This window comes from Protopterus annectens, chromosome 1.part2, assembly GCF_019279795.1.
Source record: "Protopterus annectens isolate FY-2018-M chromosome 1.part2, PAN1.0, whole genome shotgun sequence".
Lineage (NCBI taxonomy): Eukaryota > Metazoa > Chordata > Ceratodontiformes > Protopteridae > Protopterus > Protopterus annectens.
Window position 1 is genome coordinate 112,960,431 of NC_056727.1, and position 1,037,500 is coordinate 113,997,930.

General features: G+C 39.7%; 1 protein-coding gene across 1 annotated transcript; it reads left to right on the forward strand.

The window, feature by feature from the left end:
* The first annotated feature begins 333,264 nt into the window (after positions 1-333,264).
* Positions 333,265-843,727, forward strand: CCHR1.PART2H2orf73 (chromosome chr1.part2 C2orf73 homolog). The gene is made up of 5 exons (XM_044055137.1): positions 333,265-333,489; positions 534,591-534,822; positions 551,001-551,160; positions 763,873-763,988; positions 842,352-843,727. The coding sequence occupies exons 1-5, from the start codon at positions 333,431-333,433 to the stop codon at positions 842,853-842,855; spliced, it is 1,071 nt and encodes a 356-aa protein (XP_043911072.1). The 5' UTR covers positions 333,265-333,430; the 3' UTR covers positions 842,856-843,727.
* The last annotated feature ends 193,773 nt before the right edge of the window (positions 843,728-1,037,500 follow it).

Below are 1,037,500 nucleotides of genomic sequence, written 5' to 3' on the forward strand. Positions count from 1 at the left end.
AGACAGCTTCTATCACCTTATTGCAGATTTTTGATTGATAAAAAACTAAAATTCCAAATGAAGTACCCAAATTCTCTAATATTTTCAGTCAATAGGGTCAAATATTCAATTACTAACAGGAGAGAAGCAAAATCTACCTTTATGTCTGTTTTCAAATCTATTCCTGCCATAGATGACTAGCTTCATGTTCCGTTGCGGTTACTGAACCTTTTAGGTCGGATACATCTCCCAGCAACAGCTGATGACTTATTTTTCCTTTATCTGGTGTTTGCCTTGCCCTAGACCGTATTTAAGCCTGGCATGACCTTTTTTCCTGTTCTACAAGGCGCAAGAGCTTCAACAGGAAATACACAACCTGCGCGTCATGCTGGCTTTCCCAAGAGAGGAACCGAAAGCTGTTTTGCAGCTCTAGAGGTCGTCTTCAAGAGGTGGTGCTTCCGGAAGTCCGTCTGCAATCTGAATCCCTCTTCGAGAAGCTAAGCAATCGGCTTAGCTATCTGGAAGCTCGGAGGGAAGATTAAAGGATCTACAATCGAAAAAAAAAAAAAGTAACTATTGCTACAATAAACACTAAACATATTGATAATACTGTTAAATGACACTCTCATCGCCCCATAGCTATTTATTACCAATTTTAAACATATCCATGTATAAATAAAGTTGTGTAGCTTATTATGTTGATTTGAGATGTTAAAACATTTTACTCTGCTGACAGATTTGAAAGCAATATATCTCAATTTGCACAAGGTAGCATAACCTTGACTTCATGAACACAAGATTCAAATTTATTTAATTTTATTTATGTTAAATCCATCACAGATTACTATGAATCTTTTGAAATTTTATACAGACTTTATAAGAGAGCCTACATTAAGCATTGTCCCTTATATGAAAGTAAATTTATTTTCTAACCGAAAACTAAACAAGTCATATACTAACAGTCTCACTCACACTAGTGCTGAGTGCTTTAACTCATATAAAATCAGCAATTGACTACTAGTATGACAGGACATAGATATGTGTGGCCAAGTGGTATTTCGAAGGTAGTGAATCAGATAATTTAATTTGGAATGAAAAATATAAAAATAGTCATAAGCTCATACCCACAAAAGCGCATGAATAATTTCTGAAGATTCAGCTTTGAAAATGCTAACTGGTATACCTTATTACGGACCCTGGCAAATATAAATACATAAACTAATTATGGAGTCTACACCTAGATATGAGCATAGCTTTGTGCTGAATACTTTACAAGTTACTACCTCTAGCAAGTGTTATTGTGAACATTTGTACCTAGCTTCAGGTCTCTTACATTCACTTGGTTCTCAATGCCTGCTGGATCGGAACTTAATATAGAATGTGTTGGGATACCTTGTGTGATAAAGAAAATACATTTATTAATATATTAATCCTATTACAGAGATTGGAATGGAACAAGGTCCTTTACGATTAGGTATAATGGGTGACTTACTAAGGGTAGTAGAACTTCTACTTTCTTTCTTGTTATTAACCCACCTGGCATAATCCCAAAATATTACTGAAAAGGACCATTTTAGATGGTTTATAACCCCAAGAATATATTACACATACACATAACCTTAAAGTTTCAGGGACCTGAAGCTAGAAAAAACATCTATATGTCACACCTTTATTAAATCCTATACTATGATCCATCAAAGTCTTATAGGAAAGATTTTAATCTACTTTACTTTAACAAATCATGGGCTACTAACTACTAGTTACTCAAACGTTTTTGGATTTGATCTCTAACTGAATGTTGAATTATTTATGTTTATGTTTAAATATATACATGAGCCTGAACTGCTATATAAGTATGATGCAATAAAAACAAGCCCAGAAAACACCAAATACCTCTACAGATAAAACGCAAAAGTGTAGAACAAAGAAAAAAACTGCTGAGGTATGGCTCCAGAGTCTCCAAAATCTTTTTCTAAAAAATGAAATAGACACAGCAATATCCAATACATATGCAGTACTGATTTAATCTCACACAAGCACTTTCACATCAAGCTTCGTCAGGCGTATAAAGGATTACTTAAAAAACACCTTATATAACAATTCAATCATATCACATGACTTTCAGTGAATAAAAATAAAAAAAAACCCTTTAATGACTAAAAAATGTCTAAAACCTATCAATATATATGTATATATATATATATATATATATATATATATATATATATATATATATATATATATAAAACTATATATATATATATAATTTTACATGAAACAATGTGCTTAAATTACATAAATATATAATATATAATAAATAATATATAATAAATACATAATAAATACAATAAATAAACATTATTCATATATTACCTACGTAAAAACCTTTTTCTAAGCATAGGCTTCATGGGGACAGTGTCATTGAGGCCATGGCCATAATTAGCCCTAAGCATCACAATCCATTTTGCTTCTATTTCTTCCATCTTGGCTCTAATGTCTCCACCCCTTGAGCTATCATATGTCCTACTAACTACTAAGAATTGAAAACTATGGCTCTCTCCCACATTTAAAACATGCTTTGCCAATGCATTTGTACGTGTGCCTTTCCTAATATGGTATATATGTTCTCTAATTCTTTCTTTCAATGTACGATCTGTCTTACCTACATAAAATTTATTACAGACTACACAATTAGCCAGATATATAACATGACTAGTGTCACATGTTGCACTAACCCTGATATCATAAATATGTCCAGTATCAGGGTGTTTAAAAAATTTTTCCTTATTAATATATTTACAAAATGTGCAATTACCACAAGGTTCAGTACCTACAACTTGATTCAAGTAAATTTCATCTCTAGGTGTACATAATCTTCTCTTCAAATTCTTTTTATCCTTAAATGTAAATTGAGGTATATTCCCTACTATTTTACTAATTTGATTGTCTGTAACTAATATGTTCCAGTGCTTGTTAATTATATCTGTATATTTATTAACATCTCTAGAATAAGTAACACAAACTTTTAAACTGGAGTCATGTTTACATTTGTCCTTAAACATTTTCTCCGAAAAATATGGTTTAGCTCTAGTTTTTCTAAGTCTTTCAACAGCTGTAGCACTGTCATTAATCAACTCATGGTTGTACCCTGTTGCTGTTAATTCACTTCCTACTACATCCATTTGTTTCTTAAACTCATCTTCTCTGTCACATAATCTCGAAACCCTATAAAATTGATTTGAACTACATTTTTGAATATGTGCCTAGGATGCATGCTATCTCTACTTAAAAGTTTATTTGCATGACATTTCTTCCTATATAATCTTGTAGACAACATATTCATGTCATCTTTTCCTATGCAGACATCTAAAAAACTAATCTCTTTATCAGAAAAATTCAATGTGAACTTTAAAAATTGTGATGATTCATTAAGATAAACTATAAAACCAGACAGTTCAGTACTATTGCCCTTCCATAAAATGAAAAGGTTGTCCACAAATCTTCTATAAAACATAATCAAGTGTTTAAAAGGACCATCTAAAAGGTATCTTGACTCGCAAACAGACATAACAGCATTTGCATAGCTATTAGAACATGCACTACCCATCGCCACTCAATTTCTTTGCCAATAAATATGATTTCTAAAAATAAAAATATTGTTTTCAAGTACTATATTCATTAAACATTGCAATAAATAGATTTTGTCTGAATCAAATACATTTTTAATTTGCATAAATGTTCTTAAATCTTGTATACCCAATCCATTGGGAATAACAGTAAACAAGGAGACTACATCTAATGTAACAAACATAAAATTGTTACCTAGTACATTTTCATAGGTTCATAGGTTCATTCTAGGCTATCTGCCCTAGGGCATTTATAAGCCTAGCCAGAGTGTGTATGGCTTTCACCACTCATATTAAATTAATTTTGCTATGCCCTTTTTCAAGGTTAGTATACTGTGCCTCTGTCTAACAGTGACACAGAAGTGATACCCGGGGTAAACCTACGATCTCCCATCCACTCATCAAGATTTCTCTTGAAGAGAGTCAATGAGGGACTCTGCCTAACCTGGACTGGGATTTTATTCCAGAGTGAAGGGAGCCTCTGGGTTATGAATCTGTCCCTCCAGCATGTCCTATTTATTTCAGTGCTGAGGTTCAAGTCCCTCGAGCGCGTAGCTCGATGGGATTTGGATTTTCTGAGGTGCAGCATGTACATTAATTCCGGGTTCGACATGGCTTTATACATCAGGCACAGATCGCCTCTGAGCAGGCGGTATGCCACTGAGTAGAGCTGGAGTTTCTTTAACCGGGCAGCATATGGCATCTGCTTGAGCCCCTTGATCCTCTTGGTGAGGTACTTTTGGGGTCTTTCCAGTTGCTGTAGGTGTCTGGTAAGGTACATCCCAAAAGGGGCATTCTACTCAATTATGGGCCTGATGAGGGATGAGTAAAGAGGCACGATGACCTCCCCTGATCTAGATGTGAATCCCTCCTGATTAGGTGGGCTATATAAAATGTTTTTCTAACCACTTTGGCGACGTGGTTGTCAAATGAGAGATTGCTATCAACTTGGGTCCCCAGGTCCCTAATTACTTCTTCTGTACTTAATGGATTACCACCTATGTGGTAATTTGTGGGCACTTTGTTTTTGCCAAAGGGGATGACTATACACTTTTTGGCATTTAGCTTGAGGCCATGGCTCTGGCACCAGTTGTCTGTTTCTATGAGGCCCTTTTGGAGGATGCTTGTGTCGGCTGGAGAGTCTATTATGGCACCCAGTTTGCAGTCATCTGCGAACTTGGTCAGCCACAGTCCTTCCATGTTGGCCTGTACCTCCGAGAAATATATACCGAACAAGAGAGGTCCCAGGACTGAGCCTTGTGGGACGCCACTTGTAACTGGTTTGGAGTCTGACATGGCTCCAGCTATTCTAACCATGTGGGTTCTGTCCTTGAGCCAGTTTGCAAACCATCTAGTGACATAGGGGTTTATATTTAAGCTGGTGAGCTTATCTATAATGCCCGAGTGGGGTATTGTATCAAAGGCTTTTGCGAGGTCCAGGTAGGCTGTGTGGACCACCTTCCCCTTGTCAACGGCCTCGGTGACTGTTTCAAAGAAATCAACCAGGTTCAAGAGGCAGGATCTGCCTTTAACAAAGCTGAACTGGGTAGGATCCAGTGTCTGCAGGTCCCCAATATCTTTATTTATAAGGTCCATGATGATCCTTTCCATAGCTTTGTAGACCAAGCTAGTGAGACTTATGGGGCGATAGTTTCCAGGATCTGTTGAGGCACCACCTTTGTGGAAAGGGACCACTGTTGCTGTACGCCACTCTTTGGGTACATATCCTGTAGTAAGGCTGAGATTGAACAATAGTTTTAGGTTTGGGTTTAGCTCTTCTTGGAGTTCATGTAGGACGCAGCCCTGGACACCGTCTGGTCCCATTCATGCTGTGTTTCTTGCTTTGGAGAGGGCAGCTCTTACCTGAGCATCTGAGATGTCAGGGGGCAGCACTCTGCTGGGATAGATATTAGCCCTTTTGGTGGGGCGGGGGGAATGTTTGCGCTGAACCTGTCAGCTAGGATGTTGGCAATGTCTGTGGGTTTGGTGTATTTTTTGTCATTTTAGACTAATTCTGAGCATATCTGGGAATGCCCACCCAGGTTCCTAACATAACTAAAGAAAGCCTTAGTGTCCTGTGCAATTTTTCTCTCGAAGCTGGCCTTAGACGATTTTATGAGTGCCCGTAGTTTTTTGCTAATACTGATCAGACATGCCTTCCCTTTTTGGGATTTTGCTCTATCACGTAGTAGCTTCCTCCTTCTATTGTATAGTTTGTTTATGGCTGGGGTCCACCAGACAGGACATCTGCCTTTGGAGGATTGGGTCTTGGTTTTATTTGGGATTGCATGATCCATGCATTCCTGAAGGTGTTCATAGAATGCGTTTATAAAGGATTTTTGGTCTGGGCGATATCCACAGGCCCGGGGGCTTTGAAGGATTCCATCTTGGTTTTGAGGAGTGTGAAATTTGCTTTAGAAAAGTTTTCACTGTGGTTTTCTGGGCATGGGGTGGGGTCGGAATGTGAATATCCAGTGAGATTAGTTTATGGTCTGATCTTACCAGTGAGGGATACACTTCTGGTCTGGAGCATATAGTCCCCATGTTGGTGATGATCAGGTACAGTATGTTTTCCCCTCTTGTGGGAGTGGTAACAAGTTGTTCCATAGCATTTGAGTTTATAAATTCTAGGAACCTTTGGGCTAGGGTGTTGGAGCTAGAGTAATGCTCCCAGTCTATGGTTGGGTAGTTGAAGTCACCCAATATAATGGTGTTTGGGGAGACCTTCATATTTTCCAGTGTTCTCAGGAAGGCCGAGTGGGGTTCCTGGGTTTGGGAAGGTGGTCTGTAGCAGGCTATAAACTGGAAGGCAGTTTTACCCACTGTTAGTTGCACATGGATAGTCTTTGATGCTTCGTGCTGTGCCACCAACCTGGAGGTGTGGGTATCTTTGACGAATATTGATACTCCCCCTCCTTTTGTGGTTCGGTCCAAGTTTTGGGGCCAAAAAGCATGGTATGAGGTATAACCTGGTAGTGCTGGGGTGCTCTCAAGAGCCTTGAACCAGGTTTCTGTTACTGCACAGATATCAATGTTCTCCATGCTAAGGAGAGTTTCGAAAGTGCATGTTGAGGTTTAGACTTCTGGCGTTGAGTAGCATTACTCTTAGTTTCTTATCCCTTGTGATACCTATGGAGGTGGGTTTGTCTTTGAGCCTTGCCTAAAAAAGGCACTATGGGGGTAGCAAGAGCCTTTGCCAATATCCGAAAGCCCAGGGGTGACAGGTGCAAGCCGTCCCTAGCGAAGCATCGTGGCTTGTCGAGCATGTCATCCCAGGCTGACAGGCATTGGATCCCCTTTGAATGACACCAATACTTAAGCCAATTGTTGAAATTGATAATCTTGTCTTCATACTGTTGCATCATTCTTGGTGAGGGTAAGATGCTACTCAAGGTCAGGGTCATACCAGCCTGGGCTACATGCTCAGAGAGCTCCTCTATGTCTCTTTTCATGTAGTCCATTTTTGCTTGTATATACATATAAATCACTTAGAAAATGTTCAGTATCCTTTAATATGTACTCAGACGTATCTATCAATAGTCTCAAATTCTTCTCTAGAAATATTGAAATGGGCTCTGTACTCCAGCCATTCCCAGAGACTATCGGTCTCATCGGTGGCCTACTGGAGTCTTTATGTAGCTTGGGTAAACCTTGAATGATGGGCGTGATGGGATTACTAACTAGAAAATACTTATATAATTCATCTGTTATAATGTGGGTCTCTGCCATAGTTTTTATTCTCTCAGTTATAGACTGAATCATTACAGCAACTTGCGCTTGTGTAATAATTTGATAAAAACTGACATCATTTAGCATTTCATACATTAGATCATCATATGTAATTCTATCTAATAAAACTACTTGCCCACCCTTATATTTAGTAGGGGAGCAAATAGATGATGTTGCTGAAGAAGCTGCAACTAAAGTTAACTCTAACTTAGACATGGGAGTCAAGAGAAAGGTTATCACGACTACGGCAGTTGTACACAGGGCAGCAGACAGTAATGCACTGACGAAGACCCATGCAGCCAACATAGGAAGCAGGAATGAATTTTTTAAGGACATTCCCAGCATGGGTTTAAATTTTCCGTTACCACTGAGAGACAATTCTCTGACCCGGAATGGCATCAAACGACAAGCCAGCATGAACAGAGACAGGAATACCACCAGATACAAGCGAAAGCTCGACGAGGACACGACCAACGCATATATGATAAAAAAAGCATTTCAGCAAGTAAGACGTTAGTTAAGAATCTATCTACACATGAAATCTCTGATTTTCAATTGAAAGTACTTGAGAAGGGGTTGTCTTTTATACCCACTTCTGATACTGATATTACTGACATTGTATATGATTTGAAAATCTTTACTAGGAATTTATCATTGAAATATATGTTTCAGCAAACACAGGTAAATGATAATAATAATTTTTCTTTTAGGAAACAAAGTGTTTTTGTACCCAAGCAAACTGCCTTGATTAATGCTTTTGAGCAGCTATGTTTATCAGAAATTTATAAGACGTATGATGAGCAGAGATTTAATTCCAATAGGAAGAAATGGTATAATTTAGATAGAAATTAATATACAGCCTTGAAGCAGTTAGAAAATGATTTTAGTCTGTTCATTAGGCCAGCAGACAAGGGTGGGCAAGTAGTTTTATTAGACAGAATTACATATGATGATCTAATGTATGAAATGTTAAATGATGTCAGTTTTTATCAAATTATTACACAAGCGCAAGTTACTTTAATGATTCAGTCTATAACTGATAGAATAAAAACTATGGCAGAGACCAACATTATAACAGATGAACTATACAAGTATTTTCTAGTTAGTAACCCCATCACACCCATCATTCAAGGTTTACCCAAGCTACATAAAGACTCCAGTAGGCCACCGATGAGACCGATAGTCTCTGGGAATGGCTGGAGTACAGAGCCCATTTCAATATTTCTAGAAAAGAATTTGAGACCATTGATAGATATGTCTGAATACATATTAAAGGATACTGAACATTTTCTAAGTGATTTATATGTATATACAAGCAAAAATGTACTAGGTAACAATTTTATGTTTGTTATTTAGATGTAGTCTCCTTGTTTACTGTTATTCCCAATGGATTGGGTATACAAGATTTAAGAACATTTATGCAAATGAAAAATGTATTTGATTCAGACAAAATCTATTTACTGCAATGTTTAATGAGTATAGTACTTGAAAACAATATTTTTATTTTTAGAAATCATATTTATTGGCAAAGAAATGGAGTGGCGATGGGTAGTGCATGTTCTAATAGCTATGCAAATGCTGTTATGTCTGTTTGGGAGTCAAGATACCTTTTAGATGGTCCTTTTAAACACTTGATTATTTTTTATAGAAGATTTGTGGACGACCTTTTCATTTTATGGAAGGGCAATAGTACTGAACTGTCTGATTTTATAGTTTATCTTAATGAATCTTCACAATTTTTAAAGTTCACATTGAATTTTTCTGATAAAGAGATTAGTTTTTTAGATGTCTGCATAGGAAAAGATGACATGAATATGTTGTCTACAAGATTATATAGGAAGAAATGTCATGCAAATAAACTTTTAAGTAGAGATAGCATGCATCCTAGGCACATATCCAAAAATGTAGTTCAAATCAATTTTATAGGGTTTCGAGATTATGTGACAGAGAAGATGAGTTTAAGAAACAAATGGATGTAGTAGGAAGTGAATTAACAGCAAGAGGGTACAACCATGAGTTGATTCCTGACAGTGCTACAGCTGTTGAAAGACTTAGAAAAACTAGAGCTAAACCATATTTTTCAGAGAAAATGTCTAAGGACAAATGTAAACATGACTCCAGTTTAAAAGTTTGTGTTACTTATTCTAGAGATGTTAATAAATATACAGATATAATTAACAAGCACTGGAACATATTAGTTACAGACAATCAAATTAGTAAAATAGTAGGGAATATACCTCAATTTACATTCAAGAATAAAAAGAATTTGAAGAGAAGATTATGTACACCTAGAGATGAAATTTACTTGAATAAAGTTGTAGGTACTGAACCTTGTGGTAATTGCACATTTTGTAAATATATTAATAAGGAAAAATTTTTTAAACACCTTGATACTGGACATATTTATGATATCAGGGTTAGTGCAACATGTGACACTAGTCATGTTATATATCTGGCTAATTGTGTAGTCTGTAATAAATTTTATATAGGTAAGACAAATCGTACATTGAAAGAAAGAATTAGAGAACATATATACCATATTAGGAAAGGCACACGTACAAATGCATTGGCAAAGCATGTTTTAAATGTGGGAGAGAGCCATAGTTTTCAATTCTTAGTAGTTAGTAGGACATATGATAGCTCAAGGGGTGGAGACATTAGAGCCAAGACGGAAGAAATAGAAGCAAAATGGATTGTGATGCTTAGGGCTAATTATGGCCATGGCCTCAATGACACTGTCCCCATGAAGCCTATGCTTAGAAAAAGGTTTTTACGTAGGTAATATATGAATAATGTTTATTTATTGTATTTATTATGTATTTATTATATATTATTTATTATATATTATATATTATATATTTATGTAATTTAAGCACATTGTTTCATGTAAAATTATATATATAGTTTATATATATATATATATATATATATATATATATATATATATATATATATATATATATATATATATTGATAGGTTTTAGACATTTTTTATTCATTAAAGGGTATGTTTTTTTTAATTTTTATTCACTGAAAGTCATGTGATATGATTGAATTGTTATATAAGGTGTTTTTTAAGTAATCCTTTATATATGATTGAATTGTTATATAAGGTGTTTTTTAAGTAATCCTTTATATACCTGACGAAGCTTGATGTGAAAGCGCTTGTGTGAGATTAAATCAGTACTGCGTACGTATTGGATATTGCTGTTTCTATTTCATTTTTTAAAAAAAGATTTTGGAGACTCTGGAGCCATACCTCAGCAGTTTTTTCTTTGTGCTATATAAGTATATTGTTTTCTCCAGGACTCAGTAAGAATATATAAAATACATTATCTGATGAATATCAATTATATAGTAGAGAAAAGTCGCCTCTTGACCTCTTTAACACAGTGCCATTCAAGACCTAAATATTACAGAGCTAAGGTAATTAAACTGGGGGGTTCAAGAAGTCTTGATTCACCCGAAGTGAAAAATTTGATTACTCCCCCCAAAGCAAGATAAGGTATAATCGGAAATATAAGTATCTGGCCTAGAGAAGGAAGAATCACACACAACTAAGTTTAGGCAAGGAAGGAGTATACTCCATGAATATAGTTATTAAACTAAACTTGAGACAATAATCTATAGTTGACAATCTCTCAAATATTTTTAGTGATAAGTTGCTTAAATGGATGTTACCTGCTTTTAATTATAACCAGGACTGGTGCAAATGATTAATCAAATTTTGACAACCCATAAATAAATCTAACAAGAAGAGACGTGGGTTATAAAAGCAGTGTTTGTTAGGGAATGAGTGGGATAGGCTTTGTACAGATAATTTTAGGTCATGCAGGGCGTATAAGTTTCCTTTACCTTTTATATGCTAACATACAAGGTATATACTTACTATTAATACAAAATAATGCAAAACCTAATTATTGCCAGGTCCTGTTAAATTCCTGCTCCAGGAGATTAGTGGGTAGGCACAGGGAAGGGACGGGAATAAAAGAATGCTTTCATAACATACTTTTGATAAGAAATCAACACAAACCAATATATCTACACAAACTTCAAGACTACTTACACAAAATAAAAGCTTTATAAATGTGGGAAATAGACTCATGGAATATTAAAGGTCTCCAGAGCATGGGGAAAAGGAAACTGCTTCTTCATCTATTTTTGCAGGCTAAGGCAAGCTTCATTCTACTTCAAGAAACTCATTTAACTAATGAGGAATGGTCAGAAATAAAAAAGAAAAATGGATAAGAGAAATAATAACCTCTGAAGGCAAAACTAATAGTGCTGGAGTAGCGATAATCATTAAAGATCAGTACCAAGATAAAATCATAGAAACCAAAACAGAAAATGTAGGTAGATGGTGCTATGTGATTCTTCAACTACCATTTATGATAAACCCATTATACTTCTCAATATATATGCACCATGTAATAACCAGCATTCCTTCTTTGCCACATTGTACCCTATCTTAAATCAATACAACAACCATTACATAATCATAGGTGGGGACTGGAATGCATACCAAAACCTAAACAGGATAAATCAAGCCAATGGAGATCATGCAATAATCAAGCAATGTTAGCATTAAGCGAACTTAAATATGATTTTAAATTATATGATCCCTTTAAATATGGAAATAACTCGAATACCTCAAATAACTTTACGTTTTACTCCAACTGTCATAAAATGTGGTCAAGAATTGACTTTTTTCTAATCTCAGAAGCACTAATCAATCTTGACCCCACAGTAGTTATTCATGCCCGATACTTGTCTGACCACTCTAAAATCACCTTAAATATTATTAACTCTACAAGAAGCGATACACCATACCAGGGATATAACTGGTCCTTAAACCCCAATCTTTTAAATAAAAAGGAAATAGTTCAGGAAATCCAGGACATACTTAAAAACTCACTAGTCAAGTTAGCAAAACAGCAACACCCCCCTGATATTGAATGGGCGTCAACAAAAGCTCAGATAAGAGGTATCTTTCTCCAAAAAGCTTCTTATTACAAAAGAACTCAACTCAGAGAGGAACAGCTACTGGAGACTAAAATCAAATCTTTAGAACAGGATTTAATGAAAAAACATAACACGCAAACTGAAACAGAACTATTGAAATGTCAAAAAGACCTTTTCTTGATTCAAAATAATAAACTATCATTTTATGAAACTAAGATACTTGCAAAATATGCTAACCATATACAAACACCATCACGAGCACTAGCAAGAATAATCAATCAGTCGAAAACACCCTCTCAAATTCCTGAAATATCCTATAAGAATAAAACTTATATGAAAACCAAAGATATTATCAACATTTTTGAAATGATATACTCACAAATCTATGGAGAACAAAAAAAACTTACTCACAAATGATAATAATAGGGACTTCCTACAAAAACTCGATTTCCCGAAAATTGATGAGAAACTACAAAAAGATTTAATAAAACCAATATCCATTAAAGAAATAATAACAACAATCAAAACATTGAAATCACACAAATCTCCTGGCCCAGATGGCCTTACCGCGGAGTTTTACAAAACATTCTATCATATCATTGCACAAATTCTATCACTCGTATTAAATTATATAATAAATAACAAAATTAATGATATCCATTTTAATGCATCCAAAACAATTTTCATTCCCAACGAAAAGGAAGATCCTCAGAACCCAGACAACTATAAACCCATATCACTTCTTAATATTGATACTAAAATTCTGACGTCTATTCTGGCTAATAGACTAAAGAAAATATCAAACATAATTATATCAAATGAACAATCTGGCTTTTTAACATCTAGGCAATCCAGTGATAATACATTAACACTACACATGTTAATTTCATATGCTAACCAAAACAATCTAAACATGTATGCACTCATTATAGATGCATATAAGGCCTTTGATAGAGTCAATATAACATTTTTATTTCAGATCTTACCCTACTTTAATATTCCCCAAGATTATCTTAACTTTACAAACACTATACAATAACCCTTATACAACATTATATATAAATAGAAGGTGGTCTAACAGAATCCAAATCAAAAATGGTACGCGTCAAGGATGTCCTCTATCTCCCTTATTATTTAACCTATACCTGGAACCCCTATTCTTAAACATCAAACAAAATGTATATCATAATGCCCCAGTAATTTATATTGTCAGCTTTTGCCGATGACCTTAACATATATTGTACAACACCAGCCACAGATACCAAAAAATACTATCTGCCATAGAAGACTTTGCATTAATATCAAACTATAAAATAAACCTTAAAAGACCAACATTTTTCCTTTAAAAACTCTAAAACCTTTCTCACTTTTACCATTGATAGGTCAATTAAATTCCGAGGAAAAGATTAAATACTTAGGAATTACATTCTCTACAGATAACAAAAATTTTTATCTTAATAATATTAAACAAAACTGGGAACACATTTTATGTGATCTAAAGAGGTGGAAAAATCTGAAACTACCACCATTAGCAAAATTCTCGATTATTAAAATGAATATCTTGCCCAGATTATTATACATTTTTAGGTCTTCACAGTTATTAATACCCAAGAAATTTTTTAAACAAATTCACATTGAATCCGCTAAATTTATATGGGAACCAAAAAAAAAGTAGAATATCATATGATAAACTGATGACCCCGAAAACCAAAGGTGGCTTAGATCTACCTAATTTTGAAAATTACTACTTAATCATAAATGCAAATAGAACTTTAAGAATTGCAAACTATGATACACAAATCAATAATTGGTCCCCACACTGGTTAAGATTATGCTTTAAGCATATTGATAGCCTGAATATAAATCCAAAATCATTACCCTTTTTAAACAGCGATAATACTAAAACATATAATCTAATGTAACCCATTAAAAATTATATAACATTAACGCAAAATCTTTTTAGATCAGTAAATCTCTTCCAACACATGATGATCCTACAACCCATATACAAAAATCCTAACTTGAAAATTAATAACCAGCTACTAGATCTGAAAAGATTCCCACTTATAATCAACTTAACAATACAAGACATATATATCCATATTTAAACTGTACTGCTCATGAATTAAGACATCAACTGGGCCTTTCCAAATCATGTCTACTGATCTTGAGACAGATTAAGGAATTGTGTACAAGTTACCTACAAAACGTAAACATTAATGAAGATGACTTAAGGAAATGTATCTCATTATGGCAAGCCCTTCTTCAAAATAGAAAATTTATAACATGCTCATACAAATTGATAAAAGACCTGAAATATCAAGAACATATACTCTTGTCTAATTATTGGAAAGAAAAAATACCATCGGTTGAGGAAAATAAAATAATACAAGCAATTAACCTAACGGTAAAATCCATATCCCTTCAAAAGTTAACATTTACCCAACTCATGATATATAATAATGCCTACTACACACACCTTAGCTTGCATAAATGTAATCCTAATAATTCTCCAAAGTGCCCACATTGTAAAGATGAAACTGCTGACCTTTTGCATATGTTCTGGAGCTGTAAATGTATATTTAAACTTTGGAACTCCCTGAAACTACAACTACAAAAGATGGGATATCAATCATCAACGCTTACTTGGGAATTTATGATATTACATATTCCCCCAAATAACCTATCTAATACCCAAATGAGCATCCTCATTAATATTTTTCTACTAATGAAACTTTACATAGCTACTAACTGGCTGACCCCATCTAAAACCTCATGGAAAAGTTTTAGGATATTAGTGATAAAACATATATTAGCCCATAAATACATAATAAACAAACAAAACAAAAATTCCTATAATCTGAAACTCTGGGAACAAATTTTCAATATTATACTGGCATAAAGCATTGATCTTGAAATACTTTTACATTATACATAATAAAAAACATAACATCATATAAGACTATACTAACATAAGATGATAACCCTGGAGAAAACATCCTTTATTTCCTCCATTAAGAGGGAAATATGGAAGCATTCATGTAAATAGTGTAAATATGTTTTAAGAATATTGCTGTTATTACTGTTTGATCATCACCTGTGTATTCTCTTGTGAAATGTTATGTAATGGAAAAAGGAAAACAATAAATAAATATTATTGAAAAAATGATCTTGATAATAATTGAACCAACATAACACAAATGTTTCCCATATATTTCTGAGCATTGATAATGACATCTGATATGCTCTTTATGTCTCATTACATCCAAGTGACGTCTCCAGGTGTTTCTGCAGTTACCTCCTACTGCTCCTCTAGGCATCAAATATTACTTGCTTATACTTGCATTAATAATTCCAAAACCATGCTACATACAATGTATCAGAATATTTTATCTTGAAGCATACATGATGGCAAAAACAATTGTACTGATATTTGACCTCTGTCAATAAGTATTTATTAGAATTGTAAGGTGATAACTTCATTTTTAAAGGCTTAGGCAACACCCACTAGGAGTTAAAGGTACACACTCAAACGACTTGTCCTGGAGGGAATGAGTTAACAGAAAACCCAAACCAGGGTGCCATTTTTCTTTTATGACATTTGTCTCCGTTTCCTCCTGCATGTATCCCAATCACTATTAAATTTCAGCTTTAAATGTCATCTTTTGCTTCCATTAGTTTGTGGTCTGTCAGCAATAATTCTTTATTTATTTGAATTGACTGACCTCTGTCTTGCCAACTTCTCAACTGAAAATGAACAAGATGGAATCATTATAATTCTCAGCTTTATCAGCTTCCACGACAACCAGTTGTTTCAAATAGCTAATCAGTTTAACTTTCAGTGCCATAACTCAGGTAGTACAGTTTCCACGATAATATCCACACTTGGATTTCACTTGTTTTCCCTATTTTTAGTCTCAGACTCATCATTAAAGGATAAAACTCTCTATAACTTCATCCAAAGGTGTCTACTCCGATATTTTCAACTCTTTTCACTTTATCCTCAGCATTACGAAACAAACTTCGCTCTAAGTGGATTTTAATAGACTTCCATGAGTTTATCTGCAATTTGTAGCCATTTAAAACATTTCCAACATTTCTAAGACAAGCACCCGAAGAAGACAACTGACTCTTTAAAGCAATTTGAGATTGCTTATGTCTGTTTGCTTTTAAACTCTGTTGAAGCCAGATACCTGTATTACCTTTCAGTACAGTACCTCAGGCATTTCATTTTGGATCTTGTTTATTTAAATGGTTTTATATTACTGAATTTTGTCAGTGATAGATGTTACACTGATAGTATTGCAACCTCATTTTGTATAGATACAAAACAGGACTCGGGGAATATGATTTATCTTATCAAATAGTCAAAGTCTAAATAATATTCTTCCTCCTCCTAAGTTAAGTGTTTTGGAACTTGAGATACACCAATGGGGTTGGCTGATGATGCGCTTCATTAAGATATGCAGCCAATGGTCAATTAACTTCAGTCATGAACTGATAAAATCTGTAAAGTAGTTTATCAAAGACTGGTTATGGTTTGTACAACAGTTACTGATTTGACTACTGAAGCAAGCTAGTTTTTTGGGAAAATATGCATATTGTCCATAGCAGATGATAATGGATCTCCTAGTATAATACAAAGCTTTGATGGTCAGTGCCTGACAAATCAACTAGTCATCCTAGTATAATACAAAGCTTTGATGGGCAGTGCCTGACAAATCAACTAGTCATCCTAGTATAATACAAAGCTTTGATGGTCAGTGCCTAACAAATCAACTAGTCATCCTAGTATAATATAAAGCTTTGGTGGTCAGTGCCTGACAAATCAACTAGTCAGTTACAATTGGTCATTTAGTCATCTCCCAGAAAAGCAAATAAACAATAAAGTTATTTTTTTGTAAGGCAAGCAGCTCCACACCTGTCACTTGTGAGATTTTATCCCCAGCCTCACTACCTTACCTATTTATGTCAAAGAATTATGGAGAAGAGAAACACCAAGGCAGGCTAATGACACTTACAGAAGCAATATTGCTGTCACTGTCCCATGGAGTATCTTAAAATCAATGAGTTGTAAGGCACTGAATTCATGTTTTTTGAGTTACAACTGTTCGATGTGTGGTGAGACCATTGTGATCTATTGGTATATTTTGGGTGTGGGGGGTGGGGGACAGAAGTTATTAGCTTTTTACCTGTTTGTACTTCAGTTTCTAGCTTTACTGCCATATTGTATAACACATTAACACCTGTGAGGTCTGGAGTGTCACACCTGTTGTAGTCTACACAGATCTTGCATTCTAAAGCATTTTCAGAAAAATAATTTAAAAAGCATTAAGATAAACAAAGCTAAATATTTTATTATCAGTAAAAGCTATTACAACTGTACAAATAGCAATGCTGTCAGTAAGAAGTAATATTTAGAGTGATAATAGTCAGTGCATTCATGGTCTTTCCCCTAAATATTGCAATATATTATAATGCATTCAAACCTCAAGTTATATTTTTTGTAAAATTTCTCAAATACATTTTCATGTCTTGAGAACTATACAGCCAAGATATATACTGTTAGAACATTTTTGTAACCAGATATATGCCTTCACATGACAATGAGAAATTTCTCTGTAAGTGCATGCTAATTGAGATATTTACAGAAATATGAAAACATATGTTTAATTGTATAATATGTAATATAAATAATACTGGACATCTCTCCAGATGTGCAACTTACAGTGCAAATATCAAAGACAGTTATCTTTAACAACATCTAAGGTTTCACCTAATGTCATGCAACAGTTTGTAAAATCAATTGTTTTTCTATTAAGTAGATACAGAAACATTGCTTATTTTCATAATTACTAACAAACAACTGGAAATATTTTCAGTTTAGTGTGATATAAACCAACATTTAAGTGAATAGTCCTATTTCCCACATTGGGGCTCCACAACAAACATCTCAATAAAATGTAGGTCTCTCAGTTATGAAGATATGAACATAAATATGAAAATATGGATAATAAATGGCACCGAAGACTGAGTTTTCCACTGCAGGACATCATTGACTAACAATCTTAGTGTCATTTTGTTAATAACGCCTTGCCTTTTCTAACACTGCCTATTATTATCTGGTAAGTCACTTAGATTTGTAGATTCATAAATTCATAGACTGTTACTAGGCTAATGAGCTAGGAGCCCTTTCTAAGCCTAGCCAAGTTTTCTTGAAAGATTAATGATGTGTTGCATCTGAACAGGAGATTGAGAAACAGGCATTTATAAGCTACCTCTGTCCATAAGGGACATGGGTGCCAGGCCCAATGTAAAGTACATGGTCTAGGTTGTGCTTAAACTGGCTAATAGATGAACTCAGCTTCACATGGATGGTTCCATAGGAGGGCAGTCTCTGGGACATGTATCTGTCTCTCCAGCATGTTCTGTTTAAGTTACAGACAAAATGCAGGTCCCTAGACTTTGTATTGCTGGTACTCTGATTTACAAATATGTAGGTGATTCATAAGTATGGGGTTTGCTGATGCCTTGTAAGCCAGGCATAGATTACCCCTCTGCAGTCTATAGGAGACTGAGTACAGGGAAAGGGCTTTAAGGCAATCTGCATAAGGCAAGCCTGTTATGTCTTGTATTCTTTTGTAGGAAACCTCTGAGGTCACTCTAGATGCTGCATATGCCTAGTCAGGTACAAAGGGAGCATTGTACTCTATCATTGGTCTGATAAGGGCAGAGCACAGTGGGATAATGACCTCTTTGGACCCAGATGCCATGCCCTTACTTATAAGTTGAGCAACATAAAAGGATTTCCTCATCACTCTGGCCACATGGTGGTTGAAGGTAAGGCTACTATTTACATGTGTACCCAGATCCCTGACCACTGGGTCAACTCTTAGGAGCATATTATCAACATGGTAATTAGTCGGGATGGTTGACTTCCCAAAGAATGCAATTATGCATTTCTTAGCATTCATTTTAAGACCATGACTTTGGCACCATTTGTTATTCAGAGAAAGACCTTTTTGAAGAATACTAGTGTCTGCAGGGGAGTTGATTAAAACCCCTAGCTTGCAATCATCTGCAAACATAGTCAGCCATACACCTTCAACATTTGCTTCTATTTCAGATAAAATAGATGTCAAAACAGAGCAGGCCCAGTACTGAGCCACTAGTGACTGGCCTCTTTGTGGAGATGGCCTGACCTATTTTAACCTCCTGGGTCCTATCAATGAGCTGTTTGGGTTTATACCTAAACTAATGACCATGTCTAAAATGCCTGAGTGGAGTACTGTATCAAAAACCTTGGCCAGGTCAAGGTAAACTGTATGCTCAGTTTTACCTTCATCCACTGCTTTAGTGACACTCTCAAAAAAGTCTACCAGATTTAATAGGCATGAGCTTCCTTTAACAAAGCTGAACTGTGATGAGTCCAGTGCTTGTAGGTTACCTATGTCCTCATTTTTCATGTTTGTGATGATTATTTCCATAGCTTTACATATGAGGCTGGCAAGACTTATGGGCCTGTAGTTACACGGGTCAGTGGTTGGACCTTCTTTGTGCAGGGGACTGACTCTAGCCATCTTCCATTCCTTGGACACAAAACCTGACTAAATGTTCCAGTTGAGAGGTGATTCAAATGGACCAGAGAGGCCATGTTTCATGCTATTTATTAAATCCTGGGATGTTACTGGGGCCCATCGATGCAGTGTTTTTGGCCTTGAAAAGTGCATTGATGTCCTCTTCCCTAGTAATGATTGGGGGATTGTGGCACATGATATTTCCTTTGGACAAAATTTGAGATGAACCTGTCGGCCAAAAGATTGGCAATGGCCTCTGGTTCAGTGTGGGTGATGGCATTTACAATAAGTTCTGCTCACTGTTGTGTATTTCTCCTGAGGTTATGGATATAGCTGTAGAAAATATTGTTGTTGGCCTTTGCCTGAGAAACAATTTTTTCTTCCAATTTAGCCTTTGAAGTATTAATTAACCCTCTTAGCTGCCTGTTGAGATTGGTCGGGGAACCTTTAGTATATATAGCTTTGTTCCTTCTATGCTGGACCAAGATTTTTTTTCTTTTGTTTTATAACAATTGATATTGTGATTTCACCAGGGTCTTACCTTTTGAGTTTGTCTTATTCTTAATATGAGTGGGCACAGCTCACTCTATACAGCTATCAATATGGCTGTACAGAAATTTTGTAAATAGCTCAGCATATGCTATGGTTTTTACTGGGTTTGGGGGTGCTTGAAATTTAGCCAATGTGTTGCTTAGAAGAGAAATGTTAGCCTTGGAATAGTTCCTATAGGTGTTTGGTTTCTCTGGATCCCTGGATTTAATTTTTATTTCAAGTAAAACTGCCTTATTGTCAGATATGACAAATGAAGACATCACATTTGGTGAGGAAGATCCCTCAATGTTCATGAGTACAAGGTTAAGGATGTTTGTACTTCTTGTAGGAGAATGGACCAATTGATCCACGATGTTGGTATTAACAAAGTTTAGGAATTGCTGGGTTTGTGCATTAGAAGTGGTCTAGGATTCCCAATCTTTATAGAGGTAGTTGAGATCTCCCATGAATATCATATTGTATTGAATGGTAAGGGACTCTAGTACATTCAGATAGGTAGTATGAGTTTCCTGGGACATGGAGCAGGATCTATAGGTTGCAAGGATATGGTACTAGACCCTGTTTATGGAGAGCTGCACATGTATGAGTTCCAGTAGGTCATTCACTGAGACATTTAGTTCCCTCCTGTGCAGTATCTGGTCTAAAGGTGTGAAAGGCATTATAACCTTGCATTGCTGAGATACTCTCCATAACATTAAACCATGTCTCTGTTACTGCACAAATGTCTACACTCTCCAGGAGAGGAAGGCATGCAGGGAGTGGAATTTCATGTTAAGACTTCTAGCATTAAGCAATACCACCATCAGATATTCCTTCATAGGTTCAGTTAAGTCAGTATGTTTATCAGTTTGGCATTGCCTGAAAAAGGCATTACGAGGGTGAAAAAGGTCTTTGACAATATCCAAAACCATCCCTGGCAAAGCAGCATGGTCTACCAAACATGTCCTCCCAGGCAATGAAATACTGTACCCCCCCAGACTGACACCAAAAGCCATGCCAATTATTAAAATCAATTATTTTCTGTTGGTAACGTGACAACATCCACGGAGAAGGTAGTATGCTGCTCAGCACTAGGATTATACCTGTCAGATACACATAATCAGCAAACTTGATCATGTCATGCTTCATATAGTCAAGGGATGGACATCTCAGGTCATTAACACCTACATGGACTATGACAGAGTCATACTGGTACCTGTGACTTGATGGATCCTAGCCCCAGAAAGGCAGCTAACAGTGACTCTCTCCGTATTCAGTCTTGTGCGGGGTAGATTAGTGTGCCTCACTATAGAATCACCAATGATCACAAAATGTGGATGTGCGCCGGTTTGCCTTAAGGGTTTAGCAGTAGAGGCATTGGATGCAGTGTTACTATGTGTAGCTGTGGGTGGTGTTTTACCAAAGTGCTGGGTGATGGATGAGGACCCTGGTAGTTTTATGCATAAGATCTTTACCCTGTGCAGTAGGCATGGTGCAAGAGTCACTGACAACTCCTATAGGATTAGTTTTGGTTGTATGAGAGAGTTTTGCCTCCAGCTTTAAAGTGTATTTACACCTCTCGCATACTTTATGTTTTATTAAGAATAAGGGTGTTGTCAGTGTACATGAAACAATTGCTACAATGTCTCAGAAGACCCATCTAAACCAGACTGGCTACAGAGAGTGTTGGGCGTTGAGCAGAGTGGAGGAGGGGCGTTGACTACAACTCTGATCTGAGATATATAAGTATCCTTTTTTTTTGGATTATTTATACTGATTATTGTTTCTAGCAATTTATATATAACACTTTTTTTTGCCTGCTGCATAGTTTTTAGTGTATTTTATTGCTATTAACTAATCTGCACGGGTAACTGATTTGTTTGGAGTTAAAAGCATTCTGTAGAGTCTCTTTGCTCCTTTATCTGTTTAAAAACTTTAATTTTGTGGCTTTCTGTAGTATTTACTGTCTAAAGAGTGTAGGCTAATAACTTTAGTATTGTCCTAGTTCAGATTTGCTGGACCTGGGCCTGTTTGTTTCTACAGTGATTGTTCAAAGCACATGAACAGGCCATCTAGAATTAGCAGAAGCCTTTCTTTACCTTAGCTAGGTTGTGTTAATTGGCTGATGGCTAGTGGGGGCTGGTTCTTTTGTGCTTTTTAAAAAAAAAAGTTGTCTAAGGTTGTATCTTCTGGTACTTAAGCTCTAACTTTCAGAGGATTTCTGTCTATACACACTGAACAGAGTGGAGGCGGGGCGTTGATTACAACTTTGATCTGAGATATTTAAGCATCTTGCATTTTGGATTATTTATACTGATTATTGTTTCTAGCAATTTATATATAGCACTTTTTATTGTCTGCTGCATAGTTTTTAGTGTATTTTATTGCTATTAACTAATCTGCATGGGTAACTGATTTGTTTGCAGTGAAAAGCAATCTGTAGAGTCTCTTTTCTCCTTTATCTGTTTAAAATCTTTCCTTTTGTGGCTTTCTGTAGTATTTACTGTCTAAAGAGTGTAGGCTAATAGCTTTAGTACTGGTCCCCACCCTCCCTCTCTGTTCGTGTCTTGTTGTTATACTTGGTGGCTTTGCAGCTGCCCGCCCCTACTGTAAATTTGATCTGGGACACTCCTCCCAGTCTAGTGTCATTAGCTCATTCTACCTAATACAGAGGGAATATCTGAGAAGGCCTTCTGTTTCTCCTTTTTCCCTTTCAAAAAAAATTGCCTGAATCTCCTTGTGTTCTGACTGTGCTTCTCAAACATTTTGGAAATATAGAGTATATTTTAGAGCATTTATTATAACTGTAATTGCCTTAATATTGCTACAACTCAAGTGCTCTAGGTTACACTGCATCTGAATTGTTTATGTCTTTTAGCTGCTTTTCTGTATATATAGACTTCTCTGTATATGTAGACTAGCTACTTATTCTGCTGTATTATTGCCTCTTAAACCGTTTTTCAGTTGTGCACATGCCTTGCTTCATTTAAAAAGTTTTAAATTGCTAATTTTGTAGCGTTTTAATTGCATTTACTGTTTAGGACCACACACTCAAGTGTGTTAGCCTTTTCTGTGTTTATTTACTGTGTTATTGCATTGTTTAGCTTGTTTTAACAAAAAAAAAATACTATCTTGTTTGCTCGTTCCCCACCTTTCCTAGTCAGTCCAGATCCTAGGCTTTGCTTGTCTCAGGACTTTATTTTCTGTGTTCAGAGCTATCCAGACCTTGCAGTTGTATCGGGAAGTCCTACTGCTTACCATTGGGAGTGGTGAGCATTGTACTGCCTATCTAACACTAGAGGAGTGGTTTCCAGCTCTGAAATTGTAATTTTATTAGCCTTTTTGGGCTGATTTCTATCCCTTTCAACTTTCTGGCTTAAAGATGCATGTGTTTGCACATTTTTCACATCGTGCAGCACTGCGAGGCTACAGTTAAACTATTCCAGGTGCCAGAAAGTCTGCTCTCTTCAAATTTTCCCTTAGAACTAGCTGGTTTCTCAGTAGTAGCACTAAAATCTGAACCCCTGTGACTAGCACTTGCTCTAGAACCTGCTGGAAAGCACTAGGATGCCTGAAACTGATGTAAGCACTCAACTCTCCTTGTCAGTAAGGAAAAATTAATTGTAGGCACTAAACAGCCAATAATTGCAACGTACCTTGCAAAGGTAAGGGAAAACAACTCTTAAACTTTACAAAAAAAGCACCTAAACAGGCATGTCCAAGGGTCAGCTTCCGGTGATTTCTCCTGTCCACCTGGTGAATCTGGGCATACTGGGGCAATGCAGCAACTGCCTCATGTACACAGACAATCCTCTCCTCCTACCACCCAACACTACAACCTGCGAGAGATGCACTTACATAGCCAAAATGGAAGCAAAGCTCTCTCTGGCCAAGATTGTGCTAGACAGTCAAGAGGAGAAGGTTAACACCTGCACTACACCTCAAGCAACTCATAGCCCTTCAAAACCCACACCATCAACACCCACACATAGCAACACTAAACCAACATATGCGGTGGCCCTTAACATTAACCTGCCCAAGCAACAAGGACCTCTGAAGCTGAAACGCAAACAAACACCAGTCACAACCAAAGTGACACATAGCTCACAACACCAGTGTGCCACCCAACAACAGCCCCTAAGGCAAGACAATGTACCCAACACTTTAGTCATAGGTGACTCTATAGTCAGGCACACTGATGTCCCACTCACCAGGCTGAACAAAGAGAAAATTACAGTCAGCTGCCTGTTGGGTGCCAGGATCCACGACATAACGCATGCACTCAAGTCCCTCCACAACAAGTACAAATATGACTCTAACATTGTCCATGCTGGAGTGAATGACTTGAGATGTACCTCCCTGAACTACATGAACAGAGACATGGAAGAGCTCTTGGATCATGTGGCCCAGACAGGTATGACCCTAGCCCTGAGTAGTATCCTGCCTTCACCCAGAATGATACCACAGTATAAGGACAAAATGACTGACTTCAACAATTGGCTAAGCTTCTGGTGTCATTCAAAGGGGATCCAGTATCTGTCTGCCTGGGAAGACATGATCGACAAATCACAATCCTTTGCCAGAAATGGTCTGCACCTATCACCCCTGGGATTCAGGTTACTGGCTAAAGCTCTTGCCACCCCTGTAGTGCCTTTTTTAGGCAAGGTTCAAAGGATAAAACCACCACCGTGACAGATACAAGCATGCAAAATCTGAAGGTAATGCTACTCAATGCTAGAAGTCTAAACCTCAAAATGCACTCTCTCGAGGCACTCCTTAAAATAGAGAACATCGATATCTGTGCAGTAACTGAGACCTGGTTCAAGGCTGCAGAGAGCACCCCTGCAGTACCAGGCTACAACTCTTACCACACTTTTTGGCCACAAAACCAAGACCGAAACACTAAAGGTGGAGAAGTGTCCATATTCACCAAGGATATTCACACCTCCAGGCTAGTTGCCCAACACAATGCATCTGAAATTCTCCAGGTGCAACTAACACTAGGTAAGACTGCAATCCAAATTGTAGCTTGCTAGAGATCCCCCACCATGCCCCATGATTCTCACTACACCATTCTAAACATACTGGAAAATATTAAGATACAACCAAACACCCTAATACTGGGTGATTTCAACTACCTTGCCATTAACTGGGAAAACTACTCGGGTACCAACTCCTTTTCCCAACTGTTCTTGGAATTCATAAATTCTGGTGGTCCCCTGCTATAAACAAACTATACAACAGGAAGAAGAAACTGTTGTAGAAAAGAGGAAAACCCCAGGATGTAAAAAATTCCCTCAGCAGCCTCAGTAAGAAGCTGAGATCCCTCATAAAATCCTCAAAAGCTAGTTACGAAAATAAAATTGCCAAAGATTCCAAAGACAACCACAAGGCATTCTAGAGTTATGTCAAGAATCTAAATGGCAATGCTCAGATCTGCTCTGAGCTACAACAGAATGGCATTAAATATACTGATCCCAAGGATATTGCCAATATCGTGGCAGATCGATTTAGTGCCAACTTCACCCCCCCTCTCACCCCCTAAAGGGCCCATCTCAATACCAAAAGATTGCCAAATTCAGGTAATCAAGGTCACACAGGTAGAAACCGCACTCTCCAAAGCCAAGAATACAGCATTCATGGGACCAGATGACATCCCAGGCTGTGTACTACATGAACTACAAAATGAACTGGCACCTCACCTAAGTGTCATGTTTAATCATAGCCTCACTTCAGGCTTCTTGCCCACTGAGTGGTGCACAGCTACAGTTATCCCACTCCACAAGGGGGGATCCACCTTGGATCCCGGGAACTACTGTCCCATCAGTCTGACAAGCCTGATCTGCAAGGGCATGGAACTCATTATCATGGAACTTATAAACAAAGACGCTGGCAACCTTCACACACTGGACCCCACCCAGTTTGGGATTGTGAAGGGCCGATCTTGTCTCCTGAATCTGATTGACTTCTTTGAATCAGTCTCCAGAGCTGTGGACGAGGGTAAGGCAGTCCACACAGCCTATCTGGACCTTGCCAAGGCCTTCAACATCATCCCCCACTCTGGAATCATAGATGAACTTACTAAACTGGGCATAAATCCCTACGTCACTTGATGGGTTGCCAACTGGCTTACTGAGAGAACCCAGATTGTAAAAGTAGCCGACTTCAAATCCAGCTCCAGACAAGTGACAAGTGGAGTACCTCAGGGTTCAGTCCTGGGACCACTCTTGTTTGGCATCTACTTCTCTGAAGTACAGGCCAACACTAAGGGACTCTGGCTAACGAAGTTAGCAGATGACTGCAAACTGGGAGCCATTATTGAATCTGCAAATGATGTGGATATTCTACAAAAGGGCCTTACAGAAACAGATGCCTGGTGCCAGAGCCATGGGCTCAAGCTAAATGCCAAGAAATGTATGTTATCCCTTTGGAAAAAAACATGTATCCATGAATTACCACATAGGTGGCATTACACTAAACATTGAAAGTGCGATGAGAGACTTAGGGACACAGGTGGACAGTGGTCTCACTTTCAATAACCACATAGCCACAACAGTCAGGAAATCCTTCTATGTGGCACACCTCATCACCAAGGGCTTTTCATCCAGAAAAAAGGAGGTCATTGTCCCACTGTACTCATCCCTCATGAGACCCATTATAGAGTATAATGCCCCGTTTGATATGTACCTCACAAGATATCTGCAACAGCTGGAAAGGACACAGAAATACCTCACTAAAAGAATCACAGGCCTAAAGCGGATGCCATATGCTGACCATCTAAAAAAACTCCAGCTATACTCTGTGGCATATTGTCTACTCAGAGGTGATCTCTGCTTAACATACAAGGTCATGTCAAACCCTGAGCTGTTGGACATGCTCCACTTAAAGAAATCCCTGAGAGCCACATGCTCCAGGGATCTAAACCTTGTCATCACAATGAACAAAACATGCTGGAGGGATAGGTTCCTGACCCAGAGACTCCCCATACTCTGGAAGAAACTGCCCATACATGTCAAGCAGAGCACCTCCTTGGCTCTCTTCAAAAGGAACCTTGATGATTGGATGGGAGATAGGAAGTTCACCCCGGGGATCATGTCAGTCACCCTGCTAGACAGGGGTCCACAGAAGTAAATATTGTGGGAAGAAATATCCAGGGAATTGTTATGGCTAGGCCGATAGCCTAGTACCAACCTTTGAACCTATGAACCTATGAAGTGCATATTCTGGCTACTGATCTACTAGGGAGGAGTGAGAGAAATTTAAATATTAAATAGGTCAGTAAGACAAGGAACTTGATGAGCGATGCTCAACTATGTGCAAACTAGATAGTCTAGTAGTTAAAAAAAATCTGTCTAGACATTAATGCCACAAGAGTGTAGACCACTAACCTTCCTAATGTAAAATAACTGGTTTGTAGCCCAAGTGCTTAAATCAGAACAGCAGCACTTAGAATCACAGACACAATAAGCCTTCACCAGTAATGTCCAGCTCAGATGGGTGGAGACTACCCTCTCCTCCCAAAAGAGTGCAAGCCTCAGACCCTCTTAATATAAAATAACTGGTTTGGATCCCAAGTGCTTAACCCAGAACTAAGACAATTTTAGAATAACAGACACAATAAGCCTCCATACAGCAATTCTCAGAAGGGTGTAGGCTATCCCTTCTTGCCACAAGAGTGTAGACCACAAACCTTTTTTTTTTTATTTATTTTATTTATTTTACATTTGTTAACCGGGCTAGTCTGGCTGGATACATGTCCATTTTCAGCAGAGGCCCGAGGAGAAAAGCTCCACTATCAGACTAAGACAATACAGTTGAGAGGTTACTAAATAATCAAACTATACAAATAAAAAGTAATAAAATAGGCAATATCAAATGCATATACATTTTTTCTGTACTAATCTGAGTTGATGACAATTAAAATTTGGAATGGGTACTGTGTAGAAAAGTTTTAGTAGTATTATAAGACGATAATAATAAGTTAGAAAAAAATATCACTAGTAGCTGGTATGACAACAAATAGGTTCTACTTCAACAAATAGGTATTATCTGAAAGTAGGAAAAAGGTAGATAAAAAGTAAAAATATGTAGGTAAGTAGTGTAACAGATAATGTGAAGTAAGAGTATAGGAATAAGGCAGAAATGAGGTAAAAGAGTGTTGACAGAGATGCAATTTCTTGAGGTACAGATGTTAGGATGATAGTAAGGCTAAGGATCAGTCAGTAGGAAAAGTAAGGTGGAAAGAAACAGAGATAGCGAAAAAAAGAAAGGTGGTATGAATGGTTAGAGGTCATGTAGATGAAAGGAGAGAGAGAATAAGAGAGAATAACAGCATGGGCAGAGGGGGAGTCTAACAATAAATTGAACAGAAGAGAGATGGTACAAACTAGTGACTGTGGAAGACAGTTTAAGTTAGTACAGAAGAGCTAAAAGATACAGGAGTGGACTGGGGACAGTAAAAAATTTGTTAATGTCAGTCAGGGTTGGAGCAGGGGCATAGCCAGTGAGATAGTAGGTAAGTTTTTATCTGTTTTCTGAAGAGATGACCTGAGGCTAGGGAGGTCAGTTCTGTGGGAAGTTTATTCCAATATGAACCTACAGTGTTTGCGAATAAGGAATCGCCTGCTTTATTATAAGATTTCAAAGTAGTAACTAGTAGCTTGTTGGCAGACCTGAGTGTAGTGAGATTTTTATAAGGTGTGATGAGTTTATTTAGTATGGGTGTGTTGGAGGGGTAGTGTAGGATTTTAAAAGTGATAATTAGTTGCTGTAGGAGTATTAGGTTTGGAAGTTCGAGCCAGTTTAGTTTCTTTAAATTAAGACAGTGATGAGTTAGGAATGGAGAGGCAGTAGCAAATCTGGCTATACTGTGGTAGGCTGTATTCAGTTTTTGAAGATTAGATTTAGATATGTTGATAAAGGACGGAGAGGCATACAATAATGTAGAGATGAGGTGAGTTTGGGCGAGAGCCACTCGGGAAGTGGTGGTGAGAAAGGGCTTAATTCTGTAAAGGGCACCCATTTTTTTATTGACTGACTTTATAGTTAAATCAATGTGTAAGTCAAAATTTAGCTGATTGTCTATGGTGACGCCTAGCAGCTTAGTGGAGTAGTCAGGTTTGATGACAGTGCCATTACCTGATACTATAGAAAAAGTGATAGGGGTGGCTTTAGAGGTTGGGGTGAAAAGTAGTAGTTTGGTTTTTTTGGGATTTAGGAGGAGACAAATATGTTGAAACCAGTTTTCTGCTGCAGTGAAGACCAATTGGGTGGCAGAGTGGAGTTGTGTTGGTGAAGAAGCAGAGCAGATGAGAGTGGAATCATCTGCATACTGTATACAGGTAGTGGTTGGGAGGGAGGTGGGTAGGTTATTTATGAAAATAGAGAAATAACTGGTTTGGAGCCCCAATGCTTAAATCAAAACAAAGGCACTAGAATAACAGGCACAATACGCCTTCATCAGCAAGTCCCAGCTCAGAATGTTGGAGGCTACCTTCTCTTCCCACAAGAGTGTAGGCCACAAACCTTAATGTAAAATAACTGGCCTGGAGCCCAAGCACTTAACCCAGAACTAAGACACTTATAAAATAACAGACACAATTACCCTTCAACCAGCAATTCCCAACTCAGAAGGGTGTAAGCTACCTATCATGTCACAACAGTGTAGACCACAACACTTCCTTATGTAAGATAATTAGCTTGAAGCCGAAGTGCTTAAATTAAAACTAATAGGCTTAGAATAACAGTTACAGTGTAATCAGGCCACTAACAAGCAGTATTAAATGCAACTGAACACTTTAAGAATGTGCAGCAAAAAGCTAAATAAAGTAAGAAGAAATACAAATACATTAAAAGCAGCTGAATAAAGTGCATTATTTATTAGTAAGCAGTGTCAAAAAGATACTGCCAGCACAGTGATCTGGAATTTTGTAAATAATTATATGTCATTTGTGAATATCAACATGATTTATATAGAAGTGTGACAAAGGGAGATACTGCCAGCAGAGCTATCTGGAAGTTTGTAAATAATTATATGTCATTGGTGAATATCAGCATGATTCATATAAGATGCCTGTGTTACAAATGTATTAGAACTGTATGGCATGTATGTATCAAACTAGGTTTGTACAGATGTGTACTGAAAAAGGTTTTTGCAAAGTGCTTGAAATGTATCCACAGTGTGCCCTACTGGAACAGAACAGAAATGTACATGCACTATTGTAGCTGTTTAAATGTGCAGTGCATATTAAAAGTATACACACCTTTGTTAAAATGCCAGGTTTTTGTGATATAAAAAAATGAGACCACAATAAATCATTTCAAAACTTTTCCCACCTTTAATGTAACCTATAACTTGTACAATTCAATTGAAAAACAAACAAATCTGTTAGGGGAAAAAGATAAAAATAAAAAAAACGTACAATAAGCTGGTTGCATAAGTGTGCACATCTTTAAACTAATATTTTGTTGAAGTACCTTTTGATTTAATTACAACATTCAGTCTTCTTGGGTAGGAGTCTATCAACATGGCATATCTTGACTTGGCAATATTTGCTTACTCTTCCTTGCAAAAGCACTCCAAATCTGTCAAATTGCGAGGGCATCTCTTGTACAGAGCCCTTTTCAGGTCACCCCACAGATTTTCTACTGGATTTAGGTCTGAGCTCTGGCTGGGCCATTCCAAAACTTTTAATTTTCTTCTGGTGAAGCCATCATTTTGTTGATTTGGATGTATGCTTGGGGTCATTGTTGTGTTGAAAGGTGGCATTCCTCTTCATCTTTTTAGCAGATGCCTGAAGGTTTTGGGCTAAAAGTGACTGGTATTTGGAAATATTCATAATTCCCCTCCACCTTGACTAAAGGCCCAGTTCCAGCTGAAGAAAACCAACCACAAAGCATGATACTGCCCCCACCATGCTTCAACATGGGGATGGTGTTCTTTTGGTAATGCAAAGTGTTGTTTTTGCACCAAACGTACCTTTTAGAATTGTGGACAAAAAGTTCAACCTTGGTCTCATCAGACCATAACACATTTTCCCACATGCTTTTGGGAGAAGATGCATTGTTTTGCAAATTTTAGCTGGGTCTGGATGTTTTCTGTGTAAGAAAAGGCTTCCATCTTGCAACCCTACCCCATAGGCTAGACATATGGAAAATACCAGAGATTGTTGTCACATGTAGTATCCAACAAGTACTTGCCAGAAATTCCTGCAGCTCCTTCAGTGTTGCTGTAAGTCTCTTGGCAGCCTCCCTGACCAGTTTTCATCTTGTCTTTTCATCAATTTTGGAGGGATGTGCAGTTCTTTGCAACGTCACTGTTGTCCCATATTTTCTCTACCTTTTGATGACTGTCTTCACTGTGTTCCATGGTATATCTAATGCTGTGGAAATTTTTTGTACCCTTCTCCTGACTGATACCTTTCAACAATGAGATCCCTTTGATGCTGTGTAAGATCTCTGCAAGCCATAGCTTTTGCTGTTGCAGGCAACTGAGTAAATGTCAGGAAAATCCTACTAGGACAGCTGAACTTTATTTGGGGTTAATCAGAGCTTCTTTAATTGATGGCATGTGTGTACCCAAGAAGACTAAATGCTGTAATTAAAGCAAAAGGTGCTTCAACAAAGTATTAGTTTAAGGGTGTGCACACTTATGCAGCCAGCTTATTGTATCTTTTTTATTTTTTATATTTTCCCCTAACAGATTTGTTTGTTTTTCAATTGAATTCTACAGGGTAAAGGTCATAGTAAAGGTGGGAAAAGTTTTGAAATGCTTTATTGTGGTCTCATTTTTTATATCACAAAAACCTGCCATTGTACACTTTTTATATCCACTGGATATATTTTAATAGTGGAAACTGGAACACAGGAGGTTAACTTCTGCCCAGCTAAACTTCAGAAAAATAGCTGAAATTAAAAGATGGTATCTTTCAGTTTCCAGTGCAGCAAGGAGACACAATGTCTAAAATTAGGGAGCTTTCTGTATTGTCTCTATGGTGAAATAATTACTAGTTTTGAAATGTGAAGGGATGTAATTGTTTTATGACTTTGAACATCTGCCAAATATTTGAGGTCTATGTATTTTTATAGGTAGATGCTAAATACTGCTAGCATCCAGCAATGGGGGTTTCACCTGGGATAGAGTCAGATGACAAGAAATTATGTCACTCTGCAAGCTTTCCCAGCAGTAATATTTGAAATATTAATTTAAGAAGTCTCTGAGAGAGACACAGCATTCTGTATTCTGCCTTTGACCTGACAACAACTACTAGAGAAGATCCATTCACCACATCTGCCTTGCTCTAAGTAAGTTTCTAGGTTACATAGTAAGATTGGAAACTGTTTGTTAAGGGCTTCAAAGTAGCTGATAAGGAGCTGGCTGGTGACAATGATAACTACTTTAGCATGTGGGCAAAAGTGGGCATAACTCAAAAACCTGTGCCAGCCTTTCCCAGATGCGTGTGTGTGTGTGTGTGTGTGTGTGTGTGTGTGTGTGTGTGTGTGTGTGTGTGTGTGTGTGTGTGTGTGTGTGTGTGTATAAATCAAACCTCAAAAAAGTATGTGTTTCAGCTACTTGGGCAGGGACACAAAGCACTAGTTTAACAGAGAGGGTGTTGGAGGTCTTGGCTTGGCCACTCAGCTGAGATTTCAACTCTATAGCCATGCCAGTTGGGAGTCTTATTGGGGATCTGGAGAAAGAGGGAGGAACCAGCCCCGGACTGACTGTGGTCTCTGTGTGCCCTTAAGGGAAATTGCATTTGATGCAGAGAGCTGCATCTGGTGATAGTGTGTGTGTACCTTGTCATCCAACCAGTGTATGCCCCCCACTGGTGCCAGTGGTGAGGACTGAGGCTCCTTGATTACTAGTCGAGTGGGGCATCACAAACAGGAAGGGAGGAAACAGAAGATAATTTAAGTTTAAGTGAGTAAAGGCAAAGGCCTTCCCCGCTGATCTCTCAGTGCTCAATAGAATGAGCTGATGAGAAGAGCCTGGGAGGAGTGTCCAAAATCAGATTTATAGTGGTGGTGGTGGGGGGGGGCAGCTCAAAAGCCACCAACTTTAAAAGTACAACAACAGAGGGGTGAGTGGGTGAGAAAAATCAAATGCAGACAGAGATAAGCAATTGTAAGGCAAAGAAAAGCAAGTCATACAAGAACTACAGCTAAATAAAGATGCCACTAAATATTTGTAGTTAAATGAGGAATGCTATTTCTCAGATCCTCCCACTAATTAGATGAATGTTATTTACTGTCTGCAGAAAGAATTATTTTCTAACTGACTCCAGTCAACAAAAAACTTAAAACAAAACAAAATGCAATCTGAAAAATAGAAGTAACCAAACCTTAAATGAATAACTTAATTAAAGAAGCCAGGCCCAAAAACCTCTGAATGCCATTAAGGAGGTATGGCTGTGAATCAGAAGCCCACAAAAAAAGGCTTTATAGGCTTAAGTGAGATAAATCATTATGTAAACTGATAAATGAACAAACTGTAAAACAGAATTAAGATTTTATTAAGCCAGTTTATAAACAGTGTTTACCATAAGAAGATTCTGACAGAGACGGCTTCTTATTTGTATGTCAAAATCAGCTGTTATAAAAGATGTTTCAGTGTCTTCTGCTTCTACTTCTGATGAACGTGTACCCCAGTTTCCTTTGCTTGTTTTTTTGTAAATATGTGTTTGTCATATTATTCCAGTTGTAATGTAAAATAGGAAGTTAAAACATTATTTATGTTCATCTAATCACAATGCAATGTTTGATACAGCATTTCAAGCAAAAACATTGCAGCATGATTTGGACTTGGATAGAAAAGTGATGCCAGAATAACTGCAGTTTCAAAACCTTATTGTGTTAGAACTGGTAAAATAACACAATGAAAACTGTGTAAACTGGTTAATTGGTTTTACTGTTGCATGTTGCCACAAGGGTATCAGAAAAAGAATGCAATGCTTTACAGGATAATATGTGCGTAACTGGTGAAAAACAGCTTGACTCTTCTAGCACAATGTTTCATTTCCAAGCATTTGTTAAAAGTAGCTTTCTTAAGAACAAAGGGAAATCTGTGCAATTTGATGGATCTCTGAGTAAGAGTATAATTTGGTTGTTGTGAAGCTTTCCTACAGTCATAGGCTCATAGATTTGGTGAAAACACTTAAGGTCTAATGACTGCTAAGGGAGTTGATGTCCTGTATCCCATGATGGAACTTGTGGGTACTCCTCTACTCGTTCAGTTCCTTTCTGAAGGTATGACTTGATGAGCTGAATTTAAGTGAGAGAAGAGTTTATTTTATAGGGATGGAAGTCTTAGAGATATGAAGTTGTCATGTTTCATAGGATGGTTATTAATTTTTATTGAGGCTGGGTGTGCTGTTGTGTTCAGGTCACAGGGGAGAATAGTATTTCAAGCAAAGCATTTCAAATAATCAGGGAACCTTTAATGCTCTGTATGTCAGAGACAGGTCTCCCCTAAGAAGGCAATAATAATAATATGCAGAGAAGAGTGAGAGTTCTTTTAATATTTGCCTATCAGAGATACCTTGAAACTTGTCTACATTTAGGCTGTAATTCATCATTAAGAGAAGTCAGTCCTTCAGTTTCAGTGATTTAAATGAAAATTTGATGTATAATTGCCTTTTTCTAAAGTTAATGGGGAGCCATCCTGCCTGCATTAGAGATGAGCACTGACCTTGTCTCCTTAGAGAGTTTACAGAAAATTTGCACATTCTGTTTAGAACTCTTAATAATCTTAGCTGATTGCTAGATGAAGAAAACAAAACTGTTAGCGCATATTCAGGGGTGATTTCCTTCCTTCACTTCTGAGTAGCAGGATCTGAGTGGTCTTTTGTTTTTTTCTGACAAACTATGGTGTGCGAGTGGCTGCATTTTGTCTAGCCATATATCTAGATACTTATGTGAATTTATCATCTCACTTTTTTTCCATTACAGACACCAGGTGGGGTAGTCTGAAGGACACTGCACTAGCCTCTTTTTTTTGCAAAAAAAACTATGACCTTAGTATTGCTAAAGTTTATAGTATGGTCATAACATCTGAATTAGTATGTTACAGTTGAAAGGTCAAATTGCAGGTATTTACCTTTTGGCACACAACACCTGGCAATGTACCAGATAATCTTGTCATATGAATAAAGAAGTATGGGTGTTTGTGGGAAAGAAAAGGAGAGGGAGATAAAATAAAAAATACAGCAGGGGCCTTTGAGTGATATATATTTATGATGCAGAAATGCCAACAACGGAAATACTCAAAAACTATGTGAATATCTAACCTTAATGCCAACACAAGTTAGTGATCAGGGGTGGAGGCAAGATGCTGTATTTAAAGCAGCATATTTTCAGAGCTCTCTTAAACGATTACAAAATACAGGAAAATAATTATTCTTTCTTAACAAAACTTATCAAATTTCACTGATAATAGTCTAATACTCAAAACCTGTGATTTTGGTGAATTTTTGTAGATATTTTCCTGTCAAATTATACTGGAGACTTTTATACCTTGAGAAAATGAGCAGCACTAAGAACTCACACTCTGAAACTTCTCTGAAGAGGAACTGCAGCTGATGTCTACCACTTTACAGGAACTGTCTCTAAAAATGGATAACTTCAAAGAAAACCTAGACAATCTCAAAGAAAGCTGTCAGAAGCAAACAGATACCCTCAAAGAAATGGTCCAACAACATCAGTTAAAAATAACTGTCATAGGGGACATCCTTAACTGATATAGGTGGGAGATTAACAGAAGATACAACTCAAATTGAATTCCTTCTCAAGCAAAATACCTGGCTATTCAACAAAATAGATGATTTGGAAAACAGGGAAAGAAGGACAAATATTAGAATTTTTGGATTATCCGAAAAAAGTGTTGGCGATGATAGTATCTCTTTTTTAAATACTTGGATCCCAGACATTTTAAACTTACAGGAAGGCTTCTCATATGGAATTGAAAGAACATATAGAGAAAATAGGGAAGCCAATAAAAAACATCACCTTCATTACCTACCAGATCAATTGTAATAAAATTCATGTCTTATTTAGACAAAGAACTAGTGCTCAGGACTGCCTGGAGATAAAGTCCCTTGAAGTACAAGCAGAGCCAGATTAAATTTGACAGTGACTATTCCACCATATTGCTTGATTTGAGGAAGAAATGCAGGCCACTTATAAAACTTCTCAAGCAGAATAACATCAAAGCACAACTAACCTATCCAGCAAAAATTAAAAACACTCTGGCTAATGAAGTGAGAACTTTTAACATATAAGAAGCTTCCCATTTAATCAAAAAAAAAAAACAATGTAATAACTATACTGGAGAAAATGATTTTTTTCCTTTTCCTTCCTTAAAAAGACCCCTGGAAAAGAATGCGTGGTTGGATGTGTGATGCCCCTGCACTGGCCCAGTAGTCAAGGAGCCTCAAGCCTCACCACTGGCAACAGTGGGGGACGTACACACTAGGAGGATGACAAGTACACACACAGTAAAGTGCAGTTTCCCTTAAGAGCACACAGAGATCACAGTCAGTCTGGGGCTGGTTTCTCCCGATCCCAAATAAGACTCCCCACTGGCACAGCTATAAGGTTGAGATCTCAGTTGATTCCAGCACCATCTCTGTCCAACCAGTGCTTCATGTTCCTGCCCAAGCAGCTGACACACACACTCTTTGAGGTTTGATTCATATGCAAACACACACAAGACACTTTTTGCATAGGCTGGCACAGGTTTACTAGCTATGCCCCCTTCTGCCCAGACTATAAGGTAGTTTCCACTGCCACCAACCACTCTTATCAACTACTTAAGGTCCTTAACAAAGGGTGTCTAATCCTACTGTGGAATGTTAATATTAATCCAAATAGTAGTCTGACCAAGACTTGCAGGGCTGTTTAGGAGTGGCCTGTACAGTGTCATCAAATACATATGCAAGTGCTCTTAAGAGCTTAAATATGTCTTACAAATATCAACCACAAAGATAGGTTTAAATATATGTAATAATAAATAATAAAAGAACAATACAATACTCAGTAACTCAACACAGTAAAGTCAAGGTTCAAAATCACAGGAAACATTTTAAAACAACATTGCAGGACAGTCTCAAATAAATACAGAACATATTTAAACTAATCTTTACTTTATTCCTATTTATATCTAGAAAGAGTTACTATGCTCTAAGAACTTACTTACAGAGCAAGATAAGTGCAGATGTAATGAGGATGAGTGGATGTTCTTGTTAGGTCAAAGACAAAATACAAAATGCACAGTCTGTCACTGAGAGAGTTCTTAAATTAATATCAAATATCACTGCTGGGTTAACTTGAATGACATCACTTTTTGTCACCTGACTTCATTTCCCAGGCTAAAACAGAAACTAACAGAATTTAACATCTCTGTGTGAAAAATAAATCTCTCTCATATGTTTGCAGATCTTGCAAGTTGTAAAACAATAAAACTATTTTACATTTTAAACCTAGTAATTACTTATCTTTCAAGACAATACAAAAACTTCTAGATCTAGACATTGTGTCTGCTACACTGAAATTGAGAGAGAACTTTTATAGCACAATCGTAAAGCAATTTAATTTCAACTTATTTGCTTGAGGTTTTGCAAGTTAACCCTTTTATGTTCTAGTTTATACTGTTAAAACATACATTTGCACAGCTATATAGTTTATATGCATTTCTGTTCTAAGTCAGCAGGGCATGCTGTGGTTACATTTTAGCTCAGTACATAACATACAGTTCTATATGAATCATATTAATATTCAGAAATGACATAGAATTATTTACAAAATTCCAGATAGCTGGGCTGGCAATATTTCTATATATCACAGGATGTTAAAAAGAAGAAACAAAAGACAGTCTCCATAGCAGCTAATACATCAGTTCTCTCAAAGTATCACATTTTAAATGATTTATGTATTAATTATTATGTGATAATCTATTGCAGTTAATTCTACTTTATCTGACCATCATTAACAAATAAGATTCAAACCTATTATTAGCAACATGATGGACAGATGCATTAATCCTGTTACTATTGGAAACAGGTATTTAACTTTTACAATTTCTAAATAACTTATTTATATTTAGTATCAACCTCTAAGAGGTTCTCCCGTTTGATTCTCGGCTGGAGTGTGGGGAGTGCCTTCTGTGTGGAGTCTGCATGTCCTCCCTGCGGTTGGGTGGGCGTTCAAAAGACATACATAAATGGGCGTGCCTTTGTTGAAGGTTGAACATCAAGCTGGCACCTCGGTGTTCGTGAAAAATCTACTGCCAATCATTAGTGGACCGGAGTTCCGCTGTGGTGACCCCTAACCGGGAAAAGCCGAAAGACAAACAACAACAACAACATCAACCTCTAAATACTGAAAATACATTCTCAGTGATGTTTATATCCATGCTATCTGACACAAATAACAATAACTTATAACCAAATAAAGTTTTATTTAAACAGTTTAAAATGAATGTGTGTGTGTGTGTGTGTGTGTGTGTGTGTGTGTGTGTGTGTGTGTGTGTGTGTGTGTGTGTGTGTGTGTGTGTGTGTGTTAGTAAAGGTTCATTTTTATTTAACCAAGTACTGCCATAATAGGCAACATCTATCACAATGGTTAGTATATTGCTTGTTCTCACTGCCTTTAACTTGTCACTTTTATGAAATGTCTAGTTTATTGTTACATCCCTACTACAGAATTTAAAATATGTTAATCATGCACATAGAAGTCCATCTATTATATGTAATCAGAATGGTGGAAAGGAGAAAGGAAAATATTCCTACACATCAAACTACTAACCTGAAATTTATTGCTGCTTAAAATATGTTTCCCAAGGAAATATTAGTAATTATCATACTGTTTTCATGCTTTTAAAAACTGATAACTGTAAATAAAGGGCTTTTTTTTTTTTACTTTTCATTTACTTCATACACTTCATTTTCAACTTTTTTCCTTTTCTTTCATGCAAAATCAAAAGATTCTCTTTCTAGCAAAGAGGTGAAGCTTTTTACATACCTCATGAGGACCCACAAGCTCCTATGTAGTTCTTTTGCTTACTCACTGCTTAGTAGTTCAGGCTGAAGTCTCCTTCATTGCTTTGAAAGGAAGTAAGGAAAACTTTTTAGCAGATGTACTTGCCAAGCACACAGTGAATATTTTGGTCCCCCTATGAAGTAAATAGCATCTAGATGCATGGGAAGCACTAATAGAAGTAAATTTAATCACTATAAACCATTTATAGCTAGATTGGGTAAAGGAAAACTAATTTAATACACTACAAGCAGCAGAAACTCAAGATTTCATTAAAATGAACAGAAAAACACAGCATATAAGTAAGTGATTTGTGGTGGTGCTGCGGTAGCGTTGTTGCCTCACAGTAAGACGTTGTCCTGTTCGATTCTCAGCTAGAGCGTCTTCTGTGTGGAAACATGCGTGAATAGGCGTACCTTCGTTGAAGGTTGTGCATCAGAGCCGGCAACTCGGCACATAAAAATCTATTGTGAATCATTAGCGGACCAGAGTTCCGCTGTGGCGACCCCTAACCGGGAAAAGCCAAAAGACACAACAACAACAACTCTTTGATTACCTGCATTTAAAGAAACAGTATATTAAAAATATTACTTTTTTATTTAATGGATTTAGTTATGCATTTTACTGAATTATAATAACTATATTGTGGAATGTTCTCTATTATACTTTATAGTGATGCATGTAGGAATTCCTGTACTTAATTAAAATGAACAGTAATATGTACAGCATAGAAATGCTTTGGAGTAACTAGGTGTATGTAGTTGTAAGTTGTAGTAGTAGACTGGATGAAACTGCCAGTTTGACATGTATTTCAGTTTATCTGATGCGAAAGACAGTGGTAATCATTGTATTCTTAGGTCACAGCTTGTAAAATGATGATAACTTAACAGATTTCTTTAAGGGAGCAGATGTTTATTTTATGCACTCTTTGAGCAATACTATAGAAATAATTTAGTCATAACATGAGATAATAGTAACATATATTGTAAATAATCTCAGATGTTCATCGTGTTACCCTGCTGCAGTCATCTTACTTGGGTTATCCTGCTGTCAGGTGGTCCCGCAGTCGGCCCGAATTCCAAAGTCTTGGTCCCGTGTCGGTTGCTGTCTCTTCTTCCCTGATGTCAGTGCGCCAGGGGTATATAAGGGGCATCCAACGCCATTTTCTTCAGTCTTTCTTGCCGCGCGATGCTCGAAGCAGAAGCAGTTCGCAAGTGCCAGTCGGCCGACACCTGAGATTTTCGATTTGAATTTCAGTCCGAAGTCTTCAATAAAGCTAAGTACCGTGTTGGGGAACATTTTCTTGCCTCAGTCCGATGTCAGAAAAAGTTAACAATTGCATTTCTTGTGGGAAGCAAATACCTCATAAGGACTTCCATTCCTAATGTATTCCTTGCCTAGGCCCAGACCACGACGTCACAGGTTGTCGGTTTTGCGCTAGGTTTAATAAACGAAATATCAAACGCCGTTTTGAATTCGCACGGCATTACTTTGGTAGGAAATTTAATTATATCATGCCGTCAGAGCAGCCAATGACCGCCATTCATAAAAAATGCAAGGATAAGGACAGGCAGCCTAGGAATAAGCCAGACACAGAGGCCTTAGCTGGGTCTGTTGCCGGTTCTCCGGTTTACAGTGAGGCGCCTACGCAGCACCTGACGACCGCAGAACTGGAACCCCAGACAGCTGCGGATTCCCAAGCAGAGTCTACTAGGCCGACGCAGCCATCTACCGACACCGGAGCAGAACTAGACACCAGTGCAACGGAAACACCTTCGGTTGCAGAAGGTGTCTTCAGACCGACTACACTCACCATTAAATCTTATGCTAAACTTAAAACTCCTTTAAAACCAAAGAAAACTGTACATCAGTCTACAGTTCAAGGCCCCATGCCTAAGAAACAGATGCTTAAGATGGCTGAAGATTTGATTACCCTTATCAGGGGTTCCCATCCCCCTCCTGATAAAAGACCAAGACAAGAGGAGGATTATGCATCCTCTGACCAGGTTTCTCTCTCCTCAGATTCTTCTGAGGAACAGGATTACACTTTTCCACCTTATGAATATTCTGATGCTGAAGACTCTATTCCCTCAGCATCTCCCCCTGAAGACTACTCCTTTAGGGAAACTTTACATACCATGAGGGAACATTTCCACTGGGAAGGCCAGGATTACTCAGATTCTAAGAAAAGGCTCCAAGAGTTCCTTTTACTACCCCAGCTCAGACCTCTTGCTATCCCTCCTGTTCTAGATATTGTGGATGATGTTTACTTGGAGTCTAGTTTAAATCCAGACTGTCTTCCTCCTGCTCCAGCCAAACCAGACAGATACTACAGAGTACCTGACTCACACAAATTCCTTTATAAAAGCCCTGTAGCTGACCCAGCAACAATTTCCCAGGGTCCTAAGGGAGCAAAAGCTTCTATGGCTAAAAATCCTGTGCCCTCTGAAAGGGATTCTAGAGCCCTAGATAGATGGGGAAAGAAAATATACACCTCAGCTACTCTGGCTATGAGAGCATTAAATTGCCAGTTTCACATGTTGAAATATCAACAATCCCTAATGTCTCAGTTAAAACAAAAAATGAGCACACATTCAGAACAGCATGAATTAAAGGAAATGCAGGATCTGTTGCATGCAGCTGAACAGGTGGGCAAACATACTTTACAATGCGGATTTGATTCATTGGAAGCTTCTTGTAGAGCAGCTGTTACTGGCTCTGTCATACGTAGACATGCTTGGTTAAAAGAACAAACCCTCCCTGACCATGTTAAAGCAAAATTATTGGATGCACCTTTACAGCAGGATGTATTATTTGGTGTCAAAGCAGAAGAGGTTTTAAAGAAAATGGAGGATAAGGCAAAGTCTATGCAAATGGTCAAGGATTTTTTGCAGGTGCAACCCCCTCGTTTCAGCAGAAATTGGCCAACAAAAAACTAGTCCTTTCCAGCTTCAGACAGATCACAGAGGGGCAAATACAGATGCTCAAGGGGAAGAGGTCAGTCACAGGGTCCTTACAAACCTCGCCAATGGGGTTCTGCTACCCAGAAAGGAGGAGAAGACAGGCCCCAAGCTAGCAGAAGAAAAACACAATGACTCTATCCTCAAACTACCAAGCAAATCTCTCCTGGCAACTCCCTTGGGAGGAAAACTAGCATTTTTTGCAGACAACTGGCACATCATCGCAAAAGACAAATGGGTTCTAAACATTGTCTCTCAAGGATACAGATTCCACTTTAATACCTTACCAAGGATCAAAGGAATGCCAAACCTGCCACCAAATCAATGGGCAGAGGCACAAAAACAAATTACAGCTCTCATGAACATGAGAGCCATTCAACAGGTACCTACACAGGAGCAAGGACAAGGATTTTACTCAAGACTCTTCCTAGTCCCACGAAAGGACAAAGAATGAAGACTCATTCTGGATCTTTCAATTCTGAACACCTATCTGCAAGTACCAAAATTCAAGATGCTAACACTACAGCAGCTTCTTCCCATGCTGGGCAAGAATGCTTGGCTAGTCACTTTGGACCTCAAGGAGACATACCTGCATGTCCCTATCAGACAAAATTGCAGAAGATAGCTCCACTTCATTGCAGGTTCAACACATTATCAATTCTCTGCACTGCCCTTTGGCTTATCTACTGTGCCCAGGGTCTTCACAAAATGCCTGGCACCAGTAATTGCATACTGCAGACAAAGAGGAATTCAAATATACCCATACCTGGACGACTGCCTTATTCAAGCAGAAAGCAAGGACATTCTTTTAAAGCATCTGGCATTTGTCAAACACCTTCTAAGTTGCCTAGGGTACACAGTAAACGAAAATAAATCAAAACTAGTGCCCTCACAAAACATAATGTTCCTGGGTGCCAGCTTGAATACAATGGCCCAGATGGCTTATCTCACACCAGACAAGCAACGGCAGCTGTTTCAATATTTCAAAATAATGGCAACAAAGACCCAACTCCCTGCAAGAAAAATTCTGCAGGCCTTGGGATTCATGGCATCTTGCATACTACTAATACCATTTGCAAAACTGCATATGAGGAAATTACAATGGTACCTGAAAAGTGTATGGACTCAGCACAGCCACTGCTTGGAAACAATGATACCACTTATTCCCTGCCTTCAACAGGAGTTTCTATGGTGGGCACAGGCATGTCACCTCAACAAGGGTCAGCCTTTCACCTTACCCACAGCCAGGCAAACTATGACAACAGATGCATCGGACTATGCCTGGGGAGCACACATGACAGGGCAGTGCATTCAGGGCAAATGGACTACAGATCAGAGGCATCTGCATATCAATCAAAAAGAAATGCTAGCAGTACAGGATGCCCTAACAGCTTTCTAGGACCTTCTACACCCAGGACAACTAATAATAAAGATGGACAATACCACAGTCATGTGGTACATAAACAAGCAAGGGGGCACACATTCCTACCCTCTATGCAGGCAAGCAATGACCTTGTGGAACACTGCACTGTCTTACTAGGTTCAATTACAAGCACAATTCCTGCCAGGAAAGAAAAACACATTGGCAGATGACCTAAGCAGAAACATCATGGATCCACACGAATGGAAACTAGATCCACAAGTATTTGCAATGATAGCTCAAAAATTGGGACGCCCAGACATAGATCTGTTTGCAAGCCCCCACTACCACCAACTTCAAAAATTTTGCACAAGGACCTTCCATCCACTAGCTTGGAAAGTGGACACCCTCTCATTCAGTTGGAAAACATTAACAGTGTATGCCTTCCCTCCACTCCCTCTTCTAGCAAAGGTACTGCTGAAAGTCAGATTAGAGAGGCCACAAATGATACTCGTTGCACCAGACTGGCCATGCCAGCATTGGTACCCAATTTTAAGGAACATGGCCCACGGCCCACCATGGATTTTGTCACAAATTCCTCACCTGCTCACCCAGCGAGACTATCAGATTCTACACAGCCAGCTCAAGACTTTAAACCTGGCTGCATGGCAAATTACCTAAACAACCAGCCAACACCTTTATCCAAAGCTGTTATGGATGTCATTCTGGAGGCAAGGAGGACCAGCACCAAGAAAACCTATTCAGACAAATGGAAAAGATTTTGGGCCTGGAACCAAGCTAAAGGCCTAAACCCCCTTGATCCAAACACCCCTCAGATTCTACAATATTTAACTGAGATGTTACACAAAGGACTTTCCTTTTCATCTATTAAGATCCACGCCTCAACAATTTCAGCTCATTACAGCACAGATCCTCCTTTATTCTCACATCCACTCCTAAGACAGTTCCGCAGAGGGGCTAAAAACTTAAGACCACCAAGGAGAGCTCCAACACCTACTTGGGATCTCAACTTTGTTCTGGAAAAGCTTACACTGCCCCCCTTTGAACCTGCTTTTTCAGCTGACTTAAATTTCTTTCATGGAAAACTGCCCTACTACTAGCAATAACCTCAGCTAGAAGTGTCTCAGAGCTACAGGCACTAATGGCAGTGGAACCTTTCCTTATTTTTCATCAAGACAGAGTCTCTCTATGAACTAATCCTTCCTTTATGCCAAAGGTGGTATCCAGTGTGGCCCTAAACCAAACCATTCATTTGCCCACCTTCTTCCCAAATCCCCAGAACAAAGGAGAAAGACTCCTGCACTCTTTGGACATTCACAGGCAATTACGTTACTACTTGGATAAAACTAAGGCTTTCAGAAAAACTGACCAGCTTTTTGTAGCCTATGCTACAGGATCACAAGGAAAAGCTATCCCAAAACAGACAATTTCAAAATGGATAGGGCATTGCATACGTTTTTTTTCTACATACATAATGGGAAACCAGTACCTGCTAACATTAGGTCCCACTCCACCAGGGCTACAGCTACATCAGCAGCCTTTCTCAGGGGAGTGCCAACCAAGGATATTCTGGAAGCTGCTACTTGGAGTTCAGTGCACACCTTCACCAAACACTATTACTTACCTCTATACTCTAAGACTAGAGCTGGTTTTGCCACTGCAGTTTTGCAGGGCTTACTAGCTTCTTCTAACCCTGTCTGACTCCACCTCCCATCCTTAGCTTTGGGATTCAACCCAAGTGTGATGACTACAGCAGGATAACACGATGAACATAGTACATTTTGTACATACCATAAATGTAGATGTTCGAGTGTTCACCCTGCTGCAGTCCAGGTTACCCTCCCTCCTTCCCCTCTGAACTTGCTGAACTTATCTCTACCACTCTATCCTATACTATCTCTGTGGTGTATTTGCTTGTGCCTAAGGGTTTTGTTTTATTTTTATATAGCTATATGTATATGTATATATATATATATATATATATATATATATATATATTGCCTACCTATTGGGGGCACCTGACATCTGGGGCAAGAAAAACTGAAGAAAATGGCGTTGGATGCCTCTTATATACCCCTGGCGCACTGACGTCAGGGAAGAAGCGACAGCAACCGACGCCAGACCAAGACTTTGGAATTCGGGCAGACTGCGGGACCGCCTGACGACAGGATAACCCAAGTGTGATGACTGCAGCAGGGTGAACACTCGAACATCTACATTTATGGTAGGTACAAAACTGTACTTTACTACCTTTCTGCTTTGAGTTTATTCAGGACAGTTGCCCTGTACTTCATGGTATTATTATAAAAGACAGGTTCAGCTATACCTAATTACTGAACTTCTAATTTGTCTTGCTCACTATGATGCCTATGCACTGGCCCAGTAATCAAGGAGCCTCAGTCCTCACCACTAACTCCAGTGACATTGAGAAGGATAACAAATACACACACAGTAAAGTACAATTGCCCTTATGAGCACACAGAGATTACAGTCAGTCTGGGGCTGGTTTCTCCCTTTCTCTCCAGATCCCCAGTAAGACTCCCCACTGGCACAGCTATAGACTGGGGTCCTTAGCCACGTTCCCAAGCCAAGTCCTCCTAGCACCAACCAGTGCTTCATGTCCCTGCCCAAGTAGCTCACACACACACACACACACACACACACACACACACACACACACACACACACACACACACACACACACACACACAAACACACACTTTGAAATATGATTTATATACCAACACACAGACACTCCTGGGGAAGGCTGGCACAGGTTCACTAGGTATGCCCCTTCTGCCTAGGCTATAATGTAGTAATCCAGTGCCACCAGAACCCGTTATATCTGCTACTAAAAAGGCCCTTAACAAAGGGTGTCCAATTATTACTGTGCAATATTATTATCCAGTTAGTAAGTGTGACCAGAAATGTTAAGGCTTATTGGAGTGGCTTTCTGCATCATCACTACATACATGCAATGTACTCTAGAGCTTAAATTATCTCTACACAAAACAGCCACAGGTGGAAGGTTTAAAATATTTAATACTAAATAATAAAAACACAAGACAATACTTCTTACTAAACAGTGTTAGTCAAGAGTTCAGACATCACAGGAAAATGCTTAAAATAATACTGTAGAATAGTTCTGGCATAAATATAGAAAACAGCTAGAGTAAACTTACTATCTTCTATCTTCTCCTAAGATCAACCACAGTTCTAAATAAATTTGAACAAAAGCAGAGTACTGGTGGGTTGTTGTCAGCTTTAGACAAAATCCAGAATGCTCTCTCTTTCTCACTCTCTCTCTCTCTCTCTCTCTTTGAGACCATCTTTTAAATTGATAATACATCACTGCTGAATCATTTTATATTACATAATTCTTCTCTGGTTCCCAGGCTAACAGAAACTCAGAGTTTAACTTATCTTTTTTTTTCTTGCACCTGGTCAGGAAACCACAGCAATTAAAGACATTATATATGTAAAATCTAGCAATTAATTCTGGCCTCAAAACAATAGAAATAATCGGCTGGTCCAGATATCATGGCTCCAAGTTTGAGATCAAACAGTCATACAATGCTTGACTTATCAGCTTTCTTCCAGCAAAGTGCACAGTTGTTATATTTTTGACGTTCAACATTTAACACAATTTTCTTACATTTAAGAGAGCAAGCATGTGGCTTATATTAATATTTACAAATGACAGAATTATCTACAAAATTCTATCTAGCTAGGCTGGCAGCCTTCACACTCACCATGGATGCTTCACATGGGTATATGCAACAAAACTAAATTGTAGTATAGTATGGTATAGTTTGCTTTGACTTATGATAAAATTAATACCTACTTGTTTCGCACTGTTAATAAGAAATTTAAGTAAAACTGATAGAAACTGATTGGGCAGTAAGCTACTTGCAATATAGTGATACTGTCCTTTGGATATATAGGCTTTATGTATGTAGGAAAACTGACTAAAACTAATTATCGAATAAGAAAGATCAGGAAAGGTTTGATATACTTATGAAAGGGCAATGTCTAGATTTTCTTGGTACACTGAAAGATAACTGTCAGTGCTATTAAGTAATATTCAAAAATGCTTAATGTAAGTTAGCTAATGCGGAAAGTTCTGAGTTTATGGGAATTATTCATTCTGTTGTACTTATGTCAGGAAATATTAAACCCATACCATTTTATGGTAATACATTTTTATAACCAACAATGTTTGTTATCATTTTTATTTTTATTTATTATGTTCTCATTCACAATTGAATACCTTAGACAAAACAATAGGTCTGTAAGTTAGGTGTACATCTGTTCTGCCTAGAGTAACACATAAGAAGCAAAATGCTTGGATCTTTCTCTTATAATGATCTGTAAATACATGTTACACTTTTGTCAAAATACTAGTCATAAGATTGAACTAGTGACATATTCAAATCATAAGTAAGTGAGAGAAAGTGAACAGAACTGGTTTTATCTAGCCAGGGCATTCCTGCAACTGTTATTGTTTGGATAATAGGTCTGTTTTTTGTTTTCTATGCCTTAAATCAGATATACCTGTTACTCAAGCTGTTGCAGAGAGACTGACTTACTGCCTGCTGTGATATTCAGAAAAGATCAGAGTTTATTCTCAATTATCATCTGCACTTTTGATTTAATATCTCTGTAGTCTGTGCAACTGTTTTTTACTCTCCTTTTTGTTGTGAGATAGAGCTAATATCTATTAGTGCTGACCTCAGTTTGTAGTGAAATCCTTGGTCTAGAGGCCTATCTGTTTTCTTAGTGAGAGAAAGTGAACAGAACTGGTTTTATCTAGCCAGGGCATTCCTGCAACTGTTATTGTTTGGATAATTGGTCTGTTTTTTGTTTCTGTGCCTTAAATAGCCAGTGTTTTAAATCAGATATACCTGTTGCTAAAGCTGTTGCAGAGAGAGCGACTTACTGCCTGCTGTGATATTTAGAAAATATAAGAGTTTATTCTCAATTATCATCTGCACTTTTGATTTAATATCTCTGTAATCTGTACAGCTGTTTTTTTTCCCATCTTCCCATCCAGTTCTTGTGGTGGTGGTCTTATCTCTTGGTGGCTTTGAGTTGCCCACCTCTGGTATAAAGTTGATACTGGACACCCCCCCCCCCCCCAGTCACGTTACATCAGCTCATTCTACTGTTAATAGTGAGAACTTAGCAGAGGCCCACCCCTTTAGCTTCTGCATAATGAATTATCTCATTATCTTCTGTCTCTTCACTTTCTACTAAAATAAAAACAAAACCAAACAAAAAAAAAAAAAAACAGTTTCCTGCCTTTCCTGGGACTAGTGTGGTCCATTTACAGATTTGTTGTATCCAGGACTTTTTGTAAGCTCCTGAGCGGTGCTCTTCAATTTTTCCCTTAGATCTGCTAGTTCTCTGCTCTCCTACAATTTTACTAGCTTATTAGTCTAGCACTTTACCAGACTTCTTGTAGCAATTATTGTAACACACATCAGTGCTACCAGCACTAAACGTGCTACAAGGAAACAGCTCCAGTACTTATTATTAATGCCCACCCCTCCAGGCATGTCTAAAGGTCAGTTCCCTGTGCTTTCTCCTATTAGCCTGGTGAGCTTGGGCATCCTGAGGCAATGCAGCAACTGCCTCATGTACACTGACAACCCTCTCCTCTTTCTGCCCAACACTCAGACTTGTGAGAGATGCACTTATATATCCAAACTGGAAGCCATGCACTCTGCAGCCAAGACCGGAATAGCTGGTCAAGAGGAGGTCAACACTTGCACCACACCAAATGGAATACATAGCCCTACAGAACACACACCAGCACTGCCTTCACATAAAAACACAAATCACACACCCACCTTCGTGGAGGCTCTCAATAAAAATTTACAAAAACAGCAGAGACCTCCAAGGCAGAAATGCACTTGACCACCACAACACAACACTAATCATGAGACATATAACTGTCCTAAACATGTGCTACTCAACCAAAGCCCCTAAGGCAAAACAGCATGCCCAACACACTATTCATAGGTGACTCAATAGTGAGGCACACTGATGTCCCACTCACTAGGTTGAATAAGGAAAAAGTAACAGTCAACTGCCTGTCAGGTGCCAGGATCTGCCACATAATGCATGCACTCAGGTCCCTCAACAACAGGTACAAATATGGCTCTGTCATTGTACATGTGGGTGTGAATGACCTGAGACGTACCTCCCTGGACTACATGAAAAGAGACATGGAGGACCTTTCAGATTATGTAGCCCAGACGGGTATGACCCCAGCCCTGAGCAGCCTCCTACCATCACCCAGAATGATACCACAGTACAAGCAGAAAATGATTGATTTCTACAATTGGCTAAGTTTCTGGTGTCATTCTAAGGGGATCAAGTATCTGTCTGCCTGGGGTAACATGACTGACAGACCTAGATGCTTTGCCAGAGATGGCCTGCATCTGTCACCCAATAGTGCCTTTTTTAGGTGGTGTTACAAAGGCCAAATTACCACCGTAACAGCTACAAATAAATGCAATCTGAGGGTCATGCTGCTCAACGCTAGAAATCTAAATCTCAAAATGCACTCACTTGAAGCACTCCTTAAAATGGAGAACATCAACATTTTTTCTGTAACAGAGACCAGGTTCAAGGCAGCAGATAGCACCCTTGCACTACCAGGCTATAACTCATTCCAAAGCTCCAAAGGTGGTGGTGTTTCCATATTCATAAAGGATGCATACACCTCCAGACTGGTAGCCCAACATGACGCATCAGAGATACTTCAAGTGCAGCTAACATTGGGTCAGACAGCGATTCAGGTCATAGCCTGCTGTAGGTCCCCAGCCATGACCCAAGACTCACACTCCACCTTCCTAAGCACCCTGGAGAATATTAGGGTCCAACCTAACACTCTCATACTTGGCAACTTCAACCACCCCTCCGTTAACTGGGAAAACTAATCATGCACCAATACACTTGCCCAATGTTTCCTGGAATTCATTAATTCCAATGCCCTGGACCAGCTCATTCTTACCCCACTAGAGGTAGCAACATTCTTGACCTGGTCATTACTAACATGAGTGACCATTGCTCTGTATCAATAGTCAACTCAACCCTGGTTAGATCCGACCACAAACTAATCACCTTGGAAAGTCACATCCCTCCCATCCCCCCTGCAAAGGTAACCACCATGAAAAACTTCTCCAAAGCTAACTTTGAGCTCCTAAAAACAGAGGTGGCTAACTGCACGGCACTCATGCAATTGGAGAACAGCTGCATGACTGCTGAATCATACACTAATGCCCTGTATGAACACGTACACAAATGCATGGATCTCGCCATACCCCATAGAAGCAAGATGCTCTCCTCCAAAAAAAGGAAGTCAATCTGGTGGTCACCTGCCATAAACAAACACTACAACTAAAGGAGGAAACTGATGAGAAATAAGGTGAAGTCCCAAGACTGAAAAAACTCCCTTATCAGCCTCAACAGAAAGATGAGTTCCCTCATCAAATCCTCTAAAGCTAGCTATGAAAACAGAATTGCAGCAGATAGTAAAGACAACCACAAGGCCTTCTGTAGTTATGTAAAGAATCTCCATGGCAATACCCAGATTTGCTTGAGGCTGTTGCACAATGGTACCTCCTATACCAAGCCAACAGATATTGCCAATATATTGTCAGACAGATTCAGTGCCAACTTTACCCCTCTCTCCCCCACCAAAGGACTAATGACAATACCAGTAGATTGCCAGGCACCCAGTATTACTGCTGCACAGGTTAAAACAGCACTGTCCAAGGCCAAGAATACAGCTTCTATGGGACCTGACAATATCCCTAGCTGTGTTCTACATGAACTACAGAGTGAACTGGCACCTCACCTGTGTGCCCTGTTTAGTCACAGCCTCACCTCAGGCTTTGTCCCTACCAAATGGCACACTGCTACAGTCATCCCTCTCCACAAAGGAGGAGCGACTGCAGACCCTGGGAACTATCGCCCCATTAGCCTGACAACTCTGATATGCAAAGCTATGGAACGCATCATCATGGACCTAATAAATAAAGATATAGGGAACCTCCAACTCTGGATCCCACACAGTTTGGTTTTGTGAAGGGTAGATCATGCCTGCTCAACCTGGTCAACTTCTCTGAGTCAGTCACCAGAGCTGTTGATGAAGGCAAGGTGGTTCATACAGCCTACCTTGATCTGGCCAAGGCCTTTGATATCATTCCCCACTCAGGAATCAAAGAAAAACTCACTAAGCTAAGCATCAACCCCTATGTCACTATGTAGGTTGCAAACTGGATCACAGATAGAGCCCACAGTGTGAAAGTAGCTGACTCCAAGTCAGACTGTCAACCAGTCACGAGTGGAGTCCCACAAGGTTCAGTCCTGGGTCCTCTCCTGTTTGGAATCTACTTCTCTTAAGTTCAGGCCAATACGAAGGGACTGTGACTGACAAAGTTCACAGATGATTGCAAGTTGGGAGACATAATTAACTCCCCAAGTGATGTTGACATCCTACAGAAAGGCCTCACTTAGACCAATGACTGGTGTCAGAACCATGGCCTTAAGCTCAATGCCAAAAAATGTGTCGTCGTCCTCTTTGGGAAAAACCCAGTTCCCATGAATTACCACGTCAATGGTAGTCCACTGAACACAGAAGGTGTCATAATAGATCTGGGAACACAGGTTGACAGCAACCTCTCTTTTGACCACCACATTGCCACGTGGTCAGAAAGTCCTTCTATGTGGCACATCCCATTACTAAGGGTTTTGCATCCAGGAAGAAAGAGGTCATTGTTTTCCTCTACTCTTCCCTCATAAGGCCAATCATCCAGTACAATGCCCCATTTGGCATGTATCTCACTAGACACCTACAACAACTGGAGAGGCCTCAAAAATACCTCACAAAGAGGATCTTGGACCTTAAACACTTGTCCTATATGGACAGACTTAAAAAACTCCAACTATTCTCTGTCTCATATCGCCTACTTAGAGGAATCTCTGCTTGACTTACAAACCCATGTCTGACCCAGCTCTGTTGGAAATGCTACATCTAAAAAAATCCCAATCCCTCCACACTACATGCTCCAGAGACCTCAACCTCATTACCACAATCAACAGAACAAGCTGGAGGGACAGGCTCATAACCGAGAGACTGCCCATGCTATAGAATAGACTTCCCATACATGTCAAGCAGAGCGTCTCACTGGCCCTCTTCAAGAGAAATCTTGATGAGTGGACAGGAAATAGAAAATTCACCCTGGGGATCACTCCAGTGGCTCTACTCGACAGAGGCAGTAGGAACTATGGTCAGGTGGCACGATGCTAGTGTACTCCTATGGGCTAGGCTTGTAAAGGCTCCAGGGCCAGTAGCCTAGTACACAGCTATGAACCTATGAACCTACGAAAGGCTCACTTTAAATATATATTTGATTGGAAGAACTGTCTGACTAATAGGATATCAATTCCTTATAAAGTATACATAAAGATTTCTAATGATATTCAGTTTGCTTTGATAACAAATTCAAGTTCAGAGTAGTGAACATTGTAATTTGTGTATTTAAAAATTGATTGTTGAAATTATATCTGTGTAATCTCATCTTATAGAAAATGTGTTAAAAAGTATCTGTTAATTCTTATTTAGAGCTCAATAGGGAGTGTGTTTATTTTCTTTCAGGAAAAAAAAGCTAGTCCAATCGATCAGTGCTTATCTATTGGACTAGGAATGTTATTCATTCCATGGTTAAAATGTAAAGTAATCATTCTTAGATTTAATATGCTTTATACTACATTTTTCAAAATTTATTTTTTCTAGACCTCTTTCAGCACTCGCTAAGCATTTGAAAGTAAAGGAAACTGGTTTGAAAGTCACATCTTCATATATTAATATCTGCTTCACATATAATTTGAGATAGCAATATTGGGTGATGAGGAAAAATACTTATATTCAATCTATAACTTCATCCAAAATCTCATATGGATTTATCACTTTTGTCTTTAAACATTAATAGACTGAACAACCCAAGAAAGAGACGAACTTAATAAGATAGTTAACATTGAATAATGCTCAAGTGGTCTTTCTCCAAGAGATACATTTCAACACTAAGATAGTAATATATGGAACCTGAATGATTATTTAATTTTAGCCCATTCCTCTTATAAATCTAAGAGAAGAGGAGTTATGATACATTGGAAAAAGTATTGTTAACCCACAAAACATTCATGGATATGAAGATAAAGAAGGCCTTATATCCTTTGTTATATTAAAATGTAATAATAGAATCTGGACTTTAGTAAATCTATATTGGTTTCCAGGCATGGGTGTGGGAATTGCTAAAAGGCATTTGGTTTTAATTATCAATAATTATAAAGGGAATTTAATATTGGGGGGGATTTAAATTGTATTTTGGACAAGTCAGAAACCACTAATAAAAGGCCTTTGTGTCTAACCTCTACTGCAAAGCACTTCAAGAAGTGATCTGAATTACTTAATTTATTTGACACCTTTAATATAAAACAAAGCAATTCATTAAGTTACTCTCATCAGGATTATAGATTTGATAGTCAGACTAGAAGAGACAAAATATATGTTTCACAAGATTTAAACACAAACATTTCATACTTCTCCTTATCCCCCTGACCCATTTCAGATCATAATTCATTTCTTTCCTCAGGCTTCAAACTGACTATAAAAGATTAATTGTTTCTATAAGAATTCCAGCCTACATCACAAAACTTAAAGAATTTAAACCTTGGTTAGCTTCTGAATTTCATTTTTTTAAACTAATTATATATCCAAGATTAATATCACAATTATTTGGGATCCCTTAAAGTTTTATATATATATATATATATATATATATATATATATATATATATATATATATATATGTGGTGAAACTTTAATGTAGTTCAAAAATAAGCTTAAAGAATGGGAATAAGAGCTAAAAAAACATACAATCTCAACTATTAATCAACCCCAACAGTATAGTAAACATGTCTATTGATAAAAAGAAAAAAAAGAATTAAATAAAAAGTATACTAAAGTATTAACACATAAAACTAACTTGGTATTAGAAAAACTAAAAATGAACTCTTACTCTACTTCACCAAAACATTTGCCCAACTTATCAATGAGGGCTAAATGCTAATCAGAGACTAAAGGTTTTGTAAACATACTTCATGAAGGAAAAAAATACAGTATCTGATATATGCCACATCATTGGTGCCTTTAAACATAATTTCTCTGAGTATTATAAATCAAACACTCCAGTGGGTAGCTTCTCATATTTGGATTCAGTTGCTTCTAATATTAAGAAAATTCCAGAAAAAATAAAATCTTCCCTTCAAAATAAAATAACAGCAAGAAGTCATAGACAATATTAAAGAAAGTAAGTCTAATAAAGCACTAGAAATTGATGGTTTCATTATAGAAATGTATAAGCTTCTTCTCCTTCTATTACCTCCTTTTTTCACAAAGCACTAATTGAAGTACATTCACAGGGTATCATACCACCTTTCTGGAAATATTCTTTAATTACTCCAATTATAAAAGAAAATAAAGATCCCGAGCACTGTAGGTCTTATAGACCAATATGCCTGTTAAATAATTATTATAACCTATTTATGCCCATACTACTTTGGTTTGAGACACTGGTTCACTTTAGTAATACAAAAAAGTTTTACTGACAAATTGCATTGAAACATTTTAAATATCTAAAAACTTCATATGTTGGAAAAATTGTATGAATGAACATAAGGTCCTAGATAGACAAGATATTGCAATGCAATTTAAACTATCCTCTCAAGATTGACTACTTCTACAAAGTGTTCTGTCATATTCCCATGATTTATGCAGAATAATTAATAGTTTTTCTTTCAAAGGAAAACCAAAGTTTGTCACCTATTTATATGAAGCACCCTGGAGAATATTAGGGTCCAACCTAAAGCACTCATACTGGACGACTACATCTACCCCTCCATTAACTGGGAAAACTACTTGTACCAATACACTTGCCCAATGTTTCCTGGAATTCATTAATTCCTATGCCCTGGACTAGCTCGTTCTTACCCCCACTAGAGGTAGCAACATCATTGACCTCATCATTACTAACATGGGCGACCATTGCTCTACACCAATAGTCAACTCCTCCCTGGTTAGAGGAAACTGATGCGGAATAAGGTGAAGTCCCAAGACTGGAAAAACTTCCTTATCAGCCTCAACAAAAAGTTGAGATCCCTCATCAAATCCTCTAAAGCCAGCTATGAAAACAGAATTACAGTAGATAGTAAAGACAACCACAAGACCTTCTATATTTATGTAAAGAACCTCCATGGCAACACCCATTTTCTCTGAGCTACTGCACAATGGTACCTCCTATACCGAGCCAACAGATATTGCCAATATACTGACCGAGAGATTCAGTGCCAACTTTACCCCCCCAAAGGACCAATCACAATACCAGTAGATTGCCAGGAACCCAGAATTACTGCTGTGCAGGTTAAAACAGCACTGCCCAAGGTCACGAATACAGCTTCTATGGGACCTGACAATATCCCTGGCTGTGTTCTACATGAACTACATAGAGAATTGGCACCTCACCTGTGTGCCCTGTTCAATCACATCCTGACCTCAGGCTTTGTCCCAACCAAATGGTGCACTGCTATAGTCATCCCTCTCCACAAAGGAGGAGCAACTACAGACCCTGGGAACTATTGCCCAATTAGCCTGACAAGGCTGATATGCAAAGCTATGGAACGCATCATCATGGACCCAATACATAAGGATATAGGGAATCTCCAAACTCTGGATCCCACACTGTTTGGTTTTGTGAAGGATAGATCATGCCTGCTCAACCCATTTTTTTCTGGTTTTTACATTTTCACACCGATCTAGTTCATGGGTTATGTCTATACAGCAAATAACCATGCAACCAATATTGATAGAAAGGACCTTCTTAAATACAAACAAAAACCAAGTTCTGCAACTAAGAAATTATGTTTTACCACCACATATGGTAGGAACACCAGCAAGCTTATTGAGGTCATCAGAAGACATTGGAATATATTATTGGTGGACAATTTTTTGTCGCAACATTTAGGTGAAACATATCAGTTCTCTTTTAGGAAAGGGAAGAATTTGGGGTCTTATTTTAGCCACTTCAAACATCAGTATTTATCCACTCATCATGACACTATTCAGACTACTATTTCTGGGGAGAAGATCATTGGCTGCATGCCTTTGGCCATTGCAGTAACTGTATTCGTGTTTTGAAAACCAAACACTTTTCTAGCAGCAATTGTAGTATGGTATTTGACATTAAGTTTTTTGCAAACTGCAGTACAGACTGTGTGATATACCTGGCTACCTGCAGCTGTCATGCATTTTACATTGGACAAACATCTAGACCCCTGAGGTTACATATTTCTGAACATCTTTGTGATGTCAAGCATAAAAGAATGAGTAATGCTTTGTCCAAACATGCTTCACAACACACTACAACATCCTTTCACTTTACTATTATACATAGGATAATAGGTGACAGGAGCCAAAAAACTGGATGGCACACAAAATTGAATGCAATGGAAAATAAGTGGATTGTCAGATTGAAAGAGCTGTTCAGCCCAGGCTTAAATTAATATTTATGAGCTCACCAATATGTCAGCATTAATTAAGCATATACTATATATATATATATATATATATATATATATATATATATATATATATATATATATATGTTCACAAGATGTCTTGTATTTGTTACACTGATGAAGGCTAGGTTAATTCCTTAGCCGAAACCAGTCTGTTTTTTCTTGTGTTTTATGTAGTAATAAATAGATATATACACAACATACAGTTGCTGGCTATTTTTGTTAGTTGTTGCTACTTTTTGGCCATGGAACTACTTCCGTGCAGGGGATTTCTTTTTTAAATAGAAAATTCACCCCAGGGATCACTCCAGTGGCTCTACTCGACAGACGCCCTGAAAACTAAGGTTGGGTGGCACGATGGCAGGGTGCTTCTATGGGCTAGGTTTGTAAAGGCTCCAGGGCCATTAGCCTAGTACACACCTTTGAACCTATAACAATTTCAACTTGAATAACATCACCTCAAGTCTGTATAGAATATTAATAACATATAAAACAAAACCTCAAGAAAAATATTGGAATTAGTAAGGAGCATTCCTTATCTTTAACTACAGAAATTAAAAATAATCTCTTGCTTTCTGTTAAATTAACCTCTTGGTCACAACATTGGAGAATTTATACCTGGAAATGTCTCCATACAACATTCCTAACACCAGATAAAATAGCCAAACTTAATACTTCTAATAATGTTTTATGTTGGAGATGTTCCCAAACATGCAGGGTGGACTAGATACATATTTTTTATGAGTGCACTAGTATAAAACAGTTCTGGAATGATATTAATATTTTTTTACAAGATCTATTGACAAATTTGTTTATATTATCTAAAGCATTAATTCTACTAAACATAAATGAAGGTCCTCATTCGAAGAGAGACAATATTTATTTATTGTGGACCATTCTAGCAGTTGCTAGAAAGTGCATAACAAGGAAATGGAATTCTACTTCACCACCGTCCATGGAAGAATTTCTGTCTTTAATGAAATACACAGCAGATAAAGAGATCAAGATTAAAGAACTGAGAATCTATTCTAACATGTTAACAAATAATCCTTGGAGAAAGATACTAAATCTTATTGAAAATCTACAGTTGGACTGTGCCTCTCTATGATTGCTGTAAATGCTTTACTTAATCATATATTAATCTATGTATATTAATTGTATATTAATCTATGTATTTTGAATGAAACTAGTTTCATTTATTGATTTTTCCTGCAGGCCAAATATAAATAGTGTATATATATATATATATATATATATATATATATATATATATATATATATATATATATATATACATATATATAGTTATTAATGTATTATAATTTAGGTTATGTTGTATCTGCAATATTTTTATTTGTTTAAAAATAAAAATTACTTGAGTAAAAAAAAAGAGTTAGAGATCACAGCAAAGCACTTTCCCTCAATAGTGGGCTTCTACAGTTTGTTGTGATTTCTAACTCTTGCTGGCATTAACATATATGCGGTTCCAGAGTGTTGGCCTTTTTTGCACTTGCTACTTTTGCATGAGAAATCAGTGTTGGTGGTACCCCTGCTTCCCACTGGACTGATGCATATTTATGTGTACCAGATGAATGCTAATTAAGGTGTTGCAAGCAGTATGAATTTAGGCTGAAGTCCACCTAGGCCACGTTTAGCATAACTTGGGGCAGTTTTAAACCACTGATTAATGTTTGAGTTGTGGATTTTGCTTAACACTTTCTGAGCCTCTCCCTGAGACTGAGGTACTTTTGCAATTTGAGTATAGTGTAATCTGTGTGTGAGATTTATCAGCCAAGCTGCTAATTTCTTGCTAGAGTAACTTTGAGTTTCCAGAAAGTCACACTTTGCTTTGGCTGTCATTTGTATTTGCAGCAACTTTATAATGAACAGTGGTAAGCCCATTGTTACTGGCTTTTGATTTCCAAGGTAGTATTCATTCCTGTATGTATTTTTTCGTGCTCTAAGGTTAGTGAGGGACTTTTTTCACCTCTTAGTCTCCTCTGCTTCACATGATGGCATACATATTGCAGTAGGAGGAGAATGTTAGGGAGATATTCAAATGCTGTCTTATCTTCAAACTATGATGTCACACATTCCCAGCCCATGGATGTTAGTGTGGTGACAGAAAAGTGTTGATATAGTTATGTCCATTGGGATCAGTATTTTTTAAAAGAGTATGGACTTTGGTTTATTGACAGTGAAAATGAGGTTTCTGTGCAGTGATCACTGAATATTTGGGGGATGAACCGATGTTGAAGAAGTCTCTTTTGAATATCTTCATTAACTAAACCAGTAAGGAAAGTCTGCCTATTGATGGGTTGTGATGATATACAGTCATATGAGTTAAAAAGGGTACTCAGTGCCCCCATAATATTATTTAGATTCCATTGCACATTGAAATCTCCATTTTCAAGGAGTTGTGCTTTAGTTATGCTAAAAATGTTAGAATTTTGAAGATATATGCTTTTGATGATGGAGGAGAAATTTACACAAGTCCTAAAGAAAGTTTTAAGTGGCCACATTGTGTCATGATTAGTCTGGATGGGAGGGGAAAGGATTATGGTGCACTGAATCTTCTAGAGACCAGAAGACCCTACTATATTGCCTTGTAATGGATTCAGGAATTGTATCAAGTGTAAGCTATAACTTAATGAAGGTAATTATGTCAGGCGTAGCCATGTGCAGCATCAAGGTGTGGAACTTTATTCGTAAGGATACAAGCATTAATGATGGTTATCATAAATCCTCAAGGTATTTCTGATTGTAGAAAAATAAAATAAAACTAAGCAACTTTAATACACATGCACATTAAAGAATAAGTGCTTTTATCTCTCAATCCAAGGCTTCATCAGACTGAATAATACAATACAAACCAAAGAGAGAAAGTCGCATGACATAAAACAATTAATGACAATTAATACTTTAACCACTTACTTCTCAGAAAGGCAACAAAATCCTCATGGTTGTTCAAACTTGGTGGAAAACATGCATTTAGTCTCAGCATTAAATATTCTATTGTACCCTTTCACATCATCCAAAACTAAAAACGAGGAATGTTTAAATGTTTTAACTGCAAACTATGCAATTATTTATTTACTGATGCCAACAAAATTTGTATTAACATTTATAACATTTCCATTAAGGGATGTTATACTTATAAATCTAAATTTGTGGTGTATCTGGTGGTATGCTTGCCCTATAAATCCGTTTATGTGAGTCGCACCACTAGAGAACTGTGTAAGGGTGTATACAAGCATAGACATGCAATGATGGCAGGGGATGAGAAAAATGCACTGGCAAGCATTAAAAATTTAGTTTTGGATGATGTGAAAGGGTACAATAGAACGTTCAATGCTGAAGATGAACTTAGATGTCTGAATATTTGTGGCAACTGAGACTAAATGCATGTTTTCCACCAAGTTTGAACAACCGTGTGGATTTTGTTGCCTTTCTGAGAAGGAAGAGGTTAAAGCATGTCATGTGACTTTCTCTCTTTATTTAAGTGAAGGTTTGTATTGCATTATTCAGTCTGATGAAGTCTTGGATTGAGAGACGAAAGCGCTTAATGTTTAATGTGTATGTGTATTAAACTTGTTTGGTATTATTTTATTTTCCAGCTTTTTCTGTTTGTGTTATTCAGTTAGTTTGGTTTAACTGCTTTTTTATATTTCTGATTGTAGTTGACATTAAAATGGACAGCAGTATTTGATGGTTCCAGTATATTAGTGTAAACATACATGACCATATAGCAATATGAAGTACGTTTGCTTTTTGATGTTTTTTAAGTTACAAAGACTATGAAAACTGCTTATGATAGCCAGTAGTTAGTGTGTGATTTGGGTCATATGGTCATTGAGTAAAGACACATAATTTAACCTGTAGAATGTGGCAGAGCCAGATCATGGACAAATAGGGTCCTAGGCAGGATAAATGGACCAGCCACCCCCCCCCCCCCCACACACCCCACAGCTATTGCAGTGTCCTATTACTTGGCTGTCTCTCCCCAAACACCATAAACACTGTTCAAACTTGTCAGTCTGCATGCTACTTTCTTCTTTACTCTTTAAGTGGATTTGGAATTAATTTAAAACTTATTTCAGATTTTAGAATATAATCACTGACTGCCATTTACTAAACATAACAGTCTCACATTGAAAACAGACCTGTATGAGTAACAGTAGACTTCTCTTCCATTGAAAATGCATCTGGCCAGTGGCTGATTGTGTTTTCAAATCATGATTTCCCCCTGCACTCATTTTTGGTCTATGCATAAATCCATGGGTTGTATGATTTACCTTCCTGATTGATATAAAATTATACATTTTGTTTAATACAGCATTATTTGACAGGGTGTGTTTTAAATTAATAGTTTTAAAACATTTTAGTAAGTTTTAAAACAGTATATGACCAGTAATGACAAGGGTACCCATTTCAGAACATTTCAACTATAAAAGGCCACTTAAACTGCTGTCTTTATAGGGCAGCTTTTTTAATTGGTATTCCAGTTTGCTGTACACAAACGCATACATATCATGCAAGGCCAGACTAATGACTAACTTTTATCAGCTCAGCAGGGCCAGTCATTTTTATCCCTAGACATCCCCCAAAGCCAGCAATTGTAGCTTCATAGTTGATTGCATCCTTTTCAAATGTCTGTGTCAAAAAATAATCATGACCAAAGTCACGTTTCAAATTTGTTTCACAGAAACATACCATAGCCAAAGTAAATCACACACACACACACACACACACACACACACACACACACACACACACACACACACACACACACACACACACACACACACACTAATCATGCAAAGCCAAAATAAAGGTTGAAAATGACCAGATAAGAGTGTAAGGTACTGTCATCCACAGAGGCCCTACCACCCACACCAACAATTGTAGCTACTTTGTTGATTGTGTATACTTCTTGTTTGGAATAAATAAATTATATATAGTTTATTGGTAGCTTTGGATGAACTGCATGAAATTGTATCAAGATCACCACCATGATATCATAAAATACAGTCATGTCCAGCACAGTTTAAACAGAATAGTATTTATGAGAGCATAAGCAATATTAACTACCAGATAACATATGCTAAGTCAATAAACACAATCTCTGCAGAAGTAAGTCATCTAACTAATTCTGCATTATAGAGAACTATTAGTAATGCAGAGGTTGCTGTTGGCAAACAACTTTGCATTTCACTGCTTCTTCTACTAATACAGCGCCTGCTGCCCTTGAAAAATCAATTCCCTATATTATATTAAACATTGGTGTGCTGATGATATTGTTGTAACATTTCCTGAACTAGATCAGATATGTAATAGGGAATAGCTGGCAAATGAATAAAGGTTCACAGGTACTAGACATGCATTCCTGGAGAACTTTAAAGAGCCTAGCCCAAATTCCCAATTGCTCCAAAGGACTCTCTGGTTAAGTGAGTTGCTCAACATTATATCGTAGGTATGTGAAGGTGGAAAGATTCAAACCCTGCAACCTCACCACAGAAAGCAGCTCATTAACAAGCTGAAATTTAAGTAGTCTGCTGCATCTGCAATATCAACAGTTTTTAATTAAATACAGAAGTGTTTACAATCCGATCTTCAAGAAAAGACTATATCAGAGTAATGAGTAACAATGAATACATAACGGATGCTGAAGGTCATATAGTTCTGATCATCACCTGTGAAAACCTTGATTAATCTTTATACCATCAACTGCTCTCTACCATCTCCCTCTCTCTCAGCACATTACTTACCCTACTAATATTCCCTTTCCTTTCTCTCTGCTACTTTCATTTACCCTCACTCACCTGCTGTGGTAACTTGTATTTCATCCTTAGCTTTGAAATCCTGTGAATCTGCATAGCACACTAAATATGTAATTATTCATAATTTAAGAACATATAAAAACTGCTATGTCAGAAGTTAAATATTGTATGTAAATGTAGCTAGCTTTTTCACTGTTAAAATTAAAAAAAAAACTACTATAGTACTGTTGCTATGTATTCCAAAGTGTATTATGTTATTATGTAAACAAAACTGTATGATGTAAAAGTTATTTACTGTATTCGGAGCTTTTCTCCCCGGGCCTCCGCTGAAAAAGGACCTGTGTCCAGTCAGACCTTCCTAGCAAACAAATGTAAAATAAATAAATAAAATCACTGCAAATAATGCGAACTGTATAACCTGACAAATGCCAATCCCTTTGCAGTTGTTGTCGGCTGTAGAGGTACTGCAAAATACATCATGAAAATAGTACATGTATAGACTATATTACATAATCCAAGCCAATTAATGAAGTCATTCTTTAGTGCAATGAATAAAGCAAAACAATTAAAAACAACATTTATGCTGCAGCAGTAGTTTGTTTACAAAAAAATCAAAAATATTACTGTATACAACATACTTGTTTTGGTGGGTTACATGCTGTAACATTACTTAGTACAGTTTTAACCTACATGAATTGCTAATAATACAGTATCATTGTAACATACACTTTCAGAGACAGAGCTGAATTGTGGACAAATGAGTCCCTATATGGAGTAGTGACTCAGGCCCCCATCAACCATACCAAAACCCCATTACTTGGCTGGTTGTCTTCACTTATCATAAACACTGTTTAAACCAGTCCATGTATCACAAAATCATAGGAAGTTACTAGGCTATTGGTCCTGCGGCCCTTACAAGCCTAGCCAAGAATTAACCCATGTTCCGCAAGTCAGCACCCAATGCCCTTGTCCAGCAGGGACACAGGTGGAATCCCTGGAGTGCATTTTCTGTTCCCCATCCAGTTATTCAGGTTGCACTTAAAAAGGGTTAATGAGGTGCTCTGCGTGATGTGGAGAGGGAGTCTATTCCAAAAAAGGGGAGTCTCTGGGACACAAATCTGTCCTGCCAGCAAGTCCTATTGATGTCACAGACCAGGTTGAGGTCGCGTGTGTTGGTTACTTGAGTGGAGCTTGACTTGCGGATACACAGCAGTCCCATGAAGGTGGGGTCTGAGGTTGCTTTATATGTTAGACAGAGGTCACCTCTGAGGAGTCTATATAAGACTGAGTAGAGGGACAGGGCTTTTAGCCTATCTGTGTAGGGTAGATGTTTGTGGTCCTGGATTCTCCTGGTGAGGAACCTCTGTGGTTTCTCCAGCTGCTGCATGTGCTTTGTGAGGGACATGCCGAAAGGGATGTTGTACTCAATAATGGGTCTTATAAGGGAAGAATACAGGAATGTTATGACCTCCTTGTCCCTGGATGAGACCCTTCTTAATAAGGTGGGCCATGTAGAAAGCTTTCCATACAACAAAGGCAATATGGTGGTCAAAAGTCAGTTTGCTATCAACCTGGGTACCCAAGTCCCTCACGACTGATTGCGTGCTTAGGACATTGTTATTAATGTAATAATTTGTGGGGGTGTCACTCTCCCCAAAGGGAATGATGATGCATTTTTTGGCATTCAGTTTGAGGCTATATTTCTGGCACCAGTCATTTGTTTGGGTGAGACCCTATTTGAAGATGTCCACATCACTGGGGGAATTGATGAGAGCACCCAGCTTGCAGTCATCTGCAAACTTAGTCAGCCATAATACACTGGTTTTGACCTGCACCTCAGAAAAATATATCCCAAACAACAGAGGCCCCCAGACTGATCCCTGGGGTACACCACTCGTTACTGCTTGAGGTGGCTTCTCCAGTTTTGAATAGTGGGTTCTATGAGTGAGACAATTTTCTACCCATCTGGTAACATATGGATTGATGCCTAGTTGAGAGAGTTTATCTATTATACTTGAGTGGGGAATACAATCAAAAGCTTTGGCCAGGTCAAGGTAGGCAGTGTACACCATCTTCACTCATCCATGGCTTTGGTGACTGTCTCAAAGAAGTCAACCAAATTTAACAGGCATGACCTCCCCTTGATGAAACCAAACTGTGTGGGATTGCGTGTTTGGAGGTTGCCAATGTCCGTGTTAATGAGGTCCATGATCCATTCCATGGCCTTGCAGATCGGGCTAGTTAGGCTGATGGGTATATAATTACCTGGATTGGTGGACACACCACATTTGTGCAAAGGGATGACAGTGGCTATCCTCCAGTTGGCTGAGAAAAAACAGTACTCAGGCTTTGGTCGAATAGGTTGCCTAATGGTGCAGCTAGTTCCTGCCTGAGTTCATGTAGGATGCAGCCTGGGATGTTATTGGGTCCCATGGAGGCTGTATTTTTTGTCTTTGAGAGGGCAGTGATAACTTGCTCCCTAGAGATAAAGGGAGGGGGGAGGCAGGTGCTGGGGATAACTTGATTTACTGATGAAGGGGCAGAAGGGTGAAGTTTTCACTGAATCTATCTGCCAGCAGGTTGGCTATATACAGCATTTGTGTGTGTGGTGTCATTGACTACCAGTTCTAAGCAGATCTGAGTGCTTCATTTGAGATTGCGGACATATGTGAAGAAGGCCTTATGATTGTCTTTAGTAGATGTGGTCGATTGGATTCAAAGTTTGTTTTGGAGGACTTCGTTAGTGCTCTTATTTGCTTGTTCAGGCTAAGGAAATATTGCTTCCAGTTAGGCACTTGCTCCTTCTTGGTCCTGTATACTAATTTTTTCCTTTTATTATAGAGTTTATTCATTGCAAATGTCCACCAGACAGGTTTACTTTTCCTTGGGGTACATATTGTTTTCTTCTTTACATTTATAATTATCACAGACATTAGTATTTCATAGGTTCATAGGTAAAGTACTAGGCTAGCTGCCCTTGTGGGCCATTTTTAGCCTAGACAATTTCCCTTTTTTGCTCGAAATAACCTATCCCATTTGGTTAGAGATTGGTTAATGAAGTTTGTTTTATGTGACTGTGGAATTGGTATCCTCTGCAAGATATACCTGTCCCTCCAAACCATTCCATTGATGTTACAGAAGAGGTCAAGAGCCCTAGACTAAGCATTTCTGATACCATTTGACTTGCTGATGTGCAGTAAATCTATCAGTATTAGGTCGGAGAGTATGCCAAATCCAGGTCACCTCTTAGCACTGTGTAGGTTACCAAGTATGGTAACAGGGTTTTGAGTCAGTCCATGTACAACATATTGTTTAGGCCCTGTATCCTTTCATTAAGGTATCTCTGTGGGCTTTCCAGTTGTATGTGTCTGGACAGATGCCTGTCAAAGGGGGCATTATATTCAATGACTGGCATAATGATGGCTCATTAAAGGGGGACGATGACATCCCTAGAGCTAGATACAATCCCTTTGTTTATGAGATGTGCAATATAGAAGGACTTTCTTAAAACAATGTACACATGTTGGTCAAAAGTTAGGCCACTGTCCACATAAGTTCCCAAATCCTGAACAATTGGGTCAACTCTTAGGGGAGTATTTTCCCATGTGGTAGTTCTCAGGGGTAGATGACTTCCTAAAGGATACAATAATGCATTTTTGGTATTTAGTTTCAGTCCATGACTTTGGCACCAGGTATTTATTTGGGGAAAAACATTACTGCGGAATGGCGACGCCATTTGGGAATTCAATTACTGCTCCTACTCCTGCAGTCACCTGCAAACTTAGTCAGAGATAGTCCTTTGTTATTGGCTTTTACTTCAGAAAAGTAGATGCCAAACAGGAGAGGTCCCATTATAGAATTCTGGGGGACTCCACTAGTTTTTGGTCTCTTTGTGGAGGTAGCTTCCTCTATTTTGACTTCCTGTATCCTAACTGTGATCCAGTTGGCAATTCAACCAGTGACATAGGGGGTTTATTTCCAGTTTATTTAGCTTTTCTGCTATGAGTGGGAATTGTGTAAAAGCTTTGGCCAGGTCATGGGTATGTAATGTCACATCAGAACAAGACTTCAGAACCAGGTATGCTGTTAACTTGGGTTTTCAAGCCATTTTAGTTAGGTTTTATTTAAATTTGTCATGGAGACCTCTTAAATATTTAGTTCTAAAACTGGAGAGCTGTGAAACACAGGTACATAAGTGTTAAAAAGGTTCTGTTTCAAAATGTTTGTTGGCGCATAGAGATATGTGAAGGGGAATCACAAAAAAGAAGAACACTAGCATGGATAATTAGCAATGAAAAAGCAACTAAACAGGTAAACTTTTATATCAGAAAGAAAGCAAGGCAAGACAGAATGCTGGGATTTTGCATGTCTTCTAGAAGAAAACACAGTGCAGTTACATTCATAAAACCCTTCCTACTGGATCTCCAAAGAGTTGCTAGCTGAAACTGTGGAATTATCCTTGTAGTGAGGAATTTCAGAATATTTAGCTCTTTCATCAGTGTATACATTCCAGCAGATATATATTATTTTAAGAAAGTTCAACACATTAGAGTTGCACAGGAATAACCAAGTGGGGTATTTGTGTAGGAGAAAGTCAAAGAGGAGATCACAGCCATCTTGCAGCAAACTCTCTACTTGGATGGTGTTCATAAGGAGATGCCTGCAAGTCATTTCTGTTCCAAGGGCAAACTCAAAGGTGTTGGAATTTATAGTGTTTACCTTCAACACCCCACACTTGACTGGAAAATAAACGGTGGCTGTACTGCTACTACCCTTCTATACGCTGTAAATAACATAGATATCTGAATGAATGGATGCTGCTTGATAAGGTCCACAATTTTCATCCAGTCAGTTCACCGTAATAAATACCAAGTCACCAAATTGGAGCAAGTTGGAAGTTTTGCCGAGCTTCATCCCAGCTGACCTGGCCCTATCAAGGCTGCATCAGGAAAGATCCTGTCTAAGAGTCACTACCACCCAGAATGATGGACACATCCAGGTGGGTGTTTCACCATCAGGTGGTTAATTCTCTAACTCTGGCAAAATCACAACCCTGGCACAGCATCTCAGGTCAGAGTAGGCAGAAATGAGGACATGTTGCCAGTTTCTTGCTGAAAGTGTGCGATTGTGTAATGGTGATTCCCGGAAAAATGAAAAAATTAAGTGTGAATACAAAAAGATTAGAATGAATCTTGAAAGCCTAGGTAACACATTAAAGCATTTCTGTAGGGAGCTTCTATTCCCTGCACACTGACATGGAAGAGTAAATGCTTATAAATGATAACTTTGAGATTTCTGTACCACAGCATAAGAGGACTGTGAAAGCTGTCTCCATCTCACACTGCGTGTGTGTGTGTGTGTGTGTGTGTGTGTGTGTGTGTATATATATATATATATATATATATATATATATACATATATATATATATATATATATATATATATATATATATATATACATACATATAGCATTTTAACAGGGGTGTGTAAACTTTTTATATCAACTGATATATATATATATATATATATATATATATATATATATATATATATTTATATATGGGTCTACCTGATAACACTGACACTTGAAAACACTGACACCACAAAACCGAAAGTTCAAAAACACGAAACTTCACATGCCCAACAAACCGCAATCCCAACAATCAACAAACAAAACAAATCCCCTGTCCAAAAAGCACACACACAACACAATTACACCAAAAACCTTACAAATCTACACTAAACCTTACATACACAACTATCTATGCACTAACCTTAACCCAAACCCTAACCCTAAGGTCCGCCACTATCGCACACTCACCTAACCCGCGCCCTAACCCTAACTCACTTAACTCACCCCTAACCCTACAGTCTGTCACTATCGCACACTCACCTGACCCATGCCCTAACCCTAACTCACTTAATCCGCCCCAACCCTAACCCCACACTTACCTTAACATGTCGGTTGCCGATCTTTCGGTGTCGGTGTTCTCATCGTCAGCGTTTTGCAGTTTCAGCGCTATCAGGTAGAACTATATATATATATATATATATATATATATATATATATATATATATATACACACACACACACACACACACACACACACACACACACACATACACTTTTATATATCTATATCTATGTGTGTGTGTATATATATATATATATATATATATATATATTTATTTATATATATATATGTGGACAAAAAATGATTGACATTCTGCACATGAACATGCTACTATACATGTGCTGAGAATGAATCTTGGCACATGCAAAAATTGAAAAACAAAAAGAGAAAGAAAACAGTTTTTTGCAGGGGCAAACCCCTCTGCACCCTCCATGTTGAGGGCTGTGCCACTCACACACCCCACTAATTAAATATACAAACTCTGAGATTGCACAATTCTTGAGGAAAGGGCAAATTCACCAACTCCGAGAATCACCCGATCCATACTTAAACTCTTAGAGCAAGAGATCTAGACAAAGCCATAAATAATCAGAGGACAAAGTCTGAAAAATAACACAATTTTTAAACATTGCTCTTACATACTAAAGGAACAGACCAAAAATAAAAGGCAAAATCTGGACATTTTGTGAAGGTTCAGAAATCAGATCTGATTAGCTACTTTTGTCAACAGATGTCGACCATCTGTTTAGTTCACAAAATATTGATTCCCCCGAAACAACTAAATGGTGCCACTTTGGTGTTTTTGGATCAATGTTATGAACATCAATATTATGGGTATTCAGTGTTATAACATAGATCTGTGAATATGTGTGTGTGTGTGTGTGTGTGTGTGTGTGTGTGTGTGTGTGTGTGTGCGTGTGTGTGTGTGTGCGTGTGTGTCACTGAAGATGATTCATATTGTTTAGTGGCTCCCTGACTTCTTTTTAATGACTAAGTGAAAGTTAAACGGGGGGGGGGGTATTGCAGTATGGCATGTAAAGGCTTTATTGGGCTGTGTTGTTTACAGTAGATTTATATAAGCCAAGTAATCTTACTTCTGTTACTTAGATGGTGCCTAGAGAAAAATATATTTTTAGCACTCTTAGTGTAAATATTGACAGTTTTGTATGACTTTCTTTACTTTTGTTGTAATGCGGTGCTGTTGTACTGGCTTGATATTTGGAAGGTACTGGAAAATTACTATTTTTTTAATGACTATATTATAACTATGGGGCATTGGTCACTTGTGTATCGGGCATGATGTTTATGCCATGACAAATGTTAGTAATGTTGTTTGTGATGGCATATAATGTGAATTTTGTTCCCAGAACTGTATTTGCCCATATTGCATTAGTGAGTAGTTGGGTGAGGTCTTTGAGCGCTAGTTTTTAGTCAAACATCCTCTGTCAAGGCCTGCCCAGTTTACATCAATGTCACCAAGTAGTTAAACCTTTTACAGATTCATAGTTCACAGGCAGTTGCTTGGGAATATAATTTGTAGCCTAGCCATTGCATTTCCCACTACTTACTACCATTTTTCATGGGGATTTGTGGGGCGATATTAGGGATGTGTTTGTAGGTATCCATTCAGTCATTCAGGATGGATTTGAAGAGCGTGAGAAAATTACATACTTTAATATGGATGGGGAGTCTGTTCCAGAGGACAAGCATTCTTTGAATGAAGTTATCTATCAAGTCGTCAGGTTACACTTTTGTAGAAGTGTTTATGGTGTTGCCAGTTTTGCTTTTGTAGGGATATTTATGATGTTGCCAGTTTTGCTTTTGTAGGGGTGTTTATGGTGTTGCCAGTTTTGCTTTTGTAGGAGTGTTTATGGTGTTGCCAGTTTTGCTTTTGTAGGGGTGTTTATGGTGTTGCCAGTTTCACTTTTGTAGGGGTGTTTATGGTGCTGCCAGTTTCACTTTTGTAGGGGTGTTTATGGTGTTGCCAGTTTTGCTTTTGTAGGGGTGTTTATGGTGTTGCCAGTTTTGCTTTTGTAGGGGTGTTTTGTTTTTGTAGGGGTGTTTATGGTGTTGCCAGTTTTGCTTTTGTAGGGATGTTTATGGTGTTGCCAGTTTCACTTTTGTAGGGGTGTTTATGGTGTTGCCAGTTTTGCTTTTGTAGGGGTGTTAATGGTGTTGCCAGTTTTGCAAGTATGAAGAAAGCTGCTCTGGACAGGGGTATCTGAGACTTTGTAGCCCAGACAGAAGTCACCCCTAAGAAGTTTTTATCAGTCAGGGAAGTGATACAGAGCTTTAAACTGTTATGCATATGTAACAGCATTCAGGCCTTTGATTTTATTTGTGAGAAATGGTTGGTGTTTCTCAGGTTGTGTTATGTGGTTGGACAAGTACATGTCAAAGAGAGCACTGTACTCAATTATGAGCCTGATAAGGGAACAGTAGAGAGGAATAACAACAGCCTTTGACAAGGAGGAAATAGCCTTAGTAATCAGCAGAGCTAAATGGAAGGCTTTCCTAACAACCATGTCTACGTATGTGGTAGTCAGAGGAGAGCTCATTGCTAACAGATGTGTTCAGGCCTCTGTTAATTCTGTCTGATGTAGGGGTGGGTGGGGTAGAATGCCATTGATGTGTTATGTGCAAGGGTATTCCTTTTTGTTAAATTATATATTAGTATACATTTTGGCATTTAGTTTAGGACCATGGTCATGACAACTTTAGTTTTTACATATTAGTCTTGCTTATAGAATCTATGAGTCCCCATCAAAGCTGAAAATAGTGCCAAATTTACAGTCATCATCAAACTAAAATAGACAGAAGCCTTTCCCAATGATTTTGACATCTGAGAAGTAAATGCCAAACAGGAGATAACCCACTACCAAGCCTTGAAAGCCACCAGTGGTAATGGGTCTTTTGGAGGAGAGTGTGCCCCCAATCTTAATTTGCTGGGTTCAGTCTTTGAGCCAGTTTATTATCCACCAGGTAACATAAGGGTTTACTGTAGTTTGTTAAGTTTATATGTGATAACCAATGGAGGAGAGGTATTGAAAGCTTTGGCGAGGTTAAGGTAAGCTGTCTGTACTGGCATGCTCTTGTTCAAGGCCTCATTGACATTTTTCAAAAAAGTTGAGCAGGTTGAGCAGACAAGATATACACTTCACTGATTAGGGTTAAGGAACTTCAGGCTAGCAATGCCCCTATTTCTAAGGTGTACAATGGTGCATTCCATTGTCCTACAGTTAAGGCTTGTGAGGCTTATGGGTCTGTAGCTACCAAAAGTAGTACAATCCCCCTTTTTGAAAGGGGGTAAGACTGCAGTTCAACAAGCATTAGACCATCAAACACAAATCCACTTGAGAGGCTAATGATGGACAAGTTGTGAAGTAAGTTAATAAGATAGTGCTTCCTACTGACGAAGATGCATTCTGACACATTGTTGGGCCCCACTGATGAGTTAATAAGACAGTGCTTCCTACTGATGAAGATGCATTCTGACACATTGTTGGGCCTCGCTGATGAGTTAATAAGACAGTGCTTCCTACTGACGAAGATGCATTCTGACACATTGTCGGGCCCAACTTAGCTAGGATTTTCCATGTCCAAGACAGAGCTTTTAGGACTTGTTTTAGATGTACAGGAGTTGTAGAATTATTTGTCACAGAGCTTGGCAGTGGAAGGGAGTGGTATGTATATGCAGTTTAGTATGGTTTCTTATGGTCATTTACATAATACCTCTCAACCTCTTAGAGGAATAAATCTGGATAAAGCCATAAGGAAAAGTGGGACAAAGGCCTAAAAATAGGGACGATTTTTGAATATTGCTCTTACAAACTTAGAAAGTTGATAGAATAATAGGTTTTGCATTAGCATGAATTTTCTAAAGGGTATGAAGTCTGAAACTCAAATGTCTGTCATTGTTTTCGAACTTTAATCTTTAATTTTTTGCCACTAATTTGCCAGAAAAAACACAAATTTATGAAAAACAAGCCAAAAATATGAGGCAAAAATCTGGACATTCTGCGAAAATCTGTACAGTTGAGAGGTAGTATTACAGGCTAGTTAGAGCAGTGCCATCCATTCTGTCACTTTTTTTTAGTGTCAGTTGGAATATTTCACCACCAATTCTTAGCATAGCTCTATTATCACAAAATATATCATAAATATTTTTACATATACTGAGATGAAATTACGATTATCTTTAATTCACCTTTCAGTGGTGGCAATATCTCAGGAGATTCTTGGCACTACCAGGATTCAGGTAAATAATTGCTTCTAATGCTTCCTATATTTAGTAGTAGAATTCCGAGGCATTTATTGTAATTAACAAATGCAATAGTTACGTTAGAAAATAGGCTGATGGTAATAACAATAACCTATTGGAGAACAGATGTTCTCCCACAGGGTATTAATGTAGAGGGAGAGCCCTGTATCAAATTTGCAGCTTCACTGCAGCATATTAGACCACCATGAAGTAAAGACTGAAAGCAAACAGCAATCATGTTGTCTTCACTCACCAAACAGGTCCCATTTAGCAAACATTAGTTAAAAAAAAACAATAAATCAAAATATAAATGACAAAAGTAACCACAATAAGCAGTTACAAGACGCTAACATTTTTCCTCCCCCCCCTTGCTATCCATAGCACTTAAAAAGCCACATTTAGTGAGAATGGGAAAATAAATAACAAAAGTAATGCATAGAAGGACATGTGTGTGTGTGTGTGTGTGTGTGTGTGTGTGTGTGTGTGTGTGTGTGTGTGTGTGTGTGTGTGTGTGTGAAAGAGAGAGAGACAGAGAGACAGAGCAGAAATATGAGGTAAAATAAGGGACAAGTTAAGAGAGGTGTGGAAGATGCATTCATTTGATGACAGTGACACATCTGATGTAAAGACAGTAAAGAAAGGGGTTGTAAGTGCAGGGTGTGTGTGTGTGTGTGTGTGTGTGTGTGTGTGTGTGTGTGTGTGTGTGTGTGTGTGTGTGCAGGCATTAAATACTTACATAATATATATTTTGGGCCTATATTAGATCAGGAAAATGCTTAAAAAAGCGAACAGTGATTAATCGACCCAATGTAAGCGAAAGCTTACAATTTCGAACTGTCAGAACAGCGATTTTTTTCCTAAGGAAAAAAATCGCTGTTCCAACAACAAAAAAAAAAAAAAGATTAAAAACACTTTAAACATTACTTTAAGTGGGGGGCTTCACCCCCACACCTCCCTACTTAGATATACCAACTCCGAGACTGCACTACAGTGCTGAAAACGGCAAAGTAACAAAGCGGCCAAGCAAATTCTTTCCCAGGGAAGAATTCGCTTAAAAGCCGCTTTGATATTTTGCCATTTCAGGCTTTTGAGTTTGACCAAGACGCATCCGAAAGTATGTGTCTTCAGTATTCTAATAGGAAACCTATATTTTATACCGTCAACAGCAATTGTATATCCTACAGCAACTATGAAGCATTAGGTGGAGGAAATATTTTTATCAAAAATATAAAAAAATGTTAATTTACTAGCCAGCACTGTAGCACAGAGGGATAAAGGCCTAATTATGGCTCAGGTGACTCATGTTTAATTAGCAGCTTGGGTATCTGAGGCATTAGCAGGGAGAGATGGGTGCTTGTTGATGATGCTTCCTGAGGAGAAGCATGGTCCAAAAAATGGGAATAGCCATCAGACATTTGAGTTGCAGGATAGGTCATAATGTAAAAATCCCCTGGCTGATGGTTGACAGCTGAGATCCCCCAGGAAGTCCTCAAGATCCACTCTGGTCCCATCCTATAATAGAGTATGTATGGGGTGATGGAAGAGGTAGGTAGAGCTGGTGATGAATGTGAGGCAGTAGGCGAGGGGTGCCTCAGGATGAAGCAAGAGGGAACAAAAGAAATAATCATTTACTAATAATAAATCAAATGCAAACCAGTTTAACAGACAGTCCATTTTCAAAGTGCAATAATGCGCCCTAGGGTGGGTGCTACTAGGAAATAGCAGACATTCCAAGATTGAACACCCTTTGCTTTACTCTTCATTCCTATTAAGTGCTGCTCTGTTTGCTCAGTTTATTTAACTGTCTTGACTTCCTTATCACAAATTTGAAAAAAATTGCTTTTTAAGTGGCTAAGCAATTGCATGATAGTCACATGCACTTCATCCTTGGCAAGTACTCTCAGCCATTGCAAACAATCCACTCACCTTCCATTACTCAATTATTATGGTACCCAAACGTTGTGACTTTCACAACTTACAGCCAAGGTTGATCACAGAACATGACTGCCCCATTCCATCTCCTAACTAGCCTGGACTTCAAAATACTCCAGCTCCAGTACATGTTCCATTACTTTTTAAATGTCCAAATTTTGGAGAGATGACTTTTGCTCCATGTCTCATAAAATTGGATATTATTTTGAAAAGTTCTAAGTTACTAGTACCAGCATTTAAAAAGCGTCCATAATTCATAATGTCTTCCCTAATTATTTCTTGTTTTGCCCGTAACTCTGGATATTAAAGTTGAGCGCTACTGTCTGAATTGAATAAACTAATTTGTTGTGCATCTTAGGAGTTTTATCTTTTAGAAACACAGAGCAAGCCCATGATGCAATTTGCTTTGCAGGCAACATTCATGTGTATGCATTTAGTTATTTAAGCTGTTATGCTTAGGGAACTATGTCACATCCCATGGGTGTAGTCCAATGTGTCTGAACTTTTCATTGGAAAGAACTATAAAATCCTGAGGGACTTGTATGACTGCCATTTTTCTCCTAACACTAGCTTACCTGGGGAAAGATTATTATGAGTTCTCAATCTTCCAGGTGGTACCTGCTGTTTTTCCCTTTCAAATACATATTGTAGTGGTAAGTTCTTACATAATTGCACTGCATTCATTTTCTTTCCCTTGCCTCAGCAAAGTCTTCAAGTCTAACTAGTCATGGAGTGATGGCATACATTAACAAATGGAGTTTTTTGCTCTGAGGGGAAAGTGGACAGAAAGTCTTGCATTTGTATGAAGGGGTATTACATTTTTCTCATGCTATGTCTTCTCTTCTGTTACCTTCAGCTAGTGGTTGTTGACTCTGCATGGCTTCTTATACATTCTACCTGAGAATGAAACTTGAAAGGTGTTGATCTGGCAGAATGCAAGTGAAACCACCATCATACAAGAGCAGGCATGTGGAAGAGATGCATTATTAAGTACAATATTTATGGTTTTACGTGTCCTGTTTCCAAGGCTTCACCTAATGTCCACCCTTCTCAGAATAAAACCACAGGGAAAGGTTCTTCAGTTGGCTGAAGATGCTGCTTTATGTCATTAGAGTCTTATGCGTTGTTTATTTCTCTCAGATACTGTATATATCATATCACATAAATGGTATTCTTTCTAGTGCAAACAGTTCCTAGACGTATACCGATAATAATGTAAACAATGATGCACAGAAGGATACCGATATAAAACTAGAAAGTTAACTGGACTGAATAGTAACGTTTATGTTGTGTTTGTTTGCAGGAAGCATTGGCTGAGCAAAGTGGGCAGCCCTAGCTCTCGCATCTACAATGCGATTTTTACAAATGAGAAGGACATCAACAGAGTGGAATATTCTAACTTCTCCACCAAGTACTAATGAAGCAAGATGAAGACAAATCCTTCACTAGGACACCATGCACTGGATGATTTATTTAACAGTGTTGGTGTTGTGTAATAATAATGTAAAAAGTAAATGACTGCTTAGGCCTTAAATATATAATTTTAGTACTCTGTGTGTGACTGCAGCATTTCTTTGCCAGCACCAAATGTATTTCTGAAATGCTTCATTGTAATACAGCCGTAAACTATAATATTTGGGGGGGGGGTGCTTCTTTCAGTCTTTTGCTCTGCATATACCCACAACGAGTGTTACATATTTTGCTCTGTGATTCCCTAAAAATTCAGTATATGTTATGCTGTGTGATCACCTAACACAGAAGAAGTATGATTCAATACGTTATTTTATTGAGATGCTACTTGTCTGCATTCTCTGGTTTTTAAGTTGCCCAGCCACATTACTGACATTCATGTGGACTTGAACATTATCCACTGCTTAATAAAGGACCACAGCATGAACGATGATAGCAGGGCACTAAACAGATGTCATTATCAAAGAGTCTTCTCTTCCAATCATTTCTTAATCACCAGCTTCAGCTGGAACATTGTTACATGGTGTATGAGCATGGTGTTCCCAGCTGTGTTGACATTCAGTCAGTATGATGCAGCAGTGAAAGAGATTGCTACCACATAGATGACTGCTTCATTGCTCTCTCAGCCCACAGTAGTTTATAAATATTGCAAACTAAATGTAGGAAATATATTACTTTAGTCATATGTGTATCCCTCTGTAAACTGTATACAAATAAATTATCACAATGAGGAAGCAGTATCTTGTTTATGTTTTTATCTGAAATGTATCAGTTTAAATGACTTAAACAGAATTTCAGTGACATACTTATCATTGTGTGGGCCAGATTAGATAATTAAAGCCTTATTACAATTCCTTCCAGAAAATACAAGGAAGTTTAGAGTCTTGTGTTTTCAGATGAAAATTTGCAGTAGAAAACAATACTGAAATGTGGAGAAATTATTTTAATACATGACTAAGGAATGGTAGAACAATTTATTTAAACAATGATACCTTTTATGAGCCTTTTTGAGTAAAAAAGTATGATAAAGACAAGACTATCATTTTATTTTGAAAAAAAAAAGAAACATCATTGCCATCAGCACCATGTCCCACATCCATGGTTGCCTGTTGTGGTTGTTGTAATGCTGGACTGGCTTGATGAAAGTCTTGAAGCTCTTATTATCATCACGTATGAGGTGTGTGTGTGTGTGTGTGTGTGTGTGTGTGTGTGTGTGTGTGTGTGTGTGTGTGTGTGTGTGTGTGTGTGTGTGTGTGTGTGTGTGTCTGTCTGTGTGTGTGTGTGTGTGTGTGTGTGTGTGTGTGTGTGTGTGTGTGTTTAACTACACTTTATAGATATCAGCAGGCATATGGCATACATAACCCTAGAAAGGGAATATAGCTTTGCATAGGCCATAGTTAATCAGTACTGTTCATATGCTAACAATGTGCAATCTGCTGATTATAAAGCTGTGAACAATTGAAAGCTTGATTTATATTTATTTATTTATTTGTAGTTGATTCTAGTATCTGTACATTCACAATTCCCAGCATTAACACTCATGCATGCACATATGCCTCCAATACGCATGTTACTTAAGTCATATATGTCAGTACAGAAGGATCAGGACTACAGATCATACTGACCTCTTTATTCATGCTTTCTGCAGCTCGCTATCTCTCTTGACTGTCTCTCTCAGAGAGTATGCTGTGACTGAATGTTTGGTGCCACCTTCTTGATTGGGGACAATAGCTGCAGCCAGGCAGCTCAACGTCAGGCTGAACATTACAGTAAACTGGCCCTCTGGAGCAACAGCAGGTCAGAGATTCCATCATGATGTGAAGACGGAGACAGGTGCCATGAGTCTATCACCATTTTATTTCTAATAAGTTGTACTACTTCCTGTCCAATATTCAACAACTTCATATCTGCACTGAGATCTGCTTATATTAAGAGACTGTAAATCAGTCTCATTTGTCTACAGTTTATAACATACCAGAGTGTCTGTCCTAGGGTGACCTCCTCTCCCTCTTTATGTATGACAGTCCCTATTTAGGCATTTGTGTCCTGTGGGGAAAAACATAAAAATGGTAAGACATTTTGGGACAGAAATATTTCATAAGTTTCTTCTAATAGTAACATGAACCAACTGTTTTATATTTGAAACACCTTAATGTTATATGAAACAATAGAAACAGCTCACATTCTGCAAGAGCGAATTTTTATTTTGGCAAAAAAGTGAAATACCTTTTTTTCTTCTGGTTGCAGGTATGTTTTTCTTTCACGCAAACATCTCTTATTCCCATAAAATGTCCCACTCTGGGCATCTGAAATTAATCCATCCTTCTGATTAGCAGAAAATATTTATTCAAAATTCAAAAAAAAATCAAGTTCAGACAGCTATTTACATTGTAGTATTTCTTATTCTTGATCAGAAATAAGAAAGGAAAATGCAAACCTTCCTTATCATTCGTGAAGGAAGCACTGTCCATGGATGCTTATAAATAAGTACTAAATACCCTTTATCCACACTTGTTTTCTTACACTATTATCTGGCTTTTATTACGTAGTTAAATGCAGATCAATGTATTTTATTGTTCAGACTGCATACTATTCTCCTTGGACTGTTACTACTCTGATTGTATCTCATAGATGTGTAAATTGTACACAGTAAAGGAGTTGCACATAGCCTCCATACTTGGTGACTATCTACAAGTCACAATGCCTCTGAGTGCTTGTAGGTCATATCTATAAACAGTCATTTTTTACTACTAAATTGTCACCAGGCACTGATAAAAAAAAGAAAAAAATATCTCAGGATCACCTACTGGTTTGTAAGGTCACCCAAATTTGTCTGTATAAATAATGGTAAAATATGACAAGAACAGAAACGTGGTAGAGATAAATAATATTTAAATAAAAAATGTTTATAAAATATTGAACATTTCAGTGGGAGTGCTTTGCACTGTGGTGGTGGTGCTGCGGTAGCGTTGTCGCCTCACAGTTAGACGTTGCCCGTTCGATTCTCAGTTAGAGCATCTTCTGTGTGGCGACATGCGTGAATGGGCGTTCCTTTGTTGAAGGTTGTACGTTAGGCCCGGCAAGCCAGCATGTCAAAATCTCCTGCCAATCATTAGCGGATCGGAGTTCCGCTGTGGCAACCCCTAACCGGGAAAAGCCGAAAGAAACAGGTGGGAGTGCGTGGCACTTTGCGCTCATCACATTCCTTTCCCAGTGAATAGTAAAATTAGTATATGATACCATATGAAACTCTGTGGCCATGAGCTAACAGTGACCACTTAGAAACTGTGAGACAGCATGTAGTGACTCCCTTAAAGTTAACTACTCATTCGTATGATATTAAACTGTTTAGTTTGCGTGTTTGTATTCTAGTTTGGGCAGCAAGGTGGAAATCTTGATAGGCCAGCGCACTTTGCAATCATGCCAGGGTGTATCAGCTAGCCTTAGTACACTGTCAAATTTAAATATCTGCAATAATTTACTGATGCAGCATAAAATGACTGTATTACAAACATATGGATTATCTCACTGGTACTTTTTTAGTGTCTGCTTACTTACATTGCATGTAGTTGATAACTGCTACAGTCATTTCTTCCTTCGTGGGGTGCATTTTCCAGGTTCCTAGGCATACATGTTTGCTCATTCAATGTGATATATGCCATGCATTCTGTTTTGAGTTATTCCTGGTCTTCAGCTGCTATTGTGGTATAGCAGTCATGGTTTATTGAATAAATGTAGAGTGTGAAAACAAAATCAAGGTAATTTATTTATATTAATTTAATATTTATTAATGAATACAAATGAAATATCTTACCTGTATTTAGATTACGTATGTTATTAAATACTGCGGGTGGCCACAGTGGTGCAGTGGTTAGCATTGCCGCCTCACAGCAAGAGGTTCTCCGGTTCAATTCTCGGCTGGTGTGCCTTCTGTGCGGAATCTGCATGTCCTCCCTGTGGTCGAGTGGGTTTCCTCCGGGTGCTCCAGTTTCCTCCCACATTCCAAAGACATGCTATAGGTGGATTGGACACTCTAAATTGGCCCTAGGTGTGAGTGTGTGCCTTCTGTGGAAGGTTGGGCGCTAGGCTGGCAACTCGACACTGTAAAACTCCACTGCTAATTATGAGCGGACAGATGATCCACTGTGGCGACCCCTAACCAAGAAAAAGCCAGTAGAAGAAGAAGATGTTATTGCATACTGCCAAATTTTTACTAGTCTTTCTTCACACAAATCCTTAGATTTGTGAGTAGTCCAATCTCCATGAATTATACATTAATTACACTCTAAATTAATTAAATCTTCATTCTAAACCCACACCACAACATGCATGCCCTGTATCATCTGACTGTCCTATTATCTGTACAAATAACTGTATAAATGATGCCTATTTTCATTATTTAGATTTTCTTGAGGTGATAACATAATTCCTACTGCGCTCATCCTCTTTTCTCAACACTATACAAACTAACTTTAAGTCTATCTTCAGTTTGGTTCAGATTGATAAGGACAAATGTTGTGCTTAGTTTCTGAGTTAACTATACTTGTTTATGATAATAAGCTATCTGCAAAAGTGCACACCTTATGAGGTGGTACTTTCCAAATGTTTATATATGTAGGGATTAAACATTCACATTTTTACTGCTATATCTTCTGAATGTATATCTTATTATTCTACATTTTCTGTGCTGTTTTTAGAGAGTAGCACATTCTATCTGATGTTGTTTTCAACCGACAATTGTGTAATAATTCAGGGAATTTTTAATTTGCAGAAAGCATTACATTGCATTTTCAAACAAATTTTACAGGGGCATTAGGAGAGACTTTTAGACCGTAAAAGTGCAATAATGTCAGCTGAGTGGTAAAACCAGTGATCAAATCATTCATATAACATGGTTTTATGCAGTAACTTCATGTATTTGATTGAATTTTCACTTGAAAGTATCTGAATAGTTATTTTTGGTAAACCAATTTAGTTGCACTTTTGAAAGTAAACTGAAAGTTATAACTTGCCTTTTTGTCTAAGCAATTATGTAATAGTTATACCGTGTTGATCTCAATGAGCACCCACTTACAGTGATAGTGGTATTGTATGTTAGCAATTATTTTAACCCCCATTTGGTTTCAGCACTTTTGGTCTTACTGTTTAATAAGATTTCATTCATAGGATGCAGTAATGGGGAAAGAATTTGCCTGCATTACATATCACACTGTATGCAGTCAAAAAGTTGTTATTATTACAGCTGAACAGTGAAACCAGACAATTACGACATGATTGTATGAAAGCAGTTTCTACATTTGAAGCTAACAAAAATCAGTTTGCTCTTATGAGACTTTCTACAACAACTATGGGTTGGTGAGTATGGAAAATTTTACCAGGGCACCCAGGAAATTCCCATACTGTTGGAAGTAGGGGGAAAAGTTTGTGTGTGACATAACTGACCTCCTGTTTCCAGTCCAGGCATGGATGCAGCCCAGAGAAACAAGGAGAAAATGTGGAGGCTGTAAGCCAAACTGAAATGGTGGTAAAAAGTATGGAAAATGAAGGAGAAATGGTAGAATCACTACCAGCAATGTTCACAAACAATTTGGGAGCTGAGAAAATTGTGTTTTTAAATGGAGAAGAAGTAGAGAAGGAAAATGAGGTGAATGCAGAAGTGAAAATGGATTCAAAGCAAAATTTTCAGAAAAAATTGTTTGAATCAACAGAAACAGTGGTAAAATGCATTATTTCAAACCTCCAGGCAGGAGGGTTGCAGGATGTTTACCTGGAGAAGATGATAAACCAGAGTGAGTCAGAAAGTGGAGCTGCAGTATCCTGGAGTGAGATTATGGAGAAAACAGAAAAAGAAAATGTGCCAGAGAAGGTTCTAGAGAAAAAGACTTATGCTGAAACAGTTGAAGTGGCCAAAGAGGAGATGGGAATAAAGGAAACAAAGAAGAAATTTGATGTTGAGGTGAGCAGTAAAAAAAAGGAAGGTTTGGACAGATATTGGGTATTGGACAATGTTATAGTATCACTGGGTGTTAAAGTTGAAGATGTAAGAGCTTTCATTTTAATTAACAAAGAAACATTTTGTGACTTGATATTTGAAACTGATCAGACTATGGAAATTGTTGGGGGGGGGTTATGAAAAAAAAAAGACTTTCCATGGTCGGAATATGTAGTACAACTTTTTTTTTAGACAAACAAAAAAAAGGGGGGGATTGATTCAGTTTAGAACTGAAGTGGAAGCAAAAGAACTGAAAGAACATTTGTTGACAATATGTAAAGAAGTGATGGACACTACTAAAATATATTAAAAAACAGCAAAAAGAGATGATGCCTGAAGAAAGTTAACCACTTTGATCTGATTTGCTGATTGTAATTATTTTTGCACTTTTAAGAATGTAATTTGAAATGCATTTTAGATCTGATGAAGCTTATCACAAAAGCGCTTATCCGCATTTTATTTTGTCATTAAAATTTGTGTTTTATATCTGCTGAACTTGAATATAATATGTATAAAAAATTTGGCAATGCAGGACATTCATTGTTAGAATGTGAGATACAGACACAAGAAAATGAAAACAAAAAAGAAACTGTAAAAGCAGTTATACAAAAAAAAAAAAAGAAGAGGATGTTGTACAGGAAGATACACCACAGCTAAAAAAGGTAGACGTTGCTTTTAAAATTAAAGAAAAAGATAAAAAAGAAAGAGAAATAGATGAGACAAGTATAGAAGAGACAGAGTGGCATATAGGAAAAGGCAAGAAAAATTCAATAGGAAAAAAGAGTTAAGGAAAGAAAAAGAAAGTTTAAAAATATAATGGCAAGAGAAAATAAGAAAGGTAATGGATAAAACTATCTTTTATACAATTGATACATAAAGCTGAAAATTTTAGCTTTAAACGTGAACAGTATGAAAAATATTAAGAGAAGAATTAATATTATATATAGGTGCGTGGCTGTGGATGCTCAAATAATAGTATTAGAAGACATTAGATTGTTAATGGAAGAGAAAAGTGTGCAAACAGAAATTCTTTGGAATGGTACAGTCATTTGCAATATAGGTAAAGAAACATGTTCAGGTATATGTTTATTGTGTAAAAAGAATATAAAGAAATTAGATACAACAATAATAGAGCTAGGGAGAATAACTGTAGTCAATTTGAGATGGAAAAAGCATGTATATAGTGTTATAGCCTTAAATTCATATATGACAAAAAGAGAGAGAAATAATGTTTAAAAGTATACTTAATTATATTTGTGTAAATATGGATATAATAATGGCAGGTGATTTTAATTGTAACATAAAGAATAAAAAGGACTGTGGTGTTAAAATGGTTTCAGAAATTATGAGGCATGGACAATTAAAATATGGGACAATAAACACTGGACCTATAAAAAGAATGGAATTAAGAGAGAAATTTATTACTTCTTAATATCAGAAAGTTTAAAAAATTACTAAAAAAGGAATAAAATATACTGGATTGTCTGATCATGGGGCTATTTGGATAAAAAATTATGAAAATAAGGAATATATTAAAATAGGACAAGGAATAAAAAGAATTAACAAAAATGAATTAGACGTAGAAGAGAGAAAAGAGCTTATAGAATTTGGAAACAACATATTAATATAAGACCTTTCTATGAAAATTGGACTATTTGTTGGATACAATTTAAAAAGAAATATAAAAAGATACTTTTAAAATGTATAGAGGAAAAGAGGAAAAATTGAATACAGAGTATTAAGTGAAGAACTTTTTGATAGTTTATTAGAAAAATATATTGTATTTAAAAGAGAAATATATAAAAGAAATCAAGAAAAAATAATAATTTGTTATATAAGAAAATATTGCTTACAAGGTAAAAAAGAGGAAGTAGCACCATATTTATGCAAAACAATGAAAAAAAGAAAAATAACAAGAGAATTAACGAAGCAAGAAGGAATATATGAAATAATTAAGAGTTATGTACTAGATTTATGGCAAAAGAGAAGTATGCCTAAAACAAATTTATAATGGTGAAAGATTTAATAAACAAGACAGTGAATATTTAGAGAAAAAAATAAATATAAATGAGTTAAATGAGATTATGAAAGATATTAACAAAAATTCACCATGGGATTAGATGGGATTTAATATAGGGTCTATATTATATATTCGAAATTTCAAAACTTCGAACCTCATATGTTCGACAACGTAGGAGCAAAGTTTGAACATCGAAAATATAATAAAAAATAAAAAAAAAAACTTACCTCAACACTCTGAGCAGCCCCCCTGCCCCCCCCATACCCCCACTACTTAAATATACCAACTCCAAGATTGCACTTTAGTGCAGAAATGGGAAATTTTCTCATTCTGCACCGTACGGGGCCCATTGCTTTTCACCTTCATACTTTTTAAACTTTGATCATATGGTGTCGACCATATGACATTCGAACTTTAAAAAGTTTGAGCAATTAATAGGGACCCTGAATATAATATGTATAAAGAAATGGAAGACTGGAAAAATATTGTATTTATACAAGTTATGAATGAATGGATGGATGGATTAAGTACAAGGAAATGTATACAGGGGTTTTAAAATTCATGTTTAAGAAAGTAAATTAAGATGAGATAACAAATTGGAGACCTATAATGTTAAATAATATGGACTATATTTTTTTTAGAAGAATAATAGCTAAAAGAGTACAATGTAAAATGGAAAGGTTATATGATAAAAATTTGTTTGGAAGGAAGAGAAAGGGAAGTCAGGATTTGTTGTGGTTAATAAGAGAATTAATTGACATTATTAATGAAAAAATAGAAATAAAGGTTATGATAGGTAATGTATGTAAGGCGTATGATAATATACAATATGAAGCATTATGGAGAATTTTGCAGCCATATGACATAAGTGACAAAATATTACAAATTATTAAATCAATATATGAAAACAATTATGTGAAATTAAATATAAATGGCTGGATTGGGGAAGATGTGAAAATAGTGTGTGGAATAAAACAAGGATGTCCAGCCAGCAGTGTGATATTTTCATTAGCTATGAATATGGCAGTATGGAAATAAATAAAATGACAAGTAATGGAGAATACAAAATGATGAAGGAGGTACAAATACTGATAATGCATGCTTATGCTCATGGCATTGTAATAATTGCTAAAAATAAATTGTGGATGAAAGAAATAAGGGAAAATTAAGTATAATATTAAAGAAAATTGGTTTAAGTATAAATAAAGAGAAGTGTAAAAGATTTGGTTATGAAGGTATAATAGAAGGTGAATAATATACTGACAAGTGTATAGATATATTAGATATAGTATTTGGTAGAAGTGAATATAAACATGAGGAATGAGACAACATTATTTAAGGAATCAAAGATATAATTGCTTTCTAGAAAACACATAGATTTCATATAGAAAGAAAACACATTTGATAAACACTATAATATTGGGTAAAACAGCCTATGTTGCAAATGTTTACATGATATCAGTGAAGTTTGAAAAATAAATTCTGATGATAATATTTTCATGTATTTGGGTGTTGAGATTGAACCCTGTAAAGAGAGAAATTTTATATGTGAAAGAATAGCAGGGGGGCTGAGATTGATAAATCCAGTTGTATATGCAGCTTCTTTAAATATATATAAAGTATTAAAAGGAGTGATGAAACCAAATAAAAATTTGGTAAACACAATCATATATGGTAAATACAATGAACTTTGGGAAGAAATGGGAATGAAGAAAAGTAGTAAAAGTGTTATTAATGAAGAAATGAAAGACTTTCATAGTAAAATGGTGTTATGGAAACTATAAAGAATGTAATAGAAAAGAACAGAAAGGACTGGTATGTTAATATTATGAAATATTTTTATTTTGTTGATCTGTGGAAAGAGTTAGAAATAAGTAATAAAAAAGCAATAATGACGAGATATACAAATTGTAAAATAATTAAAGAATGTGATGATTTTTTGTGGAGGTTGTCCATAGGTAAATTGCCAGTAAAAGGAAATATGGCATACAAAAGTAAACAGGATAGAATATGTAATAAGTGTAAAGAGTTTGAAACTACAGAACATGTATTTTTAAAATGTGAAATAATTCAAGAGTTGTGGAAAGAAGTATGTAAGCATGATTTGGTTAAAGATTGCTTGAAATTTGAAATGCTAACTATAGACATGATATAATACAGTTACTATAGAACAAGGTCTCAAGAAAGGGCAAAGAAAAATGGACAGAGTTATATTTTATGTAACATGGACAATATGGAACAACATACTTAATGAGATCAAATACAGTGTAAAATGGACACTGACAAAAATATTGGAGAAAATATGGTTTTGCTTGTGGGTAAAAGGGTGGGAAGAATACTTAAAAAGAAGATGATGTATTGAGTGATGTTATTCATGCAAATAATGTAAACATGTGAATATGTAAATATTATGAAATGTATGAATGATTACAAATATAAAAATCCTACTCTTTTTAATAAGTGCTGTGAGATTTTTGGCATCCGCCAAATTATCACCAGCTTTGGGAGATGTTGTCTTAAATTTAACATTGAAGAATGGCACAGTCTGGAATTTATAATTCCCTTGTGCTATACTGAAATGTTAGTAATAGAAAATTAATCCAAGTACCATGTATATAGAACCCAAAACCCTTACATGGCAGATGCACCTGGGCAGTATACAGATGAGTTTTAAAGTAAAAGTGATGGCACAGTTCAGAGAAGTCTGTGAGGGAAAGTACATGATTTTTCCCAAACATACAAGGAATGCTCCATGGATAAGCTAATGGATAAGAATGACTGACATAATGTTTCTTCATATGATAGAGTTAGACACTCTTAACAGAATAGAGTATATCTTTGTGATCCAGGAGATCTCAGAATACAGTCACTGCCATTCCACTTTGGCATAATTAAGTTACAATCGTTAGAGCACAGTGTGAGCTGGGGTAAAACTCACAGATCACTTAAAGGTCTTCCTGTGACAGACATCCTAGAAATGCAGAGGGGCTCCACATTATAAGCTGAACACTCATGAATGGAGGTGAAAAGTGTGGGGTATCCTTGTTATCTTGCCAAAACCAGGACGAGTGGCTTGTAAGTGGATCTATAGTGCCCCCCATGGCTGTTCTGTATATCTTTATAAGAAAAAAAAAAAACAGCAGTGCTGTATGTAAGGTGCCATACTAGCTAATGAAGCACACAGTATTTCTTGCAGTATAGAGTTGTACCTGTCAACTGTCCAGATATTTACAGAATGTCCAGATTTTCACCTTTTTTGTTTTGCTTTGTTTCTTATAATATCCAGCTTTTTCTGGCAAATCTTTGAGGATTGAAGTCACTGAAAAAATGATAGACATTTGAATGCCAAGCTTCATATCCTTTAGAAAATGCATGCTAACGCAAACCTATTCAACTTTCAAAGTTTGTAAAAGCAATATTTAAAATCAGTCCCAATTTTGAGCCTCCCCCCAATTCTTCCAACATTCCCCAGATTTGGTGAGCTATGGGGTTGAGAGGTATGCACAGTGGCAATGAAAAAGAAGCAAAGCATAAAATAGTATAATCAGAAACAGCATGCATTTGGGAGCATAGCTGCACTGTCTCAAGTGTTGTCATTAATGGAATGGGACATTGTGTAATCTCTGTAATGGAGACAAGATGGTGGTACCCTTCTGATTAACATCCCCTATAACTCAGGGAGGGCTCTATAATACAAGATCTCATAACAAGTGTTGTATTGGACATGGTCTCATAACAAGTGAATTTTGATTCAGCCATAGTGGCAAGTAGTACTGTTGTTATTGAATGGTGGTCATGCAGTATACACTGACATTATATTATAGAGCAGGTTTCCTATGTGTGTTGTGTTTCTTCAGTATTGAAAGTGACAGGGTTGCCACCTGTCCCACTTTATGCAGGACAGTCCCTATCTGGGCAGTTGTGACCTGTGGAAAAAAAAAAACATCACAAATGGCGAACATCCTGAGATTTTTGGACAAAAATGTTTCATAAGTTTTCTTTATGTAGCATATGACAATTATTTTGTATTTGACACACCTAATTATTAATTGGGACAGAATAAAAATCCAATTCTACAAAACAAGCTTTTATTTTGGGAAATAAATTGAAGCCCAGCCCTTTATACTAGTTGTAAGTATGAACCTGCAAAATATTAGATTTCCATAAAAAAAGTCCCACTTTGGGTAGTTGGAGAGGTGACAACCCTGTAGTAACACTGTGTAATTGTAAAAGAGCAGTATATGAAGTCAGGCAACAGCACACACACACACACACATGCACACACACACACGCACACACACACACGCACACACACACACACACACACACACACACACACACACACACACACACACACACACACACACACACTGTATTTATCTTGAGTTAATTTGCCAGATGACAAGGCATACGAGAGCATTTGTGGTGTCATGTAGGACTAATGGATGTCAGATCCTACATAGTATGATGACAAATGCATACACATTAGCATTTCAGTTATATGTTTAATAGGTAACAGTGGAACCAGTTCCCACTGCATACAGTGGTAAGGTAGACACAGAAAGAAAAGTGCTGAAGAATATATCATACAATGCAGTAACTCACCAAGATGCAGCATGTATACTAGAAAATACACTTTACTAGTAAACAGAAGTCAGCACAAAATAAACTATGAAATTAAAGGAAGAGATGGGTGGTTCTACTTATTCTTCTTTCGGCTTCTCCCAGTTAGGGGTCACCACAGCAGATCACCTGTCTGCTCATAATTGGCAGTGGAGTTTTACAATGTCGAGTTGCCAGCCCGGCACCCAACACTGTGTAATTGTAAAAGAGCAGTATATGAAGTCAGGCAACAGCACACACACACGCACATGCACACACACACACACACACACACACACACACACACACACACACACACACACACACACACGCACTCATGCCTAGAGCCAATTTAGAGTGCCCAATCCACCTACAGCATGTCTTTAGGGTGTGGGAGGAACCCGAAACACCAGTAGGAAACCCACGCGACCACAGGTAGGACATGCAGACTCCACACAGAAGGCACCCCAGCCGAGGATCGAACTGGAGAACCTCTTGCTGTGAGGTGGCAGCACTAACCACTGCACTACCATGGTCACCCTATGGGTGGGTCTACTGATGTTTGAATTTTCCACCACTCATGCTTCTACAGAATTATAAGCAGCCAGGTCATAAAATCAGGGGACTCATATTCAAAAATAAGCACATGTTAGACTAGAAAATAAAAGGAACAGAAGACTGTCTACCAGTGCTTTCACCTTACATCACAGACATGCTTTTCTACAGAAATACCTGCAGGTCAGAAACCCATTGCATGTGGCTAGTATTCAGAAATCAAGAAACGAATGAAAAAAAAGAAAAATACTGTTTCTACTACAGTCTGAAACTTGCATCATTCATATGCTTTGTACATAGGTTCATAGGTAGGTACTAGGCTATTAGCCCAAGGGCCTAAGTAAGCCTAGCCAACAAGGTTCCCTGGCTTATGCCACTCAAGAAATTTTTTTTCCTGTGCCCCTGTCCAGCAGAGCCACAGACATGATCCCCGGAGTATATTTCCTATTTCATCCACTCATGAAGATTTTTCTTGAAGAGTGCTAATGAGGAACTTTGCTTGACATAGATGGGTAGCTTATTCCAGAGTATGGGAAGTCTCTGGGACAGGAATCTATCCCTCCAGCATGTCCTGTTTATTTTGGTGACAAGGTTTAGGTCCCTAGACCATGTAGCTCAGAGGGATTGGGATTTGTTTAGGTGTAGCATGTCCAACAGCTCTGGGTTTGACATAGCTTTATATGTTAGGCAAAGATCACCTTGGAGTAGGCGATATGCTATGGAGTAAAGCTGGAGTTTTTTGAGACGGCCAATGTAGGGCATCTGTTTGAGGCCAGTAATCCTCTTTGTGAGGTACTTCTGTGGCCTTTCCAGCTGCTGCAGATGTCTTGTAAGGTACATTCCAAAAGGGGCATTGCACTCTATAATAGGTCTAATGAGTGTCAAGAAGAGGGGAACAATGACCTCTTTTTTTCCCGGATGATAACCCTTTTGTGATGAGGTGTGCCACATAGAAGGATTTCCTGACTACTGTGGCAATGTGATTATCAAAGGAGAGACTACTGGCCACCTGTGTCCCAAGGTCTCTTATCACACATTCGCCATTAAGTAGACTGCCACCTATGTGGTAGTTCATGGATACAGAGTTTTTACCAAAGGGGATGACAATGCACTTTTTGGCATTGAGCTTGAGGCCATGGCTCTGACACCAGGCATCTGTCTCAGTGAGGCCCTTCTGTAGGATGTCCACATCATTTGGGGAATCGACTATGGCTCCTAGTTTGCAGTCATCTGCGAACTTCATTAGCCAAAGGCCTCCTGTGTTAGCCTGTATTTCAGAGAAGTAGATACTAAACAGGAGAGGTCCCAGGACTGAATCCTGTGGTACTCCACTTGTCACTGATTTGAAGTCAGATGTGGAGTCTGCAACTTTTACAGTGTGGGTTCTGTCAGTGAGCCAGTTGGCAACCCATCTTGTGATGTAAGGATTTATACCTAGTTTAGTGGGTTTATCTATAATTCCAGAATGGTGGATGGTGTCAAAAGCCTTGGCAAGATCAAGATAGGCTGTATGAACTACCTTACTCCCATCTACAGCTTTGGTGACTGCCTCAAAGAAGTCGATCAGGTTCAGGAGGCATGATCTGCCTTTCACAAACCTGAACTGGGTGGGGTCCAGAGTTTGGAGGTTACTGAAGTCTTTGTTTATGAGTTCCATGTTGATATGTTCCATGGCCTTACAGACCAGGCTCGTCAGGCTAATAGGGTGAGAGTTCCCAGGATCAGTGGTGGCTCCCCCTTTGTGGGGTGGAATATCTGTTGCCGTGCACCATTCGGTGGGCACAAAGCCTGATGTGAGGCTATGATTGAACATGGTGCTTAGGTGGGGAGCCAGTTTGTTCGGAAGTTCATGTAAAACACAGCCTGGGATGTTATCCGGTCCCATGGATGCTGTGTTTTTGGCTTTACAGAGTGCAGCGTTTATCTGCGCAGTTGTGATTACAGGGACTCTGCATTCTTCCTGTATAGATATGGGCTCTTTAGGGGGTGAAAGGGGGTAAAGTTAGCACTGAACCTATCCGCCAGGATGTTGGCAATATCAGTTGCTTCTGTAATTTTCATGGCCTTGTGCTGTAACTCAGAGCAGATCTGGGTGTTGCCATTGAGATTCCTGACACAGCTATAGAATGCTTTGTGGTTGTCCTTAGAATCAGTGGTGATTTTGTTTTCGTAGCTAGCTTTGGAGGATCTTAAAAGGGATCTTAGCTTCTTACTGAGGCTAACCAGGGAGCTCCTCCACTCATGGGATTTTACTCTCTTTTGCAACAGTTTCTTCCTTCTGTTGTAGAGTTTGTTTATGGCAGGAGATCACCAGATTGGCTTCCTTGTGTGGATGATAGCGTCTTGGTTCTGTTTGGGATAGCACAATCCATGCACTCGTGTAAGCATTTATAGAGTCCATTTATGCAGTTGTAACTATATTGTCCATCTGCATGGGTGTCTTGAAGTTCGCCACTTCTGTCTTAAGAAGCATGAAGATGGCTTTGGAGACATTTTTTACCATGGTTACCTTAATGGGGGGTGGGGGTGGGCTGTGGATATCTAGAGTGATTAGCTTATGGTCGGATCTGATGAATGAGGAGTTGACTTCAGGTGTAGAACACCGGTCACTCATGTTGGTAATGACTAGGTCTAGGATATTGTTGCCCCTGGTAGGGGTGTGGATAAGTTGATCCAGGGCATTGGAATTTATGAATTCCAGAAAGCGTTGAGTGAAGGAGTTGGTACATGAGTAGTTTTCCCAGTTAATGGTGGGGTAGCTGAAATCACCCATTATTAGCGTGTTTGGTTGAACCCTAATATTTTCCAGTATATCAAGAAAAGAGGAGTGGGAATCCTGGGGCATGATGGGGGATCTGTAGCAAGCTACAATTTGGATTGCAGCTTTGCCCAGAGTTAGTTGCACTTGGATAACCTCAGATGTATTATGCTGAGCAACTAGCATGGAGGTGTGGATATCCTTAATGAATATGGACACACCTCTGCCTTTGGTGTTCCGGTCCAGGTTAGAAGGCCGACAAGTGTGATGTGAGTTATAGCCTGGTAATGCAGGGGTGCACTCTGGAGCCTTGAACCAGATCTCAGTCACTGCACAGATATCAATGTTCTCCATTTTAAGGAGTGCCTCGATGGAGTGCATTTTGAGATTTAGACTTCTAGCATTGAGTAGCATTACCCTCAGTTTTTGCTTGCCTGTTCCTGTTACAGTGGTGAATTTGTCATTTGAACCTTGCCTAAAAAAGGCACTATAGGTGTGGCAAGAGCCTAGGCCAGTATCCAGAATCCCAGGGGTGACAGGTGCAGGCCATGTCTGGAAAAGCATCGTGGTCTGTCAACCATGTCATCCCAGGCAGACAGATACTGGAACCCCTTAGAATGACACCAGGTGTTTAGCCAATTGTTGAAGTCAGTAATTTTGCCCTTGCACTGCAGAATCATTGTGGGTGATGGCAGAATGCTACTCGGGGCTAGGGTCATACCTGCCTAGGCTACAAGATTGGAGAGCTCTTTCATGTCTTTTGTCATGCAGTCCAGTGAGGTACATCTCAGGTCGTTCACACCAACATGGACAATGACAGAGTCATATTTGTATTTGTTGTGGAATGTCCTGAGTGCATGGGTCATGTGGTGGATCCTGGCACCTGACAGGCAGCTGACAGTAACCTTCTCCTTGTTTAGCCTGGTGAGTGGGACATCAGTGTGCCTGACTATAGAGTCACCTATGGCTAGTGCGTTGGGTACATTGTTTTGCCTTATGAGCTGTGGTTGAATGACACACTAAGTCTGCAGGCTATGTGTAATTTGGATTGTGTTGGGGGTGTAGGTTGATTGCGTTTCTGCTTTGGAGGTCTATGTTGCTTGAGCAGATTATTATTGAGAGCCTCTGTGAATGTTTTTCTGCTTCTATATGTGGATTGTGGTGGTGTAGGTTTAGTGGGACAATGTGATGAGTGTGGTGTGGTGCAAGTGTTTACCTTCTCCTCTTGACTGCCAAGTTCAGTCTTGGATGGAGAGATCTTTACCTACAGTTTGGCTAGATAAGTGCATCTCTCACAGTTTGTGGTGTTGGGTGGTACGAGGAGAGGGTTGTCTGTGTACATGAGGCAATTGCTACATTGCCCCAAGATGCCCGGATTCATCAGATAGACAGGAGAGAACACTGGGAGCTGACCCTTGGACATGCCTGAATAAAAAACTGCTTTCCTGTAGACAAGTGAGGAAAGTGAGTATAAGAGTAGCTTTTCTCTAAGAAAGTGAGCAAAGTAAGTACAGAGCAAGTGGCAGTCAAGTTATAAAATCATTGCACTAGCCTAGCATACAGAAATCAGCACAAAATAAAATATGAAATGAAAGGACCAGAAAACTCTTCTTTAATAATGTTTCAGCCTTGCAATACTCATTTTCTTTCTTGCAAGGCTGTAGCATGTCAGGTTATAAAATTCCTGAAACTTTTCCATGAGGTTAAGAAGCACAGGCAAAAAAGTAATGAATGACTCACTGAGGGCTGTTTTGAGTACAACTGCATTTTCAGATGGAATTTGGCCAACACCTTTGAAGCTTCCTGTAGGCACACCTCCCCCCACCCACACCCAAAGCTGTGACATGCTCAGAAAGCCAGACTGAAAATGTAGGTCTATATTATAAAGTTGAACATCCAAAATGTTGAAGCTGCACTTTATCGACTGGCCAAATCATCAATTTCTTTCCAAGGGAAAGGGGTTGGCCATTCTGTTACATCTGCCCTTTTCTTGACTGTAGTGTGATCTCAGAGTTAGTATATTTAGTTAGGGGGATGTGGGTGGCACAGCCCATCATGTTGGGGTGTGTGGGGTGCAAAGCCTCCCACTTAATAGTGTTTATTTTAATGCGATGTCCATTGTTGGCCTACCAATTTCTTTCTGTTGGAAAGAAATCAATGATTTGGGGTTTCAATGAAGTGCAGCTTCAACATTTAGGTGTCGATCAAAGGTAAGTTGACATTTTGGTTGTTCGACTTTATAATATAGACTGAAAATGTAAACAAAGACCAGAATCAAAACAAAAAAAAAAAACCTTGGGACTGTCCCTTTAAGAAAGACATTAAAAAATAGTGGTGAATTTAGAACAACCTTTCTGAAAAGGTGTAGTACTGCCCTTAGTGGCATTCTGATCATTCTGCCAGGCATTTGCGTACAAAAACGTATCTATACATAGTTGTTAGAGCAGGCATTGTCTGCAGTGAGAACATGTAATAAAAAAAAAAAAAACATTCATTACCTGGCTATGTGATGTTTTAAAAGATGTCCAACTGCAACACTGAGGATAACCTGATAACCCATCTCTAATTATTCATCGACACTTTTGTACATCCTCACTAACCTTTCATGAAGTAAGTACAGTAAGAGAGGCCTGAAATCAGTAAGATGGCACAGGTGTTAAATGGGTTAGTCTCAGTAGACTAGTAGGCTGTTTTCATGGGGTTCCCAAGATGGTATATATACTAGTACGGAAAATTTGGCCAGAGCATTGGAGGAAGAGATTGGATGTTACACATCCTGACTTCCTGTTTCCTTTCCAAGCATGGAGGCAGCCAAGAGGAACAGAGAAAAACATGGCTGCTGAGAGCCAAGGCAATTTGGAAGTTAAATGTGTTGAAAATTCAGAAAAATGGTGGAATTACTACCAGAAATGTTTTCAGGTGATGTGGGAGCAGAGAAAATGTCTGCTGATGGTGAGGAGATCAAGAAGGAGATGGAGCTAAATTCAGAGATGGAGATGGATTCAGAAGAAAACTTCCAGAAAACCTGTTTGAAATGGCAGAAACTGTATAAATATTTGTTATTTCAACCCTCCAGTCTGGAGGGCTGCAGGATGAATATCTGGAACAGTTAGTTAACCAAAGTGAGCCAGAAAGTGGAACTGCTATATCCTGAAGTGACATTATGGTAAAAGTAGAAGAGGGAGGAAAAAGAGAAGGAAAAAGAGCCAGAGAAGGTTTCAGAAAGAAAGTCCTATGCTCAAACAGTGTAACAAGGAGCTAAGGAGAAGACAAAGATGAAGGAAGTAGAGAAGACACATGTTCATTTGAGCATTAAAAAAGAAAAAGGCCTGGACAGATATGAGGTATGGAACAAAATTACTGCACTTCTGGAACTAATGGCTGAAGAGGTAAGAGCTTTCATTTTAATTAGCAAAGAAACATTTTTTGTGACTTGTTTTTTTAAACTGGCCAGGCATGGAGAAAACTTTTTGGGGCCTATGAAAAAAAGAAAGCAGACTTTTCATGGTCAAAATATGTTGTGCAAGCCTTTTTCAGGTAAACAAAAAACAAATCTTGATTCAGTTTAGAACTGAAGAGGGAGCAAAAGAACTGAGAGAATATTTGTTGACAATATGTAGAGAAGTAATGACACTACTAAAATCCATGATGAAAGAGGATTATGGACTGGGGTTGGGAATGTGGAATAATTTTAAAAATGGAAAATGACAATGTGATACACATACATAGTATTATTAATGTGCACGGCAATGGAGGTTTTGTGAGGTACAGAGGACAACCAAAGACTTAATATTTTTGTGGAAAAAGTGATCATTTAATGAATGTGACAAAAATATGTTATTTGTGTGGTCAGACAGGTCATAATGTAATGAAATGTGAAGTGAAATGTAAGGAATGTGGTAACACAGGACATTCATGGTTATAAGGTGAGGTAGAAATACAAGAAAATGGAAATGAAAATGAAATTATACAAGAAAAAGAGTTAGAAAAGAATGTTGTACTAGAACACACAACAAGAAAAACATAGAAATGGTATTTAAACGTACAAGTAGAAAGAAAAAGAAAGAGCAACAGATGAACAGAGTGAAGAAGAGTCAGAGTGGCATATACTAAAAGGCAAGAAAAATTCAATAGGAAAGAGAGTAAGGGAAAGACAAAGAAAATTTAAAAATATAACGATAAGAGAGAATAAGAAAGGTAAGTAATAAGAAGATTATTTTAATAACTGTTCTATAAAGCTGAAAATATTAGGTTCGAACATGAAAAGCATGAAGAATATTAAGAAAAGAATTAGTATTTTACAATACAGTGCTGCAGTAGATGCTCATGTAATAGTGTTGGAAGAAATTAGAATGTTAACAGAAGAAGAAAGGGTGCAAACAGAAAAACTTTGCAATGGTACTGTTATTTGAAATATAGGCAAAGAAACATGTTCAGGTATATAGGTTCATAGGTTCATAGGTTGGTACTAGGCTATCGGCCCTAGGTCCTATACAAGCCTAACCATAACAATTCCCTGGCTATTTCTTCCCACAATATTTACTTACCTACTATCTATACTATGCTAAAAAAATATAAAAATATTAGATGCTACAATAGTAGAACTGAGCCACATAACAGTAGCAGATATAAGATGGAAAATATGTAAATAGATTAATAGTATATGTGACAAAAAGAAAGAGAAACAATATTTAAAAGTATATCTAATTATGTCTGTGTTAACATGGATATAATAATGACAGGTGACTTTAATTGTAATATGAGAAGTAAAAAGAATAGATGTGATGTTAAAATGGTTACTGAAATTATGAAAAGTGGAAAATTAAAAATATGGGAAAATAAACACTGGACTTACAAAAGAAATTAAATTAAGACAAATTTATTATTTTTTGATATCAGAAGGCCTAACAATTACTCAAAAAGGAATTAAATATAATGGGTTCTCTGATCATATGGTGATTTGGATAAGAATTCATGAAAATGAGGAATATATTATAATAGGAAAATGCATGAAAAGAGTAAATGAAAAAGAGTTAGATTCAACAGAAAGAAAATAAATTACAGAATTATGTCAACAACATATCAGTATAAGAGATTTTTTTTGAAAATTGGACAATATGGAGGATTGAGTTCAAAAAGAAATAAAAAAGTATTTTAGCATGTATAAAAAGAAAAGAACAAAGAAAAAAATGGAATACAAAATATTAAGTAAAAAATATTTAAAGATTTGATAGAGAAGAAAACTTGTTTTATGAAAAAGAAAAAGAACTATATAGAAGAAATCAGGATAAAGTTAATAAATTGTTATATAAGCAAATATATTGCTTACAAGGAAAAAAGATGAAGTAGCACCCCACTTATGTAAGATAGCAAAAGAAGCAAAGATAATAAGAGAATTAAAAATGAAGGGAAACAAGTAAAAAAAACAAGGAGAAATATTTTAAATAATGTAAGGATATCTATTAGATTTATATAGTAAAAAAGAAGTTAACATAGAACAAATGTATAATGATGCAAAATTAAATAAGGAAAATAATGAATATTTAGAGAGAATAAGCTCTTGAAAGATATAAATGTTAATTCAGTTACAGGTTTGGACAGAACTGAACATATTATGTATAAAGAAATGCATGACTGGCAAAAATATTTTATATTAGTAATGGATGGGTAGCTAGAAAGAGGAATTAAGTATAAAGAATGTGCACAGGTGTGATAAAATGTATATTAAAGGAAGGAGATTAAGATGAAATAAAAATTGGAGACCAACAATTGCACTGAATAACATAGATTATAAATTTTTCATGCAGATAGTCACTAAAAGACTACAATGTAAAATAGAAAGATTATATTATCAGAATTTGTTTGGGAGAAAAGGAAAGGGGAGTCAAGACCTATTGTGGATAATAAGGGAAGTAATTGATGATGTTGTTATTAATAAAAAAGTGGAAACAAAAATCACGATAGGTAATGTCAGTAAGGCATATGATAATATTCAGTATAAAACATTATGGGAAATTTTACAAGCATACAACATAAATGAAATTACAAGAAAAACAAGTAATTAAATCAATATATGAAAAGAATTATGTGAAACTACATGTAAATGGTTGGACTGGGGAAGATTTGAAAATAGAGTGTGGTATAAAACAAGGATATCCTGCAAGTAGTATCATCTTTGTTATTATTATGAACATAGTAATGAAAATTACGAAAATGTCAAGTAATGGAAGATATAGAATGATGGAGGAAATACAGTTACCAATAATGTATACTTATGCTGATGATATTGTAGTAATAGCAAAAAGTAAAGTCTGGATGGGAAAAAAATTAATGAAAAATTGAATACATGGATGAAGAAAATTGGTTTAAGCATATATAAAGATAAAAATCAAAGGATTTGGGTATGAAGGTAGTATAGGAGGTGTGGAATGTAACGAAGAGAGTATAGATGTTTTAGGAATACTGTTTAGAAGGACAGAATGCAGACACCAACAATGGGATAAACTTATTAAAGGAATCAAAGACATGATCACATTCTGGAAGACATATAGGTTTTCATACAAAAAGAAAGCATGTTTAATCAACACCATAATAATAGGTAAAATGGCTTATATTGCAAATGTTTATATGATGCCAATGAAATATGAAAAAGAAATTATGCGGACATTTTTTTATTTATTTGGGGGTCATGTTTGAACCTGGTTAAGAGGGGAATTTTGCATATAAAAGATGAAGAAGGGGATTGGGACTGATAAATCCAATTGTAAATGTTGCCTCTTTAAGTATGTATAAAGTACTGAAAGGAATAATGAAAAATAATAAAGATTTCACAGAAACAATAATGTATTGTAAATATAGAGAAATTTGGGAAGAAATGCAACTGATAAAAGGCAGTAAAATTGTTATTAATGAAGAATTAAAAGAATTTTACAGTAAAATTGTATTGTGGAAATGAAAAAAAAATGTGATAAAAACGAACAGAAAACAGTGGTTTGTTAACATTATGATATTCTTTTGTTTGGTGGCTCCATTGAATTAGCGATAGTTAAGAAGAACGCAATAATGATGAAATACAGAAATTATAAAAGAATTAAAGAATGCAATGATTTTTTTGTGGAGGTTGTCCATAGGAAAATTACCATTGAGGGCAAATATGCCATACAAGAGAAAACAGGATAGAATGTGTAATAAATGTAAAGAACAGGAAACTACAGAATTTTTTTTTTTAATGTGAGAGAATTCAAAAATTGTAGAAAGACATATGTAAACATGATTTTATTAAAAGGTATTTAAATTTTGAAATGTTAAACATGGACATGATAGAGTATGGGTTTTATGGGACAAGATCCCAGAATGAAGCTAAGAAATGGACAGAGTTATATTCTACGTAACATGGACTATATGGAATGAAAGACTTAATGAAATCAGATACAATGGAAAATGGACATTGACAAAAATACTGGAAAAATATAGTTTTGGTTGTGGGTAAAATAGTAGGTGGATATTTAAAATGGAAATATCAATATATTGAATGTTAAAATATGTAAATATTGTACATGTGTCAATATGTAAAAATATGAATTGTATATATGTACACAAATTAAAAAAAATTTCTCTTTTCAATAGGTGCCATTGGATCTTTTACATCCACCTGAACTACCACCCAGTCAAACAGATAGGGCTTCAGTTTAATGTCTCATCTGAAGGACAGTACACTCAAGATGCAGCACCCCCTTATGCTGCACTGCAGTGTCATCAATTGATCTACCTGCTGTTGGAATCTGCACTAAAGGTGAGTGTGCTACTTGTTGCACTACTGACAGTATAGAAACACGATTGACAGCATAAGCTCTTTTCTGAGCTCCTTCTCCCCCTGATCTCATTGCAGTAACTGAGTCTTGGCAAAAGAATAGCCATCCAATGCTTGGATAGGCACCAGACCTGGCGGTAGTGTTGTTCTGCTGCATAAATCCATTAGCATCTCAGTTATTTCTCAGACTAATGTATCCATTAGCACCAACCTCAACTGGTTACTTACTGAACTTCCATTCAAGTTCTCACAGTACATATACCAAACTATTGCCTATCTGCATCTCCTGCTTTCCTTCATCACTTAAAAAATATTTAGAAATCATCTTCTGTCAGACCAGTACCAAAGAAAACCAAGCCTTCTTCTTGCATTCACTTCCACTCCATCTTGATCCAACCCACCCTTGATAAAAGTCTTGAAAAATCTTACCTATCTTACCTACAAAAATACTACCTGATTTTCATTAAGCAGCACAGAATCTGGGCTGGTAGGAGCACAATGGCTGCTCCATGGACCCTGACTAACATCATAAGTAATATGCATAATAGAAATCTTACTGGAGCTCTATTCATTTACTTAACCCATGCTTTTGACATGGTCAACCATCCAATTCTCCTTCACCATCTGCAAGACACTGGGGCAGCCCTGATGCCACCATATAGTTTAAATATTTCCTATTCAACCATTCATTTCAGGTAAAGATAGGACCTTATTCACTCTGGAATCCCACAGGGCTCCATTCCTGCATCTCTTCTATTCTCAGTCTTCATCAATAACCTTCCACTAGACCTGTCCCACTTACCAGTACTTCTTTATGCTGATGATATGGTCATCTATAGGTCTGATCCCTCATATCATACAATTCAAGTAAACCATTGCTCAGTGTCCCTCAAAAAATCCATGTTATTACTCATAAATGTAAACAATTGTTATCTGTATACTATATATTGTTTTATTACATTATGATGTAACCAGAGCTGGGACTGTAATTGGTCATTGTTTGATCAGTGTTCTACCCTGGTAAACAAGTTTAAATAAGTAAATAAATAAATAAATGAAGTCAGTAGATAGTTTTGTCATTTTACACAGCTGTCTGTAAACATGGTGGCGTGTTTATTCATGCTGTATTGTGAATTTACATATGTATTGTACACCAGCTGCCTTCATGGTATACAATGAAGCCCTAATGGGCAGTTCTGTTTCAACTGCTTGCTTGCATGGGCATTGTTAGTCTTGTGTGTTATACAACTCAGAAGTTCAGACTGAAAAAATCCTTGTTTGGATATTAGTTAACTGTTTTGGTCATGTAATACATTTTATCTTAGTTCAGTTATGGTGATGCACAAGATACCTATTAAAGAAATCTTGTTTTCATGTTATCTATTAATCTCAGTCTCACTGAAAGTCATTCCATCAAAGACAAATAACCAAACACAATCTTCTGCAAGCATAATTTTTTTTTTCCAGGGGATAAGCTCCCCCACACACAAAGGCCACTGTAAGGGGTTCCCAGTATACATCATCTACACTATCACAGAACAGTGAGAGAAATGTGTGACTTCAATGATTGCCAAATATTCCTTTTTAGGGATTAGTATCCAACCCAATAACATTCAGTAATTATTCAAATGAGCAGCATTCGGTGAAAGTCAATTATTTATTGACATTTTATTACCGGGAAAGTCTGATTAGGTAGAAAACTATTTTCAGTGGTGGCCCGGAGAGAAAAGGTCTGAATTATTATAAACCATTTTAAGAACAACAATTTTACAATCTTCAAAACTAAAACAAAAACATTTGCAGTTTAAATAATTATTACAAATTAAACATAATATAAAACATCGGTTAAAAATTGATACAATTCAGTACATAGAATAGCTTCTACAGTGTTCCAGCTGGCATGTGCACTCTTTTTTATGACTGAATAACACAAGACAGAATCTCCATGGACAGATTAGCACATGAATGACCTTATTACAATGCTTTCTGTTTGAGAATGTGAGCTTTAAGTAAGTCTGAATTTTTATTTAATAAGGAAAAGTGGTACGGGATCTGTCATCATCATTGCTTTACTTATACAAGCTGTACTGGGAATGGGTGATAGACTAAACTGGCCCATTTAGAAACAAAAATGTCTCAAATAAAAAGAAACAGGCAGTAAAAAGACAGATTTTTGTCTTGGCTGGCCATGCTGCACTGCTTGTCAAGCTGATCTAATTAAAAATCCATAATGATTGATAAACGCTCTTACCTCTTGCCCAGTACAGTCTGGCCTGGTGCAACAGTCAGGAATGTAGGTGCTAGTGAATGACTTAGTGTGCAGTTCCTAAAACTAAACCTCACAAATGCAGTGTAGGTTGATGAGTGAGTGACATTTAAAAAAATGTCAAAACTTGGGCTATTTATTTATTTATTCATTTATTCATACATTTATTAAGAAAGTTGTAATTCAAAAATAATATAATGTTGTGGGGTATTTCTGATGAAAAAATCATTGTCTCTGCCCAAGGCTACTGCATAACACCCAAGCCTTGACAAATTTATTTATTTTATTTATTTATTTTTTGTTAACCAGGTAATGTCCAACTGGGCACTGGGCCCATTTTCAGTGGAGACCCGGGGAGAAAAGCTCCTCAACATACAATAGAGAAAAATTAACAATACTGACAAAAGTTAAAAACATTTTAAAAATGTTTGTAATGTACATACAGCTTAGTAAGTCTACCTAGTAACCATATTAACAAAAGTTAGTCAGGTTTGAGATGTTTAACAGTTTAAAATAATAGTAAAAATACTTGATACAATTATCAAGGCCAAAAGACATAAGTTTCCAGAAACAGTTGTGAGACATTGCAGTATTTGCAAGGAGACATATTTTAGGCAAACAGAGTCAGTCCGGGTTACATTGTGAGAACATTTCAAGAACCTAGGATGGAAGCAGTTTAGTTGTAAGCAGTTTAGCTGCTATATGAAAGATAGTGTTGAAGCAACTTAGCCATGTGCAGATAATAGCAGTAGCTGTGGGGTATGAGCTAGCTTAAGAAGGGAGTGAGGGAATAGTAATGAGAGGCTTGTTTTTTTGGAAGCAGGTTGACTAGCTCGGAGTATGGCAGGAGCAGAGCCAGTGTTTAGCTAGATGTTCCTTGAGGAGGTATTTGAACTCATGATAGCTAGGGTTTTTAGCTATAGGTTGAGGAAAAGTGTTCCATAGCTTGGAAATTTTATGAGAGTAGAGTAAGGTACCTTGTGTGTTGTGGGCATGGGTCATTTTTAACAGTAGTTAATTAGAGGATCTAAGTGAGCTAGGATTTATATTGGGCTGGATTAGTTACTAAGTGCGGGGCAGTCATTAAGCTGGTGCATTATTTTCTGGACTATGGACAGTTGGTTTAGGTTTAGGAGGTTTGGGAGTTCTAACCAGTTGAGTTGGGAGAGTACTGAGCAGTGGTGTGTTCTGTATGGGTGGCCTGTAGCAAATTTGGCAATTTTATTGTAGCAGGATTCTAGTTTACTTAGGTCTGATTTATGTAGATTGGCAAATACCTGGGATCAGAAGAGGAGGGTGGAAAGTAGTTAAGAGTGGGCAGTGGCTAGTCTGGCACTTTCAATCAGGTAAGGTTTGACTCTATATAGGGTGCCTAGTCTGAGTGCCCCTTTTTGATGGTGATGGAGATGTGGCTATCAAACCTTAGGTTATCATCAATTGTGACACCTAGGAGTTTGGTTTGGCTAGTGGGTTCTATTTTGGTTCCATTAGTTGAAAGAATTGTTAGTGGGAACTGACATATTTTGTGCTTGCTATAATTGAAAAGTAGTAACTTGATTTTGTTTGGGTTCATTATGAGTTGATGGTTAGAGAGGCATTTTTCTATATCCTGAAAAAAAATTTGCATTTTTGTTTGTAATTCATGGGGGGTAGGGGCTGAGCAGATAATTGTGGAGTTGTCAGCATACTGGACTATGGAGGCTAGTTGGGTTGCAGAGGTGAGGTCGTTGGTAAAAATTGTAAAGAGTAGGGGGCCAAGTACTGATCCTTGGGGTACCCCTACAGAGATGGGAAGAAGAGGGAAAGGGTGTTTTCCCATTTGGTGGCTTGCTGATGGTTAGAGAGGTAACTGTGGAACAAGGAGAGGCCAGATGTATTGAAGCTATAGGTTGACAGTTTGTTGAGTATGATGTGGTGGGAAACAGTGTCAAAGGCTTTTGACATATCAATAAATATGGAGGAGACAATCTGACCTTCATCTATGAGACCTTGGATGGTGTTAGTAAAAGACAGGAAGGCAGTGCAGGTGCTATGCTTTGGCCTAAAGCCATGTTGAGTGGGGGAGAGGAGATTGTGATTGAGGAGGTGGGTAAGGAGTTGGGAGTGAATGCATTTTACTAAGATTTTGGCTAGAGGAGAGAGGATGGCTATGGGATGGTAGTCTGTTAGTTCTTTAGAGGGACCACCTTTATGTAAGAGAATGATGTGTGATATTTTCCATAGATAGGGGACATATTTTTCTGAGATCGAGCAGTTGATCAGTATGGATATGGGATAGGCAACAGAGGGCACGGCTATTTTAAGGAATTCATTAGGTAGCTGATCTGCTGCTAGATATCAGGGTCTGAGCTTGGTACAGTGAGGGGATGATTAGTCTGGTTATCAATGAGTGATGTGATAGTATTTATAAAGTGGATGTTAAATTGTGTTGCTATTGGGCTTGTTACATTAGAGGTAGATGGTGGGGGGTTGGGGTATAGCCTGGGTAAGGAGATTATTTATGTTTTGCCAACAATTTTTGGGGTCGTTTTGGTGTTTTTGTTGACATGATAGGAAGTAGTTTTGTTTTTCTAACTGTATGTGTTTCTTAGCCTGGTTTCAAAGCTGTTGATATGTTGTGAGGTTAGTTCTGTCTTTTTGGTGTGGTAAGTTAACCAAGCCCTGTCTCTATGTTTCGGAAGTGTTTCAGTATCTTTTGCTAGTTAGGGTATGTGCTTAGGTTTTGTTCTTATTTTTCTTGTGGGTGCTAGTTTATTTAGTATTTTAAGGAAGGTATTGTTGATGTACTGTACAGCCTGATCGAGTGGGAGGTTTCTAAGTGGGGACCAGAATGGTAACCATGGGAACCAAATGGTAACAGTGAACCAAAAAAACAAAAACACTTAGATCAACCTTCATGCCTAATTGGGTGGAATTTAAACTGCAAGACTGGTTCATAGATAGAAGACTTCACATAAACTGTAGAAGTTTAGTTTAGAAAATCAATCAAAAATTAATCTACACAATGTCTGCATAACAATTATGGGGCCCTATTGGACCTCTATGGTATTGCCCTCCTCAAGCTGACCACTTGACCTACCACCCCACACCAACCTACTTCCACCTATTGGTCTCCTGAATTTGAGATTATTTTAAATATATATCAGGAATATATGATATTAAAGTATATTAAAAACAAAATAATATATTTATTTATTATCTTATATTTTATTAAAAAAAACATGTGGAACTTGAAGTAGAGAATCAACGTATCATGGCAAGTTAAGCACTCTGCACACATCACCAGCTTTGGGAGGTGCTGCAGACAACCAATGCTCAACATGCTTCTGTGATGCCCATGCACTGGTCCAGCAATCAAGGAGCCTCAATCCTCGCCACTAACACCAGTGAGGGGAGTCCACATTTGGGAAGGATAACACATACACACACAGTAAAGTACAATTTCCCTTAAGAGCACACAGAGATCACAGTCAGTCTGGGTCTGGTCTCTCCCTTTCTCTCCAGATCCACAATAAGACTCCTCACTGGCACAGTTATAGGGTCCAGATCTCAGCATAGCAGTCTAGCTAAACCTTCCAGCACCCTCTCTGTCCAACCAGTGCTTTGTGTCTCTACCTAAGTAGCTGACACATACACACTTTGAGATATGAGTTATATACAAACACACAGGCACTCCTGGGAAGGGCTGGCACAGGTTCTCCAGCTATGCCCCTTCTGCCCAGTCTATAGGATAGTACCAATTGCCACCAGCACTGATATCAGCTACTAATAAGGCCCTTATCAAAGGGTGAACAATTATTACTGTGCAATATTATTAGCCAACTGGTAAGTGTAACAAACAGCAAGGCTTATTTGGGGTGGCTTGGACAGTATCACTATATACATGCAATGTACCCTAGAGCTTAAATTATCTCTACATAAAAAGCCACAGTTAAAAGGTTTAAAATATTTAATAATAAATAATAAGGACATAAGACAATACTTCTTACTACACACTGCTATTTAAGAGTTCAGAGATCACAGGAAAATGCTTAAAATAATACAGTAGAATAGTTCTGACATAAATATAGACAACAACTAGTCTAATCTTCCTATTTTCTGACTATTTATAAGAGAGACACTAAAGTCTAAGATCCTACTTACATACAGACACAGGCAGAGTGCTGGTGAGTTGGATGCTCTCAAGACAAAACCAAAAACTTCTCTTTCTGTCTCTGAGAAAGTTCTTCAAATTGATAATACATCCTGCTGACTCATTTTAGATTGCATCATTCTTAACAATTCTCTGGTTTCCCAGGCTAACAGAAACTCTACATTAACATTTCTTAGTAAGCTTGCACCTGGTCAGGAAACTACAGCAATTAAAGACATTATATATGTAAAATCTAGTAATTAACTCTTGTCTCAAAACAATAGGAAGAATTCCTTTGTCCAGACATCTTGGCTTTGAGTTTTGTGATCAAACAATTATACAATGCTTGGCTTATCAGCTTTCCTCCAGCAGAGTGCAATGTGGTTACATTTTTGCAGTTCAACATCCAATACAGTCTTTTCACATTTAAGAGAACAAGCCTGTGGCTTATATTAACATTTACAAATGACAGAATTATCTACAAAATTCTATCTAGCTAGGCTGGCAGCCATCATACATTTTCGCATATCTTCCCCCCAGAGAACTCAAGCTAGTTTTTAAGTGACCCTTGAGAAACAGGTCTATCTGATTATACCTTACCCCATTCACTGTTTTGAGAGCCCATCTGAGTTGGCATTGCTACTCCCACTGCAGTGCTGCACTGACATATTATAGCCTTGCAACCCTAGGCTCCATCTTAGCAACTTGGCATTTTGCTGGCTGGCTCTGTTTAACCATGTTAGGGGAATTGTAATCTGTCTCTACAGTGAATTTTCTTCCATACAAATAAGGCTAAGGTTTCTGAAGTGCCCACACTATGGCTAGACATTCCTTTTCTACAGCTGCATAGCATTCCTCCCTGGGTTGGAGCTTACAACTGAGATAAACCACTGGGTGCTCTTCTCCCTCTGAAGAAATCTGGCTAAGTACAGACCCCACCCATAGTTTAAAGCATCCACCTGCACAACAAATTATTTCCTGTAATCTGGACTGGCTAACACAGGGGGTCCTCCCAAAGCTTCTTTAGGCTTCTGGAGGGCCAGCTCACACACTGTGGTCCACACTAACTTATCTGGTCTCTTCTTCCTTGTCAATTCTATGAGGGGAGCAGCTATGGTACTATAACTGGGGATGAACTTTCTGTAGTACCCTGCTGTCCCTAAGAATGCCCTCACCTGTTTTTGGTAACAGGTGGAGGCCATGCCTGAATAACTTCCATTTTGGCAGGCTCTGGCCTGAACTTACCACTCCCCACTCTATGTCCCAGGTAGGAGACATCTGCCATACCCACCTGACATTTGCTCAGCTTAATGGTCAACCCTGCCCTCTATAGTCCACCCAGCACCTCCCTGACATGTTGAAGGTGCTCTTGCCAGGAATGGCTGTAGATGGCAATATCATCTAGGTAAGCAAGGACTAACCCTCCTGCTCCTGCTAGGATATAATCTACCAGCCTCTGGAATGTTGCTAGGGCATTTTTCATCCCGAAGGGCATCTTTGTGAACTCATAAAAGCCAAAAAGAGTCATAAAAGCTGACTTATGTCTAGCACTGGGAGTCAAGGGCACCTGCCAGTAACCCTAGGTAAGATCAATGGTTGTAAGATACTTAGCCCCACCCAGCTACTCTAGAGCCTCATCTGTCCTAGGCATGGGGTAAGCATCTGACTCTGTGTGACTATTTAATTTCCTGTAGTCCACAAAGAACCTGGTGCTGCCATCCTTCTTTGGCACCAGGACCACTGGGGAGGCCAAGGGACTGTTGGACTCTTGAATTACCCCCAGTTCCAACATCTCCTATATCTCCTCCCTCAGAGTCTGTTTGACTCTCTCAGGCACCCTATAAGGGGTCTGCCTAATAGGCCTTTGGAGTCCTGTATCCACCTAGTGCTGCACCAAGTGGGTGCACCCGGGATTTCCAGTGAACATGTCCCCAAACTCATGTAACACTGCTCAGATTTCTTGAACCTGCATAGGAGATAGCTGCTGAGACATTGCTACCCCTTCCACTGAGGTGTCAGTCCGCGCCTCACTGAGGGGATCAGTCACCAGATCTCCCTCCTGCTCCTCCTGCAATTTACTGCAAATATTCAGCACAAGAGTCTTCCTATCATGGTAAGGTTACCTCATGTTAACATGGTACAATTTGTGCCCCTGCCTCCTGCCTAGCAGTTCCACCATGTAGTTAACATCACTTACCTTTCTTATCACCTTGTAGGATCCCTCCTAAGCTGCTTGCAGCTTGTTGTATCTGACAGGAAAGAGAACCATTACCTGCTGCCCTACAGCATACTCTTTAGCTCGAGCATTCCTGTCATACCATACCTTTTCTGTTATTGGGTTTCTGCCAGGTTCTCCTGGGACAAACCCATGAGTTCCCTGAGCCTTGTTCTGAGGTTTAGTACATATGCCACAACAGACTCATTGTGAGGTTGACACTCACCTTCCCACTCATCATGAATTAAATCTAGAGGTCCCCTCACCCTATGCCCATACAGCAATTCAATGGGTGAAAAATCTGTGGATTCCTGGGGAACCTCTCTGTAAGCAAACAACAGATGGGGCAAATATTTGTCACATTCCCTCTTAAACTGGTCTGCAAATGCCTGTAGCATGTACTTGATTGTAGAGTTTAACCTCTCAACAAGACCATTACTCTGGGGATGGTAGGGGGGTGGTCTTCAGGTGCTTCACCCCACAGTACTTCCACAGACAAGCCAGCAGGTCTGACATGAAATTGGCACCTCTGTCAGTCAGTATTACTTTTGGGAAACCTACCCTGCTGAAAATCTCTAACAAGCATTTACCACCTTTTCTGCTTCAATGGAGGACAAAGCCACTGCTTCAGGGCATTGGGTAGCATAATCTACTACCACTAGGATATACTTTTTCCCTGTGGAACTTGGGGTACTCAGAGGCCCCACAATATCCATAGCTACCCTCTGAAATGGCTCCTCAGTCAAAGGCAAAGGCATCAAAGGAGGTCTCACCTTGTCTCCTGCCTTACCTACCTTTTCACACTGCTCACAGGTCCTGCAGTACCTTGTTTCATCTTTGGAAATTCCAGGCCAATAGACATTCTGCATAATATGTCTCTTTGTATATTTTATACCCATATGACCTGCAAAGGGACTATCATGGGCTATGGCTAGATGTGCCAAATAGTAGGCTCTAGGCAATATCAACTGTTGTACCATTTCACCTTCTATCCCTCCCTCAGGGGTCCACTCCATACAGTAACCCATTGTCCCACTATACATATTCCCCATTCCCTTGAGAATCAGGGACCTCCCTAGCTACCTGCCTCAGGCCTTGCAATGTAGGGTCTGAGAGCTGAGCCTGTCTCAACTCTCTCTTTGTAACTCTTCCCAGCTCCCCTTCCACAGGAAGTCTGGTATCCTCTGACAGCGGTGGGTCAGCCTGGGTACTACTCACCTCTACCCTTGCAGTCCCTCTGTCTAAGGGAAGATTAGTACCCACAAGCAGTTGAGACTCACCTTCAGTCTCACTGCTACAGGGTAACTCCCTCCCTGAAGTAACCACCTCACCAGTCCTGGCTGCAAGTATGCGGTCTGTCTGGGTCTCTCCCAGGCTACCAGACCCACATGCTTGTCTCCTAGCCTGACTGCATGTAACTGCATAAGCACATGGTATTGCCTAATCAAAATCCTTCCCTATTAGGACATCTGCAGGACGGTAGTTTGGTACCCCTGTTGTCTCAAGACAACCTACTATTGGCATTTTGTCTTTCTCACTTACTGGCTCCATCCCCTTTTCTTCCTCACCTTGCCTTCGTGGACATCTGTATGCCACATGGCCCCACTGGTTGCATTCAAAACATTTAACCCTAGGTCCTGGACGTGTACTGGACTAGTGGCTTCCCCTGCAACTGGCAGATTTTGTTGGTGCAGTCTGGGCTACCCACCATGGGTTCCTTTAGATCCATGAGCAGTACTTGGGTCTCTTTCCTGTGCATAGATGCCCTGCTTGCTAGGGATAGGTCTCCCTTCTTCACCAACTCCTCTGAAGTAGCACATTATCTATCAGCTTACCAGATCCTCATGTCCTCAGATAAAGTGCTAAGCGCTTGTTCCTTCACCAAAAGGTCTGCCAGCCCTTCAAAAGTGGTGACCTGACATCCACTCACCCACCTATGAAAATAAGTGCTCAGTTCAACAACATATTCACACACACTTTCATCTGCCTTGCATCTATGCCCATGAAACTTTTTCCTGTAAGTTTCAGGTGTTAGCTTAAAGAATTCTAACAAACAATTGTTAACAGCAATATAATTAAAACAGTCAATGTCAGACATTTTGGACAAAACAGTTACAGCTTTACCATGGAGTAAGGGGGTGAGGAACCGTAGCCAGTGCCCTTGGTCAACATCATACTGTTTACATACCCTCTCAAACATATGAATGAAACTATCAAAATGATCACCCGCTATAAATTGTGGAAGAAATTTACTGACCATTTGTGCTTATGGGGTCCAATTACTCCCTTCCCCATTACCTCCATGACTCTGGTGAAGAGTCAGTATCTCCTTTTCATGCTGCCTCTGCCAGTCCTTTTTTGCAGCTTCCATTTCCAAATACCTGGCCTCCAAATCAAGTATGTTTAGCTCCAGATGGATTTTTAAGTCCTCTGCACAAAGGTTGAGCTACCCTTTCTGAGTGTTGTACATCTCCATGGCCAGTCTGATCATCCTCCTTGTTGTTGTTTTCTGATGCAGCTGTGACCAAAGCTGCAATCATGTCTGCCTTAGTCAGAATTCCCTGCACCAGTCCATTAGCTTGGCACATCTCAGCCAACTGGCTCCTTGTCAGCTTTCCATACTCCTCTGCTGACATACTTGCCTGCTCTCCCTGACTAACTAATCTCACAAAAAAAATAAAATAAAATAAAACAATTGTGATCTGAACTCTGAATATTCACTGTGTGGCTGATTTAGAGTACAAAAACACCTTCAGTGCTCACTGTGCACAAGCTACAGGAATTCACTATCCACGCCACTACAAGCCAATTGCCAGCCAATTAATATGTGGTGTGGATATCCCACCACTGCCAAACAATTAATATTTGAAACCCATGCACTGGCCCAGCAATCAAGAAGTCTCACTCCTCACTACTAACACCAGTGAAGGGCGTCCACATTGGGAAGGATCACAAATATACACACACAGTAAAGTAAAATTTCTCTTAAGAGCACACAGAGATCACAGTCAGTCTGGGGCTGGTTTATCCCTTTCTCTCCAGATCCACAATATGGCTCCCCACTGGCACAGCAATAGGGCTGAGATCTCAGCCTAGTAGTCAAACTAAAACCTCCAGCACCCTCTCTGTCCAACCAGTGCTTCGTGTCCCTGCCCAAGTAGCTGACACACACACACACACGCTTTGAGATATGAGTTATATACAAACACACAGACACTCCTGAGAAAGGCGGGCACAGGTTCTCCAGCTATGCCTCTTCTGCCCAGACTATACAGTAGTACCACTTGCCATCAAACACTAATATCAGCCACTAACACAGGCCCTTATCAAAGGGTGTCCAGTTATTACTGTGCAATATTATTATCCAACTGGCAAGTGTGACAAACAGCAAGGCTTATTTGGGTGGCTTGGACAGCATCACTATATACATGCAATGTACTCTAGAGCTTAAATTATCTTTACATAAAACAGCCACAGTTGAAAGATTTAAACATATTTACTAATAAATAATAAGAACACAAGACAATACTTCTTACTACACAGTGCTATGCAAGAGTTCAGAGATCACAGGAAAATGCTTAAAATAATTCAGTAGAATAGTTCTGACATGAATATAGAAAACAACTAGTCTAATCTTCCTATTTCCTAGCTATTTCTAAGAGAGACACTAAAGTCTAAGATCCTACCTACATACAGACATAGGCAGAGTGCTGGTGAGTTGGATGTTCTCAAGACAAAACCAAAAACCTCTCTCTCTGTCTCTGAGAAAGTCCTTTAAATTGATAGTACATCCTGCTGACTCATTTTAGATTACATCATTCTTAATTCTCTGGTTTCCCAGGCTAACAGAAACTCTACATTAACATTTCTTGGTAAGCTTGCACCTGGTCAGGAAACTACAGCAATTAAATCTTCCTTTCACCCTGGGAGGGTGGTCTAATGGTTAAGGTATTTGCCTTACAAATACAAGGTGCAGGGTTTGAGTCTCACAAGGGATAATTGGCTAGGTGTAAAATTGCTTGCAAGGGGAGTTAGCTTAGTACTAATCTATGAACCTATGAACCTATAAAGACATTATATATGTAAAAATCTAGAAATTAACTCTAGTCTCAAAACAATAGGAAGAATTCCTTCATCCAGACATTTCAGCTCCGAGTTTTGAAACCAACCAATTATACAATGCTTGACTTATCAGCTTTCCTCCAGCAGAGTGCAATGTGGTTACATTTTTGCAGTTTAACATCCAATACAGTCTTTTTACATTTAAGCGAACAAGCCTGTGGCTTATATTAATAGTTACAAATGACAGAATTATCTACAAAATTCTAGCTAGCTAGGATGACAGCTGTCACATATCTTCACAGCTTCTTCAAAGTAGGCTTAACTGAAACATGAGACCTGACAGGATATTCTGACTCATCTCAGTTCCTTACTCTTATATCTTTGCCCAGTGTACTGAGATGCCAAGAAGTCAGGTCAACTTAAGAACGATATTGTTCATATACCTCCACAATTATAACTATTTCTTAAAGTTTATTTTTATTTGCTAAACCAGGTAAGTGTACTAATGAGCACAGATCACCTTCATCTGTAGCTCAGGTCATAAGGGTATTAGTATTTTACATGTACAGAAACCTTATAGTAGCTACTAAGCAGCATGTTTTGGCAGGTGGGAAGAAATCAGAATGCCTTAAGGGAGAACATGCAAAATCCTCACTATTTGTTCATGTTTCTGCAATACACTTCCCCCTAAAACTCCCTCCCAATCCAGCTCAACAATTTTCTACCTTTAATTTTCTACTTGACTGCCTCCGTTCCCATTTTGTATGTGACTCTGAAACTATGGAGTCCTTGCAGTACCTTTATGAGTCAGACTGTTTCTGTTACTGCTTTCCTGCTTTAGCCAAGTGGGATCATTTTTTTATCCACTTCTGCCTCCATCTGTTCAATCTACACACCTTGTGTTTCACTTCTCTTGGATTAATATGCTTCTGTCTGTAACTAAGGCCCATTTTTTCTCTGCCTTAATGTTGAAATATTCTGTCATAAGTCTTGGTGATTAGAAGTTACCTCATATCAAAATATGTTAATTTTTTGTTTGTTTTTACTAGTGGTTGTTTTCATAGTGTCTGAAACTGACAATTCCAGTTATTTTTTTTTTATAATTATAGTCATTAAGAACCAATTATACACCCCACATTAACAAGAGAACAAAATAAAACACAGTAACAGGAAAAAAACTTTTGAGCACCCAGCAACAGCAAATGGCTGCTAAGGGAGAATTAGTAACTACCACCGTGAGTCATACAAGTGTTATGAAATGGCAGTATTAGTAATATTATACTAGCTATTAATGTAGTGCAAGGCAGGAACTGCAGTCAGCTGTATTATCAAAGCTTGTAGCTACTGAAAAAGCAAAGCTACAAACAGGAATATTTTCTGCCATATGCTGTAATGTTTCCTAGGCAAGTCATGTGGGCCACGAGACATAATGACCCAGCCACAGTCCAGTGCAGCCCCCTCTGTGGGAGTGGCAGCCTATTTGGGTCTAATTGGCCTAAGGCCAGCCATGAATCTATCAAAAGTCTCTATATTACTCAGCAGATGTCTGCTTCTTTATACACTTATACATCCATACAAATTTTCATTATTTTGAAGATCTGGTTGTTGGAATGGATCTAAAATGAAACCTTTTGAAAACTGATTTATACTTTCTCAACACCTGCATCTTCTATATCTACTTGCACTTTGTGACCATGGCAAGTTTTACATTTTCAGTCTGAATTAAGTATTTTGTATATAAGCTTATGACTGCCACATCTTGATTATATCAGAATCGACTTAACAATACTATTTCTTTCAAGGACAGAGATGAAAGTGGTACCAGTCTGACTCATATAAATAGTATTTTCTTATAATTATATTTAATGATTTTACCATGTTATACAGATTATGCTTTATGCTCATGGATATACATTTAGCCATTTTTATTAGAGTTACAAGATTAAAGGACTGAAATTAATGAAAACTATATTGATACTGTGGTTCTGAAGAGCCTGGGTCTGCAGCATTTTACTTAGAAAAGGAGATGAACAAAAGACAGGTAGAAACATCTGCGTGTCCGAAAGTCAAATGCACCAATATCAACACGTTCTGTGCATGCTCTGGGGTTTACCCCAGAGTGGAGTAAACCAATGGCAAGTGTTTTAGCAGGGGAACAAGCCCCTCAAGCCCCTCTGCTCCCCCCACATCCCCTGCTAATTATATATATATCTATATATATCTATCTATATAAATATATATATATAATATATACATATATATATATATATATATATATATATATATATATATATATATATGGTTCCACTTCATATCATCGAATTATCATTTCATCGAATTTCAAATCATCGAGACCAAATCGTCGAAAACTCATTTCGTCGAAAACTCATATCATCGAATCTCAAATCACTGAAAACTATAAAGCAACTAGAAATAACATTCCACAAAGTTTTTACTACATTTATGCAGGGGGGCAAGCCCCCCTGCATCCCCCACACCCCCTGTAAATATATATACCAACTCCAAGGTCGCACTACAGTGGGGGAAAAAGGTAATTTCCTAACCCCCAATGTAGTGCGACCTTGGAGTTGGTATATTTAATTACGGGGGATGTGGGGGTGGTGCCCCCCACATGGGGGGTGCAAGGGGCTTGCTCCCCTGCATAAACATAGTAAACAGTGTCTGCGATGTTATTTCTAGTTGCTTTATAGTTTTCAATGATTTGAGATTCGATGATATGAGTTTTCGATGAAATGAGTTTTCGACGATTTGGTCTCTATGATTTGAAATTCGATGAAATGATAATTCGATGATATGAAGTGGAACCATATATATATATATATATATATATATATATATATATATATATATATATATATATATATATATATATATATATATATATATATATATATATACTAAAACTCTGAAATTGCACAATCCCTACTCAGGGATTGTTGATCTTGCACACCTGTCGACCCCCTGTCTGTGTCAAACATATGGTACTGAACTGCTGTATGTTGGGACACTGTACATTCGCTACAGTGTCCCTTGCAATCTCTAAACATTTCCATACATCTAACAGATTTGTCCTTTCAAACTCCCTTTCTAATCTTGTACAATTAAGATTGCTAACTTTAATTGCTTCTTCTGGCTTTCACTTTATTTTGGAGACATTAGGATGAGAAAGATAATATAAAAATGTTTTCAGCAAAGGGACAATAATACATGTGAATTTTTGTTCATCTCTTTTTGTTTGTTTTGAAGTCTGTAATAGACATTGCCATGGTGGTAACATGTACATGTAGAAGGGCCTGCAATAGTCTAAGGACTCTGGGTGAAGAATTGGGAAGTTTAAATAAATATTTGATAGTATTTAGCAAGCAGACATTATTTTCTCCGGGACAGATAATAGTAGTGATTTTGGTGATTCCAAGAGCAGTACAACGGTGTTTGCTTGCTCTTCCTGTTAAGTGACTTATAAGTAGCTTGCCAGCTGTCTTTCTGTATGTTTAACATGATTCGATGGATCTACAGCAAGTAATCACAGACTAGTGAAAGACAACACAGATTGAAAGGAATGGTAATCGGTCTTTACAATCATTAAACACAGTGAAGGAACTGGCCACTGAATGTCCGAGAAGATCACCAGATACAGAAATAAGTAAAAACATCACATCAAGCTTGTCACATTGCTCACCTCATTTGGAGGACTATGGTCGCTCACTCCTTGTTACTCTGCACACTAACTCATATGACTCATTCACTGAAAGAATCCATAGTCAGGTACCCAATTTAGATACAATATATATATATATGTTGACTATCATTTTCTGAAGTGGACATGGGTCAATGATACGATCATTTGACCCATGTCCATGAAAAGTCACATTGCCAAATTCCAATGTAGCCAAACTACATTCCGAATTCCACCTAGGAACAAGCAGTAACATGGATTGAGATAGGGGCGAGATTTGTACTTCAGACATATTGGAGTTCAACAATTTCAACATTTGAGTTTCACACTTTATGCAAAATAGATTCGGCTGAGTCCACTCACTAATACTGCAGTTTCATAACACTTGTATTACTCAACGTGGTAGTTACTAATTCTCCACTTCAATGAAATGATAGTAAACTATATATATATATATATATATATATATATATATATATAAAACAATTGAAAACACAGGTAAGCGAATATGAGATTACCAAAATGAACAGAACGGCAAATAGGTGCAGCAGAGGTTACGGATGGATTAAAGTAAATGTGCAATAGGGACTTTAGGGTTAGGGAGCGGGTAAGGTGTGTGTGCAATGGAGACGTTAGGGTTAGGGAGCGGGTAAGGTGTGTGTGCGATAGGGACTTTAGGGTTAGGGAGCGGGTAAGGTGTGTGTACGATAGGGACTTTAGGGTTAGGGTTGGGTTAAGGTAAGTGGATAGGTTGTAGTGTATATATGATTTAGTGGAGAGTTAGTCATAGGGTTATGTTAAGTGTATGTGTTTGGTGTATTTATTTTTGGAGTGTCTGTGTTGTGTTTGTGTTACCTGTACGTATTTGCTGTTCTGTTGTTTTTTATGTTCTAATATTCGGTTTCCTGTATTTTCGAGTGTTTCCGTTTTTCTGTGGCGTGATTTTGACTTTCGGTGATTTGATTAGTCAAGTATATGTTCTAGACCCATATATATATATATTTATGTTCATTTATCAAGAAAAGTAGATCTGACTAGTCTTTTTTGTTACTTTAGACAAAAAGTTGATACTACTATAATTCCCTTTTATTGGTGGTTTTCTCAAGAGATAGCTGCTGTTGATCGGTTAAGCAGTCCTTTAACAACACAGCAGGTGTCTCTAAGCCTTCTGAGTTATGATATACTTACAGCTGTCAACCTGTTAGCACAATGATCAGGGCTAAGCCAAAAAATAATGATAAAGGCCCAAACCTAGGCACACGTTTTAAATACTGGCCTTAGATACGTAGAAAAGTGTTAGACAAACAGGTTCATAAATCATTCATACCTTGCTTGTATCCTCCCTTAGACTGTACCTCCTTTCTGCAGTAGGAACATACCAGTCATTCCTGGAGTAAATTTGTAGCTTCTCATCCAGTTGTCTAACCTATGTTTAAAAAAGAGAGCGAGTGACACTGATTAACATTCACAGAAAGTTTACTCCAGAGGTTTTGGAGGTGCTAGGTTATAAATCTGTCTGTCTAGTGTTTTATTTTTCATTTGGTATAGATTTAGGTCCATGGATTGAGTTTTGGTGGAGTTATTGGACTTCCAGAGATATAGGAAGTTCAGAACAACTGGATCTCCATGTTATTATTGCAGAAATGTTTGTTTAGTCTTAGCATTTTATGTAGATGTGTAAGTGTGTAAGTCCAAATCCCCCATTCAATCAGTATAAAGCTGTAAGACCAAAAATGTCAAAGGTTTGCAAAAATTAAAAAAGAAACAAGGGGGAACCACAGTGCATTGCATCTTGAAAAGTGGAGATGCTGGATTTGTCAGTTTTGCCATATTAGCTAATGTGGTAGACCATAGGTACAGTAGAATATTGTCAGGTGTTGGACTGTTCCAAATCGTCGTGTGTGTGTTAGAGGGAAGGGCCAGGTTAAACTGACTGGCAGTACCTTCCTAATACATGCACACTTAGCTTTAGAATAAGTAAAGTACTGCAAGCAACAACTGCTCGTAGATGGTCCTTATCAGGTAAGTAAATGTCTTTGGCAAGAATGAACAAGTGAGCCAGTAAGGAGCATGATGTGGATAGCGCTGACCTTAAGGTTGAAGCCTTCTTGAGCCTCAGTATTTATGGTTTGACTGGGGGTAGATTACTCATCGGCGCATTGTCCTTTTTACTGCTTTATTATACTAAGTATAATAAAGTGAAAGCGCTTACATTAAAAGCTTTGAACTTTGATTTATGGTCTTAGTTTGGAGTTCTTCAGTCGTGTTTCTTAACTTGTTGTTTTTTTTTTTCTTTTGTATTGTTGGTGCTTTATTATACTACACTAACAAATTATATTTTGTTTATAATCTGCAAGTCTGTCTAAACTTTATACTCCTTTCCATAGTTTGAAGAATTCTGTGAAAGATAGCTGTTTTTACTACTATACTCTTAATGCTTTTTTTTCCTTTCAAAATTATTAAAGACACCTAAGTATGGGATGAAAGAAATCACCTAAGTGCAGCTTAGAAGCATAGGAGAAGTGAGAAGTAGTAATTTTAATACTGCTGGAATGGATTCAACAATTTGATTTGAAAATGTCTTTACCTAGTTTGCTTTTTTCTCTTGAAATGTGGTAAAGCTTTGTATTTTCTCATATTAAAATATAATTAACTTAGTCAGCTGTATTTGTATGAGGCATGAAAATGTTGTACCACAGGTTACTGGACCAAATTTTGTGTCAAGTGAAAAAGTCACAGAGGCTATAAAACACATTCAGTGGGATTCACGAACACGCCTAATGAGGTTGCACATGAACTGCTACAGTAATCTCAAGTTATGCAACATGGCTCAAAGGTATTTATTAATGAAGAAAGAGGCATTTAACACATCAACTATTAACTAATTAAGCATTCTGCTCACATAATTGGCAGTGCCAGTGAAAAGAGAGGTGTATCCTGAGTGCAGGTACAGAATTCTCAGGCAGCAGTAGCATGCATGTTGTGTGCATAGGAGTAAGTGCATCCACATATGTATCTTGTGATGCTACAATGATTGCTGTGAGACACATTTTGTGGCTCAAGGCAATGAACCTGTTATGTTTCTTCATTATAAATGAGGGAGATGATGGGACTATAAGAAAGTCAGAAAGAGTGAAGAGAAAGTAGAGGAATGTAGAGAAGAACAGAGGGAAAGAAAGTGTGGTAGTGGGGGTATACCTTTTTTCGGACACGTGGAGAGGCAGGCCTGGAGTGAGATAGCAGGAGAAGGCAGGGGAAGATGATGTCTGCTGCACTACAGGCACAGCTGTGTCTGACACTGTATAAAATAACATAAATGGAGAGAAATAAAACAACAAACAGCAAATAAAAATATAGAAGAAAGATAGTGACAATGAAAGTGAGACAGACAAAAAAACATGCCTATCATGTCTGCATCTGACTATCAACATTACAGGTGACTATGGGTTGACTAAACATCTACTAGACATGCTATTAATACCAGGGGTCATAATGATGGCTAGGTGCAGAATACCACATTTTCCTACTGGAAGATGTGTGTGTACAATAATGCAGTAGCATATTACCAGTTGGCTTTGTGGGTGGGAGGATGCAACATCACTATCAGTATAATGCTGTTGGCTATAAAAGGCCTTGGAAGTTGGGTGTACTAGTGTGGAAGGCCAAAATGGATGTGGACATGGGCACTGTTACAAATTACACAAGCCAATAGACACACCTTACCAGTTAGCTATACCAAAGGCAGACAAGAGAGTGGTGGTAACATGGGTAGCCATCAGCATATGGTGAGCAACTACTGTAATATAAGTTATATGTACTATGGGATGTACAAATGTGCAAATGCCACAAGTATGCCAGTTTAAAATGGCATGTGCATGGTTATTGTTATTTGACAGGGGGATATATGGTCAGTATAGTGAGATGTGTACTATTAATGGCGTTTTACATTTAAAATCTATGGAAATTTAAGTTTTATGTGGTTGCATATTTTTAGTTATTTAAGAAATATATAAACTGATATTTTTCATTAATGTGTATTTATATACATTTTGGGGGTTTGCTATTGTTGCAAATAGCGTTGATTAGTACTGTTTAATTGATTAATGAATTTTATTGGTGCAAGGGTCACTTGTGATTAATTAATGTTCCTATATAAAACTGCATTTTTAATGGGGTATATCTGAAGAAGTCCTTACTTTTGGAATGAAAGGGCTTATGTGCTATAGTTATTAAACTTCTCAACGGTGTGACATTTGTGTGTTTTTTTTACTTATCAGGTCATAGTCTGGAGGAATATGGTAGCCCCCTTGTGTCCACACATCTTACTGCTGCCAGCATGTGGCACAAAACAGTTGGTACTCAGTTTGCACAACATGTCGCAATGCCATGATATTATAGCATCGATGCACATTGTATGGCAGGATGGTGTGAGGATGTGAACTACAGCATGTAAGGAGTGTTACAGTAACACTGCAAAAACACCCTCTTTCCATTTCTACATTGTAGCACCTCTATAGGCCATAATAATGTGATAGTTTTAACCATGTTGCTGCTGGGGTCATTAACCCACCAACACATGCTCATTGCCCTTCACAGGTATTCATGTGAGTACACGATGTTGAATGAATCTTGTTACACAGCCATGATCATGTCTGCAATGTGGAAGAAGCGATTTGCTCTAAATAAATTCATTACCAGAATAACCACACTAGGAGCCTTGAAACTGTGCAATCAAAACAGCTGCAGCCATCAGTTTAAAATAATGCTATGTAATTTGCTACTGAGGAAGCAGATTTTATTTATTTATTTTTATTTTACATTTGTTGACTGGGATTGTCCAACTGAGCTGAAGAGCCCTTTTTCAGCGGTGGCCCAGGGAAAAAAGTTCCAGCATATTATACAATTTTCATTATAAATTAGCATTAAACAGCAATGTTACAGGGTTATTACAATGCATTAAGTAGCAATACAATGTTATAGAGTGTCAGTAATCAGGAGTATTTCATGATGTATAAAAATAAATATCTCATTAAGATCAATATCATTTTTGGGGTAAGTGGCTACAAAAACCCAGTTTTATCATGATGTAGTTGCATGAAGGCAAGGCAATTACAATAGAATGTTTCTCTGAGGCAATTTGCTTAATAGATTTTAGAAGACAGTAGAAAGAGTAGTCAAGGAAGATTAGAGAGAGCTAGTGAGAAGAGCGAGTTAAGGGCAGAAAGTAGATTAAGCTATGAGCAGTAGGGGATGTTAAGGAGGGAGAGTGCAGTGGCAGGACCAGTGACTTTTAAAGTGCTCCTTGGTGGCTGTCTTAAATTGTTTAGGATGTGTAAGGGTCCTGATTTCTAGTGGGAGCCTATTCCAGGCAATAGTGGGGTGACAGCTGTACATGTTGCGTCCAAATTTAGACTTGGGTTTGTAGATTTGTAGTAGGTCTTGATTAGAGCTTTGGCGAGGTCTGGAGGGAGAATAATGGGAGATGAGAGGGGATAGTGCTGGGCAGTAGGAAGGCTGGTATAGGATAGAATGGATGATCGGGAGCTGACAGAGAAGAAGCTGGTGGGGTAATTCAAACCAGTTTAGGTGTTTTAGAGAGAGACAGTGATGGGATTTGTATATTTGTTTGTTTGTTCCATTGCAGATGTACATGTTCATTTATCAATGATACACTTGAGCTAAGTGATTGGGAGATGTAGTGTGTGCACATTTTGGTTACTGCTTTGTACTCGTGCCATAGGTATATGTTTTTGTTGACCTAATGAAACTGTTTTATGGAAGGGAAGTGAGTCTACAGGTTTAACTGATGACAGGTAAATTCTGTCTGGGAGGATATGTATATGGAAAGGAGTGTTTCTTACATGATGTTTACATTCCTCACAAGAAGGTTTGATGTATGTTGTAGTAAGTGGGAAGCACAGACGTTGGTTTCGGCTGAGATCTGTGTATGTAATACTCAGTGATTATGTTCCATAGTTGTTATGGTTTCTGTATTACTTTGTGTATCTGACACAGTCTGCCAATATATCCTACTATTGAATCTAGGAGAGGGATATGTGTGTTCAGAGGACATCACCCAGCATGAGGCTTTTGCTTAAGTACTTGTTTCTCTGCTGATGGGACAGTGACACATTAGATGAATTTTTCCATTTTATGGGGGGGGGACGACTTATAACATGCATCCATCAGGACTGTGATTGCAGTCATCTGTGAAGTTCACAGCCCTTGGTGGTGTGGCTGTTGTGAGTGCTGTATCTGGTCACCCTTTTTAATCACCTCCTATGACAGACTATGGCTATGGAAAAGAGAGAGAGAGAAAGAGAAAGTGAGAATATGTGTGTGTGTGTGTGTGTGTGTGTGTGTGTGTGTATGTGTGTGTGTGTGTGTGTGTGTATGTGTGTGTGTGTGTGTGTGTGTGTGTGTGTGTGTGTGTGTGTGTGTGTGTGTGTGTGTGTGTGTGTGTGTGTGTGTGTGTGTGTGTGTGTCTACATAGTTGGAGGGAGGAAGGGGCCCTAAAGTACTACTGAGTGAGCTTGTTGGCCTGGTAATGTTCCATGGTGGGGGTAAGGGGGTACAGCAAACACAATTGTTCTGTCTGCTTCAGGGACTTTTGTGAGTGAGGATGATCATAACACCTATGTACCACACACTGGCTGTCTCTTACATCTGTACTATGGTTTTATACATCAGGATTTGGATGGGGGCCTCCACACATACCCATGAAGAAATTCTTATTTGGATAATTCTAGGGATCGCCCTGACATTCTGAAGGGAGTCATGTTGCAGACCTCAGAATCCTGTTGGATGCACACATATTGAGGTAAGAGATCATATAACAGTTGAGTATGCTCTGGAGCTAGACATAATGTAGCTGACAGTCATGGTGTACGTCATGCTGGGCCCTGTAACACTTCCACAGTTCAGGAGATAGACACTGAAAAACACTTGAACTCCTCTAACCTTTGGGTAAAGGTGGTTTCTGTGCTGCTGTGAAACATAGAACACATGACTTGCTTCAGATATAGGTTCATAGACTCACAGGTAGGTACTAGGCTATTGGTCCTAGGGCCTATACAAGCCTAGCCAAAAAGGTACCCTGGCTTTCGCCACCCAAGAAATTTATTTTCCTGTGCCCCTGTCAAGCAAAACCACAGAAGTGATCCCTGGGGTGAATTTCCTATTACCCATCCAATCATCAAGATTTTTCTTGAAGAGTGCTAATGAGGAGCTCTGTTTGACATAGACAGGTAGTCTGCTCTAGAGTATGGGAAGTCTCTGGGACAGGAATCTATCCCTCCAGCATGTTCTGTTTAGTGTGGTGACAAGGTTTAGGTCCTTAGAGTGTGTAGCACAGAAGGATTGAGATTTCTTTAAGTGGAGCATGTCCAACAGCTCTGGGTTTGACATAGCTTTGTATGTTAGGCAGAGATTGCCTCTGAGTAGGTGATATGCGGCGGAGTAAAGCTGGAGTTTTTTGAGACTGTCTGCGTAAGGCATCTGTTTGAGGCCAGTAATCCTCTTGGTGAGGTATTTCTGTGGCCTTTCCAGTTGTTGTAGATGTCTTGTGAGGTACATACCAAAAGGGGCATTGTACTCTATAATGGGTCTAATGAATGATGAGTAGAGGGAAACAATGACCTCTTTTTTTCTGGATGAGAAACCTTTTGTGATGAGGTGTGCCACGTAGAAGGATTTCTTGACTACTGTGGTGATGTGATTATCAAAGGAGAGACTACTGTCCACCTGTGTCCCAAGGTCTCTTATCACACTTTCGGTGTTAAGTAGACTACCGCCTATGTGGTAGTTCATGAGTACAGAGTTTTTACCAAAGGGGATGACAATGCACTTTTTGGCATTGAGCTTGAGACCATGGCTTTGACACCAGGCATCTGTCTCAGTGAGGCCCTTTTGTAGGATGTACACATCATTAGGAGTTTCGATTATGGCTCCTAGTTTGCAGTCATCTGTGAATTTAGTTAGCCAAAGACCTTCTGTGTTAGCCTGTACTTCAGAGAAGTAGATACCAAACAGGAGAGGACCCAGGACTGAACCCTGTGGTACACCACTTGTCACTGGTCTGAAGTCTGATTTGGAGTCTGCTACTTTCACAGTGTGGGTTCTGTCAGTAAGCCAGTTGACAACCCATCTTGTGCCATAGGGATTTATACCTAGTTTAGTGAGTTTATCTATAATTCCAGAGTCGGGGATGGTGTTGAATGCCTTGGCAAGATCTAGATAGGCTGTGTGAACTACCTTACCCTCATCTATGGCTTTGGTGACTACGTCAAAGAAGTCTATCAGGTTTAGGAGACATGATCTGCCTTTTACAAACCCGAACTTTGTGGGGTCCAGAGTTTGGAGATCTCCAATGTCTTTGTTTATGAGTTCCATGACAGTCCTTCCTATCCTTGTGTTTCTGCATAGTTTACTTTGCAGAGTTATGCAGCTTTCTGCTGTGTAAATGCAAAACTTAGTACCCTTCCATACAGACCTCTTATTAAAGGCTGATGACCATATAGTGACTTGTGCTGCACCATAGGTGACATGTAACATGGGCCAAGGGGATAGCAGACAATATTTGTGTGGTTATGAGGTATGGTTATAATGTATATTACATGGTACCAGGTTACCTGGGTACATCTAAACTATTACAGCTAGGCATGAATGATGTGGGCTGACGAAGGAGAGTGAGGTTCTCCCAAGTGGAGAATGGCATCCTCCTGAATGTTCTCCACGAGTATGGTCAGCAGATGCTCTGGAATGTTTAATCTGACAGGGCTTTTTCGGAATATATCTTCAGGAACCTTGTGAAGTAGGCCAATGTGACCACAGCTGAACCCATGAACAGGTTCAACAAAGAGTTACTGACATGACTGTTTATGTGGACAACAAGGCAAACCATCTGACACAGGAACAAAAAAGCCACTGGTGGGAGATCCCCCCCAATAGGGAGTTGCTGGCTTCCCTGTCTAAGGGATGAGATAGCTCATTGGCCCATGGTGGGGTACTGGGAAACTGATTAAAATCTTGAAACCCACATTGCCAGGTCCAGGAAACTAGAAACTGAATGGATGAAACTCTAGGCTTACATATACTAAGTCTGAGATTTCCTTTTTTTAGAATATTCCATTTTCTGATTTCTGTGAGGTTTGGTGATCTCAGAGTTGGAATATATACGTTTGAGGTTATGGGGTGGTGCACATGAGCTTGTCCCCCTGCAAAAGACAAGTTTAAATGAGAAGTTTGATGTTCAATATTTGCTGTTCAGTATTTCCATCTTTTTTATTTTTTTTGTCCTAAAGGACCTAGCAATGCTAGTGTTAAGATATGAGTAGGGAGCCCTGGTATTTGACCAGGGAGCAGAACTGCACATAGCTCTTTGCATATCAGTTGGTGATGCCCCAGGTGGGTATTACCTAAAATGTATGACAACCTGTACAACTTGCCTGAATCAAGGCAATAGAGCTAAAAATCACTGCTTATTTGTTGCTACAAGAGCATCTGGACTACAGCTTTAGCATCATTCTACTCAAAGTATGTTAACTTTAGATTTTCTATGGCTCTCTGTTATAGGGGTTTACCTACACTGGACTGCAGGTGGTGGTGAAGGGTGCATTTGTATATCTGGGTATGCATATGAGTTTTTTTACAGGTGCCATGTTGTCAGGTTCCTTCACCATGGATATGGGCATACTTGATGTCAGGGGCCTGTCTGAGCCTAATGATAATGGTAGCCACATCTTATCACAGTCAGTGGATATGATAGTGATAGTAAACATGGGTAATGTAATGGTCATATCCCCTTCCAGTTCTGTGACATAGCTCCTGTGCCTATGCAGCCCACCTCTCAGCCACAGGATGCCATAGAAGGACAGCAGTTGTGTGACACATGAGCTCAGGAAGTGCCCTCTTCACCAGTGGCAGGGTCATCCTTGTTTACTGCCATCTCCATTGAGCACAGCTAGAAGAGCAGCAGCCAGCAACACCATGGGTACCATCCCCTACTTATCAGAGTGTCTTAATGGCCACTGCTTAGAGTTTGTGCAGAGTCATTATAACAGGGACAGGTGGAGACCAAAGATGACACTTGGTTTGAATGATGATCTGTGGGAAAGTTTAACCCATTGATGTAGCATAATGGAAAACCAGCATTAGGAGTCTGTATGCTGCAATTGTCTCTGTGTGGATACCCATTGTGGCCAGCACCATTCTCATAACACGTTTCCCTCCAGTTTTGGTTGGAAAGCCTATGATGCAAGTGTGAAGTCATGATCTAGGTCCTGTACACCACCTCTACACCTCCCACATGTGGCATTGTCTGCTAGATTTTCTGTCATTTCCAGTTTGGGCCATGTCCTGACACCATGCTCCGTTATGCTGGCAAGCTAGAATACCACCTCTATAGGGAGAATGACTGGTAACATAAGAAGCAGCTGCACTTGTCAGTGTACTTAGAATGTTAGTCTGCACATGTGGGATGCATGGCTACTTAGATTTGAAACAGGCCCCTGCCCACTCTGCTCCACAAACAGTCTGCCATGGGAATGCTAGCATTTCTTTAATTCTAAGGGCATATCTAATCATCCAGGAGACATAATTGTATCACTCTACATCTCTGTAATCTTAAAAGCCTAGCCAATATAACTTGATTTTACCCAATATATGTCCCCTAGGGGCAAGAGGATGTCATGGATTTGTGCCTTTTCATTGAGTATCTTATAGACTGTCCCTGTCCATAAGGGACATAGGCACAACACTAGGTGTGAATTTGCAATCCCCCAACCATTGGTCTAAACTGCATTTGAAGTTGGCCAGGGAAAGCCTCTGCTTAATGTGAATAGGAAGCCTGGCAATGTATGAGACACATATCTGTCTCTCCAGCATGTTTTGTTTGAGTAGCTGGCTAAGTGTAGGCCCCTAGATCAGGTGACCCTTGTACTGTTTGACTTTTGGATGTGTAGTAGCTCCATGAGGCTGGATTTGTGAGTGCCTTGTAGGCATACCTCTCAACCTGTTAAAACAAGAAATCTGGACAGAGCCACAACTAATGGGGGGAATAAAGTCCCCAAAATAGGGACATTTTTAAATATTACTCTTACAGACATAGAAAGTTGATAGAATAGCTCATTTTGCATTAGTATGAATTTTTGAAGGGTATGAAGTCTGAAGCTCAAATGTCTGTCATTATTTTCTGACTTCAACCCTCAATGACTTGGCAATGATTTGCCAGAAAACCAAAATTATGAGGCAAAAATCTGTACATTCTTTGAAAATCTGTACAGTTGAGAGGTATGCTTGTAGGTCAGGCATAGGTCACTCCTTAGTAGTCGGTAGGAGACAGAGTAAAGGTGTAGGGCTTTTAGTCTATTTGCATAGTTTGTGTTGTTTACACCCTATTTTTTCTTTGTGAGGAACCTCTAATTGTACTCCAGCTGCTGTAAGTTCCTAGTCAAGTACATGCCAAATGGAGCATTGTACTCGATTATTGGTCAAATGAGATCTGAGTACAGCGAGACTACAATTTTCTTGGATTTAGATACCATACCTGTGCTTATAAGTGCCACATAAAAGGATTTCCTCACCACTGTGGATACATGGAGATCAAAGTTCAGGCTACTGTCTATCTGTGTACCTAGATCTCTCACCTATGAGTCTACTCTAAGGGGTGTGCTATTGATGTTGTAATTTTCAGGGGTATTTGACTTCCAAAAGTGTATGATAATGCACTTTTTTGCATTTAATATTTAGTTTTAGGCCATGATTCTGGCATCAATCATTTGTCTGTTCTAGACCCTCCTGAATGATGTCTACATTGTTGGGGGATTCAGTGATTGCCCCCAGCTTGCAGTCATTGGCAAACTTTTTAATTCAGAGGCCTTCCACATTTGCCTTGACTTCAGAAAAGTATATTCCGAACAGGCGTGGCCCCAACACTGAACCCTGTGGCACACCACTAGTAGCTGGCCTCTTGCTGGATCTGGATTCACCCACTTTAACTACATGTCCTACATGACCATCTGGTGACATAGGGATTTATGCTCAGTTTTGTGAGTTTATTCATAATACCTGAGTGGGGAATTGTGTCAAATGCCCTGGCCAGGTCGAGGTAAGTGGTATGTACTGTTTTACTCTCATCCATGGCCTTGGTGACTTTCTCAAAGAAATCAACCAGATTCAGTAGGCGTGACCTGCCTGTGACAAAGCCAAACTGAGTCAGGTCCAGTGTTTGGAAGTCTCCTATGTCATTTTTATCAGGTCCATGATTATTCTTTCCATGGCCTTACATATAAGGTTAGCCAAACTTATGAGTGTAATTTCATGGGTCAGTAGATGGTCCATTTTATGCACAGGGATGACTGTTGCTGTCCTTCACTCTATTGGAACAAACCCAGTCTGAAGGCTGTAGTTAAAGAGAGATCCTAACTGGCCCAATAAGTCCTGATTTAAGCTGCTTAACAGGCAACCTGGTATATTGTCAGACCCACTGAAGCTGTGTTTTTGGTTTTAGAGAACACAATGGCGACCTGTTCTTTGGTAAAAATTGGTGGTGGAGTGATGGAGGGTATTTCTTGGGGGAGAACTGGTGGTGATGTGGAGGTACAATCTGAGCTGAATTCATCATTCAGCAGATGTCTTCCAGCTGAGGATAGGTGATGCCATCTATAACTAATTCCACACATTGCTGTGTGTTGCCCTTAAGATTGCAGACATAACTAAAAAATGCCTTGGGGCTGTCCTTAGCTTTGGAGGCTATTATTACTTCAGAGTCTGCTTTCAGAGGCCTGACTAGTTCCCTGATTCACTTGTTTAGACTAATGAGATGCTTATTGCATGGTTGTGCACATTCCCTCTTACTTCGCGACAGGATTTTCTTTGTTTTGTTATACAACTTATTAATATTAGAGGTCCACCAAGGTGGCTGTTTTTGCGGTTTGACCTAGGTTTATTTTGTTCTGGTACTGCAGTTTCTATGCAGTTATTTATATGGTCTTACAGGGCTTTTGTGTGTGCCTCTCCATACGTTTCTGTGTTTTCTGGATGTGCGAGAGCTTGGAAAGTAACTCTGCTGTTCCTTAAAAGGGGGTAATTTACCTTACAGAAGTTCTTGACGTTTTTGGGGTTAGGTGGGGGGACTAATGTTACCTTTATTTCAAGGGAGACAGCTTTGTGATCTGATCTTACCAGTGAACACATAACACCAGGGGGGTGCAGCACTCTTCCCTATTTGTGAGCATCAGACCTAGGATATTTGTTCCCCTAGTAGGAGTGTAGACTAGCTGCTCCAGAGCATTTGAATTTACAAAATCAAGAAATCTTTGGGCCTGAATATTGGTGGTCATGTATGCTTCCCAATTAATGGAGGGGTATTTAAAATCACCCATGAGTATGGTATTGGGCTGGATAGTGAGTGATTCTAGTAACTTCAGGTATGATGTATGTGTTTCCCTGTTCATAGTGGGGGACCTGTAGCTAGCAAGAATATGGTAATGGATTTTCCCATGGTTAGTTGGACATGGAGTAGCTCACGCACATCATATTGTTGAAACACCCTTGAGGTGCGCTTATCTTTTATGTGGATAGATACACCTCTACCATTTGCTCTTTCATGTTCAGTTGGTGGTCGGAATGTATAAAAGGTATTATAGCCATGTACTGCCAGAGTGCTTTCTGTGGCTTGGAACCATGTTTCAGTAACTGTACAGATGTCAGCATTCTCCAAGGTGATGAGAGCTTCCAAGGAATGCAGTTTCTTACTGAGGCTCCTAGCAATGAGCAGCAACACCTTTAGATTGTTCTGAGTATGCTAATGTGCTCACTTTACCCCCCTCTCACACCCTAGAGGGCCCATCTCAATACCAAAAGAATGCAAAGCTCCTATAATCACGGCTGCACAGGTAAAAAACACACTCTCCAAAGCCAAGAACACAGCATCCATGGGACCTGACAATATCCCAGGCTGCATTCTACACGAACTACAGAATGAACTGACACCTTGTCTAAGTACCATGTTCAATCATAGCCTCACTTCAGGCTTTGTACCCACTGAATGGCACATGGCAATGGTTATTCCACTCCACAAAGGGGGAGCCACGATAGACCCCAGGAACTACCGCCCCATTAGCCTGACGAGCCTGGTCTGCAAGACCATGGAATGTATCATCATGGAACTCATAAACAAAGACATTGGTAATCTCCAATCTCTGGACCCTACCCAGTTTGGATTTGTAAAAGGCAGATCATGTCTCCTAAACCTGATTGACTTCTTTGAAGCAGTCACCAAAGCCATAGATGAGGGTAAAATGGTTCACACAGCTTATCTAGATCTCACTAAGGCTTTTGACACCACCCACCACTCTGGAATTATAGATAAGCTCACTAACCTAGGTATAAATCCCTATGTCACAAGATGGGTTGCCAAATGGCTCACGGACAGAACCCACACTGTGAAAGTAGCGGATTCCAAATCCGACTTCAGACCAGTGACAAGTGGAGTAATACAGGGTTCAGTCCTGGGTCCTCTCCTGTTTGGTATCTACTTCTCTGAAGTGCAGGCTAACACAGAAGGTCTTTGGCTAACAAAGTTTGCAGATGACTGCAAACTAGGAGCCATAATCGAAACTCCTAACAATGTGGACATCCTACAAAAGGGCCTCACTGAGACAGATACCTGGTGTCAAAGCCATGGCCTGAAGCTCAATGACAAAAAGTGTATTGTCATCCCATTTGGTAAAAACTCTGTACCAATGAACTACCACATAGCTGGTAGTCTACTTAATGCCGAAAATGTGATAAGAGACCCATTCTAAGAGGACAATGATATCTGTTATCATATAATCCAAGGAAGGATGTATCGGGTCATTCATTCTCACATGGGCTATGACTGAGTCATACTGGTACTTAGGAGTAAGTGATGTATGTGCTTGCATGATCTGTCAGATCCTGGCTACTTTCAGGCAACTAACTGTAACCTTCCCCTTATCCACCCTTGTAAGAGGGACATCACTGTGTCTCACAATAGAGTCTCCTATGACCAGAATATTGGGTTATGGAGTGTTTCACCTTATGGCCTTGATAGTTGAGGCAAAATGAAGTGTGGCTTTATTTGTGATGTGAATTGTCTTGTTAGTGTACATGCGGAGCTTCTGAAGACTAAGCCTCAGAGGCCTTTAACGTTTGAGTAAGTTACATGTGAGTACATCTGCATATGTTGGTCTGTGTGTGTGGTCCTTTGTGGGTGCAGTGAGTGATGTGTGTGAATCACTGACAACCTGTTTGTTGCTTTTTGAGTCTGTATGTGAAAGTCTAGCCTCCAGTTTCAATGTGTAACTACATCTCTCACATACTGTATTTGTCTGTTCAAGAACTAAGTGATTGTCAGTGTACATAAGTTAACTGTTACATTGCCTCAGGATACCCATGCCACCAAGCTGGATGCAGAGACAGCAAGAAAGTGCCCATCCATGGTTGCAGGTCCTAAAGTGTACTTGAAAGGAATAGGAGTAGCGGATGTTTGTAACTGGATGAGAGAAGGGTGCTTACATGGTGCAATCTGCAGTTAACCCAATCAGTGATGCTACCCAGCACCAAAATCAGATACTGTCTGAGCAGCAATAGTCCTGGGTGCTATAATAAGATAACTAGCAAAGTAAACTTTCAAAGTATAATGAAAGCAATGTTTCCAGATGTTTGCTTCTGTACAGGGCACTAGCACAAAGAGAAGCTCATTTCAAAGTTGCCAAATTTATACCAGCACTAGAAACACAGAGAACTGACTGAGCCCCCTGGCCAAGAGTGCTTTTGTGTGCTTCCCAATTCAGATAGACCAGGTAAACACCTACGGCCACTAGATGAGTAATCCTAGTCCTCCAAATATAAAAGCACAGTAAGAAGTTTCTGGAGTGAAATGCTGCCACAAACAAAGATACAGATACAGCATATTACTTTAAACAGTTTATAAACATGTGATTATTCAATAAAAGTACTTCAATATGTAGAATGAGCCAAGAGCCACTCAACTGTACAGACTTTATAAAGGCTCATAGGCGATTATTAGGCTAATGGCCCTGCAGCCCTTACAAGCCTAGCCATGTTAATCCTGAGCTGCCGCAACTGTTCTTGGTTAGATGGGCATAATTTGCATAGTGAGTCTATGATGAACACCAACTACCTCTGAGAGACATGAGTGCCACCCCCAGGATGAATATGTAGTCTCACATCCATTTGTCTAGGTTGCACTTGAATAGGGTCAGAGAGGAGCTCTGCTTCACATGAATTAGAAGCTTATTCCAGAGGAGTGGCAATCCCTGGGAGATCTGTCTGTCTCTCCAGCATGTTCTATTTATGTCACAGGCTAGGTTAAGATCCCTCGAGTGAGTGACTGCTGTACCATTTACTTGCAGATGCAGAGCATTTACATCAAGGCAGGGTAAGAGACTGCCCTGTAGGCCAGGCACAAGTCACCTCTCAGCAGCCTATAAGATACAGAGTACATTGACAGGGATTTCATCCTATCCACATAAGTCATTGTTTGGCAGTCTTGTATTTTCTTGGTGAGAAACTTCTGAGTTCTCTCCAGCTGCTGTAGGTGTCTGGTGAGGTACATGCAAAATGGAGCATTGTACTCTATTAATGGTTTGATGAGGGTCAAGTGCAGTGGTGTTATAGCATCCTTAGACCTGGATGTGATGCCCTTACCTATGAGATGTGGAGTGTAGAATGCTTTCCTTATCACTGTGGAAACTTGGTGGTCAAAGTTCACATTGCTATCAGTGTGTGTTCCCAACTCTTGCAAAACTGGGTTTTAACTTAGGGGGATGCTATCAATACTGTAATTAGCAGGGAATTCTGTTTTGCCAAATGAGATAATAATGCACTTTTTACATTTAGTTTTAGTCCATGGCTTTGGCACCAATCATTTGTCTGTCTTAACCCCTGCTGTAATATGTTAACATCGTTGGGGGACTCAATGATTGCACCCAATTTGCAATCACCGGCAAACCTGGTAAGCCAAAGGCTGATTACTTTATCCTGGACTTCCGAAAAATAGATTCCAAACAGTAAAGGGCCCAGCACAGATCCTTGTGGTTTGCCACTGGTGACTGGTCTGCTGGCAGAGGTGGAGTCACCAGTTTTGATAGTATGTGTTCCATCAGTGAGCCAATTGGCTACCCATCTAGTGATGTAAGGGTGAATCTCCAGCTGGGCAAATTTTTCAAGGATACCTGAGTGGGGGATTGTGTCAAAATCCTTGGCTAGGTAAAGATAGGTGGTATGCAATGTTTTACCTTCATCCAGGGTTTTGGTGAATTTCTCAAAGAAGTCTACTAGGTTTAACAAGCATGATCTACCCATAAGAAAGCCAAACTGTGTTTGATCTAGAGTCTGAAGGTCGCCTGTGTCCTTGCTGATAAATTTCATAATGATTCTTTACATGGTCTTGCAGATGAGGCTGGTTAGATGTATATGTAATTATACATATAGTTCTCAGGGTTAGGTGATGGCCCCCTTTTGTGCAAGGGCATTACTGTTTCTGATCTCCACTCGGCTGGAACAAAGCCAGTTTGTGGGCATAGTTAAAGACAGCACCAAGTGGATCTGATAGGTCCTGTTTTAGAATGCTTAGTAAGCAACCCGGGATGTTATCTGGTACCAATGAGGCCATGTCTTTGGCTTTGGAGAGTGCAGATGTGACCTGATCTCTAGAAATACTAGGCAGAGGACTGGTGTCAGGTATGCTTTGGAGTATGGATGGTGGAGACAGAGTGGTGAAGTTTGTGCCAAATCTGTCAGCTAGCAGGTTGCCAATTTCCTACGGTATAGTATGAGTGGTACCATCCACTACTAGTATGGCACATAGCTGGGGATTCCCTTTTAGATTTCGGACATAGTTAAAGAATGCCTTCTGATTATCCTTAGCTAGGGATGCTATTTTAGCCTCATAATTAGCTTTAGAGAACGTTGCAAGACTTCCGATTTACTTGTACAAGCTGTGGAGGGAATTCTTCTTTTGCTGAGCCACCTCCTCCTTGTTCTTAAATATCAGTTTCTTGCTCTTGTTATATAACCTCAATAAATAAAAACACTGAAGTTGACCTGAAAAACAGTGAGAATCACCAAAAATAAAATAAAACACTATACAGTAAACCACTCCAAGGACGACAATTATTAGGTAATTAAATGTTTTCTGAAGAAGTCCAATAGATGAAAGCGAATATTAAATTTGTTTATGTCAAGTACAGGTTTGTCATCCTTGGAGTGGCTTACTGTACAGTGTTGTATTTTATTTATTGTTATATAACCTGTTTATATGAGGTCCACTAGGGTGGCTTGTTTTTATGAGAGGACCTGGTTTTGATCTGGTCAGGTACAGCCACATCTATACAGTTGCTTAAGTGTTTATACAGGGCATTTGTGTACACCACTGCATAGAAGTCATTGTCCTTGATAGCGGGGGGTGGGGTGAAAAACTTTTATATATCATCGCTTAGTAGGCTGCAGTTTGCTTTGGAAAATTGTTTTAGTTTTTTTGCTCCTGTGGGGGTGTCAAGTCCAATAGTTAATTAAAATGAGACTGATTTATGATCCGAGCTTACCAGGGAGGACATCACACAGGGGGGAGTGCAGTGACCTGCCCTGTTGGTGAGTACTATGTTTAGGACATTCGAGCCCCTTGTGGAGATGCAGACTTTCTGTTCCACAGCATTTGTATTGACAAAGTCCAAGAACCTCTGGGTGAGCATGTTTTTGCTTGTGTATGTTACCCAGTCAATGGAAGGATAGTTGAAATCTCCGATGACTAAGGTGTTGGGCTGTATGGCGAGTGACTCCAGTAAGTCCAGGTAGGTGGTGTGCTTTTCTTAGTTCATGGTGGACGACCGGGTCTATATTATAACATTGAAGTGTCAGAACTTCGAATGTCAAAACATCAAACCCAAAACCTCGAAGACTGACAATATTGAAGCCACGGAACATCGAATTCTTTCCCAGGGAAAGAATTTGGTGGGCCTTTTCCACGGCTTCACTATTTCCTCCACTGTGGTGCGATCTCGGAGTTGGTATATTTAAGAAGGGGGGGTGTGGGGGGCACAGCCCCCCATGTTGGGGAGTATGATGGGCGAAGCCCCCCACATTAGAAATAGTTTGTAGTGTTTGTGTGTTTCGTGTTTTGTACTGGAACAGCAATTTTTTTCGCTGTTCTCAGTATTCGGGGATTTCAGCTTTCGTGAGTTTGGGTTCGAGGTTATAACATTCAAAGTTTTGACACTTCAATGTTATAATATAGACCTGGATGACCTATAGCTAACAATGATCTGGTAGGGTATTTTGCCTATAACTATTTGGACATGGAGTAGTTCGAGAAAGTTATACTGTTTGACCAGTCTTGAGGTGTACTTAGCTTTAACGAAGGAGGGTAAACCTCCACTTCTGGTTCTTTCATGCTCATTTTGAGGTCTGAACATGTGGAAGGCATTGTAGCCTTTCACGGCCGAGGTGCTGTCCATGGCCTTGGACCATGCCTCGGTGACTGCACAGATGCCAGCATTTTCCAAGGTGAGGAGTGCTTCCAGGAAGTGCAGTCTCCTGTTTAGACTCCTAGCATTAAGCAGCAGAACCTTGTGTTTGTCTTGAGTGGATTTTGTTACACTGGAAATTTTGTTGTTTTGACATTGCCTAAAAAGCCACTATGAAGGACGCAAATGCCTTTGCCAGTATGCAAAAGCCTACAGGAGACAGGTGCAGACCATCTCTGACAAAGCAGCGTGGCCTGTTGACCATGTCTTCCCAGGTTGACAGATACTGGATCCTCCTGGACTGACACCAATTTTTGAAGTCGATAATTTTTTTTATGTTGTGGCATCATCCTGGATGAAGTCAGAATGCTGCTTAGGGCTAGGGACATACCTGCCTGGAACACATAATCTGAGAGTTCAGTCATGTCATGTCTCTGTTCATATAGTCTAGAGAGGTACATCTGAAGTCATTCACCCCCAACATGGACTATGACAGAGTCATAACTATACTTGTTGTTGAGTGACTTGAGTGCATGCATGATTTGATGGATCCTGGCACCTGACAGGCAGCTGACTATGACCTTCTCCTTGTCCAGCCTGGTGAGGGAGGCATCTGTGTGTCTCACTATTGGGCCACCTATGACCAAGACATTATGTTTTGAGGTGTTTTGCCTTTAGGCATTATTTGCTGAGACACTGATGTATGTGTTATTATGTGTAGTTACTTCTATTTGCATATCAGTGTGTGCAAGTGGTTTATGTCTGGGAGGTCTCTGATCTTTTGGTAGGCTTCTAGTGAGTACCTCCACTTATGTGGGTTTATGTGCTATGTCTTTATTTTGTGTGAGATGTGAAGTGTGTATGCTGACAACCTGTCTGATGTCTGGTTTGTTGTTATGTGAGAGAATTGATTCCAGTTTCATAGTGTAATTACATATGTCGCATAGGGTATTTGTTTGTTTTAGGCATGGCATAAGTGGTTGTCAGTATACATGAGGCAGTTGCTACATTGCCTCAGGATGTCCATGTCAATCAGGCTGGCTGGAGTACTGATGGGAAACTGCCTGTCCATTATAGGAGATTTTTTACCATATGCATGATTAGAGAAGTGAGAAGTCTGGTTAGACCAGTTTTTACGCTAGAACTAACAAAGGGGCTTGTTCTATTGAAGGCTAGGGATGATAAATGTGGCAACACTGCTCATTGAGCAGCTGAGGTGCCTGTAGTGCAGTAGGGAAGCTTGGATGGGTTTCACTGACAGATGTCTAGGGAAAATTGTGTTTCAAGGTATTTGTTTCTATACAGTGCATCTCTAACCCCCACTGTGCGATGCGCAGCAATGTGAAAATGAGATTTAAATGTTGTGTCTTTCGGCTTTTCCCGGTTAGGGGTCGCCACAGCGGAACTCCGGTCCGCTAATGATTGGCAGTTGATTTTTACATGCTGAGTTGCCAGCCCTAATGCACAACCTTCAATGAAGGTACACCCATTCATGCATGTCTCCACGCAGAAGACGCTCTAGCTGAGAGTTGAATAGGTCAGCGTCTTACTGTGAGGTGACAATGCTATCGCAGCACCACCACCGCGCAAATATGAGATTTAAATACAGATAAAATAAACACTTTTAAGCTAATATATCAATAGGAAACCACATAATTAACCTTTCTTCTGCATTCTCCTAGTCAGACAAGGCAGGAGCTACACTCTTCTTACACTAGGGTGCAGGGGAAGCCCTTCTTAATGTAAAATGGCTGGTTTAGTGCTCAAGTGTATCAATAACAGGCTAGATTCTGCAGATCAGAATCTAGACTATGCTATTTGTACTAACAGTACATTTGAAATCAAGTGCAGAGAATGATGTAGTTGCAAACAGTGAAAAGCAGAAATAATGCAGCAATTAGATAAAAGTGCAGTAGAATCACAAATTATACTTATTTTCTTCTTTTTAGCCTTGGATGCTTTGGATATCAGCAGAAACACTATGGACCTCTGGCAAAGACACTAAATGTGGAGCAGCTTCCATCAGGGAATCGAACCCCAGTATTCCGCATAACAAGCAGAAATATTTATCACTATACTAACAAGGAAGGTTATAACCTGCAGTCAGAATCAAACCCTGTACTTTGCATTTATAATGTTAAGAGCTTAACTATCATGCCAACCCCTCCAGCCAATAAAGCAGTTACATGCAGGAATATCTAATGTATTTCCCCAGCTTATACAGACCAGGCTACCACCCAGTGCCACTAAATGGAAAATCCACTGACCTCTCGATATGCAAACACAGAAAGTGCTTGCTAGAGTGTAACAATACACTGCTTTATCCAACAGCTAGCTATATAATGAATTCTGAGCAAGTAATTCAGTAGACGAGACAATGAGAGGCACAATGCACTTTCTTCAAAATAAGAACAAGGAAACTCAAATAATTCAAGATATAAACAGCAACAGGGTTGACAGAAATCCCGATTTGAGCAGGATAGTTCTGAGTTCAACAGACAAATCCAAAGTCCTGCATTGCGCTCTGAAAATCCCGACTGAACAAAAAAGCCTCCGACTCAGAGTGTTTGTACATCAGTAACCTGACAAAAAACGGTTAAGGATTTTAGAATTTTATTTCAGTTTGTTGCTTGTTGGTTGTTTATAACAGGCATTTCAGCTTTAGACAAATATAAATAAATAAATATCACCCCGTTTCAGCAGCGACCTGTTGTGAAGTGTTACCTATCTGTTTACCATGGCCAGCTGCTCCCATGAGACGGCCTTAGCTTACTCCTGTGATGGGACACCATTAAACTCTTTTCACCTCTGAGGGTTATTACTAAAATGTTCCATACCCCATTTCAGGTTTAATCAAAACTGTGTGTTTGAATTGCACCTACCTACCTTTTAGAATGTTGAGGAACTGGCCTGTGACTGCTGACCAAGTTTGCAGAGAATGTAAGTTGGGTGCTGTCACTGACTCCCCAAATGATGTCAACATACTGCAAGAGGGTCTCACAGCAACAAATGACTGGTGCCAAAGTCATGGTCTTAAGTTAAATGCAAAAAAAAATGTATTATCATACCATTCAGCAAAAACATGGCCCTTACTGATTACCACATCAACAGCAACCACTTAAATACACAACCTGTGGTGAAAGACCTGGGTACTCAGGTTGACAACAATCTCACATTCGACCATTATGTAGTGGCAGTGGTCAGAAAAGCTTTTTACTTGGTTCATCTCATAAGTAAAGGGATTGCATCCAGAAAAAGGAGGTTATTACCTGTCGGTACTCCTCAATCATTAGATCAATAATTGAGTATAACGCCCCATTTGCTATGTACCTCTCCAAACACCTGCATCAACTGGAAAGGTCACAGAAATACCTCACAAAGAGAATCCATGGCTCCAGCACCTGTCCTAAGCAGACAGGCTCAAATCACTATCACTCTGCTTGGTATCATACAGATTGCTCAGAGGTGATCTGTGTCTCGCCTACAAGGCAATTGTGGACCCTACCCTACTAGAGATGCTCCATATCCGTAATTCTAACTCCTCGAACATTACCCGCTTGAAAGGCCTAAATCGAATATGCAACATCAACAAAACCTGCTGGAGAGAGAGGTTTGTCTCCCAGAAGCTGCCCCAATCTATGGAATAGACTTCCCATACACGTCAAACAGAGCACCTCACTGATCGTCTTCAAGTGCAACCTTGATGAGTGGATGGAAAACCACAAATTTGTCCCAGGGGTTCCACCTGTGTCCCTCACTGACAGGAGTGACAGGTGCTGACTGAGGTTTCTTTTTTTTTTGGGTAACTCTTGGCTAGGCTTGTAAGGGCTTCAGGGCCATTAGCGTAGTAACCTCATATGATCCTATGATTAATTGGCACACATTTAACAGAAAAAAATTGCAAACTGGGTTTATTTATTTGTTTTCCGAGGTAGACCTCTAATCTTCACGGACCTTTTTCAAAATCAGCCTAGGAGCAGTGTCTGGTTAAGTGACTTACTCAGAGTCACAACGTTAGGCAGTGGAAGGTGAGTGAATCAAACCTTCCCCTTTTGGACGATAGGAAATGGCTTGTTAACAGTTGCAAGTTACTTTTATTCTTCTGAAGTCACCCAGTCCAGTTAAGAGAAACTTGGTACAGTTCATTTCCAAATTAAACTTAGGCTGAGGGGTTCCCATAACTTATGCTTTGATACCCCGTGTATCATCTTTATCTAAACTTCAAATATGCATAAGAAATCCTCCCTTCAGCTACTTGCAAATCCTTTAATAGTAGAATCTCTCACTGCAAAGCTTTTTCAGCTTCAGGTAATCCACAAACCGTTTTTCCCATTTTTGCACATGGGGTTGGGGTGTCACTTCAACGGTGACAATAATCTAGAACCACGGTTTATACTGCCACGTGGCTAGCCCTACCACAGTAATCAGCTTTTAATGTCTCTGTGTGATTGTCTTCCTTCTTAACTTTGTCTGTTAGGCACTTCATTCTGATATGTCTCTTTTTACATACAAAGAATGTTTACATGTCTTCATAAAACTAGAGTAATTTAATTTAACTGCAGATTATTAATAAAATACAGACCCCCCCCAAAATGCTGCAGCCAGTATTATTCCATACACCTCAAGCACATTTCATTATGAGGAAGGAACATTCCTCATTTTGAGCCTTAAAAAGTCCATGTTCTTCATTATTACACATTGAAAGAGTCTATCACACATTCAGTGTTAAGAATTCTTTTAACTGATATCCAAGTTAAATAATACTGTATCACATTAATGCACCAAAAGAACTTTTGTAGTTAAAGCAACACAAAATCATCCCGTGATCTTCATAGTGGAAATTGTCAGGAAAGTGTTAGTAAGTGTTCCACATTTTGTCTATTTGTTCCACATTATGAGTGACACACTGTTCCACATACTGGTGATGGAAGGTTGAGAGACCCATGAGACACACACACACACACACACACACACACACACACACACACACACACACACACACACACACACATACAGAGGCACACACACATGCAAAGACGCACGCGCACACGCACACACATGCAGACACATGCACACACACACACACACACACACACACACACACACACACACACACACACACACACACACACACACACACACACAGGCACACGCACACACATGCACACAGGCACACAGGCAAACGCACACAGGCACGCAGGCACACACACACACAGGCACACACACACAGGCACACATGCACACACATGCACAGGCACACATGCACACACATGCACAGGCACACAGGCACACACATGCACAGGCACACAGGCACACACACACACACACACACACACACACACACACACACACACACACACACACACACACACACACACACACACACTATAAATGAATTGAAGTTTAAAAATAATGAAAAAATAACCATGACAGTGGCTCCAGTGCAACAATTATAACACACTGAGAGGAGACCCAATCTTATGTTTGGACATAGAAAAAGGAATGCACAACCTTTTTAAAAGTCTGCAATGGGAAACTTTACTCGCTAACATCAATGTTTAAGTACATGTGCAAGGCACCTCAGAGTATGATCTTGACATCTGTCCACCTTAGTTAAACAGAATTAAGGGGATGGGAGGGACCTGCACACCATCAGACACCTTGCACTGACTGTAGCATGAGTACTGAAGGTGAACATGTGCTTGTCCATTTGCCAGCAAGTAACATAAAACGAGGTGAGGAAAAAGTAAGCTGTGAAGAACATTTTTCATCATAAATGGGCTCACATAAATTTATTTAAAACTGGAAAAGTTTCACAAACAGAACAAATAAGCAACCCCTCACACAGACATTCAGTTTGGTTGGAGAGGAAAGCATTCCTGTATATCCACGATAATGCACCTGGACAGTACGTATGACAAAGGGGCACAACATCGTTCTGCAACCCTAATATAAACATTACAACTCTCTGAAAAAGTAAAACTGTTTTTAAAAGTCTTAGTAGGGATTTCCTTCATTAGACAAATGCAGGCAGACCTGAAAGGTTCTCAGCAACGTTTTGCTTAATTTAAGTCATTAGTTACAAGAGGGCACAATGTTAATTACTTAATTAATGCTAGTACACCATTTAAAGACTCACCCTTCTCATCTCATCCTTTAACATTTCATTACAGAATTTATGAAAAGGCGTTCTTAAAACACTGGATGTCTGTTATGTAGAATTCCGCAAGTAACTATTTGAGCTGAACTTTCATGTTTGCTTTTTTTGATGATCACAGTAATCCCTTGTTCTGGTACCTGCTCTGTTATAAGCTCCTGGCACCCTACTTCTGTACCCTGTGGGGTGTTTCACTGTGTCAAGAAGTCAAAGCTGCCAGCACAGTTTACACTTTTCGCTTTTATTTTTTAATTTATTTCTGAACTTCATTCACCCTTTATATGTATCTGTTTATTTTATATGTGATTTATTTGTTTGCCTGTTTTATTACTTGGGTTATGCAGCTGGACTGAAGACATTTTCAACTGACGCATGGAGAAAATTTCTTACAAAATTACCTCATTTTCCTTATAGTTACAGAAAGGTCCTCTACCTTCTGGGTCAGGAGCGGATACTTCTTAGAATGGTTAATTTTTTAAGTTTTAATGACTAGATTCACTAATATGTTGAGGGGTAACATTCAGTGCTTCTCTTTAAGTGGCCTTCTTCTTCCAGTGGTTATAGCCAGCACCCTTTCTACCCCTATGTGTTCATACTTTGGTGACTTTTTCTCATAAACATTGCACTTCTCACATTAAATTTAAGCTTTCACAATTTTCATCATCTTTCAAATCTTCTGAAACCATTCTCATTCATGATTAGTGAACCCAGTGTTATGATCAACACTGCTGCAATTTTTTTCTTAATTTTTGGCAAAACCCACTGCAGTATATTCAGTTTCACTGCTAAGCACCGTGGCGGTGTTGAGCATCTGCAAGAAATAGCCAGGCTACAGTATAAAATGTGGTTCAACATGAGTAAAACATTCAGGTAATAAAGTGTGCTGAAGAATTATATGTAGTTTCTTCATGGGTTCTCTCTTGGTGTACAATACATCAAAGGAAAAAAAAAGCAGTGAAAAGTAATAAAAATACTTCTGTTAAAGGTTTTATAGTGTAGTGGTTATCATGTCTGCTTCATATGCAGAAGGTCCACCATTTAATCCCCAGTGGAGCCATTATCTTCAGGCGGTGCAGTAGTTGGTGCTGTCACCTCACAGCAAGAGGTTCTCTGGTTCTGTTTTTGGCTGGGGTGCCTTCTGTGCAGTCTGCTGTTGTGTTTTTAAAGTTGGTGGCTTTTGCTGTTGCCCACCCCTACTGGGAGTTTGTGGCGTACTCATTCTAGAGTTGGAAAACTGTTATATGTTTGTTTCAGGGTGTGGCTTTGGAAGGATCTTTTATCTTGCTGGTATAAAAAGATTACATTTAGATGAATCCCTGCTCATCCTGCTAGAGCTCCATTTGTGCCTGATGGAGAGTGCTTCTTAAACAATCTGAATTGCAGAGCTATATAAGTATATTTTTTGTAATTTATCTAATTGTTCAGTGTTTCATATCCGCACTGCAATGGTTGTATTTATTTGCTTATCAATACTGCATTGTTTTTTATTTATTTGTGTAACAGTTCTGCAGTAGTTTACTGTACTGTTTTTATTTATTTGTCTGACTGAATTATTTACTTTTCTGTGTCTCCATTTATATATTTGCTAATCTGTGGCTGCATTTTTGTTTTCTCCCAGAGTCCCACCCAATTGCTGTTGTGTTCTTATAGTTTATGGCTTTTGCTGTTGCCTGCCCCTACTGTAAGTCTGATAAAGGACACTCCTCCCAGTGCAATCTCATTAGCTCATTCTACCTAATACAGAGATCATTTCGGAAGGTCATACCCGTTAGTTCCTTAAACTTGAATTTTTTTCTGTACCGCCTCTCTCGCTTTCCACTTTACTAAAAAAAAAAAAAAACAATTTATTCAGCTTCTTTTACTGTATTTTTGCTTCCTCCTCCTGCTCCATTACTTCATCTTGCTTTTTCTACTACTTGCTGGGGCTTGTTCTCTATAGTTTTCAATTGCATCTTTTCTGTTGCATTTGCTACTGTTTATAGGCTGTTTAAGTTGTGTTATTCTAAGCCCCTTAGTTTTGGTTTAAGCACTTGGGCTTTAGGATAACACCTTAGCTTTCCATGGCCTTTTCTCTCAGATTCTGAAAAATATGGATGGACAGTTTCCTACAGTTTCTCCTGCCAGTCTGGTTGATATGGGCATCCTGAGACAGTGTAGCAACTGTCTTATGTACACAGACAACCATCTACTACTACCACCTAGGAACACAATTTGCGAGAGATGCAATTACATTATGAACCTAGAGTCCATGTTCTCTCCCTCACAAGCCAGTATATCCGGCACTGAGAAGGTTGTCAACACAATCACTACACCTCAAGCACCACCCACACCTACACAACACACACCCACATATTAAAAGGTCCTCAACAAAAATATACCCAAACAAAGGAGACCTCTGAGGCAAAAACCTCCAAGGCAAAAACACACATGATCTCCACAGCCCTCCACATCACATACCATGCATATTTCACACACCTGTGTCTCAGAACCACTAAGGCTTAACCATAAACCCAACATATTAGTCATAGGAGATTCCATTGTGAGACACACAGATGTACCTCTCACCAGGCTGGATAAGGAGAAAGTCATGGTTAGTTGTCTGTCAGGAGCCATAATCCACCATATCACACATGCACTCAAGTCTCTCAACAACAGGTACTGTTATGACTCTGTCCATGTTGTTGTGAATGACTTGAGACATACCTCCCTGGACTATATGAAGAGAGACAAGATTGAACTTATTGAATATGTGTCCCAGGCAGGCATGTCCCTGGCCTTAAGCAGCATTCTACCGTCACCCCGAATGATGCACCAATACAAACAGAAAATGATTGACTTTAACAATTGGCTTAGTTTCTAGTGTCATTCCAGGGGGATCCAGTACTTGACAGCCTGGGAAGATATGATTGACAGATTATGATGCTTTGTCAAAGATGGCCTGCATCTGTCTCACTTGGGTTTCAGGCTTCTGTCAAAGGCACTTGCCTCCCCCATAGTGCCTTTTTTAGAAAAAGTGATGAGGTTAAAACTACCAACATAAACATTCCAACAAAACTCAAATTAAAGGTCATGCTGCTAAATGCTAGGGGTCTAAACATGAAACTGCACTCATTTCAAGCATTTGTAACCCTGGAAAATGCTGACATCTGCGCAGTCACAGAAACCTGATTCAAAGCTGCGGACAGCACCCCAGCCATACCTGGTTGCTCATCCTATCATACATTCAGACCCCAAACTATGGGCAGTAAAGCCAAAGGAGGTGGAGTTGGAATATATATTAAAGACATTTATTTTATTTTACATTTGTTGACCGGGCTAGTCTAACTGGATATAAGTCCATTTTCAGTAGAGGCCCGGGGAGAAAAGCTCCACTACAGCATTATACAAATTGACACAAATCTGTAAGTATAAGACATAAAAGGATCATCATCATCTTCTTTTGGCTGTTTCCATTAGGGGTCGCCACAGCAGATCACCTGTTTCCATTTCTTCCTGTCCTCTGCATCTTGCTCTGTCACACCTACCACCTGCATGTCCTCTCTCACCACATCCATAAACTTTATCTTAGGCCTTCCTCTTTTCCTGTTACCTGGTAGCTTCATCCTTAGCATCTTTTTCCCAATATACTCAGCATCCCTCCTCAGCACATGTCCAAACCAATGTAATCGTGCCTCTCTGGCTTTGTCTCCAAACCTCCCAACCTGGGCTGACCCTCTAATATACTTATTCCTAATCCTGTCCACCCTTGTCACACCCAGTGCAAATCTTAACATCTTTAATTCTGCCACATCCAGCTCAAACTCATGCCTTTTTGTCAATGCCACAGTCTCCAACCCATATAACATAGCTGGTCTCACTACCCTCTTGTAGACCTTCCCTTTCACTCTTACTGGTACTCGTCTGTCACAAATCACTCCTGACACTCTTCTCCACCCACTCCACCCTGCCTGTACTCTCTTCTTCACCTCTTTTCCACACTCACCATTACTCTGAACTATTACTCCAAGCATTTAAACTCATCCACCTTCGCCACCTCTACTCCTTGCATCCTCAGCATTCCTCTATCCTCCCTCTCATCCACACACATATATTCTGTCTTAGTCCTGCTGACCTTCATTCCTCTTCTCTCTAGAGTATATCTCCATCTCTCCAGGGTCTCCTCCACCTGTTCCCTACTCTCACTACAGATCACAATGTCATCTGCAAACATCATAGTCCACGGGGACTCCTGTCTGATCTCGTCTGTCAACCTGTCCATCACCATTGCAAACAAGAAAGGGCTCAGAGCTGATCCTTGATGTAACCCCACCTCCACCTTAAATGCATCCGTCACTCCCACCCCAGAACTCACCGCTGTCACACTACCCTCGTACATATCCTATACCACTCTTACATACTTCTCTGACACTTCTGACTTCCTCATACAATACCACAACTCCTCTCTAGGCACCCTGTCATATGCTTTCTCTAAGTCTACAAAAACACAATGCAACTCCTTCTGACATTCTCTGTACTTCTCCATCAACACTCTCAGAGCAAAGATCGCATCTGTAGTGCTCTTTCCTGGCATGAAACCATACTGCTGATCACTAATCATCACATCCCTTCTTAACCTTGTTTTCACTACTCTTTCCCATAACTTCATGCTGTGACTGATCAATTTAATCCCTTTGTAGTTACTACAGCTCTGTACATCACCGTTATTCTTAAAAATCAGTACCAAAACACTTTTTTTCCATTCTTCAGGCATCCTCTCACTTTCCAAGATTTCATTAAACAATCTGGTTAAAAACTCCACTGCCATTTCACCTAAACACCTCCATGCTTCCACTGGTATGTCATCTGGGCCAACAGCCTTTCCATTCTTCATCCTCTTCATAGCTATCCTTACTTCCTCCTTGCTAATCAATTGTACTTCATGATTCACTATCCCTACATCATCCAACCTTCTCTCCCTCTCATTCTCTTCATGCATCAACCCCTCAAAGTACTCTTTCCATCTGCTCAACACACTCTCTTCACTTGTGAGTATGTTTCCCTCATTATCCTTTATCACCTTTACCTGCTGCACATCTTTCCTAGCTCGGTCCCTCTGTCTAGCCAATCGGTACAGGTCCTTTTCTCCCTCCTTAGTGTCCAACTTTTGATACAACTCTTCATATGCCTTATCCTTAGCCTTTGCCACCTCTCTCTTTGCCATGCACCTCATCTCCTTATACTCCTGTCTACTTTCTTCATCTCTCTGACAGTCCCACTTCTTCTTTGCCAACCTCTTTCTCTGTATACTCTCCTGTACTTCCTCATTCCACCACCATGTCTCCTTGTCGTCCTTCCTCTGTCCTGATTTGATACCAAGCACCTTTCTAGCCATCTCCCTTACCAGCTCTGCTGTAGTTACCCAGCTATTTGGTAACTCTTCACTGCCACCCAGTGCCTGCCTTAACTCATCCACTTCACAATTACCCTTTTTCAATTTCCACCATTTGATCCTTGGTGCTGCCCTCACACTCCTCCTCTTCTTGATCACCAACATCATCCTACAAACCACAATCCTATGCTGCCTAAGTACACTTTCTCCGTTCACCACTTTACAGTCTCCACTCTCCTTCAAACTGGCCCTCCTACATAAGATATAATGCATCTTCCTCCACTCTTGTATGTTACCCTATGCTCCTCCCTCTTATTAAAATACGTATTCACCACAGCCATGTCCATCCTTTTCGCAAAATCTACTACCATCTGACCTTCTGCATTCCTTTGTTTAACACCATACCTACCCATCACTTCCTCATCCCCTCTGTTCCCTTCACCAACATGCCCATTGAAATCTGCTCCAATCACCACTCTCTCATCATCGGGTATAGTCATCACCACTTCATTCAATTCACTCCAAAATTATTCTTTCTCATCCATTGCACACCCAACTTGTGGAGCATATGCACTAACAACATTCATCATTACACCATCAATTTCCAGCTTCATAAACATCACTCTATCCGACACTCTTTTCACCTCCAAAACACTCTTAGCATACTGTTCCTTCAGACAAACTCCTATGCCATTTCTCCTCCCATCCCCACCATAATAAAACAATTTGAACCCACCTCCGATACACCTAGCCTTAATCCCCTTCCATCTGGTCTCTTGCACACACAATATACCAACCTTCCTTCTGTCCATCATATCAGCTAGCTCTCTCCCTACACCAGTCATACTGCCAACATTCAAAGTTCCGACTCTCACTACCACAGTCCTAGCCTTTCTCCTGTCTTCGGCCATTTCTTCCACCTCTTCTCCTCCTCCTTCGGCCAACAGTAGCCCAATTTCTGCCAGCACCCTGTTGGCTAAGAGTACTGGTGGCAGTTGTTGTTAACCCAGGCCTTGACCAATCCAGTATGTAAATATTTGCTGGTGTCTGCATGAAATGATTTGGCGAAGTTTTACACCGGATACCCTTCCTATAGCAAACCCTCCCCATTTATCTGGGCTTGGGACCGGCGCAAAAAAATGTACTGGCTTGTGCATCCCAGTGGCTGGGTTATAAGACATAAAAGGATAATATTTAAAAAAATTTATTAAACATAGAAACCCCTATAAGCAGATTTATATAATGTAAGAGGAAACAAAATGACATGAATATGCAAGTACATATAGGTTACATATACCAGCATTTACATGTGAGAATCTTAGACAAAATTAGAAAGAAACATATATACATGTAGAAGTTGATCATATTAGAATAATATATATATATATATATATATATATATATATATATATATATATATATATATATATATATATATATATATTTTTTTATTTTTTTTTTGCATCAGAGATGAATGTTATGATCATGTGAAGGTGGTGTTTAAGAGGAGGAAATATCAGTCAGGATTTGTACATGGGCATAGACATTGTAAAGTTAGGAAGGTTCTTAGTTGCTTCTTGAAAATTGGTGTGGATGTCAGGGATGTTAGTTTATTAGGAAGCTTGTTCCAAGAGTTTCCAATGGTATTAGCAAATAGACAGTCTCCAGATTTGTTGTTAAGTTTAAGGGTGGCTACTAGTAACTTATTAGCTGAGCGTAGGGTTGTCAGATTTTTATTTGGGCTAATAAGACTAGAGAGTATGGGTGTATTTATAGGATGATACAAGATCATATGAGTTAAAGTTAGTTGTTGAAGAAGAAGTTGGTTTTGCATTTCCAACCATCCTAACTTTTTCAGATTTTGGCAATGGTGGGTCCGGAATGGGGAACCAGTAGCAAATCTGGAAATGTTATAAGAGGAGGCCAGCTTATTTAGATTATTTTTGGATAGGTTAGTGTAAATTGGTGAGGCATAGAGAAGGGTCGAAATTAGATGTGTTTGGGCTATAGTAGTCCTGGCAGAAGGTGTAAGGAAGGTTTTTAGCCTATAAAGGAAACCATGTTTTCTATTGACTGATTTAATGGTTAAGTTTATGTGAGAGTCAAAACTAAGATTGTGATCGATTGGTAAGCCTAAAAGTTTAGTTGTATCAGGTACTATTACAGTGCCATTATTTGATACTACTGAGAAATTGATGGGGGGGGGGACTTTAGGGTGGGGATGAATAGTAGGAGTTTTGTTTCTTTAGGGTTTAGGAGGAGACAGTGTTTGTAGAACCAGTTTTCAACTAAAGTAAATGCTTTTTGGGTGCTAGACTGCAGTTCAGTACGAGATGCTGCAGCACAGATTAATGTAGGGTCATCAGCATACTGTATGCATGTGGTTTGAGGAAGGGATGTTTTCAGATCATTAATGAAAATGGAAAAGAGGAGGGGTCCCAAAATAGAGCCCTGCGGGACTCCTAGGGAGATAGGGAGCTGGGTCGATAGGTTTTTGTCCCAGAGAACTGCTTGTTGTCTGTTTTCTAGATAAGACTTAAACCATTTGATTGTCTGAGTGTCTACTGGAAGTGGTTTAAGTGTATCTATCATTAGGTGATGATTCACCATGTCAAAGGCTTTGGAGAGGTCTAAAAAGAGAGATGAGGAGAACAAGTTGTTATTACGATTTTTATTAATACAGTCTGAAAAGGATAGGAGTGCAGTTGTGGTACTATGAAATGGCGTGAAGCCATGCTGGCAGTCAGCTAATAGGTTATTTTGTAGGAGATGATCAAGTAGTTGCCAATGAATTCATCTTTCCGTGATGTTTGCTAAAGGAGAAAGTAGAGCTATGGGACGGAAGTTAGAGAGTTCAGTTGAGTTACCTCCCTGATGTAATGGGATAATATGTGAGACTTTCCAGAGAGATGGGATAGAACCTTGTGTAATGGTTCTATTTATTAATATGGAGATAGGGTAAGCAAGTACATCAGCTGCAATTTGCAGAAATTCAGCTGATCGGAGGACAGCTGAAGGTGTACATGGTTTTAGTTTATGAAGTAGGGTATGGATGAGAACTGTTGGAACAGGCTGCAGTTGTAAGGCAGGAAGTATATTGGTTAGAGAGCATGTGTTAGAGATGCTGGCAGGAGATAAGGTATTTGCTAAGGATTGGACTGTTTCAGAGAAAAAAAATTGTTAAAAGTATTGGCAATTTGGCTGGGAGAATTCTGAGTCAAATTAGATGGGGTAGGAGTTTTGGAGTGCCCTGAATGGAGTAGGCTATTTATACCTGTCCAGAATTTTTGTGGATTTTGATATTGGGCTTGCTGGAGTTTCAGGTAATAGTTTTTTTTATCTTGGAGTATTAATTTTTTGTAGCATTTCTCAGCTGTCTAAAGGTATCATGATCAGTTGGGTTTTTAGTATTTCTCCATTTGGACCAGATTCTATTTCTCTGAAGCATTTTTTGCCTTGTTTCTTTTGTGAACCAAGGTGCAGGTTTGTTCCTAGTTCTGACCGTGCGAGAGGGGACATGGTGTTCTACAATTTGTAAGAATTTTGTGTTAAAGTAAGAGACTGCTTCGTCAAGAGGTAGGTATTTTAGGGGTGACCAATTGCAAGCTTTGAGCTCTGCTTTGAAAATAGCTGGGTTGAAGTTTTTTCTGTTCTGGGTAGTTCCAAAGATTGTTTGGTTGGATATAAGGGTCTTTTGTCTAATTATAAAGGTAAGGGAATGGTCACTAATATCATCAGAAAGTATACCTGTTTTATAAGAGAGGGGATTATTGTTAACTAATATCCAGTCTAAGGTGGCTTGCTTATTGCTAGGTTTATTGGTTCTGGTAGGGGAGGTGATAGTTTGATTGAAGCCATAAAGGTTTATGTGAGTAGTTGGTTTGACAGAGATACAACAGTTCCAGTCTATGTTAAAGTCTCCAAGGAATATGGTTTCTTGTGGGAAGAATGTGGAGAGCCAACTAAGGATATTTTCAAGAGTATTAATGTTATTGCCTGGAGGGATATAGGAGCAAATTATGTATAATGATTTATTAGCATTGATGTGGAGCTTAGAGTTTAACATTTCAGCATTACTGGGTGAGGGAGGTTGTAAATCTAGTGGTATGACCTGTAGTTCAGATTTATACAATATTGCTACCCCACCACCCTTTTTATTTAGATGGTCAAATCGCAGGATGTTGTAACCTGGTGGGATTATATCAATGTCCTTAGTTACTGGTTTGAGCCAGGTTTCTGTTAGACATAGGATGTCAAAAGAGTGTAAGTCTAGAAGGGCACGGAGTTGGGTAATTTTATTATTCAGGCTATGTATATTGAGGTGACCTATGAGAAGAGAGTTTTCGGTACTAGTGAGGATATGAGAAGTGATGGAATGGGAAGAATGGGGATCAGAGATTGAGTTTTTGGACCTGGGTTTGGTTGAATATCACCGTGTAGTAATAGATGCTATAGAGGACCATGTGACTGTTTCAAAAGTTTAAAGAAAATGGGGATAGATTTTCTAGTTTGATGATACTTAATATGGGATAGTCTATGAAATTGTGGTAGAAGGTAGGAAGTTGAGGATGTTATGTTACTATGGGTTTGTGGGGCTAGAAGAGTATGTGGAATTGTTTGTTTTAAGGGGTGATGAAATCTAGTACAGCTTAGATATTCATAGCAAGTAAGGAAATATGATATAACTAGAGGGGTAATGATTATGTGAAAGAGGAGCATGTTGGAAAGTCCTAGCTTGCCTATGATGACCATGGCTGGGAGAATTTGGATGGTAGAAGCTGGGAGATATGTGTTAATAGAAAGAAGGTTGAAGGGTGTTGTTGTTAAGAGGAAGATTAGGTAGTGGGTGGCAACATGTGATAAGGAGGAAATGGGGAGGTTTTTAATGAGATGGAGTGGGCTAATTGGTTGATGTAGAATGGAGGTGTGACTTAAGTATAAAGCTACATGCACTGGGGGAGTAGAATTTGGGGTAGGGTAGGGGAGTGGAGTGAGCCTGAAGGGCGAATAGAGTGGGTCTGAGCAATTGAAAAAAGAGCTGACAGAAACAATCAGAGAACCATTCAGAGTACTGCTAAAGTAGTAGTTCCAGGTAAGATGGAGCTGCTGGTAAAAGCATTCAGTAACAAGGATAAAGGACTGCAGTAAGGAAATTAAGGAAAGGAAAAGGGGTCCTGATAGCTTACAGATGCAATACAGGAAAAATAAAAAGGATTACAGAGTGGTCAAGTAATATTCCAAAAGAAATAAAGGTAAATCGTATTTGGAAGCCTATAGAAGCCTTGTTAAGGGAGCCACCTAGTGGACAAATAAAAGAATTACAATTAAGCTATTAGGGTAAAGCAGAAAACAGAGGGCACAGATGGTAGATCTGAATTAAGGAAGGAGCAAAATTCCTATAGGCTAGATAGGGCTATGACTGCTGAGTACTAGGCTCAGGTGGGAGATTTAGTACAAAAATATTAATCTAAACAATATGTTTTATATATTCTTAATAAAAAAATATCAATTCAACTTCACAGCTTAGATGCAAGGTCAAACATACTTTTTTCAGATTCTTTGGATGGAGGATAATTTGAGTATAGGACAGCAACTTCCTTTAGGATGTAGTTGAGATGGTTGACTTTAATAATGGGGGTCCTTGAAGGGCAGGCAGGTCGATACACAAGTCTTACAAGAGGGTAGGAGTTTACAAGTTTCTCAGATTCTTTGGCTGGAGGAGAGTCTGAGTATAGATCAGCAACTTCCTTTAGGATGTAGTTGAGATGGTTGACTTTAATATTGGTGGTCCTTGAAGGGCAGGTAGGTTGATACACAAGTCTTACAGCAGGGTAGGTAGTTACAAGTTTCTCAAATTCTTTGGATGGAGGAGAGTTTGAGTATAGGACAGCAACTTCCTTTAGGATGTAGTTGAGATGGTTTACTTTAATATTGGGGGGCCTTGAAGGGCAGGCAGGTCTATACACAAGTCTTACAGCAAGGTAGGGGGTTACAAGTTTCTCAGATTCTTTTGATGGAGGAGAGTTTGAGTATAGGACAGAAACTTCCTTTAGGATGTAGTTGAGATGGTTGACTTTAATATTGGGGGTCCTTGAAGGGCAGGCAGGTCAATACACATGTTTTACAGCAGGGTAGGAGGATACAAGAAAGAGAAGAAGCAGACCCACTGGGCCAGGGGTACACAGCAGCCAGGAGGAGAGACAGTATAATAAAGCATACACACCTTCAGTCTGGTCAAACAGTATGACACACAGGAGACACTCCAGGTGCAGTTAACCATTGACAAGACCCTTATACAAATCATAGCTAGCTACTGGCCCCCACAATCTGACCCAAGATGCCCAAACTGGCTATCTAGACCTCTTAAAATCTATCAAGATTCAGCCCTTTACCCTGATCCTGGGTGACGTTAACTACCAAAACATAGACTGAAGAACTATTCAAGCTAGAACACAAATTCCCAGGGATTGCTTGATTTTGTCAATGCAAATGCTTTGGAACAGCTAGTCAATACCACCACAAGAGGTGATAATATCTTGGACTTGGTATTAATCAACATGAATGACCACTGCAGCATCCCTGCAGTGTCATCCTCCCTTGTAAGATCACAACATAAAGCAGTCATGTTCAAAGTCACCATCTCCCCCGACCCCCCTCTAGCTAGTGGCAAACAAAAAAGCTTTTTCAAAGCTGATTACAGCCTTCTGAGGGATGGTATAAATGGCTTCTCAACCTCCTTCCTCTCTCTAGGAACTTGCACCAGTATCCAAAACTATACCAAATTACTATACGAACATTTATATATATGCATAGAATCAGGAATACCTGACAGGACTAAATCATCCTTCGCAAGAAAGAGAAAATCTGGTGGACATCTGCATTAAATAAACTCTATAACAAAAGAAAAAAATTGCTGTCCAGGACCAAGAAGAAGCAGGTGCCCAATTGGAAGCAATCTCTCCTTAGCCTAAACAAGCAAATAAGAGCACTAGTGAAATCTTCCAAAGCAAACTTTGAGTCCAAATTGGCCGCATCTACTAGAGACAATCATAAGACCTTCTTCACATATGTCCGTAATCTCAAAGGTCACACTCAGATCTGTTCAGAACTGGGGGTCAAGGATACCACATATACAAATGCTGTAGATATAGCAAACTTAATGGCTGACAGATTCAGAAAATATTTCACCCCTCTGTCCTCCCCATCAGTAAATCAGGACATTTCCAGTACCTGCCCCCTTCCCCTTATATCTATGAATCAGGTCATCACTGCTCTCCTAAAGGCAAAAATACAGCCTCCATGGGACCTGATAACATCCCAGGCTGCATCCTACATGAACTCTGGCATGAACTTGCAGCATCATTAGGTGCCCTATTCAACCAAAGCCTGGGTACCATTGTTGTCTCATCTGAGTGGACGGCAGTCACTATCATCCCTTTACACAAAGATGGAGCGTCCACTGATCCGGGAAATTATAGACCCATCAACCTAACTACCCTGATCTGCAAGTCCATGGAATGGATTATCATGGACCTCATTAGCAAGGAGATTGGCAACCTCCAAACACTCAATCCCACACAGTTTGGCTTTGTCAAGGGGAGGTCATGTCTGTTAAATTTGGTTGATTTTTTGAGACAGTCACCAAAGCCATGGATGAGGGGAAGACAGTGCACACTGCCTACCTTAACCTGGCCAAAGCCTTCAACACTATTCCCCACTTGGGCATAATAGATACATTCTCTCAACAAGGCATCAATTGGTATGTTACCAGATGGGTAGCTAACTGGCTCACTGATAAACCCACCTAGTCAAAATAGGGGAAGCCACCTCAAGGAGTAGACCCGTACTGAGTGGCATACCCCAGGTTTCGGTCTTGGGGCCTCTGTTAGTTGGGATATACTTTTCTGAGGTGCAGGCCAAAACCAGTGGGCTGTGGCTGACCAAGTTTGCAGATGCCTGCAAGCTGGGAGCTGTTATCAATTCCCCTAGTGACATGGACATCCTCCAAGAGGGTCTCACCCAAACAAATGACTGGTGCCAGAAACATGGCCTCAAGCTGAATACAAAAAAAATGTATCATCATCCCCTTTGGGGAGAGTGATGTCCTCACAAATTATCACATTAATAACATCCTAAGCATGCAGTCAGTTGTGAGGCACCCAGATTGATAGCAACCTGACTTTTGACCACCATGTTGCTTCCATTGTATGGAAAGCTTTCAACATGGCCCACCTCATAAGTAAGGGTGTTTCATCCAGGGCCAAGGAGGTCATAACATCACTATATTCTTCCATTATAATGCCCATTACTGAGAACAACGACCCACTTGGCATGTACCTTGCAAAGCACATGCAGCAGCTGGAGAGACCTCAGAGGTTGAAAAAATAGAATCCGGTCTGGCAGCAAAAGAAAACCTTTTAATTAAAATAATCCAAAGTACAATAAGTAAAAAGCAGTAATCCAGGTAAGCCCTTTCATTTGTCACACTGACAAACTTCTTCGGACAATAAGAAACATCACTTCCTTCTGTTAAAACCATTTGAAATTCCCTCCTTTTAATACTATTGGTCCATTTCGCAAAAAACATGATGTCAGCAAAATGACAGCAAAATCGCCCCCCCCCCCCCCATCTTAGACGTACAAGACTGAAGCATATCTAAAAGGTGTAGTCATATAAATAAACTGAATATACCTCAAATAATTGCATTATAAAACCTTAAAAATATAAATATAATAAACAACCCAAATACTGAGAGTACGTGTAATAGCTACGTAAATAGTTATAAATGTAAAATAAACCTAAAATAATGAAACGTTATGACCACAGTATACTGAACGCACGCATAGTTTGGTGATGTATAAGTGTGTATGTTTTATGTAAAAATATTATGAAATTCAAGTATGGTGAATAATATAAAGTATAATACTAATAATAATAAAAAATAAGTAGTAAATATAAATAGGTATAATAGCCATTATGACTATTAATGATGGAAAAATAAATAATAGAATAAATTATCTCTCCAGAGATTTTAATTTTAATATGCTGTTAAGGGAAAGAGACTCATTCAGGCCTAGCCAAAATGTGCGCACAGGCGAATTTGCCACCCCAATTCCATTTTTTCTAAATGGGCTGGCCATGCTCCCCCCCCCATCATTGTTTTTTAAACTATCTAAAACAATGAATTTGAACTGATGTGTGGGGTTTAATCAAATGTGTTTTGCTAAAGCATTATTTTCAACTTTGTCTCTAATAGCTCTAAGATGTTCACCCATCCTTTCTTTCAATTTCCTTTCTGTTTCCCCACATAAAATGACACAATGGGTACACATAGCACAATAAACAACCTTTTTAGAAAAACAACAAAATCTACCCATGATCTTTATATATTGCCCATTTACAAGAACCCCACAGGTTTCTAAAATAAGGTTACAAAATTTACATCGACCACATTTATACATGTAGCCTTGACAGTTGTTATTAAAAGTAGTCTCAAAACATTTCTTGAGGTTGTAACCTTTTTTGTACACAATGGGGGGATGTATATCTAATTTATTCCTAAGCAAAGAATCATTAAATAAAAAAGCCCAATTTTTCTGTAAAATAGATCTAATAGCAGAGCTATCGGAATTAAAGGTGGTAACAAAACTACACTTAAAATTCCGATTAATAGTATTATTGTTATTAGTAGAAGTAATCTGATTGTTCTCTGCGTTAGGTATTGTTGAATGTTCATTATCATTGTTGCTTGGAATAAAAATATTAGGGTTTATTTCTTGCACAATGGTTTCATTTGTTAACAACGGTTTAAAGTGACTGATACTTCTCTTGGTGCGAACCTCCTGTATAATATCATCCACCAAAGAATTTGGCTAACCTCTGTGTAAAAACATGGCTTTTAGAAGTTCGCATTCACATATGAAGTCATCCCATTTAGTGACCATTCTAGCTGCCCTCACGAACTATCCCTTTAGGACAACAAAAAAAAAAAAACAATGATGGGGGAGCATGGCCAGCCCATTTAGAAAAAATGGAACTGGGGTGGCAAATTCGCCTGTGCGCACATTTTTGGCCAGGCCTGAATGAGTCTCTTTCCCTTAACAGCATATTAAAATTAAAATCTCTGGAGAGATAATTTATTCTATTATTTATTTTCTATTTAATTATTTTTCCATCATTAATAGTCATAATGGCTATTATACCTTATTATATTTACTACTTATTTTTATTATTATTAGTATTAAACTTTATATTATTCACCATACTTGAATTTCATAATATTTATACATAAAACATACACACTTATACATTACCAAACTATGCGTGCGTTCAGTATACTGTGGTCATAACATTTCATTATTTTAGGTTTATTTTACATTTATAACTATATACGTAGGTATTACACGTACTCTCAGTATTTGGGTTGTTTATTATATTTATATATTTTAAGGTTTTATAATGGTTTTGTAATGCAATTATTTGAGGTATATTCAGTTTATTTATATGACTACACCTTTTAGATATGCTTCAGTCTTGTGTGTCTAAAGTGGGGGGGGGTGATTATGCTGTCATTTTGCTGACATCATGTTTTTTGCGAAATGGACCAATAGTATTAAAAAGAGGGAATTTCAAATGGTTTTATCTTATTGTCAGAAGAGGTTTGTCAGTGTGACAAACTAAAGCGCTTACCTGGATTACTGCTTTTTACTTATTGTATTTTGGATTATTTTAATTAAAAGGTTTTCTTTTGCTGCCAGACCGGATTCTACTTTTTCATTTTACTTGGTTTTGTGTGGCTCTTATTGCAAGACCTCAGAGGTTCCTCACCAGGAGGATCCCAGGCCTCAAAAATCTACCATACACAGATAGGCTAAAAGCCCTATCCCTCTACTTTGTTTCATACAGACTCCTCAGAGGTAACCTCTATCTGGCATACAAGGCGATCTTGGACCCTGCCTTGATGGAACTGCTGCATATCCACAAGTCAAGCTCCACTTGAGTTACCCACACACACAGCCTCAACGTGATCTGTGACATCAATAGGACTTATTGGCAGGACAGATTTGTGTCCCACAGACTCCCCCCATCTATGGAATAGACTCCCTGCCCATGTCAAGCAGAGTATCTCTTTATCCCTTTTTAAGCGCAACCTGGATAACTGGATGGAAAATAGAAAATACATCCCTGGAATTTCACCCGATATCCCTGCTGGACAGGGGCATAGGGTGCTGATTTGTCTATGCATGGGTTAAACTCTTGGCTAGGCTTATAAGGGCCTCAGGGCCAATAGCCTATTAACTTCCTATGATCCTATGATCCTCCTTGCATCCATGTGGGTTTTCTCCAGGTGCTCTGGTTTCCTCCAACATTCCAATGACATGCGTCTGGAGCATTTATCCCTGGGCCTCTGCTGAAAATGGGCTCTGTCCCAGTTAGACTTTCCTGGTAAACGAATGTTAAATTAAAATAAATAAATAAATAAGGCAAAAATGACTCATTTGGGAAGAAATTAACTCAGGCCAACAATGAAGTTGTAACCATACATTCAGAGGAAATTTTTCATGGCAGAGCCCCATTCCTCCTCTAACTAACAAGCTGTCAAGATAGGTATTATTATTTTTAGTTTATTACCAACAATCTGCAGCTGTTATATATAAACTATTGGAATGATCTAAAACTACTTTCTGTGTCAAGTCTTGACCTATATGTTAGACTCTTCTAACATTTTTTGTAGATCTGATTTAATTGGGTCTACTTTATGCGCTCGAAACATGAAAAACCCAAATCCAAATAGCGCGACACATAAAGAGTGAACCACGAATACGTCGAACGTATTAAAGTGCGAAATTTAAAACCTCGAACCATCATAATCGGCCAATCCACCACCTGCAACATGCTACCTACTCAAGCACAATAAAAAAACACATACATACACTAACCAAAACCCTACTTCTAACCCTAAATTAAAGCACCAACACCCTACTGCTAACCTATACTAAACTCGACATACACAACTATCTATGAACTACCCTTAACCTCTCCCTAAGGTCTGTAACTACCGCACACTTCCCCTATGGAACTATACCCAAACAAACGAAATATTCCACACACATACACTTAACAAAACCCTACACTAAACCTTACATATATTACCTACACAAAACCTTACATACACTACCTACCTATGCACTTACCTTAACCCCTCCCTAACCCTAAGGTCCGTAACTATCACACACTTACCTTATGGAGCTATCTGCAGACGGGCCAACTATGCAAATTCGATATTTCCACTTTCACGGTTTCGTTCACTCAATGTATTTTCAGTTCGCTCTTTATGTGTCGCTCTATTTGGATTCAGGTTTTTCAGCTTTTGAGCTAGTAAAGTAGACCTGATTTAATGATATACTTCTCCAGATATAGCATTTCATCTGTATTAATAGATTCAGAGTGTATTCTAAAGGCACTGATACCCCCTTTTCAGCTACTAAGCTGTTATTTTATGTTTTCTGTTTGTCTCAGTTGCTTTGTAGGCTCAAGATAATCGACACAAAAAATGCACAGAAAGGTTAGCCACAAATCAGCCCACCCCCACCCCCACCCCGCATGTGCACCACACTGTATTAACTTGTTTGATGTAAGACCATTATTAGACTTTGGCAATGGCCTTTTAACATAAGTAGTAACCTTTGTATTAATTAACTATTTTTTGTTACAAGCAGTAGTTTGCTTATTGACTCCATTACCTGCACCCATTCGGCCTATTCATTCTGGGAGGTGATGGGAGTTGGGCATTCCTAGTTTAGGCAAGAGCCCTATGACCCATTCCTTCCTGCCTAAGAATCCCAAGCAGCCCTCCATTCCTCAGTGTGTGTCAGGTGGTAGGGATTAGTCAAGCTTGCTGGTCCTGAGGGATGGCCTACTCTTGCCCCCTGGGAGTGCCCACTTCCCCCCTTGGCTATGGATATGAGTGATGTATTCATGATTGGTGGTTACTTATTTGAAATGTTTGGAAGTATTTTGTATAATCAACATACTTAAAATTGTATGCGGATTATGGTTTAACAGAATACATTGTTGCAGATGACAGTATTCAGTGCAAGAAAAGTTGTTTCATTTCATCAAACAAAAGAGAATTGTTCCTTGCATTAGTGCACCAAGGAACACTGCTACACATGGCTTAGCAGAAATACATATTCATTCTCAGAAAGCTAGAATGAAACATTTGTAAAATACAGTGTGGTATCAGGAAGATAACATTTTGTTATTTCTGCTACAGCATGAAGTCATACCTAGTCATGCTACCATTAGCCATATACAGAATCACGCTTTAATAGGCAAGTTTGAACCTAATTTCGCCTAATCAATCCAAATATAATTGTTCCTTTAAAAAAGTTGCAGTATTTACATACATTTCAGCAGATAAACATGCAAAGAACAGGTCATTCAATTAATTAATTTCAGTATATGTCCACACTATAAGAAAAGGAGGTCCTTAATAGATTTTAGATGTGATAGCTGAACAGACAGGTCCGATTTTGTATAGCACAGAAGGAACCAACACTATAAGTTCATTGGTAATTACTCGGCTAATGACCCCGAGGGCCTTTATAAGTTTATCCATGCTTCCCAAAGGTGAGAATCAAACCTTGTATTAGTCTAATGTATAGAAGACATTATAACCATATGAGGTCCAGAGTTGTTGGAGGGGGACACATAAAATTCTGAAGAAGTAAATCCATCTACAGAACTAATAAATCATAAAAGTTGACTGACTAATGGTACACATTTCACAACAGACTGCCCTGTCAAGATAAGTGTCTTAAGTTTCAGAAGTGCCTAAATTTATGCTAGAAATAAAATGGTTGCAAACGGATCAAAGGCCATGCAAGTACTTTACTTTCTGGTGATGGAATCATCAATAAATGGACATTTTGTCTGCATAAATGAACACTAATATATTTCCGTTAATTGACACTGAAATTTCATTGTACACTGAGTGAAAGTCTGATTATTTTTTAAACTGAAAGGTAGGCGATGCAATATATTGAGTTTGTTGATCAGCACTACGGCAGTGCCAGCCATCTTTAAACATGAGCCAAGCAGCAGTATAAAATGTGAGTGCACACAAGTGTGCAGCAGTAATAAAAATAAAGCAAACTAAAATTAATATGTGGTATTTTTGTGCATTCTTAGTACAGTACAAACATACTGTTGATTTCAGCACTTGAGAATATCTCCTATGAAGACATTAGAAAGGACTTATTCCAGAACTCAGTCCAGATGTAACTCACCGATGCATTTACTCTTCTCTGCTTTTTTTCACATTAGAGGAAGTCTGTTTTCAAAGCTACCACATGTGGACTGAGCATCTATATTACGGCATTGAATGGGCTGTTAACCAAACACTCTTTTATCGATACATTAACCAACACATATTAAGTGAAATACAAAAACCCTGAATGGCCACAAAAGCAAATTTTTTTTCCAGGGGAAAAAATTGATTGGCCAATTCAAAAAAAAAAATTCAGACCATACGAGCATCCTGCAGTTGGACACATGCCATTTTTAAGGAGGATACTTTTGAACCAGACTCACCACCCTTGCAGGTCTATACAAAATGTGAAAGTGAATTTTTACCCAGGGGAAAGAATCATTTGGCCAATACAAAAAAAATGTAGACCATACGAAGTGGGGGGCTTCACACCCCCCAACTAAATATTCCAAATCCGAGATTGCACTACAGTGAAGGAAAGGGCAAATCCTCAATAATGGCCAAGTGATTTTTTTCCCCTGGGAAAAATTTGCTTTTGTGGCCATTCAGAGTTTTTGTATTTCGCCTAATATGTGTCGATAAAAGAGCGTTCATTAAACATCCCGTTCAATGCTTTAATATAGATCCCTTTTATGGATAATTCATTAATATTAGTATTTTATATAATCCTATAATTTGCCAGTTTTATTTTGTGAAAAATTAATGGGACAGAAGATATTTTACTTTACTTTTTATGGGGGAGTTTTAAGAAGACAAATGAACATACTTTTTGTGTACATAATATAGCAATCTTTTGTATGCTTAATGAAGCTACTGGATTGTAAACTGAATGCCAAAAAATAGAGATATATCCTTGCCCTGCTTGCTGCTTTTTTGGACAGCTGTTTCCACTCTGCACTTGCAGGTATGTACAAATCAATGGTGTCTTTTCAGTTAAAGTAATTATATAGTTCATTTTCTTATGGAAGTGACATGAACAAGCTGAGATACAAGCCTGTTATACAGTGCACTGATTATTCTGTATACCTGCGAGATGGTTCCACTGACTAAGTATGAGCATGAAGTGGGTGACATGAAGGACATGGCCGTCAATACAAGCTAGGGCTCAGGTAGTAGCAGCTCTTACAATGGTACCTGTCATGCTGGCACACAAACGTAATTAATTAAATGTAAAAGTTCACTGTCACATTTTGTGTTGACTTTGCAAAGGTGGTGAGTTTGGTTCAAAAGTATCCTCCTTAAAAATGGCATGTGTCCAGCTGAAGGCTGTGCTGGTGGTCAGCCCTGTTGATTGATGTGGTCATTACTGAAAACTTCAGTGTGTGTTTAGACCTGCTAAGGGTGAAGAGTTCACTTTGAAATTGTAGCATAAAGTAGTTTTGCCATCCAGCAGCAGTTTTGCCATCAATCGACTGGGCACTATTACTGTACATTTTAATGGCATGGATTGCAATAAAAACTCACTGCTTGTGAGGTATAGAAGGTTACATTAATAAAGTGGTTCACTGAATTAATCTAATTTCAAATTAGCAGTGTACTCCACCCGCATGTATTAATTAGCAAATGATTAGCAATTTTAGAAACAGAATTCCATCTCCCAGTGATGCACAGAATGACTGCAATGTTTACAATGATGTATTCATATCAAACGTATATATTTTGAAAGCCAGTTATGCACAGTATCTGTAAAATACAAAACAGCTCATGTTAGAATTCTTGGAAGTAGGAGTAAAATTATATTTGAAAGTCTGTTATCTATCTGGAGGAGATTTGAATTTGGAAAGATTGCAGTCAATTCAAAAATATGACAAAATGGAAAAAAAAATTCCATTGTGAGAAAGTATTTTAAATGATAATCTATGCCAGTGACAAATGGAAGTGCACTTGCCTTGAGGAAGTGGCAGTAAATGAAAGATTTCCCAGATTTAGGACTTGTTTCTCTCTCTAATATCACCTCACAAAACCACTGCTACCAGGTTCAGTATTTATGGCACTAAAAATTTTCAACTATTTTACAAGCATTTAAAGGAAGTCTTCCCTTGAGAGTTTCAAAAATTGCTCCTGGTATAACACCATAGATGTTCAATAAAATGACAACATAAATAGTAGCAGTAAATCAAACAGTTCTACCTCAATGTTTGTTTGTTTGTCTTTTTGGCTTTTCCGGGTAAGGGGTCGCCACAGTGGAACTCCGGTCTGCTAATGATTAGCAGTAGATTTTTTTATGGTGCCGAGTTGCCAGCTCAACGTCCAGCCTTCAGCGAAGGCACGCCCATTCACGCATGTCTTTCGAATGCCACTCGACCACGGGGAGGACATGCAGACTCCACACAGAAGGCACTCCAGCCAAGAATATTTCTGTGAAAAAAAATGGCTGTCATGCTCATGCTACTTAACTAAATTGTGCTACCCTGCTTTATTACTTCAGTAACAGTTACATTTCAAAACATATAACTCAAAAAAACAAACATTACCTTTGTGATGGCAACTGATACCCTTTTCCCTCTGGAAGTTAAAATAGTTGACCCAGCGTGCATTCAATGGGCTACAGGATCATGAACAGTCAGACAGAAATTAATACACATTTAAGTCTGCTATGGTATGTGTTTCATTTATCTCTTGTTATAGTTACTAAAGTCCCCCAAAACACACACACACACACACACACACACACACACACACACACACACACACACACACACACACACACACACACACACACACACACACACACACACAGACACACACACACACACACACTATCTTTGTAAAAAATTAACCTCCATTTTTCTTGTGGTATTTATTTGTTGTTACAGATACCCAAGGCTCTTTCTCCCTGATGATCCAGGCAATTTTTCCTGCATTATTTTTCCAGGGGATTTACATTTAGGGTTTAGTCCTTATTCTATTAATAATCCAGAATAAATAGGTTTAAATGTAGTACTGGGTGTGTAACTTGCTGTCCTGCCCAGCAGTTAGAGCAGACTATTAATGTGCAAGCTGCTTCCTTCAGTCTAGGGTACGATTCCCTCACCCTTCATTTGGCTACTGTGTGACTTGGATTAAGTCACTTCACCAGGCACTGCCACTTCACTAGACAGTGCTCTGGGGAAATTGGGCTAGGCTTCTCAATGGTGTTTTAAAACACATGCCTAATAACTACCTATACCTGTTCAGAAAACATAGCATGTTGTGTAACCTTTCAGCCACATTTCCTCATCCTTCTTTGAACTTTTGCTTGTTTTTCTTCCAGAACACCTATAGCATCCTCAAACCACCTACTACAAGCTTCAAACTGCCATTTTTGTCATCATTACAGAATGCATTTCTTTATTACAAGGGTGTACAACACAACCTGCAGACACAAGCAGAAGCCACTACAGAACAGCACCACATTTTCTTTATGCCTCATGAAACAATACAGATAACAACATTTTTTTCTGGGTCACATTTCCTTCCCATGAAGTGTGCAGTAAAAGAAGAATAGGTCCCCTGGAAATGGTTCTCCCATTGCTCACATTATGCAGTGCAAAATGTCACATGCACACCACCTGTGATGATGTGAGGTATTGCCAGCTATGCCATGAGAAGCAGGGTAGTGGATATGTAACATATGCCAGCACAGCTAGCTGGAATTTTCTAAATAATTATATATTACTTGTATATCAAACTGATTTGTACAGATGATTGTGTTGAAAAAATGTATTTATAAAGCTGCTTGTGTTAAAATGTACCAACAGTATGCCCTGCTGGACAGAAAAAGAAATATACATGCATTATTGTACCTGTTTAAATGTATATGTTTTAACAGAGGATACTGAAAGGGACGAGGATAAACTCAGTTCACCAGTACTCAATGCAGCCAGAGACAAAAAGTCTGCACTAAGAAGATTTCTGTATTGTCTTTGGGGTGAACTGATTGCTACTCTGGAAGGGTGTAAGTTATGACTTCCAGAAGCTGCAACAGATCTGAGCAAAACTCTATGTGTGTTTATTATTGACACATATGTGCTAGATTCTGACAGTTTCTAGCAGCAAGGGAAGCATGGGAACCAGAGGTCAGATGACCAGATGTATGAGATGTCATTCTGTAATCTAGGACAAAAATGATGTTTAATACTAGATGAACCTGAAGTCTCAAAGTAGTCTGTTTCTTGGAACCTGACATAGAAGGATCTCTTACCCACTTCATCTTGCCTTGTTGTAGTAAGTGAACCAGGGAACAGTAATTCTTCAGATCAATCAGGAAAATATAGTGATATTAAGTACTGTTTTTCTGTATCTGTATGAATCTATTCATCTGTGTTATTTTAATAATTCCTGTGATTGAAACTCTGGTGTTTACTGTAAATAGATATTTAGTATTTTCATGCACTTTTATTATTTATTATTAAATATATTTAAACTTTTCATTGTGGCTGGTCCTTTAGAGAATATGTATCCATATATATATATATATATATATATATATATATATATATATATATATATATATATATCATCTATACATATCTATATTTGGTGACACCTCTGGCTGTTCCTAAAAGCCTTGCTGCTGTTCAAACTACCATTTGTATTAATATTAATTTTACTCAGTATAATTGGGTACCTTTGCAAGAGCCTTAGAATAGCTGGATTTGGAATGTTTGATGACAGAGTAACTACCTTATAGTCTGGGAAGAAGGGGGGGGGCATAGCTAATAAATCTGTGTCGGCCTTTCCCAAGTGTGTGTGTGTGTGTGTGTGTGTGTGTGTGTGTGTATGTGTGAAAATCAGATGTCAAAGAGTGTGTGTGCCAGCTGTTTGGAGCAGGGACACACTGCACTGGTTTCACAGACAGAGTGCTGGAGAACTTGGCTTGGACACTTGGCTTAGTTCTCAACTCTATAGCTGTGCCACTGGGGTGTCTTACTGGGGACCTGGAGGGAAACAGACAGAGAAATGCAGACCTCAGACTAAGTGTGTTCTTTGTGTGCTCTTAAGGGAAATTGTGCTTGATGCAGAGAGCTGCATCTGGAAAAATTGGGTGCATCCATTTTTGTTCCAAGTGAACGCCCCTCTCCAGTGTCAGTGGTGAGGATTCAGGCTCCTTGATTACTGGCTTAGAGTGGGGATGCCACATCACCCATCATAAATAAATAGTTATTTATATTGCTAATAATCAGGCAATACTGAATTACTTTGCTTGTAACCTCGGGTTTGTTTTCTTTGTCATCAGTATAACTTTTGGAATTGTTGTATAAATAGAGCGACAACTCTGCACATTGTGTTATAAAATGACCACTGCACATATTGTTCCCAGCTTTTGTATACCTATATTAAAATAATATACATTAGTTATAATTATAAAGACTATAGTCTCAAGTCCATAGCTGTCAGTTTAATCTGTTATAAAGTACTGCACTCATAACATCTGCAGGGTGATATACACAGAGCTCACTAAACCGAGCTCACTAAAACCTACTAAAACTACAGAAACTAAACATCATCCAAGTGCTATTAGAAAATCTAAACCTATTTTATCAAAGATGGGCTATTTTTGCATGAAATTTGTTTTGACTATCATCTGATCAAATAGACAGTCTCACAGGATTCTTTCTCCTTCTGTGTTATTTACTGATAGCGCTAATCCATTTAATGTGTAGCGAAATCAGGCATTATGTCATGCATAACAAAAGCAAAGCACATAAATTACCAAATTATAGCCATCTTATTCAAACACATATATGTGATACATGCCTGAGGCACATATGTCTCATATAACTTATTTATCCCAAGTATGTGTGAGACATATATGTCCCACTTAATACATCTAATCTCATGCATGCCAAGACATGTCTGTTCCATGTAACTCATCCTTCCCACACAGGAATGTGATATGTCTGTTCCATGTAACATGTCACATGCACAATTGAGGAACATCTTTCCTGTGTAGCATATCTAGCTTATGCATGGCTGTACTACATCTGTACAATGAAATGCATCTTTTCTATGCACAGATGAGGTATGTCTTTCCCATATGACATATTTACAATATTAATGGCTGAGTCATGTCTATCTGAAGTAACATATCTGTCCCACCCTGACCAAGACATGTCTATTCCAAATAACATTTTTTTTTCTGTGATTGGCTGTGGCATGTCTGTCCCTTGTAATGCATTAATCCCATGCATGGCCAAGACATAATTGTCTCATGTAACACATAATCTCATGCATGGCTGACGTATGCAGCTATCAAATGCATGGCTGAAGGATTTTTATTCCTTTAAGTACATCTGTTATATGTGTTACTAAAGCATGATTGACCAGTACATGCAAGAAACATGACTGAAGTTCATACTTCAAATCCATTAATGAAGCATTTTCCTCCTGTGCACAACTGAAACACAGCTGAAACACAGCCATCACATGTATTACTTAATTATGTCTATTTTCACACAATCGGAGTCCATTGGCCACATTCACTAATGAAGTGTGTATCCTCCTGCATCCTTGGAACATATCTGTTATGTGCATTACTTAGGTATGTCTAGCCACACATGGCTTAAATACATCTGTCAAATGCAGTACATAATTATATGTAGTCTATTATGCTAAAGTATATCTATCACAAGCATTAGTTAAGCATTTCTTCTTGTGCAAGTTTGAGGTAAATCTATCACATGCATGACATATGAATGAAGTCTGCCCATCTTATGTGTGGCTGAAGTACATCTTCTACATGTATTACTGAAACACATCTGTCCTGTACACGATTAAAGTACATCTATCACATACATTACTAAAACATGTGCCTATACACAGGTAAAGTATATGTACTACATGTGTTAACAACACATGGACAGTACACGTGCCTACAGCCTCAACTCCTGCCTCCATTGCAATTAGCTTAGAAAAGATACCTTAACAATCCAGTCCAGCTATTTATTACATATCTGACTTGGCATTATTTCCTTCCCATTCTGTGCCTTGTACACCCTGACATTCTGGTTAACTGATCTGGTAAATCTGGCATGACTGGATAAACACACTGTTGTAGTTATTTTCTTTGCAGACCAGTGTTGTGTATCTAAAATATAAATTATGAGGTCTATCCTCATTTTTTAAGCAATACACTGACACTGTGTATATACGGGAGCTGTTTGAAATAATTTGGAATCCTGATAAGGGACTGCTTCAGAATCACTTGTTCATTGCTTTATAAGTTTTAAAATGGCCATCTCTGTAGCATGAAGAGTTCTTCTCCATTTTTTAAACTTACTTTTTTGACTGGATTGTGCAAAAAAACTGAAAAAAATATTTTGTCAGTAAAAAGAGTATTTTTTATTTAAGTCAGCTAACTACATACATTTTTTTTCAACAAAGTGAGTTAAATCCAAGGTCATCATGAAAATATGACTGACACAACTTTGGCCTGCCAGTCTTTCCTTTCCATATACGACTCCAGTCTGCTACTGTATGCAGAATGAAGTCCATTGATGGACATTTAGAAATATATTTCACAGTATTCTTTTCCACAGGACATGTTCATACTGGCTAAGTGCTGTCCTTACAAATACAGAAACAGCTGGGTCATATTAAATGTGTATTTTACACATATACAGTAATATATTGTAGTAAAGAATAAACAAATCTCTGAGGTTACCTAATACTGAACCAAAAGGGAATCCTGGCAATCTTGGCATCATCTGCATTCTAGTTCAATAAGAAACCATTTATTTTGACAATAGTTATACCACATGATCTCCATAATTCCAATAAATCTATATGGCATTTTTAAAATACCTGGCGTCTTTCTCAACAGATTTCAAACAATTTATGCTGTTAGGCAGCACTACATTTTCCTACATTTCCACTCTGCCGTCCATACATATCAGTATGCATTTTAAAATGCACTATTATACAGAAGGTCTTTTGTAAACCCCCAAAAAGTATGCAATATACAGAGAAGCATCTTTCTTTATCTGAGAACTAGTTTTAAAAAAATACAATAACACCTTGAAATTCACTGTAAACCCAGTCTGCTAATTTCTCAAGCTGTGCATTTAGTCCTGCAGTGATGTCTGCTGGGTAAAACACCACTTTTAATGATGCATAATGGTAACCATGACACAGCATGCAGCAATGGAAGGTGAACAGATCAGCACCGATACAGCTGACACAATGGTTTGCAAATGCTGACAGATTCCTGAAGCACATAAATTCCAGCATGCCCATTTGACCTCTTCAGGCAGTCTGAGAGGAAAGTTCATGTGTGCCTAACAGGCTTATATTCAAATAGCTGAGTTAGTTATTGCAGAAATGCTGTTGCTTTCGGTTAATAGACTATGTACATATTGCATTGGTTTCTAGGTCATTTTAAATTATATAGGTAACAATTTCTTTGTCTAAGTATTTCTTTTTATATGTTTAGTGTTATGTCAGATACAATCAGGATATGTAATGAAAGCCACCCACACACACAGGCACACACACATGCACACACACACACACACACACACACACACACACACACACACACACACACACACACACACACACACAGCCATAAAATGGCATGGGCTGGTTAATTTTTGTGCAATGTAATTGACGTAATGGTTTTATACGTTCCTGGTAATGGTGTCATTTCACAGCCCATGATTAAGGTGCTAACCAGTTTCTTTTCACTTTCTTTTTATTTTGTTATATCTGTTTAGCTAAAGCTCTCAGTTTTCAGATTTTATTCATATTGTTTCTGTAACAAAAATAAATACAGGCATTTTGACTATCACCCTCTGACAGTTTATGGTGATTTGTAAATTAATACAGCAAGCTGTTATTTTCCTCAGCTGTCTTCATTATAGAATGTTAGACTGAGCTAAACTAATGAGCACAGAGAAATGACATTACAGACTTTAGATTGTGGCTTAACCATAACATAGTGTGGGCTTAGCCCTATTCATCTGCCACATTAGTCTTTGCTATTGAATGCATTTCCCACTGCAGTCATCAAACTGTTCTGAATGTGTCAGCAAACATTGTTCAGAGCTATGCACACATGCTTCCAGGGCTTAGAATAGAACACCAGCAAATTCTAGCACTGTTTGAAGAACTGTTACACATTTGTTCAGCTGCCTCCAAATGTATCTGTGTTCAGTAACTAGATGCAAATATGTACGTCTTAAAGCAGACATGAAAACAAGGCTTCTAGGGCAAAAGGTTACAGGGGTCTCCTACCAGTGAGTTTGACATTGGTATAGGTAAATCCTTAATGAGTGAGTTAATTAATGAAATTATAGAAAGGGCAGATATTATATATGACATTGTATTGAGTCCAAGGCAATACCACAGTTGATTCAAATATATTAAATTTCAGTTTGTACATTTACAGTAAGATGTTGTCCTGTTCGATTCTCAGCTAAAGCGTCTTCTGTGTGGAGACATGCATGAATAGGCGTACCTTCGTTGACGTTTTTGCGTCAGAGCTATAAAGTCGGCACGTAAAAAACTACTGCCAATCATTAGTGGACCTAACCGGGAAAAGCCGAAAGATACAACAACATTAGCAGAAAATTCCAACAAATCCTAAAGGTGTCTGCATATTTCCTAAGTCTTAGTATAATATAGATAGTGACTACTCATGTGAAAATAATTATTTTATCATGTTACATGCAAAAATTATCTAATTGGAAAAGTTATGCTTCCAGTTAAAAAAAAAAAAAAACAGGCTGACTATACAGTGCTGTTTCATGTTAACTGTGAATCAGTACATGGAGAAGTTGCTTTTCCGTGCCACAAGTTCTATTGTGGTTCTGCTGAAAATGCAAAAGTAAAGTGGATTTCTCTTTTTTTAATGCATTTTTCCATGCTTGTCAACCATTTAGTCACCACTGTAGTGTGTGTGTGTGTGTGTGTGTGTGTGTGTGTGTGTGTGTGTGTGTGTGTGTGTGTGTATTCTCCATTACCTAGGCAGGAATTGGTTGTGGAGTGGTTATCATTTTGACAGTTATGAGAACCTTTCTGTTTTAGCCATAACCCTTCCCTCAGCTGTTAAGTTGCAGACTTGTAGATGTAAGGCTCTGCTATGCCTAAAGGCTAACATTCCCATCCACATGCCCCATAAAGACAAGCATCCCACACCCAACCAGCCAGCAACCAAAGCTGCATTAAAATCAGTACCAAATTGCACTATCTGCATCTCTTTTTAACTGCTCAACCTCATCCTATCCACAGGGTTTGTGCCTGATGCATGAAAAACAGTCAGTGTTATACCTCTCAACCTCTTACCCCAAGAAATCTGGACAAAGCCTGTCATAATGAGGATACAAATGCCCCAAAATAGGGGCAGATTTTATGTACTGCTCCTATAATTTTAGAAAGTTGCTAGAATAACAGGGTATGTATTAAAATGGATTTTGTAAAGGATATAAAGTCTGAAACTGAAATGTACAACATTATTTACTAATTTCATTCCTCAGAACAACCCAGTCATTTGGCAGAAAACCAAAAATTTTATGAGGAACAGATTGACATTTTGAGGCACAAATCTCGACATTCTGTGAAAATCTGGGCATTTGAAAGGTATGGTCAGTGTGACTCTCCTACACAGGTGTGGCCCCTCTGCAGATCCAGGTGATTATAGGCCCATTACCCTTACCAGTCTTGTATGCAAAGCTATAGAATATCTCATACAGACCTCATTTATGCGGGTTCTGCACACACTGCTCATCTTGGGCTCTATGTCAGATGGTCGAGTTTCCGGAAACGAGAAACACCTCCATACCTAGTGAGGGCTCCACAATCCAATTGGCATGAACAATCTCCACAAAGCTCTAAAAAAACTTATTAAATTACTTGATTAAAATTAAAACCTGAGTTAAGCACTTTCATTCCTTACATTAAAACAGAACTTCTTCAGAAGTAATACAGCCTTGCTGACTGACACATTAAATAGTCAAAGAAAAAACACATGACTGTAATTGGTTCATTACATTTCAAACAAGTAATTTAATTAAAATCCTTCTCAAAATTTTTTACTAAAATATTATTATAACTAAAATACTAAAATTACCCCTCAAGTTTAAACATGCATGAAATATATATTATATATATATATATGTATATATATATACATTTAATGAAATGTGTAAAATATACATGAAAACTAATTAAGCACAAAAATCAGCAAAAAAAACGTAAATAATCATCAGCAGAAATCCTAAAAAAACATATGCTATATTGGTCTCACCCAAAACCACTCCTACTATTATTATTGAAATGCATTATGAATGTTAAAATGTTAAAATATTATGCTATATGTTTCACTATAGGCACAAAACTGACCGTAATAAAAACAAAATTAAGTTAATCATAATAATGATTGAGTTTCAACACTGAGCTAGTAGAACAAGATTCATTTAACACTGGGGTACATAATGCAGTCAAACGTAATTGCCACTTCGACTCACATTTCTCTAAATGTTCTTTCATACATCTTCCTCTAGGGTCTTGATTACCCTGTTCTATTACCACAGATGTATGCCCAATGTTACCCTGTGCATGCTTACTTAGGGCAATAGTTCATTTGTTTGTCTTAATATCCAGCAGTTGTTCATATACTTTTTCCCTCAATTTCCATAGAGTTTTCCCTACGTAAAATGCTGCACAGTGCACACAACTCATACCTTGCCAAATAAATTACTTGCTTTGAGTCACGTGTAAAATGTCGTTTTACAGTAATAATTAACCCCATTAATAGAAAAATATTCTGTTACCTTAATATAAGGGCATTGTGTACATTTCCCACATTTAAACATACCTGTTTTTTTACTCTTGTCCATACAATTTATTGGTGCTGTCAATAACGGCTTAAACCATTTATCCTTCTTGAGTACTATACTAGGCTTTTCCCCTACCTTCTCTAAGGCACCCCCTTCAAATTTAAAAATATTCCACTTTTGGTATATGCTATTAACCAATGCTTTGCTATCCAAATTATAGGTGGTGATAAATGATTTATTTTTTTGTTTCGATTTTATTTTTATTTTCAGCTTTACCATCCTTTCTACACTCATCCTCCCACCATAACTAATCCACCACCCACCTTCAAAAGGGTGCATATTCACCCCTATTCCTTTTTTCCCATACCTCATCCTTAATTTTTAGTATGAAGTACTTTGGATAGCCCTTTTGATAAAACCTATCAACCACAATATTACATTCACTGGTAAAAGTATCCATCTCTGAAAGCATCCTGGCCAACTGTACCAGCTGGCCCTTCACTACCGCTTTCTTCTGGTGAACTGAGTGCCAATTTGAAAAATGTAAATAGGTATTGTAGATGAGGTCAGCACTCATCAGGTGATTTCGAATGAGATTCACAAACCATGTACTAACATGTAGGTTATAGCAAAGCAAGTACAAAACTACATTCAGACATAAATGTGGGAAACACAACAAACATGGTCCGTAGTATTCAATTGCAAATATGACGATTGCCAGTGCAACAATATGCTCTGGCAAGCAAAACCTGCTATGGCTCACTGCTATATGATACATTGGCTTCAGTTACTACATATATATATATATATATATATATATATATATATATATATATATATAGACACAACATCCTCACCAGGAGTAGGTTAACCATATGTGAATGGATGCACAAGCATTGCATATCATATGCAACCTATGCAGATGAATGGAGGCACATGGTGCTAGGAGTCACTTGCATTATAATGTCTGCAACAATCTTAGCCATTACAGCATTCCACAGGTCTACCAGGGATACTAATTAGATAGTCTAGGTATCCTCTGGCCAGGTCCTATAGCAGTTCTTTGATTGTCTGATGCCCAGTGCAATGTATATATTTATATGGATGCCATAGGTGCTGGTGGAGCAGACAGAAATGATGCATGGACTTGACACAGTTTACCACTTGTCAAGCATACATGGCACACTGAATACCACCCACAATGCAATCAGCAATTTTGTCATCAGTGCTGCTTAACCAGTTGTTGTTGTTGTGTCTTTCGGCTTTTCCCAGTTAGGGGTCACCACAGCGGAACTCTGGTCAGCTAATGATTGGCAGTAGATTTTACGTTCCAGGTTGCCATCCCTGATGCACAACCTTCAACGGAGGTACGCCCATTCACGCATGTCTCCACACAGAAGACGCTCTAGCTGAGAATCGAACAGGACAATGTCTAACTGTGAGGCGACAACCTGTATGGATATTATTTCCACTATGTGTCAAGGGGCATATGACCACAAATGTTGCAAAGGTAAGGTATAGTTTTTTCATCTCAGAATAAGGGTGTAATGCCTGCAAGACACACCAACTATGACATGCATGATAGTCACAATGATCACACTCACCTGTTGGTTTGCGGAATGTTGCATCCTATGCATGCATCCTGAAAGTGCTTCATTGTGTGCTGAAGAAGGATGGCTGGAACTAGCTCTCTGAACACATGCATTAGAAGTGTCTGCAGCACCAATACCAGATATGAGAGGAGGTGGTGTTTTAAAGGACATAGTGTCCTACCTGACCATGAAGATGGTGCCCATGGAGAGAGTGTGGTGAGTATAGTGGAAGGTGTTGAAGCCAGCTCACCTGTGTGTGATGTACTACCACCCAACCTTCTGTAGAGCTTGGAACACGGACTGCTTCTGTTGTTAACACTACTGCCCATAGCTGCATTACCTCATGGACAGTACTGTTTACTGTGTGAACCTTATGGTATAGTCTATAAAGGGCATTGTTCTGTCAAAACAACTGCAGAACAGCCCTACTGACATCATGTTATTTTAACTGCAAATGGTAATCATGCAGAAAATGTTCATATGTGAGTGCTGTATCCTACAGTACCGTTAGTGTAAAAGCCTGTATATCTTTATTGATTCACACTAGATTTGCATGCTATACAAGGGTGTCACGTGCAACAAAATGTATGACAGCAGCACCTGCCTGCACATGATGTTCTGCATGTTGTAGGCAGTTCATGGCACGTTCCATCACAGATTGTGTACGTGCAACTAGTGCATCACTGTGCATATAAGCCTGAGATCATGAACTACTGTAATATGGAATGTGCTTACCTGCAACACCTTGACCATGTCCTGCTTCTGTGCAGGTCATTGTAGCTGATACATAAAGTGCTACCAGTGGATAAAGAATGGCCTCTATGTGGACAGCTTGGGCTCCTCACCTGCCTGTAACCCAGCTCCAGTCTGCATTTGTGGCCCAACAGGTTTATCCTGTACACCAGTGCCACCAAGATTATGTCCAGCTGTACCACAACAGTATTCAGCTGACTTTGCCACAATAAGGCAACAGTGGCACCATCAGCTCAGTATGCATCAAAGCATTTGGTCACATCCACTGGGCTGTAACTTCTCATCATCCTGGGAGCCCTCTGCATCCTGCTATGTGTCAGATGCAGCCACAACACAACCTGTAAAAGAAAGCAGTGGTCAGTCATGCATATAGTGCCCCTTCTCAAAAAAAAAACGAATGATTATTTCATCGAATACCAGTGACAGTTGTCTGTAGTGGCCAGGCAGGGATGATAAATGCAGCCTGGACCTATGCAGCTGGGTTGGCACAGTATCATCACCTGCTACATATAGTGGCCATTAGAATGGCATACCAAATTATGTCATACATAAACAACATAAACAGGTACACTAACCTGCTCTCCATAGTTCTCCAGGATTCACATCCCTAGGAATGCCTGAGATGGACTCCTTTGGGGCAAAGCTCGACAGCAATCTCTTCTCATCTGTGAGTTGTCTCTCTGGGAGCACTGACCTCCCATTCTTCTGGAAGAGATGTAGATCATGGGCCTCCCATTTGACCTGTTCTTTTATGTCATTGACCTTACAGTGCCACTCATTGCTGAGGGTAAGCATAACTATTAAAGGCATTCACATCAGCTACCACACCAACCCACTTCATCCGGAACAGCCCCAGTTATTTTCCCTGCCCATTACAAGATGCCATCTGCATGCATAGCATTTATTAATGAATATATTACTAATAATCATTGACAAAATTCAGTGAAACACACTACATTGTGAAATTTCATCTATAATCAATAACAACAAAATAAACCATCAGAGTCTAATGATTGCAAATGTAAATACTACATTTACGTTTGGGTTCACTACTCACCTTATTTACCCTAAAAAGAAAAAAAAAGAAACCTAAAAAAAAAAATCTTTAAAAACTACTTCAAGCACCCCAGAACTTAATTATACTAACACTATAGTCATCCTACCACAAAGAAAGACAAGCCTAGAGAATTATGTTACAGTCAACCTTTAGCAAGACAACTATAACGGAATTTGACTAAGTGTACCTGTGACAATGTGAGGTATTGCCAACTATGCCAGAAGAAGTAGGGCAGAGGATGTGCAACATTTCCCAGCAGAGCTAGCTGGAATTTTGTAAAACAATATATGTCATTAGTATATCAAACTGATTTGCACAGATGCTTGTGTTGAAAAATGTATTTGTAAAACTGCTTGTGTTAAAAATGTACCAACAGTGTGCCCTGCTGGACAGAAAAATAAATATACATGTATTACAGTAACTGTTTAAATGTATATCTTTTAGCAGAGGATACTGGAAGAGAAGAGGTTAATCTCAATTTTTGAAAATAGTTTGAAATTAAATTACAGGGCTTAAAGATTGTATCTTACAGTTCTCAATGCAGCCAGAGACAAAAGGTTGCTAATAGGAAGCTTCCTGCATTATCATTGGGGTTAACTAATTGCTACTCTGGAATGGTGGAGGTTTGAAATTCTTTTATAACTTCCAGGAGCTGAAGCAGATCTTAGGAAGTGTGTGTGTGTGTGTGTGTGTGTGCGTGTGTGCGTGTGTGTGCGTGTGTGTGTGTGTGTGTGTGCGTGTGCGTGTGTGCGTGTGTGCGTGTGTGCGTGTGTGCGTGTGTGTGTGTGTGTGTGTGTGTGTGTGTGTGTGTGTGTATGTGTCTGTGTGTGTATTATTGAGACATATGTGCTAAATCCTGACAGCTTCTAGACAAGTGGGGGAAGCATGGGAACCAGAAGAACGATGACCAGATGTATGTGATGTCATTCTGTAATCCATCACCAAAAATAATGTTTAATACAAGGTGAGACTGAAGTCTTAGAGCACTCTGTTTTTGTAACCTGACAAAGAAAGGTCTCTCACCTACTTCATTTTGCCTTGCTCTAGTAAGTAACCAGGGAATAATAATTATTTAGAACAGTCAGGAAAATATAGTGAGATTAGTTAAATATTGTTTTTTTTTTGTAACTATGTCAACCTGTCCATCTGTGTTATTTTTAATATTTCATGTGAGTGAAACTCTGCTGTTTATTGTAAATAGATATTTAGTATTTTCATGTTCTTTTATTATGTATTATTACATTTATTTAAACGTTTCATTGTGGCTGGTCCTTTAGAGAAAAGTTTAACCTTTCAGAGTACTTATATCTATTGGTGACACTGTGACCACTCCTGAAAGCCTGGCTGTTTGGTCAACATCACCATTTGTCATCATCATCTTCTTTCGTCTGTTCCCATTAGGGGTTGCCACACGAATCATCTGTTTCCATTTCTTCCTGTCCTCTTCATCTTGCTCTGTCACACCAAGCACCTGAATGTCCTCTCTCACCACATCCATAAACCTTATCTTAGGCCTTCCTCTTTTCCTGTTACCTGGTAGCTTCATCTTTAGCATCTTTTCCCCAATATACTCAGCATCCCTCCTCAACACATGACCAAACCAACGTAATCTTGCCTCTCCAGCTTTGTCTCCAAACCTTCCAACCTGGGCTGACCCTCTAATATATTTATTCCTAATCCTGTCCACCCTCGTCACATCCAGTGCAAATCTTAACATCTTTAACTCTGCCACATCCAGCTCTAACTCCTGCCTTTTTGTCAGTGCCACTGTCTCCAACCCATAAAACATAGCTGGTCTCACTACCCTCTTGTAGACCTTCCCTTTCACTCTTACTGGTACTCGTCTGTCACAAATCACTCCTGACACTCTTCTCCAACCACTCCATCCTGCCTGTACTCTCTTCGTTACCTCTCTTCCACACTCACCATTGCTCTGAACTATTGATCCCAAGTATTTAAACTCATCCACCTTCACCAACTGTACTCCTTGCATCCCCACCATTCCCCTATCCTCCTTCTCATTCACACACATATATTCTGTCGTAGTCCTGCTGACCTTCATTCCTCTTCTCTCTAGAGCATATCTCCATCTCTCCAGCATCTCCTCCACCTGTTCCCTACTCTCACTACAGATCACAATGTCATCTGCACACATCATAGTCCACAGGGACTCCTGTCTGATCTCATCTGTCAACCTGTCCATCACCATTGAAAATAAGAAAGGGCTCAGAGCTGATCCTTGATGTAATCCCACCTCCACCTAAAATGCGTCCATCACTCCCACTAAAGACCTTATCGCTGTCACACTACCCTCGTACATATTCTGTACCACTTTTACATACTTCTCTGACACTCCTGACTTCCTCATACAATACCACAACTCCTCTCTAGGCACCCTGTCATATGCTTTCTCTAAGTCTACAAAAACACAATGCAACTTCATCTGACCTTCTCTGTACTTCTCCGTTAACACTCTCAGAGCAAACATTGCATCTGTAGTGCTCTTTTCCAGCATGAAACCATACTGCTGATCACTAATCATCACGTCCCTTCTTAACCTAGCTTCCACTACTCTTTTCCATAACTTCATGCTGTGACTGATCAATTTAATCCCTCTATAGTTACTACAGCTCTGCACATCACCCTTATTCTTAAAAATCTGTACAAAAACACTTTTTCCTCCATTCCTTAGGCATCCTCTGACTTTCCAAAATTTCATTAAACAATCTGATTAAAAACTCCACTGCCATTTCACCTAAACACCTCCATGCTTCCACAGTTATGTCATCTGGACCAACAGCCTTTCCATTCTTCATCCTCTTCATAGCTATCCTTACTTCCTCCTTGCTAATCCATTGCACTTCATGATTCACTATCCCCACATCATACAACCTTCTCTCCCTCTCATTCTCTTCATTCATCAACCCCTCAAAGTACTCTTTCCATCTGCTCAACACACTCTCTTCACTTGTAAGTATGTTTCCCTCATTATCCTTTATCACCTTTACCTGCTGCACATCTTTCCTAGCTCGGTCCCTCTGTCTAGCCAATCAGTACAGGTCTTTTTCTCCCTCCTTAGTGTCCAACCTTTCATACAACTCTTCATATGCCTTATCCTTAGCCTTCGCTACTTCTCTCTTTGCCATGCACCTCATTTCCTTATACTCCTGTCTACTTTCTTCATCTCTCCAACAATCCCACTTCTTCTTTGCCAACCTCTTTCACTGTATACTCTCCTGTACTTCCTCATTCCACCACCATGTCTCCTTGTCATCCTTCCTCTGTCCAGATGTGATACCAAGCACCTTTCTAGCCGTCTCCCTTTCTAGCTCTGCTGTAGTTACCCAGCTATTTGGTAACTCTTCACTGCCACCCAGTGCCTGTCAGTTGTAATAATATTAATTTCACTCAGTATAATTGGGTACCATTGTAAGAGCCTTGCAGTAGCTGGCTTTGAAGTGTCTGGTGGTTGTGTAACTACCTTATAGTTTGGACAGCAGGTGGCAAAGCTAGCAAATCTGTGCTAGCCTTTCCCATATGTGTGTGTGTGTGTGTGTATGTGCAAATCAAATCTCAAAGAGTGTGTGTGTGTGTGTGTGTGTGTGTGTGTGTGTGTGTGTGTGTGTGTGTGTGTGTGTGTGTGTGTGTGTGTGTGTGTGTGTGTGTGTGTGTGTGTGTGTGTGTGTGTGTGTGTGTGCAAATCAAATCTCAAAGAGTGTGCGTGTGTGTGTGTGTGTGTGTATGTGCAAATCAAATCTCAAAGAGTGTGTGTGTGTGTGTGTGTGTGTGTGTGTGTGTGTGTGTGTGTGTGTGTGTATGCAAATCAAATCTCAAAGAGTGTGTGTGTGTGTGTGTGTGTGTGTGTGTGTGTGTGTGTGTGTGTGTGTGTGTGTGTGTCACCTGCTTGGAGCAGGGGCACAAAGCACTTGTTTTACAGAGAACTTGGCTTGGACACTCAGCTGAGGTCTCAACTCTATAGGTGTGCCAGTTAGGGAGTCTTACTGGGGACCTGGAGGAAGACAGATAGAGAAACCCAGACCCTGGAGTGAGTGTGCTCCCTTTGTGTTCTTAAGGTAAATTGTGCTTGATGCAGAGAGCTGCATCTGGAAACACTGGGTATAGCCATTTTTGTTCCAAGTGAAAGTTCCTCTTCAGTGGTAGTGGTGAGAATTCAGGCTCCTTGATTACTGGGCCAGAGTCGTGATATCACATATTGGTGAGCAGTGGTGTGGATATTAATTGAAAGTTTGTAGCCTATACGCACTTGTTACTAAAGGTGTGTGTATTCTCTGCAGCTTCTAGGTAAACATTCAGTGTTTCATTTCACAATAGTTTTATTTATGTTTTTTGTTAGTTTAGTTTAGTCAGGAAAAGCAGTCAAAGATGTCAGCAGAGGCTTATGGCAAGCTGACAAAGAACCAGTTGGCTAAGGTGTGGGAAGCCAAAGAACTGCTGTATGCCAACCTGACTAAAGAGGAAATTATTTCAACCTTAGTCGTAGCTCAGACCAACAACCAAGAGGATAACCAGTCTGGTGATGAGAATTTGCAGCCCTCAGAAACAAAACAGTTAATCTTTTCCTCAGAGGACTTAAAAACCTGTCTGGACTTAAAGAGATTTGAATCGGAGGCCAAACATTAGGAATTAGAATCAACAGAGAGACTGCGGCAGGCAAAATAGATGGAATTAGAATCAGCAGAGATACTGTGGAGGCAGAGGAAAATGAGAAGCTGCGTCAACATGACAGGGAGATGCTGACTTTTTGCCAGGGTCATGGAGGTAATGGGGAAGGGAATAACCAAACCCTAGAAGCAATAAAGGTCAGCAAATTTCTTCCACAATTTACAGGGGATGATAATTTTCATAGTTTTTTTCATATATTTGAAAGAATATGTAAACAGTATAATGTGACCAAGGGCTCTGGGTATGATTCCTGACCCCCCTACTCCATGGTTAAACTGTAACTGCTGTTTCTAAATTGTCTGATATTTGATTGTTTAAACTATGATAAGGTAAAGCAATGTTTACTTGAATTTATTTTATTTAACATTTTTTACCAGGATGGTCCGACTGGACAACAGTGTCCATTTTCAGCGAAGGCCTGAGGAGAAAAGCTTCAGCAAAGAACATTTTTATTAATAATGTGTAGTACAACAAAGAAAAAGTTTACTATACAGCTTATATGTATCTACTTACATTTTAGCAGAGATCACTAAAGCAATTTTTATACACAGGAAATTAATCAACAAAAATATATACATGAAAGATGAGATTAACACATAAATAAAGTACAAATGCAGTACTGCAGGACCTGTGAGCAGTGCCAAAAAGTAGGCAAGGCAGGAGATAAGGGAAAAACTCCTTTGATGCCTTTGCCTGTCGTTGAGGAGCTGTTTCAGAGGGTGGATATGGATATTGTGGGGCCAAGTACTCCAAGTTCCACAGGGAAGAAGTATATCCTGGTGGTAGTAGATTATGCTATTAGATACCCTGAGGCAGTGGCTCTGTCCTCCATTGAGGCAGAGAAGGTGGCGAGTGCTTTGTTAGAGATTTTAAACAGGGTAGGTTTCCCAAGAGAAATACTGACTGATAAAAGTGCCAGTTTTTATGTCAGACCTGCTGGCTTGTCTGTGGAAGCACTGTGGGGTGAACCACCTAAAAACTACCTGTACCATCGCCAGACTAATGGTCTTATGGATAGGTTAATCTCTACACTAAAGACCATGCTATGGGAATTTGCAGACCAGTTTAGGAGAGTGGGACAAATATCTGCCCCATCTGCTGTTTACATACAGAGAGAGGTAGCCCAGGAATTCACAGGTTTTTCATCCTTTGAGTTCCTGTATGGCCATAGGGTGAGGGGGCCTTTAGATTTGATTTGTGATGAGTGGGAGGGTGAGTGTGAATCCCACAAGGAGTCTCTTGTGACATATGTCCTAAACAACATGACAAGGCTTAGGGAGCTCATGGGCTTGACCTGGAGAAGGCAGGAGCCTTGTAAGAGCCTTGGAATAACTGGCTTTGAAGTGTCTGGTGGCGGTGTAACAACCTTATAGTCTGGGCAGAAGGTGGCATAGCTAGTAATTCTGTACTAGACTTTTCCAGGTGTGTGTGTGTGTGTGTGTGTGTGTGTGTGTGTGTGTGTGTGTGTGTGTGTGTGTGTGTTTCACCTGCTTGTAGCAGGAGCACAACCACTGGTTTCACAGAGAGAGTGATGGAGAACTTGGCTTGGACAGTCAGCTGACATCTCAACTCTATAGCTGTGCCAGTGGGGGAGTCTTATTGGGGACCTGCAGGAAGACAGATAGAGAAACCCAGACCCTGGACTGAGTGTGTTCCCTGTGTGCTCTTAAGGGAAACTGCTGCATCTGGAAATATCAGGTGCATCCATTTTTGTTCCAAGTGAATGTCCCTCTCTAGTGTCAGTAGTGAGGATTCAGGCTCCTTGATGAAAGCAGGACTATCTGACCCTGGGCAGTTTGACACCAGACTGTTCGCCCCCGGACGGTTTGACCCCGATGTATTTCTATACAATTTCATGTATAAATGTATATGTATTGTATATGTGATTTTTTAGTGGACAGTTCGATCCCGGACTATTTGACCCCAAATATATTCTTTTAAGTACTTTATCATTAAGTTATTAATTAATCAATTATTCAATATTAACGCTGTTAATTTTTCATTGTAAATATATTTTTTATTAATATTTTTATTTAATTATTACATTGGTTAGTATAAATATAACATTTAAATCTTTAACATATAATAACTAATCAAAAACAACAGTCGGGAGTGTACTAAGGCAGGCAACAAGTTCTTTCATAAAGCTGTGTATGCCAGTAAAAATTAATGTCTCTAAGGGCTTGTATATCAACCACTCTTCAGCTCGATATTAAGACACTATTCACCTCAAAGATAGATATCCTCAGGTAGTTACGCTGCACCAAATAAATTCCAGTTCGACTCACTTCACCAAGTAAATTTCAATTTCATAGAGATGATACAGGAACTTAGTCCACCAGAAAGATGCACATAACCAGTTATCTCGATCAATCACTATGACTTTATTAACATAAGTAAAGAAATAGGCTGTATTAATGAATGTTAATGGCCTGAAGAAGCCTACGGGTGAAAGCGCTAGCCTATTTGGAATTTATTTGGTGCAGCGTAACTACCTGAGGATATCTATCTTTGAGGTGAATAGTGTCTTAATATCGAGCTGAAGAGCGGTTGATATACAAGCCCTTAGAGACATTAATTTTTACTGGCATACGCAGCTTTATGAAAGAACTTGTTGCCTGCCTTAATACACTCCCGAATGTTGTTTTTGGTTGTTTATACTATATTTATTTAGGGAGTGGCTTTTACGGTGTGGTAGCAATATTTTTATTTATTCATATAATAACTAATGTTATGTTTTAACATATTATGACTACTATTACTGTATAACATACTTTATGACACGTTTTCCATCAATTAAATATATATTTTTTATTTTATATTATGTTGATATTTTAACTAATCTATTATCTACTATAAATAATTTCTTTGAAATTAAATGAAATCGATTTTTATTCAGGTTAATATGCCGTCTTCATCTTGAACATTTATACTGCCAGCAAAGCTCAAGCAGCAACATACAATTTTCACCATTTCCTACCGTCTACCATCAAAACACATCAGAACCTCAGGAAAGTGGATATGGATGTATGAGTAAATGCAAACACTCTTGATTTCCAGCAACATTGATAGTGTGTAGTGCTGCAGAGGACTTGACTTGATTGCAGAGTGCAAAGACAAACATACACACAATATAGTCTAATCCATCTGCACTGCACAAACATTCCTAAGTAAAACACTGTTTTTAAGGACTCAAGAATTTATTTATAAAAAGTATCAACAAGTATTTCAAAGCTTAGAAGTGCAATTATAGGGCCAAACATCCATTTCACTATCACAATACTCAGTGCCTCTACAGCTTACACCCACAGCCTATTAACTTCAGCAGGGAAACAAACAGAACAGCAAAGCAGACATCAGTCAAAATGACTGCCCATTATGTTCTCATTTTTAAATATAATTTATTTTTAATCTTTACTAATTTTATCACTAATTGTCTTTATTTTTATGTAATAATAACATTATCATTATACGGAAACTCTGGACTAGTTAATGTCCTGAACTTCCAGATTAATCAGCAAACGTTTTTTTTTTATTTGGCCCTTACTGTTTTTGTATATATAATTAAAGTTCCAATTTGCACTTAGTTTAAAGTAAGTGTAGTTGAAGCACATAAATCGAAAAGAAATACTTTCTAAACCAATTTTAAGAATGTTTAGACAGTCTTTCATTTCTATTTTTGCTTTGATGTGGTCCAGCTTCACTTACTTTTCATATTTTACTGGGGTCCAACCGTCCGGGGTTGAATCAGTTCACAGGTTCATAGGTTCATAGGTTGATACTAGGCTATCTGCCCTAGGGCATTTATAAGCCTAGCCAGAGTGTGTTTGGCTTTCGCCACCCCTTTAGATTAGTTGACTGTGCCTCTGTATAGTAGATCACAGAAGGTAGCCCTTTTAAGGTTAGTTTACTGTACCTCTGTCAAGCAGGGACACAGAAGAGATCCCAGGAGTAAACTTACGATCTCCCATCCACTCATCAAGATTTCTCTTGAAGAGGGTCAGTGAGGGGGTCTGCCTAACATGGATTGGGATTTCGTTCCAGAGTGAGGGGAGACTCTGGGATATGAATCTGTCCCTCCAGCATGTCCTATTTATTTCTGTGCTGAGGTTCAAGTCCCTGGAGCATGTAGCTCTAAGGGAATTGGATTTCCTGAGGTGAAGCATGTCCATTAATTCTGGGTTGGACATGGCTTTATACGTCAGACACAGATCGCCTCTGAGTAGGCGGTACACAACTGAGCAGAGCTGGAGTTTCTTTAGCCGAACTGCATAGGGCATCTGTTTGAGCCCCTTGGTCCTCTTGGTGAGGTACTTTTGGGGTCTTTCCAGTTGCTGCAGGTGTTGGGTAAGGTACATCCAAAATGGGGCATTGTATTCAATTATGGGCCTGATAATTGATGAGTAGAGGGGGCACAATGACCTCTCTTGATCTAGATGTGAACTCTTTCGTGATAAGGTGGGCTATATAGAAAGTCTTTCTAACCACTTTGGCAATGTGATTGTCAAAGGAGAGATTGCTATCTACTTGGGTCCCCAAGTCCCTAGTCTCTTCTTCCGTACTTAATGGATTACCACCTATGTGGTAATTTGTGGGCACTTTGTTTTTCCCAAAGGGGATGACTATGCACTTTTTGGCATTTAGCTTTAGGCCATGGCTCTGGCACCAGTTATCCGTCTCTGTGAGACCCTTTTGGAGGATGCTTGTGTCAGCTGGAGAGTCGATTATGGCACCCAGTTTTCAGTCATCTGCGAACTTGGTCAGCCATAGTCCACCCATGTTAGCCTTTACCTCGGAGAAATATATACCGAACAAGAGAGGTCCCAGGACTGAGCCTTGTGGGATGCCACTTGTAACTGGTTTAGAGTCTGACATGGCACCTGCTATTCTGACCATGTGGGTTCTATCCTTGAGCTAGTTTGCAACCCATCTTGTGACATAGGGGTTGATATGCTGAGCTTATTTATGATGCCCGAGTGGGGTATTGTGTCGAAGGCTTTTGCGAGGTCCAGGTAGGCTGTGTGGACTACCTTCCCTTCATCTATGGCTTTCGTAACTGTTTCAAAGAAGTCGACCAGGTTCAAGAGGCAAGATCTGCCCTTAACAAAGCCGAATTGGGTAGGATCCAGTGAATGGAGGTTCCTAATATCTTTGTTTATGATTTCCATGATGATATGCTCCATAGCTTTGCAGACCAGGCTATTCAGGCTTATAGGGTGATAGTTTCCAGGATCAGTTGTGGCACCACTTTTGTGGAGTGGGACCACTGTTGCTGTATGCCATTCCTTGGGTACATATCCTGTAGTAAGGCTGAGATTGAACAGTGACTTTATATGAGGGTTTAGTTCTTCTTGGAGCTCGTGTAAGATGCAGCCCGGGAAACCGTCTGGTCCCATTGATGCTGAGTTTTTTGCTTTGGAGAGGGCAGCTCTCACCTGTGCATCTGTGATTTCAGGAAGGCTACACTCTGTTGGGATAGTCATTTGCTCTTTTGGGGGGAAGGGGGGGGGAGAAGTTTGCACTGAACCTTTCTGCCAGGATGTTGGCAATGTCTGTGGGTTCACTGTATTTTTTGTCATTTTGCACTAACTCAGAGCATATCTGGGAGTTTCCACCCAGGTTTCTGACATAACTAAAGAAGGCCTTGTGATTATCTTTAGTGTCTTGTGCAATTTTTCTTTCGAAGCTGGCCTTAGATGATTTTATGAGGGACCGTAGCTTCTTGCTAGTACTGATCAGAGACGCTTTCCCTTTTTGGGATTTTGCTCTATCATGTAGTAGCTTTCTCCTTCTGTTGTATAGCTTATTTATGGCCGGGGTCCACCAGATAGGTCTCCTGCCTTTGGAGGAGTGAATCTTGGTTTTATTTGGGATAGCATGCTCCATGCATTCCTGTAGGTGTCCATAGAATGCTTTTGTAAAGAATTCTGCATTTTGGGCCGTATTTTCCACTGGCCCGGGGGCTTTGAAGGATTCCACCTCAGTTTTGAGAAGTGTGAAGTTTGCTTTTGAGAAGTTCTTCACCGTGGTTCCCTTGGCTGGGGGTGGGGATGGAATATGGATGTCCAGTGAGATTAGTTTATGGTCTGATCTTACTAATGAGGGTATACCTCTGGGGTGGAACATAGAGACCCCATGTTGGTGATGACCAGATCCAATATGTTTTCCCCTCTTGTGGGAGTGGTGACCAGTTGTTCCATAGCATTTGAGTTTATAAATTCTAGGAACCATTGGGTGAGGGTGTTTGGGCTTGAGTAGTTTTCCCAATCAATGTTTGGGTAGTTGAAGTCACCCAATATAATGGTGTTTGGAGAGACCTTCATATTCTCCAGTGTTCTCAGGAAAGCCGAGTGAGGTTCCTGTGTTTGGGAGGGTGGTCTGTAGCAGGCTACAAACTGAAAGGCAGTTTTGCCCACTGTTAGTTGCACATGGATGGTCTCCGATGCTTTGTGCAGTGCCACTAACCTGGAGGTGTGGGTATCTTTGATAAATATGGATACTCCCCCTCCTTTTGTGGTTCGGTCCGAGTTTTGGGGCCGAAAAGCATGGTATGAATTATAACCTGTTAGTGCTGGGGTGATCTCGGGAGCCTTGAACCAGGTTTCTGTTACTGCACAGATATCAATATTCTTCATACTGAGGAGAGTCTTGAGTGCTTGCATCTTGAGGATTAGACTTCTGGCGTTCAGCAGCATTACGCTTAGTTTTTTTTTCTTTGTGTTGTCTATGGAGGTGGGTTTGTCTTTTGAGTCTTGCCTAAAAAAGGCACTATGGGGGAGGCAAGAGCCTTTGCCAGTATTCGAAAACCCAGGGGTGATAGGTGCAAGCTGTCCCTAGCGAAGCATCGTGGCTTGTCGAGCATGTCATCCCAGGTTGACAGGCATTGGATCTCCTTTGAATGACACCAATACTTAAGCCAATTGTTGAAATTAATCATCTTGTCTTCATATTGTGGCATCATTCTTGGTGAGGGTAAGATGCTACTCAAGGTCAGGGTCATACTGGCCTGGGCTACATGTTCAGAGAGCTCCTCTATGTCTTTTCATGTAGTCCAGGGAGGTACGTCTCAGGTCATTCACACCAGCATGGACATATTTGTACTTGCTTTGGAGTGACCTGAGTGCTTGTGTTATGTGGCAGATCCTGGCACCCGACAGGTAGCTTACAGTGACCTTCTCCTTGTTCAGCCTGGTGAGTGGGACGTCAGTGTGTCTGTCAATAGAGTCACCTATTACAAGTGCATTAAGTGTGTTGTTTAGCATTAAGGGCTGTGACTGTGTGGCACACTAACTTTGTGAGCTATGTGCTACGTGGGTATTGTTTCATGGTAGGGGTTGCTTGGATGTCTGCTTTGGAGGTCTGCTGCTTAGGCAGATTTTTATTTAGAACCTCTGAGTATGTTTTTGTGTGTTTATGTGTTTGGTTTGCTGATGTGATAGGTCTATGTGAGACTGGATTTGTGGTGTGTGTGGTTACCTTTTCCTCCTGACAGGCTGTGCCAGTATTGGGTTGAGAGAGCTTAGCCTCCAGTTTGGCTATATAGTTGCATCTCTCACATATATTTGAGCTTGTTGGGAGGAGGAGAGGGTGGTCTGTATACATAAGACAGTTGTAACATTGCCTCAAGATTCCCAGATTCACCAGCTGGACTGGAGAGTAAACCAAAAACTGACCTTTGGACATGCCTGAATAATATAGGGAACTACTTATTGACTGATCAGAAAGAACCAATAGGGAGCAAGTGCTTAAAAGGAGTATAAGAGGATGTAGTGCTTAAGTTTATTAGTGTTTACCTATGCGATTACTTATACGAGCAAGTGCAGGACTTTAGAATGAAAATAGAGTGCTTATTTTGAGATTTAGAGCAGTTCTAAGGGAAAAAGTGAAGAGCAGACTTTGTGGAGCCAGGAATAGTTTAAACCTGTTTAAGCAGCGCTGCCCGACGTTGCTCTGTGTGCAAGACAGTGCAAAAAGAGAGTTGCAGGGTTTTAAGAGAGAGAGATCAAGGAGTTTGGAATTGACCCAAAATGGCCAATAAAACTACAGTTTCTAGGCAGTAACCACTCCTACAGGGACAGGCAGGCTGCTCAGTGTTAACCACTGCCACTGGTGAACACAGAGACTTCCCTTTAGCCCAAGCAAGCACTGGCCTCCAAGAAACTTACAAACAGTTCAGAACAGCAACTCTGTAACTGAACTTTCTTTTAAATTAGAGAAAGTGGGAAAATAGCAAGATTTTTTTTTTTTTGTTTAAGGATAGCAGAGACACGCAAGTGGCAAACTAGTCAGAACAGTGCAATAAATGACCCCAACATGTGTGTGCTAGATCAGAGGTAGGCAAAATGCAATTTTAAGAAAAAAACATTTTAAATTAAGTGCAACACAAAAAATGCAATAAACATGCTCTAGGTATGTTCTAAATACTGTTTCTAACCCAGATATCAACTCTTGCAATCAAGAAAATGCCGAAAAGTAGGCGGCAATGCAGTTTTTCTAAGAAATAAATCACAAGAAAATACTTAAAATCTCAAAAGTGGCTCCTTTCTTCTCTCAGCATTTTCTCCTCTTGGTAGGTGCTTCAGCAACAACTATCAAGCCTGGAAAGACACCAGAACCATGCAGCTGCAGGGTTTTAAGAGAGAGAGATCAAGGAGTTTGGAATTGACCAAAAATGGCCAATAAAACTACAGTTTCTAGGCAGTAACCACTCCTACAGGGACAGGCAGGCTGCTCAGTGTTAACCTCTGCCACTGGTGAACACAGAGACTTCCCTTTAGCCCAAGCAAGCACTGGCCTCCAAGAAACTTACAAACAGTTCAGAACAGCAACTCTGTAACTGAACTTTCGTTTAAATTAGAGAAAGTGGAAAAATAGCAAGATTTTTTGGGGGGTTTTTTTGTGTTTGTTTAAGGATAGCAGAGACACACAAGTAGCAAACTAGTCAGAACAGTGCAATAAATGACCCCAACACGTGTGTGCTAGGTCAGAGGCAGGAAAAATGCAATTTAAGAAAAAACAGTTTGAAATTAAGTGCAACACAAAAAATGCAGTAAACAGGCTCTAGGTATGTTCTAAATACTGTTTCTAACCCAGATATCAACTTTTGCAATCAAGAAAATGCCGAAAAGTAGGCGGCAATGCAGTTTTTCTAAGAAATAAATCACAAGAAAATACTTAAAATCTCAAAAGTGGCTCCTTTCTTCTCTCAGCGTTTTCTCCTCTTGGTAGGTGCTTCAGCAGCAATTATCAAGCCTGGAAAGATGCCAAAACCACGCGGCTGCAGGGTTTTAAGACAGAGAGATCAAGGAGTTTGGAATTGCCCCAAAATGGCCAATAAAACTACAGTTTCTAGGCAGTAACCACTCCTAGAGGGACAAGCAGGCTGCTCAGTGTTAACCACTGCCACTGGTGAACACAGAGACTTCCCTTTAGCCCAAGCAGGCACTGGCCTCCAAGAAACTTACAAACAGTTCAGAACAGCAACTCTGTAACTAGACTTTTTTTTAAATTAGAGAAAGTGGGAAAATAGCAAGTTTTTTTGTTTTTTTGTTTTTGTTTAAGGATAGCAGAGACACACAAGTAGCAAACTAGTCAGAACAGTGCAATAAATGACCCCAACATGTGTGTGCTAGGTCAGAGGCAGGAAAAATGCAATTTAAGAAAAAACAGTTTTAAATTAAGTGCAACACGAACAATGCAGTAAACAGGCTCTAGGTATGTTATAAATACTGTTTCTAACCCAGATATCAAATTTTGCAATCAACAAAATGCCGAAAAGTAGGAGGCAATGCAGTTTTTCTAAGAAATAAAGCACAAGGAAATATTTAAAATCTCAAAAGTGGCTCCTTTCTTCTCTCAGTGTTTTCTCCTCTTGGTAGGTGCTTCAACAATAACTACCAAGCCTGGAAAGACGCCAAAACCATGCAACTCCAGGGTTGTAAGAGTGAGAGATCAAGGAGTTTGGAATTAACCCAAAATGGCCAATAAAACTACAATTTCTAGACAGGAACCACTCCTACAGGGACAGGCAGGGTGCTCAGTGTTAAGCACTGCCACTGGTGAACACAGAGACTTCCCTTTAGCCCAAGCAAACACTGGCCTCCGAGAAACTTACAAACAGTTCAGAACAGCAACTCTGTAACTGAACTTACTTTTAAATTAGAGAAAGTGGGAAAATAGCAAGATTTTTTTGGGGTTTTTTTGTTTTTGTTTAAGGATAGCAGAGACACACAAGTAGCAAACTAGTCAGAACAGTGCAATAAATTACCCCAACACGTGTGTGCTAGGTCAGAGGCAGGAAAAATGCAATTTAAGAAAAAACAGTTTTAAATTAAGTGCAACACAAAAAATGCAGTAAACAGGCTCTAGGTATGTTCTAAATACTGTTTCTAACCCAGATATCAACTTTTGCAATCAAGAAAATGCCGAAAAGTAGGCGGCAATGCAGTTTTTCTAAGAAATAAATCACAAGAAAATACTTAAAATCTCAAAAGTGGCTCCTTTCTTCTCTCAGCATTTTCTCCTCTTGGTAGGTGCTTCAGCAACAACTATCAAGCCTGGAAAGATGCCAAAACCACGCAGCTGCAGGGTTTTAAGAGAGAGAGATCAAGGAGTTTGGAATTGACCCAAAATGGCCAATAAAACTACAGTTTCTAGGCAGTAACCACTCCTACAGGGACAGGCAGGCTGCTCAGTGTTAACCACTGCCACTGGTGAACACAGAGACTTCCCTTTAGCCCAAGCAAGCACTGGCGTCCAAGAAACTTACAAACAGTTCAGAACAGCAACTCTGTAACTGAACTTTTTTTAAATTATAGAAAGTGGGAAAATAGCAAGATTTTTTGTTGTTGTTGTTTTTGTTTAAAGATAGCAGAGACACACAAGTAGCAAACTAGTCAGAACAGTGCAATAAATGAACCCAACACGTGTGTGCTAGGTCAGAAGGAGGAAAAATGCAATTTAAGAAAAAGCAGTTTTAAATTAAGTGCAACACAAAAAATGCAGTAAACAGGCTCTAGGTATGTTTTAAATACATTTGGGGGCGAATTGTCCAGGGGCGAATCAGCGGGGTCCAAACATCCTTTACCCCATCTTGCCCTAGCTGCTGATCCATGGTTGTATGCTCATTGAAGCACACAATCATGGATCAGAAGCTAGGACAAGATGACTCAAAGAATGAGGTGCAATTTAGGTGTGACTCTTCATCATTCCCACGTGATTATAGCATCCGCCATAGCTCCTGAACAGAAGAGCACAATGGACTAGAGCCCTATGAGGACAGTGGGATATCATTTTTCTTTTGTGGAACATGAACTATCCCAAAGAAAAATTTGATTTACTGCTTTTCCCCGACCAAAAGTCAGTCATTGGCAGATATCTGGGAGATCAGAAAGCACAAAGCTGCAGATTCTGGCACACTAAGGTATGGGAAACTGTACTTACATGAGTGGTCTGAACTGTAAAGCTGTCAACTTAAGAGACTGCAGCTCCTTATAGACCTGGAGATAAAGTAGAGGGCAGTATATCTGCTTATTCTGTTTCTTACAACACCTGCAGACAGGTGTTGGCTCTTCCCAGGATCATGAGCCACACCTCTGAAATTGAGTACATTGGCTACTTAATGGTATGTTGTCTGTAAGCAAATTATTCTCATCGGTGTACAATAATGGCCGCCTACAGGAAATGTATCTCTAGACTAGCCATTGTCAATAAAAAGAGCATACACAAGGCATATGTGTGGCTGTTGAAGTCATATCGGTTGTACAGCTTGACACAATGTACATATAGCATCAGTTTACTATGGTACTGTATCTGAGTACAGAATGAGCACCCTGTAGACCCCTAGAACCTCTGTTCCATGAGTGCCTGCATGACAATGTACAGGGAAAATGTATGTGGGATGTCTAAAACTGCACTCACTGTACTCATTGCATTTATATTTTACAAAATGTATGCATATGGGCTTCTGCTTACTAGGCACATGTTTTTCAAACTGTGTGTAGTACTGTCATGGTATTTATGCTTCCTGTTCCGGGTGCCATTATTTTACAGTATGTGTTGTTATCATGACCATGGACAATCATTGTCATAGTCACACCATTACCTTGGTTGGAATATTTGCTGTTACTATATGTTTTAGCTAGATAGTTAAAATAGTTCTAATGATGTGCATTCATAATATGTTCTGTGGCACATGATATATAATTTTGTGCTTGACATCTGTGATTTGATGGCATAATGTTGTCAAACAGCTGCTATAAATCATATACTATGCTGTTGTATTTGAAATGTTGGTGGTGTGGGAGGTATAATAATTTACAAACTCCTTCACTGTTGTCTACATGCATGTTTTCAGTAGGAGGCCTGAGAAGATGTTCTGGGTGCAGTGCAAAAAGAAGTAAAGAGGGCTACCAGACCTGTCCATACAAATCTCCAAGAACTTTTCCAATATTCATATTGCAAACAGACAGCTGTTGTGGGAATGAAGACCGATTGAAGAATCTAAGGGCAGTAGAGGGAGAGGTGGGTAGGATATCCATGCACTGCCAGATATCATGACAGTGCTTAGGTACCTTTTTATATTTGGTCTTCGTAAACTACAAGATGGCCACAATGTTCTGATGCACATTATCTTGACTAGCACAATACTATCTGTCCAGCTTCTTTCTATAATTGGTTTTGACCAGCATAGCAGTCTGGACATGACATTTCTGAATTGTGAAAGCACCTCTTTGGAAAAAGTAGCATACATGAACCAAACCAAGAAACAATTTATACCATGGAGGCGGCTGTTATTGACCACAAGAGAGAGATACCAGTGAACTAGCAGAAACTGGTTTTATTTGTTAAGTGCTTTCATCCTTATAAAAGTACTCAAAAATAAGACTAGTTTCTTTTGGTGTCATGGTATATCTCTTGTGATCAATAAACATCCACAGCAGTGGCATATAATATCTGTGGATTATGCCCACATGGCTCTAGGGTGTCCATGCCAGATCACTCATGACTGCTTAGTGACATTCTATCACAGTATCCTTTGACTCCAGTAGTATCACTAGCTTGACCTGATTGAGGAATCCTTCAACCCACCTCACCACCACCTTCCACTGTCCAGATAAGTGAATCTGATATTCCTACCAAAAATGTCCTTTTAGCCTCCAGAAAGACTGACAGAAGCCTGGGCTGGAACACTTTTCAGTGATTCATTGTTATTTGCTGCACAGTTTGCAAATGTATATATTATACTGCTGTTCAAGACTATTAGGCCTTTTCATCTACTTATGGTGTCAGAAGGTACTTATCTTGTCTTGCAATCATGATTGCACTTTTGCTGTGTGGTGTTGACAGCCTTTTGTTGATGAAGTTAATATGTGTGGCCCTTTTAGTCTCCCAGTTTCCTCAAGTGCTGGCATTTTCTCACTGTCATGGTACAACACCACTATCAGAAGGATTTTGTCCTCCTTTGGCCTTTCTCCTCTTAGGTACAAATAAACCATGTTTGTGGAATAGCAGCTTTGTTACAGTCAGCCTTAGCACATGGTTGCACTCTACCCAGTTACCATGAATTAACTGATTCTACTCACTGATGCTGCAGATAAGCTGTGATTGCAAGGCTTTACTATCTTTTAAATGGGCTTTAGCAGAACTGGACAGAAACAGAACCATCATGAGCTTTTCCAGCATCTGTTTGCTGATTATGTCTGCTACAAATAACCAAGGGATGATGCACTGCTTGTTTTATAGTGATTCCTAGTTCATAGGTTCATAGGTTCATACTAGGCTATCTGTCCTGGGGCAATTATAAGCCTAGCCCGATTCTGTATGGCTTACGCCACCCCTTGATTTGAGTATACTGTGCCCTTTTTAAGGTTTAGTTTACTGTGCCTCTGTCTAATAGTGACACGGGAGTAATCCCTGGGACAAACCTACGATCCCCCATCCACCTATCGAGATTCTTCTTGAAGAGATTCAGTGAGGTGCTCTGCCTCACATGAACTGGAATTCTATTCCAGAGCGAATGGAGCCTCTGTGTTATGAACCTGTCCCTCCAGCAAGTTCTATTTATTTCTGTGCTGAGGTTCAAGTCCCTCGAGCATGTGGCTCTAAGGGATTTAGATTTACTGAGGTGAAGCATGTCCATTAATTCTGGATTTGACATAGCTTTGTATGTCAGGCATAGATCGCCTCGAAGTAGGCGGTATGCAACTGAGTAGAGCTGGAGTTTTTTTAACCGAGCAGCATATGGCATCTGCTTGAGACCCTTGATCCTCTTGGTGAGATACTTTTGGGGTCTTTCTAATTGCTGCAGGTGTTGGGTAAGGTACATCCCAAAAGGGGCATTGTATTCTATGATGGGCCTGATGAGGGATGAATAAAGGGGCACGATTACCTCTCTTGATCTAGATGTGAAACCCTTCGTGATGAGGTGGGCTATGTAGAAGGTCTTTCTAACCACTTTGGCAATGTGGTTTTCAAAGGAGAGATTGCTATCAACTTGGGTCCCCAGGTCCCTAATAACTTTCTCTGTACTTAATGGGTTTCCGCCTATGTGGTAATTTGTGGGCACATTGTTTTTGCCAAAGGGTATGACTATACATTTTTTGGCATTTAGCTTTAAACCACGGCGCTGGCACCAGTTATCTGTCTCTGTGAGACCTTTTTGAAGGATTTTTGTGTCAGCTTGAGAGTTGATTATGGCGCCCAGTTTGCAGTCGTCTGCGAACTTGGTGAGCCATAGTCCTCCCAAGTTTGCCTGTACCTCGGAAAAGTATATACCGAACAAGAGTGGTCCCAGGACAGGACCCTGTGGGATGCCACTTGTGACCGGTTTCGAGTCTGACATTGCTCCAGCAACTCTCACTCTGTGGGTTCTGTCTTTGAGCCAGTTTGCAACCCATCTTGTGACATAGGGGTTTATATTTAAGCTGGATAGCTTATCTATGATGCCCGAGTGGGGTATTGTGTCAAATGCCTTTGCAAGGTCCAGATAGGCTGTGTGGACTACCTTCCCTTCATCTATGGCTTTGGTGACTGTTTCGAAGAAGTCAACAAGGTTCAAAAGGCAGGATCTGCCCTTGACAAAGTCGAACTGGGTAGGATCTAGTGTCTGTAGGTCCCCAATGTCTTTGTTTTTGAGCTCCATGATGATCCTCTCCATAGCCTTGCAGACTAAGCTAGTCAGGCTTATGGGCGATAGTTTCCAGGGTCCGTAGAGGCTCCACCTTTGTGGAGTGGGACCACTGTTGCTGTACGCTATTCTGTGGGCACATATCCTGTAGTGAGGCTGAGATTGTATAGCTGTTTTATTTGAGGGATTAGTTCCTCTTGGAGTTCATGTAGGACGCAACCTGGGACGCCATCTGGTCCCATGGAAGCAGTGTTTTTTGCTTTGGAGAGGGCAGCCTTCACCTGAGCATCTGAGATGTTTGGGAGGCAGCCCTCTACCGGGATAGATACTTGCTCTTTTGGGGGGGAGGGGGTGGAGAAGTTTGCACTGAACTTGTCTGCCAGGATATTGGTGATGTCTGTGGGCTCAGTGTATTTTTTGTCGTTTAGAATCAACTCAGAACAAGTCTGGGAGTTGCATCCCAGGTTTCTAACATAACTGAAAAAAGCCTTATGATTGTCTTTGGTGTCCTCTGCAATTTTTCTCTCGAAGCTGGCCTTGGAGGATTTTATGAGGGATCATAATTTTTTGCTAGTACTGATCAGGGATGCCTTCCCTATTAGGGATTTTGCTCTATCATGTAGTAGCTTCCTCCTTCTGTTGTACAGTTTATTTATGGCAGGGGTCCACCAGACTGGACGCCTGCCTTTGGATGATTGGGTCTTGGTTTTGTTTGGGATAGCATGATCCATGCATTCCTGGAGATGTCCGTAGAATGCGTTTATATAGGATTTTGCAGTTTGGGCCGTAGTTTCCACTGGCCCTGGGGCCTTGAAGGATTTCACTTCGGTTTTGAGAAGTGAGAAGTTAGCTTTTGAGAAGTTTTTCACTGTGGTTTTCTGGGCTGGGGATGGGGTCGGGATGTGGACATCCAGTGAAATTAATTTATGGTCTGATCTTACCAATGAGGGATATACTTCTGGTGTGGAGCATAGACTCCCCATGTTGGTAATGATCAGGTCTAGTATGTTGTCCCTTCTTGTGGATTACACGGATACTTCTACCCCAGACTTCCATCAGCACTTATTTTGCAGGAAATCACTGTTATCTTCTTGGGCTGAAGGATAGCTTATTAGGGTTAAATGATGTATGCTGAAACTTAACCAACTGAATGGTTGCCATCTATAAACTGTTATTATAAGCATTTTTATTCAAAATCTGAGGCTAAAGGCTCCTTTGCTGGCAAATGAGTAATACAGCTTGCTCCATCTGGGATCACTGAATTGTTTTTTTGTTTGTATTTTTTTTTCTTCATTCATTCATTCATTCATTCATTCATTCATGATCCTTTCCTTCACACCTAGCTTCTGACTTCTTTTTCAGAAGGACTTGCCATTTCATATTAGCATTTTAGTACATATCATGGCACAAGGGGTGACAGTCAAAGAAGGAAATTCATAATGTGATTAGGGATAACACTTACTATGCAGGGACACTGAACTTGGAATGGTGAAGAAATGTTTCTAGCCTGTAGATAGAGCATTGAATGACATCTATCTACACCGCACCATGCTTCAGTGACTATGTCTGTGAGATATCTGCTATGTCCTGTCCCTAGATGCCATGTAATCACAAACTCTCTCTTTTCTATTGCCTGTGCATCAGCTATGGCAAAAAATTCATGTCCTCCCTTAAGTAAGGATAGGTGACACTGGCCGCTTAACCCAAACATCCATATTGTTCCTCCACAGTATAGACCCATTATTCAAACTCAGGTTACCTGAGTCACAGTGAGGGCTTTCTCCAGCTCTGCTGCAGAGCTGAAAATTATTTTACTTACCTAGAGCAGCCACATTAATATCAATACTTCCTGATTTTTTTAATTTCTCATTGCTTAAGCAGTTTACTTGCCTGCTATCACTTCTTAATCTAGCAAAAAAAAAAAAACGAATGAAAAAAAATAGTAACTAGAGAATTTTCAGTCTAATTTCTGTTTATTCTGGTCTGATATAGTGGGTCTCTACATTTCAGTAGATAGTTTCTCTTTTCTTTTGGCCTGCGTTCTTTCCTTTACAAATAAAGAAAAGGGGTAAAGAATGATGAGCCTTATTAATTTACTTCATATAGTTTGTTGCTGTGTTTTTGCCTGCATAAACACAGCCAATGTTTGCTGTACATCCAATATTTGCTGTTTAAAAGCAGACTTCTGGCTAATTTACTCTGTCATCTATTATTAAGCATCTCATGTATTGCATGTATTCTGCACCAGGTTTCACTTTGTACAGGTTCAGAACTAAGATGGATTTGGCATGCTTTTAGCAACACAAGTAGCTTTGGCTTTTGCTTTGCAGTCACAGGAAAGGCTACGAGTTTCCCAACTCTTGGTTATGGCAGCATTACAGTGACATGAGTGCAGTCTAGATAATGCTTAAGCCTGACCTTTTAGACTGGGTCCTTAGATGCTTGGTTTGCACTAGTCATGTTGAATGCATCAGAGATGCTGATGGCTATGCCATCAGCAGTTTAACTATCAACAAGGTTTAGGAAGGGAGGGTAGGTCTCAGCTGAGGTGCCCTACTAAGAGTAACCACCCATACTGAGCAGCAGCAGTCTGGTATGGTGCTCACAGTGGAGAATCATGGTTTTGTTACAAAAGCAACATCAATGTTACTGTATAGAAGAATGAAATCTATTTCTGTAATTTACTATGAAAACTGTATGAACAATGATTTTAAAAATGCAATATTGTGCTGGAAGATGAGCCTCTCAGGTCAGAAGGGACTCAATGTTCTACTGAAGAAGATCAAAATAACATTCAGAGTAAAGCCAGTGTAGATGTTGTGGTTACATTAAATCCTTTGGGATATCTAATTGCCATTAGTGATATGCATGACGTGAGGGTTAGATAATGCAGAGATGGATTACATGCTGGGGGCATAGAAAGTAGGAAAGCTGGTTGTAGTCAAAAATGAAGTGGAATACATATAACCTGATCTACTGGGTTTCATTGAATTGAAATGGACAATTTGAATCTAATGAGCACACGGTCTGCTGTACCAAAAATTACGTACTGGGTTGAAATGTTATTGTATTTATAATTAAGAAGAAGTTTTCAACACTATAATGAAATGTAAAATAGTCAGTGCTTAGTACCTTTTTGTCCATGACATGCACCCATCGACATGACTATAATTCAGATAAATACTCTAACAACACAGGCAACAAAGGATGAAGATGATGACTTCTGTGATCGAGTATACACTGAAAATGACAGAACATGCAAACAAGGTATACTGACAGTCATGGGTGACTGGAGTGTGAAAGTTCGCAGCAAAGAAGAATGTCAGGTGGCTGGAAAATATGGGCTTGGTAATAGAAATGTGTTTGGAGAATATCTGATAAAATTTAACAAGACAAAACATGTTTAATTAAACACCTTTCAGAAAAATTACCAATGACTGCACATGTGGACTTCACCCAATGGGTTGAACAGAAACTACCAACAACTGCACATGTGGACTTCACCCAATGGGTTGAACAGAAATTACCAATGACTGCACATGTGGACTTCACCCAATGGGTTAAACAGAAATTACCATTGACTGCACATGTGGACTTCACCCAATGGGTTGAACAGTAATTACCAATGACTGCATATGTGGACTTCACCCAATGGGTTGAACAGAAACTACCAACAACTGCACATGTGGACTTCACCCAATGGGTTGAACAGAAATTACCAATGACTGCACATGTGGACTTCACCCAATGGGTTAAACAGAAATTACCAATGACTGCACATGTGGACTTCACCCAATGGGTTGAACAGTAATTACCAATGACTGCATATGTGGACTTCACCGAATGGGTTGAACAGAAATTACCAACAACTGCACATGTGGACTTCACCCAATGGGTTGAATAGAAATTACCAATGACTGCACATGTGGACTTCACTCAATGGGTTGAACAGAAATTACCAACAACTGCACATGTGGAATTCACCCAATGAGTTGAACAGAAATCAGATTGACTATGTCCATGAAAGTAAATAATGGAAAGACTCAATAAGATCAATAAACACAAACAGTCTGAATGTGGTACCAATCACTAGCTATTAGTAGGCAAAATCAGAAGAGTAAGCCACTCAGCTACTCAGTAAAGCATGATATTGAAAATAGACCTCCAAATTTCAAAATATCTCTGCACAACTGATGCACTTTATTAAACTCTAAGGCTAGAACACCAGAAGAGTTATAGGGAAGGCATCAAGAAAGTTGCAATTGAAGAAAGTGAAACATTCCTGAAAAAAGTGAGTGAAGAAGCAAAAGTGATCAAAATAGTTAACTGCTGAGACCTTCAATATTGTTCTGAACATAGAGAAGCCAATGCCATAAGAGAAAGAGAGAAGCAGCTAAGGAAGTTGCTTGAAAATGTAATTATTCTACCAGACAAGGAAAAATACTGCAGTAACAAGCACAGGCAGGCAGAACAAGACTGGTGATTTAAAGCAATGAGATCTAGATTCATAACCCAGAGGCTTCCCATGCTTTGGAACAGGATCCCAGTTCATATTAGGCAGAGCCCCTCACTGACTCTCTTCAAGATAAATCTTGATGAGTGGATGGGAGATCGTAGGTTTACCCCAGGGGTCACATGTGTGTCACTGCTAGACAGGGGCACAGTAAACTAATTCTATTATATAAGGGGACCTTCACTGTGTCACTACTAGACAGAGGCACAGTATTCTAGATTTATTCTGTACATTTTTGTACCATTTCATGGGGTGGCAAAAGCCACATCACTATGGCTAGGCTTACAAATGCCCCAGGGCAGATAGCCTAGTACTATACTATGAAACTATGAAACTATGAAACTATAAAAAGAAAGACTCTCAAAGATCTATGCTGAGAAAATTAAGAAAAGGTGCAAGAGCTACATTGAGTGATTACACTCATTTCAAGTTATACGTTATGATCAGCAACCAGTATTGATGAAAGAAAATCTAGAAGTAGCACTGAAAGCTTTGGCTTATAAGAAAAGCAACAGGCATTGATGGTGTCTGCGTCAAAGTATTGTGGCATTTGAATGCAGCTGCTGCAATATTTAAAAGGATCTGGAAGACAGTGTCATGGTCAGCTGACTGCAAACATCTCTGTGATTGCAACAATTTTTGGAAAGAAAATTACAAAATTGGATGCAGAAAACAGGAAATGGCAAAAAACAAGAGAAATCTTTACATTTTAAAGGCCTCATTCCAACTCTGCAAAGATTATGAAAATCTCTTCATAGATAGGTTATTAGCCACATCCTCCCAGGCTACATCACAAGGGGAATAGCAGGGAGTAGTAAACATCCCTCTCATTTCTCCAGTGGGTGGTGCTGCCCTTCCCTAGTATAATTTCAGGTGCAAATCTTTGATCTCCCTAGCTAACTCCAACTTCCAACAATGTTAGCCACCTCTCTGGACGTTAGGTCTTGCGTGGTAAGTCCCTTTCTGTTGTTGAGCATATTCCACCATTGTTAAAAAGTGCTAAATGCTAGTCACCAGTGTGACACCCTTGCACTGGCCCAGTAATCAAGGAGTCTCAATCCTCACCACTAACACCAGTGAGGCATGTGCACATTGGGAGGATAATAAGTACACACACAGTAAAGTACAATTTCCCTTAAGAGCACACAGGGAACGCAGTCAGTCTGGGGCTGGTTTCTCCCTCTCTCTCCAGATCCCTAATAAGGCTCCCCACTGGCACAGCAATAGGGTTCAGATCTCATCCGAGTGGTCATGCCAAAACCTCCATCACCCTCTCTGTCCAACCACTGCTTTGTGTCCCTGCCCAAGTAGCTCACACACACACACACACATACACACACACATACACACACACACACACACACACACACACACACACACACACACACACACACACACACACACACACACACACACACACTTTGAGATTTGATTTATATACAAACACACAGACACTCCTGGGGAAGGCTGGCACAGGTTCACTAGCTATGCTCCCTTCTGCCCAGACTGTATGGTAGTACCACCTGTCACCAACCACCCTTATCAGCTACTATAAAGGCCCTTACCAAATGGTGCCCAATCTTACTGTGTAATGTTACTATTATCCAAATGATAAGTGTGTCCAAGACTAAGGCTATTTAGGAGTGGCCTATACAGTTTCACCAAATACATATGCAAGTACACTAAGTGCTTAGATATCTCTACACAAAACCAACCACAATTAAAAGGTTTAAATATGTTTAATAATAAATAATAAAAGCACAAGACAATACTCATTAACTCACAGTGACAAGAGAGTTCAGAATCACAGGAAATATTTTAAAACAACATTGCATAACAGTCTCACATAAATACAGAAAATATCTGGACTACTCTTGCTATATTCCTATCTCTAAGAGATACTATGCCCTAAATGTCTTACTTACAGAGCCAGGCAGATATAGATGAGAAGTGCTGAAGAGATGTTTACAGGTCCAGAACAAAATACAAAATGCACAGACATTCTCTCTAAGATAGTTTTTAAATTATTATCAACTATTTCTGCTGGGTTATCTCAGATTACATCATTCTTGTCACCTCTGCCTACAGTTTCCAGGCCAACAGAAACCTAAAAGTTTGCACCTCAGTGTGAAGAATACTTATCTCTTAGAAGCTTACCTGGAACTGGGAATTATAAAACTGTTAAATGCTTTTACCCTTGAAACCCATAATTATCTCTGTCTCAAAGAATAGAAAGAATGTCCAGCTGCAGATATTCTGTTTTCTAGCTCTGGTAAACAAACTCATAAAATGGTTTAACTATTTTTTCAGAGTTTGCAAGTTAACTCTGTATGTCCCAACTTCTACTATGAAAACATACATTTGCACAGTCATATAGTCCATATACATTTTTGTTCTTCTCCAGCAGAGTGCAATGTGGTTACATTTTTGAAGCTTGGCTCGTAATATACAGTTTAATCATAACATATAGTTCTCTTACATTTGTAAAACAAGCCCGTGGATCATGTTAATATTTACAAATGACATAGGATTATTTACAAAATTCTAGCTGGCTGGCTGGCAGCCTTCACAACCAATATCATGTTAACTCAGTACCAGAAAGTACTAGATTCTGCATTAAAATGATTGAGTTCATGACTATTACATTTGCTGATGTTCTGTAATGCAAGGTATAAAAAGTGCATTCATTTCCAACTTCATTTCCTTGCTCAAATAATCCCCTCTCTTCTACCCAGCATGTTTTCTGGACATTGTACTACTAATACTGTTCTACTACCTTTTCTTGACATAATTCAGCAAAACCAAAATAAAAATAATATAGTGTTAACAGTCTACCTTGATCTATCCAAATCATTACCATCTTACAAAACAAACTGCTTCTACAAAAAGTCTCAGCTTGATGACTATCTAACAACCACATAGCATGGTTCAAACGCTACCTACAAATGCAAAACAGATCCCAGACTGTTCACTGGCAGAGCTCCTTCTCCTTTTCCCTATCAGTATCTTCCAGTATATCCCAATATTCTATTCTTGCCCCCTGCTTTTTAATATTTTTATTAATGAACTCCATATAGCAGCTAACAATCAGTACTAATTAAATATGCTGATTCTATAATATTCTGCTCTGCAAAAAAAACTATGCCCAACTTATAGTCACTCCAAATGCTTTCTCTTCCATAGAAGTTCATCTTGAGTCTTCCTACTGCATGCTAAATCTCAATAAAACTAAGGCAATGATATTTTCTCCAAAAACTCGAGACATCTGACAAACTCTTTTTCATTACAACCCCCAATAACACAAAAATAGAAGTAGTACCTCACACTAACCTCCTTGGGATTATAAGAGATGAAAATTTAAAATCTGACCAACATATCCCTCAGCCTGTAAACATAATTGACAACAATCTTGGCCTGTTATACAGAATAAAACATTGCCTCCCACATCATGCTCACATGAAAGTTGCTGTAGCAACTTTAACATCCTCATCACTACATTCCTCCCCATTTTAACAAATTGGCAAACTACTCAACTACTAAAGTTGCAAAAATGTTTCAATCAAGTTGCAAAGTTTGCAGCTAATCTACCCAACCCATTTCATCATTGCATGGCATTAAGCACCTTCAATGGGTAGAATTACAAAACTAAGTAAAACTCACCTAACTCAAAACAGCACATATAATCCTAAAAACGTGCCTAGCTATATTCTCACTGATGCAGTGGTATTTGCCTAGTCATCTCCTATTCTCAAAGAATAAAAGCCTATCAGTCATACAAAAAAATCTCACTACAGTTCAGGTGATGCACTACTCCCCAACTGTGTACCAAAAATTTTTAACTCGTTCCAGATCTCAAGCATCTAAGCTTACTTATCTCCCAGGCCCATGCGTACGCTTATCAAGGGTAGCAGCACTTGTCAGAGATTTGGGATTTATGGCTAGGCTTAAAAAGGCCCTTGTGGTCATTAGCCTGGTAAACACCTATGAACTTATGAACACAAGCCTGTTAAACACTATCTAAACTCCTACCTTCAACAATGCTGGAACTGCACATAATCATCCACACCAAATAAGTGCCATCACATATAGAACAATGCAATCATAATTTGATTACAACAGCTCACCACTTCTTCATTACTCCGCTTTTCCATCTTCTCTAAACTTACTAATGCATTTGACATTTGGTTACCGGGATGGTCTGACTGGGTCTACAGAACCCATTTTCAGCAGAGGCATGGGGAAAAAAGTGCAATACAAATACATTATAGTCCAAGAACAATACAAGTGACATGAGGAATACTATACAAAAATAAGCTGATAGAATGTAAACTAGGTTACAACATACTGTATACTACACAGCTGGATAATTCTATAGAGTTATATCATTACAGACAACTGTAGTCATTCTAACAATATATACGTAGCCTAAGAGTAGATAAAGTGTACAAAAGTAGTATGTAGATATTACAATGTATGACATCAGTTGTTATAGTACATGAAAAATAAAATGATGGTTTCAGTTAGGAAAATAATTTCAGAAGAGTTAGTGATGCAGAAAGGTAGTGGCAGTGTTAAGAATAGAGGCATTATAGAATTACAAGTAGCTTAAGGATATGGTATAGAAACAGAGAAGGAGTTACGAAAGACATTAGGATCTTGTAGGCTGTGAAGGAGTGAGATGCGACAGAAGAAGAAGAAGACGAAAATGAAGCTAGTGAGGAAGAGGAATAGCTGAGCATTAGGCTGGATTTATACAGGAGCAGAGCCATGTATTTTTGAGATGATTTTTAAATAGGCTTTAAAACACTGACATGGTAGCAACAGGCAGTGAATTCCATAGTTTAGCTGCGGTGGTGCAGCGGTACCGTTGTTGCCTCACTGCAAGAAGTTCTCCTGTTCGATTCTCAGCTGGAGTGCCTTCTGTGTGGAGTCTGCATGTCCTCCCCATGGTTGAGTGGCGTTCGAAAGACATGCGTGAATGGGTGTGCCTTCGTTGAAGGTTGGGCGTCGGGCTGGCAACTTGGCACCATAAAAATCTACTGCCAATCATTAGTGGACCAGAGTTCCGCTGTGGCGACCCCTCACAGGGATAAGCCGAAAAGACAAACAAGAGACAGAATATGAATAAGAGAGTGACCTTTTTTTGTGGGTTTTGAGATAGCTAAGAGCTTTTTATCTTCTGATTATAGTTATTTGGTGTATAAGGTGACATTAAGCTGGCTAGCACAGGGCAGGCAGTATGTTTGAAAATAAGGTTGTGCAAAGTGTATAGCTGAATAAAAGCAAGTTGGTTGTGAAGTTCAAGCCAGTTTAGTTCTAGTAGAGGTTTACAGTGGTGTGTGCTATATTTAGAATTTGTGGCAATCTTTGTAACTTTGTTGTAGCAGTGTTCCATCTTGCTTAGGGTAGAAGTTTGTAAGTTAGTTAGAATAGGGGCACCATAAAGAAGGGAGGGAAGTAAAAAGGTTTTTGCGAGGGAAACTTTGGTTGCTGTATAAAATGCATGTTTCTATATGAGAGTCCCAGTTTTTGATGAGTTTTCTTTATATTTTGCTGTATATGGTGGTTAAAGGAAAGTTTACTATCGGTGATTACTCCTAGAAGTTTGCTTTCCTGCACTATTTCTGTGACAGTGTTGTTAAATGCAAAGATGCTGAAATGACAGGTGACAGGGGAGGTGTTTCAGGGTGGAAGAGTACTAAATTAGTCTTCTTTGGATTAAGAAAGAGTTGGGCATTTTTAGCTAGGATTCAACTGCAGTAAAGGGCTGTTGAGTCTTTGAAAGCAGTTCTGGTAGTTATTGCGGTGTGCAGATTATACAGATTATGGTGGACTCATCAGAGTATTGAATGAGTGCTCCAGGGTGGGAGGAACTGTGAAGGTTGTTAGTGAAAATGTTGAAGAATAGGGGTCCAAGGGTGGAGCCTTGAGGAACTCCAGTAGAGGTGTGGAGAAAGGGTGAGAGTTTGTTGGACCATTTCCCTGCTTGTTTACAATCCTTGAGGTAGCTCTGAAACCATTTTACTTTGTTATGTGAGAAGCCTAAGTTCGACAGTGTGTTCAGTAGTAGGGGGTGAGAGACGGTATCAAAAGCATTAGAGATGTCTATCATCCTGCATCTCTGGCCTTCTTCACAGTGTCTGTAAAGGATAATAGGGCTGTAGATGTGTTGTAGCTGGGTCAGAAACCATACTGGGTTTGAGTTAAAAGACTGTTTTGCAACAGGTATTGCATTATCTGCTGAGAGAGATACTTTTCTCGAGAATTTTGCATATGGGTGACAATATGGATATAGAATGGAAATTGGTTAATTCAATACAGTTGCCTCCTTTGTGGATGGGGGTGATGTGAGATTGTTTCCATATGGTTGCTACTTCCGATTCAGATAAAGACCTATTAATAAAGATACTGATTGGGTAGGCAATTGAGTTGGCAGCCAGTCTGAGGTAGTGTGGTGGAAGATTATCAGCTGAGGTGGAACAGGGGTTTTAGTTTTTGTAGCAGTTTCTTTATGATGTTTGTGTATTTGGGCTGAAATGAAAATGGGTTTTTTATTACATTTGTTGAGTGGGGGGTTATTAATGATAGGGTTAGAGGTAGTAGATGGCATAGGATTGGTGTCTAGAAAGGTTGAATGCAGGGGTCCAGTTTTAGGGGTATTAGTTAGTAGGTCTGATACTGATTTTATGAAATGCTTGATAAAGGTTTTGGTTAGTTGTCATGGAGGGGTATAACGTGATGGGGTGTGATCTCTATTTTTCCCCAGGTAAATTAGACTAGATATGGAGCCGCAGAATGTTTTGGGGTTCATTTTATGCTGGAGCTGAAGCTGAGAATAGTATGATCTCTTATCTTTGTTGATTAATTTTATCACTTTGTTGCGTAGTGTTTTGAAGTGAACATGATTTTGTTCACTTTTGTTTAGTTTCCAGGTTTTCAAGGCTAGGCCCTTTGTTTCATCAGGTGTTTACATTCCTTAGACAGCCATGGTGCTGAGTTCTTTTTGATTCTTTTCATACAAAGGAGGGCTGGGGTATTAAGTATGTGAAGGAAGGTGTTATTAAAGTACAGTACGGCATCATTAAGGGGTAGTAGTTTAAGGGGTGTCCAGTCTATTTCATGCAGAAGATTGTTGAATTTATGCTGACAAAAATTAGTTAAATTCCTAACAGATTTTACAGTGTGTACCCTTAGTTGTTGGTAGTTTGTTCTAATGGCATAAGCTGGCAGATGATTGCTCATGGAAATAGACAGTATACCTGAACAGGGATGATTGGTGGGTGCGAAACTAGGATCCAGTCTAGGGTGGATTGGCAGGTAAGATCTTTGCTGTATCTTGTTGGACTATTGATAAGCTGTGAAAAACCATACCAGACTGATACTATTTATGGGGGAGGGGGTTGGAAGCAATGATCTGCCAGTCTATATTAACATCTCCTAAGATTATTGTTTCATGATCTATTGTATGGGATGTCCAGGATAATATATCTTCAAACACTGTTATATTGTGACCTGGTGTGATATGTATTACTAATATACATATATGTATATGTATATACATATATGTTTCCTCCCACTCAGTCTGTTAACTATAACCTCTCACCCTCCAAATTCTTCCTTTTCTACTTTCTTTTTCTCCTAGGCGATCATACCTATAAACTTGCTAAATTTCCCTTTCTTACTTTTTATCGGCTCTTAGTTTACTTTATCTACTTTTTCTCTTCATGATACTTTACCTATTTACATATTAAAATACACAGGTTCATAGGTAGGTACTAGGCTATCAGCCCTGGGGCCTATAGAAGCCTAGCCAAAAAGGTTCCCTGGCTTTCTCCACCCAAGAAAATTATTTTCCTGTGCCCATCTCAGGCAATGCCTCCGAAGTAAACCCCGGGGTGAATTTTCTATTTCCCATCCAGTCAAGATTTTTCTTAAAGAGGGGTTGGGAGGGTGGCCTAACGGTTAAGGTGTTTGCCTTACAAACACAAAGTGCAGGGTTCAAGTCAAACAAAGGGATAATTGGCTAGGCTTAAAATGGCTCACAAGAGCAGTTAGCCTAGTACTAATCTATGAACCTATATTCTGTATACAAGCCATTATTATTGGGGGGAGGTTGGCATAATGGTTAAGGTGTTTACCTTACAAACACAAGGTCTAGGGTTTGATTCTCACATGGGGCAATTGGCTAGGCTTAAAACAGCTCACAACAGCAGTTAGCCTAGTACGAACCTATGAACCAATGAGGAGCTTTGCTTGACATGAATGGGTAGTTTGTTCCAGAGTATGGGAAGTCTCTGGGACAGGAATCTATCCCTCCAGCATGCTCTGTTTATTGTGGTGACAAGATTTAGGTCCCTGGAGCATGTAGTTCAGAGATACTGGGATTTCTTTAAGTGTAGCATGTCCAACAGCTCTGGGTTTGACATAGCTTTGTATGTTAGGCAGAGATCGCCTCTGAGTAGGCGATATGCAACGGAGTAGAGGAGTTTTTTGAGACGGTTTGCATATGGCATCTGTTTGAGGCCAGTGATCCTCTTAGTGAGGTATTTCTGCGGCCTTTCCAATTGCTGTAGGTGTCTTGTGAGACACATGCCAAACGAGGCATTGTATTCTATAATGGGTCTGATGAGGGATGAGTAGAGAGGAACAATGACCTTCTTTTTTCTAGAGGAGAACCCTTTTGTGATGAGGTGTGCCATGTAGAAGGATTTCCTGACTACTGTTGCAATGTGGTTATCAAAGGAGAGACTACTGTCCAGCTGTGTCCTGAGGTCTCTTATCACACTTTCAGTGTTTAGTGAGCTATCGCCTATGTGGTAGTTCATGGGTAATAAGTTTTTCCCAAAGGGGATGACAATGCACTTCTTGGCATTGAGCTTGAGGCCATGACTTTGACACCAAGCATCTGTCTCTGTGAGGCCCTTTTGTAGAATATCTACATCATTAGTTGATTCTATTATGGCTCCCAGTTTGCAGTCATCTGCAAACTTTGTTAGCCAAAGACCTTCTGTGTTGGCCTGCACTTCAGAGAAGTAGATGCCGAACAGGAGAGGACCCAGGACCTAACCCTGTGGTACTCCACTTGTCACTTGTCTGAAGTAAGACTTGGAGTCGGCTACTTTTACTGTGTGGGTTCTGTCAGCAAGCCAGTTGGCCACCCATCTTGTGATATAGGGATTTATGCTCAGTTTAGTGAGTTTATCTATAATTCCAGAGTGGGGGATGGTATTGAAAGCCTTGGTGAGGTCAACATAGGCTGTGTGCACTACCCTGCCCTCATCTAAGACTCTAGTGACTGCTTCAAAGAAGTCAATCAGGTTTAGTAGACATGATCTACCTTTTACAAACCCAAACTGAGAGGGGTCCAAGGTTTGGAGGTTACCTATGTCTTTGTTTATAAGTGCCAAGATGATACATTCCATGGCCTTTCAGACCAGGCTCATCAGGCTAATGGGGCAGTAGTTTCTGGGGTCCATGGTGGTACCCCCTTTGTGGAGTGGGATAACCGTCACTGTGCTCCATTAAGTAGGCACATAGCCTGAGGTGAGGCTATGATTGAACATGGTACTTAGGTGGGGTGCCAGTTCGTTCTGTAGTTCTTGCAGTACACAGCCTGGGATGTTGTCTGGTCCCATGGATGCTGTGTTCTTGGCTTCGGAGAGTGCGGTCTTTACTTGCTCATCCATGATTACAGGGGCTTTGCATTCTTCTGGTATTAAGATGGGTCCTTTGGAGGGTGAGAGGGGGGTAAAGTTAGCACTGAACCTATCTGCCAGGATGTTGGCAATATCGGTTGGTTCTGTATATTTAGTGCCAATGTGCTGCAGCTCAGAGCAGATCTGAGTGTTGCCATTGAGATTCTTGACATAGCTGTAGAATGCTTTGTGGCTGTCTTTGGAATCAGTCACAATTTTATTTTCATAACTGGCTTTGGAATATTTTATGAGGGACCTCAGCTTTTTGCTGTGGCTGACCAGGGAGTTTCTCCAATCTTGGGATTTTATTCTTTTTTGCAACAGCTTCTTCCTTCTGTTATAGAGTTTGTTTATGGCAGGGGACCACCGGGTTGGCTTCTTTTTTTTGGAGGATAGCATCATGGTTCTGCTGGGGATGGCATGATCCATGCCCTCATGTATGTGCTTATACAGTGCATTTGTGTAGGATTCAGCAGTCGTACCTCTATTTTCCGTCTGCATGGGTGTCGTGACATTTGCCACTTCTGTCTTAAGAAGCATGAAGTTGGCTTTGGAGTAGTTTTTGATGGTGGTTTCCTTAATGGGGGGGTGGGGAAGTATGGATGTCTAGGGTGATTAGCTTGTGGTCGGATCTGATCAGCGAGGAGTTGACCTCTGGCATGGAACACTGGTTACCCATATTGGTAATGATCAGGTCCAGGAAATTGCTGCCCCTGGTGCTGGTGTGGACAAGCTGATCCAAGGCACTGGAATTTATGAATTCCAGAAAACGTTGAGCGAATGAGTTGGTACATGAGTAGTTTTCCCAGTTGATGGTGGGGTAGTTGAAATCACCCATAATTAAGGTATTGGGTTGTATGTTAATATTTTCCAGTATCTTAAGAAATGAAGAGTGGGAATCCTTGGGCATGGTGGGGGTTATGTAACAAGCTGCAACCTGGATTGCAGTCTTGCCCAGTGTTAGTTGTACTTGGATAATTTTGGATGCATTATGTTGAGCAACTAGACTGGAGGTGTGGATATTCTTAATATATATGGACATGCCTCCACCTTTAGTGTTTCGGTCCAGGTTAGGTGGGCAAACGTTGTGGTATGAATTATAGCCTGGTAATGCAGGGGTTCTCTCTGGAGCCTTGAGCCAAGTTTCTGTCACTGCACAGATGAATATGTTCTCCATTTTAAGGAGTACCTCGAGTGAGTGCATTTTGAGGTTTAGACTTCTAGCATTGAGTAGCATTACCCTCAGAGTTTGCTTGCTTGTACCTGTTACGGTGGTGAATTCAGCATTTGAACCTTGCCTAAAAAAGGCACTATAGGGGTGGCAAGAGCCTTAGTCAGTATCCAGAATACCAGGGGCGACAGGTGCAGGCCATCTCTGGCAAAGCATCGTGATTTGTCGACCATGTCGTCCCAGGCAGACAGATACTGGATCCCCTTAGAATGACACGAGAAACTTAGCCAATTGTTGAAGTCAATCATTTTGTCCTTGTACTGTGATACCATTCTGGGTGATGGAAGGATGCTGCTCAGGGCTAAGGTCATACCTGCCTGGGCAATAGGATCCGAGAGCTCTTCCATGTCTCTTTTCATCCACCCTTATATTCCAACACTATGTAGCACATATTCTTTAACAAACATGTCATATCTTACTAACTTGTCTTGTGTGCATTCTATAACATACAGGTCATACCATACCACACTATGCAGAACATATTCTCTAAAACACATCATACTTTACAACCATATAAGGCACATATTCTATAACATACAGGTCGTACCTTCATACTATATTATTATGGTATTATGTTATTGCACATCTACATTTTAACAATCCTTGCAGCTATATAATGCTGCCTAGCCTACTTCTGGTCAATCAGCGTATAGTAGCACACAAAATTCTGTATCACCCTGAAAATACTCCAGCACTCAAAAATATCATAAAGCCATACAGTAATTCAAGACAACTATGATCATCCAATAAACTGTTGGTCCAAACCCACAAAGCCATTAACTCAGCCGATGACTCCCTGTTTGCCAACATTGTTGGTAAAACTTGGAATTCACTTCCATCAAACCTTACCCTCGAACCTTCTTTAAGTCTCTTCAAAAATGGCCTCAAGCAGTATTTTAAAGAGCACTGGCTTTGTCCCTGTAATAACCCTGATTAATCACTACTTATTCAATACCTTTTTTAAATTAATATTGTATGCATCTCTTGCTCATAATAGCTTGCTGCAACATGTTGTTTTTGTATACTATTACACACTGCGTATATTGCTAATACCTACTAGAGGGCTTTGTAAATATGTTTGACTCATATCTGTTATGTTCTGTCTGTGTTATCTAGAGCTTTTCTCACCAGGCCTTCACTGAAAATGGACATATATCCAGTCTGACTATCCTGATCAACAAATGTAAAATAAATAAATGTGTAATTTGTATATTTGTTACACATTTTGTTACCTTATGCAGTGAAATATTTCTGTTTTCTGTATATAGGTTTTTTTTTTTAGCTATGTTATTAGAATGTCATTGTTGGAGCTTTTCTCCCAGGGCCTTTGTTGAAAATGGGCATCTGCCCACTTGTACTTTCCCAGTAATCAAATGTTAATAAATAAATAAGTAATACAAGACTGTGTTGCATTGATTACTGTAAGATGTCTGACTGTGTAAATCCTGAAGAATTCAGGGCCATGCAGCCAAATACTGATATTTCATAATACCTGAAAATGTTCATGTGCAATCTTTCTATTAATCAACAGACAACAATTGAAACAGGACAAGGGTTAACAGAATGATACATAACTGATAACAATGTATGACAAGGATATACACTTTCCCTACACAAATTTCATTTATACACAGTATAAATCAATAGTGAAGCAGGATTGCATAAAGAAAACTGAACTGTAAAAACTATAGGACAAGTAATCAATGTCCTTTGCTTTTTTGTTTCATGATATCACATTTATTCATTTATCCTTTGTAGACTGGATTAGTCTCACTAGGCTAGTGGCATCTTTTCAGGGGAACCCTGAGGTGGTATTTATACTACTAAGAGAAATTTGGCTTGGGCATTAGGGAACTTCCCCTTCTCAACGTTGTTGTAAGTGGGACCCATTTTGCATGAGAACCTCCTGTTTCCATTCCAGGTGCAGAGGCTGCCTGGAGAAACAGGGTGCAAATGGAGAGAGAAGGAGACAAAGGAGTTGTGAGAGCAATGGAGGAGAAAGCCAATACTGATACCAGAGAATGGGTGCCTGAACATAATACATTTATAATTACAACCCTCCAGTCAGGAGGGTTGCAGATGATTTACTTAAAGAAATGATGATGCCAAGTGAGCCAGAAAATGAAGGCGACATTTACTGGGGGGACTTTAAAGAGAAAATACAAAACGAGGATGCAGAGACAATCCTTAAGAATAGCAGTGAGTTGGAAAAGCAGAGAAAGTAAAAGAGGGCAAAAAGGGGAGTAGCAGAAAAGAAAAAGGTAGAAGAAAGTGAAAAAAACAAAAGTATGTGGTACGGATTCAAAGTAAAGAAGACAAACAAATGGGCAGATATGCAGTGTGTGACAATTTAATAGTTCTTTTGGGTATAAAAGCACATGTGGTACGAGCATTTATTCTTATTAACAAAGAGACATCTTGTGATATTATACTTGAGACTGTCTTTTAATGGAACATTTTCTGGGAGAATATGAAAAAAGAGGGACTGTAACTCATGGAATGTTTATGTGATAAAAGCATTTAACAGCGAAACAAAAAATAAAACCTATTTACAATTTCAAATAGAGGTGTAAAGAGAGACTTTGAAAGGACATTTGAAAACTTTATGTAAAGAAGTATTGGACAGTGCAAATGTTTATGATAAAAGGGGTTTATGGACTGGCAGATGGGATTGTAATATTGTGTTAAAAGAGAAACAAAATTACATATACCAAACATGATAAATGTGAGAGGAAAAGGGGTTTTGTAAAATACTGTGGACCACCCAAAACTGTTTTTATGGGAAAGAAGGACATGTGATAAGTAACTGTGATAAAATAAAATGTTACATTTGTGGGGAAATGGGACATGATGTAAACATGTGAATTGAAATGTTATAACTGCAACAAATTTGGACATTTATGGATGGATTGTAAAAATGAAAGTAAGAGTATTGAAAATGAAAAAGAAAGAGAAGAAAATGAACAAAGAGAAAACATTTAGAAGTATAAGAAATAGAAAAAAGATTAGGTCAGAAAAAATAATAAAGAGGACATAGAAGAAGACTCTGAAATAAGTGATGAAGAAGGCCTAAACTGGGGGATAGTAAAAGAAAAAAATATATTGGCAAAAGGATAAAGGACAGAAAAATTAAAGGGACAAGTATTTATCACCATATCGTCTATAATCTGACAAAATAAACTTTAATTTTCTTTGCAATTAGTATAAGCCTATAAATATGCATATTAGAATAACAGGAGACTTTAATTGTGATTTAAGAGGCAAGCTTAAAAAGAAAGGAAATTATATAAGAAAAATGTTAGAAGTTGTAAGAAGTGGTAAGTTAAAACTTTGGGACAGAAATAAATGGGCTTCAAAAGAGGACGAGAACATTTTATAAAAATTGGTCTGAATGGCACATATTTAAGGAAAATATAAAAAAAATGTTTTTTACAGTGGCAATGTGATGTGAGAAAAGTAGAGAAAGAAAAATATAAAATAATATAATAATGCATTTTAAGATTTAAAACATAACAGAACGTGCTTTGACAAATAAAAATAATTCTATGAAAGAAGTCAAGAAAAAATACAAGACATTTAAGTAAAGATATTTTTATAAGGAAAAAGAGAAATGTATTGAGTTACTTACACAGATTTGTAAAGGAAGATGGCAATTTAATGAGAGAAATAAAAAATGTGAAAGGAGAAGTAGAATGAACTCGGGAAATATTATGAATAGTATAGTACAGCATGTACAAGAAATGTTTAAAGAAAAAAGAAGGTAAAGAAAATAACAAACAAAGTAAAAAGTTAACAGAAAAAGAGAATAAGGAGTTGGCAAATGAGATTTTTTTACATGAATTAAATAAAGTATTAGGACAAGTAAATAGAGATTTGGCTGCAGGACTGGATGAAATGGGGTTGGGAATGTATAAAAATGTAATGGAGTGACAAAAAATATTTTTAATGATTTTGAATGAATGGTTAAATGAAAGTTTTATGTATAAAGAATTATGTAGTGGAATACCTAAATTCATATGGAAGAAGGAAGATAGAAAATAATTAAAAAATAGAGACTAGTAGTATTAAATAATTATAATTATAAGATATTTCTGAAAATAATACAAAAGATATTTGAAACTAAAATGGAAAATATTATGGAAGCTAGTATATATAGTATAAAGAGGATGGGGTGTCAAGAATTATTAATGTTAGAGAAAATGTGGATGATATTATGATTAGAGAAGAAGAAGCAAAAATCATGACAGATGACCTTCATAAGGCATCTGATACAACTGGACCTGAAATCTTATGGGTACTAATGAAAGAATATAATATTACATAAAAGAGAAAGTCAGGAAATTATATATGTCAGCATATAGTAATAATAAAGCAAAAATATTTGTAAATGGCTAGTTAAGTCAAGTGGTGCATATGAAAACTGGTGTAAGGCAGGTATGCCGAATGAGTTGTATACTCTTTGCTTTAGTCACAAATGTGATAGTATGTGAAATAAATTATAAAATGAAGGGGGCACGGTACATAACACCTGAAGGGGTAAGAATTCTAGTCATGTTAACATATGCATATGGCATTATAATAATTGTGAAAAATAAAATTTGGATAAAAGAAGTAATAATTTGTCTGGGGATAATAGGGATATATTTAAATAAAGAGAAAAGCAAAGGTTTAGGTGATGTAGTAAAGCTAGGGGGTGTATAGTTTACAACAAATTAAATTTCTGTGTCAGGTATAAACTTTGGGAATAAAGATGTAAGTAGAATTAAATGGCAATTAAATAACTGAAGAAATAAAACAAACATGTCTTTTCTGGAGAAAATATAAATTGCCATTCAGAAAAAAATGCTTATTTGATAAATTCAATACTGATGGGAAAATATATTTAACAAGTGTATTTATGTTGTCAACAGTATTTGAAAAGAAATTATTGCAGACAATACTTTCATTTACATGAGGTATTAGATTAAACCCAATAAAAAGTGGAGTTTTGTGTGGAAATAAAGAGGACGGAGGTTTAGGGTTAATTAACCCAATGGTATATGCTGCTTCATTAAATTTGTAAAAAGTGCTAACGTGGATAACTGAAAAAAAATGATAGATTAGTAGTAAATTGTATAATTATAAGTATGATAAATTTTGGGGTATGATAAAAAAAGAAAAATGAATGTATAAATGAAAAAATAAAATGTTACCAAGAAAAAAGAAGTTATGTCTTACCATAACATTTCATTTGTGTTGTTGATCTTCGTTCATTCATTACTGATGGGTTATCGGGTCTGTTCTCGGAACCGAGCCAGCCAAATATCAAAAACTCATAAGCCAAGGTCCTACCCAGAGTGCTCTACTCCCTGTTACCTCAGATCGAGTTTGCAAGTTGATGAACAAAAGTAGAGGCTACCTCTGGTCATAACATACCTACAATAAAGGAGTATATAAGATCAACCAGGAACCTCCGGAGGGGGATGGAGGGTGAGGAGTAATGAATGAACGAAGATCAAAAACACAGATGGAATGTTATGGTAAGACATAACTTCTTTATCTAATGTTGTTAATCTTCAATCATTCCTTACTGATGGGACAGAGTCCCCAGCTACCTGTATCCCTGGGTGGACCTCATGGAAGGACATTTCTGAGCACCATGGAGCTAAAGGAAGCTCTGCCTCGGGAGGCCAAATCCAATTTGTAATGAAGAATAAAGGTATGAGGTTTGGCCCAAGTAGTAGATGAGCAAATATCATTGAGGGAAGCTCTAGCATGGAAAGCTGCTGAAGCTGCCATAGACCTTGTAGAATGTGCTTTCACTCTGTGAGGAAAGGTGATATTGTTATTTTTGTAGATAAAGGTAATACAAATTCTCAACCATGAAGCCAATGTAACTTTTGAGACAGGATGACCTCATCTTCGTCCAGAAAAAGACAGAAATAGTTGGTCTGATTTACGGGTAGATTTTGTTCTGTCCAGATAAAATTGTATTTGGCTATAAACATCCAAGGAGTGCAGGCAATACTCTCCCTTGTTAGAGTGGTTAGGAAAAAATACTGGAAGGTCAATAGATTGGTTGACAGACTGCTCTGACATGACTTTTGGTAAAAAGGAAGAATTAGTTCTCAGTGATACCCTATCCTTATGGAATATAAGATAGGGAGGCTTGATGCAAAAGGCTTGAAGTTCTGACAAGCGTGTGGCCGATGTGATTGCAATCAGAAATTAAGTTTTCCAAGAGAGATATTTTACATCACATGAAGACACAGGTTCAAAGGGGAGAGCTGTTAGAGCTTGCAGAACCAAGGCCAAATCCCAAGGTTGTACCGGTTCTCTAAAGGGAGGTTTTAAGTGAAGAACCTCCTTCAAGAAAGTTTTACAGAGTCCATGTGACATAAGCAAAGAATCCTGAAAACCAATAAGGAAATTTGAAATGGCAGCTAAATGCACACAAATAGTAGAGGCAGACACCCCAGAGTGGAAAAGATGTGATAAGTAATCCAAAACCACCAAAACTGGGGCTGACAAGAGGTCTAATTGTTTATCTGCTGCTCATATAGAAAACTTTTTCCATTTATTGAGATAGATTAGTCTGGTGGACGATTTATGAGATGCAATAAGAATATTGCGCACTGGGGATGAGAGGTTTTCCTGCCTGACAATCATTGGAAGTGGAGAAACCAAGCTGTCAGTTTCAGGGTTGTTAGATTCGGGTGAGTCAGACCCTGCAGATGGGAAATCAATGTTGGGGATGGATTGAGGATCCACGGTTGATCTAGCAGGTGAGGCCAGAGGAAGGGGAACCAGACTTGTCAATGCCAATATGGAGCAATGAGGATCACTTTGCTTTTCAACTGTTATGCTTTCTTCAGAAATTGGGAGATGAGAGGAAGAGGAGGATAAGCATAAAGCAGACCCGAGGGCCAATCATGGACTAGAGCATCTCTCTGTGACTTCCCTGAGGGGGGATCAGAGCAAAATAGTTGCTGCACTTGTAGTTGGCTGAGGAGGCGAATAAGCTGCAGCATGGCTGGCACCAGCGGTTAAAGATTTTTTCTGTTATCACAGGGTTGAGAGACCACTCGTGAGGTTATAGAATGCACCTGCTCAATTTGTCTGCTATCACATTGGAGCTCCCGAGAATGCGTGTTGCAATTAGAAAGAAGTTGGAAGCTATCACCCATTGCCATATTCTCAAGGCCTCTCAGCATAACTGGTAAAATCTGGTGCCCCCCTTGCTTGTTGATGTACCAGACCACTGACATGTTGTCTGACTGGATTGCAATAGTCCCTGATGGAAGGATGGAATGAAATGCTTGCAACACTAGTAGCACCGCCCTCAGTTCCAGGACATTGATATGCAAAGGGCCCTCCTGTCTCCGACCAGGTGCCTTGGACCGTGTTTCCCTGACATAGCCCCCCCATCAGGGAGGTGTCCATGGTCACTGTGGCTTTCGGCTGATGGGGGCTGAAGGGGCGCAACCATTGTTGGGGATTTCGAGACATCCACCAGAGTAAATCTTGCTTGCATCTCTGAGTTACACTTATCTGAAAAGACAAAGGATGTTGTAGAGGGTACCACTGAGTGAGAAGTAACCACTGAAGGAGCCTCATGTGGAATCTGGCTAGAGGAACAATGGTGATTGAAGCTACCATTGACCCCAAGAGTGGGAGTATAGATCGAGCAGGAGATTAGTGGTGACAGAGCAGCAGTTGAACCTGTTGCCTTATTCTTCGAAGCCTGTGGTCTGGAAGAGATGCTGTGCAATTTCTCATGTTCAACAGTACCCCTATGAATTCCAAAGACTGAGCTGGGGTCTTGTTGGACTTCTCCCAGTTTATAGTAATTCCCAGGCATTAGGCTGTGAGGAGAGTGTAGTGCAGGGCTTCTTCCAGCAGATGCTTGGTGGGGGCAGTATGGAGCCAGTCATCTAGGTACAGAAACGTCTGGAATCCTTGAAGTCACAAGTGAGCAATAACCACTGCCATGCATTTGGTGAACACTCTCGGAGCTGTAGAGAGACTGAAGGGCAGAGCTCGAAATTGGTAGTGACTGACGATTATGTGAAAGTGGAGGTATCTTCTTGAGTGTTTGTCCAATTTTATGTGGTAATATGCATCTTGAAGATCTACAGAACACATCCAATCATCTTCTTCCAGGAGAGGAAGGATTGACTGAACTGTGACCATCCGGAATTTCTCTTTTTTTTACAAATTTGTTCAGTGTGCTGAGATCCAGAATCGGTCTCCAGTCCCCTGTCCTTTTTGGCACTAAATAGAACCTTGAGTAAAAAACGGATCCTATCTGGTCTGGGGAACTGTCTGGATGACTCTTTTTTGTAGCAGCTTTTGGATTTTGTGTGCTGCTGCTTCCCTTTGACTGGGTGGAATGTTGGGTAATACTCTGGATGAGGTTGGACAAAGATGGAAGGGGGTGCAATAGCCACTGGGTATTATCCATTGTACTCAAGAGTCAGTGGTTATATTTTGCCAGGCAGCAGGGTACAAGGAAAAATTACCCTGACTGCTTCTAGAGGTGAGCAGTCGGGCAATGCTTCAGTAGTGCTGATAGGTTTGGCCAGAGAAAGAATCTCTGCAACCCCAATTTCATGGACCTCCTCTGCCCTGAAAGGGGTGTCTTCCACTGGAGTTTCCCCCTCTGCCTCTAGGGAAGAACTCGGCATGTGCATCATGGAAAGATCCCTGTGATTTCCTGTGCCACATCTTCCCGCTCCTCTGATTTCTGGAGTAGAATCGTTGAGGAGTGGAGTGTCTGACACCAATGGCAGATAAGGTCTTGCCATCTTGTTCACACCTTGCCAGCATATCTTTAACTTTAGGGCCAAACAAAGAAGTGGCCTCGATGGGGGCATTCATGAAGGAAGCCTTAAAGGAGTCCGCAAAGTCACAAAGGCGCATCCAGGCATGTCGTCTGGTGACTATACCCGTGCTTGCCTCTCTAGCCACTCCTTCCATTCCGTGAGAAATAAGATGCATGGAAGAATTGGAAATGGACTCTAGGGTGGCTATTTGAGAAGCTATATTGTCACGGACATCATCAGAAACAGCTCCTGCCAATTTCAGAGAGTTGGTTGATAAGAGCCCTGTCGAACCTCGTAAAGTGTGCCAAATAGTTCAAAGACTTTATGGCAAAAGTCGATGAGGCAAACACATGCTTCCCTATTCTGTCTATCATCCGGGACTCCTTGTTGGGCAGATGGACAGTTTTGCTCTCTTCTGCCAAATCTTTCTTAGTTGTAGCTGCCATCACCATGGCATTTGTTGAAAGACCTCGTGACCAATGGGGATGCTCAGCTGGGGTGATAAGATTTTATCAGGCCTCCGCAGTATCCCTTCCAGGGTGTCAGGAGCCTTCCATGCACATTGGACGATGAGCTGGAGGAGGTCATTGGCTGGCGGGGTAACCCAGGAGGTAGGGGGCCAGGCACAAAAGGCCTGCCAGAATACAAATTCCTCAGAGGAAGGATTAGAGCACTTCCAGTCACCTCTGTCTGAGGATCTTGAGGATGTAACCAAAGGACACCTCATCAGAGGGTGGCCGTGAGGACCCTTCCCCATCATCAAAGTCCGTATCTTCAGTCAAAGACTCAGTGGAGTCCATGAGCTTCCTCTTGCCTGATGGTTTGTGGGGTACTTCCTCAGTAGGAGGTTCTGGGGAAGACTGCAAAGAGGGGGGTCTCCTGAGGAGGAGAAACTTGAGGCCCTTGTGGCTGGTGTCCAGTGGTTGTGGCTTGTGAGAGTTGTGGCACAGATGGGGGAGAGGACTCCGACATGTGGGGTTTGCTAGCAGTGGCAAGCGCCCTCTCCATGACCTGGAAGGCCGGCCCACCCGAGGAGGGATAGGAGCCCGGAACCGAGCATGACAACCTTGCAACCAGGGTCACACCCCCCCCCCCCCAACGAGCCCAGCCCCAGACCAGGAGTCTTAAGAGGACTGTGAAGCATGAGAGAGGGAGGATTCTTGGAGGGTGCCATAGAAAAAATTGGCGTGGAACCAAGAATGCCCTCCCCCACGACACAGCCATTGGCCTGAGAAGAGCCCGATGCCCAGTGCACCAAGGGCCACAAGGATGATTCTGATTTCAAAGTGAGATCCACTATTGGGGTCGGAGGAAGGGAAACGGCTGTCGGAGTAATGGGCTTCGATACCTGGGTGGAAGTTGAAGGAGGAGTGTACTTTGGAGTTTGAGGAGATATACATTCACCTGAAGGAGGGAACATGGATTTCAATGAATGAGAGAGACCTCTGGCCACAAGCAACTGGTCAACAAGCCACAAAACATCTTGCTCAGAGATGCTCCTGATCGACCTCATAGAAAAACCTGAGGGCGATTCTGGCCTTTCTAGGAAAGGACTATATTGGCTACCACCGAATGGATCCAAGGAGGGAGAGTACTTGGTCCTTGCTAATTTGAGAGGTGGAGAACCTGGAACCAAGGATGTCTGCAGCAAAGAGAATGGTGTTGAAGTAGTCTGCGTCGATGACATCAGTGCCATAGAAGTCAAAGGTGTCTGCACCGTAAAAGCAAGTGTCTGCACCGATGGGCATGGCGCCATTGAAGAAAGTGTCTGCACTGGTAACAATGATGATGCCAAAAAGGACTGCACCGAGGAACATATCGGTGCCGAGAGTGTCTGCACCATGGAGGACAGTAATGTCATACTTGGGGCCGAAGGGGATTGTACCAATGGTGCAGAAAGGGACTGTACCTGCATGGACGGTGCCAGTAAGGGCTGCGACAGAACTGTCGGAGCCATAATTATCTGCACTGGGAACTCCGGTGCCGTCAATAAGGAGGACATGGCTGGAGCAAGAATCAACTGAGGCAGTGCTGAGCCTGGAAATGAAAGGGTCACAGGTGGCAGTGCCAAAGTAGTAGTAGTCATATACACCTTCTTAGGAGTCGATTCCCTATGATCTCCAGAGGAAGATGAAGTGAGCGACCTTGATGAGGAAGAGGAAGAATGCCTCTTATGGGGTTTAGCAGGAGGGGGTGAGCCCTCCAACCCAGAAATAGCCTCACAGAAAAGAGATTTGAGAAGACCTTTCAGGATTAACTTGTTCTTTCTCTCGTTAAGAGTCCTGGTCGAAAAATTTCTACAAGTCCCACACAGGGGATCCACAATAAGGTGGGAGACATTCAAACAATAGACACATAAGGCATGGCCATCGGAAAGTGGTAACTTATGGTCACAATCCTTACACTGTTTAAAACCAACACTATTTTTCTTATCCAACATAATGCTGTAGAGAAGAAGGACAGTACCAAAAGAACAGAAAAGGCTACCCAAAACGGAAAAAGAGAGAAGGAAGAAGGATTACCAATGATGGTAATGAAGAATTACCTCAAAGGTAAGAAAAGGGTAACAAAGAAAAATAGACTAAAGAGAGAGAGTCTTAAGGATACGATAGTGTAGGAGAATAATACAAGAAACTGTTTGAAAAAAAATTAGAGTAGAAACGATATATAAAACTTTCAAAAAATTATACACTTAGCTGAGTAGAGTGGCTTGACACGGCTGTACAGCAACACAGCACATCTTGATCTGAGGTAACAGGGAATAGAGCATTTTTGGTAGGACCTTGGCTCGAGAGTTTTTGTCTGATGCAAGCTTGATGTTTGGCCGGTTTGGTGCCGAGGACAGAACCGATAACCCATCAGTAAGGAATGAACGAAGATTTAACAACATCAGATCAATATTTTTGCGGAAAATAAAAACTGATGGTATAGAAAAAGAAAGAAATGTATGATATAAGAATGTAATGATAAAAACATTACAATGTAAAACCAGGGGAAATATGACAGAGGGAAAAATTAAAGCTATAAAAATCAGAAGTTAATTGGTGTAATAAGAAAGTAGATTTATAAGATTTTTTTTTTTTGTGGCAGACTGGTAATAGATAAATTACCAATAAAAGGAAATATGCCAGACTATGTTTACATTGTCAAGAAGAATAAACTACTGAACATGTGTTTTTTAATTGTAAAAGATTAAAAAAGGTGATGGAGAAAACTATGTGAAGAAGATTTTTTGAAGATATAAAAAGTGGATAAAATAAACATGGGTATGGTTAAATATGGATATTATAAGAATAGAAGTAAGGATTATGTTAAAAGAATATATAAAAAGCTATGTTATGTCATATGGGTTATATGGAATGAAAGGATAAATGAAATTATGTTTAATGGCAAATGGATTTTAGCAACAATATTAAGTATAATCAGATGTTGATTAGGAAAAAAGGAGTGAGGTTTAATATGGATGAATATTTAGTATGAATGTAAGGAAAATGATGAATATGTGGAAATATATTTGTATATCTATATCTTTCTATATTTGTAAATATGTTGAAAATAAGAGTTCTTTTTTGTATATAAATAAATGATCCCTCTTCTTTTCCATAGATGCTGTGGTATCCTTTATATCCACCTAAGCTACCACCAACTCAATCAGATGGGACCTCAGTTTAGCATCTTATCCAAAGGACATCTCATTTAAAAGTGCAGAACCCCCCCCCCCATGCTGCTGTTCAGCAACAGTAATTCAATTATCTGGGGTTGGAAGAGAGCCCACAGCCTTCTGATCTTCCAGCACCAAAAGTGAACATGCTATGTGCTGAGCCACTGGCACTGACATTACAGACTGAAAGTGAAGAGTATCTAAAATATCTATGTATTAAGATTAAACAACATAATCTCAAAATGAAGACAAAGATCCTGGCAAATTATAATGTTCATTCGTTTATTCTAGATGGAGTTGAACTAGAACTAGTAGACCGCTTTAACTTGCTTAATGTAATAATCATTAACAGTATGTTAAGCAGTCAAGAAATCCAGTGATGAATCACTCTTGACAAAACATAGGAATATAGGAATAATACTAGACAAGTGATCACTGGAACCATACAATGCCTATCATTAGACACTTGTAAGTAGACAAACTTAAACATTATTGCCACTCCTGTCAAGTCCTTATTTCTGCTTGCTTCCCAAATCTAGTAGGGCTTTATATGATAAGCCTGGTGCAAATTTGTGTCTACCCCTACAGTCATTAAGACTAGCCTTAATGGTAGCCAAAGTAGCACTTTGACCTGTAGTGGTATCTAATTCCATAGGCTGAGAATACACTAATTTATGAGCCTATCTCTCCCATGAGTCTTATTTATGTTTGGGTGTAGTTTTAGGTATCTAGTGTAGATGATCATAGAGGCACTTGTTTTGGGAAGAAATAGGAAATCAAATAATATAGATGCAGGTCACCTCTGAAGAGCTGGTAGACTACTGAATACAAGGAGTCAAAAGAAGTCTTTTGGGATACGTAAAGGATTTGAAACTTTTAATTTTCTTTGTTAGAAACTTTTGGGCTTTTCCAGTAGAGCAATATGTTTATATGTGTACATAGCAAAGGAGCTTTGTATTCAGTGATAGGTGTGATAAGGGAAGAATATAGGAGCAAGATGATTTCTTTGGTCCTTTAAGATATTCATCCAAATTATGGTGGAATCATGATAATCAAATTAGAGACAGTTATCCACATACCAAGGTCTCTTATAACTGTCTCTGTCTAATCAGCTATTAAGGTTCTAGATAGGTTCTTCAGGTTCAGAGATATATCTATGTATATGAAGATTCACACTGTCCAAGATATGGTATTTTTAATTATGTCACAGGAATGTAAATGCTGGATAGTGAAGACACATGACATGATGTTGGTGAAGAACATTGCATATGTCAGGGACTGTCCAAAAAGAAAATCAATCTGTAATGCTGGAGATAAGACCTAAGCGGGACATTAGCTAGGGTGGGACAAGGGGGCAGCTGTCACAGGCACAAGCTGTCAGGGAGTGTGATTGTCAGTGCTGAAGTGGAATGGTGGCACTTCAGTCAGTACTGCAATAATGTACTGATGCAGTGCCAGCATTTATTTATTCAAGCCATTTAAATGCTCATGTGTATGTGGGCAGGTATTTCAATGGCTTAATGAGCTTTCCTTTTTTCCTGCAATTCAGATTTACAAAGGAGCTTCTCTTTTTTTTATTTTTTTTATTTTTTGCTCTTCAACTTTAGTTTCGGGGGGGGGGGGGTGCTAGTCTAGGAGACTGCCTAAAGGTGCCAACTAACTTAGCTACTGCTTTGAACCAAAGTATTCCCTGGAAGCTCAGAAGATAAGACTCAGGTTTTTATACTTCAGACATAGTATCTGAAGAAAAAGATCATGAGAAAAAGACATGTTTAGCAAGGTTGAAGGCCACTATAAAAGAAGAAAAACCACAATGCAATGGATTGATACAAATACTACAGGGTGAATCTCCCTATGTAGTGATTAGTCATCTGACTAAAGAAAGAAGATGGCTTACAACAACTATCTATAGAATCACCACAAGTTAACAGTGTCTCAGTGGCTTGTAACAATAATAACAACCTTTGTTGGCCTTGGAGCAAACACTACAACATAATCCCCAGATGCAGAGCTGGATCATGATCAAATGGGGCCCTAGGTAGGGTAATAGATTGGGGTCCCCCATTACAGCAGGCCCCCCAGCCATTCCAGTGTCACATTGTTTGGCTATTTCTCCCCATTTACCATAAACACTGTTCAAACCTGTCAGTGTGCATACCGTTTCCTTCCTTACATCTACAATGATTACAGATATTTGGATTTAATTTAAAACTTTTATTTCAAATTTTATAGCACAAACACTGATAGCCATTTGCTAAGCAAACACTATAATCTCACAATGAGATCAGACTTAACATGAACACTAAACTTCTCTGCCCTTGAAACTCACATTGACTGAAATGGTATTAAAACCCACTTTCAAAGAAAATGCATCTGGCCAGTGGTGGATTAAGATTACCTTTGGGCTGTTTTCAAACTGTAGGCTCCTTGCACACATTTTTATGAAAATGCAAACATTTATATGTTCTTTAATTCACCTTCCTGATTGTATTAAATTGTATTAAATTATGTTTCTTGCATAATACAGTACCATGTGTTAGACTGTGTTTTAAATTGGTAGTTTTGAACATTTTCCAGTAAGCAGTGAAAGAAAATGTATGAACCAATAATGGTAAAACTACCCATTTCAGAACATTTCAACCATGAAAGGCTACTAAAACTTCTGTCATTACAGTCCGCCAATATTAGACAATATGCACAATCTCTACAGAAGTAAAACTCAACTAAATAAATCCACATTAAAGAGATCTATAACTGATAAAGAAGTTGCTACTGGCAAACAACTTTACATTTCAGTGTTTTATCTACAAATTCAGTGCCTGCTGCCTTGAAGAATTAATTGCCTATGTTACATTAAAAAAGAAAGAGTTGGTAAGCTGGTTTAGGGAATAGCTGGCAAACCGACAAGTTCGTAGTTGCTAGGCATATCATCCAAAGGAAAACACACTCCACTCCCTTAAAGTGCACTGCAATATCAGCAATCCATCCACATGGTATGACAGTATAACTCACAGACTTCGGTACCAAAGGCAAGTATGCACCTGTTGTACTGCTAACACTTCTTTTAAATTATATAGCACAAGCACTTACTGCAAGTGATCAAAACTTTTTCAGATGATGTAAGAATATCATTTGGTCTTGATAAATGTGCAAAAGCAACCTTTAAAGCAGGAAAGCTGCAGCACCAAGAGAACATCAGGAATGTGATATTAAAGAACTTGAACAAGAGGGCATGTATAAATATTTGGGAACTGATAAAGGATCAATAATAAAACATGAACAGATGCAAATAAAACTTAGTAAGGAATATTTTACAAGACGAAAATTAATACTGAAAACAGTGTTGACATCTAGGAACAAAGTCCAAGTACAAACCAGTTTGCCCTTCCTGTCCTGACTTTCAGTTTTGGAGTGACTGACTGGCCTCAAAAGGTGCTGGATTGGTTGGACAGGAAAACAAGAAGGATGCTTCATGCTTATCAAATGATTTATAAAAATCAGTCTATACTAAGACTATATATTCCCCATTCTGAAGGAGGGTGGGGACTCCTCGAAATTGATTACATGGATAGATTTGCAGTCATAGGACTGCATATATACTACTTACCTCACAAAACCCAAACATAGTGAAAGTTTTAAAATATGAGGAGTATAAGTCTAAGCTGACTTCCCTGCTTAGTTTATCAGAAGCATATCGGTGTCATGCGGGAATGGAAATCAAATCAAACCAGAAGGAGACAAAAAAATCAGACAGCAACTGAATGTGCCAAAAAACAAAAGAAAGAATATAAGGTGAAGTATCAGGTGAGAAGGCAAGAAATGTGGAAAATGCATAAATATAGTTACAAGTATAGGAAACTCTTGAAGCAGTCTAATGTAAATCAGGACTGAACACAGGAATGGTTAAGGAGAGGTGAATTTAAACCGAAAGATGAAAAGATAATATTGACTGCCCAAGATAGTGGACTACATACACATTGATTTACAAAGTCCATTGAACATGTAGGAAAAACAGTAAAATATAGGTTTTGTAAAAGACAACTAGAAATAGTTGCACATCTTGTTTCTGGTCGTGACGTGATATACTGGTGGAAGAAGGACTGTATACTGAAAGGCATAATAATCTGGCAAGATTGTTGCATTGGGGATTGTGCAAACATTATAATATTGAAGTAGCTGAAAAACATTGGAAACATGAGCCCCAAAGTATTGTAGAAAATGATTAAGTTTATATCACAAGGGATCACCCATTACCAACAGTTCAAAAAATAGTTGTGAGAAAACCAGATGTAGTAGTCCATGAAAAGAACACACGAGTGGCATTGATCACTGAAATTGCTACACCCAGTGACTACAGTGTCTTACATACAGAGAAAGACAAAGTCATAAAACACCAGGATTTGTAGGCAGAAACGAGGGCAATGTGGAAGAAGGATACCCAGACAGTTCCAATAGTAATAGGAGCAACGGGTCTTATAAAACAGAATTCACAATCATACTTAGATATGTTCCTGACACATGTAACTCCACGTGAATTGCAGAAGGAGTCAATACTGGGCACATTGCAGGTGCTGTGAAGACCACTTCTGGCTAACACCAAAGATTAAAACAATACTAATTTCATGAACTTCAGTCATACCTTGACTTAGGAATGTGGTCCAGTCCCATCATGGTATTAGAAACTCAAAAGACTTGGAGAAATTAAAAAAATGTGAGAGTAGAACCCACAGCCTTCAGTACCAAAGGCAAGTATGTTATCTGTTGTGCTGCTAACACTTCTTTAAATTCTATGGCACAAACACTGACTGCCATTTGCTAAACAAAACAGTTGCACATAGAAAGACTTAGTATGAACAGCAGTAAACTTCTCTTCCCTTGAAACTCACAATTCCTTAAAAATGTAATGAAACTGAAAATTCCTTGAAAATGCACTGAAACTCCTAATTCCTTGGAAATGCACTGAAACTGGAAATGTGCTGAAACTTACAATTCCTTGAAATGCACTAAAATTCACAATTCCTTTAGCAGTCTGGTAGCTGATATAGAGAATTCAGGCTCTTATCTCCTGTAACCAAGGTTCAGGGTTTGAGCCTGGGTAAGTTAATTGACTAACCTGCCATCCTTAACTAGGGCATTTTACACACAGACACCTTTAATTTTTTTTAATAATTTAATTTTTTTTATTAATTCAAAAATAAATGTGAAAGTCCTTTACCTAGTAAGCCTCCAGCCAGCAGGCCCTAGTCAACTACATAGGTCACCTAGTGCTGGATCCAGCTCTGTCTGGATAAGTATTTATACTGGAAAAAATTAGGTTGCTGAAAGTTTTCTAATTTACATGCAATTTGCTAGATGCAGCACAATGCCTCCATTACTTAGAGGGAAAACCAAGAGAAATTTCTAGTTCACTGGTACTTGCCATAGGAGCTAGTTTGAGTGCATACTGATAACAAAATTAATTAAAATTTGACTAAGGAGTTGGAGAAATAATGTCATATTTGGCTCCCTATTGTAATTCTGGAACTTGTAACTCTAAGTCAAATAAAAAAATGACAAAAAATCCAGAGAACAGCACAGGTTGAGCATTGTTATTCTGCCTTTAAAGTTATTTTTTGCAAAGGGCAAGCTCCCTGCACCCCCCAATATGGGAAAAAAGTCCCCCACACCCCCTGATCTTTTCTAAAATTGCTATATTTTGGTGTTGGGCAAATATACTATTTTAATAAGTTTGCATTTTCACTCATTCAGTCTCACTGTTCTGGGCCTCACAGTTACATTTCCTGGAATATCAGATGGTTGGCTCAGATTCATGTCTAACAATGCTTTTAATGTGGGTATCCATATGGCATAATATGCTTTGATAGTTGAAGAGAATAAAGAATAAGTCTATATTCCTGAGCCAATGTCAGAGTTTAAAGTTGATAAATGCTGAGAAACGATTTCGGACAGACTGTACTATAAGGCAGGCCCTTTGTGAGTATTTGAAGGATTCACAGTTCTTCCCTACACCAAGTTTGGTATTATTATGATTGATCAATATCTCAGTGCCATGTTAGAGAAAAGATAATCACACAGGAAGTATCCATTGACAGTCAGATGTTGCACGGGTCTCAAGGACATTAATCAATATAGCACACTAAGCAGCCACCTTTGGAGTGAAAGCTACATCTGACTCTTAACCACACATAACATTTTGCAAGAATTCCCCATTCCTGGATGAAATATGTGTAAGTGTATCCATAGCCGAGTCATCAATGTATATATATATATATCTATATATATATATATATATATATATATATATATATATATATATATATATATATATATATATATATATACACATACAGAAGGAAACAGCACTCAGAAGGACAATAGTTTTATATTTCATCTTCTGTGTATTACCTAAGGCCTTCAATGGTACTTGGATGGCTACTTAAGCTATAAAAGTTCATGTTAATCACAGACATCTGTTATTTAGACTTAATGCCTTTTTGTTCAAAGATTCAAGCAATAATAAACATTTAGACAGTACAATCTACAGAGACATTCCTGCCTGCAGGAAAAAGTATCTCACAATTCCAAACATGAAGGAGCTATAGGAGTTCTGTGTTCCTCTGACTGTCACATTAGATCCAGTAGTACATGACGTGGTATTTTGACTTCTCACATGAATGGACTGACTCAGTGATGAATGTTAATAATTTGCAAAGTCTTTTTAATACTTACTCCTACATCTGACATCAACATTTGAACTCATCAGAATGAAAAAGGCAGATCTCCCATAATGAATATAAACAATGATATCTTTACAAACAGCTAGTGACAGAATCTCCAGTTTCACTCTGAGGAGGACAGTCTTGTAAAGTACATTTTATATTTTGATAGTTGGCAATATCTATTAATGTAGTCACTTGCATCTTGTCATATTGGCAACCGGGTGTTTGAGTAAGACATACAGAGAACAAACCTGCTCTAAGGAACATGCACAAGTATATCTCTATGCATAATTAGTGGTTAAAATGAGTCACAACCAAAAGCTTACTATGCAAGTAATCTCCAGGAAAATCATCAGTCAGAATATTTTTTCTGTGGTAATCATTAAATCCTGGACATCTAGTTAACCAAACCAGTGACAATGGTTACAAATTATATTTCTGTTGGCAGTGTCTGAGAAAATAACCAGTAGTGTTTCTTTAAGCCCTTTTTTCTAAGTGCACTATTACTACAAAGGAATAAAGGATAAAGACAACAGTGATGTATGTCCTACTCTTTCAGCTACTAAAAACAAGGGACATATATGTGAATCCAGGAACAGGTAGCTATCGATATTTTTTTATTGCTCACCTGCAGTTTGGATATAATATAATGTTACTTTGGCTGACATGACAATCATTCTGACTGTCAGTCAGGGTTCCTGCCTGTATTTTATGAGCAAATGAACTCCATACCACGAACACTCACATTTATCCAGGACATAAAACAGGATGTAGCTTCATACACATTCACAGGCATGCTACAACCTAGTCATTAGAACAGCAGCTACAAACAGCATGAATACTGATTTGACTGTGGTTTTACATTTTCTCTCAGAAAACTGGTTTTGCGGGGGCATGGCTGGGATGAGCCTTGAGTAGCAGCACTTTCTCTCAACTCTGCCTTCTCAAAACTTTTATGACAGGAAATTTTGCTTATAGCTATCTGAATAACAGTTTTTTTATATATTTGGGTTCATCTAATAATTTATTTAAATAGTATCTTTATATTTTTAAATTTTTTTTCATTTTTTCCTGTCAAAATATAGGAGATAAACTTCTGGCACCTGACTTCAGTATGAGCTTTACAAAATCTTCTCACCACGATACAACATTAACAAAGGAGCTTCAATCTTTATTATCTACCATCCAAGAACTATCAACAAAAATAGACAGAATGAACCTGAAGCTTGATAACTTTAAAGAAAAATTTTCACAACAAATTGAGACATTACATCAAGATCTCAAACAGCAGAAAGAAAAAATTACAGTTATAGAAACATCATTAAATGACACGGACTGTAAAATTCAAGAAAATTAACACAATTTAGAATTTCTTTTAAAACAAAATTCCCTTCTTCTTCTTCTTCTTCTTCTTCTTCAAAAAAATGATTATCTGGAGAACAGATTATGAAGAAACAACATCAGGATCTTTGGGCTACCAGACAATATTGAAGAAAATAACATGGAGAAATTTTTAACTTAATGGTTACCTGAGATTTTACAACTTCCTGAAGCCCTCTCCTTTGGTATTGAAAGGGCTCACATATCCTTTATTCCATCTAAAAATAGTAAAAATAATTCTACAAAATCTGTAATAGTTAGATTTTTTATCTTCACATGATAAGGACATTTTATTAAAGTCAGCATGGTCCAATTCACCAATTAAATTCAAACATAACATCATACGTTTTGATAATGACTATTCTTCTGTTATTGCCAAAAGAAAACTATTTTTGTCACACCTCAAAGAACTTAAAAAAGCACAGATAAAAACATATTTGCTTTTCCCAGCAAAGCTGAAAATCTTCCTTCAGGATGGTCCGAAAATATTTGAAGAATTAGATACAGCTATTACATTCATCAAAAAAATTAAATACTGGAAAAATAGATGAACTGGATTGGGCTACCTCTAGTCTTAAAAGAATTGCAGAAAATGGATCCTAGAAAATGCTTGAACACAAGAAGAAACTCAAAAAAAAAAAATAACTTGAGTTGGAATATATTATCTTTGTTTTCCACACATACATAATTCTTTTTTTTATGACCCGGAAGTCTACTGAGATGAAAATGGTTCAACAGGTGAGTGTTGATGTTACTTTTTCTTAACATTTCTGATTTGTGTTAGTTATTAATTAGTTTATACTATTTATTCCTTTTGTTGTTAATACCTTGCTCTATTTCACACACTTATTAATCATCTTTAGTTTATTCTCTCTTAATAAATGTCTGAATATAATGTATAGTTCTTTCTCTACAAGAGCAAGGTTTGAGAACATACTGTCTAACTATAGATAGTCTGTTTGTTGTCCTTTGCTTATTCTATTGTTAACATTGGCATTAATGCTTAGATAATATAAAGCTTTTAGTCACTATAAATATATTTATTGAATTAGTTATCTACTTAAAGTACTTGTTAAACTTTTTTGGGATAAATAGATTTCATTCATAGTGGTTTAAAGTTTGCTTATTTTGCCAGTTTGTGTCTTATTTTGATGGTAAGCTTCTTTCATTTTATCTTTTGGTTGGTGGCTTGGTAGTGAAACAAGCATGGGAAATATTTTTCCTTAATATTCTTGCTAAACTCTGAATGTCTTTGGATTATCCCATGCACATCATGGGGCACCCTAAATCTTTAATTATTGTCAAAACAGCTTATCATTTCTCACTGGAACTCCCAGAAACTTTTTTTGTGGGCAGCGGTTCGTCGATGTGTTCCTTTCATAACTATGGGTCTTCTCGTTGCCATGTGACATCATCAGCAGCTCGATGAAGTTATGGAAGTTATGGATCCTTATTCATTTCTTCATTTAACTGTCCTGGGAGTGGAATAAGCTGCTATTGGTACAGCAAGAAGAAGCAACTGACTGTAAGAAATTTCAAAGCCAAATTCAGATTTTTTTCCCCTAAACATGCTTTATATTGATAATTAGCTTTATTATTATTAGAAACTTTTAAACTAAACTAGACAAAGCACGGACTAGGTCACACCCATGCTGGTAACTGTGCTGTGAAAAAAAATGCAATGCCTGATTCCCATTGTTCTTTTATCTTTTTAGTAATACATTTTAATATTCTGAAAAGTGGATCCCATCCATAAGATTTTCTCTTCTCATTAACTCACTTAATACTCTTATTTTGTTTATAAAGTAAAGAAGTGATTGGTGGAATATTCAGTTATATACATATAATTCCCAACTATGCATGTTTTTATATAGATATATTATACAGAATAAAATGGTTGTGCTATGCTGGAGAAAGAAATTTTACATTTTATTTACAGTATTCTGCTGACATTAAATATTGGTAGTATTATGGATTTATATATATAATATTAAGTATTTTTCTTATATGTTTTCCAGGTCAGCTGTTCTATTAAGTTAGTTTATAGTTACACTACAAAGTAATTATATATTCTGACCTATATTCCTAATGCAGTTTTTAATTTAATATTATTTTATCCCAATGATCACTAACATATGAACTCAGTCTATGATAGAAAGTGCTCTTATAAATTATATGCTTTTTGATTGAGACGTTTTGGCTAAGAAAAAGCAACCTTATAATATCTTAGTATATTTACTGTTACAAATTAAGCATTGAGTACTTTCTTGTTAAAAGTAACAATGGTTTATTTTTGATTATTTCAACATCACCAACATTATATTGTGGTTCTTAAGAAATATAGATCTATGAGAAGGATGGAGAAGAAAAGGGAACAGTTACATTTAATGGTAAAAGAACACAATAAGTAAAGAAGGATAGTGGAAATCGGTTACAATAGTAGAATGGAATTATTATGGCAGCTAAAACAAGTCAGACAACTGGAACTCAAAGTTATAGCACATCCATATAAGCTTCATTTAGAAAAGAGTATTTTATAATCTTACTCTCTATGCAGACATTTTATCAAAAACTATAATTATTTGAAGATTGATATCCCAAAATGTTGCTGATTATTTTAGTGTCTAGGGGGACTTATTCTTATGTTTATTATTGTTGTATTTATGATTCCTTTCCTAATGTATGGATATTAATGATAATATACAAATGTGATTTAACTGCTCTTAGTATATCATAGTTGGTTTCTAGCAATTTAGGATAGCAAATAGCTTTATATTAATATATATTGCTGAAAAACAGTTTATTTGACTATAGGAGCAGAAAATTAATTAATACATACATAATATTACAAATACTATTTTACATTCTTCATCTGCTTACAAATACATTTCTCGCAAAACAGACTTTAACAGTTATGTTTCATATGAAAACATATAATTAATAAAAAATAATTCCTAAACTTATTTTAATTCAAATTTATCTATAACATCCTGTTTATGCCAATCTATAGTTTTGAAGAAACTAACATCTATATAGTAACGTCCTATGTTATTAAATATTATAATTTAATACTAGTTAACAAGTTAATAATTTTATAAATATATAACCTAAGATAAGTTTATTTCTATACATAGAAGAGGTAATTTCACTTAAAAGCTATACTTTTAATTAGGAATCAATTTATAATTAGGCAGTTACTGATTGAAACTTGCTGCTAGTTAGAATATTAATTTGAGTGCTTGATGTCACTCAAATTAGGAGTTTATAACTCCAGATGGGTTTTGGGTGTCTTTTTTGTAAATAGATTCTGTTACAATTCTTTGACAACAATGTTTTTGATGTTCACTAAAATTTGCATATCTCATTTTATATTTCTTCTTTATACTTCATGTACAATAAACAGTTGTATTTCTTACATCTATCTATTATTTTCCTATAGACAAAAAATCAATAAAAGCTACAGTCAACATGCATTATTTGCTAAATAAATTACATGATGACTTCCTTACATTGTATTTCACTTAACAGTAATGGTCTAAATAATCCAAATAAGAGAAGAACTTTAAATAAATACCTCAAAGTACAAAACTCTCAATATTTCTTCAAGAAACTCATTTGATATCAGAGATATTTCTAAATTAGACTATAAATATTTTTCTATTCTGGTTAGCTCTGAGCATTCCCCAAAAACGAGGTGTTGCAATACTATGGAATAATAAACTACCTATACCTAAAATAACAGACACATACAATGATAAAGGTATGGTAACTTCAATTATTATAGAGTTTAACAACACAATATTTACTTTATTCAATATATACTGGATTTCTGGCTTTGGGTTTAATTCAACACAGCAACATATAGATCATATTACACATTTTTCTAAAGGCAATATCATATTAGCTGGAGACTTTAATTGTATTTTTGATAGCAGAGATTCTACCTCTATTGGCAAAAGAAGGATCTCAACTATGGCCAGGCTACTGAAAGAATTTTCTGACTCTTTTTTTGTTAAAGGACATTAACAACTATGCAGATCTCTAAATCACTTTATTCACATAGACATAACTCATACTCAAGGATGGACAGAATTTTTATTTCCAGTAATTTACCATATTCTTTAATTAATGCAAATGTGATTACATGTCCCCTTTCTGATCATAATTCCATAACGTTTTTTATATATATATATATATATATATATATATATATATATATATATATATATATATACATATATCTATATCTATATAAAATGCCCAAATCACCAACAACGAGAACACCAACACCGGAAGATCAACAACGGAGAAGATCGACAGTTAAGAATCCCGACACTGAGAACACTGACATGTTAAGGTAAGTGTGTGATAGGGACAGACGTTAGGGTCAGGGTGTGGGTCAGATAAGTGTGCGATAGTGACGAAGTTTAGGTTTAGGGGTGGGTTAAGTGAGTTAGGGTTAGAGTGTGGGTAAGATAATTGTGCAATAATGATGGACCTTAGGGTTAGGGTTTGGGTTAAGGTAAGTGCATAGATAGTTGTGTATGTAAGGTTTAGTGTAGGTTTGTAAGGTTTTTGGTGTGCTTGTGTTGTGTGTGTGTTTTTCAGGAAAGGTATTTGTTTTGTTGATTGTCGGGATTTTGGTTTGTCTGGCATGTGAAGTTTCATGTTTTTGAACTTTTTTTTTCATTTTTTTTGTGTCGGTTATTTCGTTGTTAGTGTTTTGGCGTGTCAGTGTTATCAGGATATATATATATATATATATATATATATATATATATATATATATATAGATATATATATATATAGATTCATTCAATTTCCAATGTTCAGATAAAAAGGATCCCAGCATATATCACTAAATTAAATGATTTTAAAACCTTCATTTCTACAGAAGTTCACAACTTTATAGAACTTAACACTATTAATGATACATCTGAAATTTTTATTTGGGATGCAATGAAGGCCTATTTATAAGGCAAAATAATCGATTGGTACAAAAAGAAAAGAATTTCATGGGATAAAGAACTAAAAGAGATACAATCTAATCTTGATGCACTGAATCTTGATCTTTCAAAAAACAAAGGAGAGAAAGCTAAAATAAAAGAAATAAATTATTTAAATAAGAAGTATCTAGAGATATTAAATCATAAAACTATGATTAGTTTAGAGAAATGTAAATTTATTAATTTCTCAATAAATCCTAGATCCATAAATATTCTAGCCAATAAATCTAAAAGACTGAATAAATTCAATCACATTTATGAACTTTATTCACCACAAAAAAAGAAAATGGTCTCTGGTTTACATAATACATTAAACAAATTTCCAGATTTTTTTTCAAACTAAATCAATCATCCGAGTTAATAAACCCTAAAAAAGATATTCAGGCATTTATTAATAAAAATTCAACAAAAAAGTTAACAGAAGAGCAAGCTAAACTACTAGATAGCCAAATTACTTTTAAAGATATTCAGAAGTAACTTAATAAACTTAAACAAAATAAAGCTTCGGGCAATGATGGCATTATTCCAGAAATATACAAAATTTTACATATTAAAGCTCTTGTACTGTTACATTCTGTTTTCAACATAGTACAAAATAAAAATACTATCCCACCATTGTGGAAATATACCTTTATTACTCCTATTCTAAAACCTGACAGAGATCCCACTAAATGCAATTCATATAGACCTATTTCCTTATTAAATATGGACTATAAAATGTTTATGTTTCTATATGAAAATAGGCTTAAAAACCTTCTTCGTAAATTAGTGGAAGTAGACCAAACAGGCTTTATAATAAATAGAACCTCTTATGACAACATGAAAAGAATAATAACATTAATTGAATCAGTAAAAAATTCAAAAAATAATCTAACTATAGTTAGTTTAGATATAAATTGTGCTTTTGATACAATTAATTGGGGATATTTATTTATTCTTTTAGAGGAACTTAATTTTTCAAAAAAATGTATAAATCTTATTACTCAATTATACAGCGGTTGTCAAACATATATTAAAATAGGTCCTAATATCTCTCAGTTCATACCAGTTATAAAAGGTACTAAACAAGGCTGTCCATTATATCCCCTTTTATTTACTTTAATTATGGAACCTTGTGCAATTTTGATAAGGGACAACAGTAACATTAAAGGATATGAAGTGGGTTTTAATGAAACATCAAAAATTCAAATGTTTTCAGATGATATATTGATTACATTGGGTGGCAAGAATTGATCTCTACAAGATTTATTCAATGACATGGATCATTTTCAAAAAAACTCAGGCCTTAAATTCAATCATAATAAAACACAAATCATTTTAGCTGGTCCAAAAAAAATAATATACTAGATAATTTTAAAAAATATATAGCACAATCCAAGCAAATAACATGTTTAGGTATAATTATTACTAACAACATAAAAAGATACTCTAAAACTGAATTTTAATAAAAGTATTGCAAACATGGACAATTTAATAAATCGATGGTCAAAAATAAGATTCATGATTGATGAGAAATTGTCAGTTATAAAGATGGTATTGCTTCCTAAAATTTTATATATAATTCAGTCTATATCTATACCCCCTTCATACTCAATAATTAAAAAGTTTAATATAATGATTAAAAAATTCCTTTGGCATCTAATTAAACCTAGAATCACATTATTGTGCCATATGTATAGTTGGGAAAATGGAGGTATTGCACTACCTAATCTAGAATTTTACTCAATCTCTTCAGTAATTAAATCAATCTCTTACCTTATAGACATAAAGTATTCAGCAAAATGGAAAGAGCATGTTCTAATTTTATCTCAAAATCTAAAAGGCAATAATGATACCTATATGCTAAATTAAATAAACAACTAATTTTTCTGGAGACTGAAATAATTTTTCTCTTACGATCATATCCAGACATTTATATCTAACTACATAACTCTAATCTTAAAATCCTTGAAAAATGTTATCCTTAGATTTAAAATATATGAAAGTTGGATATTCCTTATTTACCCCATGGCCTATAAAAAAGTGATCATTTTTTTTCAATTAAAATTAGCCTTTCACACAAATATAGAACTTCTGAGGAAGTCTGATTATATCAGATGAAAGCGCTTAACCAGAGATTTTTGGTGTTTTTTTTCTTACATGTGATAACCATTTTTTGGTTCAAGCCGAGGAGTTTGTCATCCTGTTTCAGCATTTCACAACCAGGCTGTTGGTGTTGGTTACTTTTACATAGTCGTGTTGTGGTGGTACATATATAGAACAATAAAGTCAAATTTGGATATATACACAGATAATTATTGGAAACTTTTCTCTGTCACTAATAATTGTAAACCTACAGACAAAGATAAATTAAATATCCTTCAGTCAGCTGGTAAAACTACATCTTCACTCAAATGGAGAATAATTACCTGGTGATTTTTAATTAGATCCTTTCTCACTCCATACAACATTAGTAAGATAACTAAAGACAATGTTCTATGTTGGAGATGTAAAAAGGTAGTAAATGCAGACTGGACACATATATTTTATGATTGCTTATTCTTAAAGAAATTTTGGGAAGATATTAATAAATTCCTACAAGAAATCTTTACTGATAATTTTTCACTCACCAAATCATTAGTGTTATTCAACACCCCAATTCCAAATTGCATAAAACCGAGTGAATATTCAATTCTATGGTCTGTTCTATCCATTGCCAGGAAAGAAATCACAAAAAATTGAAAATCTTCACATATCCCCTCTTTCAAAATGTTAAAAGATCTTCTCAAAGATATATATAAACTAGAATTGTTGACAATTAAATATAGATCTTCAAGGAATATATTATACAATCATTGGAAGAGTATAAATGAATTATTAGCAAAATAATAAGTTAAATGTAAAATCAAATCTTATTTTAGCTTAACAGTATTATTTGATGCTTGTACAGTGAACATCTTTGTATATTTTATGTTATATTTGTTTTTTATATCAATGTTCTCTTGTTTTTTTTTTCTAATGTACCTTAAAATCTATTAAATTCTTCTTATAATAGTTGTTTATTTCAGCAATGATTTCAATAAAATTTTATTCAAGAAAAAAAATGATTTTGCTGTTTTAAGATAGAAGGATATGCAGCAGTCATGGCATACTACATTAATCAGAGTTTTCTGTACTTCCAGATGACAGGGTTCTCCACTAATCTGACCCAGAAGACTGCAACATGGGTTTTCATAGATAGTTTTACAGTAAAAAGACAACATTAGCTGTTGCATCAAGTTTCCCCATTTCAAAAGATAAAACGTCTTTTCATGTAGAAGATATAACCTTAAAACCATCTACTTACTAGTAGTTTGACAATGGATGTTGTTGACTTACATTGCAGAAAAGCATCACCAGTGGTCCAGTAAACAACTTCTTCTATGTAACAAAGAATTTCTCAACATGCCATTCTAACAACAATATGTTATGCTTCCAAAACTGTGTGATCTCACAGGTTATTAGGGGAATTTTTCGCTACTATCTTGTTACATCCCTCCAGTAAGGGAACATCAGATAATAGGGTATGCAGACTTGGAGGCATTTTGAAACTATTTACTCTTAGCTTTATGAATAACATTATTCTTGAATGTTATGAGACAGATAAAGATGAAAGCTAGAGAAGTGAATACACCTATTCTTTAATTAAAACCTTCAAGGCACATTTTTCAGTCTTTTATTTTTTACACCAAGATCAAGCCTTCCCCACCTTACTAATTAGGGAGTTTACAATTCACACTGGCATGTTCATCATGGATGTGATGGAAACACAGCATGGCTTTTCTAGGTTATACATGCCTGGGAAGGATGTTATATTTTATTGCCAAGTCAGGATATGTGGCTGACTTTACCCTTAAACATGAAAAGACATGCAGAATAAGGTGTCCTGTGGAGACTTCAGATTGTTCCCTAGTTATTGAGTGTTCTGTCACTTCCAAAGACCAAATCTTTCACACCACAGTGAGCACATCATATCATTTGTTAGCATAGATCAGGAATTTGCTTCCAAAACTGATCTCACAAGGTATTAGGGTAACTTTTGACTAATATACTGTTACATCCCTTCAGTAAGGGAACATCAGATAACAGTGTCTGCAGATTGTTATGAGACAGATAAAGATGACAAAAGCTAGAGAAGCAAATGCATGTATTCTTTAAGTAAAACTTCAAAGTCCCATTTTCCAGTCTTTTATTTTTTACACCAAGATCAAGCCTTCCCCTATGAGGCAAGTGTTTTCATTAGAAGTAGTCATTATGAATGTATTTGAGTGTGTTTGTCTGTTTGTGTAAAAATGTATATGTCCAGAAACAGTGGATGTTGATGGCACGTAATATTTAACAATAGAGTAGTGCATATAACCTGTGCATGTACTGCATTACATATGTACATTGTACTACTAGCCATAGTGCACCAGTGCAGCACAGTACAGCTGTGCACATGCAGTGTCATGCAAGTCATTGTATGTCACAGGCACCCTCATGTTTTAAATACAAATGTGCATCTCTGGTTTAAAATACTCATAGACAGGTATGCACATCACCTGTATGATTTACAACAGTGGAGTAACAGTCACCATTCTCCACCTTCCTATTTAGGTAAGCGGACAAAATAAAGTAAAGATAATCATGAGGCACATGATGAAATGGTTAACAGGTTAATACTTAACAATCCAGTGAAGAACACATGAGGATCAGTGAGGATAGTCCAATGAAGTCAGGCAGAGTAAGTATTATTTTGGTGGATGTGAAACCTTTATTAAAGAGATAATGGTGGACCAGACAAACTTTGAGAGTTGATGACTGTACATATACATGCACACACAAAGGACCATACTGTACAATATTATGTGGACACAGAAAACAGGGATAGGATGGCTGTACTCCGGGTACAGGAAGTGACACATGTGGAAAGAAACAGGCTGAATGAGGATAGCAGAGATTTCTATATATACAGTGGACAATGGGAGCTGATACACACAACCTTAGGCAGTACCCTGGGCCATGTGTACAAAAGCTCATCCCAGCATCTCAGTAATTCATTGGAAGTGTGTTCTCAAATATGTGGGATGCCTCAGTTTTAGACTCGGATACTGTATGTACCCCGTAAGCTGCATCAGAGTCCCTAAGCCCCTGTCAGGTCATGTGGTATCCCCCTGTTATACTCAAGCAGGTCTGGAGCAAGTCCAGGCTGAACAGCATCATCTTGCATATGTAACCCTGCAGTGGAGGTGGGAGACAGAATGAGAAGCATCATGTTGTGTATATACAGTTCCACTGCAACCTTCTAAACACATGATCAGCACATACAAACTGCAGGGGAGTAAGGATTTTATGTATGATTAATTTGAAACACAGGTGTCTAAAGCTAACAATATGTTATTACCAGTGGTCACACATACCCTTTTGAATAGTTTGATTATGCAGTACTTAGAAACAATTACAAAGCAGCAGCTGCAAATGGGTAAATATGACAACATTTTTCCATGCAGAGACACATACCTTCACCCACAGGCTACAATGCTGTGAATATTTCCCTATCACAAGGAAAAGACAATCCAGAGACAGCCACAATCAGGTGTACACCTCTGGGAACATGTATAGCACATAATGTGGTAAAGTAGTGCTCAAACAACAGCTTCTCTTTATATAGGATAGCTATATACATATTGCTGCAATGCCACATGAGTGCCTGCAGATGCAATACCTCACTAATTTAGAAATGCATTATCAGAACACAACATAATGTCTTTATGAGTGCACCTGCCACATATGGTGGAAATGGGGCCAGGAAAGTAAGGTGTGTGTGTGTGTGTGTGTGTGTGTGTGTGTGTGTGTGTGTGTGTGTGTGTGTGTGTGTGTGTGTATATGTGTGAAGTTTTTCACAAAATATGTTACTAGGTGTTGTCAAATCATGCAAAGAAATGCATACAACTGCCTCAACAGCATTCCTGGGAGGGTATTCTAGTTCCCATAACAGGAGCAATTTGCTGTTGTCATTGTGCCTGCTTGGACAGTACGCACAATGCATTACAAACAATAGTGCAACACAGAAGACATGCTATGTAGGTTTTGAATATCCATGCACAGAAACATGCAGAAATTAAGATGCATGAGTTGGTGGAAGGACATCCATAAAACTGAATATCCATTCACTGCAGCTTGGTGCATGATCTTGAAATGCAATCTGATGTAGAAATCACCTCATGTTTGCTGACAACCAGCTAATTCTCAAACAAACTAATAAGGTATGTGAGAGCTGTATTTACAAAATGTCACTGGAGGCAAAGCCCTCATGTAAAATCACTCCAAGTGTCAATCAAGTTGTCAGTACACATGCTGCACCCATCACACACAGTACAAAGTAGACACATAAACCCACATATGCTGAGGCACTTAACTGTAACCTTCCTAAACCCCAAAGATCTCCTAGATGAAGTACACATAACAAATGCCTCAGCAGCCCTGAATGCACTCTTTCAAAACAACACCCACATCAACACATACAGCCACATCTCATGGAAATTTTACTTCTAAGTCCATAAGGCAAGCCACCACACAATCCAACATTCAGGTCATTGGAGACTCCATTGTGAAACACACTAATGTTTCTCTCACCAGACTGAATAAGGAGAAAGTAATGGTCAGTTGCCTATCAGTGGCCAGGATCCACCACATTAAGCATGCACTCAGGTTACTGGACCACAAGTACCAGTATGACTCAGTCATAGTCCATGTGGGTGTAAATGACCCGAGATGTACATCCCTACATTATTTAAGACAGATATCATGGAACTCTCAGAATATGTGTCCCAGGCTTTTAATTTATCAAATAGCAATGCCACAATATGAACAGAAAATGAAAGACTTTAATAATTGGCTTAGTTTCTGGTGTCATTCTAAATGGTGAAATATCTGTCAGCTTGGAATGAGATGGTCAGCAGACCTCAAGACTGGTCAAACAGGAAAATGCACTTGAGCTTCTCCACGTTCAAATCACCACAGGCAAAATCCCGTACCACTTCCTTGAAAAGCTATAGGTCTCCCTCTAGTACGTAAGAAACACATAACACATACTTAAGCTTACTGGAAATACTCACCATCTAACCCAATACCATATTTATAGGTGACTTTTATTACCCCACTGTTAACAGGGAAAGATATACGACACCAAGCATACAGGTACAAAGATTCCTGGATTTTGAAAATACAAACTCTCTGGAACAGATTGTCAATATGCTAAAAAGAGAGTGTAAACATACTGGATCAGGTCCTCACTAATATGGGAGAGTGCTGCACCCCTCCCCAGTATAATGTCCTCTCTGGTAAGGTGAGACTACAAAAAATGGTCTCCTTTGAAGTAAAAATAAAACTCTGAACCCCAGCTAAACCTGGAGTATTCAGGAGTTATTCTAAGGCTGACTTCCTACTATTAAGTGGTAATCTGGCAAAATTTCAAGTCCCCATAAACCCTGAGAATGCTGCTGCCTGTGTGGAAGTGTTCACAAAAACTCTATACAAGCATAATATCTGCTTAGAGGCATAAGGTGAGAACTAACTCAAAAAAAACAAACCACCCTTGTGGAATCACAGCATCGGTAGACTTTATAACAGAGGGAGGAAAACCATGGCAAAAATTAGGAGGTCTAGCACCTAGCAGTATAAAAGCGCTGACATCAAACTAAACAAACAATTCTGAGTTCAAATATAGTCTACCAAAACCAAATTTGAGGTAAATTTGGTCTCCCAGGCCAAGGATAACCACAAGGCATTCTTTAGCTATGTCTGCAGCCTCAAGGGCAATCCACAATTTTGCGCAGAGCTCATTGTTAATGGAGCCACCAATACCGAGCTAGAAGATACAGCAAATCTACTCACAGACAAATTTAGCTCTAACTTTACCTCTATCTTCCCTCAACCTTCCAGTCAGGATATACCATCAAATATAACTCCCATACTATCACTAAAGAACAGGTCCTCAATGCTCCCTCTCTAAGGCCAAGAACACTGCATCAATGGGCCCAGATAATATGCCAGGATACCTTCTAAATAACATGAAACATGACCTATCAGGCTATCTGGAATCACTATTTAACCAGAGTCTCAAAACAGACATTGTGCTTCATGAATGGAGAACAGCAACTGTAATTCCTTTGCACAAAGGTGGTCCATCTACATACTCTGGAAACTACAGGCTCATAAGTCTCACTAATCTCATATGCAAAGCCACAGAAAGAATTATTATGGACATAATCAATAATGATATAAGAAACCTCTAGACACTGGACCCAACCCAGTTTGGTTTCATGAAGGGCAGGTCATGTCTACTCAACCTGGTGGATTTCTTTGAGAAGGTCATCAATGCAATGCATGAGGGCTAAATGGTTCATACTGCCTACTTTGACCTAGCCAAAGCATTTGACACAATACCCCACTCAGGCATTCTTGATAAACACAAGAAGTTAGGTATAAACTCTTGTCATCTAGCAGATAGCCTGCTGGCTAACAGACGTTACCCAGGAATTTAGAATTTGTAAGTCCACCTCTACAAAAAGGCCAGTGAAGTGCAGTCTCTCAGGGATTTGTGCTGGGACTGTTCCTGTTTTGCATTTACTTCTCTGAAGTCAAGGCCAATGGCAAGGGCCTCTGTCTGACAAAATATGCGGATGATTGCAAATTAGGAGCAGTCTTAGAATCCCCCATTGACACAAATAATTTGTGTCAGAGCAATGGACTTAAACTAAATGCCAAAAAATACATGAAGTTATTCTTTGGGAAGTCATCCACCCCTAGTACTTATCATACTGAAAACACACCCCTAAGAGTCAACACAATCATCACAGACTTTGGACACACATAGACAGTAATCTGGCCTTTGACTATCACATGTCTACAATAATGAGGAAATCATTTTCTTTTGTGCATTTATAAACAAAGATATGGCATCTAGGTCCAAGGAAGTCATTGTTCCAGTATATTCAGCATTCATCAGACCTATCATTGAGTACAATGTACCCTTTGGTATGTACCTAAAAATGGCACATCCAACAACTGAAATGTCCACAGATATTCCTCACTAAAAGAATACAGGGTGTAAGTAACATGTCCTGTGTAGACCGCCTTAAAGCCCTATCCCTGCATTCTGTCTCCTACAGGCTGTTAAGGGGAGATCTATGCCTGTCATACATGGCATTGTTAGACTCCACCACAATGGATCTCCTGCATATCTGCAAAACAACAGCACCAGAATTAGCCACTCTAAAGACTTAAACCTTGCCTGTGATATAAATACGACCTACTGGAGAGACAGGTATGTATCCCAGAGACTACCCACTTCTCTGGAACAGGCACCCCATCCATGAGTAGCAGAGTTCCTCCCTAACCTAATTCAAGTTTAACTTGGACAATTGGATGGGGAACAGGAATTCATCCCTGGTTTGACACTTACATCTTTAATAGACGCAGGCAGCCAGTAAATAGTTCATCTCCCAGGCCCCTGCTTGTAAATGTTTCATCTCCCAAGTTCCTGCTTATACTTATTAACAGTATCAGAACTTGTCAGAGATTTGGGATTCATGCCTAGGCTTAAAAAAGCCCTAGTGGTCACTAGCCTAGTAAACACCTATGAACCTAGGAACCTATATGTCAGTATCACAGCAGGCTCCAGTTTGCCAAAGGACACACCTACCTGTTAAGCATCATTTATTATTTTAAATGAGAGCAAACAAATCAAGATAATTATCATATGCCAAACCCTAACTGGGCAGCCAGCATGCATTACTAAAAAACTCAGTGAATGCGTAATGCACAACGGCTGCCTTGAAGCTACAGTGTGCAATAGCACAGACAACAACATTTCACTGCAAAGTTCGACTGAGGCAAAACTACCATGTGCCTGTAGGTTTGATAAGGATCTTCACCAGTGATTGTTCCTGGGCCTGTGTTAGCATTTTCACAGAACTTACACCCAGATATTTAAACTGTACCCGAGCTCACTAGTGTCAGGGTGGTGGGGTGTGCTTACCACCATTTCCCCAGGGAAGAGACAATGATATTAGTGTTATTTGTTATGTAAACATCTCAATATCTACATGTCTTTGCAAAAACATCCCAGGTGACCTTGAAGTGACCTGTGTATCTGTCACTGCAGACTCCTCTGTGGTCAACATTTTGCCCACAGATAATTTTCACCTGAGGTTACTGCTATGGATATCGTCTGTGTGGGGGCATACCATGGTAGTATATTTACTGCCATGGATAGGCATGCCATCAACTAGCTAATGAGTGTGCTCTTGCCTTTTTTACTGTCTGAGTCACTGACCTTTTGTGATGTACACATTATGATGATTCTAATGCCTAATCCATACATTCATGACATACTGTTACTTAGTGTGAGCTAATATACAGAGCATATGTTTCAGGTTATGTGCAAATCTTATTTATACCTTGGTATTGTTACTGAATGTATATCTCGTACTGTGTGTGACTGTGCATATATCTTTCTTATAGCGTGTACCTGCTTGGTTATGGAATTCACATGCCTAACTGCGTGATTTATTACTTAGGTATGTGCATATATAGCTTACTGACATAAGGGTTTATGTAAGTAGTGTCACCCACACATTTTTTGGACTACATGCTCCCTTTTCTGTTTGAATGAGTTGGTAATGACTTATGTGTTATGTTATCCAGATCTAGGGTGCAGAAATTTAGGTGGTGAAGCTTAAATAACCAAGTGCACAAAGAGAGACAGCAGGCAGTACGTCAAGCAACAGGATGCCCAGTGGGCAGGTCAGTGGCATTGAAAATGCAGTGTACAATGGACAATTCCTTTATTAATGGTGTGTGTGAACCATTACTCACTTTACAGTGCCTAGGGAACATTACCTGAAACACATACTGGTGTATAAAGTATGACTACAGTAGCATACAGAATTTTCTCCCTGATGTTGCACACTTCTACAGGTTGTAGTTACATAAGCATGTACTGTATCCCAAGCACAACACATATCACTTCCCCTGCTCACATGTGGGCTTAGCACTGCATGCTTTTCTGTACTTGCAGTGAATTTGTAACAGCCATATGTTTCTGCAACTGAATTTTACTTCAACCATATGTCCCCTGTCAAGTATATCCATTGGGAAATGGCTCTTCACCTAACCCCACAGATGAAGGCATGTAGAATCCTGCCTTCACACCGAATGATGTCTATATACACACATGCATTTGGCTAAGAAGTTGGTGCCATTCTAAAGGGTTGTCCAGTATGTGTGAGCATGGGATGAGCTGAAAGACAAGCCATCTGGCTTTGAAATGATGCCCTACACCTCTTTTACCATAGCTTCCATTTACTAACCAAAGCCTTTGCTACCCAACGATGACTTTTTAGGTTAATTCTAGCTGCTAGTATCCCAACATAGCAGACACAGGTATACCAAATTTTAATTCTGATCATATTACTCTTCTCAATGCCACAAATCTTAACAATAAATTGCCTGACCTTGAGGATCAGCTGCAAGTCAGACACGTCCATATTTGTGTTGTAATTGAGACTTATCTTCACTGCAAATATTGTACTACTTTCTTACATAGGTTTAGTGCTTACCACACATGCTGTTCTGAGTGCAACTGCATATTATTTCCATATTTGTCAAACATCATATCACATCTAGACAGATTCTCTGAGTCCTACAGAATGAAGTTAATGAACTCCAACTTACCCTTACCAAGACACATTATCACTTTACAGCCTGTTATAGGAAATGTTCCCAGATTACCATGAGAGATTCCTTAAGGTATTTGATAAACTTTCCTTAAAAAACTGCTTTTATGTTAAGAGATTGGAATTATCCTTTGATTAATTAGTGAGCCTACATCTTAAATGGTGGGTTTGCCCAAAGATTCTTGGAAGTGATAAATGACAGTTTTCTAGAACAGCCCTCTGGGAGCCAGTACATTTTAGATCTAGACCTTACCAACATAGCCCCCCCCCCCCGATGTATCACACTTACAACAGCTCCTTTGCTGGTCAGACCACAAATTAGAAACATTTTCCTTTAAAGCTGCACAATTAACAGTTGTAAGAGATTCTGAATTTAAGACTTTACTATTTAAACTCTACAATCAGATCACAAAGTTTTATTGCAATTTCATCAGCTTCTATGTAGCATCAGTTGCCACTAAGTTCTCTCATTTTCATAAGTGCATCGATATGGCAGTTTCCACTAGAGCTAAATATAATGGAAATTTTAAAAGAAAACCACTTACAAATCATTCTTTAATTGCATTCAAAAACTGACAGACAACAGCTATGTTCTGAACAAATCTGAATGGCATTACGAATGCTGACCCTACTCAGAATTAATCTAAGAGATGCAAGTCAAAATAACATACCCACCAATGAAAATATATAAAGCTATCAAGTATTACAACCGAGGATGTCGCTGCTAAAGTCTAGGAGTATCAAGCTATTTTCAGACAGTGCCAGTAACTCCAAAACTTTTATAGCTGATGTGATAACTAACAGAAAATTATTATTTTCCAAGCCTGTAATTCTTGGGGGACTAACTGTGTGAGTTCAAAGCAGGGTTTTGGATATTTTTTTTTTCAGATCAAGCTTTCAATTCCTTTTTTTGAAGCACTAGCCGTTTGAGAGATTTAATTCCCAATTGTTCTTTATGTCACCAATAAAATAATATTTTCCTTGACGAGATGTAAATCATTCCACTACAAGCTTTTCTGGTTCCTTGTATAACTTTTACTTCTCTTGCAGAAAACATGTCACTATGAGGCACTAAAGCTTCAGCAGCCATGCTGATGAATGTAAATTGTCAAAGGCAGATGTGAGGCCTGTCCTTGTTGTTAATTCAACAGATATGTCAAACAAGACAATAGCAAAGCATCCTTAGCGTCCTCAGAGATATTAGAAGCAAAGGAGGCCTTTCTTATTTTGCTTTCCTAAGGACCACTAAAATAAGTGGAGTTAGATAAGTGCATACAGAACATGACTTTATGCATTTATCAAAGCTAAACTAGGGCATGCTTAGCACTTTTCCAATTGTTTTGTGAAAATCGGTTTTCCAATTAAGTGGACAGGTGTCTCCTGGTGACCCTAAAAATCAAAACTGCAAACATGAAAAAGTCAGGAGTCAGAAACCACCACCATCACAGATCTGCTTCAAGTGTCCACCATACGTTTTATTCATATGGAAGATGTGTGTGTGTTGCCCCACATTAACTGAATTAAAAAATGTAGGATATTTTCTGTCTGGCACTCCACTGAAAATGCACAATATTACAGTTGGACAATCAAGTAATCAGAGCATAAATAATTAATAAATAAGTAGATGAAATCAGATGTCAGATGGAGAGAATTATCTAAATTATCCCTTTACCAAGAGTGGTCAGATAGATATCTGGGTTCAGTATGGCAAGAATTTTTATAGTTGATAAATACATTGGACATTAGGAAGAAGTCCAGCCTGGACCAAGAGTTATGGTACTGGGAGTAGAAGGTATATTTGTTTTCAAAAGTCTTAGTAGGTTGGTAGACATGTGGGGTCAAGGGGTCAAGTTAAAGTCATTTTTGAGTTCTGTAAGAGCTAATGGGGCATACTTATTGTGTTTGGTTTTAGGGTTTGATCTGTGAATTTCAGGATCTTGGACAGAGATCCTACTGAAATATTTTCATGTGAAGTCTCAAATCCTGTACCATTAGAACATTCACTTACTCAGTGAAATATGTCCAGAATCCTTAAAGTGTCTCTGCTAACAGTGCATTGTGGAAAACTTCCATGGGAAAGCTGATTAATATTTCTGTCACTAGTAAGAAACACCCTCTGCTTGCTGCATTTTAAACTTCTTCATATTGACTGGCAGTATGTCTGTCTTCTCACCGATGGCAGAATTCCTAAGTGTAGAAATAAAATCACAACTACAAAAGCCGAACTAGATGATTGTGAGACTAAGCCACTACCGACCAGTCATAGGTATATGTTCTTCAGCTTTAGTGACCCTCTCACAGAGTCTAGTCAATTGATAAATGTTAAAGAAGGTGCCATCAGACTGCAGAGAAGCACCATGAATTCAGAGGAGTGACTCCTCACTCAAAATCCAAGAAATCGTCTCTCAGGGCCTGAAAACTGGTATGCCCATAAGTATCCTTAACATCCAGACTCAGCATCCTTGCTCCTTGAAGAATGAGTGAAAGGAAGGACTAAAGAATTACCACTCTGAATGTATTCAGATGGTGCAGTGATGCAGCGGTTGTGTTTTTGCCTCACAGAAAGAGGTTCTCCTGTTCGGTTCTCAGCTGGGGTGCCTTCTGTGTGGAGTCTGCATGTCCTCACTGCGTCCATGTGGGTTTCCTCCAGGTGCTCCGTTTTCCTCCCATGTTACAAAAACGTGTTTGGTATGTTTCTCCCTGGACCTCCGGTCAATATTGGCTTCGTTCCAAGTCAGACTTTCCCAGTAAACAAATAATAAATAAATAAATACAATTCTGACCGAACAGGACTACTACTTGCCTCCTGTTTTGGACATCAGAAAGTCTAATTAATAGAACAATTTTCCTTTAAAAGAGAAAGGACTCTGGTATTTATCACTTTCTTATCACTGATTGCAGAAAGCATCTTGCTACAATCATAATAATGAAAATCCACTTGGAATTTGGAAACAGCTTGGCTTTAAAGTAATCTTTATCTTGTAACACCCCCACTCAACAGAGGGCACTCTGCACCCACAAATGTAAAGATAATCCCAGTTGTTGTGACATTTGGATATTCTACTTCTAATTATCACTAATTTTTATACTGGCAGCAACCTTTACATTCAACACATCCTACCTTGAATGACGTTTTTACAAAGGGGAAACATCAATGTTACACTCTGTACTACAGGAATACATTTCCCAGTAAGTATTTTTGTGGGTCCCACTCCTAAGTTATGAAATGGGTTGTGTGACTTGGCAAAAAAAAAGGTTTACTATTGAAATGTCGAATGGCACTACATCGACTGTACTATAGTCGAACATGGAAGTTCGAAAATAGTAATGTCGACGTCAAAAAAACAATCTAGGAATGGTTTTAACATGGGTCGAGGTAGGTGTTCAGTATTATTCAGAACTACAAACATCTCCCCTACCTCGACCCATGTTAAAACACAGTCCTAGATTGTTTTTTTGTCATCGACATTACTATTTTCAAACTTCCGTGTTCGACTATAGTAGAGTCGATGTAGTGCCGTTCGACATTTCAATAGTAAACCCAAAAAATGCCTCTCCCCAGTGAAACTCTACCCCTTCTAGATAACCTCATCCTGTAGTTTGATGCTGAAGGAAAAATCTCTCTCCATTATTACCCCTGTTAAACTGAATTTTTTACTGCATATGGTAGTCCTAGATTATGCTATTAATTATCCAGAATAATCACACTTTGAAGAGCTAATCCTAAAGCTATTGCTTCTACTGCTCTCTAGAATGTTGATGCTGAAAGAAATACCTACTGATTTGGGAACCCAATTTATGTCCAAAATAATGCATCACTTATAAATTTCAGAGTGAAACAACTCAAGATCTTAATGTATTCCCCTCAGGTTGATAAGCTAAGGGATCATTTTAATAGGACTTTAAAGTCTGTCTTAAGGAAGGTCATTGTGAAGGATAGAAATACCTGAGATCGGCTCCTACATTACATTATATCTGCCATCCATCCAAGAAATTCCAAAGGTACGAACAGGACTTAGTCCATTTGAGTTCCTGTATGGTAGGCACCACAACAAGTTCTTGGACATTGCCAAGGAGATGTGGAAAAATCCCATTTAAAAGTTTATTAGGAAATTACACCAGTATACATGATAGCTTGAAAGGTAGACATGCGCATGGTTTTAGAAATTATGGAAAGGGTGCAGATTACCCAGCAAGGAATATGCAACAAGAGTGTTATGAATAGAGAGCTCTGAATCAGGGATGGAGTATTACCCTAATATGCAACATGAATATTAGGGATAGAGAGCTCTGAGTCAGGGACCAAGTATTACTCTTAATCCTCTTTGTGAGGACATGTTTTTAGCAAAGAATCATGGACCTTTTGAAGTCATAGAGAAGCTAAGAAATATAATTTATAAAATTAGGCAGATAGGGAAGAGATGTTTCAAACACATATACCATATTAATGTGTTGAAGCCCTTGAGAGAGGTACAGGTACCTAAGGCTAAGGGAAACTGTTAAGGAGAGAAGGCTATTGTTCATACTTAAGGTACTAGTCAATGACTTATTGTCAAATCCCCAGAAACAGGAGGCACAAAAGTTACTATTACAGAATAAAGATGTATTATTATATCTGCTTAACAAGGTTAGCCTAATTAAATATCATACTGAAATCAACCCAGGGGGGAAGGTTAACCTGAAGTCCTCCAGGATCCATAAATTCCAAAGGAAAACAGTTTGAAAGGAAGTGAAAAAAAATGCTCCAACTAAAGGTTATTGGACAATAGGTTAATGAATGGAATAGCACTATAATTTTGGTTCCAAAGCTGGATGTAAACTATTAGGTTCTGAAATATCTTTAGTAAACTTAGCAATATTTCCAAGTTTAATAGTTATCCTATACCCAGAGTAGGTGACTTAATTGAACAGCTAAGAAAGGCTAGGTTTTCAACTACCCTGGATTTACCCAAAGGCTACTTGAAGATCCCATGATTGAAAAAACTAAGGGAAACTGCCATTCCTACACCTGCTGGCCTATTTCAATACAAGGTCCTTCCCTTTGGCAGTTGTGCTGCTCCTGCCACCTTCCAACAGTTAAGGGACAAGGCCATTAAACCTCACATCTCCACCACTTCATATTTACATGATGTAATCATGAGCATGTATTCTGAAATTTGGGATTCACACCTACCCAAAGTGAAGCAGTAATCAGCTCCCTATAGCAGGTAGGACTTGCTGCAAATTCTCCTAATAGCAAAACTGATGTGACATTGGTGAAGTACCTCAGTTATGTGATAGGAAGGGGCATTATTACACCCCAGAAAAAGAAAATAGAGGCAATAAAGAACTGTCTGGTACCTCAGACTTAAAATAAAGTAAAGGCTTTTTTGGGCCTGGTAAGATAGTATAGAAAGTTTGTTGCACACCTTCCCAAAAATTGCACTCCCTTTAACCAATTTGACTGGGATATGATACACACTAAAATTAAGTGAACTGTAGAGGCAGAGACTGCCTTCCAAATAATGAAGAGCATCTTATGCTCTCAACCCATGCCCCATCCTCTGATGTGGGCATGGGCACAGTATTATCCAACCCATGATGCATCCTCTGATGTGGGCATGAGCAAAATATTATCCAGCCCATGCTGCATCCTTTGATGTGGGTGTGGGCACAGTATTATCCAACCCATGATGCATCCTCTAATGTGAGTGTGGGCACACTATTACCACAAAGATTTGATAGAGTAGATCACCCAATTTTTCACTTAACTAGGAAGTTGCCCAGGACATAGGCCAAGTATTTTGCCATCTAATGTGAGTGTTTGGCTATTAAGTGGACACTTTGGCTCTGAAGGTAATATCAACATGGTCAGGAGTTTAGCCTAGATAGCTGATCATCCTCCTCTATAGCAGATCCACCAGCAAAGACAGGGTAATATGAAGCTGTGTACATGGGCTTTGTCTTTGCAAGTCACTCTAGTTTTAAAGTACAGCACAGGCCTAGGGCCAGCCATCACAATGCCAATGATCTGTCTAGAGCATATAGACTATCTCAAGGGCTTGAAGCTGATGGTTTTATGTAGGGTGGCTTTAAATGTAATATATCACTGTGGTCTTTAGTAACAAATTGTGTGAATTTCTGCTTTCTGTTAAGAATTGTACTGATATTGTGCGTGTATACTGTGTGTATAAAATACTGCATATCCCTTTAAAGGGAAATTAAAGAATGGCTGACGATTAGGCCCAGATGACTGCAAAAGTATATAAAACAAGGTCCTCTGTAGCCCAAGTCAGAAGACAGAAGGAAAAGTTAGAGGAGCCTGGAAACATTAAAAGAGAGTTGTCATACTTAATAAAGGGATTTAGGACTAGAGAAAAGACATTGGAGAAAAGTCGCTTTTCATAGACTGACAGAGAAAGAGACATGGAACCTGTTTGCCTGGAGAAGACCAGAAGCACATACATTTGCTAAAAGGTACTGTAACTGACTTTCTCTTATAGACTGCAGATGTTATTTTTGTTATAGAAAAAACATCCTTTCAGTTCTGTTCCAAGAATAAAACTATTTTACATAAAGGTCTTTTGTGTCATTTTCTCTCTCTCTGTATATATATATATATATATATATATATATATATATATATATATATATATATATATATAGTAAATCCAACGAAATGGAAAGAGCGCACCAACTGTAGAAACAAATCTTTATTACAATCACCAAAACGTAAAGTCCACATAAACGCTTTACTGAACAAGTGCGTTTTCGTCCACATCTAAGGAAAGACTTCATCAGATAAATTAATTAACTCTAATTCCTGTTTAAATACACTAATTAAAATCAAATTAACCAATAGTATTGTTTGCATCCTACCTAAACCAATAAAACAAGAAGGCTCATATATATTAAGAACTCCATAGGTACTTAGTATGATGTTAAATCATGTTAAAACATTATTTAAGCATAAAAAACTTTAAAACAGTTAAATATGTATTCCATTGCAAATAAATAAATTCATATATTGTTATAAATAATTAAATACAATAAATAATCCTAATTTAAAAATATATTGTTTTACTTTTTATTTAAATGCAATCTGCTTGCATTGAAATAACACCATCTACTGTTCAAATAATATCTGTGCATGTTGATTCTATATTTTAGCTGCTCTCAACTTTAAAACTGGGGATAATGAAATATGTTCATTTAACCCAAGTAACCTGGTGGCTTCTAACAGTATTTGCCACCATAATTCTTTATACTCTAGCCATTCTTCCCAAAGACCACCTCTCATCTCCTTTTTAACCTGTTCATGCACAAAGAACAAAAATTTAGAGTTATTGCATACTCTAGTGTGTTTGTATAGAGCATTTGTTTCTTTGTTCTTGAGTATCTCATATGTATGTTCGTAAATTCTTTTTTTCAGCACCCTCTCCGTCTTACCGACATAGAATGAGTTGCATTTTACACACATGGCCATATATACCACCCCCTTTGATTCACAGTTGTAGTGACCTGTACTATTGATATTAATGTCCCTAGCATCTAGGTAAATCTCTCCTTTATTAAGGATGTATTCACACTGATTACAGTGTCCACATTTGTAAGTTCCATTTATGATGTTACTTAATACACCCTTATTAATAATATTGTTGCTAGCATTAATCCTATTGTTTTCAAGTAACTTTTTAATACTCCGTGCATTCTTGTAAACAATTTCAGGAATACTTTCATTAATATTTGTAATGTCAGAAAAGGATACAAATTTGTCCCATTCCGTCTGAAATAACTTTTTTACCTTAGAATTAAACATATTGTATTCCAAAATCAAAGCTGATTCGTAATGTAGTTCTCCTTTTTGATTCTTCTTATTGGGATGACAATAGTTAACAGTGTTACCAGTATCATTGGTAAAACCCCTGGTGTCTGTCAAGCTACCTTTTATAGGTTTGAATTTAGTTGGTCTACTCTGCTCGACCTCTGTTCTTATACTTTTAATGAAATCAAGTGGGTAACCTCTTGCGCAAAACATCCCTTCCAAGGTGTTGCATTCTATAAAAAAATCTTCATCCCTGCTAGTCATGCGACACCCCTTCACAAACTGCCCCTTAACAATGTTCTTTTTGCAGTGTGGGGGGTGTGCACTAGTAAAATGCAGGAAGGAATTACAAAAAGTACTCTTTCTGAATACCTTCGTTTCCAGGTCTTTTTTGTTCAAACTTTTATACACTTCTATATCCAAGTATTGTAGCCTGTCAGTGGAAGTAGTGTGTGTAAACCTCAGAAAATTGGTAGTATTCTGAATATAGTCAAGGAATTCAGATAATTTGTCGTTACCTCCTGTCCAGAAAATAACAATATCATCCAAATAGCATCTGTAAAGTGACCAATATTGCTTGTATTCTGAATTCAAAACAAAAGTAGATTCCCAACCAGCTAACACAATATTGGCGTACGTAGGTGCGCATGCCGCGCCCATCGAAACCCCTCTTACTTGTTGGTAATATTCACCATTAAAAAGAATAAAATTGTACTTAAGTACTGTGTCCGCTCGTTCCACTATTGCTGTCTTCTCTGAATGTGTAAGTGTTTTGTCCAAAAAAATCATATCTTCAAATATACTCAGCCCCTCATCGTGGGGTATACATGTAAAAAGATCTATAACGTCTATTGTGACAAAAATAAGATCTTCAGACAGGAGGTCAGGAGTAATGTTTCTCAACAAATCCCATGAATCCTTCAAAATAAATTCGTTGTTATTACAAATGTGTTTCGTCATTAAGTCTACATATTTAGCCATGGGGAGCGTTTTTGAACCATCAGCTGCTACTATTGGTCTTAATGGAGGGTCACACACATTCTTGTGCACCTTTGGTATTCCGAAAATTACAGGAATTTTCGGTTTAGGTACAGATAAAAATTTGTGCATCTTATTGTCAGTTGTGCCCTCCATCAACATATTATCAAGTATAAGGTCTATTTTGTAGTAGGCCAGGTTTACCTCATTTAATGATACACTTTTGTAATTACTTTCTTCTCTAAGAATACTATTCATTTTCCCTTCATAAATTATATTATCCATAATAACGACCCCCCCTCCCTTGTCTGGCTTCATGATTCTGATTCCAGTGTTGTGTCTTAAATCATTCAAAGTCTCATATTCCTGTTTAGAAAGGTTATATTCCTAAATATTATATTTAAATTCCTTTCTAATTTCCTTTTCAAGAACCATGTCCAGATTTCTGATTTGTGGATGGTATGGGGGATTGTAAATACTACGCCTGGTAAGAGAAGGGTGCTGTAGGTCAGAGTCAGGAGGCATTGAGGGCAATATGGCTTTCAAGTTTACCTTCCTAAGAAACAATTTCATGTCTATAATTGTTTGCACAAGATCTCCTTTTACATTGGGAATAAATTTAAATCCTTTACTGAGTAGATCAAAGTGCACTTTTTTGATGAGAACATCACTGAAGTTATATATAGAAAAATTCTTAAAAGTATTGGGTTGGGAGGGTGGCCTAATGGTTAAGGTGTTTGCCTTACAAGCACAAGGTGCAGGGTTTGAGGCTCACAAGGGATAATTGGCTAAGCTTAAAATGGCTCGTAAGGGCAGACAGCTTAGTATGAATCTATGAATCTATGTATGTGTAGTACCTGTTCGTAGTACCCCATCATTGGGACCATAATCTAAAGGATGCAGAGTAGTAGAAATGGGGGTGGGGGTGGGGGTGGGAGTGTGGAGTCTTGTTGTTAATACCTTCCTCTCCCCCTTCTCCCCCCCCCTTCTGAAAATTTTGGAACCTCCGCTTATTCCTGTTATTGTATTGGTCCTCATTCTCTAAAGGTGGAAAATCCATGTCATAATCTCCCCAGTATTGTTCCTCTCTCCAAGGACTCTTTTGATTATTATACCTAGTTACTTTATTAAACTTAATTCTGTCATTATGTTCCCATCTCTTAAAAGGTGGCTCTGGATAGCTAATATTATTCTGATATTCCTCAATATCTCTTTTTAGTTTGTTAATTTTCCTTTGTTCCAACATTTTGCATTTGGAATCAACATCAGACCTAAGACTGTAGTACCTATCTCTTTCATTTTTAATTTCAAAGAGCAGATCCTTTTTAATAAAACCATCTAAAACCAAAATCTCATGTTCTAAGTTCTCTAAAATCCTGTTGTTTTCTTTAATAATGAGCCTAAGAATCTCAAGTCCACAATTATTGAATACATCAATAAGTTCCTTGTGAAAAGCAGTACCAGGTTCTACATTATTTGGGTACTTCCATACCCTAAGCCCTTTAGGTACAATTTTCTGCTTAATGCATTCCATCAAGTAACAATTTTCAGTACCAAGCGTTTTGTATCTGTACATTAATCTTGATAGTTTGTCAATTTTTAAAACATAAGAGTCACCATCCAATGGTACACCCTCTTCTTTACGTTCAAAATTAAAGTAATAAGGACCTTTCAACCAGTCCTGAATATTTTTATTGTTCGGAGAAGTGGAAACAGTACCTGTAACACCTTTATCTAAGGTGTTAAGCATAGAAACTTGGCCGTTCGTCGTAACTCCTGCATAACTGTTCTTATTCTGTTCAACAGAAGGAAGCAGAAGTTGCGGTGTATTAGCAGGGTCGAAAATGCTACCATTCGGTTCCGCATCGTCAGGCAACGTAGGGCTGGATCCACAATTGTGCCTTTTCCTCTTGTGTTTAGAAGCCACAAACCCTTTGGTCCCTCCAGACGTGGCTTCAACGTCAGTATGCTTCCTGCCAATCAAAGTTGAACAAAGTGGTGTGAGGAGCTCGATTAACTCCGTAAGCTGACCGATCAGCTTACACGATTGTCCCACTTCTTCCCGGCTCAAAGTAGGTGAGCTGTTCTCCATTGCAGGGCACCGGAACCACAACAAACCCAAAAACGGCACCCAAGCACAAAAAAATCACTAGTAAATCCAACGAAATGGAAAGAGCGCATCAACTGTAGAAACAAATCTTTATTACAATCACCAAAACGTAAAGTCCACATAAACGCTTTACTGAACAAGTGCGTTTTCGTCCACATCTAAGGAAAGACTTCATCAGATAAATTAACTCTAATTCCTGTTTAAATGCACTAATTAAAATCAAATTAACCAATAGTATTGTTTGCATCCTACCTAAACCAATAAAACAAGAAGGCTCATATATATTAAGAACTCCATAGGTACTTAGTATGATGTTAAATCATGTTAAAACATTATTTAAGCATAAAAAACTTTAAAACAGTTATATATATAAACAGACACAAAAGAAACTACTTTGAAGACATGCAGTTTATACTTTTTTAGATAAAGCAAAAACGGAGGCAGGATTACAGGCAAAACTGTATCATTCGCTGTTAGTGTGCTTTCATCCTTCTTTACCTAAGGACTTCATCAGACAGTTTAAAAACTAACTTGATGGATTTAAGCGTAAAAGCATCACCATCACATGACACATTGCTGTCCATTTAAAATGCAAAGCAAACACACTTAATATACATATTGATAAAAGCACTTCAAAAAATACTTTATAAAATTATTGATAAATATATGTTAAAATTCAATATCAAAACCTAACTACCCTCTTAATTTTATGCTCCTAAGCTCTGGCTTAATATTAACTAATTCATTAAGTCTTTATGACAAATGTAAACTTAAAAAAGGTTGCCACTGTATTTCTTTTTCTTTTATTTAACATGCTTTGATGTCACCTCTCCTGTCAGCTAACATTTCACTATGTAAAATAAAAAAAAGAAATTTAGTGCACTTTGAATTCACATCTTATGTGTATCTAAAAAGAGCATTGTATTTATTAGATGTTTAAGTCATGTACAGGTGGTCCCTGATTCTTAATAATAACTTCCTCTCAATTTACCCAGTGTAAAATGCCGAACACTCCTGACGCTTTACCATAAACAGTATAAATCAAATAACAATCATAATGTTTTGAAACACCATAAGTTCTAGCTGTGGCTTCAATATAATAACTGGGACAATCTTCCATTAATCTGCAAAAGTTGCAAAACTCACATTTGGAAACCCTTGCCTTAATAACTGCAACTGCTCATTTTAGTCAGTTTCCAAAATATTTTTAAAATTCATACTCTTTTTATAGGCATAAAGAGGATATTTACCAGCTACTTCCCACTGTAGTGGGCTTGCCTTCAAAGTTTTCCATTTATTTACTGTAGTTTGCTTGATGGTACCTAAATCAGTAGAATAAAGTACCATTCTGCAACTATTTGTTTGCAGTTAAAAGCATTCTCTAGAGTATCTTTGCTCCTTTCTCTGTTTAAAACTTTCATTTAGTGGCTCACTGCTGTTTTTCTGCTGTGATAAACATTTCTGTAGTTTTTGTCGAAAATAGTGTAACTAGTAGCTGTAGCATTGTCCATTTTCAGGATTGTGTCTCTGGGCCTAGTTGTTTGTTTGCAAAGGCTGTGTGTCCTGAGCACATTTTCAATGTCATATTGATTTAGCAAAAACCATTCTCCACTTTAGTGAGAGTATAGTGTTGATGGTCACTGGCTGGTTAGGGTTGCCTGGTCTAGGACTTGGAGTAAGCACCTCATTGGTTCTTTTGAGCTTTTTTTTAAAGTTGTTTCAGGTTTCAACCTTCTGTTACTTAAGAAGTTACCTTGTGAGTGTTTCTGCCATTTCACACTGAGCTAACGGAGGAGGAGCACTGGCCACAACTTTGATCTGTGATATAAAACAATAAGTATCCTGTTTTCTTCTTATTTATACTAGTTATTGCTTATTCTAGATATCTATAGCACTTTTTATTGTCTGCTGCATACTTTTTACTGTATTTTATAGCTATAAACTAATCTGCACGGTTGTACTAAAATTGTCTGCCTTACAGGGCCTGATAAATAAGGTTTTTACTGTCACACTGTTTGTAAATCTTTTCTAGCTAGTTTCACTGTGTGTAAGGTATTAACTGGAAATGTTCTCCATTTCTTAAACATCTGTTTGTTTGTTCTGATTTCCTGCCAAGGAGTGTATCATGTAGCTGATTTGCTTGCATTTAAAATCATTCTCTAGAATTTCCTTGCTCCTTTATTTGTTTAAAACTTTCATTTAGTGGCTCACTGCTGTTTTTCTGCTGTGATAAACATTTTTTGTAGTATTTTCTGCCTGTAGCTGTAAAAGTTTTCCACCCTCCCTTTCTATTGGTATCTTCTTCTTATACTTGGTGGCTTTGCAGTTGCCCGCCCCTACTGTAAATTTGATCTGGGACACTCCTCCCAGTCTAGTGTCATTAGCTCATTCTACCTAATACAGAGAGAACTTTTGAGAAAGCCAACCCACTTAGTTTCTTAACCTTGAATTATATTCTGTTCCTCTGTTCTCTCTTTCCACTTTCCACTTTACTAAAAACAAAAAAAGAAAAAAAAGTTCTAAGCTTATTTCCTGCCTTTCCTATAACTAGTCTGGTCCAGATACAGATTTGCTGTATCCAGGACTGATTGTAAGCTTCTGAGCCCCCCCCCCAAGCCTTTTTGTGTTTGTGGGAAGCCTTCTAGCTTATCAGTGGGAGTGAAAAGCACTAGGTAGCCAATTTACCATAAGAGGAGTGGTTTCTGGCCCAGAAATTGTAGTGCATTGGCTGTTTGGGCAGTTTTTCCATCTCTTTCAACTTTCTGGTTTAAAAGCCCATGTTTGTGCTTGTTTCCTACCTTTCCTGTGGGTCTATATCAGAACATCGAAGTATTAAAACTTCGAATGTTCTGATATCGAACACTATTCAGCGAACTCTAATAATAGCAAAGCTGCAGAACAGCGAATTCTTTCCTCGGGAAAGAATTCGGTTGGCCACTTCAGTGGCTTTGCTATTCTTAGTGCTGTGGTGGAAACTTACGGGTTGGGTTCAGGTAAGTGTGCGATTATTTGTACATTGGGGTTAGGGGCGGGTTAAGTGAGTTAGGGTTAGGGCATGGGTTAGGTGAGTGTGCGATAGTGACAGACCTTAGGGTTAGGGTTTGGGTTAAGGTAAATGGGTAGATAGTAGTGTATGTTTAGTTTAGTGTAGCGTTAGATGTAGGAATTTAAGTGTATGTGTGTGGTTGCTGTTTGTTTGATGTGCTTGTGTTGTATGTATGTGTTTCGGAGCAGCAAATTTTTTTCATGGGAAAAAATTGCTGTTCTGAATGTTCAATATTTTTATGTTTAGATGTTTTGGGGCCGATGAAATAGCATTCGCTATTTTTATCTTTTGATAACATTATATAAACGCTTTCCTGTAACTAGTCTAGTCCAGATATAGATTTACTGTATCCAGGACTATTTGTAAGCTTCTGAGTGGCGCCAAAAATGTCTGCTCTTCAATTTTCTCTTTGATCTGCTAGTTCTCTCCTCTCCTGCACTTTTACTAGCTTATTAGTCTAGCACTTTACCAGACTTCTTGTAGCAATTATTGTAGCACACAAAAGTGCTACCAGCACTAAATGTTCTACAAGGAAACAGCTCCAGTACTTGTTATTAATGCCCACCCCTCCAGGCATGTCTAAAGGTCAGTTCCCTGTGCTTTTTCCTATTAACCTGATGAATATGGGCATCCTGAGGCAATGTAGCAACTGTCTCATGTACACTGACAATCTTCTCCGCTTACCTCCCAACACTCAGACTTGTGAGAGATGCACTTATATATCCAAATTGGAAGCCACGCACTCTCCAGCCAAGACCAGAATAGCATGTCAAGAGGAGAAGGTCACCACTTGCACCACATCACATGGAACACATAGTCCTCCAGAACACACACCAGCACTGCCTTCACATAAAAACACAAACCACACACCCACCTTCGTGGAGGCTCTCAATAAAATTCTACCCAGACAGCAGTAGCCACCAAGGCAGAAATGCACTTGACCATCACAACACAGCACTAATCATGAGACAGATAACTCTCCTAAACAGTGTGCCACTCAACCAAAGCCCCTAAGGCAAAACAGCATGTCCAACACACTAGTCATAGGTGGCTCGATAGTGAGGCACACTGATGACTGACTCACTAGGTTGAATAAGGAGAAAGTAACAGTCAGCTGCTTGTCAGGTGCCAGGATCCACCACATAACACACACACTTGGGTCCCTCAACAACAGGTACAAATATGACTCGGTCATCATACATGTGGGTGTGAATGACCTAAGAAGTACCTCCCTGGACTACATGAAAAGAGACATGGAGGAACTCTCGGATTATGTAGCCCAGATGGCTATGACCCTAGCCCTGAGCAGCATCCTAACATCACCCAGAATGATACCACAGTACAAGCAGAAAATGATTGATTTCAACAATTGGCTAAGTTTCTGGTGTCATTCCAAGGGGATCCAGTATCTGTCTGCCTGGGATGACATGACTGACAGACCTCAACGCTTTGCCAGAGATGGCCTACTTCTGTCACCCCTGGGCTTCTGGATACTGGCTAAGGCTCTTGCCACCCCGATAGTGCCTCTTTTAGGTAGTGTTCCAAAGACCAAATTACCACCATAAAAGCTACAAACAAATGCAATCTGAGGGTCGTGCTGCTCAATACTAGAAGTCTAAATCTCAAAAAGCACTCACTTGAAGCACTCCTTAAAATGGAGAACATCGACATCTGTGTTGTAACAGAGGCCTGGTTCAAAGCAGCAGAAAGCACCCCTGCACTACCAGGCTATAACTCATTCCCCACCTAAGGCCCCAGAACTTGGACCAAAGCTCCAAAGGCAGTGGTGTTTCCATATTCATAAAGGATGTGCATACCTCCAGACTGGTAGCCCAACATAATGCATCAGAGATATTTCAGGTGCAGCCAACATTGGGTAAGACAGAGATTCAGGTCGTAGCCTGCTATAGGTCCCCAACCATGTCACAAGACTCACACTCCATGTTCCTAAGCACCCTGGGGAATATTAGGGTCTAACTTAACACTCTAATACTGGGCGACTTCAACTACCCCTTCATTAACTGGGAAAACTACTCATGTACCAATACATTTGCCCAACGTTTCCTGGAATTAATTTATTCCAATTCCCTGGACAAGCTAATTCTTACCCCGACTAGAGATAGCAACATCCTTGACCTGGTCATTACTAACATGGGCGACTGTTGCTCTACACCAATAGTCAACTCCTCTCTGGTCAGATCCAACCACAAACTAATCACCTTGGAAATCCACACCCCCCCCCCCCCCGCAAAGGTAACCACCATGAAAAACTTCTCCAAAGCTAACTTTGGGCTCCTAAAAAGAGAGGTGGCTAACTTCACGGCACCCGTGCAAATGGAGAATAGTTGCATGACTGCCGAATCATACACCAATGCACTGTACGAACACGTACACAAATGCATGGATCTCACCATACCCAAAAGAACCAAGATGCTCTCCTCCAAAAAAAGGAAGCCAATCTGGTGGTCCCCTGCCATAAACAAACTCTACAACAGAAGGAAGAAACTGATGCAGAATAAGGTGAAGTCCCAAGACTGGAAAAATTCCCTTAATAGCCTCAGTAAAAAGTTGAGATCCCTCATCAAATCCTCTAAAGCTAGCTATGAAAACAGAATTGCAGCAGACAGTAAACACAACCACAAGGCCTTCTAAAGTTATGTAAGGAATCTCCAAAGCAATACCCAGATTTGCTCTGAGCTACTGCACAATGGTACCTCCTATACTGAGCCAACAGATATTGCCAGTATACTGGCTGACAGATTCAGTGCCAACTTTACCCTTCTCCCCAGGACCAATCACAATACCAGTAGATTGCTAGGTACCCAGTATTACTGCTGCACAGGTTAAGGCAGCACTGTCCAAGGCCAAAAATACAGCTTCTATGGGACCTGACAACATCCCTGGCTGTGTTCTACATGAACTACAGAGTGAACTGGCACCACACCAGTGTGCCCTGTTCAATCACAGCCTCACCTCAGGCTTTGTCCCTACTGAATGGCGCACTATTACAGTCATCCCTCTCCACAATGGAGGAGCAACTACAGACCCTGGGAACTATTGCCCCATTAGCATGACGAGTCTGATATGCAAAGCATATGGCATATGCATATGGCACAACAAAGCTATGGAACACATCATCATGGACCTAATAAACAAGGATATAGGGAATCTCCAAACTCTGGATCAACCTGATCGACTTATTTGAGTCGGTCACCAGAGCTGTGGATGATGGCAAGGTGGTTCATACAGCCTACCTTGATCTGGCCAAGGCCTTTGATACTATTCCCCACTCAGGAATCATAGAAAAACTCACTAAGCTAGGCATTATCCCCTATATCACTAAATGGGTTGCAAACTGGCTCACAGATCAAACCCACAGTGTGAAAGTAGCTGACTCCAAGTCAGACAGCTGACTAGTCATGAGTGCAGTCCACAGGGTTTGGTCTTGGGTCCTCTCCTGTTTGGTATCTATTTCTCTGAAGTTTAGGCTAACACGAAGGGACTCTGGCTGACAAAGTTTGTAGATGATTGCAAGTTGGGAACTATTATTAACTCCCCAAGTGATGTTGATATCCTGCAGAAAGGTTTCACTGAGACCAACGACTGGTGTCATAACCATGGCCTTAAGCTCAATGCCAAAAAATATGTCATCATCCCCTTTGGGAAAAACTCAGTTCCCATGAATTATCATATCGATGGTAGTCCACTGTACACAGAAGGCGTTATAAGAGATCTGTAAACACAGGTTGAGAGCAACCTCTCTTTTGACAACCACATTGCCACTGTCATTAGAAAGTCCTTCTATGTGGCACATCTCATTACTAAGGGTATTGCAACCAGGAAGAAAGAGGTCATTGTCTCCCTTTACTCTTCCCTCATTAGGCAAATCATCGAGTACATTGCCCCATTTGGCATGTACCTCACTAGACACCTGCAACAACTGGAGAGGCCACAAAAGTACCTCACAAAGATGATCCTAGGCCTTAAACACTTGTCCTATATAGACAGACTCAAAAAACTCCAACTATTCTCTGTCTCATATCGCCTACTTAGAGGCAATCTCTGCTTGACTTACAAAGCCATGTCTGACCCAGCTCTGTTAGAAATGCTACATCTAAAGAAATCCCAATCCCTCCACACCACATGCTCCAGAGACCTCATCCTCATTACCACAATCAACAGAACATGCTGGAGGGACAGGTTCATAACCCAGAGACTGCCCATGCTCTGGAATAGACTTCCTATACATGTCAAACAGAGCACCTAAATGGTCCTTTCCAAGAGAAATCTTGATAAGTGGATGGGAAATAGAAAATTCACCCCAGGGATCACTCCAGTGGCTCTAATTGACAGAGGCATTGGGAACTAATGTTGGATGGCACAATGCCAGGGTAATCCTATGAGCTAGGCTTGTAAAGGCTCTAGGGCCATTAGCCTAGTACACACCTATGAACCTATTGTATCCAATGTTTTTCTGAGCCACTTTGTATCTATTAAAATTTACCTCCTATATGTTTTTCTCAATTATAACAGCAGGGTAACCTCTCTTTCAAAACATATTTGTATTTTTCTTCAGCTTCACCATAATCTATTTTCTATTTTTAATCTTGATACTCCAATAAAGCTTTTTTTTAAATATTATTTTAAGCCAACATGGTTGAGCACTTTCATAATGAAAACGATTTTGAAACTTTTCCCTAAACATTATGGATATTTTAGAGTCTTCCTTACATAATTCCACTTCCAAAAGCTAAATTATGTTTTTGGGGGGGTCTATATAAGGTTGCCAAAATGGTATTCTGGCGAACACCTATTCAGCGACCCATAATCAGTGAAAATCGCTTCAGTAATTCGCTGAATTCACTAAGGGCAATGAATTAGTTGCCTGAAGCACAACGGACAGCTACAGAACTTTGCCCTTTTCTCCACTATAGTGTGATCTCAGAGTTGGTGTATATAGTTAGGGGGGTATGAGGGGTGGGTTTGAGTCAACTAAAAGTTGGTCCATTGTGCTTCGGGCAACTATTTTGTTACCTTTAGTAAATTCAGTGAATTGCTGATGCAATTTTTGCTAATTAGGGTTGATGAATAGGTGTTTGTCAGAATACCATTTTGGCAAACTAATATAGGCCCGTTTTTGAGATAGTCACCTTAAACTTGAAAAACTCACAAGATATTGCACAATGTAATTAAAGTGCAGTTCAAAGACATTAGCCTTTAATATGTAAATATATCATTCCTAAGAAGTACTGCTGTGGTGGTGCTGCGGTAGCGTTGTCACCTCACAGTAAGACGTTGTCCTGTTTGACTCTCAGCTAGAGCGTCTTCTGTGTGGAGACATGCGTGAATGGGCGTACCTTCGTTGAAGGTTGGGCGTCAGGGCTGGCAAATCAGCATGTAAATATCTACTGCCAATCATTAGCGGACTGGAGTCCCACTGTGGTGACCCCTAACCGGGAAAAGCCGAAAGACACAACAACATCATTCCTAAGAAAATTACAGGCTGAAAAATTAGTTTTGTTTCTTTTGCTGTGAGAAACAAAGTACCTAAAATAAACTGATGTAAACTTTTATGAAAAAAGAAATTATGTAATTGTTTCTTAACTAAGCTGGAATATATAAATATTTGAGATGGATCATTGTTCAGTCCTGTCTTTGCTTGGAATTTATTGAGATGACAACTTCCCTGTAAGTTTGCTGTCTGCAGTTTCTGCCTGTTATCTTCTAGGAATTTTATGACAGTAAAGATTCAGTACTCAAGTTAGAAGTAGTTAACTTTATTTATCTATCACAGAGATGGAGGTTTTCTTTAAGTATCACTGTCTGTTTAACTACTGACAATCAATGTGCACTTTTGGATTCCTCTGCACATGTAATCTGTAATTCCACTATTTGCCTTACTGATTAAGTAATACTCATTTACTCACTTTTTAGCTATCGTGGTCTTTTTATTATATGTGGATAGTTACTATTATTACCTGAGAGGAGGGTTATCATGTAGCACTGTAGGTTAACAACCTGTGCCCCCACCCCACCCCCAATCTCTACTTAAGTAGGGGCAGGTAAGAGACACTGGAAGGCAACCTTGTTCACAGACAGAATGCTGGGAAAAGGTCCCAGATTGCTAGGTCAAAGTCTAAGCTCTGAAGGTGGCCTGCATGTAATCTAATCTGGGGGTGGATGTTGAAAGCTCAAACCCAGGACAGCTGTGCATATTTCATTTATGCTCATGGGGCAATGTTGCATTTTGTGAACTGATTGTGTTAGACTTGTGTGCACTTACTTTTTCTCAACATAATATGCTGGATACCAGTGGTGTGACTCAAGAAGCCTCCCTCTGATGTCAGCTAGTAGTTTTTCTACACACTGAGATCACCACTGACACCAGTCCTGACATTCTAGGTAGCATTGCTGTGATTCAAAGCCCATCTTGCCACTATTCACCAATTATTTGTAGGGGGGGCATTAGTTGGATTCACACCCATTTGTGCCACTGTTCATCAGATATTTGGGGGACCATTGTAAAGATTCAAAGCCCATCTGTGCCACCATTCCTCATAGTGCCTTTAAGTGTGCCTTGGGAATGTGAAGCCCACAGTGTGAGTCAGGAATCTACCTATATTAGCTAACTAACAAGACACTAATTTACAAGTATAGATGGAGAAACCCTGCAAACAGACAAAAGGAAGTTAGTTTCTGTAGCAGAATACCAACTGAGAAACAAACAGGAGATTACCTAATGACCCTTAGGTATGATTGAAACAGCCCAGTTGGGGTCTATTGTGGAGGTGTACCTGGTGGCAATACCTATTGCTCAGAGTTGGAATATGGAACAGGGAGAGGAAATTTTCTTTCAAGTGCAACCAAGTGCTAGAAATGCTAAATCAACTGTAAATCTATGGAAAAAGGCATGGAAGCCACTGCATTTGTTTATTTTAAAAGCCAAAAGAACTGTTGATTTATTTCTCATTTTATATGTATAAAATAAAACACAATGTTTTTATATCTGTTGGGATGCAACTGCTGGTTATTTGTGACTGCATGCATACTCTACCACTTAACTGTGCAGATGTTTGCTTCATATTTTTGGTCTGTTTTCATAAAATTGTGGTTTTCTGGCAAATCATTAGCAAATCATTGAAGATTGAACCAAATAATGACAGACATTTGAGTTTCAAACTTCATACCTTTCAGAAAATTTGTGCTAATACAAAACCTGCTATTTTGTTAACTTTCTAAATTTGTAAGTCCAGATTTCTTGCTCTAAGAGGTTGAGAGGTATGACTGCATGCAAGACGTTTTCTTTGCTGTTTCTTGATGAATCCAGTCATGGAAGGTATAACAAATGGTTCTGCTGGTGCCAATGTAGGTGCTAGTCTCAGCAGTATGTCATGAAAAAATATATATAGTGAAGGTGGATGATCGGGAATTCTTTGGGCAAAAATTCTATCATCCTAACTGAACAGAATCATGGGCATGGGAAAGAAAGAGAGATCTGATATGGTACAACATTTATGCAAAAGAGAAAGCCAAAATAACTGATACCAAAAAGTGGCTCCAAAGATACTTGAAGAGAAATACAAGCAAAGGCACCCAGATATGGAAAGTTTCACAATACAAAAAATAAGATCACAAAGGGGGAACGTGGAACAGAAGATTAGTAAAGTAGAAGTTAAAAAAGTAGAAGCCGAAGTTATGGAATACCTGCAAAGTGAAGGCTATAGTGTAGAAAGTCTAACACAGGTTATGTCAAAGCATGATGAAACAGGAGGAGTGGGAGACATCTGAAGAAGAAATATGAACATGGGAAAGAAAAAGAGATGTAATATGGTGCAGTATTTTTGCAAAGGAGAAAGCAAAACTAATTAATACAAAAAAAGCAGCACCAAAGATATTTGAAGAGAAATACAAGCAAAGGCATACGGATATGGAAAATTTACAATACAAAAAAATAAGAAAACAACAAAGTGGAAAATTACAAAGGGGGATTAGTAACGAAGAAGTTAAAGAAATAGAAACTGAAGTTATGGATTGCCTGCAAAGTGAAGGATTTAGTGTAGAAAATACAATTCTGGTAACATCACAACATGATAGAACCTTGAGTCCCCAAATTAAAGAGAAACCAGTGGAATAGGAAACATCTGATCAATTGCCACATGAAGATACTTTGGAGGCTTCAGGCAGGAAACCAGTACAAAAGTTGAGATGGAGTTACACAACAAGGGAAGGAGCAGGAAACGTGGCAACTCTGATGCGGTCAATGTTGTGGCGTGATAGGCCAGTGAGTTCCCATATGAAAGAGCAACAAATGATGCAGGATGCAGCTGAAGAGAATATGTCACAGGAAGATGTTCTGCAACGTTCTGCAGAATGCCTGCTGGAAACAGAGAGCAAAGAATGTGCCCTCAGTTTAGAAGAAAATGATCTAAAGGAAGAGTTGATTGATTTAATAGAGACGGAGAGACATATTAAGATCTAAGTAATAGATTACAGAAAGTCATAAAGACACAAAATGCTAGAAGTCTGATAAAACAAATGAACACAGTAATCAAGCCTATTAACAGAAATTCATATTATATAACAGAAGTAAATAGGATATATTACTGTGCAGCTAAATTAATAACAGATAAAATCTTACCACAAAAACACAGGGCAATAAGGGAAAGGAAGGGAAGACATTAAATGGCATCCTGGAAGTATTAAACAGAGAAAACTATAAAGCAATTAAGACAAGAAGTGTCACTGTTAGAAGAGTACAGAAGAGGGAATAGCTCAACAAAAATACTTAGAAAGATAGACTGATAAAAGCAACATGTAATATCAGAACAGACCAGGATCTACCATATACTATCGCAAATAATAAACTAAAGATATCAGCACAGGCAGAAAAACTTAGAAGATATGCAAATAAATATAAAGAAAAAATGCAAAATAAGCAATTCACTGATGACCCAAAATAGTTTTACAGAGAATTGGGAAACAAATGCCACCAAAAAAGAAGAAATGGGCAGATTTTGGAGAAATATCTATGAAGACCCTGTGGAAGATAAGAAAGGTGTTGAATGGATTGAAGAAGTAAAAGAAACAGTAAGAAGTTCAAATATATGAAATGAGATGAAGTAATGGCCTGAGAAACTGAAACAAAATCAAGAACAGCTCCTAAATGGAAAACCCCAGGATCAGTACCCAACTTTTGACTTAAATGTATTAATATCTTTACACAAATATTTAGCCCTAAGTAAGAACTATTTATATGTGCATTTCAAACAGACACTAATGTTGTTAACAGCAGGAAAAATGATACTCCTCATTAAGAGTGAATACACAAGCTATCCTAAAAACTATAGACCAATAACCCGCATTCTGACGATGTATAAACTATATATTCGAACTGATGCCAATAGAGTTTATAGTCATTTAGAAGATAACTTAATCATGGCAATAGAACAAAAGGGTAATCAAAGAGTCATATGAAACAGAGGATCATTTGTTGTTAAATAAAGTCATAATGGAGAATTGTAAAAAGAGGGAAGAATCTAAGTATGGCATGAAGAGACTAAAAAAGCATTTGATAGCATCCCACATTCATGTATAAAGGAGTGCTTACACATGTACAAGATACAACCTGCACTGATAAATTACATTACAGTGACTACAAAACAGTGTCCAACCACTCTGCAGCTAAGCCATGAAAAACGACAAATTATTACCCCAGAGATAAAAATTTAAAGAGGGATATTCCAGGATAAATTTTGTCACTGCTGTTCTTTTGCCTTGCCCTTAACACACTAAGCAGTTTACTAACAGATTAGGTCATGGTTACAATTTGGCTTCCAGAAAACAATTAATTATACAGACTATTCATCTTCTTATTGTAGATGATTTAAAACTGTTTAGTCTATCAGTTTAGTTTATCAGATGAGGAATTGAAAGCACACCTGCAAGTGGTCAAAACTTTCTCAGATGATAATAAATGTGCAAAAGCAACCTTTAAAGCAGAAAAGCTACAGCACCAAGAAAATATCAGTTTGGGACAGGAATCTGATATAAAGGAACTTGAGCAGGGGAGAGTGTATAAATAAAACTGCAGCACCAAGAAAATATCAGTTTGGGACAGGAGTGTGATTTAAAGGAACTTGAGCAGGGGAGAGTGTATAAATAAAACTGCAGCACCAAGAAAATATCAGTCTGGGAGAGGAATGTGATATAAAGGAACTTGAGCAGGGGAGAGTGTATAAATAAAACTGCAGCACCAAGAAAATATCAGTTTGGGACAGGAGTGTGATTTAAAGGAACTTGAGCAGGGAGAGTGTATAAATAAAACTGCAGCACCAAGAAAATATCAGTTTGGGACAGGAGTGTGATTTAAAGGAACTTGAGCAGGGGAGAGTGTATAAATAAAACTGCAGCACCAAGAAAATATCAGTTTGGGACAGGAGTGTGATATAAAGGAACTTGAGCAGGGGAGAGTGCATAAATAAAACTGCAGCACCAAGAAAATATCAGTTTGGGACAGGAGTGTGATTTAAAGGAACTTGAGCAGGGGAGAGTGTATAAATAAAACTGCAGCACCAAGAAAATATCAGTTTGGGACAGGAGTGTGATTTAAAGGAACTTGAGCAGGGGAGAGTGTATAAATAAAACTGCAGCACCAAGAAAATATCAGTTTGGGACAGGAGTGTGATTTAAAGGAACTTGAGCAGGGGAGAGTGTATAAATAAAACTGCAGCACCAAGAAAATATCAGTTTGGGACAGGAGTGTGATTTAAAGGAACTTGAGCAGGAGAGAGTGCATAAATAAAACTGCAGCACCAAGAAAATATCAGTTTGGGACAGGAGTGTGATTTAAAGGAACTTGAGCAGGGGAGAGTGCATAAATAAAGCTACAGCACCAAGAAAATATCAGTTTGGGACAGGGGTGTGATTTAAAGGAACTTGAGCAGGGGAGAGGGCATAAATAAAGCTACAGCACCAAGAAAATATCAGTTTGGGACAGGAGTGTGATTTAAAGGAACTTGAGCAGGAGAGAGTGCATAAATAAAGCTACAGCACCAAGAAAATATCAGTTTGGGACAGGGGTGTGATTTAAAGGAACTTGAGCAGGGTAGAGTGCATAAATAAAGCTACAGCACCAAGAAAATATCAGTTTGGGACAAGAGTGTGATTTAAAGGAACTTGAGCAGGGGAGAGTGCATAAATAAAGCTACAGCACCAAGAAAATATCAGTTTGGGACAGGAGTGTGATATAAAGGAACTTGAGCAGGGGAGAGTGCATAAATAAAGCTGCAGCACCAAGAAAATATCAGTTTGGGACAGGAGTGTGATTTAAAGGAACTTGAGCAGGGGAGAGTGCATAAATAAAGCTGCAGCACCAAGAAAATATCCGTTTGGGACAGGACCCTTGTCCCTCTAAGAGACCTAGAACTGATTTTCCTTCTGATTCTTCTGATCAGGATTCTGAAATTTCTGTTTTTTCTGATGGCCAGGATTTGCCCTTATCTACCTATGAGGATTCTGATGCAGAGGACTCCATTCCCTCTGCTTCCCCTCCACAGGATTTCTCTTTTGGTGAAACCTTGCATACACTTAGGGAGCATTTCTGCTGGGAAAGCCATGATTACTCTGACTCCAAAAAGAGGCTTAGGGAATTCTTATTCCTGCCTCAATACAGGCGTTTAGCTATCCCTCCTGTACTGGACATTGTAGATGATGCCTTCTCGGAATCTAGCCTGGCCCCTGACACCTTACCTCCTGCTCCCAGAAAACCTGATAGGTATTACAGGGTACCTGGGGCTCACAAGTTCCTCTTTAAAAATCCTACTGCAGATCCTGAGACCATTTCACAGGGACCCAAGGGCATTAATGCCACTATTGCCAAAAATCCTACCCCCTCTGATAGAGATTCCATGGTGCTGGATAGATGGGGTAAGAAGGTATACACTTCTGCAACGTTAGCCATTAGGGCCTTAAACTGCCAGTTTCATATGTTGAAGTATCAGCAGCATATTATTGGATTGCTTAAACAGAAAATAATGTTGATTCCTGACTGTGCTGAAAATAAAGAATTACATGATTTAATGCATTCTGCTGAACAAGTGGGAAAACATACTTTGCAATGTGGTTTTGATTCATTAGAGGCATCTTGCAGGGCTGCTGTCACTGGGTCTGTACTTAGAAGCCATGCTTGGCTTAAGGAGCAATCTTTGCCAGATCATGTTAAAGCTAAATTACTGGATGCTCCCTTAAACCAGGACCACCTGTTTGGCAACAAAGCAGAAAAAGTACTTAAAACGATGGAAGAAAAAGCTAAATCTATGCAAACTGTTAAAGATTTCATGCAAGTACAGCCACCCAGATTTAGTAGGCATTGGCCCTCTAAGAATTGGTCCTTTCCTGCCTCTTCTAGGCCTTCTCAGTCCAAACCCAGAACCAGCAAAACACCCAGGCTCCAGCCCCAGGGTGCTCACAGGACTAAGCAGTGGGGGTCTCCCACTTCCAAAGCAGGGAGTAGTAAGACCCCCCCATGTTAAATTGTCTCAATGACTTAACTTTAAACCTTCCAAGCCCTGCTCTACTGACTGTTCCTTTAGGGGGAAAGATCGCCCTGCATGCAAAAAATTGGGAACTCATTACCCAGGACAAAATGGTTCTAAATATAGCTTTCCAAGGATACAGATTCAACTTCCACTCCTTACCAACCCCACACGGTTGGCCAGACCTACCCCCAAATCAGTGGGCAGAGGCTCAAAAGTAGGTTCTCTCTTTTAAACATCAGGGGTATTCAACCTATCCCACAAGAAGAATGGGGGAAAGGTTTTTACTCAAGACTTTTCCTGGTACCCAGGAAAGACAATTCCTGGCATCTTATTCTAGACCTGTCTATTCCGAACACATTTTTGGTAATCTCAAAATTCAATATGCTAACTCTTCATCAGCTGCCTCCCATGCTAGGCAAAAATGCCTGGTTGGCAACACTGGATTTAAAGGAAGCCTACCTGCACCTCTCAATAAGGGAATCTTGCAGAAGATGCCTACGCTTCAGAGCAGGCTACATGCACTATCAGTTCTCTGCACTGCCCTTTGGCTTATCTAATGTGTCCAGGGTATTCACAAAGTGCCTAGCTCCAGTCATTGCATTTTGCAGGCAAAGAAATATTCAAATATACCCATACCTGGACGATTGTCTAATTCAGGCAGAAAGCCAGGACATACTATTAAATCATCTGGCATTTGTAAAGGAATTGCTAACTTCTCTGGGGTACACCATAAATGAAAAGAAATCAAATCTTGTACCCTGCCAACAAATTATATTCCTGGGAGCAAGCTTGAATACAACTTCCCAGATGGCCTACCTCACACCAGAGAAACAAGTTCATTTGACAGCCTACTTCAATCTACTGGCCACAAAGACCCAGCTATCTGGAAGGAAAATACTGCAAGCACTGGGGTTCATGGCCTCTTGCATTCTACTAATTCCATATGGAAGACTGCATATGAGGAAACTACAATGGTATATAAAAAGCCTATCGTGTCAATATTCTCAGGATCTAGAATCAATGATTCCTATCATACCTTGTCTAAAGATAGAGTTACTTTGGTGGGCAGAGGCCTGCCACCAAAACAAGGGACTGCCATTCACTCTACCCCCTGCCACCCAAACCCTAACAACAAACACATCAGACTATGCATGGGGGACTCACTTGGCAGGGCAGTGCATTCAGAGCAAATGGAACCCAAGTCAAATGCACCTGCATATCAATCAAAAAGAAATGTTAGCTGTATAGAATGCTCTGACAGCCTTCAAGAACCACATTCTTCCAGGACAATTATTGATAAAGATGGACGGCACCACTGTTATGTGGTACATAAACAAGCAGGGGGGGAACCCACTCTTCTGCAGACTAGCCATGGCTCTGTGGAACACAGCCTTGAGCTACCAAGTGCACCTACAGGCTCAATTCCTGCCAGGAAAGCTAAATACACTGGCAGATGACCTAAACAGAAATCTCTTGGACCCACGTGAGTGGAAAGCAGAACCAAAGATATTCAACATGTTGAGAAACAAATGGGGGAACCCAGAGATAGACCTGTGTGCCTCCCCCCAAAACTACCAGTTGGACAAATTCTGCACAAGGACTCCTCACAAACAGTTTATGCCTTTCCCCCTTTGCCTCTCCTCTCCAAAGTGCTACTAAAGATCAAAAAGGACAAACCAAGGACAATTCTGATTGCACCAAACTGGCCAAGCCAACACTGGTACCCCCTCTTACACAGTGTGTCACTGATGGCACCATGGCAACTGCTCCAGACCCCTGCCCTGCTGTCCCAGCAGGAGGGCCAGATTCTGCACACATAGCTTCAAACCCTGAACCTTGCAGCCTGGCTAATTACCTGACCTCTCTGTTACCATTCCCCAGTAAGCAAGTGATGGCTGCCATTCTGGAGGCAAGGATGCCTAGTACTAGAAAATGCTATGCTGAAAAATGGAAAAGATTCTGTTCCTGGAGCCAAACTCAGGGGATGGGCATAGCAGTACCAAATTTACCCCATATTCTTCAATACTTAACTGAGATGCTTCACAAGGGCCTTTCCTTTTCTTATATCAGAATTCATGCCTCAGCCATTTCAACTCATTACAACACAAAACCACCCCTCTTCTCTCATCCACTGCTGAAGCAATTCCTCAGAGGGGCCGAAAACGTAAGACCACCCATCAGAGCCCCTACTCCAGCCTAGGACCTTAACTTTGTATTGGAAAATCTCACTCTTCCTCCCTTTGAGCCAGCCGCAAATGCAGAGTTGAAATTCCTTTCTTGGAAAACAGCCTTCCTTCTAACCTTCACTTCAGCAAGAAGGGCAGTGGAGCCTTTCATCATCTTTTATGCAGACAGAGTGTCCCTCAGGACTAATCACTCCTTTATGCCCAAGGTGGTATCTAGTGTGGCCCTTAATCAGTCCATTCATTTGCCAACCTTCTTTTCTAATCCACAGAACAAAGGGGAACGTATACTGCACTCCTTAGATGTGTACAGACAACTTAGATTTTACTTGGACAGGACTAAGCCTCTCAGAAAATCTGAACAGCTGATGGTGGAATTTGCTGTAGGGGCAGAGGGGAAGGCCATTTCAAAGCAAACCATTTCTAAGTGGATAGGCCATTGCATTCATTTCTGCTATAAGCACCATGGAAAACCTACCCCGCAGGGGATAAGACCACATTCAGCCAGAGCTGCATCTACCTCTACAGCCTTTCTCAGAGGTGTCCCTACCAGAGATATCCTAGAAGCTGCTACCTGGAGTTCTGTACATACCTTCACCAAGCATTGCCACTTGCCATTTTTTTCTAAATCCAGAGCTGGCTTTGCCACTGCAGTCTTGCAGGGCCTTTTAGCCGGTCCAAATGCTAATTGCCTCCTCCCATCCTTAGCTTTGGGAATCTACCCAAATGTGATAACTGCAGCAGTGAAACACGAAGAACATAGTACAGTTGTGTATACTTACCATAAATGTAGATGTTCAAGTGTATTCACTGTTGCAGTCCTGGTTACCCTCCCTCCAGCCCCCAGACTTCTATTGACTATACCTCTGTTCTTGTTTACTATGCTTAAAGCTTTATGGTGTATTTGCTTTTTTGTTGGAGGTATATAATTGCTTCCCATTATGGGGGCACCTGACATCTGGGGCAAGAAAAACTGATGTAATGGCATCGGCTGCATGCTTTATACCCCTGACTACCTGACATCATGGAAGATGAGACAGCAGTTGACGCAGGACCCAAGACTTTGATAATCAGGCCAACTGAGGGCTACCTGCAAGCAGATAACCCAAATGTGATGACTGCAACAGTGAATACACTCGAACATCTACATTTATGGTAAGTGTACACAACTGTACTTTTTAAGGAGAGCAAGGGAGAGTACAAACACTGCTGTAGGGGAACATAGTGAACAGATTGCCTCCATTTCTTTTTATGTCACAAAGACATGTGTCTGGAGCATTTCTCCCTCAACCTCCACTGAAAATTGGCTTTGTGCCAAGTCGGACTTTCATGGTAAACAAATGTTAAATAAAAATAAAAAATAAATACTTCTATTTAAAATGAAAGTTGACTTCTTATATAGAAATAGGGAAGAAATTCTACACCAGTTACTAGTACAAAAATCTTATCAGACACTGGTAATGAAGCTAAACCATGGCACTTTAAGAGGCCACCTGGGGATGGAAGAAGACTAAGTCAAAAGTAGAAGCCAGATGTCAATGGCCGGGCATAATACAAAAAGATGACGGTGCTTCTTGTAAACATTTTTATTAACATCACTTATTTTATAGGGCATTAGTACACATTCAATTATAAAAGAGAAAACAAACCATTACAAAAATTGTCCATGCATTGTACAAATATGATTTCTATCATTATATTTATTATTCAATTTAACAATGCAAAGCTTACTCAAGTGCTGCCGTACCTGAAATATCACTACTCCTCCTGAACATTATTCCATGAGTGTCGTTCCCACAGATTCCATTTATTTCTATGTAGTTTGCTTCTTCCCTTTTCTAAAGATCCCACCTCCAATTCTTTTATCTCCATTACAACATTCAGTAATTCTGTTACAGACGGATTTGCATTTCCATTTTCTTGTATTTTTTTGTCAGACAACATCATTAAACTTAGCAGGGCTTTACTGTACCTAGGCAATTAAGTTCTGATATCCCAGCTCAAAAGGATCATTTCTTCATTTAAAGTAATTTTTCCTCCAACATTTCTGACAATGTACCCTGTAGGGAATTTCTAAAAATCTATCATACTTTTGCATTCCCAAAAAACCCATTCCCAGGTACCCCTGTCTTTCTCACTGAAGTAAAAAATGAGTTAGGTCAGATGCCACGTGTAGTATTTTCAAGAGGGAGAAATATCAAAAACCTATTGGAAAAGCACAAGGCAGAACATACATGCTCGCCTATGTATAAATGCAGGGCATGTAGATACTGCAAATTCATTAATGACAGACCCTATGTTACAGTTTGGGGGTACAATAGGACAATCCCCTGCCCAGGTAGATGTTGTTGCAATTCCAAAATGGTGGTCTATTTGGCAACATGCACAACATGCTCAGTCTTTTATGCAGGAAAAACTACTTGTAGGTTGAGAGAAAGGATTGCAGAACATCTAAGGGCTATTAAAAACAAAGATACTCACAATGCCCTGTATGTACAATCTACTAAATGTATTCATTTTAAAAAGTTCATCTTCTTTGTGATTGATCGGGTATTAGAGAGTGAAAGAGGGGGTAATGATAATGTCAAAATTGAGTCCCTAGAATACAAATGGCAAGTTATTTTTAATGCCACATCTTTTCCGGGGCTCGATTACCATATCTCAATTATGTCAGTACTTAAACAGAGAGCTATGGCTATTTGATATCATATAAACATTATTTTCATGAACTGTTTGAGGTATTTATTCTATGCAGGTACTGTATATACTTTGATAAAATTATACAAATAATGTTTAGTTACAAGATGAATGTAATGGATTGGCTTTACAAGATTAATTAATTTGATTGATTTATTTTATTTAAATATTAATTTTAGGTAACATTTTTATACATCTTTTTATATTTGGAATGTATTGGTTTAATTAGCATATTTAATTGATTAAGGTGTATGATAGGTACATTTGAATTTGAAATTATCAAAAGTGTTTGTGATGTAATGCTCCTTTTACACTGAAGAAGCCATTGATTTATATATGTTGAAAGCGCTTAGCATTTTGGTGCTTGCTGTGAGCTTTGTAATAAACAGCAATCGGTGCAGTCCGTATTAATTTTGGTCTTTTTTACAAGTTTATACCCTTTTGGGTCATGCAGTTTATTCAAATTCCTTCAGTTATTTAGGATTTATGGTCTACAACTCCTCTTCTGGTTAATAAAAATATGCCTGACCTAAATATAATATTAAAGGGACTAGAAACATTTCACTGCTTGTACCTTAATCTCCATATCCATATTAAAGAGCTTCCAGTTTTTCAATGTTTGTATTATCTTTTGTTTATTCTCTTTCTACATATCATTCTCTGCTATAATAGAATTATTTTTAATCCAAACATCTAACTACTTCATCTTATCATGTCTCCATAAATATGGGTATTACGGAACCAATTTATGTGTGGGAATATAGTTTACTGCTACATATTTGTTTTATCTTTATTTATTTTACATCATGAAAAAAAACCTTGAAGCTACCTCAAAATGTCCCACAGCGCCAAAATATATGTTTCAGGATTTATCAACTACAAAATAATATCATTTGTAAATAAAAATATTTTTTCTTGAGAAACATACCAGTTGTACCATTGACTTTTGAGTCCGTCATTTTCTTTGCCAATGTCTCTAAGTATAAATCAAATAACAAATGTGAAAGAGGACAACCCTGCCTGGTTTATCTGTTGAAACACAAGTTGTCAGACAGCAACCCTCCCACCTTCATTCTTGCATCTGACCCTTCAGTTATCTTCCTATGTACCCTCATTATTCTGTCAGGAAATGCAAATGCTGTCATTGCTCTACTCATAAAATCTCTGCTAACTCTATTAAATGCCTTCTCTGCATCTAGACCCACCAACAATAATGAGGTCATCTTGCACTCTGCTTCCCTTTGGATCATCATTGTTCTCTTAATGTTATCAAATGTTTGCTTCCCCTCTACAAAACTACATTGATCCATATCCATCTCTTACAGCAGCACTGTATCCATTTTGTCAGTTAGTATAGATATAAATGCTTTATAATTATGGTTCAAAATAAAACTTATCTTGATGAAGTTGGATTTAAACCGTCTTTGCCCTCTTTGAGTAGTACATCCACCATACCTTTCTTCCAAGATGCTGGTACTGTCCCTCCTTTTAAAATATTGTTAAACACAACCTTCTAGATCTTTATCACTTTTCACCTCCTATTTTCCAAACATCTACTGGAATACCATCTGTTCCATGAGACTTGCCTTTTGATTGACTATACATCACAATTTTTAGGAATTTTCCTCCCATATTAGCTATTAAAACTTGAATTTCTTCATCTAACTTTGGAAATATTTATGGAAGACTTAAATATGCCATTGGTGTTTTTTTTCCTTGGGACCCCCATTCCTCTGCTCTATACAGATCTTCATAGAATTTCCATATATCTCTAATACCTCTACATGGTCTCTGGTTATTTTTTTAGTTATAGGGTCCTTTAAGTTTGGCAAGACAGCTTCCTAGTTTATGTTGCCTAAGTTGTTGTACTAGGAGTTTTTGTGCTTTGGGGTTATTGTCAAAGACACTTTTTTAATAGCAACCTTTCTAAACTCATGCATATTATCCAAATACTCCCCCCATTCTCCCTTTAACAATTGCTATTTTTCTTCTTCTGTAAGATTTCCCTTCATGTGTAATACATTAATATTTAATAATCCCTCTAAATAATTCCGGCATCTGTGCTTCTTGTCCACAATGCCAGAAAACGTATCCGTCTCCTGGATATACGAGTCTGTTAATTATGATGCTTACCATAAAAACAATATTTAAACATACTGCTGTGTATGTTGTGGTGTCACTAGTAAGATCTAGCAATGAGATCAGTACTTACAAGTAGTATTAAACTATAGCATCAAGTTTACAAAAGCAGTGTCATTGCCCAAAGCTAATGGTATCATCAGAATATGGTTCTGTTATTCTCTATAACAGGTAGCACTAAAGAGTCACTAACTGACCACGCAACTTCATTTATGTCAAGTGTAATGCATCAGTTATGTCAGTGTTTTAAAGTCAAACAGATGTCAGTCTTCCATCTGCAAACTGATGGGTTAGTAGAAAGGTCCAGTAAGACACAAAATTCCATGGTAAGGAAAGTTATTGACACAAACAGTAAGAACTAGGACTATTTATTTAACATCTGTTTACCGGGAAAGTCCGACTTGGAACAAAGCCAATTTTCCAAGAAGGCCCAGGGAGAAACACTCCAGATGCATGTCTTTGAAACATGGGAGGAAACCGGATCTCCCGGAGGAAATCCACAGGAATGTAGGGAAGACATACAGACTCCACACAGAAGGCACTCCAGCCAAGAATTTAACTGGAGAACCTCTTGCTGTGAGGAGACAACGCTACTGCTGCACCACTGTGACATCCAAGTTATGGTTTTCTGTAAGACAGGTGCCACAAGCTTTAGCTGCGTTTATCCAGGCTAAACTTCTGTATAGCGGTCATCTTTAAGGACTACTTGGCATTACTGAGGACACTTGATAAGAAAATAATTTAAAAGTGTGGTAAAAGACTATGTTAGTTAGCAGGACAGACTAAAATTGGTTATACCCACACTAAAGGAACACATGCAGAAATCCCCGGAGGTGCTACAAAGAGTTTATAATAGTGAAAAGATCGAGAGTAAATATTAATATCCTCCACAGAAAACACATTTTTGGCCAAGTGACAAGGGCCATTTCATTGAAAGAATAAACACCATGGACTACAAGGTTAGACAGCAAGGAAAGAGAAATATGGAGCAAATCAATCACATTAATGTACTGAAACTACAGAAAGAAGTTGAAAGCTCTGCAGTGAACATGGAATCCGAAATTCATAGAGCAGAGTCCAAACCAGAGAATTTATTTTTATTTATTTTACATTTGTCGACCGGGCTAGTCTAACTGGATACATGTCCATTTTCAGTAGAGGCCCGGGGAGAAAAGCTCCAAGCATAGGCAACAACATAACTTACAACATAACATACAATTTATACAATAGTAAGATAATAGTAGAACATTGTAAAAACGTATACAGAGTGCATTTTTTTTTTTTTTTTAGGAAAGCTAATATAAAGATTCTTATGAAGTAGTAAGAAGGAAAACTTGTTAGATACTAGTGGGATGTTAAATAACTGGTTAGTTCAGGTCAGCATCCATGTACAAAAGGTTAGCAAAGTATGGGAAGAGCATGATTGGGGAGAGAAGTATTAGTCAGGGTTAGAGCAGGGACAAAGCCAATCCAGAATCTACCTGAAGTACAGCTAAAGGACTTTTTGTCAAAAATACAAAAGAAAGAAGTAAGAGAATTTCTCCTAAGAAATGAAGACATGCTTTTAGAAATGCCTAGGAGAACTAAAATGACAGAAGATAACATGGCAACTACACTTAGAATGAAAGAGTGAGACCTTACAGGGTACCAGAGTCACAAAAACAGTAAGAAAAGTTCAAAATATGCTCAAGCTAGGAGTAATAGAATGTATGTATATAATAGAAGGCACACAAAGTCAATGGAACAGCCTAATCATCCTAGATCCTAAACCTGATGGCAGTAATAGATTTAGTAGTGACTTAAGGATACTGACCATCATATCAACATTTGATCGCTATCTCATGCCCAGAACTGATGAGTTGATAAAGAACCTAGGAAAAGCCAGATACTTGACAACACTAAACCTGACAAAGAAATACTGACAGATACCACATACCTCTTCTGCTTAAATAAAAAAAAGGAAACATAAAATGCTATTAATTAATCAGGCTGGTCTATTTCAGTATAGATGTTACCATCTGGTCTGGATGAGGCTCCATCTAATCACAATATGGTACAACATACCTGGAGGATGTGGTTATTCAGAGACCTGGGACTCTCATGTGCAAAAGTACATGCTGTTTAATGCATTAGAACAGGCAGGCTTTACTGTAAAGGCTAAGGAAAGGAAACCATGCCTCTCAACTGCCTATTTTTTTGCAGCATGGTCACATTTTTGCATCACACTTTTGGTTTGCTCCTCATAAAATTAGTTTTTCTTGCAAATCAGTGAGAATTGAATTTACTAAATAATGGCAGACATTTGAATTTCAGACTTCATACCTTTCAGAATGTTTGTGGCAACAAAATTCCTTTTATTCTAACAACTTTCTAAGTTTATAAGAGCAATATTTAAAATTTGTTCCAATTTTTGGGCCTATATATCCCCATTATTTTTGGCTTTGTCCACATTTCTTGTGCTAAGAGACTGAGAGGCATGAAGTAAACTGGGTATAGCGAAGTCGAGTATATACATATATAATATGTTATAGGAAGAGGGGTAGAGGGGCAGTAAGACCACAGCTAGAAAAAATACAGGTCATAAAATTTGTCCTGTATCATCTAGTAAACGACAGATGAATGGTTTTCTTAGACTAGCTAGGTATTACAAAATGTTTTGGCCTAATTTGGTCACTATTGCCTGTCCTTTGACAGATATTAAAAAGGAGAAAGCTGCTATCAAGGTGCACTGGTCTCTTATTCTATATAATGCATTTAATGAAGTAAAAATTATCTTATGGTCTGAACCTGTCAGTGAGTCTTGCTTTTATGGAAAGAAAAAAATTACCATATACATCAATGTATCAAAGGTAGGAAAACCAGTGCTGTCCCAGTACACAATGCTAGGGGCCTAAACAAAGAACTACACACCCTTCAAGCCCTTCTCTGAGAATGTAGATATCTATGCCGTAACCAAGAATTGGTTTAAAACCATAGAAAGCAGTCCAGCAGTGCAAGGCTATATAGCCTTCCACAGATTTAGATCAACAACTGTACCTTCCAGGGGCAAAGGAAATATCTTGATACAAGTTAGCAACAAACATACCTCCAATTTGTCAAACAGGATGACACCATGGAGCTCATCCATGTGCAAGTCATTGTAGATAAAGTCCCTCACCATCTCATGGCTACATACAGGTCACCATCTATGCCCCTACAGTCTCATGACTGTTCCCTAAACCTACTAGAGGTGATCATCATTCAGCCAAACACCCTATTCATGGGTTACTTTAACTACCCCTCCTTAGATATGGAAAATACACTGCCTCAAACTCACAGGCACAATGCTTCCTGGAATTTATTAACACAAATACCCTGGAACTGACAGTGCTCTTGCCAACCAGAGAATCAAACATACAGGGTCCGGTGCTGACAAGCATGTGACATTGTTGCAGCCCTCCCCTCTGTCATGTCCTCACTAGTGAGGTCAGATCATAAAGTTGTCGCCTTTGAATTAAAAATCAACCTGAAAAACTAGGCTAAACCAGTAACTGTTGGATATTCTAATGCAAACTACATCCTGTTGTGTCAGTTTGTCAATGCTTAAGGCTCTCCCTTGCCCCAAGACCACAGCTACCTATGCAGAATTATTCAGAGTCCCTATACAAACTTGTGAATGGCTACACAGAGGCTGCTTATACCTACCAGAAGTAAACCTGAAACAAACACTAAAAAACAACTCACCTAAAAAGGGTATATTATAAAAGAAGGAAACTCAGGAAGAGCAACTCCCTTAAAGACAAGTGCTCTCTTATACAACTAAACAAGAAACTAAGAGGTCTAATTAAGTCCATGGCCAACTATGAGGTCAGGATAGCCTCACAGGCTAAGGATAATCACAAGGCCTTCTTTAGCTATGTCCAGAACCTTAAAGGTAACACACAGCAGTGTAATGAACTGGTGGTGAACGATACCACCTTCACCAATGGGGGTGACATAGTGAACCTACTGGCTGATAAATTCAGCTCAAACTTCATCCTCCACCCCACCCCCCAGCTCCACCAGGTGAAATCCCCTCCAACATGCTTCCCACAACTATTAGCAGGAATCAGTTGCAGGCAGCACTCATTAAAGCCAAGAACACTGACTCCATGGGTCCTGACAGCATTCCCAGTTGCATCCTGAACAGCCTAAACCATGACCTATCAGGACCACTTGAGGCACTCTTCAACTACAGCTTTGAAACAGGCTATGTCCCTGGTGAATGGATGACAGCAGTCATGCCCCTCCACAACAGTGGACCATCAACCAACCTAGGGAACTACAAGCCCATCAGCCTAACAAGCCTATTATGCAAAGACATGGAATGAGTTACCATGGAAATGATAAACATGGACATTGGCAATCTACAGACACTGGACTCATCCTAATTTGGCTTTGTTAAGCATGCCTACTTAACCTGGAAGAATTTGTTGAGATAGTCACCAATTATTGTTTGATAAATAAAGATATTTATTTATAGATAGAGTCATTTGTTTGGATCACCTTAAGGTATTTCAACAACCTTTGGATTTTTTTATAGGTGGAATGTAACCCCTAACCCCACTCTGTAGGGGCTTCATCCACCTACACCCCCTTATTTAATATAACCAACTCCATACCTGCATAGTTCAGTAGACAAAAGTTCTAAATAAATTGGAGTGTTGCGAGTGTTGCTGAAACAATATTTTTGAAGAAATGGCCTCCTATAGACACACCCACACCGTCACACATCTAAAATACAGTATGTTGATTAAGGGAATAAGTTCATGACAAGTGACAAGTTGTAAGTCACAAAATGAGCTCCTGGCAAATCATACACCTATGTACTTCATTTGGTTTACTGGCCCTACTTCATTTCAATGGAATGCAGTAATCTTGTCTAATCATAATTAGACAAGGATTTACCTGTATGTATCTATGGAACTTTTCTCCCTGGGCCTCCGGTGAAAATGGACCAAAATCCAGTCAGACTTTCCAGGTTAACAAATGTAAAATAAAATAAAATAAATACATCATATTTTCCCACATATAAGAGCTCAAGTTGGTAGTGGCTCTTGTTTCAATGCTTACTTCATATTGAAACAAGGTTTTAATGTTCACATAATAGTGAGCTGCAGGTATACCAAGTTTGGTGTATCCCAAAGAAGGACAAGGCAGGTAAACATTGCCAGGCACTGAGCATTCTCTCTCTGAGGTGCTGTGGCCTTGGCTTGAGAAAAATAAACTAAGATGGCTAATAGTGAAGTCCTCCTTGTCTCATGTATGTATCTGTGCTTCTGCTACATATAGTTATAGCTAAATAGACAGAGAGAGAGAGATAGATAAAGTATGTGTGTGTGTGTGTGTGTGTGTGTGTGTGTGTGTGTGTGTGTGTGTGTGTGTGTGTGTGTGTGTGTGTGTGTGTGTGTGTGTGTGTGTGTGTGTGTGTTTACATTGTATATGTTATCTCATTCCATTAAAATCCCCAAATACTTAGGACCGCTGCAAGAGAGCAGCCCCTATTATATAATATGAAGGTTTAAGGCAATGTGTTTTGTGAAAAAAATAATTAATTTGGACTGTTGCATTTTAAGGTATTTCAACAATCTTTGGATTTTTTATCGGTGGAATGTAACTCCCAACCCCATAAGGGCTTCATCCACCTACATCCCCTTATTTAATATAACCAACTCCATACCTGCAAAGTTCAGTAGACAAAAGTTCTAAATAAATCGGAGTGTTGCTGAAACAATATTTTGAAGAGATGGCTTCCTATAGACACACTCACACTGTGACACATCTAAAATACAGTATGTCGATTAAGGGAATAAGTTCATGACAAGTGACAAGTTGTAAGTCACAAAATGAGCTCCTGACAAATCATACGCCAATGTACTTAATTTGGATTACTGGTCCTACTTAATTTCAATGGAATGCAGTAATCTTGTCTAATCATAATTAGACAAGGGTTTACCTAGCTTGTGTAGAATTTTATAAATGGACCATCTCACCAATAATACTGTACGGGTGAAGAAGTTCTAAAACAGTTTTATGACATAGCACTAAAATTTATATTAATCTAATAAGTGATGTTTTACATGTCCTGCGTATGTTAGTTCATAATATTTCCTTGAAACTGTTATTTGGCAATCTACTAGACCTTCTATGGTTTGTAAGAAACCGAGTGTGTTCAACCCTCAGCTACCTCCTAATATAAACTTATTTGTGCATACTTGTGAAGAGTATATATGCAGTTTATTGAATTCTACCCCACAAGAGAAAATTTTATAATTTGACTGTATCTGAGAGACAGGCATTGGAGGGATTGATGTACAACCAGGATATCTGCATTAGACCGGCGGACAAAGGAGGGACTATAGTCCATTTGAATATGATAGGTTATTGTACTGCTATGCGATTACTGCTTAATGAAGATGTGACTTATGTCAAGGTGGACAATTTATTTGTTCAGAAATTGTTGAATGTATTTGAGATACCTTGTATGGTTTATTAATGTGTAGACTTACAGATGAATCTGTTTATCAGGTTTTATGTGTTGACCGTCCTATTATACCGATAATAAAAGGCCTGTCTAAGATTCATAAAGATTTTTTAAACCCCCAATGAGGCCTACTGTTGCTCGTGTGGTTGGGCTCCAGAGCCCCTACTGATTTTTGTTGAGAGAAGATTAAAGCAAGTTTTGTCACAAGTACCAACTCTACTAAAGGACACTAATCATTTTTAAGTGAACTGAGAGATTTTATGTTGACCTGTGACAATCTTTCTGATTGCCTATTAGTGACTTTAGATGAAAAATCTTTTTACCTCTGTTCCCAGTGCTTATGGAATAGAAGCTGTTAGGAATGTTTTATCTGTGAGAAGTGATTTAAATGCAGATTCAGTCAATCTTATTTGTATATTGTTAGAATTAATCTTGGAAAATAATGTTTTTTATTTTTGAAAGAGATTTTATTTACAGAAGTGGGGTGTCGCTATGGGCAACTAGATGCCAACAAGGAGTGGACCCAGCACAGAGCCCTGAGGGACTCCACTAGTGACCAGCCTCTTTGTGGAAGTGGTCTCCTATATTAACTTCCTGGGTCCTGTCTGAGAGCCAGCTGACTGTCCAGTGTATAACATATGGGTTTATGCCTATATCCATCAGTTTATTTACAATGCCCGTTTGGGGTATTATATTAAAAGCCTTAGCCAGGTCAAAGCAGGGCTCTCATCCTTTGCCTTTGTGACCTTTTCAAAGATATTCACCAGTTGAGTAGGCATGATCTGCCCTTGATAAAATCATACTGGGTTGGATCCAGTGTTAAAAGGTTTTCTATGTCCTTATTAGTCATTTCCATGATGATTCTTTCCATGGCTTTGCATATGATACTAGAAACATTCATGAGTCTGTAGTTCCCGGGGTCCATTGATGACTCACCTTTGTGCATAGGAATGACCATTATAGTTCTCCATTTGCATGGCACAAAGCCTGTATGGAGATTATGCTTAAACAATGACTTATTTGGCCCTGATAGGTCATATTTCAGGCTATTTAGGAGACATCCTTTGATGTTATTGGGGCACATTGATGCAGTATTTTTTGGAGTTAGAGAGCGCATCTAGGACCTGCTTCATAGTGATAGTTGGTGGGATTGTTTAAAAGTATTTCCTAGGGGGGGGCAGCTTGTGGGGGAGAGAGGGGGTAAAAATTGGAGCCAAATTTGTTGGCCACCAGTTTTGCTATATCTTCTGGCTCTGTGTAGGTGGTTCCACTAAAATTAGTTCTGTACACTGCTTGTGCTGCCTTTGAGGTTTCAAACATAGCTAAAAAAAAGCCTTATGGTTGTCCTTTACCTGGGAGGCTATCTACCAAAAAGTTGGCTTTAGTAGACTTAATTTGCCCTCTTAATTGTATGTTTATTTAGATTGATGAGAGTGTTTTTAGCATGCTGGGCGTAGCACTTCCTAATCTTGGCTATGACTTTATTATTTTGTTGTACAACTTGTTTATTTTTGGATTCCAGCAGGGAGGTTTGTTTCTTGAGTTAGGTCTAAGCTTATTTCTGGTAGGCACAGCTGTCTCCATGCATTTATTGACATGACCGTACATGGTTTCTGTGAACAAGTCTACATAGGCAGCTGTGTTATCAATGTTTAGAGGGGCTTGCAATTTTAACAGGTTGTCACTTAGTAGTAGGAATTTTGCCTTAGAATAGATCCTAAGTGCTACATGGTTAGCTGGGTCATAGAACTGATTTTTATTGTGAAGGAAACAGCATTGTGGTCTGACCTACAAAAGAAAACACTACACAGGGGTGGGGGTGGGGTACAGCATTTCCTTTGTTTGTGAGTGCCAGGTCAAGTATGTTTGTATCCCTTGTGAGAGTATAAACGATCTGTTCCAAGATGTTTTGTGTTTTCAAAGTCCTGGAAACTCTGGGCTTGTAAGTTTGGGGTCGTCTAAGTATCCCAATTTATACTAGGGTAGTCAAACTCACCTATGAATATGGTATAGGGTTGAATAGTGAGGGCCTTCAGTAAGTCCAAGTATGAGTTATGAGTTACATTGGTCATAAAGAGTGACCTTTAGCTTGCAAGGATATGATATGGGACTTTGCCTGTGTAAATCAGACATGGAGAAGCTCGAGTGAATCATCCTGCTTGATTAGTCTTGAGGTGAGATTGTTGATCATATAGATTGAGATACCTCCACATATAGTCCTTGCCTGTGCAGTAGCTGGCCTGAATGTGCGGAAGGTATTGTAACCCGGCACTACTGTGGTGTTCTCCATGGCTTTAAACCATGTCTCAGTAACTACACAGGTGTCCACATTATCCAGGGTTAGGAGAGCCTGTAGGGAGTGGAGTTTCTTGCTTAGGCTCCTGGCATTGAGCAGTAGCACCTTTAGATTCCCTTGGGTTGGTTTTGCTATGTCAGAAGGTTTGTTAGTTTGGCATTGACTAAAAAGGCATTATGTGGGAGGACAATGCTTAAAAATATTTGAAAGCCTAGAGGGAACAGGTACAGATGATTCTTGGCAAAGCAATGTGATCTGTTGACCACATCCTCCCATACTGACAAATATTGTATCCCCTTGGAATGACACCACAAACTAAGCCAATTATTGAAGGTAATCATTTTTGTTCATATTGTAGCATCATCATCATTGGTGAAGGTAGAATGTTGCTCAATGCTAGATACATACAAGCCTAGGACACATAGTCCGAGAGCTCCATATTGTCTCTCTTCATATAGTCCAGGATAGTACATCTCAAGTAATTTACACCCACATGGACTGTGACTGAATCATACTGGTACTTGAGGTCTAATGACTTGAGTGCATGGGTGATTTGGCAGATCTTGACCCCTGATAGACAACTGACCATGATTTTCCTCCTTAATCAGTCTGATGAGCGGGACATCTGTATATCTTACAATGGAGTCTCCTATGATTAAATTATTGGGTAGTGTGCTGGCTTGCCTTATGGGCTTTGTAGTTGGGGCTCCAAAGGGTGTGGCTGTATGTGTTGTGTTGTGGTAGGTGTTATTCTGGTAATTTGCAGTTGCTAAGGTTTCTTTTTGTAGGGCAAATGTCTAGAAGGTCTTTAAGATTTAGCAAGGTTGCTTTTAAGTGCCTCACTATATCGTTCTGATTTTAGCCATGACTTTTTTCCTATTGTTATAGCCTATTAAGGTTAGGATTCTACCAGTGTAGTTTATTTTCAGAGTTTGTTTTGAGTTTACTTTTAGTAGGTACAGCAGCCTGTTTACAGCCATTTACATGGTTTTACAAGGTCTCTGTGAACAACACTACATAGGTTGCTGTGAACTCAGGGTTAAGGGGTGCATTGAATGCTGACAAGCTATTACTGAATAGGATATAGTTTGCTTTGAATAGTTCTTGCTACATGGTTTGCTGGGGTTACCAAGTTATTTTTTATTTTAAAGTAGACAGCTTTGTGGTCAGACTTTGCCAGTGAAGATGTGATATGGGGGTGCATGCAGCACTCTCCCATATTGGTGAGTACCAGGTCCAGTATGTTTGAACCTCTGCTGTGTGTGTGTACTATCTGGTCAATGGTATCTGTGTTAATAAAGTACAAGAATCATTGTGACTGCAAGTTTGAGGCAGCATGTGTTTCCCAATCTATAGAGGGGTAGTTAAAGTCTCCCTGAGTAATGTATTTGCTTTAATGGTGAGTGTCTCCAGTAGGTCTAGATATGAGCTATGAGATTCGTGGGACTTAAGGAGTGACCTATAGCTAAGTAGAATATGATATGGGTCTTTGTCTATGGTAGTTTGCATGTGGATAAACTCCAGGGCACTGTCCCGTTTAACCAACACAGATGTATACATGTTGTTAAACTAGATCAAGACTCCTCTACCGTTTGTCTCTGTCTGTGCAGCTGATGGTCTACATGTGTGGAAGGCACTGAACCTTGCACTGCCAGAGTACTTTCTGTGGATTTAAACAATGTTTCAGTAACAGCACAGATGCCTATATTCTTCAGAATGAGGAAAACTTGTATGATGTGAAGTTTCTTGTTTAAGCGCCTACCATTAATCAGTAACACCTTCATGTTTTTTTACCTTTTTTTTTTTTTACTATTTTGGTAGGTTTGTCAATTTGTCATTGCCTAGAATAGCTCTAAGGGGGGTGGATGCAATTTTAGATAATAGTAAGACGGCTAGGGAGGACTGGTGCAGACCATCCTTTGCAAAGCAACATGGTTTGTTAATCATGTCATCTCACGCTAACAGTTATTGAATCTCCCTGTAAAGGCACCAGAACCACAACCAATTATTGACTCAACCACCTTTTGTTCATACTGTGGCATCATTCTTGGTGAAGGTAAAATGCTGCTCAGTGCAAGACACATACCTGTCTGAGACATTTATTCAAAGAAATCAATAATGTCTCTCTTCATATAGTCCAGAGAGGTACGTCTCAGGTCATTAATGCCCAACTGGACAATGACAGAATTATACTGGTATTGTGGTATAGTGACTTGAGTGTGTGCATTACTTAGTGGGTCCAGGCTCCAGCTAAGCAACTAACCATTATCTTGTCCTTGTTCAGTCTGGTGAGTGGGACATTTGTGTGTTACACAGTAGAGTCCCCATATGACACAAGATCTGAGTAATGGGTTTGCTTGCCTTATGATCTTTGCTCTTGGGGCTGCACTGGGTGTGAGCATATGTGTGGTGTTTGGTGTTGCTTCCACTGAGTACTTTAGAAATTGCTAAGGATAGGCATTGCTGTTTATAGACTTAGGAGGTCTTTGAGGTTTGTGAAGTTTGCTTTTTAGTGTAGCATAACATAAAAATACACTTTAATTATCCAAAAGTGAAAAGGTACCAGAAACAAATCAAACAACTAGCTACAACAAATAATTACAATGTGATTTGAAGGCAGACAAGCCAGCAATTTGGAATACAAACTGTGAGGCAGTTTGAAAGCACAGTAATGTCAGCTAGACCAAGGAAAATCAAATATACTTTACAGTAATTAAATGCAGAAAATGCAATAAAATAATTTCAAAATACAGTAACAGTCTTCAGAAATAGTGTAGACAAGTGCAATATATCAATTTAAAGTATGTATCTTGGCCTGGATGGCACCAGATGCAAGCCAAACACCGTGAGAACATATGCGTGGATGCCAAGCATTTCAGCTTTGTGGAACTTAGCCAAGTGCTGAACAAACTCACCAAATTTATAGACTCAGAGAAAAGTGACTAAACCAACTAAAAAGCCCGCTGACTGATGAAACAATCTCACTTTAAGCCTCCCCATGTGTTCCCCAACTTGGACATACCAGACTACCTTTCTACTGCCACTAGAAATGCAGTAAGAGTCTTCCTCATGTAAAAACACACTTTGGTCAGCCAAAAATGTAAAGGTACAAAAAGCAATCACCACTTTAAACCCCCCTTGTATGTTTCAAGCCTCAGACAGACCAGCCTACCTTTCTACTGGTCCTACATCCTTAATGTAAAAACACATTTTAGTTAGACAACACTGATAAGATATCTGAAACAAATCAAATAAATAGCTATAACAAGTAATTATCAGTTTAAGCCTCCCTATGTGTTTTCCAAGTTGCACAGACCATGCAACCTTTCTACTCCCAATAGCATGTTTTTTTGAGGGGGTTGTCTATTTTGCTTGAGAGGTGGTATGATAGGGCTGGTGAAATAGGAGTTGAATTTCATTGCTATGCTGTTTTTGTTGTTTGTGATTATTGGTGTAGGGGTAGGGGATTGACCTGGGCTGATAAGTTATATTTATTTTTTTTATAGAGGACCAAAATAACTTAGGGTTATTTTGGTGTTTCAGTCTTAGTGTAGTACCATTGCTTGTCTATTTTATTTAATTTCTTGAGATGTTACAAAGATGCCTAAAGTTTTGGAAAACTTCTTGAGTTCTACTTGTGTACAATTGTTTCCATGCTTTATCCGTATCTTTTAATAACTGTCTGGTTTCACTTGTTAGCCAGGGTGTAGGGATTTATTGAAATCTTTATTATGGCTGATGCCATTTCATTTAACATACTAAGTAAAGTCTTTTGATGTGAGAAATGGTGTCTTTAAGGGGTAGAGTTTTGAGCAAATTCCACTTGCAGAGATGGGGGAAGTGATAAAGGAGTCTTTGTTAAAGTTGTTTGATAAGATCTGTATTTGGCTATATGTTATATTGTCCTATTTATGGTGAGACACTGTCTTAGTATGTATGTATGTATGTATGTATGTATGTATGTATGTATGTATGTATGTTGGGAGATGATTGTTAATGCTGTTTTGGAGACGGCCTTTTTGGTTTATGACTGAGTTTTTATTGGTTAAGATCCAGTGTAGGACTGAGTGTCTGTTTATTTTTCTATCTTGTATTGTGGCAGTTTGGATTAGCTGGGTGAAGCCATAAAGATTTAGGGAGTAAGTGGGGATGTCAGAGTTACAGGTTTGACAGTCAATATTAACATCTCTCAGTATGATGGCTTCTTGTTGTGTGGTCTGTGATATCCAGTGAAATATTTCTTCCTCTGTTTTAGTTTTATTGCCTGCAGGAATTTAGATTCCAACAGTGGTTATAGAATTTTCAGAGGTTGATTTTAAGTTAACCAAGAATTATTTCAGCATTACTGAAGGTGGGAGGAGTGTGTGTATAAATATTGATTTCAGTATTGTTTTTGTAATTTCTATTCCTCCTCCATGTTTAGTTTTTCTGTCTTGTATATCTAGCTTGAACCAAGTCTCTGTAATAACAGTTATACTAGGAGAGTATTGTGTGAGAAAACCATGGAATTTATTGTATCTTATTTAAAATAATTCTCAGGTTCATATTTATGAAGAGCAAGTTTGACCTTCTAGTGGTGGGGGATTGGAATCATAGGTGACAGGTTTGGGTCGGTTGAGTGTATTGTGATAATCTATGGTTTGACCTAGATTAGTGAGTGCTGGATCGGGATATATATCTTCACTAAGCTTAGTTTTGTAAGTAGGAGGTGTAATGAGTTTAGCGATTTTGTTTTTGGTTTGAGTTTTGTGGTAATATTTAGTACTGCAGCTTGTGGTTTTACATACTTAAAGGAGAAATAGTATATACAGACTGTTGGGTAAAGTTCTGTATATATGTGCTGTATTATGGTTGTGCTGACAGGGGGAAGTTGTGCATTGATGGGTGATACTGGATCGGTGGGTAGATGTGTGTGGTAGAACGTTAGATGGGCTAATAGGGTGGTAATAAAAATTGATCCTAAATTAATGAAGATCATTATGGGATGAGGAAATGAAATAAATTGATTATATGATTTAAGGGGATATTATGGGTGAAAAGGTATTTATTGTATTGTAGAAAAAGAGAAATTGTCTGTGGTGGTTTTATAAGGTCTATATGTGCATTTAAAGTAAATTACAGCAGACAGTATCACAGTCAATAAGGTGGAGTTGGTAAGGGGGAGATGGAAAGTCTGAGTGATGATGCAATATACTAGGCAATCAAGCCGTGTAGACTGGCGATTGCAAGTTATTGTAATCCTAGTGGTTTATGGAGCTGGTAGGTGGAGTAATGGGAGTAAAAGTCTCAATACAGTGTGGTGGGTGGGCATGGGGGTAGAGTAGGTGAACAGAATGGGTTCCATTCAACTGTGAAGTCATTTTGTGAGAAAACAATTTGTTTCCTAGTCAGACAGCAGGTAGGTGAAGTAATCAGAAATACTACTGCAGGAAACTTTGTTTATTGTAGTAATTAATTCAATTAAAGTACATTACCTTTGTTGGACAAGCCCGATTATCTAGGTAGTAGCTGTATATATTCTTATAATCAATTTTGTTGTTGGTAAGGAACATTGCAATCTTGTAAAAATAAAAAAGAATGGGAGCTCATTTTAGAAATGTTTACTGGGGGCAAATTGCATTACTTTACAAAATTATTTCTCCTTGTAAGATTATTTATTTTATTAATGCACTGGATAGGTTATTATTACTTATTTATTGCAGATACTGGAATATATGTCTAGGTTACTAATGACTGTGTTCCATGTCAGTTGTGCATGCCACTTGTAGGCATTGTTACAAAGTTTAGCTCCAACTATTATTTATAACAGCAGCAGTTCACCATTAGTTAGATAAATACACTGGTTAGAAAATGATTCTGATCCCCCTGATTACAAAACTATTCTGATCTTGCTTGGATTCTGTACAGATATTCCTTGTGTGAGTATTGACTTTACAGACTGGTCTCTTTGGTCTCAGGTATGTATACCTGAAGTGGTATCTAGAAGGATTAGTCACCAAGGCAGCATACTGGTCAGTATCAGTGAATAAATAGTGTAAGGAAGAGCAATACGACTCACAGAAGGAAACCAGAAAACCTTTATTTAGTGCTTTCATCAGCTGTCAGCAATGACTCCTTCAGAATACAAAAAACACACTAAACCACTTGTTTAAATATACACCTTTGTCACATGACTTACAATAATTGAATAATTAATCAATTATTTTAAAGGTATATATTAATGTTATTTATAAAAAATAAAAATAATAATAATAATAATAATAATAGATCCTCTATAAAAACTTGCAGCAGGGGAAACTTCATTTTCTGTACACATCCCTAATAGCAGCATTCAAATCAGTCAAGACTCTATTGTGCAAACCTAGATTATAAGACATTTAAAACCTGTACAAAACTGATCACATTTTCATAAATACATAACATTAAATAGCCTATTAAACCATCTTCAATATATTAATTTAACTTAAAAACCTCAATGTTAAATAAGCAAAAATATGTTTTACATATGAAATTCAACTTTTAACTTAAGATAACTAGAAATGGACACAGTTTCATTAAGCCCAGGGGGGTATGTTGCATTGCCCCTAAGCTGCCACATTAATTCACGACACTCCAAAAAAATCTCAGAAGGACCCCCCCCCCCGTCATTATTGCTTATCTGTTCTAAGGCACTGAACTTAAATTGATGGCCAGGGTATTCTTTTATGTGTTTGTATAGCGCATTCTTGAGGTTGCTCTTCTTAATGTCACACAAATGTTAGTAAACTCGCTTATTAAGACTATTAATAGTCTTCCCTATATAGAAACTGTAGCACTGTTGGCAAATTGCTATATATATTAGACATCTACTTTGACAATTAAGCCTTTGTTTCAGGACTACCCTGCCAAAGCCCTTAACGTCCAAGGACTCATTCTCCAAAATATATGGGCATTGATTGCAATGCCCACATTTCACCATCTTGCCTTTATTGACATTGGTTACCTTAGTTTCAAGCAAGTTTTTTATTGACGTGTCGTTCTTATATACAACTACCAGATGATCACCTAGTTTGTTTTTAAATTGTTGTTCCAAATCAAAGAGTAACCAATTGTGATTTAAAATTTCTTTAATTTACCAAAAAATGGACTAAAAGTAAGTACCATGGAATGTTGAAAAGAATTCTTGGTGTTATGTGAGATATCTACCATGCCACTAATGTTGTTGTTAAGTGCCCTCCCCAATAGAGGTATAAAATGGCCTTGCTTTCTCTTTGTAATAACTTCCTGAAATATGGGTTCTAGAAAATGTTTAGGATAACCTCTTCCTAATAACATATTCTCTAGAGTTCCCATTTCCTTTAGAAAAAATTCCTCTTCACTGACCATCCTTGCCAACCTAAATCCCTGTCCCTTCACCAAGGATCTCTGTTGGTGCATTGGGTGAGCACTAGAAAAGTTCAACAATGTATTGGAGTAGGTTGGCTTCCTGTATAATGTGGAGGCAAACCTGTGATTGACTTTATCCTTCCTAATAGTACTATCTAAAAAATGGATACTGTCTTCATTAATGTTCATTGTGAACTGTAAAAAATGTGTACTTTTGTGTAAAATTTCAAAGAATTCATACAATAATTCATAGGTCCATCCCCATAGGATAAGAATGTCATCCAGGTAATGTCCATAGAATTTAGTGTTTGAATAATTCAGATGTAAAAAACCTTGGAAGTTTCCCATTCTGCTAAGACAATATTGGCAAATAGGGGTGCACATGATGTCCCCATGGCTACCCCTATAGTTTGTTTAAAATATTGTCCCTCAAAGAGAAAAAGTTGTTGTTAAGTATCAAATCCATAACTGTTTAAAACATCAGTATTCTGGAATGTGTAAAACCAGAATGTTTACAAAGAAAGTAATAAAACATATTGATACCCTCCTCATGTGGAATGACTGTAAATAAATTTCGGACATCAATTGTGGCAAATATAAGATGCTCACTGTATATATCTTGTTGTATTTTCTTAAGATAATCCCATGAGTCTTGTAATATATCTGGGAATTGTTTTAATAAATGTTTCAGGTTCAAGTCTATATACTTTGCCATTGAAAATGTCTTAAATGCCTTTGCATCCACTATGGGCCTTAAGGGGGGATCGGTGGTAGACTTATGGATCTTTGGTATACCAAAAATAGTAGTGAATTCAAAAAATGGGCTTATCATTGGCTCGGCAGCAGCCAGAGGCTGTTTTGGGACTGTCAATCAAGGTGACGGCCAGCATGGAGACATGCGCACACCGTTTTCTTTTTCTGAATGGATTCAGGGCAATGGAGCTGATATTCTTGAGGGGAAACAACAGTCGAGTGAACTATGGAACCTTGGACCAACAGATTTTCAATTTTGAACAAGAGGTACTTAAGCTACGTAAACTACAGGTTGAAAACAGCTACCTTAGAGAATGTCTATCGAGAGAACAAGTACCGAAGGGTCTTCGAACATGGAAGTTCCCCACAGGGTTGGACAATGGATCTGTACTTTATAAGGACTTGGTTACCATGTTTATTAGACATGGTTGCAAAGTACTTGAATTACTGGACAATGATAGAAAAATGAGCTTACTTAAATGTCATGTTGATGCTTTAAACAATACAATAACAGCAGATTTATGTTTTAATTCAAAAACTAACGAGTATAGGGCAGTTTTTGTCAACATAGACAAGGTTATTTTATCAATTAAGAACAAGAAAGTAAAAAAACTTAACAGAGGCAGTGTTGATTATTATAGAGGTACTGCATATCCTCTCCCTAGTAATTTTAATAGGGGCACCAACCAAAATGTGTTTGAAAATAATGTTATATCTGATGTTGAAGAGGCTAATGATGATGTTGCTGAAAATTTTAATAATGAACAGGAGGCCCCTTTATGAGAACCTCTGAGGAGGTCCGAGTGCCTTCTCAATCAGAGGCAGCTAAGGGAGCAGGGGGGGAGGGGAGAATTATTACTACAACAATACACAGAGAATGGATCACATGAACCACCGGGATTTTTACCCACAGAGAGGGAGAGCCCAATGGGATAGGGGGACGAGGGGTTCTATGAGAAGATAGACACTGATAATGAAGTTAATCATGATGTAAACAATATTATCAGCAATGTAAGAGGAGATTTTAAAATATGTAACCTGAGCTCAGTTATCATCACACAGGAATGGGCAGAACTTTTTCAAAGAGGTATGAACCTTGCCCCTGTGAGGAGACCAAATGTTGAAAGTTGCATTCTTGAATTTAAGCTTTTTGTAAGAAAACTTAACCTTAGGCTTTCCTTTGACAATAATACACAGTTTGGACCAGTTGAACTATGTAGAAAAACAAGCACATTCAACCTACCCCTGCATCCCATATTACAGATTTATGAGTGTCTTTGTACATCACAGATTAGAGAGACTTTTTTGAAAAATAATATATTTACTAACAACCTCACTGACGACGAACAAAGTCTACTGTTTAATATTGTGGGTAACAAAAATATCAGGTTGATGAAACCAGACAAGGGGGGAGGTTTGGTAGCTATGGATCAAGAAATTTATACCCAAAAGATGCTTCTACATTTATATAGTGACACAAATGAAGAAACTTCTATAAACCAACTTAACATTCCATATAGACACATAGATATAACACTCATTGATTTATTACTTGATAATCAAATAATACTTACAGAGTTAAACTATATGCAACAAGAAAGTCCACATACCCCTAATATTTTTGGTATACCCAAGATCCATAAGTCTATCACCAATCCCCCCTTGAGGCCCATAGTGGATGCAAAGGCATCAAAGACATTTTCTATGGCAAAGTATATAGACTTGAACCTGAAAGATTTATTAAAACAATTCCCACATGTATTGCAGGACTCATGGGATTGTCTTAAGAAAATACAACAAGATATATACAATGAACATCTTATATTTGTCACAATTGATGTCTCAGACAGTGGTGCAGCGGTTAACGTTGTCACCTCACAGCAAGAGGTTCTCCGGTTCGATTCTCGGCTGGGGTGTCTTCTGTGTGGAGTTTGCATGTTCTCCCTGTGTTCACGTGGGTTTCCTCCGGGTACTCCGGTTTCCTCCCACATTCCAAAGACATGCATCTGGAGCATTTCTCCCTGGGACTCCGCTGAAAACAGGCTCTGTGGAACCTAGTCAGACTTTTCCGGTCAACAAATGTTAAATAAAATAAAATAAATAAATATTTACAGTCATTCCACATGAGGAGGGTATCAATATGTTTTATGATTTTCTTTGTAAATATTATGGTTTTACACATTCCAGAATATTGATGTTTCAAACAGTTATGGATTTGATACTTAACAAAAACTTTATTCTCTTTGAGGGACAATATTTTAAACAAATGATAGGGGTAGCCATGGGGGCATCATGTGAGCCCCTATTTGCCAACATTGTCCTAGCCGAATGGGAAACTTCCAAGGTTTTTACATCTGAATTATTCAAACACTGTAAATTCTAATGGACATTACCTGGACAACATTCTTATCCTATGGGGAGGGACCTATGAATTATTGTATGAATTCTTTGAATTTTTAAATAAAAGTACACCTTTTTTACAGTTCACAATGAACATTAATGAAGACAGTATCCATTTTTTAGATAGTACTATTAGGAAGGATAAAGTCAATCACAGGTTTGCCTCCACATTATACAGGAAGCCAACCTACTCCAATACACTGATGAACTTTTCTAGTGCTCACCCAATGCACCAACAGAGATCCTTGGTGAAGGGACAGGGAGTTAGGTTGGCAAGGATGGTTAGTGAAGAGGAATTTTTTTCTAAAGGAAATGAGAACTCTAGAGAATATGTTATTAGGAAGAGGTTATCCTAAACATTTTCTAGAACCCATATTTCAGGAAGTCATTACAAAGAGAAAGCAAGGCCATTCTATACCTCTATTGGGGAGGGCACTTAACATTAGTGGCATGGTAGATATCTCACATAACACCAAGAATTCTTTTCAACATTCCATGGTACTTACTTTTAGTCCATTTTTAGTAAAATTAAAGAAATTTTAAATCACAATTGGTTACTCTTTGATTTGGAACAACAATTTAAAAACAAACTAGGTGATCATCTGGTAGTTGTACATAAGAAAGACAAATCAATAAAAAACTTGCTTGAAACTAAGGTGACCAATGTCAATAAAGGCAAGATGATGAAATGTGGGCATTGTAATCAATGCCCATATATTTTGGAGAATCCCAATCCCTACGAGCTACACGCTCTAGGGACCTAAACCTCATCACCACAATAAACAGAACATGCTGGAGGGATAGATTCCTGTCCCAGAGACTTTCCATACTCTGGAACAAACTACCTCTCTATATCAAACAAAGCTCCTCATTAGCACTCTTCAAGAAAAATCTTGATGACTGGATGGGAGATAGGAAATTCACCCCAGGGATCACTTCTGTGTCTCTGCTCAACAGTGGCACAGGAAAATAATTTTCTTGGGTGGCGAAACCCAGGGTACCTTTGGCTAGGCTTATATAGGCTATTGGGCCAATAGCCTAGTACCTACCTATGAACCTATGAACATTAAAGGCTTTAGCAGGGTAATCCTGAAGCAAAAGCTTAATTATCAAAGTAGATGTTTAATATATATAGCGATTTGCCAACAGTGCTACAGTTTCTATATAGGGAAGACTATTAATAGCCTTAATAAGCAAGTTTACTAACATTTGTATGACATTAAGAAGAGCAACCTCAGGAATGCGCATTACAAACATATAAAAGAATACCCTGGCCATCAATTTAAGTTCAGTGCCTTAGAACAGATAAGCAATAATGACAGGGGGGGGGTCCTTCTGAGATTTTTAAGGAGTATCGTGAATTAATGTGGCAGCTTAGGTGCAATGCAACATACCCCCTTGGGCTTAATGAAATTGTGCCCATTTCTAGTTATCTTAAGTTAAAAGCTGAATTTAATATGTAAAAAATATTTTTGTTTATTTAACATTGAGGTTTTTAAGTTAAATTAATATATTGAAATGTTTTAAGAGGCTAATTAATGTTATGTATTTATGAAAATTTGATCACCAGTTTTGTACAGGTTTTAAATGTCTTTTAATCTAAGTTTGCACAATACAGTCTTGACTGTTTTGAATGCTGCTATTAGGGATGTGTACAGAAAATGAAGCTTCCCCTGCTGCTAGTTTTTATAGAGGATCTATTATTATTTTTATTTTTATTTTTTATAAATAACATGAATATATACCTTTAAAAATAATTTATTGATTATTCAATTATTGTAAGTCATGTGACAAAAGTGTATATTTAAACAAGTGGTTTAGTGTGTTTTTTGTATTCTGAAGAAGTCATTGCTGACAGCTGACGAAAGCACTAAATAAAGGTTTTCTGGTTTCCTTCTGTGAGTCGTATTGCTCTTCCTTACACTATTTATTTAGTTTATTGTGGTTGTGTTCAGTATCATTGAAGAAGATGAGAAGGGAATAAAACCGTTATTGTTACCCCGAGGTTTGGGTAGTTATATACTGCTTTACAGAGTATGAAAAAGAGTAAGTTCACTTTAGACAGTCTTCTATACAAACCTTCTGAGATCGCTCTGATTTGAAACTGAAACACCAGGATGGCTTCTGTCTTCAGGGAGAGTGTATAAAGGCTAGGGTTTTATGAATTGTTACTCAGACTTAACTTGCTTGTACTCTAGGAAGTTGTTCACTTTAAAAATATGGGTCTACTTCTTAATTTTGAAATGCCACAATCTCGAGATTCATAAACTCGAGTCCACAATCTTGAGGTTGTGAAATCTCGAAACTAAGAAGTGAAGTAAAAAAAAAAAAGATAACATGTAAAACCATGTTTTTGCAGGGGATCAAGCCCCCCTGCACCCCCCACACCTATTACAACTTAAATATACTTGCTCCTGGATCTCGCTACAGCGAAGAGAACGGTAATATATATTGGTATAAAGTCCTGAAGGGGAACATTACCGTTCTCTTCACTGTAGTGCGATCTTGGAGTTTGTATATTTAAGTTGCAGAGGGTGTGGGGGTGCAGGGGGGCTTGCCTCCCTGCAAAAACATGTTTTTTCATGTTTTCTTTTTTTTTTTTTGGTTCACTATTTAGTTTTGAGATTTTACAATCTCGAGATTCTGGCCTCAAGTTTATGAATCTTAAGATTGCGATATTTTGAAATTACGTAGTGGACCCAAAAACACATATCATAGATTACATAGTTACTTCACATGGTACAAATCCTGCAGAGCTATTACTAATACTGACAGCATAATTCTAGTTAAAACATAATTAACATAGACCATACACTTAATTGAAGGCAAGACTGTCCTGAGGTGATAATGTAGCAGCTGTCTTCATCTGAAGAGTACATGATATACATTTTTCAATAATTTGAATATTCAGTAAGTAAGGATAATTTAGTATGTTCCTACTGCTGAGTCAATAGTATAGTACATCAGTTAATTTGTGTAACCTGGCTTCTTAATAGGAATTTTCCCAAAACAGGTTTTCTTATGCTACAGATATTTTTAACATAGTCTCTGAAGTTTGAACTAACTGCCTTAAACATATTGTGCTGTGTAATTTCACTCACTATGCACACACCCACAGGTTTTGATAAGGTCAGGCCTGCTTCTCTTTGCCAGCCTGCTCCTTATTTGGTCGTTAGGGCATTACTTATACCACAAGCTATTCTGTTACTTATTAATTTATCACGCAACTTAGCAAAATTATATTCTGGCTTAATGCTTCAGTTTAGTAACTTAAGCATTTATAGTGTATGTAGGATCTTGCACCCTTGTACAGAACAAATGCCAAATAAATTGCACTTTATTTACAGGCTTGTAACAGTTCTGGAAGTTTTAACTGCTGTTATTCTTCTTTCTGTTCTTCAAGAAAAGTAAAAGTGAAAATTACCTTCAAGTTTTCTTCCCTGTAGGCTGCGGTGGTGCAGCGGTTAGCATTGTCGCCTCACAGCAAGAGGTTCTCTGGTTCGTTTCTCGGCTGGAGCACTTTCTGTGTGGAGTCTGCATGTCCTCCCCGTGGTCAAGTGAATTTAAAGACATGCGGGTAGGTTCGAGCATGTGTGGGTTTGCCTTCCTTGAAGGTTGGGCGCCAGGCTGGCAACTCAACACCGTAAAAATTCACTGCCAATCATTAGCGGACCGGAGTTCCGCTGTGGCGACCCCTAACCAGGAAAAGCCAAAAGACTTAATATATACCTTCAAGTTTTCTTCGCCAAGGATATGGTGAAATGTGTTACACAGCATCTTTCCAAGCCTCATAGCTATTTCACTAGTATCGAGGAGCAACTTTACTTTCAATCAAGTGCTTCCAGTTTTCTGCTTCTCACTGAAAGAATTTGTGGCTGTAGCAGGGACATTTTTTTTCAAAACGTATACTATATTTCTATACTTCTAAGCACATACTCTTTCTAAAACAACTGCATTTCTTCACTTCTGTATATATGTTTCACTTCTAATAACATGTACTATCTAGACATTTGTCAGAATTCTCCATAACAAAAAGACATTTTAGATGCATTATTTATCTTTGTGATGGATTTTTTTCATATTGCTTCTAGGAAATGTGCCACATGACATGCAACTTACTGTACCTAGATATTAGACTAGATGTGTCTGCACCACTGGTTATCTTGGTTCAGAAATAGACATGACGCATTGGAAGTGATGGCTGCGGAAATAGGATGATACAGCTGGTAGCTATCTATCCTAACCCATGGGAAAGCTGTAGGACTTAATCTAGCCCATACCTCTCAATCTCCTAGAGCAAGAAATCTGGACAAAGCCATAAATAATAGGGGGCAAAGGCCCAAAAATAGGTACATTTTTAAATATTGCTTTTACAAACTTAGAAAGTTGATAGAATAACAGGTTTTACATTAACATGGATTTTCTGGAAGGGTATGAAGTTTGAAACTGAAATGTCTGTCATTGTTTTCTGACTTCAATCTTCAATGATTTGCCAATCATTTGCCAGAGAACCAAAATTTTATGACAAACAGACCAAAAATGTGAGGCAAAAATCTGGACAATCTGTGAAAATCTGGACAGTTGAGAAGTATGCGCTAGCCTGTACAACCTCTGGTGGAGACCAGGGACCCAAAAGGTTTTCAATTGTTCACCAGTTTGTCATATACAGGTACACATCATGTGATCTAATGCTATTGCATGTTGCTTCCCTCAGCTAAGCACTCTGTCCATTCTCTGAATGCTTCAACTGCTCATTTATAGGTGATCCCAGATGTACTCTTCACTAAGCAGGGCTCCCGACTTCTTGTAAGTCAGAGTCTTGCAGCTAATTGGTCCTGGTCTGGAAAAGTATGATGGTTCTTGTTCCTCTTCACAACTCTCCAATGGAGTCATCACTCCTAGAATTTAGAACTGAGTAGCTGCAAGGCCCTAACTCACAAGAAGTTGGGAGCTCTGCTATGTGAAAGGATAGATCTGGGATAATCCATAAATAAGCAGTTGAAGTATTCAGAGAATAGCAGGGAAGTGGAACAAACTGTAGGTGTGCATCAGTTGGACATAGAATGGGGTGTGCAAAAATATTCAGTGTTGCTTGACATTTTTGCTATTTTTCATGCTTTCTTCATGTCTCTTTCACTTGTTCTATCCAGAATTAGCTCCTCAGTGCCATATATCCTATCCACAGCTCTCTTTCACCTGGAATCTCTCTTATGACACCACCAATTCACCTCCAAACTGCTCAAGAACTTTCATGTCCATTGATACAGCTATTGATGCATTTTGCCTGCTGTTATCCTCCTCACGTTTCACAATGTTCTTACTTTTTGGCTATTAGCACTCCATTGAAACCTCTAGATACTGCAGCATGTCACACTGTATACTTCTGGTAAAGCGGAAATACAACGGTACTCCCCTGTTAGCAAAAACATTAGTAATATGATTCCAGGAGACATCTGTGATGAATGCAGAGTGCTCAATATGTATCTCCACAAGTAAGGACAAAGCAAGAAAGAATTAGGAAAACGGCCTCTAACTAGGGGCACTTTTGAAATACTAATACTATTAACTTAGAACTTCTCAGAGCAATGTCCAGTTTTAGCAAGGACAGAGCAAAATTTTGTGACAAAATTAAAGGTGTCCAGTGGTGGCTGGTAACTTCAAATCAAAGGGAGGCTGCAGGAGACAGCAAAATGGGTGGAGCCAACAGGAAGGGTTGTGACCAACTAGAGAGGGGATGAGCTATGCTCAGAACCACAAAAACTGGAACTTTAATTAAATATACTGCCCTGGGTGCCAAAGCATTATTATGAGTGTCCAATCAAAACAAAATGAAGTGTAGAAGAAAAAAAAATACTTCAACGCATTGGCTGCATGACAGCTTACTTAATATATAGATGGAAACAAAATGGCTGTGAGGCATAAAAAATAAATTACTTTTTAAATACATTACTGGAATGCCAGTCAAAATCAAATATAAAAAACAAGCAGCATTCAACCCAAACCACTTCTCCTTGCACTGCATTTCTAATTATAATTTAAATTCAGCTTTATAAAAGTACCAAGTAACATGCTGAAAGTAGCAATCTCTGTGATACCCCACTTGTAAAAATGTTTCTTATCCAAAAAAAGACCTGCTGCCTGACAACTATCTACTTCTTTCATGGGGAAAGCATGATCAAAGTAAAAAATGAACATCAAACAAGAAACAAGCTCAAGATAAATTGCTTAAAGGATTACTGCACAGGTTATGGGCCACATATGATAGATTGGCATTCTGTTTAGTTTACGGGTAAAGCCTGCAAAGATAACTGTAAGTCTCCAACAAATGTAATGACCTTCTGAAAATACTGTAATTCTGTCCTTTATTACAAATACTGTCATATGCATTTCAATACTTAAGGCTTATACGTTATTTAGTTATGTAAATATTCTCTGCATGGCAACAACAAAAAGGCTTTCAATGTTGGTAATTCTTTAATGTGTATTAAAGCTTACTTGCATCTTACAATCTCAGACAAGCTTACCTGATGGTCATTAAAGCATTGCTACTCAAACACAGAGCATCAGGCACTGAAACAACATGCATTTTCTGAATAATAAGAAGCATAAATCAACAGTATACAAATATGACAGAAAATCAGAACATTCTTCAAAATCAATGACAGATGAAAAGCCACTGTAGTACTTGTGTCTACCTTGGATGGGGGGGGGGGTTCTCTGCACAGATACACTGCATAACTGCTCTTTGCCTTGCTTGGACACATCCAGTCACTACATGGGAGTGGAGTAGCAACATGTATGTCACAATTTGAAATGTCTCTGGCTGACGGTGATAGCCCTGACACATCTGTCATACCTCTCAACCTCAGAGCAAGAAATCTGAACAAAGCCATAAATAGAAATGGGACAAAGGCCCAAAAATAAGGACAGGTTTTTAAATATTGCTCTTATAAACTTAGAAAGATAATAGAATAGTAGGTCTTGCATTAGTATGAATTTTCTGAAGGGTATGAAATCTGAAACTCAAATGTCTGTCATTATTTTCTAACTTCAGTCTTTAATGATTTGCACTAATTTACCAGAAAACCACAATTTTATGAAAAATGGACCAAAAAACGTGATGCAAAAATATAAAATAACCACATATACAGCTAGGAACCTGTCAAGAAGGGACAATTTTAATATTAGTACTGTTAACTTGAGCAGCTGACAAAATAAGAGAATCTACATGCATTTCTGAAATAAAAGTCATCTATAACTCTGATCATTACAATTATTTATTAATTGTAAACTCTCCACGTTTTCTTCCAAAATTGCCATTTTGCAGAGGTATTATTAGGGGGAGAGCAAAATTCTGAGCCAAAACGAACAGTTGAGAGGTTTGGATATACTTAATTCTATAAAGCGATTTATTTGCGTGTACTTCTCAACCTCTTAATGCAGGAAATCTGGACAAGGCCAAATATATTTATCTATTATTATTTATTTGCAGTTTGTTTTCCAGGATAGTCCATTGGGCTACAAGGAGCCCATTTTCAATGGAGTCCTGGGGAGAAAAGCTCTAGAGAAATACAAATACATAGTACAGAAAGAACACACATCCATAATATACATTTCAATTAAATGTTAAATACGTATTTTGTATAGTACAAACCCATATTGCACAATTCAAATAGATGTTACATAATGCAGAAATAAAAAAAGATTTTCATTAGGAAAATTACATCAGGTTAATTCAGTAAGTAGTAGTTTTTTTTTTTTTAAGGGAATTACAATGAGGTCATTTTTTAGTCATTGGTCGAATATGTCCCAAGGGATGTAAAACTTTAGGAGGTAGTGACAGGCAACAAAGTTTGGAAAGTTAGGAAAAAAGTGTGGTAGAATTAGGTTGGATGAGAGCAAGAGAATTTCAATTGTGAAGTAAGATGCGAGTGCAGTGAGGTTTTAAACAAGGAGAGACTGCTGTTGGTGCAGATGGGAGAAGGGAGAGAGTTCCAGAGGCATGCAAGAAAGAAGGACATCAATTGATTCCCAGCAGGATGTGTTGGTTTATGCAATTTAATTAGGTTTTGGGAATTGGATCTTAGGAGTCTATCTGGTTTATGCATTTCAAATGTATTTGCTAGGGAGGGGCAGAGAGGCGGGTTATGAATGAGTTTGTGTGCTTGGATGAGCTGGGTATATGTGAGGAAGTTTTGTAATTCTAGCCAATTTAGTTGGTGAAGGGAATTACAGTGGTGAGAAGAGGCTCTATGACCTGCCACAAATTTGAATATTTTGTTATAACAAGATGAGAGTTTTGTTTTGAGGGAAGATTGTAGGCTGGTTAGGATTGATGGACCATATAAAATGGATGGGATGAGGTATGTGTTAGCTAATGTAATCCTGGTGGTGGGAGAGATAATGTGACTGTGGCGGTAAAGTACACCTAATTTCTTATGTTTTTTTTTTATATTTGCTTGTAGATACTTATCAATTTTTAGTTGATTGTCAATGATAATTCCTAGTAATTTTGTGTCAGAGACTAGTTCTAGGGGGGTATTATTACTGCTGGTAATTATGAAGAATTGTTTGTCTAGGGAAGAGGTTTTGGATGCATTGAATAACATAAGTTTTGTTTTGGTTGCATTCTGGGCTAAATGATTGTCAAGCATCCACTGTTCAGTGAAAGAGAAGGCAGCTTGTGTTAGATTGCCAAGAGTTGTGATGGAAGGGGAGGAACAGATTATAGTAGGATCATCGGCATATTTGATGAGACTGGAGTTAGGAATGACTTGGAAGAAATCATTTATGAATATGTTGAATAGTATGGGGCCTAGAATGGAACCTTGTGGGACACCTGTGGATGTATTAAGGAAGAGTGAGGTAGCTTTTTTCCATTTAACTGCTTGTTGCCTGTTTGTGAGATAGCTTGAGAACCACTGGGTAGAGGAAGGGGATAGGTTAAGTTTAGAGAGTTTGGTAAGAAGGAGGTTGTGGGAAATAGTGTCAAATGCCTTAGAGAGGTTGAGGAAAACAGTGGATACAAAGTGGCCAGAGTCACGGGCTTTGTTGATTGTTTCTAGGAAGGAGAGCATATAGGATATATTGGGGTAACATACAAACAGTACTAAAAATTGCTCTTGTATAAACTTAGACAGTTAGTAGAATAACAGGTCTTGCTTTAGCATGCATTTTTCTGAAGGGTATGAAGTCTGAAACTCAATGTCTGTCATTATTTAGTGACTTCATTCCTAAATGAGTTGCTAGAAAGCCACACATTTTATGAAGAACAAACCAAAAATAAGAAGCAAAAATCTATTCATTCTGTGAAAATCTGGACAGTTGAGAGGTATAGTTTGTCTGGGACTGTCTTTGAGTTTGCCACCCTTCCTCCCTCACAAAAATCATAGTTGAAAGGGGCCTCCCCCCTGCAGCCATTCCAATGTCCCATTACGTGGCTATTTCGCCCCATTTACCAAACACTGTAATGTGCATACTGCTTTTCTTCTACTATATTTTGGATTTAATTTAAAAGTTTTATTTTACATTTTACAGCACAAACACTAATAGACATCTGCTAAACAAAGCAATGCAGTCTCACAATGAAAACATACTTAGCATTTAAACTTTTCTGCCCTTGAAACTCACATTCATTGAAATAACATTGAAACCCACATTCAAAGAAAATACATCTGGCCAGTGGCAGATAAAAGATTAACTTTGGGCTGTTTTCAAATCATAGGCCCCTTGCTCATGCAACATATATATGTTCTTTGATACACCTTCCTGATTGTACTAAATTATATTCCTTGTATAATACAGCACGGTTGTTAGACAGCATTTTAAATGTATTGTTTTGAACATTTTTCCAGTAAACAATGAAACAAAATGCATGCACCAATAATGACAAAGCTGCCCAATTCAGAACATTTCCATCATAAAAGTCTACTCAAACTTCTACAGTTCACCAGTATCAGTAAACATGCACAATCTCTGCAGAAGTAAAAGTCATCTAAATAATCCAACATTAAAGAGATCTGTAACCAATGAAGAGGTTGCTGCTAGCAAACAACTTTATATTTCATTGTTTCATCTACAAATAAAGTGTCTGTTGCTCTTGAGGAATAAACTGCATATGTTACATTAAAAAATTATAAGCTAGTAATATTGCAATAGGGAATGAATGGTAAACTGATAACAGATTCATAGTTACCAAGTATCTCCACCAAAGAGGACATTCTCAGGACTGCAGCATCCACCCCCTTTAAAAGTACAACACAGTACAATATCAGCATTGTATCTGCATACTGTGAAAGTAGAACATACAGCCCGCTGCATCAAAAGCAAGTACACTACCTGTTGTGCTATTAACAATGCAAGCAGACTCAGCATAAGCAGCACTAAACTTCTCTTCTCCTGAAGCTCTCAACTCCTTGTAAAATCCACTTGATACTCAACTGTATCTCTCAACTTTGCAGCACAAGAAATATGGAAAAAGTCAAACTTTATTGGGGGGGGGGGCAAAAGCCCAAAAACCAAGGACACATTTTAAACATTGCTTGTATAATCTTGGAAAGTTGATAGAATAAAATGCTGCATTACCACCCAGGACCCTGTGCTCTACAATCAGAGCAACATACCACTATGCCAAATCCGCTGTTTTGTGAAAGACAGGAAGACTAAAACTTAAATGGCTATCATTTAGTGAATTCAGTTCTCACCATAGCTCTCAACCTCTTAGCACAAAAACCTGGACAAAGTCAGAAATGGGGGAATACAGCCCCCACACATATTCGGTGAATTCAGTTCTCATCATAGCTCTCAACCTCTTAGCACAAAAAACCTGGACAAAACCAATAATGGGGGAATACAGCCCCAAAAATAGGGACAAATTTCAAATATTGATCTTATAAACTTAGAAAATTGCTAGAATAAAAGTTTTTTTGTTACCATGTACTTTCTGAAGAATGTGAAGTCTGAAATTCAAATGCCTAACATTATTTACTGACTTTAAAATCCAGAAAACCACAGATTTTATGAGGAACAGAAATAAATATGAGGCAAAAATCTGAAATGTTTGCACAAGTGGTGATGGGTAGGGAATTCAGGATCTTGCTACCTGCACCCAAGGTACAGGGTTTGAGCCTGAGTTATTCTCTACCCACCAGGTATATTTCCTGAGTTTCTCTCTAGCCACCAGGTATATTTAACTGGGACATTACACACACACAGACACACACACACACACACACACACACACACACACACACACACACACACACACACACACACACACACACACACAAAGTACCATGCAGTTTGTTAGCTTCAAAGTCCATTGACTTACAAATGTAAAGTCGGCATTTGTCAGCTTCAAAACCCCTTCCTGCAGCAAGTAAAGTCCTTCCTGTGAGAGCGAGCAGCTATCCAGCCTGCAGACATTGCAGTCCAATCCCCTTCCAGTCTATGCAGTTGTAACCACATAGACTTCTGGGCATCTCTGTAGTCTGATGCCGTCTTCCCAATCTGGACTACTGTTTAACCAGTTTGGGTTCCTGCACGCATGCGTTGAGTTCTGGGAATGCTGAGCGGGCATGCGTTGAGTTCTGGGACTCACTGTTGTTTTTTTATTTCATTTTTTTTCTTTTTTTCTTTTGTTTTTTCTTTTCTTTTACAGCTTGGGGGGGGGGCTGCAGTCCTGCAGTCCAATAGCATGAACCAGCCCAGGAGGTGTCCCTAAAAATAGGGACAGTTGAATCACATGAATTTCAGGTGAGTCCATCAAGGTCATGGCCAAATTTTCCCCAGTCAGTATATATCTTGGATCTCCCCCCGCCTAAAAGAAATTAACTCACAGTCCCACCAGTATCTACCATGCAAAAATACAATAGTTCTGAATACATTACTCTATCCAGAATTCACAACTTGCCACTAAAATGCCACACATGCTCTTGTCACACATCTCTTGGGCATCAAACAGGTCAGAAACAAATGTTTAAATGTAGACTTGAACTCAGAATATCAGACAAAATAAGATGCAAGCTACATCACTGAGACTACTTCAGATACAATACCAATACAAAACACAATAATCAGACAATAAATTACAGATGGGTAGGTCATCTGATGAACATTCGCATCTTTGATCAATGGCTCACTCAACAAAAAGCAAAATCAGTATTTGTATAAATCTGAAGACATAGACGCCTATCTGGATAAGACCAAAATGATGTTATTTGTCTTTTTTTGCTTCTTTTTTTGTCAAGCAGCTGATCTACTGTGGCTCATGGTGCCTCTCCTCCATTGTTGGTTCTACCAACTACCACCTGGACAACCTCAGACTAACTCTAATAAGGGATGGGGCTAGTAAGGAGATCAGTGTCCTAGGACTTTATTATATTGCTGCTGGTAGTACTTTCCTAATATTATCCCTGCCCTACACATGTCTGAGTAACACCCATGAGCAGGATGTATAATGGGGCACATAGGGGTGATCTGCTCCTAACTTCAGCATGGAGCTGATATTGTTAAGCTGCCCTAATAACCCTCAGAAAGCACTTGTTTCCCTGACCTCTGCAAAGGGAAATCTAACTGTGTTGCATGTCCCATGGATGCACCCCCCTTTCTCCCTGAATCCTTCTCTGCCAGTGGCTCAGATAATCGAGCCACTAATAGAAGATGGGTCATAATGAAGACTTTGTCCCTCTACACCAAGGCACTGGGTACAGTAATGCTATTTGTCACCCAAAAATCCTTTAGCATGTATGCACAAAGAATAATGGTGCACCTCCAAAAGAGATGGAAAATCAGCAGAAGCTGTACAGACTTATTTATTCCAAGAAGTCTGGCTGGATTTTCTTTCCTGAATCTTGTAATTAAAGTGGGAAGTCAGTCAGAAATTCTACTGTGGTGCAGCCACCACATGGTTAATCCTGACAGCACATACACCCCTTGTGTCTTTCATTTTTCTACTTCTAGCTTGCTAAGACTTCTGAGCACACACAATGCAGTATACAGAACTATTCCTGAATGATGCCTAAAGAAACAATATCTGATTTAAGGAAAAAGATGTTGAGACTTCCAAAACAGACAAATTTCATTTCTGGGTTTATAGCTCAGCTGATGCATTTTCTCATTATATCATGTGCTGGCATAGTAGCAGATTACAAAGGCTGGCTAAACCATGGAGATGTTCACCATCACTTGCATATTTCGGTTTTGGCAAATAGAAAGGCCTACTCAGCATAAGGAGGCATTATTTGTCTTTTTAAGGGACCTCAGTGCTATTTTGATTCTAGTCTGAGTCCATGGCTTTACAAAAACCTGAAATGCACATTTCCAGGCATTGCACTCTTTTTTTATAACACCAAATGAAGCTTCATTTATTTCCTCAATTTACATTATCTACACTGTCATATTTAGGGCCACCAGCAATGACAGAGGTAGCAGTGTCACAGATGTGGCAGCTAATAATAACTAAGAGATCTAAGCCATCACTGCATAATCTATCTGATTGGTACCATCATCTGCACTGCCCCATCACCCTTCCCACTCTTCTATGGACACTAAACAAAAACTGCTTCCTCGATGATTAAAAATTGTAGCAGTCTTCTTTTTCATTCTGGTGTGGTACCAAAAGTATATATTTAATACAATACTAATGCTTAATTATAGGACTGACAGCCTTGGAGCAAAACAGTTATAAAATTCAGCTCAGCAAAAATGCTTGTCCCACTCAGTTAAATACAGGCAGATTCATCTCCCCTACTGAATTCCAAAATTTGGCTTGTTAAGTGGTTTTACCTTAAGTCATCTTCAAAAGGAATGGCCTGCATGGTGCATCACTGTAATAGCCTGTCAGATATAACCACAAGTGAACAGACTACCAAAGGACAATGTCACAAAAAAGAAGGTTTAATGAAACTAAACACAGTGTATAAATCATTTAGAGGTTAAGTGCTTTTGTCCTTGACATAGTGTAGGGCTTCTTCAGAACAATACTGTCATTTAAATTAATTATTTAAATAGTAAAAATCATTAATCATATGAATGGATTTGATGAAATTAAAAATACAGGACTGTTAGCTGAACATTCATTGTCACAAATGTTTGCCTAGAAACATTTGTGAAAAATGAAAAAATGTATGCAAAGAAATAGCTGTCAAAATTATCCGTAAATGATTGTACATATAAAACAGAAACTAGTTGAATCAGAAAACTTTTTTAAAAGATGTATTTTTACACAATTTAAAACCACAATATCAAACATTCACAAAAATCTGATTAAAGTTGCTTGGGTTTAAACTTGACCACTGGAAGTAATGAAATGTGCTCATTTAGACCAGGTGGATTGAAGGCATTCAGTTGTAGTTACTATTTAAGTTCTTTTTTTTATAACAGTATTTCCCAATCTCCACCCCTTACATTTAATTATTATTAAATTATATTATTCTAATATAACAAATAATAATTTTTCATAACTGGGACACACCAAGGTGTATTTAAACAGAGAACCATTAGGGTTGTTTCTAAAAATATCATAGTTGCGTTCATAGATACAGTTGCGGAAACTACATTCAGTATTCCCAACAGAGAAATTTTTACATCCAGAACTAAAGGCAACATAAAGAACACTTTTACTAGAACAATTCCCTTTGGCTAAATTAATGATTTGATCACCATGCATAAAGTGATGGAATGCTTGGAATGTACCAAAGTATAGCTTCCATATGCTATAACACATCTTAGCAGAGCTTTATGTGGGTATGGTGACACATGTGCAAGATTCTGGCTCAGTTTCTAGTAAAGAGGGTAGTGTGGGAACCAGAGTCAGATGACCAGATGTGATGTCATTCTATAGCCAGCACTGAAATTATATTTATTAGTAAGAGATGTAAATTAGCTCTCAGTAGTCTATTTGTGAAACCTAACAAAGAAGGGCCACTCACTCACATCATCTTGCCTTGCTCCTGCAATTGAACTAGAGGACAGTAATTCTTTAGATCAGTCAGGAAAACATAGTGAGATTAGTTAAGCATTGTTTTTTCTGTATCTGTGTGAATCTTTCCATCTGTGTTATTTTTAATACTGCCTGTGATTGAAATGGTGTTTATTGTAAACAGATATTTAGTATTTTCATGTTATTTTATTATTTAGTATTGAATATATTTAAACTTTTCATTGTGGCTGGTCTTTTAGAGAACATTTTAACCTTTGAGAGTACTTAGATTTATTTGGTGACACTGTGGCCACTCCTGAAAGTCTTACTGTTTGGTCAACATTACCATTGGTATTAGTATTAATTTCACTTAGTATAATTGTATGCGCTGGTAAGAGCCTTACAGTGGCTGGCTTTGTGGATGTTCTGGTGCAGTGTATCTACTTTATAGCCTGCGCAAAGGTGGTAGAGCTAGTAAAGCTGTGCCAGACTTTCCCAGGTGTGTGTGTGTGTGTGTGTGTGTGTGTGTGTGTGTGTGTGTGTGTGTGTGTGTGTGTGTGTGTGTGTGTGTGTGTGTCAACTACTTTGAACAGAGACACTGAGGGCACTGATTTCACAGATAGGGTGGAACACCTGGCTAAGGACCTAGCTCTATAGCTGTGTCAATGGGGAGTCTTATTTGGTGCCTGGAGAGAGGGAAATCCAGCACTAACTCTGGAGCATGCTACATGTGTGCTCTTAAGGGAAATTGTGCTTGATATAGAGAGCTGCATCTGGAAATACTATGTGTATCTATTTTTATTCCAAGTGAACATCCCTCTCCAGTGTCAGTGGTGAGGATTGAAACTCCTTAATTACTGGCCCAGATGAGGGACATCACAGAGGGAATTATCAACCCATGAATTAATGGCTATAACAACATTTTCATTTTGAAGTCTGGTATTGTCTATGCTGCATGCTGAAGGGAAGGGTTGTCTACCAGATGTGGCAATGTTGCTTTTTTTTTTTTTTTTTTATACATTTTCAGTACACCAAATATTTACATATGTAAGTATCTGCTGAAGGGTCAGGGTATCAGAAGGTAACTTTACAATGTTTAATTGCCCTCACCTTCAGTTGCTAACCACTGTTCATGGGCTGCTGTGGTAGCCCTAATAGTAATTTTGAAGTTTTTAATAATATCTATGATAAGATATGAGTATTTTTTTTTTGCAAAGTGTATTTATATTGATAGAGCATAGAGGATGTTTCTTTTTGAGTTTCCCTTTATATTTGCTCTAGTTGGACTGTCAGCCCATACATTTATCTAAATGGGCACAGAACTACTTCATGAAGCAACTTGTTATGTCATTGTCAGAGCTGATGCTGCCATGAGTGAGTTTGTGAAACCTCATTGTAGAATTTCTTGAGGTTTGTATGTTTGAAATCCTTGAATTCTGAGTTATTAGATGCAGGAGCTTTGGATATTTTGAAGTTGAAAGTCAATTGTTTATGGTCCGACTTAACTGAAGAAGGAGATCTCATGGGAACAGTGCATGATGTGGTTACATTTGTAAAGACCAGATCAAAAATATTAAGATCTCTAGTGGGTTTGTTTGTTAACTATCTGATGTAAGGAGTTTATTTATAAAATCTAAGACATTCTGGAAATGCACTATATTGGAGGCATAGGTGCACTGGTTTACTGAGGCGTAATTGAAGTCTTCCAATACAATGGAGTTTTGTTTATAGGAAGTCTGAATACATTTTGTCATTCTAAATGATTTTCAGAGGACATGGCTGATGATGGTTTACCTTACTTAGGGTGATCTGGAGGTCTATGAATTCCATTCGTGGGTTTCTGTGAATCTGCCTGGAGGTGATATAGTCCTTAACAAATATGGAGAGAGCACCATACTGTCATGAGGTCTGACGTCATGGTAGGCACAAAACCCATGTATGGAGGGAGTGCTTTTATATTTAGACAATGTCTTAGTGATTACATAAATATAATGTGTTTCAAATGCAGGAGAGACTCAAGATTTGAAACTGTGTCATTGAGACTTCTAGCCAGAAGCATAGCTGACTCCACCAGTGTCTTGTACCAGTACCATGAATTAGCACACCCCTTCATCTCTTCGAGTGAAGAACAAAAAAGAAAAAGAAAACAAACTATTGGCTTATTACAGATCCACACCCCTCCTCCCAGTTCTTCCACTGAAGAGCAAAAACTGGCACACCAACCAGGTGGTCAGATGCGCATCCCCCCCCCCCCCCGCGCTCCTGTTCAGCCATTCAGGTCCTGTTTCTGGGACCTGGCCCTCCTCTATTGTATTAAAAAAATAAGAATTTTTTTCTTGTTTTAAACTGTAGCAAACTGCTAGATATAAATGTAGCAAACAGTTGCTACAATTTATACCCTGTACGGAGTGCTAAGGCACTCATGTTTTCTTAAAAAAAAAAAAAAAAAAAAAACATTTCTTCTTATAAACTGTAGCAAACTGCTTGCTACAATGTAGGTGCAGCTGTTATAGTTCAGACCACACACGGAGTGCTACAACTCACAGGTTTGACTGCAAATGCAGAACCGGCTTTTAAAAAAGATTACATTAGAGATCAGGATTGGCTCATGACATCCCCCCCTCGACATTTTGTGACTGTGGCAGTTGCCCATCTCGCCCTGCCCTAGCTACACTACTACATTGAGTAGAGTCACCTTAATGTGATACACTTTTAGGTTTGGTATATTTGGTATACTGGCATGTCTATTGTTTGGATTCTGCCTTAAAAGAGCAATATAGAGACAATAAAGTCTTTAGCCAGTACGAAAAAGCCAATAAGAGGTGCAGGCCATTTTTTGGGAAGCAAGTTGGACATTCAGGCATATAATCCCATGTGAGCACATATTGGATCCCCCTGGAATGTCACCAGCTATTTAACCAATTGTTGAAACCAATTACTGTTTCTTTGTTTCTAGGCATCATTCATGGAGAAAGAAGGATTCCACTCAGGAACATTTTTTTTTGCTTGTATTTGTCACATACATGGAAAATTCCATTATAACTCTCTGCTTGACCCTAGGGTTTTGCATTGAATGTCATTCACTTCCACATGGATCACAACTATGTCATACTTAGATTTTTCAGGTGAAAGGGTGTTTAGAGACCTTGTGATGACTGAGATCTTACCACCTAACCACTTTACCGGATTAAACCAATTGCTGCATTTTAACTACAAAATAAAAGAATCAAATTTGTTTTTACTTTTAAACTGTGGCAAACTTCTTGAGACAAATGTAGCAAGCAATTGTTACAGTTTAGACCATAGTGCGTAGGTTTGACTGGTAATGCAATACTGGCTTATACACTAATGAGTCCTCCAACACTTTGTGAAGGAGGCATTTGCCCCCTTCACCCTGCCCTACCTACACAACTGGATTTTAAGTGATTTGACTCATGGTGACCCTTTGCTATAGATGTGCATGAAGGAAACGAAGGGTTGGATTTACACTGAGATGGCCTTGCTAGTTCTAGGAGACATTCGAAGAGATTTCTTTACAGCCTTAGTAACAAAGCATACCTCTCATCTGTCCAGATTTTCACAGAATGTCCAGATCTTGCCTCATATTTTTGGTCTGTTTCTCATGAAACGTATGGTTTTCTTGCAAATCACCAATGATTCAGATCACTAAATAATGACATGCATTTGAGTTTCAGACTCCATATACTTCAGAAAATGGATGGTAACAGGCATGCTGTTATTATTGCAACTTTTTCTAAATTTATAAGAGCAATATTTAAAATATGCCCCTATATTTGAGCTGTTGTCCTCCCCAAGTTGTTGAGAGGGTGGCCTAATGGTTAAGGTGTTTGCCTTACAAACACAAGGTACAGGGTTTGAATCTCACAGTGGATAACTGGCTAGGCTTAAAATGGCTCGCAAGGGTAGTTAGCCTAGTACTGACCTATGAACCTATTATTCCAGGCTTTGTCCAGATTTCTTGGTTAAGAGGCATGCAAGAAAGTGTTGGAAGTATGTGCAGCTCACATCCATAATATTTTTTGACAGGAAAACCTCAGGATTATTTAAATATTTGCACCTGTCACAGGCAGAATTATTTACATTGAGTAAGAGTTTGTTATCTGTGAACATGAAACAGTTACTCTACTGACTGAGGATACCAAGTGCTAAGAGGTTGAAAAGAGATGAGAAACAAGCAGGCTGGCCTTCCATTATTGCCTAGTGATTTATGGGAATTTAGTTAAGAAATACACAGAATAAATTATTTTAGCTATATGTGATAGCTTGTGGAAGGCTCCAACTAAGTGAGTTATCTTATGGATGGATATATTGACACATAATATATGTAGCTAAATGAAATGATTAAGGAGGGAAACACTCTAAACTATTCATAGAAAATAAAAAGTAAAGAAGATTAGATTTATTTTGTGGTCAAGGCTTGCATCGCTCTGTGCAAGCAGTGGGGGCTTACTGATTAGGACAGAAGTTATGAAATTACAAGTAGAGTAGAGCAATTATGTGCTGCTTGAATGTCTAAACAGTAATCCAAGAGCAAATGACCACTCGCTGAGGACTGATAGCAGCTGTGAGCACTTGCATGTTCCACTACCAACACTAACTATACAAGGTCTGGTTGTAGAAAGAGATACACTCACACATATAAGTCAAGGCACCTGTGTCTGTAATGTGCCAGTTAGATCAGTGCAGCACTACGCCACATGAAATCTTATTCATAACTGGAAAATAGCAAAGTAAAACAACCAGTAGTAGCACAGGGGAATTTCACCTCAATGGCAAACACAAGCCCAAAACTAGGCTGGTGTTTTCTTCTTTCACTAGAAAAAAACAGTAATATAAATTCAAAGCAAGGTCACTAAAGTCAACTAGAAACAGTGCAGGCTGTATTATTATACTCAATATTAAAAAAGCCAGGTGGTCTTGGTTTTAGTAGCAAAGTCAGATTCAGCTTGAACTAGTCACAGTCTCATAGCTTATTTAGAACAAACTGGGAAAACAGCAAGGAAAAAGCTCAATACAGTACACCAAACATCATCTTCTTCTTTCAGCTGTTCCCGTTAGGGGTCGCCACAGTGGATCATCTGTTTCCATTTCTTCCTGTCGTCTGCATCTTGCTCTGTCACACCAACCACCTGCATGTCCTCTCTCATCACATCCATAAACCTTATCTTAGGCCTTCCTCTTTTCCTGTTACCTGGTAGCTTCAACCTTAGCATCTTTTTCCCAATATACTCAGCATCCCTCCTCAGCACATGTCCAAACCAACGTAATCTTGCCTCTCTGGCTTTGTCTCCAAACCTTCCAACCTGGGCTGACCATCTAATATACTTATTCCTAATCCTGTCCACCCTCATCACACCCAGTGCAAATCTTAACATCTTTAACTCTGCCACATACAGCTCTAATTCCTGCCCTTTTGTCAATGCCACTGTCTTCAACCCATATAACATAGCTGGTCTCACTACCCTCTTGTAGACCTTGCCTTTCACTCTTACTGGTACTCGTCTGTCACAAATCACTCCTGACACTCTTCTCCACCCACTCCATCCTGCCTGTACTCTCTTCTTCACCTCTCTTCCACACTCACCATTACTCTGAACTATTGATCCCAAGTATTTAAACTCATCCACCTTTGCCACCTCTACTCCTTGCATCCTCACCGTTCCTCTATCCTCCATCTCATTCACACAAATATATATTCTGCCTTAGTCCTGCTGACCTTCATTCCTCTTTTCTCTAGAGCATATCTCCATCTCTCCAGGGTCTCCTCCACCTGTTCCCTACTCTTACTACAGATCACAAGGTCATCTGTAAACACCATAGTCCACGGAGACTCCTGTCTGATCTCATCTGTCAACCTGTCCATCATCATTGAAAATAAGAAAGTAGTAAAATGAAAAAAAGGCTTCCACCACAACGAAAAGTTCACTGAGAAATTCTGTTAAAATGTAGGCTTTAATAAAACGAAGAAATAAAAAGCACAAATTGTGCTATTCAGGTTGCAGGTCAAACAGGATAAGCGCTTTCAGTTAAAAAACCTTCTTCAGATCCTAGTGTGTAGACCTGACTTACTGCTGTTAAATAAAGATCCTTAATTGCTCAACCAATCACATACAGCAATCAGATGCACGCCTTCCTTAAGCCTCCATTTCATTTCTTAATTAGGCTTCTCTCTTTCAAAATAGGTTTAATAGGAACTACTCTGTTGAGCCCTGGAAATAAATTAGCTCTGAGGTTCATGATCCATTTGCTTTCTTCCTTTTCAGTTTTGTTGACAATGTCTCCTCCACGAAGGTTAGTAGTCACATTTGAGATAACCATAAAGCTAAATGGTTAAGGAATAGCACAATTTATGCTTTTTATTTCTTCGTTTTATTAAAGCCTACATTTTAACAGAATTTCTCAGTGAACTTTTCGTTGTGGTGGAAGCCTTTTTTTTCATTTTACTATTTTTGCCTATTAAGGCTTCCTCTGGAGGTGGTTTTTGGTTTGGTTGTTTGTGTTTGAAAATAAGAAAGGGCTCAGAGCTGATCCTTGATGTAATGCCACCTCCACCTTAAATGCATCCGTCACTCCCACCCCAGACCTCACCACTGTCACACTACCCTTGCACACATCCTGTACCACTCTTACATACTTCTCTGACACTCCCGACTTCCTCATACAATACCACAACTCCTCTCTAGACACCCTGTCATATGATTTCTCTAAGGATACAAAAACACAATGCAACTCCTTCTGACCTTTTCTGTACTTCTCCATCAACACTCTCAAAGCAAACATCGCATTTTTAGTGCTCTTTCCTGGCATGAAACCATACTGCTGTTCACTAATCATCACGTCCCTTCTTAACCTAGCTTCCACTACTCGTTCCCATAACGTCATGCTGTGACTGATCAATTTAATCCCTCTGTAGTTACTACAGTTCGGCACATCACCCTTATTCTTAAAAATTGGTACCAAAACACTCTTTCTGCATTCCTCAGGCATCCTCTCACTTTCCAAGATTTCATTAAATAATCCGGTTAAAAACTCCACTGCCATTTCACCTAAACACCTCCATGCTTCCACAGGTATGTCATCTGGACCAACAGCCTTTCCATTCTTCATCTTCTTCATAGCTATCCTTACTTCCTCCTTGCTAATCCATTGTACTTCATGATTTACTATCCCCACATCATCCAACCTTCTCTCCCTCTCATTCTCTTCATTCATCAACCCCTCAAAGTACTCTTTCCATCTCCTCAACACACTCTCCTCGCTTGTGAGTATGTTTCCCTCATTATCCTTTATCACCTTTACCTGCTGCACATCTTTCCTAGCTCGATCTCTCTGTCTAGCCAATCGGTACAGGTCCTTTTCTCCCTCCTTAGTGTCCAACCTTTCATACAACTCTTCATATGCCTTATCCTTAGCCTTCGCCACCTCTCTCTTTGCCATGCACCTCATCTCCTTATACTCCTGTCTACTTTCTTCATCTCTCTGAGAATCCCACTTCTTCTTTGCCAACCTCTTTCTCTGTATACTCTCCTGTACTTCCTCATTCCACCACCATGTCTCCTTGTCGTCCTTCCTCTGTCCAGATGTCATACCAAGCACCAACAAACACACTAGAATTTCACCTTACTAGCAGCCACAAGCCCAGAAGTAGCCTGGATTCCTCTTCTGCCACCACAGGAAAAAAGTCATTTAAATACAAAGCAAGAGCAGTAGAATCAGCTAGAAACAATGCAGTCTGGATTAGTGTTGCACTCCTGAGCATGTCATCCTTTGGATGAGATGTTAAACTGAGGCACCATTGTTAATGGTAGGTGCTGTGACATATTTTACATCCATCTGAGTTATCAAAAAGAACTAGGGGAAAGTGTCCCAATACCCTGGCCAAATTTCCTCTAGTAGTATAAATATCATGAAGGGTCTCCCTTGAAAAGAAGTTACTAGCCTAGTGGGACTAACCTGGTCAAGAAAGGATATTTAAATGAAATCTATATAATGTAAAACAAAACGACCAATGGAATAATACACTAGCTGAAGATAAAAACTTGTTTTATTACCAAACAAATAAAATAGGTATATATGGTCTGAAGTAGCAAAAGTGAAAGCGCTTACCTATTTTATTTGTTGGCCGTTTTGTTTTACATTTAGGTACATAGGTTCATAGGTTCATACTAGGCTATCTGCCCAAGGGCATTTATAAGCCTAGCCCATAGTTATGTGGCTTTCGCCACCCCTTTAGTTTGAATAAAAAATATGCCTATCATTTTGCTGTGCCTCTGTCAAGCAGTGACACTGAAGTAATCCCTGGGGTATATCTGCAATCTCCCATCCATTGGTCAAGATTCCTCTTGAACAAGGCCAGAGATGTGCTCTGCCTCACATGTACCGGGATTTTGTTCCACAGCATAGGGAGTCTCTGGGTGATGAATCTGTCCCTCCAGCACGTTCTATTTATAACCGTGTCAAGGTTTAAGTCTCCGCCCTTGTGGTTCTGAGGGATCTAGATTTTTTTGAGGTGAAGCATATTCATCAAATCTGGGTTTGACATGGCCTTATATGTCAGGCACAGGTCACCTCTGAGCAAGCGGTATGAGACTGAATAGAGCTGGAGTTCTTTCAGTCAGGCAGCATAAGACATATTTTGAGACCCTTTATCCTTTTGGTGAGGAACTTTTGGGGCCTTTCAAGCTGCAGCAGGTGTCTGGTCAGATACATTCGAGCGGGCATTGTACTCAATCATAGGTCTAATGAGTGATGAGTACAGGGGACGATGACCTCCCTTGATCTAGATGTGAATCCCTTCATGATCAGGTGGGCGATATAGAAGGTTTTCCTAACTACTTTAGCAACATGAGTGTCAAACGAAAGGCTACTGTCAACCTGGGTCCCCAGATCCCTGATGACTTTTTCTGTGCTCAGTGGATTGCCACCTATATGGTAGCTAGGGGTAACCTTGTTTTTCCCGAAGGGTATGACTATGCATTTTTGGCGTTTAACTTCAGGCCATGGCTCTGGCACCAGTTATCCGTTTCTGTGAGGCCCTTCTGGAGGATATCTGTGTCAGATGTGTTTTCGACTATGGCCCAGTTTGCAGTCATCTGCAAACTTTGTCAGCCATAACCCTCCTGTGTTTGCTTGTACTTCAGAAAAGTAGATGCCGAACAAGAGTGGACCCAGGACTGAGCCCTGTGGGACACCACTTGTGACAGGCTTTGAGTCTGACATGGCTCCAGCAACTCTGACCCAGTGGGTTCTGTCACTTAGCCAGTTTGCAACCCATCTTGTGATGTATGGGTTTACATTCAAGCTGATGAGTTTTTCGATGATACCTGAGTGGGGTATTGTGTCAAGGCCTTTGCCAGGTCGAGGTAGGCTGTATGGACTGCCTTGTCCTCATCAATGGCCTTGGTGACTGTCTCGAAAAAGTCAACCAAGTTTAAGAGGCAGGATCTGCCTTTGACAAAGCCAAACTGGGTTGGATCCAAAGTCTGCAAGTTCCCTATGTCTTTATTTATGAGTTCCATTATGATCCTCTCCATGGCTTTGCAGATAAGGCTTGTCAAGCTAATGGGGCGGTAATTTCCAGGGTCTGTGGAGGCACCGCCCTTATGAAGTGGGACCACAGTCGCTGTGCGCCACTCCTTGGGTACGTATCCTGAGGTGAGGCTAAGATTAAACAGCTGTCCTAACTGTGGGTTTAATTCCTCATTGAGTTCATGAAGCACACAGCCGAGGACACCATCCGGTCTCATGGATGCTGTGTTTTTTGCCTTAGTGAGGGCAGTTCTCACCTGGGCGTTGGAGATGTTTGGGGGGCTACAATCCTCTGGAATAGATATCTCTCCTTTTGGGGGGGGGGGAGAAGTTTGCACTGAACCTGTCAGCCAGAATGTTGGCAATGTGTGTAGGTTCAGTAATTTTCACATCATTTTGAACTAATTCTGAGCATATCTGGGAGTTTCCTCCTAGGTTTCTAACATAGCTAAAGAAGGCCTTATGATTCTCTTTAGAGTCCTTGGCGATTTTTCTCTCAAAATTTGCCTTGGATGATTTTATGAGAGCTCTTAGTTTCTTACTTATAATGATCAAAGGTGTCTTACCTTTCAAGGATTTTGCTCTATCTTGTAGTAGCTTCCTCCTTTTGTTGTAGAGCTTGTTTATGGCTGGGGTCCACCAGACTGGACGCTTGCCTTTGGTACAGAGAGTCTTAGTTTTGTTTGGGATTGCCTGATCCATGCAGTCCTGTAGGTGCTGGTAGAAGGCATTTGTAAGTGATTCAGCGGTTTGAGTAATGTTTACCACTGGCTCAGGGGCCTTAAAGGAGACCACACTAGTTTTTAGAAGTGTGAAATCGGCTTTTGAGAAGTTTTTCACTGTGGTCTTTTTGTTTCAGGTGGGGCGGGATGAGGACCTCCAGCGAGATTAGTTTATGATCTGATCTCACCAGTGAGGGGTATACTTCCGGTGTTGAACATTTTGATCCCATGTTCGTGATGATGAGATCAAGTATGTTTTCTCCTCTTGTGGGGATGGTGACTAGTTGTTCCATGGCATTTGAGTTTATGAACTCCAGGAATCTTTGGGTTAGAGTGTTCGGGCTTGAGTAGTGTTCCCAGTCTATATTAGGGTAGTTGAAGTCACCTAGTATGATGGTGTTTGGCGATACATTTATCCCCTCCAATGTTTTCAGGAAGGCCATGTGAGGTTCCTGAGTTTGAGAGGGTGGCCTGTAACATGCTACAAATTGCAGAGCAGTCTTGCCTATGGTTAATTGCACCTGGATGGTCTCCGATGCATCGTGCGTTGCCACCAACCTTGAGGTGTGGGTGTCCTTTATGAATATGGACACCCCCCCTCCTTTCTTGGTGTTGTCCGGATTGGACCGCATGATATGAGGTGAAACCTGTTAGTGCTGGGGTGCTCTCAGGAGCCTTGAACCAGGTTTCTGTCACAGCACAGACATCAATGTTCTCCATATTGAGAAGGGCCTCGAGTGCGTGCATCTTGAGATTGAGACTTCTGGCATTGAGCAGCATTACCCTTAGTTTTTGGATTTTGCTTTTCCAACAGCATATTTATCCCAGTCTGTGCACATCTCTTCAGTTTCTAAATCTATATAATTTCAAAAGTTAAGAAGAAAATAGTGTTCACCCTGACAGTTTTAATCAGTGTTTGTAGTACGGGGGGGGGCTGAGACACCAGAATGGCTGCAGGAGGGGTGTCCATTCCATTGCCTAGGGCCCAATTTAACCATCACCTGGCTCTGGGTATAACAAAAGGAAATAACATGAGGTAACCAGCTAGAAATAGTTTGCTTTGACACAGGTTGTTCTTTATTCTTCTTTTCATAAGAAATAAACAACTGATCAGAGGTTTTGGAAGATTTTTTTCTGTCAAGATAGTACTTGGGTTGACTGTGGACATTCAAGGTATTCAATTTATGGGGTATCCTTTCTCCCTTCTGTTCTGGAAAGAAAACATGTAGATGGATAGCTTGGTGTAAGATAAACTTTCCTGGCTACTACTAAAGGCATACAAGAAGGATTAGTTCTTAAAAAAGCCCTATTTTTGAAGAAAATGAAATAAGGTTGGCCCACCAAAAGAGCTTGAAACTCAGGTACTCTTCTTGCAGAGGTCAAAACAATAGTTAAGACTACATTCCATGACAAGAACCTCAACCTGATGAGCTGGTTCAAACGGAGCAAGAGTTAGTGTTGCTAACACAAAATTAAAATCCCAGGAATGAGTCACCTGTTTTCTAGGAGGCTTTGTATGAACCTCCCCTTTCAAAAAACATTTTTGCAAGAGACTGCATTGAAAGAGGAGGCTCCATGGGTACACATGCTGGAACAGCTGACAAATTAACCTTTACTGAAGAGTAAGACAGGCCATAGGAGTGTTACTCTCACAAATAATATACAGCCAGAGAAACACTAGTCCTGATTGGTGCTGCTTATGTCCTTGGCATCAGCTAGTAAACCTTTTATAGTTACTAATAAATTATTTTCTAGTAGCAGGATTTCTTGCCTCCTTTAATATTTGCTGCACATCATCATAAAAGGTAGTAAGATTCTATCATTCAGATAGTCAGCTATGGTCGTTATGGTCAGGATGTATCAAATACTCCTGGACTTGTGTGAGTAGATGCAGTCTGTGAGGTGAGGAGCTTGTAGTAATTGCCCATAGACATACCAAAAAAATGGAAAACCATTGTTGCTTGAGCCAGAAAGCAGCATCTGTATTTCAGGCCTTCAAGAGTTGGGACCTGGAGCAGAATTTCACCAAATGATAGTTAAGAATGGAGGCAAAACGTCAAACTTGAAGTGTTACCAACAGTAGGATCACATCTTGGAAGACCTCCCGATACACATTCCATAAATGAGGGTCTGTCTTGGTCCTGCCCAGCTTCTCTGACTAGCAGTTTTGCTCTGGCAGTATTTAAGATGTCTGTAGAGTGAGACTGTGCTTAAAAGCTATACCACAAGCTACAGTGGCTAGCCAGCATAGAGGGAAAGAACTGGTTCCCTGATGCTTGTTTATGTACCACATAACTCTGGTGCTGTCTGTATACACTTGTAAAGGTCTCAGTGACCAAAAAAGAATGAGAAAGTTGAGAACATTTATAAGTGCCAATATCTATTTTATTTTATGGGTTTAGTTCTGTCTTTTCTCTTTAAAAAACTTGCACTTTTATCTTCATAGATACTGCTCTACAAAGTGTAAGTCATCTGAAGTGACTGACTGTGCTGGAGCTGGAAGGTAGAATGGGAGACCTGGATTTTGATAAAGTCTTTCCAGTAAAATAATAAATAAATAAACAAAATAATAATGATATTAATAATCATCATCATCATCTCTCTATTCAAAATTTTCAAATACTGGAAACTGAAAACTCAGGGAATGTAGATGTTGGAACCATAACATTTGCAGGTAACAATGTATTGTTTCTTCATCACTTGGGGTATAGGGAAAGGCATCATGAAAATTAGGGATGCCAGGAGACCCAGAATCCTGAGGGTTACCCTAGCTGACACAGTCATTTTATTGGGAAAAAACTCAAGAATAGATCTAAATACAGATATACTTTTTTTTCCTGTGGAAGAAAAGTTCTTTGAACTGATGTGTCCCAAAGTCACTCCAGGGAAACAGTCTTAAGAATTAGTCAGACAAGAAAATCTGTATATTCTCCTGGAATCCCAGTCTGTGTAGTAGACCTTACCCAAATGAGAAATCCCTGACATCTTAAAATATACTCTACAAAGAAAGAAGAAATGCCTAAATAAGGAAAGAAATGTGAACACCTTTCAGTCTACAGCAGGCTATCACAGGAGCTAGACACTTTGTAAATACTATTATAACAGTAGATTGATCAAAGAGTAATGCAGAGAAATTAATAAAGTGATCCAGATACAGGAAGCACCTCAAGAACCTGCAGAAATGTGGATCTAAGAATGTGATGATATGCATATTTTAAACCAGAAAATTAAAATACAAAATAAGACATAATAAAATGAGAAAGGATAACATTTAGAATCTGTAATCAGAATCATTTTAAAATAAAAACCCTTTCCTCAAATAGGAGGAGGGAGAGCTTCTAACAGCCCCTGAGAGTGTCCACCCTCTGTGACAACAGGAAAAGGAGGAGTTAAGTGTGTCAGGTAAGGGGGAATCCCTCAAAAAAAAAAAAAAAAAAAAACAGGAGCAGAGACTTTCACTGACCAAAGTAACCTCGTTGAATTTAGGGTTTGCCAGGGTGGAAGGGGGAAGCCTTGTAAACAGCAATACAGACATTAGATTGTCCTAGTTCTGGGGGTGTTCTCTAGTTTTTAGAAACTCTCTGCCATAGTTTACCAGCGGCTTACTGGGTCAGATAAATTTGCCATTAAAAAAGGTAGAAGAGGGAGGAAAAAAAATCTCATGGCCTATTTGGAGAAGGAAAGCAGAAAAACAGAGATCCCAGGAATCAGCATACCTTTCCCATCACATGTAACAAGGATCTCTGCAGCCAACAGTCCAAAACTAACACACTAAACAAGTTTTTTCCCATATATGTTAGAGGATTGGCATCCTGTTTCGAAAAGATAAACTGATGACATACTATGATTCAGCCCTGCATGTGCAAAAAACACAGGTAACAGCTCTCCAATAGGTCCACAGTTTCAGATTGTAAAGCATTTGCCTGATTTATTCTTGTGGCTGTGGAAGACTGTCAGAGTACACTGATTGTGCCAGCCCAGCTTGGAGTATATTAACTATTGAAATATACACAGGGCAGCTTGTTATGAGAATAAATTCTGGTTGTAGTAGAGTGTGAGAACAATCTTTGTGCTGACCCACCTTGTCTGAGTGTACAGAATGGCTGTTACTGGTTTGAATACACTGCTTGGTTAGGTTGCCAGTACTGTGGCCCCAACATCCGTTAGTGCTCTATATTGGCATTTATGTCAATGGACTCTTTTGACTTACATAGAGGAGTTACAACTATCACCACTGATGTGAATGGACCTCTGTAGAACGAGCTGCTGTGATGTGGTACAGTGGCTTCTCACAGCACTGCATTGAAAGCCAGCCATCATACAGACCCTTGCTACAAAGCAGCACTGTAACCAAAAGCTAGTCTGTGTGATGTGGACAAGGAGCTAATGTATAAAAAAAATGTTTGTCAGCAGGTTGTATACTATTTACTATGTTGTGCCTTTCGGCTTTTCCCGGTTAAGGGTCGCCACACCGGAACTCCGGTCCGCTAATGATTGGCAGTAGATTTTTACGTGCCGAGTTGCCAGCCCTGACGCACAACCTTCAACGAAGGTACACCCATTCACGTATGTCTCCACACAGAAGATGCTCTAGCTGAGAATCGAACAGGATGTCTATCTGTGAGGCGACAATGCTACCGCACCACCACCGCAGTATGTATACTATTTACTACATAGTTTTTAATTACCTACACCTTGTATTATGGAGGAGTGTATATTGCTCTGTGCACACATTATACATGGGGGGGATACAGATCCAGTGTGCACATGTTGAAAAATCCTGACCACACCCCCCATACCTTTCAATCTTGTAGCACACGAAATCTGGGCAAAGCCTAAAGTAATTGGTGGACAAAGGCCCAAACAATAGTGACATATTTAAAATATTGCTCTTGTAAACTTAGAAAGTGATAGAATAACGGGATTTGGGTTAACATGCATTTTTATAAAGTCTGAAACTCAAATGTATGTCATTATTTAATTAATTCCTCAGTTATTTGTCAAAAAAACATGCATTTTATAAGGAACAGACCAAAAATAGGAGGCAAAAATCTGGACAATTAAGAAGGATGATGCAAAATTATAGACTTTACTTTCACCGCAGTTCTCTTTGTAAAACGATGACTTCCAGGCGGTAGCTAAGGGAGCGTCAGACCCCACAAATGAAATTAAAGCACTAGCACTTCATTATAAAAGTTGCGCAGTTGGCAAGAAGATCCTTTTTTTCAAAACAGTTTTGATGGAGGAGGGGAGAAAAATGTATCACAAAATTATCCCGAGACTTGAAACATGAGTAATTAGTTAAGGGAGCCCTAGCCCGATTCATATTTACTGTCGCCGCTAGCTTTGCATAATAGATCCCTTCATTGCCAGGATCACCTGGCCAACCGATTCAATGGTGCCTAGCGTCCCGGTATCCTAGCAACACGTTAGGAACTCTTCTGAAATTACTCAGGTGCCGGAGCTCTGTGGAGAGGAATTCGGTTTAACGTTTTTTATTTCCTTTGCTGGCAAAATGTATCAGACTTTGGAAATTTACATGTCTCGAAAGAAAAGGGTGCAAGGACAATTCTAGTAAGGCTCCATTTACTGATTTGCAGTAACTCATCTAACTTAACCTAATTAGTAACAGCTTACTGTTTTACAGATCTTCTGTGTACTATATGCACTCAAGTTGTGTTACCTGAAGGAATGTCCATAGTCTCCAGATTATTCTCACAATCAGTCACATTTCTCAAATTAGTTTTAATGCTTCCCGGCGCGAAATAAGTAATTCATTGCAAGTAGCCATTCTGCTGTACACATTCACGTCATTTGTTTGCCTGCAAATATAAAAAAAGGAACGAAGGTGTGTAACGAACGTGTATTTAAATTGTCTCCTGATACAGTACTTGAGTGGCTCCACCGTACACATAAATGATTTATGCTTCCAGAAGTAGTTACAGTAATTGCAGCTCCTGTTAAGTTTTCGGGACTGTCTCATTGAGAAGTGTAAGTACTTTGAGCCGTCTTATAATCTCTGCCTCTCAACCTCTTAAATTCAAGAAATCTGAACAAAGCTACACATATCGGAGTGACAAAGGCCGAAAATCAGGGACACGTTTTAAATATTGCTCTTATAAACTTAGGAAACTGCTTGAATAACTGGTTTTGCATTAGCACGCAATTTCTGAAGGATGTGAAGTCTATAACTCAAATGTATGTCATTATTTATCGACTTTAGTTGTTAACCGGTCTGTTGTTGCATTCAAATGCAAATGACATTGCTTAATAGCTTATATAAGATTTTGGGTTTAGTACTAGAACATTACCCCCCCCCCCCCCCCGCGCGCGATTTTCGCGCAGGAATGGGCGTGGCCTGTATGATTGACAGGGCAATCCCGTGTGATGTTGCTTAGTAATCATGGGTGAGTGACAAGTCATGCAGATTATCAAGTGTCCTGGTGAATATTCATCATATGATCGTCCTTTGGTGCATACCACTCAACCTGTTAGAGCAAGAAATATGGATAAAGGCACCAACAACCAAAATATGGACACTTTAAATAGTGCTCCTACCAGCTTAGAAAACTGATAGAATAACAGGTTTTGCATCAACATGAATTATGAAGTCTGAAACTCAAATGTCTGTCGTTATTTTATGACATGAGAAAGCCACAGTTGTATGACAGAACAAAAATATGAGGCAAAAATCTGGACATTCTGCGAAAATCTGTACACTTGAGAGGAATGTTTTGGCGTTCTTGAAATAGGGCCATTGCAAGGGAGTTTTTCAGTATGTACTATATGTTTGTACAGGTTGGCACCCCCCATGTTTCTTTAATATACTGTTCAGCAGTAATTGCTTTATGGTAGGGGGTGGGGGTGTGTGCTTGCCATGTTAGAGAAGCAACATGAAAGTGCAGTTTTGTATCAGATGTCACAGCAGCTTAGGTTCACGCCTTGTGTGAGTTGCATTCAGGTTGTAGTCAGAAGCGTGAGGCATTTAGTGTTTGCAATGTACAGTATTGCATAATATTGGTGCACAGTGAACGGTGCTAGAATAGCAGCTGAATCATTGTTAAAGTGTAGTTTTTATAATATATTGCATTCCGTTTCTGTTTTTTTTTTTTTTGTTATGTAGGTAACAGCTAATATGCGTACATTTCAACAGTCTATACTTTGGATTTACATACCACAAACTTAAAGCAGCGGCCAGATTCAGCTATTTAGAAAGTCTTGCATATTCATTTTGATGGCGAAGGTCTTCACCTGTTTATTCAGAGTAATACTAGCAAAAACAGTCATACTCAGGGTGGTGGGCAGAGTTTGGGCGGTCCTTGCTACTGCGCATCTGGTGGGGTAGTGTTCTAATACAAAACCAGATTTTTTTGCAGGTTCCTTCAGTTTTGAATATCGCGAGGTATTCATACGTGGCTGCGTACATGCATCTGATCTTCAATATTTTAATGACAGATTTATCCAGGACATCTGGAAAAAGTAAAGCAGTTAAGGTTACGGTTCTCTATTTTCCATTTCTGAGCAAATGAAGGTAATCTCCAAGTGTAGTACCTCGCAGGATGCGCAGTAGCGAAACCCGCCTGAAATACACCTCCAGCCCTGTGGAGGCAGCAGCAATATGATTATTCAACAGTGTGTGGACTGGAAGTTAATTAATATTCAGCACCTGTGCCGAAAGCAGCCCGAATGACATTAATGTAATGTTGTATTAGGGACATAAAACTTCATTCAGTACCAAAAAGGAACTGTTTTTATTAGGGACATAAAACTAAAATGCCTGCAGTAAATCACATTTCGGTCAGTCAATTGGAGAGAGTTCACACCATTTCTTTAAATGATACTATTATATTTTAACGGCTTTAAGTACATGTGCTTGCAAGGAAGGGTGGCGCAGTGCCCCTACAATGGGGTGCTGGAGTAAGAATTTATCATTGGATGGAGTTCATTGTGATACTGAATATTTAGCAGTTTACACAAAGTGACATGCAAATTTGTCTGTCAGTCTTCCTGGATATCCCCGCCCATTTGGCGTGCCAATCAATGACGGCACACCCAAGGCTGCGCAGAACTAACTGAGAGATACTACACTTGTAGATTACCCAAATGAAAAAGTGTGAGACACAAGCATTAAAAGGAATTTAATCAGAAATCATTGGACTTGCCTTGTTGAAAAGCATTAGACTGAGGCGCAACATGATATGATAGCAGGATTTACAGACCTGGTCTCATTACTTAGTATGGGTGTTTCAAATGTTATAGTTACAAATGCATAATAATCTCTGCTTTGATATTGCTGAGGGTTATTATCATATCTGATGTTGTCAGTCTCCATTTATCCTTGATTGATGGGTTTGGTTCTGAATCTCAGAACCGACTGGGCCGTTACTACAGCTCGTGATGACCAGAAACTTTTGAACTTAAGTCCTACTCACAATGCCTCTGTCCTAGTTACCTCGGATCTCTTTTGCTGCTTCCAGAGACAGATGCATTCGCCAGAGCTCTCGAGTTAAGCTGATTATTTGTTATTTTATTTTTTATAAACATCCATTCCCTAAAGAATTTATCTTCCCTATAGTTCCACTTCCTTCTATATGATTTCTGCCCTCTCCTTTCAGTTGATACAGTTTTACTCTGTTCTACCATTGTTGGTAGCTTCCTCCTTCTTGCTAATTTAAAAAAAAAAAATCTTACTACTCTTCTGGTTTCACTTATCTTGTAAGAATGTTGGAGTGGGTGTGTGTTCCACTGTTCTTCTGGAAAAGTGTGGTTTCCATTACACTCTAAGGGCCCTCCTGTTTTTGAGATGTGCCAGAAATGTGGCAGAAGATTCCCTTTTCTGATAGTCTTTCTCTTAGCTTTGTTTCTGTTTGAGTCAGGTACTTCCGCATACAGCTGTGCCAGTGACAAAGAGATAACACACTAACATTGTGGTTCAAGAAAGTGAAGCATCTCCCTCATCAGCCTTGTCTTCTGTTTTGACAGAGATTTAGATAGTTCGGTGTCACCTTCTTCCTCAGTATCTCTTAGAAGGCACAGAGCTTTGGTTCATTTAAGTTCCTCTGAACTGACTGCTCCTAAGTATATTACTTTGGTTTTGACAGTGTCTTGGAACCAATAGCTTTGTTGAAATCGGCACCTTGGGAACCAAAGGGCCTTCGGTTCTGAAACAAGTACAGGATAAGGTGCTGAAACTATCAAGAGTGGAGCTCCCCATTAGCACTGATAAGAAACCCTCTTAAGCACCGACCGTGTCAGGTCGACACCAACCTCAGTGACACCAATTGAACTTTTTCCAGCATAGCCAGCTGGAGTGCTGTAAAGAATATGTCCTTTGAATTTCAAACTGGTTTATACAAGATGTTTGTGTTGCAACTGTATTAGAGTTATATGGCATGTGAATATCAAACTGATTTGCACAAATGCTTATCTTGAAAATGTATTAGAACTAGATGGCATTTGACTATCAAACTGATTTGTACAGCTGCTTATGTTCAAATGTTTTGGAACTCTATGGCATCCGAACATCACAATACATTTGTAAAGTTGCTAGTGCTGAAAGATATATCAACAGTGTTCCTTACTGCACAGGAAGGGAATATACATGCAAGTAGTAACTGAATTAAAACACTTACGTTTCAACAGTCCGAAGATCTCCCAGGGCCGAGTCTGTTTGACTCCAGGGAGCACACGTTCACAACTATTTTTTGAAGTAGACCCTGCACCTCGAAGCATCAGCATGCATTGATTCAGTTCCAATTTTTACCATGGCAGTTTCTGTTTGGGGTGAGGAGGGACTGTGGTCCTAAGGTTGTTCTTCTCAGTTCTGCTGTCCCTTCCCTCTTCAGGGTGTTCAGTTTTTCAGGGCGATGAAGAGCCCTATCTACTGCAACCCCCCCCCACCGCTCCTTCTCTAGCAACTTAAAAACATATCCAATGGGGATACCGAATGCTCAGACATAAAGGTTCCTGACTATCAGATCCATCTTTCTTCTGATACCCTTCCTCCGGCCCCCTCATAAGAAGAAGTGCAAGCAAAAGCACTTACATTCCATGGAGAAGTCTGTCACAGATGATACCGAATTTAATGAACAAGGGACTCAAAAGTTTCCTTCTTATGATGTCTCCTTTTGAGACACCCTGCAGCCACTAGAACAGGAAAAGTGACTGAAAATCCAAAATCCCTATCCCAGAGGAATCAGTGTAACTATCCATCTGATGTTGTTAATCTTTGTTCATTCCTTATGATGGGGTTATCGGTTCTGTCCTCGGAACCGAGCCGGCCTTATACCAAGCTCACGTCAGCCAAAAACTATTGAGCCAAGATCCTAACCCCAATGCTCTGCTCCCTTTTACCTCAGATCTCGTTTGCTGTATTGCTGTACAGTTGTGTCAAGCCTTCTCTCACAGCTGTGTTCAGTTTTTTGAAGTTTTTATTATTAATGTATAGAAAGTTTTCAGTTCTTCACTATCTCTATCTTCTTACCCTATCGCAACTTTGAGACTCTCTCTCTATAGTAAGGAAAGTAATGTTGGTTTCAAGCAATGTACAGAATGCTTCCATAAGTTACCACTTTCTGATGGTGATGATTTGTGTGTTTATTGTCTGAATGTTTCCCACCTGTCTGTGGATCCCCCATGTGGGATTTGTAGAAATTTCTCGATTAGGACTCTGAATGAAAGGAAGAAAAAACTTATACTAAAAGGCCTCCTTAAATCTCCTTTCTGCAAGGCTATCTCTGGGTCAGATAGCTCACCCCCTCCTCCTAAACCCTGTAAGAGGTGTTCTTCTTCTTCCTCCTTGACATCGCTCACTTCATCTCCCTCTGGAGATCACAAGGAGTCGACTCACAAAAGGTGAAAACTTCGGGCCTGGCACTGCCATCTGTGGTCCTTTCGGCCCCAGTCTCGGCACCGCCCCAATTTGTTCTCACTCCAGCTATGTCTTCTTCACTGCCACCAGCACTGTAGTTCCCGGTGCAGACACTCACGGCTCCGACAGTATCGTCACTCCATTTTTCGGCACCGGTGATGTCGGTGCAGACTCTTTTGGCACCATCTCTACAGGTACAGTCTCCTTCAGGACTGTTGGTGCTGACTCCTTCGGCTCCATCCTTGCTGATGCAGGCAACTTCCAGGATGCCTTCGGCACTGACCTGCTTGGTGCAGTCACTTTCGGCACCGTCGTTACCGGTGTAGACACCTTCTTCGATGGCACCATATTCATCGTTGCAGACATTTTCCACACTGGCCTTCATAGTGCAGACACCTTCAATGCCTATGGCACCACCTTTGTTGGCGTAGATACCCACAGCACCATTCTCTTTGGTGCAGGCACCTTCGGCTCCAGACTCTACATTACACAAATTCACCAGAACTAAGTACTCTCCCTCTATAGATCCTTTTGTTGGAAGTCAGTACAGTCCCTTTTTAGACAGGCCAGAATCTCCATCAGGTCTCTCTATGAAGTCGTCCAGGAGCCTCTCAGAACAGGATGTGTTGTGGTTTGTTGATCAGTTGCTTGTGGCCAGGGGACTCTCTAATCCATCTAAAACTGCGCTCCCTCTTGGTGACCGTATTTCTCCACAGACTCCATCTTACACTCCTCCTTCAACTTCCAGGGGAAGCATTGAAGCCTCTTCCTCCGACAGCAGCTTCCCTTCCTTCGACACCAACAGTGGACCTCATTTTGGAGCTGGAGTCATCCTTGTGGCCCTCGGTGCACTGGACACTGGGCTCTTCTCAGGCTAGCGGCTGTGCCATGGGGGCACGTGTTCTTGGTTCAATGCCAATATTTTCTATGGCACCCTCCAGGAATCCTCCTCCCCTCACGCTCCACAGCCCTTTTGAGACTCCTGGTCTGGGGGTCGGCTCATCGGAGCGAGAAGTGACCCTGATCCTGAGGTTGTCATGCTCAGTTCCGGGCTCCCATGCTGGCAAAACATCCCTGCCGGAGTCCTTACCCCCTTCTGTGCCACAACTGTCACAAGCCACAACGACTGGACCCCGGGCACAAGGGACTCAGGCTTCTCCCCCGCAGGAGATCCCTTCTCGCAATCTTCGGCAGAGCTCCCCACTGAGGGAGTCCCTTGCAAGGCTTCATGCAATAGGAAGCACATGGACTCCACTAAGGAGTCTCTAACTGATGATATGGGCTTTGATGATGAGGACGGGTCCCCATGGTCACCCTCTGATGAGGTGTCCTTTGGTGACATCCTCGAGATCCTAAGACAGAGGGGCGACTGGAAGTCCTCCAACCCTTCCTCAGAGGAATTTGTATTCCTGCAGGCCTTCCGTGCCCAGCCCCCTACCTCTTGGGTTACCCCTACCGGTCAATGCGCTTGTCTAGCTCATCATCCAGCATGCATGGAAGGCTCCTGACACTTTGGAAGCTATAACACGGAGGCCTGACAAAATTTTATCTCCCCCTGCCATTGGTCCTAAGGTCTTCCAGTAGATGCCATGATGGTGACGGCTGCAACAAAGACTTGCTAGAAGAGAGCCAGACTGTCCATCCGCCCAACAGGGAGTCATGGGCGATAGACAGACTCAGGAAGCATGTGTTTTCGTTCATCGACCTTCGCTGTAAGGTCCGTGAACTACTTGGCACACTTCATGAGGCTCCAGAGGGACTTTATCAATCAACTCTCTGAAACCTTGGCAGGAGCTGTTTCTGATGAGGTGCAGGGCAAGGTAGCCACTCAGATAGTGACCCTGGAATCTATATCCAGTTCTTCCATGCACCTCCTTTTACATGCAAGGAGTGGCTAGAGCGGCAGGCGCAGGCAAAGTCATGAGACGTCATGCCTGGATGCACATTTGCAACTTTGCGGTCTCCTTTAAGGCTTCCTTTATGAATGCCTCCATCGAGGCCTCTTCATTGTTTGGCCCAAAGGTTAAGGATATGCTGGCAAGGTGCGAACAAGATGGTAAGACCCTGTCTGCCATTGGTGTCTGACACGCCACTCCTCAACGATTCTACTCCAGAAATCAGAGGAGCAGGAAGATGTGGCACAGAAAATCATAGGGCTCTTTCCGTGATGCACGTACCGAGTTCTCCCCTAAGGGCAGAGGTGGAAACTCTAATGGAAGACACCCCTTTTGGGGCAGGGGAGGTCTGCAAAACTGGGGTTCCAGAGATTCTTTCTCTGGGCAGTCCTACCAGTGCTCCTGAAGCGTTGCCCGACTGCTCACCTCTGTTAGCAGTCAGGGGTCATTTTTCCTTGTACCCTACTGTCTGGCAAACTATAACCACTGATTCCTGGGTACAACGGATAATATCCAGAGGTTACCGTATTCCTTTCCATCTCTGTCCCTCTTCAACCAGAAATTTACCCGACATCCCACCCAGTCAAAGGGAAGCAGCAGCACACGAAATCCGAAAGCTGCTACAAAAAAGAGTCATCCAAACGGACCCCCCAGACCAGATAGGATCCATTTTTACTGAAGATTCTTTTTAGTGCCAAAAAAGACAGGGGACTGGAGACCGATTCTGGATCTCAGCACACTAAACAAATTTGTAATAGAAATTCTGGATGGTCACGGTTCAGTCTGTCTTTCCTCTTTTGGAAGAAGATGATTGGATGTGCTCTATAGATCTTTAAGATGCGTATTAACATATAAAAGTGGACAAATGCTCAAGAAGATACCTCCACTTCTGCATAGGAGCCAGTCACTACCAGTTTTGAGCACTGCCCTTTGGTCTCTCTACAGCCCCCAGAGTGTTTACCAAACACATGGCAGTGGTTATCGCTCACCTGAGACTTCAAGGATTCCGGGCATTTCCATACCTAGCTGACTGGCTCCTTACCACCCCCACCAAGCGTGTACTGGAGGAAGTCTTAGATTACACTCTTCTCACAGCTCAACACCTGGGAATCACTATAAACTGGGAGAAGTCCAACACAGCTCCGGCACAATTTTTAGAATTCATCCGAGTCCTGTTGGACAAGAGAAATTGCACAGCATCTCTTCTGGATCACAGACTTCAAAGAATAAGACAACAGGTTCAGCTGCTAATCTGTCACCACAAATCTTCTGCTCGGTCTGTACTCCAGCTCTTTAAGATCAATGGCAGCCTCGATCACCATTGTTCCTCTGGCCAGGTTCCACATGAGACTTCTTCAGTGGCTACTTCTCAATCAGTTGTACCCTCTACAACATCCTTTGTCTTTTTAGATAAGTGTAACTCAGAGATGCAAGCAAGACTTGCTCTGGTGGACATCTCAAAATCCACAACAATGGTCTCACTCCATCAGCCCCCATCAGCCAAAAGCCACAGTGACCATGGATGCCTCCCTTATGCAGAGAGGGGGCTATGTCAGGGAAACTCGGTCCAAGGCAGAGGCTCATTTGCATATCAATGTCCTGGAACTGAGGGCAGTGCTACTAGCGTTGCAAGCATTTCACTCGATCCTTCAGTCAGGGACTATTGTAATCCAATCAGATAACATGTCAGTAGTCTGGTACATCAACAAGCAAGGGGGCACCAGATCTTACCCGTTATGCCAAGAGGCCTTGAGAATATGGCAATGGCTGACCGCTTCTAATTGCTTTCTAATTGCAATGCACATTCCCGGGAGCTCCAACGTGATAGCAGACAAATTGAGCAGGTGGATTCTACAACCTTACGAGTGGTCCCGCAATCCTGTGATAGCGGAAAAAATTTTCAACTGCTGGGGCCAGCCTTGCTATGATCTATTCACCTCCTCAATCAACTTCAAGTGCAGCAACTACTTTGCCCTGATCCCCCCTCGGGGACAGTCACCAAAAGACTCTGTAGTCCACACTTGGCCCTTGGGTCTGCTTTATGCTTACCCTCCTCTACCCCTCATTCCCCAATTTTTGAAAAACGCATGGCAGTTGAAGATCAAAGTAATCCTCATTGCACTATATTGGCCTCGACAAGTTTGGTTACCCTTCCTTTGGCCTCACCTGCTAGATCGACCATGGATTCTCAGTCCAACTCCTAGGTTGATCTCCCATCTGCAGGGTCTGACCCACCTCAATCTAACAAACCTCCACTTGCAATGATTGCCAGGCAGGATAATCTCTTCTCCCCGGTGAGCAATATTCTTATTGCATTTCACAAATCTTCCACCAGGCTAACCTATCTCAGCAAATGGAATAGATTTACCTTATGGGCATCAAACAAACAATTGGACCCCTTGTCAGCCCCCATTTCGGTGGTATTAGATTATTTATCAGATCTCTGTAAATCTGGGGCATCAGTGTCTACTGTTCATGTTCATTTAGCTGTCATTTCTAATTTCCACATTGGCTTCTAGGACTCTTCACTCATGTCACACACACTCTGTAAGACTTTCTTGTACGGTGTTTTTCATCTAAAAGCTCCTTTTAGAGAACCAGTGCAACCTTGGGACCTGGCTTTGGTTCTGCAAGCCCTAACAGCATCCCCCTTTGAACCTGCATCTTCATGTGACTTAAAGTACCTCTCTTGGAAAACCTTGTTTCTGGTTGCTATCACATCGGACAGATGTCTGTCAAAACTTCAAGCCTTATGCATCAAACATCCCTACATTATTTTCCATAAGGATAGAGTCTCACTAAGAACTAATTCCTCCTTCTTACCGAAAGTGGTGTCAGAGCGGTCTATCAACCAGTCTATTGACCTCCCAGTATTTTTTCCTAATCATTCTAACAAGGGAGAATATTGCTTGCACTCGCACTCCCTAAGTGTTCACAGGCAAATCCATTTTTATTTGGACAGAACAAAATCTACCCGTAAATCAGACCAATTATTTCTGGCCTTTTCTGGACCAAGGCTAGGCCGTTCTGTTTCTAAAGTTACATTAGCGTCATGGTTGAGAAATTGCATTGCCTTCATCTACAACAAGAACAACATCACCTTGCCTCACAAAATGAAAGCCCATTCTACAAGGTCAATGGCAACTTCAGCAGTTTTCCATGCTAGGGCTTCCCTCAATGACATTTGCTCAGCTGTGACTTGGGCCAACCCCCATACCTTTATTCTTCATTACAAATTGGATTTGGCCTCCAGAGGAAGAGCTTCTTTTGGTTCTATGGTGCTCAAGAATGTCCTTCTATAAGGGCCACCCAGGGATATAGGTAGCTGGGGACTCTGTCCCATTGTAAGGAATGAACAAAGATTAACAACATTGGATAAAGGAGCTATGTCTTACCATAATGTTCCATCTGTGTTGTTGATCTTTGTTCATTCAGATCTATATTAGAACATCGAAGTTTCAAAACTTTTAATGTTCTAATATCGACCCCTATTCAGCGAAAGCTGAAAACATCGAACATACAGAACAGTGAATTTTTTCCTAGGGAAAAAAAAAATTGCTGTTCCAAAACATATGCACACAACACAAACACACCAAACAAACAGCAATCCACACACATACACCTAAAATCTTACACCTAATCCTACATTAAACTATATATACACCACTAACTGTCCACTTACCTTAACCCAAACCCTAACCCTAAGGTCCATCACTATCGCACACTCACCTCACCCATGCCCTAACCCTAACTCACCTAACCCGCCCTAACCCTCATGTCCACACAATCGCACATATACCTAACCCTAACTAACCTAACCCGTGCTCAATCGCACACTTACCTGAACCCGACCCGTAACTTTCCACCACAGCGCTGAAAATACTGAAGCAACAGAAACGGACAACCAAATTCTTTCCCTAGGAAAAGATTTGGTTTTCTGTAGCTTCGATATTTTCAGCTTTTGCTGAATAGGGGTCGATATTAGAACATTCAAAGTTTTGAAACTTCGATGTTCTAATATAGACCCGTTCATTCATTACTCCCCACCCTCCGTCCCCCTCCAGAGGTTCCTGGTGGATTTCATATGTTGGTTCTTCCATTCTTGTAGGTCTTTTATGACCAGAGGTAGCCTCTAATTTTGTCTATCAACTTGCAAACTCGATCTGAGGTAACACGGAGCAGAGCGTTTTGGGTAGGATCTTGGCTTGAGAGTTTTTGGCTGATGCAAGCTTGGTATAAGGCTGGCTTGGTTCCGAGGACGGAACCGATAACCCTATCATAATGAATGAACGAAGATCAACAACACAGATGGAAAGTTATGGTAAGACATAACTTCGTTTTCATCACCCAACTATTTACCCTTTGAGCATTTCCATTTGCAGTTGAGCTTATCCAGTTGATTTCTCTATAGCCGTGAAAAGGTCCTGACTCCTTTCTGCCCACCCTCATTACTCCTGACAGAATTCTCTTTTCCTCCCAAGCATTAGCAGTTTAGGACCATGTATTTGCCTGTGAAGTCCATGGTTGTTGCAGCTGCCTTGGGAAAAGGTGTTGGCTGTAAAAAGTTCCTATATTTATATCACAAGAGCCACTGGAACCATGTAGATAGGGATGTGCGATAAACTTTATTAAAACAATAAAAACAGATAAAAATGCGCAAGTTAAAACTTTCATCCTGAATGGGTTTCTTCAGGCATCAACATTAAAGCACTAAATCATACTCTTTAAATACAGACCCAGTCCAATTAAACAATTAAAACAGAAACTTGTGTATTATCGCAACCAGAATTGGAACTTGCCGTCATTGCTAAAGTTTTACCGAAACTACTTAATGTCACAGTGAAATGGGGTGTGTAAACTCCAAATTACTTTTTTATCACATTGTTTGTGAGACCGAACCAGGAATAACGGAAAAATCTTGCTCTTGGGTAGCGTCCTTTAGCACCGTGAATGAATGGAAAATGCCATTAAGGCATACAGTAGCAGTTTGCCGGTTACAGTAGCTCTTGAGGGTTATGATTAATGTGCTTCTTCACATGTGCATTCCTAACCATTTCCTTTGGGTCTAACTTCATGGCAGGATGAAGTAAGGTGTGCAATCACTTACTTTTTTGTCCTCTGCACTGATGCGTTCCTTTTTAAGTTGGGTTTGGTTATGTATAGCGCTGTGAGGCACTGTAACATGCTTCACCTTAAGACAGATGACAATCCATCTGTTGTTTGTATGCCTTTCACTGATTTGTACTTTGCTCGGAATGAGTATTCAGTGAGAGTAAACACTATGATAACCACACTTCCCTGTGGAAGAATCTCTGCTTGTTTATGTACTAAGCACTACATGATTTCTTCTTCCCTGGGCATTTCCATTCGCATTACATTACAACGATAAAAGACGCTACCCAGGGAGAGGAATTTGGCCATTATTCCTGGTCCTCTTTTAGCACCCAGATGAGACAATACTGATTGACATTTCACAGACCCCTTTTTAGGTTACTATAATGTCATTTCGCAATAACATCAGCAATTACACCAGGCTCAAAATCTGGTTGCAATAATAGTACCTTAAAACAATTAAAACAAGCTAGTTCAAACACAATTTTGTTTTTGTTTCAGAATGGGTTTTAAAGAGGCAGAACCATTAAGCCCAGGTGTAATGTAGCCTTTAAGCCGTAATACCCATTTTAATTCTGCTAGTTCTGTTTTAAGTAGAATATTTTCCCCTCTTATGTTTTCCATGCATATTTCTAATGTAACAAATTTAAAATGATGGTTTTCACCTTTATCATTTTTGTGTTTAAAAAGTGCATTTGTTATTTTTTCTGTTTATAACAGGTATGTGACTACATATACGATCTTTAAGTCTCTGTTTTTCCCAATATAGAATGCATCACATAATTCATAACATGCTAGATAGACAAGATTCATACTATTACAATTTCCATATGCTCTCAATTGTATTTATTTCTTAAAAACTGGATGGTAAAAGCTACTCCTTGTGTTAATATATATGCAGAATTTGCAGTTACCACATTTATATGTACCTATTTTACTCTGTCTATTATTAAACCATAATTTTGGTTGTTCTTGGTAACATAAAATGTTGTTTAAATTAGTATGCCTCTTATAATGGTCAATCGGCAATACAAGTCCTAAGGTCTGGTATATCCTGTAATATATGCCACTGTTTAGATATTATTTGCTTGACTGCCAAAGTATTGTTATTATGTGTTAAAATAATCTCATATTATTCTTTTTATTTTTGTGTATATTTATCCATTGATCATGTGTTTGTTGTAACAAAAAGTAAGGTTTTGCTAGGGTACCTCTATGTGCTTTCACATTTTCACATGCAGCTTCCACTTCTTTATGACTATATCCTCTTTCTAAAAATCTTCTATAACAGAGTCCATCTGTTTTAACATACTTGACTCAATAGTATTTAATTTTGCTGTTCTGAGAAACTGATTCCTAATAACTTTTCTAAATATAAATGAAGAATGCATGCTATTTCTGTGTAGTAAACTATTTTTCTTGACTGGTTTCTTATATAAAGATGTATCTAAAAAAACATTTGAATTCTTAACAATAGTAATGTCAAGAAAATCCATTTTTTGTGTGGATACAGATGTTTTAAACATCAAGAAGCCATAAGTGTTATTGATATAATCAAAAAACATCTCTAAAGTAACTTTGCGCCTCTCCAAATTAAAAATATGTCATCCAAAAACTATGATAATGCAAGAGGTTTTCTTTGAATGGATTAATTGATGACAATATATAATCACGTTCCCAAATGTACATTACTATGTTGGAGAACATGTTGGCTACAGACAGCTGATAGCATCAAAATTTCACAGTGTTCTAATGAATGCTCTTGTAAGGGTGTTGATGTCAGAAACTGCAATGTGTATCATTACTTTCTAACTTCTCTCATTAATGGCCTTCCAGGACAAATGTATGGTGTACATCATAAGGCACCCCATCATATTCAGATCTTAGAATTGTATGACAGCACTGTAGTCAAACCTCATCAGAACAGTAATACAGTATAATGCTCTGTTTTGCATGTACCTGTATAGACACATGCAGCAGCTGGAGAGACCACAGGGCTTTCTCAGGAAGATAACACAGGGCCTACAAACCATGGTATGATATATATGGATAGATTAATAGATTAAAAGCCATGTCACTGTCATATGTTTGGTATAGGATGAAGTGACATCTGCCTGGCCTCCAGGCCAGTGTCTGACCATGCCCTGGTGGCATGACCGCATATGCAGACATCTGGTATAGCTGATGACATCAGCAATGTCCATTGAGAATATGGTAATAACTGTCCCACATACTGAAGTAAAAGTCTCTCTGTAATGTCAAGCAAGAGCACACACAGTTGACTGCAGTGAGAATAGAACATCTGCTTATCTAAGCATACAGACTACAGAACACAGTACCTAATGCACCCACCATGGTACAAGTCTGACTTTTGTAAGACTGCAGCTGAACTTATAGTACATGACATCAGCAGCCCATGTGTGTGACAAGATGTTTGCAGGCCTGTATAGGTTTATAGCTTCATAGGTTTATATGACGCTACTACCATAATGGCCCAAGGTTCATAGGTTTATTGGAGGTTGCTAGGCTAATGACCCTAGGATCTTGGCAAGCCTACCCACGTTGTACCATTGTTCCCGTATAGACCAAGCTATAATCCATGATCAGCAATGGTTGACCCTGTCTAGAGTGACATAGGCAAAACCCCTGGGGTAGATCTCCACTTGCCCATCCAGTTTCCCAGTTATGCTTAAATAGGGTCATTGAGGAGCTCAGTTTTATGTGAATTGCGACTTTGTTCCATAGGAGTGGCAATCTCTGGGAGACATATCTGTCTCTGCAGCATGTCCTGTTGATGACGCAGGCTAGGTTAAGGTCCTTAGAGTGAGTGAGTCTTGTCCCATGTGATTTGCGAAGGTGCAGCATGTCCATTAAGGCAGGGTTCAACACTGCTCTGTAGGCCAGCCACAAGTCACCTCTCAGCTGTCTGTATGATACATAGTAAGATGACAGGGCCTTCAGTCTGTCCATGTAGGTAATGTGTTGGAAGTCCCTGGATTTTCTTAGTGAAAAACCTCTCTGGTGCTTCCAGCTGCTGCAGGTGTCTGGTGATGTACATGCAAAAGATAGCATTTTCTCTATTATTGGTCTGATGAGGGATAAGTACAGTGGAGTTGTAACATCCTAAATTTTGGATGCTGTGCCCTCACTTATGAGGTGTGCAACATAAAGGGCATTCATTACCAATGTGGACAATGATTATCAAAGGTGAGGTTACCATTAACCTGCATTCCCAAATCTCTTCGCCACTGGGTTAGCACATAGGGGGTATTATGAACAGTGTAACTTGCATGGACTTCTCTTTTGCTGAAAGGTATAATAGTGCATTATTTTGGGTTAACTGTAAGCCTGTGGCTTTGGCAACAATCATTTATTTATGTAAGCACATTTTGTAGTACGTTAACATCATTTGGGGATACAGTTATTGTGCCTAGTTTGCAGTTGTCAGTGAACTTGTTGAGCCACAGGCCATCTTTTTCCACCTGATTTTCTGTGGACTACATTCCAAACAGTAGGTGGCCCAGCACAGATCCTTGTGGGACACCACTGGTAACAGGTCTGCTGATAGAGGTGGAATCCTCACTGTTGACTGTATGCGTTCTGTTGGTGAGCCAGTTGGCTACCCATTTAATGATGTATGGGTTAATCCCCAGGTGGGTGAGTTCCACAATGATGCCTCAAATGAGGGATTGTGTCAAAGCACTTGGGCAAGTTGAGATAGGCAGTATGTACTGATTTGCCTTCATCCAGGGATTTGGTGACACACTCAAAGAAATCCACTAGGTTTAACAAGCATAATCTGCCCTTGACAAAGCCAAAGTGGGTTGGGTGAAGAGTTTGAAGGTCACCAATGTCCTTGTTGATAAGGTCCAAGAGGATTCTCTCCATGGCCTTACAGACAAGGCTGGTCAGGCTTATGGGTGTATAGTTCTGTGGGTCGGTTGAGGGACCCCCTCTGTGCAAGGGTATTATGGTTGCTGTTTTGCCTTCTGCTGGGACAAAGCCAGTACATAGACTGTGGTTGAAGACAGTACCCAGTGATTCTGCTAACTCTTACTTTATACTGTTTAGAAAGCAGCCTGGGATGTTATACAGTCCCATAGAAGCTGTGTTTTGGCATTGTTGAGTGTGGTTATGACCGGTTATTCGGAGATAATTAGTAGAGAACTGTTGACAGGTATGCCTTTTAATTTCTCCAAATCTTTTGAGTTTCTAATACCATGATGGGAATGGACCACATTTCTAAGTGAAAGTATGATTAAAGTTCATGAAATTAGTATTGTTTCAATCTTTGATGTCAGCCAAAAGTGCTCTTCGCAGCACCAGCAGTGTGCACAGTAATGACTCCTTCTGCAATTCATATGAAGTTACATGATTGGTAGCATATCTAAATACAATTGTAGATTATTTTTTATAAGACTCATTGCTCCTACTACTCTTGGAACTGTCTGGGTATCTTTCTTCCACATTACTCTTGTTTCTTTCTGCAAATCATGATGGTTTATGACTTTATGTCTCTCTCTGTACACAAGACACTGTAGTCACTGGGTGTGGTGATTTCAGAGATCAATGCTACTTTTCTCATCTTTTCTTGGACCACTATATCCGGTTTTCTGGCATCTATCTTTTGAACTGTTGGTAATGGATGATCCCATGTGATGTAGACTTCTTCATTTTCTGTGATGCTTTGTGGCTCATGTTTACAGTGTTTTTCAGCCACTTCAGTACCATAATGTTTGCACAATCCCCAGTGCAACAGTCTTGCCACATTATTATGCCTTTCAGTATACAGTCCTTCTGCCATTAATATGTCACAAACAGCAACGAGGTGTGCAATTGTATCCAATTAGGTTTTACAAAACTACATTTGTCTGTTTCTACCACATGTTCAATAGACTTTGTAAATCAACGTGTACGCAGCCCACTATCTTGGGCTGCCAATATTAACCTTTCATCTCTTGGTTTGAATTCGCCTTTCGTTAACCATTCATGCATTTGTTCCTGATCAACATGAGGTTCTTCCAGAAGTTTTCTATACTTGCAACTATATTTATGCATTTTTCACATTTCTTGCCTTCTCATCTGGTTCTTCACCTTATATTCTTTATTTTGTTTTCTGGCACATTCAGTTGCTGCCTGATTTTTATATACTTCTGGTTTGATTTCCATTCCTGCTTGAAACCGAAATGCTTTTGCTAGATTAAACAGAGAAGCCATCTTAGATTTATTCTCCTCATGTTTCAAAACTTTCACTACATTTGGGTCTTGTGAGGTCAGCAGATATGTGTGGAGTCCCATGATTGCAGATCTATAAGTGTAATCAGTTTCAAGGAGGCCAATCCCTCCTTCGGAATGGGGAATATATAATCTTGGTATGCACTGATTTTTATAAATCATTTGGTGAGCATGAAGCATTCTTCTTGTTTTCCTATCTAATCTATCCAACACGTTTTGGGGCCAGTCACTCACTCCAAAACTGTAAGTTAGGACAGGAAGAGCAAATTGGTTTATAGCCCGGATTTTGTTCCTAGATGTCAGTGCTGTTTTCAGGATTAATTTAAGTCTTCTGAATTGTTCCTTACTAAGTTTTATTCACATTTGTTCATGTTTTATTGTTGATCCTTCACCAATTCCCAAATATTTATACACTCTTTCTTGCTCAAGTTCTTCTATATCACATTCTTGTCCCAAACTGATGCTCTCCCATTGTTGGTTATTCTGCTTTAAAGGTTGCTTTTGCACATTTATCAAGACCAAATGACATTCTTATATCATCTGAAAAAGGTTTGACAACTTGCAGTTGTGCTTTTAGTTCCTCATCTGATGAGGTATACAGTTTTAAATCATCAGCAAAGAGAAGATGAGAAGTCTTTACACTTTGTTGTTTTCTAGGAGCTAAGTTATAGCCATGGCCTAAGCTGTTAAGTAGACAGCTTAATGGATAAAGGGCAAGACAGAATAGCAACAGTGACAAAGAGTCATCCCGGAATATCCCCCTTTGAATTTTTATCCCTGGGATAATAATTTCTTCTTTATCATGGCTTAATTGCAAAGTCGTCTGCCATTGTTTCATGGTCACTGTAATGTAGTCAGTCAGTGTAGGGTGTATCTTACACATTGTTAAGTTGACAGGTCTGCTGTGGAGTATGATCAGTGGAGACAAAGGTGTGAAATTGCTGCCAAACCTGTATGCTAACAGGTTGGCTATGTCCTCAGGTTCAACATGAGTGGTACTGTCCACTCTGAATTTGGTGCAGAGCTGGGCCTTCCCTTTTACATTACAGAAATAGCTAAAGAATGCCTTGTGATTATCATTAGCTATGGATACTAATCTAGTTTCTTAACTAGCATTAGAGGACTTTGCAAGATGTCTAATTTTCTTGTTCAAGCTATGGGGGGTATTCTTCTGCTAAGACTGTTTCCTCTTATTTCTGGACATCAGTTTCTTTATCTTGTTGTATAATCTATTTATGCTAGATGTCCACTGTGGTGTCTCTTTTTCGTGAGCAAATTTTGATCTGTTCTGGTACAGCTAAGTCTGTACACGTGTAAAGGTGTTTATACAGGGTATTTGTGTACACCTCTGTATAGGAGTCCTTACTGTCAGTGGTGGCAGTAGGTTTTAAACTATATGTCATCATTTAGGAGGCTACAGTTTGCTTTGCAGAGATTTTTCCCTCTTTTGGATCGGGGGGGGGGGGGTCAAGTACAATTGTTACACTGAAAGTGACTGATTTATGGTTAGATCTTAGCAGGGAGGGTCTCACACATGGGAAGGTGACATGATCTCCCACGTTGGTGAGTACTACATTGAGGGCATTTGAACCCATTGTGGGGATGCAGACTAACTGTTCCAGAACATTCATGTTTACAAAGTGCAGGAACCTTAGGGTGAGCATGTTTGTGCTCATACATGTATCCCAATCAATGGAAAGATAGTTAAAGTTACCTATGCCTAGGGGTGTTTGGCTGTATTATGAGTGACTCAAGTAGGTCTAGGAAGGCACTTTGTGGTTTTCATGGTTCATGTTGATGGACCTGTAGCTAACAGTGATAAGGAGGGAGGTTTCTCCTACAATTATTTGGACTTGTAGTAACTCTAGTGAGTCATACTGCTGAATCAGTCTTGAGGTGTACTAGTCTTTTATGAAGATGGATACACCTCCTCCTTTGGTTCTTTCATGTTCATTTTGCAGCCTAAACATGCGGAAGGTATTATAACCTTTCATGGCTGGAGTACTCTCTGTGGACCTAAACTATGTCTCTGTGACTGCACAGACATCAGCATCTTCCCAAGTAAGAAGTGCCTCCACTGAGTGTAGTTTCTGATTTAGACTCCTAGCATTAAGCAGCATAACCTCCAGTTTGTCTTTTGAGGATATTTTTACAACAGGAGGTTAGTTATTATGACATTGCCTAAAAAAAGTCACTGTGGTGGTTGCAAGTACATTGGCCAGTAACCAAAAGGCAAGAGGTGACAGATGAAGACCATCCCTGGCAAAGCAGCATGGTCTGTCAACCATGTCATTCCAGCCTGACAACTACTGGGTCCTCCTGGAGTGACACCAGTAGCTAAGCCAATTGTTGAAGTCAATTATTCTTTTGTCTGTATTGAGACATCATCCTGGGTGAAGGTAGAATGCTGCTTAGGGCTACGGACATACCTGTCTGGGACACATAATTTGAGAGGTCAGTCATATCTCTCTTCATATAGTCCAGTGAGGTATGTCTCAAGTTATTTACTCCAACATGGAGGAACAACAGAGGTGCAACTGCAGTTGTTATTGAGAGACTTGAGTGTATACGTGACTTTGGGGATCCTGGCACCTGACAGGCAGCTGATAGTGACTTTCGTTTTATACAACCTGGTGAAGGGGACATCTGTGTATCTCACTATGGATTCGCCTATGACCAAGACATTGGTTTTGAGGTGGTTTGCCTTAAGGGCTGAATGGGTGAGACACTGATGCGTTTGTTTTTATGTGTAGTAGTGTTCCACTGGGAGTGTCATGTGTGCAGAAGGTTTGCATTTGTGAGGTCTCTGCTCTTACGGTAAGCTTCTAATGAGTAATTCTGGATATGTGGGTTTATGTGTTGTGTACTTGGTTTGTTAAGGAGGTGAAGTATGTGTGCTGACAATTGTTTGATAACTGGTTCATTGTTACCTAAGAGAGACAGCATTTATTTTAGATTCATTGTATACTTGCATCTCTCACATACTGTATTAGTAGGTTTTAAGAGTACATGGTTATCACTGTAGATGAGGCAATAGAAACCTAGTTGTGTAAAAACACAAGTACCCTTATTAAGCATATTAGATGGTCATTGTTAGCAGAGTGATTTTGTGAGCAGCAACAACTGGACCTGTCTATGATGGACATAGGTGCCAGCCCCAGTGGCGGCTGGTGACTTCAAATCACAGGGGGGCTGCAGGAGACAGCTGAATGGGTGGGGTCAAGGGGAAGGGGTATGGTCAACCAGAAAGGGGAGGAGCTATGCACAACACCACAAAAAACTAACTTTAATTAAATACGCTGCCCTGGGTGGCAAACCATCATTATGAAAGTCCAATCAAGACAAAAATAAGTGTAGAAAAATAAAAATATTTCAATGCATTGGCTGCATGACAGCTTACTTAATATCTAGATGGAAACAAAAGGTTGTGAGGCATGAAAAATAAATTACTTTTTAAATACATTACTGGAATGCCAGTCAAAATCAAGTATAAGAAAAACCAGAAGCACTCAACTCAAACCACTTCTCCTTGCACTGCAGTTCTAATTATAATATATTCAGCTTTATTAAAGTACCAAGTAACATGCTGAAAGTAGAAATCTATGTGATGCCCCCACTTGTAAAAATGTTTCTTATCCAAAAAAGACCTGCTGCCTGACAACTTGTTTCATGGGGAAAACATGATAAAAGTAAAAAATGAAAAGCAAACAAGAAACAAGCTCAAGATACATTGCTTAAAGGATTACTGTACAGGTTATGGACCACACATGATTGGCATTCTGTTTAGTTTATGGGTAAAGTCTGTAGAGATGACTGGAAGTCTCCAACAAGTGTAATTTTTAAAATAATGGAATCCTGTCCTTTAATACCCAAGGCTTATACATTATCTAGTCAAGTATTCTCTGCATGGCAACAACAGAAAGGCTTTCAACGTTGGCAATTCTTTAACAGTATGCTTATTAAAGCTTACTTGCATCTTACGATCTCAGACAAGCTTACCTTATGGTCATTAAAGCATTGCTACTTAAACACAGAGCAACAGGCACTTTGAGTAATAAGCATAAATCAACAGTACAAAAATATGACAGAAACCAGACCATTCTGCAAAATCAAGGACAGATGAAAAGCCACTGTAGTACTTATGCAGTGTGTCCTCCCCATCCAAGGTAGATACAACTACTCCTTGCCTTGCTTGGACACATCCAGAGTCACTACATGGGGGAGTGGGGTGCAACAAGCATGATGTCACAATTTGAAATCTGTCTGGCTGACTGTGATGGCCCTGACACATTTGTCATACCTCTCAACCTCAAGAGCAAGAAATCTGGACAAAGCCATACTCAGAAGTGGGACAAAGGCCCAAAAATAAGGACAATTTTTAAATATTGCTCTAATAAACTTAGAAAGATAATAGAATAGGTCTTGCATTAGTATGAATTTTCTGAAGGGTATAAAATCTGAAACTCAAATGTCTGTCATTTTCTAACTTCAGTCTTTAGTGATTTGTCAGTAATTTGCCAAAAAACACAATTTTATGAAAAATGGACCAAAAATGTGATGCAAAAATATAAAATAGACACACAATACAGCTGCTACCTGTCAAAGAAGGGACACTTTAATATTAGTACTGCTACCTTGAGCAGCTGACAAAATAAAAGAATCTACATGCATTTCAAGTAATCTATAACTTTGATTATTACAGTTATTTCTTAATTGTAAACCCTCCATGTTTTCTTCCAAAATTGCTATTTTTGGAGGGATTATTAGGGGAAGAGCAACATGTTGAGCCAAAATTGGGGACAGTTGAGAGGTTGGCTATGCCTAATTCTATAAAGCAATTTATTTGCATGTACCTCTCAACCTGTTAATGCAGTAAATCTGAACAAGGCCAAATATATTGGGGGCACATATAAACAGTACTAAAAATTGCTCTTGTATAAATTGAGACAGTTGATAGAACAGCTCTTACTTTAACATGCATTTTTCTGAAGGTTATGAAGTCTGAAACTTATTATTTAGTGACTTAATTCCTAAATGATTTGCCAGAAAACTACAAATTTTATGAAGAACAAACCAAAAATAAGAAGCAAAAATCTATTCATTCTTTGAAAATCTGGACAGTTGGGAGGTATAGTTCAGCCGGGCCTGTCTGAGTTTGCTGCCCTTCCCCCCTGACAAAATAATGGTTGAATGGAGCCTCTGCAGCCATTCCAATGAACCATTACTTGGCTATTTCACATCATTTACCATAAACACTAATGTGCCTACTGCTTTACTTCTATGATGAGTTGGACTTCATCTGAAAGTTTTATTTTGTATTTTACAGCACAAACACTAAGTCATCTGTTAAACAAAGCAATGCAGTCTCACAATGAAAACTTAGCATTAAAACTTCTCTGCCCTTGAAACTCACATTCATTGAAACAGCATTGAAACCCACATTCAAAGAAAATACATTTTGCCAGTGGCAGATAAAGATTAATTTTGGGCTGTTTTCAAATCATAGGCCCCTTGCATATGAAACATACATGTGCTCTTTGATACACCTTCCTCATTGTACTAAAATTATATTCCTTGTACAATACAGTACACTTGTTAGAGGGTGTTTTAAATTTGTTTTGAACATTTTTCCAGTAAGCAATGAAACAAACCATATGCACCCATAATGGCAAAACTGCCCAGTTGAGAACATTTATCATAAAAAGTCTACTCAGACTTCCACAGTCCACCATTATTAGTAAATATACACAATTCTACAGTCCACCATTATTAGTAAATATGCACAATTCCACAGTCCACCATTATTAGTAAATATGCACAATTCTACAGTCCACCATTATCAGTAAATATGCACAATTCTACAGTCCACCTTTATCAGTAAATATGCACAATTCTACAGTCCATTATCAGTAAATATGCACAATCTCTGAAGTAAGTCATCTAAATAATTCCACATTAAAGAAATCTGTAACTAATGAAGCGGTTGCTGCTAGCAGTCACCTTTATATTTCATGGTTTCATCGAAAAATAAAGTGTCTGTTGCCCTCAGGAATAAATTGCCTATATTACATTAAAATGATAAGCTAGTAATAATATTGCAAGAGGAAATGGATGGCAAACTGATAACAGACTCATAGTTAGTATCTTCACCAAGGAGAACATTCTCAGTGCGGCAGCATCCACCCCTTGTGGGAGTAGAACCCACAGCCTTCTGCATCAAAAGCAAGTACACAACCTGTTGTGCTATAGTATTAACTAGGCAAAGCACTAAACTTCTATTCCCCTGCAGCTCTCAGCTCCTTGTAAAATCTATTCAATACTCAACTGCATCTCAACTTCGCAGCTCAAGAAAACTGGAAAAGCCAAAATGTATTGGGGGTCAAAAGCCCAAAAACCAGGGACACATTAAACATTGCTTGTATAATCTTGGAAAGTTGCTAGAATAAAATGTTGTGTTGCCACCATACATTTTACTGCCAAGGTCCCTGAGCAAAAACAGTCAGAGTAACATACCACTACGCCACATCAGCTGCTTTGTAAAAGAGAGGAAGACTGAAACTTAAATGACTATCATTTAGTGAATTCAGTTCTCACCATAGCTGTCAACCTCTTAGTACAAAACACCTGGACAAACCCAGTAATGAGGGAATACAGCCCTCAAACATATTCAGTGAATTCAGTTCTTGCCATAGCTGTCAACCTTAGCACAAAAACCTGGACAAAGCCAATAATGGGGGAATACAGTCCCAAAAATAGGGACACATTTAAAATATTCATCTTATAAACTTAGAAAATTGCTAGAAAAAAAGGTTGTGCTACTATGTATTCTGAAGAACATGAAGTTTGAAATTCAAATGCCGGTCAATTTTACTGCTGACAGAACAAAAACAATTTTTCAGAAGAGACCCAGGGATTAATACTGCAGACACGTCTTTGTAAAATGGCAGGGCACCAGAGCAAATCCACACAAACACTGGGAGGAGATGCAGACTCCACACAGAAGCCACCCCAACCAAGAATCAAAACCAGAAAGCCTATAGCTGTGAGGCAACAATACTACCACTGCACCATCAAATATGCAAGGAATTAACATTCAGAAACCCTTAAGTCTGAAATTCAAATGCCTGTCAATTTTATTTAACATTTTTAATCAGGACAGTGACTTGGAACAAAATTCAGCAGAGGCCCAGGAAGAAATAATGCAGACATGTCTTTGTAACATGGGAGGACACAAAAGCAAACCCACACAAACACAGGGAGAAGATACAGACCCCACAAAGAAGGAACCCCAGCCAAGAATCAAACCCGAGAACCTGCAGCTGTGAGGCAACAATGCCACCAGTGCACCATCAAATAAAAACAAACCCATACAAACACAGGGAGAATATAACAGACCCCACAAAGAAGGAACCCCAGCCAAGAATCAAACCTGAGAACCTGCAGCTGTGAGGCAACAATGCTACCAGTGCAACATCAAATAAAAGCAAACCCACACAAACACAGGGAGAAGATAACAGACCCCACAAAGAAGGAACCCCAGCCAAGAATCAAACCTGAGAACCTGCAGCTGTGAGGCAACAATGCTACTACTACACCATCAAATATCAAGCATTGCAACATTTACAAACCACAGATATTATGAGGAACAGATCAGATCGAATATGAGGCAAAAATCTGCAATTTTTTTACAAATGGTGGTGGGTAGGGAACTCAAGTCTTTAACACCTGCATACAGGGTACAGGGTTCAAGCCTGAGGTATTCCCTACCACACCACCATGAGCACCTGGGGCATTTTCACACACGCACACACACACACACCCCAAATTCAATTCAGCAGCAAGTACCATAAATTCAATCCAGCAGCAAGTACCAGAAATTCAATCCAGTATACACATTGTAAAGGTAAAAAGCACCAGCAGTATAAACATTGTAAAAGTAAAAAGCACCAGCAGCAAGTACCATAAATTCAATCCAGTATAAACATTGTAAAAGTAAAAAGCACCATACACTTACCTGTCTGTTTTCCATAATATATCCAGCTAACGTACATCCTGCCCGCGCAATACTCCAAAGACCTGCGAGATCCCAAGCAAAGCTCCTTCCCGACGAGACTGTCCTGACTGCTGCTGTTGCAGTCCGGACCCGACACATAATCCCAGCGAGTCTGTGCACTTTAAAAGTGCACAGACGTCTCCTTGTGTTTCCCTATGGGGACTGCCGGACTGCCTGGAGCATGTGCATAGACCGACAGTAGTCAGGAGTACTGCGCATGCGCGAAGTCCGCGAAATTTAAAAATATTTTTTTTCTATTTTTTATTTTGAGGGGGCTGCAGTCCGGCAGTCTGATAGCACGGGCCACCCCTGGCCAGCCCAGAGGCTTAAACAGGCTCCCACTGCATGTGAAGCAGTGCTTCTCAAAGACTCTCTTTAATCACAACCTCGAGTACTGGTTGGGTGATTGTACAGTCTTGTCTGACCTGGCACATATGTCCCTCATGGACAGGGCCAGCTGTTGCTGCCCAACCAAGAGGATCATGGGCTACAAACAGATGTCCCATGCAGCTCGACTAAAGAAACTCCAGCTATACTCAGTTGCTTACCGCCTACTCAGAGGTGATCTATGCCTAACGTGCAAAGCCATGTCAAACCCAGAATTAATGGACATGCTCCACCTCAAAAAAATCCAAGTCCCTTAGAGCTACACGCTCCAGGGACCTAAACCTCAGCACAAAAATAAATAGGACATGCTGGAGGGACAGATTAATTTCCCAGAGGCTCCCCTCACTCTGGAATAGAATCCCAATTCATGTTAGACATAGCCCCTCGCTGATCCTCTTCAAGCGAAATTTGGACGTGTGGGTGGGAAATCGCAAATTCACCCCTGGGATCTCTCCTGTGTCCCTGCTAGACAGAGGCACAGTAAACTAATCTTAAAAGGGTACCTTTTGTGACCTACTTTACAGAGGCACAGTAAGCTAATCTAATAGGGAGGCGGAAGCCAAATACACTCTGGCTAGGCTTATAAATGTCCTAGGGCAGATAGCCTAGTATCTAACTATGAACCTATGAACCTGTGAAAAATACACTCTGCTAAAAGTAATCATCCACCTGTGCTCAATAAGGGTACTTGTGTTTTTACACAGCTAGGCTTCTACACACCATAGTGCTATTAGGCTAGTAGCCTCATACGAACATATGAAGCTATATGCCTGTGCAGTCCTTACAACCTGTTATCCCCCACATGGCTTGCTGATGTCATCTACTAAACATTCAGCTGCAATCTTATATTAATCAGACTTGTGCTGTGGCACATGTGTTAAGTACTGTGTTCTGTAGTTTTTGTACCTAGATGGGTAGGGTTTCTGTTCTCACTGCAGTCAACTTGGCGTGTTTATGTGTAAAGAGCAGAAGTGTTTATCTCACAGTTATGTATGGATTGCCAGTAGTTTGATAATTGCAAATGCATACACATCCATTTAATGCAGGCTTCCTGTATGTCAGGCTTGTGTCCTGGCACTTGCATTAAGTACTGTGTTCTGTAGTCTGTATACTTAGGTAGGTAAGGGTTCTGTTCTTACTGAAGTCATCTTGGTGTGTGTGTGTGTGTGTGTGTGTGTGTGTGTGTGTGTGTGTGTGTGTGTGTGTGTGTGTGTGTATGTATGTTTGTTTAGCTACACAGAAGGCAGATGCGTGTATTTAGTGGCATGGATTGGCAGTATTTTGAAGCGTGCACATGCCTGCACATCCATTTCATGCAGGCTTCCCAACCTCTTTTCTCCCACATGGCCTGCTGATGTCATCTACTATAAGTTCACCTGCAGTTATGTATAAATCAGACATGTGCTGTGGTGCTTGCTGTAAGCACTGTGTTCTGTAGTCTGTATACTTAGGTAGGTAGGGGTTGTGTGTGTATATGTCTAGATAGAAGAGCAGAAGTGTGTATCCCGCAGTTACTTCTCCAATGGCATGTATTGCCAGTATTTTGATACTTGCACATGCCTAGACATCCATTTCATGCAGGCCCCCCAGCCTCTTGTCTCCCACATGTCATCTACTATAAATTCACCTGAAGTACTGTACAAATCAGTCTTGTGCCATGGGGGTTGTCTTAGTACTGTGTTCTGAACTCTGTGTACATATATAGGTAGGAGTTCTATTCTCACTTGAGTTTTTTGTGTGTGTGTGTGTGTGTGTGTGTGTGTGTGTGTGTGTGTGTGTGTGTGTGTGTGTGAGCTCTTGCTTGATATTACAGAGAGCCTTTTACACCAACATGTGGGACACTGTTATCTTGTCCTCACCAGACACTGCTGATGTTATCAGCTAAAAAAGTGTTGTCTGACACATTCCAAGTCAGACTTCAGCTGTGGGGCTTGTTGTAAATACAGAGTTCTGTACTCTGGATAGTTAGATAGGTGGGGGTTCTATTCTCACTGCAGTCAACTGGGGGGAGGGGTTGTGCTCTTGCTTGACATTACAGAGAGCATTTTACACCAGCATGTGGAACACTGTTATTACCATATTCTCTTCACCAGACAATATTGTTGTCATCAGCTATAAAGTGCTGTGTGACACAGTCCAAGTCAGACTTGAGTTCTGGAACTTGAGTTAAGTACTGTGTTCTGTAGTCTGTGTACTTAGATGGGTTGTGGTTCTATTCTCACTGCAATCGTGTGTGTGTGTGTGTGTGTGTGTGTGTGTGTGTGTGTGTGTGTGTGTGTGTGTGTCCAAGCTGTTGCTTGACATTACAGAGAACATTTTACACCAGCATGTGGGGCACTGTCATCTTGTCCTCAACAGTCACTGCTGTTGTCATCAGCTTTATTACATTTTTGGATATGCGGCGCTCCCACCAGGTCAGGCCAGAGACTGGCGTGGAGGCCAGGCAGACGTCGCATCATCATATACGAGAAAGTTTGCAGTGACATGGTTTTTAATCTGTCCAGATACATCATGGCATGGTGTGTAGGTCCTGTGTTATCTTGCTGAGAAAGCCCTGTGGTCTCTCCAGCTGCTATATGTGTCTGGTGAAGTAAATGTAATAATGATCATTATACTCTATTAGGGCTGTAATAAGGTTTGACTACAGTGCTGTCATACAACCCTAAGATATCAATATGATGGTGTGACTTATGATTTGCACAATGTAGGCCTTCAATAGCAGTGTAGACACTTGGTGGTCACAGTTCAGATTGCTATCTAAATGTGTTTCCTGTGCTTGCAACACTGGATTTTTGCATAGCAGGACTGCTGTCAATTCTGTGGTTAATGTGGAACTTCACTTTTCAGACAGACAACATTATAAACACACATTTCTGCATTTATTTCTAGATTGTGTGCCTTTGTTACCATTCAGTCATGTATATTAGCTCCTCCTGTACTATGTTATCATGATTGGTGGACTCAATGATTGTACACAATATGCAAGAATCAGCAAACTTGGTAAGCCAAAGGCCATATACTTTAGGAAATACAGTTCAAACAGTGAATGGGGCAGCAGAGATCCCTGTGATTTGCCATTGGTGACTGATCTACTGATAGAGGTTGATTCACCAGTTGTCACATGATGTGTTCTGTCAGTGAACCGATTGTTTACCCATCACCTGATGTAAGGTTTAAGCCCCAACTTGAGGGTTTTCTTAATGATACCTGCATGTGTGATTGTGTCAAAACCCAAGGCCAGATCACAATAGGCAGTATGCACTATCTTACCTTCCTCCAGGCCTATCACATGGAATCAGTTTGCTGTGACAACATCACAGATCACCTATGGCATGATCCAACACATACACCTTCCTGATACGGTTGAATACACAGTTCAATACACCCTCCACAGGGCATATGTTCCCATTCAAAGGTTTACATCAACATGCATTCACCTGCATTGGGGAGACAGCATGTGATGCATGTATGTGTAGAGATATCCTGATTCTCCTTGACTATGAGGTAGACCAACATGTCATCATGGACCTCTTCTACATGTATACTAGTAATATTCCAGATGTATGCAACAGACCTGTGTGAGTTGTTAATGCTACATGAGGTCTGTTACATCTGATAGATGTCCTCAAAGAGGTCATTGAGGGCATACATGATGACAACAGTATCATCTTGTGGAACTTGAACAGCTGAAGGCATTTCACTAAAAGTCACACTTTGGTATTCAATCAACACTGTCACATGTGGACATAAACAGCTATATCACCAAATGGTTAGACCAGTGTATGACATACATGACATCTCACTATGTTGAAATGTGTGATGTGACATATATCTCAGGTCCAGTGATCAGGTTAGTACATCAGGGGTGTCTGCTTGGCCCTTGCCCGCCCCGTAGTTAAGTGATGGACATCACAAATGATATACACATGCTATGTCAAAACAGCTGCCTGAAGGTCTACAGCATGTGGGCAATCATTGACTCCAACTGTGGTATTAGTATAATATACACAGTGTGAACACATACCAGAGACTGCTGCCACAGCCATGACAATACTTGCATTGATGAGACACATGGAGGGAGGTGTGGCATCAGAATACAGACACACCACCCAAGAATAATGTAGATATCACACACTATAATCAGACAAATAGGTATGTGACCTGTGCACTGGAGTAAAGGGTAAGTGGTATATCCACCAGCACGTGGTCACAGTGCTGACTACTCCCTTGACTGTAACACCAATATTGGGTATGTGAAGGACATGCACATCAGAGGGCATACTAACGTCATGGTTCCCAGCCTTCATCACATCAATAACTGAGTACAATGAGCCTTTCTCCATGTACCTCCCTACACATGTTCCAGTGATGTGTAACTGAAGTGTACCACCTTTGTCACAGTGTGCTGTTACACAGCTTGTTGCCCATACCTGGGTATTCTTTCTGTGGAATATACATGACTGTCTCATGGTGCAGAACAACAATCAAGTTGTTACATCAGATGCATGTGTGCTACCTGTTCACCTTATGCACACACTGCATACATAGATGTTTGACAAAATTAATGGCATGTATATCATTTGTGACAGTGTGAATTGTGCCAGTGATATATGCCATGCACACAAGGCAACTAGCCTGTAGTGCCCATACTGTCACATACAGATATAGCAATGTCCCTCCTAACAGCACCAGGTCAGTGTGCGTGGTTATCCTCATAGAGTGTGGGTGTACCATACTAGCTGTCCAGTGTGTGTGTAGACTCATCTGTTATCACTCTAAATCACATATGCTATGTCAGAGGCATGGGATTAGTCATGGAATTATTCAGATAATGTCCATGATTGTGGTTGGTTCTTGTAATATTTGCCATGATCGTTTACCTGTGGCCACCATGCTGGAGACCTCTGCTGAGAGTACACTCGTATTCAGGTATATCAGTTTGCAGAACTTTCCAACATGCATCCTACCTAGGTTGTATGTCCGATTCCTGATAGATGTCTTCTGCATTATTCATGTAAGGATGCTTATCTCATGCATACATCCTCCCCATTGTTATGGCACCTTGTGTGTCAGTCATAGACAACACATTTTCACTTCACAGTCTATACTGTACCATATAGATATGTGCTTCTTATTGCTGCAACCATTTTCCATTGACATGCCCTCCTCTGCTGTATATGCGGGAGTTTCACTGTACTCTTTCCCTGTATTCATTCCTACAGTTCATCTATGTGTCTCTATTTAATACACACACTTCCCTTGAGTGATCATTTTATATGGCAGTCCCATGACCTGCTACAGATCATTAACACAGCTTCAGTACAGAATGTCAGGAATGGGTTATCACAATACTCTGCACTGTAGGTACACTGTCCTGTACTGTGTTTTGACCATATATGTCACATTCATACCTCTCAAATATCCAGATATTCCCAGGATGTCCAAATGTTTTCCTTATCGAATATGTGGCTTTCTGCCATGTCACTGGGATGATCTCTGGACTGCTGTGACTCAGTATTACAGACATTTGGGTGAATACCTCTCAACTGTCCTCATCTGTACAGAATGTCCAATATTTGTCTTATATTTGTGATCTTATCCTCATAACATGTTTTCTTGGCAAATCAGTATGTCATTGCAGACTGCAGTCAGTAACTGATGACTGACATTTGAGTTTCAAACTTCATCCTCTTCAGAAAGTTCATGCTAATGTACAACCTATATATTATCTCAACTTCATAAGTTTCGATGTGGACTATTAACAATATGTCCCTATTTCTGGCACCTTGTCCCCAACTTTATGGCTTCATCCACATTTCTTGTTCTAAGAGGTTGAGATTGTTACATTTGAACACATTCTCATGTGACATTTATTGTCATATATGTCCCTATTATTGGTTATTTTTTCTCTCATTAAGTTGGCCTCTGTGCAGATATGTTGCACTAACAGAATGACAGCTATCTGTGCAGCCATAACTCTCAACTGTACAATTTTTTTCAGAATGTCCAGATCTTTCCTCATATTTTGCTCTATGTCTCATAGAGTTGTGGTTTTCTGGCAAATCATTGTAAAAGTATTGAGGGTTCAAGTCAGAAAACAGTGACAGACATTTGAGTCTCAGACTTCATACCTTCTGACAATTCATGGGAATGCAAAATATGTCATTTTGTCAGCTAAGTTAGTAAGAGCAATATTTAATAAATGTGCCCATAACATGCCTCCCAGCTGTCCAGATTTTTGCAGAATGTCCAGCTTTTGCCTCCTATTTTTCTGAATAGCCTTTAAAATTCCCCAGTTACTAGATATAATTTTCTTTACTCCATCACTTTTCTATTATAAGTTGTCACATACCGTATATTTCTATCTTTATTAGTATTGTTTTTATGACCTTCCATTGCCATTCCGTTAACTTGTCGATGGGAAAAGTATGATTTTTGCTCTTCATTGTCTTTCCTTCATCACTTCTTGCATCTGCCAATTTAAAAATACATCCCCATATCCTCTATTTCTAAATTTCTGTGACATAAGTTGCATCTGTCCAATGCACTTATCATCATCTGTATTCAGTCTAGTAGCTCTTATGTGTTGGCTCTTCACAATGCCATTAAATATATGTCCTGCATGCATGCTAGTTTTATGTAAATATCTATTTGCTTGGACCTCTTTTCTGTGAACGCTTGTATGAATGTCATTACCTTTCTTCTCTAACTTCACATGTTCATAGGTAGGTACTAGGCTATCGGCCCTGGAGCCTATATAAGCCTAGCGAAAAAGGTTCCCTGGCTTTCTCCACCCAAGAAAATTATGTTCCTGTGCCCCTGTCAAGCAGTGCCGCAGAAGTGATCCCTAGGGTGAATTTTCTATTTCCCATCCAGTCGTCAAGATTTTTCTTAGAGGGCCATTGAGCAACTTTGCTTGACATGAATTGATAGTTTGATCCAGAGTATGAGAAGTCTCTGGGACAGGAATCTGTCCCCCCAGCATGTTCTGTTTATTGTGGTGACAAGGTTTAGGTCCCTAGAGCTTGTGGTTCAGAGAGATTGGGATTTCTTTAAGTGTAGCATGTCCAACAGCTCTGGGTTTGACATAGCTTTGTATGTTAGGCAAATTTATATCCGACTGTAGAAGTGGTAAAATCTACCGTAAATTTAGAAGTACAGCCAGTAGTTAGACCAAAATTTAAACAACATATACCACTTCCGCTAGTCAGTGGGAATATTTCTTTTCCTTTGCTAGTGAGGACAGAGAGGGGAGGGAGAAGAATGCGTTCTATGAGTCGGGTACGTCAGAAAAGGAAACTTTCTGGCGAATATACCCCGACTCAAACTATCAAGAAAATGTGGGTAAAAGGGAAGAATCATTAGTATTGAACATTTCTTTGCATACACTTTCCTTAGAAGAAGGAATGTACTTCAGAAGTGACTGCATTTTATTCCCACTACTAAAAGTAAGATGACATATACTATATTAGATCTTAAAGTATTCTGTAGAAATATTATGCTCAAATATTTATTTGAAAAGGATAAACCTAAAGAAGAGTTAGCAACTGTGAGAACGGATTTAGGCTTTAAGCGATTAAGCAAGTACATTCCAGTTAACCACCCACTGATTGAGGCTTATTTAAAAATTACAGAAGAAGAACTTTTTAAATATTATGAACAACAAAATAAAAATACACAGAGAAATCTTAGAAACAATCTAACATATAAGGAAAGACTAGCATTGACGAACTTAATGTATAATGATTCGATTGTAATATGACCAGCTGATAAAGGGGGCCTTATAGTAATTATGGATTCAGGACATTATATGCAATCGATGAAACTTTTGTTATGTGAGAAATCGTATAAATTGATTACAATGCAAGATGTTAATAACATTATAGTACATGTTATGAATACTCTGATAGATATATATAAAGGTGGCATTATTACTAAAGAAACATTTGAGTACTTATTAATAAAAGATCCTCTTATTCTGATTACACAAGGTCAGCCCAAAGTTCATAAAGACAGTATAAACCCACCTATGCGACCCATAGTCTCAGGTGGTGGATGGGTTACAGAACATTTATTTGTTTATATTGAGAAACACTTGAGACCAATCATAAATAAGAACAAATATGTCCTTAGGGATTCAAAACACTTCTTAATTGATTTATACGAGAACTTAAAGATACAGAATAATATAGAAGATATAATATTAGTGACATTTGATATTCAGTCACTATTTACAGTAATTCCGAATGATTTAGGAATTCAATATATACATACATATATATATATATATGTCTGCCAATAGTGAATTTTCATCTAAGAAAATAGACCTTATTACTTGTTTTATTGAACTGGTCTTAGAGAATAATCTATTCTTATTTGATGATCAGCTATTTATTCAATGTGAAGGTGTAGCAATGGGTACTCCCTGTGCCAATACTTATGCAAATATGTTTTTGGCACAGTGGGAGGAGAGTACACTCTTCACTTTGGATGAATTTAAAACAAATGTCATCTTTTATTGGTGCTTTGTAGATTACCTCTTTATGTTATGGAGAGGTTTGTATGAGAGCCTAGATGCATTTTTTGATAAGATGAATGGTCTAACAGAATGCTTGAAATTCACAATGAATAGATCAAGATATAAGATTGAATACTTGGACTTATTTATAGAAAAATTAAATGATGGTATGATAAATACTGGCATATTTCGTAAATCTTGTTATCGTAACTCTCTTTTATATACATCCAGTATGCATCCCACATATATTTTTAAAAATTTGATAAAGGGACAAGGCCTAAGGGCATCTAGATTAAATATATCAGACTCCAGTTTTAATAAAGAACTGTATGATCTATATGACAAACTATGCATTAGAGGATATACACAAAGAGAGATCTTGGAAAGTCTTAAAGATGTTCCTGAACTACGCAAAAATAAAGCTGCCCCATATTTTGGACCAAGTACAACTGAAAATACTTGTACTATAAAAAGAGAGACATCTTTTGTTAAAATACAGATGTTTTTTACATCTGATAACAGCAGTCTGATTGATATATTTAAAAAGAACTGGTCCATCTTACAGGTAGATCCAAAAATTGAGCAGCTAGTAGGATCTAAGCCATGTTTTTTGTATAAAAATAAAAAGAATTTGCGAAGACTATTGTGTTATAATAAAGAAAACAAAGTACAAGAAGAAGAGCAAGGTACACAACCGTGTCATGACTGTAATTTTTGTATATATATTGAACAATCTATTATATTTTACCATCCAGACTTAAAAAAGGAATTTCATATTAGAGCAAGAGCCACATGTACAACATGCAATGTAGTATATTTAGCTGTATGTCAGACCTGCCAATCATTTTATGTAGGAAAAACTAATAGATATTTTAAAGATAGGATTAGAGAGCATATCTATCATATAAAAAAAGGCTCTATGCACAATGCTCTAGCAAAACATGTAGTTAGCTTAGGCAATACACACACCTTTAAATTTCAGGTATTAGAAATTATTCCTACTACTATGCAGCAAGGTGATATCAAAAATCATACTGAATATATAGAAAATAATTGGATAATTCTATTAAGGGCTGATAGGGGAAAGGGGCTTAATGAATGTGCTACCATTAAGCCCCTATTAAATAAACATAGACAAAATAAAATAAAATAAAATTGAAGCTCCTGTTATATATTAATTTTAGGTACATATCCATTATTTACATATTTATATTTATATATATTTTTGGTTAGTTTTATATATGACATTTTAAGGTTCGTTATGTTGTACATACATGTATATTTATTTATTTATTTTAGTAAATATGATTTATATATGTATATACATATAAACTGTGGTATCATGTCATTTATTTTGTTAATAGTTTCTGTTTGTATTAGTATAAGAAGTTAGAAAGAATACTTAGAAGTTAGTAACTTCATAGGAGAGCAAGCATTTTATTATAGTATTGTGTCTCATTCATTTTTTATACATATTTTACGAATACACAAATGTTTTAGAACAAAATACAATATAAAATAAATGTTTTTTATATATATGTTGTAATTTCTGGCAAAGTAATTTATACGTAACTATGTTACTTTAAGAATTTAATGATATAAAATTTTTTGATTGGTTATTGCAACAATTGATTGGCTATTGCAATAATTGAATTCAGTATATATTAAAGTAATATGGATTCATTCACTGTTTTGATCTGAAGAAGCTTGGATGCGAAAGCGCTTATCTTTGTACAATAATGACTATTTTATTTATTCTATTCAACATCAGTATTGAGTCTTGGTTTGTTCCGCTTCATACATTTTTTACATTTATGACTCATACTTTTACTCGTGGAACAGAACATTTACTAAGTGGTTTAACAGCGTGCTTAGGACTTTACATTAGATTTCATATCCTTATAACATCACAATTTCAATACATAAATATTAGTTTATTTCCTACAATCCTTCCTAATTCTGGAATAGCCTTTAAAATTCCCCAGTTACTAGATATAATTTTCTTTACTCCATCAGTTTTCTGTTATAAGTTGTCACATACCGTATATTTCTATCTTTATTAGTATTGTTATTATGACCTTCCATTGCCATCCCGTTAACTTGTCGATGGGAAAAGTATGATTTTTGCTCTTCATTGTCTTTCCTTCGTCACTTCTTGCATCTGCCGATTTAAAAATTCATTCCCATATCCTCTATTTCTAAATTCCTGTGACATAAGTTGCATCTGTCCAATGCACTTATCATCATCTGTATTCAGTCTAGTAGCTCTTATGTGTTGGCTCTTCACAATGCCATTAAATATATGTCCTGCATGCATGCTAGTTTTATGTAAATATCTATTTGCTTGGACCTCTTTTCTGTGAACGCTTGTATGAATGTCATTACCTTTTTTCTCTAACTTCACATGTTCATAGGTTCATAGGTAGGTACTAGGCTATCAGCCCTGGAGCCTATATAAGCCTAGCAAAAAAGGTTCCCTGGCCTTCTCCACCCAAGAAAATTTTCCTGTGCCCCTGTCAAACAGTGCCGCAGAAGTGATCCCCAGGGTGAATTTTCTATTTCCCATCCAGTTGTCAAGATTTTTCTTAGAGGACCAATGAAGAGCTTTGCTTGACATGAATGGATAGTTTGATCCAGAGTATGAGAAGTCTCTGGGACAGGAATCTATCCCTCCAGCATGTTCTGTTTATTGTGGTGACAATATTTAGGTCCCTGGAGCTTGTGGTTCAGAGAGATTGGGATTTCTTTAAGTGTAGCATGTCCAACAGCTCTGGGTTTGACATAGCTTTGTATGTTAGGCAGAGATTGCCTCTGAGAAGGTGATATGCAACAGAATAGGGCTGGAGTTTTTTGAGATGGTCTGTGTATGGCATCTGTTTGAGGCTGGTAATCCTCTTAGTGAGGTATTTCAGTGGCCTTTCCAATTGTTGTAGGTGTCTTGTGAGATACATGCCAAACGGGCATTGTACTCTATAATGGGTCTGATTAGGGATGAGTAGAGAGGAACAATGACCTCCTTTTTTCTAGAGGAGAACACTTTTGTGATGAGGTGTGCCATGTAGAAGGATTTCCTGACTACTGTGTTGATGTGGTTATCAAAGGATAGACTACTGTCCACCTGTGTCCCGAGGTCTCTTATCACACTTTTAATGTTTAGTGAGCTACTGCCTACCGCCTATGTGGTAGTTCATGAGTACCGAGTTTTTCCCAAAGTGGATGATAGTGCACTTCTTGGCATTGACCTTGAGGCCACGACTTTGACACCAAGCATCTGTCTCTGTGAGGCCCTTTTGTAGAATGTCTACATCATTAGGTGATTCTATTATGGCTCCCAGTTTGCAGTCATCTGCGAACTTTGTTAGCCAAAGATGTTCTGAGTTGGCTTGCACTTCAGAGAAGTAGATGCTGAACAGAAGAGGACCCAGAACCCTGTGGTACTCCACTCATCACTGGTCTGAAGTCGGACTTGGAGTCGACTTTTACTATGTGGGTTCTGTCAGTGAGCCAGTTGGCCACCCATCTTGTGACATAGGGATTTATGCCCAGTTTAGTGAGTTTATCTATAATTCCAGAGTGAGGGATGGTATTGAAAGCCTTGGCGAGGGCAAGATAAGCTGTGTACACTACCTTGCCCTCATCTACTGCTCTAGTGACTGCTTCAAAGAAGTCATTCAGGTTTAATAGACATGATATACCTTTTACAAACCCAAAATGAGTGGGGTCCTAGGGTTTGGAGGTTACCTTTGTCTTTATTTATAAGGTCCAAGATGATATGTTCCATGGCCTTGCAGACCAGGCTCGTCAGGCTAATGGGGTGGTAGTTTCTGGGCTCCATGGTGGCACCTCCTTTGTGGAGTAGGATAACCGTCACTGTGCGCCACTCAGTAGGCACAAAGCCTGAGGTGAGGCTATGATTGAACATGCACTTAGGTGAGGTGCCAGTTCATTCTGTAGTTTGTGCAGTACGCAGCCTGGGATGTTGTCTGTTCCATGGATGCTGTGTTCTTGGCTTTGGAGAGTGCGGTCTTTATTTGTTCATCTGTGATTACAGGGGCTTTGCATTCTTCCGGTATTAAGATGAGCCCTTGGGAGGATGAGAGGGGGGTAAAGTTAGCACTGATCTGCCAGGATGTTGGCAATATTGGTTAGTTATGTATATTTATTGCCATTGTGCTGTAGCTCTGAGCAGATCTGAGGGTTGCCATTGAGATTCTTGACATAGCTGTAGAATGCATTGTGGTTGTCTTTGGAATCAGTGGCAATTTTATTTTCATAACTAGCTTTGGAGGATTTTATGAGGGATCTCAGCTTCTTGCTGAGGCTGACCAGGGAGTTCCTCCAATCTTGGGATTTTACTCTTTTTTGCAACAGTTTCTTCCTTCTGTTGTAGAGTTTGTTTATGGCAGGGGAGCACAAGATTGGCTTCCTTTTTTTGGGGGATAACATCTTGGTTCTGTTGGGGATGGCACGAGCCATGCACTCGTGTATGTGCTTATACAGTGCATTTGTGTAAGATTCAGCAGTTGTACCTCTATTTTCCATCTGGATGGGTCTCGTGAAGTTTGCCACTTCTGTCTTAAGAAGCATGAAGTTGGCTTTGGAGTAGTTTTTGATGGTGGTTTCCTTAATGGGGGGGGGGGGGTGGAGGTAGGATATGGATGTCTAGGTTGATTAGGTTGTGTTCGGATCTGACCAGCAGGGATTTGACCTCTGGCATGGAACTCCGGTTACCCATATTGGTAATGACCAGGTCCAGGATATTGTTGCCCCTGGTGGGGTTGTGGACAAGCTGATCCAAGGTGTTGGAATTTATGAATTCCAGAAAATGTTGAGTGAGTGAGTTGGTACATGAATAGTTTTCCCAGTTGATGGTGGGGTAGTTGTACTCACCCATAATTAAGGTATTGGGTTGTACCTTAATATTTTCCAGTATCTTAAGAAATGAAGAGTGGGAATCCTGGGGCATGGTAAGGGATCTGTAACAAGGTACAATCTGGATTGCAGTCTTTCCCAGTGTTAGTTGCACTTGGATAATTTCAGATGCATTATGTTGAGCAACTAGCCTGGAGGTGTGGATATCCTTAATGAATATGGATACGTCTCCACCTTTAGTGTTCTGGTCTAGGTTAGGTGGCCAAAAGGTGTGGTATGAATTATGAATGTAAAAAACAAATTTCATTATTCAGAAATTGCAATTTTAGTTTTAGGAAATCTGTGGTATTATTAAAGTAATCAAATTCTATTAATTCTCCCTCAGTATCTTCCCAGATGATAAACACATTATCTACAAAACACATAAAGAAACGTACCTTGGAAGTATATATTACTGGCCCATTATACACAAAGTGATTTTCCAGTTGATTTAAGGCAATGTTTTCATAGGTATTGGTGATGGATATACCCATCGCCACCCCTGATATTTGATGATAAACTTGTTCATTAAAAATAAAAACATTGCTCATCAGAAGGATGTCCAATAACTCACAAATAGTTTAAATTTCTCTACTATATAGTTTCTTACTGGCACATAAAAAAATCACACAATGCATTAATACTATATTCATTGGGGATGATGGTAAAGAATTGATGTCAAGAGTAGCAAACAGAAAAATCACTTAAAGGTTCAGTGGCATGCCATTCTTTGAACTTACATAAAAAATCCCCAGTGTCACATATGAAACTTTTCACATCATTAAGGTACCCACTCATAGATATAGGTTCTGTAATCCATCCTCTCCCAGACACTCTAGGTTTCATGGGGCGGTTGTCTCATATTCTTATGTATTTTTGGGAGACCATATAGTGCTGGGGTCACTGGACAAGGAACATTAAAGTAACTAAATAAATCAAGGGAAATGTCACCAGTCAACTGTAGTTCATATATTAACATATTCACTCTATGCACAATATTTTTTATAGCCAGCTCACTGATTTTTTAAAGTACTTTGATCACTCAATAACTCATTCATTAAATCAATGTAATCTTCCTCCTGGCTATACTTCTAAACTGTACAGATTTTCACAGAATGTCCAGATTTTGACTCCCATTTTAGGTCTATTTTAGATCTATTTCTCATAAAATTGTGGTTTTCTGGCAAATAATTGGCAAATCATTGAGGGTTGAAGTCAGAAAATAATGGCAGATATTTGACTTTGACTTCATACCCTTCACAAAATTTATGCCATTGCAAAACATGCTATTCTAGCACCTAAGTTTGTAAGAGCAATATTTAAAAACTGTCCCTAGTTTTGGGCCTTTGTACCTCCATTATTTATGGCTTTGTCCAGATTTCTTGCTGTAAGAGGTTGAGAGGTATGCTCCTGGCCCTTCCAGTTCTTGTATTATTGGTAAGTGAAAAAGGAATTCTTCCCTGCCTGCAGATTTTCAGGATATTATATAGGAAAATGATTTGGGGGAGGCAACTTATATTTCCTCTTCTCAGGTATCCGAGTCTGAATTTGAGGAGAGTGCTTCTTCTAATAGTCCCTTAGAAGGAGTTTCTTTTTCTGAAACTGTATCCAGAATGAATTAGTTGTTCAATTGGGAACATAATGGTATTCCACTGTCCTTAAACACATATGGTTTATGAGAACTGAAATCTACTGCACCTATAAAGGTTCCTCCTGTTCTTTCAGTACTGGAAGATTTATTTATACAACCTGTAACTTGCCTGATAACCAACATGCTGCATCTAAGAAAGCAGATAAAATTGTATAAAGTTCTTCATTCTTATATTTTTTTTCTGACCCCAGATGTTACCCAGCAGTGATTTATTTTGTAACTCTTGCTGCTAGTTATCTAGTAAATGCTAATCCCGCCTCTAATAAGGATGGGAAGGCCTTTGAAAGATTTGGCAAAAATGTGTATTCTTCTAACACAGTTATTTTTGGAATCCTTAATTATCAAGTTCACATGTTAAAATGTATGCTTGCTTCTTTTAAGAATATGAGGAATATTATAGCTTCTTAAATAATCTATGGGTGATCTTTATTGTTTCTGTGTCTCGAGTAACTAAACACTCCTTGAAGTGAGCTTATGATTTAACTGATGCCTCTTTCTGAGCTTCTACTGCTGGAATGGTTATGAAGAACTTTGTTTGATTGTGCACTCAAAACCTACTTTAAGATGTTAAAATTGAAATTTTGAATTTTCCTTTGGGTAGAGAGATTGTGTTTGGACCCTGTACTGTGGAGATCCTGAAAAGAATAATGAGAGAAGGAAGCTGATTCATGGAGTTTCTTAGATTTTCAGCATTTCTTCTCCAAATACTAGGTTCATGGCATCCATGATTCTTGTGTTTCGTCTATCCAGAGGTTCCTAAAATCAGTATGGTCCCATCATCAACATCACCTGACATTCCAGATGTCTGTCTAGAGATTTGCAAAATGGAAACTTCTTTGATGGAGTGGCTCTAGTCTTATTTGAATCCAGGTCTCACATTTTCCCTTCTACTCCATTACAATCTGGAACTACAGATGCCTCTGACTTTGCTTGGAGAGCAGTGTTTATCGGAGGAAAGTGCAGAGTCTGTGGAACAGAAAGGACAGACCAAAACACATAAACTTAAAAGAGATGTTGGCACTAATAAATGCCGTCAACTTTCTCAATCATCTATGATCTCCAGGACCATAGAAGTGGTTACAGACAACACTACTGTAATGTACATAAACAAACAGGAGGAATCAGATCTTACTGTCTATGCAGACTAGCCATTTTAACCTAGGATATAGCTTTTCAGCACAGTTTCACTTTATTGACATCTTGCATCCTGTCAGTGCAAACTTTTGAGCCAGACAAGCTGAGCAGGAGCAGGACAGACCCTTATGAATGGAATTTGAATCAGGTCATCTTCCATGAATTGATCCAGCTGTGGATACCACCTCAGATAGCTCTATTTTCCTCCATTCATAACAATCAACAGGTAAAATTCTGCTCAAGGACTCTATGCAAGAAAACAGATGCATTTTCATTTCCTTGGACAGAAATATTCATGCATGTTTTTCTACTTTTTCCACTGATATCCAGGGTTATTCTAAAGATTCAGAAGGACTCTTCATATATAATTGTGGTGACTCCCTTCTGGCCAAGGCAATAGTGGTTCTCACTTCTTTTGAAAATCGCCAATTACTGCTTTGTCACAGACTGGACTTACTTATACAAGACAAGGTTTCTTGACGCATTCCAGTTTGAAACATCTTCAACTAATTGCCTAGATGATAGAGTTTTAATACATTTTAAGCATCTATTTTTTGAAGACATGCACCAGGTATTAAATGAGGCAAATAAACCTGCTGCTAAGAAATCATATACAAGCAAATGGAAAATATTTTCAAGTTGATGCCAGCACATAACTAGGACCTTTTAAGGCTAGTATTTTTTTGGTTCTACAATATTTGTGTGAATTATTATCCCCCGGCCTTTCTTACTCCTCTATCAAGGTACACTTGTTGGCCATTTTAGCATGTCTGCTCATGGATCTTTCCCTTTCAATGTAGTCTCGCGTTAAAATATTTTTGAAATGGGTACTACATAGCAGGCCTCCTAGAAAACAGGTGGTGCCACCTTGGTATCTTAACTTTGTTTTGGAAAAAATAACTCTTACTCCATTTGAACCAGCTTATCAGGCTCATTTGAGTTTCTTTAACACGGAAAACATCTTTGTTGAATGCTGTGATGTCTGCAATAAGAGTGAGTTGCAACCTTATATGGTGGATCATTCTTATCTTATTTTCCACAAAAAAGGGTTTCCTTAAGAACTAATCCTTCATTTAAGTCAAGCTATCCATCTCCTGTCTTCTTTTCAGAACCTAAAACAAAAGAGAGAAATGATTCTTCATACTTTGGATGCCCACAGACAGCTCAGATATTATCTTCATAGAACTAAAACTTTCATAAATTCTGATCAGTTATTCATTTCTTATGGAAGTGAGAAAAAAGGACGGTCTATGTCAAAGCAGACTATCTTAAAGTGGTTGTCTCATGCTATTACATTTTGTTATTCCCACCACAATAAGGTAATTCCAGGCAGATCTAAGGCTCACTCTGTAAGGGACCTTTGCTTCATCTGTGGCTTTTTGGAAATTGGTAGATTCTAGAAGTAGTCTAGAAACAATAACCTAGTCATCTGCACATACTGTTGTAAAGCACTGCAAACTAGATTCCTTCTTCAAGTCTGGGGCAGGCTCTGCTAGGACCATTCTTCTGTGAATCCTGGACCATCATCTTTCCTCCTTCCAGTCATTCTATGTTCTTGGCATCCATGTGTCAAAGACACAATAAGTTGGTTATGATCAGAGACCTAATCATAATCATCTATATTATATATATTTTTTTACTTTAAACAATGTTTCAAAGATCTGTTTTTCTCTTTCATCCCACCTTGAACTTTACTTTATATAGTTGGCAGCTTCTACAGACTGTAAAATGTTGGAGTTGGACCTTTGTAGTGCTTCTAATCAGCATTGTAAGATGTATGATGCTTATGCCAGGAAAAGGCTACAGCAAGCCTACAGACCCTTGCATCATCTGGGACAAGACTGGATCACCAAACAGGCTATGGTCTGCTTCTTATCTTGAGATTAAAAGCAAAGGAGCATTGTATCCCAGCAGAGTGAAGCTGTGGTGAGACCAGCACTAGTAGTAGTCAGACAGTGGCCATTCATGGGACTTCCTCTTTTCATCATTCTTGACAAGCTAATTTTTTGTTTTCAGTAAGTACTACTTGATTTGTTTCTAATTTCAGAATATCTGCCTAAATACTTCCTCTTTAAATTTTCAGGATCTACTTATTAGTTTCCCCTCAAGTGTTTGGCAGTGTTCTGCATTGACACAGACACTTTGATTGACATTTTTCCTGTAATAGCACAATTTAAATTTCAGCAATACCTAGTTGCACACAGGACAACTAGTTTGTAGTGACAAGCACTGTCCCCAAAGTTGGAAACCAGATACTCCTGACATTACTTTATATTCTCACTCCAACTGTCTAATCAATAAAAAAGGGTCTGTTGCAATGGATATGAACTTTCCCACTATCTCCATTACTAGCTTGGTAGATATGGGCATCATGAGGAAATGTAGAAATTGACTCCTGTTTACTGACAACCAGTTATTTCTTAATCAAACTGAGATGGTATGTAAGATATGTATTTACACAATGCCACTGGAGGCAAAGCTCTTACATAAACGTACTCCTAATGTTAATAAGGTTGTCGGTAGTACACACACTGCACCCACCACACACAATTCAAAGCAGGCATATAGATCCACATATGCTGAGGCATTTAAATGCCTTTCTAAACCCAAAGACCTCCTAGACGAAGTACACATAACAAATACCCTCAGCAGCCCCAAGTGTATTCTTTCAGAACAACACTCACATCAACACATACATCCACATCTCATGGAGCATCTACTTTTAAACCCATAAGGCAAGGCGCCACACATTCCAACATTCTGATCATTGGAGACTCTATTGTGAGACACACTGATGTCCTTTTTATCAGGCTGAGTAAAGAGAAAGTCATGGTCAGTTGCTTCTCGGGGGCTAGGATCTGACACATTACACAAGCACTCAGGTCATTGGACCACAAGTATCATAATGACTCTGTCATAGTCCATGTAGGTGTAAATGACCTGAGACATACCTCTCTAGACTATATGAAGAGAGACATCATGGTGCTCTAGGATTGTGTCCCAGGCTGATATGAGCCTAGCACTGAGCAGCATTTTACCATCTCCAAGGATGATGCCACAATACAAACAAAAGACGATAATAATTGTCTTAGTTTCTGGTTTCATTCTAAGGGGGTGCGATATTTGTCAGCATGGAAGGAGATGATCACCAGACTACTCTGCTTTGCCAGGGATGGTCTGCACCTCTCCCCTCTAGGATTCTGAATATCTCCTAAAAAATTGTCTTCCCCCATAGTGCCTTTTTTAGGCAATGCCAAACTAAAAGTACTTCCGACATAGCAAATCAAAACCAAGAAAATGTAAAGGTATTACTGCTCAATGCTAGGAGTCTAAAAAAAAAAAACTCCACTCCCTAGAAGCTGTCTTCACCCTAGAGAATGCTGACATCGGTGCAATCACTGAGACATGGTTTAAAGCCATAGAGAGTGCACCAACAGTACAAGGTTCTAATGCCTTCCACACATTTAGACCAGCTACTTCACAGGCAGGGACTAAAGGTGGAGTTGTCTTGATTCACATCAAAACTAAATATACTTCAAGGCTGGTCAAACAGGGCACTGCACTTGAGCTACTTCTTGTTTAAATCACCATGGGCAAAATCCAATTTTTATTTATTTACTTATTTTACATTTATTGACTGGGATTGTCCAACTGAGCTGAGGAGCCCTTTTTCATCAGAGGCCCGGGGAGAAAAGCTCCACATATTATACAATTATCATTTAACAGAAGCTATTAACAGCATAAATTCAAAATGTTTACAAGACATTTAAATAGAAACATTAAGATTTGAATGATAATAAATAATTTTGACATTAGAGGTAACAATACACAGTAGTATCATATTGTCAGGTGCAGCTAAGCAAGCATACTTCTATTTAATTTTTTTATTTAAGGCATTAACTGTTTAGGTTTCAGAAGACAGGTGAAAATCAAATGAAAGAAGGCTAGAGAGAGCTTGGGTAGGGAATAAGCAGAGGGCAGGAGGTCGATTGTCATTAGGATAGAAGGGATGTTTAGGGAGGGTGAGTACAGTGGCAAGATCAGTGTTTTTTAGCTACTCTTTGGTAGCTGTCTTAAATTGTAGAGGATGCTTGAGGGTCCTGATTTCTAGTGGGAGCCTGTTCCATGCAGTAGTAGGATGATAGCTGTAAATGTTACACCCAAATTTGGTCTTGGGTTTGTGGATTTGTACCAGGTCTGGGTTGGAGCTCCGAAGAGGTCTGGTGGGAGAATAATGGGAGATAAGAGAAGATAGTGTAGGACAGTAGAAAGGTTGGTAAAGGATAGAGTGAATGATCTGGAGCTGAGAGAGGAGAAGCTGGTGGGGTAATTCTAGCCAGTTTAGGAGTTTTAGTGACAGACAGTTGTGAGATTTGTAAGTTTGTTGGGCCACGGACCTAGCCACCTTGTTGTAGGTAGATTCTAATTTGGTCAGGAGTGAGGAGTTGAGATTTGTGAGAATTTGAGAGCTCTACATTAGACTTGGTAAGAGGTAAGCATGGGAGAGAGTAACCTTAGCTTTGATGATGAGAAACTTCTTGTTTCGATAAAGGAGTCCTAGTTTCTGATGAGTCTTCCTGATACAATTATTTACAAGCAAGTCAAACTTTGATAATCGATGGTGACACCTAAGAGTTTTATGCTGGATTCTACCTCAATGGGAGTGCTATTAAGAGAGTATGGAGAAGGAAGATTTAACGTGGTTAAGGTTTTTGGGAAGAAAGAGTAATAACTCAGTTTTCTTAGGGTTAAGGATGAGTTAGTTATTGGAGAGCCAGGTTTAGACAGAGTTAAAGGATATCTGGGTAGCTGAGAAGAGCTCAGAGGGAGAGTTGACAATGGTGATGACTGCAGGGTCATCTGCATATTGAACCAGGGATGACTGAGAGAAAGAAGTATAGAGAAGATTAGTGAAGATATTGAAAAGTAATGGGCCAAAAATAGATCCTTGGGGAACACCCATTTTTGCTGGGAGAGGAGGAGAGAGTGCAGAGTGCCATCTCACTGACTGCAGTCTGTCAGTAAGGTAGCTAGAGAACCATGCAATAATAGTAGTGGAGAAATTAAGGTTGGACAAGTTTGTCCAATAGAAGAAAGTGAGATATGGTGTCAAAAGCTTTTAAGAGGTTTAAGAGTAGGCAGGAGATAAGTTTGTGGTTATCTCTGGCTAGAGAAATAGTGTTAAGGAAGGATACTAGGGCTGTAGTAGTGCTGTGTTTAGGTCAAAAGCCATGTTGAGTGGGTATGAGCAGATTATCCTGTATGAAGTATTGCATGACTTGTTTATGTATACATAAATACATTTTTCCAGTAATTCAGAGAGAGGTGAGATGATAGCAGTAGGTCTAAAATTGGTGATTTCAGAGAACGTACCTCCTTTGTGTATAGGTAAAGTGTAGAATTGTTTCCAGATGGAGCGGTTAATTAAGATAGATACAGTTAGAGCTAGAAAGTCAGCTGCTAGCTGAAGAAAATAGGAAGGGATATTGTTGGCTGATGCCGAGCATGGTTTTAATTTGGAGAGTAGGGATTTGATGTAGCTAGTGGGTACAGGTTTGAGGAAAAAAGTATTAGTGGAGCTTGTAGTAGGAGCAGGTTCAGGGAAGTTTGAAGTGTTAGTAGTAGAGGGGTTAGGCTTAGATATGGATTCGATAAAATAGGTATTAAAGATGGTGGCAATTTCCTCTGGTGTCCTGTCTGGGCACGGATTGGGGGAAGACGGATTTCCAGGATGCAATATGTGGTTTATTGAGTTCCAAAATTTTTTGGGATTATGTCTTAAAGTTGTGGGAGGGTTGTGATAGAAGTCTTTTTTTGTCTTTATTAATGTGTTTATTTGTTAGATTTATGAGTTCTCTATATTTTTGCAAGTCTGCAGGAGCTTAGTATTTGACCATGTTTCCATGACCTGTCTCTTTTCATTAGTGGGCGAGTTGCATTCGATAACCATGGAGATATGTTCCTTGAAGCTATAAACCCCCCTCTATGACCCAGAAAACCCATACCATGTATTTAAACTTATTGGAAACACTGACCATCCAACCCAATACCATATTCATGGGTGACTTTAATTACCCCATTATTAAATGGGAATCCTATATGACACCAAACGTACAGGCACAGAGATTCCTGGATTTTGTAAACACAAACACCCTGGACCAGATTGTCAATGCACCAACCAGGGGTGCAACGATACTGGATCAGATTCTCATTAATATGGGAGAGTGCTGCACACCATTTAGTGTAATGTAAGGTCAGACTACAAAATGGTCTCCTTCAAAGTAAAAATAAAACCTGGACCCCCAGCTAACCCTGGAATATTCAGGATCTACTCAAAGGCTAACTTCCTGATATTAAGTCATAACCTGGAAAACTTTCAAGCCACCATAAACCCTGAGAACACTGCTGCCTATGCAGAACTGTTCAAAGAAACACTTTACAAACATGTTAATAGCTGCACAGAGGCAGCTGTACCCACTAGGAAGAAGTACAGAACTAACTGAAAAAAACAAGCCACCCTGATGGAGCCACAAAATCAATAGGCTGTATAACAGAAGGAAGAAAATCATGGCACAAATTAGGAGGTACCACATCCAGCAGGATAAAAGCACTCTCATCAAACTAAACAAACAACTCAGAGGACAAATAATGTCTACCAAAGCCAAATATGAAGTAAATGTTGCCTTTCGGGCCAAGATCATCCACAAGGCATTCCTTAACTATGTCCGCAACCTCAAAGGCAATACACAATTGTCTACAGAACTCATTGTAAGTGGAGTCACCTATACTGAGCAAGAAGACCTAATGAGCAAGAATACCTACTGGCTATCAAATTCAGCTCCAACTTTATCCCTGTCTCTCCCCTAAACTTCCCTCAGGAAATGCTAACAAATATAACTCCCCCTGCTATCACAAAGGAGAACAGGTTCTCTCTACGGCCAAGAACACTGCATAAATGGTCCCAGACAACATCCCAGGATGCCTTCTAAATAGCATGAAATATGACCCATCAGGTCCTCTGGAATTGCTATTTAACTATAGCCTCCAAACAGGCTTCATGCCTCATGAATGGAAAACAGCAACAGTCATCCCTCTGCACAAAGGTGGGCCAACAACAGCCCCATAAGTCTCACTTTGTCTTATATGCAAAGCCATGGAAAGAATTATCATGGAAATGATCAATAATGATATAGTAAACATCCAGACACTGGACCCAACCCAGTGTGGTTTCATCAAGGGAAAGTCGCACCTACTCAACCTGGAGGACTTCTTTAAGAAGGTCAGCAAAGCAATGGGTAAGGGCAAAATGATTCATACTGCCTATCTTGACCTGGCCAAGGCATGTGACACAATACCCCACTCGGGCATTGTTGACAAACTCAAGAAGTTAGGTAGAAATCTGTATGTCTTGGCTCACAGACAGGACCTAGGAAGTTGGAACTGGAGAGTCCACCTCTACAAAGAGGACAGTCACAAGTGGAGTCCCTCAGGGATTGGTCCTTGGACTGCTCCTTTTCTGTATTTACTTCTCTGAAGATAATTCCAATTGTTGACTACATTTTCAGATGATTGCAAATTAGGAGCGGTCACTGAATCTCAAACTTGACACAAATGTTCTCCAAGAAGGGCTGACACAGAAAAACAACTGGTGTTATAGTCATGGACTAAAAGTAAATGCCAAGAAATGCATAGCAGTATCCTTCAGGAAGTCATCCACCTTGGTAACTATTATATTGATAGCACACTCCTTAGAGCTGACACAGTAGTTAGGGACTTAGGGAAACAAATAGACAGTAATCTATCCTTTGACCATCATGTGTCTTCAGTAGTGAGGAAATCATTCTATGTTGTGCAACTTATAAACAAAGGTATGGCATCTAGGTCCAAGGAAGTCATTGTTCCACTGTATTCAGCATTTATCAGACCTATCATTGAGTGCAGTGCCCCCTTTGGTACGTACCTAACCAGACATATCCAACAAACGGAATATCCATAGAGGTTCTTCACTAAAAGAATACAGGACATAAGTAAAATGTCCCATGCAGACTGCCTCAAAGCCCTATCCCTGTATTATGTCTTCTACAGGCTGTTGAGCAGAGCTCTATCCCTGGCATATAGAGCATTGTCAGATTTCACTCTGATGGACCTTCTGCATATCCACAAAACAAACAGCACCAGAATAATCTGTTCTAAAGATTAAACCTTGGCTGTGATATTACTAGGACCTGCTGGAGAAACAGGTATGTATCCCAGAGGCTACCTCATCTCTGGAACAGGCTCCCCATCCATGTGAAGCAGAGTTACCCCCAATCCAATTCAAGTGTAACTTGGACAGTTGGATGGGGAACAGTAAATTCTTAATAAAATACTTTGGTAATACTTGTATTGAAACAAAGTACTAAGAAACAGCAACTAAACACACCAAAACTTTATGTAGCAAAGCTTTCGGGAATACACCCTTCATCAGTACACATTAAGCAGTTAATTTACAAAACTTTAAATAGAGGAATCAATTAATCACATGATGTAGCCAGCCTAGTTATTTAAAAAGATATAACTTGTTACAAAAATAAAACACACTACATCAACATTTCTAAATAACATACATTAACTTGAAATACATTACTACATATCTTAACTTAAAACCATTATCCAAATAAATATACTCTATCAGAATATAGATATTGTTTAAAAATATCAAAGTCTTTCTCTTTGCTTTTTCAATAAGACTGGTTTAAGGCTAACAGCATTATTTAAGCCTGGTTTCACATCTGCCTGTAACCTGATTATCCACTCATATTCTTTTAATTCCAACATATTATTCATATCACCCTTCCTTACTCCCATTTCTACATGCGACATAACTCTGAAACTAAATTTATGACTTTCTCCCTTTTCTATAATATGTTTACTTAGAGCATTTGTTAGTAACTTCCTTCTTATTTCTGACTTATGCTCTATAATTCTATCCTTCAGTCTCCGTGTAGTTTTCCCTACATAAAATGAAGTACAGTTATTACAGGTGGCTAAATAGACAATTTGCATTATATTACAATGTTAGGGCATTAATATTGTAAACCTTTTTACTAGTGGGGTGTATAAAACTATGTACTGGATACTGGCAAGAACTGTATAGTTGGTCAATGGGAAATAAAGAAGGAAATTACATTTTTGTAACACTGGACATAACTTCGTTATTTACAGTTATTCCGAACGAATATGTAGTAAATGCCATTAGGAATTTTCTACTGAATGAAATTAAAATGCATGCTAGAGAAATAGAGAATATCTGCTCTTTGCTTGATCTAGTTCTGATGAACAATATTTTCCTTTTTTATGGTGACCCTTATTTACAGTTAACAGGTGTAGCAATGGGCACGCCCATAGCTAACACTTATGCCAACATAGTTTTATATGAATGGGAGAAAAAGGTAATTTTTAATGGTAATAATGTAGTAAATTCGAATGTGAAATTTTATAAACGGTTTGCCGATTATTGTTTTTTGTTGTGGGGAGGTAGTAAGATGGAATTAAATGATTTTATAAAGTATCCTGATGGAACTACGCATTTTTTAAAATTTAAGATGACTGAGTCTGAATTGGGCATAAAGTTTTTAGATGTATATGTATATAAGAATGGTAGCACATTAGAATCTACCATATACAAAAAGGAAGTAGATGCATGTTGGTATCTCAATAGGAAAAGTATGCATGCACCGCATACTTTTAAAGGCATAGTGAAAGCCCAACTAATAAGAGCCAGTAAACTGAACACTCTAGATGTTAAATTTGAGGAACAAGTAAAGGAAATTAAACAGGATTTTTATAATAGTGGCTATTTAGAACATATGATAAATAAGGAATATGAAGATGTTGTAAAGGAAAGATCTAACAAGTATAAACCTATACTTAGTGGGGGATTACAGGGTGACGGTAAACAAAAAAATGGGGAAGAGAAAGTGAGATATCTCACTACTTACAATTTGAATACAAGAGTCATATGTAATATAATTGAGAAAAATTGGCCCATTTTGTTAGCAATGCCGGAAATTAGATCAATAGTGGGGGATAGACCCCTGTATGCCTATTGGAACTCTGAGACACTTAAACAGAAGCTCTGTTATAAAGATTTTAAACAATTGAATAAGTTAAAGGAAAAAAGAATAGGCACAGTTAAGTGCTATAATTGCACATGTTGCGAAGACCTATATGAGGGTGAACATAGTTTTATACACCCTACTAGTAAAAAGGTTTACAATATTAATGCCCTAACTTATTGTAATATAATGCAAATTGTCTATTTAGCCACCTGTAATAACTGTACTTCATTTTATGTAGGAAAAACTACACGGAGACTGAAGGATAGAATTATAGAGCATAAGTCAGAAATAAGAAGGAAGTTACTAACAAATGCTCTAAGTAAACATATTATAGAAAAGGGAGAAAGTCATAAATTTAGTTTTAGAGTTATGTCGCATGTAGAAATGGGAGTGAGGAAGGGTGATATGAATAATATGTTGGAATTAAAAGAATATGAGTGGATAATCAGGTTACAGGCAGATGTGAAACCAGGCTTAAATAATGCTGTTAGCCTTAAACCAGTCTTATTGAAAAAGCAAAGAGAAAGACTTTGATATTTTTAAACAATATCTATATTCTGATAGAGTATATTTATTTGGATAATGGTTTTAAGTTAAGATATGTAGTAATGTATTTCAAGTTAATGTATGTTATTTAGAAATGTTTATGTAGTGTGTTTTATTTTTATAACAAGTTAAATCTTTTTAAATAACTAGGCTGGCTACATCATGTGATTAATTGATTCCTCTATTTAAAGTTTTGTAAATTAACTGCTTAATGTGTACTGATGAAGGGTGTATTCCCGAAAGCTTTGCTACATAAAACTTTGGTGTGTTTAGTTGCTGTTTCTTAGAACAGTAAATTCTTCCCAGCTTGGAACCTATATCTCTAATAGACACAGACAACCTGTAAATGATTCATCTCCAAGGCCCTTGCCTGTAAATGTTTCATCTCCCAAGGCTCTGCTTATACTTATCAAGGGTACCAGAACTTGTCTGAGATTTGGGATGCATGGTTAGGCTTAAAAAGGCCCTTGTGATTGCTAGCCTAGTAAACACCTATGAAACTATGAAATGATGTATTCTGTTAATTTTTGGGCATGTAAAGGCATTATATCTGCTGTTGTTTATGACTAATCATTAAAACAGGAGCCAGAAAATGTAGTGACAATAATTTGCCTGGTGGGTAATATCACAAAGCAATATCACTGAAAGCTGAAAATGTTAACTTATCACATTTCCCTTCTGCTTTGTGACAGTGGACTCAGTATATATAAATAAAGGAGTGTGGTGGGTCTCCTCCCACATAAGGGGTGCACAGCACTTTCCTACCCATGCCAAATAACTTGTTTTTTGTTTCATTGAGAAACATTTTCATGGATATTGTTTAGTGCTATTGTCCATTGGAGAAACTTTCTTTGATGTTTCATCAGGAACCCATCAAAAGTATATGATAGCTAACCTTGTTCCAGTAACTGATATTTCTAGCTCATGTTAGGGTGATGACAGCATGCTAAACATTTTGAATATAGTAGCTAATATCCTTCCACCCCTTTATTAATCTGCCTAACATGCTGTTATTTTTCTTTTATATGTGTATTCTTACTTTTTTTATCATTAGGAGACATTCTTATCTTAAACAGAAACCTTACCCAGGCAAACCCATCTCTAGGATTTGAAGTCTCCCTGGTGTCTGCTGGTATACTTTTTGGTCCTCAACATGATTACTTGCGTTAATGATTTGGGAAATGGAGATGAAACAATGGAGAGTAACTGCTTTCTTGTCATTGTGGATTCTTTTTCTTCTGTGACTAGTGGTAAAAAGTTGTTAGTTTAAAAATTATTTTAATCAACATGCATCACTCAGAAGTGAATTATCTATCCATGATCCTGTGACAGGGGTTGCACTGATACATTTACTAAGGACATCACAGTGATAAGAAGGTTTGGGTGACATTCAACCTTCTATAGACATAATGTGTTTATATGGATTCCTGGGTCTTCCCTCACTGACCCTCCTCACACTCTACCTTCTCTTTCACCCAAAATTTGCATTCTATTCTAAAGGTTGTTTTGGTGTGAGATCTGAAGGATTTCAAAATGTGTAGACAGCTGGCTAGGTATCTTAACTGATCTGTGCTTAAAATATGATGTGAGAGTGTTCAATCTCGCCTTTGTTCTTACACATGGGTTCGGAGCCGATCCTCGGCTCCGCCGACTGCAAGCTCTGCATCGAGAAGAAGCTCGAGGACATCTAATACCCACAATCCCCCTCTGCCTTTACCCCAGATCTAGTTTGCCGCTGCTGCAGTACGCATCGCTGGAGACTAGCTCGGGGCTGTTCAGATAAGATATTTTATCTATTCTGTACTGTTTTCAGAAAAGTTCTTTAAAATTAGTTACTTAGTTAAAGAGTAGGTGTGTGAGTGCAGGAATTCTCTATACTTTGAACAAGTTAACTTGTTAACTTTAGAGTTTTTCGGGCCTACCCCTTCTTGACTTGTGACTAAAATTTTTGTAATCTTGCCTTTTGGCACTTTATTACTGGATTAGACTTGGATTCTTAGTTGACTAGAAACTTGTTAGTCTTGTTTTAGCTTTATCTAACAGACTTTTACCCGGATTTGACTTTTTTTACTGGATTGGACTCTTTACTGGACTTGACTGTGTTCATTGTTAATATGTCTGAAAAGATGAAATCTGGTTTTAAACGTTGTCAGTGTGGCCAAAAAATGTCGGTCACAGACAACCACAGTTCCTGTGTCTACTGTCTTGGCCCTCTCCACTTACAAGAGGATTGCTCTATTTGTCACTCTTTTAGTGGGAGGGTCATGACAGATAGGCGAAACTGATGGATAGAGGATTGCTGAAACCCTCTTTCCAGGAGGCTTTGGATGCTTCAGACCAGGCATCCAAGTCTTGAAGACGCCGGAGCCAAAGTCATCGGCTCCGAGCTCTTGATGGTAGTTAGATCACCGGTTCCACAGACTTCGGGCGAGTGTTCAGCTATTGGCAGTTTCGAGCCTCGAGTCTTGGAACCGTGACGGAGCTCCCCACCGACTCTGTTGAGGTCGGCTCCATCTTCGATCCCTTCGACTCGTTCTTCTAGAGCCCTTTCCGACACCGACGTGGACCGTGTGGTGCAGAAGCTTATGGAGCATACGGCCTTGTCCAAACTTATTTCGGTCTCCTCTCAGTTGATGTTGAGACTTGAAGGCCTGCCACTATCTCCATCTGTTCCTCCTCCGAGACCTGTTCTGTCTTCGGAGCCGGAAGAAGCTGACCTGATGATTGTGGAGCCCTCGGTGCCTGAACCGTCCTTTCTCGGTCGGTACCGTTTACCTCGACTCCATCCGATCCAGTCTCGGGCGAAGGTCTGTCCTTGGTTCCGGGACCGAGAGTCGGACCGATGTTTCGTTCCGACTCTCCCTCTCGAGCCTCGCACGGATCGATTCGGTTCCGTCCTCGGGTCGGTGCCTTCGGTTCCTGTTTCGGTATTCTGCCCATTTCTTCGAACCGGAGATACCTCGACTCGGGACCGGGGCCTTCGACCTCATGAGGAAGGTGTTGTCTACCCAGACAACCACATCAGCAGGTACAGCTTCTCCTCCCCAAAGGACCGTTATCCTCCTCTGCACCCACGGCCACGTCCAAGCGTCGGGCACCAGTGTCTCAGCCACCCCTGGAGGGTGCCCCTCTTCCTCGGAGGCTTCTTGGATGCTCCCCACGAAGAAGTTCCTAGGAAAAGACTGTGTAAGAGGAGACACTTGGATTCTCCACAAGAATCCTTAACATCTGATACTGACTTAGATGAGTCAGAATGGTCCCCTAAGTCACCTTCAGAGGATGTCTCTTTTGCTGACATCTTGGAGATCCTTAAGCAGAGAGGTGACTGGCAAGCCCTCCCCTTCTGAGGATGAGTCAGTTTTGCTGAAGGCATTTGGTGCCCGTCCTTCCTCCTCCTGGGTCACTCCGCCCTTTGATGAGTTAATGGAATTGATTGCTCGGAGACGCCTGACACAGTGGAACCTGTCCCTAGGAAGACAAATAAGTACATCACGGCACCACAGGACAAAGCTTACCTTACCAAAGGAGTTCCAGTAGACGCCATGGTGGTGGCAGCAGCCACGAAAAGGAGATGTCGGAGTCTTCCTCATCTGTCCATCCGCCTAACAAAGATTCTAGGACCATGGACAGATATGGGAAGCGCATTTTCAGTTCAGCGGCTTTTTCTCTGAACTATTTGACCCATTTTACCTGCTTACAGAGGGATCTAGTCAAAGAGTTGGGAGATACCCTCCAGGGTGCAACAGATGCTGCTGTCTCAAAGTTACAGCGCAGCTCAACACCTGTGAACTGGCTGATATCCTATGCAGCCGAAGGATCTGCTTCAGCGATTGCTCTTCGTAGGCAATCCTGGATGCGCTTATGTTCGCTTATGAAGCCTTCAAGTCTTCCTTTACTAACGCCCCATTTGATGGAGCCACACTTTTGGCCCTAAAGTAAAGGAGACCCTTACCGGTGTGAACAGGAGGGAAAGACTCTGTCTGCTGTCGGAGTCCGTTTTCCACCCTTCCAGACCCCAAAGGGCAACGTGGTGGGAAAATGTGGTTCAAACCCCAAAGATCTTTCCAGACACAGGGTGATGCCCCTCTAGAGGCAGAGGGGGCAGAGGTGGAAGACGCCGCCCTGGCGGCAGAGGGGTCCAAAACCAAGGTGACAGGGATAACCTCCCTGGCAAACCTTTCAGCACTCCTGAGAGGAGGCCCGACTGTCCTGCTCTGGAGGCAGTCAGCTTTATACCCTCAGGCCTGGCAAAACCTTTCTTCAGACAATTGGGTAAAAGCGTTGTTACCAGAGGTTACAAAATCCCATTTCTATCCACCCCATTCCAAAACTCCCAGATGTACCACCCCATCTGCGAGAACCAGCAGCTACAGAAATTTCAAAGCTGCTAAGAAAAAGAGTCATCCAACCAGTCCCAGCGGACCAAATAGGATTCGGAACTTACTCAAGGTTCTTTTTAGTTCCAAAGAAAACAGGGGACTGGAGGCCAATTCTGGACCTAAGTCATCTCAACACCTTTGTCAAGAAGGAAAAGTTCGAATGGTCACGCTTCAATCGATCCTTCCATTCTTACGGAAGGGCGACTGGATGTGCTCAATAGATCTGAAGGATACTACCACATCAAGATGGCCAGGGCGTCCAGAGATCATTGGGAGCCAGTCACTATCAGTTTCGAGCCCTGCCCTTTGGCCTGACCACAGCCCCAGGGTCTTCACCAAATGCATGGCAGTGGTAGCGTCTCATCTGAGGCGCCTAGGATTCAGGTGTTTCCGTATCTGGACGACTGGCTCCTGTCTGCCACCACCAGGCGTCGACTGATTCAAGCCAGGATTACTCCCTACAACTTTGTACACACCTTGGCATTTCAGTAAATTTCGAAAAATCTTTGCTACAGCCATCACAGCATATCTTATTTATAGGAGCGGAATTGGATACGCGTCAGTTAATTCTAAAACTTCCGACAGAAAGAATATTAGCACTTCAGTTCAACATTTCCCTTCTGCTGTCGTCCAGAAAATCCCCAGCAAAAATTGTTCTGAAAGTTTTGGGTCTCATGGCAGCTTCTCTCATAGCAATACCACTGGGAAGACTGCACATGAGAGTGCTACAATGGCTTCTGTTTGCACAATGGTCATTCCAACATCTTCCACTGACTCACGAAATTCTTATAACGAAAACATGCAAATCACACCTAATGTGGTGGTTACAGACTTGCAACCTATCCAGACCATTTGTGCTACCCACACCGTCAGCGACGATAACCACGGACGCTTCCCTGATAGGGTGGGGGGGCATCTTTCAGGGACAGACAGTCCAAGGCGAATGGACCAATCTAGAGTACAATCTGCACATCAATGTTCTGGAGTTGAGGGCAGTGTTTTGGCGTTGCAACACTTTGCTCCCCTTCTTCCTCCAGGGACCATTGCAGTTCAGACAGACAACATGTCCGTAGTCTGGTACATAAACAAGCAAGGGGAACCAGGTCCTACCAACTATGCAGAGAGGCCATGAGAATTTGGCAATGGGCAGAGTCCACGGTCGCTTTCTGATCGCAGCACATCCCGGGTCATCCAACGTCATAGCCGACAGGCTGAGCAGAACAATATTATTGCCTCACGAGTGGTCCTCAAACAGTCAGTTGAACAGATTTTTCGCAAATGGGGCCAGCCTACCTGCGATCTGTTTGCGTCTCCAATGAACGCCAAATGCAGGAGCTACTTTGCCCTATTACCCCCCAGGGAAGTCCCAGGGACGCTGGTGCACGATTGGCCCCGGGTCTCCTTTATGCCTTTCCTCCATTTCCCCTGATTGCAAAGTTTCTGCAGAAAGCAAACAACCTTCAGAGGACTATAATTCTCATTGCTCCGTTCTGGCCTCTTCTTGCAGCACCGCGTTGGGACCTTGGATGCTGGACCCAGAGCCAGATCTACTGACTCACTCGTCAGGAGTTCCTCACCCATCCCTGGAATCTCTCCATCTGGCAGCTTGGCTGCTCCAGCCAGGTCAATTCCCCTTACTTGCGGTTCAGGATATATTGGTAGCTTCTCATAAAGTTTCTACCATAAAGACTTATACTAGTAAATGGAAACGTTTTGTCTTTTGGGAGTCACATCAGTTGGACCCTGTTACAGCTCCGTTGAATAAGGTCTTAGAATTTCTAACGAATTATTTCAGGAAGGAGCTTCTCCGGCTACCTTGAGAGTACAGTTAGCTGCCATTTCTAGCTGTCATATAGAAGAATGTGGTGCGCCTATTATGGCTCACAGACTCTGTAAAGCCTTTTTAAAAGGTTCTTTTCATATCAGACCACCAGTCAGAAGCCCAACATCACCGTGGAATTTAAATTTACTGCTCTCTAAATTGATGCTACCACCCTTTGAACCAGCTTCAAGTTGCACCTTGAAATTTTTGTCATGGAAAACATTATTCCTAGTGGCTATTACATCGGCTAGACGGGTGTCTGAGCTGCAGGCTCTTTCGGTCAAACATCCCTATTTAATTTTTCATTCGGACAGAGTATCCCTACGCACTAATCCATCCTTTCTTCCCAAAGTTTGTTCTACTGGTAATATTAACCAGTCCATTGAATTACCCACCTTCTTTAAAGACCACTCTAATAAATTAGAGTATATGTTGCACAAACTGGACGTCCATAGACAACTCAGATTTTATTTGGATAGAACAAAAGATCACAGAAAATCTGATCAGCTATTTATAGCTTTTGCTGACAGCAGAAAGGGTCTTGCAGTTACAAACGAACACTTTCTAAGTGGCTAACTGATTGTATCATTTATGTTTATGAAAATTCTGATCAAACATTATCAGCAAAACCCAGAGGACATTCTACCAGATCAATTTCTACATCTTTGGCTCATGCAGCTCGTCTACCTTTAGACATCATTTGTGCGGCTGCTACTTGGGCTAAACCACATACATTTATTTCTCATTACAAAGTGGACAGGGTTTCTAGGGATAGGGCAACCTTTGGTTCCACTGTGCTCAAGAACGTTCTCCCTTGAGTTCCTCAGGATCATGGAGCTAGGGCGCTACCCATCTCTAAGAACAAAGCCGAGATTGAACACTCTCACATAATGAAGTTATGTCATTACCATAACGTACCATGTGGAGTGTTCATCTCCACCCTTCCCACCCCTAGGAAGCACGTTCGATTTGGTCCCTGGTCTGGAGTATTCTCCTTCTGCTGTTGCAGTGTTGGTATTACTATCATACCTTTGGTATGTTGTATATAGGTAATTATGTATATAGTTTGGCATGTATGCGTGATTGTTGCCTGGTTTGCTTGCAAACTAGATCTGAGGTAAAGGCAGAGGGGGATTGTGGGTATTAGATGTCCTCGAGCTTCTTCTCGATGCAGAGCTTGCAGTCGGCGAGGATCGGCTCCGAACCCATGTGTAATAACCAAGGCGAGATGAACACTCCACATGGAACGTTATGGTAAGGACATAACTTCTTTTTTTGGACACTGGTTACAAAACCAAGTTCTTATCAAAGCTTCTGGCTCTGTACATACCAAGGACATCCAAGCCTCTTCTTCCTTAAAAGATGTTGAGACAAAAGGACAGCTGAAAGAGTTCCACTCATTTAGAGGTACACAGTCCAGTTTTTCATGTTTCCAAGAAAAACACATTAAGATTTGTCCAATCTCAACTTAAATTCATATGTTTATAAGCAACTACTAGGTTATCAGTCTGTAGACTATTACAACCATAGCCAATAACCAGAGGTCAAAATCAAACACTTTACCTTGTATCTCTGAGGTAAAGACATTAACCATTATACCAACCCCTCCTCCATTATCAGAAGAAATGTTCCAAAGAGTAATGAGGCCTTCAGCAGGTACAGTCTAAAAAGCAAGGATTGTCATTCTAGACTTAAGAATTCTCACATTCCCGCTATGAAGTAATATTTTGTCAGTTTGGGTTTTCCTTTTGTGCTAGTGACAGCACCAAAAGTGTTTTCAAGTGTCCTGTGCCAATTATTGTGGTCCACAAACCTAGAGGCATTTGAATTTACCCTTATCTGTCTACCTTATTTAGGCTCAGCCAATTCAAGGAACAATTGATGGATCATTTGGTGGTTATAATTCCTTTTCTAGAGATGTTAATTTTTTCTTTTAGTAAACAAAAATAAGTCATATCTTTTCCACTACAAGAGAAAGTGTTCCTCAGAACCATGATGGATACAATCTAGGAGAATTTTTTTTAAATATCCTTTCTATCCATGCACTTCTGCTGCCTGTCAGTCATCATCCCTATGTAATCAATTGGCTTATTTATTTCCCATGGGATGAAAGTTAATCTCAGCGCTATCATTCTGGTTATATTCTTGATCCTACTCCCAGCAGTTGTCATGAAAGTTGATACAACTTCCCTGTGGGCATGCATGTTCATATGCTCATGGCTCACAAAGGCTACCATACAGACAGAGCTTGACAGAGCCAAGCAAATTCCCAGCTTCTAATGCTGCATGCTATATACCTCTTCTTTCTTCAGTAGATGTAAGTGTTTCAACAGGCTGGATCATTCCAACCCTCCAGGATAGTATAGGTGGTATCAGCCACTCACGCCTATCACCACATGCATGGCTCCTCCAGTGGTCCTCCAGTGTCTAAAACATTAATTGTTCTCAGGACATTTGGGCCTCAGTCGTTGCTTCATCCCTATATATAACAGAAATGGATGAGGACAAAACCTTTCTGACAAATGACTAGGTGCAGAACTTGTTGTCCTTGTTTTAATGGACTACATTTTAGGCCAAGATATCAATCAGTATATTCATTACCATTCCAGCTTCCCTGATTCCTGATTCTCTAGATTCTATGGGACCAAGTGGGGGCCAATTGACTCTTGACATTTTTCTAGTCTATTCTGATCAAAGGTGGATAAGCCCAGTTGCACACTGATGGACACTTTCTCTTTTCTTCCAGTCACTCTCAGGCTGGAAGTAATATTTCGACTCCCTGATCATTTCATAGTATCTGGCCACCATATCTGCTAGACATCAGTCTAAATGTGATGCTGGTTTTGTAAATATCTACCAAGACATTTAAAATGTTTTTATCCAGGTGTTCTTCATTTAGTAGCAATGCTGTGATACATAAATAAAAAATGAAGAACAAGATTGTATTAGCTTTGCATGATAGCCATTAATTTATTGGAGTTTGCTTTCTTCCTGAATCTTCTATTAGTGGACATTATCCACTACTATGAGTAGCCCTAAAAGGCTAGCTGAAACCCAGAAAATGTATCTTAAAACACAGTAAAGTAAATCACTCACATATATGCATCGCCTGTTATACCTCAGACATGGCACAGTTATTTTTCTGTGCATAACTCACGGTTGCTACTTCCATACATCCTCTGCCTGCATGCTGTAAGTAACCATTCTCCATGTTTTCCTGCTTTCATTCATATTTTCATGATGGAGACAACCTCATTTTATTGAGGAGTATGGTATAAAGTGACATGATGAGAGCTAGAAAAGTCAATTGTTACCTACCATATACAGTACACTGTACTTGAAATATTGCCATTTGTTTGCTAGTAATTATGAAGATATGTAATAATACTTTCAAAATAAAATGATTTATTCAAAGACACCTTAGGTGACATTAAACAAAATTGTTATTGATAGTTAATGTTTAAAAAACAATGTGGAAAACCGACAGAGAACTTTTATTAATAAAAATAATAAAAATAACAGTACAGGTAAGCACTTTTGTAGACAAATCTACTTTATCAGACCCTATTTTACTTAATTCATAAACAAAATATTAACTTCCAATTTTGACTACCAATACAAATTCAGAGAAAAATCACATGATCACACATCATTATCTAATATATAAGGTCACCTTTAAATCCAAACAGAATCCACGGAAAGGAGAATCAGCCAACAAAAAATAATGATAAATAAAAACGGAGACTTTTATTTGACCACAAAACCAAGTAAATCAAGCGCTTTCGTCTGGTTAATACCAGGCTTTGTCAAGATAAAAAGGAAACAGTGTAACGTGAATTTAAATATAACACTTGTAATCACATGATACCTTGATTAATTAATCTAATAAGCAGTTAAAAGGACATCATTCAAAAATATTTATAAACATTTGAAAGAATTTTTTAAAAATATATAAATTAAAGGTTCCTTATTGAATAAGAACCTTACATAATGTATAAAAAAATGTATAAAGTTGTAAATATTAAAATTAACTATAAATGTTTCTAATAAATATAATAAGATAAATATATGCTTATGACACCTGTTGAAGTTGTTTTAAACCCATCATTTAATTTTGGTTATAACCTAGCCTTCCTAAGCCTGAGCACACTAGTGATGTTAATGCTCTCATTCAAGCCAGGGGGCCTATAAGGACCTATAAGGTCACCTTCTCTTTTACCTCGGTCTTAAAGAGACCTATTCAGGCCACCTTCTTTGTCAGCCTTGTACATTCAAAATCCAAAACAGCTCCCTATCCTCTATTTTATTAATAATGTCACCCATTCTACCATCATCTAATATTTTCTCTACTACTCGGAACTTGAACTTATGTTCATCTGATGTTACCATTACATGTTTGGGTAGAGAAGCAATTATATTACACTGTTTTATATCCCGAGCATGCTCCTTTATCCTTTCCATTAACATACAGTTTGTTTTTCCTATATAAAAGTTTGCATATACAGAATATTGTGCTAAGTATATCAAATTCCTAGATCTACAAGTTGCTTCTACCATAAATTTATATTCCCTGCCCTTTCCAGGATGTCTGAAAATATTAATGTCTGAAAATATTAACAGTATTAATTAAATCACAAAAGTTACAATTTCTACAGGGGACGGTGCCTATCATAGCACCTAAACGCTAATCCTTCTTGTTGTAACATAACATCCTCTTTAATGAACTTCTGTTCCTAAAACTAAAAGATGGACATGAGCCTATAATACCATTAATGTGATGGTCTGATGTTAAGATATGCCAGTTTTTTTTAATAACCTTACAAACTTCTGCTATATTATTAGAGTATGATAGGCAGATGTTAGGTGCCTTCCTTATATACCTATTTTTATCTACCTTCCTGTGCTCATGTACAGATGAATAATATGGAGCCGCTAAACCTTCCCTTAAACACTCAACATCTCTTATTTGCTTTCTGTCTCATTATACTTTTAACCCCTCTGTAATAATTCCTTTCTCATGATCTCAACCTTTCTTTGGAACATACTGTCTGTGTTACTCAACCTAGAAATCCTCATAACCTGCCCTTTAATTATGTTCTTATATACACATGGCAGATGTAAACTATTGCGATGTAAGATGTGGATCTGATGTTGTTAATCTTTGTTCATTCCTTACTGATGGGTTATTGGTTCCATCCTCGGAACTGAGCCAGCCAATATCAAGCTCGCATCAGCCAAAAACCTGCGAGCCAAGGTCCTACCCAGAATACTCTGCTCCCTGTTACATCAGATCTCATTTGCTGCATTGCTGTACAGCAGTTTGAAGCCACTCTCTCAGCTAAGCTTCTAATTTTTTGAAAGGTTATATAATGTTATTGCTCTAAATTTTTCTCAACAGTTTATTCTAATATTTTCCTACCCTATTGCAAACTTTAGACTCTCTCTCCCTTTAGTCTTTTCCCTTTATTATCCTCTTTTCTTACCTTGTGGTAATTCTCCATTACCATCGTTGGTGATCCTTCTTTTTCTCTTTTACCCTTTTGTTGGGTAGCCTTTATTCTTCCTTTTGGTACGTGCTTCTTCTCCACACCAGTTATGTCAGATAAGAAAAGTACTATTGGTTTCAAGCAATGCAAGGATTAGGGCCGTAAGTTACTGCTTTCCGATGGCCATGACTTATGTGTCTACTGTCTTAATGTCTCCCACTTGACTGTGGATCCTCCGTGTGGGATTTGTAAAAATTTCTCTACCAGGACTCTCAATGAGAGGAAGACTAAGTTAATTTTGAAAGGTCTCCTCAAGTCTCCTTTCTCTGAGGCTATTTCTGGGTCGGAGGGCTCACCCCTCCTGTTAAACCCGGAAGAGGCATTCTTCCTCTTCTTCATCGAAGTCACTCCCTTCTTCTCCCTCTGGAGATCATAGTGAGTCAATTCACAAGAAGGTGAAATTGAGGCTCGGCATCACCCCAAATGATTTTGACTACAGCCATGTCTCCTTTATTGATACCAGCACTGGAATTCCCAGTGCAGACAACTACAGTTCCCAAAGTTCTGTTGCAACCCCTAATGGCACCGTCAATACAGGCGCAGTCCCCCTTGGCACTGTTGGTACAGTCACCTTCGGTTCCAAGTATGACTCTTCTGTACTCCACGGCGCAGACATTTTCGGCACCATGTGATTCAGTGCAGTCCTTCTTGGCACAATCCTTATTACCGGTGCAGACACTTTCCACTACGGCACTGTACCCTTCGGGGCAGACTTTTGCCTTTATGGTGCAGACACCTTCAAGTACTACGGCACTGACGTCTTCGGCGCAGACTTTTTCCACACTGTTTTCTTCAGTGCAGACTTCCTTGGATCTGAGCTCTGCACCTATTGAATTAGCAAGGACCAAATATTCCCCTTCACTGGATCCTTTTGCTAGCAGTCAGTATAGTCCTTTCCTGGAAAGGCCAGAATTGCCATCAGCTTTCTACATGAGGTCAACCAAGAGTCTTTCTGAACAGGTTGTGTTGCAGCTTGTTGACCAGTTGCTTCTGGCCAGAAGTCTTTCTCAACAATTGAAGTCCACATTCCCTCATTCAGGTGAATGTATGTCTCCTCAAACCCCAACATATACTCCTCCTTTGACCTCCACTCAAGTCTTGAAGCCTATTACTCTGACAGCAGCTTCCTTCCCTCCGACTCCAATAGTGGATCTCACTTTTGGAACCAGAGTCGTCCTTGTGGCCTTTGGTGCACTGGGCATCGGTCTCTTCTCAGGCCAGTGGCTGTGCCATTGGGGAGGGCATTCTTGACTCCTTGCCGATTTTTTTCTATGGCACCTTCCAGGGATGCTCTCTGTCTTACAGTTCACGGTCCTCTTGAAACTCCTGGTCTGGGAGCAGGCTCGTCGGGGCGGGGTGTGACCCCGGGTCCAAGGTTGTCATACTCTGTTCAGGGCTCCCATCCCTCCTTGGGTGAGCCAGCCTTCCAGGCCATGGAGACAGCGCTTGCCTCCTCTAGCAAAGTTCATTTGTCGGAGTCATCTCCCCCCTCTGTGATGCAACTGCCACAAGCTTCAACTGCCAGACACCGGGCACAAGAGCCTCAAGTTTCTCCTCCTCAAGAGACCCCCTCTTTGCAGTCTTCCCCAGAACTTTGCACTGAGGAAGTACCCCGCAAAGCATTGTGTAAGAGGAAGTACATGGACTCCACTGAAGATACGGATTTTGATGACTGGAAAGGGTCCCCACGGTCACCCTCTGATGAGGTGTCCTTGGTGACATCCTCGAGATCCTTAGACAGAGGGGTGACTAGAAGCCTTCTAATCCTTCCTCTGAGGAATCCATATTCCTGCAGGCTTTTCATGCCTGGCCCCCTACCTCTTGGGTCACCCCACCTGCCGATGAGCTCATCCAGCTCATCGTACAGTGTGCATGGAAGGCTCCTGACATCATGGAAGTGATACCTAAGAGACCAGATAAAATATTATCACCCCCCAGCTGAGAACCCCCATTGGTCACAAGGTATTCCAGTAGATGCTATGGTGGTGGCAAGCTGCTACTAAGAAGAATTCGGCAGAATACAGCCAAACTTTGTATCCACCCAACAAGGAGTCCCGGGCGATTGACAGATTAGGGAAGCATGCGTTTGCTTCATCGACCTTTGCTGTAAGATCTTAGAATTATTTGGCACATTTTACCAGACTTCAGTGAGATCTTATCAACCAACTCTCTGAAACCTTGGCAGGAGCTGTTTCTGATGAAGTCCGTGATAATGTGACTTCTCAAATAGCCACCCTAGAGTCCATTTCCAACTCTTCCATGCATCTTATTTCTCACCCAATGGAAGGGGCGGCTAGAGCACCAGGCACATGTATAGTCACCAGACGTCATGCTTGGAGGGGCCTTTGTGACTTTGCAGACTCCTTTTAGGCCTCCTTCATCAATGCCCCCATAGAGGCTGTTTCTTTGTTTGGCCCTAAAGTCAAGGATACGCTGGCATGGTGTGAACAAGATGGCAAGACCCTGTCTGCCATGGCAGTCAGACACTCCACTCCTCAGCGATTCTATTCCAGAAATCAGGGGAGTGGAAAGATTTGTCACAAGAAATCTCAGGGTTCTTTCCAGGATGCACATGCCGAGTTCTCCCCTAGAGGCAGAGGGGGAAACTCCAATGGAAGATGCCCCTTTCGAGGCAGAGGAAGTCCATGAAACTGGGGTTCCCGAGATTCTTTCTCTGGCCAACCCTATCAGCACTCCTGAATCATTGCCCGACTGCTCACCTCTGGAAGCGGACGAGGGTCATTTCTCCATGTACCCCGCTGCCTGGCAAAAGATAACAACCGACTCTTGGGTACAATGGATTATATCCAGAGGCTATCACATCCCCTTTCATCTTTGCCCAGTCTCATCAAGAGTGTTACCCGATGTTCCACCCAATCAAAGGGAAACCACAGCATACAAAATCCAAAGCTGCTACAAAAAAGAGTCATCCAGATGGTCACCCCAGACCAGATAGGCTCCAGTTTTTACTCAAGGTTCTTTTTAGTGCCAAAAAAAGACAGGGGACTGGAGACCAATTCTGGATCTCAGTACAGTAAACAAATTTGTAAAAACAGAGAAATTACGGATGGTCACGGTTCAATCTATCCCTCCTCTTCTGGAAGAAGATGATTGGATGTGCTCTGTAGATCTTCAAGATGTGTATTACCACATAAAAATGGACAAATGCTTAAGAAGATACCTCTGCTTCTGTGCAAGAGCCAGTCACTACCAGTTTTGAGCCCCACACTTCGGTCTCTCTACAGCCCCCAGAGTGTTCATAAAATGCATGGCAGTGGTTATCACTCACTTGTGACTTCAAGGATTCCAGGCATTTCCATATCTACACGACTGGCTCCTCACTGCCCCTACCAAGCATCTACTGGAAGAAGCCCAGCAGTATACTGCTTAACAGCTCGAAGCGTGGGGATCACTATAAATTGGGAGAAATCCAACAAAACCCCAACTCAGTCTTTAGAATTTATAAAGGTACTGTTGGACACGAGAAATTGCACAGCATCCCTTCCAGAAAACAGATTTCAGAGAATAAGACAACAAGTTCAACCGCTGCTCTGTCATCACAAATCCCCAGCTCGATCTATACTCCAGCTATTGGGGTCAATGGCAACCTCGATTACCATTGTTCCTCTAGCCAGATTTCATATGAGGCTCTTCAATGGCTGCTTCTAACTCAATGGTACCCTCTACAACATCCCTTGTCTTTTTAGATAAGTGTAACTCAGAGATGCAAGCAAGATTTACTCTGGTGGATGTCTCGAAATCCCCAAGAATGGCCTCACCCTTTCAACCCCCATCAACTGATAGCCACGGTGACCACGGACACCTCCCTGATGGAGTGTGGGGGGGGCTATGTCAGGGAAACTTGGTCCAAGGCACCTGGTTGGAGACAGAGGCCCTTTTGCTTATCAGTGCCCTGGAACTGAGGGTGATACTTCTAGCGTTGCAACTATTTCACTCCATCCTTCCATCAGGGACTGTTGCGATCCTATCAGACAACATGTCAGTGGTCTGGTACATCAACAAACAAGGGGACACCAGATCTTACCCATTATGCCGAGAGGCCTTGACAAGATGGCAATGGGAGATAGTTTACAACCACTTTCTGATTGCAACACACATTCCCGGGAGCTCCAATGTGATAGAGGACAAATTGAACAGATGCATTCTACAGCCTCATAAATGTTCCCTCAATCCTCTGATAGCGGCAAAAGTCTTCAACTGCTGGGGCCAACCTTGCTGCGACCTATTTGCCCTCCCCAACCAACTACAAGTGCAGCAACTACTTTTCCCTGATCCCCCTCGGGGAGAGTCACCAAGGGATGCTCTAGTCCATGCTTGGCCCTTGGGTCTTCTTTATGCTTATCCTCCTCTCCCCCTCATATCCCAATTTCAAAGAAAGCACGATAGTTGAAAAGCAAAGTGATCCTCATTGCTCCATATTGGCCTCGACAATTCTGGTTTCCCTTCCTCTGGCCTCACCTGCTAGATCAACTGTGGATCCTCAGTCCATCCCCCACATTGATCTCCCATCCACAGGGTCTGATTCACCCCAATCTAACAACCCTGAAACTGGTTTCTCCACTTCCAGTGATTGCTAGGCATGAAAACCTTTCATCCCCTGTGCCCACTATTCTTATTGCATCTCGTAAATCTTCCACCAGACTAATCTATTTTAACAAATGGAAAAGGTTCTCTCTATGGGCATAAAAAAAATAATTAGACCCCTTGTCAGCCCCAGTCTCGTGGTATTAGATTACTTATCACATCTTTTCCACTCTGGGGTGTCTGCCTCTACTATCCATGTACATTTAGCTGACATCTCATATTTTCATATTGGTTTTCAAGATTCTTCACTTATGTCACACAGACTCTGTAAGACTTTCTTGAAAGGGGTTATCCACCTAAAACCTCCCTTTAGAGAACCCGTACAACATTGGGATTTGGCTTTGGTTCTGCAAGCTCTAACATCTCCCCCCTTTGAACCCGCTTCTTCATGTGATGTAAAATATCTTTGTTGGAAAACTTTGTTTTTATTTGCAATCACATTGGCCAGGTAATTGTCAGAACTCCAGGCCTTATGCATCAAACCACCCTATCTTATCTTCCATAAGGATAGGGTATCACTGAGAACTACTTCTACGTTTTTACCAAAAGTGGTGTCAGAGTGATCTATTACTCAGTCTATTGACCTTCCAGTGTTCTTTCCTAGCCATTCTAACAATGTAGAGTATTGCCTGCACTCCTTGGATGCTCATAGGCAATTATGATTTTATCTGGGCAGAACAAAATCTACCCATAAATCAGACCAACTGTTTCTGTTTTGTTCTAGTCCTAAACAGGGTCATCCTGTATCAAAAGTTACATTGGCTTCATAGTTGAGAAATTGTATAACCTTTATCTACAACAAAAACAATCTCACCTTGCCTCATAGAGTCAAAACACATTCTACAAGATCTATGACAACTTCAGCAGCTTTCCATGCTAAGGCTTCCCTCAATGATATTTGCTCATCCGCAACTTGGGCCAAACCTCATACCTTTATTCTTCATTACAAATTGGATTGGCCTCCAGAGGTAGAGCTTCCTTTGGCTCCATGGTGCTTAGGAATGTCCTTCCGTGAGGGCCACCCAGGAATACAGGTAGCTGGGGACTCTGTCCCATCAGTAAGGAATAAACAAAGATTAACAACATCAGATAAAGAAGTTATGCCTTACCATAACTTTCCATCTGTGTTGTTGAGTTTCGTTCATTCATTACTTCCCACCCTCCATCCCCCATCTGGAGGTCCTTGGTTGATCTCATGTATTCCTTTCTTGTAGGTCTGCTATGACCAGAGGTAGCCTCTACTTTTATCTATCCACTTGTAAACTTGATCTGAGGTAATGTGGAGCAGAGCATTCTGGGTAGGACCTTGGCTTGAGAGTTTTTGCCTGACGCGAGCTTGATATTGGCCGGCTCGGTTCCAAGGACAGAACCGATAACCCATCAGTAATTAATGAACGAAGATCAACAACACAGCTGGAATGTTATTGTAAGACATAACTTCTTTTTCTTATGGCATTCTTTCCTATACCTAGTTGTTATAATGTCATGTAAATCATTCTTCTCCAATTTTATATCCATATAATCGATACTGGTGTCTGAAAACTTCACAGAGAACTTCAAAAAAGAAGTAGTCCCATGCAGATACTCTATAAACTTATACAAATAGTTCACTTCACCTGACGGAAGAATAAACACATCATCAACAAATCTCTGATAAAATTTTATATTTGAGAGAAATTCATTGTTAGCTAATACATATAGGGATTCCCACTGTGCTAATACAGCATTAGTGTAACTGTTCGCACAGTGAGCCCCCATAGCCACACCTATTTTTTGATGATAGTATTTCTTGGTAAACATGAAAACATTATTCTCTAATATAGTCTCTACAAATCAACACAATAAGTAAATTCTCACTGGACTACAATTACTACATTTCATAAGAAACTCCTTAAAATACTTTAACGCTATGACATTTGGTATTACAGTAAATAATGAACAAATGTCCAGGATTACAAATAAACACTTCTGACTGAGGTCAATTAAAAGACAATCCCTATATAACACTAACAACTGTTTAGTATCATTTAAAACAATTCAAGAATAAACTATAATGTAACCACTTTTATTCTGAATCTTCAGAACTTCATCAGACATGTAAGAACACACCCTGATATTTATTTAAATAAAACATTGATCATGTAACCACAATTAAATTCAGTCAATCAAAAACATGTGACCTACCAAAAAATCCTAAGGAGAATACATAAATAAATATACATATTAAAAACATAACATGAAAAAGGCAGTATCAAAAATCTTTAACAATTAAGAATTGAAATTTAAAATTTAAAACCAATACCATTGTTAAGATAATACAAAAAGTACATTAAAAAACAAATACCCCTTCATCTTCTTAGACCTCTCAATTTCAGCAATGGAGAAATCGAAACATGACTGTTCAGTCCTGGCCATCTATAAGAATTGAAATATAACTGCCAAAACAATTCACGTTTTTCTAACAACTCCCATGGGCCCCCTCTAGGATTATGTTCCACTTTTTCCACAACTGTAAACCTAAATCTGGAAAGTATTGTGTGAGGACTCATACATGAAAAATAAAACTGCTGATAAACCACTTATTGTTTATAGAAGGGGTATGAACTTCAAAGATATTTTTGAGCAGGTTAGAGTGGTTTGTAGGGGTTCCTCCAGGATGACTAAATGTGGGAGGTGTAGTTGTTGTAGGTATATTTTGGAAGGTGACAGATGTACATTAAAGGATAAAACATTTCTCCTGAAGGGAAAATATAACTGTAAAAGTGCTGGCTTTGTATTCATTGCTTTATGCCAGTCATGTCATTGTTATTAAATTAGGAAAACTGAAAGTAAACTTCGGGAGAGAGTATATAAACATATGTATGACATCAGGAAAGGTAAGACTACTAATGACTATCACAGATTTAGGTTTACGGTTGTGGAAAAAGTGAAACATAAGCCGGTGGGAGCTGATGTTAAAAAAATGTGAATTGTTTTGGCAGTTCTATTTCAGTTCTTGCACATGGGTAGGACTGAATAATTAGATTTTGATTGCTCCATTGCTGAAGTTGAGGGCTGCAAGAAGATGAAGGGGGATTTGTTTTTTGATATACTTTTTTGTATTATCTTAACAATGGTATTGGTTTTAAATGTTAAATTTTAAATCTTAATTGTTAAAGATTTTTGATACTGCCTTTTTGATGTTATGTTTTTTAATATGTATATTTATGTATTCTCAGTAGTATTTTTTGGCAGGTCAAATGTTTTTGATTGACTGAATTTAATTATGATCACATGATCAGTGTTTTATTTAAAATAGATATTAGGGTGTGTTGTTATATGTCTGAAGAAGTCCTGAAGATTTGGAACAAAGGAACTTGCATTATAGGTTCATAGGTTGGTACTAGGTTATTGGCCCTAGGGCCTATACAAGCCTAGCCATAACAATTCCCTGGATATTTCTTCCCACAATATTTACTTCCAACCCCTGTCTAGCAGGGCAACTGACGTGATCTCCGGGGTGAATTTCCTATCTCCCATCCAATCGTGAAGGTTCCTTTTGAAGAGGGCCAAGGAGGCGCTCTGCTTGACATGTATGAGCAGTCTATTCCAGATTATGGGGAGTCTCGGGGTCAGGAACCTATCCCTCCAGCTTGTTTTGTTCATTGTGATGACAAGGCTTAGATCCCTGCAGCATGCGGCTCTGAGGGATTGGGATTTCTTTAAGTGGAGCATGTCCAACAGCTCAGAGTTTGACATGGCCTTGTATGTTAAGCAGAGATCGCCTCTGAGTAGAAGATATGCCACAGAGTATAGCTGGAGTTTTTTTAGATGGTCAGCATAGGGCATCTGCTTTAGGCCTGTGATTCTTTTAGTGAGGTATTTCTGGTGCCTTTCCAGCTGTTTCAGATGTCTTGTGAGGTACATAACAAATGGGGTGTTGTACTCTATAATGGGTCTAATGAGGGATGAGTACAGTGGGACAATGACCTCCTTTTTTCTGGATGAAAAGTCCTTAGTGATGAGGTGTGCCACATAGAAGGATTTCCTGACTGTTGTGGTGATGTGGTTATCGAAGGTGAGACCACTGTCCACCTGTGTCCCTAAGTCTCTCATCACACTTTCGGTGTTTAGTGTACTGCCACCTATGTGGTAATTCATGGGTACATGTTTTTTCCCAAAGGGGATAACTAGACATTTCTTGGCATTAAGCTTGAGCCCATGGCTCTAGCACCAGGCATCTGTTTCTGTAAGGCCCTTTTCTAGAATATCCACATAATTTGGGGATTCAATAATGGCTCCCAGTCTGCAGTCATCTGCGAACTTTGTTAGCCAGAGTCCCTTCGTGTTGGCCTGTACTTCAGAGAAGTAGATGCCAAGCAAGAGCAGTCCCAGGTCTGAACCCTGAGGTACTCCACTTGTCACTTATCTGGAGTTGGATTTGGAGTCAGCTACTTTTACAGTCTGAGTTCTGTCAGCAAGCCAGTTGGCAACCCATCGAGTAATGTAGGGATTTTTGCCCAGCTTAGTAAGTTTATCTATGATTCCAGAGTGGGGGATGGTGTCAAAGGCCTTGGCGAGGTCCAGATAGGCTGTGTGGACCACCTTACCCTCGTCCACAGCTCTGGAGACTAATTCAAAGGAGTCAATCCGGTTCAGGAGACAAGATCATCCCTTTACGAGCCCAAACTGGGTGAAGTCCAGTGTTTGAAGGTTGCCAATGTCTTTGTTTATAAGTTCCATGATAATGCGTTCCATGCCTTTGAGGATTAGGCTCATCAGACTGATGGTACGTTAGTTCCCAGGATCCAAGGTAGATCCCCCCTTGTGGAGTGGGATAACTGTAGCTGTGCACCACTCAGTGGGCACGAAGCCTGAGATGAGGCTATGATTAAACATGACACTTAGGTGAGGTGTCAGTTCATTTTGTAGTTCATGTAGTATACAGCCCAGGATGTCATCTGGTCCCATGGATGCTGTATTCGTAGCTTTGGAGAGTGCGGTTTCTACCTGTGTGGCCATGATTACCAGAATTTGGCAATCTTCTGATATTGAAATGGGCCCTTTAAGGGGTGAGAGGGGGGTGAAGTTGGCACTAAATCGATCTGCCAGGATACTGGCAATATCCTTGGGATTAGTATATTTAATGCCATTCTGTTGTAGCTCAAAGCATATCTGAGCATTGCCATTTAGATTCTTGACATAACTATAGAAAGCCTAGTTTATTAAAAGTTGTCTGATTTATTTCCATGGTCTGTGGACATTTTTTGGTTTATTTTATATTTCTGTATATTGCTCAATAAACAAATGCTCAGAAAAGAATCTTGCTGTGAAAGTCCATTTCTGGCTGAACAACAGTGTTATGACACTATATGTCTAGACTGTGCAGTTTTCAAGGAATGAAAAGTTGTTTGTGACACTTTAGAGAGAAATGCAGGACTCCATATTGAAAAGTTGTCACTCAAAATACCAAGTGATAAAAAGCTGAAAAAAACCCCAAAAACCCGGAGAAGAATGAATCTCGAAAATTGGTCTTCTTCTTCAAACTTCTTTTGGTAGCGGGGAAAGCTCCCTCCCCCCACATTCCCACACCCCAAGCATATATACATATCAACTCCAAGATGGCCATACCTCGCATAAAAGGGAATATTCCGGGAAATGGCATCTCAGATTTAGTATATGTAAGGCCAATATTTTGGCCATTCACTCTCCATGTTTTGGGACTTGCTGTAGCAGGTCCCAACATTTCAAATGGTTACCAAGTATAATTCTGGATTTTGTTTATTATAATATATTATATTATTAATATATTATTAAGGTAAATATTGAGTATGTACTAAGTGATATCACTATAAAGAAAATGTTTGGCTGGTGACATTGCTGTTTTCACTAACAGTGGTTATGATGCTACTACCTTAAATAATGAGAAACTAAATGTGCTAGAGGAAAGAAAGTCGAGGGTGGCCCCTGTTATGTTAAATGACACCATAGAAACACAAGCTGTTGGCTTGCCCAATGTGTCCATCCAGAATGAGATGAAAGTAAGATATTTCACTGCTTAGTACAAAACACCATGTATTAAGCGTATTATCCATAAGAATTGGCTAATCTTGATGGCATCTGAAGAGTTAAAAGCAATGCTGGGCAATGTCCCATTTTTGCATATCGTAACATGAGAACCCTCAAGAGTGTCCTCTGTTACAAAGATTTTCCTACAAATATCACAACACATCCATCCAGCATTATGGGCTGCGAATGTTATAACTGCTCGTGCTGTGATGACATTGATGATGAACATTTAGGTATCTTTGAACACCCAGTCAGTAAGAGGCTGTTTAGGTTCAATGTAACTGCTACTTGTGTCACCACCCAAGGTTTTACCTTGCTACCTGTGTATTATGCAACTCTTTCTATGTGGGTAAAACCACCGTAAACTTAAAGATAGGATCACAGAACACAAGTCTGAAATCCAAGATGTGTGGACACTAATGCTTTATATAAACACAGGCTATGTTTTGGTGAACAGCATGTATTTAAATTTAAAGCTATAGACCATGTTTCACCCTCACCCAGAGGTGGTGATATCAATAACAAATTAGAAATTAAAGAATACAACTGGATAATTAGATTGATGGGTGACTCACCCCCTGGTTTGAATAGTACTGTCAGCCTTAAACCTATTTTGGTCAGAATGAGTAGATCTAGATTATGAGATTTTCTCTTTATGTATAAGATTGTACATGTGATTTTTAGGTTAAAACTTTGCTTTTTTTAAAAATATACATTCTTCCTTTTTTAAAAAATATACATTCTTCCTTTTTTAAATGTTTTTTGTTTTCATGTATGCATTATGCTGTTGCATTTTTTAGCTTTGCATATTTATTTATTTCTACATGTTTTCTTTTAATGTTTGGGTCATGTGACTTCTTGGCTGCCGGTCATATGACTTTTTTAGACCTATACATACTCTGCATTTGCATTTGTATTTTCAGTATTGATAAAGGATTTTATCCGAAAGCTTTGCTCCTCACATTAAAGTGGTTTTTCTACTGAGAACGTTGTTTGTCTTGCTGGACCTCTTGGCATTTGTGTTTGGACATTGCTGTTTGTACCACTTCATAGCGTTTATTGTTCATAAGATATTTGCATTTGTTTGGTTTTGTACTTTTAACTTGTTTTTTCAGACAGTACTCTGGAATGTAAAGATGTGTGTAGGTTGCTACAGATGAGGCATTCCACAGCTCAGAGGTATTAATGAGTTAAGCAAATAACTTCTTAGAATTAGTGCCCTTGCTATAGGAGGAAGACTGTTCAGCATTGTTAGTAGTGGGCATAAAGTTTTCAAAATTAGATCTGAATCATGCTTACAAACAAATTATTTCAGGTGATCAGTCAAAAGAAATAATCATAAATGCAGATAAAGTGTATCTGCATGCTACCATTGCACTCTGGATTGTCATCTATACCTGCTGTATTTCAGAGGACTGATGAAAATTTTTTATAAAAGAGTGCTGCATACTGTAATTTATATGTATGAAATCCTAGTTATAGGACCCACATTTAAGAAACATTTATAGAATGGAGAGGAAGTAGAAGATTGGATTTATATCTTAACCATTTCTGAATGAGTACTAATTTTTCTTTTCATAGTCTTCCAAGAAAGCTAATTGACTATATTTGTTTTTCTTTTTCTTTTTTTTTTTAATAAAAATAATGTTAAAATTACACAGTACTTTAATAGATTCATCGTTAAGTACTAGGGTAGTTGCCCTTGTGAGCCATTTTAAGCATAGCCAGTTTCCCTTTTTGTGGTCAAAATAACCTATCCTATTTGGTTATAGACTGGCCTTTCCCATGGTTGATAATTACATATTGCCCCTAATGAAAATAACTGGGTTAATACCATAGATAATTTGAGGGAACCCATGCATGAGATAAAGCATTTAGAAGCTTCATCTGTCCATTGGTAGTACAGGGGATAGTAATGGGGTACATTTTCTGTTTCCCATCTATACGTCTAATTTGTTCTTGAAAATGGACAGGAATGAACTTTGTTTTATGTGAAAAGGGAGTCTATTCCATAGCAGTGGTATCTTCTGAGAAATGTACGTGTCCATTCAAAACATATGTTGCAGAAGAGGTTTAGATCCCTAGACTGAGCATTTATGATGCCTTTTGACTTGTTAATGTGCAGTATAAACAACAGTAATGGGTTGGAGGATGCCTTGTATGCCTGACACAGGTCACCTTTTAGCAGTCTGTTGGATACTGAGTATAGTAACAGGGTTTTGAGATGGTACATGTAGGACATGTTGTTTAGGCCTTGTATTGTTTTAGTAAAGTATCTCTGTGGGCATTTCATTTGTTGCATGTGTCTGGACATATATCTGCCAAAGGGGTCATTATATTCAATGACTGGCCTAATGAGGCGGAGTAAAGGGGAGTAAAGACATCCCTAGGTCTAGACACAATCCCTTTGTTTATAAGCTGTGCATTGTAGAAGGACTTTCTTACAATAATAGACACATGCTGGTCAACAGTTTGGTCACTGTCCATATAAGTTTCCAAATCCCAAACAACTGGGTCAACTTTTAGGAGCATATTGTCAGTGTGGTAGATCCCTGGGGTAGATGACTTCTCAAAGGCTATAGTAATGCCTTTTTTTGGCATTTAGTTTCAGACCATGATTTTGAAAACAGTTATTTATTTGAGACAAACATTCCTGCAGAATGGCTAAGTCATCTGTTTTGGGTTTTTTCCCTCAAAAATCAGTTCAAATTTGTTATTTCATGTCTGCAGTTAGTACATTAATTAAATAATTACCCTTTATAATTAAAATAATCCTACCAAATCCTGGATATCAGAATATCAGACAGGTTTTTACTAATTAGTATAATACCTCCTTTCACTCCCTGCATCATAGTATCAGGTCCCAGGTCATGGCTAGTCAAGCCATGGTATTTTACTATATGGTATAAACAATGTCATCAGTTGCTTAGATGCAACAGGTAAAATAAAAATACTACCAGGCAGAAACAAACTGGTAAAAACGGCACGGACTGTTTATTGAAGTAAGCGCTTTCAGCTGCAATAATACACAGCCTTCATCAGACAAAGTACAAAACCATGACATCCAACAATACTTAAATACTTAAATAAAATCATTCATCATTTAACTCATAAATTAATTAACCAATTGACCAATAAAAAACCTGGTTAGTTAAACCTATATAAAATTGCGCATTTTTATAAATACAAAGCAGTTTAAAAAATGGTAATGATAAATGGCTATTCTAACATCCATTGTAAAAGATATCCACTACCAATAAACTGCACTACAAATAAAAAACTTGTCACAAAGCATCAATTTAGAAATAGAAAATTGGGAAAAAAATTTTATAGAAAAAGATAATATATATATATATATATATATATATATATATATATATATATATATATATTAAATAAATAAATCCTGATCAAATGTGGACAGTCACCTAAACATTGCCAGCTTGAATTCAGCTTAATTTATACATATTACATTAAATTATAAATACAATTTATATATAAAAACAATTCAATATAACATAGCACATAAACTGATATTTTGCTAAACATAGTAATCAAGCCTCACTACCTAATTACTTATCTACATAAAGCTTTTAATTTTAAAATACACTTAATGGAAGCAACATCATTCAGCCCTGGGGGTATCTGTGCAGATGCTCTAATTTGCCAGAACAATTCCTGCTCTTCTAAATAGAGCTGCCACCCCCCTCTAATATCACTGTTGACCTGATGGACAACAGTAAACAGAAAACAATGTTCTGGATATTCAAAAATATGCCTAGCAAGTGCATTGGTAAGATCCTTCCTTCCTATGGCATACAAATGCTCATAAATTCGTTTTCTTAACTTCCTCTCAGTTTTGCAGATGTAAAAAGAGGGGCATTTCTCACATACAGCAACATAAACAACTCCACTTGATTCACAGTTATAGTTTCCATTAATGGAAATACTTAGCTTATTGATGTTAATTTTGTTACCAGGTGCAACATGCTTACATTGAGGACACATTCCACATTTATGCATACCAGCTACTTTTTGTTTGCTGGTAGCCCTACTTTTTTCAACAATCCCTTTTAAATTAAGGCCCCTTCTATATGCAAAAACTGGATGTGTGCCCAATGTTTTGGCCAACACTCTAGCTTCTAGAATAATATTCCAATTTTTAACCAAGATGTCCCTAATGGCTTGATAATCAATACAATATGTAAAAAGAAAATTTAAACTATATGATGTCAACATGTTGCTATTCATGTTTAACTTGGATGGCCTATCCAACAATGCATCTCCCAGCAAGGGCATAAAATGCCCATTATGTATTTTGGCCTGCACTTCGTCTTGTAACTGTTTTATTAGATTGGCTGGATAGCCTCTACACAGGAACATTGTACCTATGTTGTCACATTCACTAACAAAATCAGCCTCCTCTGATATCATCCTGGCAGCCCTAACGAGCTGCCCTTTAACCACACTTCTTTTTTGGTGGAGGGGATGGCAACTTGAAAAATGGAGATAACAATTAGAGTGGGTTGGTTTTCTATAAATCAAAGATTTAAACTTGTTGTTAACATTATCCTTACATATTGTTACATCAAGAAAATTCATTTCATCCATGCTTATAGAATATGTAAACTCCAAAAAGTTAGTCATAATGGAAATACTGTCTATGAAGTCAGGTATCAAGTCTGGTGGGCCCTTCCAGATAAAACACATATCATCTTGGTATCTGGTATACCAAGTGACATGTTGTTGATACAATTCATTGTTAAACAAAAATTGATGTTCCCAAAACGCCATGATGCTGTTAGAAAAGCTACACCCACATGGTGAACCCATAGCTATTCCGGTATTTTGTAAAAAGAATTGATTCTTAAACACTATAAAATTATTAGATAAGACCAATTCTAAAAGAGTCTCCACAACATACATCTGCACGGAAGAGGCGCTCTTAGCCAGCATAAAATTCCTAGTCCAATCTATACCCAATTGGTGGGGAATCACCATGTAAAGATCTTTTACATCTACTACAAGAAAAACATACTCTGAATTATATTCAATTTTGCTGAGATTCTCAAAAAAATCCCAGAAATCTTTGCAAATCTGGGGTTCACCATGTATCATCGGCTTAAGTATCCCATCAACATACTTGGCACAAGCATAAGTGATAGATCCTCTCCCGTCAACTATTGGTCTAAGTGGGGGATCTACCAAGTTTTTGTGAATTTTTGGTGTACCAAATATGGTGGGAATCTTGGGGGCTGGCATGGATAAGAAATGAAAGGTGTTACTATCAATGCTACCTTCCAAAAACAAATCGTCCAAAATCCCCCTAATTTTCCTATAAGCTACATTTATCTCGTTTAGACTGGAAGTCAGATATACATCAGACTGCAGATGGTTTAACATCTTGCTGTCATATAAGAATTCATCCATAAACACCAGACCCCCTCCCTTATCTGGCTTCATAACTCTAACCTTACAGTCATACAAGAGTGAAATAAAATCCAGTTCATTTTTTGAGATGTTACTTCTCTTTTTGCTACTAGAATCACTAGAATTCAGTCTAGCCCTTAGATCTATTTCACAAATTTTTTCAAACATATTTAGAACACAATTCAATGGCGGGTTAAATACACTTGAAACTCTCAAGGTGTTACAAAGGGCAGGTGTTCAATTTCCTAACAAACAATTTTAAGTCTATGATAGTTTTATCCAGTTCACCCCTTCTATCAGAGACAAACGACAGCCCTTTTGAAAAAAAGTCTATAACAGGTTGATCAACCGTCAAAACTGTGTAGTTGTAAATTTTAAAATCACAGTTTTGGCTTGTAAGAACCATAGGTCCCATCATTGGAGGCAATGTCATCTCCTCCATTGGTTCCGTCTCTTCCTCCTCTGTGCTTGACCCCTGTTGTTGGATCTGGTATTGTTGTTCCCCTGTCTTTTGTTGTCCCTGAAAAAACCCTGATTATTGTCACTTTGGTCAGGTACATGATTTTGATTTTGACCATGGCCATTATTATTATTACCATTATTGTAATTATTATTAGCTTGATTACGGATACGTTCGCTTCTACGAACTGACACTTGCTCTTGGTTTTCAGTATCTTCAGAAGGGGTGGCTAGCTCATTGACAACCCCTCTATTAAATAAATTGTGTCCCATTAATGGGGGAGGGGGGTAAGCTTTGTTATTTTCATAGTCATAGAGGTCTCTATCCATCTTACGTTTTTTATTACTGACCAATTTAGCAATAATGCCTCTATACTTGAAAAAGTTCTTAAATAGTCATATTTATAATGTGGAAAATCACTGTCCTGCAACAAACCGGTCTCCAGTGCTTCATGTTCATCTTTAAGTACTGTAATTTCAGAACTATAAAAATTAATTAATGATGACAAAAAATCAAAGCCCTGTGTGTCGAATAGGGCTAACAATTCTTTGTGGTATGATGAATTATTGACCAACCCTGCAGGGTAACGCCATTGGCGTAGTCCTTTGGGAATCACTTTTTTAGATATACATTCCTGTAGGTAAGCAACTTCAAGTACACCTAAACAGTTTCTGATCAAAAATGTTCAGTTTATCCACAAAATTACTCACCGCTCCTTCTTGCTCTGAAGTTCTTTTGTTACGATTAATAAATGGGCCAAAAAAATCTTTTTTACCCAGAAAAAGTTGCCATGGAAGGTATAATGGTCAAATTATTAGCACCATTTGAGATAACTGGTGACTGATGTCCTCGTTCTTGAATAACTTCCCCACTAGCCCTGTGAATACTTGTATCAGCATTCAAATGTTCAGGTGAGCTATTCCTGGGCAGAAGCAACAACTGATTTCCCTGACGTGCTCCAGGAAGTACATTCGGTTCAGTATTCCCCCTAGCATCCACCGGGGCTCCAAAAACGTTCCTAGTGGTGTTATGCTCCACTTTTTGTCACAAGTTGTCAACCCTAGATAATAAAAGGTTGACTAGAGTAGTTAAGTTACCCAAAGCGTTCCCTTCGTCAGCTTTGCTGGTAACATTAGAAGTGTTGATCAAGTTAGAATCTCGCTCCTCATCTTGTGAAAAGAGCAATTGTGTAGCAGTCCTATTATGCCCGTTCTGCATACCAGTCGCCGTGTTACCGCCAGGCATTCCAAAGAGATAAACAAAAACCAGAGAAAAACCAACAACTGAACTGTAAAATAAAAATACTACCAGGTGGAAACAAACTGGTAAAAACGGCACAGACTGTTTATTGAAGTAAGTGCTTTCGGCTGCAATAATACACAGCCTTCATTAGACAAAGTACAAAACCATGACATCCAGCAATACTTAAATACTTAAATAAAATCAGTTTATGTAGATAAGTAATTAGGTAGTGAGGCTTGATTACTATGTTTAGCAAATATCAGTTTATGTGCTATGTTATATTGAATTGTTTTTATATATAAATTGTATTTATAATTTAATGTAATATGTATAAATTAAGCTGAGGTGACTGTCCTCATTTGATCAGGATTTATTTATTTTATATATATATATATATATATATATATATATATATATATATATATATATATATATATATTATCTTTTTCTATAAAAAATTTTTTCCAATTTTCTATTTCTAAATTGATGCTTTGTGACAAGTTTTTTATTTGTAGTGCAGTTTATTGGTAGTGGATATCTTTTACAATGGATGTTAGAATAGCCATTTATCATTACCGTTTTTTAAACTGTGCTTTGTATTTATAAAAATACGCAATTTTGTATAGGTTTAACTAACCGGGTTTTTTATTGGTCAATTGGTTAATTAATTTATGAGTTAAATGATGAATGATTTTATTTAAGTATTTAAGTTTTGTTGGATGTCATGGTTTTGTACTTTGTCTGATGAAGGCTGTGTATTATTGCAGACGAAAGCGCTTACTTCAATAAACAGTCCGTGCTGTTTTTACCACTTTGTTTCCGCCTGGTAGTATTTTTATTTTACAGTTCAGTTGTTGGTTTTTCTCTGCTAGATGCAACAGGTGTCAGGTCTAGTCAGTAAGCTCTCATTGGTTGTGAAGAGAATGCCAAAGTAAGTGAAAGTTATATAGTTGAGATGGTTTTCTCCTTCAAATACTAATTTAAAATTAAAAATATTGGTAGAACACCAGCTTATCTAAACTGTGAGCAGGACTGGCAGCATGCACTGCCCACAGAAATGGATGATTATTTTTTACATTTCTTATTCCTCAGAACTGTAGGGGATATTAATAATAATGCTGCTGGTAGATCAGATAATTCAGTCTGTGGACAATGGTAAATGCCCATGTTTCTTGCAGAAGATAAGTAATGTCTCTTTTTTTAATAAAATGAATGTGGGGGAAAGAATGATTGGACCAAGGACTAAGTAAAACACAATAAAGGCTGGTTTCAGTGAAAAAGCAATATATTTGCCCTGTGTGAGCGGGATAGATATCAGATACCATACTGTACTGTATATTGCATAATAAGATCATGATAATAGGCATATATAATGATACATCATAGGCTGCTTTCAGTGGGGCATATGTCCTAGATAATTTTGTAACAATAATAAAATACCCTTGATTCATAATGTGACTATTGGGAACAAGAAAGTAACATGTCAAAAGTAGCATCCAATGTAAAAAAATATGCTTTCTCTGTTTCAGTGTGACAGATGACAAGGTTGTGTTGTAACTGACATAGAATCCTGTGGATTGCTAAAAAGGTTAAAAGGTCATGAAGACGGTATTGCTGTTTCCCATATATTTCTCTCTCTCTTTCTCTGTCTATCTATATGCATGTGTGTGTTTATATATATATATATATATATATATATATATATATATATATATATAAATACATATTAGTGTGTGTTTATATATATATACACCCCCCTTACTTTATATACTAACTCCAGGGTCACACTACAGTGGGGAAAAGGCCATTTATAATGTTCAAAAAAATGAGTTTCAGTCAAGTGAGTTTTCAGTAAAGTGAACTTTCAGTGAAGTGGTCCTAGTAATTTCAATTTCAATCAAGTGAGTTTTCAATCAACCGTAGTAGACCCATATATATATATATATATATATATATATATATATATATATATATATATATATATATATTGTGTGTATATGTGTGTATATAGGAAGCAATAATGCCTGACACAGTATGCATCATAGGGAACTAGAACTAAAGGATCAAACTGGGGTTGAGAGGCCCAATGCTGCAGGCAGATGGCCTTTCCACCCTTGAGAAATCTTTTATTTCCCTATAATGTCCAATCTAAAGGACATTATTTTTCTTAGAAACTGATTTGTTTGTATCTCTTGATATGGTGTGTTGTTTGTAAATATTTTTGTTTGTGTGCCCTTTTTTGTGTGTTTTTTCTTCTTTTACTAAAAATGAAATCCAGGGATTACAATGTTTCTTTAAGTATGTTTATTAATTGCATAGAAGTTGACTGTAAGATATTTTAAGCATTGTAACTAATGAAAGATAAAACTATGTACATTTTTTAAAGAAAAATAATCATGGGGAATATTATTTACTGTATTAGTATAATTGTGTAACATGCTTAACTTTATTGGTATACTATTATATCATGGATCTTTCTTCTCTTCTTGATTATGCCTGTAAAAGGGAAAGAAAGATAACTTTAACTATTTTGTACGATTACTTGTATTTATTTGTTTGGTTGCTTGATTATTTTTCTTACCTTTTTCATTTTTGTTTGTTTTATTTTAAATGCCAATTATTTTTATTTAACAAGACAATAAGCTGTTTTAATTGCTCAGATTAAAATATTTTTTCTCACACTTAAATTTAATGTTACTCAAAGCTTTAGGCGTTCGCTATCCAGACAGCCAGCAAATAGGACTATGACTTATCATTAGTGGAGTATTGGCAGTTAAATGAGTCCAGATGAAGAGACTATCAACGTCAGTACAGAGCTTTACAAATATGCATACTGTTTCTCAGAGAGCCTTTAAAATATTCACAAGTGAAATTATTTTAGTGCCAGCTCCAAGAACTGAAATAAACATAAACTTAAAACAGCAGTGCTCCCTGTTATTTTTCTTACATTGGTTTGGTTGAAGGTGTCCATGTTGCCTTTATTTAATTTGGTTTCAGTTCAAATTTTATTTGTGCTTTACAATTATTTAAATTTAAATATGCACTTGTACTTATGCAGTGTTTTACTTTTGTATGCTGTATCTTTAAGGTTATTTCTTACATTAGGGCAGTTGCGTAGCTTAGATGGGAAAAAGGGGCAGCCAAACCAGATGTAAAGTGTTAGTGGGTGTGATATATTGATCCTGTTTGCTGTTAAGCACATAATTCCAGTGCATGCCAACATTGCATTTGCAGTCAGACACATACCTCTCAACCTCTTAGAACAAGAAATCTGGACAGTTTGACATAATGGGGGGACAAAGGCCCAAAAATAGAGACAAATTTTAAATATTGCTCTCACAAACCTAGAAAGTTGCTTGAATAAAATGATGTGTTTAGCATGCATTTTCTGAAGGATGTGAAGTCTGAAACTCAAATGTGTGTCTTTATTTAGTGACTTTAATCCTTAATTTTATGAGGAACAGACCAAAACTTCTTCTTCTTTTTCTCGGCTGCTCCCGTCAGGGTCGCCACAACAGACCAACTGCTTCCATTTCTTCCTGTCCTTTGATTTGGAAGGTATAATGGTCAAATTATTAGCACCATTTGAGATAACTGGTGACTGATGTCCTCGTTCTTGAATAACTTCCCCACTAGCCCTGTGAATACTTGTATCAGCATTCAAATGTTCAGGTGAGCTATTCCTGGGCAGAAGCAACAACTGATTTCCCTGACGTGCTCCAGGAAGTACATTCGGTTCAGTATTCCCCCTAGCATCCACCGGGGCTCCAAAAACGTTCCTAGTGGTGTTATGCTCCACTTTTTGTGACAAGTTGTCAACCCTAGATAATAAAAGTTTGACTAGAGTAGTTAAGTTACCCAAAGCGTTCCCTTCGTCAGCTTTGCTGGTAACATTAGAAGTGTTGATCAGGTTAGAATCTCGCTCCTCATCTTGTGAAAAGAGCAATTGTGTAGCAGTCCTATTATGCCCGTTCTGCATACCAGTCGCCATGTTACCGCCAGGCATTCCAAAGAGATAAACAAAAACCAGAGAAAAACCAACAACTGAACTGTAAAATAAAAATACTACCAGGTGGAAACAAACTGGTAAAAACGGCACGGACTGTTTATTGAAGTAAGTGCTTTCGGCTGCAATAATACACAGCCTTCATCAGACAAAGTACAAAACCATGACATCCAGCAATACTTAAATACTTAAATAAAATCAGTTTATGTAGATAAGTAATTAGGTAGTGAGGCTTGATTACTATGTTTAGCAAATATCAGTTTATGTGCTATGTTATATTGAATTGTTTTTATATATAAATTGTATTTATAATTTAATGTAATATGTATAAATTAAGCTGAGGTGACTGTCCTCATTTGATCAGGATTTATTTATTTTATATATATATATATATATATATATATATATATATATATATATATATATATATATATTATCTTTTTCTATAAAAAAATGTTTCCAATTTTCTATTTCTAAATTGATGCTTTGTGACAAGTTTTTTATTTGTAGTGCAGTTTATTGGTAGTGGATATCTTTTACAATGGATGTTAGAATAGCCATTTATCATTACCGTTTTTTAAACTGTGCTTTGTATTTATAAAAATACGCAATTTTGTATAGGTTTAACTAACCGGGTTTTTTATTGGTCAATTGGTTAATTAATTTATGAGTTAAATGATGAATGATTTTATTTAAGTATTTAAGTTTTGTTGGATGTCATGGTTTTGTACTTTGTCTGATGAAGGCTGTGTATTATTGCAGACGAAAGTGCTTACTTCAATAAACAGTCCGTGCCGTTTTTACCACTTTGTTTCCGCCTGGTAGTATTTTTATTTTACAGTTCAGTTGTTGGTTTTTCTCTGCTAGATGCAACAGGTGTCAGGTCTAGTCAGTAAGCTCTCATTGGTTGTGAAGAGAATGCCAAAGTAAGTGAAAGTTATATAGTTGAGATGGTTTTCTCCTTCAAATACTAATTTAAAATTAAAAATATTGGTAGAACACCAGCTTATCTAAACTGTGAGCAGGACTGGCAGCATGCACTGCCCACAGAAATGGATGATTATTTTTTACATTTCTTATTCCTCAGAACTGTAAGGGATATTAATAATAATGCTGCTGGTAGATCAGATAATTCAGTCTGTGGACAATGGTAAATGCCCATGTTTCTTGCAGAAGATAAGTAATGTCTCTTTTTTTAATAAAATGAATGTGGGGGAAAGAATGATTGGACCAAGGACTAAGTAAAACACAATAAAGACTGGTTTCAGTGAAAAAGCAATATATTTGCCCTGTGTGAGCGGGATAGATATCAGATACCATACTGTACTGTATATTGCATAATAAGATCATGGTAATAGGCATATATAATGATACATCATAGGCTGCTTTCAGTGGGGCATATGTCCTAGATAATTTTGTAACAATAATAAAATACCCTTGATTCATAATGTGACTATTGGGAACAAGAAAGTAACATGTCAAAAGTAGCATCCAATGTAAAAAAAATATGCTTTCTCTGTTTCAGTGTGACAGATGCCAAGGTTGTGTTGTAACTGACATAGAATCCTGTGGATTGCTAAAAAGGTTAAAAGGTCATGAAGACGGTATTGCTGTTTCCCATATATTTCTCTCTCTCTTTCTCTGTCTATCTATATGCATGTGTGTGTGTGTTTATATAGATATATATATATATATATATATATATATATATATATATATATATATATATATAAATACATATTAGTGTGTGTTTATATATATATATATATACACCCCCCTTACTTTATATACTAACTCCAGGGTCACACTACAGTGGGGAAAAGGCCATTTATAACGTTCAAAAAAATGAGTTTCAGTCAAGTGAGTTTTCAGTAAAGTGAACTTTCAGTGAAGTGGTCCTAGTAATTTCAATTTCAATCAAGTGAGTTTTCAATCAACCGTAGTAGACCCATATATATATATATATATATATATATATATATATATGTATATATATTGTATGTATATGTGTGTATATAGGAAGCAATAATGCCTGACACAGTATGCATCATAGGGAACTAGAACTAAAGGATCAAACTGGGGTTGAGAGGCCCAATGCTGCAGGCAGATGGCCTTTCCACCCTTGAGAAATCTTTTATTTCCCTATAATGTCCAATCTAAAGGACATTATTTTTCTTAGAAACTGATTTGTTTGTATCTCTTGATATGGTGTGTTGTTTGTAAATATTTTTGTTTGTGTGCCCTTTTTTGTGTGTTTTTTCTTCTTTTACTAAAAATGAAATCCAGGGATTACAATGTTTCTTTAAGTATGTTTATTAATTGCATAGAAGTTGACTGTAAGATATTTTAAGCATTGTAACTAATGAAAGATAAAACTATGTACATTTTTTAAAGAAAAATAATCATGGGGAATATTATTTACTGTATTAGTATAATTGTGTAACATGCTTAACTTTATTGGTATACTATTATATCATGGATCTTTCTTCTCTTCTTGATTATGCCTGTAAAAGGGAAAGAAAGATAACTTTAACTATTTTGTACGATTACTTGTATTTATTTGTTTGGTTGCTTGATTATTTTTCTTACCTTTTTCATTTTTGTTTGTTTTATTTTAAATGCCAATTATTTTTATTTAACAAGACAATAAGCTGTTTTAATTGCTCAGATTAAAATATTTTTTCTCACACTTAAATTTAATGTGACTCAAAGCTTTAGGCGTTCGCTATCCAGCCAGCCAGCAAATAGGACTATGACATATCATTAGTGGAGTATTGGCAGTTAAATGAGTCCAGATGAAGAGACTATCAACGTCAGTACAGAGCTTTACAAATATGCATACTGTTTCTCAGAGAGCCTTTAAAATATTCACAAGTGAAATTATTTTAGTGCCAGCTCCAAGAACTGAAATAAACATAAACTTAAAACAGCAGTGCTCCCTGTTATTTTTCTTACATTGGTTTGGTTGAAGGTGTCCATGTTGCCTTTATTTAATTTGGTTTCAGTTCAAATTTTATTTGTGCTTTACAATTATTTAAATTTAAATATGCACTTGTACTTATGCAGTGTTTTACTTTTGTATGCTGTATCTTTAAGGTTATTTCTTACATTAGGGCAGTTGCGTAGCTTAGATGGGAAAAAGGGGGCAGCCAAACCAGATGTAAAGTGTTAGTGGGTGTGATATATTGATCCTGTTTGCTGTTAAGCACATAATTCCAGTGCATGCCAACATTGCATTTGCAGTCAGACACATACCTCTCAACCTCTTAGAACAAGAAATCTGGACAGTTTGACATAATGGGGGGACAAAGGCCCAAAAATAGAGACAAATTTTAAATATTGCTCTCACAAACCTAGAAAGTTGCTTGAATAAAATGATGTGTTTAGCATGCATTTTCTGAAGGATGTGAAGTCTGAAACTCAAATGTGTGTCTTTATTTAGTGACTTTAATCCTTAATTTTTATGAGGAACAGACCAAAATTTCTTCTTCTTTCGGCTGCTCCCGTCAGGGGTCGCCACAGCAGACCAACTGCTTCCATTTCTTCCTGTCCTCTGCATCTTGCGCTGTCACACCAACCGCCTGCATGTCCTCTCTCACCACATCCATACACCTTATCTTAGGCCTTCCTCTTTTCCTGTTTCCTGGCAGCTTCATCCTTAGCTTTTTCCCAATATACTCTGCATCCCTCCTCAGCACATGTCCAAACCAACGTAATCTTGCCTCTCTGGCTTTGTCTCCAAACCTTCCAACCTGGACTGACCCTCTAATATACGTATTCCTAATCCTGTCCATCCTCATCACACCCAGTGCAAATCTTAACATCCTCAACTCTTGCCATGTCAAGCTCAGACTCCTGCCTTTTTGTCAATGCCACTGTCTCCACCCCATATCAAACCTATGAGGCAAAAATCTGTAGCAAGCATTGTTCTGCAGTTTAAAAGTAAAATAAATGCCTTTTCAAACAAATGACTGTAGCACTCCACATGTGCAATAAACTGTAGCAAATGCTTGCTAAATTTAAATACATTTGTATTGGTCTTTACTTATAGAGAACAGCTTTTTCTTTATTAGGGGAAGGAGTGCCAGACTGGGGTATGGCACAGGGTGCGATTATAGCTAACTACGGGTCTAGGACATTTCACTGAATGCACATTTCACTGAAACTCAAATGACTGAACACAAATCACTGAAAGCACAATTCACTGAAAACTCAATTCACTGAAATGAATTTCACTGAAAGTTATATATGGCCTTTTCCCCACAGTAGTGTGAACCTGGAGTTAGTATATATAGTAAGGGGGTGTGGGGGGCATAGCCCCTCACATATTTAAAGTATATATTATGTTCAGAAAAGAGTAATATATTGGAATTGCCAAGTATCCATGTATATAGTTCAAAATATTTAAAATATGTGGGGGACTACGCCCCCCACACCCCCTGATGTGGGGGGCAATACCCCCTTACTATATATACTAACTCCAGGGTCGCACTACAGTGGGGAAAAGGCCATATATAACTTTCAGTGAAATGTGTTTCAATGAATTGAGTTTTCAGTGAATTGAGCTTTTAGTGAAAATTGCACACTAATTTGACTTTCAGTGAAATGTGCATTCAGTGAAATGTCCTAGACCGCTAACTACACATCATTCAGCATTAGTGTGACTGAATTTGTGTTTTGTGGCTATGGAGAATGCGCATCTTTTCTGCATTTATATTTAATTGATTTTGTGTTCCTCTGTAAACTGCTTAATTTACTGTTAGTGAGGCTTCTGTTTTTACTTTCATCAACAAGTTATTTTTTAGCTTTTTGTATGCCTTTTACTACTCCTGTTCTGGTATTGTACTTACATTTGAGATTTTTTTGCTCTTATCACTCTAAAATATATTTAATTTGTGTAATAGTACTGAAATCTGTTTTATTTTATTTCATTTTTTTTGCACAGCTTTAGCACTATATTTGAGTTGTGTGTGTCTTTCTGCTGTTTGCTGTTGTTTTACTTATTTATTCACTGGATTGTTTTTTTTTTTTCCTTTGAGACATTTCTATGTTTGGTAGTTTATCTCTGCCACATGATTTTTCAAGATGATAGCTGTCCATTCTGTGATATTTGCTGTAAGCTGCCTTTCTGTGAAGGATCCTGTGTTTAGAGGCTTTTATGTAAAAGTAACAGCCCTGTCATTGCTTTAGCTTGTTCAGTCAGGTTTGGTTTATATATGTCTATATCTATTTATCTATCTATATATATATCTATCTATCTATATGTATATATAATGGATATATAGATAGATAAACAACTATATTTCACTACTTTGCTGATCCACTAATGGCATACTCTACACTGACCACAAACAGTTGAAACTGGATCCATCAACATGCTGGTACATATGCACCAAGCACAAACATAAAACTAAAAAAAAAATGTTTTTTTGCATTGGGGCAATCCCATCTGCACCCCCCTGCTAATTATATATTACCAACTCCAAGATCAGAAAATAGTAGTTAAAGCAGAAAATCCCACTCCTCACTGTATAGTGATCACATGAAAGAAACACCTGCATTCTTTAATGAACTGGGGTTTCGACAGAACAACCTACAGAACTAAACATGTGATGCAGGGAATGTATGAAATAGTTCATAGATTCATAGTTATATACTAGGCTAATGACCACCAGGGCCTATATAAGCCTAGCCCTACAATCCAGCTCAATTGTGTCCCCATGTGTCATGGGCATATAATAGGATGGGGTATTGTAGTTAGAACGTTTCTAGAGATTACATGGGGAGTTATGTTGGTTTGGACATTACTGTCTGCCTCTGTCTATCAGAGACATGGGGGTCCATCCCTTGGTCATGGTTATGCTGAAATAAGGTTAGGGATGGACTCTGCTCCACTTGGATGCAGAACCTGTTCCAGAGCATGGAGATCCTCTGAGACACAAATCTGTCACATCAACATGTCTTATTTATGTCACAAGCAAAATTTAAATCCTTGGATCTTTGGGTTATGACATTGTTCATTTTGAGGATGTGCAAAATGTCCATCAGAGCTGGATCTGAGGATGCCTTGTATGCCAGGCATAAATTGCCTCTCAGTATTCCTTCTTAGTCTGGTCCATCTTTTTTGTTTTCCACTTGTTCATGCACTACACACACACACATATCTATATCTATATATATATATATATATATATATATATATATATATATATATATATATATATATGCTATATATACACTATATATATATATATATATATATATATATATATATATATATATATATATATATATATATATATATATATATATATATATATATACACACAACACACACACACACACACATACATACGCGCGCGCACACACACAAACACACACACACACACATATATATATATGAGATTGTTCAATGTGTTATGTTTTGATCAATCTCATCTATGACAATTTGTTATATGCTGATATGCATATAGACACACACACACACACACACACACACACACACACACACACACACACACACACACACACACACACACACACACACAGAATCTAGTTCAGATTTCTGAATTTTTAAAATGTCAAAATTCTCGACCATATGAATTTTGACATTTTAAAAGTTTGATAATCAGTACTAGGCCAATATAAATATATATCTTTATGAAATGAGGAGTGTCTGAGTCCATATGGTTGGGGTAACGGGAATAATAAAGAAGAGGCCATTCTATACTTTTGTCTGGCAAATGAGTTAATGGTTACCAACACATGGTTTCCAAGGGAGACAATCACAAAATCACATATAAGTGTGGTCATAATGTAACTCTGGTTGACTTCTTCCTAGTAAGGAAAAAGCACTGGAGTTAAATCAGATTTTGCAAAGTCATCTTAGTAAAACAGGCAGTCTCCAGCATAAACCACTGGCGATCACAATCGGCTTTAGCCAGTCATGAAAGAAAGCTCTAAGATCAACAGAAACTAGGCTGAAGACCTGGAAGTTGACAGATTTAAAAGAACAGAATTTCAAGGAAATACTCTGAAGCTCTAGAACCTCAGGAAGAAGATGACATAGGTGGAGAAGAAGAGGAATAGCAACATGTCAAAATAGCATGAGTGAAGATGATAAAACAAATATACAATTAAGCCAGGTAAGGAAATAAGGTACATAACAAAAACTGGTGGTGGGATGCAAAGTTCTAGGAAGCTGTCAGAAGAAAGAAGGCGTGCATTAAGAAGTGAGAGATAGAAAAGATGGGCTGGACTAAGAAGGAATACTGGTCACTAACAAAGAGGCAAATATGACAATTGCAGTGGCATAGATCAAGGTGGTTGAAAAACCCTTCCAGTTTTTTGAAAGTGACTAAGCAGATATAACAAAGAAGTTATTTAATGTTGTGAAGCAATGACAGAAAGATAAAGAAGTTAGATGGCAGACACCTGCTCACCAGGCCAGAGGACACAATGAAAGAGTGCATCTACATGATTTTGAATGGAGAAAACCACACAGAAGTTGTACTGCCACATGGACCAGCTACAGTGAAAGGGGAATGAGAACCCATCCTAGAAAAAATGCAAAGTGCACTAAGAAAATAGAATCAGGGATAGCATCAAACTCAGATGAAAGTCACGGAAGATATGATCAAGATATTGGTGCATTAGGGGAAATGGCTGCTGATGGTATTCCCTGTAGTATGGAAAGAGAGGCATATCTCAAATGGCTGGTGAATAAGCATTCTAGTGCCAGTGTGTAAAAGAACAAAGTGGATAATCACAACTGTTGCCAGTACAGTGGCTGCAAATGAGAATATCCCTTTTGTTCACAACTGCAGCCACTACAGTGGTATCATACTCCTGACACACTGTATGAAAATGTTGGAGAGGGTGACTGATAAATGGATATGCAAAGTAGTGGAAATTTAGATGGAGATGAGCAGCTTTGTATTCAGATCATGATGCAGGACTACTACTATGTTTGCTGTAAAACAAATAGCAGAAAAGAAGTTAGAGATGAGATACAAATGAGTACAGACAAGACAGTGGTCATGGATGCAAATGGGGAAATTAGAAGAAATTGAACATTGAGATTGAAGGGAAAGTAGTTATGCAGTTTAACTGCTTCATATATTTGGGAGATAAATTGAGCAGAAGGGGACCAACTGGTGGAAGGTTTTAGGAGGTGGTGGATGACAGAAAAGTGCCAAAGAATCTGAAAGGTAAGGTGTACAAAACTCTGGTGCATCCAGCACAGGGCACAGAAACCTAGGCAGTGAAGGCAGAGCAGCTGATGAAGCTTGAAATGAGGGAGATGAAGCACCTGAGACAGGTAATAAGATGCACACTGTGAGATATATTAAGAAATTAAGACATCAAAGCAGAAGCCACACTAGTCCCATTTGTTGAAAAGATCATGGAAAACAGAATACTATGGTTTACTAACATGTTTAGGAAAGCAAAAAGTGATCTGGTAAAGCAGATTTGGGAAAGGTAGAACAGAAGTAAGAGGAGACAAGGACATCCATTCAGGAGATGGATGGATTGTATGACAGAAGACTGTGACAGAAAGATATGATGGTTGAAGAGGATAGGAGTGTAAGTGTGAATTGATAAAGACAGAGACAGTTGACACAACATCCAGCACCATGTAAAATGGGAAAAGATGGGATGATGATGATGTGTGACTGAGTATAACAGAGGCCTACTGCTGATGTAGAAACTTCACCACAGACATCAGAGATATCTCATCTGAAAGTGGTTATTTTGCACAGTCTAGTCTGCATGTAAAACAATCTGACAACATTATGGTGTTGGTTTGTCATAGCTATTGTGCATATGTGTATATGTGTGAAACAGGCTGAAATACTTATGTGTTAACAGAATGAGCTCTGGGAAGAATTTCTTTGACTTCTAAGTCAGGCATAGCTGGTACAAAACATGCATTTATGTCTTTAAATTGTTGGCACCATTACCTTTATTCAAAGTGCACATGTATATTTTGTGGCTCCATTTACTGTACACTACTACTACTACACTGTCTGAATGTAAAGCAGATAGAAATGGCAGCACTATAACTCATGTTTTGCCTGTTATTTCAAGTTAGTAATAGTAAATATGTCATTTCATGCTTTCTTAAAGAATAGTGCAGGTATAACCTCCAGGAATTTCTATCTCTGGGGCAGTTTGTTTAAGAACAGGAATCTGTAGATTTGGTCAAATAAATTTAATTGATTCTTGATAGTGGTCAGTTTACCTGACAGGTAAGAAAATATACCACATTCTGTATTTCTGCATGTTATGTCGCAGTTGAAGAAGCACTGAAAGTTTATAATACATCTGAGGTTCATGAAGGTGAGAGAGTGAGAAAGAGTGTGTACGATTGTGTTGTAGTGGTGAGACAAAAGTTTCAGAGTTAATGTGAGATGAGAAAAAAATTGCCATGTATGCACTATTTCTTCTTTAAAAGGACACACAGCTCTACAGAATATACCAATGCTTCTATTACTGAATTAAAGAAATAAAATAAAGTTTGTAAATTTAGTGAGTTATATGATTATTTAGTATAAAATATTATTTGCGGTATCAGAAATGATCAGATGAGAGTCAGATTTCTATATGAAGATTTAATGCTGAGCAAAGTGCTTGAATTTTGTTGAGTGGGTGAAGGTATTTTTCTCAGTGTAAATACCACATAAAGTAATTAGAACTGAGTAAAGTTGCATAAGAAACAGAATAATTTGAAACTGTACTGAAACTGTCAATGTCAGTTACATAACAGGTAGTACATCTGCCTTTGGTGCTGGAAGACCAGAAGGCTGTGGTTTCTATTCCCACCCCAGGAGGTTGGATTGCTGACACTGCAGACTGCTAAACTGTGTTGTTCATTGGATGAGACATAAAACTGAGGTTACATCTGCATGAGTTGGTGGTAGGTCAGGTTGATGTAAAAGATACAGAGGCACTTATCAAAAAGAATAGGGAAAGTTCCCTGATGCCTTGGACAAATTTCCCATAGTAGTAAAAATACCACTTCAGGTCTCACCTGATAAGAGTAGATCCAAAAAAGAAATCCAGCACAAGGAGAAGATGAAAATTCTTAGAATTTATTGTGGCAAACCCCATTAACAGAAAAATAAAAGCAAACCGGTTTCAGCTAAAAAATTTTAAGCCTTCTTCAGTGCATCAAAAAGTGTTCTTAAGGCAGACACAGGTTACTATATATATATATATATATATATATATATATATATATATATATATATATATATATATGTGTGACAAAAGGTATGATTACTTAATTGAAGTCATCCAACAATTGGTTCAAACCAAAATGATAATCCAAGAAGATTCTTTCTGGTTTAGTATAGTGTGCCATCCAGCTTTACATGACCTGTTCCTTTGGATTTTATCTATTATAGTAAAAGTAAATTTAGCAGTTTTGTGTGTTTAAGTGTGTTTATAAAGGGCATTGGAAACCCTTTTATTTCTTATTTCACTTAAATGTTCACTGATTCTATGTCAGAAGGGTCTCGACGTTTGCCCAACATAAAAGGAAGAACAAAAGCAGGTGGCCAGATAAACAATCCAATCGCTACTGCAATTTCCGAAACATGATAAGAGGCCACTAGCCTAGTAATACTAACCTAGTCAACAATATATAAAATAAAAAAAAAAGTTGAAATGAGTAAATGTGGCACAAAAAGAGCTGTGGAAGCCACAGGGAACAAGATCAGCTGAAAAATGTCTCACTGAGAAGATCTGAATGGGAAATGGGTATATGCATGATAAAAATGAAATATCTTATGATTAATGAAATGTGTAGAAGCTATGGGAATAGAACTTGTTTTGCCAATGTTCATGCAATAAAACAAGCAATTTTGCAACCACAATGAATATAGCTTGTAGAATAAAGTAATAAAAATGTGATAACTGTGAGCATATTAAGTTCTAAAAAAGTGTGCAACATTAACAGTGTGCAAGAAAGTGACCATGAATTTTAAGCAAGATAATCAGTGAGAAATGTTATCTGAGAATCTAAAAATGTACAACTAAAGGGTAGTGTTTAAACAAGAGACAGGAGCAGAGTGTCATGTACTATCTATTTGAAGTACTGAATCTGAGAGAGAGAAAATTAATTCTATGTTTAAACTGCATACATATTCAAGTCAGTGACTTTATGGCCACAAAAAACATGAATTATGAAGACTGGAGAACTCTTAAGAATGGAATCCCCCCTACTGCTCATTTAAATTGGCACCACCACTTATTTCCTGTGGAAAACAGCAACTGCGGAATTCAGCCTTGCTAAGTCATGCTTGGGTAATTGATTCCTTGTCCAGTTTGCATTTAATAAGCAACAGGGATGCCACTTAGCCTTATTAGAGCATTGAAATACTACATTGCAAATTGTTTATCACTTGCTCAGTTGTTTATTTGCCATAGTTTCAAAAGCAGTATTCCTTTGTTTACGTATTTTCTGTTTCTTGAAAATCAAACTCAGGTTATAACCAAACTGAAACAGAATTTCTCAAGACCAAAGTTTTGCATTAATCAGCATGCTAGACATTTTTCTGGAATTGGATAAAGTGATAAACCTGTGGAGTTGTATTGAGAGACAGCCAGAAGCTGCTGTTTTGAAGATAACTGAACAGCTAAGATAATTTATTGTTCAAACCTCTGATGACAAAAGGATTACAAGAAATAACGGGAATCTTTCTGGAGCAAATATGTTTTCAAGTGAATTATCAGGCAAAGAAGTGGTGTTTGTGATACCTTTAAGTGCTTAAGCATTCAGAGAACTTTCCAATGTGATTTCCAAAGAGATACCCTATGAATGATACATGTCCTGAAGTCGTAAAATTAGTTTCCTGGCAAACTGTCAAAAGAGTGACTGATGAAGAGATTCCTAGTATATCAAGATCAGCTGTGATAACCACAGTAGTTATGTCTTCTAAATATTCAGCATTACAAAAGTTATGTTGAATGTCAGCTAGATATACTGACAGCTCATGAACAGAAATAACTGAAACATCATCTGCAATGTGTGTGTGTGTGTGTGTGTGTGTGTGTGTGTGTGTGTGTGTGTGTGTGTGTGTGTGTGTGTGTGTACGTGTGTGTGTGTACGTGTGTGTGTGTGTGTGTGTGTGTGTGTGTGTGTGTGTGTGTGTGTGTGTATGTGTGTGTGTGTATATATATATATATATATATATATATAAAGAGAGAGCGAGAGAGCTATAGATATATACATAGCTATATATATGTAAGATGTGTTCTTAATAAAGTCTGTTGTTGTTAGCTGTCATATTATGTTTTATTTTCAAAGTAGATGTGTAAATAGAGTGGTAGAATGGGGTGGCTTTCCCAGGCACAAGATGTTAAGGGGTGTAATTGGTAGTTGCCAATAAGACTAGTGCAATATCAGGATTTATCTAAGAAGCTATGAGTAATATCATTTCTTCTTCTCTTTGCAACTGTTCTGTGTCCAGTTTTTCCTCTGGTTGACTAGTTTTGTTGGTCCTCAACTTTGGAAGACTTTCTTTTTGTTTTGGGTCTCAGCTTTGGAAGAATGTTTTGTCCTTAACTTTAGGTTTTGGGGAAGCGATAGTATGGGAGCTGCCTATAGGCACAAGTTAGCCTAATTACAGTTGTTATAAATGCCAAGTAGTCATTTTGGTGGAGGAAGGAGATTATAAATGAAACCTCTAACACTTTCCATTACAAAATAGCCATCAAAGACTTTATTTTTCAATAATTTGTTTGATTTTATAGTCAGAGGAAATATACTCTATGACTATGTCAGTCTGCACAGGATTAAGGCTTATGAAGCATAGCAGGGGTATACAGCAACGTAAAGCACATGTGAATATCCAAATGGCACATAAACTGTGCATCTTAGTAGCTATGCCCTGATGTGGAAATCAGAGCAATGTTAAACAGCTGAGACCAAGTAAGGTGGAACATAGCAATAAATAGTTTGTAGAGCAAGTGAGCAACTACTGACATCTAGTGTGAATCTCACAAGATTAGGTGGCAGCAAATAGTTCAGGCCAGTACATGCTGGAATAGGCTGTCATACATTCACAGAATCACAGAATTTACAAAGCAGAGTAAGCCTATGGACAATAATCACCTTGCTAATACCTACCCTCATAGGGTACCTATTGTCACTAAGAGGGTAAAAACAAGTCAAACCCAAGATGATTTTATACAGGCATCAATGTTTGCTATAAGGAAGTGAGAGCATCACTCTGTTTTATATGAAAAGGAAGATTATCCCAGAGATGAGATAAGTGTTGAGTAATAAATCTATCCCTTAATCATGTCTTATTTGTATATGGAGATTCAGTTTTTTTTTTTCAAAAACACAACCTTTATTAACAGTGCAACCAACCCAATTATTCCTAACAGTGTAAAAACACAATTGAATAACTTAAAGTAAAACAGCAATGACAAATTACTGTAGTATAAACTAACATACTACGGGATTCCAAGATGGTGGATATCCAGTAAACACCCTTTCCAAGTGGGTCCTTGTAACTGCTTTAAAAACTTGCTGTAGGCCAAATACTAATAACCTAAAAACATATCAGAAAATTTTTTTGGGGTTCTAAATTGCATTTAATTACTTGCTGAAAGAAGACGTTTTCATCTACCAGATTAAAAACTGACAGTTTAAATATAAAGAGGTTGGGAATTCCACACTACATGTGACTGGGCCTGCAACCCCATTGGAAATAGAGGAATAAAAGGTTTTCAACTGGTCAAAATGTCCAGTGAAATGGATGGGATGGATACTCAAACTACAAAAATCAAACTATCGTTAATTGTTTCACCAGAAAAGGAAACTGTTGTTAAAAGACAATGAACAACCAAGCAGCAACAAAAAAATACGAAATCCAGTGTAAAACCAAAGCTGGATCAAGTGTTTAACATGGATGAGTTAAAAACAGCTCTTCTTCCTTTGCAAACAGCTATCCACAGCTTTTCAGAACAATTATCTAGTAAACCAAATAGTCTCGCGCCTTGACCAAGCTGAAGCTACAGTGCATGCAACTGAAGTTAAAATTGAAAAACTACAGAAGGAATTAGAACTGAAGAATACAATGATTACAGAAATTCAGCAAAAGATAACTGATCTGGAAGCTAGAAGCAGACATAACAATATCTTAATAAGAGGCATACCTGAAAAATATGGACAGTCACAATTAACCCATACCCTCAAGCAGATCTTTAGATGCCTGCTTCAAAATGACACCATTACATCAGAAATGGTTATTGAAAGAGCTCATCGGGCACTTCACAGAAACCAGGACCATGACAAACCTAGACATGTATATGCCAAATTCCTTAACTTTCAAGATGTTCAAAAAAAACCTGCTGACTGATAAAACCAAAACATTTATAATCTGCAACAGCCACAAAATTACCATCTAATGTTGTTAATCTTTGTTCATTCCTTACTGATGGGTTATCGGTTCCGTCCTTGGAACCGAGCCAGCCAATATCAAGTTTTTGTCAGCCAAAAACTCTCGAGCCAAGGTCCTACCCAGAATCCTTTGCTCCCTGTTACCTCAGATCTTGTTTGCCGCATTGCTGAACAGCCGTGTCAAGTCACTCTCACAGCTGTCTAATTTTTTGACAGTTTATAGATTGTTGTTACTCTAAAATTTTCTCAAAAGTTTATTCTAATATTTTCCTACCCTATCGCACACTTTAGTCTTTTCCCTTTATTACCCTCTTTTCTTACCTTGTAGTAATTCTCCATTACCATCGTTGTTAATCCTTCCTGTTCTCCTTTACCCTTTTCTTGGGTAGCCTTTATTCTTCCTTTTGCTACTGTGCTTCTTCTCCACAACAGCTATGTCGGATAAGAAAAGTTCCATTGGTTTCAAGCAGTGCAAGGATTGGGGCTGTAAGTTACCGCTTTCCAATGGCCATGACTTGTATGTCTACTATCTTAATGTCTCTCACTTGACTGTAGATCCTTTGTGTGGGATCTGTAAAAGCTTCTCTACCAGGACTCTCAACGAGAGGAAGAATAAGTTAATTTTGAAAAGTCTCCTCAAGTCTCCTTCCTCTGAGGTTATTTCTGGGTCAGAGGGCTCACACTCCTCTTGTTAAACCCAGCAAATGGCGTTCTTCCTATCCTTCATCAAAGTCTCTCCCTTCATCTCCCCCTGGAGATTGTACGGAGTCGACTCACAAGAAGGTGAAATTAATTACTACTCCGGCACTGCCACCTGTGACCCTGTCGCCTCCAGACCCACCACCGCCCCAAATGATCCTGACTACAGCCATGTCTCCTTTATCGATATCGGCACTGGAGTTCCTGGTGCAGCCAACTATGGTTCTGACAGTTCTGTCATGACCCCTAATGGCACTATCAATACAGGTTGGGGCAGTCACATTCAGCTCCAAGTATGACTCTTTGGGTCTATATTAAATTAGCAAATGCTTAAAAAAGCGAACACTGATTCATCGACCCTATTTCAGCGAACACTGAAAATCCCGAACACCCGGAACAGCAAATTTTTTCTCAGAGAAAAAAATTGATGGGCTGGTTTCAGGAGTTTGCTGTTTCCTCCACTGTGGTGCGATCTCAGAGTTGGTATAGTTAAGTAGGGGAGAGTGTGGGGGGCAAGGCCCCTTCATTAAATACTGTTTTAATTTTTTTTTTTTTTTTTTTTTTTTTTTTTTTTGTGGAGCAGCAATTTTTTTCCCTGGGATGTTCGGCATTTTCAGTGTTTGCTGAACTAGGGTAGATGAATAAGTGTTCGCTTATTTAAAATTGACCCGACTCTTTTGTACTTCATGGCACAGACTTTTTTGGCACTGACATGTACTTCGGTGCAGTCCTTCTCGGCACCGTTCTTATTGCCGGTGCAGACACTTTCTACTATGGCACAGTGCCCTTCAGGGCAGACCTTTGCCTTTACAGTGCAGACACCTTCAACTACCACGGCGCTGATATCTTCAGCGCAGACTTTTTCCACACTGTTTTCTTCGGTGCAGACTTCCTCAGCTCCGAGCTCTGCACCTATTGAATTAGCAAGGACCAAATATTCCCCTTCATTGAATCCTTTTGTAAGCAGTCAGTATAGTCCCTTCCTGGAAAGGCCAGAATCACCATCAGCCTTTTCCATGAGGTCAACTGAGAGTCTTTCTGAGCAGGATGTGTTGCAACTTGTTGACCAGTTGCTTGTGGCAAGAGGTCTCTCTCAAGCATCGAATTCCATGTTCCTTCATTCAGGTGAGCATATTTTGCCTCATACCCCAATGTATACTCCTCCTTAAACTTCCACTCAAGTCTTGAAGCCTATTACTCCGACAGCAGCTTCCCTCCCTCCAACTCCAATAGTGGGTGTCACTTTGGAACCAGAGTCATCCTTGTGGTCTTCGGTGCACCTCTTGAGACTCCCGGTCTGTGGGCAGTCTCATTGGGGAGGGGTGTGACCCTGGTTCCGAGGTTGTTGTGCTCGGTTCTGGGCTCCCATCCCTCCTTGGGCGAGCCAGCTTTCCAGGCCATGGAGAGGGTGCTTGCCTCTGCTGGCAAAGCTCATTTGTTGGAGTCATCTTCTCCCTCTGTGCAGCAACTGCCACAAGCTTCAACTCCCGGACACTGGGCACAAGAGCCTCAGGTCTCTCCTTCTCAGGAGAACGCCTCTTTGCAGTTTTCTCCAGAAACTCCCACTGAGGAAGCACCCCCGCAAAGCATCATGTAAGAGGAAACACATGGACTCCACTGAGGAGTCATTGACTGAAGATACGGATTTTGATGACAGGTAAGGGTCCCCACTGTCACCCTCTGATAAGGTGTCCTTTGATGACATCCTTGAGGTCCTTAGACAGAGGGGTGACTGGAAGCCCTCAAATCCTTCCTCTGAGGAAACAGTATTCCTGCAGGCCTTTTGTGCCCAGCTTCCTACCTCCTGGGTCACCCCACCTGCCAATGAGCTCTTCCTGCTCATCGTGCAGTATGCATGGAAGGCTCCTGATACCATGGAAGCAATACCTAAGAGGCCAGATAAAATATTATCGCCTCCCCACCAAGCACCCCCGTTGGTCATGTGGTTTCCCAGTAGATGCTATGGTGGTGGCAGCTGTTACTAAGAAGGATTTGGTAGAAGAGAGCAAAACTGTCCATCCGCCCAACAAGGACTCCTGGGTGATTGACAGATTAGGGAAGCATGTGTTTGTTTCATTGACCTTCGCCATGAGGTCTTTGAAATATTTGGCACATTTTACCAGGCTTCAGCGAGATCTTATCAACCAGCTCTCTAAAACCTTGGCAGGAGCTGTTTCTGATGAAGTCCATGATAATGTGGCTTCTCAGATAGCCACTCTAGAGTCCATTTCCAACTTTTCATGCATCTTATTTCTCATGCAATGGAAGGGGTGGCTAGAGCAGCAGGTGCAGGTATAGTCACCAGACGACATGCTTGGATGCGCCTTTGTGACTTTGCAGACTCCTTTAAGGCTTCCTTCATGAATGCCCCTATAAAGGCTGCTTCTTTGTTTGGCCCTGAACTCAAGAATATGCTGGCATGGTGCGAACAAGATGGCAAGACCTTGTCTGCTGTTGGTCTCAGACACTCCACCCCTCAGCGATTTTACTCTAGAAATCAGAGGAGTGGCAAGATCTGGCATAAGAAATCACAGGGTTCTTTCCGGGATGCATGTGCAGAGTTTCCCCCTAGAGGCAGAGGGGGGAAACTCCAAAGGAAGATGCCCTTTTTTGGGCAGAGGAGGTCCACAAAACCAGGGTTCCAGAGATTCTTTCTCTGGCCAACTCTATCAGCGCTCCTGAAAGACAAAGGACTGGAGACCAATTCTAGATCTCAGTACACTAAACAAATTTGTAAAAACAGAGAAAGTCCGGATGGTCACAATTCAGTCTGTCCTTCCTCTTCTGGAAGAAGATGATTGGATATGCTCTGTAGATCTTCAAGATGCATATTACCACATAAAAATGGACAAACGCTCAAGAAGATACCTTCCCTTCCATATAGGAGCCGGTCACTACCAGTTTCGAGCCCTGCCCTTCGGTCTCTCTACAGCCCCCAGAGTGTTCACAAAATGCATGGCAGTGGTTATCGCTCACTTGCGACTTCAAGGATTCCAGGCATTTCCGTATGTAGATGACTGGCTCCTTACTGCCCCCACCAAGCATCTACTGGAAGAAGCCCTGCAGTATACTCTCTTAACAGCTCGAAGCCTGGGAATCACTATAAACTGGGAGAAATCCAACACAACCCCAACTCAGTCTTTGGAATTCTTAGGGGTACTGCTGGACACAAGAAATTGTACAGCATCCCTTCCCGAACACAAACTTCAGAGAATAAGATAAGTTCAATCGCTCTGTCACCACAAATCCCCAACTCGATCTGTACTTCAGCTACTGGGGTCAATGGCAGCTTTGATTATCATTGTTCCCCTAGCCAGATTCCACATGAGACTTCTTCAATGGCTACTTCTCACTCAGTGGTACCCTCTACAACACCCTTTGTCTTTTCAAATAACTGCGACTCAGAGATGCAAGCAAGATTTACTCTGGTGGATGTCTCAAAATCCCCAACAATGGTCTTTTCCTTTCACCCCCCCTCCCATCAACCAATAGCCACGGTGACTATGGATGCCTCCCTGATGGGGTGGGGGGATTATGTCAGGGAAACTCAATCCAAGGCACCTTTTCGGAGAAAGAGGCCCTTTTGCATATCAGTGCCCTGGAACTGAGGACAATGCTTCTAGTGTTCCAAGCATTTCACTCCATCCTTCCGTCAGGGACTATTGCGATCCAATCAGACAACAGGTCAGTGGTCTGGTATATCAACAAATGAGGGGGCACCAGATCTTACCCATTATGCTGAGAGGCCTTGAGAATATAGCAATGGGTGATAGCACACAACCGCATTCTGATTGCAAGGGACATTCCCGGGAGCTCTAAAGTGATAGTGGACAAACTGAGCAGGTGCATTCTACAGCCTCACGAGTGGTCCCTCAATCCTCTGATAGTGGCAAAGGTCTTCCACCACTGGGGCCAGCCTTGCTGCGACCTATTTGCCTCCCCAACTAACTACAAGTGCAGCAACTACTTTGCCCTGATCCCCCCTCAGGGACAGTCACCAAGGGATGCTCTAGTCCATGCTTTGCTAGTTAATGATGTACTATTAAAGGATAGCTAATCTTGGAATTTATAGGTCTTTATATACTTTTTTTCAAAAACTATGGATAATTTATTAGTTAGAGGTTTAAGGTTCAATACTTGTTTACTTTTCAAAGAAAACTTATAGACCCTTATCCCTGTATGTTACTCTCTTTCAGAAGGGGTGGTTAGGTGGTTAGGCAATGGGGTTGTTCTGAAAGGGTTCATTGCTACAATTTTAAAGACAATCCTGCTATTTTGGTGTATTTTACCTATTATGCTATTTAGAAGGAAATCATTAAAATAAAATGTAAATGATATGGAATAAAACTGAAGGAATGTGGATAGCTGATTCTTGGAACATGAAAAGATTACATAAGGAAAAGAAAAAAATACTTATGCATTTAACATTTAAATCTGAAGCCAATGCACATTTTCTTCAGGAAACACATACGTTGAAAAATGATTGGGGCAAAGACAAAGAGAAAAAAATGGCATCAGGGTGTAACACTTATTCTAAGGGAACAGGAATAGCAGCAGCCAAACAGCAAAAGGTGTTATCCAAGGCAAACAAATATGTAAAACACCAATAGAACCATCATAAGACCAAGTATTTTAGTGTCAAAACTTTTTTAATCACTATTCGTCAGAACGACTTCATCTGAAAAACAAAGAGCAGCCATGAACTCACTGCTTAAATACTAAAATCCTTAAGCTGAAACCATTCCTTAAGCTGAAACCAACCAAGGCTATACAATTAAAGTGAGTCACACCACTCATCAAGTAAAAAAGAGCTCATTAAATAAATATAAAAAATATATGTGTAAAACACAAGTGTTATTTAATATTTATCTTTCTGTTTTTTTAAAAAAACATTTAATGTTAACTGTGTTGTTCAAACCAGGATGCATATAAGAGGCGAGTCTAAGTTCCCACTCTGCCTCTTTTTGTTCAACTACACACTTAAAATCACCACCCCTGATGTCTTTGTTAACTAACTCCAGCACAGTAAATGTGAACTTCTTCCAATGTGTACACAGTACAGAGTGCTTATATAATGCATTATTCGTGTTTCTTGTCCTAACAGCATATACATGCTCCAAAATATGTTTACGCAAACATCTAGTGGACATTCCAATGTAAAATGATGGACATCCACTGCACATAGCAACGTACACAATACCTTCGGTGTTAGTCTATTCTAGCTGGAACTGTAATGTTATAATCTAGATGCTGCAAGAAAATATGTGGACCCACTTGTATGTACTTACATGCTTTACAACCTGTGCACACATTCCCATTCTACCGATGTCCAAGTGACAAAGACCACGGTCCTTGGTTTCCAGCATGTCTTTAATATTCTGATTTTTCTTGTATACAAAAGCTGGTACATTGCCCACTACTTTAACCATATCACTGTTGCCCAAAATAACCTTCCAGTTTTCTTGAATGATCTTACGAATTTGATAATTGTCCACACTCATGTTCAAGCAAAAGCTAGGTTTGCTTGTACCACAAGTGTTAGCAACCATCCTTTTTGAAAAAATCTTTTTTCAAAATTGGGGGAAAGTCCATGTCCTTTCTAGACACTGTTTCACTAGCTGCATTATCCAACATCTCACCCAGATATCCCCTTTCCAAAAATAAATTCTTTATGAATTCTATTTCTTCCAAAAATGAAGAATCTTCTATGGTCATCTGGGAAGCCCATATAAACTGACCGCGGGGAATATTCCTTTTAATAAATGTAGGATGGCTGCATTTAAAATGTATATAACTGTTACAAAACATATTTTTTTCTGTGGATAGTACTGACCACATTATTAGCAAACACATTACATCCAAGAAGGGAACTGCCAAACCTGAGCCCCCAAGTGTAAATTTCAAAAAATGGGTACTAGTACTAAGTGCCTCAATGAAACTTTCCATGTTGAAACTCTCCTTCCTAACAATGAAGAAGAGGTCATCCACAAATCTTTTATAAAAGCCAACTTTGTCATAACACTCAACATGTGGGAGAATTTCCAAGTCCCACCATCCAAGTACCAGGTTGGCATATGTAGGCCCCACTGTTGCACCCATAGACACACCTGAAAGTTGTCTATAAAAGTTGTCGTTAAACAAAAAATAACTATGTTCTAACAGTATATCTAATAAGGAAGTATATGTAATCACACTCTGATTACTCAAGTGTGTATATTTTACCAAAAAACACCTGATGTAATCCACACCAGTGCATGCAGTGGATGTCCAGATTTTTACATTGGAATGTCCACTATATGTTTGCATAAATGTATTTTGGAGCATGTATATGCTGTTAGGACAAGAAACATGAATATTGCATTATATAAGCACTCTGTAGTGTGTACACATTGGAAGAAGTTCACATTTACTGTGCTGGAGTTAGTTAACAGAGATATCAGGGGTGGTGATTTTAAGTGTGTAGTTGAACAAAAAGAGGCAGAGTGGGAACTTAGACTTGCCTCTTATATGCATCCTAGTTTGAACAACACAGTTAACATTAAATGTTTTTTTAAAAAAACAGAAAGATAAATATTAAATAATACTTGTGTTTTACACATATATTTTTATATATATTTAACAAGCTCTTTTTTACTTGATGAGTGGTGTGGTTCACTTTAATTGTAAATTGTTAGCCTTGATTGGTTTCAGCTTAATGATTTTAGTATTTAAGTAGTGAGTTCATGATTGCTCTTTGTTTTTCTGGTGACATTCTGATGAATAGTGATTAAAAGAGTTTTTACACTAAAATAATTGGTCTTCTGCTGGTTCTATTGCTGTTTTACTTATTTATTTACTAAGTCTAAGGAAGTGGCAATTCTAGTTAAAAATCTTTTCACAATCCAATTATTATCCAGGAATCGGATGTAAATGGTAGGCAAGGCCTTTTTGTAGCCAACAATTTCCATTTCCCAAAACCCATCCTTTTTCTTAATTTATATGGCTCATGTACAAGACAACAAGATTTTGTTCTTGAAATCTGTAATGTACTGAGTAGATTCCCCGATTACTATTATATATATTGGGTGGTGATTGTAATGCAGTAATAAACCTGATATTCGATAGAACCAGCAGATATAACTCATATAATAGTCCAGCTTCACTTGCTTTAGCTGACTTAATGTCCGACTTTAATCTTATAGACCCTTTTTCTTTTGGCAACAGTGTCCCACTAAAAGACAAGTTTACCTATTATTCAAAATGTTATAAATCCAGTATCAAGAATTGATTTTTATTTCTAATCCCAGAAACCTTCCTGAAGGGAGAGATTAGATATTTAGCAGAACCCAGATATTTTCAGACCATTCCAAAATTACAATAAAACTTAAGTGGTCTAATAAAATAAGTTCAAGATCTTTAGGCTGGAATTGGTCTCTGAATCCTAACTTATTGTACAAGATTGATGTGGTCTAGGAGATAACAAATATCCTAGAAGAACTAGAGAGCAGTCTAGTAAAATATCCTTTACAATGTCCAGTGGGCAGCATGTAAAGCTAGAATAAGGGGGGTCTTAAAAAAAAAACAACATATTATAAGAAACTATATAAAGACGGGTCTATATTAGAACATCGACAGGGCAAAAGAGCGAACGCCCTTACGTCAACACATCTTAAGCGAAACCACTAAATTTCAAATGGCCAGAACAGCGATTTTTTTCCCAGGGTAAAAATTGCTGGGCCAGCAAAAAAAAAAAAACAAACAAACTGATAGACAAAATAAAGTGGGGATTTCACCCCCACACCTCAGCCCCTCCACACCCATCTACTTAAATATACAAACTCTGAGATCACACTACAGTGGAGGAAACAGCAAATTCCCAACAATGGCCCAGTGATTTTTTTCCCTGGGAAAAAAATCACTGTTCTGGCCATTCAATATTTAGTGGTTTCACTTAAGATGTGTTAATTTAAGGGCATTCGCTCTTTTGCCATGTGGACATTCTAATATAGACCCTCTAAACAGAAGGAAGATAAATTAGTAGCTGAAATAAATGAGATAGAAAAAAAATCAAAATGATCAAGATTCAAAATAAGAGTCCCAAGAAATAAATTCCCAAGAAATAAATTACAAAAAAAATTATACCTAATGCACTAACAGCAATATACATTTCAGGAAATGAAATCCTTGGCCAAATACTCTGAATGGGCACAAACCCCCTCAAAAATGTAAGCGAGAATAATAAATATTAAACAGGTAACCTCCAGAATATCTTTAATACATTATGAAGGAAAAATGTTTAATACTAATCTGTAAATCCTGAATCTTTTTGAAGAGATTTACATGAAGATTTATGGCCCATCTAACAACCAAGCTACAAAACATAAATTTGAGGAATTTCTAAATTACCTTAACTTCCCAAAAATTAGTGAAATACAAAAAGAATGACTTAAAGCCCCCTTCACGCAACAGGAAATTATATATGTAATAAATAAATTGAAACCAAGCAAGGTTCCCAGTCCAGATGGGTATACAACTGACTTTTACAAGACCTTCATCCAGAAATTATTGACCATCGTCCTGAAAATTTTCAGTTATATTAGACAGCACGGTATTACTGACCTGTATTTAAATAATTCAAAAACAATTTTTATTCCAAAAAATAATTTCAGTAAATCCAAACATCTCAACTACAGGCCAATTTCTTTGATTAATGTAGATATACAAATTATGTCCACACTGTTAGCAGAGAGACTTAAGAAAGTTCTGCCTAAAATTATATCATTTGAACAATCTGGCTTTATGAATAATAGGCATACAAGGGATGATATTTTGACATTAGATTCAGTGATTCAACTCCTTAAACATAATAGAAGTCCATGGCATGCCCTCGTATTGGATACGTGCAATGCCTTTGATAAATTTGATTTACATTTTTTAATAACACTATCTTATTATAGTATTCCAAAGGAGTTTATTGATAAGATAAAGCTAATCTGTAATAATTCATATACATCTCTTTACATAAATAAAACAATCTCAAATCGTGTTAGGATTTTAAATGGGACCAGGCAGGGCTGCTCCCTATCTCCTTACCTTTTCAATTTATATATTGAACCCTTATTCTTATCTATATCCCCAAAAAAACATTTCATCATATCCCTACAAATTTGAACAATAAGGTAACCTTATCAGCCTTTGCTGATGATCGAAATGTCTATTTTGAACTTCCAAATAAAGATTGAAATAAAATCCTATCCAAAACTGGGAAATTTTCTAAAGTCTCAAATTATGAAATAAATCAATATAAATTTCTTATCTTTCCAATAAACCCCTTAAGTAATAAAAAAATTATTTATTGGATTCTGATATTGGGAGAGAATATTAATTTAAATACTTAGGAATAACATTTGAACACAACCACCAATCTATGAGGCAAAATAATCTATCTAAAACCTGGGCAAATATTCTGCAGGACACTCGTAGATGGAGGCGAATTAAACTATCACTCCTGTCAAAAGCTGCAATAATTATAATGAACATTCTACCTAAATTATTATATCAATTTAACACATCAAATATGATTGTTCCCAAAATATTTTTCCATAAAATTAGCGTGGAACTGTCCAAATTTATCTGGCATCCCAAGTCATCCAGAATCAGCTGTTCAAAACTGATATATTCCCAAAGGGAATGGGGTCTTGGCTTACTAGACTTCCAGTTGTATTATGACATAATTTGTTCAAATATAGTTATACAAATTTCAGAATTCAGGCCCAAAAGCAAAGAATGGACCCCTCTATGGGTTACGATTTCATATGAACATGCCAAAAGTACCAACATTAATTCAAGAGCTCTTCCTTTTCTTAGACTAGATAACTGTGGGAAGCTTAAATTACATATCTTTCTGAAACATAAAATCAAAGTATTTCAGAATCTGCTAGAAACTTTAAACTTAAACAAGGCCACCTGAACCCAAATATTCAATTGAATAATAATATGATAAACTTGGACAAATACCCGCTTATTAATATTGTAGTATATGGGATATTTCCAAATATAAAGAGAAATCCCTTGAACAAGTTAGAGTAGCTTTCAACTTGCATAAAAGTTATACTATAATACTAAGACAAATTAGAAAGCTCTCATCTGCTATAATAATAGTCCCAGATATAAATGAATCTGATCTCACTTGGATAACATCACTTAAAACTCTATCTTACAATAAAGATGGTATCCAATGTCTATAAATTAATTACCTCTATTAAGTATCAATTGTCTCTGTTATACTCTAAGTACTGGACTGAAATGAACAAGGAATTCACAGATGAGCTGAAGTTTCAAGCTATTGAATCCACTCTGAAGCTGACTCCACTTAAAAATCTTTTTTATACACACCTAATGATTAATAATAATGCATATTATACTCCAGTGATACTTAATAGTTTCAACTCAAAAATCTCTTCTCATTGCCCATGCTGCTCATTTCCCCAAAGCCGATTTACTGCATATTCTATTGAACTGTAAATACACGCACAAACGGTGTTCTCTTAAGGTGAGACTGGAAAAAATGGACTATGAGTTTGCTATTCTTAATATCACTACCCAAAAACTATCAAAGCAAAAACTGCATATCTTAATTACTCTTTTTGTGTTAGTCAAATTGTATGTGACTCAAAATTGGTTGGACCACTCTAAACTTTCTTGGATAGGCTTCAGAACCATGGCTATTAAATATATATCCTCACATAAACTTATAACAAAGAATATGAGTAAACGTTCCTGTTATCAGAAATATTGATACCTTCTCCTTGAACATATATTAAAAGACTAAGCCAGGCTTAAAAGATATTCTGCTCCAACTAGTACAAATAGTTAGAAAGTTAAATTAAATCTTCAGTGGTGTTATTATGTGGATGTTTGAGTCAAGCTTGAATTATTTTCGCTTTGTAACCTAGTAATATGACTCTGTTTTCTATCAACTGTTTTTTGTAGTACTTGATGTATATAGTTCTGTTCGAGTCTTTTTATCAATTTCCTTGATGGTTGCTGTACATTTCCAATGATTGTTTAGTTATATACTGCTTTAATAACACTTTAACTTTTATCTGTCAAATTAATATGGATACAGTATGAAGGAAACTAAAACATTTTTGGAACAAAAATTAACATACTACAGTGTTGAGGCAACATATAGCATATTTATCAGGCAAATAACAAACAAAAGAAAGACCCCATCCCCAATTACCACTTTAGTGTACTGCAAGTATCATCAGTTAAATAATTTAATCCTTGACAAACTAAAGTATCTGTAAACAAAATGTATACCATGGACATCCCCTGGGCTTCTTCCATAGATAGGATGGATAATCTACTATATGGGACCATGAACAAGCTTAATGGCCTTCAGGAAAAGTTCTGGTCATAATGACCATTTAATATGCATTGCAGTATGAATCTTCATATTTTGTATTTATATTTCAATCTCCCATGTTTCCCTTATTAATACCCAAAGATCTGGTGGAGAAGAACCTTCTTTCTTTGAAAATTCCATAATGACTTTCTTACCCAGTATCACAACCATGTGCAACAAGTTTCTACCTTGATTAGAAAGCCTTATATTAGAGTAATCCAGTAAGAAAATGTGGAGTTGTCAACTTAATCAGCCCTGGCCATAACTTACCACAAGTGCTCTGAAGTTCTGTCTTCAAAGGCAGTAAATCTAAGCAATCCCAGAAAATGTCTCCATGTCTCAATTTCTCCTAAATTAATTCTGCAACATATAGGATGTATGTCAGGATGTATGTCAGGAAAAATACAACTCAATTTAGCTGGCATTTAACAATATTTACATAAACATTGCCATCCAAAGAATTTAAATCTATAAAGTTTAGAAATTTTGTCTTAGAATAGATGTTATATCAACACCAAGATCTTTCTCACATGTTATTCTATAACCAATCAACATTTGCAATTTAAGAGAGGGAAAATTATATAACCTTGAAATGAGTCCCTTATGAGGAATTAATCTTTTCCTAGCCACTGTCCATCATAACAACCTCTGTCCATCATAATACCCAGAGTGCCCTTCTGATCTAGTGATAGTACCTAGTTTTGTTTTTGAAAAGAAGTGCAACAGTTTCTCCACCCAAGATTTATCAGCATCCCTCAGTCCCATCCCTCAGATAAGGTCATTTTGCCATGACATTTCTGACCAGAAACCCATTCCAGTATTACAAAGCTCAATATTTCTTCAGTTTGATTTTAATCTATAACTTGAAAACCACCCCAGTATTAGTTAGGTAAATAGAGCATAGCTTCTATATCCACTGCTATGTTTTAGTTATTTCATATCGCTAATTTATTGTTACAGTCAACTTTTGAGAATGGGTTCTGTGATCTGGAGAGCAGTAGTTCTTCTTGAGAGAAGTTATTTATAAAAAGTGCATAATCTCTTTACTTGGGATACAAGGATATTTTTCCATATTGGATTAGTGTATGGCGAGGAAACCATGTAACAGTTTGAGTATCACCACTTTAATGTACCCTTCAAATTCTGGTACTGAGAGGCCATCCATCTCTCGGGGGGGGGGGGTGAGAGGATATCACACGAGACCCTAGGCTTAGTGTCTAACCACAAAAAATGAGTAATCATTGTTTTTATTTTAGGTAGAATTTCTTTGTTAGGGTTTAAGGGCAAACCTTGAGAAGCATATAGTATTAGAGGGAGCACAACCCACTTAACTGACACAATCCTTTATTGAAAGTCCAACTTTAATCCTTTCCAAAACTGAAAACAGTTTCTTATATTCTTCAAGATAGCATCAGAAGTTAAATTTACAGAGTCCTGTAATGTACTGGTCAGTTTTACTCATGAATATTTCAACTGATTTGGACCATACAAAAAAGGAAATCTGTTTGTCAAATGTTCAGAGAGTAAGAAGTATATTTTAATTACCTTTGTTTTAGACTGATTAATCTTGCAGCCAGAGACTTCTCCAAAAGCATTTAGCTCACAAAACACAGTTTCCAGCTCCATCTCTGGATTAGACAAGTAAACAACATGTTATTGGCATATAAGGATAAACTTATATTGTTATTTTTCAAAACATATCCTGACTATAAAACAAATCTTAATCTGACTGCTAGTGGCTGCAAGTAAAGTGCAAATAACAATGGGGAAAGCAGGCACCCCTGTGTCATACCTCTCTGTAAGGTTACATGATTGGAAAACCTAGTTCTAGTTTTAATTTTAATTTTCAAATCAATGTATAACGTTTGCTGGAAAGTCATACCTTCAAATACGAACAAAGTGAAATACCACTTTCTATGTCAAAAGCTTTCTCTGCATTAAGGCAAATTAATAGCAGTTGTTTCCTGTTCCTGTAGGCATGATATATAATTACTGATATTTTAGCAACTAACCTAACATAATGCTTCCCCTAACAAATCATACCTCATCTGGATGAAGCAGGCCAGATAGGAAGGGAGAAATCATGTTAGCTAATGATGAAATAAAAGGTTTATAGAGTATGGCACAAGATTATTTAGATCTATATGACTCTACCTGTAAAGGGTCCTTGCCAGGCTTTGGTTTCACAGCCACTGTTGCTGGCTTGCTTCCATGGAATGCTGTTTGTAGAAAGGGCTGTGATGTCAAGTTTAGTAAAGACCTCAATAAATACTTACCCCCCCTGTTTGAAATACCTCTATAGGGGTCTATATTATATGCTTGAAGAGACTTTTCTTTGAACATATAATCATTGACACCTAAAGAGCGAATGCTCTAAAGCACGGACAGCCACGTCCTCGAATGTTTTCCTTGGGGAAAAAATTCAGTTGACCATTATCGGGAATTTCCTTTTTCCCCAATGTAGAGCAATCTTGGAGTTGGTATATTTAGTTAGGGAGAGTGTGGCCCCATGTCGGGGGGTGTGGGGGGCAAAGCCCCCCACTAGATTAGGGTTTTGAAGTTTGTGTTTTTTTGTGTATGGCCCTGTGAATTTTTTCCAGAGGAAACATTTTGCGGATGTGGCCGTTTGCATTTTAGAGCATTCGCCCTTTAAGTGTTGATGATTATATGTTCGAGGAAAAGTCTCTTTGAGCATATAATATAGACCCCACTGTAGGTAATCCATTCTTGTTAAATACAGTCCTTACCTTGTTTGCTGAAAATGGCTGCATTAAATTATCTCCTTGTTCTGAAATTAAAACAGGAAGATGCAAGACAGCTAGATACTATTGGGTTTGTTCACCTGCAGGTCTAGGACCAGCTGCTCTGCATAGAGTACCTAATGTAACCTCCAAACTTGTATGTGGGTTTTGAATTCTAGTAATAGTTCTCTCAACAGACTGTTGTCTTAATCTTATTGCGAGATACCTTTGGTCTGAGGAAATAAAATCAAATAGTCTTCACTCTAAATATCTGTTTGGCAAACAACTTTATATTGGAATTAATTATCTAATGCTTTTCTTGCCTTTTCAAACCTGGTAAGGGTATTATCTGCTCATTCTCTCACCATTATTTGAGCTTCCCACACATTGTTATGCAGATTTGACAGATCTGGGTATACCCTTCTTGTAACCATGCATTCCCTTTTGTGAAAAAAAATGGTTATTTTGTGTTTAATAAATTCCCAGGAATTTGGGGAGTAGGAATCTGTCATTTACAAAGAGTCTGAACAAGTCCCAAGTGTTTCCTTAAAGTGCTTCTCCAGATTTTCCTTTTGAAACAGCCTCAGGTTAGCTCCTCACATCTTTAATGGAGAACTCCCTAGATTAAAGCTAGCTATTAAGTGTGCATGATGTGATAAAGTTATAGGAAAGATTTCTTTATGGAAAAGCACATGTGCATGCTCTATCATGACATATATTTTATCAGTTTTAGAGAAAAATCAATATCTCAGTGAATAACAGATGTAACCAGGTCCTGCTCATTTCGACTATTGAAATCAGGTTGATTGCAGAAGCAAGTCTTCTTAACAATTTACCTAGAATAGGAATGTACCTAGTTTTGGGCTAGAAAACACCTAATTTTCCTTAAGAATAGTATTCTAATCCCCTGCCCATGTTGTTAAGCCCTTCTGTGTGTATACACTTTATTTCAGGATGTCAGCTAAACTATGCTTTAAAGTGCCTGGGTGAATATATGCATTAATTATGGTTATCTGGATCCCTTCCAACTAACCTTTCACTACTATATCTTCCCCATTTATCTGTTTTTCATTTGTATATTAAGACACCAATTTTTTTAATTAATGTAACCACACCCTCCTTCTACCTTCAGAATAAAATGCAAATTCATCATATTTCTAACCATGTTGTTCCAATTTCAAATGTTTATGCCTACATAATGGGTTTGTTGGAAAAGCATTATACCTGGGTTTAATATTATTTATTTTTTTTCAATAATAATTATTTATTTTTCTTTTTATTCTAAATGTTAATACAATACTACAACCTATTTACAATATATACATGAATGCTTCCAACAGTTACATAGAGTCATTATACATAACTATACACTTCTAAATAGATATTACAGAGAAAAAAAAAAAAAAGACTAAAAATCTAGTATCAGTATAATACTTATCTATAGACAACTCGATAGTTAGTCTGTACTTCCCGGAGAAAAGTGGAATGGAACCTTAAGCTAAGACAATGTTAAAGATTTGCTCCCATATTTTTGTATTATTTACACTTTTCTTATGATCACTAATTAATAATTTATGTGCTAAGATATGTTTTATCGCTACACTCTTGAAATTTTCCCATGAAGTCTGGGATGGGTTCAGCCAATTTGTAGCTATATATAACTTCATTAACAAAAAGATATTTACGAGTATGATCCTTTGGGATCTATCCAAATTAGTTGGTGGAATATGCAGAATCATAAACTCTCAAGAAAGTATAGACTGTTGATATCCCATTTTTTGTAGTTGGAATTTCAAAGAATTCCAGAGTTTAAAAATACATTTACAACTCCAGAACATGTGTAAAAGGTCAGCCGTTTGATCTATACAATCTGGGCATTTGGGTGAGTTTTTTGAGTTAAATTTATGTAAAGTAAGACGCGTATAATACGCATTATTAAATATCATCAACTGAGTAAATAATAACTTTTGAAGGGACACTGATTTTAAGGTTAAGTTAATTGCTCTCACTATTTTACTATCCTCAATCGTTAACAATTTCTCCTTCCAGTATTTCGATAAAAGTATTTGGTTATTGTATTTCACCTCTTTCATCAAACTATATGACGCTGTTATATATTTACATTCCTGTGTTAAGGTTTGCCATAAGTTTAGGCAAATGTTTAAATCTTCTTCTTTAATTTTAAAATTCCTATTACTAAAATAGCTTATTGATAAGTCCATTAACTGTCTTATTATAATTAAATATGAGTTAGGGAGATCCATCTCTCTTAGTATGTTATGTATTGAGATTCCTAGAAAGGGATATAAATCAAATATGGTTAAATTACTTATAAGTGGGAATTTCTTAAGGTCTATCAACTGATTACCAATTTTCAAATTCGGATTTTTGTGAAATGGTTGAAAAATCATCATATATTGTAAAAGATTTAGTGAGTTAAACAGACTTTGTACTGATATTATATATATTTTAATATGCTCCATCAATACGTACATTTTAAGGGTATCTTTGTTTAAAAAAGGTAATGCCTTACAATTAATACCCAGACCAGCAACATGTTTATGATTTAAAATCAACCACTTAGGAGCCCATTTCGAATTGATCTTATCAAAGTTAACTATTCTTAAAATTCTGTTAGCGTTTATTATTAAATAATATGTTTCAAAATTCGGTAGTTCCAACCCCCCCCTATTTTTCGGAGTCATCAGTTTGTCATAAGATATCCTAACTTTTCTAGGTTCCCATACAAATCTAGCTAATTCTGTATGAAGTTGTTTGAAGAATTTCCTAGAAATTTGAACTTGAGTAGCTCTAAAGGTATATAGTATTCTGGGGAGTATGTTCATTTTAATAATTGAGGTCTTTGCCATTATTGGTAGTTTCAAATTATCCCATCTTTTTAAATCAGATACTATCTGTTCCCAAATTAACTTAACATTATTTACGTAAAAGTCTCTATTATCTGTTGAAAAAACAACCCTAAATATTTTATTTTTTTTCGGATTTTACCTGCCCTACCAATGGTAAAAGCGAGAAGGGTGTAGGCGTCTTTAATGGGAATACCTTGTTTTTTTTTTAATTTATTTTGTAATTAGATATTTTTGCAAAGTCTTCCACAGCTTTTAATATTTTCTTAATATCTGAAACAGGTGTTGTGCAATAAATATTCAAATCGTCATAAAAGCAGCCATGGAAATCTTCGTACCATAAATTATTGGAGCATTGTGATAAATATTTTGTTTGATATGTAGAAATAATGGTTCCAAATATAAATTGAATAATATAGGAGATAACGGACACCCTTGGCGGGTACCATTCTTAATTTGAATTCTTTTTGAGAGATTCCTATTAATAACTAGATTTGTATAAGGATTATTATATAGTTTTTTTAAAGTTAAAATGAATTCTTGTGGTATATTAAAACATGCTAAAGTATCAAACAAACATTCTAAGTTCACTCTATCAAAAGCTTTTTGTGCGTCAATTATGAGTGCATATGCATTACAGTTCCTGTGAGTGGCATAAGAAATCAGTGTATGAAGTGATAACGTATTATCTGTAGTTTGTCTGCCATTTATAAAACCGGCTTGTTCATCTGATATTATCAGGTTAATTACCTTCTTCAATCTATTAGCCAAAATCGATGTCATAATTTTCATATCTATATTCAAAAGTGAAATAGGTCTATAATTATCCGGGTTATGTAAATCAGTATTCTCTTTCGGTATAAGAATAGTTTTCGAAGCATTAAAGTGCAGGTCAGTGATTTTATTGTTAGTTATATAGTTAAATACCTGTGGAAGTATTTTTCCCAATATATCACTAAAAGTTTTATAGAATTCTGTGGTCAATCCATCTGGTCCCGGAGCTTTATATGGCTTCAACTTCTTAATTGCATCAGTTATCTCCTCTGAAGAAATTGGTTTAATTAAGTTCATATGAAGCTCATCACCAATCTTCGGAAAGATAATTTTCTGCAGAAAATCATTATTACTCTTATTTATATTAACTTCCTGTTGTTCACCATATACTTGTGAAAATATTAGTTCAAATACCCTCATGATATCTTCAGTATTGGTATATGTTTTATTATTAAAGTGTATTTCAGAGATTTGAGAAGGTATTTTCGATTGATTAATAATACGTGCTAGTGCTTTTGAGGGGTCTGTATGTGATTGGCATATTTTACGAGCATTTTCTGCTCATAAAATGATAATTTACTGTTTTGTAGTAAAAAAAGGTCCTTCTGACATTTTAATAACTCCGTTTCAGTTTGTTTGCTATAATTCCCAATTAGATCCTGATCCAGTAATTTAATTTTAGTTTCCAATTCTTGTATGTCTCTCACTTGTAATTTCTTATAATAAGTAGCCTTTTGGAGAAACATTCCTCTAATTTGTGCTTTGGTAGTTGCCCATTCTATGTCAGATGGATGACGGTGTTCCGAAAGATTAGCTAGTAATTGATTAAAGAACTCCTGAGCTTCTTTTATTACCTCTTCTTTATGCAATAGATATGGATTTAATGTCCAATTATAGCCTCTAAAGCATATCTTATGACTAGTGTCCTTATTAAAAGTTAATGTGATCCTAGAATGATCCGACAAATGTCGAGCTTGTATGTATATATAAGGATCAAAAAACATTAGTGCGTCTGAAATTAGAAAAAAGTCGATCCTGGACCACATTTTGTGACAACTTGAATAAAATGTAAAGTTATTAACGTTCATGTGATTCTTATTATATTTAAATGGATCATATAATTTAAAATCTGTTTTAAATTCCTGTAATGCTATCACTGCTTGGTTATTAAAGGACCTATGAGAGCTTGATTTATCTAATTTAGGGTCTTGGTATGTATTCCAGTCACCTCCTATTATTATATAGTAATTATTATATTGATTCAGGATAAAATAAAGTGATGTTATGAAAATTTGTTGATTGGTACATGGGGCATATATGTTAAGAAGTATCACCGGTTTATCGTAAAGTTTGGATACGAGAATCACATAACACCATCTTCCCTCTTTGTCCATTTTAAAATCTAGGATTTTCTCTTGGTACTGACTTTTAATAATAATCGCCACCCCTGCACTATTAGTTGTCCCTTCTGAAGCTATCACCTCTCTAATCCATTTCTTATTTTTAAGGGCAGTCCATTGATCATTAGCCAAATGGGTTTCTTGTAACAAAATAAAACATGCTTTTGACTGGAGGAGCAAATGAAAAAATAATTTCCTTTTTTTCAAGTTCTGGAAGCCTTTAACATTCCATGAGTCTATTATCCACATATTAAGATTTTTAAAACTTTAAAGTGTATTTTAAAATTGCAAAACAATACTAGATTCAGATGTATTAGCACATTATGTAATATCTGGAAGCAATCTTGACGTCCTATCCCTAACCAGTGCCTATCCACTATTCCCCTGGACCACGACAAACATAGGTTTTTTACATTGTATAAACTTCTATTGGTACATCATTACTAAATATTTGTTCTTTATCTTACAAAATAACACACTAAAAACATGCAAAAAACCTATAATAACTACATCTAACTCTATAAAACCTAACCAAAACATTCCCTACTAAACACTGGTATCTATCTACAGCTCTTGATCACATTATTTAGTTAACACAAATGATATTCATTACATGCAAAATTACTATTCTACCTCTCCAATAGTTCACATATATTATTAGTTCTATAATTTGGTTATATTATCCTAGAATATCTAATTATCTTATTTAAATCTAACCTAAGCAGATAAATTACAGTTCTCCTATTAAACAATAATGTTATTAACTTCAAGATAATACACTATATGTTTAATTTATATTTAAAGCATTAAATTTGACATTGTTTATCTAATCTAATTTATTTAACATTGTGATGACAGCAGCATTGGTGAATACAAATAACATTAGCTATTGTTAGCAGATACTATATTTAAATATATACACAATATCTAAATAGCACAGTTCACAAAACATTCAGAACCACATCAGAAAAATAAGTTTCCATTTCACTAGGAATACCAGGATATATTGTGTGCTTTTAATTTACTTACTATCCTCGTATTAAAACCCCTTTGTATCTAAATATTTACAATATTAAAACACAATCTAAAAGCAGGAGAATAAATATTGCAGTACAGTACAATATTATTGGCACATCCACATTCAGGCAAACTACCTAGGAAAGTAAAATAACTATGATAACTTTATGTTACTTCTACCATGTTAGTTAAATGACACATTTTAACCATTACCTTAATATTCACTTTAAATCCTACCTGAATGAAGTCACATTCCCTTTTACAGAAATAAAAGTTGAAACACACATTAAAAGTCCACAAAGCCTCGTTTTTCATTCCCAGTAGGTTCTCCTGCTTCCACAAAGCTCTATCTACTTCCTGGTCAAGAAATCCTGTTTTCGAATTCACGAAGGGGGAACCATTTCGCGGATGGACTTCCGGATTTGCCACGACGAAAACGGACCCTCAGCAGCATCTAAAGGACTTCCTGTTGCCTCACAAGGGATCACAGTTCATAGAAGCTGTACAAGTTCGTGGAATCTTCGTAAACAAGCTGGACCTGCAAAAAAAAAACTAGTTAATTATTAACCAAGGGGCCTGGTGAAGAAGAAAGAACAAACAAAGGATTTTGGAGCCTCGAGGTATAGTAGGCATGGAATCCCAGTATCCACATTGCTGTAAACAGACTGAATGTTCCAGTTAAGCTTCTGAAGTTGGGAGGGATTTGAAAATCTTCAAAAAGGTAAGTTTTGCTTCTTTTTTTGTAGAAATGGAATATTTGGATCCATCAACTGTAAAAGTTAATGTATTAGGGTATTTCATCTGGAATTTAATATTTTTTTCAATAAGGAACTTGCAGTATGGAGCTAATGCTTGTTTGGCTAGTCTTATTTGCAATGGTAAATCCTGACCCATAGAAACTCTATTATTTTGCCACATAACATAACCTCCATTCTTTTTAACAGTTAGAATTATTTTATTTACATCCTGGTAATTAAGAATTTTGACATAAACCGGTCTAGGAATATTTGAGGCTTGTGTTTCCCTGAGAGCTCTATGGGCTCTTTCTATAACAATTTGCTTAGCCATATCAGAGTCTTTGAACAATATTTCCAGTATTTGTATAATGGTAGACATTAGGTCATTATATTGAATAGTTTCAGGAATTCCTCTTATAATTATGTTGTTCCTTCTGGATCTTGCCTCCAAGTCCAGAATCTTGTTTTGCATAGATTGAATGTCCAGGTCATGAATATCTGTTTTTTTGTAAGCAATGTTATTCTGTCCTCATTTTCGGATATCCTAGCTTCTGATTTGTCTATCCTTTCAAGAATTTGACTGCATGTGGCATCAAAAGAAAGTACCTGGTATGAAAGTTCTTTTAAAGCTTCTTGTATGGGCAACAAAGCAGTTTTGATGTCTTCCATGTTAGCCAGTTGATCCGGTTTATTTGTCATTCCAGCTTTTAAAAGTTCCTGTTGTTTTACAGTTTTCTGTCTTTTGATTGTTGAATCTTTTTCTGGTGACTGCAGTGCTGATAATTTGGTTTTAGTTGTTGCTGTTTCCATGCTTTTTTCCTCTTTTGACATCGTGAAACAGAAATCAGACAGATCTTTTGTTTAATACTCTTTTCAGAGTCAGGCAAACAATCAGCTTTAATCCTGTGAATTGAATTAGTTTCCTTCTGTTCTTTTACCTCTCAGGCAATGTTTGATTGTAGTAGAATAGTTATATCCAGCGATTAATACAAAAAATCTTGTAGTATAATCTCAGGGTTGATTTTAATTCCAAGTATCTGGAGAGCTGTAGATGTACAGTGTCTACAGAATGGCGGCCATCTTTGTCTCCAATATTTAAATATAATAGAGAAGTGTATCCCTGTTAATTTGAAGGGTTACCACATTTACATTCCAGGTCACGATTCTTGCCATCTGCAAAATAATTAGTAAAGTCCCTGCCATTTTACCCTAGTGAGGCCAAACCTCTGAGGTAACTTTAAAGCCCCACTTAACCCCAAAAATCACAAAAGCATATGCAGAAGTATACACAAATGCCCTGTATAACCAGTTAAACAACTGCATAGAAATGGCATTACCTGACTTGAAATAAACCCAGGTCTATCCAGAAAAACAAGTCACCTTGGTGGACCCCTAGCATAAATAGATTATATAACAGAAGGAAGAAATTCCTGTATAGAAGCATGTGGAAGGGTGCACAACAGAGAAAAAAATATCTCATTAGTCTCATCAGACAAATCAGGGAACTAGTCAAGTCCTCAAAAGCTAAATACGAGACTAAAATAGCCCCCCAAGTAAAGGATAACCAAAAAGTATTTTTAGTTATGTCTGAAATCTTAAGTGAAACACTCAACAATGTCCTGAGTTGGCAGCAGATGGCACTACCTATACTCAACCAGAAGTAAAAACAAACATGTTGGCTGATAAATTCAGCTCAAATTTCACCCCTCATCACATCCAGTCACTCCCTGGTCTCCATGAAATACTCCCTACCATTCCTTTGCTTATTATCACAAAAAAACAGGTAGTCACTGCGCTCTCTAAAGCTGGAAACATGGCATCAATGGGCCCTTACGGAATCCCATGGTGCCTATTAAATAGCTTGAAACATGACCTAGTGCACCCACTCAGATCTCTATTTAACCACACTCTCCAAACAGGCTTTGTCCCAGTAGAGCGGAGGACAGTAAAAGTCATCCCTCTGCACAAGGGGTAACCATCAGTGGTCCCAGGAAACTACCTACCCCGAAGGTCTGATTAACAATGACACAGAAAATATCTAGACTTAGTCCAGCTTTGTAAAGGGCAGGCCCTGCATGCTCAGTCTGGTAGACTTCTTTAAGAAGGTCACCAAGGCTACAGATGAGGGTTAGACAGTGCATACTACCTACCTTGACCTGGCCAAGACATTTGGCATAATACCCCACTTGAGTATTATAGATAAGCTCATAAAATTGGGCATAAACCTCTATGTCAGCAGATGGATAACCAAATGGCTCATGGATAGGATGTTATTAGAACAGGGGAATCCACATCTAACAAGAGGCCAGTCGCCCGTGGAGTACCAGAGGGCTCAGTGCTGGCCCCCCTTCTGTTTGGGATATTCTTCTCAGATGTCAAGGCAAATGTAGATGGCCTTTGGCTGACCAAGTCTGCTAATGACTGCAAGTTGGGGGCAAGCATTGACTCCCCAAATGATGTTGATATCCTTACAGAAAATGTTGACACAGACTACTGATTGGTTTTAGAGCCTTGACCTCAAACTAAATGCAGAGGAATGCATAATAATAATACCCTTTGGGAAATCAATTACCTCTGCAAGTTATATAATTGATAGCACTCCCCCAAGAGTGGACCCAGTGGTGAGAGATCAAGGTGTCTATTGTGGTAAGGAAATCATTCTTTGTGGCTCAGCTTATAATTAAGGGCATAGCATCAAGGATGTCATAGTACCACTGTTCTTGGCCTTCATCAGACCAGTAATTGAGTACAGTGCACCCTTTGGCATGTACCTCGCCGGGCACCTGCAACAGTTGGAGCATCCTCAGAGGTTTCTCACCAAAAAAAAAAAAAACAGAGTATAGCCAACATGTCATGCAGACTGATTAAAAGCCCTATCAGTGTATTTAGTTTCCTACTGATTACTGAGGAGTGATCCATGCCTGACCTACAAGACAGTCTCTGATACAGCCCTGATGGAAATGTTGCATATTCATAGAACTAACTACACAAGGATTACTCACTCCAAGGATTTAAACCTGATCTCTGACACAAATAAATCATGCTGGAGATCAGATATGTATCCCAGAGATTGCTATTCCTCTGGAATAGGCTTCCTATTCACATGAAGTAGAGCCCTTTTCTGATCATCTTCAAGCGTAATCTGGACCAATGGATGGGAAATCACAAATTCACTCCTGGAGTAGTGCCCATGTCCATTATGGGCAGAAGCACCCTGTAATATTGTTGAAACTATACTCGCTGACCCTTGTTGTCTTTCCCCTAGGGATAGAAAATTGGGTAAAACCTGAGTAAATCTGGCTAGGTTTGTAAGGGGTCTTGAGCTGTTAGCCTAGAATTCTCCTATGAACCTTATGTCCTAGCCAATCAGATAGAAGTCCAAGTGAACTCTAACTGAAACCAAACTACCTTTATTTGCAAATTAAAGACCCTGCTAAAGAATTCTTGAGGATTGTTCAGACTCCATACAAATCATTCTAACAGGGAATTATTTTCATCTACTACACTAATTTATCAGTACATCCAAAAAAGCATTTATATTAACTTTAACATTTTATAATGCAAACTTTATAAACTTCAATAGTAAATTAGTTCTACTTCTCCCAAGGAGGAGGCAAGCTACTTCTATTTAGACAGAGAACCAATCAAGTCATCATGTCCAAAAAAGGGAGCGATTTAGAAAAAGTTCTTACCAGTATAAGTAATGGGTCTCCCTTGCTCCACCACCTTCCACTCTTCAGTTTCTCCACCTATACAGTTGAACAACAATTTCCAGAGTAAATCCATAGATACTATGAAAAACATTGACATTTTATCCCAGTACACATCCAGTAATTATACAGGTGGCTATTATTATCACCATAGTTTAAGCTTGATGTTAGTAAATGGCTCAAAAGGAAAAAAAAGCAGTAAACTCAACAAACCATGACAGATGTCCATTTCCCTTAGCCATAAGACATACCAGTAAATTAACACTTATAGAGTTAAATTTACGATAAGGAAGAAAAAAGAACTATTGCATATTTTGTGCCCACCCAACCACAGTAGCATTCAGTTGGAAGAGATTTCAGTAATGGTGGATTGTTATCAAGTTTTAAAAAAAACTCTCAGTTCCCACATAGAGCAATCTAGGCATGACAAATCCCATTTTCCTTTCCAATGCTACCTTACTGGGAACTTAAAACCTCTCAACACAAAATAGGTGTGTGTGTGTGTGTGTGTGTGTGTGTGTGTGTTTATATATATATATATATATATATATATATATATATATATATATATATATATATATATGGGTCTACTTCTCATCGGATTTACACTACAGTGAATGTTAGTTTAGCAACACTGGTTGTTCAAAACCACATTAGTCCCACAGTTACTTTCCCGAACTAAAAAACACCAAAAATACACATACACAAAAAATAAAAGCAAAAAAAACCACACAATTCCTAACATTTTTGCAGGGGGCAAACCTCCCTGCGCCCCTCCACACCCCCTGCAAATTATATATACCAACTCAGAGATTGCAGTACAGTGACAGCAAGGGTAGATTTCCCTATCCTTACTGTAGCGCGATCTCCATTTCAAAGTTACGATCAATGTAAAAATAATTTACCATGCACTAAAGATTGCTGACACTACCATAACATCCGTCATGTGTCACAACTGAAATGATGTCAAAGGCTGAACTCATTTAAAGGCACAATTACATCACAAGATGTTGCTTTAACTTTCAGAGATTTAGCTCATGTGAAGTGTATTTTCCACAATGTGCAGATATGAACAACTGGTGCCACTAAACTACGTTCACTGAAGTGCAAATTCAATAAGAAGAAGTAGATCCCTATATATATATATATATATATATATATATATATATTTATATATATATATATATATATATATATATTTATATGTGTGTGTGTGTGTGTGTGTGTGTGTGTCAGCACTTATTGTCACAGTGAATTCCAAGAAGGCTGAGCAGGAGGCGCCTATGGCACTAATCTTGTTGATCATGTCATTTGTCAAAACTATATTGTTGTGGGTCCAGAACAATATGATTTTTTTTTTGTATTCGAGCTTAAATATGTTCCTTGACTTTGCAAATTAAGTTTATGGAGCTATAGTTCTGGGATTTGAGGTACTCCCCACACACACCTTTTTTGGAAGAGCATAACAATAGCTATTTTCAATAACTGGAACATATCCTTTGGCTAAGTTTAAATTTGGCAGTTTTAGTTTTTCAGTGACGGCATGTTTGTCAGTACTGATTACAGTAAGGAGGGTCAGGCCTTTAACAACACAAAATGTCACTTTTAGTATGTATTACTAATACAGCTAAGTGTATTAGAGGTCCACAGAGGTAATATTTTTAAATTTAGAGAGTGCTGCTTAGATATATTCCACAACAATCTTGAAGGAGAAAAGGACTATGAAATCTGTAGAACTTTCTGTTTATGGTATGAAGACACTGAATTTATCTGCAAATATATTAACAGTATTGTTAGGGTTGGAATGGGCAATACCATTATAAATTAAGACAATTAAGACTGTTTGCTGCAATTTTGTTAAATGTCAACAAATTAAAACTGATAACCATTCAATAAATCAGATTTAAGACTCTTTAGATGACCAAAACATGTTAGAAAATATTTAAAAACCTAACATTTATCATATAAAAATTCATTTGTGTGTGTATAATGTATATATACAAAATACATATTCTGTTTTGTTATTTCTATTTTAATTTTGATTGTTTTAACTTTTTACCATTATAAATTAATTCAAAGCTTTGCTAAGTATTATTTATTAATTGTCTGATGTAGTTAAAGAAGAATTTCTGATTATCTTTGGCTTCTGTTGGTAGATTTATTTTGTGCTCCACTCTGATATCCTGTTGGTAAATTTTTTAAGTGCCATACAGTAATACCTTACAGGAAAGTGTAAACACCTGCTGTCTGGTGTCCAGTCATCTTGACACCTTATCGGTTTTATGAAAGGGGATGGAAGTGGAGTATAGGACGGTAGGAAATGGGGTAACATAGCAAGCAGAGTTACACACAGAAGGGAAATGTAAAGGAAAAGCAGGTGGGAGTGGGGTAAGGCAGACAATTTTTTTATAGGGATATGTACTCCATTTTGTGTGTGTGTGTGTGTGTGTGTGTGTGTGTGTGTGTGTGTGTGTGTGTGTGTGTGTGTGTGTGTGTGTGTGTGTGTGTGTGTAAGTGTAAAGAAGAAGAGAAAGGATGATGAGTAGGGTGACAGGGAAGCAGGAGAAGGAAAGGTTGGGGAGGATAATCATCAGGTCCCACAACGAAACAAAAACATTACAGACAAGCAAATATGAATGTGCACACACTAAGAGGGGGAGACATCAGCTGGATAGAGACAATCTAAGGGTGGATAGATGACTGTGATGACAATGAAGAGTAGACAATACACAAGGGATGAGTTGTGACATCAGGATAAGAGTACACCATGTTATATATACAAGCAACAGGCACAGCACATATGCACTTTCCCACAATAGCCCACCTGGTATTTCTTAATATCTTTCAGAAGAAATAGGCTTTTTAATAGCACTGCTGTGAATGATAGAAAAAAGTATTTGCAACTGTAGTCTGACAAACAGTATCAGTGCCAATTACATATGATGCCAAGTGGGGTTGTCCACCATCCATAGTCCAAATGAAGACAGAGGTTAACCCAAATCTGAGCTACATGCTATACAGGATGAGTGCCAACCATCCTTGTTGGGGCACCCCATAACTGAAAGTATCAGAATCGTTCCCCCTGTGGAGGTAGTGGCAGAGGAGTGCACTGCATCTGATGTGGGTATACTCACCCTATGACATCCTAGCAGTGATTTCCTAGTGCAGTGACTTGTCATTGCAGCCCCCCCCCGATATGCAAATGACTGTAGTGTTTGATCAGCAGATCTGCAGACCTATCATCTGGGAACAATCTGCTTCTGTTCATATTGACATGATTGGTGTGGTGTGAGATTTTGTAGAGAATATCATGCAGTAATGTCAAACTCATGGTGATGCCATGGAGTCCAGTGATGATGCCATGCTACATCTCATGGGATTATGGTGGCACACACTATGAAGTCTACCTCCATGTGGAAGAGATCTAATGCAGACTCAAAGCTCTCTCCAGTGTTGTTGTTTGTCTTTGGGAATGGTTATGTACACAGGGATTTCATATTGGAAGACTGTCAGAAGGTGCACATTCTTCTCCTAGGAATGTCTCACTCCACCATTCCGCATCATACATGGAGGTGCTTACCAGCCTTCAGGAATAAGGCACCTTCCTAGCAGACTCCATTCGGGTCCCATTTCTGTAGTAGTGCCACATCCCCATCAGGGTGGGCCTTCATTCCTGCCACATCAAGCCAGTACAGTGGCTTTATGGATAAGTAGTGTCCAATAATGTAAGAAGCCCAAGTATTCCTCCCAATCCTACTTGTAGGCAACTCATGACAGCCAGTATCATTACAATATCACTCATTTGCAGCTCAGTGTACACTGCTTAGAATGTGCATGTCATTATGCAGTCATTTTCATAACCCTGTTTCCACATTATTTTCATTTCTAATTAATAGCACTAGCTGGTGGCATCACTAAGTGCTTACTTCCTAAGCAACAGAGAACTGAATATGAATACTGTCTATTACAAGAGAGTCTTCTATGTGCAGTGCCTATGTGAAAGGAGCTGAATCTATTGATTTGAGATGCAGTTGTCCATCCTCATTAACAGTCAGGAATAAGGCTGTAAGAACTTAGGAAGTTCAGTATATAAGACCTTCCTAGGCTACTGCCTTCTCCCCTTTATATATAAAACACTGCATTCAAGCTTCTTCTCCAGATTACATTTGACGTGCATAAGCATTCATTTATGGGACATGGCCCAAGGCTACCTTTATTATTGTTCTGTTTTTTCTTTTGAAAAACATGTTTTCAGTTCTTGCAGTTTCTCTAATTTAGTTTCCTTGTTTATCTACTTGCTTCTGTTTACTGACTCTTAGGTTACTTTTTTCCACTTTTTTTGCCATTTTCAACATAAGTTTCTAATTATTCATTCCCCTCCTCACTTAAGTACATACCTCTCAACCTGTTAGCACAAGAAATCTAAACAAAGCCTAAAATAATGGGGGTCAAAGGCCAAAAATAAGGACAAATTTTAAATATTGCCCCTATAACCTTAGAAAGCTGATATAATAATAGGATTTGTGTTAGCATGCATTTCATGAAGGATAGAAAGTCTGAAACTCAAATTTATGTCATTATTTAGTAACGTCAATCCTCAGTAATTTGCCAGAAAACTATTAAATCTGATATTAACAATCTTCACGTAATCCTTGATTGTGGCACTCTGGGCACGGTTCCAAGCCTCAGAACTGACTCGGCCATTTACTTAAGCTTCCAACATCCAAACTCTCGAACTAGGCTCTACCCATAATGCTCCTCTCTAAATTACCCCATATTTCATTTGCCACTTCATGTGTCAGAAGTATCCGACCTCTCTCAAGCTTTTGTAGTTATTCACAGTAAGTTTCTTTCTCTGATTTTCTCTGAATTCCTTTCATATATCTATTTTTATCTTCTTAAATACTTTTAGTTTTTGTAACCACTCCTCTTGTTTCTTTCTGTGTGCGTGTGTGATCTCTTTCTCCCTTTCCTCTAGCATTAGTTAGTTTTTCTCTATGTACCATTGCTGGTACTCTTTTACCTATTTAGGTATTTCTGGCTACCATAGTTGGTACCATTTTCTCCTTCTGTAAAAAACAAAAAAGATCTTTCCTCTCCTTTCTTGTGAATGTGTGTGACCTTTATCAGCACTAAGCCTTCTTTCTTGCATGGCTGATAAATCTGGTGTGCCTGTTAAACCTTAAGGTAGTTCTGGTTTAAGAGGTGCCAGAAGTGCAACAGGAAGATGCCCAGTTCAGATGGGCATGTCCCGTGTGTGTATTGCCTTGGCATTGTACACCTGCAGGAAGACTGCACCATCTGTCATGGTTTCTGTGCCAGGACTTTAATTGAGTGGAGAAACAATTTGATTTTGAAGGGTTTATTAAAAAGGGACTTTGAAGAGGCCATATCTGGGTCTAAGACCTGAAGCCAGCTCATCCTCCTCCTCTTCCAAACAGAAGAAACATTCCCATTCGATTCTGAGCAGTTCCTCAGAACCACCTGAAAAGTTATCCAAATAGCCTACGGTGTTCACAGTTTCCACGACACCAATAGACAAGACAGACTCAGCAACTACCACAACTTCTGATAAGACAGTTACTGCCTTGGCACCAGAAGTTTAATTGGTAATGAAGTAGACCACTTTGATATCGATACCAAGGACAAAGTACTCTCCTTGGGTCGATCTATTTTTGGACTGACCTCCTGGCCCCTTCATGGAACTGAGACCGCCTAGGTCTCCTTCAGCATTGTCTGTTTGATCCACTAAGAGCCTCTCAGAATTGGACATCATGAGGCTGGTGGACCAGCTCTTGATGGCGAGGATATTGCTTCCATCTTTGGTTCCCCACCAAGACACTGGGACATGTCCTTCTTTCACACCTACTCATTTTCCTCCTCCAACTCCAGTTGAGTCTTTGGAGTCCCTGGCACTGACCTACCTGGCTCCAACTGTCTTGGTTCTGGTAAGAGCCTTTTCTCCGGAACCAAGAATTGCCTTGAGCTCCTCTGGTTTTTTGGAACCAGAGGTCTCCTGGTGTTGAAACTTCATTGCCGGGTTTGAGGGCCAGGGTTCAACTTCCTTTTTATCAGAACCTTCCATACCCCACAGTGCTTTGGCTTTTGTTGGCTCGAACCAGGTTTCTGCTTCTGAGGGTACCTTCTTAGTGCGGGGTGGGACCACAGTTCCAAAGAATTCTATTATGGTTCAGAGTTCCCATCCCTCTATGGGTGCCCGGACTTCCTGATCATGGAAAAGGCCTTGTCCATTGTGGACTCCCAGTCCTTGCCATCCTTGTCGGGCCAAACTTCTGCATCCCCTTGACCAGAGCTACTGTCAGCCTCATCCCTGGGACTGAGGGCACAAAAGTCTCAGGAAAGAACACCTTGGTGGTTTCCTATTCGGATACTTCCCTGGAACATCCCCTGAGGAAGTACCTGTGAAGAAAAAGTGCAAGAGTAAGCACTTCACTGACGATACCGATTTTGATGAAGGGGAAGGTTCCCTCAGGGTACCCCTGATGATGTTTCCTTTGTGGACATCCTGGAAATCCTGAAACAGAGGGATGGCTGGTCTTCCCTCCAGCCTTCCTCAGAGAAGTTGGTATACCTGGATGCTTTTTGTGCCTGACCCTCTACCTCTTGGATCTCTCTGCCCACTGACAAGCTCATCAAATTGATTGCACAGCAGACCTGGATGATTCCTGACTCCATTGAGCTGATCCCTGAGAGGCCTGACCGGATCCTTTCTGCCCCTAAGGAAGAGCAACATTAGGCTAAGAGTGTCCCCATAGATGCCATGGTGATAGTGGTAGCCACAAAGAAGGAACTTGCGGAGAAAAGTCCTACTATCCATCCTCCTAACAAGGAGTCCATGACTACAGATAGGTTCGGGAAGTGCATTTACGCTTCATCAACCTTCATTCTCAGGTCTTGGAACTACATGGCACACTTTACCAGACTACAGAGAGATCTGATCAAAGAGCTACCAGATATTCTCACAGGAGCAGTAGCTGAGGGGGCATCAGACAAAGTTACCTCTCAGCTCGCCACCCTCAAAGCAATTTCTAACTCGTCCATGAGGCTAACTGCCCATGCAGCCAAAGGGGTGACAAGAACAGCAGATTCAGGTGTAAGCATTAAGAGACATGCCTGAATGCACCTGTGTGACTTTGCAGAGCCATGTAAATCTTCGTTCATCAACACTCCATTTGATGGAACATCCCTTTTTGGACCCAAAAGTAAAAGACACAGTGGCCAGATGTGAGAAAGATGTGAAGACTCTTTCTGCCATGGGTGTACACTTCTCCACTCCTCAACGGGCCTACTCCAGGAACCATAGAAGTGGAAGGCTATGGTTCAAAAAGTCTCAAGAGCCTTTCCAGGACTCATGTGGCAAGGACATTCCCCGGGGCAGAGGGAGAGGTAACAATGGAAGATGCCATCCTAGAGGCAAAGGTGGCCCGCAGAACCAGGGAACCACAGATACTTTCTCTGGTAACTCCTACCAACACTCCTGAATGGAGGCTCAATTCCCTTCCTCTGGAGGCAGTTGGCGGATGATAATCCCTGCACCAATCTGCATGGCTACAGATAACATTGGACAAATAGGTGCATGGAATCATTTTCGGAGGTTACATCAAGACTCCCAGATGTTCCACCCAGTCACAGGGAAGCAGCAGTTGTAGAAATTCAAAAACTGCTCAAAAAAAGAGTCATCCAAAAAGTCCCACAAGAACAAAGAGGATCTGGGTTTTACTCAAGATTCTTTTTAGTGCCCAAAAAGACAGTGGACTGGAGACTCATTTTGGATCTCAGCCAGTTCAACAAGGCAGTTCAGCAAACTGAATTCTGGATGGTCTCAGTACAGTTAATACTGCCATTCTTGGAAAAAGATGATTGGATGTGCTCTATAGATCTTCAGGATGCATATTACCATATAAAAATGGACAAATGTTCCAGGAGATTCCTGCACTTCTGGCTGGGAGTCAGTCATTTCCATTTCAGTGCCCTGCCCTTTGGTCTCACCACAGCCCCAAGGGTGTTTACCAAATGCAAGGCAGTGGTAGCAGCTCATCTCAGACTACAGGGATTTCGAGTTTTTCCTTATCTGGATGACTGTCTCCTTACTGCTACTACCAGGCATCAGCTAGAATGGACAAGGGATTACACCCTGCATCTCTGCACTTCATTGCGCATTTCAGTAAATTACGAAAATTCAAATCTATAACCTACTCAACAATTGGAATTTATTGGAGCCTTAATAAACACGGTTTCAGGAATCGCTTCATTTCAAGTAAACAGGCTTCAGAAGATCATTTCACAAGTAAATCACATAGTTTATAACAAAAGTATTCCAGCCAGACTCATTCTTCAGGTGCTGGGCTTCATGGCAGCCTCTATAACTCTAGTTCTCTTGGCCAAATATCACATGTAAATTCAACAAAGGCTTCTGGCCTCCCAATGGTTGTTAATGAATCGACCAATGTCATACCGCATCTTGATCACCAATCGCTGCAAACAAGACCTATCTTGGTGGCTCCACTCCAATGAAATACTTTCACTCCATCCATTCATCCTTCCACAGCCCCAAGCCATAGTGACCATGGATGCTTCCCAGATGGGGGGGCATTATTTGCGAAGGACTGTCCAAAGCACTTGGCCCCATCAGGAGGCAAATTTGCACATCAATGTTCTAGAGATGAGGGTGGTGCTCTTGGCATTGCAAGCACTTCAAGATGCCCTTCCCTTGGGAACCGTGGCAATTCAGATGGACATTTTGGTGATCTGGTACATCAACAAACAAGGAGGAACCAAATCTTACCCACTTTGTCGAGAAGCTCTTCAGAATCTGGCAATGGGCGATTTCTTCCAACTGCTTTCTCAAGGCAATTCACATTCCGGGAAGTTCCAGTGTGATAGCAGACAAACTGAGCAGAACTATTTTAATGCAGTTCAAGTGGACCTTCAGTTCTGTGGTGACGAAGAACATATTTCGCCACTGGGTTGAACTTTCTACAGTCTGTTTGCTTCGCCCGAACAACAAGTGCAGCAGTTACTTTGCCCTAATTCCCCCCGGGGGAGTCACCCAGAGATGCTCTTCTCCATGATTGGCCCCCCAGTTTCCAGTATGCTTTCCCCCAAATCCTCTGATATCCCAGTTTCTAAAAAAAGCCAAGATTTCAGAGAACCCAATAATCCTCGTTGCTCCATTCTGTTCTCAACAGGTTTGGTTTTCCTTCATATGGTCTCATCTGCTTCAGAAACCTTGGATTCTGAACAGAGCTCTGAATCTCTTATCTCATCCAAAAGGTATGGTTCATCTAACTCTCCAACTCTCGAGCTCAATGTATGGCTTCTCCAATTCCCATGATTGCCGGCATTCTTTCCTTTCCTCACCAGTGCAAAAAATAATTTTGGCCCATCACAAACCTTCTACTAGGAAACTACATCAGAGTAAGTGGGAAAAATTTATTAGATGGGCTCTTCACAATGACCTTGACCATTATAAAGCTTCCGTTGAAAAGTATTGGATTTTCTGGATGTTCTTTATCAATCTGGCTCTTCAGCTTCTACCATTTGGGACCATCTAGCCATGATATCTAATTTCCGTATTGGTCTCGATGGTTCTTCACTTATGTCACATAAACTTTGTAAAGCTTATTTGAAGAGAACCCTGATGTTAAGGTCTCCCATTAAAGAGCCCACTGCTCCATGGGATTTACTCTCAGTCCTACAATCCCTTACTCTATCCCTTTTTGAACCTTCATATGCCTATGACTTAAAATTTCTGACATGGGAACTTTTTTTAATTAGCTATTACTTCCACAAGAAGAGTATTGGAAATTCAAACCTTGTCCTGCAAGCCCCCCTATATAATATTTCACAAGGACAGGGTTTCCCCTCAGGCTTCCTTCTTGCCAAAGGTAGTTTCAGAATCTAATATCAATCGAACCTTGCACCTACCAATCTTTTCCTTAATTTCTTCAATAAGGGAGAGTACTACACTTTAACGTTCAAAGCAGTTACGTTTTTACCTTCACAGAACAATAGATATCAGAAAATCTGACCAACTGTTTGTTGTCTTTTCCTCACTTTCCTTAGGTAACTCAGTTTCCAAGGTTAGCTTAGCTAAATGGCTCAGAGATTGTATCACCTTTATCTGTCATTCAAAAGGGCTTCAACCACCACATTCTGTGAAAGCCCATTCAACTATAGCTGTAGCAGCTTCTGTGGTTTTTCATGCCAAAGCTTCTTTAGACGACATCTGTGCAGCAGCCACATAGTCATCCCTCATACTTTTACCATTCATTACAAACTGGACCAGGTCTCTAGGAGACGTGCATGATTTGGCTTGGTGGTCCTCAGAAATATTCTTCCATGGTTCCTCCCAAGATTCAGGTAGCCAGGGACTCTGCCTCACAGTCAAGGATTATGTGAAGATTGACAACATCAGATAAAGTTATGTCTTACCATAACGTTCCATCTGTGTTGTTGATCTTCACTAATCCTTGACATTCCCCCCTCTTTCCCTCAGCCTGAGACTCTTATTGGATCAGATTTTTCCGAAACTTGCTTCATAATAGGGATACAGATCTGGTCTTTTTTCTTTATTGTTATCTGTCTACCACTAATTTATGTGAACTCGATCTGAAGTAATTTAGAGAGGCGTATTATTTGTAGAGCCTAGCTTGAGAGTTTGGAAGGCGCGAGCTGAAGTAAATGGCTGAGTTGGTTCCGAAGCTCAGAACTGAGCCCACAGTCCCAGAGTCAAGGATTAGTGAAGAAGATCAACAACACAGATGGAATGTTATGGTAAAACGCAACTTCTTTTTTTTTTTTTTGAGGAACAGACCAAAAATAAAAGGCAAATGTCTGGACATTCTGCGAAAATCTGAACAGTTGAGTGGTATGCTTAAGCATTTTTGCCTAGCCCTCTCATTTTATTTATCTAATGTTCTTAAGAACTTTAGACTTCTTTAGTCTGTTAAGACTTGGTATTTGTTAAACAAAGAAATTTTAGCACTACCTCTGTATGTTTTCTTGGTCTATCTTCATTTTATTTCTGTGATTTGTTGTTTACTTTTGGTGACTGTTGCCAGTGTATGTGTTACTGCAACCTTTGTTTGCTAATTCTTACCAGATGAACTGTTTAACATAAAGAGCAAAGCCTTTAAGAAATGTAACTGTGGGGATTTCCACTACAAGATAAACATTTCATTGCTTGCACTGGTGACATAAGGGTACAAAGTCCTAACTTTGGCCGGTTGACCTGAGTTTATTAGCTTGGGCAAATACAGCACAGGCAGGGAAGATGGGCCACTTGATCTTGTAGGGGAAGGATGGAAGCACCCCCCCCCCACACACACACACACATATGCATGGAGCACACTGTCACCTTGATCTTTGTGGTGGAAACCGGAGATACATTACATAATGCTGCTAGGAAGAGGTTGGGACATCCTACTGACATCAAGCTCATTGCAGAAGTAAGGAGTAAGCAGAACTGATATCCACTCCATGTCCCACCCATTGGGGCAGTACTAGTGTACACAGGAGGTGGGGATTAAAGCAACACAAAACCCCCCAACAGAAGAATGATGCTGTCCCAGTTGCCTCTATCACATTACTGGCCCCTAACGTAGGTCACAGATAGTCTGGGAGAGCTTAAGTAGGTTTGGTAGACTCTGGAGATGAGGAGAAGTCCTGGAGGCAACTGATCGTCAGCCACAGGGAACCAAAATTGGCAAAAAAAAAAATACATATTCCCTATCCTTTGTGTTTACTGTTTTGGAGACAGTACTTTCCGTTATTGTTGAAGCACAAGGATGGCTCTTGTATCTTCTTCTGTGGAAACTTTAACAACCTTGAATTTCCTGTCAAAGTTGACTCCTTTAAGAACAAGGGCTGAACCTATGACTAAAAACTCTAGAGAAAAATATGAGGATTAGGACGTCATACTTAAAAGACAGCATAAGGCTGATACAGTTAATAAGCACAGAATGTGATATTCCTATCCAGGTTTCAGATCAAAGAGGCAAAAGGTCAAGGAACATTTGCTCTGTTTCTTCTTCTGCTGTTACAGTCTGTTATTGTTGTATCGAAAGTTTTCCTTACAAATGTATAAGTACTATCAGTATTCCTTCATGTATCTTGAAGTGAGAAATATTTTGGTGTCCTCTAGTCATTCTTCCACTTGGTCCATCTGTTCCTGTTCCAGTGCATCTGTGCCTAAAGAGATTGATTCACAAAGATGGTGGATGCATTCTTTTAGGTCCCATGAATGATAGCTGCTGTCCTTCCCTCACTGTATTTTCCCAACATGACTCCTCATTGGGGCACTTACAAGTCCCAGTCCATGTGAGGTTGAATTTTTACTTGTAAGAATCGATGTCTGAATCAGTGGCAGTGGTCAACATTGGTTGCTGTCCTGGCTTCAGGCAAGTGCTGTTTTGTTAACTTCCTTTATACTGATTTTAATATTGACACCAATAACTTTGGTATAAATGTCATTGACATCAGGGGAGTCTTTGGCCCCAAAGCTTGGACTTATTCCCCAAGTGTTGGTGTCAGACATGATCCCTTTGGGCCTGATACTGAAGTCAGTGGGCCAGCCTTGCAACCTACAGGGTTGATTCTCTTGAAGACAACCTTAGGACCATTGGTATCTTTGCTTCAACTATTGGAGTTAGATCCACAAATAAAGAATGAGGCTTATATCTTCTGTCCTGGCACTGAGCCCAACAGGTTCTAATTTTGGTTATTTGGGGCCACACACAACTCAAAAGTATGAGTTCAGTCATTGCTTTGATACCAACAGTGCAGACTCAGATGCATTTACTTTCTTAGAACCTATACAGACTTTGACCTCCATGTGAGACATTCCTTTCTCTGGTTCCATGTCCATCTGTCTTCTCTCAGATTGAGATAGAGAGGTCCATAAGTCTATGTGGAATACATCTACCATATCTGGTGAAGTGCAATCTGCTTATTTCTCAAAAGACTCATCACCTCCCTGCAAGGGTAAGACATGCAAGTGCAAGAGGAGGCATGCAGTGTCCCCTAGGAGCCTCTAACTCCAGGTATCAGTGAAGATGGTGGTGTAGATTCTCCACCAAAATCCTTGATTGCCCAAATGTAGCACCTCCATCCTTTCCTCACCTCATCCTGCTGGAGGCCTTTCATGCAACAATCCACAACACAGTCTGTCTGGTGATCAAAACAGCATGGGAGAATCCTGATGTTGTGGAGGCTTTACTAAAAAGACCAGACAATATTTTTGGATACTCACAAGGTGGATTCCTTTGCTGTGGGAACAACCCATAATAGGCTGCAACTGTACAGAGTCCACTGTGCATTGTCTGAATAATGAATCTCATACATTGGACAGATTTAGCAATCATGTTTGCACATCTTGCATATTTAATCTGATGACTGTAAAGTACCTGTCACACAAGCTCTGTTTCTTATGACAGATAGTGTGATGAGCCATTCTCTGGAGTGTTTGTTAGATGGAAGTTTGAAGTTTAAATTATAATCTCAGATGGTAGTCATGCCTTCCACTATGAACCTCACCATGTACCCAGCCCAATATTTTGTGGATGGTGCAGGAAGAACAGCAAATGCTGGACTGACAACTTGTTATCATGCCTGGCCACATATTATGGATTTCACAGAGAGCAACCTTTCTAAATGTCCCTTTTGGCAGTCCAGCGCTTTCAGCCCAAAAATAAAAGTAAAAATAGAGAAAACGGAAAGGCGAGCAAGACCCTCACAGTTCTTGGAGTAGAATTTGAGACTCCCCAACATTTGTTCTCTCAAACAATGGAACCCACATTAGCTTTGTTTAGCTGTTATGAACAGCACAAATAATCAAAGTTCTGGAAAGATCCTCTTATGGCTGCAATCAAAGTTCTGGAAAAAATCCTCTTATGGCTGCACCAATTTTCAGAACTGTTGCTATCAGAGAGGTGGTAATAATTTACAGAACCAGGGATACATTGATCCTCCTGGTAAACTGGTACCTGAGGCCTTACCTCACTGTCTCACACTGGAGGTATTTAGAGGTCATCTGTCCTTTCATTTGACCATATTACTGGTGATCGTGTGACACGTGGATAAGGATAGTACTATGTTGATGCTGTATCACTTCTTGCATACCCCTCTCTAACTACAGTCTCTTCCTTTGCCATTCCACTCCATCAGAAGAATGCAGCAAGAAAAGAGGTGTTAAGCCTCTCACACAAAGGACCCATACAAGATGTTCCACTAGATGAAAAAAGATCAGATTTTACTCCATGTTTTTTTTTTCAGTTCCAAAGAAGATAAGAAGCTCAGGCCAATACTTAGGCTAAGTGGCTTAAATCAGTTCAACCCCAAAGAGTCTTTGTGTATGTTCATGGTGAAGGCCATTCTTTCTTGTCTTTTAGAAGGGTAGATGTTTTCTTGTGACCTTCATGATGCCTACCTTCACATCAAAATCATCAATGAGTCCAGAAAGTATTTATGCTTCTGGGAAGCAGTCAGCCACTGCTAGTTCTAGTGCTGCCATTTGAGCTGATTTTTACCCAAGGATGTTCACTAAATGCATGTCTGTTGTGGGAGAGAACCAAAAGCTGCAAGGGATCTTTGTATTTCCATACTGATACAACTGGCTCCTAGCCGTGCCAGTGAGAGACAGCTGAATTTCATCAAAAGAGTCATTGCTCTGTCATTTACAGTCTTTGAAAACCATAGTAAATAGTACAGACTACCAGAAAGAGCTCATTCAGACACTCTTATTCATTGGATGCACATTGGGCACTATATCCTGAAAGTCCTGTCTTCTACATAGGTTCACAGGTTCATAGATTAGTACTAGGTTAACTGTCCCTGTGGGCCATTTTAAGCCTAGCCAATTACCCCATGTGAGAATCGAACCCTGCACCTTGGGTCTGTAAGGTGAACACCTTAACCATTATGCCAACCCTCTACATGACAGTATCATTCCACTTCAAAATACTTGAACCAAATTATCCATGCACACATTCAGTTTCTGCATCTGTCTCAAGGTCTGGAGTTTCATTGCTATAACTATTTACATAGTTTCTACTGCTAGATATTACATTTGCATGCAATATCAGCACACAGGCCCAATATCTGTACCATGTATCTAGGACGTGCAAGAGCTATTGGGCATGGTGGAATAACCTTACATACCTATCTCTTGTCAGTCCCTTTCTAGTCCCTACTCAGTTGTTGATATTGCTAGAGATGGCCCTGCTCTACGGGGGGAGGGGGGCACTATCTCACATGCAAAGTCTAAGGAATATGGTTATAGGTAGGGGCTAGTCTGCTCATCAGTGTTTTTGAAATAAAGGCAGTCCTCCTGACACTGCAGGCCTCTGAGGATTCCCTTCCTCAAGGGAAATTACTGTCCACACTAAGATGGCAGTGGTGCCCTTCTTGCACAATCAGAGTGGAATTCAGTCCTATCCACTCTGTTCAGTAGCTGTGAGGGTATGGAAATGGGGCATGTACTTAAGAAGCTTGAGTATTAACTGCTTACATTCCAGTAACTTACTGCCAGTCACTCACAAATCCATGTACTTGCAATCAACAGCAAGTAAAACTGTGTTTTCTTCCACGGAGGCATGTGTCCTTACAGTCCCAGTGTGTGTAGGGCAGAGTCCTCAAACCCTTGATACCTAGATATACTACCCCTGAGGTCACAGAAAAAGTATATTTAAAGATAAAGTACATGCATTTGAGTCTCTTGCACTCATCTATATAGATGGACATTCAGATGGGAGAAACTGAGCCATGAGCAGCTGGAACATGATCAAATAAAAGACATCTGAAAATGAGCTATGTCCATGATCTATTCTGATAGTGAACATTACCACAAGAAAAGCCAGTTCTTTAGTAGATGGCTAAGTCATTCTTTACTGACAACACATGACTGGTTTCTAAGCCTGTCAACAATATAGAAACAACACAGAAATTCTTCTAACACTGTGAGCAACATTGCTGTGACCTATTTGCATCCTTTTCTACTGCCAAGTGCAGCATCTCCTTTTCCTTTAATACACTGAGGGTATAACCCAGAGATGATGCCATGCAAAATTGCCTACAGGACTCCTTTATGTTTTTTATTTATTTTTCCAATCCTGAAGTTGATTCAGAAAGCCAAGCCATGCAAATCCAAGTTCATTCAGATGATCCTGTTTTGTCCTTGACAAATTTGACTCCCTCTCTCTGTCATGACCTCATCTTCTGGAGAAGCCTCTTTGACTATGGCTCATTGGAAACCTTATGACTCACTCATCCAGCATGCCTCACCTGGATCATGCTCTTCAACTAATCACATTGTTATTCCAGTTTTATTGATGGTCAAGGTCCCTTCTTCCCTTGACAAGGTGATACAAATTCTTATTTTATTTATTTATTTATTTTGAATTTGTTAACTAGGGTAGAGCACTGATCCCATGGACTTATTTCACACTCAGCCTGGGGTAATCACAATAGATACATGATGTTATACAGAGTGAATGACGAAATGTAATATATACATATGTTATATACAAAGTAAATACCATTGTTCGCTTGAGTGCATAAAGGCAATAGATAAATGACATTATATACAGAGTGACTGACAAAACACAATATATACATGCATTATATACAGAGTGAAAATCAGAGTTGGCATGCTCTAAGAACAGAGCATGGCATGTAGAAGGAAGAGGGTATGAAGAGATTAAGTTATATGATCAGAGCCATAGCAGTTGCATTTTCCTAGAGTCTTGAAATGTGATTTTATTATGGATTGGAAAATGAAGCTAGAGAAATGATCTTTAAGAAAAGAAGGGAGGGATTCCCACCATTTAGGACCAGGGACTGACAAAGCATGGTCTATGCAGTGAAGCCTAGTTTGGAGGGTTTGGAGGAGAGAATGAGTGGTTAAGATTTCTAAAGATGTAAGTTAGTGCATCTCTGAATAGTCTGGAGGCTAGTAGGGGGAAGGTGTTATTCTTGATAAGTTTAAATAGTTGACAGGCAAGTAAAAAGTCAACACATTGATTCACAGGTAGCCACTTAGCTTTTTCAGTGCTTTTGTAGGGGTGTTTATTTCTTGGGGAGAGTGATGAATCTTCAAATGGAGATTGAGATTGACTGAATGGTGAATACATTTCTTTTAGAGGCTGCAGCAATTAGAGGGAGACAATTGTTTAGCTGAAGATATTTTTCCCAGAGATGTAACAAAGGGAAAAAAGGAGCTATGATATATAATTACATTTCTCTGTTTGGGCTGCAACCAATAGTTTCAACCCATTTATTGCTTCTGTATCAGACATTTTTGACAACCTGTCTGAAACTTTTGATTTTGATTTAAGCTATTCTTCCATGAAAGTATACTTGGCAGTCATTTCAAATATTCATCAGGATGTTAAATCTTCTTCTTTGGTATCCCAAAAAGTTTCTAGGACCTTTCTTAAATGTACTTTTATCACTAATTCTCCAAAAAGGGAACTTGATCCTTCTTAGGGTTTACATTTCATATGAAGGAAATGAACTAAGCATTCTTTTGAACTTTTTGCTAAAGCAGATTTAAAGAGTTAATTTTGAAAAATATTATTTTTGTTGGCCGTAACTTCTGCTAGTACAATCTCTAAACTACAAAGAAGAAAGAAAGAAAGAAAGAAAGAAAATTGGCCCTCAAAATTTCAGTCAACCTGTCAAAATGTTTGATGTACTGTATCAAATTCTGCTGCCAAAGACACAGTATACCTTTGTCTGCAGAGCAAAGGGCTCACTCTACCACAGTAGTAATTAACTTTCAACTTTTTTCAGGAAAGCATCATTTGGATGATACTTGTGTAGCAGTTATGTGTGCTTCACTGAATATACATCTCCCTGAATACTTTTGCAAGACACTACATGTTGGATGTGATCTTCAAGTCTAGCAGGGGGATTCAATAAAGCCTACATGGTTGTTTTCCACCGTGTGTGCATTGTGGAGTAATGTGCACATGGGCACGGCAGCTTATAGAGCCAGTAAGCACCGCGTAGAGGCGTGCACCCCCGCACAAACAAGCTAAACATTGTGGCATGCTAATTACAGCATAAGCAGCTGAATTACATGGTAATTAACCAGTCTAACACAGTGGAGCTGTTCAACAAGCTATAACGCAACTGTGTAGACTCTGTGCTGGTGATCCCTGTGAATTCCAAAACTTTTGGAATATATCCACAGAAAGGAGTCTACATGGACAGACTAAAAAGTAAAAGGTGCAAGATTTGTATAGAATTGACCTTAACATGTGACAACATTAGATACAGGCTGGATGCAACAAAAGGAAAGTAACAATAGCAACATAATCCTTTTTTATGCCATAACAGGAATGCAGCTTTGCTCCCCCAGCCTCAAATGAACAGTACCCTTCAAAGTAATGCAGACAGATAAAAGTGTTAAAGTGTGTGCTAATCAAAATAAATATAAAAAAACATTAAACAGACTATTCATAGTTACATGTCAGCATATGCAATATGTAGCTGACGAGATGCAGGCATATCATCTAAAAATCAGTACTCCTCTGTGCAGATATATTCCGAAATAATATTCTCTCTTCTGTGTTCAACACATAAACAATGCATCTCCCCTTCAGTTTCCCTAGCTACATGGTTGGCGTCTGATGTAAATTGAGGGCTGTTAGTACAATAAAGATGCAAATGAGGTCTGAACCCATTAGACTTGCTGAATCCCAAAAAACTGGATCCGTGTAGGGATGTAAACATAGTGCAGGCACTGCCTCATTGTTTGTGTTTAATATATGGTAACTGTGAATGCTTACATCAGGTGGGTGTGTCAAGCTAAACTTGCAAAGTGTTACATGTATGTCTGTCAAGGTTGGAAATGCAAGTAAACAGTTTACAATTCACAGGTTCTGTTTCATTAACATCCAACCTCCTCTTCATTTCTGTACAAATTGTGTTTTCTGTCAGTTTTTTATTATTTTATTATTTTTGGCAATTGTTTGTGCGATGTGGCTCAGCACAATCACAGGCAACTGAGGAATGAATGGAAGGTTTGACTGTGCTTATCTTGTTTGCATGGCATTGCACAACGGGCAAAAGAGAGACCTTAAGAATGAGTAGTGTATAAGGGAATGCCATATAATGATTCCAGTGGCAGCATTGCTAAAGTATGCCAGTTAGTACTGAGTTTGTGGAATACACCTGCTACTTAACTGACTCTGTTGCAGCAGGTGGTAATGCAGTTAATGCAGTGATGCTTTCCTTTTTGGAGGCATATGGTAATGGGTTTGAATACAACTGAATCTTACACTTTTAAGTACTTTCATATTACCATTGCTGTGTATTAGTGTGTGATGCACACCATCAAGCAGTAATCCATTAGAGAAAATAAATGGAGAAGATAGGGCAGTGATGAAATGGGGATGCTAAACTCTGACAATTAGTACTGATTGTCTGGAATACATCTGCTACTTAACCGAATCTGTGGCACACGTGCTAATGCAGTGATACTTTCCTTTTTGGAGGCAGATGGTATTCGATACAACTGATACTTTCCTTTTTGGAGGCAGATGGTATTGGGTTCAAATACAACTGAATCTTACACTTTTAAGTACTTTTGTATTACAGTTGCTGCATGTTGGTGTGCAATAATGCATTAAAGAAAAGAAATGGGGACGATAGGACAGTGGTGAAATGGGGAGCAAGGAGGGGGAAGAACGAATGGAAAGCAATGCAGGAATATGCAGGAGGGAGGTAGGAAAGAACCATAGCTATCCATTTCTTTGACAGTAAAATCTGATGATATATGCAGAATATTAGCTGAATTTGGACTGTCTCCACCAGAGAGAGGGGTGGCCACAACACAATCATATTGTATAGCCAGTTGGACCAAATCAAGTGTGTCAAGAAGACACATGTAAAATGGGGAACTATGTATGGAAACTTTTTTTTTTTTGGCACAGGTGCCCATTTCTTTTTTGAGAGAGAGAGAGAGAGGAATGTTGGGGAGGAGATGTAGGTATGTCTGGGTCTGGTAAGTTGGGTAGGTGAGGAACAACTGCAAACAGATAAGACAAGCAAGACAAGGCACAGGGATGGTGATGGACACAAGAGGTTGGTAGACACCATGGATGGCGGAAGGGTGGGGCCATCCAGGACCCATGCTCCTCAAACTGGCTGATAGAATTGCGTCCTCACCCACTGGAATGTCATCACTGTTACGTCGCTCTACCACTGGTGGAGCACTAGACATTTCCTTCTCCTACTCCTGGTCCTACATAAAATGAGGGAGAACAGCTCCTCCATCTGGCATAGACATGCAGCAAGAGTGCGATGCACAACCCTACTCACCATCTCTGGCAGTTCAGTATTGCACAACCCTGCAAACCTTCTCTGGCAGTTCAGCATGGGTGATAAACTCACCATCTCTGCCACTGCTCCCAGTGGGAACCACTGGACTATCCTCTGGAGCATAACTACCTGAGGGGGCAGGTAGTGCAGGGGCAGCAGAGGTGGTACTGCCAAGTTGACCCCCAGATGTGCTGGGCAACAGTGCTGGGGCCTGTGGAGTGGGGGCAGGTGGATCCTGTGGGGCAGGCCTACCCCGCTGAGCTGTGGAGCATTTTGTGATGTGGTACACATGGGTGACATGAACACATTTTGACTACACATAATCATATAAAACAAATGGAAATAAAGAGAGATAAGGGTTTGGATGAGAGAAAAAAAGTGATACAGTTAGTACCTTCATATGTAACATACAATGCGTTAATGCAATTATTTGACTCTATTATCTTAACCTTTACTCTTAAGACTACCGCCTTCTGACAGATAACTATTACCAGCTCCAAACAGATGCACACTATACTACAGACTGAAGCAAGTACTCCTTTACATGTGCATATATTGTACATATGTGTGTGTTCCAGTTATACAGATTACAGTTTACAGCACGGCATGTGTGCCACTAGTATAGAGCACTAGTATAGAGCTTTTACTTTAAACCTTTAAGTTACACATAATTGAAGAATTAACAGTATTGTATAGATGGGAAGTGTGGTATTTGAACCCACCATCTAATATTGTACTCTTGGTGTGTGCTACAGACTAATGCATTCATACTTGGTTTTACAGTTGAGATATACATGCTCAATTTGATACAACTGTATAAAATACCAAACAAGCTATCTTTAATATTTAATGCTACAATAATGCTACTCTTATGCTGCATACATACCACGTGCCTTCCTCATCCTCACCGTTCTGGTGCCATGGGTCCTAACATTGCATTTCCTTTCCATGGCAGCTATGGAAAAAACAGAATAGAACAGAATACAATTATGAATGCCAGTGTTGCCTATATTCAGCTATTTAAGTCTTACAAGTACTCTCTGTAGTTGATGCTTACACATCTGGGGGATGTCCACCATCCCAAATTCCTTGATCCAAGCATCGAGGGTACCATTCTTCCTCCTCCAGAGGTCAGTTTTGTGATGCTTACATTGGTCACCAGTGTGGAGTATACCAGTGGCACTGGTTATAGCCCAGGTCAAACTATCCCAAGCCTCTGACTTACACTGGGACCCAGAACAGTCTCCTTACAGCAACCTGACACTGTGATGCTTCACTAGGAGTCCAAAAAAATCTTGGACTACTGGACACCCCAACTCTGAGCCCTAAATCTCACACCCTCTCCATGAACTCCTGCCATGTCTATCATGGATCAACTGCAATGAAGAATAATGGTGTCCCACCAATTCCAGTTATCGTGTTTACTGAGAGTGTGCACACTGTTTGAAAATATTGTGTACCGCTTACCATTGTGCAAAAAGTGTGCTCTGGGGTCTGCAATGGTAAGGAGTGTGCAACAGTGGCAAGCAATGCAATTTCAAGGTTATTTGATGTACACGCAGTTGTGTATGTGTGCTTGACAAATGTGAAGGTCATGGCAGTCTAGAGAGCAGAAATATATTTGCAGGAATATAGGTCACAGTATACCCTCAGCCATACATTTGATAATAAATGTGATACTATATAGATAAATAAATAAACTGACACAATAGTGTCTCAGCCATCATACATATAATTAATATCAAGTGCACTATATCAAGTGTTAGAAGTGAGAGTGACTATAATGGGAAGTAGAACAACAGTAAAAGTGTATGGAATATGCTGCATTTGAATGCAGGGTCATGTGTATGGCAGTCCTACACTAACACCTGTTGCTATAAGACAGTTGAAATAACAGCTGTTCATGTTCCAGTTCATTGCTATAAACTGCAGTGTTACAACAGTAAAACAAAGGTTGCACATCATGTACTAGAACCCAGGACCATCTGTATTCCAGCCCTACACTTATACCAGCTGTCACAGGCAATAGCATTGATTGAATGTATTCAGTTTCTATTTGGCTGTCTACTTTCTGGGTGGTCCACTTATCCAGTTTGTGCACTGCTGCACTTCATGCAAATGAGATAAGAACAGCCAAGCCTGACATTCATTTTCTCCAGCTCCCGTGTTTGCACTAAGCAGCACATCACCCAAACAGTGTCAAATAAAAAAGAAAAGAAAAAAGGGAGAAATAGTTGAAATGAGGAAAAACAATCTGCACAACACAGTAGAAAATGTTAGTGCACATGAGATATTTCTGCATAGGTCTGGATTTCAGCTGTCACTCCAATGCACCTTCGGAAAACAAGATGGGTGCCTTTTCCCTCTTTGCCACACAAATAGCTTTGCAGAAAAGAACTGAAGCCATTCTTCACACAACCAACTGTAACAGAATGTATACTGCTATTGAGTACAATGCCCCCTTTGGTATGTACCTAACCAGGCATATCCAACAGTTGGAATGTCAACAGAGGTTCCTGACTAAAAGAATATGAGGCATAAGTAATATGTACTATGCAGACTACCTCAAGGCCCTATCTCTGTATTCTGTCTCCTACAGGCTTTTGAGGGGAGATCTATGCCTGGTATACAGGGCATTTTTAGACACCCACGCTGACGGACCTCCTGCATATCCACAAAATAAACAGCACCAGAATTACCCATTCTAAAGACTTAAACCTTGCCTGTGATATAAATAGGGCCTGCTGGAGAGATAGGTTTGTATCCCAGAGACCACACAGTCTATGGAACAGGCTCCCCATCTACGTGAAGCAGAGTTCTTCCCTAACCCAATTTAAGTACAACTTGGACAATTGGATGGGAAACCGGAAATTTATCCCTGGTTTGGCATATATGTCTCTAATGGACAGAGGTAACCTGTAAATGGTTCCTCTCCCAGGCCCATGCTTACACTTATGAAGGGTATCAGAACTTGTCAGAGATTTGGGATGCATGACTAGGCTTAAAAAGGCCCTTGTGGTTGTTAGCCTAGTAAACACCTGTTAACCTACGAATAAAACCATAAACTGTTATTGTACATTTTATTAAATTTGTCATATTTGGAACTAGTGAAATATACAGCTCTGTCTTACCTTTCATTGTTTCTTGTTCATTTATCAGTTATCTGACCAGTACTCTGACACATGCAGTGTGTAAGCCATTCTGTATCACTGGCCTTAAAATATGTGAGGATATTAACTGGGAATAATATGATATGCAGTTGCCAACAACTGAAGGCAGGTTGGATGTCACAAACAAGCATAGAATGCACTTTGGGGGAGCAAAGTGAGTTACTGTTATGTCACATTCAAGGGTACACTGTTCTTTTGAGGGGGGAAACAAAGCTGAATTACCATTATGGCAGAAACAAGAATAGACTGTTATTTTGGGGCAAGCAAAGGTGAGTCATTGTTAGGGCACAAACAAGAATGCACTGCTATTTTTGGGGGGAGAGCAAAGGTGAGTTACTGCTGTGGCATAAACAAGTACTTGCTGCTCTTGTTGCTCTCCTTGTTTTGCATCTTGCCTGTTGGTTGACCTTGTGAGGGTTGTGAATTCAAAAACTGCACTGTGTATCATTAATTTCTAACTTCTGTCTTTAATGATTTTCCATTTCAAACATATGGTGCTAAACTGAGGGTATGCAGTGATCATCAGTACTTTTGAGAAATATGACTTTGTGAATCTTTGATGTGGATACATATTAGTCGAATAAGTCTCTTCTGTCCCATGTTAAGGTAATTTCTGTACAAATCTCCCACCTTTTACTTGCTTACTGTACCAAGTAATGAAATACAAGGATATGCCATAATATTATTAAACAATGCACTCCAGGTTCAGGACTTACCTTGTAAACGTGGCAGTTGCCACAGTGTTAGTTTAGGGATGACTCTGTCTGATGCAAGCAGTACATAGCCAGTACATGGGGAGGTAAAGGTTGTGTGAGTTGCCTGGTATCAATGTTACTATATATATGTGAGTAGGAAGGCAATTTTAGGACCCCAGGTGGTGAGTGAGTATGTTATGCATTGTCTATTAGCCAATGCAAGGGCATACTGAGCATGCCTATATCTACTTACACCCACAGCAGCTGGTGGTGCCCCTTCTGACCCTTTAGCTGCCTGTGGCTGTCATGACCTTGGAATTGGTGGTGGGACTGTACCCCCCACAAGCCACTTATTAACAGAATACCCCAAGGATCTGTGCTGGGGCCTCAGATGTGTGGAAATTATTTCCCTGAAGCACAGGCAACAATAGATGGTCTGTGGTTTACCACATTTGCAGATGATTGTTAATCAAACGCAATCCTATAGATCCCCCCAGTAATGATAACATATTACAGAAAGGGCTGACAGAGACAAATGATTGGTGCCAAACTCATAGACTGAACCTTACAGCAAACAATGCCTCATTGTCCCCTTTGGCAATGAAGTACTTCTTCTAATTACAATATACATAGCACCCCACTCAGCTCAAACACTTGAGAACAATGTTCATAGCAATCTTCATTTCCATCACTGTGTCCATAGTGTTGAGACACACAGTCTTCATTATACCCTCATACATCTGGACATCACATCCAAGACCACGGAGGTCATAGCTCTGTTATACCCACCCTTATCAGATCACTAATTGAGTACAACGCTCCCCTTCTGTCTGTATCACCAGACAACTGCATCAATTGGAAAAAAAGAGGTTTGTGACTGGGAGAATGCGGGTCCTCCAGAAATTGCATATATGGAAAGACTATAAGACCTGTCACTGTAATCAGTATCCTGCAAGCTGCTGAGAGGAGATCTATGCCTGAAATACAGAGAAGTCTCAGACCCTACCCTACTGGAAATGCTGGACATCTACAAATCAAATGGGACAGGAACAGCTTGGCTTAGGATTTTCAACTTAGCCTGTGACATAAATAGAACATGCTGAGGAGACAGATATATCCCGCAGCCACTCACACTCCTCTGTAATAGGCTGCCACCAAGTGTGAAGCAGTGCTCCTTAATGACCCTGTTCAAGCATGACCTTTACTACTGGTTGGGTGATTATAATGTCACCTCTGGGGTGGCACCTATGTCTCTCATAAACAGGCCCAGTTGTTGCTGCTCACAAAATTGCTCTGTTAACAATGAACATCTAAATATGCTTAATAAGTGTACTTGTGTTTTTACACAGCTCGGCTTCAATTGCCTCAAGTATACTGATAACCATGTACTCCTAAAACTTACTAATACAATGTGTGAAACATGCAACTGTACAATTAATCTAGAATAAATGCTCTCTCTGTCAGGTAACAACAAACCAAATATCAAACAGGCTATCAACAAACACACTTCACCTCCTCAACAAACCAAGTGCACAACATATAACCCCACATATGCAGAGGTACTCATTAGAAACTTACTAAAAAGAGCAGAGACCTCGCAAATGCAAACCTTCTGCACACAATAGTCCCAACATAACCATCTACACATAAAAACAAATGTAATTAAGCCATTAAGGTAAAGCACCTGAAAACCAATGTCTTGGTCATAGGTAAATTCATAGTGAGACACACAGATGTCCCCCTCATCAGGTTGTACAAGAAGAAAGTCATGGTCATCTGCCACTCAGGTGCTAGGATCTGCAAAGTCATGCACGGTCAAGTCTCTCAACAGCAAGCACAGTTACATCTCTGTCATACTCTGTGTTGGAGTAAATAACTTGAGACATACCTCACTGGACTATATGAAGAGAGATATGATTGAGCTCTCAGATTATGTGTCCCAGATGGGTATGTCTGGAGCCCTAAGTAGCAGTCTACCTTCACCAAGGATGATGCCTCAACACACACACAAAATAATCATCTTCAACAATTGTCTTAGCTACTGGTGTCAGGCCAGGGGTATCCAGTATTTTTCAGCCTGGGATGATATGATTGACAGACCACGCTGCTTTGCCAGGGATGGTCTTCATCTGTCACCTCTTGGTTTTCAGTTACTGGACAAGGTACTTGCATTCCCTATCATGCCTTTTTTAGATAAAAATTCCTGATGTGAAAATATTCTCAAAAGACAAACTCAAGGCTATGCTGCTTAATGTTAGGCGTATAAATCAGAAACTACACTCAGTGGAGACACTACTTACTTGGGAAGATGTCGATGTTTGTACAGTCATAGGGACATGGTTTAAGGCCACACAGAGTACTCTGGCCATGAAAGGCTATAATGCTTTCCACACATTCAGGCCACATAATGAATATGAAAGAACCAAAGGAAGAGGTCTATCCATCTTCATAAAAGACAAATACATCTCAAGACTGGTAGGAAACTGTAGGAAAGACCCCCCCATCCATGTCATTGGTAGCTACAGGTCCACCAACATGAACCATGAAAAACACGCAGTGCCTTGCTGGACCTACCTGAGTCACTCATAACAGCCAAACACCCTATGCATGGGTGACTTTAACTATCCTTCCATCAATCAGAATATATATATGAATGAAGTCAAACATGCTCACCTTAAGATTCCTGCACTTTGTAAATACAAATGCTCTGGAACAGCTAGTCACCACCTCCACAAGGGGCTGGACTGTCCATGACCTACTTCTCACCAGCATGGGAGATTGCTGCACCACCCCATGTGTGACACCCTCCCTGGTAAGGTCTGACCATAAATCACTCACATTCAGTGTAGCAATTGTACTTGAACCCCCCCCCCAAATCCAAAAGGTTGAAATGTTTCTCCAAAGCAAACTATAGCCTCCTAAGCGATGGAATAAATAGTTTCACACTCCTGCCACCAATGACTCCTATACAGAGATGTACACAAATGCCCTGTATACACACCTTTATAGGTGTATAGACTTAGCCATACCAGAACGGATCAAATTTTGCTCATGAAAAAACAAGCCTCCATGGTGGACATCGAGCATAAATAGATTATACAACAAGAGAAAGAAACTGATGCCCAGGAATTAGAGGGAACAGTCTCAGCAGAATAACACCCTCCATAGCTTGAACAAGCAAATTAGACATCCTGTAAAGTCCCCTAAAGCTAATTACAAAACTAAATTAGCATTGGTGATGCCCGTGCACTGGGCCAGCAATCAAGGAGCCTCAATCTTCACCATTAACACCAGTGAGGAGTGTCGATATAGGGAAAGAATAATAAATACACACACAGTAAAGTACAATTTCCCTTAAGAGCACACAGACATCACAGTCAGTCTGGGGATGGTTTCTCCCTTTTTCTCCAGGTCCCCAATCAGACTCTCCACTGGCACAGCTGTAGGGTCCAGATCTCAGCCTAGTGGGCAAGCTAAAACCTCCAGCACCCTCTCCGTCCAACCAGTGCTTTGTGTCCCTGCCCAAGTAGCTGACACACACACACTTTGGGATGAGTTATATACAACCACTCAGACACTCCTGGGGAAGGCTGGCACAGGTTCTCTAGCTGTGCCCCTTTTAGCTGGACTATACAGTAGTACCACTTGCCACCACCCAATAATATTTATCAGCTACTAAAAGGCTCTAATGAAAGGGTGGCCAATTATACTGTGCAATATTATTATCCAAATGGTAAAGTGTGACTGAACAACAAGGCTACTGGAGTGGCTTTGTATAATATCACTAAATACATGCAATGTACTGGAGTGGCTTTGTATAATATCGCTAAATACATGCAATGTACTCTCAGAACTTTAATTATCTCTGCACAAAACAGCCACAGTTGAAAGGTTTAAAATATTTAATAATAAATAATAAAAACACAAGACAATACTTCTTACTACACAGTGCTAGTCAAGAGTTCAGAGATCACTGAGAAATTCTTAAAATAATACAGTAGAAAAGTTCTGACTTCAATACAGAAAAAAAGACTAATCTGATCTTCCTATTTCCTAGCTATATCTAAGAGAAAACACAGTTCTAAAATAAACTTACATATAGAACACAGGCAGAGTGCTGGTGAGTTAGATGTTCTCAAGACAAATGCTCAAATGCTCTCATTCTTTCTGTCCTTAAATTGATAACACAGTACCACTGATTCATTTCAGATTAGGGACCTGGGGACCCAAGTTGATAGCAATCTCTCATTTGACAACCACGTGGCCAAAGTGGTTAGAAGAACATTTTATATAGCCCACCTAATCATGAAGGGATTCACATCTAGATCAGGGGAGGTCATCGTGCCTCTTTACTCATCCCTCATCAGGCCCATAATTGAGTACAATGCCCCTTTTGGGATGCACCTTACCAGACACCTGCAGCAACTGAAAAGACCCCAAAAGTACCTCAAAAAGAGGATCAAAGGGCTCAAACAGATGCCATATGCTGCCCGGTTAAAGAAACTCCAGCTCTACTCAGTGGCATACCGCCTGCTCAGAGGCGATCTGTGCCTGACATATAAAGCCATGTCCAACCCGGAATTAATGGACATGCTGCACCTCAGAAAATCCAAATCCCATCGAGCTACGCACTCGAGAGACTTGAACCTCAGCACTGAAATAAATAGGACATGCTGGAGGGACAGATTCATAACCCAGAGGCTCCCTTCACTCTGGAATAAAATCCCAGTCCAGGTTAGGCAGAGTCCCTCATTGATTCACTTCAAGAGGAATCTTGATGAGTGGATGGGAGATCGTAGGTTTACCCCGGGTATCACTTCTGTGTCAAGCTTTTTAACTTGAGAAGGCAAGTAATATTACATGCTTCATTTAGACCCAGGTTGCAAAAAGCATTAAGTCTCAACTGAAACTAATTCACGAAGCATGTAATATTACTTGCCTTCTCAAGTAAAAAAAGCTTGAATAGATGATACAATTGTAATAATATTGGCACAGGTTTTATATGTGCATTTTTTACGTATCATTTCTTTATGTATCATTTTTTAACTACAGAATTTACTTTTACAACTTGTATTTACAAACCATATTACAGATTCTAGTAACACATTCTAGATTTGATAATCTGATAACTATAACATTTACAGCATTTATAGAAATGTAAAAGTGACTCTAGTGCTGTTACTTTAACTACAAGTTCTATTGTAGTAAGTCTTGTTGATTGGAAAATCTTTACCATGTGATTTTACAGTGATCACTACTTAAAATGTTATGAGAATCTTTGTTCATTTATCTGAAGAAGTTATTGTATAACAGTGATGAAAAGCGCTTTATATTAAATCTTTTTGGGCTTGTGGTTAGGTCATTTTGTTTAGTATTGGTTCCTGTTTTTTCACCAGTATTTTTTTTGTGTTTTCCCTTAAAGATTTGTTACACCAGATGTATGTATCCTACCTGTTTAGCTTATGCACACACTGCATACATAGGTGTTTGACAGCATTATTGGCATGTATATCATTCATGACCACGTGGAGTGTGCCATGGATATATGCCATGCATACAAGGCAACTAGTCTGTATTGCCCATACTGTCACATACAGATATAGCAGTGTCTCCCCTAACACCTGCAGATATTACAGTACCAGGGCAGTGTGTGTGGCTACCCTCATAGACTGTGGATGCATCATAATAGTTGTGAAGTGGGTGTGTGGGTGTGTGTGTGTGTGTGTGTGTGTGTGTGTGTGTGTGTGTGTGTGTGTGTGTGTGTGTGTGTGTGTGTGTGTGTGTGTGTGTGTGTGTGTGTGTGTGTGTGTGTGTGTGTGTGTGTGTGTGTGTGCAGGTTCATCTGTTATCACTCCACATCACATATGTTAGGTCACAGGTAAGGGATTAGTAGTGGTATTATTCTGAAATTGTTGTGGTTGGTTCTTGTAATGTTTGTTATTATCCTTTACCTGTGGCCACCTTGCTGGAGACCTTGGCTGAGAGTACAGTCATATTCAGGTATAAAACTTTGCACAGCTTCCCAATATGCACCTTACCCCTTTTGTATGTCAGATCTGTGACAGAAGTTCTCTGCATTATTCATTTAAGGATTCTTATCTCACACATACGCACCCTCCCCATTGTTATGTCACCTTGTGTGACAGCCACAGACAACACATTTTCACTGTGCAGTTCATACTGTACCATATAGATATGTGCTTGGTGTTGCTGCTACAACTACCTTTCATTGACATGCCATCCTCTGCTGTACATGCGGGAGTTTCACCTGTACTTTTTCCCTGGGTTCATTCCTATAATTTGTCTGTGTGTCTCTATTTAATGCACACATTTCACCTGAGTGATCATTTTACATGGCAGTCCCAAGTCCTATTACAGATCATTAACACAGCTTCAGTACAGTATGCTAGGAATGGGATATCACAATACTCTGCACTGTAGGTACACTGTCCTGTACTGTGTTTGAATCGTATTCTTCACATTCATACCTCTCAACTGTCCAGTTACTCTCAGGATGTCCAGATGTTTTTCTTATCAAATATGTGGCTTTCTGCCATATCACTGGGATGATCTTTGGACTGTTGTGACTCAATAATACATACATTTGAGTGCATACCTCTTAACTGTCATGATCTGTGCTGAATGTGCAGTTTTATCTCATATTTGTGATCTTTTCCTCATAACATTGTTTTTCCTGGCAAATCATTGGCATGTCATTGCTGAGTGCAGTCAGAAACTGATGACTGACATTTGAGTTTCAAACTTCATTTTTTTCAGAAAGTTCATGCTAATGTACAACCTATATATTCTATCAACTTCCTAAGTTTGGAAGTGCAATATTAGGTTCATAGGTTCATAGGTAAGTACTAGGCTATCTGCCCAAAGGCATTTATAAGCCTAGCAAAAATGTGTTGGCTTTCGCCACCCCATTAGATTAGTTCCCTGTGCCTCTGTCCAGCAGAGCCATTAGTTCCCTGCGCCACTGTCCAGCAGAGCCACTGCAGTGATCCCCAGGGTAAATATTCGGTTTCCCATCCACCGGTCAATATTTCTCTTGAAGAGTGTTAGTGAGGGGCTCTGCCTGTTGTATATTGGAATCCTGTTCCAAAGCATGGGGTGTTTCTGGGACAGGAATCTATCCCTCCAGCATGTCCTATTTATTGTTGTGGTGAGGTTTATATCTCTAGAGCATGTGGCTCTCTGGGATTTGTTTTTTTTTTTTTAGGTGGAACATGTCCATCAATTCTGGGTTGGACATGGCCTTGTATGTCAGGCAGAGATCACCTCTGAGTAAGCGGTATGCAACCAAGTACAGCTGGAGTTTCTTGAGTCGGGTTGCATGGGATATCTGTTTGAGGCCAATAATCCTCTTGGTGAGGTACTTTTGTGGTCTTTCCAGCTGTTGCAAGTGTCTTGTAAGGTATATCCCAGATGGGGCGTTGTATTCTATGATGGGTCTAATGAGTGATGAGTAGAGAGGCACAATAACCTCTTTTGCTCTAGATGTGAACCCTTTTGTGATTAGGTGGGCCACATAGAAGGATTTCGTAACCACCTTGGCAATATGATTATCAAAGGAGAGATTACTATCTACTTGGGTCCTCAGATCCCTTATTACATTTTCTGTATTTAGGGGACTACCACCTATATGGTAGTTCATGGGTACTTTGTTTTTTTCCAAAGGGGATGACTATGCACTTTTTGGCATTTAGCTTGAGGCCATGATTTTTGACATCAGGTATCCATGTCAGTGAGACCCTTCTGGAGGGTGTCTGTATCAGCCGGAGAATCAATTATGGCCCCTAGTTTGCAGTTGTCTGCGAACTTTGTCAGCCATAGTCCTTCTATGCTTGCCTATATCTCTGAGAAGTATATACTGAACAGGAGGGGTCCTAGGACTGAGCCCAGGGGGACGCCACTTCTAACCGGTTTAGAGTCGGATGTAGAGCCTGCAACTCTCACCATGTGGGTTCTATCCATGAGCCAATTGGCAACCCATCTCATGATGTAGGGGGTTATGTTCAAGCTGGTGAGCTTGTCTATAATATTAGAATGGGGAATGGTGTCAAAAGCCTTTATGAGGTTTAGGTAAGCTGTGTGGACCTCCTTTCCCTCATCTAATGCCTTGGTAACTGTCTCAAAGAAGTCCACCAGGTTTAGGAGGCATGATCTGCCCTTAACAAAACCAAACTGGGTAGGGTCCAAGGTTTGGAGCTTCCCAATGTCTCTGTTAATGAGTTCCATGATGATGGCACTCCATAATCTTGCAGACCAGGCTAGTCAGACTTATAGGGTGATAGTTCCTGGGGTCCATTGTGGCTCCACCTTTGTGGAGCAGGATAACTGTTGCTGTGCGCCACTCTGTGGGTATGTAGCCTGTAGAGAGGCTGAGTTTGAACAGTGTGTTTAGGTGAGGGGTTAGTTCATTTTGGAGCTTTTGTAAGACACAGCCTGGGACACCGTCCAGCCCCATTGAAGCTGTGTTTTTGGCTTTGGATAGGGCTGTTTTAACCTGTGTGTCAGTGATTGATGGGGCCCTACCATCTTCTGGTATGGTTATGGGCCCTTTAGGGGGTGAGAGAGGGGTGAAGTTTGCACTAAACCTGTCTGCCAGAATGTTGGCAATATCAGTCGGTTCAGTGTATTTTGTGCCATTCTGCACTAACTCAAAGAAGATCTGAGAGTATCCACTTAGGTTCTTGACATAGCTAAAGAACGCGTTGTGGTTATCTTTGGAGTCGTTTGCAATTTTTCTTTCGAAACTAGCTTTGGATGATTTAATGAGGAATCATAGTTTCTTGTTGATAATGATCAGGGATGTCTTTCCTTCTTGGAATTTTACTCTTTTCTGTACTAGTTTCCTCCTTCTGTTGTATAGCTTGTTTATGGCAGGGGTCCACCAGACTGGTTTCCTTTTCTTGGAGGAGTGAGTCTTGGTTTTACTTGGGATAGCATGATCCATGCTTTCCTGCAGATGCTCATAGAGTGCCTTTGTAAAGGTTTCAGCAGCTTGGATAGCATTGTCCTTTAGCTTGGGGGCTGTGAAACTTTCCACCTTGGTCTTAAGTAACGTGAATTTTGCTTTTGAAAAGTTTTTCACAGTGGTTTCCTTGATTGGGGGTGGGGGCAGAATGCTGATATCCAGAGTGATTAGTCTTTGGTCTGATCTAATCAGCGAGGGGTTGACCTCTGGTGTGGAACACCGGTCGCCCATGTTGGTGATGACCAGGTCCAATATGTTGTTCCCTCTGGTGGGGGTGTTGACCAGTTGATCCAGGGCATTCGAGTTTATAAATTCTAGGAAGTGTTGAGTAAGGGAGATAGTACTTGAGTAGTTCTCCCAGTTTATGTTTGGGTAATTGAAATCACCCAATATTAGGGTATTTGGTAGGGCCTTCATATTTCCCAGTGTCTCCAGAAATGTGGAATGGGGGTCCTGGGTCATGGTGCGTGATCTGTAGCAAGCTACAATTTGGATTGCAATTTTGCCCATTGTTAATTGCACATAGATGATATCTGATGCATTGTGCTGCGCCACTAACCTGCAGGTGTGGGTATCCTTGATGAATATGGATACACCCCCACCTTTTGTGATTCAGTCCTGGTTCTGTGGCTGAAAGATATGGTATGAGTTATAGCCTAGTAGTGCTGGGGTGCTCTCAGGAGCCTTAAACCAGGTTTCTGTTACTGCACAGATGTCTACGTTCTTCATACTGAGGAGTGCCTCGAGTGCATGCATTTTGAGGTTCAGACTTCTGGAGTTGAGTAACATTACCCTCAGTTTTTGGTTACGTGTGCTATTTATGGTGGTGGGTTTGTCTTTTGAGCCTTGCCTAAAAAAGGCACTATGGGGGCGGCAAGAGCCTTGGCCAGTATTTGAAACCTAAGGGTGACAGGCGCAAAATCTGTCCGTATTTCTGGCCCTTTGTCCCCCCGTTTTTATGTCTTTGGCCTCATTTCTCGCTGTAAGAGTTTGAGAGTGTTACATTCTAACACATTCCTATGTGACATCTATGTCAGATATGTCCCTATTACTGGTTATTTGTACTCTCATTAAGTTGGCCTCTGTGCAGATGTGTTGCACTAACAGAATGACAGCTATTTGTAAAGCCTTAGTGATCACTGTGGCATTCTATGCAAATTTGCGCACCATAGGTGCTCTCCTTTACATGGAATTGCTATCCACTTTTGCTTACAAGGTTTCATGGCTAGCAACACTGTTACGAGCCGCGAAACCTAGCTTTGGCATGCGGCACCTCATTAATATGTATTTTATGTGGATGCAAGCCACGCAGTGTCACACTAGCAAATAAACTCTATGTAGGCTCTGCACGAAGCCTATAGAAAGTTTATTAAATTCCCCAGTAAGTCTTCCTTTGTAGTCAAAGCCAATAAGGATCTGTTCCAAAAGAAGGATCACACAGGTCGAGGAGCTTGAAAATGTGCCCTGATTGTTGATATATGTGTTAGCTATCTAATGTCACTAAATAACTCATTTAACTTAGACCTTTTTTCTTGGTTTGTTGGTAATTTGCCTGTGAATTCTAGTTTAAGCAGGCTCATAGACAAAGGCTTGGCTATTAGTCCACAGCCTAGCCAATAACCAGAGGTCAGACTTAAACTCTGTACCTTGCATCTGTGAGATTAAGATCTTAACCGTTATGCCAACTCTCTCAAAAAAATGTATTTGGTTCCTGTATCATGATTCCTGTACAATGTCAGGAAAGGAATATGGCAAATGGAATCTGAATTCTCTTGAGACAAGTTTTGATCTGTAAATTCAGCTGATTTTTTATTTTATTTTTATTTTATTTATCCTTTGTTGACAGTGTTAGTCCCACAAAGCTAGTAGCCCCTTTTCAGGGGAGGCCCTTGGTGGAATTTATACTACTAGGGGAAATTTGGCTATGGCATCGGAGAACATCCCCTACTCTTGGTAGTAGGTGAAAGCATTTGTGTGTGACACAACAGACTTCCTGTTCCTGTTCCAGGAGCAGAGGTGGTCCAGAAAAACAGGAAGAAAACATGGCTGATTCAGTTTTTGCTTAAACTGGAATGAAAGTTGCTGAAAATGTTGTTGAAATGGTGGAATCACTACCATACATTCTTTCTGATGATGTGAGTGCAGACAAAGCAGTGACATTGGAGGAAAAGGAGGTTGTAGCTGAAATACAGATGGATTCAGAGGAAAACTTTCAGAGGCAATTGTTTGCAGGAGAGGCAGTTACCTCTGAAAAATGCATAATTACAACTTGGTAGGGTGGATGCAGGATGATTATTTGGAAGAAATGGTAAACCAAAGTGAGCCAGAAAATGGAGTAACAATTTCATGGAGTGACATCATGGAAAAAATAGAAGAAAAAGGAGAAGAAGAGACTGTGCCAGAAAGAGTTCCAGAGATAAAACCTTATGTACAAACTGTTGGAGAAGAAACAAAGAAGAAATAAAAGAAACAAAAAAGAAGTATATAGTATGTGTGAGCAGTAAAAATAGAAGAAAGTTTGGACAGGTATGAGGTTTGGGTCTCTGTCATAGCACCGCTGGGTGTCGAAGCAAAAGAGGTAAGAGTATTTATTTTAATTAATAAAGATACTTTTTGTGACTTGATATATGAGACAGGGCAGGCCATGGAAAATTTTCTGGGTGCATATGAGGAAAAGAAAAATATTTATCCATGGTCAGAATATGTGGTGCAAGTTTTTTTACAGACAACAAAAAAAGAATATTGATCCAGTTTAGAACTGAAGTTGAAGCAAAATAACTGAAAGAAGATTTGTTAACTATTTGTAAAGAAATAATGGACACTACAAAATATATGATGGAAGAGGACTATGGACTTTGGGATGGGAATATGGAGTAATACTGAAAATGGAAAATGATAATGTTATGCATGTACCTAGTATTATTAATGTTCATGGTAATAGGAGTTTTGTGAAATACAGGGGTCAACCAAAAACTCATTATGTTTGTGGAAAAAAATGATCATTTAATCAATGAATGGGATAGAAAATGTTTTATTTATGTGGTAAAACAGGGCATAATGCAAAAAAATGTGATTTAACGTGCAAAAAATTTGACAATATTGGTCATTAATGGCTAGAATGTGAAATTAATGTCAGGAAAGTGAAAATGAAGTTATACAAATGAAAGAAATAGAAGACTCTGTTATACAAGAAAATGTACAAAACGATGTGTCTGATAAAGAAGTTGTACATGAAGTTAAAGAAAGTAAAAAGGAAAAAGAAACAGAGGAGACAAGTGAGGAAGAAGATGACTGGCGTACATTAAGAAATAAAAATAATTTGATAGGGGGGGTGGGAGGATGACATAATGGTTAAGGTGTTTACCTAAAGACACAAGGTGCAGGGTTTGATTCTCACATGGGCTAACTGGCTTGGCTCCAAATGGCCCAAAAGGGCAGTTAGCCTAGTACTAATCTATGAACCTATGAACCTATGGAAAAGAGTTAAAGAAAATTCAAAAAAATATAATGCTTAGGGAAAATAAGAAAGGGAAGGGATAAAAACTTTATTATACAAATTGTTCTTAAAAGCTGAAAATATTAGCTTTACATGTGAACAGTATGAAAAATCTTAAGAGGAGAATAGAGATATTACAATGGTGTGCTGCAGTAGATGCACATATTATTGTTTTAGAATATATCAGATATTTAACAGAGTACGAAAGAACACAACTGAAACTTTGGAATAGTGTGGTAGTTTGGAACATGGGGAAAGAACCGTGCTCGGGCATATGTATATTATATCAAGAAAGCATTAAAATATTATATGCAACCATAGTGGAACTAGGATGGATTACGGTAATAGACTTGAGATTGAAAAATATATGTATAGAATTATAACTTTATATGCATGTGTAACAAAAAAGAGAGAGAAATGATGTTTAAAAATATTCTTGAATATGTTTGTATAAATATGGACATTATAGTTTTAGGTGATTTTAATTCTAATTTAAGGAAAAATAAGAGCAATTGTAATGTTAAAATGTTTAAAGAAATTATGAGAAGTGGAAAGTTAAGTGTATGGGAGAATAACCACTGGTTCTACAAAAGGAATGAAATTAGGACAGGCATTGATTATTTTTTAATATCTGATATTTTAAAAGTTAAAAAATTAATTGTATGCTGGATTTTCAAGCCATGTGGCTATATGGGTTAAAATACAGGAAAATGAAGAATATATAAGAATAGGAAAAGGAATAAAGAGAATTAATGAAAAGGAATTGGATTTAGAAGAGAAAAAAACAACTTGTGGAATTATGGAAAAATCATATGAATATGAGAGAGTTTTATCAGAATTTGACTGTTTGGTGGCTTAATTTTAAAGAGAAATATAAAAAATGTTTTAGAACATATAAGGAAGAAAAGAAGAAAAGAAAAAGAGAGATATAAGACATGTCAAGAAACATTCAGAGACTTCTTAGGGAAAAAAATCATTTTACGAAAAAGAAAGAGAAATGTATAAAATAAATCAAATAAAAATTAACATCTTGTTATATAAACAAAATATTGTTTACAAGCAAAGAGAAGATGTAGCACCATATTTGAATAAAATAATAAAATAAGGAAAATAAGAAAATTAAAAAATAGGGAAGGTAAGAAAATAAGACAGCAAGAAGGAATATACAAAATAATTAAAGAATATGTATTGGAATTATTTAATGAAATAGAAGAAAACATAGAACAAATCTATAAAGGTGAAAAATTAAATAAAGATAATAAGTATTTACGGTGTCTTTAAAGTTAGAGCTCTTGTTCAGCATTTAATTGCTTAATTAATTTGCTTAATTAATTTGCATTAAAATACTGATTGAGCCTTCTTAGGGTATTTAAACTCACTGTTTCATTGTTAAAATAGATCTGAAGAAGCGTGTGTTACTACACGCGAAAGCGCTTATCTCCTTGTGTGCTGTACTTTCAATAAAAGACTCTGAATTTTACAAGTTGGACTTTTGTATCCTTACAGAATTGTTACAGGATTTTGTGCTGTGGTGAGTCTTCCAGTGTTTGGTTTTTTCACGTTTCATTGTTTCTCTGGAGACTCGGAGTGTGGTTTGGTTTCTTTTTGCTGACTTTGCCTGTTTGTAACTTCAAACCACCAACCATGGCTAATGTTTCGTTGGAGCTTGATTATAATCCAGAGGCGAGGGTGAGTGCCATTGACAAATGGAATCATTTAATCCATCACACTACAAACCCTTTATTGACCTTGGATCTTCAAATGCCTTCAGTGGATCTAGGGCATGAAAATGCTGTAGATTTTGAGCACTTCAATGCGCTGTATAAAGAACTTGAGAATGACTTGTTTAAGTATGAACGCTATGTGTGGCAGCGTAAGCACCTCGAGGCATGCATACATTTCAGGGTTGTTCCTATGGGCATGCGCGTCCTTTGCATGCCCACGTATGGGGATAGTCATCCTCTACTTCTTAAGCAATGGCAGGATCTTAACTTGGATCTTAGTTTTAAATATATGCAACTTATTATAAGCTATTTCACACCACTTGAAAATGAACTGAAAAGTAAAATTGAACAACTTAATAAAGAATTGAGTGAACGATTCAAGCAAGAAATATGCTCTAATAAATTAGATCATCTTTACATGCAAATTAGGGCATTTAGTGACAGGTTACAATTGGGAAAGCACCGTAAACTACAGAGGGACTTCCGTGATTTTTCTGCAGGGAACGTCTTCATTTGGCCGAGATTTACACCTTCGGCACCCAATAATGAAAGGGATCAGCCCCTTTCTACGTCAACGGAAGTAACTGTCACTGAAACTGCACACGCAACATCATCTGGTGTCCAGCCTGAGAGCCTTGCTTCCAATGCAAGCTCTGATGCTGTTTTTGCTACACCACCTGAGGATATTTCAACTACTGGTAGTGAGAACGCGTTTCCCACTCCGCTCCCTAACCAGGAAGCATACAAGAACTTAGGTGTCTCTGCATGGACTGGAGCCATACCCAAAGTTTTGCCTTCAAAAGGGGACAATGAGCAGAGCCATTTTTTACCCTACCCCATCAAGAAATTCGGAGAAAGAAGAGGGCGAGTAAACAGTTGGGACAAACGAAAGAGAAAATACTCCGAAGAAGGAACACAACACAGGCAGCGTCGCAGACAATAGACTGTTTGTTTTTTAATTTGTCTAGGTCAGTATTGTCTCATTCAGATGTATCTCTGTTAAACAAAGGACTCACTTTTATTCCTTCCCAAGGAAGTGATTTACACACAGTATGTGTGGACATTAGACTCTTTGCAAGAAATATGGCTCTTAAATTGATGCTTGGCAACAAAGATGGTGCTGATACCAGTAAGCAATATGCTGTTTCGTTGTTCAAAGCTAAAAGTGTTCCCCCCCCCTTCCACCTCATTTAGAATGTTTTGTTAGAGTATATGAACATGATCTTTATGGTTATTTTTATGGTAGCAAAAATAAATGCACATACTATAATATGAGTAAAGGTGAAAGTCTGGCATTGAAATCTTTAATAGAGAATGATTCAATAACTATTAGACCGACTGACAAGGGAGGGGGGTTTGTATTGTTTGATACTGAAGATTATGTTTCCTATATGTTAGATATGCTTTCTGATGATAAAACATACAGACTGATTTCCCTTGACATTTTGCATGAGTTCCATAAAGCGATAGATGATTACATATATGACATGCTTATGTGTCGACAACTTGATATAGATTTATTCAACTTTTTTCATAAAGAGAGTGTACAAATACCCATAATAAAGGGCCTCCCCAAGATGCACAAAAATATATATCCTCCACCTTTGCTACCCATTGTTTCTGGGGATGGTTGGGCCACAGACAACATCTCCTTTTATTTAGAGAAGACCCTTCGACCTTTGGTAAATCAAATACCAACTATTTTGAAGGACACATACCAGCTTTTAGAGGCTATAGAAAGCATGGACACAGCCCTTGTGACAGGCAAGCATCTTTTGATTACGCTTGATGTGAAAAATCTTTTTACTTGTATTCCTAATGATGCAGGAACACAAGCTATCAGAGAACTTCTGATTACCAATACTGCTTTTAGTAATGATAGACATATTTTGATATGTCAGTTGTTAGAACTAGTCCTATCATACAATGTTTTTTTCATTTGGAAATAACATTTACCATCAAAAATGGGGAGTGGCAATGGGCACCTCGTGTGCCAACACGTATGCCAACCTGGTGATGTATCACTGGGAGAAACAATCTCTGTTCAGTCATGAGTTGTTCCAAAAGGTTGTCATCTACAGGAGGTTTGTAGATGACATACTGTTAGTATGGGATGGATCAAGACATGAATTTGAAACATTTCTTGTTTATTTAGAAAGCACCAGTGATTTTCTCAGATTCACCTCAGAAATATCCCCCACTGAAATTAATTTTTTGGACGTAACTTTGTCCATACAGGAAGGTAGGCTGGTTTCAACTTTATACAGGAAAGCATGTTGGAAAAACATGCTTCTATCCTTTAACAGCATGCACCCCAGACATACGTTCCCTGGTATAGTCAGGAGTCAATTTACTAGGATAGTTAGGTTGTGTAAGAATGAAACATCAAGGTACTTGGAAGCTAATTTAATGCAAGATTTATTTGTACAAAGAGGATATGATTCCAACATGGTAAAGAGAATTAGGTCTGAAGTTTTGAATGAGGCAAGACCTGTTATGACTAATAAAGTTTTCAGTCAAGCATCAAAGATGAACTTGAAAGATAACACAGATGTTATTAGGATCACCATTACATATACCAATGGCAATAAGTCACTGAAAAACATTATATGCAGCAACTGGAAATTGCTGACTGTAGATGACCAAATCAGGAGGTTAGTAGGTGATCAACCTAACTTTGCGTATAGGAATCACAAAAATCTTAAAAGATTGTTATGTAATAATCCAAGAATAGATATTAATGTAGGAACATTAATGAAAAATGTAGGTAAGGCTGGCACCTACACATGTGGGAAATGTAATATGTGTAGGTATGTAACTGCAGATCAGGTCTTTGTGCACCCCCATTTGAACTTTACGTTCATGCCTAGATTTTATGCTTGCTGTGATACTGAGAGCGTCATATACTTGGCAAATTGCAATACATGCCCGGCGTTCTATATAGGACTCACCAAGAGAAAATTGAAACAAAGAATTTACAACCATGTCTATGACATTAGACAACATAAAGAACAGAATGCATTAGCGAAACATGTCATGGAATATACTACACACATGTTTACCTTTAGAGTCCTACAAATAGTTAAACACAGCCATAGAGGGGGTGACCATATGAATTTATTGGAGAGCATTGAACTACAGTGGATTTTTAAGTTAAGGGCCCATTTACCACCGGGCATTAATCAATATGTATCCCTTAGATCAGTGCTTAAGAGCAGGTAGCACCTACTCCATTCACTGTTCACCTTTAGTGGATTAGAAGGTTCTTATTTGTTTTTGTAGCCATGATTTTTATGCCTATACATTTCATCATGTGTATGATAGTTTTGTATTTAGTATTTGTTGATTTTATCATGGTTTTACATAAATTATGCATTTTATCATTCATCCTTTTAAAAATATATATGTTATGTCTGTTGCCTGTAGGTTATATATGTTGTAGGTTGGTACAGCATATGTATATTTATTTACAGGTTTTGTGGTTGTGCTATCAATATTTAAGATTTCATTAATAACATCAAAATATGTATGGTGTCTTTAAAGTTAGAGCTCTTGTTCAGCATTTAATTGCTTAATTAATTTGCTTAATTAATTTGCATTAAAATACTGATTGAGCTTTCTTAGGGTATTTAAACTCACTGTTTCATTGTTAAAATAGATCTGAAGAAGCATGTGTTACTACACGCGAAAGCGCTTATCTCCTTGTGTGCTGTACTTTCAATAAAAGACTCTGAATTTTACAAGTTGGACTTTCGTATCCTTACAGGATTGTTACAGGATTTTGTGCTGTGGTGAGTCTTCCAGTGTTTGTTTTTTTCACCATATTTGAATAAAATAATAAAATAAGGAAAATAAGAAAATTAAAAAATAGGGAAGGTAAGAAAATAAGACAGCAAGAAGGAATATACAAAATAATTAAAGAATATGTATTGGAATTATTTAATAAAATAGAAGAAAACATAGAACAAATCTATAAAGGTGAAAAATTAAAGAAAGATAATAAGTATTTAGGAAAAAAATAATTATGAAAGAATTGAATTAAATTCTAAAAGATATTAACATGAATTCTGCAACAGGACTGGACAGAATTGAATGTGGTATGTATAAATAAATGAAGGAATGGCAAAAAATATTTTGTATAGAAGTTATGCATGAATGGTTAGAAAGTGGAATTAAAGAGAAAGGGATATGTACAGGAGCTACACAATTTATATTTAAAAAAGGAAATAAAGAGGAGATAAAAAAATTGGAGACCTTTAACATTGAATAATATGGATTATAACATTTGTATGAGAATAATAACGAAAATATTACAAAAATGGCTAGAATATATGACCAAAATGTATTCAGAAGAAAAATAAAATGAAGTCAATAGTTATTATGGATAATAAAAGAAATAATTGATGATATCATAAATAAAAATGTAGAAGCAAATGGTATGATGGGGAATATAAGTAAGGCTTATGATAATATTCAATATAAATCATTATAGAGAATTTTCAGGCATATAATGTAAGCAAAAAATAGTACAAGTACAAAAATCTGTTTATGAAAGGAACTATGTGAAACTAAATATGAATTGCTGGATTGGGGAAGAAATAGAAGTATAATGTGGAATAAAGCAGGGCTGCCGAGCTAGTAGTGTAATTTACTCATTATTTATGAATGCAATAGTAAAGGAAATTAATAAAATGTCAAGTAGTGGCAGACACAAAATGATGAAGGAAGTACAATTATGCGGATGATATTGTATTAATTGTTAAAAATAAAGCACGGATGGAAGAAGTAAATCAAAAAGTAAGTATAGATTTAAAAAACAAAAAAATGGTTTTAAGTATAAATGAAGAGAAAAGCAAAGGATTTGCTTTTGAAGGAGGTGTTGATTTCAATTAAAAATATATAGATATATTAGTAATAATATTTGGAAGGAAAGAATACAGACAACAACAATAGGATAATGTATCAAAGAAGTAAGGGATATGGCTATTTTTTGGAAATCATATAGATTTTCATATAGAAAAAAAGCACACTTGTTTAACACCATGATAATCAGAAAAATTGCTTATGTTGCTAACATCAATATGATTCCTATTAAGTATGAAAAGAAACTAATGATGATTATATTATCTTTTATATGGGACTCTAGACTTGAATCTGTTCAAGAGAGGGATTATATATATGAAAGAAGAGCAAGAAGGCTTGGGTTTAATAAACCCAATAGTACATGCAGCATCTTTAATTTTATATAAGGTATTAAAAGGAATTGTGAAGGAAAATAAAAACTTGATACAAATACTACTATATTATAAATACAAATAATTATGGGAAGGAATGGAAGTTTTAAAAAGAAGCAAAAGCATTGTGAATAAAGAAATGAAAGAGTACCAAAAAAAATTGTGTTGTGGAAAATAAAAAGAATATATGTGAAAAATAGAAAGGAATGATACTTAAATATTATGAAAGCATTTTATTGATTTGATTCATGGAAAGATTTAGAAATGGATACGAAAAAGAAACATAATGATGATTTTTAATAACTATAAAAAAAATTAAAGAATGTAATGATTTTATATGAAGATTTTCTATTAGAAAATTGATGGTTAAGGCACATATGCCATACAAGAAAAAGATAGAATATGTAATAAATGTGGAGAGTTTGATGAGACTACTGAGCATGTGTTTTTGAGTGTCTATATCACCACATCAAATGGTGATAAGTTTGAACGCCCTTTGTTCCAACCTAAAAGTCCGAAAACCCTAAACAGCAAACTCACCGAACAGCGATTTTTTTCCCACGGGAAAAAAATCACTGCTCCGTGAAAAAAAAATCACAACTTTAAAACAAACTGAAGTGGAGGGCTTTGCCCCCCACACCTCCCAATGTGGGGGCAGTGCCACCCACACACACCCTACTTAAATATACCAACTCCGAGATTGCTCTACAGTGGAGGAAATAACAAAGCTCCAAAGATGGCCCAGCAATTTTCTTCCCTGGGAAAAAATCGCTGTTCCGCAACTTCATGGTTTAGGGCTTTCTGACTTTTTGGTTTGAACAAAGGGCATTCAAACTTGAGTTAATAATTTGTGGAAAGAAATATATAAACATAATAGGATAAAAAGTCTGTTAAAATTTCTGAAAATAAATATGGACATAATAGAATGTGGTTATTATGGTGCACAAAAACTGGAAGAAGTGAATAGAATGGACAGGGTAATATTTTATGGTTCAGGGACTATATGGAACAAGAGAGTAAATGAAATCAAATCCAATGAAAAATGGACTTTGACAAAGATTCTGGAGAAAAATAATGTTTTTGGCTGTGGAGATGCTTAAATGGAAGTTTATATTGTATGAAGATTTGTAAATAGATGTAAATAATGTAAATATGTAAATAGTATGCAATGTATAGATCAATAAAAATACCCTATTGTTTTTAATAGGTAGTGTGGAATCTTTTACATCCACCTGAGCTAGCACCAACTCAAACAGATGGGACTTTAGTTTAACGTCTCATCCAAAGGCTAGAAATGACAACAAATTTAGGACACCAAAGATATTAGCAATAGATGAGCATAAGATAGCTATCTCCAAATACAGTTCTGAATGCAAACTGATAGCAACAGTTTAAAAGAAGGTCTATTACCAATAAACATCTGTCATGAAATAACATGTCCTCTAAATATGAGGAATTTAATATTTCCACGTAAGCATTGATAAAATGACTTGATGAGTTGGAATGTAGGATTTCAAGATATGAAGATTTCTTGGCCACTATAAAAAATAAATGGAGCACCACCAGAAAGAAATCCAACAAATTAAGGATAAATTGCTTGACTTGGAGGCACATAAATAAAATAACTAATGTTTCTAACATATTCAAACTCTATTTTTGGTTATTTTTGTTTACCATTAACTATGATGTAATATGTATATATTTTCTTTATACATTGTTATGGCTAACCCTAACTCCTTTCCAATACTCAGCATGGTTTCCGACCAAACCATAGCACCACCACTGCCTTACTCTCCTTCACTAACACTATCCTTCAGCATAAAAACAATGGCCATCTCTCCTCTGCTACTTTTCTAGCCCTATCTAAAGCATTTGACATGGTCCCACACAAACAACTTATCTCTGTCCTCAATAACCTATCCTTCTCTAAATCAGTCACCAACTGGTTTCAGAGTTACCTGTCTGACCACCAACAATCCATTGTATGGCAGAATGACATATCTCCCCAACTACCTGTCTCCATAGGGGTTCCCCAAGGATCCATCCTTGGACCCCTACTCTTCTCTGTTTTCACCAATATCTAGCCTCTGCCACCAAACATGGCACACTCATACAATACGCAGATGACTCAACCATCATCTGCTCAGCCCAGTCCCTACCCAAACTGCAAAAAGTCACACAGGAAGCCTTTTCCTCTGTTGAAACTTGGTTATCCGATGCCCAATTAATACTCAACCCAAACAAAACTAAACTACTCATCTTCCAACCCACCAAACATACTCAAAACAACTCTCACTTTAACATCACAGCAAAAGACAACACCACTATATACCCAACTGAACACACCAAATTGCTAGGAGTGGAAATAGACAATAAACTAAAATTTGACATTCACATATCCATGACCATAAAAAAGTCCACAAAAACTAGGAGTGTTATACAGAAATAAGCAACTTCTCACCAAAGCAGCAAAGATTTCAATAGCAAATTCCCACCTTATCTCCACCCTACTTTATGCCTCTCCAATATATACCAACCTAAGGCAATGCGATCTAAACAAGCTAGAGGCCTGCTACAACAAAATTGCCAAATTCACCACAGGGGCGTCCTACCGTAGTCACCACTGTCTCTCACTTGCTGAACTGGGCTGGCTTGAACTCCCTCACCTCCTTCAATGGTATCAACTCTCACTCACCCACAAACTAGTAAACCATCCACTAAATGTCCCATCCCTCCAGAATCTACTCCAACCCTATCGCACCACTAGACCACTAAGATCCAGCAACAAAAAACACTTGCAGATCACTAAAGCCAATAACTCTGCTGGTGAAGAACTATTCTCTTGCACCATAGCCAAATTATGGAACTCCCTCCCACCCATAATTACCTCCGTACCATCATGCACCCACTTCAAAACTGTACTAAAAGTGCACCTAAAAATATGCTGGCTATGCCCTTGCAACTCCCAGTCTAAAATCACCCACCCCATCCAACCACTACCTTTCTTTCCACTTCACTAACTACCTTGATTATAGCAAGCTCAGATGCTCATAAGCACAATACTTATTATACAGCAGGAACGTCTCATTGTAACATTTGTTAATGTCTGTTATGTACTTCACAGATAAAGATTCTAGTTGTCTACTGATGTACTATGTTCTTCATCTGTAAATATGTTGTAAGTAATTGCTATGTTATATTGTTAAATGCTATGTAATCCAATGTAACTACTGTCTTGTTTATTTTAACTGTGGAGCTTTTCTCCCCCGGCCTCCACTGAAAATGGACATGCGTCCAGTCGGACACTCCCGATCAACAAATGTAAATAAATAAATTAATTAATTAAATTAAATTCCTCCTTTTTTGTCTGTCCTACTATGTACCATTTGGAACTTATTGAATACTGCTGTAATTGTCAAATATGTATTACTTGGCATTCTACTACTGTATACCATGATTTACTTGCACATGCTTGGAATTTTTTCTGGAGCTTCCCTCCCTAGGCCTGGGGACGAAAGTTCCATACAAAAATCCCAAGGAGCTCTTTCTGAGTTCAGACAGACTATCACTGTCAACAAATCATAATAAAAACAGAAACAAATACATGTTGCATAAAATAATTTAATTTTACATGACCTCCCTAAAATTTTTGATGGTTCTGGTATTATGGAAGTGGTGTGTAACATTCATTTTTATCTTTACACAACAACCTAAATTTAACGATGTTTTCAGTATGGCACATAGAGCTCTGTGAGTCACATTTTTTTTTCAATGTACACCACATCAAATATACATAAAATGTTTCATTCCATTTATTTAAATGTATTCCTTTACTGAGCTTTTTATTGGGATTTCAAAAGATTCTGCTTAAAATGTATCCGTTTATTGAAGTTTTTATAGGGACATTTTACAGCAGTTATTAGGGGTGGTGCTGTAGGTATAATGGTTATTTCTATATTTTGTTAATTACTTCATTTTATTGCAGATGTGATTGGGAGGGGTGAATGCTGTTGTGATTTGTGTTTTTCAGGTGACCTCTTTAGTTCCTGTCATTAGACTGTTTTATATTTTTAAGCTATAATGAGCCTTTTCTATCCCCCAAGAGTTTTAATACTATGTGTTTTGCATACATTTATACTCGGTCCACTATCTTAGAATGTTCCTTCTTAGACATAGGCATAAGGGGTAGGACCAAATTAAATCTGGGGAATCTTCCAAGTAGTGGCAACATGGTTTGACAACATGGTTTTCATTTATGTTCATCATTAGATCACTGTTACAGTAGCCTAAGCTATATGGATAATATCCTGGTGAGTATGCAAAGCTTCATGGCACCTTCCATGTGCCATAACCACTGAAAGACTTCAAGAGAGCCATATAAAGGCAATGGTTAGGATGCCAAACCTTCAGATCTTTCTTGCTGTATTTTCCCTGCAGGCTCCAAGTGATCAACATAAAGGTTAATGTTTTGTTTATTTATTTATTAACATGTGATTACCAGGCAAGTTTGACCATGTAGAAGCACATTTTCAGCAGAGACCCAGGGAGAAAATCTCCAAATTATTAAAAAACATTTTAAGAACAATAATTTTACAGTCTTTAAAAATAAAATAAAACATCTGCAGTTTAAATAATTGTAACAAATTAGGGATAATATTAAGAATCAATACAAGTTATATGACAATCATTACATATTTATAGAACTTTTAGACATTTCAGAGAAACTACAGGTAAGTTAGTCTAATGCAAACAGGAATTGCCATATGAAGTGAAGGAAAAAAGGCTTATGGTATATTTAAAGAGAAAGTCAGGGAAGAGAAATTTATAGAAGTAAGGAAGTATAAGGAATGAAAAGGTAATTGTTCACATTTAAGGATATAGTTTATCCTGGTTTTGTGCAAGAACAGAGCCAGATTTTAGCTAGGAAGTCTTTCAGAGTGGTTTTGAAAGATGTGAGGGAGGGTATTGACCTGATGGATACAGGTAAGGAGTTCAAGGCCTTAGCAACCTCATATGAGTACAGACAATGCCCAGCAAATCTGATAGGTTTGTAGACAGACAGGAGTTTTTTGGTCACTGGATTACAGTGACCAACTGGGAACATAGTTATGTATAAAGTTTTTTAGTGCTGGACAGGCAGATGCATGCTGGATAATTTTATAGGTGGTAAAAATTTGTGTATATGTTAGTTGATGAGGCAGTTCTAACCAATTTGGGCTTTTTAGTTCTATATATACAGTGGTGGGTTCTGAAAGGGGTATTTACTGCAAATTTAGCAACTTTGTTATAGCATTGTTCAGATTTTAATTTTTGTGAAGTCTGGAGTTTAGTAAGGATGGGAGCACCATAAAAAATATGGGGAGGAGGTAAGTAGTGGCAAGTGTAGTTTTAGTTGCATCGGTGAGAAAGTGTTTGGCTCTGTAAAACATCCCTAGTTTTTGATAGGATTTTCTTGTGCAATTTTGTATATGCAGGTTGAATGTAAGCTTATCACCCAATATCACCCCTAATAATTTGCTATGAGAAGTGACTTCAGTGATTGTATTATCATGTTTCAGTGGCTGTTAAAGCTTCCTGTGTAATTTTTTGGAGGTGTATCATGTTGTCAGATGTACAAATGAGAGTGGAATCATCTGTAGTTTGTTTTAGGGTGGCCTGCTGTGTGGATGTACTGAGGGTGTTGGTGAAAATGGTAAAGAGGAAGGTACCAAGGATACAGCCTTGTGGTACACCGGTAGTAACTGGGAGGTAAGGAAAGACATTTTACTGACTGATACCTGTTGGACATGTAGCTTTTGAGAGACCTAGTGAGGACATTTAAAGTAGAAGTTTGCTGTCACAAACTGTGTTGAAGGCTTTAGACAAGTCTAGAAATAAGGAAGAGACTAGTTTGCCATTATTTCTAGCTTTATTTACACTATTTGTGTAGTTAACTTTACCTTAAAGACAAAAACTGTTTATCATTTTTGTGTTAAAATTAAGTATTTTATGTCAATGATATGGATAGGGGCTTGGACTATTGGTTTTGTGGTTGTTACAAAAATCTTTACCTCAATATTGTGAAATTCCTGTCAGGAGGTTCACTGATTCTTCCAGGCTTTGTTATCTATTTATTGGGCAATTTTCTCTTCTAAACCATGGAGCAGAATTTGGGCTTTTCAATTCTTCCCTCATACCATCTGCAAAGAGAAGGAAGCTTCATAGGAGTCTTCAGTAGTCAGGACAGCTTCTTCACTGCCTCAGCCACTGTTGAGTAACTCTGTTGTGGCCAAATCAGGTACCTTAGACTGCTTATGATCTTCTCTTGATCCTACTAACATTGATCCTCGAGGAGCCACTAAGGAGTGGGAGTTAAGCACATCCTCTGCAGCTTTTAGGTTGTCTTCATCAGAAAAGGTATAAATGTTGTTGTCAGTCTTGGAGGAGGGAGCAGAAAATGCTTTATTGTAAAGCTGAACTACAGTGCCCGATTCCCAGGGAAAGCCCCATCATCAGGTTGATTATTTTCTCAGAGGTCTCCTAGAAAATGAAAACAGGAAGTGAGATATATTTCTTCTTTTGGTTCATAGAAGATGTTTTCTCAGGCATCTCCTAGAAAATGAAAACAGAAAGTGTGTTTTATTTCTTTTCTTGGGTCATAGATGATGGACAGAGAAGAGTGGCTGCTTACAGCATGCTTTTCAGTAAACCCCCTGTCCATAAAAAGTCTTCTAGATTATAAAAGGTCCATCAAACCCACAAATATATATTTTCTAATCCCAAATCAGTCTCTGCAGTTATTTATTTCGGAAAACTACCAGCTGTCAATCACCTTGCGAATGCTAACTCTATCCCTTCTGACAAAAACTGGAAAGCTTTCAATAGATTTTGCGAATAAAATGTGCTCTACTTCAGCATTCAGAATTCTGTATTCTTAGGCTCATATGTCAAAATACCTGCTCATTTCATTTTGAAATGTGAGAAAGTTCACTGCTATCTTACCTTATTCAGAGATTATAGCATTTCTGAATGTTTTGGTAGTATCAGTTTCTCTGGTAGCTAAACGTTCTTTGATGTGTTCTTATGACTTTGCTGATGCTATACCCAGTGCAGCTGCTAGTAAATCACTAATGACATGATTTAATCGGTTACATTCACAAAATTTACCAGATGTCAAGGCTGAAATGTTTAATTCTCCCTCAGACAGAGTGGCTTCTCTTTGGCTGAGGTTCTTAAAAGATTTTATGAAAGAGGGAAGTTAATTCAATGGGTCACACAGATTTTCAACTCTCCTTCTCAAAGTTTAATATGACCTTTCCTTCCAGTTCAGGATTCTTTTATAGGAAGGTACAGGCAAACAAAATTTCAAAAGGCAATGACAAGGAGGCTCAAAAAAGAAGAGAGCAGACACTCAGAACTAAGGACAGTCCCAAGACAGACTGACTATATGCCCTCTGCGGTATTTACCTTTTCCACCCTGTCAGTCAGTTACATTTTTCTCAAAGTATAGATCTTCAGTTTTCTTAGAGCATCAGATAACATCAGCCAAGTGGGTTCTGAGAATCGTTCAGAAAGAGTACAAGTGGGATTTGGAGTCCCTTCCTCTTTTTTATGGGATTCATCCTCATCCCTCAAACCAAACGTCTCTGTTTTCTCAAGTTATGGAGCAAAGGTTATCTCTAAAGGTCATAGAACTAGTTCCCCCAGAACAAACAGGGAAGGGATTTTATTCAAAAACTTTCTGGTACCAAAGAAGGAGCACATCTGGGTTTTGCAGGATTGATGGTTGGCTCCAATCTTCCATTTCTGACAGATAAGCCCCTTTGGGGAGCCCTTCCACAGAGAAATTTTATTTTTGCTATTTTTTGACAGGAGTTGGGACCAGGTCTCTTTGATAATACTGGCAATTTACTGCATTGACATTTTAGCTGAAACATCTTGTTGGGAAGTTATTTTTAGTAGCTGGGGCAAATTGACTAGGTCTGCAGCACTTTTTTTGTGAGAAAATTTTGCTATGTTTGTACTTTTTATAAGTAAAATGATAGAATTATATGTTTAAAGGTACTATAAATGTATTTTGATGTTTCTGGTCACTTTATGACAACCTAGTTTCATTTTTAATTCAGAGACTCTTTCTGTGAAAAAAGACTTTTGATTTGTGAAGGACTAAAGTGTATTGCTTGTGCGTTTACTTTTGTGACATTTGGGGGACTGTGTAGGAAAGTGCAAGTATATGTACTGCTAGTAAACAATAGAATAAAAACTTAACATCTGACCGACTCATTCCAGCAGCACTTACTGACAAACAAGCTTCTACCTCAGCAGGAACATGGATGCCCTTACAAATCCTGCAGTTCCTCGTACCACTGTAGCTCCAAAGAAAAAACAAAATAAAGAGCTTTTGCCTGTACCTCAGGCTCATTCTACTCCTCAGCCATTGCTGCATGACTCTGCAGTGGCCACAGTTTGTTCCTCTGATCATTCACTGATTTCATCGGGATCCTCTGATGAAGTTCCTTCTGCCACATGGACTGGAGAATAGCCATGTCCGTGCAGCTGTTCCAGTGTCCATACCGAGCATGGGAGAAACATCTTTAGGTATGACAGTTTCTCCTGGAGTGGCTGGGGTAAGAGATCTGTTTCATGGGTTGAAGTGCCATCCTTCAGTATGCATCATTCAAGAGCTGTCTCTAGAATAACGAAACAGATGGTTAGACATATTTCATCTAAAGACAATGTGGCCACTAAGAAAGATGAATTACTTACCTTAGCTTATTTAAGGGTTTATTGCAGGCTTTGAATCCTGTGGAACAGCAAGAAAATTTAAACATCATTCTTAATTCAACAGATCCTGAGTATGTTGTATCAAAGTACTCTGATAATGAAAAGGACAGGGCTTCTCCTGTATTTTCCTCCCAAGCACCTGACTCTGTTCCTGACAAAAGTGTTTCCTCAGTTTATCCTGTTTAGGAGTTTTTCTTTTTCTGAAACTGTGTCTAGTATGCCATCCATACCACTGATGCAGGGACATGTAAATATGTGTCTGTTGCACAGGATGTCTGTAGTACAGTACATGACATGTTGCAGGGCAGTTGTGTTATGCCATGACAGGTGCTGTATGCTGGGGTGCATCATGAGTACACATCAAAGTGATTGCTCCATTGTTGCATGATGTTAGATTGGTGTTGTTGTTGCAGACTGACAGGTGCATCTCAGAACTTTCTATATTTGTATAGCAGAGGTCTGAGTGGCTACACTGTGGAAACTTGCTGGCAATACAGCAGCTGAAAATGGCATGGTTGTAAAGTGGAAATATGACATCAGCAAGGAATGGCTGTATCTGTGCATGGTCACCTAGGTGCGTATGTGTAGAACAGTGTGTCATGGGAAATGGGGGCACACAGCATAATCCTGCATGCATACCCTGTGACAATGCATCTTACCTTTGCTATGTGTCACCTAGATGTTCCAAGCCTACAAATGTTTGTGGTGACAGCATTTATGCATACTTAGATGTGGGCTATTTAGGACCAGTAGCTACTCACAGGGCCTTGAAATGTATAACCAATGCACACACACATAGGCAAGACAGACACACTGCTGCACAGTTATATTTACACACACACACACACACACAGTTGCTCTTTATGAGATTAGAGCCCCTACCTGTCTATCAGTATATACTATAGTAGTACATACTTATTGAATGTGCCATGAAACTTATGTGTTCTGAGAGTGTCTGCCAGTGCTGTTAAGGTGGATAACATCAGCAGGCCCTGTAAAGGAGGACAGTGGGGAGGTTGACAGGGCTTGAAAATGTATAACCATTGCACACAGATAGGTGAGACAGACACACTCTGCAATTGGGTGTATTTACACACACACACACACACACACACACACACACACACACACACACACACACACACACACACACAAACACACAGTTGCCCTTTATGGGATTAGAACCCCTACCTATCTAGTAGTATATACTATAGTACTATGTTCTTATTGCATGTGCCATGAAGCTTATGTGTTCCGAGAGTGTCTGCCAGTACTGTTAAGGTGGATGACATCAGTAGGCCCTGTAAAGGAGGACAATAGGGGCAGTTGACAGGGCCTGAAAATGTATAACCATTGCACACATAGGTGAAGACAGACACACTGCTGCAAGGGGGTATATTTACAAACACACACACACACACACACACACACACACACACACACACACACACACACACACACAGAGTTGCCCTTTATGAGATTAGAACTGCTACATATCCAGTAGTATATACTACAGTACTACGTACTTATCACATATGCCATGTAGCTTATGTAGTATGAAAATGTATAACCATTGCACACAGATAGGTGAGACAGACACACTGCTGCAAAGGGGGTTATTTACACGCACATACACACTTGCTCTTTATGAGATTAGAACCCCTACCTATCTAGTAGTATACACTGTAGTACTACGCACTTATTGCATGTGCCACAGAGCTTTTGCATTCTGACAATGTCTGCCACTGCTGTGAAGGTGGATGACATCAGCAGCTGTTGACAGGAATGCCACTGTTGTGGAGGACACTAGTCAGAGGGCCATAAAATGATTGATCATTGGACAGACATATAACCAATCAAACAGCAATTGAAGGTCAGACCTATAGATATAGACACTAAATAAAATAAAAACCAACACGACCACCACAGCCAATAGCATCAAACTTTAATAAAATAAAAATAAGTGCTTTCGCATTTAAAATCAAATGCTTCATCAGATCTAAAAAATCAGAATTACAATGAAACATTTAAGTAAACAACCAACCAATCACAGTAGTTTTCAAATATCACATCCAATAATATTAATGCACTAATTTGTGCCCCTTAAGGGCTGGTTTAACTCATTCCCCCCAGTACAGCTCTTTTGATTGTGCACCTTTAACTCCTAGTGGGCATGGCTTGAGCCTTTAAAAAATAAAGTTATCACCTTACAATTCTAACAAATACTCATTGGCATAGGTCAAATATAAATACAATTATGTTTGCCATCATGTATGCTTCAAGATAAAATATTTTTAAACCTTGTATGTAGCATGGTTTTGGAATTATTAATGCAAATATGAACAAGCAATATTTGACGCCTAGAGGAGCAGTAGGAGGTAACTGCAGATGCACCTGGAGGTGTGCAATTGGCTGCAGCTTTACATCACGCTACACCTTTATGTGGCTATATATATATATATATATATATATATATATATATATATATATATATATATATATATATATATATATATATATATATATATATATATATATATATATACATATATATATATATATATATATATATATATATATATAGGTCCACTACACATGTTTGAAATTTCTCAAAGCTAAAGACCATATGGCCAAAACCATATGATCCACTTTTGAAATATCGACCATGTAGAATGGACATCTCTGTACAGTACGGAATGAGAAGATTTCCATCTTCTGCACTGTAGTGTTATCTCGAAGTTGGTGTATTTAAATTTATGGGGGTGTGGGGGGCATAGCCCCCCAATGGGGGTTCAGGGGGAATTGCCCCCCCTGGTGGTAATGTGAAGGTTAGTGTTTGTTTTGTTTGTTTTTGTTTTTTTTTAACATGATCAGAATTTCAAAAGTCAATCATATGGTCTCAGCCATATGGGATTCTGCTTTGTGAGATTTTGATCACGTATAGTAAACCCATATATATATATATATATATATATATATATATATATATATATATATATATATCTATATATATATATAAATATATAGATACATACACACACACACACACACACACATATATATATATATATATATATATATATATATGTGTGCCACATACTGATAGATAAGAGTAATCATGTCTGAGGGGATATGGAGAGACAGATACATATACATACCTGTTTATATGCACAGTAATATATTCATATCTCAGTTCATTAGGCATATAAGCCATCAGACATGGGACAAAATTAGCTAAGTGGTGGAGCATGCCCAGTGTGACCGTCAGTACTTACAAGGTGACTCCAGGCCAGACCTACCTGTACTCCAGTACAGAATTTTGTGTGCTACAGCTAATTGGCTGCTGTACCAGATTAAGCAGTCCAGCATCTCCCTGATATTATGTCCAAGGGTTTCCCCGCTGTGTACTGCACATAATATCTTAATCATACTTAGGGTGTGTACAGATTGTAATTGACTGTACAGAGTTTTGCAGCATATGTCTGGTACATTTTACATAGCATTGTGATTTTCTGGTACATCAGTGGCAAATCATTATAGAGTGATGTTTGGAACTGATGGCAGACAGTTGATGTACTGACACTATCCACAGCAGTGAACCCATGCTATTTGATGACCTCTTATTCTCGGCACTGTCTATATTTGTGTGGCCACTAGTTGATCCTTCTCTGTATATGTGGCTCTTTGTCCTACTCCTGTTCATGGCTTTGTTCATATTTCCTGCTGTAAGTAGTTGTAGGTATGCTGTGACTGGAGAACATGCTGTAACACCTCAAACAGGGTTACAGACTTCTCACCTCTGACTGAACATGTTTCACAGGATGTCCAGCATTCCACCCTATATGTCTGCTCTGCTCCTCAGACAGTTATGTTGTTTTGTTAATATACAACTACATGGTGCCCACTGACTTGTTTTAGGTACTGACAAAGTTACATGATGGCCTGTACATCCTGCTGCTACTCTGACTTGTTACAACCTGCTGTTATACTAGCCACCTTCTAGGTTACTCAGTGCATGTGTAATGTCCATAGCTGTGGGCCCCTGCCCCTCCATTCTCTCTGGCATTGTCCAGATTTCTTGCAGTAACAAATAGTGACATATTTTTTTCAGTCTGTGGGACTCCTACCATAGGAGTACCTCAAATGCAAAATTGTAGGTGCAGTCAGTTTCAAACCATGAACACAATCAACCATGCTAATATACTTAGCCCACTAAGCCACACCAGCAACCAGAAAGTGAAGTTTAATGCCTGACACTGTCAACAGCAGACAGACATAACTTTGAGCCCTGCATATTGTGAAAATAGTACATGTTGCCAGGTTGTTTGTGACAGCCCTGGAGCTGTGTGGTCTGCTACTATGACCTTGCTAACATACTGTTACTGCAGTTATATGGGAACATGGCTTTGTTTGGGGTAGTGGACTCTAGAATTGACAGTCATGCATCTGTCATATGGTTCCACTGTTTGGCATTTCCCTCGCATAGTGCAGTGGGTTTTGCTGCCTTGTAGCCTACTACATATTATGGGGCAGCCAGTATTAGACAGAGAGTACCTGTTGTCCCATATAGCTGTTAGTTCTCTGCAGACAGCCCAGTAGTCCACTCTAATCCCTTACATACATGCAGCAGGCCCATACATATGCTACCATAGTCTAGTACTCCATATATTTGTTGTAAAGAAGAGTGACTTACCTTGTGACTGCAGCAGTTGAGATAACATTGCTTCAGGGCTGACTCTGTCTGATGCACACAGTACACAGACAATACATGGTAAGGTACAGGTTGTGTGGTGTGGCTGGCATCCTTTTTACTATATATGAGTTGGAGTGAGGTGTCAGTCCCTATGACCCTAGGTTGTCAGTGCATGTACTATGTGTTGCCTCTTTGCCAAGGCCAGGGCATACTGGGCACACCTCCATCTGTCTACAGAGACAGGCTCAACGGGTTCCTCTTCCAAGTCCCCCCTGTGGCTGTGGGGACCTTGGCACTGGTGGGGGGCTGTGTGTCCCTTCCTTGTGATGATCCTGCTGCAGCTGTTTCTGCAGGATCATATTGTGTAGCATGGCACATACTGTGAATATCTGTGCACATGTGGCTGGAGAGTACTGCAGGGCTCCACCATATATATCGAGGCAGTGGAACCATGACTTGAGCAGCCACAACACACTCTCTATGATGTTTCATCTTTGTGTGTGTGCCTCATTATGGTGTTCTTTGGTAGGTGGGTGTGCATTTCTGATGGGTGTCATCATCCATGGTTCCAGTGTGTAGCCAGCATCCCCCAGTAGATGGCCGTATGGGATGTCCTCCTGGCAAACATCTGGTACAGCTGTAATACATGCCAGATATGGGAGTCATGATAACTGCCAGGGCTGCAAGCACACACACTCATGATAATGCCCTGGCCATAGCGCATGACCTGGCAGTTGATGGAGTGATACCCCTTCCGGTTGACATAGACTCTACCCTCCTCACCGGGTGGTGCTTTGATGTGTACATGAGTGCAGTCTATGTCACCCAGTACCTCAGGGTAGTGTGCTACATGGTGGAAGAATTGCATACTGCTGACCCTCTCCTCAGGGCTGCGGGGTAAATAAATGCACTCACTGCCATGTGTTTGCATGTCAGCCATGAACTGGTGGAGTATCCTGTATTTATATGCCTGTAAGACCCCCATGGTGTCTCCAGTTGGTCTTTGAAAAATATCTGTAGCTAGTATTCTAAGGGCTACACATACCTTTGTTACCACTGGGATGGGTTCCCCTCTGTTGGCTGTGGGTCTGAGTTGAGGGCGGCAAAGCTTGGTGAATTCTTGTAGTATGTCCCTCTCCACCCAGTAGCACTCTACACTCTCCAGCCCATGTAGCTCCTGGAATGTTACCCTGGGCCTGAACACTTTTCTTTTTCTCAGTTTAGGCCTATTGTCAGCACCAGCATCAGCACTGACCTCAGTGTCTAGCACATACAGATGTAGCAGAGCAGCAGCAGCCTCTAGCATTCTGTCAGTTAAAATTCCCAAGTCTGTACTCCATTGGTGCAGAGTATGGGTAAAAAATCATATTGTAGGGTGTATGCATACTTTATACTGGTGTGCTTCAGATGCAGCCTATGTGATTGGCTGACTATGATGCATTCAACCTGCCAGGTATATCATGGAGGGGTTTGAATGGCTCAGTGTTTAGTGGAAAAGGGCTTATCAGTCATTTAGACATGATTGGCTTTCCCAGGCTGTTTCTTTTTTTTTTAAATGCCTTCCCTGCTAAGCACTGCAGCACAGCATGCAAACCGCCCCACAAGTATAAACACTGCTCAGCAGTTTGGACACACCCCCATGCATGGGAATGCTCAGTATAGCTTAAACCAGCTAAAACACATGCCCCACAGCTAAATAAAGCTTAGCAGCACTAGACACACACTCCTGCTTAGCTGAGTGGTGCTCAAACAGGTGCTACTCAGCTCCAATGCGCTTACACTTATAGTGACACACCTCCTTTTCATGTCAGCTACCTGCTGCACTGCCACCAACAAGGTTCTGGGGCTACACGGGTTTTATCTGTGGACACAGTGGCCCATTTTTGCTATTCAGTAACCCCAGCTCATTTGCATACAAATCCTTGCACATAACCTGGATACTTCACTGTTCCAGGGCCTGCCTCCTTAGCAACCACTGACATCTACCATTGTACATACTGCATGCAGAGCACTATAATACATTATTCTCACATATGTGTTATTTACAGTTTTTAAATATTTTAATTTTTTTTTCATAATGGCATGTTTGCACATTGCTGTATGCCGCTCACATGTAATATGGGTATTAAAAATAAATATTATTTTATATTATTTGCATTAGTTTTTGGACTCACATGGCATAGCTTTGCACATATCTGTGCCTACCATGACATTTCTGACCTAATTCGGATTTTGCAGCCCCTGTTCAATTTTTACATTTCTGTACATGGTTATTTTCTGTGTACACTTCTGGCACCAACATGGGTTCTGCACGGATACCTAGCTGCTTCCTGCATGGATCATAAAATACCCTCATTTGCATGGGTTTCACCTGCTTATGAGGTGATATGCATGCACATACACTTTTGTGTCCGCATGCTCATGCACACCCCTCTGCTGTATTTACTAGATCACATGGCTGCTGGTTTCCGTGTTAGATCCATGGACTATGCCTACATGGAAAATCAATCCATGTAGGCTTTATTGAATTCCCCCCACTGTGTTTAATGTGACTTATAAAATTCATTTTAAGACCTAGAATCTAAAGAGTACTATCACTATAAAAATAGTTCATAAGTTCATAGGTTCATATGTTTTTACTAGGCTAATAACCACAAGGGCCTTTGTAAGCCAAGCCATGCATCCCAAATCTCTGACAAGTTCTGATACCATTAATAAGTGTAAGCATGGGCCTAGGAGATGAAACATTTACAAGCTAGGGCTTGGGAGATGAACCATTTACAAGTTATCTGTGTCCATTAGGGACACAGGTGTCAAACTAGGGATGAATTTCTGGTTTCCCTTCCAATTGTCCAAGTTGCACTTGAATTTGGTTAGGGAGGAACTCTGCTTCACATGGATGGGGAGCCTGTTCCATAGACTTAGTAGTCTCTGGGATACATACCTATCTCTCCAGCAGGTCCTATTTATATCACTGGCAAGGTTTAGGTCTTTAGAATGGATAATTCTGGTGCTGTTTGTTTTGTGGATATGCAGGAGGTCCATCACAGTGGGGTCTGACTATGCCATGTATGCCAGGCATAGATCTCCCCTCAAAAACTTGTAGGAGACAGAATACAGGGATAGGGTCTTGAGACGGTCTGCATAGGACAGTTTTCTTATGCCCTGTATTCTTTTAGTGAAAAACCTCTGTGGACATTCCAGTTGTTGGATATGCTTGGTTAGGTACATACCAAAGGGACATTGTACTCAATGATAGGTCTGATGAATGCTGAATACAGTGGAACAGTGGCTTCCTTGATCTTAGATGCCATACCTTTATTTATAAGTTGCGCAACCTAGAATGTTTTTCTCATCACCATAGACACATGATGGTTAAAGGCTAGATTACTATCTATGTGTGTCCCTATGTCCCTGACTACTCGGTCAACTCTAAGGGGTGTGTTGTCAATATGATAGTTACCAGGGATGGATGACTACACAAAGGATATTATTATGCATTTCTTGGCATTTAGTTTTAGTCCATGGCTCTGACACCAGTTGTTTGTCTGTGACAGCCCCTCCTGGAGAACATTTGTGTCAGTGTGGAATTCAATGACATATCCTAATTTGCACTCATCTGCAAATTTAGTCAGTCAGAGATTACTGACATTGGCTTTGACTTCTGAGAAGTAGATGCCAAAAAGGAATGGTCCAAGGACTGATCCCTGAGGGACTTCACTTGTGACTGGCCTCTTTCTAGAGGTGAACTCCCCAGTTCTAACTTCCTGGGTCCTGTCTGTGAGTTGGCTATCCACTGGGTTTGTACCTAATCTCATGAGTTTGTGAACAATGCCAGAGTGGGTTATCATGTCAAATGTCTTAGTCATGTCAAGGTATGCAGTGTGAATGATTCTGCCCTCATCCATTGCTTTGGTGACCTTTTCAAAGAAGTCCTCCAAGTTGATTAGGCATGATCTGCCCTTGACGAAACCAAACTGGGTTAGGACCAGTGTCTGGAGGTTTACTATGTGTTTATTGATCATCTCACTGATAATTCTTTCCATGGCTTTACATATAAGACTAGTGAGACTTATTGGTCTGCAGTTTCCAGGGTCTGTAGATGGCCTACCTTTGTGCAGAGAGATGACTGTTGCCTTTCTCCATTCATGAGGCACAATACCTGTTTGGAGGCTAGAGTTAAATAGTAATGTTTCATGCTATTTAGAAGGCATGCTGGGATATTGTCTGGGCCCATTGATGCAGTGTTTTTGGTCTTAGAGAGAGCATTAAAGACATGTTCCCCTAGTGATAGTAGGGGGAGTTATATATGATGATATTTCCTGAGGGAAAGTTGAGGGGGAGAGGGGGTAAAGTTTATCAGCCAGGAGGTTTGCTATGTCTTCTGGCTCAGTATAGGTGGCTCCATTTACAACGAGCTCTGCACACAATTGTGTATTGCCTTTGAGGTTGTGGACGTAGCTAAAGAATACGTTGTGGTTGTCCTTGGCCTGGGATGCCAAAATTACCTCAAATTTGGCTTTGATAGACTTTATTTGTCCTCTGAGTTGTTTGCTTAGTTTGGTGAGAGTGCTTTTATCCTTCTGGGTACTGCACCTCCTAACTTTTGACGTGATTTTCTTCCTCCTGTTATACAGTCTATTGATTTTGTGATTCCACCACGTTGGCTTGCTTTTTGAGTCAGTTCTGTACTTCTTCCTGGTAGGTACAGCTGCCTCTATGAAGCTATTAACATGCTTGTACAGGATTTCTGTGAACAGTTCTGCATAGGCAGCAGTGTTCTCAGGAGTTATGGGGGCTTGAAATTTTGCCAGGTTCTCACTTAATAGCAGGAGGTTAGCCTTAGAATAGCTCCTGAATATTCCAGGTTTAGCTGGGGGTCCAGGTTTTATTTTTACTTCAAAGGAGACCATTTTCTGATCTGACCTTAGCAGGGAAGGCATTACAGTAGGGGGTGTGCAGCACTCTCCCATATTAGTGAGGACCAGATTCTTTATGGTTGCGCCCTTGCTTGGTGTATTGACTGTCTGGTCGAGGGAGTTTGTGGTTACAAAATCCAGGAATCTCTGTGCATGTACATTTGGTGTCTTATAGGATTCCCAGTTAATAGTGGGGTAATTAAACTCACCCATGAATATGGTATTGGGTTGGATGGTTAGTGTTTCTAATAAGTTTAAATACATGGTATGGGTTTCCTGGGTCATAAAGGGGGACCTATAGCTTGCAAGGAAGTGGTATTGGATTTTGCCTATGGTGATTTGAACAAAGAGCAGCTCAAGTTTGTGCTGAAGAATTTGCCATTCATACTTCTTTCATAATCGCCATGGTTCCAGAGATATGAATATTTGTTTGAAATGTGAGGAAATAATTTGATTCTGTAAAAAGGCTTAGGCTCCACCCATTGGAAGTTACAGTGCAAACTTCCTGAGCTCCATTGGAGTGAATGAGTTAATGAAAAATGTGATACAAAACATAATAGGAGCATGATACCTCTTTCTTATGTTACAGGTCAGCAAGGGTCAGCTCATTTCAGACTTAAAAGCATAAGCTATACTCCCTGTCTCTCAGAGTAAGACATGTAATTTAACACCATATTTATAACATGGCCACATATCTCATGGATTATATACTTTATATCTGATTTCTTTTGTAATTTGGGACTTTTATGAAATACTGAACTGTGATAGCTGATCTGATGTTGTCAGTCTTCACGTAATCTTTGACTCTGGGCTCGGTTCCAAGCCTCAGAACCAACTCGGCCATTTACTTCAGCTTGCGCCTACTAAACTCTTGAGCTAGGCTCTACCCATAATGTTCCTCTCTAAATTACCTCAGATCTCATTTGCCACTCTGTGTGTCAGACACATTCAACCACTCTCAAGCTTTGGTGTTATCTTTAGTAAGTTTTTTTTTTCCATCTCATATCTCCTTAGTTCTTTATAGCTTTTCTACCCGCTCCTCTTTGTTTCTAGAATGTGTGAGTGATCCTTCCCTTTTCCCTCTACCTTTTGGTAATTTTCTTTAACGTACCATTGCTGGCACTTCATTTAACTCTTGAGGTATTTCTGGCTACCATAGTTGGTATCTTCTTCCCTTCTCCATTAAAATTAAAAAAAAAAAATTCTTCTCTGTTCCCTCTTTAAACCAGTGTGTGTGTGTGTGTGTGTGTGTGTGTGTGTGTGTGTGTGTGTGTGTGTGTGTGTGTGTGTGTGTGTGTGTGTGTGTGTGTGTGTGTGTGTGTGTGTGTGTCTGTGGTTGACCTTTTTCAGGTTAGGCCTAATTTTTTTCTGTATGGCTGACAAACCTTTGAAGGGCATCTCTGGCTTTAATAGGTGCCAAAAGTGTGAAAGGAAGATGCCCAATTCAGACAGGCATGTATGTTGTGTATATTGTTTGGGCACTGTCCACCTGCAAGAGGATTGCACCATCTGTCATGCTTTCTCTGCCAGGACTTTAACTGAGTGAAGAATAAACGAATCTTAAAAGGATTGTTAAAAGGAGAATTTGAAGAGGCCATATCTGGTCTGAAGACCAAAGCCAGCTCGTCATCTTCCTCCTTCTCCTCCTCTAAGCCAAAGAAATGATCTCCATCAGTACAGAGCAATTCCTCGGTCCTGCCTGCAAACTACACAAACAGTCTACTGTGTTGATAGTTTCCTTGGCACTGACAGGCAAAAATTATTCGGCACCAACAATTTCATTGGGATGGACACCTAAAGCTTCGGCACCAGAGGTTTTGTCAGAACCAAAGCAGACTTCATTCAGGATACTACCTTGAACCACATATTCTCCATTGGTCAATCCATTTGCGGATCAATCACCACCTAGTCCATTCATGGAAATGAGACCACCTAGGTCTCCTACGCCGTCATCCATTCGATCCACTAAGAGCCTCTCGGAATGGGACATCATGAGGCTGGTGGACCAGCTCTTGATTGCACTAGGATTACCTCCATTTTTAGTTCCCAGCCAACTCAGCACTGGGACCTGTCCCTCTTTGACAGTATCTCATCTTACTACTCTAACTCAGGTTGAGTCTTTGGAGCCTCTGGCACTGACCTGCCTGGCTCTGACTGTCTCTTCTGGTAGAAGCCTTTTTTCTGGAACCGAGAATTGCCTTGAGTTCCTCCCACTTATCAGAACCAGAGATCTCCTGAGGTCAAGACTTTGTCACTGGTTCCGAGAGGCAGGGTTCGATTTTTTTTTTTTTTTTTTTTGGAACCTTCCATGCCCCTCAGTGCTTCAGTGTTCATTGGCTCGACACAGGCTTCTACTTCAGAGGCCTCCTCCTCGGTGTGGGGTGGGGACCGTGGTTCTGAAGGTTCCAGTCTCCCATCCCTTTGGGGGGGTGCCAGCCTTCCAGATCATGGAGAAGGCCTTGGACTCCCAGTCCTTGGCATCCCTGTCGGGCCAAATATCTGCATCCCCTTGACCAGAATTACCGTCAGTCTCATCCCTGAGACAGGGGGCATAAAAGCCTCAAGAGAGATCCACCTTGGTGGTTACTCTCTGGATACTTCCCTGGAACATCACCCTGAGGAAGTACCTGTGAAGAAAAAGTGCAAGAGGAAGCATTTAGACTTCCCAGAGGAGTCCAGGATACTATTTTTTGATGATGGGAAATGTTCCCCCAGGTCACCCCCTGATGATGTTTCTTTTAGGGACATCCTGGAAATCCTGAAACAGAGGGGTGGCTGGACTTCCCTCCAGCCTTCCATGGAGGAATCATTATATCTGGAGGCTTTTTATGCCCTCTACCTCTTGGATCTCTCCACCCGCTGATGAGCTCATTAAATTAATCACGCAGTGGGCCTGGAAGATTCCTGAGTCCATTGAGCCGATCCCCAAGAGGCCTGACCTGATCCTTTCTGCCCCTAAGGATGAGCAGCATTGGGCTAAGATTATCTCCGTAGACACCACGGTGATAGCAGCAGTCACAAAGAAGGAACTTGCAGAGGAAAGTCCTACTATCCATCCTCCTAACAAGGAGTCTTGGTCTATGGATAGGTTTGGGAAGCCCCTTTACGCTTCTTCAACCTTCGCTCTCAGGTCTTTGAACTACATGATGCACTTTACCAGTCTGCAGAGAGATCTGATTAAAGAGCTGTCAGATACTCTCATAGGAGGAATAGTCAAAGGGGTATGAGACAAAGTTACCTCTCAGGTCTCCACCCTCAAAAATCAATTTCCAACTCATCCATGAGGCTAATTGCCCATGCAACCGAAGGGACAACAAGAGCAGCAGGTTCAGACATTGCCATTAGGAGACACACCTAGATGTGCTTATGTGACTTTGTGGAGCCATTTAAATCTTTGTTCATCAATGCTCCATTTGATGGAACATCCCAGTTTAGACCCAAGATAAAAGACACACTGGCGAACTGTAAGAAATATGGGAAGACTCTTTCTGCCATTGGCGTACATTTCTCCACTCTTCAACAGCCTACTTCAGGAACCAGAGAAGTGGGAGGCTATGTTTCAGAAAGTCCCAAGTGCCTTTCCAGGACTCATGTGGCAAGGACTTTCCCCAGGGCAGAGGGGGAAATAACAATGGAAGATGCCATCCTAGAGGCAGAGGTGGCCCACAGACCAGGGGTCCAGAGATTATCTCTCTGGTAACTCCTACCAGTGTTCCTGAATGGAGGCCTGATTGCCTTCCTCTGGAGGCAGTCAGGGGACAATTATCCCTGCACCAATCTGCCTGGCTACAGATGACATCGCACAAATGGGTGCAGGGGATCATTTCCAGAGGTTACATCATTCCCCTTTCGTCAAATACAAAAACACAAAAAAGACTCTTGGACGTTCCACACACTCACAATGAAGCAGCAGTTGTAGAAATTCAAAAACTGCTTGAAAAAAGAGTCATCCAAGAAGTCCAACCAGACCAAAGAGTATCTGGGTTTTACTCAAGATTCTTAGTGCTCAAAAAGATGGGACTGGAGCCCCATTTTGGATCTCAGCCAGTTCAACAAGGCAGTTCAGTAAACCAAATTCTGGATGGTCTTGGTACAGTCAATACTTCCTTTCTTGGAAAAAGATGATTGGATGTGCTCTATAGATCTTCAGGATGTGTATTACCATATAAAAATGGACAAACACTCCAGAAGATTCCTGCACTTCTGGCTGGGAGCCAGTCATTTCAGGTTCAGAGCACTGCCCTTTTTTCTCACCACAGCCCCCAGGGTGTTTACCAAATGCATGGCAGTGGTAGCAGCTCATCTCAGACTGGAGGGATTTCTAGTTTTTCCTTATCTCGACAACTGGCTCCTTACCACTACCATGATGCGTCAACTATAAGAGGCAAGAGATTACACGCTGTATCTTTGCGCTTCAATAGGCATTACAGTAAATCACGAAAAGTAAAATCTACAACCTATTCAACACTTGGAATTTATTGGAGCGCTAATAAACACTGTTATGGGAATTGCTTCACTCCCAGTAGACAGGCCCCAAAAGCTCAGATCACAAGTAAACCATATAGTTCAAACCAGAAGTGTTCCAGCCAGAATTATACTACAGACGCTGGGCTCGATGGCAGCCTCTATAACTCTAGTTCCCTTGGCCAGATATCACATGCTGATTTTACAGTGGCTTCTAGCCTCCCAGTGGTCGTTAATGAATCGGCCAATGTCATACCGCCTCTTGATCAACATGCTCTGTAAACAAGACCTGTCTTGGTGGCTGCATTCCAATGAGATTCTTTAAGGCCATCCTTTCATCTTCCGCAGCCCCAAGCCATAGTGACCATGGATGCTTCCCAGATTGAGTGGGGGGACATTATCTGGGAAGGACTGTCCAAGGCACTTGGTCCCAACAGGAGGCCAATTTGCACATCAATGTTCTAGAGATGAGGGCAGTACTGTTGGCATTGCAAGCATTTCAAGATGCCCTTCCCTTGGGAACAGTGACAATTCAGATAGACAACATGTCAGCGGTCTGGTACATCAACAAACAAGGGGGAACCAAATCTTACCCACTTTGTCGAGAAGCCCTCAGAGTCTGTCAATGGGCTGTTTCTTCCAACCGCTTTCTCATGGCAATGCATATTCCAGGGATCTCTGATATGATAGCAGAGAAACTGAGCAGAATTATTCTAATGCCTCATGAGTGGTCTGTCAATTCTGTGGTGACGTTGAAGATATTCTACCACTGGGGTCAACCTTGCTGGAATCTGTTTGCGGCCCTCTGAACAATAAGTGCAACAGAGTCTTTGACCTAATCCCTCTCCCCAGGGGAGTCATCCAGAGATGTTCTTCTCCATGATTGGCCCCCTGGTCTCCTGTATGCCTTTCCCCCAACTCCTCTGATATACCAGTTTCTAAAGAAAGCCAAGAAGTTGGAGAACACAGTAATCCTCATTGCTCCATTCTGGCCTCAACAAGTTTGGTTTCCCTTCATATGGCCTCATCTACTTCGGAAACCTTGAATTCTGGACCCAGCTCCAGATCTATTATCTCATCCAGATGGTATGGTTCATTCAAATCTCCAACATCTCAAGCTCACAGCATGACTTCTCCAGTTCCCATGATTGCCAGGCATTCTTCCCTTACCTCATCAGTTCGACAAATCATTTTGGCCCATCACAAACCTTCTACTAGGAAACTGTACCAGAGTAAATGGGAATAATTCGCTAGATGGACTCTTAACAATGACCTTGACCCTTATATTGCTCCTGTGGATAAAGTACTGGATTTTCTGGCCATTCTTTATCAATCTGGCTCTACAGCTTCTACCATTTGGGTCCATCTAACCACGATATCTAATTTCCATATTGGTTTTGATGGTTCTTCACTTATGTCCAATAAACTTTGTAAAGCTTTTTAGAAGGGAACCGTAATGTTAAAGCCTCTGTTTAAAGAGCTCACTGCTCCATGGGATTTACCCTCAGTCCTACAATCTATTACTCTATCCCCTTTTGAACCTTCACCTACTTGTGACTTTTGTTTTTATTAGCTATAACTTCTGCAAGAAGAGTATCGAAAATTCAAGCTATGTCCTGCAAGCCCCCTTATATAATATTTCACAAGGGCAGGATTTCCCTCAGGACTAATCCTTCCTTCTTGCCAAAGGTAGTTTCAGAATTTAATATCAATCAAACCTTGCACCTATCGGTCTTCTTCCCTAATTTCACCAATAAGGAATAGTACTGCCTACACTTATTAGATGTTCACAGGCAGGTACATTTTTACCTTCACAGAACAAAGGATAGCAGAAAATCTGGCCAACTGTTTGTTGCCTTTTCCTCACTCTCCTTAGGTAACCCAGTTTTCAAGGTTACCTTATCCAAATGGCTCAGAGATTGTATCACCTTTATCTGTCATTCAAAGGGACTTCACTCACCATGGCCTGTGAAAGCCCATTCAACTATAGCTGTAGCAGCTTCTGTGGTTTTTCATGCCAGAGCTTCCTTAGATGACATTTGTGCAGCAGCCACATGGTCATCTCCTCATACTTTTATCACTAATTACAAACTGGACCAGGTCTCTAGGAGACGTGCATCATTTGGCTCAATGGTGCTCAGGAATATTCTTCCATGAGACCTCCCAAGATTCAGGTAGCTAGGGACTCTGTCTCACAGTCAAGGATTACATGAAGATTGACAACATCAGATAAAGAAGTTATGTCTTATCATAACATTCCATCTGTGTTGTCGATCTTCATAATCCTTGACACCCCCCCTTCACCCGGCCTGAGACTCTTGGTGGATCGAACACTCCCATGAGTGACTTCAAAATAGGGACACAGATCTGGTCTTTTATTGTTATTTACTATCTGTCTGCCACCATTTTAGACAAACTCAATCCAAGGTAATTTAGCGAGGAGCATTATGGGTAGACCCTATCTTGAGAGCTTGAAAACCGCGAGCCAAAGTAAACAGCCGAGTCGATTCCGAGGCTCAGAACCTAGCCCACAGTCAAGGATTAGTGAAGATCGACAACACTGATGGAACATTATGATAAGGCATAACTTCTTTTTATAACATGCCATGTGCCTCAAAGCAATTAAAATTGCACAGCCTTGTTGAAGTAAAGAACTTAATACTTTTTGTTTCATAATTCTGTTGAGTTATCTGGATTCTTATTATTACTGACTGCCGTCAGTTATTATGCTTTTCTTGGCTCTCCCTCTTCATTTATTCTCCCTCTTTTGCTAGAATAAATTAATATTGAGTGCTTAAGACTTGGATATTCTGAATTTTGACTACTAAGCTTAATCCCTAAGGTTCTTATAATTTATATTGCCCATGAAAGATGCTTTCATGAATACTCACATTCTACGACAGGCTTGGAGAGCAGGTTGTGACGTTTTCTCTGCCACTACATAATTGCTTTTAGTTCATGTATTTATTTTCTTATATTACTACAGTTTATATTTACCAGTGCTTGTCTGGTGCCTGAATTTGTATGGTCATTAGTATTGCTGAGAAACCAGTAGGATTATTTTTTTCCTCCCCTACAAAAGTAGTGCCAGATAACTCAGAATTTAGGCTCTAGACCCAGATGCAGATTTTGTTTTGGAACTCCTAGGTACAGCCATAAGCTTGCATAGCTTCTCATCTTCACAGATTACCTACAGAGCTACTTGGCTATAACCTACCTGAGGTCGAGCAGTGATTATATATAATGGTGCTTGATCCTGGTTTGTCTGCCTTAGAGTTTGTGCTGCACTCATGAGGAATTGCTATTTCATATGTAACATTTTGCCATTCTCCATGCTACTTATTAAAGTTTCATAGCTACATAGATGGTTACTAGGCATGTGGACTAGGAGGCCCTTATGGAACCTAGCAGTTTCCTGGGAACATTGTCTATGTGAGTGACTTAATCAGAGTCACACGGTAGGCAAATGGACGCTGAGGGAATCAAAACCTTGGCTCATTTTAGAGTGAAAATCATCAGCTATAGTTATTGTTATCTCAGAGCAATGACTACAGCAAGCAGCTCATTAATAGTTCATACCCCTAATCCTGTGTGCCAGCTGCAGGACTTATGACCCATGGCCTTATTGATTCCCTTTTTCAGATGCTCTGCTAAATGTTTTGGGGCTGAGGAAAAAGCTGTACTAGCTAGGCTATAAATCCAGAAGCTTTGTAGACAGAAAATGAAAACTTTTTTTAGCTAAAGTACTGCTGATTAGATTTGTTTTTATTTATGCTAGATCCTAATTGTATATTGTTTTATGTTGGGAAGGTAAATATGTTTTCAGTCATTTTTGATTTTTTAAACTTTATTAATGAAAATGCTTTTCCTCATCAAACCTGTAGTACACAAAAGCCCAACATATCATAAAAAATATATTCAGTTAATGCATACATGGATGTGTATATGTGCATATGTAGGTATTTACACACACACACACAAATACATATAACATTAATGTAATTTTTTTTTTTTTTAGTAACAAGCTTTAACGAAACCGCTTTTTCAATGAAAGTGCTTTCGTTAAAGTGTGTTCGGTGGTTATGGATTTGGACGTTTGCTCATTCGAGCCTGCACCTGTCACCCCTGGGATTCCGGATACTGGCTAAGGTTCTTGGCACCCCTATAGTGCATTTTTTAGGCAAGGCTCAAATGACAAATTCACCACCAGAACAGGCAAGCAAAAACTGAGTATGATTCTACTCAATGCTAGAAGTCTAAATCTCAAAATGCACTCACTCAAGGCACTCCTTAAAATGGAGAACATCGATATCTGTGCAGTGACTGACACCTGGTTCAAGGCTCCAGAGAGCACCCCTGCACTACCAGGCTATAATTCATACCACACTTTTCGGCCATGTAACCTGGACCGGAACACCAAAGGTGGAGGTGTGCCATATTCATTAAGGATATCCACACCTCCAGGCTAGTTGCTCAGCATAATGCAGCCGAGGTTATCCAAATGCAACTAACTCTGGGCAAAACTGCAATCCAAATTGTAGCTTGCTACAGGTCACCCACCATGCCACAGGATTCCCACTCCTCTTTTCTTGATGTACTGGAAAATATTAGGGTTCAACCAAACACCGTAATAATGGGCGATTTCAACTACCCCACCATTAAATGGGAAAACTACTCATGTACCAACTCCTTTACTCAATGCTTTCTGGAATTCATGAACTCCAGTAACCTGGATCAGCTTATCCACACCCCCACCAGGGGCAACAATATCCTAGATCTAGTCATTACCAACATGAGTGAGCGGTGTTCCACATCTAAAGTCAACGCCTTATTGGTCCGATCCAACCAAAGGCTAATTACCCTAGATATCCACATCCTGCCTCCACCCCCCATTAAGGAAACCATGGTAAAAAATTTCTCCAAAGCCAACTTCATGCTTCTTAAGACAGAAGTGATGAACTTCATGACACCCATGTAGATGGGCAATACAGTTACGACTACTGAATCCTACACAATTGCATTTTATAAGCACTCACATGCGTGCATGGATCGTGCTATCCCAAACAGAACCAAGACGCTATCCTCCAAAAAAAGGAAGCCAATCTGGTGGTCCCCTGCCATAAACAAACTGTACAACAGAAGGAAGAAACTGTTGCAAAAGAGGGTAAAATACCATGAGTGGAGGAGCTCCCTGGTCAGCCTCAGTAAGAAGCTGCGATCCCTTATAAAATCCTCTAAAGTTAGTTACGAAAACAAAATCGCCACTGATTATAAAGACAACCACAAAGCATTCTATAGCTATGTCAAGAATCTCAATGGCAACACTCGGATCTGCTCTGAGTTACAGCACAATGGCACTAAATATACAGACCCAACTGATATTGCCAACATCCTGGCAGATAGGTTCAGTGCTAACTTTACCCCCCTCTCAGCCCCTAAAGAGCTCATTTCTATAGCGGAAGAATGCAAAGTTCCTGTAATCACAGCTGCACAGGTAAAAAAACCACACTCTCCAAAGCCAAGAACACAGCATCCATGGGACCAGACAACATCCCAGGCTGCGTTCTACATGAACTACAGAATGAACTGGCACCCCACCTAAGTACCATGTTCAATCATAGCCTCACCTCAGGCTTTGTGCCTGCTGAATGGCGCACAGCGACGGTTATCCCACTCCACAAGGGGGGAGCCACCATGGACCCCGGGAACTATGGCCCCATTAGCCTGACGAGCCTGGTTTGCAAGGCCGTGGAACATATCATCATGGAACTTATAAACAAAGACATTGGTAATCTCCAAACTTTGGACCCCACCCAGTTTGGGTTTGTAAAAGGCAGATCATGTCTCCTAAACCTGATAGACATCTTTGAAGCAGTCACCAAAGCCGTAGACAAGGGTAAGGTGATTCACACAGCCTATCTAGATCTTGCCAAGGCTTTCAACACTATCCCCCACTCTGGAATTATAGATAAACTCACTAAACTGGGTATAAATCCTTATGTCACAAGATGGGTTGCCAACTGGCTCACTGACAGAACCCACACTGTGAAAGTAGCAAACTCCAAATCCGACTTCAGACCAGTGACAAGTGGAGTACCACAGAGTACAGTCCTGGGTCCTCTCCTGTTTGGTATCTACTTCTCTGAAGTACAGGCTAACACAGAAGGTCTTTGGCTAACTAAGTTCGCAGATGACTGCAAACTAGGAGCCATAATTGAAACTCCTAACGATGTGGACATCCTACAAAAGGGCTGAGACAGATGCCTGGTGTCAAAGCCATGGCCTCAAGCTGAATGCCAAAAATTGCATTGTCATCCCCTTTGGTAAAAACTCTGTACCCATGAACTACAACATAGGTGGTAGTATACTTAATACGGAAAGTGTGATAAGAGACTTTGGGACACAGGTGGACAGTAGTCTCTCCTTTGATAATCACATCACCACAGTAGGCAGAAAATCCTTCTACGTGGCACACCTCATCACAAAAGGTTTCTCATCCAGAACAAAAGGTAATTTTCCCCTCTACTCATCACTCATTAGACCCATTATAGAGTACAACGCCCCTTTTGGTATGTACCTCACAAGACATCTACAACAACTGGAAAGGCCACAGAAATACCTCACAAAGAGGATTACCAGCCTCAAACAGATGCTCTATGCAGACCGTCCCAAAAAACTCCAGCTTTACTCCGTCGCATATCGCCTACTCAGAGGTGATCTCTGCCTAACATACAAAGCTATGTCAAACCCAGAGCTATTGGAAATGGTCCACTTAAAGAAATCCCAATCCCTCTGAGCTACACGCTCTAGGGACCTAAACCTTGTCACCACAATAAACAGAACATGCCGGAGGGATAGATTCCTGTCCCAGAGACTTCCCATACTCTGGAATAAACTGCCTATCTATATCAAACAAAGCTCCTTATTAGCACTCTTCAAGAAACATCTTGATGATTGGATGGGAAATAGGAAAGTCACCCGGGGATCACCTCCGTGGCTCTGCTCGACAGTGGCACAGGAAAATAATTTTCTTGGGTGGCAAAAGCCAGGGTACCTTTTTGGCTGGGCTTGTATAGGCCCCAGGGCTGATAGCCTAGTACCTACCTATGAACTATATATATATATATATATATATATATATATATATATATATATATATATATATATATATATATACTGTATATCTGTGCGTGGTTATTTTTTTGAATAGTCAACTTTAGCGATATTCGGCCCTTAAACAATTGAACATAAGACTTAAACAATTGAACATAAGACATTGCCAGCCCTGCACATCTGCCTGCACACCAGGACTACTGATTGCAAAAACAAACTCATAAGTTTCTAAAATACATATGGAATATTGCTAAATCTAAATATCTAACTATAACCTAGGTAGGTACAGTGATGCTGTGAATAGCTTTATCACCTCACAGCAAGAGGTTTTCTACTTTACTTCTTGGGTGGAGTGTCTCCTGTGGTGAGTCTGCATGTCCTTGCTGTGTTCTGGTTGCTTTTTCTGGGTACTCTAGTTTCTTTCCACAGCCAAAAGACATGCAATAAGTGGATTGGTGACTTATTGTATCTGTGTGTGTGTGTGTGATACAGAGAAAAGGCCTGGCAATCAGATATGACTCATGTGTCACTGTATGACTGCAATCTAAAACCTAACCATTCTAGTATGCTTTACCTCCCCGTCAGCATTAAAGAAACACAGTAATTCCTTGAAAGTGTTTTACATGGAGGTGCTGCACCCCCCCCCCACACACACACACCCACTTTGGAGTTCTACCTCATACTCCTTACTTATCTTCATTATACTATTGCTATGGACACACCACTTCTACTGTCAAGAAACCATCACTACTGGTCAACCACAGTCATAGCTGACTGACTGCGACATTCAGAAACCAGACTGACTAAATGAAGAGGCAACTATACATAATATATATGTGTACATGGTTTACTTTGCATCCTCAAAAGCCCAAATGTGCAAATCTTACAAGATCAAACCCAAATGCTTGAATGCCATAAGACAGAACCAGCAAAAAGATAGGGAACAGTGCTTTTTGTCAGGAACTGGACTGTGTGGGATCAGGGCACAACAGCGATCAGGTTATTGGTCTGTCCTTTCCCCACTGAGGTGTAATCTCCGAGTTGGAATATATATATAACTAGCAGGGGGTGTGGGGGTACGTTCCCCACACAGGGGAAAGCAAGCCCCCCCCACAAAACTAGCTGTTTGGTATGTTTTTGATCATACAAAATTTGAGCATTTGGGCTCAATCACATAAGATTTGAATATTTGGGCTTTCAAAGTAGAACCACTTGTACATATGTATTATATATGTGTGTACATGTATAATATATATGTATAATATATATCTTTTTAAATGATAACCTATGCAAAACCTTTTTTTTAGAAAAAAATGCTTTTGTTCTAAAAACTGTGGTTTACATTGTGAGCTATGTTTTTACTTTATTATTTCAGTCCAAATACTTACAGAATATTTGATGAAAGAATACCAAATGAAAGCATGGGTGAGGAAAAGTACAATCTTTCTTATGTGCACAGAAAACCCGATCCACTTCCACAACATCCTCGGTCACCAACCCGGCATAATATACCTCACCCATACTATGCAAGATTTATAAACACCAACCCTCACACATTGAATGAGCCAGTCATTCACATGGAAACCAAAGTTACAATAGATCAACAGGTAAGAGATTTTTTAATTTAATTTGTTTTTTAGTTTATTTTTTCCAAATTTGAGATATTTTGAAATTTGCTGCTGATATTTTACGGTATCTACAGATAGGACCACAAGGTAGTTATGGTGGATTATGTTATGAAGATGTTAACAGGGCTTGGGAGTGTGACCATAAATTTAGTAACAAGTAATACTGCTGCCTATCTTAAGAAGATTTGGGCTGGATTCATAAATTACTACACTAAGTGTACACAGTCTGTATTCAAGAACATCATTACCACATTTTTGTGCTTTCTGTTCACTCAGAAAGATTAAGCTTAAGTGTAGATGTAGTCTACACATTGTGATAACCTTTATAAATCCCCCTCAATATTTAAGTTTGCAAGAAAATCAGTAAGAAAGCAAAAATTAGGAGGAAGAAAGTGGGAGTTATGATTGTGTTGCCTATTCACTCAGAATGGTTTACACTTAGTACAGGAATTAATGAATCTGGCGTTTTATTTATTCTTTATTAACTAGGTTAGAGCATTGATCCAGTGGGACCACTTCAGGCTCAGCCTGGGAGACCATCACCAAATTCAATAAGGAGGGTACCTTTGGCTAGGCTTATATAGGCCCTAGGGCCAATAGCCTAGTACCTACCTATGAACCTATAAAATAATTTTCTTGGGTGGCGAAAGCCAGGGTACCTTTGGCTCGGCTTATATAGGCCCTAGGGCCAATAGCCTAGTACCTACCTATGAACCTAAGAGATGACATCTTTGTACAGCAATAAATGGCTTGTGGCTAACAGATGAATTGTTGATTACTTAACACGTATGACCTTGTGAATTTATGATTTGGATATGGGGTACACTTTCATGTTTCCCCTTTACAGCATTTGGTTGACAGAACTATTAAAGAGACATGCTACACCCCTCTGCTTTGGGGAGAATGGTGGGATACAGTGAGGATTGGTGGTTAAATAAGTGACCATCCAAATATCTGTTCAAAGTGGATTCAGCTGAAGCTTGTGATTATAAAAACAGTAGGAAGTCCTTGCAATTGCTGGCCAGCTGATATAATACAAAACTACTCATAATACTGAGTGTCAACATTCCAAACTAAGCTTGAGCTGTCAAATAAATGAATCTTAATCATTTTAGAGGATGCTTTCCAGTTTTGTAGAGAATATCATTAATCCAAAACTGCAACATGGAAATAATGGATTGCAGTATATGAGGGCAAGTGAGACAGTGCAGAGAGTAACCATTTGAAATGTCGGTACCAACATGAGTGAGTCCAGAAATACAGAGACTGAATGGCCAAAAAAGCAGACTTATATATATCAAGTCCAAGATGGCCAGTTCTTAAAATATTCCCTTTTCTTAGAGGTATGGCAATATATATATATATATATATATATATATATATATATATATATATATATATAAGTTCAGGGGTGTGGGGGGGATGCCACCTTGCAAAAAGCAAGTTTAAAGAAGAGCAATGACTGAGATTTGCTCTTCTGCTGTTTTTTCCCCCTGTTGGCACTCAGTGTTATTAGTAGTGATATGTCAATAGGGAACCAATGTAGGGTTATATAAGTGCTAGTGCCTCTTCTTACCTTTGCCTGAATGGAACAAGTTCTTTATGTACTAATATTTTGGCCCTAAACTGATAGAACATAGCCACTAAAAAAGGCTTTTGTTTCTTGCTCCATGGAAGTTTGGCAGTTAGCACAGAGGGATAACCTGGGAACTGTAGTTCTTGTGGCACAGAGTTTGATTCATTCAGTCCTCATTTCCTTGCTGTGTGACCTTGAGCAAGTCACTCTTAACCTGACTTTCCTCTCAGGTTGCCCTGGAAAAGGGACTATGTGTCCAGTGGGCCTGCCTGGTTAAAAATGTGTGTTATTATGTAGGTTGATTCAAAGGTGGTATTGTATTCTAACTTAGTGGGCTGTTTGTAGCGGCATATAACTTTTTAACCTGAAGGATAGTATCTCTTTGAGTTAATGTCTACAGATTTTAATATATAATTTATGGGTTACACTTCAAACAAACTGTGAAATGAGCAAGCAAACTGTGATATCTGAGAATGGTTCCACTGTAAATTAGAACAGAAATGTAGAGACCTATTGCAGAAATACTCCTTTTTTTCACATCCTGCACACTCAGCAGAGCTTATGGTATAATGAATTAGCCATGGCATAGGGAAAGTTATTACTACTTTCTCCATGTCATCTTCCTTACCGCAATGTAAAATCACCTGTTTCTTCTCGTAACCTACAGACTTCACATTCTTACCTATTTTATGATGTGGATTGCAGGCAATGGCTCAATTACATCTAAGCAAAGTACATTATTTTACATGAAGCTGCTTGGATAGTTATCTTTCTTCCTGTAATTTGTAGATTATTGTTAGCATATTCTGTTTGCTAATATTGGCATAAAAAGCATAAAAGTCATGATTTTTACTTGTGTGAATCAGTCGCCATTTACCCTCTTCTGCTTCTTGTGGTGCAATTTTTCAGATATCTTGGATTACCTAATCCTCCTAATCTCCCCTTTCCCAGTCAGGCACCTTTGTCTTCTTCGTATTATTTCTCTATTCTAGTATGTGATGTCTCTTCCACATTGTATATATTGTAGTTAGTTCATTTCTATGTGCCCTCACCTTACTTTTGCTATCTTTTGCACTTTTCCTTCTTCCCTCCTTACTCTAACCATTCCTTCCTATTGTCCCCTCTACAGTGTACTTTTGTTATTATTACTGTTATTAATTCATCGCCATCTTCACACAATATTTTGTTTGTATTCATAATACTTCCTGTTAACTTGCTTGTCTACTGTCATTTATATTTGTCTGGGCTGAGACTGAAATAGGTCCATATGGATCAGTGCCCTGGTTATCAAATTGAGTGAATAAATAAATAAATAGTAGTATATACTACTACAATATGTGTGTGCCCTCCATTAACATTCTGGTGTTGCCTCTGTGGTATGTAAAGACTTTTATCTTGCCATTGCTGTTTCTTTTCATACTGCCATCTTTCTTGTTTTTCCTCCAGACTACAAGATTTTCCTCCTGCTATAAAGAAATAAATTGCTTGTCTGGAGGGCACCTGTTTACCGGTGCAGGAGTTTTATGAAACTAGTTGACCTCCTGTGCAGTAACACATTATAAAGCTTCTATTAGCATAGAGTATGAAGTGTGTCCCCTGCTTTACTTATAAGCCAAACCACAGTTTTATCCATCTTAGCATCCTGAGTGAGAAAGCATTCCAATCCATGCTATCCCTTTTCGATGTGCTTGGAATATGTAAGTTAAACATACTAATTTATAATGGAACTGAAAAAGAAATATTCTTTATTTGGACATGGATGTCACTGGTTGTGGCTCATGAGAGTGGCATGAAAACTATGCACTACATTGACTGGATTAATGGTCATGTTACTTTTAACACCTTTATGTTGGAAAAAAACTAATACTAGAAAATTATATATTAGGAAATGGAAATATTTCTTAATTAGCAGCACATTAAGAACCAAGTCTCTTTTAATGCTGGTATTTCTCTGGTATGAATTATTATTCTCTGGTCTTTCTTATTCCTCTGTCAAGGTTCATCTTTTGGCCAGTGTAGCATGTCTGCTCATGGATTCCTCTCTTTCAATGCATTCTCATGTCAAGCTATTTTTGAATGGGGTTTAACATACTTATCCACTTAGAAAACAGGTGGCTCCTCCTTGTGATCTTAATATTGTTTTGGAAAAACTAACGTCTCTCTCTCTCTCTCTCTCTCTCTTTCGGCTTTTCCTGGTTAGGGGTCACCACAGCAGATCACCTTGTCCACTCATGATTGGCAGTGGAGTTTTACGGTGTCGAGTTGCCAGCCTGGCACCCAACCTTCCATGGAAGGCACACACATGCACGCACTCATGCCTATGGCCAATTTTAGCATGTCCAATCCACTTACAGCATGTCTTTGGGGATGTGGGAGGAAACCGGAGCACCCAGAGGAAACCCACACAGCCACAGGGAGGACATGCAGACTCCACACAGAAGACACCCCAGCCGAAGATCGAACTGGAGAGCCTCTTGCTGTGAGGTGACAACACTAACCGCTGCACCACCGTGGCTAGAAAAACTAACATCTGATGTTTTTAATCTTCGTTCATTCATTACTGAAGGGGTTATCAGTTCCGTCCTCAGAACCGAGTCGGCCAATATCAAGCTTGCATCAGCCAAAAACTCTCAAGCCAAGGTGCTGCCCAGAATGCTCTGCTCCCTGTTACCTCAGATCTCATTTTCCGCATTCCTGAACAGTCATGTCAAGCCATTATCTCAGCTAAGTGTCTAATTTTTTGGCAGTTTATAAATTGTTATTACTCTAAAATTTTCTCAGAAGTTTATTCTAATATTTTCCTACCGTATCGCACACTTTAGACTCTCTCCCTTTAGTCTTTTCCCTTTATTACTCTCTTTTCTAGCCTTGCGGTAATTCTACATTACCATCGTTGGTAATCCTCCTTTTTCTCTTTTTACCCTTTTCTTGCGTAACCATTATTCTTCCTTTTGCTACCGTGCTTCTTCTCCACAACAGCTATGTCGGATAAGAAAAGTTCCGTTGGTTTCAATCAGTGCAAAGATTGCAACCATAAGTTACCACTTTCAAATGGCCATGACGTATGTGTCTACTGTCTTAATGTCTCCCACTTAACTGTTGATCCTCCATGTGGGATCTGTAAAAACTTCTCTACCAGGACTGTCAACGAGAGGAAGAATAAGTTAATTTTGAAAGGTCTCCAACTTTCTCTAAGGCTATTTCTGAGTCGGAGGGCTCACCCCCTCCTGTTAAACCCTGCAAGAGGTGTTCTTCCTCTTCTTCATCAAAGTCACTCCCTTCCTCTCCCTCTGGAGATCATAGGGAATCGACTCACAAGAAGGTGAAATTGATTACTACTCTGGAGCTGCCACCTGTGACTCTGTCGGCTCCAGGCTCGGCACCGCCCCAAATGATCCTGACTACAGCCATGTCTCCTTTATCAATATTGGCACCAGAGTTCATGGTGCAGACAACTATGGTTCTGATAGTTCTGTTGCAACCCCTAACAGCACTGCCAATACAGGTTCAGTCCCCTTAGACACTGTTGGTACAGTCACCTTCAGCTCCAAGTATGACTCTTCTGTACTCCACGGTGCAGACTTTTTTGGCTCTGACATATACTTCGGTGCAGTCCTTCTTGGCACCATCCTTATTGCTGGTGCAGACAATGTCCACTACGACACCATACCCTTCGGGGCAGACCTTTGCCTTTACGGTGCAGACACCTTCAATTACCATGGTGCTGACATCTTTGGCACAGACCTTTTTCACACCGTTTTCTTCGGTGCAGACTTCCTCGGCTCTGAGCTCTGCACCTATTGAATTAGTAAGGGCCAAATATTCCCCTTCACTGGATTTTTTTGCAAGCAGTCAATATAGTCCTTTCCTAGAAAGGCCAGAATCGCCATCAGGCTTCTCCATGAGGTCAACCAAGAGTCTTTCTGAGCAGGATGGGTTGTGGCTTGTTGACCAGTTGCTTGTGGCCAGAGGTCTCTCTCAACCTTCAAAGTCCACATTCCCTTGTTCAGGTGAGCGGATTTTGCCTCACACCCTAACGTATACTCCTCCTTCGACTTCCACTCAAGTCCCGAAGCCTGTTACTTCGACAGCAGCTTCCCTCCCTCCAACTCCAGTAGTGGATCTCACTTTGGAATCAGAGTCGTCCTTGTGGCCTTCGGTGCACTGGGCATCAGGCTCTTCTCAGGCCAGTGGCTGTGCCATTGGGGAGGGCATTCCTGGCTCCACGCCAATTTTTTTCTATGGCACCTTTCAGGGATGCTCGCTCTCTCTCACTCTTGCAGTTCACTGTCCTCTTGAGACTCCTGGTCTGGGGGCGGGCTTGTTGGGGCGGGGTGTGACCCCAGTTCTGGGTTTGTGGTGCTCGGTTCCAGGCTCTCATCCCTCCTTGGGCGGGCCAGCCTTCCAGGCCATGGAGAGGGCACTTGCCTATGCTGGCAAAGCTCATTTGTCGGAGACATCTCCCCCCTCTGTGCCACAACTACCACAAGCTTCAACTCCCAGACAATCGTGTAAGAGGAAACACATGGACTCCACTGAGGAGTCATTGACTGAAGATTGACTGAAGATATGGATTTTGATGATGGGGAAGGGTCCCCATGGTCACCCTCTGATGAGGTGTCCTTGGGTGACATCCTCGAGATCCTTAGACAGAGGGGTGACTGGAAGCCCACTAATCCTTCCACTGAGAAATCTGTATTCCTGCAGGCTTTTCATGCCCGGCCCCCTACCTCCTGGGTCACCCTGCCTACCGATGAGCTCATTAATTATGCATGGAAGGCTCCTGATACCAATGAAGCGATACCTAAGAGGCCAGATGGCCAGATAAAATATTATCACCCTCCCCCCCATCGAGCACCCTCACTGGTCACGTGGTCTTCCAGTAGATGCTTTGGTGGTGGCAGCTGCTACTAAGAAGGATTTGGCAGAAGAGAGCCAAACTGTCCATCCACCCAACAAGGAGTCTCGGTTGATTGACAGATTAGGGAAGCATGTGTTTGCTTCATCGACCTTCACCATAAGATCTTTGAATTATTTGTCACATTTTACCAGGCTTCAGCGAGATCTTATCAACCAGCTCTCTGAAACCTTGGCAGGAGCTGTTTCTGATGAAGTCCATGATAATGTGGCTTCTCAGATAGCCACCCTAGAGTCCATTTCCAACTCTTCCATGCATCTTATTTCTCACACAACATAAGGGACGGCTAGAGTGGCAGGCCCAGGTATAGTCACCAGACGACATGCTTGGATGTGCCTTTGTGACTTTCCAGACTCCTTTACGGCTTCCTTCATGAATGCCCCTATAGAGGCCGCTTCTTTGTTTGGCCCAAAATTCAAGGATACACTGGCATGGTGTGAACAAGATGGCAAGACCTTGTCTGCCATTGGTGTCAGACACTCCACCCCTCAGTGATTCTATTCCAGAAATCAGAGGAGTGGAAAGATCTGGCACAAGAAATCACAGGGTTCTTTCTGGGATACACATGCCGAGTTTTCCCCTAGAGGCAGAGGTGGAAACTCCAATGGAAAACACCCCTTTCAGGGCAGAGGAGGTCTGTGAAATCGGGGTTCCAGATATTCTTTCTCTGGCCAACCCTATCAGCACTCCTATAGCGTTGCCTGACTGCTCACCTCTGGAAGCGGTCGGGAGTTGTTTATCCTTGTACCCAGCTGCCTGGCAAAACATAACAACTGACTCTTGGGTACAACGGATTATATCCAGAGGCTATCACATCCCCTTCCATCTTTGCCCAGTTTCATCAAGAGTGTTACCTGACGTTCCACCCAGTCAAAGGGAAACAGCAGCACATGAAATAAAAAAGCTGCTACAAAAAAAAGAGTAATCCAGATAGTCCCCCCAGACAAGATAGGATCCAGATTTTACTCAAGGTTCTTTTTAGTGCCAAAAAAGACAGGGGACTGGAGACCAATTCTGGATCTCAGTACACTAAACAAATTTGTAAAAACAGAGAAATTCCAGATGGTCATGGTTCAGTCGATCCTTCCTCTTCTGGAAGAAGATGATTGGATGTGCTCTGTAGCTCTTCAAGATGCATATTACCACATAAAAATGGACAAACGCTCAAGAAGATACCTCCGCTTCCGTATAGGAGCCAGTCACTACCAGTTTTGAGCCCTGCCCTTTGGTCTCTCTACAGCCCCCAGTGTTCACAAAATGCATAGCAGTGGTTATCACACACTTTGCTCTTCAACTGTAGTGCTTTCTTTAGAAATCGGGAGATGAGGGGAAGAGGAGGATAAGCATAAAGAAGACCCAAGGACCAAGCATGGACTAGAACATCCCTTGGTGACTGCCCCCGTGGGGGGGACCAGGGCAAAGTAGTTGCTGCACTTGTAGTTGGTTGGGGAGGCAAATAGGTCACAGCAAGGCTGGCCACAGCGGTGGAAGAATTTTGCCACTATCAAAGGATTGAGGGACCACTCATGAGGCTGTAGAATGCACCTGCTCAATTTGTCTGCTATCACGTTGGAGATCCCGGGAATGTGTGTTGCAACCAGAAAGCAGTTGTCAGATATCGCCCATTGCCATATTCTCAAGGTCTCTCGGCATAATGGGTAAGATCTGGTGCCCCCTTGTTTGTTGATGTACCAGACCACTGACATGTTGTCTGACTGGATTGCAATAGTCCCTGACGGAAGGATGGAGTGAAATGCTTCCAATGCTAGAAGCAAGGCCCTCAGTTCCAGAACATTGATATGCAAAATGGCCTCTGTCTCCAACCAGGTGCCTTTGACCGAATTTCCCTGACATAGCCCCCACACCCCATCAGGGAGGCATCCGTGGTCACAGTAGCTATTGGTTGATGGGGGGGGGTGAAAGGGCGAGACCATTGTTGAGGATTTCGAGATATCCACCAGAGTAAATCTTGCTTGCATCTCTGAGTCAACCCATTTAACATAGTGAGACAGCTTTAAAAAAAGCAACGGAAAAAGGAAAATCTCCATTCCTTTTTTTTAAGCTATCCCGCTATGTTAAATGCATTTAACATAGCGAGATAGCAGCAACGGAGCTCTTCAGTTCACCGTTGCTGTTCAACACATACAAAAAAAAAGACATACTAATGGAAAAAAGTCTTTTTCCATTAGTATAAGTCTGATTTAGAACGGGCACGCTGACCAATCAGCATGCATGTTTTAGAATGTTAATGGGGGGTCGTTGTATAATGGTTAATAATGAATGGAGGATATAGAGTGAAAAGTGTTAATGGAATGAGGACTGATTGGAGTGTTCTACTATTAATAAGACATATTTCTGATGTGCTCATTTTATAGTTCCCTAATGTCATCAGTTCTGGCACTGATAGGGTCACTTTTTTTGCCTAATTGGCCATCTAACTTTACTGTTCTTGTCACATACACTCCCCAACACACACAACTTGCAAGTCAGCTAAAGAACTTCTTAGTATGATATGCAACCTGATGAAAGGTAAAAATTTCATTTTACTTGAGGACTTTAACCTTCACTGTTTGACACATGCAGTCATCAACAAATCACTATTTCTACCAGGCCAAACCATCAAAGTGGCAAGCACACTGTTAGAGAGGGTCCATGCCAATACACTGTTTTTTACTTTTTCACTCCATTGGAGTCTGGCCATTCTTCTGAGATCATTGTATAATCATGAGATGTTTCTCCACTGAAGTCCCCAAAAGGCAAGTGTCCATTACCTTCTTTAGATGCTTTAAATTAATTATGAGTCCTCACTGTTGAGGGAATAGGCCAGCATTAAATGGGATGGTGTTCTATTATACATTTTACTGTTGCTCTTAAATATCTTATAAACATATTGCTACCCTGGTAGGATACTTGGTTTTATTATCAGACAAACCAACAACAATCTGGCAGTTTGGCAAAATGCTGAGGTTATAAAAAAGGTCATTTATATGAGTATGGACATCAGACCCCCCCCCCCCCAAAAAAAAAAAAATTCTCACTTCCCATCAAGGTTGGGTAAAAGTCTACAGACATAAAAACAGTTGTAAAAAATATCTATCAGGCCAAAGCCTCCTTCTTTAAAATACAGTAGTCAATACTGTTTACGAATCACAAAGGATTCAGGAAGGAGTTTAACAACCTATTGTCAATAAATAAAACCTTAGACTGTCCTAACATAACCCTTACTTTACACTATATTAACTGTATTTCCAGACTAAACATATAGCTGGAGGATTTTACATCCTGTTTTAAGTGTCATGAAGTTTCACTTCGATAACTGGTTATGCAAATTGCACACATTTGAAGGAAAACGATCTGATGGGTTATCTCTATAAAGTTTTTAAAACCTCTAACATCTTCAGTGCTGTTTCTGACAGGTATATTTTCAGCCTATCACTTACAAATGGGATTTTCCTTTCAATTCAATATGATGCCCCATATTTCTACACAAAATCACATGATACAACCTATTAGCCATCACCATTAAATGGATAAATATCTGGTTTAATGCATGAACCTTCAAAGTTACAGTAGGAACTCCATTTATCATTTGACAAGATCAGCACTAGTCTTGCATAAGGTTCACCTCTTATGCCTCTTCTGTCTACCATCTTCATTAACAAACGCAGGATTATTATCCTTTCCATTCTTGCCTTGTTCTGTACTGATGACTTTGTTAGCTGGGTTGTCAATCCTACTTCCACCTTGGAATCATGACTCTTAGAAATTCCTTCTTAGTGTATTCCTTTAAGACTAATGCTGAATGTTCATAAAACTGAGGACATGATTTTTGTGATGGCTAAACATTTATTTCATGCCAATCATGGCTGGTCAGTAACATATGCACTAAGGGTGCCTTACTTTTAGTGACACACTGTAAATATCCAGGGTTCTTTCTCAGTCAGTAACTTACTTTTGCTTCATATCTTGATTACATTTCTAGGAAACTTAACAGATTCTTAACCACTTGACACAAAATCTAATTTTTACTATGTTCCAGTGCAAAATTTAGTGTTGGCATGATTGGAAAGGGTGATCATTTTGCAGATTTGGAAGATGGACTACCATTCATAACTGCTAGATCTCATATTAGGAGTTGCATGTTTCAAGTTTTACTTAATAATATTAGTACACTGACCCAGTTGCCATGTCTTGAATATCTCTGCAGCAGAAGTTATAGATATGGCATCCTGAAATACGTATTCTGTCACAGAGGATTTACGGTTCGGGTAAGTAAATCATACAACAAAGGTAAATAAAGATCTAGAATACTGAATGGAAACAAGAGTATGTGGGTATAAACCAATCTCAAAAATATCAAGTATTAGTTTAGCACCAAGAATGAAAATGTATCATTGTCATTAGTGTGTAAAATAAACTAGTTTGACGTAAGTAAGATAAACTAATATTAAGGAAAGGTTTATTATTTATGTTTATTTACTGGAAAAGTCTAACTGGGAATTAAAACCTTTTTTCAGCAGAAAAAAGCTCCATGGTGACATGCAAAAAGTTAGTATGACAATGTGAAAAACATCTATTAAAGCAAATGCATTTATAAGGTTATAACTGAGACATATCAAGAGTTAAACAATGAAACTACCAACCTTGAATTTCTCTCTGATGGTAATTCTTAGAATCTAGCTTTTTATAGGTTCATAGGTTCATACTAGGCTATCTGCCCAAGGGCATTTATAAGCCTAGCCCATAGTTATGTGGCTTTCACCACCCCTTTAGTTTGAATAAAAACTATGCCTATCATTTTTCTGTGCCTCTGTCAAGCAGTGACACTGAAGTAATCCCTGGGGTATATCTGCGATCTCCCATCCATTGGTCAAGATTCCTCTTGAACAAGGCCAGCGAGGTGCTCTGCCTCACATGTACCGGGATTTTGTTCCACAGCATAGGGAGTCTCTGGGTGATGAATCTGCCCTCCAGCACGTTCTATTTATAACCGTGTCAAGGTTTAAGTCTCCCGCCCTTGTGGTTCTGAGGGATCTAGATTTTTTGAGGTGAAGCATATTCATCAAATCTGGGTTTGACATGGCCTTATATGTCAGGCACAGGTCACCTCTGAGCAAGCGGTATGAGACTGAATAGAGCTGGTATATTTTATATACTTAATATGTACCATGGATAAATATCTATATTAAATATCTATATTAAATATAAATAATTTAAATCCTCAATATTACTCTTGTATTTTAACATGTTCAATTATAAGTTATATTCTGTTTGTCCTGTGTATATACACTTGTATGTTAATATTGTATAATGTTTTGTTTTTGTATTTGTTGATCTGTGCAGCTTTTCTCCTCGGACATCCACTGAAAAGGGGCTCTGCTGCCTAGTTGGACTAACCCAGTTAACAAATGTCAAACAAATAAATAAATAATTGTAAAATGCGCATACATTAAAGTGAATCTCTTATAAAGACTATATAAACACAGTTTTGGAGGTAGCACTGTAGTTCACATACATTAAAATGAATATTTTATAAAAAATAATTCAAAGACAATTTTGTGGTTGCACTGTATAATACACATACTTTAAAGGAATGTTTATACAAAGACAGCATGGAGATAGTTAGACACTCAAGTAATGAGAGGATAATGATTGTTGGGTGCCCAGGTTGTGCTGCTAACTGTACAAAAATGAAGAGAGACAGAGAGAGATAGTTCCTTATGTAGTGGAAATGAAAGCCTTCAACAGAGCTAGAGAAGAAGTTAATGTGAGATGAAATAGAAATGAACTTCTATGAGGGTTGAATTACTGATTAATATATAATAGAAGATATGCAGGGGAAGATTGTGGTGACTAGAGAGATGTGTTTGGGATAAGAAGCAGATGATGACCTTGAGAAGGTCAGTGATATATTAGGGGAACATTCTGATGATGGTTACTTTAGAAGTGAGTCTGTACAAGAGATGTACTGTAGTTGGTGGTAGCAGTATGCTATTGTTTGGGGACAGGTGGAAGGAGATGGAGATTGTTACAACTGTTGAAAGAAACTTGACTAGAAGAATAGGAATTTAGCAGATGAGACAAGAACAGACCTGGCGTGAACAGAGGTCAAAGGCGATAAAAAGAATTAAATATTTGTGAATGTTAGTAGGAAAATTCACTATTGTTTGCCTAAAGTTGTCTCCTCGGATTGCTAACAAAGCTTTATAAGTTGCAAGCTTCTTATGATTGCTTGGTTTAATTTTATTGTACTGTTTCAGGTGAGATTACATTGATACTTCTATAAAGTATATATATTGACTTCACTTATTTCCACTTAGGAAGGCTGCATCACCTAAAATAAAAGAAGTTGCAGAAAAGTCCAAACCCTATTTGTGGGGACAGGTATTATCCTTGCTAGCAAGACTCTATCATTTGTTTGATGTTGGGGCGAATCTCACACCATATTTGATTGCAAAATGTGGAAAGCTTTGTACCCAAAACCTTACACGGCAACAGAAAATAAAGAAACTGATACTGCTTTAAATCACCCATGGTACATACTTACCATATCTTCTCCCAAACTGTCACCATCCAAAGGGGCCCAAATATTTTGAGTGTTGTGGAGCTACACTCTAAGGTAATACAAATTTTCACGTTAAGGGAAAATTTACAAGGAAGAACACAACAGGAATTTATTTCAGCCATTGAGATTTCTGAGACAATTAACATACTTGAATTACTCATTCAAGCACTAAACTCAAGTCTGGCAGTTAGTATCCCAAAACCCTGAAAGGCCCTTATAATGGTATGGAATGTGTGTGGAAATATTGTTGGAAAATATACTCTTTCAGCCAGATGTTGGATGGAGGCTATTTTTCATTTCTTCAGACCCCAACACAAAAATTTCATCTGGATTATTGGAATTCCAAAGAAATGCGACTTAGATGGGAAGTTACACTTAATAAAATCACAGGGTAATTAGGGTCTCATGCAGAAGTTTTTCACTGACAAATACTTTTACTCCATAGGTTCATAGGTGTGTACTAGGCTAATGGCCCTGGAACCTTTATAAGCCTAGCCCATAGAAGTGCCCTGGCATTGTGCTGCCCGACGTCAAGATCTACTGATAAAAATTCCAGATTTAGTACACCAGTTCTAAGTAATTGTTTACAAGAAACTTATGAAAAATGAGTATAAAAAATAACATCAGTATTTGGGAACTAAGCCTTGGCTGAAAAGAAAATCATATCAAGGTGGCTACCCACTATAAAGTGTTATGGTAAACTAACTAAAATAACTACTTAGAGTGATTTAGGAGCAGTAATACTATGAACAGTTTAAAACCATTATCATAAGCATTGTTTAACTTTCTGCCTATAGCTGTTATAAACTATGGAGAATACAATTCCTACATACCTTTGGTACTACACAAATAGATACGCATAGCATGAAATGGATTTATGAATCACAGAAGCTTCACTACAATGTAATGCAAAAAGGCTGTCCCCAAGATTCAGTAACACCTACACTATGCGTACACCGTTCTGAGTGAACAGACAACACAGTCATATCTCACAACTTCTTCCTCCTGATTTTACTTTTCCTACTGATTCTTGCAGTTGTAAATACTGGCAGGGATTCTTCAAGGTTACCACAAAGTGTAGACTACATGTACACTTAGTATAATCTTTCTGAATGACTAGATGCACAAAAATGTGACAAAAATGTACTTGAATCCATATTGTGTCAACTTAGTGTAGGCTTTACTGAATCTGTACCTATTTGTTGCCCGGTAGTGCAAGACATTTGAATGCAGGTAAGTGGGGACATACTCAATGATAATGAAGTCTCTATGCAGACATTTTTAGAGCTCTACTCTGCAAGGGACTTTGCAAAACACAGAATTCAAGGACATACAAACTGTGCAAGTTCCTTGGAGGTCATCACTCCAAAGGTATAAGAGTGTGGTGTGTCAATCTTAGCATACAGACCTGTACATTTCAATGATGGTAATCTGTGCAGGATGAAGAGAAGTTAGTTTATCTTACTTTGAACTGTTAATGTTGACAAGTCATGGTGTGTGTAAGTCTGAGTGTATGCATGTGTATGTCTGAGTATCAGTGAGTGTGTGTGTGTGTGTGTGTGTGTGTGTGTGTGTGTGTGTGTGTGTGTGTGTGTGTGTGTGTGTGTGTGTGTGTGTGTAGCCGGAGAGTGTGTGAATGAGTTTGTAGTGGCAGTGCATGAATGCCTATTGTGAGTGTGTGTGTGTGTGCATTTGGGCATATATCTCTGAGGAGCGAAAATATTGCCTGTTTTGTGGTCTTCTTAGAATATAGGGTACCTCACTGGATAGTTATGTCAGCTGCTCAGTGGAGCAATTCAGAGTAATGCAAATTCCCAAGTAGTAAGATATGGTACTTGTAGGAATGTGCATAATTGTGAATTGATAAGTGGCACAGTAGTGCAACTCGGCACACTTGTACAGGGAAGCTTATGCTACAACACCATTTTGTATGACTACCAGTGAGCATTTAAAGTGTAGGATTTATATAAAACTATCATTCGAACTTGAGTGTTTTCTCTAGTGGTGCTTTATACTGAATTAGATTAACTAAGATACTTTCTCTAACGATACTTGATTGGCTTTGTTATTAAAAGGCACAGAATATTTTTTAATTTTTCAGATTATGGTTTCATTATAAATAAAATTTTAGGAGGCTGTATAAATACTTAAGTAAATTCACTTTCACTTAATTTTACTCTTTGCAATGTGACAGTAATTAAACTTTCAACACTATGGCTTTTCAATATATACTCATATTAAACCAACTACATCCTGCTTAGAAGCCTAGAAAAGTTACAAGTTTAAATTGATTAATGGCTTGAATTAGTCATTTAACTGACTGATATTTTTATATAAATGTTTGCATAAGAAGATAGTATTCTCTCTGCTGGAAGTTTGAGAACTAATGTCCTAAGAAATGTTTATTGCTTTAATATATGTTTATTTACATTTATTTTTGCCATTATTTTATTACTTACAATACAGAACATTTTGTGTTAGAGTGTATAATTCCTTTTGTTCATAGCTTCAGTTTTTTATGTTTTACTCAAAATATGCTAAACATTTTTACTGTTCTCAAGACTTGCCCTCCTTTCTTTGTATATTGCAGTATACAGATGGATTGCTATAAAACTCTTTAAAAACTGCAGGCTTCAGCTTATATAATTAGCTCCATTACTTTTTGAAAAACTGCATTGTTTTAATTACATAACATGTTGAATGTTTACTACAAATGTGACCACTGTAATATTTTTCATACTGGAATTTGTTTCCTTGAATCTGTCATGAAAAGAGGCATTAGCTCAAGAAGATGTACGCTTTTCATCAGATAAAATAAAATAAAATAAAAATTCTGACCATTTAATTTATTGGTTAAAATAATCGAATTAAGAGCACAATACAAATGTAACAATATATTTGGTTTGCACTCGCCATTCCACAATAAATTTAGAGAATGAAGTTTAAAAGAACTCACTTTAATTGGCAATATCTGAAAATGTACGCATTGTGAATGGTTTCTGAAGTCAGCATCATGGTTATAAGAAACTGGGGTGGTTCTGAATGATTCAGTAGTAATCTGTTCTTTTTTACCTTCTCCTTGATCCTGCTTTGGAAAGCATCATTGGTGGCCATCAGGAACATCACATACAGAACAACATAAACCAAAGTACAGCAAGCAGAGCACCCAGAGGATGGATTATCAAAATTTAGAGAACTGGCCTTTGCCAAAGAGAAGGTACAATATGAATCCAAACAGGTCACCTGCATCAGGAATTGGTAAGATACTGTAAAAAAAAGGGAACGATGTTCCCCATACACAAACAGTATACTACAAAAATTCTACAAAATATTTACCCTGAAGTATAAAATGTCTAATACAACATTAATTGACTTTCAAGCACTGATGAAATAACTTTATTTCCATTTGAAGCTTCACATACCTGTCTGAAATCACCACTTGGACTATGAGTGTGATGTACAGTCAGCAGTTATGGTTGGCATTTACTTACACATGGTTCCACAGAACCACACTTGGGTTCACACACACACACACACACACACACACACACACACACACACACACACACACACACACACACACACACACACAAACACACATAATGGCTGGAAAAATATTGTATTTATCGCTGTTGAATAAGTTCACATATACACAGCCATTTCTGAAATAAAAGCTGTAGGATAGAAACAAAACCATTGAGTTACAAACATTTCATCTGACATCAGTTGTGATCTCTTAACAGATTTTGCAGTGATTTGTTTTAGGTTAGATGTCATCATGAAAAAGTGTTAAAATTCAATATTAATAGTTATCTTTGGACCCAGAAGCCTGAACATCCATCACTAAAGATATCTGGGTGATGATAATCATAACCAGAAGCTATTCCATTCCTTAATTTGCCTACACACCACAAAGGAAAATTCCCAATGTTCCACACTCACAAAGGAAAGCAGTGGCTTTAGAAATATAAAAGCTGCTAGATAAATGAGTCATCCAGGAGGTCCAACCTAACCAACAAGGATTCAAAACTTACTCAAGCTTCTTTTTAGTGACAGAAAAGAATGAGGACCTCATGCCAATTTTGCACCTCAGATACCTCGATCAGTATGTTAAACACATGAAGTTCTGGGTGGTCACTGTACAGTCTGTCCTTTCCCTGTTGAAGAAGGTTGACTGGATGTGCTTGATAGATCTTCAAGATGTGTACTACCACACAGAGTCAAGAAGGTTTCTTCATCTCCAGCTGGGGACCAGTAACTTCCAATTCAGTCCCCTACCCTTTGGTCTCACCACAGCTTCCTGAGTGTTCACCAAGTGCATGGCAGTGGTCACAGCTCATCTTGGACTGCAAGGATTCTGTGTGTTTCCCTACCATGATGACTGGCTCATCACCATTCTTTACCAAGCCTCTTTTAGTCCATACCAGGAACTACCTTCTCCATCTTTGCTCATCTCTGACCATAAAAGTGAGTCAAGACAAATTGCATCTTTACCTTGTAAAGTCTTTGGAGTTTATAAGAACTCACTTAGAAAGCACTACACAGACAGCAAGATTACTGGTAAGCAAACTTCCCACCCTGCACAACAGGCCCTACAACTTCTATCTTGTCAAACACTAGGTGCCACGTTGTTTCTTCAACTTTTGGGGTTGATGGTGGCTTCCATTACCTTGAAGAGATATTGCATGAGAGTTCTTCAGTGGATACCTGCAATTCAGTGGTTCATCAGATATCATCCCATGAGTATTCAGTGGTTTGACAAACATTTGCAGGACTCACATAATGTGGTGGATTCAATCTCCTGAGGTTCCCTAGGGCTGACCCTTTGTTCCTCACCCCCAGAGCTACTGTTACCACATATTCTTCCCAACTAGGGTGGGGGCACATTACATTGGTAGAATGGACTAGACATGTGGCCCCACCTAAGGCCAAACTTCACATCAATGTCTTACAGATGAAGGCAGTCAGTCCTCCTAACACTGCAGGCCTTTCAGTAGGTCTTTCCTCTAGGGATGATTTCTATCCAGACAGGCAACATATCAGTAGTCAACAAACAAGGAGGGACACATTCTTACCCATTGTGTTGAGAAGCCATGAGAGTGTGGCAGTGGATGATATCATCCACCCACTTTCTGATACCAACATATGTACCAGGGAAGTCCAGTGTTCTAGTGGATAGGTTGAGCAGATCAATTGTGCTGTCTCATGAGGGGTCTATCAGTCCAACAGTGGTGGAACAAATTTTTCATCAGTGGGATCAACTATGCTGTAGCGTTTTTCCACTCCCATCAACTCCAAATGCAGCAGGTTCTTTGCCCTGATAGCACCAGAGGGGGAGTCACCAAGAGGTGCTGTAATGCACGTTTGGCTCCCCAGTTTTCTCTGTGCCTTTCTTGCTACTCCTCTGATTCCAAAATTTTTACAGAAAGCTTCACAGGGAAAGATCATGGTCATCATCAGTTTCTCCTTCTGGCCCCAACAGGTGCAGTTTCCCTTTCTTTAGTCTCACTTGATACACCCACCTTGGATACTGAACCCATACCTGGGTCTTAATATCTCACCCATCTGGCATGCCTCACCCTGACATTCAAGCCTCAGGTTAACCACTTGGTTTCTCTACTTCCAATGGTGGCTAGTCATTCCAGACTTTCTTCCAAAGTTATCCATATTTCTTACGTCTTCACAGAAACCATCTACCAGAAAAGTTTATTAGAACAAGTGGAAAAGATTTTCTATCTGGGCTTCTCAAAGGTATCTGGATCCTTTTTTGGCTCCTATTCCAATGGTTTTGCATTTCTTAAGTTCTATTTTTCTCAATTGTGCCAGCTACTCTACTATTAACATTCAGTTATTAGCCATTTCAAACTTTTATGTTGCAGAAAACCATTCTGTATTAGCATCCATGAAACTATGTAATGTTTTGTTGAGAGATACTTTCTTGTTTATGCCACCACTTAGGGTTCCTACCCTACCTTGGGATATGACTTTTTTGCTTCAGTGTTTAACCCAGACTCCTTTTGAACCTGCTGCCAGGGTGGACATGAAGTTTTTGACCTGGAAAACATTCTTTCTAGTTGCTTGCACAGTGTCTAAACTTCAAGCTGTGTCTTGCAAATCTCTGTACATTATCTTTCACAAGGACAGGGCATCTTTATGAGCTAATCCATCTTTCATACCTCAGGTAGCTACTAAGACTTCTTTCAACCAATGCATCAATGTACCAGTTTTCTTTCCAGTTTTTTTGGATCTACCTAATAACACCGACAAGCGAAAATACCGACGAGATCACTGACACTACAACACCGACAGTTGAAAAACATGAAAGTTCACATGCCTGACAAACCACAATCCCGACAGTCAACAAAACAAAACAAATCCATTTCCGAAAAACACACACATAACACAAGCACACCAAAAACCTTACAAACCTACATTAAACCTTACATACACAACTATCTATGCACTAACCTTAACCCAAACCCTAACCCTGAGGTCTGTCACTATCGCACACTTACCTTACCCGCACCCTAACCCTAAAGTCCGTCACTATCGCACACTTACCTTACCCGCACCTTAACCCCAAAGTCCTTCACTATCGCACACTTGCCTTACCGGCACTATAATCCTAAAGTCTGTCACTATCACACAGTTACCTTACCCACACCCTAACCCTACAGTCCGTCACTAACGCACACTTACCTTACCCGCACCCTAACCCTAAAGTCCATCACTATCGCATACTTACACAGTCACGCTCATTTTGCATGTCGGTGTTTTCAGCATTGTTATTCCGAACTGTCGATCATTTCCATTGTCGGTCTTCCGGTGTCAGTCTTCTTGTTGTCGGCATTTTCAGCTTTCGTTGTTTTCAGATAGATCCATTTTTCATATAAAGAAGAATATATGCTTCATTTATTGGATGTGCGTCGCCAACCATGTATTTGATGTTGTCATTTTCATATTCCTCAACTGTTGGGTTCTGATCTGACCATCAGATCTGGCTTGGATGCTTTTTCCAGATCATGGAACTCTCAAGCTCCTACCTTACGCATAATGGCCTAGGCACTTAACGTACCTCATATCTTGTTTGCCAACTTAGTGTATGAACATGGTCAATGCAAACTTTTGGGTTTAGCAACTAGGTTACTCATCCACAAGACAGAAACACAGGAACACAGCACACAATAGCAGGAAACCCACCAAGCTAGATATCCACAGCAAAACTATTTAATTGTCTGTAGTGCTTTGGCTGAAAAGCCTTTAAAGAGTAAATAGCAAATAGGTTAATTGTGAGTGAGAATTTTTTCTTACAATTTTTCTTAAATCTTCTGTTTCTTTATAAAACTTATTCTTTATAGCGCTTTCCCCCTTTTTCTTACTCCATAGTGGTGTAGTTTTTAATACTATCATTGGTATTCCCCTTTCTTATATTTGTTAGTACTTCTTTGCTTACCATCTTTGGTAATCTTCTTCCCCCCTTTCCCTTTGAAAAAAAAAAACTTTCTCTATATTTTCTTGTTATTTTAGTATTGGTTATTTTCATTCCTAAAAATGGCTGAGAAGCTTTTGGGTTTTAAAAAATGTACTGCCTGTGACCATAACATTCCTTTGTCAGATGCGCATTCTAAATGTGTTTATTGTTTAGGCCCTGCAAATCTAGACTCAAGTTGTGATATTTGCAAAGGTTTTAATCCTACACTGATATTAAGAGGTGTGGTCCCTTCTAAGTCATCATCAGCATCATCTGGGGTTCAAACCACCATGAAATTGGATAAACAAATATGTAAATAAGTGTTCCCTAGATCTTACTTCTCCTTCAACTCCGGGTTCTGAGCCTCCTTGCAAAGTTTGTAAAACTACAGATCTGACTTCCTTAGATCTGAAGTCTAAGTCTGAAAAGTCACCTCAAATCCGATCAGCACCATTGGTCCTTGATCCATTTTCCTCTCGCCTTCCTTTTCCTTTCTTGGATAGGTCTTCAAGACACCATCATTCAAGACCACCGTCAACAGCATCTTCCACTCATTCCTTCAGAAGTCTGACCAAAGCCAATGTGGACAGGATGATGAAGAAGTTTCTCTCAATGCAAATTCAAATGGGGGTTCTTTTGGCTGTGACCCCATTGGGTCCAGAGACCTTTGTTAGTACTGCCGCACCAGTATAATGGTGCCTTCTCGATTGGACCTTTGGTTTTGGAGCAGTCAGATATGAAGATTATGGAGTTATCCACATCTGATTTGAAGATCATGGTATCTTTGATTCTGAAGGTGTCTTTGAGTGGACCGGCACTGAGCACTTCAGTGCCGGATGACTCTTGGAGCCATAGTGTCAGTGCCAGGTCCAGCATGCTGGAGTCAACTCCAAAGTTGTCCCTACAGAGCTTTGGTGTTAGATAGCTTGGCTCCAACTCCCTTCTCAGGTAGTCTGCCTTTGGAGTGAAGGGAGTCTACCGTCCAGGAGTATGTTTTCTCAGAGCCATTGGCTTATTTCTCTCCAAGGCATTCTGTTTTCAAGTTTGTGGAGAGAGCTTTCTCTGTACCTGAAGTCTGGACATCTCCCCCTTCCTCATCTCTGACTTCCCAGCCCCATTTGTCTCTGTATCTAGATCCTCAACTAACTATGTTATGGGGACAGCTAGCCCAGATAAGTCACCAGAATACCCAGCAGGGTATATTAATTTTCTCTGATACTTTTCTGAAACATCCCACCAAAATGTTCCCAGGAAGAGAAAGTGCAAGAGGAGACACCTAGTCTCTCCACAAGAGTCTGTCACAGTGGATACAGATTTTGATGAGGGGGAAGAGTCCCCAAGATCACCAGCTGATGACGTCTTTATTTGAGACATTCTAGAACTTCTAAAGCAAAGGGGTGGTTGGTCTAAAAACAACCCTTCCCAAGAGGAATTGGTATTCCTGGAGACATTTGGAGCTTGCCAGCCTACCCACTTGGTGACTGTCCCCACCAATGAGCTCATTTGGTCTCTCAACGGGCATGGAAGGAATCTGACACCAGTGAGCCAATCCCCAAGAGATGAGACAGGATCTTGGCACCACTGAAGGCCAGAGAGTTCTGGAGCAAAGGTGTACCATTTGATGCCATGGTCATAGTGGCAGCCATGAAGAAGGAACTAGCAGAATAGAGTTACTCTGTCCACCCCCCTAACAGGGATTCTAGGGCACTGGACAGATTTGGGAAGTGTATCTATCCTTCAGTGACCTATGTCCTTTGGTTGCTGAATTATTTGGCACATTTCACAAGACTCCAGATGGATTTGATTAAGGAACCTGCCAAATCCCTCACTGGGGCCATTTCTTCTGAGGCAGAGAACACTATTGCCTTACAGTTGGCAACCCACCAATCCATTTTACACTCGTCCATGAGACTTATCTCCCATGCAGCTGAAGGTACCTCACGGGCAGTGGGTTCAGGTATTTCCATGCTTGGATGTACTTGTGTGAGTTTGTGAAGCCCTTCAAGTCTTCTTTTGTCAGTGCTTCCTTTAATGGAAGTTATTTATTTGTCCCCAAAGTAAAAGACACACTCTCCATGTGTAAGCAGGAAGGTAAAACCCTGTTTGCTGTGGGCATAGGCTTTTCGACCCCTCAAAGGACCTTTTCTAGGAATGAACAAGGTGGACAAATAATGTTTTTCAGAAAGTCCATGTCCCCAGGGGCAGAGGGGGGGATTCTAATGGAAGACACTGTCTACACAGCAGAGGTGATCTGCAAAACTAGGATCTAGAGATACCTTTTCTGACAGATCCTATCAGCGCTCCTGAAAAGAGGCCTGACTGTCCATCTCTGGAGGCAGTCAGGGGTTATTGATCCTTGCACCAGAGAACCTGGCTAGAGATTATAAAAGATTCATGGGTGCAAAGGATTATTTCCAGAAATTATATAATACCCTTTTCCCTACCACCCCCTTTGATAGTAAACAAAATCCCTGATGTTCCTCCCAATCAGAAGGAAGCAGCAGCACTAGAAGTAAACACACTGCTAGAAAAAAAGAGTCATCCAAGAAGTCTCCCTAGACCAGAGAGAGTCTAGAACTTACTCAAGATTCTTTTAGTGCCAAAGTAAACATGGAAAACAAGGGACTGGCGACCAATTTTGGATCTCAGCAATCTGAACAAGTCAGTTCAGTACACTAAATTCAAATTGGCCACGGTTCAGTCCATTCTGCCTTTTCTGCACAAGGATGACTGGATGTGTTCAATAGAGCTTCAGGGTGCGTACTATCATATCAGAATGAACAGATGATCCAGAAGATATCTACGTTGCCATCTGCAAGCCAGTCATTACCAATTCAGAGCTCTGCACTTTGGCCTCACCACAGCCCTCAGGGTGTTCACGAAGTGTATGGCAGTAGTAGCAGCTCACGTGAGGCTACAGGGCTTCTGAGTGTTTCCATATTTCGACGACTGCCTCATAACTATTCTGACTAGGCATCATCTGATCAAAGCAGAAGACTATGTACTACTGTTATGCTGTCACCTGGGAATTATCATCAATTACAAGAAATCTCAACTCAAACCAACTCAGATATTGGAGTTCATTGGAGCCTTGTTCAGTACTGGAATCTATGACAGCCTGTCTCCCACTATCAAAGAATCAAACCATTCTATTCCAGGTCAAAAAGATCATTCAAAGTTCTCTTTCAGCTCGACTGATCCTTCAAGATTTGGGGTCAATGTGTGTTGCAATAATTTTGGTACCATTAACAAGATAGCACATGAGAATCCACCAGTGGACCTTAGTGACTCAATGGTCAATTCTTTATCAACCTTTATCCAGCTTGCAAGATAACACAGGCTTGCAAGAATTGGCTTCTATGGTGGATATATTCCAATCAGGCAATAGAAGGTTATCCCTTTGTTCTTCCTCACCCAAGGCCATAGTAACCATAGATGCTTCCCAGATCGGGCGGGGGGCATTTTTTTGGGAAAGACAGTCCAAGGCACATAGTCCCCTGAAGAGGCCAATACACATATCAATATTCTGGAAATGAGAGCTGTCCTCCTAGAGTTGCAGGCCTTCCAAGACTTTCTCCCTTCCAGGACTACTGTAATTCAGACAGACAATATGTCAACGGTCTGGTACATCAACAAACAAGGGGGAACCAAATCTTACACCCTGTGTCAAGAAGCTATGACAGTATGGCAATGAACAATCTCATCCAATCAGTTTCTGGTAGCAACACACATTCCAGGGAAATCCAATGTGACTGCAGACAAGTTAAGCAGGTCCATTCTAATGCCTCACGAGTGGTCCCTCAATATGAAAGTTGTGGAAAGAATATTCCACTGATGGGGACAACCATGCTGCAATCTCTTTGCATCTCACCTGAACAACAAGTGCAGCAGGTTGTTTGCCCTTAACCCCCACTGTAGGAGTCATCAAAGGGATGCTCTACTTCACGACTGGCACCCCGGTCTCCTTTATGCCTATCCCCTGTAACCTCTAATCCCCAAATTTCTTCAGAAAGCATCTCAGTTGAAGAGCACAGTTATCCTCATTGCCCTTTATTGGCCTTGTCAGATTTGTTTTCTTTTCTTTGACCTCATTTACTTCACCAACCATGGACTCTGGATCCCAGTCCAGACCTTCTGTCTCACCCAGGAGACATGACACATCGGGGCATTCCAGGCCTAAATTTGACCGCATGGTTTCCCCACTTCCACTGATAGTTAGACAGGCCAGGATCTCCTCTAAAGTTCACCACATTCTTTTATCTTCCAACGAAGCTTCCACTAGAAAACTTTACAAAAGTAAATGGAAAATATTTGTTATATGGGTGCAGCAAAAAGACATTGATCCTTTATCAGCACTGGTTCCTAAAGTTCTTGAATTTTTATCTGCAATTTTCAGTGAAGGTGTTAACTTTTTTACTGTTAAAGTACAATTAGCTGACATTACCAGTTTTCCTATAGGAGTAAATAATTCATCTTTAGCTTCCTCCAAACATTGTAAAGTCTTTCTAAGGGGAACTTGTCTTCTTAGACCCCCATTAAAAGATCCAACTTCTCCTTGGGATTTAAATATTGTTTTACAATCATTGACACAATCTCCATTTGAATATTAGCTTAATGTGAACTAAAATATTTGACCTGGGAAACTTTTTAGTGGCTATTACCTCTGTTAGAAGAGTTTCAGAACTACAGGCCCTGTCTTCCAAGCCTCCTTATTTGATTTTTCATAAGGATATGGTTTCCTTATGAACCAACCTCTCCTTTCTTCCTAAGGTGGTGTCAGAATCCAACATTAATCATGTTATCAACCTTCCAGTTTTCTTTCCAAATTTCTCAAGTAAAGGGGAGTATATATTACATCTTTTGAAGTTCATAGACAATTAAGGTTTCATCTACATAGAACTAAAAAAAATGAGGAAATCAGAACAGTTTTTTGTTTCTTTTTTTGGAATCAGAATTAGGCAAACCAGTTTGTAACATGACTTTAGCTAAATGGCTAACTGATTGTATTACCTTTGTTTATGAAAAATTGGGTTTGTGTTTACCAAAACCACCAAAAAGCTCATTCCACCAGGTCTAGGGCAACTTCTTCAGCCTTTTTATCTAGATCTTCATTGAATGATATTTGTGCAGCCACAACTTGGGCTAATCCTCATATCTTTACTGCTCATTGCAAATGGGATGTGGTCTCTAGGGGAATAACAGCCTTTGGCTCAGTGGTGCTCAGGAATATCCTTCCTTAGAGTCCTCGCGGGATATATGTAGCTAGGGACTCTGTCCTAACAGTTGACAAATGAATGTAAATGACAACATCAGATAAAAAAAGTTATATACTCACCATAATCTTCCATCTGTATTGTCCATTTTCATTCTTCTTTAACTTCCCTCCTTTTAACCCCTTCTGTATTTGATTTTTGGAAGGATTGAAAGATGCTGAAGAAACCAGTGTTCATTTATCTGAGTCCCAGATACTGTTTTTTATCATTAATAATGTGTACAGGCTTAAGAGGCAGCAAACAAATCTCTGTTCATAGGTTCATAGGTTCATACTAGGCTATCTGCCCTAGGGCATTTATAAGCCTAGCCAGAGTTGTGTGGCTTTCACCACCCCTTAGGTTGAAGAATACTATACCCATTAGTTTGCCGTGCCTCTGTCCAGCAGTGATACAGAGATGATCCCCAGGGTAAACCTACGATCTCCCATACACTGGTCAAGATTCCTCTTGAACAGAGCCAGTGAGGTGCTCTGTTTCACATGGACCGGGATTCTGTTCCACAGCATAGGGAGTCTCTGGGTGATGAATCTGTCCCTCCAGCACGTCCTATTTATATCCGTGTTGAGGTTTAAGTCTCCTGCTCTTGTGGCTCTGGTGGATTTGAATTTTTTGAGGTGGAGCATGTCCATTAATTCCGGGTTGGACATGGCCTTGTATGTCAGGCACAGGTCACCTCTGAGCAGATGGTATGTGACTGAATAGAGCTGGAGTTTCTTCAGTCGGGCAGCATATGGCATATTTTGAGCCTTTATCCTTTTGGTGAGGAACTTTTGGGGTCTTTCCAATTGCTGCAGGTGTCGGGTAAGATACATTCCGAATGGGGCATTGTACTCAATCATTGGTCTGATAAGTGAAGAGTACAGGGGAACAATGACCTCCCTTGATGTGGATGTGAATCCCTTCATAATCAGGTGGGCAATGTAGAAGGTCCTCCTAACCACCTTGGCAATGTGAGTGTCAAAAGAAAGGTTACTGTCAACTTGGGTCCCCAGGTCCCTGATAACCTCTTCTGTGCTTAATGGATTGCCACCTATGTGGTAACTTGGGGTTACCTTGTTTTTACCAAAGGGTATGACTATACATTTTTTGGCGTTTAGCTTAAGGCCATGGCTCTGGCACCAGTTATCTGTTTCTATGAGACCTCTCTGAAGGATATCTGTGTCTGATGGATTTTCAACTATGGTGCCCAGTTTGCAGTTATCTGCAAACTTTGTCAGCCACAATCCTCCTATGTTTGCCTTCACTTCTGAAAAGTAGATGCCGAACAAGAGGGGGCCCAGGACTGAGCCCTGTGGGACACCGCTTGTGACCGGCTTGGAGTCTGACATGGCACCAGCAACTCTAACCCTGTGGGTTCTGTCCTTGAGCCAGTTTGCAACCGATCTTGTGACATATGGGTTTACATTTAAGCTGGTGAGCTTTTCTATGCTACCCGAGTGGGGTATTGTGTCGAAAGCTTTTGCAAGGTCAAGGTAGGCTGTGTGAACTGCCTTACCCTCATCAATGGCCTTGGGGACTGTTTCAAAAAAGTCGACCAAGTTCAAGAGGCATGATCTGCCCTTGACAAAGCTGAATTGGGTAGGATCCAATGTCTGTAGGTCCCCTATGTCTTTATTTATGAGTTCCATTATGATCCTCTCCATAGCTTTGCAGACCAGGCTTGTTAAGCTTATGGGGCGGTAATTACCAGGGTCCGTAGAAGCACCGCCTTTGTGGAGTGGGACCACAGTTGCCGTACGCCACTCTTTGGGTACGTATCCTGTGGTAAGGCTAAGATTAAACAGCAGCCTTATATGTGGGTTTAGTTCCTCATTGAGTTCGTGTAGCACACAGCCGGGGACACCATCCGGTCCCATTGATGCTGTGTTTTTAGCTTTAGAGATAGCAGCTCTCACCTGGGCATTTGAGATGATTGGGAGGCTACACTCTGCTGGGGTAGATATTTCTCCTTTTGGTGGGGAGGGAGGGGAGAAATTTTCACTGAACCTGTCTGCCAGTATGTTTGCAATGTCTGTGGGTTCAGTGATGTTTGTATCATTTTGGACTAATTCTGAGCACATCTGGAAGTTTCCACCCAGATTTATAACATAGCTAAAGAAGGCCTTATGATTGTCTTTTGAGTCCTTAGCGATTTTTCTCTCAAAGTTGGCCTTGGATGATTTTATGAGTGATCGTAGTTTCTTACTAGTATTGATCAGAGATGTCTTCCCTTTTAGGGATTTTGCTCTATCTTGTAGTCTCTTTCTCCTCTTGTTGTAAAGTTTGTTTATGGCTGGGGTCCACCAGATCGGGCGCTTGCCTTTGGTGGAAAGGGTCTTGATTTTATTTGGGATTGCTTGATCCATGCAATCCTGGAGGTGCTCGTAGAAAGCATTTGTAAGGGATTCAGCAGCATGGGTTGTGGTTTCCAATGGCTCAGGGGCCTTGAAGGATACCACACCAGTCTTAAGAAGTGTGAAGTTGGCTTTTGAGAAGTTCTTCACTGTGGTTTTTTTTGTTGGGGGGGGGGGCGGATGTGGATCTCCAGTGAGATTAGTTTATGGTCTGATCTCACCAATGAGGGATATACTTCGGGTGTGGAGCATTTTGTCCCCATGTTTGTGATGATCAGGTCTAGTATATTTTCACCTCTTGTGGGAATGGTGACAAGTTGTTCCATAGCATTTGAGTTTATGGACTCCAGGAACCTTTGGGCTAGGGTATTGGGGCTTGAGTAATGTTCCCAGTCTATGTTTGGGTAGTTGAAGTCACCCAATATGATGGTGTTTGGAGAGACATTTATACTCTCCAGTGTCTTCAGGAAGGCTGTGTGGGGTACCTGAGTTTGAGAGGGTGGCCTGTAACATGCTACAAACTGTAGAGCAGTTTTGCCTATGGTTAATTGCACCTGAATGGTCTCTGATGCTTCGTGAGTTGCCACCAGCCTGGAGGTGTGGGTATCCTTGATGAATATGGATACACCCCCTCCTTTTGTGGTACGGTCCGGGTTTTGGGGCCGGAACGCATGATATGAGGTAAAACCTGATAGTGCCGGGGTGCTCTCAGGAGCCTTGAACCAGGTTTCAGTCACAGCACAGACATCGATGTTCTCCATACTGAGGAGTGCTTCGAGGGCGTGCATCTTGAGATTTAGACTTCTGGCATTGAGCAGCATTACCCTTAGTTTTTTTCCATTATTGTTTTCTAGGGCGGTGGTTACAGGTGATACATTAGGTGACTAGGGCATTATGGGTAAGGGAGGAGCTCGAGAGTTTCAGTGTTCCATGAACTGCAAAAAGCAGCCGAGTCAAGAAGAATGTAAATGAACAACACAGATATTATGTTATGGTGAATACATAATTTTTTTTCAACCTCCATTGTACCAAAACATTCAGAAAGACAGATTACCTTTTCATCCCCTTTTCCAAAGTCAAGCTGGTTCCAGCTGTTATGAAAGTATCCTTAGTTAGATGGTTAGCTGACTGCATTTTTCATGTATATAAGGAAAAAGGCTTGATGCTGCACAGACTTGTCAAGGCTCACTTTACTAAATCTGTCTCAGCCTCTTTGGTCTTCTTTTCATGGGCCTCAAATGTTGATACTTGCACTGCTGCCATTCACACCTTCATTTCCCATTATAAACTGGATTTGCTATCCAAGCATAGAGCAGCTTTTGGTTCAGCCATCCTCTGGAATATCCCTCCATGAGACCACCCACTTAGTTAAGAAGCTGGGGGACTCTATCCCATCAGTTGAGGAATGGATGGAACAGGAGATATTACATACAAAATATATGTACTTACTATAATGATCGATCTGTGTTCTCTGATTCCATCCTTCCTCAACTCCCCTCCCTCCCTCCCTCCATCCCCCTTCCATTTCATGGAAGTCTTTGTGGTTGTGTGCTTCTGGTATGACATTATAACTTGCCCGTGACCAAAGTAATGCACTCTTACAGCTCCAGAATAGTGCTGTGTCTTAGACTTCCTTTTTATATCCTGGACATGAGTTAGTTTGCTTCATGTCAGTATTTTTAGTTATGGTTGTGCCACAGGGGTGCAGGCAAACCCAATATGAGGTAATCTTGAGGACAGGAGGGGATTGTGGGTAAGAGGAGGAGCCTGAGCTGAGTATCCTGAAGTCTAAAAGCGACCAAAGTCAGATTGGAGATCGTATTTGAAACCCATATTTTCCATCTGTTGAGGAAGGACAGAATCAGGCAACACACATCAATCATTATGGTAAGTATATAATTTTCATTTTCTATCGGTTCTTCACCACATGCTGCTCCAAGGAGTCATGTAACCAGTTCCTCCTTCCCAGGCAGGGAAGGGTTTTTATTCAGTGATGTTCCTAGTGCTAAAGAAAGAAAACACTTGGAGGCCAGTTCTGGATCTTTCTTTTCAAAACCTGCTTGTGATAGTGCCCAAATTCAAAATGATGTAGTTTCACAACCTGCTACCTCTTTTTCCTCTTTCAAGTTTTCTGGTAACACTAGACTGAAATGATGCATATTCTCATACCCGTATTCATCCAGACATGGGCTATTTCTTAAGGTTTTGTGCGTCTGGATCACATTATCAGTTCCCTGCCTTTCCTTTTGGACTATTCACTGTACCAAGGATGTTCACAAAGTGTCTAGCTACAGGGATAGCTCATTGCAGGTTACAGGTTATCCACATTTCCATATTCAGATGACTTGCTTATCTTTGCAGAGTCATTTTCAAAAGTGTCAGGAATCTCTGTCTTGGGAGACAGATCTCTTACACAAGCTGAGAATCCAAGAGAACATTCAAAGTCTTTCTTGATTCCTTAACACAACATTGTATTCTTGGGATGTCAACTAGACACTTCAGTTCAAAGAGCATTTCTTCCACAGGAAAAATAAATCTACAACCCAGATCTCTTACTCAGGCTTTGGTCACTGTGATGGAATACCTCGGGATTTTGAGTCTCATGGCATCTATGATTTTCATGACACCTCTGGCAAGATTTCACATGAAAAAGTTGCAGCAGTACCAAAAATCTCTTTGGTTCCAGCATCATCACCCTTTATCTTTTCAAATCCCAGTGCATGAGTTTATTAGAAGAGAAATAATTTGGTGGAGACAACAGATATCCTTAGAAACAGGTCTTGCCTTCTCACTCCATGCTCCAAATAAGATAGTCACTGCAGATGCCATAGACTTTGCTTGGGGATCAATTTTAGGAGGGATAAAAGTGCAGGGAGTGTGGGATATGAAGGATAGATGCAAGGACATAAATATCAAGGAGATACTTGCCTTGATCAAGACACTCAACTGTCTGAACCATCTTTGGTCCTGGGAACATCTTCAAGTGGCTACAGATAATACAACAATCATGTAGTACATTAACAAGCAAGGGGAATCAGATCATACCCCCTTTGCAGACTAGCTATGTTAGTTTCACAGCACAATCTCACTCTACAGTCATCCTACTTTCTGTCAGAGCAAAACTGTGTATCAGACAAGCCGAGCAGGACCGAGGCAGATCCTCACGACTGGCTTAATAGCTGGAAACTGTATCAGGAGTCTTCCAAGATCTGATCGAATTGTAGAGAGTTCCTCAAGTAGACCTATTTGACTCCTTTCTAAACATTCAACTGACAAGATTCTATTCCTGGACTCCATGCATGAAGGCCTGGAAGATGGATGCCATTTTTTCCTTGGACTGGAATGTTCCTATATGCTTTTGGTTACTTCTTAAGATTCAGATGGAATCCCCCAAGATCATTGTGGTGACTCCTTCTGGCCCAAACAACCATGGTTCTACCTTCTTTTGTAAATGACCAGGGTGATTACCACAATCTTCCTTACAGACTGGATCTAGTCACAGAACAGAGGTATTTGATATACCCTGACTTCAAGTAACTTTAATTGACTGCCTGAATGATAGGGTCATAATTCCTTTTAGTCACCTATTTACTGAGGATGTGCAGTGGGTACTAATGGAGGCAAGAAAGCCTGCTACTGGAAAATCATATATTAGCAAATGTAAAAGGTTTTCAAGTTAATGTCAGTATCATAACCAACACCCATTCAGGGCTAGTTGCCACTGGTTTTACAATATTTGTGTGAGTTGCTATCCTATGGCCTTTCTTATTCCGCTACAAAGATTAATTTATTGGCCATATTAGCATGTCTGCCTATGGATCCTCCTCTTTCAATGCAGTCTCATATCAAAATGTTTTTGAAAGAGGTTTTGCATACGAGGCCTCCAAGAAAACTGGTCGTCCCTCCTTGGGATCTTATTTTTTTTTTAGAGAAGCTAACACTTGCTCCATTTGAGCCAGCTAATCTAGATGACTTGATGTTCTTAACATGGGATACAACTTTACTGATAGCTCTGACCTCTCCAAGAAGGGTAACCAAGTTGCAAGCTCTTATGATGAGTCTGCCCTATCTCATTTTCTATAAGCAGAGGGTATCTTTGAGAATTAGTCCTTCTTTTATTCTTAAAGTAGTATCCTAGTTTACTTTAAGCCAAACTATCCATATCCGTTTTCCTTCCTGAAATTAAAAATGATAGAAAAAGGATAGTCCATACCTTGGATGTCCACAGACAACTTAGGTTATCAGAGCTAACTCTTTCAGATCTTCAGATCATTTGTTCATTTCTTGTGAAGGTAGGAAGGGACAACCTGTGTCAAAAAAGACTATTTCCAAATGGCTGTCTAAGGCTATTATTTTTTGCTACATATACCATAACAAAATTATTCCATGCAGGGTCAAAGCCCACTCTAATAGGGCCTTGGCTTCATCTATGGCTTTATGGAAGGGTTGCACTCTAGAAGTAATCAAGAAACTGCTACTCGGGCCTCTGTGTATATACTTTTACAAAGCACTATAAGCTTGATTCCTTCTGTATGTTGAGATCAGGCTTTGCTAGGACCATTCTCCAGGGGCTCCTAGACTCTTCTTCTTCCACCTCCCAAATATAGTTAGCTAGGGTAATCGACCCATATAGCTAAGGCTACTGCAGCTGTGATCAATATGTTGAACATAGTACAGTTCTGTAAGTAAACTAACCATAACAGTAAATGCTCATATTACCTTTGCTGCAGTAGTGACTCTCTTCTTCCATCCACCTTGTTTTTTTTTTTTGCTGTGTTTATTATGCCAGGATGTGGATATTTACTTTTTTTTTGTTCTTAGCTTTGTCCTCAGCCTCTCTCTTTCAGTTGGCAGGAAAACTCTGAAGGACTTCACTCCCAAATTTATCTTTTAGTTAGCTCAGCTTGAGCTGCCTGACAGTTTGGGTGCATGAAAGGTGCTCTGAAGTTTTGGAAGCTGGTTGACTGTTATATCCTATAACTAAGGCTACTGCAGCAGTGATCATTCAAACATCTCCTGTTGTTAAGTTTACTTACACAACTCTACTTTCCTTCCTTATGGAAAAAAAATAATATATCATACAACTACATAAAGGAGGTAACTCTACCAAAATAACAAAGTTAGAGCTATTGCCTTTCTGCCCCCTCTGTCTAAAACATTGGGAAAATGTATCTACAAACAACTGTTGCAGTACTTACTTCATGAACATCTATTCACACTGAACCAACAATGCTGACTTGCACATGGTATAACTGCCATTATATCCTTCCTATAAACCATTATTAAGGCCAGGATAACAATAGATTAGTCTCTTTCCTCTTTCAAGACATCTCTAAGCTTTCAACATTGTCTGCCATCCCAAACTACAATCAAAAATGGGTGCCTTAAGTCTATACAAGTCTAAATCAAACAACCTTGTGTAGTGCTAGCAACCACCAACCACATTGAGAAAAAAATGGTTTAATATACAAAATGCCAGAAAACAAACAGTAAAATCCAGTGTCAAGTGTTTTTGTCTGTAATTATCAGGACTTCATCAGAACAAAACATGAAAGTTCTCATCGCTTAAATACTATTAATCAGTGGTACGCTACCCACCATTTAAAACAGAAATACATCATGAGATGCTAAACAATGAATGTTGAGACTAAGTACATCACTGTAAACACTAAAACCTCTATAAAAACTCAGATTTGTATTTTAAAATAGGCAACAAGGTAACACAGTCATTAATACCAGGACTCACAGTGGCATTTAGATGGAGTTGCCAATAGAATTCCATCATTTCCAATTTATTTTGCCAGCACCTACCCCTAATATCTTCTTGCACTATTTGCAGGATCCCAAAATGAAATCCACTACAAGTAGAGAAATCCTTCAGGTGTCTGTACAGGGCGTTGTTTTCATTCTTTACCCTAATAGCATAAAAGTGTTCACCCAAAGAACATCTCTACAGAGGATGTCGCAATCTGACTCACTTCAACCCAGACAATTTTAACACTATCCTATCCAACATCAGCTGGACCTTCCTATATGACCTCCCCCTAAATGATGCTGTAACTTCTTTCAACAAAATATTTCTAGACATACTAAATAGCATGGCTCCATCTAGAAAGATCAGATTAAAACCAAACTGTGCCCCCTGACTCACACATTATATTATGCACCAGAGGGACACTGCCTGGAAAACCTGGGTCAAATATAAAACCTCTCCTCTACTCCAACACTATAAAAAACTTAGAAACATGTGTACAAAACTAATCATTAAAGATAAACAATCATTTTTCACTTCCAACCATTGCAGCCCACATGCCACCCCCAAGAAATTCTGGTCCATCATTAACACAATCCTCTACTGTAGTGTTATGCCCATGCACTGGCTCAGTAATCAAGGAGCCTCAATCCTCACCGCTAGCACCAGTGAGGGGTGTGCACATTGGGAAGGATAACAAGTACACACACAGTAAAGTACAATTTCCCTTAAGAGCACACAGAGATCACAGTCAGTCTGGGGCTGGTTTCTCACTTTCTCTCCAGATCCTCAATAAGACTCCCCACTGGCACAGGTATAGGGTCCTTATCTCAGCCTAGTGGTCAAGCTAAAACCTCCAGCACCCTCTCTGTCCAACCAGTGCTTCATGTCCCTGCCCAAGTAGCTGGCACACATACACTTTGAGATAAGAGTTACATACAAATGCAAAAACACTCATGGGGAAGGCTGGCATAGGTTCTCCAGCTATGCCCCCTTCCCACCCAGACTATAAGGTAGTAATCCACTGCCACCAACCACTATTTATCAGCTACTAATAAGGCTCTTACCAAAGGGTGTCCAGTTTTACTGTGTAATATTATTGTCCAGTTAGTAAGTGTGATGAACACCAATACTATTGGAGTGGGTTTGTACAGTATCACCAAATACATGCAAGTACTCTAGAGCTTAAATTATCCCTACATAAAACAGCCACAGTTGAAGATTTAAAAATATTTAATAATAAATAATAAAACCACAAGACCATACTTATTACTTCAACACAATGACATTGCAGAGTTCGGAGATCAAGGAAACTTTTAAAATAATATTGTAGGATAGTCTGGCATAAATATAGAAAACAGCTAGACTAATCTTACTATTTCTGTCTGTCCCTAAGAGGAAATACTAAAGTCTAAGATCCTACTTGCATACAGAGCAAAGTCAGAGTGCTGGTGAGTTGATGTTCTTCAGACAAAATCCAAAATGCTTAAAACTCTCTCTCTCTGAGAAAGTCTTAAATTGATAACACTGTACTGCTGAGTCATTTCACATTACATCACACTTGACACTTCTGTGGTTCCCAGGCTAACAGAAGCTCAAAATGTATATTTATTTTTGTAGTCTTGCACCTGCCCAGGAAGCCACAGCAATAAAAGACATTTTACATGTAAAATCTTGTAATTAACTCTTGTCCTAAGACAATAGAAATAATTCCTTAGTCCAGACATCCTGCCTTCCAGCTTTGAGATCAAACAGTCATAACATGCTTTACTTTATCAGCTTTCTTCCAGCAGGGTGCACTGTGGTTAGATTTTTGAAGCTCCATAGAACATATAGTTTAATCATAGCATATAGTTCTTTTTAGATTTGTAAAACCAGCTTGTGGATTATACTAATGTTTACAAATCACATATAATTATTTACAAGATTTTATCTGGCTGGGCTGGCAGCTCCTCAGTTCTTCAGACCTAGTTCCCCTCCCACCCCAACCCCTTCTCTTTCAATACTGCCTGTGAAACTGCTGCTCTATTAAACCAACACTTCATAGAAACAATCCAAAAACTAACTCAACAAAGCCCCAATGCCTCTTCTCTGTCTTTGCCACCCAGTCCTTCTTCCTGTAATGCCTTCTCCTTACAGCATGTTCCCATGGCCTTTATCAAATTCCAGCTAAATAAACTCAAGCTCTGTTCTCCCTCTGTAGACAATTTATCTCCCCACATCCTTAAAATCACTGCCAACTATGTTGCCTACCCAGTCTCTATCCTCATCAATTGTTCTATTACTGTCTGTTGTCCCTGAATTATGAAAATCCTTTTACACAATCCCTCTCCACAAAGGTGGTAACTGACCCCTCTAACTATTGTCCCATTGCTATATTATCCCCACTTTCCAAAATACTAGAAAATGTGTTCACTCTTGGCTACTTAAACACCTGCTGAATAATAATCTCTTAACTCCCACCCAACATGGCTTTAGGCCCCATCACAACACATCTTCCACTCTACTCTCATTCGCCCAAACTGTAGCAGAAGCCCATGATAACAATCTACTTCTTTCCTGTCTTTTCTTTAACCTCTCAAAGGCTTTTGATACAGTCTCCCACTCTAAACTTTTAACCAAACTTTCTGACCTTCACCTCTCTACCACCTCTATAGCTTGGTTCTCTAGTTACTTATCGAATAGACTTCAATATATACGCTAGCAAACTGTTACCTCCCATCTTAACCTGTCCACACCAATGTCCTGCAAGGCCCTATTTTAGGTCCCTATTGTTCAACATCTTTACTAATAACTTACACTCTGCTACCAACCTCTCAGCACTCTTAACGATATGCTGACGATTCCACCCTTATTACCACTGCCCACAATATCTCTAAACTTTTTTCTCTTACCCAAAACACCTCTTCCATTGAAACCTGGCTCACTGATAATCAACTAATCTTAAATCCTAAAAAACTAAACTTCTACTTTTTCTTCCTAAAACACTAGCACAACACAAATCCTCTTTCTCCATCACCTCCCTTAACAATATCATCTTCAGACCAGAACCATTCATTAAATGACTTGGTGTCACCATTGATGATGAACTAAAATTCAATATACATATCAATCAATGCATAAAGAAAACCCACCAGAAACTTGGCCTCTTGTACTGTAATCATAAATTTCTCTCTCTCCTCCAAACCCTCAGTAGCCATGTCTCTCCTCTTACCTTGTCTTCTGTATGCTGCTCCTGTTCTTACTAACTCCAGTAATCTCGTCTAAGCAAACTAGGCCAAACATGCAATAAAATAGCTAAGTTTGCCTCCAATCTCCCCTATAAATACCACCACTGCCTTGCCCTGAAGTCTTTGCAATGAACTGAATTCCCCAAACAACTGCTCCTTCCACAGCTGTATATAACATACTCTATTCTGTATAGCCCCACTTCCTGCCCCTCTGTCTCCAATATTGTAGCACTATACAATCCCAATGTCAATTTTGTACATCTCACAAAAACCTTCTGGACATCTACAAACCCACAAAAAATATTGGGAAATCACTATACAAATACTCAGTATACCACTCCTGGAACTCCCTCCCACATAATATAAGAAATATTCTTCATAAGTCTCAGTTCAAACTTGAACTTAAACACTTTCGACAAAACACCTGGTCCTGTCCCTGCCAAGCTTCAACCTGGTTCTAGCTATCCTCTTCCTTAATCTACCTACTTCTCTCATATCCTTCTCTTTCCTCATTTCTTCTCTCCTCTCCATAGTATCAATACTACTACATACCGACACCCTGTTTTTCTTTCTAAATAATCCCTTGAAACCTGACTAACTTATTGTTACTGTATAGAGATGTACTGAAACCTGTACAAAACTCTTAGATTAGTTAACTTCACTTTACTGTAAATATTCTTGTATATACCATTTGTGATGTAGATTTTTCACTTTAATGAAATGGGAACATCCTGTACATATTGCTATATGTACTAAAGCCCTAGACCCACAATTTCCTGAAGCAAGTCTAACATTTATAACAGGGTCACCCACGTAGATACTATTGTCTTCAAGAATGTATCTACAATATCTGCAGGCTCCATATCTTACAGTTCCCTTGGAGGTAAAAGTACCTAGAACCATGGGGTGTTCGTGTAAGTATTTCAAATTGAAATCAGTCTTATAAACAAAATGAGGGGAAGTACCCAAACCTTTAGTAAATTCATTGTTTCCCTTAAATATTACCCAGTTTTTTTCTAAAATTTGCCTCACTTTCCCACTTAATTCACCACAGATCAAAACCATAGAATAAACATAAGGCCACTTATGACACTGGGAACTATTATAATGAAGAAAAATACCCAATAAGGGTAGGTACCTAGTCCCCCAACCTTCAAAGACCTGCTCACACAAATCTATAACCAGTTCCCTAGGATACCCTCTGTCTAGGAAGAACTGAACTAAAATCTTCATTTCATTTTTACAAACCTCCAGTTTGGGGCGTGAGGTAAGTAACCGCTTGGCCATCCTGTTGAACTTTGCCCCTTACCCCCCCCCAAGGCAGAGCAATCTCGATTTAGTATATTTAGTTAGGGGGGTATGAGCGGCGAAGCCTCACACATAGGGGGTTGGGTTTAGTCTTGTTTCATTTAGTTTTTTTATTTGGGATGGCCAATCGGTTACTTACCTTGTGTGAAAAGTCAGTGTTCCAGATGTCGGTCGTCTGAAGTTGCTGGTTGTTTCGTCTCAGGCAGATGGGAGTCGTGTAAGTGAGAGGTCAGGCTACTGAAGTAGACATATATATATATATACATATATATGTGTGTGTGTGTGTGTGTGTGTGTGTGTGTGTATGTGTGTGCATGCATGCATGCATGTGTACATCTTTGGAAATAGTGACAATTAATGTGCTTAATGTCAAACACAGTAATACTGATTCTCAAAACATCATTCGAGTTTAGTCCATAGAATATGCAATAAAACAAATAACCTGTTAATTTCATAATGAACTTTGACCATTATATAATTTAACCAGCTGTACCACCAGTGTTTCAGGACTGTATAAAATGCATGCAGCTATAATTCATGTAACACATACATATATTAAATGGGATTACTAATTTATGTTGACACACCACAGTGTCAGTGGCAGGAACTTCAACCACAAGAGGTTGACTATGGAAATGCTGACACTCAGCTGCCCATGCATGAGGAAAATTTTGCCATATGCAGCCAAAAAAAAGACATTGTTTTTTACCCCTGCTAATTATATATGCTAACTCTGAAACTGCACAATCCCCGTGAAAAGAAAGTATTCCCCCATCCAGTGATTGTTGTCTTATCAAACCTGTCAACCATTTGCATACGTCAACCAAATTAGTAGATGAATTGGCCATCAACATTGTGGTATCTCGACATCAGTGGGCCCATATGTGTGTGTGTGTGTGTGTGTGTCTATATATATATATATATATATATATATATATATATATATACATAAACATATATATATATATATATATATATATATATATATATATATATATATATATATATATATATACATATATATATATATATATATATATATATATATATATATATATGGAAACATTTTATAAGCTCGAAATCCTAAAATCTCAAATTTCAGAATCTCGAGCCCATGAAGTGGAAAGATCGGAACATCGCAACCCCAGAAGCGCAAAATTCAAAATCTCGAATGTCGGAGGTTTTGAATTAGCGGATGTTCTTTGTCTCACATTGCTGCAGTCATAATCTGGGGGTAGTCCGCTGTCCTCGGTCGGCCCGAATACCAAAGTGTTAGGCTGGCGTCGGTCATGGTCGCCCAAAGCTGACGTCAGTACGTAGTAGTACTTAAGCGCATGACCGACGCCATATCCTCAGTCTTTCTTGCCACGTGGTCCGAAGCAGAAGCAGCGTTTGCAAGTGCCATTCGGCGTTCTGAAATTTTCAATTTTCGAGTTTCAGACCGAAGACCAAGTTGGGCTAAGTACCCCGTTGGGGAAAATTTTTGTCTTTTCTTGCTTCAGTTAATCCGGATGTCAGAAAAAGTTAATAATTGTATTTCTTGTGGGAAACAGATACCTCATAGGGACTATCATTCTCTCTGTATTCCTTGCTTGGGGCCTGAGCACGACGTAGTCGGGTGTCGCTTTTGCGCTAGATTTAATAAGCGCACCATTAAACGTAGATTAGACTGTGCTAGGCTTGTTTTCGGTAAGCGGTGTAACTACAACATGCCGTCGGATCCTCCGACGCCCGCTACCGCAAAAAAGCGAAAAGATAAATCTTTAAGGTCTAAACGGGATGAGTCGTCCGTTGCGGACGCCGGTTCTATGGAAACAACGGTAGAATCTGTGGATCCAGCCGAGGTCTTGGCTGAATCCCAGGGGGAACCTTTACTTTTGCAGGAGTTGGCCTCTCAGGAGTTAGGCCAGGCCGAGGGTGCTTCTCAAGTATCTGTAGTTCCATCCTTACAAAAGGTTATTAGGCCTTCCACCTCAGTGTCTAAAGGCCCTGCTAAGGCTAAACCTGGTCCTTCTGGTATGGGCCATAGCCCTAGTTCTTCGGGTTCTGTTCCTAAAAAACATATGTTGAAAATGGCAGAGGATTTGATTACTTTGATTAGGGGTTCTATGCCCCCTCCAGAGAAGAGACCTAGGGTGGAGACAGATTTAGAGGGAATGGAGCATTCTTCAGATTACTCTGAGTCCTCAGCTGAGGATATTCAGGATTTTCCACCCTATTCAGATTCGGATGCAGAGGATTCCTGTCCTTCTGCTTCACCTCCAGAGGATTTTTCCTTTTCTGAAACCTTGCATTCCATGAGGGAGCATTTCAAGTGGGAAGGTCAGGATTTTTCAGATTCTCGTAAAAGGCTTAGGGAATTTCTGTTTTTACCACAACATAGGCCTTTGGCTATTCCCCCTGTATTAGATGTTGTTCAGGATGTTTTTTCTGAAGCTTCTCTTAATCCTGATTCTTTACCCCCCGCCCCTGTCAAGCCAGACAGGTATTACAGAGTTCCAGAGGCACATAAATATTTGTATAAGAGTCCTAGAGCTGACCCGGAAACTATTATTCAAGGGCCGAAGGGTGTCAGGGCTTCTGTGGTTAAGAATCCAGTTCCTTTGGATAAAGATTCTAGAGCGTTAGATAGGTGGGGGAAAAAGTGTACACCTCTTCTACGTTAGCTATGAGGGCTTTAAATTGCCAATTTCATATGCTGAAGTATCAGAACTTTCTGTTAGGTCAATTGAAATCTAAGGTAGATGCTTTATCTGAGGGTATAGAGTGTAAAGAATTGCAGGACTTGGTTCATGCTTCAGATCAAGTTGGTAAACATTCCTTGCAGTGTGGCTTCGATGCTCTTCAGGCTTCATCTAGGGTGGCTGCTACTGGTTCAGTTATTCGTAGACATGCCTGGCTTAAGGATCAAAATTTGACAGAGCATGTTAAAGCTCGGATTTTGGATGCTCCTCTTCAATCTGAAGTTCTTTTTGGTTCCCCTGTGGAGTCAGTTTTGAAAAAGATGGAAGATAAAGCTAAGTCTATGCAGACGACGGTTAAGGATTTTTTGCAAGTGCAGCCCCCTAAGTTTAGCAGGAATTGGCCTGCAAGAGGATGGTCCTACCCTTCTTCGGATTTCCAGTCTAAGGGCAGGTCTAGACGTGGTAGGGGCAGGGCTCACACTCAGGGTTCTTTCAGACCTAGGACTTGGAGTTCTCCTGCACAATCTTCTGGTGAGGGCAGGGGTCAGCCTTTTCATAAACAGACCCAATGACCTGTATTTTAAGCTGCCAGATCCTTCTTTTCTGGCAGCTCCTCTAGGAGGAAAGTTGGCACTTTTCAAACAAAATTGGCATTTGGTCACCCAGAACAAATGGGTGTTGGATATAATAAATCAAGGCTACAAGTTTTATTTTCACACTTTTCCTCCTTTCAAAGGTATGCCAGATGTACCTCCTCAGCAAAGGCTGGAGGCTCAGGAACAAATTTCTTTGCTTTTACAGATGGGAGCAATCCAGGTGGTACCCCCGTCAGAAGTAGGCCTAGGGTTTTATTCTCGTCTATTCCTAGTGCCAAAGAAAGGAAACACTTGGAGGCCAATTCTGGATTTGTCCCTTCTCAATACATACCTAGACATTCCAAAGTTCAAGATGTTAACATTACAGCAACTTCTGCCTATGCTAGGCAAAGATCACTGGATGGTAACTCTGGATCTCAAAGAGGCTTATCTTCACATTCCTATCAGGCCCAGCTGCAGGAGATTCCTGCGATTTCGGGCTGGCACTTCTCATTATCAGTTCTCTGCATTGCCCTTTGGTTTATCTACTGCGCCCAGGGTGTTCACAAAGGTTCTGGCTCCTGTAATAGCTTTCTTCAGACTGAGGGGAATACAAATTTATCCTTATCTGGACGATTGCCTGATCCTTGCTCAAGACAAAGACAAGTTACTTCAACATCTACAGTATGTAATGGCAGTTTTAAGGTGCCTAGGGTATTCTGTGAACGAAATAAAGTCCAGTCTAGTACCCTCTCAGGACATGTGCTTTCTGGGTGTGAGACTGAATACAGCCTCTCAGATGGCTTTTCTGACTCCGGACAAACAAAGAACTCTTCACCTATACTTCCAGCAATTATCAGTACTGTCCAGGCTGACTGCAAGGACAGTCCTTCAAGCCTTGGGGTTCATGGCATCTTGCATTCTAGTACTTCCCAATGCCAAACTGCATATGAGGAAGCTACAATGGTATCTCAAAAGTGTATGGACTCAACACTGCCATGATTTGGACACGGTCATTCAGATAATACCTTGCATCTAGAAGGAATTCTTGTGGTGGGCACAGGAATGTCACCTAAACAAGGGACTCTCTGTGACCCGACCAGAGGCGAGTCAGATCATAACGACGGATGCCTCAGACCTGGCTTGGGGAGCACACTTCAATGGGAAATGGATTCAAGACACGTGGCCTCCCAGACTACAGCATTTGCATATCAACATGAAGGAGATGTTAGCAGTCCAGTTTGCCCTGATGGCTTTCAAGGGCCTACTTCAACCAGGACAGGTGTTGATTCGAACAGACAACACTACAGTCATGTGGTACATCAACAAGCAGGGGGGAACCCATTCTTACCCTCTTTGCAGACAATCAATGATATTGTGGGAGACTGCTCTGAGTTTGCACATCACTCTTCAAGCACGGTTTCTGCCAGGAGCACAGAACTCCCTAGCAGATGTATTGAGCAGACAAATTGTGGACCCCCACGAGTGGAAATTGGATCCTCAGGTATTCCAACAGTTGACAGTGGCTTGGGGAACTCCAGACATAGAGCTGTTCGCTTCTCCTCTAAATTTCCAACTACCAAAATTTTGCACAAAGATGTTTCACCCAAAAGCTTGGAAAGTGGATGCTCTATCTTTCAGTTGGAACAACCTTCACGTCTATGCTTTTCCTCCTCTGCCTCTCCTTCCCAAGGTACTCTTGAAAGTCAGGCGGGACAAGCCTTGCATGATTCTAATAGCACCAGATTGGCCACGTCAGCACTGGTATCCTCTGCTGAGGAGTTTAATTCAGGAGCCTCCTTGGCCTTTGCCACAGCTTCCTCACTTGTTGTCCCAGTCAAGCAGTCATTTGCTCAATGTCAGGGTGCAGTCCCTGCATCTAACGGCCTGGTGTATTCTGTTTTAGAGCCTGTGGGATCTCAGCTTCCTCAACAGGTTTTAGATGTCATTTTGGAAGCCAGGCGGCCCAGCACTAGAAATGTTTATGCTGATAAATGGAGGAGATTTTTTCTTTGGAGCACAACTAAGGGCTTTGATGTCTCGGTGCCTAATTTGAGTTTTACACTACAGTACCTTACTGAATTACTAGACAAGGGTTTGTCATTTTCCTCTGTGAAGGTTCATGCTGCAGCCATTTCTGCTCACTATGATTGTGACCCTCCTTTATTTTCTCACCCTTTGTTTAAGCAATTTCTTAGAGGGGCAAAAAATATAAGACCCCCACGTAGAGCTCCTACACCTTCCTGGGATCTCAATTTTGTGTTGGAGAAGCTTACTTTGCCTCCTTTTGAACCTGCAGCTACGTCTGAATTGAAGTTTTTGTCTTGGAAGACTGCTTTTTTGTTGGCCATTACTTCTGCTAGGAGGGTATCTGAATTGCAGGCTCTCATGGCAGTTGAACCCTTTCTGATATTCCATAAGGATAGAGTTTCTTTCGTACTAACCCTACTTTTATGCCAAAAGTGATTTCTAATGTGGCCTTGAACCAGTCTATCCATTTGCCTACTTTTTATGCTGATCCCCAAAATAAGGGGGAAAAAGTCTTGCATTCTTTGGATATCCACAGGCAGTTATGTTACTATTTGAGCAGAACTAAGGAGTTCAGACAGACTCAACAGTTATTTGTTTCTTTTGCTTTGAGTTCACAAGGGAAAGCTGTTTCAAAGCAGACTATTTCAAAGTGGATTGGTCATTGTATTGCTTTTTGTTATTCTCATCATGGGAAGAATGTTCCTGCTGGGATCAGACCTCATTCCACTAGGGCTACTGCCACATCTACTGCTTTTTTGAGGGGTGTAGCTACTAAAGATATTTTGGAAGCAGCTACTTGGAGTTCAGTTCACACTTTTACTAAGCATTACCATCTTCCTCTTTATTCCAAGTCCAGGGCTGGGTTTGCCACTGCAGTCTTACAGGGAATGTTAGCAGCCCCTAATGCCTTTTAGTTTGCCAGCCTCCCTTTTCCTTTGCTTTGGGATTCTACCCACAGGTTATGACTGCAGCAATGTGAGACGAAGAACATAGTACAGTTTTGTACCTACCATAAATGTAGATGTTCGAGGATCCACATTGCTGCAGTCCTATTTTCCCTCCCTCCTTCCCCTCTATTGTTTGGGGTGGTTGTTGTTGTTGTTCCTTTGGGATAATTGTTATTTTCTCCTTTGTGGTTGTTGGGCATTTTCTTTTTTGGCTCTGGCCTTTCCTTTTTAAGGCATTCTGACATCTGGGGCAAGAAAGACTGAGGATATGGCGTCGGTCATGCGCTTAAGTACTACTACGTACTGACGTCAGCTTCGGGCGACCATGACCGATGCCAGCCTAACACTTTGGTATTCGGGCCGACCGAGGACAGCGGACTACCCACAGGTTATGACTGCAGCAATGTGGATCCTCGAACATCTACATTTATGGTAGGTACAAAACTGTACTTTCTTTTGTTGCGCTGTGTTCATAGATTCAGGTAATTGTTTATGTTTAAGGGTGTTGGGTAGGGCAGGTAGTGTGTGCTAGTGTGTGTTGTTACTGTGATGTGTGTGTGCGAGAGGAATTTAGTTTGTGTGGTGGTGTTTTGTGTGTGTGTGTTTGTGTGTGTGTGTGTGTGTGTGTGTGTGTGTGTGTGTGTGTGTGTGTGTGTGTGTGTGTGTGTATGTATGTAGTGCGACCTTGGAGTTAGAATATTTAAGTAGGATGGGTGTGGGGAGTGCAGTCCCCCACATGAGGGGGTGCATATAGTAAGGGTAGGTGTGTGTGTTAGTTTAGTTGTGTGCATGTGTGTTGTATTGCTTTTTGACAGTGTTGGGAGGTGTGTATGTCTGTGTTTGTATGTGTTGTGTAGTGTGTGCTGTGTGTTTTCGAGGTTTGGTGGTTTTGGGAGTTTGGGTTTTGCGGTTTTGTGGTTTCGGGTATTTGGATTTTTCCACTTTATGGATTTGAGATTCTGAAATTCGAGAATTCAGGATTTCAAGCTTATAAAGTGAGTATATATATATATATATATATATATATATATATATATATATATATATATATATATATATATGTATGTATATGTATAGATATAAAATCCATATATAAATATATATATTTTATAACCTATATCATAAAACATAAGGTAGGAAACCCTCAACAGACCATATATAAAACAGTGAGAAACAGAAAAAAGCTTGACACTGCAATATTCCTAAATGAACTACAAACAGCTGACTGGTCAAAACTAGAAAATCTACCATTAGAAGAGGTTGTAGCTCACTTTAACAGTAAATTCCTAAGTATCCTTGATTCCCATGCTCCAGCACGTACAATAAAATATAGATCAAATACAGCACAATGGCTCACAAAAGAGACCACATCTAAAATCAAAGCTAGAAACAGAGCCTGGGCCAGCTGGAGAACAACCAAAGTCCCACTTGTCCATCTAAAATATCATCAACTCAGGAATGACACAAACAAATCTATTTTACTGGATAAAAAAAGCTTCTACCATAATCTCCTGCAAAAACACCAAAACAACCCCTAAAACTTCTGGGCAGGCTTAAATCAACTACTTCATTCAGGACATTCTACCACCCTAACCCTGGCTAACCATACCCATAGTTCCCCAGAGACCATAGCTAGCACTTATAACAACTTTTTCACTGAAACAATCCAATCCCTAGCAAATCACCTAACCTCCACAAACTTAAACCACGCGCCTAATTTATCCACAAATCACCCAGAATTTAGCCTCCAACCAATATCCACTAGTTTTATCAAATTTCTCCTAAAAAAACTAAAACCTACCACCCTCGCTGCTGACCTCCTCTCTGCAGAGTACCTACAAATAGCTGCAGATGCCATTGCATATTTCATATCTATCCTTATCAACAGAACCTTATCCAAAAATGCTATCCCCTCCCTCTGGAAAATATCCCACGTCATCCCACTCCATAAAGGTGGTAGCTCAATAGACATGTCCAACTATAGACTTATTGCCATTCTTTTCCTACTAGCTAAAATAATGGTGAAATGTGTACACAAGCAACTAATGCAATATCTTACACAGAATAACTTGCTATCCAACTCCCAGCATGGCTTCAGGCCATACCACAGCACCACCTCAGCCCTCCTTTTCTTTACTAATGCCATAAACAATAACAGAAATGACAATAGGCTAACCTCTGCCCTTTTCCTTGACCTATCAAAAGCCTTTGACATAGTCATCCATGAACTTCTCATTCTTTCTCTAAAATCCATTTCCCTCAACACGCACACTATCCAGTGGTTCCAGTCCTACCTAACTGGTAGACAACAGGTGGTACTATGGCAGGGCAAACTCTCCAGTCAACTACCTCTCACATTTGGTGTCCCTCAAGGCTCCATACTAGGCCCACTACTCTTCTCTATTTTTATCAGTAATTTTCACACTGCTATCCCTAAAGCTACCTGTATTCAATATGCAGATGATTCCACTCTCATCTGTTCAGCCACCTCACCACCTGAAGTACAAATCTTAACCCAAAATGAGAATTGGTTTGCCAACCAACGCCTACTACTGAACCCCAATAAAACTAAACTTCTGCTGTTCACCCCCACTAGTAGATCTGGCACCACTATCTCCCCAGATCAACACACTAAACTTATAGGGGTTATCATAGACAGTAATCTCAAATTTGACCTACAGGTCAACAAAACTGTACAGACCATCAATAAGAAGCTTGGATCACTGTATAGAAACAAGACACTCTTAACCCCACTGGCTAGGACTGAAATCGCCCAATCGCACCTACTCTCTACTCTTTTATATGCCTCACATGTACTCTCAAACCTCAATAAAACCGAACTAAGTAAACTGTCCCATAGCTACAACCATATTGCCAGATTCGCCACTGGCTCCACCTATAGAACCCATCACTGCCAGAACCTGAAACAAACAGAATGACTAGAACTGCCCAGCTTAATTCAATTCATTCAACTCTTAATAGCGCACAAAGTTCTGTACCACCCTAAATATACCCCCTCTCTTATAAATATTATTAAGCCATATAGCAACCTGAGATCCCTACTGTCAGCCGACAAAGTATTGGTCCAAACCCACAAAGCTAATACCTCAGCTGGTAAATCCCTGATCACAAACTTTGTTGGCAAAACCTGGAATGCCTTGCCAAACTACAACCATACAATCCTCCAAAAGTCTCATAAAAAAAAAAAAATCAAACAGTATCTCAAATTGAACTGGCTATGCCCATGTACCAACCTGGATTAAGTTATAAAACAACAGCATAATTAGTAATTATCATAGCATAATCAGTAATTATCATAACATCTAACAACATCACCATGCTATGTATCCAATCTTATTTGTAATTGCATCTGTCCCATGAGAACTATGAGTCCCTACTAGGGACTAACTGTGAGTTACAATCTTACTTGTAATTGTGTCTGTCCATGAGAACTGTGAGTCCGTACTAGGGAACATTACTAAAGCAATGTACATAAGATATATTATCACTTTATTTTTATATATTCTAATTGTTTTCTAACTTCTTGTGTAACCTTTGTATGTCTGTCCATGAGAACTGTGAGTCCCTACTAGAGAACACTTCCAAAACAATGTATATAAGGTATATTACCACTTTTTTATATGTATTCTAATTGTTTTCAAACTTCTTGTGTAATCTTTTGTATGTTTGACTATGTGGAGCTTTTCTCCCTGGGCCTCCACTGAAAATAGACATGTAGCCAGTCGGACTATCCTGGTAAACAAATATAAAATAAAATAAAATTAAAAAAAAAAAAATATATATATATATATATATCTGTGTGTGTGTGCGTGTGTGTGTGTGTATATATCTATATATATATATATATATATATATATATATATATATATATATATATATATATAGACACATCTATTGAATTATCAAATGAAACACTTATTTTACCACAAGCAAACAAATAAAAAACTGTTGAAGACTCAGACCATTGCACACATATTTACAGTCTATCGGCAGCCACTCAGATGCATATACACACACATTGCAATCTATTGAAGCCATGCATGCACACACACTTAAACATACTCAGTATAAAACTTTACATAGCATACTTCACATATATGCTGGAACACTTTCAAATTCACTAGCACAGTGCACCACACACATTCATACTCAAACAAGTCACCTTGTGCCCCCCCCCATGTTGTGACATAATCCCGGCACCTCCTAATTTATATATATATTAACTCCACAGTTTCTACAAACCTGCACTAAAGGGCATCTGCCCTCACATGGCAGCATTGCTACCACACCATAACCAATTCCAGCACTATGCCATACATGGACATGCACATATGCATTCATAATTACATTCACCGAACATTCTACTATCTGTCACACATACCCAACATAACTTATTTACCTTACATCATCCACTGCTTCATACAGTCACTTCCCACAAGACATCTTCCATACCCAATGACATGTACTTTCAATTACTTCATCCACACAACAATACAACACAGCATTCAATTACCTGGCAAATCAACCATGTCAATATATATATAGATAAAACAGATACATGATTAGAGTTACTAATCTGGTCTGCACAACTTACTGAATGCAAAAACTTGACAACCCCCAATGAAAAAGCCTTTCCTCCTTGACAAAATCTCTGAACATCAAAATGCCAAAGCTTACACAAAGAACATATTCAATTTCTTTTAGTGATGAGTCATTCAAGCACTTAAAAAAAAAAAAAGAAATAAAAAAAAACTACAATTAACATGATACACACTTTGTGTGAACAGTGGTAGTGTTAGGTAAAGGGTTTTTCAGAAGATAATGTGTAGGGTGGGGGTTAAGGCAGGGACAGGGTTAGGGTTAACACATATGGGTAAGGATGGGCATGGATTCTTCATTAGGTGGGAGAGAGTAGGTTTTTGTCAGTGCTAGGACACTTTCTAGTAGTACTGTGGATGAGGAAAGGGTGGGGGAGGTTCTAGAAGTATAAAACACAAATAATTTCAGAGACAGGCAGATTCTCAGTGGGCATTTGTACACTTGCTGCGGTGCATGCATGATATCAGTGCTCACATTCCCTTCTGAAAAATAGAACTATTCCCTCCTATCCAAGTTCATATTCTGTTAAAATAAAGAAAGTCTTCTCCAGGTGCTATATTATATTTGTTCCCAGTTCTTACTTCTATGAAAGACCAACAAGGCCACATGGAGAGGAAGATGAGGTAAAGGTCTGAAAACTTTTTAAATTGTCAAAACTAAAACTAGACTATGAATTACACTGTTTCAGGTCTTCATATTATTTTCCTTAATTCTTCTGTAGGTCTCCTTAAGTGTTATACTTCATTTCTCTTTAGGTATCTCCCTGATCTTCTTCTTTAAAGTTTCACATACTTCAAATGTTACCCTGTCAGGACTTATGTGTATCTGGCTGCTGCTGTTTCTGTTAGATGCATGCAAATGTAACATTCAGCACTTTAGTTCCCCATTCTATCTTTATAAAACATTTGTTCCACAGTCCGTTCCTGTTATGAATGGTGTTATTTTTCCTTACTTGACTTATGTATGACCTCTATTTATTTGTCAGATCAAATTCTTTAGAAGAAATGCTCCAGTGTTTCTAACTTCTCATGACATCTCTGTTGTAGACAATTTTTATGTAATACTTTATGACTCGGATTCTGCTGAACCACTAAAATTCTGTGAAGTGCTTGCCAAGTCATATTCCTAGTGTCTTTTGATATTTATTTCTTAAATTGCTGCTGTGAACAATATAGTATTAAGGGTTCAGCAATCATGGAAAAAGTGTTTATGTGTTCAAAAAGTGCTACCAGTGTGATACTTTGTAAAAAAAATGATCAAATATCAAGAACACATTCTCTTTAATGCTAGGATTCTCTTTCTGGTTCTGCCATAAAGTATTTTTTTAATTCTGTATGAAAACATTTCTTCTTAAATTATAATTTCTTTTTGTAAAATCTTGATTTTTATGCAAAAATGCTCAGTGCTTGCCTACTACCTTAAGTGTATCTGTGTTACTTTAAATTTCCATTAATTTAAAGAAATGTTCTTAAATTTCCTTACAATGACAGCGCAACAGTGGATTTCATGTTTAGGATTTTTCTTTAATGTACTTGGAATCACTACTAAGCGACACTCAGAAACATTAACAGCAATAATTTCCTTTAGAAAACAGCAGTTGGAAAGGTCAACATCGAGGAGCTGAAATGGGCAAGTCGAGTCCTAGTAAAAATGGAACCTGAGGAAGTACAGGGCTTTATTTATTTAATTATTTATTTATTTATCTATTTGGGTAATGGGAGAGGGGTGCATTCCTGTAAAGGTTAATATGTTGTGCTATAGTTCCTGGTTCTCTGGTTCAGCTGCTAGCTGAGGAGCCATCTGAGAGTGGTTCCCTAATGAAATATTGGAAAAGTGGATCAAAAATAGAGAAGAGGGAATAATGAATATTAACTTTCTCCACTAAACTTGCTTTTCTTGAGGTGGGGGGTGGCACCCCCCCCCACACACACACACACTCCAGACTTATATATACACTAAATCTGAGATCACAGTACCTCAAAGAAAAATAAATATTCTGAGGAATGACAATCTGAATCTGAATTTTTAGTTATTCAGTCCTCACATTCTGGGACTCAGCGTTGCTTGTTTTGAAATTCCAAACTATTACCTTGCAGAGAGTTTGCATGTCCTCCCTGTGCCCTCACAGGTTCTTACAATGGTTGCTAGTTTTCTACCACATGTCAAAGACATGTTCTAAAGGTAAATTGCTCATAGTAAAATATATCTGTGAGTGTGTGTGTGTGTGTGTGTGTGTGTGTGTGTGTGTGTGTGTGTGTGTGTGTGTGTGTGTGTGTGTGTGTGTGTGTGTGTGTGTGTGTGTGTGTGTGCGCACGTGTGTGTGTGTCCTGCAAAGCACTGCCATTCTTTCCAGGATTAGTCTCACACTTTAATCCTATTGCCTGTTGAGATAATATTCAGCTCTATCACAACTCTAAATAGAATAATTTGGGTATCAAACAATCAATAAAAGAATGAATGGATGTATTAGACTTGGCCACAACCATTGTTAGTACATATCTGTGGTAAATAAATAATGTTTGCTTTAGACATGAGATTGTAAAAGAGTTATATAAAGCTATAGCAGTAAGAAATGAGAAAACTCAATACAGCTCTAACAGATGCTACTTAAATGTGTATACATTTACAGTAATATAGCTCATACCTCATGATGCAAATCAAAACAGATGAGGTGCATTGAGAAGAAGAAGCTCTTGTGGTGAGAAAGTTAGACATTGATTATATGAGATCCCAGAATCCAGTGGTTCATAAACACCAGGAAATGTTCTCTATGCAATACAGACTAAATTTAAAGCATTTGAATTTTCTTTTACTAAGTAATTTTTTTTCACTGTTGCAGTCAGTCTGTCCTTTGATCTGCCAGCCGATTTATTCTATTTCACAGGCTGTGATTAGGGTTTTCTACTCATCCTATCCTCTATTCCCTATGGCAGGCAGATGCCACAGAAGCCTAGAGTACTACCCCATTGACTCATGCATACTTCCATGCATGTGTTAATAGTGGCTACTGTGGCACATCTTTGTGGGCTCATATGTTTTCCTGCTCCATACTGCACACCTATCTCCCCTTTGCTACTCTCAGTCTTTAACTCATACCTTCTCTATCTGGCTGCTGTATCACCTGATTCAGTGATTGGTCCTGGGTAGCAGGGTCATCATCAATGTTTTGTCCATCTAAGTTGCCAGACAGGAAAAGGATTTTTTTTTGATCAAAGAAAAAAATATTGAAAATCATAAAGATTATGAGGAATAGAAAATTAAGTTTTCTGATACAGAACTGTGAGTGTAGAGGGCCCTGCTATTTAGTGGCCTGTGACACAATGAGTTATCATCATAATTCAATATACTTATAGTTACATGTTAGTTATTCTTAGTTTTGATTAATATGTAATTAAAAGAGAAAAGTTTATACCCTAGTACAATGCTTTTTTTGTTTGGGCATATTAACCCCAACATATTGCATGTTTACTCCACAATTAGTATTCAATAATTATAAAGCTTAGAATGGTAACAGGTGTTCATCATGAGATAGTAACCTAAGCTACATAGGTTATATCCTGCTAAGGATATGACAACAAGCCAGCTTTCAAAGCTTTATGGAACCTTCTATGCTCTCCCACTGCTGAACAGCTTAAGGAAAGCAGTGCATAATCAGTTGTTAAGGTGATAAATCCTCTGTACTTTTGTGCTGTTGAAGTGGTCTCTTCCCTGCAGGCTTTGAGTGATCAACAGTCAGCTATCACTTCAATGCTGGGAACCTCTTTCCATTTTATCATTTTTTCTGAGTAAAGGTTTATCTTTTCTATAATGTTTTATTGCTGAAGGCCAGAGTTGGAAAATACCATCCAAATTATAATTTTTTGTGGCAGTTTTATTTTTGAGTCAAAATATGTAGTTAAGGGTTTAGGGCTAGTGTTTTGATGGTTGTCACTAAACCTTTTAGGTTCATAGGTGTTTACTAGGCTAATGACCACAAGGGCCTTTTTAAGCCTAGCCATGCATGCCAAATCTCTGACAAGTTCTGATACCCTTGAGAAGTGTAAGCAGGGACTTGGGAGATGAACCATCTACAGGTTGCCTCTGTACATTAGAGACATAGGTGCCAAACCAGGGATGAATTTCCGGTTTCCCATACAATTGTCCAAGTTGCACTTGAGTTGGGATAGGAAGGAACTCAGCTTCACATGGATGGGGAGCCTGTTCCATACATGGGGTAGACTCTGGGATACATATCTATCTCTCCAGCAGGTCCTATTTATATCATAGGCAAGGTTTAAGTCTTTAAAATGGGTAGTTCTGGTGCTGTTTGTTTTGTGAATATGCAGGAGGTCCATCAGAGTGAGGTCTGACAATACCCTGTATGCCAGGCATAGATCTCCCCTCAAAAGCCTGCAGGAGAGAGAATACAGGGATAGGGCCTTGAGGTGGTCTGCATAGGACATTTTACTTATGCTCTGTATTCTTTTACTGAGGAACTTCTGTGGATGTTTCAATTGTTGGATATGCCTGGTTAGGTACATACCAAAGGGGGCATTATAGTTCTGATGAATGCCACATAGAGTAGAACAATGACTTCCTTGGACTCTTTGTTTATAAGTTGTGCAGCATAAAATGATTTCCTCACCACTGTAGGCACGTGATGGTCAAAAGCTAGATTACTGTGTATGTGTGCCCCTAAGTTCCTGACTACTGGGTCAACTCTAAGGGGTGGGTTGTCAATATAATAGTTACCAGGGATGGATCACTTCCCAGTGGATACTATTATGCATTTCTTGGCATTTAGTTTTAGTCCATGGCTCTGACACCAGTTGTTTGTTTGTGTCAGCCCCTCCTGGAGAACATTTCTGTCAGTGTGAGATTAAATGACAGCTCCTAATTTGCAATTATCTGCATATTTAGTCAGCTAGAGACCACTGACATTGGGCTTGACTTCCAAGAAGTAAATGCCAAAAAAGAGCGGTCCAAGGACTGATTATTGAGGGACTCTACTTGTGACTGGCCTCTTTGTAGAGGTGGACTCCCCAGTTCTAACTTACTGAGTCCTATCTGTGAGCTAGTTGGCTATCCACTGGGTGACATATGGGTTTGAAAGTAATCTCTTGAGTTTGTCAACAATGCCTGAGTCGGGAATTGTATGAAATGCCTTGGCCAGGTCAAAGTAGGCAGTGTGAAAAATTCTGCCCTCATCCATTGCTTTAGTGAGACATATGGGTCTGTAGTTTCCAGCATCTGTAGATGGCCCACCTTTGTGCAGAGAGATGACTGTTGCATTTCTCCATTCATAAGGCATGAAGCCTGTTTGGAGGCTACCTACATTTTTAGTTAGGAGGTAGTATGACTCACCAGGGCTCTGCTGTCCAATAATCAGACATTTTTTTTCCCTAGAGATATAAACCAGGCTACTGCATCTACAGTTTTTCCCCTCTCTGATCCACAAGAAGAAAAAAGATTTATGGGTGTCATTGATCTTCAAACCAGCTTCCTGTACATCTCAGCCCTAGGTGAGTTACTCTGTTATGGTCATTTAAGGTACCTTGGACCACTCATCACTCCGACTCCATCCCTCTAGTATTGCTCCTCAGGTAGCTGCTAAGGACTGAGAGACAGACAAATCCTGTGCGTCTGTTTGTCTGTCTTCTTCAGGCAAGGGAGAATCACTCAGAGGAGGAAGCAGACACTGTTCTTGTACAAAGCTACTGTGGCCGCTGAAGTACCTCACAAAGAGGATTACTGGCCTCAAACAAATGCCCTACACTGACCGCCTCAAAAAACTCCAGCTTTAATCCGTAGCATATCGCCTACTCCAAGGTGATCTCTGCCTAACATATAAAGCTATGTAAAACCCAGAGCTGTTAGACATGCTACACCTAAAGAAATCCCAATCCCTCCAAGCTACATGCTCTAGGGTCCTAAACCTTGTCACCACAATAAACAGGACATGCTGGAGGGATAGATTCCTGTCCCAGAGACTTCCCATACTCTGGAACAGGCTACCCATCTATGTCAAGCAAAGTCCTTCATTAGCACTCTTCAAGAAAAATCTTGATGAGTGGATGGGAAATAGGAAATACACCCCGGGGATCACTTCTGTGTCTCTGCTCGACAGTGGCACAGGAAAATAACTTTTTTGGGTGGTGTAAGCCAGGGAACATTTTTGGCCAGGCTTACATAGGCCCTTGGGCCGATAGCCTAGTACCTACCTATGAACCTAAGAGCTTGATTCTCGGGAATGGGACCATTCATCAGACTGGTGTTTTTCTGTTGTGTCTTCCAGAAAAAGGATGCATAAAGTTAGGCATAGCGCTTCTCCTGTAGCACATAGGACAAACAGGAAGAGTGGCAGGGTTTTTCTTAGGGTTTATTTCAAAAATTTCAGTCTTTGTAATTTGAGTTTTCATTGAATTTAAAGTGGAAAAGATCTTCCTCTCTCTCTCAGATTTGTATTCTCGGTCTGAGGGACAGGAATTAGAATTACATTATGTTTCTCAAGTTCCTTATCCACAAACTGGGCAATCTGACTATAAGGAAAAATTTTCTTCAAATTCTCCACCTGAAGAATTATCCTTCTCTGATACTATTGCCAAAATGAAGGAGTTATTTTTTTGGGGAAAAAACAGAATCACAACAAAGATACTATGAATTGTTTCAGGTGGATTTTCCTCAGCCTGCACCTGTTCCTCCTGTGTTGCCAACATTAGAGGATGCCTTCCATGTAGCCATCAGTTTGCTTGATAGTCAGCCACTTGACCCCAGAAAAATCAGATAAATTATTTAAGACCCCATAGACTCAAAAAACATTTTTTTTTTCAAATCCTAGATCATACCCTGCAGTGATTTCTTTCTCAAAATCATCTTCTGCTTAACATTTTATGGCATGTAACCCTATTCTTTCTAACAAACAAGGTTAGATAGTTTTGGAAGAAAGTTTATATTTCTTCGACCTTAGCCTTCAGAGTAGCAAATTATCAGGCTGACATGTTTAAGTGCGATTAAGGCATATGATTGCAGTATAATCCCTGATGGTTAGTGTTCCCCTGCTCCATGTCTCCAGTCATATCCCTGGTGGCCAGTGTTTCTCTGTCCCGTGTCTGCAGCCATATCTCTGTTGGCTAGCATCCCATTGCTGCAGGCATTGCTTGCTAGTCTAGGGATGTGTGGAAGTATGACAGTCTCACACACACACACACACACACACACACACACACACACACACATGCACTCACATATGCAGCCCCTCGCACACACCCTAACACTACCTGACCAGTAAACTATCTGGCACTTACCGCTACTGCAGGGGATAAATGACCTTTTGACTGTGTTCATTACCATTAGACGCCAGGAACAGCCATGCTAGTTTACACAGTCAAGCAATGCTGAGTAAATGCCTTACTGCAGGCAGTTCTGGAAAGACGCTAATTAACATATGCATCTCCCCCAGACTTTCTTATTAGCATCTATCATGACTGCAGAGACAGCCCACTGAGGTGCTGCATGTCTTTGTGCAAAAGCACCAGTGTAGGGCTGTTGCTGAATATAGAAATTTTACCACAAGATGTAAACCTTACGGTAACTGTGCTGAATTCAGACCTTATTTTTTCAAACCCTAAATTAGAATCTGCAGTGATTTCCTGACAAAACAAAGTTTTGCCAAGCACCTTATGACAACTAAGCCTATGCCTTCTGACAAAAGTATGAAAGCCTTGACAGGTTTGGGAAGAAAGCTTATACTTCTTCCACCTGACCTTCCTTCTTCAAAGATTAAGAAATCTCTGAATTCTTTATTGGCCTCTGTGTCTCAGGTCACAACACATTCTAAAATGCTCTTATGTCACTGCTGAAGTTTTTTCTAGAGCAGCTGCCATTGGGAAATGAATGAAAAGATTTGCCAGGCTACACTCTCAGAATTTACCAGAACATGTTAAAGCTGAATGTCTGAATGCTTCCCTGGATAAAGATGTGTTATTTGCCCTCTCTTCTGCTGAAGTTCTGAAAATATTTGATGAAAGAGGAAACTTAATTTAGGAAGTTACCAAGATTTTTCAGCCTTCCATGCTAAAATGCAACAAAAATGTTCCTTCCAGCTCGGGTTCCTTCCAAAGCAAACAGAATAAACAATTTCAGCACAGCACAGGTAAACATAATTTCAGAAATCAATGGCAGGAGGAACAAAATGGAGGATCATTCCTAAACCAAGGACATTTTAAAGAAGCAGGCTGACTTCATGCCCCATCATATTTTCAAGTTTTCCCACAGTCTAGGTCTTTACTTACCTCTGTGGCACAGATAACTTTGGATACTTGGGTTCTCAGAGTCATTCAAAAAGGCTAAAACTAACAATGGGATTCCTAGCCTCCTTTTTATGAGATTCCTCAGAATCTGTCCATTCAAAGCTCCCTGTTGATATACAGATCAAATGGTAACTCCTAGGGTCATCAAACCTGTACTCCTGGACCAAATAGGGAAAGTGTTTTATTCAAGAATTTTTTTGATGCCAAATATAGAAAGAAGATTTTTTTCTAATTCTTTGCATCAAAATTCCAAAATTTAAAATGCTGGCTCTACAGTCTGTGTTGTCACTTATTCTTCCTGTCAATTTTCTAGTAACTTTGATTAAAAAAATGCTTATCATCACATCTCATTTCTGAAATATTTCAGATATTTATTACTTTTTTCTGTGTGTGGTTTACATCTTCATTTATCCGCTTTACCCTTTGAATTGTCGACATCTCAAAGAGTGTTAACAAATTGACTGGCTCCTATAATAGTACACTGTAGGTTACAGGGCATTCACATTTTCCATATTTTTATGATTGCTTAGTTTGTAGATTCTTTTACATGTTGTCAAGAATCTTTGGCTGGAGGTGTAGCAATTTTATGGAAGAATTATATGCCAATACCCAAAATCTTAAACACATGTAATGATAAAAAGGAATGTTTTGCTTAGTGACATTGGAAATAAAAGAGAAAATATATACTTTAATTGATATTTACTGGATACCTAGAATAAGAGCAAAAGATGTCAGACATCAGTTGGAGGAAATATTACAGATTTCTAATGGGGGTATAATTCTTGCAGGAAATTTTAATTGTATATTGAGTGACAAAGATACAAATGCTATCAGTAAACAACACTGCATTAGCTAAAGCTTTAAAAGAATTTATAGACATGTTTAATATAAAATATATAAATCAGTTCATGGAATCAGATTCCTTAGTTTTTACACATTTTCACATAGCATGGTACACAGTCTAGAATAGATAGGATGTATGTTTCAAATGATAGAATAACAAGATTAGGTAAGGTAAAGGTAGTTAATGTCCATTATCAGATCATAATGCAATTACATTTCAAGTCATAATAAAAGCTAAAAGTAATATTCCTATTAAAAGAATATCAGCACATATAACAAACCTAAAAGAATTTAAGGAATATTTATAAAGACATTTTATGAGTATAAATAGTGCAGAAAGTATATCAGAGATATTTATATGGGATTCTTTAAAAGCATATTTATACTGTAAAATTATATGCTGGCATATAAATAAGAAAAAGCAATGGGATAACAAATTGATATTCTTACAGAAAAGTTAGATATACAAAAGGGTAATACAAACCTAATAGGTCAAACAAAAAATGTTTACTAATTCTACAACATAAAACCATTATAAATCTAGAATTCATTATAACAAAATTAACCAATATAATTCAATAATAGAACAAAAAAAAATAAAATCTTTTTTAAAGAAACATGTTAAAAATAAACTATCAAAAGTCCAAATAAAATTGATTGATAAACCTATTTTAGTGTCTGAACTCAAAATTAAAATTAACAAACTAAAGCTTAACAAAGCTCCTCGAAATTATGGTATTTTACCAGAATTATATAAATTAATGCCTAAGGAAGTTTTAGAAGTATTACTAAAATGATATGCATTTGTTAAAAAGCTACCAAGTGCTCCTCCATCTTAGAACTATATTTATATTTCCCATAATATAAAAAATGATAAAGATGCAACAAAGTGCTCTTCCTATAGACCAGTTTCATTATTAAACATTAATTATAAAATATTTGTGGTAGTATATACAAATAGAATTAAAATATTTCTACCCATGTTGATTAATGAGGATCAGAGTGTTTTATAATGAACAGAGACTTTTATGATCACATCAAAAAAACAGTTACATTAATAGATTATGTTAATATTATGAATGTGGGTTTGACATTAGTGAGTTTGGGTATAAATACTGCATTTAATTCAGTTCATTGGGACTATTTATTATCTGTTCTGGAGACTATAATTTTCTGAATAATTTTATACAGTTCATCAAACTTCTTTACAAAAAATCTCCTGCTTATATAAAATTGGTGCATATACTTCCAAATAGATAGTGATTACTAAAGGTACTAAACTAGAATGTCCTTTATCACCATTATTATTTGCTTTAGTTAAGGAACCACTTGCAAATTATATTAGATCAAATATGAATATTGAGGGTATTCAAATATATAATTTAATTGCCAAAATACAACTTTTTGCAAATGACATCTTATTAACATCAAATGATAATAACCATTCACTTCATGCTTTATTTAAATCAACAGAAAAATTTTAGAGGATGTCTGAGCTTAGTTTTAATGATAGTAAAACTAAGATTCTATCCATAAATAGTAATACACATACAGTAGATAAGAAATTCACTAAATACATTGTAGTGGATAATATAATTAAATATTTTGAATTATTTGTATTTATTTACTTATTAATTTTACATTTGTTTACCAGGAAAGTCTGAGTGGGTATGAGCCCATTTTCAGTGGAGGCCCAGGGGGAAAATCTCCATAGTACACTAAACAGAATAAAAAAATTGAACAATGGTTACAATTATTAAGACAATAAGAAAGTAATACAATATGTGAGATACAAAAAAGAAAAATAAACAAAATATAAAGGCAAGCAATAAAGTTGACCATACATTATATACAAGGTAGAAGAGAATAATAATAGCAGTTAATTATACTAATAGTTTACTTAAAACAACTTATTAACAAATGGAATATCTTTTTTTCACAATGGAAGAGAGTCTATCTTTAATTAAAATGATTAATCTTCCAAAAATCTTAAATATAATACAATCTATATCTCTTCTATTACCTAAAAAATGCATAAAATAGTTTAATTCCTTGATTCTAAACTTTCTCTGGTATCCTAAATAACTTAGATTTGCTTTAAACACCATTTAAGAGACTGGATGGCAGGAGGTTTTGGTTTACCTGATTTGGAGATGTATGCATTATTGTCAGTTGTTAAACATTATGATTAAATTCTAATTACTCTGCTAAATGGAAAGAAATACAAGAAACAATATGGCTGAATTTGAATAATTTGATAACCCAGCATAATAAAATATTAAGTAATAATTTTCATTTGCTATTAAGAGAATATTTTTCAGAAAATAAAAATAAGCCAATAACCTGTTGCCATATTAATACTATATTAGACATATTTAGAAATTTTATATATAAAAATCCAGAATATAAAGCATGGTTATTTTTACTTTTTCCTATAACTTATATACAATATAATATTAGCACATTTATTTTAACAAAAATGATAGCAATATAAGAAAAAACTATATTTTGGCATGAATTTATAAAAAATGTGAAAGTACATACTACTGATTATGTTATGAGTAATTTTGAAATAAAGAAATGTGGTTAGACACACACATTTGTAGACAATGTATTAATCAAAAAGTTGAGTTAATGCAACCATCAACAAGAAATACAGTCCCTAAACTTATATAATTTTTAGTTAGCTTATTAGATTATAATGTGGTGGGAAAAGGATATCTTTCTAAAATATACACAGTTAAAGCATGAAAATATATTACAAAGAAACTTCCTGGAATTATTTTAGATTAATAAACAAATGTTTTCCAAGTGAAGAACATAAGAAGTTAATATTAATGTCTCCAAAAGAAATTACTCTTTCATTACATTGGAGATTATTTTCATGGAAATTTATTCATAGAAATTTCATTACACCACATAAAATCAAAGTTATGTATAATAAAGAACGTGGATGTTGGCGATGTAAATTAAATGTACAAGCTGATTGGCTACATATGCTTTATGGTTATACATTGAGTAAGCCAGTTAGGGCAAATATAAATCTATTTTTACAAGCTGTTTTTTATAATAAATTTGTTTTAATTAAATCTTTGGTTTTATTTAATATACCAATTCCTACATGTGTTACTAGAATAAAATATCCTCTTCTTTGGAGTATGTTGGCTATGGCAAGAAAGGATATTACTATAAATTGGAAAAACAGGCTACTGCTATTTGGAAAAAAATTAAGAACATAGCCAATAATGCCTGCCAACTTCAATTGTCTACAATCAAGACAAGAGCAGATAGAATAATTTCATATTATAATACTTGGATGAAATTGAAATAATTGTTAGAAAATGGATGATTAAGTTTAAATGGGTAATGTTAGAAACTGAAATTATAAATAATCCTTACTATTTAGTAGACATATTTGTAAATAGTTGATTTGTTATTTGTTAAAATGGAACATTATTATTGTTGTTTAAAATTTTAAGGGTTTTTTGTTTCATACCGCTATTTGGGTTTCCATTGTTAATAAAGAGAAATAGAAAAAAAAATCACTGGCTGGGTACAAAACCTTTTCTAGCAATGGGATTTCAGGTCAGCATAAAGAAATCTTCTATCATTACATTTGTCAGGATAGTATTTCTGGTTTGTCTTCTGGATACATCCCTGTTAATGGCTTTTCTTCTTCAGGTCAAATTATAATGTCATAAGGAACAGTTTCTGATATTTTCCAATGGCATATACCAGTGAATATCTCAGGGTTCTAGATTTCATTGTCTGTTCAATTCTCATGATTTCTTTTCCCAAACATCACATGAAGAAAATTCAATGGATCATCAAATCAGTTTAGACCCAATACTAACACCTGCAATCATTTCAAATCCCATTGCTGGGGATAGTAAAACAGGGAGGTACTCTACTAGGAAAATCAGTTGTCTCTCCACATAGGTTTTCTTTTTTTCCTTCCAGCCCCAACATAGCCTGTAACCACAGATGCCTCACAATTTGCTTGGAGATATGTGTCCAAGGGGGTGAATGTTCACGTTCTGTGGAACAAGCTGGACAGATTAAAGCACATAAATGTGAAATAAATGATGGTGCTAATAAATGCTTTCATCTCTGAATACTCTTTGGATTCCTGGCCCTGTTCTAGTAATTGTAGACAACACCCTGGTATTGTGTTACATAAACAAACAAGGGGGCACCAGATCCCACCTCCCCTTTACAGACTAGCTATGGCAGCCTGGGAAATAGCAACTTGGCCAGTATGCGCCCCCCCCCCAGTCTGCTTACATTCCTTCAGAGCAAAATGCTATGGCAGACAAGCTGAGCAAGACCAGGGCATACCCCCATAAATGGAAGTTGCATTCAGTGGTCTTCCAGAAATTGATCCTTCTCCATTTCTTTCTAAGCTCTTGTACTACAACAATGATCTAATGATGATCATAACCATAATCCATATTATGGTTGGAACCTCAAGTAAATCTTCTTGCCTCCATTCACAACAGACAGTTAAAGAATTCTGTTCAAGGACTCCTTGAACAGAGGTCTGGAAGACAGATGCCATTTCATTCCTGTGGATGGGTATGTTTCTATTTGCCATTCTACCCTTTCCTTTGATAACCAACATTTTTTAACTATTCAGAAGGACTCTCCAGAGATGATACTGGTAATTCCCTTAAGACCTAGGCAAAAATGGTTCTCCTTTCTTTCCAAGTTGACCAAGGGCAATTACACAAGCTTCGTCATTGGGTGGACTTACTAACAAAGAACAGGCATTGTTTAATACACTCCAGCCTTCTCTTTCTTCATCTCACTACCTAGGTGATACAATTTTAATATCTTTAGGCACCTTTTTTCAGAGGACATGCAACAGATATTAAAGGAGGCTAAGAAGACTGCTACTAGGAAATCATATTTGGCTAATTGGAAAAGATTTTTAGTTGGTGCTAAAGCAAGAACCAGGATCCTTTTAAGGTCCAGACACTTCTGGTTTTACAACACTTGTGTGAGTTAGCCTTTCTTACTCTTTTATCAAGATTCATCTCTTGGCTATCTCTGCTTGTCTACCCATGGATTCCTCTTTCTACTGTGCCTCAAGTAAAACAGTTTTTGAAAGGGGTTTTACATGTCCACCCATCTAGAAGACAAGTGACTTCTTCTTGGTATCTTAATTTTGTACCAGAGAAAGTTGTACCCTTTCCTTTTGAACATCCTTATGAAGCTTATTTTGAGTTCTTGGTGTTACTCATTTCTCTGACTTCTGCTAGAAGAGCATTTCAGTTATAAGCTCTTATGATGATTTAACCTTATCTCCTTTTTCACAAAGATAGGGTAACTTTGTGATCAAATCCTTCATTTTTGGCTAAAGCAGTTTCAGAGTTTACTTTCTGCCAGGCTATTCATCTCCCTTTTTTCTATCTATAATAAAAAATAGGGGAGAAAGACATCTACATACTCTGAATGTCCAAAGGCAACACTGGTACTACAGTGACAGGACAAAAACCTTCACCAATTCTAATCAGCTGCTTATTTCCTGTGAAAGTAAGTTAAAGAGGCAACCAGTGTCAAAACAAAGACAATTTCTAAAAGGTTGTCTCATGCTATTGTTTTTTATTACTCTTTCCATAAAAAGTCAGTTCTAGGCAAGGTCAAAGCCCACTCTACCAGGTCTCTGGCTATGTCTGTGGCTTTTTGGAAACAGGTGGACTCTAAAAATTGATTAGAGGCAGCAACCTTTTCATCTGTGCACACTTTTACCAAACACTTCAAATTAGATTCTATTTCTATGTCTAGAACAAACTTTTTTCTAGGAGTTTTCTCCAAGGGCTCCTGGACTCTCAGCCTTCTTTCTGCTCAATTTCAATATAAGCTCTAGTACTATAATAATGACCTAATGATGATAACCATTAGAGTAGATGTTTAAACATCTCACTGTTGTAGTAGGAACACCCTCCCTCCATCCCCTTTCTTTTTATTGTGTTTGATGCCAGAGTGTAGATATTTTTCACCTTTCCTTTCTCCCAGCACATACTTAGCTGGTAGGGCAATAGCTTGCTTTACTCTGAAGTAAGAAGGCTGTGAAGGTTTGGCACCATAACCACTGACTTTATACCTCTGTTCTTCAGCTTTTGAGTGGTTAAGGCATGTGAAAGGTGCTCTAAATCTTTGGAAACTGGCCAGTTATCCATTCTTTGGTAGATCCTCATCATCATAGGATCATAGGAGGTTACTAGGTTATTGGCCATAGGGCCTTTACAAGCATAGCCATGTTTTACCCTTGTTTCCCTCATAAACAATGAGAAATAGCCTATGTTAGCACACAAATTTATGAGCAGCAACCACCTTTTTTCTATTTTCTACATGGGGTCTGGGTGTCACATCAACTGTTGCCATTTTACTTAATTCAGTGCCACTCTTCTAACTTATTTGGCAGTCATGCCTGACTGTCACAGGTCTTTTCTCACGTGATTCATCCATCTCTTTGCTCACACTCTCATTTCCTCTGGCATTCTTCCTGTCTGTCTCAAATGTTCTTCACCAGATTGTCCTCCGCATTCCTCCACATGTGCCCAAACCATGATAATATGTTCTCTTTGACCTTTTCTGCACTTGGAGATACTTGGGCTTCTACTCTAATGTCCTGTTATCTTTGTCTGTCCCATGGTGTGCATCCTACCAACTGTTTCTGGCACTTCATCGCCATCACCACTAGCTTTTTCAGCTACTCTGCCTTCACTGCCCAGGTTTCTGTACCATACAGTAGTACTGGTCATACCACTGTTTTGTACAGCTTACTTTTCAGCTTCATTGGCATTTTTCTGTCGCACACTATCCCTGACACTCTGTGCCAGTTGCCTGCAGCCCCTCTGGTTATAGCTTTGACACCTTCATTCAGGCTTTCCTTATCATCAACCACCCCTCCAAGATACCTGAAGCTGTTAACCTGTCCCACTATTTCCCTTTTATCTCAATTCTCAGCTTCTTCTGATTTTTTCCTGCCATTACATCTGTCGTATCTGTACTCAGTTTCATCCTGTGTGCCTTCAACTTTGCATTCTGTTCTCCTGCCATTTGCAGAAGTTCTTGCTCAGAGTCTGCCTGTAAAGCCACATAGTCCTCATGCAGCAACTTTGTTAATCTGCCTCTCCGACATGTCCATTGTGTGTTGCATATAGCTTAGGCAACTAAAATAGTGATCTATTCAAATATCTACTGTTATGATATTTGTATCAAATATGTATGTTATCAAACGTTCTTCATTTTCAGTTTTGCTTTGTAGTTCATGTTTCCAGAGCTTCTCAGCTACCTGTATATTCTAATCTTTGTACAATCCTTTGTGCAACATTCTCTTGCCATGTTGTTGTGTCTTTCAAGATACAAGGCATCAGCCATGAGTATATCAACACTGGCAATAAGATGTACAACTGTTTCTAGTTCTGTACTACTGAACTTAACATTTGCCTGTATCTTCTACTGTTTCTACATACATTGTGAATCAGCATATACGTAGTCTACTATCATGAGCTCCCATTATTAACCTTTCATCTTTTGGTTTAAATTCATCTTTCCTTTGCCATTCATGCAGAGGCATAGCTAGGGTGGAGCAAAGTGGGCAGCCACCATGGGTGTAAGATATTAGGTAATGAGGTTGAGAGATGCTAATTAATCAGTAGTGCTGTACTGGCATTAATTTCCATATCAGCATTTCTTAATGCTGATACTGAAATAAATAAGACTGATGTTGAGGTCAGGATTGAAGAAGTCTGTGTGGTCTAAGTTTTAGGAAAGGTGTAGCAAGCAGCTTGCCACAGTTTCTTTCTTTCTTTTTTTGCTTGCAGGGTACAGAAATGAAATGTCAGTCTTGCTGCTTGCTTTTGATGTGAGGCATACCAGCTAGCCAGATTGGGGATTGGACTTATTTCTTTTTTTCTTTCTTTTTTTTTTTTTTGCTTCTCATTTTAGAGTTGAGGGGCATGAAATTAGGAATGACACCAGGCACTAGATGAGACAGCTTCGGCTTTACATTCATGTGCCAAATCTTAATCAATATGCTCTTCCAGGAGTTAACTGTGAACTTTCCAGTTTTCTTTCCTTTTCTTCTGTCTTTTATTTTTTGGCACTTTCTGTTGATGCTGGGTTTTTGTCTACTTCTGCTTTAATTTCAGTTCCCGCTCCTTTCCAAAATGCTTCTGCAAATTTGAGCAAAGATGTCATCTTAGACTTGTTTTCCTTGTTGTATAGAGCGTTTGCTTTGCTTGAACCTGATCATGTCAACAAAAGAACTGTAGCTAGTTCATTTGGTGTCGTGAACAGTTCACCAAACCTGTTGCTCCCTCAACTTTATCTTGATTCAGTTGAAAATTGGTTTGCAATTGTTTCATAGTGGCTGCTACATAATTTATTAGTGTGAGGTTTATTTTAGACATTTGCTAACTCATTAACACCTTTATGGTGTGGAATGCCATACCGCTAGCAGCCTACACACATTCTTGCATTCCAAAGCATTTTCTGAAAAATAAACTTAAAGAGCATAAGATAAACAAATGTAAATATTTTGTGAACAATAAAAGCTATTATTGTGTATAAATAGCAATGTTATCAGTAAATATTATTTATAGTGAAAATAGTTTGTTCGTAGTGTTTCCATAAATACTATAATATATAATAGAGCACTCAAGCCCAGAATTGCATTTTTGCTAAACTTTCACAAACAAATTGCATATCTTGGAAACTGTACAACCTAAACACATATTGTTAGATCACTTTTGTTAACCAGACATAAACTTTCATATGACAGCAAGAAATTCCTGTCTGAGTGCATGTTTATTGAGATATTTATAGAAATGTGAAAACATATGCTAGATTGTATAATCAGCACTATAAATACAATTGAGCATGTCTCAAGATGTGCAACTTACAGTGCAAATATCAATGGCAGTTTTCTTCAACAACGTCTAAGGTTTCACCTGATGTATTGCAATAGTTTGTAAGTTACTTGTTTTTGTAGTATTAAGTACATATGGAAATATTGCTTATTTCCATAATTACTAACACATAGCAATGTTTCCATTATAATGTGATATAAATGTACACTGACAATATTTTTCTGTCTCACACCATGTCATTTCAAACATATCATTCAATATAATGTTTGTCTCTTGGTTACAAAAATATAAAAATAAATATGAAAATATGAGTAATAAGTGGAAAGAGGTGACTGATTTCACTATTGCAGGGCAATCTGAATTAAAAATCTTAGTGTCATTTTTGTTAATTACTCCTTGCCCTTTTCAGTGATGCATGCTATTAGCTGGAAGTTACTTAGTTAAAGAAAAAATGGAGCCAAAGAGGTTTCAACTCCATAAGGCAGTATGGGTGTTAATTGGAAGTATACAAAAAGGCATTATAGGCTTGCATGAGTTAAGCATGCTGTAATCCATCAATTGATTTGTACTTTATCCATGCCATACTTAGTTTCTGCTCTTTTTTACAGCTCTCAGTTATGTCTTTGTTGAATAACTTTCTTTTGAGTCTTTCAGTATCAACAACTGTTTCTTGGGTGCCACGTCCATTATTCCCCTTACAACCCTCTCTTATGAGGCATTTAAGCCATTCAGTGACTTTTCTACCTAAGAGTTGTTCCAGTAACAAATCCAGGCATTATCCACATTCTAGCAACATTCTTCCAAACTTTTTTCAATATTAGTGAAATGAGTTTGCAGTCATTTACTTCAGAGCTCCCACCCAAAAGGCATACAAAGGTTTTTCAAAAGACCAACACAAAGAATTCCTTTGGACTTTCTAGCTAAAGATGCTAATGAGAAGAAGGGGTCATATGTCTCCCTTCACCCTTGAAATCCCCATGTTCAGGAAATATTTACATTTAATGCATTAAATGTTAGGTTGGTCATATGAAGCCATTCCCCTGCCCCAAAGAATTCTACAAAAGGTTTGTAAGTTTACCCTAGGTGGTTCCTTCTTTAAAGCATATATTGAGAAGTGCCATCAAAACTGCATGGAAGAACCTGGACATAGAGGCAACTATTCCAAAAAAAGCTTACTGGATTTCCATCTCCTAGGGAGTTTTCTTTTTGAACAGAGACTCCAAAGTTAGATACCATAGTTTGTAGAGGAGTTTGCATAAGGCTGCAGCTCCTTAGAGCATAGCTGTCCCTCTACCAGACAGGGAGTCCAGAATGAAAGACAGATTTAGCAAACATGTTTGTAACACCATCTTTGTCATTGTAGGCACTGAACTATTTTATACACATAAATATTTTCTAAGGGACCTACCTCATTAAATATAGTGTATGTCACAGCATGAAGCTCTCCTAGAGTATCTGGATCTGACATTGCCCTGTACTAGCATTCCTGGAAGCATCTTACAGTTTTCATAGAGGACACAAAGGCAGTATTTCTGGATACCCCTTCAGTGGACCTTTTCTGACTGACAACAAGTTCAACAGCATCTTACAAATGTGGAAAAGAAGAACAAGCCCCTCAATTCTAAGGGTGTGCAGCTTCACCTACCCAGGGTACTTTTAACAGAATACAGAAAAAACAGTGCTTCATTTGGTTTAAACATGGCACACTGTCACAGCAGCATTATCCACACTCTAGTAACATTCATCACATGTGGAAAGTGGCAGTCCCCTCAGTCTGGATTCCAGCAAAGTCATGGACACAAAGCATAGGATTCTTAGCTGTAGGGAGCTCCAGGGCTGTCGTCAGACTCAGACTCAGCACTCTTGAGACATAGACTAACTGCCCCACTCTGGAGGCAATCAGTGGTCAATTCTCCCTCTACTTGAAGGCTTGAAAGAATATTACCAAGTACAGGTGGTCCAGAGGAAGAATACCCAGAGTATATACTTTCCCCTTTTGTTTCTCCAGTTTCCTTTGTTACCTTTACAGGATGTCCCAATCCATCATAAGCAACCAAAAAAGGAAGGAAGCATTTTGCATCTTAAGAAAAAAAGCCATCAAAGAGATTCAAACAGACCAGAAAGGTTTACAATATTGTTCCAGATTCTTTTTGGTGTCAAATACGGTAAATAGCTTAAAGCCCATTTTGGAGCACAGTGGCCTAAACACCTGTATTCACACACACACACACACACACACACACACACACACACACACACACACACACACACACACACACATATCAAATGGTCACAGTGCATGAAAAGAGACTTGTCTCAATACCTTAGGCTTCATGGCAGCTTCAGGTTTTATGGTTCCTCAGGTTTCCTGTGGGAGTCCCTCAGTGTACATTGTGAGTCCAATGCTGTCAACATCTCAACACTTTTCTTTCCGGTCTGAGTTATCAGAACTTGTAGTATACAGTACATCCACAGTGGTAGCTAGATCCCCCAAACCTTCAGTCTGAGAGCCCATTTCAGCTACAGACACCTCAAGCATTATTCATAATGAGTTCTTCTGCTGTAGGGTAGGGAAGCACTACAATGGACAGACTGCTGAGGGCATATGATTACCTCATGAGGCTAAGCTTCACATAAATGTTTTGGAAATGGGAGGAATTCTCATTATCTCACTGGCATTTTAGGATTTTCTATCAAAGGGTGTCATTTCCATTCCATCAGACAATAAGGCAGTGGTTCTGCATAATAGCAAACATGAATAAATGCATTCCTATCCTCTAGATCATGGGAATGTGGCAGTGAACCTTCAATTTTCATCACTTTTTGATAAATGGCCACTTCCATACATGCTCAGTCTAAAATTGATAGTGTTTTTGTATTGATTGCTAGAAATCATGCCTTTTTAAAAAGTATAATTTTCATCATATATTCCTCTTACAGGCTTTCTGCCCAAATGAACCTGTTTATGTTTTTTATGTCTGGGCATCTAGCAAATGAATAGATCTCTTCTCAGCCCATATTCCTTTAATCCTTTCCTATTTGAAATTTTTGACTCTGGCCTCAAATTTTCTTTCATGAATATTAATAATTTGGCTGCTATTTCAATTTTTCATTCAGACCTAGACTCCTTTTCACTTGCTTGTCTTAAGATACGTAAAGACTTCTTGTGTGGTACTGTTTTCAGTCTTACTCAATCCTGTCTTGCCATGGGGCATTTATTTTGTGCTAGAAAAGCTCACTCTTCTTGCCCCTGAGCCAGCTGACTCTACATACCTTACATTTCTGTCCTGCAGTATCTTATTTGATGGGCATTGCTTGCACTGAGAGGATTTAAGAGTTGGATGTCCTTTGCCTCAGCCTTCATACCCATTTTTTTACATGAAAAGGGTGGTCCTCAGAACAATCCCACAGAATTAAATTTGAATCAGTCATTTAACCTATATGTCTTATTTCCTGAATGTTCTAACCAGGGTGTATGTCTTGTCCATTGTATGGATGGCCACAGACAGCTATGATTTTTATGTGAACAGAATTAAAGGTTTCCGCAATGAAGTTGAGCATTTTTGTATCCTTTACTGAACTTAAATGTGGTAGGAAAGCATCTAAGTTCACCTTTTTCAGGTGATTAGTTAATTGTATTAAATTCCATCACAATATGAAAATCCTTGGCTTGCAGCACCCAAGGTACATGCTACTTCTGCATCCATTTTCTGTACTACTACTCATGCTAACAGTTTTGCTGTCACAATCTGGTTTTCCTTTAACACCCTTGTGAGACATTATTTCCAGGTCCGGATCTTCCTTCAACATTACTGTCATCCATGATATTTCCCCATGATAGTTGCGATTACCTTGAACTATTAACTAGTGACTCCTTCTTGGCATTTACCAAAACTGGACCCTTTAGGAACATAGGAACAATACAAGACAAATGATCACAATAACCATAAGATGCCTAGCCACATACACCTTTAAGTAGCCACACTTAAAAGTCCTTGCCACCCTTTGCAAGCACTTAATTTTGCCCACTCCCAAATCAAGGAGAGCTGTATGTGACAATCCTGGAGTAACTTTGTGTCCACCCATCCAGTCATGAAGAGTAGCCCTAAAGGTAAACAAAGAAATATTTTGCTTGACTGAAGTGGTAACTTCTGAGTTGGCTGGGAATGCATTCAATTACGAACCTATCGCTCCACTGAGTCTTGTTTATTTTTTAATATAAATTTAGGTCCCTGATATATGTGCATCTAGAATCACTGGATTTATGAAGAAATGGGTCAACTAGGACTAGGTCTTTCATGCCACAAAAAGCAAGACATTAGATCATCTCAGAGAAGCCAGTAGGTTAATGAATATAATAACAGTTGTGATAATCTCTCAGGGTGGTTGAATGATTCAATGCCTTTAATTTTCTTGTTTAAAACTGAACTGTTGGGGCCTTTTTAGTTGAGCAATATGATTTAATTTATACATACTAAAGGGGGCATTGTATTTGATCATAGGTCTGATAAGAGAAGAGTATAGCAATAAGATGACTTTATTGGATCTTGAAGATATTCCCTTGGAAATTAACTGTGACAGATACAAGGATTTCCTGAGTAAATTGGAAACATAATGACCAAATGAAACAAGAGTTGTCCACATAAGTACCCAGATCTCTTATGCTCATATCTGTTGGAAGAGGTGTACCACTTACAGCATATGAAGTGGGTGCTACATTTTTCGGTGAACACTGGTATGGTGCACTTTTTACATTTGGCATGAGACCATTTTCAGTATGACAGGTATATGTATAGTACAGCCCTTGCTGGAGCAGTTTAGTATTAGTAAAAGAGCAGATAACAGTGCCCCACTTGCATTCATCAGTAAACTTGGTCAACCACACTTATGGGATATTGACTTGAATGTCTGTAAAATAAAGGTCAAATAGGAGAGGCCCTGCACTGATCCCTTTGGGACCCCACTAGTTTTTTATGTTTAGAAAGGGTACTGGCTAATTTCACAGCTGCAGTCCAGTGGACAATGCAGGGTATTTTATCACGTTTGTCTAAATTTATAATAATACCATCATGGAGGATAGTGTCAAAAGCCTTGGCCAGGTCAAATTAAGCAATATTGCATAGAATAACCACCATTCACAGACTCTGTATCCTTTTCAGTGAAATTTACTAAGTTCAGGAGACAGGACTCAACCTTCCCAAAACCAAGCTGAGTGCTGTCTATATCAGTTAAGTTGCCTATGTCTGAATAAATGAGTTCTATCGTGATGCTTTCCATGGACTTGCATAAAAGGCTGGTGAGATTGATGGGCCTATAATTACCTTGTGTGCCTGAGCCACAGTGGCTATTCTCCAGGTATCAGGCAAAGACCTTGTGGACAGGCTGAGGTTGAACAGCTTAAATATAGGTTCAGATAGCACATACTTACTGATAAGAATGTAGCTCGGTATGTTATCTGGTCTCTTTAACAGGGATTTATTCAGGGATACTAAAATCAAATATATCAGCCGGACAAACGGTAAATCCAAGTGTTTCACAAGTGTCAATCAGTAAATCCAAAAACTACAACGGAACCACGAAGATCCAGTGTATTATAATTTAATGAGTTGCAAGTAAAAACTTTCGCCAAGGAAGCTTCTTCAGGCAAATCTCAAACCTATTAAACATTTGAATTTAAATACTGCTTATGAAGTCACATGTCTCAAAAATCGCCTTATACTATTAAGTAAATAGGATAAAATCATATTAAATATCTAAAACATATATACACATAAAAGTCATTAGTTTGTATAAAAATGAGATTATTTCTTGGTGAATGATGATTAAAAACTAATAAAAAACAAAAAAAAATTATAAAACAATACTTATACTTTTTTATTTAGCTCCCTTAAAGGGAGTTTTAAAGAGACATGACCATTCAGCCCCAGAGAAACATGTGCTTTTAACCATAATATCCAATAATATTCATCCATTTCAGTAGTGTGTATAATATTTCTACTATGCAGTGATTCATATAGTACATGCAAAATATAGAATTTAAAATTATGGTGAGAGCCTCTGTTAGCCATATGTTTATATAAAGCATTAGTGGAGATATACCATCTCATTTTGGAAATATGATTGCCAATCCATTGTTTTAACTCTTGGTTGTTTTTACCAACATAGTAAGCATCACACTGATCACATAAAGCTAAATAAACAATTTTTTTTTAGTATTACAATTTCCAGATTCCCTTAATTCAAACTCATGGCCATTAACAGGGTGAATAAAAGTTTTATTGGTATAACTATATTTAAAATAAATGCAGCCCCCACATCTAAACATGCATTTCCTCTTGGTTTTAAAATGTATAACTGCATGAGTTTGTTCTTTATAGCATAGAAATTGCTTCAAATTAGGGCTGTTTTTGAAACCAAAATTCGGTCTATGCAAGCGAATATCACTCAGCTCAGGAACAACCTGTAAAATATGCCAGTATTTGTTTATGATCTGTTTGACAAATAATGTGCTCTTGTTATAAGTCAACAAGCTTCTGGGTCTATTTGGAACAGCATGAACTTCTTTAGTCTCCAGAATTCTTTTGGAGAGTATAGATTTAGATTCATAGGTTCATAGGTTGGTGCTAGGCTACTGGCCCTACAGCCTAGCCATAACAATTCCCTGGCTATTTCTTACCACACTATTAACTTCCCTGGACCCCTGTATAGCAGGGTGACTGACGTGATCCCCTGGGTGACTTTCCTTTCTCCCATCCAATCGTCAAGGTTCCTTTGGAAGAGGGCCAAGGAGGCACTCTGCTTGACATGTATGGGCAGTCTATTCCAGAGTCTGGAGAGTCTCTGGGTCAGGAACCTATCCCTCCGGCATGTTTTGTTCATTGTGATGACAAGGTTTATATCCCTGGAGCATGTGGCTCTGAGGGATTGGGATTTCTTTAAGTGTAGCATGTCCAACAGCTCTGGGTTTGACATGACCTTGTATGTTAAGCAGAGATCGCCTCTGAGTAGACGATATGTGACAGAGTATAGCTGGAGTTTTTTAAGGCGGTCAGCGTAGGGCATCTGCTTTAGGCCTGTGATTCTTTTAGTGAGGTATTTATGCGGCCTTTCCAGTTGTTGCAGATGTCTTGAGAGGTACATACCAAATGGGGTGTTGTATTCTATAATGGGTCTAATGAGTAAATGAGTACAGTGGGACAATGACCTCCTTTTTTTGCATGAAAAGCCCTTAGTAATGAGGTGTGCCACATAGAAGGATTTCCTGACTGTTGTGGCGATGTGGTTATTGAAGGTGAGACCACTATCCACCTGTGTTCCTAAGTCTCTTATCACACTTTTGGTGTTTAGTGTACTGCCACCTATGTGGTAATTCATGGGTACATTTTTTTTCCCAAAAGGGATAACTATACATTCCTTGGCATTGAGCTTGAGCCCATGGCTCTGGCACTAAGCATCTGTTTCTGTAAGGCCCTTTTGTAGAGTATCCACATAATTTGGGGATTCAATAATAGCTCCCAGTTTGCAGTCATCTGTGAATTTTGTTAGCCAGAGTCCCTTAGTGTTGGCCTGTACTTCAGAGAAGTAGATGCCAAACAAGAGCGGTCTCAGGACTGAACCCTGAGGTATTCCACTTGTCACTTGTCTGGAGCTGGATTTGGAGTCAGCTACTTTTAAAGTGTGGGTTCTGTCAGTAAGCCAGTTGGCAACCCATCGAGTGACGTAGGGATTAATGCCCAGCTTAGTAAGTTTATCTATGATTCCAGAGTGGGGGATGGTGTCAAAGGCCTTGGCGAGGTCCAGATAGGCTGTGTGGACTGCCTTACCTTCATCCACGGCTCTGGAGACTGATTCGAAGAAGTCAATCAGGTTCAGGAGACAAAATCTGCCCTTCACAAACCCAAATTGGGTGGGGTCCAGTGTTTGAAGGTTGCCAATATCTTTGCTTATAAGTTCCATGATAATACTTTCCATGGCCTTGCAGATCAGGCATGTCAGACTGATGGGGCGGTAGTTCCCGGGATTCAAGGTGGATCCTCCCTTGTGGAGTGGGATAACTGTAGCTGTGCGCCACTCAGTGGGCATGAAGCCTGAGGTGAGGGTATGATTAAACATGACACTTAGGTGAGGTGCCAGTTCATTTTGTAGTTCATGTAGTACACAGCCCGGGATGTCATCTGGTCCCATGGATGCTGTATTCTTAGCTTTAGAGAGTGCATTTTGTACCTGTGTGGCCATTATTACCAGAATTTGGCAATCTTCCGGCATTAAGATGGGTCGTTTAGGGGGTGAGGGAGGGGTGAAGTTGGCACTCAATCGATCTGCCAGGATATTGGCAATATCCTTGGCATCAGTATATTTAATGCCATTCTGTTGTAGCTCAGAGCAGATCTGAGCATTGCCATTTAGATTCTTGACATAGTTATAGAATGCCTTGTGGTTTTCTTTGGAATCTTTGGCAATTTTATTTTTGTAACTAGTTTTGGAGGATTTTACGAGGGATCTCAGCTTCCCACTGAGGCTGGTAAGGGAATTTTTTGCATTGTGGGATTTTCCTCTTTTCTACAACAGTTTCTTCCTTTTGTTGTAAAGTTTGTTTTTGGCAGGGGACCACCAGATTGGCTTTCCTTTTTTTTGGAGGAGAGCATCTTGGTTCTGTTTGGGATTGCATGATTCATGCATGAGTGGATGTGCTCATACAGTGCCTTAGTGTAGGACTCAGCAGTCGAATTTTCAGTTCCCGTCTGCATGGGTGTCATGAAGTTTGTCACTTCTGACTTGAGTAGCATGAAGTTGGCTTTGGAGAAGTTTTTTTATGGAGGTTTCCTTACTGGGGAGTGGGGGTGGGATGTGGATCTTAAGGGTGATTAGCTTATGGTCTGATGTGAGCAACGAGGGGGTGACCATAGGTGTGGAGCATCGATTTCCCATGTTGGTAATTACCAAGTCTAGGATACTGGCGCCCCTGGTGCGACTATGGATTAGTTGATCCAGGGCATTGGAATTTATGAATTCCAAGAACTGTTGGACAAAGGTGTTGGTACAGGAGTAGTTTTCCCTGTTAATGGCAGGGTAGTTGAAATCACCCAGTATTAGGGTGTTTGGTTGTATCTTAATATTTTCAAGTATGTTTAGAAAGGTGTAGTGAGAATCTTGGGACATGGTGGGGGATCTGTAGCAAGCTACAGTTTGGATCGCAGTCTTACCTAGTGTTAGTTGCACCTGGAGAATTCCAGATGCATTGTGTTGGGCAGCTAGCCTGGTGGTATGAATATCCTTGGTGAATATGGACATTCCTCCACCTTTAGTGTTTCGATCCTGGTTTGGTGGCCGAAAAGTGTGGTAAGAGTTGTAGCCTGGTGTTGCAGGGCTGGTCTCTGGAGCCTTGAACCAGGTCTCAGTTACTGCACAGATATCGATGTTCTCCATTTTTAGGAGTGCCTCGAGAGTGTGCATTTTGAGGTTTAGACTTCTAGCTTTGAGTAGGATTACCTTCAGATTTTGCATGCTTGTACCTGTTATGGTAGTGGTTTTGTCCTTTGAACTTTGCCTAAAAAAGGCACTATAGGGGTGGCAAGAGCCTTAGCCAGTAACCTGAATGCCAGGGGCGACAGGTGCAGACCATCTCTGGCAAAGCATCGTGGTCTGTCGATCATGTCATCTCAGGCAGACAGATACTGGAACCCCTTTGAATGACACCAGAAGCTTAGCCAATTGTTGAAGTCAGTCATTTTGTCCTTATATTGTGGTATCATTCTGGGCAAAGGCAGGATGCTACTCGGGGCTAGGGTCATACCTGCCTGGGCCACATGATCCGAGAGCTCTTCCATGTTTCTTTTCATGTAGTCCAGGGAGGTACGTCTCAAGTCATTCACTCCAACATGGACAATGACAGAGTCATATTTGTACTTGTTGTGGAGTGACTTGAGTGCATGTGTTATGTGGCGGATCCTGGCACCCAACAGGCAGCTGACTGTAATTTTCTCCTTGTTCAGCCTGGTGAGTGGGACATCAGTGTGCCTGACTATAGAGTCACCTATGACTAAAGTGTTAGGTACGTTGTCTTGCTTTAGGGGCTGTTGCTGGGTGGCACACTGGTGTTGTGAGCTATGTGACACTTTGGTTGTGATTGGTGTTTGTTTGCATTTCAGCTTCGGAGGTCCTTGTTGCTTGGGCAGGTTACAGTTAAGGGCCTCCGCACATGTGGATTTAGTGTTGCTATCAGTGGGTGTTGGTGGTGTGAGTTTAGAAGGGCTATGTCTTGCTTGAGGTGTAGTGCGGGTGCTAACCTTCTCCTCTTGACTGTCTAGCACAATCTTGGGTGGAGAGAGCTTTGCTTCCAGTTTGGCTATGTAAGTGCATCTCTCACAGGTTGTAGTGTTGGGTGGTAGGAGGACAGGGATGTCTGTATACATGAGGCAATTGCTGCATTGCCCCAGTATGCCCAGATTCACCAGGTGGACAGGAGAAATCACCATAAGCTGACCCTTGGACATGCCTGGTTTGGTGCTTTTTTTTTTGAAAAGTACAGGGGCTGTTTTCCTTTCCCTTAGCAAGGTACTTTGCAATTATAGGCTGTTTAGTGCCTATGATTAATTTCTCCTTATTAATACAGAGAGTTGAGTGCTTGTATCATTTTAAGGCTTCCTAGTGCTTTCCAGCAGGTCTTAGAGCATGTGCTAGTCACAGGGATGCTTAAAGGTAAGATGTAAAAAAAAATGGTTTATCCTAAACACTGTAGTGTGCACTAGAGAAGTTAGATGTGAAAGTAGGTAACTTAAGTTTTACCTGCCTAAAAAGTTAAGTTTTATTGGAGAGTCACTATTTTTAAAACAGCAAGATAGATTGAAAGGGGGTGATCACTTTTGTATTCTGGTACTATAGAATACAGTAGGGTAGCCAATAAATTTAAATAGTTGAAGGGGAGTGATTTCACAGAATGATAATTTTGTGCTTACTCACACAAGCCAGTGAAAGCAGAGAGGAAATGAGATATATGGTCAAATTAACATAAGAGGCAGGCAACTAGAAAGACAGTGGTATTTAAGAACAGAATAGTAACAGGGTGGATGGGTGGGGAAATTTGTTTCTGCCTGACTCACAAGAGACAGAGCTGTTGTCTCTTTTGAAGTTTTAATATGCAGTTAAAAGCAGAATACAAGTGAAACACAAGGTAAAGAAAACAAATCGCAGTTTTCAAAATATAAAATGGCAATAAACTAATACAAAATACAACAAATAAAAAGCAAACTAACCTTTCCTTCACAGCAAAGTGTAGCCGAGTCTGGGTGAGCCTTTCCAATAAAGCTCTGAAATGTTTTATTTTACCCCTTAAATAGAAGGTTTAGTTCCTAGCTCCACCCCCTCAGTTCACAAATGATTAACCTTAAGTGACCTCTTCTATCTTATGTATAATTTCGAGGCCCTATGCCTTTGCTGTTTAATTTTGCCGCATATAGGTTTACTACTGTGAGTAGCATAATAAGAAGTTATGTACCTACCATAACGTTCCATGTTAGTTGTCTTCTTCTCGCCTTCTTTCTTGCTGGATGGGTTCAGAGCCAATCCTCGTCTCCGACTCGGCAATCTACTAAAGCTCGAGAGCTATTTACTGGCTCAAGGCCCTCCCTATATCCCACAATGCTAGGCGTCAGATCCCCATATCTCATTTGACAGAGCTAACACCAAGGAAAGATTCAAGGACACCTGTCCAACCACAAGGAAAAACTATAGTACAAGGACAGAGGAGGACACAATGTACATCAGAGTTGTTCAGAGGAAGAAGGCCTTAAAAAGGGACTCTTCTCAGTCTGTCCAGGCTAGGGGGAAGGAGGGTGGGATGCAAGAAAGAAGGTGAGAAGAAGACAACTAACATGGAACGTTATGGTAGGTAAATAACTTCTTAATGTTAAGTTGTCTATCTCTCCTTCATTCTTGCTGGATGGGACAGCGTCCCTAGCACCTTAGTCCTGGGTGGCTCATCGAAACAGACTCTTGAGCACAGTGGAACCAAACTCAGCTCTATTCCTAGAGGCCATATCCAACTTATAATGCGAAATGAAAGTATGAGGATTGGCCCAAGTAGCTGCGGCACAAATAGATTCCATTGGTAGTCTTGCTTGAAAAGATACCGATGTACCTAAAGCTCTGGTGGAATGACCTTTAGGTTTAGCAGGGAGTTCTTTATGTCTGAGCTGATAAATCAAGGTAATAATAGAGGACAACTACCTGGATAAGGTTATTTCGGAAACTGGCAGTCCTTGCTTGCCCTCGGCATAGGATAAGAAGAGTTGGTCTGATTTTCTTATTTGCTTAGTCCTGTCCAAGTAGAAACGTAATTGCCTATGAACATCCAAGCGGTGCTAATTTTGTTCAGCTTTGTTCGAATAGTTAGGAAAAAAGACAGGCAGATCAATAGTCTGATTCAGATTTGTTTCAGAAGGTATCTTGGGTAGAAACAAAGGATTAGGCCTAAGTGAAACTCTTTCCTTATGAAACACAAGATAAGGAGGACGAATACAGAGGGCTTGAAGTTCCGAAACTCTCCTAGCTGATGTGATGGCTACCAAAAAGAGAGTCTTCCAGGAGAGCAATTTTAAGGAACAGGAAGCCACGGGTTCAAAGGGGGGGAGAATCAAGGAAGCCAATATCAAGTTCAAGTCCCATGGAGGCGGGGGATCTCTGACCGGGGGCCTAAGCAACAAAGTTCCTTTGAAAAAGGCCTTGCAAAGTTGTGGGACATGATGCTGGTTTCTGACAGACCAGCATGGAAATTTGCAATAGCAGCTAATTGGACCCTAATGGTGGCAGAGGAGAAACCAGCTTGAAAGAGCTCTGCTAAAAAATCTAAAACATGATGGACAGGGGCTGTAAAGGGGTCAATATTCCTTGCCTCTGCCCAGAAAGAGAAACGTTTCCACTTACTAGCATAAGTCTTCCTGGTGGCAGATTTGTGCGAAGAAAGTATGATTTCACGCACCGGCTGAGAAATTAGCGGAAGCCTGGCTAAGGTTGGAAGTGGAGCAACCAAGCTGTGAGGTTGAGAGACTGAAGGGATTGGTGCAACCCGCCCGACTGATGGACCAAGAGGTCTGGCACTGGGTCCAGATTCCACAGCTGCTCCAGCAGGTGATGATGCAGGAACGGGAACCAAATTTGTCAAGGCCAGTAAGGGGCAATGAGGATCATCCTAGATCTCAATGTGGTTGCTTTCTGAATTAGCTTGGGAATAAGGGGAAAAGGCAGGAGTGCATACAGAAGACCCCGGGGCCAATCGTGAACTAGAGCATCTCTGGAGGAGTGCCCGGGAAGGGGGAAGAGAGTGAAGAAGTCATCACACTTGCTGTTGAGAGGAGTTGCAAAAAGGTCGCAGCAAGGTTGACCCTATCTGCGGAAGATTTTGTCCACTACTGATTGATTGAGAGACCACTCATGAGGCATGAGAATAGCTCTGCTTAGCCTGTCCGCTATGACGTTGGACCTCCCGGGGATGTGCGTTGCTATCAGAAACCATTGAGAGGAGATCGCCCACTGCCAGAGTCTGAGTGCTTCTCGACATAAGGGATAGGACTTGGTTCCACCCTGCTTGTTGATGTACCATACTACAGACATATTGTCTGTCTGAATTGCAATAGTCCCGGTGGGTAGAGAGTCCTGAAGAGCTTGCAACGCCAAAAGCACCGCTCTCATTTCCAAGGCATTTATGTGCAGATGGTACTCTAGAGGTTGCCAGGTGCCCTGGACAGTCCTGCCCTGAAAATGCCCCCCCACCCGATCAGGGAGGCATCCGTGGTCACTGTGGCAACAGGAGGAGGAAGAACACACAGTCTGCCCTGGAGTATTAGAGGGGAGACCATCCACCAAGCCAGGTGGTCTTTGCATGATTGAGTGATTATTATCTTGTGAGACATTGGGAGCTGTTGAAAGGACCATTGAGTAAAAAGCGTCCACTGAAGAAGCCGCATGTGAAAGTGAGCCAGTGGAACTAGTATGATTGCTGCTGCCATGAGGCCCAAAGTCTTTAGTACAAATCTGGCCTGAATCCTGTTGCACTGTAGTAAGACCTGCACGTGTCACTGGATGTCTGACACTCTGTTGAGAGGAAGTCTTGCAGAGAGGTCTTTTGTATTTAAGCTTGAGCCTATAAAGACTATAGACTGACAAGACGACAATGCAGACTTTTCAAAATTTATTGATATACCTAGCTCGGAGCAAGTTTGGATGGTATAATCCCTGGCTCGTAGTAGCTGATGCCTGGTGGAAGCAGTGAGGAGACAGTCGTTGAGATATGGAATCACCTGGAATCCTCGCCATCTCAGGTGAGCCGTAACCACTGCCATACATTTGGTGAACACCCTGGGGGCTGTGGTGAGACCAAAGGGCAGGGCTCTGAATTGATAGTGACTGGCTCCTAGTCGGAAGGGGAGAAACCTTCTGGAGCACCTGTTCATTTTGATATGGTAGTACTCATCCTGAAGGTCTACGGAGCACATCCAATTGTCCTGACCCAAAAAGGGTAGAATGGACTGAAGCATGACCATCCGGAACTTTGTTCTTTGAACAGACTTGTTTAGCCTGCTGAGATCCAAAATAGGTCTCCAGTCCCCTGTCTTTTTTGGCACCAAAAAGAATTTGGAGTAAATTCCGTATCCTTGCTGGTCTGCTGGGACTGGCTGGATGGCCTGTTTTTCTAGCAGTTTTGAAATTTCTAGCACTGCTTGTTCCCTTAGACCGGGTGGAACATCTGGAAGGGACTTGGTTGTTTGTACCGGGGTGTGGACAAAGGGGATCTTGTAACCCTCGGATATGATAGACCATACCCATTTATCTTGTGTGAGGAGTTGCCAGGCTTCTGGGTACAGTGATAATCTTCCCCCTACTGCCTCCGAAGGCGGACAGTCGGGCAGCCCCTCAGGGGTGCTGAAAGGGTTTGTCAGAGAAAGATTCTCTGCTAACCTGATTTTGCGGGCCCCCTCTGCCCCTCGGGCGGCATCTATTATTGTTCCCTCCCCTGCCCGTGGAGGGAAACTCACCACATGTGTCAGGCACGACTCTCTGGGGTTTCTGAAACCACATTTTTCCACTCTTCTGACCCTTGGGGTATGGTCTAGAGGGAGTGGAGAAATGGACTCCCACAGCAGAGAGAGTTTTGCCTTCCTGCTCACACCTGGTAAGGGTATCTTTCACCTGTGGTCCAAACAGAGCCGAACCATTGAAGGGGGTATTGGTGAAGGACACCTTAAAGGGGTCAGCAAAGTTACATAACCGCATCCAGGCATGTCTTCTCAAAGCCACGCCTGTGCCTGCGGCCCTACTCGCCCCATCGGCTGCATAAGAAATGAGCCGCATGGAGGAGTTGACATTAGAATTAAGGGTCGCCAGCTGGGAGTTAATCTTATCTTGAGCCCCAGCAGCTGATGGATCCTGAAGGGTATCACCCAGTTCCTTGAGAAGATCCCTTTGGAGATGGGTGAAATGGCACAGATAATTCAACGACCGCATAGAAAAAGTCGCTGAGGAAAACATCTGCTTCCCATACCTGTCTATTTTCCTAGATTCTTTATTGGGTGGGTGGACAGGCACCGAAGGGTCAGCCAGCTCCTTTTTTGTGGCTGCTGCAACCACCATGGCATCAACAGGGACACCCTTTGTCAAGAATTGCTTGTTGGGTGGGGCTGTAATAAATTTAGTGGGCCTACGGGGAGTTGGTTCCACTATGTCCGGGGCTAACCACGCCTTTCGAGCCACTACTTCCATTAGCGGGTCGAAAGGTGGAGACACCCAGGAGGTGGAAGGGTGAGAACCAAACGCGTCCAGGTAGACTGACTCATCCTCCGAAGTGTTAAGGGCAGTCCAGTTCCCCCTCTGCTTAAGGATCTCTAGGATGTCTGAAAAGGAGACATCCTCAGAGGGGGATCTTGGGGAAACTTCCGAATCCTCCAAGTCAGTATCAGACGTGACTGACTCGGGGGAGTCAACATGTTTCCTCTTACATTTTCTCTTCTGTGGGGGCTCCTCCGAAGGATCGGGGGAGGCCTCGGAAGAGGAAGATATGCCCAATGGGGTGACCTGGAGCGTTTGCTCTCCACGCTTGGGGTCAGGAGGATGGACAGAGACCGATGCAGGCACCATGGGGGGAGGAGCCGAAGGGGCTGATCGAGGGGCCAACTCAAGAGTCAGCACACTCCTCATGATCTCGAAGGTGCCCCTGTCAGGCAGAGCAGAAGGTCCCCGCTCCGAAGAGAGGAGAACCCCTGCCGGCACCATGAGGGATGGCTCCGAGGCCGATGTCGGGGCCGAGCTCACCTGCGCCGAGGCTCCGAGAGGGAGAACGGGGTCAGACAAGGGTCCGATGCCACTCTCCCCCTCGGAGCCGACGAGGGAGTCTCGGCGCCCAGATCCCTCCAAGGACGGAACCAAAGAAGAGATCGGAGCCGATGAAGGAGCCGAATGGTGTGGCATCTGTTCTGACTTTACCAAGATTCGAGCCCCAACCAGCTCCGGCTCCGAACACAACGAGGCAGAAGAGGAGGCAGGCGCTCCACCAGGCGATGGCTCCGAACAGGGAGCCGACGGTTTGGCAGGCTTTGATTTACCCGACAAAGGCTTGGTCGGGGAGCCTTCTGGCTTAAGTAAGCCTCTCAGGATGAGCCTGTTCCTACGCTCCTGCAGGACTCTTGGGCTGAAGGCATGACAGACCGAGCAGGAGTCCTGCAGGTGTAGGGGACCCAAGCAATAAACACAAGAAGTGTGACCGTCTGTCAGAGACATCTTCTGACAGCACGAGTCACACTTCTTAAAACCTGAGACTTTGGTATCCTTAGACATAGTGGATACCAAAGAAGAAAAAGTCACTAGTGCTTAAATACACAGAAAAACACACACACACTCGCACTAGTTAAACTAACAATATTAATAACTACACAGCTGTATACTAATGCCAAATATATATATAACTATATACAAAAACTACAAGCCTACAAACTATAGTAAAGTAGAAGAGCTAAACACTACCCTATTAACACAAGGAAAAGGAGGGGAGATTAGCCACTAAGAAAAGGGGGGGGGGAGAAACTCTCTTAACTAAAAATGAGTTTCTGAGAGGGAATATTAGGGAGTAAACAGTGAATTAACTAACCAGAAAGCTATATATATAAGATAAGGTTGTAGAAAAAAAACTAAAGTTAACTTTTATACTAATATTAAAAGAAAAGATTAATACGACCTGGAGCCAAGTAAATTCGCAACCTCGTAGCTGAAGCGGCAAACGAGATCTGGGGATCTGACGCCTAGCATTGTGGGATATAGGGAGGGCCTCAAGCCAGTAAATAGCTCTCGAGCTTTAGTAGATTGCCGAGTCGGAGGCGAGATAGACAACTTAACATCCTCTATTTTTAAAGTCAGTTGTCAAATTTTCTAATTGAGTATTCATCATCTTGTCTAGTGTATTTAACCTTGTGACTCTAATCATTTGATTCTGTACAACATTGTTATATATATAAAATGTGGGTGCATACTATTTCTGTGTAAATATGAATTATGTTTAAAGGGTTTCCTGTATAGCATAGTCTCAAAAACACCATTGCTATTTTTAAAGATAGTAACCTCAAGAAAATCAATTTTATCCAAACCAAAATTATTTTTTAACTTAAGGAAAGGCAGTGTATTTGAGACATAAGAATAAAATTCATCAAAAGAATCGACATCCCCATGCCATACAAAAAACAAGTCATCAAGAAACCAATGAGAAAATACAACATTGTTTCTAAAATGATTGTTGTCATGTGATAAAATAAATTCATGCTCTCATATGTACATAAAATATTAGCATAGGTGTTAGCAATGGAAATGACCATTGCTACTCCATGCATTTGTTTAAACAATTGTTTCTGGAACAAAAAGACATTATTATTAGTTAAAACAAGCATTAAAAGTTGGCATAATGCATTAATATATGATTGGCTATTCTCTGTGAAATTGACTAAGAACTCTTTAACTATCACACACCTATACCATTAGGTATCACAGTAAACAGTGAGACCACATCTAAGCTGTCAAAATAGCAATCATTTAAGTTTTCTATTTGTGATGTTGTTTATCTTTTCCCGGTTAGGGGTCACCACAGCGGAACTCCGGTCCGCTTTTGATTGGCAGTAGATTTTTATGGTGCTGAGTTGCCAGCCCGACACCCAACCTTCAGCGATGGCACGCCCATTCACGCATGTCTTTCGAGCACCACTCGACTGCAGGGAGGACATGCAGACTCCACACAGAAGACACTCCAGCCGAGAATCAAAAAGGAGAACCTCTTGCTGTGAGGCAACAATGCTACCGCTGCACCACCACAGCTTCTATTTATGATACCACATACAATTGCTGTAAAAATTCACTACTGTCTCTAATAATAGTACCTGTAGATTCAAAACCTACTCTAAGCTGTGTTACTAAAAAATTTGAGATAGGTTCCTTTATCCATCCCCTGGCTGAGACAATAGGTCTCATTGGTGGCTTAGATAAAGATTTATGTATTTGAAGTATACCATAGATAAAGGGTATCTTTGGTGTATTGGTCTGCAAGTAATCAAATACTTTTCAGTCTTTCTTTGGTCCAGCAATGTTTGCAAGACATAAAAAACTTCATTAATAACCTTATTATATTCAGATTTACTAATACACTCATAATCCTGACTCTTGAGCATCTGATTCATCGACTCTAGATAAGAGTGTGTGTTCAGCACAACAACCCCTCCACTTTTATCAGCATTCTTAATAGTAATGTCTGGGTTACTACTTAATGATTTTATTGCAGAATGCTCACCTGGAGTAAGATTATAAAGTTTATTTGTCCTTTGCATGCAATAAAGTTCATAAATCACCCGTTCTACAGCTCGGTCTTTTATAATGGGGTGGTGGTGCTGCGCTATTGTTTTCGCTTCACAGTAAGACGTTGTCCTGTTCGAATCTCAGCTAGAGAGTCTTCTGTGTGGAGACATGTGCGAATGGGCGTACCTTCGTTGAAGGTTGTGCGTCAGGGTCGGCAACTCGGCATGTAAAAAATATACTGCCAATCATTAGCGGACCGGAGTTCCGCTGTGGCGACCCCAAACTGGGAAAAGCTGAAAGACACAACAACAACAGTGTGAAGAGGCTGGAGCACTTCAGTACAGTCACATCAGTTACATCTTGTGTCCCAAACATTGCTTTAAGATTCAATACTTAAGTCAGGTTTGGTTGCCAAACTGTTCAGAGCTTTCTTGTTGCTGAATGCAGTGCTCCTCTGTGGGCTTTCAGTGTTCGATAGTCAGCTAACACTATTCCTTTGCAGGACAGATAAGTTACCTTTGGGAGAAAAATATTTACACTTTACTTTTTATGACAAAATTACTGTGTAAAACTTAATTTTTTAAGCTAGGAGAAAGTGGTTTTGATGACTGTCATGTGATATTTGAATATTTTTAAACATGAATTTTACTTTTTTACTTTTTGGTAAAAAGTTGTTAAAACTAATTTTTTTTTTTTGTGGTAAAAGATGTATCGCATTACTTTTGGGATTGGAGTAAATGTTTTAAAGCGCTTTTTACTGTGTATTAATGGGGAAACATTTATTTTTTCACAACTTACCTGTTTTACCATATATTGCTGCCAATTTTCCCTGGGAATTAGCCATCTATTTTGGCATAGCACTGGAATAACCTGATGGTTCCTGCATTATTCTTTCTTCTAGCATCAAAAAGAAGGAAATTGCTGAAAAGCCTTTGTCACCACAACAGACTTCTAAAGTGCCTCAGCCTCAGGTGAGAGACTCTGCTATGGCCAAAACTGGTTTATCAGACCACTCATCTTTTTCCTTAGGTCCTGCTGGTGTTGTCCCTGTAGCCATCATGGAACATGGGTTAGACACATCCTCTGTGTCTATTAGACTGCTCTTGGTGGGCAAGGGAGCTATACTGTTGTTGATCCTGGGAGAAGGGGCAGAGAATGACCTCTGCCTAGCCAGAAAGCTATGTCCATACCTAAGGGTTTTTTTGCTGTTTCTACAGAAATTTCTGCCAGAAAAAACATAAACTTAAACATATGTCTTCTTTCTCAATTACTTTGGACAGGAGCAGTTTATTAGGCTTAGCATATGGTTTAGTGCAGGCTGTTGATGCTTCATGTGTAGCAGTTTCTGTTAAAAGAAAAAGGGATTATTTGTGTTATGAATCTTTTCAAGAGTTTGAACCTCATAATGATTCTGAATTTACAGATTATGCATTTTCTCTACAGATTTCTGGTTCAGATGCTGAGGACAGAGTGGCTTTGACCAGTACTTTTGAAGGATTCTCTATCTCTGAAACTATTTCCAGAATGAATCATTTGTTTCAATAGGAAAACAGTGATGTTTCTAAGTCCCTCAGGAAGTATGATTTATTACAACTGGAATTTCTAGAACTTACTCTTTATTTCTCTAGATCATTCTGCTTTCGAGGAAGTTTTTGTCACAGCCTGCATTTCCCATGACAGCCAGCCTGACGTCCCCCGAAATGCAGATAGAAAATACAAAGTTCTTCAGTCTTTTCAGTTTTTATCCACTCATCCCAGATCAGACTTGGCAGTTATTGCTTTAGTAAATCTAGCTGCTGCTAAACATTTGGTTAATACCAATCCCTGTCCTTCTAACAAGGATGGGAAGGCTTTTGATAGATTTGAGAAAAAGAGTGTATTCTTCTGCAACACTGTTTTTAGAATTCTCAACTGTCAGGCTCATGTATTAAAGTTTATACTTGCCTCTTGTGAGAACATGAGGAATATTTTTGCATCTGTTTCCTCCAGTAAGGGGAAATCTACTTTGTATAACTTGGTATGTGAGGTTCTTCTAACTCACCATTCATTCTTACTGATGGGTTCGGAGCTGATCCCTCGACTCCAAGTCGACCTACTAGAAAGCTTGAGGATTATAAGTAGCTTGAGGCCAAGTCCCTATCCCATGATGCACCTAGAGTTACCCCAGATCTAGTTTGCCGCTGTAACAGATTTGAGGTTCTCGCTAGCTCGGGCCAGTTAAAAACCTTACTATTATTATATTTCTAAAAATTGTTGATATTTTCTTGATAAAATAGTTAGATATTTAGTTAGCTAAGCTGTTATAGCTTTATCTTTAGTTTCCCTTTCCATTGTGTGCCTTTTTATAGTTATATATTTGGCCTTGTCTTTTCTTAGGCCTTTTTCAATTTCTGACTGAAAGTTGTTTAATCAGTGATCTTCTGTCACTCTTTTTTCTAAAAATAGTATTGTGTGATTAGTGACCTTTGTCACAACTTTATAGCTGTTAGAGTTGACGTAGTAGTGTATAGTTTAGTGATTTGTCACTAATTAATATTATCTGCTTAGATAATTAGTGTGTCTCTGATTGTTAGCCTTAGTTCAAGGGCTTGAGTGCTTATGTTTAGCCTGTTTTTTATTAGAAGGCTTGTTCATATACTGAATTGTAGTTAGCCTTGGTTTAAAGGGCTTGTGTGTGTGTTTATATTTAGCCAGTTTTTTATTAGAAGACTAATTCATATTTGTTGTTGTTGGGTGTGTCCATTTTTTCTGTCATGGCTGATGACAAGGACAAACACCCTAAGTCAGGGTTTAAAAAATGCCCTAAATGTGGGCAGAAGATGTCTGTCACTGACAGCCATGTCAATTGTGTTTATTGCTTAGGTGCTTTACACTTGCAAGAAACATGGTCCATATGCCATTCCTTTTCTTCTTGGGTTTTCCAAAAGAGAAAGAGGAAACTTATTGACAGGGGTTTGTTGAAACCTTCTTTCCAGGAGGCTTTGAGTGACCAGGATGGATCTAGTAAGTCCTAAAAGTCTTCCAAGACTTCTTTGGAATCTAAAGAATCAAAAAAATCAAAAAAGTCTATGACATCAGTTCCACAGGTCTTGGAGCTGACTGTCTTTTCTTTTCAGAGCCGGTCCCCGGTTTTGGAACCGGCATCCAAAATTCCAGAATCTCCTCTACTTCACTCTGTACCATCAATCCATTCATCTTGGTCTTCTGTTAGCCTTTCAGATTTGGATGTGGATCGTGTGGTGCAGAAGCTTTTACAGGCACCAGCTTTTGCAAAATTGTTATCGGCTCCGACTCAAGCGTCCTCGGAGCCAAAGACCATTATCCCAGCTAAAATTCTTCCTCCTCCGAGCCATACCGGTCCTTCGGAGCCGGAAGAGTTGGCCTTGTTGATTGTGGAGCCTTCGGAGCGGACACCTGCTCCAGTGCCTTTGGTTCCATTTACTCTGATGTCCTTGGCGCCACTCGTGGATTCTAAGAGCCGACACTCTCTAGTCGGGTCTGGGGAGGATAGTCGAACTGACTTGTCGGTTCTGATTCTGCCTCTTGGGGCTTTGGCTTGGATGAGCTCAGCTCCTACCTCAGTCTCGGAGTCCACTGTCCCAGTGCCGGGGATATCGATGGTTTCCTTGGATCTGTCGGTCCCTTCGTGTTGGAGCAGGGGTGCCGTCGAAGCCATGAGAAGAGTTACGTCTCCTAAGACATCCTCAACTTCAGGTCTGGCTTCTTCATCCACTAAAGTGTCTGTGTCTGCTTTTGCTTCACAGATCCTGGCAAAGCGCAGAGACTCAGAGCCTCAGGAAGCCCCATTGGGTGGCCCATGCTCTTCCGAGACCTCACCAGAAGCTCACACTGATGAGGTTCCCAGGAAGAGGGCTTGTAAGAAGAAACATCTAGACTTCCATCAGGAGTCCCTAACATCTGATACTGACTTGGATGAATCAGAAGGGTCCCCACGGTCCCCCTCAGAGGATATCTCATTTGCAGAGATACTTGAAATCCTTAGGCAGAGGGGTGATGGGCAGTCAAAAACCCTACTGAAAACGAGTCTGTTCTCCTGAAGGCTTTTGGGTCTCATCCCTCCACCTCTTGGGTGTCTCCGCCCTTCGATGAGCTTATGCAGCTGGTCTCACGAAGGGAGTGGGAGTCTCCGGACTCCATGGAGCTTGTCCCTAGGAGGCCTAATAAGTTCATATCTGCCCCCCAAGATAAATCCTTTTTGACCAAAGGTGTGCCAGTTGATGCCATGGTGGTGGTGGCAGCCACCAAAAAGTAAATGTCAGAAACTTCCTCTTCTATCCATCCTCCTAACAGAGACTCCAGGATCATGGATAGATATGGGAAGCGCATGTTTAGTTTAGCGACTTTTGCACTCTGTTCGCTTAACTATTTAACCCATTTCACGAGACTACAAAGAGATCTCCTTAAAGAGCTGGGAGATGCTCTTCAGGGTACAGTAGCTGCAGGAGCTACAGACAAAGTTGCCTCCCAGCTTGCTACCCTCAACTCCATTGTTAACTCATCCATGCTCCTCATTTCATATGCAGCTGATGGAATGAGCAGGACAGCAGGTACAGGAGTTGCTCTTAGAAGACACTCCTGGATGCACTTGTGTTCCTTCATGGAGCCCTTCAAGTCATCCTTTGTGAATACCCCTTTTGATGGCTCATCAGTTTTCGGGCCCAAAGTTAATGAAACTTTGACCAGGCCTGAGCAGGTGGGAAAGACTCTGTCTGCCGTCGGAGTCCATTTTTCCACCCTTACCAGACCCTACCCCAAGGGTCAAAAGAGAGGGAAAATGTGGTTCTGAAAAGCCCAAGTAGCCTTTCAGGACACACGTGGTGAATCCTCTCCAAGGGAAGAGGAGGGAGCAATAATGGAAGATGCCGTCCTCGCAGCAGAGGGGGTCTGCAAAACCAGGGCGACAGAGATCACTTCTTTGGGAAGCCCTACCAGCGCTCCTGAAAGGAGGCCCAACTGTCCTGCTCTGGAGGCAGTCAGGGGTCACTTATCTTTGCACCCAGATGCCTGGCTCAAAATAACAAATGACAATTGAGTGCAAAGTACCATTTCCAGAGGATACTTCATTCCATTCGCCACACCCCCTCCACCGACAAGAAAAATCCCAGACATTCCACCCAGTTACAGGGAACAAGCAACAGTAGAGATACAAACGTTGCTAAGAAAAAGAGTCATCCAACTAGTCCCAGCAGACCACACAGGATCCGGAACTTACTCAAGGTTCATTTTAGTTCCAAAAAAGACTGGGGATTGGAGACTTATATTGGACCTCAGCAGACTAAATAAATCTGTCAAGAAAGAGAAGTTTTGGATGGTCATGCTTCAGTCGATTCTTCCCTTCATAGGGAAAGACAACTGGATATGCTCGATAGATCTCCAGGATGTGTACTACCACATAAAAATGGCCAGGCCATCCAGGGATCATCTGCACTTCTGGCTGGGAGCCAATCACTACCAGTTTCGAGCTATGCCCTTTGGTCTCACTACAGCCCCCAGAGTGTTCACCAAATGCATGGCAGTGGTCACGGCTCACCTGGGATGTTTAGGATTCCAGGTGTTTCCATACCTAGACGATTGGCTCCTCACCACCACCACCAGCCATCAACTAATTCAAGCCAGGGAATACACTCTGTCACTCTGCAGCCAGCTGGGCATTACAATAAACTCAGAAGAAATCTGCCTTGCCACCATCGCAACATATCGTCTTTATCAGAGCAGAACTGGACACTACACTAAGACTTCCAGTAGAAAGAGTCTTACTACTCCGTCAGCAGGTCTGCATTCTAATATCCAAAAACAAGGCTCCAGCATCAGAAGTTCTAAAATTGTTAGGTATGATGGCAGCAGTAGCAATTCTGGCCATACAACTGGGTCGTATGCACATGCGGATACTGCAATGGTTGTTGTTCACTCAATGGTCTTACCAAGAGCTCCCCATGTCTCAGCTGATAATGATCACAAACTCCTGCAAAAAGGATCTTCAGTGGTGGTTGACCTCACTTCATGTCACGATAGGATGTCCATTTGTTTTATCCCCTCCATCGGCCACAGTGACCACGGATGCTTCCCTGATAGGGTGGGGGCATTTTCAGGGAAAAACAGCCCAAGGCACATGGACCGATCAAAAGACACATCTGCATATCAATGCCTTAGAGATGAGAGCAGTACTTTTGGCATTGCAGTACGTCCAGGACTCTCTTCCTCTGGGCATGATTGCGATTCAGACAGACAACATGTCAGTTGTCTGGTACTTGAACAAACAAGGAGGAACCAGGTCATACCCCCTTTGTCACGAGGCCCTAAGACTATGGCAGTGGGCTATATCCACCCAGCACTTTCTGTTAGAAATGCACATCCCAGGGAAATCCAGCGTGATAGCAGCCAAGCTGACTAGAGCAATTTTGTTGCCCCATGAGTGGTCTCTCAAGACAGAAATAGTGGACAGGATATTCCACAGGTGGGTCCAGCCTTGCTGTGACCTTTTTGCCAGTCACATGAACACAAAATGCAGAAGCTACTTTGCCCTGATTCCCCCTCTGGGAGAAGCCCCAAGGGATGCACTCATTCACGATTGGCCCCTGGGTCTCCTCTATGCATTCAAACCAATCCCGTTGATACCCAAGGTATTACAGAAAGCAAAAGCCCTGGGAAGGACCATCATTCTAATAGCTCCTCATTGGCCTCGTCAGATTTGGTTCCCCTTCCTTCGACTTCATCTTTTCGATGACCCCTGGATTCTGGACCCAGTTCCGGACCTTCTGACAGATTTGTCGGGGGAACTTCATCCCTCTCTGCAGTCCATAAAGATGACAGCTTGGCTGTTCCAATTCCCATCATAGCCAGGTTCCATAACCTTTCTAATGAGACAAAGAAAATTCTCTTATCCTCTCATAAATCCTCTATGAAGAAGCTATACCTCAGCAAATGGAAACAATTTTCTATATGGGCCTCTAAAAACAATATTGATCCTTACCAAGCCCCTATGGCCTCTATACTAGAATTCTTGACCATGATCTTCAATAAAGGAGCTGCCATTTCTAACTTTCATCTTGGATTCGAAGGCTTGAATATTACGTTACACAAATTATCTAAAGCCTTTCTCAAAGGGACCTTTCATATTAGACCACCTGTGAAATCTCCCTATTCCCCATGGAATCTAAATTTTATGCTTTTCTGCATTATTCTTCCTCCGTTTGAACCAGCTTCCTCATGTGACCTCAAATTTTTGTCATGGAAAACTATCTTTTTAGTGGCTATTACTTCTGCCCGCAGAGTGTCAGAGCTTCAGTCCTTGTCCATTAAACCTCCTTACTTGATTTTCCATGCTGACAGAGTCTCACTTTGAACAAACCCATCTTTTTTGCCTAAGGTTTGCACTGAAACTAATCTTAACCAAATTATTGATTTGCCAGTTTTCTTCCCCAATCACTCCAACAATCTAGAACACATACTGCACAAACTTGATGATGTTATGTAGTCCAATCTCGCCTACATTATTACCTGTGCGTTCGGAGCTGCATGTCGGCTCCGACTCGGCCATACTTTAGCACAAAGTCTTTCAATTGGCTGGGCTAAGATGGTATCCCATGCTGCACTGTTCTTTATCCCCAGATCTCGTTTGCCGCTCATGTAGCTCAGACGTGGTCTCGCTATTGGCTGTGGCTAAATATTCTTTTCATCTTTATAGCAAAGAAGTTTTTGCAAAAAAAAAAAAGCTATTTTCATAGCTATTTGTGTGTGCATCTTTGAGCTGTGTTTGTGGAAAAGTTATTTTTTTCTTGTCTTACCTTGTTTCTTGTGGTATCCCTTTAGCTGTTTCCAACGGGCTAGGCCCGTTTCATTTAGAGGACCTAGTCTGTCCCTCCTTACCTTTGTGTGCTAACTTAACTTCCCTTGGGCTAAAACCATTTAATTTAGAGGAACTAGTCCTCCTTCTTGACCTTGTGTTCTAGGACCATTTAAATTAGAGGTCTTTATGATGTACTGTCTGTTCTGTTCCCATGCTTGTGGCTGATTGACCGTTGGTCTGGTTGTTGGGTTAGTTACTCATTTTTTGTAGTGACTATGTCTAAAGATACTAAGGAGCATAAGCCCGTGGGCTTTAAGAAGTGCACGAAGTGCAGTTATAAGATGTCTATCACTGATGGACACTCTGCTTGTGTGTACTTTTTGAGAGCGATTCACCTCCAGGAATCATGTAGTTTTTGTCATGCTTTTAACCCGCATGTTCTTCAGGAAAGGAAGAACAAATTGATTTTGAAGGGACTTCTGAAACCCTCCTTCAAGCTAAATCTTATAAGGCTAAAAAGCGATCCCTGGCTCCATCAGTATCCTCAGAGCCACCGGAGAAAACAGCTAAATCTTCGATGACATCCTCAGCTCCATTGTCCTCAGGGCCGCAGGAGGTTTCAGTTTCTATGGAACCTACTTCGGCTCCTGTTCTCCCGGAGCCTGTTCAGAGCCGGTCACTTAGCATTGGGCCGGTATCTACTCCTCGCAGGTCTCCTTCAGAGAGGAGGTCTCGATCTCCTTCCCTATCCTCTAAATCCTCCAGGATCTTATCGGATATGGATGCTGATAGAGTGGTGCAGAGACTTCTTCAGTCACCGGTACTGGCTAAATTGTTTTCGGCTCTGACCCAGTCAGCTCCGGAGCCGGTCCCTCTGCCTACGTCGATACTTCCTCCTCCAAGCACATCTCAGCTTTCGGAGCCAGAGTGCTCAGCTCCATTTGATGTCCCTAGGTCGGTTCCGACAGTCCCTCCTGGCTTATCGGTTTTGACCTGAATAAGTTTAAAAAGACAAAGTTGGCTATTCACTCCTGTACTGAAAATGAAAAGATTTATTAGCGCTTTTGTTTGCCAGTGTTGTCAAACTTCATCAGATACAATAAATAGAGGAAAATACATCATTTAAATAATGAATACAAGTTAAACATCACTTCCTGTTTCTTGAAATTAAGGTGTACAACATGAAATTATTATAATAAATCAAGATAAATATTCTCAAACATTATAAAAATGTGTGTGTTCTAAATGACTTATCTGTCTAAAGATTTCAAATTTAATAAACATTTTACATTGCAGTTGTCATTAAGACCAGGAAAATTAAAAGAATTAAGGCGCAATTGCCAAAGTAATTCTTTTTCTTCCAAAATTAAAGACCATGGACCACCCCTCCTTGTCAGTTCTGATGTCAGCTCCGACCCCGTCGGCACCATCCACGGGGTTTAGGACTCGGTCAGACACGAGGGGAGGCTTCAGGACACCTATAGGCTCCTAGTCTCCCTCTCGGTGCTTTGGCGCGGGGAAGCCTGACTCCTATCTCGGCTTTGGACCTGGTCCCTTCTGATCCGAGGTCTTCCATGGCTGGTCGATCTTCGGACCTGGGACGACCAGCTTTCGAGGCCATGTGGAGTGTGCTGGCCAGGTCGTCAGCAGCATCATACGGTTCAGTCACTCTGTCCCCTACAGCACCAGTACTGGTCTCTGATCGCCCTATATCTCTTGACAGCAGAGCCCCAAGGCCTTAGGATACCCGACGAGTAGTCCCCATATTTCTGAGGGCCCCACAGAGTTTTTGCCTGAGGAGCCACCCAGAAAGAGAATGTGCAAGAGGAAGCACATAGATTCCCAAGATGAGTCTCTCAAGTCAGACACCGACCTCGAGGAATCGGAGGGGTCCCCTAAGTCATCCTCTGAGGATGTTTCTTTCTCTGACATCCTCGAGAGTTTGAAGCAAAGAGGTGACTGGCCATCCAAAGCCCTCAACGAAGAGGAGTTTGTGTTCCTGAAGACCTTTGGTGCTCAGCCCTTTGCCAACTGGGTGTCTCCACCCTTCAACGAGCTTCTGGATCTGGTTTGTCGAAGGGTGTGGGAAACCCCTGACTCTGTGGAACCAGTCCCCAGGAGACCCAATAAATATTTGTCTGCCCCTTCTGATAAGGAATTTCTATCCAAGGGAGTCCCTGTGGATGCCATGGTGGTGGCAGTGGCCACCAAGAAGGAATTGGCTGAGACTTCTTCCACCATCCATCCCCCCTAACAAGGAGTCTAGGACTATGGACTGGTATGGAAAGCGTATGTTTTCTTCAGTGCCCTTTACTTTGTGGTCACTGGATTACTTATCACACTTTACATGGCTCCAGAGTGATCTCCTAAAGGAGCTTGGAGATACACTAATGGGTAACATTTCTGAGGTGGTGGCTCAGAAAGTCAACTCTCAGATGTCTACCCTCAATTCTATTGTGAACTCCTGCATGAGGCTGATCTCTCACGCAGCTGTGGGAGTGAGTACGGCAGCAAGTTCAGGAGTCGCTGTTAGGAGACATTCCTGGATGCGCCTTTGTCATTTCACAGAGGCCCTCAAGTCTACATTCACCGACACCCCGTTTGATGGTTCTTCTTTGTTCGGAACCAAGGTGAAAGACACTCTCACTAGGTGCGAGCAAGAGGGAAAAACTGTCTGCCATAAGAGTCTGTTTTTGCCTTCCCTGTAGGCCTTATCCCAAGGCCAGAGGGGTGGGAAGATGTGGTTCAAGAAATCACAGAGGTTTTTTTCCCGATGCACAAGGTGAGTCCCCCTCCAGAGGCAGAGGAGGGGGTGATTATTCAGGTAGATGCCACCCTAGGGGCAGAGGAGGCCCTCGTAACTCGGGAGACTGTGATTCCTTTTGTGGTTCTCCCTACCGCCGCTCCTGATGGGAGGCCCGACTGTGCATTTCCAGGAGCCAGTCGGGGGTCACATCTCACTATACCCAGAGGCCTAGCAAGGTATCACCCAGGACCAATGAGTTCTATGAATAATTTCCGGAGGATATATCATCCCCTTCTCATCAACTCCCCCTCCAATCAAGAAAATCCCGGATGTTCCACCCAGTCAAAGGGATTTCACAGCATCGGAGGTTTCAAAGCTGCTAGAAAAAGGAGCCATCCAACATGTCCCCTCAGACCAGATCAGATTAGGGACTTACTCCAGATTCTTTTTGGTGCCGAAAAGGACAGGGGACCTGAGACCCATTTTGGATCTCAGCTGATTGAACACCCATGTGCAAAAGTCCAAGTTCCGAATGGTCACATTGCAATCTATTCTCCCACTGTTGAGAAAAGAAGTGTGGATGTGCTCCATCGACCTCAAGGATGCTTACTACCACATAAAGATGGACAGGACATCCAGAAGTCACCTACGCTTCTGGCTGGGAGCCAGTCACTTTCAGTTTCGAGCCCTGCCCTTTGGTCTCAACACAGCCCCCAGGGTGTTTACCAAATGCATGGCAATGGTGACTGCTCACTTGAGACATCAGTGGTTCCAAGAGTTTCCATACCTGGACGACTGGCTCCTTACTGCCACCACCAGGCATCTGCTACTTTAGACCAGAGACGCCACTATCAACCTATGTCAACAGTTGGGCATCACCTTGAACTGGGAAAAATCTGCCTTGTTGCCCTCGCAGCGTGTCACCTTTATAGGCGCTGAATTAGACACCGTGCTCATGTAGACATTTTTACCACAGGAAAGAATCAGAGTTTTACAACAACAGATTTATGCCTTGCTCCCTCTGAAGAGAGTGAAGGCAAGATTGGTCCTCCAATTGTTGGGGACGATGGCTGCTATGATTATGTTAGTTCCCCTGGCAAGGTTACATATGAGACTCCTTCAGTGGCTACTCTTCGCCCAGTGGTCTCTTCAACGTCTTCCACTTTCTCACCCTATTCTGCTCACAGACAGGTGCAGACAGGATCTCAGTTGGTGGCTTCACGCCGACAACCTCAATGCAGGAAAACCCTTCATTCCTTCGCCTCCGGTTGCCACGGTGACCATGGATGCCTCCCAGATGGGGTGGGGGTGCATTATCTAGGCAGGACAGTCCTAGGCATGTGGCAAGAGCACGAGATGCATCTGCATATCAATGTCCTGGAGATGAGAGCAGTGCTACTAATGTTGCAAGCACTTCAGAGCTTTTGTCCTCTCGGGACTATTGCAATCCACTCAGACAATATGTCAGTGGTATAGTATCTGAACAAACAGGGAGGAACCAAGTCGTATCCCCTTTGCAGAGAGGCAATGCGAGTGTGGCAGTGGGCAGTGTCTTCCTAACGTTTTCTGGTAGCAACGCACATTCCAGGGAAGTCCAATGTGATCGCAGACAGGCTAAGCAGAGCTATTCTGATGCCTCATGAGTGGTCCCTGAACTGTCAAGTTGCAGAGCAGATTTTTCCTCAGGTTGGGTCAGCCTTGCTGCAACCTTTTTGCCAGCCTCCTCAATGCCAAATGCAGCAGCTACTTCGCCTTTATCCCCCCTCAGGGGGAGTCACCCAGGGACGCTCTAGTCCATGATTGGCCCTCCAGTCTACTATATGCCTTCCCTCTGGTTCCTTTGCTGTCAAAGGTTATTCACAAAGCGCAATCCTTGGGAAGCAAAATGATTCTGATTGCTCCACACTGGCCTCGTCAAATTTGGTTCCCCTTTCTCCATCCCTTTCTCATGGACGCTCCTTGGATTCTGGACCCACAACCAGACTTACTGACTCATATGTCAGGGCAGCTCCATCCCTCTCTTCGGACCCTCCGGTTGACAGCTTGGCTACTCCACTTCCGTCATTAGTTAGGCTTCACCATTTTTCGCCGGATGTGGTTCATATTCTATCTTCCTAAGCCTTCGACCAGGAAGATTTATTACAGCAAATGGAAGAAATTTTCCATCTCGGCACATGCCAAACAGATTGACCCTTACACACCTCCAATCTCATCAGTATTGGAGTTCCTCTCTATGGTTTTCAACCAGGGATCAGCTGCCACAACCATTAAAGTCCAGTTGGTGGCCATTTCTACCTTTCATGTCGTAGACGAACCTAGTGTCATGGCACTTAGACTCTGTAAGGCTTTCCTGAAAGGCACTTTGTTGCTTCGTCCTCCTGTCTCTGAACTTGTTATGCCTTGGGACTTAAACTTTGTTCTACAGGGTCTTACTTCACCCCCCTTTGAGCCTGCAGCCACTTGTGATTTAAAATTCTTAACTTGGAAGACTGTCTTTTTGTTAGCCATCACGTCAGCCAGAAGTGTTTCAGAGCTTCAAGTTTATCAATTAAACCACCTTATTTGATTTTTCATGAGGACAGGGTTTCTCTCAGATCAAATTCTTCCTTCCTTTCTTCCCAAAGTAGCATCAGTTAGTAACCTTAACCAATCCATTGAATTACCAGAGTTTTTTCCTCAGTTCTCGAACAAGGCAGAATTCAAATTTCATCAGTTGGATGTGCACAGACAATTATGATTTTATTTGCACAGAACGAAGGACCTCAGAAAATCTGATCAGTTGTTTGTTTCATTTTCGGAAAACAGAATTGGGTCTCCTGTTTCCAAAGTCACGTTGTCTAGGTGGATTTCCAGTTGTATTTCTTTCATTTATACTTCAGGGGGAAGAGATTTACCGTTCCGAGTGAAGGCTCACTCTACCCAGTCTGTATCTACATCTACAGCCTTTCAGGCAAGATTGTCTATGGATGATATTTGTGCTGCGGCTACTTGGGCATAGGTTCATAGGTTCATACTAGGCTATCTGCCCGAGGGCATTTACAAGCCTAGCCCATAGTTTTGTGGCTTACGCCACCCCTTCAGTATGGGGAACTATACCCATTATTTTGCTGTGCCTCTGTTGAGCAGTGACACTGAGGTAATCCCTGGGGTATATCTGCGATCTCCCATCCATTGGTCAAGATTTCTCTTGAACAAGGCCAGCGAGGTGCTCTGCCTCACATATACCGGGATTTTATTCCACAGCATAGGGAGTCTTTGCGTGATGAATCTATCCCTCCAGCACGTCCTATTAATAGCCGTGTCGAGGTTTAAGTCTCCCGCCGTTGTGGCTCTGATGGATCTAGATTTTTTGAGGTGAAGCATATTCATCAAATCTGGGTTTGACATGGCCTTGTATGTTAGGCAAAGGTCACCTCTGAGCAAGGTGCGACTGAATAGAGCTGGAGTTCTTTCAGTCGGGCAGCATAGGACAGATGTTTGAGACCCTTTATCCTTTTGGTGAGGAACTTTTGTGGCCTCTCCAGCTGCTGCAAGTGTCGGGTCAGATACATTCCGAATGGGGCATTATACTCAATCATTGATCTGATGAGTGATGAATATAGGGAGACTATGACCTCCCTTGATCTAGATGAGAATCCCTTCATGATAAGGTGGGCAATGTAGAAGGTCTTCCTAACTACTTTAGCTACATGGGTGTCGAATGACAGACTACTATCAACCTGGGTCCCCAGGTCCCTGATAACTTCTTCTGTGCTCAGTGGATTGCCACCTATTTGGTAGCTAGGGGTAACCTTGTTTTTCCCGAAGGGTATGACTATGCATTTTTGGCATTTAACTTTAGGCCATGGCTCTGGCACCAGTTATCCGTTTCTGTGAGACCCTTCTGAAGGATATCTGTGTCAGATGTGTTTTCTACTATGGCCCAGTTTGCAGTCATCTGCAAACTTTGTCAGCCATAACCCTCCTGTGTTTGCTTGTACTTCAGAAAAGTAGATGCCAAACAAGAGTGGGCCCAGGACTGAGCCCTGTGGTACACCACTTGTGACAGGCTTTGAGTCTGACATGGCGCCAGCAACTCTGACCATGTGGGTTCTGTCACTCAGCCAGTTTGCAACCCATCTTGTGATGTATGGGTTAACATTTAAGATGATGAGTTTTTCAATGATACCCGAGTGGGGTATTGTATCGAAGGCCTTCGCCAGATCGAGGTAGGCTGTATGGACTGCCTTTCCCTCATCAATGGCTTTGGTGACTGTTTCAAAAGTCAACCAAGTTTAGAAGGCATGATCTGCCTTTGACAAAGCCAAACTGGGATGGATCCAAAGTCTGCAAATTCCCTATGTCTTTATTTAAGAGGTCCATTATGATCCTCTCCATGGCTTTGCAGATAAGGCTTGTCAAGCTAATGGGCCGGTAATTTCCAGGGTCGGTGGAGGCACCGCCTTTGTGAAGTGGGACCACAGTTGCAGTGCCACTCCTGGAGTGCGTATCCAGAGGTAAGACTATGATTAAACAGCTGTCCTAGCTGTGGGTTTAATTCCTCGTTGAGTTCGTGGAGCACACAGCCGGGGACACCATCAGGTCCCATGGATGCTGTGTTTTTGCTTTGGAGAGAGCAGTTCTCACTTGGGCGTTGGAGATGTTTGGGGGCTGCAATCACTTGGTATAGATATCTCTCCTTTTGGGGAGGGGAGAAGTTTGCACTGAACCTGTCAGCCAGTATGTTGGCAATGTCTGTAGGATCAGTAATCTTCACATCATTTTGAACTAGTTCTGAGCATATCTGGGAGTTTCCTCCCAGATTTCTAACATAGCTAAAGAAGGCCTTATGATTGTCTTTTGAGTCTTTAGCTATTTTTCTCTCAAAATTTGCTTTGGATGATTTTATGAGAGCTCTTAGTTTTTACTTATAGTGATCAAGGGTGTCTTACCTTTTAAGGATTTTGCTCTATCTTGTAGTAGCTTCCTCCTTTTGTTGTAGAGTTTGTTTATGGCTGGGGTCCACCAGACTGGACGCTTGCCTTTGGTACAAAGAGTCTTTGTTTTACTTGGGATTGCCTTATCCATGCAGTCCTGCAGGTGCTGGTAGAAGGCATTTGTAAGTGATTCAGCGGCTTGAGTACTGTTTTCCGCCGGCTCGGGGCCTTAAAGGAGACCACACTAGTCTTTAGAAGTGTGAAGTCGGCTGTCGAGAAGTTCTTTACTGTGGTCTTTTTTATTTCAGGTGGGGGTGGGATGAGGACCTCCAGCGAGATTAGTTTGTGATCTGATCTCACCAATGAGGGGTATACTTACGGTGTTGAACATTGTGCTCCCATGTTCGTGATGATGAGATCAAGTATGTTTTCTCCTCTTGTGGGGATGGTGACTAGTTGTTCCATGGCATTTGAGTTTATGAATTCCAGAAACTTTTGGGCTAGGGTGTTTGGGCTTGAGTAGTGTTCCCAGTCTATATTAGGGTAATTGAAGTCACCTAGTATGATGGTGTTTGGTGATACATTTATCCCTCTAGTGTTTTCAGGAAGGCCATGTGAGGTTCCTGAGTTTGTGAGGGTGGCCTGTAACATGCTACAATTTGCAGAGCAGTCTTGCCTATGGTTAATTGCACCTGGATGGTCTCCGATGCATCGTGCGTTGCCACCAGTCTTGAGGTGTGGGTGTCTTTGATGAATATGGATACCCCCCCTCCTTTCTTGGTATTGTCTGGATTTTGGGGCCGGAACGCATGATAAGAGGTAAAACCTGATAGAGCTGGGGTGCTCTCAGGAGCCTTGAACCAGGTTTCTGTCACTGCACAGACATCGATGTTCTCCATACTGAGAAGGGCCTCGAGTGCGTGCATTTTGAGATTTAGACTTCTGGCATTGAGCAGCATTACCCTTAGTTTTTTCCTTTTTGTGTTCTAGGGTGGTAGGTTTAGAATTTGAGCCTTGCCTAAAAAGGCACTATGGGGTGGCAAGAGCCTTTGCCAATATCCGGAATCCCAGGGTGACAGGTGCAAGCCGCCCTTGCGAAGCAGCGTGGCTTGTCCAGCATGTCATCCCAGGCAGACAGACATTGGATCCCCTTTGAATGACACCAGAGTTTAAGCCAATTGTTAAAGCTGATCATCTTATCTCTGTATTGTGGCATCATTCTTGGTGAAGGTAGGATACTGCTCAAGGTCAGGGTCATACCTGCCTGGGCTACATAATCAGAGAGCTCCTCAATGTCTCTTTTCATGTAGTCCAAGGAGGTACGCCTCAGGTCGTTTACACCAGCGTGGACAATGACTGAGTCATATTTGTACCTGCTGTTGAGAGACCTGAGTGCTTGCGTTATGTGGCAGATTCTAGCCCGACAGGCAGCTTACTGTGACCTTCTCCTTACTCAGTCTGGTGAGCGGGACGTCAGTGTGTCTGACTATGGAGTCACCAATGACTAGTGTGTCTGGCATTGTGTTTGGCCTTAAGGGCTGTGACTGTTTGACACTCTGACTGTGAGGTCTATGTGTTGCAGGTGTTGTGTTCTGAGGTGGTGGTTGTTTGGGTGTCTGCTTTGGTGGCCTCTGCTGTTTTGGTAGATTTTTGATCAGAGCCTTGAGTATGTCTTTGTGTGTTTATGTGTATGATTTGAGGTTGTGATGGTACTATGTGAGACTGGGTCTATAGTGTGTGTGGTAACCTTCTCCTCCTGACTGGTCTTGCCAGTCCTATGTTGAGAGAGCTCAGCCTCCAGTTTGGCCGTATAGTTGCATCTCTCGCATGTATTTGTGTTTTGTGGGAGGAGGAGAGGGTTGTCTGTGTACATGAGGCAATTGTAACATTGCCTCAATATTCCCAGGTTCACCAGCTGAGCAGGAGAGGACACTAGCAACTGATCCCTCGACATGCTAGAAGGACTAGACAAAAACTTTAAAAGAGATTCCGGGATGTGGGTGACCGAGAAATGGGGGTTTGCCTTTTGGGGTGCTATCTATAAGAGTGCCGTATCAAGGTAATAAGTACTGTAGGAGCAAGTGCTAGGTTTAACAGATAGAGAAAAGTCTACTTGGAGTCAAGTAGAGATGATCTTTTTTAGGTATTAGAGAAAGTGCTAGTAACAGGGATGCTTAAAGGTAAGATTGAAAAGAATGCACTCTGCAGTGTGCACTAGAGAAGTTAGATATGAAAGTAGGTAACTTGAGTTTTACCTGTTTAAAAAGTTAAGGTTTAGTGGAGAGTTACTATTTTTAAAACAGCAAGATGGACTGAAAGGGGTGGTTTCTTTTGTATTTTGGTACTATGAAATACTGTAGGATGGCCAATAAATTTAAATAATTGAAGGGGTGGGATTTCAAAAGTGATGGTTTTGTGATTACTCACATAAGCCAGTGAAAGTAGAGAGAAATGAGATATATGGTCAGATTAACATAAGAGGCGGGCAACTAGAAAGACAGTGGTATTTAACAAGACAACTTAAATGGGTGGAGGGAGGGAAAAAATTCTGCCTGACTCAGAACAGAGAGAGCTGTGGTCTCTTTTGAAGTTTTAATATGCTGTTCAAACAGAATGCAAGCAAAACACAAGATAAAGAAAACAAACTACAGTATTCAAAATATAGAAAGGCAATACAGAAATACAAAAAATAACAGCAAACAAACCTTTCCTTCACAGCAAAGTGTAGCAGAGTCTGGATGAGCCTTTCTGGTAAAGCTCTGAAATGTTTTAGTTTACTCCTTAAATAGAAATTTTAGTTCCTAGCTCCACCCCCTCTGTTAACAAGTGATTAACCTTAAGTGACCTCTTCTGTCTTATGAATGAGTCCTTAATTAATCAGTTCTTATTTCTGTCTGACTCAGAACAGAGAGAGCTGTGGTCTCTTTCGAAGTTTTAATATGCTGTTCAAACAGAATGCAAGCAAAACACAAGATAAAGAAAACAAACTACAGTATTCAAAATATAGAAAGGCAATACAGAAATACAAAAAATAACAGCAAACAAACCTTTCCTTCACAGCAAAGTGTAGCAGAGTCTGGATGAGCCTTTCTGGTAAAGCTCTGAAATGTTTTAGTTTACTCCTTAAATAGAAATTTTAGTTCCTAGCTCCACCCCCTCTGTTAACAAGTGATTAACCTTAAGTGACCTCTTCTGTCTTATGAATGAGTCCTTAATTAATCAGTTCTTATTTCTGCCTGACTCAGAACAGAGAGAGCTGTGGTCTCTTTTGAAGTTTTAATATGCTGTTCAAACAGAATGCAAGCAAAACACAAGATAAAGAAAACAAACTACAGTATTCAAAATATAGAAAGGCAATACAGAAATACAAAAAATAACAGCAAACAAACCTGTTCAGGCATCTCCTCACACCTTTGTTACTCATTACAAGTTAGATGTGGTATCTAGAGGCAGGTCTTCCTTTGGTTCCACAGTGCTCAGGAGTATATTCCACTGAGCCTCCCAGGATTTAGGTGCTGGGGATGCTGTCCCACAGGTAAGAATGTAGGCGAGATTGGACTACATAACATCAAGAAGTTATGTACTCACCATAACGTTCAATGTATGTAGTCCATCTCGCCTCACATTCTTACTTACCCCCCCACCTTTCCCCTTCCTGGAGGATCTAGACGTTAGGCCTGGTTTCAGAATTCCCTTCATTCTTGGTTTGTTCTGCATGTTGAGTGAGTGCTGGTGCTCGCAGCAAACTAGATCTGGGGATAGAGAGTAGTGCAGCATGGGATACCATCTTAGCCCAGCCAATTGTAAGACTTCGAGCTAAAGTATGGTCGATTCGGAGCCGGCATTCAGCTCCGAACCCACGGGTAAGAATGTGAGGCGAGATGGACTACATACATCGAACGTTATGATGAGTACATAACTTCTTGTTCACAGACAGCTCAGATTTTATTTGGATAAACAAAAGATTTCAGGAAATCAGATCTGCTTTTTGTTTCCTATTCAGACTCCAGGAAAGGTATGCCAGTGCCTAAAACAACTCTGTCTAAATGGTTATCTGATTGCATCACCTTTGTTTGTTCAGCTGTCAATATGCCTTTACAGCATAAAATGAAAGCTCACTCAACCAGAGCAGTTTCTACATCTTCTGCTTTTGTTGCCAGACTTCCTATTGATAACATTTGTGCAGCAGCCACTTGGTCAAAACCTCATACCTTTATCACTCATTACAAAGTTGACAAGGCCTCTAGGGACAGGGCCTCCTTTGGATCCACGGTCCTGAAAAATATATTCCTGTGAGCCACCTGAGGTAGATGGTGCTTGGGACGCTACCCATCAGTACGAATGAACAGCGAGATAGAACAACTTCACATAAAGAAGTTATGTACTTACCATAACATTCCATGTGAATTGTTCATCTCACCTTCATTCTTACGTCCCTCCCTCCTACCCGCTCCTGGGTTTTCAGAAGACCGAGATGCTAGATCCTTCCTGGTCACTCAATCCTTCTATACTTTCTCTTATGGAGTTATAGAATGACATATGGTATTATTTATATGCAGCAAACAAGATCTGAGGTGACTCTAGGTGCATCATGGGATAGGGACTTGGCCTCGAGCTACTTAAAATCCTCGAGCTGTGTAGTAGGCCGACTCGGAGCCGAGTGATCGGCTCCGAACCCATCAGTAAGAATGAAGGCGAGATGAACATCTCACATGGAACATTGTGGTAAGTACATAACTTCTTTTTCTTCTGTGTCTCAAGTGACTACCCATTGTTTGAAATGTGCATATGATTTTGCTGATGCCACTTCCAGGGCTGTGGTCACTGGAACTGTTATAAGGAGGTTTGCCTGGCTGCATTCTCAGAACTTCCCAGAGGATATCAAAAATGAACTTTTGGACCTGATATTGCAGTGCTTATTCAAAGGTGTGATGAGAGAGGAAAGCTAATTCAAGGGATCTCCCGGATTTTCAGCCCTCCAAATTTGCCTAGGGTTTCAATGCTTTCTCTCTATAAATTTTTGTTAAAAAACAAAATAAACAGTCCAGCAAGTTGTTGGTAAGCAAATGTTTAAAAAGCAATGGCACGGGTGTTCCAAAAAAAAGCAGGAACCCCCAGAACAAAGGACAGTCTAATAAGTCTGAATGTCTGAATGACTATATGAAAGCCTCTCAACCCCCTTCCCACCCTGGCAGTCCTTTAATCCTTCTCAAAAGTCTTAACCTCCATTTCTGTCTTTGCCAACAGATAATTTCAGACAGATGGGTTCCGAGAGTAATGAATCAGTGTGACAGATGACAATGGGAGTCTGTCCCTCCTTTTCAGGGTATTCCTCCTCACCCACCAGACCAGATTCTTCTTTTCCCTCCTGTCACTCAGAATATGCTTGTTCGGTGGGTGATATAAACTATCCCTCCTCCTTAGTTAGGGGAGGGGTTTTATTCTAAGATGTTCCTGGTGCCAAGGAAAGAAGATTCTTGGAGACCAGTTCTGGACCTTTCCTTTCTGAATCTGTTTGTGATACTACCCAAGATCAAACTAATGTCTCTCTTCATGACTTGTTACCCCTTATTCCCCGTCTGAGTTCATAAGTTCATAGGTGTGTACTAGGCTAATGGCCCTGGGGCCTTTACAAGCCTAGCCATAGGATTAACCTGGCATAGTACCACCCAACCTTAGTTCCCAGTGCGTCTGTCAAGTAGAGCCACTGGTGTTATCCCCGGGGTGAATTTTCTGTTTCCCATCCACTCATCAAGATTTCTCTTGAAGAGGGTTAGCGAGGTGCTCTGCTTGACATGTATGCAAAGTCTGTTCCATAGCATGGGCAGTCTCTGGGTTATGAACCTGTCCCTCCAGCATGTTCTGTTCATTGTGGTAATGAGGTTGAGGTCTCTGGAGCATGTGGTGTGGAGGGATTGGGATTTCTTTAGATGTAGCATTTCTAACAGAGCTGGGTCAGACATGGCTTTGTAAGTCAAGCAGAGATCCCCTCTAAGTAGGCGATATGAGACAGAGAATAGTTGGAGTTTTTTGAGTCTGTCCATATTGGACAAGTGTTTAAGGCCTAAGATCCTCTTTGTGAGGTATTTTTGCAGCCTCTCCAGTTGTTGTAGGTGTCTAGTGAGGTACATGCCAAATGGGGCATTGTACTCGATGATTGGCCTAATGAGGGAACAGTTGAGGGAGACAATGACCTCTTTCTTCCTGGATGCAAACCCCTTAGTAATGAGATGTGTCACATAGAAGAACTTTCTGACCACAGTGGCAAAGTGGTGATCAAAAGAGAGGTTGCTGTCAGCCTGTGTTCCCAGATCTCTTATAAAGTCTTCTGTGTTCAGTGGGCTACCATCAATGTGGTAATTCATGGGAACCGGGTTTTTCCCAAAGGGGATGATGACACATTTTTTACCATTGAGCTTAAGGCCATGGTTCTGACACCAGTCGTTGGTCACAGTGAGGCCATTCTGTAGGATGTCAACATCACTAGGGGAGTTAATAAAGGCTCCCAAATTGCCACTGTCTGTGAACTTTGTCAGCCAGAGTCCCTTTGTGTTGGCCTGGACTTCAGAGAAGTAGATACCAAACAGGAGAGGACCCAGGACAGAACCCTATGGGACTCCACTCATGACTAATTGGCAGTCTGACTTGGAGTCAGCTACTTTCACACTGTGGGTTCTATCTGTGAGCCAGTTTTCAACCCACCTAGTGATATAGGGGTTGATGCCAAGCTTAGTGAGTTTTTCTATGATTCCCGAGTGTGGAATGGTATCAAAAGCCTTGGCCAGTTCAAGGTAGGCTGTATGAACCACCTTGCCTTCATCCACAGTTCTGGTGACTGACTCAAAAAAGTTGACCAATTTGAGCAGGCATGAGCTACCCTTCACAAAACACTGTGTGGGATCCAGAGTTTGGAGATTCCCTATATCCTCATTTATTAGGTCCATGATGATGCATTCCATAGCTTTGCATATCAGACTTGTCAGGATAATATGACGATAGTAACCAGGGTCTGTAGTTGCTCCTCCTTACAAAGCCTGAGGTGAGGCTGTGATTGAACAAGGAGGTGTCAATTCACTCTGTAGTTCAAGTAGAACACAACCAGGGATATTGTCAGGTCCCATAGAAGCTGTATTCTTGGCCTTGGACAGTGCTGTTTTAACCTGTGCAGCAGTAATACTGGGTGTCTGGCAATCTACTGGTAGTGTGATTCGTCCTTTGGTGGGGTTAAAGTTTTCCTGTGACCTTAGATTTAAAAGATGTATATCATCATATTCTGATTGATCCAGAGTTCAGATGTCTCTAAAGGGTTTCTGTGTCTGAATCATATTATCATTTCTCTGCATCACGATTTGGTGTATCTTCTGCTCCAAGGGTATTCACAAAGTGTCTAGCTGTTGGGACAGCCTACTGTAGACTGCAAGGTATTAACATTTTTCCTTATTTAGTTGACATGCGTATCTTTGCAGAGTCTTATTCAAAGTGTCAGGAATCTCTCACTTAGGTAAGGGATCTCCTCCAAAGGCTGGGATTCCAAGAGAACTTATAGAAGTATCTTCTGACTCCTTCTCACTTGATTATTTTCCTGGGGTCTCCTGAACACCTCATTTCAAAGAGCGTTTCTCCCACAGGAAAAAATAGCTGTTTATTTAGATCTATTCTTGATTTTTTTCACCTATACTACCATCTCAGCAAGGGAATTTTCAGGATTCTGGGAGTGATGGCATCTATGATACCTCTTGCATGAGAGGCTTATTATACAACACAAGACAATTCCAGTGGTACCTGAAATCTTTATGGTTCTAACATCAGCATCCCCTGACATTTCAGATCCAAGTTTTAGAGTTTATGGAAAGGGAGATTTTGTGGTGGAGACATCAAATTCTTCAGAATCTAGGTCTTCCATTCCCCCTTCCTGCTCCAGCATAGCCAATCACAATAGACACCCCAGACTTTCCTTGGGGAGCAGTGTCTATGTGAATAAAAGTGCAGAGCCTTTGGAACAAAAAAGAAAGACCAAAAAGTACAAGCATAAAAGAGATCTTAACTCTCATAAATACTCTCAACTCTTTTCATCATCTGTGGTTCCAAGGAACTCTTCTTGTGTTTACAAGCAACACCACAGTGATGAGGCACACAAACAAGAAAGGGGTAAAGGGGGAACCAGAGCTTACTTTTTTGTGCAGACTACCCATTGCAGAAGGAAATAGCTTTTCAGTACAGTCTCACTCTGAAGGCATTTTATATACCATCAGAGCAAAATTGTGTGGCAGACAAGCTGAGCAGGACCAGCTCAGACCCTCACAAATGGAAATTGAATAACAGGTTCTTCCAATATTTAATACAACTGTAGGGAGCATATCAAATAGATGTTTTTGCCTTGCCTCAATACAGTCAATTGGCAAAAATCTGCTCTGAGACTCCATGCAAGAAGGCCTGTGAGACAGATGCATTTTCTTTTCCTTGAACGGGAATGCTCCTGTATGATTCTCCACCCTTTCCACTAATATCCAAAGTCATTGTGAAGATTCAGAAGCATTCCCCAAAACTTATTTTAGTGACTCACTTCTGAACTTGAAAACAGTGGTTCTCCCTTCTTTATGAAATGTCCAGGGGCAATTACCAAAAGCTTCCTCCCAGAATGGATCTATTCAGACATCAGGGGTGTTTGATACACCCTGAGCCCAATCAACTTCAAATAACTGCCTAGATGATAGGGTCTTAATTCCCTTTAGGGAGCAGGTTCAAATGGAGGCTAGAAAGCCTGCTACTTGCAAATCATATGTTAGTAAATTTTCTAGTTGGTGCCAACAACATAACCAGCACCTATTCAGGGCTAGTGTTTCACCACTTTTACAATAGTTGGTGACCTACTATCCTATGGCCTGTCTTACTTCTCCATCAAGGTTCATGTATCAGCCATTTCAGCATGTCTGCACATGGGACCTCCTCTTTCAATGCATTCTAATGTAAAAATGTTTTTGAAAGTGGTTTTGCACAGGACGCCTCCAAGAAAAACCGTCATTCCTCCTTGGGATCTTAATTTTGTGTTAGAGAAGCTAACACTTGCTCCATTTGAACCAGCTAATCTGGCTGACATCAGGTTCTTATGAAAAACAGTTTTACGGATTGCTCTGACTTCTGCAAGAAGAGTTTCTGAGTTGCAAGCTCTTACAATGAAGCAACCATATCTCATTTTCCACAGAGACAAGTTTTCTTTGAGAACTAATCATTCTTTTATGCCTGAAGTAGTATCCAGATTTACTTTAAGCCAAATTATCCATTTCCCTGTTTTCTCTCCTGAACCTAAAAAGACCTTGGATGTCCACAGACAACTCTGGTACTACCTTAACAGAACAACATTTTTCAGATCTGCAGATCAGTTGTTCATTTATTGTGAAGGTAAAAATAAGGGGCAACCTGTGTCAAAACAGACTATTTCTAAATGGTTGTCTCACACTATTACTTTTGTTATTCTCACCACAACAAAACTATTCCAGGCAGAGTTAAGGCCCACTATACCAGGACCTTGGCTTCATCTATGGCTTTTTGGAAAGAGTTGGATTCGAAAAGTATTCTATAAACAGAAACTTGGTCTTCTGTACATACTTTTACAAAATGCTCCAAACATGATTCCTTTTCTAGGTCTTTCTAGACTGTGCTAGGACCATTGTAAAGAGGCTCCTTGTCCCTTCCCCCTTCTACCTCTCAAATGTAGTAAGCTAAAGTAATCTGCCCATATAGCTAAGTCTACTGCAACAGTGATTAATATAATGAACATAGTAAAGTTATGTAAGTAAACATACCCTGATAGTAGATGTTTGAATGTTCACTGCTGAAATAGCCACTCCCTCCACCCCCATTTTTTGGTGTTTTTTTTTTCTGCCAGGGTGTGGGCATTTATTTCTTGTTGTTAGCATTCCCTTTCAGGGTTTAGCCTCCCTCTCTGTGTTAGCATGAAAGCTCTGAAGGGTTTGGCACACAAACCTGTCTTTTTAGTCAGCTCAGCTTGAGCTAACAGTTTGGGTGTGAAGAAGGTGCCCTGAAGCTTTGGCAGCTGGCCAGCCATTATATCCTATACAGGACATAATCCATATAGCTAAAGCTATTGAAGCAGTGATTATTCAAATATCTATTGTTATGGTAAGTTTATTTACAAAACTGTACTTTATAGGTTCATAAGTGTATACTAGGCTAATGACCACTAGGACCATTATAAGCTTAGCCTTGCAACCTAAATGTGACCCACACATTTGATCTATATGTGGTGATTTACTGACTGCAAATATCCATCAGAGACATAGGTATCAGACCGGGGCGAATTTCCGATTACCCATCCATTGGTCCAAGCTGAGCTTAAATAGAGTTAGTAAGAAAGTCTTCTTCACATGGATAGGGAGCCTGTTCTATTGAATGGGAATTCTCTGAGAAATGTATCTGTCTGTCCAGCATGTCCTATTTATGTTGCTAGCAAAATTTAGGTCTTTTAATCTAGTAGTTTTGATGCTGTTTGTTTTGCAAATGTGCAAGGGATTCATCAAAACAAGGTCTAGGGATGCCTTTTAAGCCAGAAAAAGATCACCTCTCAGTAGTCTGCATGACACAGAGTAAAGAAACAGGGTTTTGAGGTGATCAGCATAGGAAATTATATTTACTCCCTGTATTCTTTTTGTAAGGAACCTGAGCTCTAGTTGCTGCATGTGTCTGGTCAGGTACATACAAAAGGGGGCATTATACTCTATGCTGGGTCTGATGAAGGCTAAGTACAGTAGTATGATAACTTCTCTGGACCTTGATGCCTTACCCTTACTTTTAAGTTGAGCAACACTGAAGGATTTTCTTACTACCTTGGACACATGTTGATCACAGTCTGGGTTAGTATATACTTCAGTTCACAGATCCTTGACTAGTGAATCAATGTTTTGGGGAGGCTGATGTCCCAAAAGGTACCATAATGCATTTCTTGGCATTGAGTTTTAATCAATGGCTTTGGCATCAAGAGTTTGCCTGCATTAGGCCTTCCTGAAGGGTGTTCTCATCTGGGGGGATTCAGTGAGTGTTCCCAATTTGCAGTCATCTGCAAACGTAGTCAGGCAGAGACCTTTGACATTGGCTTTGACCTCCAAGAAGTAGATGGCAAAGAGGAGCAGGCCCAGCATAGAGCTCTGAGGGACTTGACTGGTGACTGGCCTCTTTGTGGAGGTGAACTCACTGATCCTAACCTCTTGGGTCATATCATTGAGCCAGGTAGCTATCCAGCATGTTATAAAGGTGTCTATACCTAATTCTATAAGTTTGTTGACAATGCCCAAGTGGGGTATTGTATCAAATGCTTTAGTCAGATCTAAGTAGACAGTGTGCCCTGCTTTTCATTCATCCATTGCCTCAGTTACCTTTTCAAAGAAGTGCACCAGGTTTAGTAAGCATGACTTTCCTTTCACAAAGCCAAACTGGGATGGATCCATTGTCTCGAGGTATCCTATGCCCTTGCTGATGATTTCCATGATAATTCTTTCCATGTCTTTGCAAATAAGACTAGTCAAGCTAATGGCTCTATAGTTTCCAGGATCTGTTAAAGGCCCCCCTTTATGAAGGGGATGATTCTTGTAGCCCATCATTCTCACGGCACAAAGCCTGTTCTAAGACTATACTTAAATAGAGACTCCAGGGGTCCTAATACGTTGTATTTTAGACTGTTCAGGAGGCATCCCAGGATGTTCTCAAGACCCTTAGAGGCTGGTAAAGTTAAAGTTGGGACTGAATTTGTCTACTACCAGATTCACTATATTGCCTGGCTTGGTGAATATGACACTATTAACCACCAGTTCAGCACATTGCTATGTGTGCCCTTTAGGTTTTGGACATAGCTGAAGAAAGTATTTTGCTTATCTTTCAACCACTAGGCTATCTTAACCTCAAAGTTTGCTTTGCTTGACTTAATTAGTCTGATTAGTTGCCTATTTATTTTGATGAGAGCTTTTATCTTTATGGGAATTACCCTTCCTGATTTTTGCCAGTTTTTATTTTTGCTTTACATATTCTGCTTAATTTGGGATGCTACCAGGGTGATTTGTTTCTGGGGGCTAGTTCTGGTTTTACTTCTGAAAGGTACAGCAGCCTCTGTGCAGCCATTGACATGTTTTTACAAAGTTTCTGAGAGCAATTCAGTGTAGGCTACTATGTTCTCAGGGTTTGGAGGGGCATTGAATTTTGATAAACCATATCTTAATAAAAGGTAGTTTGTCTTTGAATAGTTCCTAACTGTTATTGGTTTTCCTGGGGTTATAAAGAGTTGATCTTGATTTTGAAAGAGACAGTTTTAAAGTTAGATCTTATCAGGGAGGACGAGACATTTGGGGGTGCAGCTTTCTCCCTTATTTGTGAGTATGAGTATGTTGGAGCCTATAGTAGTCATATTCACTACATAGTCAAGGATATTTGTATTTATGAAGGCCAGGAATCTCTGTGCTGGTAGATCTGAGACTGTATGGGATTTCCAGTCTATAGAGGAGTAATTAAAGTCTCCCATAAGTAGGATGTTAAGTTGGATGGTAAGTGTCTCCATTAGGTCCAAGTATGCATTGTGAGCTTCTTGGGACGTGGATGGTGACCTATAGGTGGTTAGGCTATTATACAGCATTTTGTCTATGGTGAGCTGAGCATGGAGGAACTCCGGTGTATCATCCTGTTAGACCAACATAGAGGTATGCTTGTTACTGATGTATATTAAGACACCGCCACCTTTACACCTTGTCTGTCCAGGTACTGGTCTAAAAGTGTGGAAGGAACTGAACCATGTCTTAGTAACTTCACAGATGTCTATATTAGTAAGTGTGAAGATGTCTTTGAGGTGGTGTAGTTTTTTTATTTAGGCTCCTGACATTGAGCAGTAGCAACTTGAAGTTCAGTTGAGTTGATTTTGCTATGTCATAAGGTTTGTCAATCTGAAATTGCTTAAAAACAGCACTATGAAGGTGGAAAAAAATGTAGCTAGTATTTCAAAGCCTAGAGGGGACAGGTACAGGCCATTCTTGGCAAAACAACAGGGTCTGTTCACCATATCCTCCCAAGCTGGTGAATATTGGATCCCCTTAAAATGACACCAGAAAGACAGCCAGTTATTAAAAGCAATCATCTTTTGCTCATATTATGGCATCATTCTCAGTGACAGTAATATACTGCTTGATTCTAGGGTCATACCATCCTAAAATACATAGTCTGAGAGCTGCATAATACCTCTGTCATCATATACAAAGCTGATATAAGTATACTTTTTTGCCCTTGCTCTATTTCAGTGATAGTTAACAAAAATTGCACTGAATTTATTTATTTGTTTCATTGAATATTGATTAAATATTGGTGGTCTCTCTCTGCAGTTTGTTTCTCAGCGCTAGTTCAGCACTTGAGCTCTAAGCCAGCCAGTTTCATAGTGGAGGTTGCTTTGCACTCTGTGATGTTTTGTGTTTATCTGTTTGCCTAGGGGTCTGTCTTTTGTTTTATACTACTGGTATAGTTACATTTCTGTGTATTTGTGCTCAGTAGCAGAGCTGTTTAGCTGGCTGTGACTGATTCTACAACCATCTGGATATACAAAGCTGATATAAATATACTTTTTTTGCACTTGTTCTGTTTCAGTGATAGTTAACAAAACTTTTCTGCATGTATTTATTTGTTTCATCGAAAATTAATTGAATATCAGATGTCTTTCTCTGCAGTTTGTTTGATTTTCCCACCCTCTCACCCAAGTGTCGTTGTATTCCTAAACTTGGTGGCTTTGGAATTGCCCACCCCTGCTGTAAGTTTGTCTTTGGACACTCCTCCCAACCCCATTTCATTTGCTTACTCAGCTGAGTACAGTGAGAACATTTGGGAAGGACTACCTCCTTGCTTCTTTGATTTCGGACACTTCTGCCAGTCCCATCTCATCAGCTCTGTCTACAGAGTTCAGAGGGAGCATTTGGAAAGGCCAACCTCCTTAGTTTCTTAATCTTGAATTATCTTCTGTTTCTTGCCTCTCTACTTTGCACTTTCTTCAGCTGCTCTTACTGTAATTGTGTTCTACCTACTTTATTAACTTATTTTTGTTTTGCTGTGTGCTGTTAAGTGTTCGTGTGCTCTTATGCTGCTGCATTTATTACTGCTTGTTAGTAGCCTGATTAAATTTATCGACATTCTAAGCATCTTAGTTTTGGTTTTAGCACTTGTGTTCAGGCCAGTTATTTTACATTTAAGAAGGTTTTTGTGGTCTACACTCTTGTGGACAAACTCTCATCAAAACCCTCTCTCCATAAGTTTGCCCAAGTATTCAGAACACTTTGTCAGGACAATTCCCATCAGTTTCTGCTGCCAGCCTGGTAGACATGGGCATACTGATACAGTGTAGCAACTGTCTCATGTTCACTGACAGCCCTCTTCTCCTAGAACATAATTCTTCTACTTGCAAGAAATGCATCTACTTTAGTTACCTGGAATCCATGCTCTCTCACACCACAGTCAGTACCCTTGACAAAGGGGAGATTGCCTGGGATGACATGGCTAACAGGCCTCGATGCTTTACCAGAGATGGCCTCCACCTGTCACCCCCTTGGATTCTGGATCCTGGCCAAGGCTCTTGCCTCCCCCATTGTGCCTTTTTAGGCTATGTCCCAAAAACAAATCTTCCAACATAAAAGATCTGTCAAAAAGCAAATTGAAGGTCATGCTGCTTAACACTAGGATCCTTAACCTGAAAATGCACTCACTGGAGGGTCTCCTCACACTGAAAGATGCTGATGTCTGTGCGGTCACAGAAACTTGGTTCAGGGCTGCAGAGAGCACCTCTGCCTTACCAGGCTATACCTCATTCAACACATTCTGACCCCAAAATTAGGTCAGGAAGACTAAGGGTGGTGGAGTCTCTATCTTCATTTAGAACAGACACACCTCCATACTGGTGTGCCAGCATGACGCACTGGAATTACTCCAGGTGCAACTGACAGTTGGCAAGACACCCATCTAAGTTATAGCCAGCTATAGACCCCCTTCCATCACTCAGGACACCCACTCCTCCTACCTGGACCTACTTGACTCCATCAGGGTACCTCCTAACACCCTGATACTTGGTGACTTCAACTACCCCACCATAGACTGAGTGAACTATTCCTGCACTAATGGACTGAACCAACGATTCCTTGACTTCATCAGGTCGAACACACTAGATCAGCTCATCTCATCCTCACAAGGTGTGATAACATTCTGAATTTGGTTCTCACCAACATGGGCGACCGCTACAGCACTCCTATAGTATGTTCTTCCCTGGTGAGATCAGATCATCGGTCTGTCTCATTCAAAGTTTCTGTCCCACCAACTCTCCCCAACCGTAACCAGGTTAAAAAACTTCTCAAAAGCTGACTACAGCCTCCAAAGGGTGGGTATGAGTAGTTTCACACCACAGCCTCCCTCAAAGGATGCAGACAACTATGCTGAAAAGTACACCAGTGCAGTATACAAGCACCTGCACAACTGGATGGACTCAGCTATACCCAACAGAACTAAAACCTGCTCCTCAAGGAAACACAAACCTGTCTGGTGGACATCCTCTATCAACATGCTTTACAACAAAAGGAAGAAACTGTCTTTCAAGGGTAAAAAGAAACAAATTCCAAATTGGAAAAACTCCCTCCTCAGCCTCAACAAACAAATTAGATCACTAGTGAAAACCTCCAAAGCCAATTATGAATTGAAACTAGCCTCTGAAACAAAGGGAAACCACAAAGCCTTCTTCAGTTATGTCAGGAACCTCCATGGCAGAGCCCAGGTTTGTTCCAAATTAGTGCTTAATGGTACCGCTTACACTGATCCTGTTGACTTAGCCAACCTGCTAGCAAATAGGTTCAGTGCAAACTTCACCCCCATCCCCTCAAAGGCCCATTTGACATCCCCAGTACTTGTCCCACACCTCACATCTGTATAGATCAAGCATTAAAGGCCCTATCCAAGGCAAAAAACACAACTTCCATGGGACCTGATAGTATCCCAGGCTGTATTCTGCACCATCTCCAGCACGAACTAGCTTTGCCATTGAGCACCCTATTCAACCACAGCCTAAGTAAAGGCTTCATTCCAGCAGAGTGGAGAACTGCCATTGTCATCCCCTTGCACAAAGGTGGTGCCACTAGTGATCCTGGAAACTCTCGCCCCATTAGCTTGACAAGTCTGATCTGTAAAGCCATGGAGCATATTATTATAGATCTCATAAACAAGGACATAGGTAATCTCCAAGCACTTTAACCCACCCACTTCGGATTTGTCATTGGCAGATCCTGCCTGTTGAACCTGGTTGACTTCTTTGAGACTGTCACCAAGGCCCTGGATGAGGAAAGTCAGTACATGCAGCTTACCTTGACTTGGCCAAGGCCTTTGACACAATCCCCCACTTGGGCATCATTGAAAATATAACACAACTTGGTGTAAACCCATATCTAATCAGATGGGTGGCCAACTGGCTGACTGATAGGACTCACAAGGTCAAAGTAGGTGCCTCCAGCTCTGACAGCAGACCTGTCACTAATGGCCCTCCCAGGGATCTGTCCTGGAACCTCTACTGCTTGGCATCTACTTCTCAGAGGTCCAGACAAAGAGAAGAGGCCTGTGGCTGACTAAGTTTGCAGATGACTGCAAATTGGGTGCTGTCACTGACTCCTCAAATGATGTTGGTTCATCTCATAAGTAAAGGGATTGCATCCAGAATAAAAGGAGGTTATTACCTCTCTTTACTCCTCCCTCATTAGGCCAATAATTGAGTATAATGTCCCATTTTGTATGTACCTCTCCAAACATCTGCACCAACTGGAAAGGCCACAGAAATACTTCACAAAGGGAATCCATGGCTTGCAACTCCTGTCCTATGTGGACAAGCTCAAATCACTATCACTCTACTCGGTATCGTACAGATTTCTCAGAGGTGATCTGTGTCTTGTCTAAAAGGCAATATCAGACCCTTTCCTACTAGAGATGCTCCCTATCCGTAAGTCTAACTCCTCAAACATTACCCACTTGAAAGGCCTGAATCTAATATGTAACATCAACAAAACTAGCTGGAGAGACAGGTTTGTCTCCCAGAGGCTGCCCCATCTCTGGAATAGACTTCCCATATATGTCAAACAGAGTACTTCGCTGACCCTCTTCAAGCGCAACCTTGATGAGTGTATGGGAAACCACAAATTTGTCCCAGGGGTTCCACCTGTGTCCCTCATTGGCAGGGGTGACAGGTGAGGTTTTTTTTTTTTTTGGAGATAAACTCTTGGCTAGACCTGTAAGGGCCCCAGGGCCATTAGCCTAGCAACCTTCTATGATCCTATGATTCCAAAGTCCAGGGAGGTATGACTGTGATGGAATCACACTGGTACCTGTGGTGTAATGACTTGAGTACAGCGTGATTTGGCAGATCCTGGCACCGGATAATCAACTAACCATTATCTGCTTCTTGTTCAGCCTGGTTAGAGAGGTATCAGTATGATGAGAGTCCTGGGAAGTGTGTTGTTTGCCTTAGGGACTTCGTGTTGGGACTCTGTTGAGTGCAACTGTATGGCTGGTGTTAGAGATTGTTTTTTTCTGAGAATCTTTTGGCTTGCTGAGGCATAGCTTTGCCAGTGGGCGGTCTAGGCGATCTTTGTTGTTTAGAAAGATTTATTTTTAAGTGCCTCAGCATAGATTAGTTTGTGTGTGTGTGTGTGTGTGTGTGTGTGTGTGTGTGTGTGTGTGTGTGTGTGTGTGTGTGTGTGTGTGTGTGTGTGTATATGTTGTGTTCTATGTGAAGTGGGTGTTGTTTGTGTGGATTCAACAACCTGATGTGTGCTTGTATGCAAAAGTCTAGCCTCCAGTGTCATTGTGTAAGTACACGTCTTGCATCCTGTGTCTGTTTCTTTTAGGATTAAGTGGTAATTGGTAAACAAGATGCCCATGCCCACCTAGCTGGCTATAGAGAAGTTAGGAAATTGCATATCCATGCTGCTCAGTCCTTTAATTACTGAGTTTCAAGAGGTGGTGTATTGGGATTAAAAGTCTGTTAAGGGTGCTTTGTTGGTGCAGACTGATAATGGTACTTTATTGAGGCAGTATTAAATTCTACCGTTGTTAATGTTTACACAATACTGAATTCTACCAAACTGATAGGTATTGCCTCTTGATGCCCAGCTAGCTGCTCTAAGGTTGTTGGCGCACAAGATATTTGCTCTGTATTTACTGCTTTACAGGGTACAATTTTATGGACAATTATATAGAGAAAATTTGCTTTCTGGGATGGATCTGTGGAAAACCATGGGTGGGAAGAATACTTAAATATCTTAGAGAAAGGAAAACAACAATGAAGGGGCATAGGCCAGAGACACAGCCTTATGAAACCGTGACAGGAAAAGGTTGGGAAGGTTGACATAAAAGTCAACGGAGAAAAAGGCTAGCTAGAGAAGGATCCAATGAAATAAAGCCAATATTAGAGCTCTTTCAGAAACTTTAGCTTAATGTCTCTGGGAGGTGGGGAGGCAGACATAAAGAACAAGGGAACAGAAGGGCACTGGAATGCAACTTTAGCTTCATAAATAATAAGCAGAATATAACAGTGCAGACGCAAAACTGGAATGTCTACAACTGTAAAATCACTGAAGCATAAATCATTTATTAGAAAATAAAAGAAAACAAAAATCTCACTACTGAATTCTACTGTAAGTTAAGGCACCAGACTAAGAAGAAATTTACCAGTGACAGTTTATGGAATGCAGTAACAGATGACTAAATAAGGCTCATATCTGACAATATTTCACAGTTTTGCCATGAATATGTATGAAACTACATGACGAGGGCCCAGCAGGGTTCAAAATACAATCAGCTAGCTTTTACAAATAATTCTACTTGTGGAGATAGAAGTGCAATATAATTTAGAAACACAATCTTCCCACAACTATAAATTAAGCTACAAGACTAAGGTCCCAGAACAAAATAAAAATGCAAACAGATAACACAAATAACTTTTTTGGCTAAAACATGGAAAAAAGCAGAAAATTGAAAGAAGAGAATTGAAAGAAGTATCACCACATAGGACATTATAAGCGCAACTTAAATATTTAAGCACAAGTGAAATAAAATTTGTTTTCGTCTTTCCATTTTGATGAAAAGCTTGATGTTCATCATATTGTTCACTGCTGTAGTAGACTTAGCTATATGGGTTATATCCTGCCAGGGATAGAATGGGCAGCCAGCTTCAAAAGCTTCAGGGTACCTTCCACACAGCCAAACTGTCACGCAGCTCAAGCTGAGCTGACTAAAACACAAGTCTGCGCACAAAACCCTTCACAGCTTTACTGTCGGTAAAGAGTACACTCCACTGAATTTTTTAAGGATTGACAATCAGTTTGTGATTTCCTTTGCTGAGCAGATCCAGTGTTGTCTATTTTCATCCATTCCAAATATATGGGTTGCCAGATCTGACTGGATCTGACCTCAGTGCCAAATCTGAAGCATCTTTGGATCCAGAGCGTTGACTCCTGCACTACCTATACTGCTTGTACTCTACCTTAGTAGCTCAGATCTCATTTGCGGCCTGATGTAAGTGGATGTGTCAGATGAGCTCTCTGCAATGTTGTGTATCCTCTCTAACTTTGTCTTCCTTCTTCTACAGAGCTTTCCCTCTCTAAATTGAAATCTTTTTTTTCTATTAGAGTAGTTTTTTATAAATATATAATATTATATTGAGTTAGATAGATTAGGTATAGTTGTTGTTATGATGTTTTTATAGCTATTACCCTTACTATAGTTATAAAACCAACGGATAGGAAGACAGACTGCTGAACAGATACTGGAAACACTCGGAGCCCAATAGCACGAGTCACCTTAACGCAGCTTTATTATTACAAATGAAAGTGGCGTTTTCGCTACAAAACAGGTAGCTTCTTCAGAGATCAAACGTTGCAAATACCAGCATACAAAGTAAAACTTGAAGACTTTATTGTGAGCGCTTTCGCGGTGGACTCAACCCCGCTTCATCAGACAAATGTCCTAAGGGATTTTGGCACATATGAATTTTTTATAATTTTTAACGTTATCTTAAGATATTACAAGTTTGGATGGTCATGTCGATGTACTTGTTTTAACTTTGACAGCATTGAAAAGCAACTTTTTAAGTCTCTAACACAACCTGGTGGTTTGCTAGTTTTAATGGCTAATTAGCATATTTTATTAATTGGAGTTCTAGTCACATGATTTGGACTAGAAGCTATTTAAGCACTGAATTTTTAATGATGGTTCATCTTGATAAAGCCTGGTATGACTCCAGGCGAAAGCGCTTGATGTAATATTCTACTTTTTATTTTTTTGTTCTTTATTAAAGTCAATTTTGATTCAAGACACGTTGGACTGTTCCATTCCTTTCAAGCCTTTGGATATTTTACTTTATAATTGGGATATGCTCCAAAGATCTCCAGGATGCCTACTATCATATTTACATAACAAAACACTCCAGGAGATTCTTCTGCTTCCAGCTGGGAGAGAATCATTATGAGTTCTGAGCCCTGCTTTTCTGTCGCACCATAACCTCCAGGGTGTTTACCAAGATAATGGAAGTGATAACAGTGCACCTGCATCTCCTGGGGATCCAGGAGCTCCCATATCTTGATTGGCTCCTAACAGCTACCTCCAACCATCTACTGCTGTACCATCTGGATAAAGTGCTCCAATTGCTACTGGACCTAGGTATAACTGTGACTATCCCAAAGTGCTACCAGTCCCTAACCCAGGAAATAGAGCTCATAGGATGCCAGCTGGACACCAGCCATCAGATAGTCAGCCTTCCCCAGTCAAGGGTTTACTCACTCCAACACATGGCCATGCAGCTACTACATCATCTTTCACCACCAGCGATATTAGTGCTACATCTTTTGGGTCTCATGACATCCAAAATACTGATGGTTCCTTTAACCAGATACTATATAAGGGTACTGCAATGGACCTTAGCAATACAATATACAATAGTCTCAGTCCATTCATTGACTGCATGCAAATATACAATTAACACAAGCTTGCAGAGAACACATTGCCTGGTGGTAACGTCCCCAACAGTAACCGAGGGTCGGTGTTTCCGCTCAGATTCTCAAGTGGGGGTGGTAACCACAGATGCCTTCCTTCTAAGGTGGGGGGTGGCTGGTGTGGGGCACTTTGAACGGAGAATGGTCCAAGGTACTTGGTCACCCCTAGAGGCCAATCTTCACATCAATGTCTTGGAGTTGAGGGCAGTACTAGCATTGCAGCGATTCCAGGATCTCCTCCCCGAAGGTGTGATTTCCATACAGTCAGACAAAACGGCAGTTGCATGGGACATCAACAAACAGGGAGGAACCTGTTCTTGTCCTCTGTGTCAGGAGGCTGTGAGAGTTTGGCAATGGGTGATGTCTTTGTAACGCTTTTTAGTAGCAATGCAAATCCCAAGGTTTACCAATGTTTTAGGAGACAAATTAAATAGAACTATCCTGCTGCCTCATGAGTGGTCTCTCAGTCCAAAAGTGGCACACATGATTTTCAGTCACTGGGACCAACCTTGCTGTGAACTATTTGCCTCCTATCTCAACAACAAATGCAGCAGGAATTTCTCCTGATCCTTTAACAGGTTCAGTCACCGAGGAATGTTCTGGTCCACAATCGGCCCCTGGGTCTCCTGTATGTTTTTCCACCTTTGTCTCTAATTAATACATTAATACAGAAAGCAAGACAGTACAAGGCCAGGGTGATCCTTATTGCCCTGTTTTAGCCCCTACGGACTTGTTTCCCCTATTAGCACACCCCCATGGATGTTGGATTGTTATCCAAACCTGTCAGTGCACCCATTTGGACTGCCTTCGCCAGATTAGAAGGCCATGAAGCTAACTACATGGTGCTTCCAATTCTTAACGTAGCCAGAGATGCCAGGCTTCCACCTGTGACAGTCAAAATTATTTCTGCATCCCAGAAACCATCCACTAGAAAGTTAATACCAATGCAAATAGAAGAGATTTTCTATTTGGACTCTTTCTAAAGGGCTTAACCCATTAACTCCTTTTCAGCTCCTATTCCATCTATAGTAGTAGAATTTTCATCCAAACTCTGTGATAAAGGATCTAGCTGTTCCACCATCAAGGTTCAGATGGAGGCAATTTCAAATTTTCATATTGGATGCAATGGCACTCCTATAGCTTTGCTGAAAATCGCTAAAGTCATTTTGAAAAGCACTTTTGTTTTAAGACCAAATTAGAGACTCAGCTGCTCCTTGGGACATTACCCTTATTCTGCAAGCATTGGCACACTTTCCATTTGAACCCACAGCCAAAGCAGATTTAATGTTCATGATTTGGAAGACAATTTTCCTAGTAGCAGTTACATCAGCTAGATGAATTTCAGAGCTGCAGGTACTCTCATGTAAGCCTCCATATTTAGTTTTCCACAAGGTTAGAGTCACTCTTGGAAACAATGTGTCCTTTATCACTAAGATGGCATTTGAAGTAAATCTTAACTGGTCCATAATCTTACCAGATTTCTTCCCGAGATATTTGAACAAAGGAGAGTACATCTTGTATGTTAGATGTTCACTGACAACTTAGATATCTTCATAGAACAAAACAGTTCAGATCAGTTGTTCATTTAATTTTCTAAGCCAAAGTTTTGGAAAACAGTGGATAAGGTTACTTTATCAAAATGGTCATTAGAATGCATTTCCTCTGTCTACAATAAGAAAAGTTTGCCTTTGCCAAGTAAACCTAAGGTTCATTCAACTAGAGCAGTATTTACTCCTGCATCTTTTTCTAAAGACTCTGCATTGATGACATGTGTGCTGCAGCCACCTAGTCCGCAGAACACACCTTTGTGTCTCACTATAAACTGAATGTGTAATCCAGATTATGTTCTTCCTTTGGGTCCACCTTACTCAGGAATGGCCTTCCTTGATACCAACCAGTTTGACAGCTTGAGATTCTGTACCATATGTTTGAGATGGATGAAAGTAGACTACACTGGATATGAAGGTTGTGTATTTACCATAATGTTAGGTCCATGTTGCCTGATTTTCCTCCAGTTCAAACTACCTCCCACCTGCCACCTTCCATATTGAAATCCTTTGGCTTCAAGATGATTGATTAGATTATTTATACCCTGTGTGAGCACAGTCACATGAGACTGTAACCACTCTTTTTCTACAGATTGGGACTAGCTGAATTAGGGGTGTCTCTGAAGGATTGTTTAGATATGGCACAAGAGGGGGCAAACTCCATCTGAGCTGCTAAGGTAGAGTACAGGGAGATATGGGTTGGGAGGATTCAGAGCTCTGGATCCAAAGAAACTTCAGTTCTGGTGCCGAGACTGCATCTGGTCAGATCAGACAATCGATATGTATGAACTGGACAAAAATCAGGCAACATGGATCTAACGTTATGATAAGTATGTACTTTTCATATAAGTTCCCTTTGAGGAAAAAAAAATCATTTTCTTAAATTTGTTGATGTTGTATTACTTTCCTTTCAGTAAAGTTATTTTAAAGCTAGGAGTGTTGTGTTTTAATGGAAGACTTACTTTTAAATGGAAGACTCGTTTTTTCTATCAGTGTAAAAGTAGTGTTAACTAACTGTCACTATGGACAAGGGGTTAGCCAAATCCTCTACAGCTGTTCGAGTCCCCTTAGGGAGCAAGGGAGAGACATTGTAGCTGGCCCTGGGAGAGGGAACAGGGAAGGTTTTCCTGTTGTTCCGGAATGCTATGCCCATCTCTCGGGAAGCAGCTACTGTTTTTAGTAACATGATTGGCCCCATTTTTCCTGTCAAAGGGAAAATGAAAATCAAGCAGGTACCTACTCCTCCTCAAATTTCTTTAGATAGGAGTAGTTTACGGAATCTGTCTCACTGTTTTATTTCAGGCTATTGATCCTTCTTGTAATGCAATTTCTGGTAAATAAAGAGGGATTCCTCATTTCCTGAAGAGATTCAAGATTCTGAATCTGAGCAGGAAGATGCAGGGACGGATTCACGTTTTTTTTCTTCAGATTTCTGATTCACAATCAAAGGAGAGCTCTCTTTCCAACTCTACATGTGGGGGTTTCTCTTACTGTGGGACTATTTGAGAATGTGCCAGTATTTTCAGTTGGAGAACATTGAGGTTTCTCAGTCCCTCAGAAAATATTGAGTTGTTACAGAAGGATTTTCCAGAACCTATATTCATTCCTCCTGTTCTGTCAGCTTTAGAGGATGTGTGTGTGTGTGTGTGTGTGTGTGTGTGTGTGTGTGTGTGTGTGTGTGTGTGTATGTGTGTGTGTTACTGCTTGCAATTTTCCTATAGGTCAGCCAGCTGACCTAAAAAGGCAGATAGGATGTATACAAGTCCTCAATCTTTTAAAATTGTATTCACTCTTCCCAGACCTGATCTAGCAGCTATAGCCGTAGTTGATCCCATTGCTGCACAGTACTTGGTTAATTCTAATCCTACTCTTTCTGATAAGGATGGGAATATTATTAGTAGGTATGGGGAAAAGTGTATACTTCTGCAACTTTTGTTTTCAGAATTTTGAATTGTCAGGTTCATATGTTAAAAGTAAATTGTGGAAGTATGAGGAATGGTTTATCCGCATTTTCTTCTTGTCAGGAAAAATATGCATTAAATAACTTAGTTTCTTCTTTTGCACAAGTTACTACTCATTGTTTGCAGTTTATGTATGACTATTGATACTTCTTCCAAGGCTATGGCCACTGGTACTGTTTTAAGGAGATTTGCATGGCTGCATTCTCAGAACCTTCCAGATGATGTTAAAAATGAGATTTTAGATTCTCCTTTGCATAGAGAATTAGTGTTTGGCCCCTCTGCTGCAGAGGTGAGTGGAATCTCTTAAGATTTTTCAGGTCTCTTTTTCAAAATTGTCCCAAGGATTTTCTATCTTGTCTTCCATTTGTTCGCAGAAATCAGAATAAACAGTCTCAACAGAATACAGATAAACAGACATTTACAAAGGAATGGCAAGGGAGTGCCATACAGAAGTCCCAAACCTCCCAAAACCAAGGACAGTCCAATATGTCTGAATGACTATTCAGGAGACCTTGTGACCCACTCCCATCCTGACCCAGTTTTTCTTTCAGAAAATCTGAATCTCCATTTTTCTCTTTGGCAACAGATTGCTTCAGACAAATGGGTTCTGAATATCATTCATCAAGGTTACAGATGACAGTAGAAGGAAATTTGTCCCTTCCAAGGGGTCATTTTTCTTTCTCCAGATCAGACTATTTTGTTCATAGTGCCAAAGAAGGAGAATGCCTGGAGACCAGGTCTGGATCATTCTTTCCTAAACCAATTTGTGATAGTACCCAAATTGAAAGTTATGTCCCTTCACAACCTGTTACCTGTTCTTTCTCTTTCAAGTTCACTGGTAACACCTGATTTATAAGATACTATTCATCGCATCTCTATTCATCCAAACTTCAGACATTTCTTAAGGTTTTGTATCTCTGCATCACATTATTAGTTTGCTTTCTTAACCTTTAAATTATCCACTGCACCAAGAGTGTTCACAAAATATCCATCTCCATTTAAAGCTCATTGCAGGCTATACGGTATACACTTGTTTCCATAATTAGATGACTTGCTTATCTTTGCTGAATCTTTTTCAAAGTGTCAGGAATCCCTCTCTCTTTCTGTCTCTCACTCTCTCTCTTGTAAGAGATCTCTTACACAAGCTTCTTGGGATATCAACTAGACACCTCAGCTCAAAGAGCTTTTCTTCCACAGGGGAAAAAAAAATAGATCCTTATTTAGATCTGTTTCTAAGATTTTCCACTCAGACTTCAGTCACTGTGAGGAATACCTCAGGATTTTCGGTCTTGTGGCATCTATGATTCTCATGATACCCCTGACAAGATTCCACATGAGACAGATATAGTGATATATGAAATCTATTTGGTCCCACCATCAACACTCTTTATCTTTTCAAATCCCAGTGCTGGCATTTGTCAGAAGAGTAATTCAGGTCTCCCCTTACCCCTCCCTGCTGCAAAGCAGTCAGTCTCCACAGATGTTTTGGGAGTTTGCTTGAGAAGCAGTTTTAGGAGGGATAAAAGTGGAGCAGTGTGGGACATCAAGGGCAAATGTAAGCACATAAATATGTAAGAGTTGCTTGCCCTGATCAAGGCTCCCAACTCTCTGAACCCACTTTGGCCCCTGGGGCTTCTTCAAAGTGGTTTCAGATAACGCCGCAGTCATGTGGTACATCAACTAGCAAGGGGGAAACCAGGTCATACCCCCTTTGCAGACTAGCCATGTCAACTTGCAATATAGCTTCACAGCACAATCTCACTCTACATGCATCCTACATTCCATCAGGGCAAACTTTTGTGGTAGACAAAGTGAGCAGGACCAGGGCAGAACCTCACAAATGGAAATTAGATGGGGCCGGGTCTTCCGACATTTGATCCTTCTATCAGGAGTTCCTCAAGTAGACCGTTTTGCCTTTTGTTTGAATAGTCAACTGACAGGATTCTGTTTTAACACTCTGTGCATGAAAACTTTGAAGACAGATGCCTTTTCTTTTCTTTTCTTTGGACAAGAATGTTTCTGTATGCTTTTCCACCCTTTCCACTAATATCCGGGGTACTTCTGAAGATTCAGAAGGAATCTCCCAAGATCATTGTGATGACTGTCTTCTGGCCTAGGCAACTGTGGTTCTCCTTCTTTCAGAAATCGCCAAGGTCAATTACCACAAGCTTCCTCACAGACTGGATCTACTCGGGTCTATATTAGAACATCGAAATTTCACAATTTAGAATGTTCTAACATCGACCCCTTTTCAGCGAACGCTGACAACATCGAACATGCAGAACAGTGATTTTTTTTCCTAGGGAAACAATTCGCTGTTCAGAAACACACACACAACACAAGCACACCAAACAAACAGCAATCCACACACGTACACCTACAATCTTACAGCTAACCCTACAGTAAACTGTACAAACACCACTAACTATCCACTTACCTTAACCCAAACCCTAACCCTAAGGTTCATCACTATTGTACACACACCTCACCCGCGCCCTAACCCTAACTCACGTAACCCACCCTAACCCTCACGTCCTCACAGTCGCACACATACCTAACCCGCACCCTAACCCTAACTCACCTAACCCTCGCCCAATCGCACACTTACCTGAACCCGACCCGTAACTTTCCACCACAGCTCTGAAAATAGCGAAATGACAGAAATGGACAACCAGATGCTTTCCCTATGAAAAAATTTGTTTTTCTGTCATTTCGCTATTTTCAGCATTCGCTGAATAGGGGTCGATATTAGAACATTCGAAATTGTGAGATTTCGATGTTCTAATATAGACCCGATCTACTCACACAAAAACAGGGAAGTTTGATCCACTCCAACATTTATCATTTTCAAGTGACTGCCTGAATGATAAGGTCTTAATTCTTTTTAGGCACCTGTTTACTGAGGATGTGCAGCAGGTACTAATGGAAGCAAGAAGGCAGGCTACTAGAAAATCATATATTAGCAAACTGAAAATGTTTTCTAGTTGGTGCCAGCAACATAACCAGCACCCACTCAGGGCTAGTTGTTCTCTGTTTTTACAATATTTTGTGAGTTACTGTCCTATGGTCTTTCATATTCCTGTATCAAGGTTCATTTATCAGCCATTTCTGCATGTCTGTCCATAGATCCTCCTCTTTCAAGACAGTCTCATATTAAAATGTTCCTGAAAAAGAGTTTTGCATAAGAGGCTGCTATGTAAACCATTGGCTCCTCCTTGGGATCCTAATTTTGTGTTAGAAAAGCTAACACTTGCTCCATTTCAACCAGCTAATCTGGCTGAATTGAGGCTATTAACATGCAAAACAGTTTTACTGATTGCTCTCACCTTGGCAAGAAGGGTATCGGAGTTGCAAGATCTTATGGTGAGTCAACCTTATCTTATTTTCCATAGGGACAATGTTTCTTTGAGAACTAATCCTTCTTTTACACCCAAAGGGTTATCCAAGTTTACTTTAAGCCAAACTATCCATCTCTCCATTTTCTGTTCTGAATCTAAAAATGAGGGAGAAAGGATACTGTATACTTTGGATATCCACAGACAACTCACTATCTTGACAGAACCATGTCTCTCTCAGATCTTCTGATCAATGGTTTATTTCTTCTGACCTAAACCAATTCGTAAGACAGACAACATTCTAGATGGCCACAGTTAAATCCATTTTGCCTGTTCTGAGGAAGGATGATTAGATGTGCTCTATAAATCTCCAGGATGCCTTCTGTCATATTAAAACAGCAAAACACTCCAGGAGATTTCTCTGATACCAGCTGGAAGACAGTTATTTCCAATTCATAGCACTACCATTAAGTCTCACCATAGCTCCCAGGGTGTTTACCAAGATCATGGCAATAGTAGCTGCGCACTTGCATCTACTAGGGATACAAGTCCTCCTGTATCTCATTGATTGTCTCCTCATTGCTTCCATAGAGCATCTTCTCATCATACACAGAGATCAAGTACTCCAACTGCTTCTAAAATTAGGAATTTACATGAACCTGCCTAAATGTCATCTGACTCCAACTTAGAGTTTAGAATTCATAGGATGCCACCGAAACACCAAACTTCAAATAGTCAGCCTTTCCCAGTCCAGGATCCAAGTTCTACACTACCCAGCAACACCAGAGAGATTAACCTCATGTCTCTTTGGTCTCTTGGCTTTCACAATTTTGATGATTCCATTCACCGGATATTTCACGAGAGTGCTGCAATGGACCTTAGCAGTACAGTGGTCTCAATCCATGCACCCAGTGCATTCAAAAATGTGGATTATGCAGGTCTGCAAAAAACAGATAGCTTGGTGGATCACATCCCTGTCTATGACCAACGGACACCCTTTCCAGATGGATTCACCTATCGCAACAGTGACCACAGACACATCCCTTCTTGGGTTTGGGGAGGGGCATTTTGAAGGGAAGATGGTCCAAGGTTAATGATCAACAACAGAGCCCAATCTTCACATCAGAGTCTTGGAGGTGGGAATGGTCCTCCTAGCATTGCAGGCATTTCAGGACCTCCTTCCCAAGATTGTGATATCCATATAGGCAAACAACATGAGTGTACTTCAGCAAACATAGAGGAAACAGATCTTTTCCTCTATGTCAAGTAGTCATGAGGGTTTGGCAATGGGTGATGTCTTCATAACACTTTCTGATAGAAAAGCACATCCTGGGGTCTTAAAATGTACTTGCAGACAAATTGAGCAGAACAGTGGTGATGCCTCATGAGTAGTCCCTCAATCTTACATTGACACAAATAATTTTCAGTTACTGGGGGCAACCTTGCTGTAACCTCTTTGCTCCCTATCTAAACAACAAATGCAGCAGGTATTTTGCTCTGATCTCTCCACAGGGAGAGTCACCAAGAGATACTCTGAGCTACAACTGGCCCCCAGGTCCACTACTTGCTTTTCACCCTCTACCACTAATGAACAAATTCATACAGAACGCACGACCGTTCAAGGCCAGGGTGATCCTCATTGCCCCATTTTGACCTAACAGACATGGTTCTCCTACCTAAGGCCTCTTCTAAGTGCATCCTCCATGGATGTGGGATCATTATCAAGATCTACTAACTCACCCATTTGGATTCCCTTCTCCAGATCAGAAATCCATGAAATCAAACACATGGTTCTTATAATTTTAACTAAAGCCAGGGATGCCAGCCCTCCTTCCTACACACCGCAGTAGTCAGTATTCTTTCTGCTTCACAGAATCTGTCAGCTAGGAAAATTTACCTCAGTAAATGAAAAGAATTTTAGATTTGGGTCTACTCCAAAGGTCTAAATCCCTTTTCACTACCAGTTCCATCCATACCTGAACTTTTGGCTGTATCTCTTTGATAAAGGCTTTAGTTTTGCAACTATTAAGGTACAACTGGCTACAATTTCCAGTTATATTGTTGGATATAAAGACATGTTGATAGTAGCACTAAAAATCTCAAACTCCTTCCTCAAAGGTATTGTTCTGCTGAGATCTCCCATTACAGACCCAGCACCTCCATGGGGCATTATCATTATGTTACAAGCTTTAACCCAGGCTCCCCTTGAAACCGCTTCCACTGCAGACTTAAAATTTCTCACATGGAAAACAATTTTCCTAGTCACAGTACCATCAGCCAGATATATCTCAGAACTTCAAGCCCTCTCCTCTATCCCCCCTTCTCCAGTGTTTCACAAAGATAGAATTTTCTTCAAAACTAACTCATCCTTTATTCCTAAGCTGGCATCCAAAACTAATTCAAACCAATCAATACATGTTCCTGTCTTCTTTTAAAGGTACTCAAACAAAGGAAAGTACTTATTGCATATGTTAGATGTTCATAGACAACTCAGGTTTTACATTCACAGGACAAAAGATTTCAGAGAGGATGATAAATGTTTCATTTTCTTTGCCAAACCAAAATTGGGAAAGACAGTTTCCAAACTAATCTTATCCATATGGCTCTGAGATTGTATTTCCTTTGTATATCATTAATAAACAAATACCCTTACCAGATAAACCAAAAGCACATTCAACCAGAGCAGTATTTACTTTAACAACATTCAGAAGAGGATTATCCATTGACAACATCTGTGCCCTGCCCACATGGGCAATGGTGCACACCTTTGTGCATCACTATAAGTTGGACACTCAATCCAGATCTTGCTCATCATTTGGTTCAGTCATTCTCAGGAATTGATACCTTGATACCACCCTGTCTGACAGATTGGGATTCCATCACATATGTTTGAACGGACAAAAATAGACCACACTGAATATGAAAGCTATGCACTTACCATAACATTAGATCCATGTTGTCTGTTTTCATCCACTTCCATCTCTCCCCTTTTTACCCCTTTCCAAATTGTCACCTATGGCTTGAGATGACTGAGTTCTCCCTTCAGTATGTACCTGACCAGGCATATGCAACAACTAGAGTAACCTCAAAGTTACCTTACAAAAAGAATACAAGGCATAACAAACCTGCCTTATGCAGAGTGCCTTAAAGCCATTTCCCCTATACTCAGTCTCTTATAGATTGCTGAGGGTTGATCTATGCCTGGCTTACAAGGCATCCACAAATCCCACATTTATGAATCTCCTGCATACTTGTAAGCTTGCTATATTCTGCCTGAATATTGCTGATCTCTGTCTGCATTTTATTTTTGCCACCCACCTACCCAGCTGTTGTTGTATTCTTAAACTTGGTGCCTTTTGAGTTGTCTGCCCCTACTATAAATCTGATTTAAGACACTCCTCTCAGTCCCATGTCATCAGCTCATTCTACTAAGTATAGAGACATCAGTTGGGAAAGTCCACTTCCCTTAGTTTCTTAACCTTAAATTATCTTCTGTTTCCTTTCTTCCCACATAACTTAAAACATTTCACTTTATTCAGCTGTTTTTACTATATTTGTGTTTCTTACTACTTTATTTTGCTCTTGCTGCTTGTTCTTAAAAGTGTTAAATTGCATTTTTTGGGGCCTTGGCTGCACGCTGCATTTATTACTGCTTGTTAGTAGCCTGATTAAATTGTAACTGTTATTCTAAGTCTCTTAGTTTTGGTTTAAGCATGTGGGCTTCAGGCCAGTTGTTTTACATTAAGAAGGTTTGTAGTCTACACTCTTGTGACAGGAGAGGTAACTTACTTCCTTCTATGTTGGGAATTGCTAGTTGAAGGCTTATTGTGTCTGTTATTCTAAAAGTGTCTTAGTTGTGGCTTAAGTGCTTGGGCTTCATGCTAGTTATTTTACATTAAGAAGGTTTGCGGTCTACACTCTTGGAGGAGAGGGTAGCCTCTGCCCTTCTGAACTGGGAATTGCTGGTTGAAGGCTTATTGTGCCTGTTGTTCTAAGTGTTTTGTTCTGGTTTAAGCATTTGGGCTCCAAACCAGTTATTTTATATTAGGAAGATTTGTGGTCTAAACTCTTGTGGCAAAAAAGTGTAGCCTACACAATTCTCAGTTGGGAATTGCTAGTGAAGGCTTAATGTGCCTGTTACTTTATGCTGGGAATTGCTATTGAAGGCTTATTGTGCCTGTTATTCTAAATGTCTTTGTTCTGGTTTAAGCACTTGAGTTTCAAACAAATTATTTTACATTAGGAAGGTTCGTGGACTAGACTGTTATGGCAGGAGAGTGTAGCCTACACCCTTCTAAGATGGGAATTGCTAGCAAAAGCTTATTGTACCTGTTATTCTAAGTGTCTTTGTTCTGGTTTAAGCACTTGGGTTCCAAACCAATTATTTTACATTAGGAAGATTTTTAGTCTAAATTTTTGTGGTAGGAGAGGATAGCCTACACCCTTCTAGGCTGTGAATTGCTGGTTAAAGGCTTGTTGTGTATGTTATTCTAAAAGTGTCTTCATTCTGATTTAAGCACTTGGGCTCCAAAACAGTTATTTTACATTAAGAAAATTTGTGGTCTAGACTCTTGTGGCAGGAAAGTGTAGCCTACACCCTTCTAAGCTGGGGGTTGCTGATGAAGGCTTATTGTGCCTGTTATTTAAAGTGTCTTTATTCTGGTTTAAGCATTTAATTTCTAGACTGGTTATTTCACACTAGGAAGGTTTCTTGTGGGAGTATTCTACTGAATTGCTGCTTTATTTAAACTGTTTTTTTTTTTGCTGTTGTGACTGATTTTCTGCACTTTGAATTTCTAGTACTTCTACATTTTATAGCATAGGCTAAATTGAGGCTTGCTGAATCTAGACTGTTTGGTATCATTTGAGAACTAAAACCAGCCATCTTAAATTAAGAAGGCTCCCATACACTCTTGTGGCAGAAGTGTGCAGCCAAGGACCCATCTAAGTTGGGGATTGCTAGAATAAGGCTCAGTCTTGGGCTTTCCCTTTGGTTAGTTGTTTAAAATCATTTCACTTCAGTTGTATTTAAGCATCGTGTTTTCAAGGGTTTGCGCTGAGTTTACAGAAGCTGCTCAGAGATTGCAATGTTGCCCTGAGAGCAGCTCAGTTGTGCATTGTGAAGCACTGATGCAGTTTTATACCCATAGCCCTCCATATAATAGCTGCTTTTTGTTATTCTTACAGCAAAACATGGTCCATCTAGCCCAATCCCCACTAGTTACTACAATATATACCTGACATAATGGATGGACAGTTTTCCACCATTTCTCCAGCCAACCTGATTGACTTGATCATCCTGAAGCAATGTAGCAATTGCCTCATGTATGCTGACAATCAGTTACTCCTAAAAGAAATAAATACAACACGAGAGCTGTATCTATGCTATGAATTTGGAATCAATTCTGTCACATAACAAACCAGATATCAAACAGGATGTACATAACAAGCTCACAACACATAAACCCACATACGGGGCGGTGCTCACTAGAAGCTTACCTAAAGATAAGAGACCTCCAAAGTGCAAACCTACTGCACACACTGCAGACCCAACAGAATCTACTACACATACTAATACACTCAAAAGTGTCTCAACCAATAAGCCCCTAATGCAAAACACCTCAAAACCAAATGTCTTGGTCATAGGTGACTCCATAGTGAGACACATAGATATCCCTCTCACCAAGCTGGACAAGGAGAAGGCCATGGTAAGCTGCCTGTCAGGTGCCAGGATCCGTCAGAGCATGAATGCACTGAAGTCTCTCAACAACAAGTACAGTTATGACTCTGTCATAGTCCATATTGGAGTGAATGACTTGAGACATATCTTACTGTGCTCTCAGATTATGTGTCCCAGGCAGGTATGTCCCTAAGCAGCATTCTACCTTCACCCAGGATGATGCCTCAACATAAACAAAAATGATTGACTTCAACAATTGCCTTAGCTTCTGGTATCGATCCAGAGGGATCCAGTATCTGTCAGCCTGGGAAGATATGGTCAACAGACCACACTGCTTTGCCGAGATGGTCTTCACCTTGGCTTTCAGTTACTGGTAAAGGTACTTGCCTCCCCAACAGTGCCTTTACTTAGGCAATGTCATAGCAACAAAATTCCCAATGTAAAACATCCACTAGAGACAAACTCAAGGTTATGTTGCTTAATGCTAGGAGTCTAAATCGGAAACTGCACTCACTGGAAGCACTCCTTACCTTGGAAGATGTTGATGTCTGTGCAGTCACAGAGACATGGTTCAAGGCTGCAGAGAGCACTCTGGCCATGCAAAGCTACAATGCCTTCCACACATTCAGACCTAGAAACAAGCATGAAAGAAACAAAGGCGAAGGAGTATCCATCTTCATTAAAGGCAAATGCACCTCAAGACTGGTCAAACAGTATGACTCCCTAGAGCTACTCCAAGTCCAACTAAGTGTAAGTAAAACCTCCTTCCATATCATTGTTAGTTATAGCTCCCCCACCATGAGCCACGTGAACCACTATGCCTACCTGGACCTACTTGAGTCACTCACTATACAGCCAAACACCTTGGTCATGGGTGATTTCAACTATCCTTTCATCAATTAGGAGTCATATATGAGCACAAACATGCTCGCCATAAGGTTCCTGGACTTTGTTAATACAAATGCTCTGGAACAGATAATCTGCACCCCCACGAGGGGCTTGAATCTACTAGACCTAGTAATGACCAGCATAGGAGGTCTCTGTACTACCCCCTTTGTATTGCCCTCCCTGGTAATATAATCATAAATCAGTCTTGTTCGATGTAACAATCATACTGGAATCCCCCTCAAGAATAAAAGGGATGAAAAATTTCTCCAAAGCAAACTATAGCCTCTTAAGCAATGCCATAAATAGTTTCAAAACCCCTGCTACCACTGTCAACAATGAATCCTATACAGAGGTGCACACAAATGCACTTTATAAACAATTCTACAAAGTTATAGACTTGGCTGTACCTGAATGGATCAAAACAAGGTCCTCACAAAAAAAAAAAGCCACCCTGATGGACATCAAGCATAAATAGGTTATACAACAAGAGGAAGAAACTAATGTCTAAGAACAAGAGGGAACTAACTCAAGAGAGGAAGGACACCCTCCAGAGCTTGAACAAGCAAATTAGATATCTTATAAAGTCATCTAAAGCCAATTACGAAGCTAAATTAGCATCCCTAGTTAATGATAATCACAAGCCATTCTTTAGCTATGTCAGAAATCTAAAAGAGAAGGTCCAGCTTTTTGCTGAACTAGTAGTGGACAGCATCACTCATATTGACACTGAAGACATTGCCAACCTGCTAACAGACAGGTTTGGTGCAAACTTCACCCCTCTGTCCCCACCAGACATACCCCAAAGCACACCTGTCACCAGTCATCTAGTTAGTATCTCCAAAGAGCAGGTCAGAACTGCACTCTCCGTGGCCAAAAATACAAGCTCTATGGGACCGGATAACATCCTAGAATGCTTACTAAATGGTCTAAAACAGGACCTAGTGGAACCACTTCTAACTTTTTCTTCAACCACAATCTAAGTACTGGCTTTGTCCCAGCAGAGTGGAAAACAGCAACAGTAATTCCCTTGCACAAACAGGGTCCATCAACTGACTCTGGGAACTATAGACCCATAAGCCTAACCAACCTCATCTACAAAGCCATGGAGAGAATTATCATGGGCCTTATCAAAAAAAACATAGGTGACCTTCAAACTCTTGATCCGACCCAATTTCACTTTGTTATGGGCAGATCATGCTTAGTAAACCTGGTGGACTTCTTCAAGAATGTCACCAAAGCCCTGGATGAAGGCAAAACAGCACATACAACTTATCTTGACTTAGCCAAGGCTTTTGACACAATCCCCTAATCATGCATCACTGAGAATCTCACCCAGCTGGGAATTAACCCATACGTCACCAGATGGGTAGCCAACTGGCTCACTGACAGAATACATATAATCAAAGTTGGGGATTCCACCTCTACCAATAGACCAGTGGTGTACCACAAGGATCTGTGCTGGGACCCTACTGTTTGGAATGTATTTTTCAGAAGTCCAGATGAAAATAGATGGCCTGTGGATTACCATATTCACCAATGACTCAAACCTGGGTGCAATCACTGAGTCCCCCAACAATGCTGACATACTACAAAAAGGGCTTACACAGACAAATGATTGGTGCCAAAGCCATGGACTTAAACTAAATGCAAAAAAAATGCATTATCATCCCTTTCGGAAAAGGGAAAGTCCCTATAAATTACAGTATTAAAAGTACCCCATTAGCTCAAATCCTGTGGTGAGAGATTTGGGAACACATGTTGATAGCAACCCTAACTTTGATCACCATGTGTCCACAGTGCTAAGGAAGGCCTTCTGTGTTGCACATCTCATAAGTAAGGATATCTCATCCAGAGCTAAGGATGTTATAACTCCCCTGTACTCATCCCTCATCAGACCACTTATAGAGTACAACACTTCCTTCTGTATGCACATCACCAGACACCTGAAGCAGCTGGAGAAACCTCAGAGGTTTCTCACCAAGAAAATTCAGGGCCTTCAACACATGAAATACATGGACAGACTGAAGGCTCTGTCACTGTACTATGTATCAATAGGCTGCTGAGAGGTGACTTGTGCCTGGCCTACAGAGCAGTCTCAGACCCTGCCCTAATGGAAATGTTGCACATCCGCAAGTCAAATGGGACAAGATGCACTCGCTCTAGGGATCTTAACCTAGCCTGCGAGATTAACAGGACATGCTGGAGACAGATATGTCTCCCAGAAACTGCTACTCCTCTGGAACAAACTCCCAATTCATGTATAACAGAGCTCCTGAATGACCCAATTTAAGCGTAACTTACACAACTGTATGGGAGACCATAAATTTATACTGGGGGTGTCACCTATGTCCCTCTTGTATAAGGACAGTCAGTGCTGATCAAAGACTTGTGCTGCAAATATATACCATACAACTTGGTCAATAAGGGAACAAGGGTATAACATGGCTAGGCTTATAAAGGTCCTAGGCGCCAATAGCCTAGTAACCTCCTATGAACTTATGAACCTCTGAATTTTGTCTGTGACTTAAACAGAACATGCTAGAGAGACAGATATGTTTCGTAGACACTGCTCCTCCTACGGAAGGCTTCTCATCCATGTGAAGCTGAGTTTGTCTATTACCCAGTTTAAGTGCAACCTAGAACAGTCGATGAGGAATAGGAGATTTACACTGGGCCTAGCATCCATGTCCCCTTATGGACATAGGTGTCTTAAAATTCCTGGCCCTCAATGTCCTATTTGGATACATGACATCATGATTCTTTCAGAAAAACTTGGCTAGACTTAGAAAGGACCCCTGAGTCATTAGCCCAGCAATCTAAGAATCGAAGAGTGCATGTTACTCCCTGTCTGTGCACACAGTCACACTATACTGTAATTACCTTTCATCAATGATCTGAGATCACCAAGTTTATGACTTTCTTTCTGGGAAGCTTTTTTTCCCTTGGTAGTTTTTATCACATATTTCAAACAAGTGAGGAGCAAACTCAATTTGAACATCTGAGGTACAGTCTAGGAAATTCTGGGTAGGGGGGGTAGTCAGAGCTCTGGATCCAATCGGCACCAAGGTCAGATCCCATTGGATCCGACAACCCATATGTTTGAAGTGGATGAAAATCAGACAGCAAAGATCTAACGTTATGGTAAATACATAACTTTTCTTTATACTCACCATAACCAATATATTCCAGGCAGGGTCTTGGCTTCACCTGTGGCTTTTTGGAAAGGGTTGGGTTCTAGAAATATTCTAGGAGATTTTGCTTGGTCCTTTGTACATACTTTTACAGAGCACTATAAGCTTAATTCCTTTTCTAGGCCCAGATCAAGCTGGGCTAGGACTGGTCTCCAGGGTTACCTGGAATAATTTTCACCTCTGAAATATAGTTAACTATGATAATCTACCCATAAAGCTAATACTACTGTGGCAGTGATCAATATGATGAACACAGCACAGATATGTAAGTTGAACTTACCATAAAGTAGATGTTCAAATGATCGATAATGCAGTAGCCACTCCCTCCATCCCCCTTTTTTGGTATGTTTTTTATGCCAGAGTGTAGACATTTATGTTTTGTTGCTCCTATCATAGTCCTTTCAGGGCCCAGCCTCCCTCTTTCTGCTGGCATGAAAGCTCTGAAGGGGTTTGTGCCCACAATTTGTCTTATAGTTAGCTTAGCTCGAGCTGCTTGAAGGTTTGGGTGTATGGAAGGTGCCCTAAAGCTTTTTAAGATGGCCAGCTGTTCTATCCTTGGCAAGATATAACCCATATAACTAAGGCTGTGGCAGCACTGATCATTCAAAACATCTACTGTTATGGTAGGTTCAAGTTATACTACAACTGTACTTTACTCACAATTCAGGGCTTTCCACACCTCTCCTAGTTTTGCATCAAAGACATTAAGTTTAGTTAAACAACTGTACTTCTGCCATCCTTTAAAACCCACTAATTCCACAAAGCTTACTCATAATACTTAAAACCTAACTGAAGGTCCTTATTGCCATGATCTGTCTAAAGTTCATGAGATACTTGTTTACTGAATTATAATGTAGTTTTAGTCTTCCATTAATTCAGATTTCTCTTGTTTTTTTATATTTTATAGCATGACTAAGCTTAGGCTTATTAATTTGGTTTGACTACAGTTCACATTAAAGTGATTGCAGCAAAATACCAAGTTCATTTCTTTTAGCATGTTATTTCAAAGTGCAGGTAATATGTATTTTGGAGGTATATGCAATTTTTTATTTTTATTTTTCATGCATTTTTGTTGTTTGCTAGTTTTTCAAGTATCTATACCTACAAAATCATGTCAAGGATGGTACAAGCCAGTGTTTTACAACAGCAAAGCATTCAAGGTAAAACACAAACACACATAGTGCAGTCATTTTTTGTTTATAACTAAACAAATTGTGAGCTCTTTTCAAAACAGACATTTTTTTAATTACAACTAGTTGTCAAGATATAGTTAATGAAACAGAATATTCAGTTCTATAGTTAACATAAATATATAATAGCCAGTTTACAAATTCAGATCATGAAATAATACTGTAGGTATATTAATCTGACACTTCTTTGTTTCCATATTATATCTGTTGTAATGTTACAGCTTGAAACTGCTGCTTAAGAATACAGCAGCGAACAACCATTTGTAAAGAAACAATACTGTCATTTTTTTCTATCTAGGAGATTACATGGGGTGTTCCAAAAGGTTAGCTCTGTAGCACTAATGTTTTTTCACTGTTGTGTATTAGTAGCACCATACTGCCAATCAGTGATTCAGAGACACAGAAGAGCCACGTGGAGCATAAATTCATTAGTGACTCATTTGCATGTCTCTGAAACAAACACCACATCAGAGCAAATGTGTTAGTGTTTCCCCTGCCAATCCACACAGGCAGACACACACATGCACACACATACACAGAATCAGATAGGCACATAGACACACACACACACACACACACACACACACACACACACACACACACACACACACACACATACACTCATACATGTTCACATATACATGTACATACACACATATATGTACACACACACAGATGCATGCAGACAAACACGCACATTGACCTGCTACCATAGACAGCAACAGGTATGCACCATAAAACAGCGCATTCAGTACCCCAGTTCTGTTGTGAAATAGCATAGTAGAGCTTGTCTTTGAATCACTCTTCTATGGTATTTCTATCCCAGAGTAAGCCTCTGGGGCAGAACACATGGCTAATTTACTAAATGTTCTCTCATACATCTGCATTTGCATGCTGTGTTATCCACTAGAGAGGCTTCATACTGCTGTTGAGCAACAATGGTCATTAAAGCGCTTCCTCATAACACACTGAGTAATCTTGCTGTAAAATGGGTTGCATAATATCCTGTGTGGTTCTGAATACCATTCCCTGTAAATTTAGGCATGAAATGTGATATATGACTTCTTCACAATTATGTGAGGTTGCTATATTAGAATATTAGATATGTGGCATGATGACTTTAAAGTATTTATAAAGTAGTTTTGTTCTTGGCATTTAAATGAGCATTCAGAAAACTGTCCTTTTCTAGTGACCACATTTTTAGAATCTTAATCTTTCATGCTATAATGTTAATTTCTGAGTTCCCTCATATTTTGCCTACTCTGTTTAACTGCATGTTAATTTTTATTCTTTTGTATTGGGCACAGGAATAGTATTACTTTCTCAGTTTCCAAGGCAACAGATAGAAGCATATTGAACTATGGCAGAAAACAGAGTGGGTACGTTTTGAGTTGAACAGACACCCAAGAATCAACCTCTGGGGAGTGGGTTTGTGTTATTAAATAGGAATATGGAATGTAAACTAAATTAGTGCAGTTTATTGTTTCTTACCCATTTTAAGTAGTAGGCAGCTGAAGCAAGATTGATTAAAGGCTGCTTTTAACTTCACTGATGTTAATTTGGACTAATTCAGCTTAGGCAGTAGGGAAGGAGATAAATTGGTCTGTGTTAAAATTCTGTGACACTGCCACAGAATTACACATATGGGAAATAATGCTGCTTTCTGTAGCAGAAAGATGTGCAATGGAATTTTTTTGTAAAAAATAGTTTTAGATAATGCAGCTTTATACTTATTTTATTGATCCATGTCCCATTACTTTATATCCTTTTAAACTTCTCTGCGTATTAACAAGACTATGCAATGAGCATTATTAAGACTGATACACGTATTACTACTGTATGCCACTTATAAAGTAATGCCATCTAGTTGTACTTTATATGCATACCTCTTAAGTGTACCTCATTACAAGGAACATACCTCATTTGGGGTCTTAAAAAGTTCATGTTCCACGAAGTTCCTCAAAGTTCCACATTGAAAGAGTCTGTCACACAATCAGTGTTAGGAATTTTTTTAAGCAAAATCCATGGTAAATAGAAATTAATCATATTAATTCATTAAAAAATCTTCTTTATAAGTAAAACCAGCATATTTTAACCATCCTATGACCTTCCTAGTTGAAGTTGTTAGTAAGCCATTAGTATGTGTTCCGCATTTTGCCCATTTGTTCCACATTATGAGGGCAAGTGTTCCTCATTTTGGAGATGAAAGGTTGAGAGCTATGTTTATATGTCACCTTAGGCTGTCTACCTCTGTGTAATTGAAAAAAAATCATAATTATAGCCAGGACTCACATTTGGAGTACTGTACTGGACTGGATTCTATTTCTCTGTCCAGTTAGCTGTGGGTGAGATTCATGAAACTGAAATGTAATGCATACTTAAAGTCCCTCTGAGAATTTTAAAGGATGCAATTTGCATGTAATTGTAACTATAGAACTATCAGCTTGTGTGATAGGTAATAGGCTATCAGCTGTGATACCTTTAAAAAACCCTGTCAACAACAACTGCAGATTCATTACATTCTCACCAAAAGCACATCGCTGCCAAGTCCTAGCCAAGGCTCAATGCTACCTATTGAACACAAAATAAAACTTCTCCTAGGGTCCCTTCTCTTCAAACTAATCAGCTTTCAGTCCCTCCCTTTCTTTGACAGCTGTTAATTCCCACACACATCTGGCTACAACTTTTAAGTCACTTCCTCCTAACATAACCGCCATCCAAAAAACAAATTAAAGCTACATTGCTCACACCACAGCTTTTCCAGCCTAGGTTTGTATGTTTACGAATCCCTTCCAGCATCTCTTAAAGAACAACTCCTACCTCACCTTCCACTTCATCATTTTTCTGAAAATATTTTTCTTTAAATGTATATTTTATGCTAGGAAATGTTACTTTTATGGACTGTTATTTATGTAAAGTGTGTTTTAATGGTGAAAGTTTGTGTGAAAAAATGTTATCTTTTTTGTGTGTGTACTTATTTACGCATTTGGGTATACTAACCTTTTCATAGGGGCAGGATGTTGTGGTTTTGAGGGCTGTCACAGAAATGTTAACGCCCAAACTTTTATTTTTCTGTCAGGATATATACAGACTATCCTAGGCTCTACCACCCACTTTTCAGGCTCCTTCTTCAGCTAGCCATGGAGCAATTATTGGGCCTTTCAATTTTACCTTCCCCATCAGCAAGAAGACAATCTCTTGGAAATCTTTGGGTGTCAAGCCATCTCCCACACTGCCTCCACTGCTGAATGATTCTGCTGTGGGCAGAATTGGTTCTTCAAATTAATCATCATCGGTATGTCCTTCTGGTGTAGTTTCTCAGGAACCGCTAAGGACCGAGAGTTAGATATGTCCTCAGCACCTGTTGCGCTATTCTCACCTTGCAAGAGAGAACCACTCTTGTTGGTCTCAGGGGAAGGAGTGGACAAAACCTTACTGATTAGCCAGGCTAATATCACAAAATGTGAAAAGTCTGGCAGATCAGCTTCCAACAAGCACAAAATCCAAAGCACGATGATGTAAAATAAAAGTTTTTAATGTAGAAAAAATATAAAAGATGTAAGCACTTTCATTTAAAACAGTGTAAACTTCTTCAGACAAAGCTGTAGAACAAGGCAAACGTTTAAATAATACACAGATGCATCTAATTGGACACAGGGAAACAACTAGCACAAATCTGACTTAAATTTAACCCTTTCGTCTCACAATTCATATTGTTGAATGTGTGTTAAAATACAATATTTAAAAACATTATATTTAAACCAAAACCTTGTCAAATAAGAATATTATTTTGACACACTAAAATTCCAGTGTTTACACTTTGAAACTTAATGTTTGTGAAGGTGTTATTAGCAACTTACTCTGAGGAACAATCAAAAAGCATGTTCCTTTGCTTCATGCAATTTTCTTTCATTCCAGGGCCTTAAGCTTTAAGACAGGAGAGGTAGAAGTTCTGTCATTAATGCCAGGCCATTTATCTGCATGTAGCAAAATCTGCTATCTAAGTTCCTTTAGTTCTAATTGTGCTCCCCAAGGTTTTTTATCACTAATGTCAACATGGTCTATGGCCATGAACTTAAAATTGTGGTCTGTATTCTCATGAATGTGCCTGGCTAGGGCATTATTTAAGATGATCTTCCTGATGGCGTAGTCATGCTCATAAATCCTACTGACAAACTTTCTCTCTGTTTTTCCTATATAGAAAACAGAACAATGGTCACATAAAGCAATATAGACCACTGCATTTGAAGAACAATTATATCTCCCCCCTTGATGTTATATTCAATGTTATTTATAGTAAACGTGGCTCCAGGTTTAAGTTTGTGGCACCAATTAGATGAACCACACTTGTGAGTACCTGGACGGCTTGTCATGTTCTGAGCTTGTCTATTTTTAAGGAAATCTTTTTTTAAGTTCTTCCCTTTCCTATATGTAATGATAGGATTAACACCTAGATGAGATATAATACCTGTGTCTTCCATTAAAATGTCTCAATTCTTGTTAAAGATCCATCTTAAACTGGGAGAATCAGAACGGTTTGTGGTGATCGAGGATTTAAGGAAAGAAATTTCTTGCTCAAGTGATGTTCTAATGTCTCCACATGCCAGGTTGTTATCTGGAATATGAGCATCTACAATGGGTTTAAAATGACTGGTTCTTCTTTTTTCTGTAACCTCATTTATAAGTTCATTAAGTAAATCTACTGGGTATGCTCTCATGAGAAACATAGATTTTAAATCTGCACACTCTGATTTAAAATCTTCTTCCCCAGAGATCATGCAGGCAGCTCAAACAAGTTGCCCCTTAACCACTGACCTCTTCTGATGTTTCGGGTGGCAACTAGTATAGTGCAGAAAAGAGTTTGAATATGTTTCTTTTCTGTATATTCTGGTAGCGTACCTTTCATTGGGCTTATCTTTAAACAAATGGACATCCAATTCATGTGATCTAATTTAATAACCCAAGTGAATTGTAAAAAAAAGGTTGTAGTGTTAAGATATTGTAAAAATTCGTCTAACATTTCAGAAGAACCCTTCCAAATAAGGCTGATGTCATCCTGGTACCTATGATACATTTTGATGTAAGGGTAGTAATGGGAATGGAATCGAAAAACTATTTCTCGGTGGGCCATGACCATATTTGTAAATGCCTCCCCCCCACAAGCTGACCCCACAAGCTGACCCCCATGGCCACTCCAGTTGTTTGTAAATAATATTTGTCATTAAATGAAAAATAGTTGCTGGTTAGGACTATCTCTAACAATTCTGAAATTAAGTTGGCTTCCTCCTGGTTAACTTTGTACTCTAATAGTAGGTCACTAACCCATTCTAGGCCAATGGACTGTGGGATGACTGTGTACAAATCCCTTACATCAGTAGTTGTCAATATGTAATTTTCATTGTACTCCATTCTAACGTGTTCCAAGAAGGTCCAGGAATCTTTGCATATTTGGGATTCCTTTTACAAAATTCTTTTTAACTCATGGTCCAAATACCAAGCACAAGACAATAGTGATCGAGTCCCTTCCATCCACCAAGGATCTCATGGGGGGATCCATGAGGTACTTGTGGATTTTGGGGATGCCAAAAAATACTGGAACCCTAGGAGTGGTAATATTTAAATAATTATACAAAGAAATATCAATTCTTCTCTCCAAAAAGGTATCCATTAGTTGCTCATGAATATTCTTATATTCTTTATTTAGTTCAATAAGGGAGAGCTCTTTATAATTTTCCATGTCCAAAATCTTTAACATCTTGTCTGAGATGTAGAAACATCCATCAATACAACACCACCCCCTTATCTGGCTTCATAACCCACACATTCTGTGTTTGCAAAAACAACAAGCTGTTACGTTCATCCTGGTTAATGTTAACCAGGTCGTGGGCTCCCTTGTGGTAACTCTTGTTTAGATTATAAAGATCTAACTCACATAATTTTTCATATACAGCTTATTTAGGATGTAAAGGGGTGTTGTATATAGAAATAATTCTAAAGATGTTCCTAGAATATGCATCTGTGTGTGATTCAGTCTCATACAATAAACTAAGATTTAATTTCCTTAAATACATTTTAAAATCAATTATTGTATCAATAAAACTGATTGTTTTTGGTTGGCACAAAGGTCATACCCTTAGAAATCAAATCAGCTATGGTCTCCTCTATGTTCAATTTAGAGTAATTATAAACAGCAAAATCATTTTTATGATTTAAAACCACAGTGCAGGTATTTCTGTTTTGTTCAAGCTCATTACTTGTATTTAAAAAGTCAAAAGCAGACAATTCAATACTTTTTTCATTGTCACTAGAAAAATCTGTAAAGGTACTCGTGTTCTCCAGTTCTTGTTCTTCGGCCGAGCCCCTTGAAACCCCACTTGGGCTTGTTGTCTGCTGCTGTAATAGGTCTTGTTTTTAATCCTTTCACTTCTCCTGGCCTCAGGGTACTCTTCCTCATAGTTGATAACCATGTCATCTGTTCTTTCAGGCAAGATTTCGTTATTTCCTAAAGGACTAGGAGGATTGTGGGGAGTATTTCTTGTTTCCCCAACAGTACCTTTAAACTTTTTGTAGCTACCAGGGGGTTTAGGATAGGCACACCATTGGCATAGTCATGTACATCTCTATTTTATTTAGTTTGACGCTCTTTAATTTGCTTATATGCTGGTCTATACTAGTGCATATTCTATGATGTTCATATCTCATAGTATCATACTCTATGTCGTCCCTAATAGATTTATCCAGAGTGCCAAGTTCCTTAAATAATGCTTCAATGTCTAAGTTCAAGATAAAAACCTTGGGGAGCACAGTTAAAACTAAAGGAACTTAGATGGCAGATTTTGCTACATGCAGATAAATGGCCTGGCATTAATGACAGAACTTCTATCTCTCCTGTCTTAAAGCTTAAGGCCCTGGAAAGAAAGAAAATTACATGAAGCAAAGTAACATGCTTCTTGATTGTTCCTCAGAGTAAGTTGTTATTAACACCTTCACAAACATTAAATTTCAAAGTGTAAGCACTGGAATTTTAGTATATCAAAATAATATTCTTATTTGACAAGGTTTTGGTTTAAATATAACGTTTTAAATATTGTATTTTAACACAAATTCAACAGTATGAATTGTGAGACTAAAGAGTTAAATTTTAAATCAGATTTGTGCTAGTTGTTTCCCTGTGTCCAATTAGATGTATCTGTGTATTATTTAAATGTTTGCCTTGTTCTACAGCTTTGTCTGAAGAAGTTTACACTGTTTTAAACGAAAGCGCTTACATCTTTTATATTTTTTCTACAATAAACTTTTGATGTTATGTAGTCTAATCTCGCCTACATTCTTACCCATGGGTTCAGAGCCGAATGTCGGATCCGACTCGGCCATACTTTAGCTCGAAGTCTTTCAATTGGCTGGGCTAAGATGGTATCCCATGCTGCACTACTCCCTATCCCCAGATTTCGTTTGCCGCTCATGTAGCTCGGACATGGTCTCGCTCTTGGCTGTGGCTAAGTATTCCTTTCTTCTTTATAGCAGAGAAGTTTTTTGCAAAAAAGCTATTTTCATAGCTATTTGTGTGTGTATCTTTGAGCTGTGTTTGTGGAAACGTTGTTTTTCTTGTCTTAGCGTATTTCTTGTAGTATCCCACTAGCTGTTTCCAACGGGCTAGGCCTGTTTCAGTTAGAGGACCTAGTCTGTCCCCTCGCTTACCTTTGTGTGCCAACTTAACTTCCCTTGGATTAAGACCATTTAATTTAGAGGAATTAGTCCTCCCTCTTGATCTTGTGTTCTAGGACTGTTTAAGTTAGAGATCTTTGTGGTGTACTGTATGTTTGTTCGGTTCCCGCGCTTGTGGCTGATTGACCTTTGGTCTGGTTGTTGGGTTAGTGACTCAGTTTTTTTGTAGTGACTATGTCTAAAGATAGCCCTCAGGCTTTAAGAAGTGCACAAAGTGCAGTTATAAGATGTCTATCACTGATGGACACTCTGTTTGTGTGTACTGTCTGGGAGCAATTCACCTCCAGGAATCGTGTAGTTTTTGTCATGCTTTTAGCCCACGTGTTCTTCAGGAAAGGAAGAACAAATTGATTTTGAAGGGACTTCTGAAACACTCCGAGGAGGGTTTGGAGAGTGCTTCCAGCTTTAAGTCTTCTCTATCAAAAGCTAAATCTTCTAAGGCTAAAAAGTGATCTCAGGCTTCGTCAGTATCCTCGGAGCCGCCGGAGAAAACAGCTAAATCTTCGATGACATTCTCGGCTCCATTGTGCTCGGGGCCACAGGAAGTGTCAGTTTCTATGGAACCTGCTTCGGCTCCTATTCTCTTGGAGCCTGTTCGGAGCCGGTCACCTAGCATTAGGCTGGCATCTCCTCCTCACAGGTCTCCTTCAGAGAGAAGGTCTCAATCTCCTTCCCTATCCTCCAAATCCTCCAGGACCTTATAGGATGTCGATAGAGTGGTGCAGAGACTTCTTCAGTCACCGGTAATGGCTAAATTGTTTTGGGCTCTGACCCAGTCAGCTCCGGAGCTAGTCCCTCTACCTACATCATACTTCCTCCAATGACCGCATCTCAGCTTTCGGAGCCAGAGTGCTTCGCTCCGTTTGATGTCCCTAGGTCGGTTCCAACAGCCCCTCCTGGTTTATCAGTTCCGACATCAGCTCTGACTCTGTCGGCACCATCCATGGGGTTCAGGACTCAGGATTCCTCAGTCGGACCTGAGGTGGAGGCTTCAGGACACCTCTCAGCTCTTGTCTCCCTCTCTGTGCTTCGGCACAGGGAAGCCTGACTCCTGTCTCTGCTTCGGATCTGGTCCCTTATGATCCAAGGTCTTCCATGGCTGGTCAATCTTTGGACCTGGGAGGACTATCTTTCGAGGCTATGTGGAACACGCTGGCCAGGTCGTCAGTGGCATCATATGGTCCGGTCACTCTGTCCCCTACAGCACCGGTGCTGGTCAGTGATTACCCTCTATCTTTTAACAGCAGAGCCCCAAGGCCTCAGGGTTCTCCCACCAGTGGTCACCATATTTCTGAGGGCCCCTCAGAGTTTTTGCCTGAGGAGCCACCCAGAAAGAGAACGTGTAAGAAGAAGCATATAGAATCCCAAGATGAGTCTCTCATGTCAGACACCAACCTCGAGGAATCAGATGGGTCCCCTAAGTCATCCTTTGAGGATGTTTCTTTCACTGACATCCTAGAGATTTTGAAGCAAAGAGGTGACTGGCCATCCAAAGCCTCCTCCGAAGAGGAGTCGGTGTTCCTGAAGGCCTTTGGTGCTTAGCCCTCTGCCTCCTGGGTGTCTCCACCCTTCGACAAGCGTCTGGATCTGGTTTGTCGAAGGGTGTGGGAAACCCCTGAGTCTGTGGAACCAGTCCCCAGGAGACCCAATAAATTTTTGTCTGCCCCTTCTGATAAGGAATTTCTATCCAAGGGAGTCCCTGTGGATGCCATGTTGTTGGCAGTGACCACCAAGAAGGAATTGGCTGAGACTTCTTCCACTGTCCATCCCCGTAACAAGGAGTCTAGGACTATGGACCGGTACAGGAAGTGTATGTTTTCTTCAGCGGACTTTACTTTGTGGTCACTGAATTACTTATCACACTTTGCATGGCTCCAGAGAGATCTCCTATAGGAGCTTGGAGATACTCTAACGGGTAACGTTTCTGAGGCGGTGGCTCAAGAAAGTCAATGCTCAGTTGTCTACCTTCAATTCTTTTGTGAACTCCTCCATGAGGCTGATCTCTCACCCAGCCAAGGGAGCGAGTAGGGCAGCAAGTTCAGGAGTCACTCTCAGGAGACATGCCTGGATGCGCCTTTGTCATTTCGCAGAGGCCCTCAAGTCTGCATTCACCGATGCCCCATTTGATGGTTCCTCTTTGTTCAGAACCAAGGTGAAATACACTCTCAAAAGGTGCAAGCAAGATGGAAAAACTCTGTCTGCTGTAGGAGTCCATTTTTCCCTTCCCTCTAGGCCTTATCCCAAGGCCCAGAGGGGTGGCAAGATGTGGGTCAAGAATTCACAGAGGTTTTTGCCCGATGCACAAGGTTAGTTCCCCTCCAGAGGCAGGGCAGGGGGTGGTTATTCAGGTAGATGCCACCCTAGGGACAGAGGAGGCCCTCGTAACTCGGGAGACCACGTTTCTTTTTGTGGTTCTCCCTACCACCACTCCTGATGGGAGGCCTGACTGTGTGTTTCCAGAGCCAGTCGGGGGTCGCGTCTCACTATACCCAGAGGCCTGGCAAGGTATCACCCAGGACCAATGGGTTCTATGAATAATTTCTGGAGGATGTATCATTCCCTTCTCATCAACTCCCCCTCCAATCAAGAAAATCCCAGATGTTCCACCCAGTCAAAGGGATTCCGCAGCTTCAGAGGTTTCAAAGCTGCTAGAAAAAGGAGCCATCCAACATGTCCCATCAGACCAGATCGGATTAGGGACTTACTCCAGATTCATTTTGGTGCCGAAAAGGACAGGGGACCTGAGACCCATTTTGGATCTCAGCTAATTGAACGCACATGTACAAAAGTCCAAGTTCCGAATGGTCTCGTTGCAATCTATTCTCCCATTGTTGGGAAAAGAAGTGTGGATGTGCTCCATCAACCTCAAGGATGCTTTACTACCACATAAAGATGGATAGGGCATCCAGAATTCACGTACACTACAGGCTGGGAGCCAGTCACTTTCAGTTTTGAGCCCTGCCCTTTGGTCTCACCACAGCCCCTAGGGTGTTTACCAAATGCATGGCAGTGGTGACTGCTCACTTGAGACATCAGGGATTCCAAGTGTTTCCATACCTGGATGACTGGCTCCTTACTGCCACCACCAGGCATCTGCTACTTCAGACCAGCGATGCCACTATCAACCCATGTCAACAGTTGGGCATCACCTTGAACTGGGAAAAATCTGCCTTGTTGCCCTCACAGCATTTCACCTTTATAGGCGCCAAATTAGACACCGTGCTCATGTGGGCATTTTTACCACAGGAAAGAATCAGAGTTTTACATCAACAGATTTACGCCTTGGCTGAGGAGAGTGAAGGCAAGATTGGTCATCCAATTGTTGGGGACAATGGCTGCTACGATTATGTTAGTTCCCCTGGTAAGGTTACATATGAGGCTCCTTCAGTGGCTACTCTTCACCCAGTGGTCTCTTCAATGTCTTCCACTTTCTCACCCTATTCTGCTCACAGACAGGTGCAGACAGGATCTCAGTTGTTGGCTTCACACCAACAACCTCAGTGCGGGAAAACCATTCGTTCCTTCGCCTCCATCCCTATCTCATGGACGCTTTTTGGATTCTGGACCCACAACCAGACTTACTGACTCATATGTCAGGGCAGCTCCATCCCTCTCTTCGGACCCTCCAGTTGACAGCTTGGCTACTCCACTTCCATCATTAGTTACGCTTCACCATTTTTCTCCTGGATGTGGTTCATATTCTATCTTCCTCTCATAAGCCTTCGACCAGGAAGATTTATTACAGCAAATGGAAGAGATTTTCCATCTGAGCACATGCCAAACCGATTGACCCTTACACAGCTCCAATCTCATCAGTATTGGAGTTCCTCTCTATGCTTTTCAACCAGGGATCAGCTGCCGCAACCATTAAAGTCCAGTTGATGGTGATTTCTACCTTTCACGTCGCAGATGAACCTAGTCTGATGGCACATAGACTTTGCAAGGCTTTCCTGAAAGGCACTTTGTTGCTTCGTCCTCCTGTCTCTGAACCTGTTATGCCTTGGGGCTTAAACTTTGTTCTACAGGGTCTTACTTCACCCCCTTTTGAGCCTGCAGCCACTTGTGATTTAAAATTCTTAACTTGGAAGACTGTCTTTTTGGTAGCTATCACGTCAGCCAGACGTGTTTCGGAGCTTCAAGCTTTATCAATTAAACCACCTTATTTGATTTTTCATAAGGACAGGGTTTCTCTCAGACAGAATCCTTCCTTTCTTCCCAAAGTAGCATCAGTTAGTAACCTTAGTCAATCCATTGAATTACCAGTGTTTTTTCCTCCAGTTCTAGAACAAGGCAGAATTCAAATTTCATCAGTTGGATGTGCACAGACAATTACGATTTTATTTGCACAAAACTAAGGACCTCAGAAAATCTGATCAGTTGTCTGTTTAATTTTCGGAGAACAGAATTGGGTCTCCTGTTTCCAAAGTCACGTTGTCCAGGTGGATTTCCAGTTGTATTTCTTTCATTTATACTTCAGGGAGAAGAGAGTTACCGTTCTGAGTGAAGGCTCACTCTACCCGGTCTGTATCTACGTCTACAGCTTTTCAGGCCAGATTGTCTATGGATGATATTTGTGCTGCGGCTATTTGGGCATCTCCTCACACCTTTGTTACTCATTACGAGTTAGATGTGGTACCTAGAGGCAGGTCTTCCTTTGGTTCCACAGTGCTCAGGACTATATTTCACTGAGCCTCCCAGGATTTAGGTGCTGGGGACGCTGTCCCATGGGTAAGAATGTAGGCAAGATTGGACTACATAACATCAAGAAGTTACATACTCACCATAACGTTCAATGTATGTAGTCCATCTCGCCTCACATTCTTACTTACCCCCCACCTTCCCCCATCCTGGAGGATCTAGAGGTTAGGCCTGGTTTCAGAATTCCCTTCATTCTTGGTTTGTTCTTCCTTCCTTTTGTGTTGTTATGCATGGAGAGTGAGTGCTGGTGCTCGCAGCAAACTAGATCTGGGGATAGAGAGCGGTGCAGCATGGGATACCATCTTAGCCCAGCCAATTGAAAGACTTCGAGCTAAAGTATGGCCGAGTCAGAGCCGACATTCGGCTCCGAACCCACGGGTAAGAATGTGAGGCAAGATGGACTATATACATCGAACGTTATACTGAGTACTTAACTTCTTGTTTTACGTCATCGTGCTTTGGATTTTGTGCTTGTTGGAACCTGATCTGCCAGACTTCACATTTTGAGGTTTGCTTCTTACCTTTTGGTTCTATATCCAGGCTAATATGCCTGATTCCCAGCTAGTGCCCCAGCCAACAGTCAGTATTTTTCTAGGGAGTCTCCCAGGAAAAGAAAGCTGAAAGTTAATAATGTGACTTCTCCTGTTTCTTTCACTATGGACAGGGAATACTTAAAAGACTTACAAGAGTTTGCTAAAGTAATGTTTCAAGCATTTAATATTTTAAATTGTGTTCCTCCATTGCCTTTAAGTAGAAAAAAACATAATTTTCTCTTGTTTGTTAACACCGATTCTCAGTCATAAGAGTAGGGATTGACAGATCCAGATCATGGTCAAATAGGGCCCCAGGCAGGGTAATGAATCAGGCCTCCCCAACAATATCCCCCAGCCATTCCCATTACTTGGCTATTTCTTCCCAGTTACCGTAAACACTGTTCAAACCTGTCAGTGTACATACTATTTTCTTAATTACTTCTACAATGATTAGAGATATTTAAAACTTTTATTTCAGATTTTATAGCACAAACACTGATAGCCATTTGCTAAACAAAACAATGCAGTCTCACAATGAAAACAGACTTAGCGTGAACAGTAAGCTTCCTTGACCTTGAAACTCACATTGATTGAGACGCCATCGAAACCCACATTCAAAGAAAATGCATCTGGACAGTGGCGGATTAAGTTTGCCTTTGGGCTGTTTTCAAAGCATAGGCCCCTTCCACACATTTTTCGGATCATGCATACATGCATGTGTTCTTTTATGCACCGTCGTGATTATATTAAATTATATTCCTTATATAATACAGAACCACTTCTTAGAGTGTGTTTTAAATTTGTAGGTTTGAATATTTTTCAAGTAAGCAATGACACAAAGCATATGAACCAATAATGACAAAACTACCAATTACAGAACATCTCAACCACAAAAGGCCACTCAAACTTCTATCATTACAATCCACCAATATCAGTCAACATACACATTATCTGTAGAAGTAAAAGTCATAAGAATAATTCTACATTAAAGAGATCTGTAACTAATGAAGAGACTGCTGCTGGCAAACAACTTCACATTTCACTATTTCATGTACAAATGCATTGCTTGCTTCCCTTAAAGAATAAATTGCCCATGTTACATTAAAAAAATGGTAAGCTGGTTATATTTCAGTAGGAATGGCTATCAAGCCGGCAACAGGTTCTCACTTACTAGGCATCTCATCCAAAGGAGGACACACTCAGGCGTGCAACACCCACATCCCCCCTTAAAGGTTACTGCAATATCAGCACTCCATATACATGATGTGGGACTAAAGCCCACAGTCTCCTACACCAAAGCCAAGTATGCTACCTGTTGTGCTACTAAAACTGCTTTCAAAATTTATAGAGCGAACACTGATGATGGCCATTTGCTAAACAAAACAGTTACACATGTTACACATTGATAACAGACTTAGCATGAGCAACTATAAACTTCTCTTTCCTTTTAATTCAGCATTCAGTGAAAATGCACCAAAACTCAACAATCCTTGAAAATGAAATGCACTGGAACTCAACATTCTTTGAAAATGCACAGAAACTCCACATTCTTTGAAAATGCACTAGAATTCAACAATTCTTGAAAATGCACCTGCTGATGACAGTTTGTTAACTGGTGTAGAGGATTCAGGCTCTTGGGTCCTGTATTGAAGGTACAGGGATTGAGCATGAATAAGTTAACCAACCTGATATCCCTAATTGGGATATTTTACCCACATGCACACACACACACACACACACACACACACACACACACACACACACACACACACACACACACACACACACACACCTGTTCTGCCTGTCATTCATTGGAACTTCTTCGTAATAATAATCCAAAACAGCAGTTCTTCATTTGTGTTTGCTTGTCTTTCAAAAATCCTGCGCATTCTGCTCTGATGTTTGAAATGTGTGTGTCTTTAGTACAATGTACACACAGGCACTACTAAGGATGCACTCTTCTCCAATGTTTCTCTGCTTGTGTCCTCAAAGAAGAAATGTAACGCATGCAGAGAGAGTTCTTAAAAAAGAAATATAAGTTTGTGGCAGCTTCCCGATCAGTGGGCCTCCCCAAGCCAGTGGACCCTAAGCGATTGCCTAGATCACCGAGTGCTGGATCTGGCTCTGGGGACTGGAAGGGGAATGGTTTTATTCAGCAAATTCTCCTCAAGCTGAAGATTCTGATTATGAAGAACGTGCTTCTTCAGATTTCCCTCCAGAAGAGTTATCCTTTTTCTGGAACTGTAGCTAAAAGGAAAAGTTTGTTGCAGTAGTAACAGAGTGAAACCACCATCTCCCTACTAAAGTACTATGATTTATTGCAACTGGAGTTTCTTTAGCCTGCTGCTGTCCCTCCAGTTTTATCAGTTTTAGAAAATGTTTTCTTAACAGCCTGCAGTATACCTGACAGTCAACCTCCTAATCCTGTAAAGTCTGGTAGGTTATACAAAGCACCTCAGACACATAAATATCTTTTTTTTTCTAATCCAAAATCAGATCCTGCAGTTATTTCCATATCAAAGTCATGTTATGCCAATCATAGTCTGAGTCCTAACCCTATTCCCCTCTGACAATGACAGAAAAACTTTTGATAAATTTGAAAAGAAAGTTTATTCTTCTGTTACTGTCAGACTTGTATGTTAAAACTTTTACTGGCTTCTTTCAAGAACATGAGAAAGTTAACTGTTAACCTTCCTTCTATCTTCAAAGGTTAAAACTTCATTGAATTATTTAATTGTTTCTGCTTCTCATTCTTTAAAGTGCTCTTATGAATATGCTGGTGCTGTATCCAGGGCTGCTGCTTACTGGTTTGGTTATGAGAAGATTTGCTTGTTTACATTCTCAAAACTTTCCAGAAGATGTTGCACCTGGACAGTTCTATCCTTTCACAAAGCTGCTGAGTTCTTTAAAAGATTTGATGAAAGATGAAGGTTGATTCAAGGATTTACCCAACTTTTTCAACCATCCTTTTCCAAGTTAAATAAAAACTTTCCTTCCAGTTTAGGACCTTGCAAAACAAACAGTCTCACCTTTAAAAAGTAATGTCAAGGAGGCTCAAAAACAGAAAGGATTAGCCCTCCAGAGCCAAGGACAGTCCCAAAAAATGGATTGATGAATGACTGCTTGCCCCTTCAAGTCCCCCCTATGCTGGCAATCCCATACATCTATCCCTCTGTCTAGGTCTTCATCTTTCCAGTTACATCAGGTTATCTCAGTCAATTGAATCCTGAAAATAATGCAACAGGTGCACAGATGGTGATCGGAGTCCCTTCCTCCTTTTCATGGGATTCCTCCTGTTCCTGCAAACCATACTTCCTTGTTTCTTCTATTTATGGAGCTCATGGTATCTCATAGGATCATAGAACCAATGTTCTCAGATCAGACAGGTAAAGGTTTTTATTCAAGCATCTTTCTGGTGACAAATAAGGAAGGAACTTGGAGACTTGTCCTAAACCTCTCCTTTCTCGGTCTTTATGTCAAAGTCCTAAAGTTTAAGATGTTAGCCCACCAAACCCTCTTACCGCTTATACCCCTCTCAGTTTCATGGTAATGTTAGATTTAATAAAATGTGCTTATCATTTAACTTACACAGATTTCAGACTTTTCAACATTTCCTCTATCTGGCTTACATTATCTGTAATCTGTCTTACCCGTTGGTCTATCTACAGCATCAAAGGTATTTGCAAAGAACCTGGTTTCATGTAAGTGCTTCTTGCAGACTTCAAGGCATTTACATCATTCCTTATTTGGAGGTTTGTCTCATATTTGCAGACTCTTTTTCCAATTGTCAGGATTCTCTGACGTGTCAAGAAAGTTCTTCTCTGTTTGGGGTTTCAGATGAACTTACAAAATTCATCTCTCATTCATTCTTTCACACAGAATAGTTTTTTGGAGATGTCTTTTGGATACTACAGTGGGAAGGATTTTTCTTCCTCTGAACAAAGTAGAATTGTACAAAGCGAACTTCCTGAGCTATTACAGCGAGCATCTGACATTTGCCAGGGAATCCTCAGGATTCTGGCTTTTGTGGTCTCTGTGATTATTATGATTCCCTTACCCAGACTTCACATAACAAAAAATTCAGTGCTACACCATATCAATCTGTTGTCAGTATCAGCACCCTTTATCTTTTCAGATACCACTGTAAGAAGTGATTTACTGTGGTGGGTGGACCAGTTATCTATCAGTCCAGATCTCCTCTTCTCCTTTCTGCCTCCTTCTCGATCTGTTGCAAATGATGCCTCAGACTTTGCTTGGAGGGGCTGATTCAAAAGAGGTAAAAGTGCAAGGTTAGTGGAACAAGCAGAACAGACAAAAGCACATAAATGTCAAAGGAATGGTGTTGCTGTACTCTTGTCTATTTTGCATGTCTGGTTCATTTGTTGACCATGGGCTGAGACTGAAATGGGTCAGGAATGATCAGTGCTGTACTCTGGTAAGCAAATTAAAATAAATAAATAATGCACTAAAATCCTTAAATTATCTCTGGACTCCAGGATCCCTACAGCTAATCACAGGCAACACTAGAGTGGTGTGGTATATAAACAAATATGGGGGGGGGTACTAGATTTTAACTCCCTTGCAGACTTGCCATAATAACTTGGGAGGTAGCAACACAGCTCATTTTGACTCTACAGGCTTCACACAGTCTGTCAGAGCAAAACATTATTGCAGACAAGCTAAGCAGGACCAGGACAGTCCCTCACAAGTGGCCACTGCACCAGGGGGTAACTTCTTAGAATTGATGTGACTGTAGGAAGTACCTCAAATAGATCTATTTGCTTCCTTTTAAAATAATTAGTTAAAGAAATCATGCTCTAAGATTCACTGCAAGCAGTCCTGGAAGGTTCATAGGTAGGTGCTAGGCTATCAGCCCAAGGGCCTAAGTAAGCCTAGACAACAAGGTTCCCTGGCTTACACCACCCAAGAAAGTTAATTTCCTGTAACCCTGTTGAGCAGAGCCACAGAAGTGATCCCCGAGGTGTATTTGCTATTTCCCATCCACTCATGATTTTTCTTGAAGAGTGCTAATGAAGAACTTTGCTTGACATAGACGGGTAGCTTGTTCCAGAGTATATGAAGTCTCTGGGACAGGAATCTATCCCTCCAGCATGTCCTGTATGTAGCTCAGAGGGATTGGGATTTCTTTAGGTGAAGCATGTCCAACAGCTCTGGGTTTAACATAGCTTTATATGTTAGGCAGAGATCTCCTCGGAGTAGGTGAGATGCTACAGAGTAAAGCTGGAGTTTTTTGAGACAGTCAGTGTAGGGCATCTGTTTGAGGCCAGTAATCCTCTTTGTACTTCTGTGGCCTTTCCAGCTGCTGCAGATGTCTTGTGAGGTACATTCCAAAATGGGCATTGTACTCTATAATGGGTCTAATGAGTGCCGAGTAGAGGGGAACAATGACCTCTTTTTTCCTGGATGAGAACCCTTTTGTGATGAGGTGTGCCACATAGAAGGATTTCCTGACTACTGTGGCGATGTGATTATCAAAGGAGAGACTACTGTCCTCCTGGGTCCCAAGGTCTCTTATCACACATTTGTCATTAAGTAGACTGCCGTTTATGTGGTAGTTCATGGGTACAGAGTTTTTACCAAAGGGGATGACAGTGCACTTTTTGGCATTGAGCTTAAGGTCATGCCTCTGACACCAGCCATCTGTCTCAGTGAAAAACTTCTGTAGGATGTCCGTATCATTTGGGGACTCGACTGTTGCTCCTAGTTTGCAGTCATCTGTAAACTTTGTTAGCCAGTGGCCTTCTGTGTTAGTCTGTACTTCTGAGAAGTAGATACCAAACAGGAGAGGTCCCAGGACTGAACCCTGTCGTACTCCACTTGTCACTGATTTGAAGTCAGATTTGGAGTGTGTAACTTTTACACTGTGGGTTCTGTCAGTGAGCCAGTTAGCAATCCATATTTTGACATAGGGATTTATACCTAGTTTAGTGAGTTTAACTATAATTCCAGAATTGGGGATGGTGTTGAAAGCCTTGGCGATGTCAAGATAGGCTGTGTGAACCACCTTACCCTCATCTACAGCTTTGGTGACTGCCTCAAAGAAGTTGATCAAGTTCAGAAGGCATGATCTACCTTTCACAAACCTGAACTGGGTGGGGTCCAGAGTTTGGAGGTTACCAATGTCTTTGTTTATGATTTCCATGATGATACATTCCATGGCCTTGCAGACCAGGCACATCAGGCTAATAGGGCAATAGTTCCCGGGATCAGTGGTGGTTCCTCCTTTGTAGAGTGGGATAACTTTTGCTGTGCGCCATTCAGTGGGCACAAAGCCTGACATGAGACTATGATTAAACATGGTGCTTAGGTGGGGAGCCAGTTCATTCTGAAGTTCGTGTAAAATGCAGCCTGGGATGTTGGATGCTGTGTTTTTGGTTTTAGAGAATGTAGCTTTTACCTGCAGATATGTGATTACAGGGACTCTGCATTCTTCCTGTATAGATATGGGCCCTTTAGGGGGTGAGAGGGGGGTAAAGTTAGCACTGACCCTATCTGCCAGGATGTTAGCAATATCAGTTGGTTCTGTAATTTTTGTGCCATTGTGCTGTAACCCAGAGCAGATCAGGGTGTTGCCAATGAGATTCTTGACATAGCTATAGAATGTTTTGTGGTTGCCCTTAGAATTAGTGTTGATTTTGTTTTCATAGCTAGCTTTGGAGGATCTTCTAAGGGATCTCAGCTTCTTACTAAGGCTGACCAGGGAGCTCCTCCACTCATGGAATTTTACTCTCTTTTGCAACAGTTTCTTCCTTCTGTTGTAGAGTTTTTTTATGGCAGGGGACCACCAGATTGGCTTCCTTTTTTGGAGGATAGTGTCTTGGTTCTGTTTGTGATAGCACGATCCATGCACTCGTGTAAGTGCTAATAGAGTGCATTTGTGTAGGATTCAGCAGTCGTAACTGTATTGTCCATCTGCATGGGTGTCATGATGTTCGCCACTTCTGTCTTAAGAAGCATGATGATGGCTTTGGAGAAATGTTTTACTGTGGTTCCTTAATGGTGGGTGGGGGCAGGATGCGGATATCTAGGGTGATTAGCTTATGGTCGGATCTGACCAACAAGCAGTTGACTTCAGGTGTGGAACACCGGTCACTAATGTTGGTAATGACTAGGTCTAGGATATTGTTGCTCCTGGTGGGGGTGTGGATAAGTTGTTCCAGGGCATTGGAATTTATGAATTCCAGAAATTGTTGCGCGAAGGAGTTGGTACATGAGTAGTTTTCCCAGTTAATGGTGGGGTAGTTGAAATCACCCATTATTAGGGTGTTTGGTTGAACCATAATATTTTCCAGTATATCAAGAAAAGAGGAGTGGGAATTCTGGGGCACGGTGGGGGCATGGTGGGGGATCTGTAGCAAGCTACAATTTGGATTGCAGTTTTGCCCAGAGTTAGTTGCACTTGGATAACCTCAGATGCATTATTGTGCGCAACTAGCCTGGAGGTGTGGATATCCTTAATGAATATGGACACACCTCCGCTTTTGGTGTTCTGGCCTAGGTTAGATGGCCAAAAAGTGTGGTATGAGTTATAGCCTGGTAATGCAGGGGTGCTCTCTAGAGCCTTGAACCAGGTCTCAGTCACTGCACAGATATTGATGTTCTCCATTTTAAGGAGTGCCTCGAGTGAGTCCATTTTGAGATTTAGACTTCTAGCATTCTCATTCCTATGTATAAGAATGTATAAGAATGTTTGTGCATGCTTTTCCACTCTCCTCTGATATCCAGATGGACTCCCCAAAGATAATGGTGGTGACTACCTTTTGGCTCAGGCAACAGTGATTCTCTCTTCTTTTGAAAAAAGCCAAGGGCAGTTATCACAGGCTTCCACAAATAATTCACTTGCACAAGACAGGGGCGTTTAATACACTCCAACCTGATAATCCTTCAACTGACATTCAATTGACTACCTGGATGATCGAGTATTGATATCTTTTATAGAAATCTTTTTTTTTTTTTCCTAAGGATATGTAGAAGGTGCCAAAGGAGACTTAAAAACACTGTTTCTAGGAAATCATATATGTGAAAGTGTAAAGGATTTCCTAGTTGGAGCCATACCAAGAATCAGTATCCTTTTAAAGGACCAGATGCCTCTGGTTCTAAAATATTTGTGTGAGTTGTCCTCTGACCTTTCTTACTCTTTTTATCAACATTCATCTTTTGGCCATTTCTACTTGTCTGTCCTTAGATCCTTCCCTTTGTACCCTTCCTTAAGTCAAGCAGTTTTTGAAAGGGGTTTTAAATATCTATGTAAAAAAAAACAGATGGCTCCTCTTGGGGACCTTAACTTTCTGGTTGAAAAACTGATACTTCTTTCATTTGAACTGGCCCATCAAGGTGGTTTGAGGTACTTAACCTAGAAAACCATGTTACATATTGCTCTGACTTTTGAAAAATAGTATGTGAGTTGCAAGCTCTTATGATGAGTCAAGACTACTTAAGTTTCCATAAAGGCAGGGTGTCTTTCAGAACAAATCCTTCCTTTATGCCTAAAGTGCTTCAGAGTTTACTTTGAGTAAAACTGTTAATCTCCCTGTATTCTTTCTAGAATCTAAATACAAGGGAGAACAAATTTTGCATACTCTGGATGTCCACAGGCAGTACAGATGTTACTTGGATAGAACAAAATCCATCAATAAGGCCCATCAGATATTTGTTTCCTTTGAAAGTAAATAAAAAGTACAAAAAGCAGACAACTTCTAGATGGTTACATCATGATATTTCTTTCTACTATTCTCACCATAACAAGTCACTTCCAAGCAGGGTTAGGACTCACCCTATCAGAGCTTTTTGCTTCTTCTGTGGCTTTTGGTAAACAGGTGGACTGTAGGAGTATTCTAAAGGTAGCATCTTGGTCCTCTGTACATACTTTTATGAAGCATTACAAACTGGATTCCTTTTCCAGGTCCAGAACAGGTTTTGCTAGTATGGTTCTCCAGGTGCTCCTGGATTCTCAAAGTTCTTCCTTCTCCATACAATTCTAAGCTATGGCAATCTACCTAAACAGTTTGGGCTACTGCAAAAGTGAACTAACACTGAACATAGTACAGTTGTGTAAGAAAACTTACCATAGCAGTAGATATTATAATAGATCACTGATGCAGTAGGCACCCCCCCCCATCCTCCTTTTTCTGTGTTAGGTATATTGCCATGATGTGTATGTATATACCTTTATGTATTTATTTACTTTTGTTCAGTTTTCCTTTACTAGCATTTACTAGCATCCCTTCTTGAGGCAAGAAAGCTCTGAAGCTTTGGCACCTTAACTACTGCTTTTATGCAGTTCTCCTTGAGCCCCACAGTGGTTAGGGTCAGTGGAAGATTCCCTAAATATTATCTAAACAGCTTAGGCTAATGCAATGGTGATGTATTATAACATTACTTTATGGAAAGTTTACTTCTACAATTATACTATCCCCCTCATCTTTCTTTTACATTATGATGAGCGCAACACTGCTTCACTCTTATCTTCTCCCTTATTTTCTTATCTGTTTTCTCTTAACATATCCCTCTCACTCCCCTCTCTCACCTTCCCTGGGGTCCTATTGACCTCCTTACTGATTTTGGTCTCAGACCCAACTTTTCATTGCTTTACATATGATTATCACTTTTATTTATTTAATTTATACATATATATTATGTCTGTTGAGCTCTTAGCACATTTTATACTGTTATAGAGCTCTTATATGTAACTTACACTGTATATCATTTGCTTCCCAGTGTTTTGCCATACTGTGCTCTATAATACAAATGTGTTTTTTACATTTCCCAGGCGGAACCTGTAAATGATTCACAGAGACCAGTGCTCTACCACAGTTAACCAAGTTAAATAAATAATGAGGGAGGTCATCTCACAAGCATTGCTATGCAGTCTCTCTTATTTGGATAATTTGCTTTACATACCTACTTCCCACCTACACCCTTTTCCCTATGGTCACCTAGAACTTTAAGAAAATTATTTATCAGTTGGATCCTTTTATGGAAGAGGTTATATGCTTGTCAAAAGCTGTTAGTTTCTAGATAAACAGGTAGATAGATAATCTAAACCTAGCAAAAGAAACCTAGTACTTTAGCAAACATTGCCAGCCTTAGCAATTGTTGGGCCCAATTTGGACTACTGTGTTGGGGCCCTCAGGTTGACCCATCACCTGCTACCACACTCTCAACTCTTTACCACTTGCTGGCCACATGGATGTAAGATTATTGCAAATTAGGTATCAGGTTTTTACAGTATGCTGTTACTGTATTTTAACAGCAAAACAATATGTTTATTAGCTTATATTTTGTCAAATATATATTAAAACTATTAATCTTTCTTGATAATTTAAGTATTCTATGCACACCACCATCTTTGGGGTGCTGCAGTCAGCACTAAACAGACCATGCTACTCTGAAGTAAACTCATTTGAAACATGAAACCTGGTAAAATCTTCTGACTCATCCCGTCCTCAATTCTCACCTGCTATGCCCTCATATACCTGGAAAGGTGAGACAGAGAAGTCAGTGGGATAGACCTGAATGTAGAGAGACTGTGGGGGCTAAAAACTTCATGAATAGCTTTTTAACTCCAGTATACATTTTCAATTCATACTACCTTTTCTTCTTAATGGGCTTCCAATCAGCTCCTGTATCTAGTTAAACATTTAGAGTTTCTTGCCAAATTAATTCTCATATCTTGTTGCAGTTAATGTGTTCTCACAAAACCACATAAAACTACCGAACTTCCACAAAATTCTCAATAATATTAACAATAATGGTAGCTATAGTACTTAAAGATGGTAAAGACCAATCAGACCCAGCTTTCAGGGGATCCCACGTGATTTTTTGCAGGGGGGTACTAATCCAGAGCCCCTCAACTCAGCCCCCCCCCCATGGAGCCATTCCAGTGTCCCATTACTTGGCTATTTCTCCACAGTTGCCATAAATACTGTTCAAAACTCTTAGCCTGATTGTTTTATGCTTCACTTCTACAATGATTACAGATATTTGGATTTAATTTACAACTTTTATTTCAAATTTTATAGCACAAACACTGATGGACATTTGCTAAACAAAGCAATACAGACTTACAGTGAAAACAGTCTTAGCATTAAAGCTTCTCTGCCTTTGAAACTCACATTCATTGAAACAGCATTGAAACCCACATTCAAAGAAAATGCATCTGGCCAGTGATGGGTTAAGTTTACCTTTGGGATGTTTTCATATCATAGGCCCCTTGTACACATTTTAGGAGCATGCAAAAGTTCTTTGATTCACCTTCCTGATTGTATTAAATTATACTATATAATAATTAAATTATATCCCTTGTATTATACATCACTACTTGTTAGAGCGTGTTTTAATTTTTAGTTTTGAACATTTTTCCAGTAAGCAATGAAACAAAACATATGAACCACTAATGACAAAGCTGCCCAATTCAGAACATTTCAACCATAAAAGATCACTCAAACTTATGTCATTATAATCCACCAATATCAGTCAACATGCGCAAGGTCTGCAGAAGTAAAAGTCATCTGAATAATTCCTCATTAAAGAGATCTGAATCTAATGAAGGGGTTGCTGCTAGAAAACAACTTCATATTTCCATGTTTCATCTACAAATTCAGTGCCAGCTGCCCTTGAAGAATAAATTGCATATGTTACATTAAAAAATGTAAGCTGGTATATTGTAATAGGAAATGGATGGCAAACTGAAAAACAGGTTCAAAAATACTCGGCATCTCATCCAAAGGAAGACATACTCTGGAATGCAGCACCCCCCCCCCTTAAAATACAAATCTACATGCTGTGGAGTAAAACCTACAGTTTTCTGCATCAAGATGCAAGTATAGTACCTGCTGTGCTGCTAACACTGCTTTAAAATTCTATACCACAATAGTGATACCCATTTGCTAAACAAAACAGTTGCACATTATAAGGAGACCTGGCATGAGTAGCAGTAAACTTCTCTTCCCTTGAAGCTCACAATTCCTTGAAAATGCACTCGAAAATAAATTTCACCTTCTAACTCTAATTAGGGCATTTCACTCACTCACACAAACACCTCAGCCTCTTAGTGCAAGAAATCTAGACAAAGCCTAAAATAAATAGGGACAGATTATAAATATTGCCCTCATGAACTTAGAAATTTACTAGAATAACAGGATTTGTGTTAGCATGCATTTTTCTATAAGATATGAAGTCTAAAACTCAAATGTCTGTCATTATTTAGCAACTGCAATCGTTTTAGGAGGGACAGACAAAAATATGGAGCAATCTGAATATTCTATATAAACCTGGACAGCTGAGGGGTATGCTACCTCCCTCTTATATACACACATTATATATATCCTTAGCACATCCCGGTGAGTTGTCAAAAAAAACAGATTTTTTTGAGGAACAGACCAAACATATAAGGCAAAAACCTGGACATTCTGTGAAAATTTGTACAGTTGAGATGTATGACACACACTTACATCACCCTACCTCCTTAGAAAGTTGATAGAACAAGGTTTGCATTAGTGTGCATTTTCTGAAGGATATGAAGTCTAAATCTCAAATGTCTGCCATTATTTTCTCACTTCAGTCCTTAATGACTTGCCAGAAAAACACAATTTTATGAGAAACAAACCAAAAATATGAGGCAAAAATCTGGACAATTGTGAGGTATGAACCCCCCCACCTCCCTGTTACACACGCTCCTACCTCCCTCTTACACACACACACTTTACTTCACAAAACATGTACCTTAAATACTTCTATTAATTAATCATTAACAATTAAAGTATAAATCCATGACAGAGCTGAATTACAATTACGGGAACCACATGCAAACACATCAATTACATAAAAAACTTGCATCAAATACTGCCAAGAAATTTATTGGTTTAAATCTTTCATTGACATTTTCCTGAATCTCAAAACTATTTTTTACTCATATTTATTTTTATGTGCCTTAGATAAAGAAAAGACCAACAGGAAATTGGATTCCTCCATGAAATGGAGAAGTCAGCTATGGTGTTGCATGTCCAGAGTGATGGTTACAGAAACTTAATGTGTATGGTGAAAAGAACCCTTAGGTGTTATTGTTGTGTGTCTACTTATGTGCATAGCAGGTGGTTTGTACTGACCTATAACTTCTGGCTAGATGACAAGTATGTCAGAAGAAGGAAGCATAATAAAATTCTGGCCTCTTTTAGACACCATGCAAGCACTGGTCTTGGGACTCTCGCGTAGAGAGTCATCTGCCTACATTGCCTCTCACTCCAGAAACACACACACATCTACCCCACTTTTACACACACAAACCACACACAAACCACACACAAACCACACACACACACACACACACACACACACACACACACACACACACACACACACACACACACACACACACACACACACACACATAGACCTACCTAGTTCTTACATGCACACAACCCTACCTACCTACCTACTTGTTACACCCACACACCTCTTAACACTTAAACACACACATACACACACCTACCGCTCACTTGTCTATTCATCCACAGTCCAAACGTCTTCTGGAATTCAAATTCCACATGTGCAGAAGATGAAGACATAAAGAATAGGTTGCACAGACACAGAAGTCTTTGCCACCTGTTTTTGTCTTCTGCATCTGTGCAACCGGATGCAAAGGGCATTCTTAAAAGAAGAATGTCCTTAAAAAAACATATTTTTTAAATTTAAAAGAAAATTAATGTCCCAGTCAGCCAGTGGTCATTGATGGAACCATCTCTGATACAGGGGGGTGAAAGTTCACTCCCTTGTAACTGCCTGTGGGCACCCTTGCCAGCTTCATATAGATCAATTTCAATTTTAACCCTTTATTATAAGGTGTTTGTCTATAAGAGCTAAAAGAATGTGACAGGTGTTGCCAGAATTGACAGATGTGGTTTTGTGGAGGTGAGGCAAATGTTTTTTTAGAACAATGGTGATCCAAAAAGAAGCAGAATGTAACAAAATACCCCTCTTGGTTGGTGTTGATGCAGAGAGAAAGCATCCGACAGTTTAAGCTGGGATTTTGAGAGCAGGGCAATGGAAGTATTTGCATTCCTTGATGCAATAAGGTTAATTATGAAGATATATATAAGGGATTGGAGGTGATAATTAAAGTGGGACATTTCCTCTCTGAGAATTCGTGCCTGAACAAAGGAACTAGACAGGGGTGACCTCTTTCCCCTTTGTTATTTGCTTTATATTTAGAAACATTGGCAAAGAAAATAAGTGACTCAGAAATTCAAGGATAAAATTGGTATGGCAATCAAGAAAAGTTGACTTTTTTTGAAGACAATACTATTTTGTACCTGCTAAATCTAGAAAAGGAGATCTCAGTATTGTGGAACATTTTGAGACAGTTTCAGGTCTTTCTGGGATATAAAATTAATGAAGATAAGACAAAGGCTATTGCTGTTAACTATGTACTCACACATGAGTTAGTCCAGCAATGCTCACATTTATAGGGACACAATAAAATGAAGTATTTAGGAGTATGGATTAAAAAGGATTATGTTAAGGCAGCTAAAGATAAGTGGGATGAAACTAAAGAAAAGTTAATACAAAACTGAGAAACTGAAAACTCTTGTTTATAGATATAGATAGCAAGATACAAGCAATGAAAATGTTTTATTCCCTTTAGTTTTATATACAGGCTAGACATGTTTTTATCAACCAGAGGAGAAATTGTGGACAATAATTAATAAACAGTTGAAGGAATTTATCTGGGTGGGGAAGAGGACAAGGCTCAAGTGGGATAAGTTGGTCCTTCCAACAGAACAAGGTGGTTTAGCAATACCTGATTTGAAGGGATATTTTAGAGATACACATTTAAGGTTCATATATGTTACACAAGCAGAAAGCTTTAATCCAAAGTGGAAATAAGAAGAGAGCGAGATTTTGGAAGCAGATCGTTAACGACAATAACAACAGCTATATAGGTATTTGACACCCCAAATAGACTCCAAAGAATTTTTCCTCAGGTAGATGGTAAATTCTGGAGGTGTGATGGGGAAGAAAGAGGTAACTGGGAACATATGTTTTGGCAATATAAGGAATTGATAGACTTATAAAATTCCCTACAGAGTACACTGTCAGAAATGTTGTGTAAGTAAATGGATGTAACTAAGGAAATGATTTTTTGAGCTGGGATGTGGGATTACATAGATATACCCCCGGATTCATTAATCTTCCATGTATGACTTAATAAGTCTTACTCGGAGGCTGCAATTGAATGGTTTGACATCAGCATGCCATGAATATTCATGAGGGCACGCTGACTCAACCGTAACTCTTACACGGACTGAGTAGGAAAGCAGGGGGCATGTCCAACTGCTGAGCAGTCTAAATGTGCACGCCCCTGCAAGGATTTAAAAAGCATAATGTCAACACACAAGAGCGAGTTCGCTCAAATATACTTGCAGCCAACACCACACTCCCTGACACTGTAACCCCCCATCACACTTATATAAAGTAAATAATTATATATATTTTTTTAAATCCACGATATAGCTGCCCGTATTTGCGCGTGTGTGCCTGGGTGTGCCCATTGCTTAGCTAGAGTTAGCAATTGTGACATGGAAGAGCATAAGAAAGAATGTTTATGCAAATCACACCAAATTGCAGTAGCATAATGGTAGAGCGTATGCACAAAAAGAAAGCATTCACGGTTCTAGTCCCACCACTCCCCTTCTTATTCATGTTTTAAATCAGTATTTGAAATAATACCAGACATATATGATTAAAATTTTATTAAAAGCAGTGACATGGCCAATGTATCACTGAACAAAATATATATTTTTAAAGGACCCAGATATATAATAGCCTGCTGTTAAGCAACGCTTTACACAGCTAAACACAGGTGCCCATAGTTTAATAGCGCTTTACCCAGCTAAACAGAGATGCCCATAGTTTAATAGCGCTTTACCCAGCGCACTAGAGTTGCCCATAGTTTAATAGCGCTTTAACCAGCTAAACAGAGTTGGCCATAGCTTAATAGCACTTTACTTAGCACAATAGAGTTGCCCAAAGTTTAAAAGCACTTTACCCAGCGCAATGTGTTTGCGCGGACGTGTGCGCCGTGCCAACCAGGGCACCGTAGGGCACCGTGGAGCAACGTAGAGCTAAGTTGCTTAAATGCAGCCACACCCCCTAGCCTGTCTAGACAGTATTAAAATAAAAGAATGACTAGGTTCGAACCCAGGACCCTGTGCATCATAATCAAAGTACAGAATCACTTAGCCATGACAGCATAGGGAAAAGCAGCCACTATTAACATTCATAAACGTATGAATGGTGGTTTAACCATTACTAAGCAGGTCTGCATTCAGCCGAGAATTTTACAAAATGGCCAATCACAAAAAAGTGTGGGAAATGCGGCATATTTAAGCCCCATAGGCAGGAATACTCGCCATAACTGATTGTAGCTCACATTTGCAGTCAGAATGGCAGGTGCAGGATTGGGTTCACACTTCCGAGTGCAACGATGGGGCATCGAGGAGTCCAAATACATGGTTTGGCTCCTTGTCCACCATCATGAGTCAAGACTCCTGCAGGGCCAGTTCCAAGGGACGGAGTACAAGGCAGAGGCTTGGAACCGGTTAGCTCGTGACCTCACCAGTGCCACAGGCGTTCCTCGGACTGGTGAGCAGGTCCATCACCACCATGCAGACCTGAAGAGATGAAAGCAGGACCGCCTGAACCAGTGGATACAGGAGGCCCGTGGGATGCAGAATGCCCCACAACTGAGTATGTAGCCATGGAATGCAGTATGTAAGAATTGATAATGGAGTATGTATAATGGATAGGTATGTCTGAATATCCCTTCATTTACTTTACAGCTGCTGGTGACTCTGCTACGAATCAGCAAGCCTATGCTGATAGGCTACTAAGGCTGCGCCACCAGGCAAGTTAGTGATTATTCTGCATGTATTGTTATATAAAATATGGGAGAGAGCATGAAAGAAAGTGTTGTAGTCCAATAAAACAGCCATAGAATTGCCCGAATAAGTCCTCTGCATGTACTGTCAGATAAAAACGTCAGAGAGGCAGAAAAAGAGTGTTGTAACCCATTAAGAAAGGTAACATATGTCTGGAATAATATCTCTGCAGGCACTGTCATATAACATAAGTGAGTGAGCCTGAAAAAAGATTGTTCTAACCTATTAATAAAGGTATAATATGTCTTGAACATGTCTGCCATAAACACCGTTAAAACAAATAAAGGAGTGAGCCTGTGGAAAAGTGTCTAATGTCATTAATAAAGGATGTCATTAATAAAGGTCTAAAACCCAGAGTGTGTCTGTGTCACAGAGACTGAAATGTTGTTGTACCCTTGCATTATACAAACAGTACTGTTTGAAAATGTGCTGGCAACCCAGAGTTATGCAGTCCCATATAAAGTGGGTGATGGAAGTGCTAGTAGCCGTGAAACATATATACAGTCCACAATAGTCAGTTACTGGCTGGCATGAATAAGTAAACCTGGCACACGTGTAGCATGTAATTATTCACCAGAAATGTGAGTGTGTGTCAAGAAATGCATGGTTCTGTACAAATCGAAGTGAAAATGTCATGTGAAAACATCCCAGATATGTAGATAAAGAAATATAAATGCAAACAAGAAATATGTAGCAATAACATCTGCATCCTGGACAGTTAGTATGTCAGATATAGGTGAGGCATATATTGAACTAGCCAAACCCATGCCACAACCTAATGTATGGTGGCAAGTGTAATAATACAGGTAGGGGATATACACTTGCAGTCACTGGGAATGTAGTGGTGACTAAAAGGTCATTATAAGATGTTACCCGAGGTTTTTTTCTACACCCTACCGTATGTGCATAAACCATGCAATTCCACACCTCAATGGGTATGTGTAATCTTAAATATTTGTTGGGACATATGTCCTATTGTTATATAAATATTTGCATTGATGTTGATGCATGTGCCCTGTTCAAACACCATGTTCATGGTGGCCTTTTGCTACCAAACATCCCTGCATGCTGTTGGAATATCCACTGTCGTTCAATATATGCATGTGTTATGCTTGCTGTTCAACTGTTGTTACCTTGGTGTGTTGGGTTAATGGGAATATTACTGCATGCTTTTACAACTAATCTGGAATGCTGTTGTTTATGTTGTAATTAAACACACCTAATCACAGAACGTATGGGAAGGCCGGTCCCAGCGGACCCACCTGTCCCTCCTCAGTTGGCGAGTGCACCTGGCACCAGCGGCCCTGGTGCCCAGCCCGGGCTCCCCTCCTCCATTGGTCCTGTGCCACCTTTGGGTGGAAGCACTGCAGGGGATGGGGCTAGTCCCCCCCGTGCAAGCGTGGGCGGAGGAGGGCCACCTGTCACCCTTGCTAGGGTCTAGGCTGTGGTGCGTAGGAAGATCCAGCGTTCAGTCGCTGATCCCCTATGCCAGCTCAAAGCGACAGTGGCGTGTCTCTCGGGTGAGCCTGCCCATCCTACACAGCCCTCAGCACAGCCACCCTTGGGGCTGTTAAGGTGCAGTGGTGACTGCCCATGGGTGGGGATCTCAGTTCCACTGTTACCATCTGTGGGCTCATGGGCTTGCGCTTTCCAAACATCCTTCCCCGTCAATTGTGTTCACCCACCCCATGTGTCAAACTCCACCCCTGTATGCGTCTTGTTTGTCTTGTCTGTTTACCTCCCCAACCTACCTTCCCAAATATACCTACTTCCTCTACCTCACATTCCACTCTCACCTGAAAAAAAAGGGCAATCTGTCCCCACAAAAAATTACACCCCATACATAGCTGCCCAATTCGCACACATGTCCACTGGACATGTAAACTGATAATTCTAAATGGCAGTACAACATATATTGTTGTCCTCACCCCTCTCTCAAGGGTGGAAGGTTTCAAATTTCACACCAAATTTCAAACATATGCACAGCTGTTGCTGATAAAGAAATGGGCAGCTATGGACCTTCCCTACACCCATCCTGCACATCCCGAGCTGGTTTCCCTACTATCTTTCCCTCTTTGTGCCCCCTTTTTCACCGCTTTCCTATCTCCCCATTTTCTTTTCTTTAAAAGAAATTAGCGCGGGGGTTAATGTGAGGAAGCACATTTAAGCAGTAGTTAGCTGGGGTGCACGAGAGTGAGCTTGTGTGCGCTTAGCTAAGCATTGCTAAGCATTGCGCAAACACACGCAAACCCGCTTACAACTGCTTAATAGTGCCTTAGTCACTCTGCATGACAAGGCCCTTGTACTGCACAGCAGCAAAATAAAATACCTTGTCAGTCTCGAACCCAGGATCTTGGACACACCAGTCTGCATGAAGTACCACTACACCACAGCAGATATACAATAACTCAGTGCTGAAAGCAATATATCATGCATTACCATGAGTGAATGTAAAGGGAAAATAGGAATGGCATAACACAAATCTTGTTCTGTCGGCCTTAACCAGCAGGTGTTGTGGAATTGCATGACATGACTGTGAAAAGAGAATCAGCCATGCTAGTAGGGAATAATGTTACAGTAGCACCTTACAAACCCCACACAGTATCAGAGCAGGATAAACACTGGCATATTTGCATAGGTCACAGGCCAGACCTCCCAACAGTGACTGATCTACAGTGATGACCCTGATTTGTAAACAAATGTTAGCTGTGCCCCTCTGACTCCCTGTGAAATGTACTAACAGTAGGCAGAAAGGTGGGGAATCTCACTTAATGACAAATGTCAATAAGTGAGAGTAGACACTGCTTGCACATCAGAAAAGGTGTAGTTATACATATGCTCTGAATCCCCCAAAGTTTGAACTGCAAAATGTCTGAAATATATCACAGGTGTATAGGTTCATAGGTTCATAGGTTCATACTAGGCTATCTGCCCTCGGGCAATTATAAGCCTAGCCCGATTCTGTATGGCTTACGCCATGCCTTGATTTGAGTATACTGTGCCCTTTTTAAGGTTTAGTTTACTGTGCCTCTGTCTAATAGTGACACGGGAGTAATCCCTGGGACAAACCTACGATCCCCCATCCACTTATCGAGATTCTTCTTGAAGAGATTCAGTGAGGTGCTCTGCCTCACATGAACTGGAATTCTATTCCAGAGCGAAGGGAGCCTCTGGGTTATGAACCTGTCCCTCCAGCAAGTTCTATTTATATGTACCTTTCTCTGAGGCTGTTCAAATATATACCTGAGAGTATCTGAGGCCTGGAAGAGTCAGAAACACACGGGCATATCAGCTTGTCTGCTGTTACACACTCTGCAAATAGCTGTAGAATGAATCCCACAAGCATGCCCGTATGTAGAAGTACAACACAGAAATATCAAAGGATGCAGCCATGTACTGCTAGCAACCACCTGTGGCAATGCCATTGTTCAGGTGCTGAAAAGACTGCTGTGGTGCACAGTCAAATAATACTAGGCTGACCTCTGTCTACCATCTGGATATGTCCACAGGTGGGAGCTACTCAGACTATTAGCCTTTATAGACTTACAGGTACACAGCAACTCTGCATGTTCAGTAAGATAAACATCACACAATAATAAATAATGCACTCTGCACTTCTGCACCCCTACCCAAAGGTACTATATCCCGTGTAGTCAGGCACAACCAAGGGTGTAGGTAGGCATACACAGTAGTGAAATATGTCCAGTTGTCCTGAGCAGACTGTGCTAATGTCAACACAAACAAACCACAAACTGTTCAGAAGTGAGTAACGTGCTAATGACAGTGTAGCAATTCACAAACAGTGCATGTGCCTGATATTCATAATTGGTAATACAACACACTTAGTTGTCCTCACCCCTCTCTCAGGGGTGGAAGGTTTGAAATATCCCTCCTAATGTATTGCATATGCACAGCTGTTGCTGGTAAAGAAATGGGCAGCTATGGACCCTCTCCACACCCGTTCTGTACATCCCGAGCTGGTTTCCCTACTGTCTTCCCCTCTTTGTGCACCCTTTATCACCACATTCCTATCTCCCCATTTACTTTTCTGTCAAAGAAATGAGCACAGGGGTTAGCGGGAGTGAGCACTTGTAAACAGTAGTAAGCATGTTTGCACCAGTGTGCACATGTGTGCACTTAGCTTAGCATTGCTAAGATATGATAAGCTAAGCCAAGCATGGCCTAGTACTAAGATATGATAAGCTAAGCCAAGCATGGCCTAGTATTGCTAAAATAAAATAAGCTAAGCTAACCTTAGCTTAGTATTGCTAAGTGTCATGCAAACCCGCTTACAACTGCTTAAAAGTGCCTTAGTCACTCTGTATGACAAGGCCATTGTACTGCTCAGCAGCAACATAAAAAACCTTGTAAGTCTTGAACCCAGGACCTTGGACTCACCAGTCTGCATGAAGTACCACTACACCACAGCAGATATACAATAACTTGGTGCTGAAAGACATATAACATGCATTACAATGAGTGAATGTAAAGGGAAAATAGGAAAGCCATAGGAATACATTGCAATAACTACTGTTGTATGCCAGTTAATTCTCTAATTCAAAAAGAAAGTACATACTCCCATGTATCCAGTGTTAGCATTAGGAGGTGTGAGTAAACCTACACACTGAGAAGAGTGTACTTGGAGAAGCAACAGTCAGGTTTCAGTACAACATGCATTTCACTGGCTACAACCCTGCTTCAGATATGAGACATATACCAACGTTCTGACTGAGACAACAGTGTCCACAACAAAAAAGCATGGTCCCCACCTTGCAAAACTGAAAGGGCTACACCTACCTAACCTATCATTTTATAGCAGTGTCCTGAAATCACAGTGAGAACTGCAATTACCACACAGCAGGCTGCATGCAAATACTAAATGGTGGGCACCAATTGGTGCAGAGGCCATCACATGCACATGTGCAGATACCTAGAAAAGCAGCCTGTATCTGCTGTCCACACATGCAATAATATCATTGCAACAACTGGGAGAGAGAGAGAGAGCAAGAGCGAGGGCAGACTGAGACAGACAGATACAAACAGGCAGAAGGAGACAGACGCTGAAAACAAACAGCAACACACAGAGGAAACAAAACCAAAAAAAAAAAAATAAAAAATAAAAAAAAAACACCTACAACAGATGGAGGTGAGAAATACAAAGGTAAGGTATGTAACGGATATGTATTTGCTGGCATCCGAAAGATGTGTCTGAAGGGTACTCTACATACTGTGAATCATCCATATGTGGCAGCAGTTCGTATATCTCACAACTGTTGCATAATTGACATCCCCACCATGAAAGGTGGGCAGTATATGTGCCTATATGTGCAGCTATATGTACAGCAATGGATGTTTACATGTATATATACATATATGTATATGTATATATATATATATATATATATATATATATATATATATATATATATATATATATATATATATATATATATATATATATGTGTGTGTGTGTGTGTATAGATATATAGATATATATATGGATATATTTAGATATATATGGATAAATATAGATATATATCGATATGTATGGATATATATAGATATATATGGATATATGTAGATATATGTAGATATATATAGATATATATAGATATGTATGGATATGTATAGATATGGATAGATAGATTTGATAGATATGGATAGATATGGATAGATATGTATATATGTATGTATGTGTTATATATATATATATATATATATATATATAGAGAGAGAGAGTGAGGGAGACACGGGGTCATATGTACTGCAACAGGTGCCTGTTGTCCAAGGCATGGACTGAACACCAGTGTTGATACTGCAGTGCCATACCCCATTCCAAAACACCTTACGCAGTAACTGCCACATAGGTGGTAGCCTGCCTAACACTGATGGTGTCAGAAGGGTACATGGGACACAGGTGGACAGTAGGCTCCCCTTTGATAATCACAGTGCCACAGTAGCAATGTAATCTGTCTATGTGGTACGTGTCATCACAAAAGGTGTTTCATCTAGGGAAATATAGGTCGGTGTTCCCCTCTACTCATCACAATGCCTCATGTGGTATGTACCTCACATGACATCTACAGCAAGTGGAAAGGCCACAGACATACCTAACAAAGAGTAATACTGCCCTCAAATACATGCCCTATGCAGACTGACTCACAAACCACAGGTAGAGTGCGTTGCATACTGACAACCCAGAGGTTACCACTGCCGGACATACAGAGGTATGTCAAACCCATAGCAGTCGGCCAACCACCATGACAACACCTCACAATCCCTCCAGGCTACATGACCTACGGCCCTAATCCTTGTCACCTCACTAAACAGCACATGCTGGAGGTACAGGTTCCTATCCACACATATGCCATACTCTGGACTAAACCACCCAGCATGAACAAACAAGGCTCTTCATTAGCAAATGTCATACATACCCCTGATGATTGTTTTGGAGATAGGTATTATGCCCTGGGAGTCACCTCTGTGTATCCGGTTGACAGGAGCAAGTGAAATCACATTACGTGTGTGTCAAACGCCAGGGTAGCATATGGCTAGGCTGCTCTAGGCCCTAGGGCCAATAGCGTATTACATACCTATGACACAATGCACACACACATGTAGTCAGTGCAATACCTGCTATGTGAGGTGGAATGAGTGTGACAGTGACTGTGCAAGGTTTGTAAAGGTGTGATAACGTAGTGTGAGGTTGTGTCTGTCATGGTAGTTTGTGTCCTAGGTGTGAGGCCAGAAAGAGATGTGTCAGTTATTGGGATGCAGACATAGTAGGATGGCATATGTTGTGACGTAGTTCCATGTGTATGACTGTGGTGTCCCAATGTAGGCTGAAGCAATACATGTATGCTCAGTAAGTGGTACTGCTGGTGACTCCAGCTCACATATGAACTGTTGTACTACCTGAAGCTGTAGGCCTAAATAGCACAGTATGCTGTATGTTCACAGTCCCTGGTAACACTGTCTTGTGTGTTTCCTGTAGTCTGCACAGATTACATACCACAGGCATAGGTATCTGTAAGTAGGGGCACACAGTACTATAAGGTACACAGGTAATGCTCATCTGTGTCGGCATACATCTGTGTGTTGTATGTATGTCTGATGTGTGTTTAATGATGCCTGTACCATGCCCATAATGACATGTGTGTTACAGGGTATGTGTGTGTACCGTGTTACAGGGTATGTGTGTGTACCTAGCAACATGTATACTCTGTTACAGCAGTATGCCAGCTATATTAACAACCATGCACATATGTTAGGTAGGGGTATGGCATCAAAGACTACGGTGGTTTACCGGTAATACTGTAAATGTATATGACATTCATTGCATTGGATGACATATTTCTTCATGCATTAGCTTGATATATACCCCCCAGGGCGAGGTTGTGCATTGTATCCCAAACAGTGTGCCGACTACTGGTGTATACTGGTGTGTTATATGGAGTGTTGCAGGCACTGTCAGCCAGTTGTGGGCTGAGCACTGATATGTGGTAATGAATGTGTGTATCCTCTGATAGACAGATAGATGCTATATATGGCAGTTAAGTGATATCTGTACTTCATAATGTTAAGTGTGCCACATGACATGCTCACACATATCATTTAATTGTCTTCCAGGGTTATGGCTTATCAACATAATCCATTGTATTCAGCTGCGGAGGAGCAGGAAATTCTGAACAGCCTGGTGCAGCACTATAACGTGCTTTTTTCCAGGGCCAGCCAGCACCAGCATGACCGTACTGCACTGTGGCAAGACCTTGTTTGCTGGGTAAATGACATAGGCATGCATAACCGGACATATGAGCAGGTGCGTCATCACTGCAGTGATTTAATTAGACATGTCCGGCGACATGCGTCTGATATCCATAGGCAACAGCTTGCCACAGGTGGTGGGGCGGCCATACATCCCCCCCTCACCAGAGTGGAGGAGCTGCTCCTAAGCGTGGTGGCTCCTGGCCTACAGCAGCAACAGCATCACACATGTGTCATCATGGAGGCCAGAGCCACCCAGCAGGATGACATGGAGCGTGCAGGTAATAAACCCTAGCTGTAGACTACCATTACCTGTATTGTTAGAATATGCATATGTGAGATGTGTACTGTGTGTTTAGCAGTTGTGCTGCCTAATGTGTGCAATACTGATATTTGGAATAGTATCCGTACACCTGTGACTGTTGACTGTTGTTCCACTGTCGTTTAGCACACTCACAGTAGCAATGCCACAGTTGTGGCCACTGACAAACTGTGTCATATTCTTCTAGGTCCCTCTGGTGTGACAGCAGGGCAGACAATACATGCTGGTGAGTGTGTTAACACTTTAATATTGGTAATGAAATGTGCATGTCATAGGTGAGGTGTAGGCCATGTACACATAACACACCTACGCATAATACATGCTGTACATGTTTGCTGTGAGACATCAATCATCTCAGTAAAATCAGTAGCTGCCTCAATCACATGCAATGCACAGTGCAGCAGACACAATTGTGGCAACACTATACTGTACTGCACATTGGATATGCATGGTTGCTACAGCTGTACACAACAGAACACATTTATCATACGCAGTACACGAAAACATGCTACATTTGGCATTACCACACACCCGCTGTAAGGTCACACTTCAGTATCCCACATGTCATGCACACACACATGATGTACCTCAGGGGTAGAGGCCTATCATGGGGCTGTGCAACACTCTGCAACACATAACACAGTCATGTTAGGCAATGCTCCCTATTGGGCACCTCACACACCCATGTACAAGGTGGCTGTGTAATTGTGAACGTAGCCATGGCACTGCAGTTCAGGTACAGCATGCTAGGCGGTGGTCTTGCACACATTAGTAGCTGTGAGTGACCACAAGATGCATGTTGATGATGGCACAGGGTCCTACACCCCATCCAGTTACAATGACCACAGAACTACTCATAGCAGTCATTGCTGTGCACCTCAGTGTTGTGTGTGTGCAAACATATGCACCTATACACAATATGCATAGCATGTTGTCTGTGTGCTTACATATGCCAGTATACACAATATGCACAGCAGTCACCATCCACACAAAGTGTCACATATATGTCCTGGAATGCTAGTGGGTGTATAGGTCACTTGGTCACTTAACACACATTGGGTATGTGTAGTGTTTAATGTTGCAGTCGCATAGCATGCCATGCCATGTCTGGCACCCACATATCTGCAATATGTCCCACACTCACCATAACCACTGTACACTGGCCATGTCGAGCATTGGGATTCCTTCACGTCAACATGCACCGCACATCCCGTGTGTGTGTACATAGCATGCATGTGCTACACCCGTGCCCACAATTATCTGCTATGGACACAGACATTGCACTCAGACATATGTCGCACAGATAACACATGCAGCCATGGTATGTATACTTGTGAGTGATGGCGCACAGGGCATTGCAGAGCTGATAATACCTGCACAGCAATGTTATGTCCATGTACACATTGTGTTCCAGGGTGTAGCCAATCACTGAACAACTACACAGTTGATTCAAGCCATGTATACTGCCATTTAATAGGGGCATCTACACTTGCACTGCATGGTCTTGTGCAACACATATTCTGCATGCTGATACGTGTGTGGTGACTGTCTACCTTGTGATACTGACACCCACCTTCACCCACTATAGAGTATGTGTTGGATTGCTGGTATGTGTGTGTATGTGCTGTAGTGAAGTGTGTATTAGTGTGCATGTGTGCATGTGCAGACCGTAAAGTGTGTTTCCTGTCTTCCTCTCACAGGTGCTGAGTTAGGGGTTGGAGAAAGCAGCAGGCAACCTGAAGCCACTGCCATGAATAGTGGTGAAGATGAAACATGTATATTGGCACAGGAAGATTTGACAGGGTCTGTCGTTGGTCCGCCAATCGACATTACACAGTGTTCAACCCCATCTATGTGCACACTCATACTGTCAGTACATCCCTCACCACCAATGGCCATAGGCAAGGGACAGCATACAGTTGGCATTGACCAGGAGAGTGTGGTACCCATGGCACTTGCATCCCCTCACAGCAGCCATAGCCCTAGACCTGGAACGGTACTACATAGGCGGAGGTACAGGGGTTCTCAGGGGAGCACCACTGGTCGTATTGCCCCTGGCAGGCATGCCCTCACAGGTCTTACAATGACCAGTATGTTCTGGGCTGTAATGCAGGCTCAGGCACGTATAGAATGGTACACCAGGCAGGGACTTAGGGTGCAGAGGGCACATTACACCGCTATCAATGACAGCATCCGTGACCTTGCCAGTGCCATCCGGACTTACACCGAGGTCGTTGATAGACGTTGGGGGGAGACATTAGTTGCGACGTCGACACGGACGCATGCCAGCAGCAGCAACAGCTGGCAGTGGTCGCGGATGGTCCACAGTTCACAGTCACTCCCATAGTGGCAGTACCAGCCCCAGCAATGCTGGGGCTGGCCTGTCCATTGACCGTGCCAGTAGACCACATGCACGTGGCTCTGGCCAGTCCCAGCAGGGACATGGGCATGGGTCCAGTCATCATACCAATGCCTCTGATGACAGTACCCAGTCAGGGTTGGTACCCGATACTGTCTGTAGCACCCCTGTCAGGCACAGGTACTGTGTCCGTGGCCGGAGACAGTAATATGTACAGCCTAGCAGGTACAGTCTGTGGCTGTCCCACAAACTACCATATATGGCTGCCACATGGTGGAGCTGTGTGCATGCAGACACACACACACATTAACCAAACAACTAGGCTCACACATACACACACACATTAAATCAACATTGGCCCATGCTGTGCTGTTGTCCCTCACACATACACACACACAGACATGTTGATTGGATGGGTCAATGTCAGGCTCTGGCAAACAACATAATGCCCTGTGCATATGATGATACATGTGTCGCCTCCTGTCATCTGCATCATTGACGGAGGGACAGGCTAACATGGTGCTGATGCACAAGGTGACACTATAGCAGTGTAGCAGTAATAGCAAGTTGTCAACAAGGAAGTGTAACAACATCCTTGTAGGTATATCTGAGCAGACATTATGCATCAAAGCTCTGATTGTCAATGTAGCATTGTTTACACGTCTGTTAGGTCTGAGTATGTATTGTCCACCCATGTGCCACTTGGCTGAAGTGTAATGTGTTGCCAGCATGTGTTAGTGAGTGGACAGTACGTGTGTGATGTGTGCAGTACAGATTAGTAAGTGTACATCTGTGAACATGGTGGGTGCGCACTGTCTGCATGTACATGCATAGTGGACACATGGGACGTGTGGCATACCCTGTCGTACACATTGTTAACATCTCATAGTATCTTTCAATGGTCAGTATGCATTCTACTGCAGTTATGTACTAACATGGGTAGACGTGTGTATGACATGGGTTGACACTATGCTGTGGGTGATACCGTTAATATCTGTCAATGATTTGCAGTCTGGTAGTATACACAACCTCAACAGCATGACTATAAGCAATCATTGGATGATGTCCTGACAAATGACACACAGTAGTAGAGAACCCAGTAACAATTGGATCCTTCCAGTGCTACACTATAACACTAACCAGTGGTAATGACCGACACCCATTCCTGTGACCACACCTGTTTGGCATATAGCCCCCTTAGGTACATGCAGACACACTAGGGATATGTCCATCCAAATCTGGAAATGCATGGATAGGCCTACAATGCATTCCCTGGATGGGACGCATATCCTACACAAGGGTATCATACAGAGAGATACCTGTTGTCTGATTCATGCTGTATAGCAGTAAGCCGACTATGGCATAGTCATCCTCATGTACTATACATACTATCCCGTCAGTACCACACAGGTGGTAGCCCTCAACATGTATGTTGGGTACCAATGTGTACATACAGCCTCATGTTATGTCATGTGTCCCTTGGTATCCACATATCCATAGGTATTGTGGAGTCCCAAGGTGTATCACATAAGACATTAGAGGCCTGAATGCATATCCACAAGGCAGTCCCTGGATGGGACGCATATCCTACACAAGGGTATCATACAGACAGATACATGTTGTCTGATACATGCTGTATAGCAGTAAGCCGACTATGGCATAGTCATCCTCATGTACTATATATACTACCCCGTCAGTACCACACAGGTGGTAGCCCTCAACATGTATGTTGGGTACCAATGTGTACATACAGCCTCATGTTATGTCATGTGTCCCTTGGTATCCACATATCCATAGGTATTGTGGAGTCCCAAGGTGTATCACATAAGACATCAGAGGCCTGAATGCATATCCACAAGGCAGTCGTACACCTATAAAGACTGTCCATTCTTGGCAGTCTTTGTTGTGTATGACCATGTCTGACATATACCCCAGGCATATACCCTCACTCACACTACTCTTAAGTAACTGTCATGGGTGTGTGTGCCACAGATGACCTTGGCCACAGAACACGACAGTGGATGGCCTTGTCACATACATACATACATATGTGACCTACGATCTGAGAAGCAACGGCACAACCTGTCAATGGAAACAAATGTATTCATGTAGTATGCAGGCTTCACACCTATGTACTGATTGAGGGGACATGTACACATATATTTGCCACGCAGATACCTATTGTGTGCAATGCACTTACTGTTGTAATCATACTATGTCATACCATAGTAAAAGCAAAACCCACACCGCCTTGACTAACAGTGACACACACACACACAGTCAACATTTGCAGGATTCAAACCCCTACCTGGCTATGTTATGATACTAGAGAGTGACGCATTAACACGGTGTGCTATCTGCTTTACTGGGTGGTTTCCCTTCTCTGGCTGTATTTGTAGGATGGTGACATCTACAGTCTTTCCAAAGAGGAATGTACCTCTTTTAGTGTGTTTTCCCAGTCTCCAAAAAGGGCACTCCTTTCAAAGACAATTGCACACACACACACACACACCCCTCACACACACTCACTGTTTGCAGGATTCAAACCTCTACCTATGTTATGATACTACAGGGAGACACATTAACATGGCATGCTAGTTGCTTTACTGGCTGGTATCCCTTCTCCTGCTGTATTTGTAGGATGGTGACATCATCAGACTTTCCAAAGAGGAATGTACCTCTTTTAGTGAGTTTTCCCAGTCTCCAAAAAGGGGACACCTCTGAAAGGAAAATTTACACATACACACACACTCATTGTTTGCAGGACTCAAACCCCTACCTAACTATATTATGATACTAGAGAGAGATGCATTAACACAGCACGCTAATTGCTTTACTGGCTGGTTTCCCTTCTCCTGCTGTATTTGTAGGATGGTGACATCATCAGACTTTCCAAAGAGTGTACCTCTTTTAGTGAGTTTTCCCAGTCTCCAAAAAGGGAACACCTCTCAAAGGAAACTGCACACATACACCCCCCCATACACACACTGTTTGCAGGATTCAAACCCCTACCTAGCTATGCTATGATACTAAAGAGCAATGCATTAACATTCCGTGCTATCTGCTTTACTGGATGGTTTCCTTTCTCCGGCTGTATTTGTAGGATGGTGACATCATCAGTCTTTCCAAAGAGGAATATACCTCTTTTACTGTGTTTTCCCAGTCTCCAAAAAGGGCACTCCTTTCAAAGACAATTGCACACATACACAAACACCCCCCACACACACTCACCGTTTGCAGGATTCAAACCCCTGCCTAACTATGTTATGATACTACAGGGTGATGCATTATCACGGCACGCTATTTGCTTTATTAGCTGGTCTTCCTTTCTCCTGCTGTATTTATAGGATGGTGACATCATCAGACTGGACATGATGATGTGTGTACACTTTGTTTTATGCCATTCCAGGAATGGTCCATGTGTGTCAGCAGGTGTCAACAGCTTGAACAAAACCTCAGAATCCTTACCTTGTATGATCTATCTGTGGACATATTGACATTCTGTCATATGTCAACACATATTTATGCACAGCTTGTTGGTTTTGTGGATACTACATGTGTCTGGGATGTTGATAAAGGGCTATTCAAAGTCTGTGTGACACGTGTAGATGTGTTCATTGATGTATGTCCTGGGTGGCTGCCTTGCAAACAGTCTAGCATGTTTGGGAACCATAATCCGCACATGAACATATTACAGTTGGTAGGGTTGTGTGTATGTCAGCTTTTAATAGCTCTGTTTATGACTGCAACCATGATGGACTCCATGACCTTGCAGATCAGGCTTCATAGGTGTACTGGACTTGACTTCCCATGGTGTGTTGTGCACCAACACTTGTGAGGAGTGCCATATGTAGCTGTGACACATTCAACGGTTACACATCCTGTGTAGGGGGTGAGGCTCAGCTGACTGTTCAGGTGCATAATCTGTTTGTTCTGTAGTTTGCGCATGACTCATATCAATGTATTCCACTTGCTGGCATGTTTTTGGCAGTGGGGGTAGCTGCTCATCCATTCTACATGTGATATCTCCTGGTATGATGATATGGACTATTGTCAGTGGGAAGTGGGTATGTACATATGGGCCTGTCTGTCATGATGTCGGCATTGTCACTCAGGTAAAGTTGGCCCTAACCCAGGATATATATGGGTGTACATTGCTATTTATGACATAGCTGAAGGAGGTGTCATGATTCAGTCTGGACTCCTTCTCAGCTACTCTTTACAAAACACCAACAAACATGAGCACTAATCCCTGTTATACTCTTTTACATGCTTAACACCCTACTGATCCTTTGTGATCAGGCTACAGAGTATGTCATGATAATATCCTGGCATGTCCAGGGGTTGGTTTCGTGTGTACTCTCCAGTCCAGCTGGTAGATATTGTTATACTGACACAATGACACATCTGCCTCATGTACACAGACAACCCTCTCCTCCTCCCGACAAACTCAGATATATGTGTGACATGCACCTATATAGACATACAGGGTGCTGAACTCTCTCGACCCATGACTGGCACAGTCTATCAGGTGGTGAAGATAACCACACACACCACATATCCGTCTCACATATCCTCTAGCAACAGCACTAAGTCCACATTATCACACATAGACATACTCAGATGCTGTAAATGTACTCTACCTAAGCAGCAGAGACCTCCAAAGCAGACACACACACACACCTGCTACCCCACTACAATACCCACATAACACATAGTTCACAATGTCAGTGTGCCACACAGTCACTGCTCTTCAGGCTAAACAACACACCTACTACACTTGTAATAGGCAACACTTATTGTCAGACACACTGATGTACCACTCACCAGCCCTAACAAGGGAATAGTCACTTTGGGCTGTCTGTTGGGTGCAAGGATCTGCCGCATAATACAGGCAGTCAGTTCACTCCAAAGCAAGTACAGGACTGGCACCATCATTGTCCATGCTAGTGTGTATAACCTCAGACGTTACTCCTTGGACCACATGACATGATACATGGAGGAACACTCTGATCATGTAGCCCAGGCCAGTATAACCCTGACCTTGTCTAGCATCTTACACCCACCAATTATGATGTCACAGTATACGGACACACATATCACATTTTACAGTTGCCTAACCAATTTGTTTAATTCATAGGGGATACAGTGTCTGTCAGCCTATGGTGACATGCTCAACATGCCACGTAGCTTCACTATGGACAGCTTGCACCTATCACCCTTGGACTCTGGAATGCTGGCTAAGGCTCTTGCTACCACCATAGTGCCTTTTTTAAGCAGGGCTCAGAAGACTAACCCACCTCCATAAACATTACAGGTTAAATGAAACTAAGGGTAATGCTGCTCAACAACAGTTGTGTTAACCTCATATTGCGGCCACTCAGGACTCTCCTCAGTATGGAGGATAGCGATATCTGTGCACTGACAGACGCCTGGTTCAGGCTCGCTTATGCACACCAGCACTACCAGGTTATGTTTCATACTATGCTGTCTGACAACAAGCCTTGGAACAGACAACACAACTAGGGAGGAGTATCCATATACATCACAGATACACACACCTCTGGGTTAGTAGCACTGCACAAAGCATGACAGACCATACATATACAACTACCATTGTGCAATACTGCCTTTCAGTTTGTTGCCTGCTACAGAACACACTCCCACACTCAGGAACCACACTCGGCTTTCGTGGGAACTATGAAGAATATGAAGGTCTCCACAAACACCATTATATTGTGTGACTTCATATACACAAATATTGACTGTGGATACCACTCAAACCCCGACAACCTCACCCAACAGTAGCTACAATTTGTAAACTCATATGCTATGGCACAACCAGTCAGCACAGCCACAAGGGGGAATACATATTGGACCTGATCATCTTCAACATGGGGACTTTATGTTCCACACCAGTGATATACCCCTCATTGGTAAGGTCAGAACATACATGTATCTCACTGGACATACATATACCCTCCACACACCCATCCTGGGTAATCTTGGTGAACTTCTCATGAGCCAACGTCTCACTTCACCGAAGCAAGGTGGTATCCTTCAGAGACCCTGAGACAGTGGCAAATACGGCTCACACTGCTGCATCCTTTACATACACATTCTATGGACACCTAGTAGACTGCATGGATTGTGCTATCCCAAATAACAACAGGACTCACTACTCCAATGGCAGGGGACCTGACTGGTAGACCCCAGCCATTAATAAGCTGTACAATGTCAGGAGGAAGCTATTACATGATAGAGCACAATCCCAGACTGGGAAGGCATCTGTGATCTGTACTAGCAGACAGCTACAATCACTCATGAACTTTTCTAAGGACTGCTTCTACCAGACAATTGCAACAGACACGTAGGACTATCACATGGCCTTCTTCAGTTATGTCAGGAACCTGGGTGGACACTCACTGATATGCTGTGAGTTACTGCATACTGACTAAACCTACCCTGAACCCACTGGCATTGCCAAAATCCTGGCAAACAGGTTCAGTGCAGATGTCTCCCACCCATCCCCCCTAAGGAGCAACTATCCATCCCAACAGAGTATAACCTCCCTGACATCACACAGTAACAGGTGAGTGCTGCCCTCCCCAAAGTGTACATCACAGTATCAATGTGACCAGATGGTGTCCCAGCTTGCATCTTACATGAGCATCATGACAGACGTAACCCTCACATTACATCACTGTTCAATATTAGAGTTACCACAGGATATGTACCCAAGGAATGGCATACAGCAACAGTGGTCCCACTCCACAGAGTTGGTGCCACAATGGACCGCAGACAGTATTGCCCTATAAGCCTACATAGCCTGTTCTGCAAAGCTATGGAGTGTATTGTCATGGGACTCATACACATAGACATCGGGAACCTACGGACACTGGGTCCTACACATTTCAGCATTGTTGTGGGCAGATCTTGCCTCTTGAACCTGTTTGTATTCTTTAAACGGATAACAGGTCCATCGACATAGGGACAGCTGTCCACACAGCCTACCTTACCCTTGCAAAACCCTTCAACACAATAACCCACTGGGCCATTATGCATAGGCTCACCAGCGTTGATATGGACACATATCTCACACAATGGATTGATACCTGGATTAGGGATAGCACCCACATGGTCAGAATTGCAGGTGCCATGTCTGACTATACACCAGTTACACGTGGCATCCCACATGGCTCAGTGCTGGGATCTCTCTTGTTCAGTATAGATTTGTCTGACGTACAGGCTACCACAGGGGGAATATGGCTGAACATGTTTGCACTTGGCTGCAAACTGGGTGCCATGATCAACTCTCCAGCTGCCACATGCATACTCAAACAGGGTCTCACAGAGATGGATGACTGGTGCCTGAGCCACGGCCTACAGCTAAATGTCATTAGTTGCATAGTCATCCCCTTTTGGAATAACAACATGTCCACACATTACCACATAGGTAGTACTCCATTACATACGGTAGGAGTTGTTAGGGGTTTGGGGACATGACTTGTTCATACTGTCACCTTTGACATTCACGTTGCTAAAGTGGTTGGACACACCTTCTATGTGGGCCACCTTATCCCATATGGTTTCACATCTAGATCGAGTGAGGTCATTGTGCCCCTGAACTCATCACATCCATGCTTGGTTACAATGCCACATTTGGGATGTACCTTACCCGACACCTGCAGCAACTGTACTGGCCACGGAAGTTCCTCACCAAGCAGATCTAGGGACTCACACAGATGCCCTGCACAGTTCAGATCCAGTAACTCCAGCTCTACTCAGTCGCTTACCACCTACTCAGATATGATGTGTGCCTGTTGTTTACAGATATACCCAACCCAGAATTACTAGACATGCTCCACCTCAGGATATCCGACTCCCATGGAGCTACACACTCCAGGGATGTATACTTCAGCACAGATGTTAATAGGACATTGTGTAGGGACAGATTCTTATCCCAGAGGCTCCACTCACTCCAGAATGTAATCCCAGTTTCACATAGGCAGAGCCACCCACTGACCACCTACTGGAGACATCTTGACGACTGTATGGGTGATCGTATGTTTACCCCTGGGATATCTTCTGTGTCCCTGCTAGACAGAGGCACATTAGCCTAAACGTACATGGGCTGTCTTGTGTGACCTACTATTCACACACACAGTGTAGTAATCTGACAGGGTTGTGAATGCCAAACACACTCTGGCTAGGCTTGTACATGCCCTAGGGCAGATAGCCTAGTATCGACCTCTGAACGTATGCTAATGTTCAAGATGCACAATGTTTATTGCTGATACTGTTTGCAGGTCTTTATCATCTTTGCTTTACCAATTTCTATGAACAACTTCGGTATCTGCAGAACATATTTGATTATGACAGGGTTCCACTATATTATAGATATGTCTGTTGTCATATAACTGTGTGCACAGGGTGGATTGCTGTATAGAGACAGGTTCCTGGGTTAAGACATGCAACTGCCAGATATGCGTGGCCCACTGCTGTACTCAGACATGGCCTAAGTGTGTGAGCATGCCCAGTTCTGCCATTCCGTGTTTTGTTGACTGACATTTGTCTCATTTATTCAAGTGTGTGAGCATGCTCAGTGTGACCTTTCAGTATGTTGCTATCTGAGGTCCACTACATTTGTTGATGTGTGCGAACATGACCAATATTAACATTTAGACTGTGTGTGTTGGAAGTCAGGTTGTGTTCTCACTGCAGGACTCACCTTTGTGTCATAACTCGACAAGGATCATGCTGTGCCTACAGGGTTTCCATGAAATACTTTGCAGAGACTTATCAACATTCCTTCATACAGGCTGACCACTGCAATACTGTCATGGTTTGGTGGTTCAGTACTTTGGCTATAGTGCACATTATCCTGGGTTTGAGGCCCATAACTGCTTTATATTTTCATACTGAGCAGACCAGACTGCTTAAGGGCCAGTTAAGCAAATATGAGCATGTTGGCTTTTGTTCAGCTATGCCCTACTTAGACCAGGCTTGTCCGACATTGCTCAATATTCACCAACATTGCTGGACGTTGCCCAATATTACTGAACACTGACCGCAGTTGTGCTAGTTGGTGTGTGCGATTTTGCTTGCATATACTACATGGTGGTAAATGCTGTTTAGCACTGCTTTATAATGCTTAACACATGGCAATCATGCCTTAGGTGGTGCTGCAGGGCTGCCTATGTCGGATGCGCATACTACACTCCCTGTACATGTTTGAAAGAAGGTAGTGTCAACTTAGGCATCCCTTTTATTATATGTGCGAGTCGGAGAGAGGTATCATTTCCAGAGTTCCTACTGAGCCAGTGTATGTGCTATGCGTTGCCTCTTTGCCAAGGCCAAAGCATACTGGGCATGACCTCCTTCTGCCTACTGGGGCAGGCTCAGGTTGTTCCTCCTGTGAGTCACGCTCTGCCTGTGATGGCCTTGGCAATGGTGGGGGGCTGTTTGTCCCATGCCTATGCTGGTCCTGCTGCAGCTGTTTTCACAGGATCATATTATGTAGCATAGCACATACCATGACAATTTGGGTACATGTAGTTTGTGAGTACTGCAAGGCTCCACCAGATGTGTCCAGGCACCAGAACCGGGACTTGAGCAGCCCAAACACACACTCTATTACATTATGTGCTTGTGCATGTGCCTCAGTATGGCATTCCTGTTCAGGTGTGTGTGTGCATTTCTGATGGGTGTCATCAGCCATGGCTCCAGTGCATAGCCAGCATCCCCCACTAGGTGATCATGTGGGATGTCCCCATTGGCAAATGTCTGGTACAGCTGCATCAGATGCCAGATATGGGAATCATGATAGCTTCCAGGGCAGCCTGCACACACATTCAGTATTATGCCCTGGGCATCACACATGACCTGGCAGTTGATGGAGGGGAAACCCTTGCAGTTGAAGTAGACCCTACCCCGCTCGCCGGCTGGCACTTTGATGCGTATGTATCCAGGACTATTTGTAAGCTTCTGAGCCCCCAAGCCTTTCTGTGTTGGAGGGAAGCCTTCTAGCTTATCAGTGGGAGTGGTAAGCACTAGGTAACCTGTCTACCACATAAGGAGTGGTTCTGTCCCAGAATTTGTAGTCATTGGCCATTTGGGCGGTCTTCCATCTCTCTCAACTTTCTGATTTGAAGGCCTGCATTTGCCCTTGTTTCTGTCCTATAACTCCTGGGCCCATCTCATTTGCTCACTCAAAAAAAAAAAAAAAAAATCTGGTTTTACTGTATTTGTGTTTCTTCCTACTTTATTTTGCTTTTGCATCATCTTAAAAGTACTCAATTGTATTTATTACTGCTTGGTGTAACTCATTCTAAGCCTTTTAGTTTAAGCACTTGGGCTTCAGACCAGTTGTTTTACATTAGGAAGGTTTGTGGCCTGCACTGTGGTGGCAGGACAGGTAGCTTACATCCTTCTAAGTTGGGAACTGCTGATTGAGGGCTCAGTGTCTGTTATTCTAAAAGTGTATTAATTCTGGTTTAAGCAATTGGACATCATGCCAGTTTTACATTAAGAAGGTTTGTGGTCTGCACTGTAGTCTCTAAAAGTGTATTAATTCTGGTTTAAGCACTTGGGCTTCAGGCCAGTTATTTTACATTAAAAGGGTTCGTGGTCTGCACTCTTGTGGGAGGAGAGGCTGGACTCTGACCTTCTGAGCTGGGAATTTCTGGTTAAAGGCTTATAGTGCCTGCATATTTGAACTGCTTCTTACTGAAATTTGTTCACCTTGTTTGCTGTAGCATAGACTAGATCCATGCCTGCTGAATCCAGCTTTGTTTGTATAACTTGAGCACTAATCCAGGCATTCTTTAAAGTATTCAATTGTATTTATTACTGCTTGGTAGTAACTTGATTAAAGTGTAGCTATCATTCTAAGTCTTTTGGATTAAGCACTTGGGCTTCAGACCAGTTGTTTTACATTAGGAAGGTTTGAGGCCTGCACTGTGGTGGCAGGATAGGTAGCTTACATCCTTCTAAGTTGTGAACTGCTGATTGAGGGCTCAGTGTCTGTTATTCTAAAAGTGTGTTAGTTCTGGTTTAAGCACTTGGGCTTCAGGCCAGTTATTTTACATTAAGAAGGTTCGTGGTCTGCACTCTTGTGGGAGGAGAGGCTGGACTCTGCCCTTCTGAGCTGGGAATTTCTGGTTAAAGGCTTATAGTGCCTGCATATTTGAACTGTTTCTTACTGAAATTGGTACACCTTGTTTGCTGTAGCATAGACTAGACCCAGGCCTGCTGAATCTAGCTTTATTTGTATGCTGCTTGTTTTTTTGCTTGTTATTTCCCTGAAACGCTAATTCCACCTAAAACGTGGCTTTCAGCGCTTCTGTGGATCCCTAGTGATATCTGCATTGCTTACTGTACTTATTTCCTTGTTTCACTTGAAAGAAAGTTACTGTTTGTCATTTTTGTATTTACGTTACCTGGCACTTGCTCACTAAAGCCCGAGAGCACCCCAGCACTACCAGGTTATACCTCATACCATGCTTTTCGGCCCCAAAACTTGGACCATACCACAAAAGGAGGGGGGAGTATCAATATTCGTCAAAGATACCCACATCTCCAGGTTGGTGGCACAGCACGAAGCATCAGAGACTATCCATGTGCAAATAACAGTGGGTAAAACTGCCTTCCAGTTTATAGCCTGCTACAGACCACCCTCCCAAACCCAGGAACCCCACTCGGCCTTCCTGAGAGCACTGGAAAATATGAAGGTCTCTCCAAACATCATTATATTGTGTGACTTCAACTACCCAAACATAGACTGGGAGCATTACTGTAGCTCCAACACCCTAGCCCAAAGGTTCCTAGAATTTATAAACTCAAATGCTATGGAACAACTTGTTACCACTCCCACAAGAGGGGAAAACATACTGGACCTGATCATCACCAACATGAGGACTCTATGCTCCAGACCAGAAGTGTATCCCTCACTGGTAAGATCAGACCATAAACTAATCTCACTGGATATTCACATCCCGACTCCATCCCCTGCCCTGAAAACCACAGTGAAAAACTTCTCTAAAGCAAATTTCACACTCCTCAAAACCGAGGTGGAATCCTTCAAAGCCCCGGCCTGTGGAAAATACGCCCAGACCGCAGAATCCTTTATAAACGCATTCTATGAACACCTTCAGGAATGCATGGATCATGCAATCCCAAATAAAACCAAGACCCAATCCTCCAAAGGCAGACGTCCTGTCTGGTGGACCCCAGCCATAAACAAACTATACAATAGAAGGAGGAAGCTACTACATGATTGAGCAAAATCCCAAAAAGGGAAGGCATCTCTGATCAGTATTAGCAAAAAACTACGGGCACTCATAAAATCGTCTAAGGCCAGCTTCGAGAGAAAAATTGCACAGGACACTAAGGATAATCACAAGGCTTTCTTTAGTTATGTTAGGAACCTGGGTGGGAATTCCCAGATATGCTCAGAATTAGTCCAAAATGACAAAAATGTACCGAACCCACATACATTGCCAACATCCTAGCTGACAGGTTCAGCGCAAACTCCCCCCCCTCCCCACCAAACGGGCAAATATTTATCCCAGCAGAGTGCTGCCCCCTGACATCTCAGATGCTCAGGTAAGAGCTGCCCTCTCCAAAGCAAAAAACACAGCATCAATGGGACCAGACGGTGTCCCGGCTGCCCTACATGAACTCCAAGAAGAGCTAAACCCAAACATAAAACTACTGTTCAATCTCAGCCTTACTACAGGATATGTACCCAAAGAGTGGCGTACAGCAACAGTGGTCCCTCTCCACAAAGGTGGTGCCTCAACGGATCCTGGAAACTATCGCTCCATAAGCCTGACTAGCTTGGTCTGCAAAGCTATGGTAAGGATCATCATGGACCTCATAAATAAAGATATTGGGGACCTACAGACACTGGATGCTACCCAGTTCGGCTTTGTTAAGGGCAGATCCTGCCTCTTAAACCTGGTTGATTTCTTTGAAACAGTCACCAAGGCCATTGACGAGAGGAAGGTGGTCCACACAGCCTACCTGGACCTCGCAAAAGCATTTTATACAATACCCCACTCGGACATTATAGATAAGCTCACCAGCTTAAATATAAACCCCTATGTCACTAGATGGGTTACAAACTGGCTCAAGGACAGAACCCACATGGTTAGAATTGCTGGAGCCATGTCAGACTCCAAACCAGTTACAAGTGGCATCCCACAAGGCTCAGTCCTGGGACCTCTCTTGTTCGGTATATATTTCTCGGAGGTACAGGCCAACACGGAAGGACTGTGGCTGACTAAGTTTACAGATGACTGCAAACTGGGTGCCATAATCGACTCTCCAGCCGACACAAGCATCCTCCAAAAGGGCCTCATAGAAACAGACAACTGGTGCCAGAGCCATGGCCTCAAGCTAAACGCCAAAAAGTGTATAGTCATCCCCTTTGGCAAAAACAAACTGCCCACAAATTACCACATAGGTGGTAATCCATTAAATACAGAAGAAGTAATTAGGGACCTGGGGACCCAAGTTGATAGCAATCTCTCATTTGACAACCACGTGGCCAAAGCGGTTAGAAAAACATTTTATATAGCCCACCTAATCATGAAGGGATTCACATCTATTTCAGGGGAGGTCATCGTGCCTCTTTACTCATCCCTCATCAGGCCCATAATTGAGTACAATGCCCCTTTCGGGATGTACCTTACCAGACACCTGCAGCAACTGGAAAGACCCCAAAAGTACCTCACCAAGAGGATCATAGGGCTCAAACAGATGCCATATACTGCCCAGTTAAAGAAACTCCAGCTCTACTCAGTGGCATACTGCCTGCTCAGAGGCGATCTGTGCCTGACGTATAAAGCCATGTCCAACCCGGAATTAATGGACATGCTGCACCTCAGAAAATCCAAATCCCATCGAGCTACCTGCTCGAGAGACTTGAACCTCAGCACTGAAATAAATAGGACATGCTGGAGGGACAGATTCATAACCCAGAGGCTCCTTTCACTCTGGAATAAAATCCCAGTCCAGGTTAGGCAGAGTCCTTCATTGACTGTCTTCAAGAGGAATCTTGATGAGTGGATGGGAGATCATAGGTTTACCCCGGGTATCACTTCTGTGTCACTGTTACTTAGAGGCACAGTATACTAACCTCGAAAAAGGGCATAGCAAAATTAATTTAAAATGGGTGGCGAAAGCCAAACACACTCTGGCTAGGCTTATAAATGCCCTAGGACAGATAGCCTAGTATGAACCTATGAACCTATGAACCTATGTGCGTGCAGTCTATTGCACCCACTACCTCAGGGTATTCCACTATTTGCTGGAAGAGACGCATATTGCTTGCCAATACCTCACAGGAATTGGGGAAATATACATGATCACCGACATGTGCTGACATGGCATCCAGGAACTGGTGTAGTACCCTGGATGCTGATGCCTGTGATATCCCCATCATATCACCAGTTGGTCTCTGGAAGGTACCTGTTGCTAATATTCTTAAGCCAACACATACCTTGGTTTCCACTGGGATGGGTTCCTCTCTGTTGGTTCTGTGTGTGAGGTGTGGCCTGCACAGCTCAACAATTTGCTGCAGGAGGTCTCTGTCCTCTCTATAATGCTCCACTATCTCCAGCTCATGTAGCCCCTGATAGGTTACCCTGGGTCTGTACTCTCTTCTCCGTCTCCTCACTGTGGGTTGTCCAGCAGCATTTCCATTGTCACCACCCTCAGCATTTTGCATATGTCGCCTTATTACAGCAATGGCAGCCCCTAACATTTCTTTGTCTCAGTAAAGCTTTTTCAGTTTTCACTTCTATTAGCTTACTGCAGTGTCTGTTGTGAGAATCATAATGGGCTGTTGTTTGCAGAGTTTTAAGTGCTAGGCTGGGCTGGACTAGTGTACTGCCTGTGTAATTGCCTGATTCTGATTGTTTTCACCTGCTAGCTCTGGTAGTACTCCCTGGTAGCTTCCTACTATTTGTTGTGCTTCCTTTTTCTTTTCTGTTTCCTCAGGGGGCAGCGCCGCGCACACAAGTGCAAACACTCGCACAGCAGCTAACACGCGTGCACACATGCTTACACGGACTAAAACTTGCTTATTCGGGTTAAAACGCGTGCACACCAGTGCAAACGCACTTACAACTCTTTAAACAGCCTTATACAGGCTTATTCTGGCTTAAACGTGCGCACTCACACTTACATGCGCGCACTCTGTTTTACTCGGGTTTACATGCGCGCACACGTGCGCATACCCGCTCAGCAAGATACATTGGTGTTATCCACGGCATACACCTTCCATTTCTTGCCTTTCCCTAGCCTACCTGTTGACACACCTCTTTCCATGATGTGTAAATGACAGCTGACACATGCCACTCTGCTCCAATGAGCTTCATTTCTTTCATACATACCCCCCTTGTGATGTCACCTATCTTCTACTCTGTTACTCCCTATATCCTACTCCTACACTCCACTGACTGTGCTCATTTGCTATGTAAACTTGCGATTCACTATCCTAATGCTCATTTACATAGGATTGCCTACTAATGCTTGGTTACATGTCTTAGACTGAGCTTCCCCCCTTGGCAACCTCTTCTCGGTGGCCATGTTGTCTTCAGCCTGCCATTCACTTGCATTGTACATTAACAATTTCAATAAAATCCACATTTGTGGGTTTTAATTTTTAGTATCCTGGGTTTTAGAGCGCAGCCCATTTGCGCGGCGCGGCGCGGTGCTGCGCTACGCTTAAACATCGGAAATCAGCAAAAATAAATTAAAATATTTTTATTTTCATATTGCATCAGGAAACATTTCACATGGCCGTATATTTGGCCATTGACATGCTTCCTGCACTGGATGCAACCTTTATTTGGAGCTGTCATGGCTCCTTTTTGCTGTTTGCAGAATGGTACTCAGTTGTCAACTGAGTGCATTTCTGCAAATAACACTGCTCTTACTCGGACAGGTTTGGGTTTCCTGAATCGCAAATCTACCTCATTTGCATGCCTTTCACCTGCAATTGAGGTAATTTGCATATCCCAGCTCTGTCTGTGTAAGAGCCATTTTAGGAGCTCTCTTACACGCCCCTACAGGCTGTTCCTGGATCGCTCATCGGACATGATGGCTGTTTGGAGTCTTACTCTACTCTAAGACTCCGTGCAAGCCTTAGTGAATCTGGCCCATAGTATGACCTTCCTGAGTTTAATTGTGGTCCCAAAAAAAGCAATTATTAGAAAATGGAAAACAAGGTCTAAACCAACTATATTCAAGGTACTGGATATTGTAACAGAGATAAAAGAACTGGAAGTGGGATCTTTAAAAAAGGGCAGGAGCAAATTACATAGAAAAAAAGGAAAATTCTGGGAACAATATATGCAAAATAATGTTTTGGAGAACTGAGATTTAAGTGAAGACAGGAATTGAGTAATTTATGTAATGGATTAATGATAGTTATACAAAAACATATGTGATGCACAATTCTTGTAACTAGGAACATGTTAATATGATTTGCTTTCTTTTATATAAATGTTATGTTTGTGTATGTGTCAAGTGTTAATTCAATAAATGTGTTAAAAACACTAATTAGTATAAAAGGGTACCCTGATTTGTATATTCATTCTAATGTTATTTTATTTATATTTTTGAAAGTTTGTCTACCTGCTTGGGAGAAGAGGGTAGAATCTTTTTGTTGTTATTGACATACACATTTTATAATCATGATTTAAGATTGATATAGGTGGTGGTGGTGCTGCGGTAGCGTTGTCGTCTCACAGTAAGATGCTGTCCGGTTCGACTCTCAGTTAGAGCGTCTTATGCGTGGAGACATGCGTGAATGGGTGTACCTTCATTGAAGGTTGTGCGTCAGCACTGGCAACTCAGTACGTAAAAATCAACTGCCAATCATTAGTGGACCGGAGTTCCGCTGTGGTGACCCCTAACCGGGAAAAGCCAAAAGTCACAACATAGGCTTATAAGCTGCAGAGTTCAAGGGATTTCCCCCTCCTTCAGTATAGCTATTATTGTTGCCTTTTTCAAAGAAGCAAAGATTCCCATCTACCAAAAAAATGTATTAAATAATCTTACCCAGATTGCTAGAAGTCCCCCCCCCAAATTTCAAACCTGCACCACTATCCTATCCTACCCAAGGTGTTTATCATTAGGTTGAGCTTGGAGTACTCTCCTAATATCCTCCTTATCTGCTTTCCTGCTAGGACTTGTTTCATTCTGTAAAGCACATTTTCTCCTTTTTTAACTAACCCCAAAATGCTCTTTTTTTGCTATCTTGGTGCTGATATATATGTCTACATAGGTCTGAGTTGTGACAAACCAAAATGCTGCCAGTCCAGCTAACTGGAATTTTGTAAATAGGTCTATGTCATTTGTGAATATTGCTATGATTTATACAGAACCGTATGTTATGTACTTTGCTTCAAGAATGTAACCACAGCATACCTGCTGGAACATAGAAGATTAACTTACAAAACTTCAAGAAAATAAGTTGAAATTAAGTGCTTTATGATGTGCTATAAAAGTCAGTTTCAATGCAGCAAGAAGACAGGATGTCTAGAGCTAGAAATTTTTTCTGTTGTCTTGGAGAGAAGTAATTACTAAGTTTAAAATGTAAAGTGTTTTATTGCTTTATTACTTCCAAGTTCTGCAAAAATCTGAGAGATATGTATTTCTAACACAGAGCTGTTAGTTTCTGTTAGCTTGGGAACTGAAGGCAGGTGACAAAGAGTGATTTCATCCAAACTGACCCAGCAGTAATGTTTGATAGTAATTTAAGAACTCTGTCAGAGAGAGACTGTGTGCATTTTGTATCTTGTATTGGAGCTAGAAACACCCATTCATCACTTCTGCCTGTCTGTTGCTCTGCAAGTAAGTTATTTAGGGCATAGCATATTTTAGATATAGATATGAATATAGTAAATATTAGTTTAGATGTCTTCTGTATTTATTTGAGACTGTCCTGCAATGTGTTTTAAAATATTTCCTGTGATTCTGAACTCTGCAGTAACTGTGTTGATTGAGTATTGTCTTGTTCTTTTATTATTTATTATTAAATATATTTAAATCCATCTTTTTGGCTGATATATGTGAGACATATTAAGCTTTTAGAGTACTGGCATATGTATTTGGTGACACTGTACAAACCACTCCTAAATAGCCTTGCAAGTCTTGGTCACACTTAACATTTGGATAATAGTACCATTACACAGAACTGGATACCCTTTGTAAGGGCATTAAGTAGTTGATAAAGAGGGGTTGACGGCAATGATTACTACCTTATAGTCTGGGCAGAAGGAGACATAGCTAACAAACCTGGGACAGCCTTCCCCAGGAGTGTCTGTGTGTTTGAATATAAATCAAATCTCAAAGTGTGTGTGTGTCAGCTACTTGGGCAGGGACACAAAGCACTGGCTGGGCAGAGAAGGTGCTGGAGGTCTTGGCTTGACCCCTCAGCTGAGATCTTAACCCTATAGCTGTGCCAGTGGGGAGTCTTATGGGGATCTGGAGAAAGAGGGAAAACCAGCCCCCAGACTGACTGTGATCTATGTGTGCTCTTAAGGGGAATTGTCCTTTACTGTGTGTGCACTTGTCATCCTCTCATTGTGTATGTCCCTCACTGTTGCCAGTAGTGAGGATTGAGGCTCCTTGATTACTGGGCCAGTGCAGGGTCATCACAATGTCATCAGAAACCCTGATTAACTTTCTAGTAACTGGGTATTTTGTCTTGGTACCCATCCTATCCGCTATATCCTGTCTTACCCACCTAAGATATTTTCTGCTCAAGAATTATTGTCAAAATGCCACTGTCTATGTTTAGTGGTTAAGCACTTGTATATATTATCCAGGTACTCTCTCAACTCATTTTTGACTACCATCATTTACTGTTGCTCTGTCTCATTTAATTCCTCCATCTTTTCCTGCCAGGCTTTAATTTTAATCAGATTTTCTCTGTGCATATATCTCTGTCTTTGATTCATTACAACTATTTACTTTAAATCCCCTTTGAGAGTTTTTCATTATCTATTAAGTCATCTTGCATAAAGGTGATAAGCAGCAAAATTTCAAAAAAGAAAAAAAAACACATAAGAGCCTGGTCTTATAATGAATGTGTAGTAGAAGCAGGTATTAAGTAGAGTAGACTCAGCATTTAAACTACAAAATACAAGTTTTAAAAATTTCATTTCATGCAAAAGATTTGGAAAAAAATACTAATCTGCCCTGGAAAGAATTAGTTTAGTGGCCTGACTCATTATGTCCCTGATCTATACATTTGAAGCTCCCCTGCAAACTACCTCCCACCACCACTAAACACACACACACACACACACACACACACACACACACACACACACACACACACACACACACACACACACACACACACACAAACACAAAGACACATACACAAACGCAAAGCCACATACACAAATAAAACTACTGCATATTATACAGTTTTCCATATGCAGAACTTAAAAATAAATTGCTATTTATTAGGTTAAAAACTTCCCTGCTTCATGTCCATGGCATGATTCATTGTTTCTTTGCTTACTGAACCAATGAAGTGGCAGCATGACAAGCTATAGTTTATAGTTGCTTATAAGAGCAGATACATGTGTCAGTAATTCTGAACCTGAACAAAACCAGGACCATAAATAATTTAGTGTCACCATCAGGAACAATAAACAAAATGAAAAGTACAAGGCAGCTTCCTACCAATATTAGACTGTATCTCGCTGCCATACCCCTCAGCCTCTTAGTGCAAGGATTCTATTTAAAACTAAAAATAATGGGGAGACAAAGGCCGAAAATCAGGAGTAGATTTTAAATATTGTTCTTATAAAGTTAGAAAGCTACTGGGATAATACATTTTGCATTAACATATATTTAATGAACGATTTGCAGACTTCAATCCTCAATAATTAGCTAGAAAGCCACACATTTTTATGAGGAACAGATCAAAAATATGAGGCAAAAATGTGAATATTCTGTGAAATTCTTAGCAATTTGGTTCTACTATGAAATATTGACTTCCTGAAAGTTGACAAGCCAAAAGGACATAAAAAATGCATAAAAACTCAGAAGGGTGAAAAAATCAATTTTAATTTTTTACAGGGGGTGGGTCAGTTTCCCACACACTCTGATGAGAGCAAGCTCGCCACAACCCCCGAACTTATGTGTACCAACTTCAAAATCGCACCAACTCAAAGAAGAAATAAATCTCCCAAAGCAAGTAAATTACTGATGGTGCACAACCACACCAGCAATGATTTCTTATGGGAGAAAAGCATTTGGTATTAAACCATTTGTCTTTTTTTTTCTGTGTGCTATCAATGCTTGAGCAATTTCACCTTGAGCCTGTACAACCCTACCCTTGCTTCTGATGTTCAGTGTTATATGTTAACATACTGTTGACATCTGTTCATAGCTCCATATACCTTTTCCAAGAATGTGATGTGTAATAAAGAAAACCGTAATTCATTAAATTTTCCTTTCATATCTGGAAACAAAACCCCTTGTTTCTCTCTGGTCTCCAACACTCCATTTTGCAGTCAGACATGTCCAGGCCCCCAATATGTCCATATTCCCTCATTAACAATAGACCCCATGTCACAGGTCCATACTTGGATCAGAGACATGTCTTATTACAGCATACGCTAACATTAACAATTACAAATCAACGCACTTTCAAAACATTTCAATTGTGAAAGATTTTATATGATCTATGACGCTTGTGGTGGTGCAGTAGTTAACATTGTCGCCTCACAGCAAAAGGTTCTCCAGTTTGATTCTTGGCTGGTGTGCCTTCTGTGCAGAGTCTGCATGGGTTTCCTCTGGGTGCTCCAGTTTCATTCCAAAGACATGCAGTAGGTGGATTAGATACTCTAAACTGACCATGTGTGTGTGTGTGTGTGTGTGTGTGTGTGTGTGTGTGTGTGTGCGCGCGTGTGTGTGTGTAGTAAGGATGAATTACCATGGCAGGGCTAGCCACTCAGTGGTGTAAACCTTGGCCTGAGATGATTGTCACTGTTGAAGTGATGGGAAAGAGGGATTGAGGCTGGATGGATGTATACATTAACTATGTCTCTTCAGCTTCCATTTTGTATAACAAGACGTCTGAACTTAAAAGAACTATAAAATAGAAATGCTTTCTTATGAGAATGAAATTGTTTTTCCTGCAAGTATGTCATGAAATAAGATAGCCATGGACAAAATGGAGACAAGAAGACAAGGTAAGACTGTCAAAATAATAAAATTATGATGACCACAATCTTGTCAAGAATGCACATCACATTGAGACTTTTCTGTCTTCATGGTAATGAGTAAGCCATCTGAGAATTTGAGATAGAAGAAACTGGATACAGAAGATGTTTTCCTGGGATAGTAGATAAAGGTTTATCTTTGGGGTGAAGTCCCTGCCTACTCTGGAGAATGAGTGACTTAAGATGTAAAGTGATAGTATCACTTGCAGTGTGGTTAATATTTCATCAAACAGTTCAGTGGTACTATCCAAGCAGCTGTATTGTAGAAAAGCTTACATATGATGCCTGGAACTTAAGGCATTAGACACTTTCAGCATTAGTATCTGATCTATTCCACTGCATGCCCAGCCTTAGCATTTTGGGAACAGCTGAAATTAATCTTTCCAACAATGACTGAATGGAAACTACCTAAAACAACTGCTGGAATATCCTACATGAGTGGTTATGGTACAAAAACATTGGCTTTCAAAAACAGCATAACCATTATGTAGCTCTAAAAGTGAAAAAAGTGAACTCGTAGGATTTTAAATTTCTATTTTAGTAAATATTCATTTTTTAATCTGTGCAGTGTTTTGTAATGTGATGACAACTGGCTAAATGTTTAAGCTGAATGCTTTACTGAGGTAGTGAAGTAATTTAAAGAATTCCCCTTTGTACATTCTTACTCTCTGTGCTAAGACCCAAATATTTTAACAGATGGCATAACTAAAATGGATGCTTTCTTTTTTTCAGTGCTTTGTTTGTGTTAGTCTCTAGCAATTCCTCTACTGCACTTGTTCAGAAATCTTTGGTCTGCTGAGTCTAAGTAACACAAGTTAATATTATTGTACTGCAAGGTTGTTCTGATATCATGATTGCAGTACAGGGTAGCTGATTAAAGTGACAGGTATTTAATAAGTTATGACCATTCAAACTACCTTTGGGCCTGTATTTCTTCACTCAGAACTGTGTGACTTTGAGCAGGCTGATTAGCCATACCAAAGCTCTTGGGTCAGGTTTGGAAACCACTTTTGTCTAGTAGGTCTTATCCATTTAAATGAATGAATTAACTTTTTTTGATCTGACACACTAAACCTAAATTCAGCTCAAAACTGCCAGTAAAAGAAGAAGGATATATTTTGAGAAACACACGGAACTAAACATGTTGATTATTTTCATGTTATTTTTGTTTGGTTTGCATTTATTCTTTCATTATGTCATATTTTGTGGGTATACCATTTTATACTAATCTTCTCCTGTATTTCCCCTCCCCTGTCCATCATGATGGTGACTGGTTCAGCATGGTAGCTATATGATAAGCTCACTGCCTTACAACAATAGTGTTTGGATTTCAGTCCCAACTTCTAGTCACTGTCTATTTGCTTGAATGTTCTTACTCTATGAATATTCAGTATTTATAATATAAGTGAGCCAGATTATTACAGGTTAATTGAAATCGCCTGGAATTAATGTATTAGGGTATATAGGGATATCAGTCATATCTACTGCTCTTACTATATGATTAGTCAGTTTCACATACAGTCTTTAGGGGTGACCTATATCTTGCTTACAGGGGTATAAGGGATACAGTAGTCCAATAACTCACATACCTCAATAAATCAATTAGTTCTACATATACCTATATACTTATATCCAATTTATAGCTAACACTAGGGCCATAGATCTAAATCTAATCCAACAAATTAATAAGGCAAAGAGGAATGATAGATTTGTCATGCAGCACCTACCTTTTCTCTAAAACAGACTACCTGTCCAAGTTAAGTAGTTCAGTCCTTAAAAGGTTGTTGGAAAACTGAATGGATGTTCATAAATGTATCCCTGCTATGACTGGCCTGGCTGTCCTTGAAATGAGAGGCAAGGCCTAAGAGTGGATCCTAGCAAGGCAGAAATGGCCTCATGGCCCAGTTGCTTTGTCACTCTTATGATCCTGTGATTCTGTGCATGCATGAGTTTTCGCAAGGTACTCTGATTTCTTCTCACTTACCAAAATCTGCCACATTAAACTGCCTGTTTGTCTAAATAGATAAATAGATAGATAGATAGATAGATAGATAGATAGATAGATAGATAGATAGATAGACAGATAGATATGGGTTTACATTCATTTTAGCGAAAGTCTGCCAGTTTTAATCGTAATGTGATTTCGAACAGTAAATATGTTGAATTGATGTAAACGCGTTTTTCAACATTTACGTATTTTCATTTTTTTCTTTTTAAACTTGCAAGCCACACAGAAACCCGAAGTGATTGAACCATCAAAAGTGCAGTCATACAAAAATCAAACCAGCAAAAACATTACTAGTAGTATAACCTCCTGTAAAGAGAAGTAGAGCTACTTTAGGCACACGTAATAATTTCCCGGCTATATTACTTGCTTAAAATGAACATTTAACACTTAGAAAGAACAATGGTGTGCAATGCAGGCAATTCAAGTGCACGTGCATGACTTTGATTTTTGATAAATAAAAAAATACACTGCTAAGCAGAATTATTTCTGTTATCTAGTTTTTCTCAATGTAATACCTTTTTAAATATTTTAGCATTCAGACTGCTAATCTCAATCTATCTCCATTCACTGCTTCTTGTTTAACCTTGTTCTACTTTATCACTGTGCCTTGTACGTTGACATCATAATGTTGACTTCAAAACAGCAAATGACACACTTTGTTCATTTTGTTTTCAGTGAAAACAGATACATTTTGACAAGTCATGTAAGTGCACTCGAAATTGTAAAAAATGAGTAACTACATTCACTTAAATGAATGTAGACCTATATTAGCATATGTAGCATTTGCTCTTACCTGTGTAGCCTGAGTCTTGGCTGAAAAATTTCCATGGACCTGCTCAATTAATTAATAATTCATACATCACTAATCATATTCTCACTTCAGCTAATATGTAATCACAGTACCCCTTCTGTAGTCAGTGTGAAAGTACTTGGTATTTTGATGCACTCTTCTAACTGCCTCATGCTTTCTGAAAATCATTGGTCCCACAACCTGACTCCATTTGTGAGAGTTGTAAGTAGTTAATGATCTTGGATAATGAACCGGGATGCCTCCCTCTCACAACATTGTGCACTTGGCAAGTAACACGCGCATACCACCATAGCACTAAGCTTGACCACTACACTTACTTAGAGTGAGAAAGCTAAGGGTAGATGTCTAAGAAGCCACTAGCCAAGCTTCCTAGAGTTAGAACTAAGAAGACATAGCCACCAGGCCATACCGCTACATTGCCAACATATATATCATCAGCCATAACACATACTTCAGTAAATTCAAGGGTGCATGCTATAAGTCCTTAAGGCTTACAATAGATGCATCCATTCTTGGAAATATTTTGGTAGTCAGTCACTCTTTTGTCAGGTGCATTGATACTATCTTCATGAGACCGGACAAGAACTTGGTGACAACTGTCTTTCTGAAGCCTGGCTCCAGGATGTTGCTAGTGCTCTTAGATTCATCTATCCTGACATGGTAGCTCGGTTGGGAGTGAATAACTTTGGGAGATCTACTCAGTAAAAAAATTCAGAAGGATATGATTGACCTTGATAAGAATGTGGCAGATGTAATAAAGACACTGCTTTGTGGTATCCTGCCATTGCCTAGAATGATGCTGCAATTCAAGGGCAAGATAATTAGCTTCAATAATTGGCTTAGTAGCTGGTGTCATCCAAGATCCAGAATGGTTCTGCTTGGGATGATATACCTGACAGTCCTTTCTGCTTTACAAAGAATGATCTGCACCTGTCTTACTAGGGCTTTCACATTCTGACTAAAGCATTTGCTGTTCCATAGTGCTTTTCTTAGACAGAGTCCACCTATCTGGCATTACCAACTAGCAAATTACAGTTCTGAACACATTAAGGAGCCTTAAAAAAAAAGATGGCCTAGCCCAAGCTGAAGGCTCTCCTGCAACTGGAACACATATAATATCTCTGTAAAAATGAAACTACGTTTCAGTGCAATGAAACACCACCCCTATTCCTGAGTTTAGTGCCTGTTGTGCATTCATACCTCGAGGCAGATGTGGGGAAATGTCAGTCTTTGTCAGAAACACCCTCGCATCAAGGCAGATTCTTCATGACTCTAAGTTTGAAATTTTAGAAATCCAAGTCATCATAAATGAAATGAACTACCACTTTGTAACCAGCGATAGATCATCCTACATGTGATCCAGTGATCATGATAGCTACCTTCGTGCCATAACTGATATCTCTATATACCATAATACGGTCATTATTATCCTACAATAAACTGGACTACTTATACTGCAAATTGAAAATATGTCCAATACATTTCTGGCTATGTAAAAACAAACTGCCTAGAATAGATGATAAACATCCCAACTATGGGACTCAGTACCTCGGATCTTGTCCTCACTAAAATTCATACTCTCTTATACAGCTCTATAGGTATCATCCTCCATTGTGAAATCAGATGACAAATTAGTGATGTTCACATATCATATTGGAGGTACTCCACATACAATACAGTAGTACAATAGTATTTAGACACTTTTCAAAAGCAAATCTCCTATAGCTACTTAGTGACCTAAATAATTTCCACTTCATCCCTACCAATACTGGCACAATAACCAAAACCATTACCTTCAATTCTACTTTTACATTAAGAGTTGCATAGAGAAAGCCATGCCTACCTATACAAAAAACTCAGCAAAAGTTAAAAACAAATATTATGGTGGGACACCTGTATAAATAAATTCTACAAAAAATGGGAGAAAGTTCTCATAGGCTGTCACATATTCATAGGTTCATAGGTGTGTACTAGGCTAATGGCCCTGGAGCCTTTACAAGCCTAGCCCATAGAGGTGTCCTCGCATCATGCCGCCTGACATTAGTTCCCAGTTCTTCTATCAAGTAGAGCCAGTGGAGTGATCCCTGAGGTGAACATTCTATTTCCCATCCACTAATCAAGATTTCTGTTGAGGGCCAGTGAGGTTCTCTGCTTGACATGTATGGGAGGTCTATTCCAGAGCATGGGCAGTCTCTGGGTTATGAACCTGTCCCTCCAGCATGTTCTGTTGATTGTGGTAATGAGGTTGAGATCTCTGGAGTTTGTGGTGTGGAGGGATTGGGATTTCTTTAGCTGTAGCATTTCTAACAGAGCTGAGTCAGATATGGCTTTGTAAGTAAAGCAGATATCGCCTCTTAGTAGACGATATCAGACAGAGAATAGCTGGAGTTTTTGAGTCTGTCCATGTAGGACGTGTTTAAGGCCTAGGATCCTCTTTCTGATGTACTTTTGTGGCCTTTCCAGCTGTTGCATGTGTCTAGTAAGGTACATGCCAAATGGGGCATTATACTCGGTGATTGGTCTAGCGAGGGAAGAGTAGAGAGAGATGATCACCTCTTTCTTCCTGAATGCACAACCCTTGGTAATGAGATGTGCCACACAGAAGGACTTTCTGATCACAGTGGCAATGTGGTGGTCGAAGAAGAGGTTGCTGACAACCTGTGTCCCCAGATCTCCTATAACGTGTTCAGTGGACTCCCATCAATGTGGTAATTAGTGAGAACTGAGTTCTTCCCAAAGGGGATGACAATGCATTTTTTGGCATTAAGCTTAAGGCCATGGTTTTGACACCAGTCATTGGTCTCAGTGAGGCCTTTCAGTAGGATGTCAACATCACTTGGGGAGTTAATAATGGCTCCCAGCTTGCAGTCATCTGCAAACTTGATCAGCCAGAGTCCATCCGTGTTGGACTGGACTTCTGAGAAGTAGATGCCAAACAGGACAGGACCCAGGACTGATCCCTGTGGGACTCCACTCGTGACTGGTAAGCAATCTGACTTGGAGTCCACTACTTTCACACTGTGGATTCTATCTGTGAGCCAATCTGCAACCCACCTAGTGATATAGGGGTTGATGCCTAGTTTGGTAAGTTTATCAATAATTCCTGAGTGGGGAATGGTATCAAAGGCCTTGGCCAGATCAAGGTAGGCTGTATGAACTGCCTTCCCCTCATCCACAGCTCTGGTGACTGACTCAAAGAAGTCAACCAGGTTGAGCAAGCATGATCTACCTTTCACAAAACCAAACTGCGTGGGATCTAGAGTTTGGAGATTCCTTATATTCTTGTTATGTCCATGATGATGTGCTCCGTAGCCTTACATATCAGACTCGTCAGGCTAATGGGGTGATAATTCCCAGGGTCTGCAGTCACTCCCCCTTTATGGAGAGGGTTAACTGTAGAAGTGTGCCATTCGGTAGGGACAAAGCCTGAAGTGAGGCTGTGATTGAACAGGGCACACAGATGTGGTGCCAGTTCACTTTGTAGTTCATGTAGAACACATCCAAGGATATTGCCGGGTCCCATGGAAGCTGTATTCTTGGCCTTGGACAATGCAGCTTTAACCTGTGCTGCAGTCCTCCGGTATTGTGATTGGTCCTTTGAGGGGGGTAAAGCTGGCACTGAATCTGTCGGCCAGTATATTGGCATTATCTGTTGGCTCAGTATAGGAGGTACCATTATGCAGTAACTCAGAGCAAACCTGGGTATTGCCGTGGAGATTTTTGATATAACTATAGAAGGCTTTGTGGTTGTTTTTAGTGTCTGCCACAATTCTGCCTTCATAGCTGGCTTTAGAAGTTTTGATGAGGGATCTCATATTTTTGTTGAGGCTAATAAGGGAGGTTTTCCAGTCCTGGGACTTCACCTTTTTCTGCAACAGTTTCTTCCTTCTGTTGTAGAGTTTATTAATGGCAGGGGACCACCAGATTGGCGTCCTTTTTTTTGAGGAGAATGTTTTGGTTCTGTTGGGTATGACTAATTCCATGAATTTAAGTACGTGTTCGTACAGTGCATTGATGTATGATTCAGCAGTCATGCATCTATTTTCCACTGACATGGGTGCTGTGATGTTAGCCACCTCTGTTTTTAGGTGTCCAAAGTCAGCTTTGTGAAGTTTTTCATGCTGGTTATCTTTGCAGGGGTGTGTGGGTGAGATGTGGATTTCTATGGTGATTACTTTGTGGTCAGATCTAACTAGGGAGGAATTGACTATTGGTGTAGTACAACGGTTGTCAATGTTAGTAATAACCAGGTCAAGGATGTTGCTTCCTCGAGTGGGGGTAAGAATGAACTGATCCAGGGCATTGGAAATGATGAATTCCAGGAAGTGTTGGGCCAGTGTATTGGTGCATGAGTAGTTTTCCCAGTTGATGGAGGGGTAGTTGAAGTCACCTAGTATGAGATTGTTGGGTTGGACCCTAATAGTTTCCAGGGTGCTTAGGAATGTGGAGTGAGAGTCTTGGGACATGGTTGTGGAGTAAGAGTCTTGGGACATGGTTGGGGACCTACAGTAGGCCACGACCTGAATGGCCATCTTACCCAATGTTAGTTGTACCTGAAGTATCTCATATCCATTATGCTGGGCTAGTAGTCTGGAGGTGTGCATATCCTTTATGCATATGGAGACACCACTGCCTTTAGAGCTTCAGTCCATGTTCTGGGACCAAAAGGTGTAGAATGAGTTATAGCCTGGTAGCACAGTGGTGCTTTCTGCTGCTTTAAACCAGGTCTCCATTACAGCACAAAAGTCGATGTTCTCCATTTTGAGGAGTGTTTCAAGCAAGTGCATCTTGAGATTTAGACTTCTAGCATTGAGCAGCATGACCCTTGGATTGCATTTATTTATAGCTATTACGGTGGTAATTTGGTCTTTGGAACATCACCTAAAAAAGGCACTATAGGGGTGGAAAGAGCCTTAGCCAGTATCCAGAAACCCAGGGATGACAGATGTAGCCCATCTCTGACAAAGCATTGAGGTCTAGCAATCATGTCATCCCAAGTAGACAGATACTGGATCCCCTTAGAATGACACCAGAAACTTAGCCAATTGTTGAAGTCAATCATTTTCTGCTTGTACTGCGGTATCATTCTGGGCGATGGTAGGATGCTGCTCAGGGCTAGGGTCGCCACTGCCTGGGCCAAATAATCCGAGAGCTCCTCCAGCTCTCTTTTCATGTAGTCCAGGGAGGTGCATCTCAGGTCATTCACACCCACATGGACAGTAATAGAGTCATACTTGTACTTGTTGTGGAGTGACTTGAGTGCATGTGTTATGTGTCAGATTCTGGCACCTGATAGACAGCTGGCTGTTACCTTCTCCTTATTCAACCTAGTGAGTGGGAAATCAGTGTGCCTCACTATCAAGTCACCTATGATTAGTGTATTGGACAAGCTGTTTTGCCTTAGGGGTTTAAGTTGAGGGGCACACTGTGTAGGTGAGCTATGTGTCTTTGTGGTTTGTGCTGTGTTGTGGTGGTCGACTGCATTTCTGCCTTGGAGGTCTCTGCTGTTTGGGTAGAATTCTATTGAGAGCCTCCGCAACGTGGGTGTGTGGTTTGTGTTTTTATGTGAGAGCTGTGATAGTGGGTGTTCTTGAGGGCTATGTGTTGCATGTGGTGTGGTGCAGGTGTTGACCATCTCCTCTTGACCAGCTATTCCGGTCTTGGCTTTAGAGTGCATGGCTTCCAATTTGGATATATAATTCTGAGTGTTGGGGGGTAAAAGGAGAGGGTTGTCTGTGTATGTGAGGCAGTTGCTACACTGCCTCAGAATGCCCAAGTTCACCAGGTTAATAGGAGCAAGCACAGGGAACTGACTTTTAGACATGCCAGGAGGGATGGTCATTATTACTAAGTACTGGAGCTGTTTCCTTGTATATTCCCTTTACAGGAAAATGTCACTCAACGTGTCTGAGCCTGTACAGAGCACTGCCAAACACTTGAGGGGAGACTAATACGTAGACTCTGAAAATTTAAGGATGAAGTATTTAGGCAGATATTCTGAAATTAGAAAGAAATCAAGCAGTACTTACTGAAAAATAAAGAATTAGTTTATCAAGAATGATGAAACGAGGGAAGTTGCATGAATGGCTACTGCCTGGTTACTACTAATGCTGGTCTCACCACAGCTTCACTTTGTTGGGATACAATACTCCTTTGCTTCTTCTCTCACCAGAAGCAAAATGTTAGCATCAATCCCAAGAAGAGAAACAGGCGATGGCCTGTTTGGTGATCCACAGTCTTGTCCCAGATGATGCAAGGGTCTGCGGGCTTATAGCCTTTTTGTGGTAGATCCCTTGAAGAGCAACCAAACCAATCAGGTACGTTAAGCACAGACACTCACTCTATTCCCCACCTTTAGAGGGTATTCAAATGTGCCAGTAATTAGAAAACACAGAAGAGATTAGTCATTATTTATTTATTTTCATTTGTTTACCGGGATGGTACATCTGGGCCATGCAAGCTCTCCCTTCAGGGGTGGCCCAGGGAGAAAAGCTCTAAAAATCATATATTAACATAAACAGTTAACAATAAAAAAAAAGACTATACTGACAAGAAAACAATGAAAAGGGCAAACATAATTAACATTTCTAATAAAAAATGTAGTAACATTATTATTAAATTATAGATATTGATGTTGTTAGTAGATTATTGAAATTATAAGTAAAAAAAGAAAAATTAGGATGGTGAGGTTGTGATAAGAGGACACTGAAACTGAATAATGCAGCGAGAGATAGATAAGAGATTACAATGGGGAAAGAAAGGGGAGTAACTGTAAGCTGAGAATAAAGTGAGGCAGAGAAGAATAAAGATATATAATGGAGAAGAGAGGTTTAGAACGAGGAAGGTATAGGTGTGAGATTAGCTCATAGTGAAAGTATGTATATGTATGTGCAATATAATTATATAGATAGACAGATATGGGGAATATGAAAGTGATTAGACCTTTATTTGGTCAACAGCTGTTTAGCTGACACAATTTAGTTGACTATGCAGAATGTTGACAGGTAGGAGAGATCACGCAATTTTCGGGGTTGGGGATTATGCCCTTTCCTCAGTACTGAGCAATCTTAGAATTAGTATATATAATTGGCAGGGGGTACAGGGGACACAGGAAAGCTTGTCCCATGTAAAACTAATGTTTTAATCCATATTTGTATTGTTTTGTTTTGCATGCACCATGTTTGTTGCTTGGTACATACATAAAAGCATGTCAGCATTCACTCTGTTGACCATTTATTATGGTTGCTGTTTTGACGTTTGGCATTTGTGTCTGTCAGTTAAATTCAGTAGACCCATGTATGGAGAAATGGATAGATAGGATAAAGCGAAGAGATTTTTAGTAGTAAAACTTATCTATTTACCCTGGTGGACAGGCAGAAGAGCAGAACCTTTATAAACATAAAAAGGCTACTGATTCCAAAAGTAATTATAAATCATACCTTGCCTTTGCTAGGCTAGTTAAAGAAACAATACCCCTCATTGATCAAAATTGCATTACACTAATACTTCCCATTCTGATCATATAGAAGTAGATAGCCCATTTGAGAAACTGAGGAAACTTTATTTCACTCTCTGTGATAACTCCCCCCAATTCCTCAGTCCCTAACACTCCAATGGACACTATGAAACAAGGCCTAGTATCCTTTTGTAATACAAAGCACACTACAAATATGCCAGAAAACTTTTTTTATTTATTTATTTATTTTTATTTATTTAACATTTTTTAACCGGGAAAGTCCGATTTGGAACAAAGCCAATTTTCAGCAGATGACTGGTGAGAAACACTCCAGATGAATGTCTTTGTAAAACTTTATAACTAGTACCAAGTGCGGCCTTTAAAAACCACTATTAAACCTCTTTAGCCTGAGTCTTACAATGGGCTATGTCCCCAAAACCTGAAGCAAGCCACTATGGTTCCCTTTCAGAAGGGCAAGATGGATTTTTACCTACATACACTTCTGTGCTCTTGTCTTCAAAGTCCAATAACATACTTAATAGCTCCCACATATTTCGGTTGTTTTGACAATAATAATTTAAACATGTTGTGAGGTACTTGTAATATTAAAGGTCTAGTTGCTACCATACATTGTTTGTACTGCATTGCAAGCAGATGTGGACACCTAGCAATGTTTTTTGCACATGGGGATAACCCTTTACAACTGGTATTAACATTCAACTAAAATACCCAACAGACCTTCAGTGTGTATGCATAGTTTTAACTGAATGTCTTAGCCACTGTTGTAACAGCACAACTCAAATACTACCATTATTGACATAAACTTTCATGCAAAAGAGATGCTGTTAGGCAAAATTAGGATCCGGCAGTATTCCTTTTACATTTGAACACTTGTTTTTGGCTTCTTCTGTCCATCAGTCCCCTCATTTGTATGTTTTAATAAATCATGCAATGATTTTGATCAGCTTGTATAATCATCTATGAATTCCCTACAGAACATCCTTAAACTCATATGTTTTCTAAGATCAATAACCATATCTGGAAGAGGTACTTTCTTGGTTGCTTTTGCTCTTTGCAAGATTGGCCTATGTCCATTAGCAAATAATTCTACTCCTGATGTGCACAGATTTAATCTATCACAATTCATTTTCAGAGCAGCTTGCTGGAAAGCAGTACACAGTTTATACAAAATCAACATTTGTTCTGCCATTGTTTCAATCTGAATCACAGTATCATCAATGTATTACAATTCTTTATTTGACAAATTCATCTTATCCAATACCCTTGCCAATATTTGATAAATTAGGCATCGGGGCCTTGAAAACCATGTGGCATCCTGGTTATTAAATATTGATTTTAGAATGTAAAAGCAAAGCCTATAGTAATAATTACTAAGAAACATAACCAAACTCATGAAGTACTTTAAAACCGATTGTAAGAGCTTAAAATGGTTCAAGTGAAAGAGGAAGTTACCACTATATCAGTGGCAATATGAAAACCCCAGGGGAAATCATTTCATTGCATTTTCAAGGGTATTCAGGACTGGAAAAGGATGGGATTGTACTTAAATGTAATTCACCACATAATAACCCCATTTTACCAATAAAAAAGAAAAATATTTTGTGGCATGGTGGCAGGCTTGAGACTAGTGAATAAATGAGCATTACATGTAAGCAGCTATTTATTTCCTTCTATGTGTGAATTAATAATATGAAGTGATCCAAAACCAAAATGATTTTCGGTGTTAAATTTGGCAAATGGATTCTTTGCAGTGCCTTTATCTCCTGAATCCAGTTTATCATCTCAAAATACATATAACGATATTCATGTCTCAAACACATAATAAATTGGTTATGATTAGAGACCCAGTCATAATCCATTATATTTTAAGCATTTGAAGTGTTCAGTCAAATAAATCTTGGTAATCATAAATTGTCATACAACAATTCAAGGTACAGCTGCTCCTATAGCATTGTCAGTGTTTTTCTAAGTCTAATTTTACTCAAGCTTCAACCAGATGAAATGCACCATTTGGAGCTTTAGCTTAACAAAATATACACACAAATAACTTCTTTAACCCCATGACAGGGTTTTCCCATCACCTATGCACTAACACCACACTTGTACAGTTATGGAGGAAAAAAATTAAAGAAGGCATACAGTGAACTACTGTCAGCATGCAAATTGAAACCACAACAGCAGTGATTTCCAATAGGAAAAATCAATTAGAGAGTTCATCATCAAGGAACTGGACCCATGGTAGTGGTGCTGCGGTAGCGTTGTCGCCTCACAGCAAGACGCTGTCCCGTTCGATTCTCAGCTAGAGCGTCTTCTGTGTGGAGGCATGCGTGAATGGGCATGCCTTCGTTGAAGGTTGTGCATCAGGGCTGGTAACTCGGTACGTAAAAATCCACTACCAAACATTAGCGGACCGGAGTTCCGCTGTGGCGACCCCAAACTGGGATAAGCCGAAAGACAACTCTATCATCAAGGAACTGAATTTGATGAGTTTAAACATTATCTGTTTTACATTTGATCAAGTAAATGGTTCTTTTACCTTTGTAATTACACATATACATTAACAAAAATTTGCATGCAGTTCCTCAAATACCTTATCAAAAGACTTGCTAGAAAGTATTTAATGATTAAGTGATATTGCTGTATATCATACCACTCAACTGTCCAAATTTTCATGAATTCCATATTTTTGCCTCTTATTTTTGGTCTGTTCCTCATAAAATTTGTGGTTTTCTGGCAAATTGTTGAGCATTGATGTCACTAAATAATATTAAATAATGACAGACATTTGAGTTTCAGACTTTATAGCCTTCAGAAAATATATGATAATGTAAAAATCTGTCACTCTAGCAACTTTCTAGGTTTGTAGGAGCAATATTTAAAATCTGTCCCTATTTTTGGGCCTTTGACCCCCTCCCCCCATTATTTTTGACTTTGTCCAGATTTCTTGCACTAAGAGGTTGAGAGGTATGGTGTATATATGTGAGACCTAAAATAGGCCAAGATGTATCTCAGAGTCTCGCAGCTTGTAAATTTCTGTAAGATCTGGTTCCCAATAAGAATTTACATAGTATTTGTTTTCCCCACGAGGTAACATGGATTCCGTAGATCTTCAGCACAGTATTAACTTGATAGACTGAAAAGAACTATGCTCTTGCATCATTTTTGACAGGCAGCCTCATTTAATACATTGGTGTAATCAGACATTACAGACTAAATTTTTAGGAAACACATGAAAAACAATAACATTTCACAACCTCCACAGTGGATTAGTATAGTGAATCTATGAAATGTAAGTATAGGATTTATAATAGGCAAAGAACATTTGTAAATAGGAACAATTACAATTCTTCTTCGGTGAATCTGAAAAAGGGTTTTGAGCAACCTTTCATCCAGTGTTAGCCTGAACAAAAATCATAATTAATGAACAAAATTCAGTCTTTCTCTTCCACTTTACTTAAGTCAGGGGTCTGGATAATTGTTTATCTTAATATGTTTTGTGTAAGTCTGCATTTCCAGTGACACAATCTAGGTGACCATCACAACTAAACATAAATAGTATCTTGCAGTTGTCTTAGAGGATTAAGGAACTATTAACAAACTGCTTTTTGTCGTCTACTAGTGCAAGGTTTGATTCCCTCAGAATCCATTGCCTAATTGTGTGACTGAGCAAATCACTTAACCGGACACTGCTTCCAGGCTGAGTCAGAAAAAGGTCTATGCAGATCAGTGTTCTAAACTGAAAAACAAATATAAATAAAACTCTGACAGACTGCCCACTTTACAGCTATATCCAGTTTATTATGCCCTGTTTAGGGGAAATTTAATGTTAATATGCAAAATGATCAGCAGGGAAAATATTATGGCAATGTTGGACATTAGGGTAAACAATTCTCTTAGGGGAACAAAGAACCTGTGAAGTGTTTTGATTAGTGATTTTACTAACTTTCATCTAGTAAATAAAGATATTTTCATAATTATGCAATAACTTTAAAAATTTTAACCACACAGTGACTGGAGGTCTCAGGTTTAAGCCTTTAGAACCTAGATATAGATTCCCTGATGGCATTCTACTAACAGTAAAGGAATATCATTCATAATCATCTAGCCAAGTTGAATAATTTTTCTGTGCATCTCCTTTTCCCTTCACTTAACTCACACCTCATATTTCACTTATCTGGGATTATTTTGCCCCTTCTGCTACTGTGGTAAGTGTTTCTGTACCGTACCATACCATATCGGTAAACTGGTAACATTCTGTCACAAGTATTGGTGATCAGAAACTACATCAGATAAGTGTATATATTCATCATCTTCTTTCTTTCTTTCTTTTTTGTTTACTAGAGTGTGTTTTTAGTGGCAAAGGCAGACTACTCTACAGTTATTTTATACTGCAAATAGTCATACATCCTGTATCAACAAAAGAAGCAAAAAGAAACACAGAGTCATCAGTCTTCAAATTAAATTTGAAATTGTATGTCCCTTATGGACAGAGGTAGCTTATAAATGCCTGTCCCTCAATGTCCTGTTTGGATACAGGACATCATTATTCTTTAGGCAAAACCTGGTTAGGCTTAGTGAGCCCCCTCCCCTGCCGAGTCGTCAATCTAGTAACAATCTATGACTCTATAAATAAATGCAGTCATTCCAACAACATTTTAGCCCCAGAGGGCAAAGAGCATTATTTTCATGATTAAGTTAAGTTTCACCTACAAGACATTATGGTACATTGATAAAAGGTGCACAGAAGATCAATACTAGAGTCATAAGAAACCATTCACCATGGCTAATGATTAGGTGAGCTAGACTAGAAGGTATATGTAAAAACAATGGCCACCTTTTCTGATTGAAAAATGCATATCTTACAATTTGACATGCTTTTGGTATCCTGTATCAGAACCCTTGAAGCAAATTCAGTTTCCTACAGGAAAATACTATTACCCTGAGCAAAACACAAACTGTCTGTGACTGGGAATATCACTAGAACAGAGAATTACACTAAAACTCCATACACTGGGAAACAAGAACAGTAACATAAGGAAGTCTGCATAAAAACAGAAGAGCACATCTTCAAGCTGATCATAATACATACTCCATGTCACAAACACTGGGCAATGCCTACCAGGGAAGAGTTATGTAGATAAACTGTTTTAATGCACAAAATGTGGTGCACAACACCCTCTAGATAGGAGAACACAGATCATAAACTGCGTGCCAAGTCACAGTTAGTCACTTGACAACTAAACAATGTAAAACTTGCACTAAATGATTTGGTCACATTGCCTATTGTTGCCAAAAATAAGCATGGGTACTTGCCAAGTGCTAAGTGGACTGAGGACTCAGCCTACTCTGACCTAAACCAAGGACCTTTACTAATGGAGGGAGGGCCTATGTGACCCTATTGGCTAGACTGTGCCCTTCATAAAGCCCAGCAACCCTGGGTCAGTACATTATTGTGTGGTCTATATTCAGTTGCTGAACCTGAGTCACCCAGGACAGCTTTGTAGAGCAAAAGCTGGAAGTAAAATCAACCAATCTGCCATAAAGGAACTAAGGGTTGCAGCAAGGAATATAGAATGACTGACGGGATGCAGCTTCAAAGTACATGACATGATAGGAAGGAGGAGGCTGAACATCCTGTGTATTCAGGAGATAAGATAGAAGGGTAGTTCAGTTAAGTCACTTGGCTTTGGATCCAGAGTCTGCTACAGTCTACCTATGAGCCATCGGTAATATTTTTTTTGGCTCACCATTTATCAAAAATTAAATATCAAAAACAGTGATCCAAAAAAACCTATAAAAAAATCATTAAAATATTTTTTGCAGGGGGGCAAATCTCCACATTCCCCAAAATTATATATACCAACTTCATAATTGCACCACAGTGTAGAAAGAAAACCTCTGAAATGCGCACTGCCAGCTCACACAATACAATATGCACCATGACATTAAATTCTCACACTAAAGCCGCTTGATCACCAATGCAACAATCACCTATAAGTATGCTGTTTACCAAACAGAGAAAGGATAGACTAGAAATGCTGTGAGAATTGTAGTGAGAGAAAGTCTTCTAAAAATAGTGAGTGATGTCATCAAAATTAGTGACAGACTCATAGCAATCAGAGTCCAGTGTAAAGGTAATTCAGTATTGATAATCTCAGCCCATGCCCCACAGCAGGGATGTTATGGCAAGGAAAAGAAGACATTCAGGCAACAGTTGCATGACCTACTAGATAAAGCAGGACAACATGAGTTGGTGTTGATAATGGGAGATCTGAATGCTCATATTTGGGCAGACAGAACTAGATATGAGGACCACATGGGTCCACATTGGTGGGGCAAAAGGAATAAAAAATGAGAAGCCATTCTAAACTTCTGTCCGGCAATTGGCTTGATATTGGCTGATACATGATTTACCAAGGGAGATCACATGCAAGAGTGGTCAACATGCAACTCAGGTAGACATTCTCCTATTAAGTAAAATGTTTTGGAGTAGAAACAAAGACTGCAAAGACTTTCCCAGTGAAACTGTTGGCCCCCAGCATAAACCAATGGTGGCTACAGCCATCTGCATGCATCAGTCAGAGAAGACTCTAAATTCAGCAGAGACTATACAGAAGACCTAGAAGATGACCAGGGGAAAATAATCAGAGTTCAACAAAATACTCAGGGGAAATGAGTGGAGCTGAAGAAGAATGTCAGTGTCTCAAAACAGCATAGGTGAAGACTATAGGACAGATATGCATCTGGTAAGGAAATAAGGCACATAAGGAAAGCTGATGGTAGATTGCAGAAATCCAGGAAGTTATCAAAGGAAAGATGGAGTGCAGGAAGAAGTAGAAGACAAAAAAGACAGACCTGGCTAAGAAAGAATATTGGCCTGGCTAACAAATATATGAAGGGAACATTTGCAATGGGAAATAGCAAGGTATCAGAGAAGTTGTACTAGATTCTGTAAAGTACCTCAGTAGATGGCACAAAGAAACTCAAAAAGGGTTGCAAGGCAAAGACATTATGATAAAGAGGATAATCATGAGATACTATTCATAAGGGATGCCAGCAACGATCTGCTCACTAGCGCAGAGGACATCAAAGGCAGATAGAAATAGTTCTTCCAACAACTTATGAATGAAGAAAACCACACAGAAGCTGTATTGGCATAGCATAGCCTATGATTAAACAGGGAGAGGAAACCACCCTTGAAAAAGTAAGAAGAGCGCCAAAGAAATGAAGTCAGGAAAGTCAGCAGACTCAGATGAAGTTATGGCAGATATGATCATGGTGGTGGGTGAGTTAGGGGAGAAATACCTCCTGAGGGCTATTGCTATATGGAAAGAAAAGCATATCCCAGATGAATGGAGAATACGTGTACAAGAACAAAGGGGACATTCTTAACAATTGGCAGTACAGAGGTATCAGACTCCTGTCACACTGCATGAAAGTGTTGGTGACAATGATGGCTAAACAAATATACAGACTAGTAGGGAATATGATGGGAGATGAGCAGTTCAGATTCAGATCATGATGCATTACAACTGATCTGATGTTTGCGGTGAGATAGACATTGGAAAAGCTGGGGATGAGGAATGTGTCATATTGGGCATTACTGTACTTCGAAAAAGCATATGATAAGGTCACAAGAAAGTTCATAGGTTCATACTAGGCTATCTGCCCTGGGGCAATTATAAGCCTAGCCCGATTCTGTATGGCTTACGCCACCCCTTGATTTGAGTATACTGTGCCCTTTTTAAGGTTTAGTTTACTGTGCCTCTGTCTAATAGTGACACGGGAGTAATCCCTGGGACAAACCTATGATCCCCCATCCACCTATCGAGATTCTTCTTGAAGAGATTCAGTGAGGTGCTCTGCCTCACATGAACTGGAATTCTATTCCAGAGCGAAGGGAGCCTCTGGGTTATGAACGTGTCCCTCCAGCAAGTTCTATTTATTTCTGTGCTGAGGTTCAAGTCCCTCAAGCGTGTGGCTCTAAGGGAATTAGATTTACTGTCCATTAATTCTGGATTTGACATAGCTTTGTATGTCAGGCATAGATCGCCTCGAAGTAGGCGGTATGCAACTGAGTAGAGCTGGAGTTTTTTTAACCGAGCAGCATATGGCATCTGTTTGAGACCCTTGATCCATTTGGTGAGATACTTTTGGGGTCTTTCTAATTGCTGCAGGTGTCGGGTAAGGTACATCCCAAAAGGGGCATTGTATTGTATGATGGGCCTGATGAGGGATGAATAAAGGGGCATGATTACCTCTCTTGATCTAGATGTGAAGCCCTTCGTGATGAGGTGGGCTATGTAGAAGGTCTTTCTAACCACTTTGGCTATGTGGTTTTCAAAGGAGAGATTGCTATCAACTTGGGTCCCCAGGTCCCTAATAACTTTCTCTGTACTTAATGGGTTTCAGCCTATGTGGTAATTTGTGGGCACATTGTTTTTGCCAAAGGGTATGACTATACATTTTTTGGCATTTAGCTTTAAACCATGGCACTGGCACCAGTTATCTGTCTCTGTGAGACCTTTTTGAAGGCTGTTTGTGTCAGCTGGAGAGTCAATTATGGTGCCCAGTTTGCAGTCGTCTGTGAACTTGGTGAGCCATAGTCCTCCCACGTTTGTCTGTACCTCGGAAAAGTATATACCAAACAAGAGTGGTCCCAGGACAGAACCCTGTGGGACACCACTTGTGACCGGTTTCGAGTCTGACATGGCTCCAGCAACTCTCACTCTGTGGGTTCTGTCTTTGAGCCAGTTTGCGACCCATCTTGTGACATAGGGGTTTATATTTAAGCTGGATAGCTTATCTATGATGCCCGAGTGGGGTATTGTGTCAAATGCCTTTGCAAGGTCCAGATAGGCTGTGTGGACTACCTTCCCTTCATCTATGGCTTTGGTGACTGTTTCGAAGAAGTCAACCAGGTTCAAAAGGCAGGATCTGCCCTTGACAAAGCCGAACTGGGTAGGATCTAGTGTCTGTAGGTCCCCAATATCTTTGTTTATGAGCTCCATAATGATCTTCTCCATAGCCTTGTGGACTAAGCTAGTCAGGCTTATGGGGCGATAGTTTCCAGGGTCCGTAGAGGCTCCACCTTTGTGGAGTGGGACCACTGTTGCTGTACGCCATTCTGTGGGCACATATCCTGTAGTGAGGCTGAGATTATATAGCTGTTTTATTTGAGGGATTAGTTCCTCTTGGAGTTCATGTAGGACGCAACCTGGTCTGGAAGCAGTGTTTTTTGCTTTGGAGAGGGCAGCCTTCACCTGAGCATCAGAGATGTTTGGGAGGCAGCCCTCTGCCGGGATAGATACTTGCTCTTTGGGGTGGAGAAGTTTGCACTGAACCTGTCTGCCAGGATATTGGTGATGTCTGTGGGTTCAGTGTATTTTTTGTCATTTAGAATCAACTCAGAGCAAGTCTGGGAGTTGCATCCCAGGTTCCTAACATAACTGAAAAAAGCCTTATTATTGTCTTTGGTGTCCTGTGCAATTTGTCTCTCGAAGCTGGCCTTGGAGGATTTTATGAGGGATCATAATTTTTTGCTAGTACTGATCAGATATGCCTTCCCTATTAGGGATTTTGCTGTATCATGTAGTAGCTTCCTCCTTCTGTTGTACAGTTTATTTATGGCAGGGGTCCACCAGACTGGACGCCTGCCTTTGGAAGATTGGGTCTTGGTTTTGTTTGGGATAGCATGATCCATGCATTCCTAGAGATGTCCGTAGAATGCGTTTATATAGGATTCTGCAGTTTGGGCCATAGTTTCCACTGGCCCTGGGGCCTTGAAGGATTCTACTTCGGTTTTGAGAAGTGAGAAGTTCGCTTTTGAGAAGTTTTTCACTGTGGTTTTCTGGGCTAGGGGTGGGGTCGGGATGTGGACATCCAGTGAAATTAATTTATGGTCTGATCTTACCAATGAGGGATATACTTCTGGTGTGGAGGATAGAGTTCCCATGTTGGTAATGATCAGGTCTAGTATGTTGTCCCCTCTTGTGGGAGTGGTGACTAGTTGTTCCATAGCATTTGAGTTTATAATTTCCAGGAACCTTTGGGCTAAGGTGCTGGGGCTTGAGTAGTGCTCCCAGTCAATGTTTGGGTAGTTGAAGTTGCCCAATATAATGGTGTTCGGAGAGATCTTCATGTTCTCCAATGTTTTCAGGAAAGCAGAGTGGGATTCCTGACTTTGAGAGGGTGGTCTGTAGGATGCTATAAACTGAAAAGCTGTCTTGCCCACTGTTAGTTGCACATGGATGGTCTCCGATACTTTGTGCAATGCCACTAACCTGGAGGTGTGGATATCCTTGATAAATATGGAAACTCCCCCTCCTTTTGTGGTTTGGTCCGGGTTTTGGGGCCAAAAAGCATGATATGAGGTATAGCCTGGTTGTGCTGGGATGCTCTCTGGAGCCTTGAACCAGGTTTCTGTCACTGCACAGATATCAATGTTCTCCATACTGAGGAGAGCTTCGAGTGTGTGCATCTTGAGGTTAAGACTTCTAGTGTTAAGCAGCATTACCCTTAGTTTCTTGTTCCTTGTGCTGTCTATGGGGGTGGGTTTGACTTTTGAGCCTTGCCTAAAAAAGGCACTATGGGGGGGGGGGGGGGGAGCCTTTGCCAATATCTGAAAGCCCAGTGGTGACAGGTGCAAGCCGTCCCTAGTGAAGCAACGTGGCTTGTCGAGCATGTCATCCCAGGCTGACAGACACTGGATCCCCTTTGAATGACACCAAAATTTTAGCCAATTGTTAAAATCGATCATTTTGTCTTTGTACTGTGGCATCATTCTAGGTAAGGGTAAGATGCTGCTCAAGGTCAGGGTCATACCAGCCTGGGCTACATGATCAGAGAGCTCCTCTATGTCTCTTTTCATGTAGTCCAGGGAGGTACGTCTCAGGTCATTCACACCAGCATGTACAATGACTGAGTCATATTTGTATTTACTTTGTAGTGACCTGAGTGCTTACGTTATGTGGCGGATCCTAGTACCCGACAGGCAGCTCACCGTGACCTTCTCTTTATTCAGCCTGGTGAGCGGGACGTCAGTGTGTCTGACAATAGAGTCACCTATTACAAGAGTATCAGGTGTGTTATTCAGCCTTAAGGGCTGTGGCTGCTTGGCACACTGACTTTGTGGGCTATGTGTTGTGCGTGTTTTGTTTTGAGGTAGCGTTTGCTTGGATGTCTGCTTTGGAGGTCTCTGTTGCTTAGGTAGATTTTTATTTAGAGCCTCCGAGTATGTTTTTGTGTATTTATGTGTTTGGTTCGCTGATGTGGTGGGACTATGTGATACTGGAATTGTGTTGTGTGAGGTTACCTTCTCCTCCTGACTGGTTACACCAGTTTTGAGATGAGAGAGCTCAGCCTCCAGTTTGGCTAAATAGTTGCATCTCTCACATATATTTGAACCTGTTTGGAGGAGGAGAGGGTTGTCCGTGTACATGAGACAGTTGTAACATTGCCTCAAAATTCCCAGATTCACCAGCTGGACTGGAGAGGAAACCATTGACTGACCTTTGGACATGCTAGAGTAATATAGGGAAACTGAATTTAAGACGGACCAATAGAGGACAGGGTAATCGTAGAGAGTTTAAGAGTAAGTTTAAGAGTTGATTTGGGTATTCTTTTTTAAACATCTTTATTGAATTATCTCTTGTGACAGAGGAAAATTTACATTTGTATAAATGCAATCAAACTATGCTAACAAGTTCACGTTTATAAACATTATACTTCACATGTTTTGAAGTCCCAAAAACACTGGTAGAATTAGTGCAGGCAATGTAAGAGGACCAATGACACAAGAATGAACAGTGTTTGGACTCACAAGAGAGGTTCCCAGTGGGAGTGGATGTCCATCGGGCTCTGAGCCCATTGCTGTTCATACTGGTGATGGACTACTTTAGCAAACATGCCAGAGGGAACGGATTAAGGAAACTTCTCTATGTGGCAGTACAAGAGAATCTGAAGAGGATCTTCAGAAAATGACAGGGTACTGCAATGCAAAACTGAAGGCATACAGGATGAATCTGAGTGCTGATAAGACAGCTGTAATGGCAACACATGCGGGAAATCATGAGTTAAAAATTGAGGAAGAAGGGAAAATACTAGAACAGATTAACAGCTTGAAGTATCTGGGAGGGGTGGTTGAGAAGAAGGGAAGTCTGAATGTAGAGGTCAAAGACAGACTCAGAGATGCTGAAGTCAACTAGTACAGTGTGTCTAGAATAGTGTGTGACAGAAAAATGCAAAACAAGCCAGAAAGAAAGATGCACAAAACAGTGATGCAATCAGTGCTTCTATATGACACATAAACCTAGGCAGTGAAAGCAAAGGACTTTTGGAAGCTTGAGGTGATGGATGGTAGGATGCATGCTATGAGACAAAGAAATGAAGACACAAGTGTAGATGTCAAAATGACCCCCATTGCAGAGAAAGTCAGTGAGAACAGATTGTGGTGATTTGGTCACATGTGCATGAAAGCAGGTCATTTGGTGAAAACAATTTAGGAGAGACAGAAAGAAGACAAGAGGAACTGAGGACATCCAACCAAGAGATGGATTATGTAAGAGAAGACTTGCAACAGTCAAGCATGGTGGTTGAAGAAGGTTGGACAGTGGCACTGAACTGAGAAAGGTGGTGGCAATTATCACTATAGCCTGACCCCATGTAGAAAAAAAGGAAAAAGGGAGTTGAGGATAACGAAGGTGACTGCTATCACTTGGACAAATAGATTGCAGTGGTTAAGTGAAAGTATGCAATGACTCCCCATTAATATTTGAAAATGCGCATGCTGATTGGCCAGCCCAACCAGCGTGCCTGTTGTAAATCCCACAATATACCAATGGAAAAAGGTCCAGTCACCCAGACTTCTTTCCGTTGGTATATTGTTTAAATTTTATTTTTATTTCTTAAGAAATAAAAATAAAATCTTTAGCCCCGACTCCGGAAATACCAGAGAGGCAGCTTGGACAAAATACTAGGGAAATCAGGTATGTTATCTGATATCCCTTGTATTTCTCTGTGCTGTCTCTCTCCTACCCCTAAAATGCCTAAAGTTTTTTTATTTTAATTAAAAAAAAAAGAAAACAAAACAAAAACAGAGCAACGGAGACTTTCTTTTCTCCATTGCTTTTGTTTCAAAGCATTGGTGTACTGGGTATGCATGGAAATGCAAGTCCCACACCCATGCACAGTACATCAACACAAGGAAGCAGTATACCACCAGCAGCGGAAGAACAGTAATGCGCCGTTATACAAAGACATTATTTAAGAAAAGTAAGTATTTTTTTTCTTAAATAATCTCATTGTATAATAGCAATAACTGACTCCGTGGTTGTGGTATACTAAAATTTACCCACAGTTAGCTTTATTTAATCACTCAGGCTTCGCCCTTGTGATTAAACTACGCCAGCCATGGGAAAATCTTCAGTATAGCATAGCACGTTGTCGGTTATTGCTTAAATATTGTATTCAAAGATAATATTTATTCCTTTATTCCTTTACTAGCTGAAAACAATCATGATGTGAACATCTGCTTTAACAATTTGTCTAACATTGTCAGTATAGGATGGCCAACACTAATGTCCCTTATTTGACTCTCTACAACATCAGAAGAGGACAGAGAAAGTTGTACATGGACATTGGGGGGACTAGCATAATCGGTCTACATGGTTCTTCTGAGTGGAGAAGGCAGACTGTACAATATATGCCTGTTTCTGTAACGCACCTGACTGATCACTCATCTGTCAATTCATGTAAAGAGTGTGACTATATAACAAAGGATTAATCTTGTGCTGAATCAAATAATTCTTATAACATTCAAGGATTTTAGTTATAATAAGGCCCATCATAGAGTACAATGCCCCATTTGGGATGTACCTTACAAGACACTTGCAGCAACTGGAAAGACCACAGAAGTACCTCACCAAGAGGATCACTGGCCGCAAGCAAATGCCCTATGCAGCTCAACTGAAGAAACTCCAGCTGTACTCGGTTGCATACCGCCTACTCAGAGGTGATCTCTGCCTGACATTCAAGGCCATGTCCAACCCAGAATTGATGAATGTGCTCCACCTAAAAAAAACATGTCCCCTCAAGCCACACGTTCCAGGGATCTAAACCTAACCACAACAATAAATAGGACATGCTGGAGGGATAAATTCCTGTCCCAGAGACTTCCCATGCTCTGGAATAAGATTCCAATGTACATTAGGCAGAACTCTGCGCTAACCCTCTTCAAGAGAAATCTTGACGAATGGATGGGAAACAGAAAGTTTACCCCAGGGATTACTTCAATGGCTCTGCTGGACAGAGGCACAGGGAACTAATCTAAGGGGGTGGCGAAAGCCAACACATTCCGGCTAGGCTTATAAATGCCTTCGGGCAGATAGCCTAGTACCTACCTATGAACCTATAATAAGGTAGTTTTGACTGTAAAAAATTGATAAACTGTGTCCAGGACAAAACGAGTTAAAACAGTTAGAGATACAGTCAAACATTTTGGAAGGAGTAATCATATTTTTTTTGTTTTTAAAAGATCTGTTAAATGGGTAACACTAGTCCTTCACTTGGCCTTTCCAACCATGACTTGGGCCACAGACATAAAGGAAAATACAATACACATGGACAGTTTAGAATCAGTAGCCTTTATATGTTCTACCAATGGTCACCTTATTATGTACCTTCCACAATTCCCCTTTGCCACTGCAGAAAGCATTTAATCAAACATGTCACTTCATCATTCTCTGTTATGCAAGAGTTCAGCGCTGTCATCTTTTGAACACCACCAACACTCACTCTGTCACTGAAATATATACTTTTCTATTTTCTGTCTATAAACCATTATACTTAAAGCTTTTGTTTCTCTTGACTACAAGTTACTAATTGTTTCTCCACTCCCCATTGTATTACAGTATATATGGATTAATCTCATTTTACAGATTTTTTTTTATCTCTTGCAGCCACTGGAAGAAACTTTAAAAACTTTCCCCAGTATAATGGAATTCCCTATCTGTAGATACCAGTAGCCTTTCTTCACTTTTCTTCAGAACAGAATTTCAGAGCTTCCTGTCTGAATTCTGTCACTCTAATTGGTTCCCAAGTAGTTGCTGACCTTTCAACTACATCTCTAATCCATTGTATTATCTCTCTCACCAAATATTTCTGTCATGCACTTGATCAACACTGTCTCCAGTTTGTAGTTTATAACATCTTCTCTATAGTTCTGTTAAAATTATTACTATTTTTCTGTTCTATATAACTTTCAATAACTGTAATTTTGATTATTTTCCTTGTATAAATCTGTTATTTTTGCTTCTTCTTTCAGTAATAACTGAAAGAAAGGTCCTCAGCTTAGTCCACCTGTCTATTGGGTTTATATCACATCATCGAAAACTGCAAACATCGAAGCAGAAAACATTGAACTGAAGACATTGAAACAGCAGAACATCGAAATGCTGTAAATGGGAATACCCAACAGGGACATGAAACATGAAGGATGTAGGAAAGGGGGGCAAGCCCCACTGCACCCCCCCACGTGGGGAGCTGTGCCCCTCCACCACCCTACTTAAATATACCAACTCCAAGATCACACTACAGTGTAGGAAATGGAAATCTTCTGTTTCTGCACTGTAGTGCACTGAAGTGAGATCTCCAAAGTGGTATATTTAAGTGGTAGGGGGTGTGGGGGAGTGCAGGGGGTCTTGCCCCCCTGCATGGAGCAATTTTTTTTTTACCTGCACTCCACAAGTGTGTTTTTTCCCCCATTTTGATGTTCCCAGTTTGATGCCTTCAGTTCGATATTTTCTGCTTCGATGTTTGCAGTCTTCAATTATATGATATACACCCTGTCTATTCAACAAATGATAAATAAATAAGCAACTAAATTAATAAATTAATAAAACATAAATTCAGTATACCAAATTTTCAAAGATGAGATGAAACTGGAATATCAGAAAAAAACATATGCAGCTATAGAGAAAACATGCAGCCCTAGATGTATGAAGTAGAAACCTTTGTTAGTATGCTCCACTGTGCCAGTCAGTATAATACTTAAATACTAATTCAAGTAATTGAAAAGGAATAAGGAAAATCTTTCAAGAAAGATGTAGGTAATTTAATTGGCATAAAGGCCATTGAATCCATTGACTAGGCCGTTTGGTTGAAAATTTTCTCAAATTCCAAATTGCTGTAGAAAGACTATCTGCTTTCCTCGCCCCATAGCACATTAGTCTTGGAGTCAATAATTATATTTAGGGAGTCCAAGGGAAAATCCCCCTATATAGGATGCATGGTTAGAGGTGTTATTCCCCAGTGGGAGCTTTTTAGTATCTCTAAACGTTTTAATTCAAAACCTTAATTGGCAAAACAAGTTCACTCAAATGATTTATACCCCTTCAGACCTGAACTTTAGAAACTTCACTTGGGTATTTCTTAGGAAACCTTTTAACTAAATTGAAATCTCTGGTTCTCTTGTAAACAGAAATCAGCATCTAAAATGAGCCCAAAATATTACAAGTAACTGTATAGGACTAAAATACATTTGTATGCGAGGTTGATATTTCAGAAGATGATTCCATATCCAGTCCAAGGTTATCTATTCTAATGAGCTGAGGGCAACAAACCTTTAAAAGTTCCTGTAAATTTGTCTTCCATTCTGTTATTTCCTTTCTCTCTTAAAGTTGTCTTTTTTTCAGTCCCTCTTGCAGATTCAAGAACACCGCATTCTGCTCCCAAGATATTGCTGGAGAAAGTTTCATACCATCATCAATACAATTCCAGAGCATCACCAAATGAGCCCATTAGAGGAAAGGTAAACAACTTGTTTGAAGTAGAAATGAAATGTTGTGACTGATGAGGTTTCAACTTTAACTGCTATAGCTGTAAAATATGGCGAATGATATTAATGAAGCTAATGGATAGCAGAGGTGGCATTGGCTTTATGTTTTATTACTGAAAGAGATCCCTGAATTATACTTAATCAGCTTAGACCCAAACTAGCTAATAAAGCCCATCCAACTGCAAATCAATTCAGGTTTGAACTTTTGGTAAAAGTGTACTCACCATATCACTGAAGGAGTACTCTGCATTGAGTAACTGCTGGGATGTCCTCTCCTGTAACCTTTAGCTCAGCTCTTTTTTTTTTTGTTCCTACACTATGGGGTATACATGGTTCCTGCTGGTACCTGCCATGGTGTCATGTGGCAGGCTAGAACAATATACTTGAACTCTGAAGCCTTCAATTCAGTCACTACCCACTCAATGGGCTTAAACTGTAAAATAGGAATAAAACTAACTAACTAATAACTAAAGACTGAAAAGTCATATGATCACACAAACGGATACAATTTTCCATTCTGAAGTGAGACACTATAGTGTAAGTGTTAACCTGCTTAGGAAGGGTTGCTTGAAAATGGTCAAGCCATCTTTTCCCAGAGCAAATGACAGAATCATCTGGTCATCTTCCTAAACTCATGCATCCACCTCAGGTAGAATCTGAGCTGCCAATACAAAGTCATGGTGTGGAGTTGTCTCTTTCCACTGCTTTCCATTTTTAAGTGTACTGTGAAAACACTTATCTGACTGCAACAAACAGATCAACTATGTTTTGAATTTTTAAGTTTATTTTTAAGCATTTTTTATATTATTATGCTCATTATTAGTATTATTTTTATCTTGAATGTACTTATTGTGGTTTACAGCATGTTATTGTGTACATTACATATTCAGGGGAAGTATGCCTTTACGTTTAGTCAGGGTAATTTCATTGATGCAAGCAATATCATGACTAGTTGCTTAAGTAATTAGAGTATATAAAGGAAGTTGCATCATAATTGAGAGACTGATGAAGCCAATTCACGTTTCTTGGTGAAAGCGCATAGTTGGATTTACTTTGACAGTGTTTAATGTTACATGAACTACTGTTTCATGCAAATACTGCTTTGGTGGCTCACTTTTTTATATTCATTATTATTCAAGATAAGAATTTCAATAATGCTGAACTAGTGGATTTTATCCAGGGATGAGCATGTGCATCATTCATGAAGTTCAGATCCCATGGAGTGAAGGAGTTCTTAAAATGTGGCTGGATGTGCAGAACCCATTTAAGTACCTGCTGATTCAGACAGTGTTGTGCACAATCATGCCTTCTACCAGGTCATGATTTGTAAGAAAAACTGGTATATGTACCATGACAGTGGAATAAGGGAGGTGTAACTCATACAGGTGACTGAGACAGTATCACATGAAAATTAACCAATTTTTCCACCTGACCAGATAGATTTGCTGAGTGGAAGACTTCTTGGTAGCTTGTTATTTCTGATATCCCTGGGAGGATGGTCTTGTGAGATCAGAAGGTCTGACCTACAAGCCAGACCCTGAGATAAAGCAATGTGTCACTTCTGCTATAGGGGACCCTATGGCTGTAATTGAGAAAGTTTTATGAGTCATCAGGAAGCTAAGAACATACATTTTTTGACTAAATCAAGATATCAAAGATGAGTTTTTGTCTCTTTTCTTTGAAATGATTTGTGGAATGAGAGAGAATGGGTGGAAGGCATACTGTAATATTTCTTACCATGGGATGGAGAATACATCCACTGTAGAAATCCTATGACCTGCTGCACTAAGCAGAAGTGAGGAAGAACTGCATTCTGTCAGGTGGTAAACATACTGCTCATCAGAATTTCTCACTTCCAGAAGATATGTGTCTGGTGTGGCTCCTAATTTTACTTAGAATTCTGGTCAAGCTGATGAGCCATACCAGCTGCAGTATCGGCATTCATTTCTGAATGTCAGTACTGCACTACTGCCCATTCGGCATTCTGATCACTCCCCCCAGCACACTTTTTGCCTGGGGTGGCTGCCCCTTCACCTTGCCCTAGTTATGCCTCTGTGATGTCTACACTTGTTTAGAACTGATGTGAACCCCTATCTGTTTGTGTATTAGCCCAATTACAGTCTATTGCTATGCATAGATAAAGGACAGGTCTACATGCTAGTATTTTGTTTAACATCAGTGAAAGGGAGTTTTTCCTTGATTCTGTGTAATAATCCAGCAGGTACACTGCTTTGTCATATGGAACTTGAGTTTTTAATTTTCCTTATGGCAGCAATTATGTAAGGAATGCATTCCTTTATTTGCATAGTACTTTGACATATTTAGCTGCTTATTATAAATTTTGTAAACAATTTTTTCCAACAGTAGTTGCAATATTTTCTGGCTGGGTGATGGTTGCATTGCTTATCGATAACATCATACATTTGCAATTTTCATTCTCATCTGTGTCATGTGATTTAAAATAACTTAAAAAAAATAACTTGCTATTGCTTTCAGTCTTTGGGTTAAGCTGAGTTCTTAGCTGGATCTAGATTTGATAAGAGAAGTCATTTTAGTTCATTAAGTATATATATATATATATATATATATATATATATATATATATATATATATATATGTAGTGAGAATAGTAAATTTTGTAACAGAAGCACAATCTCTCTTTTTCTGTTGTATATCTTATTACTATTGTGAGTCCACCAAAGTTTTCTTCTGTAAAATGTACTTGCATATTTGTATTTTACCAGTACATGCTCATGACTGCAGGCAAGTTTCCCAATGAACAATCAATGCAAAATCACTCATAAACATTGCATCCTCATGCATAACTTATTGAAAGCGCACCAAATCTACATCTCACGCACAAAGATTGAAATACATCTTGTTGCAGTGGAGAAAACCCTCATGCACCCCCATATGGGGGCAAACTCTGTGTTCCCATAAATTAGTATGATGCCATGGTCACTAAGTAGTAGGAAAGAGAGAAACTCCCTACTAAAGAGTGCAGCATTCTTGCATAGTGATCCCACAGTGACTAAATATCTAGACTTTTATCTCTAATAAAATGTACTTTTGACCATTCTGTTTGGGAAATTATAGCACATTAGATCTCGCTAACAGTATCGTGGTCATAAGTATATAATTTATTGCATTACAGATTGTTAAGGTTTAGGATGGGTGATTTATTTATACCTGAGGTTGATTTTACTCATTATAAAGATGATGATGCCAGGGGCCAGATTCAATAAAGCCTTCACTAAGTGTACAATAAGTGTACACTAAGGGTGAAATTCAGTAAAGCCTACATGGAGTGATTCTCTGTGTAGGAATAGTGTTGCAGCCTGAACACGGAACATGGTCGCTGAGCAATGCAGGACATGAAGCGATTCTCCTTGTAGGAATAGTATTATGGCCAGAATATGATACATGGCTGCCGACAGATCCAGGAAAAAGGGCTGAGGGGCAGGCACATACATGTGGACACAAAGGTGTCTATGGAATGCAACTCACCTCATAAGCTAGTGAAAATCATGCAAATGAGGTGGATTTATGATTCATCAAGTAGAAAGGCACCCGTGTGGGTGTAGGGAATCTACATGGATAGAAAAATTATTAAATTTTAAACAGGGGCTGTAAAAGCCTACAATAAAGGGTTGATATGGTACTGTAGGCATATAAATGGCCAAAACTAATGCCAGTGAGTCCAGAAAACAATGCAAATATTAAAAAAAATAATATACATTTTTAATACTTATACGCAAACATGCCATTATGGGAACAAAAAATTTGAAAAGTGTAAAAAAGTGTAAAGTAGACATTTGCAAATTTATTGCATTATAGTGCCCAGGATGCAGAGTATTACAATGGCAGGTGTCAGTGGTTGCTATGGAGGCAGGCCCTGGAGTAGTGAAGTATCCAGGGTATACGCAATTAGCTGTATGTAAATGAGCTGGGGTTGCTAAATAGCAAAAAGGGCAATGGTGTCCACAGATACAACCTGTGGCACGGCTAGAACCATTTAGGCAGTGGTAGAACAGGTAGCTGACATCAAAGAGGGTGTATCACAGTATGTTAAAGTGTATTGGAGCTCAGCGGCGCCTGTTTGCACTCAGCTAGGCACAGCTAAGGGGGGAGGGTCTGATGCTGTTGAGCATGTTTTAGCTAGTTTAAGAAAAGCTGAGTGTGCCAGTGGTTGGGGGAGTGTGAAAACTACTGAACACTGTTTACACTAGCGCCACTGGTTTGCACTGTAAGAAGAAAAAAAAACAGCCTGGGAAAGCCAATCAGGTAGAAATGACTGATAAGCCCTGTTCAACAGACACTGACCCATTCAAACCCCAGTGGTATACCTATCAGGTGGAATGCAGCATAATGAGCCAATCACAGAGGCTGCAACTGCAACACACCACTATAAACTATGTATACACCCTGCAATCTGATTTTCCCACATACTTTGCACCATAAGAGTACACACTTGGGAATTTTAACTGACAAAATGCTAGGGGCTGCTGCTCTGCTACATCTGTATGTGCTTGAGGCTGAGGTCAGTGAAGATGATGATGCTGAAAATAGCCCCAAACTGTGAAGGAGAAGAGTGTTCAGGCCCAGGGTGACCTTCCAGGGGCTACATGAGCTGGAGATTGTAGAGCACTACAGGGTGGACAGGGACATACTCCAAGAACTCATCAAGCTCTGCCACCCTCAACTCTGACCCAGAGCCAGCAGAGGGGAACACCTCCCAGTGGAAACAAAGGTATGTGCAGCCCTTAGAATATTAGCTACAGGTACTTTTCAAAGACCAACAGAGAACATAATGGGGATCTCACAGGCATCTGCATTCAGGGTACTCCTCCAGTTCCTGGATGCCATGCAAGCACATGCCAGTGAGCACATTTTTTTTACCCCGCACCCCCGAGAGACAGTCAACAATATTTGTCTCTTCCACTATGCAGCACATTACTCTTAGGTACTGGGTGCCATAGACTGCACTTATGTGCACATCAAAGTACCACCCAGTGAAGAGGGTAGGGTCTACATCAACTGCAAGTGGTATCACTCCATCAACTGCAGGTCATGTGCAATGCCCAGGGCATTATCATAAATGTGTGTGCTGGCAGACCTGGCAGCTATCACTACTCCCACATCTGGCATGTCTCACAGCCATACCAGACATTTGCCAGGTAGGGCATCCTATACGGCCATCTACTGGGAGATGCTGGCTATGCAATGGAACTGTGGATGTTGACCCCCATCAGAAATGCACACGCACCTACTGTAGAACGTCATAGTGAGGCACATGCCCAAACTAAAAACATCATAGCACGTGTGTTTGGGCTGCAGAAGTCATGGTTCTGCTGCCTTGATATATCTGGTGGAACCTTGCAGTACTGTCCAACCACATATGCACACATGTTCACAGTATGTGCCATGCTACACAATATGATCCTGTGGAAACAGCTGCGGCAGGAACATCACAGGGAAGGGACACACAGCCCCCCCATCAGTGCCACGGTCCCCACAGCCACAGGGGGGCTTGGAGGAGGAACCTCTGAGCCTGTCCCTGTAGGCAGATGTAGGTGTGCATAGTATGCCCTGGCTTTGGCAAAGAGGCAAAGCATAGCACATGCACAGAGAACCTAGGGACCTAGGGACTGACTCCTCACTCCAACTCACATACATAGTAAAAAGGATGCCAGTCACACCACACAACCTGTACCTTACCATGTCTACGCTGTGCGCTGCATGCATCCCACAGAGTGAGCCCTGAAGCACTGTTCTCTTATCTGCTGCAGACACAAGGTAAGTCACTCTTCTTTATAGCAAATGAATGGGGTAGTAGACTTTGATAGCATATGTATGGACCTGCCCCATGTATGCAAGGGAATGGAGTGGGCTACCAGAATAGCCACAGACAACTGACAGCTATGTGGGACAACAGGAACCCTCTGCCCACTACTGGACACCCCATAATGTGCAGTAGGCCCCAAGCAAGCAAAACCCACTGCACTATGCAAAGGAATTACAAACACTGTGGTCACAGGAGTGATTTCCTGATTGTCAATGCTACAGTCCCCTATCCCCAACACACCCATGTTCATATACAGCTGCAGTAACAGTACGTTTGCAAGGTAATACCAGCAGACACCACAAATTTGTCCCAGGGGTTCCACCTGTGTCCCTCATTGACAGGAGCAACAGGTGCTGACTGAGGTTTGGTTTTGGGGATAAACTCTTGACTAGGCTTGTAAGGGCCCCAAGGCCATTAGCCTGGTAACCTCCTGTTATCCTATGATCCTATACTCACACAATCCCTGGGCTGTCCAAATCAACTTGGTGACATGTACCCATTCCCCATTCCCCAATATGCAGGGGTCAATGTGCTATGTATGTCTGTGTTTGATTGCGTCAGGAAGTAAACTACAGTGTCTGGTGGCTGTTGTGGCTTAGTGGGGTAAATGCATTACCGTGGTTGATAGGGTACATGGTTTGAGACTGGCTGCACCTACTCTTTTGCATGTGAGCCAGACCTATGGTAGGAGTGCTAAAGAATGTCCATATGTCAGTATTTGTTACTGCAAGAAAGCTGGACAAAGCCACAGACAATGGATGGACAGAGGGTCATAGATATGGACAGTACACAGCTCTGAGTAACCTAGATGGCGGCTAGTAGAACAGCAGGTTGTAACAAGTCAGTATAGCACCAGGACATAAAGGCTGTCACATAACTGTGTCAGTACTTACAACACATCAGTGGGCACTATCCATACCTCAAAAATGTACAGGGTCTCGCCAAATGTCCACATTTATGCCTCATATATCTAATCTTTTTGTCATAACATTGCAGTTGTCTGGCAAACTACTGGCAAATCAATGAAGGTTGCTGTGAGAAAATAATGACAGACAGTTCAGATGTAGACTTCATGCCCATCAGAAAATGCATGCTAATACAAAACCAGTCTACCAACTGGCTACATTTATAACAGCAATATTAAAATCATGTCCTCATGTTTGGGGCTGTGTCCCACCATTATATATGGCCCTGTCTAGATTTTTGGCTGTAAGACTTTCAGAGGTATGGGCAACATGTAGCCTTATAATAACAGTACGACACAAACTGTCTGAGGACCAGAGCAGATGTATGGTGCACAATGATGGACAACCAGCAAAACAGGAACAGTCAGAGGTTTGAAATCTGTAACACTGTGTGTGGTGTTACATCTCTTACCCCAGTCACAGCATACCTACAACTAGATAGAGCAACAACTGTGGACAAAGTCAGGAACTGGAGCAGAACAGGACAATGCCCACATATAAGGTGAAGGAGGAACTCTTGCCCAGTCAAATGTAGAAAGTGCAGAATAGAACAGTCCATGCAGTACCATGGGTTCCCTGCAATATATGGAGTCAGTAACCAAACTGTCTGTAAGCGGTTCCTCACATCATGCTATAATGATCTGCATGTCAGATGTACCAGACATGTCATGCAAAACTCTGTTCAGTCCAATATACTCTGTACACACCCTAGATAGGGGTCAGATCATATGGACAGCACGCAGCCAGGAAATCCCTGAGGCATTATATTAGGGAGGTGCTGGACTGTTTCATCAGGTTCAGCAGACAATTGGCTGTAGCACATAATATCCTGGACTGGAGTACAGGTAGGTCTGGCCTGGAGTCCCATTGTAAGCATTGATGGTCATACGGGGCATGCTCCTACAGTTAGCTAATGTCAGCCCATATTTGAACCCACGTCTGACTGTAGAACTGTGATGCCCATATATCTCTGTGCATACAGACAGCTAGGTATACCTGAACTGTCTCTCCCTATCCCCATCAGACATGATTACCCTTATCTATCCATATGTGGCACATATAAGATATATCTTGATCTGATGAGTTTTATATATATATATATATATATATATATATATATATATATATATATATATATGTAGGTAACATATATATCATATATAGAGAAGGAGACAGAGGGGGAAGAGAGAAAGAGAGAGAGACCCATAAAGGCATAGAGTGATATAGTGCTGCAGCTAGTCATACACCAACTGTAACCAGTGGCACATGCAAATAGTATGGTGAGCTGTAGTGTGTAATAGTAGGTAGGCAGGGGTTCTGAAATCACATCAGCCACCTTGTGTGTGTTTGTGTATATATTCCACATACAGCAGAATACACACGCCCAACAGGCCTATGTCTGTGCAATGGTCCCTAATTGTATGGTCCTTTGACTACTGTCCTCCACAACAGTGGGCTCCCTGTCAGCAGCTACTGATGTCATCCACCCCAACAGCAGTGGCAGACACTCACCAAATGCATAAGCTCTGTGGTGCATGCAATAACTACATAGCATTATGCTCTATATAGCTAGATAAGTAGTGGTTCCAATCCCAGCAACAGCAAGCCAGTGCATGTGTATATGTATATACCCTTGCTGCTGTGTTTATTTCTTGCCTATGTTTGTGCAGTGCCAATACATTTTAAAGCCTGTGCCTACCTGTGAACCTCCCCCATTGGCCTACTTTACAGGGCCTGCTGATGTCATCCACCTTAGATGCACAGCTACACACTCTGCAGACATGTAAGTTCTGTGGTACATGCAATAAATATATAGTTCTGTACTGTATACAGCTAGATAGGTAGGGACTCTAATCTCAACACTGGCATCTCAATGCATGTGTGTAATAAATCCCCCTGAATCTGTGGGTATGTCCTGCTTATGTGTATGCAATGCCAATACATTTTAAGGCCTGTTCCACTCTGGCAGCCCCCCCATTGAATTACTTTACAGGGCCTCCTGGTGTCTTCCACCTTAAATGCACAGTTATACACTCTCCAGGTACATAGGCTCTGTGGCACTTGGGGTACTACTGTAATGATTGGAAGGAATGTAGAGTAGGTATTCTATTTTATGGACTGGGTGAAATTGTTTAGGTAGTTGGTGTCTGATAGGTACATAGCACTATAGTATATACAACTAAATAGGTAGGGGCTCTAATCCCAGAACTAGCAAGTGTATGCATGAGATGAATATCCCCTGTAGCAGTGTGGCTGCGTTGTGTTCATATGTGATGGTTATACCATTTTGTGGGCCTGTTAATCTCCCTATCGGATTACTTTACAGGGCCTGCTGGTGTCTTCCTCCTTAGATGCATGGTTAGACACAATCCAGGTACCTAAGCTCCATGGTGCATGCGATAAGTATGTAGCACTATAGTACATACAGCTTGCTACATAGGGGTTCTAATCATAAAACTGGCAACTTTGTGTGTATGCATATCTTCTTGCAGCAGTGTCTTCTCTGTGTTTGTGTTCAGCAGTTATACTACCTATATAGCATATATACTGTATAGATATATACATATATACTGTTATAGCAGTTATAGGGCCTGTGCAAACCTGCTAACCCCCCAGTAACCTTTACAGCAGCTGCAGATGTCATCCACCTGAATAGTACTGTCCAACACTACAAAAGCATATAAGCTCTGTGGCACAATCAATATGTATGTAGCACTATAGTATGTACAACTACACAGGCAGGTGTTCTACTCTCAACAAGGGCAATTCATGAGTGTGTGTGTGTGTGTGTGTGTGTGTGTGTGTGTGTGTGTGTGTGTGTGTGTGTGTGTGTATATGTATGCACGTATATCCTCTTGCAGCAGTGTGACTGTGTGAGGCCCAACACCTATCCCACTATGCAGGTTGCAGTCCATGTTTGGCCAGGTGTATCCTGTGAAAACAACTAAAACAATACATAGGTCCCAAGAGTGTAGGACAGCAAACATTTCCTACATGTGTGTAATAGTTGCATAAGCCAGTCATTTTACATAAACACCTGAATGTTTTGAGACATAGCATAACCTAGGGAAATGCTTCAGAAATAACATGCCATACTGACAGACCAAGAGACGTCCTGTCCTTTGCACCTGCCCTGGGTATGATTTGTCCTGCCAACTGCCACAATACTACAAGTGTCCAACACTGGGCATTCATTAAGGTGGCAACCCTAGTCTGTGTTGCCTACTGTATGTGTGTGCAATATGTATACATGCCAAGGCCCTGTGGATAGTCGGTGCCTCTAGAAGATAAACAACATGTATGTACGCATGAATGCTAACCGCCACCACCCACATATGGTGATACTGACTAAGGCTGTGGCGAATGTAAGTAGTGTGCTGTCTGTTATTGACCCACCAAATGATGTTAACACATTGTAACAGGGTCTTACATCAGGTACAGACTGATGCCAAGGTCCTGGCCTCAAGCTAAATGCTAAAAACAGCACCATCATACCATACAGCAAGGACATGGCCCCACTGTTTGCCACATCATTGGCAACCCCATAAACACACAACCTATGTTGACAGACCTGGATACTCAGTTTGATAACGTCACATTCAACCACCATCTACTGGTAGTGATCAGAAAGACCTTGTATGTGGTGAACGTCATAGGTAAAGAGAGTGCATCCAGAAAAAAGGTGGACATTACTTGTGTATAGTTCTCAGGCAGTACAACAATACTTTAGTACAATGGCCTGTTTGATATGTACCTATCCAGATACCTGCAACAACTGGAAAGGCCATTTATTAATACCCACAAAGGTAATCCATGCCATCCAACACCTGTCCCATGCAGACAGCCCCTAATCAGGAGTTCCCCACTTGCTATCAGACAGGCTGCCCAGAGGTGAGCTGTGGCATGCCTACAACCTAATGTTGGATGGTGCCCTTCAGCAGCTACCCCATATATATGTGTCTACTTCCCTGTGCATTACCAGCACAACAGGCCTGAATCTGATAGGCGACATCAACATAACCTGCTGGACAGACAGGTTTGTCTCCCAGAGGCTGGCCTGTCTCAGGAATGCACTTCCCAGACATGTCAAACAGAGTACCATGCAGACCATCATCAAGTGTAATTGTGATGAGTGGATGGGATACTACAAATCTGTCCCAGGGGTCCCACCTGTGTCCCTCAATGACACGGGCAACAGGTGCTGATTGCTGATTATGTTGGGGATAAACTAATGGCTAGGCTTGTAAGGTCCTCAGGGCCAATAGCCTATTAACCTTGTATGATCCTAGGTATACCAGTTATGGCCATGTGTGCTGTGATGGACTGTGTTGTTAAGTGTCCTCTCCCATCACTGCCATCTACTGTGGTGTGTCCCCTGTGGGTGACATACCACTACCATGTCATACATCCACCATCTGACAAATAGGTGAGTAGTACCGCAGGTGTATGGGGACAGTTCAGCAACATTTGTGCAACACAATTACAGACAGCACTTCAAACCTGTTGTAGGATATCCTCCTTGTGGGTGTCCAACATCCGCAGTACACAGATATTTGCAGAATGTTTACATGTGCCTGATATATGTGGACCCTCTGCCAGACAAAAGTGGATGCCTGGAAATCAATTGAATAATATGTAATGGTTGTTTCGAGACTGTGGTGAATGTGGCTGTCACAGGCTAGACACCTCAGAAAACAGTTATGGTACTTTAACTCATTACAGCCGAGTGACATCTCCAGGCATTTCTGCAGTTACACCCTACTCCTCCTCTAGGCATCAAATATTGCATGTTCATATTTGCATTAATAATTCCAAAACCATGTTACATACAAGGTATCAGAAAATTTTATCTTGAAGCATACATGATAGCAAACACAATTGTATTGATATATGACCTCTGTCAATGGGTATTTGTTAAAAATGTAAGATAACTTCAATTTTTTAAATGCTGAAGCCACGCCCACTAGGAGTTAAAGGTACACATTCAAAAGAGCCATACTGGAGGGAATGAGTATCTGTTACTCTATTCATTCCCTCACGTTGCATGCTCAATAAGTACATTCAGTTGCTCAGAGCCTGCCCTCCCCCACTACCACTGGCTATAACCTGCTATCCTGCTGTAGGGGTCAACAGGTTTGCTAGCCATAGCTCTAAGGTGATGATATACAAGTATTGAGTAAACAGTGACCTAGCAAGAGTACGTCAGGAACAGTCAGAGACACCTGGACAATATTTGAAGTATGACTGTGTGAAATTCACAGCGTGAGAGGAGAAGACTGACAGTACATCATGTGATATGGCAGCTGTATCCACCACTACTGACAGTCACTATTGTCTAATACACAATCCAGTCACATTCGTATATGAGCTTACCAGTGCTGGGGGGGGACTCAGCAGCCAGAGCTGTGATCTGTGTCACAGCAGAAAGAGCCAAAAGGAAAGCCTGTAGCTGCTGGACAGCTGACTAACAGAAACATGTAATTCCAAGATATTTACCACAGACCTCTATTGTGGTAATCCCTATTTCCCATGCCTGCATCCCCCAATTGTGTCTGATTACATCATCATCATCAGCCCCCATTTTTCTACATGGGGTCATGGTATCATGTTAACTGTCGACAACTGTCTCGATTCAGTGCTACACTCCTGCCTTCTTCAACACTCATGCCTGACTGTCACAGATCTTCTTTCACATAATCATCCCCCTATTTGCTGGATGTCCTCACTTCCTCTTACCTTCTTCCTGTCTGTCCCAAATCTTCCTCACCAGACTGTCTTCTGGTTTTCTGCACATGTGCCCAAACCACCATAATCTGTTCTCTTTGATCTTTTCTGTAATTGGAGCTACTTTGGCTTCTGCTCTTATGTCCTCATTTCTTCGCCTGCCCCACAGTGTGCATCCTATCACCTTTCTCAAGCACTTCATTTCCATCACCTCTAGCTTCTTCAACTGTTCTGCCTTTACTGCCCAGGTTTCTGTACCATACAGTAGTTGTACCACTGTCTTGTACACCTTACTTTTCAGCTTCTTTGGCATTCTTCTGTCATAGACTACACCTGATACTCTATGCCAGGTGGCTGCAGCCCCTCTGATTCTAGCTTTGACCTCTTCATACAGACTACCCTTCTCCTCAACTTCTCCTCCCAGATACTTGAAGCTGTTTACCTGTTCCACCACCTTCCCTTCTATCTCTATTCTCAGTTTCTTCTGATTTCCCCAATTTGCTGCCACTACCACCGTCTTATCTTACATGCTCTAGGGACCTAAACCTTGGCACCACAATAAACAGAACATGCTGGAGGTATAGATTCCTGTCCCAGAGATTTCCCATACTCTGGAACAAACTACCTATCTATATCAAACAAAGCTCCTCATTAGCACTCTTCAAGAAAAATCTTGATGACTGGATGGGAGATAGGAAATTCACCCCGGGGATCACTTCTGTAGCTCTGCTTTACAAGGGTGCAGGACAATAATTTTCCTGGGTGGGGAAAGTAGGGCACAAGAAAATAATTTTCTTGGGTGGCAAAGGCCCGGGTACCTTTTTGATTAGGCTTATATAGGCCCTGGGGCCAATAGCCTAGTACCTATCTATGAACCCATGAATCTGTGCTTAGTTTCATCCAATGTGCTTTCAGATTAGCATTCCATTCTCCTATGCTTTGCTGAAGTTCTAGCTCAGAGTCTGCCTGTACTGCCACATCGTCTGCATACAGCAGCTTTGTTGATCCATCCCCCCAACCTGTTTGCTAATGTAGTCCATCACCAGTATGAACAGCAGTGGGCTCAGAGCTGAACCCTGATGTAAACCCACACCCACTGGGAACCCCTCTGTGAGGCCGAATACTGTCCGTACTTGCGTCATTGGGTTCTTGTACATAGCCTGCACTAATTCTACCAATGTTTCTGGGACTTCAAACCACCAAACTACTGCCCAGATCAGCTTTCTTGGGACCTTGCCATATGCTTTTGCCAAGTCTAGGAATGCCATGTTGGACTATCCCCTCATCTCTAGCTTCATCTCAAGTATCTGTCTCAATGTAAACATTGGGTCAATTGTGCTGCATCCTGATCTGAAACCAAAGTGCTCATCTCCCATCTTACATTCTACTACTCTGTGTATCCATTTATCAGTCAACCTCTCCAGAACTTTCATGTAATGTGATAGGAGTTTGATGCCTCTGTACTGCCCACACTTGTGGATGTCCCCTTTGTTCTTGTACACTGGCACGAGTATGCTTTTTCTCTAGTCATCTGGGATATGCCTTTCTCTCCACACTGCTATTAGTACCCTCAGGAGCCATTTCTCCCCTGTATCACCCAGCATCTTTATCATATCTGCTGTGACCTCATCTGAGCCTGCTGCTTTCCCTGTCTTCATCTTCCTTAGTGCTGTTCTTACTTCTTCTATGGTGGGCTCCTCTTCTTTTCTCATTGTACGCTGTTTCTGGGGCAGTACAGATTCTGTGGGGTTTTTGTCATTGAGAAGCTGTTGGAAATACTCCTTCCATCTGCCTTTGATGTCCTCTGGGCTGGTGAGCAGGTTGTTGCTGGCATCCCTTATGAAGGGTGTCTGACTATCTTCTTTATCTTTCTGTCTTTGCCTTACAACCTGATATAGTTTCTTTGTGCCCCGTACTGAGTCACTTTCCAGAAATTGTTACAGTGCCTCCAATGCCCTTATCTTTGCTATTGCAACTTCTTTCTTAGCTTCTTTGTTAGCCAATCATAGTCCTTCCTGGCCTTGTCAATCTTTTCTGTCTCCCACTTCTTCCTGCACTCCTTTTTTCTTTTGATGGCTTCCTGGACTTCTGCATTCCACCACCAGTTTTCCTTATGTACCTTATTTCCATACCTGGCTTGGCCACATATCTTTTCTGTAGTCCTAACACATGCTGTTTTTAGGCGCTGCCATTCTTCTTCAACTCCACATATTTCCTCCTCTTCTTGGGGTGCTAGAGCCCTGAGTAATTCCTTGAACTGTTGTACTTTTTCTCCAGTCAACTTCCAGGTCTTCAGCCTGGTCTCTGTTGTCCTTAGAGCCTTCTCTGACCACTGCTTGCAGCTGATTGTGGCAACTAGTGGTTTATGCTGTGGGCCGACTGTTTCACTGGGGATGACTTTGCAATCATGGATTTTGCCCCAGTGTCTTTTCCTTACTAGGAGGAAGTCTACCTGAGTTACATGTTGACTACTCTTGTATGTGATATTGTGACTGTCTCTCTTTCTGAACCATGTGTTGCTACTATCAAGCCATTTGGCAGACAGAAGTCTAGAATTGCTTCTCCTTCTTTAGTCCTGTTGCCCCACCGATGTGAATGCAGGCAGTCCTCATGTCCTGTTCTGTCTGTCCCGATATGTGCATTCAAGTCACCCATTATCAACACCAATTCATGTTGTCCTGCTTTATCTAGTAGGTCCTGCAACTTCTGTCTGAATGTACTCTTTTCCTCACTATCACAACCCTACTGTGGAGCATAGGCTGAGATTAGAAATACTGCCCTATCATTACACTGGAGTCTGACTGTCATGAGTTTGTCATTAATTATATTGTACTCCTTTATGTGCAGTCACAGACCTGTGTACTATAGGCAGCAGCTTGCCTTTTGTAGATAATGCTCATGAGCAGCTGATTGCCTATGCACCAGTCTGTGGCTCAGACTTGCTAATTGCATTCAGAACAGCTGGGTTGCATTTTAATTATCCAAAGTCATGGCAACACAGTGCTGTATTTGAGGCCTTCCTGTAGGCCTTGACCCTTTTCCTGGCCAATGAGAAGGACATTACCGAGTTGTGGAGACTACAGCATTACAGAGAGTAGGTTGAAATACAGTCCACGGTTTGTATTTATGTGATATCTCCACAGTTTTGCATGCTGAGTTTGGCCATTGTGAACAGAATTTCTGATTAAGTGGCAGTTTACTGTTTAACAGTGTGGGTTGTGTTCATTAAGGAGACAGACAGATGTGAGTGTTATACATCATTTGCATCAGAATATGCATGCTGCTGCAGTAGCCACTGGCCTATCAGCTGTGTATGTTTGTAGGGGAAAACTTTGACACATGTCTCTGTCACTTGACCATTCCCCCCACTGCTTTATGTATGGGTGTTGTATGGATTCCCTGTTCTAGGTGTTTGGGGGTTAAGGTAGGTCTGTAGCAGGTAGCTGAACATACTGATGCATATGTTGCAGGCTGCAGCTGCTGCATTCTGCCCAGGAGCCATACTGTGGATTATGAACACACTGTGGGACTGCAAGCTGTATATCTGAGTGAGGGAGCAGTGTCAGCTCTGTTGCCACAGCATAGCCAGGGTGAGGGTACCCATAACAGTCCAGATGAGGCATGTCCCTCTGCTATATATATGTTATGTAATAGTGCCATCTAGAGTGTGGTAGGTGACATTTAGGACACCTATACATATTTGTGAAGGGCGTCCCAATCTACAGGCCTTTAAGCTGCTAATATGGGTGGCAGTGACTGCAGTAACAAAAAAAAGTTCTGCTTAAAATTGCACGGCTCAGTCATTTAATTGTTCCGACAACCATGTACTTGACATGCAACACACTGGAATGGAAGCCAGGAGTGTGGGTGGACAAATATTAAGCATGCTAGAAATGTAACAGATTGAGCTACGGAGTCAATACTCTAGCTTGTGTATTTGCAAGACATATATACATGCATACAGCCTGTTACACAGGATTGGCATGTACATGTGTGATCTGATGTGTATGACATGTGACATTGAACTGTCCGTCATGTTTCATAATGTCAGTGTGTACTGATTTGCCAGTACGTCAGCACACAGCATAGGTTGTGTGACAAGTGTAGCAAATGTAGGTGGCACAACTGTGTACATTCAGCAACAGTCTGCAGTTGTCATCTCTACCTGATATCCTAGGCCTCACATACAGCCATCAAAATTTATTTGTCTGTGTACTGGTTTGGTGTCTGTATCCCAGTCCCTAGTACATTGCCATTTGCCCCATTATATGTACAAGCAGTGTGTCACTGGAAAGAAGAATATGTTTATGGAAACACCTGTTAGTTTTTAAACCTGAGTGACTTAGTGGGCTAATGCACTGTACTGTACTTGGCAGGGGCTATATATTTTTCAGCTGGGCATCACTGGTAAACAGGATAAGTTTATGGAAACAGCTGCTAGTCTTCCAAGCTGAGTGGCTTAGTGGGTTAATGCACTGTGCTGTAGTTGAAAGAGTCCTGGGATTTAAACTTGGCAGGGTCTGAATATTTTTCAGCTGTGCATCACTGATAAACAGGATACGTTTATGGAAACACCTGCTCATCTTCAAAGCTGAGTAGCCTAGTGGTCTAATGCACTATGTCATAGTTAGCAGGGTCCTCTGTTTGAGATTTGCAAGTGAGATAATTTTGCTGATGTGCAGAACAGTGTGAGACAGACAGAAGGTGATAAAAGCAGTTTTAAGCAGCTTTAAGCGGGTTTGCTTAATGTGCCGCAATGTTAAGCGGCGCTTAGTCCTGCTTAAACCAATGCTATTTCCAAAAAAAGAAAAGAAAAAAGGGGTGATAGGAAAGTGGTGAAATGGGGGCAAGCAGGGGGAATAAATAATATGAAAGGAAGGTAAGGATGTGCAGGACGGGTGTAGGAAAGGACCATAGCTCTCCATTTCTTGTACAGCAACAGCTGTGCATGTTGTTGACAATTTGGAATTTGGAGCCTCATATCCCACAGGGAGAGGTGTGGGTGACATATGTTTTTCACTTAATTGCTGGGAAGATTGATTGATGGCAGTGTACATGGGGGTCAAAATCGATAGCTATGTGTGGGGCGATATATTTTTTGCGAGACAGATGCCCTTTTTTTTTAAGGTGAGAGTCGAATGTTGGGGCAGGGCTTTAGGTGCATTTGGGGAGATAATTTGGGTAGGAGAGGTTGCATTTAGAAACAGACAAGACAGTGGGCAAGGGTGATGTATGACACATGAGGGGGGTAAACACCTTTGATGAGAAGGGGGTTTGGGAATTGGAGGACCAAGTGCCCCCAGATGGCAACAGTGGGACTGAGCTCCCCACCCATGGGCAGTCATCACTGCTCCTTCATGGCCCCGAAAGTGGCTGTGCTGGGGGCTGTGCACCTGGGCTGGCCTGCCCCTCCAGGTGCACCAGTCTGCCCTTGACCTGGCACAGTCGATCATCCAAATCACACTTGATAACCTTGTGCACCATGCCTGGAAACTGTTGCCAGATGACCAGTCCCTCTCCGCATCTGTGCCAGGGGGTGGATGGACCCCATCCCCTGAAGTAGTTCCACCCATGGGTGATGCAGAACCGGCAGAGGGGACAGCTCCAGGTTGCGTCTTAGACATGCTGGGACCTGGTGCCACGGCCAGATGAGGTGGGTTAGGCGGATCCTCTGAAACTGGCCTACGCAATCATGCTATGGTATTGAGGTTTATCAAAGTGTATAGGTTAGTCATGAACAGAACATTTCAACTTTAGTTATAAGAGCATGCATAGGTGTTCCAATTAATCCAGAACAATAAAATTGCATAGCATATAGAACACAGGCATAAATGGAATAACAGTCATTATTGTAACAGCATGCCAGTAACAGTTATGGCAAAAGGCCAACAACATTGGTATTTCAACAAGGTATGTTAGTATGCAACCATTTCAATATATAACCAATAATACAACACAAGACTGAACACTAGGTTTTGAGAAAAACATATGTGAAAATGGAACCATACCCATAGTATAAGAATAATAATTTGTGATGCAAATAAAGGGCGGGGGTTGAGAAAGACATTCCATTACCAACTGTATAGGCTATATTTTTCACAACAGTACTGTTCAATTCTCTACAGGTCTACCCTTACTTTATGTCTACAAGTGCCCTATAGCTTCTGTAGCATGTACATACCTCTCAAGCTATCTGCATGGGATTGTATGGGCCAAGCTGTAACACCTGCAGGTTCATAACTACAGGGGAGTATTACATGTCCTGGAAACATATATGACTACCAAGGGGTACTCTGCACTGATGTTGTGTGAGTGTGCTACTGGCATACTTCAGCTAGGTTTATATCTGTGTCCAAGGTTTTTGGCAGCAGTGATCACTATCAGTGACAGAGTGACACTTGAGAGATGTATCTTATGCAGTACAGAGAGTTTACACTTATGTTGCCATCATTGGCAGGCATGGGGTTAGACTATCAGCAGACATTCACAGATGCTCCAGGCATACAGCTGTATCAACAATAGACCATTTAATTTGTCTTATTAACTTGGAATACTACTGTACTTCATGTCATTTTATTTAATGGAGTCTTATCACCTTGCTGAGCAATGCTGTTTATGCACTCGTACGTCTGGACATATACATTAGTATACTCTTCATACAGCTACTACAGACATTTATTTACCTGTAAGTCCTGTGGGTAGAATATCTGTTAACAATACATAACTGTTTCTATAAACAGTAACTGCTACTTCTCTGTTACTATAAATATATCTTAGTACCTGTCCATGGATTCAAACCCCAGTCTGTGTGTGGCCAAATGAACAACATATATATATATATATATATATATATATATATATATATATATATATATATATTACTTATCACACTGAGCTACTGGGCCACTGTGTGTTGATTGAGTGATATGTATCTAAAGCTCACCTGGTGACAAAGTCTGACCGGGTAATATAGATAGAGTGACACACAAGACTGCAGTGACAGTTGAACATATATGCATGAGATTCATGCATGACAGAGACAGTAGGTGAAGTGTGTATTAATACTTGGAATGCAGGTGTACACACTCAATCCCTAGTGGATGGGAATATGTGTGATCTGTACAGACCATATTGGGGTGCTGGGATGCCTTCCTGACCCATATACATTTGAAGATGTTATATTTGCAGTCTACAGCTATTACAGTTTCATACTAGCCTGCTTCAGCGTACCTACATTCAGGAATGCATTTAGCTGAAATGCAAAGGTTAACACAAGACAATCCTAAGGGAAACAGACTATAATACCTTAGACAGTGCTAGTCTAGGTTCAGATCTTAGTGCAGAACAAATATCATATTGCAATATATCCTGTAGTGCAGCTCTACATCTACACTTTAGCATAACAGTTCTTTATTGGCCACCCTTCAGACACTTCATGGTGTTATACCCGTGTTTATTTCACAGTACCTGTAATATTCAATTTCTTGAAAAACAGCCCAGAATATACACAGCAATTGTCAGAACACAGATTTATTGAGGGTGACATGACATAGTGAGTGGTATACAGCTGGCAATCTTTATTGTTCTACACTTTAAATAATGCAGGCATTAGAAGACAGCTGTTATTGCACAATCTATGCAGTACTAGCTTTATTTCTTCACAATTCTGACTGCAGTTGTAGTGTATTTACTGTAGATTAGGAAGGCAGTTAATTTATTCCCTTCACATTTTCAATACCAGTATACTTTATTACCAAAACATGTAGTATTAATACAGTATATACATGTTATTCCCAAACATTATTAATGCAGTATTAACTTTCTTTCCTTAACATTAGCATGTTTTATGCTTTCATCTATATTGAACTGCACCTGATAATACTCACTTATATCAGTCCAGGTCTACGTACACATTCATTGCAGTGCAGTCACAACAGAATATACCTACCAGCAGTTACTACTGTACTCTTTCTTAATTAAATTACTATATATTGCAAGATATATCTGTACTCAGCACACACTCTTGGTGCATCCTTGCCAGGCCCTCCTGCATGGGCTTCCAGGTTGCAAGCCCTGTCCTCTCTAGCTGTGGGGGGAAAACACACCATTATGCATACCTGTCTATCATATATTCATACTAGAATTTAGTAAATCAATGGTTCCTATACTTACAAACTTCTGGGGCATTGCTTTCCCAAGCATCTTGGATCCATTGGCCCAAGAGCCCCCCTTCCTATGCTTCAAGTCGTCATAAAGGTGATGCACCTACTCACTAGTGAAGGGGATGCCAGTTGCAGTGGTGAGGTCACATGACAGCTGGTTCCAGGCTTCTGATTTGTATTCAAACCCCTGGTAGTAGCCCTGCAGCATCTGGATGCCATGGTCTTTCACAAAGAGCCCAAACATGACCCAGGACTCCAAAATGGCCCAGCGCTGTGCACTTAGCTGAGCTGATGACTGCTTAAAATGGGATTGTTTAGTAGTGCCCAAACCAGCTAAGTGGAGCTGCACTTTGCTAAGTACTGCTAAAACAGGTCCTGTTTAAGCATTGTTTGGCTTGGCTTACCAATGCTTAGCAGAGCTTAGCTACGGGCAAACCAGAGTTTTTCAAAAATATAAAAAACATTACAGAAACGAATTGTTCATTAATGATACTTTATAATTATGTGTATCTGTTTTACTTTATATCTCCTAAACATATGCATTTCACTACGTTATCTTGGAATGTAACTTTAATGTATTGGACACGTGTGTAACTGGAGCTTTTATCCTTGATTCTCCAATAAAAATGGGCTTCTAGTCCGGCTGGGCTAACCCAATCAAAAAATGTCAATGTATACATGATAAAAAAAAAATTGTATAACATTTTCCTATCGCATGTAAAAAAGCTGAATAGCCTGTATTCGAACCATGCACCTACTGCACACAAGGCTGTGGCTCTAACCATTCAACTATCGAGGATATGGTGATTAGAGCTATACATTTCTATATAGCTCTCAGTTACGTTTAATCTCTGTTGAGCACCCTGCCTCACCACACAGACCTGCTTAACTATGCTTAAACGTGACCTTTCCTAATTAATTAAATGCATCCGCTTTCTATTTCTAGATGTCTGGCATGTGTCTATTGCTAAGCGCCGTGCAGTGCAAACACAAAAAAAAAAAGAAAAAATTAGTTAAACGTGTTTCACTTTATTATTTAAGTGCCACCCAGCACTTTAACAGTGCAGGAGGTGTGTTACTCATCTGCGGACACTGTAACACCCCCCCATACACTGATTCTGTACCGTGTTACATCGCTCTCTCTCAGTAGCATGCGTTCATTAATATGCAAGGCATGCTGCCAAGGGGGAGCTGCAGACACTGCCACAGTGCACTCTGTGTAGGACTTACACTATTCTTGCATGGAGTTTATTAAATCTGGGGGTAAGTCTACACGATATGTATTCAATAAAATTCTTATCACATTTTTTATGATTTTAGTCACTCAGAAAGATTACACTAAGTGTACATATAGTCTACACTTTTTGGTAACCTTTATGAATCCCTGTTAATATTTAAAGCTTTAAGAATATCAGTGGAACAACTAAAATTAGGAGGAAGAAGGTGTGAGTTATGTCTGTGTTGTATGTTCACTCAGAACAGTGTACACTTAGTATAGGTGTTATTGAATATGACCCCATGTTTATTAATTACAGATGGTGTATCCATGTGTGAGGAGCAGAAAGATCCTGGGTTTATCAGTATGATATATAATATATTGCCACTCCAGTTGGACTTCAAACAATTTGTTAAAAAATTGTTTTGATTAACATAGTACTGACATTAACCTGGAAAATGTAAAGAGTTCTCTTCCCACACAGTGTTGGTTCAAACAGGAAAATATGTTTTTTGTCACAAGTATAGACATCAGTGACTTGAGTCAGTTAATCCAGTACACCATGATCTGGATGGTGACTCTACAGAAATCATGTCCCCTCTGTTATATGGTACCCGGATGGTGTCACCAGACATGATGGCTACCTTCTGGTATATTACCTTCTGGGGTTGACACAGGAGGTTCCTTTAACTTGATCTGGGTAGACATCAGTTTTAGTATGAAGTGCTCTCATTTGGACTTTCTGCATACAGAGTATTGGCCAGATGGGCAACGCCTTACAGCAGAAGAAGCTGAGGGCTTATTTGAGCAGGACCTTCCACAGGAAATATAAACCACAGGCTGCAGAGTGCAAAAAGACATCTCCCCCAAAAAAGCAAAGTTTAGCCTGAATGAAAGATTTTTAGCAAGAATGAAGTTGAAGTTGTTGCACAATGTCCATCTTACTGACTCTTCAAGGCTGAAGGGGTATAAGCAGGCTTTCTGTTGGGCATGGCCACCAATATGAAGAAATGCCAAGGAAGCTTTTGTAGGTTTCTGCTCAGTGTATAATGAACCATATATAGCACCTACTTCTCCAATACCAGATATGGTGGTCTAGCTTCTTAGACCTGAAGTCAGACTCATTTTTTCTACCAAGTATTCTAAGAGGCAGCCAGATATCAGAATGTGCTTATAGTGTCTGATCTTGAAGTATTCCAGTGAACCAACAACAGCTGCCTTTTAGCCCCTATCTGTTGCTCACCAGATAAAATCCATCTGTTGCTAGCTACAGAGATAAGAAGGTAGGGTGATGAGCTTTGCAAAGGCATGGAGATGACCTTATCTGAACATGGATTAGTGTAACCTGTTAGATTTGGTTTATTAAGACTGATTAGGCGGAAGGGTTAACTCAGTCTCCCCCAATATCTGTTTTATTGCAAGTCCCTTGGGAAATATTTGGACTTTTGCTTGAGAAGATGAAGCAGAGTACAGGATGTGTTTTCCGAATTCTGAACTGGTCATCTGCCGATCATTCTAGATGGAAGAACACTACATGGTCAGGTGTGGTTTCCCTTTTTGTATTTCACCTTTCCATAGTTTGCAAGACACTCTTCAGTGATGTCTTCATAAACATAATATAGATTTTGTCATGCTTTTTCAGTTGCATACTGTCTATGATGCTCTTTCTGAGGGGGAACAAAGCCACATCATGGTCAAATGGGGCCATAGGCAGGCTAATGGATCACCCCCTCATACATGCACACAGCAGCCCCCCCCCCCATTGCACACACAAAGAACACCCTTAAAGAAAATATGCAGTTTTTTTTTTTACTTTCTAATTAAAAAGTAAATATTTTGGCAGCCCCCCTCCAACCAGCAGACCCCTTTCCAGCCAGTGGGGTACCCCTGCAGCCAATGGGCCTTAGGCGACTGCCTAGGTTGCCTGGTGCTGCATCCGGCTCTGGGGGAGAAGGTCTACCAAGTTTTCAGTGTCTGTATTTTGCGGATTTACCAGGTATTTCTAACCTCAGTGGTGTAGACTTCATGGGGCTCTAATTCTTCTTTTTTTGGAAGTATTCACAAGTGCTTACAAAGCTACATATAGTTATGCTTGTTTGATTTGGTATCATTTTGTACATGTTACTGTATGAAATTGTTTCTTATACACTGAAGTAGTGGGTAGGCGTTCTTAGAAGGAAAAGTCAGTAAGTGTGACATATAATGATTCCTTATTTCTTCATCTGTTGGTGGCTCCAGCGGTGGACCCATCCTAAATTTACAGTGAAAGGTCAATTTGTCTTTGATGTCAATCCGTTACAGCTAAGGTGATATGCTGCAGCAAAGACTATGGCCTATCACTGTTTGTCTGCAAAAAACAAGTTGCCTGATCAGAACATAATGAATTGGAGAGAATATGTTTCCCACAACCTGCAGTACTTTCACATTTCCCTGGAAGGGTTTGTCACTATTACAGGCAATGCATATAAGAATAAGCTTTACTGGAAAAGCTCACCCTGACTCTGCCACTAGTTGCAGTGAAGGAAAGGTTAGTTTGTTTTCACTTTCTTGTATTTTGTATTGCTTTATTACCTTCTTGTATATTGTGATTTATTTTCTTTACACTGTGTTTTACTTGTATTCTGCTTTTGAGTGCATATTTAAACTTGGAAAGAGACTACAGTTGTGTCTCTTGTAAGTCACATAGAAGTTAATTTCTTCCCCACTCTTCCATCCTGGCTCTGTTGTGTTTTTAAACTCAACTGTCTTTCTAGTTGCCTGCTTCTTATGTTAATTTGACCACATATGTCATTCCCTGTCCTCTTTCATTGGCTACTGTGAGTAAGCACAATATGATTTTTGAAATCCCCCCCTTCAACTGTTTAAATGTATTAGCCATCTCACTGCTTTCCACAGAACCAGAATACAAAGTGCCCACCCCATCCAACCTATCTTGCTCTTTTAAAATTAGTGGCTCGCCACTTAGATAGTTAAAGCTTAAGTCACCCCCTCTTTCTTATTGAACTCCTTAGTGCACACTGCAGCTCTTAAGATATTAACCGATTTTTCCATCTTGTCTTTAAAATCTGCAACATCTACTCTAAGACCACCAGTTACTGGCAAGCCCACATTCTGCCCCTCATTAGTCATCTTGGAAGTATTGCTTCTGTTTTGCTCCTGGTGAGAGAAGGAGCACAGGGACATTATTTCTACTGATCAACAGAAAGCCTAATAACCACTTCAGAGGTACCAGCTTGGAATTTCTGCTTAGATTTTGCCCTGGTGAGAGAAGGAGCACAGTATATAGATTCCTAACTGTTTCTGGTTGGGAAGTGAGTGTCTGTGCTTGACCTTCCTTATTTGTCTGGTAACTATTTAAGGCATCCACCAGTAAAAGGCTACAACAAGCCTACAGACCCTTACATCATCTGGGACAATACTGTGGATCACCAAACAGACTGTGCTGCTTCACAGACTCATCCTGTGATTGGTGCTACTGTTTTGCTTCTGGTGAGAGAAGAAGCAAAGGAGCATTGTATCCCAGCAGTGTGAAGCTGTGGTGAGACAGGCACTAGTAGTAGTCAGGCAGTAACCATCCAGGTGACTTTCCTCTTTTCATCATGCTTAACAAGCTAATTCTTTCTTTTCAGTAAATAATGCTTGATTTGCTTCTAACTTCAGAATATCTACCTAAATACTTTATCTGTAAATCATCAGGCTCTACTTATTAGTTTCCCCACATGTATTTGGCAGTACCTGTATTCAGATAATCGGCAAGAGGGGACTGGAATTTATTGAAGAAAACTGGCAAAGGAACCAAGGTATTGGGAGCAAATAACTAGAAAGGGAAAGGTAATAGAATGGGAAGAGGCCAAGAATTTATTTGGACTGCAGGTTAGAGATTGCCTTCCCTATCATGGACTGATATCAGAGTATAGACAAAGAGAAAGAAATAGGGGGCTATTACATGAAAGACCAGCACTGGTAGAGTTTTTAATATAATCTAGAACAGAAGTTGCCATTAAAAAAGGAATAATTAGTAAAGCATATAAAACATTGCATGATTATTATAATAATCAATCAGAGGAGCTTAGAAAGGATTGGGAAGAGAGACTGGATAAGCAATTCACAAATAGACAATGGGGGGATATATGTATGTCACCCAAATATGCAAAAAAGTCTAGAAGATTTAGAATCTTTGGCTGTAAGTGTTTACATAGGTGTTTTTATACCCGAAGTAGACTCCAAAGAATTTTTCCTCATGTGTATAGCAAATGTTGAAGGTATGACGGGCAAGAAAGAGGTAGCTGGGAACATATTTTTGGGAGTGTAATGAGCTGGCAGACTTTAGGGATTCCCTGCAGACTGCTCTGTTGGAAATGCTGGGTCAGCAGATGGGACTGACTGAGGAGAAGTTTTTTTTGAGTTATGCTACAGACTCAGAATTGCTTAGACATAGTAAAGCCTTGCTGAGTCTAATTATGGTGGCTGCCAAAAAAGCAATTACTAGAAAATGGAAATCAAAGTTTAGACCAACTTTACTAGAAGTAGTGAATATAGTAACAGAGATAAAACAACTGGAATTAGGATCTTTTGAAAAGGGAAGGAGCAAACTATACAGGAAAGAATGGGAATTTTGGGAACAATATATGCAGAGCAGGAACGAGGTTTAAGAGGCAAGATTTGAATGACCCATATAATGCTTAGCTGACAATGACTGGATGGTTTACAAGTGATGTATAATGTTTGCAACTATAGTTGTTTCAATGGTGTCTTTGATGTAAATTGCAACTAAAGTGGTATCATTTTGTATGTTTTTCATTTATATAAATGTAAGATTGCCTTTATCTATGTGAAAATGTAATAAAGATGGGGGAAAACTGTTTGGCAGTGCCCTGTATAGCCACAGACACAATGAGTTGACATTTTTCCTGTAAAAGCACCATTGAAATTTCACCAGTATCTATTTGCATACAAGACAGCTAGTTTGCAGTGACAAGCATTGCCCCCAGAATTGTAAATCAGATACTCTTGAAATTACTTTATATTCCCATTTCAATTGTCTAATCAATAAAAAAGGGTCTGCTGCTATGGATATGAACTTTTCCACTGTCTCCTTTACCACCTTGTGGATATGGGCATCCTGAGGCAATGTAAACATTGCCTCATGTTTACTGACAACCAGTTAATTCTCAAACAAATTCATATGGTATGTGAGAGATACATTTACACAATGTCTCTGGAAACAAAGCTGTCACATAAAAGCACTCCTAATGCCAGTAGGTTTGTCAGTAGTACACATGTTGCACACATCACACTCAATTCTAAACAGACACATAGACCAACATATGCTGAGCACTTAAATGTAACCTTCCAAAACCCCAAAGACCCCCTAGTTGAAGTACACATAACAAACACCCTCAGCATCCCCAAATGCACTATTTGAGAACATCCACATCAGCACATGCAGCCACATCTCAGGGAGCGTCTGCTTCTATGAAACCTCCTACAATTCATGCAAGTAAGGCCAGGTGCACAGCAAAAAAGACCAATTAATATACAGCAATACAGCAGCCAGCACTCCTAACATAATTCCTTACTAAGTAAACATAACTTTATTCTGCCATAACAGCATACCGGTTTTGGCTTAATCAGCCTTCATCAGTGTTTCAATACCAACATAATTGTTACCATACTTAAATACATACCCCTTGCAAATGATTGGTCTCTTACAAATTCTCATTAAGCCCAGGAGGGAACAAGGTTCCCAGCCTGATAATCCAACCTTTCTCTTTATTATTTAACATAGTGTGCCAGCCTCCTTTGTTATCCCTGTTTAACACCATCTTATCAATAATAACAAAATAAAACATTGCAGCTTTGTGCTGTAAAGTATGTTTATATAAGGCATTGGATCATTTGGCACATCTAATGTCACTAAGATGCTCACAAATCCTGAGTTTCAATGAATGTGAAGTTTGTCCAACATAGAATGCTGAACAGCTGCATGTGGCCAAATATATAACCCAGTCTGTATCACAATTCCCAAAAATATTAATTTGATACACCTTTGATGCATTAGAAAATGAAAAGCATGCAGCCTTAGGAACACATTCACAAAAGCTGCAATGACCACAGGGATGGCAACCTTTCACTACTGCTCCCCTTAAAGTCAACTGTCCCAAAGATCGTTTGACTAATTCACCTTTCTTATAGTGATTAAACCATTCACCCAAAGTCTTGTCTCTTCTAAAAGAAAAAAGACATCTGCCAGGTAATACGTTTTTTAACCGATCATCCATCAGTAGAATATACCAGTATTTTTGAACGCGATCCATGAAAAAAACAAGTATTATAACCAACATTTGTGATAAGTCTAGGGGGTCCAATCAAATATTTTCTTGGTTGGTATTGTAATAATTGCTCCCTCCCAACTTTCTTTATTGAGTCACAGACATTCTGTATATCAGATTGCTTAAACCCCCTGTCACAAAACCTCCTCACCATGTCCTGCATTTCAGTATTATATGCCGATTCATAAGAACATATTCTTTTTAATCTCATAAACTGAGATTTTGGTATATTTCTTATAACATGTGAGGGGGGTGACAACTACTCACTTGCAAAAGAGTATTTACCTGGGGAAAATTCCTAAAGATACAACTACTCAAAGTCCCATCTTCCTCAACAGTAACTAAGACATCCAGGAATGTAATCTGTCTGGGGTTATGATGTATGCTGAATTGGATAACCCAATTATTATCATTAAGGTGTTCCACAAATTCCAACAAATATGTAACATCAGACCTCAAGACCAACCAGCAATCATCCAAATAACATCTCCAGATGTCCATAGATTCTAAATACATATTGTGGGACTCATCATAAATGACCTGTTCTTCAATAAAACCCATGTGATTTTCTGGCAAATTGCTAGGATGATTCAAGGTATGAAATCACTAGATAATGTCATACATTTGAGTTTCAGACTTCATATCCGTTAGAAAATGCATTTTAACACACACCCTGTTATTTTAACACGTTTCTAAGTTTACAAGAGTAATATTTAAAATCTGTCCCTATTTCTGGGCCTTTGTCCCCCCATTATATAAGGCTTTGTCCAGATGTTTTGAGTTAAGAGTGAGATGTATGAGCAGCAGTATTACCACAATGGCAGTTCTTATTCGGGATAAGGTAGCCAATTCCTTTAGAAAGTGTAGATATGATAGGAAACACATATCTATGACCTTTTAGGGTCTGTGAACTGGAAGCAGTTCTTATGACTATCAGAGGGGTCAACAGTTAATAAGTCCAACTTTCATAAATACTTACAAGTTAATCTTTTTTTAGGAAAGAAACTGTCAAACTTCCTCTGTCATCTGCAGTTTCCATCATATCAGATCAGAAGAAAAAAATGGATCCTAATAAAATCAAAAGGATGAAGTCCCTCATTTCAATTAAATAAATCCACACAAAGGCACCTACTATGCCAGACCTACAAAGAAGCAGGAATAGACAACATCACTGACATTTGTCAGTGGAGGGTAAATGAAGATTGTCACATGATACTCAGCAGCATGACACCTTTATTGTTACTATAATTCCAATACTTCATTAAAGATGCAGAGAAAAGGCTCTCCATCTCCAGCTCTCCTCAGAGGAAGATTTTTTTTTTAATCTTAAAAAACGAGTCTCCAAACCAGATCAGTTCTAACCAGGAAAAATAACTCAAGAGGTTTTAGGAGTCCCCCAGCAGACTATTTCTTGTAGATATTGTTAATTATATTACTGTATTTTCTGACTGATTAGCCAATATTGTCGCTTGCCATTATCAGAGAGTGTTTCATTTATTAAAGAAAAGCCAGCAGCAAGGTTTGGTGCACATTTAGTCTGTTCCTTAAAAACATTTCTAAATTCTGTTCTCAGAACCCAAGACCAGTTCCTAAGAGAGCTGATAGAACACAAACAGATCTGACTCATATTGTAATTTGAAAACCAGCCCCTCAGTGTTGCCTTTTACTCAGAGCAGTTTCAGAAAAATAGATGTTCATCATTAGATCACTGTTACAGTAGCCTAAGCTGTATGGGGTAGATCTTGCCAAGGATATGCACATTGGCTAGTATTCAAAGCTTCAGTGTACCTCTACATGTGCCCTAACTGTTATGGAGCTTGAGAAGCGCAACATAAAATCAATGGTTAAGACAAGTAGCATTCCTTCAAAAGCTGAGCAGATAAATACCCCTCTCGGGAAAACCTTCAACCCTTTGTTTTTTTTTTTTTCTAATGGGAATTCTGTACTTATGCTAGTAAATGTGTTTTTATGGATTGTCACTTGATATTTTCTACCAGTTTTTTTTCTTGTGAAAATGGTTGCCTTAAAACACTGTGGGAAAACACTTTTGTGTTTTTAAAACTAATTTTTGGTACAGAAAATTATTTTTAGGAATTATATATATGTGTTTTGGGGTTGTCACTGATTGTCTTACTTCAAACCAGTGAATTTTATGTCAGGGGTTTACTAACTCACCTAGCTCCTTTATCCACTTATCAGTCTCCATTTCCAGCTAGCTAAACTATCAGTTCTTCCCTCCTTGTCTGCAAGAAGATGAAAATGTCTTGGGAGTCCAGTTTTCAGGCTAACTTCCACATTGCTTCAACTGCCAATGGCCAGATCTGATTCCTCACACCACTCATTGCTGTCCCTTGATCCTTCAGCCATAACTCCTCAGAAAGCCTCTAAAGACTGGAACGTGGCCCCTGCAGATGTTGTGATGCCATCAGCAGGCAAGGGAGGACCAGTCTTCTCAGACTCAAAGGAAGAAGCAGATGAACTCTTACCACATAGCCAGGCTAAGATGCCTGAATCCTGGTTAAGGGTCCCCTTGAAAAAGAAAGCAAAATGTTTGCATATTGCTTCTCTAATTTCTGTCACTATAGACAAGATTTCCTGTGTTTTGCTAAAGGTTTATTTCAAGCCCTTACCTTTTAAAACCATATTTTTTCTCTGACTACAAGAAGAAAAACAATGCCCTCTCTTTCTGGCATTGATTTCCAGTCAGAACAGGGAGTGGAAGGTGAATGTTTTTCTTCAGTGAAGTTTCTTCATGCTGAATATTCTGATTCTGAAGAAGGTGTTTCTTCATATTTCCCATCAGAATAGTTATCTTTTTCTGAAACCATTGCTAAACTGAAAGCATTGTTTTAGTGGGGACTACATAAACTTCCAGTCTCCCAGCAGAAGTAATATGATGTATTGATTCTGGAATTTCCTTAGCATACAGCCATTCCTTCTGTTTTACCATTATTAGAGGATGTTTTCTAACAGCCTGTAGTATGCCTGACATTCAACCTCCTGCCCATCCTATAGGTTATATAATGTAGCTCCAATTTATAAATGTTTATTTTCTAATCTCAAATCAGATCCTGTTGTTACTACTTTAGTAAAGTCATCTACTGCCACCTACTGCCAAACATACTGCATATGCTAACCCTTCTTCTGAGAACATAAAGAAGTTAACTGTTAACTTTCCTTCTTCAGTTGTTAAAGCATCTGTGATTCTTTTGATGCTGTATCTAGGGGAGCTGCTATTCCAGTTTGCTTGTTTATGTTCACAAAACTTACCACAAGATGTTAAAGCTGTGATTTTTAACTCTCCCTCCCCACACACACACACATTTTTGGCTGTTGTGCTGTTGTGTTCCTTAAAAGATTTGATGAAAGTGGAATGTTAATTCAAGGGATTACCCAGATTTTTCAGTTTTCCTTTTTTAAGTTGAATAAAAATGTTCTTTCTAGTTCAGGACCCTTTTCAGGAAACAAAACAAAACAAACAGTTGAAACAAGGTACAAGCAAACAGAAGTTTAAATAGTAATGGCAGTGGGACTCACAAAAGTAGGGGTGAGCCTCCCAGAGACAATGTCAGTCCAAATAAACAGTCTCTTCTTTTCCTGGGCAAGAATGTTCTTTTATGATTTCCCACTATTTCCACAAATATCCAGGATACTTCTGAAGATTAATTAGGATTCCAAGATCATTGTGTTGACCCAAGAAACAGTGATTCTTCCTTCTTTTGGAAATGTCCAGAGGAAATTACCACAAGCTTCCTCACAGACAATCTATTCACACAGTATGAGGAGTCCTTGATATACCCAGATCCCAATCAACTTCAGCTGACTGCCTGGATGACAGGGTCTTAATTCCCTTTAGACACCTGTTTAATGATGATGCACATAAGGTACTAATAGAGGCAAGAACGCATGCTAGTAGAAAATAATATATTAACCAGCAGCCATTCAGGGCTAGTTGTTCTCTGTTTTTTTACAACATTTCTATGAGTTACTATCCTATGGCTTTTCTTACTTTTCCATCAAGGTTCATTTATTGGCCATTTCAGCATATCTGCCCGTGGGTCCTCCTTTATCAATGCATTTTCATCTTAAAAAAGTTTTGGAAGGGATGTTGCATGAGAGGCTTCCTAGAAAATTGGTGCCCCCTCATTGGGATCCTAATTTTGTGTTCAAGAAGTTAAGACATGCTCCATTTGAACCAGCTAACCTGTGTGACTTGAGGTTCATAACATGGAAAACAGTTTTACTGATTGCAGTGACATCTGCAAGAGGGTTATATGAGTTGCAAGCACTTATGGTGAGTCAAGCCTACCTCATTTTCCACAGGGACAGGGTTTCTTTGAGAACTAATCCTTCTTTTATGTCTAAAGGGTTATCCAAGTTTACTTTAAGCTAAACTAAATTATCCATCTCCCCTTTTTCTTTCCTGAAACTAGAAATGTGGGAGAAGAGATACTCCATACCTTGAATGTCCACAGACAACTGGGATATTATTTTGATAGAGCTAAATCTTTCAGATCTTCAGATCAATTGTTCATGTCTTGTGAAGGTAAGAACAACCTGTGTCAAAGCAGAATATTTCTAAATGCTTGTCTAAGGCTATTACCTATTGTTATAGTTGTGACATCCTCTCTCTGGGCCAGTAATCGAGGAGCCTGAATCCTCACCATTGACACTGGTGAGGGACGTTCACTTGGAGCAAAAATAGATACACTCAGTATTTCCAGATGCAGCTCTCTACATCAAGCACAATTTCCCTTAAGAGCACATAAAGCTCAAACTCAGTCCAGGTTCTGGGTTTCCCTAGCTCTCTCCAGGCCCCGATAAGTCTCCCCACTAGCGCAGCCGTAGAGTTTAGTCCTTAGCCAGGTGTCCAAGCCAAGTCCTGCAACACCCTCTCTGTGAAACCAGTGCTCTGTGTCCCTGCTCCAAGTAGCTGACACACAAACTCTTTGAGATTTGATTTTCACACACACACACACCTGGGAAAGGCTGGAACAGATTTGCTAGCTATGCCCATCTGCCCAGACTATAAGATAGTTACTGCCACCAGACACTCCAAACCAAGCTACTCTAAGGTTCGTACAAAGGTATCCAATTATACAGAGTGAAATTAATATTAATACATATGGTAGTGTTTTGACCAATGCAGTAAGGCTTTCAGGAGTGGCCACGGTATCATCCAATAAATATAAGTACTCTTAAAGGATAAAATATTCTGTAAAGGACCAGCCACAAAGAAAAGTTTAAATATATTTAATATTAAATAATAAAAGAACATGGAATACTAAATTTCTATTTACAATAAACACCAGAGTTTCAATTACAGGAAATATTAAAATAACACACATGAGTAGATTCACACAGATACAGAAAAACAATATTTAACTAATATCACTATATTTTCATGACTAATCTGAAGATTGACTATTCCCTGGTCACTTACTAGAGTAAGACAAGATTAAGTAGGTGAGGGGTCCTTCTTTGTCAGGTTCCAAGAGTGCTCTGAGACTTCAGCCTCAACTAATATTAAAACATAATTTTTGTGATGGATTACAGAATGACATCACACACATCTGGTCATTTGACTTCTGATTCCCATACTACTCCCTTTCCTAGCAACTGGCCCAGAATCTCACACATATGTGTCAATAATACACACACAAAGAGCTTTGTTAAGCTCTGTTGCAGCTTCTGGAAGTCATAAAACAACAAAACACTTCCACTCATACAGGAGCTAATAAATGATTCTCTGGGAAAGATATTTTGTCTCTGGCTGCAGTTAGAACTGTAAGATACAATCTTGATGGCCTAAATTAAGGAACTTAATTTCTTACTATTTTTCAAAGTTAGCTGGACTGAGATTAATTTCTTCTCTTCCAGTATCCTCTGTTAACTTATATACATTCCTTCAGTTACAACAGTAAAACCTGATATCAATGTATATTTCTTTTCTGTCCAGCATGACACACTGTTGATATATTTTTAATACAAGCAAGTTTCGAAATACATTTTCAACACAAGCATCTATAATATAAATCAGTTTATTACACAAGTGAAATATAATTCTTTACAAAATTCCAGCTAGCTGTGCTGGGATATGCTACACATCCATTGCTCTACTTCTCCTGGCATAGCTGGCAATATCTCACATCGTTACAATACTCACCACAACAAAACTACTCCAGGCAGGGTCAAGGTCCAGGCCTTGGCTTCATCTATGGCTATTCTAGAAGTAGCAACTTGGTAGTCTGTACATTCTTTTACAAAGCACTATAAGCTTGATTCATTCTTTAGGTCTAGACCAGGTTTTCCTAGGACCATACTCCAAGAGTTCCTGGACTATTTTCTTTTCAGCTTCTAAAATTTGTAAGATATGGTAATGTACTCATATAGCTATGGCTTCTGCAGCAGTGATCAATATGAAGAACATAGTGCAGTAGTGTAAGTAAACTTACCATTACAGTAGATGTTTGAATGATCACTACTGCAGTAACCACTACCTCCCTACACCTCCTTGTTCCTTGGTGTGTTGTTATTGCCAGGATGTGGACTTTTATTTTTTTGTTATTCCTAGCATTGTTCTTTCAGGTCTGGATTGGCATGAAAGCTGTAAAGGACTTTGTGCTCAAACCAGTCTTTTTAGTCAGCTCAGCTCAAGCTGATTAATGGTTTCAGCATGAGGAAGGTGCCCTAAAGCTTTGAAAGCTGGCCTGCTCTTATATATTTGCAAGATATAACCCATATAGTCCAGGCTACTGCAGCAGTTATCTTTAAAACATCTAGTGTTATGGTACGTTTAATTATGTAGCTGTCCTTTCTCCCTTCTTTTGAAAAATGGCCAAAGGCAATTACCACAGACTTCCTCATAGGGCATAGTGGTATACTTACTCACACAAGAAGTGGTTGTTTGATACACCCCAACTGGAAAATTCTTCAACCGACTGACTGCCTGGGTGATAGAGGTTTAATATCTTGCAGGGACCTTTCTTTCTGAGGACATGCATCAGGTATTAAAGGATGCTAAGAAACCTGGAACTAGAAAATTACATCTGGGTAAATTTAAGAGCTTTTCTAGTTGGCGCCATTCTTTTAAGGCGCAGATGCCTCTGGTTCTAGAATATTTGTGTGAATTATTATATTCTGGCCTTTCTTACCCTACCACCAGGATTCATCTTTTATCCATCACTGCTTATCTGCCCTTAGATCCCCCATTCTGCTCTGCCTCAAGTCAAACAATTTTCGAAAGGGAGTTTGTAATTCTGTCTGTTTAGTAAACAAGTGTCTCCACTTTAGGAGCTTAACTTTGTGCTTGAGAAATTGACATTTCTTCCATTTGAACCAGCTCACCAGACTGATTTACAGTTCTTAACTTGAAAAACAGTGATGTTCATCTTTTGATTACTGCTGTAGTAGCCTTAGCTATATGGGTTATATCCTGCTAGGGTTATAACTGCCAGTCAGCTTCCAAACTTAAGGGCACCTTCGATGCATCCAAAACATTAATAAGCCTGAGCAGATTTGAAAAAAGAGTGGTATGGGCACCAAGCCCTTCAGAGCTTTCCTACTTTTAAAGAGCACTCCTTTTGTCAGCTTTCAGGAATAGATGATCAGCTAACATTTCTCCAGTGCTGGATAGATAAGTTCCCTTTTGGAAACAAGTCCTTCCATGTGTTCTTTTTTTGTAAGAAAAGTTAACTTTTTTTGTAAATGCATTTGTTTTAAGCTATAAAAAGTATTTTAATAACTTTTATGTGACTTTTAGTCACTTTTTTATAAGAACATTACTTTTTACTTTGTAGGAAATAAGTTGTTAAAATTTATTTATAAAAATGTTTTCCTGAGTAAAATTGTTAAATTACTTTTTGCGGCTAGGGTAAGTGTTTAAAGTGCTTTTCACTGTGTCATGTTAGTGGAAAAAATACTTTTTTTTAATATTTACCTGTTTCACTGACTATTACCACCAGACCTCCTGAGAATAAGGCATCTTTTTCATCTTCACAATGGAACAACCTACCTGATGCTTGGTCTGCCCTTCTTCCACCCACAAAAAGGGAAAAAAATTCAAGCATCCTTTCCCATTTAGCAGGCTACTAAATTGCCTCATTCGTAGATGGATGACTCTGATGTGGCCATTACTGGTTTCTCAGACCATTTGCTCTTTTCTTTGGCCCCCTTTGGTATAGTCCCTACATCCAGCATGAACTAAAAATTAGACATGTCTTCTGCATCTCTTGGAATGCCCTTGATGGGCAAAGAAGAACTACTCTTTTCAGTTTTGGAAGAAGTGGCAGGAAATATCACTCTACCTAGCCAGACTGGGATGCCTGTCCCTAGGGAGATTTTGTCTGTCAAATGTAGGTCTGCTTCTTTAGTAACTCCTGTCAAAAAGAAGGAAAAAGTCAGACATTTATCTTTTTCTGTCTGTGATACTTTAGACAAGAGTAATTTATTGTGCTTAGCTCAGGGCTTAGTCCAGACTCTTGCCCCTATCAGCTGGGGTGTTTCTGGTAAGAGATAAAATTATTTTCACTGTTTGAGGATATTCAAGGCTTTGAATAGCAAAATGATTATGAGGAGACAACCTCTGTTTTCTATCTGCAGGTTTCTGATTCTGAAGAAGATGTTTAATTTGTCAGTCCCCTGGAAGTATTTTCTTTTTCTGAAGCAATATCCAGAATGAATCAGCTGTTTCAGTGAGAACATGATGATCTTCCACTGTCTTTAAAGAAACATTATGATTTATTTCAACTTGAATTTCCTGAATCTATTAATTTTTCCTACAGTTCTTCCAGCATTGGCTGTTGCATGATTTAAATCAGCCTGTAACTTGCCTGACAGCCAGCCTGCTGCCCATAAGAAAGCAAACAGGTTGTATAAAGTTATTTAAGCTTATACGTTTGTATTTTCTAATCCCAGATCAGATTCAGCAGTAATTTCCCTGGTAAACCAGCTACTGCTAAACATTTTGTTAATGCCAAACCCTCCCCTTCTGACAAGGATGGGAAAAACTTTGAAATATTTAGGAAAACGGTGTATTCTTCTGCAACATGGGGAGTTGTTCATAGGTTCATAGGTTGGTTCTAGGCTATCGGTCCTAGGGCCTATTCAAGCCTAGCCATAACCAACAATATTTACTTCCCTGGACCCCTGTCTAGCAGGGTGACTGACATGATCCCCAGAGTGATTTTCCTATCACCCATCCAATCGTCAACATTCCTTTTGAAGAGGGCCAAAGAGGCACTCTGCTTGACATGTATGGGCAGTCTATTCCAGAGTCTGGGGAGTCTCTGGGTCAGGAACCTATCCCCTCCAGCAAGTTTTGTTCATTGTGATGACAAAGTTTAGATCCCTGGAGCATGTGGCTTTGAGGGATTGGGATTTCATTAAGTGTAGCTTGCCCAACAGCTCTGGGTTTGACATGAGAGAGGCATGTACATCTTCTGTGAAAGCATGTGTCACTCTGAGTGCACTCTTTTGGCTTAGCCCCAACCCATTGAATGCCTGACTTAGCACTTAACTCCTTGCAGTTTACTCTGTAGCAAATGCAAACATATTCTTACATCATGTGAGGCTGGGTGAATATTTGATAGCACACGCAAGCAGGTCCAGGCCTTTTGAAAAGACTCTGAATTTGGTTAGGAGTTTAAGCAGTCAGTCAGTGTCTTTAGGAAAGTGGTTACTACATTTACAGTTTTGTGTGTGTGTGTGTGTGTGTGTGTGTGTGTGTGTGTGTGTGTGTGTGTGTGTGTGTGTGTGTGTGTGTGTGTGTCTCAGTTAGATAAAAGTTACTGGCTAAGTTACTTACTCAAAGTCAGCCATTTGGAGGTAGAAAGAATCAAGCCCTCTACTCATTAAGAGCATTAAGCCTTAATTTGCCACACCAACTGCCTAACCTCCCTTAACTCTTTTTCAAAAGGCCCATGACATGCTTGCATGCACCACCAAGTCCACATCAACCCTCTGTGGTGTAAGACAGTGTTTGCAGTGCAATCTGCTTCTCAGCTCATTTATCAAGCCTCCCATGGTCAGAGCAGCTCCAGTGCCTTTAGACAACTTGTGCATGTTCATTCTGAGTCTTCTAGGGAGTCAGACTCTCCACTTGAAGTTGATGTTCCTATGAAGACAATGTGAAAGAGGAAGCACATAGACTTCCCTATGGAGTCTCTCACATCTGATATCAACTTGGATAATACAGCGGGTTCCCCACAATCTCCTCCAGAAGATACTGCCTTTGGTAAGATGATATGAGTTGAGACAGAGTGGGTCATGGCCTATCAACCCATCATCTCAGGATGAGGAGGTGATACTTGAGGTTTATCATTGTTATTCTCTCTACCCTTGAGAGGTCCCTCTTTCAAACCATCTGATAGAGCTGGCCACCAGAGAGATGTGGCAGGAACCTGACACTTATGAAGCCATCCCCAGAAAGCCCAGCAGGAAGGTTTTGCACTCACCTAAGGGTAGGCAGCACTAGTCTAAGGACCTTTAGCGGATTCTCTGAGTTGAGACACCAACAAGAGTGAGCTGTCTGATGATGTAGCTGCTGTCCATCTGCTCAATAGAGAGTCCTGGGTGATGGATAGGATGAGAAAGTGGGCACACATTTCATGCACTTTTACAATGACAGCATTGAATTATATCACACATATGTCCAGCTTCCAAAGGGATTTTGCAGAACAAACTTTAGACTCTTTGAAGAAGTATCCCACACTACAATCTAGAAAGCAGTTAGAGGCAATGCTGAGTATGATGTTGAACATTACAAGCCTTTCCATGCAGCTTTTACATAATGCTGTGGATGAAGCAGCTCATGTGGCAGGTACAGACATCACAATGAGATATCATGCCCGCCTTCACCTTTTTGATTTTGTACATAACTTTAAGGCATGTTTCACAAATGCCCCTTACAATGTTATCTCCTTGTTGGTCCATCACTAAAAAGAAAGTGCCGAGGTGGAAGCTGTCAAATTTGATACTTCTCAAAGATCCTATAATAGGAATCAGAAGAGTTTCAAATCCTTATGGTTCAGAAAATTCCAGCAGAGGTTGAGGTGATCCCTTTTGGTCAAGCAGTACCAATTTCCCCTGAAGGTTTAACTGACTGTCCCTCACTGGAGGCAGTTGGGGGCCACTTATCTCTCCACATATCTGCATGGTTGGCCATCACACAAGATTCTTGGATGAGGAAGGTATTATCCAGGAGCTATATTATACACTTTTCTCACCCACCTCCCCAACAAACCCAGCTGCTTCCTGATGTTGCACCCCACCAATAGAAAACAGTCAGAAGAGAAATGCTCTCTCTGTTTACAAAAAGAACCATTCAAGTAGTTCCAACAAATCAGAGAAGGTCAGGAGTCTATTAAAAGTCCTTTTTAATTCCAAAAAACAAATAAAAAATGAACAAGGACCTCAAGCCCATTCCAAACCTCAGCAGCTTAAATATTCTCATCAAAAAGACCAATTTAGAATGGTCATGGTGTAATCAACTTTGCTCTGATAGAAAGCAAATGACTCCACATCAGGATAGCAAAGACACCCATGAGATTCTATGCTTCTGGTTAGGAGCCAGTCATTATCAATTCAGAACCCGGCCCCTCAATCTCACCACAACCCCAGGTGTTTAACAAGTGTATGGAAGTAGTTGTAGCCCACCAGAGATGTAGAGGGATCTGTTTGTTCCCATATTTAGAAGACTGGCCCTTGCTGCCATGACAAATGAATCTCTGTCCAAAGCTCAATACTACTTCCTATAGCTCTGATGTTCCTTAGGTATTTCTATAAACTACAAAAAAAAATCAAATCCTTACCCAGCATAGTCCATTCTATTTATTGGATGACAAACTGCACATCAGCCTTCTTCAGGATATAATCAAGACTCACAGAACTTCAATCCATGGCCTTCTGAACTACCCATCGCCATTAGCACTATTGGTACTTTGGGTATTCGACTGATGGCCTCAGCTAGAGTTATGGTTCCAGAGGCATGCTTCTACATTCAAACTCTACAATAGCTATTCAGAGTCCAGTGATCTCATTCTCAGACTACTCGGAAACCCTCATAGTCATTATTCAGCTGTGCAAGGCTCATTTGAAATGGTGGGTCACCACTCCTACTATGTCAGCAAGGAAAATGTGTGCTATTTCCTCCGCCAGGAGTTATTATCACCATGGATGCCTCCTCCATGGGGTGATGTGGGAGTGCATTTGAAGTAAGGATGGTCCAAAGGATTTGGAATTGGACATTGATCAATATTCTCATAAATATATACAGGACATAAGAGTGGTCCTCTTGTCAATGTGGAAAGGCCATTACTTTCTACCTCGAGGAGTTATTTCCATTCAAACAGACAACATGTTCATGGTATGCCACTTGAACAAGCAAGAAGGAACCAGATCTTGTCCCTCCTGTCAAGAGGTTATAATAATTCCTCATTTGTGGTCTCTCAATTCAGTGGTCACATGTCAGATTTTCCACTTCTGAGACCAATCTCATCACTATCTTTTTGCACCCATCACTAATGTTATGTGCCCCCACTACTTCATCCTGATACCCACAAAGGGATAGTCCCTGTGCAATGCTCTGGTTAGACAGTGTCCCACTGGACTCTCTTATACCTTCCCCTCACCTCTAATACCCCAGTTTGTAAAGCTGTTCCATGCAAAGCCACTGTAATTTTCCTTGTTCCATGTTGGCCACAGAAAATTTGGTTTCCCTTGCTCATGTTGTTCTTGATGAAGCATCCATGATGTCTAGATCCCCATCTTCATCTGATATCACACCTATTCAGTCAGGATCACCTGCACGTACCTAATTTAAAACTAACCACTTGGTATCTCAGTTTCAAACGGCGAAGATAAAAATGAAGCCACCAACTAGAAAATAAACAATGAAGGAGACAGAAGGGACCCACAGCAAACCGCACTCTTTATTAAAAATTAAGCATATTAATTATAATATATTAAAACTAATATATACTCATAACATAAAATTAGCTTTCAGTCTCAACAGACTACTAACAGAGACTTGTTCATTTAATCCAGGGGGTTCAGTAGCATTAGTTCGAATAATCCATTGGAATTCCAAATATTCTAAAAACTCAGCACTAGGTCCACCCCTTGGACCTAGATCACAGTGGTCTGTTGCACAAAACTTAAAAAATGACCTCTGTTACCTATGATGTATCTGTAAAGGACATTCCTACTATCCTTCTTCCTAATTTCATATAGATGCTGATATATTTGGATTTTATATTATAAGTATATACTAGTTTTATTTACAAAATAGTAAAAATGATTAGTTTCTTTGATGGTGAATATTTTGTTTTAATAATGGGTGTTTATGTATTTGTATTTATATTATTATTATTATTATTATTATTATTATTATTATTATTATTATTAATAATATAATTTAGCTTAACCTTGGCAGGTTTTTAATTGTATTGTGCTAGCACTTTAAGAAGGGAATTGGTTAATCATGTGGTTTAAGATGTGTATAAAAGCTGTGATTTGAATTGGTTCAATATTCTGAAGAAGTCCACAATACCGGGACAAAAGTGTTTAATTTTTAATAAAGAGTGTGGTTTGCTGTGGGTCCCTTCTGCCTCCTTCATTGTTTATTTCAAATGGTGACCAAAGACCCTTTCTTTTCTGACAGTATGATTTGCACTCTCTGCATCCCAGAAGAAATCCACTTTCAGAATTTACAAGAGTACATGGAAATCTTTCTCCTTTTGTGCAATGAAATATGGTATTGATCCCTTCTCAGCATCATTTTCTAAAATCCAACAAATTTTTTGTAGCCTTGTTTGACAAAGGTTGCAGTTATTCCACAGTTCAGTATTTTTCTGTATGAAATTTCCATAATGGCATTGACTCTTTTTTTTCTGTGGCTTCCAACAAACTGTATAAAGCCTTTGTAAAAGCAACTTTTTTTTATGCCCTTCTCTTAAGGATTCAATTCCACTTTGAGATCTCAGTTTTGTTTTAGATGTCTTGACAGAATCCCAATTTGAGTCAGCATCTTCAGCACAACTAAGATTTGTTTCCTAGAACCTCTGTTTTTGGTGGCAGTTCCATCTGCCAGAAGAGTATCAGAACTATAAGCCTTGTTTTCCACAAATCTTTTAATTTTCCATGAAGGCAGGGCGACCCTTTGTATAAAATGCCTCCTTTCTCCCAAAATGTTGCTTCTGAGAGTAATTTGAATCAACCTACTGATTTATTTACCAAACATTGTAAGTTGGATATCTTGTCCAGATCTTAACTTATACCACTGACACTATTATCAAACATGTGCCTGTTGCTGCACTGTATGCTCTAATAAAAATCATGATTCACAAACTCTGGTCTTCCATTAGTTGCTAGGCTCATAGCAGGTCACCAAAGCTGCTAAAAATCTATCTTTATCACACCAAGTCACAAGCTGAACAAAATAATTCTCAACTGACCATGAGCCATATCAGCCACCAGCAACATCAATCTATAGGCTTTTTCAATACCCAGTTACCTCTTTAAAAATCCAAATCCTTTGCTGTATCTTTGGTTTGCCAAACAACAAACTATCAAATCCTTCTTTACCTTTCAAAATCTCAAACAAGTGCAAATTTAAACACCTTGCTTTATCTTTCAATATAACTACCTCCTTTTCTGTATAAATTATGACAGCATAACTCCATGGATTTATCTTGCATTTTATCATTCATTGCTGCAACAGTATCATGGAGTCACACTTTTTTTAGAAGCTCCAAAGTAAAATTCACAAAGGTCTTTTCAAGGTGTAAAACCACAACTGAAAAATGAAAAACACCCCAAAAGCAGAGATGAAATTGACAAATAAGTAAATAAAACTTATTAAGAGCTTTCGATATAGCAATGTCTTCATCAGAATGAATCAAACAACAAGCCTAGCCCTTTTTTATAACAAATAGCAAAAATCAAATGAGTAATTAACATCCAATCTTGCTCCACTTTGCTTTTATCTATTACAATTCCTATTCCTTTAAAAATAAACACATAATTAATTGCTCCATTGAGACCAGGAGCGACAGCATTTAAGAAAATCTGCCATCTCGTCTCATAAAAGTCCAATTCATCATCCCTATTACCATTAAAATCTACAGTTGCATAATCAGCCACAGGAAAAAAAATATTTTTAAAACCAACACAAGTGATGGAATGTTTACCTAAAGCATTGATAAAATTTTTATTCTTAACTGCATAATCACGTTCATAAATCTGCTTCCTAAGGGACCTATTGGTTTTGCTTATGTAGTAGACATCACATGTTAAACAATGAGCATAATATACAATATAGGTCAAAGTAAAAGAAAAAAAAATCAGGGGTGGCATAAGTGATCTGAGTAGATACACAATAAAAGTTAGGACTGTCAGAAATGTATCCACCCCTGGTACATCCAAAACATCTAAATGTGCCTGTTTATCACCATTACTTAGACAGTTTTCCTTAGACTGATGTTCTAATATGTTTTTTATAGATTCATAAGTTCATAGGTTGTTACTAGAATAACAACCACTAGGGCCCTTACAAGCCTAGCTGTACACCCCAAACCATTTGGGCCCTAAGAATCATACCAGGGGGGGTCATGTTAATAGGCAGGTAGTTAAGGATTTGTAAAAGGGGTATTAGTAAGGATAATACTTATCTTATTTATGGCCTCTGTCCATAAGGGACCTGGATGTCAGACCTGGGGTAAATTTACTATTTACCATCCAATTAGCGGGGTTTTCTTTAAATAGAGTCAGGAATGAATGCTGTTTTACATAGATGGAGAGCCTATTCCATAGTGCAGGGATCCTCTGGAATACATATCTGTCTCTCCAGAAAATTCTGTTTATGTCATAAGTGAATTTCAGATTCCTAGATCTAGTGCTTCTGATGCTGTTTGTTTTGTGCATACGAACAGATCCATCAGGGCTTAATAAGAGGAAGCCCTGTAAGCCACGCAGAGATCTCCTCTCAGTACCAGTAGGAGACTAAATAAAGAGACAGAGCCTTTAGGCAATCAGTGTAGGACAGGGTATTTATGCCCTGAATTTTCCTGATGGGAAAACTCTGTGGGTGTTTCAACTGCTGCAAGTGTCTGAAGAGAAACATGGCAAAGGGGGGATTGTATTCAATGATAGGTCTGATAAGGGCCAAGTAGAGTGGTACAATAGCTTCCTTGGACCCGTATACCATACCCTTACCTCTAAGCTGGGCGACATAGAATATTTTATGATTATCTATAGATTCATAGTTAAGTACTAGGCTAGTTGCCATTGTAGGCCATTTTAAGCCGAGCCAGTTTCCCTCAAATGTGAGAATCAAACCCTATACTTTGTGACTGTGAAGTAAACACCTTAACCATTACGCCAAATCCAATCTTAGCTACATGTTGTTGTAAGGCCAGATTGCCGTCTACATATGTTTCCAGATCCCTTACCATTGGGGCGACTCTTAGGGGCATTTTATCGATGGAGTAATTAATTTGCATTGACAGTTTCTTAAAGGGCATTATAATGCATTTTTTCCCATTGAGTTTTAGTCCATGGCTTTGGCACCAGTCATTTTTCTGTATTAAACTCACTTGCAAGATGTTTGTTACTGGGAGGAATCTATAATTGCTCCCAATTTGCAGTCATCTGTGAACTTGGTGGTTCAGAAGCCTTTAACATTTGTGTTGACTTTCAAGAAGTAGATGCCAACAGGAGGAGCCCACAGTGCCCTGGGTTACTCCACTGGTGACTGGTAGAGGACCCAGCACAGATCCCTGGGGTACCCCACTGGTAACTGGTGTCTTGTGGAGGTGGTCTCACTGATTCTGACTTCTTGGGTCCTGTTTGTGAGCCAGGCGGCAATCCAGCAAGTTATGTAAGGGTTTAATCCTAGCTTAGAGAGCTTGTCAATAATACCTGAGTGGGATATCAGATGCCTTAACCAAGTCAAGATACATAGTATGCAGTGTTTTACACTTGTCCATCACCTTGATGACCCTCTCAAAGAAGTCTACCAGTATAAGTAGGCATGAACTTCCTTTAACATAGCCAAATTGGGATGGGTCCAATGTCTGTAGGTTGCCAATGTCCATGTTTATCATTTCCATGATAACTCGTTCCATGTCTTTGCATATTAGGCTTGTTAGGCTGATGGGTCTGTAGCTCTCTGGGTTGGTTGATGGTCCGCCCTTGTGTTGAGAAATGACTGTTGCAGTCTTCCATTCACTTGAAATGTAACCTGCTTCAAGGCTGTAGTTGAAGAGTGCCTCAAGTGGTCCTGATAGAGCATGTCTTAGACTGTTCAGGAAGTAACCAGGGATGTTGTCAGGAGCTATGGTGGTGGTGTTCTTTGCTTTAGCGAGTGCTGCCACCATCTATTCCTTGCTGATAGCTGGGGAAATATGTTGAAGAGGATTTCAACTGGTTGAGCTGTGGGGAAGTGTGGGGGGGGGGGTGATGTTTGAGCTGAATTTATCAGCTAGTAGATTTCCTATGTCACCCTGATAAGTGTAGGTGGTACTGTTCACCACCAGTTTAGTACACTGTTTTGTGTTCCCTCCATGATTTCAGATGTTGTTGAAGAAGGCCTTCTGACTGCCCTTAGCCTGCGAGGCTATCGCGACCTCATAGTTGGCCTTGTTGGACCTTTTAGCTTCTTCTTTAGTTGTATAAGATAGCACTTGTCTTTAAGGGAGGTACTTTTCGTGATCTTGGCCATGTGTTTTCTTCTTTTATTATATACCTCCTTTAGGTGAGGATTCCACTAGTGGTGTTTGTTTCTAGTGTTTGTTTTAGGTTTATTTTTGGGTCTACTTCACTTGGCTTAAATTTCATTTGACTAACACCCATTTCACCGACACCCAATTGACCTAAATTTCATTTGACCTAAAACTCATTTAACTGACACCCATTTCACCGACAGCTTACAATGCTGAATTGCAACATACTAAATCTTAAACCATAGACAAGCACACTTAGAACACCAATAACTAACCCTTTCCAGAACTTAAAAATGACTTACTAACACTCTTAACAGAAACAGGACAATGTACAACCAAATTAGGTGGGGGGCTACACCCCACATACACCTCAATGTGGGGGGCTGTGCCCTCAAAACCCTCCTAAGTAGACATACTAACTCCAGGATCACACTACAGTGGGGAAAAGTGCATATACCTTTAACTTGCCTTACAGTACTCTACACGCTGCCACTACTGCTTGGAATGCACAAAACATTCACCAAATTACTTTAGATTCTTCCCATAAAAATGTAAATAGAACAACCCACATTTAGAAACACTACAACACTACTTTCTACATGACTATTGGAATTCTAACAGCACTATAAGTTACAGTAATTCTTTTTATCACAAACAAGTCACAGGTAAAGGAAAACCCACAAGTCTATGTCTTAATTGTCAGTGAAATGGGTGTCAGTCAAATGAGTTTTAGGTCAAATGAAATTTAAGTCAATTGGGTGTCAGTGAAATGGGTGTCAGTCAATTGAAATCTAAGTCAAGTGAAGTAGACCCAGCCATTCACATGTTTGTACAGTGACACTGTGAATAATTCTGCATAGGTAACTGTGGTCTCAGGGTTGGGAGGAGTCTTGAATTTTGACAAACTGTCAGTTTATACATTTTATAGGATGTAGTTTGTATTTGAACATTTTCCAACTGTTTCTGGTTTAACTGGATTTGTGGGTTGAGTGTTACTTCAAATGAGACAGCTTTATGATCTGACCTCACTACTGACAATGTGACATGGGGGGGCATGTAACACTCTCCCATGTTGATGAGTACCAGACCTAGTATGTTGAATCCTCTGGTTGGAGCATGCAGTATCTCTTCCAGAGTGTTTGTGTTAATAAAGTCTGGGGAGCATTGTTCCGGTGAGTTTAAGGCAATGTACATTTCCCAGTCTATAGAGAGGTAGTTAAATTCACGCAAGAACAGGGTGTTTGTTTGGATGGTGAGCACCTCTAGTAGGTTTAGATATGAGTCGTGGGACTGTAGGGGCATAGATGGTGACCTGTAGCTAGCCATGATATGGTGAGGAACCTTACCTATGGTAAGGTGCATATGGATGAGCTCCATGGTATCATCCTATTTACCCAACCTGGAGATATGTTTGTTGCTAACATAGATTGAAACACCTCCACCTTTGGCCCCAGTCTTTGCTGTTGTTAGTCTAAACGTGTGAAAGGTACTGTAGCCTTGCACTTCCAGGCTGCTTTCTACAGCTTTAAACTAAGTCTTGGTCACGGCACAGATGTCTACATCCTCCAGAGTGAGGAGGGCTTGCAGGGTGTAGAATTTTTTATTTAAACTCCGAGCATTGAGTAGTAAAACATTAAGGTTGTTTGTAGACTTTTTCACGAGGTTTGTAGTTTTGTCTTTTTGACATTGCCTAAGAAAGGCTCTAAGGCAGTGGATAAAGTTTTAGCCATTATCTGAAAGCCTAGGGGGACAAGTGCAACCCATCCTTGACAAAGAAACATGGTCTTTTGATCATGTTCTGCCATTCTGACAGATATTTGGATTTCCCCTTGACTGACACCAGAAACTAAGCCAATTATAAAAATCAATCATTTTATGTTCATACTGGGGCATCATCCGTGGTGAAGGTAGAATGCTGCTCAATACAAGGTTCATACCTGTCTGTGACACATATTCTAAGAGATCCCTTACATCTGTTTTCATATAGTCCAGTGAGGCATGTCTCACATCATTTATATCCACATGGACTATAATAGAACCATATTGGTACCTGGGGTACAGTAACTTGAGTGCATGTATGATATTGTGGATCCTGGCTCCAGTTAGACAACTAACTGTTATCTTCTCCTTGTCCAACCTGGTGAGCGGGGCATCTGTGTGTTACACAATAGAGTCCCCAGTGAGAAAAGTATTAGGTAAAGTATATGCTTGCCTTATGGACTTTACACTTGGGGGACCATGAGTTGTAGGCTTATATGAGATATTTGGTGATTAGTGATTTCTGAGGAGCAGTGTTGGCATTAGGTGGCTTTGGAGTACTTTGAGATTTGGGAAGGTTTCTCTTAAGCACTTCAACATAAGACAATGTGTGTGTGTGTGTGTGTGTGTGTGTGTGTGTGTGTGTGTGTGTGTGTGTGTGTGTGTGTGTGTGTGTGTGTGTGTGTGTGTGTGTCTGTGTCTGGTGAATGGTATAGGTTCATAAGTTCATAGGTTCATACTAGGCTATCTGCCCTAGGGCATTTATAAGCCTAGCCAGAGTGTGTGTGGCTTTCACCACCCCTTAGGATGAGAATACTATACCCATTAGTTTGCTGTGCCTCTGCCCAGCAGTGACACAGAGATGATTCCCGGGGTAAACCTACAATCTCCCATCCACTCGTCAAGATTTCTCTTGAACAGAGTCAGTGAGGGGCTCTGCCTCACATGGACTGGGATTCTGTTCCATAGTGTAGGGAGTCTCTGGGTGATGAATCTGTCCCTCCAGCACGCCCTATTTATATCCGTGTTGAGGTTTAAGTCTCTTCCTCTCGTGGCTCTGGTGGATTTGGATTTTTTGAGGTGGAGCATGTCCATTAATTCCGGGTTGGACATGGCCTTGTATGTCAGGCACAGATCACCTCTGAGCAGACGGTATGCGACTGAATAGAGCTGGAGTTTCTTCAGTCGGGCATCGTATGACATATGTTTGAGCCCCTTTATCCTTTTGGTGAGGAACTTTTGGGGTCTTTCCAACTGCTGCAGGTGTCGGGTAAGGTACATTCCGAATGGGGCATTGTACTCAATCATTGGTCTGATAAGTGAAGAGTACAGGGGTACAATGACCTCTCCTGATCTGGATGTGAATCCCTTCATGATCAGGTGGGCAATGTAGAAGGTCTTCCTAACCACTTTGGCAATGTGAGTGTCAAAAGAGAGTTTACTGTCAACTTGGGTCCCCAGGTCCCTGATAACTTCTTCCATGTTTAATGGATTACCACCTATGTGGTAATTAGGGGATACCTTGTTTTTCCCAAAGGGTATGACTATACATTTTTTGGCATTTAGCTTAAGGCCATGGCTCTGGCACCAGTTATCCATTTCTATGAGACCTCTCTGGAGGATGTCTGTGTCTGATGGAGTGTCAATTATGGTGCCCAGTTTGCAGTCATCTGCAAATTTTGTCAGCCACAATCCCCCTATGTTTGCCTGCACTTCAGAAAAATAAATGCCAAACAAGAGGGGCCCAGGACTGAGCCCTGTGGGACACCACCGTGATCGGCTTAGAGTCTGACATGGCACCAGCAACTCTAACCCTGTGTGTTCTGTCCTTGAGCCAGTTTGCAACCCATCTTGTGACATATGGGTTTACATCTAAGCTGGTGAGCTTTTCTATGATGCCCGAGTGGGGTATTGTGTCGAACGCTTTTGCTAGGTCAAGGTAGGCTGTGTGAACTGCCTTACCCTCATCAATGGCCTTAGTGACTGTTTCGAAAAAGTCAACCAAGTTCAAGAGGCAGGATCTGCCCTTGACAAAGCCAGATTGGGTAGGATCCAGTGTCTGTAGGTCCCCAATGTCTTTATTTATGAGTTCCATTATGATCCTCTCCATAGCTTTGCAGACAAGGCTCGTCAAGCTTATGTATGAGGGATGTAGTATGAGTATTCCTGACAACCTGGTTTGTATCCGAGATTTTTCCATCCAATGAAGTTGTGTATTTACATCTCTCGAATACTGTGTTATTTTCTTTAATGATTAACTGGTTGTCTGAAAACATGAGACGATTGTTACATTGCCTTAGGATGTTCAAATCTACCAAGCTGGCCATAGAGACATTTGGGAATTTCATATCCATTTTGTCTGGTCCTGTAATATAGTTGGCTGTTTACGATTAAGGATTGGATTTTCACAGGGGTCTCCTAGCGTAGTCTTGGGGCTTAAGGGCAGGATGTTATATAATGCTAGGATATAGTAGTACTATTCTATGCACAAGCCATCTGCTCTAAACTTATGTTTTCACAATGCCACACTGTTTAACAGGTTTCAGATCTAATCCCAACTTTAAAGGTAAATTTTACTGTCTGGGCGTTTGCTACTATACAGGTCACTGCTAACTACTATGGTATGGTGGGAGCTCCACACAGAAAAAAAGCTTGGAAATAGACTGCACTCTAGCCAAAAATAACCACATTTTGAGCTTCTTCCCATTCTTCCTAATGCACTGAGACCAGGAAAACACCTTCTGTCACAAAAAGTCTGATCCTGGAATTTCTTAATGTAAAAGCACAGCAAAATCAGTTCTCAGTTGCAGATTAAACAACAAACAGCTATCAAACAACTAAGCCCATAGCTGATTCACCCTTCTGCAAAAAGATTTGAAGGCACACAGACTAGAAAAGTCAACAAACAGAGAAATGACTGTTATAGCCGCACAATTAAATAAATGCCTTAAAAATGCTCAAAATCAGTATTAATCACTGTATAAAGCAAGCATGAGTGAAGTTAATCAAGAAATCACTCATCTTAGTTTGAATGGCTCTGGATACGGTTGAAACACTGGAAAAGGATTGCAGAGATCTCTGTAAGTGAACAATGAGCTTTGCATCTTGCCTGATTTATAGTAGAGAAAAAAAGTTTGCAAAATGACCCCTATGCCCTGTAGCCAATAAGCAACCACAGTTTTCAACTTCCTGCAGTACTTCCCAACTCAGACAGAACAGATAAACATCCTCTGCCATGAGATGTCTGCTCCTGGAATTTCTTAATGTAAAAGAACAGCAAAAGCAGCTCTCAAGTGCATATTAAATAACAGACAACTACCAGGCAACGTAAGTCAATAGCTAATTTGCCCTTCTGCAAAGTGATTTGGAGGTCCACAGACAAGAAAAGCTTTACTACCTTTTTTTGTTTATAAACAAAGGATTTTCACCCACCTTCTAGAAATCATCCTCACTACCAACCATAATATCCCAATTTCTATAAATAACATATTTAATGGCATTACAGTCAACACTAAAAGCTCTAGGTATGGAAATAGCCCAATTTCAATCTAACTGATTAGTCCTACTAGAATTTGTCCAGCTGCACTCAGTTTCAGTAACATTGTGAATGAATTTAGTGGCAATTTTTGTGGATACCCTTTCATAACAAACCTCTTGAGTAACTTTGCAACAAGTTGTCAACCTTTTCAACTTCCATCATGATACATTTCAGTCCTAAACCTTGTCCCTTAACGATGTAGTACTTTAAATAAAGTAATGGCATCTGGCATTACTCAATGTATTCCTGTAACCTATACTAGTGTGCAAGTTATTATACTCTATTTTGTTATAAACCTCTACATATAAAAATCTAATTTGTTCATAACTATCTTACTAGCAAATATCAAAAAAGAGTACTAGAACTGATTCCTCATACAAACTTGTTAATATCTTCCCATTCTCCCCAACATAAAAACATCATTAATAAAGCACATATATGATTTTACTTGTATAAAACCTGTAAATTTCTCCAAAATGCTCAACTTCCAATGTGCCATAATCAGATTGGTGTAGTTTGGGCCATCCTGTCTCCCATAGCTACACCTTTTTTCTGATGATAATAAACTTGCAAGAATAACAATATTATCATTTAAAACCTAATCCATGCAGTCTGTCAATAACCTAACTTTCTCAGCTGTATACTATGCGTCTTTGTATAACATATTGGAAACCCACTCAGCCTCAAAATGTTGTGGTATAACAGTGTATAAAGATTGTATACCAACTGTCACCAAAAATCGGATTCCTGCACAACCTGGTTTTTGATTTTTTTTTCTATAAAATGAAAGCTGTCTCTAATAAAATAAGACATATTCTCCACTAGATTAAAAACAGGTCTGTTCACAAACTTAGAAATGGGTTCCAATTTAGAGGCTGTGGAAGACACTATTGGCCTAAGGGAAAGAGAATCAATGCCTTTATGAGTTTGGGGTATACCACATAATTTACCGATACTTGGTTTGTCAAAATTTAAAAAATTATACATACATTTTGAAATAATGCCGCAAGTAACATTTTCAAAAAGCCAACAATCCACATACCTATATGCTTTAATAATATCTTCCATTTGTACATGTTCATAAAAACAGGTGCCTTCTAGCATTGTTTACCCCTTTGCTGTAATCTTTAGTGTTTATAATAATATAGACACCCCTATCAGTTTTCCTGATGCATATTTTGCTGTCCAGCAAAAGTGACTTCTCTGTTCATTAGTAATGTTGAAATATTTTTGATCTGGTCTCTTACTTAATAATACTTTTCTAATGCCCCATTTACATGGGTCCTCAAACACTCATAGCTGGATGTAAAGGTAGATTAAAACTACCTGATGTTTTCAAGTCTGATGTTACAAAATCATTGTTCCCTTTGAACATAACTTTTAAATTCAATTTTCTCATGTAGCCTTTTAAATCAAGGATAGTCTGAAGCAAATCCACCGTAGTAGAAGGGATATATACAAAATCCCCATACTTAACACACCGATTTCTGTGTCAGTTAAAACCTGTGATCAATAAATGATATATTTTGAAACTGAAGGGTGTTACCTGTTGATGCCCTAATGGGGCTTGAACTGTTTGTGATTTACAAACCTCATTTTGAATTCCTCTTTGGTTCCTGTGCCACTTGGTCCCACGCTCTGTTGTTGGTCACTGCTGATGTTTAATAAATGTACTTGGTTTCTGTGTCTGCCCTCATTTCTTACATTGCTCAGATCCTTTTCATTCCATTTCATCTCCCTCTTGGCTATCCTTTTCGCCCTTCTTGGTGGTGTGTTTCTTGACCTTTTCCTGTAAAAATATGTTGCTGCTGAGACCTACTGCCTTGAATCTCAGTTGTTTCTCTATAGACGAGTTGTTCAAACTTAGATGACATCATCATACTGGCTGCCTACCATTTAAGGTGGAACTGTTCTTCCTCTCATTTTCTTTTCTCTTTCAAATTTTTTTGGCTTTTTTCTTCTGAATTTGTTTTCCAAAAGTCTCACGTTTTTTATTACATTCATTAATTTTAGAGTCACTTTCCTGTCTGGTTGCTGTAATGGCTGCATTGTCTAACAAACAAGCAATCCACTTGTTTAATTTGCCAATTTCTTGTTCATTGAACGTCCTTAATAGCTCAATGAATGCAAGCCTGTTTTTTCACATATAGCATCCTTTTCTGTTGTAAAATCTACAGGAAAGAGGCCACAGAATTTGTTAACAACTCTCAAACCCTTAGGCACTCTTTTGAGTTTTAAACAATGCTCAAAGAAAATGACCCCTGTAACTTCTTCACCCTGAAAAGGGAAGCTTCGAAATCTTTGAAGATGGCTTTTTTGTCCAAAAACACTAATGGAGTGCCTTCAGGTATGTCAGTACTGGAAAGGTTCATTCTCCTTTACTTAAACACACATTCGGGTGACCCCATAATGTCCAGTATTAAAACACGACACACTAAATGTTCTTTATCAATCTATACTTTGCCTGCTGGAGTACTGATTTTTTCCCTCACAATATTAACAACAATGGTGTTACCTTCATTACTGCTGTCCATGGGATTAAAATAAATTGACAAATCTTGTATCTCCTACACTTCCTGTTCACTACTCATCTCTGCATAAAACAAAGACTTACTGGACATGAAAAATTTAATATCCAAAGTAAAGTCTACAAAAGGTCTTCTTGGGGTGAAAAACCACAAGTGAAAAATGAAAAACACCCCAAACACAGAGCTGAAATTGACAAATAAAATATATTAAGAACTTTCAACATAGCAATGTCTTCATCAGAATAAATCAAACAACCCTTTCCCTTTTTTATGTTAACATCCAATCAGTCTTACTCTATTACAATTCCTATTCCTTTTTAAAGAACACTTATAATTAATCGATTCATTGAGACCAGGAGCAATATAAACATTTAACAAAATCTGCCATCTCATCTCATCTCATAAAAATTGAATGATGTCCCACTATAACTTCTTCACCCTGAAAAGGGAAGTTTCCAAATCTTTGGAAATGACTTTTTTTGTCAAAGAACAGCACTGGAGTGTCTCCAGGTATATCAGTACTGGAAAGGCTTGATCCTTTTTCCTCAAACACATATTTGGGTGACTGCAGAATGTCCCTTATTAAAGCACCACACTCTGAATGTTCTTTGTTAGTCTACAGCTACAGCTCTGAATCAAGTTGGTAATAACCAAGAGGTGAACCGAATGGGTTTTACATTTGAAAACTGGACTGGGAGGAGATTTAATTTTACTGAAGATAGACCACAAGTACATGAGACATTCTGGGACTTATTAAAGGCATTTAAAGAGAAACTCTTGACTCTAAAAACACTACAGATTGAAATAGATTATTTAACTGAATGTGTGGTAGTGCGAAGGGTACCGAAGGGTTACGGCTCTATAAGTACCCTAATAATGTAGAAACAAACAGCAGCTTTTACAAGGAGTTGTTGGAACTATTTAACAAATTTGGTATTGAATTTTTAAAACTCATGATTAGGAATTATGAACAACAAAGGGAGACTGTGATGGAAGAGGTTAATGATTTGCACAATAGAATTACTGTCGACTGTCTTTTTAATGTTGAAAAACTGAAGTACAATGCTGTATTTAAGGAAATTGATGTACATTGTGATAATGTGTTAATTAGAAAAGTAAAAAAGCTGCTGAGGGATTTAATGGAATATAAGGAAGGGAAAGCATACCCACCTCCAAAGAAAATCTTTAAATATGGTTCAGGTGAAGCGGAAAATGTGAAATAGTGTCCATACCCACCCTTTAGAACACTTCCCACTTAGAAGAAGCAAAAGAATTGCACAGAAACTGGGATAAGTCAACAATTACAATCAGTACAATCAAGTACAAGAGAGGGGGAACAGGGGGAGAGGGTGGAGCAACAACAACAGGAATTTTGTGAGAAACAACATTCAGGTGAGAGGGCAATACATGCAACATAAAAATGTATTGAAGTTTCAAGTAAGATTATTACTACCAAAGGGGGTAAAAAGTTACAAGAGGTAACTTTAATATTTTCAGTTACACTAATTTAGTGATGAATACTTTACCCTGTTTACTAAGGGTTGTCAGTCTGTACCTAATAAGCCCTTGAGTGTGGTAAACACCTTGGTGGATGTTAAAATGTTTTTGAGGAAGTTAAACTTGAACCTGATACTTAAAGGGAAAAAAAGTGACAAGCAAGTTTTGGGTAGAATGAGCACCTTTAACCCACCACTTAACCCAGTTCTAAAGGTTTTTGAAGAACTTGTAAAAAAGGACATCAGGAAATTAAATATGAAAAATAATGTAGTGAAGAACTTGACCAAGCCTGAAGAGCATATGATAGATATATTATGTCATAATAAATGTAGGGTAGTGAAACCTGATAGGGGGTGGGGATGTGCTGATGTACATGATAGATTATGAAGCAAAGATGTTTGAAATGTTGAATGATGAGATGAAATACAGTATAGCATCCAAGAATGAAATAAATATTGCATACGCCAAAATTCACTATTATTTAAAGGACCACCTGTTACCAGGTGCATTGGATAAAAACCTATATAATTTTTTGCATGTGGAAAAACCACACATTCCAATAATATTTGGAATACCCAAAACACATAAAAAGCATTGAAAATTTAGCGTTTAGGCCCTTAGTGTCAGGTGCCAGTTCTATAACGGAACCTTTGGACGTATTTGTAAACCATCATTTGAAAAAGTTACTGAGATCCTTAAAACACATTACTAAGGATTTCTGGGATTTTTTTAAGGAATATCATGGGAGACAAATACAGTGCTACAGTGTATTTAGTGACAGTAGATGTAGCGGAATTATTTTCTAGCATTCCACATAATATAGGATTGGAGTGGTTTCAGGAGATATTATCTGAAGCTAAGTATTTGGATGCTAACACAATTAATTTGATTATTGAATTTATGGAAACAATACTTACAAATAATTACATGTTTTTTAATGGTGAATATTATAGGCAGGAACATGGTGTGGCTATGGGGGTGGCTTGCACCCCCTCCCCATATGCCAATTTGGTACTATATTTCTGGGAAAAGAAGTATATTATAAACACCGAATGGTACAGGAATATAACTTATTATACCAGATTTCTTGATGATATTTACTTGCTTTGGCAGGGGTTATTGGATGAGTTGATATCCTTTCTGACTTATATTAATACAACAACCACCTTTTTGAGATTTGCACACAAAGTCTCTTTGGAGGAAAAAAATTATTTGGACATGACGTTATATAAGGATCTGGAAAACAAAAACAATTGTTTCCAGTAGAGAATATTTAGGAAACACACATTGTCCAACTCATATCTACACTATGGGAGTGGACACCCCAATTTTCAGAAGAAGGGAATTGTTAAGGGGCAGCTAATTAGGGCTTCAAGAATGTGTAGTGAATCCCTGACATTTCATCAGGAATTGTTTATACAGAGGGATTATCCATTAAGTTTGGTGAATGGTTTAATTGATGAAGTGATTCGAGACAGGGATGTTAAGTACAGTCCATTGTTGGGAAAAGGTGGTAATTCAGAAGTGAAATATAACATCACTCAGGCAAAATATGAAACTGCCTTTGTTCAAAAGTACTCCACCACCTCTACAAAAATAGAGGGGATTATTAGGAGACATTGGGGAATTTTGAAATTACAAGAAGAAATTAATAACTTTATACCTGATATACCCAAATTTATTAGCAGGAGGGATATGAACTTAAAGGAAATGCTAAAAAGGGAAATGGTGAATCATAATAAAGTAAAAAATAGAGTTGGTACCTACAAATGTGGAGTGTGTAATCAGTGTAAGTATATTATTGACAAAGATGAGGTGGTGTTAACAGCAAGGAACTATAGGGTGAAAAGTAATGGATATTATACATGCAACACCTTAGAGGTGGTTTACTTGGTAGTGAATCATGTAACAGTTTTTACACGGGAAAGACAGAGAGGAACCTTAGAAGGAGGATGTATGAGCATACATATGATATTTTTAAGGAGAAAGAAACAAATGCACTTTTAAGCATTCTCAAGTATGCCCTAATTATAAATTCAAGTTTATGGTCATAGAGCAAGTCACATCTGATGCCCGGGGTAGGGGGGGGACTGGGAGGCCAGACTTGAATACAGAGAGTTGTTCTGGCAGATCAAGTTAGAGGCTGGAAAGCCCCCAGGGTTGAATGACTATATTAACATTAGTAGTGCCCTTAAACTGAGATCAGCAAAATTATAAGAGTCTCAGTCACAAAGTAATTTATTCATGTGTAAATGGGATTACATATAATAATGATGAAGCTAAATATTTTAAGATTGGACTGAACATGTTTTTAAGTTATTATGTGTTATGTATTTTCTTATTGGTATTTGGAAATTGTGGGAATTTGCTTAGGGTTGATTGAAGTTATTTTCTATTGGATGTTTTAAATTTGCTGGTTTCATTCATAGGGGACTTTGAATATTGTTCATTTGTTCTGAGGAAGCCTGACATTCTGTTGGGTGAAAGCGCTTAACTGTGAAATTGTTTTTTATTTTATTCTATTGTATTTTGAAGTTCTGTTTCAACCCTCTGGGTTGTCTATTGCTGCAGATTGTCTAGACAATCTGTGCTGAGTCGAACGGACTGCACAGTGGAATAAACATTTCAGCTTCTGAGCCGTGGAGTCTTTGGTTTTCTTTGTTAATCTGTACTTCATCTGCCAAAGTACTTATTTTCTCCCTCACAAGAGACAGATGGTGCTATCTTCACCACTGCTGTCCATGGGATTAGAATCTTTACCACTGCTGCCCATGGGATTAGAATAAGTAGACAAATCTTGTACCTCATGCACCTCCTGTTCACCACTCACATCTGCATAAAACAAAGCCTTGCTGGACATGAAAATAAATGAATATCCAAATTAAAATACACAAATGGTCTTCTTAGGGTGTAAAACCACAACTGAAAAATGAAGAACATCCCAAACGCAGAGATGAAATTGACAAATAAATAGATTTTATTAAGCACTTTTGACATAACAACAGATTTATGAGCATCATTTTGTGGTTAAAAATAAAATTATTATCGATGCTTTAGGTAAACATTCTACCACTTGTGTTGGTTTTAAAAAATGTGTTTTTTGTGTGGCTGATTATGTATCTGTGGATTCTGATGATAAATGAGATGAGATGACAGATTATGTTAACTGGTCATGTCACTCCTGATCTAAATGGAGCGATTAAGTATAAGTGTTTTTTAAAAAGGAATAAAAATTGTAATAGATGCAAGCAAAGTGGAGCAAGAGTGATTGGATGTTAATTAGTCATGTAATTTTTTTTTTTTTTTGGTATTTGATATAAAAAAGGGAAAGGGTTGTTTGATTTATTCTGATAAGGACATTGTTATGTCAAATGTGCTCAATAAGTTTTATTTGTCAATTTCAAATCTTCTTTTGGGGTATTTTTCATTTTTCATTTTTTTCGAAGATTACCAAAATCATCTTCAGACAGCTCAAGCTGATTAGCATTACAATTTAAATGTCTAGGCACAACTTTTCTCTGCTGCCAGACTGCCTCCATATCAGCTTTCCATAGCATCATAATATTTGCTGATTACTGTATTGAGGCTCAGTATCATTGATTTGCCCCTCATACATTTTCTTTTCCTCATAATAATCCCCTTTTCACTTTTATTTCCCAAACTTGAAGCTGTCATCCCAAAAACAGAGTAACTGAAGGGAGTAGCAATCTCCTGAAGCCCCATGAGACTTCGCCATTTTGGTTTCTATTTTAATATTTATTTTAGTATTATGTTCCCCTATCTAGTGTTAGCTCCCCCAGCAGTACATTCCAGAGACTGTGTTTAGCACATATCCACATCAGCCATTGCCTTATAGAGCAAACCGGTGTCATCTCTAAGTAACATATAAAATGTACAGTATATTGATTGTTCATTTAGTTTTGCTCAAGGTTTCAAAGTTCAAATTTTTCAATCCTGCGATCTTTTAAAGCTAAAAATGCAATTACATATTCAGTATTTATTTATCAAGTCAGTGAAGTGCAATGTGGTATATTGATTTCTGTATAGTTAGTTGAACTCTAGTATATGCTCTTCTGACTTTGGTAGATGTACAACTGATCAAAGTTTATATTGCTTTCTAAGACTGTCTGATGTTTAATGAGGATGTCTTATTATTATACAAACATTTATTTTGTTGCCATAAGTCAGTACCATAGCTAGGGTGGGGTGAAGGAGCCATTTGCCTCTGGTGCAAGCTATTAAGGGGTCTGATCAATACTGTAGAAGAGTTGCAGATCAAATCCTGTAATTCGGTAGTTTGATCACTGGCTTTGTGAGTGCAGTCTTGGTAGTTATTTAAGCAGCTGAGGTTGAGATTGTGACTGTTTAAAGGAATTGCTTTAAATTAGTATGTGTTTGTTAGTAACTATAGGAAAGAGCCAGTTGGGACATTGCCTAAGAGTGCCAAATGACCCACCTACAGCTCTGAGATAAGATATGTCTTTTTGTCAAGTCTCATGATATCACATTTACTGGCATTAAACATGTAGTCATTAGTACTGCATCAGCTGTGTATTTTTTGTACACCACCTTGGAGAACTTCAGAGACTTTGTATTCAGCAGTCATCTAGATATCTGGTTATCCATAGCCAATTTTTCATTTTATATCTGAGAAAAAAAATAGTCTGGTCCCAGTACAGAGCCCTGTGATATACCACTGATTGAATAGACAGGTAGTCACTCCACTCTGACTTCTTGCATCCTGTTGCTTCATCAGTGTTATACTAATTGAAATACATATGTATTGATATTTATTGTTTGTTGTTTGTCCATTATTCCCTTATGTAAAATGCTGCCAAAACTTTATTAAGGTTAAGATAAGCAGTATACACAGTCAGATCTCCAACATGTTCATGATAAGTAGTGTCTATATATATATATATATATATATATATATATATATATATATATATATATATATATATATATATATATATATATATATATATATATATATATATATATATATATATATATATATATATATATGGATCTATGCTGATAGATCGAAAGTACGTTTCAGCGAAATGTACATGAGTTAACTCACTTTCGCGGAAAAAAAAAAAAAAAACGCCAAAAAATCTAAACAAATAAAACACTACTCACGTTCATTCAGGGGGAAAACCCCCCTGTGCCCCCCACACCCTCCCACTTTAATATTCTCACTCTGAGATCGCACTACAGTGGAGAAAAGGGAATATTCTCAAATCCACGCTGTACAACGATCTAAGCAACAGTTTGCTTGGTTGTACAATCAACACTACATTTTGAAGTGCAACTAAATCTACATGCAAACTGTGTGTTGTTTTTTTTTTTTTTTTTGTGGAAATGCATTTTCGATAAAATGCACTTTCGTGAAAGTGAGTTTGCTCATGTACGTTTCGCTGAAACGTACTTTTGATGTTCAGACCAGGTCCCATGTATATATATATATATATATATATATATATATATATATATGGTTCTACCTGACATGATATATATATATATATATATATATATATATATATATATATATATATATATATATATATATATATATATATATATATATATATATATATTTATATTACCCATATTTATATTACCCAGTTTGACATGGCATTCTTAACTACCATTGTTGGTAGTTCTTTACTGCACTTTTACTGTAGTCCTTTAAAAAAAAAAAAAAAATATATATATATATATATATATATAAATATATATATTCACACACACACTCATTATTTTCCTTTTTCAGTTATTTTTTACTTATTATGTTAATATTATTAACTTACTATGGCTGACAAGTCTACAGGATTTAATAAAATGCACTTCCCTTGGGCACAAAATTCAGAATTATGATGCCTAAAGGTAGAGCATTTATTGTCTAGGAGCAGCACATCTGGGTAAGAACTGTACCATTTGTGCCTCATTTAACTTGAGGGGTATTGTCGACAGGAGGAATAAGTTAGTCCTCAAAGGGTTATTACCTTCTTTATCTTCTTCTTCCTCTGGGGCTCAAACCACCAACAAATTGTCCAAGGCCATCAGAGCATAAAAAAATTATCTTCCCCTGTCTCTGAAGGCTTCATTGTCCTTTGAACTTCCACAAAAAATACGGAGATCATCAAATGCCACTTCATTGGAACTGAATAGAAATTCTTCGGATCCTAAACCTTCAGATTTGATAGCTATCCAAAGCAGTCTGACTGTTCAACTTACGTATCAAAACCCATCAGATCTGACTTCTGGTAAATCTTATACACTGAGAACGCACTCATCCAAGTTTATTGTCAACTGGAAAGACCACAAAAGTACCTCACCAAGAGGATTACTGGTCTCAAACATATGTCCTATGCAGCTCGACTGAAAAAACTCCGACTGTACTCAGTGGCATATCGCTTACTCAGAGGTGATCTCTGCCTGACTTACAAAGCCATGTCCAACTCAGAATTGATGGACATGCTCCACCTAAAGAAATCCAAGTCACTGCAAGCCACGCGCTCTAGTGAGCTAAACCTTGCCACAACAATAAATAGAACATGCTGGAGGGACAGATTCCTGTCACAGAGACTCCCCATGCTTTGGAACAAAATTCCAAATTACATCAGGCAGAGCCCCTCACTAACACTCTTCAAGAGAAACCTTGATGAGTGGATGGGTAACAGAAAATACACCCCTGGGATCACTTCATTGGCTCTGCTTGACAGAGCATCAGTTAATTAATCAATGGGGCGGCAAAAGCTGACACACTCTGGCTAGGCTTATAAATGCCCTCAGGCAGATAGCCTAGTACCTACCTATGAATCTATGAACTCTGTTTCTCCTCAGCTTCATTCTCCCCTCATGCAAACTCTGAGGAAACATTCCAGACCTCAGTCCACTTTCCCATCTATCAGGTCCTCCAGGAGTCTTTCTGAAGCAGAAGTAGATAGGATGATGAGAAATTTCCTCAGATGTCAAATCCAGATAGGGGGTTATACCATCTCCATCTCCTATCAGATCTGTGAGCCTTCCTGCCACTGCCCATACAGTTATATCTCCTTCTGTGATCCATCCTTTGGTTTTGGAGCCCCAGGACCTGAGAATTCCGAGAGTACTGGTGTTGGAGCTGAAGAGAATTACATCTTCGACCCCAACAGTTTCCATGACCATTTCTGCTCCCATTCCCTCAGATCAGGATGAGTTTCATTGCCAAATTGTTGGCATTGGATCAGTGGGGTCGTGATCTAGTTTGATGATGCCAAATCCATCTTTACCACTCAGAGCCTCAGCACTAGATAGCTCGGGTCCAGCTTCCTTCTTGAGGAGTAGATCCAAAGTCTTGGTATGCCTGCTTTAGAAGCCTTGATTCTGCTGTGGCCAGCATACCTCTCAACTGTCCAGAATTTTGCAGAATGTCCAGATTTATGCCTCATATCTTTGGGTTGCTCCTTGTTTGTTGTTTTCTGGAAAATCACTGAAGATTGAAGTTAATAAATAATGATATACATTTGAGTTTTGTTCTTCATATCCTTCAGAAAATGCATGCTAACACAAATCCAAGTTATTCTAACTTCTTTCTAAGTTTATAAGAGCAATATTTAAAATCTGCCGCTATTTTTGGGTCTTTGTTCCCCCCATTATTTTAGTCTTTGCCTAGATTTCTTGCACAAAATGGTTGAGAGGTATGGTGGCTGGCCACAGCTTCTCCTAGACGGTGGCCTTCGAGGTTGTGGAGAGGGTGTTCTTTCATTCAAGAGAACCAGTCTCTCATACATCCTTGGATCCTACACCCTTTCCCCGTAGGGTCTGAGCTCTGATCCCAATAGACCTGAATCTCTCACCAAAGATACTGACCGCTGAAGGAAAAGGTCCCCCAAATTACTACCTAATAGGTTCATAGGTTCATAAGTGTGTACTAGGCTAATGGCCCTGGAGCCTTTACAAGCCTAGCCCATAGGATTACCCTGGCATTGTGCCACCCAACCTTAGTTTCTAGTACCTGTGTCGAGTAGAGCCACTGGAGTGATCCCCTGGATGAATTTTCTATTTCCCATCCACTCGTCAAGATTTCTCTTGAAGAGGGCCAGTGAGGTGCTCTGTTTGACATGTATGGGAAGTCTATTCCATAGCATGGGCAGTCTTTGGGTTATGAACCTGTCCCTCCAACATGTTCTGTTGATTGTGGTAATGAGGTTGAGGTCTCTGGAGCATGTGGTGTGGAGGGATTGGGATTTTGCAGCCTGTCCAGTTGTTGCAGGTGTCTAGTGAGGTACATGCCAAATGGGGCATTGTACTCGATGATTGGCCTATTGAGGGAAGAGTAGAGTTTTAGAGTTTTCTTGCTTCCTCTTTGATTCTGTGAAAAGGATCTTTGAGGGGTAGAAAAGTGAATCCCAATGCCAAAAATGTGCTGTCATCCCCTTTGGGAAAAAAATGTTTCCCATGAATTACCACATCGATGGCAGTCCACTGAACACAGAAGGCATCATAAGAGATCTGGGAACACAGGTTGACAGCAACCTCTCTTTTGATCACCACATTGCCACTGTGGTCAGAAAGTCCTTCTATGTGGCACATCTCATTAATAAGGGTTTTGTATCAAGGAAGAAGAGGTCATTGTCTCCCTCTACTCTTCTCTCATTAGGCCACTCATCCAGTACAATTCCCCATTTAGCATGTACCTCACTAGACACCTGCAACAACTGAAGACGCCGCAAAAGTACCTCACAAAGAGGATCCTATGCCTTAAACACATGTCTTATATGGACAGACTCATAAAACTCCAACTATTCTCTGTCTCATATCGCCTACTTAGAAGTGATCTCTGCTTGACTTATAAAGCTATGTCTGACCCAGCTCTGTTAGAAATGCTACATCTAAAGAAATCCCAATCTCTCTGCACCACACACACCAGAGACCTCAATCTCATTACAACAGTTAACAGAACATGCTGAAGGGACAGGTTCATAACCCAGAGACTGCCCATGCTATGCAATAGACTTCCCATACATGTCAAGCAGAGCACCTCGCTGACTTTCTTCAAGAGAAATCTTGATGAGTGGATAGGAAACAGAAAATTCACCCCGGGGATAACATCAGTTGCTCTACTCGATGGAGGCACTGGAAACTAAGGTTGGGTGGCACTATGCCAGGGTAATCCTATGGCTAGGCTTGTAAAGGCCCCAGGGCTATTAGCCTAGTACACACCTATGAACCTTTGAACCTATTGATAGTAACATTACACAGTAAGATTGAACACCCTTTGTTAAGGGCCTTAAAGTAGCTTATAAAGAGGTGGCTGGTGGCAATAATAATTATCTTATAGTCTGAGCAGAAGGTGGCATAGTTAGTAAACCTGTGCCAGCCTTTCCCAGGTGTGTGTGTGTGTGTGTGTGTGTGTGTGTGTGTGTGTGTGTGTGTGTGTGTGTGTGTGTGTGTGTGTGTGTGTGTGTGTAAAACAAATCTCCCACAGTCTGTGTGTCAGCTACTTGGGCAGGGACACGAAGCACTGGTTGAACAGAGAGAGTGTTGGTGGTCTTGGCTTGACCACTCAGCTAAGATCTCAACTCCATAGCTGTGCCAGTGGGGAGTCTTATTGGGGATCTGGAGAAAGAGGGAAAAAACAGCCCTGGACTGACTGTGGTCTCTCTGTGCTCTTAAGGGAAATTGCACTTGATGCACTGAGCTGCATCTGGAAATACTGTGTGTGTACCTGTCATCCTCCCAATGTACATCCCACACTGGTACTAGTGGTGAGGATTGAGGCTCCTTGATTACTGAGCCAGTAGTGAGGCATCACAGTACATTCCAGGGAAATCCAACATACTAGCAGACAAACTCAGCAGGTTCATTCTGATGCCTCAAGAGTGGTCTCTCAATCAATCAGTGGTGGAGAAAATATTCCAAAATTGGGGACAACCTTGCTGCGATCTTTTTGCTTCCACCCACAACAACAATTGGGGGAGTAACTGAAAGATGCCCTAGTCCATGGTTGGCCCTGTGGTCTCCTTTACACCTATCCCTCAGTACCTCTAATTCCAAAATTCTAACAGAAAGCCAGTCACTTGAGGATCTTAGTTATCCTCATTGCTGCCTTTCAGCCTCACCAAGTCTGGCGGCCCTTCCTTTGCGCTCATCTTCATTATCTTCCTTAGATTCTGGACCCCAGTCCAGACTTTCTGTCACATCCCTTGGGTATAACACATCCCAATATTTCAGCCCTCAAACTAACTGCATGGTTTCTCCTGTCACTTTAATATCTAAACAGTCCAAGCTTACTTCCCCAGTACTTGGTACACTTTTGTCCACCCAGAAAGATTCCATTAAAACATTTACAAGAGTAAATGGAAAAGATTCTCAATTTGGCCCTGAAAAAATTACGTTGATCTTTTTACTGCTCCTGTTTGTTCTGTGCCGGAGTTTTTAGCTTCTCTTTTTAAAGAAGGTGCAAGTTTTTCCACAATCAAGGTACAGTTGGCAGTCATACCAAATTTTCACTCAGTAGACAATACTTCTTGCTTGGCTGCTTCCAAGTTGTGTAAGGCTTCTAAAGGGCACCTTTCTGCTCTGACCCCCAGTGAAAGATATTTCACCTCCTTGGGATTTAACAGTAATACTCCAAGGCTTGACATAACAACCCTTTGAACCTTCAGCAAAAACTGACTTAAAATCCATGTCTTGGAAAACAGCCATTTTAGTTGCTATTATATCTTCTAAAAGTATTTCCAAACTCCAGGCTTTTTCATCAAAAGCCCTTTACATTGGTTTTCATAAAGAGAGGGTCATTTTATGAATCAATCCTTTTTCCTGCCAACAGTGGTTTCTGAATCAAACATAAATCAAGCGATTCATTTACCAGTTTTCTTTCCAAAAATTTCAAACAATGAAGAATACATGCTACACCATTTAGATGTGCATAGACAATTTAATTTCTACTTATAAGAGCAAAAGTTTTCAGAAAAACAGACCATCTTCTTGTCTCTTTTTCACCTACTCATCTGAGTTCTCCAAGATATAAAGTCACATTGGTGAAATAGATAACTAATGGCATTTTCTGGATATATTCCCAGCAAGGCTTCTCCCTACCAAAACCACCTAAGGCCTATTCAACTAGCTCCATGGTCATCTTGTCTGCCCTGTGGTCTAGAGCTTCCATTGATGATATTTGTGCAGCAGCCACCTGGTCTAATGCTCATACCTTTATTACAAATTGGGCATAATTTCCAGAAGCAGAGCTGCTTTTGGTTCAGCAGTTCTCCAGAATATCCTTCCATAAGGGCCACCCAAAATTGAAGTAGCTGGGGACTCTGTCTCATATGTTGAGGAAGAATGAAAAGGACGACCTCAGATTTAAAAGTTATGTACTCACCATAACTATGCATCTGTCTTCTCCATTTCCATTCTTCCTCAACTTCCCTTCCCCCTTCCTGTAATCATTTGGAGTGACCTGATGAGGTTTGAACCCTCGTTTAATTTCTCTTCCCTTTCACTATTATATACTAGAAATTTTAGTGCAGCAAACTCAATCTGAGGTACTGGGGATGGACTAGGGCATTATGGGTAGAGAGAGAATGCCATCATGGGTAGAGGGAGAATGCCATTGAGTGGGATCTGAGGTAAGATCCACAACCGTACATTGAGGAAGAATGAAAATGGACAACACAGATGCATAGTTATTGTGAGTATTTAACTTTTATATTTGCTGTCTCTGTGATAACATTACTGACATATTACATACATACACCATAAAATAATGATGAATGTTCTATTGATGTCTGTGTGCTTAACATGCAGAATATACTGTGTTCTATTGATATGGCTGAATTTCACATGCTGTAAGTACTATTATGAATTTCTGAGTGTCATATAGTACATGTTTATGGCAAGCTCATGCAAATGCATGTAATATGGAGATTTCCTCTCCAGATCTACACTGAAAAAGGACTTTGATTACTTGAATTTTGCCAACAATCAAAGGCAAAGAGATAAATAAATAAACAGAGGAACAAACAAATAAATAAATATGTATTGTCAATCCTTCATGAATGAAAATTCAATAATTTTTGGAGATTTTAACTATCCAAACATTAGGTAAACTAATTAATGTGAAATGAATATGCTCAACTATTAATCAACTACACTAATCAAAACAAAAGGTTGGACATGCACCAGTCTTTTTGATTGGCTGGATTGGTCAGTCTTCTGACTGGTAATCCCTGTAATCTAAACTCAGATTACTGTATATTTACAGATGTGGAAAAAAGGGGGACATTGCTGATGTTTTAGCCTTTGAACCAGTTGTTGCTGCAATCCAAACCCAGATTTATTTACTTTTCCAGATACTGAAAGCTTCGGCTCTGACAAGCACTCTTGGTGATGTTTTCCAGCAAGATTTATAAAGCAGGGCAAACCTAGACAAACATTTCAAATCCTGAAGGAGATATTTGATGATCAATGGACATAGATAATGTGCAAAATTAATCAGATATTGAAAATGCTGCAGTAATGTGCAAACAATCTGCAGTGCCTCAATCCAGATGTGCTGCTTGAAACAGAGCAGGCCTTCAGATTATGATAGAAAATGATTTATTTGCTTAATTGAAACCCATAAACAGAGTGAAATACATACAGAGTATATAAAAAGTTTACACACCCCTGTTAAAATGGCAGACTTTTGTGGTATAAAAAATGAGACTACAATAAATCATTTCAAAACTTTTCCCACCTTTAATGTGACCTATAACTTGTACAATCCAATTGAAAAACAAACAAATCTGTTAGGGGAAAAAATATAAAAAATAAAAAATGTACAATAAACTGGTTGCATAAGTGTGCACACCCTTAAACCAATACTTTGTAAGCACCTTTTGATTTAATTGCAGCATTCAGTTTTCTTGGGTACACACCTGCCATCAATTAAAGAGACTCTGATTAACCCCAAATAAAGTTCAGCTGTCCTAGTAGGATTTTCCTGAGGTATACTCAGTTGCCTGCTACAGCAAAAGTCATGGTTCACAGAGAGCTTACAAAGCATCAAAGGGATCTTATTGTTGAAAGGTATCAGTCAGGAGAAAGGTACAAAAAAATTTCCACAGCATTGGATATACCATGGAACACCGTGAAGACAGTCATCAAAAAGTGGAGAAATTATGAGACAACAGTGACATTGCAAAGAAATGGAATTTTTTCCCCTCCAAAATTGATGAAAAGACAAGATGAAAATTGGTCAGGGAGGCTCTGAAGAGACCTATAGCAACACTTAAGGAGCTGCAGGAATTTCTGGCAAGCATTGGTTGTGTACTACATTTGACAACGATCTCACCTATTCTCCATATGTCTGGTCTATGGGGTAGGGTTGCAAGATGGAAGCCTTTTCTTACACAAAAAAAAACATTCAGGCCCGGCTAAAATTTGCAAAACAATACACCAGGTCTTCCAAATGCATGTGGAAAAATGTCTGATGAGACAAAGGTTGAATTTCTGGCCACAATTCCAGAAGGTATGTTTGGCACAAAAACAACACTTCGCATCACCAAAAGAACACCATCCCCGTAGTGAAACATGGTGGTGGCAGTATCATGCTTTGGGGTTGCTTTTCTTCAGATGGACCTGGGGGTTTAGTCAAGGTGGGACCTGGGGGTTTAGTCAAGATGTAGGAAATTATGAACAGTTCCAAATACCAGTCACTTCTGATAGAAAGCTGAAGATGAAAAGGAATTTCACCTTCCAACATGACAATGACCACAAGCATACATCCAAATCAACAAAAGAATGGCTTCACCAGAAGAAAATTAAAGTTTTGGAATGGCCAGCCAGAACCTAAACCTAAATCCAATAGAAAATCTGTGGGGGGGTGACCTGAAGAGGGCTGTGCACAAGAGATTCCCTTGCAATCTGACAGATTTGGAGTGCTTTTGCAAGGAAGAGTGGACAAATATTACCAAGTCAAGATGTGCAATACTGATATACTCCTACCCAAGAAGACTGAATGTTGTAATTAAATCAAAAGGTGCTTCAACAAAATATTAGTTTAGGGGTGTGCACACTTATGCAACCAGCATATTGTGCGTTTTTCATTTTTTATATTTTTCCCATAACAGATTTGTTTGTTTTTCAATCGAATTGTACAGGTTATTGGTCACATTAAAGGTGGGAAAAGTTTTGAAAATATTTATTGTGGTCTCATTTTTTATATCACAAAAACATGGCATTTTAGCAAGGGTGTGTACACTTTTTATATCCACTGTATGCTTATTTACATTTGTGAGCTGCGGATTTCTAAATTCTTGAAGTGGAAATGGCATTGCATTGCTATACATTGTAGAAGTATTTATACGTGCTTTCATAAATCCCTTAAAGGCACTAGCTTTTCAAAGACCACATCATTGAACCAATTGCACTAGTTTTGTACTTCCCTTACTCTATGTCATACTGATATAGTTCATTATTTAACTTAGTTGATAGAGGGGATAACATGCATGGGAGTTGTAGGATACTTTGTGCAGAAAATACAGAGTAATTTTATCTATGTCTTAATCAGATAGGACCACAGGACACAAGTGTTCTTTTTCAGGGTAAAACTGGGAACACTGCTTGGTTTAGTGACTTGCTCACCTTCACACAACAGGCAAACAGAGGTAGAAGGAATCAAGTCCTATACCCTCGACTAGAGGAAGCAGCTCATTTATAACTTGGAGCCTTAATATTCTGTGCTAACTGAAGGACTGTTTTTGCATTGATTTGATCATTCAGTCAGTCAGTTACTTTATAGCAGTACTTGAATATTTGGTCTTCAAAGAATCATGCAATTTCAAGACAAATCAATTGTACTTGGGAGAGAAAAGCTATGTTCCCATGTTCTTGGATACTTCAGAAAAGCTTGCCCAAGGTTATCCAATGCCTGAAATAAAAGAATAAGTCAGAGGTGAATGGATGGCAGAATGCTACTAGGTAGAATCATCATAAAATAAAACTATGCCATAATTTGCATAACAGAATAAATTAAGTTAACAACAACATATCAATGTCAGTGATTTATGAACAATACCGTTATCTTTTTTCTGTCATTTTGCATATTGTTCTGTTAAAAAATTATGGATCTAACACCATGAGAAGCATTGTTCTTTAATGTCACAGGTTTTGGGGCTATCCCTTATCCATTACGTACCACGTGAAGGCTACCTGGTCCTAGGAAGCTCTAAATGTTCAAATACTATTGTTCATCTCAATTCCCTTCAACCAGGGTGCCTAATTAAGGTAGACATAACTTTAAATAATGCCTCCTGTTTATAGACCTTCACCTGAGAATATCACCTTGCAGAGTAAAATATTTATTTACAGGAGGTAAAGAATGCAGTTATGTTAGTCCTATTTTCTTATTTCTGGAGGTAGTTGAGATGTGTAATGTGGGGTCACCTTGACTAGGAGGATCTGGCACACTGGTAGCCATCCCCTCATAAGAGATTGTTAGACATTCAATTTGCCATCAGGCCAGTATGCTTCCTGTATGAATGAGTGGTGAGGAATACAATAGATTTATAACCCACCAGCACAGATTAAAATAAACCATCTAATGTTGTCAATTTTCATTCTTTCCTCAACTGCTGCGTTCAGATCTGATCCTCAGAGCTGACTTGGCCATTTCTTTAGTTCGTGGCCACCAAAAAGTTCTCAAGCTCCACCCCCTAACATACCTCAGATCTCATTTGCCACTTTTGTGAACAAGACATGGCCCCCTTCAGCTCTCAAAAAATTTTTCAAAAAGACAAGTTTTTCCAAATTTAACTTCTTAAATACTTTATATATATCCTCCCTTTTCTTACACTAGGTGTAATCTTCTTTATCATTGCTGGTACTTATTTTTAACTTTTTTCTTACTTCTACACAGTTTTGTTTATTCTTAGTACCATTGTTAGTATTTATTTCTTTTTCCCTTGCTATCTATAAAATATATAAAAAAGAGTGATTTTCTTCTCTTTTTCTATAAATCTATATATGTCAGGATGTCAGAAAAAGACCCTTCAGGATTTTATGCATTTATTGTTTGGGCCCAGATCACATCAAAGTTGATTGCCACATATGCCAAAAATTTATTCCCTGGGCTATTGCTGATTGAAATAATTAGTTGATATTAAAAGGGTTACTCCCTACATCTTTTCTAAAGTTATTGCTGGAGCTCAGCCCTCCAAATCTAAAACTAAGGAGACTTTCACCAAATCTCCTAAACTGTCAGGTTCATCAGCTCCTTCATCGTTGTCTAAGAAGAAGCACAAATCAGACCCAAAGACGACTTCTACAGTTTTAGTACCAGAGCCGACATCTTCCTCTTTGGATATGAATGCTTCAGATCTGACAGCCTTACCTAGGATTATGTAATCTCCTAGCAGTGATCCAGTACCTTGCAGAGTTCCCTCTCCTTTTTGGAACTCCGACATTCTAAGCCCCATCCCTGGTTTCCTCTTGATCTGCTAGAAGTCTAATTGAAGCTTATGTGGACAAGATGATGAGGAGATTTCTCTTGGCCCAAATTCAGATGGGAATTCTTTTGGCTCCTGCTCCTTTAGGTCAGAAACCCCGTCCTTCTACCATTCTGCTTTTACAGCTCCTTCTCTGATGTGATTGATCAATTTAGAACCCCTGAATATGAGCCTTTTGGGTCCATCTGGTTCAGATCCAAAGACATTTTTATCCTTGGATCCAAAACTGACTCTGAGTGCACCGGCTCTGAAGTTGTTGGAGCCAGATGACTCACAGAGCTGAAGTGCCCCTGTCATGTCCAATTGGAGTTGGAGTTGACTTTGAAGTTTTCAAAGCTGTCTCTGCCCCTTGAAGCCTCATCAATGGAGAGCTCAGCTCCAACTTCTGCCTTTGGGGCAGAGGAAATCAATGGGTTAGAAGCCTGGCTTCTCAGCTGCTTTGTCTTCCTTCTCCCTGGAGCATTCTGCCTTTGAGGTAGTGAAGAGAGCATTCTCTGCTGCAGCAGGATGGAGAGATCCTACCCCCTTGGATCTTCCCTCTGGATCCCAGATGTCTCTGCACCTTGAGCCACATCATTCTATGCCAGAAGGACAGCCAGCTCAAAGTCTCCAGGTCACCCAGCAGGGGTTTACAATCTCTTCTGATACTTTACCAGAGCATCCCACCAAGGAAGTCCCCTAGAAAGTGCAAGAGGAGGTACTTGCACTCCCCTCAGGAGTCAGTCACCAAAGATACTGATTTCAATGAAGATGGTGTCCCCAAGATCACCTCCTGAAGATGTCTTATTTGGAGACATTCTTGAGATCCTTAAGCAGGTTGGTCCTCTGATAACTCTTCCCCTGAGGAATCAGTATTCCTGGAAGCCTTTGGAGCTGGCTCATCTAACGTCTGGGTTACTCTACCCACTGATGAGATCATTGATTTGATCTCTAGGCAGACTGACTCAGGTGAGCCAATCCTTGAAAGAACAAATCAGATTCTGGCTTCACCTTTAGGTAGGGAATTCTGGAGTAAGGGAGTCCCCATAGATGCTATGGTCATGGCAGCAGCCGTCAAGAAGGAACTTGCTGAGCAGACTTTCTCTGTCCATCCCCTTTACAGGAAGTCTAGGGCATTGGACAGATTTGGGAAGAGTGTGTATACTTCAGTGCCTTTGCCCTTAGGTCACTGAACCTACTTGCCACACTTTTCAAGATTACAAAGGGGCTTGATTAAGGAACTGTTAAAATCCATTTCTGGGAGCACTTCTGCTGAGACTCAGACTTCTTTGGCTTCACAGTTGGCAACCCTTCAATCTATTTCTAATTCATCCATGAGGCTTATCTCTCATGCAGCTGAAAGTACCTCAAGGGTGGTGGGTTCAGCCATTTCTGTTAGGAGGCATACCTAGATGTGCTTGTGTGATTTTCCAGAGCCCTTCAAGTCATTCATCAATGCACCTTTTGACGGCAATTCACTGTTTGGCCCGAAAGTGAAGGACACACTCTCCAGGTGTGAGACAGATGGAAAGACCCTGTCTGCTTTGGTTGTGCTTCAGAAAGCCCCAGGGTCCTTTCAAAGATCCATGTGGAGATAGATCCCCCAGGGGCAGAGGGGGAAAGTCAAATGGAAGATGCCACACACTCAGCAGAGGAGAACTGCAGAACCAAAGATCTAGAGATTCTTTCTCTGACAGACCATACCAGCATTCCTGAAAGAAAGCTTGATTGTCTCCCCCTGGATATATGTGTGCAGAGGATTATTTCCAGAAGTTGTATAATTCCTTTTTCCCTTCCACCTCCATCTGTATGCAAATTCTATGATGTTCCACCCAGGCAGAGGAAAGCAGCAACACTAGAAATACAAAAGCTACTAGAAAAAAAGAGTCATCCAAGAGGTTCCATCAGACCAGATAGAGTCCAGAACTTACTCAAGATTCTTTTCTGTACCAAAGAAAACAGGGGACTGGATACCAATTTTGGATCTTAGTGACTTAAACAAGTCAGTTTGGCAAACAAAGTTTCGGATGGTCATGGTTCAGTCTATTCTGCCCTTTTTGAGCAAGGATGACTGGATGTGCTCAATAGGCCTTCAGCATGGGTACTATCACATAATAATGAACCAATAATCCAGAAGGTATTTACACTTTTGGCTAGGAGCCAGTCATTACCAGTTCAGAGCACTCCCCTCTGGCCTCAAAACAGCCCCTAGAGTGTTCACCAAATGCATGGCAGTGGTAGCAACTCACTTGAGACTGCAGGGATTCTGAGTGTTTACATACTTAGATGACTGGCTCATTACTGCCCCGACTAGGCATCTACTAATAAGAGCAAGAAATCAAGTACTCCAGACTTGCTCGCATCTAGGGATAAGCATAAATTACAACAAGTCTCATTTAGAACCATCTCAAATGCTGGAATTCATAGGCGCGGTTTTCAACATGGTATTAGTGACAGCTTCTCTTCCTCTGTCAAGAGTGCGAACTGTCAGATTTCAGGTAAGGAAAATAGTTCATAGTACCAAAATTTCAGCTCGATTGATTCTTGAAGCCTTGAGGTGTGTCTCAGTGACCATAATTTTACGTCCTCTAGAAGATTTCATAAGAGAATTTTTCAATGGATACTAATAACAGAATTGTCAATTCTTTGTCAATGCATGTTAGCACAAATAAGACTCACTCGGGCATGCATGAAATACCTTTGATGGTGGATTCGATCAGATCAGGTTCTTCAAGGCCGTTCTTTCATCCTCCCTCAGGCCAAGGCTATAGTGACCACAGATGCTTCCCAGATTTTGGGGGGGGGCACTTCTTGCGGAAAACAGTGCAAGGCACTTGGTCCCCCAAAGAGGGCAACAAACATATCAATGTCCTGGAAATTAGAGAAATGCTCTTGGCATTGCAGGTATTCCAAGACAGAAAACATGTTAGTAGTTTGGTGCATTAACAAACAAGGGGGAACCAGGTCTTACCCCACGTGTCAAGAAGCCATCAGAGTGTGGCAATGGGCAATTTCCTCCAACCGCTTTCTGATACCAATGCACATTCTGGGGGAGTCCAGTGTGATAGCATACACATTGAGCAGGTCCATTCTACTATCTCCAAGTGGTCTCTCAACAGGAAAGTGACAAATTTGATTTTCTATCAATGCAGCCAGCCTTGCTGTGATTTTTTTGCATCTCCCCTAAACAACAAATGCAGCAGCTTCTTTGTCCTGATCCCTCCACTGGGGGAATGAATGAGGGATGCTCTTCTCCACGATTGTCCCTCCTGGTCTTCTCTATGCTTATGCCCCCCCAACTCCTCTAATTCCCAAATTTCTACTGAAAGTTGCCCAGTTGAAGAGCATGCAGCTGAAGGTACGTCAAGGGCAGTGGGTTCAGGCATTTTCATTAGGAAATTGCTCCTTATTTGCCTTGACAGATTTGGTTCCCTTTCCTTTGGCCTCATCTACTTTTCCCACCTTGGATTCTGAATCCAATTCCAGACCTCCTGTCTCCCCGACAGGCATGATTCATCTGGATTTCTCAAACCTCATGCTAACATCATGGTTTCTCCAATTCCTTTACTAGCCTGACAACCGATGCTCTCTCCCCCTGTCCATAACATACTTTTATCTTCTCATAAGGCTTCTACAAGAAAACTTTACAGATGTAAATGGAAAAAGTTTGCTTTTTTGGGGGGGCACAGTAGAAGCACATTGCCCCTTCTCAGCTCCTGTACAAACTGTTCTGGAATTTTTGGCAACAATTTTTAATGAGGGAGCTAGCTCCTCAGAAATTCGAGTTCAGTGAGTAGCAATCTCTAATTTCCATATTGGATTTGAGAATTATTTATTGGCTTCATCTAAGCTTTGTAAAGCCTTTTTGAGAGGCACACTCCTGCTTAGATCACCATATAAAGATCCTACTCCACCATGGGATTTAAATTTAGTACTGCAGGCCTTAATTCATTCCCCCTTTGAGCCAGCAGCTAAATGTGATCTTAAATTCTTGACCTGGAAAACTCTTTTCTCTAATGGCCATTACTTCTGCTAGAAGAATTTCAGAACTTCAAGCATTGTCCGCTAAACTTCCCTACTTGATTTTTCATACGGATAGAGTAACATTATGTACCAACACATCTTTCCTTTCTACAGTGGTGTCAGAATCCAATATTAACCAGTCCATTAATCTGCCAGTCTTCTTTCCTAAATTTTCAAACAAAGGTGAATATATGTTGCATTTATTGGATGTCCACAGGCAATTATGTTTTTACCTGCGTAGAACGAGATATATTGGAAAAAATTATCAATTATTTGTGTCATCAAATTCTAAATTGGGAAAATCAGTTGCAAAGGTAACTTTAGCCAGATGGCTGATGAATTGCATATCATTTATCTACAACAAATCAGGTCTATCCTTACCAAAGCCTCTAAGAGATGATTCAACTAGGCCCATGGCACCTTCTTCAGTGTTCCTATCCAGGGCTTCCATGGATGACATATGTGCAGCTGCAACTTGGGGCAATCCTCGTATCTTTATTATTCATTACAAACTAGATCTGATGAGAAGTGGAAGAGTAGCCTTTGGCTCAACTGTTCCCGGAATTTAGGTAGCTGGGGAATCTGTCCCAACAGTTGAGGAAAGAATGAAAATTGACAGTATTGTTATGTACTAACCATAACATTCCATCTGTGTTGTCCATTTTCATTCTTCCTCAACTTCCCACCCACCAACCCCCAACCTTTTTCACAATGAATTTCTGGAAGAACAAGAGTTTATAAGGACACCACAGTGCTTAATGTTGAGCATCAGCTGTGGCTTATTCTGTTAGGACATTTATGGTAGTGTTTTCTATTTTATGTAAAACAGCAAACAAGATCTAAGGTATGTTAGGGGTTGTTGCATTATGGATAAGGGAGGAGAGAGCTTTTTGGTGACCCAACAGTTGAGGAAGAATGAAAATGGTCAACACAGATGGTATTTTATGGCAAGTACATAACTTATTTTTTTCTGCAGGGGACAGAGCCCCCATTTAAGGGGCAAACCTAACCACCTCACTTAGATATTCTTTTTGTTTTCATTTTTGACCCCCTACAAAGCAGACCATCAGCTGTCACTGATGCTTCCCCTCAATCTAGGATGCCGGAAGTCATTCCTAATACTTCAGCCTAAATTGAAACCTTCCCATTGCCCGAGAGAGGACTGAAGCAACCTAGTACTGCATCATACTCACAGACATGTTATGTATATGCTGTCTCCACTTCCCCACACTAATGCCTGACATACAATGATGCAAGGCCATTATGGCCAAGAAATGTAAATTGCTGCATGCTCTCACTATTTATGAGCATGGGTTGCATATATCATCAGCACTACCACGAATGCCATCCCTGCCTATGGCCCCTCCCCATGGAGTAAGGGAACCAATAAAATACCACTGCCTTTCCTAGCTACCCCCACTCTGATGGCTTCTCAAGTGCAGGGATTCCTAGTTCAGTCCAGGTCATCAACAGGACTCCTTCTACACCATTGTGTCAATGCACGTAAATATACTTAACTCCATGGTGGCACAATGGTGGGAAAAGGATCAGCTCCTGAAACAGTTTACAATTATGATCAAATGTCTGTTTTACATTTGTTTGTAAGATATGTTCAGCAAAATGTGCAATATATTCTGCATATATATAACAAAGTATCTACAGCCATGAATACTGTCAACATCTGAAAAACTAATACAAAAAAGTTAGTATTTTTCATTTCTTTAAATCAGTCACAGAGGATGCTTTTCTTTGTTACCTGGAAAAACAATGATTAGCTCAGCTGCTTGAATAAAAAATGCTGTTGTTAATTGTTTCTGCCTCCTTAATGTAAAATCATGCCTGCCCCTTTTGAAGATGCTTTTATCTGAAAGATAAATATGTTTCACAAGCTTAAGATATTGGTTTAATTAGATTATTTGCAAAACAACATCATATAGGGATGCCAAGCACATACATATTCTTAATACTATGGTTCCCATAGCTTCACATTCCATTTGTGCTTTGATTTCCTCATGAATCTGGCATTCACACTTCACATATCACTAGCATAAAAAGAAACATCATTTTGTTATTTGTATTTTTACCAGTGTTTGCAACAAAACATTTATTGTGTGCCACACATAATAGGAAAAATGGTTAAACTTCAATAAAAAGTCTTAACGTCTGCAAGAACAGTACTTTATAGTGGTAGCCATAGAAACCTAGTAGTGAGAATTGACATCTGAGGCCAGTTTCTGGTGTAGAAGAGTTGTGTGGAAGTTACACATACTGGACTGATGGATGCTTTGTGATTCAGAACAGGAAAAAATAGGCTTGTTTTGTTTTAGTCTTGCATGCTTCCAAATTCTCCCACTGTGTCTCTGTTTTATGAATAAAATGAACTGACAAAGTTGCAATTATTCTCTTGTTTCTATCTAACAGAGCTTTGGCTGAGAGCCAATGATGTGCACTGTAATGGCTGGATTCTTTTCCAGTACTTGAAAGCTAATAAATGAACTCAGCTAACAGCTGAATTTCTCACTGCTTATGTTCCTCTGGTTAATGTCAAATGTTTTTTTCCCTTTCTAGCGTCATGGAGCTTTTGTATGGTCAGAGATAAACCCTAAGAGTGGGACGATGGCTCCTAAGGGAGCAGAAGCATTCCTGAGTACTGCTGGGTCATATTCATTAAAGCAGCCAACTGCAGAGAGAGGAAATTCAGTCAAAGGCAAAATGACCTCACCCAAGCTCTTGCTGCAGAACTCCCAACAGATGTTACACTCTGAACCTCATTTATCAAAAACAGACTTCAAGGAAACAGCCAAGGCCTATCCCAGAAATTCTGCAGGAGGACAGCATAACTCAAGCATTTGTCCAGAAATTGAGATGCCCCAAATAACTTCCTCGGGGGTGGGCTCACATGCAGACACTCCTCCTGTGCTCCTGGACAAGCATAGTGCTACATATCTTACCAACAACATACCACTACCTACTACAATGCACCTGCAGCCTGTAACGACCACAAAAGCAATCGACATTTCTCTTGAGTGTAACAATTACACCATGCAGAAGATGACACCAGTGGATAGCTAAGAAATACACAGGCTGTCTTTCATTTGATAACAACTGTGGTATCAGTGTTACTAAATAATTATATTAAAGCTACACAGCAGGGCTTTTTTCATTTTAGCTGATGAACATAAATCAATGCTACTCTGCGTAATTCTGTAGATTAACTCAAATACAACATTAATGGGGATAACATAACTGCTTATTGCAGTTATGATTAGTAACATTTTTTTTATGAGGAGAAAGAGAAGATATCTTACATGAAATTAGGAGGAATAGCTGCAGCTAATGTAAGAATCTTTTTATTTTTTCTGGAGTATGGTTCTTCTTAATTCACCTTAAAATGTTGCGTTATTAATATTTCATACATGCGGCTATCAAAGAGATCTTGACAGTGAAGAAAATACTAGGAACGTCGTTCAATACTCATTACACTAATTTAATTATATTATTTTAATTCTGTATTTGTTGCCATGTAATTATCAGCACAAGAGCAGCTTTTAAAAATCATGACATGATACTTAACCTGGAAGGTGTCGGTAGAAGCAGGTCAGTGACAGATTAAGATGCACATGACATTAATAAAAAAGTAAAACAGACAACTACAAAAACAAGGACTGCATGAGAAATGAATGTGGTCTAAATAATGCATTATTTTGAAACACTGATGTAAGGGTTCTCTGGATATTTTAAAAGAATGTTGTTTAATAACTGGATCTATTCTCATTATTCTCTTGAAAACTAAAGCCTTAACATCTATTTCAGAATGATGGTTTATGCTCATCTTTGTTTGCAGAGTAACCTGAGGATGACTGATATACTCATGTTCGAACTTAATAAAAAGTGTGTGTGTGTGTGTGTGTGTGTGTGTGTGTGTGTGTGTGTGTGTGTGTGTGTGTGTGTGTGTGTGTGTGTGTGTGTGTGTGTGTGTGTGTGTGTGTGTGTGTGTGTGTGTCTGTGACTGTGTGTGTGTGTGTGTGTGTGTGTGTGTGTGTGTGTGTGTGTGTGTGTGTGTGTGTGTGTGTCTGTGTGTGTGTGTGTGTGTGTGTGTGTGTGTGTGTGTGTGTGTGTGTGTGTGTGTGTGTGTGTGTGTGTGTGTGTGTGTGTGTGTGTCTGTGTGTGTGACTGTGTGTGTGTGTCTGTGTGTGTGTGTGTCTGTGTGTGTGTCTGTATGTGTGTCTGTGTGTGTGACTGTGTGTGTGTGTGTGTGTGTGTGTGTGTGTGTGTGTGTGTGTGTGTGTGTGTGCGCGTGTGTGTGTGTGCCCGTGCATGCACATCACTGTCTGTTTCCCTGGGAAAGGATATCCCACCATATAAGAAAACAGTTATTCATGTCTCAAAAGTATTAAAACTTATCAGGCAAGGAAAGTAGACCATTCTTTAACCTCTTCTGGAAGAGATAGTTGACATGTTTGATAGATGTCTCAAAACACTGCTTAGCAAACAACAAACTATCTTCTTACTATACAGACAACTACACAGCAGATTTGATGATTGGAGCTGTATTATGAAGTCAGTAGATTATACAATTTATTGATTACTGACCCCACTTGGAATTAAAAAGATTTCAACTTCAAGCCCGGCCAATGTACAAGAACTTATTATGCAAATACAGCAAGTTTTTCGATCTCTAATTTAATATGCTGCAGAAATGGATAAAAAATAATTTCTGTGAACAGATGCTATATTTTGGTATTACTATAAGAGGAGATTGGAAAAAAAATATAAGAAATATTGGAATGAGCTTTACATTTATGTTGAATACACTAGAAGCATCTGTATGCTGAAAACACCTGTCATGAAAAAGATCTGAGGGAGAAAAGTTAGGGCTATGTTTTAGCTAATGTACAAAATGTAAACATAACATTTAAGATAGCACTTATGTTCCCATTGTTATGGGTGCTAATGTGAACAAGCAGACAAGCTTATAAAAAACATACTGTTGGATTTCATCAAGAAGTTAAAACAAGAAAGGCTCTGATACAGATGAAAAATAATAGAACCCAGATTAAGTTTGGCAGTTGTACAAATTAATTTTGATGTTTTTTAATGATAAAGGATATGCATTGTAAAGAAAAGGTTAACGGGATGTTTAAAACAACAATGGCATGTGGATAGTCCCTGTTACTTTGCTGATCAATAAACACATTTTCAAAATAGAAAACAAGCTTGTGAGTTTTATCATTCAGGTGTACTTCATCAGCCAGTACCCTGTCACTGAAGTAGCTGATTTTTTTCTGAAACTGACCACCTACTCAAAAAGATTTTTTTTTCTATGTTCCCTATCTAGCCTGAATCTAGAAAAAACTCAAAGATGATTCATGTTACACTAGTCCTGCTGGGCCTCCTCCTGTAGCAGCCAGTACATGTTATCTCTCGTTATGCAACCAGATTAGGCTGAACTAATTTGACAGTTTGAAGCATAAGCAGTCTGAATTGCAGAGAGTCATTAAACGTGTTTGTAGATACAGGTGTAAATAACTGCTTACTACAAAGTGAAGGCTAATATAGTATGGGGATTAATAATTTGTGGCTCTCATGTTCTAGGCATAATTCCCTTCTTACATAAGTGTGATTCTTAAAATTAACATGCATTTTTGATTTAGTGGTGTTTTTTTTTTTCTTAGCCACGAACAGTAAGTATGCTTTGGGCTGCAGTGTTCAGTGAATATAAACTAGAGGCAGAGACTCAGGGTCCAGCAAATCTAGATGGTTATTATTATTTTAATAGTTCATAAATTGTTGCTTCTGTGAATTGAATGTCATTATTTTGTGTAAGAAGTAATTGTTAGAATACGTCAGCCTGCAGTTACACATGCATAACTGAATCTGAAAGACAGCAGGAATTCTGGCAGATATTGTCACCACTGCTAGTTAGCACACCCCCGCTTATAGTGCCATCTTTGTCATTATTCATATTAAGATACTACACCCTGCCTCCCTCTCATGAATTTTTTTCCATTACTGGCCCTACTTTCACAGTTTCCATGGAAGCTCATGAACAGATTCATAGCATTTTGCTTTGATTTTTCTTTTTCCAAATATAAATCTTTTCCCCTGAGTACAGATCATTGCTTTTTACACTTAAACCATCTGCCTGTTTTCTCTTTTGTCACACATCTGTGAAAAACAAGCAGGTGCTGCTGACAGAGTTAGTGTCTACCTTACTTTGGGCATGTCCGGCATAGTCTATAGTGTGAATCTTCTACAACTGTAACGGTGCTAATATCAGATGTTAAAAATGAAAAAAAACATAGTGAAGCAAGCATGTTTGGCATAGGTCTTCCTTTTCCATCTGTTTGTCTGTCTGATCATCTTTAAAAAGCAAAAGCATGATAGACAGGGGTGCCAAATTGCTGATGGGGCTCAGTAGAGCACAAACAAAACAATCAGCTAATTTGCCAGGATATACAACTAGTTACGCAGAAGTAATGTAATACTAAATCACTGACAATAGATTAAAACTGAGTAATAAACAAAGATCAAGTAACATAACAAAACAATGTGATGAGCAAGACTACAGGCATCACTTAGATTAAAATAAATGGTAAATCACTAATAAAATACATGATAGCAGCCACAGCTAACATATGAGTAAGAACACATGATCAATATGCAGAAGTGCAAAAATAATTCTTGCAAAATGAACCATGACCTTTGGTACTTTCAAATGAGACCAAATTAATATAGGCTGTGATATCACAAGGAACAGACTTGAATGGTAATAATCAGATGGATGAAAACTATCCTTCTGGCCATAATGCATGATTTAATGTGAAGAACATCATCAGAAGGCACACAGTGGCTGGACTTATTGCTGGTTGATCCTCAACTCTAGGTCTGTCCTGGATAAAGTACCCTTCAAGAACCTAAGGCTTTGGTCCCCTTTTTTAGCCATCCTAAGGACAGAAATTACCAGTATTGTTTGTCCATGACCTCTACTTTCTACCACCAGTTTACTTCCTTCCTTTCTTCTGTAATGTCCATGTACTACATGCTGTGTGACATCTTTCCTGATCTTTTTAAATCTGTGACATCTGAGACTGGATTATTAATCACCAGAAAGCCTAGGAACTACTCCTGAAGAATCAGTTTGAGATTAATGCTTTCGCTCCTAGTGAGAGAAGAAGGATAGTGACAGTATATTTTAACTTTCCTAGAGATTACCAGTCACTAGAAAGCCTGAACATTGCTTCATAGGAGACAGTTTGGGATTAATGCTGCTGTTTTGCTTCTGATGACAGAAGAAGCAGAGATGCATTGATTCCTGATGGTCTCTGACTGGACAGTGTGTTTCAGGCTTGAGTGGTCATCTGTTGCAGTTTTAGAGAGAACCTCTTCAGGGCCTTTGTGCAGCTTGGCTGTCTGTTCTATCCAGGATAGCTACCAAGAGAAGAACGTGTATCAGTCCTAGCAACAACTGGGTTAATATTACTTTTTCAGGAAGCAGTTTGGGATGAATGCTATTGTTTTGCTTCTGGAGAGAGAGAAGTAAAGATCATTGATTCCTAGCTGCATGCACCTGTGCTGAGACAGCTCTATCCCCACTACCTGACAGAATATTTAACAAGCAGTTCCAAACATCATAGGCTCTATTCCCTTTTCAGTTCACATTAGTAAGCACATGGAACCATGGACTTGCACTTTCTGACTATTTCATTAGCTAGCTAGGTTGCAATAGAAATCCTGAGACAATGCAGCAATTGTATGATGCTTACTGACAATCACCTACTACTTAAACAAATGACATAGTGTGTGAGAGATGCAATTATTTAATGCTACCGGAGAAGAAACTCTCATATGAAGACACTACAAGTAACAGGTACAACAGCAGGTTGTCAGTACTGATGAAATATCGAATTTCAGTATCTTGAGACTATAAAACCGAGTCCACAAAACACCGACAAACAAAAACCGCGGAACCACATAACCGAAAACACCGCACACACTACACTAAACATACAACACAACACCCACATCACAACATAAACAAAAAAATACAATTCTGATGAAGTCTGTGGACGAAAGCGGATAATTAAACAGTTTTCTTTTTGAGTCTCTTCGAGTCATTTCCAGTCGCATTTGCCTTGATTTGGATTTACTTGTTTTGGTTCTTGACTTTGTTATAGACCTGCATATGCTGAGGCTCTTAAAAGTAACCTAGCTAAACCTCAAAGGCCTCCAAAATGTAACTTAAAATAGCTCAGCAATTTCACAAGCCCACAACACAGGCAGCATCTACCTTGAAACATACATTTAGGAGTCACGGTGTCTCAGTTCAAAAGTCCATAAGGCAGACATCCACACAATTAACATCCTAGTCAAAAGTGATCCCTTTGTGAGACACATTGATGCAACTTTCATGAGGATGTAGAAGAAGATGGTCACAATCAGTTTTTTATCTGGTGCCGGAATTAACCACATCATGCAGACATGCAAGTCCTTGCACCATAAGTACACTTATGACACTGTCATACTACAAGCATGTGTAAATTACTAGAGATGTACTTCCCTAGACTTTATGAAGAGAGACATGATGGAGCACTAAGAATATGTGTCCAAAACAAGAATGAACTTAGCCTGAAGCAGTATTTTGCCATTACGTAAACTGATGTTGCAATACAAACAAAATGCTATTTACTTTAACAATTGACAACTTCTGATGTCATTCAAAGGGGGAGTAGTCCAATATACTAAGGATGGCCTGCACCTGTCCCCCCAAGGCTTTCCTATATTAACTAAAACCTCAAAACCTTGTCTGGCCATACTTTTTACATTTTTAACCAACATCAGTCCTCAAAAGCATTCAACATAACAAAACAAAAATTAGAAAATATAAAGGTATTACAGCTCAATACTAGGAGCCTTACTAAAAAAACTCTACCCCTGCAAGCACATCTTACCCTGGAAAACATTGATACATGCATCATCACAGAGACCTGGCTCAAGATCATTGACAGCATTCCATCAGTACAGAGTTTCAGTACCTACCACACACTCATGCCTAGCTCACAAGATGAAGGCACTAAAGGCAGCAGTGTCTCCATATTTGTAAAAACATGTCACCTTCAAACTCATTTGACAAAATAAGGATCTGGATCTCCAGCATGTCTGACTTGCATTAACAAGACCTCTTATCACTTTATGGCTAACTATAAGACTCCCTCTAAGTCCCTCTCATCCCAGAAGTCCTACCTGACTAGTATGGAGTTCTTTAAGCATTAAGCCAAACACCATTCTCGTAGGGCACTTCAACTGCCCCTTCATTAACTGGGTAACATATACATCCTCTAAGATTTATGTCCAGAGACTTCTGGACTTTATCAATACAAACTCTCAGGCTAATTAGTTCATGTACCAATCAGGAGTGATAAAATCTTGGACTTGGTCCTCACCAATATGGTACTGCTCTACTCCTTACCAATTGTAACTCCCTCCCTGGTCAAGTCGGACCAGAAACAGCCACATTCACCTTGAGATAGAAGCCAGAAACATCCTCCAATACCTCAGAAGTCAGAGATCATGCCAAGGCTAATCTACTGAAACTGTGCAATGGCCTGGCTAAATTCAACATTCCCATCTGATTCAATGACTTCAACCCTTTCCACCAAATGTTATGCACATATGAATAGCTGCATAGATGTAGTTGTCCCACTCCAAAGTAAATACAATGCAAAATTCAAACATAAAACCTTGTGGTGAACCTAAATACAAACAGGCTCTATAGCAAATGAAAAAATAAAAATAAATGTAACTCTGAAGATGAAAAAAATCCTTCTGAACTTACAGAGAACATCATACCCTAATCAAATCAACCAAAGCCAGGTACAAGGTAAAAATAGCAACTCAAGCGAAGAATAAACACAAAGCCTTTTTTAAACTGTGTTATAAACCATTGAAACAATGCCCAGCATTGTGCAAAGCTAACAGTAAATAATATTACATACCCTGATCCAAAGGACATAACTAATCTACTAGCAGATAAATTTAGTTCTAACTTCACCCTATCCACTCATACATTTCCAGATCTCTTACCTACATGTGCACCCCTCCCTCAAATCTTCCATGAGCAAGACCTCAAGGCACTATCCAAGGCCAAGAGCACTGCTTCTGTGAGGCCAGACAACATACCGGGCTGTTTACTGGCCAGTCTGAAACAGGACCTGTCAGATCCCCTATACAGCCTATTCTTTGTCAGCCTCCAAACAAGCTTTGCATTGGACAAATCCCCTTAAACAAATATGAAGCATCAGCAGACATGAGAAACTATAGACCCGTAGGTCTGACCTCACAGTCTCTTAGAGCAAGAAATGTGGACAAAGCCCCAAATAAAAGGGGGAGAAAGGCCCAAAAATGGGGTCAGTTTTTAAATATTGTTCTTAAAAACTTAGGAAGTTGATAGAATATCATTTTTTTCATTAGCATGAACTTTTTGAAGGGTATGAAGCCTGAAACTTAAATATCTGTCATTATTTTCTAACTTCAATCTTTAAGAATTTGCCACTAATTTGCCAGAAAACCACAATTTTATGAAAAATTGACTAAAAATATGAAGGAAAACTCTGGACATTCTGCAAAAATCTGTACAGTTGAGAGGTATGGCCTGTCTGACTAGCCTCATCTGTAAGACTATGGAATAAATCATTATGGAATTAATAAATAAGGACAAAGGTAACCTACAAACTCTTGACCCAAGTCAGTTTGGAATTGTCAAGGAAAGATCCTGCCTACTTAACCTGGCTGACTTCTTTGAGAAGCTTACAGAAACAATGGATGAGGACAAATCAGTACACACCACATGTTTAGACATTTCAAAGGCATCCAACAGCATCCCACACTCAGGTATCATAGATAAATTATCCCAGCTAAATGTCAATCCCTATGTAATTTGTTGGATCACAAACAGAACCCAGAAAATAAAGATGGGCTGTTCCACCTCCTCCATAAGTACTGTTACAACAGGGTTCAGTCCTTGCGCCACTGCTCTTTGTCATTTATTTCTCGGAGGTCAAAGCTACTGTTAAGCATTTATGGCTGACCAAGTTTGTAGCTGACTGTAAATTTGGTGAATTCATAAACTCCCAGAAGGCTGTTAACAACAAACATGATCCTTATTCGACCCCAGTTCACAAGGTTTTGGATTTCTTAGCCAACCTCTATCAATCCGTTTCCTCTGCATCAACAATTAAAGTTCATCTAGCGGCTATCTTGAACTTTCATATGGGATTTGATGGCTCACCTTTAATGTCCCACAATCTTTGCAAAGCATTCTTAAAGGGGCTCCTGATGTTAAGACCCACATTTAAAGAATCAATTCCTCCTTGGGACCTAACATTAGTCCTACAGTCCCTTACTTCATCCCCCTTTGAACCATCAGTGACTTGTGACTTAAAGTTTTTATCTTTGAAAACTTTATTTTTAGTGGCTATTATGTCTGCCAAAAGAATATCTGAACTTCAGGCCTTATTCTGCAAACCTCCATATTTAATATTTCACAGAGTTAGAGTTGCACTTAGGACCAATCCATCCTTTTTACCAAAGTTGGTTTCAGAAGCCAATATTAATCAGTCTCTTCAATTGTCAGTCTTCTTCCCTAACTTTATCCGCCAAATTTAAGCATATTACTAAGAGGAGAAAAAGAAACTAATCAGGATTCCCTCAGTAACGGCGAGTGAAGAGGGAAGAGCCCAGCGCCGAATCCCTGCCCGGGCGACGGGTGCAGGGAAATGTGACGTATGGAAGTCCGTCTCCCCGGTGCCACCCAGAGGACCCAAGTCCTTGTGATCGAGGCCATGACCTCAGATCAGATGTGGCGACCCACTGAATTTAAGAGAGTATTCCCTTCATTTGCTAGACATCCACAGACTAACTGCGTTTTTACCTTCACAGAACAAAGGATTTCAACAAATCTGATCGATTATTTGTTACATTTTCTTCCCTATCTCTAGGTAATACAGTTCAAAGGTTACCTTAGCAAAATGGCGTAGACTGTATTACTTTTATTTGTCAGTCAAAAGGGCCCCAACTACCACGCCCAGTTAAAGCCCATTCAACCAGAGCAGTAGCAACTTCTGCAGTTTTTCATTTCAGAGCATCCTTGGATGACATTTGTGCAGCAGCCACTTGGCCTTCTCCACATACTTTTATCACTCATTACAAATTGGATCAAGTCTCAAGGGGGCAGGCATCATCTGGTTCAATGGTGCTTAGGAACATTCTTCTGTGAGACCTCCCAAGACTAAAGTAGCTGAGGACTCTGTCCCACAATCAAGGATTGAGTGAAGATTGACAACATCAGATAAAGAAGTTATGCCTTACCATAACGTTCCATCTGTGTTGTCGATCTTCACTAATCCTTGACATCCCCCGCCTCCTTCTCCCATCCTGAGACTCTTAGTGGACCGAATCTTCCATAGCTGGCTTCATATTACGAACACATATCTGGTCTCTGACTGTTATGTTTATTACTATTATTATTATTATTATTACTATAATTTCTGCATGTCTGTCTGGCACTATGTTGGGCAAGCTTGATCTGAGGTAATTTTGAGAGGAGCATTATGGGTAGAGCCTGGCTTGAGAGTTTGGAAGGTGCAAGCTGAAGTAAACGGGCGAGTCAGTTCTGAGGCTCAGAACAGAGCCCACAGTCAAGGATTAGTAAAGATTGACAACACAGATGGAACGTTATGGTAAGATATAACTTCTTTTTTTTGCAGAGGGCAAGCCCCCTTGCACCCCCATACCCCCTGCTAATTATATATCCATCCATCCTCTACCCCTTTTTCCATTCTACACATGGGGTCGGGGTTTCACTTCTGCAGTGACAATCATCTTGCTAATTATATATATGCTAATAAAATCCAAACATCATGGATAAACAAACTTAAAAACTCCAGCCCCAGGATTCAATAATGCGTGCACAAAGTGTATACTAAGTATACACCATTCTGAGTGAACAGACAACACAGACATAGCTCACACCTTCTTTCTCCTTATTTTTGTTTTCCTACTGATATTTTTGCAGCTTTAAATATTGACATGGATTCATAAAGGTTACCACAAAGTGTAGATTACACGTAAACGTAGTGTAATCTTTCTGAGTGACTAGAAAGCACAAAAAATGTGATGAGAATGTTCTTGAATGCATATTGTGTACAGTTAATATAGGCTTTATTGAATCTGCCCCCAAAACATTTTTGATAAGAATACAGTATTTAGTGCTTTTGTTCTGCATTAGATTGTAAGAACTTCATCAGAAAATAAAATGAAATGTACTACAAGTAATTTAAAAACTCTGCCAAATGTCCCATGATTTGTGCAGTGAATCAGAGTTTACAATGTATCAAATATAAAATTTTTATTTAAAGCTGTAAATGCTCACTTCTAAAATTACGTATTGGAAGCAATTAAAAACTTCAAACCTGCTAAATAAAACATGAAAATATGTATATATATATATATATATATATATATATATATATATATATATATATATATATATATATATGTGTGTACACTTTGAATTTGAGACCCACAAATATAATAAACTCAGTGCATCAATCCAAGTTATAATCTTTGTGCTAAAATAAAACACTTAAGATTTATATGTTCCTTAAGACCTGGTTTCTTGTCAGCTGCAAGTCTAATCTGCCATTCTGCCTCATGGCATTCAAGCAGAACATTATAATTTCCAATGAAACCTTCTGTGTCTACTTTGTCTAAGATGAAAAAGTCAAACTTCCTGAAATCAGCACATGACAATGAGTGTTTAGCTAGTGCATTGTTATTGTCTTTCTTTCTTTCTAATAGCCAATGTGTGTTCATATATCCATTTGGAAAGTTTTCTGACAGTTTTCCCAATGTAAAAACAAGTATACGATTCACAATTGGCAGTTAGTCATATCTGCCTCTTGCCATAATGGTTTTATTCCCTCCGTGTACAAAAACACTAGAATAGTTACTGATGTACCTGCAATATTTGCATCTACCACATTTAAAGGTACCAAATGTGGAAATGCTACCTAAAGTGGAGGGCTTAACTCTCTCAATCATATTTTTGACATCTGATGATTTTTTCTAAGTAAAGTAGGATATACCCCCTAATGTTTCAACCATGTCCTGAGTAGGGGGGTGTGGGGAGCTTGCCCCCCCTGCTTATACTTAGATTATTTGTGTTTTGTCGTGTGTGTATTGTGCTTGTTTGTGATGGTTTTGGGAGGTAGGTTTTGTTTGTGTTTTGTTTGTGTGGTGGAGGGTTTATTAAAAAACAGAGCATTGTATACTGAAAACTCGGTATTATGAATTTTCAGTATAGTGATGTTCTTTTTTTAATTTTTTGTTGTAGTGGCCTTTCGACATTCTCATCTCAAAATACTGAAATTTCATATTTCAGTATTTTGAGATGTGAAAGTGGACCCATATATATATATATATATATATATATATATATATATATATATGGGTTCACTTTATAACATCGAAATACTGAAATGTCGAATTTCAGTATCTTGAAGCTATAAAGTCGAATGTTAAAAATAGCGAACGTTCATAATCGCGAATTTGACGTATGTCGAAAATATGTTGAATTCGCGGTTATGAAGTTGCGCTATGTAATGTCCGGGTTTGTGTTTTGTTGGTGCGCGGTGCCGTATTTAGATGTAGGTGTTATGTCAGGTAAGTGAGTGTTTTGTAAGGGTTTTGAGTGGGAGTTAGAGTGTGTGTGAGGGGTTGGAGAATGTGCGTGTGTGAGTGAGCTTTTGTGTTGTGTTTGTGCGATCTCGGAGTTAGTATATATAAGTAGGGGGGGTGTGGGGGGTGCAGCCCCTATAGTGCAGGGGCTTGCCCTGCTTATGTGTGTGTGAGTTGTGTATGTGTGGGTTTTTTTGTTTATGTTGTGATGTGGGTGTTGTGTTGTATGTTTAGTGTAGTGTGTGCGGTGTTTTCAGTTATGTGGTTCCGCGGTTTTTGTTTGTCGGTGTTTTGTGGATTCGGTTTTATAGTCTCAAGATACTGAAATTCGATATTTCAGCATTTTGAGGTTATAAAGTGAATATATATATATATATATATATATATATATATATATATATATATATATATATACATATATGCAATAAACACCAGATATCAATCTTCTTTTAGTACTCTAGACAGGGTTCTGGTCTTGAACACCCTTCATTGTGGTGTTGATATTTTCAAGGTTCTGTCTAACCCACTTTTAGATCATTATTCCTTGTAATGCATGCTAACCCCCTGGGTCTATATTAAATATTCAAAGGTACAAAATCGAACGTCCTTTTGAGCGGACGGCCACATCATCGATTTCTTTCCAAGGGATACTGCACTTTAATGTGTGTGTACTTGTCATCTTCCCTGTGTGTACATTCCCCACTGTTGCCAGTGGTGAGAATTGAGGCTCCTTGATTACTGGGCCAGTGATGTGGTGTCACACTACCGTCCATGCCCCCTTCCAAATCTCCTGGGAGGCTGAGTAGATATTGGATTCATGGATTTCCATAGCCTCACAAATACTACTGTTGGTCCATTGATAAATATAGTAAGCGTGTGTATTATTTCAAATAAGACAAGTTTTTGCTTACCTTTTGTTTTCTGGGTGGGCAAACAAGATCTGAGGAAGTTGGGGAACTGCATAGTGGGTAGTAAAGGATGCCCAAAAGCTTTGCTGAAGACCTCGAGCTTTCAAAAAGGCTGAGACAGATCCAACACATTGATCTGACCCATCAGTGACAATAAAGTTCGAGATGGACAACACACATGGAACGTTATGGTAAATACATAACTTCTATTTTCAGGACATATCATAAACCATTTCAGAGCACATTTAAGAAGTCACTATGCAGAGCACCATCTAGATTGCAAATGATATTGCTGAAAATCCAAAAGCATGCCTGAACAGTTTAATACAGACCAGGCAAGGAGGTATAGATATAGATGATTTGTTGAATATGATATGTCTTAAGGAATGAAAGGAAGACCTTTTGTAGGATGATTTAGAAGTCTTGTGGGTATTCTACAGTTGTTACTTGTGTCACATAAAAAGTTACTGCAGCTCAATGATTTACTCATGAAGGCAGAGCGATGCAACTATTCAAGAAAGTTACAATGAAAGCTTGACTAGATCAATGGTCGTTAGAACTTTCATATATGACTGTGATATCAATATGAAAAAAATAGTTGTATTCTGTGTCTCATGCTCTAATCCAAAAAAGTGATCATACTTTATCAAATGAAATAAACTATACTAGAAAAAATACATGAATTGTGCATAAGCATTTAAAACACAGGGAGATTTCAATATTCTGTGCAGGACAGAAATATTAAAGCAGATAGAAAAAAAAGTATAAAGCTGCCAAAACTGTAGCAAGCTTGATAATCAGAATCCCAACAAAGAGTTGTTGTTGCATGATATACCATAGTTGCCATAGAACAAGATTAGTACAAATTTGCTTCATTTCAGAGATGAGAAATGTCTGACTAGTTTTGACTTTTAACATAAGTTTACAGAATTAGTTAAAGTTGGTATTCTTCTGACTGCTAAGAGGTGATCTGTGTCTGACATAGAAGGCAGAATCCAACCCATTACTGATGGATATACTTTACATTAGCAAGTCAGAAGGCATCAGAAATACACAGTCTAGGGATCTAAAAATCTTCTGCAACATCAACAGAATAGTTTGGAGGGACATGTATATATTGCAGGGGATACCGCTGCTGTGGAACAGACTCCCTATCCATATAAAACAAAATTCATCCCTGTCCATTTTCAAGCGCAACATAGATTTATGGATGAGAAACAGAAAATTTACCCCAGGACTACCCCTTGTACCACTAATGGACAGAAGCAGCTCCTAAATGCTTTATCCCATGCATGGGTCCCCTCAAGTTTTCTATGGTATGATCACAGTTATTCTCATTCAGGGAAAAATATATTTGTCGACCATGGGATGGGTAAGGCCAATATATAATCAAATGAGATAGGCTATTTCAAACATAAAAAGGGAAAATTGGCTAGGCATAAAATGGCCTATAAGGGCAGTTAGCCTAGTACTTACCTATGATCCTATGAAAGATACAATATTATCTACTGTGACTGCAGTGTTGCAAAATGACGTTCATAATTATATGCTAGGCTAATAATCACCAAGGCCTTTCTGCACCTAGTAATAAAATCCAACCCAACTGTGTCCCTGTGTCTTATGGGTGTTTATTATTCAAGGCTATGTTAGGATACCACAGACTGTCATTTCACAAAATGGCCCTGTAATTCTGTTACATTACAAGTACTTCAAGATGTAGAAAACCTATATATTGCCATACCCTGGAACAAATATTCCAGGAATGTTGAAAGAGGACAGTCTCAAGTTTCTTGTTGCTAGATTGGAGCTGCCTAATTTGCATCTTGACTGCATTGTAGACTTGGAGAAGAGCGACAAAGTCAATTTTCTTTTGTTTTCTACTACCTCCTCTCCTCTGAAGGTGTGCAACCTCAGAGTAAGTATATTTAGAGATTGTAGTGTGGGGGATTACACCCAAAGTGGGGATAAAAAGAGGTGTGTCCCCCTGCAAAAAGTGCTTTTCTGTTTTGCAGTCTTGGGACTATCAGTGTTTTGAGACTGTGAAATGAGGCTTTAGACCTTTTAGTTTAGATTAATCACATAAACTAAACAATGCTAAATTAATCATATTGACCCCCTCCCCAAAAAAAGATATCCACAGAGCACGCAATCAGTCAAAAATTTAATGAAGAAGTGAAGTAGCATAAGTATTTTTCTGTGCTGGATTACAGAAACAATCTGACTCAAGAAACAGGGCTTTCCCCATTGAAGAACTTCATTAATTGGAGGCTTACACACAAAATGTACTTTGCTATTTGCATAGCATAGAGGCATATCTCTCACCTATACAGGTTTTCACAGAATGTCCAGGTTTTTGCCACATATTTTTGGTATGTTTTTCATAAAATTGTGGTTTTCTGGCAAATTAGTGGCAAATCATTAAAGATTGAAGTTAGAAAATAATGACAAACATTTGAGTTTCAAACTTCATACCCTTTATAAAATTCATACTAATGCACAACCTGTTATTTTATGGACTTTCTACGTTTGTAAAAGCAATATCTAAAAGTGTCTCTATTTTTTGGCCTTTGTCTCACTTTTATTTATGGCTTTGTCCAGATTTCTTGCTCTAAGAGGTTGAGAGGTATGCATAGAAGTAATGTTATTTGGTTCTTAAATGAAATCAGCAAATACATAAACACCATTATGGCAAAACAACCAAAATTCTATCAAAGGGTCACATACAGGATCAGTCAGATGCTTTTCTTTCAATCATAAAAAATAAAGAACTTAGGCCTTATTATGTATACAACCAAAGTGTATTAGCTTGTGCAAGAAATAAAAGGTATTTGATCAAAGTGTCTGATTAAGAATTCAACGAGCTGAGTTCCAAGTAGATTCAGTCTGTTTCTTTAAGCATGCCACCATCTCAGACTGAATAAAGTCCAAATATTGTTGACTAGTTTACTGGTGAGAATAATAATCTGAGTCTACAAATCAGACAAAAACACAAACTACCTAAGAAGACAGAAAAAAATAAGACGTGAAACTGGAAGAGTAGTCCGACATACAGATGTCAGGTTACAGAAAAATAATAATTACATCTTTCAACTATAGTGACTTTGCATACATGTAAAAATGGAAGTTTGCAATAGAAGCCAGAGACTGAATAATGTGTATCATAAAAGCTGATTTTTGTTGAAAGTGCATATATATCATCGTGTTAGTCATGGCATGCTAGTGTATACTTAAAAGCTTGGAATCCATGTACAGTAATGCCTCTGCCTCATTGTCTATTTATTGTGCAGTATTTATTTTTTATTAAAAGGGAGTACACTACTTAGCAATATATCTCTTTAAAAAGGAGATTTTTCAGTAAAGCAATGCATGCCATGTGCTCAGCTATTATGTAGGAGTTGCACTAAGGATTTTGAAGGATTAATATCACATCTGTGTTACATATCTTTCCCATTCTGACAACCTTTTTAGATTTATTTTTAACAAGCTAGACAATATGTTAATTAAGGATGAGGACTATTTAATTCTCACCTCTGGCATAGTTTTTTTGACCTCTAGTTACACTGTCATGCAATAATCATTTTTATCTCTGCAAACCAATGCCTTTTAAATGCTAATAATTATGTCACATCCAAAAAGAGTATTGCTGATCTTGGCAGATAATTTCTGCCAGTTAAATATGCAATGCTCACACGTACCTGTGTACTTTGTTATGCAATTAGCATCAGGGCTGCATAAAATGCAAAACAGACTGTATAATCTGTAAGGCAGCAAAATAAAGCTGATAAGTAAAATAACAAAAATGACATCAGTGTTAGCAATGCAAAGCACAGTAGCATATGCCATAAAATATCCCACACTGCACCACTGTTGACCACAGACCATTCAACCTTGACAGAGATAGGTCTAAATAGGTGTGCAAACTTGTCACCACATCTCCCAAATCCATGCATGCACATGCTCCTGTTTCTAGCAAATCAAAGGGAACATGTTGCCTTCAGCATATATACTGTGGCGCTATGTGTGTGCATTATGGCAGAGTTGATGTTTAATCATGAAAGCATGTTACTTTACCCTGCTGAATAGTTGTGCCCAACAGAGGTGGCATTCAATCTGGATAATTCTGCAAGCACAAATTATTTGTCCTAGGCCAGCCAAACACATCTTGCATGTTTAAAATTTACGAATATCTGTGTAACCAAAAAACTCCAGTAAAATTACCTGATTCCTTGTCAGCACTATCTTCTGAGTCATACTGGTAAGGGTGTGTTTTTTACATTGATTTATTTTTAATCACTGCCCCTTGACAAAAATATATAGGCTCATACTTGTGTCATAGATAATGCAGGTTGTATTGACAACTGCGGCATGTGTTTGTGGATGCAAGAGTGAAAGCTGTAATGTTGTTATGCAGCCTGGTTTAAAATAAAAAGACAGTCTAGCGTACTTCAACTTGTCAGGTCTTTGTTTTAGCTTATTCTACTACCATCCTGAATCTTTACTTCTTTTAATTAAATAAAATAACCAGCTTGCATAAAACTGGGTGACCTAAAAGGGAAATGTTTGGTAATAAATGAGATATTAGTCATTACCTATGATCATTTATTTGTTAGTTTTTTTATGTGGTTAGTGAACCAGTGGACTTTGTTGCTTTGTAGAACTTAACTTTTTAAATGCTGATTTTACTGAATAAATAAGCCTTATTTTTTATTAATTTTAATGCAGCTCATACATCATGCACTTTTGTATGTTAATGCTGTTTGAGATATTTGTTCTGGTTACATAAAGCATCATTGTAATAATACAAATTATTAAAAAATTGTTTAGGATTATCCTGTGTAAACAGAACTCCAGTGAATAATGCTCAACAATGAAGTAGCTATACATGTTTTCCTGAACATTTTATTATTCCAATCATATTGGAATAATATTTGGCTTAAACTGCGTGTTTTATTATCCTTCAGTTTCTGGCACATTAGAGTAGTAGGGAAAGAGGTGTGCAGTAGTCCTACAACAAGATTAGCTGACCTGGGAAAACTTCCCTTTGATATACTTCATTTCTCAAACACAGTGACTGATAGAAGTTACATTTACTTATTACTGACAGCATCAGTCACAGTGACTTGAGTCCCCCTAGGTAAGAGTTGAGCCCTAATTATCCTCCCTCTATTCCTATTCTCCCTTAAACAATTTAATTTATCCTTCCCCTTGATGATATCACAGTCCAAGTCTTGCTTCACACACAACTCCTATTTCAGTTAATTTACTGATAATAAATTCTACTTTCTCAATTACTTTTCAACAAACATACATAAATCATTCATAACATGCAAACATAAAGCCTCTAAAACATTGCAAGCGTGCAATCTACATGCATTTCTGTTCTGTCATCTGTACCAAAGGCTATCTAACAACTAAACATTATCTGCCCCGATGGACAGAATAATTACTTGAGTTCCCTTTCTCTCATCTGTCTCCTTCATTACAAGTGCTCCACTTCCCACTATCACTGTTCCTTTTATACTTCCCTCCCACTACAGCGATCGCGAAAGAAGCATCGCTGAATCTGCTACCCTTTGCTTATTTAATTTCTACTCCAGTGTTAGACCTGTGATAGCAAGTACAAAAATGTTCACTGTCAGATCCACCTCTCGAGCTATTCCATTACCCACAGTGCCCCTGTCACCCTGCAATACCTCAGATTTCGTTTGCCACCTTATCACTACAGATGTGAATCCTTCTCATAGAGCTTTGGGGTTTAGTTTTTTGCAGTGAGTGCAACTTCTTTAATAATTTTCTTACAGTTTCACCTTTCCTATTCACCTCTTTTTCCCTTTCCATAATTTTTCGGTTTCTATCACATTAGGATTACCTCTTATTTTTTTCTCTCTTGTTTCTACCTTCCTTAGTTCTCCATACCTTTGTTGGTACTTTATCTCTTTTTACTCTCTGTTTTTTCCCACCCTTCAGAGGGTAATCATTTCTTTCTACCATTGCTGGTAGTTTTCTATTAAAAAAAAACTAGCTTAAAATTTTCTTTTCTAACTCTGTCAGCCCGTTTCCTTGTTGCTGCTATGGATGACAAGCACACCGGGTTTAAGAAATTAATTAACTGTGAGCGCAAGATCCCTAATTCTGATATCCACTGGGAGTATGTGTATTGTCTGGGTGTGGCCCATTTAAAAACATAATGTACAATTTATACTGACTTTAACTGTAGGGCCCTACGTGACTGGCATAACAGATTGACCCTAAAGGGTTTGCTACCTGCCTCTTCTTCTTTTTCAGGGGTTCATACCCCTGCAAAAACACTTAATCCACTTCAGAGGCAAAAGAATCAAGAAAGTGGTCTCTGACCTGCTCTCCAAAGTCAGCTTCAACTTCAGACCCTGCTGACAAAGTACAAAAAAAGTCAGATCCAACACCCTCGAATCTGACACTTACCCAGTCTAAGTCTCTGAGAACCCAGTCCCTTGGGTTCTCTGTGGAGCTTATCTCTGTCCTCGACTCCATTCTCCCTTCCTACAAGAGATCCCAAGGAGAAAGTGTCAGCCCCAGCCAACTACTTCCTCCAATAGGTCCTCCAGGAGCCTTTCCCAAGCTGAAGTGGATAGTATGATGAAAAACAGAGCTCAGATTCAGATGGCGGTTATTCCGGCTCCCTTCTGTTTCCCACAATGTAATTTCTCTTATCTGATCTGACCAGTGATTTTGGAGCCTTTGGATCCTAGAAACTTGAGAGTGTCAGCATCAGATCCAAAGACAGCTTTCTTTGACTCTGACTGCACCCCTGACTTGTCCAGCTCTGATTTCCTTGGACCAGGATGAGTTTTGGAGCTGAAGCATAGGCACTGGATCTGACTTTAGGAGGCTCGCTGAGAATCTGAGGTTGTCGGCGCCATCCATGTTGGACAGCTTAGGTCCAGCTCCCCCTTCAAGGCAAGGATCTAGGTACGATCATGGCATAGTGGCATCTGGAGCTTTGGAGACCATGTGACTAGCTACAGCTTCTTCCAGTCCTTCTGCTTTAAGGTAGTGGAGAGGGTCTTCTTTTATCTGAGAGACACAATTACTCTTTCTTCTTTGGATCCTACAGCCTTGCCACCATTGGGTCCAAGCTCTGATACTCTTAGACCTATCACACAGGGAAAACCAGCCCTATCAAGCATCCAGACAGTCCTCCTCAAGAACTTTCCTCTCTCTGTTCAGACACCTCTCCAGACCAATCCACTGAGGAGGATCTCCACGAGAAAACATGCAAGAGGAGGCACATAGATTCCCCTCAGGAGTCGCTCACCAAAGACATTAACTTTGATGAAGGGAAGGGGTCCCCAAGGTCTCCACAAGATGATATCGCCTTCAGAGACATCTTAGAAATCCTCAGGCAGAAAGGTGGTTGAACCTCCAATTCCTCTTCCCAGGAAGAACAGTGTTCCTGGTAGGTCCAGCCCATCTACATCTTGGGTGACTCACCTGACTGATGAGCTTATAGATCTAGTCTCTTGGCAGGCATGGAAGGAGCCAGATACTGCAGAACCCATCCCCCCACCATCCTGATAGGTTTCTTGCCCCATTTAAAGACAAGCCCTATTGGAGCAAGGAGGTCCCCATTGATGCCATGGTTATGATAGCAGTGGCTAAGAAAGAGCTGGCAGAGCAGAAGTCCTCTGTTCACCCCCCCAATGGAAGTCCAGGAGATTGGACAGTTTTGGGAAGTACATTTATACCTCAGTGAACTTTGTCATAGAACTATTTGGCACATTTCACCAGGTTGCAAAGGGATTTGACTAAAAGCTTTCTGAGTCCAAGTCTGTGAAGGACAGCAAGAAACTTTCTTCACAGCTGACCACCCTTCTAACCATCTGTAATGCTTCCATGAGGTTAATTTCCCATGCTGCTAAGGGTACCTCACGGGTGGCGGGTTCAGACATAGCCATAAGGAGACATGCCTGGATGCACTTATGTGACTTTGCATTCATCAGTGCTCCTTTTGATGAATCATCCTTATTTGGCCCCACTGTTAAGGAAATGCTTTCACAACGTGTGCAGGGTGGAAAAACCTTGTCTGCCATAGGCATACATTGCTTTACCTCTCAGAGAACCATTGCCAGCAATCAGTGAGGAGAAAGGAAAATGTGGTTCCATAAGACCCAGTGTCATTTCAAAGACTCACAAGGGGAAATCATCCCCAGAGTCAGAGGGATGAGATCTAATGGAAGATGCCATCCTCTCAGCAGAGGATGCCTGCAAAATCAGAGTTTCTGAGACTCCTTCTTAGATAAACCCTTTCAGCACTTCTGAAAGGTTGCCTGACTACTAATCTCTGAAGGCAGTTGGGGGGTATTTGTCTCTGAACCCAGATGTCTGGGGATCAATCACAAAATATACTTGGGTGCAGAGAATCATATTCAGAGGTTATTTCATACCTTTTTCACAAATTACCCCAAACAAAAGAAAAAAGACTCCTGGATGTTCCACCAAGTTAGAGGCAGGCAGCAGATCTAGTAATTCAAAAGCTGCTAGAAAAAAGTGTCATCCAGAAGGTCCCACTACACAGGAAAGTATTTGGAACCTACTCAGGATTCTTTTCAGTGTCAAAGAAAACAGGGGACCTGGGAACAATTCTGGACCTCAGCAAAATGAATCAATTTGTGAAGAACTCAAAGTTCTGAAAGGGCACAGTTCAGTCAATTCTGCTATTTCTGTGTAAGGATGATTGGATGGGCTCCATACATCTTCAGTATGCATATTGTCATATCAAGGTGAACAGATGCTCTCATCTGGGGGTCAGTCACTACCAGTTCAGAACCCTGCCCTTTGGACTCACCACAGCACCGATGGTGTTTACCAAAAAATATGACAATAGTAGCAGCTCACTTGAGACTGCTAGAATTCTGAGTGTTTCCATACCTAAACAATTGGTTCCTCACCACCTCAACCAGGAATCTCCTTGAAAAATCCAGGGACTGCTTGCTCCAGTTATGTCAATCTCTAGGCACCTCAGTCTAACATTGCATGTCATATCTTCAATCTGTTCAGAGACTGGATGAGTGCTCATTTGGACACAGTTGGCCAGATAGCTATCCTTTCACCGAACAGAGCATGGACCATCAGGTGTCAAGTGGAACTAGTTATATCACACCCTTCTCCTCCAGCCAGACTGATTCTTCAAACTTTAGGGTTGATGGTAGCAGCCATAACCTTAGTTCCTATGGCTTGCTTTTATATGTGCATTCTTTAATGGACTTTAGATGATCAGTGGTCAATTTTTCACCATCCCTTGACTTCAACAGTGAAACTCACACAAGTATGCAAAGATCACCTGCTTTGGTGGATTCTGTCAGATGAAGTTTCTCAAGGCCGCCCTCTTGTCTTTCCACCCCTATTAGCCATGGTAATCACAGAAGCCTCACAAATGGAGTGGGGGAGATTTCTTGGGAAGGACTGTCCAAGGCACGTGGTCCCCAGAAGAGACCAATTCACATATCAATGTCATAGAGATAAGGGCGGTCCTCCTAGCATTGCAGGCCTTCCAGGATACCCTTCTCTCAGGCCGATAGTGATTCAAGCTGACATGTCTGTGGTCTGGTACATCAAAAAACAAGAGGTAACCTTATCTTAACCCCTTTGTCAAGAGGCATCAACAGCATGGCAGTGGGCAGTCTCCTCTGACTCCTTTCCTATGGCAATGCACATCCTGGATAAATCCAATGTGCTAGTGGATAAACTCAGCAGGTCCATTCTGATGTCTGACGAGTGGTCTCTCAATCAGTTAGTGTTGAAGAGGATTTTCTGTCGATAGGGTTAATCTTGTTGAAATCTGTTTGCCTCTCCCCACAACAAAAAGTGCAGCAGGTTCTTTATCCTGATTTCCCCTTTGGGGGAGTCACAGAGAGATGCTCTAGTCCACGTTTACCCTTCAGTCTCCTTTTAAGCTTATCCCCAATACCATAATTCCCAAATTCTTACAGAAGGCACTTTGAAGAGCATGGTTGTTGTCATTGTCCCGTTTTGGCCTCGTCAAGTGTGGTTCCCTTTCCTTTGGTCTCATCTTCTGTATCCACCCTGGATACTGGACCCAGTCCAGATCTTCTCTCTCATCCCATAGGGACGGATCACCCAGATATTATAAGCTTAAGTTGACCGTATGGTTTCTCCAATTCCACTGATGGCTAGACAGCCCAGGCTTTCCTCCCTGGTCTGACAAAGCATCTTAGAAGGCCTCTACCAGGAAGATCTACAAGAGTAAATGGAAGAGATTCTCTGTTTGAGCTCTGCAGAGGAAATTAGCCCCCTTCACTGCCTCTATTTCATCTGTTCTGGAGTTTTAGCATCTGTTTATCAAGAAGGGACTAGTTTTTCTACTATCAAAGTGCAATTGGCAACAATATCTAATTTTCATTCAGGTGAAAACATTTCTTTTTGTTTAGCTTCATCAAAATTGAACAAGACTTTCCTGAGAGGCACCTTTTTCCTTAATTATCTAGTGAAGGTCCCTACTCTCCCCTGTGATTTAACAGCTGTGCTGCAAGGTTTGACTCAGAGTCCTTTTGAACCATTGACTAGATCTGACTTAAACATTTTATCTTTTAAAACTGCTCTTCCAAATCCCCATCTTTGATCTTCCACAAGGATAGAGTTACCTTATGTCCATCCTTCCTACCTAAAGTAGCTGCGGAGGAGAATATTAACTAAGCCATTAATTTGCCTATTTTTCTTTCCCATCTTCACTAATAAAGGTGAATACATGCTTCATCTCTTGAATGTATGTAGACAACTCTGCTTTTATCTCCATAGAACAAAAGATTTCAGAAAGACAGATCAATTGTTTGTTTCATTCTCCCCCAACAAATTGGGTAAACCACTTTCTAAAGTTACCTTAGTCAGATGGCTAACAGACTGCATATTCTTTGTTTGCAGTCAGTGAGGTTATCCAGACCTATTAAATCAACAAATAAAAACAAACTGAAAAATCCACAACAAAGTGTATTACGGCAACCAAAAATGGAACCAGATAAATGAAAATAAAAAGACGTACTGAGAGCAAATAAAATGACAATATCAGATATTATAGTTATATACTCATCATAACTTTGCGTCAGTGTTGTCTATTTTCATTCATCTTCGATTTCCCTCACTTCTTCCCCTTTCCTTTAATTCCTGGAGTAACCTTATGGTTGTTGTGGAACCTCTGTTCCAGGTTTGAGTCCCAGTCATTTCTACTACCTTTCCTTTTATCTTAGCCTGAGGTTAATTCTTTCTTTTTGATTTTTGGCAGCAAACTCGAACTGAGATATTGCAGGATGACTGGGCCAATATGAGTAATGGGAGGAGCTTCAGAGCTGGATCCGAGAGTCTAGTAGATGTGGTCGAGCCTGATCTGAGGTCAGATCCAAGACCCATCAGTTGATGAAGAAAGAAAATGGACAATAGAGATGCATAGCTATGGTGGGTACACACCTTTAATTTTTACAGTATTGTTTAAGTTTCTATCCCATGGCCTGACTTCTTCCTTAACTAAAGTTCATTTGTCGTACCTTAGCATGTCTTCTCATGGATCCCCTCTTTTAGTGTAATCTCATGTAAACATGTTTTTGAAAGGGGTTCTGCATAAGAAGTCTCCCAGAAAATCAGTGGCTCCTCCTTGGGGTCTCATTTGAACTCTATTTGAACTTGTTCATCAGGCTGACTTGAGATTCTTGACTTAGAAAACAGTTTTAACTCATGGCTCAGACCTCTGCAAGCTCTTACGGTTGGTCACCCTTATCTTGTTCTATACAAAGATAGAATTTTTTGAGAACTAATCCTTCCTTTATCCACATTAACATTAAGCCAAACTTTCCATCTTCCTGTCTTAGTTCCAGAAACTAAAAATAACAGAGAAAGGGTATTTCATACTTTGGATAGCCACAAAAAAATCAAGTACTGTCTTGTCAGGAGAAAAATCTTTCAGAACTTCTTAGAAGTGATTAATTTCTTATGAGGTAAGAAACTTGGGTCAAAACAGACTATTTTGAAATGGTTGTCTCAAGTATTACTTTTGTTATTACCACCACAACAAAACTATTCCAAGGAGGGCCAAGGCTCATTCTAACAGGGCCTTGGCTTTATCTATGGCTTTTTGGAAAAAAGTTGATTTCTAGAAGTTTTTTAGAACCAGCAACTTGGTCTAAACACACTTTTATAAACCACTATAAACTAGACTCCTTCTCCAGGTCTAGGGCAGGCTTTGCTAGAAAAATTTTCCAGGGGCTCCTCCTGGAACCTCATCCCTTCACCCCCCCAGTCCTTCTAAACTATAGTAGTCTACCCATACAGTTTAAGCTACAGCTGCAGTGATCATAATGACAAACATAGTACAGTCGTGTAAGTAAGCCTACCATAACAGTAGATGTTCGAATGATCACTGCAGCTGTAGCCACTTCCTCCCACCTTCCATTGACATTATTATTTGTATAATTTTTGCCAGGGTGTGTATATCTATTTTTTTATATTCCTGTTTTAGAAGTAATAATATTCACTGTTACTTAACGGCTACATACTAAACATTCTACTTCTGATCAAACAAACACAGAAAACAGAATCAAAGCCTTAATGTTTTAGTATAAATTTTGAAGTAAATTAGACTGAACTGGAAAATTTAAATCCAGTACAACTGCTTCCAGGTTCAAAACTCTTTGCCTTCACTGATACATCAACCAGAATCTATGTGTTTCTAATATTATGCTGCAAATCCTTGCACAACTAAATCCCCTCCATACTCTACTGTTACACTACACTCCCATTTTATTTCAACATCTGTGTGCTTTTATGTACCATAACCTACCTTTGGGTTTCATGTCACATTCAGCAAATACTTCTCAGTACTTCTGGTGTGTTATGTTATTTCTTCCTGTCTCATTTAATGGCTATCTTTGGCTTTACCCCACCAACACTTTCAAATTGTCCAGTCGAATAACTACTATATTCAGCTAATACTCTTACTCTGTAAATTTTTCCATTTGTAAACCTTTCTGATGACTATCACTGCATATCTTTCTCCTCTTCATAAATTCCTTTATATTTATTTTCTTGGACATCATACTCATCTGTGTTTCATCCCAATTCACTTTGCATAGCTATATATACATATATATATGGATTCACTTGAGAATCTCGAAAAACTGAAATCCCAAATTTCAGTTTTTCAAAATTCTATGCCCGAAAGCTTTAAATCCCGAAACCCCATAACCACGAAATTTAAAATCGCAAACCTACACTACAAATACACCACACACATACACATACACACAATCTCCCCCCACAATCAAACATACAATCTTACACTACTGACAAGCAGGGGGGTAAGCCACCCTGCACCCCCCCACACACACACCCTACTTATATATATTAACTCTGAGATCGCACAATCACACACACAAAGGTAACTCACACCCACAAATTTCACAGACCCTTGCACACACACATCACAGCCAAAACACACACTAACATACACTAAAGCCCCTAACCAACACACTCATACATACTTACCTAAACTTATACATATCCATTCATCCACCGCAACACCAGAAGCTCTGAACTTTGGTATTTTGAATTTCGCGCTTCTGATGTTTCAACGTTCGATTTTATAAGTTCGGAAAACTGAAATTCGGGAGTTCAGTTTTTCAAAATTATAAAGTGAACCCATATATATATATATATATATATATATATATATATATATATATATATACACACACACACACACACACACACACACACACACACACACACACATATATATATATATATATATATATATATATATATATATATACATACACTTTTGCTTAGTTGCAGCTTTTGCGTACCCTTAGTCCAATTGTTAACTTGCTCCCCGTCTTCTACTCCACCCTATGCAAATACTATGAGCACTAATGGAGGTCTTGACATCAGCTAGAAGCTTAGGCTACTTCATATCATCCATTCATCCATCTTCAACCCCTTTCTCCCATTTTTGCACATGAGGTCAGGGTCATCTCGAATCAAGGTTTACACCGCTGGATGGCTAGCCCTGCCACTGTAGTTCATCTGTACCACTCATTCACACACGCACTCACACCTACGGCCAATTTAGAGTGTCCAATCCATCTACTGCATGTCTTTGGAATGTGGGAGGAAACCTACTTGACCACATGGAGGACATGCAGACTCCTCACAGAAGACACCCCACCCAAGAATCAAACTGGAGAACCTCTTGCTATGAGGTGACAATGCTAGATTACAGTGTTAATTCTTTCAGTGTTTGAGACTTAGCTAAATATTGATTTCAAACGTGTCTATTACATTGTACAATATAGTGTTTATAGATATTATAGACCTCACCGCACATATTGGTGGTGGTACTAATGTATTAATTAAAAAGTCTACATTTTCAGTTGCTGTCCACCAGCACCTCAACTTATTACCATAGCGTCAACTGACTAATAACACAGTTAACCACTAGTGGACATACACAATTTTACTTTGCCTTTATTTACAGCCCTTCCCTTCCTCCCAAAATTCTGCACTCATTTATTTCTTTAAATCCTGAATTTTTAAACCAAACTTCATTCTTCTAGATGACAATAATTTAAACCTCTTTCCATGCTACAAAACTCAGCACATTCAGTCATTCACTGATTCCAGTCTCGACATTGTGTGAAGACATTCAGTTACTCTTCCTCTGCTTCCAGAACTCCATTCTTCTGAGACTGGAGATTAGCAACACTTGCCTCAACTCCACAGTTCTTGCAAATGCCTTAAGAGGCCACTACTTACTTCATCTCATTCAGATATGTCAAGCCTCCAGCATTTATCACACATATTACTCTTTCTCACATTTTAGAGAAGCCCTTTGTTTCCATGTTCATTCTGTATAGGTCTCATTTATACTTAAAACAAACACACTTCTTCAATGATCCAAACGCTGCCTTAGAGTTATTTGAAAACAATGTTTTGGTCAATTCAAAGTGCTGTCTTACCCCTTGCCACATGAAGAGTTCAAGGAAGAAGTTTCTACTTGGAAATATCAAAGAGATAAAGGTAATGATTTTAGAACTCCTAAGAGGATTAGTACTATGTTCTGTAACTGGGCTATTATATTCCCTCAGCACTAATGTTTGGATGATGTCAAGCAGCTCAAATACTTAGTGCTGTGGCTGGACCCCTGCCTATCTTACTTGATGCATACTACTATATGTGGTCTATGGAGCACCAGTCACAGAACTCTCATTTACTAACTAAAGGTGCAAATAGCTCATTGACAAATGGATGGGATGCTATTGCCATCCTTAGAGTAGAGTTTGACAGTTATGTCTGCAGGTTCTCCCAATAACAGTCAAAGACTGCAGTTAGTAACTTCATAAAATGTATAGATTTATGGTGACTTCCTCTAGGTAGGAACATGGCTCTGGCACCCTGCACACAAAAGCAATGCTGCTACCTGTAACTCAAAGGGCTACAGTAATGATATGGTTCCTGATATATAATTTTAAAAGTGAAACAGCATCCTATATTATTTTTTATGTAAAAGCTCTATGCACACACTAATTATATATTTCTGTTTCCACCCCTTCCACAATAATTTAACCACATTACTCACTAAAATTATGTACCATGACTTTTTCTATCCATGCTACCAAAATGTAGAACATGCTTCCACTTTGCATTTACCTGCAGCCAATTCAAGTTTGTATTTAAGGTACACTGCCTTACAGAAGCTATGTGAAACTCATTCACAATTTTTTCCTTGAATAATGCTAATGTTGCTATTCCACTCACTATTATAAAATATCTAGAAACATTGAAACATCTGCCATACTGTGGTGGCTGACCTGCTAGTCTTACAGTAAATAAACACCCATTCATATCAATTTATCCATCGTTTGGCTGTATTATTCGTGATTTTACTCTACCCTTCAGCAGTTAATATTGTTTACATTTATTATTTTGAGTATTGCAACAGGTTTTAGCTGAAAAGGCACCTCTTTGTCCAATGTGCTTGCTGTAAACAAATAAATGAATAAGTACATAAATTAATAAAAATCTCATTTGAAGCTTATGGGCACATGTGGCTCAGATGGAAGCTACTCCCAATCCCTTATCTCAGATGCAGAACACATAGTAGTGGCTTAGCAGGAAGCACATTTTGATGCTAGGAAGATCTAGGGGACTGTGGGTTCTAATTCATTGTAAGCTGCTTGGGTTCATGATCCAACAATGATATACTTTCTGTTTGCTTCCCAGAGACTACACTGATCATATATCAAATGCACAACAGTATTTGCTCAAGAACAGAAGTGTTCCATATTGCTTGCCATGAGATCTGATAGAATGCATGCAGAGATATCATTTTACTTCTCTAAACAGTTTTTACCTTTAATTAATGATGTGGTAAATAAAGCATTAATGAGTATTTAATTTCCAGTGTTCTAGAAGAAGTGTAGGTTTTTGCCTTACATTAATTAAGAGAAGACAAATTTCCCTTAATTTTTTACATGGATACATTTAAGTTCTAAACAGACTACTTTCTACTATTTTTCCCATGATAGTTTATCACTTTTTTTACATGATTTATAGATTCATAGATTGTTACTAGGCTAGGGTTTCTAATACCATGATGGGAATGGACCCCATTCCTAAGTGAAAGTATGATTAAAGTTCATGAAATTAATATTGTTTCAATCTTTGATGTCAGCCAGAAGTGTTCTTTGCAGCACCCGCAATGACTCCTTCTGCAATTATCTATTGTCTGGAAATTCTGAGCTTCTTGCATAACAGTAACAATACATAAATTTCTTTCTAAACTGTCTTTCGGCTTTTCCCGGTTAGGGGTCGCCACAGCGGAACTCCGGTCCACTAATGATTTGGCAGTAGATTTTTACGTGCTGGCTTGCTGGGCCTAATGCACAGCCTTCAACTAAGGAACGCCCATTCACGCATGTCGACACACAGAAGACGCTCTAACTGAGAATCGAACGTGCAACGTCTAACTGTGAGGCGACAACGCTACCGCATTCTAATCCTCAATATTCCAGTCTATCCACTCTATGGTTCTTTTTTGGCCTATCAGTTTTTCTGATTTTTGTGGACTGCTACTTCCTTCTACAACAGGGGAGGCATCATGCCCCTGGGCCTGGCCTAGCCCCGTTGTAGGAATATTTCCATGTCTTGAGTATTCTACACTGCCAATTTTTTCCAGTCCTGGTACCAGTGTCCCTACCAGGACTGGGCACTTTTTTATCCTGGGTTCTTGTGCACCAAGCTATCTTCTTTATTTTTAACCTACTTCTGTCCATGATATATGCTACAAAAAATACAGTCTATATATCAGTGTTGTCTTGGTGAGATTTTGTGAAAAACAGGGTTGACCTCATGAAGATACTAACCAAGACTTGAGAATGAATTCCATTACACCAATACTTCTCTCCTATTGCTGATTTTATCATCTCTTCATTCGGAATCTGGTTTCTTGTTTTTTAATTTCTCCAAATCTTTTGGGTTTCTAATACCATGATGGGAATGGACCCCATTCCTAAGTCAAAGTATGATTAAAGTTCATGAAATTAGCATTGCTTCAATCTTTGATGTCAGCCAAAAGTGCTCTTCGTAGCACCTGCAATGCACCCAGTAATGACTCCTTCTGTAATTCGTATGGGGTTACATGTATTGGTAACATATCTAAATATGATTGTGGATTCTTTTTTATAAGACACGTTGCTCCTACTACTATTGGAACTGTCTGAGTATCTTTCTTCCACATTGCTCTCATTTCTGTCTGCAGAGCCTGATATTTTATGACTTTGTGTGTCTCTGTACGCAAGACACTGTAGTCACTGGGTGTGGCAATTTCAATAATCAATGCTACTTCTGTCTTCTTCTGAAGGAACACTATATCTGGTTTTCTAGCATCTATCTTTTGAACTGTTGGTAATGGGTGATCCCATGTGATGTATATTTCATCATTCTCTATGATGCTTTGCGGCTCATGTTTCCAGTGTTTTTCAGCCACTTCAGTACCATAATATTTGCACAATCCCCAGTGCAACAGTTTTGCCCCATTATTATGCCTTTCATTATTCAGTCCTTCTGCCATTAGTATGTCTCAGCCAGCAACGAGGTGTGCCACTGTTTCCAATTCGGTTTTACAAAACCTACATCTGTCTGTTTCTCCCACATGTTCAATGGACTTTGTTAACCAGCTTGTACATAGCCCACTATCTTGGGCCGCCAATATTAACCTTTTATCTCTTGGTTTGACTTCGCTTCTCCTTAACCATTCCTGCATTTGTTCCTGATCAACATGAAGCTGCTCCAGAAGTTTTCTATACTTCCAACTATATTTATGCATTTTCCACATTTCTTGCCTTCCCATCTGGTCCTTCACCTTATATGGTTTATTTTGTTTTGTGGCACATTCAGTTGCTGCCTGATTTATATCTACTACTGGTTTAATTTCCATTCCTGCTTGATGCTGATATGCTTCTGCTAGATTAAGGAGGGAAGTTATCTTAAATTTATTCTCCTCATGTTTCAAAACCTTCACTATGTTTGGGTCTTGTGAGGAATCCCACAACTGCAGATCTATCCATGTAACCAATTTCAAGCAGGCCCATCCCTCCTTCAGAATGGGGAATATATAATCTTGATATGCATTGATTTTTATAAATCATTTGGTGAACATGAAGCATCTTTCTTGTTTTCCTATCTACTCTATCCAACAGGTTTTGGGGCCAGTCAGTCACTCCAAAACTATAAGTTAGGACAGGAAGAGCAAGTTGATTTATAGCTTGGATTTTGTTCTTAGCTGTCAATACTGTTTTCAGGATTAATTTAGTTCAGTTCAGTATGGGTGATGCCATTTGCAATAAGTATGCGCTTTGTTGTGTATTTCCTTTGTGGTTATGGACATAGCTCTAGAATGCTTTGTGGTTGTCTTTTGCCTAAGAAACTATTTTTCTGTTCACATTTAGCATCTGAAGTATTAATTAAGCCCCTTAGCTGCCTGCTTAGATTGGTCAGGAAGCATTTCATGTGTATGGCTTTGTTGCTCCTATGCTTGACCAAGATTTTTGTTTCTTTTGTTGTATAACCATTTGATATTGTGATTCCACCAGGTGGCTTAGCTCTTGAGTTTGTCTTATTTTTAATACAAGTGGGCACAGCTTGCTCTGAGAAGCTATCAGTATGGCTGTACAGAGATTCTGTAAATAGCTCAGTGTATCCTAGGGTGTTTACTAGATCGCGGTGGTGGTGCTGTGGTAGCGTTGTCGCCTCACAGTTAGATGTTGCCCGTTAATTCTCAGTTAGAGTGTCTTCTGTGTGGCGACATGCGTGAATGGGCACTCCTTCGTTGAAGGTTGTGCATTAGGGCCGGCAAGCCAGTATGTAAAAATCTACTGCCAATCATTAGCGGACCGGAGTTCTGCTGTGGCAACCCCTAACCAGGATAAGCCGAAAGACACAAACAAATCCTAGGGTGTTTACTGGGTTTGGGGGTGCTTGGAATTTAGCCCAGGTGTTGCTTAGTAGCGAGAGGTTAGCCTTGAAATAGTTCCTAAAGGTTTTTGGTTAAACCTGGATCCCCAGATTTAATTTTTATTTCAAGTAATATTGCCTTATGGTTAGATCATGTCGCAGAATCCTGAGAGTATTTTAATAGCCTTCATAATATTTTGTTCACAAAGTCGTTTTGAAGGGATTATGTGACTTAGATTAGAATTTGTAAAAATTCTGATGAGATAACTTAGAAAAATTTCTGAAGCTGAAGATAATGCTTTGCAGGAGTCTTCTGGTTATAATTTGTTGTGGGAGCTTACCCATGTTTGACAATGTCTGCTTAATTATGTAATAAAAGTATAATACAGTATATAGCCTTAGCCGGAAAGTTAAGGATTTTGTATCCATGAGCAAGCTTTCGGAATGCTTTCGTTTCAAACAGTGCAAAACAAAACTGACTTTTTAAATATTTTTCTTACTCAGTCTTTTCTCATTGGTGTTTAGCCTCTTAAATATTCTCTCTTTCATAATGGTATAAATCGTCCTTGCCATAACCCTAATTATTAAGACTTCGTTCAGGAGCCGCTACAGCTCTAAATTGTAAGATGCCTTCTTATCAAAAAATTCAGTGTTTCCTTTTATACATATGGATCATCACCCCCTGTTACATTACCCAGAAGAATGTATAGTATTAAATACATTATCTTGTATTCAATTTGCAGTAACATAAATGGTATTGCTTACATTTAAAATGTTTTAATAAGCAAAAAAGTGCTTTTATAAACTTTCATTATAGAATTGAGTGATAAAGATGAGAATGGGATGATTCATAAGATGTGTTGGGAGACTGGCTTAATGCATTTATTCCTCCCTTGCTTATAAACTTTTTATTAAATCCTGGTGTATACATTAATGGAGGTTGAAAGTTATACAATTGTTAAACAAGCTTACAGCATCTATACACTGGCCACCCTACATACAGAAAGATGGTATGTTTTTGATTGAAGTATAGTATGTAGGTGTGATTTATTCATTGAACTTATAATTAGAAGAGACATCTTTTGAGGACCCTCTATGGATTCATTAGGACTACACTGGACCAATAATTAATTTATCTGTTTGGCTTGAATATTACAGAACCTGAGTTCAGAATGGGGCAAAGATTCACCATTCAGTTCAGTGTTACCTACATCATATTCAGAATATACAGCTATGAAATACAAATACTGATACTTTTCAATTAGTTAGATGTGCATCTACTTTCATGTGGGTTATTAATACAGATAAAATCTATGTAATGGGTTATTTAGGGAAACATTTAAATTGTTGCCTTATCACATCCATAAAAAGGTGATTATACAACGACCCCCCATTAATATTCCAAAACATGCATGCTGATTGGTCAGCGTGCACGTTGTAAATCAGAGTTATAGTAATGGAAAAAGGTCTGGTCGCCCGGACTTTTTCCATTAGTATAACTCTTTTTTTTTTTTACAGCAATGGAGAATGCAAGATCTCCGTTGCTTTTTACAACCTGTCTCGCTATGTTAAACTATGTTAAACGAGTTTAACATAGCGAGACAGCTATAAAAAAAGCAACGGAGCATCTCTGTTGCTTTTTTTAAAGCTGTCTCACTATGTTAAACATATTTAACATAGCGAGACACTTTAAAAAGCAACGGAGATCTTGCTTTCTCCGTTGCTTTTTTCAAAACTGTCTCGCTATGTTAAATGGGTTTAATATAGCGGGACAGCTTTAAAAAAAGCAACAGAGATGCTCCGTTGCTTTTTTTATAGCTGTCTCGCTATGTTTAACTCGTTTAACATAGCGAGACAGGTTGTAAAAAGCAACGGAGATCTTGCTTTCTCCGTTGCTTTTGCCCACAGCTCTGATGTACTGCGTAAGTATACGCATGCGCAGTACACCACAGTAATGTGAATAGCACACTCTGCTAATGCGTCCGTTAAACTCATTTAACATAGCGAGACAGGTTGTAAAAAGCAACGGACATCTTGCTTTCTCCGTTGCTTTTGCCCACAGCTCTGATGTACTGCGTAAGTATACGCATGTGCAGTACACCACAGTAATGTGAATAGCACACTCTGCTAATGCGTCCATCTCGAGTGTCATAACATAGTCTGATAGGGGTTTGAATCCTGCAAATGGCAAGTGTGTGTTTTTGGGGTTGGGAGGGAGGCCTAATGGTTAAGGTGTTTGCCTTACAAACACAAGGTGCAGGGTTTGAGTCTCACAAGGAATAATTGGCTAGGCTTAAAATGGCTCACAAGGGCAGTTAGCTTAGTACTAGTCTATCAACCTATCAACCAACTGCCGCAGAATACCAGACAGCTGCGGAAGGGCAGCAAGGAGGCATTATACAATGCCTTTATTTAAGAAAAGTATTTTTTTTTTTCTTAAATGATGTCATTGTATAATAGCAATAACCCACTTCTGGGTGTGGGTTATGTTTGTTTGGCCACTTGGGCTTCACCCTTGTGACTAAACCACACCAACCTTGGGTAAATCCACCGTTACCCACACCCAGGCATGGGTTATTGCTATATTATTGCCTTCTTTGTGGATAATTGCTATTTTGATTTCATTAAGTTGGACATACCTGCAACTTGAATTTCTGACAAATGTAACTGATATGTAGATGTTTATACCTCAGCAGAATTTATTTTATTTACATTTGTTTGTTGTGGTAAAGCACTGCTCAAGCATTACCAATTGCAGGCCTATCCCATGTTATAATGAACATTACAACAAAGTACAATTACGAAATGACAAAAGAAAATACAATAGAAATGCAAGATAACCAGTGGTACAGCAATGAGTTCTAGTACATTATACATAAATTCAGTATAATAACAATACATTTTAACAAAAAGCTGTGGTATAAACAGAGATGAAGTGAGATGGATAGTTTACCAGTAGAAAGAGTACATCAAGTAGAGCAACATCGGGGAAGTATAGGCGAGTCTAATGTTTGTGGGAGAATGTAAATATGGAAAAGGTTAGTAGGGACTGAAGAAATATATTTACAAATTGTTTGCTGTAACACGTGGAAGTAAGCTTATGGAGGAGGCATTGTAAACGGTAATGAGTAGCTGCAGTTAACAATTTGATCAGTTATATGGCATGACCTGTTTTATTACAGCTACAATTACATTTCTCTTGTGGAAATCATCTGAGATGGCATCAGATGTTAAAGTATTATGCATTTCAGTTATATTTTCAGGTAATGATTAATTCATTTCAGAGGCTAGGACTGAGAAGGTGTGGTCAGTGCAGTGAAGTTTAGAAGTGGATGTTTTGAGTGTAGGTCTTGCTTTAGCTTAGTTTCTGAGGTTGTAGTGTGGGATCACTTTCACGGTGAGAGGCAACTGGTTGTTGGAATAGTATGGAACATAAGAGGCCAGATCTGACTTGAGTTCTTGTATTTGGCTTTTGACAGGGTAACACAGAGATGTTCCATATGTGGACAGGTGGTCATGAAGTATCAGATTTTCTTACAGACTGATTATGTATTGCTGTATTCTTGTGTGAGGCTGTGGTAAAATGCAGTAAGTGGGGGCAGAGAACTACTTTACCAATGGCAGCTCTGTTAGAATAGGGCCCTGTAACTAATATGACACCTTCTTTTAGATTCTACTATGAAACACCAATTTCCACAGTTCTGAGCAGCAAAAACAACAAAACGTAATGCCTGAAACAAATAATGGAGGCAAAATAAACTTTAAGTGCTTTTTGCAGAGTGGTGCACCATCATCCTAATATGGGGAGCAAGCCCCCCACAACCCCAAAATTATATATATCAATTCCTCATTCACACCAACTCAAAAAGTTAGAAATCTCTCTAAAGTTGCAGGTGGACATTTCTTCTCTTTTATGACTCTTGAAAGGCTTAGTTTTTAGAAAAACAGGAGTGGTATTAAACCCTAAAGGAAGTTTTCACACCAGCCATTTATTTTCTCACTCTGTAAAAATAACCATTTACTGGAAGACCAACTGTCTTCTGGCAAAAGTAATTTAAAATGCTTACCCTGATTTGTTGTTTTTAAAGAAAACTTATAATGTAATTTCAGCCTTCTTCAAATTAGATTGCTTGAGAGAACTTATGACTTCAACAGAGCTTGGAGGACCAGTTACTAACTTGAATCCTTGCATTTTCTAGGATTGTGAGCCTGCATAGAACTAAGATTCATAAAGTAAGTATATTGTTAATTGTGTTCATTAAGACATATACAAGTTGAAAGTACTAGAAGTGCTCTGCTGTGGAAATATGCATTGGGGAGACATAATACATAATGAGTATTGTGAGTAAAGATTAAAATTGTCTAGCAGGTTGTTACAAGATAGACTTGACTTTTGTCTTCTTAATTTCATTAATTTAATAAAATAAGTCATATGTACTTGTTGGTTAATTATTCTCTTGATTTCAATGAAAGGTTCATATCTGTAACCTGAATTTATGAGAAACAATGAAGCTGGTACATTTAAACCATTATGTTCTTGAAACTTGATCAAAAACTCCTGCATGCACATTTTAAAACTACAAAATAACATTGTTTAGAAAATGAGTTCTAAACTATTTTGTGACTCAAATATGTCTAAAAACAGTGATCTCTAGATGACTGTTTTCTTATACAGTGGTGGCATGACTGCAGATGTGCTACTGTCTTAGGGAGAAAGACAGACTTCTGAAACACAAATGACATGAATAGCTGTTCTTATATATACAATTCACAAAAAACAGTATATAAAATAATTTCCCCGACTCCAAGGTGCAACAGATACCAATTAGTAAATGTGCAAGGGTGTGAGGGACATGGGCACCACAAGGGGTTCAGTTTTGTGTTTTGCAGTACTGATTACATACTACAATTCAGTGTTTACATTTGAATGTCAGATGTACACCAATGTCATTCAACCCGTGTCTTAGTCCACTGATTATTATTTGTAGACTGAAACATTATTATTTTTTTAATTATGCGGTCAGAAACCTACCAATGCTGTTATTCACACAGGCCTTATATCCTACCAGAATCACCTCTCTTATAGTCCTCAATGTTACGTTAAGCAATTCAAAACAAGAGACAGAACTTATTCTGCAGTATATAAAAACTGACAGCCCACCAGGAACACATGACCTCTAGCCATGCTTCATATACCACTACATGAACTTCCTAGCAACCTGCACCTGCACCTGCAGCACATCATCAGTTTCTGCCTACCACAAAATATTATGCCAAATATATGTAAAACAGCCATTATCATCCCAATCCCACAGCAATCTAACCTTACCAAAACTTCCCAAAAGAGGCCAGTGTCTATCCTTCCCATTCACCCAATACATCACTACCTACAACCTCCACTCCAATAAACAACATGGGTTCACACTCGCAGTCCTATGGACCCTGAGCAATGAAACACTACTAGCTATGGACAGAGGCCAGATCACTGGAACCATCTTTATTGACTTTACAAAAATCTTCAACCTCATTGATCACAACATCTTCCTCCACCACCTACTACAAACTGGCATAAGTCCTTATCTTGGTTTTAAAACTATCCCAGTAATCAACACTTTTACATCGACATTCATATCTCAATTTCCCAATCAGTAGCCTTCTAAAAGGAGTACCACAAGATTCTATACTTGCTTGTCTATTTTTCATCTTTATAAATAAAATGTCCGTTGACTTACTTCATCTTGCCATTCTCACTACATAGTTGATATGATATGGTATAATTTCACACAAACAACTCAGTACCCAACCTCCAGAAAGACCTGCAAGCAGATTTCTTAGTCCTGATCCACTGAATCTCCAAAAAAAAGTCTTCTCCTCAACTCCAGCAAAAGCGAAACTATAATTTTAGGCACCAAACAGAAACTAAAAAAAAACCCACAAAACTCTTTACATATCTTATGACCACAGCAACAAATCCATAGAAAACATTACCTCTTTTAAATACCTTGGCTTTTGGTTCAACCTCTCCCTTAATTTCTCCTTCCACCTCAACTACACAAGGAAAAGAAGTATAACTATGTCCTATTTTGGGCTACTAAGATATCTCCTTTCTTACTAAAACAACCATAATACCCGCAGACAGAGGCATTCTACTTTCTCAACTTGAATATGGCCTCCCCCTCATAGCCTTAGTATCAAAAACAAATTCCACACACTTTTAAACAATAACTAATACATTTTATGGATGTATTACCCAGTCCTTTAAAACTGAACACCACCACTGTAAAACACTGAAAAAACTGAAATGGCTCCATGGTAAACAAAGGATTAACCTTTTCCTAGTATCAAACTAATAGTTAACCAGACCTCACCTCCAAAATATCTAAACTGATTAGACAACCTTCCTCTTACAGCCTCAAAAATCATGACCACTCTGCCCCCACACTGCAGCCTCCACAAAACTAAACTACATTATACAGGTCACTGCTTCTCTATGGTATGTATAAAACTTTGTGAAAGTATTCTCACACAAATAAAAGACATCTCATCTTACCCAAAATTTAGGACTCATCCAAATCTCCATCTCCTGTCATCAGCCAAATGCATTGCCTCTCATCCAGCTAAAACACCTAACCTGAGCTACTTCACTCTCTTTCTCTTAAGTAGTAACGCTGGCTGGTTCTATTGCACCAGTCTACACTTCTCACTCATAATATTGGTTAAGCATAGGTATGGAGGGGTGAGTGGGCAATTGCCCTGGGCACAACGTGTTGGGGAGGTGCGGCCAACCGATCTTGATCTTTCATTAATGCAATACTGGCTTTTAAAAGCTGGTATTTCATTTGTAGTCAAACCTGTAGCACTCTGTGCATAGTTTAAACTGTAGTAACTGCTTGCTACATTGTAGCAAGTACTTTGTTATGGTTTAAAAGTAAAAAAAAATACTTTTTGGTTTTAACTAAAACCTGAGCACTGTAGCATTTCGTGCAGGCAGGGTATAACATATAGCAAGCAGTTTGCTACAGTTTAAAAAAGAGATTTTTTAAAATTGTTTAACTAAAGCAGAATCTCTATAGTGTTACATGCAGGCAGAATAGTTTAAAAGAAATAATAAAGAAGGAGGATTAGAGACAGGACACAGAAATGGGACCTGAATGGCTGTTGTATATCTGGCCACTTGGTTGGTGTGCCAGTTTTTTTTAATTTTTGTTTTTGCTCTTCACTTAAAGAATGGAGTGGGTGGAATGCTGGTTCACAGTACTGGCCTCAGATGCTGGTTGAACCAGTCACACTTCTACTCAATAAACATGTCTAACATCCTCCATTATCCTTCACTCCTTTCAACTATCTTATCATTCCCACCTAAACTACATACAGCTGTAATTATCACACTGAGACCTCAGTTTCCACATAAGATTTGTAAAATAATTTATATTACTTGTGTACATCTTATATTTTTGCTTGTTGATAATGGTACTTTAGAGATGTATATTTCCATTTCACTCTTTCTGTCTCTCACTTAATGTAATTCTGATATTCTTTGTGTTTCCCGGTTGAGACTGAAAATGGTCACTTGTCATCAATGCTGTATACTGGTAAACAAATTTAAATAAAAAAATTAAAAATAAATAATGAGTTGCCTTATCTGTTAAAAATTATTTATAAGATATTTGTTTTCCCTTGTTACAGTGCCAGAATCAAAATACATATACTACAATGAGAATAAATCTTAATATTATGCATGAATCAAAGAACAGAATTATATCAAAGTATTAATTTATGCAAATAAAATAAATTAACTACTGATGAGAATGGAATTATAATTAAATAAAAATAAACAAAAGACCTCTACCTAGCATCACTTTGGAGGACATAGGAATATTTGATGAAACAGATCATGTTGCACCGCAGCATACTACCTTAGTAATTTCTAAAGCATATTCAGAAGATGGCAAATTGTTATCCAAGTTATCAGCAAATGTTTAAACTAGATACTAATTCTCCTTAGAGTGTTACTACATTGATAAATTCATTCTTAATAAAATTCATAATTTTATCTTGAAAACTAGTTTATAAAATACAATTAGGTAAGGCCCATTCTTGAACTAACATAAAATGAATTTCCACCTCTTTTTAATACCTTTAGTATCTGAGCCGCACCTAAACAACACACCATATGCTAGCATGCATGGCTGTCTTAGCGAAGTAATAAATCCTTAGGTAAGGAACTAACGGAAATAATAAATAATAACTGACCCAGACTAGTTCCTAAGGGAATCTCCCATAATATTTCAACCATTTAGACCTTGTCAGTCTCAAAATAACAAAGATGGTTCTTGATGCCACCATCTAACAATGAAACGCAATGCACTACTTCAGACCTACACCCCCCATAACTAAATATACCAATTCTGGGATCGCAGTACAGTGGGGAAAAGGACAAATTTCCCCTTGTTGGCCACCTGGTTACTTACCATGTGAAATCTTTTGGCAGTCTGGTTGTTCATGAAAGTCAGGTTTCGGAGATGTCATCTCAGTGATGTCATCTTCAATAATGTGGTCTTTCATTGTTTAGAAGTAGACCCATATATATATATATATATATATATATATATATATATATATATATATATATATATATATATATATATATATATATATACACACACACACACACACACACACACACACACACACACACACACAGGGTCTATATTAAATATTCGAACGCTTAAACATTTGAATCACTAAAGATCGAACTTTAGTGATCGAAAGCTTAAACGTTCGAATATTTTAAAAAATTAAAAAAAAAATTAAAACAAAAAAGAAAAACTAAAGGGTGTAAGTAGGGGGCAAGCCCCCCTGCACCCCCCACAGCCCCCAATACTTATATATACCAACTCCAAGATTGCAATACAGTGTAGGGAATGGGAAATTTTCCATTTCCGCACTGTAGCACACTGAAGTGCGATCTCGGAGTTAGTATATTTAAGTAGCGAGGGGTGTCGGGGGTGCAGGGGGGCTTGCCTACTGCTTGCACACTGTACATTTTGTTTTATTTATTTATTTTTTTAATTTTTTAAAATTTTCGAACATTTAAGCATTCGATCAGTAAAGTTCGATCTTTAGTGATTCAAATGTTTAAGCGTTCAAATATTTAATATAGACCCTACACACACACACACAAACACACACACACACACACACACACACACACACACACACACGTACATCAGCCTGTTGATGTAGAAGTGTACAAATAAATCATATATCTGTGGCACTGGTAACCTGAGTTCAACAAAGATAAAGCAGAGAAAGGACAAGAAATCTATTCCATATCTCTCCCATGCAGAGTCTGTGGATGGTTCAGATAACTGTCCATAGGGGTGTCATGAGCTGGACATAACTTATAGTCACTATATACACACACATTCTAAGTTCAAGGAGACACTAGAGCCAGGGCTTATATAAAACATGTTTATTCAGTGATCCACGTAGTCCGATAAAACAAAAACTTTCATTATGAAACAAAAATGTAAACAGTACCTTTAGTTATTTCTCACCAGCAATTGTTCAGTTCAGATAGCCACTTCAAGAAGCAGGCTTTTGGAGAAAGAAAGTCTGAGGCTGCAGACCTCTCCCACACAGCTTACCATTCTGTAAACAGGAATATCTATATGGTCTATTTGACAGGTTAGCTCTAAGTGGCCTCTCACACTCCATGCCTTCGAAGCCTTGCTTCAGATGATTCTATAGGTGGAGATCCAACTTCATACTTTTAGCTTTTCCAGGCTACTTCCTTTGATACCACAGTACTTAACAGTTAAGATCTTGTTATCTAGCTAATGCATGATAATTCATGACTATAGCTCTGTGAGCCTATTTCCAAACCCAGCACTGCAGTGCACTTAAAGGCACATTTCACATTTTCCAACATCAAGACTGTACTTCTTACTCTGGGTATAAGAAAATACCGCTGTATGTTAGAACCAAAATATATTATTGGCACACTGATCTGTACCTGAAAGAAAATGTCAGCAAAGATTCTGCCATAAACTTATGGTTTTGTCAGCAGACATTTTCTTCCAATCTCTATAAAAACTGATATCTGCTACCTGGCATTTTCTTTATTATAGATCGATAGAAAGACAGACTGATAAATAGATAGATAAATATAAAACCATAGATCCTTTCCTGCTTCAAAACTTTTTTCTGACATCTTTTTTTGTTTAAGTTTTGTGGCTCACCATTTTTGATATTTAATTTTCTATAAACCATGAGCTCAAAAAGTGTACTTCAATGACTTGCAGATAAACATCATTTGTCTGATGCTTTAACAAATGGCTGTTTACAGGTATGGTGCCCCCAGATGGACTCAGCCCTGTCCTTCACAACTGTCCCTGATTTTGCTCCTGCTCAAGTCCTTACAACTCACAGACTATTGCAGTCAGTTAATAATGCTAGACATTAAAAGTTTCATACTTCCTACAGCTAAGAAAATGCATCAAAATACAAACCCTCCTCACCTAGCTTAGAGGTCCAAAGCTCTGTATTAGTACTGGGCTGCTCCCTGTGCCAAGGGTACCTGGTCTCAAGTTTTTTCCATGTATTAATGCTTGACTATTTTAAGTGACTTAAGGTCATTTTTAATGGGCATCCCTGATGTCTAGTAGTAGAGCAGAGGACTAAATCTCTGCCGGCCAGCTGTTTGGTGTCCTGACTGTCATTGTAAATTGTAAAGATAACCTAAAAGTATTTTGCAGGAAGAGGGCTTTGCACCCCTGTACCCCCACATGTCCAGGTATTTACACCTCTGATATCTAACTATACTACTGCCAAATCTGCACCAAATTAGAGAAAAGGCAAATAAGTTAACTCTTTTTTTCTCCATGTTGATGCAACCTTGGATGTAGTATTTATTTATTTATTTTATTTGTTGACATTTGTTAACTGGGTTTGTCCAACTGGGCTTGTGGCCCATTTTCAGTGGAGACCCGAGGAGAAAAGCTCCAGTAATACATTTTAAAACAAGTACAATTTTAAACAATATTGATATAACAGCAGTTATAGCAAAACGATTCACATATGTTGGGATACATGCATAAAGTTAAAGTTGCATTAAAAAGAAGCTAAGTAACAATTTTACATTGATATAGTTCAATAGGTCAACAATGAACATTTTTGTTTGTATAAAATTGTGCAAATGCATAGTAGACACATTGGAGAGAGAGGTGTAATGAGGTACTAAGTATGGTCCTTTTGAGGGTACATAAAGGGAAGGAAGACTAGGTAGGGTCATGGCAAGGGCAGGTTCTGGAATTGAGAAAGTAAGCTTTTAGTTCATTTTTAAAGTGTGAGGTGTGGGAGATTGAATGTAAGTCAAGGAGAAGTTTGTTCCAAGCATGGGCAAGGTAGTGTTTGTAGAGTAGTTTGCCTACTGACCTTTTTGGGTGGTAGATATTAAGTAATTGTTGGTTAGAAGTACGGAGGGTCCTGGATGGGATGTAGATGGAGACTAAGGAAGATAGAGATGGACAGAAGGAGGGTTTATAAAGAATAGTGTAGCATATGAAATTGATACGATAGCAGAAACTGGGGAAGTTCGAGCCATTGAAGAGAGTTTAAAGAAATGCAGTGGTGTGAGTTGTATGGGGAGTTAGTAATGAATCTGACTATTTTATGGTAAGTCTGTTGCAGTTTGTTTAGAGTGGAGGCCTGGATATTAGTAAGAACTGGGGCGGCGTATAAGAGGGAGGGGAGGAGGAGTGCCTGGCCCAAGGTAAGTCTAGATTCAGGGGTTAGGAATTTTTTTGTTCCGATATAGCAGACCTAGTTTCTGGTTTGTTTTTTTATACATTGGAGTATGTGTAGGTTGAACTTGAGTTCGTCATCGATAATGACCCTTAGGAGTTTTGTGTGGGTGTCAGGTTGGATATTTGTATTGTTAGAAGATGTAATAAAAAAGGAGGTTTTGTGATGAGAAAGAGAATGGGGAAGGAAAAGTAGGAGTTTGGACTTTTTGGGATTTAGGATCAATAGGTTGTGAGAGAGCCATTGTTCAGTGGATAGTAGGGCCTGTTGGATCAGGGAGTGTAGTTCAGGAATGTTATTTGAGATGGATATGTGTGGAGTTGTCGGCATACTGAATAAGGGAGGATTCTTTGCATGAGGTGTAAAGATCATTGGTGAAGATGTTAAACAAAAGGGGTCCCAAGATGGAGCCTTGGGGAACACCAGTGGAGATGGGAAGGAAAGGTGAGGAGGATGAGAGCCATTTGACAGATTGTTCCCTGCCAGATAGGTAGCTATTAAACCAGGCAAGTGCGGAGGGGGATAGGTAGAGATTTGCAAGTTTGGATAGTAGTAGAGGATGAGAGACAGTCTCAAAGGCTTTGGAGAGATCTAGAAAGAGACAGGAAATTAGTTTATTGTTGTCTAGGGCCTCTGCAATGATATGAGTGAAGGAGAGGAGGGCAGTGGTGGTGCTGTGGTGAGGACGAAATCCATGTTGGGTAGGGGTAAATAAGTGGTGTGCGAGGAGATGATTGAGAAGCTGTGAGTGAATACATTTTTCTAATATCTTGGAGAGGTGGGACAGAATGGCAATGGGTCGGTAGTTTGAGGGGTCAGTGGAGTTTCCACCTTTATGAAGAGGGATAGTGAAGAAAGATTTCCAAAGGGTGGGGACAGTTGATTCCATAATAGATCAATTAATTAGTATAGATACAGGATAGGCAATTGAGTCAGCAGCAAGTTTGAGGAATGTTGGAGATAGATTGTCAGTGGAAGGAGAGCAAGGTTTTAGCTTGGGTAGTAGAGATTTGATGTAAGTAATGGGAACTGTAGAGAGGAAGGAATAAAACATAATGATTTGTAAAAGTATGATAAGATCTCTTTAGAAAAAAATATGAGAAAAATTACATAATTAAATAGAAGATGTTAGTACAATTAGAGATTGGGGAGCAGAGTCCTTACACAGTTAAATAGAAGATCTTTAGTACAATTAGAGATTGGGGAGCAGAGTTCTCACACCTAGGTTGCAGGGAAATCTCCGCAACTGAAATTTGTATTGGTTAAATGTATGACTGTAGTCTACTGGGCAGCAGTAGGATTCTCCATGCTAGTCTGAGTGAGATAAGTTTAGCTTCTGTTAGCTGAAGTAGACCTGGGTATTTTATGTGCACTTTGCTGTATCTTCTCATCACATCTTTCACCATTTCATCACCATTCAGTTTACATGCTCATTCACTGTTGAACTCTTTCTGACATTTTATATAGCCTTTTACCTTGGACAATCAGCTGTTTTCATTGGCTTGCAATGCCTCAAAAATGTGAATCTCTGTAAGTGCAAATATGTGGATTTTTAAACGTTTTTTCAAGTTACTGTGCTCCTTGAAGCCCCTCCCCCAAGAGATTTACCCTCTTGCACCTACTTTTAAAAATGTTACTTCTGACGAAACTGTATCTTGGGTGAAGGGGAACATAAAATGCCCATTGTTGTGCTTTCATTCTCATTTGTGAGGCATCGTATATACAGCAGGCACCATTTTTCATCATGAAATATTTTATCACAATGCATGCATACCTGCTTCAGATAACACCATGCTTATTCACATCATTCCTGAATGCCTGCATAAATCTTGTCACAGTTCCACAGCAGTTTTATAACAATTTTCATGGAAACTGAGGGAACTACTTCAGTCTATCAATAGCTATTACAGCAAATTCCAATAGACCATAAAACTTCTGAAATTATTTTCAATATGCCTTGTATGTTAGTTTTTACTGAGCGCGGGGGGTGGGGCAGTTTTTATTTGATCCACCATCATTCACTGAAAAAGTTGTCAAAATCCATGTTCCCAAACTGTGGTATTTAGGGACTTTCCTAAAGAGAAATGTTTCTAATATACACTGTTCTAGTCATTATTTATTTTAGATATGCTTTTTTTAATTTTCATTGATAACATTTTCAAATATATGTCCTAACATATAACTTAAGATATTTAATAATTGGTTATGATCAACACTATCACAGGCTTTACTGATGTCATAACTCATTAATCTCCCTTCTCCGCCTTCTATTTCTCTTTTTTAATGGCTAATAAAAATATTTGCACCTTTTCCTCTAACTTCTCAAAATGCTCCCATTTCTACAACTCTTTTAGTTATTTCCCCCCATTTTTACAGTATCTTACCTAAGATTGTATAATCATTACTTAAGGGTGCTAACATCTTCTGTTTAATTATGTAATTTTTCTCATATTTTTCTAAAGAGATCTTATCATACTTTTACAAATCATTTTGTTTTATTCCTTCCTCTCTACAGTTCATTAATACTTTTCACAATAATTTATTTATTTTATTTTACATTTGTTGATTGGGCTAGTCTAACTGGATATATGTCCATTTTCAGTAGAGGCCCGGGGAGAAAAGCTCCAAGCATGAACATGAAGTGTCTATGCCATCTCATTATAGTGTTGTTCATTCTATGTTCTTATCTAACTTACATGTATTATATATTCCAGTCTGACATTTCTTGTGAAAGCTAATCATCTTCTGGTCCAAATGTCATGAATTTATTTGTCTTCTCATAATTATTGTGATGCATCCTTAATACTTATTTTTCTCATGATTTCCATAGTTAAACTAAATATGTACTTTCCTTAATATATGTCCTTTTCTGTTTCTTAAAGATATCTGATCTTAGAATTAATTCCCAAACATTTGCAGACATACCTTCCCATGGAGTTATTCGCAATGCCATCATCTATTATATTCTGATGGCAGAATTTATGAACATCATGAATTCTCCCATCTGAATTCACAAACATCATGTCCAGTGGAGTAGGGATGGTACACAGTGGTACAGCATACCTAAGCCTTGTGTGATTCTAGTGGGGTTAAGACCATTATAGTGCTCTGTGCATGCTTGCAGCACACCTGGAAGTACTCCCATCCTAGAAATTTATGTGATTCAGAAACACTGCAACAACTTTATATTAGATGGTGCCAATAACGCATTATGAGATCAGTGCCATATTGCTGCAGTTGGCATAGTGTATGGGACACCCAGCAATTCCCCTCCCTTAATAATGTATTGCTTGACATTCAAAAGAGGGCAACAACATCAGCACAAAAACAAAGTTTGCACAGTAAGGAAATCGTATCACTAAAGTATACATCAAACTTTCTACCCCAATCACACAAGTCACCAGCACCCATACAATAACACTACCAAGCTCCTGCCTTTGGGAGCTTCTATAGCATTAGATAATTCTTTTGCCAACCTGAAACATTTTTATGAATTGCTATGAGGCATGACAGTAGAGCAAAGTGCAGCTGGGAACAACTGCCAGCTTCTTCAATTACATGGTTTAATATTTTAATTCCACTTTGTCTTTTGATTAAAGCAGCTGCACAAAAGCATATTAAATTCCAATTGTCTATTAAATTCATTCTCCCCATGCAGCCATTATTTGATGTCAATCATATTTATTAAAAAAATTAATGTCTTGAAAACAATTAATTTCTAATGTCTGTTATTTCAACCATTCTAATAACATCTCCCCAATACTGATTATTTATCACCTTTATTAAATTAGCATTTAAGACATAGGGAAACATACATTTATATAAAAGAAACCAAACCATATTAACATGTTCACAGTTACAAACATTATACATCACATGTATTCTTTTATACAATTATCACCAATCCAAATTGCTCATTTATTGCCTTCCCTTAAACCTCACTCTTCTTCCAAACGTTATTCTGCATGTATTGTTACCCACATTTCCATTTTTACATGTAATTTGCTCCTACCTTTTTCTTAAGATCCCACTTCCAGATCTTTTTTCTCTGTAACAATATTCACTACTTCAAATACAGTTGGTTAAGCCTTTGATTTGCATTTTCTGATAACTGTTTTTTTTTTTTTGGCAGCCACCTGAATAAACTTTACAGGGCCTTACCAGGTCTAGGCAATTCAGATCCTGTATCCCAGCTCAAAATAAATAATTTGCTTAGTTACACCCAATTGCTCTCCCAATATTCCTGACAGAGTACTATGTAGGGATCTTTTAAAGTCTGCCAACTCATTACACTCCCCAAACATATGTTCCAGTTACATCTTTCTTCTCCATCAGACCCCCAACATTTGCCATCTACCTGAGGAAAATGTCTTTGGACTCTGCTTGGGGTATAAAACTACCCCTGCAAACACTCCCAAGCAAAACTCCCAAATCTTCTAGACATGGTTGCATATTTGGGAGCCATTCATTGTTTCCTCATGAAGTGCTCATCAGTCTCTCTTCCCAGTCTTTTCTTACCTTCTCTGAAGGCCGTCTCCAGCCTGCAGTCCAAGTGTCTTCTTGGCCTCTCCTCATTCTATTACCTTTCCTTCTCTAGTCATTTTCTACCAACACATTGGTTCCTTTGCCACTTTTCTTTGTTAAATTCCAGTCACCTCTTGCCTATTCACTGTTACCCTAACTGCAGCCATCCTTATCAGCAGAATTTCCTTGCTCCATTCTTGTGTTGGCTGAGTTCTTAGAATGCCTTCTGCAACTTTATTAATATAATATTCTGTATAGCAGTTATTAAGGATCTGCATTCAAAGTCACGCTCTCTCCTTATTTCTTGAATTTTCCTTCTGTTTCATCATCATCCATTTCCACACTGAATTATCGATTAATGATTGTGTTAATGTATATGAGTCTTAACTGTGAAGCTCTAAAATATCCACTCATATCAGGTGATCATAAACCCCTATGTTCTATTGGAAAGATTAACTTATCCCACTTGACCCTTGCCCTCTTCCCATCTCAGATAAAATCCTTCAACTCTTTATTAATTACTGTCTACAAATTCTCTTCTGGTTGATAAAAGTATACCTGACATGTATATAAAACTAAGGAGACTAAAAACATGTTCATTGCTTGTATCTTGCTATCCATATCCATAAAAAGGAGCTTCCAGTTTTTCAGTTTTTTATTATCTTTTGTTTAGTCTCTTCCCACATATCCTTAGCTACTGTAACAGAATCTTTTTTAACCTGTACTCCTAAATACTTCATTTCCTAATAGTAATTTTAATATTATTAACATTATTGGAGCAAGATTGCATGAGATGGTCATTTGGTTTGCTTAATTTCTCCATCTCCTTTTTTACTAAATTTCACTTGTTCTTTTTCTATCTCCTTGCCCTGTAGATACCACAGCTCACTCTCTCACTCATTCTCCCTCCCTCTCTCTCTCTCTCCATATATATATATATATATATATATATATGGGTCTATGTCACATAATCGAACCACACTTTGCCAAAGCTCTTTTTGTAGAGATCAAAAGACTGAACGTTCAATAAAGCAAACATTCAAATCAGTGAAAAATACCACAGGGAAAGCAAGTACTTGGCCACCTTACAAACGAAATACACACTGCAGTATGTCAAACCCACCCAGGTGGCGGATGCACCCCTACACCCTCCAATGTAGGGGGCTGCACCCCCGCACCCTCTAAGAGATCACACTACAGTTTGGAAAAGGGCAATTTCTTAACAATGGCCAATGCTTTCTTTCCTTGTGGAATTTTTCGCTAATGTGAGCATTCGCTTTATTGAACATTCGCTCTTTTCTTGTCTACAAAAAGAGTTTCGGTGAAGTGTGGTTCGATTTTGTAAAGTAGACCCACATATCTATCTATCTATATCCATCTATCTATCTATCTATCTATATAGCTATAGCTATATATATATATATATATATATATATATATATATATATATATATATATATACATATATACATATATATATATATATATATATATATATATATATATATATATATATATATATATATATATATATATATATATATATTCCTTTCTCCTTCTCTTTCCTTTCTCTGGTAATAAATAAAACATATCTCCTGTGTTAATGTTTACCCAGAGAGATTTAGCTATTTTCACAATTTAAACTTCTCAAATTTGTTCCAGTATGTTATCTTATTTCTTCTTCACTATTTTCTGCAGTAGATACAGAATTTAATTTATTTATTTAACATAATTTGGTAACCAGGTAGATGGACTGGCCAAATGACCCCTTTCAGCTACAGCCTAAGGAGTGATAGAGAAACAGCTAAACAATGGAACTTCTCCTTTAGTCTCAGCATACTGTGCTTCTCAAACTACTAGCACAAGAATTTTGGACAAAGCCAAATTAATGGTGTAACAAAAGGTCAAATTCAGGGGCAGATTACAAAAATGCTTTTATAAATTTAAAAAGTTGACAGAATAATAGGTTTTGCATTAGTGTACATATTCTGAAGGGAATTAAGTCTGAAACTCAAGCATCGGCATTATTTGAAGACTTCAGTCCTCAGTTATTTGCCAGAAAATCAAACGTTTTATGAGGAATAGACCAGCTATATAAGGCCAAAATCTGGACATTCTATGAAATTCTGGACAGTTGAGAGGTATGAGTCTCAGTCTGTGCATTTTTTGTCACTTTGCAATCAAACTTTAAACGTGCCACTTGCTTATACTTATAAAAGGTTCGGACACAATTTGCGTTTAGACAGTCAACCTCCCCACAATTTTCACATCTTTTTGGGATAGTTTATTAATAAACATTTGTCTTTTCTACAATAATAATAAGACATTGGTTGTCAATTATATGTAATACAGTACAGTTTCAGTTTGTAATAGTGCATTTGTTATATGCATTAATTGACCATTAACAAACTTGAATTCACAGTACAGTACTTCTGTAGTCCATATTTCCATAGGATGAAGAATAATTATTAAACCATTACTTTTGTATGTTTCAGCATTTCCATGTTTATAATTTCTCTTATATTAATGTATATTATGAAGTGAATAAAGATTTGGTGATTTTTAATTACTGTAAAGTTGTAAGCAATATAATCTAACCATTGCAATTCAACCTGCTTAGCTTGAAAATTCCTAAATCACTTTTCACATAGACAAGTATTTTAAAGCTGACTTGAACAACTATTTAATATCTAGCTGTGTGAAAGAATGTACCCTTCCATATTTATGTTCACTGATCTCATAACATTGAAATAGAACTTCACTCTTTCAAGGGGTCTTACTTTCTTGCCTCTAAAGCCTAAAATATTTCTCCTTTTTCATTCTTGCTTGTTTGCCCCTCACCAGGCTGGATAAGGAGAAAGTCACGGTTAGTCATTTGTCGGTTGTCAGAATCTGCCATATCACCAATGCATTCAAGTCTCTCAACAGGTACTGTAATGACTCTGTCATGTTGGATTGAATGACTTGAGATGTACCTCCCTGGACTATATGAAAAGAGACATGATTGAGCTCGCTGAGTATGTGTCCCAGGCAAGTATGTTCCTAGCCTTAAGCAGCATTCTACTATCACCCAGAATGATGCCTCAATACAAACAGAAAATGATTGACTTTAACAATTGGTTTAGTTTGCGGTGTCATTCCAAGGGGATCCAGTACCTCACAGCCTGTAATGACATGACTGACAAACCATGATGCCTTGCCAGAGATGGCCTGCATCTGTCTCCCTTGGGCTTCAGGGTCCTGGCAAAGGCTTTTGCCTCCCCCATAGTGCCTTTTTTAGTCAATGCCATGAGATCAAAACTACCAACATGAAAATTTCATCAAAACATATATTAAAGGTCATGCTGCTAAAAGCTAGGAGTCTAAATATGAAACTGCACTCATTGCAAGCATTCTTAACCCTGGAAAAAGCTGACATTTTTGCAGTCACAAAAATGTGGTTCAAAGCTGTGGAGAGTATCCCAGCCATACCAGGTTACTCATCCTACCATTCATTCAGACCCCAAACCATGTGCCGCAAAACAAAAGGAGATGGAGTTGCAATATATATAAAAGACATACACACCTCTAAGCTGGTCAAACAGTATCATAGACAGGAAACACTCTAGATGCAGTTAACAACTGACAAGACCCCTATTCAAATCATAGCTAGCTATAGGCCTCCAACTCTGACTCAAGATGCCCACTCCACGTATCTGGACCGCTTTGAATATATCAGGATTCAACCCTTTAATCTGATCCTAGGTGACTTTAACTATGCAACCATAGACTGGAAGAAATGCTCATGCCAAAACACAAATGCCCAGAGATTCCTTGATTTCGCCAGTGCAAATACCTTGGACCAGTTTGTTGACGCCCCCACAAGAGGTGAAAATATCTTGGACTTTGTATTTACCAACATGAGTAACCACTGCAGCATCCCTACAGTGTCATCATCCCTGGTAAGATCCGACCATAAAGCAGTCAATTTCGAAGTCACCATCTCCCCTGACTGCCCCCCCCCAGCTAGGGACAAACAAAAAAAAACTTCTACAAAGCTAATTACAACCTCCTTAAGGAAGGTATAAACAGCTTCACAGCCTCCTCCCCCTTCACAGGAACTGGTGGATATGTCCAAACTTACACCAAAGTACTATATGAACATTTATATAACTGCATGGACTCAGGAATACCAGTCAGGATGAAATCATCCTCCTAAAGGAAGAGTAAACCTGTCTGGTGGACATCTACAATAAATAAACTCTATAATAAAAGGAAAAAAATTGCTGTCCAGGACCAAGAGGGAGCAGGTGTCTAATTTGAAGCAATCTCTCCTTAGCCTGAACAAGCAAATAAGAGCACTAGTGAAATCCTCCAAAGCAAACTTTGAGTCCAAACTGACCACATCTACTAAAGTCAATCATATGGCTCTCTTCACATATGTCTGCAATCTCAAGGGAAGCACCTAGATCTGCTCAGAACTGGTGGTCATACACAAATGCTGGAGATATTGCCAACCTCCTGGCAGACAGGTTCAGTGAAAACTTCTCTCCTCTGCCCCCCCCCCCATCAGTAAAACAGGACATACCCAGTACCTGCCCCCCCACCCCTTATCTCTAAGGAGAAAATCATCACTGCCCTCTCAAAGACAAAAAATACAGCCTCCATGGGACCCGATAACATCCCAGGCTGAATCCTACATGAACTCAGGCAGGAGCTTGCAGCACCATTAGGCACCCTATTCAGCTAAAGCCTGAGTACCGGCTTCATCCCAACCGAGTGGAGGATAGTTACTGTCATCCCCTTTGCACAAAGGTGGAGCATCCAGGAAATTATAGACCCATCAGCCTAAATAGCCTGATCTGCAAGGCCATGGAGCAGATTATCATGGACCTCATTAACAAGGACATCGTCAGCCTCCAGGCACTTGATCCCACACGGTTTGATTTTGTCAGGGTGAGGTCATGCCTGTTAAATTTGGCAGACTTCTTTGAGACAGTCACCAAGGCCATAGATGAGGGGACGATACCTTGACCTAGCCAAAGCCTTTGATACTATTCTCCACTCAGGTATAATAGAAAAATGCTCTAAACTAGGCATCAATCCATATGTTACGAGATGGGTAGCAAACTGGCTTACTGATAGAACCTACTAGTCAAAATAGGGGAAGCCACCTCAAGTAGTTGACCTGTAACAAGTGGTGTACCCCAGGGATCAGTCTTGGCATCTCTGCTGTTTGAGATATACTTCTCAGAGGTGCACGACAAATCAAGTGGGCTATGCCTGGCCAAGTTTGTGGATGACTGCAAGCTGGGTGCTGTCATCAATTCCCCTTGTAATGTGGACATCTTCCAAGAGGGTCTCACCCAAACAAATGACTGGTGCCAGAAACATGGTCTCAAACTGAATGCCAGAAAATGTATCATCTCTTTTGGGGAGAGTGACGTACCCACAAATTATCACATTGATAATAAGGTATTAAGCACGCGCTCAGTCGTGATGGAATTGGGCACCCAGGTTGATAGCAAACTGACGTTTGACCACTACATTGCCTCCATTGTACGGAAAGCTTTCTACATGGCCCACCTCATTAGTAAGGGTATCTCATCCAGGGACAAGGTGGTCATAACATCCCTGTATTATTTTCTCATAAGACCCATTATTGAGTACAATGCCCCTTTTGGCATGTACCTCACAAAGCACATGCAGCAGCTGGAGAGACCACAGAGGTTCCTTACCTGGAGAATTCAGGGCCTCAGACATACACAGATAGGCTAAAAGCCCTGTCCCTCTACTTAGTCTCCTACAGACTCCTCAGAGGTAACCTCTGTCTGGCATACAAAGCAGCCTCAGACCCCACCCTGATGGGACTGCTGTATATCCGCAAGTCAAGCTACACTTGAGTAACCCACACACGTGACTTCAACTTGGTCTGTGACATCACTAGGTCTTATTGGTGGAACAGATTTGTGCCCCACAGACTCCCCTTTTGTGGAATAGACTCCCTCTTCATGTAAAGCAGAGTACCTCATTAAACCTTTTTAAGTACAACCTGGATAACTGGATGGGGAACAGAAAATACACCCCTGTGATTCCACCTGTGCCCCGGCTGGACAGTGGCATAGTGTGCTGACTTGTTGGAACATGGGCTAAATTCTTGTCTAGGCTTGTAAGGGCCTCAAAGCCAATAGCCTAGTAAATTCCTATGACCTTATGATCATATAAAGATGTTTTCACAATGTTCATGTAAGCCTTTTGATTCACTGTATCTGCACTAATTTATTACTGCTTACACATATACAAGCTCTCCTCTCTATGGTTATATAGAATATGAATGACCAAAGTACGTGTTTAAGGAAATTGAGTATGTCACAATCTGTATGCATTGAGATGAACTTTGTACTGTGAACTCTGAGTAAACTGTGAATAGTGGAAAGCACTGAAAAACAGGAGTCTGCTTGAAAGCAGGAAATGTGCCTTATATGGAAGTGTATCCGATTTTCTTTCTCTGCCTAGAGATGTAGTAATTTGAACTGCTTTAAGCCTATGGGTAAACCATTGATTGGTTAATTGTCTTGTGTATTCATTTAATTGGTTTAGTTTATATTTTTGTACTGTCAGCAGTATCACCAGTATATAAGCTTATGCATTCCTTTGTTCGGGGAGTCTCCCTGGTACTTTCCATGAGGATCCCACACGTGTGTAATAAATACAACTGAAAGAGAGGAAGAAGTGTCTTGTCTTCATTTAAGATAAAAATGTTAAGTGCAACAACTGGTGCCATTTACTCAGATCTGAATTGACAACAGCTGCGGTAGTTGGGGATTGAATGAAGTACTGCTAGTAAAAGGGCCCATGACAGAATTTTCTGTTCTGGCAGTGTTTCTTTCATTTCCTATACTTGCCTGCTTTAAAATTTGGATTATATAATTTTATAGAAATGTAATAATTCCTTTCATTCGGTTGTTTTGAGGTAAGTGGCATGCAATTATTTTTTTCTACTGTTGATTGTGCAGTATGAGAGTGGGTTAAAACGAAAAAATGGTGACATAAGAGTGAAAGGAGATATGAGAGTGGGGAAAACAACGTTTACAAAATGTCACAGCTACATCTGTAAAATACAGTATAGCTTATTGTGTGAAAATGGGAGTGAGTGTGGGAACCATAAAAGAGCCAGAAAGAGGTACACCAGCTAGTTATATGTATTTTCGTGTGTCCCGGGACAGTTGTATGTTTATAAGTCAGTAGATCGCCCTCACTTAGGGTGATTGTAAACTCGCCTTTCCAGAAAATGGAAGTTTTAATAAACATATTTTGCTTAATCTCCAAGGAAAGTTAAAGAAAAAAGGGAGAAGAATACCAGGGTTGTGCTGGGCAGCATTTAATGATTGGATGACAGAGGCAAAAGAAAGAGAAAAGGATTTGGTTATTAGTAGTTTAAAAGATAATCAGCAGAAATTAAAAGTGCAATTGAGGGAATTACAACAAACTGCTAGTAATTTAGATGTAGTAAATGGTAAATGCTTGAAGGATCCATCCTTTAAGGGGCTTTATCCTGTAAAGGAATTAGCTAAATTGCAGAAGACGATAATGCCTGGCTCCCCCACCACTGACTGCACCACCGATTGCACCCCCGCAGTATCAGCCCCCTCTCGCTCAACAAGGAGCAGAAGTACAGCAGCCAGATTCCACCACTAAAGATTCCACCCCTAGAGAAAGAGAACAAGCTGTGGACAGTCACTCTAGTGAATCTGATCCAGACACGAGCGATAGAAAAATGGACCAAAAACTCGTAGTAAGACTCATAAAGAAGCAAAAGCAGTAATGTATTTTAGAGCTAAACCTTATTACAAAGGAAAAGGGAAGCGACATTTACACCAACAAAGGCATTTTGGCCAGTTCCCCGCTATAATTTACAGTGGGGATGGGTATTTTGGGCCAGATAAATTTAATCCAGATTCAGGATCAGAGTCGTCAGACAACGACAGATTGTTACCTTTGAGAGAGGTACCTAACCCAGCCCATGCTAGAAGTGCACCGGAACCACCAACTGCTGTACCTAGGGCGTGGTCGGCGGTTGATTTTCTAGCCATTACGAAATCGTTACCGCCTATTCGTACTAATCCAGCTAAGTTCCAGCATGTGCTTGCGGGACATATTTGTTTGCAAAATCCTACAATAGAAGAAGTCAGGGCAGTTCTTCAGTACACCATATCGGCTAATCTGATGAAAAGGATTTGGGACCATGCTAATGTCCCTACTCTGATTCCAAAACATGATGCACAAGGAGAAAATGGGTTTGAAGTGGTAAGACAGGGAATAGTAAATGCTATTACAGTGATAGTTCCACCCACACCCAACTGGTCCAAAATTAAGTCAGTTCTTCAAAAAGAAGACAAACCTGTGGATGAGTATTTAAATCATCTCACTGAAGCCTTTGAGGTTTACTCTGGATACCCAGAACCCACTGAAGGGCTGGCACAGAGCGGATTGTCGGCTGCTTTTGTAGATGGGTTACGCCCACAAGTACGGGATAAGCTAAAAGAAGTATGTTTAAACTGGCCTAGTCTTGGATTGCATGAATTAGTCATACAAGTACAATACCTCTCCGACCACTTAGCACAGGAAAAAAAGGATTTACAGGAAAAATTGATCAAAGCACAGATTCAGATGTGTACTGCCTTCAGGCAGCGTGGACTGGGAGGACAAGGATGGGAAATATGGAGAGGTGGACGCCAAAGGGCTGGAAACCAAAATAGACAAAACTGGCAGGAAAATCAATCAGCCGCACCCCAAAGCTATAATAATCAGACGGAGTGTTTCAATTGTGGCCTGGTTGGCCATTGGAGAAATGAATGTCCGTATCTGGCTGAGCAACCTGCCCCACCCACTGATACGTCATCTCAGTGGAATTCTAATTGGACTCCATCCAATTGGCAGCCATCACAATGAAGATTCCCTGAACACAGACAACAGCAGTTGTGCCCCTTCATCCCTGTGGATCAAGATGGACCACATGTTATGTTACTTGTCAAAAATAAACCGTACACATTTTTGATTTACACTGGGGCATCCCAATCTATGTTAGCTGGTGAAGCAGCTGTAAATGTCCCCCTCTCTAATAACATAACTAGAGGGGTAGGTGTCTCTGGCATTCCTATTGAATATTCTGAAACCATCCCAGTCCCAATAACTTTGGGACCCTTACAAGACAATCATGCATTTTTAGTAGGACCCTCAGCACCTTTAAATTTATTGGGAAGAGATTTGCTCTGTAAGATGGGAGCAACCATCTTCTGCACTGCTGAATGAGTATATTTACAAGTACCTTCAGATAAACAAGATAGTATTTTGGCTACTTTAGATGAAAATGTCACTCTGCAGACAATGTGTATGCAGTCTGACCTCGATAAGAATAAACACCTAAATTCATTACCCTCTCATCTATGGACCACTCATGATAATGACGTTGGATTTCTGATTTCAGCCACTCCTGTCAAAATAACTTTAAAACCCGGAACAAAGTTACCTCGGGTACCACAGTACTCTTTGACGGTAGAGGCCACATCTGGTATTGCCCCCGTCATTTCTGCCTTAGTACAACAAGGAATTATAGTATCTACAACAAGTCCATGTAATACTCCAATTCTACCGGTAAAGAAACCTGGTAAACAAGCTTACAGATTTGTGCAAGACTTGCGGGAAGTCAATAAGGCTGTCTTGCCTGTTTTTCCAATCGTACCAAACCCAGCTATGATTTTAAGCTGCATTCCACCTACAGCACATTGTTTTATGGTTATAGATATCTCATCAGCTTTTTTCTCTATCCCATTACATCCAGACAGTCAGTATTTGTTTGCATTCACTTATAAAGGCCAACAGTATACTTGGACCTGACTACCCCAAGAATATGTAGAATCTCCAACCCTATTCCCTAGAGAAATGCACAGACAACTGCAGGATTTACAGTTACCACCATGTTCAGTATTGGTCCAATATGTAGATGATATTCTTATAGCTTTGCAAGATACCAAGTCTTGTATTGAGGACTCAATTTTAGTTTTAAAGTTTTTAGCTGAACGAGGTTTTAAGGTAAATAAATCTAAACTGCAGTTCTATCAAGACAAGGTACAATACCTGGGACACATCATTTCTATGGCTTCACGTCAAATACTTCCAAGTAGAATCACCTCCATCCAGACTGCCCCCAACCCTGTAACTCAGAGACTACTCAGGGGATTCCTTGGCCTAGCAGGTTATTGTAGACAGTGGGTGCCCAATTTTTCAGAAATTTCGGCCCCTCTGTTACAGCTTCTAAAAAAGGAGGTCACAGACCCTCTGCCTTTGTTCCCTGAACATGAAACCGCCTTTCAGGCTATTAAAATGGCACTAGTAAACCCACCTGCTCTGGGGCTCCCAGATTATTCTAAACCCTTTGTTTTCTTCTGTTGTGAAAGAAATAAAACTGCCCTGGGCCTGTTGGCGCGAGCGCGCACAGGAGGCTGTTGACCTATAGCATATTACAGCACTCAGCTAGACCCTGTTGCTTCTGGCTATTCACCCTGTTTATGAGCAGTGGCAGCCACTGCTGTTTTGATTGATATGGCAGCACCATTGACATTAGGACATGACACTATACTAGCAGTACCTCATGCGGTGCAAGCATTACTTTTAAAAACAAAATTACAGTATCTTTCCAATGCTCACCTCACTAAATATGAGTTAAGTTTATTAACTAATCCCGCTGTTCAAATTACACATTGCCAACCACTAAACCCTGCTTCATTAATTCCAACCAGTGACGAGGGCAAACCACATGACTGTGTGCTTTTAGTTAACACTGTTCTTTCTCCTAGGTTGGATTTACAAGATGTTCCTTTGCTTAATCCTGATTTAGTTCTTTTTGTAAATGGATGTGTTTACAAAATAATCTTGGCAAATTCCAGGCTGCATGGTCAGTCTGCTCGCCATCTGCAGTTTTACAAACTGGACAATTACCACCTGGCACGTCTGCACAAGCTGCGGAATTAGTAGCACCTTTTCGCATGCATATAAAATGGCCAAAGACAGATCTGTTACTATTTATACGGATTCACGTTATGCCCATGGTGTTGTTCATGATTTTGGTACCTTATGGAAGGAAAGGGGGGTTTTGACATCCTTTGGAGCACCAATTAAAAATTATATTTATATTGATCACCTCTTACAGGAATATTACCTTCCAATATTGCTGTTGTCAAGTGTGCAGCTCACCAGTCTAATGACTCCCTAGTATCTAAGGGAAACAATTTGGCTGACTGGGCTGCCAAACAGGCTGCTCTTTCACATACTGCTCAGGGACAATTTCTGCAGCCTATCTTACAAACAGTTACTTTTGACACTACTGTTTTGAAAGCTTTACAAAGCATCTGAATCAGAAAGAAAAACATGGCTGGCCCACAGTTGTTTCCAGTGCTCTGATTCAATTTGGCAACATCCTGATGGCAGATTAATTTGCCCTATATCTATGTTAAATTCTGTTATAAAAGCATATCATTTGCCAGCTCATGTCGGGGTACAAGCATTAATCAAGCAAATCCAGAAGGATTGGTTTGCCCTAGGACTTTCTGCTTCTGTGTAACATTTCTTGAGCACATGCTCCATTTGTTTACAGCATAACATTTCAAAGGGCACTCTGGTTCCCACTCAACTGGTACCAAAACTAATGGGACCATTTTGTGCTTTACAGTGGGACTTTATTGAACTCCCACCTTGTACTCATTTTAAATATGTTTTGACTATTGTTGATATTTTTTGGGGTGGTTAGAAGCCTACCTATGTGCTAAAAATGATGCTATTTCAGTTGTAAAAAAATGTGTTATGAATTAATACCTCGTTTTGGTGTTCCTTGTCAAATATACTCTGACCATGGAACGCATTTTCCTGTTAAATTGGTTGGATCATTGTGTACAATGCTAGGCATTACTTTGAAATTTCATTGTCCGTATAGACCACAGGCATCAGGTATTACTGAACGGATGAACCAGACTTTGAAAACTAGACTTGCTAAAGTCACTTCAGAAACAGGCCTAACTTGGGTGCAGGCCTTACCACTAGTCTTACTTTCTATGCGATTACAACCGCATCCTACTAAGGGTCTTTTTCCACATGAAATTCTCATGGGTTGCCCTCTGCGTATGCCCATGACACCACCACCACCCTTTTCTGAACATGATGCATTTGATAATGATACTCTTTTGTACTGCAAATCTCTTGTTTCTTTCCTACAGTTTCACCATCGATAAGTAGCAACCGCTCAACATCTTCCTGATCCTTTTCTGGAATCCCCTCTACAACCAGGGGATTGGGTCTACGTTAAGTCCTTCTCTAGAAAAACAGCACTCCAGCCGTGCTGGAAGGGGCCCTTCCTGGTTCTTTGACAATGTCATCTGCTGTGTGACTGCAAGGATCTCCAACTTGGATCCATATTTCACACATCAAAAAAGTTGTGCCATCTGAAGATCAACAACCTTTACCTTTTTCAACTCCAGATTCTCCTTCCATTGCTACTCGTACTTGAAGTAGAATTGTTCCAGTACCTGATGATGCCTAACATTTATCCTTTTGGAAAACTCCAAACTACTGACACTCTGCAGACTCAACAACCATTTCCACAAACATATTGGACAGCCATTTTGATGATCATTCTTGTTGTACTGTTATTTTTAATGTGGCCATTTTTATTTCTTGCTCCATCGACGCATCACACCAAGCGAGCTATTTGGCATCCATATTTCAAAACCTACCAAGCTATTAAATTTGCCTATGCATCATCGCTCAATGTCTCTGACTGTTGGATCTGTACTGCTTTACCTACTGTACATGGGGGGATTGATGCTAAGTACAGTCCCTTTAGGGGCTAATGAAACCTGGATGAATTTGATCTATGACACTTGAAATGTCACTTCAAAAGACAGGATAGCAGTACATCTGTTTAACCATCAAAGTGTAACTGTGTGTTTTCAGAAATTTGGTAAAGTCAAGGTAGGATGGAGTTTTTGTAATGTGATAGTTCCCTACAGATGTAACAATAACTCCTCCTACTGTAACACTACCTATGATTCATTTTGTGAACTGGTACATAAAACATACGAAGAGGTAAGAAATAATTCTGTTCTATACCAATAGCTAGGATTGATCGATAAGAAGGTGTTTCATTCTGAACAAGGTTATATAAATAGTAATATCACCACTAAGGCGGAAGATTGTTACTTTGTGTGTGGTAGAAGAGTCAATAAATGGCTGCCAGGAAACTGGTCTGGTAGCTGTTTCTTAGGTTATTTTGTCCCAGCCATTCGACATACATCTGCTTTACCTCAAGGAAAAATTCGGAATGTTCGAGAAGTCAAAAAGCCTGCCAATCCGGTAGGCCAAATTGACGCTTCATTGATTTATCATCATGACTTAGCTCATGCTATCACCAAAGGACTATCTCATATGGACTTGGGTGATGACATCATATCATGGGCTGGTATAATTCCAGCATACGGAGCGGTAAAATCAATTTGGGAATTGAGAAAACTGTCTAAATTTCTTGAAGTATTAAGCAATGCCACATTTTCTGCTTTAGAACTAGTGACTGATGAACTGACTGCTATGAGAGCTGTAGTCCTTCAAAACCATATGGCTCTCGATTTCACCCTAGTGGCGAAAGGCGGAACTTGCGCTTTAATTCAGGAGGAGTGTTGTATGTTTATTCCTGACAATCAGCATGAGATTGAAAGCCATCTCAAACTCATTCAGAGAGTCTCTGAACTCTCTAAGGCCAAGGAGGCTGATAACTCCACGTGGGCATGGTTAACCAACCTGTTCTCAGGTTGGGGAGGTGGACTATTGAAGCTAATTTTATTAATCGCAGTATTAGCTCTTATTGCTTTTCTTGTGTTTTTAATCAAAGCATTGATTTTGAAATTAATGCCTTTTAAGACTACTAAAAAGGTGACAAAGTTTTATATGCCTGCAGTTATGAATATGGATGACAAAATAAAAATGTGTGACAATGCTGAAAGAACTAGCCACATGGTTATGTTAGATTTAGGTAAAATGTATGATCGACTAAATGGTGATGCTTACACAGCATCAAATGGGGGATTGTAGAATATGAATGACCAAAGTATTTGTTTAAGGAAATTGGGAGTACATGACAATCTTTATGCATTGAGATGAACTTTGTACTGTGAACTCTGAGTAAACTGTGAATAGTGGAAAGCACTGAAAAACAGGAGCCTGCTTGAAAGCAGGAAATGCATCTTATATGGAAGTGTATCCGATTTTCTTTCTCTGCCTAGAGATGTAGTAATGTGAACTGCTTTAAGCCTATGGGTAAACCATTGATTGGTTAATTGTCTTGTGTATTAATTTAATTGGTCTAGTTTATATTTTTGTACTGTCAGCAGTATCACCAGTATATAAGCTTATGCATTGCTTTGTTCAGGGAGTCTCCCTGGTTCTTTCCATGAGGCTCCCACACGTCTGTAATAAATACCACTGAAAGATTGGAAGAAGTGTCTTGTCTTCATTTAAGATAAACATGTTAAATGCAACAGTTATTAGATTCATTTGTTCTGAAGGGCTGAATGCCCTTCTCTGCATATCTGAAACCTGCTTACTCCTCTTAGAAAGCATCTCCACAGTTATATGCTCCACAGCTGGTTTGCCTGATTCCCTTCAGCCTCTGTCTAACTACACATCTTAACTAAAGTTTTGGGATCCAGGCCAGGGGAGTCAAAATTAATCAACTGTGTATTATTACTGGACTCCATCTTAGTAGTCACAGATCCTCCATTACTCATGAACATACAACTGATTCTCTTCCATTTTACTAGGCATGAAACACTCAGTGGTGATCCCTCAGAAAGTTTAATTTTTCTATTAAATACTGAAAAAAAGCAAATCAACAGTAACAGCAGCATTACTCAATGGACAAAATGTTACAAAGAAACATAATTTTCTGCTCACAAGGAGAGGTACATATCCAACTTATACAGCCAAACTTATACAACAGAATTGATACCCCCTTTTTGTAGAAAAGAACAGAACATCTGTGCCTCTAAAGCATCCATAGTAAGTACATGTCGTCCATCATAGACATTATGTAGAATAGCGCAAGCACCATAATAACCATATTTATACCACATTGTCATTAATGTCAAGCAGTCCTCGTATGACAGATTAAATCAAAAATACACCAACATTTTAGAGTGTTTGAATACTCAAAATGTTGATAGCTTTCTTTAATATGTATAATCTATGTTCTATATATGTATTTATTTAAATTTTATGTTTGTGTTTATTTAAATATGTCTTACCTGGGTAGGAGGTCTAATCATTGGAATCTCTTCAGTCATAACTTTGGCTCTCTCAGTGATATGAGATAAAACTTAACTAGAGACACTGATAATAAAACTTAGTACACCAGTAACAAGACAATAAAATATAAAAGCAATACGGGAAAATGCATTAAATGTAATAACAGTATGGGACTATACTTATGTAATGATTACAATGAGATTCCTACATTCTTAGTTATATACAAAGACTGGGTTTGTTAAAGTTCTACATTTTTAAATCAGGCCAGAAAACCTTATATAGTAAGGAAGTAATGTTAATGCATAACATTTCTTTCCAGTATTTCTAAAGACTTTATTCATATCCTTTGAAAAGACAGTCTTAGTTTTTTTTGAAAGCATTTAATAGTCTGTTGCTTACTTCTGTACAAAGACTGTTCTAGCAGTCTGGATCAAATTTGGTAAAAGCCATTTCTCCAATAGTTATGCTGATATGGGGTCTTTTTAAGGTGTTATAGGGTGCTGTTATATTGTCTCTCAGAAATATTTCAGTCTATTGTTTGCATGCTTTGACAGCAGTCTTATAATAGGTTAGCCTGCAAGACAAGTCCCTCAACTTGAAATATACACTTAAAACATATTGTATTAAATAGCAGCACAAAATGTATTTGAACACCATTCCTCTATATAAAAGGAAGATACAATAGCTTTATACAATGAAAAGTATTGTGTTGTAAGTAAAGAATGTGCTTTTTTTAATTTTAATATACATTTTCTATTCACAAAAACAACACCACCAGCCCATCTTCTATCATATTCCCATTAATCCTTAAACTTTAGCAGAATCCTTACTGGGTAATTGCAACTAATGTTGTCAGCTATTTAGGGCTACCTGAAGAAAAGGGGAAGCTTTTTTAATATTGCCAGTGCAAGTTTGCATAAATAAACTCACCCAATTTCTCGCACAATAAATGTGGTGTGCCATAGACACAAACACCTTAATCCCGGATAGGAATGTGCCCTTTCAATTTACTGTTTTGAATTGGGGGAGTTACACAAAGAAACTTCAACTTATACCTGACAAACTGTGTAGATGCTCATTATTCACACTCCCTTAGTGGCATATGGGTTCTCTGCCTGCACAAACCCACAATGGCAGCTCTCCAGAACTCAGAATTCCCTCCTCTGAGTCTGACTTCCTATGACATGGAATCTTCTAAGCCCCTCCCATCACAGGAAGCCTACACCTGTCACAAGAGGTCAACTGTTCAGTCTTTTAGCTCCAGCTGTAGAAATCACGTAGTTGAATCTCCTCGGTAGGCTGCACTGTTGGATTACAATTTCCAGACTCAGATAACATCCCTTTGGGAATGCTCCTTCCGCCTTATTATATACTTTAGATTTCTTTATGTTTGGTTCTCCCGTTCGATTCTCAGCTTGGCTTGGGAGTGCCTTCTGTGTGGAGTCTGCATGTCCTCCCCGCGGTTGGGTAGCGTTCAAAAGACATGCGTGCGTAAATGGGCGTGTCTTCGTTGAAGGTTGAGCGTCAAGCTGGCACCTTGGCGTTTCGTAAAAAAATCTACTGCCAGTCATTAGTGGACCGGAGTTCCACTGTGGCGACCCCTTACCGGGAAGAAGCCGAAAGACAAACAACAACTTAATATTTTCTACCACTGTTAATTCCTATGGAAACTCTAACTTAATATTGTGTTATTTACATGCTTAATACTGCTTTTAAGCAGTTATGGATGTACTGGGAAAATGAATTTCTGTGGGATCAGTTGACCACTAGGAACTGTCTCATATTTGTACAGCCACAATTTAATTGTGAATGTTGTCTCTGTTGTTTATCTGCTTTATTTTGGTGTTCTGACAGGACAATATTGTTTATTTTCACTTTTTTCTTCATTTATATGGTATTCATTACTGATTTAAAACTGCTATAGCCATTTTTATAATCAAATCTCGATTCTACTGCAAATTACTTTATTTGCATTTTCTGTAAATATTATTTCATTTTTTGACATTAAAATCTTTAAGTAAATGCATGTTTATCCTGTTTAAAGGTTTTTATTTGATTTAAGAGTATACATTTGTTTTTGACATTATTTGGACAAGTGAATTTTACTTGGTACTGTAACTGGATGTGTTGTTGTTTGCTACACTGTGCAGGTTGTAGAACAAGGTGTAGCACATTTTAAAATGTTTCTGATTTATTTTATGCAGTTTAATCATATTTGCAGTCTGTGGACACAGATTTATAAATTGATATATCGGATATCACCCCTAACAAGATATGCAACTTCAAAGGACAGAACAAATAAAAGTCCCAGCCTAACAGGAGTTTGGGCACTGAGAAGAAATGGCAGGAGGATGACGCTTCCAAACAAAATAAAAGGGGTTTCTTTCTCAAGAAATATAATTTCCCTCTAAGGAATGACTGTGCAGAGACTCAAGGGATACACTTCCTTCCTCCTGTCCCTTCTCCTCTTGCTACCCCCCCCCCCCAAGGCTTTCATTCAACCCACCAGCTTGGCCACAGATAGTCTCAGGCAAATAGGTTCTGAGAATAATTCAGACAGGATACTCTTGGCAGTAGACAGAAAATCCTCCTCCCTTCAGAGGAATTCCCCCTCACCAATCAGACCAAACACATCTGTTCTCTTTGGTGCTCTTTCACAAGTTTCAAGCAGATGTTATTTAACCAATTCCTGTACCACAAAAAGGAAAATGATTTTACTCAAGAATCTGTTTATTACCCAAAAAGGAGCTATTGTAGAGACCAGTGCTAGATTTGTCTTACCTAAATATATTTCTAAAAGTACCCATATTCAAAATGCTCACCCTGCAGATGGCCCTACCCATTTTTCTAGAGCACTGTTTCATGGTGAATTTAAATCTGAAAAATGCTTATCATCACATTCCAATTGTTCCCAACCTCAAGTTGAAACTACAAAAGTCCTGTCTTGCATCCTCATAAAGAATTGTCTTTTCAAAATTCTTTCAAGGATTTCTGTTTTCAAGAAGTTGCCTCTTCATGATACCATTGACCAGATTCCACATAAGAAAACTACAATAAATGTTTTTTTTTTTAAAATGTTGGACCTAGCATGTGCATACCTTAAAGTTCCAGGTACCAGTGCTGAATGAATGTATGAAATGAGAGTTACAGTGGTGGAGAGATGTCTCTCAATCTAGGCTTACTCTTCTCCCTCCAGTTCAATCACTCCAGATGGAGTAATCAAATATTGCAAGGGAGAGTGTCTGGGGGGAGTCTATATTAAATCAGCGAACGCTTAAAAAGCGAACGCTGATTTATCGATCCTCTTTAAAAGCTGAAAATCCCGAACACTCGGAATAACAATTTTTTTCTCAGGGAAAAAAAATCACTGGGTCGATTTCAGGACTATGCCATTTCCTCCACTGTGGTGCAATCTTGGAGTTGATATAAGTAGGGGGGTGGGGCAAAGCCCCCCCCACTTTATTTACTGTTTTGAAGGGTTTTTTTTGTTTGTTTGTTTTTCCCCCTGGGAAAAAAAATCGCTATTCCGAGTATTCAGGATTTTAGGCTTTCGCTTAAAGAGGGTCAATAAATCAGCATTCACTTTTTTAAGCATTTGCTGATTTAACATAGACCTTTCCAGGGGAGTTCAAGTGTAAGGCTAATGGGATCCTTCAGATGCTACAAAGCACATAAATGTCAAAAAATGTTAGCAGTGACTTAGACCTTAAAAGTTCTTCACTACTTATGGTCTCCAGGTTCCCTTTTAGTGGTTACAGACAACATCACAGTCATGTGGTATCTGAACAAACAAGGGGGTACAAGGTCATACCCTCATTCTGGGTTGGCAATGTTGGCCTAGGAGTTAGCCTTACAGCACCCTCTAATGCTCTGAGCCTCATACATTCCATCAGAGCAAAATTTAGTGCCAGACAGACTAAATAGATCCTGGATAGACCCTCATGACTGGAAACACAGGACAGAGGTCTTCCAGGATTTAATCCAGATGTGGGGATCACTTCAAATAGATCTGTTCACCTCTTTGCAAAAAAGACAGTTGGAAAAATTCTGATGAAGACATCCTTACAGCCATGCTTGGAGGACAGATGCATTCTTGCTCCCTTGGACAGGAATGTTCCTTTATGCATTTCCATCCTATCCGCTGATATCCATGGTACTTTTGAAGATACAAAAATAATTTGTGGTATAAAAAAATCAAGTCCTGCAAGGACCATCTCAAAGCATCATCCTTCAACTTTGTATCCTACAGGTTGCTGAGAGGCAACCTTTCCCTGTCCTACCAAGCATCCACTGTTACAGCCTTAATGGACCTTTTGCATGTCTGCAAAACAAATAGCACCAGAAACATCCAATCTAGGGACCTAAACTTACCATGCAACATAAATGGGACATGGTGGAGGGACAGGTATATGTCCCTTTACTGAAAACAGGCTACCCATCCATGTGAAGCACAGGTCACACTTGCACTTATACAAGTGAAACTTGGATCAGTGGATGGGAATTGTAAATTTACCCCTGGTCTGGCACCTATGCTTCTATTAGAGAGAGGAAACTTGTAAATGCTAGATCACTCGTGCCCAAGTATATAAGTCCCCTACATAGCCTATGGGACCAATACCTATCTAATATTTCTGGGAAGCATGGCTAGACTTAAAAATGGCATTTAGGGTCATTAGCCTAGTATTTTACAATGATACTATGACCCTATACAAAAAGGTACAAGCACTGCCAGGAACTGCAGGACTTCATATAATGATCATCCTACCTTGGAAGGAACAGGAATAAGTCCCAGCTCACATCTTCTTGTATAAATGAATGGTAGTTACAAGTAGGATGTCACCTCAAGGATGGCCAAGTAGAATGGTACAACAGGATAGGCAACAAATAGATGCGCTATATTGCTTCAGTGGCAAAGAGGGATAAAGCCCTGACTGCAGCCAAGGCAAACCATGATTTATTAGCAGGCTCAAGCACCTGAAGAAGAAGCAACATATCATGACTGTGTCTATCCTAGGAGGCCAGGAACTATGCTGGGCATCATTTAATAGGCCTTGGTAGAGCCTGGGACTCAAATGAATGATGCCTGTGTGGTGAGGACAGAGAAAGGTGTGACCTCTCTACAGTCATGGGCAGGACACATGCTTGGAGTGACCCTTGCATTGCCTAAACAGTCTACAAAGAATGACATTAGCATATGCTCATGGTGAATTAGGTCAGAGATAATCCCTTTATGGAAGGATTATGCCTTCTTTATCAGCAAGTATCACCCACTTGCCCAGTAAGTACAAAACCCCATAAAGCCTGTATGAGGAGTTTTGGCTCTTCTGGAGTGGGAACTCCAGGACTCTGCCAGGATGGGACTTTCAGACAATTAATCTGCCAGAGGTGTCTTGAATATCAGCCAGTGGGAATGAAAACAAATTAGAGGTGGTAGGTACAAATACCCTACTGTACGGGATCATACCCCTCAAACTGCAGGCATTAAAAATTCGTATGAAGGCCCTTGAAAAGTAGGTACATCCCACCAAAGAATTTGGACATCTAATTAGTATAAAATTTGAATACCAAATAGCACATAACTCTTCCACCTTACTGAAGGAATTTAAGATATTACATACTATAAAAAACAGTTTAAAAATCGAAGAGTGATAAATACGAAGGAAAAATATAAGCATATTATCAGAGATAGTGTAAAATCTGTAGACTTTAGTGAGCTGTATTACAAAGTTCTACCACATGTAGGTCATTTATTTTTGCTTCTGACAAAGGAGATATAAAATATGTGTCCTCTTTCTTTAAATGATTGGTGTTGCTAGTATGTTGGTCATGTTCTTGTGCTTTTCTATGTACTAGACAGCTTCAAAAATCATGTGTGATGATGGAGATTCAGAAAGTTGGGTGAAGAGGTAAAGCAAGCCTAAAAATAGGGACTGAGCTCCAAAAATGGTACAGCGTGTGCATGGGTAAATCAGGACTGAAAATAAGACTGCCCCTGTAAAAGAGGGGCAGCTGAGAACTCTGTAGGGGATACAGAACATTGCCAAGTTCACTAAATTAAAACGCTGTCCTGACAGCCAGTTTTCATGTCACCCTTGCCTAAACCTAATACATGCGTTAGCCCTTGATTATGTGGTTTACATAGTCTGTGAAACAGGGTTCCCTAAACATTGACATTTGAAGCTGAGCCATATTCATAACTTTCTAGCCATACAGTTGTAATAACTAAACAGGAAATACTGCTGAGATGTAATGGGATCCTATCTCGCCTACATTCATAACTGATGGGTTCGGAGCCAGTCCCTCGGCTCCGACTCGGCCACTATATAGTAGAACAAAGTCTCTAATTGGCTGGGCTACCCCTTATCCCAGAATGCACCACGCCTGCTTCCCCAGATCTTGTTTGCCGCTTTTCAAGCTAGACGTGGTCTCGACTTGGCTGGAGCTAAGTAGTTTTTTGGATACTTTTTGGTCTTTTGACCTAGGGGTTTCTTCATAAATTTAACAAACAGCTGTTTTAACAGCTTTACGTGTGTGTGTAAACTTTTTTGGTGTGATTGGTATTTTTTTCTATTTACCGGGCAAGGCCCATTTAAGTTAGAGGGCCCTTGCCCTTATTTGTGTGTGGGTGTGCTAAATTTGTCTTACTGTACGTTCTGTTTTATCGGGCTAAGCCCGTTTAAGTTAGAGGGTTTCTGCCCATTTTGGGTGCTGTATCTCGGGCCAGTCCCGTTTGAGTCAAAGGGCTCGTGCCCTACTGAAGGTTGTTTTTTTCGTTGTGGTAAAACTGTGGTGCGACAGGATGTCGAAAGAGACTCAGAAGTCTGGTTTTAAAAAGTGCACCAAGTGTAACTACAAAATGTCTATTACCGATAGCCATGCTGTTTGTGTATATTGTTTAGGACCGAAACATTTACAGGAAACATGTAGTGTTTGTCATGCTTTTTCCTCTAGGGTCCTTCAAGAACGTAAAAATAAGTTGATACTTAAGGGCCTTATTAAGCCCTCCTTTGAGGAAGCTTTGGCTTCTCCTTCCTCTCCAGCTTCTAAAAAGAAAAGGTCATCGGCTCCGACCAGTCCGTCGGAACCGACTTCCAAGAAGCATAGGTCGACCTCTTCTTCCTCGGCTCCAATGGCTTCGGAGCCTCGGGTGGAAGGGTCTGCCTCGATACCTCTTTCCTCGGCTCCATTGGTGTCGGAGCCGCAGGTTGGGGGATCGAGAGGCGAATCATCTGCTTCGGCTCCGTTGGTCTCGGAGCCGTTGGAGTTGTGCAGCTCAGACTCTCCCCCCTCGGCCCCGAAGTCCCCTTCGGTGCTGATACTTATACATACGGTTCCGGATCCGGTGCCGATAGTGTTGGAGCCATTTCGGAGCTGGTCCCCTGGTCTTTCGGAGCTGAGAGAGAAGTCTTCTCGGCCCCCATCTATTTCCTCTAAATCCTCCAGGTTGTCTGACTCAGATTTGGACAGAGTTATCCAGAGGCTTTTCCAGTCCCCGGTTTTTGCAAAAATGGTCTCGGCTCCAGCCCACTCGGCTCCGGAGCCGATCCCCACTTCGACACATCCGATTCCTCCTCCAACCTCCTCAGAGCCGTTGGAGTCGGTGATGGTAGAGCAGAGCAGAGTCGTCCAGTCGGAACCGAGACTCCCTCGGAGCCTCTTGGTTCCGACCATCATTCCTACCCTGTCCTCGGCATCAGGATTTGGTACCGAGACTTCCTCGGTCGGGGCCGAGGGGAACACTTTGGAACTGGTAGCTTCAGTGCCTAGTCTTCCCCTCAGAGCATCGGCCGCAGGGATTCCCGGTACCGTCGTGGTCTCTCAGCCGGTATCCTCCGTAGACTCTGGAGGTCCTGCTTTTGAGGCCATGAGGAGTGCGCTGGCCATGTCCTTGCCAGCTCAGCAAGTCTCTACCTCACTGTCCCTAGACTTGGGAACTGGTGCTTCTGGTGTGCTTCATTCCCACGACAGCGGGGCCCCAGGGCCTGAGGATACCCCTTTGGGGGTTCCCTTCTCCCGGGAGGTCCTTCTGCATCCACTTCGGATGACCCTCCAAGGAAGAAATTGTGCAAGAGGAAGCACATTGACTCCCAGGATGAGTCTATCACTTCAGATACTGACCTCAATGATGCGGAGGGGTCCCCAAAATCGTCCTCGGATGACGTCTCATTCTCAGATATCCTCGAGATCCTGAGACAGAGAGGCGATTGGCAGTCCAAAACCCCTTCCGCAGAGGAGTCAGTCTTCCTCAAGGCTTTTGGGGCCCAGCTCTCTGCCTCCTGGGTGTCTCCACCCTTCGATGAATTGCTAGATTTAGTTTCTCGAAGGGTGTGGGAACACCCTGATTCTGTGGAACCGGTGCCCGCCAGGCCTAACAAGTTCCTCTCAGCCCCTCCTCAAAAGGAATTTTTGACCAAAGGAGTTGCAGTAGATGCGATGGTGGTGGCATCTGCCACTCAGCAGGATGTGGCAGAGGCTTCAACGTCTATTCACCCTCCTAATAAAGATTCCAGGAGCATGGATTGGTACGGGAAGCGTACCCTTTCTTCAGCGGCCTTTACCCTGTGGTCGCTGAATTACCTTTGTCATTTCACCAGGCTCCAAAGGGACCTCCTCAAAGAGTTAGGAGAGTTTCTTATGGGTAACCTTCCTGAGGCGTTAGCCCAAACTGTTGGCGCCCAGATGACTACCCTATCTTCGATAGTCAACTCGTCCATGAGGCTCATCTCATATGTGGCCGAAGGGGCGAGTAGAGCAGCGGGAACAGGCGTGGCTCTTAGAAGACACGCCTGGTTGCGCTTGTGTCCCTTTGTGGAGGCTTTTAAGTCTTCCTTCACTGACGCCCCTTTTGATGGGTCCTCCCTGTTTGGACCCAAGGTGAAGGACACACTGACTCAGTGCAAGCAGGAGGGCAAGACCTTGACTGCTGTGGGGGCCCATTTTTCCGCTCCTTCTAGACCTTACCCCAAGGCCCAGAGAGGAGGGAAAATGTGGTTCAGGAAATCTCAAAGGTCTTTCCCTACTCCACCGAGTGATTCCCCCCTCTAGAGGCAGGGGGACGAATTCAGGAAGACATCGCCCCAGAGGCGGCAGAGGCCCCCGTAACTCTGGAGACTGTGATTCCTTTCGTGGTTCATCCTACGCTCCCCGTCCCTGAGACGTGGCCCGACTGCGCATCTCCGGAGCCAGTTGGGGGTCGTTTTGCAGAACACCCACAGGCTTGGGAATCTATCACCAAGGATCAGTGGGTGCTCCGAACCATAACTGGAGGCTATCTCATCCCTTTCACCAAAATCCCGCCTCTTCCTATCAGGAAAATCCCGGATGTGCCACCCAGTCAGCGGGATCAAGCAGCGGTCGAGGTTTCAAAGCTGCTAAGAAAAGGAGTCATCCAGCCTGTCCCGCCAACCAGATCGGATCAGGAACTTACTCAAGACTATTTTTGGTGCCAAAAATGACAGGGGACTTAAGGCCCATTTTGGACCTCAGCTCATTGAATCGCTTTGTAAAAAAATCCAAATTCCGAATGGTCACCCTTCAGTCCATTCTCCCGTTATTGGAGAAGGATGTCTGGATGTGTTCCATAGATCTCAAGGATGCTTACTATCACATTCTGATAAGTCAAGAGTCCAGGAGTCATTTACGCTTCCACCTGGGAACCAGTCATTTCCAATTCCGAGCACTGCCCTTTGGTCTCACCACAGCCCCCAGGGTGTTCACCAAGTGTCTGGCAGTGGTGACAGCTCACTTGAGAAGTCTAGGATTCCAAGTGTTTCCCTATCTAGACGACTGGCTCCTTACTGCCACCTCCAAGCATCTATTAGTTCGGGCGCTTATGACCACAGTCAGTTTGGGTCATTCACTAGGAATCACGTTCAATTGGGGAAAATCTGTGCTGCAGCCGTCTCAGCGTATTACATTTATAGGTGCAGAGTTAGACACAAGAAGAATGCGGGCATTCTTGCCTGTAGAAAGGATTCAGGTCCTGCAGTCTCAGGTTCAAACCCTGTTACCCAGATCACGAGTTCAGGCCAGACTGATTCTGCAGTTATTGGGCATGATGGCCTCAACTATTCTACTAGTCCCCTTAGCCAGGCTGCACATGCGGGTGCTGCAATGGCTACTGTCAGTTCAATGGTCCTTTCAGGAACTTCCCCTGAACCATTTGGTCTAGATTACCAAAATTTGCCGTCGGGACCTACGTTGGTGGCTGCTTCGGTCCAACCTGGACCAGGGGCGACCCTTTGCCCTTCAGCCTCCCATCGCCATGGTGACCACGGATGCCTCCCAGACAGGGTGGGGGTGTCATTATCTGGACAGGTCTGTCCAAGGCACATGGCAGGCTCACGAAACGCACTTACATATCAATATCCTGGAAATGAGAGCGGTGCTACTGGTGTTGCAAGCACTTCATCATGCTCTTCCACGGGGTACTATTGCGATCCTATCCGACAACATGTCAGTAGTCTGGTACATAAACAAGCAAGGCGGAACCAGGTCCTACCCTCTTTGCCGAGAGGCCATGAGAGTGTGGCATTGGGCGATTTCTACCCAGTGTTTTCTAGTGGCAACGCACATTCCGGGGAAATCCAATGTGATTGCAGACAGGCTGAGCAGAACTCTCCTGTTACCCCATGAGTGGTCCCTCAATGACAGGGTGGCTGCAAACATCTTCGCCAAGTGGGGCCTCCCTTGTTGCGACTTGTTCGCCAGTCCTCACAATGCAAAATGCAGGGACTTCTTCACTCTGACTCCCTCTCAGGGGCAGATTCCCAGGGATGCTCTAGCTCACAGTTGGCCCCCTGGTCTACTTTATGCCTTCCCTCCGGTTCCCCTTCTCCCGAAGGTGATACAGAAGGCGATTTATCTAGGGAGCAACATGATTTTGATCGCTCCACACTGGCCTTGTCAGGTTTGGTTCCCCTTCCTTCTGAAGTATGCGGTGGAAGGCCCATGGTTTCTGGACCTAGTGCCCAACCTGTTGACTCATCAGTTGGGACAGTCTCACCCATCCCTCAGATCCTTGAGGTTGGCCGCTTGGTTACTCCACTTCCAACCTTAGTCAGAGATAACTCTTTTTCTCCAGACGTCATCCACATTTTGTCCTCTTCTCACAAACCTTCCACTATTAAACTGTATTCCAGCAAGTGGAAGAGGTTTGTTCTTTGGGCCCAGCAATGAGGTATAGATCCCCTTACTGCCCCAGTACCTCAGGTTTTAGAATTCCTGGCTTCTTTGTTTTATTTGGGCTCTTCATTTTCCACAATTAAAGTCCAACTGGCGGCTATCTCTAATTTTCATGTCTCCTTTGAGCCTTCCTTAATGGCAAACAGGCTTTGCAAATCTTTCCTTAAAGGGGCGTGGCAACTTTGGCCCCCAATAGCCCATCCTGTGCCCCCGTGGGATCTGAATATGGTTCTAGCTTCTTTAACTGCCCATCCCTTTGAACCAGCAGCTACTTGTGATTTAAAATTTCTATCTTGGAAAACCGCTTTTTTGGTGGAAATAACCTCTGCCAAGCGGGTCTCAGAGCTTCAGGCTCTCTGTTCTAATCCTCCTTATTTGACTTTTCACAAAGACAGAGTGTCTCTCAAGTTAAATCCCTCTTTCTTGCCCAAGGTAGCATCCCCCTTATGCATTCAACAATCCTTGGAGCTCCCAGTGTTTTTTCCCAAATTCTCCAATAGCGCAGAATATATTTTCCATCAGTTGGATGTTCACAGACAACTGCGCTTTTATTTAAGTAGCACCAATCAGACATGAAAGTCAGATCAGCTGTTTGTGTCCTTTGCGGAAAATAGGTTGGGTCAACCAGTGGCTAAAACCACCATAGCCAAATGGATTAAAGATTGCATCTCCTTCATCTATTCACAGTCCAGCAAGGAGCTACTATTCCCAGTCAAGGCTCATTCTACCAGGGCAATAGCTACTTCTGTAGCATTTCACTCCAAATTATTGATAGATGATATCTGTGCGGCTGCTACCTGGACTTCTCCGTACACCTTTATTTCTCATTACAAGATAGATGTGGCTTCTCGAGGTAGCACTTCCTTTGGTTCCACAGTTCTCAGGAGTGTTTTCCAATGAGCCACCTGGGATTTAGGTGCTAGGGATGTTGTCCCATCAGTTATGAATGTAGGCGAGATAGGATCCCATTACATCTTTTAGTTATGTACTTACCATGACTTCGGATGTATGGGATCCATCTCGCCTACATTCATACGTACCCGCCCTCCTTCCCCCTTCCCATTGGACTTAGAGGAAATGTTGCTACTTACTGAGTTTTTCTCTTGAAGGACTTTAGTTTGTTACAGTTGTTGGTATGTTTCTGTGCCTGGATGTAGTTATATAAAAGTGAACAAACAAGATCTGGGGAAGCAGGCGTGGTACATTCTGGGATAAGGGGTAGCCCAGCCAATTAGAGACTTTGTTCTACTATATAGTGTCCGAGTTGGAGCCGAGGGATCGGCTCCGAACCCATCAGTTATGAATGTAGGCGAGATGGATCCCATACATCCGAAGTTATGGTAAGTACATAACTAAAAGTTTACCAGGAAAGATTTTTTTAAGTCAAATGGAAAAAAAAACATACCTTCTGCAGATCCTTTACCACAAATGTTAAATAAATGTAGAAATTAGTTTCTATGGATGGAAGATAGCACAATTCCAGACTGTGTTTGTTCTATTTGACTGTAATAAAATCCTTCACAGAAAACTTTGTTCTAGATGTTTTCCCCATCTGCTGCTGAGCATCATACAACCCCCTATTGGAGTCTAGCCCATTTATTTTCTGGGATCAAAGGAATCCCGTCAGATCCATTAAGGCAAAAGCCATCTGAACAGACTGTTATTGATGCTCCTGCATTAGTTTTTGCGTGCTCATAGGTGTTACTTATAGAAGCTACCGTCTTTGGCTTTGTGGTCATGTCCATATTGTCCCTGCACTGGCCTCCATTCCTTGACATTGTCTCTGCCTTCCAGCAGTGATCTGGTTGGGAGTGACTACATGACCCATCTGAGACCCACCCCATCCCCTCAGGATGACTAAGTCCATCCTTCCAGTTGTGTCATCAAGTGCCTGAAGCAGTAATCAAATTCAGGTCATACAGGTCATAGTCACGGCTTTATCCCTCTACACCATAGCTACATCCTCTCCAGAAAACATAATAGAGTTTTGTATGTTTTGTTTACTTCTCCCAAGGGACTCACAACATGGTCTGCTGGGATTATTACTCAGTTTTCGGTCAATCTAAGCTGTATTAGCTTCTAATAACTAGCCAGTTGAATAGAACCAAAACTACTTGGTAAAAATTTCAGGTTTGAACAAGTTTAAGCCACTTAAACAGCAGCATTTGTTTCACATTTTTAAAGCCATCATTTCTGATTGTATACTGCAGCAACTTAAACAGGGCTATCTGATAATGATCTTCCCTTATTCTGTGTATAATAAGAACTGGTTTTGTTATATCATGCACGTGGATTGTTTAGTATATATTTGCACATTATTTTTGCAATTCTGCTTTCCCGGCCCCAAGGTGTGCCTGAAAAGGGGTTTACCAATTTACCAACCTGATTAACATATAGCAAATAAATAAATAAATCCTCAGGCAACACAAAATGTCATATTTAGGCCTACAATCAGGAAGCTTTCAAACACCTTTAAGAGAAGAATTCTCTTTGGAGTGACATTACAGCATCCTCTAAGGATGGCATGGTGATATATTTTCATTTCTTTATTAAACACAAGAAAATTCTGCCACGAGGACTGAAAAGTAATGTTCATGCATTGAAGCTTGTTTCAGACATATTACTTTACTTAGATCAGCAACAGCAAATCCGTCTTCCACATTCAGACTTGGGCTACATTACTTAGAATTTCTCTTTGGCTGTTTGTTGAACTAATGGTACCATGCACTTTATACATTTTTACTTCTTTTCAGGGCAACTGATTACCAACTTTTCAACATAGTTTTTAATTATGTATGTTTAAAACTAATGCTGCGAGAAAGGAGTATTCTGTTTTATTGTATCTTGTTGGGAACAAATGAAGCAAAACCTGGTACTTACCAGTGTTAAAACTGGGAACACAATATTTCTTTACTTGCTTTTCATTTCCCTCTCTCCTGTCATGTTATCAGGATAATTATGCAACCCAACACTTTACAAAGAAGGAGGTGACCATCTTTTATCAATACTACTTCATAAAAGATTGACCTGAGAATTTTGATTTATAAATGTGTGAAAAATAAAGTTTTTAATACCAAGATTGTAAAAATAAGGCTTGTCTAAGAACAGGTAGCTTTCTGTCTGCTAAATTAAAAATAGTCTGTTATACTTTTTTCTGAATTTTACCACAAGCCACTGGGGTTATAATTGCTTTTATGGACAAAATGGTATAGATACATGTCCTTAAGCTAAGAAATGTATGTGGTTTGTGGTATCTTAATGAAAGCATTTCATTCTGGATCACCATTGCTAATTTGTGAAATACGATACCGTGCATTTTTGTTACTGTTTACATTCTTATATTTAGAATGTAAAAGTGGGTAAACATTTTTGAAAATTACATCATGTAATTTTGGTTTCTTGCATGTCTGAACATAATTATTTTCATCACTGTAGCTGTAAAAAAAAAAAAAAAAAAAACTCTAGTTCCCCACCCCACATATACAATACAGCATTTTTCAGATACGATAAGTTTTACAAAGCTCACAGAAGCAGACAAGCATTACAGATTTACTAAGCTACCTTTAAATATAATTGCCTTTAGATTCAGAAATCTAAATATCTAAATGCTTTCCAAAATCCCCACAGGCATATCATTGCATCCTCTATATAAGTGGAAATGGATGGAAATACAGGAAATGATGCTACTGTACAAATGCAATAACAGCATCTAAAATAAAATAAATCCCAATGAAAATGCAAAATAGACATGCTTTTGTCTTTGATCTTTCTACTGACTGGTGAGCTTTTGCATTGTGCCAGCTGTGATGTTGTGATACAGCTGCCATAAGCTGTACACAATGTTGCTGTGTCTACCAAGATATTCATTGGAGCATGGGCTACCATGAACTATCTAATTCACATTTGTGGTGGAGTTTTCATTGCTCAGTGGATGCTTATGACTGTGTCATAATGGGTTACTGAATGATGGAAATATTCTCTTTACTTTTTTTCAGAAGATTTTAATTACCCAAAATAAGTGAATACTAACACCACCTGATAAATGGATGTGCATAGTTGTACTTTTCCTGAACTAAAATGTTATGTGACTATTTAAATATGCAGCTTAATGCAACTGCATGACTCACTAAAACTTTATTAGTACAGTAGTGCTATAGCAAGTAATAGGTAGCTCTGAAACTTCTTAATAAAACTATAATTATTTCAAGTTGTTGTCATCTATCTCAGTCTAAGCTCTTCTATTGTCTCATTTTGAAAGCAGAGTCCATTTGTAAACAAGATTCTTGTCACAAATTCTACACAGAAAATATACAATACAGTGAACAACATAGCTAAGAAAAAGTAATTATTCACATCATCTAATTTAACTCTATAGTCCATGCAATGTCAAATGTTGAAAGGTACACCATCATATTCCTGCATCATTAAAATAAGGCAACCACCAAGGTATCTGTCCTGTGACATCCTCTATCGAGGATGTCAGACTATAAAAAGACATCTTAATCTAATCAAAATGCCAGCTGCTTATGATATATAGCATTCAATAAGTCATGCAAGGAAATGACAATGGCGTCATTTTTTTCATTGAGAAATGTGGATAGGGAGAATAAGAGACCAAAATATCAATGTATTCAACAAAAAGTAACAAACAACGTTAGACTTTAAAATGCTACAAAAATTGGAATACACCTAAGGAAAGCCCTAGTGAGGATGTCATAGACTCTTTGGAGACATAAAGCCAAACACCTCATTTCCCACTTCTATTATTTTTATTTAGTTAATAGCTCAAAATATGAATTTCTCTGTGTTTCAGACTGGGATGGTGTAACAATTTGTCTTGGTTTAGCAGTTAGAGTTTCACTGAGGTATGATTAGGTTCATCTCAACTGTCCTGACTTTTACAGAATATCTAGATTTTTGCCTCACAGTTTTGGTCTTTGGTTTCATTTGAGTTTTAGACTTCATATCCTTCAGATATAAATTCATACGCTGTAAAACCAGCTTCTTCACCAGCTGACCATACACCCAGATTTATATCATCAATCACAGCACATGTATGTTTCTCATAGCTTCAGCAGTACTAGGCTAGCTGCCCTTGTGGGCCATTTTAAGCCTAGCCAGTTCCCCTTTTTGTGCTTAAAATAATCTATCCCATTTGCTTATAGACTGGCCTTACTCATCCCATGGTTGATAATTATTTATTAGCCCAAACAGAATAACTGGGATCATACCATAAATAATTTGAGAGGACCCTTGCATGGCATAAAGCATTTAGGAGCTGCATCTGTACATTAGTACTACAGGGGGCAGTCCTGGGGTAAAATTTCTATTTCGCATCCATAGATCTTAGTTGCACTTGAAAACGGAAAGCAATGAACTTCATTTTGTGTGGATGGGGAGTCTGTTCCATAGCAATGCAAAACCTGCTATTTTAATAACTCTCGAAGTTTATAAGAGCAATAATTAAAATATGTCCCTGATTTTCAGCCTTTGTTCCCTCATTATTTTTTTAGTTTTTTCAAGATTTCTTGCACTGAAAGGTGAAGAGGTATGTGATAGGTCTAAATAACCTATGCTCAAAACTAAAACAAGGAAGGTTAACATTCAATCCCTAAATATTCAGCAATTGGCAGGATCAGAACAAATTTAAAGCATTGACAGAAAAGCAGCTAGTATGAAGAGGACACCCAGATTAAAATTTGCAAAATATCATGAGCTGTCAAGGAATATTGTATTCCATGCCAGACATTTGCTGGATGGCTTCCCTGCAAAGCTATATTGTGAAACAAACACTGAGCCTTTGGCTTCATTAACTAGAGTTTTATTCTTGTATGATGTGTTCATTTCTGATTTGTAACATCATTTAGCAAAATATGCTCTGCGTTAGTATACTGTCTGCATAAATCATCTTTTTACTATTGATTGCCTTCCTACCAGGAAATTGTGCAGGTCATGGAAAAGAGGGACTGCTGCCTGTCAGAGGCTGGAGGAGTGACATCTCCAGCATTTTTTGTTAAGAGGCAGGCCTAGGCAAACATGGAAGAGCATGCTCAGAACTATGCAACTCTCCATGGTATCACTGCTCAGTAAGGTAAGAAGAAAAATCCCATTTATTTATGCATTTATGTGTTTATTTATGTTTTGTTAACCCTGTAAATGAAATGGTCTGAAGACTCTTTTCACCAAAGACCTGAGCCACTACAGCAAGGAAAATTAAAAGAAAGAAAAGATTACATACAAAAAATATTTCGTAAAGTGCACAACGAACAGAAATGGACAGTTATTTCAGTATTATATTATTATAGTAGAGAGTCGATTATCTGAACTTCAGTTATCCGAACCAGCCTTCCAAAGTTTTCAGGTAGGAAAAATCATAAAGTTTGAATATGTAAACATTACATGTATTCACTTGAGCATTTTATTTTGAGCTTGTAGCCAGCTCGTGTGTTTAAAATATTCTTTATTGTCCACTGGAATCACTGAAGGGTTAAAAAGTGTATTCCTGCATGCAGAAAAAAAACAAGATTTTAAACATTTTTTTATCCAGTTCAATTATATGTTTGATTATCCGAACAATTTGATTATCCAAACTACCCTAGATCCCAGTTAGTTCAGATAATCGACTTTCTACTGTACAGTGAAATGCAAGCTGCAAAATAAAATTTATAAAATGTGAAATACAGCTATGCTCCAGTGAAGAATAGCAGAAAAGACATAAGGTCTTTTATCAAAATAGGATGTTCTGTATTTGAAACATGGATGTCAAGTAATTCTCCTCTAGACCAAAGCTTGAAAAGTGAATTTTCATATCATGTTGAGAACATATAACAACATGGGTTATGATGAGAGATCTGATCATAATTCTTTGTAATGCTTGAAGCTTAACTTATTCTGATGTCCTGCATAAGTGAGGGGAAAAAAGTACAACAGGGTGAAGTATTTCACAGATTGGAAAGTCATAACATACTTATCACTGCCATACAGAGAGCAATCACTAAAAAAGTGCATCAGGAAGTTGGTAAACACTTCATCCAAACCTTCAAAAAGAATCCAAATTAAGTGTTGAACATCTTCTTGCTTCTCATCTTTTGTGGTCACTAAGCACTGTTTATACTGTAGAGTAAAACTAGTGTTTTACAGCACTGCCAGATGATTAACAAAAACATGTTAAGTACCTTCCAGCTGTCATAGAGGTGCTCAACAATCTTGTCTATTCTTCATTTTCAAAGTATAATCATGGCCTTCATGTACTGCAACTTGCTTAGATCCTAAAGTCCAGGTACACAATATGACTAGGTGTTAGGTAAGTTGGCTGCCAAAACAATGTGTGATGCAAGCTACAACAATGGAAGGAAAATAAGAAAGGTGGACAGTATTTTGTAAGAACTTCAAAAAAGTCACCCCTCCCATTCTGGTATAAACCTAGCTGCAAAAGACAAAACACTTAGTAAAATATAGAACTTATAGCATGTAAGAGGTAAAATGCAGCACCATTAGCTATTGTTGCTAAAATATTTTTTGAAAGACAGCAATTCCTAAGGCTCCTAATATTTTCAGAATTATCATTCCATACTGATGGTGCTGTTTTAGAGAATGTCCTTTTGCATCTGCTCAAGATGAATGGTGGTCTATAATGCTGAATACTGTCATTGCTTCTAAATGGGTAATTCTGATTTCTTTACAGAAGTTGCTCAAGAGCTGGGGGCAATATCTGTTGCATAAGATGTTAAGGTGAATGCTGAGTATTAGTGTAATTCTTTTTGTTACTTGAAGCCATTAGCTTTTAGTGTAGTACATTGGTATTCTTTGCTGTTAGCTAGATTGATGAATCTCTCAGTAGTTTATATGAGAGTGATATTTTTCACTGAAAGGATTGCAATTATACGGAGAGTATTCCAATTTGGGAAGAATCACATTAATGTCTGTAGCTTGCCTGACCTCAGGAGAGAAAGTCAGTAAGATGTTTTATATGATACTTTCAGTTAAATTAGGATAAGCGAGACTCCTGATTCAATAATTCCCTCAGTCAGTATTGATGTTACTACTTGTACCGCTAAAAAACTAAAGACATTGCCAAATGGCAGATGTACTCATTCATTTTATCTGTAGTGTAGATCATGAAACAGGATGGAGCCTTGCAGGAGCAACATACAAGATGCCTTCGTAAATAGCAGAGAAGTACCCGGGGAGGAAAAAAATCAGTAGGTATTGGGACCATGCAAGTATAAAAAATACTACTAAGGTGTTGACACAGCATGCTTTTAACAGTTGTTAGCAGCTTTACTATGAATAATAAAATTGTACAGTGACATTGAAAGCCATGTCTATTTTTTCAGTGCAAAACAATGAGACATTAAATCAAATTTTGAATTTTTACTTTCTATATAGTTCTTTAATCTACTAAAGCAATGTAAGGAAATGATGTAATGATTTCTCGTAAAATATTGGCACCTATCCAAACAATACTCTTCCTAATGTTACTGAAGAAGGAAACAGAAGGCTACATGTTCAGCCATGGGAATAAAGTAAGCTATTTCCTTTAAATAAGCATTTTCATTCAGGTGTTTGTTTTTTACTTGCATTATTATACACAAGTTCTTTTGCAAATGACTGAGTGATACACAAACAATCATAAACAAAGCATTAGAAAAACATATAAGTCTGTGCAAATATAATTTGACAAACTAGGACTGTTAAAAAGAGCATACAAAGTCAGGAATAAAGGAGAACAAACTACTGTGTACATTCAAATTATATAAGTACTTTTTTAGTGTATACTATACTATAATCTGAAAAAGAAAATTGATGGCTGGACATGTGCCTAGAAAGTGAAAGAATGTTTTCTGGTAAACACATTTAGTACTTAAAAGTATACATACATTTTGCGACAGACATACATTTTAAAAAGCTCAGACTCAAAAAGCAAACATTCATTGATTAAATGGATATTCCATAAACACTACAGGCTATATAAATCACGTGCTTCTAACTCTAACTAAACAAAATGACTAAGCACTTAAACATAGTATGTGGCATAGACAGTTAAACTGTAAATATTTAATTGTGCAATATGTGCAGACAGCTAGTAATTCCTATTAAAATATATTTACTTTTGTGAATTTCGAATAAGTCTGTTATATATAATTCTTCTCATTATTTAATGTATGTATGTATTTATTCACGTATTTATGTAAGGTAGGCAACAGGGGTCTATTTTCAGCCACAAACATGTTATAAATAAATAAGCTAAACAAACTAAAAATGTTGCAAGTCAATACAAAAGTGTCACATTCCAAACAGTAAACAGTAATGATCCACCACCGCCAAGAGGCTTCTTACTAGTGGTGTCCCACAGGGCTCAGTACTGAGACCTCTCCTGTTTGGAATATACTTCTCTGAAGTAAAGGCAAATGCAGAAGGCATTTGGCTGACCAAATTTGTTGATGACTGCAAACTGGGTGCAATCATTGAATCCCGCAAAGATTTTTATATCCTCCAAGGAGATACGACACAGGGAAATAGCTAGTTCAAGAACCATGACCTAAAGTTTAATGCAAAAAAATTCATAATTGTGCCCTTTGGAAAGATGATTACCCTTGCAAATTACAACATTGCTAACACTCCCCTAAGAGTAGACCCAGTGGTAAGGGACTTGGGAACTGAGATTGATAGCAACCTGAACTTTGATTGACATGTGTCCATGGTAGTGAGAAAATCCTTCTACGTGGCACAACTTATAAGTAAGGGTATGGTATCCAGATCTAAGGATATCATAGTCCCACTATACTCAGCCCTCATTAGGCCAATAATTGAGTACAATACACCCTTTGGCATGTACCCGACCAGGCATTTGCAACAATTAGTGAGGCTATAGAGGTTCCTCACTAAAAGAATACAGAGTGTAAATAATATGTCCTATGTGGACCACCACAAAGCCCTGTCCCTGTACTCAGTCTTCTGCAGACTACTGAGGGGCCATCTATGCCTAACCTACAAGGCATTTTCTGATCCAGCCCTGATGGATCTGCTACATATTCACAAAACAAACAGCACTAGATATACCCAATCTAAGGCTCTAAACCTCGTCTGTAATATAAAAAAATCATTTTGGAAGGATATGTATGTGTCTCAGAGATTACTCCTTCTCTGGAACAGACTCCCCATTCATGTGAAATAATGCTCTTCACAAAACCTATTCAAATGCAATTTAGACAATGGATGAGAAATTGCAAACTCACCCCTGGCTTGTCACCTGTGTCCCTTATAGAGACAGGAAGTTTGTAGATGCCTTAAGTCACAGGCATATACCAAAAGCATTCTAGCCCATGGGCATTGATAATTTGGAAATTAGGTACATGAATGGCTAGGTTGAAAAAAGGCTCTAGGGTAGTTAGTCTAGTAACCTGCTATGATCCTATGATCCTATAAGAAGTTATACATAATATAGAAGGTTATGATCAGGCCTTCGATTGTAACCTTGTTATTATGTGTTTGAGACATGGATGCCAAGAAATTCACCTCAAGAGCAAAGCTTGTAAGGTGAATTTTGACATCCATCTCAAGAACACATAATAACTGGTTATGATCAGTGAGACCCAATCATAATTCTTTATAGCAAATGGAGTTTTATCTACTCCATGTACTACCAGTTACAGAAGAAAAAATGTGAAGTGATGTATTATTTTTGAATGGAGGAAAAAGACAGGGGTAGTTTTTAAATACTGCTGTAATTTAAATAAGTGACATACAGACTGGCATCTGTAAAGTTTTTTCATCAGAAAATATGAGGTGACAGGTACAGTTGACAGTGAAGTAAGGTCTTTTGAGGCCTGACCTTAACGGCACTTAAGGGGAGTGTAGCAATTGTTACAAACCTCTGAAAGCAATGTTACAGTCAGGTTTCACACTGAAGAAGTGCTTTACAGGATTGTTTTTTTCCAGTTTTGGAATGTAATCATAGCATTCCATGTACAACATAATTTGTACAAAAGGATTAAAATTAATTATAAATCTTGTGAGATTTTCAAGACAGTTCCTCACTGATCAGTAGTGTAATTTCAGCTCTCCCAGTGTGAAACAGAAACTGAAAAATAAGAACTAGTTATTTGGCCAGCTTGAGTAAACTTCAGTTACTGGCAAGTAAGTACACTGCCTGGATGCCAGCAATGAAGAAATTTAAAGAACCTGAAAGAAAATTAACTAGAAAAGGTGAAGATCTACTTGGAAAATCCTCCAACTGTTCAGCAAAGTAATGTTCAAGCTCTGGTTTTGTTACAAGAGATGATTTCCAAAGATTTAGATGAATAATTATACTAAATGTATTCCACTATGATTACAATAAATAGAACATTAAAGGAATATATTAGCTCAAATAACAAAGGGGAGAAAAATAAAATATTTAAATAGCTATTCAGATGAACAAACAAAACTGAAAAAATCAGAAAATGAAATTAAGAATAAGGTGGCTGAGTATGAGACTTTTCAAGACAAGCTGTTTCAAAAATGGTAGAGTTAGAAGACATTGCATGCAGAAAAAACTTCTGATCTTCTGCTGTACCATTGAAACTGGAAGGAACAGACTGTACTAATTTTATGAAAGCATGAATAAGCAGCTGGACTTGTATTCCACAGCAAGAGTTGTTAATTGAAAGAGCACACCTAGTGTATTCTCCAAACCTGGCCATGAGAAAGCAGCCAAGACCTGTATTAGTAAAGATAAAATCATACCAGTAGAAAAGTTGATTATGGCAAAACTGTGGCAGAAGGGCAAAGTATCAATAACCAGAGACAGTAGAGTGTTTATGGAAAAGGATTATTCATTGTACACCATGCAGTAGAGATCAAATTTATCCCAGAAATAAGGGAATGTCAGGAGGCAGGTGTAAGATTCAATATGTTGTATCTAGCTGTCTTTGGAATATTTTTTCCTGGATAATCAATTACATTGTTTGATGAAAAATAGTGTAAGCATGATAAAAAAAATGTTTATCCAACAAAAAGTAAGCTGTCAAACAGAACTCTGCTCTTCATTCTTCTGACAATAAAGCTCACAGAGAGACTTTGCCAGTGACACATATTCCAATGTTCCAAAGGAAAATGCTTGAATGGCTTGAGAGACAGACAAATAAGCTCAGGAGTTGACCATATGAGATAGGAGTACCTTGGAATTTAACCAGACTCTAGTGTTGGGAGAAGGAGATGAGCAGAAAGAAGACCAGCAACACTGAAATTAGTGAACAAATGTGAGATTATAAAGCATCAATCAGATTTGTGAAATATGACTTTGCAAGAAAAAGTGGCTAAGAAAGGCTGGACTTTTGTTGACTTTGTTAAACTTGTGGGTGGAATGTGAAGCACATACCCCCATTTATGTCATAAATGTTTAGAAGGATACTGCAAGGAGAAAAGTAACTGCAAGTAAAACAAATATTTTTAATAGTATTTGTGTAAAACATTTTATGATACAAATTGCATGTTATGTAGTAAAGCAGATCTGTGTAGTGTTTAGTCCAGGGTATCTTAAATGTGGGGATGAGGATGAGTCTTTTCAATGATTGTTGTACGTGATAAAGATATTAAAGTAAACAGGTACTTTTTAATGTTATGAAATATAGGCAGTACAATGTAAAAATGGAAGCAAGTTTGGACAAAGCAAGTTTAAGTTACTATGCTGTAATCTTGAGCTGTTGGGGTTCAGGATGAGGTGTAAAAGTGCACTGATAATATTATATACATAGTTTAGATGTTTTCTCTTATTTTTGCATAGGTGAATGTCTGGATAAATTGTATGTAAGTGTCTTTCGGCTTTTCCCGGTTAGGGGTCGCCACAGCGGAACTCCGGTCCGCTAATGATTGGCAGTTGATTTTTATGTGCCGAGTTGCCAGCCTTGATGCACAACCTTCAACAAAGGTACGCCCATTCATGCATGTCTCCACGCAGAAGACGCTCTAGCTGAGAATTGAACCGGACAGCGTCTTACTGTGAGGCGACAACGCCCCCACAGCACCACCACTGCGGATAATACACTTGGCTTAATCTAAACACAAGTGCTTTCTGTAAGCAAGTAGGCTTGAAAAATAAGACAAAATGATGAATGCCATGAGAAGTGCTGCATTTCTTGCATATGTAATGATGTTTGTTTTTTTTTCCTTTAACAAATGTTCTATAGGTTAAGAAGACTGCAGCAGAAGCCAGTTGTACATTCTATTCTTATGTTTCCATGGAAACAAGCTGTCTGCAGGTGCAAGCAATAAATCCTAGAGCTCTGAGCATTATTTCCTTAGGGAAATGCACATTTAAAGGTAAAAGGGAAAGCAGTTCAATAAAAAATAAAGTTTGTAATTATTTAAAATGAATAAGAGATAGCAACTTTCCCAGCAGCCTTAATACATCAGCGAATTAAATAGAACAGTGCATAATTTAGTTTTATTTAAAAATAGTCAGTGCACTTTTTCTTAAGGCTGAAAGTTAATGTTTTCTGAAGAGCATATAAGCTATTGTTCACATCTGGGAGGAGAACAGAGATAAAAAAGAACAGACAAAAATCAGTGCAAGTGGGATCACAGACTGTAATGTGTGCTTTAGCATGGGTAACCTTAATTCTCAGTTAGTGAATGCCTGTGAGCACAGCTGTCGATTTTGGGGCATTTGTGCCTATCAGGAGGATTCAACTTCCTTTTTTGAAGATGTATATTGTTTTGTGTGTTTGTTCTAATTTAATAGGTTATGAAGGGTTATGAAATGTATTTCATTTTTTATTTGAGGGTTTTCATTAAAAAGTCTTGAAAAATATGATGTTGGTTCAATTGAAGATGACATGAAACAACTCTATAAAAGATTAATCTGCTTAACATTGGTGTATGCATGCAACACAAAAGTTTGAAATCTATTATATATAATAGGTGAGAAAAATAATGTCTTATCATAATGGCTATGCTATCCATAGTACTTTGGAATTTAAATGGCTTTGCAAGTATAGACAAAAATGTATTATAAATTATATTAAGAAATATGGAGTGCAAATAGTAATGCTGCAGGAGACACATTTGAAATGAAATGAGCATGTGAATCTGATAAAGAAAGGATTTCAGGATAGATATTCAGAAGAATATTAGAGATAAAGAAGAGAGGGATTAATGATACTAATTGCTAGAGGAGCTCCAGTAGTGGTGGAAGAGAAAAAAGATAATAATGGTAGATTTGTGGTATTAAGAGGCTACTGGTAAGTAAGGAAGTTTATACTGGCCTGTTTTTATATTCCACCAAAAACTGCTATTATGGAGCTTAAGAAATATTTCAGAGAATTAAACAGCTTTCAGCAGGGAATATTACTTATAGGCGGTGACCAGAACTTGATTTGCAACAGCAAGGAAGTATCTGGGGGACCTAGAAGGGAAATATAACAAAAAGTATAAAGAGGTAGTTTGTTATGATGTGGATGTAATAGAGGATCTCAGTGACCTAACATAGTAAGGTAGTATAAAGGGGTGGATCTGATGTTGTAAATTTTCATTCTGTCCTCAACTGTTGGATTTGGATCCAATCCTCAGCTCCAACTCAGCCATTACTAAAGCTCATGGCAGCCAAAAAATACTCAAGCTCTTCCCTTACCCATAATGTACCAACCCCAACATACCACAGAGCTCGTATGTCACTTTTTGCAAAAAGATGTGGTCAGCCTGAGCTCTAGAGCTTCAGTTGAGATAAGCACTTCTTCTTTATAGTTTCATTCCTTTGATATATATAAATATATTTTCCCTTACCCTTTACACTCAGTGTAATTCTCTTTTACCACAGTTGGTATTTTCCTATAATTTATCATTTTATTTGTAGTGTACATGCTGGTGTAGTTCTTCATACCATTGCTGATACTGTATCCTTCCTCTTTCTTACATAAAAAAATAAATAAAAATAACTTTCATCTTTTATTTTTTTCTTTTGCAAGTGGTCATATTTGACAAAGAGCCTGCCAGTTTCAAGAAATGTCAAAAGTCTGGGCATAAATTACCACATTCAGATGCCCATACTCTATGTGCTTATTGTTTAGGCCCTCTATGTATTCAAGAAGATTGTTCTAGCTGAAAAAATGTCAATCCTAGGGCCATAGCAGATAGAAAAAATAAGCTACTTTTAAAGTGATTGCTTCCATCTTCATTCAGAGAGACTATTTCTGGGCTTCAGTCTCTGAGTAATAAAACTAAGGAGAACATCTCTAAGTCTGCAAGACTATCAACTTCTTGACTCCCTCTTTGGAGACACTGAAGAAAAACAAGACCAGATCTTTAATTTGCTCAGATCCACTCTCCTTTAGATCTGACGAAAAAAAGTTCAGATCCAAGCTCTTCAGATCCAAAGATACTAACAACAACAATATATTCTCCAGCATTGATTCCAGTACCCTCTAGGGTTCCCTCTCCCTTTCTGGAGAGACATCATTCCAGGTCACCACCCCTTGCTCCATCTCATCCTTCCAGAATTCGAGCTGAAGAAGATGTGGACAGAATGATAAGGAGATTCCTCTTGACGCAGATACAGGTAGGTGTTCTTCCAGTTCCTACCCCCTCAGGTCAGACAGCCCATCCATCTGTTACACCACCATTACCTACTCCTTCTCTGATCCCATCAGTTGTTTCAGAGCCCCTGGATTTGAACCTTCTGGGTCTGTCCAGCTCGAATCTGAAGATAACTTTATCTTTGGATCCAAAGTCTTCTCTGAGTACACTGGCTCTGACTTCTTTGGATCCAGATGACTCTCAAAGCTAAAGCTGCCTTGTCGGGTCTGAGGCTTTGGAGTTGACTCAGAGGTTTTCAGAGCCATCTCTGCCCCTCAGAGCTTCTGCATTAATATAGCTCAGCTCTGACTTCTACATCGGGGGGGGGGGTTGCTCTTGGAGCAGAACAAGGCAGTGGTCTAGAAGCCTGCCTTCTCAGACTCACTGTCTTCTGTCTCTCCCTGGAGTAATCTGCCTTTGAGGTACTTAAGAGGGTGTTTTTGGTTCCAATAGGATGGACAGATCCATCCCCTTTGCATCTCCATTCTAGTTTCCAGATGTCTCTGCACTTAGAGTCACTTCATTCTACACCATAGGGATAGCCAGCTCAAGGCCTCCAGACTATCCAACAGGGTCTCACAATCTCTTCTGAGACTTCACTGGAACATCCCACCAAGGAAGTCTCTCAGAAGAGGTAGTACAAAAGGAAGCACTTGGACTCTTTGTAAGAGTCAGTCACTGAGGATACTGATTTCAATGAAGGAGAAGGCTCCCCATGATCACCTCCGGAAGACATCTAATTTGGAGACATTCTCAAGATCCTTAAGTAGAGAGATGGTTGGTCCTTCAGTAAACCTTCATTGGAGAAATTAATATTTCTTGAAGCTTTTGGAGCTGGCCCATCTATGTCCTGGGTTACTCTGCCCACTGATGAGCTCATTGATTTGGTCTCTAGGTGGGCATGGAAGGAACCTGACTTAGATGAGCCAATTATCTTAATTCTTAGTCAGACACCCATAAGCTAGTCTGCACTCCTCCAAAACAAAAACTATGATATTTGGAACTTTATAACAATGGAACAAAACTCCTAAAAATCTCAACTTTTCAAACCTTAATAGTACCCCAACAGAAACAACCAGGTCCATTAAATAGCTAGATTTATGGAGAGAGCAGTCACTTAACTTCAATAACCACACTGAAAACACCTGGAAAAAGATCAACTCTCTTTTATTCTAATCCTGGAAAATGTCACACTTTGACAAAGGAATCCTCTTTGCTCAACCTGAATATAGGTTCCTCATCCTAACTACATCCTCTAAAAAAAAATCATCTACTCTACAGTCCATTGCAAATAAATTCTGCAAATGTATTTCCAACCTCCACCCCCTCAGGAGCACCACTGGACCACCCTGTCCAAAATCATATGGCTACCAGTCACCTAAAGAGTTGAGCTGCACCTATGATCTCTTCTATCAAACAACTTTAAGTCAGGTACTTCCTAAATCTGACAAACTCCAAAGTAAAACCACCCCCTGCAACCTTCAAAGCTTCTCTGAATAGACCTTCTCACATGGGCTCTCCCAAACCAAAATGCACTGCTCTAACAATCCCTTCAACATTCTTGCACTCAAACTTGCAATACCCCTCTTCCACCACCTAAAATAAATCAACTCTTTCCCCACATTCAGAGCACAGCTTAAAAAACACCTCCATTAAAAATCTGATTGCAAGTGCTTTTCCACTGGACACTTCACCTAACTCTTCCCTCACCTACCTCACTTCTTCTTTCACCCTCTGTTCTCACCTGATGCTTTTCTGAAGTACAGGCCAACACTAAGGGACTCTGGCTAACAAAGTTCACAGATGACTGCAAACTGGGAGACATTATTGAATCCCCAAATTATGTGGATACTCTATAAAAGGGCCTTACAGAAACAGATGCTTGGTGCCAGAGCCATGGGCTCAAGATCAATGCCAAGAAATGTATAGTTAGGTTCTCTATTAGAAGACCGAAGACGCATTCTTTCGAATGCATCTTCGTTGAACTCAAAAGCCTGAAACAGCAAAATATCGAAGCAGCTTTTAAGCAAATTCTTTTCCTGGGAAAGAATTTGCTTGGCCGCTTCGTTACTTTGCCATTTTCAGCACTGTAGTGAGGTCTCAGAGTTGGTATATTTAAGTAGGGGGGGTGAAGCTCCCCAATTAATGTAATGTTTAAAGTATGCTTTATTTTTTTTTTATGTTGAAACAGCGATTTCTTTCCCTAGGAAAAAAAATCACTGTTCTGACAGTTCGAAATTGTAAGCTTTTGCTTACATAGGGTCGATTAATCACCATTCGCTTTTTTATGCGCTCGGTGATCTAATAATGACCCGTATAGTTATCCCCTTTGGGAAAAAAACATGTACCTGTGAATTACCACACAGGTGGCAGTACACTAAACACCAAAAGTGTGATAAGAGACTTAACCACATCGCCACAACAGTCAGGAAATCCTTCTATGTGGCCCACCTCATCACTAAGGGCTTTTCATCCAGAAAAAAGGAGGTCATTGTCCCACTGTACTCATCCCTCATTAGACCCATTATAAAATACAACGCCCCGTTTGGTATGCACATCTCAAGAGATCTGCAACAACTGGAAAGGCCGCACAAATACCTCACTAAAAGAATCACAAGCCTAAACCAGATGCCCTATGCTGACCACCTTAAAAAACTCCAGCTATACTCTGTCGCATATTGTCTACTCAGAGGTGATCTCTGCTTGACATACAAGGCTATGTCAAACCCAGAGCTGTTGGACATGCTACACTTAAAGAAATCTGAATCCCTCAGAGCCCAACACTCCAGGGATCTAAACCTTGTCATCACAATAAACAAAACATGCTGGAGGGATGGTTCCTGACCCAGAGACTCCCCAGACTCCGGAATAAACTGCCCATATGTCAAGCAGAGCACCTCTCTGGCCCTCTTCAAAAGGAACCTTGACGATTGGATGGGAGAAAGGAAATTCACCCTGGGGATCACGTCAGTCACCCTGCTAGACACGGGTCCAGGGAAGTAAATAGTGTGGGAAGAAATAGCCAGGGAATTGTTACAGCTAGGCTTGTTTAGGCCCTAGGGCCAATAGCCTAGTACCAACCTATGAACCTATGAACCTAAGAGGTCAGATTGGATTATGGCTCCACCGGTCAGGAAGGAATTTTGGAGTAAGGGAGTACCCATGGATGCCACCAAGAAGGAACTTGCTGAACACATTTCCTCTGTCCACCCCCCTAAGAGGGAGTCTAGGGTGATGGACAGGTTTGGGAAGTGTGTCTATACTTCAGCAACCTCTGTCCTCAGGTTGCTGAATTATTTGGCACATTTTATGAGACTACAAAGGGATTTGATCAAGGAGCTTTCAAATTCCCTTTCGGGGACCACTACTGCTGAGAGTCTTCTGTCGACTCTCAGTTGGCTACCCTTCAATCTTTTTCAAATTCCTCTATGAGGCTTATCTTGCATGCAGCTGAGAGTTCCTTAAGGGTGGCAGATTCAGGCATTTCCATCAGGAGGTATGCCTGGATGTGTTTGCGTGATTTTTGCGGAGCCTTTCAAGTCCTCATTTATCAATGCTGCCTTGGACAGCAGTTTGTTGTTTGGCCCATAAGTGAAGGGCACACTTACCAGGTGTGAAAAAGATGAGAAAACCCTCTCTGCAGTGGGCATACATTTTTTGACCCCTTAAAGATCCTTTTCTAGAAATCAATGGGGTGGATGAAAAATGTGGTTCAGGAAGTTCCAGGATAATTTCCAGGATACACATGGAGATATTTCCCCCAGGAGCAGAGGGGGGAATTCAAATGGGATGACAATGCCCATGCAGCAGGGGAGGCCCTCAAAACCAACGGTCCAGAGATTCTTTTTCGTCAAACCCTATCAACGCCTATGAAAGCAGGCCTGATTGTCCCCCTCTGGAGGCAATCAGGGGTCAACTACCCCTGCACCAGAAAGCCTGGCTAGATTTACCAAGAGATACTTGGGTGCAGAGGATTACTTCCACATGCTATACAGTTCCTTTTCCCTTCTACCTCCAATGCTATGCAAAATTCCCGATGGTCCATCCAGTCAGAGGAAAGTGGCATCACTAGAAATACAAAAGCTGCTAAAAAACGAGTCATCCAAGAGGTCCAACCAGACCAGATAAAATCTGAAACTTCCTCAAGCTTCTTTTTAGTGCCAATGAAAACAGGGGACTGGAGACCAATTTTGGATCTCAGCAACTTGAACAAGTCAGAGTTTTGGACAGTCATGGTTCAGTCCATTGTACCCTTTCTGGGCAAAGATGACTGGATGTGCTCAATAAACGTTTAGGATGCATACTATTACAAAAAATAAACAGACAATCCGCAAGGTATTTACACTTCCATCTGGGAGCCAGTCACTATCAGTTCACAGCACTGCCCTTTGGCCTCACCACAGTCCCCATGGTGTTCACCAAATGCATGGTAGTGATAGAGGCTCACTTCAGACTGCAGGGGTTCTGTTTCTTTATCTAGATAACTGGCTCATTACCACCCCAACTAAGCATCTACTAATAACAGCAGGAGATCAGGTGATCTAGACTTGTCTCATCTGGGGATAACCATAAATTACAAGTCTCAGCACAGTCTCAGTGACATCTTGTCTTCCTCTCTCAAGAGGACAGACTATCAGAATCCAGGTCAGGAAAATAATTTGCAGTACCAAAGTTTCAGCTCAACTAACTCTGCAAACCTAGGGGTCAATGTCCATGGCCATCACTTTAGTTCCTCTAGCAAGATATCATATGAGAATTCTTCAGTGGATGCTGGCAAATCAGTGGGCCTTTCTTTATCAATGTATGTCAGCACAAATAAGAATCACTCAGGCTTGCAAGAAATGCCTTTGGTAGTGGATTCGATCAGATCAAGTTCTGGAAGGCCATCCTTTCATTCTCCCTCAGCCCAAGGCTATAGTGACCGTGGACGCTTCCCAGATTGGGTAGGGGGCACTTCCTGGGGAAAACAGTCCAAGGCACTTGGTCCCCCAAAAAGGCCAGCACACATATCAATGTTCTGAAAATGAGAACAGTGCTCTTAACATTGCAGGCCTTCCAAGACTCTCTTCTTTTCAGAACAATTGTGATCTAGACAGACAATATGTCAGAGATTTGGTACATCAACAAGCGGGAGGAAACCAGATCTTACCCCCTGTGTTGAGAAGCACTCAGAGTGTGGCAAGGGGTGATTTCATCCAACTGCTTTCCCACAGCAATGCACATTCCAGGGAAGTCCAATGTGACAGCAGACAAACTGAGCAGGTCTATTCTTCTACCTCACAGGTGGTCTCACAAGACAAAAGTAATAGAAATGATTTTCTGTCAATGGGGCCAGCCTTGCTGCAATCGTTTTGCTTCTCCCCTAAACAACAAATGCAGCACCTACTTTGCCTATTCCCCACTCTTGGGAATCACTGAGGTATGCTCTACTACACAATTGGCCCCCTCCATCTACTTTATGCTTACCCGCCAATTCCCCTAATTACAAAATTCCTGCAGAAAGCTGCTAGGTTGAAGAGTAAAGTCATCCTCATTGCACCTTACTGGCCTCGACAGATTTAGTTCCTCTTCCTATGGCCTCACCTACTTTACCAACCTTGGATTGTGGATCCAATTCCAGACCTCCTGTCTCACCCAACAGCTATGATTCATCTAGATTTCTCAAACATCAAGCTGACAGCATGGTTTCTGCAATTCCGCTAATAGCCAGGCAACTGATGCTTTCTTCCCCCCCTCTGTCAGATTCCTTTATCTTCCCATAAGCCTTCTACAAGAAAACTTTACATAAGTAAATGAAAAAGGTTCATTTGCTGGGCACAACAAAAGCTCATTGACCCCTTCTCAGCTCCGGTACATAGTATACTTGAATTGTTGGCAACAATTTTTAGTGAGAGCTAGCTCCTCAGCAATTAAAGTTCAATTAGCAGCAATCTCTAACTTTTATACTGGATTTGAGAATTCTCTCTCCTCTTCTAAACTTTGTAAAGCTTTTTTGAGAGGCACACTCCTACTGAGACACCTATATAAAGATCCTACTCCACCATGGGATTTGAGCTTTGTACTGCAGACCTTAATTCATTCTCCTTTGAACCAGCAGCCAAATGCGATCTTAAGTTCCTGACCTGGAAAACTATTTTTCCAGTGGCCATTAACTCTGCTAGAAGAATTTCAGAACTTCAAGCATTGTATCTACACCTCCCTACTAGATCTTTTGTAAGAATAGAGTCACATTATGTACCAATGTGTCTTTCCTTCCTAAGGTGGTGTCAGAATTCAGTATCAGTCAATCCATTAATTTGCCCATCGACTACTAAATTTGCAAACAAAGGTGAAAGTATGTTGCATTTATTGCATGTTCACAGACAGTTATGTTTTTACTTACATAAGACAAAAGAAATTAGGAAGACAGATCAATTATTTGTGTCCTTTGCAGATTTTAAATTGGGCAAACCAGTTGCAAAGTTAACTTTAGCCAGATGGCTGATGAATTGCATATCATTTATCTATAACAATTTGGGTCTAACCTTGACAAACCTCTAAGAGCCCAGTCAACTAGGTCCATGACAACTTCTTCAGTGATTCTATCTAGAGCTTTCATGGACAGTATATATGCGGCTGGAACTTGGGCAAACCCTCATACCTTTATCACTCATTACAAACTTGATCTGGTCCTGAGAGGAAGAGCAGCCTTTGGCTGAACTGTGCTCAGGAATATCCTTCCATAGAGTCCACCCAAGATTTTAGGTAGCTGGGGACTCTGTTCCAACAGTTGAGGATAGAATGAAAATTGACAACATAAGATAAAAAAAAAGTTATGTATTTACCATAATGTTCCATCTATGTTGTCCATTTTCATTCTTCATCAACTTTGCGCCCACCAACCCCCCCAACCTTTATCGCAACAGACTTCTGGAAGAACGAGATACTATAAGGACACCACTGTCCTTGATGTTGAGCTCCAGATATAGTTTATTCTGTGGGATATATATATATATATATATATATATATATATATATATATATATATATATATATATATATATATATATATATATATATGGTTTACCATCACAATTACATGTGAAGGTTTGGTGACCACGGGTTGTCGAATTAGTGCTGGCTGAATCCCGTGTTGCTGAACCTTCATGCGTGTGAGTCCCAGTTCAGACAATGCACTGTATATTCTCATGTATGTGGTCAATCTTAAAACCAGAGATTGCGGTACAGTGGGGATTGGGAAATTTACCTTTTTCCCCACTGTAGTATGATCTTGGAGTTGGAATATATGATTTGCAGGGAGTGCAGCTCTCCAGAGGGGTACAGGGGGACTTGCTCTCCTGCAAAAATATGTAGTTCAGTGTTGTACAGTACATTCATACTGCTGACAACTAGAACTTACGTTACTAATTTGAAAGGTGCAGGGGAAACAGTATGTTGAATAATGGCAAATTCGAATAAACGGCATGATGTTCGACATACTGACCTAGTCAGTGTTCCTTGCTCAGTGTTATGGTTTGATGAAATGATTTTTTTTGTTTTGTGCATCACAATTTTGAAAGTAAACCTATATATAGATATATATATATATATATATATATATATATATATATATATATATATATATATATATATATATATATATAGTTCCCCTTCAGAAGGTTGAATGGCTGAAATCTCGAAATGCATATGGCCGAAGCCATATGCTTGAATTTCAGAAGCTTTACCTTCTGAAAGGGAAAGAATAAAAAAACAACAAAACACAAAACAATATTTCTGCAGAGGGGCAAGCCCCCCTGCACCCCCCACACCCCCGCTACTTATTTAGTCCAACTCCAAGATCGCACTACAGAGCAGAAAGGGAAATGTCCCATTCTGCACTGTATGCCAATCCAGTTTCAGAAGGTTGAGCTTCTGAAATTTTGAGCATATGGTCTCGACCATATGGACATACTTACTGACCTAGTTTCCCACCCAGCTTGGATGCATCAGCCACGTTCATACTGAGGTTGTTAAATTAGCTGGCTCATTTTACCTGCTTGCAGAGAGATCTGATCAAGGAGCTCTCAAACTCCCTCACACAGACCATGTCGGCAGAGGACCTCAAGAAGTTCTCTCCCCAACTGGCTAATATCTCATCTATTGTAAATTCATTGATGAGGTTGATCTCCCATACAGTGGAGGGTACCTCACGAGCAGCCAGTTCAGGCATAACTGTTAGGAGACATGATTGGATGAGGCTATGTGACTTTGAAGTACCCTTCAAGGCATCCTTTGTCAGTGCCCCCTAATATGGATCCTCATTCTTCAGGCCATCAGTGAATGATATGCTTACTGAGCAGGAAGGAAAGACCCTGTCTGCCATGGGAATCGAGATGTGAAGTTGTTCTATCTCGCCGTTCATTCTTACTGATGGGTTCGGAGCCGATCCTCGGCTACCACCCGGCCAATTGCAAAAGCTCAAGGTCTTCAACCAGCTCAAGGCCAACTCCCTATCCCATGATGCTTCACTCAGATCTTGTTTGCCACTGCAATTTGATCGTATGTTCACCAGCTCTGGCCAGTGAATAACTTTTTTTGTTTAAATATTATAGCTATAATTTTAGCAAAAATGTAACCATTTAGCATTTATATATTAGTTAGAGTGTGTAGCTTGTTCTTGTAGTTAGATCCTTGAATATTTAGATTAGATAGTTAATCTTTAAGGCCGTTTTTTTTTTTTTTTTTGTTAGGCCTTCTCCTGTCCCTATCTCTCTTAATTAGCTTAATTACAGATAAATTAGTGGCCGTGTTTTTAGGCCCTTTATTTTTCTTTATTCTTTAGCTAAAAGTGTGTTGTTAGCCCTTCATAGGGCATATAGTTATATAGCTTAGTGTGTTTGATAGTTTATAGCCCTTAATTTCATAGGGCACAGATTTTCTTCCCTTATTAGAGTGTGTTGTTTAGCCCTTCTTTTTTTACAGGGCATATAGTTACCCTTACTTCTTCCATAGTAAAGTTAGTGGCTGTGTTTTTAGGCCATTTTTTTTTCTACTTTAATATTAGTGTTAGTATAGTGTGTGTGGTGTGTTAGAGTACAATTGCAACCCTTCTTTTTATACAGGGTGAATAAATCATTTCTGTGTACTTACTTGTTAAAGCCTTTCCCTTTAGAAGGCTTCAATAGTTGTGTGTGAATCTTATTGCTGTTATTGAAGATGTCTCAGCAGGAAAAAGGGAAAGCTAAGTCTGGCTTCAAAAAATGCCCTAGATGTGGGCAAAAGATGTCCATAACTGATAGACATTTTGAATGAGTTTACTGCTTGGGTGAGGTTCACCTGCAAGAAAGCTGTTATATATGGCACTCCTTCAGCTCAAGAGTGTTGCATGAGAGAAAGAGAAAGTTGATGGACAAAGGTCTCCTTAAATCCTCCTTTCAAGAATCATTGGATAAGTCAGACAAACACTCAAAGAAGACAGAACCAACAAAATCTCCATCTACATCTAAGTCAGCTTCCAGTAAAGCATCGACATCGGTTCCACAGCCTTCGGAACCGACTGTCGTTATGGTTAGGAGCCGGTATCTCCTACCTTAAAATCCCCAATACTGCAATCTGTGGTTTCGTCACATTCCTCATGGGCCTCAAGTAGACTATCTGATATGGATGTGGACCGTGTGGTGAAGAAGCTCCTACAGATACCGGCGCTAGCAAAAATTTTATTGGCACTGACCCAGGGGGGGGCTTCAGAACCGATCTTAGTTCCTCCTACACCTTCTATTCCTCCTTCAACTTGCATGGATGTTTCAGAGCCAGAGAGTGTGCAACTGATGATTGTGGACCCTTCCGGTCTGACACCTTCTATAGGTTTTTCGTCTCTGACTGCCCTGATACCTTCAGCGCCAACCGAGGAATCTCTGGGCCGACACTCACCAGTCCAGTCCGGGGAGCACAGTAGGACCGACTTGTCGGTACCAACTTTACCTCTCGGGGCTTCGGCTCGAGTGAGCTAGGCCCGGCCTCTGGCTCAGAGCCTTCTGTACCGGCGCAGACAATTTCCATCATTTCTTTGGATCCGAGCAATTTTTCTCATCAGGACCGAGGAGCCTTCGAGGTTATGAGGAGGGCTTTGTCCACACCGACAACCACTTCATCAGTTCGAGCAGCTCCCTCCCTGAAAGCACCGGTGTCTGCCTCTTCATCACATGCTCCACTGAAGCGTAGAGATCCCGAGCCTCAGGAAGCTCCATTGGGTGAGCCATGTTCTTCCGAGACCTCTTCAGAAGCCCCCACTGAAGAAGTGCCTAGGAAGAGACTTTGCAAGAGGAAGCATTTGGACTCCCCACAGAAGTCATTTACTTCAGATACTGACTTGGATGAGTCAGAAGTGTCCCCACGGTCCCCCTCAGAAGATATCTCCTTTGCAGATATCTTAGAGATTCTTAAATAGTGGGGTGGCTGGAAATCCCTTAACCCTTCTGATGATGAGTCAGTTCTCCTGAAAGCTTTTGGGTTTCAACCCTCTACCTCTTGGGTGTCTCCACCCTTCAATAAGTTGCTGGTATTACTCGCTCGAAGGCCGTGGGAGTCCCCAGACACCATGGAGCCTGTCCCTAGGAGGCCTAACAAATTTATTACTAGCCCACAAGACAGACCTTACCTTACTAAAGAAGTACCTGTTGATTCTATGGTCATAGCAGAAGCCACCAAAAAGGAATAATCAGAGACTTCTTCATCTGTTCATCCTCCTAATATGGAATCTAGTATTATGGACAGATACAGGAAGCATATGTTCAGTTCAGCAGCCTTTGTTTTTCAATTACTGAACTACCTCGCGCACTTTACTAAGTTACAAAGGGATCTCCTGAAAGAGCTAGGAGACACCCTACAGGATTCAGTAGCTGTGGGAGTTTTGCACAAGGTAACTGCTCAGCTCTACACTCTTAATTTGATAGTGAACTCTTCCATGCTTCTGTTGTCTTATGCAGCTGATGGTACAAGCAGGGCAGCAGGTACAGGAATCGCTCTCAGGAGACATTCCTGGATGGGTTTATGTTCCTTTGCAGAACCCTTTAAGTATTCCTTCATTAACACCCCCTTTGATGGTTTGTTTCTTTTCAGACCTAAGGTTAAGGAAATTCTTACCAGGAGTGAAAAAGACGGAAAGACCTTGTCTGCCATCGAAGTACATTTTTCTACCCCGAACAGACCTTACCCCAAAGGGAGGGGAGGTGGAAAGATATGGTTCCGTAAGTCTCAAGGATCTTTCCAAAACACTCATGGTAACACCCCCTCTAGAGGCAGAGGAGGGGATAATAATGGAAAACACTGCCCACATGGCAGGAGTGGTCTGCAGAACCAGGGTGACAGAGACCAATTCTTTGGCAAGCCCTATCAGCGCTTCTGAGAGGAGGCCCGACTGTTCATCTTTGGAGGCAGGTGGGGGACGCCTATCTTTGTACCTAAATGCCTGGCTAAAAAAAACAAAAGACAGCTTGGTACAAAGCATAATATCCAGGTGATACTCTATTCCCTTTGCCACTCCACTCCCTCTAGTAAAGAAAACCCCAGATGTTCCACCCAGTCACAGGGACCAAGCAGCCTTAGAGGTCCAAAGGTTGCTGGGCACAAGAATCATCCAGCCAGTCCCAGCAGAACAAAGAGGATCCAGAACTTACTCAAGGTTATTTTTAGTTCCAAAGAAAACAGGGGACTGGAGACCTATTCTGGACCTAAGCAGACTAAACAAGTCAGTGAAAAAGATGAAGTTCTGGATGGTCACGCTTCAGTCAATACTTCCCTTTCTGGGGAAAGACAATTGGATGTGCTCTACAGATCTTCAGGATGCATACTACCACATAAAGATGGACAGACCATCCAGGGATCATCTACACTTCCGGCTGTGAGCCAAACATTATCAATTTTGCGCTCTGACCTTTGGTCTCACTACAGCCCCCAGAGTGTTCACCAAATGTATGGCAGTAGTCACTGCTCACCTGAGATGGTTGGGATTCCAGGTGTTTCCATAGCTAGACGACTGGCTCCTCACTGCCACCACCAAGCATCAACTTCTTCATGTGAGGGATACAACCTTACACCTATGCAATCAATTGGGGATTACCATCAACTCAGAAAAATCTGCCTTATCGCCATCGCAACAGACCATCTTCGTAAGAGCAAAACTAAACACAGTTTCTATGACATTAAGTCTGCCTCCAGAAAGAATTTCTCTCTTACAAGAACAAGTATCAGACCTGCCTCTGAGAAAAAAAGCCCCAGTCTCAGTGGTACTCAAATTGCTACGATCGATGGCAGCAGCAATCATCACCATCCCCCTCACACAAATGCATGTGTGAATTCTACAATGGTTCCTGTTCTCTCAATGGTCCTTTCAGGAACTTCCAATGTCAAATCAAATTGTCATAATGAATACATGCAAGAGGGACCTTCAATGGTGGCTGACGTCTCAGCATGTATCTCAGGGACGTCCATTCGTTCTACCCAATCCCATAGCCACGGTGACCATGGGCACTTCCTTGATTGGGTGGGGGGGGCATTTTCAGGGAAGAACAGCCCAAGGCATGTGGAAGAAACATGAGGCTCATCTGCATATAAATGGCCTGGAGATGAGAGCAGTACTTCTAGTGTTGCAGTCCTTTCAAGACTCTCTACCTCTGGGAACAATTGCAATTCAGACAGACAACATGTCAGTCGTCTGGTACATCAACAAACAAGGAGGAACCAAATCTTACCCCCTGTGTTGAGAGGCCATGAGAGTATGGCAGTGGGCAATCTCCTCCCAGTGTTTTCTATTAGCAATGCACATCCCATGGAAATCCAATGTGATAGCAGACAATCTGAGCAGGGCAACCTTACTGCCTCACGAGTGGTCCCTAAAGCAACAAGTAGCGGAAAGGAGTTTCTGCAGGTGGAGCCAGCCTTGCTGAAATCTTTTTGCAACCCCAACAAACATGAAATGCAGCAGGTACTTTGCCCCAATCCCCCAGCCGGGGGAAGCCCCAAGGGATGCACTGGTGCACTATTGGCCCCTGGGTCTCCTTCATGCATTTCTCCCCATCCCTCTGATCCCCAAGGTATTACAGAAAGCAAAACTACTGGGAAGGACCATGATACTAATAGCCCCTTTCTGGCCTCTGCAAATATGGTTTCCCTTCCTCCAGCCTCATCTTTTAGAAGAATCCTGGATCCTGGACCCAGTTCCTGATCTGTTGACCCATTCATCGGGGGCTCTTCATCCTTCCCTTCATTCCCTCAAACTGACAGCTTGGCTGCTCCAATTCCGACAATAACCAGGATTTACAACCTCTCAACTGAGACACAACATTTTATAACATCCTTTCATAAATCATCTTCCAGAAAGTTATATCTTAGCAAATGGAATAGAGTTTCCTCATGGGCATCTCAGAATGATGTTGATCCTTATCTATCTCAGAATGATGTTGATCCTTATCTATCTCAGAATGATGTTGATCCTTATCTATCTCAGAATGATGTTGATCCTTATCTATCTCAGAATGAGGTTGATCCTTATCTATCTCAGAATGAGGTTGATCCTTATCTATCTCAGAATGAGGTTGATCCTTATCTATCTCAGAATGATGTTGATCCTTATCTATCTCAGAATGATGTTGACCCTTATCTATCTCAGAATGATGTTGATCCTTATCTATCTCAGAATGAGGTTGATCCTTATCTATCTCAGAATGATGTTGATCCTTATCTATCTCAGAATGAGGTTGATCCTTATCTATCTCAGAATGAGGTTGATCCTTATCTATCTCAGAATGAGGTTGATCCTTATCTATCTCAGAATGAGGTTGATCCTTATCTATCTCAGAATGATGTTGACCCTTATCTATCTCAGAATGATGTTGATCCTTATCTATCACAGAATGATGTTGATCCTTATCTATCTCAGAATGATGTTGATCCTTATCTATCTCAGAATGAGGTTGATCCTTATCTATCTCAGAATGAGGTTGATCCTTATCTATCTCAGAATGATGTTGATCCTTATCTATCTCAGAATGATGTTGATCCTTATCTATCTCAGAATGATGTTGATCCTTATCTAGCTCCGATCCCATCTATATTGCAATTTCTAACTAAACTTTTCAATGAAGGAGCGGCTGCAGCTACCATTAGAGTTCAATTAGCAGCGATATCAAACTTTCATTTTGGTTTCCAAGGCTCCAATGTCATGTCGCATCAACTTGCTAAAGCTTTTCTTAAAGGTGCCATTCATCTGAGGCCACCAATCAAAGCTCCAGTCATGCCATGGAATCTAAATTTTGTTATATCCAGAATCATATTACCTCCTTTCAAACCCGTCTTGTCTTTTTCTTTGAAATTCCTTTCATGGAAGACTATTTTTCTGATAGCCATTACTTCTGCTCAGAGGATTTCTGAGCTACAAGCCTTAACCATCAAACCTCTGTATCTGATTTTCCATAATGAAAGAGTTTCGCTCAGAACTAATCCATCCTTCTTACCAAAAGTTTGTTTAGAGGCAAATCTTAACCAATCTATTGAGTTGCCAGTTTTCTTTCCCCAGTACACAAATAGGATGGAACACATGCTGCACAAACCTGATGTTCATAGACAGCTCTGATTTTACCTAGACAGAACGGAACAATTCAGGTCAATGGATCAACTCTTTGTTTCCTTTTCAGAGTCAAAGAAGGGTGCCTCAGTGACAAAAGTAACCTTGTCAAGATGGTTATCAGATTGCATTTCCTTCATTTGTAATCCACGCAGTCAGACAAATTCTTGAAAAGAAGTTAGAGATGAGAAAAGAGTCCAATTGGGCATTCCTAGACTTGGAGAAAGCATAGGACAAGATCCCAAGAAAGCGGACTTGGGCAGTCAAGTCCCACACACACATTGGTTGAATTAGTGCAAGCTATGTACAAGTACCCAATGACTCAAGTATGAACAGTATTCGGACTCACAGAGGGGTTCCCAGTTGGAGTGGGTGTGTATTAGAGTTCAGCTTTGCTCACTGCGGTTCATACTGGTGATGGACTACATTAGTAAGTAAGTCGAATGTGACAGATCAACAAAGTTACTGTATGCAGACGATATGGCATTACAGGCAGACTCTGAGCAAAAACTTTGGCAAAGGATAGGGGAGTGAAATGCAAAACTGAAGGCACATGGGATGAAACTGAATACAGATAAGACAGCTGTAATGGCAGCAAATGGGGGAAATTAGAAGAAGCTGAGAATTGATATAGAAGGGAAAATAATGAAACAGGTTACAAGCTTCAAGTATCCGTTAGGATATGCCCTCTTGCAACAAAAAGTAAAGGCCCACTCTACTAGAGATATTTCAACCTCATTAGCCTTTTCTGCAAGGTTATCATTAGACTCTATTTGTGCAGCAGCTACCTGGTCAACACCTCATACCTTTATCACTCATTACAAAGTAGACAAGGCCTCCAGGGACAGGACCTCCTTTGGTTCCACAGTTCTGAGGAATATACTCCCATGAGCCACCCAAGAAAATGGTGCTTGGGATGCTACCCATCAGTAAGAATGAACAGCGAGATAGAACAACTTCACATAAAGAAGTTATGTACTCACCATAACATTCCATGTGAGTTGTTCATCTTGCCTTCATTCTTACGTCCCACCCTCCAACCCCCATTCAGTCTACTTGAGGTCTGTATAGGGTGCTTTGTCTCTTATCCAACTCTCTGCGTGGCATATTTATACTACTAAGTAGTCAGGCAGCAAACAAGATCTGAGGGAAGATTAGGGTGCATCATGGGATAAGGAGTTGGCCTCGAGCTGGTTGAAGACCTTGAGCTTTTGCAGTTGGCCGAGTCAGAGCCGAGGATCGGCTCCGAACCCATCAGTAAGAATGAAGGCGAGATGAACAACTCACATGGAACGTTATGGTGAGTATATAACTTCTTTGTTTCTACCCCTCAACAGACATTTTCTAGAAACTACGAACCAAGGAGGTGGGAAGAAAATGTGATTCTGGAAATCTCAAGGGCCTTTTCAAAACCTGTGCAGGGACACTTCTTTCGGAGGCAGAGGACGAGGTTTTAATGGTAGACATTGCCCCAGAAGCAGAGGGGGTCCAGAGAACCAGGGCTTCAGGACTCTTTCTGCAATAGGCCCTATCAGCCCTCCTGAAGAGCTGCTCCAACTGTCCATCTTTGGAAGCAGTCAGGGGTTGTGTTTCCCTGCACCAAGATGCCTGGACAAATCTTACGAATAACACATACATGCAAAGCATATCCAGAGGTCCAGATGTTAATGCATTCTCTTTTCCTTTCCATCTCTGTTGCCAAGGAGGAAACTCCCAGATATTCCACCCAGTCAGAGAGAGTATGCAGCTCAAGGAGTTCGAAAGCTGCTACAAAAAAGAGTCATCCAGGAGGTTCCAACCAAAAACAAATAAGATTCAGAACTTACTCCCACTTCACCTGCAAAAAAAGAAAAGACCTCCTTTTTGGTGCCACAGCAAACAGGGGACCTAAGACCAATTTTGGATCTAAGCACTCTAAATCAGTATGTAAAGAAGTCAAAGTTCCAAATGATTATGGTTCAGTCCACCTTGCCTCTTCTGTGCAAGGATGATTGGATGTGCTCTGTAGATCTCCAGGATGTGTTCTTTTAGGGTCTATATTAGAAGAACAAAAAACCAAAATCGCAAACGCTATAAAGAGCAAAAATTCCGGACCTCAAACTCCTTATTGTGGGGGGCTGCACCCCCACACACCCACACCCCCTGCTAAATATATATTCCAACTCCAAGATCGCACTACAATGAGGAAAGGGCAAATATGCCGATCTTCACTGTACTGTGATCTCACAAAAAGTACTTCGAGATCCGGCATTTTTGCTCTTTAGAGCGTTTGCAATTTTGATCTTTTGTTCTTGTAATATAGACCCATTTTTCACATCAAAATAGAAAGGCACTCCAGGAGACACTTGAGTTTTCAGCTGGGAGCCAATTACTACCAATTCAGAGGACTGCCCTTTGGACTCACCAAAGCCCCCTGGGTGTTCACCAAATGCATGGCAGTAATAGCAGCTCACCTAAGACTCAACGGATTCCAGGTGTTTCCCTGTCTAGATGATTAGATCCTCATCCTCCCAACCAGGCATTAACTTCTACAAGCCATGGATGACTTGTTTTACATCTCCAACTCCTTAAGCATTATGATAAACCTTGCAAAATTGAATCTGGCTCCTGCACAAACTCTAGAGTTTATAGGGACTCAACTGGATACTATAACTCACATAGCTTTTTTATCTCTTCACCACATCGCATCTCTGCGAAATCAGGTGTGGGACTTACTGTCTCATCTGTCTCCTCCAACAAAATTAGTGTTACAAGCCCTTGGGTCAATGTCAGCTGTAATTTTCCTAGTCCCTCTAGCATGATTCTTCATGTGAATCCTCCAATGGACTTTGGTGGTACAGTTGTCTACTCTTTACCAGCCTCTATCTGTTCCCATAAAGCTCACTCCAATTTGCAAGTGTCATATTCAATGGCAGAAACAGTCAGAAGACCTGTTTTTGGGCAGGCTGGTCTTCACCCCTTAATAGCCACAGTAACCACTGACACTTCCCAATTGGGGTGGGGGGGGGCATTTCAAGGGAAAGATGGTCCAAGGCATGTGGTCTCCCTTGGAGACCAAGTTACATATCAGTGTCTTAGAGATGAGAGCTGTCCTTCTAATTCTGCAAGTCTTTCAGGATGTTCTCCCTCTGGGGACCACTGCAATCCATGTGGACAACATGTCAGCAGTCTGGTACATCAACAAGCAAGGAAGAATCCATTCCTACCTGCTGTGCAGAGAGGACATGAGGGTTTGGGAATGGGTGATCTTTTCAGACCACTTTCTAGTTGCAACACATATACCAGGGAAAACCAACGTACTAGCAGAGAGACTCAGCAGGTCCATTCTGATTCTGCAAGAGTGGTCCCTCAGTCAATCAGTAGCAAACTTGATTTTCAGCCATTGGTGCCAGCCTTGTTGTGATCTATTTGCCTCTGCCCTCAACAGCAAGTGAAGCAAGGACTTCACCCTGATCCCCATAGCTTGCTCATCTGACTCCCTAGGCAGTACTCCAAACTGGCACCACCCCCAACCCAAAATTGAAAACCAAAAAAATAAAGTCTTCTGAGACCGAGGACAAAAGAAGGTCACTCAAAAGTGAAGAAGAAAAGAAAAGAGCTTCTATATCTGTAGCAAGATGGTTGCTACTTATTCTACAGTAACCAACACAGTCTGAACTTCATTGGAGTTGCAAATGCTGTATAAGCATTCATTTGTGAAGCCCAATATTCTTGCAGATTCATAAATGACTGCTGGTACTGCAGTAGCAAGATGGTTGCTACTCTTTCTATAGTAACCAACACAGTCTGAGCTTCACTGGAGGTGCAAATGCTGTATAAGCATTCATTTTTGAAGCCCAATATTTTTGCAGATTCAGAAATGACTGCTGTTACTGTAGTTCTTCCCCCTCAGTTCTTGCCTATCATGCCCTCTAACAGCTTGCACTTAGTGTAGCAACCCCCCTTTGCCCCATTTTAATTATGCTTCTGATGGTGATCTCTGATACACAGCATGTTTAGTCCATACACTGCTCTGTGCATCCTGGGTGTGATACCTATACCTCTCAACTGTCCAGATTGTTGCTGAATGCCCAGACTTTTCCCTTATATCTTTGGTCTATTCCTCTTAAACTTTGCGATTTTTCTGGTAAATCACTAAGGATTGAAACCACTATATAAAGACATATATTTCAGTTTCAGGCTTCATATCCTTCAAAAAATGCATGCTAACACAAATCCTGTTATGCTAGTAACATTTGAAATTTATAAGAGCAATGTTTAAAGCCTGTCCCTATTTTTGGGCTATTGTCTCCTCATTATTTTAGGCTTTGTCCAGATTTCTTTCCCTAAGAGGTTGAGAGGTCATCATTTCATTCTGTGGTTTCTGTATCATGACTCATAGTTTTGGACCAGATGCCACCTCTTTACCAGTACTGCATTCACCTCCACTTTCACTGTGCTTTTGTTGCTACAGGTTCCTCCCCTGCATGGTACAACTGGTATGGAAGGCCATGCCATGTCGTTCACTTGCTGATTCATTTGTTTGTGCAATGCCATGTTATGTAACATGGCACACACAACAAAGATCTTGTTGCATATGTCTGGACTGTATTGCCCTACTGCAACTGTAGCAAACTCCTTACTACAACTAGCAACGGATGGAGCCAGGCATATATGAAGTCCAAAAATCCACACAAAGAGAATTCATGAACTAGAACAGTTCAAAAATACAAGCACCAAAGGACTTCAATATATATATAAAAATAGAAACTCCTTTATTGTAGTCGACAAGAGGTAAGCGCTTTCACTATTCAGCTTCATCAGACCATATAGCAACTGCTGAAACACACACCATTTATATCAAATATAATTCAAGTAACAGCCAATGATTAAAAAGCATTAATCAAACAATTAAAATAGCTACACCCAATAAAATAATAACTGCATCAAAAGTAAATGAAAATAGACATATGACAAAAGATAAATAACATAAACTAAAAAATAAACACAGAATAATCTAAACTTAACACAAAATAATATGTTTCTAGCACACTGGGAGAACAATAGTTTGTTTCCTACTCAAAACTTTAGGGAGCATGCGTTGTGTTATCAGCGTTTCGTCAATGATTTGTTTTTGTTGTGGAAAGGTCCTGTGGATAGGTTGTTTGTTTTTTATGAAATGATGAATAATTTGATTGACTGTCTAAAGTTCACTTTTACTTGGTCATTTACTCATGTTGAGTTTTTGGACCTGTATATTGAGAAGTTACATGGTAATATAATTAACACTGGTGTCTATCGTAAGACATGTCATAGAAATGCTTTCTTATTTAGATCTAGTATGCATCCTGGCTATATTTTCTGAAATCTGGTCAGAGGACAAGGAATAAGGGCCTCTAGATTGAATCCCACTACATCTGGCTTCTTAAAGGAGATTGATGCTTTGGAACATAAATTGTTGGCACGAGGGTATAGTTCCTTTGAGATAGATAGGCATTGGTCATATTTAGATCGTTTGAGATTGACAGCAGCAAGTCCATATTTTGGACCTATATTAGATCCTTGTGCCGTTAGGGAGAAAGGCCTTAATACTTATGAGGTCAAGGTTCCTTTATTTTACACTAGTGATCATAGAGATATCACCAGTCTGTTTGGTCAGTATTGGGCCATTTTGCAAGGGACGAGGATATCCATAGAACTGTAGGTGATAAACCTACATTTCGGTTTAGGAATCGTAAAAATTTGAAGAGACTTTTGTGTTATGATAAGAATCAAAGAAATATGTTTTCAACCCTTGGTTTTACCATACCTTGTGGTAAATGTAGTTTTTGTGCTTTTATTAATACTTCTGAATCATTTTTTCACCCTGACTTGTGCAAGGAATTTATATTCTATGCCTCTGTGGATTGCATGACCCCCCCCATGTGATATATTTGGCAGAATGTGCCATCTTCCGCTTCTTTTATGTCAGTAAAACTAATAGGGTCCTCCTCAATAGGATGAGGGAACATTTGTATCACATTAGGAAGAGCTCCTTACATAATGCACTTTCCAAGCATGTTTTGGAGTTTGGTGTGTCCCATACTTTTAGTTTTACAGTTATTGAGACTGTTAGCCCAAGCATTAGGGGAGGCGATGTGTGCACACATACAGAGCATAGAGAGGCTTGTTGGATCATTATGCTCCGTGCTGATAGGGGCAGGGGATTGAATGAGAGGGCCTCTATCAAGCCTGTTCTGAAGAAAAGGAGACTTCAAAAGTGAACAGGCACTCTCCTGTACTGCACCTGTCTGAGTAATTTTTCTTTATTGAACTTAGTTTGATATTGATGTGTATATATGTTTATATATATATATATATATATATATATATATATATATATATATTTTTTTTTTTTTTTTTCTATATATTTGTATTCATTACACATACACATATATATTTGTTTTATTATTTTTATTTTTTATAGCACACAGAGGTCAGCACGTTCTTTGTATATATTTCCATATTCTTAGATTATTATAAGTTTAGATTATTCTTTGTTTATTTTTTAGTTTATGTTATTTATCTTTTGTCATATGTCTATTTTCATTTACTTTTGATGCAGTTATTATTTTATTGGATGTAACTATTTTAATTGTTTGATTAATGCTTTTTAATCATTGGCTGTTACTTGAATCATGTTTGATTTAAATGGTGTGTGTTTCAGTAGTTGCTATACGGTCTGATGAAGCTGAATAGTGAAAGCGCTTACCTCTTTTCGACTACAATAAAGGAGTTTCTATTTTTATATATATTGAAGTCCTTTGGTGTTTGTATTTTTGAACTGTTCTAGTTCGTGAATTCTCTTTGTGTGGATTTTTGGACTTCATATATGCCTGGCTCCATACGTTGCTAGTTGTTATTCTATTGACTTGTTTTACCTTCGTTTAGCAACGGAGGACTTCCCACTCGGATTCCACTTTTTTGGTTTCATTCTTATTCCTTACTACAACTGTAACAAGGAGTTTGTCACAGTGACTACAACACACTTACACAATGAGTGCTTCTGATGTGATCACAAATGCACTATCATCATTCAGTTTTGAAACTGCAATATCATTGTGACTTCATAAGTCAACACCACAATACTGGTACTGCACTTGCACAACTTTTACCAACTGAGTATGCCTTCTGATGGCTTGTGCCTGTGTACGCCATCCCCTTTGCCCTGTCCAAGCTGCAGCTCTATTATGGACAATGGCTCCGCTGGTAGCTGCTGTGCTACTACTGCTATCGTTAGTATGGCTCCCTTTGTACACCAAAAATAATAATGTTCAAAATGGGTATGCACCAGCACACAAAGCAATCATTTTACACATCTGTGCATCGTTATTCTACTCAGGCGTCTTTTATTTGCATAATCCATGATTGATGTCCGAGGGGATAGCTATTATTGATGACAGAGAAGTCAAAAATGAGATGTGGGTGTCCTGCAAGCATGTAAGCTCCCTCCCCGAAAAATACAGTACATTGTATGCAGTAATATTTCTGAATTTTGTATGACATGTGGATTGTTATGCAAATGCTTTATTACATTTATATTGTTTTGCTTTAGCCATTGCACCAAAGAATGAATTAATTCATTAATAGTCCTTGAATGTGTAATGTAGTCTAAACATGTTACAGTTTAGTAATATATTTTTACGGTACTTTCATTACAGCCTCCAGCAAGTGCAACAGGGTTGACATTTGTAACATCATATAGTCTGCATTATTTGTAGCGATGATCAGACTCATCTTTATTGATTTATTTATTTATTGAGATTTGTTGGGAAGGCTAAAGGGGTAATAAATACTCATTTTCAATGGCGGACTGGGGAGAAAAGCTCCAGAGAGTTAAATAACATCAAATAAAACAATATTGTAGATGTAATTACAAAGCATATATACTTAACAATTTGATGGTGGAACACATAGGATACAATAAAGTGTGACCTTCAGCATCCATTGTATAGCTATTGTTGCATATTAGTGTGATACAGTCTTCTCTACAAGATCAGATTGCAAAGGATTTCTGCATTTAGTTACTCTGGCAGTCAGCACAGAAGACTAAAGCTCTCCCTTGCTAATGAGCAGCTTCCTGTGGTGAGGGTGCAGGGTTTGAGTCCTTCTACCTTAATTTACTTGCATGAGTGACACTGAGCAACTTAAACAGTCATGCTTTGGAACTATTAACACTGTAAAAGTAGCCGACTCAAAATCCACCTCCAGACAAGTGACAAGCGGAGTACCTCAGGGTTCAGTCCTGGGACCGCTCTTGTTTGGCATCTACTTCTCTGAAGTACAGGCCAGCACTAAGGGACACTGGCTAACAAAGTTTGCAGATGACTGCAAACTGGGAGCCATTATTGAATCCCCAAATTATGTGGATATTCTATAAAAGGGCAGTACACTAAACACTGAAAGTGTGATAAGGGACTTAGGGACACAGGTGGACAGTGGTCTCACCTTCGATAACCACATAGCCACAACAGTCAGGAAATCCTTCTATGTGGCACACCTCATCACTAAGGGCTTTTTATCCAGAAAAAAATCAGGTCATTGTCCCACTACACTCATCCCTCGTTAGACCCATTATAGAGTACAACACCCCGTTTGGTATGTACCTCACAAGACATCTGCAACAACTGAAAAGACCACAGAAATACCTCACTAAAAGAATCACAGGCCTAAAGCAGATGCCCTATGCTGACTATCTAAAAAAAACCTCCAGCTATACTCAGAGCCGTTCTCTGCTTAACATACAAGGCCATGTCAAACCCAGTGCTGTTGGACATGCTACACTTAAAGAAATCCCAATACCTCAGAGCCACATGCTCCAGGGATCTAAGCCTGGTCATCACAATGAACAAAACATCCTGGAGGGATAGGTTCCTGACCCAGAGACTCCCCATACTCTGGAATAGACTGCCCATACATATTAAGCTGAGCGTCTCTTTGACCCTCTACAAAAGGAACTTTGACGATTGGATGGGAGATAGGAAATTCACCCCGGGGACCATGTCAGTCACCCTGCTAAACAACGGACCAGGGAAGTAAATATTCTGGGAAGAAATAGCCCGGGAATTGTTCTGGCTATTCTTGTATAGGCTCTAGGGCCGACCTATGAACCTATTGGTAATTTGGGCTAAGTTCCTTAATAGTCTCCTGGACTGCATGCCAAGCAACTATGAACCTGTTATTTGCCAGACATTCCCATTGCACAGCTAATATAGTTCAGGAAGTGATTTGGCAATATCACCAACACACCAGTTTTTAATATAACATAGGCAATTTCATCAAGGGCAGCAGACACTGCATTTTAGATAAAGCACTGAAATGCAATATTGTTTGTTTCCTAACAGCAACCTCTGCATTAGTAATAATTTTCTTTAATGTGGAATTAGATGACTTTTACTTCTTCAGAAATTGTGAATATTGAATTAGCATGTTATCAGGTGGTTAGTATTTCTTATGTTCTCATAAATACTTTCCTACTTAAACTGTGCTACAAGTGGCTGGGTCTTATGGTATGATGCTAGAGATCTTTATACAATTGTATGTAGTCCATTCAATGTTACCAATAAAGTTCATAATAATAATAAGGGGTGTACACAGTCAACAAAGTGGCTATAACTACTGGTGGAGTTGGGGGCTATCTGTGGATGAAAGTACCTTATGCTCTTATCATCCTGTTATTTTTAAATAGTCTTTAATCTGGCTTTGCATGGCTAGTACGTCTGTGTGAATTAAGTTGGGATACTTTGGCTACTGGGTGTTTGTGTGAAACAAATTTGAAATATGTGACTTTGGTCATTATTATTGTTATTCATTTTTTACACAGACATCTGAGAAATACACCATCAACAATGTAGCTATAATTGCTGGGTTTTGGGAATGTCTGTGGATAAAAATGAATTACTCTGTTGTGCTGATAAAGTTAAAAAGTCATTAGTCTGTCTTTGCAGGACTAGGGTGCATTTGTATAAACAAATTTAAATACTTTACTGTGACTATTTTAATCACAAAAAGACATGTTGTGTGTATATGGTTGATAACGTGGCCAAAATTGTTTAGTACTGATATTGGTTTCACTGCTTACCAGAAAAAATGTCCGAAGCTACAAATTTAAAACACACTCTAACAAATGTTGCTGTATTAAACAAGAGATATAAGTTAAAACAATCAGGAAGGTGAATCAAAGAGCACATGCATTTATGAATGGTCCTAAAAATGTGTGCAGTGGGTCTCATGGTTCAAAAATTAACCTGGGACCCAAGGTACACTTAATCCGCCACTGATACCATAGTAGTTATGGTATAACAGGAGCATCATCATATGAGACATGTTCTTTGGATATGATCCATTGTTGCCTTGTTTTGTTGACTGCTGATAGTGTGTCTATTATTTGGCTGTGAATAAACTGGTCAGTATAAACTCTATACAAATTTAATGTTAGTATTTTAACTATGAACACATTTTTAATTTAGCTTAATTTTAGGCACATGGGTGCGAAATGCACTGCATTAGGCTACAACAGGTCTGCCTAGTAATTAGTTCTGATGAGTAAGGCTATGAGCTGTTAATGAGATACTTCTGTAATGCATGTTTTGATTCCTCCAGCCTTTGATTGTCAAGTATGTGACTGACTATGTCACTTCACCAGACAGTGCTCCTAGGCTGCCCATGAAAAGGGGCACTTGCATCCAGTTGGCTGTCTCAAGCTGTTACCAAAAGTATTACACATTTGTCTTTTAAATTCCTGTATACTTTACATGGCCAGTAATTAATGCTTCACTATATGCTGTTTGACTAAGACTCCTAGCACATCTGTTCTAGTCTAGTGGGTTGCCATATGCACTTTCAATAAATGTGAGTTTTAGGGGAAGATAAGTTTACTGTTGTTCATGCTGACTGTTTTCAATGTGACACAGTTTTTATTTAGCAATTATCTGTCATTGTTTTTGCTGTAAAACAGGAAATAAAAGTATTGAATGCAAACCTGTGATTGTTGTAAAATTAAAAAAAGAAAATAGTATGAACACGGGTTTGAATATTTTTTCTTGTAATTGGTAAGTGGGGAGAGACAGCCAAGTAAAGGGATATTGGTATGGCTGGGGGGGGGGCAGTCCATTACCCTGCCTAGGGCTCCATTTGACCATGATCCAGCTCTGCATGTAACTCATTTGGAGGTTGGAATAATGGTTAAGGTGCTTACCTTACAATGTGCAGGCTTTGATTCTCACATGGAGTAATTGGTTAGATTCAACATAGCCCAGAAGGTCAGTTAGCCTAGTACTAGTCTATGAACCTATTTGCATGATGTTTCTCATTTCCATGCCAAATTGCAGTGCTTGGTGTGCACTGTATAATACACTATTTTCCTCAATGAGCAGTCACACTATATTTCTTTGGATCTATTTCACATGACTGAAATCTCAAAATACTGAATTTCATTTGATTGAGACAACAATACCTAATTTTCAAAATACTGAAAACTCATTTGACTGAGTCCCATTGTACTGAAAGCTTAAAATGTTGAATTTCAAAATACTGAATTTTAAGCAATAGACATGCACATTTACAACACCAATGACTAACTCTTTCCAAAACTTAAAAACGACTTACTTACCCTCTTAACAGAAACCAGACGATATAAAACCAAACTAGGTGGGGGCTATGCCCTCCACACCCGCCAAGCTATATATATGAACTCCTGGATTGCACTACAGTGAGGAAAAGGGCATATACCTTTTACTTACCTTACAGTACTATACACACTGCCACTACTGCCAGGAGAGCATGAAACGTCCACCATATTACTTTAGATACTTCCCATAAAAATGTAAAGAGACATACTCCCATTTAGAAACAGTACAACACTACTTTCTATGCTACTATCGGTATTCTGACAGTCAGCACTTTAGGTTACAGTAATATCTTTTTATCATAATCAAGTCACAGGTGAAGGGAAGCACATCACATCTATGGCTTAAAATTCAGTATTTCGAAATTCAATCATGTAAAGTAGACCCATTTCTTTAAATCCGCTACACCCTGCACGTTGCCACTACCTGCTCTTACCTGTGCAGTGAAGTGTGCTGCTTATGAATATCAGCCTATGTGCCTGAATATAGAACATGTGCACTGCTAAGAAAAGCACACAAATGGATACATGTTTTGTAAACCAGTGTTTGGAGAAAAAAAATCACTTGTGAAAAATGTGGGCACATAATCAAGAGAATTACAACATCTCTTACCCATACTGAGCAATTCAGTATTGTCTATACAAGAGCCATATACTTCTTTGACAAATTAATGTCCAATACTCACTGCTTTATGCAGAAACAAAGTGTAGGATGCAAAAAGAACCATCCCCTTTAGATGTTGTACTCAAGTGCACCTTTACAAATGAGGTATATATTTAAGAATTGTTATATTCACAAGATGCATACAAATGAATTATTTTGTGACCAACAATACAAAAATATTAGATATGTGTAGTAACTTGAGTATGTCTCTGTATGGTATCCCTGTTACAAATTAGAAGTTTAATATTAATACATTTGAAAATAAGAGACTGCTCAAACCTGACTGATCCTGCTCTGTCAGCTGTTAAATGTTTAATGCATGTCATCATGGTGATCATCATCATAGACATCAACCCCCCTTTCCCATTTTCTACATGAGGTTGGGGTGATGTGTTAACTGTCGCAATTTTTCTCTATTCAATGTCATACTCCTATCTTCTTTGATACTCACACCTGACTCTCACAGGTCTTCTCTCACACAATCCTTCCACATCTTTGCTGGATGATCTTGGTTCCTCTTGTCTTATTCCTGTCTGTCCCAAATCTTTCTTACCAACTGTGTTCTTCTTTTCTGCATGTGCCCAAACCACCATAATCTGTTTGCTTTGACCTTTTCTGCAATTGGAGCTTCTTTGGCTTCTGTCCTTATGTTCTAATTTCATCATCTGTCCCTCAGCAAGCATCCTTCCATCTGTCTCAGTCACTTTATCTACATCACCTGTTGCTTCCTTACTTGTCGTACCGTTCACACCACTGTTTTGTACACCTTACTTTCCAGCTTCTTTGGCATTCTTCTGTCATACACTACTCCTGACATTCAGTGCTAGTAGGCCGCAGCCCTTCTCCTTCTAGCTTTGACCACCTCATTCAGACTTCATGTCTCCTCAACCACTCCTTCCAGATACTTGAAGCTGGTAACCTGTTCCATTATTTTCCCTTCTATATCAATTTTCAGCTTCTTCTAATTTCCCCCCATTTGCTGCCATTACAACTGTCTTATCTGTATTCAGTTTCATCCCATGTGCCTTCAGTTTTTCATTTCACTCCCCTATCCTTTGCTGAAGTTTTTGCTCAGAGTCTGCCTGTAATGCCATATTGTCTGCATGCAGCAACTTTGTTGATCTGTCACATTCGACTTACTTACTAATGTAGTCCATCACCAGTATGAACTGCAGTGAGCAAAGCTGAACTCTGATGCACACCCACTCCAACTGGGAACCTCTCTGTGAGTCCGAATCTGTGAGTCCAAATACTGTTCATACTTGAGTCATTGGGTACTTGTACATAGTTTGCACTAATTCAACCAATGTGTGTGTGGGACTTGACTGCCCAAGTCAGCTTTCTTGGGACCTTGTCCTATGCTTTCTCCAAGTCTAGAAATGCCCAATTGGACTCTTTTCTCATCTCTAACTTCTTTTCAAGAATTTGTCTGGCTGCAAATGTCAGGTGAGTTGTGCCACATCCTGATTTGAATCTGAACTGCTCATCTCTCATCACACTTTCTACTACTCTCCATATTCATTTATCAATCACTTTCTCCAGAACTTTCCAGCAATGTGATAGAAGTTTGATACCTCTATATTGCTCACAGCTGTGAATGTCCCTTTTGTACACTGGCACTAGTATGTTTATTCTCCAGTCATCTGGGATACACCTTTCTCTGCATACTGCTATGAGTACCCTCAGGAGTTACTTCTCCCCTATCTCACTCAACATCTTTAGCAAATCTGCTTTATCATCTGAGCCTGATGCTTTTCCTGACTTAATTTTCCTTAGTGCTGTTCTTACTTCTTCTATGGTGGGCTCCTCCTCTTTTTTGATCACAGTGTGTCTGGGGCAGTGCAGCTTCTTTGAGGTTTTCTTCATTCAGAAGCTGCTGGAAGTACTCCTTCCATTTACCTATGATGTCCTGTGAACTGGTGAGAAAGCTGTAGCTGTTGCAGGCATCCCTTAGGGAGGGTGCCTGACTATATTCTTCATCTTTTTATCTTTGTCTTGCAACCTGACATAGGTTCTTTGTGTGATCTACTGAGTTACTTTCCAGGAACTGGTAGAGTGCCTCTGTTGCCTTGTTCTATGCTATTGCAGCTCTTCTCTTAGCCTCTTTGTTAGCCACCCAGTATTCCTTCCTAGCCTGGTCTGTCTTTTCTACCTCCCATTTTTCCAGCACTCCTTTCTTTTGATGACTTCCTGGGCTTCATTCCTCATTCATGATGTTTTTAGGTGATTGCCATTCTTCATCAATTCAGTCTACTTCCTCTTCTTCTTGAGGTGTTAATGCCCTGAGTAATTCTTTGAACTGTTGTGCTTTCTTTCCAGTCAACTTCCAAGTCTTCACCCTGGTCTCTGTTGACCTTAGAGCTGTCTCTGACTACCCCTTGCAGCTTTGTTGACCACTGCTTGCAGCTGATTCTTGCAACCAGTTGTTTATGCTGTGGGATGACTGTTTCACTGAGGATAATTTTGCAAATCGCTGATTCTACCATACTTCCCTTTCTTTACTCAGAAGAAGTCTACCTGAGTTGCATGTTGGCCACTCTTGTATGTGATATTGTGACTGTCTGCCTTGATGAACCATGTGTTGGCCACCATCAAGCCATTTGCCAGACTGAAGTCCAGAATGTCCTCGCCTTCTTTATTCCTTTTGCCCCACCCGCGTAGACCCAGTCAGTCCTCATGTCCTGCCCTGTCTGTTCCAGTATGTGCATTGACATCACCCATTATTAACTCCACTTCATATCAAACTGCTTTATCTAGTATGTCCTGCAATTGCTGTCTGAATGCCCCCTTTTCCTCACTATCACAACCCTGCGGTGTAATTATGAATATTGCCCTATTACACCATGGCATAAGTCTGTCACTAATTATGATGACATCCCTCACTGTTTTCTGAAGTCTCACTCTCTCACCCCATTTCCCACATCATTTCCAGCCTACCCTCATCCTGAGTAGTAGACATACCTCTCAACTTCTCACAGCAAGAAATCTGAACAAAGCCATAAATAAAATGTGACAAAGGCCCAAAAATCGGGACACGTTTTAAATATTGTTCTTACAAACTTAGAAAGTTGATAGAATAACTGGTTTTGCATTAGCATGTATTTTCTGAAAGGTATGAAATCTGAAACTCAAGCGTTTGTCATTGTTTTCTAACTTCAGTCTTTAATGATTTGCCACAAATTTGCCAGAAAAAACACAATTTTATGAAATACAGACCATAAATATGAGGCAAAAATCTGGAAATTCTGTGAAACTCTCTACAGCTGAGAGGTATGGTAGCAGACTCTGGATCCCAAGCCATTTGTCTTTGCTGAACTGTCCTTCCATTACAGTGGGTGTCCTGCCCTCTTCTTACCATCATGTCATCCACTTCCAAGTTGCAGTCTGTCAGTGAACCTATACTGAGTATAGCAATTCTTAGTTTTTGTTTGGCAGGTTGATTGCGTTTATGTCCATTTTCACTCAACAGAGATGTCCCAGGTAACTCAAGCTGGACAACTGGACACTGGCCTGCAGTAGCTGATTGATTCAGGGCTGCTGGGCTTTATGGTGTGCACACACTGGCCGATAGGGACAAATACACCGCTTCCACCGTTAGCATGGGTCCTTGGCTTATGTCGGAGTAGGCCAGCTCCTCACTGGGAGATCTTCTTCTTTCAGCTGCTCCCGTTAGGGGTCGCCACAGCAGATCAACTGTTTCCATTTCTTCCTGTCCTCTGCATCTTGCTCTGTTACACCAACCGCCTGCATGTCCTCTCTCACCACATCCATAAACCTTATCTTAGGCGTTCCTCTTTTTTCTGGCAGCTTCATCCTTAGCATCTTTTTCCCAATATACTCTGCATCCCTCCTCAGCACATGTCCAAACCAACGTAATCTTGCCTCTCTGGCTTTGTCTCCAAACCTTCCAACCTGGGCTGACCCTCTAATATACTTATTCCTAATCCTGTCCATCCTTATCACACCCAGTGCAAATTTTAACATCTTCAACTCTGCCACGTCAAGCTCTGACTCTTGCCTTTTTGTCAATGCCACTGTCTCCAACCCCTATAACATAGCTGGTCTCACTACCCTCTTGCAGACCTTCCCTTTCACTCTTACTGGTACTCGTCTGTCACAAATCACTCCTGACACTCTTCTCCACCCTGCCTGTACTCTCTTCTTCACCTCTCTTCCACACTCACCATTACTCTGAACTGTTGATCCCAAGTACTTAAACTCATTCACCTTCACCATCTCTACTCCCTGCATCCTCACCATTCCTCTGTCCTCCCACTCATTCACACACATATATTCTGTCTTAGTCCTGCTGACCTTCATTCCTCTTCTCTTTAGAGCATATATCCACCTCTCCAGGGTCTCATCCACATGTTCCCTACTCTCACTACAGATCACAATGTCACTGGGAGATACCCATGCCCATTTGATGACATTAGTCATCACAACTGAATCACCTAGACCCATATTTTACACCATCAGGTGACTAGCCCTGCCACAGTGCAAAGTCTGTAATCTGTGTTCTCCTGTCTTGATAATACTGCACACCACAGTACTTACCCAAAGCAGTCGGTCTGTGTAACTCTTCTACCTATAGGGCACCATCTTAAGTCTGTGCTGCTGCCCACAATTCCATTCTTAGGTGAGTCTGAGATGGAAATACTCAGGATGTTTTTGGGAGGTGGGAGGAACCCTACAGAGACACAGGGTGAACATGCAAATTCCAAACAGGCATTGGCTGGAGGTCAGGATCAAACCTTGCACTTTGTTCATGGGAAGCAAAGACATTAACTATTATGCCAACTGCATGTGACATTCTGCTTAATTTAGATTGATCCTGTTTAGTTTTCACATTACGGAAACTGGAAACCTTGATATGTGGTTGCCTAACACTTTGACATGGCTGCATCGGATGTACCCAGGTCGCCAAAATGCTAAGTTGCTACACACCAGCCTCACTGACACAAACACAGTGTATATATACTAAATGTATGACTGGGCACTGGACAGTGCAGTGACATCAGTGCGGTGTGTACCTATAGTGGCATACATTACACAGCCATGTTTTCAATGATACTGCACATGAAGACTCATTTTGCATGTGCATGGCACTCTTGTGTGGGTGAGACCATCTGTGGCATGGCCACCTGGAATTTGTCAGGTACTGCCAATCTGACATTCATATTGCTGGTGCAATAAAGTTGGTTTATTCATTAAAAAAAGTTTTGAATTATTACATGTATTTAAAGTCAGAGGATGCCTGAGGAGTGGAGAAAAAGTGTTTTGGTACCTATCTTTAAGAATAAGGGTGATGTGCAGAGCTGCAGTAACTACAGAGGGATAAAACTGATTAGTCACAGCTTGAAGTTATGGGAAAGAGTAGTGGAAGCAAGGTTAAGAAGGGAGGTGATGATTAGTGATCAGCAGTATGGTTTCATGCCAGGAAAGAGCACTACAGATGCAATGTTTGTTCTGAGAGTGTTATTGGAGAAATACAGAGAAGGTCAGAAGGAGTTGCATTGTGTCTTTGTAGACTTGGAGAAAGCATATGACAGGGTGCCTAGAGAAGAGTTGTGGTATTGTATGAGGAAGTCGGGAGTGGCAGAGAAGTATGTAAGAGTGGTACAGGATATGTACGAGGGTAGTGTGACAGTAGTGAGGACTGCAGTGGGAGTGACAGATCCGTTTAAGGTGGAGGTGGGATTACATCAAGGATCAGCTCTGAGTCCTTTCTTATTTGCAGTGGTGATGGACAGGTTGACAGATGAGATCAGACAGGAGGCCCCGTGGATTATGATGTTTGCAGATGACATTGTGATCTGTAGTGAGAGTAGGAATCAGGTTGAGGAGACTCTGGAGAGGTAGAGATATGCTCTAGAGAGCAGAGGAATGAGGGTCAGCAGGGCTAAGACAGAATATATGTGTGTAAATGAGAGGGAGGGTAGAGGAATGGTGAGGATGCAGGGAGTAGAGTTGGTAAAGGTGGACGAGTTTAAGTACTTGGGATCAACAGTTCAGAGTAATGGTGAATGTGGAAGAGAGGTGAAGAAGAGAGTACAGGCAGGGTGGAATGGGTGGAGAAGAGTGTCAGGAGTGATTTGTGACAGACAGGTATCAGTAAGAGTGAAAGGAAGGTCTACAAGAGTGTAGTGAGACCAGCTATGTTATATGGGTTGGAGACAGTGGCATTGACAAAAAGGCAGGAGTCAGAGCTGGATGTGGCAGAGTTAAAGATGTTAAGATTTGCAATCGGTGTGACTAGGATGGATAGGATTAGGAATCAGTATATAAGAGGGTCAGCTCATGTTGGACAGTTTGGAGACAAAGCAAGAGAGACGAGATTGCGTTGGTTTGGACATGTGCTGAGGAGGGATGATGGGTATATTGGGAAAAAGATGCTAAGGATGGAACTGCCAGGTAAGAGGAATAGAGGAAGGCCTAAGATAAGGTTTATGGACGTGGTGAGAGAGGACATGCAGGCGGTTGGTGTGACAGAGCAAGATGCAGAGGATAGGAAGAAATGGAAAGAGATGATCCGCTGTGGCGACCCCTAACGGGAAAAGCCAAAAGAGAATGATGACATGTATTTAATTCCATATTTGATAATGAGCTTTTGGAAGAATTAAAGGTTTCTAAGCATTAAAAAACTTAGTGTGTTGCTTGTCAAGTCTCTGTCAAAATACTACATAGGCTAAATTTCATAGAAATAAGAAACAGTATAGCAGAATGTCTAAGAGATACTAGTAAACATCTTAAAGTCCTGTACCTAAATATTATTAGAACAGCATTCTTAAAGACTTCACTGCCAAAAATTAAAACTATATGCAAATGCATATCAGACCACTGAATAGTAAATATTTTAAGTTATTTTGATGAAAAATAAGCTTAATGTTGTTTAAGTATAATATTAATCACTAAAAGTTTAAAGAATTAATTGACATGGAGGTTTTTGTTAGAGCTTATCTTAAGATGTCTTATGATAGCTTTGCAATGAAATTAAAGTTGTTCTAAATTATTTCATGAGTTAATGTTACAAGAATTTGTAGTAACTCTGCAAAAAATAAAACATTTCCCCAAGGCACAAAAAAAAAAGACAATCTGTATGTAAACTAGACATGCCCCTCTGTGTTTTATGAAGCCTGATAAGAGTTCTTTAACTGGATAACTTGGGTAGTGGATCTGGGAGTCCCTGGGTGTACAGCCTACTTGTAATTTATAGAAAGCACATTTATAACCCACATAATTTTCCAAGAGAAGTACCAGGGAAAAAGCATACTTTAAACGACTAATGCATATTCTGAAAAATTACATTTTAATTAACTGCACAACCACATCATCAAACATTGTAATCTCAACCCAGCTTTATCTCTCACAGGGACTCTTTGAATGGAATAAGAAAACCAAACTTAGAAATGTGCTTTTATGATGTGCAGCCATCAAAAAAACTCAGCTTCTAGAGACACTGTAGTAACTGCTCACAGAAAGTCATGTTCTTAAAGATTTCTTGAAGATGAAATTAACACTGACCTAACTATAAAGTGTCATAAATAACTGTGTAGCTTCATAAATAATAAATAATCTAATATTCAATTAAAAGAAGTTTATCAAAGATACAAAGATCTAGTGTGCACTGATAGTGAAGGAAATATATGAAATCTCTGTACGTTTCATTCATTTCTTGGATGCGTGCTATGGTTGTTTTCATTAGCCACCATTTTTTTTCATTTTTAGCCAATTAATCATTAGTCCAAAGTGGAATTTGCCACAAGTGATTTTTATGAATTGGACTTGGGGAAAGTATTTTGTAATCAGAAAAGTTGCAGGCTGTCTCATCACTTGCCCACTTACAGACAAACCCCTGTCAAATGTGAGCTCTCACTGACTGCATATACTCACTGACTGGTGTCACAAACAAGGCACTCTATATGAGAGAGACCAGAGGTTCCTGTGCAGAAGTGAGACTGTATTACAGTTCATATGTGTTTCTGGGTGTAGGCTTTGGGCCATGAACAGCAAGTGTTTGTCAGGTAAGGACATCTGTGTGTGGTACAAAGGTTGTTGTTTTTGTTTTTTTGTGTGTGTGTTTTGAGTAAGTACTCAACTGCTTAGTGGAGTCAGGTGCAAGAAGCAAAGGAGTGAGATGGCTTGGTTTTCAGGAACAGAAGGATGTGATCAACTGCTTGGTGTTGATAGGGATAGGAGTATTTTTGTAGTCAGTGTCAAATGGTTGCTGGAAGTCAGAATAGCAGTGCTTGGTGAAGGCAGAGGTTTTCATGTACGATGGTGGATGTGTTGCAAAAAGTGTTTGAATGCTTAGTGGAGGCTTGGATTTGGTTGACTTGTCAAGACTGTGGTACATTCTCTTTTTCTCTGTTTTGGTAATGGGGAATGGATGTGTGTATAGGGGTCCACCTGATAACACCGACACGCCAAAACATTGACAATGAAATAACCGACACGACAAAACCAAAAGTTCAAAAACATGAAACTTCACATGCCCGACAAACCACAATCCCAACAATCAACAAAACAAATAACTTTCCCGAAAAACAGAGAAACAAGCACACCAAAAACCTTAAAAACCTACACTAAACCTTACATACATAACTATATATGCACTAACCTTAACCCAAACCCTAATCCTAAGGTCCGTCACTATCGCACACTTACCTTACCTGCACCCTAACCCTAACTCACTTAATCCGCCCCTAACCCTTAAGTCTGTCACTATCACACACTTACCTTACCTGCATCCTAACCCTAACTCACTTAATCCGCCCCTAAACCTAATGTCCGTCACTATCACACACTTACCTTACGCACACCCTGACCCTAACATCTGTCCCTATCGCACACTTACCTTAACATGTCGGTGTTCTCAGCATTGGGATTCTCAACTGTTGGTCTTCTGTGTTGTTGATCTTCTGGTGTCGGTTATCTCATTGTCGTTCTTCTCAGCTTTCGACGTAATCAGGTAGACCTGAGTATAGGAGGGTTTGGAGCAAACTATGTGAAAGGTGTATGATGTGAGTGCTGTGAGACAGGTATTTGCATGACTCTGTGTCCAAAGTGGCACTTACCCAAAACAATGCTTTCCAGTAAGAAACTTGAAGGGAAAACAATTTTCTTGAGCCTGTCTGTGTGCTTTTATGACTGTGTGTTTGCATGTGTTTGAATATATGAATATGTGTGGATGCAGGAATCACTATCTCAGTACTGAGACTGCTACAAGAGGGACAAGTTCCCATCTCCAAGATGCAGTATCCTTGATTACATTATCCAGGGAGGTACAAATGCACTAAGGTTGGTTTGGAGTATGGGTGTTACTTTTGTGTTTTGTTTTTGTTTTTTTTTTTTGTTTTGTTTTTTTGTGAATGCCATTTTTCAATCCTGTTCAAAAAAAAAATGTCATCCTTTGAACTGTGTCATCATACTGCTGTACTAAATGAAGTGCTGTGGAAAGGGGTTATAGCTCAATGGTAGAGGATTTGACTGCAGATCAAGAGGTTCCTGGTTCAATGCTGGGTGCTGCCTGCGAGGGTGTCTTTTACTACAGTGTTATTGGCGTAACAGGTAGCACACTGTCCTTTGGTGCAGACGGCTGTGGGTTCAACTCCCAGACCAGGTAGATCAAATGCTGACACTGCAATGCAGCTTAAGAGGGGTACTACATTCATGAGTATGCTGTCCTTCAGATGAGATGTAAACCCCCCACCCCATACTGGATAAAGGCTCCAGTCTCTTTGGTGGTGTGGGTTTGAATCCCACCACTACCAAGCTGCTTAAAGTCTGGCAGTTGGCACAGAGGTTAAGGTTGAAAGGTGCAGTTTCTGTAGTACAAGGTTTGATTCCCTTATCCCTCAGTTGTGTGATGTTGAGCAAATCACTTCCCCAGACATTGTTCCCAGCTTACCCTTGAAAAAGGAGTGTGTGTGTCCAGTGGCTCTACTTGGTTAACAAAACATTGGTTTGGGACGTTGGCATAATAGTTAATGTGTTTACCTTATAAACACAAGGTGCATGGTTTGATTCTCACATGGGATAATTGGCTAGGCTGCGGATGTCTATGGGTAGTTAGCCTAATACTAATCTACAAATCTTTGGTTTCTAGTACACACTTAGTATAGCTTACTAATCTTTCAATTTCTAAACAAGTACAAAAAACAAAATACTTGCCCCAATATTTAAACAGCATTTTACTCTCATATTTGTGTTTAATTTAATTTAAATTCATGCATTCAGTAACTGTAATGGAGCCATTCAATCAATTTATTACATAGTCAGTGACGGTCAGAAGACTTCCTGCTATGAGACTAAGGAGATTTATGTTGTCCAGCAACATATACCCTACTTATGTAGTAGTGTGATGCAAGGCTTTGACATGTGACTACCAGTGCACATTCAAGACTGAAATATTATAAGTTATCATTCAGTTATATTGTTTTGTTAGTCATGTTAAACTAAGTAATGACAGGGGAAAAGAAAGTAGGAGGTTGAACATTCAAAGTGTTGCATTACATCTCTATTTGCAACAAGTATCCATATTGTGATCACATCACTTGGACTTAACACTTCCATAGTCCAAGTGCTGAGTAGACTTATGTCTTTTGTGATATAACAGACTACTGGAAGAATGATGAAGAAGTGCATGTTATGAAGTCAGGGAAAGAAGTTATTAAAGATCTGTGCACTCTCTTTCTTTGGGTTTTAGCCAGAGCATTGTTCCATAATGATATTAATAAAAATAACAAGATATGCAGACATTAATAGATGTGTCATTCTGAAACAACAGACAATGATTTTTAATGAAATAAATAACATAGGAAAGAATGATAATACATACATTAATGATAAAACATATATTATTTTTGTTATTTTATTTATTTTTGTTTTGTTTTCTGGGTTTATCTGACTAGGTTTAATCAAAAACCCCATTTCAGCAGAAGCCCAGGGAGAAAAGCTCTAATATATTACGAACATTTTAAACAGACATTCAGCAATATTCATTAACAGACATTAAGTAGTATACATTAAGTACACATTCATCTGTTACTGCTAATGCATAAGATACTTGAGTACTTGAAGAGGTATATTAGTGGGTTTGTCAGATAGATGATAGATCATGTGATAAGTGCTTAGAAATTCAAAGAAATGGAGGTGAGGGAAGGAACTCAGTAGGTCAAAAATGTTAATATTGTAGTTAAAAGGTGGGCTATAAAGCAGGTTCATAGATAATTAGATAGGTAAGTATATATATATATATATATATATATATATATATATATATATATTTATATATATATATATATATATATATATATATATATATATATATATATGGCTCTCATACGGTTTATGTTAGAAGTATAGATGTGGACGGTGAACAGTGTCACAAATACTATGTATATATGTAGTTGAGAGATTCTAGTAAACTATTCAGATATTAGTGAAGACTTGTTGTGGAGCATAGGATTCTGAATGCAGGTTTGACGATATGGCCGGCACAAGATAACAGTGTCATTTATACTGGAGATATACGGATGTATAGAATTTAGTGGAGAAAACATGGTAAAATATAGCAACTGTGTTATAATTAGAGAAGTTAAGTAAGCTTGCTTTTATCAATAGTGATAGAATATAAGAGGAGGCATCATGCTTTAGCATATAGAAATAGGAGCTTATGATTACTGCCTTTATTTAGTTTTTACCGAGGTAGTACGCTGACCGCAATAGTCCAGGTGAAGAAATTCACAAAAAATAAAAGAGAACAGATTTATGAACATGGAGTAGTCACTTCTGGGAAACATTAGTGGACGGTATTCAGGATTATAAGTAGCATTGCTCTAGGACTGCCAGATAACATACTTTGTATAGAGGCTTGTAAAAATGCGTAATGACTACGATGAATTTAACTCAGGCATAATGCACATGCAGTTTATAATGTCCAAAATTGTTGCAAATTTTCTAAAAGCCTTACAGCTGGAAAAACTGACCCACATTATAAGTTGCACACAGTTTCTCTACATCTGTTCAACAGCATAGTGGATGAGGCTTAAATTTATGATAAAATGTTGTTCCTGAATATTGAACTTCCCAAGTGCTTTTCTGAAGCAGTGCCAATTTCATTTCTGCTTGCTCCATTTGCATGGCACCAGTACAGCTCCATGGCTGTGCACCTCTAAATTAATACACAAGCTTCACCAATTTGATCTTTTATATTCATTTGTATCATGGTTTGCATATTATCTGAACAATAAATCAGAGTGTGTGAGCTAGCAAGGCACCATCTTCATGTACCTTCCCATGACAGAAGGAGTACGCCACAAATCAATACTCAGTCCTTTCATATTTAATATGTTTATAAATGATCTGGTGAACACATTGGACACTCAGCCTTAAAAACAGTATGCAAATGACTCAGCAGTCATCTGAACTGCAAACTCCATGTCTGAATTATAGACTAGGACCCAGCTAACTTTCATTTTCATACAAACGCGACTCCAAAAATTTCACCTGTTGCTAAACTCCCAAAACTGAACTCATAGTATTCACTTCTAAAACTTAATATTTATGAAAAACATCTTCAGTACTACATTATCTGACAGCACCAGGTTAAATGTAGTCCCCCCATACCAAAGTCCTAGGTTCATCACAGGCAAAAATCAAATTTTCAGTAGACAGTCACATTCAACATGACATCAGGAAAACACACCAGACGTTATGCCTCCTGTACATAGGTAAGCCTCATCTGACAGATTCAGGTCATAAAATCACTGCAACAGCAGACCTGCTACCAACCCTTCTGCATGCTGCCCCCACCCTTACTAATATAAAATCCACTGTACTTACAAAACTAGACCAATGTTATAAAAAAACCCCACTTTGCAGCTAGCCACCCCACTATTAGATCACCACTGCACTGACCTACCTCAGACTACCTGAATGCTTGGAACTCTCAAACTGCATTATATATTTTTAGCTAAAAGCAACACATAAAATCGTACACCAAGCTAACCAGTGACCATCATTAAGTACAATACTGCAATGGTACTCCCATACCACGGACTTCGGTACTGCAACATACATCTCATCTGCACTCAAAAATCCAAGAACTTATTCAGAGATTCTGTATATTGTGTGACTTCAACTATGGAATAACCACTGATCTTCATTTAGAGAGAGCTATAACTCCAGACATTATAACTCCTCCCTGAAATCTTTCATGCGTGATTCTCACCTCTCTATATGCAACTCTCCTCCAGAGTGAAGCTGCTCATAGCGGAACTGGAGTTACACATTCCTGTTTTGGCACCTATGCAGTTCTCTGATCTGGTTCCTTCCTCATCTCTAAGTTGAAGACCAAAAACAAAAAAGGTCCTCTATGAGTTAACAAATATAAAAATGATTTGCTCAGACTAAATAAATACCACACACAAAACACTGAAGAACTTCAGCCCTGAATTCATGCAAATGCAATAGCAGTATTCATTTCTGAATGCCAGATCTACACTACTGCCTTGTCAGCTCTAGCTGACCACACCACCCAACACCTTCCGCCCACGATGGCTGCAACTTTACCTTACCCTAGCAAAACCTCCACTTCATAGTTCCTCTTCCATTATTTAACCCCACCTTCTAACTATTAACATATCAGTGTCCTGACTATTCCATGCTTTCACCTTATAAACCATGTAGCCCACTCAAAAATGACTTTGTTCTGACATATCATAAATCTCCTTGTAAATACATTCTTTTTCCTTCATGCTTTGTATAATTTTTAATTCTGTGCATCCTCAGTAATGTTATATGCTATTACACATTGTTTTATTCTTATTCGTATTTTTATTTTAATGTGTGGCTTTTTGCCCTGGACCTCTACTGAAAGGGGTCACATAGACCCAGATGAACTTTCCTGATAGACAAATGCAAATAATTAAAATAAATAAACTATGAACTTAGCATAAGTCCTCCCCTCCTCCACAGAAAAAAATAATTATTATGCTTTGTCAAGTAAAGCTTCAACTGGCTTGCTTCACTTGACTAAAGCTTCAGTGAACTGTGACTTAATGAAATATAGGGGAAACTTCATGCACATTTTGGTAATGGAAAACTTCATTACTGAATATGAAGACATTTTCTTCTGTTGCCCTTGTAATCCTCACTTACTTCAGCTATTCTGCAAAGAATAAGAAAATTGTTGCAGATTCAGCTACAGACTGGATTATTACTATACCAGATGACCCACAACATTCCCCCCCAGCAGAATGCCACTCCTTTGTCAAGAGGCTTAACAACTATCACACAGATACAGATGATGTGAGCTAATCTCCATGACATTTATACTGTAGACTGTATTCTCTGGAACATCTGTGTATGCTGTAACACACTAATCCCTGACACTCATTCATTAGCATTCTGGAGAGGCTGATTGCATTCCCTTTCTGCACACAGCATGACAAACACTGGGAAACAGATGCACATATTATCTCTTACATGTAGTGTGTACTGGATGCATGTTTTGACTGTTATTCTAAGACCAGTAGAGGAGAGTACACAAGTGATGAGCTCCACCAGTGATCAACATGTCAGAACCCACCGGAAGGACTTCATTCCTAATTCCTTGGCACCACCATTGATACTTATTCTACACTATAACTGGCAAACTGTTGAAATATTCCAGCCAGATGACCAAGACGGCCACACTGTGCACATATTCAAAGCAGAACATTGCATTTTGCCTTGTTTTAGATCCTTAAGAACTCATTGCTTTCAATTGACTTAAGTGCTTCCATACAAGTTGATCATTGTGGCTAAAAGCTGTTACTTCTGAAATCCACCAGATGTCCACCAGATACTTTTTGTAAAACAGAACTTTACCGGTGTTGAATTAAATATAGTAATGTTCCCACATTTTTTGCACTCACGAACATGAGCATTTGATAGGTATTAAATTCTTAGTCAATCCAGTTCTAAAACAAAGTATTCAACTTTACTATTTCAAAATACTTTTCAAAGTCACTTGTACCTATAGCAGCCCAAACTTTCAGAACTCCTCATCCTAAGCATTGGTAGCATGAAATAGTTAAAAAAATGCACAGTCATTCCTCAGACTTAAAAAAAATGCACAGTCATTCCTCAGACTTCATGACTTTAAATACTATACTTATTGTTGTAATGTATCGAATTGGAAAGTAGCAACTTATAGAGTTGACGAATCTTATGCTATGAACATTTAAATGTTTCTGCTCTGGAATGGGTGTCATAAGGCAGCTTCATAGCAGAGAGTGATAAAGGCCTAACTACATAACAGCTGACCTGAATTAAAATAACAGAACAGTTGCCTGTTGGAGCTGGCGAGGTGGAGGTGGGGGATGGGAATGAGCAGCCATTGGCAGCTCACCCATCCGGGGGGGGGGGCATCTCTGGCAAACCACATGGATGAAATCTAGCTGGTACAGAAGGAGTTAACCAGAGAAGTTTGAGCCAGTCAAGCCCAAACTGCCATGGTGCTTAGCTTCAGTTATCATGAGATGAAGTCAGCATACAGTCTCATCCTTTCCCACAGGAGGCAGTACAGGTAAGTTTGGAGTGGTGTTTACAGCAGGGAGGTATTAGGCTATGACTGCCCCCCCCGGGCCATCAAACTGGCTTGTACTCTACCTTCCAGCTTTCACTGGGAACAAACGCTAATTGGGATTCCTAGGCAAAAATGATTGAACCATAGGGGTCTCATCCAACCTGGACATGCCCATCTCTCTTGTCCCCAAAATGAGTGAGCCAATCAGGTGTCAGTAGTGGTGCCACAGGGAAAAGGTCCAGGAGGAGTGAAAAAAAAGACTAAGTATTATTGGAGCTTAGGAATCTGTCATTTGTACATGTACCAGTGTGTAATGTACACATTACCACTGCAGATATGTTTTCCTGAAAGATGCCAAATGTTATTGATGCTGCACTTCATGAGTACAGCCCACATCCTCCTTTCACACGTCATGAGTACAGCCTACATCCTCCTGTCACATGTCATGGCCAAACGTCATGAGTTCAGCCTACATCCTCCTGTGACATGTCATGAGTACAGCCTACATGCTCCTGTCACACGTCATGAGTACAGCCTACATCCTCCTGTCACACATCATGAGTACAGCCTACATCCTCCTGTCACACATCATGAGTACAGCCTACATCCTCCTGTCACACATCATGAATACAGCCTACATCCTCCTGTCACACGTCATGAGTACAGCCTACATCCTCTTGTCACACGTCATGGTCACATGTCATGAGTACAGCCTACATCCTCCTGTCACACGTCATGAGTACAGCCTACATGCTCCTGTCACATGTCATGAGTACAGCCTACATCCTCCTGTCACAAATCATGAGTACAGCCTACATCCTCCTGTCGCATGTCATGAGTACAGCCTACATCCTCCTGTCACACATCAAGAGTACAGCCTACATCCTCCTGTCACACATCTTGAGTACAGCCTACATCCTCCTGTCACACGTCATGAGTACAGTCTACATCCTCCTGTCACACGTCATGAGTACAGCCTACATCCTCCTGTCACACGTCATGAGTACAGCCTACATCCTCCTGTCACACATCTTGAGTACAGCCTACATCTTCCTGTCACACGTCATGAGTACAGCCTACATCTTCCTGTCACACGTCATGAGTACAGCCTACATCCTCCTGTCACACGTCATGAGTACAGCCTACATCCTCCTGTCACACATCATGAGTACAGCCTACATCCTCCTGTCACACGTCATGAGTACAGCCTACATCCTCCTGTCACACGTCATGAGTACAGCCTACATCCTCCTGTTACACATCATGAGTACAGCCTACATCTTCCTGTCATACGCTTTCTGCTCTCTACCAGCTGTCCTATTGGTCCCTAAGTACTTTTTATTCTTTAAATTATTTGAAAATTAATTTGAAAGGACAGTATATCATCATCATTATCATTAGTTACAAAATATGAAATAATGAAACTTTCATTTTTTTTTAATCAAAATGATAGCCTTACTGAGAAAAGCATAGAACATTATTTAAAATGTAAAATAAGTGAAGAAAAACACATGACCTAAAGTTTTACATTTCGTTGTTCATTTAGTGCAGAAATGGGTCAGGATACTGGGAAACTTTGTCTGAATGCAGTTTGGTGGGATTCCTACTAAGGGAAGTTACTCCAGTTTATTTAGTTAATTTCTTCAGGATTGTCCATTCCTTTAAGATTTCTTTCAGATACTCAGATTTACCTTCAGTCCTGTCCAGGACCATATTCATAACAAGACGTTCTGCCAGGGGCCACTGGCTGAATACTGAATGGGGTGTCCCATAAATGGATGTCGGAGTTACAAATAAAGTATTTCACCCACACCTCCTGATTCTAATTTTGCCTTTCTAATCTGGATTCATATCTGTCCACTTTGACATGCAGCAGCTCTAATTTCTTCTTTCATTCACTCAGTTGAAGAGCCAATGAGAAACATCATGGAGTTTGTCACACTCAAAATGGAAGGGTAGCAAACAAGCCCGTACTCAACTAATCTTTTACAGAAAAAACTATACTGTGCAGTGCTGAAGCCATGCTGAGTAGATAATGGTAAGTGTCAGTGAATGTGTGTGTGTGTGTGTGTGTGTGTGTGTGTGTGTGTGTGTGTGTGTGTGTGTGTGTGTGTGTGTGTGTGTGTGTGTGTGTGTGTGTGTGTCCTGGTCAGGCAGAGGGCAAAGCTCCGCCTCTCAGCTGTCCCTAATTTTGCAGAACATCTCTGATTTTACCTCATAAAATATTTGATTTTCTGGTAAATCACTGAGGATTACAGTCAGTCAGTAATGCCAGGCATTAGAGTTTATTAGTTTTTATTGTTCAGAAAATTCATATCAATGCAACACCTTTTGCCCTGTTAACTTTTTAATATTTTTTTTAATTTGTTAACCAGGTAGACCACTGATCCCAAATGACCTATTTCATTCTCAGCTTAGAAGTGCCAACATGATATCGTAAACAAAGAAGTGACTTAGTAAGACATATAGAAAAATGCAATGAGCAATATATATTTGATGAAAGGAGAGTAAATAAGCAAAAATAGCAGCAGTGGGTTTAGTGTATTTGCCACGAAAAGAGAATACTTGTATTCAAGAGTTTGTGGTAGAAAGTAAAGCTAAAGGTACTGGACTGGTAGGAGTTAGAGTCAGGAAATATGGCCTAAAAGTGGGCAGTGGCATTTACCCTCAGACCTGAGGTGGGATTTTACATGTGCACAGAAGGTGGAATATATGGAGTAATCTTTAAGATAGGAGGGGAGTGAGTCCTATAATTTGAGAGTAATCAGAGAAGGCATGGTTAGTGCATTGAAGTCTGGTTTGGGGTATTTGCAGGAGAGGTAATGCGTGGTTAAGACTGCTTACATTATAAGAAGATACATCCCAAATTATTTTGGAGGTTAAGGGGGAAAGGCCTCATTGTTGGCAAGTTGGACTAATTATGAGCCAAGAAGAAATTCAGAATGCTCTTTGACTGTGGACCAGTTAGCATTTTATTAGATTTTACAGTGTTGCTCATTTCTGGGGGAACAAATAATAAACCTGCGGATGTAGTATTATAAGATCTAAATGGCAAAGGAATTTCTTTAGGCAGCTGCAGCAATAAGTGAGAGTCCATTTTCTAGTTGAGTAAGTAAGATGCCCATGCCTATGGCATTCTTAGCTGATCTAGAAAGGAGAGAGTCTATTATCCCAGAATAAAAGTGAGTGTTAATATTTTTATGTGTTTTATGTAGATGGATATGGAAGTTTAGGGAAGGATCTAACAAAATTCCAAGGTATTTGAATCTATTGATATTTTCAGTTTATGATACTGCAATGAATGACCAAGTTTAGAGTTGTCTTGCACTTAATATTAATAATCAAGGCTCTGAGCAGTTAGTGATTTGCTTCCTGTTGTCACAAATATAGGCTTTGATTCCTTCTATGGCAATTTGCCTTCTGTGTGATTTTCAGTAAGTAACTTAACCTGACAGCTCTCCTGGTCTGCCCCTGAAAATGAGCATTTTGTCCAGTGGGTTTATCAAGTTAACACACAGATAAAATAAAAAAAAACTGCCCCTTTTGGGACATTGTTCTTCCATTGATGTTGGCTTTGTTCAGAATTCCTGAGCAAAGAAGTTAAGAGGTATTTTGGGCTGTTCCTTGTGGCCTTGTGGCTTTCTGGCAAATTGATGTGGATTGCAGTTACTAAGTAATGACAGGAATATGAGTTTCAGATTTCAAATACTTCTGAAAATGCTTGCTAATGCAAAGTTTAGTATTCTAGCAATGTTCAAAATATATAAGAGAAGTATTTAAGAACTGCTCTGGATTTTGGGTCTCTGTCTCTTATTCTTGAGTTAAGAAGTTGAAAGGTAGAGCGGGGAGTTGCAATGGGTTGCACTGTATGGTTCTGACATTAAGTTGAGATACATTTCTGGGCTATTCCTTATGTATTCATTCATTTGATCTCAGTCAGACATTCTGAGTGTACACAGACTTACAAGATGCTTTAAATGATGGTCACTTGTGTGTATGTATGTATGCAGCAAGAATAGTTCTCATCTTTTCCTGATCCTGCCTCATATTTGTTGTCTGTTCCTCATAAAATTCATTGTTTTCTGGCAAATTATTGTGGAGTTCATTCACTAAATAATGACAAGCATGTCAGGTTCAACTTCATATCCTTTAGAAAAGGATTAACAGAAAATAAGTTATATTAGCAACTTTCTAAATATAAAGTGCAATATTTAAAATCTGTTCCTGATTTTTGGGTCTATGTCTCCAATTCTTGAGCTAAGAGGTTGGGAGGGAATAGGAATGCAATGTGTTGCAATCTATGGTTCTTACAGCAATACATTTTTGAGTCATTATTTGTGTATTGATTCAGTACCAAAGCCACGGTGGTGCAGTGATAGCATTGTTGCCTCAGAGCAAGAGGTTCTCCTGTTCGATTCTCAGCTGGAGTGCCTTCTATGTGGAGTCTGCATGCCCTCCCCACAGTCAAGTGGTGTTCGAAAGACATGCATGAATGTGCGTGCCTTTGCTGAAGGTTGGACGTCGGGCTCGCAACTTGGCACCATAAAAATCTACTGCCAATTATTAGCAGACAGGAGTTCCGCTGTGGCGACCCCTAACCGGGAAACGACAAACAACATTTGTGTATTGATTCATTCATTTGATCTCAAGCAAAATCTGAGTGTACACAGACTTACAAGGGGCTGTAAATGATGGTCACATGTGTGTGTGTGTGTGTGTGCGTGTGTGCGCGCGCACAAGAACATGCTCATAAATACTTTGTTCCTACATCTCATAGTAGTTATTGTGTAAAGGAAGGAATCAATTGCAGTAAACAGGACATCATCAGTTGAACCACATTCTTTGGGTAAGATCCTTAGTTTCCTTGTTTTATTGACTGTTGATAGTGATTATAGGTTCATAAGTTCATAGAAGATTACTAGGTTAACAGCCCTAGAGCACTTACAAGCCTAGCCATTTTTATCCTGAGTTGCCCCTATTGTCAATGGTTAGGTGAGCAAAGTTCACAGAGGTAAGAGTCTATGGTAATTAATACCAACTGCCTCTGTCCAGGATGGACATGTGTGCCACCCACAGAGTGAATTTGCAGTCCCACATCCATTGATCTAGGCTGCTTTTTTAGACAGTTAGGGAGGGGCTCTGTTTCAAATGAATTGGAAGCTTGTTTCTGAGAAGTTGCAGTCTCTGTGAGATGTATCTATCTCTCCAGCATGATTTGTTCATGTCAGAGACTCTGGTAAGGTCCCTGGAGCTAGTGACCCTCATGCAGTTTGACTTATGAATATACAGTATCTCCACCATGGCTGGGTTAGACACTGCCCCATAAGACAGGCACAGGTCACCCCTTAGCAGCCTGTAGGAGACAGAATACAGTGACAGAGCTTTCAGTCTTTCTGCATAGGACTTGTTTTCTGTACTCTGTATTTTCTTGGTGAGAAACCTCTGTTGTCTTTCCAGCTGTTACAGGTTTCTGGTGAGGTACATTCAAAATGGATCATTGTACTCAGATACTGGTCTGATGAGGGCTGAGCATAATGGAATTATAACATCCTTAGATCCAGTTATGATGCCTTTACTTATGAGATCTGCCATATAATGCAGGAACTTCTTATTGTAACATTTATTAATGTCTGTTATGTACTTCACAGATAAAGATTCTAGTTGTCTACTGATGTACTATGTTCTTCATCTGTAAATATGTTGTAAGTAATTGCTATGTTAAATTGTTAATCGCTATGTAATCCAATGTAACTACTGTCTGTTTATTTTAACTGTGGAGCTTTTCTCCCCAGGCCTCCGCTGAAAATGGACCTACGTCCAGTCAGACACTCCCGGTCAACAAATGTATATAAATAAATATAAAAGGATTTCCTTATCACTGTGGATACATGGTGGTCAAAGTTCAGATTGGTATCAACCTGAGTACCCAGACCACATACCACTGGGTCTACACTTGATGGGGGGAGGTGCTGTCTAAAATGTAATTAGCAGGGATGTCAGCTTTCCCAAAAGGAATAATAATGTATTTATGTTTTTTGTTTGCATTTATCTTTAATATGTTCATAGGTGTTTACAAGGCTAATAACCACAAAGGCCTTTTTAAGCCTAGACATGCATCCCAAATCTCTGACAAATTCTGATACCCTTGATAAGTGTAAGCTTGGTCCTGGGAGATGAACCATTTACAGGTTACCTGTTTGCATCAGAGACATAGGTGCCAAACCACTGATGAATGTCCAGTTTCCCATCCAAGTTGCACTTGAATTAGATTAGGGAGGAATTCTGCTTCACATGGATGGAGAGCCTTTTCCATAGACAGGGTAGTCTCTGGGATACATACCTATCTCTCCAGCATGTCCTATTTATATCACAGGCAAGGTTTAAGTCTTTAGTACAAGTAATTCTGGTGCAGTTTGTTTTGTGGATATGCAAGAGGTCCATCAGAGTGGGGTCTGACAATACCCTGTATGCCAGGCATAGATCTCCCCTCAAAAAGCCTGTAGGAGACAGAATACAGGGATAGGGTCTTGAGATGGTCTTCATAGGACATATTTCTTATGCCCTGTATTCTTTTAGTGAGGAACCTCGGTGGACGTTCCAGTTGTAGGATATGCCTGGTTAGGTACATACCAAAGGGGGCATTGTACTCAATGATAGGTCTGACGATTGTTAAAAATAGTGGAGTAATGACTTCCTTGGGCTTAGATGCCATACCTTTGTTTATAAGTTGCGCAACATAGGATGATTTCCTCACCACTGTAGACACATGATGATCAAAGGCTAGATTACTATCTATGTATGTCTCTAAGTCCCTAACTACCAGGTCAACTCTAAGGGGTGTGTTGTCAATATGATAGTTACAAGGGATGGATGACTTCCCAAAGAATACTATTATACATTTCTTGGCATTTCGTTTTAGTGCATGGCTCTGATGCCAGTTGTTTGTCTGTGTCAGCCCCTCCTAGAGAACATTTCTGGTAGTGGAGAACATTTCTGGTAGTGTGAGATTCAGTGGCAGCTCCTAATCTGCAGTCATCCGCAAATTTAGTCAAAACTCAACAAAAACATAGCTAAAGAATGCTTTGTGGTTGTCCTTGACCTGGGAGGCCAAACTTACCTCAAATGTGGCTTTGGTAGACTTTATTTCTCCTCAAGTTCGCAACCTCAAAGGCAGTACACAATTGTTTGCAGAGCTCATTGTAAATGGAGCCCACCTATATTGAGCCAGAAGATATAGCAAACCTCCTGGCTGATAAATTCAGCTCCAGCTTTACTTCTCTCTTCCCCTTCAACCTTCCCTCAGGAAACATCATCAAATATAACTCCTCCTACTATCACTAGGGAACAGGTCCTTAATGCTCTCTCTAAGACCAAGAACACTGCATCAATGGGCCTAGACAACATCCCAGGATGCCTTCTAAATAGCATGAAACATGACCTTTCAGGGTCTCTGGCTTTAGTACCAATCATTTATCTGCATTAACCCTTTCTGCAGTATGCTAACATTGCTGGGGGACTCAATGACTGCTCCCAATTTGCAATCATGAGCAAACTTGGTCAGCCTCAGCCATCCACATTTGCCTGGACTTCTGAGAAATAAATTCCAAGCATTAAAGGGCCCAGCACAGAGACTTGTGCTACACCACTGGTGACTGGTCTTTTGCTAGATGTGAAGTCACCCACTTTGACAGTATGTGTCCTTTCATTGAGATAGTTGACTACCCATCTGGTAATGTAGGGGTTAATTCACAATTGGGAGAGTTTCTCTATAATACTTGAGTGGGGCATTGTGTCAAATGCCTTGGCTAGGTCAAGGTAGGCAGTACGCAGTATTTCCCTTGTCCAGAGCCTTTGTGGCTTTCTGAAGAAGTCAACCAGAATTAACAGGCATGATCTACCCTCACCGAATCCAAGCTGGGTTGGATCCAGAGTTTGGAGATTACCTATGTCTTTGTTAATAATGTCCATAATGATTCTTTCCATGGCCTTGCAGATGAGGCTTGTCTATCTTATCAACCTATAATTATCTGGGTCAGTTGATGGTCCCCTTTTGTGCAGAGGGATTACTGCTTGCTGTCCTCTATTCTGCAAGAAGATAGACTGTTCACATAGCATGATTGAACAGGGATGCAAGTGGGTGTACTAAGTCATATTTTAAGTTGTTTAAAAGGCAACCTGGGATGTTGTCTGGTCCCACTGCTGCCGTGTTTTGGGCCTTGGAGAACACAGAGATGACCTGCTCTCTTGAGATAACAGGATGAGGAATGATGGCAGGTATATTTTGAGGGATGACCAGTGTGGACAGAGAGGTGAAGTTTGCTCCAGAACTGTCAGCTAGCAGGTTGGCTATTACCTCCAGTTGAGTATGGGTGGTGCCATGCACACCCAGTTCAACTCGAGCTGGGTATTTCTTTTATTATTTGGGTGTCAATAAAATGGACAGCATGAAGTCTGTGAGTTTAAAGTTAATATTTTACTCTGATTACATTTTTAATTTAGCTTGTTTTTTACAGCTATATGGATATCAAATGCACTGTTTGGGCCTATAACAGTAGTAGTGCAGATAAGTAAGGCTGTTAATAAGCTGCTTCCTCTAGTAAAGTGTTTGATTGCCTCAGCCTTTGCTTGTCTACTGTGTGACTCTAAACAAGTCAGGCAGCCAGTGCTCCTGGTGTGCTGTGGAAAAGGGACACTTGCTGCTTTCCTTGATTTTATTTTCCTTACTGCTGTTCTTGCTTCTGTTAGGGGTGGGATCTTCTTCCTCTTCCTTGTAGGCTGTGCATGATGTGGTACAGCTTCTATGGGGTTTTCTTCATTCAGAAGTTGCTAGAAGTACTCTTTCCACCTGCCTTTGACTTCCTGTGGACTGTTGAGCATATTGTTGTGAGAATCCCTTATGAGAGGTATCTGATGACTGTCTTATTTATCTTTCTGTCTGATGGAGTTTCTTTGAGACATCTGACAAGTCACTTTCCAGAAGATGGTAGAGTGCCTCTGATGCCTTGTTTCTTTGCTATTTCAACAAATATTCCTTCTTAGCTTGGTCAGCCTTTCTCTCTCTCACTTTTTACTGCACGCCTTATTTGTTTTGAGAACTTCCTGGACTTCTGTCTTCCACTACCAGCTTTCCTTACATACCTTATGTCCATACGTATAGTCCTCACACATGCTGTTTTGAGATGCTGCCATTCATCTTTAACTTCACACATATCCTGTTTATCCTGATGTGCTTGAACCCTGAGTATGTCCTTGAATTTCTATCCTTTCCCTCTAGTCAACTTCCAGCTCTTCAGCCTTGTCTTTGTTGATCTTAGAGTCTTTGCTGACCACTGCTTGCAGGAGTATTTTGCTACCAGTGGTTTATGCCGTTTTCAATGTGAGAGTTTTTTGCTTTTCTTTGTTTAGAAAATGGATGTTAACGTTTCTGCTGCATAACTTGAAATAAAAGCTTTAAAGTAAGTCCAAATCTTTGTGATCATTGTAAAAGCAAAGAAGAAAACAGCATGTACAATGATGTGTGTGAACAATGTTTTATGGTAATTGGCACAAGACTGCGATATGGGTGGGCCTGTGGCCCTGATTACATTAACTTGCCCAGGGTCCCTTTTGACCATGGTCTCATTATGGCTCTGTCCCATCCCTTCTTCCCAGGCAGAATAGCTATTACAATGGTTTCAGACAAAGACATTGTTTAGTACAGAATACATACAAGATGGAGCCTACAGATGTAGTTGGTGGAAAAAAAACAGTGACTCAGAAAACTGAAATATTTACACTGTCAAGAAAATTTGGTTCAGCAATCCAGGGTAAGGAAAATCAATTTCACTGTAGGGAAGGAAAAGCAACAAAATTTTGTGACAATGTTCTTGTCCATTGGTGACAGCACCACTTATTCGGCCTTAGTCATCTTAAAGTAAATGTAATGGACAGTACTCTGCATTTCTGAAATGGGGCCCTACTTTTTAGAGGAGAAAGGCAACTCTAGAAAAAAAAATCAGATATCACACAAAGGTTTAACATGACAGTGTGTGGCAAATTAAACTTCCCACCCAGTTCACATATAGATATACTATGAGACAGGCACATTATGATGACTTCTGTACTTAGTTGTTATGTCTTTCAGCTTTTTCCCGGTTAGGGGTCGCCACAGCAGAACTCCGGTCTGCTAATGATTGACAGTAGATTTTTACGTGCCGAGTTGCCGGCCCTGATGCACAACCTTCAACGAAGGTACACCCATTCACGCATGTCTCCACACAGAAGACGCTCTAGCTGAGAATCTAACAGGACAACGTCTTACTGTGAAGCGACAACGCTACCGCAGCACCACCACCGCAGTGTATGCAAAACAAGATGCGGTAGGCTACCTGATATGCTTGTCTGACAGGTATTGCTCGAGAAGGATTCTGGATACCATTTGCATAGAAGATTGTGACAATGTATACCTCAAGTGCTTGTATGTGCATGTAGGTGCAATCATGGAACTGCTAAGTACATTTAGAATGCTAATTCCATAGCTTTTCTAACCAGTGGGAAACTGGAGAGAAGGCATTGCATTCTTGATTATATTTTGATGAATATTAACAACCAGACAGATTTTCAAAAAAGATACGTTTTCTTGTAACATCAAGTAGTTAATAAATTAAAAGGCATAATTACTAACCACTCCATCTGAGTACTTACTGAAACTTAAAATATGTGCAGTGCAAAATGAAATGACCAAGAAATGAGCAAGTAGGCACTGAAACATATTTTCAGATGAGTCAGAAAATAAAAATCAGGAGTGTGATACTTTTTACAACAAGCTACAAACTCAAAAATATTCAAGTTTACTTGTTCTCATGTGCAGTCCACATGTTCCTGTGTTATTTTTCCTCCAAAAAGAACAACAAATGCATAGCAGATTAAAACAGAAAATAGCACAAAAAACTCAGCTTAGTACCAACACACAGGCAGCAGAAAACACCCATGCACTACCAGGCATACCTCCCAACCATACAAAATTACTTGTTGCTTACCAAGTTTTGGGGTGAAATAATGGGGTGCCATGATTCCCGAGTGGCAACCCTTCCTTTCTGATTTTTCCCAGCTTTTTTTACATTTTTTTGTTTTTCGTCATTTTAAGCTGACGTTATCATGTGTGCAGTGACATCATCTCTGTCAGCCAGTCAGAATTGAGCTCAAGGGCTCACGTGCACAGATTTCCAGCTGGCTGCTTGAATGGATGTGTGAGTAGGAAAGACTTGCATCTGGGTACTACTACTACTGCAGATCTTGTGCGAGCAGGAAGGACTTGCATTATATTCTGGGTACTACTACTGATGCAGAGCTTGTGCTAGCTGGAAGGGAAGGACTAATGACTGCTGCTTCAGGAAACGAGCAGGTAAGGTATCCGACTGGAGAACTGTCTGGGGTGTGTGTGTGTGTGTGTGTGTGTGTGTGTGTGTGTGTGTGTGTGTGTGTGTGTGTGTGTGTGTGTGCGTGTGTGTGTGTGTGTGCGTGTGTGTGTGTGTGTGTGTGTGTGTGTGTGTGTGTGTGTGTGTGTGTGTGTGTGTGTGTGTGTGAGACAATGTCCACCAGTGAGAGTATGGGTTTGCTATCTGTAGGAAGTGATTGTAACAGGATTACGAAGACCTAATGGAGACAGGACAGGAGTAAAGTTAGCAGTCAGTTTATCAGTATCATTGAGCACCACTAGCGTTACCTTGTCAGCCTGGGCCTGGGAATGATGTTATCTGTGCTTTCTAAAATACTGTAATAATGTTGTATCATGGTTTTTGTCTCTCCTTTTCTCTGTGATTCCATTTATAATGTTTCATACTGTCTTGAGTAAAATCATTTTTAAACTGTATCTTGTGAATGTATTTTCTGATACTGTAAGAAATTCAAATCTGAAAATGGCCTATTGAATCAGGGTAGTTTCATGAAACAAAATAAACAAAACTAGATAGGCATAATGAAGTATGTACAGTTTATGAAACTATCATGTTGAAAGTAGGTACAAGTGTTGGATAGACTCAGTAGGGTGCATACAGCTTTTGGGGTTGACACAGTGGTATTAATGTATTTGCATACAAATCAGCTTATGAATTATATTGATACTTGTTTAATGGATATAGTAAGCCTATGGTCTGCTATCAGACTCTGTCTGCCCTGAAGTTAAAAATACAGAGCACAGTAGTTTCATGTCTGTGAGTTTTGGTACAGCTGTTTAATTGTATACCCAAAACAGTTCTTAATGTTTCATTACAAAATGTTTTACATGCTAGGCATAATTCACTTATAATATTTCTGTATTACATACCACACAACTTTAGAAAGAATAGTTTTTCACCATGTGCCATACCAGTACAACTTGAAATGCATTTTGTAAATTTCTAAACAGAACTACAATTTAGTGACAAAAAGTCTAAAAAGAATGAAAATTCAGTTACAAAAAAGCCCAAAAACAATTAAAGGTGGAGGAGTTGGGCTGCTTTTTCTAGCATGTTTTCATAGTGGAAGAGACAAACAGTTTTTTCTTGATTTTGTAAATCCCTCTGAACTTGCTCAAGAAGTGGTAAGTCTGATTTGACAAAAAGACAACAAGAGCTAGATCTAACCAAAGTAGTGTAGAAGATGTGGACCGTTGTATAATTTCTTGCCGTCATAGCTTGAAGCAACAGCCCTATCTGTTACAGTGCTGTGTTTCTAACTTGTATGACCGTACATCTAAATGGAAGTTTACCAGTCATAAACACCCAGTTCTCTTATTACACAGATGTGTCCTGAAATATAACATTAGGTAATCTTACCGGACATTCTGAGATAGATCTCTCTCTCTCTGTATACATATAACTTTACCACACTGAGTTACCACATTTTCTGTCGTATTTTGTTAATATGTGACTTGCAATGCCTGCACCAACAACCATCAACGTTTCTGAAGCTAAAGGGAAAATAGAAGATGTGAATTCAACATTCTTAGCTCTTTTGCACTGTGAGTTTGTTTGTGTCTTTCGGCTTTTCCCGGTTAGGGGTCGTCACAGCAGAACTCCAGTCCGCTAATGATTGGCAGTAGATTTTTACGTACTGGCTTGCTGGGCTTAATGCACAACCTTCAATGAAGGAACGCCCATTCACGCATGTCGCTACGCAGAAGATGCTCTAACTGAGAATCGAACGGGCAACATCTAACTGTGAGGCGACAACACTACCGCAGCACCACCTGCACTGTGAGTGGATTTACAAAAAAAAATATTGTCTGCTATGTTTATTCATGTTCCAGACAAGGTAGCCCTGAAGATATTTATAATTGCTGGTTTAAGGAGCTTTTATACTTAGACAGGAGGAGGGAAATGTATGTCTTAAAATTGGCAAATTTTGAAAGATAGACAGATAAGTTGACAAATCTTAAATGTGTAATGCATTTAGTTTTGATTGGAAAGAATAGGTCTTAAAAAGTCAAGAGATGTTATGCGAATGAAAGGAAACACAGACTGCAATGTTGTGGATTTTAATATTTGGCTGATTCATTGATCAAAGCAAGAACTGTTTTTTGAATCAGAAGTGGTTATTTAAGAGGCAGAAGAGAGCATAGCTGACACCTGACAAAGCAACTAATGTGTGCAGAGAGCGAGAGAGAGCATACATTTAAATAATAAGAGAAGAGTTATAGACTTCTTTTACTTTAGAAACACGTGCTAATTTAAATTCTTATATTCTGTCAGCTTCTTAAGTTAATAGTTCTAATATTTTAAAAAGCAGAGAAGTTTTAATGCCAAGTCTGTTTTCATTGTGAGACAGTATTGCTTTGTTTAGCAGATGTCTGTTAGTGTTTGTACATTGTGCTGTCAAATGTAAAAATAAAATCCAAATAATCATTGCAGACATAAAGCAGTATGCACACATTAGTGTTTATAGTAAATGGGGTGAAATAGCCAGGTAATGGAACATTGGAATGGCTGCAGGGGGACTCTGGTAACATATTTTGGTTGTCTGTTCTTCAGTTTGTGTTTGAAAGTTGGTATCCCACAATTCCATTGGAGTGGGTGGAGTTACATAATTATGCATGCACATTTTATGTTAATCAGCATATAGATTTGCACCTATTTTTCATGTGCTTTGTCCAGATTTTTGATGTTTCCAGGTTGAGAGGTATGTTACCAGGCACCAAGCTATAACTTATTCAATACCTTTTGGCCCCAGAACTTGCACCAAAGCTCCAAAGGTGGTGGTGTTTCCATACTCATGAAATATATGCACACCTCCAGACTGGTAGCCCAACATAACACATCTGAGATACTTCAGGTACAGCTAACATTGAGTAAGACAGTCATTCAGGTCGTAGCCTGCTATAGATCCCCAACCATGTCCCAAGACTCACACTCCACATTCCTAAGCACCCTGGAGAATATTAGGGTTCAACCTAACACTCTCATACTGGGTGACTTCAACTACCCCTCCATTACCTGGAAAAACTTCTCATGTAAAAAAACACCTGCCCAATGCTTCCTGGAATTCATTAATTCCAATAACCTGGACCAGCTTGTTCTTACCCCCACTAGAGGTAGCAACATCCTTGACCTGGTCATTACTAACATGGGTGACCATTGCTCTACACCAATAGTCAACTCCTCCCTGGTTAGATCCGACCACAAACTAATCACCTTGGAAATCCACATCCCTTCCACCCCCCACAAAGGTAACCACCATGAAAAACCTCTCCAATGATAACTTTGGGCTCCTAAAAACAGAGGTGGCTAACTTCACGGCACCCATGCAAATGGAGAATATTTGCATGACCACTGAATCATACACCAATGCACTGTACGAACACATACACAAATGCATGGATCTCACCATACCCAATAGACCCAAGACACTCTCCTCAAAAAAAAGGAAGCCAATCTTGTAGTGTCCTGCCATCATACCTCTCAACCTGGAAACATCAAAAATCTGGACAAGGCACATGAAAAATAGGGACAAATCTGTATGCTGATTATCTGCATACATAATTAAGTAATGCCACCCACTCCAGTGGAATTGTGGAATACCAACTTTCAAACACAAACTGAAGAACAGACAACCAAAATATGGCACCAGAGTCCCCCTGCAGCCATTCCAATGTCCCATTACCTGGCTATTTCACCCCACTTACTATAACCACTAATGTGTGCATACTGCTTTATGTCTACAATGATTATTTGGATTTTATTTTTACATTTTATAATACAATGTACAAACACTAATAGACTTCTGCTAAACAAAGCAATACTGTCTCACAATGAAACAGACTTGGCATTAAAACTTCTATTATTTTTAAAATATTAGTAGTATTAACGTAAGAAGCTGACAGAATATAAGAATGTAAATTAGCACATTTCTAAAGTAAAATAAGTCTATAACTCTTCCCTTATTAATTAAATGTATGCTCTCTCTCTCTCTCTCTCTCTGCACACATCAGTTGCTTTGTCAGGTGTCAGCTATGCTCTCTTCTGCCTCTTAAATAACCTCTTCTGATTCCAAAAACAGTTCTTGCTTTGATCAATGAATCAACCAAATATTAAAATTCACAACATTGCAGTCTGTGTTTCATTTCAGTCACATACCATCTTTTGACTTTTTGAGACCTATTCTTTCCAATGAAAACTAAATGCATTACAAATTTAAGATTCTTCAACTCATCTTTCTGTCTTTCAAAATGTGCCCATTTTAAGACATACATTTCTCTCCTCCTGTCTAAGTATAAAAGCTCCTTAAACCAGCAATTATAAATATCTTCAGGGCTACCTTGTCTGGAACATGAATAAACATATCTGACAGTATTTTTTTTTGTAAATCCACTCACAGTGCAAAATCAGCAAAGAATGTTGAATTCACATATTCTAGTTTCCCTTTAGCTTCAGAAACTTTGATGGTTGCTGGTGCAGGTGTTGCAAGTCACATATTAACAAAATTTCAGGACACATCTGTGTGATAAGAGAACTGGGTATTTATGACTGGTAATAAACTTCTATTTAGATGTAATGTCATACAAGTTAGAAACACAACACTGTAAAAGATAGGGCTGTTGCTTCAAACTATGATGGCAAGAAATTATACAACAGTCCCCAACTTCTAAACTACGTTGTTTAAATCCCCTGCTTGAGTATAACTCCAGCTCTTGTTGTCTTTTTGTCAAATCAGACGTAACACTGCTTGAGCAAGTTCAGAGGGATTTACAAAATAAAGAAAAAACTGTTTGTCTCTTCCACTATGAAAAAATAATAAAAATAAAACCAGCCCAACTCCTCCACCTTTAATTCTTTTTGGGCTTTTTTGTAAATTAATTTTCATTCTTTTTAGACTTTTTGTCACTAAATTGTAGTTCTGTTTGGAAATTTACAAAATGCATTTCAGCTTTTACTGGTATGGCACATGGTGAAAGACTATTCTTTCTAAAGTTGTGTGGTATGTAATACAGAAATATTAGAAGGGAATTATGCCTAGCATGTAAAACACTTTATAATGAAACATTAAGAACGGTTTTGGGTATATAATTAAACAGCTGCACCAAAACTCACAGACATGAAACTACTGTGCTCTGTATTTTTAACTTCAGGGCAGACAGAGTCTGATAGCAGACCATAGGCTTACTATATCCATTAAACAAGTATCAATATAATTCATAAGCTGCTTTGTATGCAAATATATTGATACCACTGTGTCAACCCCAAAAGCTGTATGCACCCTACTGAGTCTATCCAACACTTGTACCTACTTTCAACATGACAGTTTCATAAACTGTACATACTTCATTATGCCTGTCTAGTTTTGTTTATTTTGTTTGATGAAACTAGCCTAATTCAATAGGCCAGTTTCAGATTTGAATTTCTTACAGTATCAGAAAATACATTCACAAGATATAGTTTAAAAATGATTTTACTCAAGACAGTATGAAACATTATAAATGGAATCACAGAGAAAAGGGGAGACAAAAACCATGATACAACATTATTACAGTATTTTAGAAAGCACAGATAACATCATTCCCAGGCCCAGGCTGACAAGGTAACGCTAGTGGTACTCAATGATACTGATAAACTGGCTGCTAACTTTACTCCTGTCCTGTCTCCATTAGGTCTTCGTAATCCTGTTACAATCACTTCCTACAGATAGCAAACCCATACTCTCACTGGTGGACATTGTCTCACACACACACACACACACACACACACACACACACACACACACACACACACACACACACACCAGACAGTTCTCCAGTTGGATACCTTACCTGCTCATTTCCTGAAGCAGCAGTCATTAATCCTTCCCTTCCAGTTTGCACAAGCTCTGCAGTAGTAGTAATACCCAGATGCAAGTCCTTCCCACTTGCACATCCATTCAGGCAGCCAGCCAGAAATTCATGCACGTGAGCCGTTGAGCTCAATTCCGACTGGCTGACGGAGCTGACGTCATTGTGCATATGATGACATCAGCTTAAAATGTGGAAAAACAAAAAATTTTAAAAAAAGCTGGGAAAAATCGGAAAGGAAGGGGTGCCACTCGGGAATCATGGTACCCCATTATTTGACCCCAAAACTCGGTAAAAACAGAGTAATTTGATACAGTTGGGAGGTATGCCTGCCATAAACAAACTCTACAACAGAAGGAGGAAACTGATGCAGAATAAGGTGAAGTCCCAAGACTAGAAAAACTCCCTTATCAGCCTCAACAAAAAGTTGAGATCCCTCATTAAATCCTCTAAAGCTAGCTATGAAAACAAAATTGCAGCAGATAGTAAAGACATCCACAAGGCCTTCTATTGTAATGTAAGGAATCTCCATGGCAATACCCAGATTTGCTCTGAGCTACTGCACAATGGTACCTCTTATACCGAGCCAACAGATATTGCCAATATACTGGCTGACAGATTCAGTGCCAACTTTACCGCCCCCCCAGGACCAATCACAATACCAGTAGATTGCCAGGCACCCAGTATTAATGCTGCACAGGTTAAAACAGCACTGTCCAAGGCCAAGAATACAGCTTCTATGAGACCTGACAATATCTTTGGCTGTGTTCTTCATGAACTAAAGAGTGAAATGGCACCTCACCTGTGTGCCCTGTTCAGTCACAGTCTCACCTCAGGCTTTGTCCCTACCGAATGGCACACTACTACAGTCATCCTTCTCCACAAAGAAGGAGCGACTACAGACCCTGGGAACTATCACCCCATTTTTCTGATGAGTCTGATATGCAAGGCTATGGAATGCATCATCATGGACCTAATAAACAAGGATATAGGGAATCTCCAAACTCTGGATCCTACACAGTTTGATTTTGTGAAGGGTAGATCATGCCTGCTCAACTTGGTTGACTTCTTTGAGTCAGCCGCCAGAGCTGTGGATGAAGGCAAGGTGGTTTATACAGTCTACCTTGATCTGGCCAAGGCCTTTGATACCATTCCCCACTCAGCAATCATAGAAAAACTCACTAAGCTGGGCATCAACCCCTATATCACTAGGTGGGTTGCAAACTGGCTCACAGGTAGAACTCACAGTGTGAAAGTAGCTGACTCCAAGTCAGACTGCCGACTAGTCACAAGTGGAGTCCCACAGGGTTCAGTCCTGGGTCCTCTCCTGTTTGGTATCTACTTCTCTGAAGTCCAGGCCAACACTAAGGGACTCTGGCTGACAAAGTTTGCAGATAATTGCAAGTTGGGAGATATTATTAACTCCCCAAGTGATGTTGACATCCTACAGAAAGGCCTCACTGAGACCAACAGCTGGGGTCAGAACCATGGCCTTAAGCTCAATGCCAAAAAATGTGTCGTCATCCCCCTTGAGAAAAATCCATTTCCCTTGAATTACCACATCAATGGTAGTCCACCGAACACAGAAGGACTTATAAGAGATCTGGGAACACAGGTTGACAGCAACCTCTCTTTTGACCACCACATTGTCACTGTGGTCAGAAAGTCCTTCTGTGTGGCACATCTCATTACTAAGGGTTTTGCATCCAGGAAGAAAGAGGTCATTGTCTCCCTCTACTCTTCCCTCATTAGACCAGTCATCGAGTACAATGCCCCATTTGGCATGTACTTCACTAGACACCTACAACAACTGGAGACACTGCAAAAGTACCTCACAAAGAGGATCCTAGGCCTTAAACACTTGTCCTATATGGACAGACTCAAAAAACTGCAACTATTCTCTGTCTCATATCACCTACTTAGAAGCGATCTCTGCTTGACTAAAAAGCCATTTCTGACCCAGCTCTGTTAGAAATGCTACATCTAAAGAAATCCCAATCCCTCCACAACACACACTCCAGAGACCTCAACCTCTTTACTACAATCAGCAGAACGTGCTGGAGAGACAAGTTCATAACCCAGAGATTGCCCATGCTCTGGTATAGACTTCCCATACATGTCATGCAGAGCACCTCACTAGCCCTATTCAAGAGAAATCTTGATGAGTGGATGGGAAATAGAAAATTCACCCCGGGGATCACTCCAGTGGCTCTACTCAACAAAGGCACTAGGAACTAAGATTGGGTGGCATGATGCCAGGGTAATTCTATGGGCTACACTTGTAAAGGCTCCAGGGCCATTAGTCTAGTACACCCCTATGAACCTATGAACAATAAAAAAAAATAAATATATACAAAGCAGTTGCAACCTTCAGAAAGTGACATCATTTGATGCTATTTGTTTATTTATCCTTTGTTGACAGGGTTAGTGCCACTAGGCTGGTGGCCTCTTTTCATGATAGACCTGAGGTGGTATTTATATTACTGAGACATATTTGGCCAGGGAATCAAGGAACTTCCTCTACTCTTTTTGATAGGTATTGCTGCATCCTTTCCATCCACCTGAGGTACCACCATCTCAAGTAGATAGGACTTTGTTTTAACATTTCATCTGAATGATGACACACTCGGGAGTGCAGTACCGCCTAACCCTGCAGCAAGCCAGTCACTTGGAGTGGGAATAAAACCCACCCACTTCAAGTCTCCCTGCACCTAAGGCAACTGAGTTACCTGTTGTGCCATTGACACTACTTAACTAATTAATTATCCATGTAATGCAAATGTTATTTAAATAATGGTGTAACATAGTAACAAATGGATTACAACTGATTTCTCTCAGTTTGTCTACTTCAGAATTGGCAAGACTCTTTCCCCTTCATAAATCTCAAGTTTTTCTCATGTTATTCCCTCAATGCTTCATTCACAACAATGTTGTTCTTTCAAGACTGCTCTCCCATGTTTACTTTTCTCTGGGTCTACTACTCTTTGCATACTGTTATACAACAACAATGGTAAAACTTCACTAGGTCAACACACCATAATGTGAACAGCACAAAAGTCGACCACAAAACATCAACATATACAAAAGGTCAACAATTGTTTAGATCAACAATCCCCACATATTCTATAACAATATAATAACAGCTATAAATGAAAACTTGTACTGTGATGTCATTTATATAGATTTAACTTCAGCATTTGACAGGGTCATACACAAAACACTGATAATAGTACAACTAGGTATTGATGTACTGTTGATAAGATGGATAGCTGCATGGCTTACAAATAGGATATGGCAAGTATTACACACCAACTGGACAGGTGAAATCCTTGGTTACAGTCAATGTGTCCCACAGGGCTCTTTCCTAGACCCTTACTTGTTTAGATTGTATCTTTCAGACCTTACTTTTTCATCTGAGGTGTTCTACAGTCTATACGCTGATAACCTGAAATTGGGTAAACTGATTACAAGTGTTACAGATAAGGCATGTCTGTAAAATAATTTGACTAAATTGACCATTTGGGCACAGGAGAATAATATGTTGATAAATACATCAAAAACTAAGCACATGAGATTTGGGAGACATAAATTGAAAGGTGAATATTTAATACAGCACACAGTGATTGAAATTGGAGACTCGTTTAAGGACATGGGTATATGGGTAGATTCAGCTATGAGATTTTCTAATCATATCAACCAATTGGCTAATGATAGTTATAGAACTATAGGTTGTATATAAAGATTTATAAAGTCCAGGAAATCAAACATAATGAAGCCATTGTTTGTTAGTTACATTAGACCAAAACTTGAGTATGGAATAGCAATCTGGAGACCCTATAGGAAAACAAGCATGAATAGACTGAAAAGAGTACAGTGGAAATATACTAAGGGCATCCATGGATGTGAAAATATCTGAACTTGTACAGTGTCTCTTACAGATATTTAAGAGGAGATCTTATTCAGGTATATAGGACATTTAGAGACAACTACCTCTGGGAATGTTTGGGGTTATCAAAAAGTACTAGAGAATCATCAGATAACCTATGTAGAAGATTCTATAGGAATGAGAAGTGTACTAATTGGTTCTCTAACAGAGTAGCTGATGCTTGGAACAGACTACGGAATTACATTAAAGCAAGTACTAGTTTAGATATTTTTAAGAACAGCCTGGACATTTATTATGGGAACAAGTGTTTTGGTATATTGACAAGCTAGAAGGGCATTAATGCTTGTGCTTGCAAACATTTGTATATATGTATGCATGTATAATTTTCTTCTTTTTCTTCTGACATAGTGCTTTTCTCCTTTCTGCAAATGTCCATTTAATAACTTTCTCCTGTCAATCTATATTAGGAATATGGACATTCTTCTAAAGCACAAATGGCTAGATCATGTATTTTCAAGCAGTGTTTCAGAAAAGTCAGTTTCCCTGTCCAACTATGTAATACCATGAACAAAAGACATACCTGAGTTTTGCCAAAACCCAAGTATTTCCTTTTCTCTGTTGCAATGCAACACTAAAGCTAATTACATAATTTAGCAAAGTGTTTGAAAGTATACTGAATTATGAATGGGTTCAGGAGGCTTGCCACCAGCATAAAGTATTTTCAGATTCTTGACTTGACTAAAATCATAGTAGCTTTCTCCTAGACCCTTTCTATAAATAAATTATCAGCCAAGCAACATGGACAGAATTTCCAAGTCTCCTATAAAATCTCACAACTGGCTAAACAAAAATGCTGGTTACATGTGTCTAGCGTGAAGGAATGCAGAGATTGTGCAGAGATTGTGTACATTATTGGAAAAATGTTACAAAAGATAATGGGCAGGATTCACAAAGCCTCCGTGTAAGAGATACAAGGCTTACACGGAGGCTGCAGTCAAACAGTGTGACGTCAGCATGTCATGCATATGCATGAGGGCATGCTGAATCACACCTAAGGCTAACACGGACCGTGGAAGACAGTAGGGGGCGTGTCCGTAGGCCGAGCCCTGAAAGCGGACACGCCCCCAGAAGAGTAAAAGTGCCCAAAGTAAACACCCAAGACAGAGTACATGGAAATGTGAACAAACACAACACAACACATGCCCCCACAGACTATGAACATAAAATCATATAAATGAACATGTTATATATTTTTTTAACTGTAAAGATGTTTGCCCGTGAGTGCGCTCGTTTGCGCGGGCGTGCCCGAAGCTCAGCCACAGTTAGCAGTAAGTGGAAAAGCATATAAGAACTAACTATGCAAAGTAAGCCAAAAAGCAATAGCGTAGCGGTAGAGATGTCGGCTGAAGAGCAGGCAGTCATGGTTCGAGCCCCCACAACATCAATTTTTATTTTTAGTGAAATAAGCACGAAACAAGTCCCTGACATATATGTACACATATAAAATTATATTTTATGTAAAATGTAATGACATAGGCCATTTATTTTGAAGAAATGTGAGATAAAATAATAAAAAATGCCAGATGTGCCTAGAGCTGAGCTACAGTTTAACAAGGTGAGTGCATCTGCCCGTGGGTGAGCAGTGGTTTAACAGATGTAAAATGAGTGCCCGAAGGTGAGCAGTGGTTTAACACGCTGAAACTGTGTGCCCCTAGCTGAGCTGAGCGTAATATGCGTGCTGACAGACAAATGAGGCATAAACCAGCGTAACCCGTTTGCGCGGAGCTGCGCACAGCGCCAACAAGCTAACTGACAGGCAACATTGAGCAAGCTGTAACAAAACAGCCTTTACACAGACACACCCCCTAGCCTGTCTAGACAGTCATAAAATATAAAAAGCAGTGGCCAGGTTCGAACCCAGGATACCATGCACCATAGTCAATGTACTGAACCACTAAGCCATGACAGCTGTACTTAGAAATGCAGCAATAGCAAATATATAGGAATGAATAGAAAGTGGAGCATGACAAAGCAGGTTTTGTGAAGTTGATACAATTCCAAAATGGCCAATCACAGATAAGTGCGGGAAAAATGGCATATATAAGCCCCCATAGGCGGGAATACACAGCATAAACGATTGTAGAACTAACTTGCAGCCAGAATTTCAGGAGTAGGTGAGGGCAGATGCTTTCGAGCACAGAGGTGGGGCGTTGAGGAGTCTAGATATATGGTCTGGCTCCTAGTCCACAATCATGAGGCCCAACTCATGCAGGGCCAGGTCCTGTGGGGAGCATATATGGCTGAGGCATGGGACCGGTTGGCTCATGATCTCACCAATGCCACAGGGATTCCAAGGACTGGTGAGCAGGTCCGTCACCACCATGCAGACCTGAAGAGACGTAAGCAGGACCAATTGAGTCTTTGGATCCAGGAGGCCCGGCAAACGCCCAACGCCCCACTACCGAGTAAGTTACATTTAATTATGTATGTAAGAAATTAAACTGGCTGATATTATGGAGATGTGTATTCCAATATTACTTCATTTATATTACAGCTGCAGGTGTCCGTTCTGCGAACCGCAGAGCCTATGGCGATAGGCTGGTGCGGTTGCGCCACCAGGCAGGTAAGTAATCCTCTCCCAGTAACTGTAAAAAAATATAAAAGTATGACAGTTAGCAAAAGAGTGCAGTGTAGTCACTAAGTAATAAAATGTGCAAGTAACAGTGTAAGAGTGTTTGCAAGTATTGCTTGATTACAAAAGTGTGTTGCAGTCTGTAATTCAAACAGAAAAATGAAAAATGTCTGAAATAAAGTCTGAAATAAAGATGCCCCACCTGTAATATAATAGTACACAACCTGCAGCAGGCTGAAAAGTACAGCTGCAGAAGATGAGCAAATCACATGTGTGAAATATATACATGTTGAAATACTGAAACATGACAGAACTGAGACTGCTGGAAAGGATTGTAATAACTACAGGTAAAACATGTCAATAAAGCCTAGAAGTAAGTACCATCCTGAATAGTAAAATGAAAACAAGTGAGAGAGTGTGAGAAAGAGTTATGAATCCACCAATAAAGTAGTAATAACCCCTGAATAAAGTATACTGCAGTCAGTACAGAATGAAATGAATGTGACAAGCAGAACCAAACTGAGAAATGTGTGCAAAGTGTTGCTGCAGCTGGAATGTGTATCCCAAAATCTGGATATGTTGCTGTCAGTCTGCAATATGCAGATAGTATGATTGTCTGAAATACCAAACATCCACAGTTGTCTATAGCTATATAAAGCAAATGTAGCAGGATGATGTAGCTGAACAAAGCCAGATATGAACGTGTATGAATCACAATAAAATGTATATTGATGTAGCAGTAACAGTCTTATCACCAACTTGAAGTAGCTATCATATAGGAAACTGTAGTTAGAACAGTAGTGTGTATATATCTGCAGCTATTAGAAATGTACAGCATATGTATTGGTATTCGAAGGTGTTAATTATATTTTCTTCACCCCACCCTATAACCACATATAATCCATTCCACGTGAAATTGGCATGTGCAATCACAATTAACACCCCTGGACATTTGTCCTGTTTGGTCATACATAGCTGCATGTATGTTGATGCATCTGCCCTGTTCATACATCCAAACCTGATGGCCTGTTGCCATCAATCAACCCTGCATGTTGTTGGACTGTGTATTGCTGTTCAAATTATGCATGTGTTATGCTCGCTGTTCAATGGTGTGAATATCTGGGTGCTTGGTTAATGGGAATACTAATGCATGCTGTTACAACTAATTGCGAATGGTATTGTATGTTACTAACCCAAACTGTCATGACATAATGCAAAACATAGGACGACAGGGAAGGCAGGTTCCAGCGGACCCACCTCTCCCACCTCAGCTGGCGAGTGCACCTGGCACTAGTGCCCAGTCTGGACCCTCCTCCGGTGGCCCTGTGCCACCTGTGGGTGGAAGCGCTGCAGGGGATGGGGCCCGTCCCCCCCTCTGCAAGTGTGGCCGGAGGAGAACCACCACTCACCCTCCGTAACGTCCGGACTGTGGTGTGTAGGGAGATCTGGGACTCAGTTCTTGGGCCCCTATGCCAGCTTGAGGCACAGATGGCACAACTTATGGGCATGCCTGTTGCCCGGCCTACACAGCCCCCAGCACAGCCCCGTCCTGGGCAGTGAAGGAACAGTGGCAACTGCCCATGGGTGGGGATATCAGTTCCACTGTTGCCATCTGTGGGCTCATGGGCTCTGGATATCCAAACATCCGTCCCCGTCAATTGTGTAACCCCCCCACACGTGTCATACACCGCCCCTGTATGCGTCTTGTTTGTCTTGTCTGTTGACCTACCCAACCTACCTCCCCAGCTACACCAACTTCGTTTACCTGACATACCACTCTCACCTGAAAAAAAAAAAAAAAAAGGGCACTCTGTACCCACAAAAAAATTATGCCCCATACATAGCTGCCCATTCCGCACACATGTCTGCTGGACATGGAAACTATCAATTACAATTGGCTGTACAACAAGTATTGTTGCCCTGACACCTCTCTCAGGGGTGGAAGGTTTCAAATGTCACACCAAATTACAAACATATGCACAGCTGGTGCTGATGAAGAAATGTGCAGCTATGGGCCTTACCTACATCCCTCCTGCAAAACCCAAGCTTGTTTCCCTACTGTCTTACCCTCTTTGTGACCCCTTTTTCACCATTTTCCTGTCTCCCCATTTTCATTTTTTTCAAAGAAAATAGCGCGGGTGTGCACCAGAGTAAGCACTGTTAACCGGTTGTAAGCGGGTGTGCGCGGAGCTGAACGCCAGTGCGCATGCGGGAGCTCTGCGCAAACCAGCGCTAACCAGGTTACAACTGCTTAAAAGTGCCTTAGTCACTCTGATTGACAGGGCCTGTAGTCAGTTCAAAAGCAAAATAAAATCCCATTGTCAGTCCCGAACCCAGGACCTTGGAAACAGTAGTCTGCATGACTTACCACTAAGCCATGACTGTTATACAAGAACATTCTGCTACAATAAATATATCATGTAATAGTAGGAATGAATGTAAAGGGAATATAGGATGTGTAGTACACAAAGCATGTCATGTATATTTACTGTCAAATCTAGTGGATTTCTATAATAGTAGTGTGTGAACAGAAACAGCCATGCTAGTTGATAGCTAGTAGGTAATAATGTCAGTTAATATACATATATAAATGTATGTATATATATATATATATATATATATATATATATATATATATATATATATATATATATATATATATAGTTGTAGGTGTCAGTGTGCATACACACGTAGTACAGGAAACAGGAGAGATGAATGGAGAAATGTGAATCTACAACACAGCCTGAATCATGAGAGAGATACTAACCTTTACACTCACAGAACAGTGTCCACAGCATACCAGCATGGTCCCCGCCCTTACAATCTGAAAGGGCAATGCCTATCTCACATACCCTTTTATAGCACTGTCCTGAAATCACAGTGAGAACTGCAATCAGTACACAACTGGCTGCATGCAATTAGCAATTGCTGGCTTACAATTGGTGCAGAGGTCATCACATGGACTTATGCAGATGCCTACAAAAGCATCCTGTACTCCCACTCCACACATGCAATACTTTCATTGCACCATCTGGAGGCAGACAGAGAGAGAGAGAGAGAGAGAGAGAGAGAAAGAAAAAAAAAAAGAAAAAAAGAAAATAAGAACACAAACAAAAACACATGTAACACAAACTAAGTTGAAGCTGTCATCAGTGTCAGTATCAAGCTGGGCTAGCAGCGGCAGGAAGCTATAGTAACGGTAATGCAACCAGCTGCGACAAACACAGGTAATGTAAAGTAACAAGTTAATAGTCTACATACTGTGAACCCTCCATATGTGTCATTGATCTGTATCTATAGGTATGTCCATGTGATAGGTTGTGTGCACGTAGTTTCACCCAAAGGGGATGACTATACATTACATGTCATTCAGTGTTAGGCCATGATCCTGGCACCAGTTGTCCGTTTCAGTGAAGCCTCTCTGTAGGATGTATGTGTCAGCTGGTGTAACGACTATAGCGCTTAGTTCGCAGTCATCTGGGAACTTTGTCATCCACAACCCGCACATGTTTGCTTTCACATCTGAGAAGTAAATGCCAAACAAGAGGGGTCTTAGGACAGAGCCCTGTGGGATACCACATGTGACTGGCTTTGAGTCTGACATGGCTCCCGCAATATCGATATTATGGATTCCGTATTTCAACCAATGTGCAACCTATCATGTGACATATGTAGTAACATGTAAGCTGATGAGCCTGTCAATGATGCCTGAGTGGAGTACTGTGTTGAAGGCCTTAGGCAAGTCCAGGTAGGCTGTATGGACTGCTTTGCCCTTATCAATGGCTGTAGTGACTGTTTTGAAAGGTCAACCAGGTTCAAAAGGCAGGATCAGCCCATCACAAAGGCAAACTGGGTGGGATCAAGTGTCTGCAGGTACCCAATATCACTGTATATGCGTCCCATAATGAATCATTCCATAGCTTTGCAGACCAGGCTGGTTAAGCTTATGGGGCAGTAGTACCCAGGGTCAGTAGAGGTGCCTCCTTAGTGGAGTGGGACCACTGTTGCTGTATGCCAGTGTTCAGGTACATATCCCATAGTACGGCCAAGGTTAAATATCAGTCTTATATGCGGTTGTATCTCCTCATGGAGTTCACGTAGCACACATCCAGGGATACCATCAGGTCACATTAATGCTGTGTGTTCTGCTTTGCTGAGGGCGGCCCTCACCTGGAAATCTGAGATGATAGGGAGGTTACATTCAGCTGTGATAAGTATTTCTAAGTGTGGGGGAGAAGGAGGGGGGATATGTGCACTAAACCTGTCTGCCAGAATGTTGCCAATATCTGTGTGTTCAGTGAATGTTAGGTAGGTGTGTAGTAACTCAGAGCATATCTGAGGCATTTGGTCCATATGTCTAACATAACTGAAGAAGGCCTTGTGGTTATCTATAGTGTCCGTGGCCATTTCCCTCTCAGAGTAGGCCGTGGATGTTGTTATGAGAGATCATAGCTTATTACCAGTGCTGACCACAGATGCCTTCCCTTTATGTGAATCTGCTCTGTCCTGCAGTAGCCTCCTTCTATCGTTATACAATCTGCCTTTGGCTGGGGTCCACCAGACAGGATGCCTAACCTTTGTGCATAGGGTCTGGGTTAGAAATGTGTGTGCATGTTCCATGCATTCTTTGGGATGTCAGTGGGAAGCATTCGCAAAGGGGTCAGCATTGTGGGTTGTGGCTTCCACTGGCCCAGTGGGCTGCATGGATACCATGTCAGTCCTAACAAGTGAATATCTGTCTATACACATATATATCAAAGTAGTCTACTGAGCTAGTGGTGGTGGTGGTGGGATATGTATATCCAGGCCGAGTAATTTGTGTCCAGATCACACTAGTGGATGGCGTTCCACACACAGTACCTTGGTATGAACCCCCAGAGTGAGGTTGTGCATTGGACCTGTCTCAGTGTGCTGACCGATGGGGCTTGCTACTATTTTGTATGGAATGTGGCAGGTATTGTTGCACAGGTGTTGGCTGAGCACTGATATCTGGCCATGTACTTGCATATCCACCAAGAGACACACACGTGCTACATATGGGAGTAGTAGTATATCACTACAGTTGAGTATCATGTATAGTATGTGTGCCATATATTGCTGACATAGTTTGCTGATATCCTGTTTGTGTTCTCTTTCAGGGACATGGCGCGTCAGCGAAATCCTGCCTACTCTACTGCAGAAGATGAAGAGATACACCAGAGCCTGGTGCGGGATTATGACATACTGTTTTCCCGCACTAGCTAGAATCAGCAGGAGAGGGCTGCACTGTGGCAAGACCTTGTCCATAGGGTAAATGACATTGGCACGCATAATAGGACATATGAGCAGGTACGACATCACTGCAGTGATTTAATCAGAAATGTCCGTCAGCGTGCGTCGGATATCCACAGGCAACAGGTCGCCACAGGAGGTGGGGTGGCCACACATCCCCCCCTCACCAGACTGGAGGGGCTACTCCTAAGTGTTGTGGCTCCAGCCCAGGAGCATCAACAGCAACACACCTGCATTATGATGGAGGCTGGATCCACACAGCAACACGACATGGAGCGTGCAGGTAATATGCCATATGTACACTTGACTGTTCTGTACACTGTTAGTTTATGCATGTGTAAGGTGTGTCCGTGGTATGTAGCTGTCAACATAGTATGTAATTGTGCAGGTGTAATATTGCCAATATCAGCAGCTGACATGTGAAAGGCAACTGGTGTACTACTGCACTGTATCATACACAGTATCAATGGCACAGTTGTGCCCACTGACATTAATCCCCTCATTTCTGCAGGTCCCTCCAGTGTTACAGCAAGGCAGCCCATCCATGCTGGTGAGTGTGTTTTAACAATACCTATAATAGTCCTGATAGTGCTAGTAATAATAGTGTAACTCAGTAGTTCCCTGTGTGTATACTGCGGGGTGTGCATGTGTGCATGTGTGCCTGTGTCCACGTGTGCATGTGTGCATGTGTGCCTGTGTCCATGTGTGCATGTGTGCATGTGTGCATGTGTGCCTGTGTCCACATGTGCATGTGTGCATGTGTGCCTGTGTCCACTTGTGCAGGTGTGCATGTGTGCATGTGTCCATGTGTACACGTGTCCATGTGTGCACGTGTCCACGTGTGCATGTGTGCATGTGTGCCTGTGTCCACGTGTGCATGTGTGCATGTGTGCATGTGTGCCTGTGTCCACGTATGCATGTGTGCATGTGTCCACGTGTGCATGTGTGCATGTGTGCATTAGTGCATCACTGGTAACATTGTGTAGACATTGTAAACTGTGTTTCCTGTCTTCCTCCCACAGGTTCTGGTGTTGCTCTGGTGTCCTGCAGCAGGGAACCTGAATTGGGTGCCACAGGTACTGATAATGATGATATCTGTGTAATGGCACAGGAAGGTGTGTCAGGGTCCGTCATTGGTCAGCCAATTGACAGTACACAGCTGTCAACCCCATCATTGCGCACAGTCATCCTGCCAGTACATCCTATGTCACCATTGTCCCTAGGTGATGGACAGGATACAGTGGGCATTGACCAGGGTAATGTGGTATCTGTGGCACATACTTCCCCACACAGCAGCCATGGGTAGGGTCCTGCGATGGTACCACACAGACAGTTGCCCATGGGTTCTCGTGGGAGCATCCATGGGCGTACTGCCTCTGGCAGACGTGCCCAAAGAGGTCTGTCAACCTCAGCTATGTTTCGGGCTGTCATGCAGGCACAGTCGCGTATGGAAAGGTACACCAGACAGGGTCTGAGGGAGCTGAGAGCATGTTGCACAGCCATGACTGACAGTATGCGTGACATCGCGGATGCTATCCGTAATTTCACCGATGTCATAGACAGACATTGTGGGGACATATTACGGCAGTTCCACAACCACATGTCCATGAGCCAGGGCAATGGTGGATGGTTGCGGCGTCGACGTGGCCGTATGCCAGCAACAGCAGCAGCTGGCAGTCGGCGCGGATGACAACAGGCCTGCGGGCACCCCCATAGTGCCAGCAGCAGCCCCAGCAATGCTGGGTCTGTGCTGTCATCAGACTGCCCCAGGAGACCACGTGCACATGGCTCTGGACAGTCCCAACAGGGACCTGTGTCCAGTCAACACACTCCCACTTCTGATGACAGTACCCAGTCTGGCTTAGTACCGGATACGGTCCGTAGAACCCCTGCCAGGCACAGGTACCGTGTCCGTGCCCACAGACACTGATCTGTATGACCCGCCAGGTGCAGTCTGTGGCTGTCCACAAACTCCAGTATATGGCAGCCATGAGGTGGAACTGTGTGCATGCATACACACATGCAAAATGTTAACACCTAGGGCTACCACATACACGCACACACTGCACCAACCAGTGCCCCACCCTGTACTGCTGTCCCTCACCAACACACATACACACACATGTCAATTGGTGGTATCAGTGGCAGACTCAGGCATACATAATCCACACCCTGTGCATATGATGAAACGGTGCCACCTCCTGCAATCTCCAACATCAGTGCAGGAACAGGTAAACACGTTGCTGATGCACAGGGTGACTACATAGAAGTGTATTACTAGTATCATGTTGGTAACAGTACAGTGTGCTGATATGACTGTGTGTATATCCCAGCATGCCTGATGCAGTAACTGTATGACTGTCCTGAATTGTTATCTACACCCATAGTAAGTACCATAGTGTAACAGTTGCACATTATTGCATACCGATGGTAAGGATGTCAACAGATAGCCACATACATAGGTAGCACAGGGGAGAAGCTAATGCAAGTAGTGATATGCAATGATGGACATGTACAGTAATGGTGGCATGTTGCCCACAACGACTATGCAATGTGGATGTTTGCGCATGTTGATATGTGTGCAGTACCAATGCAATACAAATTACAATTAACTATGACATAATATCAATTCCACCATGGACATCTGAGCTGTGCATTCCTGGGTACATGTTGATAGTGCCTGCATATTTGCACTGTTACCTACTGGAAGTGTTACCCCTTCTTTGTTGTACAATGGACTACTTCCAGCCCTGCTTGCTGTAGCTTTGTTTGCATGCATGTTTGCTTGGGGTTCCCTGGAACACTGCTTCCACCTGCAATGCAGAGTTACAGAGCTTCTGTGGATTCCTAGTGACATCTGCATAGCGTACTATACGTATGTCAATTTTCCACATGACAGAACGTCACTGTCTGTCCTGTTCGCATGTACGTTGCCTGTGACACATTGCATATGACTTACCTGGCATTTACCCACGTGTACAGTCATATATGCCAGTGCTATGAAATCAGTAGCAGTACGCCCACACATACACACCTTCAGTATGTTGTTCCCCATTGGCCCTATGTGTTGGTAATCACCATGGCAATCACACTACTATGGTAGCATGTGCAAAGGTAACCTGTGAATCACCTCTATGGTCCAGTTGTGGTTTATGTGAGTCATGTGGCAATGTCACAGCTGCCACATATATGCAGTCAACCCTCTCCCCCAGCCAGGAACGTACAACACACGTGTGAGATGCCACCACATAGCCAATCTGGGGACTGAGCACTCTGAACCCAGTACTGCCATACCCTGTCAGGTGGCATGACATACTACAGTGACTACAATACCAGTCTGACATAGACCCACACTGACAGCAATCCGTACACACTGGGGCATACTTGGAGACTCAGAATAGCATCCTGCCTGAGCATCACACACCTCTGCAGCTGGCACACAGGCATACGTTAAGTCGGAACAGAGCACATGCCACACATGGCACACACATCCCATGTGCCACATACTCACAGCCTGTAGGGCTACACAACACACCTGCTACAGATGTGTCAGGTACCTCTCTTGGCCGCTGCAGTGGGGTCCCACTCAACAGGCTGTACATGGTGAAGGTCACAGTGATATGCCCGTGGGGCACTATGGTCCACCACAAAACACATGCATACAGGTCAGTCAGAGGCATGGACACATATGACTCAGTCATTGTCCATGCCGCTATGGATGACCTGAGATATACCTCTCTGGACTACGTGATAGGGAACATAGAAGGGCTCTCTCAGCATGTGGCACGGGCCAGTATGAGCCTGATCTTGGTTGCCATCATACCCTCACCAGGTATGCTACCACAATATGTAGGAAGGGTGTTCTATGTCTACATTCTGCTCAATCTCTAATGTCATTCATAGGGTATCCAATGGCTGTCAATGTGTGCTTACATGCTAGGGAAGCCACGATGATTTGCGAGGGGCAGCTTGCACGTGACACCCATGGGCCATTGTATATTGGCGAAGCCCCTTGATACACACATAGTGCCTTTTGCTGTAGGACACAGATTACATAGCCTCCTCCGCGGGTATCAGACGGGATAGGACACTAACAGTGATGCTACACAACACCAGTAGTGTACACTGCAAGATGCATGCACTGGACACTGTCCTCAGCACGGTAAACTGCAATATCTGTGCGGTACCAGATTCCTGATTCACGGCTCACAGGTGCAACCCATCACTGCCAGGTTATACCTCATACCATGCCTGTCATCCCCTACACATGTAACACACATGGACAGGGGGGTGGTATCTCAAGGCACCACAGATACACACACCTTCAGGTTGTTGGCACAGCACAAAGCATCAGGGCCTATCCATGAGCAGCTAACAGTGTGTTGGACTGCCTTCTGGTTCATAGCCTGGCACACACAACCCTCCCATACACAGGAAACCCACCTGTCCTCCCTAGCAACACTGGCAATATGACAGTCTCTAGAAATGTCTTTATATGGCTGGACTGCATCCAGCCAAACATTGTGCGTGAGTATTACTGTAGCTACAACACACTAGCTGAAAGGTTCCCAGCATGTAGTCACTGAATTGCAGTGGAACAACATGTTACCACTCCCACAACAGGTGGGAACATGCAGCACCTGTTCATCGACTACATGTAGACTATATGGCCCAGACCAGATGTGTATCCCCTGCTGTTGGTATTATACCATATACAACTCACACTGTATATACACATACCGCATGCCCCTGCACAGTAAGACACAGTCATAATGTTATGCATTGCGAATACCATTTATCCACTTGAGGCACGTGTCAGACATGGTAACTACTGAAGGTCACAGGTATATATGTGTATATGTCACACACATACATCATGTGTGCATTGCCATTGCTGGTTTAGGCAATGGCATGCATTGTTATGAACAACAACCCACACATGGTCATATTCTGTGACACAACCACACGTGGCAGTTGTGGGTTTCCAAAACATACCTATCTGTGCTCTGACAGTGGTAATAGACCCAGTAGCAGAGCGCACTACTGGCATTACTGGGCAAGTAGCCCTGTTTGGCTGTACTGATAGTGTGGTGACATCCCCTGTGTTTACTGGGGGAATATGCAGCATCTGGTGTATTATAGTAGTTGCCAAAAAGATCTGTTTTCTTACACTTGCAATTACACACACTACTACCCCCCTACACACACACTTGCTATTTGCAGGATTCATACCCCCTACCTAACTATGTCACGACACGTGAGAGAGACGCATTAGCGAAGCGCACTATTCGGATTACTAGGAAGTTTCTCTTCTCTGGCTGTACTTATAGGGTGCTGACATCATCAGTGTTTGGAAAGGGTAATGTGCATCATGTAGTGTGTTCTCCTGATTGCCAAAAAGCACATGTCTTTCATACAGAATTGCACACACACACACTCCCCTCATCCAAATATGCACACTTGCCATTTACAGGATTCATACCCCTACCTAACTATATTATGACACTTGAAAGTGACGCATTAACAGAGTGCGCTATTCGGATTACTGAGAGGTTTCTTTTCTCCAGCTGTACTTATAGGGTGCTGACATCATCGGTGTTTGGAAAGGGTAATGTTCATCATGTAGTGTGTTCTCCTAATTGCCAAAATGCACATATCTTTCATACAGACTTGCCAGCACACACACTCTCCTTATCCACACACTTGCCATTTGCAGGATTCAAACCCCTACCTAACTATGTCATGACACTAATGACAGACGCATTAGCCGAGCGTGCTATTCACATTACTGGGAAGTTTCCCTTCTCCTGCTGTACTTATAGGGTGCTGACATCATCAGTGCTTAGAAAGGGGAATGTGCATCCTGTAGAGTGTTTTCCCAGTTGCCAAAAGGGACATTTCCCTCACACAGACTTGCACACACACTAACCCCCCTCCACACACACTGGGCAGTTGCAGGATTCAGATGCCTACCTAACTATGTTATGACACGTGACAGATGCATTAGCAGAGCACGCTATTCACATTACTGTGAGGTTTCCCTTCTCCTGCTGTACGTATAGGGTGCTGACATCATCGGTGCTTAGAAAGGGGAATGTGCATCCTGTAGAGTGTTTTCCCAGTTGCCAAAAGGGACACTTCCCTCACACAGACTTGCACACACAACAACCCCGCTCACCCACACACACACACACACACACACACACACACACACACACACACACACACACACACACACACACACACACACACACACACTGAGCATTTGCATGGTTCAAACTGCTACCTAACTATATTATGGCACTTGAGGGAGAAGCATTAGCAGAGCGCACTATCCGAATTACTGGGCATCTGTTCTACACCTGCAGTATTTATAGGGTGCTGACATCTTTATTTCTACAGAGGTATGTACATGTAGTACTACCTGTCAGGTGGGGGATAGTATATATATGCATTTGCAGCCACCTACTTCAGGGTCAGATATGCACATCGCACTGGCAGGTTATGTTCTATACCATGCTTCGTGACCACAGGACCTGTAACACACAACACAACCAGTCCAGAACACCACTCCCACATCCAGGACACACACTTTGCTTCCCTAGGAACAGTGCTGGGATATGCAGGTGTTCACATACACCATTCCAGTTGTTAACATCAGGTACAGGCATATTGTGTGTGGGAACTACTCAGGCCTCTACAACATTACCGTACAGCCACTACAATTTGTGGGTCCATGTGCTATGGCAGAGCCACTCACCACAGCCACATGGGGGAATACATATTGCACCTGTCCATCTGCAACATGGGTACTCACTGTTCCACACCAGAGGTAGACCACCATTGTTGATATCTGACCATACCCACCTTTCCCTGGACATCCATATCCCATCCCCACCCCCAGGCAAGGTTGTCACTGCAAACAAACTGTATTTAGCAAAAGCAGACTCTACACTCGTGAAGACTGGGGAGGAAGACTTCAAAGGACCCATGCTGGGGGACTATACTGGCCACTCTGCATAATCCTTGACAATTGCATTCTATGAGCATGTGTAAGGTTTGCATTGATCATGCTATCCCACATATACCCATGACTGCTCCACAACAGGACACCTGTCAGGTGTACACCAGCCATATATGAACCATCCAACAGATAGCGTGAGCTAATATATTGCAGAACTGTAGCCCACAGAGGGAGGACATCTCTGAACAGTACCGGCATGACACTTCAATCCCACATAATCATCACAACACAGTGTTGACAGTGGAATTGTCCAGACAATGCAGATAGAGTTCCCCTCAGTCGGTTATTGATGCCCACTTACTGTTAGAGGTCCTCAGCAACCCTCTTCCAGCACACACCAACAACATGGATGTGGCTTAGCACATTCAAACCCTGGGATCTCCACTGTGTCTCTGCTTGACAGAGGCACAGCACATTAGCCTCACACGTTGCCTTATGTGACCTACTTTACAGTGGCACAGTAGCCTACTGTACTGGGGATGCAGATGCCAAGCACACTCTGGCTAAGCTGTCATTCCCTAGGGCAAACAGCCTAGTATTGACCTCTACACCCATATATTTGATTGTCAGATGCACAATATTTGTTGCTGTTAGACTGTTTGCAGGTCTTTATTGAAATAGCATTCCCTGTTCCTATGAACAACTTGTGTATCTGTGGAAGATGTTTGAATATGAGGGCGATCCACTATATCACTTATGTCTCTGTAGTCATTTACTGTGTGCACTGGGCAGATTGCTGTGTTGTGGTTGGTTCCTGGAATGACACGTACAAATACCAGATATGTGTGGCCAACTGCTAAACGGAGATATGGCCCAAGTGTGTGAGCATGCCCAGTTCAGCCTTTCCATGGCATGTTGTCTGACATATGCCTCATTTATCAAAGTGTGCGAGCATGCCCAGTGTGAGCTTTCCATATGTTGAACTCTGCAGTCCACCACATATTTGGGTGAGTGTGAACTGCAACAATATCTCACGTTTATGGTTGTGTGTTGGGTGTCATGTTGTGTACTTACTGGCCAACTGCTTCGTGTCTGACCACAACAGGGATTATACTGTGCCTGCAGGGATTGCATGGGATACTTTGCATACAGTTGTCAACATCCTTTCATAATGACCTAACACTGTAGTACCGTATAGTGTACTGGTTCAGTACTTTCACTGTGGTGGACAGTATCCTGGGCTTTAGTCCTATCACTGCTTGAAATCTTCATAGTGAGCACAACAGACTGTGTAGGGGCCAGTTGTGCACATATGACCATGTTGCATTATGTTCAGATATGGACTACATACACCAGGCTTGTCCAACATTGGTAGTGTATTCCACAACATAGGTGGACATTGGCAAACACTAGCGATGTGCCCTAGGCCATTTCTGATGCTAGTCAGAGAATGTGTTTGTCCTTCGACACACATTGTAACTGGAGTTTGCCATGACATATGTCATGGTTAGTATACTGTGCCTCCATCTACCTGTGACATAACAGTGATACCCAGGGTAAACCTACCATCTCCCATCCACTCATCAAGATTCCTCTTGAGGGGTGTCGATGGGTGACTCTCTGGCTAACCTGTACTGGGAGTTTACTCAAGAGTGGGGGTGGCTTCTGTGTTATGGATCATTCAGTACAGCTTGTCCTATGTATGTCAGTGCTGGGGTTCAGGTCTCTCATGTGCATAGCTCACTGCCATTCAGATTGTACAAGGTGCAGCATGTTCATTGATTCCAGCTTGGACATGGCTTCATACATCAGGCACAGCTTGCCTCTGGGTGGGCAGTATGGCAGTGTGTGGAGCTGCAGTTTGTTTAATCAGGCAATACATGGCATCTGTTCATGCTCTTTGCTACTACTGGTGAGGTACTGTTGTGGATTTTACAGTTGATGGAGGTGTCTGCTGAGGTACATCCCACAGGGGCTATTGTAGTCAGTTGTGACACTGATGAAGGATGACTGCAGAGCCAGAGTGACCTCCCCTTATCTAGATCTGACAACCTTCATGATTGGGTGGGTATATGGTATGTTTCTGTGAACACTACAGCCACATGTTTGTCCAATGCAGGATATCTATCACCTTGTGTCCCCAGGTCTCTCATTACATATTAGGTACGTAATGGGTTAACACCTGTGTGGTAATTGGTGTGCACTTACTGTATATCCACGGTGGTTGTCTATACACATTTCTGCAATTAGCTTGCTGACATGGCTATGGCACCAGTTGTCTGTTTCTATGTGGCCCTTTTGTGGGTTGCTTGTGTCAGCTGGGGGTCAGATATGGTGGGCAGTTTGTACTCCTCTGCATACATGTTCAGTCACAGTCCTTCCATGTTGGCCTGTACCTATGGGACATATATACGGAACGAGGGAGGTCCCAGGACCAACCCTTGTGGGATGCCACTTATATCTGGTTTGTAGTCTGACATGGATGCAGCATGTCTGACCATGTCAGTTCTGTCCTTGGTCTGGTTTGCAACCCCTCTACTGACATAGGGGTTTATATTTAAGCTGGTGAACATATCCATACTGAACACGTAGGGTATTGTCTGGAAGCATTTGCACGGTCCAGCTACACTGTGTGGACCATATTGCCCTCATCGATGACCTTAATGACTGTTTCAAATGGGTCAAACATGTTTAGGGGCAGGATCTGCACTTACGGCAGCCACACTGGGTAGGGTCCGGTGTCAGTAGGTCCCCGATAGCTTTATGTCTGCGGTACATGCTGATCCTTTCCATAGCTGTGCAGACCAAGCTTGTCAGGATCCTGGGGTGGTAGTTTGCAGTATCCATTCAGGCAACACCTTTGTTGTGAAGGACCACTGTTGTTGTACACTGCTCTTTGGGTACATATCCTGTGGTAAGGCTGACATTGAGCAGTAGTGTGATTTGGCATTCCATTCTTCTTGGAGTCCATGTTGGACTCAGCCCAGGACACCATCTCATACCTTTGCTGCTGTGTGTTTTGCTTTGTAGATGATGGCTGTTACCTCAGCATCTGCAATGTCAGGGGGCCAGCAGTCTGCTGGGATAGATATTTTGCATTCTGTGGGGGGGGGGGGGGTTGCACTGCACCTGTCAGGTTGTTTGCTGGCAATATGTGTGTGTGTTTGGTATGTTGTTTGTAATATCTGTGTGATTCAGAGCATATCTGTGAATTCCCAACATGGTTCCTACCATCAGTTGAGTAAGCCTTGTGATTATCCTTAGTGTCCTGTACAATTTGTATCTTCATAAGTTCATAGGTTCATACTAGGCTATCCACCCTAGGGCATTAGTAAGCCTAGCCAGAGTGTGTGTGTCTTTCGCCACCCCTTGCTATGTGAATATTATGGCCATTTATGATTTACTTTACTGTGCCTCTGTCTGGACGTAACACAGTGAAGACCCCCAGTGTACATCTACGATCATCCATCCACTTGGCAATATTCCTGTTGAGGGGTGTCAGTGAGGGGCTCTGCCTAACATGGAGTGGAATCCTCTTCCAGGGTGTGGGGAGCCTCTGGGTTATGTATCTGTCCCTCCAGCACATCCTATTTCATTATGTGTTGAGGTTGACATCTGTCACTCTCACAGCTCCAATGGCTTTGATTTCCTGGGGTGGAGCATGTCCATTACTCCTGTGTTAGACATGGCCTTGTACAACAGACATACAATGCCCCTGTGTAGGCAGTCTGTGACTGCATTCAGCTGGGGTGTCTACAGCCAGGCAGCATATGACATATATTTGAGACCGTTTATCCTCTTGGTGAGGTACCTTTGAGGTCTTTCTAACCGCTGCAGGTGTCAGGTAAGGTACATCCCATATGAGTCATTGTACTAGATTATGGGTCTGATAAGAGAACAGTACAGGGGCACAGTGACCTCTGTTGATGTAGATGTGCATCCTTTCATGATACGGTGTCCAGTATAGACAGTCTTCCTAGCCACATTGGCATTGTGAGTGTCACATAACAGGTTACTGTCGACTTGTGTCCCTAGGTCCCTGATTACTCCTTGCATACATAATGGTTTACCACCTATGTGGTAATTTGTGAGTACCTTGTTTGGTATTTGGTGGGACATTCATACTGTCCAGTGTCTTCAGGATGTCTGGGTGGGGTTCCTGTGTGTGAGAGTGTGGTCTGTCACATGCTACAGACTGTACAGCAGTTTTGACTACAGTTAGGTGCACATGGGTGGTCTCCGCTGCTTCGTGCATTGTCAGTTACCTGGCCGTATGGGTGTCAGTGCTGCATATGGATACTCCCCCTCCTTTGATGTTTTGGTCCAGGTGTTGGGGCCATAACGCATGATATGAGGTATAACCTGGTAGTGCTGGTGTGCTGTCAGTAGGCTTGCAGCAGGTTTCTGTTACTGCACAGACATCGATGTTCTCCATACTGGGAAGTGCCTCAGGAGCATGCATATTGCAGTTTACACATCTGGCATTGGTCAGCATTACCCTTATGTTTCTTACCAGTTATGTTTTCTAGGGTGGTGGGTTAGTCTTTTCAGCCTTGCCTACGTACGGCTCTATGGTGGTGGCAAAGGCCTTATCCAGTATCCAGACGCCCAGGGGTAACAGGTGCAAGCCATCCCTGGAACAGCAGCATGGCTTGTCATGCATGACATCTCAAGCAGACAGACATTAGATCCTCTTGGACTGACAGCTGTAATTGTGCCACCTGTTAAACTGATCATTCTGTGTTTGTACTGTGGCATCATTCTTGGTGAGGGTTGGCTGCTGCAAACGGCCAGTGTCATACCGGCCTGGAGTACATACTCAGAGAGCTCATCCATGTCTCTTTTCATGTAGTCCAGGGAGGTACATCTCAGGTCATTCACACCAGCATGAACAATGACTGCATCATATTTCTGCTTGCTTTGGGGTGACCTGCGTACTTGTGTTATGTGGCGTATTGTAGCAGCCTACAGGCAGCTTACTGTACCCTTTCCCTTGTTCAGTCTGGTGAGTGGGACAGCAGTGTGTCTGCCTATAGAGACACCTATTACAACTGTATCAGGCATGTTGTTTCTCCTTCTGGCCTGTGACTGTTTGGCACACCAGCTTTGTGTACTATGTGTTGCATGTGCTATGTTTGGAGGTTATGGTTGCTTGGGGTCTGCTTTGGAGGTCTCTGTTGGTGTGGTGTGTTTGTAATTAGGGCCTCCAGGAATGTTTTTCTGTGTTTATGTGTTTGGTTTACAGTTGTGATAGGTCTATGTGGGACTGGGTTTGTGGTGTGTGTGGTTACCTTCTCCTCCTGACTAGTTTTGACAGTACTGAGTTGGGGGAGCTCAGCCTCCGGTTTGGATAAATGGTTGCATCTCTCACATATATTTGTATTTATTGGGGGGAGTTGAGGGTTGTCTGTGTACTTGGGGCAGGTGTAACATTGCCTCAGGATTCACAGATTCTACTTGTTGTAGCTGGCCTTAGTGGATTGTATCTGTGGACATATTTTATTGCCATACTACTGATCAGTGATTACCTCCTTTTTATGTTTGCTCTATCATGTAGTAGCTTCCTCATTCTCTTGCATGGTTTGGTAATGGCTGGAGTCCAGCATGCCAGATGCCTGCATGTATGGCATTGTGTCTTGTTGTTATTTGTGATTGCATAATCCAAGCATTCCTGGCTGTGTTCATGGAATGCCTGTATAACAGGTTCTGCGGTGTGTCCCATATTCTGCACCTGCACAGGGCCTTTAGTGGATTCCACATCAGTTTGGAGGGGTGCAACTTATGCTTTACACATGTTTTTCACTGTGGTTTTCTGGCCAGGGACTGTGGTCAGGATGTGTATATCCGGTGTGATTACTCTATGGTCTGGTCTTACCAGTAAGGGATACACTTCTCATCTTGCCATCCAGTACGCATGTTGCTGATTATCACATCCAGTATGCTTACCCCTCTTGTGGGAGTGGTACGTTGTTCCTGGGCATTTTGGTTTATGGATTCTAGGAACCTTCTCCTACTGTGTTGGTGCTAGTATAATGCTCCCAGTGTATGTCTGGGTATTTTCAGTCATCCAATATAATGTGCTTTGGGGGGCTTGATATATTCATGTATTCCAACATAGACCAGGTGCAGTTCCTGGTGTTAGGACAGTAGTCTGCAGCAGGCTATATACTGGGAGGTGGTTTTAGCCACTGGTACTTGACCATGGCTAATCCATGCTGCTTCTTGTTGTGGTACCAACATGGGGGTGTGGTTATCCTTGACAATTATTGCTAGTCACCCTCCTTTTGTAGCTTGTTCCATGTTTTGAGGCTGTACAGCACAGTATGAGGTGTAACCTGGTAGTGTTAGGGTGCTGATGTGAGCCTTGACCCAGTTTTCTATTACAGGACAGATATCAACATTCTCCATACTGTGTGCATTTACACTGCACGCATCTTGCTGTTTAGACTTCTGGCATTGGGTAGCATTAAATCTAGGTTCCTATCCCTTGTGGTACCTATGAAGGTGGGTTTGTGTTTTGAGACTTACCTATTCAGGGCACGCTGTGGGTACTGACAGCCTTTGCCAGTATCCATGGGGCCTGGACTGATAGGTGCATGCCACCCCTAGCAGGTGGTGCATCATGTCATGCTCAGCATGTCTTCCCAGGCTGAAACACATTGGCTCTCCTTTGACTAACTGCATTACTTCAGCCAATTATTGCAATTGATCATCCCATTGTCATATTGTGGCTTCATGCTTGGTGAGGGTGGATGTTAGTCAGGGTCCTCAAGTGTGCATATAGTACATGGTGTTACATTACTTAATGCATGGTATTCATGCCTCAGGTGGTGCTGCAGGGCTGCCTCTGTCGGATGCACATATTACACTCCCTGTACATGTTTGTGAGCAGGTCATGTCATTTTAGGCATCCCTGTTATTATTTGAGTGAGTCAGAGAGGGGTATCATTCCCATGGTTCCTACTGAGCCAGTGTATGTGCTATGCGTTGCCTCTTTGCCAAGGCCAGGGCATACTGGGCATGCCTCCTTCTGCCTACTGGGGCAGGCTCAGGTTGTTCCTCCTCTGAGTCCCGCTCTGCCTGTGATGGCCTTGGCAATGGTGGGGAGCTGTTTGGCCCGGCCCTATGCTGGTCCTGCTGCAGCTGTTTTCGCAAGATCATATTATGTAGCATAGCACATACCATGACAATTTGGGTACATGTAGTTGGTGAGTACTGCAAGGTTCCACCAGATGTGTCCAGACACCGGAACCGTGATTTGAGCAGCCCAAACACACGCTCTATTTCATTACTTGTTTGTGCATGTGCCTCATTATGGCGTTCCTGTTCAGGTGTGTGTGCGTTTCTGATGGGTGTCATCAGCCACGGCTCCAGTGCATAACCTGCACCCCCCACTAGGTGTCCGTGTGGGATGTCCCCATTGGCAAATGTCTGGCACAGCTGCGTCAAATGCCAGATGTGGGAATCATGGTAGCTCCCAGGGCAGCCAGCACACACATTCATTATTATGCCCTGGGCATCACACATGACCTGGCAGTTGATGGAGGGGAAGCCCTTGTGGTTAATGTAGGCCCTACCCCGCTCACCGGCTGGTGCTTTGATGCGTATGTGTGTGCAGTCTATTGCACCCACTACCTCAGGGTATTCCGCTATTTGCTGGAAGAGATGCATATTGCTGGCCAATACCTCACGGGCATTGGGGAAATATACATGATCACCTACATGTGCTGACATGGCATCCAGGAACTGGTGCAATACCCTGGAGGCTGATGCCTGTGATATCCCCATCATATCACCAGTTGGTCTCTGGAAGGTACCTGTTGCTAGTATTCTTAGGCCAACACATACCTTGGTTTCCACTGGGATGGGTTCCCCTCTGTTGGTTCTGTGTGTGAGGCATGGCCTGCACAGCTCGACAATTTGCTGCAGGAGGTGTCTGTCCATTCTATAGCGCTCTACTATCTCCAGCTCATGTAACCAGAGGTAGGTGACCCTGGGCCTGTACACTCTTCTCCGTCTCCTCACTGTGGGTTGTCTGGCACCATCTGCATTGTCACCACCCTCAGCAAGTCGTCCATGTCTCATTATGACAGCTATGGCAGCCCCTAGCATTTCTGCTCTGAGTTCAGCTTTTTCAGTTTTCACTTCTAATAGCTTACTCCTGTCTTGCAGTGTCTCTTGAGAGAAACATCCTGCACTGCTGTTTGCAGAGTTTTAAGTGCTGGGCTGGGCTACTATTCTGCCTGTGTAATTGCCTGCTTCTAATTGTTTTCACCTGCTAGCTCAAGCAGTATTCCCTGCTAGCTTCCTACTAATTCTGTTGCTTCCTTTTTCCTTTCTGTTTCCTCAGGGGGAAGCAGCATGCATACCAGCAGAAACATGCTCACAGTGGCTTACACACATGCACACATGCTTACACGGTTCAGGATCTGCCTATTCGGGTTAAAACGCGTGCACAGCAGCACAAACAGTGTTACAAATCTACCAACATGCTCCCACATGCTCAGTCTGCCTTACATGCGTGCACACTGTCCTACTCGTGCCTCATGGTGCACACACGTGCGCATGCACGCCCAGCAAGAAACTTTGGTGTAAGTAACAGTGTACACCTTCCATTTCTTGACTTTCCCATGCTTATCTTGTGGCACTCCTCTTTCCATGAACTGTGTCTGTCATCTGTGATGTAACACTGACCTCCAATGAACTGCATTTCTTTCTACCATTCCCCCCTGTGATGTCACCTATCTCCTACTCTATTCCTCCCCCTTATGTATCTCTTACATTACTCAGAATGTGCTCATTTGCTATGTGACTGTGGGATTCAGTATCCTAACCCTCATTTACATCAGATTGCCTACTAATGCTTAGTTACATGTCTTAGACTCAGCTTCCCCCCTTAGCAACCACTACACGGTGGCCATGTTGTTTTTGGTCTGCTGGTCCCTGCATTGTCATTCCATGTATTGCATAAAACCCACATTTGTGGGTTTATAACCTTCATTTTTATGTTTTATACAGCGCAGCCCGTTTGCGCGGGGCTGCGCTGCATTTAAACATCGCCGAAAAAAAATTATATTTTTTTAATATTTGCATCGGGGTACCTTGCCAATGGCCACATATTTGGCCATTGGCATGCTGCCTGACACATATGCACCCTTTATTTGGAGCTGACATGGCTCCATTGTGATTTTTGCAGAAACGTACTCAGTTGTTAACTGAGTACATTTCTGCAGCTAAAGTGGCTCTTATACGGGCTGCTTTCTGTTTCATGGATCGCTACTCTACCTCATTTGCATGCCTTTTGACTGCAAGTGAGGTATTTAGCATATCCACGCCCAGTCCGTGTAAGAGACGTTCTAGCTGGTCTCTTACATGGAGTTTCGGACTGTTCCTGGATCGCGAGGCTTGCATGGAGTGTTACACGTTTCTTACACTCCGTGCAAGCCTTCGTGAATCCTGCCCAATGTTTACTGTATATACAGCAGACCCTCTCTTATCCGGCCTCTCTTTAACCGACCATCAAATTTCTGCAGTAGCCCTAGCAAAAGTAAAAATGTAGAACAGCACTTCTGCCTCCTCTGTGCTAAATAATGACAGATATTTGAGTTTTAGACTTCATATTCATTAGAAAAATGCATACTAACACAAATACTGTTATTATAGTTCATTTACAACCCATAAATGCTGTTTTGTATGCATTTTTTGATTAACCAGCCAATTGTTTATCCAGTCTAAGGTCCAGTCCCAGGAAGCCAAGATAAGACTACTGTATTGTGACATATATTTCATTCTGATTTGGAATCAAACACATGATAACATGTAAAGGTGAGTATGTGTTAAACAGTTTTGCTGTTTATGTTTTTCTTAATAACACTTACGTTCTTAGGTATATATGCATTTCTTTTTACTTCATATTTATATCTTGATGTGTCAGGCAGCCGAAGATAATACATATTTTTCCTACCCAGGAAGTTAGACTGCAGCCTTTGAGAACTTGGGTTGAGATAAGGAGATAACTTCAGAAGGGAAAATATATATTCCTATAAGAGGGATACTTGCCTTGCTTCCATTTGTTATAGATGAAATTAGAATAAGAGCTTTAGTTAGTTAAAAAAGTGACAATTTAGAGAAATTTATGTTGTAGACCATGGCAAAGGACAGAAGTGCAGTTTGTGGTATATAGTTACTGATTCAGCCTTGCGACAGCACTTTCAAGCGATATTATAGAGGGAATATACAGAAATACAACACTGAAGGCCCAGTACTTAATAAGAGTAACACAGCACAATTTCAAACTCCACATATGAATCTGGAAGGTCAGCTTGTAAACTGAAGATAATCAGTTCTGCAATATTCAACGCCAGAAGTCTAAACCTCAAAATACACGCACTCAAGGCTCTCCTTAGTATAGAAGAAATCAACGTATGTGCAGTGACAGAAACCTGATTCAAGGCTCCAGAGAGCACCCCAGCACTACCAGGCCATAACTCCTACCATACCTTTAGGTCCCAAAATCAGGATCGAAACACAAAAGGAGGGGGTGTGTCCATATTCATCAAGAACACCCACACCTCCAGGTTAGTAGCACAGCACGCAGAATCTGAGACCATCCAAGTGCAATTGACAGCAGGTAAATTGACTGTTCAATTTATAGCTTGCTACAGATCTCCCACCTTGTCTCAGGACCCTCACGCAGCATTCCTGAGAACATTAGAAAGTATGAAGATTCTACCCAACACCATGCTACTGGGTGACTTCAACTATCCAAACATTGACTGGGAAAACTACTCAAGCTCAAACGCCCTTGCCCAATGCTTCCTTGAGTTTATAAACTCAAACACCCTTGAACAGCTGGTCAGCACTCCCACAAGACGTGACAACATACTGGACCTGGTCATCACCAACACGGGGAGCCTATGTTCCACACCTGAGGTAAACTCGTCATTGGTAAGATCAGATCACAAACTAATCACACTGGACATCCACATCCCGACCCCCCCCCCCCCAGTCAAGGAAATCAAGTTAAAAAACTTCTCTAAAGCCAACTTCACACTCCTCAAGACTGAGGTGGGAAGTTTCAAAGCTCCCAATCAAATGGAAAATGATGACCCATTGGCAGAATCCTTTACAAGTGCATTCTATGAACACCTTTAAGAATGCATGGACCGAGCCATCCCAAGTAAAATCAAGACCAACTCCTCAAAAAAGAGGAAGCCAGTCTGGTGGACCCTGGCCATAAATAAACTTTACAACAGAAGGAGGAAACTCCTGCAAGATAGAACAAAATCCCAAAATAAGAAGGCATCTCTGATTAACATCAGTAAAAAACTGCGCTCCCTCATTAAATCATCCAAGGCCAACTTCAAAAGAAAAATAGCCAATGACTCTAAGGATAACCACAAGGCCTTCTTTAACTATGTCAAGAGTCTAGGGGCAAACTCTCAGATATGCTCCAAGCTAATGCATAATGGTCATAAATACACTGAACCAACCGACATTGCCAACATCCTGGCTGACAAGTTCAGTGCAAACTTCACCCCCCCTCACCACCAAAGGGGCTAGCACCCATCCCAGAAGAATGTGGCGCTCCAGATATTTCAGACACACAAGTAAAGACAGCCCTTGCAAAGGCCAAAAATATGGGACCAGATGCTATCCCAGGTTGTGTCTTACACGAGCTTCAAAATGAACTAACCCCCCATCTCAAATCGCTATTCAAACTCAGCCTGTCTACAGGCTATGTACCCAAAGAATGGCGTACAGCAACAGTCGTACCACTTCACAAAGGTGGTGCCACAACTGATCCTGGGAACTATCGCCCTATAAGCTTAACTAGCTTGGTCTGCAAAGCCATGGAACGCATTATCATGGAGCTCATTATCAGGGACATTGGGAACCTAAAGACACTGGACCCCACCCAGTTCGGCTTTGTTAAAGGCAGATCTTGCCTCCTGAACTTGGTCAACTTCTTCAAAACAGTCACCAAGGCCATAGATGAAGGGAAGGTGGTCCACACAGCATATCTGGACCTCGCTAAGGCGTTCAACACCATCCCACATTCAGGAATCATAGACAAACTCACCAGCTTAAATATTAACCCCTATGTCACGAGATGGGTTGCCAATTGGCTGTCAGACAGAACCCACACGGTAAGAGTGGCAGGCACCATGTCTGACTCTAAACCAGTCACAAGCGGAGTCCCACAGTACTGTACTGCTCAGTACTGGGACCCCTCCTGTTCAGTATATATTTTTCCGAAGTACAGGCAAAGGCGGAGGGACTGTGGCTAACCAAGTTCACAGATGACTGTAAATTGGGTGCAATAATTGACTTTCCAGCTGACACAGACATCCTGCAAAAGGGTCTCACAGAGACAAACACATGGTGTCAAAGTCACAGCCTCAAGCTAAATGCCAAAAAATGCATAGTAATCCCATTTGGGAAAAACAAAGTACCTACAAACTACCACATAGATGGGAATCCACTAAGTACAGAAGAAGTAATTAGGGACCTGGGTACCCAAGTAGATAGCATGCTCTCCTTTGATAACCACATAGCCAAAACTGTCATGAAATCCTTCTATGTGGCACACCTGATCACAAAGGGTTTCTCATCCAGATCCAAGGATGTGATTGTGCCCCTTTACTCCTCACTCATTAGGCCCATAATAGAGTACAGTGCCCCATTTGGGATGTACCTCACTAGACACCTGCAACAACAAGAAAGACCACAGAAGTACCTCACTAAGAGGATTAAGAGTCTTAAACAATTACCCTATGAAGCACGACTAAAAAAGCTCCAGCTCTTCTCAGTCACTTACTGTCTGCTCAGAGGTGACCTATGCCTGACCTATAGGGCCATGTCAAACCCTGAACTAATGGACAAAATAACGAGATCCCTCAGAATCACTCGTTCTAGTGACTTGAACCTATGTACAACAATAAACAGGACATGCTGGAGGGATAGATTCCTGTCCCAGCGACTCCCCTCACTCTGGAATAGAATCCCAATCCATATTCGACAGAGATCCTCTCTGACCCTCTTCAAGAGAAATCTTGATGAGTGGATGGGTAATCGTAAGTTCTACCCTGGGATCACTTCAGGAGCCCTATTGACAGAGGCCCAGGTTAGTAATCTAATGGTTAGGCGAAAGTCATCACTCTGTGGCTAGGCTTATAAATGCCCATGGGCAGATAGCCTAGTACTTACCTATGAACCTATGAATGCTGTAATTAAGTGTACTTTGAAATAAAAGAGTAGTATAACCTTAGCTCAATCTTTCAGGTTATAATGCAAAAATAAATATTAATATAGTCAAAAACATGGAGAAAACAGAATTGTAATTTGCCGGGGAGAGCATTTTGCAAAGAGAACACCAAAAAGTTGCCAAAATGATATATACCTAAGACACCAGACAATCCAATGGCAGTGCAACATAACAATCCAGAATCAAAGAATGAGTGTAGTAAGGAGGACTAAGTCGGTCAAAGCTGATCTGAGTAGCTGCTTACAGAGTGGGGTAGACAATATAGGTTTTTAAGCTCTCAAGCAAATGAGTAATAATGAAGAAACTCAAACCAGATTTATTCAAAATTCTCACTAAAACTCTATCAGAGTGCAAAACTGGGTGGCTGCTGTGGGGCTACAGTCAGAGGAACCACAGCTAGAGCAGGTTATCTTATTTTGATATTTTTGTTGAAATCTTTTCAAACAATAAAAGTTTGTGCAATGCAATATGCAGTTAATAAGAAAGACCGGTACCAAAAATGAAGGCCCATTAATGTTAGCACTACAACTGTCCTTTTAAAATTTAAATATATCTATGTTACACCGATAAATGAATTTAGATTGAAGACACACTATTACTTCTGGTGACATTTAGTCATGAAATGGGAGGTCGTGATTTCACTAAATATAGTGCCTCTTGTCTGACATCGTTAACCCACTTTCGATCCATTAATCCAGTTGTAGGCTTCAAACTGGTTAATCATGAGGGGACCCCTATGAATATATCTGTTATGGGTTCATGCACACTACTATTTCTTCTCCCAGATTACATATTTTCAGTCAGCCTAGGTCTCTTGATGTTGTCATCCATGATAAGGGTTTTCTGCATGTGTTAAATCTTTCCAGACATTCTGATTTTTCTGTTCTTTTAGGTCCTCCCCTCACCTCTATTAAGTTGGCTGGATCCCAAAGCTTCCATTATTCCTGTTGGAGAACTTCTAACTTTGTTAATTTTGGTAAGATCCTAACATCTTTAGTTAAAGTGAGCAGAAAGAACTTGCCAATAGTAAATAGACCCTAAAGCAGCACCCGAGTGATTCTTGCTCTCAGCCAGAATGACCAATCCATATCTTCTCTTTTCACTTGATCTTGTATAAGGACCATAAGGACCTTAAAACCATTTCTATTCTTTTCTGCAATTTCATGAAAGTCTCCCAGTTACTTTCCTAACTCACACCTAACTCTCACTATATTTATCTTTTTTTCTCACCTATGTCTCACCTTATACACCTTGTGTTATGTACTTCAGTGCTTTTACTTTTCCTTCCACCTCCCTTTTTTTCTGACCTCACATATCTCTTATCTCCTAAGCTTAATTATGATTTATATTTCTACGACTGATTTAATCCCTGATCTTTACTTCACTCCAACTTAAGAATTACTCCTCGACTTTGTTCTGTACAGTTAAATCATTTCAATCTATTTTACAATTTATCTTCCACATTACACAAAAATCCTGATTATATGTTTCTGTTCACAATGCATGTAGTACTGTTTGTCAAATCTGTCCAAGTTCATACAGGTGCCAGGACATATCTTTTTGTATGTTCTGATTGCCTTTCCATGTAACACCAGCTTACAATCCCTGTACTTATTTCTGAGCATTATTATCAGCTATTTGTAGGTATCTAAATATTTTATCTGTATGTTTATGGAGCTTTTCTACCCAGGCCTCTATTGGGATTGGGGGTTAGTATAATGGTTAAGGTTTTTACCTCACAGATAAACAATATTGGGCTTGATTCTTACCAAGGGAAATTGGCTAGGCTTAAAATGGTCCGCAAGGGTAACTAGCAGTTACCTATGAGCAGGATTTTATAGCCTAGTTGGACTTTCCCACTTAACCAAGGCAATAAGCAAAATAAATAAATAAAACTGATAGTTCTAGTGTTACATAGATACCATTTTCCACAGAAGATATAGCCATAGGTTTTAAGGTCATGTACTTGGGTTTATGCTGTAGAATCGATACTTACCTCTAGCTACAGACTCCTCTGCAGTTGCTATTAAATTAAACAAGCAAATGGAAGTGTTTTACAGAATAAACTGGTGACTCATTCAGGTTCATGATTAAAACTAGCCAGCACTATATTGCTTCCTTGACTATTCATGTAAGCTGTCATCTTACCAAACCTTTCTCAAGAAATGTCACACAAATATGAAAAGAGCATATAGCACAGTGACGAGATCTGCAGATGAGTCTTCTCCTAGGACACATCACTGTCTTGTTTTCAAACATCTTTTCTAATAAAACTTTGCAAACGCATATTTAACTCTCATCCATACACATTTTTTAGGTTTGCTATCATTTTTATGATCCATGCAATTTTGAATCCGAAAATAAGGAGACCAGAAAATTGCAAGCCGAGAATATCAAGGACCACAAGAGCAAACAATGTTGAACATTGAATCTCCAGACCTGCACAGACACAGAAACAAGTGCTAACATAGGTCGAGAAGGTGGACATGTCTAGTTGTTCATGCCGGTGGGCCTAGACATTATACGGGATATTCTGGTCTCATTAGACCCGATTTTTATACATAGCCTTTCCATTAGCTTAGTATGCTACATACATGGCATTCTCTCAAGCATTATTTGAGCTCTGCAGCTAAGAATTTGGTTTACATCTGTCTCTCACTTGTCTCATTTGGGAGATATGCTATCTAGGTTGGGTTCCTATTACGCTGTCAAATCCTTGAAACTTCTAACCTGAGAACATCGAACTCAGATGTTTGAAGTTTCAAGAATTGGAGCATAAAAAAATAAATAAATAAATAAAAAACCTAAAATCTACCTAACTGTTGCAAGCCGGGGGGCAAGCCTCCCAGCACCCCCCCACAACCCCCGCTCTTTAAATATACAAACTCCGAGATCACAATACAGTGCGGAAAGGGAAGATTTCCCTTTACTGCACTGTAGTGCGATCTCAGAGTTGGTATATTTAAAGAGTGAGGGGGTGTGGGAGGTGCAGGGGGTCTTGCCCCCCACCTTGCAAGGCTTTATTCATTGTTTTTTGTTTTTATTTCTTTTTTAGCATTATCGAAGTTCTGACACTTCGAACATAAGGGTTCCACCTTATGGTATTCGGAGTTTCAGAACTTCGATAATGTAATAGGAACCCTATCTAGGTCATCTACCCCCTCCCACTGCCCACAGGTAGAACTCTGTTCCTGCATACATCACAGGTTGATTCTTTATATTATCTAGAATTTAGCCTTCTCACAGCTTTGGATATTAGGGTAGCAGGCTAGTCCATATCTGGTAATACTTTACATTTTTTGTATAAGCATCTAACATCTTATATCCGTGCACAAAAAACTGTGATATAAGCAAGCAATAATGCCCAACAAGGTGGACAATATCAAGGAAATAACAGACTACACAGGAGTATTGTGAGGTTCAACACTGCAGGCAGACAGCCTCCCCAAATCTAGGACCATTTTTATCCCTGATGACACCCAGCCTGGAGGGCTTTATTAAGCTTAGATAATGCCCTATCTAATAAATTGTTTTTATTTGCTTTTTTTTATTATTACTATATACATTTTTTATATTTTTGATATATAATAGCTCCTCCTCTTAATGTTTTAAAGTTGCTGTGGTGTAAGTAATTGTTGGTGTAGGAAGTATTTTACATCCAAAATATAAGTTATGTAAGTATTAATGTCCATAGATACACAAGCACACACACACACACACACACACACACACACACACACACACGTGCACACACGTGCACACACACACACACACACACACACGCACACACGCACACACACACACACACACACACACACACACACACACACACACATACACACATAAATGTGCCTAGCAATTACAGCTACTTTCTTTACTGAGTACACGTCATATGTGATCAAATGAAAGAAAAAAGCAAACAGTGTAAGGTTGTGCACCCCATAACTCTCAACAGTGTTTGATTTTTTTTTTCACTCAAAAATGTTTGGTTTTTTTGAAAACCACTGAAGATTATAGTTAGTCAATGAAGCCAGACATAATCGTTTCACACTTCTTATCATAGCTCACAAATGTCTCTGATTTTGCTTCATATTTATTGCCCTATCATAAATGTTTTCAGTTCTGTTAAACCACTAAGGTTTACATTCAAGAAGTTGAGAGCTACACTTCTTATTGTTCAAAAATGCATTATGATGGAAAAGTTCTTCCTCTATTACTTTTGAAGTGAATTTGGGTTACATTTAAAAACTACCCTTGATTTTCGACCCTCCCCACCTCATTATTACTGCCTTTATCTAGAATTGTTGAGTAAAGACGTTGTGTAATATGTGTGCAGTCCTTCTCTATCTCTCTACTTCTTTTTTTGTCTGACACACCTGCAAACATGCACACATGTATAAACATAAGCACATACCATTATTTTAAACTGCATTTGGTGAGGGGAAACTATAACAAGTACTTGTAAATTCTGCTGCAGTTACTTTTGTTATTTGAGGGTTTTATTGTTTCACTTACGTTTTTTTTAATTTTAGGCTTGCTAAACAACAAGGAAGCATTTAGTGAGTGTGAAAAAATGGCATCCTTTTACTTTTATCAGCCTGTGTTTCTCTGCAGCTTTAAATGCTGCCATGAAGGGGTAGATTTACTTTTACTTTCTTTTTACCAGGCAATATCTCTATGTTAATACCATATTGGAGAATATCTGTCCTTCAATAGGATACTGATGTACATTTCACCCATTATCTAAATGCTATTATGTTATTGCTTTTGGGGTCATTTTATTGTTTCCTACTGAATAATTTAGTTTGCAGTATCTGTCCCCTTATGACTGGGGTCCTTACTATGATTTTTTTTCATTTAATAATATTTAGTAACTGACCACTAATTATTAGACGTGGACCTCTCATTAGTAACATTCATTTGGTTTCATAATTTAGTAAGTACGTGGTACTTATTACTTGTGTGCCTGTCATTAATAATATTCAAAAAATGTGTACCACACAATGTGCTGCCAGTATAACAGTGAACTAGTCTCTAGTGTTCTCTGTCCTTTATTTGGAACCTTTTTTAACACTATTACTTATGCATTTGCAATGGTTTGTGACACATATGTCATTACTACAAACTTCTGTATGATTTGTGAAACGTTTCTCCATGGGTTACTAATTCATACAGGCTTGGCCCATCTGGACTAGCTCTATAAACAAAGTATATGACTAAATAAATAAAATATGTAATTTGCTTACTGACTTCATTAATTGCTTTAGAGCCTCCAGACTGCAGTAACTAAGCAAGGGGGCCTTGTCATTGTATCCTTCTGGGAGCACAAAATTGAAAAGCTGGCTGTTTTGCAGTGTAATATGCTGTGATGGGTCCTGACACACCTGAGGCTAGAATAGCTTCAGAAAACAGTAAAACAAACTCTGAGACTGGCAGAATAATTAAATGAATAATTGGAGAAATTAAAACCAGAGCTGAGTGCCCAAGGAGCTAGAGATACAAACAGAAGTGAGCCTATGGCAGCTCTCACAGTTGTTTGAAAAGGAGAGGTAAGTGCTATTGGGAGAAAAATAAATAAACAAAAGAATTAAGTAACTCAAATTTCAATATATATATATATATATATATATATATATATATATATATATATATATATCTGGAGATGTTTTTTAGTTAAACTAGTATATAATACATGCTGAAGATTTTAATCAGTATGCCAACAGTACTTTAAAGCAATAACAGTCTTCAGAATGAAAACAATATTGCCACAGACCAATAAATTAGGAGATTAAGAACATAAATTGTACCTTGCAGACACTCAGCAGCATGGTAACTGGATCAGACATGCCAAGGCATACAGATAAAACAATACAACCATTCGCTGGCTAATTCAATGTCACTTACAAATGCAAGTACCTTAAACGTGGCAAATGCTTTAACTGTACAGAAGATCTGATTGGTCAAGTTAGCAGACTGTATGCTTAAAAACCAACATTCATAATTAATATAAGCTAACAAATGACATTTAATACACTGTGTGCAAACACTTGGTTAGTGTTTCCCATTACTCTGTGTAGAAACAATGGTATCAGTACTTTATGGGTATTATACTTTCAGTTTCAGAAACATTTGTCTCAGCTGGGTACTGACAAAATGAAAACAAAAGCTTTAAACAGTCATATCACACACAAAAGAAAAGGCAGTCAGTCATACAGTGAAGAGAAAGGATAGATGTGCATTTGCAATACACATTTCCTTGCTCAGCCTTGAATCAGCATTTTCAAAAACATTTACAGAGGGAATGTAAGACATCAATACACTGAATGTCCAACACAACACCTGATGACAAGAGCCACACATCAGAACACCTGACAACAAGAGTCATACAACACATCTGATGATCAGTCACTGACCACAACATAACAACTAAGTCATATACCACAACACCTGACAACAACAGTCACACAGCACAACTGATGACCAGTCACGGAACACAACACATGACAACCCAAGTCATATAACACAACACCTAATGACAAGAGTCATACAACACATCACAGCCAGAGTTACACAACACATCTGATGACCAGTCACGCAGCACAATACCTGGAATCCAGTATTGTACAACACGTCACTTCACTGATTTTATTTATTTTATTTATTTATTTTTTATTTTTATTTATCCATTGGTGATAAATAGAATCCATTTATTACTGGTGACCAGGTTTGTCCTCTAGGCTGTAGCCTCTTTTCAAGGGAGACCAGAGGTGGTATTTATGCTACTAGAGGAAATTTGGCCATGGCACTTGTGCCATGGGATCTTAAACATCCACCTGCGCTACCACTAACTTAAGCAGTTAGGGCTTTAGTTTAACATCTCATACAAAGGACTAATGACCAGTCATACAGCATAACACTTGGCAACCAGAGTCATACAACACAATACCTGATGTCCAGACTCTCATAGCACAAAACCAGACCCTGCTTACAAGGTTAGATACCCAGGAAGCATGTGTGCTTCAGGATAAATAATGAAACAAGTACCTTCACTTACAATGCTATAACCGTATTTGCCATTGAAAACAAATGGTGGTTTAACCTTATTGTGAACTAACAGGCTGGTCTCACAAGACAGGTGTTAAGATGCCCAGAACTACAACAGACAATTGAGTGCCAAATTACTGGGAAGAACATTTTCCAAAATGATCAGCCAAAAAACTGCAGAACCCCTCATACATCCTGGTACAAAAAGATCTAGTAGGATCATAGGATCAGATGAGGTTACAAGGCTAATGGCCCTAAAACCTTTTTAAGCCTAGCCATTCATGTCCCAATTTTCCCATTTATCAGTGCCCACAGACTAGAATGGTTTTGGTATATGTCTATGCCTTAGAGCATCAACAAGCTGCCCCTGTCCACAAGAGACACAGGCTTCATGGTAGGGGTGAATTTGTGATTTTCCAAACATTGGTCCAAATTGCATTTGAATAGGCTTAGGGAAAAACAATGCTTCACATGAATGGGGAGTCTGTCCACAGTAATCCAAAGACCTAGATGTACAATGTAGAAGAAATACTGGTTCTCTAGCAAAGAGGCTGAGACAGCAGTCACAATGGTAAAAAACAAGGCTTCAGAGAAAGTCTACCAGCTCCTGGAAAGTGACTCAGCACATGACATACAGAAACTCTGTTACGTTACAAGGGAAAGTCAGAAAGATAACGAAGATAGATGGCAGACACGATTCATAAGGTATGCAAGCAACAATTTGCTCACCAGACCAGAAAACATTAAAGGCAGGTGGAAGGAGTACTTCCACAAGTTTCTTAATGAAGAAAGCTTTACTTAAACTGTATTGTCATGTGTACATCCCATGTTGAAATAAAAAGAAGGAGAACCCACCCTAGAAGAGGTATGACGTGTACTAAGGAAAATGAAGTCAAGGAAAGTGGCAGACTCGAATGAGGTCATGGCAGATATGATCAAGATGGTGGATACATTAGAGGAGATATGGCCCCTGAGGGTACTCATTCTAGTTTGCAGAGAGAATCATATTACAGATGACTAAAGAGTAAGCATTCATGTGCCAGTATGTAAAAGAATAAAGGAGATATTTATAACTATGGACAGTACAGAGATATCAGACTCCTCTCACACTGCATGAAAGTTCTGGAAAGGGCAATAAGATAAATGGATACTCACAGCAGTAGGCAGTAGGACAGGAGAAGAGCTGTTTGAGTTCAGATCAGGATACAATATAGCTGACCAATGTTTGCTGTGAAACAGATAGTTGAAAACAAGGCTAAAATGAGGAGAGTCCAGCTAGCATTCCTAGACTTGGAAAAAGCATGTGACACAGTCCTTATTAAACTGATTTGGGCTGTCCTGCAATGAATTGAAATCCCAGAAACAATGGTAGAATTAATGTAGGTTATTCACAAGAAAATGACACAAGTATTGACAGTGTTTGGACTCACATAGGAGTTGCTATGCATCAGGGTTCAGCTCTGAGCCCACTTCTGTTCATACTGTTAAAGCACTACGTCAGCAGGTAGGAGGGGACCAGCAAGTGATTGGTACTGGAATGGAAAACTAAAGAAACATGGGATGAAACTGAGTACAAACATGACAGTGGGCAGGTCAGCAAACAAGGAAAAACAAAAGAAGATGAAAATAGAGATAGAAGGAAATAGTGAAATAGGTTAACTGCTTCAAGCATATGAGAGGTGTGGTTAAGGAGAAGAGAAATCGGAATGGATAGATCTAAGTGATAATCAGAGGCACTGCAGCCGACTTGCATAGAGTATCAGGGATAGTGTGTGATAGAAGAATGCCAAAGATGCTGAAAAGTAAGGTGTATAAAACAGGGGTGTGATCAGTGCTTCGTTATGGCACAGAAACCTGAGCAGTGAAGGTAGAACAGCTGAGGAACGTTGAGGTGATAGAGATGAAGTGTCTACAATTGGTAGCAGAATGTACACAGTGGAACAGATGAAGAAATAAGGCTATCAGACAATAAAGAAAAGTAGCTCCTGTTTAGAGAAGGTCAGGAAGAACAGTTTAGAATGGTCCGGCAGAAGGCAGTGGGAAAAGTATATTTGGGAACAAGAGGAAGACGGCAAGAGGAGACAAGGATCCCCAGCTGAGCAATGGATGGACTGTGTGTGAGAAGACCTTTGACAGATGAGCATAACTGCTGGAGAAGGTAGGACAGTGACTCTGAATTGAGAGAGTGAGAAAGAGAGAGATGGCGACTGTTGACTCAACACCTTCAACCCCTTGTAAAATGCAAAAAACAGGGGTTGATGGTGATGATTATCCAGAGTTCTACAACAGCTGCACAACTCATTTTCTCTTTGTTAGATCACCGTGTATATTGGTGTTCTAATATCTAATATCTACATAAGCCCAGTAGGTGAATTGTCACGGACTACAGCACTACATGATGTCAGTTGCACAACATATTTAAGGCTAGTGCATGCATGACCTGATGGCAATGTTCACATCATACACCTTTGCTTAAGCAGCACTTCTTATCGCAAAACAAAGTGCCAAAAATAAGGACAGAGTTTAAATACTGATCTTATCAATTTAGAAAGTTGCTGGAATTACAAGTTGTGTCTTAGCATGTATTTTCTGAAAAATATGAAGTCTGAAAAGTCTGAAACTCAGATGTCTGTCATTATTTAGACCAGGACACAGCACCACTACTGCCCTCCTCTCCTTCCTTGATACACTTAACTGAGCACAGGATTCTGGCAAAATAATCACTTCTCTTTTCCTTGACCTCTCCAAAGCTTTTGATACTATTTCCCACACCATCCTCCTCTCTAAACTATCCACTCTCCACATTTTCCCACCTACCGTACAATGGTTCAATAGCTATCTCTCCAATAGGCAGCAATCCACCAAATGGCAACAGTCTTACCCCCCTTCCTTAATACTTCCACAGGGGTACCTCAAGGCTTCATACTTGGTCTTCCCTTATTTAGCATCCTTATTAACAACTTTCACACCAATCTCCCACAGTGCTCAGTAATCCAGTATGCTGATGACTCTACAATAATATGCACTGCAAATTCTAGCTCTGAACTCCAGCAAATCACCCAGAATCCACTCACCTCTACTGAAGCTTGAATGCTTAACAATCATTTTGTCCTAAATTCGAAAAAAAAAATAAACTAGTACTTTTTACCCCAAAGAAAACCACTCCCCTAGATAACAAACTCTTCACTATACAAGCCCAAGACAATACCACTAGAGAAGTTGTCCCACACACTAAACTACTAGGCATTATTATAGATGAAAACCTTAACTTTGACCTACACATAAACAATAGCATCAAAAAACACACCAAAAGCTTGGTATGCTTTACAGGCACCAACACTTTCTTAGTCTCTCTACTAGACAAATCCTTGCAACTACCTTTTTATTGCCCTCTCTCCTTTATGGTGCCCCTCTCCTCAATAATATCCAAAATTCTGCAATATCCAGACTTGAAATGTGTTAAAACAGAATAGCCAGATTTGCCACCAAGGCTAAATTCTCATCCCACCACTGTAACTCACTGAAACAATTAGGCTGGTTGGAACTCCCCCACCATCTCTCATTCACCCAACTAACTACTGTGCACAAAATAATCTACAGACACACAGACTGTCCTGTTCTCTTGACACTACTTGCCCAATACCAACCCAGCAAGCAACTAAGATCTGAAAATCATCTACTTCTAAAAGTAGAAAAGCCCACCTTACCTGCTGGTCAACTCCTCTACTCCTTCACCGTCACCAAACTATGGAACTCACTTTCACCTTCTATAAGAAACACAGGCAGCACCACTGCCTTCAAACAAATACTGAAGAATCATCTCAACTCTTCCTGGTTATGTACCTGCTCTGCAGCCTAACCTCCTCCTTCTCCTTATGTGATAACTAAACTCCTTAGTTTTTACTGCTGCTGCTGACTGGTGATATTTTCTCCATAATTGTTATTTTTCATCACTTGTTGAAACTGGTACAATAATGCTGAGTAGTATATCTCTGTTTATACCTCTCTGATTGAATTTATCTGGTAACCAATAAAATTCCTGCTTATATGTACATATTTTGTATATGTCACTGTAATCACTATGTGTAACACTGTATCTACTTGTGTACCAATTGTTTAATATTTTCTGTATCTATGTTCTTGTCGGAGCTTTGCTCCCTGTGCCTCCAGTGAAACTGGACTCTTTTAGGCCCAGTGGACTTTCCTGGTAAACAAATGCAATAAATAAATAAATAAATACATTTACTGACCGCTCCCAGTAATTTGCCAGAAATCCACAAATTTTATGAGAAATGGACTAAAAATATGGGGCAAAAAATCAGGACATCCTATGAAAATCAGGGCAGTTGCCAGGTATGATCCAATCCTATATCCAGACACAGTTTAGATTTTTTTCTTCCATCCATTTCAAATGGGAACAGCTTATGTGAAATTCTTACATACCATTAGCAAAGTAAGTACCATTATCTAATGAGGGTAAAATTCTTCTTAATGCAGTGCATTTTTTCAAGTTTTCCAGCATGAGACATAAAATGTAAGTATTTCTGTTTACCTCAGAGGTCCAGTATTGTATATCCTGTGTTAATCAATTATTATTTAAAAGTTCAAGAATAGCCCCAAATACTAGGCTTGAACAGCTTAGGTGGTCACACTGACATTCAAACAGCAGCAGCTGCTCTCAGCTTGACTGGCAAAACATATTCCATGCTGTATGCTACCTTTACTGGGTTATTCAACATATTACAATCTATGGTATGCTTACATTTCACACCTTTTGAACTGCAGACCTACATATGCACATTAATAACATGAATGCTTCATACTTTCCAGCTTAACAGAGCTATCTTTAGGAACAAAAGTCAGATTTGCTTCTGAGATTTTGTTTACTGTTCTAGCACTTTTATCTGCTCTCAGAGTGCAAGTGACTGGAAAATATTATACTTTGTTTTGCTTTTCTGGGGGTCTTGCATGATGCTGAAGTCTTTTTATCTGAAGCCTGTGCTTCTGTGCCAGCAAATTCCTGCAACTCCAGCCAATAGCATTGTCTAAGAGAGAACACAAACAAACTCAATCAAGCTGCATTGTCCGGTGCTGAGCAGGAAATATAAGGTCATGGGAGTTAACTACTATCTCACGAAAGGTCACAGCTACAATCAAATGGTCACGTTTCCTCTGTTGTTGCATTGCTTATTTCTGGAAAAAAGTCATATTCACTGTCCTACCTGAAGAAGGATCCCTTTCCTTTTTGCCTTGGCCAAAACTAATTTATGAGTTGTTGTGCTAATTGGACAAGTCAAGTGCTTCTGGTTTTGGTCTTAACTCATTTGCATAAAATACTGACAAATAATTCCCTTGTAAATT

Bases quoted from the DNA above. Each gene is read 5' to 3' on its own strand.
- CCHR1.PART2H2orf73 (XM_044055137.1), top strand. From the start codon at position 333,431: ATGTATCAGACTTTGGAAATTTACATGTCTCGAAAGAAAAGGGTGCAA. The intron at 551,161-763,872 runs GTAAGATACTGT...TCTTTTTTTCAG, and splicing joins GTCACCTGCATCAGGAATTG to TCCCTCTTGCAGATTCAAGA. The intron at 763,989-842,351 runs GTAAACAACTTG...TTCCCTTTCTAG, and splicing joins ATGAGCCCATTAGAGGAAAG to CGTCATGGAGCTTTTGTATG.